The 845,948-nt window shown below is 40.4% G+C and overlaps 5 protein-coding genes and 1 long non-coding RNA gene across 9 annotated transcripts; 3 read left to right on the forward strand and 3 right to left on the reverse strand.

The window, feature by feature from the left end:
* The first annotated feature begins 43,357 nt into the window (after window positions 1-43,357).
* On the forward strand, window positions 43,358-60,009 carry CLRN3 (clarin 3). The gene is made up of 3 exons (XM_007053041.3): window positions 43,358-43,735; window positions 53,198-53,374; window positions 58,277-60,009. The coding sequence occupies exons 1-3, from the start codon at window positions 43,507-43,509 to the stop codon at window positions 58,549-58,551; spliced, it is 681 nt and encodes a 226-aa protein (XP_007053103.1). The 5' UTR covers window positions 43,358-43,506; the 3' UTR covers window positions 58,552-60,009.
* An 89,046-nt stretch (window positions 60,010-149,055) lies between these two features.
* On the reverse strand, window positions 149,056-164,266 carry FOXI2 (forkhead box I2). The gene is made up of 3 exons (XM_007053042.4): window positions 163,332-164,266; window positions 160,513-162,862; window positions 149,056-150,046 (listed from the first exon to the last, which is right to left on the reverse strand). Exons 1-2 carry the CDS (start codon window positions 163,927-163,929, stop codon window positions 162,312-162,314), a joined length of 1,149 nt encoding a protein of 382 aa, XP_007053104.2. The 5' UTR covers window positions 163,930-164,266; the 3' UTR covers window positions 149,056-150,046; window positions 160,513-162,311.
* An 80,043-nt stretch (window positions 164,267-244,309) lies between these two features.
* On the reverse strand, window positions 244,310-250,289 carry NPS (neuropeptide S). Its single transcript, XM_037904113.2, has 3 exons — window positions 250,276-250,289; window positions 247,360-247,432; window positions 244,310-244,919 (listed from the first exon to the last, which is right to left on the reverse strand). The coding sequence occupies exons 1-3, from the start codon at window positions 250,287-250,289 to the stop codon at window positions 244,743-244,745; spliced, it is 264 nt and encodes an 87-aa protein (XP_037760041.1). The 3' UTR covers window positions 244,310-244,742.
* A 49,829-nt stretch (window positions 250,290-300,118) lies between these two features.
* On the reverse strand, window positions 300,119-845,220 carry DOCK1 (dedicator of cytokinesis 1). 3 transcript variants are annotated; one of them, XM_043551994.1, is made up of 53 exons: window positions 844,909-845,106; window positions 801,911-801,994; window positions 789,437-789,477; window positions 786,801-786,856; window positions 785,074-785,170; window positions 777,291-777,439; window positions 772,242-772,377; window positions 770,851-771,008; window positions 769,580-769,661; window positions 769,009-769,144; window positions 765,959-766,031; window positions 763,259-763,401; window positions 759,688-759,813; window positions 756,600-756,724; window positions 756,136-756,234; window positions 754,242-754,314; window positions 750,932-751,035; window positions 750,104-750,287; window positions 745,766-745,863; window positions 742,157-742,246; window positions 741,482-741,582; window positions 739,981-740,115; window positions 732,895-733,003; window positions 709,109-709,179; window positions 707,354-707,460; window positions 691,097-691,224; window positions 688,252-688,347; window positions 545,253-545,330; window positions 542,765-542,866; window positions 525,277-525,371; window positions 452,166-452,244; window positions 440,951-441,051; window positions 426,393-426,451; window positions 411,203-411,351; window positions 398,849-398,934; window positions 398,521-398,677; window positions 393,182-393,222; window positions 391,843-391,933; window positions 384,928-385,047; window positions 372,407-372,496; window positions 364,070-364,174; window positions 361,211-361,352; window positions 360,912-360,990; window positions 357,301-357,385; window positions 355,304-355,390; window positions 350,875-351,051; window positions 349,623-349,706; window positions 342,800-342,937; window positions 337,456-337,601; window positions 326,616-326,808; window positions 318,307-318,460; window positions 312,421-312,566; window positions 300,119-301,623 (listed from the first exon to the last, which is right to left on the reverse strand). In XM_043551994.1, the coding sequence occupies exons 1-53, from the start codon at window positions 844,952-844,954 to the stop codon at window positions 301,528-301,530; spliced, it is 5,727 nt and encodes a 1,908-aa protein (XP_043407929.1). In that variant the 5' UTR covers window positions 844,955-845,106; the 3' UTR covers window positions 300,119-301,527. The 3 variants fall into 3 exon arrangements, with proteins under 3 accessions (XP_043407929.1, XP_037759631.1, XP_027675434.1); XM_037903703.2 differs by lacking the exon at window positions 545,253-545,330 and having other exon boundaries at window positions 763,259-763,338; window positions 844,909-845,220; XM_027819633.3 differs by lacking the exon at window positions 545,253-545,330 and having other exon boundaries at window positions 844,909-845,105.
* Window positions 462,188-469,197, forward strand: LOC122466687. Its single transcript, XR_006292394.1, has 3 exons — window positions 462,188-462,256; window positions 468,134-468,218; window positions 469,144-469,197. It is a non-coding gene; the product is annotated as an uncharacterized LOC122466687 (long non-coding RNA).
* INSYN2A (inhibitory synaptic factor 2A) lies at window positions 599,104-681,658 on the forward strand. 2 transcript variants are annotated; one of them, XM_037903704.2, is made up of 4 exons: window positions 599,106-599,784; window positions 621,016-622,213; window positions 655,740-655,811; window positions 678,450-681,658. In XM_037903704.2, the coding sequence occupies exons 2-4, from the start codon at window positions 621,021-621,023 to the stop codon at window positions 678,631-678,633; spliced, it is 1,449 nt and encodes a 482-aa protein (XP_037759632.1). In that variant the 5' UTR covers window positions 599,106-599,784; window positions 621,016-621,020; the 3' UTR covers window positions 678,634-681,658. The 2 variants fall into 2 exon arrangements, with proteins under 2 accessions (XP_043407936.1, XP_037759632.1); XM_043552001.1 differs by lacking the exon at window positions 655,740-655,811 and having other exon boundaries at window positions 599,104-599,784.
* Window positions 845,221-845,948: the final 728 nt, after the last annotated feature.

Raw genomic sequence — 845,948 nt, forward strand, 5'->3', positions numbered from 1 at the left:
GATATGTCTACACTGCAGTTAGACACCTGCAGCTAGCCCATGCCAGCGGACTCAGGCTCGTGGGGCTTGTGCTGCAGGGCTGTTTAATAGCAGTGTAGACTTCCAGTCCACACTGCAATTAAAAAGCCCCACAGCCCCAGCCCCAGCCCGAGTCAGCTGGCATAGCCAGCTGTGGGTTTTTAATTGCAGTGTAGACATACTCCTAGCGTCCCAAGTAAGCTGATCTTAGATCATAGAATATAAGAACACTTTACATTACACTAGAAAAAAGTATGATGTATACTGTACCCATTTCATGTACCCATCCGTTGTCAGAACTGGCACAATATTTTAAACACATGAGAGTTGTGGTCTGATTTTCAGAGGTGCTGAACAACTGTGGGAGCTCAAGATGCACAGCATGTTGGAAATTTAGGCCAATGGTATGTAGCATCCAAAATCAACCTATGTGTTATACAGACACAAACAATAGGCTTCTGCCACGAAGAGCTTAATATATAAAGTAGTAGCCAATCTGTACACCAATGAGTGGGAAAGGATACAACCCAAGTATATTTTCTTACAATTTTAGAACCTTTCCTAATTTTGTTCATTATTTTTATTCACACATTTAACTTACTTGCCTCACTTCCTGCTTATTTAACTCTTGCCTATATTCTAATTCTGGTTTTTAATTTAGCTCTGCTTTTCCCTTTCATATAAATAAATAGCCCTTGCTTGTTGCCCCATATTTTCTTCTCTCCTGTCCTTTCTAATAATCTTTGTCAGCAATAGAAAGATGAATTGGTTGGAGAGAACCAGTTCAATAATTAATGGTTCCATTTGTCCACATTAGCCATGGTGATTCAGTTTGACAACAGCTGCAGTTTCACCTGCAACCACACTGGTGCTGTTTTAAATTGTTTCAGCTGCAGTGCCCTCTCTCTGAGAACATATCCCATATTCCCCAGCAGAGGTCCAAGAAGCATGCATTAATCTTTCTCGTCCACTTATTTTAAATTACTAATCACACTTATCTTTACCCTCCCTCCCCATGCCCCAGGCTGAATTCTGCGCACCATTGCTGTATCTTGTCACTATTTAGACTACCAGCTCTTTGGGGCAAGAACTGTTCTTATTTTATATCTATAATGCCTGTACAGTGAGGCCCCAATCTTGACTGGGGCCTTTGGACACAACTGCAATACAAATAATAGCAACATTAGAAGCCCACTGTGGAGAGCACTGGACTAGAACTGCAAATACCTGGGTTCTATTCCCATCTCTGCCACTAGCCTGCTGGCTGATCTGGCACAAGTCACTTTCCCCCTCTGTCTCAGTTTCCCCACTGTCAAATAGGGATAATGATGCTTGCCTCCTTTGTAAAGGACTGAGATCTATGGATGAAAACAATTATGTAAGAAATAGGTATCAGTACTAGGGACCCTGTAATAGGTCCCTGCTAGCCAACCACATTGTATGTTTAACAAGTTTACTTTGAGATGCATACACTAAAAATAATACATTAAAAAACTATTTTGGCCCTTATTTCAGAACATTTGGTTATAAATCAGAACTGACATATTTAGATTGGAGGATAGTGGGAAAGGGAGGGGAGAGTAGAAGAATAAAAAATCACCAGAATAATCATTTATAAGAGTTCCCTTAGTCATATAAAAGCTGCTTATAAAGTGGCCTTACTCCAAAATAACTTATTCCTATGAAGCTGGGAAACTCCAAGTCACTTAAATTACAGTAATATTAAGATAGCAATACATCCAGGCTCCTTGGAACTGGCTTTAATCATGTGAGATTATTCATAGAGAATTTATTTTAGAGAAACAGAAATACAAGTGAATAAGTGAAATTAATACAGAAATATGTAATAATAAGCCATACACTTAAAGCTGATGAACCTGTAAACCAGAGTGTACTATATTCACTTACATAATATAGTCTGAAAATAACCCCATAATCAGTTTTCCATTCTGATTATGGCAACAAAAAAAAGCAGTTTGCATATGTATTTCATTTATATGTTAATTCAGCAGTGTTGTGTAAGAATACCTGATGAAACTGGGAATAGAAAAAGTTCTAGGATCTGAACCTGCTCTCACTGAAGTCAGCAGCAAAACTCCCCTTGATTTCACTAGGAGCCAGATCTGCCCCCAATGAGGAAAAGTAATATACTGATATATTAAGAACACAACACACATTTCTCAGAAGAGATTGGTCATTTCAGCTGTTGTATTTCTCCCACATGCGCATGAGTGATTTCTTTGTTGCCCCACAGAGAGAAGCAGAATGGTCTGACTGCAGCGGTGGGAGCCAGGAATGTCTCAGTACCAATCCTGCTTCTAACACTTTCTCAGTGGATGGGGGACCTTTGAAACTGGCACTTTACCTCTTTGAGACTCAATTTCTCTAGTTATTTAAATGGGGATATTTACCTAACAGTGTTAGTGGGGAATCACTAATCAGCAGCTGATCTTTGCAGGATCAGGCTCCTAACGTTTGTAAAACACTTTGAAAGCATAAACAGCTATGCAATTATTATTGGCATCAAGAATAATGGAGTACTAGCATTCTTTCAATGCTGCCAGGATAACATGCACCTCAATAGCAGTTTTAGTGATACACATCCATTCAAATATCAGGTCATGGCCAGATATTCTGCAACTAGCAGCAGACGTTTTTTGAACATACTCTAGTGCACCTGCTGTGTAGAGTAATTGAGGCTTTATTTAAAGACATAAACATGACTAAACAAAAACCCTTTGAACTACGTCAGGCCTCTACTTATCATCCTGTAACTATTGGTACAATGCTCCTTCCTCCATCTGTATCAGTCATGGGATCAGATCACCATCATCACGTATGAATCCATACATTTTACATGGAGAACTATTCATATATTTTATAATGAAACATGAAAGACTGCAAAATGAGGAACTGAGTCCCCAACTGATCAATATCAGGAAGAGTCCATACACCCTGGGAAATAGCCAATAGTAGGTCTGAATTACTGGCAGCTACAGAAAGACAGCTCAATAAAAGAATAAATAATGTCTAATATGGATGGATCCAATCACTGACAAATGTATCGTTAGCAAGCCAACAAAACCAAGTCATGTAAGTGGCTCTGCTAAATAAAAGACCTCAGAGAGGTTGTGAGACAGGTAGTCCCAAAACAGGAATATTAAGAATGTTAACCAAGGAGTTGAGCAAGCATGTAATACCAGTGTTTATTACAAACAAATAAAAATGGGTGAATATCAGTGCAAAAAATTAACTTTGCAGCCTAGCTGAATATTGGGATTAATATTGAAGGGCGGGAGAACAGGAAAAAAAAGCAACAAATAGAGTTTATGAAACCACTACCTCTTTAAACAAAGAGTTTATGAAACCATTACCTCTAATCCCCATTACAAAAATAAAACTTTTCTTTTTTAGAACAACTTCCTGTTGGTGTCTGATACTTCATGTAAAGGGCTTCAGTGTAAACAAGAAACAAAGCATAATCTCATCCTAAAATCACAATCTCTCCTGTCACAGAGGTGGGATGCAGGGGCTGAAAGCCAGGAGAGAGCAAGGGAAAACAGGGCAGAGGGGAGAGGCAGAGCTAGAGTGTGATGGGAGATGTGCAGGGGAGAGATATGAACGAACAGGAAATAATCCTGCTACTGATATCCAACACTGGTCCATCAGATCCTAGACACGGAGACATAGATCTGCCAGCAGCAACGGCCAGTACCTCCTCCCTGCGCATCTCACCTCTGCTCCCCAGGAATGCAGGGGGATGAGAGCAACCTGTTCCCAGCTCAGGAGCAGAAGTGCTGGGGTCAGGAGGAGATTCTGTCCAACAGAGGAAGTAGAGGGGGCTCTGTTGAAGGGCCCAGCTACTCACCGGAGCTATCATGAAGGGTAGTGTTCTTAGGGGGCAGAAGGGAAATGAGGGGAGGGGCTGTCCAGTACTCACTACAACATAACAGTTGAGGAAGCCTTCCACTCTCCGTGGGCTTGTTGCTGCAGTGGTCAGGCAGCTTTGGCTATTAGGACCCAGCTCCCTGCTTGTCTCATTCCCCCACTGTGGAGCAACAGTCCCAAACCAGAAGTTACCTTCTTGGCACAGATGCGCTGGCCATCAACGAGGACTCTGCAAGAGGGTACCCAGCTGCCATCTCTCCTTTCAGACCCGGGAGCCAGGTCCAGGGAGCTCTGGAACTTCTACAATTTGTGTGGAAGTTGGTAAAGCCTGAAAAATGGCTTTTTTCAAACCTGGGGATTTTTCAGGGGGGAAAAATGAAAACGAATGGCCTTAGTTATAGGGGGATCATCTATCATCTAAGAGATTAAAAAGCTGTCTGAAGCAATGTCATACAGTTATAAATTCATAAACAGAAACAACTATTGGTATTAGTAACAGTACAGTGTACTCTTCATAGTAGAGGAAAGAATCTAAAAGCAGAAAGAAGTCTGGACAAGAACATACTCTCTAATAAGACAGGTTTCAGAGCAGCAGCCGTGTTAGTCTGTATCCGCAAAAAGAGAAGGAGTACTTGCTCAAATAAATTTGTTAGTCTCTAAGGTGTCACAAGTACTCCTTTTCTTTCTCTAATAAGAGACTCTGCAGTAGATGCCACAGACGCCTGAAAACACAAGTAAAGGAATAAGCGAACGCTGATAACAGATCTCCCAAAAATGATAAACAAACAGCTATGAATCCATACATTTCCACCAATACAGACCAAAGTTTTTTTTTAATTTGTCAGTCCTAAAGGAAAAGTGGAGCCACACCTATATAAAGTCTAAAACAAGGAGAGCATTTGTCATGAGCTCTCTGTGAGTTAACACAAAAAGATACTGCAGACAAAAGGGACTCCCATTACACCTGTCACTTCAAGCCCCACCTCTGCAAACCACTGACCTGCAAGGCAAGATGAATTTTCCTTTACATACTCCAAGGAAAGGGCTTGATTAGGAGTTTGAGTAAAATCATGGGGTGATGTGATATTTAATCACTGCCCTGCTTACAGGGTGATGGGACTGCTCACGGAGGGATTGAAGCCGTGGAGATACAATCACCCCTTCGGGTACTGCAGCATGTTCCTCTCCCAGCAGGAGAGGAAGTGGGATTATTACCTCATCTCCTCCCCTATCCTTTGGAGTGAGTTTTGCTCCCAAACACATACAGTGGCTCTTCATGCCTCGCCTTTATGCACAAGGGCCAAGAACAATCTGGCTCTTCATAAAGCAAAGCAAAGCAAAGCAAAGCAGGAGTGTCCATTCAAAGAAGACAGGAAGCCTTCTAGTACATTGTAGCAACGTTAGCTCTTCCAGCAACTTCTCCCAAATCATTCAGCAATCAAATTACCTTTGTTTTTTTAAGTAGGACAACCTAATTTGTTCAAACTGAATTGGCTAATATAAACATATTCTTCCTCTCATGATTGCATTTCAAATCAACATTTCATAGGCAACTTACCTCTAAGTGAAAGTCTAATCAAACTTAAATGAAAGCACTCAGAGTAAAATATAGTTTGATAGAGCACCTTTCATACTGCAGACATCTGAAAGTGCTTTCCATATTGTATTTATTATTTAAGCATTAGTACTGCAATGTATGCAGACAGAAGATGTTAAGCACCCAGCAACAGCTGACAGACAACACCTCATAGACAGAAAGAGAATGCTGACCAAGCCACCAGGGCTAGTATCAACTCTTTCTGAACATACCATATGGTCTTAACTTACATTGAGACAGCCACCAGAAAGGAACAGAAGAGATCTTAGATTAACATTTTATCCAAAGGATGACATTTCTGACAGTAAGAATCCCATCTACGTACTGCTCCACTGGAATGTCAAAATTAGGTATGAATTCAAGTCCCAGTTTGGGATTGGAGTTCACAGCCTTCTTGACCCTGAGACTAGAAAGCTTCTGTCATAAATATAAAGGGAAGGGTAACCACCTTTCTGTCCCCAGTGCTATAAAATCCCTCCTGGCCAGAGGTAAAACCCTTTCACCTGTAAAGGGTTAAGAAGCAAAGACAACCTCGCTGGCACCTGACCAAAATGATCAATAAGGAGACAAGAATCTTTCAAATCTGGAGGGGGAGGAGAACAAAAGGTTCGTCTGTCTGTGTGATGCTTTTGCCGGGAACAGATCAGGAATGCAGCCTTACAACTGTTAGTTAGTAAGTAATCTAGCTAGAAATGTGTTAGATTTCTTTTTGTTTAATGGCTGGTAAAATAAGCTGTGCTGGATGGAATGTATATTCCTGTTTTTGTGTCTTTTGTAACTGAAGGTTTTGCCTAGAGGGATTCTCTATGTTTTGAAATCTGATTACCCTGTAAGGTATTTACCATCCTGATTTTACAGAGGTGATTCTTTTACCTTTTCTTTAATTAAAATTCTTCTTTTAAGAACCTGATTGCTTTTTCATTGTTCTTAAGATCCAAGGGTTTGGGTCTGTGTTCACCTGTACAAATTGGTGAGGATTCTTATTAAGCCTCCAGGAAAGAGGGTGTAGGGCTTGGGGGGAAGTCGTCTCCAAGGCTCTTTCCCTGGTCTTTGTGTAAGACGCTTGGTGGTGGCAGCATATGGTTCAAGGACAAGGCAAAGTTTGTACCTTGGGGAAGTTTTTAACCCAAGCTGATAAGAATAAGCTTAGGGGGTCTTTCATGCAGGTCCCCTAGACTTCAGAGTGGGGAAGGAACCTTGACAGCTTCAATTCAAGTAATTTGAAACTTAAACCCTGTCAAATGTTTATTTCTACTAAAAATAAACCTCATTTAGACAGCTGAAGTGGTTTTCAGAAAAGCATTTAATACTTTAATTATGTACAAGGCATAATGTTCACATGTGATTCTTTGATTCACATAGTAGATTGGTAAACTATTTGTATACAGGGATCCATCTGAGAGAGGTGTCAACAACCACCTCTCCCAAATGAAAACTGAAGAAGCTAGTTCATTTTTTCTACATTCTTTCATCATCTATAATTTGGAATACAAAGTTATTTTTCTGTAGTCTCTCTAGAACAAGTTTAACACCTTCGTATAATATCAGTGATGCATTTGCTCCTTTCATTTTTTATATTTCTCCATATGATTCAATAAAATTCTGCCTGTAATGAGCCTTGAAGTCTTTTTTTTTTAATGGAGTAAAGAGAACAATGTACTTGAGATCCTTGGGTATGGCCAAAAGAACAGAGTAATTCAGGGGATGGTGTGCACAGGTGGTGTAAATTCTCTCTTCCACTGCTCTGATCCTGATGTTGCTCTGGGTATGCCCTCCTCCCTGCGCTGAGGTCAGCTCTAACTTGCACCAACCTGTAACAGCCACAAGGGCCAACAACATTGCTCTATGTCAGCAACTATGATCCCAACTATATCGCCTTGTCTTTAACCAATCCTCCTCTCCACAATGCTAACTGCAGAGAGAAAGTGTAGCATACAGACTTCTGCCTCGGCTCTGCACCAGTGTGTGTTACATATTACTGGAATTAAAAGCAGTACTTAAGTGTACTTGTAGTGCAAGAATAGTCAATGTTAACATCCTGTCCTAACATATTCTGAGGACATGGTTATGCACCGTTACATTAGATAGGATTTAAAAAATGCAGAGGGACTAAACCTTCATGCTTCAGGGTATAAACATTGCTTTCCCCATGGACAGATTGTTCCATAAATGTCCACTCCAAGTTTTCTTGCAACTTCCTCTGAAGCATCTGGTAATACAGGCTGGAGTGGATGGACCACTAACCTGATCTGACCCAGTATGGCAATTCCTATGTCTTATCAGTGCAATAGGGCCAAAATACTATGTATACATACACATTATCTAAGATGACCCAACTAGCCCTGAGTTTTCCTGCCCCGAACACTCAATGAAATAAAAGTGAGGCAGACTGAGGACTGAACAGGGGAGGCTGTGACGTTGCACTCCATTATGCTTTAAAGAAATATGCTCATGAGTGTAAATATGACATAACTGGAATATGTTTTATGCTAGATATGCCATGTAACATATCTTTACAAAGCATATGATCTTCTGAACATATTCATCCTATTTGTATGCATGTATCATTTTTATATCTGAAGTTATGAGCGTTGGCTCTATGCTTGTATTTAAAGTGTTTGCCATAGGGAACACATCAAGGTTTGGCCAACATGTTGTTAAGGGATTACTCAAGTAATTGGGAGTAGTTACCTAACAATGGACTTTGGGAGACTCCAATCCACATCTGAGCTTTCCTGGGAATGTTCAAACTAACATGTAAACAATGGCAACAGCCTGCAAAAAGCTGAATCATTCATGGACATGTGACTTGCCCAGGTGGCTACAAACTCCATCTTGTTGCTGGAATTTTGCACAGAAGAAAAAAAGAGGTTTCTACCCACAAGAGAGAATATAAAAGGCCCTGGAAGCCTCTCCATTTTGTCTTCAGTTGGCTCAAGAGATGACCTCTCCACCCCAAAGAGATGCCTGAAAGAAACTGGAACAAAGGACTGTAACTACGGGGCTGTGAGTGATTGCCGGACCCATAAACTACGTTGGTCTGAAAAGGATTGGGCCAAGACTAGGAACGAGTCCAGTCTGTGAAAGAAGCTTATTGGAACATCTCTGAGGGCAGAGGTGAAAGTAAGCAGGTACGCCCTAGTACAGCGTACCGGTAAGTCACTCGACTTACTTTCACCCCTGTCTGAGGGCGAGATTTCACCTGTACTCAGTTTCTTAATGTATTAGGCTTAGACTTGCATGTTTTGTTTTATTTTGCTTGGTAACTTACTTTGTTCTGTCTGTTATTACTTGAAACCACTTAAATCCTATTTTTTATATTTAATAAAATCACGATTGTTTATTAATTAACCCAGAGTAAGTGATCAATACCTGGGGAAGCTGTGCATATCTTTCTATCAGTGTTATAGAGGGTGGACAATTTATGAGTGTACCCTGTATAAGCTTTATACAGAGTAAAATGGATTTATTCAGGGTTTAGGCTCCCAGAAAGACTGAATACTCGGTTCTGGGAAAGTCCATGTTAACTGAGAAGCCCCTGGGCTAAGTGAATTGCAGGGGGGCGCGGCCCAACCTCTTGGTCTACGCTGGAGCAGACTGGTGTGTCTAGCTCAGCAAGACGGGAGTGGAGGGAAGCCTTTTCTGGCAGGGAGGTTTATTCTCGCTGGTATCCCAGCACATCTAGTGACAGTCTTGAAGGAGTTTCTGTAACCCAACCCGCCACAGAGGCTTCTTGCATATTACATCATTTGATGTCAAGGGAATCAGGATGAGAGGAGAGATAGGATGGAAAGAGCATGACAGTCTCCTTGAACATTAAAAATGTTATAAAAATCAGTCACATCAGTATCCAGCTTTGATAAAAGTTATATACTACTTCTTATAACTAAAAAATAAAAAATTCCATGTTAATGCAATGAAAGTAGGTCCTCTCCTGGAAAGCTGATTCAAATGTTAACCACAATAACCTGTCGTTTATGCTGTTTCATCTTTGAATAAATTCTGAATTTAATGCTGAAGTTTAAAGTCATATCTACACTGTGATATGTATTGGGATAAGAGATCCTGATTGCAACAAGTAAATGTCCTGACAGAGTTAAAACATGGTTTGTCTTCCAATCTAGAACCAGCCTCAACTATATTCCTGAACAATGTTATAGCAATGGACTGTCACAATGCTGTAGCACAATTCAGGAACATGGTTAAAAAACGGTACTGTAGGCGAGACTGCACATAACACGACCCAATCATGTTAAATCTGCTTTGGGGACTATCTAGTTCACCCAATACTATAGAAATTAGGGTGGCTACAGCACTTTAAATTAGTCACATACATCCTGCTTACAAATGTTGACAATGCATTTTTAAGCATTTGTATTTTATTTTTTGTAACTTAGATAAATTAGGCTGTTTAAAGAGGTTAATAGGCTCAGTCTCATTGCCAGCAGCATGCACACGTGCCTTGACTACTACTACTTTTGCAGCTACAGTATATTACTGAATACTTTGCATCCTAATCTTTTATGTTAGGAAGTTCCAGTATGAAAAAATATGAAGAATTGGCCCCATAAAATTATTTAAAAACTGCACCAGGAGGTACAAGACACACTTCTCTGAAAAGCATGGCAGAAAGCATGCATAGGTGCTAGAAAACCCAAAAACGGTTAGCAGGGATGAGGCAGAGCCTCCACCACCCCCTTCTACACCAGCCTGGCCAGCAGGACTGGAGCCTCTTTCAAAGTATGTTAAGCTCCCACCTTTACACGCTCTCTTCCAGACGTATTTTAAGTTACCAAGAATCCACACCCCAACACATCCTCTGGGGGGTTGGCCTGTAAGAGATAGATTAGTAGCTGTGGTCTTGAGATGTGCCCTAGTTCAAGTTTAATTTAGCTTTTCAAGACTGATCAGCACATGTGTAATTTAAAAGTGATTTAAAACAGAAAGCTAGGTAGTTTGACTTAAAATTAATGAGATTTTGACAATTGCAAACAAAATGGTAATGAAATCCATTTAAACTGATCCCGGATATCTAACAGGAAAAGCAAACCTAACTTTAGCATGGTTATACACAGCCTTTTCTTCTGCAGTATGAAAGCTGTTTTACCATAACCTTGCACTCGGTGACCATTCATAAACCTTGCTCAATTGTACAAGATTAGCAAAATGAAAGAGCATCAGAGAAATTCATGTTGCTCAGTAATAATTTAATATTTTAAGTGACAATATGCACTGTCATCACAAGAGCTAGATTCATTCTTTTGCTTTGTCCAAACAGATGTTCAAAATGTAAATCTACAGAAACATTTTAAATTTGTCCAGATGCTTAGAATTTTGGACGCAGACAGTGCTCATTGCTTGCTCAAATCAGTAGTATTCTAATAGATGGAAAGAAGCTTGGCTTTGTAGCACAGGCAAATATATCAGATATATTATGGGAAGGGAGTAGGACTACAAAGGCAAAGAAAAACACAAGGATGAAGAGATAGATAATGGAGAAGAATATAGAATATAATGAAATTCAAACACTAGTAAAGAAATGAAAGGAAGCGAAGATGGGATTTATTAAAGGGGGAAATAGTGGGGTGGAAAAATAGGATGAGGCAGGGAATGATGGAACAATCAATGAAGATGAATTGCGTGGAAGATGATTTTTAATGTTAAGGATTTTTTAAAAAACAGCTACAAGTTCTGAGGGTGAGTAATCTGGTTGAGAAAAAAAATAAGTGTAAATTGTTAATAATAAATAAATATGTAAAATGATAAAATGTGTTAGGAAAGTTAGTGATATCCAAAACAATGGATACTAGAGAAATTCAAACCTTTACTCCAAAATTTGTATAATAGAACAATGGAAACCTGAAGATTTCAACTCAAGAAATTTAGGAATACAACAAACCTCAGCATTTAGCTATAGCCTACAAATCAATATGATTTAAATAGTTTCAAAATAAATGAACTACCTAGTCATTTACTGCAACGATGAAGCTTTTTGTTTGTACTGAGTTTCTTTCTAAAATAGAGCAATTTGTAACTACATCCCAGTATGAATTTCAAGGAAGGAAGGAATTAAAATGTGCTCTACCCTTCCAAGAAACAGATTAAAATGCACCTGATGTAGTAAGAGAACTACACTGAAGCCAAGGAAATACATTTCTCTACACAAAGGCAAAAATGACAAGAAAATTATTAATTTATAACAACTGACTAGAAATAAAGTCTTCAATTATGAACTCTCAAAATGGTCCAGACACTAGTTGTGCAAGAAATTTTCAGCTGATACCTTTTTACTCGCTAGTATCTCTCAATCCTACTTCCACCTTAAATTTATCAGAGATGCTTCCCGAGTTAAGTCTTCAGCACTAAAAGTGCTAGGGACTTTCCTTCTCCTAGGCAAGACAGACTAGCAACTGGAACTTTTTATCTTAAGAATAATCTGATCAGGAAGTTACAGATGATGGTACCAGCATATTTCCAAGAATCAATCATTGCAAGATGTGTGAATTGGAGACTTAGAGCCTGATTCTGTGAGGTGCTGAAGTTCCTCAACCATATTAAGACCAAACAGTTGAAAACTCCAGCAGAACTGGGCCTCTCATCAATCACTTGTTGAAGTTAATGACAAATTCTAAATCTGTTTCAAGGTGCTTCCAAAAATATGCAAATATTGGCCAGATCATCAGCTCGTATAAACTGGCATAGCTCCACTGAAGTTAAGGACCAGGCCCGCTGCATTTTAAAAGTATTTAAAAAGTTTAATTTTACCTTTTTTTCCCCCCCTTACATTCACTTTCATACAATTATCGAAACTCCCCACAAAAATACTACTTACTCTTTTAATGGGAGCTACACTACAGGTCCAAAAGCAGTATTAAGATTAGGACCCTACCAAATTCATGGTCCATTTTGGTAAGTTTCATGGTCATAGGATTTAAAAAATCTTATTTTTCACGGTTTCAGATATTTAAATCTGAAATTTCATAGTGTTGTAACTGTGAGGGTCCTGACCCAAAAAGGGGTTGTGGAAGGAGTCGCTAGGCTATTGTAGCGGGGGTCCCGGAATTGCAACCATTACTTCTGTGCTGCTGCTGGCAGCTGGAGAATGGTGACCGCTGGCCGTGAAGCCCAGCTTACCATCAGCAGCAGTGGCAGAAGGTATTGCCACCCTTACGTCTCTGCCACTGCCGAAGGTGGGTCAGACCCAGCCCTGGGAAAGGCCCACGTAGGGGAAAAGGAAGTCCCATCCCTCCACAGCCTAGCCGGGACTAGCAACTGGAGCCCGGCGCACAGGAGGTTAAAGGGGACTTGGGCTGGCTGTATGTGTGTGGCAGGTGGGGCAACCACAGTGCCCCCGACTCCTGTATCCACCCATATGACTGACCCTGCCCCCCGCAAAAAGTGATGCCTCCCCATACCTTGTCACCCCCACTTCTGCTGGTGGCAGAGCTGGGTTCCTGTCCAGCAGCCACTGCTCTCTGGCCGTCCAGCTCTGAAGGCAGCGCAGAAGTCAGGGTGGCAATACCATGACCCTCCTACAATAGCCAGCTTTCCCAGGGGAGATCAGATTTCATGGTCCGCAAGTAGCTGAAAAACATTACTAAGCCAAATTTATCTCAGATTTTGGCTTTTCTTAATCTGCAAACATCTCTGAACATAAATACCTCATTTTGAGGTGGGGGACCAATAAATCTGTGGAACTAGGTCTGCATTGTGTTTGGACAGTGCCAGCTCAGTGGTGCTCTGATCTTGATTGAGACCTTTGGGGCTAGAGCAATGTAAATAGAACAATTATTCTATTCCCCATTTACTACCACACCCTCCGCCCCAAATCAGAGATTGATTTTACACTTCTATACTAGGATAACCTAGCCCCACTCACAACTGTTAGTGGAGGGGGATAACCCATGTGCAGATGAGAGCCAGAGAAGGCATGGAAAGGGGGAATGCTGGCTCCTTGGCATACTTGCCAATGTCCTCCAGAAGTTTCCCAATAGAGAATCCTCAAAGATCCAGATCCGCAGGCTGAGACTCAGGGCTCAGGCAGGGTACAGTTAGTCTCTGTGACATGCTACCCTGCCCTGAAGCACAGCATGCTGATGAACACTGATGGTGTTGCCCCATCCAGCTGAGCAGCGAACAGCGGAGAGGCTAATAGAAGGAGTTTGCCTGGGAGCTGTGTGAGAGGAGGTATACCAAGTGCTGCATTAGGGGGGCTGTATTGATGAGTGTCTGTTGCGGGGACAGTTTGTCAGTGTGCTTGATTGTTTGAACAACACCTGAGGAAGCTCTTAGAAGGAAGGTAATATGGATGGGGAGCATTCAGCTGTTGTGACCTGCACAGGATGTGCCATGTTTGTCTTTCTTCCAAGGGACAAAAGCGACTTTGTCTGTACAAAGAGGAAGCTGGTCTCCATATTGGAAGAGAAGGTTCACAGTCTAGAGAAACAAGTATCGACCTTGCATTGCCTAAGAGAAACTGAAGATTTCCTGAACAGACATCAGGATATGTTTCTGCGGACACAACATTCTGAAGATTCAGAGCAGGCTGCACAGCGGGGACAGAAGGACGGTGAAGAAATTTGGCAGCATGTGACCTCCAGAAGAAGAAAGGGGAACATCCATGTACCAGCAAAGCAGATACAGGCGAGCAACCGTTTTCATATTCTCTCCACAGTTACTAATGCGGAGAGCGGACCAGATGATACATCTGATGGACGAGAGCAAAAAGAGACTTCACCGATTGGAAGGCATGAGATGCGCTGTCCTAGGGATGGGAGTTCCATGACCACCGCTCCCAAGGGAAAGAGGCGGGTGGTGGTTGTCAGGGCTCCCTCCTCAGGGGGACTGAGTCATCTATCTGCCGCCCCGACCGGGAAAACCGAGAAGTCTGCTGCTTGCCAGGAACTAGGATTCGCGATGTGACGGAGAGACTGCCAAGACTCATCAAGCCCTCAGATCACTACCCCTTCCTGCTTCTCCACATGGGCACCAATGATACTGCCAAGAATGACCTTGAGCGGATCACTGCAGACTACGTGGCTCTGGGAAGAAGGATAAAGGAGTTTGAGGCGCAAGTGGTGTTCTCGTCCATCCTCCCCGTGGAAGGAAAAGGCCTGGGTAGAGACCGTCGAATCATGGAAGTCAACGAATGGCTATGCAGGTGGTGTCGGAGAGAAGGCTTTGGATTCTTTGACCATGGGATGGTGTTCCAAGAAGGAGGAGTGCTAGGCAGAGACGGGCTCCACCTAACAAAGAGAAGGAAGAGCATCTTCGCAAGCAGGCTGGCTAACCTAGTGAGGAGGGCTTTAAACCAGGTTCACCGGGGGAAGGAGACCAAAGCCATGAGGTAAGTGGGGAAGTGGCATACCAGGAGGAAGCAGGAGCAGGAGCGCGTGAGAGGGGAGGGCTCCTGCCTCATACTGAGAAAGAGGGGTGATCAGCGGGTTATCTCAAGTGCCTATACACAAATGCAAGAAGCCTGGGAAACAAGCAGGGAGAACTGGAAGTCCTGGCACAGTCAAGGAATTTTAATGTGATTGGAACAACAGAGACTTGGTGGGATAACTCACATGACTGGAGTACTGTTATGGATAGCTATAAACTGTTCAGGAAGGACAGGCAGGGCAGAAAAGGTGGGGGAGTTGCATTGTATGTAAGAGATCAGTATGACTGCTCAGAGCTCAAGTATGAAACTGCAGAAAAACCTGAGAGTCTCTGGATTAAGTTTAGAAGTGTGAGCAACAAGGGTGATGTCGTAGTGGGAGTCTGCTATAGACCACCGGACCAGGGGGATGAGGTGGATGAGGCTTTCTTCCGGCAACTAACGGAAGTTACTAGATCGCAGGCCCTGGTTCTCATGGAAACTTCAATCACCCTGATATCTGCTGGGAGAGCAATACAGCGGTGCACAGACAATCCAGGAAGTTTTTGGAAAGCGTAGAGGACAATTTCCTGGTGCAAGTGCTGAAACAACCAAGTAGGGGCAGAGCTCTTCTTGACCTGCTGCTCACAAACTGGGAAGAATTAGTAGGGGAAGCAAAAGTGGATGGGAACCTGGGAGGCAGCGGCCATGAGATGGTCAAGGTCAGGATCCTGACACAAGGAAGAAAGGAGAGCAGCGGAATACGGACCCTGGACTTCAGAAAAGGAGACCTTGACTCCCTCAGGGAACTGATGGGCAGGATCCCCTGGGAGAACAACATGAGGGGGAAAAGAGTCCAGGAGAGCTGGCTGCATTTTAAAGAATCCTTATTGAGGTTACAGGGACAAACCATACCGATGTGTAGAAAGAATAGTAGATATGGCAGGTGACCAGCTTGGCTTAACAGTGAAATCCTTGCTGATCATAAACACAAAAAAGAAGCTTACAAGAAGTGGAAGATTGGACAAATGACCAGGGAGGAGTATAAAAAAAATTGCTCAGGCATGCAGGAGTGAAATCAGGAAGGCCAAATCACACTTGGAGTTGCAGATAGCAAGAGATGTTAAGAGTAACAAGAAAGGTTTCTTCAGGTATGTTACCAACAAGAAGAAAGTCAAGGAAAGTGTGGGCCCCTTACCGAATGAGGGAGGCAACCTAGTGACAGAGGATGTGGAAAAAGCTAATGTACTCGTGGAGAAAGAAGTGGTTCAGGACTATTTAGAAAAGCTGGACAAGCACAAGTCCATGGGGCCGGATGCGCTGCATCCGAGAGTGCTAAAGGAGTTGGCGGATGTGATTGCAGAGCCATTGGCCATTATCTTTGAAAACTCATGGCGACTGGGGGAGGTCCCGGACGACTGGAAAAACGCTAACGTAGTGTCCATCATTAAAAAAGGGGAGGAGGAGGATCCGGGGAACTACAGGCCAGTCAGCCTCACCTCAGTCCCTGGAAAAATCATGGAGCAGGTCCTCAAGGAATCAATTCTGAAGCATTTAGAAGAGAGGGAAGTGATCAGGAACAGTCAGCATGGATTCACCAAGGGCAAGTCATGCCTGACTAATCTGATTGCCTTCTATGATGACATAACTGGCTCTGTGGATGAGGGGAAAACAATGGATGTGTTATTCCTTGACTTTAGCAAAGCTTTTGATATGGTCTCCCACAGTATTCTTGCCAGCAAGTTAAAGAAGTATGGGCTGGATGAATGGACTATAAGGTGGATAGAAAGCTGGCTAGATTGTCGGGCTCAACGGGTAGTGATCAATGGCTCCATGTCTAGTTGGCAGCCGGTATCAAGCAGAGTGCCCCAAGGGTTGGTCCTGGGGCTGGTTTTGTTCAATATCTTCATTAATGATCCAGAGGATGGTGTGGACTGCACCCTCAGCAAGTCTGCAGATGACACTAAACTGGGAGGAGTGGTAGATATGCTGGAGGGTAGGGATAGGATACAGAGGGACCTAGACAAATTAGAGGATTGGGCCAAAAGAAATCTGATGAGATTCAACAAGGACAAGTGCAGAGTCCTGCACTTAGGACGGAAGAATCCAATGCACTGCTACAGACTAGGAACCGAATGGCTAGGCAGCAGTTCTGCAGAAAAGGACCTAGGGGTACAGTGGACGAGAAGCTGGATATGAGTCAACAGTGTGCCCTTGTTGCCAAGAAGGCTAATGGCATTTTGGGCTGTATAAGTAGGGGCATTGCCAGCAGATGGAGGGACGTGATTGTTCCCCTCTATTCGACATTGGTGAGGCCCCATCTGGAGTACTGTGTCCACTTTTGGGCCCCACACTACAAGGAGGATGTGGAAAAATTGGAAAATGTCCAGTGGAGGGCAACAAAAATTATTAGGGGACTGGAACACATGACTTATGAAGAGAGGCTGAGGGAACTGGGATTGTTTAGTCTGCAGAAGAGAAGAATGAGCAGGAATTTGATAGCTGCTTTCAACTACCTGAAAGGGGGTTCCAAAGAGGATGGATCTAGACTGTTCTCAGTGGTAGCAGATGACAGAACAAGGAGTAATGGTCTCAAGTTGCAGTGGGGGAGGTTTAGGTTGGATATTAGGAAAAACTTTTTCACTAGGAGGGTGGTGAAGCACTGGAATGCGTGACCTAGGGAGGTGGTGGAATCTCCTTCCTTTGAGATTTTTAAGGTCAGGTTTGACAAAGCCCTGGCTGGGATGATTTAGTTGGGGATTGGTCCTGCTTTGAGCAGGGGGTTGGACTAGATGACCTCCTGAGGTCCCTTCCAACCCTGGTATTCTATGATCCAGTGGAGTTCCGAGAGCAGCACCATGGCTGCCCTTGGCAATATGGCACCTGCAGGTGGTATGCTCTCAAAGGCCCCAGACATTAGCAAGGGTGACTGGTAGCAATAAAGCACATAGCGTCCACAGATGTCTAACACCTCTGACAGTTCCCCTGGAATTTTCAGTTAGGATACTTTCCTATCCCTTCTGTAGAAGACAGAGAAGGTAAACTCAGAGACAGAGAGACCCTTGCTTTTTTGCTCACAGTTGTTCAGACCACCAGCCTTTTGTAGTCCATTATCAATGGACTTATTTATTTATTAAAAACAAAAAAGGATAAGAAAACTGCAATTGAAAGTCTGCAGCCAGTATCAACCTCCTCTATTCTGCAAAAAAAAAAAAAAAAAAAAAAATCTCCAGAGACTCATTGTGCACCGAATACAAAATATTTCTGTAGGCCAGATGATATCAACAGTGAAATCATTACACCTTCAGAAAGTAAACTGAATTCAAAATAATATTGCATGTATGTCTTTAAAATAGATTCCAATACTGCAATAATAACCAAATAACCGAAAGGAAAAATAAATCCTGTTAAAGCATAACTATTTTACAGTGGGTGAGCACACAATACTTCAGTAAATTGCCTCTGCCAGCGCTCTCCTAGCCCTCAGCCTGCACAGTATCATATTTTCACTCCGGTTTATACAAATATTCACATTTGTTACATATTCTCTAGGAGTATATGTATAATTTTTTATCAACCAATGCCAGAAATAAAAATAGCCATATTTTTCAAACTATTGTTCCTTATTATACTATGGGGTACACAATATACTTTGTGAATCAGACTGCACAGGGAATCCACAGCAACACAGATTTCAGTAGGATTAGCATGCAGAAGGGCACAGGCAACAAGAGAAGGGGGAACAGCGTAAAACAAGATTACATTTTTACAAAGTGTGCATGTAGCAAACTGGCCGCTACAGCCACATTTCAGTAAGCTTGAATTCTGCTGTGTCCAAGAGTAAATCAGTTAAAACAATATTTGAAGTATTATATAGGATGGCAAGTGATAGTTAGCAATTTGTAAAATTAGCATTCTATAAGTGATACCTATAGCTACACCCTCCACAAAATATGAGATACAGTATTTTGTAATAACATATCCATTCAATTTATGATGCCTTGGATTACAGGAAACAAAACTGTATTTGATTTTGTTTTCATTAGTGATGTTTCAAGAGATCGATAATAAAATGATTATCAAGAAACAAAGATGTGTTCACCACAAGCCAGTAAAGTGAAAGCCTACACATTTAGCTACAATTGCCAATCAATCAAAAGATCCTCTGTACTCCAAGGCAATAACATGCAAGTGGATGCAATAGCCATATTCCCTGCAGGTCACATTTTACAATCTGCAGGGAGGCAATGTAGGCAAGCTGTATTGTACCAATATGCATTATATGTGGGCAGTAAATTAAAAAGTCTTCCAGCTTACATATGTTATATACCACGACTAAGGACAAAGGATATTGCTTGGTATTTTTTTTGCTATATTATTCATAAATTAATTTGAAATTATATGCAATATTGCTCAAATTTTAAAACCTAACACCACTTTAAAGAAACAATTCTGCTTATAAAGTACCACCCATTAAAAAAGCAGCAGGATCTCTTTGAGCAATTTGTGGGATCTCCTGTATCTCCTTGTCCATCTTTAATAGGATACACATAGTATTCAATTTGCAAACTGGGGACCAGTAAATTAGGCTTGAATAAAGACTGGGAGTGGATGGGTCATTACACAAAGTAAAACTATTTCCCCATGTTTATTTCCCTCCCTCCCCCCAGTTCCTCACACCTTCTTGTCAACTGCTGGAAATGGCCCACCTTGATTATCACCACAAAAGGTTTTTTTTTCCTCTCCTGCTGGTAATAGCTCACCTTACCTGATCACTCTCATTACAGTGTGTTTGGTAACACCCATTGTTTTATGTTCTCTGTGTATATAAAATCTCCCCACTGTATTTTCCACTGCATGCATCCGATCAAGTGAGCTGTAGCTCACGAAAGCTCATGCTCAAATAAATTTGTTAGTCTCTAAGGTGCCAAAAGTCCGCCTTTTCTTTTTGCAGATACAGACTAACACGGCTGCTACTCTGAAACAGTATTCCTGGTACTCCTGCAGATGTTCCTAGGACCTCCCCTCACATTTTAATGAATGCTACTATCTAATCATATTTTCTGTGCATCTCTTACCTGTGTTCTTTCTTGCTAACAGGATTTATATGAAAATTCCATCTTAGTTTCTCAAGTGTTCAGTTGCTCTTGCTGCTCACTCATTCTTTGGAGTTGATCCTTGCCCTCTGATGAGAATTAACTAAGGGCTCTTCAGCCTGTCTATACTGATTGTCCAGGTGGAAGTGCACACTGTATGCCTACCTTGGGTGAAAAAAAGGTGGGGCTGGGGCGTGGAAGAGTTATCAGTGCCCTATGCTCAGGCCTATGCTCCCTCTACCATTAAAATAATTTCATATCCAAGGCCATGAGCAGCATTTGATTCATTTTGTACAGTCATTTCACTGATAGCATCTGATTCATTTCTTTGTACAGCTTTTTTGGGATAGCATTTAAATAAAATTTAGGGTATCATCACTGTTTAAGTTTTAAAATAGTTGCTGAAAAACAGATTACAACCTCACAAAGGATAACAAAAGAAACAGAGGAGTACTTTCAAAACAAAGCTTCTGTTTTCAGGAAAAAGTGTAGTAGTAGTAACTACCCACAAACGAGAGGATAAAATATAAAATATTTAGTGCATATGTGTAATCAAGCATCTCCCATAAAAGTTACTATTCTGTTTTGTCCTTTATATTTAAAAACAGCCACTGTCTCTGGGATTTCCTAAAGAACTGTCCACCCTAATGCCGTGATAACAAGGTCCTAGGGAGGCCAGTTTCCTAGGAACACATATTGGCTATCAATGTAAAGGGGAAAATAGGCATCCAATGGCATCTTTGAAGTAAAGCAAAATCAACTTTTTTTTTTAAATAGAAACCCCTTCCATAATAATAAACCCACAAACGGTAGCCAGTGTTCTAGAGGCCATTTCTGAAAAACAGAACTAAAGACACGAATCTGGTGCTGAAAGGAGCAGTGGACTAATGCGTAACTTAGCTTGTTACCTCTGAAAACTTGAGTTAAAGTTTTCCTTTGTTCACTTATCCTCAGTGACACTTTATTATACAGCTACAGTTAGATACATATATAAGGGCTTGTCTACATGGGAAAGTTATACCAGTATAAGGTAGGATGTGAATTTAAACCACTATAATTTTATCCGTGTAACTCTCCCATATGGATACTCTTAGCCCAGTGCAAGAGTGCCTCTTTTCTGTTTACCTTAGGTCACTTTGGAAGTGGTTTAAACTAAGCCAAAAAAAAAAAAAAAAAGCTATTTTTATTCTGGAGTAAGAGTGCCCAAATGGGGGAATTATACCCTAGTAGCTAAACTTCAAGTGTTATACCGGTATAATTACACTGTTGTAACTGAAAATGTTTCTAGTGTAGACAAGCCCTTTAAGATGCACCTATTGACAATCTCTACTACTACTGACAACAAAATATGTAATTAAAAAGAGTTACGCTTATGAGGATTTCAATCAAGTCAAATAAAACATTCAAATACAATATTACTTTCTTTACAAAAAATCTAATGCTAATTTTTTTAAATGGGTAGAATACCTGGAAACTGAACGGTTCAGGGACCCAGCCTGTTCCTTACTATCACACAATCCATTGTTCACACTTAACATCCTAACATTTGAAATAAGAAACAAAATAGACACAAAGGTCAAAATAAATTACTAGATTATGAAGTGTGTCCCTTCAAGAGAAAAATGAGGTTTGAGTAATTTGTTATTTCATGCCTGTGTATGTTTTTGCAAATTTGAGAAGACAACACTAATTTGAGGAAGAGTAGTGCAGCAGGGAACAGGATGGATTTCTTAATTGTTCATTTCCAGACATTCTATCATTTGTTTTTTCAAGAGGATGTAAAATTTTTGTAAGTTGTTAGCTAGACTCCACTGAAACACATTTTCAACTTCCGCTTAACAATGAATTTTGTTTGTAAATCCAAGGATAGGAATCCCCTGTGATTGCATCCAGCCATTGAATTCCACGTGTCTCTAAACCCCTTTCGGTCTGGGAAGTGACTGATCAATATTCTGATCTCAGTTTTTCAAACACATTCCCAGGTATAGACCTCATGTCTGACACCCCTCTTGGGCAGTGGAGCCTTGCAGTCCAACCACCTAAACCCCGGAATCAGTACCTCAGCCCTCCCAATGCTTCAGCATGTCCCGCTCCCCGCAACAGCCCACCTGGCAGTGATTTTCTAACTGCACCTTTTAGGAACCACATGACAGAGAAGTGAGGAAACATGTATAGCAAAAGAATCGCTTACACACACACACCCCTTTAGAAGTACAAGAGAGTTAACATCAATGCAATCCCCATCAGTCTGACCTCACCACCCTTGACCTCTGAGTTTGGTCCAACCCCTTAGGCCAGGCAGCCCTTCTAGCCTAACTGATTCTGGAAGGGAAATGGCCCTCCTCCGCACAGAGAGCATTCCTCTTTTTAAAACAGCTTCTGTCACCATTTCTGCCCATGGGCTTTTGCTGGGAAATTTTTCCAGACTCCAACCCCAACCCACCCTTCAGCTGCTGGGTAGAGAATTGCTCAGGTCAATGCCCCTGCTGATAGAAAACCTATTGTTGCACTAAAGTAGAACTATTCAATACTGATGGCCCTTGATTGCTCTGTCACAGCTTCCCACACTCTCCCTCCACTAAATGTCAAGTCCCTGCTATACATTGGATTTTTTTAAGCCAAGGGTTCCCAAACTTTTTTTTATCTGAGGCCCACCTGTGCAGCTGCAATAGACACTGCAGCCCACTGTTAACACTTCTTGAGGAAAATAATTTTAATTACATATAAACTATAACACTGTAACTAAACAACGTACCTTTCCTTTTCATTTTAATGTAAACAACTGTAATGACAGAAATCCCTAGTAATATGCATTTAAAGAAATGCTTCAAGATCTTTGAAACTAAACGGTTACTGGAGAATGCAGTTGCGCTGACAGACCACCCACGACTATTGCTGCCCACCTTTGGGCCCACAGTTTGGGAACCCCTGCTTTAAGCCACAATGAAGGTTACATTAAAAATAGAAGTTGAAATACAACATGGAGTTCACAAAACCAAAATGGAATTCATAATCTGACACAGACATATCGCTCACTACGTCATAATGTGATCACACGCCATCTTCCCCCCAGAGCCTCTGACTCCTTCAGTGCACAGGATGGACTGGCCTCAGTGAATGAGGCTACTGTTAAATATTCCTTTTTATGTTCGTTGTTCAATGCGTCTCATCTGCCGCACACCATTCTACCTCTGCACTAAATAAGAATGGTTCTTCCCCCACCCTTGGCCTGACCCTGGTTCTCATCACTGTAGCATGCCCATCTCAAAAACCTGGATGAATTTATTCTCTCAGCACCCAGTCAGAGAGTACTATCAGCAGTAGTACAGATGTAGAACTAAGGAACAGAAAGACTACCAAGTCAAAGATCACACAAGAAGTCTGTGGCAGAGGCAGAAATAGAACCCAGATCTTCTAGGTACCAGACCTTTGCACTAACCACAGGACAATTCATCCTCCCCAGTAAATGCACAACTCATCTTCATCCACTGTTCACCATACAAGTTCTGTTGCAAATGAGAAAAGCTTACTATTGACACTAACATAATTTGACACTATATAACTAGTGCAGTGAATAAAGCAGACGGTTTAGGGTCCACATACCTAATTTGCTGAACAAACTTGGCTCATTCACGGATGAACATGTGCCTCATATGAGGCAGGGGTCCTAGACCACAGGGCCAGAGTTTTATAGTTCAAACTGTTCCCAATTAATATTCATCCTCCAACAGGAAAAAGAACAATAGCCACAAATCTCAGAATCCACACAAGCTGTTCCTCAGACACCTCTAGGCTTGATTCTGCAAGCAAATCTGCTTGAGTACAATGGTTCACCTTAGGGGCATCTGACTGCAAGATTTCAGTTTAGTCATCAATCTACTTCAACATAGAAATATGGACTCAATTCAGGCCACATTTAGTATGGAAGAAAGGGAAGCAATAAAGACTACCAAACCCCAGAGATTCCCTAAACAGAGTTGAGGTTTTTTTCCTACTTCCAACAGCTTCAGCACCACTGCTGTATCTCTGCACAAGAAGTTTCACATTTGCAGCTGCGTCCATAATCTAAGCAAGTAGAGAAGAGGAGCAATAAAAAGGATACAAAGTAGGACAACTGCCAACTAAAATAGCAAGTAGGAAGATGAACAGGAGCTCAAGCAGTTTTAACTGAGATCATAGCTCAAGCCACATAGATGAAAACCTTGACTTAAAAAACAAAAACCACACACTCACTGAACATAAAAATAGCGATCATCATCTTGCACCTGCACTTCACATGTTCAAGATAAATTACTGTAGTTCACTCATCTTAAAATCATACTGAAGAAGATCTCTGTGTAGCTCAAAAGCTAGCTTCTCTCAGCAACAGAAGTTGTCCAATAAAAAGATATTACCTCACCCACCTTGTCTCTCTAATATCCTGGGACCCCCAACACACCTACAACAACACTGCAAACAACTGATATTTTAGGTATATAAGGATCTGTGGTTTTAAAGAAAGTGCCCAGCGCATAGAAAATTAGACAAAAAAAAGAATATAATCTTTTTAATACATGAAGACCGTTTAAAAGAGGATATGAAGTATGTTCACGTACATGGGAGAACAACACTTTTACAGTTATAGAATATAATGGGATACAGAGCTCAAAAGTCAATGGGGACCACACACAAGTGTGAAGTTAAGCACTTAATTAACTCTGGACCCTAACCAGATAACATGACGATAAAAACAAAAGGAGATAAGAGGGTACAGCAGAAATCTTTACCCCCTATTGCATTCCCCTCTCTTTTAATTTTGAAATCCTTTTCTATTTAACTCCCTCTCGCCCGTCTTTGTTTGGAACTCTCACATTTCCTTTCCCATTCTGAACCATCTTAGCTCTGACATCTCGCTACCCCCCCACCGTGCTACTTCTTGACCTAACTCACCTGTCATTCTTCTCCTGGCCCAAATGCCATTATGCCACTGTATCATTACTCAGCAAAATGACAAAAACAACGCTGGCTGCCCAGCGAGTCCTAAGAAAAATATCAACAGGAAAGAGGACTGTTCCGCCCAGAATGGCCTTTCCCCTGGTCAGTCTTTCCCACCATTGCTGTTCCAGCCCCTCCACTAGCAGAGGGAGGGAACGGGGCTGCTGTGCCTGGGAAGAAGTATATACATGTCTTTCTTCACCCAACCTTAAAGTATCAGAACCTATAAGCTTTCATTTGTTATTCTTCCACCCACACGTTAGAGAGACTTAATCAGTCACTTGCCAAAGAGAGCTCCCATCTATGCACATAAAAATGTACTGTAAAATGGCATTTCAATCTTCCAGCTGAATGCAATTAAACTAGCATGAGAAGTGAAGATCAAGTTCCCCCATCTTAATTTTGAGAAGTCACTAATTACAGCGCATATGGAAACTAAGAGCTATTCAGATGATGTGGGTTTTTTTTATTACCCATTTTGTTCCCATTCTGTACTCCAGGTTTCCCCATAGCCTTTGAAATGATTTCTTAAAAATAGACTTGTCTCCTACATCACTGCCATTTATTTAAGATCAGAACCTACGTGAAATAAGTGTCCAGATCTGTGGATCAGACAAAACAGAGTCACAGCCTAAGGTCAAACCTATGCATGATGAACCAATAATCTATACAGTAAAGGAGCCACACTTATTGGCATCTTTTCAAAAAGACACTTATCCAGATACATGACAAACAAAAATTACCATCCCATACCGGATTAGCTATCCAGTCTTGTCTAGTATCTTGTCTATTAAAGTCCCCAGAACTGGATAAAGTGTAAGAAACCTCACATTAGACATTATTAGACATGGTCAAAAATATTAGGTTTGGGGTAGGGGGATTTTGAACAAAAAAAATGGGCTTCTCTTGGAAACAAAAAAAAAATGTGTTTTGAAATTTTCTTTCAACTTTTTTCAATTCAACAAAAGAGAAAACTGAAAACCAAAACCTGAAAAATTAGTTTTGTTTTTTTGTAAAACCTAAAAAACAAAAATCTAGAAAATGTCCACAAAAACATTAGGAAAAAACAGCCTTAAGTTGTTCATTTCTCTCAGAATTTTTCATGGAACATACTACCCATTTTCCGATCAGTTCTAGAAATTACATGTGCCTCCATACCTTTAAGCATTTTAATTTCAACCGTTTTCATCAACTAAGCACAAACAGAGCTGACGAGTTCTGCAAAGGGATAAATCGTTAAAGAAAACCTCAATGCTGCAGGAGGTGGGTTTGACAGGAATTCCATGGTGATCCAGTCAACAGTGAACCACAATGTTCAGTATGGTGTCAGGAGACACCGTGGACTGCTGAAACTGGAATTTTGGAGATGAAGAGCACTGTGTTAATGTAACAGGCTGGCAGCCGTTGCCTGAAAACCACATCCTGCTAGCAGAGGATGACCCTGCTGGAAAATGTTGTGCCTTTTGCTGACTATCTGTTGCAGGAAGCTCCGTTTACTCCAGCCACTTGTAAGGAGTGGAAGTGGCTCTCTTGAGAAAAAATGAGTTGGGGTGTAGGCCAAGCAGTTTTTAAAGAGGAACACTGGGAGCAGCCATGTCTGGGAAATGGCTTGAGTTGCATTTTGGGTAATTTCATTTGGCATAAAATGAAACCTCAGGAAGGGGTTAAATTTCGACCCACTACAAGTTGTGTGACCAAGATATGGTGCAGATTTGCGAAGCCACTTGCTTACAAGAAGTTGTTATGTTTTAAGCTTTGGAAGATTTCTTGAGCTCTGGATAAGCACAAGAAAAATCCAACTAAGTCAAATAAACATGAAAACAAAGCAAGCATGGGAACGTATGGAAGAGAAAGAGGAAATATGATTTTTTTTTAAAATCCATGCTACCCCTATCCAAGAAAGAACAGAAATTTGCGTGCAGCAATTTTTGCCACACACGGTGGGCTCAATACACTGTTTAAAGACTGCATGTAACCCATGTGAGAAATCCTTTTCGGCAAAACCCTCATAAAAGCACAAAGTAAATTAAAAATCCTCTTATCCTGTCTTTTCAAAGCAGAGACTTAGAAATGATCCCAAATAAAAGCCTCATACCTAGTCAACTCTAAACTTTGGGGGAAGTTGAAAACTGAATGTCAGTTTTGAAGCTCAGGCCCGTCGCTACTGAAAAATACATATCAAAAGCTGGGGGTTACCATAAACCTATCTAACAGGAGCGTTGTGAGGCTTAAACAATGTACGTTTATTAAATGTTCTGAGATACTGGAAGGAAAGATCCTATGTTGTTCATTCCTTGTGTACCTTAGAAACTCAGCTTGGTTAACAGTCCCCAGAATTGTACATCTGGGGCAGAGCCAGTGCTAGGCATAAGCAGACTAAGCAATTGCTTAGGGCCCCGAGCAGCTCAATGGGGCCCCCTATTTGCTTTTTATTATGTGTGTAGCGGGGGGGACGGGGGGATATTCTTACTTAGGGCTCCCACCTCTTACCAGAGCAGAGCATTCCCAGTAATGACTCCAGATACCACAATATCAGCTGCATTAGACTAGATGGACAGACAGACTGTGGAATTTGCTGCCCCATTGGTCCAGTGATTGTTCATCTTCAGGACATGCTGCAAAGACTGTTGATTCAACCAGGCTTTTTCTGAGGGAGAGGCATCAAGGCTGGCCTTAGGGGCGGGCCCAGGGTGCCATGGTCAGGGGGCACCGTGCAGCAGCACAGGGGTGCACACTGCCAACTGGCAGGGGAGCACCACAAACTTGTAAAGCTGATGCATGGGGTGGGGGAGCAGATTTCTCCCTGCTTCATCCCCACAGAAGAATGGTGGGGGGGGAGAGAATGGTGACACTTCTCTACCCCCCAATGATCCTCACCGCCCCCATAGGGGGCTCTGATGGGGGAGCAAAGAGCAACGCCAAGCACTCCATGCATCCAAGTCATTTTCCAAACCCGGGCTTTGCTGTGAGGCGAGCATCAGGAATTGCTGCCCTGCTGCCCTCCTCTTATGCAGCCCAGGGGTACAAAAATACAATGGTGCCATTTTTCCTAAAGTTGGCCCTGCAAGGCATTGTGGAAGTTCAGGAAGCCCCTGATTTTCAACAGTCAGTACTTCAGTGGTATTTACTTCATTACAGATTTCAATCACACACACACACCCCACCACCACCACCACACAGACTAAAGAGCACCGATCACTCCTACACCTTGAGTTTCTCAATTGAATTAGCAAGTGCATTATTGTTCACCTGTGCAGACCAACACTGGAAAACAACCACTGTAAAAATAGCAAACAACAAAATAATCTTATTTCATGAAGAGCTAAGGCAAGAAATATGGCCAGAATGTACCTTTCTGAACAGTAATTTTATGATAGATTTTAGTGTTGCTGAGAGCCAGATACATAAGCCTTAGGGCAGAAGTATCTGCATAAAAGATGCTCCTGATAAATATAAATCAAATCTATATTTCATTTTTAAAACAGGGAGAGTTATGTTAATCTCACTCAGTTAAAACTGACAGTGTGGTTGGTAAGTGCTTATCAAAGCACCAATATTGAGTGCAGAAGGGAGTATAACATGGGTTTTATAAGCGACAACACATTTGGTTCTTATTTAAATGCCTGAAAGGCACCCAAATCGGGCTAACCCTCATATTAACCCCCCCCCCCCACACTGAACAATACACAGCACTCCCCACAAACACAAATATTATGCATTATCTTCACAAAAGCCAGACTGCTGCAAGAACAGGTAGAAAATACTACACCACAAAGCTGCCTTCCACACATCACACCTGTACACTTAAGCTAATGTCAGTGAAGTGCTTTTAAAGCAGAGCACCATTGTAATTGTTAAGTAAAATATTCACTATTTTACGTCAGAGCCAGCATCCATGCTCTAAAAACTTAGGGTGAAACCCTGGCTTAACTGAAGTCCAGGGGAATTTTGCCATGGATGTAAGCGGAGCCAGGATTGGGGTTTTAAACCTCCTTGGCTGGAGCAGGAACTTAAAAGGGAAAATGAAATTTATTCTTAAGGTACAGTTGTTTGTCAGATGATGACCCTTTTCCAGCTCTGGCCTCAGAACTGCAGATGAGCCGTAATAACAATTTCCAATGAAAACAACCGAGGCCAGGCGCTCACTGGAGCACTCTGGACGCAGGAGAACACAGGGTTTCCGGCCACAGGCTGAAGCAGGGCGATAGGAACACCCGGCCGATTCCCTGGTTTCTGACAGCTCAAGCTGGCGTCGGAGTTTCTCAAGGTTGCTGCCAGGTAAGTGTCTCACTTCAGCTCACTGCCAGCATGTGCCTCTCTCACCTGCACGAGAATAACTGCGCTGGTCTCATTGGCTCCTTCACTGTGTGCCAGGGAACATGCAATCCGCCGCCGCACCCTGCGGGCAGCTGCACAGAGCAGGCGGGCAGGGCACCGCCAGCGCACCCCGCTCTAGCACCGAGACCGTCCGCACAGAGCGGCTTCGCGACTGGAGCTGCAGCCCCCTCCCGCCGGTGGCCCGGGCTGCCCTGGGCGGCGGGTTCAGTCCCTCTCCCCGTGCCCCGCCCCGGCTCCTGCGCATGTGGCTCCGGCTGGAGACATGCACCGGAGCTGGTTCTGCCGAGGGTTGCAGCAGCAGCAGCCCTATGCCCAGCTGGATGGGTTCGCCTCGCCCGGCCCCACTGCCTTGGTACCCAGCTCCTCTTACCTCACGGGGACTCGCCCGGCTCGGCCCCGCCGCCGCCCGCAAGCAGAGGCAGCGGGCGCACGGCCGCCCCGGTCGGTGCAGCAGGCGGGGGACGCCCTGGCATTCACCCTGCCTGCCGGAGCAGCAAATCTTCGCCGCCTCAGCCGTGCGCTCCGAAGCGGCGGCGTCAGCCGGGGAGCCGCCTGCTGCTCACCCGAGGGATCGCAGCCCCGGCCGCCGGGTGCCGCCCGCTGGGGAATCCGGCCCTCGCGCTCCGGGAGAGGCTGTGCGGGGGCCCGCACCGCGGGGACTGGAGCGGGGAGGGGGAAGAGTAACAGCAGGGTAGCCTTGCCAGTAAGGAAGGAAGCCGCTGGGGGCAGAGATTGGAGTGGAGGACAGCGCCGCTGACGGGGGAGAGGGAGAAACTAAGAGCTGGCAGGTGAGAGGGACTTGGGGATGGGGACGAGCTGCGGAAAGAGGTGAATTACAGAGTCAGAATGAAGAAGACAGAGAGCCGGGGTTTAAAGCTGGCCTTCCTACTTGTGGGCAGAGTTTTGAACTGGTTGCACGAATAGTAGTATTTAGGCACCTGGCTGCACCCACAATCCAAATAGCTACACCATTAAGGAGTTAGAATCAGGTTTAAAAAATTGTGTTCTAGTCTTGCCTCCTAAATTACCCTTGATTTGCTGTAGGGACAAACCCGTATACCTGTCTCCATTGGCCAGCCAGGAAGGTTGAGGCCTGATCCTACCATCACTTACAATAGGGTTGCCACTTCTGAGGCCTGGTCTATACTACAGGGTTAGGTCGAATTTAGCCGCGTTAGGTCGATTTAAAAATGAACGCGTCCACACAACCAACCCCATTCTGTCGACCTAAAGGGTTCTTAAAATCCACTTCTGTACTCCTCCCCGATGAGGGGAATCGTGCTAAAATCAACCTTGCTGGGTTGAATTTGGGGTAGTGTGGACGCAAATTGACGGTACTGGCCTCCAGTAGCTATCCCAGAGTGCTCCCTTGTGACTGCTCTGGACAGCACTTTCAACTCCGATGCACTAGCCGGGTACACAGGAAAAGCCCTGGGAACTTTTGAATTTCATTTCTTGTTTGGTCAGCATGGCGAGCTCAGCAACACTGGTGACCATGCAGTCCCAGAATTGCAAATGAGCTCCAGCATGGACCGAAAGGGAGACACTGGATCTGATTGCTGGATGGGGAGAAGAATCTGTGCAGGCAGAACTCCGATCCAAAAGAAGAAATGCAAATATATTTGCCAAAATCTCAGAGGGCATGTTGGACAGAGGCTACACCAGGGACATACAGCAGTGCCGCGTGGCGTGAAAGTTAAGGAGCTCAGGCAAGCCTAAAGGACAATGGAGGCAAACGGTCTCTTCGGCTCAGAGCCCCATACATGCTGCTTCTATGAACAGCTGCATGCCATTCAAGGGGGGACCCTACCACTATCCCACCCCTGTCTGTGGACACCTGCAAGGGGGGAGTCTCACGTCGCATGGAGGAGGATTTTGTGGATGAGGAAGAGGAGGAGGATGTAGAGGAGGAGAATGCGTAGCAGGCAAGCGGTGAATCCATTCTCCCCAGCATCCAGGACCTTTTCTTCACCCTGGAGCCAATACCCTCCCAAGGCAGGATCCCTGACCCTGAAGCCGGAGAAGGCACCCCTGGTGAGTGCACATTTGTAACTACAGTACAGGGTTTAAAACCAATAGTGTTCATGGTCACGTGGTTGAAATAGGGACATTTTTGTAAGGGAACAGTAAAAGGACCCCGTTCATGCTGGGCTGTTTACGGTTGGCTAAAAGGGATCATCCCAGAGAATAGCCACTCAGTGGGGTTGGGGTAGGTGTGTTCTGCACATCTACCCAAATACTGCAGCCCCTCCTTTTAAATATGAAACCCAACCCATTGCTTGCTCTGGGAAAGGGGGGTGCTGCAGTTTGAAAACATTCCCACATGTTATGAAGGCGTAAGAAGCCAACTCAATTTTACTCTCCCTTTTTATCTCCCCCCAGGTGCAAATGTTTCTACGCTCCCCCTATCATCTCTGTCCCTGAAGTTATCGCAGATTAGAAGGTGAAAATAGTGCACTCGCAATGACATGTTTTCCGAGCTTATGCAGTCCTCCCTCACTGTTAGGGCACAGCTTAATGCATGGAGGCTTTCAGTGGCAGAGGCCAGGAAAGAATTAAGTGAGTGAAAAAAGCAGAGGCAGGACGCGATGCTGAAGCTAAGCGGGGAGCAAACGGACATGATGAAGCGTCTGTTGGGGGAGCAAACAGACATGATGAAGCGTCTGTTGGGGGAGCAAACGGACATGATGAAGCGTCTGTTGGAGCTGCAGGAAAGCCAACAAGAGCACAGACCCCCACTGCATCCTCTGTATAACCGCCTACCCTCCTCCCCATGTTCCATAACCACCTCACCCAGATGCACAAGAATGCGGGTGGAGAGGCTCCAGGCACCCAGCCACTCCAGAGGATGGCCCAAGCAACAGAAGGCTGTCATTCAGTTTGATTTTTAATGTGGCTACAATAAATAATGTGGCCTTGTTCTTCCGTCCTCCCCCACCCACCCAGGCTACCTTGCTTGCTATCTCTTTTTTTTTTCTTCTTCTTTTTTCTTTAAATTAATAAAGAAAGAATGCATGGTTTCAAAACAATAGTTACTTTATTTCGAAGGGGGGAGGGTGGTTGGCTTACAGGGAATTAAAATCAACAAAGGGGGCAGGTTTGCATAAAGAGGAAACACACACAACTGTCACACCGAAGCCTGGCCAGTCATGAAACTGGTTTTCAAGCCTCTCTGAGGCACCTTGCTGTGCTCTTCTAATCACCCTGGTGTCTGGCTGCTCAAAATCGGCCGCCAGGCGGTTTGCCTCAACCCCCCGCCCCGCCATAAACGTCTCCCCCTTACTCTCACAGATATTATGGCGCACACAGCAAGCAGCAATAACAATGGGAATGTTGGTTGCGCTGAGGTCTGACCTAGTCAGCAAACAGTGCCAGTGAGCTTTTAAACGTCCAAAGGCACATTCTACCACCATTCTGCACTTGCTAAGCCTATTATTGAACTGCTTCTTACTACTGTCCAGGTTGCCTGTGTAAGGTTTCATGAGCCATGGGAGCAAGGGGTCAGCTGGGTCCCCCAGTATAAGTAGTGGAATTTCAACATCCCCAATGGTAATTTTCTGTTCTGGGAAGTAAGTCCCTTCTTGCAGCTGCTCGAACAGCCTGGAGTTCCTAAATATGCGAGCGTCATGCACCCTTCCTGGCCATCCCACATTGATGTCAGTGAAACATCGTTTGTGATCCACCAGTGTTTGCAGCATCATTGAGAAGTACCCCTTGCGGTTTATGTACTGGTTGGCAAGGTGGTCCGGTGCCAAGATGGGGATATGCGTTCCATCTATCGCCCGACCACAGTTAGGGAACCCCATCGCAGCAAAGCCATCCAGTATGACCTGCACATTTCCCAGAGTCACTACCCTTGATAACAAAAAGAAAAGGAGTACTTGTGGCACCTTAGAGACTAACCAATTTATTTGAGCATTGCCTACTTGGATCACAGCAGCCCACACAGTAGACTTGCCCACTCCAAATTGATTCCCAACTGACCGGTAGCAGTCAGGCATTTCAAGCTTCCACAGGGCTAACGCCACTCGCTTCTGACCTGTCAGGGCAGCTCTCATCTTGGTATTCTTGTGCTTCAGGGTGGGGGAAAGCAACTCACAGAGTTCCAGGAAAGCGGCCTTACACGTGCGAAAGTTTCGCAGCCACTGGGAATCATCCCATACCTGAAACACTATGCGGTCCCACCAGTCTGTGCTTGTTTGCCGGGCCCAGAATCAGCATTCCATTGTATCAACCAGCCCCACTGCCACCATGATGTCCCAATTGCCACAGCCCGTGCTTTCAGGAACGTCTGTGTGCATGTCCTCATCAAAATCCTCCTCGTGCTGGCGTCTCTTAGCCCACTTCTGCATATACTCCAGGATAATGCGCGAGGTGTACACAGTGCTCACAACAGCAGCGGTGCTGATGAGCTGAGCGGGCTCCATGCTTGCCATGGTATGGCGTCTGCATTGAAAAAAGGCACGAAACGATTGTCTGACGTTGCTTTCACGGAGGGAGGGGTGATTGACGATGTGTACCCAAAGCCACCCACGACAATGCTTTTGCCCCATCAGGCATTGGGAGCTTAACCCAGAATTCCAATGGGCGGCGGAGACTGCGGGAACTGTGGGATAGCTACCCACAGTGCACTACTCCGTAAGTCAATGCTAGCCACAGTAGTGAGGACGCACTCCACCAACTTAATGTGCTTAGTGTGGACATACGCAATCGACTGTATAAAATCGATTTCTAAAAATCTACTTCTATAAGATCGACCTAATTTCATAGTGTAAACATATCCTGACTTAAAAAAAATAAAAACAGACATTGAGGACTGTGGTTAGCTGATAAAACTGGCCAACTGGCAGTGTGCAGGAGCCCCCTTACCCATTTCCCCGGGACAACTCTCTCAAGAAAGGAACAATCCTGCAAAGACCTAGACAGGTGGCAACCCTTGCATTTGTGAATTCTGTAGCTTAAAATCAAACCTTGAAAAATGGGCAGGTTTAGTTTATGACAAGGTGACAAGGGGTTGGGAGGGAAAGTTCTTCACTCGAGCGGAGAAGAATACACATTTCTCTGGTAAGTTGATATTTTTTTCTGTCTTTGAAACTGTTCAGGTGTGTGGGTTCTTAAAATAAGTCCTGGGCAGAGAAGGCAGGTGAGCTGACCAAAGATTCATTTATTATAACACATCTTCAAATGTACGTGCCTAATTATGTTTCTAGTCACCTATAATTTTAGGCACCCATTTTATCCAGCTAGATAATTGAATCACTTAATTCACATAACTTCTGTTTTGGTGTTATCTGCTCCCACTCTTGTGCATGGCTATACACTCTTTAAAAGTACAGAATGTATCTTGGAACTACTGAGATATAGATGCAATTAAACAGATCACATGAGCAATACTTCTAACCCCAGTATTATGTTCTCTGATACCCTCCAGATGTACCGTTGATCTGGGGGAAAAAGCACTGAGGCAGCCCTGAGAGGCTGAATGTTGGTATCATGATGATTTAAAGAAGTGGCTACAGGGAAAAGCTAGAAAAAGAGTGATGAGGGACAGTGAGATACTGTCTGGTACAGCCAAGTTCTTTATCTGCTGAACTGGTAGTTGTCCAAAAAAGATTAGGAATCAGTGACACAGAGAATATGATGGAAACTTCCAGACAGACTTTTGAACTCTTGCAAGAGAAGTTCTAAAAAGCTTATATACCATACAGGGAGAAGGAGGAGAAAAAAGAAGAACTCTAGAGTCAGCAATCAGAAAACCTAGAGAGGACTACTAAATTAACTACTAAAGTATAGTAACATTCACAGCTTCTAATCTGACATCCTACCAATGAAAGAAATCTTAGTTCTCGGGTAGAAGACTGTGAAAGAAATTTAGTTCTCCAGATCACGCTAATTTTCTTAATCATAAAATAAAGGCTGAAGAGATAAAACTAAAAGACTGGATTACTGATACCACATCTGACAATATAAACTGAGAAGACTCCTTTTTACACTATGTGAGAAGATGTTTATAAACGTATTGTACATGCATACATAAATGCATTCAAAACCAAATTAGCAAAAAGCTATCAGTATGATATTGTCCAATAAACTCAGAAAACTGAAAGGATGAAATGCTGTAGTAAAAATAAGATAAGCATCAATAGATGATAATATCATTAACCCAGTTCAGCACCAACATGCAGTCCATTTCACAGTCCACTGGACATCTGTCTTTTTCTATCTGTCCATCACAAATCAAATGGATTCTCAGAATGTTACCAAAGTGCTGACCTATCTTCTTCCAATTTGCTTGAGGAACTACAAGACCACTGACAGAATTCTGGCAGGAACTGATATCTACATTTCTTGTTTCTCACTGTGGAAATAATAAGGAAGGAGAAGTGGTGGAAACTTTCCCATGAATAATTGCAGCCTCTGCTTAATCTTTGTGATGAAAAATACTCTTGATTCACTTTAAAATTATATAGAAACCTATAATAAGTAATAAAATGCAATGTTAAAGCACAGGTAACTTATTTAAAACAATTCAGCATGATAATTTATCCTTTCACATCTTAACAGCTAAAGTAAGATAGAATCCTATTTTCTAACTGCTACACTGCCTGTTAGAACAAAAGAAAGTAATGCATGATTATAGCTTTGAGAAGAAAGGATTTTAAATAGGAGTGTCCATTGTCTCAATAGTGGACTTTAATGAGACTATCTATATAGCACCTTGCACTCAGAGAAAGCTCTCAAAGTACTTTACAAAGTTTACATACTTTTTCTGTTTTACTTAGAAATTAATATAATGTGTGATTTATGAGGTGGCACAAGGGTATGCGGCACTTTACCGACATATTAGAAAACAAGGTGTAAACCTCTTGACAAATTTACAAAATCAGAAATAGCACAACAGACAACAAAAACCTCACATGATTTGTTTAATTGTACATGTATCTCAGTAGTTCCAAGATACCTTCTGTATTTTTAAAGAGTATACAGTCAAACACAAGAGTGGGAGCAGATAACACCAACATGAAAGTAATGTGAAATAAGTGATTAAACTATATAGTTGGATACAGCTGGATGACAAATGGGTGCCTAAAATTATAGGTGACTAGAAACATAATAAGGCACCTACATATGAAGATGTGTTGAGCCATGTCATAAATTAATCTTTGGTCAGCTCATCTGCCTTTTCTCTCCAGGGTATATTCTAACACCCCAAAACCCCTGAAGAGCTTCAAAGCCATAACAAAATCAACTTGCCAGAGAAATATATGTCCCTCTCCCCTCAAGTGAAGAACTCTCCCTCCCTACCTCTTGTCACCTTATCATAAACTAAACCTGACAATGTTTTAGTGCTAGCAAGATTTAATCCCTGGGCCAGTGCCAGCTTTCCTATACCTAAAAGTGCTGTAATTTTAATTTTTAAATGATATTTTGGGGTAGAGAAAAAGATACCTTAGGGCGTTTTTAGAGATTTTTATGGCTTTCTTTAGGATCTGTATAGTTGCATGCTGGTAACCAAGACTTTCAAGAGTAAGGGATATGAAAAAAGTCCTAATATAATTTAAAAGTCAAAGGCATTCCCAAAATAGTGTTTCTAGTTAACTTATGTGGTACATACAGAATGCATGACGGTGTGGTTGTGCTGTAAAGATTTTAACAGCATTCTTATGGGATCACTTACATAAATCATTTGATATCATGCCAATAAAATCTTTGTAATCACACTAATGACATCTATATACTACACCATGTATTCTCTAAATCCAAAACCTATATATACATACGCACATATATGTACACATGCTGTAAGCAACCCAATTCTCTTCCTTCAGATCCCTCCTTAAACATATATATTCAGTCGCTTCACCGGTCTCTGAAATGCAGCAATTTCAGAGCTACTACTGCTAAACTTTGCAGGTATTACAGCATCTTTAATGATGGCTGATGATTAGGATCTCTGCTTTAGGTCTCAATCTGCTTAAGTTGTGTCAAGACTAGAACTAAGGCTATGATTTTGGCATGGAAATTTTTAGTAAATTTCATGACAGAAGTGCAGGTAAAAACAATAAGTCAGAGAAAGGTCACCAAATAATATAGTTTTTGCTACATTGTTACGAATTATACCTAATAGGTCACACACACAAACTGTTATGAATTATACCTGATAGGTCACGCACAGGAACTGCTGCGAATTATACCTGATAGGTCACGCACAGTTCGAGTCTAGGCTGAGGCACACGAACAAAGTCCACAACTGCAGAGTTCCCAAAGATACTAAGTTTATTACGCTTGACCGCGCTGCCCCCCTGCTAATCAGGAGGAGACCCCGAATGCAGATTATATACCTTTTAGCAAAGCAAGTTGCCCTCGTGCATCGGAAACCTTAGCCAATAGACAAACCCTTCCCTTATCTACCACCTATCCCTGCTAGGTACATTCCCTGTGCTAAACCATTACTTCAACTACACAACATGGTCCTAAAGCAATGCACCAGTAGCCTTTCTTATCAGGATGGGAGGCTCACATCAAGGCCAGGAGGCAGGAAGTGAGGAACAGACAAAGAACAGAAACAGGGAGTTGAGACAGGCTGGAAACAAGGGGGAGGGGGGTCCACAGGAATGCAGTATCTAAGGAACACTGCTCCTGGTGCATGATGTGCTTGCTTTTAGACAATGGTGGGCCCCAAACCAAAATGGAGTCACATATGCTAACTTTTCCTTAACATACATCAACATACACAAGAGTATAGTAAGGATGCTGAAAGGTGAGGCAGGCAGGGAGAGGGGCCTGAAGAGCAAGCCCACCCTGCAGTCACCCTTAGCAGTGGCTCTTGTCCTGTGGGGTTGAGCCCAGCTTTCTGCTCTGGGCTTTGCAACCTGGTGCATGGAGTTGCAGTGCTACTCAAGTATGGCCTGTCCACCCCCCTGGAGATGGAGATGGAGGAGCTGATAGGTAGGTCAAAACTGAATTGTGTTGTGACTCAGTGTGCCAGGTCATAATGCACTCAGTTTGGGGGCCTAATCAAATGTGTTTTTACAGCCATTTCCAAGATTTCTCAGAGTTTATTCAAATTCACAATTTCTGTGATCACCATAATCTCCATCACAAAATCATAGTCCTTACTAGAACATATCTCAAGATCAAATATTGTTGCAATACAACGTGGGAGAATATCAGTTTCCGTCACAGGCTCTTTGAATGAGTTAACAGCAATATGCCTTCTGACTCTGCCAGTGGGCAGGTCATTCTGTTATTCTTTTTTAAACATCTGCCCATTTCAAAGTCTCATTAATAATGAGCATAATGTGATTTCCTTTTAGAAGTATAGAGCTAAGTTGGCCAGTCAATTCCTTGTGGCAGACATATGATAGATGTGCTGCTTCTTGTCCCCATATTTTGAGTTCTCAGAACTGTTCAAAGGTAGAAAGCATGAGACGCTTAGACTATGGAGCTAGTTTGAAATCTGTCAGAATAAGACAGGATATGATGTGGGAACTAATAGCAGAAATTTTTGGTTCTTACCATGCAACTAATAAATCTTTTGAAGCACTCATTAATTTCACTGCTGCCTCCTGTGTCTCCTGGTTATTGGAGTGAACAAGCATCAGGTTTCCTTTTTATCACAGTAGATAGCTTTCCCCCTTCCCTTCCTTGAATTACCTAGTGGTGCAAATACTGGGGCAAACTCATTCCTGGTATAACTCCATTAGATTCAATGGACCAGAAATGAATTTAGCCCTGATGACTCCCTGCTGGAGAGGTGAATCATCTAGCTACTGCCAATGACTTTATTGTGCTCACCACTTTTAAGTATGTGTTTCAGTATATTCCAATAATTACAATGGCCGGTAATAGAAGAAATGTAATGTATTAAAATAATCCACTGGTGTTAGCTCTCATTTGTAAGACAAGCATTGAAAAGAGTGGATTTAAGAAGCATATACATTAGAGTTTATATTTTGCACTATATGAATTTCATCCTCAGGCATTCTCTTGTAGCTTCAAAAATTTGCAAGTTTTTTTTTTACATGTACTATATCTGTTATAGCTCCTCCTAAAGAAATGATCCTCAGTCTGTGGCTCCTTGAGATCCTGCATATAGCTGTCATGGAGACAACATCTCACTCACAGGTCTGGTCTCAGGCAGACCAAATGAAGATCACAAGGATGCTCCCCATGTCTCAAACATAGGAGACAACACAGGCAGCCTTGAGCAAAAAGGCCAAAGCTGCTTTGAGCCTTTCAAGTCCCTTCACACGGAAAAAAGAAAAAAAAAAGATGAGAAACCTTGTTTTCCTCCCAGCAGTCAGGATGGGATTGGAAAATGGTATAAAATGGTGGTGTAGTGTAGTGTGTTGGCTTGAGGTTGGCTGTGATGATTGATTGGCATCAATATGATTAATTGCATCACCATGATGCAGGGTCACAAAGCAAATATTATAATGGTAGGTCAAGATTAGGGTTACCAACTTTCAAATCACACAAAACCAAACAGCCCTGCCACTCCCTTCTCCGAGGCCCTGCCCTCACTCACTCCAATCCCCCCTCACTCCGTTGCTCACTCTCCCCCACCATCACTTACTTTCACCAGGCTAGGGCAGGGGGTTGGAGTGTGGGAGGGGGGTGAGGGCTCCAGCTGGGAGTGCAGGCTGTGGTGAGGGGCCGGGGATGAGAGGTTTGGGGTGCAGGAGGGTGCTCAGGGCTTGGGCAGGTGTTAGGGGAGGGCAGGGTGCAGGCTCCGGGAGGGAGTTTCGGTGCGGGAAAGAACTCCAGACTGGGGCAGGGGTTGGGGTGCAGTAGGGGGTTCGAAGTATGTGGTCCCGGTGGTGCTTACCACAGCTCCTAGGAAGCAGCTGCCGGGTCCCTGCAGTGCATCACCTTGGCGCATGGGTGGCCAAGGAGGCTCTGCGCGCTGCCCTCGCGCCCACAGGCGCTGCCCCCGCAGCTCCCATTCATCATGGTTCCCAGCCAAAGGGAGCTGTGAAGCCAGCCCTAGGGGCAGAGGCAGCACACGGAGCCTCCCTGGCCACCCATCAGCCTAGGGACCACAAGGATCTGGTGGCCGCGCGGAGCTAGGGGAGATAGGGAGCCTGCCTTAGCACCAGGCACCTGCTGCGCCGCCGACTGGAGCCACCAGGGTCCCTTTTCAACCGGGCGTTCCGGTCAAAAACTGGATGCCTGGCAACCCTAGTCAGGATCTCACTTCACCACATTATGGCTGTGTGTGACTCCAACCACTGACAAAGTGGCTCTACTGCCCTTTAAGGTCAAAGGTCAATATACTAGACCCCCTTCAGAATCCTTAGAGAGGAGACCAGTGTTGGAAAGCTCACCGAAAGAGGTAGGTATTAAAAAGAAAGAGGTCTCTTTGTGCATGGGGGAAAGGAGGCTGTTCAAAATTCAAAAAGTAAACAGGTAATAAAGGGAATTCAGAAGATTTCACAAGTGACTGTCAAATCTGGGGCAGTGAGGGTCAAATCTGAGGCAATATCTTCTCAATTCCTTGCCCCTAAATATAGGAAGCTATTAAGACTCATCTGAAGTATTATATAGGTGTTCAGGTTGTACAGCTCTTTGCTCGTTATCTGGTAGTTTGCATTCTACAATGTAAGATTCTGGAAGTACAACTCCTAATATCGCTGAATAACATCCTAACAGCACATTATGCACTCAACCTCTGGACCTGAAGACTCTCTTGTCGTCCTCCTCTATAATCTAAAATTTAGTAGTGTTATTAACACCTTAAGAGTCCCTAAAGGTCAAGCCATTTTATTTCAATCAATATGTACTAACACACACAGAACTCTTATAGGATGATAGCTTTATCGCAAGGTATATTTTGGATGAGGGTAGAGAATTCCTAATCATTTTCCGTTTATTTTCCTCTGTCCCTACCCAACTTACTTTTCTTTGAAAATCTAATAAGCTCATAAAGCCTGTGATGCTGAGTGAGCACATGCAGAAAACACAAAAATTCACCCCTCCGGGGACACCAGAGACATGAGAACCAATGTCCTCTAGCTGTTAAAAGCAAAGCACAAAGTCCTGAGTACCAGATCTCATTCTTCCCTTGAAAACCTGCTACCACATTCAGAAAGTTGAAGCCCGTATGAAACTAGATCAGTCACTGAAACAGAAACAGAGACACAGAAAGAAGAAGTGATGCAGTATGAACACCAAACAGAACTTTCAAAGATTTATTTTTTAAAAGCATCAGGTAAAATGAAAGAAGAGATAGGAGAAGGGAAGCATTGTGTGAAATACAAGTCACAGTTTTGAGTGATTATTTTTTATGTCTCTCTGACAGAGGAATGAGGGATGGAATTGAAGAAGGGAAACCAATATCTGAGCTAAACAATTGATAGAAATATAGAAATGCACATTGGGTTCTGACTGAAAAGATTCAAGGATGTTCTCTTGAAAGAATTTTCATATAATATTTAAAATTATTTTTCTAATACTTGTTTGTGCTGTAAGAAAGATCAAAACAATAGGAGGATAAAAATACCATAAATCCATTACATATCAGCATAGGCATGAAGCTCATTGCATTATCACTCTCATCATATACAACCAGAGGAATTTCATTGTGCTCATTTCAAATCCCTCTCATAATTCCATTTTACCCCTCTGAATAAGTTATTTCAGTAAATTTGAAGGTTTTACTGAGCTTAAAATTCTAATGTAATCTCCCAATTTGATACAGAATTTACCAGCTTTTCTTTATCCCCACCCCCATTCTTAGTATTTTTACCTTAGCCACAGACAGTCACTTCCTCTAAGTGTATGTTTTAGAATGAGTATGATGCTATGTCACTAATCCTGATCCTTCAAGATTGCAATTACATCCAGCACGGTGCTGAGCCAACTCAGCTCCTATGGAAGTCAATTGGAGTTCACAGTTCTAGGCAATGTCACAGCCTGAATGATTAAATCATATGTATCCACCCAGAATAGATAAGAATTTCAGGAAGTCTTGCATTTGAAAATGAAAGAGCACAGAGGCCTTGAACCTGATGTACAGTACTTCAAGAATAGCAAATAAAGAAAACAGCAATACTCAGCTAAACAACCTAGCAACCAGAATGCTGAATCCTGTCAAACCTGTCTCAATAATGAAATGTTTTTAAATAGTTTTTAACTAAAATTGGCATTTCTGAAACTGCTAGCGTCACAGTTAGTCAACACTAAAAAACCCTGTTCTTCTGATTGTTAAAATAATATTACAACAGGCAGGAATTGTTTTACAGTCACTTGGTCTTGGGATTATCCTCTCTTGGGAGTTCACGTTGCTGATAAACACAGATGATGTCATTTGTCTGGAAGACAGCCTTTACCAGTGTCATGATGCCTTGTGTGATATGGAGTGGAGTGGTAAATAAGTCCTCTGTACTCTGGGTGCGACACACAGCATTTTTTATAGAGAGGAGAGGAAAATAAAACAGTAAATAGAGCAACAAATATACATGAAATATTCTCAGACATAAAATGATCTTTGGATAAGTTAAGAAAGAAGCCTAGAGTGGTCCTAACCCTTTCAGTTCCATCTTTGGCACGTGTGCCATAGGTTGCCTACCCCTGCTCTATAACCTACATCAAAATAAAACAGAGAAAAAAGGATATCCTTGTTAATATTTACTGTTACAACTCTGGGTCTATCAGGGTGTCTGAAAGTCTTTTGGATATGGACATAGGAGAACTATATTTCAAGATTAGTTACCAGTCTTACCTGCTTCTCCTCCTGTACCAGCTCAGAATGCTTTCTGGGTTGAATACAAATCTTCAAGAAAGCACTAATTTAAGATTTCTTTGATCTCTTCATAAGCTACAATATTTTACAGCCAGTATTTTTTAAGCTCTAGAAGATATCTAAGGAAATCTGATTTGAAAGACTAACGCTTGATTTGGTTTCATTTCACTTGGCAAAACACAGCCAATAGGAAATCATTTGATGAAGAGACATTGTAGTGGCAGATTCCTACTGTCCTTTGTTAGACTAGTATGGTTGTAACTATGGCAACATCTTTTCTCCAGACCAAAGTTCAGTTATTTTACAACTTTATTACCACTGCTGTTAGTTCAAAGTTTACTGGCATAATTTTCTACCAGTACAAAACTAGGTCTATAATCTCTAACAGCAGGGAACAGTCTCTTTCAGCTTGGAGCTCTCATTAACAAGACTAAGGAAAGAAGAAAAGTATAACCTGCACCACAAGAAAACACATCTCTCTGATAAAATGCCATCCAGAAAAAAAACATTGATGTTTGCATCTGCCTGTTTTACCAGTATTTGGTCTTTTGTGATAGTCTGCATTGTTCTTGCAAACAAAAACTGGGTCTCAAGTAATGTTAACTTTACCGAAGGAAATTCAAGTGCTATTATAACCGTCACATATGGGGTTTTTGAAGGTGTATGTTCAAAGAAGGTGATTGGTGGACTTGAAACGCCAGCCAAAAATTTCCAAGGTAACTACTATAGTGAATATAAATGGATACTGTTGTGTTGTCTTACCTTGATAATTTCATTTTAGCAGATACTATGAAGAGCAGTTCATGTCTTTTATTTGTTTATACATATATTTTTATTGAAGACTAGAGTATTTACATACTAACATTATGGGATTTAGGAGAGTTGTAAAAATAAGAGAACAAATAGTACAGCACATAATAGCAGCAACAGAATTGCAAACAGCAACCCTTTCACATTATCCAGGATCTTATTAGTTCATAGCTTTGTCAGTGGAAAGTATCAAGGTAAAAGGGAAACAGTTGTATTAAAAACAGCAACTCTAAGTTTGCAGAAGCTTTCAATCAATAGCAGAAAAGTAGTTACTGCTCATTTTATTATCATTTTTATTACAAGTTATTTCAAAAAGATAATACAGTTCCTGCTGATTTGGAATGACATGCATACAGTGCTCTGACCAAAATGCTAGGTTTCAGACAGTAATTTTATTCTAAAACATGATTGTCACAAGTTTCATGTTAGGCTGTAAAACATTTAAACAATTTAACAATGCCAATACAAATATTTTGGCAAAATTTGTATAAATTGATTGTCATTTTAGTTAGGTATTGGGTAATATTCATTTTTAGCCTTTTCTTTTAAGGCTCCTTCATTTTAACTTGTAAATAATGGAGCCAGTCAGGTCAACATATAAACTAGTATTTTTAAAATCTTTTATGTTTGCATGTTACTGTAGCTATATAATACTAGCAATTCCTTTTTGACTAACATGACAGTATGGAATGTACCTTGCAGCGTGAGCTTGACATACACCTTTTATAGGGATGTTTCTCCATGAGACTACCAAAGGGTGCCTTTCAACATTCCACTTTGATAAACTATGACATGAGATTTCCAACACAACTCAGGGAATTAGAATAAGTTGTATTTTTCCACCCAGATGCATCTTAAACTTCACAACATCTGAAAATGTCCAATAGATTGGGTCAAAGCTGAACTCTACACTTACAGAAAAATCAGACATATATATCTTCAGTTCTTCATATTTCCTCTTACTAGTAAATTTACCATAGGACAGAAGGACGACAGGCAAAAAACAAAGAAGAGAAAGTGAGAGGTGGGGGGGAGGGAAAGGAGAGAGAATATAGATAGGCTTGGCAGAATTCAATTTTTATATTGTTATAATTTTGTTGGATAATATGGATGTTTATTTTTAATAATTTTTTCAGTTTTTGTCTATTAACATTTTCACAGCTGTGGAAAATTATGGGGCATGTCAGACAATAATTACAGTAGATGTTGAAATTAAAAAAGTTAAAGCTTTATACTATTAGAACACATATTGTCGACATCACGTCAAAATATACAGAGTAAATACCCTGAAATCAACCTCTAGCAAGTTCCTAACCAGTATTTTCTTAATCTGCCTATATATATATATATTTAAGTTATCATCAGTGGAAATATTTTTTCATCGCTTTGTGTATGTTTGGTGAAATTGACGATTACTAAACTTACTGATAAAAAATCTCATCCTTCCAAGCCTAGATATAGACAAGACGAGGGGAAAATGAGGAAAGAGAGAGGGAAAAACAATGAAAGATGAAGTTTTACCTAGGGGATCCTTGAACAAAGATGCTATAGATATAAGACAAGCAAATATTAGAAAAAATATATTAGAAAAAGCAAAATGGAACTAGTAAAAGCTAGGCATGTACATAAGTGTTTGCAAGGATCAGGGCCTTACACTGGATTTTACACCAGTGTGACTCCATTGGCTTCAAAGAAACTATTCTGATGTACTCCTTTGAACGAGAGAAAAGAAGCAGGCCACAAAACCTATTGAGAAAGTCGGGGAAGAATGGTTTAAAATAATTAGCAGACAAGATGTATATTTTATAGATTATTTTATATATGATACTTTTGACAAAGACCATGATGCCACAAACAAATGAACAGAACAGAAATGACCCGGACAGGACCCCATCCTAGTCTAGGAAATAGTAATCAGGGTAATTTATTTTTACACACTTAACATAATCTTTTCTGAGTTTAGTAAGGAGACTCTACCTGCACCCAATGACAAAACATTACCAAGACCACAACAATATGTAACATTGACAAGAGACTTTCTATATAGTGTAACTGCACTGAAGTCACCTTTGGCTGATTATCTATGATAACAGCATATTATCAAAATTATAAGGATGGCAACATTATTTCAATGCAAGTTATAAGGACCACATTACAATGGGGAAAAAAAACAGTTGCGAGTGTTAGTAGTAGAATATCTTAAATATTTTAAAAATGAAAATAGTGACACAGTTTGGTATCAGTCCATTGAAACAATTTCAATTAGAACAAAGGTTCTGGGGACAGATCAGCCCTATATTTGTCTAGTTAAAATATTATTTTAATTTCAAATTTTGTATATAAAAAAGGTTGTTTACCTTTGACTGTATCCCTCTCACACCAACGGACGTAGGTCCTCATCCTAGCTCCATGCAGACAGACCTTCATTGACTTCAGTGGGCACAGCAGTCTACCCACACAGAGCTCATTGCAGAATCAGGGCCTTAGATTGGAAGCAGTTCAGGGTATGCACCTCGTCTTTGTGTTTTTACAGCAGCTAGCACAATGGAGCCCCAGTTCTGATTATGGCCTCTAGGTGCTATTATAAAATAAAAATCAGTCACAGAATATTTGTATGAGTAGGGCAAGTAGGCTTTGACCAAGCAGAGAGAGATTTGTGACCCTGTTTTGTTCTTCTCAAATTAAAGTAGAAGTGAGATTTAAAATACGACATTACTAAATGATTAGCTTACCACAATAGCTGTTTATAGTTATTGAAAAATAAGAATGCCTGAGATATTTAAATTTGAAAAGACCCAGAGTTTATTCTGGCTATGAAAGCTACTTTAAGGGAGATTTTTATTATATAGACAAAGATATGTTTAAAGAATAGTCTAAATATAGTTTTCTTTAAGTTAAAAAGTCTCTCAAATAAATTCCTCTAGGAATAAAGTCAGTGTAGAGTGCGCTTGTTGTAAAGTAATTCTTAGGATCTGTATTGTACATTATTATTTATTTGTTAAAGTCTATTGTATATGATTCTACAAATTTTTAAACATACATACACTTCTGTGAAAGATTATTTTCTTCATTTTTTAACTTCATCTGTTAAAATGATCATCAAAAAAGTTAGGCCACAAAAGTCAGAACATTCCAATACTGTACAGTGTCCTCCATCCAAGGGTCTTGAGGAATAGTCATACCTTTAGGTTAATGTGATATCGGATGATGAAGAGAGCTCTTCTGCCATATTCACAAAGGCTGCATTCCATGACCACCTCCCCATCAGTGAAAAGGAAGAGGCTCTCAAAAGGCCGCATTTATGTGAGAAAATAGAATTGACAGTACAAGTTATGCACCTTTAATTGAAAGGAAAAAAAAAAGTAACCTCAAGAGCAGTGATATCTTTTATTGAACCAGCTTCTCTTGGTGGAAAGGATGAGTTTTTGAGCTTGACAAAATTCTTCATGTCTGGGGAAGCTAACCAGAGAGTCTGAGCTAAATACAAGTTGGGACAGATTGTTAAGCATAAGGGTCTCCACATTCTATTGGAGACCACTTAAAATGAAGTGAGCAATTAAGGGTTAGCATGCAGTTGGGTGTGACAAATTTTAATAAGCCATAAAACCATTGTCTGTATTAAGTCCATGGTGTTTAGCATCTAGCAGAGTTATGAATTTCAATTCCCAGGCTCATTTCTTGAAGGTGTTGTGCAGATTTCCTTTGAGAATGAGGACTGAGAGGTTACATATGGAGTGATCGCTTTGTGAAAATTGTTCACCTATAGGTGATATTTTTTTGGTCTTATTTTTCTGTTAGTTCATTTGAGAGTATAACAATTGTCTGGTTTCACCCACACCACATAGTTGTCGAAGGCGCATTTGATGCGCTGGATGAGATACACTGCATGTGTAGAACCCATGGATCTTGAAAGGTGTGTTGCAGGGGGAGGGAGGAGAATACTGATGATTGTAGCAGTGGAGATAGGTCTGCAAGTTTTGCATCCGTTGTTCTGGCAAGATCTAGTGCCCTTTGGGGTCTATGGAGAGCTTAATTCTAATGATAAAGAGTTTGGGGAGATTGTACTGTTGTTTGAAGGCCAGAAGAGATGGTTTGGGAAAGATTTTCTTTCAAGATGTGGTCCCCATCAAGTATGGACTGTAATTGCTTGATTATACCCCATATGGGTTCCAGTGTAGGGTAGCAGGTGAAGTTGTGGTGAAAAAAAAAATCTATGAGGGAAGCTAGGTTGTCTGTCCAGAGGGGGGAAAAATATCATTGATGTATCTCAGCTATATGGTTGATTTCATAGTACATTTTTTCAGAAATTCTTCCTCAAGGTGATCCAGGAAGAAACGTTGGCATATTGAGGAACCATTTTACTATCCAGGGCCATTCCCATGGTTTGGACAAAGTGTTTATTGTTAAATGTGAAGTTGTTGTGGGTGAAGATGAAATGGATGAGTTTGACAATGTGTTTGGGGTGGATTTCTGAATGTTGTAAATTATCTTGTAGGTATTTGAGGCAGACAGCGATTCCATCATGGTGAGGGATGTTGGTACATAAGAAAGTAACATCCATAGAGGCAAGGGTGGTGTTCTGGGGGAGGTTGTTAATGGTGCAGAGTTTCTGGAGGAAGTCAGTACTATCTCAAAGGAGGCTGGCCCTTTCGGTGGTGAGTGGTTTGAGGATGAAGGAAGGTAATCAATGTGCAAAGTAGTGCACATTGGAAAACATAATCCCAATTATGCCTACAAAACAATGAGGTCTAAATTAGCTATTACTACCCAAGAAAGAGATCTTGGAGTCATTTTAGATAGTTCTCTGAAAACATCTGCTCAATGTGCAGCCATAGTCAAAAAAGCTAACAGAATGTTAGGAACCATTAGGAAAGGAGTAGATAAGACAAAAAAAGATTATAAAGCCACTGTGTAAATCCATGGTATGCCTACATTGGGAATACTGAATGCAGTGCTGGTCACTCCATCTGAAAAAAAGATACATTAGAATGTACAAGTTATAGAGAAGGGTAACGAAAATGATTAAGAGTATAGAACAGCTTCCATACGAGGGGAGATTTAAAAAACTGAAACTATTCAGCGTGGAAAAGAGAAGACTAAGGGGCAGGGGGCATGATAGAAATTTATGAAATCATGAGTGGTGTGGAGACAATAAGGAAGTGTTATTTACCCCTTCACAAAACACAAGAACCAGGGGTCACCCAATGAAATCAATAGGCCGTAGGTTTAAACAAACAAAAGGAAGTACTTCTTCACACAGTGGAGTCAACCTGTGGAACTTGTTGCCAGGGGATGTTGTGAAGGCCAAAACTATAAGTGGATTAAAAAAAGGTTGTTTTTTTAACCAACTGGTTGAGGGGTTGTAGTTGGTTCCACTTTTTGTCTGTGTGTGGAATGGCAGTCATCGGGGGTTTTATTTGATAGTTTTGGGTTTCCTCCATGATCTCCAGGTAGGTTTACTGATTTTTTTCTTCCAGCGTGTGGGAGCATGCAATGATTTCTTGTCTGAGGTGGTGTAGTGATGCGAGACTCACCCCTGCAGCACCTCCTGCTGGTCATCCAGGGAATTAGCGTTCCAGCCTCCAGAGCGCCCTCTGCAGGCTGGTGTCCCACTGCCACTGGGCCCCAAGTCCCTCCCAGACCCCAGTGCCCCCTTTCACACCAAGGTGCTGCCACCTGCAGTACCCTACACAGATTTGGGTCTCCCCTCCCCGGGGAACCCCCAACCCTCACCTCAGTCTATGGCCACTGCTAGTCCTCACCTCACCCCCATTCCCTGGGGCCAACTGTAGTGTAAGTGCCATTCATCATAGGCAAGGGGGACCTACTGCCTCTACCTACCCATGGGCTGCCCTCTGCAACCCCAGTACCTCTGTGGCCTTACTCTAGGCCTGCAGCCTGGAGAATTTCCAGGCTGGAGCTCCCCAGCTCCTCTGGCCTTCCCCCAGCCCTGCTCTACCACAGGTACTCTCTCAGCTTCCCAGCAGCCAGGCCCCTCTCCCTCAACGAGCTAGAGGAAGAGTTCTTCTGCTCCTGGCTTCACTGGCTTTTATAGGGCCAGCTGGGTCTGTTTGGGGCATGGCCACAGCTGAGGCTGCCTCTCAATCAGCCTAGCTTTTCCCCTGCCCCAGCCCTCTCCCAGGGCTGTTTTAAGCCCTTCCAGGCAGGAGTGGGTGACTGTCCCGCTACAGGTGGTCATTTGTGGAGTATATAAGGTGCAGGAGATGGTTCCTCAGTTTTTCTAATATCCTTCTGATGAGCAGTTCAGCATCTTTGGGGAAATAGATGTTGTTCAACTTGGCTTCCTTCTTCTTCATGCTGTGAAGTTTCTATTTTAAATGTCAGAATTTGAAATCTTCCATAGTAGTTTGCATTGTTGTTGTGTTGAATTTTCAGCAACCATTTTTAATCTTTCCAAGCAAAGATTCCAACAACTTTAACATGTCATTCATTTGTTTTATTATGTGCATCTTTATATTATGAGACTACCAATTTGCTTCACAGCAATTTAAAAACTAAAAGGATTTTAAAATCCACAAAGTATTTGTCATCGTTTAGCTACCAGGTAAAAGTGGAAATATGTCTAGCTTCAGAATCCTGAAAGATCATATTTTTTCAGAGTATAAAAAGGATGATAATACAAACGTGCACAAAGAAAATGTGAAGGGAGAGGTATGCTTTTTCTTCAATAAGTTTTATACAACATTTACTAGGAAGAGTTATGAACATACTTTTAAATATACAGCACATCCTCTCACTAATAGCAAGCATCTCGTGCACTATGGATCTCTATGTCATATTCTGTGCTGGTTTCTCTTGCGGAACTCCCATGGAGCTCAGTGCATGGTGTGTGTGAGAAATGGAATGGGAAACGTGCTATAAAGATCTGCAGCGTGAAATAAAAAGGAGAATTTTGCCCTTGTAAGACTGTTCTTGGGATCTAAGGAATTTGCTGGCAACAGCACTGTGATTGTTTTTAAAGGGTTAGTTAATTAGTAGCCTTACAAACAGACTAACAAAGACCTTTACAATGACAGACCTCCCAATTTATTTATTTACTCCACTGAAAGATATATTGGATTTCCTGTTGTACATTTTGGAAGTTAAAGTACAGAACACAAAAAACTTGACCAAGGTAACAGCAGCCTACTAACAAGCTGCTAATGATTTATATGGGGTAATTCAAGTACTTTATACTTTCATGAGGTGGGCAGAATGAGCTGGCAAAAATTCAGAAGCTGTTAGTCACCTCAGAACATTTGTGTACCTACCAAAGTATAAGCAGAGTTTGTGTTTTAATTATTTACCTATGGCGGGCACATCAGAAAAGTTCTGTTCAGCTAATACCGGGTGGGAAGTGTTTTGTCAGTGGCTTGGCTTGTTTTCAATCTGAAAGCAAACTTGGGCCATTTTTAGGGCCATTTATTTTGTGAAGAAGTGGCAGGGTGAGGTGTGCATACATGCCAGTCTTGAACTAACTTTATTAAGAAACAGGAAGTGACATCATTAGAGGAAGTTTTATTATTTTTTCAGTACCTTACAGAAACTCTTGACAAACACTTGAAAAGTACTGACGCTAGAATTGACTTAATTGATCATCAATTTTCATGCAGACAGGTGTTCTGTGATGCCTCATGGGGATGTATCAAGTTGGGTTGGATTATATTGTACTTTAAAAAATTATAGTATGTAATGTAAATTTTTAAATGAATGTAGAACTAGTGAAAGGTATCAAACTGGTAGCACTGGAGACTGAAGACACCAAGGGCAGTAGCCTAAACTTGTTCCCATTGAAATCAATGAGAGTTTGAGCATTTAATAGGGTCCTAAAGCCAATACATTGTCACAGTCCTAAATATAGTCCAAAACTTGACCTATCCTGTGGTAAAAATAAAATAAGCAAATAGATGTAGGAAAGGCCAGGTAGGGTTGTGGGAGAATTCCACAGGTGGGGGCAAATGTCCACAGCCTTCGTACGTGGAGTGTTTTGCACTGTAAATGCACAGAGGGTTTTATTTAAATGTAGATTCATACTGATTATTTTCAATAAAATCTGCTTTTGCAGATTCCTTTTGCTGGTTCCAGCTGTGAAGTAGGGGTTTTATTCTAGCATCCAACAAATATTACAACACTAGAAAGGCAACCTATAACATATGACCTAAAAACCATTTTTTAAAAATATCCTATGCTGGATGGGACATGCTACTTAGTGTGCCTCTAAATACACTGCACCAGTGTGCAGATATATTGTATCTGCTAACTTGGGATTGCAATATGTCTGCATAAGATCAATTACTCGTGGTCAGGGAGTAGAGTGGGTCCAGACTCATGATTAGGCTCTCTCATGATTAGTTAAACTTGAGTGAACAGGTTAAAGTAAGTTTAGCAGAGAAGAATGGACTGATCCTATCCATACAGACCCAGACTTATTTTGTGAAATAGACAAAAATTAGTAATAAGACTATATGCATAATAAAGCTGAGGTAGCACTTGCTTCACTTCAGCTTTGTGAAATGTCCACTTCCTGAGTCACCATCTTTTCCTATTTATTTCAAGCAGAATTACTGACATTTGTATATAGTTTACATAACAGAGCCTCATCTGGTGTTACACAGAACAAAGTTTCCAGAAATTGGCTTATGGTATCAAGTATTCTCAGATCCCAGGAGTAACATGTAAAACAAGAGACAGCAGTTTCCTTTCCTGTTTATTTTCAATGACCTATTTTAAAAGAAACACAGTGGAGGCCTGATTACTGTTACGATTTCTCTAGTTATAGACAGTAAACTCTACAATAATCTGTTATATCCAAAGGAGGGGTGGAAATGAGTTTTTTCTGTGGATGCTGACTGGCACAGTTCCTGTTTGAATGATTGTTCTAATGTGGTTGGGGTTTTGTTGCCATACTAATTACATGTAAAGGCACCTAGAGCCTTGTATAGGTATCTTTTTAATATTATTTAAATCAAAATAAGTAAATACATAAAATATCCAGGTACAATGGTACCCTATTCTCAGCATAGACCTACTGTGACTGCACCTGGAATATTGTGTTCAGATCTGGGCATTTTATTACCAGAACAATATTGACAAATTAGAAGGATTTTATGGAAGACAGAAAAATAATAGACACAGCAATCTACACATATAAAGTAATAACGAAGGCCCAGATCCTCAAATGTATCAAGGCCCAACTGCCCTAGGCTCAAGGCCCAACTGTACCCCAGGTTCCCATTCACAAACAGATCTCTGAGACTTAGGTGGCTATAAGTATATGCTCACAATCAGTTTTGTATTTTCAGCAAAACTTGACTTTTATTAATATCAAATATTGGATCTGGTATTAACACTGAGCTATCATATTTCAGTGACAGCGTTGGGAAAGACAGAAATGAAAAGTTTGAACGTTGTGATTATCTTGCTCCTAGTTCTCAGTTTGCTTAGCTCCCTTATGAGTTCTGGATTTACATGCTGCAACACCGTAACCAATCCCTACCAGACATTTCTGGGACCCATTGGAGTCTATACATGGAATTCCCTAAGTGGTAAGTATGTAATGCATGCTATTCTAAAGGAATTATATAATATACTGCATAGAGAATGCCTGATTGTCATGTACATTAAGGCCCCTTTACACCACTCTGGTAAAGCAAAGAAGGGGGGGAGTGTGTGAGTGAGTGAGAGAGAGAGAGAGAGAGAGAGAGAGAATGTGCATGCATACATCAATTATAGGACTTGATTCTCATTTACACATGCATGCATACACACCAACCCATTTCTAAATTATATATTATATAAATTATATATATAGGGTAGACTTCTAATCTCTAGCAAGAGCTCTGGCACTTATCAGGAGTGACAGCAAGTCAGCATTATCTTCTCACTAGTAAGATTTAAGGATTGCGTGTCTATGAATTTAATGGTTATGGGAGGACTATGAAAATATCACAAACCAGCAACATTTGAAAGAGAATTCTATTTTATTCAGGTTTTATGCTATCCCTGTCACCATGGTATCTGAGCACCTTGTTCCTTCAGACAGCAATTAAATTGTAATGGTTATTTTAAATGAATCCATCATTCAGTAAGTTTCTGGGTGCATTGATTGCAATAATAAAAATGAAAAAACAGAGATAGCTATTTACAACATAATTTAATGCAATTAAATGCATGCACATCATAGCAGAGATCTGAAGCTGACCCTTCTCAAACTACAGAAATCAAGGCAGACATGCAGGAAAATGCAGGTATTGGAAGTGACTAAGGACTAAATTTGCAAAGGTATTTAGGCACCTATGTGCTTTTGAAAATCCCACTAGGTACCTATCTACATCTTTATGCACCTAGATACCTTTAAAAATCTGGACCCTTGTGTCCAGTTCCATCCAGCACTGAGCCTCATTAATTTCACTCATTTCTGAAGAAAAGTCAAACCTATCTTAAGAGAGCTTCAGCCCATTGTTTATGCACATGCGAGCATGTAGGGCCACTCAGAGCAAGTTTAGCAAGGTCAGAGGAGATAGAAATGCAGAAGTAGTAATTAGGAAAGTACTCATTCTCAAGGACAAAATGATATATTTTATATTTATGTTGTAGGGCAGTTTTTAAACTAAGGGCTGGGGGAAAGGTGCGGAGGAGCACGTGGTTCGGACATCCCTGAAGGGAGATTCTATTAACAGAGAATCTCTATGTCTTAATGAGGACGAGAGGATGGAAAATGATAAAATACAGGCTGGTCTGATCAGAAACAGTCAAATAAAAAAAAGTCCCATTCAGTTACATTGTGTAATGGCAGACAGCTAAAAGGAGACAAGTTTTTAAAGTGCTTATATACCAATGCTAGAAGTCTAAATAATAAAATGCGTGAACTAGAGTGCCTCGTATTAAATGAGGATATTGATATAATAGGCATCACAGAGACTTGGTGGAATGAGGATAATCAATGCGATACAGTAATACCAGGATACAAAATATATCTGAAGGACAGAACAGGTCGTGCTTTTGGGGGAGTGACATTATATGTGAAAGAAAGCAGAGAATCAAATGAAGTAAAAATCATAAATGAATCCAACTGTACCATAGAATCTCTATGGATAGAAATTCCATGTTCTTATAACAAGAATATAGCTGTAGGGATATATTACCGACCACCTGACCAGGATGGTGATAGTGACTGTGAAATGCTCAGGCAGATTAGAGAGGCTATTAAAATAAAAAACTCAATGATAAAAATGGGGGATTTCAATTATCCCCACATTGATTGGGTACATGTCACCTCAGGATGGGATGCAGAGATAAAGTTTCTTGACACCTTAAATGAGTGCTTCGTGGAGCAGCTGGTCCTGGAACCCACCAGAGGAGAGGCAATTCTTGATCTAGTCCTAAATGGAGCACAGGATCTGGTCCAAGAGGTGAATATAGCTGGACTGATTGGTAATAGTGACCATAATATAATTAAATTTAATATCCCTATGGCAGAAAAAACACCACAGTGGTCCAACACTGTAGCATTTAATTTCAGAAAGGGGAACTATACAAAAATGAGGAGGTTAGTTAAACAGAAATTAAGGGGTACAGCACCAAAAGTGAAATCTCTGCAAACTGAACGGAAACTTTTTAAAAACACCATAATAGAGGCTTAACTGAAATGTATATCCCAAATTAAAAAACATGGTAAGAGAACCAAAAAAGAGCCACCGTGGCTAAACAACAAAGTAAAAGAAGCAGTGAGAGGCAAAAAGGCATCTTTTAAAAAGTGGAAGTTAAATCCTAGTGAGGAAAATAGAAAGGAGCATAAACACTGGCAAATGAACTGTAAAAATACAATTAGGAAGGCCAAAAAAAGAATTTGAGGAACAGTTAGCCAAAGACTCAAAAAGAAGTAGCAATTTTTTTTTAAGTACATCAGAAGTAGGAAGCCTGCCAAACAACCAGTGCGGCCACTGGATGATCGAGGTGCTAAAGGAGCTCTCAAGGATGATAAAGCCATTGCAGTGAAACTAAATGAATTCTTTGCATTGGTCTTCACGGCTGAGGATGTGAGGGAGATTCCCAAACCTGAGCCACTCTTTTTAGGTGACAGATCTGAGGAACTGGCCCAGATTAAGATATCATTAGAGGAGGTTTTGAAACAAATTGATAAATTAAACACCAGGTCACCAGGACCAGATGGTATTCACCCAAAACTTCTGAAGGAACTCAAGTGTGAAATTGCAGAACTACTAACCGTAGTCTGTAAGCTATCATTTAAATCAGCTTCGGTATCAGATGACTTAGGATAGCTAATGAGATGCCAATTTTTAAAAAGGGCTCCAAGGTGATCCCGGCAATTACAGGCCTGTAAGCCTGACGTCAGTACTGGGCAAACTGGTTGAAACTATAATAAAGAACAAAATTGTAAGACACATACATGAACATAATTTGTTGAGGAAGAGTCAACATGGTTTTAGTAAAGGGAAATCATGCCTCACCAATCTACTAGAATTCTTTGAGGGGGTCAACAAGCATGTGAACCAAGGGGATCCCGTGGATATAGTGTACTTAGATTTTCAGAAAGCTTTTGACAAGGTCCCTCACCAAAGGCTCTTAAGCAAAGTAAACTGCCATGGGGTAAGAGGGAAGGTGCTCTCATGGACTGGTAACTGGTTAAAAGATAGGAAACAAAGGGTAGGTATAAATGGTCAGTTTTCAGAATGGAGAGAGGTAAATAGTGGCGTTCCCCCGGGGGCTGTTCTGGGACCAGTCCTATTCAACATATCCATAAATGATCTGGAAAAAGAGGTAAACAGTGAGGTGGTAAAATTTGCAGATAATACAAAATTACTAAAAATAGTTAAGACACAGGCAGACTGCAAAGAGCTACAAAAGGATCTCTCAAAACTGGGGGTGACTGGACAACAAAATGCCCGATGAAATTTAATATTGATAAATGCAACGTAATGCACATTGGAAAGCATAATCCCAACTATACATATAAAATGATGGGGTCTAAATTAGCTGTTACCACTCAAGAAAGAGAGCTTGGAGTGATTGTGGATAGTTCTCTGAAAACATCCAGTCAATGTGCAGCGGTAGTCAAAAAAGTGAACAGAATGCTGGGGATAATTAAGAAAGGGATAGAAAATAGGACAGAAAATATCATATTGCCTCTATATAAATCCATGGTATGCCCACATCTTGAATACTGTGTGCAGATGTGGTCACCCCATCTCAAAAAAGATATATTGGAATTGGAAAAGGTTCAGAAAAGGGTAACAAAAATGATTAGGAGTATGGAACGTCTTTCATATGGGGAGAGATTAATAAGACTTGGACTTTTCAGCTTGGAAAAGAGATGGTTAAGAGGAGATATGATTGAGGTCTATAAAATTATGTCTGGGGTAGACAAAGTAGATAAGGAAGTGTTGTTTACTACTTCTCATAACACAAAAACTGGGGTCACCAAATGAAACTAGTAGGCAGCAGGTTTAAAACAAATAAAAGGAAGTATTTCTTCACACAATGCACAGTCAACCTATGGAACTCCTTGCCAGAGGATGTTGTGAAGGCCAAGACCATAACAGGGTTAAATAAAGAACTAGATAAATTCATAGGTCCATCAATGGGTATTAGCCAGGATGGGCAGAGATGGTGTTCCTAGCCTCTGTTTGCCAGAAGCTGGGAATGAGCGACAGGGGATGGATCACTTTATGATTACCTGTTCTGTTCATTCCCTCTGGTGCACCAGGCACTGGCCACTGTCAGAAGACAGGACATTGGGCTAGATGGACCTTTGGTTTGACCCAGTAGGGCCATTCTTATGTTCTTATATACTGCAATTTAGACTAAAGAAATAGAATCCCACTGTCTACTTTATTCCTAGAACTTCTAACCAAAAACAAGGATTCTTCTTCAGTCATATTAATACAGGCAACACATTTATGCTCTAGCACCATTTAGGTAACTTCTAAAGTGACTTAGATCTCTACATATCTTCTAAAGTTTGTGGGGAAATGTGGCTCTTGGATCTGCAGTTCAGCTCTCTTCTCTTTGGTAAGATCTCTATTATGTATAACATGCAAATGCCTATTGGTGTCAATAGGATTCCTGTCTATGGGTCAAGTGGACAATATACTATGCATATCTCTGCTGTGGGTCCAACAGCAAGACTTCCCCCTTAGATGGCTTTACTCCCACTGAAGTCAAGAGGAATCCTTCCATTGGCTTTAATAGGAGTTGAGTTGGACTCAGAGGTAGGTACACGAAACAGTGCACATCAGTTGTCAGACAGGGCACAGTAAATTCTTTAGATAACTCCCCAGAATATTTTATTTATAGGAAACTCCAGATTTTTCTTCCAATTGGTTGAAATGCCTAGAATGAAATAGATATTAGAACTGTTATATTTGCATAAGTGTACCCATATAATATCACAGTGCTATTTGTAACATTGTATTCCTATTTTCTAGGCATCTTCATTCTTCTAATCATGATATTGTTTGCAGTGAACGTAGAGGCAAACAAACTGTCTGTAGAGTTGGCTTCAAACTGTGTGTTTTCTTCAAGTGAATATAAAAACTCCAGAAACAATTATGAATATTCGTATTGGCTCATGCTTCTTATCTTTCTTTTGAATGTTGCAACTATCATCATCATCGTCTTCTATCACCATGCAAGGTATTCCAGGAGGAAGGAACAGGAGAGACCCATTGAAAATGCACCAAAAGATGGTATTTTATTTTAGTGATACCAGTTCTTTCATTTAAAGGTAATGTGGAAGAAAATTGCAAGTCAATGTGGACAATCGGGGCTGATAATTTAAATTCCAAATGTATTTTGTTGTTCACTTCAGTTGTTCATTGTGCTGTCCACTTGTCTTTAGTACTGACTGAATTAATCTTCATCATTTTAGATCTATTTTGCCATAAATGTTTACAAATTATTTATTGATAAGGGCATCAGTTAAATGAAGTTGTATAATGATCCCTATGTGCACCATTTGTCTGTGGGCCCTTTAAGAATGAGCTTTGCGTAGCTCACCTTCCTGACTCCTCCCCCGGGGGAGTCCCTATGTGAAGGTAAGATTCTGGAAGGAACAAAGCAGCAGCTACGGCACAGTGAAGACCAGGACCTCTCAATGGGTGGAACACAATCCAGAATTGAGTTTTTAGGGGATCCCCACTGCACTGCTACTGCCTGAGTGGGCAGCAGCAAAGTGTAAAGGGCATTAGGACACAGAGATTTGGAAAGTGAATGCAAGGAAACATTCCATCTTCATGCTGCTGCTCCTTCAGTCCTACCCCATTCTGCATCCAAGCAAATCCTATTGCAGCCCTTCTCTCCCCATCCATGCATCATTCAGCATAGCCAGTTTCCACCTCTTGCATTCTGGCTTTTCTTGGCTGCAGAATGGCCTCTAGGGGCTGTTTAACTTGCAGTGAGGGCTGAACCAGCCCCAGGACCAGGGTGGCCTAAAAATACAAAGACCCTTTACTCTGCCCTTTGAAGTCTGAGCTCAATCAGATGCAAGGATAGGCCCATTATTTTGATTATGGACATAATTCCTGATTGGAAAGCGGTAGACTAATCCAGAAAACATAAGAAATCTTGAAGATTATAGGACAAAGTCACTGGGGTCTCAGTGCTTCGCCCTCCACTGCAATCAGTTGCCATTCCCCCTCCCCCATTTTTTTTCATCTTTCACTTTCTCTTTGAGCCCCACAGTAAATGATCCCGTCCACACTTAGAATTCACTGCTGCTCTTTGCCTCACCAGTCCTCCTCGGTTACTTTATTCTGGAGTATGAACTCACTTCTTCTAGTGACTACACTCACAAAAGGCCATGCAGAGTAGCAAACAATATGAACACCAATGCAAAATCAGTGCTATTGCTGGAGTCTTGTTCCTGTCTGGAATGGCTAAATACAGACATTGTGGTTTACATGGTGACCGTGTGCTAGAGGGACATTATGTAGTCATAAATAGGGAAGGAGATGGTCTGTTCGGTTAAGAGTGAAATGGTGGGTATCTACAAGTCAATTATTAACTGCTTGTTCACATTTGCAAATGTTTTTTAGGACCCCTGTTTTAGACTATATAAAGACTTTTTTTTTTTATTAACACAGCTAGTGGAATGATAAAGCTGCACCTTGTACAGGTATGGTCCTCCTGTTTCCTGAAAATAAAATCATACTGCCCTTTTGCACTGACACAGATAGTGAATATTTACAGGACAATATGAATGCCATGGCCGAAGCTCTTATTCATTACATGGAGCTGAATAATTAAAGTATAATGCTTCTAACTAATGGAACAAAAAAAAATATTCTGTAGTCTTTAAAGGGTGTTTTATTCTCTAGCTTTCTAATTTCCTGCAGCTCGGCTGAGCTGACTCCTCTTTAGGCGCTGCTAATTTTCACCTACTGTATTCACATCTTCCTCTGGGCAGGAAGGCAGACCCCATGGCATCCTGTAAGCTTACGCTCAATGCTCATGTTGCAGGGATGGGTGTTCACAGAGTGAAGTGATCAGCACCTTGCACTCTCTTGCCCCTCACCCCCAACTGCTGGAAGACCTTTCCCAATGGTTTAACTGTATCACACAGTCTCCCTTTACCATACCTTATCAAGCCTGATTTACAGATGCATTCATTACATGGGAGGTATATCATGAAATACCACAGCGGCTCCAAAAAAGAACACTTGAATGGATACAGGAGTTTTGCAAGAATGTAACTTCTCAGAAGGTTGACTCAAGCAAATAAAACCTCTTCTGGCGCTGTTGGTTACGTCAACATAATTTTCAAGATTAAAGTATAAAATCTCCAGTGTATTTTGCCAGATGAAGGTATAACCCGCTGCAGAAATACTACCTTAGAGCAGTTTATATGGAGCAGATCAGTACAAAGTTAGGGTGGTATTCTGGAAAAAAAGCTTGGGTCTTTTATCTTTGAGAGATTGAATAGGTGCATCAAACAAGAGACCTTTCCAGTTTTCACTTTATGATAAAACCCTTGCATAGAACCACTTTTCATCACTGCAAACATTTCAGCTGAAATGTCAGATACTTTGCACACACAAGCTAAACTGGCACAAAGCCAAACGTTTGCCAGTTTTGCTTCAGCTGCAAAATTTTTCACACAGCTTCAGTGAGCAATTGTTACAGCTTTGCTAAGCCAACATCCATCACGCAACATGACTAATCCTGCATCTGTCATTAGGTAGGATAGAAACAAAGTCATTGTAATAGAGCATTATTAGAGGACTTATGTCTCCTCCTTTGAAAGTAAGAGGGTCAGCATTGTTTCAGTATTTGTAGAGCAGCAACAGATCATTTTCAATAATGGACAAACTGCAGAAGATTCAATGTTTGCTTCTAATAAACAGCCTCAGTTCTGGGTCCTTATCTGAACCTCATGGGTCTGTAAAAATCAGGCTGAAAATCTCACAAGATCTCATGCTTTTCTTGTGAGATTTACATGTTTTACTCCATTGATAATCTTTTTGATATACTGTGTAGACTGGCACCGGAACAGAAGCAAAAGTGTGGGTCACGGCAGAGTCAGTGGTTTGTCTACATTCACTATGTTTATAGGACCAGTAACCTAAGGCTAGATCCTGCAACTGGCTTCACATGGGCAGACTTCAGCATGAAGCCTCACTACAGTTAATAGGGCTCCATTAGGCCCAAGAGCCTGTCTGCATGGAGTCTCAGGCAGGATTGGGGCCTTAGAGACTATGGGCCAATGGCAGTTTTGCCATTTACTTCATGTGAATGAGTATTTGGCCTTAGACCTGAACTTTAATCATGGTACTTATTTATTCACCTGGATGAAATGTAGATCAAAATTATAATGTTGCAGAAATCCAAATTTTAGCAGCAGACAGTTAGGATTTTCCATACAAAGGCAGATCATTTACTTTTTGTCTGAATGTTTTTAGATTATGGGACACAAGAAAACAAGCAGGAAAGAAAAGTAAAGTTCCCCTTAGAGAGCACAGAGTTGGGGGGAAATGGAAAACTGTTTGCATAAATTGTTGTGCCCCATTTTCCACTGAAAACATATTGATTGTAATTTTCCTGCCACTTCTAGTTGTAAGTTACATAGCTACATACCACTGCAGACTAGGAAAATGCGTCTGTTGGTAACAAAGAATTTACATGAAACAACATTGATTTTAGTTACCAGGTAACTCTCATGGTTTCAAATGCAACTGCTGTGAGTTTATCACATTATTTCCATAGAATATAGTGCAGAGGTGTTTTGTGGCAATAGTGAAATTAACTTACATCACAATGCTGAACCAAACAAGCCAGGAAACTATTCAGGACAGGGACCATGCCTTTCTCTTTGATACTAAAGATGTGCTTAGTAAACCTTTGGGTGCTATAAAATAATCCATCATCATCAGACAGTATTACACATACATGCCCATAAAAGAGCTTAATAAAAGGAATTTATCATTCTGCAATAACGTCTATTTCTACTACAGCAGTAAAGAGTCTGCCACGGGATGACCTTGCATTTAGCCTTTAGGATAGCAAAAAGAAATTGTTTTGGCTGTTGCCAACCAGCCAACCCTAAAAATGAATACAGCTGTATTCGGTACATTTATCCTCTTAATGAGAACAGATTCTGGCAGTTTTGCCTTAGGTGAAAAGGAAAAAGTTTGCTCTGTCAGCTTGACATGCTATTGAAATAAAATCAAGTGTCCATCTTATCTGAAGACCAGAGTGAGTAATTTCGTAAATAAAGGAGCTGCACATTTATCACTTGCCAACAGTTCAGCGTAGCTTTCCACAATTAGCAATGTTTGGTCAGGTCCAAAGAGGGATCCAGTCTTGAGCTAGCCTAAAGATGAATTCCCTTGTAACTTTATTTGGCTGATGTTTATCACAGTGAGATCAGGAAGCATGCAAAGCATTGTTTGCACTGTAGCTTATCTTTGGACAAAGCCCTATGTATTATGCGGGAAGCTGACCTAGATTCTTCCGTCAAAGCTCGTGGTTTCTTTTATAATCTGGCACTGAATTCTGAAGTACACTGGGAATGCTGCAACAGAGTCAGGTAAAGTCAGACCTTCTGCACCAGTTAAGCCTGTATCATAGCTGTGCTGGGCTATCACAGGTAGAATGGATCTCCTTTACAGGCTAGCATGGAAAGATGTGATAGGTGCAGGCAAGGGGAGGGCTGATGGGATCCATGTTTAAGTGTATCCACTGGCCATAACTTCCTGCACAACTGGGGTGGAAGGGCTGCAGATTCCAACACATCCACCACCACAACCCCTTGGCACTCCACCTATGTAGAGCATGACTACCATACGCTTTATGTGGGTGAAGTGGATTTCAGAGGGATGCTTTTGTTGAATTACACATAAAAATGAATAATGATCAGTTTTCCTTGGGTTATTTACTCATATTAAACTGAATTTTTGCCTGCCAAACATTTTCAATTTGCAGCTTGCTGTGGAATCAACAATGCATAGAATCATAGGACTGGAGGGGACCTCAAGAGGTCTTCTGGTTACTCCTGAGGGCATTCTGTACCAGTAAATTAAAAGTTCTGCACTAGAAAATTAAAAATTCTGCACACAATATTTTAAAATTCTGCAAAATGTATTTGTCAAATAAAAGTAGAGACTCCAGCATGCCATTGGGGAGCACAGGCCAGTAGCTGCACAGAGGTAGGAGATCACTGTGCAGCTCCATACCTGGGACACAGACTCAGCGGTGAGGCTGCATCCAACCCTGACACAGCGCAAGGACCAGGCCTGCCCCAGAAACACCCAAGGGCCCTGCCCCTCTGTGTCAGGTGCTCCAGGTGTGCAAAGGCAGGCTCCAGGCTCTAAGTGGAAGGGCTTAGTGTGGGGGGATCCAGGTGTGAGCTGAGAAGGTTCTGTGTCGGGCAATCTGGGTGCAGGCGGCTCAGTGGGGGATTTGGTTTCGGGGGGATCTGGATGCACAGGGCCTTGTTGGGGGGTTCTGGGTGCAATGGTAATGGGACTCTGCAGGGGGGTCCAGGTGAAGATGGTTGGGGCTCAGTGGGGCAGGGAATGGGGTGTCTGGATGTGGGGTCCAGATGCTGGGGGGATTGGTGCTCAGTGTGGTGGGGATCAGGGCTCAGTGCAGTGGGGATCCAGGTGCAGCTGGTTGAGGCTCGGTGGGTTGGGGATCCAGGTGTGGGTGGCTCATCAGGGTGGTCCAGGTACAGGGGGAGTTAGGCTCATTGAGGGGGTTCTGAGTGCAGGTGGGGGGGTGAGGCTCACAGGAGGGTCTGGGTATGAGGGGATCTCAATGCACAGGGGTTGGGCAGATGGGGGAGCAGTTCCCTGTACTGGGATCCCTCCCCCTGCAGTGGAGGAGCAATGAATACAGGAAGTGGAGGGGAGGGGGGTTTGCAGAGCTTCCTGCAGCTGGGGGAGAAATCTGGGGGTGGGTCCTCCCCAGCCCAGCTGGGACTAGCAACTGAGCCCAGCACAGGGTAAGAGCCACCAGCCGGGTCTTCCCCAGTCCCACCTCCTTCCCCACAATAATTTACCTCTCTGCCGGCTGCCCTGGGCACCTGAAACATACGGCTGGAAAAGGTCACATGACCACTATTGTGGCTTCCATTTGCTTCCCTGTCAGAAAGTCATTTTTCTGTGGGGAAGTAAAGAAATCTGCAGGAGACACAAATTATGTGCATGCAGTCCCCTGCACTCAAGGCAGGACTAAGTATTATCTAGGCCATCCCTGAGAGGTGTTTGTCTAACCTGCTCTTAAAAAACTCCAATGACAGATTCTACAACATCCTTAGGCAATTTACTCCAGTGCTTAACCACCCTGACAGTTAGAAAGTTTTTCCCAATGTCCAACCTAAACTGTCCTTGCTGCAATTTAAGGCCATTGCTTCTTGTCCTATCCTCAGAGGTTAAAGATAACAATTTTTCCTCTCTCCTCTTTATAACAACCTTTTATGTATTTGAAAACTGTTATGTCCCCTCTCAGTCTTCTTTAGCCAGACTAAACAAACCCAATTTTTTCAATCTTCCCTCATAGGTCATGTTTTCTAGACAGTAACAGTATTGCATAATGGATGTTGTCAGGGCCAGCTTGAGAAGACAAGTTTGTGGGTTTGGCACCCAGGAAACTGTTGAGACTTTCTGCACTGGGAACAGATGCCTCTCTTCTTTCTGAGCTAAGTCAGAGTGACTTGAACTGTTGAGGGGTAGAGACTGGAACTCCTAGTATCCTGCCCTTGACAACAACCACCAACCACCCTCTTTCTCCTGCCTAATATCCACCTCTGTATCCAAAACAGATGGATAAACAAGTCAGCAGGATGTTTCTACTAAAATGACCAGCATTGAAATAGTTAACAATACACATTAAAATTGACATAACTGGCTTTCAGATTCATCACTACACAGTAATAAATGGGGCAGCTCCAATCCCTCAGCACTATTGCTTCATGTTTTGTGCAGACTCAAGAAGGCAGCAGGGCTTCACCATTTGTCACACATTTGGAAATTTTTATTCACAACCATGAAGATTTGTGACAGGCTTTACAAACCCCACACTAAGGCACAGACAGAGGAAGGGCTGGCGCAGTACTGGGCCAAGGAGGCTTCGTCTCTCAGCCACCGCTGAGCATGCTTCTGGGAGAAGACCAGAATCAATGGAGCTTCTGCAGCCCTGGGTGGGAGAGAAGAAAGAGTCCATTTCCTGGAGGAGAACTGCTCTGCAGCAACAGGAGAGGAAGCTTGTACTGCGGGGACTTGACTGAGTCTCCCCTCCCCCACAGATGCTCCCCAAGAGGGACGGAGGGAGAACCAGCAAAGGCTTGAAGACTGCAAGCACCAGCCTAGGCTGTGGAGGTCTGGAAGTAAAGACTAAGTCCACTGTGACCACACCCCAAACTGAGATGCAGTTGTGGTAGGATATGGCTCAGGGGAAGTGAGCAAGTGGGCCAGCCCAACGTAAGTCAGTACACACAGTTTCACATTCAGGTCCTGAACTGGGACCTGGGGGAGGGGAAGGACCAGGGTCCCCTTTTACCCAGCCCTAAAGAGGGTAGGGCTAGGGGTTATGTCAAGGAGGCCAGTCCAACTAAAACTACATCCAGAGGGTGAACTAACAGAAAGGTTGGAGTTAAAGGCTCAGACCAATAGGCCTGTTGACTGCCAAAACCACCCCGCTACAGGGCTATGAATATTTTGTTAAATGAATTATTATAATCTTCTAAACAGTTCTGTGAGCCTGGGTGGATTGTGCGGAAAATGCTATGACTGCAGAATCCGTATCTACGGAGACAAAGAAGATTTCCATAATTTAGATGCCTCATGAAACTTTCAGTTCTCTTAAGCATTAACAACTATAAAATGTATAAATATAAAAACACTCCAATAGGGAACAACAACTTTTAATATAGGGACATCGACTTCACAGCATAACAAGGTCTCATTAATCTTATAATTACAGGGAAAGGATTCTACCATAGCTTTGCTGTTTTCCAGAGACAGAGTGAGACTCAGTAGTATTTAGTCAATAAAACGAATTCCTATTACCCAAGGACAACCACGCTAAAGAATGAGCCAGCCTTCACTACCTAAAATTCTCTGCTGCTTGGAAAACGGCCAGGTATAATAATCAATTCTCAAAATAAACACAGTTTCACTAACATGATGGCTGTTTATGAACCATTTTAAAAGTGAAATAAATTCTTATAAATAGTAATAGTGCTAGCATGCTACAGATTTTAGAAGCTGTAGAGCTGGAAGAAAGAGATCCCATACAGTGGGGGTGGCCAACCTATAGCTCCGGAGCCTCATGTGGCTCTTCAGAAGTTAATATGTGGCTCCTTGTACAGACACTGACTCCGGGGCTGGAGTTACAGGTGCCAGCTTTCCAATGTGCCGGGGTGGTGCTCACTGCTCAACCCCTGGCTCTGTCACAGGCTCTGCCCCCACTCCATCCGTTCCCACCCCCTCCCCTGAGCCTGCCATGCCCTGGCTCCTCCCCTCTTCCCTCCAGAGCCTCCTGCACACCACAAAACAGCTGACCGGGCGGTGCAGGGAGGGACAGGGAGGCGCTGATCAGCAGAGCTGCCGGTGGGTGGGAGGCACTGGGAGCAGAGTGGGGGAGCTGATGTGGGGCTACTGATGTATTACTGTGGCTCTTTGGCAATGTACATTCGTAAATTCTGGCTCCTCCTCAGGCTCAGGTTGGCCACCCCTGCCACACAGCATAGTACACGAGGGCTGTAGGCAAGGCTGTCTCACTTGCAGCACTGTAAAGAAAGAAAAGTACACAACAGTTTTCTCAATGGTGAAGAAACAGCAGGGCAGCTTTGTATGCAATGTGGAGACTTTAGGGAGATAGTTTAGTCATTTGCTAATGACAAGATCAGCTGGTGTACTGTTGATCAGAGGCAAAGTGAGTAATTTAAAACCCTTTCTCTAAATGTCCCTTTACATTGTGAAATCACTTGGATAGCCCCTTAAATATAGATCAGCCTAAAGAACTTCTATGCAAAGATCTACAGCAATGCCTTCACCTACTACTGCAGCAAGCTGTTTGCTCTTTTAATAAATTATGGTGACCCATATTTGCTAACTTATGGTCCTTTATTTAGCAATGTCACTTTTCACCAGTCTCCTCTTGTGACTCGCTTTTGAACAAGACAGACAATTAATCAGGTCCATCAAAACGTCACGGTCCCTTAAATTGAGTAAGCTTGCAATCTTATTGCAGTTACCTTTGCCATTCATCATCCCACATCTCATCTCCTCCCTAATGTTTATCACTCATGTTTAAAATTGCATGTCATGTTTAAAGTTGAGCTTGTAAGTTCTGGTGAAAACATATGCTCATGCAAACAAAAAGACATAATATGCCAGGGGTTAACATTAACAGATCACTTTTAAATTACTTTATGTAATTTTCATTGTGAAAAACACCCCCCCCCCCCCAAGACTCTGATACAAGACTGTTACAATCTGATGCTGCAGGAATACTAGTATTCCTCGAGATGAGGTACTCTACCAAGCTGACTGATATAATAGTGATGGACAACCCTGAAAGGGATCTCTCAGCTTATGGTACCTGCTATCCTGGGCAACACCAGGGACCTCCAGTGCTAGATTCATGAATTGCTCCAGCTTGAGCTAAAGAGCCAGGTTCTCAAGCTGAAAGCTGTCACTAGGTAAGGCATGGAGGGGGATGTGTAATGTGCACTGACCTGTAGGTTACATACTTCCTCTGGATAGACAAATCTCATCTTAAGCAGCTGAGGCCCTAAAAGTCCAAATCCCGGATGAGGCCCCCATCTATGTAACATATCATGATCTGTAAGTTATGCAAGCAAGTTTCTTTGGCGCAATAAGCCTCTTAAAGCAACTCCTTCAACCACTCTCCCCATGGCACCTTTGTTATGAGGAGGCTTCTCCATTGGTTCTGATGGCAACAGTGCTCTGTGGCGACATCGTGACAATCCCACCCTTGCTGTCAAAGTTGCTGCATCTGCCACATGCCTTATGGCATCACTGGGGTGCGTTTTGGTGAAAACACTCCCAAGGAATGCTTTCCAAAGAGTCAGACCGACTGTTAAGTCTGCAGTCTTCAGCCTGAAAGTCACAACATTTGAGGTGTTGCCTTCAGATTGGAAGTGAATTGAGAGAGGAATATGCTGGCACTTGGGAAGCTTTATTGCCATAACAAAAACTCTCACACTAATTTATCCTAGTCCATACAACTTCCCTGGGCAGGGTTCTTGTCCCTACACAGAACTCTTGCTAATTTTGATTTGCCCTGAACCCCATTGGATTGGCTTGCCCAGACTAACAGTTTTCCAAATAAAGGGGAAAAGCACCAGTTATCTCGTTAGCCCTCATGTTTTCCCCATTTACTCTCGTACTTCCCAGAACAGTATTAATGGTGAACAGTGAACAGCTTCCTGCAGTGTTCCAGCTTGGAACTATATCTTGCATTTTAATGTTTTTTTCTTCAAGAGAACACCAGAGGTGCCCTCTACCAACACTTGCGTCCTGCTCTGACACCAGCATCACCCTTCTGCTGAGCAGTAACAAATAGCCAAAGCCTTGCAGGCTGGCTTTCCAGGGGAGGAGAAATCTGTGAAGGGGAGTTGTCATGGGGTTCACTCACCACTAGTGGCACCTCCTCCTGGAAGTCCTGGAGATGAGCTCTGCCAGGTGTTGCGCCCTCCCCCGGCAGCCTCTCTGGTCATCTTCTCACTGTGTGGCCCCCCCCTTATTCCAGGAACCACAGATTCATTCTTATGATTCAGCCCTCCAGCCAGGTCACCATACATGTTCCCCCTTTCCAGGGTAGATATAACAAAGTCTTTCCAGGACTCCCAAGCAGTCTGCTGTCCTCTGCCACATCCCCAGTGGCTGGTAGAGGAACCTGGGTCTGCCCTATAGTCTGGGTTCCAGCTTAGGGGCCCGCCAGTCAGCAGCCAAGGTCTGTACTCCTATTCCTTGCTGCTATACCTGAGCCTTCTCCTACCTTCCTGGCTTCCCCCTTCTCTGGATTTGCCAGCCTCCAAACTCCCTCCACTCAGGGAGTGACTGCAGCCTACTTCCCTGAAGCCCTCTTCTGTTGCCAGCTGCCTGACTTTTTGCAGGCCCCAACTGTTCCTGTCCAGCTGATCGTGCATCCAAATAGTTCCCTGCTCCCTGACTCCTCCTTCAGGTGTACCCTCTGGAGTTAATTGGCTTGCCTGGCCATCTTAACCCCTTCCAATCCTATGTAGGGTGGACACCCCATCACAGGAGTCAAGTGCATTCTAAATGTAACTTGCTTTATTTACATATATGCTCCTGTCCTGGAACAGAGGTGATCAAACAGCATGCAGGCAATCCCTTTTTCTAGGAATATCACCCCAATGCCTGATTGCCAGGGAGAAACTCTGCCTCAAAAATTGACTTCAGAAGCCAGAGCAGAAAGCAGACTCCCCACCTCCTTGCCCAGTTCCCTTTCCTGGGGCCACTGCCTTTACACATAACCTTGCATAATAAATACTACCTAAAAACAACACAGCAGGTATTCTCAAGACTAAACATTTTCTCACATGCTTAAACACCTTTGGAAAACTTTGTGCAACAGTGCCACCTTGTGATTCCACAACAGTCAATTTGACATTGCCATTTGCCATTTAACACTGAAGTCAATGGAACTACTAATGTGCTTAACGTTACAGGCATGCTTAAGACTTTACTGTATCACAGCCTTAGAGACTAGACTTCATTGACACCTTTGAATGTTCTATCTGTATGTTCTTGAACTTTTAGATACACCTAGGAATTTACTTTTGTGAGCAGAAGGACTTAGGTCATAGTGACAAATATTCATGTAAATGTTGTAATTTCACTTAATTGTCTTGGAAAAGAATTCTGGCCACTAGTGAGCTCTCTCTCTACTAGCTGGTTAGATAGTGTGACTCCTGCCCCCATTCATTCCTTTAGGCCCTACTTTCTAATTCTCTTGTATACAGATGGCTAGTTGTTTAGCAACCATTCACTTGTATTTGTCAGGCACTACTGCTTGCCCTTTAATTCTGTACATCTTAAAGAACAGCTAGAACCAGAAATTTTCCATTCTGTCTGACTAAAGAATGCAATGATCTTCAGCGTACCACAGTAACTCTCATCACTGAGTAGATTCTAAAGCACCTAACAGACAAATATTTTAGAAATTTTCCTGGAGGTGCATATGTATACTCAAACACACATTAATAACAGGAGTTAAAAATGTCACAGAGCTCAATACAAACAAGACATACTGTGTTTATTCTCTTTCTTATCCACATTCCATTTACTAGAGACATGCATCTTATCTATAGTAGGTTGGAAGCTGGTGATGTTGATATCCTTTTCTTGTACTTTTCAAGATGGCCTTTCATGTAGATCAGTGTCACTGAACACTTCTCTGTGAATCCAAATTGTGACCTACTGTCTTGAATACAACATAGTATATTAACAGGAGGTCAGTGATATTAAATAGCATGATGGAATCATCTGTGGTGTATTGCTATGACAATTTCTTATACAGGACCATAAATGTACACCACACTGAACAATTACGTCTTTCTCTCCTAAACGTCTTACATTTAACAGACACGAGTTGGTGCATTATAATATATCAAAATTCAGAACAGATTTTGGTTCTGTTAATATTATTTATTAATCCTTTCAAGCCTCAGCAATATGTTCAAATCTCCAGATCTGCTGGAGCCCAGCAGAATAAGACAAATAACTGTTCTAAGTCTCATATGTGGAGTATATTGCATTTAAGATATTTGCAAACATCAAAATGTATTTTTAAGGAGGAAAGGTGATTAAAATAAGAAAAATAAAATCCATTAAAACAGCTTATTTGAATGAATCTAAGGCATTTAGAATTATTTTTATTGTAAAATCATTATGGTCACAATTTAATATTATCTTTTATCAGACTTACATTCTCTAGAAAGATAAACTGAACTCCTGACGTCTTCTTAAACAACTTCCTAGTTGTTGTTTGCATTGAAAACCATAAGAGGGCAGCATAATCCTTTTCGTCTTAACCATCTCTTTAGAAAAACTGCTTTGATCTGTATAAACTACAGATATTAAGATAAGATATTAAACAGGCTGCTGTGCTGTCCATTCACCATTTATAGTAAACTTTCTTTCTCTGAATAAAGGAAAACAAATGAAAGAGCCTTTTGGCTTTATAACTCTACTTGCATTAGATCATCATAGGCAGAGACTCAGAGGTATTGCAGGAGCACCAGGATAGATTATTTATACACACCCTATGGAAATGGGTTTTTTTCAGTTCCTAATATAGAAAATATGATTACAAAACAATCAAGAAGCTGATGTACACAAAAATGAGGGGGGGGGAATAAAAAGAGTACAGAGCCACTTAATGGAAGTTCATGATGTGATTATGGTGTGATTAACTTTATTGATAGCTTGGAACTGAACCATTAAAATGTAAAGTTATCTCATTTTCAGTCCCAATTTTCAGTGTATGGGAAGAATATAAGGCCAGTAGGATAGCAGGTTTTAATTGTATGCCACATAAACTGCTTGATTCATGAAGTAACAACAAGGATTCTACAAACAACAGTAGAAACTTTCCATAAGAGATAACATTTTCCAAATGTTGTTTCTTCTCACCTCCTGGGGCCATGCTATATGCAGAATGTGGGAAGGAGAGGAGATACATCCATACCCATGTCTTGGGTTGTTGCACCAACCCATAGAATTTTAAAGTACATATGATTTTCATGTTGAAAGGCCATACCCAGACAAGGCTCGCTACTGGGTCAGAGTCCAGTTTCAACCAAGCAGAGTATCTGTTACTCTCTACTTCCTCTTACAATGGTTAAGACTGTGTCAAAGAGTCCTTAAGTTTGTTGTGGATTTTTTTCCTGATCAGTTCTAGTGGTTACCTAAACAAATATTGGCTTTTATTATTTTCCTTAATTTAACAATGATTTAATCATTCTATTCTTATTTGAGTGGTTGCAGCACTAAGGGCCAAATTTACTCACCTTATGTAGAACCTTAGGCTATGTCTGCACTAAAGACCTTACAGCTATGCCGCTGTAAGGTTTCCCAAGTAGCCACTCTATGCCGACAGAACAGAACAGAACTCTCCCATTGGCATAATTAAACCAGCCCCAACAAGCGATGGTAGCTATGTCAGCAGGAGAGCATCTCCCACAGACATAGCGCTGTCCACACTGGTGCTTCTGTTGGTGAAATTTATGTCGGTCAGTGGTGTGTTTTTAGTCACACCTCTGATCAACAAAAGTTTTACTGACAAAAGTGCTAGTATAGACCAACCTTACTCCTTGATTAGGAGTAATATCAATAAATCCAGAGGTCTACTTTCAGAATAATACACTGCTAATTTCAGTAAGACTATCAAAAACAGGCCCAATCTATTTAAGGGAAATGGTCAAACCGATGTTTAACTGACCAGAGCATTTTAACACTGCAGTTTCCCTTAAAAATAATAGAATACTTTCTTACAAAAATCTTTGAAAGTCCTTGCTTTCCCATGAGTTCAAGGGGGTATTGAATCATCTCAATCTGACTCTGCATCATCAGAATAGAGCTGCTGCTGGAAAATGTCTGTACAATGAAAGCTTCCACTCAAGACCATTCCCAGTGTGCTGGAGATAGTGACATACATCATGTCTAAAAAGTGTTCATCTCAGTGGGACCACCTGAGGAATAAGGCACTACTCAGTGTGAGTAATGGTGTCAGGATCTGGCTCTAGGTATTTACTGAACTATGTAAGATATAATAATCAATCACTCCAATAATTATTCGGTGTCCAAGTGATGGGAAAAGCTTAAGAGCTGTGTAGAACAGGACAACACGTCAGTGGAAAGCAGTGGTGTTTGGTTTGCGTATAGCCCCAAGGTAATTTTTTGTGTTAATGAGACCACCAAAGGATGCTGACATGTTCAGATAATATCCTAATTATAGCAGGTTCAAAGAATATCTTCCAATGCATATAATATAAATGCAAACATTAGTTTATTAAGGGCTTTGGGGTTCATTTTAGACAAAGACAAATATAGTCAAGTCTACAGTTCCTGGTCTCTATAGAGAATTCCAATATATTATAGTAAAGATTCTATGGCAAAAAGAAAGAGACAGAGAGAAAACACTACATTAAATGCGCCAGGAAATCAAGGTTTCAGGTTCAGTCACCTAAAGAGAATTAGCAAATCTAGTGAGATCCCTAGATGCTCTGTTGCCAAGTGCTTCAATGGAAACACTATATTAACAGAGGGTTTGTGAATATATCCGCTGGACACAAGAAAGTCTCAAAAAGATTGGGTAAAAAGGGTAAAGCTGTTGAGGAGAGCTTGGCAAGATCTAACATAAAGGTTAGCTTTAATAAGGCATCAGTCTCAGCACAAACAAGCTGGAAGAGACTTCAGCCTGGAGAGCATCAGTGACAGCCTGTGAAAGGAAGAGAGATTCTTTCAGTGCTAACAGGCCACAAGATAGTTAGGGCTGGACAAAATTTCTCAGCTGAAGCTTCCTCCCCCCCCCCCCCCCCAAAAAAAATGCAGCTTCGGGTTAACTGAAACACATTCTGAATTGGTGTCAAATCTAACAAATTGTTTCAGTTGGGGGGGGGGGGGGGAAATACTAAAAGACATTCCAAAAAATCCAGATGTTTCATTTTTACATCCAAATTTTTCATCCAAAATGACTTTTTTGTTTCAGAATTTACTTCAATTTTTTTTAATTAAAAAAAAATCTCAAAAATGAAATATTTCATTGTGGGCTGAACAAAACATTTTGTTTGACCCAAAACAATTTTATTTATTTTTCTCATTTTTCAGAATGGCCAGCGAGCTGAAAAATCAGTTTTTCACACAGCTCTAAAGACAGTGGTGTCATACGACAAATGCAAGAAGAGTCTGGTCAGAGTTGACAAATATACTCACGGGCAATAGGGTGTTGAAAGTGAATCATTACAAGAAAGAAAAGGAGGACTTGTGGCACCTTAGAGACTAACAAATTTATTTGAGCATAAGCTTTCGAGAGCTTATGCTCAAATAAATTTGTCAGTCTCTAAGGTGCCACAAGTCCTCCTTTTCTTTTTGCGGGTACAGACTAACACGGCTGCTACTCTGAAACCTGTCATTATGCATTACAAGAAAGGTATCTAAACATCAAATGCACTTGCTGCGCAGGGGTGCTAAAACAATTTTTATAGTGTGGGGTGTTGAAAGCCACTGAACCAAACTGTAAAGCCTGTATATAACAGAAACCACTTCAAATCAGGGGGTTCTGCAGCACTCCCTGCACTCCTAGTTCTAGCACCTATGTTTCTGAGTGCAATTTGCCATTCAGCCACTCTCTTCAGAATTTGGAACTTTCCCTTGACATAGATTTTCATCAGTTAAACACCAGGAGGAGCTAGATTAAGCCATTTAGCCACAGCCCTGAGTAAGGTGCAGAGTGGAGTCACACTGCCTCAGGAGAAGTTTGGAGAGCAAGGTGACCTAAAAAAATCTTAGGCCCTGTTTGCATTAATGTACTTGTGTCACTGTACAAAGTGGAGCTTATACTGCTAGAGACACACTGAAGTAAGCTATGTAAATCCTATTTCGCAAGTCTGCAGCACATCTATATTAGGGGTTTGCAAAAAAATATAGATTAAAAAATGGTCTTTTTTGAACCCAGCAAAGTGAAAGCAACTCTGAAATTCAGGTAATTTTCAAGAAAATCGTTTTCCTGCATGTCTACCAGCTCTGATAATACCATTGAAGAGCCCTTAGATGAGGAGGTAGAAAGCATAAATCTTCTTGTAACAATTTGACCTAGAATCTCTCTCAAAAATCATTTATTCTAGTGTCAAAAATACTTGCTGCAATTGAATGTTTTAATTTATAATAGTTTCCCCCTGCCCACCAAAAATGCACACGAGTACGTTAAATATTTGGATATGATTTCTCCATTATCAGCCAACTGATAAGAAGTAAAATTTGAATTAGCTTTTAATGTAAGATGCACTCCATTAATGATCTATTCCCCTTTGAAAGGACTTACATATATTTCAGTTGCAAATTCCATGCCACTTAATCATGCAAATCATTGTGTTCAGATCGCCTCAGAGAGGATTTAGCTTTCATCTATTTTCCTGCACTGTTTGCTGTTAGAGATATTGTAACTGAACTTTGTGAAAAGCTATGAATTTAGAGACCAGGCACTCTGACCTAGAAAGGCCTAGCTACTAGCCAGGCTATGGGACCCACAAAGCTTGCGGTTGTGAGCCCCCTGATTTTGGGACCCAAAAAATTTCACTTAAATTTAGAACAAAAATGTAAGGGCCTGATTCTTGGATAGGATAAGTTGTTCTCTTTGTAGGAACAAACAGGGTGAGGGCACAGGTGGCTTTAGGGCACCTTTGTTTTCCCCTGAACCTTGGGGCACATGGGGAGCCAGTTTAACCTGTCATGGCACCTAACTGGGGATTGCCAGAGCACAGTGGCACACTGGTCACATACCTTTTTTGCCTGGCTATGCCCCGTATGCTACGATGGGGTGGCATGGAACTGGTTTAAGAGAAAAACCTCAGGAGACCAGTTAGCCAGCTCTACAGACTTTTTCAACTCCTGGAACAGTGGACAGGGGCCATAACAGAGCAGAGAATCTGACTAAAATCTCCAGCCATTTTCATTGCGGAGATAGTTTTCACTGATTTAATTGCCACTTATTTTTCCTGGAATTCATGTGATCCCCTTTTTGGGGCAGGAAATACAAAGGGTCAGGCAGAAAAGCACCATTGCCACCACAGTGCTGCGTACAAATTAGATTAGCTAGCCTTTAACAACTTCTGCCTGCCTCTCTCCATGGGATTCATGGGCCAAAAGAGAATAACATCTATCTCACAGTCCTTGCTGAACTTTGTAAATGTGAAGCGTTTGCATCAGAGAGACGGAGAGACTAAGGAGGTCCTTCGAGAAACTTTTAGCCATGGTGACAGAGATGAAAATGTGGGAGGCCAAGGCTATGTCTACACTATGAAATTAGGTTGAATTTATAGAAGTCTGTTTTGTACAAAGCATTTTTATACAGTCAATTGTGTGTGTCCCCACACAAATGCTCTAAGTTCATGTAGTCGGCGGAGTGTGTCCACAGTACCGAGGCAACTGTCGACTTCCGGAGCGTTGCACTGTGGGTAGCTATCCCACAGTTCCCACAGTCTCCGCCGCCCATTTGAATTCAGGGTAGAAATCCCAATCCCTGATGGGGCAAAAACGTTGTTGTGGGTGGTTCTGGGTACATATCATCACGCCCCCCCCCCCCTCCTTCCCTCCCTCTGTGAAAGCAACAGCAGGCAATCGTTTCGCGCCTTTTTTCCTGGATTACCCGTGCAGACACCATACCACGGCAAGCATGGAGCCTGCTCAGCTCACTGTCACCGTATGTCTCCCAGGTGCTGGTAGACGCGGTACTGCATTGCTACATAGCAGCAGCTCATTGCCTTTTGGCAGCAGACAGATGACTGGTAGCCGCTGTCACCATACTCCAAAGTGCTCTTTTAGCCGACCTCGGTGAGGTTGGTCAGGGGCGCCTGGGCAAACATGGGAGTGACTCAGCCAGGTCATTTCCCTTTTAAGTTTCGTCTCATAGCGATTCAGTCCGGCAGTCCTACTGCACCGTCTTCTAATGAGCAAGACAATGGCCAGCAGTCGTACTGCACCGTCTGCTGCCAGCAAGATGTATAAAGATAGATGAAGTGGATCAAAACAAGAAATAGGCCAGATTTGTTTTGTATTCATTTTCTCCTCCCTTCCTCCGCGAAATCAACAGTCTGCTAAACCCAGGGTTTTGAGTTCTATCCTTGAGGGGGCCATTCTGTTTCTCCTTGATGCAAAGCCACCCCCTTTGTTGATTTTAATTCCCTGTAAGCCAACCCTGTAAGCCATGTTGTCAGTCACCCCTCCCTCTGTCAGACCAACGGGAGACAATCGTTTTGCGCCTTTTTTCAGCGCAGACGCCATAGCACTGGGAACATGGAGCCCACGCAGGTCACCGCTGCAATTATGAGCACTATAAACACCGTGCATGTTATCCAGCAGGATATGCAGAACCATAATCCGCAAGAAAAGTGAAACCAGGCGAGGAGGTGGCAACTGCAGCGCGGTGACGAGAGTGATGAGGACATGGACATAGACTTCTGACAAAGTACGGGCCCCTGCAATGTGCACATCATAGTGTCAATTGGGCAGGTTCATGGAATGGAACGCCGATTCTGGGCCTGGGAAACAAGCACAGAGTGGTGGGACCGCATAGTGTTGCAGGTCTGGGATGATTCCCAGTGGCTGCAAAACTTTCGCATGCGTTAGGGCATTTTCATGGAACTTTGTGACTTGCTTTCCCCTGCCCTGAAGCACAAGAATACCAAGATGAGAGCAACCCTCACAGTTGAGAAGCGAGTGGCGATAGCCCTGTGGAAGCTTGCAACGTCAGACAGCTACCGGTCAGTCGGGAATCAATTTGGAGTGGGCAAATTTACTGTGGGGGCTGCTGTGATGCAAGTAACCAACGCTATCACTGAGCTGCTGATATCAAGGGTAGTGACTCTGGGAAATGTGCAGGTCATAGTGGACGGCTTTGCTGCTATGGGATTCCCTAACCGTGGTGGGGCGATAGATGGAACCCATATCCCCATCTTGGCACCAGAGCACCAAGGCAGCGAGTACATAAACCGAAAGGGGTACTTTTCAATGGTGCTGCAAGCACTGGTGAATCACAAGGGACGTTTCACCAACATCAACGTGGGATGGCCAGGAAAGGCACATGACGCTCGCATCTTCAGGAACTCTGGTCTGTTTCAACAGCTGCAGGAAGGGACTTACTTTCCAGACCAGAAAATAACCGTTGGGGATGTTGAAATGCCTACAGTTATCCTTGGGGACCCAGCCTACCCCTTAATGTCATGGCTCATGAAGCCATACACAGGCACCCTGGACAGTCGTCAAGAGCTGTTCAACTATCGGCTGAGCAAGTGCAGAATGGTGGTAGAATGTGCATTTGGGCATTTAAAAGCTCGCTGGCGCAGTTTACTGACTCGGTTAGACCTCAGCGAAACCAATATTCCCATTGTTATTACTGCTTGCTGTGCGCTCCACAATATCTGTGATAGTAAGGGGGAGACGTTTATGGCGGGGTGGGAGGTTGAGGCAAATCGCCTGGCCGCTGATTACGCGCAGCCAGACACCAGGGTGGTTAGAAGAGTACAGGAGGGCGCGGTGCACATCAGAGAAGCTTTGAAAACCAGTTTCAAGAATGGCTAGGCTATGGTGTGAAAGTTCTGTTTGTTTCTCCTTGATGGAAACAACCCCCCCCCCGCATCCCGATTTCACTCTACTTTCCTGTAAGCTAAGCCCCCCCCACTCCCCCTTTTGATCACTGCTTGCAGAGGCAATAAAGTCATTGTTGCTTCACATTCATGCATTCTTTATATATTCATTACACAAATAGGGGGATAACTACCAAGGTAGCCCGGGATGGGTCGTGGAGGAGGGAAGCACCGGTTGGGTGGTGGAGGAGGGAAGGACAAGGCCACACAGCACTTTGAAACTTATTGAATGCCAGCCTTCTGTTGCTTGAGCAGTCCTCTGGGGTGGAGTGGCTGGAGGCCCCCCCACCGCGTTCTTGGGCGTCTGGGTGAGGAGGCTATGGGACTTGGGGAGGAGGGCGGTTGGTTACACAGGGGCTGTAGCGGCGCTCTGTGCTCCTGCTGCCTTTCCTGCAGCTCAGCCATACACTGGTGCATATGAGTTTGATCCTCCAGCAGCCTGAGCATTGACTCCTGCCTTCTTTCAGCAAGCTGACACCACCTACCATCTTCAGCCCACCACCTCTCCTCGCGGTATTATTGTGTTTTCCTGCACTCTGAGATTGTCTGCCTCCACGTATTTTGCTGTGCTCTGTCAGTGTGGGAGGAGAGCATGAGGTCAGAGAACATTTCATCACGAGTGCGTTTTTTTCATCTTCTAATCTTCGCTAGCCTCTGGGAAGGAGAAACATATGCAGCTGGTGGAGGAAAAAAAAAGGGAGAGTGGTAGTTAAAAAGACACATTTTATAGAACAATGGGTACACTCTTTCACGGTAAACCTTGCTGTTAACATTACATAGCACATGTGCTTTCATTACAAGGTCACATTTTGCCTCTTATTGAGGGTATGCCGGTTTGGTGTGAGAGATCACACACGCAGGGCTGGGCAGCAGAATTTGGCTTGCAGGCAGCCATGGTAAGCCACAGTCTTTTGGCTTCTTTAACCTTCATAACATGTGGGAATGGTTTCAAACAGCAGCGCCCTCATTTCCCATACAAAGTAGCCATTGGGTTGGTCATTAAAAATGGGTTGGCAATTTAAAAGGAGGGGCTGCGGTTTGCGTGTTCATGTGCAGCAGAAACCCAACTAACCCTCCCGCTCCCCCCACAACACCCAATTCTCTGGGATGATGGCTTCACCCCTCCCTGCACCGCATGGCTAACAGCAGGGAAGATTTCTGTTCAGGCACAGGCAAACAGCCCAGCAGGGCTCTGAATGTCCGCTTACTAAAACCACCCTATTTCAACCAGGTGACCATGAATGAGATCACTCTCCTGAGGGTAACAAAGAGAAATAAAGAACAGATGTTGTTTGGATGCCAGCAAACACCAGGACCATACACTGCAAAGCTTTGTTCCGCAATGATTCCCGACTACGTGCTACTGGCCTGGCATGGTAAAGTGTCCTACCATGGAGGACAGAATAAGGCTGCCCTCCCCAGAAACCTTTTGCAAAGGCTTTGGAAGTACATCCAGGAGAGCTTTATGGAGATGTCCCTGGAGGATTTCCGCTCCATCCCCAGACACGTTAACAGACTTTTCCAGTAGCTGCACTGGCCGCGAATGCCAGGGGAAATCAATCATTAAATATGGTTGCTTTTTAACCATGTATAATATTTACAAAGGTACACTCACCAGAGGTCCCTTCTCTGCCTTCAGGGTCCGGGAGCCTGCCTTGGGTGGGTTCGGGGGGTACTGGCTCCAGTCCCAGGGTGATAAACAGATCCTGGCTGTTGGGGAAACCAGTTTCTCCGCTTCCTTGCTGTGAGCTATCTACAACCTCCTCTTCATCATCATCATCTTCCTCACTCCCAAAACCCGCTTCCCTGTTGCCTCCCACTCCTTGGACAGAGTCAAAACACAGGGCTGGGGTAGTAGTGGCTGAACCCCCTAGAATGGCATGCAGCTCATCATAGAAGCGGCATGTCTGGGGCTCTGAACCAGAGCGGTCGTTTGCCTCTCTGGTTTTTTGGTAGGCTTGCCTGAGCTCCTTAATTTTCATGCAGCACTGCTGCGGATCCCTGTTATAGCCTCTGTCCTTCATGCCATTGGAGATTTTTTCCAAATATTTTGGCATTTCGTCTTTTTGAACGGAGTTCTGCCAGCATGGATTCGTCTCCCCATACAGCAATCAGATCCCATACCTCCCGTTCTGTCCATACTGGAGCTCTTCGGTGATTCTGGGACCGCATGGTCTCCTGTGATGATGAGCTCTGCATGGTGACCTGTGCAGGTGAGCTCGCCACGCTGGCCAAACAGGAAATGAGATTCAAAAGTTCACAGGCCTTTTCCTGTATACCTGGCCAGAGCATCTGAGTTGAGAGCGCTGTACAGAGTGGTCACAACTGAGCACTCTGGGATAACTCCCAAAGGCCAATACCATCAAATTGCATCCACAATACCCCAAATTCGACCCAGCAAGGCCGATTTCAGTGCTAATCCCCTCGTCGGGGGTGGAGTAAAGAAATCGATTTTAAGAGCACTTTAAGTAAAAAAAAAGGGCTTTGTCGTGTGGACGGGTGCAGGGTTAAATCGAGATAACGCTGCTAAATTTGACCTAAACGCATAATGTAGACCAGGCCCAAGAACAGACAGCATAGAAGGGGATAATGAAGAAAAAGTATACATTGGTGATAGTAAAGGATACCGCTGTGGCTGGATCACTGCAGAGGGAGAGTCTACCCATGCTACAATCACTCCTTCATTTGCTCTGTAGACATACCTTTTATGTGAAGAACTGGGTTAGCCTTTATTTTTGGAGCCTTTTGTTTTTGCACCAATTGCTTCACCCACAAGATCAGAATCAATGACATGGTCCACAATGTTTCTAGTGAGGCTCTGGGGGAAGAACTGAATTATCCTCTGACAGCATCCCAGGCCGATTGCTACAAAGTTCACAACACTTTTCCCTTTGGATGCAGGGAGAGCACTAAGCTGACCCCTTAATGAGATCAGAACAATTTTGAACTCTTAAAAAAAAGTAGGGCCTGATTCTCCACAGCCTTGAACTTTGGCTAATCATTGACAACTGTGAGAACTGGGAGAAAAGTGCTTGCAAAATTCTACTACACTAATTTGGTGGCGTTTTACACTTACATTGCCAACAAGTAAATGGCTGCACAAAGGTGCAAAGTAACAGAAAATCAGAACCAAAGTATTCAGCTATGACGTACTGGAAGGAAATACGATAAACAAAAGAATGCATCAGCATCATGGAGGACAATTTTAGAAGGATGAGCAACTTGCTTGCATTGGCTTCATAGAATCATCACAGAATCATAGAATATCAGGGTTGGAAGGGACCTCAGGAGGTCATCTAGTCCAACCCGCTAGTTATCTCAGAATAACTGAGTGGATGGTGTGTTGTTGTAGCCTTGCCGGACCCAGGATATTAGAGAGACAAAGTGGGTGAGGTAATATCTTGTATTGGACCAACTTCTGATGGGGAGAGAGACAAACGTTCAAGCTTACACAGAGCTCTTTTTCAGGTCTGGGAAGCTTAATCAGAGGGCCTGGCTACACTGGAAACTTCAAAGTGCTCCCGTGGGAGCACTCCCACGGCAGCGCTTTGAAGTGCGAGTGTGGTCGCGTGCGAGCGCTGGGAGAGAGCTCTCCCAGCGCTCCTGGTAATCCATCTCCACGAGGGGATTAGCTCCGAGCGCCGAGAGCACAACTCCCAGCACTCGGAGCCTGTTTACACTAGCACTTTAAAATGCTCTGGGGGGTGATTTTTCACACCCCTGAACCAGCAAGTTAGAGCACTATAAAATGTAAGTATAGCCAAGCCCTGAGTGTCACAGCTAAATACAAGGTGGAACAAATTAACACATATTTCAAAGGACCATTCAAGATGAAGTGCGTCATTAACATCCCTCCAGTCACATGAAGGAAAGAAAAGGCGGGAGGGGGGAAACGAGAGATTGTAATAAACCATCAATCTGGTGTCTCTATTCAGTCCATGATTTTTAGTGTCTAGCAAAGTTATGAATTTAACCGCTCAGGCTCATCTTTTGAAAGTGTTGTGCTGGTTTCCTTTGAGGCTGAGGATTGATAGGTCAGACATAAAGTGGTCTCTTTGTGAAAAGTGAGTGGATGGCTACATTCTAGAAGGTGAGGAACTGGAATAATTCTACTTCCAGAAGAACAAGGCCAAGACAGGAAAATAAATGTAAAAGTGATCACAATTCAAAGACTGAATAAAAAACAAGCCTAACTATAAAAATAAAGGGCCAGTTCCTCAACTGGTATAAATTAGCTTCACTCCTTTGACTTCAGTGAAGCCATGCCCATTTACACCAAAGTAAATTAACTTGACTGAGGTATTCCCAGAATTCCCTAAACCAATCCTTCCTTGCAGATCAAAGGACAGATCTGCTGCCCACTGTCCAAATCAAATAGCTGATCTGGGTGCTGGGACAAAAGGGGGGAGGAATTCTTTCCCACCTACCCCAGTCCATGGAGCAGCTGAATGGCTGCTCAGCAGTGGCCACTGAAGCCCTCTGTAATGCAAAACCTTACTAAGGCAGTTCAGCAACTAGTGAATGCGGGGCTTTTCACAGAGAAATTCAGTATTGTATTACATAAGGCATAGATATGTACAGAGGTAAAAAAAATTTTTTTTACTCTACTCAAATTTTCTTTCTTTGTTCTTCATCATCATCATCTTCTGTGGGGGATGGAGGTGGGGAATGAAACTCCTGTTTGCCTTCTCAGGGCATTGGAAAGTTGTGGGGGGCAAATGTAACCCATTGCAACTGACTTTTCTTTCAATATCTTCACCAAATAGCCTGTACAGTTGCCATTAAGGCAGGAAAAGTTGCTTCATGGATGGTATGACAAAACCCTTGATAGCTGTGAGGTATCCCTGCTTGCCTCCACAATGCGGCCGGTTCGTTTTTTGTTGACAGGTTCTGACAGAACTCTGCTTTCCCATTCAACAAAGTAAACACTAGCGCACACAAAGAAAACCCAACACACAGATTTCCTAAGTATGCTCTAAAGCTTGACCTGTTTTGACTAATAGAGAAGGGAGTTGATTAAAGAAATGGATTGTTTTTAAATACAGTAGATATTGGGACAATTTCTGGCTTTGGCCTATGCATACGTTATGTGCCCCAAAAGCTACAGCCAGCCAGTTGCAGGGCCCAACTGTTGCGGCCCTATCACTTATATGCGACAGTGCACATAGTTGACCTTCTAGTCTTCCATGAGGTGAGGTCCAAGTCCCCTGGTTTTAGCAGTAACTCAACCATTTCCAATCCACCTGCAGTCTTTATGCACCCAACCATACTTGAATTACAGCTAGCAGGAGTTATCTGGTTGTGGTAATTGTGGAAGAACCCAGGGTACAACAGAATATACATAAAAACAGCATTGTGGAAACAACATTAATTTGTGTGTATATATATAAATATACACACATATTGCTATATATATATTGCTCCACATGACTATTTACAGGAAAAATCAGGCATCTTAGCTGGGTTGATTGAAGTACAGTTAATCTGGGAAGTGAATTTCAAATTTGAAATCACACGTATGAGAAACTGGATTCTATGAGTTACATCCATCCAATCAAGGAACAGAAACTTCCCAAACAGAAATAGATATTTAATCCAAAAAGCTCAAATTCTGAATACTTACAGTGGACTGCTACAGCATGAGCTATGGACCAAGAATTATTCAGTGAATAATTTTAAATAATGAATACAGTTGAGAAACTTCTGAACAGTTAGCTGATAATTCAGGAATAGGAGTATCGGTGGAATGCCTCAAGTGAATTAGTAGTTACAAGCTAGTCATCCAGCTGTAGTTAAATAAAGGGTGGGTTGTGAACTGGAATAACTCTACACATGAAAAGAAAAGGAGTACTTGTGGCACCTTAGAGACTAACCAGTTTATTTGAGCATGAGCTTTCGTGAGCTACAGCTCACTTCATCGGATGCATAGCATATCGTGGAAACTGCAGTTTCCACGATATGCTATGCACCCGATGAAGTGAGCTGTAGCTCACGAAAGCTCATGCTCAAATAAACTGGTTAGTCTCTAAGGTGCCACAAGTACTCCTTTTCTTTTTACGAATACAGACTAACACGGCTGTTACTCTGAAATCTACACATGAAGACAGTTTATAGCCCTGAATTTGCAAGTTCATTGCCCTGGGCAGCTCAAACCCTTCCCCGCATCCCAAAAGATCCAGTCGCATTTATGAGCTTGCAAGATTGTGCCTAAAACAAAATTAGAGGTAGGCCATGCTGGAAAATTTGGATCTGTGAATTCAGCCCATCTCAAGCAAGCATAGCATGCATAATGATTAGCTCCCCATCCTCACTAGTTTTTTTTTTTTTTTTAAAGTCCACACATAACATTGGAAAGTATTTTTTCCCCAATTGTTTGATGTTATTATGTATCAAGACACTAATTTCTAGAGCAAGAGAGTTTAGGCCCAGATTTTTAAAGGTATTTAGGCACTTCTGCATTCAGCATTGCAATACCAAGCGATTTGCATTTTATAAGAGATTTAGGCACTTATGTGCCAAAATTCCATTTACAGTCAGTAGGATTTAAGTTTCAAAGTGCCTAAATCACTTTCTAAAATGAGACAGATTCCTAAATTAGTTAGGTGTGCAGTTATTGAGAAAATAATCACTCTGTATAGTCTAAAGATGATATTCATTACATATACACCTTTAATTAGAACCCGACAGACAAATTTCTGTATATTTTCATTCTGTTTCAACATATAATTCTGTTACAAAAGTTAATGCAAGAGGTTGTTAGAACAAGGAGGCTTTGCTGCTCTTGTACACACTACTACTATGTCCATGAAACAGTCTACCGAAAAGTTAGCCATTTCTAAAGAAATGATCCTCCAGAGACCAGAGTAACAGCAGTTGCAGTAACAAATTTCCTTTTCTCTCAGTGGTAGGATTAAACACAATCAAGTAGCTAACTTAAAACACACACACACACACACACACACACACACACACACACACACACACAGAGCAGCTTCTTTCCATCAGTTCTATAGTCCCAGGAACAGCACTGTTACCCTGGCACAGATGGAAGGAATGAGGAATTTAAAAAAATAGGAGACAGTTTTTAAACATTTCCCTGAAATACACTGTCAATTTTTCTTCATAAGAGTTGCTTTAAAACTTCCATTATGAGAGGGCTTCCAAATGAGAGAGACCTGATGCATCCACACTACAAACTGCATGAAATAAATAGAGCCTCTTTGAACATATAGAAAATGCTCTTACTGTATCTAATAATGATACCAGAGTAGCTGATAGATGACAATATGTTGCCTTAGCATTAATTCATAGCACGTGCACAGTGGAAATTACCACAAAGAGCAAATAAGCATGAGAAGGCCAGGTTTTCAAAATAAGACACACGGTTATGAGTTCATACCTAATTATGCAGGGAAGTGACTGGTGTGCGTACATTAACGTAATTGTCCGATGTGTCTGAACATTGGGTATATGCATGCATAGGTACGGTACATGTCAATAATTGCATGCTCGTACACAGTACCCTCTAAGCCACAATATAATGAACAGCTATCTAGGAGCTAAGATTTCTACCCAGTTTATTATTGCAGCAACTTCTAGCTGCTTTTCTGAGTGTTTTTCCCAAGACTCAATGAATTTCTAAAATATTACCACCTGTCAGCATTTCTAACAGAGAAGGTAAAAAGATAATTAATGAACATCCTATCTTTCTTCACAGATTAGCTTCAATACCTTCCTGAGTTGAGGAAAAGAACTGCTGACTGATCCAAAACCATTGAAGAAAAAGGGAAAACCCTCATAGACTTGCATGGGCTTTGGGGATCAGGCTCTTAATGAATTAACATGACAATGATGGGAATCTCTTCTTGTTTACCCTGTAAGCAAAAACTGAAGGGGATCAAAATATCTCACTAATCTCTTCTTCCTTTCCTCACCTTCATTTAAACAGAAGATAACATGGATTAGAGGGACCTGAAAGGTATTTTTGTTTTGTTCATGAAGTTCTCTAGCACATTTTGCATCTCTTTGGGGACAAAAGGGGGGGGGGGGGGGAGGAATAATCTACCAGTGCTTAACTAAACCTGGAACCTTAGTGTATACAACATCATCATCTAGATTGTAACATTTGACAGTTAGGTTAATCCTGTGAAGTGAAATAGATATTTAAAACAATGATTGTTTAATTCCCAGCTAATTGTACCATACTGCTACATTGCTAGCAAACAATGTAAAAAGAATGCCAAATTAATTAATGAAACATTTAATCAAAATCTATTCATATAGTTGCCTATCCATTTTTGAAGCTAAATAAATATTACATTTTAATTGCCTCAGTACTGGCTAAAACAATACTGGATTTGTTTATAGAGATCATTAAACAGAGATGGCAGAGGTACAAAGAGATTAGGTATGTGTGTTTGGATCTGGATCTAAGTGTCGTCAAAGTTACAACTCAATGACCAGCCCCTCAGCAGAACATTCATAGCTGTTGGGCTTCAAATTTGAATTTGGCAGCTGAATCAAAAGTCTCCTGAGAACAACTGTTTCTGTAACATTTCTGCTGCCTGCCCCTAGAGCCCCCAGAGATCCTAGCCTTGCGCAGTAGTCAATAGGTTATCTGAATAACCAACATGTATCTATGCTTAACCTGAGGATCTGTAACTCTTGCCCCACGCCTTCCGGGTGGATGTGATAATTAACTTGTCTGTCCAATCCATTGTTGTGATTGTAAGGTATTTCTATGAAGTACCTACCACAATAGTGGGCAATATTAATACATAAATAAAAACCTTTGAGGGACGCAAAAGGGGGTAGGGATTTCAATCCTCCACGTGCTCCTTTTTCGTGGAGCTCCTGGGGGAGTTTCTGGCTATCCTCTCCCAACCACCTTCTGAGGTCTGCTAGGTCAGACTATTGCCACACAAATCCTATGCAGTTTCTGAAGAATAGTAATCGTCACACAATACCACTCACATGGCAACAGGGAACCTTTACTGCCAGCTACAAAACAAAAGCCCTTTGCAGTTTCCTACCACAGCTGGGAGGTGGTATCACTAACAGGGAGAGGGCTCAGAGCCTGTGCGGAGAAGAGACACAAGAGACACCAGTGTGGTAAGGGAAGAATGCACATGGGACAGCTTCCAAATGTGGAAGATTGAATCTAACCCACAGGTTTGGATGTTGAATCCTGACTCATGAGATCTAGTCCTGAATATCTCCCAATTTCAGAATCTTGATTTGGGCCCAATTCTGAATGAGATGCATAGATACAGAAACATATATTCCAGACAAAGGATTCTCAGATTTTTGCACAATGTGGACCATATCTTCATGAAAAGGACTACCCTCTTCCCCATTCTTGATTGTGTGGGCCACCTCTCTCTCATCTGTGCCTTCTGGCAATCACAGCAATTGCTTCCATGGAAAAGTAGCATTAGGGAAATATTTAGTGTACTTTTAGCTTCTTTTAATATAATTTAGCAGATGGAAACAATGAGGAGAGCCAGGATCATGTGACCAAGCAACTCTCCACAGACCATTGGCGGATTCGCCATCACTTGAAGTCTTTATATCAAATTGGGATACCTTCCTGATACAGATGCTCTAGCTTGACCAGAAGTTATGATCTTGATGCAGGAATTACTTGGTGAAATTCTATGACCTCTGTTAAAATCTATGAATTCAAAACAACACTTTTGGAACTTCTATGTTACGCACGCATTCGATATAATTGAAAAGAGCAGGAGGAGGCAGCCGAATTTATTAAGAGCAGCCTCACTTCCACATGCAGGTAGATAGTAGGAAAATCGTAGCCATCTTGCTGGCTTCAGCCCATTGACAGTATTAAGAGATGATGGCCATTTTGAATAAGGGAAATTTATGAGTAAGCATCCTTTCAACATGTTTTCATCACAGTCACTGGTGTTGTGATAAAATTGCAAGACTTGGCAATACAGGACTTGTCCCCTTGTCCACAAACTGCAAAGTCATGGTCATCATTTTAGTTAACATAACTCCTTAAAGTTATTTTCTAACTCACTTATTTCCTAGTATAGACAAGCCTTTAGACTCCACCCTGATGCATTCAGAACAGTTATACCAGGCTTTAGAGCACTGGTGTGCCCATGGCCTGACAGCGAGACAGTGTTTACATTGACCATCCCCAGGCACGGCTGTCCACAGCTCCGAGTGACTGCGGCTCACCATTCTCAGCCAATGGGAGCTGCGGGAAGCGGCATGAGCTGGCTATCACTTCCCGCAGCTCCCACTGGCCAGCAAGGGCGAACTGCGGCCTCTGGGAGCTGCAGGTGGCCGTGCCTGCGGATGGTCAATGTAAACACTGTCTCGCGGCCCGCCAGCGGATTACCGCGATGGGTCATGTGTAGCTCTCGGGCCGCAGGTTGCCACCACTGCTTTAGAGAGAACACAGTCTATTGCTCCCTTAGCTAAATGTAATATTGATGTAACACAAGCTCAAGAGGTAGAGGTGAGTAAACAGGGAGCTCAGTGAATCTCTCTCATCTAGATAATGTATTACCCTAATTTTCTTTATAATTTCAGTTTATTATCACAACACAGTTAGGGAGAGAATACAGTAGCAACATATTTCCCAGTGCATCCAGTTTCCTACATCTCAATTGTTTAGAGCGAATCTCTTTGGGATGGGAGTCTCTTCCTAGTCCATCTATTGTACAGCATCAAGTACATTGTCATCACTAAGTAAATACTGAACAGTGTCAGCGAGTTCTTGCTGTCTTTATGTTATTGTACATTATCTCAAATGCAAACATGTTAACAGTTTTCATCTAGTGCAATGTAACCAATACGTGGCTGAACTAAACATTTTATCACTCAGACACCAAATTGTCTTTTTTTTTTTTTTTATGGTTGTAATCACAGGGAAAAAAAACAACACCTCAAGCCAAAATTTCATCTGACCTCTTGCATCTTCTTTGAAGGATTTGGAGCACATTCACAACAGTTATAGAAAAGAGATGGATGTGTTGCTCCTGGAGTAGCAAGAGACTGACGGACTGTTTTAAAATAAATACAATTCAGGGCATGATAAGCAAAGCCAAAACTTGCCTAAATACTTTTCTTCCCTGTGCTTTCCTAGACATGCAGACACCGCCTTGCAGTTTCTAGATATGGAGTTACAGCACTATTGCAGTGCACAGGATGGCAGGTAGCAAATAAAGCAGAAAACATTTCCATAAATATATGCAAGCCACAGAAAATATCTTGCAATTTCACTTAAACTCACCGCATTTGAGCTTTCCTGTGCTAAAACTGCAGTAAGCATTGTTCAGAACATTGGAGTTACCATCTTTAAGGTTTTAAACCAGAGCATCAAGAAACTTAGTTTCTAGTATAATGATGTAGCTCCCCAAATACTAAACAAATGGCTGATATATACCGATCAATTCCTTTGTATTTTAGGTTCCATATAGTACAGGATTAATTCAGAATTTTCTCCTCTAACAACCATCCTGTAAGGAACATATGGAGTTCTCCACTTCGCCGGTGGGTAAATATATACTGATGAGATGCATTTTTTAAAACACATCATCTTCTCTCAGATGCTGTGCCAAATTCTGACATTGGTGACATAGGCCAAATTCCTCCAGACTACTCACACGCACAGAGCTATATGAAAAATCCAAATGATTTTTGCCTATGCTCCAAATGAATTAATTCATCAAAATCAAATACAATAATTGTTGCCCTTGTTTATACATAACAATATCATTAAATGAGGTCTTCTAGCACCCTGCAGTCACATCAAAAGTTGCCTTATACAGCGCTATATCAGGTTACCCTATGGTAAATTGCTGTACCAAAGCATACACTGGTTGCTGGCACTTAAGACATACAGTTTGCAGGCAGTCTCCTGTGGGGTCATTTTAATCTAGTAGTTACATGACACTCTGTTGACCAGATGACGTTTACAATCTAATTTAGAGTCAAAGAATCATAGAAGATTAGGGTTGGAAAAGACCTCAGGAGGTCATCTAGTCCAACCCCCTGCTCAAAGCAGGACCAACACCAACTAAATCATCCCATCCAGGGCTTTGTCAAGCCGGGCCTTAAAAACCTCTAAGGATGGAGATTCCACCACCTCCCTAGATAACATGGTCCAACACCCTCATAGTAAAATAGTTTTTTTCTAATATTCAATCTAGACCTCCCACACTCCTTGTTCTGTCATCTGCCATCACTGAGAACAGCCGAGCTCCATCCTCTTTGGAACCCCCCTTCAGGTAGTTGAAGGCTGCTATCAAATCCCCCTTTACTCTTCTCCAGACTAAATAAGCCCAGTTTCCTCAGTCTCTCCTCGTAAGTCATGTGCCCCAGCCCCCTGATCATTTACCTATGAGTCTCCTCATCAAGAATGTTTACTGACAGTGAAATAGTTTCAGAAAAGTAATGAAAGAATAAAAGCAGTCAGCATGTGAGATGCAAATGAATTCAGTATAAATATATTTTCAATTAAGTCATGCTGCCTTACTTTTAGAAATGGTATCAGAAGAGAGAGGAATCTAAATATTTATTAAAGAAACAATGGCTCTTAAAGTGCACCTATCGTAACAGTCTTTAAAGAGCCAGGGAAAGAAAGAGTTCTTTAAAGTATGAGTGAGCAATGTTTAATTATTATGACTCTTAATCATGGCCTTAGTATATTTACTAAAAAAGAAAAGGAGTACTTGTGGCAACTTAGAGACTAACAAAGTCTCTAAAGTGCCACAAGTACGCCTTTTCTTTTTGCGAATACAGACTAACACGGCTGCTACTCTGAAACCTGTCAGTATGTTTACTGTACACTCAAAGGTATTTTTTTCCTTTTCTGAAAATATTTTTCTTGTTTTGAAGAATTTTTTAGTCCAGTTTGCTTTTTTCTCTAAGCGATTTTCTCTAAGCCTATTTCCTTTTTTAATGGAAAATCTCAACTTGTCCCAGAGAATATTTAGAAACATTGACTTTAGCTAGCTCTCAGAGGACAATGTATATATTATGATACATACAGTTTGAACTTTGTAGGAAACAGCTTTCATTTCTTTTCTGTTCTATTCTATAAAGGTTCTTTTACCACCTTTATTCCCGTAGTACCTGAGCATCTTCTAAGGTGATCAGAGTCCCGATTTTATAGGGTCAGTCCCGATATTTGGGGCTTTGTCTTATATAGACGCCTATTATCCCCCACCCCTTGTCCCGATTTTTCACACTCACTGGCTGGTCACCCTAGCATCTTCCAGCAACACATTAAACAATGTGATTAACATTGTCACATGTGGTTTGTTCTTTCTCTCAGAGCATGTCTACACTACAGCCCTACGTCGGCCTCACTGTGTAGTGTAGACCTGGCCTCAGTCTCTCTAGGGGATGAATTGCATGTGTAGTGTGGTATTTGTTTTGGTAAGGTTTTTTTGTTTTGCTTTTTAGCTTTTTTGTCCCGACACATTTTCTAGAGCCCACATACTAGGATATGCCATTTTTTTAAAAGGGCATTTGATATTTTTATCCCTATGATCCTGTTCCTTCTGCCCCTTATGCAGGCATAAAGTAGCAGAGGCAGATAGTAGTGGACCAGGTAGGGCACACAGTGGGGAGCAGCTGCTATATAGCATATCCTCTACTCTGCATTTCAGAGTAACAGCCGTGTTAGTCTGTATTCGCAAAAAGAAAAGGAGTACTTGTGGCACCTTAGAGACTAACCAATTTATTTGAGCATAAGCTTTCGTGAGCTACAGCTCACTTCATCGGATGCATACTGTGGAAAGTACAGAAGATCTTTTTATACACACAAACCATGAAAAAATGGGTGTTTACCACTACAAAAGGTTTTCTCTCCCCCCACCCCACTTCTCCTGCTGGTAATAGCTTATCTAAAGTGATCACTCTCCTTACAATGTGTATGATAATCAAGGTGGGCCATTTCCAGCACAAATCCAGGTTTTCTCCCCCACCCCCCGTTTTTTTTTTCCCCCCCACACACAAACCCACTCTCCTGCTGGTAATAGCTTATCTAAAGTGATCACTCTCCTTATAATGCGCATGCTAATCAAGGTGGGCCATTTCCAGCACAAATCCAGGGTTTAACAAGAACGTCTGGGAGGGGTAGGAAAAAACAAGGGGAAATAGGTTACCTTGCATAATGACTTAGCCACTCTATTCAAGCCTAAGTTAACAGTATCCAATTTGCAAATGAATTCCAATTCAACAGTCTCTCGCTGGAGTCTGGTTTTGAAGTTTTTCTGTTGTAATATCGCAACTTTCATGTCTGTAATCATGTGACCAGAGAGATTGAAGTGTTCTCCGACTGGTTTATGAATGTTATAATTCTTGACATCTGATTTATGTCCATTTATTCTTTTACGTAGAGACTATCCAGTTTGACCAATGTACATGGCAGAGGGGCATTGCTGGCACATGATGGCATATATCACATTGGTGGATGTGCAGGTGAACGAGCCTCTGATAGTGTGGCTGATGTTATTAGGCCCTGTGATGGTGTCCCCTGAATAGATATGTGGACACAGTTGGCAACGGGCTTTGTTGCAAGGATAGGTTCCTGGGTTAGTGGTTCTGTTGTGTGGTATGTGGTTGCTGGTGAATATTTGCTTCAGGTTGGGGGGCTGTCTGTAGGCAAGGACTGGCCTGTCTCCCAAGATTTGTGAGAGTGTTGGGTCATCCTTCAGGATAGGTTGTAGATCCTTAATAATGTGTTGGAGGGGTTTTAGTTGGGGGCTGAAGGTGACGGCTAGTGGCGTTCCGTTATTTTCTTTGTTAGGCCTGTCCTGTAGTAGGTGACTTCTGGGAACTCTTCTGGCTCTGTCAATCTGTTTCTTCACTTCCGCAGGTGGGTATTGTAGTTGTAAGAATGCTTGATAGAGATCTTGTAGGTGTTTGTCTCTGTCTGAGGGGTTGGAGCAAATGCGGTTGTATCGCAGAGCTTGGCTGTAGACAATGGATCGTGTGGTGTGGTCAGGGTGAAAGCTGGAGGCATGTAGGTAGGAATAGTGGTCAGTTGGTTTCCGGTATAGGGTGGTGTTTATGATGGTTATGATTATGGAAGGTAACCTATTTCCCCTTGTTTTTTCCTACCCTCCCCCCTACCCCCGCCCCCCCCCCCCCCCCGACGTTCTTGTTAAACCCTGGATTTGTGCTGGAAATGGCCCACCTTGATTATCATGTGCATTGTAAGGAAAGTGATCACTTTAGATAAGCTATTACCAGCAGGAGAGTGGGGTGGGGGGAGAGAAAACCTTTTGTAGTGGTAAACACCCATTTTTTCATGCTTTCTGTGTATAAAAAGATCTTCTGTACTTTCCACAGTATGCATCCGATGAAGTGAGCTGTAGCTCACGAAAGCTTATGCTCAAATAAATTGGTTAGTCGCTAAGGTGCCACAAGTACTCCTTTTCTTTTTACTCTGCATTGATTGGCAGAAGTCCCCTTAAAACAAATTAAGCTATTGTAGAGTAAAACAAAAGAAACATCAAAGTGAATTTATTAGTTTGTAAGATTTCCACAATCTGTTCATGGACATTCAGCAAACAGAAAAAGAAGCTAAATTCATTGGGTCATATTATGTGCTATAATTATTTGCTCTATTCTGAGCACTGATATGTATACGCCTTCATTGTGAAATCTACAAATGGAGGGGAGGAGGGGGAATAAAATAAATTACATTTAAAAACCATGCATGTTAATATATCTGGTGCCTGCTGTTTTTAGATGCATTGATTGTGAGGATGTGTATAATGTTAAATCAGCTAAGTAAGCAAATGTCTTAAATTACGAAATATTGTATACTTCATAGATCATTAATTACTGATGTATTGTGATTTACGTGGCATGCCCCATTAACAACCATACAGTCATTCCTTAAATCAACTTGAGGACAAGAAACCCAACAACCCACCCTCATCCATCTTAATTTGTCTTTCACAAATGTAGGAGATGGGAGCAATAATTAGGGCTGCCATTTCACCATTCTAATAATAATGTGGTTAAAATCTTCATAGTTACACCCTTTGTCTCTTTATCTGGTTTCCCTGAATTCTGAAAGCTGTACCATTTTGGTCCTGTGATGTTAGACTTGAAATAAAGACACTTGCATCTTGAAACAATTTTTAATAATACAATCTGCTGGAGAAGGAATGTGGTCTTCCAAAAGTAATTATAGACCAAAGCAGTTACATCAGAAAAACATCAAATGGAAGAGGGAGTGAAGCAATGGAAAGAATACAACAGAGTGGACAGCATTAAAAATTAATATTTACCAGCTACACTAGCTAAATTTGTTATGTTATTTGCAGTCCTTTCCATTGTAAATCTACAGGTGCTCCTATAAACCCAAAATAATTTGGCACTGTAAATGATGATTTTTAATAGCATCTTTTGTACTAAGTACAAAATTGTGGGAGAAATATAATATTAATTGTCAAATATCCATAATTGCTTATTATGCAACATGATTTATATCACTTAAGTCAAGGCCAAATTTTCAAATGGGTCTCTAAAATTATTCACTGAAAAATTGGCTGGTGCACCAGTCTGGACTCTGAACCTGCTACATTTGTACGTGCAAATTGGATAATTATGCAGCTAATGAACCTTTTGTATGTGCAAATCTGTTTTGCATGTGTAGAAAGTTTCACAACAAGGTGTGTTATGAGGGTTAATTTGTCTGTAGAGTGTTTTGAGAATGTTAGATGAAGAATGCCATATAGACTAAATTTTTCTTATAGTGATAATATTTTGTAATTGGTAGCTACTATTTAATATTAAATTAAATAATCTCCCTTCCCTTGGTCTCATCTATATACAAGATGATGTGCAAGGGTGACTTTATTTCACCAGGATGATGGTGATCATTTTGCCAAACTGTTGCCATACAACGGATATAAACAAACTTTGGGGATCCACTTCAGTCCAACAAGCAGGTTTTCTTCAGCCCCTGAGGTGGCCTTGCCAGGTCCCAATAGTCATAGAATATCAGGGTTGGAAGGGACCTCAGGAGGTCATCTAGTCCAACCCCCTGCTCAAAGCAGGACCAAGCCCTAATTTTTGCTCCAGATCCTTAAATGGCCCCCTCAAGGATTGAACTCATAACCCTGGGTTTAGCAGACCAATGCTCAAACCACTGAGCTATCACATAGATGCTTTTCAAACCAATGATGGAGAATTTGCCTGAAGGGATCTTGCTTCCTCTAAATTCTTTTTGGAGGAAAGCATAGACTTTTATGCATTCCATCATAGAAATGGCAGGCAAGTTCCATTTTGAAAATCCAACAACTCAATTTGCCAGTGTCAGGGCAGGGCAGTGGTCTGTCTTCATCTAGCAATAAGAACCCTTCCAGCTCTTAATGGAAACGAATATTAAAACTGTGCGTGCAGGAAATATTCTCTTTTAAATTAAAATAAGACCAGTCTTCTAGAAAGTGGTATTTTTAATGATAGTGTATCACAGAATTATTATACATAATGTGCCTTATGCAGTGTTGCTGTAGTTGTACTGGCTCCAGGATATTAGAGAGACAAGGTGGCTGAGGTCATTTCTTTTATTGGACCAACTTCTGCTGGTGAAAGAGTAAAGCTTTCAAGCTTACACAGAGCTCTTCTTCAGGTCACCTTGTCTCTGTAATGTGCTTCAGGCAGTTTAAATAGCAATTTATACAACAATTTTATGATCTAATAAATTGTGTGGGACATCTATATATTTTCCCTTACGGGAAATTTGTTCACAATTCCAGGCAGTTAGAGATTGGCTTATGCCCTGAAGCATGTGGGTTTATATACCTTACAATTTTTTCATCTTATCTAATGTAACTTATCAAATATCCACCCATTATCCATGTAAATATCTAGTTCCTCACTGAATCCTACTAAGCTGTTGGTCTCAATCTCTTGAGGCAAGGAGTTCAACGGGTTAATTATGGGTTTGTGTTTAAAAAAAAAGGGGGGGGGGGCGGCGAGGGAGTGTTAAGTAAGCAAAGGCTGAGAGTTGGCTCCTAGAAACCTGACCTCTACTCAGAATTTCAGTGTTTTTCAGGCCACTTGGATTCCTGGAATGATCCTTGGGAGACCTGTAACTTTGGCCTTTAAAATGGTGCTCTAGTAACAAAGCAACAACATCAGGACCATACCCAAGAAGTATGTGACTCATAGAGTCCATATCCTTAAGTGAAGTAAACCTGGAGAAGAAAATACCAAAGGAGGACCTTTGCATCTGATGAAGTGAGCTGTAGCTCACGAAAGCTTATGCTCAAATAAATTGGTTAGTCTCTAAGGTGCCACTAGTACTCCTTTTCTTTTTGTGAATACAGACAACACGGTGGCTACTCTGAACCCTAGTTGTAGTTCTGACCAAAACAGTGTTATTTTGAACTTAATCTTATAATTAAGTAGATACCAGTTCTTCCCCTCATTGAATAGCACCTAATAGATAAATCAGGAATAAAGTCCACATGAGTTACTGTATTTGAAAAATAGCTAAAGATAATTAGTAAAATCATGTTCATAATTCAAGTAAGATATTAACTGAGATGGGAAAGACCTGTAAGCTGGTTGCTAAGGAAAAGATTTTTAAATATATTAAGTTGTCTAAAGATCAGATCAGTCTATGCTTTTCTCTCCAAATCCCCATCTCTGGTAGGATTTTCAAAACTCCTTGGGAGTTGGGATTTTCAAAAGTGGCTAGGCATTTAACTCCCTGCCTGCATCTTTAGGTGCACACATGCCTTTAAAATCTAGCCTCAAAGGATTAATTAGTTTATACATTATCTTTCAAAGTCTTGACTTATCCCAGAATAATTATAATGCTAGGATCCAGTGGACCTGAGTTTTGTCAGTTGATATTATTCTGTGGATCACTGGCCTAAGATTCCTGGTTCATTAAAGGCATTTGCACAATTTTCACAAGTAGAGTTTTTGTTATGCTAGAAGTCCCCTTTACAAAAAAGGTGCACATGTACGATTATGAGCCCTATACTCCACCGCTGAATCACTGAAGATACCAGTGGGCATAGTGTGCCCCAAGAAGCTTAAAACTGGAAGGGTTAATTCAGGACAGAGAGTGAAGATGTTTTTACCTCAAAGGCTAAGTTTTAACCAGTGGGCATATAGCGTTGATGCATCCAGTATAGAGGGTGAAAGAGAAAAAAAAATACTGAGGTCAATGGGGTCTGGGGAAGAGAAGAAAGGGCAAAGGAAATTACAGAAGGGACCAGCAGCAAGGAAAAAATGTCATAAGGTCAAGATTCAAGAGTCATTGCAAGACATTTTTAATGATGAAGTACTGTCTGCAAATTATGAATGAAGCATTTTAGCTATGTGTGCCAGCAGGCTGCAGCAGGAATTCCAAGCTTTGTTAATGTGTGCACATTTTTTGCTTTGGTTTAACAAACTCTCTCTCCCCCCAAATTCTATCCAATGAGCTGTATCCAAGAGGAAAAAGCAGCAAAATTTTAGTCTAGAGGAAACTGCAAAAGACTCACAGATTTGACGATCTCATGTTTTCCACATCAATATTGGGAAAGTAAGCCTCTAAGTTTTGCATGGGCAGTTCTAGCTCTGGTTTGAATCTTAGCGGAGATGCAGGGTGCATGTTGCACACACCATTAATTCAGCCAATGGAAGAGGGTCTCTGTTACATGACAAAGTCTACTTGAAAATTGCAGCCACTGGCTGGCAGTCACAAAGGCCAGAGAGCTCACAGGCAGAAAAACACTTTCATTCTCATTTCTTTTCAGATGAAACTTTCTGTAAAAACAGTTTGGATTTTTTTTGTATGTAATGCTCCTGTTCATAACTTGAGTTAATTACTTGCAAAGCAGATTTGATCAATCAAAGCTAGTTCCATAACTATGTTTCTTAAGGGATCGCTAGGTAGGTCTCCAGTACTTTTGCCAACAAGCATATTACAGTGATCATCTTCTGATTACGCTAACAAATTATTTGAAATCCGCTGCACATGGTTGCCCATCAGAAAACTTCTCCATGCTCCTATGACTGATCACAGGTTCTCTGCCCTTATTCTGTTTCTCTCCCATACCAATCGAGAAGCAACGTATGTTCTGTAGGCCCTCCACAACAAGAGCCAACAGGGTTGTGCCCGGGGAGTTGGTCTGCATATATATGTTCATACTCCCTCTCCAACCATGATCTAGCAGTAGTTCTTACGCAAATAATGTATAGCCATATTCTCAGCTGATATAACTCCCTTTGCCAGAAGGAGATTTAGTCATGTGTTCCTGGCAGAAATGGCCTGCATGTATGCATAGCTGAAAGTTGTTGCAGTGCAGGGAGTTATTTGTGGGGATGCTGCTAGACAGAATATGGATGCACATTATTTTCAAAATTGTTAGAGGAAATTTGTTTTTCACAAATTATCTTCTTATTGAAAACCCAGTTTCAGTTAATAATTTAAAAATGATTTCAAAAAAAGTTAGTGAAAAACAGAGACTGGGCCCATTTCAAACTCTGCAAAATGGAAGCAACTTTGAAATTTTGCGCTACATCATAAACCTGTTTTTTTAAAATCACTAAATAGTTGTTAGATGAAATCAAATACAGTTCACTATCCTGAAGAGACCAATTTGCATTTTAAAAATAGTTTGCTGCCCTGCAAAGCATTTATATCAAGGTTGTAGCCTGAAGAATGCAACATTCATTAGCTGATCATATTGCTGCAGAAAAATCAAATAGGTTATATGACCCTAATGTAGGAAGCCATGTCACTCAAAAATTTGAAAGATCTCAAGTCTATCACAATTCAGTGTAAACTGCTGCTATTTGGCAACTAATCCACTTGGGCTTCTGTCAAGACATAAAAAAACTGGCAAGATTCAGTATGTTGGAATTTAATTAGTAACTCAATGTAAACAAACTCTGGATGCACATTTTGAATGGGTGAATCCATTTTTATAATCAATTTTTTTTAACAGCAGACAGACAATACAATTTAATTACCACTCTGATCAGCACTGTATCATAGCATATAAATAGCTTGACTTTGGAAATGACTCTGAAGCAATTTGTTAGTCAAGTGCATTAATTATGAAGACATGCTTTTTAATCGTCTTTCCAACCTCTTTCATATTTAATCAGTCATTTTCCACCTTTAAAAGAAAATCACACATTTCTGGAGGAGATGGAAATCCAAATGCACAAAAAAAGCCCCAAAACAAAACATCAACTAATAGTCACACCCAGTGCCTGAATGGCTCTCAGCCGTCCACTCATTGAAAGAGATGTTTGATTTTTCCAGGATCACCACTGTAAACAGGTCAGACACAGCTCACATTAGAAACTGTAAAAGACCACGACAGGACTGAAAGCATGCAAGATCTATTGCAGAAAAGAATAATGATGAAAGCTAATGGAATTCTAAATAGATCCGGTTATCCCCTTGACCTGTAGTGACCCTACCGAAGTACTAATTTCTGGAGTGCTACACCCTTAACATCTATCATTGTTTGTTAATTACAGTCTGGTACAGGATTACATGCCAGGGCAGGATGAAGGTACAAAAAGAAATACACTTTAGTCCTTTTATTTAGTCCATCAGCCAAGCAAATTTGATTTAATAACCTCATATTAATAAACTCCCAAAAACCTTTCATTGCAGTTATTACAAAGTTATGGAGTAACAGCAGTGACATCCTGTTTCTCCAGTTAAGGCTCCAAAACCCATTTAATTCTAAATCTTATTTTTAAGATCTCTTTTCTGCAAGGACTTAGAAATTATATTGTTTTGGGCCAAGGATTGTGCAGAGCAGTCTCCATCCAAATATAATTTATTTTTGAACAATTACAAGACAATAACAAAAAAAACAAGCAGTGGCACCTCAGAGACTAACAAATTTATTTGGGCATAAGCGTTACAGTTGGCATGGCAACACCCATTTTTTCATGTTCTCTGTGTGTATATATATCTCTTCCTTCTGTATTTTCCACTGTATGCATCCGATGAAGTGGGTTTTAGCCCACAAAAACTTATGCCCAAATAAATTTGTTAGTCTCTGAGGTGCCACAATTACTCCTCGTTTTTTTTGCTGATAGACTAACAAGGCTACCATTCTGAAGACAACACCACATTTTGGTGCTGACATTAAAAAGGGCTTAAATTTTTTGCTTTTGCATGACTCAAAACCAACTTACTGTTAGAAGTTCAAATGTGGCACACACAGTTAATAAGCATGTGTATGTTGCATGTTTGAAAATATTTGGTTTAGAAAGTTGCTCTTAATGTTCAACTTGCTATTATTAGTTACTCAGTGTTTAAAATGTACTCGGTGTTATATAATAGAGTAAGGAAGAAGATTTGGGGTGAACTTCTGGCCCCACTGAAGTCGATGGGAATTTTGCCATTGACTTCATTGAAGCCAGGATTTCACCCAGGGATTCTACCCCAGCCACCTACAATCAACACTGAAGTCAATGGAAAAAATTCCATTGATTTCCCTCAGATCTGGATTGAACTCGACTATACAAACCAGATGCAGTTACGTAAAATATGATTCTGTCTCAACATTTTGTAGGTTTAAAAACATTGTATCCTTCTTCGGATTATTGTTGAAAAACTTTGTAGCGAGAAGTGTGGATTTGAACAAGAGAGTCTGGCTAGTTAGTGTACTATTCTAAGTTTATGGGTTCAGCATAGAAGACACATAGAAGATAGAGGACAGTGAGAGAAGGGTACATTTGGAGAGGTGACAAAGGCAGTATGAAAGGAGAGGGAAGGATGGGCTGTAGAGATGTTGTACAGGAAGAACATACACCACTGCCTGCCTAAATGTGAGTGAGAAGCAGAAACGGGTAGGGGAGGACAACACTAAGGTTACAGGGAGAAGAGTGAAATAATCAACCATGACTGAGAAAAAGAAAAAGAAGGGGGAAGATTCCATGACAAAAGATGAGTAATTCTTTGTTTTTGCTCTATGGAGTTTCAGCTTGAACATCCAGAATGAAAAATAAGACACACTCAGCCCCACTTCATACTTAAAGATAAGCAGGTGGTGGTGAGTCCCATTATCAATCAATGGGACTACTCGGGAGTTAAAGTTACTGCATGATTGAATCAAGGCCTCAGAAGATGGGAGCTGGAACAGATATGCTGGAGATGTCACTGGAAAGGTCCAGGTAGTGCATGTTACTTATCAGAACCAAACATACAACTGTTCAGTTTTTTCAGTAATTGCTTCCCCTTGCCTCAGAATTTTTTTCTCTGTGAGGTGATCCTTCACTTCCTAGCTCTGCTGGTAGTCATTTTGCCTCTCTCCAACTGGATAAAACAAGCAATATTGCATGGGGGAGGTGGAAAGATCAGGTGAAAGAATCTCCTTACCCCTATTTTTTCTAAATTTGGGCCCATTGTATTGAGGAATTAAGAATTTACAGATTGCTCAATAACTCTCAAATATATCTCTTTTCTTCTCTATTTGTTTCATTGTGACAGCGCAGTAGTATGCAGTGTTAAGACCGCCTTAAAAGTTCCACATTAATACATATTGTAAGAAATCCCTGGCCAAGTAGGGGCATCATAATTGCTATTACTCTGCACATCTTGGCCATGAGATGTTAAGAGTGTAAGGAGTGAAATTTCAGATCCTGTTGCTCCAAAAGTACAGGGACCTATCATTTGAGCTATAGAAGAATCTCCATTAACTTTGAGCAACACAAGGCCTATGACACACCGTTGTCCAATAGAGAGTAGTGGTATTCATACACTTATGGTTGCAGAGGGCTGAATTTGATCCAGTGCTCCATGTGGGTGAGCTTAACAGTTGGGGGGGTACTACTGTCAACAACTTTGTGGCTTGGAATTGTTTCAAATCTGCAGATGATTCCCTATTTTCCAAGAAGCGGTTTTGTTCTGATGGTTGTATGGGAGATATCTTCCTTCATTTCTGCAAGGTCTGCTTGGCTATTACTACAGGTGGTGAAGTAAGTGCAAAGCAGCCAGAAAGAAAAGGAGTAGAAATCAGGAAAATCAAGGAGAGAAGGGGGGGGGGGGGGGGGGCCACGGGAGGGCATGGTCAGCAGAGAGCAAAATCTTGTTTTAAAAACGAAGTTTTGTAAAGCTACATTTTAATGATTTATAGCCTACCTGAACCTAAGATTAGTTTCTCTGTTTCTCCATATGTGTCTGAAAATTTTCTTATCCTCTGGTGCCAGGTATAAAATTGTGTTGTCTGTACAGAAACTGGTATTTCAAATCATGTGGGAAACATTGGGACAAATGTATTTCCTAACTGAAAAGAAAACATTTTAAGACCTGCAAGAATTTTGCCTCAGGAAATTTGCTCTTAATCTTCACGACAACACCTCTCTCAGATACTTTTGAGCACTTTAAGCCCTACAAGAGGCCAAAGTGACTATTCCCAAGGTATTTAGTTTCTGCTCACAGATTTTTCCAATGATTATGTGACTTCAGAATGAAAAAGCTGCTCCTGTTGTTGTTAGACCAACAGACAATTGAAAGAGTGTACAAGAGATTGAACAAAGACATCACCTTCTGGACCAACCTCTTCCCCCCCCCCCCGCCCCCCGTTCACCCTCCCCCAACACATACACACAAAAAGACTGACAAAAACCCAGTATCTGTAAACCTAGTGACACCATCAGCCAAATCTTTGCTTAATTTTTTTAAAATAAATTCAATGGTCTCCAGATTTATTCTGTATTGAGATATGCAGGAAAGTACATTTTCAAGCAGCATGTGACAGTAAGCGTATTAACAAAGCTGAGGTGTACTTAGACAAATAAGCATTCTGGTCCATGACATGCAGCCTACAGCTACTCCCAAGTGCACTGAGCATCACAGCTGTTGTGATGGCATCTTCCTCTACTGCTACTCAACTCCTCTTTAGAAGAGGCGGAGTACATGAATTCTCTATGCAGTTGGATACTGGAGATCAATATCAGAGAAAAGTAATTCAGTGTAATTAATTGTGAAATGTACTGGGGCCCGACTGTGAATCCCATAATCCCATCAGTGAGCAGTAGTTATCCACACAACTAGGCCCACTGAAGTAAATGGGACTTTTCATATGATCAGCTCATCAGTAGAAGAAACAGTTTCAGAATCTGTCCTGAGTAAATATTTTTTCCAAAGAACCTCAACTTTATTTCTAATAAAGTTCCTGTCACGTACTGGCTGCAGAGTGCAAATGCATTGGGACACAGGACAGTAATATAAATGCACTAGAGGCAGATAGAATAGGGAGATGTAATGGTCCAGAACAAACAAATACATTTGGTACACTGGCAGACCAGGTGCCAGCTTGTGCCAAGGTCCCCATGTCTCAAAGGAACACTGACAAATGCATGTAGTTGGCTGTTATAGTGTCTGAGGGGGATTATACTTGTTAATTTGTTGGTGAAATATAAAACTTCCAGCCAATTTGGGGTGTGTTCCCTGCTTTTTAAACAGTCTGCCCTGTGGTTGGTACTCATGCTATTGAGTCACTGCAGGCAACTTTTCCTTCCAAAGAGCTTCAAAAACTTGAGCCCTAAACACAACTGTTAGCCAGGAAGCCAAGAGGGGGCACACTGGACAGAGAGAGAAGACGACAGAAATGAAGCTGAAGTAGCACCAATGCTCTGCTGCCAAAATCAAAGGTATAATCTGTTTAGGATCACATCCTGACCACTGTCTCTGCCCTTGCCTCCCTTAGACCTCAGGGAGGTAGGTCAACAACTTGAATGTGGCAGCGTGGGGTGAGAGCTAATTTGCATGACATCTGCACTTCCCTGTCAGAGTTGAAACAGGTACTGAATAGTTGGCTGGAACTGGCCATGCTCATTGGCTGGCACTGTCTTCAGCTGGTTTACATAATCATATGGAACATCTGACAATGATCAAGAATCACAGAAAGAGTTGCTTTCCTCTAACACTGAACAAGGAATTTTTATTAGAATAAGAAGAACACTTATCTCTAATGCTACTTTGGGATTGTCTACACAGTGGGGTAAGCAAGCTATAGCAGTGTGATTTTTATAACGCACTATCCCGATGAACGTTATTTGGTCCATGCAGACTATGCTGGTGCACACTAATGATCCCTTACTGTGCTTTAACATAGTACAAGCCGGTCAGTGTGTTTTAGAACTCATACACCTGTAGGCCACATTACCCCGCTATGTAGCCAAGGACTGTTATTCTCTGCTTCACTATATAGTTTCTGCTTGCAAACTTCTCCAGCCACATCCTGCCTGGATTTCTGCTACAAATTTAGAAGAAACACATATCAGTAAACTGCCTTTTACTGATGTGTGAACTGGGCAGACAGTATAGCCTCAAATGAATAATCATAACTTAAGTTAATAGAATGGGCCCGATTCACCACTGTGCTATTCCATGCTTGTGCCAGCATATTTAATTGACTTCAATAAAGTGACACCATGGTGATTGAGGCCTAGGCTATTTAATCTCAAAACACTTCATAAACTGTACCCAGGGATCATTTCATCCATAGCTGGGATGAAACGTAGTGACTGTTTAACAGTGCACAGCAACAGTTCAGCACAGTTTAGGACAGGAAGTGGAGAATCCACATCTAATTGAAACTGCTGAGGGAAGTCAGGTAGGCAGAAAATAAGTTACCCGAGTTGAAATTTGACCAGGACATGATGGCTAAACCCCCACCACCACTCTTACAAAAAGTCCCATGGGATCTTTAAGCAACTCAATGCACTGGTTCAGCACCAACTCACAGGGAAAAACACCCCTATTTTCTATGGCATTTAGGTGTTCCTTGGTGGCCCCCCATCTAAGATCTTGTAACAGCTGATAGAAACCCTGGGTAAGGTGAGCTAGGAGCATGCATGTTACTATTTCCTTTCTTTCTTAATAAAAATAATTTAAAATAGATACCTGCAGTGATATTCTGGCCCCACTGAAGTCAATGGGAGTTTTGCTATTGACTTTAAAGGGACCAGAATTTCACCTCCGTATATTACTATTATTTATTATTTCTATTGCGTTAGCACCTAGCAGCCCCAGCCATAGACCAGGATCCCATTATACTACATGTTGTAGAAACACAGAACAAAAAGACTGTCCCTGCCTCATTTCGATTCATGGGCGTGTATGTAATTTTAGGAACATAAAACACCCTGTCAATGTCAGTAAGTGGCCCTTGGAATTAAGGATAGTTACTTGGCAAGTCTACATGCAATGAGTGAAAGATATATACCATGGGAGAAATCCTGGCCCCACTGAAGCCAGTGACAAAAATCCCATTGACTTCAATAGGGCCAGGATTTCACCTTATAGATTCTGAATTATATTTCACTAGTTTATAAGCAAAAAATTGATGACATTTACCACTTTAAAATATTGTATGGGAATAATTTCTTATGTCACACAAATGTTTTAAAACAATTAAAAAAATGAGAGAGTGCTTAATAGGTAAAATACTTAGATATATGAACACGATCTCCAACTGAAGTCAGCTGCGGCTTCATGTGTGTGCCTGAGATCATAATTTGGACAACAGAGTCATGGCCAAATAAAAATGATTAAGAAAAAAGAAATATTGGTTTATTCATCCAGTAGGAGTTCAGTGAGTAAAACAGTTCAAATTAACTAGGAAAAAATCACAAACTGCAGCTTATTTTAATAAAAATCAATATAAATCTACAATTTTATTCTGCAGATTAAGGCCCTGATTAAGCAAAATGCAGACCTTTAAGCATGTGAATAATTTCACTACAGTAAGTAGGGCTGAATCAGGGCCTATATTATTTATATTACCATAGAATGGCATTGGTGCAAAATGCTACATTATGCAAAGGAAAGAAAAAGTGTGCTTTCACGACTCTCCCTGATATATTTACAAACATCCCTGGAAGCTGCCAGCAGAGGTCACAATCAGAGATTTCCCTATATCCCCCCTGAACTCCCCCATTCTCCCCCCACCCCCATGGTCAATTTAGTCATTTTCCAACAACCCTGCCCTCATAAATTCAAACACCCCGAGTCACAATTCCATTCCCAGTAGTCCTAATCTTTTTAGTGGTCTTCTGCAGTTTCCACAGTATGCATCCAATGAAGTGAGCTGTAGCTCACGAAAGCTTATGCTCAAATAAATTGGTTAGTCTCTAAGGTGCCACAAGTACTCCTAATCTTTTCAGTGTTAGTATTGAGAAAAATAGCACTGGTACTTGCCTGCTGTCAATTTCTTGTTATATGAAAAGCGATACCATAATGGTGCAATAAAACTGGAGAGATATGGGAAAGGCTCAGGGTGACATAAGCCTGCCAGTCATGACAACATTACACATAGTGAGGAAGAAAACAAAAATAAAAGTGCACGTTTCAATGTGTTGGTTTTCAGTAGAGGTCCCAGTGAGATCAGTGGGAATGTTGCTCAGCCAGGTTTATTCTTGAGAGCTATAGCTGCAAAGCAGCTCCTATGAACCCCTTCAAACATGCCAGGGGGCTCCCAGAAGAGAATCCAGACCTTAGCTTATAGTACAAATGCAGGGCCACTGACCTTATTCAAACTCCTAAATTGTCTCTTTTATAAATTAAGTTCAGAAACTTTTAATAACTACTTAGGGAGTAATTTTTAAATGTAGGCTGCTTCTGCCATGCACTGGAGATTTTTTCCCCCTCAGCAACAGCTGGCCAGCATAAAGGCCTTATTATATGATAATTAGCTGTAAATTGGTTTTCAAAACAGTGAGATGGAGCTTCCATAGATGGAATAGCCAATGGCCTAGTTATGTAGTTGTTATGCAACATTCCAATTAAAAAGTATTTCCTAAACTCTAAAGGCATTTGAAAAAATATTTTGAAATAAAGGCTATTTGATGCTCTTAAACTAGGAGGCATGATACATTTGCCATAATGCAAACATTGCTCTAGTCAGAACATAAGAATGGCCATACTCAGTCAGACCAAAGGTCCATCAAGCCCAATATCCTGTCCTCTGACAATGGCCAATGGCAGGTGCCCCAAAGGGAACGAACAGACAGATCATCATCAAGTGATCCATGCCCTGTCACCCAGTCCCAGCTTCTGGCAAACAGAGGCTAGGGACACCATTCCTACCCATCCTGGCTAATAGCCATTGATGGACCTATCTTTCATGAATCTATCTAGCTCCCTTTTGAACGCCGTTATAGTATTGGCCTTCACAACACACTCTGGCAAGGAGTTCCAGAGGTTGGCAGTGCGTTGCGTGAAAAAATACTTTCTTGTGTTTGTTTTAAACCTGCTACCTATTAATGTGGTGCAAAACTGCTTCCCTCTCCCTAATTTCTCCAGTAGCACATGCTTGAATTCTTTAGAAGGACTAAACAGTGTGCGGTAAAAAGAGTATAAATTTTGATGGCATACTTCCTTAGCCATGGAATAGCTCCATTACACATACTTGCTTTAAGAATCAGAGCCGGTGCTAGCCCATTGGGAGCCCTAAACAGGAATAGTCTCCCCACCCCCAGCGTACTAAAATAGGCAAGTTCTTTACTCCCGAGGGAATTGTGCACCAAAAAATTAAAAATTATGCAAATGTTATTTGTCAATAAATAAATGTGGCTCCAGCATGGCAGTTGGGAACACAAGCCACTGGCTGTACTGAGGTGGGAGATCACCCTGAAGCCCGCACCTCCCCCAGTACCGGGACTTGGCAGTGAGGCTGCACCTGACCCTGATAGTGCAAGGGCTGGGCCTTCTCCAGAAACACCCCGGGGCCCTGCCCCACTGTGTCAGACACACCAGGTGTGGGTAGGCAGGCTCAGCCCAGCAGGATCCAAGTGTGGAGGGGCTTAGTGTGGGGGGATCCAGGTGTGGGGTGAGAGATTTCTCTGTGGGGCAATCTGGGTGCAGGCAGCTCAGTGTGGGGGGGGGTCTCTGTATGGAGGGATCAGGATGCACTGGGGCTCGTTGGGGGGTTCCGGATGCAGGGGCAATCGGACTCTGCAGGGGATCCAGGTGATGGTGGTTGGATGGGGAGGGGGGTGGAAAGATGGATGTGCGGAGATGGGGCTTGGTTGGGGGGGTCTGGGTGCTGGGGGAGTGGGGCTTGATGGGGTGTGGATCCAGGTGCGGCTGGTTGGGGCTCAGTGAGTGGGGATCTGGGTGTGGGGGTGCTTGTCGGAGGGATCCAGGTGCAGGGGGGCAGGACTTGTCAGGGTGAGGGTTCGATGGGCCTGCTTAATGGGGGAGCCCCAGCTGCTGCATGCCAGGATCCCGCTTCCCCCCACGATTCCCCACTCCCCTTTTTCCTCCATCCCTCCCTCCTCACTCCCACATTCCCCTCCCCCTGCCCTATTCCACCCCTTCCTTCCTTCCCCCCGCTTACCCAGCCCCACCGCGGGCACTCACTGTTGCACAGCAAACAAGCGGGCTCCCAGCACGCAGACCGGGAGCCCCACTGGCACGAGGACCCAGGAGGCTGCGTTCAGCTGCAGAGTCCGCGGAGCCCGAGGGGAGACGCAGCCTCCGAGCTGGGCAGCTCTGCGTTTGCAGAAATGAGGAGGGCGGGGAGCAGTGGCACGTAACCCCGTGTGCCCCCCCTCATACCTCGCCTCTGTTTTAGGGGGGCAATTTTCCCCCCCCAAAAAAAAACCTGCACACACGGTCGCCCCCCACTGGCTTCCCGGCCGTTTTCTGCAGGGAAAAGCACGAAATGTGCGCGGCTGGGGGAGGCGGCTTCTGCTCCGCGCGCGCAGTCCCGCACAATCCCCCCAGGAGTAAGTCACTGGCAGGCGCGTACGCTCAGCCCTCCCGCGGCGGTGATCACGCAGGCCCAGGCCCCGGCCCCCCGCCCCCGTCTCTGAGGCTGCTCCAGGCCCGCTGCCCGGGCCGGATGCCGGGCGGGCCACATGAATCCTGCACCCCCACATGGGCGCAGAATCCGCCCGGGAGTTGTTTTTATAATAAAATACAAAGAGGGGCCCCTGGAGCAGCTGGGGGCCCTGAGGAATTGCTTAGTCTGCTTTACACCCAGCATCCTGTCCCCTGTAAATTCAGACTCAACTATTAGGGCTTCTCGGGGCTGGCTCAGTGTTTAGAGAAATAAAGTGCCTGCAGTCCACTGCTGACGATATTGTACCAGCATGACACAGAGGAGTACAAGGTGTTCATTGTCTGTCAGACAGAGGGGCATAAAATTAACTGCTGTGATGTCTTTCACTATCCCTCAGTGGGAGCCTTCACAGTAAAGTACAAGTTACCTCGCAGCTCGAGCATTCATGCTGCAGTTACAACTTCAATCATGAGGTAGTGCACAAAAGCAGGTCAATACCTTACTCTTCAGGATACCATACCCAACTGACAACATATAGGTAAATTATGGGATTGATTTAAACGCCAGTTAATCTTCATCTCAATGCAGAGAGATTACATACATGATTTATGTTACATTAAAAAAATCCATACATGTCAAGATAGAGGTATAGCCCTTAGCAACAAGTTTAATGTTAGTGGTACAAATTCATACTACATCCATAAATCCTACCATACTTCCCACTTAGGCCATAACAGTGATTTTCTCTGTCCCTCCCAGCTTTCAGGTAATTTTTTCTATCTGTTCTTGATTTAGATAACCTTTATCTGTTTTCTAAAGTGATTCTTTCTCTCTCCACTGTAGCTTGAAACAGTTTTGCACATCTTGGACATAGTACTATACGTGGGCCTGGCAGCTTGGCATATTGTTAATTGCTTTTTTAATATAATTTTTATAATCCGTGTGCAGGTTGAAAACCAGATACGGTTATGCAGCTGTAGAATTGTACCACCAGCATAGGGCACATGTCATTCCATCAGAGTCTAATGAATCTTTTACAGGCAGCATACATCAGCTAAGTTTTGCTGCCCTGAAACAGTTCTGGGTCAATGCAGTAGTTATAGTTTAGGGCTAAAGGACAGTTTGCATTGTCCATGACCTTAGTTTTACAATACTTTAACCAAGCAATGTTTGTGTTTTCTCATTTCTTTCATGTGCATAAGTAAATCCAGCTGAGGAAAAAAGAAGGTTATTTCATCTCTACTGCATTTGAAATCCTCAACTTGATGCCTACTGGAAGCCATGTTTTTCAGACCAGGTAATGTGGAATATGGGAGCTGGAAATTCCAGGCGCAGACTAATACGCTTCAATTCATGCTGTGTCTATTATGAACAGCATTAGTCTGAGTGACAAAGCAAGGCAACTTATAGCACTTTTGAGACATCAGCATTTAAATTAAATTATCTTGTTCATATAAAAGGCAGAATTTTGCAATAGAGGGGAAATAGAGGGAAAGTTTGGATGCAGACTTTTAAATAAAGTCTAACTTCAACTCATACAGTCTCTCGTCATATTGTTTTAAATGTTACTCAGTACATGAATGAATGGTAAGACTGGGTCGCTAAATTTGCACAAAAAAGTCATATTGGTATATGCAAAGTAGACACTGCCATATCAGTTTACATATGCAGATTAGTCCCAGAAACAAAATTCTCAATTTTCAGTCTGGAAAATAACACAGTGGTAATTAGACATTCTCTGGACAAATTGGCCCCCAAAATGTTTTTAAAAGTAATCCTAAAAAGGTTTCCACAATTAGTTAAAAAAATTCTAACGAAAATAGTTTTTAAAGCACTGTATTATATTTACAATCTGCTTGGATATTGATTTCCTGGAAAATTCAAACAAGTGAGATTATAGTTTGCAGAGTAAGGAAAATTATTTATTTTAGAAACAAATAGATTCATCCATTTATAAGTGGCTTGTAATTTCTGATATATGCAGCATAATTTTAGCATAATTTAGCATAATTATGCAGCATAATTTTAGGGTGACGAGGTGTCCCAATTTTATAGAGACAGTCCAGATATTTGGGCCTTTTTCTTACATAGGTGCCTATTACCCCCTCACCCTCTGTCCCGATTTTTCACACTTGCTATCTGGTCACCCTAATTAATTTACATATTCTTGATCAGTGGAATGTTGATAGTATATCATACAACATGCAGGCTGTGGCCTAGGTGCCATAGGTCTTATATATGAAAGAGTATATTGTAGATTCTACATTATTTTATGGAATTCTTCCAAAAGTTTTAATTTCTTCCGAGCAGTTACAAGGTAAACTCTCATATCCATCTCTCAGTGAGGAAAACCTGGGTTGATGACATGTTTCTTTACTAATTTGTGGGAGCATGAGACTGTCAAACTATCAATAGAAGATTAAGGATTGCTGTGTGAAGTCAATGGGCAGCATTTAATTTTTGGACTACTCTCTAATGGTTAAGCAAAGATGAGGGGGAAAAAATAAAGCATAAAGGGAAACATTTCATCAATAATGTTACCCAGTTTTTGGTAGAGCAAAGTGAGGCCCTACACTCAACTTGATGACTTTTCTCTGCTTGTCTGTTCACAATGGGATAACTTTCGACTACCACCTTTGATTAATTCCAAAGTTTTGGGGAATTTTCTAAGTCATCAATGGGCAGAACCCTATTGATTTGGGGAAAAATTGGAAGGAAGAAGTAGGGGGGACAGAGCCCCTGGCATCTTGTTAGTACACGTATCAGCTTTAAATAAGTTGGTAATGGTCTATAAATCAAAAAACAAACAAACAAACAAAAAAAACAGTTGATGGCAGCCATTCACACCTTCCAGCATAGCTCCTTCCCATCTCAGCTCTGTCCATCCTCCCAATAACGTTTAAAATGTTGATACCCTGAATTGCTTATCTCCCATATAGAAAGGGGAAAATAATTTAACAAATTGTGGGGTGAGCAAAGAGATGCAAAGAACCTCAGGTGTGTGCAATGAGCTTGACCAACAGAAACAATGCAGTGTGTGACCCTCTAGCCATGGGTAGATTAAGACAGGAGAAGTCACAAGAGAAATGGAGGATACACGGAACCCCTGGAATATGGTGGAGAGAGGAATGGGGGACAGCCTTTGGCACAGATGGGAGAATAGGGGATGCTGGAAGGTGGAAGAGAAGGGAATGGGGGACACGTAGAACTCCTACCATTGAATGGGAAGGGAGCACACAGAGCCCCTAGCACTGTGCAGAGGAATCTGGGAGGCACTCAGCGTATGACTACACTGCAGCTGAGAGGTGTGATCCCAGCGCAGGTAGACAGACTTACGCAAGTTCAGCATGTATATTGAACAGCAATGGACGTCCCTTGTTCCAACACCGAAATAAATGATAGTTGTGCTGGAAATATTTCTTTAAAAAAAAACAACTCTTTTGTTTTAAATTAAGTTTGATTATCTGAGTGTCCTGAGATCCAGGACAGATCGTGGCAGGATGTAAAGTTATTACACTTTACCAGAAGCTTTTCCAGTTGTACTAGGGATAAGTGAACTGATTCAGAATAAATAAATAAATGGTTAAAACAGAACTTTCTTCTGTGAGCTTTGTGTCTGAACCGTGTTGATTGTAAGTCCCTGAGACCTTTTCTTTATATTTGGTTTCTGTAAGTGGCAGCTAGCACATCTGCTTCCCTTTTCTGTTCCTAGTGTTCTATCAGTATGCCTGAAAGGTGTCATGTACACTTTGTACATGGCCCACCATTGTAGCAGGTCAGACTTCTTACTGATTTGGACTGGCTACAGAGATTCCTTCCTAGAGAGGTACACCAGCTGCATTCATGAGAAGATCCTTTTTCTGTACTGCCCGGAATGAATGGCTGTTGTGAGTATAAGTAATATATGTCTCACACTGCACCACCTAGTGGCTGAACTGTATAATGCAGTTTAGCATTCCATTCCAGCCTGTTCCCCCTTAAAGTCAGGTTTAAGCAATTTGGAAGAAAATCCCCATTCTGGAACAGGAGTCACTGGATCTCACTGCTCTAGCACTTCCATTATTAAAAGCACTCGAATTCTGAAATCTCTTGATCTCACTTACCACCAAGGATCATGAAATCCAGTGCACTCTGAATATAAACGGCATAGTGCTTTCTGTGGTGTAGGTAAAACTGTTAAAATTAGAAGCTATTACTTTAAACTGTAAGGGATTTCCTAGTCTTACTTGCAGGCTAGTGGATTCTGAAGGAAGCCATGTGAGCTGGATCCTAAGTTCGAAGTCTGTAAAAAGCCAGCCTGGAGCAACGATGGATGAGTTGTGTCTCTCTGCCTTATATAGTAGCCTGGTTTGTCTCTCTGTTTTTGGTTCTTGTGTGTTAGGATTCTGGATTCTAAGACATGGAGTCATGTTACTCTTTCAGGAAGACAGCAATGCATTTTATAATTTTTTCTAACTTCTTTGTGTGCATGCCGTGAACACAACACTTTCAAATATTGAAAGGAACAGAACAGTGAACCCTAGCTGAGGAATTTCTAGGTCCAGGGCCCACCGTTCCAGAACAGGAGAGCTGATCAGCCAGTCACCAGAGATGCTCACAGCTCTGGGGAGGAGATGTGGGTGGAGGAGCTGTCCTGCTAGCTGGCCCCTGAAAGTGAGACCATTGGTTAACTGACTGCCCTCTGAGGTGGGAAAAGGCCACTCAACTGTTCCCAGAAGCTAGACTGGGGACAGTGAACCTACTTCCTAGATCTTTGAAAACACTGGAGGAGGTAGGCAGTGGGCTGTCAAATTGCCCCCATGAAAATGAGTCCAGGCTCTAAGGGAATCAGAACAGGGAGGATGGGTGACAGACCTCAGGGCCTCCCATGAGGCAGGAGGAAGAGGACTTCTGTTGGAAGGAGGCAATTGCATAGCCACAGGGGAAAGTCACACAGCTTCAGGTGGACTGAAGCATCTCAGAACATTCAAATAAGCTTTCAAGTACTGGGTACTTAGCCAAGCTTCAGAGTAACAGCCGTGTTAGTCTGTATTCGTAAAAAGAAAAAGAAAAGGAGTACTTGTGGCACCTTAGAGACTAACCAATTTATTTGAGCATGAGCTTTCGTGAGCTACAGCTCACTTCATCGGATGCATATGCATCCGATGAAGTGAGCTGTAGCTCACGAAAGCTCATGCTCAAATAAATTGGTTAGTCTCTAAGGTGCCACAAGTACTCCTTTTCTTTTTCTTTTTAGCCAAGCTGAAACTCTGATCCTTTTGATACTGTTTATTATTTGTAAAAGCCCTGATTGCGTGCTAAGTGCTCAGGCTTCATCAGTAGTTGGTATAGGAGGAAACATTCAGGGTGAAAATTCAAAGTACCTTAATCGGAACTATTCATCCTAAAGCAGAGATCTGTTTTTCTTCCTTAGAAAGTTTTGAATATGGCAGAATACACACACTTTTTTTCACCCCAGAGAACAGGCATATTAACTTTTTTGCCATTTTATAAAATCTGCAGAATTCTGATGCCTTGATCACAGTTAACAAAAGGTGACCTTGGATTCCATCACATTATTTAGTCTGAATTATATTGACAGTAAATACAGTCTGGAGTTGTTTCAGGTGTTAGGTAGGCAGGGAAGACAGGTGTCTTGGTTTGATTCTTACTACTGTGAAATAATAGCAAAACAGATTTAATTGTCCAAACGTTTACAGTAAATTACCTGTTCTGGACAAATATCTTCAGAACGTATGCAAATGGTGGAATGTATGTTTTCTTGGCGATAGCAAGAGCACAATATAGTAAAACAGTTACAATTTCTTGTACCAGCTGTGGCTGTGAGGACTGTGATAATACATTCTTGCTGCAACCACCTTTTCACTGGTACCAAAAGTATTTCTTGGGAATAAACAAGAGTCAAATCACCGTTAGACCTGTGGTTCAACAGTTATTGTTTATTCCTGCTCTTTGTACAAATATACACATGCGGGGAAGGGAAATGCCAGAAATGAAAGGAAAAAGTTTGTCTCACTGATGCTTGCTTTACTCATGTTTGCTATGGTACACAGACAGGTCTGTCAGAAACAGGTGTTCTTTAACCTTTAGACCATCTCACTTCCCCAGCTGGGAATGACATCTAGCTGGTATGCTCTGGTCTCTTCCCACCAGAGCAAGAATGCTTATGCTATCTTAGCTTGTCATGCATGTTAAGGCAACGACATCATGGAGTTCAGTTAATTCCAAAGCTGGTCAAGCTTGGAATCAATTAAACAGAAGCCAGAAATAAGGGACAGGAAAGACAATGTAAAATGAAGGTGAACTGACACACGAGACACTGGCTATGAGATATAAAAGACTCCTATTACTGAGATGTTGCTTTAGGATTCAGCTTATCTGATGGCAATGGCCTGCTGTCCTCACTGGCCTGTTTGTATCAGAGAATCTCCCCAGACTCTTTTGGAGGAGATGTTGAGCTGCCATAACATGAGAACTTGAGAACATTGCAGGACCCAGAAAGATGCCCCCTATGCCGCTCTCAAAAATATTCAGAATGAGAGTACTCAGCCATTATTTTCCCACTCATCTGACACTCAAAGTCAGTTTCTGGTGTCCCAAACATTTATTTCCATTTAAAGGTATTCTAAGCCCATCATTAGGCCAACTTGTGTCTTCACAGAAGTCTGCATAGATCATCTCTGTCTCAGATTTCAGCCTAAACGAATTCATAGATTCATAGATATTTAGGTCAGAAGGGACCATTATGATCATCTAGTCTGACCTCCTGCACAACGCAGGCCACAGAATTTCACCCACCACTCCCACAAAAAAACCTCACACCTATATCTGTGCTATTGAAGTCCTCAAATTGTAGTTTAAAGACCTCAAGGAGCAGAGAATCCTCCAGCAAGTGATCCGTGCCCCATGCTACAGAGGAAGGCGAAAAACCTCCAGGGCCTTCCTGCAATTCCGTAGACAATTGTGTGTGACAAGTTTACAAGTCAGGACAACTCAGTGCCACCTTTGACCCACTTCAAGAACCCGAACATCATAGGCTTCAACACAACAGTAGTCCCCTTGATACCAATGTGAGTGCTCCCATCAGTAAACATTACAGTAAGGAGTAAGCATTTACTGAAATAGTCCTTTATCTTTCTCTTCATCTGAGTCCTTCACTGTTGAAACTCTCTGTAACTAAGGTTAAGATTTACAGATGAAGGAATAAGAACATAAGAATGGCCATACTGGATTAGACCAATGGTCAATCTGGCCCAGTGTCCTGTCTTCTGACAGTGGTTATTGCTAGATGCTTCAGAGGGAATGAACAGAACAGGGCAATTATTGAGTGATCCATCCCCTGTCATCCAGTCCCAGCTTCTAGGAGTTGGAGGTTTAGGGACTCCAGAAGCATGAGGTTGTGCCCCTGACCATTTGGCTAATTGCCATTGATGGCCCTATCCTCCATGAACGCATCAAGTTATTTTTGAAGCCACTTATACATTTGGCATTCACAACATCCCCTGGCAACAGTTTCCACCGGTTGACTGTGTATAGTGTGAAGAAATACTTCCTTTTGTTTCTTTTAAAGCAGCTGCCTATTAATTTCATTGAGTGACCCCCGGTTTTTGTATTGTGTGAAAGGGTAAACAACACTTCCCTATCCACTTTCTCCACACCATTCATGATTTATAGACCTCTATCTTATCCCACCTTGCTCAACTCTTTTCTAAGATGAACAGTCCCAATCTTTTTAATCTTTCCTCATATGGAAGCTGTTCCATGTTCCTCATCGTACAAGACAGTTTTATTTTTAAAAGAAACCTCAAACATATTTTGTTACAAGTGACAGATACAGAATATGTGGTATTATGGTGTGGTATACAGCTTCTCTCACTTAGGGCCTTACCATGATGCCAAATGAAGCCATCCCAAACTCAGACCATCATGTTTTCCTGGTGTGAATGTGCATTGATAATGTACAGTAATTTGTATTCAAGTCCTGATTGAGTAGTTGTTTTTTTGACTTTTTAGTGCTCTACACAACTCCTGTATCACTTTTCAGTGTTTGAGACAATACATACAGATGGGAACAGAGAACACTGACCACATTAAAAAAAAGGATCACGTGAATATCTTTTAAAGCAGATGATTGGTATCAGGTTCTTAAATGGGAAGAAAAACACCAAATCAGAGAGGAATCAAATAACTGTGCTGTCTAGGACACAACACAGTTAAACAAAGGCTATACATAGCTTAACTACATCAGCCTAAGAGGCATCTCCAAAGCCACCAATACACTATATTATATGAGCTCCCAAGGAAATTAAACAACACGGTTGAGATAACCATAGCGAACATGGATTGGCATCTGGATCCTTGACAATCGCCTGAAGATAAAAAAAAAAAAAAAAAAGTGGTGCAACCAGCTAGGTATACATTTGTTAGGCTGGCATAAGAAAGAAAGACGTATAGACAAATACATTTAATTTGGGATCTCCTTAAGTTTTTTCAAAAAATAAAATTAAGTATTTTGAATGCAATGACACTACACAACTAGCAAAAAAAAATTATTACAAAATACCCAACATCTCATTTCAGGAACTGGATATTTCATATGCTTTTGCATGGAGGAGAACCTTTAAAAACTAAATACCGTGATTCAAATTTGCATAAAGCACAGCGTTTTCTGTACTGTAAATGATGCCTTATAAAAGTCAGTAGAAAAATTTTATTGTTCAACAGATGAAATGCCACGCAGTAGAATAATTAATTTTAATAATCAATGTTATAGCAAGCTCATACAACACCAGTAGCATCTGGCTAGTTATTTACAAAGCAAAACAAAATGCTTGTACTCTAAGTGGAGGCCTCAATGACATTTTCTATGCATGATCTGGAATTCAAGTTTCCATTCAATAATAAAATGCAGTGCTTAGAAGGGCTTTTTTAAAATCCTTTTTTTACAGCCAAGAATGACAAATTTTGATATTTCTTCAAGTTGCTTTCAGTAAAATTTAAGTATTATTTAGACAAAGGAAAAAAGATACTTATTTATATTACTATGACTATCAATGAGAGTCATGAAATAATGCTGGGGGATAATTTTAATCAAACATTTATCCGGAAAAACAGGTCTGGAGTTTTAAATCCTTTGATATAACCTGGAAATGAGGCAACCTGAAAATTTCTGATAATATATTTTTTAAAAGAGCCTGGGCTTTGCTGGAGGCTGTATAGTAGATGGAGCACTGTATCTTGATGGGTTTTTCTTTTCCTTACAGTACAATATGTGGTGTTGTATATCCTGAGGTATTAGATTCGCAGTGACATTAAGTTGGCATTTGTTCAGAATTTACTGTTGAAATATACTGACTTACAAGCACTTCTTGCAGTGTCATGAAGTGACAAATATTTAGTTTCAACTGATCCTGTCTCACTATTAATGTACTAAGTGCAGTTTTTGTACTTTAGAAGGTCTGCTTAGATGTATCCTGGGAACCAGAAAGAAATACTAGGCTAGATCAGTGGTTCTCAACCTATTTACCATTGTGGGCGGCATATGCAGCTCTCTATGTGTTATGTTGGCTGCACCCACAGATAATATATACATACACAACTTGTATGGCCCTGAGGATGTCACATGGAATGCAAGCAGCCCACGGGCAGTGGGTTGAGAACCACTGGGCTAGATTCCCTTTTTGGTCATGTCATATTACATCAATAGGGTGATGCAAAGGGACCTAAACAAGTAGGTGGAATCTGCAGAGTTGGAGATTTCCCCCAGCGTTGAAGTATCCCATCTGGAGCAGAGTCAATATAGCTAGCTCCTACTCCACCCCACTGCAGCAGAGGGTTGGTAGGGAGAAGATGGGGTGTGGCTCTGTGCTCTAGGGTACACCAGCTTGCATGTGGCATCGTGGAAGCTGTAGCCAGTAGGCATAGATTCAGAAGTGGATTAGGGGTTTGTGAGGCCTGGGGCCAGAGGAAGTGGGGGTCCCTCCCCACCCCTTCCGCCTGCAGTTTCCCCCGTCCCCCTGCTGGGGAAATGGGGTTGGGGCACAGGGGCTTGCGCCACCCCACCGGGGGATGGCCGGGGAGCAGGGTTGGGTGCAGAGGCTTCCCCTGCTCCCCAGCAGGAGCACTGGGTGGGTGGAGCACGGCAAGACCCCGTGCTTCGACCCTCTCCCTGGCAGGAGCGCCAGGAGGGAAGTCGGGGTGGGTCGAGGCACAGGAGCATCCATTTTTCCAGCCTCCCGCAAATTGGCCCAGTGGCTAATCCACCACGGCATAGATTAGAAAAGCCTCATATTGGTGCTGGGCATGTAATATGGGAAGTCAGAAATGGCTCCTTTGTGACTGAGACTTGAGGTAATGGAGAGGGTGTGTGGTCCAATGGACAGGGCACTGGACTTGGACTGAGAAGAACTAGGTTCTGCTTCTGTCTGTGACACTGACAGAGTGAACTTTGGCAACTGTTTATGCCTCTGTTTCCCCTTCTACTCCCCCACCAGCTCATCTTGTTCAATTAGACTGTAAACTTTTGGGGGCAGAGGCTGTCTTACTATGTGGAATCTTGGCTTGGGGCCTCCATGAAACACGGATACAAATAATTATCCAAAAGTACATTTGTAATAAAGTCAAACTACATTGAGAGTTCCAAGTATCTAGAAAAAAAATAATACGAACAGCTTGCATATTACATTCCTTATGCAAACACTATACTTGAAAATTCCAAATGAGGCAACACATACGAGACTTTCGGTAAGCTAGATGCTTGTGCTTCTGCAAGTGATTACTTCAGATTTAAGCTCAGCAAAGATACATGAGGGTTTTTGAGTTGTAAAAGCTTACTACCCAGATATCAAATGCATTCAGGAAAGCAATTTACCAAGCAAGCACTGAATTTCAGTGTGCTGAAACCATGTTTGCAAACTACTGACTTCCTGTCACATGGATTGTATTTAAGAAGCCCATGAAGCACAGGAGTAAATAGCTGTTTGCTGAAGTGTCACTTCCATGCTGAGGGGGATGGCCACCCTGTGAAAGCCAGAGAATGATACAGGAATGCAATCTGGGTGGGTAGAAGATGAAACAATAAGGACCACAGTGGCTCCATTTTACCTTTGCCTAAAAATCAGGAAGGCTCTTGATAAATATGACAATATATCCTCCCATATTTTTTTATTATTTCTGCCCCCCTGTTCATCCATATGCCACTGACTAATTTCATATAAACATGGGTCTTTTTTTCATTGGGAAAGTGTTTGTGAACAGAGTTTCTAGTGGAAGTTGCCTGTTTCAAACAGCAAGAATTTTATAAGCTTGCTGTTCCAGCAATACTGACTGATTGCTAGGCAGTGCTCTGTGAAGCTTTCCAAGTGTGGATCACAATGGACACATATATTATATGGAAACTCAAAACAGATTAAAACTGAAAAAAAATGAGATCTTTTATTCTGGTCCAGGTTCACATAGGCAATTAATTAGCCTCCATCTTGAAAAGCTTCATCACAGGCACGCCCAAACTGCTGGAGCATGCTCAGTACAGCCTTAGGGCTTCTAACATTGGCCACCAGGTGGCAATAAACAAAAATGCCTACAGCATTACCACATACTGTGGGTGTGTGTGTATAAAGTTCAGGTGAGTTTTCTGGCCCTGAGTTTGTGTTCAAATCCCTTTCCAAATCCAAAGGTAAGGTTCAAGTTTCTGAAATGTTCTCCATCTTACATGATGCAGGATTAGCAGCCATGTTGGATAGTATCAAGTTACTTACCCATTGTTGCTGTGAAAAGTCATATGGGGTAACTCAAAATGCACCAGTGAATAGTAGTTTCAGACTGTTTATATATATCCTGATGCAGTGGAAGAAAAATCCATATCTAGCATGGTTAAAAGTTCATGGATGAACTGCTAGTTTTTACGCATGTCAACCTCAAACCAAGGTTGATTTTGTGCATGACAAGGCCTCCATGTCAAGGTAGGTGGGCAGGTGGAGGTATGTGGTAGGCACCCTTGCTGATTTCCCAAGGAACTGTAGAACTCATCTCTGACATGGAAGCTGATACTTGCTGCTTAACTAGTATCCCAGGGTGAAAGCATTTTCTCAGACTCTGTTTGAGCAACTTGAATAAAATAAAGGCTTCTCTACATACAGTTAAATCCATACAATTTTTGTACTTGTGTAGTTAAAACAATACACCCCCTGTATTGTGGATGCAGTTATACTAGTCTAAAGGTGCTTGTACCAGTACAGCTTATTCCTGTACAGTAAAGGGAATAAACTATATACAGGTATAACATCTTTATACCAGTTTAACTGTGGCCATATTAGGGGATATGTCAATAAAAATCAACATACCCTTAAACTATAATTGTTAAACCAGTATAAAAAACGTGTGTCAATCAGTCTAAGACACCGTTTGAGTGAATGGAGTCACAAGGCCATGGGTAGAGCCGGTTAAATCTTAGAATTTCCAATTTCTGCAGGAAATTCTGACATTTTGAGATCTGTTATTGTTCCAAATTGGAACAAAAATAAAAAAATTCAAAGTTTCCCATAAAATGAAAATTTGTGGGAAAAATTTTTTTTCAGGTCATCAAAATGTTCAGTTTCAATGAAATCAAAATTTTTCACTACAACGGATTTTTTTTAATTTCATGTTCTATATATAATTGACAGTATAAAATTTCAAAAATGAGAAGTTGCTTTGAAACAAAAAAAAAATCTGATGTTCTAAAAGTGGAAATGGAATGTTTCAACCTATCAAAATGGCCCCCCTTTTTAAAAAGAACAAAATAGTTAAAAAATCAAGATTTTCCCATAGAAAGTTTTGTTTTTGCTGACATGGCATTTTCCAGTGGAAAAAATGTTCGGTCAGAAAATTTTTAACCACCTTGAGTCATGGTGTTCAAGAGCGTGTGTGAGTTCCCTATTTTCTATTTTTTCCTTTACTCTCAGAGATGCTGCACAGTATGAAGGATTGCGTTTGAACTCAAGGGAGTTCCAGCAACAGTTCATTTAAATGCTCCACACTCCACTATACAATCTCCTATCTGTGTTTGTGGGAAAGAGAAGATATAGGGAAGCTAATGGGCAATACCCATGTCCTAGCAGCATCGAGATAATAGAGTTTTCTATGGACATTTGCAAATTGATTTCATTCAGACATGCTTAAGTCCCTTTTGTCGGTCTTCTGTGAAAATCCGAACAAATGAATTGTACTCAGACACTTGCTCACAGAAAGTGAATTTCAGAGTAACAGCCGTGTTAGGCTGTATTCGCAAAAAGAAAAGGAGTACTTGTGGCACCTTAGAGACTAACCAATTTATTTGAGCATAAGCTTTCGTGAGCTACAGCTCACTTCATCAGATGCATACTTTGAATTGTAACTTTGCATGCTCAGGATATTTATACTAGAAGCAGTATAAAATAGGGCATAATTATTGACACAGCGTGGGGCTTCTAAAACCGTTTGCAGAGCCCTGGCAAATAGGCAATTAAACCCAGGGCTGGCCCACAACATTTTGGCACCTGAGACGGGGAGCTCAAATGACACCCCCCATACCCCCTTGCTTGGTCCAAAACTTTGAAAGGTCTCAGTTCTGCCTTCTTCCTGTTCTACTCCTCTCATGGTACTGCTCTGCTACCTACCCCAATAAAGGAGAACTAAGAACTTTAAATGCCTTGTTCAAAAATTTTAAGTAACACTTAACTTTCAAATGCCTGAACAGCTAATGTAACTTTTCAGCAGAGTAAACACGGACATTTTTATCTGTTTGAATAATCAAAGCGGTGCTTTCCGTGCTTTCTTGGTTGCAAAGATTGGAACTGCTTCCTGCTGAAGGTCCACAGTCTGGGCCAACTCGTGCTCTATTGAGATGGTTACAAGGCCGACCAGCCTCTCCTGTGTCATTGTGGAGCGTAGATGCGTTTTTATGAACTTTAGCTTGGAGAAGCTGCGTTCTCCACTGGCAACTGTTACATGAAGTGCTAGAAGTATGCGCAGAGCAACAAAAGCATTTGGAAAGAGGGTGGTTATTTTATTTGTGCACATATATTCCAGAACAGCCTTTGGAGTTGATCCTGCTGAAATGCATCTTGAAAGGGTTTTCAGTTCATCAAATCAATATCACGCATGTCATCATGTGTCAACACCGTCTCTAGTGCCCTGCATTGCCAGTGTAGGTCTTCTTCAGGTATAGTGAGGAGTTTTGGAATATCATACAACATCCCAAATACACTGCCGTGTTCCTTGAGCTGCATGAAACGTTCAACTGACTGTATTGCACAATCTAGCACCCGGTTAAAGAATTCAACTTTGAATTGTTGTTGGGGGTCTCTTATGGGATTATCCCGTGCCTCGTAATCAAAATGTCGTCTTCTTCGGTGACTCTTGTATTCTTGAATGGGTGGGAAAATAGCTTCAGTGTGAAATTCCTCTGCCAACTTCTGTGCACTCTTCAGAACATTTTGAAATGCCTCATCTGACTGGTAAGACTGTAGGTCTGACTTTGCTTTGTCCAGTTGTTACATTGTGTTAGGGGGCTTATTCCTTCACCCACTTACTTCCCTGGTCCTTCTCACATGAACAGAGAGCAACAATACCCGAAGTCCAAACAATTCGATGTTTATTGGGGTGAACTTCCAGCATGCATGATTCCAGTTTCCTTCCTTAATGTCCCCCTTCCCAGCTCTTACACCTGTGTCCCTGTTCCCATTCCTGCCCTTAGCAAAACATGATTCCAATCTCCCCCACCCACACACCCACCCCCTCACTTCCTGATTGACTGCAGACTATATAGTAAAACTTGAGTTCTGCTTAGCTATACCTTAACCAATCATTTTCCTGAAATTTAACTAACCAATCCTAACATATTGTAACACGATTATGTAACCAATTATATCCCGCCACCTTAATTAGTTTACACCCAGCAAAATTAATTATACAGCAGACAGAAACAATCACAGAACCAGAGATTATACAGACAAACAATAGCAAAGTGGGAACTATAATGACAAAACAATACAGAAGTGAGGATTTCACATCCCAGCTATTGATAAGTGAGTTCTTGCCAGACAGGATGCTATCAAACTAAGTTTCCTTTTATATCTTCTAGGCACTTCCCTTTCTTTGGAGGTGATAGGCACTATCAGGACAGGATTGTATTCCTAACAGCCCAATAGCACCTTATTTCAATGTGACTAGGTTGGAATGTGAGGATGTGACCAGTCGCTTCCCAGCTTATGGCTGCCTCTGCTGCTTAGCCAAAGGCCTTAGCCTAAGAACAGGGCCTCAGACTGTCACAGTAAGAGAAGGCCCTTACACCAGCAGACAGTGATTTTGATTCTTTCTTTTATACCTATAGAACTAGCCAAGTGATAAGAAAACACCTAAATTCTTAGAGTATAGGCCTTTACAGACAGGCCTGAATATCTATATCCTAACACATTGCTCCAGATATATCAAGGTCAACACCTTGGAGTCTCTTGTTTACAACATTTATTTCAAACAGTATGTCATGCCACAACACTAAGCCACACAGAAATTTGAAGTTATGTATGTTTCTGGTGATTCCATTTCTCTCTGCCACTGTTCTCCCACGAACAGTTCCTGTCATAGCATTATCCTCCATAATGGCAACTATGGCATCATCCATATTCCCAATTTGGTGGGCTTTATCGCCTCCACTCGACTTTCCCATCGTGTGGCACTCAGTGGTTTCAGTATCAGAGAGGATGTTCCCAGATGTTGCTTCAAAATTTGCCATCGATGAGTTGATGCAGAGAAAAATACATAGATGCTTTGAATTACATTAAAAAATTCAGCAGCCTCACTAGAAGCTGATGCTGCACCACTGACCACCAACTTCAATGAATGAGAACTGCATGGGACAAAAAAAGCTCGAGGGTTTAGTGTTGATATGATATGAATGAAGTCACTTAGAAGGGTCAATAGCCAACAGTATGGTAATTGTTGTACTGAATCCTCATGAAGAGATCTGGCAGATATTTTGCTAACCATGCATTTACTTTCCTGATGTTGGTGCTCCGACTTTTCTCCCAGAAGTACTTTCTCAGGATACTGATATCCGTGAGTTGTAGAATTAGTTCCTAAAAAAAACACTTGTAACACCTTGTATTATTGTTAGAGCTGGTCAAAAAAAATGCAAAACATTTTCAGGGTTCTCTTCTAATCAAATATTCAATTTGTCCATAATTCAAAATTTGAACCAGCTCTAATTATTATAAAATAATATCAAACCCTGGTGGCCATGACCGTGCTACTGTAAGATTTGCTTTTCTTGGATAAGGAATGAAAAAGGGTTTTATGATAATAAACAACAACAATCCCAAATCATAAGGTAATTTTCTAGTGCTGATCTGCCAGAACATTCTAGACACCTCAAACAAACAAACAAACAAACAAACAACAGAAAACATGAGTTTGAGCAACATAAATACTTGAAACTATATCACTGTGCCTTGCCAAAAGTGTTTTTATTTTTAAATACAAAAACCAAACAGCGTCTTTCACCTCTCTTTAAGCATCGTAATGTCTATGGAAACTGCTCATTTCAACTACAAAGCTGAAGAGGCAGAGATTTTGGCGGCACCTACTTGGAATTTGCACCTACTTAGGACAAAAATCACCCATTTTCCCATCTTAGAGGGCACTGGAACACTCAGCAAAATATTGGGACCCAGTTTCTTTAGAGCCAGTAAAATTAAAGGCATAAAACTTAGAATAGACTCTCTTATATGTACCACGCAGTGCCTCTTTCCCATTGTATGACTGGCTCAATATGTACACCACTTTACATGAGAGATGTTCGGAGTACTTCAAGATTATACAGTATCACAAGATTTGTTTATTAATGGTCACATCATAATCCCAAGGAGTGCAACTGAATTTCTTCATGATGCGATATGATACTTAAAGCAATAACTTTGGAAGAGTGTCTGAAGGGAATCGCTGGATGTCCCATTAAGTGTTGACAAAGCACTGGAGAATATACAGTAGGGAATCGCCTTACAATGGCAGGGGCAGATGGACACTATAACCCAATAGGCCTTTTCCAATTCTGACTTGTATTATTCTTTGATTTACTTTCAAAGGTGCAGTAAGACAACATATAATCATAGAATATCAGGGTTGGAAGGGACCTCAGGAGGTCATCTAGTCTAACCCCCGGCTCAAAGCAGGACCAATCCCCAATTTTTGCCCCAGATCCCTAAATGGCCCCCTCAAGGATTGAACTCTGGATTTAGCAGGCCAATGCTCAAACCACTGAGGTATCCCTCCCGCCCCACATCTGAATACAGTACATTTCATATCTACCTTTTACAATCCCACTTGAAGTAGTCATGAAGAACAATTGTTAATAAGGAAAATAAGCTGATATATAAAAATAAATTTGTCACCTGAAGACTTTTTCTGTGAAAGTGTGATTTATGAAAGACAAAAGTTGGAAACAGTAAGCAACTTTATTTGCATAATGAGATCTGGAGCCTTTCAAAAAGCACAGTAAACCTCGCCTTTGGCATCAAAGCCTGTGGGCATTATGTTACAACTGAAATGTATCAGTAAATAGTGGGTTGCTTTGCATGAGCTTAAAAAGGCAGCAACTAACTTGTCCTGACAATATGCAAAATTGCACAATGAAGAATGCACCAGAAGTTTGTGTGCAGCACTTCATTTTATGTTTTGGTTGGTATAAGTAGCTAATCCTTTTCTTGCACATGAACAGGAAATCAGAGATGGGGTCAAACCCAAACTCCAGATCTGAATACCCCACACATTTTGGAGAAGATTGAATTTGGAGCCAGACTTCGTTGTTCAACCCTACAGCCAAGTGGAGACCTCTTGCAACTCTCCACCCTCCTCACACCCACAAAGCTTATTGAAGTGAAGCCATCAAAAGATGGCTTAATAATTATTTGCATATATAAAGTGCTGATTTCCCTCATTTCATTCAAATTTCTACTAGGAATAAATAAATAAATAGGCACTGGAAAGTAATATAATTTCTGGCTGCACTTTCACATAATACTGACTACTTATGCATTCAAAGTGCTAACGAAATGAAGCTAAATAAACTCTACAATTATAGTTAAAACAAATGAACAATGATCTTTAAAAATATAATTTATTGGGAACCATCTCAAAAATACACTTTAAAGTAAGAGAAAAGTAAAATATGGGCTCTATCTTTGTCTTCAAAGCTGCTGTTTTAAAATAGCATCAAGGCAATTTCATACACCATGCAACAGTATTAGAATTTGACCCCTTGCACAAAGAAATGAATACTACATAGATCCAATGCCATTTTTGTTGTTTACCATAGCTGTGCAGATCAAGACATGAAGAACTCCTGGACAAGAGGCAATATAGTCCAACAATCCAATCCCATACCTAAATCAGTATCAATACATCTGTTTTGACAGGAAGCTGAGACAGCGAGGTTCACAGGACTAGGAGAAGCAGGTTCTAATGCTACTTCTGCAGTATTGCCAACCCCAAATGTTCAAAAATCATAAGCCGTACTCCCCAGAGTCCTAAGATTGACTTAACCATGAGATTTTAAGAAGACAGCTTTTGTGTTGTTTTGTCATTGGGGCCTTTACAGCTCACATTTTCAAACTTATCTCCACAAGCCTGAGGTTTATACATTTTTTTAAAAATGAAAACGCAGAGTCTTATGTAATCACATAACTCCAGGGGCTGGGTCTTCAGGAAAATCACCAACTATCACGAAGCTTGCAATAAAATCCTAAGAGTTTGTAGTTCTATTTCTGACACTGTTAAACATTCACAATCTTTAAACTAAGACCTGACATAACTTAAAATCTTGCTTATCCTCTATTGGGAATGGTATCTTGCATTTTTAGGAGGACAGACTCACTGATCCAATAGCTATTTCCCATCTCTAACTACCATAAATCCAGAAAGCATTACACATAGGAGAAGAGATATTCAGTGACTAGGGTGAAACACACTTAGCTTTGGCTTGATGGAGAGTTCCAGTGCAGACAGTAGTAGCTCAGTAGGGTACTCTGCCCTAAAACACATTAATCAGGTTGAAGTGATACTTCAGGCCTCCCTGTTCTTTGGCAGGTGAAAATCAATGACATTATGTGGGTGACTGTGTTCTGGGTGGAGATTTGATTGTGAAGAAGGAAACACAGCTGAGCTCATTTCTTCTCAGTACCTCTGACTGATTGATTAATAATGCCAGACTTGAAGGAGAACATATGTTTCCTGTGCTCTCCTTGCCTGTAACAAAAGCTGCAATGATGATTGGTCAGAAGGGATGAAGTTGAGGGGGGGAGTTCAGGGCAAAATGTAGCTTTTCAGGCTAGGAGATAGATTTTACCCACAAATAGATCCTGGGGTTCCACGTATTAGTTAAAAAACAAAACAAAAACAAACAAAAAACCCAAACCCTAGAATCAGGATTCTCGTTGATCATTCCACCTAAATAAATGTGAAACATACAAGTATACAGGTTTCAGAGTAGCAGCCGTGTTTGTCTGTATTCGCAAAAAGAAAAGGAGTACTTGTGGCACCTTTAAACATAAATTTGTTAGTCTCTAAGGTGCCACAAGTACTCCTTTTCTTTATACAAGTATACACTCTACCGGTGAATTCATTGCTATTGTGACTTTAAAGGGACACTGTCAGCCTAAGTTTGGCTCAATATTTTATTTTTATAAAATGAATCAAAGATAAACATTCCTCTTAAATGTTTTTGGACAAAACATTGCCACATTCTGCCAGTGCTTGAGACCCAGAGAGTGAAAATGATTAGAAACCTACTGGAAACAAAAGAGAAATTGAGTAGTCCATCTTCATGGCCCAAGCTGACAGTAATGCCCCAAACAAACAGAAAATTAGATTTTTAACATACTTTCATTTAAAATTACTTAAGATATTATTTGTAGTGAAGAAATGTGTTGCTTTTTTTTTTTTTAATTATTATTAACATGTCAGTGTCACTTTAAGTTTGCAACGTGTGCCACAAACCTGTGGAAATGGTTTAAATAGACATGACTGTGGAGTTCAGGTTGTTTTTTTTTTAAGGGTAAATTTCTGCCATGGTGAACGTTGTATAACAATTTGTCCAGGCACCTCCTCCAGAAGGATTAAGCATGGCTTTTGTTTCCATAAATACATCATACAAATCTGCTTTAATTTGCTCAGGATTAGTCTTATTACTGCTGCCTGCTAATTCTCTCTATTTTTATTTGCTTTTTTTTACCCAGTTATTTTTAATATGCTGCAGTTTTATGGCCTTTCCAGAAGCCATGTTAATGGATTTTGCTGTACTGTATTCCATGATGCATTCACTCATGTCCTTCAATACTTGCAAGCCTTCTGCAGACTCTTTAACTCTGTAGGGTGAAAAAACTGCATGACATGCACCAGTGCTCAGCAGGCATTGAGGCCCCTGTTAGAGAACTTTAAGATGACATAAAGGCAAGGTTGATAATCACTGTTTGTGTCTCTTTGTTGTTTAAATTACTGCTCGCAGGTGCTATTAATATAATCACATAGTGACACCTTGATTTAGAGCCAGTTACAAGTATTGGAAGGGAAATGTTATGTGGCCTAATTATGTCTTTTAGACTGTAGTAACAGTTTCAGTTTGTAAGGGTCAGACTCTTACAGGAGTATTAATTATGCTTAAAAAGACTGCTTCTTTATTTAATGTAACTGTTTTAGCTTGTTTAATGGCAAGTGATTATGTGTTCAGTTAACAAGAAAGCAGTAAATCAGTGTGACATCTTTAATAAAAAAAAGTGTTTATGTGAAATAAATTCTTTTGATTGATAGTTTCCTGTACTGTGTCTTTCCTCTTCCCTCCCAATCTAATTTCTCGTTTACCATGTATCACTTTTCCACCCTGGTGCCCATATGGAGTAAAACAGTCAATCTTCTCTTGCATGCTACCTGGTATTATCCACACATGAACCATTGTTGGTCCTATTTTCTTCATTCAGGAAATGACAGATACTTCTTTGCCTGCTCAGGAAACTGTTCTTAATCTGACATGATGCTCTTTGAAAAATGAAAGCTCAATGCACTGATGCAAGACTTCAAATAAAATGCAGTCAAGCAGTGCTAAAATCTGAACTCCTCACAACTGACAACAGATGTAGGAAAAAGTCCTTTGTCCTTGAGGCATAGTTATTTATAATCTAAAGTTAGAATGAAGTGAAGGGCAGAAATAAGAGTTCATAATGGCAAATGAAAAGAAACATGACACTTCCGCTATGAAAAAATTGTATTTGTACACTTTCCCTCACTGTTTATAGTATGCTTCTCCTTGCACTTTGTCATGCTTTTCAACAGCTCGTTTTCATAACTTTGGCAATATCTTCTGCTCTCTTTTTCTTCCTTTCCCACTAATCACGCTTTTTCATGCCACTCCCTATACTTGGGACAGCTTTCCCATTAGTGTACACTGAGACCTATCTATCTCCTCTAAATCTCTTCCCAAATCACCATGTCTTCTGCCAAGCCTATCATGATAACATCTACATGCTACTCTTTGGGCCTGATCTTCCTGCCCCCCAACTTGGAGATATGCCCGCAGAAAAAGTGGGGGATCAGACCCTTTGTCCCCAGTTGTGCTTTTGTCCCAGTCTCACAAAACCAAGCTCACGGGTGTAGTCCTTACTTAGGGCTTGTCTTCACTGCAAAGTTAAAATCAAGTTATAACTTGAGTATTGTTCTTAATTCAAGTCCCATCCACACACAAAAATCTTTAACTTGAGTGTGCTGATGCTTTTAACTTGTGTTGACTAGCTTGTCCAGGTAAAGGCTAAACCTCAACTGAGCACAATTTGTTAGCTGCTCACGTGACCACTCTGTATTATGAATGCAGGCTGGCTTCACTTGAGGCCACTAGTCCCCCAGTGCCTTCCCACAATTCCCTCCATGAGCCTGAAAGGGCTAGACCAGTTCTGCCATAATTCCCTGGGAAAGAACTCAGGGTTGCTCAGGTCACTGTGAGGCAAAGAACCAAGGGATGCACCTGCAGAATTCCTAGTGCCAAAATGATGAGTGTAGCGCCAGGGTGGACACAGCAGCTCAAGTGTTATTTCAACTACATAGCCCCTCTCACTTGCGCTAGGCTAACTCATGAGAAGTAGGTTGCGTGTAAATGACTTGAGTCAACTCTAAAGTGAACACAACCCCTACACAGCTAGTCATGTTGACGTCAGCAGAGAAAGTCCCATTGAATGTCTCTTGAGAAAAAGTTCGCAGAATAAAGATAACAGGTTGTAAATTCTTGACTGGGGCAAGTGTTTCTCTTCTTTGTTTTGTGCTTAGTGTATACACCCTGCTCTGAAGTACCTTGTCCAGTCACTGTGCTATATGGTGAACAATCAGTACAAGCATGAAAAAATAGGTTGACTAGTTTCTGCTCTTGAGTTCTACTTCTGCAGGGGTAACCAATTATTTTTTGTCAAGGTCCAAATTTCTTAGTCAATGTATTGTCAAGGGCCAGAGTGCAGAGAAAATAATACAAAAATGATAATGATAATAATAAGTAAATAAAAAGATGTCACAGGCCATTCAAAAGCCTCTGGCAGTCCGGATTTGGCTCACGGTCCGCCTATCGACTATCCCTGTGCTTCTCTTTCTGAATTTATTTCCACCAGATTCTGAGCCTTTAATTCTCAAGGGACTGTCCAGAATTCTAGACCAGGAGTCCAGTTCAGCCCCAACATGAGCTGGGGTGACTCTGTTTACTTCATTAGTGTTGCACTCATATCAAATCTTAAAATGCCTTAAAAATAAAACAGTTGATATACTCTAGGTCAGTAGATGACACTAGAGTAGTGTCCTTGCATTTACTAAAATGTGGGCTTTATGACTGGGATACAGTATGCCAGGACTTTGTGGTTTTGAAATCAGATGATTAATTTATATTACAGTAGCGTCCAGAGGCCCCAGTCAGAACCAGAGCCCCATCTTGCGGCTAAGAACTGTTCCTAATGCCTTTGGACTTATTCTGTAACAGATATATATTTAGGTGTTTATGGAAAATAATCTGAAAGGACTAATAAAGTTTGCTGGGTAATCTAAAGGAAAGTATTCTGCCAGCTTTTTGAATGCAGTTCGATTTTATGCATACTCTAGGAACCAGTCATAATCAGTTGTAAGGCTTTGTTCATGTCACATAGCAATACACTGTTCATTGTCCATTCTCAAAAGAAAAAAGCTTATTTACATGCCTAAAACATCTTCACTGTAATGGATTTTTTATTGCTTTCTGCTTTCCAGCAGACAAAGGATGAGATTATTATTAGATGTTGGCATCAGGACATGCTGAGAATAAAAGCATACCTGTTTTAATGCTGATCTCTGATCTTCTTAAGCTTTTGCTCTTTCTGCTTGTCTCTGTGAACTACCTGAATAGTATGATAATGAGATTCTGTGTCTACCATGGCTTAATGTATGCACATGAGTCTGCCCACACCATTCTTTTTTTGCAGGACTGGGGCATAAATCAATGGCTCACTGCTAACGCATAGTACCCTCATCAGAATCCTCCCTCCCTCTGCTCCCTTACTTTATGTCCTGGAAAACTCACAGATCTTTTTGTCACCAAAATGTCAGTAATCAGGGTAAAAATAATGTCTTTGGCCAAGCTTACATAAATGTGATTATTTTAAAGTTTAGGTGTTAAGGGCACTGCATACACTCATAGCCCTTGAGTACTCAGCCACTTCCCTTCCTCACATTCATATTTCCCTTCCAGATTGGGGCAGTTTTTCACATTCTCAGAAGATTATATATTTTAAAATGGAGGGTCCATTTGCATTACTGTCCTGTTTCTCCTACCTGCTCTTCCTCTGCCACTTAAGAGTCATGGAGGGCTCACCAAAGATGGGGCAAACATGATCCCACTGAGCAAGTTGAGCTTAAGATGCCAAGAGAGAAACAAGAGCCCACGGAGAGGGAAGATTGGGAGTGAGGGCAGGTTGAGGCACAGGACTGGGATCCAAGAGATCAATGTTCTATTCCCGGCTTTGCTGACAGAATTCCTATATGATCTAGTGCAAGTCACTTTGTCTGTCTGTAGCAGTGTTTGCACTGCCCAAAAAGATGCGGGGAGGTCAAGGGGTTTACAGTGAGATAAATAATGTGAATTAGCTATCTTGCTGTAAAATCCTGGTGGAGCCAAGGCACAGGTAGGTTTTACTATGATGTAGCTGTAGCTAAGAGAGGTCAACACTATACTCCACCCCATCTGTGGCTGAACTCATGTAGGCATTGTGTAGTAAGAACTCCCTGCAGCTTCTCCTCACTAGGATTTTACAGCAAGAAAACGAATGCGCATTAGTTAGATAATTGTAAAACACCATATACCTTTACTAGAAGTGAAGACATAGCTCGATACTAAGGCTATGTCTACACTGCGCACCTTACAGCGGCACAGCTGTGCCCCTACAGCTCAGCAGTGGGGTTGGTGTGCAGCAGCAAACAGGCCACATCTGTCTCCTTCCCTGACTCGGCCCCAGCTGGGCTAAGGGCTCCGCCTTTTGTACTTCCTGCCCCGCTTCTCAACTTCCAGTGGGAGGGCTGGGCCCAGCCAGACTCCACCCAGCTGGGTGGAGAGAGTGGTCCCTCCCGCTCTGGCTCTGTGGGGCCTATTTCCGTTCCTCCCTACCAGAGTTCCTCCGGTCGATGTCCGCTGGCTCCCTTGGCAGCTTTGAGGAGCAGTGTACCTGGGTCAAGGGACAGTCATTGTGAATGGCTCCCTTAGTACTGTTTTATATGTACTGTAGTTGTAGCCAAAGATTCAACATAAGGGATGCAACAGAAATAGTTGTGGTCCGTGAAGTAGTGTGAGATTAAATCCTGTATCATATATAACATTTCCTAAAACCTTAGCTGTATGATTCAGCAGTTCTGATGCTGGTACTTACAATAATGAGATAACAGGTTTGTGAAGAATGGAGATAAATTTTGGTCAGCAGAGCTATGGCTGTGGTCCAGCTGGAGATCAATCCTGCTCTGTGTCTGCAGCAACACTAGAATAATCATCCTACTGTATATCAAAATGCAGCTTGAAGCGGTCTTCAGTAGGCTTATGTGTTTATGTTAGTTTAAGCAAGATTTGGCCCTCAGGCAGCTGATCAGGTTAGACAGTCTTCTAAAAACATAGTAGTAAAGCTGCGTATACATTTTGTAGGCCTACTTGTGTTTCAGCTCATTGAATAGAATTGCTTTCAATGATCAGAAGAAAATGAGCTGAATGCAATGTGAAGTAGGGTCCAATGGCTAGGAAAAAAAATGGTCTGATTGTTTTAAACACACGTGTTATTTATTTAACTACATGAAAGAGTCACATTGACTTTATGAGTGAAAAAAAATCATGCTGCATGTAGTACTTATTTTTCCAGGTTTAAAATGTCTCTGTTCCTCAATTTCTTTCTGTATTGGTTTCACTGCAATTTTAGGTTCTGTCTACTCTAGCACTTTTGTCGGCATAACTTGTGTTGCTCAGGGGTGTGAAAAAAAACACACCCCTGAGCAACATAAGTTACACCAGAAGAAGCACCGGTGTGGACAGTGCTATGTCAGCGGGAGTTGCTCACATACCTACAGCTGCTCGTTGTGGGTGGTTTAATTATGCCGATGGGAGACCTCTTTCCTATTGGCATAGAGTGGCTATATAGGAGATCTTACAGCAGCGCAGCTGCATTGGTACAACTGTGCCGCTGTAAGGTCTCTAGTGTAGACAGAGCAGTAGACTCTACTTCTTCCCTTTTCCCTCCCAGCTGATGTCTGTGGGGAGCATCCACAGTACAGCAACTGTGTTTCACAACGGACACAAACTCAGAATCCAAACAGCTCCAATAACATGGCCAACCAAAGATGTGGAAGGCTGGGGCTTAATTTTCTTTCCCTGTCTTCAGTTACGTCAGGGCTAGTGATTAAATTATTAAAATACAAACCTTATGGCGAAGAAAACTTATATTGATGCTTAAGTCAATAAGGACATACTGTACCACCATGACAATGAAAATAGTGTAAAGTATTCAAGAATAATAAAAAAATACTACAGCTGCTACTCTGTATTGTTTGGAGCAGTAGTATATAATCATATGTAACTAACAACTGTATCCTAATGTATAGGCAGATTACATATGAAAACTTCACTTCTTAATTTCCCAATGTCTGAGTGCTTAACTATGCAACCTGAAAAGTCTCTTAATACACATGCATACATATTAATATATTCAATAGTACACAGTGTGGAATATGGCCAAAGTCTACAAAGGTGTGTACAATGAGTTACTCTTCCAAAGATGCTGTAAGCTACTTATAGGGGAAAAAACATATAAGAAAGGCTGATATTTAGTTTAATTACCACCATAAACACAAAAAAGTTCATTGTCCTGAATGAACTGACCTTTGAATTCTCTGATGTGTATTATCCACAAAAATAGCATGCAATCAGACCAATGGCAATTGCTGACACATGCAAACGGAGGTAACTCTATGGAGCAACAGTCCATCAAAAAATGTAGAGAGAATACTATCAAGAACAACATTTCTTTCAAAACTAGAAGCAGCAGCCTTGATAAAAAAAAAAAAAGAATACCTTGAATGTCAAGACCTGGCAATGAATGCGCTAAAAATATGATAAAAGAATGGCTGCCCTTTGAAAGGGTATCATTTAGTCATCCAGTTAGTATCTGTGTCATCTTCAGCTGTATACAAGGGGAATTGAGATTACTATCACTCTGATGCTGTCCATCATAAAGATGTATTAAATTGTAGGAGCCATGACATTTATAGGATGAGGTGCAGTCAAGGCTCTTGTCTCCGATTAAGCAGTAGGTACAATCACCTGCGGAGACGAATCTTACTGATAAAATGGACATTGGAGTTTCTTAAATAGCCATGTGTAGGAAGTTCCTTTATCAAGAATATGTAAGTAAAAATTCCTGTCATTAGAAAAAAAGAGAGAAAGTAACTCAGAAATCTCTTGTTTGTTAAAGAAAACAGATCAACCAATTACCTCATTCTCATTACCTTTGTTGTATTAAGAAGACTGTTTTTCCTAGCTACTTTTTAATTTGTGTAAGCAAAGAATTCCTGAAGAGGTTTATGCAAAGCCAACAGATATTGAGAGGGTACGGTTTTGCATTAAATTGATGTTACCAACTGAGAACAAATATAGAGCCATGGACTAAGTATTCCTCTAAATTCTCAGGGCCCACTCCTGAACTCTTGCTAAAAAAGGACTCAATTTTCAAACGGGTTTTGGCTCCAAACAGGGCTTTTGGACCTGTAAAAACTGCCACAGATGGAAATTGTGCCAACCCAGCAAATTCAAAGGACAATGCAGCTGGGAGTTGTGTGTGTTTGTACACAGCACCTGGGTGAGGCATTCCCAGGAAAAATCACCCACCACTGTATTTGTGAAGATGCTCTCAGAGACGAAAATGTGCAGAGACAAACATGTGACACCTCAAAATGGGCCCACAGCAGCTACCATTCACCCATTTGTCTGTATTCTCTCAATACACCAGCCATTGTAAACACACACACAGGCAGATCCTCAGCTTTGTGTGGATTGTCACTGACTTCAGTGGAGCTAAACAATTTACACCACTGAAGATCTCTCCCGTATGCTATTCAGCAAAATGTATATACTATCCAAATCACTGCCAATATCCCCACAGCTCATAGACAGGCCAAACTAAGTTCTGACAGGTTGAAAAAAGAGCAGGAGGAATAGGAGAAGACCCAGACACAAACTTCCCAGACACTAACCAGGCACCACAGGACTACTATAATGTCCGGCTGAACTTCTGTGATCTCCCATAGCGGTGAGGGGGAAGGGCAGTCCTAGATGCAGGCGTGACAAGGAACTTAGCACTTATCAGTGACACACCAGGGCTCATAAGTCACTCTGCTTCTACCAGGTGCAGAGGGCAGTTTGGAGATGGCAATCCAAAAGGAGGGAGTTGTTAGGAGACATTTCCCCTAAATGTCCTAAGAAATTCAGGGCACATCGCAACGTAATCATTCAGTCCTGGATGCTGTAGAAAATAGTCACCAGAGTTAAATGAAAAAAAGATAGTCTCTTTCCTGTGATTTTTCAGTATTTTGGAGCTTTCACCCAAATGAAAGTAAAATACATAAAACCATTAGAGATGTTTGATATGAAACAGTTACAAAAGGATTCTAAACAAACTACACCGATTTTATCCCATATTAAAATATTTCTGAAAGAGTAACATGTTTGATAACATGTTTGCATAATTTAAAAACATAGGTGAGGCAATTTCCTTCAATGTTCTCTGTATATTTCAGAAGTATCCTAGTGATGGACTTTCAATAACAACACTGTTGGAGTCAAATCTTGCTTCCCTTACTCTCTTGGGCAGTCCCATTTAAGACAATGGACTTGGGAAAGTGAGTCAAGAACAATTTGGCCTTTGGAAATATTTTGTATTCAAATAGCTCTGAAAACAATCTGGAAATATAAAGAGCCCCTGGGGAATGGAAAAGTTAATTAACACTGTATTAACTTCAGAATCTACTTCTAATCCCCTGGAGATGCTGGTAAAACTCATTACTTCTTCATCTAAGTCAGGAGTGGAGTTGACTGTCCTCTTGAGACAATAAAGGTCCCACTCCTCTTCCCATTAACTTCTCTGGCAGGAGGACCGGATCCTGTCTTATGTATTACTCTACAGGGTTTTTTTTTCTCTGTTTGCTTTTCTATTTCCAAATCAGCTGATCTTATTCCTTTACATCATTAGTGATGGTGGATATTTTTTCTTTTACAGTAACCATACCAATATAGAAAAATTTCATTTTAAGTCTCTTAATGATGGGGTCACCCTAGTATTTTAGCTACTAATTTTAACATCTCAGAGATCTTGGCTTATTGGATATTTCAGAGCTGGATCTTCAGCAAAATGTATATACTATCCAAATCACAGAGATGGTTTCTCTGCCTCATGTCTGCTTCCAGTGGTCTATTTTTCTCATTCTTTTAGTTTCCAGACACCCATTTTATTCTCTTTGCTCCCAGGTCTCTAATTCTCAGATCCATTGATAACTACCAGAAATATCCTTTGGGTGAAATACTAACATTAAGGTTGCTTAACAAAGTTGCTTTGGCATTAGAGCTGTGACACAGAGGGCTGAAATCTCTATTGCAGCCAGTGCATCTGTTGGGGACACAGCAACAAGGGAAATTCATTTAAGCAACCTTAGTGCTATCACTAAAATATAATTGCAATGCCAATGGAATATACCATGGATTCCAATTTCTTACATCATATAATCTTGCCAAGCAAAATGCAGTAAGAATGAATATAATGATGACCTGTATTTCTTTATAACATGAATTAATGAGCTTCTACTGTCATTTTCAGTGAGAAATATGGAGAGTGTGTATTATTTTCAGGATCTCAGGAGTGTGAGAAAATATCAGAAGCATGAAATATCTCACCCCCTTAGCAAACCCTTTTTTTCGGTTATTTTACAGCCAGCAGGAGAAAACTCTTGTAACTTACTCTGAAAATTGATGACTACTGGTAAAAGATCTAGTAATGATTTGGGTCACTTTGAATTATAAAAGTCATCATTGTACTCTTTGCTCTGAAGTATCTCGGAATATAGTGTTGTAAGTGTCAGACTGAATGATATGTAGTATATTTAGCTAACCTCTGACTCAGAACTTATATGTCTCTGGTTATACACTGATGATGAGAAGTGCAGATACTCAGTGGGGCATCCCTTATAGTACAGACACAGCACCAGATATTGCGGCAGTAATTCTGGAACTCTCTAAACATACTTTACTGAAAGCAAAGTTTATGTGAAAACCCACAGTTCTACTGTTTACTTCATATCTGTACTGCATAATACATTACAGTTCTCCCAATGTACTGGGTGGGCACCTTTCTAAAGCTAAATAATGTTTTTAAAAATGCCATGAAAAATATGGAATCATAGCAAACTTTTCTTCAAGTAACATTTTAATCTCAGGGGCACTCCATACACTCATGATAACCCCCCAAATGGAGGACTTCCTACTCCTCTGCTCATGCCATCAACACACCACCTATGCTGGAGCCCTGAGTGGCTGCGGACAAACATAGGGCCAGTTTTGCTGGCTCTATGCCTTTGGAGGATTTCCTTACACCCAGGGAATCCTCAGCTGGACACTTACGCCAACACTGAGTCTGATAAATTCAAGTTTATCATTAAAATGGCTGAAGAACCAAGAGGTGGACAAGTATTGTACAAATGAACAGAATGCAAACATTGTATATACCACAGATGGGGAGATCATCTGCCCTCCAGTGAGTGATTACAAAAAAGCAGTCATCTCCTTAGAGAAGGGTCAGATCCTGCCTCCTTTTTCAGTTTGACTTAAGGGATAAGGCCCCCAGTTTGCACGTGTAACGTTTGGATGCTCAGAGTGTAATGTTCCCACCATCTTTTTAGACTAACTGCCTGCTTTAAGGACCTGAGACAGTTTGTTCTCTCTGGAACAGGTCTACGGTGAAGTCTTCTAGGGCCGTTGTCTTATGCTGAACATTGCACCCCAATCTCAGTCTCTTCTCTTCTGCTTACACCAACAACTTGCTCTAATCAAGACCCTTACAGATGCTACTTCAAGTTACTGTATTTTTCCTGAGTCAGACATACTTCGCTTGCCGTTTAATCTGAAAACACATAGGGTTATCTCCCGATTTTTCTGCTGCAAATGCATTGATGATGGCTGATAATCCCTGAAATCTAGTTTCTGATTCTTGCCAAGATGACACATTTGGACACCAGTCCAATACTAGCACAATACTGAACACTAACTTCAGAGGGCACCATTAAAAAATTCCACCAATTTGAGAGGTCCTACCAACTCCAGAGATATTCCTGAACTTTATAGTGTTAGAAGTGGTAGAATCCACTGTTCTGGTAGAATCTTTCACACCAGGGGACTTCATCATGGTGTTTGCTGCAATCTCCAGCATTCAACCTGTGGCAGCTGCCATCTTCACAATCCAAGATGGTTACCATTATAGAGAAGCCAAAGCCTTGCAACCCATCTGTGTGACCAGCAGAGGCTTCCTTGAAACTGTCTCGTGGGTGCATTGCTTGGATTTAATTTGGTGGTGGCTATCTTTAAAGCCCTTCAGTGCCCCAGATAGTACCCAGCACCATAAATATGTAGTGAGTGGGTTTCACTGTTTAGTTTCCTAAAATATCTTTAAAATAATGTACTGTTATATGATTAGCAGGGCGTGGGAAAACTTTCGAAAAGGAAAAGGACAAGATGATCAGTTGAGCTGTGAAGAATTAACGTGTAGATTGAGCTACATTGTCACTTCTAAGGAGGATTGAGAATATCGCTGCTACTTCTGAGAATACACAAGGGGTCTCAATCTCCATTAAAATCAACCTGGCACCTTACACAAGCCTTAGAACTCGCTTAAATGGTTTTAATTTCTTTCCTTTTCTTTTGGGTTAGTACTCTTGACCTGGTAATCTAACTGAGTATAGAGAGGGTATTGCATTTTTAATCACATCAAAATGATGGGACCCCTTAATAGTTCATTATCTTCTGCCTGTAACCATTTAATTAGAAACTCATCCACGAGTGGGGAAGCTGACAATTCTCTCATGAAACTGGCTAAAGACCCAACTAACATCAACATCCATCACAAGCATGTGCTCTTGCACGTGTTAAACTTTCTTCTAAAAGCTTTTTTTAAAGCTCTCTTTCTCTCATTTAAGTTACTAGGCAAGCGATTTCCCTGATTTATTGCTGAGATCTTAGTTTAAAAAAACATTGGGCTCTATTAAAAATGAAGCAACTAAAAACATATTCAGCCTCTTCATCACCCATTCAGGGACAGTGAAATTAACCCCTCCGAAGACCAAGCCTTGGTTTTGACAGTGTTTGGGGAATTCTGCAGGAAAAGAAGGTGAAATTAATTCCCCCTTCTGCTAGTAGGCTGCAGCACTCAGATCAGCCCTCCACAGCTGCTCCACCAGCCCATAGGCTGAAAGAGTGGCTGTTGCTCCTTTTGCACATTTTTTGGATGTGTAACTGCTGACCCAGAAGCCCATCCCCCAGTCCATGCAACAGCCCCTTCCATGTTTTCTTATTTAAATATGTACAATATAACTTTGCTGTAGCTTGACCAAAGGAGGACATGATAATCTACAAACGTCTGAAGGCTATAAACACCAAGGAAGGAGAGGAACTATATAGATAGCACATGGTGGTATAACAAGGAGAAAAGATTGACAATGTGTACTGTGTTCTATAAACTTTGATTCATAAACCAGAATTTGCCCTGTGAGTAATTTACACTACATATATGTGGGATGGAAGTTAATTGAAGCCTAAAACTTAACCTGCACTCAGACACTGGAGTGGTTTAATTTAAATTTTTTTGCTTAGACATTTTTATTTTGGTTTAAGAGGTTTTAGCTGGGTTTAATGTAATCCTTTTTTACCAGATAAAGATAGACACTTTCATTTGGGTTAACACACAAAATTTCATTAATTTAATTTCGTTTGAAAGCACAACTTTAGTTAAACCAGTATCAGTTTGTCTGTGGACAAAACCTAAAATAAGAGTCAAATCTAGCAGCTGGGTAAAGCTGAAAGGTATGTTAAGCTGTATTGCAAATTTTAAAGCACTGAAACGAAAATATAATGAAAGCAGGCGTGAAGCACTTAAATTACAAACAAATCTATACTAAACTAAGTAGACTTACTGAAGGTGTCTAGTTCAGCAGGAGTCAATATTTCCTTCATTTCCACCAAAGAGATGACCGCTATTGGCCACTATTTCCCAGAGGGTGGCAGCATGATTCTCTCATATCACGCCGTGATTCCCATAGAAAGTTTTTATGAGCAGAGTTTGTGAAATTATGTAACTGATCCGATTTACGGTTGTAGAGAGCCATTAGACTCAGATATCAGATATACATTTCATCTCCTTTACAGTGGTGTGAAATGAAGAGGCCATTCTTCATTGAACAGCAAGGATTTGCCCTAGCTGTCATCATACTGTAGAACTAAATATTTAACTGCCCCCTGAGATTAGGGATATGCCTGGTTTCACTAGAGCTGCACAAACAAATAGAAGTTTCATATGACTAAATTCAACATTCTATTTGTTCCATCATTTTCCCAGACAAAAAGTGTGTTGTTATTTTTTTAAAAATAAAACGATTGTAGAATATACCCCCAAAAATGAAAATTCAAGGCTTGTTTCCATATAAAAACATCCTCGAGACAAAAATGCAAGTAAATACCATAGACAGTGTAATTTCACTTTGTGCTTATTGTCTCAAACTCACAGATGACCTACAGGAAAAAACCCCACAGTAGTCTATCACAGAGGAAACTAATTGTGCTAACTATTAATTGGTAAACTTTTGCACTTTGCCACTGAATTATGAAATTTTAGCATTACTACATTGCTGCAAAATAAATAATTATATCATAGTGAGAAGATGACATTGTTGGTGATGCTAACGAATCAGACACTAACAGCAGCAAACAAACCCATTTATTTGATCCTGTCCTTTGTGGATTGTGATAAGGAAATGTTAACATCAGATTCTTGCTGTAGACAAAATTATATTCATATGCACCTGAATGAATAGGATTTGTCTTCTTCAGGTATTTACAAAAATAATATGATGTGTAATTACTAACTGTTGGGTTTTTTTACAATTGAATGCTGACTTTTTCAGCTAAATTGAAACTACGTCTGACAACTGTAAAATGATACACCTTTCACAAAAGGTGTATCTATTCCCAAACCTCCTAAACACCTTACTTCTGAAATCCTGATCTGTGATACAGCACTTCCAGGAAATTCCCAGCACAATGTCATTTGTAGAGTCAGAAGAGAAGTAATAATTAAATGCTTCAGGAAATACCATTTTCTAACCATTAAATAATCGAACATTCTTCCTATATGACATGGGCATAATACTTTATATAAAAACATGGCTAAGCATGCATTCCTTTTGCATGCCTCAAACAGACAGCGTTTCTAACGTGCTAGAGTGATTAGGACTACCATAACAACTCCCATAAGAAAGTGTTAGTTTCAGAGCAAGTTATCACAATATCGCAATACTATTCTGTTACAAAACTAGCCCAGTGCAACGTAAGGGCAATGGGGCAAGTCGCATGAATAGGCTGAAGGATAGAGCTCTTTTTGCATTGCTGAAAGCAGACTTGTAAAGTGCTGCTGTCTCATCATGTCATATTAGCAAAAGCAACAAATTCAGTGGTTGATGACAGGAGTGAGTGTAGGCAACAGGTAACGGTTTTCTGTATTTGTACAGTGCCTAGCACAATGGAGTCCTCGTCCATCACTAGTACTATGGTAATACAAAAAATAAATTATAACAAGTAGTATAACAACCCCAGATTTGTTTCCCATATGTAGCTGCATAAAAATATGACAGGCACACAAGGGCCTGGCCATTTAACGGCGTGCAGCATGGCGAGTATATGGGGACACTTTTCAAACCCTCTAGTCATGAGCAGTGGGTGGCCAGGTGTCGGGTAACTTTAGGAATAGGGTAGTAAAGACTACTAAAATTATTACACTCAGTGGTGATCTGGTAGATTTCCAGCTTATGAGGGTACCAAAGGCCCACAAAAGGCAGCTGCTTGAGGGGGCTTGTGGTTACTGAGGCCCGTATGCTGCTGACCTTGGCACAGTGATGATTCCCCCAAAGTGGCATTGGAAGATGTTCTGCCACGGCAGGAGAAACCAGGCTGCTCTGCCTAGAAATGGCCAGGCAAAGATAAAACACTACTGGCTTGAAAAGTTTGGTGAAATTGTTCCAGAGGACTGGAAAGCTGTTCAGGCCAAGATAAATGGGTCCCTCCACAAGCGGCAGACAGCCCCTGTGACTGCAGGATAGAGGTGTGAGCCTGTCCAAACCAAGCCCCATTGTGCTAACCGCATGGTGTTTCTACCTCTTTCCTGAATCTAAACACAGTAGGCAAGTTTTGGACTAGAAAACCTGCTTTTCCTCAGTTTACAATTGATTTTCTGCAAAATCATATAGCTTGAATTATTAGCTAAAATAGCTGTTACCACTCAAGAAAGCGAACAGAATGCTAGGAATAATTAAGAAGGGGATAGAACATAAGACAGAAAATATCATGTTGCCTCTATATAAATCCATAGTATAGGGGTATGGAACAGCTTCCGTACGAGGAGAGATTAATAAAACTGGGAGTTTTCAACTTGGAAAAGAGATGGCTAAGGATAGATATGATTGAGGTCTATACAATCATGACTGGTGTAGAGAAAGTAGATAAGGAAGTGTTGTTTACTACTTCTCATAACACAAGAACTAGGGGGTCACCAAATGAAATTAATAGGCAGCAGGTTTAAAGCAAATAAAAGGAAGTACTTCTTCACATGATGCACAATCAACCTGTGGAACTCCTTGCCAGAGGATGTTGTGAAGGCCAAGACCATAACACAGTTCAAAAAGAACTAGATACATTCATGGAGGATAAGTCCATCAATGGGTATTAGCCAGGATGGGCAGGGATGGTGTTCCTAGCCTCTGTTTGCCAGAAGCTGGGAATGAGTGACAGGGAATGGATCACTTGATGATTACCTGTTCTGTTCATTCCCTCTGGGGCACCTGACACTGGCCACTCTCGGAAGACAGGATACTGGGCTAGATGGACCTTTGGTCTGACCCAGTAGGGCCATTCTTATGTTGAATGTTCACTTCTTGGCGTGTGTAGCATACAATCGCTGCCAGTGGGTTTTTTTCAAGTGTATTTCATTTTATTTGGTTACAATGCCTGAAAATGGGAATGCTTTTTGACATCTTTGTCAAATTTCCCTTCTGTTGGTTTTGCCTAGCATGGCATTGAGCGCCACATAATAGCAGCAACTCTGGGGGGGCAGCACCAGACTTCTTTTTGCCCTTCTTTGTTCTTTTATAAGCCCACCACAACTCCTTCCTCTTTGTCCAGCCTGGACACTCACATCCCTGCTGTACCCCAGCTTCTGCATCTCCTTTACAAGATCATTGCATATACATTAATTCCAGTGGAAATTCCAAAGCTGTGCCAGCTCAGTTCCTTCGTCCACAGACTGAGGAAATCCAGGCCCTTTCTCCTAGACCAGGCAGCAGCAAGAACTTTAGCTGGAGCTTTACCTGGAGCCAGGCTGGTACAGGTGTGCTTCCAGAGTGGCATGGAGGTAAAGAGGTATATTTCCAAAACAAGCTGGATGGTTTAAATGGGTTTCTGATCACCGTGATCCCTGGGCAACAGAGAGTTTAAAAATTAGACCAGAGCAGTCACTGCTATGTGGACATTGTGGGCTCGTTGCTGGAGGAATCCTTGTCGTGGTAGAGGAACTTCTTCATTCATGAGGGCATTGTGACACTAGACTGTACCGGTAGAGGGGACCTGGTTTAACTTCCCCAGTAAAAGTTCATGGTTTTGTTGGCAGGACTCAGAACTGAGTGGGGATATGTGCAAGGCTATGCCGACAGAAGGCAAGTTTCCCAATAAAACTGTGTCGTGTAGGCCAGACCGAAGTATTCGCAGGAGTATCCTTGTCAATGACTCCTATAGAAGCTGGACTACTGAGGTGTTCCAATGGAGTCAGGCAAAGGGAAGCTCCTTCTTTGGGGATCAAGCAAGTTATCTGGATTGTGAGGCTTCTCCCACCAATATTTGCCTTTTGAGAATAATAAGTAGAATTTTCAGGGGAATAATCATTCATGGTAATATGTATGAACATTCTGGGAGTTGCACATACTCTCCTGAATAAACTGCCAGCTTTATGAATACTTACCAACAACAAATAATATGACCCCAGCAATAACATCAGATGCCTAGTCATGTTGGTTTGAGAAAATGTTCAGGAAGCCTGTGGCAGAGATAGGAATAGAACTCGGAGTGACAGAGTGGGATAAGTCTGTATCAAATTATGAACTCCATTTTGTATTATGGGTTGAACACATGTCTAAGACTGCCTGAGGACAGTGTATTGTACTGCATTCCAGCCAGTGCCCTGCCCAGGAAAGGTGCTTGACACCCTGTTGAAGGACAATCATTGAGAAGCCATCAAAACTGCAGTCTGGAGCTATCCACTTTGAATGACTCTCAACTACTGGCCCACTTCCCTGGAACAATGGCTTTACTAGACAGGGGCCCACAGGTGGGGGCTGTGTGACTGGGGGAGGAGTTGGAGTGACCCAGTGGAGGACATGGCTCAGAGACAGAGACCCTATTTAAGACCAGGGATCTGGTCTGTACAGTGGCAGACCATCACCACATATAATCAGGAGTGGCAGGAGGGAGGGAGGGAGGGAGAGCAAATGCGGAGGAGGGATTCTGTGACCCAATCTGAAACACTGACAAACCTCAGACTCACAGAAGGGGTGAGATTAGATATAGGGAGGGTGTGTCTCAGGATTTTTGTTATTTTTTGAAGATCTATGCAGTTAGAAAATTCGGTTGATAAATCTATTGTTCCTTGCTTTCTTGCCACATTGTCCCCAAAGGGGTTAAAACAGTAGCCCAATGTTCACACAATCTCCATGGAGTTCTGGAGGAGCATATATATGCAAGTGGGTGGGAGAGGGGGCGGTTCAGGAAGTCTGAAGCCCCGGTTTCAGGGCTAGGGCAGCTAGACTGCGGAGTCCAGCATCCTAAGAAAAGGTTCAGCTAACGAGTCGGAGCTTGGGAGTGTGTCACGTAGACCCATAGCTAGAAATGATTAGTCCCTTATTAATTTAAATCTATGAATCTCTGCTATCATAAGTGAGGAGCACAAAAACATTAAAATGTAAATTAAAAGGCATAACATTATCTGATTAAAATATGACCATATAGATCATTTTTGCAACCACTGTTATATATTTGCAACAAATCTTGTACAAAATGTGGCATGTAAGATGTCTATGACAAGGTTATGATTTGATGGTTAGGATTATGCTATTTGTATGCATGTATCATTTTTGTATTTGAAGTGATGAGTATTGGCTCTATACCTGTATTTCAAATATGTGCTCCTGGGGAAACGCCCACAAGGTAGTTAGCCTGCACATCTTGGAGGGACTATTCAAATTAAGTGGCTCATCAAGAAACACTTAATTGACAATGGACCATGGGAGATGCCCATCTACACTGAATGGACTGTCCTGAAAATGTACTTTCTGAAGTATAGGTAATGGCTTCCTGCAATGACTAGGCAAAATGCATAGACATGTGACTTGTTCATGTGACTCCAGCCACCATCTTGTTACTGTACTTTTACATAGTAAGAACAATTGGATTCCCTCCGTGTGGCAGAAGATATAAAAGGCCCTGGAAACCCCTCCATTTTGCCTCTATCCTTCTCCAGCCTCTGGACTATGAACTTATACTAATGGGAGCATTCTAACCAAAGAGTTGAGGACCTTCCAATGATTTGGAAGCAGCCAGAGTCTTGACTTAAGCCAGCATTTGTTCCATCACTGCTACAAGCCTGAACCAAGAACTTTGCAATTATTGTATGTATTTGATTCCGTTAACCAATTTTAACGCTCACCTTTCATTCTATGAATAAATCTTTAGATTTTAGATACTAAAGGATTGGCATCAGTGTGATTTTTGGATAAGTTATAGATTGACTTGGATGCGTGACTGGTCCTTGGGATCAGAAGAACCTATTATTTGAAGAGATCGGTTTTAAGTCTAGTGTTTTCGGTGGTAATACAAGGACTGGAATGCCTAAGGAAACTGCTTTTATGACTTCTTGTTAACCAGTGTGGTGAAACAAAAGTTTACTTTTGTTGCTGGTTTGGTATATCCTATGGGGGATTAGCCACCAGTCTCTGGGTGTATCTGCCCTATGTCTCAGCAGTTTGTCCTGAATTCAGCATTCTCAGTTGTGGTCCAAGAAGGGGCACGGTTACAAAAGGTATCCAGGATTATTTTTCTGAATGCTATTTCTTTACCATGGTACAGTACATTGGGTATTGGGCAGATAGCTGCTAGGAATGACATCTACTAGTAATTCTCTACTGCACAGGATCAAATTTTACCCTGGAATGTAGCATTTCTTTAAAAGAAAGAGAAATTGCAAAACCGAATCAGACCTTCCAATGTAGTCTGGAAACCTGCCTTGGCAGTGGTGAGTACTTGATGCCTTAAAGAAAATGAGAACATAACATGCCAATGTTCAAAAAGGCCCTGATCATGCAAGGTACTGAGGACTTTTGTGAGATGCTGAGCACCCTCAACTCCCACAGACTTTAATAAGAGTTGAAGGTGCTGAGCACCTTAAAGAACTGAGTAGTAAATTAGAAATAATTCTTTTGCCATATCCAAAGGTGAGCAACTTGGGCACGAAATCTTGAAGTTTAATTTTGGATGATCTTATCTGCATCTTGAACTTGGTCTGCATGGTAAGTTTTATGGGGATGAGGGGAAACAGAATAAAATTTATGTGGATCATTTTAACAGAAAATAACGAACAAAACAGTGCTGAGAAAAGTCTCTGATTTTCATGAGTTAATATAATATTGAAAATATGGAAGCAATAAGAAATGTGCTTTTAACTAGACAGGGCCAAATTCATTCCTGTTATAAGGAGGGACAACCTTTTTTATTTCAGTGGAGTTGCAAGCCACTTACACAAGATCTGATTATGGCTCTAAATGCTATATTATTGGAAGAGATTAATTCATGTTTTATTACCGTTACTAAAATATTATAACTAGACCTGGTCAGAACCCAGAATTCTTATTCCCTGGGAAATTCCAAAAGTTTGATTTTTTTTTCATTTCAAATCAGAACGAAAAAAACAAAAAGAAATTTCTCACAGAATGAAATTCTGTTTTGACCTTATCAAAAAGTTTAGTTTAAATAAGGGCATCACCATAGATCTGAGCACCTTCCAATAGTGCATTAAGCAACATGGCTAATGTTTGTCACATGTTTTTTTCTCATCATCTCCCAAGTTGGAGAAATGTGAGCAGTGAGGTAGGTTTTTTTTGGATTTTTACACACACACACATGTTGCTCTATGTTGGTTGGAGAAGGCAAAGTCAAATAAATGTGCCTTGCTGTTAGGATGGAAAGAAGGTGATGAGATTTGCAATGGTCCTTAATTCCTGGAAAGGGCATTCCAGAGTCTTGGGCTGGCCCTGAGAAACTTCCATCTGCAGCACAGCTGAGCTTTACCATTATGGTAGAAAATTCTGTTGTTCTAAAAGAGTGAAGTCATCAGATATGGTTTGCATCCCAGAGTTTTAGTCAATATTTTAGATATCCTGGGCCCAGGCCATGGAGCACTTTTACAATAAGGACTGAGACCTTGAACTTCATCCAATATTGTATGGAAATCTGATGTAGAGAGTGGAGGACAAATTTGATGTACTCACAGTAGCCAGGATTGCTGAGGATACCTGCTGTAGTGTTGTGTACCAGCTGGAGTTTCCTAAGTGCTGATGGCTTCATGGCCATGTATATTGCGTTGCTTGCTCAGGAAGAGAAGATTTGACACTGGCCAGTAGTTGGCTAGAACTGATGTAGCCTGGGAATAAAATAGAATTCTTGTTATAAATATATTTTTTCTACTTTGTGTTTTAGCAAAAAATAAAGATGGGCATAAAATTTTAAAAGTAAAATTATTGATGCTGAAAGCAAGAAGAAGAGCATGAAATAATCCCGGACTCCAATCCTGCAAGTTTCTCCATCCCATCCAGAACCCCAGGTAAGTTAACAGGGCTGTACAGTGTGCCCATGCACCATGAACTGTAGACTGGGGCCTTATTTTTGTACATACAAAGACTAGTCTAATTTCATGTTCTGTTCTAGATAGATCCTACAGTAGATTGTATAATTATTCTCAACCAGGTAAATCCAAGTCTCACTCCCCTTACAGTCTCATTGGATCTGATTCTGATCTTCCTTTAAGTAGCTTTACGTTCCAGCAACTTAAGTGAATGTTACTCCTGATTTAGATTGGTGTGCGATCAGAATCAAGTCATACAATAAAACTACAGGTGTGAGTAAGGTGAGCAGTGTTTGGCCCATGTTAGGAATAATTCATAAAATAGTCTAGGGAGATGATTGACATCAATATTCACTTAGGGCCTAGCTCTGCTGCCTTTACTTAGGTTGTACAGTGACTTCGGGTGTGTCTATGCTACAACAGCACCACTACAATGCTCACTTAACTACATTTCTCAGGGACGTATGTGAATTTTTCACACCCCTCAGCAATGTAGCTAGGTCGACCTAAGTCTTAGGCATAGACCAGGCCTTACTGTATGAGTATTCCCATTTGTTCCAGTTTTGGGACGAGTCCAATGCATCTACTTACAGCAGGGGAGGGCAAACTACAGCTCCAACCCATCAGGGCTTTTGATCCAGCCTGTGGGATTGCCAGCCCCATGGCGCAGTGGGCTAAGGCAGGCTTCCTGCCTGCCCTGGCCCCACTCCACTCCTGGAAGCGGCCAGCACAACATCCCTGTGGTCCCTGGGACCCCTCCTGCACCTCAGCCACCTGCCCTGAGCCCCCTTCTGCACTCCACACCTCCTCCTGCACCCCAAACCCCTGCCCTGAGCCCCCTCCCACACACCGCACCCCGTGCCCCAGCCCTACATTCATGGCCTTGTATATAATTTCCCCACCCAGATGTGGCCCTCGAGCCAAAAATTTTGCCCACCCCCAACTTGCAGAATAAGGTCCTGACTCAGGTCTGCATTTAAACAAGTGCAATTCCAAACATGTACTCAAGTCCAAGTGACTCAGTGGGACTTAAATTAAGTACATGCTGTGCTTAATAGGGATGCTTTCCTGAACAGAAGCTTAACACCAGGAGGCAGAGTTTGACCCCTAAGATTACATGACAAATGTTTAAAGGCAGTGATTGCTGTGCTAAGCTCACTTTCCTGAAACAATAGTTTTAAAACATGTTTTTTTGATCTGCTATCTTAACCCTCATGAGATGTTTAATTATTATTACAGAAAGAGAACAGTGAAAAGGGAATTTAAGGAAAGGTACTGACTCCCTTAAGATTACACTGGGAACACAAAGGCCATGTCATTTAAAAAAGTCCAGAGTTTAAAATTGCTTGTTTGAATCTGAAACCTTTAATTAAAGTATTAAATCTACTCATTCTTAAAGTCATTTCCATCTCAATTGCAATCCAAACAAATCTGCCCCAAGGCTTATCATAGCAAAGAGGTTTCGGACCGAAAAACCAAGGTTACATCAAACCGGCCAGAGTTACTTTGTGTCAGGTGCTAAAGTTAATGTGTGCCTCAGGCAGATGAAGAGCATTAGCCCATACAGCAATGAAACATCGAAGTACATGTGATAAATTACCATGTATGACAATCAAATACAAGTCAAAGCCTACACACTGTGGCAAAAAGAGTAATACGTATGGAACACATTGTGCAATAAGCTGCTAAAGAGAATTCTCACTGAAGCTAATGGAGAGTTGTGCTCAATAATCAATTACAAAATATTGCTGTGTATACATTTATATTATAAATGTAATATCTTTATATTGTATATATCTGTGTGTGCACATATTGCCCAATTATTGTAATACGCACATACCTTATCAAATATTTCTTTTTTCTAACTTTTCTCTTGTGATTGCCTGCCTCCCTCCCCCCCTTACATTCATATAATGACTATTCTTGATAAAGGTTTGTCAGAGACTGCACAGATGAACAAGGGAACTGGATGAAATTGTCAGTAGTTCTGGAGACAAAAACAATGTAAGTGTTACAAAGAAAAATGAACTTTGTTATCAGGCTCAGAGACAGGCAGCCAAATCCTATATACATTAATGCCCCTTTATACTGCTTAGGAAGTTTGAGGAGACCTAAAAGTGGATGCAAATTATATTCACCGTATTGGAAAGTACCCTTCATGTGAATGATAAGGTGGTCCAGGATATGTTGTTATTATTATAGCAAATTTCATAACAATCTAGAAACACTGTATTGAACTTTCATAAGGCACTTTAATTTGCACAAGCAATGCAGATGTGAGCCTTATATATCAGGCTCTGTGTACCTGGATTCAGCAGCATTCCGATGTGGCAAGCTTGAAATTTTGTGGCATCTTCATTTAAATTTTAGAAATTGAGGTTTTAATGAACTAAATGAGAAAATGAGATAGTATAGTCATTACAGATGCCCCAGTGTTATTTATTTTGATATTAAATCCAGCCTATTTGAAATTATTCACACATTTTCCATGTTTAATTATGCCAAATTGAAAATGCAGAACTACATCATAGAAGTTGTCGGGGGAAGTTGAGGATTATGACACTTGGTAGGTGGCAGATGTAGTATGAAGTGGTTTAGGATTGTGGAATTAACAGATTAGCTGGATGCATCTGCTAAATGATCAGCAGTGAAGTAGTTAATGTTGACATTTAAACTGACATCTTTAGGTTTCAGTCTTAACAATATATAGGAGATGTATTTTTAAAACATTTCGGCTAACATGTTTTAACTAAAACTAATGTAGACAAGGCAAATTGTATTTTAACATGTGTTAGTTGGTCAATGTGAACAGTAGGCTTGCTCTTAGGCTTCACCTCAACCAGTTTGTGTTAAAATACAATCATGAAATTGCAGAACCGCTAACTATGGTATGTAACTTATAGCTGCAATCAGCCTGTGTGCCACACGACTGGAGGGTAGCTAATGTGACACCAATTTTAAAAAAAGGTTCCAGGGGAAACCCTGGCAATTGCCAGTAAGTCTAACTTTAGTACCAGGCAAATTGGTTGAAACTATAGTAAAGAACAGAATGATCAAAGACACATAGATGAACACAGTATGTTGGGGAAGAGTCAACATGGCTTTTGTAAAGGGAAATCATGCTCACCAATCTATTAGAATTCTTTGAGGGAGTCAGCAAGCATGTGGACAAGGGTGATCCAGTCAATATATTGGATTTGGACTTTCAGAAAGCCTTTGACAAAGTCTCTCACCAAAGGCTCTTAAACAACGTAAGGAGTCATGGGATAAGAGGGAAGTTCTTCTCATGGATCAGCAACTGGTTAAAAGATAGGAAACAAAGGGTAGGAATAAATGGTCTGTTTTCACCATGGAGAGACATAAATAGAGGGGTTTCTGCAAGGATCTGTACTGGGACTGGTGACATATTCATAAATGATCTGGAAAAGAGGGTGAATGGTGAGGTGCCAAAATTTGCAGTTGATACAAAATTACTCAAGATAGTTAAGTCCAAAACTGACTGCGAAGAGTTACAAAGGGATCTCCCTAACCTGGATGACTGGGCAACAAAATGGCAGATGAAATTCAATGTTAATAAGTGCAACGTAATCATAGAATCATAGGACTGGAAGGAACCTCGAGAGGTCATCTAGTCCAGTCCCCTGAAATCATGGCAGGACTAAGTATTATCTAGACCATCCTGGACAGGTTTGTCCAACCTGCTCTTAAAAATCTCCAATGATGGAGATTGCACAACCTCCCTAGGCAATTTATTCCAGTACTTAGCCACCCTTACAGTTAGGAAGTTTTTCCTAATATCCAACCTAAACTGACCTTGCTGCAATTTAAGACCACTGCTTCTTGTCCTATCCTCAGAGGTTAAGAAGAACAATTTTTCTCCCTCCTCCTTGTAACAACCTTTTATGTACTTGAAAAGTGTTATGTCCCCTCTGAGTCATCTCTTTTTCAGACTAAACAAACCCAATTTTTTCAATCTTCCCTCATAGGTCATGTCTTCTAGACCTTTAATCATTTTTGTTGATCTTCTCTGGACTTTCTCTAATTTATCCACATCTTTCCTGAAATGTGGTGCCCAGAACTGGACACAATACTCCAGTTGAGGCCTAATCAGCGCAGAGTAGAGGGAAGAATTACTTCTTGTGTCTTGCTTACAAAAACACTCCTGCTAATACATCTCAGAATGATGTTCGCTTTTTTTGCACAGTGTTACACTGTTGAATCATATTTAGCTTGTGGTCCACTATGACCCGCAGATCCCTTTCCGCAGTACTCCTTCCTTGGCAGTCATTTCCCATTTTGTATGTGTGCAACTGATTGTTCTTTTCTAAATGGAGTACATTGCATTTGTCCTTATTGAATTTCATCCTATTCACTTCAGACCATTTCTCCAGTTTGTCCAGATCATTTTGAATTTTAATCCTATCCTCCAAAGCACTTGCAACCCCTCCCAGCTCGGTATCATCCACAAACTTTATAAGTGTACTCTCTCTGCCATTATCTAAATCATTGATGGTGATATTGAACAGAACTGGACCCATATCTGATTGCTGCGGGACCCCACTCATTTATGTCGTTGCAGCATGACTGTGAACCACTGATAACTACTCTCTGGGAATGGTTTTCCAACCATTTTGCACCCACCTTATGGAAGCTCCATCTAGGTTGCATTTCTCTAGTTTGTTTATGCACATTGTTTATGTGCATTGTATAATGCACATGTGAAGAAATAATCCCAACTATACATACAAAATTATGGGGTCTACATTAGCTGTTTCCACTCAAGAAAGAGATCTTGGAGTATTCATGGATAGTTCTCTCAAAAACATCTGCTCAAAAAATCTAACAGAATGTTAGGAACCATTAGGAAAGGGATAGACAATAAAACAGAAAATATCATAATACCGCTATATACATCCATGGTATGCCCACACCTTGAATACTGCGTGCAGTTCTGGGTGTCTCATATCAAACACAGTATCTTAGAATTGAAAAGGGTGCAGAGAAAGGGCAGAGATTAGGGATATGGAACAGCGTCCATACAAGAAGAAATTTGAAAGACTGGGACTGTTCATTTTAGAAAAGAGATGACTAAGAGGGGATATGATAGAGATCTATAAAATCATTAATGCTGTGGAGAAAGTGAACATACACAAAACACAAGAACTAGGTGGTCACCTGATGAAACTAATAGGCAGCTGGTTTAAAACAAACAAAAGGAAGTACTTCTTCACACAATGCACAGTCAATCCACAATGGAACTCATTGCCAGAGATGTTGTGAAGGCCAAAAGTATAACTGAATTCAAAAAAGAATTAGATAAATTCATGGAGGATAGGTCCATCAATGGCTATTAGGCAACATGGGCAGGGATGCAACCCCATGCTCTTGGTGTCCCTAAACCTCCACCTGCCAGAAGCTGAGACTGTATGACAGTGATGAGTCATTCAATAATTGCCCTGTTCTGTTCAATCCCGCTGAAGCATTTGACACTGACTGCTGTCAGAGTCAGGATACTGGACTACGTGGACCATTGGTCTGACCCAGTATGGCCATTCTTATGTTCTTAATTTGCTCTGTCTACTCTGTGTGTGAAAACAGAAAATAAAGCGAGCAAACAAATTTCATTTGCCACTGCCTGTTTGTATTTATAGTAAACATCTTCTGTTTATCCAAAAATCCAGTGTAGCATAGAGAATTATTGCATTTACTGTGCCCTCTAGAGCTAAGACTAAAATGTTTGGGCTCAAATTCAATCCATTTACAGACTAAGGTGTTTTGTGGTGCTGTTTTGTTGGTTTGTTTTTCTGAAGAAAAGTAATTCCCTGGTTTTCAGCGTATTATAGATTCTTTAAGAGATAAGTATTGCTGTGGCAAAACCAAATATATTATTTGGACTTCATCATCTGACTCTTCCATTTCTTTAAATTAATCCACCCGGCACCTTACAGGTCTGGTTTACATGCAGCTGAAATTAAGTTTATCCTTATGAGCCAGAGGTCATTCATTATGCACTCTCCAAGCTCACTCTATGCCATTTCGTGGGGAGGAATAGTAACCAAATTATGCCTGGCTGTTTTTGTAAGGAGGACCATTGTTTGCTTAGAGAGACTTCCAGACTCCCTTGGTTTAGGATCTGAGGCTGGGTTCAAACCACAGTTCCAGAGTTAAATGTTAAAGCAGGTTAGCCACTAATCCACCAGCTACAGTATCACTTAGCACTGCAAATGGTTGATCACATTTTGCTTCCAAAAAAGAAGCATTTTGATTATCCTATAGCCTAATATCTGCTTGTATACAAAAGCAGTGCACTGCTCTAGATAGATAGTGGTAGCTTTGGTATATTGTAATCTCAATGTTAGTATAATTGGTCCAGATTCACCAGTATGCCCTGGCTCAAATCAACCATAAACCTGTTTTAACTAGCTTCTTGAATATTCTCCCTATGTAAGAGACGCCTTGGTAGTAGTGTACAGAGCCTTCCCTACCCACTCTATGCGTGAATGAAAGGAAGTGTTATTGGGGTATGCCTATATCCAACTGTTCCCTACATGGACAGCTAGCACAAGATAAAACAGCCCTCAGATTGCTCTAATTTTCTCTGAGCAGTGAACCAGCTCCTGCACTGCCCCGGATCAGGGAGAAACATCAAGATGTCCTAAACCCACCATTGCCATCCCCCTAATCCTGCCCCAAGTGCAGCTTGGCTCGGCTTGGAGTTCTGGCTCATTGCCTGCAGATGTAGTGAGAGGCTGAAGCTCAACAAAATATGTATAGTTTGGCAATCCTGAAAATCTCCAAGAAATAACTCTTCAACTAAAACTACTTCTGGGCTCCAATGGGCTTTTGGCCTGAGCAAAGAAGGCAGCGACAGGCTCAGGTCTCTAACCACTGGTGGCCGGGATGCAAAAGTCTTTTGTACAGCCCTAAACTTTTTCAAGTAGGAGCCTGACAAACAGCAAGGCAATGCTTCACTCAACTAGGCAGGGGGAAAACCCGTGGGTTGCTTATATACAACAGCCTATGTGTATACGTTTTCACTAAAATCAGCAATTACACCCTTTGCCCCCCTGCTGACACAATTCTTCCCGGAACAGATGCGTTTATGTAAAGGAATTACAACTTCACCGCGTAGTTTAGACTGATCTGTATTTACAAATAAACTTTTCTTCCGATCTGAAACGATGCACAAACAGAATTAGACCACAGCTTATAAATAGACAGACGGCTGGCTTTCCTAGACATTTGACGTACACGGAGTCCGTGGGAGCAAGGTCAGGAAAAGGGATCCAGATCCTGCTCTCGCTGAAGTCAATGGCCAAACTCCTCCGGATTTTAGCGGATGAAGGATCAGACTCACTGTCTACGATAAAGTGAAACAGAATGTCCATGGTCGAAAATGGCTAGACACCTATAGCGAAGTGGAATCTCCTGTTCCAGTTTTGTTGCGTGTTTTCAGGGGAGCTGTAAATGTTACTCTTTACCCTGATGTAAATTGCCCCAAGCTAAAAATACCTCACTCGGTCAATATAGCTGGATCCGGATCACTGTAATCCTGCAGCAAAAGAAAATGTGGTTTGAGTGATATAATTTGTTTCCCAGCTCTGAGGTCACAGTGTCTTCAGTCTATCTCAGGGGGAGTTCTTTGGCTCTGCCAACACGTATTGTCTAGCGGCTGCTAGCACGGAACTTGTTTGTGGGACTCATGTCAATTTCACTTTACTTCTGACCGCAGATGGAAAGAATGCGTTCAATTATAAACCAATTATAAGGTGTTTTACTTTATTTACTTGCTTTGATTTCAGCACATCATGTCTCTTATTAAAAAAAAACACGCATTTATCTGGGGTAGGGCTGTGTTCCCCAAACCCCTTCCCATCTCTTGCCTTTTATTATCTGTGTTTAATTATAAATTAGGTGTTGTTTCTTTGTTCTTCCTAATAAAACGCAGTTTACTTTAATCAGTGTGTTTCAGAACCTAAAAGCAGATTTTATAGCTTAATGTATCTCTCTTTATCCGTCTGCTGCAAGAAATTTAGCAACAGGAATTTGTCAAGCTACAAGTTTGGCTCTTCACATTATTCTGCAAATTTGTAATTTACTTACCGTATTCACCAGCATTTTATAAGGAAGCAACTAAAATTAAACATACTGCAAACAAATAACGTCAGTGTTTCAGCCAGTTGTTACTGTTTTGAAACGCTATAAAACAATATCTTGAAACATTGTTTTTTATTCTGACCAGCTGTAAAATAAACTTAGCGACTAGACGTGAATATTGTTTTTAATTGACAGTTTTAGAAATAAAAATATAGGTAAAAATATAGGGATTATATTTACTCTATTTTAATGGCCAGGCTTGGAAATAGCAATTTTTCTCATATGCAGCATTCGCAACTGCTCCATTAAATAAATATATGTTATTTACAAGACTGCAGTTCGACACTGGTCAAATGCTATAGTTACAGTGAAGTCTCATTCTAGGCCTGTTTTAGAGTTGGATTCTCTTTTAAGACATCTGCCTAGCTAGAAAAAACCTTACACATAAATCTTGCATATTTTAACTCCTCTTTTCCGGAAACACACAATCCAACATAGTTTTAAACTCTTAAGTTTAGTTGTAGTGCTGTTTAAGCTTGCTACTTTAAAAACCAAAACATTTTCCAGCATATCTTTCAACAAGTGAATCCAAGGTACATCAGTAATTTATCCAGCTTTTTCTTTTTAACAGACCTATATTTTTATCATGTGCAAGAGGTGGAGCCTCCAAACTCATTTTAACAGATTATGTAATACATAATATTTTGTTATTCAAACTCACGGACCTTCAAAGCACGATCTAAAACAAAGAGGAAAAAGGCACCAGGCAATAAGAAGTTAAGTGAGTAGTATTAGCCAAACCGATCTTGATTCCTATCAAATATTTAATAAAAAGTACAAACTTAACCTGAACTTTTGCCCAAACACTCCCCTCTCACTAATTAGAGCCATTGCTCTGAGCCAGCTTTATGTAATTGACAAGCAACCAAGTGATTTAGAAGTTTGAACTTTGCTAGCTAAAATCTGCAATGTCAGATTTAGCTTTCTAGCTGTTTAAAGCTTCTTATATTACATTATGAAAATATATATAACTTCGGAGTCTTTTCTCCAGTTAGCACTTAGAAAAGGACAAATTAGAACATGGCCTTTTGAAGCAATAATGTTCATTCTCTTTTAATAAATCTCCCGCAAGTACTATCCCACATCAGACATGTTGCAGCACCAAGCACACCAAGGAGAAAAGTTTGTTGGCGTTAGTTTTTTATAAGACTATCCCGAATGGTAAATTAATATCCTGCAAGCTTCCCTGCCTCAGATAACTCTTCCATTTATTTAATTTTAATATTGAGAAATAAACCTTTTTTCCCCCTCCTAACTGGCAATTAATTTTCAAAAATCTATCCTTCTTAAGCAATGACTCACAGGAAAAAGCGTGATACAAGTTCTCGGACCGAATTTTGAAGTCTCCATAGTTGGGGTGGGAGAACAGGGTTTGTCCTCTAAATTTCTACCCTCCGCCCCAGGGAAAAAAAAAGATCGTTGAAGAGGTTAGCATTCAGGAAACTAGTAATTAAAGAGCTCCTCAGCGGGGATCCGGATTAATTTTGGACGCTCGATTAAATCTGAAATTCTTCATATAAATTATTGTCAGCTCCATGGGCTGACACAAAGATGATCTTTTGTGTTGGAAAAAATAAAAGAGTTTATTTACAAACGGTCCTGAAGATTGGACGCTGAACACGCGAACCTGCTGATAGTACCACAGTGTGAAAACAGGGGAACGGATTTTACGCCCTGTAAAACAAAATAAGGACTGCTGGGATCTGCTCATGGCTGGGTTTATTTCAACAATGTAGGCACAGGTTTTGCCTCAGTCAGCCAGGCTCTATTTGAAGTTAAGCAGTCACTTAAAACGCGTCCTAACCGACACCAAATTACAAGTTCAGCTCTGAAACCTTTTGTATGTTTGGAGCCTCCATTTAAACCTCTGCAAGGCAGAAAGACAAGACTCACTTTTAACCGGCTGAAATCCTAGCTGGGTCCAATTGTTTGAAGGCTAATATTTTAAATGCCAGTTCGTTGTAAGCCAGTGCTCACAGTATATTTGTGGGTTATTACGGTAGAGGAGAATGCACAACAAGTAGAATGAAGAAAAACACCTGGTGCTAAAGTATCAAAAATATTTCCACAGCGGAAGATACGATTCCCTTTCTCCCCCTTTGGCACACCTGGAGCAGTCGGTTGTCGTCCTAAAATAAGCTAGGTATTAAGAGATACTCGATTTACTTAACACAGATCCTTCCACTAGTGAAGTCTCCTTTCGACACACATTGCAGGAGGTGGTACGTTTTCCTGGCTGCAGGAGAACTCCGCACAGCTGTAACTATCTTCCTAGCGCTTGCAGCCATGGTAAACCATTTGGCAGTTAGACTCGCATAGGATCAAGAATGGTTCCTTGGCTCTGTGCTCCTTAAAGTCCACCGGCGCCTTGAGAGAGATCTCAGTGGAAGGAACATGACTGCGATCGGATTGTTTTGTTCGCTTGTTTTTAAATATAGCAAACATTTAATGACTATAGTATAGTCAGAAGGCCGGATCCTCAGCTGGTATAAACTGGCTGAGGATCTCCCCAGTTCAGATGTATTTACAAATCATGTATATGTTTGACAAATCAATTTCATGGCCGGTTCCCTGAATAAAGGCCCAATCCGAAGCAAAACCCCTCAGAAAAGACTGAATTAGAAATGGCGTTTCCAATAGCAGCCTTGAGGTGATATTTTTCTCCTTTTGGGGGGCCTTAAGCTCCATTTTGTCTTGTCGAAAAATCGGTTTAATCTCAGGTATTTGGCGTTTCGATTCCGAATGACCTTCCTACCAGACCGGAAAGTCTTTCCCAGCTCTTATTCGCACGAGCGTTTGTCTGATAGCAAAGCTGCTGTACTCCACTCCATTCACCCTCCATCCTATCTGCTCGAAAGCCCTTATCAGCTCACCAGGTTTCAGGACAAATGTTAACTTCGATGACAGACACCAGGTTTCCAAAATCAGTATCGGGCAAATACTGCGCTTTACTTGAATGTATTAAAGCACCGAAGAACAACTTTGCAGTTAACTGGCTTCAATTCTGTGTTAAATTCCCAGTGAGAATTATTTGTAGACATTATTTTAGTTTAAGAAGGCACCCGTTTGTTTAAACCAAACTCTTGTTATGCTGTTAAAGTCTGGAGAAGAATAAAATGGATACCATGCATATAGTGTGTCCAATATCTCAATTATACCAAGCTGAAAGAGCCTCTTTTTGGTATTGCCAACATTAGCATTCCGGGACTGGTGCCTCTCAGACTGAAAAATATACCGTGTATACAGAACAATGACAGTTTGAAACCCCGAAGTCATTTTCTAAACGGAAAAACCTGAAAGAACAAATAAACCTCATTGTCGTCTGTCAGGAAAAGCCATTTTAATTTTAAGTATTAGATGGAAAAATGTTATAATTCCATAAAACGTAGAAAAGAAGAAAATAGTTTTGCATCGCGTTAGAATTAAAAAAAAAAAAAAAAAAACCCACACGATTGGGGAGCTTTTTGTTACCTAGATTGCAGAGATCAGCAGCACATTACATGGGAATGTCACGTCTAGGCGCTCTCACCTCGATTTTCAAAAAAGGGTTACTTTATTCTAACAGCTGTACAGAGCCATTATATATAATGTATATATTACAAAAATATTCCTATCTTGTGTATTAGTGCATTTTGTTAAGGTCAGTCGTCTAGATCTGTATGCATAGCATCAATACTGTAAACAAACTACTGGATGGGATTCTGGGTGTGGGGACACCTCAGTCAAATAGAGTCTATAGACATTTAATTCGTGTGTGTGTGTGTGTGTGTGTGTGTGTTCGTTCTAAGGCACAATAACACAGTGTCCAAAACTAACAAGAAACTATTTTGGGTACCACGGTATGTACAAACTTCTAGGCACAGAACATGGCTTCTGTGATTTGCACCGAAGTTATTCCACAGTCAGTTCAAACTTCTGTCCCCTCCCTGCTATAAATCAGATGGTTGACGCTGAAGCTGTTAATGAGCCCACTTGGCTGGCCGCTGGCGCAGCCGTTCATTCTCGAGTGGGCCAGGGGACTCGGTTCGGAGTTCTGGGCAGTGCCGCTGCTGGAAGCGGAGCAGGAACTCGGAGCAGGCACATCTTGCCTCCCGTGTGAAAACTCGCCCGCCAGCCCTCCCGAGAGCTGCCTCGCGAAGCCCTGGTTCCCATGGACAATGGCCTGCATGTTGGAGGCAAAGCTGGAGAAACACGGGCTCCGCTGGAGCGCGGGCGTGGGGGAGGACTTGGGCCCGCTCCCGGCGGCGGGAGAGTGCTGCGGTGCAGGGGAGCCCAGGCCCCCCAGGCCCGAGGAGTCTGGAGACTTCAAGGCACCGCCGCTCTTGTCTTCCGCTTTGTGGGGCGCTCCCGGGGCGCTGGACCCATGAGCGTCCGACCGCCTTTTCCTCTTCCTTCGAAAATTGCCGTTGTCGAACATTTTCTCGCAGTTCGGGTCTAGGGTCCAGTAATTGCCTTTCCCTGTGAATAAATGAACAGCACATGGGCTCAGGGGCTGGGGGTACAGCTCGGCCAGGGCTTTGTCCCGTTAGCCAATACCTGACTGGTCAAAGCTTCACAGGGCAGAAGGGCAGAATACTGCCGGGGCAGTCGCCAGTCCCCTGCCCCGTGGCGACAGCGACCTTTGCAATGGTTAACCGACGTGTAACTAGCCCCCCGCCCCCCGACACAAGCTGCTATTTGCCTTTACAGCCAGCGTGCTAATAATGTTAAACAGGCCCAAAGTTTAGCATCCAAAAGCGTCTCTACTCACTCTTCAGTGAGCTCCGCTGTTATTTCAACCCTTGATAAATAATACTCGCATTTTACACTGGGGGCCTGGGAGCTGGTCCGTTGCAAATGCCAGCGTGGGTGTGACTTTAGTCCCTTGGCGACGCGGTACCAGTATGCAACGTGCTCCCACTCAGGAGAAGAATGGGGGTTTCCTTACCTGGATCGTCTTCATCCCTGGGCACTTTCTTAAAGCAGTCGTTGAGGGACAGGTTGTGCCTGATGGAGTTCTGCCAGCCAGCTTTGCTCTTCTTGTAAAAAGGGAAGTTTTCGGCCACGTACTGGTAAATCTGACTCAAGGTCAACTTCTTCTCCGGAGCGTTTTGGATGGCCATCGCTATCAGAGCCGAGTAGGAGTAGGGGGGCCTCACCATTTTAAAAAACTCCTGCTGGCTGGAGAGAGATAACCAGCTGAGATCTGCCCCTGCAAAGCCTGATGCAGGGGCCAGGAACTGTCTCTGGCTGGTCCCATAACCTGAGGGGATGAAAGAAGTCCCATTAGTCCCAGAGAGATAAGGAGACGAGTTGATGGCAGGTCCATTGATCCAGAGGTAGGGGTTCGCTGCTGGGGGGCTATATTCGCTCAGCCCATAGCCTGCTGGATGAGCTGATGGCCTCTGTGGGTGGTGATGGTGGTGCAGGTTTTGCGGGTACATTAGGTTATCACAGTACACCGCCATGTCCAGTAAATCCTGTGCATTGGGATGCTGGAGGGGGGCCGACTGTGGATTTGCGGGCTGCTGCCCAAAAGAGTTCATAATCCCCTGTGATCGGTGGAGTTTGAAGGACTGGAGCACAGATCATCAGCCCTGGATGTCTCGGACTACTGAGCTCCCAGGCACTAGGGAAAGGCATTTAAATAATGGCCTGGGGTAGACTCAGGCTGCAGGCGACCTCAAACCAGAGAGCAAATAGCAAAAACAGGCTGGAGCAGGGGGCAGCACCGCCCATTCGCCACTCCACCTCCACTCAACCAACGGGCTGCCACACCTACCCTGGGCACAGCCTCTCCGCACCCTCTGCTCAACCCACACTACCCCCACATGCACCTCTCAACTTCCTCCTGCACCCCCCACAGGCCACCCCGTCCTCTGCACAACCCATCCTCTGCATCGCCCCCTTCACAGCCTATACACCACCCTCCCCGCTCTCTGCACAACCCAGCCTCTGCACCGTCCCCTCCCGCACCCTCTGACCAACTCACATAATGCCCCATCCACTGCACAGATTCCTCCTGCAGCCCCACATGCCGCCCAACCCTCCGCAGCACCCTCCATACCCCCATCCTGCACCCTCTTCTTCACGATCCAGCTATGACCCCAGCTTCTGCACTACCCCACCCTCTAAAGACACCCCTGAACTGAGCAGCCCTCTGCACTACCCCGACACCCCACTCCCTCCTGTACACGACGTCACCTTCTCTCCCGTGCAGCACCCTCCCCCCCACCGTGCTCACAACAACCCCACCCTCCAGTCACCCATCCTCTACACAACCCGCTTTGCACCGCCCCAGCCCCACACAGCGCGCCCCGGTCCCTTGCCACCCGCTGCACCCCCCAGCCCCGCCGCCCGTTCTCTGCACTGCCCGCTGGCACCCCAGGGCCTGCGCGACACACACACTGTGCAAAACAGCCGCGCCCGCCAGCGATGCCCGCCACAGACTGCTACCCCCAGGGCAAGCCACTCACCGGCGCCCCGAGCCGAAGGGATGCCGCGTACCCGCCTCTCCTGCCCCAGAGCTCTTCCCCTTCCCGGGGCGGCTCGGTCCCAGCCGGAGGCTGGCAGCGCGGAGCCGGGTGTGCAGAATGGCCATGCTCACAGAGCAAACAAGCGGGTGGCCCAGGAGGGGAAAGAGGGCAAACGAGAGCCCGTCTGTACCTCAGAAATCCTCTCTCTCCCCTTGGGCAGCAGCAGCGGGGGAAATCACTTTATCGCCCAGGAGCAAATGCGAAGAAGCTGGCAGCCCACGCTCCTCAAGTTCAGCGCTCAGGAGGAGGAGATCAGGGTTCCTGCAAACAATCCGTGCTTTTCCTGCCCGCTTCCCTCCTCCGCATCAAAACCGAAACAGAGGGACTCGAAGGTTCCGTGCCATTGCTATCCCACCCGTGTGTTGCTGCCTGAAAGAGCTGCTAAAGTGCAACTCTTGCTTATTCTCAGTTCAACCGAACATTTCCAACAATGTGTGGATTTAAGCCAAAATATTAAATTTCCACATATTTCCTAATCATGTTTTCTAAACGAAGTAGGAAGGACACTGCCACCACCCTGTGGTTTTCAGGCAAGCAGAGGAGAAACAAACCTTCAAAGGAAATACACTATGGGCAGGTGCAATATAGCTCCAAGGACAGAGTTGCAAAGTCAGACACACAACTTTTGTATACACCTCAGGTCCAAGAATGCAAACTGACTTCACCTGTACAGGTGCCCACATACATGGGAGACCAGGGGAGGGGCAGGTGCGAGCTAGAGACATGTGTGCCTCTGCGGGCCTGATCCTACTCTCCTTGTGCACCCAAACTTCCCATTGCACCAAACCCTGAGGACATTAGTCCTGCAGATAGGAACTTCCTAGGAACTCTGAAGATGCTCAGATCACAGGGGTATGAAGAGGCTGAACAGCTATTTGTCACAAAGGTCCACAAGGGGACAGTGCCAATATACATGAGTTTCCCACACTTCCTAGCCTACTTCAGCTGATCTTGACCTTGTTCTAAGCTGTGTGCACAGACCAAGGAGGCTATTACAGCCCTACACCTTCCTGGTGCAACCTGTACTCAAATGTGAAATTGGAGAACTACTAACTGTAGTCTGTAACCTATCATTTAAATCAGCTTCTGTACCAAATGACTGGAGGATAGCTAATGTGATGCCGACTTTTAAAAAGGGCTCCAGGGGTGATCCTGGCAATTACAGGCCAGTAAGCCTGACTTCAGTACCGGATAAACTGATTGAAACTATAGTAAAGAACAACATTGTCAGACACATAGATGAACGTAATTTGTTGGGGAAGAATCAACATGGTTTTTGAAAAGGGAAATCACGCCTCAATCTACTAGAATTCTTTGAGGGGGTCAACAAGCATGTGGACAAGGGGGATCCAGTGGTATAAGGTACTTAGATTTTCAGAAAGCTTTTGACAAAGTCCCTCACCAAAGGCTCTTAAGCAAAGTAAGCGTTCATGGGATAAGAGGGAAGGTCCTCTCATGGATTGGTAACTGGTTAAAAGATAGGAAACAATGGGTAGGAATAAATGGTCGGTTTTTAGAATGGAGAGAGGTAAATAGTGGTGTACTGGGCCCAGTCCTATTCTACATATTCATAAATGATCTGGAAAAAGGGGTAAACAGTGAGGTGGCAACATTTGCAGATGATGCAAAATTATTAAAGATAGTTAAGTTCCAGGCAGACTGGGAAGAGCTGCAAAAGGATCTCTCAAAATTGGGCAACAAAATGGCAGATGAAATTCAATGTTGATAAATGCAAAGTAATGCACATTGGAAAATGTAATCCCAAGTATACATATAAAATGATGGGGTCTAAAGTAGGTGTTACCACTCAAGAAAGAGATCTTGGAATCACTGTGGATAGTTCTCTGAAAACACCCACTCAATGTGCAGCGGCAGTCAAAAAAGCAAACAGAATGTTGGGAATCATTAAGAAAGGGACAGATAAGAAGATATTTTTTCTATCATACTGCCTCTATATAAATCCATGGTATGCCCGCATCTTGAATACTGCATGCAGATGTGGTCGCCCTGTCTCAAAAAAGATACATTGGAATTGGAAAAGGTTCAGAAAAGGGCAACAAAAATGATTAGGGGTACGGAATGGCTGCTGTAAGAACATAAGAACGGCCATACTGGGTCAGACCAAAGGTCCATCTAGCCCAGTATCCTGTCTTCTGTCAGTGGCCAATGCCAGGTGCCCCAGAGGGAATGAACAGAACAGGTCATTAAGTGCTCCATCCCCTGTCACCCATTTCCACCTTCTGGCAAACAGAGGCTAGGGACACTATCCCTGTTCATCCTGGCTAATACCCATTGATTGACCTATCCTCCATGAACTTATCTAATTCTTTTTTGAACCCTGTTATAGTCTTGGCCTTCACAACATCCTCTGGCAAGGAGTTCCACAGGTTGACTGTGCATTGTGTGAAAAAATACTTCCTTTTGTTTGTTTTAAATCTGCTGCCTATTAATTTCATTTGGTGACCTCTAGTTCTTGTGTTATGCGAAGGAGTAAATAACACTTTCTTATTTACTTTCTCCACACCAGTCATGATTTTATAGACCTCTATCATATCCCCTCTTGTCTCTTTTGCAAGCTGAAAACTCCCGGTCTTATTATCTTCTCCTCCTATGAGATTTTGTTATTTACTCCTTCTCATAGCACAAGAACTACGGGGCACCAAATAGGCAGCAGATTTAAAACAAACAAAAGGAAGTATTTTTTTCACACAATGCACAGTCAACCTGTGGAACTCCTTGCCAGAGGATCAGGGCCATCCCTAGCGGGGTGCGGGTCCCAGGACAGAAGTGACGAATTTGTCTCTTCTGGGACTGACTGTGCTGGCCAATCACACCAGCCCGTGGGGGCCCCCAAAGTGAAGGGCCAGGAACGGTTGCCCTAATTCACCCTATCCAAGGGATGGCTCTGCAGAGGATGTTGTGAAGGCCAAGACTATAACAGGATTCAAAAAAGAACTAGATAAGTTCATGGATGCTAGGTCCATCAATGGCTATTAGCCAGGCTGGACAGGGATGGTGTCCCTAGCCTCTGTTTGCCAGAAGCTGGGAATGGGCAACAGGGGATGGATCACTTGATGATTACCTGTTCTGTTCATTCCCTCTGGGGCACCTGGCATTGGCCACTGTCAGAAGACAGGATACTGGGCTAGATGGACCTTTGGTCTGATCCAGTATGGCCGTTCTTATGTTCAGGGGAGATACAAGGGCCTGGCAATGGAAGGGCTCACCCAGTGGCCAAGGCTACAAAAACCTGAAAAACCTCTGCCCTTGTTTGCAGGTATGTAGGCATGGATCTTTAGAGATTTCAGCCTAAATTTTCAAAAATTGCCTCCTATAATGTGGGTACCATTAAAGGTGAGCCCATTTAGAAGCCTGGCTGTGTGATTACATCCTCAAATCAGGCAGTTAGGATTCTAAATGGGAGCAAATATGTACATATTTAATCGGGGGTGCTAAACTTTACCTACAGTATTGGAGGCTGGGTTGATGCTTTGTTAACTATCAGGGCCTTCCTGTGAAAATAACCAGCTCACTGTGCCTGTCTCTTGTATGAATTATTGACACTGAAACCATTGAATGAATGTGTGCTATGACAACATTTGATTTCCAGCAAACAAATAAATTTGCAAGAAATCACATATGTTCTTTTCCACCTCTCCCAATAGAATTTATGGACATTTGGAACTGAAACCTACCATTTATGAAATATTCAGGAATATATATGAACTCATGGCCTTTTACACCACAAGCTGTGTGTATCTCTTCCCACATGCTAGTTGCTTGTCATTTTCAAATCCAGTTCCCCATGTGCACATCTGTCTGTGGAAAAGCTGTGGGAGACATTACCTAAAGCTCACCAGCCAAACACATTGCCTAGGTTCAACTTATTGCAAGCCCTCCATATCCAACTTTAAACAGACCAAGTACCATGTAATTTAGCATGCTGGCCCTGAGATAAGTTATGCTTCCTCTTACCAATAGATTTGGTTTCAAAAGAATAAAACAGATTTCTCCTTTTGGTATCATTAGCTGTGCACATCAGTGAAATGATAAGCACGTCTCACAGTTTGCTTTTTGGCTATGGCAGGCCTCCTAAACTACTAGTGGTATGTCACAACCAAAAAACATGTGTATATGACACACCTTGCACATCACTGAGTCATACAAACAACATACCACAAAATGCAGAAACTTTCTCTTCTGATTTGGACAAACATTTTTATTCTGTTGTGTTTTCTCCCATCTGATGTTCTAAAACAGTGAAAAGAAAACTCTCCATCCATAAACTAGTCATCCTGGATATGAGATATTTCAGAATTTAATGCCCAATGGATTTTCAGCTTTATTTCTGTGACTATCCTCACTGTGGAAATGTCTTATCCTTTTAAATTTTAGAGTGTTGGTCTTAGAAAAATGGCTACAGTTCCTTCTTACATAACATGGAACATATGAAGACATGATTTTAGCCTAAGAGGCTACATTGGGTTAGGGAGCTAAAGTACTTCAGAGGGTGTCTCAAATCAATAAAACGCTTTAGCGTGCTAATATGTGTAATCAGTGTTTTAGATCAGAGAATACAGGTGTGTGGCGGTATATGCACACCCATCCCCCTTTGGGGTGGAGCATGGGTGTGTGGACACCACAGTTACAGTCTACCAGACTGTCCTGGGACTCAAGACAGTGAGGTTCACTGGCCAGAGTCAACACAGGAGCCATCAGGTGCTGGGCTGCATGGCCTAGTGGCCAAATCCAGGGGCCACCACAAAAGGCCCACCCTACTTCACCGAATCCCAGCCCAGGGCCCTAACAGCGGCAGACTGGTTCACCACTGGGTCAGTGGGGAATCCAGTTACAACAGGCTGACCTTACACGTGTGGGGGATACCACTGATTCCACCTCCTTGGGCTACTTCCTATCATGCTTCTTGAAGCTGTAGTCCATATGACGTTGGGGTCTCTGGGCTCCTTGGCACAGATAACTCCCTGGGACTCTTACTCCAGCCAGTCAGCTGTAGGCAACAGGTCTCTGGTCTGGGTCTTGGGCTCCCACCGGCAGGGGCTGTAACAGCTCCCAGGCCTGAGCCTCCACCAAGCATCCTTCCTCCTTGGCAGTCAGCCCAGACTGAGCTGGGCTGCTCTCCTTTATACTAGCAGAGCAGTTGGAGCGTGCCCTAGTGCAGGGTATGCACATCCCATCAAAAGATGTGATATTATATACAGCTCACATGAACCTCTGAATTTTGCAGCCTGATTCTGAAGCTTTAGGGGACTGGTTTCTTTCTAGTGGAAGATAGGAAGTGGATGGTTTATGTCCTGAAGCATGAGGGTTTATATCTATTATATATTTTTATTCTACCTAATGAAAATGTGGATGTTCTCCATGAGAAATCATACATTTTCCCCAAATGCCCCCTTGCCCACACAACTATGTCAGCTGAAATTATGCTCTCACCTCTGAAAGATGGGGTGTCTCAGAAGGCAAAATGTAGTCTCTTTTTTTTTTGGTGAATGCAATGTGTGCCATGTGCTGCCTTTGATAGGAACAATATCTATTAAGATCAATAGGAGGTATCACTAATAGTCACATGTTCATTGGATCTGGCATAATGTTGTGTATATGTGGGGCATGGGTGGATTGGGACTTGCCCTTGCTCTCTTTCCTACATCTGCACACTGCCCGGCTCTGGGGCAATGGTGGTCCAAGGTGCTGTGAAGATGGTACCACAGCTTCTTGAAGTGTTGCTTGGATTGCCCACACAGGACTTGGCTGTGGAGCAGGAGGAATGGGGGTGGAGGTGGGAGACAGGCTGAGGACTGGGAGCTACCCTGGGACTGGGTAGTGGCTGAGGGGAGAAAGGCAGAGGCTGAGGCAGCAAGGAGGGAGTTTTTATTTCATTCACTCCCTAGGTTCCTGCTGCATCCTAGAAACCCAAAGATTTTGCTTCTATCAGCCTCTGGAGGGTGATTCACCAGCAGACACCTCATGACCAATGTTCCCTCTAATTTTTGACAGGCCGTGTACGCAAAAAATTTCTTCTGTGAAAACTGTGCTTCTGTGCAAATTTTTGTGTGTGCAGTGTTTCACCATGTGCGCAGGGTTTAGGATCTGTGTGCGCGTGCACAGCTTAGAGGGAACAGTGCTCATGACCCACGCCTGGGTTATGCCTCATCAGTTTTCACTTAGGGGCTCTCCACCCTGAAACTTGCTTCCTTATCTTGGTTTGGTAGAAGAGCCTAGATCTGTTGACCTTCAAGATATGCTGCAAGGTCCACCTGTTTTCCTAAACTTTTGAGAAAGCATTAGGGTTTAGGAGATTATATATAGGTTTTGGGGGTGAGACTTGATAGGATTTTGTGGTGGCTAGTTTGTGGGGTGAAGCTAGGTGAAGTCAGGGTGACTCTGTGATGGTTCACTTCTTGTGAAATTATTTTACTGGAGGGGCACCAAGAGTACATGGACAGACACATTTTAAAACTATAAATGGATTAATTCATGTCAGTGAGAAGGTGAGTGGACACTGAAGGCAATATATGCCCATAAAATTTTTGTCACATTTTAAAACCAATTGTATTCACAACAGAAAAGTAGCAAGAGCTATGTCCTCCCCACTTCAGAGGAGTTATTCTGGAAAGAAAATTGGCTCCAAATGTAAAACGATTAAATTATAAGATATTTAATAAATATTTCATTACCTTGTGCTCATCACTGGGCTAGAGATAACCAAACCTGAACGGCTGTCTTTTTCTAAGTAGCAGTGAATGTGTTGATAGATTATAATAATTTGGTTGAAAGGTTGGGTGTTTTATTTTGTGTTACAAAAGACAGATGGGTGTCAACTAAAAGTGCAAGGGATAGAAAATGTAATTTCCAGATGTGAACATGGGTACATGCATGATATCAGACCTAGAGGCAGATTAGTCACTAAAGTGCAGGGAAAGAAGATTGCTGCCACCTGCTGGAGTTCTGACTCATTGCATATTTTCAAAGCCAGACTCAGGGGGGACAGAGGGGCACTGAACATACTATAGATTTTCAAGCATAAATTCCTTGTGGGAAAAGACTTGATATTGAAGTTTGAAGTGATGTTGTTGTTTAGAATTTCTTTTAATATACTGCAGTGCAGTTGGAATAGTTCATACTCCCCATCCAGTAGCAAAAAGCAGGTAATTTAAGTTACCAATAGGAAGGGGATTTGTGCTGTTTGGGAGACATGCCTTTTGCTACTGGGAGTGTTCAACTCTCACTGCATGTGATTCAGAGAGCAGCCAGTCAGCATCAGGCAAACAAGCACTGACGACAGTTGATCTGGACACAGCCGCAATGAGGATAAACACAAGGGTGGATTTTAAGTGGCAGTCCAGAACTTTCTTAAACTTAACATAGGGGAGTGGGGTTACCCACCCTATCATGCAGACTCCCACATACCAGCCATTTTAATTGGCTCCTATGAAGGGGTTACAGGGCTCCCATCATATAACCCATAACTAAGGGTAGACCCTTTTCAGCCCGCTCCTGGGACTTAACTTCATCATCTGAATCCCACAAGGGCAACAGAAGGGACTAAAGGATGTGGGGGAAAGGGGAGCACCTTGATCCACGAAGCCCACAAAGTCTTCCCCTATCCCATGAGTACAAGGCCCACCAGCAAAACGCAAGGTCTTTTACCTGTGGGAACCAATCCTTTTAACTGGACTGGAAACCAGATGTGAGTTGCGACAAACTAACATCCTTATCAGGTTCTACCCTAACTGAGCCTCCAAAATGCTGCAAGGCAGGTAAAAACTCTGGGGCTCAATGCCAATTTGGCCCCTATGGGAGGAAAAATTCCTTCCTGACTGACCCCAGATCCACAATATCCACAAAACCCAGCTCTGAAGCTCCCAGTAGATGGTGGAACTCCAGAAACTGAGCAAAGAGAGGCTCCCCATGGCTTGGGCTAGGGTTTAAATAGAAATCACACAATACCAGCAGATCTTTAGTTGTGGTATTTGGAGCCCAAATCTCTAGGGAACCACTCACATTTTAGCATTGTCAACACTGATCATCAAACTCAGCCATAGGCCTTTAATCTGAGCCACATGCCTTATTCTAAATGTAATTAAATTCTGTTTCCTTGGCTCATCTCTACTTTTCTAATTAGTCTCTAATCTGCCAGAAAAAATACTCAATGCTACTATTATGGAACTTGGCCCATTCTTCCCCTTTTCATGTTTTCTTATATGAGGCTCCACATCAAGGGATCACAAACCGAAAAAAAAAAAAAGGTGTCAGTAATATGATCACAGAACAGTAATCTTATCCTGGGTGTTGTAATGTTGGCAGCTCTGTGCTCAAAGTGGTTAAAGTGTCATGACAACTCAAGAATATAGTTTCTGACTCTACATCATGTGTTTAATGATCAAATGCCAGAGAGCTGACCGAGATGTGCATATGCACAAGTAAACCCACAACTAAGAAGTGGCAAATAGTGCATGTGTAGTTTTACAATAGTAGTTTACCATTGCAGCATCTCTATTTCACTGCACGTGCTGAAATCTGAACTCAGACAGATCACAGTGTTTCTAAATCCAGTTCAAGTAGTGTGCATGTGTGCCCCTCCCACTTAAAATAATTTTTGTTTTCTTAATTGTGTGACTGTAATGCCATCTAGTGGAAATTGTACCAGCTGAAAATAGCCCACTTCAATAGCTAGAATCACACATTTTCCAGCATTACTTAATATACAGGAACAGTTAAGACACAGTTATATATATGTGGTATATTATTGACAGGGAGAGTTATGGAATAGAAACAAGAAGTATTTGCCCTGCAACCTTTGCCAAATGGTACCATCTGTTCCTACCTGACGTATTGTTACCAAGCTTAATATCTGTAAATGTGATGAAGCAGAACTTTGTTAGAAGCTACTATACCATATAAACAGAAAACAGAATACATCTCCAATTATGTTACAGATTTGGTCATAGAGAGTGGAGTTCAGGATCAGGTGTTTGGATAATAGACTATTAAAATCTACTTTTGTCTCCCTCTCCCTAAAAATTATATTGCTTTAATTTATGAAAGCTTATGTTTGGAAATGAGCTTCTTCAGTGCCCTCAATATTTCTCCATTTCCTATAACTTGTATGTGCTTTGTTGTATCTGCTTTAAGGAGCTGTATTAGTAGAGTTCACATATATGAAAGGTATTGGGCAAGGTGGTTTGTAGGGCTGATGCAAAGTAGTCGTAAAGGATCGGAGAATGGGTCATTTGTTTTAAACATTTTATTTATACCTCTTTTAGTTATTAATATCTTTTATGAACTATAAATTGGATTGTTGACCATACCCATTTTCTTACACCCTGGTAAGCAGTAAGACAGAGCATGCCAGATATAAAGGCTGAGTCAAGGTTGTAGAACTGAGTGGTTATTGTAATTATACACAGTGGGTCTGCCTGTACTTTGTACAGTCTCATGTTAGCGATGGTGTAGAGTGGCAGGCTGAGGGGGGCCAGAGGTAAGGTGAAGGCTCAGCTCCTCCCTGTTCCTGCCAGCTCTTTTGGGGGGTGTGGTTCACCCCTGAGAGTTCACAGAGGGAGCAGTCCTCGTGTGGAGGATGTAAGATGCAGGCAAGGTGCACAAAGCTATCTGGCTATCATTACTATAAAGCTTGTATCCATGGTTATTTTTTCCATCAGTTCATCTGACTTGGTCCATCTTTCTTCAATTAGTTCAATTGTTAATCTAACACACGCAGTAAGTTGTTCTGTGTTTCTTAATCCTTCCATTTTTGTCATCCACATTTCTAGAGTGAGCATTTATTTTTGCAATCATAGCACTGACATACATTTATTAGCTGAAGGATTTTAAACAGGTGTCTGTTTAACTTCAGTACATCATTACATTACCCTAAAACCATAATAAATAGGAATTTGGGGGATAATTTGTTTCTCCAGAATACTGTGGTCGCTCCATAATTAACATCAAGTTAAGGTGAAGAAAGCGCTAGATTTGTTTCTTGGTTTTACCAAAACTTGTCTAATCCAAGGTTCCTAATTTTAGAAAGTTTAACTATGAGCAGCCAACAAATGACAAAGCTCAGTAAAATGAATTACATTATTTCTACACATGTAAGTGATTAAAGTTTTTTTATGACGCAATATGCGTAACTAGAACTTCTGACCTATGGATACCCCCTTGTAGTTTATCAGGTCTCAACATTAAAGCAAGACCTCCTAAAGTCAACAGACTCAAAGATTGTTTTACAAGGTTAAATAACAAGGGAATAATTTGCGTAAGAGCAAAATATGTGTTCAGCCAAGTATCTGTGACAGACTGCTAGAAGATGCCATAATTCTTAGACACTAGAGTGTTATCAGAGGAGGAAATGAGAAGAAAAATAATCCCTCTAGCGAGGCGAAGAGCTTTTTGGAAAAGCTTACTTGGATAATGCTGCTTCAGGGCAAAGAAAGAGAGCAAATGAATTGACACCTCTCTGCCTCAAGGGAGCAGGTGAAACAACTTACTGAGCACTTTACTAACCAGTTGGAGACTCACATGAAGAGCAATGGACATCTTTCACAAAGGGATGCAGCTATAGTGATGCAGATAGTGTCTCCAACAAAATGTAACTCTATCTTCCATATGTCACTATAATTGATGAAACATTAGGTCTTGAGACTGAGAGGTTTTAAACACTTTGCATAGTTCAAACACTCAGCCATTCTGTGTTACTGTTACCCAGTGATGGGGTATGGATTTGTGTCACTTCTTGGACTACAAGGCACCACTTTTCAACTATTAATCACAGACAGAGGCTAGGAATCCAGAACCTTCATTAAAATGTAGGTGACAAAGCTTCATAATTCTTTCAACATACTGGTAAGTTACCTCTTTGTTCATAGCACTATTTGCCTTAAGGGATTTTATTTCTCCTCCTTAAATAAGATCTTATTTTAAAACTGTGAAATTTATCAGATAATCTTATACCTAAGGCCAATAGATCTTGGATTTAGCTGCAAGAACAATGAATTAGTTACAATATAAAACATAACTCTATAGTAGGCATTAGGGACAACAATGCCTGTAGCAGCAAACATATTGAACCGTGCATAAAAATGCCTATCCACTTAAATTAGTGTCGTTAATGCTTCAGTAAATAACATTCTCATTTCTAAATGTTAAAGGTTCAATCTTTGCTCAAGAAAACCAGGACATAAATGTTTCATTAAAAATGTTTGTGGGTTTAATCTATTTTTTAAACAATATTCCTGATATTTACCAAAGACTTTCATATAAATGATTCTCTCTAAACTTTCATTAAATGATTCTGTTTATATATATATATATATATATAATGAAAGTTTATATATATAAACAGACTCACTATGTGAAAGTGTGTACACATACACACAATGGCTGACCACTGCCTGAGAACAGGAAGCAGAGGGGCCAATCCATCTGACACACTGACTGACCTGGGACTCTCAAGTTAGGGAGAGAGCATATAAGCTTTTGTTGTTTTTCCTCTTTCTCTCCTCCATATGCAGATGTCAGAGCTTGATCTCCAGGCTCTGTAACCAGAGAACAATGGGAGGCTAGGTGTAACAGACCACCCTCCAAATGTCAGGTTGGGCACTCTGCCACCACATCAGTTATTAGCTACAACACTGCTCCACAGTCACAGGATGGGGAGGAAACCATGCCACTCTAGTTTATGATTGTAGCAGAACGCAGCCTGTTGAGCCTGGTCCAGGATCTATGATCAAGTGGGCAAGAAGCAGCAATGGACTCCTGAATGTACTTAGTGTGTTAAACTTCCTTTTCCATAAGAATGGCCATACTGGGTCAGACCAATGGTCCATTTAGCCCAGTATACTGTCTCTGACAACTGCTAATGCCAGATGGTTCAGAGGGAATGAACAGAACAAGGCAATTTTGAGTGATCCATCAGCAGTTGTCCAGTCCCAGCTTCTGGCAGTTGGAGGTTTAGGGACTCCAGGTGCATGGGGTTGCATCCCTGACCAGTTTGCTTAATAGCCATTAATTGATTGTCCTCCATGAACTTATCTAAGTCTTTATTGAATCCAGTTATACTTTTGGCCTCACAACATCCCATGGCAGCAAGTTCCACAGGTTGACTGTGCATTGTGTGAAGAAATACTTCCTTTTGTTTGTTTTAAAATGCCATCAGGAGTTATAGAGTACCACAAATTGAATTTGAGCCAACAAAGTGATGCAGTTGCAAAAAAGGCTAATATTTCAGTGTGTATTAATAGGAGTGTGGTATATAAGACATGGGAGATAATTGTTCAGCTCTACTTGGTGAGGCCTCAACTGTGTACTGTGTTCAGTTCCAGGAGCCACACTTTAGGAGAGATGTGGAAAAATTGGAGAGGTTCTCCTCTGGACTAACAAATTATGAAAGGTTTAAAAAACCTGACCTATGAGGAAAGATTAAAAAAACTGGTACATGTTTAGTCTTGAGGAAAGAAGACTGAGTGGGGGACCTGATAACAGTCTTCAAATATGTTAAGGGCTGTTATAAAGAGGATGGTGATTAATTGTTCTCTATGTCCATTGAAGGTAGGATAAGTAGTAATTGGCTTAATCTGCAGCAAGGAAGATATAGGTTAGATATGAGGAGAAAGTTTCTAACTGTAAGGATAGTGAAGCACTGCAATAGGCTTCCAAAGGAGGCCTTGGAAAGCCTGTCACTGGAGATTAGAAAGGTTAAACAAACACCTGTCAAAGATGGTCTAGGTATACTTGGTCCTTCCTCAGGGTGTGGGGGCTGGGCTAGGTGACTCTCAAGGTCCCTTCCAGTCCTACATATCTATGAACCTAAGTACCTTTTTATATAGAGAGTGATAAACACTGCTCATAGTTATATAGACAAAACCTGCACTTTGGCCTATGATTTTTAATCTTGACAGCCCATTTACATTTAGTTCTGTGCCTGGGAACAGTTTCTGTGTAATCACTTACTCTATATTATTGCAGATAAGAATACACAGACTTTCAGCCAGATTTTGAGCTGCAGCTGAGGAATACCTGGCATGGCTCACAAGGGAAGGGAAGAAATGCATTAAAGCCCATGGAACCTAGATGGCTCCAGCTATTTAATGGAGCTCTGGCTACACTCCCTGCACTGGCTGTAGAGATGAGGATGGCAAAAAAACAACTACAGCTATACACCAAGCCAGTATTTTCCCCACTCTGGAGGAATCAGTGGCTGAGGAAATTGCTTAAGGGCAGCTTTGTGAAGATGCAGTGGCCTCAATGTACCAAAAGATCTGGACCTTTGCAGACTGTAGTGTAAAATGCAGACTACTATGATTAAAAGTGATGGAACTTAAACACTTTGATCTGTGAAGAACGTTAGAAAGCATGATTTTGCTGCAAGGCCTATAGGGAGGGTTTACAGGGGCTCAAGGGAATCTGTACTAGGACCTGCAGGGACAAGTTTCAATTTTCAACGGTTTTCACTGCAAATTACAACTAGAGGGAGATAATTAAAATGTATGGTCAACAGAGATAGTTTTCAGGTGCCAGTTCTTTTACAATAGAATGGGACAAAAATTTTTGCCAACAGTTGTCTGTCCAAAATATGCTGATTTGAGATGTTCTGTGGGAACATGTCCATTCCATTGAAAGTTTCAACGGAAAGCAGGCAGGTAGGATGGTTGGCTTGGCCAGTTGACAGGCAGACTGCCCTGCTCCCCATGCTCCCCACCTTATGATCTAAATGGCTCGTGCCACCTTCATGGGCACACAGCTAGGTGGCTGCTGAGGATCAGAACAAAAAATATCAACAGCCTGAAATTTCCTGCAAAATAGAAATTCCCTTTTGACAACCAGTTCTATTTTAGAAGTACACAGAAATTCAAGCCCATCTGAATCCAAACACATCAAGCCAGATTCTCTGGTCTGTTAATGTTGCTTTAAGATGATCTGGTGATACAAAGCCAGCTTAACTGGCCAGTGTAGGATTCTTCTTGCATAGGGGAATCTTCCTGTGGTGAAGGGCCACTCTAGTGACTTCTGTGGCATCCCCATTCCTATCTCCCAGTATAGCAGGTATGTCCATCCAACCCATTAGCCTTAAAGTAATCTTTCTGACTTCCTTCGTAACCTTGGGCAAGTCACTTAGACGCTCTGTGCCTCAGTTTCCCATATGTAAAAATGGATATAATGCTTCCCTACCTCACAGAAGTGTTGTGAGGCTACATACAATAAAGACTGTGAAATACTTTGAGATCTACTGATGAAATAGCACTATATAAGGACTAGGTATTATCATTTGAAAAACAAACTGGGTAAAAAAATCTTCAGTACCTCAACATGCACAGTATTATTATTTTTTCACTCTCTTCCAGTTGTTGCTGCTACATTCTGCCTCTGTCTAAAAATCTGGTAGGGAAGAGGGATTTGATTTCTTAGGGAACAGACATCTCTGCCTTGCAACTTACATAGTCATTTATTCCTGAGCAAAGTGAAAGGAGAGTTCTGATAGGGTAGCATTCTGAACCTGCTTTGCACAAGTGTAAACAGCTATACAAGGTAATGGAGAATGAGGGCATGTCTACACGGCAATTAGACACCTGCGGCTGGCCCATGCCAGCTGACGTGGGCTGATGGGGCTTGGGCTAAAGAGCTGTTTAATTGCAGTGTAGACTTCAGGCTCAGGCTGCAGCCTGAGCTCTGGGACCCTACCACTTCTCAGGATCCTAGAGCCTGGGCTCCAGCCTGACTTTGAATGTGTACACTACAATTAAACAGCCCCTTAGCCCGAGCCCCATGAGTGAGAGCCAGCTGGCATGGGCCAGCTGTGGATTTTTAATTGCAGTGTAGACATACCCTGAGGCACCTGAAGTTGAAATGTGCTGAATGGTGTAGAAGAGGTAACGCAATCATCTTTGGTATGGCAACCCAGATAAACTTTTGCAGTTTCCAGGAAAAGGAAGAGCATGATGGGCATTCCTATGACTCTAAAATCCCTAGTTGCTGATCCCCTTGAGCTGTGTGAAGCCAGGTGTAAATTAGAGCAGCTCTGAGGCTGTTCTAACTTGCACCAGAGTCCAGATGGTTTCCTGGCTGGCATCAGGATTAAGGAAATGCAAAAGTAGCATAAAGCCATCTTTGCCCCACTCCCTAGTGCTGTACCAAGTGCAGCTTGATTGAACAGGAGAATATGGGCAAGAATGTAGACACAATTATACTAATCAGTGGATTATAGCAAATATAACTGATAAGCTACAGGCGGGAAATGGTACCATTACTGTATATAACTTTAGAATTTTTTAAAAAAGAAAATCCTATTTTAGAAAAATAATCAGATATAATACAAAGCCCAAGTTGATATTTTGCATTTCCACAGCTATAGACTTCTCTGCCAGATATTGGTCTTGCAAACTGCACTGTACTAGGGTAAACACAGTAATACATTGTTCAGACTAATGTCTTGTCCTTTAACTGTTCATTACACTAAGTATTTCATAACTTCCAATTTCCCTATAAGGGGAATAAAATTAATCTAAATTATTTCCAACTTTGTCTCTAGGCATCTCATTAGATATTTCAGCACTAAGAAAATATAATCCAATTTAAGATAGCACTCTAATTTGATGCCTTTTGTAATTTGCAATGCCTTCTAAGATTCCTGTGATACAAAAATCAACTTGAAACTGTCTTCATTTGTTCAATGAACACATGCATTCACTGTGAAAAAGATTAGATCTGAAAGGTAGTGTATTTTAGAATGATTCCTTTTAGAATATATTTTACAGTACAAGGAGATAGCTGGTAGCAAACTACAAGATTGATTGTGCATTGAGGCATTTTTTCAGGGGGAAAAAAGAGAGTCAAGGATGTAACTGCCCAGAAAAATGTTTTAACATGAAGCAAAATACATTCCTCATATTACAAAAAGCCCTGCTTCTTGCTCCCTAGCTCTCCACAGGCCTTTTGTTTTTAGGAGGGTACCACTTCATTTTCCTCCTAGGGACAAAGTTAAATTATTTCCATCAATTCCATACTTCTAGTACATGTAAAAGAAAATTGTTATGCTGCATCACCAAATCATATTGCCCTCACAGGGAAGCTGTCAGAAGCAAGTGCTGGGTACCGAAAACAGAAGCAGAGCAGCACTGTGATTCAAGAGATCAAAGTTCTATTCCTGGTTCTGCCACACACATGCTATGTGACCTTTTTCAAGTCTTAGGGCCTGATTCAAAGGCCAATGGGCTTTGCATCAGGCCTTTAACTTCCTTATACTTCAGTTTCCCCATCTATAAAATGATGGTATACTAACCTACATCAGGTTTCAGAGTAACAGCCGTGTTAGTCTGTATTCTCAAAAAGAAAAGGAGTACTTGTGGCACCTTAAAGACTAACCAATTTATCTGAGCATAAGCTTTCGTGAGCTACAGCTGATAAGCTCACGAAAGCTTATGCTCAAATAAATTGGTTAGTCTCTAAGGTGCCACAGGTACTCCTTTTCTTTTAACCTACATCAGTGGTTTAATTGGCTTAATTCTTGATTTAAAGTCACTTCAAGGTCTTGAATGGAAAATGCTATAGAAGATCACTGTGTTATTGTTATTATTGTCATACTTATTATAATATTAAGCAAAAATCTAAGCACATACATTTCTTTGAGGAACAAACCTTGGAACTGAAATGAACTTTAAGTGCCCCAAAAACTATTAGAGTATTTCCTTTGGCCTTCATTTTGAGGGAAATGTCTCCTACACCAGTTTCTCATAATTTCAGATCTCAACATTTTAACCAAGTAGAGTTCCACTTTCCATGTCACATATTTTTGCACCCAGACTAACACAGGTTAGAGATGTATAAAACAGTTTCATTTAGAATTTCTGCTTTTCAATATTTCACTCCTCACCTCTTCCCAAAAGGAAAAAAAAAATAATGCTCATGAATAAGCTTTGATTCACATCCCTAGAGAATAAAGTTGTCTATGTGGCCAGAGAACAGGGCATAGCAGTGTAAACTTTCCACATACAAAATAACATTCACTGTAAATATAAAGTATTTCACAAGCAATCTTCTTCTCATAACGTAATATATTTTAACCAATAAAAACAGAGGGCCAAATTAATCCCTTGTGTAACTTCACAGAATTCAGTGGAGTTAGATCAGAAATGTTGCAATGTGTTGATATGACATGAAAATAAAACACCACATGAATCAGTCAGTTATAGTTGATGTTCATAATAGGACAGGTTACAGGTAATAATAATTCTGCTGACATTAATTGGAAAATGTTGAGGTACTATATATAATGGAGTGGAAACAGAAATGATGGATGTAAACGAGATTTGCTTCTTTGTATCTAGTTCTTTTTCTAACAAATGACTCAAGGCAGATTAAAAACAGCCAAGTCACTGACGTTAAACAGGGCTGCAAGTTTGTCACCATATTGGCAGAAAACCTATTTTAATACCTTCATTCCTGAGTAGGACTAAGAAAGTAGCTTCCATTATACTCTGTGCATTGGCTGACTATTTCCAATAAAAGTCACCCAACATCTTGTAATTATACTGAATATCTTCCTGGAACCTTACTTCCATAAATGGTGCCATCTTTTGAGTTATATATCATCACTGTGCCTTGCTCAGATTATTACACTAATATATCCTTAGGAGAACAGCTTGCTTTTGTGATGGATTAGTATAATGCAGCTTGATAACCAGTGCTCACTTGGATAATGTATTATGCTCTCATTTGGATGTATAAATATAATACAGTACATCAAAAGGTGCCACTCTGCTGATATATTCCTCAGAAAGTGGAGCAGCCTAACGAAGAACAGGCCCAGGAGTTTATGATGGGGTGTTTCTTAGCAACCAGTGTTTGGAACCACATCAAAATATAATTTCCATCCCTGTCAAGAGACCCTAATATCATGAAACTTGATATAAATAGGAAATTCAGTAGTTGTAACTAAACCATGAGATCAGATAACCTGCCCTGAAGGAAGTGTGACCTAGAAAACAAAATTCAGAGTAAATTTCAGAGCAAGGTAGTAAATGCTCGATTTTTACTTTTGAGATGTTTCATCCTTTTTAGCTTGCAGTGTGAACTCAGGCTAAGGTGTTAGTGAATAGGAGCTGTATCATTGGGCCCTATTTATAAGATGAACTGATGTTCTTTATTCTCTCCTGTGTTCCTGTCTAGGATCCAGATCTAAGGTGGGAAGGTGTTCATTGATAACTCATATATACTCCTTTTCCCTGGCACATGTTTAGCGGTGGTACTGCTGGAACTTTTATGGCCTATGGAGGCAAGGGTTGGGGGTAAGAAGAATGGGTCTTAGATATTTATGGCAGGCTAAACTGGAGTTTTCCCATTTCAAAGTGTATGTGTGGGTGCTGGGCAGGGGGACAACGAAGCCTAACATAGTGGATATTTGTGTATAGCTGCATTTTCAGTGGTTTTTAGATCCTCTAAAGTCTTCATTACATTTTTACTCCAACATCTCAGAAATTGTTCTCTGCAGCTACTGGAGGCTGAGGCTGCCATATGGCAGACTAGAATACATACAAGAGTTTAGCAATATAGGCCTCACAAATATGAAAACTGTTTAAAAATGTAAAATCCTGTAATGGCTTAAATCCCTGTCTGTACCTTCACAGGAGTGGAGAAAGCCTGGCCAGCATTTGTTCTGGTTTTACAAATTGTTGAACTGTTTGTTTATGTTGTTAAGGTTGTTTAGTTTAGTTTTACTACCTTGTGTCCAGGCTAGGGTTGCCAACTATCTAATCGCACAAACCCAAACACCATTGCCCTGTCCCCTTCCCCACCCCTTTCCAAAGGCCATGCCCCTGCCCCTTCTCCGAGACCCCACCCCCACTCACTCCAGCCCCCCTCCCTCCCTCCGTCACTCGCTGTCCCCCACCCTCACTCACTTTGACCGGGGTGGGGCAGAGGGTTGGGGTGCAAAAGGGGGTGCAGGCTCTGGGCTTAGGGGGTGGGGCTGAGGGTTCAGAGTGCGGGGTGCTCCGGGCTGAGCCTGGGGCAGGCGGTGGGGGTACAGGACGGGGTGCGAGCTCTGGGAGGGAGTTTGGACGTGGGAGGGAACTTGGGCTGGGGCAGAGAGTGACGCTTACCTCAGATGGCTCCCGAACGTGACTGGCACATCCCTCTATCAGGGGCTCCTAGGCGGGGGGCCAGGGGTCTCCGTGCGCTGCCCCTGCCTGCAGGATCCGCTCCCGCAGCTCCCATTGGCTGCAGTTACCAGTCAATAGGAGCTGCAAAGTTGGCGCTTGAGGCAGGAGCAGCGTGGGGAGAACCTCTCCCCTCCCCGCCCCTAGGGACTGCAGGTACGTGCCGGCCGCTTCCGGGAGTGGCGCGGGGCCTGGGAGCGGCGCGGGGCCTGGGAGCCTGCCTTAGCCCTGCTGCGCTGCCGGACTTTTAGCACCTAAAATCTTCCAGTTTGGTGTCAGTAGCCTCTGAGAGATAGGGCCTGATTCCAGGAGACTCCTGGCAAATCCGGGAGGGTTGGCAACCCTAGTCCAAGCTTTTATTCACTGTATGTTATAAAGAGCTAAGACCAGCTTAGTGATGCCTTTGTTCCTCTTGGGTCAGCCAAGAGTTTTGAAGAGAATAGAGCAGAGCTGAGTGACCGCTTGGATGCTCTGAGACAGGTGAGGGAGAAGCAAAAGAAATTGGAATAGGGGCTAAGAAAGGCAGAGACAACAGGCAAGGAAGCCACCAAGCACTCTTGAACCCATTTTCAAAAAATTTTGTGCTGTGTCCAAACACTGACAATACATTCTGGGAACAAATTGGTGCTAAATGAAACTTTGAAAAATATTTTTTTAGAGTTGGTTTTGGATTTTAGGAATTTTTTTTTGTTATGTGGGAAGAGTCCTAGTGTGAACAAGGCCAAGCCATGTTCAAACCCTGTAGAAACTCCTAATATTTTTACCTTTCTGGCTGTACATATGTTGGCCAGCCAAACCATGACACAAATCTGCTCCTCTCATCCACACACGGTGAACTCTAAGACTTATTGTTCTACCGTGTAACCCCAGCATACAATTAACACAAATTTATAACTAGCAACTCATTTTTTTGTAATGCGATCCTGGATGTACTCAAGGTTCTGCCATTTCCTAGTTATTTGTTAAAATGGGAAAGTATTTTTGCACATAGGCACACAGCCAAAGATGGCAAAAACGATTTTCCTCGAAGCTTGCAAAAAAACCCCAAACCCATAAACCTAAAAAAAGAGAGAAAATACAAAAAAACACCTTTGGGCAGAGCACATGTAATTTCAAACCTGAAGGAGAATTGTTTGTGAAAGTTATGGCTGAGCAAAAATGAGTTTAAATGAAACCATTTTACAACTTTAGCTGCAGTGCTTGCTACCAAGAGACTGCACCATGTTACAAGGACCCCTTATCTCCATTAGGGTCCACTTCCTCCTTGTTCCTCCAACAAAATGAAAACACCATTTTAAAACGTCTCCTTCAAAAGCTCTTTCTGTACCAAAACAAAATGACAGAAAAAACAGTAAATTAAGCAATGATCATCATCTATTTTTGATTTTTTGTTTTCCAGAATCCCACTCAACCTCTCCATGGTCTTCCTGCTGTCCTCAGATGCTAGTACTGTATGCTGTGCATCACATGGGTGACATTCAAATTGACTGGTTGATAGGAAAGTGAAGAAGATTTACTAAGTTAAATGTGTGTAGAAATAAACATGTTATGCCTATTCTACTCTCATCTGTTCTGTTGAGGTTATGCTGCACTGATCATTGTGTTATCTGAACACATTACAGATGTACAACATTAAGTGATCTGACTAGCATCTATCATGTGTGGGTGTTTCTCCTTTCCACTCCCCCGAGGTAAAATTTATGTGAGAATTTCCCCCCACAACATATTTACGTATAGTACTGTGTGCATGTGCTTGTTACACATACACACCCCACTGGAAACCCCCATGACACAAAACTATAATTTGTTTATACAGTATTTGGCACCCTCAGACATAGTCCACTTCATGTACGTTTCAGGCAGATCTCAGCATGAGAATCCACTCCTCAGTGGCAGAATGTAAAGTGTGACTGTCTGCAGCTGTATATCTTCCTATAATCTCTCCTGAGCCTTGATAGTGACACTTAAGTTTACAAATCTGACCAGGGTAGTCAGCCAATATTTTCCCTGAAGGGCTCTAAAGGCTGTGAGCTAACCAGCAAACAACTCCCTATACTTTAAAATATAAGTCCGCTACAAATGGGAATAACAACGAGGCGTCCTTGTGGCACCTTAGAGACTAACAAATTTATTTGGGCATAAGCTTTTGTGGGCTAAAACCCACTTCATTATCTGCATGGAGTGAAAAATACAGTAAGCAGTATATATATGAAAAGATGGGAGTTGCCTTACCAAGTGGGGGTCAGTGCTAACAAGGCCAATTCAATCGGCCACTTCCACCTTAATTGAATTGGCCTCGTTAGCACTGACCCCCCACTTGGTAAGGCAACTCCCATCTTTTCATATATATACTGTTTACTGTATTTTTTAGTCCACGCATCTGATGAAGTGGGTTTTAGCCCACAAAAGCTTATGCCCAAATAAATTTCTTAGTCTCTAAAGTGCCACAAGGACTCCTCATTGTTTTTGCTGATACAGACTAATATGGCTACCACTCTGATACAAATGGGAATGTTTTGGTCTCTGAAATACTGAGCCGTGACAAGTTAATACTCAGTTACATTACCTTTCTTTCACAGACCAACACTGCAATCCCTGCTGAAGGTGCTCAGTGGCCCCTCCCTCAAGCCTCACTGTTTCGTCTCTGCCTTCCTGAACGATTACTTTGCACTATTGCTTGCTGCCCTTTTGTTTATTTGGCTCCTCTGTTTCATGCCTTTTGCTGTCAGTCACCCTCCAGTTTGGCTGGTTGTGCTTGCTGCTACTCCTGGCCTGGCCAGCTGTAATTCCTGCAGCATAATTCCTTCTGCTCGTTTGGCTCTGGTGCCTGAGGCTACCACTTAAACTAAACTCTGCTGTCAATGCTGCAACTCATGCCAAGTATTGACTCTAGTCCTGAGGATGATTGTTGTTTAGTCTAAGTATTTAAAATAACCTTAGTCCCCTATCCTGTCCCAGATTCCTCTAACTGGGAGAGAGAGAGAAGGCACTGTTGCTGTTTGCTGCCTGGGGCAGGCAGAAACACAATACCCTGAACTAAAAGACCTGCCCCGCTCACCTCCAGGGTGAAGGGAGAGAAGGAGCAGATGCACTTTGCTGCCTGGCGTGAGAAGAGAATTTTAGACACTTGGGAGTGTTGTGGATTATCTGCTTTTTAAAAAAATCATTTAGTGTATGATGTAGCTGTCAACATGTAGGCCAGTGTATTTGCGGGGAATGGAGTGCAGTGAATGGGAGAAGGAGGAATAGGTGCTTTATTAAAGAACCACAAGAAAGGAGATTGTATTGGGCTTGAATTTTTTCTACCAAAAAGGGGAAACTAGCTACAGCTTAAACAACACCTGTGACCCTCCCTTCCCACAAAAAATAACCGGGGTTAAAGACCTCTACACAAAGTAAATTGATAAGGGTCAAAGGACAAAAGAGCAAGTAAGCATATCCAGCCTCCTGATTAGGGTTCCTAAGTGCTACCGTAATTCAAAATACCAAAAATAAACAATCCTAAAAATTCAAGGTAGTGGAAGAATTATTAAAATAGACAGTAATAGCAACAGGATATAGTGGCTATTTCATGGCTTTAGCAAATATCAGTTAGTGGGAGTTTATCTAGACCGAAATTTTCAGAAGACAGTGTAGTTTATGGGTTTAGTCTGTGCCTACAAAATATGTGCCTGGAAATCTGACTGCCTTCATCTGAATTGCAGACACAAATCTTTGTAGTTATGTATCGAACAAACTGGGTAATCAGACATGTACCTATTGAAATATATGCACTCAATTTGTGGGTGCAAAAAGTGCAGGTGGGCGTTTTACATCCACCAGTTTTGAAGTTGCATTTTTCACATTAAAAATTACATCTGTAAATAGGGAAGCTGGGCCTCAGCCTAGATAAAAATTTGCCTCAATGTGGAAACAACTGCAGCTTTAAGAACTGAGTAACTAGAAAGATAGATGATGTAGAGAAAATAACCCTAATCGAAAAGTCTTATAGAACTGAATATGGATCAAACCTGTAATAGCATTCATCATAAACTATTTAGAAACCTCTGTCATCTAACGTAACAGAGAAAGCCATCCTTTCTGTGGGTTTATTTTTTTTACCATTCTATAACACTATATCCTAATGACAGGTTTCAGAGTAACAGCCGTGTTAGTCTGTATTCGCAAAAAGAAAAGGAGTGCTTGTGGCACCTTAGAGACTAACCAATTTATTTGAGCATGAGCTTTCGTGAGCTACAGCTCACTTCATCGGATGCATACTGTGTACAGTATGCATCCGATGAAGTGAGCTGTAGCTCACGAAAGCTCATGCTCAAATAAATTGGTTAGTCTCTAAGGTGCCATAAGTACTCCTTTTCTTTTTACTATATCCTACGGGTATAATTTTCTATTAAAAGTTACAGGATGGTCCCATAAACTATAGAAAAATGTTTGTTAATTACTTAGTATTTGTATTACAGGGGTGCCCAGAAGCTTCATTCAAGGCCGGGGCCCCAGTATTCTAGGCCCTGTACCAACACATAGTTGAGTTCTTGTCCAAAGAACTTATAGTCTAAATAGACACGGGCAATTTGAAAAGGGAACCAGAGCTACATATGGAAGTCATGTATCCAGTTTAAGGATCACATTCTTTTTTCCAATAAATTCTACAGGAGTTTTTACATAGAAGATTTTACACAAACTTTTGGTTAATATAATTTGCAGGACCAAAACTTTGTGCTTTGGAAAACATGGAGTTTCACAAGGGATGCAAAGAGCTTTTCTTCTCCTTGACCTCTGCTCCTACACAGAGGGACACAGGGACTTGTATTGTTTACTTGTTAGCGATGTGCCATGGCAATGAAAACCTGGAGGATGAAGGTAGAGCTGGGCAGGAAGCAGTTTTCCCATCCTGCTAAAATGTTTGAGGTTTCAGATTCTTTTCCAGTTCCACATGTGGATGAAACCATGACACTTAACCAAGAATAGCCAGGTGTTATGGCACTCACCCAGAATGGGGGAAGATATGGGTTCAAGTTCTTGCTCTGAATTAGGCAGAGCAGGGACTTGATCTGATTCAAAGCAGCGGAATGGAGCCTGGATTTCCCCCAGCTACATAAGAACCCTAGCCACCTGCCTATTATGGGGTCTCTGTGTTTCTCTCATTTTGATCAGAAATTCTACCCAAGCCCAAAGAAGAGAACTTTTTCTGATGATGAAGTTTCATCAAAATAGATATATTCTAGTGAAAAGTTTTAGTTTTGATGAACATTTTCCAATAAAAAAAATGTTTTGTCCAAAAGTTTCCAACAAGCTCTTGATGAAGGAGGTTAATGTAATCTCAGGATTGTGTTTTGTCAGTTTTGTCCCTGTTATAGTCTTATAAATAGTTTCTTAGCAGTGATTAGAACTTAGTTTATACAGTGTAATTATTTTGCATAATAAATCTTATTATGTAGCTAATAAAAACAACTAGGATGTATATTTTGGCTAAAAGAGGTTGGGAGTTTATTAAAGTTATAAATTATGGATTTGACTAATGCAGGATAATAAGATTGAGCTATGTTGTGTATGCACTAGAGTAATCATTCTCCTATTTTTTCCTGATATTCTGTAGTTATTAGAAATTGTGCCCTATTAATCTTTGAACTTCTTCCACAGCTCCTTATTGCTATAAAAATGAATAACTCGCAGAGAATCCTAGTGCAACCGCCAGTCTCTCAATTCAGCAGCAAGTTAAGTTACAAATTACAATCAATAAAGCAAACATCACGGTGAGAACATAACGATCCCCTCTCCTCTACTTACTAGAAAAAATACCCTCAAGCTAAAAGAAAGCGAACTCTTCCAGAGCAAGATAAACATCTAAAAATTACATTTACACCAGCATAATACTTCAAGTGTAAGTGCTTAAAGCAGAGTAAGGGATTTCAAGTCAAAATGGTTTTTAATAACAACAACTTTCTATTTTACAGCACCTTTCATGGAATAGATCCAAAAACCCTTTTAGAGATAATGGGCTAATTTCAGCCCCACTTTCCCAGGCATAGACGCTTTTGGAGGCACCATACACAGGAAAAATCTAACAAGGAAGAATTTTCAGCATCAGGAAGTGTATGTCTGACAGCGGTCAGGGAGACACGGGAACTACTGCATTTAGGTGCTGTGCAGGAAGGAGGGCATCCAAGAGTAACTAGGGCTTGCATTGGCATGGAACATCTTATCACTTTGCCAATCAGCTCCGTGCTAACAAAAGAATGATCCCAGCCATCTAACCCATACCTGGCTCATCACCTGTCCCTACACTGCATCCGGTGAGGGGCATGGATCAGCATTTACGTCGCACTACCCATCAGTACCCAGCGTGGGGAAGCTAATGATCCAACCAGCGGACCAAATTTGGTGATGAATACTGGTCACGTGTCACCTGAGGTACGGTGCACGTACGCTAAGAAGAAGACTGCATCCAGTGGTATTCCAGAAAAAGCCTGGAAAAGCGGGACTTGCTGCATACACTGAAGGTAAGATTATCAGATCTGGCAGACTGAGATGGCTTAATAGAACAGTCTACACAACAGTGTCCTCTCAGTGCCCTCCCTCACCTGAACTACTGTCCCGTGTGACGTCTTTGCTGTTTGCGACTCTTTGTGTTTGCGACTTACATGACTTCCATAGGATTCCGTTCTGATTCATGAAAAGATATAGCTACAGCGGGTTCAGCCCTGGGCTTCAGCTCCAGCGGCTTTGCGCTGGTCAGGGAGTACAAAGAAGCTGGAAAGCTGCCCTAGAGGGACAGAAGAGGAACACAGGGGAATCCTCCTCAGGTGGTACAAAGTCCATGGAGCTGAGTATCCCCCTCCCAACTTGGAGTACGGTGAGTTGACAGAAAACAGCCCTTTGTCACATCCTCAGCCAGTTACAGCAAACTGTTAGCTTCTTTAAATTATGTAAGGGGCTGGTTTTGCCCTCAACTAGCTGAGGACCAGAAAGGTGGTTTAGATTCACCTCCTTTCAGCACAGTGAGGATTGAGCCCAGTGTATTGTTTTAAAGATAGGTTATTCTCAGTGAGGAATGAAAAAAAAAATCAACACATTGCAAGGCCTCTGTCATTCTCTGTCTGCAAATATTATTGTTAAACATTCAAAATTGCATCTTAAAAATACAGTTGCTTCCACTACGCATCATCAGCAGGGTTTAAAATTAGGACATTTAGCACCAAAGCACACACCACTCGCCCTTGAGCTAAAAGAGTAATTCCCTTTAAGTTGCAGCAGTTGCCTACCATCTTCTAGGTGTACTAATCACTAGAAAGGGGATACGACAAATAATTTACGTGTGTTTCATAAACATAGTGTTTATTACCATGAGTGGTCCTAGTGATATCTGAATAGTAATGTTTATTTTCCCTAAAGGAGGTGACAATGTTGATTTTGAGGATTCAATAAACTTCAGAATTTAAGTACACAGTCAGCTCTACAATCTTTTCCCAAACTATAGCAGAGCAGACAATTGTGAGATACAGTTAATGGTTTTTCAAAAGTGCACTGGCAAAATCCTGACCGATGGCCTTCTTGGAAAACACTATTCACTGCCACACCCTGCAGCACTAATATGTAGTACAGTAGTCACCTATGGTAATGGAGCGCCAGCAGTCTTGCTGTTTTAGCTATGACTGGGTAGAGTATAAATTTAAATATTTAGGGGTTTACAACTTGCTCCTATAAATCACATCACTGTTAACCTTGGACTACAGTCCGAGTCTAGAAGTGATTTTGTTTTCTTTACAAAATGTAATTCTTATCTGATTTTTTTTTTTTTAAATCTTATCTGCAGGATAATAAAGGGAAACTGTTGTAGGTTCAGTGTTGATCATTTTATTTTGCTTGTCTAAACAAATGTTAAATAAAATCTTACGGGCCATTGACAGTAAGGCAAACTAGGTACCTATGGTATTTAAATAAATAAATAAATAGGTAAATTATTAACTTTTAAAAATAGGCAACTGTGCATGCAAAGTAACTTTAAAAAGAAGTCTTACTGCTCAATGCTCATTTTATATGCAATCTGTAGTAGTATTTGAGTGGCTCTGTATCAATCAATGATCTTACATTTACAAATAACTAGGCCCAATTCTGCTTTTGTGGTGGTACCTCAACTCAGAGCAGACTTCAGCCTGGCAGATCCAGCCATCTGAGGATTCTTCCAGCATGGGTGAATCCTCCAGTGTCTTAAGGCTACATCCTCCCTCACTCCTAGTTACTAGCACCTGGGCATGGCCAATGTACCCCTGCATCTGGGGAATACACAGCCGTTGGAACACTTCCTGGGAGTCATTGCAGCTGACGTACAATTTATTCTGGGGCCCAAGCCAGCATTTGGGAGCCACCTGGATTTGGAGAAAGTGAAAATTGGCTTAGTACCACCTTTGTGCTTCCCACTTGCCCAGGTCTTGTGTAGAGCACACTAAGCTGGAGAGAATCTGGCCCAGTTATGTTTAATGTAAACAGACAATGTACTTTCTATAACAACTTTGCATACAATACATAATCATCCCGAACATAATCCAGAATAGTCAAAGTCTTTACAGTGTGTATTGTTTTGAATGGTCAACAAGAGCTTATATGCAATAAAACTATTTGGGGGGAAATAGGGCATATGAGTCGGGGGAGGCTTTCAAGACTACACTGGATTCAGCATTCTGAGGAAGTGCTCTGTATCTGTAGTCCACAGAATGTTACCATTCACACTGAAAATGATGAATTCAGAATATATGCTTATCAGCAGGCGGTTAAAAAGAGCATTTCCAGGTGTGTGGAATTTTTAGCTTTTAAGTGCTACTAAAATTTTACCTGTAAGTAGAATAAACCATCTCCACTTTCCTCGCTTTAATGTGTTCTGCGTGAATGCCAAGTAGAAATATGTCACAAAAAGATAGAAACATGGGGGCTATAAAGAAAGGAGGCTTTTGGAGGGAAGGTGAAGCATTCTCTCGCCATGATTTATATTGCAGTCCAAGGAACAACAAATAGGCCACCCTAAATTGAGGCATTTTTAGAACTCCATGTATTTTCACGTCAAGCTAGCACGAGTGTTTTTAGTGCAAATGTTTCTGTAAATATGAAATAGGGGGAAATCCACAGAGGGTCGATGGGCAGACACTTCTGATTGTGCTGTGTGGGGAACTTTAGTGCTAATGCCACTAGGCTGTGCTTTAACACAATAGGCACTGCCTGAGAGCAAGTGAAAGATTTTTTAATAAGTTTAATGACCTCGGTGCAACTTTATTTATTTAGATGTGTCTTGTGATGTTCCCACATTTATATTCAGCACATTTTAAATACTGTTGAAACAGCTCTCTCTCTATTGTAGGAAAGTGAAATGGGGGGAGCAGGCACTGGGAGCAGGCACTGACGAAATCAGACATGCTTCTGAACCTTGCATTGCTCTACTTATTACTTGTTTTTTGTATTGTTTGGAACTATTCACGTTTTGCCTGGTCATCTGGGGCCCAATTTTATACCCTAACTTGTGATGGGTAGTTTCTTATATCATGGAATATACTGACTGGAGCCCATAGGCCTAGGCAGAGACTAAGGAACTACTCAGTAAGGGTGCCAGAATCAGGCCCATTATTTACACTCCTTTTAATGCTAAGATAAAGTTTTGAAAACTGCATGCTATGCATAAACAGAGGTCACCTTAAGAAAAGCAGAATTTTGTAAGCATGGCTGTTCAAAGCAACAGCAAAGCTGCACCACACTGAAAAGAGCAGAAGCCTGATGAATGTGAAAGGCAAAAGGTTGTATAATCTGCTAATGCAAAATGACAAAGACATCATTAGGAATGAAGGTCAGTGGAATAATTTCTCTGACTGTAGTACAGTGAGGCTTGCCAATTTGATGAACAGCTGATTGCCTTGGGATATTTTGGGAAAATGCTTCAGGGCAAATAAGCTCTTTTGAAACAAACTTTCAATTTTAATGCCTTCCCACCTAGAGAAGCAGGGCTCAGGGCTATCAGCTACTAACAAGGGTGAGCCAACGTTGCAGACGTTTTTTGAAATTAATGTGAGAGACGGAAGGCTTTCAAGAACTGATCTTGACTCTCCGGATGAGACACAAGAAGCTTGGCACCAAACTTAAAAGGAAGAGAAAGGTGGCAAACTAACCACAGAATCACCTTGGCTACAAACATGGAGCCTGAGTCTCTAATTCCTGGCACCTTGTGCCACCATTTATACCCATGCAAGAGTGAGTGAATCATGTGTGTTAAGTGCAACCAACTCAGACTGACAGAATTTTACATCCACTTTTCACAGGTGCACACATGGTGCAATGCCCTGGAGAATCAGGTCCCAGGACTCTAAAATCAGGTTGTACACAGATTATAATGGGTGGTGCAGATACACTACCCTGCTCCATTTGTGCTGTCTGGGGTGGTGCAAACTATCCATATCTCCCAACTGGCATAGAGCTAGCATACCTAGCTTGTATGCCACTTCCTTCTTCAGCCTCGTATAGAGGATATAGGGAGGGCATGACATTAGAATATGATGCTTTAGCTATCTCCAACTGACAGACAAGTCATCTGGGAACCATTGCAGGCTGATTTACATTAGAGCAGCTCACTCTAGACTGCTCTAAACCTAAACAAAGGCTAGGGTGCAGCTGAGCCCTCCTGTTTGCTGCACTGAGTACTTCTCAACAGATAATTTACCCCAGAAAGACAAGTGCTTCTGGGGATGGAAAATCGCACCTGAGAGATCTCTAAATATGCTCTGAGAGGCCATGGATCTGCATGATGGGAAAGAGAGCCCATAGAATCATAGAATATCAGGGCTGGAAGAGACCTCAGGAGGTCATCTAGTCCAACCCCCCTGCTCAAAGCAGGACTAACACCAACTAAATCATCCCAGCCAGGGTTTTGTCAAGCCAGGCCTTAAAAACCCCTCAGGATGGAGATTCCAACCACCTCCCTAGGTAACCCATTCCAGTGCTTTACCTCCCTCCTAGTGAAACAGTTTTTCCTAATATCCAACCTAGACCTCCCGCACTGCCACTTGAGACCATTGCTCCTTGTTCTGTCATTGGCCACCACTGAGAACAGCCGAGCTCCATCCTCTTTGGAAGACCCCCTTCAGGGAGTTGAAGGCTGCTATCAAACCGCCCCTCACTCTTCTCTTCCGCAGACTAAACAAGCCCAGTTCCCTCAGCCTCTCCTTATAAGTCATGTGCCCCAGTCCCCTGATCATTTTCATTGCCTTCTGCTGGACTCTCCAGTTTGTCCACATCCTTTCTGTAGTGGGGACCCCAAAACTGGATGCAATACTCCTGATGTGGCCTCACCAGTGCTGAATAGAGGGGAATAATCACTTCCCTCAATCTGCTGGCAATGCTCCTACTAATGCAGCCCAACATGCCGTTAGCCTTCTTGGCAACAAGGGTATGCTGCTGACTCACATCCAGCTTCTCATCCACTGTAATCCCCAGGTCCTTTTCTGCAGAACTGCTGCTTAGCCAGTCGATCCCCAGCCTGTAGCGGTGCATGGGATTCTTCTGTCCTAAGTGCAGGACTCTGCACTTGTCCTTGTTGAACCTCATCAGATTTCTTTTGGCCCAATCCTCCAATCTTCCCACCACATGGTCTGTCATACATATTGCTTCTGAATCTTCCCTTCTGTCTCTGGGGTTCCAGCCAAGTCAGGGGGCCTTCAGTCATGATCTCCCAATAGGTTTGTTTGGAATAGCTCTCCTTGGCACAGTGTTCAATTAGACATCATTTAAGGGGAACAAGGGCCTTTCCATTCTTGCTACAGCTTAAGCAGTACTCTCAATCCCACTTTTTCTGGGAACGACAAACTGTCTTACTCTTCAATAAATTCAACCCTGAATTAGTGAAGGCTGTTTTAAGCAGCTCAGTGCAATTTAAGTGGCTGCCATACAATAGGTATAGCTTATACCTTAGGACAAATGAAGCCACATTTTGTTTCCATTTTCATTTGGCATTGCCAGTTTCAGGGGGAAAACAACAAAATTGAAACAATATCCTGCCACTGCTCTGTCAATCTTATATTTACTTTTTTATTAACACCCCCGCCTATCCACACATACAAATACCCTTTTTTAGTTGTATATTTTGGGGCATTCTATTGTTACAGCATTGAAAAAAATAACAAAATTTAAAAAAACAGAGCAAGGACTAAGTGTACCAGGTGATTTAGTTATAATCTTAGGAACATTATGTTTGAGAGTTATGGAAATGTTCGATCGATATATGTGATATATAATGTTTTGAATTAGTCTAAGATGCTGCTGATGTACTTCTGTAGAACCCATACAGTTTCATGTACACATTGGGGAAGAAAAAAAAAAACAGATGAACACATGCAAAATGTGAACTTGCACACATAAGTGCCTGCATGAGAGTGTGACATCTGAAGAAGTGGTTTTTTATGCACGAAAGCTTATGCCCAAATAAATCTGTTCTTCTTTGAAGTGCCACCAGACTCCTCGTTGTTTTTGTGGATACAGACCTACATGGCTACCCCTCTGATGTACATCAGTTACCCATTTTCCTGCTTGTATGAAAGCTTCCCATGCACAACTTGGGAAGCCACTTTAGAAAAACTAAATCTTAAAAAAGGTTTGTAAAATGCCCGAAATCTTTAAAAAGTTTTGTAAAATGCCCAAATAAGGACAATGAAGTGACCTTAGCATGTCAAAATGTGGTGGAATAGCCAGCCTTTTACAAAACATAGATGAATTGTGAGCCCTCGGCATAAGTTATGACTTCCCCCTTCCCTCTCACTTATCAAAAGTCACACCCAAACTAATGAAAACCCTGTCTCAGATTATACTGTACACCTAATTCATTCATATGTAGCCAAATACAGTACCATGGGATTGCTGCAGGAAGGAAAGAAAGACATCCTTATTCACATTATATTCTTATAGAATACAGTGAATTTTACTAATGCCAAATCTGTTCAATACTCCCTCAGACAGAGCAGTGAGTAAAGCACAAGATATATATTGAATAGCATGGCATTATTGTCCTGGTATAGAGCATTAGTGCACTTGCTTCCTTTGTAGGCATGATGATGCTAAAGGAATTGCCACTGGGGAGTGGCACTATATTTCTGCTGTCTGTGATACTGACTAACAGTGCTTGCTCTCAAAGATTGTTAGAGGTAAATGATAAAAATTCCCAGCACCACCACCACACCAGTGTCTGCACTGAAGAAAAATGATGTCTGAGAAGGATCTGCTAAGGGAACAGGAATAATCTTGCAATCAGATGCTTATCACAGTTATCCAATATAAGTGGATATTTTCCCAATAAAAATGCCTCGATACCCACATTATATAGTGCTCCATTGCACATCTGTCTCACAGCCATTCTGGGAAAAATTCGCCATGAGGCATTAGTAAAAGCATCTTATTCACTATTTAAAAGCAGAGATTAGACACTAGTATGTGTATGCGTGTGTGTGCGCATGTGGAATTCAAAGCTATTATTTCATCTGATATCTTGTTAAGATTACACACAGCTGTTGCAACTACAAACATACAGGCCAGATCATAGTGTTTTGCATAAAGTCAGACCACTTTATGATCAGGATTTGGCACTGCCTGTAAGAGGATCCACGTTTCTGACCCATATAGCAATACAGGCAGTACACAGGTCTGATAGATCCTGAACTTTGACTAAACACAGAGATGTATTTGCATCCATATGAGAGGCACAGACTTCATGCAGGAAGCAGCAAGACCTACTCAGAGGACGTGTGGTTTACTGAAATCATTAGCACTCTGCTTGCAACCGCGGTAGACAAACTCACCAATGTTTAACCTGCACTGCTGGTTCTGGAAGCTCAGCTCCAAGGTTCTGGACTTTGCCCATGAGAAATTCAACCTCATAGTGCAGCCAGCATCTTGAAAACCTTGAAGGGCAGGGCTGAAATTATCTTGCTCCTCCACAAGAAAAGTAACGTCACTGGCATAGCCTTGGTCGGTGAACACTTCTTGACCAGCTTTGATTCTGACATGTGGAGAGGCAAGTCCTAATATCCAGTTGGTAGCTTGATGGAATAGTGAGAGTACATCCCTGACACATACCTCAGGTTGGAAGAAACGCAATGAAAGCCGTGAACCAATGTGCACTCTCACACCAGTACCAGTGTGAAGATCACATACCAAGGTTAGCAGAACATCTTGATTGCCATCTCTTTTCAGTGTGAGCCAAAGTGCGGACATGTTGCCCAAATCAAAAGCCACTTTGATATCAATATACTTCAGGTGAAGCGGGCAGTTAAATTCTCAATGTAGCTCAGCCAGAAGCCAGAGAGTAAGGGCAGCATCCATCGTCGTCCACCTGTCAGTGAAACCTGATTGCTGGGGACGATGATGTCAAGGAGAACATGAATGAAGACCTTTCCTTGGACCAATAACAATGAGATCAGCCTGTGTAGTTTCCACACTCAATATAAGATCCTTTACCATTGTACAAGTACACTATGATAGTGTTTCCATTCTGCTGGTACTCTGCCTGATGCCCACAATTTTACGAACAGTTGAGGCATGCCTATGCTCACTGGTTTCAAGACACCTTTTGAAGTTCAGGTGGAATATCAGCAGGTTCATCAGCACATCCATTCTGTAACTTTCAGATGGTCTTTCATACTTCCTTGAATGCTGATCAGAATTCATCCCTGGGTCTGCAGCCCTATGCTTTGCTAGGTCACATAGCTCTGGATGGTCATCAGCAGGTGTGTGGCTCCGCACACGTTCAGAATGTGTTTTGCATATGTCCAAGACTTTGTCTGCTGATGAACAGGGAGAACCATTTGGTTTTGTGATAGGAATATTAGAAGACAGTTTATGACACCAGCTAACCATATGATAGCTTTGTAGGCAGAATGCAGATTGCTGTGCTTTAGGCTGTCCTCCGCATTTGCTGGCTAGGGAATTGATGTAGATCCCATGGCCACATTTTGCCATGACCTGGAAAATGCCTTTCAATTGTTTACATTCATGGACATCTCTCTGCTTGATATATTAGTGAAAAGGCAGAAGCATCCAAATGCCTCTTTAGAAAGCCAAGGTTTCTTGTGCAATCATCTGAAGCTGATTGTTTCAGCTTTCTGCAGCATGATATAGCACTACATATACCACTCCAGATAATCTCTGTGTTGTCCAAGAGGGTTCTGAGATTACATTATGTGATTTTCCGTGGCCTGTGTGCATTTCATGGCTTTAGCAGGATCCTCGGAAATATGCTGGATGTTGTACTGGTGGTGGATGTCTGGCTTGTGAGCAGATGGAAGATGCAGCGAGAGCTGAGGGGCAGCTAGTTTATGGTTCGTGTTTGCTGGTGCTTCTGCATTGCCAACGACCCACTTAAATATCACTATGGAGCAATTTCTGATGAGGATGTGGTCAGTTTCTTTCATGGCACGTTCATTGTTTGAAAACCAGGTCCAATGATGGTTATTGCACTGTCTAAACCAGGAACCCATGACAGACAAGCCCTCAGCCATACACAATGTCAGAAGTTGAGTGGTGTTGCCATTTGGGAAGGCCAAACCACAGGGGTCTATCACAGTTTCATATCCAGTTCGATCACAGCCAGTCATAGCACTGAAGTCTCTGAGCACTAGCAGTGTGTCACATGGTGGAATAGACTGGATTTTTGCAGTTAGGTGGTGGTAAAATGTGTCCTTTTCCACAGGTGATACATCTTCTTTTGGTGTGTAGGCCACAAGGACAGATAAACGTCCATGATGGTGTTGAAGCTGAGCATAAAGTAAGCATGAGGATTAAGGTCTTTGCCAGAGGTTGTATAACAACAAGTGCCACACCTTGAGTACACTGTGGACCACTGGAGTGGAGGAAGGCTGCTCCTTCTTCAGTGACTTGATCACTTTCTGGCAGGTGGGCCTCTGTGATGCCAGCAATTATGAATCTGTAGTGGGTGAGCTCTTTGACAAGGCCTGTCTTGTACCCCGTACTATTCATTGTCAACACATTCTATGTGGCAACATGCAATGTGCCTCGGAGGTCTGATTTGGACTTCTGAGGAGTTAGGGCCATCTGAGCTGCACCTTCACTGAGCAGGATTTGGTTCGTACCCATCATATGCCTGAGAAAAAATGCCCGTCCTCCTGAGGTTGGTAATAACTGGGGATTTAACCCTTGTGCTTTTATCATAGTCTACCATGGCTGGCTGCCTGTTCATTTTGCTCTGCCTCCTTGGGAGTTGGGAAAGAGTTTCTTTTTGAGGGGCAAACCATCCCCATTTCCAGGAACTCTTCTGCCAGAGGCCATTGGTTCCTGAGGGCATGGACAACTATTTCAAAGATCTAGAGCCTCTTCCTACCTGTGTGGTTTGATGAGTGTTTAATCCATTGTCATAGCTCATCCACCTTCACCACCATTGGTTAACGTGACCCTCATCTGCTGGGTCCATCGTTGGCCTTTGCTTGTCACCCTGAGCAGAGGCCCTTGTCGAGTGCTACTGACTGGAGCCAGTCATATCCCAGGCTTACACGGGCAAGGATGTAGAGCATCAAACACCACTATTACACACTATTGGTAGCAGTAGTACGCTATTATTCTATGTGTACACGAGCCACCAGAGGTTGCCAAGACAAAGTTTGCCAACATGTAGATGCATTCTGGATGTGCCTCTTTGACCATTATATTTAGTTAGTTAATATACACATACTGAGAAGACTAAGTATTAAAAATAATGTAAAATATCTGGAGAAACAGAATTAAGTCCTATCACCTGCTGCCCATGCTTAGAGATGCTACTAAAGGGTCACCATAATTCCTCTTCCTTGAATTCCAGATAAAGGGGAGCCACTGCTGGCCATGTTTAGCACTTTACTCTCCCCCACCACAAATCCCACAGAAGGTGACAGCATTGGCAACTGCCTTGGGGAAGTATTCCACTCTGAAAAATAAGATCAAAGTAAAATAAATTGATCTTCATCTCAGTGCACTACACTACTCATCCTCATCATTATTCCTTTTTATTAGTTGTATTACCATAGCACCAGCAGCCCCACATGAGATTGTAGACTCAGTGTGCAAGGTGCTGTACAAACACATAGTGAAAGAAAGTCCCTACCCCAAATAGCTTGCCATCTAAATAGACAAGACAGAACAAAGGTTAGAAGGAGAAAAATAGGCAAAGAAGAACATCTCACAAAGGAGTAATTGTTGTAAGGATTAATATATTAAAGATTGTGAGATGCTCAGATGCTACAGTGATGGGAGCCATAGAGAGAAAGAGAGAAGTGATCTAACCAAAGTCACTGAACAGGTCAACAATAGAACCAAGAATAGAACACAAGTCTTCTATCCACTGGACCACACTGCACCTCACAGCTATTTATTCAGCAGCATAGCACTTCTACTTTCCAAATAAGAGATCCATACAAGGCAGCCCCTCATGTGTCTCAGGCTGTGTAGCATATAAATCACAAAGAGTCCATAATTAATACCTAGCTCTGATATAGCATTTTTCATCAGTAAATCTCAGAATGCTTTACAAAATAACCAAGATTTCATTGTCTCACCCATTGTATTCTCTCCGTAGCTCATGCTTGATCATCTATGATTCTTTGATCTGTGAATTCCGTCAGATGAGATACACATTTTCCCCATATCACATGCCATGCTTTAAGATGCCATTATTCTTACAAATAAGATGTTTATGTGGAATAATTTCAGGCATGTCAACATTCCAGTGGGAGCTCTCCCACTTTCTAAGGATTAATTTTTTTGCAAAACTAAGGCCAATTATAGTAAATTTTTTAAAAGGACTTTGTAGTCACATCTCTCGGTCATCAAGTGTCAGCTCTGATATGGAGGTTGTCAACCAGCACCTTCCATTTTTCACAGTTGCAACAGATCTGTAAAGCTTCCACTCTCCTTTGGATATCAGTCCATTTGACAATATTTCTGAATAACTGGCTCTTTCTGGTTTGCCTGTGACCTTACCAGAGAGTATGAGTACTGTTCTAGTCACTCTGAAATCAGCGCACAATGTGTCTGTGGACAGATGTTATTCTTTTACCTAGGGTCTCCAGTAATTGTGCTCTTTTTACATTCATCCTTCTCAGCACCTCATTCATAGTTTTGGTTATCCCGCTAATTGTGGTCATATACGGATGAAAAATCATGGAGTAAACATCATTCTGACTCAGCCAGCAACTGATCATTTCATATGATTTCTAGATCATTTACAACACTAGGGTAAATATTACTAATATTAGGATATTGCCAAACAATGTGTCAAATTGCCAATCTAGTTACCACACCACCAACACAAACCCTTATGTAGTAGGACACATTTGGCTATATTTGCAGCAATTCAATACATTTGGTGTATTATTAAATTGTCATAATTTAATTTTAGATTCACTTGCACATGTAATACTGGCATCATGCAATTTGTACTCTCTCTTAAAGCACACATATAACTCATATTTCCAGCGATAGGGGCATTTTCTAATAACATTTTTTTAAAAAAAATCAGGAAGTCGAGTACCTTTACAGTGAAAAACTCATTTTGGCTTACAGTATAACTGGCTATCTGTGTTTAGAATGCACAGCATGAAAACAATACTATTTTTGAGAAATTTCATTTGTGTACCTTTCTGGGAGACATTAAAGGGAAACATCACTTTGAGCAACAAAAACCTTTGATATTTTCAAATGGTTAATGCTGTGCAATAAACAGTAACGTACCACAAATGAAATAACTTCAAAGGATCCATACAAGCCCTCCTTTATTACCTTTGAAATTATGAAAAAATAATGAATGAATATTGGAACCATTACTCACCATTAATGGGATCTCAAGACTTATGGCAATTTATTACTTTCTTAATGTACTCTAGTTATAAGATTCTCATGTCAAACAGATAATGAAGCTAAATAATTTGAATTAATATCTGTAGTACAATAGCAGCAGCTGGTTTTTCCTCATAAACAATACATTCAATTCTTTGCTTTCCGCAGGAATACTGCAGGATCTAGATAATTCATACACAAAAACTGTGTTTAAGTAACTTTAGGGCTGTGATGCAAATCATCAAAAGCAAGCAGCATTTTGCATAGATATTGTAGCACATATGATAAATGTGATCATGTCCTGATATGGCGTGCTTATAATTATGTATTTTAATTAATATGATTCTAAATTGAGCATTGACAATAAGGTGGCATGGGTGTAATATCAATTATTTCCTTATTAGCTCTAGTTCTTGAAGCCCCAATGGTGCTAGAATTACGGGTGCTGTCACACCCCCTGACTGGAAGTAGTCATAACAAACACCAAACACAGGGATTCCATCAGCAACAGCCCAACTTTAAAATTGTTCCACTACCCCTGTGACGCCCCTTAATTAATTCCAGTTTCCAAGGTCAATTTACCTTCTTTTGACCACCATCCCTTTCCGTTTTGACATCATTCGACAGTTCAGAAAAACTTGGCTTTTCACAAAAGTTCATCATCAATATATTCTGAAGTGTTATTCCTGTGGGAAAAAACCCTTGCCTTACCTAAAGGGACATGGCTAATAGCTTATGGCAAAAAAAGGAAGAGGAGGTATCAGTCTTAATTTTGAATTCCACTTTGTCTGTTGGTGTCAGGACCGCGTTAATGCTATGTAAACATAATTCTGTAGGCTAATTTTCTGGTTGGTAATCTTTTGACGATGAAAAATAATCCCTTAGACACAAGAGTTGGCAGAATGATCCAACATGTAAAACAGAATAACCTTGATTATACAAATATCTGAAAAGCTATCATCCAAACCAAGTTCATGCCCACCCATACACTCTCTATATTTAAAATTCACTCAGTTATCCAAAACTTTGACCATATAAACTTATTTAATGTCTCCCAAGATGTTTGGATAACAAAGGTTATTATACTGGACACATTTGCTGATTTTTCTTTAAAAGGGCCCAGTGGCGAACTTTTTACTTCTACTGATGAGCAGTTATTTTCCTGAGTAGCTCTATGACTCCAGTGAGACTAACTACACACTAATGGGATCAAAGTGCTCACAATCTGGCCATGAGTGTATATTAGAAAAGGACAAACATCCACATTTTAAAGAACACTCTTATAATTTTTGTTAATTGGCATCAGTGTTGGGTAATCTTGGGAGATGATTTTTGCAAGGAGTCACTATGCACAAAAATTAAATGGCTCCTGGAACAAAGTGAGTTTCTCCAGAATAGAGTTTAAGGTACAAAAATAGAGTTGTGGAGGAAAGCTAGCATTGCTGTGCCTAAACCATACTTACTTATTTCCAGCCCCTTTCTTAAGCACTTAGAACTCACTAAATATATGACATTACTATAAAATACATATAGTGTGAAGTTCAGCCCTGGTGTAACTTTGCAAAACCCCAATAAATTAGCGTGTCTGCTTACATCAGGTTTGAATATAGCCTACAAAGACAATTTTAAAAGCAAGAATATTAATCTAATAGAGGCTATGTAAGAGCTATTATAGCCATGCCACATATTTTCTAACATTGTAAAACTCAGAATAATACCTCTGTAGCCTATTATAATAACCTGTAAAAAGTATAATTACTTTTCAGGGGTTATATTGTAAATCTGTACTTTGATCGTTATGGCGTGATCTGTATTAAGACTTACTCAGTCACCCTTTCTATCATGCCAAAAGTCCTCCTACGATATGACATAACAGCTTCAGTATGGTCCACAATGACAAACTCTATGATGAAAATGTGTATATGTGGGTACATCATTAAGGAAGCTTGTGTAACCCACAAGTGCCTAATAGGGAGATCTCTCTTTAAGAGCTGTACTGGGGGAAGGTAGGAATGAGTTGTGTCTGGGTCATTGTTGCTAAGCAGATGCACAATTAGCACTCTACACTCAGAAGTTTTTGAAATTGGGTGTGGTAGTTTTGAGTATTCTCAATAGGTTCCCAGTAGCTGGACTCAGACTCCCTGAGGGAAGCTGCCTTACAAAAGGCCATGTGCCCTATGTGGGTTGGGAGAAGCTGAGCCCAGGAGCAGAAAGCAGGTGGTTTTCCCCTAACTCTGAAGCATTTTGCAGCAGGACTCAGTGATATCCTTAACCAGAGGTGAAAGTAAGCTGGTATGGGCCAGTACAGTATACTGGCACGAGCCGGTACACTGCCGACTGTACCGGCAGGGGGCAGCTTCCCCAGGCCGGGGATTTAAAGGGCTCAGGGCTCCCGGCAGCGGCTGGAGCCCCAGGACTTTAAATTGCCAAAGAGCCCTGCTGCCGGATCCCCAGGGTAACGGCGGCTGGCAGCGGGAGCCACGGTCCCTTTAAATCTCAATTTAAAGGGCCTGGGGATTCAAAGGCCCCACCTCTTCGGTTGAGGCCTCACTCAGGACTCTGGGGTACTGTAAGCTTTTTAAGTTACTTTCACCCTTGTCCTTAACTCTTCCTTATCTGTAGAAAGGGGAAATTGCAAGGGAAAACTAATTTTTTATTTCAATTGTATACTTGGAATGTTTGATTTTAGCCAAACTGTTCTAGAAGTGAGCTGTAGCTCACGCAAGCTTATGCTCAAATAAATTGGTTAGTCTCTAAGGTGCCACAAGTACTCCTTTTCTTTTTGCGAATACAGACTAACACGGCTGCTACTCTGAAACCTGTCAACTAGTATGATTCGCCAACTTTTCTCTTATTTGAATGTGATGATGGGGAAAGAATCACTTATTTTGCTATTCTCAGTTTCTATTTTTCTTGTAACAGGTTTTTTTAAGTCTGTATAATTAACTGAGTGGTTGGTTACTTAGTTAGCTGACTAGCTAACTGAGTGATTTCAGCAGAGGAGGAGGAAGAGTCTGTCTGGATTCCAGCTGAAGATTTCTCCAAGCAAGTGTAGGGATGATGTTGTTGCAGTGCTTTTGACTCAGCAGACTGGTGATCAAAAACTCAGGTGAACTCAACCTAAGCTTTTGGAAACTCTGAGTTACTTCTCACTGTGTTTCTGTTGGGCCTTACCTGTTTAGATTTAATTTTTTTTTCTGTATTTATGCTTATGTATAACTTTGAAGATAAGGTATGTGGCTTATAAAGTAGTCCTGTTACGTTGTAAAAACTAAATTATAAAATCTTATAATAAAAAAACTATTAATAAAGTTGGTACCTAAGAATTAAGTTAATTCCTTTTGTTCTTTTGGACTTGATTGTAGGGAGGTTGACCCTGTGCAATCCTTGCTGAAAAGCCTCAATGACTGAATTCTGCGTTTCCATGTGCCTTTTCTGTGGGAGTTGTTTTTAGGCACCAGGAGAAGGGCAGTTAGGTAAACTCTAGCCCACCCAAAGGTTACACGAGCATGCATGCTGCCTCCTTATGGCCCAAAGCAATTTACTCTCTGAGGGACTGACTACAAGAGACAAAGTTCCAGAAGGGCTGTGAGAGCCAGAAATCTGAAAAGAAAATGATTTTCACTTGGCTTTAGTAGTTTAAATATATTACACTATCATGAGCACGATAAACCAAATGCTACATTATAGAAACACAACGACCACCCCTGCTATAGCTTGGGCTGTTTGGGCCGGATCCTGGCACTCAATTCACCACTCTAATAAAAATGGGCAATAAATCTGGGCAGCTGAGGAATCCTTGGGTGGTATACTAATGACATAACAGGCCTTACACCACTGCCTTGTAGCACCTGGCTTTGTAGGCGTGACAGAAGTATTGCAGAGGTGGGGAGAGTATGGCTAGAGCACTGCTGTACTTTGGCAATCCCTGGCGGCAAGGTGCTATTACCAGCTAGGTCACCCTGAGGTTGTTCTACCTTATGCCAGGGGCTGAAAGGCCCTCAGAATTGGTTAGAAGGGGGAATAAGATTAGCTGAGAATCACCTTTGCCTGCCTTCTCTCCCCAGGATTCTGAACCAGTGCAGCTTAGCTGGGCCCAAGGATTGGGACCTGAACTGAAGCCATGTCCTCAAAAGTGTTCATTATAGAGCAAAGGCCCCCTTTGCATCTCCCTTCCGGAGCTGCACTGTTCTCTTCAGTCATAGCCACAGATCTGGACCACTAACTGTACCTTAGAGTTCAAGTCTCTTTTTACTCTTTTCCAGTAATGAAAATCAAAGCATCTGAAAACCACTCACTTTTATAATTTAAAAATATTTCAATAAAAGAGTCAATAGCATTTTTTCATATTTGGTAATTAAGTTAAATCTCAGCTGAGAATCAGTGTGCCAGGTTTCAGCTTCAAGTGAAAATAAATGGCTGAGTTATAAAGTCCTAAAAATAGGAATTCAAAATACAATCACTGACACAACCTTCATTTGGGCCCCTACAGTATTATAAAAGACATTTAGCAAACAACAAGGTAGCTAATGATGCAGTAAGCATTTTCATACAGCACTCAGAGACAATTCACCACACATAATTAGAGCATTACTAGAGGCATCAACTGTCTAGCATGCCTGAAAAACAAATGTCACCTGCTTCAAAATATGGTAGTGATTCTAGTTAGCTTATGTGCAAAGCTTTAACAATCATAGGAAGAAAAGAATACAAAAATATTATGCTAATGACATGGCTCACATCTTGTTTTGAAACATCACAGAAATTTGGAAGAGGTCTGTTTTTCAGTGTCATTTATTGAACTTTATAATAAGCTTTATAATAAAATGAAGGTACAAATGGTTTGTCCATCAGACAACGAGCAAATACTATAAAGTATATAATGTACTGGCTAACAGCCCTGTTCATCTTATTGCAATGGTTGAGTAGGTGTGAGGAATGCAGAATAAGTTCCTAAATTAGTATGTGTATCCTGTCTGGGATAGAATGTCAGACCTGTTCAGCTGGTTGGTACTATGTCACCCTCAACTGGTGGATGACCAAGTATATGAACCTCACACTGCTACAGCTAACTGAGCTATAGAGGCCAGAATTGGAAAAGCCATATCAGGTCAGCTCATTCATTTTCCTGACATATACTCAAATTGCAAATTTTCAGTAAAATTTTTTATACTGATTTTAAGCGAATATAAATCTGTGACAATTGTACAATTATATGCAGTACCAGCACAAATTTATTAAAGTGCTATGATCAGCATAACATTTTCACATATTTTTTTAAACATTCACAGAAGTGACAAGAATACACCACGCCAGACTTGCATTCGTCACCTGGAACCAATGGTACCTCACGTTTAGGTGATAGAACAACCAAAGAATAATGAGCAACTCTCGTACAAATCTACCTGTCTATATTTCCTTAAATTCCCCTAAGGGCTAAACTGTGGCGTTAAGCCATAGTCCTCCATAGGGGAAAGTGTAAAGGTGTACTACACAGTCAGAACTTCTAGAAACATTGCATTTGAGGTGTGTCGTACTGTGCCTCTGCTACACCCTCTAAAAGGTAACAGGAGTGCTCCAAGTGAGACTGGCACCCCTTTGGAGACACTATGCCTTCTACAATAGGAACCCATCGGACACAGCCCTTGTTCTCCCTGAGCACAAGGGACGTGATTATACCTGTGCAGAGACTCATGGCTTTGCACAGCCTTTTCCCTCATACCCATGCAGGGCAAGTGCAATAATACCTAAAAGTGAGAATTCAGGACATTCATAATTTTACCCTCCTCACAGACTGTTTACTTATACTCAATTTCTTCAGGAGACTGACATCAGAAATAAGTTATTTGTTTATTTATAGTGCTCTGTTTCTCCATGAGAGGCAATGGACCCTCCTGAGGAGAACTAGTGAGCTCTTGGGATGCTCCACTCCTGTCTTAAGGAACTAATCCATTGTGACAATCAGGGTCCAGACACCTCCCCAGAGGAGAACAGGGGCCCTGAACCCCAAAGAATAAGCAGCTGAATCAACTGGTGGTATACAATGTTATTGCGTATAAAATGTCTTGAGTAAGACCTTTTATGAAAGTTTGTAATGTTCTGAACTTGATGGTCATTATTGGATATGCATACAGACTGTGGTTATGAATCTCTGTATTTATGTATATAGAATACTATGCCCATGACCTGTACAACAATTTCAAATGCACCTCACACCAGGGAAGGGCTCCTTCCAAGTCAGGTGTTTACACAAAGCCAGATGCATATAAGGATCCTTGGTACAATCCAGGAAAAGCAAAATTACAGACTGTTACAGTTAATGGGAAGACATTGAGACACCCTGGCTACCAAGTTGAGCAGGAGCTTCTCCCACTCTGAGTAAACATGAATACCATATTTAAGAGAGTGAGAGAGGGGGGAAGAAAACCCTGCAAACCCTTGAGAGAAGGGGTTTGAAATGAAGGCTATCCAGTACAGAGGGACAATCTTGAGGGTGGGGTGCAGTCTGTGAACACTGGGTCCCCCATTAGGGCTATGGGCCATGCTGGTAAACTGTTCAGAGGCAATAGAAAAGGTAGAGGTAGTAGAAAAGGGAGTTTATTTAACGTAGAAGTGTAAAGCCTGATTGCGTCTTTATCTTTATTTTCTGCATAACTTGTAGGTGTTTGCTTTTCCTTACTGTTTCATCTTTGAAGCTGTGGTTACACAACTGAATAAACTTTGTTTATTTTTAACACAAGCAGGTCTCTGGTGTGTGGACTGTGTGTGCCAAAGTGAACTGATAACAGAACTGTTTTCACATTTTGGGGGGTGATGAACCAAAATGGAAAAGTCTAAGTGTCTGGTAATTAAGAACTTGGGAAGATGGATTTGTGGAGACTCGGAAGCAGAAGGGCTACAAGGAGTAATTAGGCTGGTAGAAGCCAGGGTGAGAATTTTATGCTTATGGTCTGGCTAATGGTATCAGGGATCTGAGTCATAGCAGCATAACATTAAGGCACCTAAAGTTCCAAGGCAAGTGATGACAGAACCCCTTACTGCTCTGGGTGATCCCCAAAATGTCACAGACATCATTGACACAAGTGGGGTTAGAGAGAAAAGCAAGGTTTGAGGGGAAACCAGGATTTGGTCTTAGTTTGGTGTAATTTCCTGTGTAAAAACTTCTTAATCACTCATATGTACCTTTCAGGAGCTCATCCAACCACTGAGGTCAGTGAGGGTCTTTCAGTCTATTTGAATATTTGCTGTTTTCTTGTGTGTGGGTCTGAGTAGACTCACTCATTTGGAAAGTTTGTTCATCCAATGACTTTCCTTTCTTCAAGCTCAACAAGGCTATCAGAGCCAAAGGCCCTAGATTCTCTCTCCTATACCCAATGAACAGGTTCTGTAACCAATCTGCGGTCATAAAGAACAGAAGCTAATTTACTGGGTATGTCACACATGTGGCACCAGGGATAGAACACAGGAACAGTAAAGGGCCAGATCCCCAGCTCTTATAACAAGGGGGTAGGTCCATTGACTTCAAAGGACTTCTGCCAGTATACAGCGGCTCAAGGTCTGGCATTGATTCCAGAAATACTGATTTGGTACCACTTCAGCTAACGGAGAATCTATGGACTTTGATTAACTAGAGTAGCATATTTTCTAAAACAAGATTGGACTAATAGAGGTAGAGTTATTTGTGAAGGCTATCAAGAAAAATTAACCTTTGGATTTAATAGATTTTACATTATTTTTCTGATCTCTCCTTAGCAAAAAGGTGCCAAGGGAGATATTATACCCTACAAGACATTTTTAGCAAAATGTACAACAACTAATTGTATTAAAGGAGGCTACAGTTTTCATTTACAAATACCTTCAACAAAAATAGAGAGAGTATACTGAAAAACAGATAAGGGATTCTAGCTATTTTGTAGTGGGAATACTGGAAGAAGTGGGTTTGTGATTGAGTCAATATAATGGCATTTTTCAAAGTATTTGGCTCACACAATTCAGTGAAAAGTCAATTGACTGTCAGAATATTTATTTTGGAACTGAGAGAAATCCGTTGTAAAATTAATAGTGGTCCTTTATTTGCAGAAGGCTTTGTACTGCAGGACTTGCTAAACACTATCACCACTTTTACTGCTTACACTTAGTTGAAATTTGTTTGTGGTTATTAGTCTTTCCTAACTATTGAGAAATTCTTTGTCTCCTTTTTAAAAAGTTAACTAGTATTTCAGCAAAAACCCAACTTGCTATGTAACTGACAACTACTGATGGCCTTGCTTAAAGCTTCTTACAAATCTATAAACATGCCAGCTTAGTTATATTTTTGCATGAGTAACCTTCACAAAAGCTTCATAACTGTGTGATATATCTAAACATTTTTAAAAGAAACTGGTTCATCTTTTATTCCATTAATTCATTTATCAAAGGGAAAAGGAACTGAGAGTTTACTTACACCAATTCAAACAAAACATCCCAATCAAAAGTAATCCGGATGAAAATTCTGATTGCTATATTAGGGTAACAGGTTTTCCTGAAGGTGCTAAGGTGCTGTATGAGAAGTGACACTACTGAAAGAGACCATCCGTGAGAGACAAATAAGGAAATATATAATTCCTGACTCAGTACAATTTTAATTTGCATAAGACGGTGGTTCTAAATTTTACCCTCAAGTATCTGTTTGCATTTCGCTCAGTGTAAACATATCATACTGTGTGTAAAATTAAAAACACACAATCACTTGGATTGAAAGGAAGTTAAAGAGTTCTGTAAGCAAAACTGCATGTCATACATGGAAAATATTTTGTAAGTTGTATTGCCTTTAAAGGACCTGATCCAAAACTTACTAAAATCAATGGAAGGACTCCCATTGACTTCAATGGGCTTTGGTTCAGGCCCAAAGAGCACAGTGGATATACTTAATGGGCCAGATCCGTAGCTGCAGCCAATGATTGGTCTGTGCATCTGGAAGGGGTTGGAGGAGGTGCAGAGATGGCTAGACAACCAGCACAACACAGAGCAGCCTTTAGTCTACTCTAGCAAGTGCTGACTGCCACCCAGCCCAACAGGCTGTTAGTGCTCCTGGGAAACACACTGGAGTACAAGGATGTGTGAACACTTCTTCCCCTAGTCACAACACCTGTTCTAGCCACAGGAGGTTAAGGATGGAACAGGAACTGCTATGGTGGTGCTATGCTGCCCAAAGTTCCCTGAAACAAAGGAGGTTCCCCTGCAGTTAGACCAGCTTTAGGGCAAATCTGCTGCTCTGGAGTGCCACAGAGTTGCTCTTATGGAGGATCTGGCCAATTTTGTCCAGCCAGCTACTTTTCTACAGAGATTGTAATCAATCCCATAAATACATTGCTTCTTCCTTCAGACTGCATGAAAATTATAAATGAAATTTAGTATTAGAATGTAACTCAAAATAAATTATCGTAGAATACAGAGCTTTAAAATTCGTTACTAAAGCTGTAGTTCAGAAGATTGCAAAAAAGATAAGCACTCTGTTTTGAGTTATAGTGGTACTACGGAAGTGTCACAATCTGCCCGCTAGCATCCACCAGAATAAAGCAATTTAATATAGCAATATACATATGTGCACAATGCATACATATCCATATATATGTATATAATGAGCTAGTCACACACATTTACATTTTCAATTTAGTTTTGAGCCATTTAATATCTCTATTAGAGTTAAACTAATTGAATTCAAATATTCCATTACATTTTTGTTGATAAGAAAATCTCTAGTTGAGTAATAAATTCAGGATCTCAAATGACCACTTGTACCACAGAAAAAGGCAGATTTCTACATGCTTTTTTAAAATGTAAATCGCTTCACAAACACTTGAAACTTTAGCTTACGCTAGGTGTGATTTTATAGATGAGACTCTGAACTGGATCGCTGAAGCTAAAGCCACATGTACCATAGCTGATGTGTAAGAGACAGATCTTGTAAACAGTTATCCACATCAGTATCTTTATGTGAGCAGCCACAATGAAGTAAATTGGACTATTTACATGAGTAAATTAATCATGAATAAATGTTCACATGATGGGTCCTAATTATGTAAAATATAATGCTATATAAATGTTAAGTATTATTATGTTTCTGGACATCAAAAATATCAGACCAAGGTCCAAATGTGGGAACCTGAATAAGGGACACGATAAAACCTTCAGTACCTTCAACTTCAAACGATGTGGGATTTCTCTAACAAAATTAACACTGAACCCAGTCATGAAAGCGAGATAACACCCAACGTGTATGTGGTATGGAGGTAAGTGTGAACTGAAACAAGGGACAGTTAGTCCTTATTAGTAATATAAGAGGCATGGTAAAAATAGCATTTAATCAACCAAATGATATTGTAGGCTGTGAAGGCCAAATCACTCACATTTTAATATATATACACATATATGAAATTACAAAGAATATATATATAGATTTTATACGTATATAAATATTTATATAAAATCTTATCATGTACACCATCTTTACTCTCCCAACGCTTGTCCCATATTACTGCCTTCCATTTGTAGAGTGTGCTTTTATGTCTCTCTCTCGCTCTACCATCAGTTAGTCTTCAGTGATGGTTTTTCACAGTAGCCCAGTGCACCAGCTGTGCAGCAATTTTTTCCCACGGACCTCACAAACTCTTAGCATGATCAGAAAAGCTTGAAAATATTTACCATAAAGTTCAATATGTTGCACATTTGAACCTTCCAGCTTCCTGCCTCCCTTAGTAGTACCTTACTTCTTCAGTAGCTTTATTGAAATTAATGGGATTGTTCAAAAACGTTGGCAGAACGTGGACCTAAATACTTTAAAATCCCATTAACATGAAACCTTGTACACCCTAAGTTGCAGCCCAGAGCAAAATTTTTATAGCTGAGCTAAACCTATGGATTTTTAGTGGGAATGTTGAACAGCAACACTTTGCTGTAATGAATCTGAAGAACAGAACATACCAGGAGTTGGTAAGGTCAGTGAAAAAAATGGCTGTAATTGTCTTATGTTTAAACTATTGTGCCCGATGTTACCTTATGACAAATCAGCTACCAAGGAGGTTTGTGCAAACTGCTCTTTAGGGAAGGGAGCATTTTAGTATTTCTTAATGAGATATTGGATCATTTGAGAAATATTATGTCCCAAGGAGCAACAGAACAATTCATTTAATCTCATATCATAGGGACAAGAGAAGGTTGCAGCACATGTTTATTTGTGTGGAATAATAAATCAAGAAAAGCCCAAAGCAGCATTTGTGGTCTGCTGCTTTGAAACTAGGAAGCTGGCAGAGTAGTTGGACTCATTTAATAATTTATCACGATCTCTTGCTAAAACCAATATAATGAATTATTTTAAGTTTTGGTAATGTTAAAGTGTCAAATTGATTTGGTGTTAAGAGGAAAAAGTTAGAAGAAACCTGGTAGCCCACAGAGGGGGAAGAAAAGCAGTTTGACCATTTTTCCCTAGGTAAGAATTCCTTTGCTTGAAGAATTTGATGAGTTTTGCTTTTTCACAGATATCTTCTCTAGTAGGTAATTAGTATGATACTGTATATACCTTTGAGTCTAGTTAAAGTATAATGTAAAGTTTATAGATCACAGTCTTTCAGTATTAATAATCAAACACATTTTGGCACAAACTGAAATTACTTTCAAGTTGAACTCCATATAGGACAGGATTCGCTCCTCATGTACTGACTCAAGGAAAGCTCAATCCTTAAATATACTTATAGTGGGCCTGATTCTTCTCTCTTGTACACTAGTTTTATACCAGTGTAATTCCATTACCTTTAGTGGAGTTCCTCTTGATTTACACCAGTGCAAGGGTTTGATCCAATGTCGACTGAATTCAGTGGAAGTTTTTCCGTTGACTACAATGGACATTGGATTAGGCCTAATTAACTTGCATCCAAGGAACTCAAAGTATTTCTCAAATATTAAGAACAAAATCTGCTCTTCTATAAAATACACAGCTCCCATCAATTTGCTCATGGATATCAAAGGGAAGAATATGGTCCTAACTAAACCACCAGTGCCTAGGGGGAAGGAGAATGATGATAAAATGGACATCATTGTATTTATTTACATTAAGGACTGGTAAATTGAGTCTGATATACAAAAAGGTTGTTATTTTCTTACAGTTGCACAGCCTGCCATTGACCAAGGGGTGTTCCGATTCTTATGCACTTGCTCCAAAGCACTTTTACAAGCAAGACACCAAATTATTGTAATCCCTCATGTCAATGGTATTGGGTTTTAGTCTCAATGGATTTTATCCAAAGGACAGTTTCCATTGACTTCAGGGGCTTTGGAGCAGATCCTATGTAACTAGTATATGACATTGCAGTTTACTGACATGTTGACTTGCTTCCCTCCCAAACAGTTTGGGCTAGATTGTATTGTGCCCATGACGGCATATGGGAAAAAAGCAATTCTGCTAGAAACGTATGTTTTTTTGTTTGCTTAAATGACTAATGATATAAGTGGTTTAAAATACAAATCATGTACCTGTAAGCAGGAGTCAAATTGAGAGAGAGGAGGGAAATGCATTTTCTTATTGAAATGTATAAATAGAGACATTAGCTTAATATATATTCCTCCCGCAGAAGTCATTAACTTTGAGTTAAGTATGATAGACCTGCTATCCCATCAATGCAAACTGTATAAAACCAGGAAATCAGCAGTTAAGCATTCAATACCTCAGCTACACTCCACTACATTGTTACATACCCATGTCTAAATGGTGAATGTGGTAGTGGAGTAGAGAAGCAGAGTTGTGGGTAGTGATGTTCGTGATGGGAGTTTAATGAGGGGTGGTGCTGTGGGGCAGGATATATAGCAACCTGTAAGGGAGTGAGCCTGAGCAGTGTTGTGGGGGCATGAAAGAAAGCTGCACACTTTTGAGGGATGTGGAGATAAGGAACATCAGGGTTGTCTGTGGGCAACATGGGGAAAATGGTAGCTGGTAGTGCCTGGGGAGAAATGGAGTGCCACTTGGTTCCCCCAATCAGGCCACCCATGCAGCAGGGCTCTCCACTGCCCCAGGAACAACTGTGTGTTTTAATTTTAAAAGTTCAAACAGCCTATGTCTGAGATGTGATCAGAATGTCTGCGTGTATGTGAGAAAGATGGTAGGAGGGAGTGAAGTCTGAAGTTTGTAGGATCTGTGGTTGTTTAGCTAGAGGAACCCAAAGGAATGTGAAGAAAACAGGGAAAAAATTTCAAAATGGGGAACATCTTCAAATGTTTCTACTGGAAATGTCAGTAAAGATTACTCGGAAAATGTATATAGAATATTAAAATTTCCTCTGAAGATTTGGTGAGCCAAATCTGGAAGCTAACTTCAGCTTTTAAAGTGTGAAACAGATGACTTTTAGACCTAGTTTAAGTGGGAATCTTAACACAATGTTAACTATAGAGTTGCTTCCAATGTCTCTTTAGGAAGTAGTGGGGAATAAGAGGATGGACTCATCAGATGTTCAGTTCAATTCTCTGGCAAGGAAAACGGACTCTTATAAAGAAGTAATGTATTTATCCATTGCGTCTTTGGATGTTTCTTATTATATTTTGGAAGGTCTTAAGGTGTGGTGAAGAGAAGAGGGAAAGACGGGTAAGGGAAAGCTCCTTTGAACTTATCCAGTGGTGGTACATACTTTAGGGATGCTCTGCCAAATGCGATTTCTGGCTTCTCAGATACAGTATCTGAGTGCAGTGGGATTGACAACAGTGATGTTTTTCAACCAGCTCAGATCTCAAGCAACAAGTAAAGGTGCATTAAATGAGGTCTCTATTGTAAATTAAAGGTAGGCTTTCCTGGATAAACGTTGTAAACCAATTAAAATATATTGTACAATATGGAAGATGCAATTTTTCCTTATACTTTAAAAGTGGACAATTTACATGACTCATTTTCATAAACTAAAATCTCCTGTGGAGTTTAGTGGGAATGCTATAGCACCTCTGGGTAAGACTCTAAAAAGGTGGGGTGGGAAATGCAATTGTAGGTAGTAACTTAGATATTATAAGAGATAACAGACAAATTGAAGAGGAAAAATTAAAATCAGGACATTTAAAAATATGCAGTTTCTTAGGGGAAGACACACAACTCCCGACCCACCAAATTATAGAGTGAGTATCTAAGTATGGAGATTCACACTAGGACATTTTGTTCCTATGGTAAAGGCATGCTTTTTTGAGCAGCAAAATGGGACAATGGCTGGGGCACTAGGGTGGGATTCCAGAGAGCTGAGTTGTTTTGAGGTCTGCCACTGACCCTGAGCAAGTCACTTCCTTCTCTGTGCCTCTGTTTCCCTTACACCTTGTCAGGTCTATTTAGATTGCAAGCTATTCAAGGCAGGGACTGGTCTTTCACTTTGTGTTTGTACAGTACCTAGCACAATGGGACCTAGAACTGGGTTGGGGCTCCTAGTTGCTACCATAATGCACAATAAGCAACTTCTTGCCAGATAAATTCAAAATAGAAAAACCTGTAGGCCTGAGCAAAAGGAGAGTATATTATGAGAATGGGCTGGTGAACTCTCAGCATATGTTAATAACTTCCCTAGAAAGCACTGGATCAGGCCATGTTTCTGGGGATATAGTCCTCATAGCTTTTATTTTCTCTTTTAGGAGAGAAATATTTGGTCTGTGCAAAAATAAACTGTTTTGACGGCGAAAATATTTCTGTTCCTCAGACAGCATGCAATTAATGACGGTGATTTCTGCTGTAGACTGTTTTGTGCAATGAGAGTTCCTAACATGTCATGCAGCACTGTCACACTTATGTAGTGAACAAAAGGGGAAATGTTCATGTGAAGACTTTCAAGGAGGAAGAGTAACTTTCTGAGACTGGCACCTCTTGAACCAGTGGAAACAAACCTCCTGAAAGGAGCCTCATCCACTCCCACAAGATACTCCAGATGACTCAAAAAACCTTAAGGTCAATGATATTAAAGCCTGCTGATAGATCTAATGAAACCAGCATGAATATTGTCTGAATTCGTTGCCAGACTAAACCATACCTAAAACCAGACTGGTGGGGATTGAGGACATATATAAGCAGGACCCCTTGCATTCCACTATTCCTCAGCCACATGATGTGGCAGAGAACCCTCCCTTGGTAGCAGAATTGTGCTCCAGAATCTCAATTTTCATTTTTTGAAAAAAATTATGTTTTTATTCCTCATGAAGGGAACTTTAAAAACCAGTATTGCTGTCTTCTCAAGTCTGCAGATAGCCTGAAAGAATCGTTCCAAGAAGTGTCAATTGCTCCATTCATCTCAATGGATTATTAATACTGAAAGCTCAGTATCACAATTCAAACACTGACTGAACTTTGTCCCTACTGGTCATATTAGCAGAATATTAGACAGCTAATAGCATTTAGTCCACTATCCTAAATGGCCTCCCAGGACTCCCCTGCTGCCAAAAGCCACAGATTTACCCTACGTCCAGAACATCCAGCTGTCAACCCCATCCCACCTTATAACATCTATGATGCAATAATGAACTCAGAACAAAAATCTGTGACACAATCAAAAGCATAACAAATTAAATTTAATATATCAAAAATGACATAGCACCACTGTACTGGTTATACTAGTCACAGTATATTTAATCATTTATGAACCCTGACGCTGCTCTGAGTTGCGCCAGAGGCTGATTTGGCTTCAGCCTCTGCTGGAGGTGGGAGATTGTAAAAATTGCATAGGAGCACCTTTGTCCCCTTCGGAGAGTGGAGCTCAGCTGGCCTCAAGAAGCTAGCCAACAGCTGCTCTTTAACAGTGAAGTATGCAATATAAAATGCATCCATCACATTTTTTCATGTTCTTTTGTTTAGAACAGTAATGAATGGATGCAAATGTACAGTGCCATATAGTCTGAAAAGATATTCATTTCATGAAAATATCACTTTCAGATGAGTTGTGGTTTTAAAACATTACCCTGGTTGTACTCCCTTTTGTGTGAAATTCAAAGCCATTTCTTAACCAGCTGGTGGCAGTGTTTTCATTAGAAAAAGATAAAAAAGATTACTTTCATTTTTTCTCAAAACCCACTCTATCAGACATTAAAGTGGAAGCATCTTAGTTGCTAGGTTTCTCCCATGGAAATTCTAAGAACATCCTTATGAAAAATAAAAGTACTCATTCATTGCTGAGGAACCATCTGCTTTTAATCGTTACATAATGCGAGGAAAGGAAAGACATGGCTTTGTTTCTCTTCAAGCTAGGGTGTTTATGCAGACTGAATGCTGATTTGTTAGAAGGAGCCTCTCTTTTCCTGCGTACATGAGTTTAGATTTTGAACAGAGATGCTAAGAACAGGATAAAAGTATGACAGATATAATATTGTTTTCTATCCAGTACTGTGCATTGTGTTTTGAGAGCGCGTGCAAGAGAGAGAGAGAGCGAGCGAGCGAGCGTGCGCTTCTTGAAAAGGAGAGCATTGTAACATTCTCTTCCCATCACCAAACATTTAACAATGGCATGTTCCTATCACCATCCTGCCTCTTAAATACAACCAGATGCATAGCAACAGCTGGGGGGCAGGAAGGAGAGGGGGAGAAGCCTGAGCTATATTTATGCCATATACTAAAAAGCTATACAATTACTCAGCAAATCATACACAAAATACAGACAATTATGTCTGGAAATGGCATCAAAATGCCAGACCTGCTCTAAGGTACCAATAATACCAAGATAACCATGACATATGTATTGACTTTCCATCCTGGAATTACACTGCACTCCTGCTGACAACTCCCAAAAATACTAAGTGATAGGTAAAAGATATGCTGACCTCTCTATTTGAGAAAAGCATTGTACTCCTACTGTGAAGTATCAAATATATGGTAGCCATGCCATCTGCACTATCTCCACCTGGTAATAGCATCTGATTTCTTCACAAATGTACCCAGCATTGATGTCTATGTATGTCAGACACACAGACCTCTATGTCTGGGAATAAGAATTAAAAAGGCACATGCACCATCACTATTAAATTGTATATAGTGACTTGAGCTTTGATCCAGCAAAGGTCTTAAACACATGTATATATAAACACATGAAGAGTGGGGAGGCAATGTGGTCTAATGCATAGGTTACTGCACCAGCGTTCAGGAGACCTAACTTCTATGCCTAGCTCTGCCACTGATCTGCTTTGTGAACTTGGCAAAGTAAAACTTCACCTCTCTGTACCTCCATTTCCCCTTCCGCTCTTTGACTGCCCTGTCTGTTTAGATGGAAATTATTCAGGTTTGTGACTGCCTTTTACGATGTGTATGTACAGCACTTAACACAATGGGACCTTGATCTCAGCTAGATCCTTTAGGTGTTACTGTAATACAATAAATAAATATTTTCATTGACTTTTGGAGACCTACTTGCATGCTTAAAGTTAGACAGGTGCTTAAATGCTTTGTTGGATGGGGGCCTACGTCTCCTTCCAATGAGATGGTCATTAGCTCTTGTGCTGGTTTTACATTTGATTTGGCTTTCATGCTAGAATTCACCAGAAACTGAAATTCCCGTTCCATTGGAACTTCTGAAATGTACAAAATAAATAAAGTTCTGAAACAGAAAAATGAAATTTTGAAATTTCTTGCAGACCAGGAATTCCAACATTCCATTTTGAAAAAGTCAAAATAGTATTTCATATTGACCTTTTCAAAGTATGTCTGAGGTTCTCCAAGCCACCCAGGCAAGGAGTCAGGCAGCTTGGGGAGTCTGGGCTTCCAAGGTGCCAAGGAGTCATGGGCTTGAGAGCTAGGATTCCCTGGGCTTCAGGCTCCCAGATCTCTTACAGACCACCAGGCTGGCTGCCAAGGAACAAGACGAGTGAGCTGGTAGGAAACCAGAAAGGTTTTCTGATGAAAAAAACACAGATATTTTATGACCAATTCTATTTGATTTCTTTTGGCCATTTCCAATGCTGGATAAGTGGATAACCTCTGAGTAAAGTATAGGCACTTATAATAATAATCTGCCTACAAAATCAAATTATGTCATGAACTTCATTACATTATTCATTTCTAGAGCAAAGAAAATACTTTAAATAGTTTTCAATGACTGTATGCTCAAGTTTTTACATAAATTTGTTTCAGCCACCCTCATTTCCCTTTTATGTTCTCTTCCTATGTATATTCCTATAATCCAGTTGGATGAGCATAAGTATTAAAGTCACATGCAGGAGCATTTGTGGAAACCTGTAACAGGTCACACTCACCTCTCATAAGCGCCCCATTGGCCAAGTGCATGTGCCTGCGCCTGCACTCACTCTCTCTTTCTCAGTTTGTGCCTGCTCCAGAATAGAGCAGTGCCTCAATATCCAGGCCACTTCCACACAGTAGCTAACGGGAGGAGTGGGACCATGTCCCACCCACTGTTCCATGTCCCAGCCCAAGGACCCTCTAGATAGCAGCCATCTGCTGTGTCCCTTAAACTATATCACATGGCTTCTCTAATTCCCTGGGCCACTTCCCCACAGCCTCACCATCTTCACCTTTACTTCAGGACCGTGTCAAAATGGAGTCCCAGCAACCAGCTCAGGGCTCCTTCTCGTTCTTCCTGGCTTCTGGCAGCACTGCCCTGCCCAGGATTCTGTAGTTCTGTCAGCCAGCTGCACACCATCCATGTTCCTGCAGCTCCAGCAAGGAACTGAACTCCCTCTGGCCCTGCAACTCTTCTTATACTAGGCTGCTGGGCTCTGATTGGCTGTGTCCCACACAGACACTCTAGGCAGCTTGGAGGACCCTGTCGATTGCCCCTTTTTTGGGGCGGGGTGTGGCAGGGCCACTAGGCCTCTAGCTGAGGACCTCAGAGGGTCTGATATACCCCGTCACAAAAATAAATTTCAAATTCACCATAAAAGTATTTCTGTGTGGATTCTGTGGCCATGAATCCAATCAGGGAACCAAAATCACATCACATGAGTTATCTGACCAATCACAGCTAACCAACCCAGCTTGCAATTTGCAGAGCTGTGTGCCAATTAATCAGTAAAGGTTTTAAAAACTGCAAATAATTGGTAGAATACTTTTGAATAAACAAATGCATTTGATGTAATGGTGATCTGCTTGCAAATATTCAGTGAACAGGAAACAAGATCGGATTTGTTGCATTTGTTATTCATTGTGAATTATTCACTACTCTGTATTAATTTCACTACTGATAAATCTTCTTGTTTTCTCTATGGCTGTAACACTCCTTGCGTAGTCTTACTGCATTATAAAGATGGAGCAGATCCAGTACATCTTTTGGCTTTTACAATAAATATGTCTTTCTTAGTCCATACCCTTTAACCATCTGCAACAGAATACACAATGGCTTCTATTTAGTGTATACTTTTTCATCTAAATTGCAAACAAAAGTCCACAAATTCACACCTGCTTTTTCTCTCCTGAAGCACCTACTGTAAGAGAAATACAAATAAATATATGGGCTGATAGCAATCTAATGGTGAACTTAAACTATCCTTACCATAATTACTTTTACTCTGTAATTGAAGACTTCTGAAAAGTAGTTGCTGACCTTCACTGTGAATGAGTGGCTGTCCGCTTTTATTAAAGTTAGAGATTCTGTCATGGCTGAGGATTTGAAGTGAGGCATTCCTTAAGGACGAATACTGCCATGTAGTTCATCGTATACATGAGAATACTTTGTGACATCATTGCTACACATTATCAGTATGAGATGACACACAACGATGCATCTTTTGCTCCTCCTTCAGGTTCAGTCTCTACTCTAGTAAAATATCTGGATGATATTGCTGGCTTGATGCATACTCAGCCTTGGGAAGAAGAAGGGTCATGTAGATGGGTAGACAGCATAAGCATGAGAAGATTCTCTCTCTTCCTTCACATCCCACTTACCAGAGAGTGCTCATCCAAAGATAGTAAGTCAGTTTAATAATTTTGGCATCATTCTGACCTCACTGTTTCTATGGAAATCCAAGTGCTGGATTCAAGAGTGTTTCATCCCATGGTGACCTTGAAACAGCGTGACGTCTGGTTACTGCAATTTTCCATTAGAAAAGCTTTTCCACCTCATGCAGTTTGTTCAGAATGCAGCAGCAGACTCAGTCTCAAGCCAGAGCTATCATGATCATGTCACTCTTGCCCTACACTCTGGCCATTAAATGTCAGCTTGACTTTTCAATGCTACATTTGACTTTTAAACCCCTTTAATGGCATAGGACCTATGTACGCTGAAGTCCTCCTCAACGAACCTCTGCCTAAAGGGTACTCAGAGTCACCCACTGCTTAAGAATCCCATCACATCTTAAATGGGAATTAGGATATGGCCTCATACCCATTTAGGGGAGATTTTCAAAAATGCTTTGAACAGTTAGAAGCACAACTCTCATTGGATTCCAATGAGACTTATGCCCTGAACTCCCTTAGCCAAAAATGCATTTTAGTCACATGACTATTGGCTCCTATTTGTTGCCTTTCATGCCCTTTCACTGCGTTTCTCTCCCTTTTTCCAGCCCCCTTTTACTGGCTTTATATATTGATTTTACAGGGCAATCTTTTATGCTATTGCTTTTTCAAATACATTTTAACTTGTCTTTATTATGATGTGAAGCACCTTGAGCACTTTGCCAGGCTAGGGAAGAGGAGCAAAATGCTTTCTAAATAAAATTATGCTTTTTTTTTTTTAAATAAAACCCACCACAATTCTGCAAGTATATTCTCTGAAATATCACATTTGCATAATCTTTGTATAGCCAGAAGGGCATACAATTTAAAAAAATGTAAAACATGTTAACTATTCACATTTCAATAGCCAACTCTAAAGGCTGCATGATTTCCCAGCAGGAAATGGAGTGAGTTAATGCAATGCAGTTCTTTCCTGACATTGCAGGGTATTAAGCTAGAGGTGGCTAAAGGTGACTGGTCTACAGCTATGATTTTTGTGATGACTTTTTTCCAATACCCACTTCAAGAAATGTTTTCAAATCTAAGGGGAAAAGGGGGGTGGGGGGAGAAGGTGTCAGAGACCAAAAATGAACAAAGTTGCTTCAAAATGTGCAGAAAATGTATTTCTGAGTCAGAGACTTAGAGTGTCTCATAGTCATAAAGCCATAAGCCATCCATAATGCCATTTCAGCATTCAAAGGGGTAATATTCATATATCAAGGCTGAGGTGGTATTAGCTTCCAACTTTTTTAGGATGGCATTCATCTTTATGTCAAAAATAATTATGGAATACTAACCTGAATCAACTTCAACCTTACTCAATGGTCTTCATAATTTAATAAGCTAAGCTCTCATTCATGAAAATAAAAAAAGGATAAAATATGTGAGCAATACAGGTTTTAAGTCTCTGATAAAATTTTTAGTTGTAAGTATTCAGTACAAAACAGTTTACAAAACATAGACATTGCTCAGGGTTCCCACTTCAGTCTTTTCTCTTTCCTCTGTTTTCTTCTCTATAAACCTTCTCCCTCACCACATTCCAGACATGAATCCCTTTCCATTATTATTTGCATTACTGTAGCACTTAGGTGTCCCAGCTGAGTTTGTATGGTACCCCATTGTGTTAGGCACCATACAAACTCAGGCTATGTCCACATTTTCTCACTTCCCTGGGTACTTGTCCGTACCCCATGCCTGTGCCAAGTATCTATATATGCCGAGCAGGGAACAGATAATTGCTGTGCACACAAGTATACCCACATCCACACTACCCCATTTCAGTATGTGACGGTAATGCTACTATTTCAGTGGGAGTATCCCAGAATCCAGGAGACACTCTGGAACCAGCTTGCCGGTACTGTATGCTGCCTTCATGCATTTGATGATGGCAGCTCCTGCTTATCTGTTCCTTCTGCCAAACTGCAAGGGAGACATGGAGCTGGGCCAGAAAGAAGAGGTTCTGCTCCTGCTCGTTGGACAGATGTTCATGCAGTGCAGTATCAGATAGATTATCAGTCCCGAGAGATTTAAGATAATGAAGACATATAACCCAGAGAGGGAATGAAAATCCACTTGGATCCCATGGAACTGATGTGTTGAGTGTCAGGATCAAAATGATATGCCCATGAGTGGACTGCTGCATCTGGTCCCAGAGAATCATCATGGTGTAGTGGGACCACATCATCTTGGAACTCTGTCATGATGATCAGTGGCTACAGAACTTCAGAATGAGGAACACTTGATTCTGGAAACCCATACCAGTGCAGAAATGGGTGGCTATTGCCCTTTGGAAGCTGGCAATGTCTAACAGCTACTGGTCATTTGCTAACAGTTTTGGGTTAGGAAGTCAGCCATCGAGGCCGGGCAGTGGTGTACAAGTTTTCCAAGCTATCAATACTCTGATCTCCCCAGTGGTGGTTGTCACAACCCAGGTCCCTAAAATTATTGTGGGATTTCAGAGGATGAGGTTTCTCAACTGTGTGGGGGCCCTCAATGGAACATATTTCCCTTTACTTTGCCCACCTAAAGGGGCCAGTGAATATATGAACTGGAAAGGTTACTATTCACTGGTTTTTCACTGCTTAGTGGACCACAGGGGTCAGTTCATGAACACTGGAAACGTGGTAAAGGTCCATGATGCCAGGGTGCTAAGGAGGTACTGATTGTACCACAGAGGGGAAGAAGGGACTTTATTCCCCTGAAATGACATGATTATGTACGGGTTCTGTGCCAACATTGATTTTGGTGGACCTCGCACACCCACTCCTACCGGGGCTTATGAAGCCATACCCCAACATCGCTGACCCACAGAAAAAGCGGATTAAACTACAGACTGAGTAGTTGCAGAATGGTAGTGGACTGCACCTTTGAGCCTGTTGAAAGCCCATCGGTGATCCCTCCGGACCCATGTGGATACCAACGTGGCCAATGCAGTTTGGATTATTGTGGCATGCTGTGGTTTGCACAATGTATGTGAGGCTAAATGGGAATACTTCCACAGTGAGTAAGTACAGGCCAGATCTGGTTTTCCAAAGCCTGTGCAGGCAAACGGATCCCACCCATGTGCATGCAGCTCCTGGGTCCTGGCAGGCCAGAACATTTCCTCATGCTCTGTGCTCATACATCATGGACCAGTAGTGAGCCACAAGTTTGTGCACAACCACCAGTAGCCTGATTCTTTAATGATTAATAATTGTATTGGTGCCATTTGGCACTAATTTAATGAGCTTAGAGAAATAGTCCCAGAATCAGACACAACAGAATTAAAATGAACAAGTTCAATATCTTGTAGGGAACCTTGGGGTGTCTGGCAAAGACATTCACACTGAGGGCAAAGCAAAGCCTTAGCCACTTTTATTAACACAATCAGTAAAGACAAGAAAGCTCCAAGCCACAGAAACAAATATCAGTAATATAGAATTGGGGATATCTTTGGTATCATTCCTTGCATATGCTCATATACTTATAAATTCACACCCTTCCTTGGGGATCTGGTGGTAAAAGACAAAGGACCAGTCCTGTCCCTGGCATGTCAAATGAGTCCTAGGGTCTAAACCCCAATGCCTGAAGGTCAGTGGTAGATAATCATAGGATTGGAATGGACTTCAAGAGTTCATCTAGTCCAGTCCCCTGCACTCATGGCAGCACTAAGTATTATCTAGACCATCCTGGACAGGTTTGTCCAACCTGCTTTTAAAAATCTCCTATGATGGAGATTCCACAACCTCCCTAGGCAATTTATTCCAGTGCTTAACCACCCTGACAGTTAGGAAGTTTTTCCTGATGTCCAACCTAAACCTCCCTTTCGGCAATTTAAGTCCATTGCTTCTTGTCCTATCCTCAGTGGTTAAGAACATTTTTTCTCCCTCCTCCTTGTAACTACCTTTTATGTACTTGAAAACTGTCATCATGTCCCCTCTCAGTCTTCTCTCTTCCAGACTAAACAAACCCAATTTTTTCAGTCTTCCCTCATAAGTCATGTTTTCTAGACCTTCAGTCATTTTTGTTGCTCTTCTCTGGACTTTCTCAAATTTGTCCACATCTTTCCTGAAATGTGGCACCCAGAATTGGACACAATACTCCAGTTGAGGCCTAATCAGTGCAGGGTAGAGTGGAAAAATTACTTCTTGTGTCTTGCTTACAACTCTCCTGCTAATAAATCTCAAAATGATGTTTGCTTTTTTTGCAACAGTGTTACACTGTTGACTCATATTTAGCTTGTGATCCACTATGACCCCCAGATCCCTTTTCACAGTAGTCCTTCCTAGGCAGTCATTTCCCATTTTGTATGTGTGCAACTGATTGTTCTTTCCTAAGTGGAGTACTTTGCATTTGTCCTTATTGAATTTCATCCTATTTACTTCAGACCATTTCTCCAGTTTTTCCAGATCATTTTGAATTATAATCCTATCCTCCAAAACTCTTGCATCCGCTCTCAGCTTGATATTGTCCTTAAACTTTATACGTGTACTTTCTATGCCATTTTCTAAATCAATGATAATGACAACGAAGAGCTGAAGGGTCAGTGATGGAAGACTTACCACACTACTTACATGGTAGCCTGGCCTATTATAGGAACCATTATTAATATTCATTCAGATGCCCAGCCTCCCATTTCCATATCTAACTTCCTCACTCTCATAATATTGGGGTGCCTTTATCTCATTACCATATATATCTACTATTGCAAAAGCAACATCTGCCAATGATTTTATCCTAAAATATCCAAGCTTAGTATCAGTTCTATATTCCTGAAGTTGCCTAGTCTCATTCTATATCAACTCTCCTCTTAAGAAGCTATTTTGAGTTCCCTGAACTCTAGCATAATTGTTAGGCCATTTTATCTAAGTTAAGGGTCATAGGCCTATGAGCCATGTATGCTAACCTGCTTAAGCCAATGTCTTACAGAATATAGGTCTGTAGCTTCTTTGCATTAGTGCTAATTAAAATAAAAGGCTAAGCTAGTTCTATGGGCTACAGGAAGCTTCACCTATCCCCACTTGTCCTGGCTTCTGCAGAGTGACTCCGTGCAGGGAGAGGATAGACACCAGAGAATGGGAACGGTACAAAGCATTTTAAATGATCACAGGGAGAATGAAACGCTCTGACTTTTCTCAGACAACCAAACAGTTCCCTTCTTATTCCCATGCCTAGGCAGGCTTGCACACAAGCCACCAAACACCCCACCTGCCTTCTGTACAACTCCCATTCAGAAAGGGCAGAAAAGATGGGAGAGGGCTGGGGGGGAAAGGTTTTACACAAAGGGTCTTTACACAAAGTGTCACGAAATTGTTCTTTCCCAGCACAGGCCTTTTAAAAACTGCTCCTTCCCTCCTTCCATTTCCCCCCCACCCCCTCGTTTCATGCAGCTCAGGGACTAGCGCTGTCAGTGCTGGCCAAGAAACCCATAGCCACAAAGGCACAGTGACTGCTCGTTAATAACCTGTTATAGCTTCCTCTAAATACTTTACAGCATCTCAGGGGATTTCAATAAAACCATCAATTTAGAACTGTGTGTTCCTCCGGGACCATGTCGGGGTGGAGTGGCGTTGTGCGGTTGGGGTGGGGGTGGCAGGCTGAGGCATGTAGCACCAGAGCAAGAGGGGATATTGTAAGGGACAGTGGTGGTCCATTGTAAAACTCACCAGTGTCGGATTCTGGTTCCTGCAGTGCCTCTGGGCCCTCGGGGGTGGGGGTGGGGGTTCTCTACCAGACCAGCAGGGTACAGGTGCAGAATCACATGCTCTTCCTCCTATGTGTCTCCCAGGGCTTCCTCCAGGATTTCTTCCAAGGTCCCTTCTGCCTCTCCTTGCCTTGCCCCTCATTGGCACCCCTTCATATGATGAGGCCAGCGGGTTTTGGGAGTGGGTCACGAGTCACTTCAGGCTCCATACTCATCGCCCTGGAGTGATTGTTGGAGACCTTCACCCAGAGGTGCTTCATGTGCTCCTAGCTTGGAACAGAAGTGCTGAAGTGCTTGGAGCAGGTTGCTATAATTTCTGGAAAGAGGATGGTGGTCAGGGATCTTTATACCTTTGGGTAAGGATCAAGCAGCAAAGGGATCAATGCACTGTGGAAATGGCCTTGGAGGACAATTGATACCCATGATCTGGTAAATTCCCCTTGCCCGGGTCCACACTTCACTATAGAATCGGTATGGACCATGCCTCACATCTTTCATGCATGCTAACTCTCATGCACAAGATTGTCCTTCAGGAACATGCTTCAGTGCTTCAGATGTGGACACTAGGAGAGGTATGGCACAACAATGGACATAGAACTGTGTACAGTCACAAGTCTAGATGCACCCTCCCACTAAAAGACAGGCCCTATTCTGAATAGCCTACAACTAAATAGCCAAGCAAAGGATGAGCTTTATTTTACAAATGAGAAACTGGAGCACAGAGCTATTAAGTGATTTGCCTAAGGCCACACAAGAAGCTTGTGATAGTACTAGGAACTGGACATCCTGAGTCCCAGTGCAGTGTCGTAACCACAAGACGATACTTCCGGGGACTCTACGCTAAATTAATGAATGTTGATTGGTTTAGGAGTGGTATCTCACTTGGTCAAGAGACACTTAAATCTCACTGTCAGGTGTTACTGTCCTGTAATTTGTATGAATATCAATGTCATTTTAATAGAAAGGAAGTAAGCCCAATTAATTAGAGTCCACAGAGGTGAAGCGCTTTTTACCTGTGCTGCATTTGGCTCAGTATTTATTCAGAACATGCCCTAAGAACTGCAACTTTTCGTCTTTATTTCAGAGATACAGTGCTTTGATTCTCTGCTGTTACTTCTATCATGCAGGAAAAGTGACCCCATTTCTTTTTTTACATCATTCTATTTGCATAGAATAGATTTGTAGCTTGATTCTATAGCTCTGTAGCACTGCTTTTATGCCATTACAACGCCATGGTATAAAACTGCTGTCACAGAAGACAGAATCAGACCCTCTGTCTCCAGCATATGACTTGATTTGTTTTCCATGTTGGGCGAGAGTCACTTTTTATTTGTTATATTAAACTAGACGGTTTTCTGAGGTCTGAGATTTTAAATGCAGCCCTGACAAAACAGCTTTCTAAACATTCTAACATAGGAGTATCCCCAAACAACAATTGATTCTATTTACCTTTAGTAGTTTTGCTTACCTAGTCCCTCACAAAAGCATTTATCTTTAGGAACCAGTGCAACTGTCCACTTTTGTCTTTAATGAGGCATAAAGTAAAATATAAAATTACACAGGGATCACCATTAAAAAGTCAGCATTTACCAAGTTTCTGAAATACTATTATTGTAAATGTTGGTAAATACTGACTTTTTAATGGTAACCAACATATGAGTTTTGTATAGTCCTAATGAGGAAGACTGCATTTTTTCCCTTCATGTTTTGTATAATGTATAATTCTTGTGTGAGTCAGAAGGAAATAGACCATTGGAATGGAACTTCTAAAGTACAGTAAAGATGTGCTGTTGAAGGGTCAGATTCTGATATCCTTACTCACACAGAGTAGCATTTTACTCCTGGAATGGTTCCGTTGAGGTCATTGTGACTGTTCAAGGAGCAAGATACAACTCAACATGAGCAAGGGTGATCTGAAGAGTATTAGCATCTATAATATTAAAGAGAGAGACTGAAATTCTGGCTTATTGAAGACAATGGCAAAACTCCTACTGACTTCAGTGGGCCCAGGATTTCACCCATAAGATATTGCCTATCATAGAATAAAAAAAAAATTATAATACAGTAGGACAAGCAGCATCCTTATAATACATATAATCATACTGAGCAATACCTATTAATGCACAAAGTCCGCATATCAATGAAATAAATATTTTCCTAGTAGCATTTAATCATGTCAAGGATAATAGCCCTCAACCACACAGCGCTACATGTAGTACAAATTGCAGTAGCTATAAATGCACTATGGGATTATTGCCAAGATATTCAAACCATGAAGAAAAGAGTCAAAATTAGGGTATATATTAGGGTAAAATATTCAGGGAGGTAAACACTGATTTTAAAAAACCTTGTTTTTCCTTTTAGCGAGTCTAATCCCATATGGCTGTTGTCCATTGATCTGTACTGAGTGGAAAGAGATACAATATTTGAAGAATGTGCTGTGAGGAGAGAGATAACTTGTACTGTGTTATACACTTGATTTAATTCTGACAACTTAGTGGAGATAAATGCAGGTCACTTCATAACAAAAGTATATAAACAACATCTTAATTACTGATCAGGAGGAGTGATTTGCACAGTTGGAATACTAACATATACAAACCGACATAGCACACTGCGGACAAAAGAGCAAAACACAACCTATTCCTAACGGTAGCTGAGAAATACTCATCCTGCAGTACTTCCACATGTTTCTTTTCTTGGATTTGAATAATGCACTGCGCGATGATCTGACAATAGCACGTCACACAGCATCCTGAGCTCAAAGCCACAGCTTTGCAGCAGAGGTGAGAGAGAGAGAGAAAGAGAGAGAGAGGTTGTTACAAAAAGAGAGACCCTGGCTGGAATTTTTAAAAGTGCATAAGTGACTTGGGAATACAAACTCCAATGGGAATTGTGCTGTGAAGGCACTTGCATCTGCAGTGTAATAAAAGACCCGTGGCACTGACGTGGCTGGCCCAAGTCATCTGACTTGAATTCAGGCTATGGGGCTAAAAATTGCTGTGTAGCTATTTGGGCTCAGATGTGTGTTCTTATTCGTCCTCCTGGTTGAGGGAAAGGTCCCAAGCAGGAACATATGTATCCTGTAGATGAATGCATGGCAGTGCAGATGGTGTTAACAGGAGGGCTTCAGCTTTCTGCAGAATGGGCTGCTGCGCTGGGAAGGAAGTCTGCTGGAAAGAGATAGGGTCCATCTGATCAAGAAGGGGAAATGCACTGGCTCACCAATCTAGTGAGCAGGGCTTTAAATGATGTTCACAGGGGGCAGGTGAAAAAAGCCCACTGGTAAGCATGAAAAAGGTGACTTTAACATTTTTGGGGGAACTTGGAATATTACAATAGGGCCATAGAAGCAACAAGAAGGCAAACAGTGGGAGAATTTGTTCAACTTCTTAGATGTCTATACACAAATGCAAGGAGTAGGAGGAATAAATAAGCAAAACTGGAAGTATTAGTATATTAATTAAATTATGACTTAATTGGTATCTCTGAGACTTGGTGGGATAAATCTCATGACTGGAATATTGGCATCTAGCCCAGTATCCTGTCTTCTGACAGTGGCCAATGCCAGGTCCCCCAGAGGGAATGAACAGAACAGGTAATCATCAAGTAATCCATCCCCTGTCACCCGTTCCCAGGTTCTGACAAACAGAGGCTAGGGACACCATCCCTACCCATCCTGGCTAATAGCCATTGATGGACCTATCCTCCATGAATTTATGTAGTTCTTTTTTGAACTAGAAAAAAAGGAAAAAAAGGGAGGAGGTGTTGCATGACACATCAAGAATATATATACTTGTTCTGAGGTCCAGAAGGAGGTGAGAAACAGTTAAAAGTTTCTAGGTAAAGACAGGAGTGGAAAAATGGGGGTGACATTACATTAGGGGGTCTACTATAGACCATCAAATCCATTGCTAGAACAAATAACAGAAATATCCAAAACACAAGATCTAGTAGTAATGGGGGACTTTAACTGTTGGAAAAACAATATCGAAAACATAGAATTTCCAGTTAGTTCTTTGAATTTATTGGGAACATATTTTTGTTTCAGAAAATGGAAGAAGTAACCATGGGGACAGCAATTTTAGACTTGATTCTGACCAACAGGGAGGAATTGGTTGGAACTTGCGAATCTGAAGGTGTAAGGCAATTTGGGTGAAAGTGATCATGAAATGATAGATTTAATTATTCCAAGGAAAGGAAAAAATGAGCACAGCAGAATAAAGACAAAGGACTTTGAAAAATCAGACTTGGACAAACTCAGAGAACTAGTAGATAAGGTCCCATGAGAAAATATCTAAGGGATAAAAAAGTTCAGGAGAGTTGTCCGTTTCTCATGGAGACAATACTAAAGGTATAACTGCAAACTATCCTGATGCAAAGGAAAGATGGGAATAGTAGTAAGAGGCCAATACAGCTCCATTAGGAGCACTTTAATTAACTTAAAATTAAAAAGGAATCTTACAAAATGGGGAAACATGGATGAATTGCTAAAGAGGAATACCAAAGAATAGCACCAAGCATGAAGTGACAAAATCAGAAAGGCTAAGACATAAAATCAGTTACAACTAGCAAGGTACATAAAAGGCAATAAGAAGAAGTCATTTAAATACAGTAGGAGCAAACGAAAAATGAAGGAAAGTGTAGGTCCTCTACTTAGTGGGGAAGGAGAGCTAATAATGGATGACATCAAGATGGCGCCGATGTTTAATGCCTATTTTGCTTCAGTCCCCACTAAAAAGGTTAATGATGACCAATTAATGCTATCAACACAATTAATGTTAACAACAAGAGAGAAGGAATGCAAGCCAAAATAGGGAAAGAACAGGTTAAAGAATATTTAGATAAGTTAGACATATTCAAGTTGTCAGGACATGATGAAATTCACCATAGGGTACTTATGGATCTAGCTGCAGCAATCTCAAAACTGTTAGCAATTATCTTTGAGAACTCATGGAGGACAGGTGAGGTTCCAGAGGACTGGAAAAGAGCTATACTAGTACCTATTATATTATAGACCAGTCAGGCTAACTTCAATATTTTGAAAGATACTGGAACAAATTATTGAACAAACAAGTTGTAAGCACCTAGAGGATAAGAGGGTTATAACGAATAGCCAGCATGGCTTTGTCAAGAAAAAATCATGCCAAACAACCTAATTTCCTTCTTTAACGGGATTGCTGGCCTAATGGATGTGGTAAAGCAGTAGATGTGATATATCTTCATTTTAGTAAGGCTTTTTGGCACAGTCCCACATGACATTCTCATGAACAAAGTATGGAAAAGTGGTCTAGATAGAATTACTAAAAGGTGGGTGCAAAATTGGTTGAAAGACCTTAAACAAAGAGTAGTTAGCAATAGTTCACCATCAGACTGGGAGGGCGCGTCTAGTGGGGTTCCATAAGCTTCAGTCTCGGGTCAGGTACTATTCAATATTTTTTATTAATTACTTTGATATTGGAGAAGAGAGTATGCTTATAAAATTTGAAGTTGACACCAAACTGGGTAGGGTTGCAAGCACTTTAGAGGACAGGATTAGAATTCAAAATGACCGTGATAAATTGGCGAACTGGTCTGAAATCAACGAGATGAAATTTAAAAAAGACAAGTGCAAAGTATTTCACTTAGGAAGGAAAAAATCAATAGCACAAATACAAAATGGAGAATAACTGGCTAGGTGATAGTACTGCTAAAAAAGGATCTGGGGGTTATAGTGGATCACAACTGAATGAGTCTCAACAATGTCATGCAGTTATAAAAGAGGCTACTATCTTTCTTGGGTGTATTAACAGGAATGTCGTATAGAAGACACAAGAAGTAATTGTTCCACTTTGCTCAACACTGATGAAGCCTCAGATGGAGTACTTTGTCCAGTTCTGGGTGTCACACTTTAGAACAAATTAGAGATAGTCCAGAGGAGAGCAACAAAATGATAAACAGACCTATGAGGAAAGGTTAAAAAAACTGGACATATTTAGTCTTGAAGAAAACCTTCAAATATGTTAAGGCCTCTTATACAGAAGATGATCTATTGTTCTCCCTGTCCACTGGAGGTAGGGTAAGAAGCAATGGGCTTAACCTGCAGCAAGGGAGAGTTAGAATATTTTTTTCCTAATAACTAACCTAACAATAAAGGTAGCTAAGCTCTCAAACAAACTTCCAAGGGAGGTTGGTATCCCCAACACTGGAAATTTTGAAGCAGAAGTTAGACAACTATCTGGGAGGGATGGTCTAGGTTTACTTGGTCCTGCCTCAGTGCAGAGGGATGGAGTAGATGACTTCTTGAGGTCCCTTTGAGCCCTACATTTCTGTGATTCTATGATAAAACTAGAGCACCTATAATTCTGCTTCACAACTTAAGGGTGGCAGTCACAATCCAATATTGTTCTGCAGACATTGGCCACAACATATTGCGATAGCCAACAGTTGGCACATCGTTTGATGCCAAGAGATGAAGTCCAGTCAATAATAAGCAATTGGATAGCTTGTCTCTTTGATTGACATGTTGGTTCTTTGTGTTGTACTGAATTCCAGCCAGTTCCAATTGCTGTCTAATCGTGCGAATGACTTAACACCCTAACTAACATGCCATGGTGTCTAGCACAACAATAATTTTACCACATTTTGAATGTGAAAATGAATTTAAAACTGTGAAACATGAAATGGAAGTGGCATTGCACAGGGTACACTTTGCTAGGCATCACTGAGCAATAAAAAATATGCTTGTGACTGCGCTGCTCCTATTATCCAGGAAGTTAACAAGCTTCACACTGCCAGCAGAAAGGAATAATTTGCAGACCTGGCTAAAACTAAAATGGTAAAAATAAGCAGCTTAATGAAATACATGACTTGTCATAATGCTGGGGAGCTGGAAGGCAGCCTTAACCAGAGAGATCCTCACAGGGCAGCCAGTTCCAGTGGGGTGATTATTTCATCATGGCCTTCAGGCATTATTTCTGGCAGAGGACACTCATTTGTGTTCAGAAATGTAGGGCGCATCCCTACAAAGCTTCACATACCTTCAAATGGGGAATATGTGATGATTTGGGATTGGACCCAATTACACTGGTGATGTGGCCATACATTTATCGATACTTGGCAAAGGTGCCATAACTGCTACTGTTTTCCCCTTATTTTATATATACATTGATAAACTGCAAGATGAGTGTACATTATTGGATCATATAATAATAATATATTGATATAATGATATATTGGATCATATAAACCAACAAAGAAATAAGCCACTCCAGGGTTTACATTATAGGCTACTGGTGCATTGAAAGTGAACCTTCAAGCAATCAAGTTCATTAATGGATTATGAAAACCCTGATTCAGAAAAGCATTTCCATTCAGGATTGCACTTAAACACATGCTTAGGGGCTACTGAGGTCATGCTTAGGGGCTACTGAGGTCAATCAGACTTAAGCATTCATGTAAGGGGATCCTTGTAAACCTTGTACACTCCCTGAGCCCTCTGCCAGTTGGCACCAAGGGGTCACAGGCACTCCAGTGTCAAAAGACGGCAAATACTAGATAGCAGAATTTTAATTTGTTCAGTATATTATATTTTCTCTGTCAGCAAAATATATTATCAGTTTATTCATCCTCATTTAAGCACATCGTCTTATAATAGGACAAAAACCTCTCCTGTTTTAGAAAATAATGCAATGCCTAACCTGTAATGTATTAGACATAAACTCTAAATATAGTGAAGTATTTTGTCAGACCTATTAAAAGTGTATCTTTAAAACTTTTTTCTTTCCCAACACTATTTAAATGTGTAATTACACAACTCATCAATGACACATCATATAAACACTTCACTATTAGAAATATTTTTCACAGTGAATCATTTAAGGGTAGCCTGTCTCCCCTTGTTTTTTTCCTGCAAAACCCCGCCCAAGACGTTCTGGTTAAACTTGGATTATTGCTGTGCACATTGTAAGATGAGCTGTTGCCAGCAGGAGAATGAGTTTGTGTGTGTGGTTTTTGGAGGGGGGGGTGTTGGGGGGGGGGTGAGAAAACCTGGATTAGTGCTGGAGGTGACCCACCTTGATTATCATGCGCATTATAAAGAGGGGTTTCAAAGGGGGATGGGCTGTTGCCAGCAGGAGAGTGAGTTTGTATGTGTGTGTGGGGGGGGGCGGGGGGGAAGGGTGAGAAAACCTGGATTTGTGCTGGAAATGGCTCTACTTGATGATCACTTTAGATAAGCTGTTGCCAGCGGGGGAGTGGGGTGGGAGGAAGTTTTGTTTCATGGTCTCTGTGTGTATATAATGTCTTCTGCAGTTTCCACGATATGCTATGCATCCGATGAAGTGAGCTGTAGCTCACGAAAGCTCATGCTCAAATAAACTGGTTAGTCTCTAAGGTGCCACAAGTACTCCTTTTCTTTTTACGAATACAGACTAACACGGCTGTTACTCTGAAACCTGTCATTTAAGGGCTAGAACTCACAGTAAGTTAAATTTTGATTTCCTTTATAATTCAGACTCTTAATAGTTGTGTTGGCTTCTTTCTGCACTATGATTTTTATCTGTATTTTATTATGGTAATGACAACAACTAATATACTCTCTCACATCTGTCTTGTTCTTTCCTGAGGTCAAAATGATATTTAGAGCTAAATGTGACAAGAGACTTTTCCTTATTATGCTTACAGTGTTTTATTGTACTAAATTAACCATCTATATGCATGTAACAGGGTAGCTGGCCCATTAAATGCAACTGGGCTCAGCATTCGTGTTCCAGTCTAGGTGCTCCTAGTAGGTCGAGTAAAGGGGGTGGGCAGCACCTGGGGGTTATAAAAGGCTTAGTGCCTGGGAAAGTCAGAGAAGACTGAGTTACTCAGGAGAAAACAGGGAATGAGAACTGCTAGAGGCAGAAGGTGGCTCCTGGGAGAAGGTTGAAGAAAGGAGAGCAGCAAGAAGGGTTTGCTGGCTGGCATCCCCAAGCCAGAGAAACAGGGCCATAGACTGAAGGCAGGAAGAGCAGCCACAGAGAGAGATGGCTGCTGGCTGTAAGCTGGAGCACCAGCACTAAGGGCCAGAGATGGCTGAAGGAAGGGAGAGCAGCGGAGGAGCTTATGTACTCCTGCTAGAGAGTACCCTGAGGAACAGTGAGAGGGCCATGAGGAGGGAGGGATGCTCTCCTGGCAAGAATGCTCCCAGAAGAGAGACTATAAGAGTTCCCACTTGAAAGAGTGGGGTTGTACCCAGCTGGAAGGGCTGAGGTTGCTGTCCTGGAAGAGGTACAGAGGTGTGGCAGAAGACTCCAGGATATGGTGAGGACGAAACTGGATTTTAAGGACCACATGCACTGGAGGCGATTTGGACTTTTATTATTGACTGCACTATTTTTTTTGTTAATAAACTATGTTAATAGACTAAAGGAAAAGATGGCATAGAGTTAGAGGGAAAATGAGGTAAGGGGCTACTTGTAGGGCTGCCCCAAGGCCTCGTGGGAGCATCTGCAAATAATAGCAAATTAGGAGGTCTAAACAGGGAAAAACTCATGTCTTTAATATATGCTTGGTAATCATAAAACTCTGTATCAGTATGTCATTACAATAAATTATTTACCTGTGAGATTGAAAATTATGTGCCATTACATCAGGTTATCTAATTGCCTTTATGCCAATAAAGTATGAAGAAAAAAATATTAATTCCACCAACTGGCATCTGGCAGATGTCACTTGTTTATGTTTTATTGGATTTATTCTTTTCATATAGACATCAGCCTCCTTGTACCACGGCATTGCTCTGCTTAGATGTCTTTATTAGGGGACCCTGTAACACCAGACAACATTTAATAATATGCATAGTTCTTTGCAAAGAGATTATTACACTGATGGGCAGCCAAAATTTTAACAAAACGTTTCCTCAAAAATATTTTTCCTCAGTAAAGCTGGTTGGAAAGTGCAGTTTTTTCCCCATTGAAAATGTCTGCCTCATCTTCCCATTCTTCTTTGTGGGTTGGGTTCTCTGGTCAGATTACATCCTGCATGATGCACCAGCCTCTGCTTTGCTGAGTCATCACAGTACACCCTGGGAGCAGCCTGACCGCAGTGCATCCTGGGAGAGTGTGTCCTGCTGGGGAACCCAGCCTACAGAGAAGAATGGAGACAGTAGGCACCCACACTGCCATTCACACGAAGCACAACAGTGCTGTTTCTAAACTGAACATTTTTGGTTTTATAGTCGTGACAAAAAGTTCAAATTTTTCATGGAGAGCAAACACCTCACAAAAAATTTCTGTCGAAAAGCAGCTTGGACAGAAATTTTTTGAGCAGCCCTTTTCCTGAGATAGGGATTTGTGTGACATTCCATAGGTAAAACAGTCTTTCACCTTCCATTCCATATTAATAGCTGTCAGTTCCAAACTCTTCCACCCCATCCCTCAGAAAAAACATCAATCCCATACTCTTCTACTCCACCTGCCATAAAACCCATCTGTCCCAGCAGAGTGCGCAGAGGATCATTTACCGTACGTGTGGGGGGGGGGGCATAGATTCCCACACCCAGTGCATCTGAGCCTCCTCTTCCCTTCTCAGGTGTCCTCCTACTAGCAACCTGACCCCCTGGCCCAGGATCTCCCAGGAGCCTCAGACTTACTGTCCTCTCCCGGAAGCTCCTGCCTTGCCCAGCCCCACTCCTTACCTTACTCTGCCCTCTTCCCAGCCAGTCTGCAGCACTGAGCAGAGCTGCCACCGTTTCAGCTGTCAGCAGCTGAGGATGCAGCACACTGTGCAAGCAGAGCAGGACCCAGGTGCTGGCTGCAGCATGCTCCTGGCCAAGGTGTGAGTGGTTGCTAGTTACAAGATTGCAGCACAAGAAGCTGCATGCATGTGCAGCAAAACCCCTGACAAACAACACACTTGATCAGCAACTGACCAGAGTAGAAAAACTAGCCAGACTGGTCAAAATACCGTCAAGTAACAACCCTGTTTTCCTTACCCCAGCTCACAGGCTATGAGTTTCAGACTTTAACCTCACTCCTTTGAAAAAAACCATAAATCCCAGACTCTTCCAGCCCACTTGTCAGAAAAATTCATCAATTCCAGCCTCTTCCCTCCTCCCTCCATAAACCCATCAATTCCATTTATTTATTCCTTCAGTTAATTTCTTACACTTATCCTGCCTATTTCATTAATCCTTTCATCTCCATCCCAAATTCCGCCATGCTTTCCCCATCCCACCACCTCCTGGAAGCTTCCCTAGTTATCTACCTTATCTGGCAGCTGTTCTCACAGCAGCAATGGTGGCCTGTTGGTGGGCAACCTTTAGCCTCTACTGGAAGTGATGATGGTAGCTGAGTTGTCCTGTGGCTGTGTGGTGGCTGGTCACATATGTAGCATGAACCTCTAGTATAGGCAGGTTGGGAAATGGACCTCCTTTGGTTCTTGAGGTGGATAGATCTTCTCCTATTGTCTTTTCTAGCTAGTGAGAAAGGGGAAAGGTCTTACCTGGGCGTAGTGGATGGAGGGTACAGGGATACTATGATGCCAGCACTTTAAACCCTGGGCTGGGTTTCAGCAGGTAGGCCTCAGTTAGGGGAGAGACAGGCTGTGGTAGGCTGCAGTATCTTAGCCTTGTCTCCTCTCCAAAGCCCTCTCATATGATGTTGGCGCAACCAGAGAGTGGAATTCAGGGACTACATTGTGGGTTTCCCTCATTCCTTCCTACATTCACGTACACCTAGCAGCACTGGTGGCAAAGCAGTTTTCCTTGTGTCTTCAGCTCTGGCTGAAGCCATAGCAGATGCTACCTACAGCTCAGCAGATGCCTGAGTGACCAGCAGCCACCTAGGTCCCATCCTCAAAGAGGATTGAAAACAGTACCAAGCAGAGCTGTTGGTAATATTTTTGGACAGGCCTTTGAAACACTTCTCTTCATAAACACAACCTTTCTCTGTCCACCCTGACCACATGGTTGTGCGCGAGGCCTGCTTACATGTTTTGGGGGCAGTTAGTGAGAAGAGTCTTTGGGATACACTGCAAATCTAACCGACTCCTTCTGCATTCAAAGAATGTGTGTCTGGAGGCAAGGGGAAAGTGGGGAATGGGGAATCTCTTTGTGCTCCTCTCATCCGCGAGCCTTCTGCTATATAAATGGTACCCAGCTGCTTGTTCCTTTCAAACGTAGTGATCTGTTATAATCTGCTTATATCAATATATGTTTTCCGGGCTAACTTCTCAAGGAAAAGAATTAGAAAGGCTGAAATTCTCCTTCATGGGGCTCAAGACTCACACAAGAGGTGAGTCTTAAAAGGTGGTCTTATCTTTATGGCATATCTCAGAACGGTTTTTCTTGTCCTCCTGGGGAAGTCTTGATTACCATGATGTTGATGCAGTGTCCACAGAACAGCCCCCCGGCGAATGCACAGACTGACTCCCATGTATTATAGTAGCCTGAGAAAGCACATATTAGTCCAGAATTCTTGTGTTACTTTGAGAGACAAGGTGGGTAAGGTAATATCTGTTATTGGACCAATTCTGTACATGCCTCTTATGTGCTGTGGCTCAGAGGCACTTATATATAGTTCGTGATTGTACATTTTTTTACTATTAGCTGAAGTGCATTTTTGTTTGCAAATCTAACCTATAAAATTTCCTAGCTCTTTGGGGTCAGCACCACCATTTCCTAGCTGTTTATACAACTCCTAGCATAATGGGCCCAAATGTAGCTGTGGTCTTAAAGTACTAATGCAATATAAACATTAAACAGTAATAATAATAATTACACATGAGGAGTACTTCCACAAGCCATATTCCATTTGCAGGTTCAGATTTACAAGAATTTAAAAATACGGCTGTTTATCTGCCCAAAAATTATTTTGGAGCAAAATAAATTAAATACCCTCATAGGACAGAGATTCTGCATGCATTGTTTAAAGAGAGTAAATTTGAACTGACAGTGTCTTTTTAAAAGAATGGATTATGGCATCCAGTAAAGAGAAAAGAATAATAATATTTATTTAAAGGCTTTTCAGATCCATCACCATAAGGTCTGAATGTCTTTATAAATTTATCTTCCCCACACCGAGGATGTAGGTCAACATTATTGTTCCCATTCTACAGGTGTGTAAACAGGCACACAACGGAAGTCAGTGATACTGTTTGCTCAAGGTGACACTAGACGTCTGTAGCAGAGCTGGGAATAGAACTCACATCCTCTGAATCCCAGTCCAGTGCTTTATCTTAGAAGAAGACTATCCTTTCTCTTGCTTAGCACCCATGAATCACTTTTCGTCTTCAAAGTACCAAAAAAATCAATTAATCCTGACTGCAGATTTGAGATAGCTGGATAAATGTAATTACTTATTTTACAGATGGGGAAACCGAGCAGAAGTGAAGGGACTTATCTGAGGCTACAGAACGAGTCACTGTTAAGAGCTGGGATTGATCTCAGGCATTCCTGGCTGATTCTATTGTGCTCCAATCCCTAGATCACACCTCTCTCTCTCTAAATCTGGTTGTCCTCTCGCTCTCGTTTTTGCAAGAATAACTAATAAACAGTGCAAGTGAATGAAATGTTTTGTCACAGAATAATGAAAAAGTATTGATGGCAATGTAATTTGTTGTTATAGTTTAATAATGCTATAGGCCAAAATTTCTGCATCCTTCATTATGGGTACTTATGCATTGAAAATGTAGCCCTATATATCATATTTTCAGGATAACAAATCTCTTTATCAAGTGGACTGTGACTGTATAGGCAAATGGAGCAAACATTAATGTGCTTAGCAATATCACCACCACAATCTTACATCCTTATTTTCTGACAGAGGTCACTATGGTTACTCTATGTTCCTTCAAAAAAAAAATCTACCTTTAAAGCATAGAAAGGATTTTAGCATTCCTATAAAAGACAGCATCAGCAATGAGAGAATCAAGTGTGCAGTGAATGCAAGATCAGACAACAGATGGCAGAGCCACTTGTGTAATTCAATTGGATACCGGGCATTTTTCAGGCTTTATATCGTTCAGGCTTCATATTGTCACTTAGCTGAATACTGGGTAGAATGCCACTTAAAAGTGATTTAGGCACTTTGGAGCCTAAGTCTCATTGACTTTCAGTGAGACATAAGCTCCTAAGTGCTCAAGTGACTTCTGAAAGTGGGACTTAAAAATCTAGTCTGTCCAAGCCTAATCACAAAATCTAAGTGCCTTAGATAGCTATGTTAAATGCTGGTAAACTTCAATTTCACCATACACACACAACCCAATGAAAAAAAATTTCTAATGCTAATAATTGAAATTTACAAGTAGGCAAAGTAAGAAAAATGCTGCTTGAGAACTTATTATGGTTTAAGGATATTTGCTTTGTATATTTTGACATGTTGATAATTTGTGTTTTAATGGTTATAAAGCTTTAACTTTATAAATCTCAATGTTTACTGACATTAAATAATTATTATCTAACCCACCCCTTTAATTTCCCACAACTGTGAACATTTAAAGCAATAAAAATTGAAAAATAAATGATTAAAATCAAATTCTGCCAACCCTACTTATAATGCTGAATAGGGCAACACCTTTAAAAACCTGTGCATGTATCGGGGTAGTTCTACCCAGCAAAAAAATACCTGCAGCTGTCCCATGCCAACTGACTGGGCTTGCAGGGCTCGGGTTGCGGGGCTGTTTCATTTCTGTGTTGACTTCTGGGTTAAAACTGGAGGCCAAGCTCTGGGACCCTCCCACCTTGCAGGACCCTAGAGCCCAGGCTCCAGCCCGAGCCTAGAAGTCTACACAGCAGTGCAACAACCCAACAGCCTGAGCCCTTTGAGCCCAGTTGGCATGGGCCAGCTGCAGGTTTTTCTTTGCTGTGTAGACATATCCCTAATGGCCTCTGGAGATCTCTCCAGACATGTCCCATAGCTGTTCTAAAGTACACTAGGATCAATATAGAATTGTCCCCAGAATAAGGGAGCAGCAACCCCTTACTTTGAACTTCCCCTGCCCCCACATTCAGCTGCAACCAGTAGGCAATGGGCACTGCTGAGCAGAGCACTTGTACCCAATATTTCCTTAAAATGAAAACAGTGATTAATGACAATGTTCCTTTTGTGACACTTCAGACAAATAAACACTGTTCCAGTCTAATAACACCACTTCATTCTTCATAATGTTACAAATGAGATATGTGAAATGATCCATACATTGATTTATTAATAGTTTTTTTGGAATTCAAAATGCATATGAACAAATACACATTGCTACATTTTTAAGCCAACATTCAGAGTCTGTTACATCACTTTTTGAAGGAAATGGCCACAAGGTAAAATTCACACAAATAATGTAACTCAGCAGATGACCTTTCCAGCTGACAAAATCTACAATATTTTGAGAACAAACATCTAACCAGTTACTTTACAGCAAAGAAAAAACAAAAATGGACCACTATTCATTAGAGAACAACCATAACAGCAGAAAATTGGCAAGCCCTACATTTGGCAGATATCATCAGATGTTTGTTGCCTACATTAATTGATTAATTGAAGCAAAGGGACATGCACTGCTACAGTGACTTTGAATGATTTCCCAGGACACTCCTGAAAATGAATGACATCTCAAGAGATTACTTCCTGATGAAGTCATTTTAAATAACTATATTAAAAATAAATTAGAGTTTAAACATAGGGCCTGATTCTTTTTTTCAGGAATGGCCCTTTACACCTCTAGAGCAGTGTAAAGATGTCTTAAATTACATTTTAAGACCCTCTTCATATTACCAGATGGTGTAAAGTGGTCTTCATGGAAATGAGAATCAGGCCAATAAAGTGCAGCTATGCCCTGCATTAACCATGAGGGTATCTTTTAGACCAAAGATGAGCATATGTAGGATACAATGCTGCCATCCGAAAGGTTGGTTGCATGTGTGCATGCTTTCAAAGCACAGAACTATTTTTGTGTTAATCAAGAGCAATCTGATTAAATCTGCGGTCTTACAAACGGGGAATTAACCAGCTGAAAACACATTTATATCAATACAAAACTATATGATATTGTAACTTTGAAAACAATGCCTGTACTGAACAATTTGATCTGCTTCACTTGGCTTGCACTATTAGAAATAAACATCTGTTTACATTATGAACGTGCTGATACATTTGTCTCTTTTGGTTTTATCACAGAAATACATTGCAAATTATTTTAACTTCACAGTTAAATGTTAGATGCTAAAGTTGAGGATACTTTCTTGAACAGTTATTTATTACTTTGCTCTTTGAAAGGAAGTTTTTTTAATTCCTGATCCAACTCCATTGCGAAAGGACCTTTTAATGAAAGACTTCTCCAGGAAAGGTTTTAGAAAAGTCAGTTCTTCACTCCTGTCCAGCTTGGCTAAGCAGCTATTCAGCAGGATGAGACAGTAATCAGATTTCCTGGACAGCTGGCAATTCAAATAAAAAGGATTATTGCTCAGAAGATTTAAAAAATATATATCACAGATCAGAAAAGCCATAATTATGGATTTGCACATTTGCTGGGACTTGCCCACTGAAAAAAGCAAAGCCGAAAGACAAAAAAGTCATTTACGCTTAAAATGACAAGGATGAACTATTATTTGCTTTGGTTTAAAAGTATCCAAATCGGATGTTTTTATAGCTTTTCTGAAAATGCAAGTGGTGTTTTACCTGTATAAAATTCTGATATGTCTAGTTATTTTTATTATCCGAAACATGTTATTTTCAATGTAGCACGAATGATGTTGTCTGTTGTGGCAGGTGACAGTCACTTTCCTCTAGAGTACAGTACCCATTTGCCATTATAAAATAAGATTTTTCTATTAATAATGTAACAGCAATTTCACTACGATTTATGTGGAATCTATTTAGTTTAAAAGATAGATAACACCAGAAATGGAAACATCTGTAATGCACAGCAGCTTTTGGGGTTTCTCTTTCGCTATTATAGTTACAGTAATGATTATGTTTCTTAATAATGACAGAAATATTTTTGATTTGCATTTAAGTAGTCTGGTATCTTTCTCTCTCTCTCTTTCTTTCTCTCACACACATACACATTGAGCTTTTACTGTATTTTACAATTATAAAAATGTATAAAATGCATACCAAGGGAGCCATAATTAGCTATATTTTCTATCCTCTCATACAGTAGTTATGTAAAGCCTTTCATCCTATTACAGTAGCAGTCAATAGGAGGTATATATTGTACAATATACATACCGTATATGTCTATGTGTACATATCTTCAGCTTAATGTTTGAGAAGTCACTAAATATAAAGCCATGAGGTAAAAATCTGACTCCACTGAAGTCAATGGCAAAATTCCCATGGAATATTAGTATTGATCTGGTACTTAATTATTTATAATAATACCATCTACTACTTAATAATATTCTCATTAATAGATCTCTAAACACTTTACAAAAGATGGGTATTATTATTATGATTTGCCTAAGGTCACCCAGAGAGTCTGAGGCAAATTCCCAGTAGCACACCCCATCCACTGGATTACACAATCTCTCTGTTTATGGCTTTCTTACAAATTGATATTCTCCATTTTTATAAAAAAACAATAAAATCTTCAAGAAGCATAAAGCAAGCAAATTCCATCTCAAGATTCTAGAGACATCATTGCAACCCATATAAGGATTTGTACTAATGGATAACAAGGTCATCATTCTGTTAATCTTATTTGAAAGTGAAAGGCATTGGGCATATATTAAACAATAAAAAAGCATTTGACAAACTATATCATTGCCATAATGAGAGCTGAAATTAAATATGGCTAGTCAAATGGCTCAAAATAGGTCTAAACAATATATGATCAAAGATGAAACAGTATTAAACAGTGACACAAATAAAACATACACACAAAAATCAGAAGACTGATTGATGAAGATTGCTTTGAACTCTACATCAATATAAAAAGAAAACAATCACACAAGTAGATACTATTTGTAGTGGAGATAGAGTTCATTAATGAAAATCTGGTGATACAAAATATATGCCTCAAAGGAAAAAAAGGGAATCCCAACTAAGATTCCAAGAAATAATATTCTAGTTACAAAGAAATACAGCAAAATACTTTAAATAAAACTACATCCCAACATGGAAATTGAACATACTTAATTACTATTTGGAGCAAAACATCTAAATCAGAACATGTTTGCATAATCTTTCATGGGGCACTTCACATAAAGTTTAATATTCTACTATTGTAATTTCCCCCATCCCAGACATCAAATATTGGTATGCACTGCTTTTAAAATATCCTGTTTACTTCTACTTTACAGAACTTCATTAAAATACATAGATACATAGTATGGAGAAAATACTACTGTTCATTCTATAGGCTGATGTTTTTTTCCCCATAGGCTCCTTTGAAGAAGACAACTACAATACTGCTTGGGAGTTATCCTTCAGCATACAAACCTATTAAGAATGCCTAACAGTTACAGTACTTTACAAATAATAACTAATAACAGTGTGAAGTAAATATGTGTTATTTCTATTTTACAGATGGGGAAGCTCATATAGAGAGATGAAATAGAGTGGAAGTCAGTGTCAGAATTCAGTGCTTCCCATTCTCAGTCCCAGGGCTGAACCACTGCAAAAGCTGCATCCCATGCACAAAAGCATAAACACTTCATGCTGAACAGATTCTTTTAGCGAGAATCCTGTCTACCTTGCTAGCAACTAAAGCAAAAATTCTTCACAAGCAACATTTGATAGTCATATTTATTCTACACCTTTAACATAAAAACAAGTTTGATCAAATAGTGTTTAAAAGTAATCCAACTAAATTTAACTAAAATATCTATTTAAAATAGATGAAGTAGATGATGTTCAAGGATTGTAGCTTACCGTAGAAGGGACAGTTGGGTAACACCCCCACAGGTGCATTGTTGAGATCCAAATAATTAAAATGAAGTTTAACCTGAACAGACTGCAAGGAAAAACTCAAATTAGTTTAATTTTTTTAAAAGGAAAACTTAATATATACATATATATATACACCAATACAAACTTTCCAAAGATATAATATAAAGTGCAATATCTTTACCTGATCATTTTTTTCTTTCAGCACTTATGTGCAATTACGCAGTTTTATTGCCAAATTTCTCACATTTCCTATCAGTTCTTTCTTAGATGACCATTTTATACCAAGAGTTCAGGAGTGAAAATGTCATCAAATCCTATTTCAGTTTGACTGACTGGTCCTTGGTTGGCCTTTTATTCTTTTTAAATGGGAAAATGGCAAGAACACACACACAGCTGCCATTATAAAACTACCAATTGACTTCATTAAAAGTGTTGCCATTAAAATGTCCTTCAAGTGAGTTTACCTCCAACCCTTTATCATGGCACAAATGGTAAAAGGTCTCAAGGTTCCACAAAAATTTATTTTAACAAGAGTTTCATCAATTACTGTATACTATATTAACCCTATACATGTGTCATGCACACCTAGTAGCATACAAAAAGTAGTCAAAATGTATTTTCAACTGCCAGTTCCTCAAATCTGATTATAATTCTTTGGGATCAGAAACAATAAATATTTCCAAGGACTTTTTTTATCTCAGCAAAAAATCTGTTTAACTTCTGTCATGAATTGTATTTTTGTTTTATATGGTACATTCCACTATTTGTCGTTTATTACCAGACTAAGCAGATAGACAATATTTATAAGACTTTTGAAATGAACTGACTCTCTTACAGCTAGAGCAAGATGTTGGGGCCAATGCCCTACTCACATGCATGATCTGGTCCATTTAGAAAACCCACACATTACACCATGGAAGTCCCACCATTTTGCAGACCTTACTATGAATATTGTTTAGGCCCCATCTGTACTGAGTTTTTAATGATGTTTAAACTTCCATTTAATACAATTCCAGCTAAAACGGTTTGATTGTTCAGTTTGACAAGGTCCAAATGGAACTAGATTCATATTGAGAAACCATGAGCCTAACCTAAGTGCACCTAACTGATGTGCAGAGGGATGCTAGTGTCTGTGTCAGTATAACATTTCATTTACTCTTTATCTGGACTTCTTGGAATTATCATCTGGACTTTAATTTCTTCTCTTGCAGACACTATCTTACTCAACCCCAGCTTCAATAATTAAATCAATCTATCGGCCTGTGCACGCAGTACCTGCTGATGTTATTGTTTGTTTATTGATGGGAAGCAGGGCTGGCCTTACCATGAGGTGAACTGAGGCGGCCGCCTCAGGTGCCAGACTGTGGGGGACGAGGGGGGGGGCCATGAGGATCCAGAGTGTAGAAAATTGTGTCTGCTGCTGGTGCATATGTATTCTCTCTGCTCTAGATGCACAGAGATGGTGTTGTGTGCTGGAGGAAGGAGAGCACAAGAGACATAACAGGCAAGCAGGAGAAAAGGTGAGAGGGAATAACAGAAAGCACCAGGAGCTGCAGGGAGAGAGAGGAGGAGGAGCCTCTTATGTACCTCTCCAGTACCCCCAGGAGCCTGGACTGATTAACACCAGCTTCTCAGGGAGCTTCCTGTTTCCTGCTGCTTCCCTGAACCCACCTGAGGAGAACAGGCAGTCAACTGAAGTAGTAGGTGCCAGTTAGGCCCTTAAGATGCTGATATCTTCCCTCACTCAGGCCCTGCTACCAGCCTGCTTATTTGTCCCCTTCAATTGAGTGTTGAGAGCCACTATAGCTGGCACAGAACAGCAATCATGAGTGCAAGAAGAAAACACCCCTCTGGGGCAGCATTCAGAAAAAGAAAGCAAGCAAAGGAAGCTTTTCTATCTAAGCAGGAAGGACTTCTCCTGAGATACCTAGACACAAATGTTCACAGTGAGCCTTCCGGCCTCAGTGTGGATGTGAGTGGTGAGGAGATGCCTGATCTTCCAGTTAGTCAGAGTGCAGGTGACCTGGCAGCTACTGCAGCATCCATATCTCCATCTCAAATGGATGTAACCGTGCACATTCCTGAAGAAAAGTGTAGATCAGAGAAGAGTGTGGTGGAGGTGCAAGAAACAGCTGCTGCTGAGTTTAGTTCCTTAAGTCTAGATGATCCAGGACTGTGGACCCACTTGAGCAGTAGCCTGAGGGACTTCCTTGTACTGCATGGGTCACAGCAAGTGAAAAACTTCATGTTCGCCAAAGACAATGAAAATAGAAGTTTCCATCCAACACATTACTGGCGTGAAATCCCCACTGGTGACAAAATGGAGAGGCCATGGCTTATGTACTCAAAAACACAGAATGCTGCATACTGTTTTTGTTGCAAACTCTTCCAGTCTAATGTTCCAGCCACATTGAGTTCTACAGGAACAAAGGACTGGAAACATCTGGCTAGAAATCAGGCATGCCATGAGATGGCAACAAATCACCAGAGAGCATTCCACAGGTGGAAAGAGCTTGAGATGAGACTAAGGTTAAAAGCCACCATAGATGATCAGCATCAAGAGAAGATTGCATCAGAGTCTCTTTACTGGCAAAATGTTCTGAGAAGGCTCATTGCCACTGTGAGAATGCTTGCTACCCAAAACCTAGCACTGCATGGCACTTCAGATCAGTTGTATGTGCCAAACAATGGAAACTTCCTTAAAATTGTGGAGCTGATGGCTGAGTTGATGCTGTACTCCAGGAGCATCTAAGAAGAGTCACCACCCAAGAAATGTACACACACCACTACCTTGGAAAAACAATTCAAAATGAGATCATACAGTTACTGGCAACAAAAGTCAAACACAAGATTGTAGCAGATCTGAAGTCAGCAAAATATTACTCTGTTATTCTGGACTGCACACTTGACATCAGCCATACAGAACAAATTACTTTAATAGTGTGTTTTGTAACAACAACAGAACCTAGTGAAAATGTCCCTGCAATGGTGACTGTCAGAGAGCATTTTCTAGAATTTATTGACATTGATGATACTACAGGAGCTGGTATGACAAATGTGCTTCTTAAAAAGCTGGAAGGTACAGGAATTGCGATAGCTGACATGAAAGGTCAGGTGCCAACATGAGAGGAAAGAACAGAGGAGTGCAGACACAGATCCAAGAGTTAATCCCTCGAGCTTTTTTTGTCCCATGCAGTTCTCATTCATTGAAGTTGGTGGTCAGTGATGCAGGTCAGCTTCTAGTGAGGCTGCTGAATTTTTTAATGTAATTCAAAGCATCTATGTATTTTTCTCTGCATCAACTCATCAATGGCAAATTTTGAAGCAACATCTGGGAACATCCTCTATAACACTGAAACCATTGAGTGCCACACGATGGGAAAGTCGAGTGGAGGCGATATCAAACACCAAATTGGGAAGATAGATGATGCCATAGTTGCCATTATGGAGGATAATGTTATGACAGGAACTGTTTGTGGGAGAACAGTGGCGGAGAGATATGGAATCACCAGAAACATACATAACTTCAAATTTCTGTGTGGCTTAGTGTTGTGGCATGACATACTGTTTGAAATAAATATTGTAAGCAAGAGACTCCAAGGTGTTGACCTTGATATATCCGGAGCAATGGAACAACTGGACAAAGCAAAGTCAGACCTACAGTCTTACAGGTCAGATGAGGCATTTCAAAATGTTCTGAAGAGTGCACAGAAGTTGGCAGAGAAACTTCACACTGAAGCTATTTTCCCACCCATTCAAGAATACAAGCGTCACCGAAGAAGATGATATTTTAATTACAAGGCATGGGATAATCCCATAAGAGATCCCAACAACAATTCAAAGTTGAATTCTTTAACCAGGTGCTAGATTGTGCAATACAGTCAGTTGAAGAACATTTCATGCAGCTCAAGGAACACGGCAGTATATTTGGGATGTTGTATGATATTCCAAAACTCCTCATTATACCTGAAGAAGACCTACACCAGCAATGCAGGGCACTAGAGACAGTGTTGACACATGATGACATGCACGATACTGATTTGAGTGATTGAGGTGATGAACTGAAAGCCCTTTCAAGATACATTTCAGCAGGATCAACTCCAAAGGCTGTTCTGGAATATATGTGCACAAACAAGATGACCACCCTCTTTCCAAATGCTTTTGTTGCTCTGCGCATACTTCTAACACTTCATGTAACAGTTGCCAGTGGAGAACACAGCTTCTCCAAGCTGAAGTTAATAAAAACACATCTACGCTCCACAATGACACAGGAGTGGTTGGTTGGCCTTGCAACTATCTCAATAGAGCATGAGCTGGCCCAGACTGTGGATCTTCAGGAAGCAGTTCAAATCTTTACAACCAAGAAGGCACGGAAAGCACCACTTTGATTATTCAAACAGATAAAAATGCCAGTGGTTACTATGCAGACAAGAAAAGTTACATTAGCTGTTCAGGCATATGAAAGTTAAGTGTTACTTAAAATTTTTGAACAAGGCATTTAAAGTTAGTTCTCCTTTATTGGGGTAGGTAGCAGAGCAGTACCATGAGAGGAGTAGAAGAGGAAGAAGGCAGAATTGAGACCTTTCAAAGTTTTGGCCCAAGCAAGGCGGTATGGGCACAGGCGCCAACTTTTTTCTGCACCGGTGGGTGTTCACGCCCTTCCTGCCCCGGTCCCACCCCTACTCCACCCCTGCCCAAAGTCCCCGCCCCTCCCTGCCCCTATTGGATCCCTCCCCAAAACCCCACCCCAGCCCTGCCTCCTCCCCTAAGCACACCGCTTTCCCCCCCCCCCCAGGCTTGCCGTGCGAAACAGCTGTTCCACGGCGCAAGCGCTGGGAGTGAGGGGGGAGAAGCAGGACGCAGCAGCATGCTCAGGGGCAGAGGAGGAGCGGAGGCGGAGGTGAGCTGGGGCAGGGCGGGGAGCTGCTGGTGGGTGCAGAGCACCCACCAATTTTTCACCGTAGGTGCTCCAGACCCGGAGCACCCAAGGAGTCGGCGCCTATGGATATGGGGGCGTCATTTGAGCTCCCCGCTTCAGGTGCCAAAATGTTGTGGACCGGCCCTGATGGGAAGTTCCTATTAACTTTAATCGCTCTATCAAACCTTTATCTAGCATTACTAGAACATGGTTTCTGAAACTTAGCGGATCACTATTTTGCTCTAAGTATTTTAGTTGGCACCATGTTTATTAGGGAGGATTGAACCATGCTCTCAGTTGCCCTAGTGCAAAGCCAGACAAATTTCTTTGACTTCAATGGATTTACATCAAGGTAACGGAAGAGAATTAGGCCTATTATGTACAGGATACACTGTCTTAATAGGTGATTCACCTGTAACTTCATCATCACTGTCTAGCCGTATCCATTTTTATGTATAGTAAATATATTTCAGTTTCTTAACATATAGTCACATTTCAGTTTGTCCAGGCTTTTATGGGCAGTAGAAGGATATAAAAGTAGACCAGCAGCTCTCTTAATTCCCACACTCCAACAGCTCTCTTGGGCAGGTGGACAGGTTAGCAGCATGAGTTTTACTTGTCAGTCAATGAAGACTAGAATTCTGACCTCCCCAAGCCAATGTGTCTCCATGGCTGCTGGGAGAGTGAGTGAAGCTGGGATTTATGACTGATGGTTATGGCCTGCAGCCCCCAGATAGTGGCTGTCATTTCTATTTGCTACTCTGACATCAAGTGGCCACAAGAGCAAATATTCGGCAAGGGTCCAGCCTGTTTCTTCTGTCTCCCATTTGACTTTTGAACTATGGATGTCAAAACCAAGAACTATGATCTCTAGCAGATGTCTCCTCACACTGTATTCCTTGCCACCAGAGAGGCATTATTCTCTCCTGGTCTTACTCCCCAACAGTTGCTCAGCCCTAGAACCAACCAATCCACCACTCATCGTCTGCCAGTGGGGAATCGATTTTCCTATTGGGATGTAGTTTCTCCTTTGGGTGCTGGGTCTCACTCTTGCTTCTCAGCTTAGCTGTCTTGTTCTAATGCTCGGGTGACTTCCACTGTGGCCCTCCCTTTACCCTGAAACCTCCAGTGCAGTACACTTCTCTACAGCCACTTACTACAGCTTATCCACAGACCAAACCACCAGAGTGTGGCCAGGAGCAATTTTCCAGTAGGGTTTCTAAAACCTCGCTATACCTGTCCCAGCATCCTGTTCCTTCAGCGACATGCTGAGGGCGTTTGCCAAGGAAATAATCAATGAGTGGGAATCAACAACTGGGTGGCTTTTGCGGGTGGAGGTTGTAATGGTGACCATTTTTCTAAGGCATAAGTTAAATCTTCTGGCTAAAGAGTCATCAGATCTAAGGAAGCTCACCTAGCATAAAGCTACCAAACTTCAATTGCTCTACTCTTTAAGGTACTCAGCTACCAAAGTGTTATGTAACATAGTAAGGGAAAGGAAAAGAAAGGTGGGACACAGACCAATCATTGTGATAGCCAGGCAGTCAACCACCACATTGGGAGACAATCAATGCAACAGAAATCTGCAGATCTTTGGCTACTGGGAGGGTTAGTTAGGGTATGTCTACACTACACTGGCTCATTTATGGTGTTGCAGCTGTGTTGCTCTATCACCATAGTGTAGATGCTTCCTACATGGACAAAAAGGGGTTTTCCATTGATGTAGTTAAACACTTCTCCAAGAGGTGATGGCTAGGTTGATGGAAGAATTTCAACCTACACCGTGGGTGATGTCAATCTAACTACAGTGCTCTGAGTGCAAAATTTTTGACAGCCCTGAGTGATGTAGCGAGGTTGATCTAATTTTTAAGTGTAGATCAGGCCTTAGAGCCAGTACTCAGAGCAGTAAGCAAGAGGAGGAAACTAGAGGGAAAAGCCAAGAAATTTACACTGCATGGCCCCACCTTTTACACACTGGATAAATAGGGCTTTATAACTAGGAAGGGATAAGGTACTGACAGTTTGGCAAGTTTTTAATTACAGCAGTGTATCCCTGAAAGTGAAATGCAGATCAGCAGGCCCATCAACTGGAGGTCCCCTCAATGTCCCAGGTAGAGCCACCTAGGACTAGGGGTGATGATGCAGGCAATGCCGGCTAAGCAGTATGTAAGCTGTATCTTGATGCCCATAGTCCTTGCAAAATGATTAAACGAATTATTTAGACCACACATAAATGAAGGTTCGTGGCCTCATAAATTTGATCATTTGGGATGAAGTGGAATTCAGCCCTCCTACAAATTAGAGATTGATTTGGGATTAATGGAGTCTGGTCACCAGACAGCCCATATTCTCCATATAAGAGACAGACCTGCCTGCATAAGTGACTGGCAACATGGACTCTGGCAACTGGCGCATCATTTGTGAGTGAGGAGGGAGTTTGGGCAAGTCCCTTCTCCAAAACTCAGCTTGTAAGAACTAGTTTCCATTATGCCTGGTCAATATGTCCCTTTAAGTAGTATTTATTTTCTTTCTACCGTGTCCACAGCAGATACTCTTTCACACTACAGCCTGCTCTAAGGGATCACCCAACCCATCAAAAACTTTTTGCCTAGAAGGTCTTTACATGAGTGTCTTACTAAACTACAGAAAACCTGGGGATGTTTTAAAGTGGCCACTTCACACTCGAGCAAGTTTCACGGTGTGTATACACAAATATTTTTAAATTACCGCTGGTAAAAAAGATAAAATCAAACCATTATTCTGCCTTGCTACAGCATTCAGCCAGGAGACAAAAAGCCCATAAGTTGGAGGGAGAGGGTGAGAGCAAGTAGCTCAATACCTACACAGCTCTAGTCATCAGTTATCAGATGGTACCCTTTGTTAAGTTTATGACTGACAGCAAGGAGCTTTACTACTACTGCAAATGTCAGCCCCAAATCATTATTTGATGACTATCATTGCTGGCATAAAGGTCCTCATGTAGAATAAAGCTAATGTTGCTGTCGTACAATTGAGTGCCCAGCCTGACATGCCTTTTGTCTGAATGTAAGCTATTGAACGTGATTTCACCCCCAATAAAACGGTTCATCCAAGAATATCACATACCAAGGGACATCAGAGTTTTCAGCTTTCTCCCTTAAAAGCTGTCTAAGATGAGTGGATGCTATCATGCATCCCTCCACAGTTAATAATGCTAATTTAGCACACTGACATGAGTATGTCCTTAGGGTGTTTCCTCTGTGACCATTATTGTTTTGTCACTTACATTAGTATTTAATCTACTTGTTTCATTGCCTTTTTGGCCTTCTGAATTCCCATTTTAACTTTAAGGTCCCTATTAATCTGGCTGAGGAGGACTAGACAGGACTCATTTTCGAGTCTATTAATGACACTCTTTAATCAGTAATAAGGATTACCAATACTAAGAGGAAGACATTTTCCCTGTGAGCAGACTATCCTATAACTGCCTACAGCAGGGTTTCCTTTTATGTTCCACAGAGACAGCTGATACTGACCATTTTGAAGACAGAATGGTCAATGGACCATTGTTCTGAACAAATATGGTGTGTCTATGTTCCTTGATAATGGGAAGCAGACATTGCAAAGAATAAAGTGTAATCCTTCTCCCCCTTCTTGGTTAGGTGGAGCCCATCTCTTCCCAGCAGTCCTCTTTCGCCGAACACCCTGGTACAGAAAGCCAAAGCCATCCATTCAGCCATCTCCAGGATGCTTGTGCCCCTCCCTGGGCTCTTACCTTCGACTGGGAAGATGGATGAGAACAAAACCTGCACCCCCCTGACTCCTTCACCCTTGCTCCCAGAGCCCAGTAATCATTGCTTATCTGTTTAGGGTCCTACCTGGTAGTATCATTAGTGCCCAAGTAGATAAGCAGCATAGGGTAGTGGTCAGAGAGATGAATGAGCCTCAGCAACCTTTCCATAACATCTTGGATGCAGGCTCCAGGCATGCAGCACACTTCCTGGGACATCATGTCAGGTTGTCAGATGGATGTTTCAGTCTCCCTCAGAAGGGAGTCCTGAGCATAGCACTCTATGTCTCCTCCTTTTTGGTGTGACGGTTGTGAGCCTCTCAGTCTTTGGAGAAGGTGGCTCCTCCTCCTCAGATGTCGGGGTCTGCTCCTCACACCTCCTGCTGCTAGAACAGCATACTGGTTCTTGGCCTCAATGGACAGGGGGCCTGGGTCGGGGCTGGAGCACTGTCTACTGCCCAAAGTGCCCAGCAGCCAGTTCTCCTCCTCCCTCTGGTGCCACTGTAGTCATCAGGCTAATGTCCTCCGTCCCATCTCCATGTACAGCCTGCTGATGAAGTCTATGCACTTCCGGAGGCTACACAGATGTCCAGCCCAGAGTCCTTCCAAACTTCATAGCAAGTTCCCAGCACAGAAAATTGCTCCTTCCCCTCCCCCCCGAAAGTTAATCAATGGCAATAAGACAGAAGTGGTCTAGAGATATGCAACAGATGGCTAAATCCCTTAGCCTCATCAGCAATTTTTTTTACTTATTATGTAGTATTATTACAATTTATATTGAGAACTGGATAATAACTGGGTAACCTATCTGTGGATACAGTGCACTTGGTACTAATTGGTTATATGCTCGCCTGCCTGTCTCATTTGGTTTACAGATGCTGCCCTCCACTTCTAATGTCCTCTTAGCTGCATAAGGAGCATAGTATAATGGGGGCATAGCCTTTATCTCTCGCCTGCCTGTCTCATTTGGTTTACAGATGCTGCCCTCCACTTCTAATGTCCTCTTAGCTGCATAAGGAGCATAGTATAATGGGGGCATAGCCTTTATCTCTCGGTGTTTGCCTAATTCCTTTGAACCTGAGCAATCCTATATCCTTCATTCACTGCATTTCACCCATCAAATCACCCAAACTTCTGAGGGGAAAGTTCCGAGCCAGCTCACCAGATTTGCTCTCCCAACGTCAACAAAAATGGGAAAGCATTCTGTACCACCAAGAAAGGAATATGGGCAAAGCTGAGCTCCTGGACCCTATTATGTCTGAAAATATTATTGTTGCCTGGGAAACCATTCTCTTAGTATACATGAGATCACTAAATATATTCTATATGTTTATCTTTAGATTTGAGTTTATCACCTTGTCTATATGCTGTGTCAGGAGAAAAACCTGACATTGGATAAAACTTAGATTGCAACCTGCTAAAATCGATTATGTGTTTTGGGTGTTAAGGGCATTTTTCTAATGTTAAATGCAATACAGACCGTTCAGTGTCCAATATCAACAAATCTCATCTTCTGCTGTAAAGGTGGGTTATTCTTAGAGCCCTTCATATTCCAGGTTTAACTAGTGCTAGAAAGAAAAACAGTTCTTAAACCATCTGGTATATTATTAGCAGTTCAGTGAGCTCTGGATCAGGTGAGGCAGATAATCTGTAATCACAGTGAGACAGGGTTATTTGAGGACTGGGATAATTTATTTTGTTTGGCTGGTTGTGAAGGAAGATCAGAATATTGTATGTTGGGGATTCTTTTTTTTTTTTTTTTTTTTTTTAAGGAACTGCACGAGCCATTTTTAATATCAGCCAAGTTACCAACAGGATCCTATTAAAAACAAAAGAAAAAAGAAAAATTAGAAACCATAACTGAACAGTCAGGCCCTTTGTCTACATATTGTTTCCCATAACAACAAGCACAAGAGCATTTGCACCTAACTGAAAGTTTAGATCTCTGCAGCATGATCGTCTTGTTCACTTCTCCTGAGACTTTCCATGGTGTCATAATGCAATATTCATGGCATCACACACATATCCCCATACCAAGTCTCAAATGAAGGACCTCTAAATAGTTTAGAGATAGGAGCAGCAGGCAGAGAATAATACTACTGGCCAGATAAAAATATATGATAGTAAGCAATAAGAAGTAAGGAAATAAAGTTAGATGGGGTTTTATTAAAATACAATGAGCCATATTCTGCCCTTGTACCTGTGTTTTCACATTCAATTGACTTCAGTGGGGATTGCACAAACTCATCCTTGGGAACATGTCAGCTCTGGGTATTGTGTCTAAATCCAAGCAGAATATGAAAGGAGGTTTAGAGAAGAAAGGGGAAGGAAATATAATAATGTGGTGTTAGAAAACTCTTTAGATCTCTGGAGTTATCTTAAATAAATAATTCAGTACAATCCTACTGCCTGCTTACTCAAATCACAAGACAACACTGTGCTTTCAAATTTTCTCTGAGGGTTGTATTAATTTCAATGGACTAAATGGACCCAAAAAGGAAAAGGTGTTAACATGACCCTGTCACTGTCCAACATAAAATAGTGTTAAACAAAGGTTGGGGTTTCGTATATGGAGACCTCAGCTTGCTTAGTGCCATGGCAAACACACCATTAAATTTTTTTTAACCTTTTATTAAAGGTATAGAAAAGAAAGGGGGGGGGGAATGTTGAAGCATTTGAAATGAGAAGTAGTAAGGAAGACTTTCATTTTAATGACTTCCCTTCTTTCTTTTCCCTTAAGATGGAAAGAGTTTTTATAAAGAATCCTCCTCTTCTCCTACCCAACCCCATTTGGCAGTCGTTTAGATGGTATTAAAGATGGTAATAACTGTCACTGGGAGTGGGGGAAGAGAAGAAATTAGTTGAGCTGTGTTGGAGCAGTTTTTGTTACTGTTAAAATCCGATCCCATTTCCCAGAAAACAAAACAAAACACACACAAGAGGGAAGAGAAAAGAACAGCAAAGATAGAAATGCAACTTCTCTCTCTGGTGTGGACTCTCACTTGCAGCCTCACTGCTGGAGAAACATAGGACCAGCACACGGTCTTATGTACTACTTTGAGACCTGGCAAACTTGTACCAGCATCAGGTTGCTTCAGCTATTGCTTTTATCTGACTCTCTGGTAACACAGCAGTTTTGTGAAATATATGGTCTTGGCCAACTAAGTCAAACTCTTATTAGATAGAAGAAAAAAGCAGAAGGATAGGAAAGTGAAGAAACCAGGTGTGTGTGGGGTTCAGCCAAATCAGGTGAAGGTGGTGATGTCACCTGGGTACCTCTCTCTTGCCTGGTTGATCAGGATGATGAAGGCCTAATAGAATCACAATACATCCCAGATCCTAGAAGATGCTGAGGGTGGCAGCCATGATTGCAAAGCTCACTCTTTCCCTTTCAGTGAGCAATTTTTGTATTCCCTTCCCTCCTAATTTTCCCCTCAAAATATTTTTAGGACCCCAAAAAGGGAGTAATGGTGGAATAACCCATCCCCTTATTATTTTGTCCACCAATTAGGCCTAATTTCTGACACACCACTTTTGATTAATTGATTTCTAGTCTCACACTTCTCTTGTTTATCAGGCATGGTCTTAACACAGTCCTTGAATTATACCAATTGACCTTTTTGTTTATACTAATACAATCTGTCTCCCTTTTGCATCTTTTCCCATAATTTATGATAAGTTGTTGTGCAATTTAAGAACTTTCTCTCACTTATTACAGTTGAGCTCAGAATTTGGGTAAATTGTAGCCCCAGTTATTACAACAGTGTGATACGGGGCTCGTAAACTGAAATACATCCTTATATCATCTACGCTCTAGCTCACAAACTGGGACCCAAGGCTGTATTTCCGACAGGAATACCAAAACCTAGCCGTGGACACTAAATTCCATTTTGTACTTCAAGATCCCAGTGTATCCATTGCTAGAAACAGTCTTTTTCTCTGGAAGGCCCAACTCCTTCATCCAAGAAATTAAGTAGGGGGAGGAGGACTAGTGGGAGTAAAAACCATGTTACTAGGTCTTCCTAGAGTTCTGATTCTAATGGACAGGGCTACTCGTACAGCCAGCAAAGAATCCATGATAACCTTAGCTGAGAATACTTTGCACCCTATAAGCAGCTTAGCAGGAGCATAAAAGCATACACACACCTCAGAGCTGTAAGGCAGCACTCAGGAGTGCTCCACTAGCACATTTTTGTCTGTTGTAAACAGGGCTCAATATCAGTGTTAAAGGAATTACTGGGATCATGCTGTTAGCACACATGGAAAGTGGAGGCTCAGGTGCATATATAGCTAACTTGGATACTTTTTTTTAATTTGAGGCACTTTGGTAGATATTCCAGGGTTTCACCAATAAGATCTACTGCAGCATATGGTACACACCCGACAAGGTAATTTTCAGTATTTGAGATGTGGTTCATGGATAAAAATTATACATACCCTTTTATCATGTCATTCATTGTAGTGTGAATTTCCACAGTTTATTATGCTCATACTACGCATAAACATAATTACTTTACAGCAGGCTATAAATTCCACCTATTGGAGAACATCATTAGTTTTCATTACATGTTTAGTATAGTTTGTTCGTGTACAACATAAATGTATAGCAATTCTTCTTTGTGAAAGTATTATAAACAAATGGAGACAAGGTCTTCTATTTCTAACGCTGATCTTTTATTGATAAAGTTTAAATAAATCAATTTCATTCAATAAGAAAAGCATCTATATACTTTGAAGAATGTAGAATTCGAATATTGCTGAAATCTTTTTTCCTTAGGTCACAGTCGGCCAAATTCAGAGCTGGGGTAAGTGGAATTCAGTGGCCGTTGTGCCTATTGCTGCTAGTGTTATATTTGGTCCTATGACTCTCCTCAACTTTTTGATCCTTTTAAAATGTAGCCTCTTAAAAGGATTTTTACTCTGTTTTGATTTAATTGTGGTTTTAATTATTCTAAGGTTCAGGTAAGGTGCTTAGAAATTCATTACCAGATTAGCCACTTTAGGAATAAAATGTTATCTTATTTCAGTTGACATCTGATGCTAGCATGAGAGATGATGTTGCGTAGACCAAACACATTGTCCTAAACACTGTCTGGCTAGCTCTTTGGGATACAAATAAATAAAATTAAATTACATTTTCATTTTTTTTACTGGTTTGAACATGAAATCTGGTAGTTTAGCACTCAAAAATGATGCCAGACAGACAGACAGACCAATCAGCAGAGACAAATGAAGTTGCCCCAATCTCCACCACCTGCCTCAAAGTTGGCTTGAAAGGATGACCTCTTGGGGTTGATAGGGTAATTCAATCTCCATGCTCAGTCAAATCTTTGGCCTTTCAGCAGAGACTGCCAATAAGGCTGTCAAATTAGTGTTTAGTGAGGTGGTGTTTTTGTGATGTGGACGCCTCTCATGTAGGTCAGCAAACCTATTTCATATAGGCTATCAAAGAGCCGCTATCAGCGTGGGCTGGATTCAAACTAGCCACCTAGAGGTGAATGAATCAATATCCAATTACCAATTTCTGGAGACATCCAGTCCCTCTCTGCAAAGTTTGTTTTAAATAGGAACAAAATGCCAAGACAGTACCATGAGACAAGAATGCCATCATTGCTCTTTAGCCGGCTTTTATATTTTGTATTATATTTTATATTGTTTGACCTCATTTTAATGATTTACTATTACTATGACTATTGCTCACAGTCAAAATAGCTGGAGTGGGTGGAAGAAATGGAAGAGCAACTACAGTATTTCACATGCAATTTTAAAATTTAGCAATAGCATTGTGACAGGGTGAAGTAGCTCTACCTGAGCTCTGGCAGCCTAACTCTCTGCCTTGCTTCCCTTCAAGCAAAGGGTGAGGTAGTCAGTCAGGCTCAGGAGTTCAGAGTTAAATCAGGAATTGCCATCATAACATGTCTGTGATACACAAGAGAGTGTGAGTGCTTGTCTAAGGAGGCAGAAAGCCACACCCATTAGTTTGAAGGGCTAGATTGTCTTGGAACCAGAGCTGGGCCTTTTTCCTTTTGATTTCTACTTATGAGAAACCCTTCTTGTGTTTAAACCAGTGAATAAAATCCCTGGGAGGCAATTTTCTTGGCAAGAGACCTTTTTCTTGCTGTTGGATAGGGTGACCCACTCCACTGCTTTACAGTCAGTCATTCTCTTTGCAAACTTCTTATTCGGAGTCCAAAAAAACCATAAGATTTGTACGCAAGCTGTCGCCTACACAGATGGAATGAACTGTAATACAATAACCCATGTGTACTTTAACCACTTCACCACCACCACAGCTGGCATTATGGGTGCAAAACCACTGTTAGTTTCCAGATCAAATTCAAAGTGTTGCCTTTGATCTTCAAAGCTCTAAATGGTCATCTCAGACCACATATCCCCTTGTTCCACACTACTATAGTTGTGATCAGCAGAGGTGCTCAGGCTGGAGCCTCCTCACCAGTATGAGGACACATGACTCTGGAATGTGCTTTGCTTGTAGGTCTGCCGGAGCCCAGAAAAAATCCACCATTCATAAAGAATTAGATTTATGTACAATTTCAGTTCTTTTGCTCCATACTTAGTGGAAAAACCATAACAGTTTTTCAGTCTCTTACCTCAAACATTCTGGATAACACATGCTTGTGCTTTAGCCATTCACTCCTCAAAGGGGTGAATAAATTCCATAGTCAGTAAGTCACTCTGTGTTTACAGATATGTGGAATGCCAAATGTCATGGAGGTTTGTAGCTAATTCACAGAGTGAGAGCTATGGGCTGCTACCATGCAGCTTTTCATGGAAAGAAAACTACCACCCATTTCCATTGTAGCACCAACAGCCCTGAAGCACCACAGAGATTTATTGCTATCTGTAGACATCTTCTGTGTCCATTCATACACAAGAAAAGAAAGAACTGTAAAGACAACAAGTCAGTGATTACAATTCCTTATTTGAACCTTTCTAATATTAACTGAGGAAGTTCTGAGACACGTAGTATAACAACGGTGGAAATGATGGATGCAACAAAAGAGTACGTGTCAGAGGCATTCTCAGGAATTGTTACTGTCTAGCTCATGTTCCAGTTAATGACCAAGACAGTTTTAGGAAATTAGAAAGAGCTGCGACACAGAGGCCATGAAACTGCACTGAGATGAAAATGATGCAGCAGAGAAATCATAAACAACTAGTGCCAAAACTTAAAAAGCGCGATATTAGCAGGCAGCAGGAATATGACTGGAACGTTAGCCCATTGACTGGAGACACTTAGTGGATGACACTGTGGAACACAGAAATGACAGGTTTTCTGTGTTTTGTGATGAAGGCTTGTCAAGATTTTGTTATTAATTATTTGTATTTCAGTAATGCCCGTGGAGCCCAGTCATGGATTGGGCCCATTATACTATGCACTATACAAATACATAACAAGGAAAGAGTTTAAAAAACTCTTCACAAACTACATTCTGCTTTCCTACACAGTTCTTGTTTGTAGAATTTTCCTTGTTAGAGAAACTCAAGAAAAAAGCATTTTAAGATGTTGCCTTGCAAACTTAAACTTAATTCCAAAATAGCTATGATCAGTTCATTGTCAGGTTGTGATATCAAAGGTAATTCAGCCAACTATCACTATTTATTGTTGTTTGTATTACCCTGCTGCACAGAGGCCCCCAAACAAAAGTGGGGCTTCACTGTATTAGGTGCTGTATGAAAAAAGGAAGGTATGAACCCATGCCCGACAGAGCTTATGAAAACAGACAAGGGATGAGGGATCCAACACAAACCAAAGGGATTGAGGGGATGAATAGGACTTAAGTTTGTTGGTACCATTTATTTGATGATAAGTGTCTGTTGAGAGTGAGTAAATAGGAGCAGGAGAATGGGAGAAAGACAGAAGGGGACGGGGTTGATGGAAGGATGGAGAGGAGCACAGAGGTCAGGAAAAGTGGTACTGACAGTGGGGTGATTGTGAGGGAGAGGAGTTTGGGGCAAAGCCCCAGGCAGTAGTCAGGCATTCAAAATATAAAATGCTGTCATCGTGCTATCAGTCATGCTTGAGGCTTGAGGAGAACATGGTGCCCCAGCTGGTTCTGCTGACCCACTGCTTCTGCACGTAGTGGTTGATGAGGGAATCTATTCCCAGGGCCTTGGAAGTTCCATCCTGGGAGCTCCTATTCTGCTTCTGTTGGCCGGGGAGACTGGAAAAAAGGGAGTATCCGGTGCCTCTGCAATGGGATGTCTCCAAGGATTACAGTATTGTAATAGCACTGTTCAGAACTAAGGTTAGAACTGTTCTGCTTTAAAATAAGAGTAAACAACAAGCAAACATGACTGATGCCCCTACCTATGGAACTCTTGGTCAAAGAGGTCAGGATGAACTCAAGGTGCATCACTTGTAAAGTACACTGCAAAGCCCATCTTTGTGGGCAAGCTTTCCCCAGTAACAATGGCTGAAGTGCTACTGAACTACATACATGAAGAAGGGAAGGAAGAAAAATAAAATCCCCCCTATAAGGAACAGATGGTGAAACCTAGGAGCAGTGGGAAAACTGAGGCCCTTTGTGGATAAAATGCAGGTGTTATTTTTTTATTTTGTGTCTCTCATATATATTGCAGTGATAGGTGCTTTCTAAGTGACTAGTGTAGGTAATTCCTTTGCGGGGGGGCTGGGGGAGGAGATGTTTCTGCAGATAACACATTACAACAGTAATTCAAAACTGCCCATTTATTTTGTATAAATACATGGATCTGAGTCATAGTTTCATGTCCTGTACAGGTTCCTGCCCCCCAAGCTTAGTCAGAGGGCTCCCTCCTTCTTATTTTAACTCTAGTAGTTTCTCCTACCATTTGGGCTGCTCCTCTTTTATTGCCAAAATGGGTTTGTGCTGTTGGAGCAACTTTGCCATACCACCTCCACAGCTCCTCTTCCCTGCCCTCCCCATTATACCTACCCACCGTCACCAAGGTAACATTCAGTTTCACCACCACTAGAAATGGGTACAGTTCAAAAGTTTCAGTTCCCTTCATTTGGAGCGCTCATCCTCCCTTTCCTATCCACCCAGCTGCTCAGCGATAACAGCGCCATCATAGCATCTTATCTCAGGATGTCACAAGTGTGTTCTTGTTAAGTATTTCATGGATTATTGAAAGGACAGAAGGTCTAAGTACAAACCTCCACAACAAGGTCAGCCTTGAAAGAGATATTGGTTTTGTATAGCTTTGCCATTATATTGTGTAACTGCCACACCACAGGACCAGGAATTCAAATAGAACCTTTTAAATATGTCCGTTTAGACAGAGTAAACGCATATCTTCTCATCTGAACTATTTTCTTTTTTTCTATATACTCACCTGAATGCCATGAACATAACCAGTACTGTGGATAACTCTAGGACCAGTTTTCAGAGTAGCAGCCGTGTTAGTCTGTATTCGCAAAAAGAACAGGAGTACTTGTGGCACCTTAGAGACTAACAAATTTATTTGAGCATAAGCTTTCGTGAGCCACAGTTCACTTCATCGGACCAGTGAGGCAGGTAAGGCAATTTAAAAGTAACAACTCTCTTCAATCAAATCAGATTAATTTCAAGGTGTCAAAAGGAGCAGAATTTAGAGAACAATGCCAATCACTACGGAAATCAGGTTAAAATACATGCATGCACTTGCTTTTTTCTTTATAGAACAGAAAAAATTACAAGAAATAAGCAAGTAAAATACACAGGTTTTCAGATGTGAAGTGTGGGGTTACTGTACAGGTATTTGTTGCAATATTGTTGTACACTAAGACCGTAAGGCCCGTAAGCAGGTCTATAGATCTAAGATATTTATACGGTCTCCATTACTGTAGCTAAGTACCTCACAATCGGTAATGAATTTATCCTCACAACTTTCATGTGAAGTGGGGGAGTACTATTAGCTTCATTTTACAGTTGAGGAACTGAGGCATAGAGACACTGAAGGTATGTCTACACTGTAATTACACACCCATTGCTGGCCCATGCCAGCTGGTTCGGGCTAAGGAGCTGTTTATTTGCGATGTAGACATTCCAGCCTGGACTGGAGCCTGGAGCCTGGGACCGTGAGTGGGGAGGGTCCCAGAGCACAGGATACAGCCTGAGCCCAAACATCTACATGTCAATTAACCATCCCCTTAGTTTTACAGGGCTCAGGCTGAGTCAGATGGCACAGGCCATCTCTGGGTGTTTAATTGTAGTGTAGACCTGGTGGCTTGTCCAAGTGGCCCTAAGTGGCTTGTCCAAGATCACACAGAATATCCGTAGCAGAGCAGAAAATGAACCGAGGTCTCCAGAGTCCAAGGCTAACCAATAGATCATCCTTTCTTTCACCTGTACTCACAGGCAGGGTATGTGTATATTTTGGGACCAGATCTTTCTTCCTGTAAGGTCAATGTCAAAATTCCCTTTGATTTCAATGGTGCAGAATTGTTTTACTCTGCAAAAGTATGCAAATGTTATTTATTCAGTATATAAATGAGAGAGTACACATGCATATTTACTAACTGTGTTCAAAATTGTGTGCTAAATTATGCCAGGAATTTACAGGGCCAGCAGCTTGCAAGGCTGTGCCATTAAAAACAATGCAAAGTACACTGAAAGCAAAATGAGAATAGTTCATGTATACTAATAATCCAGGAGGGCATGATCAGCATGGCGAACCTCATTAATGTCCTTGAATTTTTAAGAGGGTTTAAGATATTGATAATGACAGTGCATACATAATCATTTATTTTGATTTTCAGAAAGACATTAATAGACTGTTCCTCATGACAGCATCTTGCGTAAGAAATGAGCTTGGGGGATGCAGCTTGGAACTTCAAAACTGATAAAGAGCTGGTTCATTACATAAAACAGATGTTATTTATCTATGTAGAGGACTAAGTGAAACTTGCCATGGATCAAGATCAGAGGAACAGTAAATATAAAGTGTGAATCAAGTGATATACCATAGGTTTCAGATCTCATTAATAAGTAGGATAAGTGGCCCATATGGCATTAATAAATACAAAGTGCAGTGAAAGCAGAGTTTAAAGCTAATTACATGACATACAAAATGAATAAAATTGAAGTAAAATAAACCCCAAACTGATTTCTGGGGGAAAAACCTCTCTGTGAGGAGTTTGACAGATTTCCTAATGTAGAAGGTACAAATTCCGGTTGCTTGTATGTAATTGCTGCGTCATTGAATGCCTCAGTGTCAAAGATCTAGTCAAGATCTCCCCCATGGACACTCACCAGACTGCTGTGAGGGGATCAACATACTGAATCCATGTGTGCTTTAGCCTCCAGAGTCTGAACAGAATCCAGGCATTGCCCCTAGTTTGGGGTCTCTAGGCACACCCTCAGGTGCAGATCTTCTCTGTCTAGCACCCTGTGGGGTGTATGCATGCCCCATCTCCTGCTGAAGTGGACGATGGGTGTGCTGACGCTGTGGTTATAGTTAGGGTTGCCAGGCATTCCGTTTTCGACCAGAACACCTGGTTGAAAAGGGACCCTGGTGGCTCTGGTCGGCACCACCCACCGGGGGGTTAAAAGTCCAGTCGGTGGTGCCACGAGGGCCCAGGTCTAAGGCAGGCTCCTTGCCTGCCCTAGTTCCATGCGGCTGCCGGAAGTGGCCGCCAGGTCCTTGCGACCCCTAGGTGCTGGGGCAGCCAGGGAGGCTCCGTGCGCTGCCCCCACCCGAAGTGCCGGCTCCACCATTCTCATTGGCTAGGAACCATGACCAGTGGGAGATGTGGAAGCAGTGCCTGCCAGCATGAGAATCATAGAATCATAGAATATCAGGGTTGGAAGGGACCTCAGGAGATCATCTAGTCCAACCCCCTGCTCAAAGCAGGACCAATCCCCAACTAAATCACAGTGTGTGGAACCTCCCTGGCTGTCCATGTGCCTAGGGGCTGCAGGGACCCGGTGGCCACTTCCTGGGAGCTGTAGTAAATGCCCCGGGGACCCCAAACCCTCCCCCAAACCCCAACCCCCTGCCCCAGTTCAGAATCCCCTCCAGCACCCAAACTCCCTCCCAGAGCCTGCACCCCCAACACTCCAACCCCTGCCCTGAGCCCCTTTCTGCACCCAAACCCTTCATCCCCAGCCCCACCTCAGAGCCCACATCCCCAGCCAGAGCCTGCAACCCCTCCTGCACTGTGAAACTCTCAGCCCCAGCCCAGAGCCCCCTCCCCTACCCCAAACCCCTTATTCCCAGCCCCACCTCAGAGCCTACACCGCCAACCAAAGTCCTCACCCCCACACACACCAACCCCCAGCCCCAGCCCAGAGTCCTCTCCTGCACCCTGAACTCATTTCTGGCCTCACCCCAAAGCCTGCACCTCCAGCCAGAGCTTTCACCCTCCCCCACCCCCCTACCCTCTGCTCCAGCCTGGTGAAAGTGAGTGAGCGTGAGAGAAAGCAAGCGATGGAGGGAGGGGCAGGGCCTCGTGGAAGGGGAGGGGCAGAGGCATTCAGTTTTGTGTGATTAGAAAGTTGGCAACCCTAGTAACAGTCTACCCAACTGTCACATGCATCACCACGATAAGGGACAATGGTCAGATTCAAAAGAGTGGCCCTTGGGTTTAGGGAAGTGAGGCCCAGTGGCTAGCCTCAGTACCGCTGCTCTTGGGGTCAGGGTTGTGAGGCCTAGTGGCCAGGGTCAGTACAACGGCCTTGGGAGTCGGGGTTGTGCAGCCTAGTGGCCAAGGTCAATAAAACGGCCCTTGGGACCGGGTCTGTGCAACCTAGTGACCAGATTCAGAGAAGTGGGCCGCCACCTAGGGGTGGGTGGTGGCAGAGGGGGTAGGGGCCGCTCTCTCTCCACCGGGTCCCAGCCCAGGGCCCTGTCAGTAGTGAGCATGATCACCACCCAGTCAGCCGGGATCCTACCGCAAAACACTGACTTTCCTCGGGTGTGAGGTACCACTCACTACATCCCCCCTGGGCCACTTCCTACCATGAGTCCTGAAGCTGGGGTCCATTCATTATCAGGGTCTCCAAGCTCCTTGGCACAAGTAGCTTGTTGGGACTTTGACTCCCGCAGACTGGCTGTGGGCAACCAGTCTCTGGTCTGGGCCTCAGGCTCTCTGGTTTCTGCAGTCAGGGCTGAAGCAGCTTCCGGGCTGAAGCCTCCACCGAGCATCCTTCTTCCCTGGTAGTCAGTCTGGAATGAGCTGGGCTGCTCTCCTTTATACTAGTGCAGCATTTGGAGCATGCCCGGTCTGGTCTAAGAAGCGGGACTTCCACCGCCCATAGTGTGGGATTAACCCTTTCCTGCCTAGTGTTGAGTATGCACACCCCGTCACACACCCCTTCTGACAGCAGTGACAATGCAATTCAACTGCTGACCCCTCAGTCTTCCCACCCCCAGAGCTTATTCACCTCCTTTCCCAGAATTCCGTCTTTGTGGGTGCTCTGGGTTTATAGTTTACTTCTTGAGGAGAAGGTGCTAGGAAACACACAACACACACATGGACTTCACTCAGAATTCTAAAACATCATTGCTCTTTACTTAGCAAAATGAGAAATGCACAGATCTTGACAAAAATAATAAACTCTGCATGTATTTCTCTGCCTTAGTTTCCTCACAACTCTGGAACATTCTTTGGGGTAAGGTTAGGGTGTTTTGAGGCATCCACAATCCTTCTCCTACAGTGCAAAGCTTGCCACAGAGCCTCTCTCTCCAGGTTAGTTTGCTTTGACCTTGGTTGGTCCTGCAGTTGATCTGCCTCTACACCCTCACTACAAAAGCATGCCCATCTCTTGCCCTCTCCTGTTCACAGCTTCTTGCATGGCTCTGAGAATCTTCCCCCATCCTTTTTAAAGAGCAATTTCATAAGACCACCTTTATAGCATCAGCCAGAATTCATTAGTTGTGCAGACACACTCTCCAAATCATCACACTCAGTCTATACTGCATCAAGCATGCTAAGGCCTGGTGTACATTACAAAGTTGTGGTGATGTAACTTGCCTTGTGTCAACCTATTTGTGTATGTTTCTACACTCAAATTTATCTCCAACAAGCATAAGTGCCCTGTTGTGGCGATACAGTAAAACCACCTCTCTGAACAGTGTTGAGCCATGGTTAACCTACTGAGGTCAACACAGTGCAAGTGTAGACACTGTGTGACCTGTGTTGGTCTAACAGATTGCCAGCAAAGGTCCCACAATGCCCCATTCCAAGCGACGGGTGACCATTCTGGTCACAATTGTAAACTCCACTGCCTAGAGAGTGGAAGCCACCCCCGTTTCCTGTTTAAAACCCTCAGCATATTGTTGAAATGTGTTTTCCTGATTGCCCACCTTGGCAAGAATACCTAGCAGCTCTCCTTTGTTATGTGTAACTGCTCAACTGACCATACTGGCCCCATGCACAAGACACGATGCTGCCTGGAATAGACAGGAGGTATTGGATTTCCTCGGCCTGTGGGGAGAAGAAACTATGGACATCTATGAAAAGGTTGCATGAAGGAGACAGGCAAAGGAGTACAGATGTGATCAGCAGCAATGCCATATGAAGGAACTGTGGCAGTCATACCATAAGGCCAGGGAGACCAACAATTGACCTGGTTCTGAGCTGCCGACCTGCTGCTTTTACAATGAGCTGCATGGCATACTTGGTGAAGGCCCCTCCAGCACCCTGCAAACCACCATGGATACCTTGGAGGAGCCCTGAGACAGAGGCTCTTGCTGCCAACAACAAGGAGGAGAAGGGAGACACTGTGCAGGAGTCCAGTCATGCTACAAGGTAGGAGCTATCTGAGAAGCCACCACAGTCTAGCCAGTCCTGCCAGCCGACCATGGATGAGCCCGATGAAGGGGAAGGGACCTCAGGTAAGTGTGAGCATGCACTCTCCTTTCCCATATTTAAATTTAAAGATGGTTCCTGATCCATCCCAGGTTAGCATGACACAGGAATCAACTTTTCATTGTTTTACTCATATGAGAAGAGGTAGCAGTACAACAAACAGAGGTAGAGTTGGTATCTACTTTTCAATCCTCTGTAGGATTAGACAGGGGGCAAAGAGATGGGGGTGAGCCCACGCAGAGTAGCTTGTTTATCTACATAGGGATATCCCTTGTATTCTCCTGAGAGATCTTGATGAAACTTTCATGGAGATACTTTGCAATCCTTTCCCAATCCTGTGACTTTCCCAAAGGTTGCTAGGGATGGCCGCCTGATTTCTTCCTCCATGCCACTCCACGATGAATTCAACTGTCACCATTGCAGTAAACAGACTAGTGGCACATAAGCCCCAGAGGCTTTGGAATGCCAGTAGCAGCTGAGTGCTCTGTGCACTTGTAACCCTCAGGAGCGAGATATCAGCTAAAATCACCAATAGTGCCAATATTCAGTGCCATTACCCAATAAGGACCAACATTTTATTGTTTCATGCAACTGAAATTCCTTTCCCCCCCCTTGCTCCTGCCCCTGGCAGGCCATACTCACCATGGCTGGGGTTGGAGAGTGGTGCTGTGCAGGGGCAGTCCAAAGCTGACGTGTTAATTAGCATGCCTTATTAAAAGCTTTTATGGGAATAAGGGAAGGGAGTTTTAAACTTATCTTTCCCTTTGCATTGTGAATCCAATGCTACAGCTATCTGTTTTTATCAGCAGCTGCTTCCATTCTGCCCTTGATGTATTGCATTGCCTGTTTTTTTGGTTTTTCTGGGTTTAGGAGAATAAAATTATCTATAGTAACAGCAAAGAAAACCTGTGTTTATGTGCATGTAAGCCTACATAATTTATCTTTACTTATTGATTTTATGCAGCAAATCACATCACAAAGAGAAGCTGGTAGAGGATGCTCCTCTAGTCATGGGAATGCGAAGGATCTGTTTTTATCTGAAGCAATAGGGGAAATGTGTTGTCTCTTGGATGATAGACTCAGCAACCATGCAGTAATAACAAGGTCAACTGATTCAGGGCATACAGCTGATTCATAATGATTTGTCCAATAAAGAGCAGCACAGAGCATAATTATTTGAAGCACTATTAGGATTTGGAACAGCATGTTGGGAAACTTACAATGATCCAAAGAAAGATTGGCTCTGCAAAGTGAAAGAGGCTCGCTCCATAGGTCTGGCTGAGGCAAATGAGGAAGATGTCTTCCTGTTAAGTTACCTCATTGCATCATTTCATTCCATCCATCCTTGAAGTGGACTGCTGACTAGGTAAACGGTACAAGGTAGAAGGTTTTGGTTTGGTGGAACACTGACCCGTCTTCTTAGGGAAAGTGGATTTTACAGTTTGGATTGCTCCATTTCAGTATAAAAGCTGTTATCATGGGGGACTTCAGTTTGAGTGAGGTATTCAAGAAAGTCTCATGCTGCCAGGAGTACATAGTCTTTGGAATTTCTAAAATGTATAGATGACTATTTCCTAACTCAAAAAGTGTTGCATCCAACATGGGAGGATTCTATATTAGTCCTCATCTTGACAGATAAAGAATTGATTGCAGAAATAAAAATTAGTGGTAGTGTATGCAGAAGAGATCATGATTTGATTATATTTGTTATGTACAAACAGAATAAAGTCCAAACCAGTAATACATACATACATACATACACACACACACACACAATTGGTGCTTTAAAGGGGCCAGCTTCACAAAATGGAAAACAATTATAGGTCATATCAGTTGGGTAAAAAAAGATGAATGGTAATTGGGAATTGTTTATTAGATGTCCAAAAAGAAGGCAGCACTGACTAAAAAAACAAACCTGACTTAGAAGTAAAGTGAAGGCAGATATAAAAAAATAATAATATCCTGCCACCACCACCTTATATTAAAAACAGAAGAAAGGGGAAGTTGATAGTATTGAATATAAGTTAGAAACTAGAAATTGTAGAAAATATATAAGGGAAGCAAAAGCACACAAGTAGAAATCTGTAGCCAGGATTGTTAAGGCTGATAAGGAATTATTTTAAATAGATTAGGAATAAAAGTAATCCTAGCAATGTTATTGGTCCATTACTAAGTAGAAATGGTAGAATTGTCAATAATAATACAGAAAAGGTAGAAGTATTCAATAAATATTTCTGTTTTGTATTTGGGATGAAGTTAGATAATGTAGTTATAGCATATGACGATAATGAAATACTTTCCATTCCAACAGTAACTAAAGAGGATGTCAAACAGGAGCTATTAAATCTAGACATTTTAAAATCAGCATGTCTAGGGATTTGTATCTGACAGTTTTTTAAAAAGAGCCCAAGGAGCTCCTTGGGCTATTAATGTTGATTTTCAATAAAACTTGGATTACTGCGGAAGTACCAGAGAACTAGAAGAAAGCTAATGTTTGCCAATATTTTAAAAAGGTAAATGGGACAACCCAGGTAATTATAGGCTTGTCAGTCGGACATTGATCCTGGGCAAAATATTGAGACAGGACTCAATTAATAAAAAATTAAAGGAGGGTAATATCATTAATGCCAATCAACATGGGTTTGTAGACAACAGATCATGTCTAACATGATTTTTTATGAGATTACAAATTTGGTTGATAAACAGTAATAGTGTTGATGTAATAGACTTTCATAAGACACTTGACTACCACACAACATAGTTAGCAACTAGAATATAGCATTAAATGGATTAAAATCTGGCTAACAGATAGGTCTCAAAAATGCAACTGTAAAGGGAGAATCTTCACTGAGTGAGTATATTTCTAGTGGGGTTCCACGGAGATTGGTTCTTTGCCCTATGGTATTTAACATTTTTTTCAATGATCTGGAAGAGAACACGGTATCATCACTGATAAAGTTTGCAGATGGTAGAAAGATTGAAGGAGTGGTAAATAAAGAGGACAGGTGAGTGTTAGAAAGCGGTCTGGTTCACTTGATAAGCTGGGTGCAGGCAAACAGTATGTGCTTTAAATGGCTAAGTGTAAAGTTATACTTTTAGGAACAAAGAATGTAGGCTATATTTACAGAGCGGGGAACTCTATCCTTGGAAGCTGTGCCTGTGAAAAGGACTTGGGGCTCAAGGTGTGTAATCAGTTGAACATGAGCTCCAAGTGTGACATTATGGCCAGAACATCAGATTTGATCCTGGCATGTATAAATAGGGGAATATCAAGTATGAGAAGAGTCCTACCAAATTGACTGTCCATTTTGGTCAATTTCACTGTCATAGGATTTTTAAAATCGTAAATTTCATGATTTCAGCTATTTAAATCTGAAATTACACAGTGTTATAATTGTGGGGATCCTGACCCAAAAAGGAGTTGTGGGGGTGGTCACAAGGTTTTTGTAGGAGCGGGGTTGCAGTACTGCTACCCTTACATCTGCGCTGCTGCTGGCAGCGGCGCTGCCTTCAGAGCTGGCAGCTGGAGAGCGGTGGCTGCTGGCCGGGAGCCGAGCTCTACAGGCAGAGCCACTGCCAGCAGCAGCGCAGAGTAATGATGGCATAGTATGGTATTGACACCTGTACTTCTGCACGGCTGCCTGCGGAGCTGGGCCCTCAGTCAGCAGCTGCCACTCTCCGTCCGCCCAGCTCTGAAGGCAGCAGCGCAGAAGTAAGGGTGGCATGGTATGGTATTGTCACCCTGACTTCTGTGCAGTGCTGCTGGCAGGGCGCCGCCTTCAGAGCTGGGCGCTTGGTCAACAGCCCCTACTCTCCGTCTGCCCAGCTCTGAAGGCAGCGCAGAAGTAACGGTAGCAATGCCGTGACCCCCCCTAAAATAACCTTGTAACTCCCCCCCAGCAACTCCCTTTTGGGTCAGGACCCCCAGTTTGAGAAACGCTGGTCTCCCCCATGAAATCTGTATAGTATAGGTTAAAAGCACACAAAAGACCAGATTTCGTGGTCCATGATGCGTTTTTCATTGCCTTGAATTTGGTAGGGCCTTAAGTATGAGTAAGGCGGTTATATCACTTTGTATATGTTAATTATGTGATTGCTACTGGAATACTGTGTCTGGTTCAACTTTTTTATATTAAGTCTATTCTGTATTAATAATGTATCTTAATGGCATACCTTTTTTGGGGGGTGGCATATGTATGTACATCTGTTAAACCACTTGCTTAATAAAAAAGAAAAACATCATGTGTGTATATTACTTGGCTATAGATATGTATGTAGATGTTTTTGTAAATTATAACAAACATCACCTTTCTTTCCCCTTTGCTTTTCTTCTGAAACTCATTATCTTTCTCATATACTATGCCGGTAACACCAGATGTGCACGACTTTTAATGTCTGGAGCACAGAAATGAGAGAACTAAATTCAGTCTCAAGCCTTAGGTTGAGCAGCACTTATCTAGTGGTCCATTGATACCAATAGAACTACTTGTATAAGTGCTATTCAGCATGAGCCAGGATTGCAGAACAAGGCCTAGGACAGATTATGATTGATCAGTTTGAATTTCATTACTTTAATTGATTTGTTGCAGCATTAACACTTTCGCTTTAGAGTTTCAGAAAATATGAATTGCATGTCAGTTGTCAAATTACACAGCTTTGATATTTTTCAGTCATCCTCAGAATTTGGGACTAAACATCCAGCCTGAAATTGGAGAATGCCCAGGGTTCTATTTCTAATGCCTTGTCACCCTAAATCTTGTTTTAGGCAGGTTGCAGAGTTTTTGCAGCTGAGTTCCAGTTATTTCTCTTCACAGGCTAGACCCTGTCTCAGCCTGGACTCAGCCCTTGCCTTTCCCCACTTTAGTTCCTTTGTTTGTTCAGGTGCTTTCAGCAATCTTCCTTCTTGGGCAGGGAGACAATGGAGAAGAGGCTTGATTGACTCACTTCCCAGCCTTAAATAGGATTTACATAAGGTGGGAATCCTTTGTTTTCAGTGGAAAAATATCAGCAGTATCCAAGGTGGTACTCCGTACCAGGTGACATCATCACATGACCTTGCAGTGTTAAAGCAACCATGAGACAAGGTTTATTTGTAACGTCCACAGACGGGAACTCCAGGAAGATGAGAGATCAGCATCCTCAAAGACTGACCCATAATTCACCATTGCTGCAGCTCCCTCAGTGATAGCAATGATGGAAACTGTGATGGAGAAACAGTGCCCACAGCTTCTATCATCACTGGTGGAGCTGCACCAGTGGAAAGTTATGGGCCCCAATTTTACCACCAGACATGCAACCTGATTGCCAGGCTGATCAGTGGAAACTCCTAAAATGGATGATTAACATTTTAAGATATTAATAGAAACAATTGAGTCTAACAGCCTTCATAGAAATAAGGAGGGTTCTTCTCACTTGGAATTTTTTATTTAAATACAAATATAATTAACAGTTTTTCCATTTAATTTAATTTGTTTTATTATTAGGTTTAATTGATTTCAGTTTGATGTACGTAAAGAAACAGAAAAACGTAAAGCCATCCTGGTAAGTAATGCCAATCAACTTAGCAAGAAAAATTAAGAGAGAGCACAGAGATGCATACTAGTTAATTTTTCCACCTATCCTCTCATCTGAAAGGGATTATTTTCACTGTTGAGAGGATTTGTAACAAATTTATGAATGATTTTAACCTCAGCTAAAGTAACAACATCTTTTGGTGCAAGTACTTGAAAAAATTGTTCTTTTTTTTTTTTTTTTTGCAAAGTACACCCCAAAACAGTTCCTATGAGACCAAATGTACTCCTCTGAATCTGATAACAACAATAAGAGTTTTCAGTGTAGTGGATGTATATAAAGCATTTAGAAGTCATCTTAATAGGTCATAAAGTAAAATAAGCTATTGTGATGTTATTCAGGCCTATTGACCTATGAAAGTGAAAAAATAATGATGTAGCCAAATAAAAATAATTAAGGGGGAAAATTCTGGGGGTGGATTGTTGTTTTTTTTAAAAAAAAACTTTACTCTCCAACTTCGAGTAAAAATTATTTTTAACCATTATATATCTTAATTCAGTTATTTTTTTGCAACTGGAAAAACCCATCTCTGACATTCAGCAGAGGGTAGAAACACATCAATTACAAGCTGCTAAAAGAAAATGTATCAGTGAACTGCAAGATGATTATATGATACCCTTGGGCATTCTGACTGTCACAGAATTTCAAAATGAGATGTGAGAATCTAGGACAGTCTGTTGGTCACCGTATCTTCCTAGTTATACTCTCTGGCTTTTAATTCGACATTAAATTACAACATTTCTATTATCAACTCACCCACTATTGCTAAAATGGTCTACAGTTCCTAATACAGCACATAAGCTTTGACTAGCAATGAAAGGGGATGATGGGGATGAAATACAAAAGTAATAGCAGCATATATTGTTAGACACAGTCTCTACACAGCTACACAGATTGTAAAAACAGCACATTGCATAACTAATGAAAATGCATAGGTTCATACAATACCCATAGTCTTCCAAGATGCTGATTCCACAGATATTTGCATATTTAGTAGAATAATCCAATATTTAAATATAAAATGGACAGATTTCATATATTAGATGAAGTTTAGTGAAATGGCACCACACACCTCAAAAGAATAGTTTTTGTTAATGAGTGGAATGCCTGCATAATGCATTCAAGCATGAGCAGGGTGTACTTTCAGTAGTGGTTCCACAACTGCAGCTCAAGCAGACGGCAAAGTGCCCGTTACAGGGTTATATAGAGTACTTTAAGAATTTTTTCAAAGTCTACTGTGCACAATGAATTTTCTATGTCAGCAGAAATTCAGCTAATCCTATAGCAAAGAGGGTGATTTCAAAAGGTAATTGATGTCTTTTTAACCTAGAACTGTCAGACGGTATTGAGAATAATGGCACCTGACAAGTCTAAAGTTAAAAGAGAAATTGTAAAATTGATCCACCTCAGGTTCTGAATTTCAACATTAAGTAAGCATTATACTTGTATTGGCATATTATTACAATATTTGCCTTTAAAACTTGAAGTTAAAGTATGGAGGGAGTGTTTTCTAGTGGTTAGATACGAGATGCAGTGTCTAGACTCCTGTATTTTTCCTACAACTCTGCCAGTTTTTTCCCATTTTTACTAGCAGCTACAGTGCTGCTGATAAGAGTTTGATGCATTGGGAAGAGTTTGGTCATCTACAATGAAAACAATCTAATCCACTTAAAAGAAAACCCTTTTAAATCTAAAATACACTGTCCTTTTGCAGGCTTGTTGCTGTTACTGTGAGCCTCTGATCCCATGCAGAGAGGCAGAAGGGAGACCTATATGCAGAATTTGAAGGGTTTTTATGACTAAGAGAGATGAGAAAAGGCACAGAAAAAAAAACAGTGAATTTGTACAGAATCTAGAGAGCATGTCAAGATCAAAGATTTGGATGCCCACGTTAAGGAAACTGAAAATGCTTCTTTCAGTTATGTTATTAATTTTCCCTATAATGATACATAACATGCTCTGTCATAGGATAGACAATCTTGAGGCCATAGCAAGGATGAGGAACCTGAGCACAGAAGGAGCACAAAAGCAGTTAATTAGGGAATATTGCCAGATTTTTTGGCAGTCTACACTAAACTCTTCCATCCTAAAATTTTCCACTGTTGCAGTTCTGCTGAGGATAGCAACAATGGGAGTTCTAGGGTACGCAAGGCATCTGCAGACACCAGTGTTTTGGCCACTGTGCTATACAGATCTGCTCTGAGGAGAGCAGTTCAAAGTGAGCTTAAAATGCCGATGATGCCTTATTTTCACCAATATTTCCACCACCAGCTACACTGCATGAGTGGTAGTGATACTGGCACATTTTAAAGAACAAATGCTAGCACAGTTGGCTGAGATGACGAAGTCAGTTCGAGGGCTTTATAGAGTTGTTATGGTCAATTTAGGGTACAGAAATGCCACCAACTGAGGTTTCATGCACTACATTCCTGAGGTCTGTTTTCATCAGATTTTTATTCCCTTTGTTCTGAAAAATCTAAGCCACATTTTCAAAAATGGGTGCTTCAAAATAGGCTCCTAAATCCATGTTTAGGTACTTAAATAAGAGGCCTGGTTTTCAAAAGTGCTGAATATCCAGCAGCTCCATTAACAGTGTAAAAATGTATCCTTTACACATAGAATACTCAGACTTTATGTTTTGTCGTAAACCCATTCACATAAATTAAATATTTAAGAAAATGATATAGTTAAAAAGAGGACAACAGCTAATTAAAGCATAATGTAAGCATAACAGGTAAAATACTAGCTCCAGTGAGGTCAATGGCAAACTCTCATTGACTTCAATGAGGCCAGGATCTCACCCAGTGGTTCTTAGGCCCAGCTGTGCTCTGCTATGTCCAGCAGGGTTGAAAGTGGGGTTCAAGGGCCAAATTTAAGTATTTGCTCTTTGGATGAAACTAGATTATGTCATATCCTGGGACAAACACAACCACAACAACACTATTTTCAACAATAGATTATGTGATGTCAGATATGAAAGGTAAGGTACTAACATCTGGATGCACTTGATCCGCAAAATCAGAAAATGAATAAATATTACCTGTATGCCATCATTGTTTCAGTGCTAAAATATTTGGACTTAATCATATAACCCTTATTCATATGCTTAGTCTCATTGAAGACAATGGGACCGGTCATGTTGGAAAGACTGCAGTATTGTGCCCTGTATTTTTCTCTGCTAGGAAAAAGAGATGTATATTGCTACTGGATTCTTGATGGCCGTATTAGGCATTCTGTAGTTGCAGCTTTTTGTTTAGGTTTCATCTGGATGGATTCATTTATACAATATACAAAGAATACCTGTATATTAATCAATCAGGAATATTATTCCATCACACAAATAAAAAACATAAAATTCAGTTCACATCAAAGTGATTTCAGAAACTTTTAAAAATTACTATCATTTCCCCATTTATACACAGAGCCATGGTTTTAGCAATTTTCTCCTACCATTTAAACACCAAACATTAATCTCATTATTTATTTCATATTTGCTTGTTGGCTACTGATTGCACAAACCTTAACAGCGAGTAAGCTCAAGATCAGCACCTTGAATAAAACACCTTTGCTAAATAGTAGACTTACAGCAAGCATGCGTGACCCTCTGGTGTGGCCTGGAAGTGAGAATTACTTCAAAGAAAAAACATATTTCTTAAAGAGTTTCTATATTTTGTGAATTAAAAGTTACTCTTATTAAAAAAAAAAGAGAGAGATTGCTTAGCAGCCAACAGGAAAACAATGAAATATGTTGCCTGATTTTTCAGGTTCTGAGAACCCAGGAGAGTCATTGATTTCAATAGGATCTCCTGGTTGATCAGTGCTTTTGAAAATCAGGCTCTGTATTAAGATGCCTAAATAAAGATTTAGGAGGATAAACAACAACCATAAAGGCTATTAGAGACACTAGTAGCTTGCAGGAACATATCTCCTGGGAGCTCAAATGATGGCTTCCTTAACACTCTCGGAATAAAAGAAAGATCTGATTAAAGGAAAATATTTCCTGCCTAAATCTTCTGTAACCCTAGAGCTTATTTTTTTCATATTTACATGTATGCAATAGTTACCATTAAAAAGTCAACTTTTACATTTGAGGTATCACAGTCGCAATATTTCCAAAAATACTTTGATATCAAATATATTACAGTGAAGTACCTGCATGTAAATATTGGCTTTTTAATGGTGACCGCTATCTGAAGCTAGTTGTATGAACTTAAATCACTGATCATCAGGGATCTGCTGCAGTCAAAATGGCAGTCATCTGAACCAGAAAGGCATTCCTAAAGATGAAATCTTGGCCCCATTTAGTCAATGGTAAAACTCCCATTGACTTCAATAAGTCCAGGATTTCTTTCTGTTTCTGGGCAGACACTGAAACTTCTAGAAAGAAACACTCTTTTAGGAAATAATGGCTCCTTTCACAGTGTGCAAGATTCAGGCATTTGAAAAAACAGGCAACAAAACAAAGACGGCACTCTTAAGTACTGCACCACACATGAAAATTGATCACATTGCAAAAGTCCCTCTTTGCATGGCACAAGTAAAGTACCATCTCTTTTAAAATGTACTGCATTGATATATTCATCTTATAGCAATTTTCTGATCTGTGTTCATAACAATACATCCAAATGTCTGAAGTATCACAGTGCGCTGATTAAATGATTCAGGTGAGGTAAGTATGCCCTTTTTTCAGCTAATTAAAAAAAGAGAGAAGGACTTTGAGGGCACATACTGCAAAATAAATAAAATCTTAACCTGAGATATATAACAGATGCGATTTCCCTACTGGAAAATAATTCATGTGATCAGCAGACAGTAATTCCCAGTCCGTTGTTGTTGTTTTTTTGCTACCCACTGTTACCTAACAGCCCTCTGTTTAGAATATACAGATGTCACAATATGTTACTGGGAGTTGCAGAATGCTTTCATAATTTTCCAGGAACCAGAATGCTAGCATGTGTTCTGTTTTGTTCTTAGCCTGTTCTGCTCTTGCCTGAAGGTGCCTTCAGCTGCTCCATCATTCTCTTTTACAATGGAAGAGAGAAATCCAGGAGACATTTATTTTATAGCTCAAATACAGGTAAATTATCTAGAAATAGGTGAGAGCTTGGCTTTACTCTCCTCAGTTTTTCTTATGATAGAAATAAAGCACAATAGATTTATTAGTTTTACAGTAGCTAAATTGGCTGAAGCAATGTTTTCCATTCTCAAAGCATAATTATTATTAATAATTATATTTATTATAGGTTTTGCTATGCTGTTTAAATCAAAAGCCAATGCAACATAAGAGGAAAAAAAGAGTGATTTTGGGGGGGTTAAATGATGAGCTTCTCCCCTCTAGAATTTTAGTTTAGACCATAATGGAAATAAACTTGGTGGCCCACAGAACCACCAAATAATTCCCCAGGTCTGTGTTTGAAGGTGCTTAATCATACTGGAAAGCAAAGATGAATGGCCCAAATATGGCAAGTTTTTGGGAAAATCATGGAAATGAATATTAGTTCTTCAGCCTGAGTAAGAACTTGACTTTTAAATTACAATTCAATTACATTAAGATTTTGATTAATTTCAGGATCAAATATAAAGTGACACTGTGTGACACTAAGAACCCTACCCCCCCAAAACCCTTACAGGGTGGGGCATTAGACTACCATCAGGTTCTGTGTGTTACCAGAGGCTTCATTTTCCATATATACTAATTGCTTAGTGAGGTCTAAGAAATCCACCCCACCCCATAGCCTGCAGGGCAGGTTGGAGGGCAGGGAGATCGAGCTGTTGTCCAAATGGCATCTGAAGTTCCATGTTGGCTTAGTGTGGTATTTATCTGTCCATTGTCAGTTTGCAACTGAGCTTGCTTTGATTTCCAGGCAGATCTGACTTCATAGTTGTTGTACTCAGCAATCTTCAAGAAGCCAGTGGATAGATGGATCCCATAATTCCTGCAACTAGACCATGAAGAAACTTTAAGTTGCTTCTGGATAGCAGGTAGGATTCCAAGAGACAGTTTTTTAAAGAAATGGGGTGGATATAGGAAGGCCCATTAGGTCTTGCTTGACCACCAGTAGGGTGATCAGGCTTCTTTTAAAATAGAAGACAAAACATTTGTTTTTGCTATTGTCAAACAAGATGGAGGGTGATTTGGGCTTCTGAAGAAAGGTGGGAAACTTTGGAAGCTGAGAGGGGAGGTGGGTTGTCAGTCACTAGATGGGACTTCAGAGGAATTGGGGAATTTCCTTTGTCCCCTGAAGATTTTTTTGTTGCTAGAAAAGAGGGAGTAATCCTCTAAGGTCTGTTCCCTGATGGTTCCTTCTCTTAACACAGTCTAATGACATGTCACATGTGGAACTGTGAACATCAGGGAAGTTGCAAAGATACCCACTTAAAAAAAAAAAAAAAGGAAAAGGCCTACCCCACAATTTTGGGATTTCATGCACCTTTTTGCCAGCAAGGGTGTTTATGAATGAAATGTTACGCTTGGAAAAATGTGAATTTATTTGCCTATAAATTAATGGAAGCGTTGGTCTCTATGCACAGACCTGGGGGCAGATCCTACTCTGCCCCCTTCCCACCACAGAAGTCCTGGACACAGTGGAATCAGTGCAATTCTGCTTTGCGAGAGAGCATGATAAACGGAACACATGGGCATAGATTTTTAGGGAAGCAAGGCAGTCCACGAAGGTGAAACTATGCAGGTGTTATGCAAGAATGGCTCATTAGAAGCTAAAATATTGAGCTTTGGAGTAAATGCTTAGTCTAAATATACAGCAGTGAATTGTATAAGCTTCCTTACTTGATCACTCTATTGCTCACAATTTTCAAAATATTCATCAATATGCCCCAGAGTGAGTACTCATCATTACACCATAAACCAGAAATAGAGAAAAGCTAGGATAGTGTCAGTCTCCATGTAATTTTTCCTCTAGTAGATATTTGCTGAAATAAAAAAAAAACACACTAGGCAGTTTGATGCAGTGGCCAGTTTGGTGCTAAATGGATCCCTAAGATTTAAACAGTAGTAGAGAAGGCTGTATATCAGACCTTGTAAAATATTCTAGGGTATTAAGCCATAACATTGCAACAGCATTACTGCAAACTGTAGTATTTTAGATGATTACTATGGAATATTATACTATTTTAATTTAAAGGAAGGATAATGGTTTATTGGCAGAGCTGTGATCGAAAGCATGCATAAAGCCAGCATACCATCTATCTTAGGTACTTATATGGCCCCAGCACCACAGTATCTGAGCAACTCACAATCTGTCAACGTATTTATCCTCATAACACCTCTACGAGGTATGGGAGTTCCACTATCCACATGTTGTAGATGAAGAACTGAGGCACAGAGAGGGTAAGCGAATTGCCAGTGTCACACCAGAAGTCTGCGGCAGAGCAGTGAATTGAACCCGGCTCTCCGGAGTCCAAGGCTAGGGCTCTAACCATTTTAAGAGCCTCTCTCTCCCACAGACAGTGCTTTTAAAGCCTCAGTTGCATGAGCAAAAATTTCACCCAGAAATATATTTTTACAACATTCCCCTGATTAAGTAAGGTGTGATATGTGAATAAATGGAGATTCTGTACTGCTTTAAAATGTTTGCCCAACGTTTGTATGTTGCACTGTAATTTCGTGTTTACCGTGCATTCAATGTACTATTCCTCCGCAGATTGGAGAGAGGGGGAAGAATAGAGGGAAAAAAGTATCTTCAGTGCAAACATTTTTTTAAAGGAAGAACACCCACACAAGATTTTGTGGTCACTGGTCACTTCCAATTATGTTGCACCATCAGCTAACGTTTGTTGTCAGCCAGAAACAAAGAGCAATGTAGAAAAATAAGTTCAAAGCAGAGAAATTGTTTCTTCAGTACTATAACGGCCTACAGAAAAAGAAAACATTTCTGCTGAAGTTACATAATTATCTGTTAGATAACCCTGTCAGAAACTCAGTGAAAGCATGGCAGTGCTGCTTTATTCCCATTAAAGATCAGTGCCCTACTGTCAATTACCTGCCAACTTGAGGTCACACTGCTCTGGGGATATACTTTTCCTGTACTAAAATGGAGCAAACATTTGTACTGTAGTTCCTTTAAAATAATATTCTATGACTAGTGAACACAGGAGACAAAATCATTTTAACTAAATGTAATTGAGCACACATATAACACCAAGATGCACATTGGTTAGAAAGACTCTGCTATTTTTGAATCACAAAGGCATTCTGCATCTCAGGCTGATAATACTATCTTTTGTAATTCTGATCACTATAAATGCAATTTTAAAGGATAAGAAACTCAATGGAAACTGGTTTAAAATAATTTGCAGGGTTCTCATTTTTAGATGGTGAGAAAACAAAAGGCAAAATCATGCCATCAAGCTTATAATTAGATGATTTTCTGGAGGCCCATTTACAGAGCAGTGAATCCTGGGTATAGGTTGCTTTTGGCGTAACAGTAGGCCTCATCCTCGAAGTTCAGATACTGATCCAAAAACATCCAGAATTCTACAGGGAATTGCTTTTACCCTTTATAGAGGTATCCGCCATGAACTCCGCATTTGGCTCAGAACTTACTTTGTCTGAGGTTTTGCTTTGGGCCCATCTTTACATCACAAAACGTTCAAAACCAGCAGGGGGAAATTCTGCATCATGGAATGGACCTTTCTGAGGCACCCTAACAATAATTACCTGAACCTGACCTTTCTGGTAAAGGTCCCAAACCATAAACTGCTGGGAGGTGAGAAGAAATGAAGAAAGGTTACAGCAAAGTAATGGTAGCACATTCTGTAACCTTCAAAAACTGACAGCCTTTGGAGGATAAGCCTGTGACTGAGTGGGAAACGTCTCATTCCCAAAATGTAGCTGCTAAAATTTTAGTGGGTCAGGCCAGTCTATGATACTGTGGGTCCCTATTCAAAGGAAAATGTGCTAAATCCTATCCTCACCATACCTATTGCACCCTTCCACCCAACACAGGTCTGCCAAATGTCTGCTGGTGTGTGTGTGTACATTTTATATAAAATCCCCCCTTAGTCTCCTCTTTTCCAAGCTAAAAAGTCCTAGCCTCTTTAATCTCTCCTCATATGGGACCCGTTCCAAACTCCTAATAATTTTAATTGCCCTTTTCTGAATCTTTTCTAATGCCAGTATATCTTTTTGAGATGAGGGGACCATATCTGTACACAGTATTCAAGATGTGGGCATACCAGGGATTTATATAAGGGCAATAAGATATTCTCTGTCTTATTCTCTATCCCTTTTTTAATGATTCCTAACATCCCGTTTGCTTTTTTGATGATTCTTAACATCCCGTTTGCTTTTTTGACTGCCTCTGCATACTGAGTGGACGTCTTCAGAGAACTATCCACGATGACTCCAAGATCTTTCTCCTGATTAGTTGCAGCTAAATTAGCCCCCAGCGTACTGTATGTATAGTTGGGGTTATTTTTTCCAATGTGCATTACTTTACATTTATCCACATTAAATTTGATTTGCCATTTTGTTGCCCAATCACTTAGTTTTGTGAGATCTTTTTGAAGTTCTTCACAGTCTGCTTTGGTCTTAACTATCTTGAGCAGTTTAGTATCATCTGCAAACTTTGCCATCTCACTGTTTACCCCTTTCTCCAGATCATTTATGAATAGGTTGAATAGGATTGGTCCTAGGACTGACCCTTGGGGAACACCAGTAGTTACCCCTCTCCTTTCTCAAAATTTACCATTTATTGCTATCCTTTGTTCCCTGTCTTTTAACCAGTTCTCAATCCATGAAAGGATCTTCCCTCTGATCCCATGACAACTTAATTTACTTAAGAGCCTTTGGTGAGGGACCTTGTCAAAGGCTTTCTGGAAATCTAAATACACTATGTCCACTGGATCCCCCTTGTCCACATGTTTGTTGACCCCGTCAAAGAACTCTAATAGATTAGTAAGACAGAAACCGTGTCGACTTTTGCGCAACAATTTATGTTCTTCTGTGTCTGACAATTTTATTCTTTACTATTGTTCCAACTAATTTGCCCGGTACTGACGTTAGACTTACCAGTCTGTAATTGCCAGGATCACCTCTAGAGCCGTTCTTAAATAGTGGCGTTACAATAGCTATCTTCCAGTCATTGGGTACAGTAGCTGATTTAAAGGACAAGTTACAAACTGTAGTTAATAGTTCCGCATTTTCCCATTTGAGTTCTTTCAGAACTCTTGGGTGAATACCATCTGGTTCCAGTGACTTGTTACTGTTAAGTTTCTCAATTAATTCCAAAACCGCCTCTAGTGTCACTTCAATCTGTGACAATTCCTCAGATTTGTCACCTACGGCTCAGGTTGGGGAATCTCCTTAACATCCTCAGCCGTGAAGACTGAAGCAAAGAATTCATTTAGTTTCTCTGCAATGACTTTTTCGTCTTTAAGTGCTCCTTTTGTATCTTGATCGTCCAGGGGCCCCACTGGTTGTTTAGCAGGATTCCTGCTTCTGATGTACTTAAAAAACACTTTTTTATTACCTTTTAAGTTTTTGGCTAGCTGTTCTTCAAACTCCTTTTTGGCTTTTCTTATTATATTTTTACATTTAATTTGGCAGAGAAAGGGTCCAGGATAACCTCAGGAGCAGAGGCTAGGGATGGAATGTTACATAAAGAATCTGATGTAGAAAACCTCTCTGTTTTGTTAATAAACACTTCATTTGTTTTACTCAAAACTGAAGTTTTACTCAAAAGTGCATCAGTCACTTTTATGTGAGCCCATGCCTTTCCCTCAGACCAACAAGTTTAAGGTTATCACAACTAATGGGCCTTTTTTTGTGGCCACTATGTGAAGGACTGTATCAACACCCTGCAGTCATTTTGCTTGTATTTACATCAGTGCCCCATGCAACCAAGTTGACAACCATCTTGTTCACTTTTATGGTAAATGAGATGAGAGAGGTACTAGAAATGAATGTCCTGACTATAGTGTGAGTGGAGGAAGTTGAGCACCTACCTAAGAAACAAGGAGGAGGAAAGAGAAAAGTTAAGAACATAAGAAAGGCCATACTGGGTCAGACCAAAAGTCCATCTAGCCCAGTATCTTGTCTTCCGACAGTGGCCGATGCCAGGTGCCCCAGAGGGAATGAACAGAAGAGGTAATCATCAAGTGATCCATTCCCTGTAGCTCATTCCCAGCTTCTGGCAAACAGAGGCTAGGGACACCATTCCTGTCCATCCTGGCTAAAAGCCATTGATGGACCTATCCTCCATGAATTTATCTAGTTCTTTTATGAACCATGTTATAGTCTTGGCCTTCACAACATCCTCTGGCAAGGAGTTCCACAGGTTGACTGTGCATTCTGTGAAGAAATACTTCCTTTTGTTTGTTTTAAACCTGCTGCCTATTAATTTTATTTGGTGACCCCTAGTTCTTGTATTATGAGGAGTAAATAACACTTCTTTACATACTTTCTCCACACCAGTCATGATTTTATAGACCTCAATCATGTCTCCCCTTAGTTGCCTCTTTTCCAAGCTGAAAAGTCCCAGTCTTATTAATCTCTCCTCAGACAGAAGCTGTTCCATACCCCTAATTATTTTGTTGCCCTGTTCTGAACCTTTTCCAATTCCAATATATTTTTTTTGAGAGTGGATAACCACATCTTCACGCAGTATTCAAGATGTCGGCATACCATGGATTTATATAGAGGCAGCATGATATTTTCTGTCTCTATCCCTTTCTTAATGATTCCCAACATTCTGTTTGCTTTTTTGACTGCCGCTGCACATATCCACAATGACTCCAAGATCTCTTTCTTGAGTGGTAACAGCTAATTTAGACCCCATTGTTTTATATGTATAGTTGGGATTATGTTTTCCAGTGTGAATTACTTTGCATTTATCAACATTGAATTTCATCTGCCAGTCACCCAGTTTTGAGAGATCCTTTTGTAGCTCTTCACAGTCTGCCTGGGGCTTAACTATCTTAAGCAGTTTTGTATCATCTGCAAATGTTGCCACCTCACTGTTTACTCCTTTTCCCCTGATCATTTATGAATATATTGAATAAGACTGGTCCCAGTACAGAGCTCTGAGGGACACCACTATCATAGAATATCAGGGTTGGACGGGACCTCAGGAGGTCATCTAGTCCAACCCCCTGCTCAAAGCAGGACCAATCCCCAACTAAATCATCTCAGCCAGGGCTATGTCAAGCCTGACCTTAAAAACCTCTAAAGAAGGAGATTCCACCACCTCCCTAGGTAACCCATTCCAATGCTTCACCACCTTCCTAATGAAAAAGTTTTTCCTAATAGCCAACCTAAACCTCCCCCACTGCAACTTGAGACCATTACTCCTTGTTCTTTCATCTGGTACCACTGAGAACAGTCCAGATCCATCCTCTTTGGAACCTCCTTTCACAAAGTTGAAAGCAGCTATCAAATCCCCCCTCATTCTTCTCTTCTGCAGACTATTTAGTTCTCTCCATTCTGAAAACTGACCATTTATTCCAACCCTTTGTTTCCTATCTTTTAACCAGTTACCGATCCATGAGAGGACCTTCCCTCTTATCCCATGACAGCTTACTTTGCTTAAGAGCCTTTGGTGAGGGACCTTGTCAAAGGCTTTCTGAAAATCTAAGTACACTATATCCACTGGATCCCCCTTGTCCACATGCTTGTTGATTCCCTTCAAAGAATTCTAGTAGATTGGTGAGGCATGATTTCCAAAAACCATGTTGACTCTTCCCCAACAAATTATGTCCATCTATGCGTCTTACAATTTTTTTCTTTACTATAGTTTCAACCAGGTTGCCCTGTACTGAAGTCAGGCTTACTAGCGTGTAATTGCCGGGATCACCTCTGGATCTCTTTTTAAAAATTGGCATCACATTAGCTGTCCTCCAGTTAAGAGACACATATCCATGTCCAGCAGTGCTTACTGATTTTGGGTACAATTCAGCAGCCCTGAAGCAGACAAAACTCTTGCTGACTTCAAGCATTGCAGGACTAGATATTTTATTGATATTTAAAAAATAACTATGATTTAGAATGAAATATTTTAAAGGGGGTTCAAAGTCTAGTCTATTGGCCTTTGGAAAAGGTCAAACAAAAGCTGGAACAATCCTAAAATTCACTTTGGAAGCAAGTGTATATAATATAGAATGAGAAAATAAGAACATTTTTGCTACTCAACCATCGTCATATATATAAAAGGAAGTAATACTGTTTGGCATCAGTCTTGGCCAATCTGCGTTCTTTATTGACTTTTAAGGTAGACTTATAATTTGTACTAATTTATTATGTCCCCTTGTAATTTGCTCTAGGGTTTTCTTACTTTGTATATAAACAAAGTTTTATTTAAAATAAAGCCAAAAATGAAGTTAGTAGACGGTATCTTGCAGACCTTGACATCAATGGAAATTACACGTAAGACTTGAATAAAGACTGCACAATTTGCCCTATGTTTTCTACAAGTAATGAGCAGAATGGTGATTTCTTTTTAAAAAAATGGAAAGTAAATGATATTGTAAAACTATTTTTGACATACCACAGAAGGAACAAAATATGCTTTTATAGCAAGTGTTCTATATCCTAATATTACCAAAGTTTAGAATAGCAGTCACATCCCCTACAGCAAAAGCGTTACACCTGTACTCGGAAAAAGAATAATGCAATGTAGATATTATGTGTGTAAGTGCTATGGGCATAAACTTACTACTGGCCTTTGTCATAAATATAAAGGGAAGGGTAAACCCCTTTAAAATCCCTCCTGGCCAGAGGAAAACTCCTCTCACCTGTAAAGGGTTAAGAAGCTAAAGGTAACCTCGCTGGCACCTGACCAAAATGACCAATGAGGAGACAAGATACTTTCAAAAGCTGGGAGGAGGGAGAGAAACAAAGGGTCTCTGTCTGTCTATATGCTGCTTTGCCGGGGATAGACCAGGAATGGAGTCTTAGAACTTTTAGTAAGTAATCTAGCTAGGTATGTGTTAGATTATGATTTCTTTAAATGGCTGAGAAAAGAATTGTGCTGAATAGAATAACTATTTCTGTCTGTGTATCTTTTTGTAACTTAAGGTTTTGCCTAGAGGGATTCTCTATGTTTTGAATCTAATTATCCTGTAAGGTATCTACCATCCTGATTTTACAGAGGGGATTTCTTTACTTTTATTTACTCCTATTTCTATTAAAAGTCTTCTTGTAAGAAAACTGAATGCTTTTTCATTGTTCTCAGATCCCAGGGTTTGGGTCTGTGATCACCTATGCAAATTGGTGAGGCTTTTTATCCAACATTTCCCAGGAAAGGGGGGGTGCAAGTGTTGGGAGGATTGTTCATTGTTCTTAAGATCCAAGGGTCTGGGTCTGTAGTCACTAGGCAAATTGGTGAGGCTTTTTACCAAACCTTGTCCAGGAAGTGGGGTGCAAGGTTTTGGGAAGTATTTGGGGGGAAAGACGTTTCCAAACAGCTCCTCCCCAGTAACCAGTATTTGTTTGGTGGTGGTAGTGGCCAATCCAAGGACAAAGGGTGGAATATTTTGTACCTTGGGGAAGTTTTGACCTAAGCTGGTAAAGATAAGCTTAGGAGGTTTTCATGCAGGTCCCCACATCTGTACCCTAGCGTTCAGAGTGGGGGAGGAACCTTGACAGCCTTACAGTTTCATTACACTGAAGAGGTTGTTATATAATTGAATGGATACATTTACACTGAGTAAATCTTAAGAACAGGAGGCTGCAGTTGGCCCTTAGTTATACCTGCGAACACTGACTTTGATGGCTTTGAATAGTTGTACTGTAACTGAGGAAAGACTTTATAGCCCATCGTATTCTCTCTCTTCTTGCTTTTAAAGTTAACAGTTACAAAGCTTGTGAGATCGAGACTAAATTTGCCACCAAATAAAGTAGAGCTTCTAAAATTTAATTTTTTACAAAAGAAATACCCTAGATTAGAACATGGATTCTACTCTTTACCCCTTCTTCCCACTACCCCCTTTTTTGTTTGTTTGTTTGTAAAGAACAATATTTTGCACAGAAACCGAGTCAGGAAGGACAGCACCATAACCAGTTTTTCAAAGACTGTCAGCTTTCACCACTGTTCATTTCCAGAATCCCCATGGAATAGGTATGGCAAGAATGAAGATTTTTTCCCCCGTCTAGTGTTACTTTTTTTGATACAAGGTTCAAAAGTGAATTGGCTTTTTTGCCTAGTTAATATTTTCGCTAACATACTTGACCCTGTGTGTCTTCTTGAGTGATTCATTTGGGTCTTCCTAGAACTCAAAAGCACTCAACAATCCTCCACAAATCCTCTCATCTCTGAAAGGATGATGAAGTTATTTATGAAAAGCTGACCTTTGAATCTCTTATTTACATTTTTCTAGTTATTTCCTCTTAAGATGGATTCATCAGAAGGATACTGAAAGGAAGAGAAACTGTAACAAACACACACTTAAATACTACCACTCAGTAATAAATGAAAGTAAAGGTCATGAAGAAACATTCTAAGACCTTTATGAAAAACAGAAATCCACCTGGGTATAGATACATTTCAAGACCGGCTGCTTTTTAATGCAAGTCTGTAGAATATAGTTACTGAGGGGTTTTTTGTTGTTGATTTTCCCCCATTTTGAGCACATGTAATCAAAAGTCAAGTGAATATATAACACACACACACTTTTCTCAGACACATTAATTACAGCTTAAATGAACTTTCCATATTCTGCAGTGACTTCTTTCCTCCGTAGAAGAGTACACTCCTCAAACCAGTGTTCATAATGTTAATTTAACTGTTAATAAGCATTTTTAAATAGTGTAAAAAAAATAGCATAATTTATGCAATATACTGAAGCTGATGATTTTTTTTTTACCTTATAAATTGTTTCACTCTTACATAGGAGTTTTTGACGCATTGCAGCATGCATGTCATACTGCTTTGTAATGGTGTTTTGATATCCATTCATTTCCATTGGTTGTTTTATATTTTTATGTTCTTGCCTAAGTATTTCACTGCTCAATTTACTCAGTTCTACAACACTGAGACTTTGATCTGTCATTGTCTGATGGAATGATAGAGAAGGAAAACTCAAATTACGTTGTGATTATCGTTCTGAATAAACGTAAGAATAGTCACAAGATGATAAGCCCCCATGGAATCAATGTACATTTTTTAAAAAATTCATAAATACTGTAGACAGGCCAAGCAGATAGATCAAGAGAAATGACCTCAGAAAGTCAACCCTGTAGTAATTCTCTTTCTACTTGTAGGAAAAATAAAGATATTGCTTACCTGCTCTTTGAGGAGGAGTCACAATGATGACACCTCCTTGTCCTATGATGAAAATTGGCAAAAAGCCATAACTTTTTAACTGTAGCAAAGCAAGCAAATTAACTATGGCATTTCCTCAAGCATCTGGTAAATAATCCTTGCAGTCTGGAAATTTATAAGAAATCCACATGACCATTACTGATCGTGTAATTGTGACTGTACACTTCAGACCCAAAACTCTCCCATACAAGACCCACTTTATTTATGCCAACCACCCACAGAGAAAATGGATGGCAGGAAACTTGGTGGTCCTGATAAAGAAGCCCATTTATTTATCTATAGCTGGAGTTTGAAGAAGAAGAATGGTTTCCCCTTTACTGTAACCCTTCACCTGGATTTGGTATAAACTAATCACGTGCCTATTTGTCAGTGAGTATGGAACCACCAGAGAATTATCCAAGAGTAATTACTGTAGGTTTTCACTGCTTATTGAGCACTAATAGTTTTCTCTGTGCTATAATGAACATATCAGGGGATTTGGGGCCTGAATCTGATCTTACCTTCACTGTTCTAAATCATGAGTAACTCCACTGAAATCCATTGGATTACACTAGACTAATAAAGTCAGTGTAAGAAAGACAAAGAACCTGGGTCATGGTCCCTATTTCAAGGAGTTTTTAATGTAATCCAGCCAAACGGAGAACAGTTTAGATACATACAATACACTGGGTGACTACAGCTTACTGTAGCAAAGATAGCAAAGCATTTCTGGTGCCTTGCAGAAGCTGCACTGTGATACCTTTCATGGCTAAGTGTGTTTTATACAGTAGGTTGTAAGGAGTCATTTGGCAAATGAGAAGATGCTGGGCACGTGAAATATATGCAGTGAATAACTGAAGGTCCAGCTGGTGTTTAGTACTCCAACAGTGAGAGGGAGAAAATGCACACTAAGAAACATGGCCCAGAAGTACCCGTATGGGGGGCAAGTACAATAAAGCTGACAAAGCCGGAGGGGTTGTAGCTCACGAAAGCTTATGCTCAAATAAATTTGTTAGTCTCTATGATGCCACAAGTCCTCCTTCTCTTTTTCCAGAGGGGTTTGTTAGTCACAAATTACCAACACAATAGCAGAATCTTCCTTTGTTTAGAACATGCAACCCCATTCATGGTGACTCACTGTAAAGCTGAGGCTTTTGGGGTCTCACTGCAGTTTTAGATATCAACTCTTCCAAAAAGCATGTTTACTTTGGTAATGAAAAAAAAAAGAAACTGGGAGTCTCCAACAATAGGAGGATGGCAGAATGAACCGAACATTTTCTCAAACTACAGAAAAGGCAACTGCCACTGTGAGACCCTAGAATACAGAAATGATTTGAGATGATGTATTTTGTAGTCATTTTGAACGCTGCTTGAATATTTGTTTATTTCACTTGTAGTGTTTGCATTTTTGTTAACATATGTTTTATGTAAGTAAGTATAGGAATGAGAAAGCACTGTCAGGGATTTATGAGCAGAGTGTGTTGATGCATTGGGAAATCTGCCTGAAGCCACCCAGTGGGGAAAGACATAGCTTACAGGAAACACCATTAAAAAAAACTTAGAATGCAAATAATAAAAAACAACAAGGAGTCAGGTGGCACCTTAAAGACTAACCGATTTATTTGGGCATAAGCTTTTGTGGGTAAAAAACCCACTTTGAAGAGGGTTTTTTACCCATGAAAACTTATGCCTAAATAAATCGATTAGTCTTTAAGGTGCCACTGGACTCCTTGTTGTGTTTGTGGATACAGACTAACACAGCTACCCCCTGATACTTGACACAATAATAAAAAAGTTATACTGCAAGAAAACAAAGCATCATCACTGATTGCGTAACACCACCACATCATGGCCAGAATATCCCCCATCCAGTTCCCCAGACAAACATAATGGGTATATACACTGTGAAGTTAAGCCCTTCTAATATCATCTCCCACACCATCTCTGTAAACTTGGGGTTGGAGATTGGGGCTTAGAGGTGACTCCAGACAATCTGCTTAGACTCCAACAACTATATAGCGTAAGTGAATAAACAACTGGAAGCAGGTTGGCAGAACAGAGTTTTATGTAGTCCCTGGCCATGCTGGGTCCCACTGAGTGATCTCTTAATGACTGGAGCCTGAGTAACCCATCAGTTCAGCCATGTCCTTCAAAACCCACTCTGACTAAATTTGGGGCAAGTTCATTAATTCAGGATTTAAATACTGTAGCACATGTATGCTACAATACAAAGGAAGTTATATTTTCATTTTAGAAATTGGAAAAGAAATCTCCACAAAAAGCATTTGCCTTTCTGATGGACATATCTCATTTACAGTAATTATTCAAGTCTGCAGTATATTCACAAGGAGCTTTTAACAAAACCAGGAAAGAATTAAAACCATAATCAATGGTACTACTGCAAAATAGCTACTGTATTACTGTAGCTACTTCCCATTGACTAAGAGGTTATTTATTCCCCAAACCACACTACTCTGTATCACCAGAAAAAATGGCAATTGTAAGCCTGAAATTAAGTTTAAATCCATGAAAAATACAAAACTGGAATGAAAGGAAATTGAAATGTCAGAGCAACTGGACCTTGCAGCTATAATGTACTGTATTCATGCTGAAAGCTGAAGATAAAGAAAAAACACACCTTAAAATAGGCTTTTCAACACACACATACACATTCACATCTAGCAAGCTCTCTCTTTGTGTATGTTCTGAATGGAGCACAATTTGTAGCACCTATCAGCAGCATATGGTCTGGATGTAAATTGAAAAATGCCTTATTTTTCTAATTCTACATATACAGGACCAGACACTATCTTTCCCTAGAACAAAGCTGGCCATCTGCACAGGAGCAAGAAAGCTGCACCTTCCAAAGTCTTAGGTCTGCCTTACTGCAAAGAAATGTCAAGGTAAGTTGTCCATTCTCCCTGTGAACTGGGGGTAGGATGGAGCCTCCTGAGAAACCATCCCCTTCAGAGCTACTCTCTGAGGGTCTCACTCCCAAACTGACCCATAGAATGTGTGGTTGTTACATGTTTAACACCTTTCATGTAATTTAAAGGTACAGAACAGAGTACAGCTAAATTATCGGAGGTTTATATCAAATGGCACAATAAAAATGGGTAAACTACACAAAAAGAAAATTAATCTACTATCTAGTAAGTTGGAGGAACAGGGAATTTTACAAGAGAATAAAAAATATCCCAAAATACAAAATCAGGGCAGAGGGATTTTCATCAGTGACAACACTGCAGGTGCAGTGTTTGTAATAGAAGAGGGAAGCCAAGGAAAACTTGGGAAAAAGCAAATGCTTCTTACTCTATATTTATAAATTGAATGAATTTTTGGTGCTATATAAGAGATTAACAATAACAGCAATATGAAATGCTGCAGAACACACACATAGTACATAATACAGTAGATGAAGAAAAAACAATTATGTCCCAAGATCTCTGCCTGGAATACAACGTTTTGTTTTGTCTTGTTTAATAGCACCCAACACACTGGTGTTTAAGCACTGCAGCACTTCAAACATAAGAGCATGACTCCCGGAAAGCATATGTTTATTAATACTTGTCCAAGCAGATTTAAATACTGAATTGTAATCTTTATAAAACCTTTTATTTATAGTTATTTCATCTGATTGCATCAAACACTTATATTAAGAATGACTAATGTAACCATGGGAACTTGGGTTAAAAATAGTTGATCATGTATATTCATCATAACAGACAGCTTCCTTCAAAACTGCACCAAGTTTCTTGGGAAGTACAATCCCACACAAGGCCATAAAGTTGTTGGGAAACATACCTTGTATGAAGCAAACTATGGTGGAGTCTTCTTTAACCTGATACTGAAATAGGTGAAGATGGAAAAACACAAATGAAACTTTTTGCCCCCAACCTAGATTTTGTTTTCAATCTTGCTCCTATTGAAGGCAATCAGTGTTTAATCATTACCTTTAATGGGAACAGGATCAGGACCCCTAAGTTTCTCACTAACATCATCTACTAAAAGCTCCTCCTTTGGCTCTCTCTACATAAATGGTCAACACAGACATACTGTGTACTTACATTTCAGAGTAGCAGCTGTGTTAGTCTGTATCCGCAAAAAGAAAAGGAGGACTTGTGGCACCTTAGAGACTAACAAATTTATTTGAGCATAAGCTTTCGTGAGCTACAGCTCACTTCGTCGGATGCATCTGATGAAGTGAGCTGTAGCTCACGAAAGCTTATGCTCAAATAAATTTGTTAGTCTCTAAGGTGCCACAAGTACTCCTTTTCTTTTTGTGTACTTACATTGTACATTATGAAGAACATTTCATGCATTAATGCAACACAGATTTTTCTTACTTTATTATTCTTATACATAGCATTTGTGACCTCATCAGAGGCATTTACAGTAGTTATAACTCAAGCATAAAAAATTGGTTATTATGGCTGAAAATTGGCTTGGAGTATCTCTTTAAAACAAATTTGATTAAAAAATATTTCAGGCCTATTGTTCAGAGATTCAAAGGCCAGACGGGACCATTGTGATCATTTAGTCGGATCTCCTGTATAACACAGGCCATAAATTTCCCCAAAATAATTCTTAGAACGTATTTTTTTAAAAAAAATATCTATTCTTGATTTAAAAATTGCAAGTGATGAAAAATCCACCATGACCTGTGGCAAATTGTTCCAACAGTTACTATGCCTCCATGTTAAAAAATTATGCCTTTTTTCCCCAAACTGAATTTGTCTAGCTTCAATTTCCAACCATTGTGTTGTACCTTTCTCTGCTAGATTGAAAAGCTAGATTGAAATATTTGTTCCCCATGTAGGTACTTATAGACTCAAGTCACCCAATAAGCTTCTCTTTGTTAAACTAAATAGATTGAGCTTCTTGAGTCAATTAATATATGGCAAATTTTCTAATCCATTAATCATTCTCGTAGCTCTTCTTGGAACCCTCTTCAATTTATCAACATCCTTCTTGAATAGTGGAAATCAGAACTGGATCCAGTATTCCAGCAGCGGAACCACCAATGTCAACCGCAGCGATAAAATACCCACTCCACTCCTACTTGAGATTCCCCTGTTTATGTGTCTAAGGATTGTATTACTCTTTTTGGCCACAGAGTTGTACTGGGAGCTCATGTTCAGCTGATTATCCAACCCTCCATCAAAAAAAATCTTTTTCAGGGTCACTGCTTTTTGAACTTGAAGGGAGCAGTCTCTGTTGGTATTGCTCAACCACCCAACATCCAAACTCTCAGGTACAATGACTGAGAGTCTGGGTTCAACATGACAAAAATATATATGTGAAAACTGCCCTTTATAGCTCAAGGTAAATGACAAAAATATAACAACTTCAATTTCCTTCCTATACAGGAAATCCTTGAAAATCCATTCAATAACTAGAGACTGCAAGCTATTAATTCAACATTATGAAGGCCATGCTTGGATTCCCTATATTTTGGACTCCTACATGAATATTTCTTTGCTTTTGAAGATTTGTGTAACAAATCAATTACTGTCTTATGACTCTTTTTTATTGAGTGTACATCAGTGGCCGATTTTACAGTCTTGGAGGCATCCTCACATTGCATTTGGATGTTCTGATGCAACATCACTAGAGTGTGGAGCAAGAGTTTATCCTGCTGGAAAAATGGCAAGCCTACCAGCGTGATCAATGGGTAAGAAGGTCGTTGTTGGATTAGTTCCTGGGCTCGGTGAAAAGTGGCTTGCAAGCAATAGCTGTGGTGAAGGGAGGGATTCTTGGTGGCTGGGTTTTGTACAAGTTACTAGAAACTGTTGGATACTAAATGCAGTGAACAATCTGGGTCTCAAAGTGAATCTAAGAGCCTAATTTTCAGGCTCCATCAGTGTGTCTGCAAAACTGTGTGTACACATGTAAGTACACATGCAAGTGTTAGAATTTGCACTGTTAAGATCCATGTATGATTGCAAATTTTACTTGTCCTAAACAGTCTTGCAGGACCAAATTCTAACATTTGCACAAAAGTTAGAATTTGTAAAAGGCATGTGCAAGTGTTGTCCCTGCAAAAAGGATGCAAAGGCACATGTATGCAATTTCATGTGTGCACAAGTAGAGACTGTGTTAAGGTCCAGATGAAAATTTGGCCCTCTGAGGCCAGTTCTTAACTGACATTAAGTGGAATTAACATGACCAGAAAAATTACCACACACAATGACATTTAGGAGATTTCAGCAGAGTTACTTAAAACAAGAGCAGGGACCAAAAAAAAAAAACTTTTCTGATTGACTGTAGCCTAGAATCCTTTTCTGCTTCAACCCTTTGGATCAGAGGTGGCCAACCTGACCCAGAATTTCCCAATGTACATTGCCAAAGACCCACAGTAATATGTCAGCAGCCCTCCATCAGCTCCCCACCCCCTCCGCCCCCCGCTTACCAGAGCCTCCCGCCCACTGACAGCCCCGCCGATCAGTGCCTCCCTTTCCCTCCCTGCACCTCCTGATCAGCTGTTTTGTGGCATGCAGGAGGCTCTGGGGTGGGGGTGGAGGGGTAGGAGCAAGGACATGGCAGACTCATGGGAGGGTGCGGAACGGGTGGAGTGGGGGCAAGGCCTGTGGCAGAGGCAGGGGTTGAGCAGTGAGCACCCCCACAGCACATTGGAAAGTTGGTGCCTGTAGGTCTAGCCCTGGAGTCGGTGCCTGTACAAGGAGCCGCATATTAACTTCTGAAGAGCCGGATGTGGCTCCAGAGCCACAGGTTGGCCACCCCCGCTTTGAATCAAAGGTCATATTAATAAAAAAATAGTGAACTGGAATTTGAGGACAACTTGTAACTTGCATATAAGAAGTTCAGTTGTATGGAGAAATTCTGGTCAGGTGACATGTTCTCTCTGTTGTAACAAAAGGTGCTTGGTGGTGATCCAAAGCTACATGGTGCTTAAAGGAAAAATAATTTGCATATTTATCTGACCAGTTGAGCTGTTAGAGTGACAAGGACTATCTGTATATTTAATGAAGTTGTTGCTTTACTGCTCCATAAGTCGTGTCTCTGCCTTTTATTTTGTCTGGTTGGCACCAAGCAAGCATTAAAGCGCCATGTAAAACTGAGCTATTTTATGTGCTGTTTATACAACAATGGCTTTAAAATTGAAATAGGCTGTCAAATGCAATGTGAATGGCATATAAAAGATGCACCCTCATAGTGTTGAAATTCTTATTTATTTCAACACTACATATATGCATCATAAACAAGTTATGTAACTATTATAAAATAATAGGGTAAGAATGTAGGATTTATCAGAGGTGGGTTCAAATTATTCTTGTTATAAATCTGCATTTCAGAAAATTAAAAGTACAGACATTTAATAAAGCAGCTCCTGAAATTAATAACACTTCTGTAAAAAGGATGAAAAATACATCAACTAAATACATTTATTTTCTTTGACAAACCTTTTCTTAAAAAATAATCCTTAATATTTTGAGTCAGTGATGTATTTAAAACAATCCACTATAAGATTATAAAGATTGTAGATAGTAAAAAATATATAGTGTGAGGGCAATAAAAAACACAGAAGAATTAAAAAAAAAAAAAAGTGACTTTCCTTTTCTTTTCCCTTATCATTGTCCAATATTTTCAGATGCCAATTTTTGAAAAAAATAAAAAGTTAGCGATTTATACACTTCCAGCAGTTAAAATTAAAAACATATATGGAATCATTTGCAGATACATTAAATCATTATTATATGAAAAGCAGGCAGCAAAAATTAAAAACATTCTAAGAACCGTCATATATACAAACTTCTGTACAAAATGATGACACAGGGACAAAAAGATAACATTCAATTTGTCCTAATCCACCTAAAATATTACACATTAAAAAAAAAAAAGCTCTTCCCGTTCTTATGTTCAACTGTTCAGTTGTAGAATCACATCAGGTCCCATATTCGTATACTTGGTTTCTTTTCCTATAAATTAGTGCCTGTTCAGTAGCTAAAGTTATCTTAGTTTAAAATGGTATCAGACAGAAGGAGGAGCAGCTAACCAATAATGAAAGTTTTAAAAAAGTCCATCAGAAATCAGCTTATTTATAACACAGAGCAATTAAAAAAGCTACAGAAAAATCAGGTTTCTGAATGTGTGATGCGCTGAACACGTTTGTTATTTGAAGCCATCATAATGCTGCTTCTTAGTATTGTTATTAGGCGCAATACAATGCCCACTGAAATCCATGTGAGTATTCTCACGGCAGGGGCGGCTCTACCAATTTTGCCGCCCCAAGCAGTCGCTGCCGAATTGCCGCCGCCGCAACAGCGGTGGAGCTGCCGCCGAATTGCTGCCGCGCCTGGAAGAGCGGCGGAACTGCCGCCGAATTGCCACCGCGGGACACGGACTGCCGCCCCATTCTGAATGCTGCCCCAAACACCTGCTTGGAAAGCTGGTGCCTGGAGCCGGCCCTGTCTCACGGACTTCCATAGGTGTTGGGATCAGGCCCATAATGCCCAACTGTCATTTTTACACACCAGTATCCATTTCTATTTTCTGTTAAGTAGTTTGGTATGACAAAGCAAAATGTTCTGGAATAGGGAATAGTGTATTGTCAGTTGACAAATGCCCCCTTGCTTTGAAAATAGGTTGCAAGCTCCTCCCAAACAATTGGTCACCATTATCCTGTGACAGCTTTATTCCAGTGGCATGATCTGTTTAGAAAACTGATTTACTGTTACAAATGAGTTCCATTCAGAGTTAGAATCATTTCACTAAACATTAGACATTACAGGCGTGAATGAGGTAACCGTTATATACCTTAAAATATTTAGGGAAATGAAATATTACAGCTTTTTTCTTTGGAGAAATGCTTTCTTGTTCACTGGACAATCCCAGAGTCAACAGATGTTTGCTTTCGAGTAGTCTTTGGAGGAGGCGGTGGTGGAGTTTTGCTGGGTAATGGAGGTGGCAGGTGCTAGAAAAAATGAATTTTGAATAGAATATGTTACTGATGAACTGATTTTGATGAACTGGTTGTTCATGTATGATTTCATATACTGCTGTGACAGATAGGGGAGTGAAACTTTATCTGTTTTATTCCTGAAACCTTCCTCTCAAACTTTGCCATTATGAATATAGTTTTGCTTCTAGCTTTTCACTTATAACCTAATTTTTACTGCTGACAATAACAAGTCTCTCAAGAGTTATTGATTAACTATCTCAATATTTCAGAAAAAGTCTACTGAAAGAACGTGTCAAATTTTATATCCCTATACTTTATATCATATTGATTATCAGCCTGTACTAATTGCTGTTGCCCCAACCACTACATGGTTTAAAAAGAACATTGAATTACAGCTCTACTTCTTGTCTTGTCTTTTTTCTTTTTATATTTTATATTTTTAGAAAAAGCACCATGCTAAAAAAGAAAAAGGAATAGATTAAACAGATTATAAATGGCTTTCACCTTATTATCAGATCTCGATAATCTTCAACATTATTCAAAATAACATTCTGAGTTGATGAAAAACATTACAAAAAATTATCCCCCTACATTATAGGAAATTATACAACAGGGCTGTCTGTTTGCTTCAGAAGTGAATGAAAGGACAAATACAAACAAGTATTCCAATTGATCATGGAAGTCAAATGATTTATTTTCATAAAATTCAAGATGTATGATGACGAAAATTCATCTTGCTGAAAGAATACAAGGACATTGCAGGCTTGTTCATACACCGTTTTCAGGCTAGATTTAGACAGCATATTGGCTACGAAATCATTGCAGCTTTTCAATCACTGCATTGGAAGTTATACTGCAGTGTTACACCCACTAAGTATTGTTTTTCGGTTCAAAACATCCTTCCCCTGCTGGTGAAGATAAGACCCACCTTTGCTTTTTTGGTTTCTCAGCAATTTCCTATTCTTTTTGCCGTTTACACTCATTTTATATGCCCCCCGTTTCCTTAACCGATTCTTGTTATACTTTATTAGATTGCTATCCGACACGCTTCCAAACAAATGGTTATAAAAACGTTAGCCACATACTAATACTTTAAATTACAATACACACTGTGAGTTTGCCAAGTTTCCTGATCACTGCCATGGGAACAATTCAAATGTTTGAAATAGCTTAGCCTTTTATTGCATGTACTGTACATGGAATCTTGATATTGTGGTTTCATTTCTACTTCACATGGCTCCATTTATAGATTGGTTTAGTTACTAGAATTCATTGTAAATAAGACCTTATTTTTATTAGAAGGCAGTTCATTATTTCTAAATCATAGTTACACACTCATGCTATTATGAGAACATCATGGATAGACCATGTGAAATTACATTATTTGAAAAGAAGCCGTATGTTGTGATACAAAAACCTAGTGGTTCTGGATGACTCTCTGCCACTTCACATAATTCCTTCCATTCATTTGAGGCAGGGTAAGCCCCAGAGCTATGCTTGATATGTTTGCTCATTTTGAAACATTCAATTTACTTATTGAGAGCCAGCAGAAATGTCAGGGAGTAGAGGAAAAGTACTTCTAAGGTAATTTAAGGTCCATTTCATGGCTATATTTTAAGACAGCAGCAAACAGAGTTAAACACAGGGCTTGAAGTATTTACCAGCCCTCTATTAGCCATAGGCAGATACAGAAGATGAGGGGGGGTCTACATACTGGCTGAAACCCAGAATCAAGGAATGACCGGTTGTGAAACCTAGCTCCCTACACAAGCTAGGAAGGGTATTGGATTCCTGCTGAAGCACCGTTCTTGGATCCTAACTCAAGAGAAATGTCTTTCATATCAGTCTCTGCCTGTTAGGTGTCAAATCTGAAGCCTCATCTCCTCTTTCTGGCTGCTGGAGGAGTGGAGCTCTCTCTCAGCTATTCAGTGGTGATTGTGCATACAAAGTCTTTGTTCCTATAGTCCTGCCCGAGCCTCCTGGCTGCCGCAAAAGGAGGTAGATGGCATTTCTCCCCTACACATATGAGGAATTTCATATGCACAGTCCAGTTAAAATTTACAATATGTCTTTCCAGGGAATAGCTAGATTGTTCAGTAAAGCTTTTATTCTATAAACAGCATTGCTGCATTAGTTATATGATTCATTAAAATAATGCTTGGAGCAACATTCATTTTCAGTGTTTGTCTCACAAATGATGTATAATTTCTCCTGATTTACATTGAAATACAGTTCTCAGTGACCTCTGTATCAGAAGATCAAGTCAACATACTATTTAATATGAAGAACACACAGGTTCAATTAGAATTAATTTTTGGTTAAACGTGAAACTTTTTTTTTAAATTGGGATTTTTTTCTGTTTTGCTAGTAACTTTCAGTTTCCAGGTCTGATGGTCTGAAGCTTTAAGTTTATTCACTCCTATCCGGCCAAAATTTTTGAACGTAGGTGTCTAAAGTTAGGCTCCTGAAGCCATACCTATGCACTTGAATAAAAGTGGCTTGATTATTAGAAGGACTCAAATTCCACTGGGATCTTCAGATCTTAGCACTTTTGAAAAACAGGGCAGTTCTATTGAAGTACTTAAATATGGATTTAAGAACCTGATGTTAGAGATCCAGTTTTGAAAATTTTGGCAACATTACTCTATAGCTATAAAATGAACACTTAATGGCCCAGACCATCAGACACAGAAACTGCAGATCACTAGTAAAACATTAAAAAAAAATCCCAAACCAAAAGATTTTAATTTCCTGCTAACAAAATAAACTGTATATCCTTTCTGAAAAACTTAATGGAACATCACAAAAAATGACTTAATATTTCTTAGTATATTTTCCTCACAGGCATTTTAACTTCATATTTGTCATAAAGGAAAACTACTTTAACTTTATTGATCACATAACTTACAAAGAGCCATTTTGAATTAAATTAACTTTAAACTGGCAGTAATTGGCAATTTTACAGATCAAAGTCCTTAATCAAACCAGTGGGTTTTTTTGTATTATCATCACTCATAGAAATCAAATGATCAATTATCATAAAATAGAGTTGAAGACATAATAGGGAAGAGCATATATTGAAAACACAATGAGGATGGGCTAAATATACTAGCCATAAAAAACATGCATATTATGTGAAAGCGGTCACATCCTGCAAGTAAATTAGCCAGAAAAGAAACAACAGAGATAGGTGGATAATTAATATAATTGAATTTACAAATTCCATTATAATGTGGGCTAAATTTAGCACTCATTCATTTATATAAGCTACCACTGAATATATTAGTAGAACACTGAATGATGCCAAGGCAGCACTATTAAGAATTCAAATCAGACAGACAAAACTTAACAGCCAATATGAATTGGTACAAAAACAAATTTGGTCACTACTCTAAGAGCTTACCAGTCTTTTCTTTTACTCAGCTACAGTATAAATGATGGCATTCATACTCAATATGAAATTGGGAAAATGATCACTATACTCACAACAGTGATATCACCAGTACTCAAAACAATTCCACATAGAACATTTCTGAAATACAAGATCAAATTTCCCTTGTATTTACATTTAATTAAAGGTGCTCTACAGAGTTCACGTTTATGTTTCAGTGGTAATAGTGAGTCCTTCAATTCTTGGAGATTGCTTTTCTTTCTGAGATAAAGATAGAGTCTGCCAGTGCACATTAGAACCTATTTTCGGCCGATTCCCTGACTCACGTGTACCTCAGGAGAAACTGGAACCTTATAAAAAGGCACATCTGGAAAATACAAGCATTTTGTCCTTTCCATTTCAAATATTAAATTGCTCCCATTTGTTTGGTTTTCCCCTGTGCAAAAAGGAGTAATCAAATTTAAAAATCTCTCCTTTCTCCTCACTCTCTTGTAGAAATAGAGCACAAAACATCGTACACACAGAAAATAAGAATTAAAAAAGACAAAAAAATTCTTAATCTACAGAAAAGAAGAATATGATGAGTGAAGGGTTTTTGTCGCTCAGAAAGCAGTATAAAACAAACAAACTGAATTCTGCAATGAAACCTTGTGGAACCGTAAAAGAGATGAGTTCCTGTATTCTTATTTTATTGGAGTTGAATAGCAAGATATATGGTTAGCTTCTAAGATCTGATCAGGAATACTTCACTTTTCAGAATTAACTGATTTCACTTAATAAACCATAAATTGTGTGAATGAAAAGTAATCAGGACATAAGCTACATAGTGTTGTGCAACAATTTTCCAGCACTGTTGTCAAAAATTCATTATCTTCTTTTACTATTATTTTTACAGTGGCGCTGAGTCACACAATCCATAAACAGCAGCATGTTTCTTATTTATCTATAGAAACAAATGACACATAGCAAAAATTCATCAGGATAATGATGAATAATTAAAATGTGACAATGTGCCAAATCTTCAGCTGGTATAAGTCTGTATAGCTCCACTGATTTCAATTGAGCTACACCAATTTACACCAGTTGAATATTTGGCCTAATATCTGTAAGTCTGTTATGTTTAAAATACTGTACTGTATAGTGCTGATTTGGCCATTAAGTCATTAAAAAGATCATATTGTCTCAGCTAGGTGAAAACACACAAAAAATGGTTACTTACCTATACAGTTACTGTTGTTCTTTGAGATGCATCATACACATATAGAGTCTACTGCAGGTGCACGTGCACCCAATCACGCACTCAAGTGGGAGACTTTTGCCAGCATGTGCCTTCACTAGCCTCATATGCTGAGCCAAGAGTATAAAGGGGCATGATCACTGCTTTCCCCTCCATTCCTTCGTACTGCCAGAAGCTAATACTCAAAATAGTGGGGAAAGTGGGAGGGTCATAGAAAATGCATAACACATCTTGAAGGTGATTGCGGTTTGTTTTTTTTCCTTTGAGTGATTGTGCAGATATACATTCCACTGCAGGTGACTTGCCAGCAGTTTCCTAACAGGTAGTGGAACGTTGAATTATCAACACTGTCTTGATGAAGTGGGCATCATTTTGGGAAACTTGAGTGATAGCGTAGTGTCTGGAAAAGGCACTGATGTCCATGTTGTTGTTTTGGAAACGTCCAATACAGGAATGTTGCTCAAAAAAGCTGAAGAGGAGTGAGCCCGAATAAAGTGAGCCATTATCTTTGATGGAGTAGAGACCTTAGCAAGATTGTAGCAAAGCTTGAGGAAGTCTGAAATCCAATGTGAAATATGCTGCACTGTAACAGGTTGTCATTTGATCCTTTCAGCACAGATTACAAAGAGTCTAGGAGAGGATCTGTGTGGTCCAGGTAAAATGCCAAAGCCCTGCAAACATCCAAAGTTTGAGGTTTTTCTTCAGCCTTGGAAGAGAATACTGGGAGGGTGAATTGTCTCATTTAGGTGCAATGCTGATACCACCTTAGGACGTGGCCTAAAACAGCCCTTGTTTTTGTGAAAAAGTTAGCTGATCCTCCTGCACAAAGTGCCTGAGCCTCTGGGAATCTCCTCACAGGGATAATCACTACTAAGAATTCTGTTTTCATTGACAACAGCAACAGAGAGGTTGTCATTAAAGGTTTAAAAGGGAGGACAGTACTATCGATCAAGCAGGTCAATACTAAATTCAGGTCCCATGAAGGTACTGGATTGGACACAGGGAGGCACATGTTAATAAGTCTCTTTAAAAATCTGGAAACCAAGGGATGCAAAAAGATAGAAAACCCATCCAATGAAAGGTGTATGGCAGAGAGGATGCAAGGTGGATGCACACTGACCTGGCAGAGAGACCAGAGGATTTCATATGCATAGGGGTAGTAGCTAGTAAAGTATATGTCTCATCTCTGTACAGTCTGGAAATAAATAGTGAGATTCCACCCAGTCCGAAAACCTTTTCCATTTCATTGCATATGTGGCTCTAGACAAATCCTTTCTGCTGTTCACCAAAATGGCCTGGATATCTTGGGAGCAGAGTGTCTCTTCATTGCTCCAACAGGAAGGTGAGGTTTATGGCTGTGAGGTGGGAGACTGAGTTGGAATGTAGAGACATGACTTGGTCTTGAGACAGGAAATCCTCAACCAAGGGTAAAACAACAGGTGGCCAAATGGAGAGTTGATTTAGGTCCATAACCTATACTGTCTTGGCCAGGCAGGCACTACAAAGATTAAGCTTGTCTTGTCATTCACCCTCAGAATGAAAGTGACTGGAGGAAATGCATACAGCAGATTTCTCCATTATGAGAGGAGAAAAGCATTTGTCATGGAACCTGGGCTGTGACCTGCCCTGGAGCAGAATCTCTTGCATCTGCCATTCAGATTGGTTGCAAAAGAGGTCTTTTACCAGGTATCCCCACAGTTGGAAGATCTGGTGCAGAATGTTTCTTCTTATTGACTACTCAGAAGGTCTATGAAGTTCCTGCTGAGGGAATCCACAATAGCATTCCTCACTCCTGGAAGGTAAAAAGCTTTTAGTGAGATATTGTTCTTTATACAAAAGCTCAACAAATGGATTGCTACCTGGCACAGCTGATATGACCTTACACCTCCCTGCTTGTTCAGCTAAAACAAAACTATGGTATTGTCTGAAAGAGCTTGAACCACTCGATCCCTTGTGGTTGATCTCTCAGGCCCAATGAATAGCTCAAAGCTCTAGCACATTTACATAGAGTGAAACATCCTGAGGATTCTGAAGTGCTTAAGCCTTAAATTGACCCAGATAAGCCCCCCCAGGCTTTGGTGAACATGTCTGTTACAACAGTCATAGTTGATTCCAGCAGAAAAGGAACCCCTTTGCATATATTCTCAGGATCCAACAACCAATCCAGGGACTGAAGCAGTTGTGGAAGTACGCAAATCAGCATGTCCAGAGAACATCTGCTTGGAAGATGTACTGAGTGAAGCCAGGCCTGCAGACTTCTGAGGTGAAACCTGGCATGCTGTCATATACATGGATGAGGCTGGTATAGGAGAAGGTGACCTCCTCCTAGATTGAGATTCTGATGCAGATCTAGATGCTCTTGGAACAGTCCAAGATGCCCAATAAGGCTCAGGAGGGTATTCCAATCTTTGTACTGCCCATGGTAGTGGGTACCTTACTGGAGACTCTTTTGTAAGGATACTGTTCAAGTTCCCTGGTCCAGGTGTCCCTAGAACGTGACTTGTATGGAGAGCTGAAAGACCATGGAGGAAACATAGGTCTGTCGGGGTCAGAGTCTGAAGAGGAGAAGATGTAGCTCTCCTAGTGAATGGAAGAGCAGCTCCAGATGGTGTTAGTGGAGGTTTTGGTACTGCCAATACCTGGTGGGGTCCTAAAGGTGTTTGGAAGGCAGAAGGCAAGAGCTGCTGTCGAGGGCTGCATGGAAGACGCAGGAAGAACCAAGGGGACCATGAAGCAAATGATGTTGATGATGCCGATGCACTCAAGGTTAATGCAGTCAGTGCCAGATGATGATGTATAAGAGAATCTGGCAGAGAGAAACACAGAAGGTCCTTTGCTACAAGGAAAGCCTGTGCTATAGACAGCTCTGAAATTGGAGGCAAGTATTCCTTTGCCATACACAAGGTATGAGCACGTGTGCTAGTTCTTCACTTTCCCCTAGTTCTTTTCAAAAGCCTGGTGAAACAAACAGACCCTGTAGCATGCCCTGAAAGTCAGCTATTCTGAGCAATTTCAGGCCAGGGGTAGGAGGACATTTCAAAACTCCAGGGCTATTATGGAGACTGCTCTGCCAGCAGCCCATTCTTTTGAGAGGGATGTGGCATCAGGGCCCCTGCAGTGAATCTCAGAGAGAAAGAATCTCTCAGGTAAGCTAATGCAGGCCATTTAGGGCTTTACAGGTGAAAATGAACTCCTAGAGTCAGATCCTCGGCTGATGTAAATTGTCGTAGCTCCACTGAAGTCAATAAAGCTATGACAACCTACATCAACTGAGGATCTGCCCCTAATACTTAACTCAGCTTCCAGCTAATCTCACCTGGTTTTCTATGGCTAAATGAGGACAGCACACAGTAAAACCTTCTTATACTCATTTTCTTCACATACAAGGAGTAAAATAATCTGCAATGCAATGTACAAACATGCAAACACTGGATTACTTCACTCTAAACAGATTTTAACTATATACAAAACAGATTCCAGTCCGAATGTTACTGATGCATCAGAATCTCAAAAAGTCAAAATAAATGTTATCATCATCATTAACAAAGTTTTGTTTTCATTCTTTTATTATGCACCGCCACTTTCTTCTTTGCCACACTCTTTGTCAAGTTCTGTATCTGCTGCTGGATTGATGGAAATCTTCTCATAAAAACTATTATCCTGTGAATAGTAAGTATTATAGCCAATATTTATAAATGTAAATGCTCCTTTGTCTATTTAATTTGAGTTTCCCTTTTGACTGTGAATGCTAAAGAGGCAGTTATTTTGTATGCGAAGATGTACACGAACCTGTGAAGGAGCACAACAGCCTAGAGGAATGCCTTGATGTAATAATAATCCTTGCAAGAGTCCAAGGATTCTTTTTCATGTTCATGTATATTATTCAGAATTTTTTGTAGCAGAACAAATCACACAATGCAAGAATGAATATGTATATAGATATTCTAGTTAATATTTTAAAAATTACAACGAACAAGATAACAATCAAAACATTACAGTTAGAAGATTATTGGGATAAAAAGACTTAAGCAAGGTAGGTTAACAATGGATTCCAAATAATCTAAACATAAAAAAATAAAAATCTCAAGCACCATAAATGATTATTGGCAGCAGTTAGACCTAAAGTACTCAGAACGATATGCCCATTTCTTGATACGTTTGTCAATGTACCTTTTTCTGTTCGCTGAAGCTTTTTCATGTTTGACTTCAAGGCAACCAGTATTGAGCCAAGTACTTAATTCTAACACAGTGAGATCTTTCCCATTCTGTAGTATCATTTTTAAAGCAATTGGGATAATATTATCTACAGAACTTTTCAATGGTTTGTCCTTATTGATGCGAAGAATAGATAATTTAAAACCAATCCGTTTACTAGACAGATAATCAAGACTGTTATTTATTTATGAAATACCATAGCCTGTAACCATAAATTGTGGGGGTTCAGTCATAAAAGTTATAAGAGCATACCTGACTGATCTTCTTCATGCCCTGCATCAGTCTTCACATTTTGCTTTTGATAATTTCACTGGGGTCCAAGTACAAAGTGTAATAAATGCAATCATTGCTATAAAATTGGACAACTTTCTTAAATTATTTGAAATATAATCCCTCTAGTTTTGTGTCAAATCTGTTTTCAAATCTATCTCACAGACTTTGTCACTGTTTATTCACCCAGATTCTTGGCTCTTGAAGAGTTTATGAAGTCTAGATGAAGAGCCAAACACTCAGTTCTTGTCTTATAAAATTTCAGGAGCTTATTATCTAAGGATTTAGAACATATTTTTGATTAACTTTTCAGGTTGTGTTCAAATCCTGAGCTCCCTCAGAAACTGGTTGTTAGGGATCTGGACATTTTGGCAAACTAGAGTAAAAGAGAGAAAACATTCTGGAGGACTGTAAAAAATGTGTAAAACCACAAAGTCTCAATGAAGCACAGTGTTATGATCCCCATTTTAAAGATAAGAAAACTGAGGCACAAACGTTAAGTGAATTGTCCTAGATCACTCAGCAACTCAGTGGCAAAGTCTCAGAATAGAACCCTTATCTTCTGACTCTCAGACCTGTGCTTTAGCTATTATGGCATGTTTCTTTTCTGTTTGTACTTGAATAAATTCCAAGTCCACAGAATTGTCCACAGAATTGATGATCATATTAAATTAGCTTTGCGATTGAGGCACAAGACAGGGAATCAGAAAATCTGGGTTCTGTTTCCAGAATTACCACAGACTTCATGCATGACCTTTGGGAAGTCACTCAGGGCCTGATTTTCAGAAGTGGAGAGTATGTACAACTCCAGTTGCTCAGCCCGTCTCAAAAATCTGGCCTGTAGTGACTTGTAAACCACATTCTTCATCTATAAAAATAGGGAACTTTCCACCTAACTTTTCTTCCAGACTTTATCAAGTTTCCGTTAACTTTTTTAAAAACAAATTATTTGAAGGATAAATTTCAGAATTATTTTGTTAATTCAGACAAATCTGTGCATATCTCTGATATGCAAACTGAAAAATTATCATTCTTATTAGGAATTTGAACAGGGAAACATTCCAGCATAAAACTGTATATCTCTTTTCTAAAAAGTTACACATTTAAAAGGCCAAATGATAGCCTTCTCCAAAAGTGCTGAAGATTTTTTGAAAATCAAATTATTTTTAATAGCTGCACTATATTCTAGTGACTTTTGGAAAATAAGAAAGCTGAAAAAGTATCTTCCCCTGCCTGAATCTGAAAAATATGTTTATGATGAAAAATGTTTCAGGGATCTCCTCCCCCTTAAAGGGGGCAACTGTGGTTGCCTATATAGGATATGACACAGAACTCAAAAATGTAAAGCTGTCAGAAATATACTTAATTTCTTCTCCTGAAATAGAATTGTATAAGAGTATAAAAACTAATTTGCTGCTGAGACTACATCCTGTCACTTTAACCTCCCTTGCTAACACATTTAACAGTGTTTTGCTTTATATTTAGTTTTCTCCAGAATAAATCTAACTTTATTACAAGTCATTTAGAATGAGCCACTACATTCCTTCATGCCCTGATTAAGACACTGTTCTGTAGCAGTAGAAATCATCTGGAGGCATACATGTCTGCTATCAGCATTACATAGAACTTCATGTTCTTGGCCAGTATAATGTTGCAAATAAACTGGCAGAAAATCATTTATACCTCTAAGACTTACCCTTTGATGTGCAGCGGGGGGTGTTGTAGGGCTAATCAATTCTTGATTTTCCATGAGATTTCCATAATCTGCCATGCTACCTTTGAGAGGCAGAGGAGGAGGAATGTCTGCCATTTCCAAACTAGACACCCCATTCAGCTCCAGATCTGTAAAAATTAACATTTCTTTAAGTCTCTGGATCATTTAAATCAATCTTAAGATGCAGAATGTTTCTTCAGGCATTAATGCTATGATAGAGATAGTGCCCATGCATCCATTTGTTCACTCTTCATTTCATAGACTGTATAATTATTTGCTGCTCATGGAACAATAGCTTTTAAATTAAAAAAAAAAAAAGAAAAAAAAAACTGCTGGAATCATGAAAGTAAGGATCACTGTGTCAGGGTAGGTCAACTTTTAAGTGTACAGTCTGTATCAACAGTACAAGGTCTCTCACTGTTTAATAAAAAAGGAAATTGTACAACATTGTCCCTTGTCTCAGATTTCACTCGCTGATATTCACAGATCATTTAAAACAAATAAGATTTTCTCAGCTCTAACCTCTGTGTCTATGGATTGTACAGTATTGAAAATGTGATGTGAGTAATTTTCCAAAGTATACACAGAATATAACAGAGCAGAGCTTTATTTACTTTTCTACTTTTAGAAATTTAGACTTTTAAAAATTAAATGCACTAAAGAAATCCATAAATAACCACAAATCTCTATTGAAAACTTTCAAAATCCAGAGCACCATAAGAACATAAAAACAGCCATACTGGGTCAGACCAAATGTCCATCTAGCCCAGTATCATGTCTTCCGACAGTGGCCAATGCCAGCTGCCCCAGAGGGAATGAACAGAACAGGTAATCATCAAGCGATCCATCCCCTGTCGCTTATTCCCAGCTTCTGGCAAAATTATATAATATTATATTATATATTATATTAAATTATGAGTCATTAGTTGTTTAAATAATCAACATTATAAACCTAGAGTATATACAACAAATTTTTTTTTAATTTACTCACAGAAGGTAGAGAACAATCATTAACATGGTGAAATTTACCCTAGTGAAGATGATCAGAACTAGGCCTAAGCAGGAGTTAACTTCTATTTAAGTCTTGTTTTGAAGGCCTAAGTGGCGTATAGGTCTTGTGCTGGCCCTTCTCACAGGTAAATTTCACCCACAGGAACATATTCAGCCATTCTTCTACAGGCAAATCTTCCACTGGTTTAAGCGAGAGCTCTGCCAGAGGAATGAGCACTGATAAAGCCCTTCTTATAATACATCATTTTGTTTATAAATTGGGGAAACCATTTTCACTTAAAGGCTGATTTTTCTTGAGTAGGTGGAGGGTTTGTTTACACAGATTCTTTTTTAATGCAGAATATTTGGCAATATTCTCACTGTGTCTCTTTTCTGGTTTTCCTGAATGGCCTACCTTACTATTTTCTTCACTAGTACAAGAAACTTTAAGTTTCTTTAGCTTCAACTTTAGCTTCAAGACAGTTGTATTCATTTATCACTGAAATCTCTTTGTCATTTCATCTCTATTTAGTCCATTCAGTCTACATCAGCTAAAAAAATATCCCTCATCCATCACTTTCAAATTCTTCCAGTGGTTTCCTCAACTCGAAACTTGTCATTTCCTTCAAGGACCTGAGCAATTCTATGGCTGCCTGCTTCACTGTTCCCATTTCTGTCTACTTCTTCCTGAATGAATTCTGCCTCACTTCTCCCATTGTTTCCTTTTCTCTCATTCTTATCCTTCCTTTCATTCTGTTCCCTACACTTGGAACGCCTTCCCACATCCAAAAGTAGCAGGCATCCCACCACCTCTTCTTACAAACCCCTCAAAACCCACTTCTACAAAACCCACACATACTTAAACACATCATCAGACTATAGCATTACCCACTCATTACCAAAAAAATTAATGCTTCAAACAGGTTTCTCAGATTGCCCAGGGTGCTTTGTCTTGTGTGTCTATTTAGACATTTGAGCTCCTGATGGGAAAGACGGCCTCTTCATGGTAAAAATCAAGTTCCATAACATTCATACTCCATGTGTCTTCTTAACAACAACATTTAATACAATAAACCAGTAATAAATTAAATAAAATGATACTTCTACAGTGATTTAATGAAACATTTGGAGAACTTTGGCAGAAGTAAGGTTTGTGTGTGTATGCAGTTTTGATGTGTCTGTTTTTCCTTTGGTTGATGTTCTTCCATATTTAACTTAAATTAGCTACATGTACATGTTTAACCCTAACTGTAGTTTTTGAGAGGAACATTTAAAAACCTTCACATTTAATCATATCATTCCAGAGAGAGTTAAATAGTATTTTATTATGTCTAAATAAACATCTTAAAGTGGGAGATTTATGCCTTTTTAACAGAGAAATATAAGTGTACTAAAGACTTCTCCTAGGTATATTAAATGATAGCATAGTACATATTAAATATTAAATCACTGTATGCTATTGTGGATAGAAGATAAAAGGTCAAAATTTTGAGGTCAGTGAGAATGGTGAAATTCCAGTGACTATAATGGAACTCAACCATTGTAACTGAGAGCAGAATTTTACTTATAAAATGTCAATGTACACAACTGTAATCCCTAAGTTAGGGAGACACAAAACTAACATATTCATACAATTTAAGTTTAAGAAACACTTTGCTTAATGAAGCACACACATATTTTTACTTTAGATTAACATAAAAATAGCAGTTTATAGTTTCAGTGCTCTCACAGAAGAGCTAATTCTTAAAGGTGAGGAAAACAATCAATTAAATTAAATACCAAATTTACTTTGATTAGAAAATGAAACTTTTGCGTAAACAGAGCACACATGTACCCCTCAGTAAAATAGATGCCTTTGATGTTTACATTATTTTTAGTAGCTATAACTGTATTTCAAACTCTTAATTCATTTGATTTTAATTTCTGGTCAAAGTAATTTATACAAGAATTACTGGTAAAACATTTTAGTGTATTTGCTAAGAGTATGAGAAGACCTGGCTTTCTGTTCTTAAGGGCAAAATCTACTTCCCCATGCTCAGCCCGTGAATCTCAGATAGGCACTGGGGAGATCCATGGAAGAGGTAGAAAAGGAATCTTTTCCTCAAACAAAGGAGCAGCAGACGAGATGGCCTGTGGAGACAACTTAATTTTAATAGATGGAATAGCCTTGACAATTCCTAATGGCCCCCAACCATGGCTGGAACTGCATAATAGATTTTATTCCAGCCACATCCCTGCTCCTCTTCCAAATAACACTTTCCCCCTGTAGTACCTGAGTTACCACTGTGTAGGGGGTATGCACCTCTTATCTGGCCTCCCCAAAGCCTGGACGCACCAGTTCCATTGCCAGATAGCATTGCATACTTACAGAGAAGGAGCAGGACACGTCCCAAAGTGAAGGGCTTTGATACATACAGTATTTGCAACACACTCTATTTTTCATTTAAAATCAAAGTTCAAATTTAGCTGTGGACCAAATCCAGCACTTCACTTAGCAGACCATTAACATATATAAAATAAGTATCTGGCCTGAATGGCAGTCACAAGTATGTCCAAAAGTCACCTTACTGCAGCAAAAAGTTATTTAAACAAAACCACATCATTTCACTGCTACGATTTGGGGAGGAACTGTTTGCCTCAATATTGTATGTCTATTTGTGATATCCCAAAGACAATGTACCCCCTACCAATCTCCTCTCCCAAAGCCTGAATTCATCTTGATTTCTGAACATTTAAGTGTAAATAAGTCTAATAATTTCTTTTTGCTACAATTTTGCAGGGTACTTTATCAGAGATGACCATCATCCAATGTTGTCTGTGTATCCCTTAACTTTATTTACTATATGCCATTGGGAACAATTCTCAACTGGCAGGGATCAACAAGATGACTTAAGTCTTTTTCATCTCTACCTTCTTTGATTCTGTGGAGCAGATTATCAAATTGTATTTTTCATTCTCCTAGACAGTCAAGAAGCAAGCACTATTCTCATAGCTCAATATAAGATTAACTCTTTTTAGCCAGCTTGCTTCACAAAAAATTATCTATTATCCTGGAATTCTTTAAAAATGTTAGAGCTATAATTCTTTGAATGATTAAGGTCAAGGCTCTGTTTACTCTGTAGCAAGCTGCACCTAAATAATGCAGCAAAGTCCTAGAGTCTGCAGCAATCTGGTAGAAACATTCTCAAAACTATGTGATAGCTTCAGAAACATTTTTAAAATGGAGGTTTTTATTAAATATGAAAACAAATAATTAGCACAGTAGCCCCTGTGAAATGTAATTCAGATTATGTTATGTTTCCAAATTTTCAGTTTTCAATGTGCAAGACTGTCATTTTTGGATCGATGAAAATTAATTTATATCAGTCAGAATTATTGTTTCAGCCTCTCTGGAAACTCAGGAAGGCAACACTTGATTTACACTTGGTTCACCTTTTTGAAGTTATCTTTCCAACCAGGAGGAGTAGAAACAACCCAAACAAACAAGCCTCCCTCTCCCTCAGATTCTGTAACACACTTCTGCTACACACAGTGAATTCTTTTGATACAATTATGTGGAATACAGGAATCTTGGATTATGGTTTATAAATTTGATGTGTGTCAACATTCTTTCCGATAAATTTTGCTTATTTAAAAATAAAATATCAAAGAAAACAAATAAAGCAAATGTGAACTTGCCAGATCTGTAATTTTTGTTATCTGTAATAGAAGTTAGGCACATGCATAAAAAAGGACTTACTTCCTAAATGTTGTTTCTTTATTAGTTCAGTGCCCAGTGAGATTTTTAGCTAAGTGTCAACAACTGGAAACTTTGCAAGGCAATTTGTAGAAGCTAACTTTGTACACAAAATGGGAGTTGTACTCCATTCAGTTATGTAATAGGAGTTCTTGAAGACTGAATCCAATGTATGAAAGTTTACAGAAGAATTCACTGAGAAATGCAGGGAAAAGACAAGCTATTCTGTCTTGTAGCTACTACACACACAAGGAAAGTCCATCTCAGGTACTAACTACAGTAGCTGGAGATTGTTCCTTCAACCTTTGTACTCTACAGAAGCCAGCACAGCATGAATCTTTAGGCACTTATAAAACAACAATATTTATAAAAAATGACACTGTGAAATGGAGCAGAAAACTTATTTCTTTAAGCAATTTTTCTTGTTTTAGTAAAAAGTCAAAAATAGTTTTTGTCACTTGACAAACACAAGAGGTGTACCATAGCACAGGCCTAAGGAGCAAATTCCTTACTACAGTATGTATCTGCAAGCTACATCTTATGGTCAGTGGCAGTAAAATTCACAGAGAGAACTTGGAGCATGCTGGTGAGAATCTTTGGGAACAGATGTTGATGAAATATTTGACTGTAACACTTATAAACTGCCTGAAATGCTTTGCAGGATTAAGGCCTGCCTGTGTGTGTGTTAGGAAAAATACCACTTTTTTTTTTTTAACATGTACACAGAGGTAGAGAAGATGGTATTAAATGAAAGTAATCAAAACTCCAGCCACTGAACTTTTTACACCAAATCTCTAAAAAGATTTGACAAATACAGTCACGAGAGAGACAGTTAACAATATTCCCATTATTTTAAATTAATTCTTATATTAAAACATGTATAAGAAATGTAAACATGACCAAGTGCTCAGGTCACAGAAATCATCATCTGTAATAATATAGCTTAAACAACCATACATCTGTTAACTCCCAAAAATACACTTATACCTCATGATGTGAATGTACACATTGGATTATCCTCTTGTTGATCTGACTTAAGTAGTTCAGTTGATTCTGAAACATTTCAGAGTAAGGGGGCTGAAATGTAATTCATTCTGCACAAAATATTTTAGGAACAAAGTTTCATTAAAAAAAAAACTTACTGGACGGTAAATTGAAAGGAAGTTTGGCCCTTGGAGTGATTGGAGGTGGTGTTGACTGAGAAGCTGGAGATGACGGAGAGACAGAAAAACGTCTTTCACTTGCAATGACATTGATAACTTGGCTCTTTGGTCTTTGTGGTCTCAGTGGACTGATCTGCATTAGGACAAAAACATAAAAATGTGATGGTTTCACCATAATGTGTCACATAGCCTGAGCAGAAACACACATTATTACAGCACAGCAGGTTACATTTTAAAGAAAAACACTTCTTATTGAGCTGTTATCTTGTGATAAGTAAGACATTTCCCTAGATCTAGAATGTAATATTGCAATGATAAGATACATGTTTTAGATTTAATGAGTATTGTACTGAGCAAAATCGTGGGTTTCCCTTTCCTGCACAGGTTTTTATGAACTAGAGCATGTAGTCTGGCAATGTTTAATTTTTTGTTCAATGTTTGGAGTTATTCCTGGTCTTTGGTGACTATACTCTGATATTCAACAACTTCCATCATAGTAAAAAATCTGTTATAAACTAAAGAACACTTAAAAATCAAAAGTCAGGGATGCAGAATAGGTTGTTCAACACATTGCCTTTTCCTCACTCTAGCAGTCAAACATGTATTGTTTTATTTAACGTATACCTTTAAAATGAAATTACAGTAAAAAAATAGCCTGAAGTCCTCGATATTAGCAACAAATGCACTGACAGCGCCTAGTTGCCATGACGAAGCACAGTTAAGCTCAGTTTCTTGCAAATAATTTTTTCTTTGAAAATGTTTCTTCTGTCCATCCACTGTCTTAGATGTTAAATTAGTCCTCTTTCTCCAAAACCCCCAAAATCACTCAAAATTGAATGCATCCAGGGTGTTCAGATATACACAGTAGCCCCAAACTCATACATTGGCATACTACTTTCAGTTCCATAGTCTACAAATCTCTCCTTACAACTTGTGTCTTCCAGAATTAGGGATTCCCTCCAAGACCTTTTCCACTCTGCTTATCCAGAACAACTTGTCCAGTTCTGGAAGCACAGTTCTCTGGGATCCAAAACACTCAGCTTGACTCCAGATTGTGTCACTCAGGTTTCCTTTATTTGGCATACAGCAACACTAAGCTGATAAAGCCTCAAACGCAGGGTTGTGGATGCAGAGTAAATCACAGCTCCAGAGTTACACAGAAACCCTCTCCCTTTGCATACATTTACACGTCATTGCATTTACTACACATTATATCACATATTTTTGAATTAGCTTGGTTATTTTGCAGGAAACAATTCCTACGCATAGGGACCTACCAAATTCACAGCCATGAAAAACACGTCACGGATTGTGAAATCTGGTCTCCCCCTGTGAAATCTGGTCTTTTGTATGCTTTTACCCTACAGATTTCATGGGAGAGACCAGTGTTTCTCAAATTGGGGGTCCTGGCCCAAAAAGGAGTTGCAGGGGGGTCACAAGGTTATTTTAGGGGGATTGAAATATTGCCACCCTTACTTCTGCACTGCCCTCAGAGCTGGGTGGCCAGTGTGTGCTCGTGAGAGGTGGGTGTCGCCCTATTAGGATCTCCCTAATTCTATCTTTCAAGGAATGATGCCTCCTTCCAGGTGTTAATTACTCCTATCAGGTCAGGCCTCAGCTGCAAAGGACTTTCTTGTTCTTAGACTCATAGCCGTTAAGGTCAGAAGGAGCCATCATGATCATCTAGTCCAGTGGTTCTCAAACTGTGGGTTGGGACTCCAAAGTGGGTGGTGACGCCATTTAAATGGGGTTGCCGGGGTGGCATTAGACTTGCTGGGGTGGAAGCCGAAGCCTGTGCCCCACCGCCTGGGGCAAAAGCCCGAGCGCCACCACCCAGGGTTGAAGCCAAAGCCAAAGGGCTTCAACCCTGGGTGGTGGGGCATAGGTTACAGGCTGGAGCCCTTGGGCTTTGGCCCCTCCACCTGAGGTGGTGGGGCTCTGGCTTTGGCGGGGCTCGGGCGGGCTCAGGCTTCGGTCCCCGGTCCTGGGGTTGTGAAGTAATTTTTGTTGTCAGAAGGGGATCGTGATGCAACGGAGTTTGAGAACCCCTGATCTAGTCTGATCTCCTGCCATAACTGCAGGCCACAGAACCTCACTCATCCATTCCTGTAACAGACCCATAACCTCTGGCTGAGTTACTGACATCCCCGAATTATGTTTTTGAGACTTCTTGCCAATAATCTCACCATGTCTCCCTTATCTGAACTGTTGTCTCAAACTTTATCTTGGTCTTTTTTGCCTATATGAGGGTCTGAGAATAGAGCAAACCATCTTATATGTGAGTAATGTTATTCTTCTGAGCTCTTAGCCCATGTCTATGTGAGAAAGTCACACGGTTTAAATAAAAGCATGATTTAAACTTATTTAGTTAAAACAGTGGGACAGTTTTGTTGACACTCTTATTTCACTATAACCGTGGCCTATTTTTGCAATATGGCCTAATTATCCTCTTTCTCTGACTGGATCTTGATGGTGGCTAACACCTTCTTCCCCATGGTTTCAAACATGTCAGAAGGGGAGAATCTCTCCTGCTTCTCTGGTTCAAGTTTTTCATGATCCAAAGCCAAGCTCCCCTTCTTTGAAGGATGATGACATTCATGGAAGGAAATGAGGATCTTTATCACTTTTGTGCTATTCATCCATCATTAACTCTTCCAAACTACAGCTGGAAAGGAAGTGGAGGACAACATCTTTAAAACAGCCCAGTTCTTCCTCTTGGGAAGAATAGTTTCAAAGATAAAACGTCCTTGCCAAATTACAGCTTAAGAACCAGGGATGGAACCTTGAAACTTCTCCCTTCCAACCTTGTAGAGGTGTCTCTGGAAGAGACGCAGCTGATGTGGAGGAAGCAGAGGTCCCAAACTCCAGGCCCTTTTCTCTGACATTGTGAGGGTCCACAGGCTGGGAGCAATCGTGGTAGAGCTCCCTGAAAGGGTCTGCTTCTACAGACAAAAGATAGTTCAGTGGCTAGGGTGCTAGCCTGGGATTAAGGAGACCAGTATTCAATTTCCTGTTCTGCTACAAGCTTCCACTGTGGGCTAGTCTCTCTGTGCCTCAGTTCCCTATCTGTAAAATGGCAGGAAATAGTACCTTGCAGGAGTGTTGTGAGGATAAATATATTAAAGATGTGAGGTACTCAGATACCACAATAATGAGAGCCAGGTAAGCACGTAACATATCTAGAGAGCCCCTCTTGGTCTTCAGCTTTCTCCATTTGGCCTGCTTGTCCTGATAAGTGATAGAGAGAATGATTTTGCCCTTAGGAGAGAGAGGGGAGAATTTTTTTCCTTGCTGATGTCCCAAAACCAGCCTTAAAAGGTGTGGTTGCAGCTCTGCTTGTACCCCTAGAGACAGAGAAACTGGTACAAAGATAGGAGGGGTGTGCGGTAAGTGCTGGAGCCACCTGGACAGGTCTGAACTGCCTCAAATATTTCTGAGTAGAGAGGTGCAGTCCAATTGTTTCAATGTGCAGGACAGCTCAGGATTCAGAAAGAATGATTAAGGCAGATAAATGACAGTGACGGCTATATTTGGCTATTTGCAAATATCATTCAGTGTATACAATGGCTCAGCTCCGTACTGGCAAATATATCTGGAAAATATGATTTGACAAAGGAGAAACCGTACGTCCTTGCAAAATAACTGACCTTTTCTTTTAATACAGAGCAGGTTAATGTCATTTTAAATGAAAACTGATTTCCCTTTCACCAGTGTAAGGAAAGCAAATACGGTGAAGTTAAGCCCACCCTTTTAGAAGATGGATAGGTTGATTCAATTAGCTAAATGGAGATCTGCTATCTGAAGACAGAAAATTCTGTTTGGAAGGATCTTAATATGAATAATTTAGTTGTCAGGAGTCCTAAATGGCAACACCAACATGTAGCCAAATGAAGAGTACTACTATTTTGCTCAGGCTGTGCTCACTTTGAGAGACTTCTGGCTATTTCTCTGCAAAAGTGAGCCAAGACCTAGGCCACTTGTCTCCATTATGTACCCTAATTAAAAGTTTAAATGCCTGTGTTCTCATGCAAGACTGCATCATATATAAAGTTTTCTTTCCCTCTTCTCATATTGACCTAAGGTTTTTTATTCTTCTCATCACTTTCCCTTTCTAATCTTTCTTCTCTCTCAATAATTGCTCCCATTCTCAGTTTCTCTTTTACCTATTGTGTTAGGAAGGAGCTCTCTATTGGGTCCATAAACTTTTTACTTGATGTTGTGTGCTTGTGTTTGTTTGGGTCATTGAAATGTCCCAACAGAGCTGGTCTGCCCACTCCATAATCCTCTTTCAATTCTCTGTCATAATCTCTTCAATGAGATACTCCTAATCAGACAGAAAAACAGCCAACTCCTTTCCGCAGTTTATTCCCTTTGCTATCTTTAATTTTGAGTTCTAATGTTTCAGCCCCATCCATTGTTAAAAATACCTTCCATATACCAATCATAATAAAAAAAGGGGAATTTTTTACTCTCAGTAGATGCTAGAACATGGAGTAGTAGCCTGAAGCTAAGAAAAGAAAAATGTAAACAATATACTATATAAGGGGGAAAATGGATGTTATTTGCCAGGAGTAATTCTGTTTTCTGCACTTGCTGCCTCCACAGACATAGTAGGAGTTGTGTGCCTAGCCTCAAAATATTTTTTTTACAGTAGTGGGCACTTAGGCCTGGTCTACACTAGAAAATTAAGTCGACATACCTCAAATCCACACCACCTCAGTGGCATAGTTAAACTGACCTAGCCCCCAATGGTGCAGCTGTGCTGCTGTAGCTTTTGAAGTGTAGAGAAGCCATAAGAAGGCATACATAATCACTCTGAGAATGAGACATTTGGAGTAAATCTAAGTACTGCCTTATCTTTGTGGAAAAAGGTAAAAGTTGGGTTGGCCTTAAAGCACTGTATGTCTGAGACCTTTCTGGCAGAAATGATGACAACTAAGAATGAAACATTCTGAGAGAGTGCATACAGGTTTTTATGAGTTCAGAAGTTTGGTTAAATTCAAATCCCGAGGTCCAACAGACTCTCACGTAGAGGGCATCTGTTTTTAAGAACTTTTAAATTACATTCTGATCCTTTTCTCAGAGACAAGGTAGATAGAAAAAGCAGAGAAGTAAAAGTTAGTAGTTGCTAGGGATAGCTGTGATTTCAGAGTCAAAAGAGAGTCCAACATAATTGGAATTAGACAAGAAACAAGGCCAAGGTGCCTCTCTCCAGCAGAAACCTTTTCAAGTTCCATTTGACAGCATATCACCTCCTGTTGAAAGGCATTCTGGACTCCAACAGGACTGCCTCAATCTCTGTAGACAAGCACAGGAAGTGCCTTAGAAGCACAGCAGCCATGCTACCAGGTGAGATTATCTGATGGGATTAGAGTTCTTGACTTGGTGAAGAGATTCGTAGATTAGAAGGCCAGAAGGAACAATTACGATTATCTAGTCTGACCTCTTGTATAGTACAGGCTGGCCACAGGACTTCCCTGAATTAATTTATGTTTGAACTAAAGCATATCTTTTAGAAAAATATTCTACCTTGATTTAAAGATTTCCATTGACGGTGAATCTTGATCTATGAAAAGGACCAGAAGCTCTGAGAACGAGGACTGCAATATCTAGACCAGTGCAAGTATAACCAACCTGGATCCGTCCTCTCCAATATTCGGCAGTGCTCTTGGGATGAGAGCCCATAAAAGGAAGACATAAAAAATCTATTTCCCTCACTGTTAACTTAATAAATGTGCAGACTGCCATTTAAATCCATCCCTGTGCCTATCATTGACCTGTGTGCGCTAATCGAACTTCCTATCTATCCCCTGTAAGCATTTCTAAGGTGCCCATCACCTGTTTCCACATCTGTTTCCACACTTCATTGAGACTTACCTTTGCCCCTTTCAACCTTTCCTTATCCCTTCACGGCAGGATGCATGGTGCCTCATCCATTGCTGTAGCCAATGCAGAGCAACTGTGCAGACACCAGGGGATCAGACTCTTCCTCTGCAGCTGCCAGCACAGCTCCTCATGTGTAGATGTGAACATATACACCCTCTGACCTATCAAGGTGTGGGGCCCCTGAATTCACTCAATGCACAGACCAGCAGACTGTGAATGCTGGTGAATTCTACCTACAAAATATATCAGATGTGTGTTGACACATGCTCCATCCTAAGAGCTGAGACTAGGCCACCAATGTTTGATAGTGTCTGCAGCTGTGAAATGAACTCATAAATCACGCATAAAGAATGAAAAAAGATATTCCAAAATTTGCAGCAGTCACTTAACCCATGTTGTTGTCACCCAGAAAACAGCAAGTAAAATAAAGTAAATTGCTGTTATATACTGACAATTATTATTATCTAAGTAATTATACAATGTTCATCACTGAGCATCTCCATGACTAGATGATAAGGACCTTTGGTATGTACTAGTTTAAAAATGAAAAAATCCACTCTAAGGATTCCAAATTGAAATCAATAGCAACAGCCAAGACAGGTTGCTGATTCCAACAGCTAACATATGTCAGTGCAATAGTGATCTATCTGAGATATGTCAAATGCAGTGCTTAGATTCAGTCAAAATATGACTACGAAAAGACCCTAATATTCACACAGTTGACTGCACTGTGCCAAACAGATGAGGCACATTGGAAATTTATGCAAAATGTGTCTTCTGGTTGAGAAGAGGCTACGAAAACTCCTCCTGCTTGATCTGGTAGAGAGAATCTCCCTTTTAACAAACCTAGGGCTTGACCCAAAACCAACTGAAGTCAATGGAAAAACTCTAATTTCAATAGTCTTTGTGCCACACCCCATGGAGAGCACAAGGATTCTGATTTAAGTTTTTGCTGAGGTCTGTTCAGGGTGCACACAACAAAACTCCAGCTACCAGACAGGGATCCTGCTAACAGGGAAGTTTGCTCTAGTAGTCATGACACAGACTAACACAGAGAAGAGACCATTACATGTATTTCTTGAGGACAAAGTTTTAAACCAATAACATCAAAATAGATGCCCCTCCTGAGCTTCCAAGGCTATGGTGACTACTCTAGCAAAAAACAGATTAATTTTCAATTTAAAAATAAAATTTCAGTATTTAAATAAACCAGTGGGGTGGTCCTGGTAAATTGGAATATTTGCAAAGAAGGGTGGGGTTCAGCTAAGAGATACACTATAATGAATATCTTTACATACAGCCACCAGTGAATTGATGAAAATGTATACATTTGTTAAAAATGGCTTTCCAAAAATTACTTCTGGGGGAATTCTGTGCCACTGTGCAATGCAGTATGTGGGTTGCCACTAGGGGCTGCTGGACCTGTCAGAGCCTAGCTCACAAACAGAAGACACTGTTGGTGGGAGGGGGATGGAGCTGGAGGGCTCCGGGCAGCTACAGTTCCCGGCATGCCCTGAAAGAAGGAGGCAGCGTGCAGGAAACTCCACACAAGCCCAGGACCCAGCATCAGGCTGTTTCTCTGTCTGGATCCCTGGGCTCTGGGAGTGTCTGGGCTGGGGGGGCCTCCACAGCTGGGGGGCATAAGAGTGTGGGTGTCTGGGCTCGGAGGGGGGGGGGTTCCCCATGGTTGGGCTCTGGGAAAGGGGTTGTGGGTGTCTGGCCTCCCGGCTGGGCTCTGGATAGGGATGGGGCAGAGAAACAGGAACTGGATTGTCGTAGGGGTTTCTTTAACTCTCTACTCCTGGGGGAATTTTTTGTGTGTCTGCGTTGTTACAGACAGGTTTCTGAAAGGTACTTTGAAATAAATTAACAAAACAATTCAAACTGGGGTGATTATATGTAGTGTTATTCTGACAAATTAAATATGCAGAATTTTAAAATATGGTACACAGAATTTTTAATTTTTTGGTGCAGAATTCTCCCAGGAATAAAGAATATGTAATTGCCATATATAAAATGACTGCACGAACTATATCTTGCAGAAGATAACTGAAACCACATAGAAGAACCTTCAGAATCTCACATGACCAGCTACTAGAAGAATCGATGCTATGAATGGTGCAATTGAATTTTCTTCAATTATATCAACTATTGTATTTTTCAAAAGGCCATATATAAAAATCTTACAGAAAGTCTATACAAAATACCATTAGTCTGCTCTTTTTGTTTAGTAAAATATCTACTTTTGGTACACTAATGAATGTTTTAAAGAGTATGGAATTTTTTCTAAGAGTTATTTTAAGTCTAAAAACAAAATGAACTGTCAAAATGACCCTTCTGTATTGTAAAAAATGTCAGAGTTATAGCCCACAATTAAATAAAACTCTGTTTGTTAACATTACCGTTTCTGAAAGGATCACTGCTTCAGATTGTTGCAGAGAAATATCGGTAGATTTCAACTCTTTATCAAATATCTCCTGGTGTTTGCTGTTCCTTTTTTCCTTCTTCTTTTCCTTCTTATCTAGGTCATCCTTGTCCAATTTATCTTGAGACCTAGAATGCATCTTTTTTGGCAGAAGAGGTTCAAGCACAAACCTGAAGGAAAATTTGGTTTATTTAGACCAATGAAATATTACTGTCAAACAACAAATTTTAATTTCCCAAGTTCCCAACAACAGTATAATTTTAGTCCAGAGATCTTTTGTTAACCAAGTAAGGCTCATTATCATGACGGGGAAAGAAGGCAATTGTAATTGTCTCATGCTAAAATTTAATGCAGAACTGTTAATGAACAGTACTGTGTACCTCCCAGTTCTGAGGTAAATTTACTGTTAGATGGTTACACACACTGATAAGCATCTCTCTGTGTGTTTATATATCATCACATTTATAGATCACACCATCATCCACTGCACATGTACAGCCTGCTTCATTCACTGCAAATCTTAGCAATTCACAAATGATCATAATGCAAATTGATGAAGTTCTACTTCATGAATATAGGCAGTACTTGTACATACACTTTACAGGATCACATACATATGCATACTGTGTATACATGTACACAAAAAAGTAAATTAAAAGATTATTATTAAGGTTGCAAAGTCAAGCACTGAAAAGTTAGGAAATGCCAGAACTGATGTTGCCTCCGCAACCTTAATTCGGCAACCTTAAACCTTAAACCTTGTGCATATGCATTATGATAAAGACTCTAATTACACAATCACATACTATTTTCTCTGCAGGACTCCTGCCTCATTCAGTACTCAGGACAGACATGCTCTGAGTATGAACCATGGTTATGCAGAGGAGGAGGCTATTGTCTGCTGGCCCCCTGCTTCATTTGTTGCAGAAGTTGGAAGGCGTATAGTGACTAGAGCTGGTAGAAAATTTTCCAGTTTAACGGTTTTGAGGTTGAACTAACTGGTTCCCTGTTGTCTTGCCTTGAACCCAAAATGCCTGCTCTTAGTTCAGGTGCCCAAACCTGGACCCAGGACAACCCACAATAGCTCAGAGCTGCTGCAATTGCAGGGAAATTCCTGCTCTGCCCAAGGCTAGACCATGCCCAGTACAGACGGAATCATTGGGAAATTTAGCTGCAGTCTAGCAAGTGTCTACTACATGTGTGCAAAATGCAATTTTTCAAAGGCTTATAGCTTGGCCAGCTTGGGATGGGTGGATCTTCACAGGCACAGCAAAAGACTCACCTCCTTGCTAAATTTTTAGTCCCTGCTCCAAAGCATGGATGCATTAGAGATTGTCAAAGAAAAGGTTCCCGGAATTTTTTTTACATGGCATAACAATGTATTTTTCCCTAGTTTTGTTTTCAGGAATCTGAACTGTTTCAGCTGAAATCTTCCAAAGAAAATTCAACCTGAGGCAGACATCTGGCATGGAAAATTCAACCCACATGGGTTAAAGATTGGCAAAGTTATAAGCAACTGACAACACGGTTTATAATGGGAAGTGTCAGGCAACCTTAATTATAAACCGTGCTACCAACTGCATGTATAACAACATAATGCATAATATGTGATTAGATGTGTATGTGTATGCATATATTTACAGACCGTGATGTTTGTGCATACACTGTACTGTTAGGATAAGAGAGCAATTCCAAGCTTCTGATGCTATAAAAAAAGATCAAAGGATGACAAGTTAGTGAAAGTCTTTAGGTTCGGTTATTTATTGCCAATAACTAAGGGCAAGGTTGATTTCTGAATAGTAGATGAATTTTCATAACTGGAACAGTACAAACCTCAGGCATTTGGTAAACATACATGTATTTTGAGTGTGTGAATATATGCAAGGCTGGTACCCTACTATCATAACCTCTCTTTGAAAAGATTAAATTTTTACCCTTCACAGTTGACTATTTTTTGCTCCAACTGTACAGCAGAAGCCTTTAGGATTTTAATGAACTTTTAAAAGAAAATAATAAACAGTTCAATATTTAAACATGTTTTTAAATTTTATTATTTAAATACGCCAAGGAAAACTCTAAGGAATATTTGAATGATATTTTTCTGTTTTGAGTCCATTGGCTTAAATTTCCAGGAAATTAAAGACCTAAACATACTATGACTCCTTTCAGGCTAATTTTTCAGGTATAATGGGCAGCGTAAAAGGTAAATTTTTCTACAAAATTAGCTTAAAAAAGATAAATTTCAGACTAAAAATTATTTTGATATGTATTTGATCTTATGAAAGATGAAGAGAACACAACCTAGGTTAAACATTATACTAAAGAATTTATAAAAACAAATTAAAATTATCACATGGCAGAAAGACAAACTGTGTGATACAAAGTCAATCTTCTTTATGAGAAAGCTTTCTTCATAAGGAAGAAAAGTATATACTGAGCTATAATGCCTGCATCTCTAGGGTCTGATCCTGCATGGGGATCCATTAGTGCGGACCTCCCACTGACCTTGAGAAATCCCCTGAAGTTATCTGAGGTTCAAAGGCTCAGGGTTGTGTACTAGAGGTTTCCAGTGTAGAATCAAGGATCATATTTGCATAACATATATAGTATACATATATATTTCAACATGGTGACTGTGATGGGGTGTACGAGGCCCTTTGAGGCCCTCGGGAAGACCCTGCAGTCCTACCACACCCTGCCACAGAAAAAAGGCAATAGAGTGGGGTCCTCTAAGTGGCCTAGAGAGGCTGAATGGAGGCAGCCAATCAGAGCCTAGAAGGCTCATATAAAAGGAGTTGCAGGGCCTGGACAGCTCAGTTGCTGGCTGTAGCCAAAGGAGGAAGTACAATGTTCCTGGCTGGCTGAGGAAGCTGCAGCAGCAGCTGGACAGAGCAGTTGTTGGCTGGGACCAGAAGAAGTGGAAGGCTGGAAGATTCCACAGGTATGGAGAATGGGGAGAAACCCTGCCTAAGCAGGGATAGGACTGTGAAGCTCTCCAGGCACAGAGGGAGAGAGAGACTTGACAAGAAGGGCCAAAGACTGTTAAAAGCTGACGAGGTAAAGGGCCTGTGAGAAAGAACCCTGAGAGAACAGGGAAAAGACTGTTTCAGACTCCCTAGGCAAGGAGGCTTGGGAGAGACCCTGCTTAAACAGGGAACAGGCCAAGCACCCAAGAAGCTGATGGGACAGAGCAGGAAGCAGCCCAAGGAATGCAGGAATAGACACTAGTGAAAGAAGCAACGGGTGACTACTAGTTTTAGGGTCTCTGGGTTAGGACCCAGAGTAGTGGGTAGGGCCGGATCCGTCCACCAGACACAGGCTGAGTGGCAAAGGGCTGAGGAGGCAACAAGTTTTGTGTGGAGACCAAGAAGGTGGAAAGTGCTCAAACAGGCCCAGAGATGGGACTGAGGACCTTGGGGAGGGGCTATCCATTTGTTGGACTATGTTACCCTGGAAGGGGTTTATTTTCTATTTGTTTCACATATAGGCTGAGTCACTGAAAAAACATCTGAAAAGAGAAACTGCTGGTGGAGGGCACCACAAAAAAAGAGTACAGGCATGTGCCTGGCTAGCAGGAGGCACTTGTAGTGTACATTTTTACAGACACAAAGAAATATGCAAAAAGTATTACAGGCAGGATTATTCATATTTACCACATTACAGTATTTCCAAAGAATGGAAACTCAGAATACTAACATATGATAATATGTATTTATAAATCAGCTAGTGCCCACTATTCAAATATTTTATACAGTATTTTATACTGGAAGGTCTATACTGAAGAAAACGCGTAGGGAATTTATGCTAGTAACATTCATTTGCATCGATGACAACAGACTCTCCTTGGGGTTTATCTTCTTAAGAGCCTAGTTCCAAAATTACTGAGTCTTGTTAATTAATTTTTGGGTTCTGTTGTTTTGTTTTTACAATCCTCTTTCAAGTACATTTTGGCAATCCTGAAATCAGAGCTACTGCCTCTGTTGTTAATCTGTAACTTTTATCAGCAACGGTGTGAATTTTTAAAGCTATGTTTTAAATCTAAACTAAGACTATAATGAACCTTCTGCAATATGCTGACCCATTCAAACTCATATCAGACTTCTTACAAAAATGTTGCTAAATAATTATGTAAAACACTGACCTGATTTTAAAAAAGAAGAACTGGTTGGAAATCTTCAGATGTAATATTTTTCCACTGGAAAATAACAATTTGCTAAAATCGAATGTTCAATGGGAATGTGATGATTAAGATGAAATTCCAGTGGAAACATGGACACTACCTGCTACTGGAAATCTGGTTTTCTGCCTGGCAGTCTGCTGGGGAGCATGGGCTTCCAGGCTCCTGGCTCCTTGACAGCCTGGAGTTCCAGGATTCCAGACTCCAAGCTCCTTGGCAGCACCAGCTACCAGCCAGACTACCAGTTTGACTGCCCCAGAACCAGGACTTCCAGGGCTGAGGCTGCCCAGCTCCCCATCTGGTGGGTTCCCACAGCTCTGGGAAGCTGTTGGAGCATTGAAAACATTTTGAAAAGGTTGAAATGAAATGTTGCTTTTTCTAAATGAAATTTTGGAATTCCTGTTCTCTGGGAAATTTTGAAATTTCACTTTTTGTACTATGAGGACAATTTTTTTTTAATTTTGGAATTTCCCACAGAATTGAAATTTCACTTTCTGACCAGCCCCTCTTAGAACTTAAGTTTATTCATCAGACATCTGACAAAAGACATTCATATCAGCACCTTGAAGAAGTGGGTCTGTGATGAGGTGGACTAGGCCCTGAGGCCCCCTGCTGGAGGCCTGTGGCCCTGCCACACCCTATCACAGAAAAGGGCAGTAGAGAGGGCCTCCAAGCTGCTTCCAGTGGCTGTCTGGGAAGCAGCCAATCAGGGCCCAGCAGGCTAGAAAAGAAGAGTTGCAGGGCCAGAGTGAGTTCAGTGCCTTGCTAGAGCTACAGGAGTGCAGATGGTGTGTGGCTGGCTGAGGGAGCTGCAAGACCTCAGACAAGGTAGTGCTGCCAAAAGCCAGGGAGAGCGAGAAGGAGCCCTGAGCTGGTTGCAGGGATTCCATCCAGACAAGGCCCTGAGGTAAGGGTGAAGACAGTACAGAGCTGCGGGGAAGTGGCCCAGGGAAAGTACAGAGCTGCGGGGAAGTGGCCCAGGGAGCAGCACAACTTAGATAAAGGGACACAATGACAGCTGCTATCTACAGGATCCCTTGGCTGGGACCTGGAGGAGTGGGTGGGCTTAGGTCCCCCTGAGCCTCCCATTAGTCACTGGGGGAAGTGGACTGGACATTGAGACACCCCAGAAGGGGGAACTCAACTCTTTTAGTGGCCCAGCTGAAAAGCTGGGGCCAGAAAGGCCCTGAGAGGGCAAAGTTATTAACTCCAGGGAAGGAGTCCCGGAGCAGGGACAAACTGAGAGGTGCAGGCACACACACTCGGCCAAGGAGGCACTCATGAGAGGTGAGTGCACCCCGTTACAGGGCCCTCACTAATTAACCTTATGATCAGGAACTGACTCACAAAAGGGTGAAATGACTTCCCCGAGGTTACAAAGCAGGCTAATGTCGGAGCTTGAATAGAACATAGGTCTCCTAGTCTTTGTGTTCTAACCCTGGAGTGATTACTACCATTTAGATAGTGATTTAACTGCTTCTCTACTGGGCACATTATTAATAATACTGCAACAGAAATCAGAGGCCATTTCTAGAATCAGGGCACCACTTGTGCTGGGAGCTGTACTGAGGCAGCCAGTAAGCGGGAAAAAATCTGTTTTGGGTCTCCCAAAATGGAATTTTTCTGGAAATCCCTTCCCATGAGAAATGTCATGCTTTTGACTTAACATCCCAATTCAGGACAATTTTTTTTTTCAAAAACACGAAATTTTCCATGGGAAGGGATTTCCATGTCCTGGCCAGCTCTACTAATTTCTTTAGGTCTTCCATCGTCTAATTTGTTTAGTCAAAAACTTTCTCCACTAATATTAATCCAGCGTTGTATACTCTAATGTAACCTATTTCTCTACAACTCTATTTATGATTAAAATGCAGAACAGTTTATAATATAGATGATTCTTAAAAAAAATACTTCTGCAAATCAAGCACCGGTTAGTGTTTGTACATTAAAGCATTCTTTGGGAATTTCACTTTCCAATGGGAAACATTAAATATTTAATAAAAAATGTTACTTCTAGTGTCTTAAAGTACAATTCTGAATGTCTTTCTTATTTTTCTTTCAGGATGCGATCAAACCTTATATATCAAATTAATATATAATTCCTTAACTACTGACAAAATCATATCTAATTCCCTGAAATCACGCACATGGAAAACTTTGCTCGAACCTCAGTCAGATTCAGATACTTTATTGATAGATATACATACAATTTTAAGTCTATAGAATGTGTTATTTGTCCAAGAGGAAGCATGCAGTCAGAGATAAGGTTTTGCATTTGAGTATCATTTTGAGAACTTAGATGATGATTGTATTGTGCCTGGTTGTACATTAGAATTACAAGTAAGTTTGATATTGTAGTTATGGACTGTGGGTGCATTTTGGTGTTATGTTGTTTGGGTGTGATTGAGATTGGTGTGAATATGAATGTTAGCTTAACTGGTGATTTCCTTGATTATTTTTTATTTATTTTATTTTATTTAATTTTTTTTAAAGAGAATGAACGGATGGGCTTTGCACTTCAACAACCTTACCTCTAAGTTAAAGTTTTTTGTTTAGTTGAATTTTCAAGGGCTTTAATAAGCATGGTTAGCTATCAACACTGATATGCCCCCTCCACCTCTCAAACAATGAAAAGCCCTGTTATTTTTCATGCCCACCACCTCGATTTCACTTAATGGCCCCCCACATAGAGGTATCATCCACTCCAACATCCCTCTGCAGAGCCCTGTTCCACTCAATGCCGTCAATGAACAGACCAGACTGTCACCATACTTGCTCCATGCCCCCCAGCCCTGTTCCACATTCCCATGGTCCTGGTTCTTAATATGCTCCTCTCACCATATCCACGCTTCCTACCATTACCTGGTACTTCCTATTCACATTCAGCTTAAAATACACACATGTATAATTATTGGTGAGTACCAACATTTACATGTATCAATATCAATACCTATAAACAATTTAAGAGCCCAAAATAACAAAGTTTGGTGTGGACCTTACAGGAAACCATACACTTTCACCTTCTTAGACATCAGGCAATTTTAGGTGTCACTACTGTTTGAAAGAAAAAAAGTGTCCTTTCAAGCATGTTTTTATAACTACATATTGATTTTGTTTCCGATCGGTGCTGTATTAAATGTCCAAAATACTGTTCCAATTAAAAGCATTTTTCTAAAATAGTGACTTCTGAAAAGACCCATTTTTCCCCAAGTCAAAGAATCTTCAGACGTTTTGATCTCCAAGCCATGGGTAGAACTGTTTGTAGTAGCATGTCTCCTGAAAGGCCAAACTTCTGGGGCTCAGTTCATTTGTGGATTAATGGGCCTAGCTGGACTTCTCACACAAATAAAGATCCAACTCCCATTGAAGTCCATAGGAATCTTTCAATTGATTTTAATGGGAATTAGGCATTAACATCTGTGCCACCTTTATGACTTTGATTAAATTGCATTGGTGTAGGTGGTGACAGAATATTCCCCAGTCTCTGTTTGGAGAAGTTATGTGAGTTTTACTACTTAACCTCAAGTAATTTTTCATGAGATTGCAGACCCAGTAAAATCATATTCACTTGTTCTCCCCATGGAGGAGTGTAACGGCTAGCTCTAGGTTTACTTGAAGTCAGCAGGGCGCCTATACTGAATACCCTTTTAGGAGTGTAATGAGCAACTTCTCCCCAAAAAACCCCTATTTCCCTTTTATTACAAGTAAAAACCTGCATTAACTCTGTAATTAAACAAATTAAGCACCTTTCTAGACCTCCCAGTTTACCCATATGACCATTTAGCAGCTGAATGTAGTAAGGAAATGGCACCAAAATGAAGACAGAAATACATAAGGGGTTTGCAGTTCACCCACCACACCACCCTTACAGATATTTGGATTAAATGCGAGGTTGGGACACAAAGGCCCATTTGCGGTTCACTATTCTGTATCAGCAGCTCTCATCAGGCCTGACATACTCATTAAACTTAACACACTCTTGTCAATCTGTAACTAAAAGGCGTCATGTAAGATATCACTGAAAACTCCTCACTGATCATTAATAGTCTTGCATGAAATATGTACAGGGTGTGTACAAAAAGTTAAGGGTATGTGCTAGAATTATGTTCCTAAAATGCACAAGCCCAAGGTCCTAACTGAAAGTCATCATGGAAAGAAGAAAGATTGGTAAGAAATCTACCTTGTACCAACCAAGGCTGTAGCTTATTTAGTTAAGTGTTAGCCACTAGACAGCATATTTTCCTTTTATTTGCTTGTAACCATTTTGTCTTTATCCCTTGTACTTGAACTCACTTAAAACCTCTCTTTGTTAATAAACTTGTTTTACTTTTAATCTAAACCAGCCCAGTGTTATGCTTGTATTGAAGTGAATGTTAAGTTCAGTTAAGGCAACAAGTTGCTGTGATTTTGTCTCTTTAAAGGAGCAACAGACATTATTAAGTCTCAGTGTTCCAGGAGAGGGCTGGACAGTTCAGGACAGATGGTTTTGGGGAAATTAGGGACAGAGGGCATGTTGGGGTCACCCTGCAATTAGTAACCAAGGCTGGTCAAGACCAGGATGGGGCTGTTGTGTTGTAGGCAGGCTGCTGGGGTCAGAGTGATGAACCAGGGTTGCACAGCACACAGACACTCAGTGCATTCTTGTATGCTTACTGGGAGTGTCCAGACAAGGAGCTACAGCATTTAAGGCACTCAGGATTACAGGACAAGTGGTGACACAACCTCTCACTGGTCTGAATTGCAACCCAGAACATGACAGATGTACAGCCTGGCAAAAGTCAGACAAAGGTCTTTGTGCATATTAAGCTATAGGTATGTTCAACTTTCCAAGGCACGATGAGCCTGAGCCAAAGTCCATTAAAATAAACTGAAAAACTCCCATTAATTTCAATGAGCCTTGGATCAGGCCCTATTTCACAGTGAGCTTCAAAACTAAGTTTCTCTGGTGATGAAGTGTATCCTGTAGGTTGTCGTGATATTTATTAAACTGCCTTGCTGCTCGGTTCACTGTGTCAGCTGAGCTGCAAAATGAGCCTTGTTAGTTTCACTTTTCGGTTCAGGCTCAACTGAGTTCGCACACACAGTTGACTTCAGGGGAAGGGGAGGGACCAACCTACATGGCTATAAAAGAAAATTGTAACTGTAATTCTTTGTAATAGTTCCATGTGTAAAAAGCTTACATAAGGAAGATGACTTGCATTATAGAGCTTTCTTCTGAATTGCACAACCTCTATGAAGCGGGATTAAAAAGGAAACGGAGTGGAGGAGGAGAACAAAGGAAAACGGATTCCAGTGGAATAATCCCAGACAAACTGTCCTCAACATGTGTGCCCCCCGCCACAAACATGCAGACTGCCAAATGGTATGTACAATGGCAGAGCTGGGGTAGAGGTGCAAAATGGAAAAAGCTGAAAGAGGCAAAAATGTAAAAGGCTTAAATGAGGAGAGATAAGAGCCAAATATGCAGATATGGAAAGAGTAATGTGAGGAGTGAGAAACAAAGAGAATGACACTTTTATGGTGGCAGCACACAGCCAGTTTTCCCCCTAGCCTTCTATAGATATAGTTTTCTTTTAAGTCATTTTCTGGTGGTGAAGAGCAATCCTACCACAAAGCTTCACTTTTTGGCAGCTAAACCCTGCCTTACCCTAATCTGCACCTGGTGGACAAAGCATGAAGGGACATATGAATGTTTAGGACATCTGGCATGTAAATACCTTGCAATGCTGGCTACAAAAGTGCCATGTGAACGTCTGTTCTCACTTTCAGGTGACATTGTAAATAAGAAGCGGGCAGCATTATCTCCCATAAATGTAAACAAACTTGTTTCTCTTAGTGATTGGCTCCACAAGAAGTAGGACTGAGTGGACTTGTAGGCTCTAAAGTTTTACATTTTTTTATTTTTGAGTATAGTTATGTAAGATAAAAAATCTACATTTTTAAGTTGTGCTTTCACGATAAAGAGATTGCACCACAGTACTTGTATGAGGTGAATTGAAAAATACTATTTTTATCATATTTATAGTGCAAATATTTGTAACAAAATAACAAAGTGATGGTTCACTTTGTATTCTGTGTTGTAACTGAAATCAATATTTGAAAATGTTGAAAAACATCAAACATATTTAATAAATTTCAATTGGTATTCTATTGTTTAACAGTGCAATTTAAACCGCAATTAATCGACAGCCCCAATTAAAGTCAAATAGTGTATCTTGAAATCAGCATTGAGAAAAACAAGATTCTTTTAAGAAATGATCATATTTGTTAAAAAAACAATGCTTTTCTTCCCAGTGGTAGTCCGTTTTAGAGAGATGGAAGTATCACTGCTGAGGAGGGAGGGAAAGAATTTTCCAAAATGCCAATTTTCTAATAAGACCCAGGTCTCCCGACATGCATACCCGAAACTGCTTTCAGTATAGAAACAATTTGCACAAAATAAATGTACTTGAGTTTTATTTGCTCATATTGGTAACTTTATAAAACAAAGAATTAAGATAACACATGCAATATACTATATGTTTGTAATTAAAGTGCTAAAGTGTAATTAGGTGCTGACAGCTTCTCACAACCCAGTAAGGATTTGCATGCTGAATCTTTCTCCACAATTACAAGCTCTTAATTGTTATACCTTACTTACCCATCGGAGCCAGGTCTGGAAGGGGTACTATCTGACGAGACAGATGACACTGATGCAACAGATAAAGGTCTTGAAGATGAAGGCATTGTGAATGATCGAACCATAGACCTTGGCCGACTGCCTCGTCTATCATCCAAACTTGAGGGCTACAACAAAGAAAAATAAGATCTTATTCTTTTTAGAACACAACCTGAAATTTGTGAGTCATTATCATGTAATGCTGAATGGTTAAATGCTTTTTTTCCACCTAGAATTTTATGCTATTTCAGTTACAAAAAATTTATAATCACACAGATACTGTTACTAGATATATTTAAGAAAAAATGCAAACAGGCCCTGATTCAGGAAAGAACTTAAGCATATGCTTAATTTTAAACACAGGTATGGCTCTGCAAGGCAGGGGACTACAACGCCCAACAGCTCCTCCTCACCCCTTGCACTTCCCATTCTTCTGGCCAGGTAAGGGGAAAGGCCCTGAGAACCAGGAAGTGGCTGGGCTGTGGTTGGAAGCAGTGGCCGCAAGGAAGCCAGGAGCTGAGGTCAACTGAAGCAGTGGCCACCTGGAAACAGGAAGTTGGAGAGAAGTTGAAAACAGGAACAATATGGAGAGCCATCTGTGGAACAGGCTGTGACTGCCAGACATTACACCTGGGTGCAGGCTTGTGTGGGATTTATGGGGGAGCAGCAGTGGCTAGGCAGGGAGCCATTGCAGAGGGGCCCCAATGATAGACTCTAACTGAGCCTGGCTTGGAGACCTGCAAGGTCCTATTTGCATTGAGCAGAGACTGGACTGGAGAGGCACTGGTAGGCCTAAAGAGTCCCAATTCTCAATTGGACTGCCCCCTAGGGACTGAAACATTTACCATTATTACACTTAATACACTTTTCACTGTAACTATTAAGCCTCTGTACCTAGGGTATTTGCAATCTTTCCCTTTCCTGCCAGTTCCACAAAAAATAACCTTTCCCTTAGCCATGTGTCTGAATGGTTACTGGGACTCACCAGGGCTACCAGCACCGACAACGCCTAGATGTTGAAGCACCTACAGTTTCCTCCGAGTTGTGGTGCATGTGGCATGCTACTGGTACCCTACTGTATTCCAGCACTGAGTAACAGCAATAATGAGCCAAAGTTTTAAAAAACCACAAATATGGTATTGCTGTTAACAGAGCCACTTTCACAGAGTGACATCTAGGTTGAGAAGAAAATATTTAAATGTCGTTTTTTATGCAGATGCTCTTTTATAGTTCTGAATATTTATACAAGCTTTGTTAGTCATTAATAACTGATATATGCATAAAATAATTGAACTCTTTCAGACAAAAATAAGAATCTCCTGCTGTTTAGTCACAGGTAGCTTTTCCACACTGTCAACTACTGCTAAGGTGGCATTGTACAAGAAAGACAGAAGTGATAAAATTCCATCAATTCTTAGTAGTGGATCAGAGTGACACTGGCAAGATAACACCAACTGGGTCTGACTTTCCAGTCATCTCTTTGACAATGTTAATGTGTATGACTGAAGCAAGTGACACATAAGTATAATTAATGTCAATATCTCGTTTCTCCTTGGGAATAAATTACTATTTAGAGGCACAGTGCATCAAACATATCAAGCAGGGATTTAAGGACCATAAAGGGAACAACATTTACAAGGATACTATCAAGGCTGGTAAGCTTCAGATAGGATTTCTCTCTCCTCTACATATGTCATTACCTTAAAAATATCACCACTATAGAAGGATCTAAAATGAGTTTCTGAAGTCAGGGCTGTCATAGTCAAATTCATCGGCCCATTCTGCTCCCCTTGTGCTTCTGGGGATTCCCCTGGTGCACAGGCTCTCATGCCACTCATCCCACAGACTCCCAGAGTAGGATGTTTAGTCAGGGCAGAGAGTTGGTGTGGCTAGCGTGTGCTGTGTTCTTGCTATCTTCAGCTGGCATTTGTTCTCTTGGGGACTGTTGGCACCTAGCCCAGGATGTGCTAAGCTACACTGGCACTGATCAAAGAATCCGAGAGCTATGACCAGATCCCTGTTGTCCCACTCTACTATGCCCAGTGGAAATCTGGCACAGCAAGAATTCTGACTTAGTGTGTTTAAAATACACACTCTAAACACCTGTGTGATCCCCAGTAATAACAGAAATTCAGGGCCAGATCCTGATCCCAATTCCACAAGTGTCAATCTGGACATACAGTGCTGTAAATCCATCATAACTGCGATCAGAATTTGGTGCACTGAATCTTGGATATAATACTTTTAGGTTACACATTCCATGAATTACAGTTTGCCTTTTTCATACAAGGGACATAATGTCAAGCTGCACTTTCTAGTGGTGGAATCACCCTAGAATTAACCTTTAACAGACTTCTTTGCAAAATTTTCCTATTAGTGTTTCAATCGTTATTTACTAAGGACTAGGCTGTGGCTAGCTCTTTCATGGGTGTGCACTGTGCGGTGGGGTGGGATTAATGAACCACATCTTGTGCTGCCTCTGGTAAGGGCTACCCAAAATCTCAGACCTGTTGGGAGCTCCTGTCTGATTAATCCTACCTTACAGATCCATACAAAGTTCAAAAATGGAATAGAGGGAGTCCTGTTTATTCTGCAGCTGTGAAATTCACCCAATACTGCAGAATAATGCTCCAAATTCAGAATTTCCGTTTTTAAATAATTATGGCTCTAGCCCTTATGGTTGCAGAGATAACCTTCAAAACATGAACCGAATGTAAACCACTGCAGTGACTTCTGCCTAAGTATGCAGACTACCTGATATAATAACTCTAAGGACATGAACTGTCCCCAATCATCCCAAGTGGGGTGACTGTGGAATCTGGCTTTTTCCAAGCTCCACAGACATCAACATTTCACCATGGAATTCATCATTCTGCTGCAGCCATGCATTCAATATTTTGTTTTGTCTCCTTGCCCTGCTGGGATCTGCCTGCTACTGTGTCTTACTCATCAGCTTTCCTTCTAATGGGGAGTTAGCTGGATTACCATGCATGCTCCCTACAGTATGCCACAGAACTAGGCAGGAAGCCAGAGTTGGAGTACAGATTGCAGCCAGGCAGCTTGGGAACCAGAAGCATACACTGGCAAGCTGGGCTGCCTGCAGAAAAATGTAGTAGTTAATGTTTCTTCAACTGGTGATTTTCCTTATTTTTAATGGTCTTGTTGATAGGAAATGCATTTGCGCAATCTTACAAATATATTAATTGTTTTTTGTGGGGAAGTTTCTGAAAGTTTCAATTATTAGTGTACATTTTCTCTTGCTTGAAATTATTCTTTACAATTTCTGGGCAAATATTTACTTTCTTAAGCAATTTCTGATATTTGCTTTCTTGGAGAAATCATATTGAAATCATATTTCGCTACAAGGTCACATCTTATCAAATTGTTGAGTAGATTCTCCCTTAATTTCTTTTTTCATGAGCTATTTGTGTGGTTACTACAGCTTGAAATCTAGTTAGCCATTTGGGATCAAGATGAACAATGCATGTCAACATAAAGAAGTAGACAAAATCTGAGTTTATTCACTCACTAGTATAGATTCACTTATATTTCTGATAAATCCTGAACACATTCATGTATTTATTTTGTTTGGTTTTTTAAACCATAACAAGGGGAAAAGAGTGTACAGTGGATGTAAGTTTCATATAAGTCTTTCTTTTTCATTACAAATCTAACCAAGACCTACAATAAGGTTAAAGAATATTTATAACATTGATGGAGGTTTTGATTCTGAGCCTGTCAATGCTACTCATATACAAGGCATAAGAGTTGGAACAGAAGCCTTCAACATACTTTCAGAACACAAATCCCAGCACAGTCAGTTCTAAGGTTAACTCTAACTCTTTACTTGTATGTTACTGAATTTTTAAAATTTATTTATAAAACATGTGCCCGCTTTGCATAATCTCCAAGTGCACTTACGGCTTTCAAAGTACATTCTCGATTAAGAACCTACGTGCAGGCTACAAGAGCCAGCACTTGAAACACTCTCTGCACTAAGCAGCAACACTCAGTCTTAAACAAAAACAAAACCTCTCTACTAACTAACCCCCTTTAATCAACAAGGTTCAAAGTGTAAGGGGACTTTCAAAATTTCTGGCTGCATCTTGAAGCTGAGACAGAAGGGTAGCCAAAAATGATTTGCTCGTGTTGGGAGAGTTCAAACTACAGTACTGAGGACCATCCACTGCGAACAATCTACATCCTCCCCCCCCCGCTCTCCTGAAATACAGTTTGGAGTCATAGTAGAATCATAGAATATCAGGGTTGGAAGGGACCTCAAGAGGTCATCTAGTCCAACTCCCTGCTCAAAGCAGGACCAATCCCCAATTTTTGCCCCAGAGCCCTAAATGGCCCCCTCAAGGATTGAACTCACAACCCTGGGTTTAGCAGACCAATACTCAAACCACTAAGCTATCCCTCCTCCTCGTAGCCTGAGATTTACAAGTAAGGTCAAGGATGCAGTGTACTTAAGAGCAACAAGTCATTGCTGAGAATCTGCAGATACAGGGCCCTGACTTATTGAAAAAACATTTTAAAAAGCCTTAGAACTAGCTTTGGAAGTGACACTCTGTGATATTCCTTGATATGAACCTCTTACTTCAAAGAACAAATGCTTCAAAGATATCAGAAACTCCTAGAGATTGTAACCTATGTAAAAGATCCTTAAAACCTGAACACTTTGAAGGACTATGTTGACTTCCAATGGACAGATCCTGGTATTTTAGGGTAAGTCTTTTATGCTGAGGAGTCGTGTTGATAAGGGTTTTTGAATGTTTTTTGGGACATTTGGCCACTTCTCTTAAGCACTGACAATTTAAGTGAAGTCTTTACCTGGGCCCAATGCTCTAAGCTATAATTGCTAGTCCAGAGGTAAATTAACCAAGTAGACCTATTCATCTAGCGTAGTTACAGACAAAGGTACCTGTTGAAGCCACTGATATATAACTATGCTTCAGAAGACAACCTTCTGGATGGGCATATACTACAGGACAAAAACCTAGAAACCAGAAAGATATTATATTCTAATCTTAGAAGAGATACTCATTTGATGTGCAACACAAGGCAAGTCACTACACTTTCGTGCGACTACCGACGTGGACAATTTTAGGGACATTAAGAGAAATAAACCTCTGTCTAAAAATGAGTTTAAATACACCAGCACCACACCACCAAAACAAAATGAAAAACCATATATCCCTTAAGATTCTTAATCACATTCTATTAAAACTGTTTTTTCTATATATTCATTTAATGACTGAAATGTGAATTACAGCAATTCTAAAGACAGATACTTTTTTAAATGTCAGGTTTGGAGACAACTTACAATTGTTCTGATACCGTATTGCTTTTCCACTTTTTCTTTAAGCTGCTTAAAACAGGCCTCCATTCTCTCATGAAATGGCCTTAGCGCTTCAGTTACTTTCTCTCCATGAATTCGGATACCTTCTGCCAGGAATGGAATCTAAAGAATACAATTAGATGACGATGAATTTTCTGGTCTTCTCTCATAAAAGGAAGTAGAGTAAGGGGGACTCTACATATACTTAGAAGTAGACTTTTAAGAGGAATATGAGATTTTTATGGAACACTAATAGCAACTAAAGCAGAACATGGTGATTTTTGGTACTATATATGATTTCATTTTCACTCTGTGTTGCGCATAGCCATTTAAAATTAATGTACGCATAATTCTGCCAAGCAATTATAAGGTACAGCTAAATTTATCAGGTTGAACAAATACCCCTTTATTTTATGTTTAAAAACCCCTCATACATACTGTACTTTAAATTTGACTCAAAAGCTAGACCAGTGATACTCAGACCTCAGTGGTTCAGGGGTCAAATTAGCAATCCACATTACCCAAAAGAGCCACAGTTGTGTGAATTCATTGTTTCATTTACTATTCATTTACATATTCATATTTAAACAGTAAGATGGGAAATATGTAGTTTTTATATATATATAATTCTCACAGCAAAATGACTGACCAAGTATTATAATTTTATCAACTACAATTGGTCAATAACATATTAAAAGCGTCCTGATTGGTTAATAATTAAATCACAGTGTTTTAATATCATGTGCTGCAAAGAGCTGCAGGAGATACATTAAAGAGCCACTTGCGAGCCTGAGTCTGAGTATCACTGAGCTACACTATTAATATCAGCCCCACCAGGTTTCATGGGAATAAATAGCAGAGAAAAACAATCTTCACATCTATTTCTGTTTAACACATGCTATTTAGGAAACCCTGTGTTACCATGAAAAAAAATCTTAAGATATTGTACACCACATATTTGTTAAGAAAACATACAGATCTACATACCAAAAATGACAATATTTTTCATCATAAATTGAGTTTTCAATGATTTTTAGTAGAGAGCGAGGTGAGGGGTGGCGGTGAGAATAAATTAATTCTCTTTTATAACTGAAAATAATAATTTATCTGCAAGGCTGTGTCACAAAATATCCATGCCAACACAAGGTTATATAATTAGTTCATAGTGTGGAGGTATAGCTGACCTTTTAAAATGTTTAAAGAGAGACATTTTCATTCCCACAGCAACACAGAAGAATCTAATAGTAGGTCTATCTCATGTTTAAGAAAAATATTTCCTTTTCCAGATCAGCTCCAACCTACACAGTGCTCTGGTTCTGAGTCAGATATTCTTTGCAGCAATCAAGCTAAGAGGTTTCCTCTTAATAATTCATAATTAAACTGTAATACTGATTAAAAACAGATTTTTCTAATATGACGGATCAGCAATCTAAATGAGCAGACTTATTAGTAAGGAGGATAAGAAGTACACAATTAAATTACATGTGAACAAATTTAAGAAATCTTATCAAGATGAATCCATGAATAAATGCATTTTGTGCTATTTAACAGCACACAGCTGTTGCTTCTCTTGGCACTCTTCAAAAAAATACAATATTTCTACAACACAAATACAATATTTCTACTCTATCCACTTTTATTTATAATCCATATGGATTTGTACTCAGTAGCAAAAAAAATAAACTTTAGAATGGTCTTGTTCCTAATTTTCTGTCTATAATAAATGAATCTCAGTTCCCCTCGGGCCAACTAAGGAGTGCATTGGCTCATTTGTTTTTCTTCGCTATAAGAGAATGGGACGACTTGGGCAACATATCTTAAAATGTATAAATATATTTTTGCAGCGGTCTACTGGAGTTTGCAGTGCATATGTTGGTGGGGGGAGAGTATGGGTTAAGCATTCTCTTTAGTTATGATGGAGACTAGCAGATGCCAATGGATATAGTCAAACCTGTGTGAAGGTCCTTGATGTTCAAGAGCAGCTGAACAAGGAAGATTAGCAGCCAAGCCTGTCTGAACTAGTCCAGGCTAGTTTTGAGAACATCAGCACCTTGCATCCAGAGCTTAATGACGCTGGATTAAAGGGTTTGCTAAACAAAATTCGCAGAGAAGACCAGATATGCCTGAGAGCAAGGAAACAAGGAAGACAGAGCCCAATATGAACAGGGCTGAATTTAAGAACTTGATGGTGTCTTAGTTTGGGTTTCTGAAAGTGGAATTGTTTTGTGCAGTTTTGACCACCTCTTTCCAATGTAACCAGCACTTGTGTACATTTTGTCTTCAATTTCTCTTCCAAGAGAAACTGACCTGCTACAGTGCCCCAAATCCTAATGCTGCAAGGACCATCTTTTCTCCCTCGCCCAAAAGGAGACAGGTAGGTCTGGTTAGCAGTGATGTAGAATTTTGATAAGGGGTATGTGTGTGTAAGGCAAGGGGGCAGGGGTTAATTGAATGTTATGTTGTTGCCAAGTTATTTGACCTTAGAGAAATGATCAGTTTATTTATTGACATATTTTAAAAGATTGTGAAGGGTGCCAGAGCTTTAGATAAGTGGTCTTACTGTAATGTAATAAATGAAAAAATAAGCACATATTTAAACATTAAAGATGGGGGGAGGGGGGAAGAAACAAAAACAAACAAAAAAACCCATAATGTATCCATATATTATTTATGCCATAATATATTTTTCCTTATCCTCTCTTTTTTAAAAGTTTATCATGGCTCTAGCTGCCATTACTTCTTAATATCATTCCATGATGTACTACAGATAGGGGTTCTGGGTTTTGGTTTAAACAGAGAGCTACCAATAAAATCACACCAATTCTATTTTTTAAAATGATTGAGCACCTATGAAAATTTTACAAGAAAGGGATTTTTTTTAACTTTGCATGTTGTATGCTGTAATTCCTTTCACCGGTATGGGAAGGGTACAGAAATAATTCTTTGTGCTGTGTACTAGTCTTGGTATGCTCTAAGTATAATGGCTAGAAGTTGAGTGACTATTGCACTGAGATGAACTTCATTACTGTCATGTGGTGATGAAACAGCCTATTTCAGATCTAAATGATACTGTCAAATAAAACGACAGGATCTGATTTTTCTAGGAAGTGAAAAGGCACAAAATTAGACAAAAATAAACACCTAAAATGAATACTGTAGATATAAAAATACAATAGATATAAAAACTAGAATATTAATGGTTAAGCAGCACAGTCATTTCCCATGAGAGAAATACCATGGCATTTCATAGGATTTTCATGAATTTGAAATAATGTTCAAACACCCGAAGTTTGGATGTTTTTGTTGTGACTGTTTTACACAGTACTAATTTAGGGTAGTAGCTTGAAGTACACATTAACAGAAGGCACCAGACTACATGGAAGCACTGAAAAATGAAGTTCTCATCCACAATTTAAGTAAAGCCACTGAATTTTCCCCACACATTGCTCCATCTCTCTGTACTTCCACCCTGTTCTGTAGGGGCCTCTCCAGAGAGTAGTGCCAATTTTGAGACTGAGCCTAGAACAATGGTCACCAACCTGTAGATCATGATTGACTGATCGATCCTGGAGACTCTCTCAGTCGATCGCGATCTCCGGCCACTAAAAGTCTGGTAGTGTAGCGGGGAGGGGGGCAGGGGTCTCCGTGCACTGCTCCTGCCTGCCAGCACCACCCCTGCAGCTCCCATTGGCCGGGAACGGGGAACTGTGGCCAATTGGAGCTGCAGGGGCGGTGCCTGTAGAGAGAGGTAGCGCACAGAGCCACGTGCTCCCCCACAGGGGCTGCAGGGGCGTGTTGGCCCCTTCCGGGAGTGGCGTGGGTCTGGGGAAGGCAGAGAGCCTGCCTTAGCCCCGCTGCACTGCCGCCAGGGAGTGACCTGAGGTAAGTGCCACCCGGCAGGAGCCCGCACTCCAATCCCAAGCCCTAACCCCCCTCCAGAGCATGCACCCCATAACCCCTCCTATACCCCGTACTCCTACACCCCAACACTGTCCCAGCCCAGAGCCCCCTCTTGCACCCAAACTACCTCCCAGAGCTTGTACCCCTCACCCCCTCCTGTGCCCAAACCCTCTGCCCCAGGCTCAGCCCAAAGCCCCCTCCTACACTCCAAACCCCTCAGCCCCAGCCCAGAGCCCACACCCCCTCCCAAAACCAACCCCCCTGCCCCAGCCCAGTGAATGTGAGTGAGGGTGGGGAGAGCAAGCAACGAAGGAAGGGGAGAAGGAGTGAGTAGGGTGGAGCCTCGGGGAAGGGGCGGGGTAGATCCTAGTTTGCATTTAAATTCAAAAAGTGATCTTGTGTGTAAACAGGTTGGAGACCACTGACCTAGAAGGTACCCAGGAATGAGGTCTTAATCTTTGGCCTCTCTCTCTCTCACGCTCTCTCTCAACAAAGATTACCTTTCAACTAAAGAGTATCAATTAAAGATTATTACCAATTACTTGTTTCCGGTGGTGCCCATGCACACAAGTTACCGCATAAAATGATCATCTTACTGCCAACACTTATATTTAAAAATAAGACTATACAATGAAAAAAATTGTATTCTGTTCCAAATACATGTTTTATTTTTCACTTTCCAAACAGAAGGCATCATCCCTACCCTGAAGAGGTTGTTTTCCAAAAGACAAATGAGACAAAGGGAAGGTGAAGGGGTGCAACAATACAAACAAAATAGTCACGGAGGTAACTGTCAACATTCGATATCATAACATTTTATTAACACAATGATCTATATTGAGATATCAAATCTCTGGGCTCAGTTGAGATACAGAAACCTATTTATTAGGAACTGGACTGAGACTGCCAACTTACTGTGTTTCATATTGGCCAACAGATACCTACTGCTGAGCTGGAGATGAAGTCAAACTAGTGATTTAATGGAAAAAGGCTCTATACTGTATCTCTCTCCAGTCCCTTGAGCCATCTTGTTCCTTATGTGAAATAGTGTTTAAAAGTTTTCTTTAACCTGCCACCTTTTCTACGAAGTTATGCTATTTGAAAAAGTTTTCAGAAATGTTTTAGGAATCATGACCACTCTAATTTTATATCAGGTAGTTTCAAAATTATTTCTTTTGGTTTTTGATTTTTATCACTTATTGGTGACAGCTTCAGAAAAATATTTGTTTGTATTAATCTCTTGTCTTTAAATTGCTTTGCTTCTATCATACTTGGAACTAAACTGGTGACAAGAAAGTTGTGTGTATTTTTAAACATGTTGACAAAACAAAACTTGCAGATTTTAAATAATGCATTTGCCAGTGTTTATTCTTATTTTAATGAATACGTGTTTCCAGCAGGATGATCCTCTTTTGGGGTAAAATGTGTTCATGAGCACCAATACAATTCATTTTTAATATGGTCATTAGGGGCAATGACAGTGCTGAGATGAAGTTACTCTCTTGGGATCAAATTATTTTCCTCTCTTGAATCTGAAGTCCCTAAAATCCAATCTACAGTAAACCTTACAGGGGAACAACAACAATTAAAAAAATCAATAAAACTTTTGCAGACCAAACTAGTGTTTGTTCTGCAATAGTTTTATGGCCTTTCAAGGATTTTTGAATTTTATCTCTGTGGTCTCTACTACATCTAAAATTGAATCCTCTAGAAATTAAATTATTTCATTTATAATAAAGACAGAATTGAATATAAAACACTATAATATACTTTTTTCTGGGTAAAAACATTTCTAGTCACATCTGTGGATTTTTATCATAAAATTATTCTGAGGCCAACGAAAAAATATCAGAGTACAGCCTTCCAACAAAGCTAGAATGGGGTTTCCTGTTTTTCCTGAAATGTATTCTTTGGAAGACAGAAATGTAGCTCTTCACAGAGGAAGGATGATACTATGTTTAAGGCACAGGACTTGGAGATCTGGGTCCTATTTCTGGTTCACTACAAATATCTGTGACACCTCTTAAGTTATTTAAAATATGTTTCTTCTATGAACAGTGATTGTAAAAATGGCACTGTAGAGTTCCACTATATATATATATAAATATCATAATATATAATGTATCATCTGTGTGTCTGTATGTGTATATATAGTTATATATATATATATTATATAATTGTAATATATATCTACACACATCCATAAACACATTACAATTTTGTAAGGTGCGCTGGGAATGACGCCAAGGCGTTGCAGAAACTCTTGCCCATTTACTATACATTTCGTGTATACGTGACTTTAATTGACTATCTGTCATACACAGCATACAGTACTACAAGATGCTACATATGCACATCTGTGGTTGTAAAAAAAAAATGTGTTTTATATATATATTATCTGGAGAAACAATAAGTGATCATGTAAACAGACAACATTTGCACAAGGAGACAGACTTACGGTTGAACATGTAACCTAGGGATTTAAATTCTGAGTTCTTAAACTGTAAGACTTGAATACTCTTAATTTAGTTTTTATTGTAATTCTTTATTAATTTAGCACTATACTGGAAAAAATTAGAACTAAATTTACAACAGAATTGGCCAACACAATCATAAGGTATTGAGTCATTTGAAAGTGAGAGAGTGTATTTATATCTCTAAACTGGTAACAGGAGAGACTATGTAATAAAAAATGGGTTAATAATGTTAGTCACTTGTGGGATTATCAAATGACAAACTATGTCAGATCTGAAAAGATGAACTTTAGCTCATGTTCCAAGACAGTCTAAATGCCACGGAAATGTATACACTAGGGTGAATGGTTTGATGCCTGAATTTTGTCACAAGTGACAGCAGGCTGCCTTTGTATGTCACTTGGCCCAGGCATGATTTGAATTAGACAGTTTACCTGCCATGCTATGAGGTCCTTTAGTTTTTCTATCTTTTCGTGATCTTCTGGATGCTCATGCATGTATTTTTCAGTAAAAAAAGCCTAATGAAAATAGAAAAGTACCAGTTATTTCAGAAAATGATTGAACATTTACTTCTAGGAAGGCTTTTAGTTATAGCAAAGGAAAATGAATCAAACCAAAAGATTTTGCTAAAAAATATCAGTAATAACATGTCTACAAATACATAATTAAAAGCAATGAATGACAATTTAATAGTGCCTGAGAGCATGATATCCATCCTTTGGGGGCAGTAAAGTAGGGGGAGGAATATTATCATATGTTGCTCATCACTGAACCCTCTGGTCAAGCAAGAAGTACTGCTGAAGGGTTCTGGTTAGTCCGCCTCATCGACAATTATGGGTATTGTGCCCAAGTGCAATTTTGGGGGTCACCAGGAAGATTAGTTAAATTTTGAAGCCTACAATACGTCTTGCAGCACAACAACATGATTTACATTCCACAATACTATACATCAGCGTCCAGTGGTTTAGGCGTCCTATGTAGGTAAAGTAGGCCAGGGATATTGGAGGCTGGAAGAGTTCTTCCGATAACAGGTCAAACAGTGCAAATCGCATGTCTCCCTTAATTATCTTACAAAAACTTATTGCCTATGTAACAGCAGTTTGAATAGGCACTAATATAGTTTTTACATTTTCACCATTTTTATACTAAGCTCTCATGTGTATATATTTATCAGACTAGGTCTGTGATAAGCAGCTGAAGTCATTCAAATATATTTGGATGGACTGTATACTAACTAATATATAATAATAATGCACTTTCACTAAATTAATCCCAATTACTTTTAATTCATAGATGTTAAGGCAGGAAGAGACAACTGGTCATACTAGATGATCAAGTAGTATAACACAGGCCACAGAATTTCACCCAGTAATACCTGCACAAGCTCCAATACATTTCAGTTGAACTACAAGCATAAATTTTATAAAGTTATCAAATCTTCATTTAAAGATTTCAAATGATGGAATCTACCACACCTCTTGGGAAATTGGTCCAATGATTAATAACCCTCACTGTTTCTCTTTCTTCAACCCTTTATAAATATCACCCATTTATAATATACTCGAGACGTGGAAAATTTTAGCTTTCCAAAACTGACCTATAATGCATAAGTTTACTCATGCACGCATACACACCACACACACTTAATTAGATTCCCTGACCAAACAAAGCTAATTTTGAACATACCTTTTCATAGTTTGTGAATCCTCCCATGACTGCAGGATCCACAATGCCATTAAGTAGCATAGAGAGGGGGTTAATAGGTAGATCTGCATCATTCAAATGTTGTTGAACCATATTATTGATCTTATCATTTGTTAACTGCATAGTTTCTATTGCATTTTCCAGTGGACTGATTTCAACCTAAAAGAACAGCACAAAAATAAGTTTTAATTACTGGTCCAGTAGTCATGTAGCAGGTCACGGTTGAATAGTTTGCTCCCCACAAAACCATCCCAATGATAATAGATTTTAGAGTGAAAGAGGAATTTCAGTCAATAGCTGCAGGAAGGTGCTGTTTCTACTAGGCAAGATATATAGTGTCAATACTGCGATAACTGATATGAGATAAACAGATAAAAGGTTTACTATTTTTCACTCTTACAGCATAATTACTGCATAGACCAAGGCTCTCAGAAAGATCAAGCAGGTCTAAAACATTAGAATTGCTTTGACAGAGCCCAAGTGAGCTTCTTGTGAGATACTGAGGAAAATTATGCATATGAAGACTTATGGACAAGCAGCTCTTAGTGGGTACAGAAGAGTGATCCAGACCCCATTATGGTAACAGCAGAGCCAGCATCTTGGACTGGATTGTCTGTTGGACTTTAAAGATGTGCTCTTCAGATACTTAAATATTAAAAAGGAAGAAGGTACTTCTGCGTGGCTTTTGCAGTAACTGGTAGCCTCTCAGGAAGTTGTATTAAATATGTTGTATAAAAGGCGATCATATTTGTCCAGTAGGTACCACTGTCTTCATTCTATTTTGGATAATTAAACCAAAAAGATGCTTTCTTCCCATACAAAATGGGAAACGACTGCCAAAATGGGAAGAAGTACTGTGGAAAGGGATCTGGGGGTCATAATGGATCACAAGCTAAATATGAGTCAACAGTGTAATGCTGTTGCAAAAAAAGCAAACATAATTCTGGGATGTATTAGCAGATTGGACATTAGGAAAAACTTCCCGTCAGAGTGGTTAAGCACTGGAAAAATTCCGTAGGGAGGTTGTGGAATCTTCATCATTGGCGATTTCTAAGAGCAGGTTGGACAAACACCTATCAGGGATGGTCTAGATAATACTTAGTCCTGCCATGAGTGCAGGGGACTCTGGACTAGATGACCTCTCAAGGTCCCTTCCAGTTCTATGATTCTATGATTCTATTCCATGGTCTAAAGTTATTACATTGTTTAAAGTAGGGGTCCTCAAACTCTTTAATAAGGTGAATCGGTTTTTAATAGAGAGATTGCATTGTATGCACCTCCCTCCCATTTGAAATCATACGGATCACCTCCCATCATTTGTGATCAGACACATCCTTCTGGCAACTACAGCAGTTGATTATGCCTAAAAGTAATATCTGGAAAATATTTAAAATATAGCTAAAATACATATAAATGTGACCAAACACCCTGTATGAGGAGAGCAAGCTCTCTACAGACCACCAGCAAGTACTCTGAATACCCTTAGTTATCCACTCACCAAATTTTGGAAGTCTCTCAATTAAAGAGTGTTAAAGTTCTAGCCTATTTATACAAAAAATGTTGTGGTAGAAATGGAAAACGTGTGTGATGGGGGTTAATTGGGGCCTGTTAGGAAAATGCAAGTGTGTAGTTGATTACACTCTAATTTACATAAACTCTACATAAATGAAGCACTTCTAGCTAGCTATCAGTTGCTTAGCATGCTTCTGAGAGCCACTTATAATCAAATTTCTTTAGTTGTCACTCTTACACCTGCTATCTGATTAAATCAAGTCTGTTTTAATTATAATTTTTTAAAGTGTGTTTTGAGCATTATTTTAGAATTCAAGGTTTCATGACAAATGACTCTGTTTGTCTGCTAAGTTTGTGCACACAAACTTTTAAAATCAATACTGAACTTGTAAATCTGGTTTCAAACCAGAAACCTGATTTTAGAAGTTATTCTCATCCATTCATTACAGAGAAACACCAGTATATGATCTGTGAGTCCAATTAAAATTTCAGAGCTCAAATTTAACATATTCAAATACTCACAACAACCTGTTTGCAAACAATCTACAGACCAAGAAGTATTAGTAAAAGTGAAGCAAATAATTTCAAACGACAAATTAAAGGAAATCATAAACTGCTATCAGTTATTTACAAAAAGAAAAAAAATAAATTAATTCATCCATTAAATTATTTAATCCTCTCTAGTCAATGATTTGATGTGGCATCAACCCTTTATTTAAAATGGAATTTTCTATTTCTATCAACAACTTATAAAATATTCAAAGGACTTTCATTCATTGTGCTCTGCAATGTACCCAGAGTATTTATATCAGGAATTAAAATGTTGTGTTATAGAGGTGCAAGATTTGCAATTATGCTGCTAGAGTTTTACCTGATACGAATGTTTATGTACAGCTAATAACTGCTTTTGTAGTAAATAGACTTACATAGTAGGTCAAAAGTCATCCTTTGCTCTCCTTACTTTTGTTTCTGTTTCCTTTTTTCAACTGTGACTAATATAATCCTTACTTACAAAAGGCTTATAGAAAGAGCTCCATTAAACAGATTCATGCACATTTCTATCAGGTGCACAGCATTAAAAGTGCACATGTATAAACTGGATGAAGTGGCCTGTCAGACTGTGTTCTTGACTCAGAAGGTGAAGGAGTTTTCATCAGATATGCCAGGTTTTACAGAAAACACTTCTTGCAACAGGGAAGGTAAATGCTATCATCTCTATCAAGATTATGTTGAAAATATAAAAATACAAAAATAAATCAAAATGTTTTATTCAGTTGCCTAATACTGTCAAATATCACATTCATATTCTGTTACTATAGACACCATAGTCATTTTCTGCATTACTTTTGTTCATCTAAATACAACTGTCCAACCAAATCTCAATGGAGCAATAAAATGTTTTTAATTAATCATATGCAAATTGTTCTTTCCCTTTAAAAAAATAAAATAAAGCCTCATAAGGAAGATTTAAAAACTGCAGCAAGTAACAACGTTTTCATTGCAACTTAAAAATTACAGCTAATTTAGTATGTAAGATATATTATGGATATATTTTATGTAAACAGTTTTAGTTATGAACTAGAAAAAAGGAAAGGAGTACTTGTGGCACCTTAGAGACTAACCAATTTATTTGAGCATAAGCTTTCATAAGCTACAGCTCACTTCATCAGATGCATAAAGTGGGAAGTACACTTTATGCATCCGATGCTGTGAGCTGTAGCTCACAAAAGCTTATGCTCAAATAAATTGGTTAGTCTCTACGGTGCCACAAGTACTCCTTTTCTTTTTGCGAATACAGACTAACACGGCTGCTACTCTGAAACCTAGAAAAAAGGAGGTACACATTTGTTAAAATTCTTGGTGAAGTTTTTAGGGCATATTTTAGCTAACTTTAAATTTCTTTTGTAAATATCATTAGTGATTAAATGTTGTTTGAGTTCTCGCTATAGTTTTTAGTCAGCACAAGTAATTTAATTTAGTTAAAGTCTTCCCTTAGATAAATTACAGTTAAATGATCCAATTCCCACTTTTAAAAAGCAATACTTTTGTGGTCTTTACAAATTAGAGCCCTTGGCAGAATTCTCTCTCTCTCTCTTTTTTTTTTTAATAATTTTGACAGATAATATTCTTATTTTAAAGTATTTTTAAAATTCTTATCAGTTAACATTTTCATAATTGTACAAAATCATTTGTTTTAAGCATTTTTCAGTTTTTATTTATTTAAATTTTCACAGTTGTGGGAAATTTTGGGGAGGTCAGACAACAGGAGGAATCAGACAATATTTAACGACAGCAGATGTTGAGAATCAGTAAGTTAAAACTTTATAACTGCTAAAACACAAATGGTGAGCTTCACGTCAAAATGTACAAAAGAAATATCCGTAAATCAAACTCAAGTAAGTTCTCAAGTATTATTTTTCTTTCTTTGCCTATCTGTATATTTTTATTATAGCTGGAAATACTTTTTCGCTGATTTGTGTGTTTGTGGTGAAATTGACACTTAATGATAAAAATCTAATCCTTCCAAGCCTACTCATACAGCAATGAACGAGTAGTCCATTTGATTTTAATGTGGCTACTCCCGTGCTTAAAGGTAAGAGGTGCTGAAAAATCTTGCTGAATCAGGGCCTAGAGGTTTTATACGATTCACCATTCATATTTTTGTACCAGTGACGGAAGAATACTACTTTTGCTATCTGAGCCTTCACCTTAGTCAATAAACAGTATTCCTTGATGAGAAGAGTGGGTACGTAAGTCCCCATTCCTTTAGCAGGTTACACATATGGTTCCATTGATTAGACTTTGAGGTTAAGCAAAGTTATATACACTACATATATTCAGTAACTGGAAGAAAAAAGTTCTAAGTAGTCTTAGTAAATTCATCCTGATTTCTCCTTACCATGAAAACTGATTTGACTTCAAACCATCTTAAAATCCCTGGTAATTTATATGCTGTCACATAGATGGTTCTCTCAATCCACATATTCTGCAAATATAACATAAAAAAGGTTAGAAATAGCATGTTAGCAGATTGATAGCTTTTATCCTAACCAAAGATTTACAACTTCATTATCAGAAAGAAGAACTGCAGCAGTATAGACATTACAAAGCTAAAAAAAAATTGCAAATGGAATCTGTATGTATATTTCAGGGCTATGTCTGTGGCGAGATTGGTCTCAACATGTTAGCTAATGTGCTATTTAACAGCCAAACATTGGTCTTTTAACTAAAGGATAACATTATGTAAAAGCTCCACCTGCTTCTGTTGAACTGTCATTTTCCAACTAACCTGTCTCTCATGTGAAAATCACATTAGACAAAGTGGGATGACAGACTTCAGGAACAAATTTATCTGTCTACAGAAATCCTCCACTCCATTCTCTGAGTGGACAATTTTAAATAAAGCTGAAAACAAGTTTCCCAGGTGTAACCTTTAGGGTTCTCACATTAGTGCCCTAAAAAGTGTTCTTACAGACTGTATCTTTCATCAAAAATCTCCGTGAGTTTAAGTGCAAGGAGAAGCAGCCTAATCTTAAAACTTCTTTGTCTTCTATTTTAAAAGAAATTATTGTTTTAATTATTGCTCTCTCATGTCTGTAAATATTAAAGTCATGATGAACATGTTTCTTTATCTAATTTTGTTTTATCTGGCCCTGCCTCCCCATTTGAAATGGGGAATATATTGGCAAGGCTGTCTTTTATTAGCTCCTAACTCACTTAGGAGCCTAAGTCCCATTGAAAGTCAATAGGACCCAAGGGCTAGAGTTTTAAAGGTATTCAGGTGCCTAGTGAGATTTTCAAAAGCAACCAGATGCCTAGAGTTAAGCACCTAGGTGCTTTTGAAAATCGCAATAGATGCCTACATGCCTTTAAAAATCTGGCCCGAAGCTCCTATGTGTTTTAGTTACTTTAATTTTTTTTAATTGGAAATCAAGATACATTGTACATTGTAGCACTTTATCTCGCCAAAACATCTTTGTTGGTTTTTGCACCAGAATCATCCATTGATGATGGGAGCATTTTCTTCCATCTCATCTGGGATCACTTTTATTAGCAGCCAAGTTTACTTTGAGTAGCAGAACAACCAGCTGTGGCACAGGGCTTGTCAAGTGAATCAGGATAGACTGGCTGAGTATCTTCTGCCTGCAATGACAGGGTGGAGTTCCGCAACACACCAGCCCCTCAAAGCACAGCAGATTAAAACTGGCTAGCTTGTATGGAGGTGTAAGACTGCAGCTCTCTATTCAGAGCAAATGGTGAAGTGGACAATGAACCTGGGGAAGCTGTTCACTGTTCTCTGCTCTAGTAAACCAATTCCAGTCTATTCAAAGGCACAAGGAGCCTCCTATTCTAAAGAAAATTGAGATCTACAACTGAAAAATTATATATAAAGTACAAAGTACTGTTAGTATTATTCCTCTTCCTATGCCAGGAATAAGTTGGGTGTCGAGAGGGAGGGGGGAAAAGCACTTGATTTTTGTGGCTTGTTGTAACCAACTTGGTGGACACAGGCTGTGATAAGAGAGAGAGCTTTATTGACCATATGGTGAACCATCTGGCTTTGTAAAATATGTATTGCTGTAGCAAAGACTGATTTTAAAGGATGCCTGACTGGGATCCTTAAGGTAAGACAGCGTTCAGTGAAGGATGGTTACATTTTAAGGCCTGAAGGTTTTGTATTTCTCCTGCAAAGTGGTCAAATGTTCAACAGACTAAAGAGAAGCTTTGTTCATTTTGCTTAGTGCTATAAAACAGAATTCGTGATACATATAGTTTTTATTGCACTCATAATAAATTCAGTCCCATTTTATTGCAGTTACGAAATCAATCTATCAACCTCCAACAAACCAAAACATAACAGCTATCCTGCATTCACAAAAGAGAAAAAAAAATTACCGCAAATTCATTATCTGGGTTTTTCTCTCCTTTTCGGACAGGCCGTGAATACTCAAATCGTTGGACCTCATTCACCCTATAGAAACTGAATTAAGAAAAACCAAAAAACAGATAGCATAACTGTAAACGTATTTTGTATTAACAACATGTTTAGTCGTCAGAACATTTAAATAAAACACTGCTGAACTTCTCTGTTAACAGGGAAAAGGAGTCACAGTTTGCCCCATAGCTCTGAGTCTGCAGGCATGTACTGATGCAGTGTAGTTGTAGCCGTGTCGGTCTCAAGATATTAGAGAGACAAGGTAGGTGAGGTAATTAGACTAGCAGACGTTGGTCCAATAAAAGATAAGAACATTATGTGTCTCTCATGGTCTTATCTTTTATTGGACCAACCTCTGCTGGTGAGAGAGATAAGGTTTCAAGCCACACAGAGCTCTTCTCAGGTCTGGGAAAGGAACTCCCAGCATCACAGCAAAATACAAGGTGGAGCAGACTGTATATTATAAGAAGTTGGCACATATTGTGAGGGACCATTCAAGGTAGAGTGGCCCTGTCATAAATATAAAGGGAAGGGTAACCACCTTTCTGTATACAGAACTATAAAGTCCCTCCTGGCCAGAGGCAAAACCCTTTCACCTGTAAAGGGTTAAGAAGCTAAGATAACCTCGCTGGCACCTGACCCAAAATGACCAATGAGGAGACAAGATACTTTCAAAGCTGGGGAGGGGGGGGAGACACAGGGTCTGTCTGTCTGTGTGATGCTTTTGCCGGGAACAGATCAGGAATGCAGTTCAGAACTTCTGTTAAGTTAGTCAGTAATCTAGCTAGAAATGCGTTAGATTTCCCTTTGTTAAATGGCTGGTAAAATAGGTTGTGCTGAATGGAATGTATATTCCTGTTTTTGTGTCTTTTTATAACGTAAGGTTTTGCCTAGAGGGATTCTCTATGTTTTGAATCTGATTACCCCGTAAGGTATTTACCATCCTGATACAGAGGTGATTCTTTTACCTTTTCTTTAATTAAAATTCTTCTTTTAAGAACCTGATTGCTTTTTCATTGTTCTTAAGATCCAAGGGTTTGGGTCTGTGTTTACCTATGCAAATTGGTGAGGATTTTTATCAAGCCTTCCCCAGGAAAGGGGGTGTAGGGTTTGGGGGGACGACATCTCCAAGTGGGCTCTTTCCCTGTTCTTTGTTTAATACGCTTGGTGGTGGCAGCATAGGGTTCAAGCACAAGGCAAAGTTTGTACCTTGAGGAAGTTTTTAACCTAAGCTGGTAAGAATAAGCTTAGGGCGTCTTTCATGCAGGTCCCCACATCTGTACCCTAGAGTTCAGAGTGGGGAAGGAACCTTGACAGGCCGTTAACACTTCTGCAGTCATAGGACAAAAAGAGGAGGTTAGTGGGTGTAATGGAGCACCTGCTCCTCACTGGCAGAAAAGGGGTTAAAAGGAGCCCTAAGGAGACTGCGCAAGAGGCAGCCAATCAGGGCCAACCAGGCCCATATAAAAAGGGAGCTGCAGCGCAGAGTTCAGTTCTCTGCTGGGAGCCCAGCGAGGAAGGACTGTCTCTCTGGAGGGCTTAGAGAACTGTCCAGGGTGCTGGCAGAGCAGTGCTATGAGCAGGAACCGGAGGAGCGAGAGACAGCTCCTGGCTGGCTGCTGGGGTTTGCAGGCTGAGGCCCTGGGGCCCAGGCAAAGAGGATGCTGGGGCCATGAGGCAGTGGCCTGACAATTCGCTGCAGTAGCAATTAAGGGAAGTGGCTGAACAGCGGACTGCTGGTCCCCCGGAAGGGGGGAGCACAGTGTGTGGCACGGCCAGAGGGCCGTGTCATTGAAGAGGACGCTGCGGACCTTGGAAAGACATGGGTCCTAAAGCAGGAGTGATGGCGGCAAGACACCACCTGAAGAGGGCGCAAAACTAATTCTCAAGATAGGCAGCAGGAGGTGCTGGAGTGGTGAACGCCCGCCCGTTAGAGTGGGTTACAAAATATTGTAATAAGCTGTAAATCCATAATGAATGGATTTAGACACCAAAAATAATGGACTGAACAGAAACACTGGATTTATTGCTAACTGCAACGATCTGTAATCCACCAACCCCCTTTTTATAGTACAACTGCAGAGGTGTGCAATTGTTTTTAGTAACTACAAGGGTTCTCTACTCAGGGGCTAAAGGTAGTCTGCAAAGATTAAGTGCCAGGTCCTGGAAACTTTATCAGTATGGGCTGAAGAGCTATAAGCAGCCAGGTAAAAAGGAAAATTCAGCATGATATTGTTTAAAATTCATACTTTACTTTTCTCCTTTCAGCTCTTGTCATGCCTGTGAACGTAATGGTTGCTTGGTTCCTGCTTGGCTACAGTATCACATCATTCACTGTACTGTGATGTTGCAACTAACACAGTCCTCTACTTAGGCATGGAGCCAATCCAAAGAAGTGAAGTAACTGGAGTAGAATCTCAGAGTTACGAACTGACCAGTCAACCAAACATCTCATTTGGAACCAGAAGTATGCAATCAGGGAGCACCAGAGACAAAAAAAAACCCCAAACAAAACAAAAAACAGTACAGTACTGTGTTAAACATAACCTACTAAAAAAATAAAGGGAAAGCAGTATTTTTCTACAGTACAGTAAAGTTTCAAAGCTGTATTAAGTCAATGTTCAGTTGTAAACTTTTGGAAGAACCATAGCATTTTGTTCAGAATTACGAACATTTCAGAGTTACGAACAACCTCCATTCCCGAGGTGTTCAAAACTCTGAGGTTCTACTGTAACTTTTATTATTATTTATATTTTGGTTTGTGGTACTGCCTAACAGTCCCAATTATAGATCAGGACCCCATTGTGATATGAGCTTGGGCTCACCTCGTCAAGCGTGTGTCTGTGTTATCTTCAGTGGCTGCTTATAGAAAGGTTTCAGAATAACAGCCGTGTTAGTCTGTATTCGCAAAAAGAAAAGGAGTACTTGTGGCATCTTAGAGACTAACCAATTTATTTGAGCATGAGCTTTCGTGAGCTACAGCTCACTTCATCGGATGCATACTGTGGAAACTGCAGAAGACATTATATACACAGACACGTATATATAATATATACGTCTGTGTATATAATGTCTTCTGCAGTTTCCACAGTATGCATCCGATGAAGTGAGCTGTAGCTCACGAAAGCTCATGCTCAAATAAATTGGTTAGTCTCTAAGATGCCACAAGTACTCCTTTTCTTTTTGCGAATACAGACTAACACGGCTGTTATTCTGAAACCTTTCTATAAGCAGCCACTGAAGATAACACAGACACACGCTTGACGAGGTGAGCCCAAGCTCATATCACCATGGTGTCTGTGTATATAATGTCTTCTGCAGTTTCCACAGTATGCATCTGATGAAGTGAGCTGTAGCTCACGAAAGCTCATGCTCAAATAAATTGGTTAGTCTCTAAGATGCCACAAGTACTCCTTTTCTTTTTGCTTATAGAAACTTATTTTTAAAATCAAACACACACTATAACAACAAAGAAGAAGAATTACAGTTTACAAGGGTTTGCTTAATTTCAGTGTTGTATGCAGGCCATTCACCCAGATTGGTAAGAAGGTAGAATTAATGGAAAACTCACCTTACAATTTGCTCTGATACCGGCTTGTGAAATTTGGGTGGTAAATCAAGTTTTGGTTTTACAGTAAAACACTGAATATCTGAATTGACAGGTTAAGAATTGAAAAGAGACAAAGTTTAAATTATGCAGGAGAGATGGTTCAACTGAGAAATGTCTCTTGAAAATTGGCATAAAGACAGTAATATTTGAATAAAAACATAAAAAGTGCAGTGAACTACTGTGCAATTTTAGCAACAATAACAAATTCTCAGTCTGATTAGATTACATGAGCATATGCATGTAGCAATTTTCAAGGATACATTGACCAGGGGAGTTTTTAATATCATCGCCTGGTGGAGATGTTGTCTTCATTTTTTCGGCATTTGGAAATTGGGTTAATAACCTTGCTTCAAAGTCTTCACGACGTTCATATTCCTTCCCCCGGTAAATGAACACTTTGTTCTGGAAACAAATTAAGCAGTGAAATTCATATAGTAACATTCACAGTACATTCACTATAAAATAATATCCTAGTCCGCTGAAAGCGTATCTGGAGGATCCTTCAAATCCTCCTAGTAGCTGTAGAAATATAAAACATCTAGTTTACAACAGAATGACACACAACACAGATATTATGGTGAAAATTTTGCAAAGCACTGAAGCATTAATTAATCCATATTCAGTAAAGCCATTAAGCACATACTGAACTTCAAGCACAGGCTTAAATCTTATTGACGTTAATGGAACTTTAGTATGTGTTTAAATAAGGGCCTATGGCAAATAATAAAGGCCTCAATTCAGGATAGCTCTTGAGCACCTCTTAACTTTAAGTGCATAAGCCACCTTCCTGAATATCTGAAAAAATATTGGCCAAAATAATCCTCTCCATTGCACCCACAAATCGTCCTCTGAAGTGAATGGTGTTTGCATGGTGTATCAGAGCAGAATTTAGCTATTATGTCTAAACATTTACAAAACCAATTCCGATGAAATGAGTATGCAAGGAGTATCAGAGATTCTTGCTACATCTAGCAGGACAGTTCCATATAGTCTGTAGTTATAAAATGACATCTTATTACATAGTATCTCAACTCTAGTGCAGAGCACTTCATATACATCCAAAGATGATATATCTAATTTAGCTTTTCTAAAAAGATCGAGATACTGTGGATTTCATTTTAGCTCTCTCAAACAGGTTTCTATTAATATTTTACAGTTGTCTGAAAAGAATAGCTTCTATATGATTATTTTAATGCTAGGTCATTTCTGCTTATTGCTTTGTGTCACTGAATGATGAAAATTAAGATAAACCGATAAGATAAATTTGAGTTATACGTTCAAGAAATATGCTTAATTCTGAAAGATAAGTATGTTGTATAATAGGAGGCACATAAGTTTATAGCACTAAAGCGATCAAGACACATTAAAATGAATTTTGATATGAAGGTAACAACCTAATCTGAAAATGTTTTATCTTATTATTCATCTCAGAAGTTCTTAGAAGTAAGACTTGTAAAAAAATGATTACCAACCTAATAGAAAAACAATGATTTGTGGAGCATAATGCTAATAATTTCTATAACAGTCACTTAAGTTTGGTTCTGCAATGCTGCTCCTTGAAATTGACAAGAGCTGAAAAATATTTATCTCTATTTGAGAATAGAAATATGAAGATAGATACATTAAAAGTGAATCATTCTTATAACTCAAAGAAAAAACTGAAATACAGGGAAAATCTTGTATTGAGAACCTTCTCTGTCAGCAATCCACGTAATAGCCAAACATTACAGTTTTTATTGCTAATATATATATATGACACACTGACCCTTGACAATTTTTGAAGCATAATAAACATGTTGCTGCAATAACACAAAATTATTCAATTGTGAAGAAAAAGATCAGTCCAATATTAGTAAACCTGGTTAACTCTATTCTTACTTTCCATTATATCCCTTTGAATATACAGATAACACAATGCTTCAACTGGAAAATTGTGTGTTGTACTCCTGCACATTTCCTGACTGCAAATGTATTACTGGCTCAGATGCTGGAACGTGCGAATATACTGCTATTGCACTCAGATATTCAAGACAGCTTGCTGCCTCTCTTGTGATCCCAGTAGAATAATTTCCACAAAGTTGTATTTAACAGCTCTAAATAGTTGACAGATAACTCTGTCCATAATGGGAAATATGCACTCTGTTGTACGTTAATGTGCATGTGGCAAGATTAATAGTAAATCACTCTCTGAGAAGTTACCAGCAACTTTATGGTACCTTCTATTTTCTAGTTTTGAAGATTACTGTTATTTTCACCATTCCCTGTGTTTTGTTTTTCAGGAATTTTATAAAATGTTTATCCAATTATTTTCTAGGGAAGCAGTCAAGTTTCAGAATTGCAGATCAGCTGATGTCTCACAAGAACAGAATAATCAAAACTAGCATTTACAACTACGTAGACAAAGCACTAGAAAATATAGGATAAAGACAAATCCTGCATTTACCAGGTGTAAGGATCACATACCCTCATGAGAGCTTTTCATTTTCATACTTTATGATTCTAACAATTAGAATAGGAAATATCTTGCCTGTTGTAATCCCCAATTAGCTAAGTATTATATTTTAGTACAATAATTACAATGCAGCTACTTTCTATTCCTAAATCTTCTACACATTTTTGTTAAGAATATCTTTAATCTGTAAATGAACTATGACAAAATATAAGTATCACAAACAATTAGAAAATACTTTTATTAGATATCATTTTAAATTGTAACTATAGTTCAGACAAAAATAATTTATTAAACTTATTGGCCCTTCACAACCTTCTAATATTATACTAGTGAAAAACTGTTCTCTCTGACAATCATTATTTGCGCTCTGTATTAAAGGAACAGTCAAAAGCAAGACAATCATTTAGATTTAAAACGTACTGGTTATACACGTTCATTTCCAATTATATGAAAACTTAAGGTTTATAAAACACTGGATGTGCTGTAAAGAATAGCTCCTTTGACTACAATTCTGCTAAGTCATAACTGAAAAGAAAATTGACATCTTTTTCGTATAACTACAAAAAGATTCCTATTTACAAATCCTCTCCAGCATGAAAGGAAAATCTGTTCAAACCAAGTGATCTACCTGTAACTCATGAAAAAAAAAAGAAAAAAGAATATTTACCCGTAGAAATGTAGGGAATCCTTGGCCATAGTATCCAACAGCAAAGTAATCTGGTTTAGGTCTTATCACTTTCACGATGTTTTCATAGAACTGTGCTTGCTTTTTCTGTAAAGTAAACAGCAACAACACTTTACTTGAAAGTTTCCTTCTAGATTTCCCCTGAAGATGAGAATCCAGTGTAAGAGTTTTTCTGTGCAAAACATTCTCTATGAAGTGTTTTTGTCTTTATTCATCTTTTGACCAGTTATCTATTGATATCTGAAAATGCCAAACTATTTATCCTACATATTCTTTCCGGTTAGAGTGAACTTTTGTGGAAATGGATACAGAACATGGACAGAATAAATGTATACTTCCCCAAAGGAATTTTCCAAAGCACTTGAATTCTGACTTGCAACAACCCTGTTGTCCTACCCTCTGGAAATTTCTTGAGTAGACATGACCAAAGGTACCAAATTCCATATTGGATTCGGTGATATAGATTAAAGGCTTCAAAGTTGAATCCTGTAAGCACTTGCTGCTGAAGCTAGCTGGTCTCATGGTACTGGCTCACCTCCTTTTTTCCAGCTGCTAAATTGCAATAAAATATGCTAACAGTATATAAATATGTTCCTAGCATTACTCTTCCATGTGAACAATTGCTGTAGCTGCAACTGGAATGTTATGCAATTGTGAATGGGAGTGAAGGTGGTCAACGGGACTCTATTTTAAGATGCCATCCATAAAATTGAAAGTTCGTGAATCCCATGACATAGACAAATGTGCCAGGGACTATTAGGCCTCTCCACTGATCTGTAGTTGAACTCAGATCGTTATTTCTTTTAAAATCAGCGTTAAGCTCAAATGATAAGGATGAGCAGTAAGGTAAGAGAACAGAATTTATAACTTTACAATATGTGCTCATTAACATAATTTCAGTCTACAAGATTTGGAATGTGGATGTAGTGTGATTCTGGGGTAGCTTTATTACTGCAACCATATGGCAGAGAGCAATTGCCATAAGACATCAACTTACCAAATACATCTCAGTTCATCTTTGGAAAAGTGAATTTTGCAACTGGCTGTAAAAATATCATTTTGCTAATGTCTTAAAGTCCAATGTTTAACATTTGAACAACAGCTTCTATATAAAAAGTAGTCAGAAGTGCTGCAGCATCCAGCTTTAAAAAGGCTCCCAGGAGATGAACATGGTAGGAATGCTACTTCCATTGTCGTATCTCTTCCCTAATTAAACATTAGGAATCTAAACCTCAGGACTGCCGTGCTGTGCTTGGTGCACAACCAAACTATGCTCTGTGAGGGGCAGGTGGGCAAAAGTGGCTGTATGATACCTTTATTCCCCTGTGAACCCTGCCATAAATTAGAGCTGCCTAAGGCGAATAAGCTCATGGAACTGGACTGGGAGCTGGGGATTCTTGAAGCACAGTAGGCATGCCCTCTTCTCTGAGGGCAGCAAGGTTGTGGGGCTGGGTATGCTGCCTCAATGCCACTGGAGGGATCCTTAGCTGCCCACTTAGGCAACCTGTATCTTTCTATATATATCTATCTAAGGTACTTCTGTGGTCCCCATTACCTAGGTATTTGAGCACCTCATAACCTTTTAATGTATATTTATCCTCACACCGCTGTGAGGAAGGAAGTGCTTTATCCCCATTGTAGAGAGGGGAAACTGAGGCAGAGAGAGGCTAAGTGACCTGCCCAAGATTACAGAGTAAGTATGTGGTGGAGCAAAGACTTGAACCCAGGACTCCCAAGTCATACGGTAGTGTTCTAACCTGTGGACCATCCATCCCTTAAGTCTGCTTAGAGCCACCAAAGCATTGCAGAACAATCTTAACAGGGCGGAGAATTAGCCCGAGAGTTTTCACAGAGGGTCAGCTACCACTAAAATCAATTTTAGATAGCGTGAGATACACAATTGGATTGGTATAAACAAGAGAGACCAGCTAAATCTAAACCTGCCTTGCCAAGAAGAGGGCAAAGAGACATTAGCTACAAGGACTGGAGAGCAGAAATATGCAGCCTATTAGAGTCTATGTTATGGGTATTGTTGTACTGAATGAGATCTAGCATGCCTCCTACTGAAGTGGATTTTTCCAAATCTCTTTTTGAAATCTAGAGAGACAGCAGACAACTTGCAGCTGATTCACTGATTCAAATGATTTTGTAATTTCTAAAAAGTTTGTATTTGACCTTTAAATTGGAGATGAAAATCTTATGTAATAACTTTTCCGGTTAAAGTTAAAGTATGCATGTTTCCCTTGATGAATAATTTTTATCTATGAATACTTATAAATAATAAGCTATTACTTAAAAATTATTCTCTCGTTTCATCTGTATATCCAATTTAAAGATGGCCAATAATTAGCCATCCAAAGGGTGACAGAATCTATATACAGCATCATAGGCTGGGACAGACCTTGAGAGTTCATCGAGTCCACCCCACTGAACTGACGTAGGACCAAGTATGTCTGCACCATCCCTGACAATCTAACCCAGGGATCGGCAACCTTTGGCACCCGGTCAAAGGGGCTTACCCAGGGGGCTTACCCTGGCAGGCCGCATGCCAATGGTTGCTGATCTAACCTATTCTTAAAAACCTTCAATGATGGGGATTTCACTACCTCCCTTGGAAGCCTATTCCAGTGCTTAACTATCCTTACAGTTAGACAGTTTTTCCTAATATCTAACATGAATTTCCTTAATTGCAGATTAAGCCCATTACTTCTTGTTTTACTTTTGGTTGATATGGAGAACAATAGATCACTGCCCTTTTTATAAGACTGTTATCATGTCCCCCATAGTCTTCTTTTCTCGAGACTGAACATGATCATTTTTTTTAATTGAGGCCTCACCAGTGCCGAGTAAAACAGAACTACCACCTCTCATGTCTTAGAATGAGACTCCTGTCAATACAACCCAGAATATTAGGCTTTTTCACAACTGAATCAAATTGTTGTTTCATATTCAATCTGTGATCCACTATAACCCCAGATCTTCTCTGTAGTACTATTGCTTAGCCAGTGCATTTGATTTTTCCTTTCTAAGCAGAGTAGTTTGCACTTGTCTTTAATCAAAAAGATGGAATTCAATAAAGACAAGCGCAAAGTACTATGCTTAGAAAGGAAAAAAAATCAAAGATATTAATATTATTAAAAGCAGGTTTAAATAGAGGTGTTTTGCTTATGCCACACTTGAACAGGCATGAGCCACCAGTGACATTTCAGAATTTTTAATACAAATCCAGGTTGTCTCCAGACTGCAGTTGGCTTACACTCACAAGTTGTGAAGTGAGTGTCACCTGGTTGGCGAGAAATTAATTGGAGAAAGAAAGGAGTCTTATTCAAATATACCCAAACTGAACAAAGCTAATCCATTAAATAACAGTGACTAGCTCAGTGAGGAATATTTGTCAAGAAAGAAAAAAAGAAAAGCACAAAAATACAAGTAACATGGAAAAGAAGTAAAGATTCAGGGACGGTGCTTAGAGAGTGACCTTATCCACTGAAGAATTATCATTCAGACTTATGAAAAATGGTCTCTTCTCTAAGTAAACAAGATCAGCCTATAACCAGATTCCTTCCATACAAAAGGGCAGAACTATTTCTCAAGGAAAGAAGCAAGGAGCTCTTTCCAAAGTTGCATCTGCAGAAGCACAGGTATTTATTATTTGTATTACAGTATCATCAGGGCTGAGACTAGGGCCCACTATTCTATACAAAAACACAGTGAAAGAAAGTCCTTGTTTACATTTGAAAGAAAACAAAGAAAAGGGAAACAGCAGCACAGAGAGGTGAAATGACTTGCCCAAGGTCAAGGCCAGTCACACAGTAGGTCAATGGCATTGCTGGGAATACGACTCCTGAATGCCAGTCTACTGCTTTACCTGCTAGACCATTCTACTCCCTACATATAGTAAAAGTATGTGGTGTGGAGTACAAGGCAGCTTTGCAGAACTTTTATAGGGGAGCACGTCCTGCCTTAGCCCAATTGGTGATGTTGCCTTTCTGGAGTGGATTTCATCCCCTATTGGATTGCTTCTGAGCTTTATGAGCACCCAAGTGGATCACATTCGATCCACTTACATACAAATTCTTATGGACTTTATGCCCTTTCTTTCAACAAACTCTCACAAACTCACAATGTTGTGTGTGGCTTATGCAGGACTTCATGCCCCTTTTAACATCTAGAGGTACTGCCACACCTCTCAGTTTTGATCGAGAGAAAAGGACACAGGGAAAGAAGTACAATCTCCCAGTTCTGACAGAAATCAGCTAAGTGCTCATGGAGGAAAATCCTTACGAAAAGCCAAGTAGGGAGGTGTGTTATGCCACAGCTGCCACTAGAAAAAAGTGACTTAAGATAATTTCTTTGAGATTCTGTACTAGGAAAGAAAAAGTGAAACTGGATTTTAAGAGGACTTTATTACTGTCAGACTCCCTCCTATTGGAGCATTAACCTCTCTTATAGTGTTGAGCAAAGGACAGGCTCCTGATAAAGGAGACAGGGATCCCAGGCAGGAAGAATTTTTTTTCCTGTGGTAAACTGAAGTGATCTATGCTGGGGAGCTCCTAGTTGTTTAAGGGAAGACTAAATGACTGGATGAAGGGAGCTCATTCCCTTTCTGTTTAGTAAGACGACTTACCTTGCTTGTGAGATACGCCATTCTTAGGGCAATGAAGTTTTCTCTGCCCAGAAGAGTAGTAGGATCGACTCAGAGAGAAACCTAGGATTTCCGGTTGATGTCTCACTGTGATGGGGTGTCCACCCCACACAAGCCCTGAATAGGTTAATATGGGTCAGAAGGGGCCAATTAACTTTACATGCTGTACCTGGAGGGAAAACAGGGCTTGATAAGGCCTAATTGCAGATGAAGCTCAGCTGGGGGAGGAGCTAGGATAGGTGTAAAAGGCCAGGAACTGAGAGCAGGAAGAGGTTGATGAGTATTGCTGAGAGTTAAGCAAACAAAATTATATGGATTGCCACAGGCTTCTTCATGCTATCAGGGTCAAAAATGGATAAAGGAGATATGTAAAAAAGAAAAATTGAGGAAACTAAAATTTTTAGATGTGGGAAATCAAATTACAGCTGAACAGTTACTACCTCATTGGTGAACTTGGAATTGTATGAAAAAAACTAAGGGAAGAGGAGAAAAAAACACATTAAGACAAATGAAATTTCTGAATTTATTTATGAAAAGTGGGTCCAGTTTTGCCAAGTCTACATAGACAGATCAAAAGCTAACAGTACAGGTTGAATGGAAACAGCCTTCTGTGTTCCTAGTCTTGAAATCCAGAAATCGAAGCGGCTATTGAATTATGTGACTGTTCTGATGGCTGAACTAATGCGGACAGTGTTGGTACGAACCTGCATAAAAGATGTGTGACTGGCTGCAGCTGTAATTTTATCTGATTCCTTGTATGGCATTATGACAATCAAAACAGAGACTTCAGAAAGCAGAAATTACATAATAAGTGAAATAACATTCCTAACTACAGATATAATGCAAGCAGGTATCTGCCTGACAATAGCATGGAATCTGGCACATATCTGAATACCTGGAAATGAGATGACAAAGAAGCAAATCAAGCTCTAAAAAGTGAGGAGGTGGGTATTAAGATACCCTTAAGTAGAAAAGAATTTAAAAGTGTGGTCACAAAACAGCTTACAAAGAAATGGCAAGAACTATGGACTAAGGTAACAAAAGGACAAAGGTTTTACAATGTATGTTCACAAATCAAAGAAAATACTATACTCCACAATTATGATAAAGTAAAGTAGTCTTTTTTAGAATGTTATTTAGGGCTCTTATTGTGCCCTAAATGATAAGTTAAACTTATTAAAAAGACATAAAGATGCGCTGGGTAATGTGCTAAATCAAAGAAACTGTTTATCATGTTTTATGGCATTGTGGGCAATATTCTATGGAAAGAAAGTTTCATCTGCTTAAAAATCAAAGATTTTTCCCTAAAGGCCAGTAAAAACGTCAGGGAAATGGAATAGAGCAAAAAAAACAGTCTTGTTATGTTTCCTTAAGGATACTAGATTGAGTCAAATAATTGTTTTATAAGAACCCAAAACATGGCTAAAAATGAATGAAGAACGTGGCAGTCATAGCCCTGTCTGCTCAGGCTGCTGAGCCAAAAAACAAAGACAAAAGAAAAGACTGAAAAGAGGAGGTCTGCAGTCACTCCCTAGGGGGAAAGGGAGTTGGCTAGGTACAAGGAGAAGATCCAAGTGGAAAGTAAGTCCTGGGATCTTGCCTTGGACTAGGGAATTTGAGAAGAGGCCAAGAGTGGTGAAGTAGCCACAGAGAGTGTAGGAAGCTCCAGTGGTAAACCCAGAGATAGGGCAGAAGGTAGAGAGGTGGGATAAGGAAGGAGTCCAGGGAAACAGCAATAGGGACTGAGACTGAGCAGACCTAGGTTGCTGGTCATAGGGTCTCTGCTCTGGAATCCAGAGTAGCTGGTGCATCCAGGTTCCCCTAATAGCCAGAGGGGAAGTGGCACAGGATCTGGATAATTGGAACAGGCGGCCACTTGAAAACAGTCTTCCAGTGAGAGAGGACTGTATAGTGATCTGATCCAAGGGTCAAGTCGTAAAGATGAGAGGGACCACAGAGCAAGCACCAACAGAATGGGGTGCCAGACAGGGCGAGAGCTAATTCTCAGACCTAGCCACAAGGAGGGACTCCTGCAGTGAGTGGAACCCCTTCACATTCACATAGACAACTGCTGCTCAACTGTCAGACTGGACTAGAACTGGTTTGCTGCTAGAACCTGTTCCACATATCATAAATGTAAGTAGCAGTAGAAGTGTCCTTCATATAGCTCTTGAGTCTAGAACTTTTCAATAGAGCTTTATCACTTGATATGATGGTGGAGCCATCCTACCATCTCCACATGCATCTTCTAACCAGATAGACTCACAAGTGTAGTTAGAACAGTTAAATGGACATCAGACATACAAGTTCTCTTAACCAGTATTGAGTTGTGGGATCACCATATGAGAGAAAATCATCTGTGGAATGGTTAAAAAAAGTTATATGTGCAAGGGACTACATATCACTTGGACCATGCTTGATTCTTTGCTGGATATGATGCACAGAAGGAACAACTGATGGATCTCAACTCAGAAGCAGGCCAAGGATATAATCTCAAGGCAAGCAACAAAGCCAAGAAACTTCATTCCCCAGGAAGAGAATGTAACATCTGGAGAGATGATTTTACATTGATCAGTCTCCTTATGGATACGAACTATTCCTGAGGTCTATACATAAATGGATTCCCTGACGGATGAGATTCCAAGAAGGAATCCCCGAGTTTTTGTTGGGATTCACAATGAGATCAAGAATTCAGAGCATGGCTACAGTCTGGAACACTTAATTGTATCTCCTGCAGTTATTGCCACAGACCAGCCAGTTTTCAGGAGAGGAAATTATTTTGATCCTCTGTTTCTGTAATTACAAAGATTTTTTTAAAAATGGGATTGAAGAATGGGGGAGAAGCTGAATTGGAAAGTGCATATTCAGGATTCAGGTTTCCTGAAGCAGAATTTAGGTACTGTTGGTGCTAAGGAGAAATCAACATATACCTCTAGAACAATAGTGATTCACAACTTTTTGTAATGGATCAGTGTCTGCCTTCTCTTCCCCAGTATCTTTTCAAGTCATGCCTTAGTGTGTCCAGTAATAATTAAAATGCCTGGCATTACTTAGTCAATTTTGAAAGTAAAAAAACACTTTAAGTGACTTTCTGAAGGCTAAATAGTAGGTCAGTGACAGAGATGAAAAAAATTCAATTTCCTGGTTTCCAGTCCCATATTCTGTTCAGTACACCTCATTACTACTAACAAGCTCCAAGTGTCACAGTTATTGGTAAAGTTATTATACAGATGCCCTTTGAAATAACTATCTTTACATACAGTTTATAATTTTTAAAATAATTTTATCAAAGTCTGAGTTCTCTCTGTCTTTAATTGCTCCAGGAATGATAAGGAATTTTCATGTACACATCTTGCTAAGATACATCCATCTATTTTTTTAAAAACCCCAAATTTCCTTCTGCCCACAAGCAAACTGTAATCAGAATATCTTCGTTCCAACATAAAAAAAACAAACATTTTCCACTTAAGTCACTTCCAAAGATGGTCATTTAATTAATCTGCCAGCCTACATCTGCCCCAAGCGGCGAAGTAAATCATTCTTCCCCTACTGGGCTAGTATAAACAAGGTAAGAGGCATTTTCAATATTATTTAAAAAACTTAAAAAGTGAAATTCCACAGAAACTGGTTGATAATGTCGATGTTAATTTAAACTGAATGGAAAAGAAACCTACCAGCAGTTCACTGAGTTGTTCATAATCAAACATTTCATTTTCATACTGTTCTGCCAGTTCTTTGCCCAAGGCAATGGCCTCTTCCCACATCTGTTTAAAAAAAAATGCAACTGAATTATATACCTTAGTCAAATAATGAAACTGGATTAAAATAAATTTAAACAAAACATAGCAAAATACATTCTGATATGCCTGAAAAGCACTATGCATAAAATGTGACAAAATAAATATTTGTGGCAGCTTCTTTCATGAGCCCAACTTTTTATTTACTGAAGATTAAATAAAAATAAACACTCTTCCTACCAGCCAGGCCAGGTACCCAATGTGCGACCAACCCTTACAGTTTACTTGGAAATCCTAAAACTCAGGGTTTCTGATAGATTCTGGTAACTGTTTATAATCTACAAATCCATATTAGATAAAGCAGGCTACACTTGAGAGATACTTCTTTTGCTTTGTGAAAACATCCATTATATTTCTAGTCTCTTTTTTGTCTCCTTCAAGCATGAGATTCAAGAGCCACATGAATTGACACAAAATAATTTAGCAATAACTAGCAATATCCTTCATCTACTCAAAATACAGAGAATCTTAAAGAGGAATAGCAAGAATGTTTTTAAATGTGTATTTTTCATTTTTACTAACGTACATGTAAAGAATCATGTTTAAATTTCCATACCAAGAACTCCAAGAATCAAGCCTTACTATCTGTCTTTATGCCTGAAACTTGGCTGGCATCTCACTTAATAAAATATGAGCATCAGAATGAGTTAGATGCCAATTTGTTCTAGATTACCCTTTATCTTAAATTTTAAATCAAAGTTACACCTCTCGCCGAGACACCTAATTTCCTTCTCGACACAGTGCCACTCCCCTCCTTGCCATGCTGAAAGACACATGGCTCCTGCTTCAAACAGCAAGCGAAGGGGTAAGCAGTTGCTTCCCCGTCACTCCCCAAAGACATCTGCCTTGCAAGGAAAGAATGTGAGATGCGGCAACACAAGCTTCCTGAGCTGGCTGCTCAGAAGGCGTAAGAAGAAAGAGCACTCCTGGGGATATCCGCATGCAGTGAAACCGATTCACAGACCTCTCCTACATGGACACCTGCTCACCTCGAGACTCAACTCTAATAGTGCTAACTGAATCTTGCCACCCCTTCCCCCTTCTCGCAGAACCTTTCTGAGGGAGAGATCTGCCTCTTTTCTTCCCCACATGAGAGCAGCAGTGGAAAGGGCTGAGGGACAGGAGAAAAGCTGGTGAAATGTATTCATCCAACAAGCTTCATCTAGAGGAGAAGCAGGTGGTTCTGAGGGGAAGTGGGAGGTTTCAGTGGGCTATGGATTTCATGGAACAAAGCCAACGGGCAAGTCTAACTGAACAGTTTTGCAAAACACATTCAAAAGTGAGCCAAGCCACCCAAAAGTCATGAGATTGGCTTAAAAGTGATGAGATTTTAAAAAATAATAAATGTTAAGTACATTTTGTTTGCCTTCTGGTTTGCCAGGGTACACTTCGGTCACATTTTCAAGCTTTTCTCCACAATCATAAGCGCTCAAAATTATTATTATTATTTTTTTTTCCCAGATAAAAGCTGAGGTACTCAGGTAATCACGGTATCCCGGGACCTGGGGCTTTAAGAACAGCACCAAAATGTCACAGGACTTACAATAAAATCATGAGAATTGGCAAAACTGAGTTTTTCTACATATTATCCCAGAGGCTTTTTAGGCCAAAACGAGAGACCCATGACCTAGTGATATGAGCACCAGGCTGGGAGTCAGTGGGCTCAGGCAGCCCATACAATTCTATCAGACAAAATTATTTGACAAACACTCTCTGCATGCATGTGTCCATCCAAATCCATTCCTTCTCTTCCCACAAATCAAATCTATTCCTTCTCACCTCCTGGCATCCATCCATCAATCCTTCCGTCTCTCTCCTTAGCTTCCATTCTTGGTCTTCTCCCCTCACCACAAAAAACAATTCCTTTGCTCCCTACCCACCTCCCCCCAAAAACAAACCCACCCTATCTTCTCTCTACCATGCGCCTTTATTTATGTGGGGCATGGCAATTTGGAGTAGGCAGGCGGGCTGCATGATAAACAAGACTGCTTCCAAGCTGGTATGGTGGTGAACCAGGTAGCTGGAAGGCAAATGGATGCCTCCTAGGTCTCATCCTTGTACAAAGCCCTGGAGTAAGTACCTCTCACCCCCTGTTTGTCATCCACCCAACCACATTTCAGAACCCTGAAGAGAAGCCTGCGCAGCTTAGTGGCTGCTGGAGCTTGGAACAGAGGGCAGCAATCAACAGCCCATAGCCTGGAAGAAGAGCCACTCTAGCAGCTGGGGCAGGGATGGCCAACCTGAGCCTGAGAAGGACCCAGAATTTACCAATGTACATTGCCAAAGAGCCACAGTAATACGTCAGCAGCCCCCCATCAACCTCCCCCCTCCAGCACTTCCCCCTCCCTCCCATGCCCCCCCACCTGCCGTGATCAGCTGTTTTGCATGCACAGGAGGCTCTGAGGAGTAGGGAGGAGGACAGAGTGCACAGCACATTTGGGGGAAAGGGCGGAGTGGGGGCAGGGCCTGGGGCAGAGCAGGGGGTTGAGCAGTGAGCACTCCCCAGCACACTGGAAAGTTGGCACCTGTAGCTCCAGCCCCAGAGTCAGCACCTATGCAAGGAGCTGCATATTAACCTCTGATGAGCCACATGTTGGCCACCCCTGAGCTGGGGGGAGGGGAGAGGGAGGAAAGGAAAGAGGGAGCCAGAAGCTGGAGAGAGAAGTTGCTGTCTGTTGTGGGGGAAGGGAAATAGTATGTCTACACTCCAAAGGGAAGCCATTGCTGACTGCAGGTAAGTAGGTTGGGGACTAGTTGCAGGTGGAAAGGATACAGTGAGCCTGGAGTCTCAGAGAGAAGCTGCTGTCAGATTTGCAGAGGTGGAATGGATGAAAGAATAACCCAGAATACTCAAAAACTGCCACTGGATGCGGGGGGGGGGGGGGGGCAGCGGGGATCTGAAGCCTTGAAAAGCAGTTGCTGCTGCTGGTTTGTGCGGGTTAGGGAACAAGGGGTCTAGAGCCCCAAAGACAGGCTCTGGACAGCTAGAAAGCAGCAGGGCCTGTGTTGTGCTGGAATGTCCTGGAACGTCATTCTGGCACTTTTTTGGAGAGTTGAAATGATGTTCTGGCACTGTTTTGGGGAGCCAAAAGGCTGTTCCAGTACTTCTGGTTCTATCACTTATAAGTGAGTTCCAGCATTTCTTTTTTCAGGACTCTAGCACTATTATGTAAAACAGAGACTGTCACCAATCTAATGTCTGCTACCAGCTGCCTAGTCTGGGATTAATGGGAGCCAGAAATTCATGAGGTCTAAAATTTGGTACATTCAGTTCTCTTTGTAATTTTAAAAGAAATCACTTAACCCCTTTGCCAAAGTTTCTGTCTCTGCAAAATGGGGATCACAACATATTCACCTACTGCACAGGGATGGAATGAATATTGGTTAATGTTTTTAAAGTGCTTTGAAGATGGAAAGTGCAATATAAATCCATGCTGTGCCCACACCTCGAATATTGTATCCAGTTCCAGTCACTCCATCTCAAAGAGGATACAGTGGAACTGGAAAAGGTTCAGACAAGGGTAAAAAAAGTGATCAAGGGAATAGAATGGCTTCCATATGAGGAGAGACTAAAAGATTAGGGCTGTTCAGTTTAGAAAAGAGACAACTAAGGGCAGTGATGAGCTGCCAAAATCTTAACAACCGGTTCCCTCCTCACCCCACGAGGGGGTCGTAGCCCCCCCCCCCCCCGGATCCCTGCCCCATCCATCCCCCTCCCCTGACTGCCCTCGGAACTTGGCAGGAGGGTCTCGTGGGCCACCATAGTGGGTGCCCACTCCGCCCCGCCCCCAAGAGCCAGAGGGACCTGCCGGGGGGCAAGGTGGGGAGTCCCGGCTGTGCTTACCTGGGGTGGCTCCCAGGAAGCATCCGGCAGGTCCCTCTGGCTCCGAGGGGTGGGGTAGCGAAGCTGGGGGGGGAGCAGGGAGAGCGGCTGCTCCCCCCACTGATCACATCAAAAGTGGCGCCTTAGGCGCTGACTCTGTGAGTGCTCTGGGGCTGGAGCACCCATGGGGAGAATTGGGTGGGAGCAGAGCCCTCACCGGCAGCTCCGCGCCCGGCCCCAGCTCACCTCTGCTCCACCTCCGCCAGTGAACACTCCGCCCCGCTCTGCTTTTCCAGCCCCCACTCCCGCTTCCTGTGAATCAGCCGTTCATGCGGGAAGCCTGGGAGGGCTGAGAAGCAAGCGGTGGCTTCATGCTCAGGCCCAGGGAGGCAGAGGTGGGCTGGGGCAGGGAGCAGTTCCCCTATGCCCCCCCCCCCCCAGGTTACCTGCTACAGCACAGGCGGCCCTCCTCGCGCCCCCCCCCGCTACCCTCTGCTCTGCCTCCTTGGGCCTGAGCGCGAAGCCGCTGCTTGCTTCTCAGCCCCCCCCCCACAGCTTCCCGTGTGAACAGCTGATTCATGGGAAGCCGAGGGGCGGAGAAGCAGAGCGAGGCGGAGCGTAACTCAGGGGCAGAGGCAGAGCGGCGGTGAGCTAGGGATGGGGACAGGGAGGGGAGCTGCCCGTGGGTGCTCTGCACCCACCCAATTTTCCCCGTGGGTGCTCCAGCCCTAGAGCACCCACGGACTTGGTGTCGAAGGTACCACTTTTGGCCGGTTGTTAAATTTAGAAGCCTTTTTAGAACCGGTTACCCCTCGTGGGACAACCGGTTCTAAAAGGGCTTCTAAAGTTAACAACCGGTTCCAGCGAACCAGTGCGAACCGGCTCCAGCTCACCACTGACTAAGGGGAATATGACAGAGCTCTACAGAATCATAAATGGTGTAGAAAAAGTGAATAGAGAAGCGTTATTGGCACATCACATAATACAAAAACCAAGGGTCACCCAATGAAATTAATAGGTATCAGATTTAATACAAACAAGAGGAAATACTTTTTCACACAATGCACAATTAACCCGTGGAACTCATTGCCATGGGCTGTTGTGATGGCCAAAAGTATAACTGGGTTAAAAAAAACTGGACAAGTTCATGGGGGATAGGTCCATCAATGACTAGGACACAACCCCACGCTTGGGGTGGCTCAAAACCTCTGACTACCAGAAGCCAGGAGTGGAAGACGGGATGGTTCACTCCATAACTGGCCTGTTCTGTACACTACCCCGGAAGCTCTGGTATGTGCCATTGTTGGAGTCAGGATATTGAGCAAGATGGACCATGGTCTGACTCATGAGCAGCTCTTATGTTCAATGGAATTATTAATTCTGTTTTGAAAACAAGGCATCTAGGCCTGATGAAAATTATATGACAATTGCTACAGTAGGAAACAGATTTTTTGCAAATGTAAGGCTTTATTTTCCAGTACAAACTACATATATGAAACAAAAGGTTTAATCTAGAATGGTGAAAGAAAAATGTTCTAACTTTAAATGAAGGAACAATTAGAAAAAATTGTTGAGGAACAATTAGAAAAAAATCTAATATAGTCTTGCACTTTTTATGTTTTAGACTAAGTTTCTTCTGGCTCATAGCAACAATATCCTGCAAATGTACATAAACCAAAACTATTATTTATTGTCGTGTGGTAAGTCAGCAAGTGTAGAATTCTTTTTAAGGCAATGAAACTTTCTTAACGTTTAATGCTTCTTTACAGCTTCAGTCATCCTTATCTTTTGCACAATTCTGTTTCAAAGAAAATACTCTTACCTTAATTTTCATCCCACAGTTTTCTGTTTGGTTGCTCTAGACTTAACTAGTCAGCCTCCAAAAATGGAGTATCACTAGCTTCTGCTTTTGTGAAAATATTTTAGTGACAGATCTAAAGTGACAGATGATCTGTATCAAATAGTTTTCAAAAAGCTTCAGGTTTAAAATAAATGTAATTCTAAATAATTTTGGAATCACACCAACACTGTAAAGAAGCACATTCAGTCTTTTTATTGGACTCTGCCTCAGTACAACAATTCTAGCAGCACATTCCCAATCTACCTTCAGTAACTACAAGTGTTGCTTCAGTATAAATGCATGGTGTCATTTAATATAAACTAATTTGGCCAGATCCTCAGCTAGTGTAAATTGGCACAGCTCCTTTGACTGTGGTGCTACTTCTGTCAGTTCCTGGGATAAAACTCTCTAGGACTGGAAACAAGTCATTCTCAGCAGAGGATCTTTGCCTGGAGAATTTGCTCTTTCTCTGGCAGCTCACTAGAGCTAGAGTCTGGTGGCCTTTTGGGCACAGAGATAGGCCTATTTAATTAACCAGGCTTTTGGAAAAATAATTACATAGCAATTATGAAGTGATCACTGACAGATGGATGTCCCTATTAAGACCAGACAGTAGCAGTATATTTGATGTTATAGAATACTCTTAATTATAAATGCTTGATCTTAAGGGTTTGATGAACCTAGATGCGACTATGATGGGCAACTTATACAAAATAAATACAAATATGAAAAATCTCAGTTGGGGCCCGCAGAAGCAACTTTAATCCAAATCATATTAATAATACACTTTGATTAATAAATTATTTTTTCCAGCATGGAGAGCTTACACATGAATCCCAAAATTCAATATGATATAGACTATAACAGAGACTCTCCTTTATATCTGCAGTCAAACAACCTCAGCCTTCTTCCATTCTGCTGAAGAAACAATTCACATAACTAAAATTGTACCTGAATGGGGGGTGGGGGGGGGGTATCTCAGACACAACCTCATTTTCTGATTTGAAATGCTAAAACTACCTTTAATAGCATGCTTAGTTTTCTTGTTAAAACTGCAACTGTGAGACAAAATTCTTTTAACTTCCTTCCTGTGTCTTCACTGGTATCGTTCTGTGGAAGTAATTTGACCAAAAGAAAAGGACTTACTGCTGGTCATTGGGACCTTCCTACAACTTCCACGATACCCCTACATGCTCAACTTTGACCCGATGAGGAAATTCAATTGTCATATGGTGAGGGAGTAAGAAGAGGTTTTTATCACATGAATCAATGTGTGTGTTGCTGAGTGCCCTTAATTCCAGTGGTTTTAGATATCCACCTTCAAGTAAAGTGTGCACCTCTCACTGCAACCTCTCAAAAAAATTCCCTTGTGTATACTACACCTAATGTATATTGGGTGAGGGCAGTATGGTTGTGGCAAAGGATTCTGTTAACTGAAATCTATAAATATTCTTGAAGGTCAGTAATGCCCAATCTGCTGCCTCACAGACTTCTTGCTTTGGAACTTTTCCCAGCTTTGCCTAGGACATGGCAAGTCTTTTAGAGAAATGAACTGTAATGGGAAAGGGAGCTAGTATATAGTACTTGTTTGATGAATGATTCCTTAATGCAGGAAACAATTGATCTGGATAGCGTACAAGTGAGAATGGGTTCTGATTTTATAGGGAAAATGCCTCTCTTCTGCTGAAAGAATGAGAAAAAAAGTGTCCTCCTGAATTCAGTTGTGTGGGATACACAGGACTCTGACTGCATCCTTTTATGGGAAAGCCTTTGAGAATCTGGAAGGATATTCTTTTTATCGAATATCCTATAATTAAATTAATTTTAAAGTTCATGTGAAATAGTCACAGCCTGAAAAGAGCTATGGGTCTAGTTTCATATGCTTTAAAAAGGTTTCATCTGCTCATGCTGAATCAATCTTTGTAAAATTGCAATTTAGCAAATTATGTAAAGGACATTTTATTATATTATTGTAAAGAAACATTTAACGCATGCTACTTCAATAGAGTACACAGGAATCTGCTCTATTCAGTGATTAGAGATTATCTGCAGCTCCTTTTACTCAACAGAAAGTTAATATGGCTCTCTTATGAATGATTATCTTGAACACTACATATCTCTGTCTACCCAAACTATCTTTGTGCAGTTTTGGATTGCTGACTGCCCTTCTGATGTCTCCTCCCAGATTTTCCTTCAACTATGACAACCTCAAAAGGGTGAAAACTGAACTTCTCAACTTTCCTGCAAAAGCTTTCTGCTCTCTTTTTCTTCTCCATAACCTTAGACTATTCAAGGTTCTCTATAAATACTGTTGTTTCCTCCTCTTCATCACCTCTAAAATCCTTCTGTCTTGCAATTTCCTCCTGTCTGGCCTCCATGCATCTCATTTCATTCCATCCCCTCAGTTTAATCAAAAAGCCACTCCTAAAATTAATCTCCTCCTCCAGCTGCTTTGACCATTTAAATCTCCTGTTTGAATTTGTTCAATGGTTTCTCTTACCTTTTGCATCATGTTTAATTCTTTGTAACACGTCATAACCCCTCCCCAATGTATATAGTTCCTCTCACTTCTTCTTGCTGTCCTCCCCACATGCCTTTGTCAACACAAACCTGCTTCCTGAGCACCCTTGAAACAGGGTGGCAGAATTCTCCTGTTGCCCACCCTGGGAGCAGTTGTTGGAACCTGGCAAGGACCTGAAGATTATTTACTGCTGACTGAAGCAGATGTAGCTCATTAGATACTACACTATATGTAAGTAATAGCCTTTTGGCAGAGGAATATAGGGGCCTGGGACAGACAGGTAGTAAGGGAAGTAATCTAGTCTTGAAGAAATGAAAAATAATGGAGATGAGGCAGTGAAAGGTGGATGTATCGATCTAGTCATCGTTCACAGTAACCACATCTTTCCCTATTGCTTATGGTATGAAGAATATAAAATGTTTAGTGGGACGGACAGTAGTTGTATCCCTCATTTTCTTGAATATACTGTCATAGGCTAAAATTCATACAAGGCCTAGGCACCACTTAATTCCTATTTAAAGCCTTAAGTGCGACTTAAGCAGTGTACAAGCCTTGCACTGGCCCTCTGCACAGGTATACATTTCATAGAGAAAGGCTATCAAGTGAGATGCAACAGACATTTGAGCTTTTCGCCATCACAAGATATTTAGTGTAAAATAGCACTTATGCTTTAATTATTGTGCATCCAGCAAAAGCGTGACTTTTAAATCAATCAGCAATGGGAATTTATTTATTTATTTATTGCTCACTTCTGAGGCCAACATTTTTAATTTAATACTTGGGAAAAATATTTATTGGTTTGTGTTAGGATATAGATATTCAGGCCTGTCTGCAAAGGCCTGTACTTTAAGAATTTAGGGGTATTCTTATCACTTGGCTAGTTCTAGAGATATAAAAGAAAGAATCAAAATCACTGTCTGCTGGTGTAAGGGCCTTCTCTTACTGTGACAGTTTGAGGCCCTGTTCATAGGCTAAGGCCTTTGGCTAAGCAGCAGAGGCAGCCATAAGCTAGGAAGCGAACAGTCACATCTTCACATTCCAAACTAGTCACATTGAAATAAGGTGCTATTGGGCTGTCAGGCACTATCAGGACAGGATTGTATTCCTATCACCTCCAGAGAAAGGGAAGTGCCTAGAAAATGTAAAAGGAAACTTAGTTTGATAGCATCCTGTCTGGCAAGAACTCACTTATCAATAGCTGGGATGTGAAATCCTCACTTCTGTATTGTTTTGTCATTATAGTTCCCACTTTGCTATTGTTTGTCTGTATAATCTCTGTCTGGTTCTGTGATTGTTTCTGTCTGCTGTATAATTAATTTTGCTGGGTGTAATCTAATTATTGTGGTGGGATATAATTGGTTAGCTAATCATGTTACAATATGTTAGGATTGGTTAGTTAAATTTCAGTAGAATGATTGGTTAAGGCATAGCTAAGAATATTACTATATAAATTAGGGGCAAACAGGAAGTAAGTTGGGATTCGAAAATAAGGAAAAAGGAACTTGTATTTAAGCTTGCTGGAAGTTCACTCCAATAAACATTGAATTGTTTGCACCTTCGGACTTTGGGTATTGTTGCTCTCTGTTCATGCGAGAAGGACCAGGGAAGTGGGAGAGTGAAGGAATAAGCTCTCTAACAGTTTGTATACCATAGTGTCCAGCTCTAACCTTAAAACATGTTAAAGAAGTTGTACATTTTACTAAAAAGGAATAGGAACCCGGTATTCCACAGCTTCTGTTGACAACAGCTGGAGAGACCACATAAATTGGGTTATACAATATATATTATTTTTACTAGTGCCTCTAGCCTGTTTCTTGGCCTCAGTGGTTCTTTAACATTGACTAACATCAACTTCTCCACACGGACGACATTTTTCTTTTATTACCGCCATTCTATTTTCTACTCTCATCACGCTACACAGCAGCCTACATTCCCAGGAAAGTCCTTGGATTAAGGGCTTTATGGAAAATTACAAGATCTTAAGCCGAACATCGTAATTCCAGACAATTTGGGGCAGTTTCAGTGGATCGGTTAGACTGACATGATAAAACTGAACACAAGGCCATTTAGGGGGAAAACCAAAAGATGATAGCAAAAAATACGAAACAGGCGAAGGGTAATTATCTAGGAGAGGAAGAAAATGATATGAAGGCTACTAGGAAACCTGGAGGAAATTGCATTTTATTTTGGAAAGGACAGAGATTAGAAGAGTAATGGGAAGGTTAAGAAAAAACAGCTTAGAAAGAAGAGACAGGGAGCAAAATACTATAATTATTTTGGAAAAATGGTAAGCATGCTAAAGAATAAAGGAGAACATCAACCAGTCAGAAAAAAGAAAATGTTTGCAAGATAGAAGGTCAAATACAAGAAAAAGGCAAATGTATTGGGGAATTTAAAAACTACATTCCGAAATGTTAATATCTCTGAATTTTTCTGGACTTGGATCCTAACTCTGAAGGTCTAAAAGCAGTACATTCTCTACTGCGGGGTAGCTTTGGCTTTGGAATTTGCCTTACCCATTAGTCCAAGATTGCATGAGTTTATTAACCTCATGGCACACTGATATTGTTCAACTATCCAAAAATAAGTGAAAGGGGCAAAATACAGGCTGTTCATCAGTTCTTAAAGAAGCGGACTTTTACTTCCCTCTCTCTCGGCTGAACTATACAACAGATAGTACAATATGTTCAAATTATGTGGGGTTATTCAATCCAACAGTGTTTTCTCAAGCTTTAGATGCCTGCCTGTGTAATGCTGCACAGGATGAACGTTTGTAAACAGCAGGTATTTTTGCCTGCTGTTCATAAACAGCTCATTAGTTCTAAAAGTAGCAGAAATGGGCAAGTACAACTTTAAAGTAGCTTGGCTGTTTCACATGCAGCTGAGGAGAAAGGACATTATTGATTTAATTTAAAATTAAAATCCAGTGGCCTGATTTTCAGAAGTACGGCTCCCATTGAGTCTAGAGGAATTGCAGGTGTTCAGTTACTGAGGAAATTAGGCCACTGAAAACAAAAAAGTGTAATTTATTTAGGAACAAGGGTGAAACTATAACATGCAATAAAAAAAAAAAACCATTCAACCTGCTGCCCCAAAAAATTTATACTGCAAAGAAAATTAAAATATATTTTTGGTCATGCTTTGTAGTAAGGTTTAATTTATTAATGGTTGATAGAGGGTTAATAATATTTAATAGAGGTTACACGTATGTTACATACATGACTAACATACATTATTGATGGTTATAAGCACACCTGGAGGCTTATATAACAATCTAGAAGATTAATCTTTTATTAGAATATATATTATCATTTATTAACTATTTATAAAGATAACATTAATATAAAGTGACCATATTTGGCTTTTTCAGTGTATAGAATATTATGGAGTTTCATCCAAACCAATATGAAGCCATTAAAAATATGCTTGCATAATGCTGAGCTGGCAGAACAACAATTCATTCCTGTAAAAACTGACAATTATTTTTTGCCCCGTTTCTGTACAATAAACTGTGACAACATAGACATGTACCTGGAACATTCTGATGATGAGTCTGCCATCTCTACTATACATCCTTTTAAACATTTTGTGCCAGATAGGCCCAATGAATGGTGTGTCACCAACTGTATCTCCCTTCTCCTTTCCCCTCCCCAACTTAGACAAACTGACAGACACACACAAAAAATGTCAAACCCATCCATATTCATCCAGAGTAAAGCAGCAATTCCAATGAAATATTCCCTTCTGACCTCTTCCCTCCCTTCCTCTTTAAAGATACCAACCTGAGATTCATTCATCTTTCTACATAATTAATTTGATTGTTACAAAGGGGGAAAAAACAAAGATAGCTAACAGACTGCATTAACCACAATTGCCAATGAACCCTCTCAAAATAAGATGCTTCACTTTTCCCCACGGCCCCCCCCCCCCACAGCATTTACAGTTATTTACCCTTTTCCTATTTACACTTAACACAGCATTTATAAAAGTACCATTGATTTTTTTTAAAGTATTATTATCTGTAAGTGCTAGCTGGCAGATTGTTTACATAAAACATTCCAAATTACAATTTATAACAAGTTTAAAGCTCCTTGAAGGTCACTTGATGCAAGTTTACTATTTGGCATTCATTTAGCAAGAAAGAGAGAGAGCGAGTGTAAGAGAGAAGAGCAGTGCAACATGCTTTTTTTTTTTTTTCTTTTTTCTTTTTTTACCTTGCCCTTGTCAAAGTAATGGATAATTTCTTGATACAGCTGATCTTTAAGTTGTCCTTGAGTAGTTGCTTGGTATCCATCTCGCTGAGTAAGATGTGCTGCACATGCCTCTTCTGACCACTAAACCAGACATGAAGAGTGAAAAAATGGAAGGCAATAAAAGATGATGTAACATATCAATGACATTGGGCTAATGCAAACATTCAATCTTGGTTTATTTTTAAAAGTGCCATCAGGGCTGGCCCGATATCTAAAAGATTTTACAGCACCTATGATACTGTATTTTGATTTCCAGGGCAGTGGAGTTACTCACCTGAACTATAGTAATTATAGAATGGACCGACTTGATTATCATACACATCGTAAGGAGAGTGATCACTTTAGATAAGCTATTACCAGCAGGAGAGTGGGGTGGGGGAGAGAGAAAACCTTTTGTAGTGGTAAACACCCATTTTTTCATGGTTTGTATGTATAAGAACATCTTCTGTATTTTCCACAGTACACATCCGATGAAGTGAGCTGTAGCTCACGAAAGCTTATGCTCAAATAAATTGGTTAGTCTCTAAGGTGCCACAAGTACTCCTTTTCTTTTTGAGAATGGTTTATATATCTCAGCATCAGCTAAGGGACAGGTCTTTGAGGAGGTTTCCTTTTCTCCTTGATAGAAGGCATTAGAGTGACCTGGCAGTCTTGATCAACACAGTTGGCTGGATAAATAGCCATTATTAGTAGGTTTACACTGACAGAAAGCCTACAAAACTAGGTTATGTCAATATGAGTGGACAGAACTGTATACATAGAAGGTAAAGAGGTAAAATTCTTGGAGAAAAATGACTGGAGAAAAAGGAAAAATAGCAAACAAAAATATAGAGGCTGCCTGAAATTGGGGAGGGGGGGGAGGGAGGGCCTTGCTTTTTATAACTTTGTAAACAATTTGACTCCATGACTATCTTCATTAAGGTTAATAGGGTCTTTCCCCCCAATTGCTGTCTCAATGAACAACGGATAGTCTCACACTTTGATACTGCCATGTCTAGGCATGATACTTCCATAGAACAAAAAAACAATGCCAACTATCAGAGATATGATGATAACCCTGCATGACCCACAACCTGAAATGTCCTGTTACAAACAGGTTTCAGAGTAGCAGCCATGTTAGTCTGTATCCGCAAAAAGGAAAGGAGTACTTGTGGCACCTTAGAGACTAACACATTTATTTGAGCATAGGCTTTCGTGAGCTAAAGCTCACTTGCATCCGATGAAGTGAGCTGTAGCTCACAAAAGCTTATGCTCAAATAAATTTGTTAGTCTCTAAGGTGCCACAAGTACTCCTTTTCTTTTTGCTGTTACAAATACGGTCTTTTAAAATATGTAATTTATATACATGTGTGTTTTCAATAAGAACGTTAGGGATAGAGTCTTTTATCTAAAGTAGCCATCTGGAAAATGGTGAGGTGGAGGGGTAAAGTGAGACTTCAAGTAGATTAGAAAAATAAAATTCAAAGAACTGCTCATTGTTTCCTACAGAATGTAAAATTATTCTTTCCTTGTCCCCAAAAGTAAAAGGTACAACTTTGGGATGAAAAGCAGTCCCTGCAAAAACAGCAATTCATAGATTCATTCACAGAGTTTAAAGCCAGAAGGGACTATTAGGTCATCTAGTCAGACCTCCTGCATATTATGAAATTTCACCCAGTTACTCCTGCACTGAGCTTAATAACTTGTGTTTGACTAAAGCATATGTTCTAGAAAGAAATCCAGTCTTGATTGGAAAGAATCAACAGATGGAGAATCCATGACTTCCCTTGATAATTTGTTCCAGTGGTTAATCACCCTCACTGTTAAAACTGTGTGCTTTATTTCGAATATGAATTTGTCTGGGTTCCAGCCAGTTTCCAGCCATTGGTTCTTGTTATGCCTTCCTCCGCTAGATTAAAGAGCTCTTTGATACCCAGTATTTTCTCCCCTGGAAGGTACTTATGCACTGCAATCAAGTCACCTCTCAATCTTCTTTTTGATAAATAAACAGATTTAGCTATTTAAGTGTGTCACTGCTTCTAGATTTATAGCTTTGCATTTGACTTTATTAAAACACATTTTGTCTGACTGGGCCCTGATTACCAAGCTATCCAGACCACTCTGTATGACAATCTGTTTGTCTGGGCTAGAACGTATAGTATATACTAGAATTTAGTATATACTAGAATTTTAGTATATACTCAATAGAATGAGTTTAATCAGAAACAAGTTGAATCTGGAATGTGCTTCCAAAGACCCAGTGATGATGTCAATTTTCAAGTCTCCACTGCTGAGCTACCAGTCACATTTCTATAAGTAGCCACTTTTTTGTATGCAAAAGCCATATTGCTAAACTACACAAATTCCACAGGAGTCTAAAATACAATTACATTTTTCTACACACAAAGAGCTACTGTGTACTATTAGCTTGAACAACTTAATTTAAACCAAATGAAAACAAGAAAGAACATCTCCATGAGAGAGAGAGATAATATATGTGTGAGTGTCTCCGTCCAGCTGACCTATATATGGAGTGTAGTAATTCTAAGAACTAAATAGCTGCTCTCTCAGCACAGTGGCATAGTTCTTACAAATTTAAAGGTGGGATTTTCTAAAGCACTCAGGGCTGACCTAAGTCTCATCCCATTAAAACCGATTTGTGTTTTACCATTGACTTCAATCTGATGACGAGTGCCATTGAAAATCCCATCCTCAAGGTCCTGTGGAAAAGAACCTGAGGCTTTGAAGTTTAAAGTTACATGCTCCACAGTAATGAAGAGACACCACATGAACTGAAAAACCAGTAAATAAACTTTAGAAATGTTGACATAATCTAACCATTCACTGAAGGACTTAGAAGAAAACACTTCTCAGGGCAGGTTATCCCATAATGCCTATTGAAGGGTTTCTTGCACCTTCTTCTGAAGTATCTGGTCTTGACTACTATTAGAGACAAGCTATCAAACTAAATGGACCACTGGTCTCATCAAGTATTTTCCAATGGAAAGTAAAGAGACTGTATGCTCTTTAGGATGTGAAAATCACAACAGATCTGATTTATTTGTAAGCTAAAGCAAATGCTACTTTTATTTTTGCCATTTTCTACTGTCTTACATTGTAAGTAAAAAATTGATTATATGATGGATATTTCATTTCCATTAATTAACAGTAGTAAATTAAAATGCTCATCTGGTATCTGAAAATATTTTATAAAGGAGAATAAAAATATACTCCAAAGTGTAGTTAATGGAAATAGTTTAAACTCTAAATTGGCCACATAAAAACATATTGATTAAAAAATTGCAAAATCTAATGAGTAAAAGACAGTGAAATTATCTTGCACTCTGAACTCCATCATCTTCCTGGAAGATGCAGCACCTCAGTAGAGGGAAATGTTTTATCTGGTCTATCAGACTTGGTTGTGGAACATATGACCAAGCATGTTATGACAATCTAGACGTCATTTAATAACTCCAGTAAGAAAATATTATCCAGACTGTCAATCCATTTAATTTCCCTAATGGGAATAACAGAAATCCTTGTGTCCACAAAATCAGCTAGTTATTCATTCAAATTTGTAATCAAAACCCCCTGGAAAATTCAATATGACTGAAGGTGTCAGAGTCATCTTCTCAAACCTTTATCTTCATAAGTTATGTCTCTGTGTAGTATATTTCATTATGAAAGCAATAACTTATAAAAGCACTTTAGCAATAGCTTTATCCTTTAAGTACCAGTTGAATATCATTGACATTTTCATTTTTATATAATCACCAATCGAGTTTAAAGTAAAGTTGAGTTTATACCTTTGAAAATGTCTTCACACAGTTCCACAAAAAAGTGCTCTGAACCACATTCAACCTTACAACTACAATTTTGGCACAATGTATTCATAATCCTGAGAGAAAAATAAGAAGGCACCCAGGGTAGCCTTTAGTCAACACTTTCAATTATATCTTTCTAAATGTAAGTTTATTTATTCTTTATTCCAAACATATTTATCTGAGTTCCCCAGATTAAAACTACTAAAACTACTTTGCTGCACATTATCAGCTAAAAATCCTTACGAAATTAGTTGTGGTTAGAAGGGTTGATTTCTTTCTTATAAAGGACCACCCTATCTTTCATATATCCTCTAACTTAATATGTCCCGAACTTGGGATGCTGCTTGTTCAGGGAAAGCCCTTGGCGGGCCCGGCAGGTTTGTTTACCTGCCGCGTCTGCAGGTTCGGCCAATCATGGCTCCCACTGGTTGCGGTTCGCTGCTCCAGGCCAATGGGGGCTGTGGTAAGTGGCGCGGGCCAAGGGACGTACTGGCCGCCGCTTCCCGCAGCCCCCATTGGCCGGGCACAGCGAACCGCAGCCAGTGGGAGCCGTGATCGGCCGAACCTGTGGACGCAGCAGGTAAACAAACTGGCCGGGCCCACCAGGGGCTTTCCCTGAACAAGCTGCGTCCCAAGTTTGGGAAACACTGCTCTAACTGATAGGTTTTTGTCCTTTGGCAAATAGCTGTTGATGTGGGGTTTTTTTTTAGTGCTTTTTGCTACTGGATACTGCACTACAAAATACAAAAATTGTAAAAGCTTTTAGTTTATACGTTTGTTAAAGCTTAGGTACAAATACTGAGCTACATATTGTTTATATCTCTACACATACATATTTACATAAATGCATACACTCTAAATTGATGAATTATTTTGAATTATTGCTAACACAACAATGAAATATTATAGTGACAAATTACAAGAATGAAACTACTTTGTACTCACAGTTGTCTGCTTGAGAGTGCAAATTTGGATTTTACATATGAAGTGCACACACAAATTTTGCACGCAAAACTTAAGCATTAACCTTGCAAAATGTGACCTTCTGTTACTTTGCCTATCAGTCAATTCTTTATGGAATTCAGGGTTATCATTCTAGTTCTCACAGAAGCTGTGATTTCAATATACATACCTATTTTACCATAAACATTGTTTTCCATCAGTTACCTTTTCAGAATCCTCATTCTAAAAAAAATCTTCAGGGCTGGACAAAATATTTTGCATGAAAGCTTTTTTCATTGTAGAAGAATGACCTTTGTTCAAAACTGAAACTTTTCATGAAAAACGGTCACAATTATTGACATTTTCAATTTTTTGCAAAAACTTTCATAATATTTTTATTATAATTTTCACCAAATTTTTATTGAAATGCTTATCAAAATTGTTATGAGAAAATTTAGTTTACCAATAACTGTCTTTTCTTTAGAGTTTTCAATAAACAAAGTGTTATGAAAATGAACACAGTACACATTTTCATAAAAATATCATGGAAGATTTCACAGAAAATGGATAATTTCAAACTCTGCTAAACAGAAATAACAAAGAATTTCAACATTTTTCACCAAATCATTTCCCTATTTTTACATGCGTTAATTATCATAATAAAATTAAAGTTTATAGAAGAACGTGCTTCCTAGTACATGCGCTGCATGAACATCCGTTCACTTATGCAGCTCTCACACACTGAAGACCAAATTCTGCTCTCCATACACATATGAAATTCTCACTAAAGTCTATGGGAAGAATGATCAAAAGAGTAAAGATCTTGACACACTGAAGTATATGCACTATCCAAACTCAAGCCCCAAATTTAATTCTTTCTGCTACCTTTCCATGTCTCATTCTTTGAGCTCCCCTCCAGTGACATAGGACCAAACCCTGCAAAGACTTATGCCCATGCTCAATTTTATGATTTGTGGGTAGCCCCAACGACTTCATATGCACAAAGTTAAGTACAGATGTAAGTTTTTGCACAATCAGGGCCATAAAGAGAAAAGCAAAGGGCGTGAAGTTTAGATTTCTACTTCTCCCCCTCTCTCTTTTAAAGCTAAAAATAAAAACTCATTGTCACTCCTTAACATGGGTGGAGTAATAAAATAAAAATGTGATTTCAAAATGGCACACATACTGCTGAAGTGCAACTGGAATCTTCTAGATGACACTTCAGGGAATAAGGGAAACTGTTAATATATGCAGCAATATTTATGATGTAATGACATAATTAAGCCACTCATTTTAGATAATATGTATAAAGTAAAGCTTTTAAGTGACATTACATTATAGCTTTATTACACTGTCAATCAAAGCTATAAAAAGTTAGGTATTATTACCTGGTAATATTAAAATTCTGTATGTTTTATAATTAATTTAATTTATACTACTGGTCTATTTATTGACCTATTTCAGACACTCCTTAAAGTACATTGATATCGTTATATTAATTTAGATGCATTCGGTGCATCATACCATTGAATTATCATAGACACTCCTTTAAAAAGATATGATCTTGGAAGGAGGACTACTGTTAATTTTTCCCCAATGTCCTGAAGCAAAGGACTAAGTTTAAGATACTGCATAACAGTGCATTGAGCTTCCACTAGGCTCATGGGCTGACCCATTTATTACTTTAGCACAGTTTTCTATGGAAAGCTGATTTGCAAGAACAACTGCTGATATTCTTCCAAAGGTTACTAGCATTCCTATGCATTTACCTGTTTGTTAGCTTTTTTACTGATAATTTATGCTATTTACTCTTAATTTTATTGCACTTTTACTGCTGATATTTTAGATCACCATCAGTAAGTCATATTGCTCTTCTATGAGACAGAGAACATGGATTCAATTTTCGTTCTCTAGGCTATGTATTAAGTTTACAATAATATCTAATTATGGAACATATAGTAAATCACAATACAACTTTGAATTACTTCTTTTTTTTATTTTGAATAAGTTAATAATCGTAATTTGTAAATGTGGATGTCCTAAAGCTCATATGAAAAAATAAACACAAAGCTACATAGTAATCTGCAACAGCAAGATCTTCAAAATGCTAAATATATTTCAAGTACTCTACCTTAAGAAGCTTTGCATGCAGAAGTAATGTGTAGGCAGCTTCAGTGTAGTTATCACACTCTTTGTGCAGGTCACATAGCTTGTACAAATACCTACGGTAATAAAAGAGAGTCAGTTCTTAAAATGTCACAAAATAATTTGTGTTGAAGACTACAACAGTAAAAAAAAACTGGGATTTTTTAAAACTCATATTTCACTACCTCAGACAAATTTTTAGGATACAGCATGCCAAGAAAATCAACAGCGACATCAACAAAATGTACTGGTATGTTTAAGAATAGCTATAAAACTAACTTGCTCTGATGTCCTGCTTTTTTTTTTTTTTTTTTTGGAGATGACCAAAAAAAAAAAAAGACAAGTAAAGAGTTTGATATAAAAGTGCAATTCTTTTTAAAGAGCAACACTTGTAGTCCTCACTTCATTTTCCCAAACCATTCCTGTCAGATAAAAAATTCCGACAGAATGATAGGAAAATAAATATAAAATACTAATTATATGATAAAGAACAATAATTTTGCACTTTCATATTGCCTTTCTTCCAAAGAGCTGAAAATGTCTTGTGAATATTAAGGAATTTAACCTCACATCACTCCTGTGTGGTAGGTATTATTATCCTAATCTTATAGATGGGGAAATAGACACAAGAGAACAACCATACATGATGTCTGTGGCAGAGCCAGCAAAGAACAAAAGTATTCTGACTTCTAGTCTTTTGCCTGAACCTCAAGACCAGCCTATGTCCTGAGAAGAATTCCGTTTTGTTTTTTGTAGCAATTAACAAAATATAGATTAATCGCGTACTTTAAAAATCAATTTAAATACAGGCTTCGGTGCCCATATTAAACTGAGCCAACAGTTTCTGTTTACAGAAATAGGGTTTGATCCTGTTCCCATTGACTTCAATGGGTTCTGGATTGGCCTCATACAGATGTTGTATCAGACATACGCAAGAATAATGCTCTTGAATGCACTTTCATAGTCAGTAATCCATTCTTCTGTTGTTAGCCACAAATTTAGTTCTTGGCAGAAAAAAAAATTCAATTAGTTCCTTGCTTTTCTTTTGTCTTAATTTTCTTCTGTATGTTATAATACCTTTACGTATTTCAATGGTTACAATAATGAAAGTGAAGGTGATGCAGCAGGGTTAAAAAAGTTTATGAGCCTAATTACTGATGCTTATTAGTCTCTGTAAACTCAATCTGTTTACGCCTCGGTACAGGTATGTGCCTTTCATTACTGCCATTTCCCCCCCTCCAAATCAGTAGCTTAGTAGACAATTCATTTTCTCCAATTACAGTAAAGTGAGCTGCAAAAATATGTCAAAGGACATGCTTACACACCTTATGTACATTTCTTCTCTTTCAATTTCTTTGTAGAAATTCTGAAATGTAAAATTATAATTCGGTTTTAAAGACTTTGATTTTGCAGTGTATCATGTACACAGAATACATACTAAATTCAAAGTCGTAAGTGCATAATATCAACCTCAAAAACTGCAAAATGAAATTTGCCTCTGGTAGAGAAGCCTGTAAGTTCTTTAACTATAAAATCTAAAACCATGATGATGTTTCATTGCGTAACATTTTAGGGCTTACGTTCCACTGCAAAGGTTCTGAATCAGAATCACAGTGGTGGGAAAAATATACTTCAGATATTTGCAAGTCACACAGCATTAACTGCTTTCAGTTAAAATTTGGTAATCTACAAAAACATAATTTTAAAGTAATTGTTGAACTGTGGTTTTTAAACTCTAAACCTTGAGTAATAAGTCATTCACTCTCGAATTCTAATATTTTCTTAAAAAATAGAAAGTTAAAATTGTTCCTTTTTCGGTTTTTATATACCACATCTCATCCTACTGTACGAAATCCCTGAATGCCTCTGGCCTTGAGACAGACAGAGATAAAGTACTGCAAATATTGAAAATGTATGATATGAAACATTAGAAAAGATATTAAAGATGCTAGGATTTACCAATTTTCCCCCCAACTGTCACAAGGAGACACTGGTCCTTTAGGAGGAAAAAGGTTAGTGCACCTGTGACTAATCTGGGTTTAAACTGGGTTTAAAAGAAGGCACCTAGCCCATATAAGTGGGGAGAGACTGAAAAGGAGTCATCAGAAAAAGGACAGGTAAGGTAAGGCTGTCTGGGAGTGAAAGATTGACAGGTAAAATCTGCCAGAGACTAGGAGACTGTAGAACAGGGGTGAGCAAACTATGGCCCGTGGGCTGGATCTGGCCCACAAGCCGTTTTAAGCCAGCCCACTAAGGGCGCTGTGTGGGGGCCGGACCATGCAGCTCGGCCCAGGTCCGGCGCTCTGGCCACAGCGCTGGGTCGGGAGGCAGACCACGTGGCTTGGCCTCACCTCTATCAGGGCACTGGGTCGGGGTCCAGACCACGCAGCTTGGCCCCATTTCGGCCGGGAGCCGGACCACGCAGCTTGGCCCCGTTTCGGCCGGGATGCTAGGTCGGCAGCTGCACCACGCGGTTCAGCCCTGCTCTGGTGCTCTGGCCAGGGTGCTGGGTCAGGGGCTGCACCACGCGGCTCGGCCCCGCTCCAGCGCTCCGACCAGGGCGCTGGGTCGGGGGCCACACCACAAGCTTGGCCCTGCTCCAGCCAGGGCGCTGGGTTGGGGGCCTCACCATGCACCTCCCGGAAGCCACAGCATGGCCCTGCTCCAGCTCTTACATGCTCCAATGGCCCCCTCCAGGGGTCCAGTGGGAGCTGCAGGGGTGGTGCCTGTGGATGGGGCAGCGTGCAGAGCCACCTGGCTGTGCCTCCACATAGGAGCTAGAGAAGGGACATGCCACTGCTTCTGGGAGCTGCTTGAGGTAAGCACTGTTTGGTGCCTGCACCCCCGAGTCTCTCCCCATGCCCCAACCCTCTGCCCCAGCCCTCATCCCCCTCCCGCTCTCCAAACCCCTTGATCCCAGCCTGGAGCACCCTCCTGCACCCCAAACCTCTCATCCCTAGCCCCACCCCACAGCCCGCACTCCCAGCCGGAACCTGCATCCCTTCCCGCACCTCTGCCCCAGCCCTCATCCCCCTCCCGCCCTCCAAACCCCCCAACCAGAGCCCTCACCCCTCCTGCACCCCAACCCCAATTTTGTGAGCGTTCATGGCCCACCATACAATTTCTATTCCCCTGCGTGGCCTTTGGGCCACAAAGTTTGCCCATCCTTGCTGCTGAAGGTCCCTAACAGAAGCTGCAGGTGGTTCCTGGGGAAGGCTGAAAGCAGGAGACAAGCAAGAGGGTTTGCTGGCTGACCTCGAGAAGCCAGAGAACCAGGGCCAAAGGACTGGAGAGGGCTGAAGGCCAGAGGGCAACAGAGGGATTTTCCTGTTGACTTTTAAGCGAGAGAGCCAACGCTGAGGACTGACAGCAGGGGTTTACCTATTCAACATCTCTACATTAGATAGTTGGACCCAGGAGAACAGTGAGAGGCTTGGGGCAGTGATAGATACACCCCTAGTGAGGATGAACTCCCTGCAGAGCAGTGTGCAATTCAGCTGGGAGAGCTGGAGTGGCTGTCCTAGTAAAAGGACTGGAGAGGACTGAAGAAGAGCCCATGTGTGGTGGAAGATGCCAACGTGTGGTATGTGCTACGTGGACAGACTAGAGGATGTAGGCAGTGCTTAATTTGTAATGAAATTGGGGCTGGGGCTCAAGCAAGCTTTTTTACTTTCGTAACTGACATGGCTAGCCCAGAGGTGCCGAGGTTATGAACTGCCAAGTCTAGAGGTGTCGGGCCTCAGCCTGGCAAGCCCTAGCCCAAATTAAGCACTGGATGTGAGGTTTTAAGGACTATCACACTGGGTGTGAGAAATGGAGTATGGCTGCACTCATAAAAAGAAACACTGAAAAAAGCCAGATGACCACTCATGTCTGCACAGATGCAACACAGAAAAGCTGTGTTTGAAGAAAGCTCGAGACCTACTGGAAACTCCATGCTTTGCAGGATGGGTGGGTTATTGAGAGAAATTTTTCAGTTTCCATTTCCAGGGTTGTGAATCTCACATCTTTTGCTTTGAGCTCTGTATTCAAATAAACCCCCCAGTCACACAAAATTCAATTGTGTTTTCTGTAGTTAGCCCTGTTTGGGTTCAAAACTCTACAAAATTGCTGAATTCCCAAGGAAAATCATGTGAAACCACTAAACCAAGCTGTTGCCAGCTGCTCTGCTCTTTACCCTGAGCTCCGGGATCTCAGAAAGCACCGAAGTATTACATAATTAGCATATAGGAGCTGTTTCCTAGCTCTAGTACAGGACTGGGCAAACTTTTTGGCTGGAGGGCCACATCAGGGAATATAAATTGTATGGCGGGCCATGAACGCTCACAAAATTGGGGTTAGGATGCGGGAGGGGGTGAGGGCTCTGGTTGGGGGTGCAGGTTCTGGGGTGGGGTTTGGGATGAGAGGTTTGGGGTGCAGGAGGGTGCTCCAGGCTGGGATCAAGGGGTTTGGAGAGCAAGAGGGGGATGAGGGCTGGGGCAGGGGTGTGGGGCATGGGGAGAGGCTCAGGGACGCAGGGCTCAGAGAGGCGCTTAACTCAAGTGGCTCCCGGAAGCAGTGGCATGTCCCTTCTTCGGCTCCAATGTGGAGGTGCGGCCAGGTGGCTTTGCACGCTGCCTCATCTGCAGGCACCGCTCCTGCAGCTCTCGTCGAAGTGCCGGAGGGGGCCATTGGAGTGCGGCCATGCCGTGGTTTCCGGGAACTGGGTGCAGCGGCCCCTGACCCTGTGTCCCGGCTAGAGTGCCAGAGTGGGGCCATGCCATGGAAGCTGTGTTGTGTGGCCCCTGACCCAGTGCTCCGCCTAGAGCGCCGTAACGGGGCTGAGTTGTGTGCTGTGGCCACCGGCCCCACTCCCCAGCAGGAGCTAGTGGGCCAGCTTAAAACGGCTCATGGGCCGGATCCGGCCTGCAGTTTGCCCACGCCTGCTCTAGTAAGTATGAACTAAATTCATCCCTGTGGCAAAGGGCAAGTGCAAGGCCTACGTCCCATTTAAGCCCTACTTTGAGGTTTTAAGAAGGAATTAAATGGTGAATTGACGTTAGGCTGGCCCTCTGTACAGGGATGAATTTCGCCATAGGCACACTGAGGATGAAAAGATTATGTTAAACCCAAAGGCTGAATACATATTTAAAATGAGACCATGTCATCAAATATGATTTAAAATCTATGAGCCAAGCACTGCCCTGAGATGTTTGCATGCATCTCCCAAAGACTTCAATGGGAGTGTTGTGTAGGAGTATCTCAGGGCAATTTGGCTCAATGATAATAAATCCCCCACAAAATTTACTGCATGCAAATATTTGAAATATTGAGATCACATCCAGTATAACAAAAATTCAGCATCAGAAGACACTATTACAAAAATTTGTCTCTAGATAGATGAAGAAAGAGGAGTATATTAACTGAAAGACAAGATGTGGTTAGAGTGACACCCAAGTGCACATTTAGAATCCCACCTAGCTGATATGACAAGTTTTACTTAGCAGGATTCTCTGAGTTGACATTAAAGGAAAAACAACAAGCACAGGGTATGAAGAATGGAAGGAAAAATAAACCTCCTTCACACTAGACTTTTCCAGTTTTATAAATTACTATAACTTGTTTTATATCTTCTTAAAATCACCGCAAATGCCTCTTTATTTTTGTAACTTCTTTGTCAGTTACCAACAGGCAGCATCTTGTCACTAATTCTAGTCAGAATGGCAAATTGCCTCTTCCATAAGCAATCTCATTCCTTGGATCACTGATCAGTGGCAACTTGAAGAGTTCTCTCCTCCTCAGATTATAAAGTGCTCAGTCTCTGCTATACAGACACGAGAAAAGCAAACTCTAATGCAAATGCTCGTTTCTAAATTGACAGATCTGTATGCTGTGCCATTCTGTCACATGGGTGTGGCAACTGAGCCAAGTAATCCACCATCTGTGCAGACTCCCTCACTCAACCAATGAAACTGTTGCATGCAAATTAGCTTCAGAGTAAATCTGGTAATCAGTTCAGTTACCTCTGATGTCACAGAAAGAAACCACTGGCCACTTGCGAAGCAAGGGGCAGAGGCACTCCGACTGACCACCACGGGTGGTAAGAAGGAACTGAGAGGGCACAGGGCCGACGGTCCCTGATATACTGCAGCATGAGTGCGGCACTCCAAGGGGTGCCATAACCAGCCCTACAGATACCACTAAGGCAAAAATCTCCCCTAGCCACACACGTGGGCACGCATACACCTACAATGGAATCGACATGAACAAGCACCCGAAGAAGAACCTGGTGATATTCCGAACCAAAAGAGCTCTCAACCATTCTTATAGCTGCTTCCATCACTTCACACTGACTCAACAGATATTTTAGGCTTCAAAGTAACACACAGGTGACAATCCTGGTAACTGACTATACAGATGATGATGTGGTATATGGGTTGTACCGACAGGAGCTGAGGATGACTACATTACTCCCTTTCTAAATTAAAAAAAAAATATGAAAAACTAAATGTGATGAACAATATTTGTCAAGAATTCCCCTCTTTAAATCAGATTCATCAGCCTTATTTTTAACAGCTGGGTGAAAATCATAAGATCTTTCATTTAGAACAAACAGAAGTTTGCTGTTAAAATTAAAAATTCAGTACCCATTCTAAATTTAGCCAACTAATTTCTTCTCACTCACCAGTACATTGACAGTGCAGCTCATGCGATTTTCTTTATTTTCATCGTGCATTATAGTTCTGTAATCCAGCAATCTTTCCATGAGACGGACAACAAGTTTGACAAAAGTTTCTCCATTTTTAGCAAGATATTTGTGTTTTCTGCAGTGCTCCAAGAGACTGAAAAATAATTGCACACTGCTTGTTAATCACACTCAAGAAGAGGTACTAGACTAAGGTGCAATTTTAAATATTTTGCACCATTAACAGATTTTAATTATTTCTGGGCTACAAAGTTCATTGTAGTCCAAATATATTCTGACATAAATGCCACTGCTAATCAACACTTACATTTTGTCAAACAACACTTTGTACTGTTCATCTCCTCTGCCTCCTTCTACTTCATGATCCAGTTTTGTGATGATCTCGTTTTCAAACTAGAATAAACAGAGCAAGCATAAATAACCAGTATGGCAAATATTTCATTTTATTACTGTAGCATTAATGGCTGATAGATTGTTTGGATATCTCTATGATATGTTTAACCACTATTTTTAAGCCTGATTGACTTTAAAAGTCTGCAATCTCAGATATCCATTATGATCTGCTGCCCTGTAAGGATTTTCATTTGAGAAAACCACTGGTCATGTTATTAAATGAAGCTTAAATATATGCATTAGGGAAATGTAAATAAGGTAGCTGATGACAGGAAGGGGGGGCGGGGAGCGGAAAGAGCATGCAGAGCAGGATACACAATGTCGCCTGCAATGATTACAATAGCAACAAAGACAACTCAACTGAATGAACATCCTAACATCTCTTTTTGTAACACACTGTAACACACCTAATAGACAGTTTCAATATCATTCCTGAAGGGAAGAGAGTCCTTTTGAATGGGTTAAGATCTGTATTTGTATTTAAGAAGTAATACGAGTACATACTCAAAGGGATATTAACTATTTTAATAGCGGATTGGATAATTCCATGGATTTTTAAGTAGTACAAAGCCTTTTGCCTCTAGTTGCCATGAATCTGGTCCAGGCTGGTAGTAAACTAAAGTTGTTACCACAGGACTGGTGACTGGCAGCCTACCATACATGGAATGAGTGATATTATCTTATAATGTCTAGGGTACAGGTATCCACATCACAAATATATATTCTATTTAGTATCAGTTGGCGGAGGGGCCAGAACTGAATGGGCCAGTGAAACTGAACTACCCTATCGCAGCTGGAGGTAGTCCCATTAGGTCAGAGTGGGAGCACATTGGTAGAGCAGTGTCTTGAAACTTTCACTGCCACTTGCTCATGTTGTACCTATTCTGTGGCGCGATGAAAGGCTTCAGTCTCCAAGACTCTCCATCCAATATCTTTCACAAGAATTAAAATGAACTCAATTGCTTTAAATATAAAGAGGTGTATTTTCCCCCTGCACTTTGCATCTCTTTAATAGTAGAGTAGACAATAATATATTTCTATGAAAAAGAATTGTCTTCAGCCTGAGATTCTTAGTCTAACAAACTATCCATTCACCAATAACTTAATTCTCAGTTAAATCATGGGTCATTTATGCCACTCTTGTACCCAGCAGGGGCCTTAAAGTGGGACTAAATTACATTTGCACCTACTTTATGGCCTGTTTATACTGGCAGAGCAGAGTACAGGGGCCTTACCATAACCGAAAATTCAGTCCTAAGACTACTATTACAATGCCATATATATTACAAATAACTAAGCAAACACACATGCCTTTACCACAAGGGACAATAAAAACAGGACAAAAACAAGCACGACTTTAAACAAGTGTAAAATAGAGACCAATTGCAAAAGATTTAGATGAAGTCTAAGCGCTGGACATATGTTTTTCATCAAATGTCCTATACCCAAAACATAGTGAAACTGCCACGAAGAAAAATTCCTTCCTACTCCCACATATAGCAATCAGGATAACTATTTGCATAAGGACAAAGATCAACTCACATCAACAGTAATCATTCAGTAGTTAAATAACTGCAATATGCACATGATCTGTCAGAGACCAAGATGGGAAGGGCCAAATGATGTCAGTGCTTACCGAGAAAAAGCTACGGGAAAAGTTGGCGAGAAGAAGCATCCTGCAGTGGGCAAGAAAGTGGATATGTATGACTGCCTCCCATTAGCAGCCTTTCATGGCCCCTCACACACCTGAAGCAACCATAATCAAGAGAGGTTTGGAAACACACCAGTCTCAGGCTAGCAGAATTCACATACAAATCCTGGCCATTTGGCTGAATAGAATGTGTGGGAGAACCTGTCTTGCTCTTAGCAGTCCTACAGATGGCAGGAATCTGTATCTGTGAACAGCTTAGTAGCAACAAAGGAAGTCTAAACATCCACTCTTTAGGGTCAAATTATTTGATTCAATCTCTTAACATCTTGATGTGCCTGCAGTAACTCTTCCAAAAGATCCCTAGCATTGTTTGCATCTCCCCATAAGAGGCCCAGTCCCCCTTCAACTCCCAGTCCCAGGCTCGCTCTCCCAGGTTCCTTGACCCAATTTTCCTTCCCGAGTCTGGGTCCTGTCCCCTCTGCTTTCAAGTCAGGTGGCTTCCTCCTCCATACTGCCTGGGAACAAGCAGGGGGAGCACTGAGAGCAGAGAAGAGCCAGTCTTCCTGCTCTGAGTTTGGTGGCTGATGCTGCCATGTGGCGAGCAGCAACAGCCAGAAACAGCAATTGCAGGAAAGTCCTGCTCAACCCCTGAACCCCTAGAATGGAACATGCTCAGTGCAGATTGAATCTTAATGATCATTTAGCTGCCAAACTCCCAACAGGTCTCCAATGAGCATGTGTGAACTGAGATTTTCCAAAAGCTTATAACTTGGACAAATTTAGGCAACTTTTTAGGGAACAGCAAAAGGCACATCCCTGACTCCAGGGTCCCAGGGAAACCCCTCAGCCAAATATCAAACCCATGTTTCAAAGCACAGAGGCTCTAGTGCAGTAGTTCTCAAACTTTTGTACTGGTAACCCCTTTCACTTAGCAAGCCTCTGAGTGTGACTCCCTCCCCCACCCAATAAATTAAAAATACTTTTTTATATATTTAACACCATTATAAATGCTGGAGGCAAAGTGGGGTTTGGGGTGGAGGCTGACAGCTCGTGACCCCCCATGAAATAACCTCATGACCTGCTGTGGGGTCCTGACCCCCAGTTTGAGAACCCCTGCTCTAGCGCTTCTCAATAAAGTGATTCTAGGATTTATTTTTAAAAACATGGGCAAAAATAGTGTATGTTTCCCTAATATCACTCTCTGAAATTGGCTGAATCATTTTTGCTGAAGCTTTAACACACACACACACCCACCCCACCCCCACCCCCGAGGTAGATAGGCAGATCTGGAAAACTTCAGCCCAAATGTTTAAGGTTTGGTAAAGTTATAAGCAACTGAAAACAGGGGTTTATAATTAGATGTCTCAAGCAACCTTAACTATAGGTAGCGCGGTTAGCACCGCCTATAAATATACAATATTTACAGTATTAAAAATCATCTGAGTATCCAAGATATAGTGCATACTACAACCATTTTAAATGCTCTGTTTGGCCTGATATTAAAAAGTGAAAGGCCTATAAAAACCAATTAAAACACAAGTTGTGGAGAATTTTGAATTTCCCCTTCTGTGCCCCAGCTGAAAAAAGTGACTCTTAATACATTACACGTATTATTCCAGAAATTAAATGAAATTGAGAAAAGGAATCTACCACTTCTAAAAAGCAAATACAAACTATGAAGCCCAACCCTGTAGTACAAGGACAAGTCCAATAATACTTAAACCACTAAGTAAAACAAAAGTCACAAATTTCATGTTCTCTAATGAGGCACAAAAAAGAATGGTCTTTCCTCACCTATCTGAAGAAATGACATTTGCTGCCAGCATCAGCTCTCTGTGTGCTTTACCTATTTGTTTGCCATCACTCATAAGAGGAGGAGGATTACACTTCACATACAGGATCTCCAACATTTTGTTGACATCAGGATTACTCAAATCACATTTCACCTAAATGCAAATTCCTATAAATTCTAGCTCCTTCTGTAGACCCTAACACTATGGTCTGGGTACCCAGCTATGGTGGCACATCCCTCTGATGCTTGCTTTAGGTTGGCTGAGTGGGCTGAACAATGCTGGTGTATGCTAAGGTTATGGCAATCGCTGTGGGGAGTGGCGGAAGGGAATGATTGTGGAAAGGCTTGTTTCCTGGATCTTTGCTATGGTATTTGGAAGGAAACTGACTGGTTTAGATCAAATAGCAGGCACAGGCTGAGAGTACACTACTGAATATTACTTTCAGGGTCTTTTCACAGAAGATTAAAGTGTCAATAGTGGCCCTAGGTTCATGTTGATAAATTCCAGGCTTATAAAATTGTTGATTAAGGATGATGCCCCAGCATTGCCTATATTAACTATTCAAGGAGACTGCATCTGATGTTAGTCAAGCGTTACTTGCAATGAAGATTTTTCACATTATTTTGCATTAAAATTGCTCAGATTCAGACTGAGCAGTCTGCCTCTACAGTGGTGGAACGAATTCTTAAGGGAACAAGTGCTGAGTCCATGGTGTTTAAGTTCCAGTTGGTGATACTCATGGAGGTTGTATCTGGAAGTTTAGGGAATGTACTTGTCAGGACCTATGAGTTAGATCCATATCCTTCCCCTGGTTTGTGAAAGCCAGCAGGGTGGTGTTGGGACCACTACTGGAGATTATTGTTAACTCTTCCTTAGAGGTAGTCAAGATGTCAGCTTCATTTTAAAATGGTTGCTAGATCTCTGAGTCAAGAAACCATCCCTTGATGTAGACTATCTACCCAATTATTTCCCTGCTTATTCTGCCATTTTTGAGAAAGACTACCATGACATCTGAAGGAAGGATATGCCCACAATATGTGGCATCCTCAGGTCTTTTTTAACACCACGAATCAATTTGTTTTTTGGCCTAAGAACAGTATGGAGAGACTACTCAGGTAGCTCTGGTTTATGGCTTCCTTCTGCCAAAGGATGAAGATCAGATGCCCAAGCTAGTATTTTTTAGTACACTCAAGCTGCCTGAAATATCACTAACTTTGTGAACTCACATTTGCCAAATGAGAATCTCAGAGCTGCAACTAGGAAATAAGTTCAAATAAAGAAACAAACAAGATTTCACATTAAGTTTGTACCAAGGTTAGCATGAACCTTAATGAAAACTTCAAGTGGCTTCAGCCCCTTCTTTCATTATATCTCTACAACATCCATCTCCAAAGATGGACCTAGGACCAATTACTTACCACAAGGTGATTTTGTTGTTCAGTGACCTTTACTACCTTACCCCTTTTCTCGATGTCACTGTGTGGGCCAATCAGCTGTCTTTCAAAGAAATCAGAAGTCAGGAGAATGTTAAATGCCACTGATACTTCATCCCTAGAAAACCCCTTATGATAAGCTACAGAACAAAGTCCTAGACCCTTCTGGCAAGAGGGTTGAGTTTGTGGGGTTGGGGGGAGTGTAATCGCCCATGTCACTGCAGCATTGTAAGATCTTGGAGAAGTCACAAACTTGTGCCTCTGTTTGCCCATCTATAAGATGGGTATATTAAAACTTCCATATACACGGATGTGACGTCTCTTGAAATTGCCCTGTTCTGTTCATTCCCTTTGAAGCATCTGGCATTGGCCATTGTCAGAAGACAGGATATTGGGCTAGATGAACCATTGGTATGACACAGTCTGGCCATTCTTATGTGATGTCTGCCTATCTGTTGGGTTATAACTACATTATATCAACGTATATTCCAATTTCTATGGATATAGGACAGATGTGCTGTGGTGTCCCATGGGGCTCTTTTCTTAGGCCATTACTTTTCAGTATTTATGTGCACCTCTTAGCTTTAATATCATAAGAAACTGGTTGGAACTTTCATGATTACACCAATGACACTCAGTTACTGGATACTATGTTGGTCCTTCTTATTTCTGTTGTTCAGCCTTAAAGTGCAGACATGGACGTCTAATTTCTTTATGCTCAGCACTTTGGGGTATTTTTGTGGGGAGAGTGAAGAAATTCTGTGGTGTATTATTTTACAAATAAGGAACCTTCTTTCTATATTATTTCATAAGAAGTATGGCAACTATTTTGAAAAAAAATTGGTAATAGTTATTTTTGACTAATTTTTTATATTTTTTGTTAACGATTCTTTTCTCTCTTGGTGAATATGCTAATTCTACCTATTACCTGTTCAAGGTTAAAATGATCTTTTACACTATTATAATTCCAAATTTGGATTTTAGTAAGGGTCATTTGAACCAGCATGGATTAAAGATGAGTCTTATCCAAACACCCATTAAATCTGGGGAATGCTGAGATCCTGAGCCAAACTATTCAGCTAGTGCCCATTTGTAGTTGTGATAAAATGAAAGCCTCATTGGGGCCTTCATCCAAAACAACACAGTAATTGCAAAAAGTTCCGTTAATTATTTAAAAAAAGAGGTGGTGGTAATATCTGGATTTGACTCTGTTCTTCATGGCTCAAGCGAAGAGAAGAAGCAGTGTCCTAAGAAAGGCTATTTTGTGGTATTTTGGGCCAGCTTGGGAATTAAAAAGCCTGTTTGACTGAGATTTCTAGGTCATTTTTGTGGATTTTTTGCAGGTTCCATTCCTACTGCCTTTATTCACAACTTGAGGCTAAAGGATTGGCCCTGTGCTTTAGATAAACGTTTACATTTTGTGTGATATTCTGTTCTCACTTGGACCCAAACTGAATCTTTTGTGGTATGCCCAGGGACATCACTATAATACTCTGGGTTTTTTTTGGATCTGGCCAAAGTTATTTAGGTACTCAGAATGGAATAAAATTCTGCTACCAAGTTCTTACCTGTACCACAGAGTCTTGTTCCAATATTTTTCATTATTTTGAAAACTTTACACTAATTTGTTGCTGAAGCTTATATTGATTATCAAATCACTCTTTAACCTCTTAACATGATCAAACTGTCCAAGTCAATTAAATGACATGGTGATCCTTCTATGCACCTGTGATTTATTGATGTGGAGCCTGCGGTGAATCTAAGTTTAATATTTTGCTCATAACGTTGTAAAATGCCTTGAGATGTGGCTTCATGAAAGGTGCTATACAAATTTACTGCTGCATTTATACAACTTTGTTTCCTTAGCTAGGAAGATCAGACTCTTAAATTGAAATTCAGATAGCTTACTAATAAATGTAAAATCTGATTTCATTCCTATTAACTTAGCAAGGCTCCTTCAGACACGCCAAAGCTGAGGAAAAAAAAGCAAAAACTGGGCTTGTTTTTGGCTTAACTGGCTTGTGAGTTGCTTGTTGGCTAGTTTTTTGCTTGTAGCTTGTTTGGCTTGTAGCTTCTTTTTTTTGATTGGCTCCTGGCAAGCAGGGGCAAGGGAGAGGGGTTCACAGCAGGGGGTTCACAGCAGATCCACCACAGTCCCAGGGGGCTCTAGTCACATAGCGTGATCGGGTTCTTAGGGATTGGTTTGTTTTGGCCTTGTTTTGAAATGGGATTAGCTTGATTTTTGGCTTATTGTGAAAGTCGGGGTGCTTATTTACAACGTGAATGTTGGCAACTGTGGGCTCCTTGTGTGTATATTGATTTTGTACACCATACATTGGATAATTTATATAATCTTAAAATGGAAAGTCAATAAGAGGATATAGCTTTACTATAACACTATTATTTTCATGTCAAACTTTTAACATGAGCACAGGAATTGGAAAATTAATCATCATTAGCAATGGGTGAACCACAAAAGGTTCAGAATACTGGTTCAGCTAAGTACCCAAGGATTCTACTTGCTGAGGTCTGGTTTGGAAATCTTATATGATTAAGCTTTTTCTACAGAATTCTCCTTGGTGTAAACCTAGATGGAAAGTTCACGCACATCAATATATTATGTTTGCTTCTGTTCTGTCCCACACCAGGTAGCACAGAAAGGTGCAAAGACATATAAAAAAAATTGAACTAGCACCTCAAAAAAGTTCTCTTTTGTTTGGTTCATGTTTTGAATGAAGTTACAAGTCTGTTTTTATTTTAATCCAGACCGGTTCATCTAACATTAATTACACTATTTTAACCCCTAGGAACTACCTAGCTCCCCAATGAAACAATTCTAATTGGCTTTTTTCTCAATTATTATAGGTCACTTTGGGGTGTTTACATGCAATTTAAGAGAGGATTTCTAGCAGCAGGTCTGAATGTGAGTCCTGTCTTGCACATGGTGCCAGCCTACCTCACCCCTCTGCTGATGGAAACACTCACTGATCTTCGGAATGCACTCTCCAGTGTTCCTTCTCCCACCTCTCATCCCCCATTCCCAAAGGACTCTCATACTCAACTTCAGAGAGAAGGCTGGAGTTAGAGAAGGCAGAACAAGGAGACGAGCAGAAGTGAGGTGAGAGGGGAAAGCAATGGGATGGGTCCAGGGAACGAGAGCTAAAGCTTTGAGTGTGCAAAGTCGGACAAGAAAATGAATGGGAAGTGTGTCCAAAGAATGTGAGACAGAGAGAAATCAGGTGGTACAGTCAAGGTTGTAGACCTGTGGTGCCTAAACTTGTTATGGTATGGGCCACCTTTTGTAATATGGTCATCTTATGGACCACCTTCCATCCTGCTGCTACACGTGACCTATCACCACTACCTGACTAGGATTGGGACTGTGATAGTCAAAGTGATTCTCCTCACTATCTTTCTCTGGCTCTGACATTCCCTCCGGTCTTTGAAGTGTGGAGTGCACTGATGGAAGGGAGGCAAGGAGGGAAGCAGAAGAGAAAAGGAGGCAGCTTCTTCTATGGGGAAGCCTCAGTGGACCTTAGTGGCAAGCCCATGCTCCTTGTTTTGTGGTGTGTCCCAGCTGGAGCTGCATACAAAAGGTGAGAGAGGGGAAGTGGGCAGCATTACTTGTCTGCCCAGATCTCCACATATCATGATTTGGGAACGTATAACTTAAAGACAGTACACAATTTTACTGATCTTCTGTTCTTTCTCAAGGCTGCAAATACAGTAAGGGTAAATACAGTCATGCTGTCTAAGACTGTTTTCACCAGAAAAGAACAATAGATACTGAAATAAAAGTAGTTTTGGTGAGAGCTGACTGTTAATAATATAGGCCACATGTTCTAGTATTACCATTCTGTGAAAAATCTATATTCTTCCCACACATTATAGGTTTACACATCTGCTGGGGAAGTGGAGCCAATTTAAACCCTTGCTGATGTGACTAATAAGGTTAGATAATTGTATTTCTGGCAGATTAGTTAAACAGCAGCGAACTATTCAATTCTAAATTCTCTTTGCAAGCAAACCAGAACAATAACTGGCAGTTGCATGTACATAATATAATGCAGGACACACACACACACAAAGTATGAAAGCCTACCTAGGTACTGGTAATATTTCTTGAAGAAAGTATGAATACCTTTCTCACAATGCATAAATCTATTTTTGTTATTGGGAGCAGGCCACTCACCATAACCTGTAAACAGCAAACCAGCAATGGCCTGCATGACAAGACAGGAAAACCTCTGTCTGCTCAGCATAAGAAAGCATCAGGGAGCAGGAGCTGGCTACCTTCTTCTCCAGGCTAAAGTCAGCCCCAACACTGGCTTAAGGCCCTGAATCCACTCTGCGCTAGTGGAATATTGCCAAGGCAGTGCAGGGCTCTGCAACACCCAGACAGCTTGGTGAAGGGGAAAAGAGGCAAAGGGTCTGGCTGCTGTTTAGCTATACCAGTGAAAACTTCCTTTACCTCGAGGTAATTCTCTACTGGCCATATACAATTGCCTTTCAGCCCCTTTGGGGTGCAATCTAATTAGAGGACCAACCCCACTGAATTGGATGTTGAACATGAAAGAATCTTTTTGGTGAGGTATAAAGTGGCACACATGTATCGAAAGTTGAAGTTAGACAGGGGTATTTTAAAACACATACTCACTGATTAAACAATGTGGCTATGTCACATTCTATGCCAAATATAGTCTAAGGTCTTGCTTAAATGCTGGAGTTTAACACCAGCACACAAATGTGAACACAGTGATGTGCCTTGCAAAGTATAGATCTCTTGCACTTATACATGAAACTATGAACGGACAGATTGGATATTTTCTGTTAGATATAAATATGCATTCTGAATGTATTGTACAAGGAGCTTATATATATTATGCTAATATTGTATTCATAATGAAGCAAGCTGTTGTGACACGAGGATATAAATATATGGAATATTTCTATCTAAAATCCAAAACATCTGTGGTTTAATCATGAGGCATATTTCTTCTCGAAAAGGGAAGAAAGTTTACATTAAATATTTAAGTTGTTCATCTATTAAAATCACCAGACTATTCTAGGCAAAGAAATATAGAGCCATAAATTAAATAATAACGCATCCTTATGTAGTTCATGATCCATACAGTTACACAAATAAAACAAACAACAAGTAACAAAAGTAAGCCTCTGACGTGAGAATGTGTAAATGGTATCTCATTGAGCACTTCAGATTTTTGTTTTGTTACTTTTCATCATGGCATAGTTACACGCAACGTTAACATACTACACAGTACGTTACTTATTACTGCAATAACATCAGAGATAAATATAAAAACTGATTATTGAAATTGAATTGAATCAAAATACTGATCAAAAGTTCCTCGTTCATTGTAATGCAACTGAAAATTAATACAGCTAGTCATGTTTTATATGTTTAACTGATTCCTTGTAGACATTCATTTATTTTGGCTTTAGATATGTTAGAAGCTTGTTATGAATACCAACTTATGAAAAATAAGTCCAGCACAGAATTAGATTAGTCCCCATCCAATAACTACCCTGCACCTTTAAGCAGGGGGTAGGGGGCATATTTGGCTGGCTGGCCAAGTGAAGGGAACAGTGCTTTATGGAGGGGCATCTTTCAGGCCTTGCTATCTCTGTACAGATGAGTGATAGAAACACACCAACTCCTGAGTCCTCATAGACTCTAAGGCAGAGGTGGGCAAACTATGGCCCGCGGGACGATCCTGCCCGGCCCTTGAGGCTAGCCCCCAGCCCCTCCCCTGCTGTTCCTCCTCCCCCGCAGCTACGCCGCTGCACGGGCAGTGGGGCTGCAAGCTCCTGCCGCTCTGAACGGCATGGTAAGGGGGCGGCGGCATGCATGGCGGTGGAGGTTGGGTAGGGGGCCCCGGAGGGAAGTCAGGGGACAGGGAGCGGTTGGATGGGGCCGAGGTTCTGGGGGGTGGGGCGGTCAGGGGTCGAGGAACAGGGGAAGTTGGGTAGGGCGTGTGAGTCCCGGGGGGCCTGTTGGGGAGGAGATACGGGGAGGGGGGCCGTCAAGGGACAAGGAGCAAGGGAGGGGCGTGGATGGGTTGAGGGTTCTGAGGGGGGCAGTCAGGGGGCGGGAAGTGGGAGGGGGCAGGGGCCAGGCTGTTTGGGGGGCACAGCCTTCCCTACCCGGCCCTCCATACAGTTTTGCACCCCGATGTGGCCCTCGGGCCAAAAAGTTTGTCCACCCCTGCTCTAAGGTCAGAGGAACCATCATGATCATTTTTCTGACCTGCACACTCACTCACCCACTCCTTTAATAGACCCCCTAACCTCTGCTTGAGTTACTGAAGTCCTCAAATCATGATTTAAACACTTAAAGTTACAGAAAATCCACCATTTACACTAGGTTAAACCTATGTGACCTGTGCCGCATGCTGCAGAGGAAGGCGAACCCCCCCCCAGGGTCTCTGCCAATCTGACCTGGGGGGAAATTCCTTCCTGATCCCAAGTGTCCCTCTGAAGCACCTAGCCTCTTATCCACTGAACACTCACAGAACTCTCATATTCTCTGCTCCGAAAGGATTAGTATTCACCAGATGACTAGATTCAGCTCAAGATCATCACACTGCTTAACATGCAGTACTCAAGATATATTTATTGTGAAAACAGAAATACGTTTATTATCAAAGAGAGATTCAAATGATAGCAAGAATGAACACTGGAAACAAATGGTTACATGCAAAACAAAATTATAAGAAACTTTTTAGAGCCTAAACTTAACTCACACGACATTATCCTGTCTCCTACAGGTTAGCACACCCCAAAGTTCTTTTCCTAGAGTTTTCAACCAAGATAGCAGAGATCCTCCTTTCTTAAAATCAAAGTCCACTAGTAGCTTGTCTTCCTAGATTGAAGGATACCAGGTGTACCTCCATACCCTTAATTATTCCTCTAAAATTCATTGTCTTTATTCAGACAGGATAATCCCTATTGTTTTTGTTTTTTCCTGCAATGTATACATTAGCTTTAACTCAGTATAACAATAGACTTCCATTGTAAGATACACAATACACAATCATCAACCACGGCGATAAGTGTCTCCCACCTCCTGTCTGGAGAAGTCTGTCTCAATGTATGCTACCTCTGAGCAATCTATGTTTATCAAGAAGGACTTAAGAACATAGTTTTCAGTATACACACATCACTCCTTACACATTATCTCCACATATATTTCGTAATGGCCATGATGACCAGAAAGCATGCTTTCTTAGAGAGCTTACATGACCCCTTTTGGTGAACCCTGAGGATCACTGTAACCCTATGTGTATCTCTGTGCCTTTTACCAGTGGGCATCAAAATGTCCTTGGGTAACACTCACAAACTTAAAATATTTGTAGCTAAACAATGCTTACCATTTGGAAGCTTCTGGTAGAATGAAACTCGCACTGCATCATGTCAAAGAATATTGGGATTGTAGCTTTTCGAAGCTCAGTTTCAGGAATCAGTGTCATTTCCAACATAGGTCCAACCATTTCTGGGATGAATTTGATCTTATGTTGACCTTTGGGGGGGGGGGGGGGGGGAAATGTACTTCAGAATTAATGAAAAGCCACCAACAGTGCTACAAGATTACCTTAAAAAATGCTACAGTGAATAAGCTTTGAATATCCTGAGCGTAAGAATGCATTTCTTGATTTTGGGCTCAATTTTTTAATTGCAATTTATGTCTTAATGTAAGTCACTAACCCTCAGAAAGAGAAGTGAACTCTGTTCTTAAGGCTGAGTAAAACTATTAAAGAACTGTTCAAGAGAGAACCACACCAGAGCTTGCTATACTTCCCTAAACCAAACAAATTCACACACATCCATATTACACATTAAGTTTTTGAGTTACATCATGTAAATAGGATGGAAGAGGGGGAAAAAGCCGATTTTAAATTATTTAAAATTCCATACATTTCCCAGTGTTACAAAATGTGACACTCTATCAAAATGTCATTATGACTGCATACTTACAGCCTCAAGACATGAAACATCATCTAAGACAGGTCTAGATTATGTCTTCTTTCTTCCAGAGTTGGTTTGACTGGCTAATTTTATTTTACATTTTTCTTCCCAAATGGAAACTGTGCCTCCCCAAATTCTTCCCCCTCACAGATTCAGAAAGTAAGTTCTTAACAGCAACTTGATAAAAATTATAAAAATTAGACCATTTAACGAAAAACATCTAGTTACTGCAAGCAGGATTCATATTCAATATTCTATATTAAGGAAGGAAGAATGGATATCATGCACAGTAAATGAAATGTAAGACAGATTTGGGGGCGCTGGGTAGGCGAATATATAGAAATCTTAGGAATATGATTGTATTCCAATCGCAGCAATAAACTTCCTGGTGTGACTCTGAAAAAAATCACTTAACCTCTCTAGGCCTCAGTTTTCACATCTATGAACTGGGGTATGTAGCGAAGCGAAGACTCACCGGCCTGGCACCTCCTGCCTGTCGTCTGGGAATTAGCTTTTTTCCAGCACACGGAGCGCCCTCTGCAGGCCGGTGTCTCGCCTGCCGCTGGCCCCGTGTGCCTACCGGACCCTGGTGCCCTTTACCTCAGGGTTCTACCCCAGCAGTACCTCCACGCTCTGGGTCTCCCCTCCCAGGGGAACCCCTGACCCTCCAAACGCACTTTGCCTCAGTGGCTACTGCCAGTCGTCATCCAGCCCCCTTTCCCTGGGGCAGACTGCAGTCGGTAATGGACACTCATCACTGGCAATGGGCTTGGATCGGCTGCCTCTGCCTGTCCCCGGGGTTGCACCTCTGCAGCCCCAGTATCTGTTTAGGTGTTGACCAAGGCCTCAGCCTGGGGAGTTGCCAGGCTGGAGCTTCCCAGCTCCTCTTGCCCTTTTCCCCAGCACTGCCTACTTCAGGAACCATATGTTCCCCAGCAGCTAGGCCCTCTCCCTCCAGGGCTGGAGAGAAACTCCTCTGCCTTCTGGCCCTGATTGGCTCCCTGGGGCTGCCCTTTCCTAGGGCTGTTTTTAATCCCTTCAGGGCTGGAGCGGGGTGACTGCCCCGCTACAGGGTAAATAATGATTACTTAATTTAGAGGAGTGTTGTGACACTTAATCTCTTAATATTTGTAAAGTGCTGTGAGATCCCTATATGGAAGTTGCTATAGAGACCCAGTCTATTATAATACTGTATACTGCATGGAACGCTTAAAAAAAAAATTAAGTATATATTGATTTTTAAATTAAATGTAATATCTATATGGAAGAAAAATGCACAGTATAGCATGAATTCACATAATCTGAAATTTCAAACACATACAACCATGGAGCAGTATGTAATACAGTGTGTCCATTAACACGCTTGTTCTCATAAGATTACTGTAGTAATCGCTGAGACAGTATTCATATTCATTATCAATTTTAGTTGTGATTGCAATTAACATTAACATAAGATCATTTAATACATGAGGTGATCAAGAAGAAGATCCTTAGTAACAAAATAGCAACATTATAATCGTTTTATTTTTTTCAACAAATAAGTTGCTTTATTTGCTTTCTTGATTGAGAATTTAAATTGAAAGCAGCAATGGCAGAACTTTAGATATACCGGGAGGATGAAGGGATGATCACTAACAGCCAGCATGGATTTACTTAAAAACAAATCATGCCAAACCAATTTGATTTACTTCTTTGACAAGGTAACTGGTTTGGTGGACAGGGAGAATGTAGTGGACGTAATATACCTGGACTTTAGCAAGGCTTTTGACACAATCCCACATGACATTCTCATAAGCAAGCTGGAGAAATGCAGGCTCAGTAGAAATACCATTAACTGAATACATAATTGGTTAACACAAACAAAGAGTAACTATTAAAGGAATTATGTCAGATTGGAAGGAGGTTTTAAGTAGGGTTCCCACAGGGATCTGTTCTGGGTCTGGTGTTATTTAACATCTTTATTAATGACCTGGATATAGGAATAGAGAGCATACTGATCAAATTTGCACATGACACAAAGCTGGGGGGGGGGAGGGGGTTGCAAACACTTTGGAGGACAGAGCCAAAATGTAAAGTGATCTTGATAAATTGGAGAACTGGCTATAGACAACAAAATGAAATTCAACAAAGACAAATGTGAGGAGCCACACTTAGGGAAGACATACCAAATGCACAAATACAGAATGGGGGATAATTGGAGTGACAGCAGCACTGCTGAGAAGGATCTGGGAGTTGTGGTGGATCACAGCCTCAACATGAGTCAACAATGCAATGTGCTGTCGCAGAGAAAGGAAATGCAATTTTGGGTTGCATTAACAGAGACATAGAAAGTCACAAGAGGTGACAGGACCTTTGTATTTGGCATGGTTAGGCCTCAGCTGGAGTACTGTGTCCAATTTTGGTCACCACTGTATAGAAAGGATGTAGAGAAAATGGAAAGGATTCAGAGGTGAGCGACAAAGATGATGAAAGGGATGGAATGCAAGCCATATGAGCAAAGGCTGAAGGAACTGGGTATGTTTAGTTTGGAAAAGAGGAGATTAAGTGGGGGGGAGGGGTCGGGGGAGGTGTGTGAACATGTTAACAGTCTTCAAATTCTTGAAAGACTGCCATAAAAAAGATGGAGAAAAATTGTTCTCTCCTTCCACAAAGGACAGGACAAGAGGCAATGGGTTCAAATTATAGCATAGCAGATTTAGATTATATCTCAGGAAAACTTTCTAACTGTAAGAACAGTAGAACAAACTGCCTAAGAAAGTCATGCAAGCTCCTTCACTGGAAGTTTTCAAAAAGAGGATGGATAGCCATCTGGCTTGGATGGTTAAGACACAACAAATCCTGCATCTTGGCAGGGGGTTAGAGTAGATGACTCTTGCAGTCCGTTCTAACCCTATGATTCTACGATATACCTAAGATCTTATTAGCATGTTTGTAAGAGATCGGTTAGTGTTTGACAACGTGACCCTGCCAATGTTGAATGCTTTTGAGGAGCATGCAAGTAAAAGTTGTAAAGCTTTCTATTATTTTCTTTTCTTTTTTTTTTTTAATGTTATTACCTTCAGCCTCTCAGGTGACAGTTTTCTTGTATTATGCCTGAAAAGTGTCAGAGCCAATATTTCAGAGAACAAATGATAGTGACAAAGTTATCTGTCAGGCGCAACATCAGTGTCATGAAGTTCTCTGTCTGTCACAATGAGTTTTTCATTGCTCCAAGCTTAAAGATACATAGCAAACAATAACTAGTATCTTTTGGGGAAGAGATGTGAAAAATAGCAAATTTCAAAAATAATGCATTTTAAATCTTTGATTACTCTTCCTTTTCTGTAACAGAATACATTGTTTCTGCCCAAACAGAAAGTTACACAATATCTCAGCTGAGTGACTAACAGCTACATATCTTGACTATGCAGCTTTGAGTCCAATCCTGTGAGGTGCTGAGCTCCTCATACAAAGTACTGACATTTATGGGAGCTGTGGGCACACTCAGGACTTGCTCCAGACCTCATACATTCAGGTCCTTTACAGGTATCAGCAGAATCTAGGGAAATTGCTGCTGTAAGTATTCAGTCCTTTTGTTATTTAGAGTGCATTATATTCACAGCAATCCTCTCTCACAGATAATAATCAACAGAGTTTTTAAATCAATGAGGACAGGGGAGGTTTTCAGCAAGTGAAATACAAGAGAAGAACATGGGGGAAAAGGGGAGTAAAAGAGATTAGCAAAAATATTAAAATTATTTGTATAATTTTGTATAATTTAATCTGCTTTTTGAAGCCCATTTAGCACTTCACCTCATCTGCAGAGTATGTAGGTGGCTTCCACCAGAATTTACACTCTATGCTGCATGGAAAAACAAGTACAATAATCTGTAAGAACTGTGGAGTCAGCACTCTCCCTGTTTTGGATGCTAAGCATATTGCCTCATGAATCAGATCTACTGTACCCACCTGAGATTTAAGACACAAAGTACATTCTTAAATATAAGGGAGTTGAAGAGGACCACAAAAAATCAGGATAGAGCAAATGAAAATTCTAAATAATCCTCATCATTATCCCAAATTTACATTACACAAGGAATAATAAATATTTTGGCTTGTTCAGTAAGATGTGAGCAAACCGTTCAAATGGAAGCAGGTATAAGCCTCTCACTGACACCCTTCTAACCATAACTAAAATTATACACTGTATGATGTATTTCAGTATATCAGTCATGTACAGAAATACACGTGTATTTGCCATGACAACATGATCCAATGCAATGTTGTGCCACAATATAAAATGTTACAGACAAAATACACAAGGAAACAATCTTATTCTGGGACCTAACAGCATCTACTCCAGCTGTCTGTCACATACAAAGCATATCCTGAGATAAACAAGTGAACAGTCTTTTTTCCCCCTGAAGCATGAGAGCTCCCATGTACAGATTCAAAATGTGACAGGTTTAGAAGAAAATTTAGTACTCTTGTCTTTGGCAAGGTAATATAATGTGCAGCTGCTTTAAAACTATAGGTGAAACAACATTTGCTGTTAAACAGCATGTACATTTTTGCTTTATTTTGGTCTCTGCTTTGCTGTAGTGTGCACTGCCTCTTTTAGAGTGCTTTCAGCATAGTGCCTTATGATAGATAATAAATTAATTGTATCAAAAAATAAGAAATGGAAGATGTTAGATAGTTATGTGTTTTTCCTCATCTCCCCCACTTACCCTACATTTTAATTTGGGTCACAAAATCATTGAATAATATTCTAGTAATTTCATACCTCACTTGGGGTCAGATCTGAGCATGTATGACTAATTCAGAAAATGGTAAATATAATTACTTCTATTTGTGTTAAACTCAAAGTTCATGTCTATTTTTGACCTTGACTTTCCCTCCAACAAAATTAACATCTCTGTCAAGATACCTTTCTTGACATCAAGTATTGGGGTGAACTGCTGGACCTATATGTGACTAGCACACTGATGGGGAATGCAGAAATAGCAGTAATTTTGCTATATTCTGGGGAGTTTCAAGTTTGAAAAGTAGACCTGGTTAGTTCAGATGTCAGTATTAAAAATATTTTCATTATTTTTTCCCTCCATCAGCTTTATTGAGAGTGGGATCAAGGTCTAGTTTTCAAATAATTACACTTTCTTTAACATTTCACTATTCTTGACCCCCAAAACTGCAGATCAAGAGGCACAATAGATACTTTGCAAAAATTTGAAAAAGGGGACATTTAAAACCCTTTATATATCAAAAAGCACTTAATTTATTTGAAAATGTCCGGACAACGAACATTCTAGTTGTCAGTAAAAGTGAGCCCTAAAAAAATTCTGAAGGTTTGACACTTTTAAAAATGACCAGGGGTTCAAAATGAGCGTCATAAATTGAATAATATTACAACATTAATAATAGAAAGGCCATAAGAAGACAAACACATAGCTGCAGAGCTGGAGTTAGAGCCTTGGGCAGGCAGATTCAGCATACTGTAAGGCCTCTGTCACTTAAGCCAAAGGAACATATTTGCCAGCACTAAAAAAAAGACCCATTTAAGTTCTTTCAAAGCAGCAACTACACAATAGAATGCAACCCCGGCAACCTCAAAGGCAGTGTGGCTTTCTCTGGTCATGTGGGAAGGTGTTGTGGCACCTTTAAGGGTTCCCATCTCCTTCGGATTGGAAGGGAATCATCACCTGGGCTAGGGCTGGCCAGAGGGGCTCAGATAAGTCATTGCCCCTTGCAGACAAGAGGGAGGAGCTCTTTCTCACATCCGGAGCAGCAGCATCCAGTGAATCAGAGTTGGATCCTTTTTTTTTTTTTGGGTCTCCTGTGGGTATTGCCTAGTTGCCTTTTTTGGGACAGGGAAGGAATTTCCCCCTCCCTGCCAGACTGGCCTGAGAACAGTGGTTTTCTTTGCCTTCCCCACAACAGCTCCGGACATGGCTGAACAGGTCACGAGGTTCAGTACAAGCTATCACAACTTGGCAGGTGATAGGTATCCAGTGCAGATACTCATTCCACAGCCGGGATGTTCAAAAATAAACTGGAGCTGGAAATGAACTTAGGGGAAGGTAAGAAGCTGGGGAATCTAGTATCTGATACAGCGAGGAGACACCCTTCTTTGCCAGGAACTTAACCCTTATGCAAGTGCAGGGAGGTGGGGTCCCAGCAATGGGCTGGGACCAGGTTTGGATGAGTGAGGAAGGAGTGATGACCTGCACTGTACAAGTTATTGCTGGATAGAATGAGCTAAGTTAGAATCATAGAATATCAGGGTTGGAAGGGACCTCAGGAGGTCATCTAGTCCAACCCACTGCTCAAAGCAGGCCCAATCCCCAAGTTAATGAAGTTGTGGCCCAATTAAACAGCATCTCTCACATCTTGTCATTTTCCTTGTGTGTCGGGGACAGTTTGCTCTGACATACATATGGTGCCTAAACCTGCTCCTACTAAAATCAATGGCAAAACCTCTCACTGATGCGCATGATGGGAACAAAAGAGGGTCTGTAACTACCACTGAAATCAGTGGGACTTGGATCAAGCCCAGACCTACATACAATAGAAAACTGTTGACACCCTTGATTAATTACAACTTATTATGTTTTTTGTTTCTTCTCTCATTTTTTTTTACTACTTCAAACTTTTTGATTAAAGCCCCCAGCCTTTAAGTGAGGGTGCTGTTAGCTCATGAGTCCCAGTGATCAAAGCTGTCACTGTGTCACACAGGGAGAGAAGTTCTCCCTCAGGTAGCCAGTATAGTATATAATTAAATTGTCTGTATGAAGTCTTTTTTATATAGGCTCTTAAACAACCAAACAGGCTTCAACAAAGATTATACTCCTAGACTATTACAAATATTTGAAATGTGTTGAAACTTATGCATTGCTGCTTTCTAGTACAAGAGGTTTTTTTGCTATCCGTATATTGGCACGGACACCACAATAGTAATATATGGTGAAAAGATGGATATTTCTGGTATTCTTTAAATAATTTCAAATAAGCCCTTTACTTTGCCTTGTACTGGTCTTCACTGATGCATATAAAGTATGCCACAGTTGCTTTGCACCTGCTCTGGTCTACAGAGCTCCAAACCACCAGATACGAAGCCTTAATCACAATATTTGCAGTCATAAACTGACAAGATAAAATGGGAAATTTCCAGTCTGAACTTTGTCATTTATTTTGGATATCAAAAGTCACAGCTACTTGGTTTCATCATATTTTTTGTACAATGATAGAATAACGTTATAAACGTGTTCAAGGACATACAGAAATAACAACTTTTCACTTTTGATTTTGTTTCGGAGCCATATGCAACAGTGATTTGACTACTCAGTGTAATAAACACTGTCAGACATAAAAATGTTGGTAACAATAGGAATCTATTTATTACCAATGGTAATTCAGTATTCTTAATCTTTGCTCTGAAATATATGCAAGTAATGCAGAGCCAGGGAATAAGCAATACCAGCATACTTCTTCCACCAGTAATAAGAGGGAGGTGGAATGAGGAAAGATTTCTCTTCAATGGAGGGTGCAAAGTGCTAGTTGGAATGGGATAGAGTTTCTAACCTGATAGTTAACTTACTCTTTCCCCTTTTGTTGGGGGAAAAAACCAACAGTTTACCAAGTCCCCTAACATGTAAAACTCCAGCATAAATTAATAATAATACTGTGCTCATCTACAGTATGTTGCAGCTAAGGATCAAGCACAAATAATAAATAATCAGAGCCTCACAATACCTCTGTGAGGCAGGTAAGTACCATAATACCCATTTTACAGGAGGCACAAAGCAATTGGGTGACATGTCAAAGGTCACCCAGAGTCAGTGACAGGAGTAGATACTAAGAGTCCCAATTCATAGTCCCATTATCTTTATTTAAAAGGAAGGAGGGAAATGAGTCACAGAACTATTGGCCTGCACTAATCTGAACATTTTAAAGGGGCAGTACATGGTTGGTGCAAACATGTATTTCAAAGGGAACATTTCATTCTGCCTTGAAATAACAATCTGATGGATGGAGAATCTGGGTGCCCACAGGCTACACACAGTGAATGATGTGTGTATATAAAGATATAGATTTTACCTTTTACTTTTGTAAATTTTGGGGGAGGCGCAGAGGTTTAAATATTGCCTTGGCAATAGATGCTGTAGAAATTAGTAAAATAAATAACAGATAAATAAATAGCCTTAAGGTTGGAACTGTGAAAGAAGATTTCGGTGAAAATTGACAGAGACTGAGCTTTGCTGACCTGACATAAGGGAACGTAATATTTATTTTGCTATCTGTCTGTCAAGTCATATATTATTGTGTACTCTGCTTTATTTTGGTCTCCAGCCACTAATTCACTGAAGACACCTTTAACAAAAAGAGAATTCAGCTGTTCTCAAAAAGGCCTCTTTTTTCATCACTACATAGCCCTGCAACAGAGTGAATGGGAACACTTCCTCCACGTCACATAAATATGCACGGTTTCTCTCTTTATATATGCTGCACTATTTTTTAAAGTTTCATCAAAAATGGTTTCGCTATTTCTGAGAATGAAGTTAGTGTAAAATAGGTGTATTTTGCTAATTTTAAAAAATCTGATAATTTTATGAACAGCTCTAGTGCCTCCAAAGTTTGGGCCAGGAACTTGTAATTTGGCAGATGGCGAGTCCTAGAATCACAGTGACATCGTCTGTTTTTCCCGTGAAATTCCATCCAGGTATGGCTAACGTTATACCAAAGGAATATTGCCATTTGTATGTGCACAGCAGAACTTGTACGATGTGCCTTAATTTTCTGAAAATTCCAAATGTGTTGTGCATGCTCCCAGGCCCCTGCTGATTCTCCATCATCATTCTGAAGTAGCCACACAGAAAAAACAGTTACTGACCTGTTCTGTAACTGTTGTTGTTTGATAAGTGTTGCACATGTCCATTCCACTTCAGCTGAGTGTGGGCACAGAGCAGCAGAGTTGGAGATTTTTCCCTTAGTGGTATCTGTTGGGGTGGAGCATGCACCCTTTGCTGCCTCACACTGCTGCACGATGATATAAGGGGTGGAGCTACACTCAGTTCCTTCTTACCAGAGACACTGATATTGAAGGAAAGGAAGGTGGTTCATGGGTCATTTTCATTGCACATGTCCATTCCACTTCAAGTAACTCACAAGTAGTTCAATCTGGAGGTGGGACTGGAGTCTACCTGAACAATGACTGAAGGACTATCTGTCCAAATTTTCTGTCTTTTTAGGAATGCTGAGAAATGGCACAATGAGTCACAAAGGTACGTACCGATGACTAAGTTGCAGCCCTACAAATGTCTAATATAGGCGCTTGAGCCAGATAAGCTGCAGATGTTGCTGGAGATCTTGTGGAGTGTGCTAGCACTCTGCTTGGTGGGGTTATGTTGGCAGTGTCACAGCACACATGATTACAGGAGGAAATCCATAACAAAATCCTCTGAGTGGAGACGGGAGGCCCTTCATCTTGTCTGCAACTGCCATGAACAGTTGAGATGAGGCCCAAACTAAGGCCTGACCAAGTAAAAAGCTAACACCCTTCTGACATCTAACGTATGGAATTTCTCTTTGTCCTTATGAGAATGAGGCTTACAAAAGAAAGTAGGCAAGTATACCACTTGATTGAGGAGGAAGTCCAACACTACTTCAGTAAACATTTTTGGATTCAGGCACAAGTATACATTGTCCTTATAAAAGGCTGTGTAGGGAGGGTCAGCTACCAAAGCTTGTAACTCCCCACTCTTCTCGCAGGGGTAATTGCTACCAAAACCACCACTTTCACGGATATATGAAGGAAAGAGCAAATAGCCATTGATTCAAAGGGTGGACCCATCACCCTTGATAACACAAGATTTAAATCCCAGGGAAGGATAGGATCCATCACTTGGGGACATAATCTGTCCAGACCTGTTAAGAACCGGAACTCAATCACCTTGCAGTCTACCTGGCTCTTGAACCAACCTCTCACCAACCTGTTGTTCAGCTAGGGGAATATGTGTACTCCTCTTTTTCTGAAGAACACAGCCACCACTGCTATGCATTTTTAAAATACTCATGAGGCCATGGATAGGCCGAATGGCAGGACTGTAAATTGATAATGGAGGTAGTTGAGCAGAAATCTTAGGGATCTCCTGTGGGTTTGATGGATAGCCACATGGAAATACGCATCCCTCAAGCTGAGGGCAATGTTGCTGGGATTCAGGAAGGGGATACTAGAGGTTAGGGTGACCATACACACTTATTTTGTTTATATATTTGTTCAGTTCTTCACAGGTCTAGAATAGGTCTTAGGCCTTCATTTGCCTTTGAGATCAGGAAGTAAAGTGAATAAAATCCTTTTCTTTGGTGGAGGGCAGGAATGTCCGCTACAGCTCCCAAATGGAGAACAGACTGCATCTCTGGGAAGAGGACAGCCTCATGAGAGTCGTCTGAAGAGAGATGAGGAAGGAGGGATGGGAGGGAAGGACTGCAATAAACAGAAGGATGTATCCCCAATTCTACAGTGCTTAGACCCCATTGATCTGTGATAATATGGGTTCAAGCACATAGGAAGTAGGATAATCTGTTGGAAAACACAGGGATAGGAGAAACTGGTGTGATGTAAACTGCCCTCAACCAGGCTGTCAAACCGACTGCTTGGCATTACTGGACTGCCTAGAAACACCGGCAGAAGAAGGACAATGAGGAGATAGAGGTCTCCTCCTATGATTCTTCCCGTTCTTCCTAGAATGGTCAGGGTGCCTAGACATGAATGACTAACATTACTGGTATGTTTGAGGGTGGAACTGTATTTCTTTAGGCAGAAGCATATAAATCCCCAAAGACTGTGAAGTTTCTTGTCAGCCTGCCGAGATAAAAGGGTTGGACCCTCAAAGGAGAAATTCTATATAGTCTGCTGGACCTCATGAGGAAGAACTGATGATGGAAGCCATGAACATTTGCGCACCATTACTGCAGATGCCCTGGCTCTGGCTGCTGTATCCATCACATCCAACACAGCTTGAAGAGTGATCCTAGCCACAAGCCTGCCATCCTCCAATACAGTCTGAAACTCCCGCCTGACACCTTCTGGTAATTTGTCCATGAATTTAAGAGCATTGCTGCGGAGCAAGGCTTGCTGATTTGAGATACGAAACTGCAGACTAGCAGTAGAATAAATCTTTCTACTAGGGCTGTCAATTAATCGCAGTTAACTCATGCGATTAACTCAAAAAGTTAATCATGATTAAAAAAATTAATCATCATTAATCGGAGTTTTAATTGCACTGTTCCCGAACTGAAATTTATTAAATATTTTGGATGTTTTTCTACATTTTCATATATATTGTATTATGTTGTAACTGAAATCAAAGTATATATTTTTATTACAAATATTTACACTGTAAAATGATAAACAAAATAAATAGTATTTTTCAATACACCTCATACAACTACTGTACTGCACTGCAATCTCTTTGTCGTGAAAGTGCAACTTACAAATGTATTTTTTTTTATTACAAATGCACTCAAAAACAAAACAATGTAAACTTCATAGCCTACAAGTCCACTCAGTCTTACTTCTTGTTCAGCCAATCACTAAGACAAACGAGTTCATTTACATTTACAGGAGATAATGCGGCCCTCTTCTTATTTACAATGTCACCAGAATCTCCATTCAGTCCTCTTAGTTATCATTGGCAGAGATGATGGCATCTGCCACAATAGCCTTGTGGGCTTCCAAATACAGCTTCGTTTATAGGCAGAGCATACGAGATGGTCCCACTGACTCCAACATGTCCACCAGTCTATGGGAGCTCTCTTGCACTACCTCCTCCTGGATGTCTAGAGAGGAAGCAACCATCTTTAGCAGGACCTAGTAGGCCCTATAGTAATCCTAAAGAGAGGAAGCCACCACAGATATTGCTGCCTCATACGGTGATGATGACAAGGAGATAAAAAGGGAGTTGAGATGGAGTCTCTTGTACCTCCTCTGCGGGAGGCTCTGTCAGGAAGGATGGTCAGGTTCAGTACCAACCTTGGATCGGGGGAGTAACCTCATGATTCTCTGCATGACAGCTATCCTAATGTCTGTTCGGGGATCTGGAGGGAGGAGGAAGCAGGGAGGCTCTGGTGCTGGAAGGGAACTTTCATGGGTTCCAGAACAGCCATGGGTAGGATAGGGGACCCCAACCTCTATCAGCCCATAGATCTGGGTCCTTGGACTACTGTGGGACCTCTGCCTGGTACCTCTTGTTGAAGATGAGTGATGCCTTCTATTCCAGATGCGAAGGGCACAGGAGTCTACTTCCAACTCTGAGGAAGAGCCTGAGTTGCCTGACCAGGAAGGTGTAGAACCATGCAGTATTGAGGACTGGAAGTATGTCTCTGGAGATGTAGGTACCAGATACAGCTTGTTGGGCTTGCCTCTAGATGGCACGGACGAGGAGGCACTGGACAGTCTGAAGTGGGCCCTTATATTGGGAGTTGGATACTGCTACTCGCAGAGGAGCCCAACAAAGACTGCAGATTCATCAGTACCAGAAGATCTGTCTCCAGAACAGCTGAAGAATCTGGTACTGAGAGGCATAGGAGATCCCGCACTGCAGCATATGCCTCTGGTGTCATGGATACTCAACTGTTCTCCAAATGCTGCTAATGTTGCATCGAAGGGGTTGGTACCACAGAGTGGGTAGGCCTCGACCACAAAGGCACCAGGGTCAACGACCCCATGCAAGATGAAGTCGGTACCAGGGAGCATCTTTTCTCCAGGGACACTCTACCCTGCCCTCCAGCCAGCTTGCTGGCAGATGGAACTGGGGACCTTGATCTCCTGGTGGAGGCTGGCTCCTTTGAAGCATTTTGTCTATGTTTCTTCCTCAGTAGTGGGGAAGGAGAGCGGCACTGACTCTCCACAATATTTGTATAGCCACTTCTGATAGAAACAGAAGCTTTTGGCTCCCGTCCTGAGTGGGAAGGCTCTGATGGTGGGCTGAAGGCTGCCTTCATGAGGAGGTAACACAGTCTCACCTCTCTGTCCTTCTTAGTCTGGGACTTGTAGTCTCTACATATTTTACACCTATCCCAGATCGGGACCCTCCCCAAGGCACTTCGGACACCTGAAGTGAGGGTCACACACCAGCACTGACTTCTTGCCGTGGATGCAAGGCTTAAAGCTCAAACACAGAGGCATGCCCCAGTAATGGGAGCCAGTGCCCAGATACACAGGAACCAACACTCTAAGTCAGTGGCTCTCAACTTTTTCAGACTACTGTACCCCTTTCAGGAGTCTGATTCATCTTGTGTACCCCCAAATTTCACCTCACTTAAAAACAACTTACTTATAAAATCAGACATCAAAATACAAAAGTGTCACAGCACACTGAAAAATTGCTTACTTTCTCATTTTTACCATGTAATTATAAAGTAAATCAATTGGAATATAAATAATGGACTTGTATCTCAGTGCACAGTATATAGAGTAGTATAAACAAATCATTGTCCATATGAAATTTTAGTTTGTACTGACTTGGCTAGGGCTTTTTATGTAGCCTATTGTAAAACTAGGCAAATATCTAGATGAGTTGATGTACCCTCTAGAAGCATAGACACTGACTCTGTGGGTGCTCCAGGGCTCGAGCACCAACTTTGTGGGCTGGAGCACCCACAGAAAAAAAACTGGCAGATGCTTAGCACCCACCGGCAGCCAGTTCCTCTCTCCCCCTGAGTGTTTCCTGCCCGCTGGCGACCCCACCAATCAACTCCTCCTCCTCCCTCCCAGCATCTCCCGCCTGCCGCACATCAGCTGGAGATGCAAGGTGGGAGTGGGGGATTTGGGGGAAGGGATGGAGTGGGGGCGAGGTCTGGGTCTGAGTGGGGATTGAGCCCCACAGGGGCAAGAAGGAAGCCGATGCCTGTGTCTAGAAGACAGCTGAATAACTCTGGTTGAGAACCAGTGCTCTAAGTAACATTAAATATCTAAAATAAATAAATAAATGAAACATATTGAAAAGCTCTATTAATTATGCCAAGCGCACTATAACTATATACAAAAAATCTGAAAGGGAGAACACTTGGAAAGCAAGTCAACACAATACCACTACCGATCATGGGAGGCAAGAAGGAACTGAGGCTGGTCAGGGAAGCTTCACCCTTTATATCATCACACAGCAGCATGAGCCAGTAGAGGACACATGAAACTCAACCTTATTGTTGGTCACAGTCACAGAGAACTGAACCGCCACCATCAACCAGAATTGTTAGTTGTCAACTTTCATTCTGTCCCTTGTGCATATGAATCATGATACAGTCTCCAGTGATAGGATCATGTACACAGATGAGGATAAAAAAATAATCGAACAGTTGCCATTAACTGAGCATCAACTATCTTGTATGAGGTGAGAGTACTGTGGAAAAAATACTGTGTAATCGTGTAATAAAAGACTATCTTAATTAAGCTTGCAAGGGAAACTTCAACTCTGGCATTACCTGAAATCTGAATGCTTGACTTTGCAACTATTCTGTTATTTGAGGAAAGTTTTTTTTTTTTTAAATGCTATTTAGTTTTAAACGAATATCCACACAAAATGAGTGATCAAAACAAGAAGTGCTCTGGCTACTCACCTAGGTTATACCACATGTCTCTGATCTCAAACCCAATTTGCCTCCTCATGTCACCATACCTAAAAAGGAACACATTTCTTTATAAATGGCAGTAGGCAAAATGAACTGGATATGACAACTTGAGTAGCATTTAAAATTCTACTTGAACTTTTAAGATCCCTAAAATTCCTAAATACCAACTTATACTACTAATACCATTCATTTAGCACCATTCATTTAGTACTCTAAAATATACCGTGGTTTAAGCCACCCAGAAGATGGTAGCACAGTCAGGAGCTCTGGCTCCCAGGCCTATGTTCTAATCTCTACACTACTAGCTCTCCCTTGCAGGAAATATATTGCAATTTCTACAAAAGAGAGCACAGAAACGAATCACCTGTGGGAATCTCTCTTTGCCATATCTGCGTATTACATAACTGTCCTTTGGGAGCATGGGGGTGGTTGTGTAGATTAATGAGAGTATTTTCCGTTCTTCAGTCTCTAATGATGGGAGAAAGCATACTGCACAGCTTTACAGCCTAAAGGATATTTTATTTTTATACATATTTTTAGCATTTCTAGATTGTCCTAGAAAATGAAATGAGAAACACATCACAACATCTTATACACTAAAGTCAGCAGCACAAAGCCACAATGATTCAGGATTTTTGGATTTGAAGTTTATGCTGGGATACAGGGATGTCCTGAAATGGGGCTGATGGCACTAATGCTTCATATCCCATGCCAATACTCACTACTTAGCAAACTATCATGGAGCCTCTCTACAGTAATGAAGATTGGGGCCCAATCCAGCTCTCAGAAATCAATGTAAAGCTCCCCACTAATTTTGATCGGGGCTGGATCAGGGTCTTAGTGAGTTCCTAGAATATATTTGCTTGATGGTGTATATATTTTTTAAAAACATTGCTTTTCTCATATTAGCAAAATCACAACAGTTAGTAATTGGCAAAGGGTTGACCTGATATTAGTGTGGATTAAAGAGATTCTACTGTATTTTTACAAAGTTTGCTGCTATTTAACACTCACATAAAATCCCAGCTGAGTAGGAGTGATATTTGTTACACAAGTAAATAAAATCTTACGCTTCAAGACCCATGACTTTATTGGTTGCTGAGCAATTTCCTTTTTCGTTTTACTGCCTATACAAATCTAATTCTATTAAAATTATAATTCGTAAAACCATTATCACAGCAAATCAGCAAATTTTAATAACTAGTCTTGTCCAAGACCTGGTCTATTTACTTTTATTATCAGACATGAAGAATATGGTGAAAGTCTGTTGATCTCTTACATTTCCTCCATAGTGCAGATCATGGCACAGTTTTATGCACGTTGGTGGAAAAAGAAACCCTTATAAGGTTCTCACCTTATATGGGTGTGTGAATAATCTCATTCACAATCTCTTGCTCCGAGATTAAAATATAAGGCATTTCCAGTCCGGCCACCTCCCAAATTCTCCCTGATCTTTACTCCTTGAATCTCCTACTGTTTCATGGCTGTATACAGGAGATATGCATGTCTATATACACACACACAGAGTTAATTTTGTGTATGTATGAAACATTATATACATACACAATTTATCATGCCAGTATTACCTCTACATACATGATGCATATGTACCTTATATTACACAAACAGACATATATATACACACACACACATTATATACACACACACATTCACAATTTAAATAAATAAATAAAGACACAGAGGGACAAATATATACTGTGGAGGTGATATCCATACAACAACTTGGAAAGGTCTGTAATTCTCACATACCCATGCAATTTCAAACATAATTTACTAGATGTCTATGACCACATTATCTACCTGCTAATCTAGCTGCCTGGGACTTATTCTAACATTCAATCCCCACTCTCCCAAACAGCTTCAGACACATATATTAAAAGTAAAAAACAAAAATAAAAATACAAAATCCTCAGCCTGTCAGAGAAGCATTTCCTCCTCTTAAAGTTACCCTTGCCTGAGGCTTGGGATGTGTAATATTCAGTCCTACGCAAGTAATTACCTTTCTATATATAAAAATGTCATGATTTGAAGTCTCTTATCTTACAGCCCTGTGGGGCAAGACACAGGAAGGTACCCAGCCTCCTCAGTGGGGTCCAATACTCCCATCTAGCTCTGGAAGGGTATGGGATTATGGATTTTAAGGATGTATACAAGTTTTTAAATAAAACTCTCAGGTACATTTTGGAGGTTTTTATAGCCCTGTACAGTTGGACTCCAGGTTAATAACCTTGCTTTTCTAACACAGAGATATGACAAACAGTCCCAATAAAAACAAATGAAAACTCTCTGAGTTTACTACAGTAAAATAGCTGTAATTTATGTGGCACATAGAGAATACACAATAGTGTGGTATGAAGGTTTTATTAAATGAGTTTGTGGGTCATCTATGTAACTCAACTGTGACTCCACCTCTCATAAGTAATATCAGCATCCCAAACTCGTGTCTATGAAATACCATCCCATCATATATTCTTTCTCTGTAGTGTATGTGTGTATACATAATTATACACACACAATGGCTCAGATTTCAAAGCTATCACATGGGGATTGATTTCCATTGATTTTACTGCAAATTGGGTATCCAAATCCCTTAGGAACCTTTGAAAACCTCAACCTATATAAAAAACGCAAACTATCCAGATTTTTTCAGACTGCAGTAAGGCAAGTCTTGAGGCATGGTTATCTAAGCATAATTATCATACTTGGAATAAATAATGCTGAAATGGTGCTGGTGGTATGAGACACCACACTCCAGGAAGTTACAGCATCTCTCTGTTGTGATATGCTTGCCTATGCAGCTAAAGCTGATCTCATTGTGTTCTTTGAGTGGTTTGTGAACTCTTTGGGTTTTGAGAGTTTTTGGGTGGAGAGAGGGATTGGCGGGGATTTTATGTGCCTCTGACTGGTAGGTGGTTGGACATAATTATTTAGATACCTAATTGCTACAGCTACATTCTTGCAGTGGCCACACAGTTTTCATGCCCCAGTCCAAGGCTGTATAATATGACAGATTAAGAAAACAGACCTCATTTAGGAGGGCTTTACTGTATTATGACCCAAAGGATTTGCCTTCTGAAAATGGCCTCAAACATCTACCACATATGCAGCTTTCAGTCTTTAGGCAATGTGCTCAAATAATGCTAACTTGTGGTCTTGGCAGAGATCCTATAGAGAGGAAATGATTTTACAACATTCAGGAGATGGCTGTCACTATAAGGCCAGGTTTACGCGACAAGGCTTCTTCCTGCACAGCTATCGCAGGGACAGAGGAGAGACAACAGGGAACATAGAGGGGAAATCAAATCAGTATCTTAGATGTCTGTATACACACAGTGATTACAAATAATGTTTTAATGGTCAAATAAAGCAAAGGTTCCAAAGCAAATGTCTCAAACATCATGGTGGGGTGAATTAGAGCTTGAACAGCAATATCAAGGGTAAGGGCCCAGGCAGAGAGAGATGCGTCCTGGAAGTGAATGGATGGCTGCGCAAATTTTGTTGTGAGGAAGATTTTGCCTTCCTTGACCACAGGATCTTGTTCAGGAAAAAAGGACTGCTGAGTGTAGATAGGGTCCACCTACCGAGGAAGGGGAAAAGTATCTTTGGATACAGATTGGCTAACCTGCTGAGACAAACTTTAAACTAGGTTCTATGAGGGCAGGAAACAAAAGCCCATAGGTAAATCAAAAACATGGAGACCTGGGTGATGGGTCGGAAATCAGGGAGATCATGGGCAATTACAGCAGGGACAAAGGAGAGACAACAGGGAACATAGAGGGGAAATCAAATAGGTATCTTAGATGTCTGTATACAAATGGAAGAAGTATGGGGAATAAACAGAAAGAACTAGAAATACAAGTGAATAATCACAAAAAACGGTTACTTCTCGTAACTGTTGTTCTTCAAGATGTGTTGTTCATGTCCATTCCACATTAGGTGTGCGTGCATCGTGTGCACGAGCGTCGGAAACTTTTTCCCCTTAGCGGCTCCTGTCGGGCTGGCAGGGCCCCCCAAGTGGCGCCACTGCGCCATGCATATATACCCCTGCCACCTGACTCCCTCCGGTTCCTTCTTGCCTGCGACTCTGACAGACGGGTAGGAGGGTGGGTGGTGGAATGGACGTGAACAACACATCTCGAAGCACAACAGTTACAAGAAGGTAAGGAACCATTTTTTCTTCTTCGAGTGCTTGTTCACATCCATTCCACATTAGATGAATCACAAGCTTACCTCTGGAGGAGGGTAGGAGTCATGGAACAACTGACTGGAGGACCGCTCTGCCAACCGCCGCATCCTCTCTGGCCTGCTGGTTGACTGAGTAGTGGGTCGTGAAGGTGTGCACCGAGGACCAGGTGGCTGGTCTGTGCCAGGAAAGCTGTGGAAGTTGCTTGCGCCCTGGTCAAGTGGGCCGTGACTGCCGGGGCCGGAACACCTGCGAGCTCATAGCACACCCGGATGCAGCTTGTTATCCAAGACGAGATCCGCTGAGCCGACACGGGGAGGCCTTTCATCCTCTCGGCTACGGCCACGAACAGCTGCACAGATTTACGAAAGGGTTTGGTGCGCTCCAAATAGAACGCCAGCGCTCGACGGACATCCACGGTGTGTAGCCTGCGGTGACTCGGGTCCGTATGGGGTTTTGGAAAAAACACGGGCGGACAAATGTCCTGGCTCAAATGGAATTGCGAGACCACCTTAGGGAGGAACTTGGGGTGCTGTCGGAGCTGCACCTTATCCTTGTGAAACACTGTATACGGTGGCTCAGAGGTGAGAGCCCTCAGCTCAGACACCCTTCTGGCCAAGGTAATGGGCACCAGAAATGCCACCTTCCAGGAAAGGTGGAGGAGGGAGCAGGTGGCGAGGGGCTCAAACAGGGGTCCCATGAATTTAGAGAGGACCAAGTTAAGGTTCCAAGAAGGGACTGGGGGGCGTGAGTACGGAAACATCCTCTCCACTTCCTTTAAGGAACCGTCATGGGAAAACACCGAACCCGCCGAAAACCCCAGATGGAAGGCGGAAATGACTGCCAGGTGCACTCTAAGTGAGGACGGGGCCAGCCGCTGCTGCTTGAGGCGCAGGAGGTACTCAAGAATGGCTTGCACCCAGGCTTGGCACAGCTGCACCTGTCGGGGCTCACACCAACAGGAGAACCTTTGCCACTTGGCCATATAGGTAGCCCTGGTAAAGGGTTTCCTACTGCCAAGCAGAATCTGCTGCACAGGAAGGGAGCACTGGCTCTCCAAGGCGTTTAGCCACAGAGCTTCCACGCCATCAGGTGTAGTGATTGCAGGTCAGGGTGGAGAAGCCGCCCACCGTCGTGCGTGATGAGGTCCCGGTATAGGGGCAAGACTACTGGGGCCTCCACTGACAGTTCTAGGAGCGTTGTGTACCAGTACTGGTGGGGCCAACGCCAGGGCGTTGAGGACCACCACCGCCCTGTCCCTGCGTACCTTGAGCAGGACCTTGTGTACTAAAGGGAGCGGGGGAAACGCATACACCAAGCCACCTCCCCACGGGATCACAAACGCGTCTGCGACTGAGCCTGGGCTGTGGCCCTGGATTGAGCAGAACCGCGGACACTGGGCATTGTCCCTGGTGGCAAACAGGTCTACCTGGGGAAACCCCCACCTGTGGAAGAGCGAAAGCACAACATCCGCTCTAAGCGTCCACTCGTGCATGTGATACAACCTGCTGAGGTAGTCCACCCGCTCGTTTTGCACCCCTGGGAGATAGAACGCCTCGAGGAGAATGGCGTGGACTATACAAAAGTCCCAGAGGAGGAGAGCCCCGCAACACAGCGGTGAGGAACGGGCCCCGCCCTGCTTGTTTATATAAAACATGGCAGTAGTGTTGTCTGTCAGAACTGTCACGCTGTGACCACTCAGAGTGGCGTGAAAGGTCTGGCAGGCTAGATGAACCGCCCAGAGCTCCTTCACATTGATATGGAGTGACCGCTCTGCTCCGGACCACAAGCCTTGAGTCCTAAGGTCCCCCAGGTGAGCCCCCCATCCGTGGTCTGACATGTCTGTCACCAGCGTCAGGTCCGGCTATAGGGCGACAAAGGGGATGCCTTCGCAAACCAGAGGCTGGGACTGCCACCACCGCAGGAAATCCAGTACATCCCTTGGGGCTGTCACTACCAAGTCCAGGGGGTCCCTGCCTGGGCAGTACACCTGAGCAAGCCACGCCTGCAGAGTCCTGAGTCTCAGTCTGGCATGCCTGACCACATGCGTGCATGCTGCCATGTGGCCCAGCAGCCGCAGGCAGCACCTGGCCGTTGTCGTTGGAAACTGGTGCAGTGAGGCCACTGCTTGCTGGATAGCTCGGAAGTGGGATACTAGAAGGCTTGCCCTGGCCTGCGCCGAGACCAGGACCGCCCCTATGAATTCCACTCTCTGCGTGGGCACGAGAGTGGAGTTGGAGACATTGACAAGGAGCCCCAGCTCGCGGAACAATCTCAGGGCCACCTCCACGTGGCCCCGCACTTCCGCTCCGGATCAACTAGTCAGGAGCCAATCGTCAAGGTACGGGTAAACCCAAAACTTCTGCCTCCGTAAGAAGGCCGCCACCACCACCATACATTTCGTGAACACCCGTGGGGCCACAGCTAGACCGAACGGGAGAACCGCAAACTGGTAATGCTCTTGGCCCACGGTGAAGCTCAGGAACTGCCGATGAGCTGGCTGGATGGCGATATGAAAGTACACGTCCTTCATGTCAAGGGCAGCGTACCAGCCTCCCGGATCCAGGGAAGGGGTGATGGTGCCCAGAGAGAACCATGCAGAACCGGGCCTTGACTAGGAACTTGAGCTTTCGCAGGACTAAAATGGGACGAAGGCCCCCTTTGCCTTGGGGATGAGGAAGTACCAGGAGTAGAAACCTTTCCCCCTTAGGCCGCGTGGCACTACCTCTACCGCCCCTCCCCCCCCCCGTAGCAGCGAGCGAACCTCCTTCTCTAGGAGATGCTCATGAGAGGGGTCCCTGAAGAGGGACGGGGAAGGGGGGTGGGAGGGAGGGAAGGAAGAGAATTGCAGCGAGTACCTGTTCCGTACCGTGCATAAGACCCAACGGTCTGATGTAATGCTGGACCATGCACGGGAGAAACGGGCCAGGCGGTTTAGGAAACAAGGGGATGGATCCAGTGACTGGTCTGGTACGCTGTTCTCGAGCGCACCTTCAAAAGCCTGGCTTCGAGCCTGGCTGGGATTTGTGCTGACCCTGGTTCTGGCCCGGCACATTATTGTTATTATTGTTGTTGCCTGTTTTCCCTGCCTCGCCTATGGTAAGGCTCATGCCTATGACGAGGCTGGTACTGACGCTGAGGGGGAGGCTGTGGCTTAACGGGCTTCCTCTGCATCACCGGGGTGTGCATACCTAGTGACTTAAGTGTAGCCCTTGAGTCCTTAAGGCTATGCAGCCTTGCGTCTGTCTGGTCCGAAAAGAGCCCGGGCCTTTCAAAGGGGAGGTCCCGAAGTGTACTCTGGACCTCAGGCGGCAGACCTCACTCCTGCAGTCATGCCGAGCGCCTCATGACCACCTCCGACACGATTGTTCTGGCAGCCACGTCTGCTGAATCCAGGGAGGCCTGGAGAGAGGTCTTAGCCACTGCCTTGCCCTCGTCCACCAGGGCCGTAAACTCCTGTTGGGAACCTTGTGGGAGGCTGTCCTTAAACTTCCGCACCGCTGCCCAGGAGTTAAAATTATGGCTGTTGAGGATGGCCTGCTGGTTAGCAATCCTCAACTGAAGGCCCCCCGACGAGTACACCTTTCTGCCAAAAAGGTCCAGGCGTTTTGCCTCCTTGGCTATAGGTCCCGGGGCCTGTTGACCATGGCGTTCCCTTTCGTTCACCGCCGAGACCACCAGGGAGCCCGGACTTGGGTGGCAAAATAAGAATTCGTAGCCCTTTGATGGGGCAAAGTACTTGCGCTCCACACCATTGGCCGTTGGAGCGCTGGAGGCCGGGGTCTGCCATATAGTCTTATAATTCGATTGGATGGTCTTAATGAGTGGGAGCGCCATTCTAGATGGACCTTCAGGGCTCAAAATGTCCACGATGAGGTCCTCCTGCTCAACTGTCTCCTTGGCCTGCAGCCCCAAGTTCTGGGCGACCCTACGCAGTAGCTCCGGGTGGGCTCTGTAGTCTATGGGTGGAGGGCCGGACGCCGCTGTTCCTGCCACAGCCTCATCCGGGGATGATGAAGAGGTTAGCAGCTGCTCAACCCCCTCTGGCTGGTCCTCCTGCTCTCCTTCTCCCGCGGGAGGGGCCTCCAGCTCGGGCCAGGGCAGGAGACATTGGGGCGGCACCAGACTCGGTGCTGGTCTCTCCAGTTTACCCAAGGAGGATGCTGGAGGCCTGGATATTGTAGCTTCCGGCGCCGTCGGGCGTCGGTGCGGGCACTGGGACCGTGACACCGAGTAGCTCACCCTGGACAGGGCCCCTTGGCGCTGTTGATAGACCCAAGGAGTCCAGAAGGGCCAAAGACTTGCCGGAGCTCGACTGGGACCAACTCCGGGAGCAGTGCCGGGACGGTGTCCTCGAACGGCACACCATTGCCGGCTTACTCCTCGACAGCATCCGTGGCATGGGTGCCGGAGGATTCTCCCTGTATGGGAGGGGGCTCGTCACCGACAGCTCAATGAGGTCCTTTGCTGCCTCAAAGGTGCCAGGCGTGGAGGGCTGATCCATTAAGTTCTCGAGCCCATTGTCCGCACTGAGCTCACTTAGGCCTGGGCTCAGCGGGACTTGTGGTGCTGGAGCCACCATTGCCAGCGCCGGTACAGAGGCCTTCCCACTCTTATCGGTGCTCGGGGCTTTGGAAGGCGCCGGCCTCCTATGCGGGGAACGTCCGCACCTTCCTTTTGGCTGTGCCGTGGGCCGCACCGGGGAGGACGAGCGGTGCCAGGGCCTAGTCTGGCACTGTGGGGTGGACAGCTTTCGGTATTTAGCCGGTGCCGGGTCTCCCGACGGCTCTTGGGCACTACACATCGAGGAAGCCGGAGCAGGCGTCGGGCGCTCCGGGCTTGGTGGCTGCAATGTGGCTTCCATCAACAACTGCTTTAAACGAAAGTCTCTTTCTTTCTTTGTTCTTGGCTTGAACGCCTTGCAAATCTTACACCGCTCAGTTTGATGTTCTTCCCCCAGGCAACGTAGACACGAGCCGTGGGGGTCACTAACTGGCATAGGCTTGCGGCACGTGGCACAAGCCGTGGGCTTGCGGCATGCCCCACAGCCCGGGGTGGGTGCTGGAAGCCTCCAGGCACCTAATCACTTAAGTGTCCACAACAAAGGTATGCTAACTGACAAATAACAGCTATCTATAAGAGAAATGCTAAGGGACTGCTCTCATACAAGAGAGAGAGGTTGTTCCAACCCCGTCACGGAGGGTAAGAAGGAACTGGAGGGGGTCAGGCGGCAGGGGTATATATGCACGGCGCAGTGGCGCCACTCGGGGGGGCTCCCCCGGCCCGATGGGAGCCACTAAGGGAAAAAGTTTTAGACGCTCGTGCACGCAATGCGTGCACACCTAATGTGGAATGGACGTGAACAAGCACGCGAAGAAAAACTATGACATAGTTGGTATCACAGAGACTTGGTGGGATAATGCACATGGATGGAATACTGGTGTAGAAGGGTACAACTTGCTCAGGAAGAACAGTCTGAGGAGAAAAAAGGGAGTAGGTGTTGCCTTGTGTATTAAAGATGTATACACTTGTATTGAAGTTGAGATGGAAACAGGAAAAGACTTGTTGAAAGTCTCTCGGTAAATATAAAAAACCAAGGGTGATGTCATGGCAGGGATCACCTAACCAGGAAGAAGAGGTTGATGAGGCTCTTTTTTAAACAATTAACGAAATTATCCAAAGCATAGGTCTTGGTGGTGATGGCGGACTTCAACTACCCAGTCACTTGTTGGGAAAATAATACAACAGGACACAGATTATCCAACAAGTTCTTGGAATGCATTGAGACAACTTTTTATTTCAGAAGATGGAGAAACTAACTAGGGGAGAGGTTGTTCTAGATTTTATTTTGACAAATAGGGAGGAACTGGTTGAGAATTTCAAGGTGGCAGGCAGCTTGGGTGAAAGTGATCATGAAATGATAGTGTTCATGCCAAGGTTCCTTCCCCACTCTGAACTCTAGGGTACAGATGTGGGGACCTGCATGAAAACCTCCTAAGCTTACTTTTACCAGCTTAGGTTAAAACTTCCCCAAGGTACAAACTATTTTACCCTTTGCCCTTGGACTTCCACTGCCACCACCAAACGTTTATCTGGGTTTATTTTTATTAGGAAAGTGTTGTTTGGAAACGTCTTTCCCCCCAAAATCCTCCCAACCCTTGCACCCCACTTCCTGGGGAAGGTTTGGTAAAAATCCTCACCAATTTGCATAGGTGACCACAGACCCAAACCCTTGGATCTTAAGAACAATGAAAAAGCATTCAGTTTCTGAAAAGAAGGATTTTAATAGAAGAAGTAAAAAGTAAAAAAGAATCACCTCTGTAAAATCAGGATGGTAAATACCTTACAGGGTAATTAGATTCAAAACACAGAGAATCCCTCTAGGCAAAACCTTAAGTTACAAAAAGACACAGACAGTAATATCCATTCCTTTCAGCACAACTTAATTTCTCAGCCATTTAAAGAAATCATAATCTAACGCATATCTAGCTAGATTACTTACTAAGTTCTAAGACTCCATTCCTGTTCTGTCCCTGGCAAAAGCATCACACAGACAGACACAGACCCTTTGTTTTTCTTTCTCCTTCCAGCTTTTGAAAGTATCTTGTCTCCTCATTGGTCATTTTGGTCAGGTGCCAGCGAGGTTATCCTAGCTTCTTAACCCTTTACAGGTGAAAGGATTTTTCCTCTGGCCAGGAGGGATTTTAAAGGCATTTACCCTTCCCTTTATACTTATGACAGTTCATGATTCTAAGGAATGGTAGGAGGAAAAAGAGCAGTATAAAGACAATGGATTTCAAGAGGGCAGACTTTAGCAGCGAGCTGGTAGATAAGATCCCATGGGAAGCAAGTCTAAGGGGAAAAACAGTTCGAGAGAGTTGGCAGTTTTTCAAAGAGACATAATTAAGGGTATAAGAGCAAAATGTTCCACTGCGTAGGAAAGATAAGAAGTATGACGAGACCACCCTGGCTTAATCAGGAGATCTTCAATGCTCTGAAACTCAAATAAGTGTCCTATAAAAAGTAGAAACTAGGTCAAATTACAAAGGATGAATATAAAAAGCAAGACAAGCATGTAGGGACAAAATTAGAATGGCCAAGGCACAAAATGAGATTAAACTAGCTAGACATATAAGGGTAACAAGACAAGAACAGAAAATGTGGAAATGGCAGAAGTGCTAAATGCCTTTTTCGCTTCAGTTTTCACCAAAAAGGTTATTAGCAATCAGACAGCTAATATAGTGAATGTCAGTGTAAATGGGGTAGGATCTGAGGCTAAAATAGGGAAAGAACAAGTAAAAAATTACTTAGACAAGTTAGATGTCTTCAAGTTGGCAGGACCTGATGAAATACATCCTAAAATACTCAAGGAGCTGACTGAGGAGATATCTGAGACATTGGTGATTATCTTAGAAAGTTCATGGAAGATGGGAGAGATTCCAGAGGACTGGAAGAGGGCAAATAAGAGTGCCAGTCCCTAAAAAGGGGAATAAAGACAACCCAGGGAATTACAGACAAGTCATCTTAACTTCAGTACACAGAAAGAAAATGGAGCAAATAATCAAACAATCAATTTGCAATCCCCTAGAAGATAATAAGGTGATAAGTAACAGTCACATGGATTTGTCAACAACAAATTATGTCAAATCAACCTAACAGCTTTCTTTGACAGGGCAACAAGCCTTCTGGATGGGAGGGAAAGTGGTAGATGTGGTATATCTTGACTTCAGTAAGACTTTTGATACTGTTTTGGATGATCTTCTCATAAATAAACTAGGGAAATATAGCCTAGATGAAGCTACTATAAGGTGGGTTCATAACTGGTTGAGCTGGTAAGGCATATTGAGTGGGGTCCCACATGGATAGGTCCTGCATCTAGTTCTGATCAATATTTTCATCAATGGTTTAGATAATGGCATAGAGAGTACACTTATAAAGTTTGCAGACAATACCAAGCTGGGAGGGGTTGCAAATGCTTTGGTGGATAGGATTGAAATTCAAGATGATAAATTGGAGAAATGGTCTGAGGTAAACAGAATGAAATTCTGTAAGGACATATAAAGTACTCCACTTAGGAAGGAACAATCAGTTGCACACATACAAAATGGGAAAGGACTGCCTCGGATGGAGTACTGTGGGATCTGTGGGGCATAGTAGATCACAAGCTAAATATGAGTCAACACTGTTGAAAAAAAAGCAAACATCATTCTGGGATATATCAGCAGTAGTGTTGTAAGCAAGACACAAGAAGTAATTCTTCTGCTCTACTCCTTGCTGATACGGTCTCAATTGGAATAGTGTATCCAGCTCACTGGGCATAGTGTATCCAGTTCATTTCACTGTATCCAGTTCTGGGCACCACATTTCAGGAAAGATGTGGACAAATTGGGGAGCAACAAAAATGACTAAAGGTCAAGAAAACATGACCTATGAAGACAGATTGAAAAAACTGGGTCTGTTTCATCTGGAGAGGAGAAGACTGAGGGGGGACATTATAACAGTTTTTAAGGACATCAAACATTGGTACAAGGAGGAGGATGAAAAATTGTTCTCCTTAAACTCTGAGGATAGGACAAGAAGCAATGGGCTTAAATTGCGGCAAGGGAGGTTTAGGTTGGACATTAGGAAAAACTTCCTGTCAGAGTAGTTAAGCTCTGGAACAAATTGCCTAGGGAGGTTGTAGAATCTCCGTCATTGGTGGCTTGTAAGAACAGGTTAGACAAATACCTGTCTGGAATGGTCTAGTTACAATGTAGTCCTATCTTGAGTACAAGGGACTGGATTAGATGACCTACTGAGGACCCTTCCAGTCCTACACTTTTATGATTCTATGATTTAGATTCCATGGAGGAGTAACTGATCTTTCCTTTGGTTAAAATAAAGATTCAACGTTAAAAATGTGATCACATTTAATCCTAATGATGAATCTTACCTGTTGCCTCCCATACCACTTATGGTTGCCATCTGGTTGTAGCCTAAAAGGGCTCTGAGATTTGGGCCATGTCATGATTTCTTGGACATTTTGTGGGGTGAGAGCTGGTGCCGAGAGGGGGACTGTAGGGTAGGAGGGTCTCTCAACAGCAAAGCATTCAACTCTGGGCAGAGTTGGTTTCAAAGGCTGTGAAGATGGCTCTACAGCTCCTAGCAACAAAGGCTTCCTTGCTTCAGCTGAGTGCTGTGTGGGCAGGAGGACAGAGAATTAGGAAAGGGAGGACCTCTAGTTTGGCTGGGTTGGGGTAGAACAGGAGGAAAGGTAGGAGAAAGTATAGGGGATCTGGTGTAAATTGCTCCTTCCTTCCCCCTCCCAGATCTCTCACTGGATACTCTCACTGGAGTTTTGCTGGGATTTTATCTCCCCTCACCTAGACGGCCCAACCCACAAGGGCGTTCTTCATGAACCAACTAAAGAAATGCCCCATAGGTTGAGTAGCACTACACTGAGCTATGCTGCCTCTTACCATAACCCAGACATACTGCACTTTTGTACTGTCAGGCAAAACTAACAGTGATACAAAAGACTACATAAGCACAGGGGTGCTGATACACACGTGGTGAGGGAACCATAATATTGAACTTCCTAGCATGTGTGCCATTAATGCAGTGTTTTGGTTGGAAATTTAAATACAGATTTTTTGCACTAATTTATTAAAAATATTTGGATTTTGAAAGAGTCCACACACATTGTTTAAAACCACTACATTGATTTTTATTGTCTCTAGCTTATTTGCTCAGTGAAGAAAGGGTACACTATGCCTGAATTTAAAGAAATGAAGGCAGTAATACAGTGGGCAAATCCTCTGTGTTCCCAAATCTTTGTGTCTTCTCCTTTTGACAGGTTTTATTTGCTGTGAAATTTAGAACTTAATCCAGACAGTTCAAATTCCCTGTCCAGAGGTAGGCAATGTAATCCCTTTTGACCAGGAAACCATACAAGTCTGCAGCTATGCAACAAAACATTCTTCAGGGATATCACAGTGACACTGACTGTAGTTATGAAATTTCACTGTAAAAGGCATTTAGGAATTAGGCAATAAAGAATACAAGTGAAATAAGACTAGAATAAGCACAAACCTGCAGCGGCTTTAAAAAAACCCCTACTTTTAGAATATGTTCATACTTCTGAAAGTCTTGACTATGAACAAACTGCAGCATAAGCCATTTCAGACCTTGATTCACTGGTAGGAATATATGCTATATTTGATTCATAGTTTTAAAACCAACATTTTCATTACATCATGATTACATATAAATTTGTATGAATTTATCTAAGGAACCAAAGTAAAATTATGTTAACAGTCCCTTAAATTCTTACCCATGATTTTATATTGGGAATAGGACTTACTTGTTAAGTATTTTGGCTCTTTTAGCACTTGAAAAATTCTCCAGTTGTAAAGATTCTTGTGTAAGAAAAGCAACAGCCAGGTGGAAGTAGTTGTTCCAAAGCTGAAAATCAGAGAGAGGACAAGAATAAATACTATTAAATCGCTGAAGTGTTCTTCTGCACACCTACAAAACATCTTAAAATACATAATTTATGCACATAAATATTAATAGAAAAAATAGACATTGTCTTCTTGAAGAGATCTTAGTCCATCTCCATGCTGTTCATATGTTTAATAAACAAAATGGTCCATTTACACAAAATCAAAGGCACTTTGATTATTCAAACACATGAGATATGAATACGAGTGTGTATGTTTTATATATATTTTACACACCCATAATATCATGCATATATGAGACTGTATGTGTGTGTGTGTGTGTGAGAGAGAGATTTAAGTTTACTGAATGTCTATTAAAGCCTGCTGAAGGACAGATAGGGCTGGCTGCTCCTTGTGCAATTATCTTTAGAAATGCTTACAGGAACATAAGTCTGGAAGGGACCTCCTAGGTCATCAAGTCTAGTCCCCTGCTATCACAGGCAACCCCATCCTATCATCCCATTCATAAATGTATCAAACTCCATCTCAGAATTAATTAGGTTGTTTGCTCCCATCGCTCCCATGGAAAGCTGTTCCAGAACCTCACTCCTCTAATGGTTAGAAAGCTTCTTCTAATTTACAGTTTAAACTTATTCATGATCAGTTTATACCCATTTGTTCTTGTGCTAAGATTTTCCTTACCTTTAAGTAATTCTTTTCTCTCTCTGGGGTGCCCCCCCGCTGCCCTGACGAACTTATAAAGAGCAATCATATCCCCTCTCAACCTTAATTTTGCTAGTCTAAACAAGCCAAGCTCTTTTAGCTCCTGTCCTAAGATAGGATGAACAGATGAATGGAGAACCTAATAGTCCTTATAGTTCATCCTTCTATGCCACTGTTCCAGTTTGAAGTCATCTTTCTTGAACTTGGGTGACCAGAACAGTACACAGTATTCCAAATGAGATCTTATCAATGTCTTGTATAATGGCATTAACACTCCCCTATCTCCACTGGAAAAACCCTACCTCATACGTCCTATGATCACATTTGCCTTTTCCATGGCTACATCACATTGGTGGCTCATAGATATCTGATGATCGACTAATACACCCAGGTGCTTCTCCTCCTCTGTTGTTTCTAACTGCTGAGCCTCCAGCTTATAGCAGAATTTCTTGTTACCAGTCCCTAAATGCTCAAACTTGCATTTTGTACTATTAAATTTCATCCCATTTCTATTACTCCAATCCTCTAAGTCAGGCAGTTCTTCCTGTGTAATATTCCAATCCTTCCCTGTATTGATTATGCCTCCTCACTTCATGTCATCAGCAAGTTTCATTAGCACACTCCTCCTTTTTGTGCCAAGGTCATTCATGAAAGTATGAAATAAAATCAGTCCCAAGACCGATCCTTGAGGAACTCCACTAGTAACTATCAAAGGAAGTTTCCTATAGTAAATCTCAACAAATCACAATACTGTAATAATGTTAACAGTCTCCAGCCCGCATTCCACTGTGTGTGGCTACCTCAGAATTTGGTTTCAGAGAACCATTGCCAGTGTTCGCTCCTACTGACACACTATCCACTCAGACCTCAAAGCATTTTCCTATGTATTTTCTGAAGCACTCTGCATATTTACAGGGTTCTATAAATAAAGAAAGTGCGTCCATTTATCTGATTAAAAACTAAATTTATATGCAAATTAGGTACGGCCCTCAAGCTCTTGAGAAGTTGCCAACAGGTCTCCCAGTGCTGTAAAAGGTTGTGTGAGATCAATGTATTTATTTTTTGCAGTGGCAGACATAATGTACAGCTTACTTATTGGAAATATAAATTTTTCAATACTCTATTAAAATATTTAATCAATTTTTAAAAGTCTACTACTATAAAGAAATCTCTGGGTGACACAAACAAAATAAATTAGTTTAGTCTGGTATCTCTTATACTAACTCCTAAATCAGAGCAACATTCAGAGCAAGGGAGAAGAGGGAAGGAGTCTGGTTATGGCTCACCAGTTCTCTGGGCTAGCCCCAGATTCAACACGACATTCAGCAGCTCCCACGGTGCAGTAAGTGATGCCACTGACATAGGGTTTTTAATGGGTCCTGTGCTAGTGGAGGATAGGCATAGATGAACTCTGCTCTGTGACATCCTCTACCTGCCTTCCCCAGACCAGGAAGGGAGGAGTGCTACAGATGGAGCACCCAGCTGTGGCATGTCTGTGCCAGCAGGGAGTTCTCTGACAGCAGACAGCTGCACATTGGTAACCAGATTATGGCCCTTTTGCACTATTGCTGCAAAGAGAATCTGGCCCACCATATTATTAAGGCTGACTGAACAGTGGAAATGATGGTTCCACACTGAGAAACCCTGCAATGGATCTTCAAATATTTAAATCTGGCAGTGTTAGCTGATCTCAATTGTCAAGACAGAACAAAAGCAGAGACGCAGTCTTTACAGCAGTCAGGTCCCAAATCAGTGCAGAGTTCTACAGATCAATAGTTATATTGATACTGAATTATGTTGAAATTAATAGTTATACTGATACTGAATTAAGAGAGCACTAGCTACTCCGCACAAACTCTCTGAGTGGACACTTGTATTGTGCACTAAAAGCTCCTTTGTGCGCATTAGCTTAATACACTTTGGAAATGTACTAAGCTAAACCACCTCAGAGCACCCTTTGTGCACAGTAAGAGTGTCCACATAGGGAGTTATTGCTGACTAGCTTGTGCACTTTAAATTTACACCTTAGCTTACTGAGCACTAACTTCCCCGTGTGTCTTCATCCAAACCTCACACTCAGGCAGACACTAGTAAAATTGACAGGTTTCAGAGTAACCAGCCGTGTTAGTCTGTATTTGCAAAAAGAAAAGGAATACTTGTGGCACCTTAGAGACTAACCAATTTACAGCTACAGCTCACTTCATCGGATGCATACTGTGGAAAATACAGAAGATGTTTTTATACACACAAACCATGAAAAAATGGGTGATTATCACTACAAAAGGTTTTCTCTCCCCCACCCCACTCTCCTGCTGGTAATAGCTTATCTAAAGTGATCACTCTCCTTACAGTGTGTACAATAATCAAGGTGGGCCATATCCAGCACAAATCCAGGTCCCCCCCCCACACACACACACAAACCCACTCTCCTGTTGGTAATAGCTTATCTAAAGTGATCACTCTCCTTACAATGTGTATGATAATCAAGGTGGGCCATTTCCAGCACAAATCCAGGGTTTAACAAGAACATCTGGGGTGGGGGGGTAGGAAAAAACAAGGGGAAATAGGTTACCTTGCATAATGACTTAGCCACTCCCAGTCTCTATTCAAGCCTAAGTTAATTGTATCCAATTTGCAAATGAATTCCAATTCAGCAGTCTCTCGCTGGAGTCTGTTATTGAAGTTTTTCTGTTGTAATATCGCAACTTTCATGTCTGTAATCGCGTGACCAGAGAGATTGAAGTGTTCTCCGACTGGTTTATGAATGCTATAATTCTTGACATCTGATTTGTGTCCATTTATTCTTTTACGTAGAGACTGTCCAGTTTGACCAATGTACATGGCAGAGGGGCATTGCTGGCACATGATGGCATATATCACATTGGTAGATGTGCAGGTGAACGAGCCTCTGATAGTGTGGCTGATGTGATTAGGCCCTGTGATGGTGTCCCCTGAATAGATATGTGGGCACAGTCGGCAACGGGCTTTGTTGCAAGGATAGGTTCCTGGGTTAGTGGTTCTGTTGTGTGGTATGTGGTTGCTGGTGAGTATTTGCTTCAGGTTGGGGGGCTGTCTGTAGGCAAGGACTGGCCTGTCTCCTAAGATTTGTGAGAGTGTTGGGTCATCCTTCAGGATAGGTTGTAGATCCGTGATAATGCGTTGGAGGGGTTTTAGTTGGGTGCTGAAGGTGACGGCTAGTGGCGTTCTGTTATTTTCTTTGTTAGGCCTGTCCTGTAGTAGGTGACTTCTGGGAACTCTTTTGGCTCTATCAATCTGTTTCTTCACTTCTGCAGGTGGGTATTGTAGTTGTAAGAATGCTTGATAGAGATCTTGTAGGTGTTTGTCTCTGTCTGAGGGGTTGGAGCAACTGCGGTTGTATCGCAGAGCTTGGCTGTAGACAATGGATCGAGTGGTGTGGTCAGGGTGAAAGCTAGAGGCATGCAGGTAGGAATAGCGGTCAGTAGGTTTCCGGTATAGGGTGGTGTTTATGTGACCATCATTTATTAGCGCTGTAGTGTCCAGGAAGTGGATCTCTTGTGTGGACTGGACCAGGCTGAGGTTGATGGTGGGATGGAAATTGTTGAAATCATGGTGGAATTCCTCAAGGGCTTCTTTTCCAGGGGTCCAGATGATGAAGATGTCATCAATATAGCGCAAGTAGAGTAGGGGCGTTAGGGGACAAGAGCTGAGGAAGCGTTGTTCTAAGTCAGCCATAAAAATGGTGGCATACTGTGGGGCCATGCGGGTACCCATAGCAGTGCCGCTGATTTGAAGGTATACATTGTCCCCAAATGTAAAACAGTTATGGGTAAGGACAAAGTCACAAAGTTCAGCCACCAGGTTAGCCGTGACATTATCGGGGATAGTGTTCTTGATGGCTTGTAGTCCATCTTTGTGTGGAATGTTGGTGTAGAGGGCTTCTACATCCATAGTGGCCAGGATGGTGTTATCAGGAAGATCACCGATGGATTGTAGTTTCCTCAGGAAGTCAGTGGTGTCTCGAAGGTAGCTGGGAATGCTGGTAGTGTAGGGCCTGAGGAGGGAGTCTACATAGCCAGACTATCCTGCTGTCAGGGTGCCAATGCCTGAGGTGATGGGGCGCCCAGGATTTCCAGGTTTATGGATCTTGGGTAGTAGATAGAATATCCTAGGTCGAGGTTCCAGGGGTGTGTCTGTGCAGATTTGATCTTGTGCTTTTTCAGGGAGTTTCTTGAGCAAATGCTGTAGTTTCTTTTGGTAACTCTCAGTGGGATCAGAGGGTAATGGCTTGTAGAAAGTGGTGTTGGAGAGCTGCCGAGCAGCCTCTTGTTCATATTCCGACCTATTCATGATGACAACAGCACCTCCTTTGTCAGCCTTTTTGATTATGATGTCAGAGCTGTTTCTGAGGCTGTGGATGGCATTGTGTTCTGCACGGCTGAGGTTGTGGGGCAAGTGATGCTGCTTTTTCACAATTTCAGCCCGTGTACATCAGTGGAAGCACTCTATGTAGAAGTCCAGTCTGCTGTCTCGACCTTCAGGAGGAGTCCACCTAGAATCCTTCTTTTTGTAGTGTTGGTAGGGAGATCTCTGTGGATTAGTATGTTGTTCAGAGGTGTGTTGGAAATATTCCTTGAGTTGGAGACATCGAAAATAGGATTCTAGGTCACCACAGAACTGTACCATGTTCGTGGGGGTGGAGGGGCAGAAGGAGAGGCCCCGAGATAGGACAGCTGCCTCTGCTGGGCTAAGAGTATAGTTGGATAGGTTAACAATATTGCTGGGTGGGTTGAGGGAACTATTGCTGTGGCCCCTTGTGGCATGTAGTAGTTTAGCTATTACCAACAGGAGAGTGGGTTTGTGGGGGGGGGGGGGGGGGGGGGAGGAGAAAACCTGCATATGTGCTGGAAATGGCCCACCTTGATTATCATAAACATTGTAAGGAGAGTGATCACTTTAAATAAGCTATTACCAACAGGAGAGTGGGTTTGTGGGGGAGGGGGTGTGGGGAGAAAACCTGGATTTGTGCTGGAAATGGCCCACCTTGATTATCATACACATTGTAAGGAGAGTGATCACTTTACATAAGCTATTACCAGCAGGAGAGTGGGGTGGGGGGAGAGAAAACCTTTTGTAGTGATAATCACCCATTTTTTCATGGTTTGTGTGTATAAAAACATCTTCTGTATTTTCCACAGTATGCATCCGATGAAGTGAGCTGTAGCTCACGAAAGCTTATGCTCAAATAAATTGGTTAGTCTCTAAGGTGCCACAAGTACTCCTTTTCTTTTTAGTAAAATTGAGAGACAGCACTGCCCGGGTCTGATGAAAAGGTAACTTAGAGTTGAGTATCTTCAACATATTGATGGAAGAGCAAACCAAACCACCTCACCATCTCTCTTAGTAACTTCACAGTAGCAGGAGGGATGAATGAACAGAATCCTGCAGTATTCCTCATAGGAGGATTCTTGGAGAAGAGTTGGATCACCTCAGAGAAACTAATAGAGACACCCAATGTGCCACTCCCATCTATACCTACACGGGCTCACAACTAAAACAATTCCTTGTGGAGAACAGTCATAGGCAGATGAGAGATTTAAAATAATCAGCAAGGACATTTTTCTATTGTTCTTTACCCAGAGATCATTTACCAACCAGACCAGGACTATCTAGGCATTACAGTCATGTCATAAATCAAATTGAAATAGGTCCAGGAAATCTGAGATCACCAGATAATACCAGAGCTACTGCACCACAACATTCTGAACTACAGCTTGTTTACATGAGAAAGTTGCACTGATTTAACCTCGTGTGATTTTATACTAATTTAATTAAACTGGGACAAAACAGTGCGTGGACACATTGATTGTATTCTGAATGGTTTATCTTAAACAGATTCCTATACAATTTTAAATGAACTGAAATAAGGTTGATTTAAACCAAAATAGGGGCATTCACACAGCCCTTTACACCAGTTTAACTAAATTGGTTTAAAATTATACTTTAAGTTAAATAGGTGCAACTTTCTCATCTAGGCAAGGCCTAACTTTCCATCAAAAAGGAACGTGAGAGCAGGGCTGTAATGAGGATGATTATCAGTATCAAGACATGGCTTGATGACCCCAATAATCACTTCTTTGAGATATACTGGAATCTTGCCCTCAGAATTTGTTGACCTCCTTTCTCTAATAACAGATCTGCTGTTTTTAGTACCTGAAAGGTGCACGGCTCCAATGAGTAGCTTTCACTTGAAGTTCTTTAAATAGCTCTGGAAATTCAGTAGGTCAGGTTGACTGAAACTCTATGTTGCAGTTGTGCCTTCTCTCACACCCCACACATGTTGAACTGCCAACTGCAGAAGCAGCAAATTTGGCCCATATATGAGTATTAGCCACAAATTAGGTAGAAAACTGCTCAGAGCAAGAAACACTTAACTCTGAATTCTAGTGCAGACAACCTAGTTTCACCTTGCTGTTTACCACCCAGAACTGTTCCACTGACTGAGACTTCGTAGACGCTAGGGTGGAGAAGAGGGAATTTTTCTTTGCATACATTATGACAATGGCCTAAGAATATAATGTGATAAATCAGAATAAAAGTATGACTTCCACTACGGACATGTTAGTTTCCTCCTTTCACCTATCATCTGCTGAAATGCCATTTGTGACTTAGCTCCTTGCAACTAAACCTACCAAAATTAACTAAATGAAAATTAGTGTCAAAAATGGCAGGCCATGACATTTCCAACACTGAACAGGATTTTTCCTGTTACTGGAAACAAGAAGCAGTCTGTCAGTCGCACTGCTTCATGTGCTCACACAGCAGTTTTCCAGGCAAGGAGAAAGGCAGCGGAGTGAAACTGACTAGGACCACCTGGAAGTACTGACATGAGAGAGTTCAATACAACTAGTGTTAATAAGAAAGGGAATGGGAAATACTCAGGCCTTTAAGGCTTTGTGATGATTTTGAGGAATAAGATATGGGGAAGTTTTCTGGGGCCCTTCACTTTGAGAAGAAAAAAGACAATTTCAGCATTTGAGCCATTCTTGTTGTGGGGAAGAGTAGACCACTGAGAAGGGAATTGGCAGAACAGAGTTAACAAGACAAGAAAAGAATTTACAATTCAAAAATAGAAGAAAACTAATGAATTAATAAAAAGGATTATAAAGAAATATCAAAGGTGAGCATGTGTGTTTGTGTGTGTGCACGTATTGTATGTATATGAGAAAGAGATACTCAGACAACCTTAGGGAAGAACAAGATAGACTGAAGAGGAGGAAATAAGCTGGGGGCAAAACAGAAAGAATTAGAAAGTAAAACATCTTGGAAAAGAAAAGATGAAAGAAATACAGAAACTGAATAGAACTACATGACTTCTTGATTAATAAACTACATGATACAAAATCAATGCAGCACATATTACATGGATTCAAAACTGGTTAAATTATATGTCTCAAAATGTAATTATAAATGGAGAATCATCCTCAAGTGGCTGTATTTCTAGTGAGGTCCAACAGGGATCAGTCCTTCACCCTACGCTATTTCACATTTTTATCAATGGCCTGAAAGAAAACACATAATTATCACTGACAAAGTCTGCAGATGACACAAATATGGGGCGGGGATACTAAACAATGAAGAGGACATGTCACTGACAAAGAATGATCTGGATCACTGAGTTAGCTAGGCTCAAGCAAACAAAGTATGTTTTAACATGGTGAAATGTAAAGTCATAAATCTAGGATCAAGAAGGCAGGCCATCCTTGCAGTTTGGGGGACTCTATCCTGGGAAGCAGTAACAGATTGGGGGGTCATGGTACATAATCAGTTGAACATGAGCTCACAGTGCAGCACGATGGCCAAAAAGGGCTAATGCAATCCTTGGATTACATAAATAGGTAATATAAATTAGGAGTTGAAAGGATATATATTACCTATCGTATTTGGCACTGGGGCAACCACTAATGGAATACTGTGTCCCGTTCTGGTGTCCCCGATTCAAGAAGGATGTTGATAAATTGGAAATGGTTCAAAGAAGAACCATGAGAACAATTAAAGGATTGGAAATCATGTATTTTAATGATTGAGGTCTTTTGAGTCTGTTTATTTTAACAAAGAGAAGGTTAAGTTGTGACACAGCTTATAAGTACTGTACCTTCATGGGGAACAATAATTTGATAATGGACTCTTCAGTCTAGCCGACAGAAGTACAAGATCTACTTGCAGGAAGTTGAAGCTAGACAAATCCAGATTGGAAATAAAGAGCAATTTTTTTAAGTGAGGGTAATTAACCATTGGAACGACTTACCAAGAACTGTGGTGGATTTTCCATCACTTGCAATTTTTAAATCAAGATGAGATGTTTTTCTAAACACGTACGTTCCAGTTCAAACACAAAGGAATTCAATTAAGTCATATGGCCTGTGTTGTACAGGAGGTCGGACTAGATCAGGGGTGGGCAAACTTTTTGGCCCGAGGGCCACATCTGGGTGGGGAAATTGCATGCAGGGCCATGAATGTAGGTCTGGGGTAGTGGGTTGGGGTGCAGGAGGGAGTGCGATGTGCAGGAAGGGGCTCAGGGCAAGGGGTTGGAACAGAGGAAAGGTGCGGGTATATGAGGGGGCTCAGGGAAGGGGGTTGGGGTGCAGGGAGGGGTGCAAGGTGCAGCGGGAGCTCAGGTCAGGGAGTTGGGGTGCAGGAGGGGTGCCGGGTACGGCAGGGGGCTCAGGGCAGGGAGTTGGGGTGCAGGAGGGGTTTGTGGTGCGGGCTCTGGCCTGGTGCCGCTTACTTGGAGTGGCTCCAGGGCGGCAGCGGTGCACACTGAGGCCAGGGCAGGCTCCCTGCCTGCCTGCCCTGGCCCTGTGCTGCTCCAGGAAGCATCCGGCACCACGTCCCTGCAGCCCCGGGGGGAGGGGGAGCAGAGAGCTCTGCGGGCTGCTGTCGCCTGTGGGTACCTCCCCTAAAGCTCCCATTGGCCATGGTTCCCTGTTCCCGGCCAATGGGTGCTTCAAGGGAGGTACCCACAGGCAAGGGCAGCGCGCTCAGCCCTCTGCCCACCCTCCCCCAGAAGCTGCAGGGATGTGGTGCCGGCTGCTTCCCGGAGTGGAGTGGGGCCCGCGGAGCCACAGGGGTGGCAATCCCACAGGCCAGATTCGGCCTACGGGCCATAGTTTGCCCACCCCTGGACTAGATGATCACAATGATCCCTTCTGGCCTTAGTCAATGAATCTATGAATGATTTATGATGCCATTTCTAAATCAGTCATTGTTTCCACAAATACACATCTAAATGGAAAGGAAGATGCAGCCTAGTGCCGAAGTCAGAAAGCCACCTAAATCTGAAAGTTTGCAGCCCTCAGATGACATTTTGGAGACCCAACAGGACACCTCTAAATGAGAATATAGCCTACAATGCTTCCATCCTTAATTAAGGAATGCAACTACATCCCCAGTTTTTGAGCCCCTGGCCCATGCTTCTCACACTGACCTGACAGTTTGACTCATTAAAATTTTGTATAATCATTTCAAAAACTGAATTATTTTTAAATTTAATGGGATCCTGTTGTAGTTTAGATTTCAGATGGGCCTGAGTTGCATCTGGATGTTTAAACATTCTCAAACAGGACCGGTGGTTATGGTATAGGCGTTATAGGTTTGTGCCTAATTCCCCAACTCCTGGAATCATGTGATTAGATCAAAATCGCATCTTTTATTTTTGCAAGTAAGTTTCTTGTCCTCATGATTGGGAAGAAAAGCTTGAAATTTGTGTGACTAATGCAGACGTATCTATCTGAGTCTGCAGACAGCCTGAAACAGTGGCTCTAAAACAGGAACCTACTCCATGCACTTTAATGGAGTGTTAACTCCAAGACTGACTGTTCTGGGGTACCCCACCAACACAACACAAGCAGAGAATGCTGTACATGGCAGGAGGAAAGGGAGTGCTATGGCTTGGCCCAGCTGCCCAAGCAGATACACCTCAGCTGCTGGGGTAAGTAGCAAGAAGCCCTCTGTGCTGCCACCCCTCCTTCTCCGGGGGTGAGAGGAATCTGCTGCCACCCTTGCTTCTTCTAAGGGGAGAGGGAACCTACCTCCCTTGTTCCCGCTCTTAGAGCCCTGGAATGCCTTAATCTGGCTCTTAATCTCAAAAATCATTGCTATTCAAATCCAGGTTTTTGGTTCAACTTGGCTCCTGAGAGAGGGGGGACAGGCCAGGACATTTGGATCTGGATGCCAGTTTCCTCAAAGTACAGAGGTGTTTGGGTTATATGTTTAGTTTAGCATGTCACAGAACACATTGTATAAATTCAGCATTCGCACTCCAAGGAAGAGATGCATAACAACAAATAAATATATCAAAACTATTGGTTTGTACCTGAAATTTATTAAAACATTAACATTAGTACCAAATATACTGTTTATATCTTCTCTTACCTGTAACTCAAAGTTGGCTTGGTCAAGAAATTTTTTGTTTAGCATATCTGCATACTGATTAATTGCTCGCAGGAAGACTCTGAAAGATCAAGAGAAAATTACTTAATTACACACTTATACTTTGGCACCTTTGTAAGTTTGGCATCGCAATTAGATACAAATCTGAGACTATCTGGAAAGTGAAAGCTGTAGCGGTTATTTGAAAAGCAGTGTGATCTCACCACTGTTAAGCATACAGAATTATATGCAGATGTTCTCAAAATTAATCATGTAAATTAGCAGATGCAGAATAAAAGAAACAGAAGCAATGTTTTGGATAAAATCACTTCTCTCTAAAATACCACAAGATAATCAAGTGAACATTAAAAATTCATTTCATTAACAAAAAGTGCAAATTAATTACTTTATAAAGTCCTAGTGTCTTAATGTTATATATTTAGCATTAAACCATATCTTAACTATTAGTTCAGGCAAGACACATTTTTGAACTAATTATCAACCATTCACCATCTTACTTTTGGTCCAGTGGCCCAAAGTACGTATGTGGTGCCTGAGAAAAATGTTTTGAAGTTTTCTAGTCCAATGCTCTGCTTTAAAATGATAAATTAGGACCTGTAGCAGTTTACTACTGTTCTAAACAAGAAACTTCTCAAATAGTATTAGGTGTTGTTTTGAGAAGCTTTAAAAATAAGAAGTGATTAATGAGGATAAGGAGGTCTCTACTTGGTGTCATGGTGTCAAAGAATAACACATATTATTCTTTAGCCTCCTGGTTTCTACTTTTGAGATAAGCATTATATTCCAGCTGTAAATTGCTTAATAGATGCTATTAGACTGTCAAGCTAAACCCTGGGTAAAGGAACATGTCCTTTGAGCAGGCTGTAGATACTGTAGATTTAATTACTTTTCAAGGCATGTGCAATAATAAAGACCAGTCACAATGCCTTTTTCTAATGGCCTCTCTCTTTTTGCACAATAGCAATCTGTAAAGGAGAATCCACATTAGGATACAGATAATAAACTTATTTACTTTTTCTATATTTCAACAGCAAGCAACAGAAAATTTAAGAAACTAAAGTTAGGGACACATGATGTATTGGCAGCTGGAAATCTCTTTCACAGGAATTAAGAGTCTTATCCACATTTGAACTAAATGAAAGACCTCCTGTCTTTGCCACATCTCTCTCACAATCAAGTGAAACAATCCCCCATTTGCATGTACACAGCAAGATACGAAAGGAGTTTCTATATATAGACTACCTGCTTGCATTTACTTAATTTCTTAAGACATTCTGATACCATTGTGATGAGCATGGTACAAATACCTATACCTGATAGACAGACCAGATACCTACTGTAACACTGTCACTTAGAAATTAAAGAAAATGTATGACGGTGCATGGGAGGGAATCTTATTATGGAGTCAATTATGCCTAAAAACTAGAGTGATATTCCATTTCCCTAATAATCTTTAATAGTAGAATAAAGTACAAAATTACTTTAATGTTATTTTTCTTTGGTCTTACACTAAACTCTTCTTCTCCCCTTTTTATATGTACACATTTTTCAGTACGACCCTAGCACTTCTCAAAAAACACACAAATATATGTATGTGCATCCCTTCCATGTACATATGCACTGGAGGGTTTGCACAAACATGTATGTTTGCATTAGCTATGTTTGTCAGCATATACATTTTGGGATCAATTTATTTAATGGATTTTACAAGTGGGATGAATTTAGTATACACTGAAAAGAAAACCAGAGACACATAATATATATTTAGATCTTACAGTGATTCAATTACTCTGCTTTGATATATGCAAAGACTGATTACCTTTCCAAATAATTGAATTATGTTGCCTCAAGATATTGCCATAATAGATTCAATGTGATCCATCTATTTAAGCTTTGGAAGAATTTCAGGATTTTACAGACAAATATTTTCTTAAAAATTTAAGGTTCATATTTTACTCTATGCTGATTCTAGTACATAACAATAATGAACAAATTGACTATTGAAAAGCAACCAGTTTTATATATATATAAAATATATATATACACACACATACATACACACACATACACACTTGACTGTATATAAACTTTAAATTAGAAAGTTGTGCATTTTGTATTATTGGTTGTGTATTGGAGCTGTAAGGATAACAAATATTGTCTATAAAATATATATTTATGAGTAAACTACCAAATGAATTAGGTGATGGGAAAGATCAAGTCCCCGATCCTACAAGTTACAATGTGCAAATGAACCCATATACTCATGCAGAGCCTCACTGAGTTCAACGTAACTTACAGAATCAGGGCTCAAAAGAACAGCATAATCTATGTAGCAAACAGGTCTGTTTGCAAAGCACAATACACACAAATTACTTCCTACAGTTCATTCATACCAGAGTAAATATTCACTTATGGTGTCGAACTATTTAACGCTAATCAGTAATCCTACTAGAAAAAAAAGGTTTCTCTGTTTGGAAGGTGCAACATGTGTAGACACAGCCTTTTTGGTAAAACTATTTTTATTATAAATTATAATTCACATTTTAGTTTCCAACAGATGTGAAACCAGAAAAAAAAAATGAAAGGAAACACTTTAGAGGCAAAGCTTTTGTAGAGCTCTGTATGAGGTTGCAAAGAAATGTTAAAACACCTTTGCTACATAAATCAATGGTCTGGACATTATCAGAGTGAGTTACATGACCATCAGTTACGTGAGTCCAAGCTCCACAATTCAGATCTGGATTGTGATTAATACTGTGTTGAGTGGAAGGATGCAGTGGGGTTGAGTTCGTACCTTGGTATTTAATTCACTCCATTATAGAAGCAAGATCACTTGCATGAGCTGAATATGGAGTATGTGGATCTGGATTCTTTATTCAGGCTTGTCTCTAACGATAATGTTACAAAAACAACAAAGGCCCGAAATTCTGCTCTCTAATGTTTAAGACATCCTTGTGATAACCAGGAGTTCAAGCTTTGCTCTTAACTTCTTATTTCTGATTTGTATAGAGTTCAAAATGCATTAGGCATTTTAGACAGAAAAATAAGGCTAGGTCCTTCTGGGCACATTACAACATGCAGACAAAGAGGGGAACAATACAAGTCAGTGTGACTCATCGGTGAAATGGGGCACACTCCTGGTAGTTCCATCACATAGAGTAAAGCTATCCTGGAAGAAGTGTGTTTCAAGAGGGACTAGAAGAAAAGGATGGTGGCACGGCACAGAGGATCAGGGAGGATCATCATAGAAGCAGGTCAGAAGAAGTGAGTGAAGTGAGGACACAAAGGGGGAGTTCACCAGGTGGCCTGGTCAGAGAGAACGTTCCGGGATGGAAGCAGGTCTACGTGTGTGTGGGCTGAAGTGGCAAGGTAGTATAGCAGTGTAAACTTGTGGTGGTAGGTGATGGGACACTAATAAAGGGACCAAAGGAAGACAAGGCAAGAACTTGAATATTTCCTTGCTTTTGTGGCTTTGACTCTTATCTTCAGAATGTGAAAGGATTTTTTTTTGTGACTTTTAAAAAAAGAAACAACAAAACTATTAACCCTGCCTCTCCCTTATCACTACAGACAAAGCTCTGGTAATCTGCAATTGAGATTAATGCAAACTACTCCCCTCTGGCTTTTCTCATTCTCATTCCTTTCCCATTTCAGCTGATCCAAAGCACATACAAAAGACCTTTTTTTATGACCCTGACTGACTTTCTGGCCCCTCTGAAATCAACTGGAGTTTTTCCATTAGCTTTAATGGACCAGGACTGCATCCCATGTCTCCCAGTTACTGATTCTCCTCATTGGCTCCAACTTTTCTTCTGCAGGACATTAAAGCGTCTCCTGTTCACAAATAACAGAATGGATTTATTTCACACTTTTCAAAAATAAATCAGCCTTTGGACTGAGAAAAAAAAAAGGAAATTTTAAAAAAAAAACTTAGAAGCAAATGAAAATAGTGGCTAAAATGAAGTCAAGTTGCAACCATAACCATATTGCTTGCTCCAGCCTCTCTCTCAGATACCACTCTGCTTTTTTGTAAAATTGTAAATGAGTTTGCTTTTGTTTGCTGACAAATGTGTTTTGTACACAAACACAAAAATGGCTGGCAGTAAACAAAAACGTTAAGTTTTAAGTTAAAAATAGGAAATTTAAGATTACTTTTTCCATTAAGGCAGCAAATTTAAAAGAAGAGACATAAAATGTGAAAGTTAAGTTTCATGATATACGTAAATGCGTATCTTTATCAAATGTGCGTATACACAGACTCTATACATGTATAAAATCATCTTGGCCAACATACCAGCCAACTGAGAGGGAGGGAGGGAGAGAAGTAAATTTAGACCTGGTCTACCCACAGAGTTACACCAGTGTTATTTTTAATCAATTTAGTTAAATTGGTACAACTTTGTGTTTAGACACACTTGAGTCTATTTAAACTTGGTTTATATTGGCAACCAGTTGTAAAACGGCAACTATGTCCACCCAGGGGTCTGTGTAATTAAACTGGAACAAGTTGCATGTAAGCAAGCACATAATTGAGACCTACTGCCCTTGTATCTGGCATTTTGTTTTGTGTCCCATCCCCTGACCCCAAGTATTCAACAGTTCAAAATTGACTAATCTTCTTGCAGTCGTGTCTCAATTTGATTGTTTTAGCCTTTGATCCTGTTACCATCTTAACTTCTTTCTCCTCAGCCACCTCCTTATTTATTTATTAAAATGTTGCCATTTTCTGCTATCCTAACACCCTTTTTGGAAGTAGGATTTCTTCAGACAAAGCCCAGAAATCTTAAGATGTCTGCCATTGAGCTGCAAAAGAGAGCTGCTGCAGCAACTATTAAAGGACTAGAGCTGTCTGGAAAATGACCATTCCATTTCAAGGCAACTTTCAAGATTTCAAAATTTGTTTTTATTCCCCATTGGAACAAAACCTAAACTTCTCGAGCATTCATACATTAAATGGAATTGTGTCAAAATGTCTAGTTTTGGATCAAAACTGGAGCTTTTCTATTCAAGATGGAAATACTGACTGAACCTTTGTTGTGGTATAGTTGAAGGATGATGATGTCAGATATTTAGCATAAAACTATTCCAGAATACAGTACCGCATAATGAAAAGCAATATCTGCATTGCAATAAAACCAACATCCACCCTGAATAATTACGAGTTAATTGAGGAAAGGGGAAGTTAGAAAGGGGAATAATCAGAAACCAATTTAACTGCTATAGCCTCCTGGCACAATTAAAGTTACTAAAATGACATTTGTTACAATCAAGCCCACAGCACTTTCTAGCATGTCTGTTACTGACTGTTTGGTGCCAATAAAACACAAATTTTTTGATGATACAGTATCTGATAAAAGGAGGAAATGATCTAACTTTGAGTAGAAATACTAAAACCAAAGGTAAATTTTGTTTCTTATTAAACGTGGTTTGGGGCAGAGGATAGTTGAATTCTGCCAAATATTTCCAGGTGTATTTTGGCTGACCATAAAATGAATTTGCTTCAGGCATACTCACATATGTGTTTGTTTTTCACAATGCATTCATCAATGCATGTGATACTCGCATGAATGCACACAGAAAGTGAAAGTGTTCACAACAGAAGTGGTCTACTGCATAGGATGGAATACTGTTTGGTACAGCAGGGTCACCGGGGGCCTGATTCACCACTGCATTACTTCTGTTTTACCTAGGTGTAAATCAATTTTGCAACAGACTTACATAAATACAGATCATAAAATTGGACTGATGCAATGGTGTATTAGGACTGTATTCTCCAAAACCCATGAAGACAGTCTTAGTAGAGAGGCAATTAAATAAGCCAAGCAAGGATCTGACCACAGACATCACAGCTAGGCCCATGAATACACCTGCGATTATTTTGTGTGAATGTGATGTGGAAAATTAACTTGTAATTTTGCACCAAGACAGTGCTTTTTTAAAATATCCTAATTCTTCTAGGACTGATTCTCAGGTAGAATCTGTGTGAGCTAGAAAGGAAAAAGTTCATAATTTTCAAACAATAATCCCTAATTCTGCTTGTCTGTTCTCTTCTCCATGGACTGCTACAGCTCCCTGAGAGGAATCAGAAACAATACCAATAACTATGTGATTTATGTGACCAATTTCAACTAACCAACAACTTGAATTTTGAATATTGAGCTCCGAATACATACAAAATGTTTGCAATCAATCTGTTATTAAAAAGAAAAAGATCATGCAGTCACCGTGGACAGTTTTGGAAGACTTCTGCTTTCAAAAAGGCTAACCATATGTTAGGAACAATTAGGAAAGGGATAAAATATAAGACAGAAAATATAATGATATCACTATACAAACCCATGGTGGGCCCACACCTTGGATACTGGGTTAAGTTGTGGTCATCCCATTTTAGAAAGGATATAGTGGAAGTGGAAGAAGTTCAGAGAAGGGCTATAAAGCTGATTAACAGTATGGAACACCTTCCATATGAGGACAGACTAAAAAGATAGGACTCTTTAGCTTAGAAAAGATATGATTAAGTGGGGACCTGATAGAGGTCTATAAAATCATTAATGGTGGGGATCAAGTGAATAGAGAAACATTTCATCAGGTCACCCACTGAAATTAATAGGCAGCAGGTTTAATACAAACAAGAGGAAGCACTTTTTCATGCAAAGCTAACCTGTGGAACTCATAGCCATAGAATGCTGTGACGGGCAAAAGTATAATTGAGCTAAAAAAAGAACTGCATAAGTTTATGGCAGATAGATCCCATGAAATGGCTGGTAGCCAATGTGACCAGGTATGCAAGCCTAAATCTTTCGCTACCAGAAGCCGGGAATGAAGGACAGGGTAGATCACTCCATAATTGCCCTGTTCTGTATATTCTCCTTAAAGGTCTGATATGGGCCACTGTCAGAGACAGGATACTGGGGAAGATGGACCACGCTCAGACCCAGTACGGGAGCTCTTATGTTTTTATGTAGTTATTCATCATTTATTGTGTCCAAAGTGCTTTAGGCGGTTTATGGATATAAACTAAGAGAGGTCCTAGCTCCAAAGAACTTAAAAATGAATTTGCCACTTGATGCATGTGGAAAGATCCTTGCACCCACACGTAGTTCCATTGATCCCAAGCAGACACCTACATGAATCAGAATGCAAAATCTGCTTAAAAGACAAAAATATAGATGAAGGATGGGTAAAAGGATGCAGCTTACAAGCAAAGCGATTGGAGGTTTGGCACACAATTCATCTCTGTGTGGGTTTTTTTCTTTATTTAGTAATGTCATCCTTCTCTTCTTCCATTCTCTTTTACATTCATTCAGGGTGCCCTGACTTGCTTAATCACCAAGGTTTTAAAAAGTCCTTGTGCTCTGCCTTCTCTTCACTCAGTCTCCTTTATCCCATGGGGGTTTTCACAAGTGTAGGGGAAAGAGCGTAAGTCACATAATGCCTTAAGAGTGTAAAACATCTAATTCACAGAGCAACATTGTCACATGCATATCAAACCCAACAAAAATCCAACAAGTAACGGTGAAGAAAGGATGTATGTGAACAAATCATAATCCTCATACAGACATTTCATAAAAAGGACAAAGCTAATTCACAGAGGACATTAGTCACTGCAGATTATTTAGTTAGATATAGTTTGGGATTCACAATTAAACTGTAAAGCCCAATACATTGCAGTACTTCTGATATTAAAACAATTCAAGCTGCAAATACTCCTCTCTCAAGAAATGCTTTACTCAAAATGACAACACCTCTTCTAGACAGAGAAAAAAAAGAGTGACAGATTCAATCATCACAGAACTATTATCCAAATAACCATACATGGACTCAGCCTTTTTATTATTTGGGTCTACTTGAGAATTCTGTGAATGAGAGGGAGTTTAAAATCAGGTTACAAAAGGCACTATTGTGAGGTCACCAATTAAGTTAGATGGAAGGATAATGAATGCTTTATTTCAGCTGATCAACCTTCCAGTACATCATCAACCTTTGCCTGTTGAGCTCTGGAAGTCAGATGATTCAATAGGTAAGATTCAGATACCTCCTTTCTCGGTACATTTGAGATGAAACGAGAGCACAAGAAATAAGAGTGACCAGAACCTCACTAAAGCATAACATACTCTTTTCCTTGAAAGGCTACAATCACATATAAATACAAGTAAAAACTATTGTTTTTAATTTAAATAAAATCTTGCTTTTCAGTAAGCTTAGAAATTCTAAGAATCAATAAAGTGTGAATAACTAATCGGCTTTATGAAGCACACTTAATTTTCAACAACTTTTTACTTCACATATAAAAAGCTCTATTAAAACCCATATTTTAATATACTACCGTATAATGGTTTTATTCATGGAAATGTACACATTACATTGATTCAAAAAGATATAGTGATCTGATGCGGTATTAAATATTTACATGTATTAGCAGTATCCAAGTTTTATGATAAAAAGTTGCTCACTGATATCTTTATTGTCATAGGTTGGAGAATGGGAAACCATGGAAAGTGGGAAACCACATGGAGGTATCACTGCTGTTGTGGAAGTAATCACAAGAGGCTTGTGTCAGCACCCAGCATTCCCCAGAGCCAGAGGGACCATCATAGCTATCACTCTGCTCTCTCCCCCACCACCTGAATAAGAGCAGCAAAGGAGATAGGAATTTCCAATTCCCCCTGACTTTCCTCCCACCAGCTCAGAAAGACCCAGCCTAGGCACCAAGCAAAAGGGTTTTTCCACATAAGGTTTTTGTACCGCTTAACTGTACCAGTTTAGAAATCGATTAAAACATAGTACAACCCCACAGTGCGGATACAGTTATACCAGTGTACGGGTGTTTACAAAGGTATAGCTTATTCCCATGCATTTATCAGCAGAAAATCACCTCCAGCAATTTGCAAATATGCCAGTTGTAACATATGCAAGTGGACACTAATTAAAAATGTCAACTCTTATAATTTTTACACTAAGACGACTGGACAAGGGAGTCGTCAAGGGACATAAGTTCAAAGGCAGAATTTGCTTGCTTAAAACCTAAAACAGGTTTCAGAACCTGTCTGTGGAGCTGAGCTAACTAACAGAAGGTTGAGGGGAGATATGATTGCTCTCTATAAATATATCAGAGGGATAAATACCGGAGAGAGAGAGGAATTATTTAAGCTCAGTACCAATGTGGACACAAGAACAAATGGATATAAACTGGCCACCAGGAAGTTTAGACTTGAAATTAGATGAAGGTTTCTAACCATCAGAGGAGTGAAGTTTTGGAATAGCCTTCCAAGGGAAGTAGTGGGGGCAAAAGATCTATCTGGCTTTAAGATTAAACTCGATAAGTTTATGGAGGAGATGGTATGATGGGATAACCTGGTTTTGGTAATTAAATATTCATGGTAAATAGGCTCAATGGCCTGTGATGGGATATTAGATGGGGTGGGATCTGAGTTACCCAGGAAAGAATTTTCTGTAGTATCTGGCTGGTGAATCTTGCCCATATGCTCAGGGTTTAGCTGATCGCCATATTTGGGGTCGGGAAGGAATTTTTTCTCCAGGGCAGATTGGAAGAGGCCCTGGAGGTTTTTCACCTTCCTCTGTAGCATGGGGCTGGAGGATTCTCTGCTCCTTGAAGTCTTTAAACCACGATTTGAGGACTTCAATAGCTCAGACATAGGTGAGAGGTTTTTTGCAGGAGTGGTGGGCGAAATTGTGGCATGCATTGTGCAGGAAGTCAGACTAGATGATCATAATGGTCCCTTCTGTCCTAAATATCTATGAATCTATGAAAATTATACATATCTCTTCTGTTTAAAACTACTCTCCAGGAAGAGAATGCTTTAACTGACGTGATACAGGAGGGCCAGGGAGCAGTGGTAGAGTGGAAATATATAAACCCTAGGCTAATTAAGGCATGGTTCCCTGTAGACTAGGGAGGGGTACTACAGGTTAATTGGAGCACCTGTACTCAATTAAGCCCTGTCAGGAACCTAATAAAACCCCCCGCTTCAGGCAGTCAGGGGAAGAGGAGGAAGGAGAGAGGACTGGAGGTTGGCGGTGTGTTGTGAGAGCTGAAAGACCAGAGAACCGAAGTAAGAGAGACCCTACCCTGGCAGGGCAGGGAGACTCCCTCCCGCAGCATCTAAGGACCGAGGGTAATCCCACCCAAGGGGGAAGAGGGTAGGAAACCCACAGGGATTGAGAGAGGCTGGGACTTAGAACGAGGAGCAAACCCAGACCCCTCCCCCACTTCCCTCCTCTACCCCTTTCCTAGGCCACTACAGGGCCTTCGGCACCCAAGAGCAGGGGCAAAGGGTGGCATCTTAGCCCGCCCCCCCCACCACAAGAAAAGCGCAGGACCCACCATACGAACATCGGCCATCTTGTCACACGGAGTCTCAAGCTGTCCCTACATAGGTCTGATCCAAAGCCCAATGAAGTCAATGGAAAGCCTGTTATTAACTTAAATGAGCTTCAAATAAAGCCTTCAGCATTCAAAGATTCTCAGACTGCAAGATTCCTGCAGCTTCATATGAAAAGCTTAGCGTGTAGACAGAAGAAGCTTGAGCATGAGTTAAAGGCAGGTGTAAAGAGTTTTAAATGGGTGAAGTTCTGTAGCATGCAATGTGCAGGAGGACAGACTAGATGACCTTGATGGTCCCTTCTGACCTTAAAGTCTATGAGTTTATGATGGGGTGGTCACACTTACTGACCCTCCAGGCAGCATATGATAATCTTCAGAAGTTTGAGATGTGGGCGTGCCGGCTGGGACTCGGGGCTTCAGCTCTGCAGGGCATGCCTGCTGGGGCTTGGGGCTTCAGCCCCACTACTCCTGAAGCCCTGAGCCCCAGTAGGTGCCTCCCGCAGGGCTGAAACCCTGAGAAGCCACTCCCTGCAGAGAAGAAGCCTTGAGCTCCCCCAGCCTCAGGCTGGTAGGTGGAGAATGGGATGGGGGCATGGGTGGCTCCGCAAGCCGCAATTTAAATGTAAAAGATCTGCACGCAGCTTGTGAGCCATGGTTTGGCCACCCCTGGTCTATGAGATAAGATATTTTAATCAGTTCTACACCACCACTCCCTCGCAGCCCCTCATTAGACATGGGTCTCTTCTCAGTTCCACCTATATTTATATGTATTAATTTTAAAAGCCCTATGGAATCCCCACATAGCTTTGTTGATTTAGAATTAAGGATTCTCAAGTACTTTTCCTCATAAAATAACCATCTTAAAAAAGCCAGGAAATAGCAATTTAAGGAAACGGGTTATGTTAACCTATAAGCATCAAGATACTCAACCACATCATACACAAATGCCCTTTTTAACAAACGCACTTTCAACAAGATGATCACCCTCAATACACATAACAAAGGAATGAAAATGTACACCACAACCTACACTCAATCTATCAGTTTGTTACTTTCTTATGCAACGCCTTATAAATTATCAACAGCCATAGCCATATTGAAACCACCACAAACACATCATTTCCTAATATTTCTGTATGGTTTTATTTAGCATGCATTGTATTGCCAATCTGATTTCTGAAGATCATTACCTAAATATGTAGTAGTTTGGTGACTACACTTCTGATAAACCACTATATTCTACATATGTAATCCTATCCCCATCATCAATTCTGTTCTGCTCCTGCCCCTATCTTTGTTTTTCCTTCTTGCCTCCTTGACTTCTCCCTATTTTTCTATCATTTTTTACTTATTAGAGAGACAAAGTGAATGAGATAATATCTTTTATTGAACCAACTTATTCTGGTGAAAGAGACAAGTTTTTGAGTTTACACAGAGCTCTTCAGATCTGGGAAAGGTACTTAAAAGTGTCACAACTAAATATAATGTGGAACATATTGTTTAGCATAAGTAATACGCGCATTGTAAGAGACCATTCAAGGTGAAGTGGCCCATTAACACCTCTGCAGTCATAAAAAAGGGGATTACTGGGCTACAGATTGTTGTAATAAGCCATAAATCCATACATTTTTACTTATGATCGCCTACAAAGTTAGTCCTATTTTTACGTTAGGATTATGTCCTGTCCTTGATCTTTGTGCAAACCTCCCACTGTTGCCAGTGGAAGATTGTCTGTGGATTGTCCTGGATAATACTGCCAAGAACAAATGTTAAAAATCATGAGTGAGGCCCTAGAGCACATCATGTGGTCTTAAAAATCATATGTTTTTTAATAAATTTTGGATTTTTGTGTTTGCAATCTGTCTTTTCAAGCTTTTCTCCACAACCATGAGGCTAGAAACTTACTTAAAATAGAAACAAACAAAAACAGATTCTCATCTGATCTCATATGTATGTTATACCAATAAATTAAAAACCAGCAGGATCTTATTAAAGGGAAAAAGGCAAAATACCACATTTATTGTGAATACAGAAAGAATCATAGTAAGCAGTTAGTTACAGCTATAACATTCCATTCAATCTCATATTTATTCACACATTCATTCATACACACACACACAGGTTCTGCAAGGTTGTTATCATAGTAAGCAGTTAGTTATAGCTATAACATTCCATTCAATCTCATATTTATTCATACACACACACACACACAGGTTCTGCAAGGTTGTCATCATAGTTACCAGCCTTAGAGTTGCTCATGCCAAGCCACTGGCCAGGTGGCCTGGACATGAGGAGGGAGCAGGGCCTTGTCAGATGCTCATCTGATGCTCCTGGAAGTTGCTTTGCAGAATCAGATCCCAAAGTTCTCACTTTTTAGAGTCTATTTTTATAGGAATTTCTTCCTATGCCAGTCTATGGGAATTGCTTCATCATGCTGTTGCTGAATCAGTCAGCAGATAGCACATTCCTGATGGCTCCGTGCTGCTAGATGTTATCTTGTTCTTTGGTTCTCCCATTCTTGAGGCTGTTGGGTGGATTCCAGTCTGCCCTCCGGGGGTCCTCTGGTTATTTCCACTTGACGCCTTCTTCAGCCTATGGACACTGGATTCTTAGGCTGGTACCTGCCTGATCATTCAGTTATTATCCACACCAAGCATCCATCCACATACATCCTCTATCTCTATTTTAATCACAATTGTTAATACAACAAAAGGGCGGGGAGTCTCTGGGTGCTGTTTCTGTTGTTAGAGTATTGCTTTGAGTCTCTCTCTGTGTGAATTGCTTTGAGAACAGACTCTGTCTTAGAATGTACTAACACAATTAGCAGCTTGCAAGTTTCATGCACAGAGGGAGAGAAACAGTACCAAAAACCAAGAGACCTCTTAATTAGTAATACCCTGGAATTTAAACTATGGGGAATCAAACTCATTTGTGATTTTAATACAGAACTTCTTTAATATGATCCAACATGTACAGGAGCTGAAGCATTAAATAAAACACCAAATATCACAAGAGTTGGCAGTATATGGATCTAACGCTATATCCCTGGCCCACAAATCCCAAATAAAAATCCAATTTGACCCTCTCCATAGACTGTGCTTTACATCCCTGAAATAACAGGAGCAAAGTATGAGTATTAAGGATTTTTTTGCTCCCAAACAACTTTGCCAGTTTTAAAAACCTCTAGTCTGGTTGTCTTTTTAAAAATTCCAATTTAACACTTAATCTTTGGATAATGTTTCTCTTTTAATGACCTTGTCCTCACTTCCTTATTGAGGGCAAGTGTCCCAGAGGTCCCTTTCTGATGACTTCTGGGATTTAAATAAATAAATAAATGAAGAAGTCTGACATCTGTATCTTTGCTCTTTTTGAAAGCATAAGGGGAAAAGACAAAACCTTGTTTTCTCCTCAAATTTTTAACCAACATTCAGTCATGGACTGTGACATGACATGCAAAATTTCACTCCAGAGAGAATTTTTCTGACTGAGTCAGAAAAGCTTAGAAATAGGGTTTTATAATGGAAATGCAACTTTTAAAGAATTGTTAGCCAAGGCCATGATATTAGGAAACTGGGCTCACTTTAAGGTGATACTGTAAATTTGGCTTTCCAACATTTTTTCAACAAATTTATATTCTATAAAACAAAGCTAAGCTTGTAGGTACAGGGCTCAAAGCAGAACCCCTCCAGTTGTCAGTTGGTTGCCAGCTCACAGCTACCCCCCACCCCCAACCTGACAGCCCAACTGTCAGCCAGGTGCTGGGCTCACAGCTGTGACCCCCCTCTCCTAACCCCACACTGACAGCCATGCTCTGAGCCCACATGGGGCTCAATTTCACAGCTGGGAGCCTACCAGCAGCGAAACTGACATTCTTGTCAGTTTCCTGGCTACTGTTATTTCACATTTCAGCTCAGGTTCTGGCTGTCAGCCCAGGGGGGGCTCAGAACTGGAGCCCTCTGCCCCTTGTCCTGATGTGGGGCTCCCAGTTGGGAGCCCCGCACCGGATTCACAGTTTAGGCTGTCAGTTCTGGGGGAAAGGAGCGCTCCCACTACGAGCCCCACTGCCAGAGCTGACAGTCGGGAGCCCCACTGTCGCCTTCTGGTGAGAGATGGCAGGGGGTGAAGGAGAGTCAAGCTTGGACTCTCTTCTCCCCTAAGTCCCTCACTGGGAGGCAGCAGTGGGGCTCCGGGTTGTTAGTGGCAGGATAAGGGGGAGAAGGGCTCCAGCTGTTAGCCCCTGTAGCGCTGACAGCCAAAAGCCAATGTAAGTAACTACACTGACATAAGCACTATGTCTCTCTCATGGAGGTGGAGTTATGATGTTGGTGTAGTGGGCCATTCAGGCTATGTCTGCACTGTGTACCTTACAGCGGCACAGCTGCCAACAAAATAAAACCGCCCCCAATGAGGGGCCGTAGCTTTGTCAGCAGTAGATGCTGTCCCGTTGACAATGGGCTGTCCACACCAGAGCTTTTCATCGGTAAAATTTTGTGAGTCAGGGGTGTGGTTTTTTACACTCCTGACTGACAAAAGTTTTACCGACAAAAGTGCTGTGGAGACATAGTCTTATTTTGGCAGAAGCAGCACTGTAGTGTAGACGCTGACATAATTAAGGCGACATAAGCTGCCTTACATCAACCTAACTCTGTAGTGTAGACCAAGCCTTGACTTTAGCAGAGGTACAGAATTTAGCAGCAATTTATTAACAGTTTGTGATTACACTGTACCCAGTTTTTTACATAAAGACGGGTGCTATAAAAAGAAATTTTAAAGAAGAAAAGTACAATGTGGTGCTCTGTCATACAAAACAAAAATCCCACCAACAGTCCCTTCTACGTCAGCTTATTGATACAGATTTTATTATTTGTTAGCAAAATTTATCACCACAAAATTGTCAAATGTAGTGGAATTCAGTTCAGCTGTCTTATATTTCATAGCAACAGTAAAATAAATGTAAGGGAAAGGTTGTGTACAATGTGCTGAGCTACATCAAAATGCAAAAGTCTGCTGCATATTCAGGTAGCTATATTTCAAGAAGATACTAAGAGTTGCTGGACATGTGTTCTATCATACCTGTTAGAAATTACTGCCATTCCAAAGGTTGCATATTAAAGTACAGTTCAACTAACAGTTATTGCAATGTTAGAATCAGTAAGGCAAAAGATGCTTTTTACTAATGCACTGCTTTGGGAGGAAACATTAAGTTCTAAAAAGAGACATAACTGAAAAAAATGAATGAACTCATGCACATTGTGGGAATGTGAACTGTAGGCAAATTTCTCAACAACGCATAAGAGTTCTAACTAGGAACTTGGCAAAAAGTTTTCAAATACGTTGCCATACCTCACAGACTATCCCCTTGTTTTTTTTGCTGAAAGCACAGTATTTTGTAACTTTAAAATTTCTGACAATATGTAGACCTGAATATATGTAAAGCTTACTCAAGATAATTATGGATAAAAACAACACGTTTAATGAACTCATTTCTCCATGTCCCAAATTATTTGATATTTCCATCAATGTTACAATCAGCTGTTAAGGCAATTGCTGATGACTGAATAAAACATGTAATATAACTAGAAAAAATCATCCTTTATTCTTTCAGGCATTCAAATACCTTGTCCAATGTCCACCATAAAGTGCTAATAAGGTGCAACAGAATAATCTGCAGATGAAGGAGGCGTCAAAAGGTCAGTTTAACACCTCTTCAATGTTGTTAGAGATAAATTAGGTATGCCTCAGCAGCAATTTAATTCCCTGGAAAGGTATCTTTCTCTCTGTTACCAAGACAGTAAAGCTAATCATGAAGCCAGATGGGCAAAAAGTTTCGCAGTGAAAGCTAGCTAAAAAGAATTTTGTTCTCAGCCCCAGATCTTTGATGCAAACAGCAGGGAAATGAGGACAGAGAGTTTACTAAACTTAAACTCAGGGGAGGAGAGCTACCGGCCCATCACCCAGACTCTCCTATACCAGGCATTTAGGTGGTTCCAGGGCTCTACCAGACAACCCATAATGTGGGATAGGCTCTCCTCAGCCTACCTCCCAAGACTCAGGCTGGAGGAGGGGGACAGAGGGTGCACAAGGGTAGGGACCTCAGCCCACAAGGTCTCATCGTATCCCATGGGCCCAAGGCCCACCAACAAAATCCCAGGCCTTTTACCGCTGAGTACCATTCATTTTATACTTTTAACCACACTGGAAAGCAGCCACAGGGGCACCAGCGACGCGCTTGGCCACACCCCGCTCAGCAATGCTGCCTGGTATCACAACTCCTGCCCCGTTCATTCCTTCACTTTCCATAGCTGTATGTCAGTGTCTCCATCCAAGAAACGTAGAAAAATTCAGGCCAATTGTGACAGACAAACAGGCAGAGAGACACGTACATACACAAAGAAATCCCCCCAAGTGGTATACAAATTCAACTCCCAATGTAATGGAAGAGAATGATACAATTGTTCAGCTGTTCTACTTTGTTGGCCTGAGAATGCTTGTTCTTTAAATAGATCACTAATGCTGGTAAAGTGGAAAACCTTACTGCAGCTTTAGATAAGCTTATTTTGCTCTAAACAATGGCTGGTTGTCATATTTTAACACGAAACATTATATTTTTAAAAGGCACTGGTTTGTGTAGAGAGAGGAAGAGGAGACATCGGGGAGGAAGAAATACTGGTGAGCATGCAGAGAGCATTGGTTGCACTTGATTTAATTTGCACTGTTAACCCTTGGCTAAACACCAGTGTTGGTGCTGGTGCTAGCCTGTAGCAAAGATACAGACTAGGCTGTATTTCTTGGCAAGAATAAGTGTCATCTAGTCAAAGCTTCTGGCAGTCACAGGTGTAGAGACACCCAGAGTATGGGGTTGCATCCCTGACCATCTTGGTTAATATACTGCATGAATTGATCTAATTCTTTTTTTAATCCAGTTACACTTTTGGCCTTCAGAACATCTCATGGCAATAAGTTTCACAGGTTGACTGTGTATTCTATGAAGAAGTACTTCCTTATGTTTGTTTTAAACCTGCTGCCTATTATTTTCACTGAATGACCTCTGGTTCTTGTGTGATGTGAAGGAGTAAATAACACTTCCTTGCCCACTTTCTTCACACCATTTATGATTTTATAGACCTCCATCATATCTCCCCTCAGGTGTGTCTTTTCCAAGCTCAACAGTCCCAGTCCTTTTAATCTCTCCTCATGTGAAAGCTGTTCCATGCCTCTAATAATTTTAGTTGCCCTTCTCTCTACTTTTTCCAATTCAAACGTATCTTTTTTGAGAAGGGACAATCAGAACTGCATGCAGTATTCAAGGTGTAGCAGTGACTTATATAGTGGCATTATATTTTCTCCCTTATTATCTATCCCTTTCCTAATAGTTCCTAGCATTCTGTTAGCTTTTTTGACTGTCACTGCACATTGAACCGATGTTTTTAGAGAACGATCCATGATGACTTCAAGATCTCTTTCTTGAGAGGTAAGAGCTAATTTAGACCCCATCTTTTTATATGTATAGCTGGAATTATGTTTTCCACTGTACATTACTTTACATTTATCAATGATGAATTTCATTTGCCATTTTGTTGCCCAGTCACTCAGTTTTGTGAGAGCCCCTTGTGACTCTTCACAGTCAGTTTTGGACTTAACTACCTTGAGAAATTTAGCATCATCTGCAAACTTTGCCACTTCACTGTTTACCCCTTTTTCCAGATCATTTATGAATATGCTGAACAGCACTGGTCCTGGTACAAACCCTTGGGGGCAAAGGACATCAAGTAATAGGGGATCGGGGGTGGGGGAAGAGCAGGGTAAAGGAAAGGTCCTGTCTTGTGGGCAGGAGGTAGTTGTGGCAACATTAGGGAGAAGGAAATGTTTGAGTAGGGGGAATCAGAGAACTGCAAGGGCTCAGAGCGCCTTCGACGGTGGGGATGATGGAAGGTAGAAAGAGCGGGTTGAGAAACTGAGAAGCATTCACCAAAGACAAATGTACCAATTGGCCTCCGTGCTAAGGATTCTGAAGCTATACCCTATCAGAAACGTACAAATTGTTATGAATCTACATTTTGGGTGGTTTTTTTTCCTATAAGTAATATATTTTTCTTTTAAAAATTAGTTTGCAAGGAGCATAAAAGCTAAGTAATCGCTAATATTCCAATTTAAAGAACAGTTTTTAAAAAAAATGTTTGGTTCTATTATCATATTAGCAATAATCACTTACAATGTTGCAACATGGAGAAAACAGAATGAAACTGTATGTCAAGGAAAAGAAACACTTGTCACTGATTTTGTTAGTAGCATGATCCAATTTGTGTCCAGTGGTTATTGTTTTTCTTTGCTGGATGTTAACCTTGGAATAGAAGGAAAAACTATTTTAAGGGGAAAAAAAGCTCAAGGTTGCATTCTAATTATGGGCCTGACCCGGCAAACGCATACCACCAAGCGGACTTGTTTACTACCATGAGTAGTTCAATATACCTAATGTTTAGTAGCAAGTCTTTGGGCCTGGCAATGAGTATTTGCATATTTGGACCCTATGTTTACACTGTCTACTACATTATGTCTACACTGTAATGAAACACCCATGGTTGGCCCAGGTGGCAGGACTACAAAATTGTAGTGTAGAGGTTCGGGCTCAGACTGGAGCCCAGGTTGTTTTGATTGAAAATTCCCTTTTCAAGAAGGTGTTTGCCAGTTGAGTTCATGCCACATACCGTGTGGTAAAATGATCGCTGAAGTCTTGACATTTGGAAGAATCATCTCCTCCCACGAGGAAACGAAGAGAGGCTTCAGATTTTTCATCTCCTTGTATAAGATTTGAACTGAATCCTACTACCAGTTAATCACTAGATATTTCAGGCGAGCAATTACCAAGTGCTACAACAAAGTTCTATCTCTTACATTTTCTCCTAGTATCTCAGATACTCCATATAACTTTGTTACTGCTCCCTTAATTTGAGAAAGTCCCAGAAAATAAATCAACATTCCTTTGACAGGCAAATTCCTTGAGCAATCATTTCAATCGCTGATATTTGTTTACTTAGTTTAGAAAGGCTAAATGGTATCCCAGATAAAAATGATCTGTCCCATAGTTTTAGGAGAGTGTAATGAAACTGGTGAAATGAGAATATTTGTTTGTTATTTCAGAGACCATTCTGTATTTAAATGGAATTCCCAAAACTTTAGACATGTTTCTGAGGTTTTAGATTTAGAAAGAACATCTTCCCTATTAAAAATGGTGTGTTCGTCAATTAGCTAACTCAAGGTAAAATCCTAGTGAAGGCAAAGCAGTCTGCAGTTTTAATTGATTAGTAGGTTGAGATAAAGACTATAAGGGAGCTTAGCATTTATCTTGACCTGCTAACTCATGTGAAAACTACAAGCTGCCTTGTCTTCACTAGAATTTTATCTCATGTTTCCACATATTAGCTAACTTGAATTATAAACATGCCTTTGTTCTAAGTGAAGACAAGTCCTCGGGGTAATGTAATATATTTTGAAAGGGAAATAATTGGAGGGGGAATTTAGATGTCACTATATGAGTGTCCCCAATAGAGTTGTGAAAATTTGATTATGGGTATGTCACATCTGACTTTCATTTGGTTAAGAGGTTTAAATTAATTTTCTAGGCATTTATGCTGGAAGATATTAAATTCCACTCTCTTTCCAGATTTTGACTGTCATATCTGAAAATGTATACGGCACATAAGAACTGTTCTACAAAAGAAGAAACACATGCAAAAAAGATTTATCCCCAAAGCTTTCTAATCTCTCTTCAGAGCCTTCTGAAGTGCAAAGCTACAAAGTGCCAGCTGGTAACACAGTCGTTTTGTAGTGGACTGTGAGTTTCTTTGTTAAAGTTGAGAAAATACTGTCTCCAAATGGGTGTGATGGGCAATTTCTTTAAGCAAGTTACTTGGATTGATAAATCTTGCTGCTAAATCCAGTAGCATGAAACCTGGTCCTGTAAAATCTCTCATGCATATACAACACTCTTAATGTCTCTCCTTTTATTGTTTATTGCTGCCCCCCAAATATGATATAAAGTGATAAAAACATTTGGAAAAGTATTGGAAATTACCTTTCTTCTGCAGTGTAGATATGATTGCAAGAAACCATTTCTTGGAACACCTTGAGCTTGAAATTGTGCTCCAGGTGACTGAGCTTGTAAGACTATTATAAATAGTTGTAATGGGTGGCTGCAACATCTTGGAATAAGTCTTAACCATAGGTCCGACTGAACCAGAGCCATCTACAATGTTTTCTGTTAAATGTGGACACTAGGAAACGAGCATGTCAGCTACCATCCACCCTTCAGCACTGTGCATTTGGAAGTTACCCAAAAATTCCAACAGTGCCAGGAACTGCAGGATTGGGATTTCATAAATCCCACAATGCACTGGCATAGAAGATGAAAGACACACTAAGAGGAAGTGCCAAAAATGTTGTATAAGAAACAGTTCTGCTCTGTGAATTACTCCTGGGGGAATTCTGCACCAAAAAATTAAAAATTCTGTGCCAAAAATTAAAAATTCTCTGCACAGTATTTTAAAATACTGCAAATTTTGTCAAAACAACACTACATAATCACGCCAGTTTCAATTATTTTGGTAATTTATTTCAAAATACCTGTCAGGAAGTATGTCTGTAACAATACAGACACACACAAATTCCCCCAGAAGTAGAGAGTTAAAGAAACCCCTATGACAACCCAGTTCCTGCTTCTCTGCCTGCTTCCCCGCAGAGCCCGGCTGGGGGGCCAGACACTCACACCCTTTTCCCCCCAGGGGCCAGCCATGGAGGCCCTCCTTGCCCAGATACCTGCTCCACTTCCACCCTCCCAAAGCCCAGCTTTCCAGTATAGGGTGGTGTTTATGTGACCATCACTTATTCGCACTGTAGTGTCCAGGAAGTAGATCTCTTGTGTGGACTCATCCAGGCTGAGGTTGATGGTGGGGTGGAAATTGTTGAAATCCAGATGGAATTCTTCAAGGGCCTCCTTCCCATGGGTCCATATGATGAAGATGTTATCAATGTAGCACAAGTAGAGGAGGGACGCTAGGGGACGAAAGCTGAGAAAGCATTGTTCTAAGTCAGCCATAAAAATGTTGGCATACTGTGGGGCCATGAGGGTACCCATAGCAGTGCCACTGACTTGAAGGTATAAGTTGTCCCCAAATCTGAAATGGTTGTGGGTGAGGACAAAGTCACAAAGCTCAGCCACCAGGTGTGCCATGGCCTCATCAGGGATACTGTTCTTGACAGCTTGTAGTCCATCCTCACGTGGAATATTGGTGTAAAGAGCTTTTACATCCATGGTGGCCGGGATGGTGTTTTCAGGAAGATCACCAATGCATCCGATGAAGTGAGTTACAGCTCATGAAAGCTTATGCTCAAATAAATTTGTTAGTGTCTAAGGTGCCACAAGTACTCCTTTTCCAATGCATTGTAGTTTCCTCAGGAAGTCGATGGTGTCTCGAAGATAGCTAGGAGTGCTGGTAGCGTAGGGTCTGAGGAGAGAGTCAAATAGCCAGATAATTCTGCTTTAAGAGTGCCAATGCCTGAGATGATGGGGCGTCCAGGATTTCTAGGTTTATGGATCTTAGGTAGCAGATAGAATACCCCTGGTCGGGGCTCTAGGGGTGTGTCTGTGTAGATTTATTCCTGTGCTATAGCAGGGAGTTTCTTGAGCAGCTGGTGTAGTTTCTTTTGGTGCTCCTCAGTGGGATCAGAGGATAGTGTCCTAGAGAATGTGGTGTTGGGAGAGTTGCCTGGCAGCCTCCTGTTCATAATCTGACCTGTTCACGATGACTACAGCACCTCCTTTGTCAGCCCCTTTGATTATAATGTCAGAGTTGTTCCTGAGGCTGTGGATGGCATTGCGTTCTGTGCAGCTGAGTTAATGGGGAACGTGATGCTGTTTGTTCACAATTTCAGCCTGTGCACGTCTGCGGAAGTACCTTATGTAGAAGTCCAGTCTGTCATTTCGACCGTCTGGAGGAGTCCATGCAGAAACACCATCATATACCGGAAACCTACTGACCACTACACTTACCTACATACCATCCAGGACATATCACGTGATCCACTGTCTACAGCCATACCCTAAGATACAACCGCATTTGCTCCAATCCCTCAGACAGAGACAAACACCTACAAGATCTTTATCAAGCATTCTTAAAACTACAACACCCACCTGGGGAAGCGAGGAAACAGATTGACAGAGCGAGACGGGTACCCAGAAGTCACCTACCACAGGACAGGTCCAACAAGGAAAATAACAGAACACCACTGGCCATCACGTACAGCCCCCAGCTAAAACCTCTCCAGCACATCCTCAAAGATCTACAACCTATCCTGGAAAATGATCCATCACTCTCACAGACCTTGGGAGGCAGGCCATCGGAGGATCCAACCACTCAGCTACACCATCAGAGGCTCATTCATCTGCATGTCTACTAATGTTATATGTGCCAGCAATGCCCCTCTGCCATGTACACTGGCCAAACCGGACAGTCCCTACGTAAAAGAATAAATAGACACAAATCGGACATCAGGAATGGTAACGTACAAAAGCCAGTAGGAGAACACTTCAATCCCCCTGGACATTCAATAACAGATTTAAAAGTAGCCATCCTTCAACAAAAAAATTTCAAAAACAGACTTCAAAGAGAAACTGCAGAGCTACAATTCATTTGCAAACTTAACACCATTAATTTGGGCTTGAATAGGGACTGGGAGTGGCTGGCTTACTGCAAAAGCAATTTTCCCTCTCTTGGTATTGACACCTCTTCATCAATTAAAGGGAGTGGACCACATCCACCCTGACTGAATTGGCCTTGTCAAGACTGGTTCTCCACTTGTAAGGTAACTTCCTTCTCTTCATGTGCCAATATATTTATGCCTGTATCTGTAACTTTCACTCCATGCATCTGAAGAAGTGGGGTTTTTTTACCCATGAAAGCTTATGCCCAAATAAATCTGTTAGTCTTTAAATTGCCACCAGACTCCTCGTTGTTTTTGTGGATACAGAGTAACACGGCTACCGCTCTGATACTTTGCTTAGGATGACATTCGTCCTGGGAAAAGGGCCTGCACAAAGAGTATGCACCACTGAAGTCCCATTTGAGCCTTTGTGACCTGAATTTCACCCTTCATGGCTACATCTAGACAGTTGGTTTATAATGTCAAGTTACACTTTAGGTAGCTTCTGTAGGAATATTTTAGGAACCCATGATATAAACCTTTATGTAATTTCCATATGTCTGAACCATCTGGTATCAGGAAGGAAAAACAATCCACACTGCTTATTTAGATTATTCTGCAAGGGACGTTCCAACCTTAAGAGCCAGAGTGTGAAAAGGACAAAGCAAACCAACCACTTAAACTACAGTAAAACCATCCCATGGCTTGCAAGGTTCAAATGCTTATTGAAAACTGGAGCAGAAAACTAGACAATCAGGAAAAGAAATTTGCTCTGGGGTAAGAAAGGAGAGTGCAATCCAGAAAAGAGGTGACCTTGTCTATCCAAGGAGACACTTGCTGAACCATGCTAGGACTCATAGGGTATGTCTACAGTGCATCTGGGAATGAGCCTCACAGCCTTGGTTGACAGATTGGTGTAAGCAGGGCTGAAGATAGCATGCTAAAAATAGCCATGGCTTTGGCGTGGCGGCTCAGGCTGGAGTTCAGGCACCCAAGCTGGAAGGTGGAGATGAGGCAACATCTACATAGCTATTTTTAGCACAGTAGTGCGAGCATGTGGACCTGGGCTCGGAGGCTTATTCCCAGATGGGGTGTAGACATACCCAATGAGGCTGTGAAGGATCACTGAAAAGGAGGCAATTTTTAGACTCCAAGGGGGTGAGAGATGAGTTGTTGCAGTTGCTCAAGGTACAACCATATTTCTAAGAAAGTTTCTAACTCACTAAAAGATATTCTTCACTAATCAGCCTGAGGTGTGTTTGGGTTTTTTTTTAAACCTTTTATTTTATTATATTCTCAGTGATTTCCTCATATGAAACTGTTTTTAACTTATAATACAATAAATTTTGATTATGGTGTTTGCTAATGGGGAGTATGGGGGGTGGGTGGGGTACGGGAACGTTCCCAAAGAAAGGAAACTAACTTCTTGCCTTAGGAAGCAAAAGCTGAGAGGTGGGAATGGTTAAGTCTACGTTTATGTCACGGAGGTCGTGGAAGTCACAGAATCAGTGACTTCCAGAGACCTCCATGACATTCTCTGCTTCAGCCCCAGGGGTTGAAGGACTCTGGAATTGACAGCCAGTGGGGCCCTGGCAGGGTTCCAGCAACAGGGGGCCCACACAATTAGCCAGATGAGAACCAAAATAATATAAATGTTATTGCTCCTAGACAACTGTATCATAACTTCACAAGCAACCCAAACAATTTATTTCATCCAACCACTGCATCAAAGCTTAAGCATCAATTTCATGTCAGAAGATACATTTCTGACTCTAGTGGCCTTGTTTTGAACATTCCAAGCTTGTAGCAATTATAAACAGCTGATGTAGGAGGTTCAAGACTGGAGAGAGTCAGACACATCATGTGAGCATCAAGAACTGATTTGAAGCAGCTGGATTTTTTCTGACTCAGTAATTAAGCTACTGTTACAACCCTACTCAAGTGCCAGGACCAATACACTACAAAAAATTCAAGCATTTTGCAATGACTAACAATAGGAGCCTCTTGGTGAACAGTGAGATCCTGATATTGCTGAGTAGTTTATGAAAAGCAGTGAAAACACTTCTCTTGGAAAGGATATTTATGCTTAAATAGACAGGACTTGCCAGCATGCCCAAACTCATATGCATTGGATGTTATGGAAAGTATGATGAAAATAAGAGGCTATAGGGAGGATCACACAATGCAACACCAGGCCCTGACCAAGGTTTTCTATGAGCTAGATAACACAACATATTTGGTGTCACTAGGTACACGATTAGCAAATAAAAAGTTACAAACAGAATGGCACATGTAGTTGTTAACATTTTAAATAACTTCAGTTTTCATGTTTTTAAATATGCTCTATAAAATGCTGCACTGAATGCCATAATGGGTTTGGGGATGCTAAAACTGAATACGTGTACTGTTATAGCTTCCCTGACTTTATACCTGTCTAACTTGGAAAAATAATGCTTTTAAGAACTAAACATTTTTAAAATGTCTTTGATACTTGCATTATTTTTGCAACAACTCACAACAGTGCTATCTTTACAAAATCTCAACTTGAAGATAAACATTTCTTCACACTTTCAGGATCTTTTCCTATATTCTAGCTTTATTTTAAAAAGTATCAAACACGTTGTTATTTAGGTCAGTTAATTTAAATGTTACCTAGGGGCAAACAGTCAAGTTTTTTTTAAATCTACTTACCTTAATACTTAATCTGCTACATTACAACTGTGAAGCTAACAACAAAAGTCTACCTATGCATTTCTTATGTTCCATACAAAAAAAGTTAAGGTGACAATGAGCCTAACAGGTTATGAAGTGATTAAATGAATACTAAGCCTTAAACAGCAATCATGACACTCAAATATTACTGCTGTAATTGGCGTATACTTACATTAATGCAACATGTCTTCAGATTTGTAAGCGATTATAAACAAATGGTAATAGTCTGATTAAACAAAAAATTAAGTACTTAGGACACCCGCAAATGTCACAAAAAGATGACACAGGATTCAGTAGAGACCTCAAGTAATTACAGTTTTGAAAGTGTTAAGGATTCACCGAACCTCCCCTCAGAGAACTCCTTATTTCAGAAAGGCTGAGCACTGACAATTGGGGCCACAAACTTCTCTATCACAGAGTCCACTTCCACCTGACAAAGACCTACTCCCACCTCCCTTATATGCAGGGTGGAATTAATAAGCCACATACCTGCTGCAAGTCTTCAGAAAACAAGCAGCATCTCACTGCAGGGTTTCAACACTTATTAACAGGATGGGTCAACAGAAGAGTCTTGCCACTAATGCTAGTCAGAAAATATATTTTTCCCTCTGTGGAAAATTTCAGTTATATCGACCAGGGTGCACCCTGGTTTCCTCTCTTGGTGATGGGATAGAAGGCATCATAGAGTCCAGCTGGGATGCCCCGATTGCAGGAGAATGGGGACAAGAAGCAACTCCAATGAGGCACCCTGCGTAGTATATCAAAACACTTCATTTTTCTGATAAAACTAAAAATATTGGTGGTTTAGGTGCTTGGTTTCTTGATAAAAAATAAAAAATAGCCACAGAAAGCAGATACAAAAAATAATTCAGTTGAAAACCCAATTATCCATTGAAAACCAGTTTTGAGGGACAAATTTTAACTAGCCCTACTAGGCACCTTGTAAAAGGATATTTTGATAGTGTATTATACATCCAGATATTTTTATTAGACAGTTTTTGACAGTGTAGAAAAGGAGGGCAGGATTGACCAGGTCTACTAGTTCAGCGGTTCTCAACTGGGGGTCCGCAGCCCCCCATTTCAGAGGGTCCCCGTGGCCGAAACCTGATGCTGCAAGTGTCAGTTTCACCTGGCAGGGCTGAAGCTGGGAGTGGCATGGGACTGAAGTGAGGTCCATGCTAACGCACTGTTTGCAAGATAGTGAACCTATAAAACTGATTAAAATTATGAAAAATTAATCACCCAATTCTTACTGCATACTAAAATTTATGTATGCATGTGAAAGTTTGAACTAGTCACTGAATTTCATAGAATTTTTACAGATTCTTGAAGGATGCAAATTACACTGACTAAAGTAATAGCATGCATGGCAACCAGGGGAAAGAAATGTGACATATAATACATGAAGAGTGAGACATGTACAAACTTTAGCATAATATATTATCCATAGAGTCAATACATACAACATTTTTACAAGTCTGAGAGTGATGTACACGGAGCTGCATGCCAGCTATATCTCTAAAGCACAAAATGAAAGTATATTTCTAGGGGCATTTATATAATATATATATATATATATATATATATAATCCCTCAACCACTAGAAATTCCAAATATCTGCATAGCATAAATACGGACTGTTTTTGTAACAATGCCCAAGTTTTGCTGAGGGTACTTTTTCCATTACATTAAAAATATTAAGTGACAACCCAGTACAAAGTCAATTTATTACGCACAATTATTTTTCCATGGCACAGAAAAGTAATTTAACTGCACAAAACAGAACAAAAAACCTGAGTCCAAATCAAACCTACACATATCACCTCTGAAATATAGTATCTTGAGTGCAATAAGCATTCAAATAGCAATACAGAAGTTTGTTGTTAATTTGTATACAAGTACTTTGCTATTAATTTGTATGCAACGTAGTGAGTAAGTCTCTTAAATTAGTCAAAAAAGTGAACATTATTCTGTGATAAGTTATTACTGGGAGATCATTTAGCTGTATAAATAAATGTGTTAATTTCTAATTTGTTTTCAGTTGTGGTAAGTATAGCTGTGTGTTCATGTTCAAAAAAAGGTTGCATTGTATTACACTCAGTTGATAGGACTTCAGTTTGCTTAATTCAGGATTACTTATTTAGACATTCAGGAAAGTGTAACCCGATTTCACTGACACATAGCCTTTGAATTTGGCCTGCTGAATCTAAGTGTAAGAAGTGTAACAGCAGCCATATTATACTTGGCCCTCTCCTGGGAGAACTGGTGGTTATGGTGGCTTTCATGTGTGGCTTGCACAAGGGCCAGCTACAATTAATTTCACTCTCTGTGTTCAGAGCAGTGTTGGTCTGCTTCCTCCATCTGCCTTTGGGGAGCACAGTGCCATCAAGGGTGGAGGGAGGGGTGGAAAAGAGGTATGACCAGATCAAACCTACAAAAAGGAAGGTGCATACTCTTCTTGCATCATCATGTTCCCATTACTCCACTGGCATTTAGGGCAGCGACGAAGCTCCTCCACTCTTGTCTGTTTCTGGAAAGTCGTTCAATGGTTCCCCAGCTGTGCCCCAGGTTTTTCAGCTCGGCTTCCACAGTTCTTCACCATGTTGTTTTCAGGTGGCCTAGTTTTTGTGTGTTTTCAGGTGTCCATCTTATTGCTATTCTGGTGACGGAATCAGTTTCCATCCGAAGCACATGGTCAATCCATCTCTCACTCCTTCTGGTAATGAGGGCGCTCGTATCTTCTTGGCTGCAGTGTGTCAATAGATCTTGGTTTGAGATTGTTCTGGGCCAAAAGATATGGAGGATTTTTCTGAGGCAGGTTGTATGGAATGAAGACAGTTTGGACATGTTATACTTTCTCATTCCCCAGCATTGTGCACTATAAAGTAGTGTTGAAAGTACACAGCTCTGATAAATCTTGAGTTTGGTTTTGGTGTTGTATTTTGATGATTTCCAGACTATTTAAGCCCATGAAGGTGTTCCTGGCTCTATTGATTCTGTTCTGGATGTTCTGGCTTGTTCCACCATCCTGGCTGACGGTGCTGCCCAAGTATATGAATGTTTCTACACTGGCGAGAACATGATCCTCTATCCATACTGGTGATGGTGAGGCAATATTAAAGTCATGATATCTGTCTTATTGCAGTTGATTTTCAGTCCAATTTGCTGGAGTCGAGTTGTTTTTTCTTCTGTATGGTGCTGGGTATGTGATAGGAGAGCAAGATCATCTGCAAAGTCCAGGTCTTCAATGGATAAGAAGGATGACCATTTAATGCCTCTTGGCATGTCTTCTTTTGTATGCTGCATTACCCAGTCAATGGCAATGTTGAAGAGGATTGCAGACATGACACACCCTTGAGGTACTCCTGTTTTGACTTCAAAACTGAGCTCACTGTGATCAATACTGCATGTAAAGTTGGAATAGAAGCTTTTGATTATGTTGATTATATGGAGAGGGATTCCATATGCCCGCAGACTGCACCATAGGCTGTTCCTGTGAATGCTATCAAAAGCCTTCTCAAAGTCTATGAAGTTTATGTAGAGTTGCCGTTGCCATTCTAAACATTGTTCTATTACGTTTCGTAGAATGAAGATCTGGTGTATCTATGCCCTTTCCGAAAACCAGCTTGCTCATTTCTGAGAACGCTATCAACTGCATCTGATATACGCTGGACTATGATCTTACACAATACCTTGTGTGGCACAGATAAAAGTGTGATACCACGCCAGTTATTACAATCACAGAGTTCCTTTCTTTGGTCTCTTCACTATAACCCCATTGGTCTACTCATCTGGCACTTTTTTCCTTTCCCAGACTGATATAAATAGAGGAGCCAGGATAGATGCCTGGATATTTCAGGGAATCTTCTTACATACCAGCGACCTTAAGGAGGATTTGTGTGTCCTGAGACAAACACCCTTTCTGAATTTTCCCCAAGCAGTGCAGCACTTCCTTGCCGCAATCCAGCGTTGCACCTTAAAGGCACGAACTAATCTAAATTAGTATACAAGGGCAGATGAGATGAATGTAGCCAGAAGTGGAACAACATAAACAGAAAGTTAAAGGTCACCCCTACTTTGACATATATATTCTTCTAGGTCCTCTTCATGTACATTACATCAATGTCTCTCCCTTAGATTTGCTACTGATGTATGAGGGAGCATATATAAGACTAAGGAAACATAAGTTACACTACCAAAAAAAAATGACAACATGACTGGTAAGTTCACCTTCAGATGCCTTACTATTTGTTCCCTCTAATAATATCAATGTGTTGGTTACGTGAGAGAAGATCACACTGTGTACACAGTATATGTCTGCTCCAGCAACGCATATAAATAAAAAAGTCCTTGACAATTATTGTTTGTGTTTTCTTGATCCCTATTTGCTTGCTTCAGTTTGTTTGTGAAGAAAAATATTATATCAAAAATACTAAAAAATACATTAGTCAACATTAACTAGTCTACATTCTAAAGAACGGTAATTTACATATTTTGCCCTTTACATTGCAAGGCTATACCATAAATAGACATCACTGCTATGATAACCTCAAGACATTTGGGAGTTCATGTCACGAATGGTCTTGTCAACTAAAACTGAAAAACCAGGTATTTGCAGAAACCATTTTTTTTATGAGCAAAGTTTCCCAATATAGATATTAGGTCCCACTCCTATACAGGTTTGTCACAATTCAGGATATAGGCTTAAGTGAGTGAGGATGATGATTTGCGGCTGTGGAAATACCATGCTGCATTTCTTTGCAACATAAAACATTGTATCAGAGAGCTCATTTGCTCATCAGGGACCCAGCTGAGAATCAAATGACTTTCCATCTTAAAGAGACCTGAGTTTTACTCTATCTGAGTCAAAAGTTTGGCTTCACTACTTGATAAAGACAATCTGCCCTTAGGTGAAACTTGTAGATCACAGAAACCGAAACCTGGCAAACAACCATAGCATAAATTCATTCAGCTGTATATGAAATACGATGATGTACATCTGAAAGAGAAAATGTTTAAGCTTTTTGTCCTTTGTTTAGTAATACAGAACACATGATAATCTCCATTTACCCACAGCTAATTGAAAATCTAATCTTTGGTACTGCCACTGAAAATAACACAAAAAGAAAAGGAGTACTTATGGCACCTTAGAGACTAACCAATTTATTTGAGCATAAGCTTTTGTGAGCTACATGCCACAAGTACTCCTTTTCTTTTTGCGAATACAGACTAACATGGCTGTTACTCTGAAACCTCAAAATAACACAGGTCTGTTTTTTGAACAAGTCCTGCCCCCAAAACATGGGGATCTGTTTGAATAATTAAGCAAAGCTGTCTCTCCATGTTTCTTCCTCCTTAATTGAACTCAGTGTTTCCTTCTTTCATTTCAATAGGGGTTTATGGGTATTTAATAATAACTTTATTGTATGATGGACTGCTCAAATCTGGCAGGGTCGAGGCAGGTACAGATACAAAATACAACACCTGCCTTCCAGGTGGTTCCTGATCGTTCTTGAATTTAGGTCTAGTGAAAAATACCAAAGTGACAATCCTAGCAACATCCCCCATCTACAGAACAAGCACAGCCTACACTATCTTGACAACATACATGAACTCCAAATTAGAGGGAAATTTTTAAAAATCCTTCTGACTGCGAGATGTGATGCCTCTACTTAGGAGGGAATGTGACTGGCAGGGCAGTGTGGGCTGCACTTGTGCTGGATCTTTTTTGTAGATGGAGACTCTTTCTAGGACTGGCATTTTTGGTACTTTCACCAGCCCTAAATTCAAAAGCCATCAGAGATCCTGGAGGGCTCAGATATTCTGTACTGGCTCGTCAGCTGACGTTGCCAACAGCAATGCCCCTTTTTTTTAAAGGCAGATACGGCACGGTAACCCTAGATGTTATTCGCAATTTTTTTTTTTTTTTAACTTGAGACACATCCCCTTATATTGCATTCAAGGATGTCTCTGTTTTCATTGGAAGTAATAGTGGTAAAAAGGGTAGAACGGAGAAAAGAAAGGGGTAGGAGAAAGAGGAGCAAGGAAGAAAGGAGAGTGGAAAGAGTGCTTCTCACCCCCACATCCCTTTTTATTTTATTTTTAATAAAAATATTCAAAAGCCCATTTTTTCAAGGAATCTGTGGCCATCGTCTCAATATATTAAGTTGGTCTTTCCACATACAGTTTTAACACAAGTTAGTATGTCAAAGTAAAACCCTAGGCTCCCTTGACCTGCGAACATGTAAAAAAATCCAACAGACTGCCTTGTCTACAGTAGGATTTTACTTTTGTGTTATTACCAGGTCAGAGCACATCTTTTTTCCTAGTGAAAACACACCCTCTAACAAGGCACTTCTGCTGGCAGTAATATTGACTCAGAATTGTTAAACACAGACTGATTGGCTGCAAATAACCTTCAGCAGCTGTTAGAAAAGTGGTCTATCATTCACACTTTTGCTGTACATTGGAACTATCTGTAAAGCATCGTGTGTGAATGATGGTGCTAGTGAAATAATAGTAAGTTGGAGTGTGTAAACACTATTTCATAAAATAATGAAATTCTTTCAAATAAAAACATATTGATCTATGTGCTGCCGAACAATCGCTGCTTCTAAACATTTTTTTAACAAAATTAGCATCTACCTTTCTTCCTTAAAATGTTCTTTTCGGAGCACATGTGAAGGCAATCTACTGGAATAAAAATATATACTTGAGAGAAAAACCCACATGATGAGATATCCTAAATAGAACATGACAGCTTGAGAGCTATCCCTTTCCTTGCCAACTACTCCTCTGTAACACAGTTAGGGGGACCAGACATCCTGATTTTAAGGGACTTGTCCCGCGTCCCGACCTTACATCGGTTGGGACGCCCTTTGTCCCAATATCGGGACAGCCTGGACCGCAACCGCAGCGCCCCCGCTCACTGCTTCCTGGGGCAGCTCCTGGCGCTTGCGCGCTGGTAGGAGAACCGTGTGCTGCAGGGGCAGGGCTTGCAGGCGCCAGGAGCAGGCAGAGAGCCCTCTGCTCCGCCACACCCAACCTGACCCACGATCCTAGGAGCCAGAGGGACCTGCCTGCCGGATGTTTCCCGGGACGGGAGCAGCCCCAGGTAAGCTCCGCCAGGACTCCCCACCGGCAGGTCCCTCTGACTCTTAGTGTAGTGGGGCTCTGCCCGCTCCCAGCACCTGCAAGCCCCACTCCGCGGCTCCAGCAGCTCCCATTAGCGTTTTTCCCGGCCAACAGAAGCCACGGAGCTCGCGCTTGTGGCGGGTGCAGCATGTGGAGAGTCTGGAGACTCCTCTCGCCACTCTCACCCTAGGAGCCAGAGACCTCCTAGCAGGGCCAGAGAGTGCGGCCAGGGAAGGGGGCAGGGCGCGATGGAATGACTGTCTGGGAGGTCTCTGGCGGGGTGCTGGGAAGTGGGGGAGGTGTGTGTGTTTTGGGGTGCTAGACAGTGGGGCCTGTTCAGGGGTGCTGGGAAGTGGGGGAGAGCTGTGTGTGTCAGGGCACTGGGAAGTGGGGGGTCTGTGTGGGGCATTGTGTAGTTGTGGTGGTGGGGCTGTGGGGAAGGGCACTGGGAGGGAGGAAGGGAGGGAGAGGAAATCTGTGTGTATTGAGAAACTCGCGAGTGGGGGGTACTGCGTGGGGTGCTGGGCAGCTGTGGGCAGGGTGTGTGTGTACTGTGTGGGGCTCTGGGCAGGGCACTGGGCAGGGTGTGTGTGTGCACAGCACTGTGCATTTGTGGTGGGAGGGTGTGTAGGGGGGCTCTGGGCATAGTGGATTCAGGGGGTGCTGGGCAGGGGAGCTGTGTGGCGCAGCATGGTTCCACCCCCAACAGGAAGGGGCACGCTGGTAGCACAGGGCCAGGCAGACCAGTGTGCCTCTGGCTCCGGTCGGGGCTGTTCACCTGTGTCTGTCTCTTGTCCCCCCAGCTCGCCCAATGTGTCCTGATATTTCACTCTTGTGATCTGGTCACCCTAAACACAGTATTCATAATAGGGAAAGAGTAAGATAAAGTTATTGTGACACAATAAGTGATGTGTTTATTTATTCTAGATATTAAATATGTGAAGCAATCACATCAGAATTCCATCTCTTTTGAATAGATAATTTTATATAATCTCTGTATACCAGTCTACATGTACAGTATATCTCACTATAATAAACAATAAAACAAGCTTTAAAGCTAAAAAATGGACTTGGACAAAAGAACAGAAGATGCTTGACCTATATTATTTTATTTCAAATTAATTTTCTGCCATCCAGCTTTAGTAGTTCTTATTTTCCCCTTCTATGAAGAAGTGGGTTCCTTCCCCACTCTGAACTCTAGGGTGGGGACCCGCATGAAAGACCCCCTAAGCTTATTCTTACCAACTTAGGTTAAAAACTTCCCCAAGGTACAAACTTCGCCTTGGCCTTGAACAGTATGCTGCCACCACCAAATGTTTTAAACACAGACCAGGGAAAGAGACCACTTGGAGAGGTCTTTCCCCAAAATATCCCCCCAAGCCCTACACCCCCTTTCCTGGGGAAGGCTTGATAATAATCCTCACCAATTTGTACAGGTGAACACAGACCCAAACCCTTGGATCTTAAGAACAATGAAAAATCAATCAGGTTCTTAAAAGAAGAATTTTAATTAAAGAAAAGGTAAAAGAATCACTTCTGTAAAATCAGGATGGAAAATACTTTACAGGGTATTCAGATTCAAAACACAGAGGATCCCCCTCTGGGCAAAACCTTAAAGTTACAGAAAACAGGAATAAACCTCCCTCTTAACACAGGGAAAAGTCACATAAAACAAAAGATAAACTAATCCACCATGCCTGGCTTACCTATACTGGTTGCAATATTGGAGACTTGGATTAGGATGGGTTGGAGAAGACGGATTTCTGTCTGGCCTCTCTCAGTCCCAAGAGAGAACAAACACGTAAACAAAGAGCACAAACAAAAGCCTTTCCCCCCACCCCCAAGATTTGAAAGTATCTTGTTCCCTTATTGGTTATTTGGGTCAGGTGCCAGCCAGGATAGCTGAGCTTCTTAACCCTTTACAGGTAACAGGATGTTGCCTCTGGCCAGGAAGGATTTTATAGCACTGTATACAGAAAGGTGGTTACCCTTCCCTTTATATTTATGACAGACCTAATAGGTGATAAATCAGTTTCCGAGTTTTGAGCATTAGGAGATTGTAGTGATATGTTCTGCTCACCCACTGGAGTTTATATCGTTTTGTTTCACAACAACTGGGGCATTAAATAGTCTTAAATCAAAAGGCTGTCCCCTTTTCTGCTCTGTGGCCACTCCTATGGCTTTGAAAATTCAATATGAGAAATCATTCTTTATGGCAACTTCTGTAGCTCCAAGCAAAGCAATTTAGAGAACATTTTTACCAGAGCAGTTTCTACATACTGCTTCTGTTACAAATTACTTTGTGTTGACAACAGTTACAAAATATGCTGTTTAAGTAATACAAATGGGTTATCAAATTACCATGATGTAAACAGATAGAAAAGTTGTTTCCTATCAACTAGCAACTTAACAGGAGTATTTATTCAGCATCTATTCATTCCTGCTAATTTGGCCCAATGTTATTAGAGATGAAGCTTTAAATGCAATTCACTCAAATCTTTCAGTGTAATTTGCTAATGCAGTACGTGTTGCCTAATCCATCTTTTTCTATTAAGAAGGTGGAACAAACATCCTTGCTAACATCAAAAATTATTATTCAACTCTGATCAAAGTATTTATGTTCCAATTATAGTTGTTATTAATAGAAGTCTGAATAAACTTGACATTTAAGATATTTTTGGCACATTATGCACCTTCTCTATACTCCATGATCTAAAAGCTGTAAGCTGTTAAAATGCCATTAGTTAATATTAAGTTCATTTAATCTTAAGAGTCCCTATAAACCTATAAATTAGACATAATTATAACATTTTCATACAAATTATAACTAATTTTCATAACAAACAGTCACGGTTTTAAAACTGAGCTGAATAAAACTAAATTTCAGAATAAAACTCAAGTACTTCACTACACGAAAGCCATTTGTTTGCTTTATAACCTTGAATAATTTCTCCAGTTATTCAGTGAAAATAAGATGTATGCTTTTTTCAACTACAGTTAGGGCCTGTTATTCATATGCACAACCACTACACAGGGAAGTGGCACTGATTAAGGAAGAAGACTATAAACCTGAGCTCTATTCTGGACGATCACTGACTCACTGTGTGAACATAAGGAAATTACTTCACTTCCCTGTGCTTTATCCATCTGTAAAAGGGCATAATGCTACCCATCTTCCCAAAGTGCTTTGAGATCTGTGGATGAAAGACTAAGTACAAAGCATTGTTATTATTCTTATTACATGTGAATTTTCCACCCTGCAAAAAAGAGAATAAAGTTATAGCCCATTTAATAAAGGCAGCATTTTAGCAACAGATCACTTGCACCTATTGCAGACATCAATTGTAAACAATGGGCAATTTTCTTACCATAAGCAATGCCCAAGTGTTCACATGAGAGATCTGAATATGTTTTGTAAATTATTATGATTTAGCAGATAAATATATACCACTATTACTACTTAGTGTATCTCAGAATAATTTTACTATATAAGGCAAATTATGCAAATATCACAGTGTACTTGTCACAGAGGAGTTATTTTATTCCTTTTCTTGAAAACAAATAAAGGAAACTCAATATAGCTATATCAAGATGATTAAACCAGAAGCTAAAGAATTTACAGACTCAAATAAATGCAAAGTTAAGGTTGATTCTTGGTTTTAGGTCAACAGATTTGTGTTTTGGTGAATGAAAGATGGAAAGTATATTTTAACTTTGAATTTATTGGATTAGTTAATTTTTTGCATTTATGAATATATTATTTTCCACTATCATCGATATATAATAACAGACACAATTTTACCTCTGTGAAGGCCAAGGTTTTGTGGAGATTTGAACCAAGTTGCAGTTTTGTACATTACAAAATTCTGTGCTGTTATTTAACTACAAAAAACAATGTGAAATACAAACATGTTAAGAATAATTATCCAGTTGTCCTACTGGACAGATCCTTTCAAAGTATTCTACAACACTACGCCTGTTTGATGTATCATACAGTACATGATATTATACGAACACCTGTGCCCAAAGGCCACTGTCCCTTCAATTTACGCACATTATTTTGAAGCATATCAGCACTTCCAGAAATGAACTGCACTTCATTTAGAAAAGCAGTCTGTCTCCTTTATGTAAAATACTCTATTGCCCACATACATGTTCACCATTCAATTTCAATTAATTTTTTAAATAATTGATGTCTTGATATTTGTTGCTTCTACTGTAGATCTCTCTCTCTCTCTCTCTTTTTTTTTTTTTTTTACTATGTATTCAAACCCCACTATGCCAATATAGACTTAGACCCTGATCCTGAAAAAATGTGCACACATTTAGTGCGCTATGCGTAACTTCGCACATTCTGACACTTTCCAGGACCCAGAGTTGTGGACCTCCTCACTACCTGCCTCTGCGTCTTGCCTGTGCCCGCTGTGGATCAACTCTTAAATTGCCAGCCTCTGGCAACACATACACAGCCTTCCAGGCCTCTGCAAGTCTCACTCTCTCCATACAGGTTAACAATAGGTACACACCAACTGCCAATGCCTCTGACCATCCCTCTGGAGTGCCCAGTTCCTGCTCCACTGAGCACTCACAAAAATCTCAGATACGCTACTCCCAAAGGAATAGCACAACCCAACTTGCATGATTCAACTCAGGATCACCACTTAACTTAGAACACAGCACTTACATATATACAGGTGAAAAAAAGAATACACTTATCATCACAGAACAGAGATTCAAGTGGTAGTGAGAATATTGGAAACAAGTGGTTACATATAAAACAAAATCATAACATGTTTTCTAAAGCCTAAACTTATCTAACAAAGCATTCCTCTATCTTCTGCAAGATGGCTTGCCCCAAGTCCTTTCCCCAGTATTTTCAATCAGTTTGGCTGAGATTCCTTCTCATAAGATCAAGCCTGCTGGCAGCTTGTCCTCCCCTACTGCTGGTTCACTTCTTCCTGTAAATGTTCTCTCTTTAAAGATTTCCCAATCTTTCATTAGCATTCAGCTCAGACTGTCAATGGATGCCTATCAAGAGCCACACAACACTTAATTTACATGTAAACAGACAGATGGATAAACATTTCTTGCCTGAAAGAAAACCTGTTTTTCACCTTTCTGGTGACCAGCCACTAATCACAGAAGTTAACGTAATTTTCAGTATACAACATCTTGTACAACGTTCGTACACACGTTTTGCAATGATTATTATGATGACCAGTGTGATACATTTCAGAGTAGCAGCACCTCACATGATATTCTTTTGGTGAACCCAGGGGATCCTTGTGCCCCTTTGTATTCCTGTGCCCTCTGCCAGCTGGCATTCAGAGTTTCTTGGGTCACACAGCAAATTCAGTAGGCCCACTGGCTTCAGATGGGAACCACATGTGCTTAATTTAACACATTCCAAGTAGTCCCATTGTTTTACATGTTATATTATACTTCAGTGGGGCAACTGAGAATGCCTTAAGTTAAATAGTTGGATAAAAGTTGTATAAAAATTGTTTCCTTGGGTTTTCTCCCTACCTTTGAAATATTACTTTGGCAACTCTCCTACTTTCACATGTTGTATATAAGTCATACAAAATTAGTTATAAAAAAGAGGAGATAAATATTTATACCAGCAAAGTTGTGCACAGTATGGGGAAACAAACAGATTAACTAGAGGCCAATTTTCTCTCTCTTTTTTTTTTTTATATCCTATACATTTATTCTCTAAATAGAATAGAATAAAATAGATGGTAATTGATACATTTTCTGTAGTGCACTAAAAAGCTCTAAGACCACAAAACTTCAAAAACTCTATGCTGCAACTTCTCTGATTTGGACAGGACTTCTACCACATGAGGGTCTGGCCCTCTTCCCTCCCAAATGATCTGAATATCAGGGTGACCTGTAAGGAGGAAGCTAAAATAAAGGACATTTATGAGCCACTGTGTCAATAGGTGTGCAAAAATGCCTGTGCACAGTAATTGTGCACTTTTGATAGTGTAGGCCTTCTCTTGGTTGGGGGTTCTGGTTTTTCTGTTTTGTGTTTTTAAATACATGAACAATCCTAGATAAAGTATAAATAAAAATACCTACACCTAATATTTTTCCCTTTAAATCTATGGGTAACGCTTTCTATGACTCTTCATACAGTTTAACAGTGCTCAGCTCTGAGGCAGATCATCAACCTTTCCATTTCCTGGTCCTAGACAGCAATCTTAGCAGCCCGACAATTTATGTTTCAGTGAAAAAAGGAAATGCTTAAGGGAACTGCTTTATAGGTTGACAATGGTCAAAGCAATTGCTTGGTGCAGTCAAGGAGAACTGAAGGATACCACAGTACATTTAGAAACCAAGGGAAACTCATAGTAATTGAATTACAAAATGTACCATCTAAAAAAATTTGTCATTTTAGTAAACATGAGTTTTTACAAAACAATGAACCCACAGATATGGATAAGAGTCCTTAACAAATTAACATTTGAATTTTAAGCGAGCGACCAACTAACAAAGAGCTTAAAAAAACCCAAACAGATTGATTAATTTTTAACTTCTGACAGATTTCTGTATTTTACAGTTGCAGGAAAATCAGTGCGTACCTTATTGATATTACTGTGAATACACAAAAGACTAAGAATAATGCATAACTAGTAATATGCTCATGTATTCTACAACATATAGTGCTTTGAACTGTTAAAAAGAAATTAGACTACAATTCACAATTTGCCCAACTCCTGCTTTTACTGAAGTCAATTTTGCCTTTGTCTACAGAGGGAGCAGGATCAGGCCTAATGAGTGACATTCAAATCAGTTCTTTCAGAATAGTTAAAACATTAAGCTACAGGTAGGGTGCACATCAATGATATACTTAGAGGGATTTTTTTCCTGATGTTTCTTTTTCTTTTTGCCAAGACCCCAAAATGCCTTAGTGGCAGATTCTATACAGAGGATGCAGAAATTATTCAGTAATTTGATGCTGAGTAAAGTTTGTGCAGTTTACTGTTACAAGCCACTGAACTAGACTGTAGTTTCAGATGCAGTGCATCATAATTAAGAGAGTGGCACCTAGCACTCTATTAAACATATATTTTTGTACACAAATTTTACACAACATATTTTCTGCTACAGATGTGAATTTCAATGCAAAGGTTTTTTCATATTAAAGCCTCAAGTTTCCAGTTAATGCAGTGTATTTACTTAAACAGCGTTAGAAAATAAGGTAAGGTCTGGCCTCTAGATGGTGCTTGTGTGAGAATCAATAAAATAAAATACAAAAAGCTGTTTTTCAAAATTTTTGTTCTTTACCTACCCTACAGTCCCGACGGATTTTGGAGAGTCTCCAAAGACTATGATATTGCACGCTGCATGTGCTGCAATACCTACCTTCACAAACAGGGTGAGTTACTATATATATGGACAAAATGAGATTATTCATTGTCCCAGGAACAAAGACAAGACATCAAGACTGTGATTTAACTAGGCCACAACTTTATTAAGGAACGCATTTGGGAACAATCTGGCAATAACTCATGTAGTATATGTCATTCTTCCTTTGTAATCTTTATCCCCTGGTGGAGAGCCCCCAACTCCCCATTACAGCTGGTGGAGAGCTGTTGGTATTCCCTAGCCCCATCAGCCTCCCCTCAAATGAGGTTTAAGAGGGTGCGGAAGAGGGGATTGTTTCCTTACTCTCTCTGTCTCACTCTCTCAGGACTCAACTGCTGCCACTTCATGGCTTGGCCCTTCAGCCAGGTCATGTGGTTTTCCCCTTCCAGGGAAATCATGTGCACATAAGTCTCGCCAGACCCACTGTCCCAGGAAGTCTTCTCTTTCTCTGCCCCTTAATTGGTGACACTTCTCCAATAGCTGGTAGGGGAACCCAGGCCCACCCTCTATACTGGATTCCAGCCCAGGCAGTGCTTAATTTGTGCCAGGGCTTGCCAGGACTGAGCCCCAGCACCCGTAGGCTTGGCAGTTCATAGCCCTGGCACCTCTGGGCTTGCCATGTCAGTGATGACAGTAAAAAAATTGCTTGAGCCCCAGCACTTCTTTCATTACAAATTAAGCTCTAAGCCCAGGGACCTGACAACAAGCAGTCCAAAATCTTCACAGTCCTAAATTACTGCTGTATCCTTGGGCTAATTCCTACCTTACCTTCTGTCACTCTGAATGTGACTGTGGCCCCTCTTTCTGCAGCCCCCTTCTACTCTCAGCTACTGGGCTTTATGGAAGCCCCTCCTGTTCCTGTCTAGCTGAGCACTAAATCCTTGCTCCCTGGCTCCTCCTCCAGGTGCAGCCTAGGCAGTTAACTGGCCCTTAACCCCTTCAGACAACCTAATCCCTTCAGACCTTGTGTGGGGTGGACACCCCATCACAATATCATATGCCACATTTTGCTTCCATGCATCTGTGTTTTAATTCATGTCATGTTTCCAAGTGTATCCAAGAGCAGAGAGCCAGGGTGTTCCTTGAGGCAATTTGACCTTAAAACTCCTTATTATACTGGAAACAGACCTTCATGAATTACATTGCAGGAAGCTGGATTTCCCTAAACTCCATTTCAGGAACATCATTTCTAAATCTTTTCTTTAAGAAAAATGAGTAATTTCAAACACCTCAATGTAATCAAATATTTTTAATGTTTACATTTCATCATCTTAAAAAATAGAAGAATAGCATATTACAAAAATCTAGCCTTACAATAAATAAAATAATTTAGGTTGGTTATGATTGCCAATATATTGCTATAAATATCAAAATAAAGCTTTTTGAGGGAGATATCTCTCACCACTCCACTATCAGTTGGTAAAACACCACTTTCATAAATTCATAGATTTTAAAGCCAGAAGGGACCTTATAATCATCTAGTCTTGCATAGTGCTATACTGTACATCATATCTTTTTTCAGTACCCTACAGTACTCTATACACACTGCCCATACTCTGTATGGAATCATAATTGTGTAGCATACATAGTATGAATACTTCCAACTGTTTACTTTATTTGACAAACCTATTACAATACCTATATTAAAGAAAGACAACCATTGTATTTCACCTGTTTTAGTAAACCATGTCACATTAAGATGAAGTTCATCAACAATTCCTTTGTCAGAAGGCGAGCTATGTCCAGATAAAATTTTTATGCCAGAACAAGAGGACCATCTTAGCAAAACCATATAAATAGGATTACATATTTTACATGGGAGAGAACAGCATGCTCTATCCAAAACTGCAAGCATAGCATTGTGAACTTTAGCCTGGATTTGATTAAGAATTTCTAAAGAAAAAAAATGAAGGGGAAGTGGAGATGGTGGAGGGAAGACCTAAGGTGAAATCCTTGCTCCACTGAAGTAAACGGGAGTTTTGCCACTGACTATAATGAGGCAAGGTTTTCACCCCTAATATTCAGAGTAAACAAATTAAACAAAACTGCAGGTACCATAAGACATGAAAACAATTTAATGTGGTAATTTAACCAGAAAATGGAATTCAAACAAGCAAATGTGTTTTTTTCTCTTGATTCATGATTCCATGGATTCTGTCCAGTATGTATTTCTGTTTTTTGTGCATGATATTCACAGATCTTCCAGTATATACTCTAATTTCTTTTTAACACTAGTGACACAGAGGCCCATTGGTGCCAACTGGCAAAGGGCTTGCTGTTCTTTATAAATAACTCCTGTCTCAGACCTGACAAACTCACTACTCTTAATACACTACTTTCATGGTATTTATCCGTAAAGGATAGCACGTGACATCTCTGCTGACAGCTTGTAACTTATCAATACCTGTAATCACTGTGAGATGTGTGTACAGGTAATACTTAAGGAGTAATGTAACTATATTGAAAATTATGACCATATGCTTTTGGCATGAAAGTGAGTCACAAGGGGATAATACGACTCGGTGATGGCCCATTCAAGGGGGAGGGAGCTGTCATCACTCTATGGCTGGTCAATTATGTGATGTATTGCTCAAGTCTACCAGGCAAAAAAAAAAAAAAAAAAAAAAAAGATCAAAACAGGAAAGTCAACAGAAAACTCTCAAACTATAAATATTGAAACCAGCTGGCAGTGAAAAGGAATGAAAGGACAGTGAGAGGATCGCCCTACCTGTGAATGAACACAACTAATTCAGTACTTCAGAGAGAAAGATGCTCTAGATCTAGTCACAGAGGAGGCATCTTGATGAGCAGGACAGCTTAATGAAAGACTGGGTCCTTATTCCATAGAGGTAGTGAGCGCTGCAAAAGACTTGAACTTTGGAGTGAGAATCCACTTTATTAGATAGGAAAGGTAACTATTCATAAGTGTAGGCACTAGTTCACATTTGGATTTTATTTTATACATAACCATTTGTTTCAATCACTCACACTTATTTCTTAAATAAATTTCCTTTTGTTTTACTGTACTCAAACTCACGTGCTGTATGTGATACAGGAGTGGTGATCTAAGGAAAAACTTGAAAACTTTGGTACAATGTTCATTGGAGAACTGAGGATCTGGGATTTCTGTGGGTGTCTGGTGATCAGGGACTGAATACCCAGGGGAACTCTTTGGGTGTTGGGGTGCATCTGTTGTTAAGCAGAAGAGCAAAGGCAGGGCTGGAATGGCCCAGAGGAGAGTACTTAACTGGCTGACAGGCTGGTTGTGTTATGGAGCTGGCACAAACAAGACTCCCTTATGCTGGAAGCAGGTGGCAACAAGGTGCCCTGAGAAGCATCATTCAATATCTTCATTAATGATCTGCGGGATGGTGTGGATTGGACCCTTGGCAAGTTTGCAGATGACACTAAACTGGGAGGAGTGGTAGATACCCTGGTGAGTAGGGATAGGATACAGAGGGACCTAGACAAATTAGAGGATTGGGCCCAAAAGAAATCTGATGAAGTTCAACAAGGACAAGTGCAGAGTCCTGCACTTAGGATGGAAGAATCCCATGCACTGCTACAGACTAGGGACCGAGTGGCTAGGCAGCAGTTCTGCAGAAAAGGACCTAGCGGTTACAGTGGACGAGAAGCTGGATATGAGTCAACAGTGTGCTCTTGTTGCCAAGAAGACTGACGGCATTTTGGGCTGTATAAGTAGGAGCATTGCCAGCAGATCGAGGGACGTGATCAGTCCCCTCTATTCAGCATTGGTGAGGCCTCATCTGGACTACTGTGTCCAGTTTTGGGCCCCACACTACAAGACGGATATGGAAAAATTGGAAAGAGTCCAGCAGAGGGCAACAAAAATGATTAGGGGGCTGGAGCACGATTTATGAGAAGAGGCTGAGGGAACTGGGCTTATTTAGTCTGCAAAAGAGAAGAATGAGGGGGGGGGGGGATTTGACAGCTGCTTTCAACTATCTGAAAGAGGGTTCCAAAAAGGATGGAGCTCTGCTGTTCTCAGTGGTGGCAGGTGACAGAACAAGAGGCCATGGTCTCAAGTAGCAGTGGAGGAGGTCTAGGTTCGATATTAGGAAACACTATTTCACTAGGAGAGTGGTGAAGCCCTGGAAAGGGTTACCTAGGGAGGTGGTGGAATCTCCTTCCTTTGAGGTTTTTAAGGTCAGGCTTGACAAAGCCCTGGCTGGGATGATTTAGTTGGGGATTGGTCCCTTCCAACCCTGATATTCTATGATTCTATTCTATGATTCTAAGAACTTCTGTTCTCTTTTAGAGATTCACACATAAGTGCTGGAACTAGGGATGCTGGGGGTGCAATTGCAGCCGCACCCCCTGGCTTGAAGAAGTTTCCATTTTATACAGGGTTTATAGTTTGGTTTAATGGCTCAGCACCCCCACTATAAAAATTGGTCCAGCATCCCTGGATTCATATTGTTTTCCTGCTCACTGTATCCTGAGATCAAGATCTGAGACACAAGGGCTGAATATGAATTACATTTGTATCTCTTTGCATATACTGTTCCAGCCATATCTAAAGTTCACTCTTTCTTCCTAAGACACATGGTTCCATGTGATATAAAAGCAACACTTACGTTTCTGAGACACATTCTAGATTATTCCTTTTTCCGAGAGCTGGATACAGAATGATTTTGTTGAAATGTGTCACTGGTGGCATTTTAGTTTTCTGCTACAAATGTCACTGACCCTCTTTGGTTAATGCCTGTTTCAACAAGGCACTAAGAATCTCCTGAGAGGGGCAGAGTGCCCTAAACTGCCACTCATGTTATTGTGAATTAAGGGTGCAGCACCTTGCAGGATCTCAACCTAGAGTCCAATGTTTATGCTAACCCACATAACCAATAGTCCTGCTTTTTCCCTTCTAGCAGTTCGTATTACCAGCTATGAATTTGAGAAGATGGAATTTTATGCAAGATGAATCTGACCATTATGAGAAATGACAGGTTTCAGAGTAACAGCCGTGTTAGTCTGTATTCGCAAAAAGAAAAGGAGGACTTCTCTCACCCCCCCTCAAAAACCACACACACAAACCCACTCTCCCGCTGGCAATAGCCCATCCAAAGTGACCACCCTCCCCGCAACCCGCATGAAAATCAAAGTGGGCCACCTCCAGCACAAATCCAGGTTCCCCCACTCCCCCACCCCCACACCCACACAAACCCACTCTCCCGCTGGCAATAGCCCATCCGAAGTGACCACTCCCCCCACAATGCGCATGACAATCAAGGTGGGCCATTTCCAGCACAAATCCAGGTTTTCTCACCCCCCCCCCCCAACACACACACACACAAACTCACTCTCCTGCTGGCAATAGCTCATCCAAACTGACCACTCTCCCCACACTGTGCATGGCAATCAAGGTGGGCCACTTCCAGCATAAATCCAAGTTTAACCAGAACGTCTGGGGGGGGGGGGGGGGGAAACAAGGGGAAATAGGCTACCTTGCATAATGACTTAGCCATAGAGACATAATGACTCATTATGCCATAGAGACATAATTATAGAGACATAGCGCTGAAAGTGGCAGTGTAGACACAGCTTTAGTTGCTACTATCTTAAATTCATCCATGATGCACTGGGGCTCTCTCAAGCCTAGAAAAACCAGGCAGAGAGCCATGCAAGACGGGAAAGATTCATGCTGTCTCAATTTCCCTAGCCTTTTTATGAAAAAGCCTAACTGAAGCTTCTGTGGTTGAGCTGAGCAGAAAATGCTGATTTGCAATCCTTGAAGAGACATTAAATTAGCGATGAGAACAAGAACTCTCATTTAAACTAGAGCCCAACTGTTTCCTTTCACATCATTCTAAACACAACAAAAACAAGTTATGGGGGGAACAAATCAGCAATGAATTTTGGTCTGCATCACTGCATACACAGAGGTGTCAAATCAGTAACAGCCAAAGAACTGCTTCTTTTTTGGATGAGTGGTCATTGTAGGGGTTTGTGGAAGAACTATACTGTACAGAGTGATTTGATTGAAGAGTGAGAACATATTTGATGGGCAAGGAGGAATGATGTCTAACATTATTGTGAGTTCGGATACTCTTCACTTTTTTCCTCTTTTGTTTAAATCTGATTCTGCCTCACTGCTGCTGCCTTTGGGTGACAAACTACAAGGAAACCCAACACAGATCATGTGGGAAAAGCCATGACGAGAGGATTATTTGTAAGAGTGAAGCACTTCTTTCATATGTGTCCATGAGAAGAATATTTATTAGCAATTTGTTGCTTCTCTGTGTAAAATAAACACCCAGCAATGCTTGTTTTTTTTTGTTTTATTATCTTTGTAAACAAAGTGTCGGAACATCATTCACTACCTTTTTTTATACCTCATAAGTCTTTAAACTAACATTATTAATACTTTTTCTATGCTTAATACATTGTGGACAACACTGGGAATACAAATAATAAAAAAATGATTACAATACTTTTGATCACTTGAACATGATGTGGGTAGGGAGTAGACATACTGCTGACAAAATACCTGACTGACTGTAGGGGTACTTTGAATCTGACAGGATATAAATTATACCAGATAGAAATTTTTTTTTATTTTCTGCTGCTACCACCAGACCCTCCTGCTACTACCAAAGAGGTATCCTGGAATGACCCCAGTGAGAACAGGATTACCTGTCATGTGAGACAGCAGGTGAAGTAGTTTTGCATAGGGATAATGTAGGAAGTCTTACATACTTACAAAAACAGTAGCAAAGAGACAGAGACACACACAACCAGGAGGGAATGGAGACAAAGTAAGTAAAGAGAAGAGAGAGTGGGTATGATTGTTATAGCTTCCCACATTTATCTTGTGAACACTACTCCATCTAATCTACATTTAATTCATCTTTGCAAGTGAAGAGTATGATAGGCCTTCATCACTATGCATAACACCATCTGGTGGACTAAATTCTGAATGTTTTTGAGAATAAGTTAACTTGCAGCATGCTGTCGTGCATACTAATGTACAAGCATTATCACGGAACTTTTCATGGCCCCATACATTCTCTTGAAACTCTACCTTGAATCCAAGTGTCTCAACAGAATTAAATTGGTTAGTGATTTAAATTTTTTTGAAAAGTATTTTACAACAAAGTTAAGGATTTGGTCAGGACCCATAAGAGCAAAAAACTAAATTAAGTCAAAAATCTGGGCTGACAGGTATGCACTTGCCGGAGCCCCTTGGTACATACTCAGGCAGGGAGCCCAGGCCACTGCCTGGGCTACCCTGGCTACACTGCTTATTTTCAGGGCAATAGCTTGAGCAGAGGAAGCGTGGATGTATATGCACAGTGTGTAGATGCATAGAGTACGTCTACACTGGAGCAGGGGATTGTGATTCCCAGCTTGTGTAGATGCATGCTATGCATTTACGTACTGCAGTCTCAGAACATGATGTGTGTCCCTTGTGGACTACAAATAATATTGAAGTACAATGTCATCAATTAAGGAAGAATTGTGAGTCCAGATTTTCTGAGACACATTCTATTCTAGTCTATATTGTTTCTTACCTCACCCTCCTCATTGTAGTGTGTGAGCACCTACTTTGGATTAAGAAAAAGAGTACTTGTGGCACCTTAGAGACTAACAAATTTATCTGAGATAACAAATTTATCTGGCCGGGGTTCTAGGGGTGTGTCTGTGCGGATTTGTTCTTGTGCTTTTTCAGGGCATTTCTTGAGGAGATGGTGTAGTTTCTTCTGGTAATCCTCAGTGGGATCATAGGGTAATGGCTTGTAGAATGTGGTGTTGGAGAACTGCCTAGCAGCCTCTTGTTCATATTCCGACCTATTCATGATGACGACAGCACCTCCTTTGTCAGCCTTTTTGATTATGATGTCAAATGACTTTGGATTGTCATTGATCATACTGGCTTTAAAAAGTACCTCAATTTAGGGTTACAGCATTAAGGCTGAGAAGCAACAAGAAAGACCCTCCCTACCATCAGCTTTCCTGAGATTATAGGCTCCCAAATTCAGAAGCTAAGACTTGACCCTTCTGATCTAGATGATCTAAAGCCTTTGGGGGGCAGTGGAGAAACAAAACTTGATAGTGGCTCTTTAGATTGGGGTTCTCACGACAAATTTTTTGGTGGCCTCAGAGCGAAGGCCACGGAGTGGAGCGGCCGGAACCCGGGGCCAGAGCCTGAAGCCTTGCCACCCCACAGTCGGGGCCGGAGCCTGAAGCCTCCCTGCCCCGTGGCCACAGCCTGGGGCCAGAGCCCAAAGAGTCCCCATCCCATGGCCAGAGCCAGAGCCCAAGCCCCACCGTCCCCAGGAAAGTGGGTCAGGAACTCACCAGCTTCCTGCTCCTCCATCATTGTGCCCATGTGCAAGGAGCCGACCCTTGCTGGCGGCCCCACCAACCAACATCAAGGTGGCACATCCAGGATCAACAGGGAAGGGAGGGGCTGCTGCTTCCCACCCACCGAAAACACCACCCAGGAGGGCTGTCGTGGCTGCAAGAAAAGCCGCTGGTGGCCGCATGCAGCCACAGTGACCGCATTTGAGAAACGCTGCTTTAGATCACTGTTCTAGAGAAAAGAAAAGGAGTACTTGTGGCACCTTAGAGACTAACCAATTTATTTGAGCATAAGCTTTCGTGAGCTACAGCTCACTTCATCGGATGCATACTGTGGAAAGTGTAGAAGATCTTATTATATACACACAGATCTTCTACACTTTCCACAGTATGCATCCGATGAAGTGAGCTGTAGCTCACGAAAGCTTATGCTCAAATAAATTGGTTAGTCTCTAAGGTGCCACAAGTACTCCTTTTCTTTTTGTGAATACAGACTAACACGGCTGTTACTCTGAAACCTGTTCTAGAGAAATCACTTATTTAACTGCATTTCAATAGATTACTGAAATTTTGAACAATCAAAACACAACACCCACAGAGGATGGATTGTAACGCTGCCCCACAGCTCAAAGTCTGGGATTTTGAAAAGATGCAAAGTACAGACAGACAAATAGGAATAGGGTAGGGTCAGACAAGGTAACAGTAAAGATGTTTGTATGGGCTACTACTCTCAGTGGTCAGAATAGTGGTCACTAGCTTAATCACTGCCAGATGGCTGTGATTTGTAGGTAGCACAGCAAAGATAGCTTTCATACAGTGATTTAAAAGGGGATATGGTGCTGACTTTGTAAATTTTGATGAAACATTCTTCCCAGGTGTAAGGCATTACATGAGAGATGCAAAGGTGTTTGTAGCAAAAGTTGACAAGTGGATGATTGAACCCAGTGTTACTGGCAGAATGAAGGTGAGGGTCTTTATATTAGGGATGCTTATCCTTTGGTGCATATATCGTTAGTATTTGTACTAGAACCTGGAGGCCCAGATTGGCACTTTATTATACAAATTTAACACACAAATAATTAAATTATAGTATGAAGAAAAACAATGGCATTTATCATGGTGCATATAAATAATGATTAAAAATCCAGAGAAAATTAATGTTGGGGTCCAATTCTTCCCTCAAGTACCGGTATCCAACTACTGTCAACTTCACTGGGAGCTGTATTAAAGTATATGAGGACAGTGGGTGGCTCCTTATGAATATCTGACAACATTAAAAATCAAAACACAAACAAGTTGCTATAATTTTGATAGGAGTTTTAAAAAACGTTTGTTCCAATATTTACCTGACATAATGGAATTCTCTAGTTACTGGGTTATTAAAATGATCTCTTTACCATCCATAATGGCTGATTTGGAGCTATTAAATGTGTTCATGTAACACTGTAAATATCAACTTCTAAAAATGTCAACGGTGACAGCAATTTAAATGCTACTTTTTTTTAAACGTAACATTCTGTGAAGATTTAGGGCAAAATAATGGAACGGATGATATAGCACTTGATTAACAAAGATTAAAGAGAAGGTAATATAATTAACAACTCAGAAATAACTCTGACTTTATAATCAAAGGGGCTGACAAAGGAAGTGCTGTAGTCATCATGAACAGGTCAGATTATGAAAAGGAGGCTGCCAGGCAACTCTCCAACACCACATTCTACAGGCCACTATTCTCTGATCCCACTGAGGAGTATCAAAAGAAACTACACCAGCTGCTCAAGAAACTCCCTGCTACTGCATGGGAACAAATCTACACAGACACACCCCTAGAGTCCCGGCCAGGGGTATTCTATCTTCTACCCAAGGTCCATAAACCTGGAAACCCTGGACGCTCCATCATCTCAGGCATCGGCACTCTTAGAGAAGGATTATCTGGCTATTTGGACTCTCCCCTCAGACCCTACGCTACCAGCACTCCTAGCTATCTTCGAGACACCACCGACTTCCTGAGGAAACTACAGTGCATTGGTGATCTTCCTGAAAACACCATCCCGGCCACCATGGATGTAGAAGCTCTTTACACCAATATTCCACATGAGAATGGACTACAAGCTATCAAGAACAGTATCCCTGATGAGGCCACGACACACCTGGTGGCTGAGCTTTGTGACTTTGTCCTCACCCACAACCATTTCAGATTTGGGGACAATGTATACCTTCAAGTCAGTGGCACTGCTATGGGTACCCGCATAGCCCCACAGTATGCCAACATTTTTATGGCTGACTTAGAACAACGCTTCCTCAGCTCTCATCCCCTACCGCCCTTCCTCTACTTGCGCTACACTGATGACATCTTCATCATATGGACCCATGGGAAGGAGGCCCTTGAAGAATTCCACCTGGATTTCAACAACTTCCACCCCACCATCAACCTCAGCCCGGTCCACACAAGAGATCCACTTCCTGGACACTACAGTGCAAATAAGTGATGGTCACATAAACACCACCCTATACCGGAAACCTACTGACTGCTATACTTACCTACATGCCTCCAGCTTCCATCCAGGACACATCACACGATCCATTGTCTACAGCCATGCCCTAAGATACAACCGCATTTGCTCCAATCCCTCAGACAGAGACAAACACCTACAAGATCTTTATCAAGCATTCTTAAAACTACAATACCCACCTGGGGAAGTGAGGAAACAGATTGACAGAGCGAGACAGGTACCCAGAAGTCACCTGCTACAGGACAGGCCCAACAAGGAAAACAACAGAACACCACTGGCCATCACGTACAGCCCCCAGCTAAAACCTCTCCAGCACAACATCAAAGATCTACAACCTACCCTGGAAAACGATCACTCACTCTCACAGACCTTGGGAGGCAGGCCAGTCCTCGCTTACAGACAGCCCCCAACCTGAAGTAAATACTCACCAGCAACTACACACCACACCACAAAAACACTAACTCAAGAACCAATCCCTGTAGCAAACCTCGTTGCCTACTCTGTCCCCATATCTACTCTAGCGACACCATCGGAGGACCCAACCACACCAGCCACACCATCAGAGGCTCATTCATCTGCACGTTTAGTAATGTTATATATGCCATCATGTGCCAGCAGTGCCCCTCTGCCATGTACGCTGGCCAAACCGGACAGTCCCTACGTAAAAGAATAAATGGACATCAGGAATGGCAACATACAAAAGCCAGTAGAAGAACACGTCAATCTTCCTGGACATTCTACAACAGATTTACAAGTAGCTATACTTGAACAAAAAAACTTCAGACAGACAGACTTCAAAGAGAAACAGCAGAACAAAAATTCATTTGCAAATTTAACACCATTAATTTGGGCCTGGGAGTGGCTGGCTCATTACAAAAGCAGCTTTGCCTCTTCTGGAATTGACACCTCCTCATCTATTATTGGGAGTGGACTACATCAACCCTGATCGAATTGGCCCTGTCAACACTAGTTCTCTATTTGTGAGGTAACTCTCCTCTCTTCATGTGTCAGTATAATAATGCCTGCATCTGTAATTTTTACTCCATGCATCTGAAGAAGTGGTTTTTTACCCACAAAAGTTTATGCCCAAATAAATCTGTTAGTCTTTAAGGTGCCACCAGACTCCTTGTTGTTTTTGTGGATACAGACTAAGATGGCTATCACCTGATACTTAATATAATTAACGTCAATCAATATGTGTTTCTCGACAATATGTCTTTTTAAACTAACTTGATATCATTTTTTGATAAGATTTGAAGTTGGGTTGATAACGGTAGTAGTTTTGATGTAATAGACTTCTGTAAGGCATTTGACTTGGTACTGCATGATATCTTGATTAATAAACTAGAATGATACAAAATCAACATAGCATTCATTAAAAGGAATCAAAACTGGTTAAATGATGTGTCTCAAAATGTAATTATAAATGGAGAATTGTCAAGATGTGATTCTAGTGGGGTCCCACAGGGATCGCTTCTTGCCTCTGCACTATTTGGCATTTTTCTTAATAACTTGGCAAAAAATGAAAATCATTACTGATGAAGTTTGCAGAGGACACAAAGATTGGGAGAGTGGTAAATAGTGAACAGGACTGGTCACTGATTCAGGGTGATCTGGATCACTGGGTACCAAGTATAAGGTCATACATCTAGGAACAAAGAACTTAGGCCACACTTACAAGATGGAGAACTCTATCCTGGAAAGGATTGACTTTGAAAAATTTGGGCTCCTGGTAGATAAGCAGGTGAATGTGAGCTCCCAGTGCGATGCTGTCACCAAAAGAGCTGCAGGAGGCTGGTCTTGTGGCACGTCTGATGACAACTAGTCTCGGTTTCCCCTTCATTCATCCATAAAAAGGAGCATGGACAATCTCAGTGTCCAGTACAAAGTCCCACCTTCAGGCATAATTTATTCATATAAACCATTGCAGTAATTCCTCAAAACTATTATAGGAAAGCCATTCTCAAGTTATCACAGTAACACACATAAATAATACAGTAGTTTTCCATTCCTCTCTCCAGGGACAGCACTTCCTTTTCATCCACTGTAGAGTGAACCCTGCACTCTGTCCCCTGTTCCTTTTGCCCCTGTTCTAGGGCCCACTCTCCAGGCCTCCACATGAGAGTGACCAGTCTTATGACTCATCTATCACAGGCCCCAAGTCAAGTCTCCTGTAACAGAGCACCCCACAATGTTCCATTACCAAGGCCTTCCTGCCTGTGAGTCCAACCCCTGCTCAAGGAATCAATCCCTTGGTTTCTGGTTGTACTGCAGCCACGATCCTTGCCCAGAGGGCTTCCCTTTCTGCAGGGTCCCACACCCCAGGCATCCTCCTGCCTGAGGGTTCTACACCTGTGGATCCACTCTCCAGCAACAACTCTCTTGTTTCTGGGCTGGGCCCGGACCAAGCTAGATCTTTCCCTTTTACTAAAAACCTGAGCCTTCTCAGACCACGGAGTGTTCCCAACTTTGGACAGTTCCAATCAACAGTTCTCTTCCAGCTCTTATCAGAACTCAGCTCACACTCCGAGGTCCCCAGTAGCTTTCTTCCAAGCACCTCATGCCAACTCTCTGCTGCTCTATTGTCCCTGGGTTACTCTTTTCCTCCTCAGGCAGTTCTCACCTGCCTTCCTGTGTCTGGCTCCTCTCAGGCTCTGACTCTCCCTCTCTTTTCCCCTCCAGGGCCCAGCTGCCCCCTTTCAAGCCCAGCTGGGGATCAGCTAGCCAGTCACAGGTGCACTGGCCTCTTCTGTCTTGCAGAGCCAGTCTCACCCTGTGACAAGGAGTAATGCAATCCTTGGATGTATAAACAGGGAAATATCAAGTAGGAGTAGGAAGGCACTTATATTGGGCACCAGTGAACTGCTACCAGAATACTGTGTCCAGTTCTGGTGTCTACAAATTGGAGAGGGTTCAGAAAAGAGCCACCAGAATAAATAAAGGATTGGAAAATATGCCTTATAGTGAAAGACTTAAGGAGCTCAATCTATTCATTCGCTTATCAAAGAGAAGGTCACGGGGTGATTTGATCATAGTTTATATGTACCTAGATGAGAAACAGAAATTTCATAACGGGGGGCTCTTCAGTCTAGCAGACAAAAAATAAGATCCCGTGTCTGGAAGTTGAAGCTAGACAAATTTAGTCTAGAAGTAAGGAACATTTTTAACAGAGAGAGGAATTAGCCATTGGACCAATTTACCAAGGTGTCTGGTGCATTTTCCATTTCTATAAAACTTTTAATCAAGAATGGATGTTTTTCAAAAAAGATATGTTGTAGTTCAAGCACAACTTCTGGACCTGAAGCAGGAATTAATAAAGGGAAGTCCTATCGTCTATGTTATGCAGGAGGTCAGATTAAAGATCACAAAGGTCCCTTCTGGCCTTAAAATCTATGAATCTATTAATGTCAGGACCTACCTAATTTCTGATTTTTTTTCTTTGTTTATTATTACTCTGGCAGTACTTTCTGATGTTTAAAACTTTAAGGAAAATGCTTTTCAGAATACTGGCAGTACACTACAGTTTAAATGGCAAGGACTGAATCCTGCTTTTGATACCCCAGCAAGGGGCTTTCTTTTCACTCTGTGCATAAAGAATACTCTCCCTCACAAACCAAAGAAGTGCTACATATTTATAAAATTGACAGCTATTTAAAAAAGCAGACACAGCCCAGAAAAATAATTCTGTCATTAAGTTAAAAGCTGTACCCTTTATCTATACAGTTCAGTGTCCAAAGGGTCTCAGAAGCTCCTCAAAAAGACAAAAGCCCCAGAACTATAGAAAATGGCTAAACCTAATGCAATATTAGGCATAAAAAAATAAAAATAATACTGCCACATTTGGCAAAACATTAGTACTTTCTATCAAAATGCCATTACATTGATAAAATGAAGAACAAAATGACATGATTGTTGTTATTGCTGATTATGCAACTATTCATGTATAAATGGAAGCTTTTTCCTATACCTTCTTTATAATCAGCCTCCTCCTTATGCCAGACTTGGTCTGTAATGTTGCGCTCCAGTGTTTATGATAGCAAAATCACATCCATAGAAATGAAGAGGGATTTGTAGTGAGCTAACCAGTTCACATAAGATTAAAAAATATTCTGTCAAAACTTTTGTTTTTATTTTAATTCCTGTGCCCCTATGTGCTCCCTAAATTGGGCTGTCACTGGAAGCAGAAGGAAATATAATGGAAAAGGTTATTCTTATGGGGTTTCTGACCTAGTAGGAATCATACAGTATAGAAAACCACATGAGAAAGTCTATTCTTATGAGATTTCCCAGTTGATTTTTAAGCCATATAGGTTCAGATAAGCTTTTCTGTCCCTTAAAATGATGACTTGTCACTTGGATTAAATTGTGACGTTAAATGAATGGAGGCAATTAAGAAGAGGCTGGTTATATAAGAGAAAGCTGCTATTAACACAAAAACATTTTAATAATCAGTTCTGATAGGAAAGGAAATACATAAGTAAGAGTTCCACAGATTATGGGCAACATGAAATATTTTATAGTTTGGCTGAGCACAACAGCTTTATAAGTGAACCTGTAGCTGATGTAGTGCTTCTAGGGTAGACTAGCCCTATACTCCTGGGGGAATTCTGCACCAAAAAATTAAAAATTCTGAGCACAATATTTTAAAATTCTGCATATTTTTGTCAAAATAACACAATATAATCAAGCTGGTTTCAATTATTTTGGGAATTTATTTAAACTACAATACAATGGATGGAAAATGGGAGTGGGGAGCATTGGAAGAAATCACCAAATTCTGTTTGTCTAATAGTAATGCAGCTAGTATTGACCCTTTACTTTTAGTTATTAGTCAACAAATATATGCAACCATATGCTCAGTGTTACCTCATAGGCAACTGAAGAGCAAGTGAGGGCTAGGGACTCAAACTCACAATTTATACTGGCTACTGACCATCTCCAAAAAGGTCAGTAGCAAACAGTTCATGGAGCACATTTTGATAGGAAATTTTTTCAGGCCAAAAATTTAGACCAGTTCTAATCACTAAAGCACCATAAGCATTTATAAGGCCATATTGTCCTTTACAATAAGGCTCCTTTACACCACTCTGGCAATATAAAGGAGCCTTAAAATTTTTACACCTCTTTTATACTCCCGGGGGAATTCACTAAGAACAACAGGAACAATTCACTAAGCAGGCAGGCTGCTACATTCTGCTCTGCCTGAGGGGACAGAGCCTGCCCCACACCTACCTCTTCAGAAACATCCCAAAGTCCTGCCCCTCCATGCTGAGTGTGCTGCAACAGCAAGCGAGAGGGACAGAGTGTCTCTCTCTCTCTCACACGCACAACTGCCCAGCCCCCTGACCTCCGGCAGTGATTTATGTTTCTACCAGCTGCTATGGGTGCCCAAACCAACCTGCCTGTACCACCGGTGCACATGACCACTCTTGCGGCTTCCCTTTGCTTCCCCGTCAGAACTTATTTTTCTGTGGGGAAGCAAAGAAATCTGCGGGAGGCATGAATTCTGCGCAAGCGCAGTGATGCAGAATTCCCCCAGGAGTACCCCTAGTAAGTCACAGTCCTACTCTAGCTCCCTTGCTAGACTCACCAGGCCATTGTGCTTGGGTCCCACGTGTGCTTTTAAGTTTTCCTGAGTCTGAGCAGAGTCCAGGCCCTGCCTTCAGCTCTGGGTTTCTAGGCACACTCTCAGGGTGCAAATTTTCTTTCTAGTACCCCCTTCTGAGAACTGAGACTTAGTAGTCTAACTGCCTAGATCCTCAGACTAGTGCCGACTCCCCTTCCCAGAGTTACAATCTTGAGGGTACTCTTGTTTACAGTTTTGCCTCTTCAAGGACACAAGATAATTGAAGCAAACGGACCTAGGCTTTTCTAAAGGTATTTCTAAAACAAGTACTCTGTACTTTAAATTGCAAAAGAGATATGTAGATCTGGGTAAAACAATAAAACCTATACACCATTCCCTTCCCATCACTCTTGAGCATTCTTTGGGATTTGGTTGGACTCGTCTAGGGCATCCAGAGTCCTACTCCTGAAGCTTCTGGATTCTCCTCCAAATTATGGAATGTCTCTCTTTCACATCCCTGAAAGACATAGCTATACTGAAGTAAATTCCTAGTGTAGCCCAGGCCATAGATTCCCCAAATTGTTGCAATGTTGTATTGGTAATTCCAACACAAACTGTTAAAGGACCATAACTCAGCCCTAGACTGTTATGTAATATTTCTTCATGTGTTAATCAGCTGCCAGGTTTCACCCAATACCTGGCTAAAATAATCACATTTTGTTGTTTCTAAAACCCTGCTCCAGGATACAATAAAAACAAGATGATATAGTAATGGGAGTAATGCCAGTCGTAAAGGCCACATTCCAGACAAGAAGTGCAACATTCGGTAATCAGAGACTGTCTGATAACCTGATGTATTCCAGAGATCTAGACATACACAACCAACCTCTCTGATTTAGTGTGGGAAGGATAAACCTCAACAAGAGTATTCTGACTTTTCTTTTCTCCCCAGCTACTTAAGGCATAAAACAGGTTTAAAACCTCCTGACTTAGTACCAGCCTCAGGAAAACCATTTCTTGGTCTTCCCTGGTGCTGGTTCTTTTGTATTGGTACGCAAAAAGGATGATAACTTTTTAAAAAATATTTCCCCATCATTTTCGTTCCCTAACCAGCAAAAAGTACTCAGTATGGTGGTTTGCCAAAAGCATAGCATTGAAGGATCAAGGACATCACTTTGTTGCTGGAAGATATAGACACAGGAATATGAACAGAAATAATTATATTTCCTATAGTGGTCACACGGACATAAGGAAAATGAGAAGAATTATCTTTTATTTTTCATGACCATATCAAGGCCGAGTCATAGGCAGCCAGACCTAGTGGTCAGAGCCAGACCCCACAGTCAGGAATTGAGAGTCACCTGGGTTAGGATACCGGGAGATCAGAAGTAGGAGATAAACTGGAGACCAGAATCACAGCTCGGTAACCAGAGTCAGGCTGGGCTAGTATTCCACGAGGCCAGAGGCAGGAGACTAACCAGAGATCAGAACCACAAATCAGAGGTCAGGCGCCAAGCCAGGTCAGGATGCCAGGAAGTTAAGCCAGGGGAGCAGGAGCAGGAAGCACAAGGCACATAGTCCAGAGCAGAGTGGTTTCCAGTTGTTGATAGTTTTCTGTTCCTGTTGCTGGCTTAAGTAGGGCCAGTGGGCCAATCAGCTGCTCTGGGACTCCACCAATAGGACTTCAGGGGAGGAGCCTCAAGTTGGGGCTGGGCTTCATGGGCCCTGGATCAGCAGTTGTCAGCAGACTGCCAAGTGCAGGATTGAAGTGTGGCTGCACTTGTAGATCTGGGTTTTAGGCCCATGGGTCATGACAGACAGGCTTCACATATTCATTTACATTCGCCAATATACTATGACTACTTTCCCTCAGAGAAAAACCTAACTTTAGGGGAATTGCCAAGGTTTTTTGTTTCACTTTGTTGCTAGTTATGTGGGTTTTTTGAGAGGGAAGGATATCCTAGGGTATTCCATCACAGAGCAGAACTCAGATATACAAAACTCCCCTGTGTCGGGGCTCTTTCATTCAAGTGTCTTATATGAGTCCCTCTAAATAACAATACTTTCCTCTTACCTGAAATTCAGTAATACCAAATCTAGAAGCTTTTTTCAAGCACAGAGATAGAAATACAGTCCGCAGACAACATTTTGCAGAAACAGTAAGTAAAATGTTTCCTCAAAACAGCGAGCAGCCTAAAACACCATTTTTCATGTTTTTGAAGATACAAGAAAGGGAGACGAATAAAGAGGCACTAAAGCCCTTGATGGCCAAAGCCAAAAGAATCTACAGTCCAGTTTCAAAACTTCTTACAGAAATCTTAAATGCTTCTCTCAGCCTGTAATCTGCAACGAAGTTTGAACTACCACTTATGTAGTACGCTGCAGAATTTCTGGTATTAACGAATGTGGAAAAGGGTAATCAGATTCTTTTACAAAGTGAAAAATAGGAGAGATGAATAAGGCTACATTTACAAATGTGAAAAAGCAAAATATCTGTCATCCACTAGGTATAAACCGAGGTAAGAGCATTATTTTAAATTAAATTGCCAAAGGAAAAAAACCACCATTTTAAATAAAATTAAATATCCTCTGTTCAAAAATAGCTATCACATGATATAACAGCTTTTTATGGTAATAAAAAGGAATCCTGCTAAAGTATTCTTTTTAATTTAACACCTCCGACTTGTTTAATTACCTACTTCACACTCTTGCTTTTATAAGAAACAAATATCCACACATTCTTGTTCCTAACACATACTGTGTCAAAGAGAAAATAATGAAACTTGGTATTTTGATATATGATGCTAACAACATTTCTTGTATTGCTTTTAATAAAGAGCCTGATCCTGCAAGTCTTACTCTCACAAGTAACAAAATGGGACAAGTCACCTGAGTACTTGCACTATGGGGCACCAAAATTGTAATCATTACATGAAACGACATATTTGTGGAGGGCAGGGTATTTTCCCCCCAATCATTTTGTTTTACAATGTCGCTGGAAACATTTATAATGTCAACTTTCTGTGTAACGTTCATATTTTTTTAAACAAGTTTTGTGCAAAAAATGTTCATATCGATATTTATTTGGAGCTAGATTTTGGTATGTAGCTAGTCCTTAGAAGTGGGCACTGTTTGAGCTACACACCCCTAGGAGATCTCTGGGACTGACTTTGCTTCAGGATGCAAAATATCTCCTGGTGCAGGGGCAGCACACATGGTAGAGTACTATCCCCTCTCTGCATTCTACCAGCTAGGTGAATCGGTGAGAAAGGTACTGGGCCAAGTACTTGGTTCTACTCAAGCCATCTGGAGAGATTTGCATTCCAAGAAATGTATGAAGGGACCAGTCCCTGCTCTCCTGCCAGCACTGGGATTTCAATTGCCCTTGGCCTTTGTGTAAGGATGGGAACAGCCTCTAAGGGTGCCCATATTAAGAATGTTAAGATAGTCAACTCTGTAGCCCATTTAAATTTTACCTACCACATATATTTATATTTGCTACTTTTTACTTCAAAGATGCTAGACCACCCTGCATCACACAATTATTTCATCTGCAGAAATATAAGAGTAAAAAGTAAGAACAGTTCAAATTGAATATAAATCAAGAAGGGAATATATACTTACTTAGACAACAACTATCATTTGGAGCTTCCCAGTGTTTTCAGAGTGAACTCCTTTTTACACTTAGCTTTAAAAAAAAAAATCACATTGGGTGAAACTTGTTGTCAGTTGTTAACCTGAAGGTTGGGACAGAGTTGATTACTATGTCAACGGAATTGTCAGCTGTCCTGTTAAGATAGCTTCCCAACCTCTTTACTTTGAATTGAGTGGTGGCCTAGGTCTGGCCCCTTATTTGTAAGATTAATGAAAGCACCCGATAACTTCATATGACACAGGAGTGGATTTCTCTCATCTAATGGAAAACACAGACATGCAAGTGAGAAATGTGAGATTGCTAGGGATAGTTGTTGACAAGTTCAAGTGATGCAGAAGTCAAGGGCTTTGTCTTTGTTCAATGTTTTTTGGGTTTTTTTTTCCTATTGCTTGTCCCCAGTTATTTCTGTATACAATTTTGAACTGCCACATAAAACACTGTCAAAAAGGTTAAGTTTGTTTCCATGCTATGCCTTCTGGCACAAACCCATAACTGTAAGGAAATTAACAGTTAAGTACTGCAAGATAAGAGACCTCCAGGCACACAACAAGTCACCATTCAAAACACCTCAGTCACCTACAGCTATCTCCACAGCAAACTCACAGTGTTAACTACCACCACCACATTTGTGTTCCTTCCACTCACAAAACACCAACTTTCTTTGCATTAATATTTTCACAACATGTTCGCTTGTGAAATATGTGCAGTAGAGAGAGGAGGGAGCCACACATATGGGGCAATGCACTATGAGCATCCCACATCTGAGCAAGAAATGGTCTGACTACATTTGCCTACCTGGAATAGGAAATACTAATTATTTCACCAACTTGAGAGCAAAGTTTTGCAATGTTTTGCTAAAGCATCATATGGATGAAGAGCACAGGAACAGCTCAGGGACTCCCAACACCTGTGCAAATGGCAGCAGGCAGAGGGTGAAGAGTGCAAGTGGAGCCCCAGAGACACCGCTGCAGTCTCCTTTACAACTGCAAAACACTGTAACATCAGGGCATTCAAGTCTTTATTTGAACAAAGGATTTCCGAATGCATCTCTATGTGGGGCGGTGGGGAAGAGGAACCATTGGAGATACAAGGGGTTTTTTGGTTTGTTTTTTAAGGGAACTAACACTACTAGGAAGGTTTCAGAGTAACAGCCGTGTTAGTCTGTATTCCAAAAAGAAAAGGAGTACTTGTGGCACCTTAGAGACTAACCAATTTATTTGAGCATAAGCTTTCGTGAGCTACAGCTCACTTCATCGGCTGTAGCTCACGAAAGCTTATGCTCAAATAAATTGGTTAGTCTCTAAGGTGCCACAAGTACTCCTTTTCTTTTTACTGCTAGGAAGAGGGATCATTCGGGATTATTTAAACAGAATTAGGGGAAAACAGGCAGTGAGTTCAGGATCACTTTGGGGATGGGCTGAGGCCAATGGAAAGTGTTAGTGAGCATGAAGGGTTATATAGTTACACAGAGAGTATCTGAAATTAAAATTTAAAAAAGTGCTTACAGTAAGCTGATCCAATTTTGCACATAGCTAGCTCATGTCACTACATGACGGTTCAACTATTACCCTCGTTTTTTCCACATAGCAAGATTGTCTGCTCTTCAGGCAAAGCCTGTTTGTATAGCATTTAGCACAAGCCCCAATTCTATCTGGGTCTTTTGGGCACTCCCATAATATAAATAATAATTGTAAAGCAATATACAACCCTAACTTTGGCTTCGCCTGACTTCTGAGTGCTTAGTCTTATCTTACTGCTTTAGGTCTTTTTAAAAATGGAGTATATGTACATACCAAATCATGTTATTTATTAGTAATGGACTAAGTGGACTACGACTTAAGTGGCAGCAGACTTAAGAGCATGAATACCTCCTAAATACTAAAGAAATGTTCATCTTCATTCGTAATTACTTAAAGTGCTTTCTAAGTCAGGACTAGAGGTCACCAAAACAGTACACAGAAGAAACAATGAACTCCTGGGTATACTCCAACAAGGACACAAGAAAGGCAACAAGTTTGAAAAAGGTATTCTGGAAATACATGGATCTGATGGTGAAAAACAGGAGCAAGAGTGTAAAAGAAAGATCTGTTAAAATACTCACTGGAGAAGAGTGCTGTGTAAAGTACTGTAGGCATCATTTATTTTTCCTGATAAAATTTATGAGATTGGTTGTGTACATGTTACATATTACCACCTACTTTGACATTGAGTGTAGTATAAACAGACAAGCATGCATACTGCTAATTTGGGAATCCTTCAAAACTTAAGACAATAATCTCTACAAGCCAGTTCGCCAGTTCTTATGAAGATTGTGCTATTAGTCATTTTTATTTGCTGGCAGCATAGCAGGGAGCTCTCTGTTCTTCTGTAATACACTTGTTTCACCATTTCAGCAGCTGCTGGAAGAGAGCAAAAGCCCTTCAGGACAGTCTCAGGGAATGTGGTGGTCCAGGCAGAGCAATTGGTCTGGCACAAAAATTGGATATGAAGAGCCAAGCAAAGTGAAATTAAGCAATAAGGCATAACAGGGTCTATGTCACAGCAGGATATCACCACACATCGGGTGCATTATGGAGCATGAGTGCCTTTAAGCTGCCAGAGGTAGGACAGCATCGTATGGATGACGCACGCCCTGAAGTGCCTTAATGAAATATACACACTTTGCTTCATCTCCAATACATATACCGTTAAAAAATGTGCATTCACATTGTTACAGTTTGGGCCTGTCTCGATTTTACACACAGCTATGAAGCTTAAAACTTTCACTTAAGAAGAAATGGTAGACCAGACTCTTAAACACACTCAACATTTTGTGTTTTAATAAAACTGAAATAAAATACAGCTAACTCAGCTGATGGATTTTCACTGAAACTCATGGCTAGTCAGATCACAGGAAGAGAGACCTGTGGGATCCCCTGCAGAAGACCTGGTATTCTGTTGTGTAACATCCAAAGCACACATTAGGGCTGCACAATCTAGTTCTGAAACTAGGAAACAGAGGGAGCTCTAAGAATTAGAGAACATAAAGTTGGAAGTGAATCTTTCACTAAAGAATCCATTTTTATCTCAATGTCATATGCTAAGGGTTCCTATCACCTATAATAATATTAATTATAGTGTGAATCAAAAAGGGACAAAAATAAATAAAATTATTTCAATCCTTCTACTCTATATAGAATATCTGGGCTTCTTTTTCAATTAGAACATGTGTCAACCAAAAAAATTGCATAAAAATGAACTAATAACAAATGTGTTGGTTTGTCTTGTGCTGCTTCCTCCGGTTCAACTAGTCACATATTATTTTATTAATATTAATATTTTGGTACTGGAAAAAATAACGTCTTCAAAAAAATTAATTTAATTTCATTTTTCAGTAACCAATCTGATGTCACTTAATTAGCTTTATCCATATAACGTAATAGCACATGGAACGCTTACTGGATACTCAAATAACATTTCAGATTTGTCCTATAGCTTTAAGAGACATTTCTGAATTTTCTTTCTAAAAATAGTTATGTTCTCAACTCAATACAGGGGTCCTGAAACAATTTTTATAGTGGGGGTACTTATGATGTTTCTTATTACTACTTCAAGCTGGGGGGTGCAGCAGCACCCCCAGCACCCTTAATTCTAGCACCACTATATATATATATATATATATATATGGAATTTTGAAAAAAAAACTGAGAAATATACAAAATGATGTATTTAGTTTTATTCTACTTAGGATTAAAAGAATCAGTGAACACAAGACTCTCTGGATGATGACTCAAAAAGTCACCTTGGAGAAAAACTCAAAGTAAAAATAACAGACTTGTATAATAATGTGATCTAATCTTACTTTTGCTGAATATATCTGTGCTGAGTGAGGTTGATATGTATTTTTAAGTTGACTCTGCATAACCAGTATGTCATATTTTTCTCTTAAAAATAATTTCTGAACTACAAAAAAATATTAAGAATGGAGGGCAAATATTTCCTTGAAGATTCTTCTTGCTCTTCAATTTATAAACTGTGAGCTGGATCTTAATTTCCTCATTACCATTTTGGCAGAATAAGCATTACAGATCAAGTAAAATGTATTGAAGAAGGCGAACAGCAGTGCAAACTGTTAGCACTGCAGCTCTCCCAACAGTGAAGTCACAAGAACTACCATGTGAATTAAGAAAGGAGGGGGGTTGCAGGGGAAGTTCACTAGACTAAACCATGCTATAATCTTATAAATCTCTTTACAATTGTCATGCTTCATACAATGCATTTAGTATTAAAAATGTATTGAAGAGATTAGATCTTCCATCGCTTATGGAGGAAGATAACCAGCTAATGAACGAACAAGGATATTTCCAGCTTCAACTCTGAGATTGTCCTTGTTAGTTAATGCTTTGCAAGAAAGCAAAACCACCAGCCTGTGTGGATTAGAAATACAATCTGATTTTTATTTATTTATTTTATGTTAATTACTTGCTTTCAAAAATTTTGGAAACTTTTATAAAGGATAGCAAGTTGGATCCTTGTTATGCCTTTACTCTTAGGTGCTGGAACTAAGGGTGCTGCCATACACCCTGGTTTTAAGTGGTTTCCATTATATACTGGGTTCAATCGCTCTCAGGACCCCCACAATACAAATTGTTCCAGCACCCCTGTCTTTACTACCAGAAAAGAAGAGAGACGCTTCTCAATGTCGAATCTTCTTTTTAAATTCTGATTTCAAAATAATATCCAATTTATCAAATAAAAGTAATCCCATGGCATACAATAGGTTGAAATAGCTAAAAACAATGCATGCACATTCAGAAAGCATTAATTACTAATCAATGGTGAAGCTATGCATATTAGTCTAATGATAATGCTCTACACTGATATTTCTGAGGCACACATTAAATTTCTGAGACCTTCCTACCTACATCAGATGGGAGTCACTGGGCCCAGCCTCTTTCTCTATGTGTCCCCAAGCCCCCGCCATTAAAAAAACCCCAAAGCTTTCCAAAATACACAGTGGCACCAGTACTGTATAATAATTAAGTTTGACAACTGCAAGTCTTACAAAATTAGTTATCACCTTTATGTTTACCCACTGAAAGCAATGAATCAGGAAACAAAGTAAGATGGTCAAGATTAATCAGTAAAGCAATACTACTCTTTTTTTTAAAAAAATCTCATCGGTACTGGCAAGCTCAACTTCATTGATTCAAAAGATCACTGTAGAACTTCTGTAGCAAATCAGAGATCTAGGAAATAGATAAGATAGAAAACAGATCCATTACACCTAATGGTCTGCTAGGGTGCCAAGAAAAACACTTATCCCTAAATACGCTCATACAATGTCATGATCAAAATGATACCAATGTCAAGCACAAAACAGTTCTAATACAGAATGGTTCAGATAAAATAACCCACTGTGTAAGATCTACTGTTTCTCCCTTACTGCAGAAATACATCCAACTGAAAAGAGCATTCTGTCAAAGTATTGTCCTGTGAGGTACAGATACAGAGTAAGAAAAATAATTGTATTTTAAAACATAACTGGAATGTTCAATTTAATTTAAGTTCTAGTTAATTTGACAGGTACTATATCAAGTAAAAACATCCTGCAAGGCCTTTATTGAAAAGGTCAATGCACTATACAACTAGCTTCAAAGGACAACAGAACTCCCTTCCATTTACAGAAATGTAGCCCTCTGATACTTAATGTAGCTTATCAATATCCACTCATGCTTTGTATAATAAGAGAAGATTAAGGTTCAAAGTGCCTCAGTCATTTTTGAAAAGCGGCTCCCAACTCACTTACACTCTTCTGAAAATTATATACTGATCTGTAAACAATTACAGTTTCCCCTTTTGAGTATATGGCAAAAAAATAATATTCAGGAAAAATATGGAATGGCTAACATTGGTATGTCCTATCTCATTCTCAACTCAGAATGATCCCATACCTTTCAGTATGCAGTCTCTTAACAGGACAGCCTTAGCAAAGAAATAAAAGTAGTATGGTGTAAGACATATAACAAGACAGCAGTACTGATGTCACTTTCCTTTAGCCAAAGCTCCTCTACTGTCCAGACTCAAAACATTATTGCATATAATAATTGTCTATATATCACAATATCTTGTTTAGAAATGTCAAAGTGTTACTACTTCACATCAACAAGTAGACTATATGTTGTAAATGAACTCTACCCCAATTATTTATTTAAGCTTTCATGTTGTCTTTACACCCAGCTATCTCCTTGAATAGTGCATTACCAAAAGTTCTTTGGTAAAGTGGCTCCTAATTTTGAAGTCTCTCCTCTTTATAACATAAATAAATAAATCGGAAATTACTTGTTGACTCTGAATTTCTGGCAGTTTCCTTTCCAAAAATGTCTACACAACCTGCATGAATTTCCACTATTCTGACAACTACTGATGCATCATTAACCAGTTCATGACTCAGACAGTCTTTCCTGATTCTTCCTATATGATTACAGGATATGATAGCTGAGATCTAGTAATCTAAGTGAAACAGACAAAGCAGATCTCCCAAAAGATGAGAGTTAGAAATGAACTTTACACTGAAAACCAATTGCAGACCCTATATTAGAATTTGCAACTATTTTATAATTTCAGAAGGTTGTTTTCCTTTATTCATAGAAAACCAGATGTGTTCAAAACATTGCAGAGCAAATATTTACCAATAAAGCAAATGTTTAATATTTTAAAAGTCATTTTCTTTTGGCTTTGGGTGTCAACAGGCATAATTCACTAAAGCAATTTAAGTTAATACTGCACTATAAGCTTTAAGGTTAAGATAAGCTTGTTTTGTTCAGAATGAGACATTTGTTGCAAAGTTTCCACAATGATGACATATACACACACAGTAGACATTGCTTTCAAATTACACTACAGTTTGACATATGCTGATATGACAACCATGTAGTAACACACCCCCTTTATTTCACCGACAGTTATAAACAACCAAAATAAAACAGTATGTACAAACTATGCCTGCTACTAAAAAATACCAGAGAACAAAATTAATTTCTTAAATGGGTGCATTTGCTGATGGTACTACTGTACATTACTGTTGAACTGTATTTTTCAAGGGTATTTCTTTCCCTAATTTGATTTCTTTTTGATGAGGAAGAGGGAAAGAGGATAGGAAGAACACAGGATAAAAAGCAGACTGCACAGGAGACCCTGACAATGATCTTGGAGGTAATTAATTCTTTCATTTTGGAGAATGTTTATAGATTTTTGGTTTTGCGTGTAAAATATAGAGGACATCGGATTACATTTCTTATACAGATGAAGTACCATTTAACAACAAAATGAAGTATCAGTATGGGCAACTAAACGTCCATGACTACTGGTGTGGACCAAATTCTTAGCAGAGATTAATTTATCACAAGATCTGCCATCACAACTGGGCACCAGTGCTGCCAACAGAAGATTCAAGGATTAAATGAGTGCTGAGACTGAACTATCCTTTCATCTACAGAAATGGTCCCTCCCAGTCAGGGTTGTGACTTGTGTGTAGAATCACGTGAGGAAACTGGCACTAGAAATGACAATACAGTGCCTGCTTTATGGAAAATGGTCTTCCATTTTTAGGGCTATCAACTGTGCACTTATCACAAATACTGTAGATTAGATCACTAGCCTCTGACTTCTGGAGTGAAAAATCCAAGTTCAAATCTGTCCCAGATCACAAGTGACTATGGTGATCAAGGAACAAAAGGAAGTTTAATAGGCAGCACTTGTTTAAAACAAACAAAAGGACACACTTCTTAACATAACACAGTCTACCCGGAACTCATTGCCAGGGGATGTTGTGAAGCCAAAACTAAAACTGGGTTCAAAAAAGAATTAGGTAAGTTCATGGAGGATAGGTTCATCAGCGCTATTAGCCAAGAATGGTCAGTGATGCAACCCCATGCTCTAGGTGCCCCTAGCCTCTGACTGCCAGAAGCAGGGAACGGAGGACAGCGGATGGATCACTAGACAATTGCCCTCTTCTGTTCACTCCCTCTGAAGCACCAGGCATTGGTGACTGTCATAAGACAGGATAGTGGGTGAGAAGGACCATTGGTCTGTCTCAGTATAGCCACTTATGTTCTTATCTCTTACTCCCCATTTCTGAACATCACAGGAAAGCCACCCAACAATTTGGCCTTATTCAATATAACTGGCAGTCTATCTCAGGGAGTCTCGTGTCTGAAACCTAGAATTCACTGATAGTGTACTGGAAGGAAGCTAATATTACAATTGCTCTATAATTAACACTATGCCTACACTTGAGCTCAGACTAGTAATATTAGATCCTCCCTTGCATGACTACTAAATTCTGTCAAAACATCCACATACATAAACCTTAAAATAAACTTAAAAGCAGCTAGAGTATCTTAAATAGCATAATTCCAAATCAACTGATAACAATGTCAGAATTCCAAGAAAAGTTTTCTTTAAAGTTATTTTGGTTCATCTTTATTTCCTAAGCAATTAAAAAAAACATATTTAGTAACAAATGTTCAGTGCCAAGTGCAGAATTAGCTGTCATATAAAGCAAGTGTTTTATACAAAAACTTCCTCAGGTGAAAAGCTGACTAATGTAATTTAGCTAGATACAATTCTAGCTCAGTACAAGATCAAGAAATAGTTTTAAACTGGAAGATATCTAATAAAAGTACTATGAAGACATATGCTAAAGAAAAAAATGGTAAGGCCCTGATCCTGCACGGACTTATGCATTTGCTTAACACATACTGAGTGGCACTGCTGATGTCAGTGCGACTTCTAAGAGTGCATAAAAATAAATCTTTGAAGGACTGTAGCCTAAATGGTTTAAAAAACCTGCAGTCTTCTGCTATCTGCAACCATTCCATCTCAGAGCATGACTGCATCAGACTCTCATGCTAGGAAAGATTGCCTCTGGTAACTGACTGGATGAGACCCCTTCAAGGAAAACAAAAGGTACTATTGTAATATTCTTCTTAGTAAACAACCAACTTTGCTCTAAGCATGGTGTAGGTAAGCATCATGCTGCTGGGTGTTCTGCTTTTTGGCTAAAAGAAAGTCTGGACAACTTGGTCATTAGAAATCCCACACAGAAGTAAAACATTTACTCTGGTGTCCTTACCAGATTCCAAATGGGTAGCATTTCATTACAGATAGTGTGTTATTACTGGTAAACTTTGCAGATGATACACAGGTTGGGGAAGTGGTAAACAATGAAGAGGACAGATCACCAATACAGATACTAATACAGTGCAATCTGGATCATGTGGTAAGCAGGGCTCAAGCAAACAATATGCATTTTAACTTGTACCTCTAGAAACAAAGACTGTGGGCCATACTTACAGGACTGGGGACACTATCCTGGGGAGCAGGGACTCTTAAATGGACTTGTGGTCATGGTGAGTAATCAGCTTAACATGAGCTCCCAGTGCAACCCTGTAGCCAAAAGAGCTAAAATGATCCTTGGATGCATCAATAGGGGAATGTCAAGTAGGAGGAAAGAGGTTATATGACTTCCATATTTGGCACTGGAGTGACTACTATTGGAATACTGTGTCCCAATCTGGTGTCCACAATTCAAGAAAGATGAAGAGGCTTCAGAGAAGAGCCACACGAATGATAAAGTTTGTAAAACATGTCTTATACTGAATAGACTCCAGGAGCTCAATCTGTTTAGCTAAACAAAGAGAAAGTTGAGGGGCTATCTGATCACAGTCTATATAAGTACCTATATGGGGAACAACATTTTGATAATGGGCTCTTCAATCAAGCAGACAAAGGTGTAACAAGACCCAGTGTCTGGAATTTAACTAAACTTTATTAACTAAATTAAACTAGAAGTAACTAAACTTTATTCTTGAGGTTGTTGACAGATTTGACACTTGGTATCTAGCAAGCAGTATCCTGATTTTAAATCTGGGTAGCAGTCCTCCTACTGGAATAATGACTGGAGTACCACTCTGCCAAAGCTTGCATCTGACCTAAAGGCCTGCCCCAACGCATAGATGAATGTGTGGAGCTGAACTCCACCTTGCTGCCCTACAAATCTCAGCCAAAGGGATACTGTTCAAAGAGTCTGTGGAGGTTGCCTGAGTTTGAGTTGAATGGGATCTAACGTCCAGATGAATCTTCTTCACAAGAATATTGCCAGTATGTATGCAGTCCGAAACCCACTTGGATAGTTTTTGTTAGGATATTGACTGTCTTCTTATCCAACCTGCAAACACCATGAATAGTCTCAGAGAGGTTCTAATCATTCTGGTTCTATCCAGGTAAAAGGACAAATGTCCTACCCATTTCTGGGGTGTGAAGCTTTACTTCAACTGGTGAAGAATGAGGTTAAGAAAAGACAACCATGGGATGAATAGATTATTATTACTACCCAAAATAATTATAGGCAGGAACTTAGGGTGAGGTCTCAGGGTGACCTTGTCCTTGTGGAAGATAATAGAGAGGGGATCTACCATGAGGACCTGAATTTCCCCATTTGTCCTGGCCGATGTTATGGCCACTCGGAAGGCTGTCTTTTTAGAAAGTTGCTGGATTGAGCTGGTAGTCATGGGCTTGAACTGAGGCCCCATTAATCCAGCCAGCACTATGCTGAGATCCCAAGCAGGAAAGTATTTCCTAGCTGGTGGAAAGGCATGGGTCAGTCCTTTAAGGAATCTCATCATGGTCCTGGCAGCTATGTGACAAGTCCTGTGCTGTCTCGAGTGCCATTCTAGAAGTGACCTGCCCTTTGGACATGGTGGATCTTAACTCCTTCTGATATTCGTTGGGAAGCTTGTCCATTAAAGAGGAGAGTTGATTCCACAGCAGAAAATGGTACTTTGTGAAGAGTGCCTGATAATTAGTTATCCCAGCCTGAAGACTCACTAAGGTTTACTCTTTATGGCTGAAAAGGTCCAGTTTTTTAGGATCCTTTTCTGTGGGAATCGACCTAGTTTGTTGTTCAGACCTTTCTTGTGGAGCTTGGATGATAAGAGACCTCAAGGTGGGGAGCTGGAAGGAGTACTCAAATCCTTTCCCCAGTGCCTTATATCTTCTATCTGCATACATGGAAGTTGGCAGGGATTGTTGCAGAAGCATGCCATACAGCTTTAGCTGTTTCTAGCAGTACATCACTGATTGGTAGGACCATTCTACCTGATTGAGAGCCGGAGAACACCCAGCACATTGTGCAGCTTTTCTTGTCTGATGCCAAGTGAAAAGTCTAGACTGTCCATTAACTGCCTCATCCAGTCCTGAGACTTTCAACTCATCTGAAAGGGGTGTGGATGGAGGGTTGGTCATTTCATCTGGGGACAAGGTGGAAAGGGGCAGTGGCTATTGGTGTTCAGGGAGAAATCATGCCACTGACTCTTTGTTCCTCCTCTACTACAGACTGTTGAGGGGTTGATGTCAGGGCCAATTGCAGCAGCTATTTGGGAGAGGACAATCTTAATTTACAATACAGCTGGGGAGATGCAGTACCCGATGGTACTCATCAGAGATTGGGAACACGATGGCTGGACTGCGGTACTGACTTTGGGGGCTTCCTGGCTATCAGTACCGTGTGCTGAGGCAAAGTGGTTCCCATTGGTCTTGGAACTGGTTTCATGATCAATGGGTCAGCAACATGGAAGGCAAGGTATGTACTATGGCAAGACACTATCGGTCTGAGTAATCTGCTAGGGTGGTACTAAGAGGCTTAGGAGATCTTTTGCAGCTGCATAGGTCTCCAGGGTGGTTGGTACCAAAATAGACCTTTGTTCCATTATGATCAAGGGTGATGATTCCAGTGTCTGCTCTAAGGAAGCAGCCAGCCGCTGAGAATGAAATATTTTGAGTTACAGCAGGACAAACATGTTTGACCATAGCCACTAAACATAAATTTAAGGATGGCTGAATTCATTTTAATCCAATTTATTACCCATAATAAAATTCATTCTTGAGGGGAGTTCTCATATGCCAAGTTTCAAGTTTCAGTGGATTTTTATGGCAAAAGTATAACCCCAATTTTATGGGTTAATAGAGTAAAAACTGACAACGTTTAAGCCATGATAGCTAACAGTAAGCACAAAATATTTCTCCAAGCAACACGGAAACAAGATGCTTTTTTAAAAACTTGCATCAAAGTGAACAAAAATGTGTGGGAGATATTTACTAAAATGGCAAATGCAAAATATTCCACTGAATCCTGTTAAATAATAATTAAATAACGAAAAACAGAGAAGCAGTGACAAAGCAAAAACACCGTGATTTGAAAGATTAGCAACCTGTCACTTCATTATCAAGCTGATGGGGACAGGTTTTAAATCCCTGCTCTTTCAATTAGGATGTATGAAAATGCATTATCTACATGTTAACAACATCAAAACACTCTCACAGCAGATGCTCAACCCTGCACAGTAGCCATTTATTTCTGAAATATGTGATGTACAAACACATGTATCCTGATTGGAGTAGTATTGGAAATTCAATTAACTAATAATAATATTTAAAATGTTGGTTTAATTTTCCTCCTCCACAATCTGTTCTGAAATTGTTGGTGTACATTTTTTTTTAAAATGACACCCTCCCTTGATTTATGATGGACCTGAAGAACAGTAGACCTGCTTCTGTTTCAATAACAGGTCTACTGCAATCTCTAGAGCCAATTTTTCAAATAATTATTTGCATCACAGAAAAAAAAAATCTCTGCTGCATTGTGTGTGAGACTGTTTCTAAGCAACACTGTTGTTTCAGATCAAACATGAAATAGTCATCTCAGTAAAGGTTCAGCACTTTTTCTCTGTACTTACTTATTCTGCATCATGTTCATTATAACCCAGTCGAAGGGATAGACATTCTTCCCAATGAGATTCTTGAACATGATGAATGTTTCCATCAGAAAGTCCTAAAATAAGAGGGAAAACATTTGAAAAAGGCCACTCTTTCAGATCAAATGTGATACCATATGGCTGATGAAAACTCACTTGATTAATGACTAAATTCAAAAAGGTATCTCTTGCTTTGTTGAATGAAAAAAATACAAACTACTGTTAAGGTAAACTGTATATTAAATTCTATGATAATTATATTATTTATCCCTTTCAGAAGATAGCTGTAACAAGTATAGGGTTTTTTTTCTTTTTTTAAACTAAATAGTTCTATATTGTAATAAACCGATTCATTATATAATTCCATGAAAAAGAACAAATGACAAAATTAATCAAATTGAAATTCTTTGTTGAAGGTGGTTCCAGCTCTCATTGATAAGCAGGAGGTTAAGGATAAGCATGAAGTCTTAAAAAATGGACTTCATAGTACATTACAACGTATCACACCAGCCAAAGAAGAATAGATGTATAGAATTGAGATCTGTCAATCCTGTTTTGAATATAAATGTTGAAACCAACTATCTGTATATGTAAAAAGAGGGAGGAAGATGGTTTTAAAAATATTTCTTATGTTAACCAAAAAAGGGTCCAATTATACAAAAGTATTCACTGGTGAGCAGGTGCATTCTCCAGTGTAGACTTGTTTTAAAAGATATGCTCTGGTTCGAATTAGAATTAATTCAGGGAAGTCCTATGGCTGTGTTATATGAGACATCAGAGTAGACGATAATTTTAGGCTCCCCCTAAAAAGAGACACGAATTTGGTTCTGCAAGAGAGAAACTGATTCTGCACAATATATGCTTGGTGGCATTGGCCAGTTGATTTTTGTATAGACATGAAGAAGAAAAAACTCTCTGGAGAAAGAAACTTGTGCAATTTACATGTGCTGTGAAGCACCTAGCACAATTTGCAGTGCTGTAAAAATAATAATGCGTATTAACATGTAATACTTTTCAGAGCATCAAAACCGCAGAAAATATGCAGACAGCCGGAAAAAGCTTATGCAACAGCTCCACGTCCCACAGAATGTACCACCTAGTCCCACTGAACTTTTTATTCTTGATACAATTGTCTCAGTTTTCTGGTCCAAGGCTATTTCCTGTGCTGGAGCTTACACGGAACCTTGTTCAATACCATCTCTTCAAAATGTTTCTCCAGATTTCTCCAACATAGAAAAATGACAGCTGTCTGTCTTTTCATGCAAGACAGTGTTCTCCCATTTGTCTGTCCATTCAAAGTCTTAATGGAACTCCATCCTTGCTTGAGTTAATCTTTCTTGCTCATTGTCCTTTTAAACATTTTAACACTGGTATGAGTCCTGGTATTGAATATACCCTGGGAATGTGTTATTGCTTTCCCTAAAATATTAGAAGAGGTGCATGTTTCCAGGATATACAGCTCTCCCTGGTCAATATTAGAAATACTGCCATTGACCAGCCAGGGAATTTCTCACCTCCAAGAACCAAGGAGTTCCTAAGTATGCTCAGCAGCTGTACAGTGTGGTGGGAGTGAGAGAAGGATGACTGCTTTAGAATGTCTCGTGCAGCATTCTGCAGCAACCAAAGGAGGAAATATTTCACATATTTTTATCTGATGAATCATAATTAGGTGCAATGTCTATAGAGCCAAAGAGGCCCACAAAACATCAGATGGCACAGAGTATGAATTTTAAAGAAACACCACTAGGTGAGTAGAACAGCTAATGGTAAAATTACTCTCCATAACACACCAGTAAAAGAAGACATTCTGACATTAAAAGAATTGACTTTCCAGACTTCCAGAGTTTTCAACTGCTAATCGTTAATATGAGATGCTACTGCTGCACAAGCCAAAATTCATTTCAGGTAAATACTTCACTAGCTCAGCAAATGTATCCTCAGTTTAGTGATCAGACTGCATACTTCACAGCTAGTTTTTCAGATATAAGTTACAAATTTTTAATGATCATATTGCATATTTTGTTGACTGGAATCATGCAGTATTTCTTTCATTAAACTATGTTTTTACTACATGAAATGGTTGATTTCCTTGTTGATCCTGCTTCATGGCTTAATAACTGAGATTTCAGTGGGAGTTGTACTCATGTGAATGAGGGGAAATTTGGGCCCACAGAGTTTATCTTTTTGAATATTTTACGAATGCAGATACATACTTTCCTGGTTTCTTATAGCAGATTTCATTTTGTACTTTATTAGTTCTGCTAGATGCTTCAGCTGTGGAGTTTTTGCACACTTTGCTGATCAAGCTGCATGTGGTGGCAGATGAATTTTTCATGCATTTTGCTGATCGACTTGCATACTTTACTGACCATGAAGGTGATGTAATGTTTGATTTGTGCTAATTTGCTGATTCAGCCACATATTTAATCTATTGACATTTACACTTTAATAATCCCATTTTCGCAAAGGTACTTTAATCATCAGCATGTAAAGTTTATTGAATAGAATTTATACCCTCTGAAGTTTACTTATTCATCATGTATTTTTATCAGTGCTCTCTTGGCAGTTTAGATTTTATCCTTCCTCTATGAAAAGTAGTTGATTTTTTGCCAGCATGGCTTGCATTATGAGCAAAAATCTGGACTTTATTTTTAATCATCCGCTCATGCTATGTTTCCTCAGCAACTTTTAAGGTAAGAGACTTTTAGTGGTAGTTTGAGCCAATACAAACTGCTCTAACTGTAAAGCAAGGATACAGAATCAAATTGTAGGAGCAAACCATGCAACTCTTTCTTCATTATAGCCCAGCTTCTAACTTCTGCCCACCTGATATGTCACGGATACAAGAAAGGTCTGAAGCCCTCTTGGCTGCTGCACCAGTGAGCTTCACACTGGTGACAGTGAAGGGGCATCTCTGAGACGATGGGTCCCATTTGCAATCTTTCGGTTTTTTTAACAAAGGGAAAGGGAGAGGATTACGGACAGTGTGTAGACAGACGAACAGGACTTACAAACAGATCAGGGTGAGGAAAGGGAATGGAGAGCAATTTAGTTCTGTGTCCTTTAAACACTGTTTAGCTGGGATTGGTGTGAAAAAAAGAAGGTGGCAATTTTCCTTTTTTCAGCTGACTATCCAGCAAGCCCAATATATGAAGACCTCTAGAATGGCAGATTATAGGATTTCAGAGTGAGGGTTTCTGAACACAAAGAGAATAAAGGAGATAGGAGAGGGAAGAGAAGCCTGACATTGCCTGCCTGCTGGGTGATGGCCTCTTTCACTGCCTCACCTGACTGCTCATAACTGGCAAACTATGTTTTTTCATGAACACCGGAAAGAACGGAACCCTCTGCCTTGTAGTTGGGTGCGGAACGGAGAAGAGAATGCCCCTTTCCATCCTTCAAGGCCCCCAAACATCACACACCACGTTTCACAAGCTCTACTGTTCACATAGTTGTGATTTTCCAGTTCTCCAATACATCCCAAGGCTTAGTAAGATCATTTGAAGCTCTCTACAGAGCGCATAAGCAGCATGGGAACTCCATAGAAGGATGATTTTAGGGGACAAGCAACTCCCTTCTAAAGCATCCCCTATGATATGTGGATCCCCACCTACCAGTGACATGTATTAGCAGCCAGGCCTCCCCAGGGCAGCACTATATAAAGCAGATGGCAGGTGGTCTCCACACCAGCCCATTTATAGGGGTGGGGGCACTTGAAGAGTAGGCAGATATGCTAGGGCTTTAGTAAGGGGGGATGTTTTCATATAGCCCTGCAAGTTTGTTTATTTTTTTCAAAAGAGATTAAAATCTTCAAACTACTGTGGCTTTTCTGAAGTAGCAAGTGAAGTGGTGGTCAAAGAAAGCCAAAGAGCAATTGCTTTAAACTGTAAAGCAGCCACGAAAGTAATCTCTCACACTCCCAGTAGTGCCAGTTCAAAATCTGACTTCAGATGAAATACTTAAATCACTTAGTACAGTGGTTCTCAACTAGGGGTCTACAGCCCCTGGGAGTCTGTGACCCCTTTCAGGGGGTCCCCGGGGCCCCACATCTGAAACCCGGTGCCCTGAGCCCTGGCGCCCTCTGTGGGGCTGAAGCCGGGAGCCCCGACACCCCTCTCTGGGGCTGAAACTAGCAGCCCGCCCCAAAGCAGCCCGGGGCTGAAGCTTGCAGCCCTATAGCCCCATCTCCCTGCCATGGGCAGAGATGGGGGGGCACAAGGGTGTTGGCCACCAAACTGCAGCCTTACCCAGAGTGGCCACCTCCTCCTCCTCTCCCCCGGCCCTCCTCAGGCCCAGCCCTCTGGCCAGGTTGTAGGTGGGAAACCAGAGCCAGGCAGTGCGGGGCAGCTACTCTGGCTGCTGGTGCCATGGAGCGGGCAGCTGTGGCACTACCCCCGTCTGCTGCTGGTGCCCAGGGTTGTGGCTGCTCCTCAGCTTCCAGCCCTCTTTGACTGCTCACACAGCCGCTAAGAGCCGCCTGGGTGGGGGAGCCCGGCTCTGGGGCTCAGCACAGCCTTTGCGGAACAGCCACCACAGGGGAAGCCCTTCTGTCACATAGCACCTAACTATCCTTCTCCCTGCACCCTGAGCTACCCCCACACCCTAGCTACCCCCCTGCCTGTACACAGCCCCTAGGTACCTCCTGCCTGCACCCTGACCTACCCCCCTGCCTGTGCACAGCCCCTAGCTACCCCCTGCCTGCACCCTGACCTACCACCCTGCCTGTGCACAGCCCCTAGCTACCCCCTGCCTGCACCCTGACCTACCACCCTGCCTGTACACAGCCCCTAAGTACCCCCTGTCTGCACCCTGAGTGGTTTTCAAACTTTTTGAGCTGAGTCCCCTCCTTTGAGTTATATTTTTTGGTTGCAGCCTCCCAAAACCCAGACAGGTTGGGCTCAGGTGAGTCTGGGGGTGGAGGTGGTGCTCCCACCCTGGGCCCTGCCAGTCCTTGCCCCTCCCCCTCACATAGAAATCAAATTATGCTGATACCCAAGGGTCCTCTGCCAGCCCAGAGACCCAAGTCCCCCTCCTGCCCCAGCTGGGTCCTGGGGTTTTTATACATGTTGATGGGGGGGCTCAGCAAGAAAAAGGTGGAGAACCCCTGACTTAGTAGACAATTAAACTTCCTGGAATGGAACCATGAATCTTACATTGTGTTCTCCAGACAGAATCCATATGAATCTTCACAAAATTTAATAGCCCCGCAAAATGGTGGGAAGCAGTTAGCAGCACCAGAAGTGCCTCCCAACCCCTTCAACCAGGGTCCCCAAACAGAGACAGAAACAGGGGGAAGGGGAGGAGCACAGGACACAAATCAGGAGAGAGAGTTTGAGCTCAGTGTCTGAAGTTGAGGAGTTTCAAGGAGGGAGTGAATGACCATGTCAAAGGCAGCATATATGATAGGTCAAGAACCATGAGCACAAAGAAGTGCAGTTGCAACCTGACCAAGGAGAGGACTTCAGTGAGTGGAGGCTGTGAGCAGTGAATTTGGTGGAAAATGTAATTGATTACATTTATTTGTACAACAGCAAGCAGGATTCGGCTTCTCTCTTCACTTATTTAAGAGACAGCTGAAACAAGCACCCCAAACCAGTAGATTCAATGTTTGTAAAAAAGGTGGTGATTTTTTAAAATTAATATTCTAAACATAATGTAGACTGTTACTTTCATTTGAATCACATTTATTCTGAATGCTAGATTAGAGTAGAGAACTCCACAAATTGATTATAAAGTATGTAAATACTAAAATATGTACACTGATGAGAAGTTACAGACTTTGCTGATGACTTTCAAGCCACTCTTCTATAGTTAGTCTATTAAGAGAGACCCTGATTCACTAAGACCTTTTCAGGAATGAAACAGCTGATTGTCAGTAGAGTAACCTAAAGGAATGTTAGGTAGCATTACTGGCTTATTCGGATAAGTATCTCTGCTCAGATTTCCTAGCAGTTAGAGTGGTGGTCAAAGCCAGATGTAGGGTCGGGCCCAGGTTGAGGGCAGTGCTGAAATTGGAGACCGGGGACAGGCCATGGGTCAGAACAAAGATCAGAGTCAGAAGACAAGACAAATCAGTATCATAGTTGGAATCCAGATGCAGGCCAACCGTCAAAGTAAGGAGGTCAGAGTCACCAGATAAGCCAAATCAGTATCATTGTCAGAGTCGAGATGTAGGCCAAGGGTTGAAACTGGGTTGGAATCAGTCCAAGTGTCTGGAGGTCAGGAGCCAGAAATAGGGCTGGAGCAAGGTCAGATTAGAGCGCGGACAAGGCTGGAGCACACTGGAACAAGACTCAGGCAAGGCTGGGGCAGGAACAAGAACCAGATCAGGGGCAGGCTGTAAGCCTAGAGTCTGCAAGCCAGCAGGACGGTTCCTGTGTTGTTGCACAGACTAACCTGCAGCGCTGGCAGGGTTAGTGAAATACCTGTTCCTTTCCTCTCTTGTGCGGTCCTGCCCCTCGTTCTCTTACTCATCTTGCTTTCTTTCCCCATCTAATACCTTTCCATGCTCTCCCTCCTCTTTCGTCTTCTAACTTTAGCTTCCCTCTCTTTTGGTCCCTTCCCACATCCAATGCTCCTTCCTCTCTCCTTGCTTCTTCCATCTGTCTGCTTTTAGCTGGGCTGTAACTGGGTTTCAGAGGAAAAGCTGCTGCTGGCCATACCACATTCAGCTGTTCGGCTGTTATGGGGTATAAAGAACAAATAGCTAAGCGCATACCACTCTACATACAGCTGAGCAGAGCAGGACTGACAGCAGCAGTAGCTTCTCTTTTGAAGCCTTGCCATAAGCTACCAAAAGGAAGGCAGTGGGGGAGGGGGGCAAAGGTGAAGAAACTGGATGGATATGGAGTAACAGATTTTAAATATACATACCTCACACACACGTGTATAATATGTTTGCTTGATACACTTAAACATAATGCACTTCACACTGAAAAATGTATATGACACTAACAATAGAAAATCAGCCCTTTTAAACTCTCTCCAAGGCATCCAGAATTTTACAGAAATTATATAGCCTCTAGCTGTATCATAGCAAGTGCACACCTTACAATGGAACTACTGTCTTTAAAGCAAAGTATAAGGTCTATAATATACTCCAGGTTGTGTCAGTTAGCCAAAATATGCACAACTTGACTATGCAAAGGAAATGTATCCTTTGCCCTTGTTTACCTAGCAATGCATGACCTTCTAGAATCATGAGCCAGCATGCTTGGCATGTTTAAATCACTAAGATCTCCTGGGCGAAGTGAAAGAATATTATGAAAATAGCAACTCTCATAGCCAAATACTAACACAGAACCTTTTGCTAGCCTGAAAAAATGAAGGTGAGATCCCACCTCATTTAGAGTCTAACCACTGACAGCTAATATTTTCAAAGTTGTATAAAATGAATGCATGTTCCTCTCCTAAAACATCCCCTTCATACAGATTCCCAAACTAAGGTGGATGATCTCTACCATCTTAGGCCTAAAGCAGAGAAGAGACTTGATAGAACCTATTTTACTCATCCCTTTAGTAGAAAGCATGAAGAACATTTGAGATCTAACATAATCTGGAACTAAAATTTCGTTTTCGAATCCTCTTCCATTATCACAGGCTCTGCCACATGTATACATCTGTTGTATAAACCCTAGGGCAATCTATATCTATAGTGACAAGTTTCAGAGTAGCAGCCGTGTTAGTCTGTATTCGCAAAAAGAAAAGGAGTACTTGTGGCACCTCAGAGACTAACCAATTTATTTGAGCATAAGCTTTCGTGAGCTACAGCTCACTTCATCGGATGCATTCAGTGGAAAATACACTGAATGCATCCGATGAAGTGAGCTGTAGCTCACGAAAGCTTATGCTCAAATAAATTGGTTAGTCTCTAAGGTGCCACAAGTACTCCTTTTCTTATATCTATAGTGTATGCTTGAAAGCATCTTTGTGAGTCAGATCACTATACTCTAGAACAGGAAAACATTCATTTTACAAACCCAAAATGTAAGACGACTGACTTGTTCCTAAAGAAATGTAAATTGGTTCTGATGCCTTCTATGTATTTACTATTGCAATAGTTTGAGACATACTGTGAAAAGGCAAAACAAGTTTCAGAGCGATTCAGTCAGCATCCTAAACCATGGATTGAGTGGAGTAATATGCAAAGATGAGACTGAACAGCAATAATTAGGGCCCTAGCAAATTCACGGTCCATTTTAGTCAATTTCATGGTCATAGTATTTTAAAAATTGTAAACTTCATGATTTCAGCAATTTAAACCTGAAATTTCATGGTGTTGTATTTCTAGGGGTACTGACCCAAAAAGTAGTTGTGAGGAGGGGTCGCAAGGTTATTGCAGAGGGGGTTGCGGTAATGCTACTTTTACTTCCTCACTGCTGCTGGAGGCGGCACTCCCTTCGGAGCTGTGCAGCTGGAGAGCACCAGCTGCTGGCTGGGAGCCCAGCTCTGAAGGCAGAGTCGCTGCCAGCAGCAACGCAGAAGTAAGGATGGCCCAATTGCCACCCTTACTTCTGTGCTGCAGCCTGCAGACCTAGCCCCTTAGTCAGCAGCCACCATTCTCTGGCTGCCCAGTTCTGGAGGCAGCAGTGCAAAAGTAAGGGTGGCATGGTTCTGACATAATTGCCACCCTTACTTCTGCGCTGCTACTGGCAGGGTGCCACCTTCAAAACTGGGTGCCCGGCCAACAGCTGCCGCTCTCTAGCCACCCAGCTCTGAAGGCAGTGCAGAAGTAAGGCTGGCAATACTGCAACCCCCTAAAATAACCTTGCCACCTCCCAGCAACTTCTTTTTGTGTCAGGACCTCCAATTTGAGAAACGCTGGTCTGTCTCATGAAATCTGTATAGTATAGGGTAAAAGCACACAAAAGACTAGTTTCAGAGTAACAGCCGTGTTAGTCTGTATTCGCAAAAAGAAAAGGAGTACTTGTGGCACCTCAGAGACTAACCAATTTAATTGAGCATAAGCTTTCGTGAGCTACAGCTGAAGTGAGCTGTAGCTCACGAAAGCTTATGCTCAATTAAATTGGTTAGTCTCTGAGGTGCCACAAGTACTCCTTTTCTTTTTACAAAAGACTAGATTTCACAGGGGGAGACCAGATTTCACAGTCCATGACATGTTTTTCAATTTGGTAGGGCCCTAGCAGACGATGTTAACTAATCATATGATGACCTTCCTGAACAAGCAAAGAGTGATAACTTCAGATTGAAGCTGTTTTGAAATGAAAGAATTTTAAGCCACACTGCAGTAGTGTAGACTAATCTCAAACTGATAAGGAGAGAGAAGCTTGTACCAGAGAGTTAAGTTTATGAACTTAGCCATTTTTACAAAGAGCAGATAACTCAAGATATCACATAGCAAATTTGGCATCACTTGTTATTCCTAAATCAGAATAGCATAGTTTGTTATGGTCAAATCCTTCGTGCCTACAAGGCAGTCCTAAGCCAATGTACGGCCTCTTCCCGAGACCCTGAATAGCCTCAAGGAACAAAATATAGTTTCAGTGCAAAGTGCAAAATCCAAAATGCCATCTATTAAAAAAAGCCCTTATTATAACAATACATATTCAGTATAAAACAAAACAAGTTTAACCTTTTTTTAAAGAAGCAATAAAAACTGTAATATAGATTCCATGGCATAATAAGAGTAACACTTCTTAAATTATAGTCAGATTTACAAATTACGGTGATGAAGTAAAAGGAAACCATGGTCTGAAATCAACAAGATGAAATCCAATAAAGGCAAGTGCAAAGTACTTCCCTTAGGAAGGAAAAATCAAATGTACAGCTACAAAATGTGGAATAAGTGGCTAGGTGGTAGTACTGCTGAAAAAAGATCTGGGAGGTTATAGTGGATCACAAAATGAATCCAAGTCAACAATGTGATGCAGTTGCAAAACAGGATAATATTCTGGGTTGTATTAACTGGAGTGTCACATGTAAGACATGAGGGATAATAGTCTTCCTCTATTTGGCACTGGTGAGACTTCAGCTGGAGTACTGGATGCCAAACTTTAGGAGATATATGGACAAACTGGAGAGTCCAGAGGACAGCAACAAAAATGAAAAAAGGTTTAGACATGACCTGACATGAGGAAAAATTAAAAAACCAGGGTATGTTTAGTCTTGAGAAAAGAAGACTGAGGGGGCATCTGATAACAGTCTTCAAATACATTTAGGACTATTATAAAGAGTATAGGGATCAATTGTTCTCTGTCTTCACTGCAGCAGCAAGATATTAGTAAAAACTTTGTAACTATTAGAGTAGGTAAGCTCTGGAATAGGGCTCCAAGGGAGGTTGTGGAATCCCCATCATTGGAGGTTTTTAAGAACTGATTATACAAACACCTGTCAGGGAGGACCTAGGTAAATTTTGTCCTGCCTCAACACAGTGGGGGAACTTGATGATTTCTCATGGTCGCTTCCAGCCCTACATTTCTATGATTCTATGATGTAAAAATCTCACTTATGCTGAAGGAGAAAGTGACACGATATAGTATATGGCCAAATATCCTTGGGGAGTTCTTCCTAAGAAAAAGTTAAAATTCATAGAGCTGTGAATATACTTCAGTGATGCCCCACACGATTGGGAAGTGTTAATCCATAGATAGTTCTTATCTTTTGAAAATGCACACATTCTACAGCATCAAGTTAATCTTTGTTCCAGTTACATTCCTGTTTTGGGCTCAGGGCTACTGACCTGTACATACTCTCTACCTATGTTTGGTCACCAGAAAAATCAACTCTATAAACCAGATTTTCAGGAAGCAGGTGAAAGTGCTAGCATCACCCATTGCTAAATACCACCCTATTTTGTATTGCCCAGATGATGAGAAATCAAATACTGAGCACAGTCCAATTTATGACAGGATGACTGGTTGATGCCATATTCAGATAAGCTGTCGTGATTCCATGTAGTTTTACTTTATCATTCAAATGAGATGACCACAAATCTTTAAGAATATTGGGGTATTTGAGATATCCCAACAGTGGAGAAAAAAACAGTTACCACAGTATCTGTGGTTCTTTGGCAGTGTTACCTCTCTATGTTCATACTTGGAGGTGTGCCCCAGCTCTGAGGAGCTTCCAGTACATTCTAGAAAGTTATGCCCACTAGGGCTGCACAAAAACCCTCTTGGGACACTCAAAGTTGACATTATAAAAGGGCCATGCAGCCCAAATCATCTCAGCTCCTTACAGTAAGCAGAGTTCAGTAGCACTCCACTGAAGGACATCCTTTGGGCAGGTCTAAAAATGGACCTTGACTTTCCTAGATCATCTTTTCATAGATTTTCAAAAGGGAGCACTATGATCATCTAACTCTGACCTTTTGCATAACGCAGGCCATAAAATTTAAATCAACATCAAGATGGACAGAGGTAGAATATATATTTTACAAAGATATCTGATTTTAATTTAAAGACTTCAAATGATGGAGCCTCAATCATAGCCTGAGGTAAGCTGTTCTAATGATAAATCACCCTCACTTAAAAAGTTGTACATTATTTCTTGTCTGAATTTGTCTACCTTTAACTTCCAGCTACAAGACTTCATTATGCCTCTGTGTTCGATTAAAGAGCCATGTACTATCAGAAATTATCTCTGTATATAGAAACTTATGGACTGTGATTAAGTCACCTCTTCATCTTTTGTGACCCCCACACTCCACGGGGTGAGCCCAAAGGCCCTGGCAGAAAGGCTGCCAAAACCTTGGGTTAAAGAGCCTCAGGGCAGGACTCTATAAGCCTTCATCAGAAGCGTACAGAAGGGTACAGGGGAATATCTATATGCTCCAGTAGTTGCACTGACGGTCCTATACTAACCAAAGAGGAAGGAAAAGAACTAGGAGTTCTACGAATTTGGAACATGGGAAAGGCAAAAGAGCACTCAACGCTGATGATGCCATGGTAGGCAATTCTTTATATGAAATCTAAGCCTTGATCTCAATATTCATTATTGTATGATATATTTTTAAATGACACTGTTTTAAAAGAATAAATGGTATCTCAGAGTTAAATGTCAAGAGGTACTCAAGAGTCCGTTCTGAACATAACCAATACAAATACTATTTTAACACAGCAACTTAACTTTTCCCTCTTACTAACAAGCAACATGAACGTTTTCCTTTGAACAGAAAACTACACAATTTAAATAATAAAATACTACTAGCTATGTCAAAAAGGAAAAGTACTGATTTATTATTACACGCTGAGTTACATACTGTAATTTCATGTTAGTATTTTGAACTGATAACTCTATTAGGTACTGTGCACATTAAAATACCAATCAGTTTATTCATTGTCATTACCATGCCATGAATTTGCTATTTTTTCTTTTCACCGGAGAATTATGATCCATTACCATTACACATCCAATCATATAATTTATGTTCTAACATTAATTTAACATATAATTATTTACCATTAATATCTTATACATTTAACATTTGTTATTATATTATCATATCTATTACTCCCATGTAACAAATTATCATTTACAGATCAACAATTATATCACATCATTTCTTAAGAAGCAACATTTTAGTTCAAGGCAAAAAAAAAAAGTGTGCCAAAACTGATGACAGAAACATTTGTATTAGCATGTTTGCTAGTTTATAAGAAATTTTGGAAAGCTATAAACGTGGGAGAAAAACTGTCTATATGAAGTAGACTCATAATACAAAGATGAAGCTCTCTTCCAAATAATGATCTAAGATAAAAAAATTTAGGACAGAGAATAATTTCTGATATAAAATCCAAGATCATATTCAATAGGAACTATGTATGAGTTAAAGACACAAGGGGGGAAAAGGGGATTGTTAGTGAACAACAGAGCAGTGGTAAAAGCAGACAACTCACTAATTCTTCTAACTAGCAATTGTTAAATCATCACATTGTAAACTTCAAAACCATAAATACTCTTTTTTTTCCCATAAGGAGATCAAACTGGTCAACTAAACTGATTTTCAGACCTGCCGAGGAAGTCAAAAAAATAAAACAACAATGGGCGAATAGTCATATCAAACTTTGACAAACCCTCATTAATGCACTAGAATAATCAAAGGGATGTAATACTTACTCCTCTGATTCAAGCTATCTGCTTTTTGTTGCTCAGAATTGCAATTTGGAGATCCTGTTGGATCCTAGATTGCTTTCTGGTGTCGTGTTGCAGCAGCAGACTAGAATGTTTTCGCATAATTGTTTGGCTAAGAGGCTGTGATTTTCTATTTTCTTTCAGAGATGGAACTTGGATTATTAATACACTTTATTTGGAACTACATCTGAAGGCCACTCAGAAATTCTAGGTAGCATAGAACAAGTCTGCCCTGATAACACTTCCTGTCAGGAGCTTTGTTGAGTTATGTTTTTGGATGTAACTGATGGTGTTGATCTTGCTTTAGAAAGCACTTTGTGTTTATAGGTGGATCCTGAGCTAACTGTACCTATGTATCATAGGTAAAATTGGCAAGCTCTTAAGAGCTACAATTGTATAAATTAGATAGGGGTTACATACCTGTACAGTAACGGGAGTTCACTGAAATGTTTTGTCCCTATGTTGCTCCATCGCTGGGATGTGCACATGCCCATGCACTCTTGATGGGAGATTTTCAGTTAGCAGTGTTTGCAGGTCCGTGCCTGCATCCTACGTATTCCCATACTCTGGTGTGAGGATATATAGGAAGCTGGCTGAAGAACAAGGTATTGAAGGAAAAATGACAAGAGGAAACAACTCTCTATAGGTTCAAATGGGGGTTTCCGTAGAGCACTGAGAACTAAGTTGAAGTCCACGGAGGAGCTGGCTCTTGGACAGGAGGGAAGAGATTGAACAAACCCTTGATAAATTTTGCAGTAGTGAGGTGGGTGAAGACTGAGAACCCTTTGTTTAGGAACCCAAATTTTTTGGTAATTTGAGTAACAGAGGCATTGGGGGTAAGCATATAGCAGGACCTCAGGCCAAGGAGTGACTAGGGCATCTCAAGTTGAGTAGTGGCTGCACCCTCCCTTGAACAGAAATGTTTGCACTTTGCACTGGATGGCATTGTGATGAGATTTATGTCCCAATGACCCAAGACAGACTTATCTTCCAGAATACCTCACTGTTCAGTTCCCATTCATGGTCGATGCTGAAATTTCTGCTGAGGGAGTTCACCACAGTGTTCTCTAGACCTGGCAGATAAACCACAGAAATGTGTATGCAGTGTGATATGCACCTGTTCCATAGTTTTATGGATTCAACACATAAGGACTGGGATCTTGCTCCTTCTTGTCAATCGATATAATAAATTGCTGCCTTGCTGTCCAGCATTTATTCTGATTGGATGGTCCTTGATATGGGTTGCGAAGTGTTGGCAAGAATAAGGAACTGCTCTGAGCTCCATTATGTTGATATGGAGGGTCACCACAAGAAGGGTCCATTCTCCATTCACCCTGAACTGTGAGGTTGTGGGAGTGTGTGCCCTAACCTATCAGGGAAGTGTCTGTGGTGATAATCCTCGTGGGAGGAGGCTGTAGGAATAGAACTCCCACACACAACTTTTGTGGGTTCTTCCACCAAGGTAGAGAATTGAGGACGTTGGATAGACTGTGTTTGTTAGGGGTGTAGACAGTTCTCAACCAAGCCTGAAGACACTGAGAATGTAGTCTTGCTAAGGAAGTCATGAATGTAGAGGCTACTATGTGGCCCTGAAGTTGTAGGCAACCTGTGGTTTACGGGCTCCGTTGAATTGTTGAAACAAGATTGGAGATTATGGTGAACCTGTCCTTAGGTAGATATGCTCTCTCAGAAAAAGAGTCCAGAGTGGCTCTGATTAAGTCTATATGTTGAATGGGTATGAGGGTAGACTTTTCCACATTGAGGCGGAGGTCCAGTAAGTGAAACAGAGACAGGCTTTTTCTGGTTGTTGTCTGTGAGCAAACTTTCAGGAGCCAATCATCCAGTGAGGGGAAGACAATTATGCCCATCTTTTGAAGATAGGCTGCTGAGGCTGATAGAACTTTAGTGAATACCTTGGGGCAGTGTAAAAGCCAAAGGTTAAGACAGGATAGTGGTAGTGGTCCCTGCCTATCCCAAAACATCGGAATTGTTTGTGCAAGGGATGAATGGCGGCATGAAAATAGGTATCCTAAAGTTGAGGGACACAAACCAATCTTTGGGATCCACGGGGGAAGAGGGGAATAATCATTGCAAGGGTCCCCATTTTGAACCATTTGGAACGGATAATGGTGTTTGAAGTCCTGAGGTCCAGAATTGGCATCCAATCCCCATTTTTCTCAGGGATTCTACCAAGAATAGAAGCCTTTTCCGACTAGTCTAGTGGAACATGTTTGATTGCTCCCAGAGCTAAGAGGAATTTTGCCTGCTGACTTAAGAGGTCTTCATGAGAAGGGTCCCTGAAGAGGGACAGGTAGGGGTGGTGGTAAGAAGCTGAACTGGATGGAATAGCTTGTAGAAATCGCTTCTAGAATCCATCTGTCTGAGGCTGTGTGTTCCAGGAAGGTGGGAAAGGGGAGAGATGATCCCCATAAGGTTGGAAGGGTAGGGGAATAGGTGCAGCTGTATCATCAGCACCAAGCAAAGCCTAGAGAGATGCTTTGGCAACTGACTAACCTTCTGAAATGAAGCCCTACATTTTTTCTCTCTGACTGTGAAATCACTTGAGAACTGGCTATTCTGAACTGCAAAGAGTCTGAGGAGTCCAATTGTTTTAGCTTCTTGTTGGATGGTGTTGAATGGGACACTGATGTTGCATGTTTCATTCCTTAACAGCCTGAACAACCAGAGAGTTGGGAGCAGGGTAGGAGAAAAACTGCTCCAAATCTCTGGTTGGAATGCAGTATTTTTTGGCTGGCTCATTTACATGTGGATGGGATAGCAGCTGAAGTTTGCCACACTGTGCATACTTGGGTAAGCAGAGCATCGCTGATGGGCAAGTCGATCTTGCCCCGAGTAAGTGTATGAAGGTTATCAAATAAGGAATGTTGGGGCTCCTCCAACAGGATTTGTAAGGTGCCTGCTACTCTTTTTATAAAGTCTTGAAAGGCCTTAAAATCATCAGGGATAAGATGGTGGGGAGATGCATGTCAGTCTCATCTAGTAAAGAAGAGGACTTCTGGGAGGGTAGTGTTTCTTCCTGTTCCACTAGTTCCTACTGTGTGAAATCTGGTCTCCCCCTGTGAAATCTGGTCTTTTGTGTGCTTTTACCCTTTACCATACAGATTTCAGCAGGAGCAGGGCTGAAACCCTAAGCCCCGGCAGGCGCCTTCTGCAGGGCTGAAGCCCCGAGTCCCAGCCCCTGGCAGGTGTACCCCAGCTCTCAAACTTCTGAAGATTGTTGTATGCAGCTCGGAGGGCCAGTAAGTATGGCCACCCCTGCTATATACCTTCCTATCACAGCATGAGGGTGCCTAGACACTGATGACGAACATCTCCAATCAAGTGGGCACAGGCGAGCACACACCCTGACATGGATCACCCAGAGGGAAAATGCTCAAAGAAGAATCAGACACATGTAACTATAGAGTAGCATGTTGTTATGCTGAGCTATTTCCTTTACTCCTCTTTTTTCCTTTTTTCAAAAATAAAAATTTAAAACACACTAAAATGACATATTGCAGCAGGGACGAGTGAATTGTTGTATCAAGAAAAGCACCAATATTGTTCCTACAATAAAACTTCAGGCAAGAATATTAAATTACACAATGTTGAGGTTGCCAGAAATCAAGAAACCTGTTTTTCTCTTTTTGTATCTAACTCACTACAGTGAATAAAGAGACAAGGTGGGTGAAGTAATATCTTTTATTGGACCCAGCTTCTGTTGGTGAGAGAGAGAAACTTTCCAGACATACAAAGCTACTCTTCAGGTCTGGGAAAGGTAAACCCAGGATCACAGCAACATGAAGGTGGAACAGATGGTTTAGCATACGGAGTTAGCACAAATTGTAAGGTATCATTCAAGGTAGAGTGGCCTGTTAACACCTCTGTAGCCACTGCATACAGCGAATAAAGGCGCTTCTGAAATTAAAATATATCCAAAAACTGCGTAAAATGCTCTAACATGAAAACCCATTGTTCCTAAGTAACAGAATGTGTAATGTAAAGCAGATCAGATCTCAGCTTGTCAGCTGCTTGATGGATCTCGGCCAACAAGTTTGGTTGCTACTTTGCCTTATGCATTTGCCATATGGCAATGATAGTTCCAGGTCATTAGAGTTATCTGCTTAGCAATAAATTCCTGTTATGCTCTAATTACGTTGTATTATAGGTGGAGTTAAAGAATGATTACAAAAAAAATATAATGAGCTTCAATCATTATTGCTGATTATTAAATGAGTGCATCTTTAAACTTTAAAATGTTAGGTTATATGAATCAAATACCTTTTTTTCAAATCTGTAACTGCATTTATCAAATACTAACAGAAACAGAAAGTAAGACAAATGCTACATAGGGTAAAGATGCCAAAGTTAAACTTACCACAACATCTGACCTCATCTTTCCAAAAGTCTTGATTAAATGAGCGTAATGATAGTCTTCCATTTGCCTTAAAATGGCTGTCATGCTTGCAACGAAGTTTCCCTATTAAAATAATAATAATAATAATAATAATAGTTTAACAGATGGGGCTAAATAGTACCTGCTATCAAAACACTGTGTCACTCGGCTCCAACAATTTCTTTTGGTATGTCAATAAAATGGACTAGTCAAAGTAAAACTTTATCATTAACATGTCATTAACAGAAAGAAATCCAAGGGTCCATGCATAGTCTGCTGCTAGTGAATAGGCACTCAAACATATACAAGTGCATGAAAATATAAAATTTAAATTTATTTGTTTCATACTTGATCAGGCATTTCAGTCCTGATTTTGGACTATATTTTGATACAAAAACTATCTGGAGATATAAACCTTTTTTGCATTACAGACTTTAAAATCTAACAAACACATTACCAGTTCTAGTATCCACACGTGGGTAAGTCAGTATAGTCTGCAATGAAGACATTGCTTTAAAAATCATTACAATGGATATTGTAAGAATGACCAGCTTTATGAAAAAACACTATGCTGTCATCAAAAATATCATCTGCCACACCATCTCTCTAAACCCATGAAAAAGGTTTTGCGTTATTTTTTTTAATCCCAATATTTAAATTTTTCTGCACTGAAAAGTCTTAACCCCAAACTACATTCTGCTAAGAAAAAGCCGTATTAGTACTAGCATATCTAGGTTATCATCAATGACAGTTCTACTAGTTTAGTAAACTTATTCTAATATCCCCTGTTAAGAATATGTTAAGTGAACTGCTGATAATCAAATAGAACATAAACCTTTGGAATGATTCTTAATAAATCAACAAATACGTCTGATTTTTAGGAAATTCTCAAAATTCAAAGGAAAGTTAGAGAATAAATAGGTAATGCTCTGATTTCTATACTCCCTTACATAACATTTCAAATTAATCTTTTTTTTCTACTTTGAAGATTATTCTATTTCATACATAGTGTGATATAAAGTCAATTTGAGTGGTAACACAACACTTGAGAAAGTATTTTTTTGATTGAACATTTTCTTTCTAAGCAGGATATTGATATATTCTTGCCATTTAAGGCCTTCAATAGTTAGCACTTCAATCTCTTTGCTACACAAATCTCAAGTACCTGAGGTCAAATATCAGGCCATGGAAGAGGCTCAACTTGTGCATCTGTGTAATTGTTGATCCACCACACACTCACCCTGTCCCCAAACTTCCTAACATATGCAACTGACAGATTCCTTGCACTGGGTTTCTGCATACCCTTCCTCCAGGGCAGCAGACCTCATACTTGTTCTGCTGCTTAGCGGGCTTTGTTTGGGTTGGAAGGAATGCCTTTTCCCTTACTAATTTTTCTATACTACACAAATATAGATTAGAAATATTAAGAGGTGCAAAAGGTAAATAAGAAAAGGGAGCGGTCAGCTGACTGGGTATTTTGGTATGTCAAAGACCTTTACGGTTACTCTCTCTTATCCATAGCAAGAGATAGGGATATAAAATGATGTTAGCTTATAGGAAATTTACATAATAGGGGACCCTCTCATGGGAAACAGAAAAGGGAAAATATTAATTGCCAAAAGAGACTGTATAATATGTACATAAAGACACAGAAAAAGGGTTTGTTACTTAGAAACCAAATCTAAATAATATTCAGTCCATCTCCCTTAAGGGTCCGATATAATAATCAATGTGGTGGTTCTGAGCCACAAAGGCCAGAGTTTGCGGGGGAGGGAAGGGGAGTGTTTTGTTTTTTTTAAACTGGCCAATTAGGGCTAGATTCAAGATAACATTAGGTCTTACCACCCCCACGAATTCCTGGTTCATATACATTCAGGAAAGGTGAAGAAGAGAAAGGAGACTAGATAGATTTTCTTAAATCTATCTTCTGTATTTGACCATTTAAATATCTAATCTTTTAAAACTCCACTCTTTTTGGCCTTAGTCCTTCAAACATTTATGTACATGATTAAATTTACTCATGTAATTAAAGTTAAGCATGTATATTATTTCTCTACTGAATCAGGACCTTAATGGTTAATTCATCAGTACACAGCTGATTTATTTTTTTTTTAAACATAGCAAATTTTCTGTGACTGGTTAATAGCTTTGTTCACATAGTTATGATAATCTCATTCGGTTTGTTTATCAATTTAAATTATTATGAACAATGGCAACAACTGAGAGATGAATTTTGTACCAAGGGAACAGATAATGCTAACTTTGTATTTGAATGGAGAACTAACTTGGGAAAAGGGTCAAACCTTATGGATTTAAACATGCACTTTTCAGATGCATCAACATTTAGAAATGAAGTTTATCTTATATTAATTTATCTTGTATGTAAATTTGTGGCCACTGCCCCATTAAATGGCTACTTATTGAAGATTAATGTTTGCAAACATGAGCCCTCTCCTTCATATTCCAAAACCTCTAGCTCTTGCCTTGAGATCATAATCCTCTCTTTGTAACAGCACAGTGTTTGTCTGTGGGAATTACTACGATCATGCTGATAAGCAAGAGAAGAAGATGAGTCAATGGAGAGAAAGATAATTACATAAAAATATCTTATTAATTAGCATGCTAAGAGTTAGACAAGATACATGTAAGGTAAATACTTTATACTTAAATGTTGTGTTTCCATATGAACCATAAAATATTTTCCTTTTTTTAAACTAATGTTTATTAGTGAAAGAAAAACACAGGAACAAACACACTACATATGAACTCACCATAAAGCAAAGTAAAGAATGAAATATCAAAAAGTACATCCAGGTCAGCAACAACCCATAAGACTAGGGTATAGGCCTTTATCCAACTAAGCACAATTTAAATAGTGATACAGATAAGTCCATGGAAATAAGTAAATGTCTCCTTCAAGGAATTAAAGTAACTCATCCACAGTATACACAAAGAACACACAAACAATATACCCAAAATGAAAAGAACAAAAGCCCCACAAAATATTTTGAAAACACAAAACCTCAAAGTCAAAAAAAGGACATGGGATGCTTGGTAACAGCTGACAATGTTAGATGGGACTACATTTCCACTAGGAGAGGAACTAGGGTTGCCAACCCTCCAGGATTGTTATGGAGTCCTCAGGAATTAAAGATTAATCTTTAATTAAAGACTGTCATGTGATGAAACCTCCAGGAACGTGTGCAACCAAAATTGGCAACACTAAGAGAAACACAGAATCCCTTCGCCATATAAAAATCTGTTCATCCATAAAGAACCTGTGTAGGGCAAAAACTAGATGCTCATAAAATGAATACAAGGGTCAGTAATCAAATCATCTGAATGATACTCGCTGTGTCATACCATCTGACCAGTATGTGTTTCCATTACCCCACTTCCTCCTGAATGCAGGGTCAAAAAGAGACAGAGGAGTTCATCTTTATCCTAATTCTGAGGGAGTGGGAGTTTCGGGGGGAGGGCTGGAGGAGGAATGGGGCCTTTGCACTATTTCATCTTAAGTCCATTAACGCCATCTTAAAATATATATAAAGAAGAAAACCATACAAAAGTTAAAAGTACACTATAAAGCTTCAACCATTTCCATTTATTTTAAAACTCAAGGAGCATGTGTGTTCCAACTATATTTGACTATGCTGTATTAATTTAAATGACCATCCCTATAAGATGCTTCGAATTGAAAAAACCTCATTAAACTTATTTTTGCTTTTCATGTGTCTTTAGATTTAGTAATTTTAAGATTTTCTTCCATTTGCAGCCAGCACAGTGTGTTATTAATTACAAAGCTGTCTAAAATTGTAATTTTATAACAGACACAAGGTGGGTGAGGTAATATCTTTTATTGGACCAAATTGTCTCTCTAATATCCTGGGACCAACATGGCTACAATACTACAAACATAATTTTCTAATAGTTAAGCTTATTTCATATGGCCTATTAGCTATTTAGCAATAACTAGTAATATTAAACACTTGTCTTAAGTTGATTTTTTAATGTTTAGTTGGATTCAGAAAATACTATAATCTCATATAGCAGATCACTCCAGGCAATACAAAGCAAAAAATCTAATTTTCTAAAAAATCAATTTCAATTTTACTGTAGCAGTAATTGCAGACCTATATTTATGTAACAAGTACAGCAAAGGGCAACATATGGGACTTACTGTTGCCTTTTGCAATTATTAGCTATTCATTCAGTGTCAAGGTTTTCCTTGCAAGCCCTTCACACACTTTCATATTTACAAAGCAGGAAAACAAATACTATAAATGAAATACTCACAAATGACTAATATGATCACTCCATACACTATAACAACAGAGCACTTAATGTATTTTTGTATGTTTTTTAATATAATTAAATTTATTTTTAGCACAAAAATCACCAGCCAAAACAGCTGTTAACTTAATCCTTTTTTTCTTATCAATAAACCAGGTACACTGAGGCAAGAGAGAGTTTATGATTCCCAAAACAGTATTTTGTGATGTGCTGTGTCCGCAACCACATCTTAATATAAGCCAGAATAATTCACTCTTAATAAGCTCTCAGTGGTGAAGGATCAGTAACTCAGCCCATTTAAAAAAAATACTGTTGACTTCTTTTGATAAAGGATTCTGTTATTACTTGGATTACATATTTTATTTGAGAGTGATTGTCGTCTTCTTTTTTTAGAATGCAATTCCAGTACCTAATTCATAACTTGTTAAAATTTCTACTTTTTTAAATGAAAAAAGGTAGAAATTGCATATGGACTTAACGAATCAACAGAATGAAGCAAATATTACATTTTCTTTAAGAACTCAATATTCAAACTATTGTTAAAAGTGTAAATTCCATTTTAATTTAAAAAACTTTTCCCTTCACCAATGTCACAAGAACAGTGGTTCCCAGACTTATTCCGCCGCTTGTGCAGGGAAAGTCCCTGCAGGCCGGGCCGGTTTGTTTACCTGCTGCGTCCGCAGGTTCGGCCGATCGCGGCTCCCAGTGGCCGCGGTTTGCTGCTCCAGGCCAACGGGAGCTGCTGGAAGCGGCGTGGGCCAAGGGACATACGGGCCGCCGCTTCCAGCAGCTCCCATTGGGAGCCGTGATCGGCCAAACCTGCAGATGTAGCAGGTAAACAAACTGGCCCGGCCCACCAGGGGCTTTCCCTGCACAAGTGGCGGAACAAGTTTGGGAACCACTGCATGAGAAGATTGCAATATGAAAGGCAATTTCATAGAATCACAGAATATCAGGGCTGGAAGGGACCTCAGGAGGTCATCTAGTCCAACCCCCTCCTCAAAGCAGGACCAATCCCAGCCAGGGCTTTGTTAAACCTGACCTTAAAAACCTCAAAGGAAGGAGATTCCACCACCTCCCTAGGTAATGCATTTCAGTTCTTCACCACCCTCCTAGTGAAAAAGTTTTTCCTAATATCCAACCCAAACCTCCCCCACTGCAACTTGAGACCATTACTCCTTTTTCTGTCATCTACCACCACTGAAAACAGTCTCTTTGGAACCCCCTTTCAGGTAGTTGAAAGCAGCTATCAAATCCCCCTTCATTCTTCTCTTCTGCAGACTAAACAATCCCAGTTCCCTCCTCATAAGTCATGTGTTTCAGTCCCCTAATCATTTTTGTTGCCCTCCGCTGGATGCTTTCTAATTTTTCCATGTCCTTCTTGTAGTGTGGGGCCCAAAACTGGACACAGTATTCCAGATGAGGCCTTGCCAATGTCAAATAGAGGGGAACAATCACATCCCTCGATCTGCTGGCAATTTCCCAAAGGACACCAAGAGTTTTCTTTGCCTTGAGTACCAGGAAAAACATACAAAGTGGGAAACAAATAAGCCATTATGTGTATTGCACCTGTAAACTGGTGTCTCACATGAAGTTTATCCATCAGTCTGGAACAGTTACCAAATCAGCTGCTGAACTGGGTCCCACCCAAAGAGAGAGAGAGAAGCAGCACATGCTTTTTTATTTTGTTTCTTGTGCCAAGATACTCTGCTTTAAATAGCCTCTGGTAGTTCCCAGAAAAAACTCAAGCTGGAATCATTAAACTATTTATCTACAATGAGAAAACCTCTTTGAAAGAAATGGAACAGAATGGAGGGATGTTCCATTATTATTATTACTACTTGTATTACCGTAGCAACCAAAGGCCCTAATTAGGTTTTAAAGACACATCTAATTTTCCTCAGACTCTCCCAAAAATTTACCACTGGACTCAAACCACTATGATAAGTTTCTCTGTAAGTTATCATTTGGGCAGAAATCTATAAACAAATTAAAACATGAAACTAGAATTAAAGGGCCATTTAAGTTTTAATTATAGTGTTGTTCCTATGATATTATTTTCTAATTGATGCCTTTATTTACATCTGTGCAAAATGAGTGAAAAGTAGATATAAGATGCTTCTAAATAATAAATCCATATATTAGAAAGCAATGACTCTACTTTTGGAAAGTAAGTAGTGAAAGTGTCTCTCTCAATTTTTGGCATCCTAGTTGAGATACCTGAAAGGGGACTGATTTGCACGCACTGCAAATCCCCTTTAAAGTTCAGTGTTCAAGTATCACATTCAGCACCAACAATCACTAGCCACTTTTGAAAACCTGGCCAGTATGTAAACCTGAATTAAAAGACAATTTGTCTATTCAATGTAATGCTGATAAATAAGTTTACACGTCATTTTACTTAAGCAAACAAAGTGACAATCTAATATGGTATAAAGCAGAGGATCTCCAGCATTTTGCATTCTGTGGACTACTTTCTAAGAGAAATTATCTTTCATCTTCCTGTCTGCAACCCTTCTCCTGCTCGGCCTCAAAGTGCTTCACTTTGTATATTCCCACGAAGGGGTCTGCTGTTTGAGAACCACTGGTGCAAAGTATGTGCTAAAACACATACTAAGAAATACCATGCAGTTTTTTGCAAGACAAATAATGCTATTTTTGGTTAGCATGCACTATTCTGGTTAATCTAATAAATTCATATATGGTATTTATCACTAACTCATGGTAAAAATACATTAGCGTGGATTTCAAATAATAACAGATTCCTGTAATCATCAATCAAAGTAGGTTGCAAAGGTTAAGACAAAACTGCAAAATATGCCAAAAAGCAGGCACTGAAATCAATCTGCATGCACGTAGTCAGGTCCCTAGAAGCATAAAAACTCATTTCTGCTAACAGGCTTTTCATAGCATTTGAGAGAACATTATGCTCAAGTACTCTCCACTGGTCAGTGCGCAGTAGATTAGAATCAATGCTATTATTTTGTCATATCAGTGTCTGTGCAGCATTTAAAATGTTTTTGACAGAACTTCCCTCAGCTTCTAGTAGCAAGACATCAATCTATATTATAATATAAAGGGGGATTGAGGTAAAAATACATATATGCTCTCAGTATTAAAACACAGATAGCTATCCCCAAAATATGAAATCTGAGAGTAAATTCAATAGCATCTTCAAAAGATAAAGTATTTTAGGGAAATGGCAGCAGAATTTAAAGAACAAAATGTTAATATTTGTAATCTTTTTACTGGTTATATGCTGCTCTGATATTCGTAGGGCCCAATCCTGCCATCCTGAATAAAAACAAATAGAACCAATACAACGTTTGAGTTTATCTCTATGAAATAAAGGTAGCAGCATTTATAAGATTTAAATGACAAATGTTTGTTTTTTCTGTGGCTGCAGACATAAGTATGAGAACACGTCTTCCCCTCGCGACATTGCCCATCCGGATCCAATAATGCTAAGTGTTCCAACATTGTCTGAATTTACGTATTGTTCTCCTTTACAATTTCCCTGGACAATATATGTTTTTTTTCTTTTGTATATTAACCTGAAGCAGATGTCTCACCATTGGTTCTAAGGTAACAACCCTGTCTGCCTCAACTAGAAAAAGCATATGAAGCAGTCAAGTTTCTGAAGACTGGTGAGGAAGAAATTTATAGATGAGTAATTCATTGATTCAGTGATGTATAGACTCCATTTTGCAAAGATGACTCAAAAATCCACATTTGGTCTGTGAGTGCTGGATCTCTGAGCTAGTAGAAATATGCTTAGAAAGAAAGCTCCTATGTACACTGGTCTTCATACATCTAGCCCTATCCTCTGACCAGTAGACAATAGTGCAGTATTTTACGTTTTGTGAAACAAAGTCTGCTGATTTTTTAAAAAGACAAATATATCATCTGATATAACAATAAATTAATGAAGTCCTAAATATATTTTCATTTCCATATGTTGTGCTGTAGAAGAATGAGACTATATTTTTGGTTTTGGTGTCTGACTATGTAGACTATAATGACATTTATATCCTAGAAAGACATTTAAACAAATGTTAAATTAAGTGTTTTGTTCAAAGTTAAAATGGAAGGTATACTTCCAAACTGGACCTTTGTGGGGAACTATTCACTGTGGCTCTTAAATAAGGCAGATCAGCAATGCCAATCTGGGAAGATCTCCCTAACTGAATAAAAGAATTTGAAACGATCATAATAAGCAGCATTTATGGTAAATTGAAGCATCACTAGTAACAAGAAAATTTACATGGATCAAAACTAAAAAAAATGGTTGAAAGACACATCACATATATACTTCTCAGTTTCCTCATCTGTATTGTGTGTATAGTGATACTTACCCTCTTTTGTAGAATGTTTTGAGATCCACAAATAAAAAGTGCTATACAGGAGTTAAGTACTATTGTTAGAGAAAAAACTGAATCCATAATGGGGAAAGATTTTAATTATCCATGTGTGTTCTCTTTTAAGGTGTGTCTGGGCCAACATGTTTTCAAACTAGTCTCCATGAAAACAGAGCATTGTTATGAACTATTTATTAGAACTGCTATAATTATGTTCTGTCTTAATGTTATTGACAGAATCTTAGTTTATAAGCCCAGAAGACATCATTGTAGTCATCTAGTCTGACCTTCCATACAGCCCAGATCATTGGACTTTCCTTAATTCCTGTTTGAACTACAGCATATCTTTAAAAATAAATTATAACCCTCATTTAAAAATTGCCAGTGATAAAGAGTCCACCACAAACCTTGGTAAATTGTTCCAACAGTTAATTACTCTGTTAAAAATTTGCCCCCTTATTTCTAATCTGAACGTGTATGCCTACACTGCGGCTTAGAGTACGCCTTCCAGCTCGTTAGACAGACACATACTAGCTCTGCTCAAGCCAGCATGCAAAACTAGTTTGGACACAGACATAGGTAGTGGCTCGGGCTAGCCACCCGACCCCAAGTCCGTACTCTGGAGGCTAGCCGGAGCCACTGCTCGTGCCACATCATTCACACTGCTATTTATAGCACAAATCTGTCTACTCGAGCTGGGAGACACTCTCCCAGCTGCAATGTAGCCATACCCAATTTGTCCAGCTTCAGCTTCCAGCTATTAGATCTTGATATACCTTGGTCTGCAAGATTGAAGAGCTCATTATTAAACTTTTGTTCCCTATATATGTTCTTATAGGCTGTGATCAAGTCAACCCTTACCTTGCTCTTGGTTAAACTAAACAGATTGAGCTTTGGGAGACTATCACTATAAAGCATGTTTTCCAGTCCTTTAATTCATTCTCAAAGCTCTTCTCTGAACCTCTCTAATTTATTAACATCCTTCTTGAATTGTGAACCCCAGAATGGGAACACAGTATTTCTGTATTGGTCACACAACTACCAAATACAGGGGGAGTATAAACTTCTTACTACTACTCAAAATTCCCCTATTTATACATCCAATGGTTGCATTAGCCCTTTTGGCCAAAGCTTCACACAGGAAGCTCATGTTCAGCTGATTATCCACCACAACCCCCCAAGTTGTTTTCAGAGCCATTGCTTCCCAGGATAGAGTCCTCCATCCTGTAAATATAGGCTACCTTCTTTGTTCCTAAATGTATGACTTTATATTTGGCCTTAGTAAAATGCTTGCTGTTTGCTAAAGGCCAGTTTGCCAAGTAATCCAGATTGCTTTGTACCTGTATCACCAACCTGTCCTCTTTATTGTTTACCACTCTCCCAATTTCTGTGTCATCCACAAACTTTATCAGTAATAATGTTATATATTAATTTGTGAAAATGTGAAATAGCACAGGGCCAAGAACCAATCCTTCTGAGACTCCACTAGAAATAAAGTGGCTTTCTCTACAATTCCCATTTACGGTTACATTTTGAGACCAATTAGTTAGGCAGTTTTTAATCCTCTGTGTGTGTGTGTAATATTAAATTTGTATTGTTCTAGTTTCTTAATCAAAATGCCATGTGGTACCCAGCCAAATGCCATAAAGAAGTTTATTACATCAACACTATTACATTTCTCCACCAAACTTGTAATCTCATCGAAAAACATACAAGGTAGTTTGACAGGATCTATTTTTCATAAATGCATGTTGATGGGTTTTACCGTCCTTTAATTTTTTTTATTAATCGAGGACTGTAACAGCTGTTCCACTATTTTGCCAGGGATCAATCTCAAAGGTGTTTAATGTAAGTCTTGCTAAAATACATTCCTAACCAACTTTATTTCTAGCAGACACAGAGTAAAGCTTCATTAATTTGTTATGACCTCACAGGTGTTCTGTTCATGGATGAACCATTTGAGCATTAGCTGCCCATACAGCTTGAGCAGTTGCAACACCTACATTGCTTGACTCCATGTTTGTCATGCAGCTGTCACAATTACCAACTATTCCAAGTTTAGGTGCATAAGATTAGGCATATCCAAGACATGAAAGAGGGCTGCTTATAGTATTTTAGGGTCATCATGTCAGAATAGTGTTCAATTTCTGTATATTGTTATTAGTTGAAAGAATTGTTTTACAAAAGTAATTTACAATGGTAAAACAATAATCAGGTGTTTTAATTGCTAATGTACTGATAATCTGAATAAAAGCACATAGCCTACCAAAAGAAACTACAGCTTCTACTGCATTTCACAGGAAAAGACTTATTATTCAGAGGTCATTTCTGCTGGCAAGAACCAAAATCTATGATCACTTTCCACCTCATTTCCCTGACAGTCTGCTCCCATTTAGTCTGTCTGGGCAGAGAGAAACTGACAGATTCCAACCCTTCCCCAACAAGTCAGATAAAGGTAAGGAAGCTCAACCAGCTCCACTCTCATCTGCTTACTGATGTACAAGATCTTTGACTGGCTCTGATCCCTCCCCTTTACCCACTGAGATCACATTTCCAGTACAAGCTTCAGGCACACTTCTGCCTTCTTGGACTGCAAGCAGCAAACATTATTTTCCCTTCTAAGAGACTGAGAATTATTTTGAACTAACATGTCTCTGATTTGAGTGTAACATGAATATTTTTCTATCTTGTTTCAACAGTTTACTGTCTATTAATCCTGCATCTTGATGCAAGTATATTTAGTGAACATTCTACTCGTTGCAGAAACTAAAGAACACACATTTACAACTTTAACTCCACTGAAGTAACGCTGACCATAAAGCATGGAACTTCTAGGGTCAGACAGATGCCAAGACTTTGAAGTGTCACATTAGGAGAATTAGCAGTGAGTGCTAGGGAAGTGCACTGTTAGTCATGTGAAAGACAACATCTTTTTTTAAATCTATCATCATAGATATGATACCTGACGATATTTGAGAGCTAAAGCAGTTTATGATTTTTACATAAACTGATAAATTATTCTCATGTTAACGACCTGGCTGATTATTTATTTATTTATAAGTGTGTCGAGAGATGGATAGGTGTGTGATGTAAATAGAAAGAATGTGTCTTCATACCCACTCTACATAGACAAGAGGAGTGTGCACTATGCAAAGCATATGAGAAACAAATACAGTGAGTCAGATCCTCCATTGCTGTAAATCAGCATAGCTCTTCTGAAGCACATTTACTCCACTGAGATTCAGGCCCATTATATATAATTTACAGATTGAATAAATATTTATTTTGAAATCAGATATAACACGTTCAAGTTAAAAGCTGATTAGTATTTATATTGGTATAAAAGCATTATAAAGAACCAGTAAACAATACAACTGGTCCATTTACTTTTAGGGACACATCCCACCTTGCCCAGGTAGACACAGAAAATCCTAAATGCACAGGAACCTCTTGTTCTGTATTGGGAGGGGACAGCAGTCCACAGAAGGCCATCCCCATAGTATGGCGTGATGTTGTGAGGGTAGGCTATTTAGAGGCCAGGAGATCAGCCATTATACAGATCTAGAAGCCTGAAATACCTGCCTTGGAAAGTCAATGTGCAGCGGCTCATTGGTTATAGTACTGGTATAGTATAGTGAAGTACAATAACTTCACTTCTGCTCCATGCCCAGCTGCTGGAACAGAGAAAATAATTCCTTTCCCCAAATCCTTTTTATAAGTCCATTAACTTGTTTTTTGTTTATGGGAGGAATAATAGTTGGGTTGCACCATTTGACCCTTATGAATTGCATAACACAGCACCCATCTTAAATTACAGTACAAAACTGAGTCCCAGCAGTGACTTCATAGAATCACAGAATATCAGGGTTGGAAGGGACCTCAGGAGGTCATCTAGCCCAAACCCTGGCTCAAAGCAGGACCAATCCCCAACTAAATCATCCCACCAGGCCTTTATCAAGCCTGACCTTAAAAACTTCTAAGGAAGGAGATTCCACCACCTCCCTAGGTAACGCATTCCAGTGCTTCACCACACTCCTAGTGAAAAAGTTTTTCCTAATATCCAACCCAAACCTCCCCCACTGCAACTTGAGACCATTACTCCTTGTTCTGTCATCTGCTAACACTGAGAACAGACTAGAGCCATCCTCTTTGGAACGCCCTTTCAGATAGTTGAAAGCAGCTATCAAATCCCCCCTCATTCTTCTCTTCTGCAGACTAAACAATCCCAGTTCCCTCAGCCTCTCCTCATAAGTCATGTGTTTCAGCCTCCTAATCATTTTTGTTGCCCTCCGCTGGACTCTTTCCAATTTTTCCACATCCTTCTTGTAGAGTGGGGCCCAAAACTGGACACAGTACTCCAGATGAGGCCTCACCAATGTCGAATAGAGGGGAAAGATCATGTCCCTCAATCTGCTGGCAATGCTCCTACTTATACAGCCCAAAATGCTGTTAGCCTTCTTGGCAACAAGGGCACCCTGTTGACTCATATCCAAGCTTCTCGTCCACTGTAACCCCTAGGTCCTCTTCTGCAGAACTGCTGCCCAGCCATTCGGTCCCTAGTCTGTAGTGGTGCATGTGATTCTTCTGTCCTAAGTGCAGGACTCTGCACTTGTCCTTGTTAAACCTCATCACATTTCTTTTGGCCCAATCTTGAGCTGTATTAAACAGCAGGCACCATAGTTACTAACTAAATAGGCCAATTTTTTTTTAAAAATAAATGAGTGCATAATGTCAGGTCCTAAATGTACATTTATGCACCTAAATACGTGGCCTAATTTTCACATCAATTGAGTAGAGTGGTGGAAAATAGAAAAATAATTTTGTGGGGGAAAATGAAATTTCAAAGTTGTTTCCTTTTTCACAGGGATCACAATGGAATAATTTTACATTTTTGGTGATATTTTAATTGAAATTTTTTATTAAAATCAGTACTTACATTGTTCATTTACCAAAAAACACTGCTCTCAATGAAAACCAGGTTTTTGAAGAATAAAATTTTTGCTAATAGTTTCAAAAATGATTTTGCTGAAAGTGTCCATAAAGTTTAAACAACAAATGTTGTGGAAATTTTTTATGTCAACATTTTTTCATGAAAAGTTTCTGTCATAAATATAAAGGGAAGGGTAAACCCCTTTAAAATCCCTCCTGGCCAGAGGAAATCTCCTCTTACCTGTAGAGGTAACCTCGCTGGCACCTGACCAAAATGACCAATGAGGAGACAAGATACTTTCAAAAGCTGGGAGGAGGGAGAGAAACAAAGGGTCTGTGTGTCTGTCTATATTCTGTCTTTGCCAGGGATAGACCAGGAATGGAATCTTAGAACTTTTAGTAAGTAATCTAGCTAGGTACGTGTTAGATTATGATTTCTTTAAATGGCTGAGAAAAGAATTGTGCTGAATAGAATAACTATTTCTGTCTGTGTATCTTTTTTGTAACTTAAGGTTTTGCCTAGAGGGGTTCTCTATGTTTTGAATCTAATTACCCTGTAAGGTATCTACCATCCTGATTTTACATGGGGGATTTCTTATTTCTAATTACTTCTATTTTTATTAAAAGTCTTCTTGTAAGAAAACTGAATGCTTTTTCATTGTTCTCAGATCCAAGGGTTTGGTCTGTGGTCACCTATGCAAATTGGTGAGGCTTTTTATCCAACATTTCCCAGGAAAGGGGGGGTGCAAGTGTTGGGAGGATTGTTCATTGTTCTTAGGATCCAAGGGTCTGGGTCTGTAGTCACCTAGGCAAACTGGTGAGGCTTTTTACCAAACCTTGTCCAGAAAGTGGGGTGCAAGGTTTTGGGAAGTAATTTGGGGGGAAAGACGTGTCCGAACAGCTCTTCCCCAGTAACCTGTATTTGTTTGGTGGTGGTAGTGGCCAATCCAAGGACAAAGGGTGGAATATTTTGTACCTTGGGGAAGTTTTGACCTAAGCTGGTAAAGATAAGCTTAGGAGGTTTTTCATGCAGGTCCCCACATCTGTATCCTAGAGTTCAGAGTGGGGGAGGAACCTTGACATGGTGGCATAGTGGTGGGATTAACCTGAAATCATTTTGAGATCCAGCTGAGATTTTTTGAACTAGAAATACAGATTTTAAAAAGGAAATTTTTTTTTCCTTTGGAAAGGAAGTCCAAAAAGCAGCTGAAACTGAAAGCAGCTTGTTTTTTCTCTGCTTTGTGGCCAAGCAGAGACAAAAGGGGATTATCTTTGTGAACTGCAGGTTTTCTTTGCCTGGAGGCAGGGTACTTAACTCCTGCAGGGAAATTCACAGTCTTCCAACCCAGAGTTTTTTTTTTTCCTAAAAGTAAATAGGCGGGGTGTGTTCTACCCATTTGCTTTTTCTTTGGGCTGGGTAAGCAGGTTTCCAAGTAGTTGGAGGTTTTTTGCTTTGATTTGGGCCCAGAGCAGAGACAAGGGAATTGTCTTTTTCTGTAGGCTGACAATCACTATCAGAGAATAGGTATTCTATTCCAGCACAGCAAAATTTTACAGCCAAGTTTTGTTTGTTTATTTCTAAACCTCGGGTGTAAAGTTAGTTAAAAACAGAGAGGTTAGAATGACAAAATCCGCGGCTCGACTACAGCTGGAATTAGCCAAATTTCAGGCTGAGGAAAAACAAAGGGAACATGAAAGACAGATAGAACTCATGAGGCTGGAGGAGGTGGTACAGGAGGCTGCCCACAAGAGGGAAATGGAGACAAGGAAGCATGTGGAGGAGGAGAAGGAAAAAGAGAGGAAGCATGTGGAGGAGGTGGAGAAGATAAAGGCTCAGCAGAATATACCAACAAACCCTAGCAATCCTTCTCCAGGTACCACTTCCCATCCCAGAAAGTTCCCCACCTACAAGGCAGGTGATGATACTGAGGCTTTCTTAGAAAACTTCGAAAGGGCCTGCCTTGGGTACAACATCTCTACTGACCTAAGCTGGTAAAGATAAGCTTAGGAGGTTTTTCATGCAGGTCCCCACATCTGTACCCTAGAGTTCAGAGTGGGGGAGGAACCTTGACAGTTTCATTGTTGCAAAAAGCCTATTACAGCAAAAACACTTTTCATATGAAAAATTCCAAACAGTGCTGAGCAGCTTGCTGTTCCTGTTGAAATTACAGTCTTCAGCACCTTTGACAATCAGGCCATTTATTTAGGTAAGTAAATACGGACCTCGGGGGACTAACCTGAGGTACCCATTTTTAAAAAATCTTGGAGGAAGTATTTACTACTTAATGGGCAACCCAGAGAACAGCCCTGACAAAGCCTTCTGTTGGAACTTCAGGGTTTGTTGTTGTTGTTTTTACACAATCTAATCACTCTAATATCACATACATATTGATGAATAAGGCCATAACAAACATAGGAAAACTCTCTTCAAATTTTTGTTAAAGGAACGAAATAGAAAATCAGATTACTGTCATGAAATTTTGCATCCATGTAAACCTTGATATGAATTATGAACTCCATCAAACTGGGATGAACTCCAGCATTCTTTTTTTCAGTATTTAGGATTATTATAAAATGGTTGAAATACACGGCCTTCATGCCACTCAAGTCTCACATCAGGACATGCAGTGAGACATGGTCAGAGTAGCAGAACAGCAGGTACCATGTGCTTCCAACAAGTCACAGAAAGGGTCTCCACACAACTCCATATAGCAGGAAGATCAACCTTTGATTATAGCTTGATATATTCTCATGGGAGAACCACACACACGGAATAGTTTTCACCACAGGAAAACAGAGGTATCTAAAACAACTACTACCTACTGTTTACGCTTTCACTCAGAAAGAGAAAAAATTCTTTGAGATCTTCATAAAATGGTATTGCTTAGACATCCATTAAAATTTACTGTATCTTGTAGTCTCTTACAGTTAAACTGGAATCCAATCCAGTGCTTGATCAAAGCCCATCAACATCAATGAGTGTCTTTTGACTGATTTTAATGACTGTGATTCAAGCCCTCAGATCAGCAGTTAAATCTGAAATGTATTATGGAAAAAAAAAAAACTACTGTATGTAAGCGAGTTGTTAAAATTCTGACCACATTTCCTTTATTTCTACTATTATATTCACCAGATCAAAGAGCAGCTACTTCAACCTGCCACCAACTGCATTTAACAATTTTACTTTGTTGTTTGGTAAATGAGAGTAAATATACATTAGAAACTACTAATAAGAAGATTACAAATAATTAAAATCACTCCTATTAAAGTGAGTTTCAAACTTTTTAACCGAAATTCACATAAATCCTTGAAAATAGATGGTAGACAAACAAAGCTGCCACTAATTTTATTACAGGATTGAAAACAAGGAACTATAAAAAAAGATTTCACAGACTACAAAACGTACATATAAAATTTGTTATACATGAATGAGTTATACATAAAAATATAGTGTTAGGTATAGTGTTAGGTACTGTAGCCAGATGACCCCCACCCCCAAAATTGCTCTTTCGAGTGCAGTCTGCACAATTTCCTGTTATACGGTTACAAAGCCACAAGCAGTGGAAGCTCCCCAATGATGTTAGATGCTTGCTTAAAGCTGCATTGCTCTGTATTACCAATTGTATTCATGCTTATGAATACGGAATCAATTAATGTAAGCAATGAGTGAGAGAATGTGAGTAACAGCCAATGACAAAACAAAGAAGCAAATATCACTTTTTATGGAACCATGATATTATTTTGGTGAAAGCATAAATCTCAAGACGGACGGCCAGGTGGTTACCAACAAGGAAATGTAACAGCACACTAAACTTGGGACCGGACTGGGAGCAACAGAGCCCTCCTGCGGATCCAAAGGGACTTTGGGGACTCTCGTCACCTCATGTCCAATCTCCAGGCAGCTGTCGCCTGGCCAGCCTCAGCCACCTGCGAAATTGAAATCAACATCTGTGCCTGCAGCCTGCCAACATGAATTGTGTTGGGTGTGTGAGCATAATTTTGCAAGTAAGGAATGCCAATAAAATCAACCCTCAGTGCTGCTCTAGTTTGACTTTTGTTTGTGGTTATTTCTTGGCTGGTTCCAAGAATGGGTAACAGGTACTTGCAAAAGACAGAGCATTTTTTACAAGCAATGTCCTCTGGGGATGCTAGTGCTCTCCTTATGATTTTTTTTTTTTTGCTTTAAATACAGATTTAAAATATTAATGACAGAGTTATGTTATTGGCAGTGAAAAATGTTTTCAGAGTTGCGGTGGGTAAAAGATATTGACTACAGTAAAAGTGATAGTACATTCACAATTCTTGTCATTTCATTAGTAAGTCCTAGTCCTCTAAAATATAAAATAAGATTTGAATATGGGTTGCCACATTCCACTCTTATAAAACTTAAGATATGTAACCCTACAGCACTGCAACATGTAGTTTAACAGCATGGACTTTTGTGGTACAAATTACAAATGATACCAAAAAAAGTAATGGATGTTGTTATGAAAACTATTTTCCTGATGGCACATCCATTAAACTAAAGTGGCCCATTTGCAAAATATAATAGTTATAATAGCGCTTTCTCATAAAACAACAGAGTCTGTATAATGTTTAAAATAATTTTGTTTGTATCTTATAGAATCGTTACATTATAGTAATTTTCCTCACAGAAAGCTGAACAATCCTATTTGAAGATGACAATATATCTTTTCCCAAATAGCTACAGTTCATCATTTTGGGCCTAATTCTGCAAGGCTCTGAGTGCTCCCAGAGTGGTGCTTGGTGCTCCCAGCTTAGAGTGGAAGACCCTCAGCAAGTGCGCAGCACCTTGCAGACTCTGAACTTTTCACTGTAATGAAAAACATTAATAGATAATTTAAAAAAAAATTGCTAAAAAATCCACAAATTAAATTTCATTCCAACCCATTTCACTTTTCACTATCATTTCCAAGAAATGGATGACTTTGCTCTCTAATATGTAGAAATGAAAATGTTCTGCATATAGTCAAATAAAAATTAATCAACTGCACAAAAATTTCAGATTGAGAAATATTTGTGGTTTTACTCCAAGGCAGGATCAAAAAGGCCTCTGCCAGAAGCTGGCAATGGGAGACAAGGGACGGATCACTTGATGATTACCTGTTCTATTCATTCCCTCTGGGGCACCTGGCATTGGCTACTGTATGGAAGACAGGATACTGGGCTAGATGGACCTTTGGTCTGACCCAGTATGGCCGTTCTTATATTATGTTCTTATGAGGAGACCGGTTTTTAGTCAGAAATTATCTTAACTTTTGATTGAAAACAGAAAAAAAGCCAAATGGAAGAAAGGGGAGGTTGATGATAATGAATATAAATCAGAAGCTCAGAATTACAGAAAATTGATAAGGGAGGCAAAAGTACACAAGGAGAAATCCTATTGTCCCTGACTCTGGTGGCGATAAGAATTTTTTAAGTATATGAGGAACAAAAATAATCCTGACAATGTTGTTGGTTTATTACTAGATAGAAATAGTAGAATTGTCAATTAAAATGCAGAAAAGGCAGAAATATCAAATAAATATTTCTATTCCATATTTGTGAAAAAAAAAAAAAAAAAAACAAATGATGTTGTCATGTCATATGATAATGAAACCCTTTCACTTCCAACAGTAACACAAGAGGATGTTAAAAAGCAGCTTGTAAAGCTTGACACTTTTAAATCAGCAGGTCCACATCATTTGCACCCAAGAATTTTAAAAAAGGTGGCCAAATAGCTCTCTAGATCATTAATGTTGATTTTCAATAACTCCTGGAACACCAGAGAGGTTCTAGAAAACTGGAAGAACGCAACTGTTGTGCCAATATTTAAAAGGAGTTAACAGCATGACCTGGGTAATTATAGGTCTGGCAGCCTAATGTCAATCCTGAGCAAAATAATGGAACAGCTGATATGGGACTCAATTAATATAGAATTAAAGGTGGGTAATACAATTAATGCCAAGCAGTATGGGTTTACGGAAAATAAATACTATCAAACTAAATTATTCCATTCAATCCAATATGGAACAAAAACTATTTTAAAACCTCAAAATGGAATTGTCGTTCTCCAGACAGCTACGATACTGATTTAGGCCCCAGTTCAGCAAAGTACTCAGGCATATGCTCAAATTCCATGGACTACAACTGGATTTAAGCATGGGCTTAGGCGCTTTGCTGAATCAGGGCCCTAATCCTGAGACTAGCCCAGGTCAGAGCCATTACATACTGGCAGTGTCTCTACAGATAGATGTTAGAGGCCAAAGGAGTATAAATTCACTACATCTGAAGAGAGTGAGGGCATGGGGGAGGAAGGTGGCTCTAAGTCACCTTTTGCATTCCCCTGATTCTGGGCTGCCTTGGGGCTAATTTAGAGTAGCCCTGTCATAAATATAAAGGGACGGGTAAACACCTTTAAATCCCTCCTGGCCAGAGGAAAAACCCTTTCACCTGTAAAGGGTTAAGAAGCTAAGACAACCTCGCTGGCACCTGACCAAAATGACCAATGAGGAGACAAGATACTTTCAAAGCTGGAGGGGGGCGGGAAACAAAGGGTTCTCTCTGTCTGTGTTGTTTTTTGCCGGGACCAGAGCAGTAATGCAGGTCAGAACTCCTGTAAAGAGTTAATAAGCAATCTAGTTAGATATGTGTTAGATTCTGTTTTGTTTAAATGGCTGATAAAATAAGTTGTGCTGAATGGAATGAATATTCCTGGTTTTGTGTCTTTTGTAACTTAAGGTTTTGCCTAGAGGGATTCTCTATGTTTTGAATCTGATTACCCTGTAAGGTATTTACAATCCTGATTTTACAGAGGTGATTCTTTTACTTTTTCTTCAATTAAAACTCTTCTTTTAAAAACCTGATTGCTTTTTCATTGTTCTTAAGATCCAAGGGTTTGGGTCTGTGTTCACCTATGCAAATTGGTGAGGATTTTTATCAAGCTTTCCCCAGGAAAGGGGGTGTAGGGCTTCGGGGGATTTGGGAGGGAAAGACGTTTCCAAGTGGGCTCTTTCCCTGTTATTTTTGTTAGACGCTTGGTGGTGGCAGCAATAAGGTCCAGGGACAAAATGTAAAATAGTTTGTACCTTGGGGAAGTTTTAACCTAAGCTGGTAAAAATAAGCGTAGGGGGTTTTTCATGCAGGTCCCCACATCTGTACCCTAGAGTTCAGAGTGGGGAAGGAACCTTGACAAGCCCAAGGAAATGTTGAGTACTTTGCCACACCACTTCTCTGCTTCACCTGTGTAGGGAGCAGGAGGAAGAACGGGTGGCATACAGCTAGTTTTGCCAGCTCTACATTTCCTGAAGTATCCTGGCAGGGAATCCTCAGCTGCCCCTTCAGGCAGCGCCAGCTCCAGGCACCAGCTTTCCAAGCAGGTGCTTGGAGCGGCATTCAGAATGGGACAGCAGTCTGTGTCTCAGGGCAACAATTCGGCGGCGACTGCTTGGGGTGGCAAAATTGGTAGAGCCGCCCCTGCCTTCAAGTCAGTTTACTGTTTACATTGCATTGCTAAGGCAGCACAAATCTAGTGGAGTCAGGGATGACAATCTGACCCTAGATTCGCTGCTAGAGTCTAAATCTAGAAATGATTAGCAAACAGTAACGAAACTCACATGAACTGAGACTTGAGGTTGTCTTTATCAGACAAAATTTTACCAAGGCAGTTACTTTCTCTAGAAGACTTTGCATAAATAAATTCTCTCCATCAAACAGGTTGCCTGCCATTTACAGTTCACTGTAAATTCATGAAGGAAGTTCTTAGAAGAATGCTAAGGAGATTTTATAAATTTTATACATTTTCAGTCACATGTTGGTAAACAGAAGACCTTGGGTTTGGGTGCAAAGAAACAAACAGGACAGGCAGTGAGAAACGGACTCATGGTGGTCTGAATATAAGACTTGAAAGCAGGAATTCCTAAATTCTGAACTTATGATACAGACCTGGCAAAGTCTCTTACCCTCTTTGCCTCAGATTCCCTGTTGCTAAATACAGATGATAATACAGATGCCCCGACTTACGCAATCGTTCCATTCCAGAAAGCCTTGCGTAACTTGAATTCTGCGTAAGTTGGAAACGTATACCCGTACGTTATGAAAAATTTCTGCAACTCAAAAATCCTATTTCTGGCTTACGGAACTTTTTCCATAAGTGCGAATTTGAGTAAATCGGGTCTTGCGGATAACCTGGGGAGCGTCTGTACCTACCTCACATTAGGAGGATTAATTAATTATATTTGAGAATGTATCTGACGTGCTTTGAATATGAAAGTCACAATGTCACTCAATTTTAGCACTCAATCTGTAAATGAATTGTATGGAAAACAAATTAGAACTTTCTCTAAAGCAAATAATGTAGGTAGAGCATACAGAACCCCCTGAACAACTACAGAGAATTTACAAAGATACTGAAAACTCATCTAAATGGAATAAAATATGCAATGCAGCTGGGGGACAGACACATACATAAATACTACAGTCAAGTGTCCTCTCTTTACATTGCTTTTCATTAATACAGGTACTGGATGTTCTTATTGTGTCTTTAAAATACCTGCTAAAAATACAACTTTATTGTTGGCACATCATCTGAGACTTTAACAAGTAGGAGAGTCTGTTTGAACTAAATGGCATAGTGGATTTTGTTTTTAACTATCTCTCTCTCTCTCTGTCACCTCCACTGAGATGCTGGTAAACTGACCACTGGCTCTGAAAACAGAAGACTAGATTTAGCAGTAATTTTGCATGTTGTTTTCCTCTGAGAATAAGATTTGTTGCATGATTATCACAAAAGAAAAACAAAACAAAAAAGAGAAACAAGATAAGATCTCAGAGGTAGAACTTTGCCCTTCAGTCAGACAGTTTTTTTCAGGGATGCAAGTGTCAGTGTGAAAGCAGAAAGTAGAGTAGCACAGTAATGCACTTGTATTGTTAATTAACTACATGATAGTACTTTCGTGTGTGTGTGTGTTTGAAGTGAACATCAGTCTGGGGCTTCAAGCTTATTTGAGACTTGCCGTAAGTTTACAAAAAAGATATGTCTACCGCACTAATGGATTGTCAAACTCTGTACAGGAACCTGGCATCATGATTAAGTAATGACAATTAATGGCTGTAAACAAGGCAGGGAAAGTGAAACATCTGTGGTCTAGTCCTACATGGCAAAATTCTACCTGTGGCTGAACACACTTGTGAACAGCAATGTTAGCTGACATAATCCTCAACACAGTTTAACCATCAGTGTAGATCAGTGCTGAGCATTGTGTCAATTAACTGAGATTAAACTCTTCTCAAATCAGATAAAGAATTTGCCTCGATCTAAAATTTACAGAATACCACAAACACTAAGATATAATTACTTATTGTACACAAAACTAGCAAGTTTTGATGGGTGACAACTGTATTAAGAAGGGTTACATTTCAGTAGCTCCAATGTTTGTGATGGCCTTCACATGTTATAAGTATTGTTTCTGTTGTAACCATATTATGTTCTAATATGCTGCAGTAAGATATCAGCATGATAAGTCATAGGGATGTTATATTTTTTTTAAATGAACCAAATCTTCAAATGAAACATGTAGATCCTTCTTAATGAAGACGAAGTAATTATCTTTGGAAATTTTTACTTTTCAGGGAAATGCTGTCTAAATAGTAGCTGATCAGATGAACAACTACAAAGGCATATGAATACTGTACCCTGCAAATGTTGTAGCCTACTTGGACCTCCAAACATTATCACAGATACACCTTTCAAAAGTGATCTTGCCATTATTTCAGAGTTCCTCTCCTGGCAGATATGGAAATATGTCAAGGAGGATTAAATATTTGAAAACTAGAAATATAAAGCAAAATCTTTTTCTCTAGGATGAAAATGAAAATTATATTTATAATCTAGCATTTCTAGAAGTGGAATACATTTCACAAAACATACAGCATACAGAGTATACAAAAAACTTCTCCTGCAGCTTCAGGAATGAAATGTGTTAACGGATTTTAGTAATTAGCTACAGAGTATCATAAAACTAAAATAAACCTTGCAAGAGTTTTAATCTGCTCATATTATGTGGTTTAATACCATCAATAGCTTATCAGAAAACATAGCAAAATAATTCCAACTATTCATTCATATAGCATTTCAAAATACAGATTTGTAATACTTCTCTGCATTACATAGGATTACAACATTATGCATCACAAAGCATCCAGGAGGGCATGAAGGAGAAGAGGCATTTTGTGAGCAGGCCACTTAGTGACAAGAATATGGCCAGTAGGTGCACAGGCCACAAAACGCATGCATTGGGAGGAAAGTGCTGGTGTTCCCTGCCCTAACTGAAATTTGGCAGGTGAAATAAGCATAAATTACATACCTTCAGGGCATGCTGTTAGCACCATCTTTTTACATAGGCTTATCAGGAGAAACCTGAGGTGGTGAATTTTATGAGGGAAGTCAGTCTCTGGAAAGGAAAGTTCTTTTTCATTGTAGGCTGAGATTCAGTTTTGTTAGGGGTTGGCTGCTAGTTACAACTTGGATTGCTATTTCAAAATTCTGTAAAAGGTTCCTACAGTACAAAAAAGAGCAGCTATTTCATATTTTTATACCAAAATCAAAACAAACAATACTTTGGAATCCCATTATAGATAAACAATATTTTTTTCAAATCAATGGGTAAGAAAATTATTCCAGTACAAAATTCAGACATTATAGAAAGTACTTTGTTCATTTATTTTGACTTGTATAATTTAATTTTAATTTACTGTGATAATATTTCACAGTATGTTAGTAAATGAATTTTATTTATACAGAACTGCAGGTGATCATGGTACTTTAGAGACTGATAGCATTACAAATCCGTATATCAAGGATCTTATAATTTAAATTAGATTTCCCATAACAAAGGATGGCAAAAAAGACAATGAGAAGAAACTGGAATATTAGCTTCTAGTAGATTTCATCAGAGGATCTGAGAGGAGAGCAGCATTCATGTGGCAGATCTATTCTCCTCTTCCCAGCAGTTTCCTTAGCCATACTGTATTTCATCTCCCATGTGATCATTTTACTCAGATGCTCAGACATATCTAAAACTAATGGTTGGGAGGAGGCTAGTATTAGTAACAACACTTCTCTAGCAACTTTCATCCGCAATTACAAAGTGCTTTACAAACATCAGTGGATAAGCCTAATCTCCATTTCAGTAACAGAGAAACAGAGGCACAGAGAAGGAAGGTGACTTGCTCAAGGTCACTTAGTAAGTCAGTCACAGAGTTGGAATCAGAATCCAGATCTGCAGTCTGGTGCCCTATGTGCTGCAGCATGCTGACTGCATTGATTGGACCAACGTAACCTGACAACAAATCTGACAACGTAACCTGACAACATCCTATGGATGTTTGTAGCAGTAAGAGGAGCAGAGAGATCACCAAGGGCTCAATGACTCTCTGAGGGGAATTTTGAACTGGCAAGTAATTATATTACTATTTGTTTTTGCATTTGGCACGAGGTGTGAATTTTTATATACTGAATCTGCAGCCTGGTTTACTTTCCAAAAAGTGACACATGTGGCTGAATTTGGTGACAAAGTAGAGCTTAAAATTTTATAGATACATGTCTGTGGAATTTCCATTTGGACAATTAACACAACAACGTTTCTACTTAAGTGTTTTCCTCAGGACAGTACTGGAAACTACTTACATTTTTATTTTATTTTAAACTGCTCTCTGTCTATAGTTACCTTATCTTGACACTGGACCAAATAATTGAGTCCTGATACAACTAAATGGAAAGTGTCCTAGAGAGTAGCAATTTATTGAATTAGTTCGTTGCAGTTGAAACCAGGATGGATTTGGCCCAATGATTTATTTGTGGTGACATTTGGTGGTTTCTGCAAGAACGATATACTCCTTTCCTATAATGGTATCAATTACATTTGAATTTTATTTCTTATTAAACACAGAACTACGCAGAATACTAATAGGGATTACTTCAGACAGCCTATTACTGAACAAGGCATAATTACAGGAAGATCTTCAAAAACTCACAGTGCATTTCAATGAAAAGAATACAAGATAAATCTACAGTAATAAATATGGATAAAAATAGCTGAACTTTACACACTGGAAAAATAACTTCATTAAACCTTTTCCAAGTAGGTTAAGAAATCAGATGATCAAATATTTCAGTACAGTATTTCCTAACACAAACTCTTCTAGGTGAAGTAATTTCTTTTAAAGTTTTCACATTCCAGACTAAAGAGAACAGCTAGCGTAACTGGACTTGGCAGAAGTAAGGTGTGGCTCAAATAAAAGAGGCAAATTACTCCCCATAGGACAGATAGTGAGTCAGACCATTTAGTGGTAAGCTGGGAATTTTTGCTCAATTTGAACCTCATGCTTCATTCCATGTCATCTTTGAAATAGTGCCTTAGAAAGCAAAGTCTGAGGGCTTGTCTACATGGCACAGCAAAGCACACTAGAGGGGTCTGATTTGTAGAGCGCTCTAACATGCAGCACTTTGCCCCATGTAGACCCTGCTGGCATGAACTTGATACCTTTTAGTTCACACCAGTAGGGTCTACACAGGGCGGTTAGAGTGCAGCAGGTTAGCGCTCTACAGGGCTGGCCTTACCATGAGGGAAACTGAGGCGGCCGCCTCAGGTGCTAGACTGGGGGCGCGGGGGCACCACTAGGACCCAGAGTGTAGAAAATTTTGTCTGCTGCTGATGCAGATGTATTCTCTCTGCTCTAGATGCACAGAGATGGTGGAGTGCTGTGTTGGAGGAAGGAGGGCACAAGAGACATAACAGGCAGGCAGGAGAAAAGGTGAGAGGGAATAACAGAAAGCAGCAGAAGCTGCAGGGAGAGAGAGGAGGAGGAGCCTCTTATGTACCTCTCCAGTACCCCCAGGAGCCTGGACTGATTAACACCAGCTTCCCAGGGAGCTTCCTGTTTCCTGCTGCTTCCCTGAACCCACCTGAGGAGAACAGGCAGTCAACTGAAGTAGTAGGTGCCAGTTAGGCCCTTAAGATGCTGATATCTTCCCTCACTCAGGCCCTGCTACCAGCCTGCTTATTTGTCCCCTTCAATTGAGTGTTGAGAGCCACTATAGCTGGCACAGAACAGCAATCATGAGTGAAAGAAGAAAACACCCCTCTGGGGCAGCATTCAGAAAAAGAAAGCAAGCAAAGGAAGCTTTTCTATCTAAGCAGGAAGGACTTCTCCTGAGATACATAGACACAAAGGTTCACGGTGAGCGTTCCGGCCCCAGTGAGGATGTGAGTGGTGAGGAGATGCCTGATCTTCCAGTTAGTCAGAGTGCAGGTGACCTGGCAGCTACTGCAGCATCCATATCTCCATCTCAAATGGATGTAACCATGCACATTCCTGAAGAAAAGCGTAGATCAGAGAAGAGTGTGGTGGAGGTGCAAGAAACAGCTGCTGCTGAGTTTAGTTCCTTAAGTCTAGATGATCCAGGACTGTGGACCCACTTGAGCAGTAGCCTGAGGGACTTCCTTGTACTGCATGGGTCACAGCAAGTGAAAAACTTCATGTTCGCCAAAGACAATGAAAATAGAAGTTTCCATCCAACACATTACTGGCGTGAAATCCCCACTGGTGACAAAATGGAGAGGCCATGGCTTATGTACTCAAAAACACAGAATGCTGCATACTGTTTTTGTTGCAAACTCTTCCAGTCTAATGTTCCAGCCACATTGAGTTCTACAGGAACAAAGGACTGGAAAAATCTGGCTAGAAATCAGGCATGCCATGAGAAGGCAGCAAATCACCAGAGAGCATTCCACAGGTGGAAAGAGCCTGAGATGAGACTAAGGTTAAAAGCCACCATAGATGATCAGCATCAAGAGAAGATTGCATCAGAGTCTCTTTACTGGCAAAATGTTCTGAAAAGGCTCATTGACATTGTGAGAATGCTTGCTACCCAAAACCTAGCACTGCATGGCACTTCAGATCAGCTGTATGTGCCAAACAATGGAAACTTCCTTAAAATTGTGGCGCTGATGGCTGAGTTTGATGCTGTACTCCAAGAGCATCTAAGAAGAGTCACCACCCAAGAAATGTACACACACCACTACCTTGGAAAAACCATTCAAAATGAGATCATACAGCTACTGGCAACAAAAGTCAAACAGAAGATTGTGGCAGATCTGAAGTCAGCAAGATATTACTCTGTTATTCTGGACTGCACATCTGACATCAGCCATATGGAACAATGACTTTAATGGTGCGTTTTATAACAACAGAACCTAGTGAAAATGTCCCTGCAATGGTGACTGTCAGAGAGCATTTTCTAGAATTTATTGACATTGATGATACTACAGGAGCTGGTATGACAAATGTGCTTCTTAAAAAGCTGGAACATACAGGAATTGCGATAGCCGACATGAGAGGAAAGAACAGAGGCGTGCAGACACGGATCTGAGAGTTAAACCTTCAAGCTTTTTCTGTCCCATGCAGTTCTCATTCATTGAACTTGGTGGTCAGTGATGCAGCATCAGCTTCTAGTGAGGCTGCTGAATTTTTTAATGTAATTCAAAGCATCTATGTATTTTTCTCTGCATCAACTCAACAATGCCAAATTTTGAAGCAACATCTGGGAACATCCTCTCTGACACTGAAACCACTGAGTGCCACATGATGGGAAAGTCGAGTGGAGGCGATAAAGCCCATCAAACACCAAATTGGGAAGATAGATGATGCCATAATTGCCATTATGGAGGATAATGCTATGACAGGAACTGTTCGTGGGAGAACAGTGGCAGAGGGAAATGGAATCACCAGAAACATACATAACTTCAAATTTCTGTGTGGCTTAGTGTTGTGGCATGACATACTGTTTGAAATAAATGTTGTAAGCAAGAGACTCCAAGGTGTTGACCTTGATATATCTGGAGCAATGGAACAACTGGACAAAGCAAAGTCAGACCTACAGTCTTACCGGTCAGATGAGGGATTTCAAAACATTCTGAAGAGTACACAGAAGTTGGCAGAGGAACTTCACACTGAAGCTATTTTCCCACCCATTCAAGAATACAAGAGTCACCGAAGAAGATGATATTTTGATTACAAGGCACGGGATAATCCCACAAGAGACCCCAAACAACAATTCAAAGTTGAATTCTTTAACCAGGTGCTAGATTGTGCAATGCACTCAGTTGAAGAACATTTCATGCAGCTCAAGGAACACGGCAGTATATTTGGGATGTTGTATGATATTCCAAAACTCCTCATTATACCTGAAGAAGACCTACACCAGCAATGCAGGGCACTAGAGACAGTGTTGACACATGATGACATGCGTGATATTGAGTGATTGAGGTGATGAACTGAATGCCCTTTCAAGATACATTTCAGCAGGATCAACTCCAAAGGCTGTTCTGGAATATATGTGCACAAATAAGATGACCACCCTCTTTCTAAATGCTTTTGTTGCTCTGCGCATACTTCTAACACTTCATGTAACAGTTGCCAGTGGAGAATGCAGCTTCTCCAAGCTGAAGTTAATAAAAACATATCTACGCTCCACAATGACACAGGAGAGGTTGGTCGGCCTTGCAACCATCTCAATAGAGCATGAGCTGGTCCAGACTGTGGACCTTCAGCAGGAAGCAGTTCAAATCTTTGCAACCAAGAAGGCACGGAAAGCACCACTTTGATTATTCAAACAGATAAAAATGCCAGTGTTTACTATGCAGACAAGAAAAGTTACATTTGCTGTTCAGGCGTTTGAAAGTTAAGTGTTTCTTAAAATTTTTGAACAAGGCATTTAAAGTTGTTAGTTCTCCTTTATTGGAGTAGGTAGCAGAGCAATACCATGAGAGGAGTAGAACAGGAAGAAGGCAGAATTGAGACCTTTCAAAGTTTTGGCCCAAGCGAGGGGGAATGTGGGCGTCATTTGAGCTCCCTGCCTCAGGTGCCAAAATATTGTGGGCCGGCCCTGTCTACAAATCACACCCCACTACTGCATTTTGCTGGTGCCACGTAGATAAGCCTTGAGCAACATAAACTTCTCAACAAATGTGCATTGCTCAGACAATAGCAACAAACATTTTCACTGTTGCTGCACCACAAGGTAAAGGGAGCATGACTCGGCTTAGTTAGGAGGAGGATGTGGAAAGTAATGACTCACGCAGCATGCTCCCATGATAACCTGTAACTTATTCTGTAAATGGACAAATAGGGTAATGCAGACAATTGCTTCATGGTTTCTTCATACTTTTTTCATGGCCTTCAAGGTAAGAACACACAGCAAGTGGTAACCCAGCCAGTGGAGTACAGCATGGTAGAAAATAGCTGTGTAGGCTGATAAGCAGGCAGAGGAGTGGGCAAGAAACATGCAAAAGTTTACAGATTTATAGAATCTAGCCAGCTGTTCCTGGTGACTTCCTGGTCCCAATGCCACTGGCAGCTCACATCCCCTATCTCCAATTCACTTTCACGTACCTTACCTGGACAAAGGGATGACTATGTTTTGTACACATATTTTGTCGGGCTGCAAAAAGCAAGCTTATTACTATTATTATGAGACATTATTTTAAGGAGCCTTTCCCTTTCTATGAGGAGCCTTTATGATTTATTTTATGTATCTCTATGTATTAAGAATTAGGCTCTTTATATTGTATATGCAGTTTTTTCATATTAATTTATTTCTTCATAACTTCCTGTTTAATGTGATAGTAGTAGTACACATAAAATAAGATCTATGTTTTTAAATGACCGGTATAACTTTGGGGTATGTTCTATGCCCATCAAAGCAAAGGCATTATTAAAGTAATTTGTTCGTCTCAAATCCAGTAAAACAATTGTTTGTACTGAGGTCTCTCATCAGGGAGTCCTGCCTCAAGGTAAGAGAAAGGAATTGGGCTTGCAGGCTGCACTACTTAGTGTCCTAGGGAGCCTGACTCACCAGCGTGGGTAGAAGCAGTCATTCACACGGAGGGGTTTTTGTAACATTCCTCACATTAACATTTATTCCCCATCTGTATTCTTTTTAAAAAGAAAGAAAAGGAAAACATCCTAATATATAGTTTATCTGGAATTAGTTTTCATATAGGAGTATATTTGCTGCTCTCTCTGGTGGCCAATCACACATTTGTTTAATCTAATTTTCATGGTAACCCACATATTTACCCATATGAAACCTTTTCACCAGATGTTAAGATGACAACAAAGGTGAGGGCAGATAAAAATTAAACTTAAATTAATTTTGTGCATCAGATCTCTAACTTGTGTACATTTTCATAGCTTAACTGAAGTTAATGGCGCTATGATAATTTACACGAGCTGAGAATCTATTTCTCTCAGGACATGTGGAATGAAAGAAGTGGTGGAGATGGGATAGACACTTCTATTCTTGGACTTGTGTTACTTAATAGCTCAAATTTTTTTTCTCGAATATACCCCTGAGATTGCACTGAAAACTGTGGGACTGATTCTCCTCTCTCTGTCTCAAACCTAAATAACTCCACTGAACTTCAATGGAGTTACTCCCAGTTTACAAATACATACATGTCGGGTGAATAAGGCCCAGTGTTTTTAGCTACTAAGCCCCTGGAGGAAAAACTAAAAGCAAAAACTGATGCATTTGTACCAAAGGATAAGTAGAAATGAAGACAGATTAGATGTTCTGGAGGGGGAAAAAAAACACACTAAAACTGTGAATAAAAGCACTCAACTTGTAAATGCTGAAATGGAAAGTTTAAAGAATATCTCTGGGGCTTTAAATGTAAGAAAATACTTTCTCTGCTGCCAAATGGAGACATTGGAAAACAAGGCTTAAAGTCAAAATGGAAGGGTTCTGAAGGACCTGAATTAAAGGGTTTCATTGCTGCAATATGTAAACTGTTGGAAGTGAGGAGACACATTTTATGTTCAAATGCATGCGCACAGTTCACACTGAAGTCTGTCAGATCCCCACATGTGTCCAATGGCAGAACTGACCCTTGGTTTAGAATATTTGATTCTCCATTAAAGGAAAAGGGTAAGTAGAAAATGCATTTCTCATTACCATAGAAATCTCCAGAGCATGCATAAAAAGAATTAAAGGCAAATTCCACACACTTCCACATTTTTATACCTCAGACTCATCTGAAAGGACTGTTATAAACTTTCGTTGTTATCTCAGCAGAGAAAGAGGCTTCATTCATTCTGAGAATCAAACAAAAAAAAATAATCAAGAAAAATAAATGGCATGTAGTGTCACCAGATCTATACCTTGCAAGTATGGGCATGTGGAGAAGGCTTGTTATATTGAAAACACTCTGTTCTCAAATCACAGCAGATGTGCTTATTTTATACCTAGCCAAATCCTGGGTTATTTAGAAAAGCTTTAATTATTTTCAAAAAGAAAAGGAGGACTTGTGGCACCTTAGAGACTAACCAATTTATTTGAGCATGAGCTTTCGTGAGCTACAGCTCACTTCATCGGATGCATACAGTATGCATACAGTATGCATCCGATGAAGTGAGCTGTAGCTCACGAAAGCTCATGCTCAAATAAATTGGTTAGTCTCTAAGGTGCCACAAGTCCTCCTTTTCTTTTTGCGAATACAGACTAACACGGCTGTTACTCTGAAACCTTTAATTATTTTATTGTTTGGATAATGCTAAGACCATTCTTGAAACAAATTCACAAGCCTCTATAAGGAAAACAATGCAGAAAATTCAAATGGATATAAAAAGGTATTTTTGTTGCTGTTTCTTTTGCCAGATTTTTAATCATATGTTTGAATTTCATGGATTATGCATCTGGACAAACTAAAAATATAGAAGGGTAAAGGAAAGAGTGTTTGTTTATTTTCTCAGATAGTCAGATTTTGTATTTAAAAGTAGATTTTTAAAAATTTTAAATTATTAAAACAATAAACCTCCACCTCCTCTTCCTTTAAGTCTCTCCTGAAAAAAACACTTCAAGACGATTTATAAAGCCTTTCCCATGAACCCAGTTTCTTCTAGGTGTGAACATTTGCATTCTTACCAACAGGAGAGTTAACAAGATGTAGGTTTAATAATAATAATACCTAGCTCTTATAGAGCACTTTTCATTAGTACATCTCAAAAAACTTTTGCCCATTTTAAGATGGGGAAACCGAGGCACAGAGAGGTAACATGCCTTGCCCATGGTCACCTGGCGGAACTGGTGTCCTGAGTCCCAGTTTAGCACTCTATCTACTAGGCCATATCACATCTATGCTTTCACCAAATTAAAAATATTAAAATGACCCATTCTCAGCATATGATAGTCTCAAAAAATAGCTACGCAATAATAATACCATGGAGAAACCAAATTGCCAATATACTTGATTCCTATACAAAACCAAAGAGACGTACTCCGAATATGGCACTTTAAGAATGAAAAGTAAGGAAAGTAAAAATCCACAGAAGAATACAAGTAACCACCCATGAAAAGGGTAAGGAACCATTTCAAATACACTCTTGTTATGAGCATTACAAAGATATAGTCAAGATTTTTTTTAAAGTCTGCTGACTTTAATAACCTCCCATTAGTTTGAAAATATTTTCCCTTATTAGCCAGCTATACGCCAACCCCAAGTAGCCCCCTAGTGGAGGGAATATGTTGGAGAGGTGGCTGGGAAGAAAGGGGTGTGCTAGACTGCTGTTCAGCTGTGGCGATTCCCTGGTTGCAGAATGGCCCCAGCTATTGCCAGCTACCAAAACTCAGCCCTGAAGATACTCAAAATTGCACCGAAATCCAAACTGGTACTCCAGCTAGTCCCCAGATCAGAGGAGCATAAAGGCACCTTCCCCTTCCGTCCCCCTCCCTTTAGCACCCACAAATACTCAGAGGAGAACAGATTGCCCAGATCCAGACATCAGGACTTCGGTCTCAGCATACAGGAAAATTAAACATAATCCTCAGAATGCCAATAGTCCCTCAATTTACTAGCCAAAATAAAGCAGTAAATCACTCAGTATTGGTATATACAGCAGACTGAAAGTTAACTATTGAGCAGGTAAATTTACAGAGATTTTCTTAAAATAATACCTCAGAAAACACTACTTAGGTGAAGATATAAAGTTGTTTGCAGTGTTAGAGAAACAATTAAACCCACCAGGTCTTCATTATCTTTCCCTTGATAAATAGTTGTCAGGAATATAGACAATTTCTGTACAAAGACAGCCCAAATATTACCCACCAAGCCATTAACTTTCACTGGGAACTAATACTTTTATAATGCAAGCAAACGGATAAATATATATAAATAAAAGCAAAAAAGTCATTGCATCCACCTGAATTATTAAAACATTTTCAGTCCTCTTTTAAATGGGAAAATGAATGTGTACAATTACCCGCTTTCTTTCCCATCACTGCTAGTTCAGCTTTTCAAGCCAGCAATCCTCACCCAATATTTGCCAGACACATCTAGAATTAAGAGTAAATTAAATATGTATATTTAGAGAGAAATCAGCTCTCTCTACTAATGAGTTCGGGCCCAACTGTCCTTCCCTGAACACAATATAAGGGCAGGGGTTAAATGGGCGAAACCTATGTGAGGTCTCATCACAAAGATTAAGAGAATTGTTCTGTCAGAGGGAGGCACGCAGATCTGTCCCCTCAAAGCAGGACCCAGTCACAAGATGAGAGAACCCTCAGACAGGAGCCAGGCATCTCTATACAAAGGCTCTGTGGCTCCACAGCAGCTCTGTGTCTGCTTCTGACTGAATGGCTCCCCTGTCCACTACTAACCTCAGGAAGGCAGCAGCAAGGTAATACAGCCTATCGCTGTACTACATTTCCAGGGAATTGCCATTGGGCATGCATTTAGCCTCTTGTACAGTTAACTGGGAGAGTGGGGGGGAATGGAAAATACTGCTGTGGAAGCCCCTCTTCTCAGCAGGAGGGGGTGATTAATGTGGGGATGGTTCCTGGCCAGGTGTTGATCCTGGGGACACAATTAAGCCCCTGGATTTTTTTTTTTTAATTTGCTTGTTTTAAAGTGTATTTTTACACCCATAGAAGGCAATGACTTGATACACTCACAGCCTTAAAAAGCAAGTTCTCAGCTGATCTTCAGAGCAGGTACAGTATAGTTTCCTGTAGAGCAAGTTTCCCTATATTTTCAAAATTACATGCATAATCTTGTTCTAAAGGAACCACTTCTAGGGGGGAGAGGCCAGTTTAGTCAGTCATTGGTTTGTGTACTGGACCTGTCAACAAGGATATTTAGTGACATTTATGTGGCACCTTTTGTGAGGTCAGTACCTATCTACTAGATAGTGGACTAAGTCCATCAGCACCTTTCCCATAAGACATGAAATACCTATTGGATTATAAATTCCATTCACTATTTATCTGGGTTAGAATTGAAAAAATTACCTGTAGGTGAAAGGCACAAGCACTCTTGTTCTGCAAATGTTAAATGTCTTAAACCACACCAAACGTGCACCAAGAATACTGTTTTTCAATAGGTCCTTTTGTGGTCCTTACTGAATTAATGAAGATGTTTTGTGTATAGAAAAAAACTTTTTTATATTTATTTACTTTTTTAAATAACTGCAAAACACAGTTACAATAAACACCATATCTCATACTTTAACTGGTATGAAAAACAAAAAACAAATACTGTATGCTTGTCATACCAGAAAAATCGCAAATATTCTACTCCTTCTCACCGTACACTTAAATAGATCTGAAATAAAAACCCAGTGTTATTTGTCTAGTGTTGTCTTTTTATTGACATCTTGACTAATAAGATATTCTCTCAAGGAAGAAAAAGTACAATGAAAATTCCAAACATACTTCTCCAATTCAATTAAAAATGCTACTACATAACTTTGGTCTCAATAATTAAACTCAATATTACAAATATGTTGAATAGTTAGACTGTTCCCTACCTACTGACCCAAGCATGGGAACAGCATACTCTACTTTCGAAGCTTAGAGTGCCAAAGGCCAAGACCCTTCAAGTACTATACAACCCTCAAGTCTTAGAAGTGAATCTTGACATAGCTGTTCATGAACAGATATTATGACAGCTAATTCAAACAGTGAAAGTGAAATGTTTATCTTACAATAAATGGTAATATTCCCATAGCACAGAGATACATCAGGATAACTCTAGCAATGGGTGTGGACAGAGATGAAGCATTAAAAGACAATTATAAAACTTTATAAACAAGCCAGGAAACACAGATCCTTTCTGAGAGCAATTCAGTACGGTATTATATAAACCATTGTCAATGCTGAATCCATATCTGCTATCTTTTAGGGTATATGATTTTTATGCACATCCTGGAATTAACAGAACACAGAGTTATCCATGCGATGATTAAATCCTCTCTATACCCATCCTCCATTATATTCACAGTTGACTACGGAAAACAAAACTTGTCTATATGCAACAAAATCTCTGTTCTCCACCTCTGCATTCTTGGGCCCAACTGTGGCAATCTGAGTATTCTTGGATACATCAGGGAATGTATGAGCCTGGACTTGACCCACTGATCACAAAGACTTAAAATTAAGGAGTCTTCTCAACCATAACTAGAACATTTGGAGATAGATTTTTAAGTGACTTGTCATTGATCTGTATGGTGTTGTATAAATATAATAAAAATAAATAAAATGTTAGTAATATGACACTAAAGTACACATTCTTTCTGCTCAACATTACTAGAAATAGATAAATCTTTTTACCATGTTAAAATTATATTATATAACATGAGATATAATTGCCACAGATCTCACACAGTGGTATGTGAAATATATTAGCTATTTCCTATGTTATATATTGGAAAAAACTGTGATTACTACTGTGTTGTAGCTGTTAGGAAATGTTGCCTTTAATGAGAACTTCTGTATGCAACTCCCAGCTTCACTTGATTACTCACTATAGTATCTGCAGAAATCCCAGAGGGTTCTAGCCAAAGGGCTCCAAGTAATATACAAAAACAGCACTCTGAATTCTCAGCGGATCCAATTTTTCTCCCAGTATGTAGCAGTTCCCCTCACTGACTCCCAGTAAAATACTATATTGATTTTAAGTTCACAGTGTTTGCTAAGGCCCCCCTCTACCTTTCTGACCATATCACATTTATTTCTCATCCCATTTGGGGAAATAAACTAGGGTCAGTGTAAGGGGACTATTGCCCCCTTACTAACATTCAGTGGGGGTGTTTTAGTTGCTAGCTCCCCGTACTAAAAAGGGGGAAGGGTTGATGGGGAATCAGGACCCCGAGACTGACAGCCTCCAGGAACAATGGGGAGAGGCTAATGCTCCAGGTCAGCCTGAATGACAGGACGGGCAGGCTAATCAGGGAGTCAGGAGGCCACGGAGGTCCCGTCCTTCATGTAACCTGGAATTGCCTGGGTCAGACAGAGTGGCGCCGAGCTAAGGAGAAAGTTGGGGCCCAAGCTGAGCTGGGGAGTAGAGCTGTGCTTGATACAGAGGGAACAGACCCTGTCCTGGGAGCAGAGCTGCAGCCCCAAAGACAGAGGCCCAGCCCAGAGAGAGCAGACTTGCCTTGGGAAGAAAGCTGCAGCAACCAGAGCCAAAGGGTCCAAAAAGCAGCCCACAAAGTGGGTCAGTGCTGGGAGCAGAGTCACAGAAGCAGCCTGCAGAGCAGACCTGTCCTGGGAGCAGAGCTGCAGCAACCAGAGGCAGAGGGGCCAAAGAAGCAGCTCAGGGAGCTGGAGGCAGAGCAGCAGCAGCGCTGAGTGGTGGAGCAGGGGCTGGAGCAGTCCGGAGCTGGGTGCCGTGAGCAGCTGGGGAGAGCGAGGGGGACCCTGGGCAGCATGCCCAGCACAGGGAGACGCCTCAGGCAAGAGGCTCTGCAGGCCAGGCTTGGATCGTAACCCCGACAGGGCGGGGGCAACACTGGAAGAAGGTCCTACCACTTGGAGCCTGAGAGCATGTGGCCACCACCAGAGCAAGTGTCCAACCCACAGCATCCCTGCAGCACTGCCAGGGCCTTAGAAGGCGGCCTGGGACTTACAAGGAACAGACTGTGAATTGCCCTGACATTCCAGAGACACTGTTTGTGATGTTCCCTGCCACAGGGCGGGGTGATGTGTTTCCTTTAATCTTTCCCATTTTTCCTTATTCTTTTTAAAATTAATTGTTGATTAAATAACTTGCATTTGCTTTAACTTGTATGTAATGGTCAGTGGGTCAGAGAAGTGCCCAGGGCAGAGAGAGTACCCCAGAGTGGGGACACCCTAGCCCCTGTCCTAGGTGACCACAGCAGGGTTGGGGGTCGAGCCCCCCAGGAATCCTGGGCCCAGCCTTGTTGGGGTTACGAGGACTCTGCCAGACAGGAGAGTGGAAGGGGAGTCCTCAAGGGCAGGGAGGCCACTGGGTAAAGGAAGTGGGAGCGAGGACTCAGATCCTTTCGCTAGCCCACTTCAGCGAGGCAGTGTAGAAGCCAGGAAAGTTCCCCACAATAGCCGGACTATTCCCCCACTTACATCAGTATTCAGACTTCTTTTCCACAATGCTGACTGAAGACTTTTTTATAGAATCATAGAATATCAGGGTTGGAAGGGACCTCAGGAGGTCATCTAGTCCAACCCCTGCTTAAAGCAGGACTTTGTCAAGCCTGACCTTAAATATCTCTAAGGAAGGAGATTCCATCACCTCCCTAGGTAACCCATTCCAGAGCTTCATCACTCTCCTAGTGAAAAAGTTTTTCCTAATATCCAACCTAAACCTCCCCCACTGCAACTCTGATTTCAACCATTTGTACAAATGAAGAATCTGCTGACACTTAATATTTAAAATGCTGAATTGCTCCCAGTTTAAAAATTTAAATAAACCAAAGTGTGATCATATTTTAAATAGTTTTTATAAAGTGTCCTGTAAATAACTTCTAAAAGACAGACATTTTCTATTGTACTATATTTTAAGCAATAAATATTCCTAGACTAATAATGGCTACAGCACATTTACTTGGGATATTACTGCCTTTCATTAAGTCCGTGTTATCTAGTTATATATACTGTTAGACTGTTGTCCTGTATTACCTGCCTTATTTTAATATTTTGTGCTTTATAATTTCCAGACTGATTTTTTTGCTGTAGAAAAAAACTGTTATATTATTTGAGAACTAATATGTAATTGTGTATATTATAACACATAGCAAAAGTGGGGAGAGTTAAGGCTGTGTGTTTAAACATAGCTTTGGTATTTTGTGTTCTGTGAATGCCTAACTTTGCATGATTTTGGTTTTGGCATATTTTATATCTACACGTGAACTCTTTTTCCTCTTCAGTATTGTGGCGGTACAAAAAAATTTTCACCTAGAGCACCAGCACACCTAAGACTTACCTGGTTATTTTCCTGTGCATCAAGTTGTATTCCTATGGGTGCTCCACTGTAGGTGTGTCTGCGTGCCTGCACTGCTGATCAGAGAACTTCGGTAGCAGTGTCCATGGGGACCACAAATGCGCTGTCTCTCCTCGTGCTGTGCCAGCGTGTGCGAATTAACAGTCCTCAGTTCCTTCTTCACCGCAGAGTCATAAGCAAGAACTCTGATGTAGAGGGGAGGGTGGGTGGGTTGTGGAGCACCCATCGGGGGACACATCTCGAAGAACCATCGTTACTGCACAAAGTGAATAACTACTACTTCTTCAAGTAGTGTCCCTATGGATGCTCCATTTTAGGTGACTCTTGAGCAGTACACCCCTTGGAGGGCTGGGACTTTGGAATCGGGTTAGTCACATATGATAGTACTGGGGAGCCAAAGATGGAATCAGAGGCAGAGTCCCCAGTGATCACATAATGTTCTGCGAAGGTGTGGACTGACCCCCATGTCACCGCTCCGCAGATCTCTGAGATGGGGACAAACTTAAAGGTGGTGACCGAGGAGGTCGATCTCATGGAATGTGTATGGATCGAGTCCAGAGGGGTCATGTTACAAATTTGGTAGCACTGTCTGATGCAATTTGAGACCCACTTGGAGAATCTTTGGGATGAAATCGCGGAACCCTCAGATCTTTCTGCCATAGAGAGGAATAGCCTAGGGGACTTCCTGAAGGCTTTTGTCCTATCGAAGTAGAATGCAAGGGCTCGCCTAATGTCTAGGGTATGCAGTATGGCCTCCCTATTGTCTCGGTGAGGCTTGGGCTAAAAGGCGGGAGAGTGAATAGACTGATTCATGTGAGTGAGGAGGTCACTTTAGGGATGCACCCTGAGTGTAACCTTATCTGGGAAGAACACTGTGTAGGAGGGATGTGTCATCAGAGCTGCTATTTCCCCTATTCTTCTAATTGAGGTAACTGCAATCAGAAAGATCGTTTTCATCAATAGGTATGCTAGTGAACAGGTGACCATACATTCGAAGCGGGGCCTGCTCAGCCCTTTCAGCACTATATTTAGGTCCAACGACGGGGTAGGAAGCAGAGGTTGAGGGAAGACGTTTGTTATTCCCTTAAGGAAATGTTTAGCGGTGGGGTGCAATAGTATGGAGTACCCCTCTACAGGTTGGTGAAATGCTGTGATAGCTGCAAGGTGGACGCTGAGAGAGCTGAGAGAACCTCAATTTTTTCAGGGTCAGGATATATTCAAGAACATGTGGAAGAGTTGCTGACACTAGAGAGATTTGTTGGGACGTGCACCAAATCTGGAACCTGGACCATTTCTGCAGGTTAAGTGTATCGTGTGAGGACTTTCTACTGTGCAGTAGAACCTCTGCACTTCCTTTGAGCAGGAGCTGTCTAGATGCTGGAACCATGTAGAAGCCATGCTTTGAGATGGAGGATCACCAAGTTAGGATGTATGGTACACCCTTTGTCCTGAGAGAGAAGGTGTGGAGTAGTCAGAAGGGAGATTGGTGGGCACATCGTGAGTTGCATCAGGTAAGGGTACCAGGTTGGTCGCGGCCACGTGGGAGCAATCAAAATTAAGTAAGCTCTGTCCATCCTTATCTTTAGCAGGACCTTCAGCAGAAGAGGAAATTGAGGAAAGATGTAAAGAAGGTCCTTGTCCCAAAAGTGGAGGAGGGCATCAGTCAGAGAATGCTGTCTGATCTCCACCCTTGAACAGTGTTATGGACACTTCTTGTTCTGGTAATTGGTGAACAGATCTGTGTACGGTGTTCCGTACTTGAAATTTTGCATGTCCAGGAGGTAAGCCACAACTAGGTGCTATCGTGAGAGATGCACCAGTTCCATGGGTTCATCACCTCCATGCTCAGGGAGGATGATCTGGCTCCTCCTTGACGATTGATATAATACATGCAGGCTAAGTTGTCTGTTAGGATTTTTGTATGTGATCCTGTTATCAACAGAAGGAAATTGGCACAGGCATTCCTGACTGCTCTCAACTCAAGGAAATTGACGTGCCGGGATATCTCTGCAGGTGACTACTTGCCAGGGCTGCACTGAGCTGTGTCTATAAGTGAGACCAGGAATAGAAACCTGTCTTGAGGTAGGATGGCTTTTGCTTGTAGCGTGTCTAGGTCGGCCCACATGATTTCCAGGCATTGCACTGATGTGAGGGTCAACTTCTGGGAATTGATCTGTACGCCCAGTTCCATGAACAAGTGTTTCATGGCCTGGGTGGCAAGATGAGCCTCTTGAAGTGATCGGGCTCGAAGGAGACAATCGTCCAGTTAAGGCTAGATCATTATACCTTGTGATTGTAGAATATTGTAAGATCGTAAAATATTGCTCAGGCCTGCAGGAGTGAAATCAGGAAGGCCAAATCACACTTGGAGTTGCAGCTAGCAAGATATGTTAAGAGTAACAAGAAGGGTTTCTTCAGGTATGTGAGCAACAAGAAGAAAGCCAAGGAAAGCGTGGGCCCCTTACTGAATGAGGAAGGCAACCTAGATGACAGAGGATGTGGAAAAAGCTAATGTACTCAATGCTTTTTTTGCCTCTGTCTTCACGAACAAGGTCAGCTCCCCGACTGCTGCACTGGGCAGCACAGCATGGGGAGGAGGTGACCAGCCCTCTGTGGTCACCTCTGTGGAGAAAGAAGTCGTTCGGGACTATTTAGAAAAGCTGGACGAGCACAAGTCCATGGGACCGGATGCACTGCATCCGAGAGTGCTAAACGAGTTGGCGGATGTGATTGCAGAGTCTTTGGTCATTATCTTTGAAAACTCATGGCGATCGGGGGAGGTCCCGGATGACTGGAAAAAGGCTAATGTAGTGCCCATCTTTAAAAAAGGAAGGAGGAGGATCCGGGGAACTACAGGCCAGTCAGCCTCACCTCAGTCCCTGGAAAAATCATGGAGCAGGTCCTCAAGGAATCAATTCTGAAGCACTTAGAGGAGAGGGAAGTGATCACGAACAGTCAGCATGGATTCACCAAGGGCAAGTCATGCCTGACCAACCTAATTGCCTTCCATGATGAGATAGCTGGCTCTGTGGATGAGGGGAAAGCAGTGGATGTGTTATTCCTTGACTTTAGCAAAGCTTTTGATATGGTCTCCCACTGTATTCTTGCCAGCAAGTTAAAGAAGTATGGGCTGGATGAATGGACTACAAGGTGGATAAAGTGCTGGCTAGATTGTCGGACGCAACAGGTAGTGATCAATGGCTCCATGTCGAGTTGGCAGTCGGTATCAAGTGGAGTGCCCCAAGGGTTGATCCTGGGGCCGGTTTTGTTCCATATCTTCATAATGATCTGGAGGATGGCGTGGACTGCACCCTCAGCAAGTTTTCAGATGACACTAAACTGGGAGGAGAGGTAGATATGCTGGAGGGTAGGGATAGGATACAGAGGGACCTAGACAAATTAGAGGATTGGGCCAAAAGAAATCTGACGAGGTTCAGCAAGGACAAGTGCAGAGTCCTGCACTTAGGACAGAAGAATCCCATGCACTGCTACAGACTAGGGACCAAATCGCTAGGCTAGGCAGCAGTTCTGCAGAAAAGGACCTACGGGTTACAGTGGATGAGAAGCTGAATATGGGTCAACAGTGTGTCCTTGTTGCCAAGAAGGCTAACGGCATTTTGGGCTTTATAAGTAAGGGCATTGCCAGCAGATTGAGGGACGTTATCATTCCCTTCTATTCGGCATTGGTGAGGCCTCATCTGGAGTACTGTGTCCAGTTTTGGGCCCCACACTACAAGAAGGATGTGGAAAAATTGGAGAGTCCAGCGGAGAGCAACAAAAATGATCAGGGGGCTGGAGCGCATGACTTATGAGTAAAGGCTGAGGGAACTGGGATTGTTTAGTCTGCAGAAGAGAAGAATGACGGGGGATTTGATAGCTGCTTTCATCTACCTGAATGGGGGTTCCAAAGAGGATGGATCTAGATCTAGATGGATGTTCTCAGTGGTAGCAGATGACAGACAAGAAGTAATGGTCTCAAGTTGCAGTGGGGGAGGTTTAGGTTGGATGTTAGGAAAAACTTTTTTACTAGGAGGATGGTGAAGCAATGGAATGGGTTACCTAGGGAGGTGATGGAATCTCCTTCCTTAGAGGTTTTCAAGGTCAGGCTTGACAAAGCCCCGGCTGGGATGATTTAGTTGGGGATTGGTCCTGCTTTGAGCACGGGGTTGGACGAGATGACCTCCTGAGGTCCCTTCCAACCCTGATATTCTATGATTCTGTGATCCTATGAGTAGCCACCACTGAGAGAACTTTGGGAAATACTCATGGGGTTGACGAAAATCTGAAGGGGGGGGGACACTCTGTATTGGTAGTGGTCATGTCCCAGAGTGAACAGGAGAAAACGTCTGTGAGCTGGTAATACCGAAATGTGAAAGTAGTGTCGTGTAGGTGGATGGCCAAAAAACAGTCTCCCTGTTCCAATGATGGAATGATTGTTGACAGTGTGACCATCTTGAACTTCTGAGCTTTGACAAACTTGTTGAGAGCTCTGAGGTCCAGAATGGGTCTCCAACCTCTCTTCCTTTTGGGTATTAGGAAATAATGAGAGTAGAGCTCCTTGCCGTGTAGATGTTGAGATATTGGTTCTTTGGCTCCTAACTGCAGGAACTGATCTATCTCCTGCTGTAGTAGACTCTTCTGAGAAGGGTCCCTGAAGAGGGACACGGAAGAGTGTCGTAGAGGGCATATGGAGGTGAAGTGGATGGACAAACCGGATCTGACAATCTCTAGGACCAATCTGTATGATGTTATGTGCTCCCAGACTCTGTGGAATACTACCAAACATTGGTCGAATGGGTGCATTGGCCAAACATTGGTCAAATGGGTGTATAGGCACAGCTAGTAGTGGGGAGAGGTTTCACGGTGCCTAAACCTGCCAGTCAAAAGTCGTGCTTAGGGGCAGGTGGTTGGTTCAAGTATTGGGAGCCAGAAGGCTTCCATTTTGAGAATTTCCTTTTTTATTTTTTAAGGGCTCATAGTGTCGTTGTGACAGGAATTGGAACAAATATGGCCTTTGTTGGTACTGAGGGTTAAAATGTTTCTTTTGTCCTGGTGTGTAGATTCCCAGTGACCCATGGGTGGCCCTGGAATCCTTCTACGAGTGGAGAGGTGTGTTGTTCTTCTCAGTTAAGAGCTTCACACCCTCAAAGGGGAGGTCCTCCACTGTGGTCTGCACCTCCTTCGGGAATCCCGAGGGGTGAAGCCACAATGCCTGTCTCATCAGTTGGTCCTTCTGGATGATGGCCTTGAAGGAGTCCCAGGAGCTCTCCGGCAGTGAATCAGCCAGGTCATTCAACGTATTATAATTTGTGTAGTCGTACTTTGCCATGAGTGCCTGGTAGTTGGCAATTTGAAACCTGTAAGGTGACTGAGGAGTACGCCTGGGTCTATGAAAGCCTCGTTGATTGGGAGGGCAATTTTGGAAACAGATGAAGCATGGAGGATATAGATGAGCTTGTGATGTGTCTTTTTATGGCATGTGGAAGGTGTCTGCCACTCTTTTCTTAGGTGTTACCTTCTCCTCTGTCTCTTTCTCCTGGTCCTCTGTTTCTTGAGGATCTGAGGCCCACGATGCTGTAGCCGAGGGGGCCTGCCTGGGAAGCTCTTGGACAATGCTTGGTGCCCTTGAGGCAGACTGGTAGTGCACTGCTCAGGGGTCCCAGTATGGCCACTACAGTGCCATAGGGCTTGGTGGAGGTGCCCACAGGTGGCTGTACCAAGATGGTGGTGGTGTCATCTTGTGGTATGTTCCTGGATCCTGTTGTTAGTGAGTCCCATATGGAGCTTGGGAGGAGTACTGTGAAATTAGTTCCGGCTTGTTAACTGATCCCTCGCTTGACATCGGAGCGGCATGGCATGATTGTGGTTGGCCATGGCTAGGTGCTGTGATCTCAGTACCAAGGGGCGGAGAGTCAGGTGGTACCAACATACTAAGGTCACCTTGTGGAATTCAGCTGGTACCGAGCGTCCCGGCATCAGTGGTGGTGCCGTGGTAAGTGGGGACCTCGCTTGTACTGATCTCTTTGGTGCAGAATGGGTCAATGTCAACTCATATACCAGGAGCATCTTAGGGCGTTTGACCTTACCTCTCTGTACCAAAGATTCAGTGCCTGTGCCCAGAGGGTCCATGGGCCTGTCGACGGTACCAGACACCAACGGTCGCCATGAGGTGTGGATGCCGGATTACCTCGGTGCTGGTGGTGCCGAGAACACTGAGTGAGATGATGTTCACTTTCGACTATCCCTGGGCTTACTGAGGGCACTTCCCACTCTCTTTTGCGACTTGTGAGAAAAATCCCCAGACCATTTCTTCGACCCACTATCCTTGGAAGTCGAAGGTTGAGGGGAAGACTCTTGCACGCCAGAGGGCTGGGGTCGGAGACCCACCTCCATAAAGATGATTTTCTGGTGGAGTTCTCTGTCCTTGCGGGCTCTCGGTTGGAGCTACTGGCAGAGGGAACACTTTTGTTGGATGTGGCCCTCACCAAGGCAGCAGATGCACTGGGATTGCTTGTCCGCGACCGGGATCACTTCGCTGCAAGTGTGACACTTCTTGAAGCCCAGAGAGCCGTATCCTTCTCCAGGAGGATCACCCCCTCACCGGGGTCAATGCAAGAAGGAAGTCTTTCTTTTATTTTTATTTTTTTTTTAAGGCACGGCCATAGGAGTCAGAAGAAAAGCTAGAAGGTTTCTAAAAGCTAAAATTTAACAAATGAAAGGGAGAGTTAACAATCAGCTAGCAGACAGCTAAAGTCTCTGTCTCTAGCCAGGGACTGCTGAAAAGGAACTAATGACGGTTAGCCCTCGCACGCTGGCTAGCCTCATGGCACAGCATGAGGAGGGAGAGCACATGTGTGGGCCCAACAGAACTGCTACCAAAATTCTCTGATCAGCAGCGCAGGAATGCAGGCACACCTACAGTGCAGCACTCATAGGGACACTATTAGAAGGAGGAGGTTAGGCTCCTAAATAGAACGGTCCTGATTTTAAAGATGCTGACAACCCGCAAATTCCACTGACTATAATACAAGGTGAGGTTACTCAGCATGTCTGAAAATCAGGCCAGTTCCATTTATGTGCCTACAGATGATTTTGGAATCTAATCTCAGGAACTCAAGTCCGAGAATTTTGACCAAATATCATGGTTAATTGTGATTTTTCTATATTGTTCAAAATCAGCACATCGACAGAAATAAGTTTATTGACCTTCCACCATTTATATTGTTTACTTTTACTGTTTCACTAACTCAGGGATGTGCTGGCTACCGCTTCCTGCGGCACCCATTGGCCGGGAATGGCAAACTTTGGCCATTGGGAGCTGCGGGGGGCCGTGCCTGCAGACAGTCAACCCCAGCAAAATGTCTCACAGCCCGCAATCAGATTACCCTGATGGGCTGCTTGCGGCCTGCAGGTTGCCCACCACTTGTCTAAGTGCAGTCAGAACCATAATCAGAGATTTTCTTACAAGACACTATTTCTTCCTTTATCCTTAGAATAGCTTGAGATATATTCCTTTGATTCTAGAGGATGATGAAACAGACGAGAGCAAAAAAAATATCAACTAAGTTCACTAACCACCACCCTAAAACGTAAGTTTCACAATACTTACAGCTTTTCAAGATATCTTAATAAAGTATATTTTATAGTTGCTTGTACTGAACAAATTGAACAAGGTGATTTATTATTCAGATAGGCACAAAAGATTTCTGAAATACAAAGAGAAGGACTATAAAGGCACAAATCATCAGTAATGATGACAAGCTAAACTGCCTTTCAAATATGAACAAAATGCAACCATTTAGAGTATCATATATCATGGTCTCACAGACCCTCATTTATTTTCTAACCATAGAGACTGCCTGATAATTTAACTGGTGCTGTATTTCACATCTGTTAAGAATCTCTTTGTTAGATAAGCGTTTTTTGAACTTGTACACAGAATAGAAAATTCTTTCAGGATCTCAGCCATTTGAAATTGAAATAAATAAATCTGTGCATAAACCTTTCCAATCAAGAGGATTATTTCCTTCACAACCATATTTGCACATTTAAAATGATTTTTTGCAGCGTTGGTGCCACATAGAAAACTAGTGATAATATGAAAAAAAACTGCCCTTCACACCGAGAAGATAAGGATTGCTCAATCCGTATCAGTAACTAAAACATTAACCTTTACAGTGGTTTGGATTCCTAATGTGATAGTATGCAGCTGAACACAATCAGTTTTACTGATGGGATTTGTTGTTTTATTGTTTTCTCAATGCTCTGTGCAAAGCAAAATTAATGTTAAGGACCAAATTCTACTCCGTTACACCTGTGTAAATACCTACTGGAGTTCATAAAGTTTACTCCATGTTTACACTGACAGTACACAGCAGAATTTGGTCCTATATAAACTGATAGCCTTAACTCAGCTATTTTATTTATATATTTTACTGAACATTTTATGTACTATAGTTTTCCATTTTTTGTTATATAGTTTAATCTTATATTCTTAATAAGACATATGTTAAATCAATCTTAATTCCTGGTTCTGCAAATAAGATGTGCAGTGCAGATTTCAATTAAGCCACTGCAACTCTATGCAGAGTTAGGATCTACACCAGGACATCTACTTCAGAAATGGGAGCTTAGTGACTGTAGCTCCAGCTCAGTAAGATACTGAAGCAAGTGCTTATTTTGAAGTATATTTATCTGTGGTACTTTTATAGCCCCCATTACCACAGTATCTGAGTGCCTCACAATTTTATCTTTATCTTCACTGTGAGGAAGTGCTATTATCCCTATTTTAGAGATGGGGAACTGGAGAATGGAGAGAGTAAATGACTTGCCAAAGGTCACAAAGGAAGTCTGTGGTTGAGCAGAGAACTGAATCCAGGTCTCCCACATTCCAGACCAGTACTCTAACCACTGGACCACCCTTCCTCTCTATTGAGGTCAATGGGACTTCACATGTTTTTTGAAACAAGGAATATGCTTAACTACCGTGTAGAATCATGGCTGATACGAGAGGCAAGCAAAGTTTAGAGTCACCTTAGCTAGTCAAAACACGTGATGACGAAGTTCAAGAACTGCACATGTAACATTTCTTCTTCTTGATTCCAATTATAGGTAAATTGAGCCGATTTAGAAGGAAAGCTAAGCAACTATCACAGTGCAGAAACTAAAGTAATGACCTACTTAATTTCAGTGAAGATTCAGCAATATGAAAATAATTGCTTTTAGCAGAACATCTAATGATGGCGTTGGTCCCAAATGATTACATAAATGAACAGCTCACAGTTCACATCTGCATGTTTCAAATTAAACAAACTCACTCTCTTTTCAACTAAATAAGGAGCAGCTAAGATTCTGATACCAAATCAGGCTAGTCCTAAACATTTATGTAGTCACAGTAATCTAGATTGCAAATTTAATACTAGTAATTAAATTTGCTTAATAAAAATTACTTAAATTGTATCAAATGGCAAGCACAAAATTTTAAGATTAGAAAAAGAACCACTAAGTTTTATTAACTGTTAGAAATAAAGGATAAGTCCTCTGCACATTGCCATTTGATACGTTGCAATTTAATTGAGATATAAATTGGAACACAAGACTAGCAATTTCAATCATAAAACACAAGGCAAGTATGACAAATGTTTAAGGCATAAAACATGACAAGAACATGTGTTAGACAAACTGAATATAGACTTGTGAAATTAATTTTTGGTGTCTCCACAATTTGCATTATGAGGAGAGCTTGACACATACTTCATAAAAAATGTTGACAAAATTTGACAAATTTCCCCCCTCACAAACTGTTCAGGAACTTTGATTTATATCAACTTGAAATTTTGTTTGCAATGTAATTTTGAAAGGATTTTGAATTATGCAGGAACTAAGTTTACGCTATATATTTGCTATTTATTATGCCTACTCTGACTGATCACCATAGTCTCACAGTATTTTTTTTTTGATTGGATGAATATGTAATGTAATCAAATCGCTGAGAATTAGATTCTCTCAGAGAGGAGGTGGGGCCATTTTTGGAATTATACATAGCTATGCTATCAGGATTAAAGAATTAGATCATCATAAATTTTCCCTTTGGGCGCCACTTGAGTTAGGTCTTGCCACAGACATCACACCCCCAAAAATCTGTCTATTGTAACATTATTGGTTGGATTAGGTAAGAGGTAATTTTCTCTTTATACAGTCATAACATAATTGCATGTGGGATGTGCATCCATGGTCCGAGCTTTGAAGATCATTTTCCAAGGCTCTAGTCAGGGTTTTGGGGCACTTATGGTTGCAAAGTGTGCAGTTACCTACTCTTGTCAGTCTCATTTAGCTCTTTTAGTACCAGAAACATTAATTCATTTTAAGATTTTGGCAATACAATCCTCACATCATACTGTGTCACTTGTAACCACTATACCAGGAGTTCTCAAACTGGGGGTCGTGATCCCACAGGGGCTCATGAGGTTATTATATTGGGGAATCACAAGCTGTCAGCATCCACCCCCAAACGCCCCTTCACCTCCAGCATTTAGAATAGCATTAAATATAAAAAAAGTTGGTCATTTATAAGGGGGGGGACGCACCCCTTATATAAGAAAGGGGTCACAATACAGAAGTTTGAGAACCACTACACTGTATCCAATCCTATATACAGCAATATTTAATGGATCTACAAAATGCATGTACTCAACTAAATGGTTTTCAATTTTCTATAACTTATCACCACTATCTGTTACAGTCATTGTCACAAGCACAATAATAATTAACAAAAGTTAATGGGTTGCTTCACATAGCTACCTTGCAGACCTCCGAAACTGGCATGTTCCTGAAGCAGGCAGAAGAGGATGCCTGTACCCTTGTGGAAAGCACCTCCCTGTTCAGAGTGAGAGGCTTGCTAGCCATTTGATAGAAGATGGAAATATGCTATGTGATCCACTTAAAGATTTTCTGCAACAGGTTGGCCTGTTGATATGCTGAATTTGGCCACAAAGATGCAGGGAGATGGCCTAAATGACTTGGTGCTGTTGAAGCTCGGGGGGTTTCCAAAGTATGAAACTTTTTTTTCTCCTGGTGTTAAATGTGGTTTTGAGAAGAACACTGGTAAGGTTTAAGTGGAATTCTAAGACTACCTTACGAATGAACTTGGAATGTGATCTGAGAACTACGTTGTCCCTAAGGACAAACATGTAAGACAGAACAGGCATGAGGGCTTGCAGTGCACCTACTCTCTGTGCTGATGTAATGGCCACAAAGAAGACCATCTTGATGGAAAAGTGCTGCACTGAGCACTCTGACCATGGTTCACAGGGAGGCTACATGAGGCTTTCCTTTAGAAAGATAGTGTTCAGGCCCCACATGGGAGTCAGGCCTCTGACTGGAAAGCAAATATCAAGGAGGCCCTTAAAGAATGTGGAAAACACAAGGTCTTAAGAAGACCAACTACACCTCTACTGGAGCATGCCATACACATATCAGGTGGACCTTAACAGAGTTAAATGTTAGCGCTACATGTTTCAGGAGCAGCATATTGTCTAAGATCTTCTGTATTGGGACCTGCACAGGGTCAATATAATGTTGAGCTGTCTATATGGAGAATCTTCCATTTCAATGAATAAGTTTTTCTGGTGGAAGGTTTCCTGCTTTGTATGAGAAATTCCTGAACTTTTAGGAAACAGTCTCTGTCTGTAATGCATAGCCAGCCAACATCCAGATCCTCAGTGGCAATGACTGGGTGTAGTATCTGACCTCGGTTCTGAGATGATATATCCAGGCAAGACATGGCACGTACGGAAGGACGTCAGTAATAAGTCTAACATCCAAAACTGGCCATACAGGGCTATTATAATCATGGAAGCCATGTCTCATCTGATCTTGGATACTATTCTGTGGATTAGGGAAATCAGTGGGAAAGCATATAGGAGCCTGCAAGACCACCAAAGGAGAAAGACATCTGGCAGGGAGCCCAAGCTCACGCCTCCCCTGGCGCAGACATTCAAACACTTTGTGTTGTCATCTGCAACAAACAAGTCTATGACAGGAATCCCTCACTGACGGAATACTCTAGAAGATGACGTTTTGGCCTCATGGCTCAAAGCTCGCATGTTCTAGAGTAGAAGAACAAGTATACCAAGCATCTGCTCAGTATATTCAGTTCTCTGAGGCCAAGAGAACTGTCAGTCCTTCAGGGGGATTGCAGGATGGACAAGCCTAACATCTGCCATAATAATTAGCCCTGTACAGGGAATCTGTATGGGGGGGAGGGGAATAGGAGGAGGGTCTGACTAGCAGAATTCAGTCCAGATGGGTTGGATCAGTTTGTGGTAGTTGAATATAATAGATAGGAGTTGCTCTGAAGACTTTGGAATGCTTCAAAGAAGTTTGCTGAGCAAAAAACTAGTAGGTTGGATGCTTGCCAGGTTCTGTCTTGCTGCTGGTAGGAGAGAAACTAGGAAGGCTTGCAGCTGCCCTGTACTTTGCGTCCTAATATAGGAGCACAAGGAGACATAGGATGCCTGCATAACCCTAAAGGGTACTGCAATTAAAAACAAAACTGGCCTTGTTCAAAAGCACATGTGCTCTTAAAGTGGGATCCAATGTAACTCAAAGAACAAGGAAAATTCACAAGCAAAAAGTTTTGTTAACATGGAGTTATGGTTGCAGGCACTCATCAGTACTCTGTGCCCCCCATTACATTCCAGAATGTGAGTTCAATTTCCAAAAAACAAACTTGCAAATCAGGAAATGCTGACTTGAAATGTTCTTATAAGAATGTTAGCATTACAAATAAAACAACACAAACATTAGAAAATCAGGAAATGGGGAGTTAAGATGACATCTCTCACAACACAACCACGGGATGCCAAAAACAACTGGAAAAAGAAAAGGAGTACTTGTGGCACCTTAGAGACTTAGAGTTAGGATACAGACTAACACGGCTGCTACTCTAAAAGAACAACTGGGAACATCATGGTACCTTATGCATCCCTAACAAAAGCTGCTATTTTGTCTGTGTACTCTGAACTCTAAATCAGAACCAGAGCTATGTAAATAATTGATTTTTTGTTTTGGTACCTGAAGGTTTTATTTAGAAAAAAATAATTTCAAGTGAAACTGTTTGACCTGAAACTAAACATTTTATTTACATGTTTTTAAATCTCTTCAAAATATTAAATTGCAGTAAAATTCTACACAAAAAATGCATTTCAAATAAAAAATTATAACGGTTTCTGGTGGGGTTTCCCAACTGAAAGAGTTCAGCAAATTTGACCAATAAGCCCAAATCTGCCCCCCGCAAAGAAAAAAAAAACCCCAAAAACATTTTTGCACAAAAAATTTCCCCCATCTCTAATGAAGACTGATATCCATACATGATCCATCAACATGCGTGGAAAAAAAAAAGGGGGGGAAGGGCAAGACTGATTTTCCTGTGAGACACCTCAGGACAGAGTAAATGTTGTCTGATCATTTCACAGAATTTCATTGTCCTATCTGCTTTCTAAGTTAATATCAGAACTATTTGTATTTATCGCTCTCTAATGTCATTGTGATTTTTTGTTGTTGTTGTTGCATATCATTACACAACAGTTATACTCATTAATGTCTCTCCCAGGACAAAATATTTGCAAACGGAATGATAGGAGCAACATTTTTATTTTCACATGTATTTTGCAGCAATGAGGATTGCTTACTCTGTTGTCATTTACTTGTGTTGTCACTTACACTCGCAAAGGGAGGTTAAAAATGCTCCTATTTTTATTTAGTAGCATTTTATACCTACTTTGTACTGGTGCTAATGACGATGCAATGTCCAGGGCAACAGAGAATCTGGTCCATGATCTGTAGTGGGAAATCCCTTCTTATTCCCATGAACTTCTTCAGAAAAGGGCAGTTGCTCCACAGGCTAGTAATGAGTAATACTTCTTAAGAGTACTCAACACCGGGGGAACAGCCGCTAAATGTGATTGAGAGGAAGACAAGTATGCGGTTTCCAACTGCTACTTTTGTTAGACGGTTCTATAATTTATTTTGAGGGCTTTAGGTTATATGACAATAATATTTTCCTTCAGCACCAAACATTATGTTTCTGTGATGTTGTTTGTGCAGTTCACATCTTATATGTGTGAAGAGGGCTTTGCTTCTATTATTGTTGGTGCAGCTGCTGCTGTCACAAAGTTCTATAATTTAATTCATGGGCCTTAACTTATAGATAAAGATTTGATCATCATATTACATAATGTTGTGTGTAGAGCACATCTGGGCACAACTTTGCTTTGGTACACACAGAAACAATAAGGAGAGATCCTGGTGGGGAAACAGACTGCCATCACTGAAAAAGAAAAATTAGAAGACATTTTGGACAATGGAAATTCTTTCCACCCATTTCTTTGGAAATTACACTGTGAAAAACACTGTCAGACCACAAGCTTTCTTAGTGTTGCCATCTCTTAACAATGTCATCAAAGCACTAAATGTGAAAAGATGCCGCAGCAGTGGACAGAAAATGCACAATAGCATTTCCAGCCACTATCCCGGTACAACAGAAGTACATGCACCTGATCAGGAGGGATTTTTCTACAGGGGCTTTTCCAGCACAATTCAAACTATCAAAATGTTTCTCCACCTTAACTGGGGGTCCATTCACATTTAGTTTAAGGATCAATAGTTTGATGGTGTTGAATCATTTTTTTGGTGCAGCAGAAGGCATGAAAGGTGGTGAGGGAATGAGCTAGTAATATCAAGAAATGAGATACTACAGTGCCACTGAGGAGGTGGGGAATCCTGCAGACAGGCTCCAATTGTGAGATGCAAATATTCCATTGTGGAGAAGATGTGTCCTAAAACAGGAGGCTATATAGGAGACGGTGCTTAAAGTGTGCTTCACCAAAACAAGCCACAGACACAGGAAATACCATTTCTAAAAAACAAGACAGGTTGCTGAGGGGTGCACATTTTTAGTATCACCTAGGGGAATCTACCTCTCATTGGCTGCTTTCCCCACTTGCCTGCATCCTGAAGAGCAGTTAATCAGGGTTGCTGCAAGAAAGAGACAGAGCTCTCCCCCCCCTTCCCTGACATCATTCTCACAGGAGGGGAGGGGCAGGGAGAGGGGGGAGCAGAAGGAACCCAGCATCTCAGGACAGCCCAGCTCCCCACTCCCCCTTTCCTCCTGTGAGTAAGGGTTGGTTCTTCTGCTGCTCTCCCTGCCCCCTTTAACACCCAACCTGTGAAAGGACATAGGGGACCCCACTGAAACTGCCGCGCCCCCCCACCCCATTCCTGGAAGAGGAGAATGAAGAGCTCTGGAGGTGCAGCAGTGGTTGGAGGAGGCATAACAGGTGACAGGGCAGAACTGATCAGGGTCTGGAGGGGGCAGAATTAATTGCTGGGCAAGGGTAGGCAGTTGTAGAGATGATGAACCGCCCAACCCCCCTCACCCCACCCACTTTCAGATCAGTTTAAACATCATTGTTAAATACTGGAAAACTCAGCCCAAGGATCTGGGTTCCCAGGAGCCAACACTCAGATCAGATACATTCTCAAGAGTTCTGTCCTGCCTGCCAGACAGATTTAGTTAAACATTAGTACATTCCAATGGCTGGGGCGCAGACAATCACAAAATCTCTGTCCTCTTCTTTGAAATGCTGTTGGGGGCCCAGGGGAGAGGAGGTGACAGTGATGGAAATTCTAGGAAAAGCAGCACAAGGTGGGGTTTTCTACATTGCTTTGTCAAACTACTTCAGTTTCAACCTAGACCCTTGCTCCTTAGGGATCAGAAGCAAGTGAAAACCTGTGTGTTTATTCTACATCTTGAACATCCTTTCCCAACTAACAGCTTTGAGACAAACACTCCACTGAATTCCCAAATGCACCAACATCACCTACTCTGCAGTACATACAAGAAAAAACATAAAGGAAGAATGGCTGTCATTTGATCCTAGTGATTCAGTAATTTCTCAATAGTTCCACATATTGTTGCAATGCTTGCACGTAAATTATCCATTTTTATTCAATATATCACTGCATGTCTATGCTTTAACAAAAACTGGTTAAACAGATACCAAAAATTATAGATGAATTTAAAGTATCTAAATAAAAATAATATAATACATAACTGCAAATTTTCTATTATTTTCACTGTATTTTCTCATCAATTTAAAAGATCAAAATATCCAAGCCACATTTTGTTTTTTTTCTTTTCATTTCTCTGCACTTTTAAATTTGCTATGCTTGTTTGGTCATGGGAAGCTTTCCAAGGTTGTTGGTCTTTAATTATATTTCACTTGTATATTTTGTTGTTTTCCTTGCTTGTATCCCCAGAACCACAAGCTGCTATTATATAGGTTATACCAAGGGATTCTCAACCTTTTTCTTTCTGAGGCCGCCCAACATGCTATTAAAAACTCCAGGACCCAGCAAGGAGGTCTTGGGGCTCCAGCTATGGAGTGGGGCAGCCTCGGGCTCAGGGCTTCAGCCGCTGGGGGTGAGGGTGTCAGGGCTTCAGCTGCAGGGGCTCCAGGCTTTAGCCCCATGGGGTGAGGGGGCTCTCTATTCTTGGCTTTAGCCTGGTGGGATGGGGGATTCGGGGCTCTGAGCATTAGCCCTGTGGGGCAGGGGGACTCTGGGCTTTAGCCATGCAGAGGCTGGAACTAGGGGCTTCTGACCTGCAGGGCGGGGAAGCTTGGGGCTCTGGGCTTTAGCCCCGTGAGTCATGGAGACTCAGGAATTCTGTCTTGTAGAGCACCAGGGTTTCTGCCCCACAGGTGAGGGCACTCAGGGTTTCTGCACCAGGGGCTTGGGGCTCAGTGCTCCGGGAACCAGCCCCATGGGGTGCGGGATTCGGGTCTTGGGGCTTTAACTCCGTGGGGCAGGGGAGCTCCAGGCTTTAGTCCCAGGAGGTAAATGGGCTCAGAGCTGCAGGCATTAGCCCTATAGGTAGCCCCGTGGATCCTGGGGTGGGGGGGGCTCGGGCCTTCTAGCCCCATGAGGCTTCTGCCTCTGCGGGGCGGGGGGCCTTGGGGCTCCAGTCTTTAGCCCAGCAGAGCGGGGGCTCCAAGCTTTAGCTATGGAGTATCAGCACTCGGGGGCCCTGCTTTGCAGACCCCCTGAAACCGACTCTCGGCCCCCCGCTTGAGAACCGCTGTGTTACACTATACTTGTGTACACACTCACACAAAAGCCAAAAAGATGCTAATTCAACTCAACAGGCTAGTACAGTCTCCGGTGTTGTCTTGCAGCTTTGTTTACACACTGAAAGAGAGACAGACTCATGGCTCAGATGTAGCCTAGTAATAAAGAAAATGTACATAAAATTCCAAAATACGTGAAAAAATTCTTCCTCTGTCAGACGATGATTTCCCCCCTTGTGTGAATCAGAAGCCAGAGGCACGGCTCCGCCCCCCTCCTCCGTCACTGGACCCAGAATAATCATCAACCATTATTTTAAGATCTGCACGTTAAACTCAACAAGTTCCTTGTCACAGTCCGTCCACATCAGAGTGAGTGAACACGAGAACTCTCCCTAGTGGGGAGCCGGCGCCAGTGGCTGCTGCTGCCTCCTTCTTCCCACTGCCTGCCTGCGAGATACACACACGGAGCTCTCCCTAGCACCACATCGCACGCCACGCTCTCCCCCATTGCTCATGCATTTCCAAAAGTAGCAGGGAATCCAGCTTCATCAAATCATCTGCCTGCAAGACAGGAGCATTACAGAGATTGCTTCATCCCGACCAGATCCGGAACCCAGACTGGAAACGGTGTCTGCTGAAACGACTCCCCCTCCGCCCCCTTCCCCCTGTTGGATTCCAGATCTCAGTGAAGACAATTGCAGTAAATGAGGACATTTCAGGAGTGCGTGGCTGCTACCGCCGCCGCTGCCTAGAGGCGAACGCTCTCTTGGTCACAGCTGAATAAATGTCTCAGTGTGATAGCTAAAGGGGTGGTGGTGATCAAGTCTCCGGAAAGCAAAAGAACATTTCCAGCCGGTATATCTTGCAGCAGATGCTCTACACCCGTGGATCGTTTCACTGCAAGCTTGCAGAAGTGAACGGAGAGAAATGCATCGCAAAGGAATTGCACAGACTTTTAGTTATTTTTAAGGCAGCGTAAGGTAAGCTTTCCACTGCAATTAGACATGTTACCCTGAACTGTAATGCTACCCACAGATCTGGAGGGATCAGAGAGTCTGCTTTCCCACCTCCCTGAGAGAGGATTCATACAAATAGTGAGTTTCCAGGTTTTCCTAATTAAAACTTCACAGTGAATAGTGTAAAGCCGCTGAGCCTAAATGTTTGGGGAGGGACTGTTATGTAATAGTATTTGGCTGCCTGGGCATAGGTATTGCGTCCTATAACTTTCATGACAGATAAGGGGAGAAAAGGGTTGAAGAAATATCACTGTGTCCAAACCGTTTCTTTGTTCTAGAAAAATACCACAGCTTCAGCTAATAAAACACCTTGCCAGAGGATTAGTAGTTAAAGATTTTTCAGAAGATGCACAAGGTGCTTCAGCCTTACAGGATTGCTTACAACTACCACGGCTTGTTAACTTTTCTATTATACAGCCCAAATATAGTCCCAACAAAGAGATTATAATTATACCTACCTATAAAACGTGGTAATGAGATTATTACCAAGCAGATTTCCTTCCCAGTAACTTGCTGTAAAGTACTGGGGGTAGGGGAACACACACCTTGCTCCGGCTTTGAAGCTCTTAGCATTTTGTGAACTATTATTATAGTTGGCAAACACCATTTAATATTCCCAAACCCCTACCACTTGACACATTTCAATTGGAGACGGCATGAAAATGTAGCAGACAAATAGGACAAAGGATAATGCACATCAAGCACCAAAGTCAAAGAGACTGCCTTGGACCTTGCATCTTGCTGCTTCATGCAGTGGGGTTTCCGTCTTGCGTCTGTATCACTCAAATAAAAATCCTCTCCTGTGACCTCAGCGTCTCTATTTAATATAATACTACAGAGAGCTCCAATTATAAAGGGGGAACTCGGATTGTGGTTATCCTGGATTTGCAGGGGGTGGAGAACCATGACAAAATAGAGCATCTTTGCATTCTGCAAAGCAAGAAACAAATTCTCAGCTTGTGTCAATGTCTCCCAAGAGGTCTGTCCCAGTGGAACTGCGGATCCACTCTCTGCCAGAGGAGCCAGAATAGGCAGTGAAGCAGTTTAATTCGACCTTGTATGTCTAAACAGCTTAAATTCTGTGTAAGCATAACGGAGAGAAATTTAACTCATTAGGCTCTGGGATCTGGAAGTTTGAAAAGATCCATTTTTTAAATCTCCATGATTATATTATTTTACATCTGAACACTGGAAGGCAGCAACAAAACAGACAACAGTAAAGGATCACATCAGTATTGGAGATTTATTTCTTTCCTTTAAGTGTTTCACTGTGGTTACTTTTCATATTTACTATCAGTGTCAGGGATGCTGTACCTATGAAGGTTAAAACCTAGATGCTGGGTGAAAAACTAACCAGTAAATTTCATGCTGTGACCATTCCAATTTGTATTGTACACATGAAAATTAATGTAACATTAATTTCAAAACCACAAAAATGTGTCTGTAAAAATTCTCAGCATGGAGAATCCTAAACCTTATTCTTACTCTTGGTGTTACACAGATTATATTCCACCAATCTGCTAATGGTTCACTTTCTTCACTACAACAATATTAGTCTCTGGCCAGATTGGCAATTAGAGTTTGAAATTAAAAGCTGTTGTTTATTTTAGTATATCTGTTACAAATATATGCAAGCAGTTCAAATAATGGAAACACGGTCATCTGAATTTTAACTAGATATTACTAAGTTAACATCTAGAGGTTTACACCCTGTATCGATGACATTTTTAGTCATACTGGTTCTATTAAAAGCAGATTATGAACATTTCTAATGCAACTACTCACACTGAACAATTTCTTAAACAATTATCAGATGCAGTTTTAATGTGCTTCTGCCTTTAAAGGATATTAAATCATCTAAGGAAGACTCAGGGCTACTGAAAGCTTACAGTACAGAAAATATTTTTATTTTAGTAATGACATCATGATGTCCTTCATGGGAAAAAAAAGACTCTTATCACTGCTGTTTAATTTTAACATGATTAACAAAATAATTCTAACTTTTAATAAAACAGGACCCACTCCCCATCTCCACGCCCCTCCCCAAAACATAGAAGAGTAGCCAGGTGGCAAGAAGCCACCTGATAAAGAAAGTATTAGTTACTAATCTATGGGAACAACATTTAAACTGTTCATCAATTGACAGTCAATGCACAGGTCTGCTCATTAAGCAAGTACTTCACAGGATCATCTTTGTGGTTTGCAATTTAACTATTTCACTGACAGAGGCACCTTTCATAACAGAATAATATAAATATCTAACAAATTTGGAGAAAATACGGAGATTAAATTCTCACTGAAATTATGTACAATGAAAACATGGCCTACAGAACCACGAGCCTCTGCACAAGAGATGAATCACAAAGCATGTGTGCTCCTCATAACACTCACCATAGTGGACAGAATTCTATTGGTCACCAAAACACATGGTAACGTCACTTGGAAATCCAAACTCAGCAACAGACTTTATGCATTTTATGTTGAGACACCAATAATTTTTTGTATAAAAGGTATTATTCTTAGAATAAGGTAAGAGCAAAGTTACACAATAGTAACATAAAGCTCTGATAGTGCCACTGTAGTGACCACTGTGGTAATGAAAGTCAATGAAATCGATTAGCTTGCCAAAAATCTATGCTAAAACATAAGCAGAGCTCTGCAAAGCAATTGAGCTGTGAAATCTCAAGGCAATTCCTTGTAGGGACCAGTTAGCTTGGGTAATCATACGAATTTTACAGACCTGAGGCAAATCATAGTAAATCTAAAAAAATTTAGAACGTAAAGACTCCCCAGACAAAACTTGCTTAATTATTTGTTAAGACTGCGTTATGTATTTCATGCCTTCTGATAACCACAATTTAGTTAACCAGCTGAAATCCCATTGAGACCCTAAACAAAAACATGGATGCAACAAACATGGATGCAACAAACTTGTTTTATAGCACATAAGTCCTTTACATTTTATTACATCTACCTTTTAAACTTAGTACTGTTATTTCTTTTAGAGATTGAGATCACAAGCATATTTTAGAAGTGAAATCCTGAAGTGGTGAATTCAATGGGAGTTGAAGATATTAATCTCTCAGGAACTGGTCCTTCAGTATTTTTGTAATTGGATAAATACAGGACAACATGGCAACATACAAAGCTAGAACTAATACGATATTCAAATACAAATATTTTTGTGAAGTCTTTAGATTCATTATGAATTACAGAATATGATCAGATGCATTTTTATTATAGTGGAACATCTCTACATTAAAGTCAATTTACTGCACATTTTACTCAGAAAGAGAATAGAATCTCTACTGATCCCTTAATGCTTTCAAAAACAGTAGTACTACTTTATGCATCTGCACAGCACAAAATCATGGGGATGGATCACTGGCTCAAAATCAGCTACTTTTCAGTTATGCATATGAGCACAAATCTCACAGGCAAAGATAACTGGTTGTAAAAAACAATACAAAGCCCTAAAAGCTCATTTTGATGTCCTTCCTTGTGCCTACTTTTCTCCTTGAGCTGAGGAGAGATACTGGGCCTGATTTTGCTCTCATACCAATTTTAAAACTAGGCCCACAGACTTCAATGCAATTAGTCCTTGTTTACACCCAGTGTAAGTTAAAGGGGAGTTGGGATCATTTAATCAGTCAGAGATGGACAGAACCAAAACTCCCACGTTTTGGGAAATTTAGATCCCAGATCCGTGGTGTGGGTCCCTTTCTAGTTATAATATAGACTTTGTTATGATTGTTTAGAGTGAGCAGAGGAAGTGGGGGAGGAGTATGCATTCTCACTGGGAATTGCTAAACTATTAAATACAACACCAATTCCTAACTTTAAGCTATAGTGTATGCCAATTCCAGTGGCATCCTACATCAACTGGTCTCCAAACCCACCACGAATGAGACCAAAAGCTGTATGAAATGTCTCATCAATGCTGTGAATATATGTGCACGTACAGTGTACTATTTAAGGACCTGATCCTGCAAATCCTTATTAACATGAGTAGTCCTGTTGAAGTTACCGAAACTCAGTAAAGGATCACAGACCCTAATGTGTGCTCTGAAATAATATAGTCATTAATTTTGAATGTATTTACTTGCTTGGCTAAATGCAGATATACTTTTATAGGGAAGTTTCTATGGGAAAAATTATTAGACTCTTTAATCATTTACTCCTAAGTTAATGCATTAGACCAAGAGTGTATTTGGTAAAATAAATAGCCAATGAGATGGCTAAGAAATAAACCTCAACCAAAAATATGCACCCATTCTTTTGTACTTCATGTCCAGGAGAGCTGCCATTCCAGCCAGACATCATAAAACATTCTAAGTGAGGGCTGTGATACTCCCAGACAAACAATTCCTTAGAATTTCTGCACAAACATTACCAAATCAGTTTACCATTTCATACCTCTCTCCCTAAAATGAGCCTTCATTAAGCAATCTAAAGATCTGCACTTACACAGCGGACCCAACCAAAAGTCTAGGCGACTTTCCCACCTGGTAAGAAAAAGTCCATGCAACCTGTGTAGTGTCAAGATAAAACCCCTTCCTGGAGTTTGACATTATTTACAAATTAACATAAAGACCAGCCCAAACCTTCTCCACAAGCTTGGCTCTCCCTAAGGTTTCTACTTTAGATCTACCTAACCTGAACCCTAAGTCTTTTCTGTGTCAGACCTATGATTCCTCTTCTCAGGTGAGCACTTGCTCTGAGGTCTACTTCCTCCCTTTTTAATTGCCTTCCATCTGGATAGCCTTTTCTTTAGGTTTGATGTTGCTGGTAGGTGTTATGGGGTGGGGATAACTTCATTCCATCAATCCCTTCTGCAGTGTACCCCATCACAAGATGGATTTTCCGTCTCTAATTGTCTGTGTTTAACTTTTTCTTTATCCAGTTTATCTTTCATTTTATCCATTATTATTATTTATTAGTTGTATTGTGGTAGCACCTAGAGGACCCCACTCCTACCTTGATTTTTACATCAGTGTCCACATCTGTGAAATGGGGATGGTGATATGTACCTCCCTTTGTAAAGCTTTTTGAGATCTACTGATGAAAAGAGCTAAGTATTATTGTTGTTGTTTTGGAAGGAAAAGAGGAAAGGGGAGGAGGAGGCTGATTTTGATTTTTTTTCCTTCTGCACTATCAGTATAATGTACTTATAAATATCAGTGGTCAAGCTACAAAACCAGATCCTAAAAACTGATTTTAAAAAGATAACTTAAGTGAGATCCACTTTCATGATCTGAAAGATGAGGAGGGGAAATGTCAAAAATAGAGGATATGGGCTATCCAAATTTCATGGTTATTTGTTCGCCCCTCCATCCTCCCACATTTATGACAATTAAGTGTACCAATTTGTAGGACTCTTACAGAAAGACATGCATCACTGAACAAGCAGTGGACATCATACTGTTTGTATTATACTTTCTCCTCCTCTCCTTTTCATTTTCTTATAACTTTCAGGAAGCCAACAGAGCTTATAAATCACTAACGAAAAAAAGTGTGACCAAAGATTCAAAACAGACATTGCTAAGATATATGACAGTTAAAGCCTTAAGCAAGCACATAGAAAATAAAATGCTATTTTTCCAATATGTGTATATAAAAATTAATGTTCAAAGATGTAACACATTATTTTGGTGTCTCAAAACTTCAAAGTGTGTCTCAAGCATCTTTCAGTCTGATGACAAATTGATCATTTTAAATAAGAACAAACTTTTTCATTTCTGAAAAAAGGAAAAATATTACAGAGGTAATGACATCTGCACAGTTTCACTCAACAAGCAGGCACTTCTGATGTTAAAAGTCTTTGACAGCAGGCTTCAAAATCAAAACTAATCAGTAGTTCAATCATGTGAGACATCTGCATTGAAACAAATCCTAATCGTATATTTTAAAGAAGTAAAACCTTTTGATACTTTTTAAAAAAAAGTTATACTTTTTCTAACCCAATATAGAGATAGGCCCTTAATAAAAACTCTAGAATTTCAGATCCAAATCTTGTGATCGACACTTAACTGTAAAATAGGTTGCACCAAAACGCTGGATTCTCAACTAACCCCAACTTTGGAGCAATATCAATATGAATCTAAACGTTGCCATTCAGCACTGTCTCTCAAGTCCCTCACTGTCTCATCATCACCCAGACCAGACAAGTATTTAAACAGAAAATCACACCCTAGAAATAATTCTGCAAACTGTATGATTTAATTCATCTTTTATCTCTAACTTCTCCAAGATAGAGAACTGCAGAAGCAAACCAGATGCTCCACATTAGAATGATCAGATATTAATATGTCCAAACGTAGATCCATCGCTATTGAGCTATTAAATAGAAATGCACTTATTTTACTTAATTCCATGAAAATCACACAAGATAGCTCTTAATACCAGTAGGCCCCGTCTGCATTGAGAACCATGTTAATGTAACAGTCGAAGCAGAACTCCCATTGAATCGCTTTCTAACATGGTTTGGTTAGGCAGCATGGGAAGGGCCAAATAATGTTAAGAAATAACTTTTTGGGATTAGGTTTTTAGCTAACCTTGAGCACTTTATAAAAAAAAAACAAAAAAAACCCACACCTTTTATCATGGTTTGGAACATTCTATAATGGCTGGATTATTAATATTTGTATTAGTCAACCCCAAGAGCCTCAGTCAGGGCTGAAGCACCATTATGTTAGCCATGATACAAACATATTGGCCCAGATTTTAGAGGTATTTAGACATTGCTCTGCTCTTTTGAAAATGGGACTTAGCCATTTAAGTCACTTAGGTCTCGCGTCACTTAGGTCTTGCAACACTAAGTGAAGCAGTGCCTAAATATCTTTAGAAATCTGGGCATGAGCTCTACCCAAACAACTAAAGAATCTAAGGAGACAAATTACATGAAAGGTGTGGGTAGTATGGGGGAGAGGTATGAGAAAGAAGGCAGTCAAATAAATACAATATCAACGTTTGCAATTTTTGTTTCTGTAAATAAAGTGCCAACTAACCCATTGGTTATTTTCTTCCTGACATCCCACCACATGTGAGTGAAAAGATTATGTGCAGAAGAGGGTAGTGATCTTATGAATCAGTTCTAGAAATTTTCTGTGCATAAAAGCCAGCATCAAAGAAAGTACAAAGATGTGTCTGCGAGAAGCTGACAAATGGACAGACAAGACTGGAATCATGACAGCAAAATGCAGAAGACAGGAGATCAGCAGGAACTATGCGTGAATTCAATATGATTAATACACTGCTCCATTCTGAGCATAGACTAGGGCTAAATTCCCTGCATTTTAAGTGAAACCTGTAAACTTTACATAGCTTTTTATAACTATACAACTTAGTGACAAAGAGGTGTTCAAGACTTCAGTCACATTCCTAGCTTCATATCTACCAGTGCTGTTTAAACACAAAAAGCCTTATTAAAAATGACACAAACTGTCTAACTAATGTCTGACCTTGATACCTAGGGCTTTATTCAGGCCATTCCTATTAATGCATATGGGAGTTCTCAGCTAAAGTCCTACACAGTTACATAAGCAGAGCACAATTCAAGCCAACAAAAGGAGGAAATTCAGAGTTCTAAGACCTTTAATTAATTTTAATACATTTTTTGTTATCCAAATCGCATATACCCCATCTTAATATAGCCACTAGCTCATTCATTTCAACCTCCTATTTGACATGGTCTTCTTCCATGTTCATAAAACCTGCAAGTTTCAGAGTAGCAGCCGTGTTAGTCTGTATTCGCAAAAAGAAAAGGAGTACTAACTAGTGGCACCTTAGAGACTAACCGATTTATCTGAGCATAAGCTTTCGTGAGCTACAGCTCACTTCACTGGATGCATTCAGTGGAAAATACAGTGAGGAGATTTATATACACACAGAACATGAAAAAATGGGAGTTATCATACACACTGTAAGGAGAGTGATTACTTAAGATGAGCTATTACCAGCAGGAGAGCGGGGGGGGGGGGGCGGGGGGGTGAGAAAACCTTTTGTAGTGATAATCAAAGTGGGCCATTTCCAGCAGTTAACAGGAACGTCCGAGTTTTGGAAAGGAAGATGATGTCTGTCTGTATCTGTACGGACGTTCCTGTTAACTGCTGGAAATGGCCCACCTTGATTATCACTACAAAAGGTTTTCTTCCCCCCCCGTCCCGCTCTCCTGCTGGTAATAGCTCATCTTAAGTGATCACTCTCCTTACAGTGTGTATGATAACACCCATTTTTTCATATTCTGTGTGTATATAAATCTCACTGTATTTTCCACTGAATGCATCCGATGAAGTGAGCTGTAGCTCACGAAAGCTTATGCTCAAATAAATCGGTTAGTCTCTAAGGTGCCACTAGTACTCCTTTTCTTTTTATAAAACCTGCAAGCAATTCCTACTGTATGTCTACTCACCTCTTCACTTTATCTGCCAGTTTAACTCTGGCCTCTTCTTTTACTCTCCACACAATCCTTCCCAATCTTGGTTCGAGAACCTTCTCCCCTGAAAATCATGTCAGCTGGAACAAATCTTCGTGTATCCGTGTGTCCCATTAACTGCCCATCTTATTTCAAATTTGATATGACAATATTGTATTCCTCATGTCTATACATGTGAGTCGTGCTCTCCCTTTGTTATTATTTACCTAAGAAGCATCTTGAGAAACAGCTTTTATCAAAGATGCTTCACAACAAAGATGTCCCGTAACATTTTACTGTATTGTAATACACTTTGGTACAACAGCTAAAAAGTATTTTCTCTACCGATTTTGTTCTTTTCCATTTAGCTAACATTGATTTTTTGTACTGTCTCTCCAGTGTGTTGCAGAAGCTAGTTTTGCTTACTTCTCTTTTTCTTGCAGTAGCATCACTAAGCACAAATATGCACAGGACTTACAATACTTTTTGTTAGTTAACAGCTACTGCAGAGCCAGCACAGGAAACAACTGAGGACAAAAACTGCTTACATACAAGTTCTTTCTTTCTTAAGTGAATATTGCTTTCCTTTTATTTTCTGGTGACTGGTAAAGTTTGGAGCGCAGACAGAGATATCTACAATCCTGAAGTCATTCATCAAATAATACTCTATTAAAGACATGTTAGATTCGGGACCTAAATTACCTGCCTGCATTCTTTAGCACTACATCTACACATGCTTATCTCATGACCTTATGTCTGTTATTACAAATGGCTTTTGAACAGCATCATATCATACAATACATAATGATAATCATTATCCAAACAGAATGAGGTGATGATATTTGGATGCCTTAACTCTGGCACTGACCTCAGGACAGTCATCAATGCCTTTGTCACCTCCTACTTGCAGTGGGCTCTAATGAAGGTGACAAATTCAGTGAGTCTTGAATCTGACTTTGACAATTTGTCAAAGGCTACCCGTGAAGGACAGTTCGAAGCTTCAGTAGCATAAGCGGCGTAGCTCATGAAAGCTTATGCTCAAATAAATTTGTTCGTCTCTAAGGTGCCACTCATATAAAAATTCTGATTAACATGTTCCCATTAGAAACTCAAATGGCTCCATTTATGTTGGATGGGTCAAAAGAACCTCAAATTTGAGTGTCCAGTAACTGGAATAGTTTTTCATTTTTTTTATTTGACTACTAGTTAAAAAATTCAAATCGTAAGCTGTAAATGCTGAGTTATGTCAGTTCCTCTCCTGTAAGTTACATTGTTGTTTAGTATGAATTTAAAATTGTTCACAGTAGGCAGCAATACTAACTCTCAGTATCGGGACACATCATGAAAACGTCAAACTACTACCACAAGACAATGCTTTTGTTTAGACACAGCAAAAGCTTATTGGTAAATATGAGTTCGTACCAGGTGCTGAAGGCCTGCGGACTCCGGATCTGAGAAACTCTAGAAAGAGCGAGATATGGGGACTTTGTATTGAGGGTCTGTCAGCAAGAACAGCTCATCTTATGTTTGATCTTAGCTGTTGTTTTAGGTAGACAATAAGATAACCAGATCCAAACCTACATAGACAAAAACCAAAACCTGGAATTTCACCTTGGAGTTGATGGGAAGCCCCTCCAATACACTGAGCACATGTGTAATGCACTAAGGCCAAAATTTTCCATTAAACAAGCAGATCATCTCATGCTACTGAAGCTTCGAACTGTCCTTCACGGGTAGCCTTTGACAAATTGTCAAAGTCAGATTCAAGACTCACTGGATTTGTCACCTTCATTAGAGCCCACTGCAAGTAGGAGGTGACAAAGGCATTGATGATGTCCTGAGGTCAGTGCCAGAGTTAAGGCATCCAAATATCATCACCTCATTCTGTTTGGATAATGATTATCATTATCATTACACCGTAGCTCACGAAAGCTTATGCTCAAATAAATTTGTTTGTCTCTAAGGTGCCACAAGTCCTCTTTTTCTTTTTGCGGATACAGACTAACACAGCTGCTACTCTGAAACCTATAATATGAGTATTAGATATAACCTTGACAGACTGAATAGCTACACGGATTACACTGCAGACAATTCTGGTAAAATTTAACTGATAATTTCCATGCTATCAATAAGGTACAGTGCACAGTAGAAAAATAAGCAAAACTTTTATTATTTTTTCCATCGGTATCCTTAATCCCAGCAATGTTTGACAGTAATAACTACTCCATGAATAATATAAATTGACATAGAACTTCCTTTGACATTGTATTTGTTCCAGTGTCAAGTATATAATTATTAATTTGGACGTCAGGGGGTCTATTCACCTCTTGATGCAAATGCCTAACTCCTAGTGTTAACATTGGTTACACAACCATTAAGGGAAAATAAACCCATACTATACAGAATTTGATCAAAATAAATAGGATTATATTTAATCTTGTGCATATAATGCAGTATATAGGATGTAATGAAGAAATACCATTAGAGACTGTGGCAGCATGCAGAATATCTCTTTTTCAGTCTTCCAGAAGATAAGTTTAACAAAGTGTTTATCCAGCGGATTATTTTAAGGAATATTTGCAAACTTTTATTTTTCAATATACTGCTGTTTTTGCTCCAACACTGTTCTATCAAAGTATACATATATCATGAATTTTTTGTGTGCATTCACCCCTAGAGCTAATCTTAACTATCCAAAAAAGCACAGTTTAATAAAAACAAGAGAAACTCTTACAGTAACAACACTTGTTCTTTTTTGTATTTGATGCAATTATTGTACATGCTTTGCTACTCTACCTATAAGAAGAGAAGGCAACCAGAAGCCACAGCCTCAGGCAGAAACCTTCACATTTTTCAGCCAATGAAGAAGCAGTACGTTCACATGAGTTGTCATAAATTATCATAGTAATTATGGTGGTGCTATGTCTAAACTCTGAACACATCAAATTTAGTGATTTTACTAGTAACTGTCACAACAGTGCTGAATCTACAGTAGTTTAGAACACATTCAAAACAATACACGCTGCAGCTATTGTCTACAGAAGGACAACAGCAACTTTAAAAACAAAGTATCACCTTAGGCTCACAGTGGCATTGCTCTGACTTCTTGCAGTAATACACATGCATCAAGAGAGGAGAGGTACACGGCTAGAGCAGTTTGCATTTACGTTGGTGAAAAGAGGGATCCATAAAAGATTAAGAAGAAGAAATAACTTTGATAAAAGATGAATAAGGAAGTCCAACACACTGAGCAAAGTAGGAGTCTAAAATCAAATGCATGAGGTCTCCAAAACAGATTTCTTAAAAAGTTTAATTTGGCAGTTAGTGTCATTGTTAGCTCCATTATTCTAGGTGAGAACTATAATCAAGAGTTAAGACAGCAGTGTACACAACTGACACCTTTTTAAACTCTGTGTAACATCAGCTGTGTTTTTTTGCTTTTTAACCACAAAATCTAAACATCTAAAAGCACTTGATTATGATTGGAAATCAAACTCTAGTAGTGTGCCTGCATTTTAAAACTCAATGAAAAAGGCCTCTTACACAGGAAAAGGTTCCACAAATAATTGGCAAAGATAATTAGTATCAGCAAGGAAAATTGTCCAGAACATTTTTGCTTGCATACCAGTAACCCTCAGTTCCGTATTCAGGAGATGAGTCTCCTGATTTTTAAAGTTTTTCTGATACTAATTCAGACAGTTTACTAACAATTAAGTACCTTTATCAGGACTGAAAAAAAAATCTAAATATGTTTACTGGAAGACCATAATGCATGAAATTGGGAGAAAAAGTTATAGTATTTTGTAAGCACAAATTCAAGGCACTTTAATAAGTGTAGTAGCCGTGTGGTATTTAGAATGAAGAGAGATTTTGGCTGCCATGTTGGATTTGTTCATAGAAAGTAAATCCATGGGTTGCTTCAGAAGCTTTGTTTCAACTGAAGAAGCCTATTGTACACTCCCTGTTCTTACAAGAAAACTCCTGGAGGAGGAGACAGGACACATGGATATTCATACATTTTGAAGTAAAACATGCTTTTCTCATTAAACCGTGTGATATTATTTAGATTTATCAAACGCCACACAGGAGATTTCTTGCGAAAGGTGAACCTATGGTATATCAGTCTAAAGGGATCACATACCACTGACTCCGTCTTTGCTTTCTTGTGGTGAAAGCAAATCTTGTGCACAGTGGTGAATTTCACCCTAGGCTATCAAATATAGTCAGAATCCCTTGGTATGTGCATATAACCTTAGAGTTGTTATTCATGTTGTCTATGTTGTGTGAAACTATACCATCTGTGAATTTACATCTTAAGCTGTTATGGAAATACAAGATGAAGTTAAAATATCTTTCATTAAACATACTTTTTGTAACAAAGTTTTACTTTACATATATGTTTCTACAGAATATAATTCAATTTTAAATTAGAGTTTGGTGTCACTTTCAGACTACAAGATTGTTTTTTCTCTTCACTAACAAATCAATAGTTTATAAAACTGCAGTAATGTAATGTATGTTGTAACATAGATGGTGACTTCCCTAATCTTTGGATCAAGGCCCTGATCCTGAAAAGACTGATACACATGTTTAACTTTACATATTGATTTTAATGGGACTCATCAGCATGCATCTATTTTTGCAGGACTGGGGCTCAAATCATATCAGATAGGAACCTTTGCTGGATTTGTAAATGCCAGTACTGAAAACTGGATGGTGAGAAATCTGGATTGTTATCTGGGGATGAAGAATAGTAGGGGGAGAGAAGTATCCAGTTTAATAAAATATGCCACAGAACACTGAAACAATGTAAAAGTTAACAGCTACTGTGACTTTCCATAAAGACACTCAGTACTTTTGACATCACATTTTGATAGAATACTTCCAGATTCAGACAGAAAGTGAAGCCTTTTAGTCATAATCAACCTTAAACAACAAAAACAAAGAAATCAAGGATTAGGGTTTAGCATCTAGAAAAATAAGCTCTCTGATCCCTTTAATATTTAACTTGGCAAATCATGTCATTCAATCAGTTAATCTCTTCAAATGTAGCTACAGCACAAGAAGCTATAATGCGGTATCTAACATGGACGTCTGCAAACTGAACTTCTGCAGTATTTATGCATATTGCTGAACTCCATCTCAGTAGTTTTTTTAAGTTTCTGGAAGAGGGATCAGTTCATTCCACGTGGTACAGTCACTTATTTTATATAACTGAATGTTTATTTCACCTTTTGTCTTGTATCTCAAAAAACTCTACAGAGTTAAGTAATGTTAGCAGAATTACAGAGAAATAACATAGGCAAGGGAGTTAAGTTGTATTTAGGGCTCTACCAAATTCATGGTCCATTTTGGTCAATTTCACAGTCATAGAATTTAAAAAAATCGTAAATTTCATGATTTCAGCTATTTAAATCTGAAATTTCAGGGTGTTGTAATTGTAGGGGTCCTGACCCAAAAAGGAGGTGTTGGGGGGGGGGGGGTGTCGCAAGGTTATTGTAGCGGGGTTGCAGTACTGCTGCCCTTACTTCTGCAATGCTGCTGGTGGCCGCGCTGCCTTCAGAGCTGGGTGGCCCGAGAGTAGTGGCTACTGGCCGGGAGCCCAACCCCGAAGGCAGAGCCACCACCAGCAGCAGCACAGACGTAAGGATGGCAGGAGATGGTACTGTCACCCTTACGTCTGTGCTGCTGCCTTCAGAGCTGGGCCGTCGGTCAGCAGCCGCCACTCTCTGGCCACCTGCCTCTCAAGGCAGCAGCACAGAAGTAAGGTGGCATGGTATGGAATTGCCACCCTTACTTCTGCACTGCTGCTGGCAGGGCGCTGCCTTCAGAGCTGGGCACCCAGCCAACAGCTGCCGCTCTGCGGCCACCCAGCTCTGAAGGCTGCACAGAAGTAAGGGTGGCAATACAGCAACTCTCCTAAAATAAACTTGCAACCCCCCACAGTCCCCTTTTGGGTCAGGACCCCCAGTTTGAGAAATAGTGGGCTCCCCTGTGAAATCTGTATAGTACAGAGCAAAAGCCCACAAAAGACCATATTTCATGGTCCGTGACGCATTTTTCATGGCCGTGAATTTGGTAGGGCCCTAGATATATTACAGTTTCCCATATTCAATTGGCCTGTCCAGGGACACAGATTTAGGGACACAATCTGGCAAGGCACCTGCTCCTGCTCCCACTTAAATCAATGTGAGTTTTGACATTGACTTCTGTGGGAGCAGAGCAGGCCTGTGGGCCTCCCTCTCATAATAAGTAAGGAAAGTCTTCTGCAAAACTGCTCATTCAGGTTTTCAAGTACAGATGAACTGTTTACCCACAACTTTGCATTAGGTTTTAGTCTTCATAGTAGTGCCTGGCTAAGTAGAGCATATGTTTCCAGTCCCTTGGTGAAAACAGTACACACACACACACACAAAAGTACAGTTTAAATCCTTAATAATTTTACTGTGCATCAACTGTTTTGTTGAGCAGTCTGTCAGCAGATATGCATGTGCAATTCTCACTGAACACAACAGAAATTAAATAAGGCCAAGAATTTGCAGTTACCCTTTTTCGTTGCAATCACCCCGATCACAGATATCTAGAAAATTATTAGTTCAAGCTACTACTGGAAATAAAAGTCTCTCTAGCTGAATTACTCAGGCTAATGCAATTGGGAAAGGGAGACAGCCATTTTTGAAGTATCAATTTACTGGCTATTAAAGCCACACTTAAAATTAACTGCATCACAGAATATACTACATCATTTATCTTATCTCCATTTTGTAGAGTATTATCAGATTCCTGGGTACATCTGTATTAAGAACAGTATTAATTCTGTCAATTACCTCATTCCAAAATAACCTAACGTTCTGGCATTCCTAAAGCATATGGGACAAAGCAGTGGCTCAATTAATCTGAAAACTGAGCCAGGATTTTCAATCCAGAGGTGTACTAACAAAACCTCACGCCAATTCTGTTAAATCTATCAGTTGCTAGCATATTCTAATGCTAAACAGCAAAGTCACTGAAAAACTCAGCATTCATATACTTCAGTTTCTAGTACCTTTTCTAATAACTTTTCATTCTGAGACTTTCAGGGCTGAATGCTGAACACTGAGTTTTGTTTTGTTAAAATTGTTTTTATCCTGGATGCCTGTGCCCTTCTTTAAGGCATAATCATTCAGTGTTTGACAACTTAGTAAATGCAGCATATTCCATAGCTGATTAAATTTCATAGTTTAGTTTTTATCCAGTGGTGCAGCAGGTTACAGAATTGAAAGCCCACAGACAAAGGATTTATTTCATAAGTATATTCACTTGAATTTACTGTTAGGGTCACTGGTTTAACAGATTGCCATGGAAAACTGATTTCCCATTGTTTTGAACATCTCAATAACTGGCTACCTGACAGGTTTCAAAATGTAATCATAAATGGGGAATCATCATCAAGCGTGTTTCCAGTGGAATCCCAGAAGGATAAGTTCTTGGCCTACACTATTTAACATTTTTAATCCACGACTGAAAGAAAACAAAATCATTACTGGTAAAGTTTGAAGATGACACAATGACTGGGGGAATGGTAACTAATAAGAGGACAGGTCAGTGATACAGAGCAGTGTGGATCACTTGGTAAGCTGGATGCAAACAAACTATACATTTTCAATACAGTCAGATAAAAAGTCACATCTACGAATAAAACATCACTGGGAAGCAGTGACTCTGAGAAGCACGCATGGATCATGGTAGATAACCAGTTGAACATGAGCTCCTAGTGAGACATTGGGACCAGACAGGCTAATACAGTATTTGGATGTATAAATGGGAATCTCAAGTAGGACTAGGGAGGTGATTATTTTTCTGTTTGGCACTGGTGTGACTAGTTCAGGAATACTGTGTTCAGTTTTGGGTTTCTCAATTCAAAAAGGATGTTGATAAATTGGTGCAAGTCAGAGAAGAGCCACTAGAATGATTAAAAGGATTGGAAAACATGCCTTATAGCAATAGACTCAAGGATCTCAATCTATTTGGCTTAACTAAGAGAAAGTTAAGGCGTGACTTGATAATAGTGTATAAGTATCTAGGTACAAAAATTTGATAATGGGCTCTTCAGTCAAGAAGACAAAGGGGATGACAAGATCCAATGGCTGGAAGTTGAAGCTAGACAAATTCAAACTGGAAATATGACGTACATTTTAAAAAGTGAAGGTAATAAACTATTCCGTTATGCTGGATTTTCCATCACTAGAAATTTTAAAATCAAGATTGGTTGTTTTTCTAAAAAGACATGCTCTAGTTCAAATAGGAATTAACTCAGGGAAGTTCTATGGCCTGTGTCATACAGGTGGTCAGAGTGGATGATTACAATTGTCCCCCTTGGTTTTATAATCTATGAATAAGCAATAGGAGGATAAAAATGTAATTGATTATGCTAGCCTACATTTTTGACCTACTTCAATGAAGTCTATTTCAGGTTTGTCTGTTCTCTCCAAGTTGGCTGGTCTCCATGTTGTATTTTACCAAGCTTTACATAACTTAACTACCAGCATTCTGAAAACCCATCTTTAGCTCAAATTTTTATTTTTGGTAGCTATGAAACAGATGGCATTCAGTATACAGAATCCATGTAACAGAAATAGGCACCAATCCAATGCAACAGTTATAGATGAATATGAATTAAAATAAAACTGAAAATAGCAAGTATAGTATACTAACATTTTGTCGCATAACAAACATGGCTGACATTTTTTGATATTCTTTACTGCTACAAGACTGACAGTCATGTGTGCCTCATTAATAAACTATTTGCCCTGAGTCCCTACCTGGTCCTCAGTAGAATGCACAAGGTGAAATGAATGGGAGTTTTTCCCATTGACATCAGTGAGGTGAGATTTCACCCGAATCCCAGTTAGACTCATAGACTTTAAGGCCAGAAGGGACCATCATGATCATCTAGTCTGACCTCCTGCACGTTGTTGGTCACAGAACCTCACCCACCCACTCCTGTAATAGACCCCTAACCTCTGGCTGAATTGCTGAAGTCCTCAAATCATGATTTAAAGGCTTCAACTTACAGAGAATCCACCATTTACACTAGTTTAAATCTGCAAATGACCCATGCCTCATGCTGCAGAGGAAGGCAAAAGTCCCCAAGGTCTCTGCCAATCTGACCCCTAGAAAAATTCCTTCCTGATCCCAAATATGGCGATCAGTTAGATCCTGAGTCCGGGGGAAAGACCCAGCAGCCAGACACCTGGGAAAATATTCTCTGTAATAACTCAGAGCCCTAATTCTCCTAACTTACCCCTTTCCTACGGTTTGGCTTTACTGATCACTCACTGCATGAAACTCACCTATGTTTCTTCTCTAGGCTTGGCTGCCCCTAGTGTTTTCTTCCAGGAGTTCCTCTACCCTAGCTCCCTGTTACCACTGCATAGAGGGCTACTGCTATCTTTTTATATTTAGGGTTGAGTTAAGAAGTGCACCTTCCATAGTGAATCAGCAGAAATTCAGCAGCTTTATGCAGCATACTAGTATCTTTTAAAGTGATGTGTCAACAGATGAGCCTCTTATTATTTTAATTGTATTACAAGGCCTCATTATTTTAATATTGAGCCTGAAAAACTAACACATGGGCAGTAAAATCTTTTGTGATCATTTGAATGTTTTGATTCTGCTTCTGTGTCTCTCCCCCACACTCAGTTTGAACATCTTCCTTGCAGGCTCATGCAGAAAATATTTCCCTTTTTACAGTAACTCTACTTCACCCACAGCCACCTGGAGGTAATGGTAATAAATATAGATTAGACTAGACATAATATGCTTTGGCTTCTCGAAAGTCTTATTTCAGGTGTTCGCTAATGATTGATTAGATCTACAGAACTTAGGGACACAGTTCACTACAATTAATGGCAGGTGTGCACAAGATTTTCAGAAGCAGCTAAATGGTTAAGAAGCACAAGTTATTGAATTTCAATGGGATTTGTGCTCCTAAACCACTTTGCTGTTTTTGAAAATTCCATCCTAAATCTAAATATCCTCAGTGGCTCTGAAAAAATCAACCTTAGAAGGATATTCAAATCCAACTAATGTTCCAGTATTGCACCGAGCTCATTGAACTGTTAAGTTTTGCTGCCTCTTGGTGTCAGGCTTTATCCCCACAGGGAGAGAAAGAGAGAGAGAGATGATAGGATTTAGGGCACATCTAACCAACAAAAGGTGGTGCTAGCCCATTCTGAAGTCCATGCCGCTACATCTTCACTGATATTATTACAGGGGCTAGCTAGATTAAAGTTACTGGAGGCATGCCCACCAGAGCTGCAATCATACCTTCATATGCTGTGGAGACATCATACCTTAGAGAGGAGAAAGAAGAATCTGTATTCTGCCCTGTTCATAGGCAGCTCACAAAAATGGCTTCAAAGTGGTAAGGGGTGAAGAGCAGTGATCCAACAACTAACACAAGCAAAAACCAAACAAACAAGGGTTTAAAAAGGAATATGCCCCGAAAATAGATATTTCTGCATGTTCAATACGTTACCTGAATTCCAGCAGTTAACAGTTGAGGAAATACTAAATATTACAGATTACAAAGACAACTTCAAGTTAAGGCTGAAATTGTCAGTCAATGCTCACATTTCCTTCTGTTGGCTTGGCACTGCAAGAGTATTAAATCAGTGTTAAGTGGTGTATTGCATAATACCTCTTTGCAAGTGTGATGGACCCATGTCTCCGAAAGAACTCATGAAGACATCATCCATTATGATAAGTGGAAATGTGTGTTGTGGGCATTCGGGTACATTTAAGAAGTGTGACATAACTTGGCATTCCTGGGTAGTAAGGGTTTGCATTGAAGGATATCATACTTAAACACTGTTTTTTTCTTTATGAAATCTAAATATAAGATACTACTATTCTTTGATTACTGTACGAACCTAATATAAAGTTTTAGCTGGATTTTCTTTACATTTTATCCTAATTATATATGTTTATATTTCAAAGGCTTTCATAATGCTGAATTAGTACCATCGTAATCATGTAATGACAACATTTCTGGTGGTTTGAGAAGGTGGATGGGAATACGGACTCCTGGGTGCTATTCCAGCCTGCCATAAGGACTCTTGGATTCACTTCTTAACTTTATCATTGGCTTGCTTTGTGACCTTGGGGACATCACTACCTGCGTGCCTCCGTTTCCCCATCTATACAGTGGGAATAATAATATTATCTTCCTCGGAGTGTAAGGAGGCTTTAATGATGTTTGTAAAGCATGTTGAGATTACAGATAAAAGACATTATAAGTAGAAATCTTTCCATGGCAACAGACTGAAATGGAGGATTATGACTTCATTGCAGGATCAAGCAAAAAAGATTGCGAGGGATAGAAATCTCATTCAAGTATAAATGCTTAAAAATGGCAGGGAATACAATGAAAAAGGATTAGCCATGTAAACAGCTTTTTACATAAAATACTATTTTCCCCATGTTTGCCCCAGGGTGCAAGTCTTGCTGCAATACCTAGACTTTTTTTTAATACTTTTTATGAAGCCTAAAAAACTTCAGCTCATTTATCATAACAGATTCTTACTGAATGCGGGGGTGATGGATGGGAGGGACACACCATCAATGAAAGACACTAACTGTTTGCTAGTGTAAATATACACAAATTCACTGACTTCAATTGAGTCTGTGAATTTATGCCAACAGAGAATTTGGCCCAAATATATTTTCTTACTTCAGCAATCATGTAAATTTTTGCACGCACATAAAACTGCCGTGAAGCAGCATAATAAATCCAGGTGTTCCCCAATGGCATTCCTAGTGTGAAATAATCAGCCCCTTGTATCTTAGCTAGACTTAATAATTGAGCACAGGATGAAAACTGAATGCTCAAAACAGAGCTCCATATTTTACTATTTCTTTAAGACAGAATTTTTCTGTTTTAACTGTCGGATACTGTAAACAATAACAGGCTTACTGAACAAAAAGGTTACTACAGAAATGATAACTGGTTTTCTGTCTCTAAGACTAAAAAAGTTCAGATGAATCCATTGACATAGAAGTAATAACAAGAATGCCCTCCACCATAATCATTGTACTCGCTTGAAAAAAACTATCAATATGTTTTAAAAATCTGGATGTCTTCTCAAGCAGAGCAACATGTTCCAAATATTTACTCTGCCCATATGATCTAACATACAAACAAAACCTATTAAGCTCTATACCCACTGCACAATTACTAATCCTTTCAAATGTTCTGATCTTAGATACGTAAATACACTTCTACCCTTGAACTACAAAAGCTGGATTTTATAGCCAGGGATTTAAAGACAATTGTTCTTTAAGTCTAATCAGAAATTAATTATGCAATGTTCAGAAAATTAGTAGAACCAAAACTGAACTCAATTATAATAATGGGAGGACTACATAGTATTCTTAGAACTTTAAAATTTCAGGTCTCTTGCAAGAAAGAAGTGTCTTTCACAGAAACGCAGCGCTGTTCATTGACAGTCACCCTGCCCGTAAGTGTTTTCAACTTTTGGATTGTGTGAAATGCTGATGAAAATAAAACATTCATTACAGAGAAATACATAATTATCCTAAAAGCAGTAAGGTATAGAACAAAGGAAGTAAAACTTTGCAAGCGACCATGAGGATCTAGTTTTCCCCACACAGACTGTTTTTCACAAACATAAAAGGGGACTACTTAAAAATACAGGATATTTTCTAGAAGTTTATAATATTTGAATTAAGGAAACATTTCTGTTTTAATAAAAGACTTCTTAAACTGTTTTTAAATACAGGCATCATGGTGAGTAAGGAACCCAGCAAATGCTTACTCACAACCTCTGAAAGTGAAGTTGAGCCAGCCGCTTCACTTGCTTTGGAGATTAAATATGCATTGGATCCCAACCGACAGATTAAGAAAAGAAACAAAGCCCTTCAGGTGAGATTTAAAGATATCTGCGAGGCCCAGAATGAACAAAGGGACAAACAACTATCTACAGTACAGCATGCAGACACAAGAGAAACAAAGCCCATCTCCTATAAAGCAGCTTATCGTAAATATATGACAGTGCCTGCACGAAGGTCAATACCTAATGTTACTAAGAGCACAGGAGTTCAGACCTCACCAGATCTTAAAAAGTGTTACCAGACATTCCCTTTGGACCGCAAAAAAGGGAATATTATTAAAAGCGTCTCAGCTGTTGACACCTTTAAGAGTCAAAACAATGGATTTTTAATAGATATTAAGGATGAAGATACTAAAAACTCAGGGGAGGCTGCTCATTGTAGCAAGGTCAGTGACCTAAAGACAGCAGAGTTTATTTCCCATATTAATGAACGCATGAATGCGGTAGATCAGCCTTCTAGTGACAACTGTTCAGAGGCATGTAAAAGCACTGATTTGCACAGCTGTACTAAAGAACCTCCTTCTCTTCAAAACTCAGCAGACTCTACTTCACAAGAGCCTGATTACCAGCTGCATGATAATGCAAAACATGATACAGTGCCACCGGATAATGAAGAATCTAATCAATCAGCACATGGGAAAGTGTTTAAGACGGAAGTAGGTACAATTTATTTACCTGCATCCAGTTCACATGCCACACAGCCTGACCCGCAAAACTCTGCAGCAGAGACTGAATGGTCACTATGCCCAGCAACAGATGAGGAAAAAAAGAGAACTGTGCATCTTAATGGTCTGCAATCCCAGTCAGTAAACGCTCAGGCCTGCTCAACACAGGCACAGTGCCAATCAGCCGAATGTAACGAACAGACCCTTCAGATAAATGTTTCACCTATGGAAGAAGACCAGCCTTGTCAGACAGCAGTTGCTGTGAGTGAAGAATGCCAACAAATTGTGCCTCACACAGACGTGGTAGACTTGAAAGCACAGCTTCAGATGATGGAGAATTTGATCAGCTCAAGCCAGGAAACCATAAAAGTGCTCTTGGGTGTCATTCAGGAGTTAGAAAAAGGAGAAGCTCATAGAGAAGGGTAAGTATAAACCAAACTGTTTTTAAAAGCTTTCTTAATATGTACTGTCATTTAAATTTGCTAATTTAATCTACACAAGAAGCATAAATCTTAAGTAAATTCCAGTACTGAACTAGTGTCATATCTTTCATACGTACTAAATGTTTTTGCTTTAGAAATATGTCCTAGGTTAACTACATAGCCGCCTTTAAAAATGGGTCTTATTTATTTATATTCCTTAAGTTGAATATTTAGTTGATTCATCTTTCTCGCTATATGTATTTTTGTGAAGGAATTGAATCTATTACTCTGAGGATTAGTGCCTGAAATGACAATGAAGCTATTTCACTTTTTCTAATATGCACATAACAAACTACCTTTCAGAATATGCATTATTCAGTATGCTTTTTATATCAACAATTTGTATGAACAATAATTCTCTGTATGGCACTAAAAATTAGAAGAAAAGCCTCATTCTATAATAGATTTATCTTTTAAGATTAAGGGATATTAATACAACTCTGAACAATCTCATTAACTGCATGAGAATCTTGATTGTTTTATTCTGTAAACTTCAGAGTTTTTAACCTTATTTGTATTACTTCAGATATTTAATATAAAGCAAAAATTTGAATAGCAAGTTTCCTACACAATGCTGATACTGTCCAAAATATGCAAAATCTTTCATCACAGCCAAAGGAAAAATTATTTTGTAATTATTTCTTTTCTTCCATAAGCTTACACATTTTCTACAAGTAGTATTACTTTTGCATGAGTGCAAGTGATAGTTATTTAACCAGATACAGATAAATTAGTCTGTATCTGATAATTGCAACCCTTGGGTGCTTTTGGTGTCCCATGTACATTTTCTTCATTTAATACTATAAGGATTCATTGTCGTCATTTGTTAGTTTTTAGTCAATGGCTGCATTTCAGAAGAAACCCTTTTCTAACAGTTGCTCACACATTTTTGACAGGTTTCAGAGTAATAGCCGTGTTAGTCTGTATTCGCAAAAAGAAAAGGAGTACTTGTGGCACCTTAGAGACTAACCAATTTATTTGAGCATGAGCTTTCGTGAGCTACAGCTCACTTCATCGGATGCATACTGTGGAAATTGCAGAAGACATTATTATATACACAGACACCATGAAACAATACCTCCTCCCAACCCACTCTCCTGCTGGTAATAGCTTATCTAAAGTGATCATCAAGATGGGCCATTTCCAGCACAAATCCAGGTTTTCTCACCCTCCGCCCCCCCACAGACAAACTCACTCTCTTGCTGGTAATAGCCCATCCAAAGTGACCACTCTCTTCACAATGTGTATGATAATCAAGGTGGGCCATTTCCTGCAGAAATCCAGGTTCTCTCACCCCCTCACCCCCCTCCAACCCCCTCGGGTTTTTGGAGGGGGGTGAGGGGGTGAGAGAACCTGGATTTCTGCAGGAAATGGCCCACCTTGATTATCATACACATTGTGAAGAGAGTGGTCACTTTGGATGGGCTATTACCAGCAAGAGAGTGAGTTTGTCTGTGGGGGGGCGGAGGGTGAGAAAACCTGGACTTGTGCTGGAAATGGCCCATCTTGATGATCACTTTAGATAAGCTATTACCAGCAGGAGAGTGGGGTGGGAGGAGGTATTGTTTCATGGTGTCTGTGTATATAATAATGTCTTCTGCAATTTCCACAGTATGCATCCGATGAAGTGAGCTGTAGCTCACGAAAGCTCATGCTCAAATAAATTGGTTAGTCTCTAAGGTGCCACAAGTACTCCTTTTCTTTTCACACATTTTTAAACCCTTCTATAATATACAAGGTTTTAAATTTAACAACACACACAGTTTTTCCCTCTCAAAGAAACATTAGACCTTTTCATCGTGTTTGGAGTAGATTGTATTAGTCACCAAAACAGTAGACTTAAGACTTACACTTTAATTTGTTGATTATTAAGGCACTAGAGAATGTTTTGTCAATCCTTAAATCTCTAAATATAAAGCTTATAAATAATTTAAATGTCAACCAGTTTTCTGAACACATAACCTTTGTTTTAATTTGCTTACAGATAGTTATAGTATGTTCAGGATAGACTGATAGTATTTGGCCTTTCAGACTAAGGATCTACTCTCTCAAGCAATAACCGAAATAATGAACTCAAAGATACTCTTTAAATAAAAAGGGCAACTCCTCACCACCATCAATTCTGCCCCGTATTTCTCCTCACATAGATGGGTCCATTCAATGCACCCAGTCCTATAGCACTGATGAATCGCTTTCCCAAAACCACAACTCCTACCTTAATCAGTGAATGATCCTTTATAAAGTTTTTCAACATGACAAAGCCCTTGTCCTGTATTTCCCCTAATTTATAACAGTAAACGTCTACCTTCAAAATAATACCCAAACTTAACAATATTAGCACTGAAAGACACAAGATGGATGAGGTAATATATTTTGTTCAACCAACTTCTCTTGGTGAAAGAGACAAGCTTTCGAGATACAGAGAGCTCTGTGTAGCTCAAAAGCTTGTCTCTTTCACCAACTAAAGTTGGTCCAATACAATGTATTATCTCACCCACCTTGTTTCTCTTGTATCCTAGAACAAATATATCTACAACATCACTGCAAACAATATTAGCATTGACTGTTACACCCATCTTCCCCATATCTTGCAAACTGATCAGAAAGCAAGCCCTTTTCTCACTCTGATCACCAAGATAAGAGGTATTAGAACTCCATTTTGTACTGGGATTATTTCCTGCCCTCCCCCACCACTTTCAACACCCCTCATCTGTGCTCAGATTGTTTAAAATAGGTGAATTGCAACAAGTTCAAACAGTATGCACTTGCAGGCAAGGAAAAATGTAATACTTCTGGACGAGTCAACTATTCAACACTGACTATTGTTGAAGTTCCATTAGCATTTACATTCTAAACCCCTTGGTATATACTTGTATGCTGGCCATTACAGATGGATATAAGATAGCACACAGCTTGTCAGTCTCAATGCACTCTTTTTTGTTGATCAATAGTTAATATTTTAGTATCAATCTGAATTTACAAAATGGCCTCAATTTTTAAAGATCGGGATACTTAATCCAACATGTAGACTGTTCTCTAATGATGTTTGTCATTGTTTATAACAGTTGAAGAGTTTAATTTTGAAAAAGACCTATTGTGTTTACATTGCTTACTACAGACATGGTAATATAATGATATATTAAGGAGTCATAAGACAGATCCCTTACAATATGAAAAATAATTGGATACAGATCAGAGAATGTAAAATCTTTATTGTAACATGTAGTGTAATCTTTATTAGGATGGCAAGATGGAGTGTAGGGCTGCTCTAACTTACACCAGCTGGCAATAGTCCTTGTGCACCAGGCACACTCTTGACATATCCCTGTGACGGTTTCTCAGGGTACCCAGGACTGTGAGTCACCTTGTTACCCCACTGCCTCAGCAACAGAGAGACTTGCTTGTGCTTACCTGGATGTCAACTCTAGGGTGACTAGATAGCAAGCATGAAAAATCGGGACAGGGTTGGGGGTAATAGGTATTTATGTAAGACAAATCCCCAAATATTGGGACTGTCCCTATAAAATCAGTACATCTGGTCACTCTAGTCAGCAACTTGACACCACTCGTCTGTTAGCCACCCAACCAATCTCGTCAGGGCTCCGCCAGCGCTTACGCTGCCTCGCAGGTAAACATAAGTATACACTAACCCCAGAGCCTCTCTGAAAGTATCCCCTGTAGTATTCAGCTGCTATCACTGGACGCTCTCAGAAGTTACCAGGTTCGCTGTCCCCAAAGGAACAACATACACACAGCCTGACTAAAACATCTCAGGATCAGCTCCTTTATAACATCACAGCCCTGAGATATAGTTGTCATGAAAAGAATCATAAGTTTAATACTGGAGATAAGTATTTAAGAGAAACTGAGTAAGGATAATGGAAACATCAATGGTCACATATAAAACAAGTAGAACACGCTTCCTAAGAGTCTAAACTTAACTTTAACAGACTCTCACCTAAAGCAATCTCCCAGCATCCACTTTTCATGAGTGTAAAAAGTGCTGTCCATTTTGCTGCTCCCTCTTACATTCCCAAAGTTCATTGTTTTGCCTCCAGAGTCGGAATAACCCCCCGGTGATTTAGGGCAGGTCTATGCTATGGAGGAAAGTCAATCTAAGCTACGCAATTTGAGTTACATTAGTAGCGTAACTCAAGTCGACACAGCATAGATTTACTTACCGTGAGCTCCACACTACGCTATGTTGATGGGAGATGCTCTCCCATCGACTCCCCTTACTCTTCTCATTCCAATGGAATAACGGAGTTGACAGTAGAGCGATGTGCGGTCGATTTAGCGGGTCTTCACTAGACCCGCTAAAATCAACCCCCAGTGGCTCGATCACCGCAGCGCGATCCACCGGTAAGTGGAGACAAGCCCTTAGTCTCCAATGTCCTCCCAACCCCATATGCTCTGTATGCAGATTTAGCTTTCATTGTGTTGGCTTACAATGCTTAATTTACATAGCCAATACTGAGACAACTTCCTTTGTCTGACTCAAAGCCTGTTTGTCAACCCTGCCTTGATTTAGACATCTATTTAGTACATATACACAACTTCTTAAATAACATCTGTACATACATCACACAACAATTATGAAGATCAGTATGGTCCTGGATTCATTTAAAATCCCACATGACATTCCTTATAGATAAATACTATGTCAGCAATGTGTTGGGTGTCATGAGTTTATAAGGCCAGTTGGGGCTACTGTTATAGAACAGTGAACCCTCTGCCAATTAGCACTAAGTGGTTCTTAGAGTCATAATCTCTACCTACTTAGAAATGGGGGGTGTTGTGCAGGAGCTGGATACACCACCTCTATGCCAGCCTAGTTTCCCCCATTGCCAAGGGAATTCTCAGAATGCCAGATCTATCTGCTTGCCAGACTGTTTGCATCAACTGAGCAACACAAAGAGATCAAAACACAAAAAAGAACCTGACCCTATGCATAGAGTAAATCCATGCTCCATTGATTAGATTCCATAAGACTAGCTAGAAGAGCATTCTGATCTCTTAGAAAATGTCTACCTCATGAAGACCAATTGTATCTTAATCACACTTTTCCCCAAAATACACAACTCATGAATAAATAAACCTTGCATTGTTCTAGGAATTTTCTTCCATAACTTGTTCATTTCTGCAACTTTTTTTCCTACAGTGACCAGAAATGCACAAAGTTGTTCAGACTGTCCATCAGTCCTTTTTTACAATGCTAGAATACTCACTTTTATTCAATATCTTGTTCTGAATTGACCCTGTCCTTGGTCACATGGTTTTATGAAAACAAAAAAATATTCCTCTAGTTCTATGCCTATCATAGCAGGCTCAACCATCTCTTCTGCCAAAATATCAACGATACTCAGCATTTCTACCACTTCATATTTTTTCACTTATTGAATAATGTACATACACTTCTGAAGTAAATATAGCTTACAAAAATAATTTATCATTAGAAGATAAGCACAAACAGCTTAATATTTGGTAGAATAAAAAGTTTTAACATTTAATCAGACTTTCCTCCATTCAAGAAACTCAGGGGTCTTAAGTACTGTGGTAGTGCCATGGAATTAGTGCTCAGTGCAGTAATTTTCACTAATATTTTATAGGTCTTGAACTGCTATTATGTACCACTCATCACTAAATATATCTGTGCCAGCAACAGCTATATCAACATCTCCAGTGCTAGTGGCATCACGCTCTGGGTGACACGCATCCCTGTTTACTTTTTAAGACTGTCATTTCTACATTCTCTCTACTCATATTTGTTCATACAGTAATAACATGCAGTAATACTTGACTACACTGAAAATGCATTCTGAACAAGTGCTGCAAAGAGAGAAGCTGTAATACTTGACAGCAAGTAGAGGGCTCTGTTTGGCTCTTTCTGGTTTACATGCAGAAATCATACATTGGTCACAGTTCCTCCCCCAAAGTCCTGACATTTAGAGAAATAAAATCTGATGTCTCTTTTGCCTCCGGACCGGGTTCAGATCCCTGTATGCTTTTAACAGAACATTAAAATTAGGCCATAAAGAAACACTACTAGCCATACTGAAAGTCTGAGGTTTTATTTTTTTAAAAAAAAATAAAGAAAGTTTTGACATATTAAATGTCTGAATGTTTTGTAGGAGTTTCTAGGGGAAGCCAAAATTTTGTATGTTTAACCTGTGATCAAAGTTCAAAGAGGGAATTGTTTAAAAAACAAACACAGCTTTGTAGGGCTTTTTGTGTGTGGACATTTTAGGCAGTCTATAGAAAATAAAAGCTTAAATTGCACAAGTGACATATGTAAAGTATCTATTATATAATCACTATTTACTATTTGGTTAGCTGTTCATTTCAACAGAGAAAAGTCTAACTTTCTTTGTAGTATAGCAAACTGCTACAAAAGTGACGTGGAAAAAACTGGTATATGATTGTGGAAAAAGCCATTTACAGTATTATTTATTTAGATTATGGGAAATGGTGATGGGGATATAGTGAGCTAAAACTTAGGTTTAGACTTACAGGGTAAGTTAAAGCTGAGTATGCATTCGATATTGTGTAATCTTTATCAAAACTAAAGATACAAGATGCAGATTCAAAAACCAACAAACAAACCAAACACTTCCTGCTGGCAATTGAGGGCAGATATTTGGAATACCTTCCAGTGAGCTGTCATAATCATGTAGTCAGGTATTTCTCATTTAAATGCAATGGATACACATTTTTTAGCCAAATTCTCTGTTTCATCTGTGCAATCTGAGTTATGCCAGTGAGGTTACACAGGAGCCACTGAAAGCAGAATTTGAACCACTGTCTTAAAAATTGGTTAACTACATGGAATTTATGTTGAATATGCACTGCTTGAGCATTAGGAGGATTGCAACATACTTAAGTGATTTGTTAAATTGTAGAACATCCATGGCCTGTCCTTTGAAACTTCGAAGTATGACTAATGGCTATAAGCTAAGCCCTTTGTACTATATAGCCAAGTAGACTGAAATTCTGTAGAAAGGATCTGATTTATGTGGCAGAGCTGTATGGGATTATATGACAATGTCAATTAAAAATCCATCAAGGTAAAATTTTCAGAAGATTCTAAGCGACTTAAGACCTTAAGTCCCATTGACTTACAGGCTGGGACTGGATGACGGGATGAATCACTCAAATTGACCTGTTGTGTTCATTCCCTCTGAAACATCTGGCATCTGCCACTGTCGAAGCCAGGATACTGGGGTTGGTGGACCATTGGTTCTGACTCAGTAGGGCCAATCTTATGTTCTTAAGTCACTTAACATTTGAAAATGTGTTGCCCTTTTCAGAGTATTTTTCAATAAACTTAAAATGCACCATAGTGAGAATATATAACTGTTACTTGCACTGAAAAGATGTGAAGCAACTCCTAGGCTAACTTCAGCTGTCTGAAGCTCGTAGAGCTGACTGAGTCTTAAAGTTTAAAATTCAGGATTCACACTTAATTCAAATGAATATGGGTGCTCATATTCGTTACTGCTATTGTTTGGAATAGTATTTTCGTGTCTGACTGGAAGGCAGTATAGAGAGAGCATGTGTGTGGGAGACAGACAGGGGGCAAGAGGCATGTCCCATACAGTTCTAAGCTATTTGTAGTAGCAGCCTCTTCCTGTCCTCATAAATACTGCAGCTACTATTGATGCTGGTTGCCCCTACTCCCGCAATTCCTCCAAGAGAGTCACAGTCTCCACGCTTGGGAAGTTCCTAAGAACCACAAAAGCTAAACAACTTAGAAGCAAAGTGTTTCCTCCTTACACACAAATGGAAAAGCAAAGATCAAAGAGCCTATATAAATACACTCTATGAAAGAAGTTCTAGTGGGAATCGGGTGCTCACAGTGGCCTGTTCTCATTCTGGAAGGAGCTGCTTCTGCCTGCTGCCTGCTCTTCTCTTTTAAGGGAAGTCATAGCACAGAAACAGGAATGGGAAGTTCAATAAAATTACTGTGGGTGAGACTTAGGCCAGGGAGGAAGGCAATATGGTGGATGGAGAAGCTCAAGAATAGAAGGCAGCTGCACATTTGCAGTTTTCTGCAATACCACAGATTTTTATGATAACTAGAAACAGAGAGATCACATAATTACATTATACGCTGAATGTATTTAAATTTTAACTTCTGTAGCAACAGTCCTTTGGAAGACAAGAAGGCAGTGACTGAACTTCGCTTTCTGCTCTGTAGTCTCTACATTTTGGTTTGTTTGCTGATGGAATTAGTGACTTACTGAGACTGTCTCCTAAATTTTCAAACTAGTACTGCCATATTGCAGTGGATGCATTGTTTATAGATTATTCCTGAGTGCAGACGTATTAAGGTGGCTTGGAAACTGTGGTGGCTCACCCTTCTGAAGCAAAGACAGCAAAGGTCCTTGGATGTGTCTTCCTGGTCAAAGCAAATCATTCCACACAAGTTAGTGCACTGTTGAGGCTTGCTCAGAGTGGCCTGCCACTTCCTTGAATGTTTTTTTCATTTACACTGCCCCTTTTCACTGTCACCACCACATCTGCCCATCAAACATTTCTCACGTCTTCTTGACACAGCTATTCTAGTAGCAGCAGCAGTTGTGTTTTAATTTTCTAGACTCTCTCCAAAAAAAACAGCATCTCCGACTTTATTCCTCTTACCCTCCACACAAACACCCCTCTTTTGGGAACATCCAATATCTGAAGTTCATCGAACTCTGATTTTGAAAACTGTCAGTGTCTGAATTGTCAGATGGCTTCTCCCATTCCTTGAAGCGGTAGTAATATTGGGACAAACACTGCATGCCTTCTTGCATGGGGTCATATTCTTACATGTGACACTTCCATAGCTTTACTCCCCTGTAGCACTTCTGTAGCTAATACTTTTTGTGGGAATAGGAAGGGAGAGAGAAGGTCCACTACTTTCTCTTCTCTGTGTGATCCTGTTTTCCTCATTCCAGCTTCACAGTGTCTTCAGTAGCCCTCAAGCTATCACCTCTAGGCCCTATGAGAACATTAAACGTTCATATAGGTGCCTCTTGGTAGGTGCTAGGTCACAGCATAGCTACCACCCATTACCCTTTACACCTCTTCCATAATAAAAACCTAGTGGACATAGAGCACAAGTGCTTCACACTGGTTACTGGGAAGGCTTAGGATACACTGCATGCTTGGGATACAGACCTCATGACCTCCCCTGTACGGGTTGTGTTGGCACAGACACACCTGTTCAAACGTCCCCTGCTTCCAGGTTAAAACCCAGGGTCAGGCATCTTCCCTCAATACTGCCTGAGAATTCTGAACAAGAGGGATCAGTGGGCCCCAAACTGAAGGTCTTGCTGTTAAACTAAAGATTGGTCATCAACAGATCCAATACCGTTCAAGTTTTAATCACAGAGTCACCCCCACTTCTGGCCTGAATCTCCAAAACCGGGCTAGATGTCTCAACTAGACCTGTGAGGACACAGCTAGCTCCAGATGGTTATCCTGTGTTCCGATGAGCAGCCTATTTTTTCACCTAACTTCAAGTGCAAGTAAGGTATTATCCATGTAGGGGGAGCCAGAGGGCAGAGCTTTCTCTCTGAAGGACCTGTAGCGGTGAAACAGATTTCCACTAGATGTGAACGGAACCCACATCTTGTGACTTTGAGAACATGATGTGCATTCTGTATTTTTTGGGCAGGTGTTCTCATAGCAATTGGATGTGATCGTTCTATTCCTCTTGGATTAAATGTCTAGAGAGTGGAGAAAAGGGAGGACAACCTTTCTCTATTCATAGAGTATTCCTTATAATACCTTTTCAGAGAACCCAGATATTATGAGAATTAAGGTTCTAGAAATACAATAACTGCCCTGCCATGTGTCTAATCAGAAAAATCAAGCTGGAAAAAAAAAAGGAATGAATACAGAATGAGGAGGCCACTAAAGTGGTTCAGCCATACAAAACTGCTGAAAAAGGAAACTTCAGTAACGGCCAACTTGCAGAAAAAAACAAGAGTGGGAAAAATTTCAGTAACTGAGTGAGTTTCAGAATCTTAATACTTAGCCTTTTTCCTCAAAAAATGACTTTAGGATCCCAGAAAACACATCTCATTTTACTAATTCACTAATAGCTTGGCTGCACATACCACAGAAGCACAATTAGAATATCTTCTGTCAAAAATGGCCATTTAATTGGAATCAAACTTTCTGTCTGGCCTTTCAGATGAGCCAAGATTTGAGGCATTCAAAGAAGATTCTGATGTACTTCTAGCGGCTATTTAATGTGACTGATTTTAAAGACAATTGGAAGTCTCATCATATTTTACCTTCCCTTCAGCAGGAACTCTGAAATATGTCTGAGAGTAGGGTCCTTCAGCATGAAGAAACTTTGAAGCTAGGAGGACCATAGTGGTATGGAAGTAACTGTGATCTGAATTCTCTGCTATTCATGACTAACTACATTTCCAGGGTGTTAGTCCTCAAAAGTTCCCACATTCCTTTGTAGTGCTGTAAAATGTTAACTAGCCTTCCTGATAAATCCATTCATATTAGTTGCCATAGATGCTTTTCCAGATGTGTCAAGTTGACCCTCCATTCCTCACACAGCCCTCCAACTTATGTACCTGCAAGGACAGCTTTTCTACTAATCAATCATTTACAAAGGATACTATTTAGGCAGTAAATATTACCAATTTTCACTTTAAATGAATAAAGTAATCCTATAATAAATTCATTTTGACTGTCAGTGGTGAAAGCCAGAGAGATAGGGCAGTGAGTCAGATATCTATCCAAACAAGCTAAAATGAGACACAAAGCTTAAAAGGTATCCACATTTGAACTGGTATTGTTCTGAGATTAATCTATCCTATCGGATAACCATGACAGTTGTGTCTGAGCACCTCCCAAAACTATGAAGTATACAGAGATACATTCAACTCTTTCACCATTATCAGAAAAAAATAGACTTCAAGAGTGTGGGCAGTTATTGTGCAATGGCTAGACTGAATAGGTCAGTTTTGTTTTGAAACTGCTGAGGGTTCATGATCGCACTGATTCTGGAGCAAAGTTCCAGATTTGCGAGTCAGCCAACAACAAAAGTTCTCCACGTGAGTCTTACTTTTGAGGCTGACCATTGGAGTGGGCCATAACTATTGTGGGAGGTCATTGGGTGAAGTGGTTCTTATATAAACTCAGTCCAGTTCTATGGAGAGCTTTGAAGATGAAGACCAAAACCTTTACTTTGACCTGATATTCAATGGAGATCCTAATAAGAAGCGGAAAGCATGGTTGTGATGTGTTGTCAGTGGTTTGCGTTGCTGAGTAGACAGGCTGCTGTGTTCTGAATCAACTGTTGACTTCAGCAGTTTAATATCTAGGTCCAGAGAATCATCAAAAATGTGTGGAACACTATGCAGTCTACTTATATGATGCAGATGGAATAGTGTGTCTTAGACAGCTGTGGCTATCTGAGTATCCAGGAGCAACAAGGAGTTGAGTTGGGCACAAAACCTTTGCACAGTTTTAGCAATCTGATGGCTCTGTATGGAATCAATAGTGTACTGGATGTGTCTGTCTCTCCCTCCTCTTCCTCCACAACCATCACAGCATCACACTGTCTTTCCAAGATTCAGTTTTAGAGCTAGCTGCACTTCAACTAGTTGCTAATCTCGGTCAGGCACTTTGATAGGCGGGAGATGGTGCTATTTGTGTTTGATATGATATAAGAGCTGGGCTTCATTTGTAAATTGCTGGCATAATCAATATTGTTGCACAGTTTCCCCTAGTAGCTTCCCAATGGATCTTTGCAGGACTTCACAGATAAGACCCTTAGAGGCAGAGAAGCTGATGCCTATGGTCAACGTATCAAAACTGGAAAAGCAGTCCAACAACACAAATATAGCTATGCAGACTTTGTCCATAACCAAAACTAGATCTCTCATTGCCACCAGCACCATCTCTCTTCCGTGTCCAAGCCTGAAAACTGATTGGGAGAGGTCCAGGGTATTAGAATATTCAAGCAAGATGGAGGCAACCCTTGGTGAGCTTCCTATTTCTAAGCAAACTACTTAAGAGGTTCCATACTGGGTACTAGTTAAAGAGAACAGTTGGCTCGAGCAGTGGTTTAATTGCTGGTTGGACGATGGGTTACTTTAGGATGGCAGATTTTCCTCCTCAAGAGAGTTGCCAACAGTCTCATCTAATAGGTCTAATACTCTTGGCTTGTGAAAGAGAATCAAGGCAGTCAAGGATCAGAGTTACAGGTGAGTTTTCTGCAGTGCCTCTTGTTTCACGAATGAATTATGTTGATAGCACTTTATTAGATATATGTATGTCCATTGGTTCCTAGCATTCTGAAAGGATATCTTGGATGCAAGTGATTTTCCACAAAAAGTAGGATAATAATTCTTCATAAAAAATGCCAGGTTCTAAAAATGAACAGACATATAAAAAGGCAATTTGCATTCCATAATAGTTCAGCATGGCATGATTCAGCAGCTGCTTTGGTGGAAGAGATGCCATCGTTCACCATCACCTCCAGATCCCAGTCTCACCATAATTCCTTGTGCCAGAGCCTATCTGTATCTGCTTCTGCTTTCTACCAAGATGCTCAAAGTTTTCTTCCTTCCACTTTATCTGTCACAAGTCACCAGAGAACCAGACGTGCACTACAGAAAGTCTCACAAATTCAACCATAAATTGAGTTCACACAAATGGGAAAACAAAATTATTAAGACCTGAGAAGAGGTATTCAAGTTGAACACATTGGACACACTAATAAAAAGTTCTGCCCTTTGCAATGGCATGTTATTTTTTTTAATTGTTTTTTTCCTTCCATAGATTTTTGACCCTAACTACAGATACTATACATTTAGTAATGTTGCAGGTTACTCTTCCTATTATATCTCCTTTATTTCATTCTACTCTTAATGTTTAGGATTTGAAACCAGGGTTTTTTTTTGCATAGTGACTATTGGACCATACAATACTTTATTATTGTAAGCCAACATGTGATTATGTATGAATCACACACACAGAAAAGGAGTATTTGAATGATGTTTCAGTATAAAGTACATCTATCTGAAATTATTATACAGTATATAGATGGTTGGCAATTTCACTTTTGTTTTAGTGTTTTATCTGTTTCCTTGACAGTTGTCAGAAAATAAGCATTTAAAAATGTTATACTTATTGATAATGTATTGAAAGTGGAACCATCTCAGGCATCCAGAGTCCAAGGTTTTCTATACAGTTACTGACCCATAAATATGCGGTTAGTCCTCTGTTATGAAATTCACTACAGTCTGATTGGTTGAGAGATTTTATTTTGCATAATAACTGTATGGTTATAAATCCCAGTACTCTGACTAAGGGCTATTAGTCACAATGCAGAGAGCTGAAAAATCACTGTACAGTTGAGAAACAATTCAACTGGGGGTCATAAGTGATAGGGAGTTATGAAGGCAATAGTCCACAAGGGCGGATTTGCATAATGCTTGTATCAAACATGATTCTCAGGTAATCCAAGATATTACACACAAAAGAAATCATTTAAAATTTAGGTGGGGTTTTGCTGGGGGCAGGGGGGTAAGCAGAAACAGGAAGAAGGAACACAAATATTCCTAAATGGCAAGCAGCAGCAGTGTGGAGACACAGAGATATTAAAGAATGGCTTTGTAAGGGGGATGTGTTACAGCGTCAGATGTTGGTTGGGAGCATATGTAGTGATGAGGTTCAGTGGCAAATTGGAGGAGAGAGATTTATGACAGACTGTAGGTGCTGAAAAGACAGAGTTCATTTTAGTGTAACAGCTTTGAGTATATGCTCCAATAACGTGGTTATAAGTGCTTTGCCCCAGAATTTATTAGTGCAGGATACAGTTATTACATTATGTTCCAGTAAAAAAGTATGCTTCATCTACAATTTAAATATTTATTAAAATAACCTGGCATTTTTATTACCTTCTTTGATTTTACTTATGGGAAAATCAAGGCACAAAGTGATTTGCTAAACATCATATGGTTCTTGACATATGGATTCTGTGACTCTTCAGTCAGGGATAAAACTCAAGACCCCTGATTTTCACTTCTGGTCTCTAACCACTAGATATGCTGCCTTTTTAAAAAACACCATGTGGAAATTAAGATAAAATTTAAATTCCTGACTAATCTAGAGTAAACTACAAAATATAGTTACAATGGGAAAAAACACACTTGAAATTGTTGTCCTGGATTTATTCCATATAAACACAAACCTCAAAAAGGAGATTAGTCATCCAGTTGCAATTGTCAAAATGAAGTTTAAACAGCATCACAGACTACTGACCTGGGAACAGTTTGAAAAAGCTCATCGTTGAGCCATCACGTAATTCAATATTTTTGGACCCACTCTTCATCATGAGCCAAATAAGTAATTTCAAGGTTAAAATCAATGTAGTATAAAGTTTGATATGAAGGCCCCAGTAAGTAGTTCAAAATCTGCATTCTCATCATTCCCAAATTGTTTTGGAAGTGTGTGGTATTTTTGCATTTTTCATTTAAAACGTCAAATACATTCTGTTAAAAAAAACATTATTCCTTTTAACGTGTTACTTTTTACTATCATGTTGCTGCTAGTATTGATCAAACCAGTTGTGTACAGAATTTGCTATGGTCACTATTCCAGGAATTTCCCCTTCCCCTTTTAGTGCTTGCAAATGAAAACGGCCATAGTGCCAGTTAACGGGCAGCCCCTGATCCTCTGCCAACAATGCTGCAACAAACTTGGTCAGGCTGCGGACTGCCTCTCACTGTCACTGCACCTTCCAGCCATCACTTTTCCCCTGAAAAAGGGAGATGCCTTACTCAGGGTTCAATTAATCCAAGTGTGGGCTCTCTGCCACTTGGTGACAGAATCAGGGAAAAACTATCCCCCAACACACATTGTCCTTTAAGGATGTCAGTCACTATCATAAAAGGAAAGGGATAATGTTAGGTCATCTTCAAGCCAGCCAAGGTCAGAGATACTATGGTTTTCTCTACTTTAGATTACATCAAGGTGCTTAACTAGAATGATTAGCTTCATGCAAACTAATGGGAGTCATGGCATCTGCACACAGACCTTTCACATGCATTCAGTGTATTTGCTGTTATATCCAATATCCACAATAGCTCTACAGTTGAATTATGTTGGTTGAAATTATTTCTGGGCATGCATTACGTTGTACATATGTTGGTATGAATTGTGCCAGCCAAATTTGTGAAATGTTGATGCATCAGCCCAAAGTTCTGATGTGGCCTCTGGCCAGATGGAAGCCCTCTGTGATACGTTCTTAGCATCCATTATAGATCTAGGTTCATCAAATACTTCAGGAATCAGTATGATGAAGATGTTGGTCACCATGAAAGCACTAGAAGGCATGCGATTGTGACTGGCAACATATATTGGGAAGCAGGTTCTGGTTGGGTTGACCTATTGACACTAGCTATCTAAGGCCATTCTGCGGTCTCTGCAAGGCATTATGGGACAGTATTAAATAATTAGCTTCCATTGATTGTTATAAAACATTCCTGTTGGCATGAACACGGCTGACACTCAATACACTTTAGCCTTACTTGGAGCCAACCCTAGGCCACAGCCTAGACTTACTGCTCCAAATTTTACCTTGACTTACATATGATAGTGTTGTGTTGGACACAGGTATTTAAGGAATGTATCCGATGAAGAGAGCTGAAGCTCATGAAAGCTTATGCTCAAATAAATTTGTTAGTCTCTAAGGTGCCACAAGTACTCCTTTTCTTTTAGGTATTTAAGGGTCATGCTAGAGGTTAACCACATGGTTAGATTACTCCTGGGGGAAATTTGTGCCAAAAAATAAAAATTCTGCACACTATTTTAAAATTCTGCATATTTTATTTGTCAAAATAACATGATATAAGCTTACTAGTTTCATTTGGGTACTTTTATTTCAAAATACCTGTCAGCAAGTATGTCTGTAACAATACAGACAACAAAAAAGATTCCCCCAGGAGTAGAGAGTTAAGAAACCACTATGACAGTCCAGTTTCTGTTTCTCTGTTATGCTTTTGTTGGGCACCTCAGTCTGGGTGGGTCACGTGTCAGCTGGGCACATCTTGGGGAAGGGGAGAGATAAATCTTCAACACTCACACCCCTTCCCCTAAAGCCCAGCCATGGGGCACCCATGGCCCACAAACTCACACTCCTTACCCCCCAGTTCAGATACCTGCACCTCTATCTTCCAGAGCCCAGCCGTGGGCCACCCCCCAGCCCAGACACCTGCTCCCTCTAACCCCCAGAGCCCAGGGTGCCAGAGAGAGAAACAGCCTAATGCTGGGTGCCAGGCTTGTACGGAGTTTCCTGCATGCTGCCTCCTTCCTTCAGGACATGCTGGGAACAGCAGCTGCCCAGAACCCTCCAGATCTCCCCTCCACCCCAGTGTCCTGTATGTGCGAGTTGGAGAGCCAGGCTCTGCTGGTTCCAGCAGCCACTAGTGGTGGCCAGCAGCTCTGCAGCACCAATTCTGCAGGGAAAAATGAAATTCTGCACAAATTGTGCAGTGGCACAGAATTTCCCCCAGAGTATCAGATAGACCTAGCATTACTGCAGACAAATCACCTACAAAATTTCATCCAGGAAAAAAAAAAGCGAGGTAGAAACAAATGTTGTAAAGCAGGAAAACAATTTCAAATCTACATTTAGGTGAAGACCAAAGTCTCAAGAGAATTTTTAGAATAAAATTAGAGAGCATGAAAAAATTGTTAACAATATGTTCTCAATTATTACTGTACTAGCAAAGCAATCCACAGTAGTGTCTGGAAATGAAAAGCCTGTGCTTGTACTTACGAATATAACGCAAGTACAGCACCATTAAGGCTAGGTCCTCCCAAGAATCTTTTGTCTGTACAATCATGTTAGAGTATGATTTTTGACACTTTTATACCAGCAAAAGCCGTAGCACAGATGCAATTATACACTAACAAAAACACTTTTTTGCTGGTAGCTTATTTCATTCAGGAAACTAGTATAAACTACACCCCCCAAAAGGCAAATTTTTAGCCAGTAGGAGCTGTCTCTACACTAGGAGGATTTGCTAAACCAGTAATCTGACAAATTTACATATTTAATTTTTCTCCAGTAAGGAGAGTAGAGGAAGTAACTTAAATCATATGCTGAACTAAAATACAAGGTTAACTGTTTAACGCTTTTCCAGTAGCAAGAAAACGCATGAACTTTGTAAGTTACCAAGCTGCAACCAGGATTTCCATTTTAAGGCCCCAAGCCTGCAAAGACTTATTCATATGCTTAATTATACACATCGTGAGTAGTCGACTGTGAGTGAAACTGTGAGTCACAGTATGGAACTGCAAGCACATATTTAAAGTCTTTGCAGGATCAGGGCCTAAATTTTTACTATACATTTGTACAGTAAGTTTAAGTGCTACAAACTTCCTCAATAGTGGTGAGCAGCTAAAACTGTCACATCAAAAGGATTTCAAAATCCCATTGCCTTCCTCAGAAACAAATTTAACTAGTTTTTTATTTTAAATTTAAATCTTTAGAAAAAAAATTCTCTATTTAGCCCCTTTGCAGGTGGTTGTGTTTAGTTCATCACTCTTGATGTATTACATCACTACTATCTGAAGAGAACACTCACTGCATTAATGTGCAGTATAGTCATGTCTATGAAAATCATGCCACCAAGTAAGGATAAACATGAAGGATCCCCTAGTTTGTGATCTCTTCACTAAAAGAATATTAAAAAAACAGGAAGGCTATTTGAACTCTTTTTACACATATACAAGGATGCACAGAATTAGACTCCAGCACATATCATCCAAACAGCTATTGAAGACATTAGAGAGAGCATCTGCGCTTCAGTTTCTTAGCTCCATAGTCTCCCAATCAAATTAATCTAGCAAATGACAACTCAAATGCAAGGAAGATTCCATTATGCATTAAGACGAAGCTTTTCAAAAAAAGCCTAAGGCAGTTGGTAGCTCAGCTCCAAATGAATTTCAGTGGGATTTTGGAGCTTAACTTCCTTAGGCTCCTTAAAAAAAAAAAATTACAGCCTCTTTTTTGTCACTAGTCTAAAAGTCACAAAGATGTCTGTCCATGTCAATCCATTTATTTATTATTATTGTTGTTATTTGTATCATATTAGTGTTTAGATGCCCACTCTAAGATCAAGACCCCATTGTGCTAGGTGCTGTACAAGCATATTGAGATAGTTCCTGCTCCCAAAGAACATACAAACTAGACAAAGGATGAGAGCGGAAAGAGGCAGAGAAGTCAAGTGACTTGCCCAAGGCCAAACAGGAAGTTAGACCGATTCATAGATACTAAGGTCAGAAGGGACCATTACGATCATCTAGTCCGACCTCCTGCACAACGCAGGCCACAGAATCTCACCCACCCACTCCTGCAAAAAACCTCTCACCTATGTCTGAGCTACTGAAGTCCTCAAATTGTGGTTTAAAGACTTCAAGAAGCAGAGAATCCTCCAGCAAGTGACCCGTGCCCCATGCTACAGAGGAAGGCGAAAAACCTCCAGGACCTCTTCCAATCTGCCCTGGAAGAAAATTCCTTCCCAACCCCAAATATGGCGATCAGCTAAACCCTGAGCATATGGGCAAGATTCACCAGCCAGATACCCAGGAAAGAATTTTTTGTAGTAACTCAGATCCCACCTCATCTAACATCCCATCACAGGCCATTGGGCCTATTTACCATGAATAGTTAAAGATCAATTAATTTCCAAAATCATGTTATCCCATCATACCATCTCCTCCATAAACTTATTGAGTTTAATCTTAAAGCCAGATAGGTCTTTTGCCCCCACTGCTTCCCTTGGAAGACTATTCCAAAACTTCACTCCTCTGATGGTTAGAAACCTCAGTCTAATTTCAAGTCTAAACTTCCCAATGACCAGTTTATATCCATTTGTTCTTGTGTCCACATTGGTACTGAGCTTAAATAATTCCTCTCCCTCTCCGGTATCTATCCCTCTGATATATTTATAGAGAGCAATCATATCTCCCCTCAACCTTCTTTTAGTTAGGCTAAACAAGCCAAGCTCCTTGAGTCTCCTTTCATAAGACAGGTTTTCCATTCCTCGGATCATCCTAGTAGCCCTTCTCTGTACCTGTTCCAGTTTGAATTCATCCTTCTTAAACATGGGAGACCAGAACTGCACACAATATTCCAGGTGAGGTCTCAATATCCTTGTATAACGATACTAAAACCTCCTTATCTCTACTGGAAATACCTCGCCCAGTGCATCCCAAGACCGCATTAGCTTTTTTCACGGCCGTATCACATTGGCGGCTCATAGTCATCCTATGATCAACCAATACTCCAAGGTCCTTCTCCTCCTCCGTTACTTCTAATTGATGCGTCCCCAGCTTATAACTAAAATTCTTGTTATTAATCCCTAAATGCATAACCTTACACTTCTCTCTATTAAATTACATCCTATTACTCCAGTTTACAAGGTCATCCAAATCTTCCTGTATGATTTCCCAGTCCTTCTCTAAATTGGCAATACCTCCCAGCTTTGTATCATCCGCAGACTTTATTAGCACACTCCCACTTTTTGGATTCTGTTGCCAGCTCGGTCTCTCTCATTCCCAGTCCAGGCTATACCTTCTTTTGGAAAGGAAAGTCATCTAAAGACAGGCATATGCATGGGGTTGGTTTTGCCATAAACAACAATATTTCTAGCCAGCTTTTAAAACTCACTATGGTTATTCACAAATGTCTCGTGACTTTTTGTCTTAAGCTTAGTAACAACCAGTATGCCATGGTCATCAGTGCATGTGCTCCCACACTTGACGACGATGAAGACAACAAGGAGTAGTTCTACAGTGCTCTTGATTCAGTCTTCACTGACACAGCCAAGGAAGACCAGCTCATCTTCATGGATGACTTCAGTGCAAGAGCTGGACAACACCCTGAACTCTGGAGAGGTACCACTGGGAAAGAAGGGTTAGGGAAAGTCAACTCTAATGGCATTCTCCTCATCAACAAATGTGTGGAGCATGATTTGCTTACCACAAGTACCATCTTTAGACAGAGGGACAAATATAAAACCACTTGAAAACACCCAGGTTCCAGACACTGGCATCTTCCTCATTACGTCATTGTCAGAGCCCATGATCGTACTGATGTCCATATTACACGAGTCATGAGAAGTACGGATGACTGCTGGACAGACCATCATTTGGTCAGATCAGTCATGAACATGTGGCTTGCACCAAAACACTGTAAACAACCTAAAGGAATGAGGAAGAGATTTAATATCAAAATCACGCTAGTCCTGAGATCCCTCACAACACCTCATTGAGAGTCTATTTGACCTACCTGACATCATCAATGATGTCCAAACACATTGGGAAGAGTTCAAGACCATTATTCACAAGGCATATGAGAATCGACTGGATACTCCATTCACCGCCATCAGCATTGATTTGATGAGAACAACAAGGAAATCCTAGCACTTATTCATAAGAAGAGAAGCACATTTTTCACTTGGCAAAATGAACTCTCTAACCAGCAAAAATGAGACTTAAAGCTGTTGTTCAAAGAAGGCTGCATGACTTCAAGAACCAGTGGGGACAAACAAAGGCTGTGGAGATCCAGAGCTTTGCCAATCAACCTGATATGAGAAGCTTTTTTTTTTTTTTTTTTTTTTTTTTAAAGCAACGAAAGCCATCTATGGGCCAAGCTCAAGCGGCACAACCCCTCTGCGATCTCAGGACAGCTCAATCCTTCTAAAGAACAATGTACCCCTCAAGCTATGTTGGATGAAGCACTTCAAGACTCTACTTAACCACGAATCTGAAGTCTCAGCTGCCACCATCGAGTCCATTCTTCAGCATTCTGTAATAGAATCTCTTGCTAGCCCCCCATTTTCTGAGGAAGTTTGGCATGCCATCACTCAGACTAGAAACAACAAGGCACCAGGCCTAGATGGCATTCCTTTGGAAACCTTCAAAGCTGGTGTAACAGCACTTGTGAAAAAACTTCATCAACTTCTTGTTAGAATTTGAGTTAATGAAGAAATTTAATCCGACCGAAAGAATTCCTAAAAATGGTCACAATAATGGCAAGAGGACAAGTCAATGTGCAGGAATTACTGAGGCACCGTCTTCCTCTCCGACATGATTTTCGTTGCACAACAGATCCAAGAGCAGTGTAGAGAACAACACCAGCTATTGTTTATGGCGTTTATTGACCTAAGGCCTTTGATTCCATTAATCATGCAGCATTATAGAAGGTGCTGTCTAGGTCTGGTTGTCCGTTGAAGTGCATTCATGTTCTCAGGCTGTTTCATGATGGGATGACCACCACCATCCTCTGTAATGGGTTGGAGATGGACTTGTTCACCATCCGTACTGGTGTTAAGCAGGGCTGTGTTAGTGCCCTGACCATTTCTTCCATATATTTTGCTGTGATCTTGATTCTTATTCATGACCGCCTTTCTTCTGGAATTGGGATTGCGTTATCACATGGACAGCCAGCTCTTCAACCTGCGGCGTCTTCATTCTGAAACTAAGGTCACCAGGCTGTTATTACTGACCTTCATGATACTAACGACTTTGCTATCCTCGTGTACAGCGAGGCTGACTTACAATCCACCCTAGATCTTTTCTTAGGCACCTATCATAGCCCAGGACTTTCCCTCAATATTGGGACGACTAAGGTGCTCCACCAGTCAGCCCCAGCACAAGTTGTCCCAGTTCTCCCATCTAATTGTCAGTGGTAATGAACTCCTGGAAAGCACTGAAAATTTCCCTTACCTTGGTAGCCACTCTCCCAGACAGCCAATCTTGATGTGGAGATCGAACATAGGATCCTTTGTGCCAGCACATCCTTTGGAAAGTTGCTTCATTGTGTCTTTATGGACAGAGATCTTCAGATGGAAATTAAGATCCTGGTCCTCAATGCAGTAGTCATCCCCACTCTTCTTTATGTTGCGAGACATGAGCGACATACTGAAACCATGTTAAGGGTCTGGAGTGGTAGCACCAGCACTGCCTTAGGACGATTCTCCGTATGAGATGGGAAGATTGTCACACTAATGCCAGCGTTGTCTCTGCAGCTAATATCCACACTGTTGAGGTGAAGATTATGAAACATCAGCTGCACTGGGCTGGCCATTGTGTGCGGATGGCTGATTCTCATCTCCCAAAGCAAGTCCTCTTTTCTCAACTTATTCATGGTAAGAAGACCCCCGGGGGACAGAGGAAACGTTACAAGGACATCTGAAAGTATATCTTATGAAGGGAGGCATTGACCCCACGAATTTGGAAGAGCTGGCTGGCAATAGACTGAAATGGTGTTGCATCGTACATCAAGCCTCACCCATTTTGAAGAGGATTGCCATGCTCAAGAGGCTGAGAAACAGCACAGGAATAAGGAAATTGTACAGCATCCTGGCCAGCAATTCTACTCTCTCCAAGCAATCACCCATCATATATGTGGAAAAATCTGTAGAACACAGATTGGATTCCACAGCCATCTGATGTCTCACCACTGACACCCCCCGCAGACATCATCCTCGTATCAACTGATAGCCGACAATGATAATATACACACAACGGTCTTCTAGAATACTCGCTGATCAGCACTTTCATGTTCATTCTTGCAGAACATGTCTCTGTGTCAGTACTGTATGTTTTCATATTTACCTCATAGTGTGTAATATATCATATTTACTAACACTCAAATCACTACTTTTCTGATGGCTTCTTAAGGAAAGCTATCAAGTAGCAGGGATTCTGTCCAATTACCCAGAAGAAAATTTAAACAGAGTTTTCCTTCAGTGTATACATGGTGAACAATTTTTATTTCCAACTAAAAACCAGCACATCTTTCTTAATAATGTCACTGGGAGGAAGGAAAGTAAATACAGAGGAGATTTTTTGCAACTGAAGGAATCAGAATGAAATACAGGCAAGGGAGGAGGTGATGGCAAATGTTTCTCTCTGCCTGTTCCCTCCTTATCTCCCGCCCCCAACAATTCCTTCCAGCCTCTCCATCCAGTCTGTCTTCTGAGCAAGTTCTTCCTTCCCTTCCATTTCAAATGCATATGCATCCAGGTACCTCTTTGATAGACAATGCTACACAACTTACTTGCTTGTCTTTCCACAGAACTGTGCACATGCTAAGATACAGCAGAGTGTTGTATATTCCAAATACCCCTGTATGAGACATTATGGGATTTAGAATGCTCTGATTCCACTACATTACAGCACAAACAATATGTTGCATAGGTTATCAAGGTGCACATCAAAAGGCCTGCAGGGTACCAAATAAGTTTATGAAAGAAGTACAAAGTGGGATAGAGGGAGAGAGAGAGAGTCACAGAGGCAAAGTCACGAAGCTGATGTTCACCAGTCAAAACGCTTCTCGATCCACACTTTTATAATTGAAAACAATTCGATTTTAGTTTCACTGTAATGTCTATAGGCATTCTATCAAAGCACACTTAATCACTTCATTCTGATGTGCTTTTATGTCCACGGAAAGGACAGTTATATTGATAGATACTGAAATGAGAAAAGTAGAGCGTACCACCACTTTCATGGTTTGGGTTTGAGCCCAAAGTTTATCGAAGTTTTTTTACAATATCTATATTCTTTACTCCTACAAAAGGAAGTTTATTAAAATGAAAATGTTTTGTTCAAAATTTTTCCCAAACAATTTTTCACTTTTGACTAAATGAAAAGAATTTGCCCCCCTCCTACTTGCCCTCTTCCTTTAAAAGGTTAAAAAGGAAAACAAGGGGGAGGGGGGGTGGAATGGGGAAAAGAAAAAATGAAGATTTTTTTTACTGTCAAAACCAGATTTTTCTCCATTTTTCCATCAAAATAGGATAAATTTTGTACAAAAGCTCCATTTCATTCATAAAAAGGTTTCCCAGTTCTAATAAATCGTAATCTGTGATAAACAGTAACCCATCCAAACCTCGAATTAGCTGGCACGTTTATTTGTCAAAGTGCTCAGTCAGTGTGCTATACAGAAGAATTTGAACCGTGTACACTTAAAAACCATCTGCAGACAATTTTGAAAAGAGAGAGGCTCTGACAAAGAAACAGAAAAGAAAAAATATAAATAAAGCCCCAACACTGATTAAATCAAAGCCATCTTTGGAAATGTCTTAAAATGGAAGGGAATGAGTGGAGTGTGACAAGCTAGCAATGTTCACCTCAATCACCCCACCCTATAATCAGATGTTGATTCCACTTGGAAACAGCTAGGTGGGTCCTGCTGACTAGAGAAGGTAGCTGATTTTCTTACCAAGGAATATAACGGAGATAGGAGGAAAAAAGATCTATGATGTGGGCTGAGCAACTCGGAAAAAGAAACTAAGGAGCAGCTAAGCCTAAGGTGAGGGGCTTCAGCTAAACTTTAACTCTTGGAAGGGAAAGAGACTGGACTCCACTGAGTATGTGAACTATGTTCATTGAAGTAGTTGAGCAAGGCAACTTGTTGCACCAAAGGCAAGAGAATTCCATGCCCCACTACAGCAAAAATATGATGCCTTGTCCATTTTCTTATGTAAGATGAGACAATGGGACTCCTAAAAGCCAAGTGACATCAAGCAGAAACCAACATTTGAGAATAATTAGTAGAACTGAGTGAAATTCAGAATTTCTGTCCCATGGAAAACATTTCTTTTCATCTCAAAATCAGACAGAAAGTTGACGTTTCAAAAAAAAAAATTGTTGAATGAAAATGCCAAAAAATTTTAATTTGGAAATGTTGAAATATTTCATTTACAGAGTTTGCTCAAACTCCCCCCATCACCCATGTCAACATTCTCAATCAAATTTTGGGTTGTTGAAATGATTTGAAATGCTTAGAATCATTTTAGCATTAAACCACATTTTCCCACTGGGGTACATTACTTCCTGGGAGTTGTAGTTTAAGACCCTTTCTTTCATGTCTTTTGGACAAAATGAAATATTCTGATTCAGGTCGAACAGATCCTAAATCGAATATTTAATTTCTATTTGCCAAGAAAAAAATCAAACTTTTTTCTTTAGAAACTTCAATTTTGCAGAACTGCATTTTCTGTTGGAAAATCATTGCAATAGAAAATTTCCAACCAGCTCTAATAATTACTGAAGGATGGATGCTACTAGGTTTATAACCAGGTCTCTTGTGAATTTGGGTCTTGGTATCTCAAGCAACCATTAAAATTTTTAAAAAAGCAGCTGAATTTAACATTCCCCACCCCCACACACACACTGAAAGTACAGTCGTTTGTATACATGCCCACTGCACACAGAACATGTTCATAAACTTCTATTTCCATGTATGTTTGGGAAGGAAGAAAAGGTCATCTTTAACAGCTCTATTTCTTAACAGATTTGTATTTTAAAAGGACCTCATTGCATATGATTTTACAAGGAAATTGTCAGTTAAGCACAACATCATCTTTTCCAGCCTGAAGGAGAATAGCAACAAGATGAATTCCATGCAATTTTCTGTTAAGTAGATGATTATATGGAAATGAGAAAGTGTGATCCCAGTGCTTCAAGGTGAACAAGATAAACTCTTTCTGTCAAGGATATCTAACTTAGAAGAAATAATTGAACTTACATTGTTTCAACCATTCCAGAATCCTGTCTTAGCCAGCTAACAAACTACCTGAGAAATACCTAGGTCACTCCAATACAAGAAAAAGCATGTGAATTTTAGCATCCTGCTGTAGTTACGGATCAAATGGCACTTCCATTCTAAGTTTGTATTTTCCGTAGCTAATGAAGAATAAACAAACTATTTTTAATTTAACAATTCAAACGTCTCACAAATATGGTCCTCATTAAAGAACATTGCTTTGCTATGTGAGAAAAAAAAATTGGTTGGTAAATAAAGTTAGTTACAAAGAAAATAATCAACTGTGTATGTACTATTTTCCTTATAGATTTGAGTGCACAGAGTCTAATTACATTAATAGATTCCAAGGCCAGAACGGACCACTATGATTATCTAGTCTGATCTCCTGTATAATTCAGGCCATAGAACTTTCCCGCAAATTATTCCTAGAGCATCTTTTATAGAACATCCAATCTTGATTTTAAAACAGTCTGTGATGGAGAGTCCATCACAACCTCAGGAAGTTATTCCAATGGTTAATTATTCTCTCTGTTAAAATTTTACACCTTATATCCCATTTGATTTGGTCTAGATTCAGCTTCCAGCCATTGAATCATGCTATACCTTTCTCTGTGAGACTGAAGAGCCTAATATTAAATAAGCGTTCCCCATGTAAGCACTTAACTGGTATGTCTACACAGCAAAGTAAAACCTGCGGCTCACCTGTACCAGCCGAGTCAGGCTCACAGAGCTCAGGCTGTTTCCCTGCTGTGTAGACTTCTGGGCTCTGGCTCGGGCTGGAGACAGTCCCAGAGCTCAGGCCCCCGCCCAAGCCCAGAGATCTACACAGCAATTAAACAGCTCCACAGCCCAGGCTCCACAAGCCCGAGTCAGCTGGCATAGGCCAGCCGCAGGTTTTTCTTTGTTGTGTAGATATACCCACAGATTGTAATCAAGTCACCCCTTAACTTTCTCTTTGTTAAGCTAAATAGAATGAGGTCCTTGAGTCTATCACTATAAGGCATGTTTTCTAATCCTTTAGTCTTTCTCTTGGCTCTTTTCTGAACCCTCTGTAATTGATCAACCTCTTTCTTGAATTGAGGATACCAGAACTGGACACAGTATTAAAGAAGCAGTGGCACCAGCATCAAATACAGGGGTAACATAACCTCTCTACTCCAACTCAGAAGTCCCGTTTACACACCCAAAACTTACAATATCCCTTTTGGCCATAGTGTCACACTGGGAACTCATGTACAGCTGATTATTCACAACCCCCAAATCTTTTTCAGAGTCTCTGCTTTCCAGGATAGAGTCCTCCATCCTGTACATACGTTCTTTGTTCCTAGATGTATACATTTACCCATATTAAAATGTATATATTGTTTGCTTGAGCACAGCTTACCCAGCAATCCACATTGCTTTGTATCTGTTACCTATACTCTTCACTATTTATCGCTTCCCCAAGTTTTATGTCATCAGCAAACTTTATGATTATATGTTTCTTTCCAGGTCATTAATAAAAATGTTAAATAGCGTAGGGCCAAGAACTGATCCCTGCAAGACCCCACTAGGCACACACACATTTGATGATGATTCCCTGTTTACAGCTACATTTTGTATCAGTCAGCTTTTAATCCACTGAGTGTGTGCCATGCTAATTTTTATATCATTCTATTTTTTTAAAATGAAAATGCCATGTGGTTCCAAGTCAAAAACCTTACAGAAGTTTACTACTTCAGCATTGTTGCCTTTATAAACTAAATTTATAATCTTATAAAAAAAGATGAGACGTTACTTTGACAGGATCTATTTTCCATAAACCCATGTTGATTAGTATTCATTATATTACCCTCCTTTAATTCTTTATTCATCAAGTTCCATATCAGCCACTCCGATATACTTCCTGGGATCAATATCAGATGGACCAGCCTACTATTACCCGGGTCATCCCATTTACTCTTTATAACTATTGGCTCACCTTTAGCTTTCTTCCTGTCTTCTGGAACTTCCTTGCTGTTCCAAGACTTATTGAAAAAAATCAACATTAATGGTCCAACAAGCTCTTCACACAGCTTTTTTAAAAGCTTGGGTGCAAGGTATCCAGACCTGCTGTTTAACATCCTCCTGAGATATAGTTAAGGTTAAGATTGTGTCACGGAAGTCACAGAAGCCATAACTTCCAGAGACCTCTGAGACATTTTCTTGCTTCAGCACTGAGGTATTGGGGCTGGAGCTGTCAGCAAGAGGGGGCCCCCTACAGATCCCAGCTACATTGGGCAGCAGGTGGGGACCCCGGAGCTCCAGAAGCGGTGGGTGCTGGACCCTCTTCCCTCCCCCCCCAATCCCATTTTGTCACAGTTATTTTTAGTAAAAGTGAGGGACAGGTCACAGGCTTTCATGAATTTTTGTTTATTGCTCGTGACCTGTCCATGACTTTCACTAAAAAGAACCATAACAAAATCTTAACCTTAATGATAGTGCAGTGGAAAGAGTGTTATATTATATGACTATATCTGTGTTTTCCGCAAATACAAAAAACATTTATTGAACACTTCTGCCTTTTGATAATTCTACCTTTTCCATCTAGTAATGGACCAGTACCAGTGTTAGGATTCTTTTTGTTCCTAAATCACTTTTAAAAACTCCTTCTTATTGTCCTTAACTCTGCTGGCCACAGATTTCTCCCTGTGTCTTTTTGTTTCCCCAATCAATTTTCTACAATCCTTAGCTTCTGATTTATATTTATTTTCAATGTCCCTTTTTTTCCATTTGTTAGGTTTTTTTTATAGCTGCCTTCACTTCCCCTCCAAACCAGGTTGGCTTTTTAATCAGTTTAGCCTTCTTCCTCAGTTGTGACTTTTTGGTCGTTTAATAAAGTGTTCTTAAATAATTCCTAACTCTCAATCACATTTTTTCTGATTCCCAACCCGCACAGCAAGCTATATTTAGATAGAGTCACTAGAAATCCACGCTAAAAGTCTCATGAGCGTTCTCTCCATACTTCTGAAATCTTAAGAAAACTGCACATGCTACAATGTTGAGAAAATAAAGCTAACTCAATACAAAGCTTTATTTTAGCATGGATTTCTAGTGACTCTACCTATAGCTTACTGTGGGGCTTGGGAGGCTTGGATATAGGGTAGAGAGAATATTGCCTGCCAAATATGGTATTAGAAACAGCTGAATTTTGGAAAGCAACTGATCTAAATATATAGCAGAAATACAGTACAACTTAAAAAGCCACACAACTGATTTAATTGTCCTTCAGCCATATTAAGTAAAAATGTGTTCAAAACATGGTACTAAGTTTTGGCCAGGTATTCGGCAGCTTGAAACAGATTTCTATTACACGCTACTCTTCCCCGTCTTCCCTGCCCTTTGCCCCATAGCAAATCCTTAATCACTAGGCCAGAAACAGTGCATGCTATGTCTATGAAAATTATTCTTTGATTTTTGTAGTTAATCCATAATCCAACACTGAGTGCAAATAACAAACTCAAGATAGACAGATGCTTTGGTTGTCCTACTTTAGATTTCTTTTCTCAAGTTGCACACAGATGGGAGCACTTGGTGTTTACACTCAGGTCATATATTAAGATGGTAGCTTGTGTATTCAGAATGTGGAATAACCATCAGATTAATGCACATGTCCAGTTAAAATGTTAGCATTTTATTGTAAAAGCTCCATCTCGCATTTAAATCCATATTCAGACAGCAATGCCTCATGCCTTCTGAAGTAGATTACAACAGCTGGCACTTATGTGCTGTATCCTTTATGGTCTTTATTGATTCATCAGTACATATTTTTAAATGTCAAATCTATAAGAAGAATGTTAAATATGTAATCTCTAGAGTGGAAGATTAAATCTGAATTCTTCAATAATGCTGGAAAAATCGTGTTTCACGCTGACTTTTAAGTGTTATGGGACAATTTGAAAGTCAGTGGTTTCTAAAATTCTCTTTGAAAGGAAAATTTACATGTCATCAGAGAAAGATATGAGGCCATCAGACTGACAGACAACACAAGCAATTAATAAAACACAGTGATTCGCTAGAAAGTAATGCTGGCATAGTACATATAACTACCACATGCATAAAAGAGAATTTTATGAAATGAGTGATTTTGTTACTAAATTTTGAACCTGGTGGATTAAAAGTTAACTTGAATAGGTTCTTGGAAGCATTACTGATGCAATTTAGTTAACACTTAAGATAGTTCTTTTCATTCACAGATTTCAAAAGTCCTTCAGAAAGGAGGATGCGTTAAGACCAATTGCCCCAGTTTACTAATAAAGAAACTGAGCCACAAAGAGGTTCCAACTTGCTATATGATTATTATTTGTATTAGCATAGTGCCTAGGAGCCTTGTTCGTGGACCAGGACCCCATTGTGCTAGGCACTGTACGAACACAAAACAGAATGACCATCCCTGCACCCAAAAGATTAGATTCTAAATAGTTCTACTTTAAGTAATAATGGCAGAGAACAGACGTCTCCGGACTCTCAGGTCTAGTCTCCACTTTCTAGATCACACTGATTGATTAGCAAAAATTAAACAAAAACATGGTTAATTTCTTTTGGACTGGGAAAAGTATCTTTTAAGTACTTCAGTCAATCCAGTCGACAAGCTCAGAGGCTACAGAGAAGCAGGGGTGTCATAAATATAAAGGGAAGGGTAAACACCTTTAAATCCCTCCTGGCCAGAGGAAAAACCCCTTCACCTGTAAAGGGTTAAGAAGCTGGGATAACCTCGCTGGCACCTGACCAAGATGACCAATGAGGAGACAAGATACTTTCAAAGCTGGAGGGGGGGAAACAAAGGGTCCTCTCTGTCTGGGTGATGCTTTTGCCGGGACCAGAGCAGGAATGCAGGTCAGAACTCCTGTAAAGAGTTAGTAAGCAATCTAGTTAGATATGCGTTAGATTCTGTTTTGTTTAAATGGCTGATAAAATAAGTTGTGCTGAATGGAATGTATATTCCTGTTTTTGTGTCTTTTTGTAACTTAAGGTTTTGCCTAGAGGGATTCTCTATGTTTTGAATCTGATTACCCTGTAAGGTATTTACCATTCTGATTTTACAGAGGTGATTCTTTTACTTTTTCTTCTATTAAAATTCTTCTTTTAAGAACCTGATTGCTTTTTTCATTGTTCTTAAGATCCAAGGGTTTGGGTCTGGGTTCACCTATGCAAATTGGTGAGGATTTTTATCAAGCCTTCCCCAGGAGAGGGCGTGTAGTGCTTGGGGGGATATTTTGGGGGCGGGGAGATGTTTCCAAGTGGGCACTTCCCCTGTTCTTTGTGGAACACTTTGGTGGTGGCAGCTTTAAACCTAAGCTGGTAAGAATAAGCTTAGGGGGTCTTTCATGCAGGTCCCCACATCTGTACCCTAGAGTTCAGAGTGGGGAAGGAACCTTGACAAGGGGAAGAGTGACAGATTGGATAAGCTATTTTGAGGATGACTTTCAAAGGAATGGAACAGTTAAACAGGCTTAGAGAGGAAAAAGCAAATATCCGTTTTGAGACTACATGCTGTGTGTATGTCTCTTGCGGAGCACCATGAATTCAAGTTGTGAATTCCTTAAGTAACATTTATTCTTCATGTTAGAATTAGACCTGTAGAGTAGCTTGAGTGATATGGCTACAGGTGAGTATTTAATATCCTTCAGATTTTCTCTTTAATAATCTATTTGACATTAAAGCTCTAATTTAAGAAAACCAAAAGTGATTTCTGTAGTTATGGGCGAGTTTTTTGAGGGGGAGTGTTGTTTTTAATTTGTCTGTCAGGGAAGTAGAGGAAAGGAGGTCTCTATCCACAATGGGCGTAATTAGAACCCTGGAAGGTACAGAGAGGTTATAAAAGAATAAAGATTGACATTAAAATAATTTAATGGAGTTCCATTAATACTGGTCTTTAAAAATATTTTTGGGAGGATGGGGGGCACATAATGCAATCACCAAAATGACAGCATTCTTTTAAATAAATTCTAAGTACTTCAAATGATTACCTATAAGAAATAAACACTTCCATTCACTGACTAAATATTTTCCCATTTAGTATAACCAGAAAGGAATTTTGCGGGTAAACAGCCTGTGTGTTACATTGTAATTTTCTCAAGTTAGGTTGACTGTATCAATAATTAATGGTTTTTCTTTGTAAAAGTGTTATACAGTAAAAGCTTTGTTATCTGGTATGTTGGGGGAATGGGGAGTGCTGATGAATCAAAAATTCTGGTTAACTAAGAGGGAGGGAGTTTGGGTCCGGGAGGGGGCACAGGGCAGGGGACTGGGGCATTGGAGGAGGGTGTGGGGTGCTGTACCTCAGGTGGCTCCCTGCAAGCGGTGACATGTCCCTGCTGCTCCGAGGCGGAAGCGTGGCTAGGCGGCTCTGTGTACTCTGTCCGCCCGCAGGCGCCACCCCCGCAACTCCCATTGGCCACGCAGTTCCTGGCCAATGGGAGCTGTGGAACCAGTGCTTGGGGTAGGGTGGGTTGGGGGCAGCCTGCAGAGCCGCCTAGCCTAGCCTTTGCCTAGCAGCAGCAGGAACATGTCGCTGCTTACGGGGAATGGCCCGAGGTGAGCACTGACTGGATCCGGCACCCCACACTCCCTGCTGCGCCCCAACACCCTGCCCTGAGGCCCCTCCCACACTCCCTCCTGGAGTCCACATCCCACACCCGCTCTCACACTCCCTCGTGGCTGTTCCTCCACCTAGGAGCAGCAGGGACATGTCACCACTTCTGGGGAGCCACGCAGAGCCAGGTAGGTAACCTGCCGGCCCTGCCAACCAGACTATAAACCGGACTTTCAATGAAGATCAGAAATGCCGGTTTATAGATCTTTCCAGCTGGTAAAGTGCCGGATAACACAGCTTTTACTGTAATATGAATTCCATATCAACTAATATTTATCCACTGACAGTTTGAACTATTTCATTTCACTTTCTATATATATACACATAAAATGTAGAGTTTTTATGTCGCACAAGAAACATAAATAGGCACTGAATAAAAACTTTTTTTCCATTTAAAAATCCATTATGCATGTAAGAAAATTTCCCATAAAGCAGAAGGCAATTATAATAAACAAACGAACACTAACAGACAGATATTCTACTTTTTCCATAAATTTAACAGATCCTCCCATAATGTGTTTGCTTCCTGGTGTGAAAGGGACATTCAGAGAAGTCTCTGATGCATTTCACAACAATATTAGATGGAAGTTACACACAGGGCAGGAAGGTAAGAGAAATACTATGAAAGCTACCATTTGCTGATTTTTGAGATCATCACTGTAAAAAACCTTCAGCGCCCTCCTCCCCTTACAGGCAAAATCCCTCACCCCAAATGCTACCATCTAAATAGTACAAATTGATAGCTTACACAATTATTATAAAAGATTATACATGTGCAATGCTTGCTAGTGAAACCTCTGTGGTTTACTGAAATTTCTAAGGCGGCTATACAGAAAAGTAGTTAAAACACCATTGCTATGTCTTGTAATTGCACAGTAATGAGGCAATTTAAAATGATAACTCAGCATTTTGGTGCACAAAAAAAGTAAGGTAAAAGCTGGCTTTTACATAATTTGGTTTGCTCAGCATTTTCTATAGAAATGTTCATAGAAGTATAGCTGAACTGAATCATTACATTCCCTCCCTTAATGATTAAATAAAACTTCTTCATAACTTTCAAAATTCCCTCATCTTCATGCTGCAAACAAAGTTGAAGAACACTAATTTTGGACAGTGTTATTTCCTATAGACAATTAGAGTTTTATAAGCAACATTAAAATGGAAAAAACAAAACTAAAGCTTTGGTTACAATGAACAGCGATGATAGAGGACAAAAAAAGGATAAAACAACCACTTGTAATGATGTCATGTTCTTATCTTTGTAGGCTTTCATATCGGACTGGTCAAGACACAGCTAACTGTGACACATGCAGGAACAGTGCATGTATTATCTATAGGTAGGTTAAAAATTCTAATATTCCCACTTTTTATTGAGTGAAAGTAATGATTTTATCCACCAATGCAAGATCAAATGTTAGTCACTATTATAAATTGCTATTTCAACGAGAAGAAAGGAGAAATAAAAGACCAGAAAATTAATCTTTATTTCACTATAAAATTCAATGAATAAAATATTTTTAATATTAAAACTAAAATACAGGACATGCATATAATCCATGAATGAAGCAGATTCTTTTCACCTCTGCTTTGCAAGTTTAACTGGCTGTTTTAAGCAACATGCTATGACCTGGAGGGTTTTAGCGTAATTTTGCATCTTTCACCATTGTAAAGAAAACTTATACAATCTTACAGCACTACTCTTATTCAGAAAAAATACCCAAAAGTCCTAGAGAAGACCCTGAATGTGGTGGAACAGGTGCAATTGCACTGCACTTGAGGAGGGAGCAGGAGGGGTTTCTGGCACCTATGTGCCACACAGCTAATCTTCATGGGATGCTTCTCTGGAACTGCCATAGAAGGAGTTGTAGCAGCAGAGAGAATCTGGCCATTGGATATGCATGTACCTATACTAGTGACCATTACCCCCCTGAAGTAGGGAGGGGTTGTAGAGCAGCTCTGCATCCCTAACCTACTGCATTTACACAGGCTACAAAATTACTTCAGATCTTAAAGTCAAACCAGTGCAAAAAAAGAGGAGTTTCCACTGCTCCCAGATCTCAACCTAAGCATCACCTAAAATTAAACAAAGCAAACAAAAAAACTTTACCTAGTAGCAATCACTTGAAATACTTTTTTTCCAAACTGAAGCCCTTAATGAATTAATGCAAACATCATATTATTTATAACAGTAACAGTTCTTGTTCCATGGAGACCGTTAACAAGCAAACTTTCTGCAGAGAAGGATATATGAAAGTCTACAGGTTTCTGCACAAAATCCATTACATTTGCACTGCAATGCATGTTTTATGTGAAGTTTTTCAGAAAAAAATCCTGCACCTCTAGTTGTTGCCACTTCAGATTGACTTCTAAAATGAATAATTCTATATTTAACACACCATTTATGAACCTTTTGTGTAAGTGTTAAGATCATTCTTAACCATCATAAGATTCATCATTTATTTCTCAGGTTTATGATTTACAAGTAACACTGGATTAACAATGTACCCCCCTCTGATGGCAAACTGTACCAAGCATTAATACTAGTGGGTTTCATTTTAATATTGCTGAGGGTATATAGCATTTTCTGTACTATGTGATTTGCAGCAAAATATTTCAGAATAGCTTTTCATAGCAATCCTGCATTAGGATTGGGGAAGTAGTATTGGCCAGACCTTATAGCACCGATCATAATCAGATAGGCATGCACTAGATGAAAAATGACACTTCATCGCCACGCACTCTGTACTGTAGATCAAATACAGAGAAGTCCAAATTAAAGCATACAGGACATAGCTTGCTTGCCTAACTTGAATAGCACCACTAACTTCATTAGGATGAACCACTGCCTTCTGCATACACATGTGCATGTTTAATAATGTTGCCGCTCACATGCTTCAAGTTAAGCATTGGGTTGTTTTCAAGATCACAGCCAATTTGAATAAAGTAAGCAGTATTTTGTACCATCAGAGCAACTGATGGACAGCAACAAATTTGGCTATAAAATTAACAGATTTCTTTACCAGAACCTTTAACATGAGATGAGAGTTCTGCAACAGCAAGAAAGTTTCCAAATTTATTGTAACACTGGATGTTTTAATCACTAGAGAGAAATCAGCGTGCACAAGTTGTAAACATGCATTTCATACTACCTCAAAAACAAGTCTTATGACGCTAAATATAAAATTGTGGAAGACAGTTTGGATTTACTGCATACATAGCTTAATTTCTGCAGACTATCGTATCGCTTTGCTGAACAGCTTAAATCCAGTCTACTCTGTAATGAAGTGCTCCAACAATCAATGAGTGTGACAGGGCTATGTCATGACTTTTATAAGGTGTTTTATACTGACAACACAGTTATTGTCATCCCATTGTAGTGAAGGCTACATAAAACCACTGGATGTCTTCATGTATTGCAAGTAAGATTAAAAACAGTGTGTCTCAGAATTAAATTATCATCCTATCAAGAACTCCTTTTCTGTCTCCTGTCCGGGAGATGCTTATGAAAATTATTTCAGGGATTCAGGGAACTGTGTTCACAAGAAAATGTGCAACAAGCCTATTAATTATGAGCTAGTTTTTTACACCCCTTACTCAGTCATGCAGGGAAATAATGACTTGCACACCTCATTTCTCTACGTAGTCCTGTTCAGACTGTGACCCACAACGAGGGGGAGGAACTGGGGCTATCTACCCAATTTTCCCTCCCTGCAAACAAGTGAATGAAGAGTGGACAAAGAGCAGAAGTCCCCAATTCCATCTTCTCTGCTCAGCAGCTACCTATGATCACGAACGTGGAGACAGGAGGGTGGTGAGGATGCTGCTGTATGAAGTGGGGCAGAGCAAATTAAGCAAGGGGGAGAGAAGAAGAAAAAGTATAACTAACACAGCCACAATTTGCTCTCAGATCAGCTCTGGAGGCTGGGCAGCTATGCACCACCCCTTTCTCAAAGCAGACTGCAAAATTAAAGTCTAGCCTTAAACGATAAAGAGCTCTGATTTTGTTTTACCTGTTATAAAAAGAAGAAAAATTATGAAAACAGATACTATGTTTATTTCCAATAGACAGTTCCAACCACTCAGTACTTCCATTTCACATGCAACTAAGAACCATAATCACACACATAATGCAGTAGTGCAGTATAACAGTAATAGTATTGCACACAATAGTCTAGTCAGTGTACATCTACTAGAATTAACAATTAAGCCTACAACCCTTCAGGCTGAAAGGTTGTAGATAAGCATCTCTGATATAAAAAATATGGGACATTAAGATGTTTATGGAGCAAGGATTTGAAGAACAAAATGACAGGTTAATTATCCTATAAGTAGTCTCCATATGTAAGGGCCTGTCCAGCTCCCATTAAAATAAATGGATATCATTCTGCTAACTTCAGTGGGAGCTGGATCAGGACTAGATGGTGCAATGTAGAAGGATGAACTTGCAATCTATTGTAAGTATCCTATGCGCCTGCTGTACAATATACCGTAATAGTTCTACCATTGAAGTTAGCTAAATCACACAACCCCTCCCTTTAACTTTACACCCATTATATTTATTATAATTTATAGGAAATAAATAGAGAAATTTACTTTAAAATGGTTCACTATAGGTGGTTCTGGTAACTCCATCTAAACTGGCTTGATGCTTCCCATTACAAGACCCTGGTTTCAGTTACTTATAACTTTGCCTAATTTCAATCATTTGGGCTGAAATTTTTAATGACAGGCAGTGTCTGAGATTAAAAGTTTTAGCAAAAATGCTTCACCTGTTTTAGAGAACAAGATTAGGGAAAAATATGCTGGCTGTGCAAGAAGACTGGGAGGGGAAGACTGAGATCAAATGAATAGCCCAGGGGAAAAGAAAGGGGAAGCAGAGTGAGATTGAGCAAGTCAAGGATTGGGCAATGAGACTGAGATTTTGATCTGTTGAGAGGAGGGAAAAACAGGTACTTAGACAAAGAGCTGATAGGGGGGAAAGGACTGAGATATAGACAGGCTACAGGGGAATGGGAAAGCAGGGGTCAGGACTGGGTTGAGAAAAACAGGAGCAGGAGAGTCTGTGACCAATAGAGAACACTTCACCTTCCTGAATCTGGAATGGAAACCAGTATTCCTGAGTCTCACCATTCCTCTGTCAGCAAAATACATGAAATCCATTAGCAAAATGTCTCATCCCCCTCTAGTGCTGGTCCACAGAAAGGATGAAAACCTACTACTGCTATCAGTTATTTGGTTAGCTCAAGTGGCAGGGGTCTGTGTGGTGGATTGAAAGTTTCCAACTCTGCTTATGAACCTCCTAGGGGGCAATATGATTCCAGATAATGAGTTTGGTTTTTTTAAATCTAGAAAATTATACACAAAAAAAGTATGTTCAAAGAACATTAAGGTTGCACACAAGGTAAAGGCAGGCACTCAGAAGACAGGAAATGGCAGAATTAAGTATGTGTGTGTAACATTAATTTGCCCCTTCAGTGTCTGCATTATGATATTCTTTAATTACGGAAACACAATTTTCCCCCCCCCACAGGACTCTTGCCTCATTCAGTGTACAGGATGTTCTGGGGATGGGTTATGTAGTGAAGGAGACTGTTGTCTGTGGGACATCTACCTCATTTGTTGTAAAAGTTTGAAGTTTAGTGACTGAAACGGGAATGCAGTAAGAAATTCCTGCCTCTACCACAGAGTTACTGTGTGTTGCTGGAACAAAATGTCCAGACATTTCACGGGTGGTCACTAATCGAGTGTTCATTTTCTTGGTGCCTGACTTGAGCCCCTGGGATCCAATTTGTAGAGGTGATGAGCATTCACAGCTTCAACTGACGTTAATGAAAGCTGTGCTTTGAACATGTAAAATGCTAAGTACTCTGAAAAATCAGGCCTTAGGTGTCTCAAATTGGGCACCCAAAATTCATGTACACTTTTGACCATAATTCTTCTGTTCCTCGAATTGTGAAATGGGGATAATAGTCCCTCACTTCAGACAGTGTTGTGAAAATAAATTAATTAATATTTGTGAAGCACTCAGATGTTACACTGATACGTGCTATAAAAAAATGAAGAAATTAATAATTCGGTCTTCAGAGAAGGGTTTGCATCACAGTTGCCAACCTTCACGCGATAAATAAGCACCCCGACTTTCACAATAAGCCAAAAATCAAGCTAATCCCATTTCAAAACAAGGCCAAAACAAGCCAATCCCTCAGAACCCCAACACTCTATGTGACTAGATCCCCCTGGCGTGCAGTCTGGACTGTAGTGGCCCCACTGTGCACCCTGATTCTCTCCCCCGCTTACCAGGAGCTGATCAAAAATAAGAAGCAACAAGCTACAAGCCAAACAAGCGACAAGCCAAAAATTAGCCAACAAGCAACTCACAAGCCAATTAAGCCAAAAACAAGCCCAGTTTCTGCATTTCTTTTTGCGGGTTTGGCATGTCTGGTTTGCATAGTGTGCAGTTAGTAAAGCATAGGGCTATGTATAGAATAAGGGGGATAAAACAAAATATTAAAAAGCTGCTCATGCAATGAGTACCACACATCCAGTATACTGAATGGAAAAAATAGTATATGATCTCATAATTAAAGATAACCTCATAATGCATATGCACCAGGGGGACAAATGATGTTGTACAAAGAACCTTAAATCTGGCAGTCCCTAAATTTAGAGTACTTGACTTGGCAACCTTTATGTTCTCTTAACATAGTTTTTGTGTGTAATATAAGAGCATGTTCAAGTTTAAACAGGTTAATAGTAGAAAATGTGTGAGTTTCTCAAATAAGCAATCCCCTCTTTATTTTTTAAACTGGTTTAAGTGAAGCAGAACAGCACTTTTACAGCAATGAATCAATTGCCCTGCTGACTATCCAACTGCATCCAGTAATGTCAAGTGCAACAGAACTGAGAAACTGGAATGTAGAACTGATTAATGTAATTAACTTTTTTCTGAAGATGACATTTTAAAAATATTAATGTGATCTAGCTTAATAGCTGAAGTCTAATTAAAGACCATCATGACATGGAAGAAGATTAAAAATGATTCAGTACTTTAAGTTTTTATCTTTTTCTTGAATTTGTAGATTGTCAAAATATACCGAGTATTTTAGCAAACGTTTTAAGTTTGCGTTACTAATACGATATTTGCCAATATGTAGTTTACATTTTCCACAGAGATTGCTATTACTTTTGTAACTTTTTAGATTTTTTTTTTCACACTGATAAGAGTGAATCACTAATACTTTTGAAGAGGAAAAAGTAAAAGAGAAAAAACTTTTAAGTCACTTTTCCCCCTTTTAAATAAATGGATAACTGATAAATCATATGAGGGAAAGCTCTACTGTGTATTGAAAAGTTAAACACTTTTTAAAAGAGAATATATTTGATTTTTACCTTTTGAGTAAAGGTAATAGCAGTTTTCTTGAAATTCTAACATTATAATGTGGACTTAGACCAAATTTTTATAGCAAAGTTTACCTGACAACACTTAGATATGTAGTCTTTTGTACATACAGGTTTTTATTATAAGCATCAGCTGGATAAAACAGGCCATATCCTGCTATTATTCTCTATGCCAAATTCCAGTGAAAGTCAACTGTATAACAATGAGAGGGGAAACAGAAGTCTCTTTTCCTTCAAAAATGCCATGCAAAAATAGACAGTGAAACAGGTGTTCACTGGATACTCAGACTGTACTGTATCGTACAGGCACATACATTCCCACTATTTACTACAAAGAGAATGGGAGGGCCCAAAATTGAAGTCTCTATAGAAATCGGTAGGGCAATAATACACATTTAAGATCTTCTTTTCCCCAAGCCCCAATTATTTTTGCTATTAGAAGTAAACTAAACAGTTTGACAGGGATTAAAAACACTGACATACTACTGTCTACTTTCCCCCATTTTACAAGATAAGCAAACTTAACTACATCTCCCTATTTATAGCACATGTCAATTCTTCATTATCTTTAACGCAAGTGAAAAATTATCTTGTTAGACCTGGAGAGTGTAGGTAGATGGTTGTGTAAATATAACAACGGGTTCTGCCAGTGTAGTACCACTATTCTGTCACTACACTTCTCATGAGTCAATTGTGCTAAATCATACAGAGGTTTTATGATGCAAACTACTAACCTACAGAGGTTAGCCTACTTTATGCTTTAAGTTCAAAGTCAAACTTCTATTAACAGAGAGCTCCATCACCATAACCCTTAAAGAATCAATATGAAGCCCTTATTACATAGCAATAGACTAACATTTAGTTAACATAAAAATATTCAGCATACTATGGAATGACACTAAGTTCTAGACCACATATAGGATAATGAAAATAGTCAAAAATCCCAATTTTAAGTAGTAAAATAAACTTAACAATTCAAGTGTTCATTTTGCTTTATCAAATGTTCAAGTATAGAAAATCTGTTCCATTAGTATTAAGATCACAAAATATGAGATCACAAATACATCCTTTCAGAATTGGCTATCTTTTACAAATGGAGGTATACCACTGAATTAGATTATAAAAACAAGAAAAAAATTAAATGGTGCACTATCAAGACAACTCAAAACTAAAGTCTAATGAAGTCTTATCGTTAAGGGAGGTAATTGTATTGGTAAGCAGAAACTGTGCCAATTCAATCATGTCCAATGCCCGCTTGGAATAAAATCTTTGCAGCCTGTGTCATTATCTCTTAGTGCCCTTTCCATTCCTGCTTAAATTATTATCACTTGTGAATTTAAATTCTTTAACAACATGAATCAATGTGGGGCAAATTAGCCTTTTGTTTAATATTTTGTGCATTACTTTTAGGCATTTATCATGAATAATATGAAACTGGGAACATCCTACGGAATTCACAATAGATTTACATTGGTCAGAAAGGTCAGAAGTACTCTATATAGCCCATTCAAGGTTATTTTAGCTTCTGGAAAGATTCTTTTATTAACCAGATTAGTAGTCAATTTCTGCAGAGAAAAAAAAACCTGATTAAACCAGACTGTAGAACTGTAGTTATTGAGAAATATTACTGAAAGCCACATCAACCAATAATGCAGACATTTTCTACTCCTACAAAATTTTTAAATTGTATTTGCTATTTTAAACAAGTTTTGTCCTTGGTATTAAAGTTCTTCTGATGTTAAGTTCTGACAACTGAATTGAAAATAGATTATTCAAGTCTATGAAATTTAATCCTCTCAATACAACAGCAGCAAATGAAACAAGTTCATGGGTTAAAAATCACAAAAAAGCTAATTAGATAGCAGAAAATCCTCACAGAACTAAGTTTCCCTTACCTAGCAATGTCAGAAGTCTATGAAAAGGTCTATTAAATTAAAGTCAATATGAGATAGAGAAAAGAAGAAAAAAGTAAGTAGATAGACTGAAAAACTGCCAATATATATGCATAACCAACTGCATGTGCATCGCTTGTTTGTGAAGTATCAAACATACTTGTAGTAATATTCAATTTAAAACTGTGTAATTTTAAAATTTTGATATAAATCTGTTGGCCTGTATTTTCAAAAGCAACTAGTCACTTTGGCTCCAAAGCACTTCCACATGAGTAGTCCCACTGAGTCCAATTAATTAAAAAATATATTTTTGGTAAGAAAGAAATGGCGGGGGTGGGGTGGTGGATAAAGTGTAATGGTATTTCAGATATTCTTCTCTTCCCGTTCCAATCGGACTACTTGTGCACATCAGTTAAGCAAGCATGTAAGCACTTGCAGGATCCAGGCCTTAATGTGTACTCATGTCACATATTAGGTAATCAAGTGAACATACAAAAGGCACTACTTTAGGCCTTAAGTATATTAGGAACTGACTGTAACCAAGCCACATGAGGTATTCTCAATAAATGTTTCAGTAACTGCAAATATACCTACAGTTCCACTGCATGCTCCTGTGTGTACACACACATCCTTGTTTTTACCTTGCCAAGTAGATATATTTAAATTCATAGGGCTGATTAAAAAGATAAATAGTACTGGCTAATAGATAGAGTTAGGAACAAAAAGATTCTCCAAACAGTGTTGTCAATGCAGCTTGATCATGATTGCGCTGAAGTCCTGGCTCTCCTAGTTATGCCCCACTCTTACACCAACTACAGTACAACAGGCCAAATTGTGTAGTGATTTTATTAAATGTGTAAGAGACCGCCAAACTCCTTAATATACACAATGTCTCCTAGCCTCATCCTCCAAACTGTCATCAGACACCTTTACTTGTAAATAATTAGAACAAGGCATACAAATAAAAATCTTTGAAATCCAGTGCCAATCATTGGAATGATCCACCAGTTCAATAGTTCTCCACATCAGGGGGATGCTTGGGTTTTTATTTTTTTTAATTTAGCCAAATAGATGAAATTAAGAGCTATACATTCTAAAATAATTCAACTCTGGACTTAAGCCAACAAAAACAAAAAATACTTGAGATAAATGTTGACAGTTGTGGCTCAGTATTCTACAGTTTCCTGATCAGCGCATAAACATAGCTATCTTATATGGTAAAGTAAAGTAGGAAAGGAAAACACCCCCCTATTCAGGAGAGTAGTTAAACACAGGCTTAGTTTTAAGCAAGCGTGAGTGCTTTTTTTTAATTGGATCTAGAGCAAATAACAATGCTAAATTCTTTTGGTCAATTTATATTAATGTCTTCAATATTTAGTTTTAAGGTTTTCTTTTATATATATATATATATATATATATATATACACACACACACACACGCACACAGATGCGCACACACACACACACACACAAAATGTAAGTGTTTTAGGAAGTATTTTGGGAATATTCTATTGAACATCATTATATAAATTTATATTCTGATTTACAGAAGAGTTGAGCACCTTCATCTCCCACTGAAAGGTAGCCTACAGAGGCTTATCACTTCCAAAAATTCAGGATACATCATATTTACTTCCAGAGATGAAGTCAGTGGCAAAACCCCACGTTCTCTTGAGCTATGAACCAAAAAGAGAGATAACCAAAAAAAGCAGAAAAACTGCTTAGGAAGTGACATGGGAAAGCAGGTTTCAAATGCCTCTCAGTCTGGCTATTGGAGCATTCAATATACTGTTAAGGCCACTGAAGTTTAGTAACTTTAGTTACACAGGTCACCTCTGAAGTGTAGTTCTGATCTGAGAAAAAACCATTTGAAAATGGTACCTTCTTATTGAACAGATCTGCTCCCTTTACACACTGAGTCATATTCATTCACGTGAATGAGAAAAGTACATTTTTGCTACTCTTACCCATTAGTCCGGCAGAGCTAGCATAGCTATGGGTGAGCAGTATGCTAATTCTTCTAGTGCATTAGCAGAATAATCCCAATTACAGAACCACTTACACCTGTGCAGCCCCACTGACAGCAATGGGATGCCCCAGATGTAACGGAATGCCGCAGAACCTTTATTAACAGTGATATGCTAGAAGGAAACAAATCTGCTTGGTTTTCTGATCCTAAATTTGCAGGATTAATAGTTTATAACAATTTTTTAAAATCTCTTTTTGTTGTAAAGTAAGCCCATTTCATATTCAGGCTATTGAGAAACAAACAAAAATAAATCATTTCAACTTTTGATAGCACCCATACCCTGCTCTAGACACCTTACAATAATTAAAATGAGTAATACTAAAATATATAACAATATACTCACAATGCCATAATAGTTGCCCTTAATAGTAACCACGCATCTAACTTCTCCACATTGTCATCATGTCCACAGGTTAACAAATCTGGGTTCTGGGGCACGAAGGAAGGGACAAGATCCCGAATTCAGAGCCCATCAGAAAAATACCTTCCTCTTCAGCCCCATTCTTACTTAATCAGAGATGCTGCTAAATTAAGCATGTCTGCTGATTGTAATTCCTATGGTACTGTACCAAATAACAGAGACAATCTGTAGAATAGGAAGGGCCCTTAAACTCTATCCAGAAATTAACAGCCAGTGCAGACTACAGAACAATGACTGCATGAAGCTGTAAAGTAGGCAGGCTTGGCAGAATTCAGTTTTTTTGTGGATACTACCAATACTTATTTTTAACCAGTTTTTCTATTTCTGGTTATTTAAATTTTCACAGATGTGAAAAATTATGGAGAGGGATCAGACAATTATTTAATGACAGTAGACACAGATTCAAAAAGTTTAAGCTTTATAACCATTAACACAAATTTTTAATGTTGTATTTTAAAATATACAAAGTAAATAGCCGTAAAATCAAATGCTAGTAAGTTCTCAAGCAGCATTTTCTCACCTTACCTATCTGTAAATTTCAATCATCATCAGTGGAAATATTTTTTCATCAGTTTGTGGATATAGGATGATACGACATTTATCGATCTTTACTTACCGGTAAAAAATCAAATCTTTCCAAGCCTAAAAGTAGGCCTGATTCTAATCTCACTAATATTAGTTTTAAAAATATAAGGAGGATACACAGATAACCTTTGCCAATGCATCAACCATGCCAGGAAACCTAGTCACAGAATTAGTTGACTGCTGAACAAGGACATTGCCACTCATGTCGCTCCACTAACCCTCTTAATGGCCTTAAATACACATTGAATAGGAGGGATGAGAAATTAGACCCATACAGTACCCCAATCTGAAAAAGCCATCACCCAAAGCCATCCTCTGGTATCTCTCACAAATTACCCATGATACTGCCATGCTTTCCTCCAGCACACTGCATCAGAATGCAACCTCACAGACAGTATCGCAGAGACAAGAGGAATCTATTGGCATAGCATTTTTAATAAATCAGAATGTCAGCGAGGGCTTTGCAAAACTGTTGTAATATTATTTGTTTTTAGACATGATTTCTCAATTGTTACCTTGTAAACAACCAACATGTTTCAATTTGTTACTATTTTATTTCTTTCAGCAATGTGTATTAATTATGTAAGATTCTTAGATAAGGAGTAAATCCAACAATTTCCAAGTTTGCTGCTAGATCTCATCCCATATACCATATGGGGGAAACTAGTGTTTATGACTCAGCAGACTCTCTGCTCAAAACCATACACACTATCAACAGTAGTTGTAAAGCTTGTTCTGTTCCCAGCATTTTTAAATATATACACTCATGAAAAAAGTATTCTACAGTAATAATCGAAAACACTACAGTTTCCAATATTTTATCCTGCAGTGTTTGGGGTTATTATTGTTGAATGCTTTTTTGTTGTTTTAATAAAGGACTGCTACAAGCATATGTTATCTTAAAAAGCTTAGTCAAATTAGCAAAAGGAAACCAAAGGAGGAAAAAAATGATTACTAAAGAAAAAAGATCCAGCTATGCTTTAGGTAATATATTGGTTTCATTTTACTGCAGATGTAGGTTAAAATGCGTTTGTACACTCACCCACAGTTTCTTTTAAAAGTTAAAGGCTCTTATTATGTTGCTGGAACTCCTCCTCATCAGAAACAAGACAAGAATCCTACTTGAAAAGAGTGAAGAGAAAGGAGAAAAAAGGGGATCAGGAAGGAGGGAAACTAGTTTGACGTGAAGTGATAAATGAAAGGCTAGAATGGAGGCAATTCCTAGAGTAACCTTGCTGGGGAGTTACAAATCATGCTGCTATCCCTGCTGATTGTTCATTGCAATTTTGGTATAAATATGTAGCTATACATCTACTATTAAAGATAAATGTTATTGGTTAAAGGGACTGCTGCCTTATATTTCTTTATATTTAACATTTGTATGTAGTTCTATTGGCATGGGTAGCATTTTACAGAGACAAAGACAAGCTCCTTGCCTAAAGAGTTTATAATCTAAATTAGATACGACATGAAACGGGGGTGGGGGGGGACACGTGTCAAGCGAGAGAGAGGAAGGCTAATTTACACAAACTACCATTATGACAGATGTATGCTTTCACAAAGTATGCATTATATTATGCCACTTCCAAACGCATGAGCGTGCACATACATATGCACACAAAATTAAAGGACATTGTCGGGCTTGCAAAGCACTCAAAAGTTAGCAAATGCCAGCATTTCCTAACTTTTGAGAGCCTGACTTTTCAACTTAAATAATGTTCTTTTAATATTGGGGGGGGGGGGGGAGGTTGTATGAAGTTGTCATGATATAATGCAAATTATTAAAGCAACTACCTCTCGTAATGCTAATGCCTGTAGATCCTTCATTTGGCCCTCTGAGCAGATGCATTATGAGACAGTCTTTAATTGCATGATCATATAACTGTTTTTCCACAGAATTTTGCCTAATTCAGGGCACTGGATTCATATCTTATCCTCGTGGTTCAATGTGGGGTCCAATCCCTTCTTTACTGCACATTCTTCAAACCCTGCTCTGAAGACAGTATTATTAATTTCCTCATGGGCTTTTCTCTGGCACCCATCACTATAAAATCTGAGTGCTTCACAACAATTGATCTTCACAAAACACCTGTGAGAAGAGTGGGTATTATTATCCCCATTTTATAGATGGGAAGTGAAGCACAGACAGATAATAAAGTCAAAAGTAGCTACTAATTTTGGATACCCAATTTGAAACGCCTAGGACCTGATTTTTCACAGTGCCTAGCATTATACAGCACTTTATATAGAATCACAGAAATACAGAAGTGGAAGAGACCTCAAGCACTGCGGCATGACCAAGTATACCATCCCTGACAGAGGTTTGTTCAGCCTGTTCTTAAAAATCTCCAGCGATGGGGATTCCACAGCCTCCACTGGGAGCCTGTTCCAGATCTCAGCTACCCTTGTAGTTAGAAAGATTTTCTTAATATATATTCTAAATCTCCCTTGCTGCAGATGCAACTGATTACTTCTCCTACCTTCACTGGACTTTCTTACAGTGTGGTGCCCAGAACTGGACACAGTACTCTAGTTGGGGCCTCATCAGTACTGAGTAGAGTGGGACAATTACCTTCCAAGTCCTCCAGACAAGACTCCTATTAATACACCCCAGAGGATAATAGCCTTTTTAGCAACTACATCACATTGTTGACTCAGTCAATTTGTGATCCACAATAACCCCCACTTCCTTTTCTGCAATACGATTACCTAGCCAGTTATTCCTCATTTTGTTGTTGTTCATTTGATTTTTGTTCTGCTTAAGTGTAGTACTTTGCACTTGTCTCTACTGAGTTCCATCCTGTTGATTTCAGGCCAATTCTCCGATTTTTCACAGATATTTTGAATTCTTTTAATCCTCTCCTCCAAAAGACTTGTAACCGTTCCCTGCTTGTTGTCTTCAACAAATTTTACAAGCAGACTCTTCATTTCCTTATCCAAGTCATAAATGAAAACAGAGAATAGTACTACCCAGGACTGACCCCTGCACGACCCCATCAGATACATACCCCAAATTTGACAGCAAACCACTGAGAACTCCTCTTTGAGCATGGTCTTTCAACCAGTTTTGCACCCACCAAATGGTAATTACATCTAGACCTTACTTCTCTAGTTTGCATATGAGAAAGTCATGTGGGACTGTGTCAAAAGCCTTACTAAAAATCAAGATATATCATGTCTACTGCTTCCTTCTATCCAGTAGGCCAGTAACCCTGGCAAAGAAGAATATTAGTTTGTTCTTGGCAAACTGGCATTTGTTCTTGACAAATCCATGCTGGCTATTAGTTATAATCCTATGATCTTCTGGGTGCTTACAAATTGATTTCTTAATAATTTGTCCCAGTATTTTTCCAGATATCAACGTTAGGCTGACTGATCTATAATTCCTCAGGTCCTCTTTTTTCCCTTTTTAAAGAGAGATGCTATGTTTGACCCTCTCCAGTCCTCTGAGACCTTACCCATCTCCATGATTTCGCAAAGATAATCAGCTAGCGGTTCTGAAATCATTTCAGTTAGTTCCTTAAGTACCCTAGGATGAACTGCAACTTTAATACATTTAACATTTCTAAATATTCTTTAACCTGTTCTTTCCCTATTTTGGCTTGTAATACTTCCCTTTTGTTGTTAATATTAATTATAATTATCTATGTTAAGCATCTGGTCACAATTTTTCCTTTTCAGTGTAAAAAAGCAAAACAGGCATTAAACATCTCAGTCTTCTTGGTGTCATCCATTATCAAATCTCCCTCCCTGCTAAGAAAGGACCTATGCTTTCCTTTGTATTTCTCTTGCTCCAAATTTATTTATAGAACCTCTTCTTATTGCCCTTTATGTCTCTTGCTAGGTATACCTCATTTTGTGCCTTAGCCCTTTTGCTTTTTCCCTACAAGCACTGGTGCTGTTCTTTTGTACTAATCTTTAGCCATTTGTCCATGTTTCTACTTTTTGTAGGATTCCTTTTTAATTTTCAGGTCATTACACCATTCTGATGGAGCCATATTGGCCTCTTACTGTTCTTATCTTTCCTTTCCATCAGGATAGTTTGCTGGTTTGCCTTTAATATTGTCTGAGAAACTGTGAGCTCTCCTGAACAACTGCTTGTCTACAAAGCACAGCTCCCATTGACCTCAGTTGCACTGTTAGTGCCCAGCACTTCTGCAAATCAGACCCTGAGCTCTCAAGTCAAGTGCCCATAAAATGAGAATTAGTGGCTGCCTGTGAAAAGTTTGGCGTTACTTGCCCAGCATTACACAGGAACTCTGTGACAAAGTCAGGGATAGAATCCAGTTTTCCAGGGCAGCATTCAACTGCCTTAACCATGAAACCATCCTTTCTTTCCCTTCAATCCCCTGCCTCAATCACTGCACACCTTCCAACTTTTGCAATAAATGTAGCAGAGGTTCTACACACAACAGCCTTCTTCACTACACAGCCTTGATTAACTCCCAGAGCAGGTCCATTCTATGTACTTAATGAGGCAGGTGTCCTATGGGGAAAAAAAGAGCATGTGCTCATGTAATTCAAGACGGTCTCAATGCACACGCACAAGGGAGGGGGAACCTTCATTTTGGGGTTTCCTACTTGACTATGCACCTTTAATAATGTTCTAACAGAGGGATAAGGGCGTAGGCAGAATTTACTAGGTTTTTTTAAAAATAAGCTGAAAAATCAGAAATGCCATCATGTCACATCATATTGACCCCCACATGGGTCATTCTGCCATTTGAGCTGAAAGAGTAGATGATAGCAGTAACAGGTTTTCATCCAGTGTGGACCAGCACTAGAAGGGGATGATATACACTGCCAAAGGGTTTCACAGATGAATGATGAGATTCAAAAATCACGAGTTCTGTTCCAGGCTCCAAAGAGGAGTGTGCTCTAGTGGGCACAGACCGTTCTGCCTTTCCTTCCCTCTCCCTACTCTCAACCTTCTGCTCATTCCCCAGTCCTTTGGCCAGCCATTCCCAATCACCCCCCCCCCCCCGCACTCCCTTGCCCAATTTCTCCCCTCCCAGCTCTTCATCCAGTCTTTCTCTTCCCCCTCCACTCCCCCACCTCCAATTGCCTGCCCCCTACCTACATTCCCTGTCTCCACTGGTTCCCACTCCTGGTCTTCTCAACCAGGAAATCCCAGCCTCTTTCCACCCCAATCTCCAGGTTCTCTAGCCTCCCCGCCCCCGCCCTCCCACCAGCCTACAGTCCCAGTATTGCACTCCCATCCAGGCCCCTGTCCCAGTCTATGCCCCCTGCTCTGGCTCTTGTCTCCTCTGCATTGGAATTATCCACTTTCCTTTCCCATGTTGCCTGGGCATCAGCAGAGGGGAGTACCGAGAACACGGAAGAGACAGGCTCCTTCCCCTTAGTTCCGGTGCCTAGCCCCAGCACAACCCGTAGCAGCACAGAGCTTTAATTCAAAGCAAAGTCCTGCTCAGTTGCAGGCTGAATCATGTTTTTTTGAAAATGAAGTGTTCTGTGTTCATAGATACTAAGGTCAGAAGGGACCATTACGATCATCTAGTCCGACCTCCTGCACAACGCAGGCCACAGAATCTCACCTACCCACTCCTGCAAAAAACCTCTCACCTATGTCTGAGCTACTGAAGGTCTCAAATCGTGGTTTAAAGACTTCAAGGAGCAGAGAATCCTCCAGCAAGTGACCCGTGCCCCATGCTACAGAGAAGACGAAAAACCTCCAGGGCCTCTTCCAATCTGCCCTGGAGGAAAATTCCTTCCCGACCCCAAATATGGCTATCAGCTAAACCCTGAGCATATGGGCAAGATTCACCAGCCAGATACCCAGGAAAGAATTTTCTGTAGTAACTCAGATCCCACCCCATCTAACATCCCATCACAGGCCATTGGGCCTATTTACCATGAATAGTTAAAGATCAATTAATTACCAAAATCATGTTATCCCATCATACCATCTCCTCCATAAACTTATTGAGTTTAATCTTAAAGCCAGATAGGTCTTTTGCCCCCACTGCTTCCCTAGGACGCTCTAGCATGTCTCTACTGAGAGTGCGCAGTTCTTAAAGACTAATAATTTGGGCACATTTGGGTGCATTTTCACAGGGATGACAAAAGGCACATTCTTGACACAAAAGTCGCTCCCCTTACCCACGAAATTGCAAGTTCTTGGAAACAGTTGAACTGCTTGGGTTGAAATTTACACACAAATACAAATTCAGCCAGAGGCACGCACCTGGCATGGAAAATTTCAGCCCAACTGGTTAAAAACTGTCAAAGATAGAAGCAACTGTAGGTTATCTCGGGCAAACTTAATATTTAGGCAGTGCTACCATCCCCGTATATCATATTTAGCATTGTCTCTTGTTTCTGGTGAGGTTTGTTATTTATTAATTTTTAGGCCAGTCTAATAAAAGCTAAAGCTACTTATTCTGCTTCCCTTTCACATGTTCAGTAATACCTCACTCAGAGCACTGATGCCAACAATAAAACACCCAAGTAAGGGTGATGCAGCCATCACTTTTATTAAGCTTGTGTGGGTCATTGTGGGAGAGACTGAGGAAAAAGTGGGGAAGATTCTGAAGGTGAATGAGACTGTGTGGCTGACATGAAGGCATGCAAGATTATCAGAGTGTAGAGTTCAAGCAGAAGAGTGGTAAGAGGTAACATCTAAGTGGTCAAAGATCTGCAGCTCCCTGAAGACAAGGGTAAGGGGTTTCAATTTGATATTGATGTAGATGAGGAAAATAAGGGACTCGAGTGGGGATGACCTGGTCAGAGCAGCAGATGACAACTTTGGCAATGGTATTTTGGATACTCTATAAAGGTGCTATGTGGGAATCAGGTAGATCAGAAAGAAGGTTGTAATAGTCTAGGCATGAGATAAGTGTTTGGAAGTAGGGATAAAGGAGGAGGGATACATTTTGGATATATTGTAGAGGAAGAAATGACACTTTTTTAGCAATAGCCTAGACGTACTAAAGTCAACCAAGCCCAGAATTTTGAAAGGCAAAGCAGGAGAAAACTACAAATAATAGTACGTCAGCTATGTTGAACATGACGGACAGGTCACAGAAAAAGAAGATTAAGAAAAAGTTGTTGGACTTGGCCAGAAAGAGGATGTAAGTGCAGGCTCAGTGGAGTGAGAGACCAAGTAAGACTGTAGAGTCATGGACAGAGTCAGCAGCACGGAAGTCAAGGTAACAGGACAAGACAAACAAAAACAATGTATATGCCGTTTCTGTTTGTAAGGTTTCCAAACTGTTATTTATTTATTTTTAAAGTAGTACGTGTATACACAGCCAAACATTTAGAGCTCAACTGTAAACAGAGCTTACATTTTAGTGAGGCTTCTTTTAAAAGTACACTGAAATGTCTGTATCAGCAGCATAATGCTAGTAACAGCTGAACAAAGTGTAATGACAAAGCAGCGTATACTGTAAGTAAACCTCAGTATTTAGACCAGTTCCCATTACTTGAAGTCTTGCATTTCTTAAAAATTAGTTATTAGACTAGTTCAGAAATATTCAGTTAAAATACTTGTATAAATTCATCAATACTCATGGCTTTCAAATTCTCATTTTCAATCTTCTAAGAACAGCATCCTAATTCTACCATCACCAAAATACATATTCGATAAAAATACAGCTGGTCATATAAGTGTGTGTGTAGCTATCTATAAACATAGATATAGAAATCTATAGTTATCTACAAAGACAGACAGATGGACACATGACCAGCTCCCTTTTGTCTGCATTATAAAAGGAAGACTTCGCATATTTTATCATTGTGAAACAAAAGCAAATATGTATTAAGTCATTAATTTGCCATCAAACAAGTTATTTGCATCGAAGGTTACAGGAATATAAGAAAATTCCAATTTAAATGCATTTATCTTCTGAGCCAACAAGCCATTCTCCTGTAAAACCTATACAGTTATAAAAGGTGACAGGATGTAAGTGTTAGTATTCGCTCACTCTCTTCAAAGTAACACATTGTTATTCTGATGCCAAGTGATAAAAACAGCCTGAGATGCAGTACAGATGGTTTTATGCAGTACAGAATAACAATAGTTTCTAACCCAAATATGCTTTTCCTCACAGGAATTAAAACTGCATAAGCTTTTATCTTGCAGTCAGTAAACATTTTGTAATAAAAATGGATTATAAAATAATTTATAATCTGTTAAGCAAATTTTTAACAATTATCTTTGAAGTCTAAAATAGACCTTAATTTAAAAGAGCTTTACATTGGTGAACATTACAGTACATGATAAAAACATATTGGGCTAGGTGAAAACAAATGTGTTTCCCCAGTTAGAGCTGAACTGCGTATTTTATATGTTTATTCAGGTAAACAAACTGATGCTAACCTTGCAAGCCAAATTCTGCCCAGGTTTGCACCCCACCATAATGAACAGATCTGTAAAGCGAAATCTGTCCTTTTCGATGTAAGATATTTTTAATAGCCATGCTGATTTTTCCAGTTTTATTTCTGGAAATATGCACACAGCATGCACACACACTCTAATGGTATCCCAGCCTGGTAACCAAACAGCAGCTTTCTTGCTAGCTTTTTTTTTTTTGCTAGCAGTGCAGCTAAACTGCAAATAACAATTTGTCATCCACATAGTCTTGCCATTTTGTTAACAAGGAGCTGGATTATATTACTCTGTAATTACATGGTTCTGTAGTGAGATTAATTGCTTAACAACAAGATACCCAATGTAGCTGCTTAATAGAAATTCAGTATTCACAGGTACAATACCAAATGTGCACCGTAACATACAAAATTAAAATCTTCAGTCAGTCTGAAGTAACAGAATTTTTTTTTTACATGTTACAATTTTTAACATATCTTTCATACTGTTAGCTTAATACTCAATATCCACTTTGAAGTGTCTCCATTCTTAGAAGTGTATTTACTTTTCTCTTATACTGGCAATCAGAAAGGATATGTAAAGATTTCAAACTGACAGGAATGTCCATACTTATATTGAAGCCTGGAACACATTTAGCCATTCTCCACAATTTAACAAACTAGGCGCTACTCCTGCCTTTATGAGCCACATAAATGGATCCTCACACTAGTGCAGAGCCCCACTGACTTCACAGGGATGTCCTGCAGGTAGATTCTTGTGAGCTCTGACACCAGTTCCTCTTAGTTAAGTCTTAACATCTCTGGTTTTCTTTTCCCTTCTGTAAAATGAGGATAACATTTAGCTACCCCACAGGATTGTAGTAGATTGTAGAAGCACTCAGTATCTGCAAAATGCTACATTGGGGTTAAAATACACCAAAACCTTCTAATTCCTGGAGGCATAATGGCTCCCAAACGTCCAGCATATCTAAAAAAATTTCCCTTGAAACTCTTTAAAATGTAACGTTAGGCATGAAGCAACAAGGCTTCACATCTCATGCAGTTTGAGGTTGGGAAAGGAGGAATCAGAGGTCTCCCGTTTTAGTATACATGTAGCCAGTTAATTTGGTGATGGCTTAAAGAATCTCTCCCCTAACCCACATCAAAATCATTAAGATGAACCCTATGCATGGACTTGATTACACTGGGAATATGAGGGCCTACAAAATTAAAAAAGCTAAGCTGACACCTGGGTCAAAAAGGACTCAAACCAAAACTATATTAAATGCAAAAAAGCCCTACAAACACCTAGAAAACAAAGAGGAAAAAATACATTTGTGTAATATTACTGTTGCACAGTTAAGTGCTGAAAAGCCCGGAAATACCAAAAGTTAAGCTTGAATGGGCAGGCTTATCTCTGCCCCTTGAGCATATGCATTATGATACACAATTGTTTTTTCACATTAATCAAATATTATTAAAGCAGCAGGTAGCAGAGCAGCTGCTGAATGGGGCCAGATGACTCGTCCCAGGCCATCAGTAAGCTCCTTGCTATCTCTCAAATTCCTCCCTGAGCCTGAACCTGCCCTGTCCCCTAATACTCTTTCCAAAATCCTGCTGTGCTCCCTAACACACAGAGTGTGATGAGAAGGCCCACTGTCAACTTCCTCCACATCCAGCTATATCACATGCATTGGAACAAGGTCATTTCTGCTTCACTCAGTGCTTTTGTGGCTCTTATTTGGCTTGGATTACTGTGCCGAATTCCCATTTTTATTCACCCTTTTGCTGCATCTTGAAATTGCATTTCTTTGTTTTTACGAACTAAATTTGAAATGTACTTAGTGCTGTATGTTGATCCTAGGGCTATAAATTCATCGCATCTTTTTTCTTAACTACAGGGCAGCCTGCAAGGTTTTCCACTCCTCAAACTGCTTACAATTTAGGATGCATATTTTATGAGTTTAAGTTTACTTTCATGTGTTAGTTTTAGATTGTTGAATGAGTAATACATTTTATTATGCATTTTGTTACTATAATATGGGGCTATCAGAAAGTACGCCCTAGACTTTTCTTTCTTTAGCTACAATAACTTTTTTTTGCTAAAAATGTGGATCTACAACAGATGTTTTGTCTTGCAATCAAAATAAAGACTCAAGAATGTTTTGGACTTGGAAGCGTTATTATTTGCAGTAGGTTAAGTGTGCTTTAGATTATGCTGCCAGAAATATGGCCAAGTTCAGAGGCAATTAGTGTATGCTAGGGAGCTTGAGCATTAAGGAGCCTTAAGGCACTGTAATGTGCAGATAGATAACACGAACATGACATAAGTTTATGAAGGAAGACTGACATGACCTAACAGCCTCCTCTTAGTAGTTTTTCCTGCTACGTTCCTCTCTCCCAGCCCCTGGGCCAGATTCAGAAGTGATGTATAAAGGGGTGCTATGCATCACTAGATGCACATGAACCTAAGGGAGCCTAATTTGGTGTAGTATAAATGAATCTCCGGGCAGTCTGAGGGCAAGATCATTCTCTCCCCTACCCCTCCCCCACAGTAAAACCAAGAAGAAGGGTCTAGGATCCCCTTGTACATGTACCTCATATCATCCTGTGTGGACCAATGTGTTTTACCCACCTGTGGAAAAAGATGTAAGGACCTGCTCCCAAACCATACAAATCCCAAGAGATCTACACAGATCCCAAAATATCAAAGAGGAAGTCTGTCTCTCTCCACCAGCTTTGGCCCCACCAGAACTATGCCACCAGGGGGTTGAGCCCTACTGATAGCTGAGTCTGAGATCCCTGTGAGGGTAATCTCCACATGACTGGGAATTAGGGGGGCAGGGCATACCCCTTCCTAAATATAGATGCAGACCCATAGAGACGTGTTTCCAGACTCCAAGGATGAAATTGCCTAAGGAGGTTGTAAAATCTCCATCACTGGAGATTTTTAAGAGCAGGTTAGACAGGCACCTGTCAGGGATGGTCTAGATAATACTTAGTCTTGCTATGAGTGCAGGGAACTCGACTAGATGACCTCTCAAGGTTCCTTCTAGTTCTATGATCTGCCACATAGCAAGTTACTATGGAATCATCTCTGAATGTGGCCAGAATTCATATTTTTCTTTGTGGTACAAGGAATTTTTTTTTCAAATTCACATTCGTTGGAGTTACAGAGATCTAGTTTAACATTTCTTTTGTATATACTGTTAATATCTTTGCACTTGGATATCAGTGTTGGATGCTGTCTTAATTTAAATTATTATATCATAATAATTTAGCACTTAATTGCAATTTTATATATTTATTTATTTATTTTTAGTGTGGAGTTGGATTTTAAACAGCAGGAAGACAAACTACAGCCGGTTCTGAGAAAACTTCACCCTATTGAGGAAACTCAGGTTGCACCTTTGCCTTATTCTCAGGAGAGTTACTCCTCAACTCCAAAACAAAAATCCAAAACTGAATCAAAAAAGCATGGAAGATGGAAACTCTGGTTTCTTTAATTAAGTCCATTAGCTATGGAGTTTAAGGCCTTCTTTGAAACATATTTGGAATTCAATTAATCATCTAAAAAGGGATCTTGGTAAATTGATCAGTGTTATCAGCCACTGTTACTCTGGTTATTATGGGCAGCATTCAGTTCTCACCATATGTACCAAAAGGCCTTTGTACCTATAAACTAATGTTCATGAGCAAGGCATTAAATCATACCTTGCCAACTTTTATTTGCAATTCACCAGTGTGGGATGTAAAATCAGAATTGAAATCTGTATACACAAAGATGAGAAGTAAAACTATTTTCCCGCTACCCCCTGGCCCCTTAGATCTGCAAGTGTCACGTTTCATCCTGTACACAGCTAAAATCACTATTTTTAAGCTTTTTTATGTTCTGTTTCGTTTTAAACATTAATGAGGAAAAAAAGCAAGCCTTATGTTTGCAAAGATCTTCAGTTTTACATTTAATTTTGCAAATAAGTGGGGGTCATGAGAAGTGCAATTTTTAGCACATAATATCCTGGAGAAAGCACAACTTTTCAAATGGTCCAAGACCATGAATAATATCTATGATGTGACTATATATGTGTATTTGCCTTCATGTGCTGTAGAGTTAAACCAAGTTATTACATCTCAGCATCATATTGACACCTCTAATTTAGTGTCATCATTATCACCAGACTTATGACATGTTTACTGCTCATTTCAAAGGATAAGCAGCCAGAAACCACCGGAAGTCAGGACACACCTTTAATCACTAAAAGTTGACAGGGTCGAAGCTAAGCTTTCTTAGATCTCATTTTTATATTTTGGTACCCAAAGGCCAAATGCTATATTCTGTCACAGAATATGAAAAAAATAAGATGGATAATATTAAAATGATAGATTGTTGGGAGTTGCCACAATTTAAATCCTTTTTGTAATTCAATCTTCAGAAAAATTGTACACTATTGTAGAGGGTGCTAGAAATTTCATAGTATGCATTATGCTTTATTACAAGAGTTCAGAAGGGCCTGGCAACTTTAATAGTTATTTATTTAACTGAGCTTCTAAGATCAATTTCCAGACCAACATAATATCACTTGTATTAAAATAATATATTAACTGTATTAATCAGTCACACTTAGGGGGGAAAGCTGTGAATCAAATTTCTTCTTAGATTTTTAAAAACAGAAACACTTTAAATCCACGATCAGTTATACACTGCAATCTTTTCCCTTTCCATATTAAGCGCTGTCATTAAAAAATCCTAATCTAGGTGTCTGGAAAACTCTTGTAATGATGGGGATTGGGACTCTTGTTTCTTTTTTCTTTTAGTTAAATAATTTGAATAGTGTACACTCATGACAGAAACTGGGATACAAGGTACTGGCTCTGCAATTTCATATCCCAAGGCAGCATTAAGATGTGAATTTTTCAGTCTTTAGATGCAGGAAACAGGTGGAAGAAATGAATCCGTAACAGAAGAGTCTGCACCTACTAAATAAACCTGGAGATGTTTATGCTCAACTCTTTCTCCCCCCGCCACTTACCTCAACATCAAATCCATTCTTAAGTACTATTAATTCTACAAGGATCCTGAAGCAAGCAATGTGGTCTTTGTCTTCGAAGTAATAGAAAGTTAATGTGAGTACATAGAGTATATGTGAAACTGTTTATGTCCACTTCAAAACTATTTCAACTGGATGCTTTAATGAAAAACTCACCTTTGTAGTAAATGTCAAGAGGGCTACAAATCCTTGTACATAAGTAAACGGTATTCTAAAATATTTTTGTGAGCGATAAAGGATGAGAAAAGGTGTGCCATGAAGGAAGTGCAATTGTTTCATGTGGAAAAAAATGTTTCATGTATTTTATACTGTTTTTAATTAAAGTTATAAAACTGTTTACAAGATATCCCATCTTGTTTTAACAATCCCAACTATTTCAAAGCGTTAAATATATATATAATTTATTTACTTATTTTTCCTAAACAGGACAAAGTCTCAAATATGGGCATAAGTAGAAAAAACACACACATTCAGTCTTTTAAAACAGTGCTATACCTCAAAGTGTAGTGTCACACATACAAAGAAAATATCATACAAGCCAAGTATATTTTTTAAAACACTGAGTCAAGCATCTCACAAATGGGATTCTTTACAGATGGTTAATGTCAACTAATAAAACAGACTTCTTAAAAATCCATTCTAAATATTCTTGTGTGCAGGGACTCTGATGCAAAAGTCTTAAATGTTTTTATGCTTGGTTATTGAGTCATACCCAAAACTAGTATTACTACAGGCATTCAGAATGAAAAAGAAGGATTCCTTGGTGAAATATTTAAGAGCTAAAAAATGAAAGTTATCACTGAGTGTTCTCTACATGTCCAGACTATTTTCTTAAACAAATTGCAGATTTTTAATTTTTTACATTTTTTTTAAAAAGAAAAAGCTAACATGCATAGTAAAATACCATACCATACTATGTAATTTGTAATAAAATGTTTTTGCAAGTGTGTTAAACGCATCATATTGTGTTACATTTAGGATCACACGGGCTCGATTTAGATCTTGAGAGGAATATTTAATTCTTACAACTATTAGCTACACATGGTATGTGACTGACATAGAACTGTTTCCACCCTAATGTGATACATGTGATAAAAAGCAGGAACAAAATTATGACAAAGGAAACATCACCACTATTAGTGTAGCATATTATGTAATTTTGCTGCTAAATTCATTGGCAATATCATGCATTCTCACACACTAAATTTACTATTTGCACTGCTCCCATAACATGCTTTAATTACTTTCTAATCAATAAATACTGCAGTAATTTTGCATTACTTACTGTTTTCATACTACATGGACAATGTTTTCTAAGTCTGCATAATTCCCATTAAGCAACAATGACATTCCTATGTTTTGAAATTATTATTAGGAAACAATTTGTGTAAGTACCACTTGTTTTCTTAAAATTAATCACTGTAAAATACTTTATAATCAGGGTAAAATGAAAAAATCATGATTAAAACTGAAAAAACCCACAATAAGTACAAAGTGTTTGGTTTTTCTTGCTTCAGACAAGATGCTATGCAATGAACAAACAATAACTGGCTATGCATTCTTTACTTTCACTCAATGTTTTAATGGTATATTACATTTAAAAAACCCAATAGATTATTTTTTCATAAGCATTTTGAAATCAAGCTGTTAAAATGTCATTAGTCTAATTGCGTATGTGTAATAGCACACAGTACGTACTACTCTTAATTTTGTGGCTGTGATTGCCACCAATAATATAATGGCAGTATGTTTACAGCTCTGCTATACTAGGATGAAGCAGAAGGCCTGAAACATTTCTTAGCATTATTTCAGTATCAGTAAAGTACAACTGTAGCTGCTGGAAATATGCTGCCAATTTATTTAACTGAATGCAGTCTCAAGGTAAAACTTGGTATATTATTTGTATATTCCATGTCCATTAGCTCCATTCATGATAATATTCAATTCATACTTCAGTGCACAAAAAGCTAGATAATAGTGAGGGGGGAAGTCTTAATTTTTGCAATAATAGCTTGTAATGAGTAATTTGAAATGTGTGTATAAGAAAAAAATTTTACATTGCACCACAAGTAAATACTGTTTTTTACTTTGCAGAAGCCAATAAAGAAAATGCAAACATTGCAAACCTTCTGCCCAAGACTTTGGCACTCACGGTACCCCATGATTCATACAGTTTGAGACCAGAAAGGACCATTATATCATCTAGGCTGATCTCCGGGTATAACAGAGGTCACTGAATTTCATTCAGTCATCCCTGTTCTGAGCCCAAAAACTTGTGTTTCATTAAAGCACATCTTCCAGAAAGGCCTCATTCTTGATTTGTAGACTTGGATAATCCACCATTTCCCTTGTTCATTTGTTCCAGTGGTTCAGTCCCCCACTGTTAAAAATCTGTGCTTATTTCTAATTTGAATTTGTCTGGCTTAACTTCCAGCCATTGCTTCCTGTTATGTCCTTCTCCTCTAGATTAAAAAAACCCTTTAATGTCTGATATTTTCTCCCCATGAAAATATTTCTACACCATAATCAAATTACCTCTTGATCATCTTTTTGGTAAAGAGATTGTGCTGCTCAAGTCTCTCACCGCAGGGAATTTTTTTCCAGCCCTCGTATCATTTTATGGCTCTTTTATGGCACCCACTCCAATTTTTCCACATCACTTTAAAAATTTAGATGCCAGAACTGGATGGAATATTCCATCCAAGTGCCATTTCCAAAATTAAAATCACCTCCCTATTATTCTCTTTTTTTACATTCAAGGATCAGATTAGCCCTTTTAGCCACAACATTTTGCTGGGAGCGATGTTCAATTGATTGTCCACTGTGACCAATAAATCTTTTTTCAGAGTCCTAATTTCCAGGATAGTGTCTCCCATTCTTAGATATGGCCTGCATTCGTTGTTGCTAGATATGTGACCTTGCATTTGATGGTATTAAAATATATTTTGTTTTAATGGGCCCAGATTATCAAGACATTCCGATTGGTCTGTATATCTGTTTTGTCATCATTATTTACCACTCCAACAATCTTTATGTCATCGGCAAATTTTATGAGCAATGATTTTAAATTACTTCCTCAAATTTTATAAGCAAAGACACAAAATAGCCAAAATTGTTTGACCATTAGCAAACACTGAAAAGTCCATTTATTTATTTTCATTGCTGTGTTTGTGGGGGAAACATATTGAGTTGGTGTTTTTGAGTAACGTGGGGGGGTCTTTGTGATTTGTGGATTTACAACACTTATCAAAAGTGCCTAGAAGAGTGCATCAGAACTTCTAAAATGTGTTTACAGGACACTCTTTCCATTTATCATTTTTTTTAAAGCAACCCATTTTTCAGCACCAGAGAAGCTTAAAGGTCCTGGTTCTGTCAAAGCGAAATCTTGCTGCAGCTGTATACATTAAGCCTTTATTGGGTCTTCCATAATAAAAGAAATAAACAAATAATCTAGTGTGGACAGAGTGACTACAGAGAGGAGAACAAACAAAAAAGGAAAGTGAGAGGAGACTGGAAGAACACAGACTTGAAGAAGACAGACACTGGAGACTGGGTGTAAGTATACAGTCACTTATAACAACAAAAACGGCCATGGTTATCTTGCAAAAATCATGGTCCATATCATATTCCAGTAACTACTTATGATTCTCTTCACCTGAGTATCAAGGAGATAAACTGATACAAATTGTTATTAGTTTTACCAACACGGCAACTAATATGCCCATATCAATGCACACATATTTACCAAATGCCTTTTTAAAAAATATTGTATAAAAAGATTTAATTTCAAGGGGAAAATATTCAAAAACCACCAGTATCAAAATGGTGAAAGTAATTCCCCTCCTGTAAATTATAAACCATATTTAACATCGTAGACTCAGAATTTAGGCTCATCATTAAGTATATAACTTCGCAACTCCCAATGAAAAGAGCTGATTAAATGAACAGACTGTGTTTAAATCCAAGCTAATAGAGCCCATACCAGCATATTCTTCAGCATGTCGGGTTCTCATCTGGGGTAGAATAAAATATAGTGCTAGCATTAATAGTGACTTGGCCAGAAATAACTATTCTAAACCTGACCTTCATCTATTGCTTCCAAGTTTTGTTTGTTTTTGTGGGGTTTTTTTTCTTTTTTTCTTTTGTTTTTTTAGAGCTAAATTTTCCCCAATCTTATTTGAAGAGATATTTGTCTTTTAGGAATTAAAAGTATTTCTATCTAATAGAGAATATTTATGTTCCTAATCTTAAACAACAGAGTATTCAAAAATAAACTAGAGATTTTAATTATATAAGCAAATTCTTTGATGGAAGTAGCCCTTTCAGCCTATTCAAATACTAAGAGAGGAAGAGTGCCTCATATCATTCACGAAGTTACCATCTAGCTAATTAAAGGGAACTCTTTACAAGCATTAGCCAGAAGGTTTGCAATGGTGGTGACACATGGCCTTGAAGAGTATGGAGAATCCTTAGAATTCCTATGAGCCCAAACTCTGTATCTCCTTCCTAGTAGCCAAGAGTTGTGAGGGAAGGCAGACGTCCTCATGACGTCATTACTGTTCACTTCTCTGGCAAGGAACCACCTTGCCTTTCATACTAGCATCCGGCTAGTGAGCTTCATTCTCACTAGGTCTCTGAAGGTTTTCAAACCCTGGTGAAGGCTGGGGGAGAACTCTAGAGAGAAAACTAAATGATCAAAAATAGATTTAGCTTTTATAGCAAAAACACATTTAGGATAAAAATGGTAAAAAACAATAATTGAAGGGAGGGTTTTGGGGGTCCTGAGGTTTCCAGGAATCTTTGCAAATTTTAAATTTCACACACAAAAAATTAAAATGTTCTGATCTCTAAAATTTGTTACTGTGCTCACATGTGGAATGCAAGTTTGTGACATATTGTACGTGACAGCGTACCCCATGTTAGACATAGCTATCTGGGCCCATTATATACAACAGAACCATCTATTGTCAATACTTTTGTTGAATCAATTTAACAATTGTCATAAAAGTAATAAAGAATTTAAATCACATCCATAAGTTATAAAACAGAGAAAAATCAATCTTTTTGAATAGTCAAAAAAGCTGACTATTGAAGTATTAAATTATTTATAGTTTCATAACTAGACTCTTGAATTATATATCCTCTTGCAACCGCGAATATTTTGCATGTTATATTAGTGCTTATCTACGAATTTCATGTCCTACTGATGATCTTTATCCTGTGATCAGAAAACACACTGTATTTAACAAAATAACCATCATCAATATACCTTTACTCCCTCTGTTTCAAGGCAACTCCATTCTACCTTGAATATTTGAATTCTGTTAAAATCCCCTGTTGACATCCAAAATGCTAGGCTCTCAAGTACAGATACACACACACTTTGAGGCATACTACATACTTGTGCACAGTTCAGAAGTTGGAAATGTGTGTAAAGAGTATAATCTATGCAAATTAAAGCACCAACAAAAGAACACCGTGTTGGATATTTATACATAAAAAGCACCCATTACAGTGCATAAAGAATACCAAATAAAAATCCCACTGATCTTTAAACCAAATTATTAAAAGAATGCATAATGCGAAACCAATGTTATTTGATTAACTTTTGTCGTATTGGGCCCAACCCTACAAATCATTGTTCAGACATGTAGTTCCATTGTATTCATTGGGGCTACTCAAGCAGAACCACTCAGGAGCGAATATTTACAGAATCAAGATGTAAATCTGTATCATAATGAACATATTTCCTTCTTTTAAAGAAGAAGCAAGCATCACCAAAAAACTTCCAATATCTTTGCAAATACATAATATGCAAATTCCATATTATTATCAGTGCAATACATTTTAAATATATAGTCATTTTTTCAAGGTGAAAAAATGATTTAGATTCAACTACTGTAACACCTGTATAGCAATTTTATGTAAGAAATAAATATATATGATTTGTGATACATTACTTTAAAAAAAAGCCATCACCTAAACTATCCTCCTTTATGGTTCTTTGTCCAGAAACTGTTTTTCCTTCTATTTGTTCTGCTATGATCTATTCTCTAATCTAAATTCTAGGTGCAACTTTCAAGTCAAAAAAATGTAATGCATAAATCTCAATCTGATGCTGATCCAAGAAGGGTAAGGTTATGCATACTAAGTATCGGTTTCATTTCCATCTTACTACTTTATTGACACCACAAAAGTGAATCATTATTGGTTGATTACCAAGAGATGCTTTTAGAAATGCACTGAATTTTAAATAGTAAGTGCCCTCTTAAAAATTCCTGATGCTGTCAGTATTCATTAAATAATTATAGTGTGTTCAGATGTAATGCTTTCAGGCTACATTCATGTTCACAGTGTGCATTTTTAATACAATTGCACTTAGTTAAAAATATATATGTGCAAGACTTAAACTTTCAAATACATTATGCTGCAGTTAAAAAGGGGGAAAACTAACTATGGGTCTACTAACGTAATGCTTCAGAATATATCCTGTTGTGGTTTTGTATCATTTCAAATATACAGACATCATCACAGTTTAGCAGAGGGGAAATAAAATTAAGGAATTTTGATAAATACATAAGCTATATTTCTACAAACAATTTAACCTACAGAAACAATAACAATATTTTGTCTGCATTCTACTGTCTATATATTTTATTATATACAAACACACACAATTCAAACCTAATTACTTTTGTCTGATTTCTCAAAGTTAAGTTTTTCTTCCATAAGAATTATAGCTACTTTACTTACTCAAGGATTAATCCTTGTCATTTTGGGGTGGGAGGGGTACAAAATCATTAACGGACAGCATGTTGTTGGAAGTGGGAAAGCAAGTGCCAAGATGATAGCTGGAGAGAGAATTAGGAATAAGAGAAGGTTTTTATCATTCTTAGGGATACAAACACCATTACAGATGATGAAGAGTGGAGGACAGAGAGGGAGAGAGGATGGTGTCCAGGGGATGGACTGAGAGCCTAGAAGGACAAAGAGAGAGATCACAGTGAGAGGGTAAAGGAATAATATGGAATTAGAGGAAGAGAGCAGAGAGTTAATTCAGAACTTTCTCAATTTTGATTTTTTATAAATGATGTAATACAGTACAGAGAAGGAAGAGGTAAGGGAAGACGTTTTAAGAAGAGAGTCAAAGCCATTAAAGTGTGCAGATTGGTAGGAAACATTTCATGATCTCTCTTTCCAGGTTTCCACCAAAATATTTTTTTCAGAATGATACAGAACTTTAAATGAATAACGTTCACCTAAAATGCAAGCTTTTACACCAATTAAGTACATTGTGTGCATATACGCTGCAAATAGTGACAAACATGTACAGATTTTTAAAAAAAGTTAATAAGGGCCCATATCTTCAGCTGATACAAACCAGTGTAGCTCCACTGAAGCCAAATTTCTGATGCAGAATATTGAAGTGGTCCAATAAACAAAATATTTTAAAAGGTAACAAACTTTGTTAAAGATAAAGTTGAGCAAAACTCAACAAGAGTTAAGCTCTTCTAATATTAAGTTATGTCAGTGTATTCTTAAATGGATAATCTTGGAATAACCATATTATTTCTCAGGACTTGCATGGGCACACATCAAAGTCTCTGTTTCATTATGAAAGTTGTAATTGCCAGGGCCATATTCTGCAATCCTTCACTTATTTAAAATCAGTATGCCTATGGGAGTCATTACCCCAACTGAACAACCACAATGTGAGTAAATGTTGGCAGAATAAAGCCTCCAGTCCAATTTACATGTCAACAACCAAAGTTTTTTTTAATTTACACAACATTTTTAGCTAGTTAAAATCTTGTAATTGCAAAAAATAAAATTAGTTTTGGTTAAACATACCCAATTAAATTCATCATTTGATCACTGACAATTTAAATAGGACCTTTCTCCTCCTATTATAAGCCACACAAAAATTATAATCCAAAACTTTACAGTTTACTGAACACACAAGAGAGTTACAGGAGGTTTTGATTGCTTTTTACCACCTGGGATTTAAATCCTATATTATGTGAGGTGCAAGAGGTTGTGATAAAAATACTTAAGTTTATGTCAAGAGACACTTACAATGAGCTCTGAATCGCGTCCCATGGAAATGACTGTTCTATTGACTGTCCTCAGTAGCTTTTCCATGATTATCTGGACATGGCGCTGTGTTGGTCCCTGGAGAGAAAGGATAATCTAGTGGAAACTATCACCAAAAGACAATCAATAGAACTCAAATATTGATGCTTGTTATTAAATCCATCTATCCTGTTGAAACCAAATCAATTATAACTCCTCACAACTACTGCTCAACAAGATGAAAAACAGTCTTTGTTAAAAGCAAAGTTTGCACAAAGAAAATAGACTTTTTATTACTGCTGCTACTGAAAGTCAATTACAGAGAGTACTTTAAAAAAAAAAAAAAAAAAAAGCAAATCCTTAGGGGAAAAAACGCAGTGTTTATGGCATTTGGTTAGGTCACAATTTAGTTTTCCAACGACATTTTTTCACCATTTAAAATCAAATGTCTCTGACCAAGGTAAACATGGCACACTTAATAACAGTGCATCCAATAAATTAAACAATTTAGCTAAGGCCTTTCAAACTAATTCTTAATTGTTTTTTATATATTCTGGTTTTAGGGGTGATCTGCTAGGCTTTTTTTTAAAAAACATTAAAAGTGTGGTGTTGACAGTGAATGCCCTTTGTGAACATGTTAGGGAACCCTGTAGGGGGAGGAAGTCCCACAAAGTTTGGGGGTAGGGAAGTATCATACTAATACAGGGAACTTGCTTCCCCTCCCACAATGTAAACGTGCTCCTTAAAAGTTACTTGCCTGCCTTGCCCTAATGCAGCTTTCTTTAGGGACTACTCTATGGTTGTCAACATTTAAAATGTTTTGCCAGACAATTCTCTGAATAGGATATGCTGTAGGCTGTTGTTGGACAGCTGTGCAAACCTGCTAGTGAAATGCATATTTTATTAATTATTATTATTATTATTATTATTATTAAATGAGTGAGAAAAATAACCCATGGTTCACCAGGTTGCATTTAACTTCCAGAGGCTCCAGCTGGCATATGTGAAAAAGTATCCCTCATCTCCAGTACATGTATGTGCAGCTACTGTTCCGCAGCACTCAAGCTCCCTGCTGGTGACAAGCAGGGACTTTCCTACTCTCACCTCCAGGGACTGCTTTCTTTCCCCACAGCTCCTCCATCTCCCTTTTCTGCCTGCATACAGGCTTCAATCATCTGGCAGCTCAGAAGCCCTCTCTCACCCAGTTGTTGGTTGTCTCTCTCTCAACAACAGAAGCCCTCTCCTAACTCTGCACCCACCCCTCATGCAGACCTTCTCAACTATGTTCAGCTCAGCAGGTGGTGGAGCTGCAACCCAGTAAGTACAGCTTGCTGAGAGAAATGCAGACAGCAAAAAATGGGGAGGGACTGCTGTGCTGTCAGGACAGAAGCTCATTTTCTTAACGTAATCTGCTTCCTGATGCCACAGAATCCGGGATCACTGGAAGAATGCAGTTACCAAGGACGTTTTTTTAAAAAGTTGGAACTTGCCCTGGCCAAAGTGTAGGTGGCTATGCCGCTCATGTACAGGAATCCAGACTCAGGACCCTCTGGTCCAAAAATCTTTAACGCTGGCAAATAGCCGGAATGGAGTGTAGCTCCCCATCAAAGGAGAGAGATTTGTATAGTTACTGTCTAGTCCAGTGGTTCTCAAACTTTTGTGCTGGTGACCCCTTTCACATAACACACCTCTGAGGGCGACCCCCCCCCATTTATAAATTAAAAACACTTTTTTATATATTTAACACCATTATAAATGCTGGAGGCAAAGCAGGGTTTGGAGTGGAGGCTGACAGCTCGCAACCCCCCATGTAATAACCTCCTGACTCCCTGAGGGGTCCCGACCCCCAGTTTGAGAACCCCTGGTCTAGTCAATAAAAAACTGGGATCATGCAAATGACACACCCACAACTAAGCACAGGGCACTGCCTAACACAAAAAAGTTGTGTAGTTTTGCATGTGTAATTGTACAGCATCTTTACATTCTGAATGGACAGGACTGTTTAACTTCCCTATAATACTCAGGCAGAAGGAAGCACGATCAAGTTATTTAGTTATATCTTGAGAGAACTGGCTAGAGGGGGACTGTTTTGTTTTACTGAGCTGTCTGAAGAGCAGCCTACTTCCCGCAGATTGTTTTTAAATGTCATAGATCACGTGGGAATATTTCTGTACATTTTAAATTCCTGACAAATTGTTCATTCACACTATCAAACCAGCGTTTTGGATTTTCCCTATAACTTGAACAAGTCTTGTTGTTAAGAAAGTCATTTAAGGCTACTCTTTCACAGTGAGAGACTTGTAAGAAACTATTTTTTCCTCTAGTGAAATTTTCTGCTACAAATTTCAAACAGCACACTCAGTTTTTATCCTCTTTAGTTGATGAACCACCACCAAAGGACCAAAAGCAGGCCCAATAAACAAGCATCAATGCAATGAAGAGGCTAAAGAATTCATATTCCAAACTCATCCAACACTCCCCATCTGACAGGTGGTGCAAGTGCTGTGGAGGAAGGATACTCAACTCCTGTGAGTATCTGACCAATATCTGGAGCGGTGTTATGGGATGAGCTCCAGAGGGAGCCGTATTTCCTCTTGGCCAGAATAAAGGTTGTCATAAGTGAGAAACCTTGGAGCCAGAGAGCAACATGCTGAAAGAGTAAACATCAGACAACACCACCTCACACCGACCACCACAAGAGAGGAGGAGAAGAAAAAGAAAGCTAAAACTCAGAACAAAAATAAATGACAAAACCAAAGTCATTGCCAGCTTTACTTCATGATCACCCCTATCACTCACAAGACGTAGTATTCTTAAGGGCTAATTGGTATAAACGTCAGTTACTAACCACATCTTTCTTGTAAAGGACTTCCAGGATGTTACTAAGCAGTTGGCAGCAAGCCTCCAAGTCTTCCTGCCTTTCCAAATGATACTTCAACTGATCTGTCATCATTGGCAGCAAGATCTCCCTGCAGTCTGCACATAAAGATACAATGTTACAAGTATGTCTTACATAATTTCATAGTATACACACATCATATTGCAAACAGAGTGAATAGTTTAAACAAAACTTTCAGGAAAAAAGTTAACTTCCTGGCAGACAGAAGGCCAGACCAAATTTTGGGCAAAAGTTTAAAAAAAAAACAAAAAAACCAGACAGTCAATAGCACAGCAGAAAAATCCCTGCAGCAGTGAGTCTCAGAGCCCAGGTCAACTGAGTCAGTTGGCTCAGGCTTTGAGACTTGCTGCCGCGTGTCTTTTATTGCAGTGTAGACATTCCCTTAGACAACCTGAAGTATAAAGATTGGTACAAGCTTTGTCCCCAGGCTCCAATTCAGCAAGGTACTTAAGCATATGCATAACTTTAAACACATGACTACTCCTACTTATTATAAGTACATGTATTTAAGCATTGTGATCATGCAAATGACACATCCACAACTGAGCACAAGGCACTGCATAACTGAAGTTATGCAGTTTTGCATGTGTAACTGTACAGCATCTTTACATTCTGAACGGATAGGACTGTTCAACTTCCCTATAACACTCAGGCAAAAGGAAGAACTATCCAGTTAGCATTGACACAATCCAGTGAACGTGTGCTTTGCAAATTAGGCTGCAAAAAGAGTCGAAAATTTTTTCATTATGTTTTTGTTTTAAGGGGAAGGAGGATGTAGTCAAGAAGTAAGGAACTGTCCTGACTTGACATAGAACCCTTAATGATGAGTTGGAGCAATGCAGTGATTTTTGTGGGTGTCCCCACCCCAACTGAGAAGCAGGGATGGTGGTGGAGAGAAACAGTTCCTTCCGCCTCAAAAAGGAGCAAAGCTACATGTTTCTTGTCAGAGCTGAAAGAGCAACATGGGCCGCCCTCGAGGTACTCAACTGGGGACTGAGATGGAAAAAAAAAAAAAACAGATAAAGAGGACACCACATTCCTTGAGGAGAATGCTGCTTCACACTAATTGGTTTATTTGGGCATAAGCTTTCATGGCTGGCTCATTACAAAAGCAGCTTTGCCTCCTCACCTATTGACACCTCCTCACTGATTATTGGGAGTGGACTACATTCACCCCGACTGAATTGGCCCTGTCAAAACCAGTTCTCCACTTGTGAGGTAATTCCCTTCTCTTCATGTGTCAGTATGATAATGCCTGCATCTGTAATTTTTACTCCATGCATCTAAAGAAGTGGTTTTTTACCCACAAAGGCTTATGCCCAAATAAATCTGTTAGTCTTTAAGGTGCCACCGGAGTCCTTGTTGTTTTCGTGGATACAGACTAACACGGCTACCCCCTGATATTTGACACTAATTTGTTGTCACTTTTTCTGCATTTCCTTCCAGGACAAGTAATGATATTGGCCATACAAAATGATATCACCGCAACACGAGGCAACATCAAGTCCTAATGTATCACATCATCACTCAACTATGTGATGATGCATGCAAGCAACCTGGTACTGAAATTCATGGGATTTTTTTTCCCAAACAGTACTTCCTGCATATTAATTTTATAAGATGTCTGAAAATCCAGATAGTTCTGTGAAACATTTTACTCTGCTTTAGCCACGAACACAGTTTCCAACCATCTCTTTCCAAAGCCCTCTCCCACTGTACACACCCAAAATTTAATCAATATTACATTCACCATCTTTCTGGCCAAACAGTGGAGAGATCTCTCAACAAAGCTCATTTGTGTCACACCTTGGTCACCCTGAGGGACTACACATGCGCAGAAGCATGAGCTCCACCTGAATGGTTGAGCACAATTCCCATATGTTACACAAGGGACTAGGTTATAAAAAAAAAAGATAGGCAGCATATTTTTCTGAAAATGTCACATTCACATGAAAAAGGGAAAGTATTATGGTTATGTTTTAATACTGTTTTAATTAATGGCATGGCTAATATTTTACAGTCTCTCAAATAATGCATTCATTATTAGCAAGTACTTCCAATTAGCTTCAGATAAATATTGTCATTATAGGGTTCTATGTACCTTACAGGTAAGTATTACCTATAGATTCACATTTTGAGAAACTAGAAAGCTCAGGGGGATGGTCTACACTTGAAACATTCATCAGCATAGCTATATCTCTCAAGAGTGTGAAAAATCCACACACCTTAGGAGACGAAGCAATGCCAACCTAATCCCTGGTATTGATAGCACTAGGCCAACGAAAGAATTCTTCTGTCGACTTAGCTACCCCCTTTCAGGGCAGTGAAGGTAGAACCCCTCCCGTTGCTGTAGTGAATGTCCACACTGAAGCTCTACAGTGGCACAGTTGCAGCTGTGCTACGGTAGCATTTTAAGTGTAGACATAGCCTAAAAAGTTAACATACTGTAACAGCGGCCAAAACTGCATTTCAGTTTTTAAAAGTACAAACAAAACCTTAAGGGGTCTATAATAAATTAGTAAGATTTTGTGTTACCTAACAGACAAGAAAATGTATACATGCATAACAAACATTAATAAAATAGCACATTGACAGAATCTTTTATTGTATCTGAAAACCGTTTATGTAATATGAAGTTGGACAACACTCCTACATGGCAGGTAATGAATTATAAGTATTTAACCTAATAGTCTGCTGTGAGTTTTTAAGATACATGATCCTAAAACATATTCACTAAAGATTATGGCAATGAAAAAATAGGGATATGGGACACAGAAGAATATCTTGCCATCAGCTAAATAAGAAGAGTATTAGAAATGTTGCTAAGAAATACTCTTATAAATATTAATCCAAACTTTTATTTTCCTGTGAAGATGTTTTGAGGTAATACATTGCAGATTTTTAGAAAATCTATCACACGTTGCAGCCTTTCAAATCTGTTATGGAGGAGGTTATACATACGGTCATAGGTCTGATTAAGTATGCTTTAATATGTTTAACTCCTAATAAGGAGCAAAACAAATAGCTTCTTGAACACTAGCTGCTGTAATGTATTCATAAGTAATTCAATAAGATTAAATTGTGAGGACTTCATTTACCTCAGACTCAAAATAGGCATCCTTTTTTTTAAAATAACTAGTTGTGGAATACGGCTTTTAATGAAATGAGTAAAATGGGGATTCTGACACACTGTTGGCAGGCACTATGGAGAAGTAACTGTACTAACTTCCAGAACCGGTGCTAGGCATAAGCAGACTAAGCAATTGCTTTAGGGCCCCAAGCAGCTCAAGGGGCCCTCCTATTAATTATTAGTATGTGTTTGGGGGAGGGGAATATTCCAGCTTAGGGTCCCCAATCAGGTAGCAGTGCCTCTGCTAACTTATCTTTGTGAAGCCTCTGCGTGCATCAATCAGTACCATTACAAAAGCCCTTAATTAGAGATTGCACATTTCATGTCCCTTTTAAATTCTACTACTAGAGAATGGTCACAGATCAATGTAGTATCTGGAAAGCATGTGGAAAGCTAAAATTGCAGTTACATCAGCTTTGAGTGGGTTGCCTGGAGCTGAGACTGATCAATAGAGAAGGTAAGCAAGCTGATTTTGAGAGACAAGGAAAACCACCTAATTGATTTGTCATATTACTTCCATTTGAAATTATAAACCTCTATACTGAGGGCTGGCTCCTTTCAAATAGCGAAGAGGACTTGACAAAATTTCTCAGTCATCATTTCAGTGGATCTCTGCCTTCCCAAGAACCAAGCTGTGGGTAAATGAACTGTGTAGTTCGTAAATCTTGCAGGTTATATAACATGAAGATAAAACAATGAGTCAAAGATGTCTAAGGTGCACCATCAATCAATATCAGTCACAGACACACAAAAATTTTCACAGAAGATAACTCTGCTATTGGATTTGGCCTTAGCTTTATTTCAAAGGCTTCACTGAAAAAAGTTATTCACTCCCATACTTGTACTTGTTTGGGACAGTAACATTCGTTATACTACTTGGAGATTTCCTACCCAGACATGATAGCTTTCATAGGCAAATAAAAGTACATTACAATCACGGTCATCACCATGAGATCTTTCTGGGACCTGCTGGTACCCTATACCTAATTATGGGGGGAGGGGGGAAACACTGTACAGAAAAACTCTATACTCTAAAGCTTATTTTCCAGCAGTCTGAAAGTAATAAATACCAGAAACTAAGAAAATGGAAACTGTGATTATGATACATTGGGAAATATATACATAAAAAGCATTTGACAGTAGTAGTGTTTAGAGGGTGAGTGATTTTTGTATCAATAAACACTTCCCCTTCCAGCATTCAAGGAGCAGACCTAATATTTGTGCTGTGAGGCAAAATTCTTTACCTTTGGACTACAATTTCACCTCTGCTCATAGCATGCATCACAGCTAGAGGAGGTTGAAAAAATGTTGACAACGTTTTTTCCTGTATATTAAAAAAAAAAAAAAAAAAGCCAATTTGTCAGGAATGTTTCTCAGTTCCATGATGGAACTAAACATTTTGAAAGGTCTCTGCTTCATTCTGCATTAGAATGAAAACAATTTTCAAAACCTAAAATTTTTCCCACAAAATCAAATTGATGTTTTCTAGCCAGCCCTAATTTCAGGCAGTATGAGCCAGATTTAGCAATCCAAAAATAATTTCAGGCAAATTATTTTACAACCAGCACTACAATAATATGGTGTACAAAGCAGGTGGTGTTTTAAATGCATCCCTCCTACAAACCTGAATATTATTCTCAATATTTTATCATCTATATTTAAATTATCAAAAAGTACAGAATAGCAAAGGTTAATCTTTATCAAACTGCCTGTCACATGTACCTCCCAACACTGATTAATGAGCAACCTTAATAAATCTATAGTGTATATCACAACTCTCCTGTTCAAAAGCCAGCTCTGAAGGTAGCTCACAAGTATGAAACACGATTACAGAAAACAATAATTCGACATCTGTTCTTCCTCTGGTGCAGAGGTCTATCCCACAGTGATTAATGTCAGGGTAACGTCCACTGAGAATAAAGTATTAATCTTTATAAGAGGGCACTGAACAGGCATTATCAGCTTATGAATATCCAAGCAAAAATCTCTCACCACAACACATGGGGGAACTTTGTTACAGCAAACTGCATGAAGATTAACGAATTGTCAGTTTAAAACATTTATTTTTATGAACACCAAGTAGTGTGTTTTTTAATTTTTTGTTTGGACACATTAAACAAAATGATCCATAAAGTGATGTTAAATAACTTTGCTCCCATTATATAGCACTGAGATAAAGATTAACATTTTTTTATGAGAGTTAAACAGGAAGAGCTCATCTAAATGGTGTATGCTTTCTATTAAACTTTTATTGGCAAGCAATTTTCTAATAGAGAAATCACCTGATTTTTCAGCTAAAAACCTAGCATTCACATAATTCAGTTGACACTTGGCTTTGTTTTACAAAAGAGTTCAAGCTACAGAAAAATAGCTGAAAATAGTTATACCATGACAAAGCAGATAAATCATTAGCATAAAACCAAATCTTGGAGTTTGAGTTGTATATTTTATGTCATTAACAAAATCCATAACAAAAATTAAATACATTTATAGTTTAAAACATCCTTTAGGTTACTGCAAAACAATATATATACACACACACACTCCCTATGTAACTTAATGCAGCACCAGACCGTGCCAGAACAGATGCAAATCCTACAGACTTATCACTACTGCTATGACGATCAGTAACCCCCAAAACATAACTTTTCAAGATACAAGGTCCTACACATGCTATCACACCATATGGTGAACTTCATCCAGTGCATCAAATGCCTCAAAAAATATGTGGGTGAAACAAGATAAGCACTATGCTCTTGAATGAACTCTCGGAGAAAAATGATAAAACACAAAAACATCCTATCACGTGTGGGTGAACACTTTTCACAAAGTGATCACTCTATATCTGACCTCTCATTCCTCATCCTCAAAGGAAACCTACACAACACTTTCAAAAGACAAGCCTAGGAGCTTAAATTCATAATTCTCCTGGACACTAAAAAACATGTACTTAACAGAGACACTGCTTTAATGGCTTATTACAACAATTTGTAACAAACCCTGCTGCTGACTAAGCCTCCTTTATCCTACGACTGCAAAGATGTTAATTGCACACTTAATTTTAAGTGGTCTCCTACAAAATGCGTAAACCCCTTATGCTTAACCATCTGCATCACCTTGCATTTAGCTTGGACACTCTGGTTACCTTCCCCAGACCCGAAAAAGAGCTCTGTGAAGCTTGAAAGCTTGCCCTTTCCACCAACAAAGAAGTCGGTCCGATAAAGATATTTTCTCACCCACCTTGTCTCTTTCAGCTGTACTGCTTGCATTCTTAGAGTTAGGCATGTACCCAACTACCTGGCTGAATCAGGATTTTAACTTCTAAATATCAGCATACTCAGTACTGTGCAGAATTAGACTTCAAAATGCTTTACAAAATAAGAAAGTAGCATCCCAATTTTTAGAAATGAAAGCTGGGATTTTCAAAGGAGCTGGGCACTTAATTCCCTTGAATTCCAAAGGGATTTTGGCACCTAACCCACTTAACTTTCCTTGAAAATCTCTACAAATTCACAGAAATGTTAAGTATCTTGTTCAAGATACTGACTCCACATATCCTCATTCTCAGTCCCACACTTTATTCCTATTGACCACGCTGCTTCCAATATTAGTATATCTACAAATTGCATAAATCAAAAACAGAAATCCTCCAAAAAATCATAAAAAGGGGTGAAAGAGCATCAGCCTCTAGATTTTGAATAACTTGCAAATCAAACAGGACACACTTGGATCATCTTTATGATACAATTCCAAGGCAATAATGTTTTGTCAAAGACTCTAATGAACTTCTCTAACAACATAACTGTGACTAAATGATCTTTTCAATGCCCTTACAGTAATTGTTCTGTCAAATCAGATTGAGGACAAATGAAGGTAGAAGCAATTTAATATAGTTCTTTTGGGAGAGGACAGAGAAGTTTGGGTATCATTTTCCAAGAGCTTTGTCCATGCCAAAGAAAAACCAAGATAATTAGCTGTTTGTTTTCCCCCCAAGGGAAATACAAACACAAATCTAATTTATCTACCAAGCTTCAGAAAAATGAGTATGTAAGTGAGGATATAAAACTAGCTGGACATCTAACAGACTAAAGTAGAAGTACAAAGTAGCCTTTGGATGGAACTCAATGACTATGACCCTCACAAGTTTATATAAATTGGTTTGGTTCTATTCGCAGGGGAATAATTTCCAGCAGAAAAAGAAAACGTCTTCCTTCAAACAGTAGTGAATATTCATTGTCTTAAAGCTAGGAATGTGATGAATACCCAAAGCAGAATCAGTCTGTACAGAGTTCTATGTTATACTTGGAAGTTTAAGTAGAAAACTTGGAAATGGTCACAGGCCTTGAAAAGTGTGGGTCTTGGAAGTCAACTGGTAATTTCTCACCAACAAAATTTTCCTGCTTGATGTTCCTTTGACAGATTGGCTAATTTTAAACACTAATCAATCTCTGTACTTTTTGGTACAAGTTCTCCATTTTGAATCACTGCAGAAACAGAACAAGCAACAAAATTTAAGTATCGTATAGGAGTTTCCCTCCAGAGCAACAGGAATCCTGCTAAAAGTAATGTAGGTTCTATAAAGGGAAAGGAGTAATCTGAGAGAGAACAAAATTCCTTACACAGAGAATATGGCACAACAGTGGATAAAATAAGTAAATAAATTCACTGCTCCAGTATGTCCTATATCATCTATTCTGAAGAAACAGGGGCTGCAATACAAATGCAAAATCCTACATCTTACTTGGATATTCATTATCAGTGTAATCATGCAGATAATTTGGACTACCAAAGAACCATTCATGTTTAGTAAGGAACCCAAGGTTTCCATAAAGAATAAAGACCATTGGTTATGGTTCAGTATGGTTCCTCCAGCATTGCCAATAACTGATACTTCAGCTGCTTGGGGAGAAGGGGGAAATGTGTGGAGAAAATATCCCGAAGTCTTCTGAAATCCATGTATTCCAGGCATTCTGATTTATGAAGTTAGCAGGAAATACCACAAATAAAACCTGTCCTGTTCTCTAGTGGCATGTACTTTGATAGCATGTTTTTTCCTGATGGGGAAAGATTTTTGGGTTAAGTGCTTCTTGATTTTCTACACGTCTTAAAGCTTTTTATGTATTCCAATAGCCTGTACCGTCTTTGGCTTTTTAGAAAATACACTTGTATAATATATACATGTGGGCACCAATGATACTGCCAAGAATGACCTTGAGTGGATCACTGCAGACTATGTGGCTCTGGGAAGAAGGATAAAGGAGTTTGAGGCGCAAGTGGTGTTCTCATCCATCCTCCCTGTGGAAGGAAAAGGCCTGGGTAGAGACCGTTGAATCGTGGAAGTCAACGAATGGCTACGCAGGTGGTGTCGGAGAGAAGTCTCTGGATTCTTTGACCATGGGATGGTTCCAAGAAGGAGGAGTGCTAGGCAGAGACAGGCTCCACCTAACGAAGAGAGGGAAGAGCATCTTCGCAAGCAGGCTGGCTAACCTAATGAGGAGGGCTTTAAACTAGGTTCACACAGTGAAGGAGACCAAATCCCTGAGTTAGTGGGGACATGGGATACCAGGAGGAAGCACGAGCAGGAGAGCGCGAGAGGGTACGACTCCTGCCTCATACTAAGAAAGCAGGACAAACAGCAAGTTATCTCAAGTGCCTATATACAAATGCAAGAAGCCTGGGAAACAAGCAGGGAGAACTGGAAGTCCTGGCACAGTCAAGGAATTATGATGTGATTGGAACAACAGAGACTTGGTGGGATGACTGGAGTACTGTCATGGATGGATATAAACTGTTCAGGAAGGACAGGGCAGAAAAGGTGGGGGAGTTGCACTGTATGTAAGAGAGCAGTATGACTGCTCAGAGCTCTGGTATGAAACTGCAGAAAAACCCGAGAGTCTCTGGATTAAGTTTAGAAGCGTGAGCAACAAGGGTGATGTCGTAGTGGGAGTCTGCTATAGACCACCGGACCAGGGGGATAAGGTGGATGAGGCTTTCTTCCAGCAACTCACGGAAGTTACTAGATCGCAGGCCCTGGTTCTCCTGGGAGACTTCAATCTCTCTGATATCTACTGGGAGAGCAATACAGCAGTGCACAGACAATCCAGGAAGTTTTTGGAAAGCGTAGGGGACAATTTCCTGGTGCAAGTGCTGGAGGAACCAACTAGGGGCAGAGCTCTTCTTGACCTGCTGCTCACAAACCGGGAAGAATTAGTAGGGGAAGCTAAAGTGGATGGGAACCTAGGAGGCAGTGACCATGAGATGGTCGAGTTCAGGATCCTGACACAAGGAAGAAAGGAGAGCAGCAGAATACGGACCCTGGACTTCAGAAAAGCAGACTTTGACAACCTCAGGGAACTGATGGGCAGGATCCCCTGGGAGAATAACATGAGGGGGAAAGGAGTCCAGGAGAGTTGGCTGTATTTTAAAGCATCCTTATTGAGGTTACAGGGACAAACCATCCAGATGTGTAGAAAGAATAGTAAATATGGCAGGCGACCAGCTTGGCTTAACAGTGAAATCCTTGCTGATCTTGAACACAAAAAAAAAGGCTTACAAGAAGTGGAAAATTGGACAAATGACCAGGGATGAGTATAAAAATATTGCTCGGGCATGCAGGAGTGATATCAGGAAGGCCAAATCACACCTGGAGTTGCAGCTAGCAAGAGATGTTAAGAATAACAAGAAGGGTTTCTTCAGGTATGTTAGCAACAAGAAGAAAGCCAAGGAAAGTGTGGGCCCCTTACTGAATGAGGGAGGCAACCTAGTGACAGAGGATGTGGAAAAAGCTAATGTACTCAATGCTTTTTTTGCCTCTGTCTTCACGAACAAGGTCAGCTCCCAGACTACTGCGCTGGACAGCACAGCATGGGGAGGAGGTGACCAGCCCTCTGTGGAGAAAGAAGTGGTTCGGGACTATTTAGAAAAGCTGGATGAGTACAAGTCCATGGGGCCGGATGCGCTGCATCCGAGAGTGCTAGAGGAGTTGGCGGATGTGATTGCAGAGCCATTGGCCATTATCTTTGAAAACTCGTGGCGATCGGGGGAGGTCCCGGACGACTGGAAAAAGGCTAATGTAGTGCCCATCTTTAAAAAAGAGAAGGAGGAGGATCCTGGGAACTACAGGCCACCTCAGTCCCTGGAAAAATCATGGAGCATGTCCTCAAGGAATCAATTCTGAAGCACTTAGAGGAGAGGAAAGTGATCGGGAACAGTCAGCATGGATTCACCAAGGGCAAGTCATGCCTGACTAATCTAATTGCCTTCTATGACAAGATAACTGGCTCTGTGGATGAGGGGAAAGCAGTGGACGTGTTGTTCCTTGACTTTTGACACGATCTCCCACAGTATTCTTGCCAGCAAGTTAAAGAAGTATGGGCTGGATGAATGGACTATAAGGTGGGGAGAAAGCTGGCTAGATTGTTGGGCTCAACGGGTAGTGATCAATGGCTCCATGTCTAGTTGGCAGCCGGTATCAAGTGGAATGCCCCAAGGGTCGGTCCTCGGGCCAGTTTTGTTCAATATCTTCATTAATGATCTGGAGGATTGTATGGATTGCACCCTCAGCAAGTTTGCAGAAGACACTAAACTGGGAGGAGAGGTAGATACGCTGGAGGGTAGGGATAGGATACAGAGCGACCTAGACAAATTAGAGGATTGGGCCAAAAGAAATCTGATGAGGTTCAACAAGGACAAGTGCAGAGTCCTGCACTTAGGACGGAAGAATCCCGCACTTAGGACGGAAGAATCCCATGTGCTGCTACAGACTAGAGACCGAATGGCTAGGCAGCAGTTCTGCATAAAAGGACCTAGGGGTTACAGTGGACGAGAAGCTGGATATGAGTCAACAGTGTGCCCTTGTTGCCAAGAAGGCCCATGGCATTTTGGGATGTATAAGTAGGGGCATTGCCAGCAGACTGAGGGACGTGATCGTTCCCCTCTATTCGACATTGGTGAGGCCTCATCTGGAGTACTGTTCCAGTTTTGGGCCCCACACTACAAGAAGGACGTGGAAAAATTGGAAAACGTCCAGCAGAGGGCAACAAAAATGATTAGGGGGCTGGAGCACATGACTTATGAGGAGAGGCTGAGGGAACTGGGATTGTTTAGTTTGCAAAAGAGAAGAATGAGAGGGGATTTGATACCTGCTTTCAACTATCTGAAAGGGGGTTCCAAAGAGGATGGATCTAGACTGTTCTCAGTGGTAGCAGATGACAGAACAAGGAGTAATGGTCTCAAGTTGCAGTGGGGGAGGTTTAGGTTGGATATTAGGAAAAACTTTTTCACTAGGAGGGTGGTGAAGCACTGGAATGAGTGACCTAGGGAGGTGGTGGAATCTCCTTCCTTAGAAGTTTTTAAAGGTCAGGCTTGACAAAGCCCTGGCTGGGATGATTTAGTTGGAGATTGGTCCTGCTTTAAGCAGGGGGTTGGACGAGATGACCTCCTGAGGTCCCTTCCAACCCTGATATTCTATGGATCTATGATACTGGGCTAGCGCATAACAATATTTTCATATTAATAGCCTATCATTTTAAAATTAGCTTCTTGAATAAATGAAAAGAGACTGGGGCAGGGGAACTATGAAATAAGGACTCACTAATCGCAAAAGGCAAGGGTTAGGGGAGTTTGGCTGTGGACAGAGCTATTGGCTTAATTTATTTTCCAACAAATGTTAATGTTTGTGAAAAGTCCCCAGGGCAGTCAGCTCTCTAGCCACAAAACTGGTAGCCAACCTAATGCCTTGGTAACCTACTTCAACCGTGATCTGGAGCACGGAATGTTTGAGACTCCATTCCCATTCAGTGTTTGGCCTTGTCCACTTCGATTTACATTTGTGACCCATCTTCTAAAAACTGTACTGAGATCAGAGGCTCATTTCACTAATACCCCCTGAAAGTCATCAAACATTGTCACCAAAACTGGGCTAAGATCAAAAGGCCTAATTGTTTATATTAAATTAGAATCCAAAATGTGCTAGGCATTTTCCAAACAAACACATATAAGAAAACAGTCCCTGCTCCAAAGAGTCCACAGTCCAACAGCAGAGATGACAAGTGAAAGCTACTACATGTTAGGGGTGCGGGGCTGGTAAGAAAGGGAAGGGAAAATGGAAGATGAGAATTACAGAAATAAGGTCATGCTGTTATTTAGTAGTTATACACATTTTATAACCAGACTTTATGGTTATATGTCTCTATGTCTAACATTAAACATACATGCACCCCAAACCATTAAAATGGTCTTCTAGAGAAGAGTGCCCTCTTACTCACGTCTCCCATCACCACATCCTCTCTCACCATCTGTTCAGTAAGTCACCCTCACCTTTCTTCACCATTCAATCAATCCCCTCACATTTCATATCCTGTCCTCCATCACCACCCAAATACTCTCTTGTCCTCACTCTTCACTTGAATGTCAGAGTAAGTCAATTATGTGGTGAATACTTTACATCTCCTCCACACCATTTCTGACCATCAGAAACCACAAGGGCTTTGAAAGCTGTTTCTAGTTCTCCCCATCTACCATTGGCTAAAGAGTCTGCTTTATTCCTCTTGCTGTTAGACACCAACATGAGGAGGTTATCACAGATGTCCAGAAACCTAACAGGAAACGTTCAGTTACAGTTATTTCTTAGGGGCCTAGAGAGCATGAAGATCCTGCTGAACTGCTCTACTCGTGTGATAGGGCTTTTGCTGGTGCAGTTTTCTGGCTTGTTCATGGTACAGTAAAAGCTGTTTTATCAGACACTTCACCAGCCAGAAAGTTCTATAAACCGGCATTTCTAATCTTCATTGAAATTCCGGTTTATAGTCTGGTTGGTGCGGGAAGAGGTGTGGAGCACAGGCTCTGGGAGGGAATTTGGGTTCGGGAGAGGGCTCAGGGCAGCGGTTTGGGGCACAAGAGTGGGTGTGGGGTGCCGGTTCTGGGCGGTGCTCACCTTGGGAGGCTCCCCACAAGCAGCAACCTGTCTTGGCTGCTCCTAGGTGGAGGCACAGCAGGCGGCTCCGTGTGCTGCTCCTGCCCCGAGCACTAGCTCTTCAGCTCCCATTGGCTGGGAACCGTGGCCAACTGGAGCTGTGGGGGCAGTGCCTGTGGGCGGAGACAGCACGCAGAGTCGCCTGCCGCACCTCCGCCTAAGAGCAGCCAGGACAGGTCACTGCTTGCGGGGAGCTGCCCGAGGTGAACGCCCCACGGATCCGGCATCCCACACCCCCTCACGTGTCCCCTCCTGCACCCAAACTCCCTCCCTCTTAGTTATCTGATATTTTTCACTTACCGGCACCCCTCATTCTCCCAATATGCCAGATAAAACAGCTTTTACTGTGACTTGTTCTTTCAACCTCATCTACTGAGGTTACGAAGCATTTAATGTCGTAGTCCCAGGTGTGTAAACAGAGGATGGCTCTACTGGACCTCGTTCCATGCAGTTCTGCTGGTACAGCTGTTTTGGATGCTGCTGGTGTAGTTTCTGACTCTCATTATCAATCTCATTAACCATCCAGTCTCTCCTGAAGTGTGCGGCTTAAGTCGAAGTACCTTTAACATAGATTATGGGTCCTAGAGGGTATATCACACTTATTTCAGTATTAGGGACACGCAAGTACAATATCAGGGAGTAGCCGTGTTAGTCTGTATCCATAAAAACAACAGGGAGTCTGGTGGCACCTTAAAGACTAACAGATTTATTTGGGCATAAGCTTTCATGGGTAAAAAACCCACTTCTTCAGATACAAGTACAATGTGACTATAAGGAGTTTTATGCATATACTATCATGCTTCCTTGCTTTTACAAAATTATTTTAGCCCACAAAGTAACCTTAGAGTAAGTTTTTACCCTTTAATTTCCTTTATACATGGTGGTATATTTTGCATTCATGTTGTTCCATTTTGATCCTTCTTCCTGGTTTCTTATCTCTACTATATACATTCCTGCATTTATGTGCTAGAGTCACCTTATTATGAAAGATTCATAGAATTTATTTTATTAGCCATCTGCTAAATTTGCCTCCTAATACACTAAATGATCTGTGAACCATTGGGAGCAGTTACTCTCAGGCAGGCACTCTGCATGTGAAGGCATATATACTGCTTCAGAATATCTGTGTATGTGTGTACACTGGGTTTAACCAATCAATTTACTTAAAAAAATTCAAAACAGGAAAAGCAATTACTCCGTACATTTAGGACTACATTTTCACAGTTCGGTGCTATGAGGGTACATATAATTCAGATAACTACAGAACACTACCGGTGCAGAGGGTACTTGTGCATTTTAAGGAGTAGCACCTATTGCACAGCCCTTTCAAAATGTTGAGTGTTAAGGACTAATGCACTCTAAAAAATCAGTTTCATACTCCTCTTATGAATAATTCTAAGAACTATTTCCCCAACAATTTTTTATCTAGCTCCTTTCCCCAATATTTTAGCAACAAAAGGAATTTTTCCCACATAATGACTAAATTCCTGAGAAATATAGGTTAAGAATGGAAAGACATATAGCCCATGAAATGTACAGTATAATCTTAAATAAAAGCATCAATGCATTTTTCTTTTCAATAGGACATAAACTTTTTAATTGACTTTGGGTTTCTTTTGGGTTTTTTTGGTTTTTGTTTTTTTTTTTGGGGGGGGGGGGGGGGGGCAGGGTTTGCCTTGCACACCTTGCAATGCTGAGGAAGCCTATTTATCAAAGTCCTACTACTCTACGTTCCAATCACTAAGGTCAGACTTCATTTATTTTTTCCGTGTGTCATCTTTACCTACAAGTAAAACTGACAATTGATAAAAAAGGACCACTGCCTTCTAGAAAGTTCCAAGTCCCTGTTATGTGTTACTTCTCTCACCTAAGGTGCATCTTTTTATAATCATATCAGACAAACAAGGAGTTATGTTTGTTAAATCTGTAACATTGTTACCCAGAAAATAGATACATTAAAAGAATTAAATAGATACTTTTAGGTTTAATCTTCTTTAAAATCTTTATCAGTATTACTAAAATTCCCTTAAATAATCAAGACTGACCATATTTTTAAAATTAAAAATTTACTTTTCTTCATCCATGCTGCAGTAGTTTCATATAAATTGGGCAGCAAAATTAGACTGCTCTCTTTTATAGCCCATTTTACTTTATGGTCCATATATATATACACACATGCCAATATAAGTCTGCCTGCTTGTGAACCCTTCAGGGGGACGTTTAAATCCAAAAATAATTTTTCACTGCTCAGTCACAGTTTCATAAATACAGCATTTATTACTATTAAGATATGTAATGCTTTTAAAAAAGAACCCATCAAATCTAAATTTGGGGTCCAAATGGTTTGAGCAGCTTCCTTTTAAGCTATCCTGGTTAAATTCATTCACCCTACTTGATCACTACAAAACATCTAAATGAAGAGAAGGACTTTGCCTCTCTCTCCTCAGGCCTTTAAAACTCTGACAAAATTGAAGAGATTACTAGGAAGGGAGGAGACGGCAACAGTTAGTTGATCACTATGTTAACTTATCTCACTAGGAAACAACACTTCTGGCTACACTATAGCCATCTAGAAAGAAAGGCAGTGCTGTACCGCAAATGAAAACCTAGATAATCCCTAAAATAACCATTTTAACTTCTCTTTCATTGGGCCACTAGCTGCAAAGTGGAATGAAAACATGGGTGCCTGGTATAGTGTCAATGTATTTAATTTGGAATTTGTGGGAAGTATTTAAAAAATAAAACATCAGAAAGGTCGAGTTCTCTCTCTCAGTTTCCTTGACACAAGAGTCCATTACAGAAATGCAAAAGTGACAATTTCATATTTTAAAAATTACAATCCATGCCAATTACACTAAGTGTTAATGCTCTTTTAAATTACAAATTACAAGTTTTTGCCTTCATTTCTCCATGATCTACCACCTACACTAATTGTGAATTAGCATTTTCTTACATAGTCTAAATCTGCTTGTCCTTGTAGTGGAACAACTTTAATTGGTTGCAACCTCGACTACCTTCTGCAGTGAGGACAAAACTAACACTGATGGAGGTCTAGAGACAATGAATAATGTGACAATGTAATGATTTCCAGGGTTTTGCTTACCATGTTGCGTGAAGAGGTCACTGTGAACTATTTCAATCAAACAGTACAGCTTCTGAATTGTGAGCCGGCCCATTGGAACATTTAGGATGAAATCTGTAAACAGCTTGCTATATAAAAATGGGCAATTAAGAAAAGGAATATATTAATTTCTCAAAAGTAAATGAAAACAAATGTCTGTAGCTAGAGAAGAAATTGATGAGTTAGTTCAGTAAACACTTGGGGGCGGGGAGAGAAGAGGAGAACCAGGTCCTTTTCTACACAGTGAGGAGTTATAGAACGGCAATTAAGTGTTCAGAATTAGTTTAAATTTCTTTGGCCAATATATTTATTTCTATTCTTCATTTTCGTCCCTCACTCCACTACAGATGAACAAGGCTCTACTCGTGTAGCAGCATACACCTTCTCCATTTTTGATTTCGGCTTATGTATTTCAAAGTCGAACTGAAGCGCAGAGGCAATGCACATAAGACAATTAAAACATAAATATGAGTTACTGTAAATGCAGAAGCCTGCTACTTAGGTAGGGGAAGAAGCACGATAGTAGGAATCCTTTATGTGAACAGCTTTGATTGGGGTAGGGGCAGAACTGAGACTGAAGCAGAAAAAACCATAGGCTTTGGGACCAGAAGGGACCTGGTTGACAACCTGCGTAACAGAGGTCATTGAACTTGACCCAGTAGTTCCTGCATTAAGCCCTATAACTTGTGGTTGAGCTAAGCATGTCTCTTAGAAAGACATCCAATCTTGATTAAGACGTAAAGTGATGGAAAATTTACAACATACTTTAGTAAGATGGTCCAATGGCCAGTATTTCACTTTTGGACAAATTTTTCAATCCTTTTTGCTACCATACATCTTTCAAAAATGGCTTAGTCTTGGAACTCTATACTCATGGCCCAAGGAGACTTAATAGAAAAGGATATACAGTGGTATGCAAAATAGGTAAATGAAAAGTTATACGTTAGCTTCTGGGTGCAATGAAAAGTTTCAGCAATAATTATAATTTTTTGTACGGAGTATTTCCAAACTGAAATTCAGCTTTTGAATGATAGCCTTCTCATTTTCCAGCCTCCAAGCATTTTTTTTTAAATTAACTCTGAATTTCCACATTTATTTTATTAACACTTGAATGTTCTCTTAACTACCTCAATAAAATCACAGAATATACAATTGAAGACAATATAGAGTCTGTGCAATCAAAACATCTAAAATAAATTACTATTTTTTTCTTCTTTTTACACATTAGCAGTGCTACCAAATCTTAGTTATTTGTTTGTTTTTAAACAAATTTTTCCCTTTTTCCTTTTTTGTAAAAGGGGTCCATGGAGAGATAACTGTTTTTGCTCTAGTAAAATTTCCACACACAACTAGTGTGCATTGAACTAAAACAAAGCTTATCATTATTCAAATCAATTGAGGTGCAGAGTGATGCACGAAACACATGAACTATAAGTCTGATATCACTCACATGATTTACAATTTTTGGCATCTCATTAGATGATCTTTACTAGACAGGCTTCCCTACCACACATTTTACTTTAGAATAAAAATATGTGTGTATACTCCTGAAGATGGCTCGAGCAAAGAATTCTGATCAAAGTGCAGTAACATAGATGATTATAATTTCTTGTCCTAGGGATTTAAGTTACCAAGATAGCAATAAAAATTCATATAAAATATTGTGCATTAAATAATTATACACAAGATCTAGACAACAGGAAGTACACAATACATTACTTTATTAACATTACTTACCTAAGTTCTTTTGGATCAAATACCAATTTCACATCATTGACAATAGTTGGCAAGTATTTAAGTGCAGCCCCCTAAAAATTAAAAACACAGCAATGACCTCAGTGTAAACACCAGTTTGACAGTTACCACAATTTAAAGTTACGACGCAGAGTTCACTGAAAGGGAGAGAAATTAAAAATAAGGGAGTTGTACAATATTATGAGATGAACAATTTAAACCTTGCCTGCTGGTACTCCACACTAGGGATCTGTGAGGCTTGTTGCCTCTGGGTTTGCCAGAGGTCTCGGTATGGCCACTGCGTGTAGGGAGCTGGCGGCTGGAACTGTGGACCAGTATGGTGGCTAGGACATGCAATAGAAACTCAAGTCCTCTCATTCACTATCTGAGTCTGAAGAGGAGAGAAACAGTGCAGGGTGTGGATATGCCATTGTGTCCACTACTCCTGGTGAGCTTGGTACTGGACCCCCGGTACTGGAGCCCTGGTACTGAGAAGGGGCGAGTGCGGTGCATCAGAGAGCAAGAGGTCCAATGCGCATCTGTAGTCAGTCGGTGCGGGTGGTACTAGTATCAGTTCCGATGGCTGTTGGTTCCGGTGCCGACAACCTAGTTGACGTAGCCTTCCCTGGTGCGGAACATCTATGTTTCTCATTCACCAGTGGTACCAGAACTTCTTTGCCCATGCCCATTGGGTTTTTGGACAGTCCAACTGGCTCTGTCGGCTTGGTACCATGCATGCCCTCAGTACCAGCTCACGACAGCTTCGGCGCCATAGGTACTGAAGATACTGATAGAGCTGGAGGTCATTTCCTGCTCTATCTGGGCTCATTACGGGGACTCACAGACCTTTTCTTAGAGGTCTTTAGTGAGTGGCTCATTTCTTTGGGATCACCTGCTTTTGACGCAGAAGGTTGCGGTGATAGTTCTCACCGGAACTCTGGAGAATGGAGGGCCGACTCCGTGAGCAGGAGTTTTAACTCTCTGTCCTTCCTGGACTTGGATTACAGCTGCTGGCACCAGCCACAATTTTGTAGATTGTGCTTCTCCCCGCGGCAGTGAATACACTGCAAACGTCCATCCATTACCGGGATGGAATCTTTCCAGCTAAGACACTTTTTGAAGCCTGGGGAGCCAGGCAGACCGTTGTGCAGTGCAGCGGGATTGCTCCCCACCAGAATCGGAAGGAGGCAACCTTTTCTACTTTTTCTTCCTTTCTTTTCTCCCCCCCCCCCCTTTTTTTTTTGGCATGGCCAATGAAACACAAATAAATACTAAAAGAAAAGACTATTAAAGAGAAGCAAAAATTTGCAAAACTAAAGGAGCTAATGATCTGTGAATGGACAGCTCCTAGCTCCGTCTCTAGCCTAGGGCGGTTGAGAAGGAACTGAGGAGGGAATACCCGTGCGTGCCAGCTGGCCTCACGGGTGGAGGAAAGCCCCACGGGAGAGATGGACTGCTACTGAAATTCTCCCATGGACAGCACAGAGGTGCACAAACACCTACAGTGGAGCACCCATAGGGACACTACTCGAAGAAGGTAAACTGACATTCTTTCCCTTACCCCTTTAGTCACTGAATCATTTAAAGTATTCAGCTTCCCTTTCTGGCTCACAATATATTAGCTAATAAATCCTCAAGTTAATGAATTTTATTATGGTTCAAATCTTTTTCATGGCGCCAAAACTGACAGCCACTAACTCTACATAAATCTTAATTTAAGGTTATTGCAGCTTCCGTCTTTTACTCTTGACCACACACACAGATTAAACATAGTATGACATCAGATAAGTGTCTTGTAATATTTATGTACACATCATAGCTTAATACTGTATACAAGTGACACTGGTTAGTTCCACTGTCATTGCAAAATCTAATTATAGCAAAAAAATTTTGCACAGTTCAAATAAGAATTAAACACAACTGTTAAGTCAAGTGAAACTAATCAGAAAAACACAGACGCTCACTGAAAAAGTTAAGCTCAGATCAGGCAAGTTCTGCTTTGTGTCAAACCAAGACCTTTCTTATCACAGGACAAAGGGTTTCCTCCCTCTCCCTACCTTTATTTTCATTGATCCCCTTCTAACTTTTAAGGTAGATAAATAACAAATATTTACAGAAGGAACTAAAAGAAGTTAGGTGAGAGCAGAGTCAGGAATAGATATCAGGAGTTCTCAATCCCCTCTGCTGACATCATATTTTAAAGTGCCCCAAAAGATGACAAATGCCTCACAAAACAAGTGTAGCTATAGGTCCTTGCTCCAGAAAGTGTAAGCATTTAAATTCAACATAATGTAACAAATTGGGTGTCAATTTGGGTGTCACAGATAAAGAAAGAGAGTGGAGGGAGAGAAAAAGTGTGACAGGAAGAGGAAGCACAGGGGTGAATTCTTCAAATTACACTGCATCTCTAAAATAATATTCAAGCCAAATTATATACACAATAAATATGAAATATTTGCATCATATAGTATCAAAACTATTCATCGAATTAGATTGTTAGATTGACTGAAGACTCAATAGCTCATTTTTTGAATTTATCAAGCAGTGAAACGTCAATCATTTCAACATGTCAGTTTCCAAGGTACTAGTAAGAGTTTTCTCACACACATTATATATATATATATATATATATATATAATACAGAGAGAGAGAGAGATCCAAAAAACTATATTAAAAGAACCTTACGATTACAAAATCAAGCACTCAAAAGTTAGAAGATGCCAGTCTCAAGGTTTCATGTGGAACTTTAATACTGCCTCCTTGTGCATATACACTATGAATGAGGACCTTTATTTTAGGTTTTTACCAATTTAGCCAAAAATTCCCCATGTTTTACAGAAGCTATGATGTGGGTTTTACCGATTTTCACCCTTATTTTGAAAGTGCTGGAACTTCCCGGACCAGCTCTCCACTCTGGAAGGAGAGGCAGTTCTGTAACTGCCATCTCTCTTTACAGAGCGGGAAGCTGGTCAGGATTCAGTGGGGGGTCACGCTCAGTACAGTGGAACTTCCCAGACCCCAGGTTGCCAAGCCTCTCTCTCTTCTTCCAGAGCAGAGAACCAGGTCAGGTCAGAAGTACTGTAATACGTCAAACACTGGCATATGTACTGTTGTCAATTCTGCACCAATCAAACGTCTAGAAAACATGACATGCAAGGCAAGACTGAAAAAATTGGGTTAGTTTAATCTGGAGAAGAGAAGACTGAGTGGGGGCATGGTAACAGTCTTCAAGTAAGTAAAAGGTTGCTATAAAGAGGAGGGTGATATATTGTTTTCCTTATCCACTGAGGACAGACAAGTAGTAATGGGCTTTAATTGCAGCAAGGAAGATTTAGGTTATACATTAGAAAAAACTTCCTAACTGTAAGGGTAGTTAAGCACTGGAACAAAATACTTAGGATGATTGAGAAATCCCTGTCATTGGAGGTTTTAATAACAGTTTAGACCAACATCTGTCAGGCATGGTCTCAATCAGCGGCTCTCAAACTGTAGGTCAGACCCCAAAGTGGGTCGTGACCCCGTTTTAATGGGGTCGCCAGGGCTGATGTTAAACTTGCTGGGGCCCAGGGCTGAAGCCCAAGCCCCACCCCCACCCCCACCCCGAGGGGCCCCAAGCCCGAGCCAGAGATCTTCAGCGCTGAGTGGCAGGGCTCAGGCTTTGACTTCAGTGGCGGGGCTCAGGTTATAGGCCCCCTGCCAGGGGCTGAACCCCTTGGGCTTTGGCTCCACGTCCCCCCACGTTCCTCCCAGCCTGGGGCAGCACGGCTAGGGCGGGCTCAGGCTTTGGTCCTCCATCCTAGGGTCATGTAGTAATTTTTGTTGTCAGAAGGGGGTCGTGGTGCAATGAAGTTTGAGAACCACTGGTCTGGATAATACTTGATCCTGTCTCAGTGAAGGGGACTGGACAAGATGACATATCGAGGTACTCTCCAGTCTGAGATTTCAATTAATCTATGATTACCAATTTTACAGATAACTTTCCACGCTATCAGCATTCAAAAACAATAAAAGTGAATTACTTTTCATGCTAAAATGGGTTGAAAATGAAAAACTGTATCATCTACATTTCAGATTATCAGTCTTTTAAGAGTTAAAAAATAGGATGAGTGATATTAACACTGATATTTACCCAGAAAATTGTAACATTAATTTTTTGCAGCAATTTTCACCCATTTTTTAAATTTCTGTAATAAACACAGATAAATTCCCAGAAAATTAAAAACAAAATAAAAACCGAAAACTAAGGGCCTTAACCATGAGACAGTCTTTAATTACATGATCACATTTTTTCCTCAGGGCCCATGTTTCATTCGGTGCACAGGATGGACAGTGCTCTGGGAATGAATAAGGACAGTACAGAGAATAAGGCTGTGTTCTGTAGGACCACTGCCGCATTTATTAAAAATGTTGGAAGGTGTGTGTTGAATAAACCTGTGGTGAATAAACCAACGAACTACAGGAAGAGAAAGAATGAGCTCAGAGTTAAGGCAGCTGAATGCCACTCTGGAGAACTGGACTCAATTCCTGCTTCTGCTAGAATTCCGACATGATGCGTGGCAAGTCACTTAAACCAAAACTTCACAGGTGGCCACTGTGTCTTCCTCATTTTCTGGGTACCCAATTTGAGACATCTGGGGGTTCAATTTGCAGAAGCACTCAATTGCTCCTACTGACATCAATGGGACCTCTGCTCTGAACATATAAAGTGCAATAAAATGCTAGGTACTCTGAAAAATGAGGCCCATGGCTTACCAAATTGAGCACCTAAAATTACTTGGCACTTGATAATTTAGGCATTGATCTCTGTGCCTCAGTGCTCCATCTGTAAAATGTGGATAATACCACCAGATCTCACAATGTTGTAAAGATAAATCCATTAAGAATTAAGATACTACAATGAGAGCACTAGCCAATGAGGAAATTAATTCTGTATTAAGTGAAAGGTTTGGTATGGGTGTAGAGCAAATAATGCAAAGGGCCACACACAATGAATGATGAGAATAAGAAGAAATGAAGACCAATGAGCAACATCCATCCTGTGCACTGAATGAGGCAGGGTTCTTTGGGGGGAAAAAAGTATATGATAATACACGCATATGCACAAATGGGCTGAATTAAGATTGCACAGGCAACCTTAATTGTTGCACTACCTAACCAAATGCTTGAATTTACAACCTAAATTTTCTTAAGATAGGTTTGTGTATAGGGTTGTGTGTGTGTGTGTGTGTGTGTGTATTTATAATGAGTGTATATGTGTGTATATATACACATATTTGTAATGTGCACACACACAAATGCAATTTTAAAGTTAAAATTCAAAATGCTTTCTTGGGGCAAATAAATATTTGAATGGTGTAAAAACCAAGAAGGAAAAACAATTATTTATTATGTACATGAAGGTGTAACTAAGACTAAGTACATATTAATAATAGACAATCCGAGTTATTAGTGAGATGTGGAATAATGCCTCCATAGAGGTGATAAAAGCCTTGTTGATTGGGACTCTGAAAATCAATTGGATAAAATACTAGAAAATGCATTGTAGAGTTATGACCTGAATTGACAGGGTGATGGACTTGGATGACTTAATAGGCTTTTTTCTGTATCTAACTTCTATGATTATGTGCTTATAACATGTGCTTTCCTATTATAGTATTGTTTCTGGAATAATTTGGCCAAGATCTCTTGGTTCTTGCCTCACCCCAGTTATTGAAAATGTGACAATTGTAATGTGAAAGTATAGTAATTTATTAATTTTGTAAAACTCCAATAATTATTGATACACAGTTATTTTTAAATCTTTCTTAGTAAATCAACTGTGATAATCCCTGATCATTTTTGCTGCTTTTCTTCAATCTCCCTCCATTTTGCCAGTATATTTCTACCGATGTAGCGACCAGGAAGGAACATAATATTCCAGATGCAAATGTAACACAGCCATTCAGAAAAGGAGAATTATCTCCCTTTGTCTTGGGTCTTACTATTTATATGAAAAAAGATCTGCATTACTGAATAACTTGAGCCCCTTAAAAAAATTTCAAAAAGGCAAAAAAGAATCAGAGCCCTACATCAGGGCATCATTCTGAGAAATGATGAGCACCTGCAGCTCCCATTTAAGTCAACAGCAGTTGCAGGCTCTCAAAATCAAATCAGAATAGACCATAAATCACTAGACAGAGAAGTCCTCATATTTATTTATGATCACAACTCCTTCCAACACCAAGTGTCATGATGTCACAGATAAATTACACTACTCATACTCAAGCCTAATCTTTAAACAAAAAAAGGGAAAAATATTTGGTTTGTTATCTAATATCAATCGAATATTGTAATTGTCTTTGTAGCTAGAAATATGACTACTGATGATAATTAATATGTACTATTTTAGGGTAAAGTTCAGGGTACATTATTCAGTATAATTATTTTAATTAAATCCATTAGCATATCTTTATATAAGATTAGAAGAGCTATCAGTGATACAAAATAAGCTTTTCCTTGAATAATGTATGAAGCAATTATTAATTTACATATTTCTTAAGAAAACGCATATTAAACTGATTTCAGTTAGATGGCTGAACCAGAAATACACACCACTGAGAAAAACAACTTCAAAAAGGAGATGTTCCCTTCTCCAAATAGTTAAGAGCCATCTACTAAGGTTATTAGTTTTGTGGTCTTGGCAACAGAACTGAACATGACAAGATGGATACAGTGTAGGAATGCCTTTTAGTCTTCTTCCACCTCCACTCAAGAAACACTGGCATTGGTGTCTAATGGCACATCTGGCATCCAAATCCGGATCACTATATCAAGGACAAAAAAATTCTTGAGGCCTAGATTGTGAAAAAGGCCACCACCTGGCTAGTAATGGTCTGATCCATATCCCCATCAGACAATAAAAAGACACCTACTGGAGAAATGGGTTTTAGGTCAGACCGCAAGTGAATAGCTTTGTGGGATGGAATCCTAAAAGTAAAGAAATAAGCAATGATGTATGAGTTTGGCAATGTTTTTATATTTTAATAACCAACGGTTCTACATATTGGAAAGGACGTTTGCATATTTCTGATAGGCTGTAATATAAATGGGACAAGATAGATACAATGGCAGATTTTTTTCCAAAATAATGAAGAGTTTAGGGGGCCATGCATGTGGTAGGCCATTTCTTCCCGATGCCTCAGTGATTTCAAGGGGACTTGTGGTCATCTACATCATCTTCCAGGTCATGAGAGGGTTCCAGCATCTTCTTCTGGGGTATGGCAAAAGCGGTCCTATCCTTAAAAAATCTTCCCACACAGGAGTGGGGCAGGAACACTCTGCCCATGCCACAGAGCAACAGGACTGTAAGGAGTGCCCACTCCTGAGAGCACTCACTTTTTCCTGCTAGCAGACTTTCTCCCAAGCCAGATACAGCGACGCCTCATAATTCCCAGTGTGGGAACCATATGGAATACCAGGGGTTCCCGACAACTGCTTGCTAAGGATTCAAATTTTTCTCTTCCTTGGGGGGCAATTAGCAAGGAACTCTGGGCTGAGGTTTTCTGAGAGTAACAGAACATGAACCCCACCCTGTTTTCCAACAGTCACAAAACGTATGCTGCTTTAAAGATTAGAGTCAAAACCCTCCTTTCCCTTTAAGTTTTGACTGAAGAAGTGATTCAGAGTCTCAGAGGGGACAGTAGGATAGAAAGACTTCAGATTAGGAGGTCTCTAAAACAATCCTATTTGATCCCTGGACTTCACCATCTCACAGAAAAAAGTCTCCCACGAGCTATGAAATGGGGAAAGCATTTTGTTGCAGTGGGAAAAAAATCATTCCAGATAAAAGAGCAGGCATATCAACTCTGATATATAGGTAAAGGCATCTACCTTCACTTTTCATAGCAGGCTGTCTAATGTGCTAATGAAGAAAATGAGAACAGTATCGCACTCAAAGCTCCATCCACAGGACAATCCCCAGGCTGCTCTGTTGCATCTCAATCCACTGGACCCATGTGCTTGAAGCTTCCCTTGATCTGAGCAGGCTCCAGCACTGTCTCTTTCCTTGGCTTCTCCAGAACATTTCCAGGACACAGGCTGTCAGTTTGTTATCCCTTCACAGAAATGGGACCAGGTGGCCCAGATGCCAAGGCCCCAGAACCCGTGCTGACCCCTCATACTCTCCAGAAACTTAAGTAAACCCTCCCCAAAACTCCAAGTGTGTGGGCACTCCAGCTTTACAGTTTAACTCTTCTGGGGCATGTGATACTGAAAGCAAACAGACAGACTCTGCACAGAATTCTAAAAGAAATTACTCATTACTTAGTAGACTACACAAGAAATACACAGATCTGTACAAAATAAAATAATATACACTTATATTTGTTTCCCTGCCTCATTTTCCTCACCACTCTGGAGAATTCTCTGGGGTGGCTAGGATCCTTCTCCTGCAGTTCATGGCTTCTTCCCTTAATCATGGAGTTTCTCTCCCTCTCTAGGTCAGCTAGCTTCCTTGTTCCTCAGCTGATCCTGCAGTTAAACAGGACACCCCACCACCACTATGAAAGTACACCAGCTTCTTCTTTTCTTCTCTAGCACAAAGCATCCAGTGTGTCTCTTGAAGGTATATGTCGCACCAGAAATACCTGGTTTCTTTGTTCTGCGGCTAGGAATTTTCCACTCGCTAAAACTGAGCACCTTTCGGGGAAGTTGGAGAAAACTGGCTGCCCTGGCTTTGATCAACCAGTTGTCCCCAAGGTTTTTAAACTCAATAGGCAACCATTAAGGCTAACAATTGACCATTATCCCTGGTCCAGTAAATATGTGACACAGCTGCTGTGACCAAATGGAAGATTCCACATACAGAGTCATTCTATGATTCCACAATTTCATATCAACCAGAATTTATAAGATGATGTACATAGACAGATTCCTCAAATCACCACAGAAAATATGGTCATGTCTGAACATATCTAACTCAATTACAAGGTTAGAGTGTTATATATTTTTTGCATATGCCTGGAGTTACATAACATGTCACACTAATTTTTCGCTAGGGAAAGGAAAATAATTCAGTCTCAATGTCCCTTTGGGCCTAATACGTCTTGTTTATGGCTAGCTAGAGGTTTCTTATCTTGAGGTCCACCAATTAGTCAAACCAGAATGTCTCCAAAGTAAGTTCCTTTTTGGCTCATACATTTATCTATCATGGAACTTCTAGGCTCTCAGGCAGAGGTTGGCTAGTGATCAAGTAATCTACATAATATAAAAATCTTCCCTTTAACAAAAAGAGAAGGTCTTTTCAGTGGAGGAGGGAAGGGGGAGACACGTACATGGCATCAGAATACTTTACTGTTTTAAATAGTGATATTTCCACTAAAACAAATAAATTAAGCAACTAGTGACAGAGATATAGAAAAAAATATATAGAAAATCCCCTTCATAGAAAACTGGGAGAACTGAAAGTTCAGGTAGGGACCAGCAATACTGGCCTGACCTCATACTGGCTGACTCAAGATCATCCTTGTAACATTGTATCAAAGCAGTAATCTTAAAAAGAGTATATAATGAGCATCAACTTGCTGCCTGGCACATTTTGATAGCTGTCACTGCCCTGAAGCAAGCTACTATCAGTGTTCCAGCTTTAATTAAGTAGACTTTAATTTGTTCCATGGAAAACCAATGAGAAATGCACAAGGACAACCATTTCAATGACTATTAAACACAGGCACTGAGTTATTGTCTTAACATCAGGAGAAGCAAAAAAGATTTAATGATTTTTCTCCTGGTGTTCTATCCATTACTGACAAAAAATCAAAGACCATGTGGAAACACAATTTGGAAATTAAATAACTAAAGGACAATTAGACTGATTTCAGATCAAATAATTTTAAAATTCCAAAGCCATCTTTTACTGCATCTTTTTGAAGAACTAGAAGACTCCATTCTTTATATAAACCTAACACGAATAGATCAATCACCAGTGTTTATTTCTCATAAATTCTACAAAGCAAAGAGGGAGAGTCATTTTGGTGTATACACTACATGCACAGAAAAGCCTCGAGAGAGAGAACAGTATTCTCAATTCCCAGGCTGCCATTATGAAGCTTGTGACAGAGAGCTGTGGCAGATAGTTTATCTTAAAAATATATGGAGCATTTATCACTGTAGTGTTTAGACATTAAAATGATATTAAGAATTGCATAAGGATAGCCCAAACTAGAGTCTGCTATTGCCAACCCTACATTCAGCCACTAAAAAGGGTGTGTTTTCATCCCCACTTCTTCCTCCCATCTCTTCTCTCTACTGAATTTCCCAACTGCCCTCTCATATCGTGCATAGAAAGCTTCACTTTGCCTTCATCTCCAGTCTTCCCAGTTGCTATCTGGGGTCCACCTAAGTCCAAAGAGCCTTACAAATAAGCAGCAGTTGGTTCATCACAGACTCAGGGAAGTCTAAGCCAGGCTGGAAAAGAAAAAAAATCAGAACATAGGATTGAAAGGGACCACCTGGTTCATCAAATCCAGTCTCCTATTATCACAAGAAATCCCATCATATAATTCCATTCATAAATTTATCAAACTCCATCTTAAAACTAGTTAGATTGCTTGCTTGTACTGCTCCTAGTGGGAGGCTGTTCCAGAACCTCACTCCATAGATGTTTAGAAATCTTCTTTTAATTTCCAGCCCAAATTTAATCATGGCTAGTTTATACCCATCTGTTCTTGAGCCAACATTTTTGTTTAAAAAGCGTTTCTCCCTCTCTGATGTGTCTCGCGAGAGCAATCCTACCAACTCACAGCTTTTGTTTTGGTAGGCTAAACAAGCCAAACTTCCTTAGCTTCCTCAGGTAAGATAATCTCCTTTCCCCAATCACCCTAGTAGTCCTCCTTTGCACCTGTTCCAGTTTGAATTGGAAAACTGTGTCTCATATTTCCACAGTAGTACGTGGGAACTGTTGATGGGGCCCCAAATGTTATTTCACACAGGGCTACCCAAAACCTAGAACTGGCTGACCACTCCATAGTGCAACATTTTCACTGTGATTTCTGTCAAATTCATCCCATATGATGCTTTCAAATTACCTGGGGAAAAAATAAACTCACTTCTCAGCCCTGTAATCTGAAAGTTCAAAAGGTAAGCACTTCCCAGCATGACTAAACTGTAAAATGATTTTGAAAATAAGTTTTTATTGACAACTGACATTTAGAACTAATTTCAAGTATATGTAAGAATGTATTCATGTGAGAAATATTTATCGTGTGAAATTTCAGACTGCTGAGCTGAGTCAGGGTTGGCAGAGTTCCTCCCTCCGTTGGGCCAATTTATGATCAATTACTTCAACTTTGTGCCCCCAGTAGCAATGCACGGCTGCAAATGAGCGTAGAAATGTTCTTAACAGTAGAAAACCAGCAGAAATCAAGAGGGAGCAGTATTGACAAAAAGGACAATTAATTTGAAAAGATATGAACTTTAGTGCAAAGAGAAAGTCAAACAGCATGCACAAGAAACTAATCTTAGAATAAAATCAATTCATGTACTCTTCTGAAATGCAAATGCACAATTTTGTTTTACACTGAACTACACAATGATATACATTCATGACTCTTAAAATATTATGACTGATACAAAGATGGAACAAACAATAAAAAATATTTATCACTAGTTAAATAGAAAGGGGTTCTAAAAACAATTCTCAATTTCAGCACTGAACTAGAGTTGGGTAAATACTTCAAAACATTTGTACTAATAAAAAATAAATTTGTTCAAATAAAATATTAAATCTGCTTTCATTGTGTGCATGTCATTTTGGTGTTTTCTTTCCATAAATAATCTGATGAACGAATTTCCTGGCAGGAATGATATGGTTAGGCAACACAGCCACAGAAAAGTGAATCTAAATTAGTTTTAAAAAAAAATCCCATTTAAGTTACTCTATCTAAATACTAACTTTTATAAAAGCTAAGCTGTGAACCTAACTTTTACTCTGTTAAAAAGGTGCAGCTGAAAATAGATCCCAACAATACCAGAAACATCATTACAATCTAAATTATTCCCAGATGCTGAAATAAAGAGTGCATATTAATTTCATAAAATGACAAATAGTCTTCAGATACTGATACAACATCAGGAACAACTCCAAACAATTAAGTAGTTTATTAAATTCTTAAAATTAACATTTTAAATTAGAATTACTAACACACTTGTGCAGCACGGGGCCAAGGTTCAGATCCCTGTTCTCATACTCACAGAAACTACAGGTTTTAATTAGTCTAAAGAAAAGACCTATTTCCATATAAAAAAAAAAACCTAAACACATACGAAAAAGAGCACTAGGAAGCACAAAAACAAAATGCTTCAATTCCAGAATTTTTAACACTGAATAGAATTTTACCAGGTTTCAGAGTAGCAGCCATGTGAGTCTGTATCCGCAAAAATAAAAGGAGTACTCGTGGCACCTTAGACACTAACAATCATTAAGTGATCTCATTAGGAAGTAAGCACTAGCATACAGAATTAGAAATACCCATCTCTGGTATATTTGCACTATTACTGTAGATCTATTTGATTTGGATAATTTCAAACAACTACATTGTGATAAATGATTATTTTATACCACACAAGAAATGGATGAGTACTTCACAGAAAATAAATAAAGTACTTACCTTAAATTGCTTGCAAGCTAAATTTTAGATATAACACAACAAATGAGGGAAACAAAGTAGTAGAGAGAGAATGGGGTAGGAAAGCAGAAGAACAGACATGTGCTTATGTGGTTATTCAGTTTAAAGCATTTGCACATCTTGGTAGTTCTGCAAAGCGTATCACAGATGTGAAATTTTTAAGGGGATGTGATTAAGTGACTGATCCATGGTCAGTAAAAACTTTAGTGGGCTTTTCATCAGACTGTAAACAAAGATGAAGAAGAGGAATTACTTCTTCTTAATGAAAAAATTGATGACACTACCATGTTGAAACCCTTGTAAACTATGGCAAAGGGTAATTAACTATGCCAGGAAATAAAGACAAGTAAAGGAAAATAATACGGTCCAAAAAAGTCCAATGTTCGCTTTAAATAGTTTAAAGTAACCAGTAATTGGTAGTCACAGTTCTTAGTACATGCAATATGCAGGCTGAATTTCTTATATTGTATAGTTGCACCAGGAAATTACAGGTTATTTCTACAATCATCACGAACATCTCTGCATGTCATCCTTTGAGGCCTTTTAAGGCATTTAAAAATAAAATAATTTGAATAATCATTAAATCATTTCTCCAAACATTTTAAAAATTTACAAGACTTTTATAGTGCCAAACAATTATTTCAGTAGTAGCCTACCTGAAACTATTAGTGGCAAAGATAAAACTAGTTTTAATTTTTAAATTTCCATGATGAAAGTAAGCACTAGCCTCTTAATTTTTAAGTTTCCTATTTCAGCCCCTTCCCCATTAGAAAATTGTGTTTATCATGAAAATTGCCATATTTGATGGTTAGGAACCATTTAGAAGTACTGGGAAGACTTTTGCCAATAACCTAGTGTGACAGAATATACTCCTGTATTCACACTCTACTGTAATAACCTTTGTGCAATGTATGCTTTATAAGGTATCGTTTGAAAACAAAGTTTGCTGCTCAGTATTGTCCTGATAAAATATGTGTGGCGACACTATATCTGAAGGGGAATCTTATAATACAAACCCCACAGCTCTGACCAAGCAGAAGTTGGCAATCAGGTCTGTCCTAAACAATGGAACCTGTGCTTGCCTTAATTTGCATTTAAGCAGTAAACAGAGTCATCAAGCAGGAAGGAAAACAAAGGAAGCTCAAACAGGTACCAAAAAAAAACAGCGAGGAAGATCTTTCCCCACAGACTCTTTGTCTCCTAGTTTCCAGCTGGAAATGGTTTTTCAAGAGAGGGACTGAAACTAAAAAAAAAAAAAAAAAAAAAAAGGAGCAGACTCCCCCTCTCTCTCGGCATTGCATCTAAGACGACAAAGGAACATTGCCAGTGGACTCTCAGGATGAAGGGTGGTCCTGACCTGAAGAGTCTGGTCAGTAAACTTGCTGGAAGTATGTGGTGAGAAATTTTGTTTGAATCTAATATAGTTCATTAAGTTAGACACTATTAAGCATTTTATCTTTATTTTTCTTGTAGGCATTTCTGACTTTTACGCCTTGTTACCTGTATTCACTTAAAATCTCTCTCTTTGTAGTTAATAAATGTGTTTAACTGTTTTACCTAATCCAGTGTGTTTAAGATGAAGTGCCAGGGTAACTCTATTTAAGATAATAAACTGGCATCTTATTCTCTTAGAGGAACAATGGACTTAATATATTTGTACTGTCCAGGAGAGAGCTGGGCAGTACAGGGCATACATTTCTGGGGTAAGATCCGGGACTGGTGGCAAATACACCCTGCTGTATAACCAAGGCTTGTGACAGTCCTGGTGTAACTGGCAGGCTGCAGTTACACACAGACACTCAGGGTGGCTTATGTACTGGAAGGCTGTTAGTAAGCAGTGGCTGCAGGGCAGGGGTGACAAAGCCCTCCACTAGTTGGGCTGGGTTGTGCCCTGGTATGACACACCTAGTCATTACTGGTTGGCCTATATCTTGCATATGTCACTTCAAAAGACAGGCCCTGAGGAGGAATTTGACTTGTTACGACTCCTCTAAATACAGTGTAATTAAACCTCCTTGAAAACTCAGACATAAAATATGTTTGAAGAAAACTGGATGCAATTAAGCAAACTTATAATTTTTGTTGTTTGTCCTTCCATGGGGACATCTGACTTATTTTGCCCACATGAAAAAGAATTCTCATCAGATAAATATATGTATATATTCAAATATATATTTATATTTATTTCAGTACTACAGTCTTAGCTCATACCCCACAGTAAGTACTACCTCTTTCATCAGTAACGTTTGATAAGAAGAGTTGGCCTCACTTTAAGGTACTGAATACATACAACTCCCATCAATGTAACTGAAAATCAGGCCTACTGTGTTGATGGGCTTTTTGAGAGCAGTGTGATATTTACAAGAAGATTGATTTTAACTATTAAGTTCTATAGGTGCTCGGCTTTTGTTTAAAGGACATGCAATTGTCATTTAGCAACCTAAAATAAGATGCAGAATGGTCCAGTTGTTATGGTACTAGCCTAGATCTTGGGAGACCAAAGTTGTGTGACTTTGGGCAAGTCACACATGTCTCTGCACCTCAGCTCCCCACCTGTTAAAAATGGAGATAAATGGGACTTCCCTACCCCACAGAAGTGTTGAGAGGATAAGTACACACAGGTTTCAGAGTAACAGCCATGTTAGTCTGTATTCGCAAAAAGAAAAGGAGTACTTGTGGCACCTTAGAGACTAACCAATTTATCTGAGCATAAGCTTTCGTGAGCTATAGCTCACTTCATCGGATGCATACTGTGGAAAGTGTAGAAGATCTTTTTATATACACACAAATCATGAAAAAATACCTCCTCCCACCCGACTCTCCTGCTGGTAATAGCTTATCTAAAGTGATCACTCTCCTTACAATGTGTATGATAATCAAGGTGGGCCATTTCCAACACAAATCCAGGGTTTAACAAGAACGTCTGGGAGACGGAGGGATAGGAAAAAACAAGGGGAAATAGGTTACCTTGCATAATGACTTAGCCACTCCCAGTCTCTATTCAAGCCTAAGTTAATTGTATCCAATTTGCAAATGAATTCCAATTCAACAGTTTCTCGCTGGAGTCTGGATTTGAAGTTTTTTTGTTGTAATATAGCAACTTTCATGTCTGTAATTGCGTGACCAGAGAGATTGAAGTGTTCTCCGCCTGGTTTATGAATGTTATAATTCTTGACATCTGATTTGTGTCCATTTATTCTTTTACGTAGAGACTGTCCAGTTTGACCAATGTACATGGCAGAGGGGCATTGCTGGCACGTGATGGCATATATCACATTGGTGGATGTGCAGGTGAACGAGCCTCTGATAGTGTGGCTGATGTTATTAGGCCCTGTGATGGTGTCCCCTGAATAGATATGTGGGCACAGTCGGCAACGGGCTTTGTTGCAAGGATAGGTTCCTGGGTTAGTGGTTCTGTTGTGTGGTATGTGGTTGCTGGTGAGTATTTGCTTCAGGTTGGGGGGCTGTCTGTAGGCAAGGATTGGCCTGTCTCCCAAGATTTGTGAGAGTGTTGGGTCATCCTTCAGGATAGGCTGCAGATCCTTAATAATGCGTTCGAAGGGTTTTAGTTGGGGGCTGAAGGTGACGGCTAGTGGTGTTCTGTTATTTTCTTTGTTAGGCCTGTTCTGTAGTAGGTGACAGACTAACACGGCTGTTACTCTGAAACCTGTCATTATGCAAGGCACTGCATTTAGCCGTATGGAGTGGAAATCTATCAACTGCATGAAAAAACTTGTACAGATACAGACAGACATCATCTTCCTTTCCAAATGCAAACAGATGGACATCGTACCAAAAGGACTGAAGGTAAAAAATCCATTACAATCTACATACCACACAGACTATGCTGACAGCTTGTGCCACACGCTCTCAAAGAAACTGCGGAACCACCTGATCAACATCCTCTACGGCAAACAGGGAAAGATAAAGAATGAGCTCTCAAAAATGGATACTCTCATAAAAAACCAACCTTCCACACAAACTTCCTCGTGGCTGGACTTTACTAAAACTAGACAAGCCATTTACAACACACACTTTGCTTCTCTACAAAAGAAAAAGGACACTAAACTTTCTAAACTACTACATGCCACAAGGGGCCACAGCAATGGTTCCCTCAACCCACCCAGCAATATTGTTAACCTACCCAACTACACTCTCAGCCCAGCAGAAGCAGCTGTCCTATCTCGGGGCCTCTCCTTCTGCCCCTCCACCCCCACAAACATGATACAGTTCTGTGGTGACCTAGAATCCTATTTTCGACGTCTCCGACTCAAGGAATATTTCCAACATACCTCTGAACAACATACTAATCCACAGAGACCTTCCTACCAACACTACAAAAAGAAGGATTCTAGGTGGACTTCTCCTGAAGGTCGAAACAGCAGACTGGACTTCTACATAGAGCGCTTCCGCCGACGTGCACGGGCTGAAATTGTGGAAAAGCAGCATCACTTGCCCCATAACCTCAGCCGTGCGGAACACAATGCCATCCACAGCCTCAGAAACAACTCTGACATCATAATCAAAAAGGCTGACAAAGGAGGTGCTGTTGTCGTCATGAATAGGTCGGAATATTAACAAGAGGCTGCTCGGCAGCTCTCCAACACCACTTTCTACAAGCCATTACCCTCTGATCCCACTGAGAGTTACCAAAAGAAACTACAGCATTTGCTCAAGAAACTCCCTGAAAAAGCACAAGATCAAATCCACACAGACACACCCCTGGAACCTCGACCTGGGATATTCTATCTACTACCCAAGATCCATAAACCTGGAAAACCTGGGTGCCCCATCATCTCAGGCATTGGCACCCTGACAGCAGGATTGTCTGGCTATGTAGACTCCCTCCTCAGGCCCTACGCTACCAGCACTCCCAGCTACCTTCGAGACACCACTGACTTCCTGAGCAAGCTACAATCCAGCGGTGATCTTCCTGATAACACCATCCTGGCCACTATGGATGTAGAAGCCCTCTACATCAACATTCCACACAAAGATGGACTACAAGCCATCAAGAACACTATCCCCGATAATGTCACGGCTAACCTGGTGGCTGAACTCTGTGACTTTGTCCTTACCCATAACTATTTTACATTTGGGGACAATGTATACCTTCAAATCAGCGGCACTGCTATGGGTACCCGCATGGCCCCACAGTATGCCAACATTTTTATGGCTGACTTAGAACAACGCTTCCTCAGCTCTCATCCCCTAACGCCCCTACTCTACTTGCGCTATATTGATGACATCTTCATCATCTGGACCCATGGAAAAGAAGCCCTTGAGGAATTCCACCATGATTTCAACAATTTCCATCCCACCATCAACCTCAGCCTGGTCCAGTCCACACAAGAGATCCACTTCCTGGACACTACAGTGCTAATAAACAATGGTCACATAAACACCACCCTATACCGGAAACCTACTGACCGCTATTCCTACCTACATGCCTCCAGCTTTCACCCTGACCACACCACATGATCCATCGTCTACAGCCAAGCTCTGCGATACAACCGCATTTGCTCCAACCCCTCAGACAGAGACAAACACCTACAAGATCTCTATCAAGCATTCTTACAAATACAATACCCACCTGCAGAAGTGAAGAAACAGATTGATAGAGCCAGAAGAGTTCCCAGAAGTAACCTACTACAGGACAGGCCTAACAAAGAAAATAACAGAACGCCACTAGCCGTCACCTTCAGCCCCCAACTAAAACCCCTCCAACGCATTATTAAGGATCTACAACCTATCCAGAAGGATGACCCAACACTTTCACAAATCTTGGGAGACGGGCCAGTCCTTGCCTACAGACAGCCCCCCAACCTGAAGCAAATACTCACCAGCAACCATATACCACACAACAGAACCACTAACCCAGGAACCTATCCTTGCAACAAAGCCCGTTGCCGACCGTGTCCACATATCTATTCAGGGGACACCATCACAGGGCCTAATAACATCAGCCACACTATCAGAGGCTCATTCACCTGTACATCCACCAATGTGATATATGCCATCATGTGTCAGCAATGCCCCTCTGCCATGTACATTGGTCAAACTGGACAGTCTCTACGTAAAAGAATAAATGGACACAAATCAGATGTCAAGAATTATAACATTCATAAACCAGGCGGAGAACACTTCAATCTCTCTGGTCACGCAATTACAGACATGAAAGTTGCTATATTACAACAAAAAAACTTCAAATCCAGACTCCAGCGAGAAACTGTTGAATTGGAATTCATTTGCAAATTGGATACAATTAACTTAGGCTTGAATAGAGACTGGGAGTGGCTAAGTCATTATGCAAGGTAACCTATTTCCCCTTGTTTTTTCCTACCCTCCCGCCCCCCAGACGTTCTTGTTAAACCCTGGATTTGTGTTGGAAATGGCCCACCTTGATTATCATACACATTGTAAGGAGAGTGGTCACTTTAGATAAGCTATTACCAGCAGGAGAGTGGGTTTGTGGGGGGGGAGGGTGTGTGTGAGAAAACCTGGATTTGTGCTGGAAATGGCCCACCTTGATTATCATACACATTGTAAGGAGAGTGATCACTTTAGATAAGCTATTACCAGCAGGAGAGTTGGGTGGGAGGAGGTATTTTTTCCTGCTTTGTGTGTATATAAAAAGATCTTCTACACTTTCCACAGTCTACATCCGATGAAGTGAGCTGTAGCTCACGAAAGCTTATGCTCAAATAAATTGGTTAGTCTCTAAGGTGCCACAAGTACTGCTTTTCTTTTTAAGTACACACAGACTGTCAGGGGCTCAGATACAACAGTGATGGGGATCACATTAGTATCTTGGATGGATGTTTCACTTTGAGCTGGTGCTACCTTTAGCATGCCATTCTCTGGTGTTGTTTCCCCTAGCATTCCTGTAGAAGAACACCCTTCCCTGGTGCTGTCTCTCCTTCTATGTACTGTCTTAAAAGAGATTTTTATAGGTTCCAGAATCCTCTCACCGACAGCATATTTTCCCAAAGCTCACTACTATCCCAGGCTCCCTTCTTCCCTCTGTCATTGGGTGATGCCACCTGCACCACGGCATAGTTCTAATCCTGATTTAGATGAATACTTTCTATATCTTGCTTCCTTGTACATTCGGCCCCTGAAAGACCTTGAGTTTTTCCTTTTTCCTTGTGACAGTTTACTTTGTCACAACCAGCATTAATCCTTTGTACATATTCTATCACCAGTCCCCAAAGAAATCTAGACCACCTTGGTAAATGACCTTTTCAACACACTAGATCACCAAATGTAACAAGGTGTGGAAGAAAAAACCTTAACAATGTAGTAGAACTGAAGCATGTTTTATATTTGTATAGTTGCAATAATCATCTTTTTTTCTTGAAAGTAATATAATGAAACGTTGCTCTACTCAGCGGATTTATCATGAATTTATGTTTCCAGATTTGAGGAATGTACGACACACAGAGGACAATCCACTACGAAAATGTTATGCTGAAACCCCAGAATTTAACAAACTAATAATCTGTCACGTTAGCATAAAGCTACATTAAAGGACACAAATGTTAGAGCATTATGTTGCATCATGGCACTCTTCTGCCTCTCGATATTAGACTAATATTAAACCGCAAAGCCAATGTCTATAATGCACAAGCATTTCTTTACCATATTAGAGCAAATAGAAAATGAGATGGAATAGCCCCGCTAAGTGGTTTAAAACCACTTCTGACAGCTTTTAAATAATGCAGTACATGAAAGATGGGGGACTTTATTTATTGATTTTATTTTTGCTCATAATGTAGGCCTCTTGTGAAGACTGAGCCACCCTTTCGGAAACACAAAAATGGGACTTAAGAATAAAAGAGTCAAAAAAGAGTCAGTAGCAAACCACTGTAAAAACCAAACGATAGTTCTATGTAAACAAAAACAAAATCTTACAACAGAAGAAAATCCCAATTTCCAATCCATTCTTGGATTTATACCAACAAGGAACAGCAGAAGCAAAAAACCCAAATACCTGTCAAAGCAGCTGTTTTTAAAAAGGGATTTTATACTACTAGTTCAACTACAGTATTCTGCTTAGTGTTTTGAATAAACAGTATTTGATGAAACATCAAACTACGTGTATTTTGCATAAACACAAGAGAAAAAACACAATTTAATCTGTATAGATTAACAGAAACCAGTTTGGTATCCTATAGAACAAAACACCTAATTTAATGTGTGTCTGTTTTTCTAAATCATTCATTTGAAATTGCATCCCTAGTCGTGTAGTCAAGAAATTGAGTATATTGTTACTGAACATCCAGCATGTACAATTAGGAAAGCTATTTATATGATGAAATAAAGCTGCTTTTACTAGATTTATTCATAATGTGATTTCAAGGTTACTTCTATCTCCCATGTATTCAACAGAAAATACAATACAGCTACATGAGTATTACCTTGGGCTGTGATCCTGTCAAACCCTCAAGCTTAGCAAGATCAGCCTAGTCAGCATTTGTACAGACTACCACCGAGGACACAAACATGCTGCAGTGGCTCAAAATTACAGCATTCAGATTTTCTGTTTCCCACCTTAAAACTAAAGAAAATGTTTCTTGTGGGATGAACCATAGTTTTTAATTTACCATAGTATTAAAGGAAGCTAACTTGAAAGTGCAAAAGGAAACCTAAAATTCCCTGTCACAGATCCACAAAAAATATATGGAGAGAAATTAACTTTTTTCAGGCAATGGATTGCAAAACAAGCTTTGATATGCATTAACAAAGTGACTGCATCTAAATATAATTTGTATTATACTAACTCAGGAAATCAAGGTTACATCACTTAAAATTATTTGGTGCCTAGGAGAAAGCATTTTCACTCATTCTTATTAGTTATATTTAGTTAAGTCAAACCAAAGTTTTCAAATATATCCCATTAAGCCAATAGTTGTACAAACTCAACTAATCAGTCTTGATCAGAATTACCTGTTTTTAAATCATATGCATTAATTGTTAAAAATCAAAATTTAAAAATATATGCAGCTTGAAAAATCGCTTTTTGTAAAATTAACTCCGAAGAGCTCCAGAAAGGTAACCAAAACAACTCCAAAAATCCACGCATGTCCTCTCATGATAAATATCTTTCTCAAGTATAATTTTTGTACCAACGAATACAAAAGTTAATTTTAAATATTCTGGGCCAGATCCTTGACCCTAGAGAGATATAAACTGGCAAGCCTGGAACAAGGCAACTCAGGATAACCCCAGAACAGGCAAGTTAAGAGATGGCGCAAAGCTTTATGCCAACCATTCCCCCTCAGCAAAGTGTGTATGTCAGGGGCCAGCTGGGTTTGGGAAAGCACTGAAAGCTGATGCGAAATGTGCTTTGCTGATCCCTGGCTAACAGAATGATTCTTAGAGAAATTTCTACTGGACGCTAGTTCAACCGCTTGCCAACCGCAGGATTGGGGAAGGAGTAAAGATTGGTTAAACTTAAACTTAAAGCATCCCCCAAGTATACACAGCGTGAGGCTGGCACATCTGAGGACTATCTATTTGAGAAGTTACACTCAGGAATCATTTTTATTTTCTAAATCTTTAAACAATCCAGGTAAATTGTTCTAAAGCACCTAAGTGACTTAGTAGCCTACATCTCACTAACTTTCAATGAGATGTAGGCTCCTAAATGGCAAATTCTCTTTTCATCGTGGGACCTGGCCACTTTTCAAAATTTTACAGCATCCTCTGAGACTAGAATGCTACAGTGACCACCACATGGGTGGATACACTTGTGCCCAATGACTCCCAACAGGGCTCAGTGCAGGGGTTTTCCTGCTTGAAGCTCATTACAGGATTGGCACCTGAGGAAGGAGATCACGTCCATTCCCAAAATACCTGTTAATTTGTCCTGCAACTTACTAATTTTCAGTAGCATAGTTTCCTCATCCTCAGATAAGATGATCAGGGATATAATTATGCTCTGAGTTGCACCAGTGTAAACCATGCTGCCAATGCAGAACAACATTGCCATAAATACCTAATACATATTCCTGCCATTCACTGGACAGTGCAAGGATGAACTGAAAGTTAGTTGTATCCTACAGTTTTGAGGAAAGATACCACAGGAAATTAAATGCTGACTAGGTCCACAAAGCTGGTTCTGAGAGACAACTGGTGCTCCAGCACTTGTTGGGAGAGGGCAAAAGGGTGGTAAAAAGAGTCTGGATTGGTCAAATGAATTGGAAGTCTCTGCCCCACTCCTTTTGTTAAGAATATTTTAGTTGGTGACATTTTTGGCCTGGTTCCATTCTTTTTGTGGATGCACTGTGTTGAGGAGTTGTACCCCTGATTATAACATTTGAAATACAATAAAAATACTAGTCTACCAGTTGAAAACACTGATAAGATCACCAAATAAAATAATTAAATGTTGATTACAAACATAGCTACATAAAAATATGTAATATTTTACATGGAGAGCAAAACTAGAGACTTTTATAATGACAGAAAAAGACTTTCCTGAACTAATCAGAAAAATAAATTAACCACACATACAAACACAGAAAGAAACAAACAAAAAAAGGGATAACTGAGGCACCTGACTCTAAGGGGCTATTCAAACAAATATGGAATGCTGTGTGGCAGGGATGTCTCGGCCATTCCCAACTACCACGGAATCTTCCTGTTGGCGACCCATCACTCATATGTGTAAGAGGAAAGGAGCAGCAACAAGATCACCTGTAGCAAATTCACCACACTGTCCTCTGTTGAGCATCACTGTTCCTCACAATATAAAAAGTTATTTTATTAAGTACTCTTTTAGAGATCCGGATGAGACCTACATGAGGAGCACATCATCCCACATCTGCCTACTGTGGAGTTCTTACACTTTCTCCTGGGGCATATGTGCTGCACTAGTATAAGATGGGGCTTGCATACCTACATCAGGTATGTTTAAGTATACAGCCAGACACATCTTTTACTAGAATGCATTAAGTATTAACTATGTTCAAAGTAAAATACACCATTGGCACACACTATACAATTTCATGCTGCATCAGTTGCATAATTATTGCTTCCCAATGCAATGAAAATGTATTATTTAAGTCATGCTATCATATTATACAAATGCAAAGCCAAGACATTTTTCTTTGAAACACCTACCTTCACCATCACAGTTTGATCAGAGACACTACTCATCATCTCATTGATAGACTTAAATAGCTGCAGCAAGGATTCCATGAAGTCTGCTTCTCCTTTGTTTTCATAAAGTCTGAGAAACAAATAATTGCTTGTGTAATATAAGCATAAACCATAAGGGGGAAAAAAAAAAACCCTGGCAATATTGTATAAAACAATGAAAATTGTTCCCAAAGCGGTCATTTTTTGTTCAAATGACAACTGACAAGGCCTTGTATTACTCATGACATTTAAAAGAAAAGGGGTTCTTAAATTCTACAACTTTTATCAGTCAGGCAGGAGTGTTTGGTATAGAATGGTACAGAACAAATAGTTAACCAAAAGGAAATCCATTCAAGTCACAGACCTAAAATGGATTATTACTAATTTAAAGCTTCCCCTGGTAAAACATCAAATAGATGGAGATTTAACACTGAATCCTAAATCACTGAGATACTATCAATCCCTCTCATTATCACCCAACTCCACATAGCTGCAAAATAATGGGCTAGATTCACTTCTTCACTCAGCACAGAAGTAAGCAAGGAGGTGGGAAGAGCATGTCAGGAAGCCAGTTCCAGCTCCCTGATTCTCAGGACCAGACCCAGCCTAACTTACAGGTGGTGCTAGTCATCTTTAAATCCTGCCACTGTTGTAAGGTTCTTAATAGGCGCTATGTGAGGAGAATTAATGTGGCAACCCCCTTTCCACCACCAGCAAACACCCTGCGTGGGAAGACGGGAGTTTGCATTAATTGATATGGAATATATAGGCTAAAGGTGTTAACATAACTCAGTTACTGTCTAAAATTCAACAGTGTTAAACATTTGCTATACATGCAATTTAGCCTTCTTAGGACATGGCAAACACACCATTAAACAGCCTTTTTATTAAAGAAAAAGGGTTACAATATTTGACACGTAAAGTATTAAATAAAGCATTTATTTTCACAATATTCCTGGTTCCTTTTCTTTTTTTTAACTGGAGAGAGTTTTTAGAACTCCTTGTGAACAGCCTTTTAGATAGTATTAAAGATGGTAGTAATTTTTTTTGGAGGAAAAAAAAAAATGTTAGTTGAAATGGGCTGGAGCTGTTGTGCTGCTGATAAATCTTGATTTCATTTTATTTTAGGTGGTATTTGGGATTCAGCAGGAGCTGACAGATGTTATTTGGGTCTCTCTCTCTCTCTTTTTTTTTGAGGGGGCCCAGTTTGGTCAGGACATTTTTCAGGATTAGGAAAAAGAAGGTCTGGGGTCTTAGGAGATGGTGGGAGTAGTAGCCATGATGGTGAGGCTTGATCCAACAGCCCCCCCCCCATTGGTTTTCATAAAAGATGGGTTTTTTTAAGGATTTAAAAAGGAAGTGATGGGGAAATAGTCCATCCCCTTCTTATTTTGTCTATTAATTAGGGTTAATATCTGACACACTAATTTTGGTTTATTAATTTTTGGACTTGCTTTTTGTTTAACCAGCATGATTTTAATATAGTTTTTGAGTTATATCAGTAGCCTTTTTGGTTTAGACTAATTCAGGTTTTTTTGTTTTTATTTTTTTGCTTTTTTAACAACATTTGTTATTATAGATTTTTGTGATAGTTTATTAACTTCTTCGTACTGTTTATAGATGAGTATATAATTAGGGTAAATGTGTAGGCTTAACTATTGAAACAGAACTAATTCACAGGGGCCACTCTGCAGACCAGATACACTAGCAGGGAGTTCCTCCAATGCCAGAGGATCTCTGTTGGTGCTTAAGGCCAGATCACAACTCCTTTGTGCCACCTCAGTGATGCAAAAAGGACGTAACCCAGATAGAGAATTTGGTCCAATCTCTAAATATGGCAAAAAAGTGACTCAATTCCCAAACCTCCTTTCTATTTTAAATGCAACATGGATTTTGCCTAGAATGAAGGAGGAAGGGTGAGATGAGGAATGCTTCTATGTCTAACAAAAGGAAAGCAGCATTACCATGAACAAATTTCCTGTAGAAACTTAAAACATACTGTTTGTTCTGTGACAATCTCCATAGCTCACATTTAGCAGGGATGCAGTCAATAGACTTCTGAGAGCTCTTCCCATTTAAAGAGCTTCAATTAAAGAAAGTATGACTAGACAGGTTTAATATATGCCACAGAGGGAAACAATAGTTAAGGGTGCATGGTATATAGGAGACAGAAGGGCAGAAGGCCAGCGAAGCATGACATCCTTGTCAAGTTTAAATTGTGGTATTTATAAAAATGGTTGTGGGAAGCACCAGAAATGTTTCCCATGCACTATACATTCAGTTTTTGATTGGCTATGGGCCTATTCGAGACATTTAGTCCCAGGCCTCTTTCTCCATCAAGCTACGTTCTATTTACATCAGGTGCTGAAATGCCCCTTTGTTGCATGTCATCATGATCTGTCACAGTAGCTATCAAAAAAACATAAGAACGGCCATACTGGGTCAGTTCAAAGGTCCACCTAGTCCAGTATCATGGCTTTCGACAGTGGCCAATGCCAGGTGCCCCAGAGGGAATAAACAGAACAGGTAATCATCAAGAGATCCATGCCCTGTCGTCCATTCCCAGCTTCTGGCAAACAGAGGCTAGGGACACCATTCCTGCCCATCCTGGCTAATAGCCATTGATGGACCTATCCTCCATGAACTTACGTAGTTCTCTTTTGAACTATGTTAGAGTCTTGGCCTTCACAACATCCTCTGGCAAAGAGTTCCACAGGTTGACTGTGGTTGTGTGAAGAAATACTTTCTTTTGTTTGTTTTAAACTTGCTGCCTATCAATATTTGTTCACTTCCCTTTTTTTATCTTCTACTTTACCCGCTGATTAAACTGCATCAGAAGAGAGACTTCTAACTTCAGCATATGGTTCCGCCTTTCTAGGGCAATGGGAGCATTATAGGTAGGCATTGTACATATTTAAACCTTATCCTGATTTCTTCATACTTGAAAACATCACATAAGATTTATTTAAAACTCACGATGCAGAATCTATATTACAAATTCCAAACGAGGAACAGGGATACTTTTTTTTTTTTTTTTTTAAGTGGTGCATGTTACATTACACTAAAAATTAATGTCTATTATTTCTAGCACAAAATGCATATTCCTTGGGCGCCATAAAGCAGCTATTAAAGTAGTACACTAGGGAAAATGAAAAAAAAATTATACTGTACTATTTTGCTCTGAAAACTTTGCTTCCCAACTAGAATTGTAGGCCGTGCAGCACAGATTATTAAAATTATATTTTAGGAATAAACTAAGAAATTGTGATGTTCCCCTACCAAAAGGAACTGTAAAGCTTAACAGACCGTATCCATCAATACATTTTATAGATACATGAAGCTGGTTAAGACAAGAAAAAAAAAATCTTTGTGCTTAGTAAATCCTGAGCACCTGCAACTCCCAATGACGTCAGCTGGAGCAGGGCGCGTACATTTATCTGAGACTGTAGTAAACTTGGCATACGGAGGGCATGTGCGTATGTTTGTTGTGCAGTACAAAACACAGTCAGCGTGTTCAATAATAATTTATTTATTTAAAAAGTTATTATTGGTAATAACGCCTTTTTAAAAAGCTTTTTCTTTAGAACAGGAACTACACTTGCTTGTTAAGTGTTTCACACTAATACACTAGCACTGAGACCACTTCTTTTAAGGACAGCCCCTTAATGCCATAGTTTTAATAGTTCTAAATAATCACCACATATTAGCCAGGGTTTCAGCTTTACAACTGAGAACCAACTGTTGCATCATTCCAATTTAGTAGCTTCTCTGATTAAACCCTTATCATTCAGACTTGTGATTTCCCAGTGCTAATGCATTTTGAATTAGTGCTTAGCACCAGGAAATCCAACGGCAAACACTAAGGGATCATTTTTTTCTGTAAATCTCATCTGCAGTGAGAGATAATTATTTTTTTTCTTGTAAAATGATTTGTAAGACCAGAAACAGAATAAGTGACAGTCAGTACCTTATAAATCTCACAGCAAGATTATTATTGAAAGCAATTACATTGCCTAATTTATAAAAAAAAAAAAAAAAAACTTGGTGACGTTGTTAACTTCAGAACTCTACATAAATCCCTTGTAATAACCTTGTTATATCCTATAAGAAATAGCAAAAGGGTTACATTAAAGGTTAAATTAAGACAAATACATAATAAACTTGCTTATTTATAGGTTTGTATATTTGGTATAAGCAATTCCATGATAACTTTTAACTTGCTGGAAAATTCCTGTACTTAGCTTTATTGGTGAATATTGACTTCAGGCATGACAACAAAGTTACCTATTCAAGTCACAGAAAATTAAACAAACTGGAAAACAGCATGCTAGAAAGGTTGAGATTCTCCCCTCCCATTTTAAAGCCAAAGAAATCTCCTCAAGGATTTTCTCATGGAGAAGCTCCACATCATTCTATTGGAGGAAGAGAGTGAGAGGGTTTGCTAGTCCCTACAGAAAAACCCGGCCCCAAACCTCACAGATACCCTCAGTATCTGCAGGAGGCCATGATCAGCCACAGTGGCTCCCTCCTACTCCTTTGGCCATGGGAGCTTATGAGAACCTCTCGGATAAGGGGTTCTCTGTGAAAATGCTAACATTTTGTCATAAATTGCATTAGATTTGAGAGGGGACATTTTGAATCCTCTCTTCCCTCCCTCCACGCCCTCCCCCGCCGTGCAGGACTTGGAATGAGCATAAAGCCATCTGCAGGGTCCCGGGGAAGGGGACTGTCCTGCAGAGGCCCCAGAGTTGCATGCAGGTCATTCTGATATCAAAGTGATTTACATCATGATTTAAAATCAACAAACAGGAAACCTTGATTGAAATTAAGAATTTTAACCTTGTGGTTTATTTGTACTTTTAAGTTATTTTCCTAAATAAAGGTTCATTCTCATTGGTTGGTATAATTTGGTACAACTTTTTGCTAGCCATGAGGATACAGTATATCTACACGTACATATTTAAGTAATTAGAGAGTTTTAAGTACGTTTATTCAGATTCTTAATTTTTACTTTTTTATTGTGTTAGAAATGGCGAATGATGCATTTTTATTGACTAAATTAACTTTTTAATCATGATTTACTCCTCAAGCGACATTTGGTTAGAAATTAGAATTCAATTAAAATGCACAGAAACAGACTTTTTTTTTTTTTTTTGATTAGTTAAATAAAACTACCTTAAATGTGCTAGATGCACAAGGAGAAAAGTTTATCAAAATTAGTTTGTAATACAAAAGTTAACTTTTTAAACAAATCAAGTATTATCTGCTAGGGAATTAACTTGATTGCTTCTGATCACCATGTCCTTCAAGATTTTAGAAAAAGTAGATCTCATCTCCTTACACCTTATTTTTATTCATAGATTGGAAGAGGATATCAAGCTTTTCTGCGTTTTCAACTACCAATCAATGAATCAGTTTCTCAACTTTGAATGAACTCGTCATTGAACTGAAATGAAAAAAATTCTCTTTCTGCATCTGGAGAAAAAGCCAGTGCTGTCAGAATGGCATGTCAACAAACTCTGGTTCCAGGTGCTTAGCCGGTGACTTCCCCCAGTTCATTGGTTTGACTTTCTTTAAAACTTCAGCACTAAACATACTGCTTCAATATTATTGTTTTTATTTTATTTAAATGATTTTAAAAGATTATAGTAAGTTGAGGCCTTAACAAAGGTTAGCATGGGAAGGCAGCCTTAACTGTGGCAGTTACTCTTGCTGTAATTAGAGTATTGGATGTTGTAGTGAGGTGTAACAACTTTATTAGCATGGGTTTTGAACGGCTATGTTACTTACAAGTGGCAAACCAATGAGTTATGCTGGTCATCTCAAACAATTCCAGTCAAACTTATAAACCATACTACGTTAGTATGAATTCTGCATATGTTACCAGGAACACTATTTTAGAAATGTTTTGAGTGTCTTAAATTTATTCATATTTAAATTCTTTCATTCTCATGGCTAGGATTCCTTAGTTTTTAATCAACCTATACAAACAGAGGGGAGAGAAAAGTTAAACCTAACAATCACCTCAGGTAGCACAGAGATATATAATAGTGTCATGGTTTTGTGATCCAATAGCTCAAAACAAATATTGTGCATGCCACTGGAAATCTGTGAAACTTTCATTGGCATCAAGATGGTAATTATCCAAATATTAATGCTACTAATGGGATGCAGCTCAGTAACCGTCACTGGTCCAGGGCTGACTTTTGCTAGTTCCTCGCCTCAGATTACTTTAACTTTTTCACCTGGTTGGAAGATATTCAACCTTTTGCAGGGAGGCAGAAGGAAGCTTTTCTCTGGGCCACATCATTGAGGGTTGACTAAAATCAATGAATTTATAAAGAATTATTTTAAAAAATTAAAATAAATACATTGTCTTTTCAAAAAACCTATTTGAAATTATGGGAACCTTCTGTTTTCAGACCCTTACAACATTCAGAAAGCTATGAGCAACAATGGAAGCGCTTATGTGCTCTTTCTAAACTGAGGTGTCACTCCCACCGTGAGGTCCATGCTTAAATATACCCACGTATATTCACTATTTACGTTTGCAAGGCTTGGCACAAGGCAGCTGAGAGAAGGACGCTGAACTAATCACTGGAGTAGTTAGGGTTTGGTAGCTGGAAAGGGATTACTACAAGCTATAAAACCAGTAGCAGTGTGGCCAAAAAATAAACAGTAGCATTGCGTCCACAAAACCATCACACCTCACAACGTCTTAGCACCGTCAATCTTATTCCTTCTGTCTAATGCCTATGTTACATTTTCTTATACTTTGGGAATAAGCCAAATTTGTGCAGAGTAAACAGGTGCTTTATGAAGAAATAAATAATATTCTATTTACTGCTCAGTACTTACCTTTAAACAGCCAGTGCCCTTATGAAAAATGCTTTGTTTCATACCAATCTACTAGTAGGCACAACATTTACAGTAAATACAAAAAAAAGCCAGAACTCATCACAAGCGTCTCTAATTGTAATTTTTAAATAAAAAGAGAAAAATCATATTTAAGAAAGGAAAAAATATGAACCCCAAGGTTGATTTTTAAAAAAAATTGTTAATACTTACTGATTGAACAATATTCTGGACCGTACTATAAATTTGAAGATGTATTCCAGAGCTTTCATAGCTTTAAAAAGTTGATCAGTTACACCAGGTTTCTCAGCATTATCCACGTAATTTTTTAAAACTTTAGTCAGCTTTCTATTAAAAAAATAATACAGGTTACTTGTACTTTTTCCAATTAAGAATTTTGCTTCCTGAAGAATTTAACAATATTAGCCAAAGCTAGTGCAGATAACATTAAAGCATTTTATTATGTGAGAGTAAGGACTCTTCATTCAATTCTCGTCCTTACCAGTGACTAACTGTGACTTTGGGGAATTCCCTTAACCTCTGTGTTGCACACTTTACCTACCTACAAAATGAGCACAGCATCATATATTTCATAAGAGAATTAGCAGACTTAATATTTACAAAGTCCTTTGAATCTTGAGATGTTCAGGTGAAAGGCGCTATGCAAGTGCAAAGAATTATCATAAATATTTGTGAACAGATTTCTAATTGTAATTCTATTTAAATCAATAGCCCCTCTGGGTTGTATCTAGTATCCTTGCATATGGCTTTACTTTGGAACAGTGACAAAATAGATCCTGTAAAACTTGCCGTTTCAAAATTATAGACAGTAGCAGTTGACATTAAAAAATGACTTCGTCTCCAACTTCGGGATTTTTTACATTTTGTTTCTACAGACTAACAAAATTACCACTTCTATAGCCTCAGTTTTCTTGACTAGAAATCACTTTTTAAACTGGAATATAGACAATTCCCAGTTTTAAAATCACCATCTTTAGTTTTATTTTAAATATACTATGAGTGATATTTTTAAAACACATATAACCCACTGAAGCTAGTGAAGACCTAATTTTGTCCTTATTACTTAAGTGAACACACTTCACACATTTTCTTCCCACATAGATCATAAAAGTAATTTGGCTACCAAACTCCATTCCGAGGAAGAGAAAGTTGCCAAGCAAAGCTATCCATTACTGTTTTTTCATCCAACAATAACAATCTGAAGTAGCAAATAGCAAAAGAAAATTGAAGGGTTCTGTTTTTGTTTTGTGGGTTTTTGTTTTTGCTTAAAGATGACAATGGTGTACACATAATAGAAGATAAGCAGAACACCAATTTTACACTGTAAGCAAGATGGATTTTAATTTTTTCAATATTTATTATTCCTTACACAAGTATAATTGGCAGTTGTCATGTTTTGTTTATGATACTTTTCTCCATAAACATGTCTGAAATAGTTCAAATCACCGTCTCATTAAAAAGGAGGAACTATGGGCTTCATGCCTCAGGATTGACAGCACAGTTACTATTAATTCAGATTTGAAAAAGGAAAGCAATATCTCCTACTCAAAAAACAAAAATAAACCATGTTTCTTCATGTTTATAGGTGAACACCTATTTAAATTATGCAAAAGGAAATGTGAATACCATCTGGATACTCTGTACAACGTTTTCATTAGAAAAATATTTAAAAAAAAAACAAAAAAAAACTTACGTGTAGGCTAAAGTAGCACTGAAATGTTTCTTAATGTAGGTTTCCAAGACAGGATTAAAATGCTGAAATTTTCTGTCAGCAATCAGTCCAATGATAAATACCTGTTAAATTAGTGTAATTATTCCATTATCCACAAAATCTTTGAATTTCTATATTCTCATGAACTAACCAGTCAAATCATTTCAAACGAGCCACACTAATAACATACGGGGACACAGTCACAGACTGACCTTAGTTAAAAACAACAATCCTACTGTTCTATTTACTTTACCAGCTTTCTGTTCCTAACATAGGAATGGTTCTCTCTCTGCCCCACTACCACTCTTCTACTTCTACCAGTGTCCCAGCACAGCAGCTGGTCCACTATATGCTTCGCCATTTCTTGTCTCTGACACTGTCAGCAGAGCGCCCCCCTTACACTTGTCTTCAATCACTATGATGCAGTGTGTCAGAACCCTCAATCACTGTGATGCAGCGTGTCAGAAACCTTCATCCCCTTTGAATTAAAGCCCTACTGGGAGTTTTAAAAAAACCCACTTCAAATAAAACAAATTTCAAAAGGTGTGATTTGCAGGTGATAGGATGAATATTATTTATGAAAAAGACCATAATTAAATCTATACATCAATAAATTACATTTTAGCCAAATACCTATACACAAACAAGTCAACTTACCAAAGCATCGAACACCAGGGTGTCAAACGTCTCACTCTCGGAATTCTCCATCATTATGTTAAAAAGTGCATCTAGTGTATCTTGTAGGAACTGCAGATAAATATTCAGTCACTATATTTTACAGGAAATTTGAGATTAAATTTCCCAAATTGATATTTTACATGGATCTACAAACTAATTTTTATTTTTACATTATATAGAATATAAAAATAAAAGAGTTAGTTGGAAAATAGAACAAGAATTTTTTCCCACATTTTGTTTTTCAGTGAATTTTTATAAAATTTAGTATTTATATATCAGAGTTGGCCAGAAAATGCATTATCTCCCCTCCCCCCAAACACACACACACACACACGAGTACTTGAACAGAAACCTTTACTTTTTATAGTGAATATACCAATAAAGTGTTTCAGGATTCAATCTTAACATACTGTTATTAAAAAGAATCATGCAATTTTTGGGAAATGATCATCTATCACAATACAAAACACAAACAAGCAAGTCAGACTCATGCTAAATAAATCAAGTAGTACTCAGATGCTTTGAAATTATCTTGACATTAACAGAAAATACTACATAGCTATTTATGGCTCCATAAACTCTCAGACCCACAGCAGTTAACTAACAGCATACATGCAGGCATGGGAAATACCACACACAACCTTCTTCCCCCCCCCCACAATAAAACCTACAGGCCTCTATCACTGTAACTGAAGAAGAATCTTCACTAGACAGTTGGCAGGACACCCTGATCTGCACAACATGAAAGTAAAAGCAGATTAGCAAAGGGGACTTGATGTAAGCACAATGGAAAAAAGTACTCTATAACCATATAATGTAATATTCCTTCCTACCATGGGCTAATAGCACATAGGGTTGGAGTTCTTCAGGTTGCATGATGCATTTAGTTTTACCAACCAATAAGTCTGTGTCTGGGCAATTTGTGTTACTAGATGGACAGAAAAAACATCAGCTCCTCCCAGACAGATTAACATGTGAATGTATCACCGCTCAGATTCAGATTTTGGGGGAAAATGTAGTTTTATGCAGCAAATGCCTTTTGTCTCTGTTGAACAGGTAGGCAGTCTTCTCCTGTAGCGGGACTCCAGTTTAGGGATGGAGTAAGCTATTTGTTTTGTCAAGAGATTTTATCGGGGGGGGGGGGGGGGGGGAGAATCTTCCATCAACCAGAGGAGTAGAGTAGACTCTTTTGGGATTGGATCTGCCACAACAATGAAGATGTGTAAGAGCTTATGAGATCACACTCAGGCTGCTTCTTGGGCTGTTCAGCAGACTCAACAATGCTCAACAAGAGACTCATTGTTAATGATCACAAGCTAACTTTTATTTAGTAACCCACTGTAATCCTCTTTTGGCCACCAATTTCCATCCCAAGGAATCTGTAACCACAATATGATGCTACTAAAATCTGGAGGCAAACAGCAAAGAGAAAGAGCTTACAACATCGTTTCCATATGGGCACGCAGCTTGGGGCAGAAATCAGCTTTTGACTTCACATTTTAATTTTTAGTAGAACAATGTGTGTCTTGCAGTCATATTCATTTAATTAGGGGAAACAACATGGCAGTTCACACTGCTATGCATTTAAACATTCACTTTTCAGTGGGAATGAGTAAAGTTTTCCCGAACATATGATGGTTTGATAGCATGGCTAAACTCCATTAAAAAGAAAACAGAGAGATGAAAAGGTGCCATGACTGGATGTTTTCTGCACATGTGGGCATCACACACATTTTCTTGCATTTGTAGAACTCATGTTGTATGAGCAGTTTTGAACACATGCAATGAGGACCTACAATGATGACTAGAAAGATTCCAGGCTGTCCAGGCCATAGAGGGTAGGAGTACCCCAAGAAAATTACTAATAGCATCTTGCTGCAGATTGTGGCAGGGCTTTGGAGACTTGCAGGAAGACACATTCATCAGGGAGGGATGTCATGAATAAGGACTACTGGTCTGTACTATTGTGTCCATATAACATATATGGAGAACTCCATTACAATGAGAATCTCCATTGAAAGAAGATAGCATTCATTCTACTACTACTGATGTAGAATGAGAGTCAAACATCCAACAAGTCTCTTATATGTTCACTATTGATGTGTCAATACTAGTACAGAATATAATGATATTTTGATGGAGATTTATGAATCATTGATCATTTATTAACAGAAAATTTGAATATTCTTGATCAAGAAGACATTATTAAAAATTATGTTATTGAAAATTGGAAGTAGTTTAAAGGAAACAAATGAGGGGAAGGAAAAGGAATAGTTAAACTAAAAATGAATAATAAATATGCAATATTATACAGACTAAACTACTAAGATATTTTTCTTGCACTGTAGAAACAGTAGGCAATGGTGTTTTAAACAAAGAACTAAGAAAAAGACCAACATATCAAATAAGAACTCTTCAGTCATGGGCAAAAATTTAATTGATGCATGTCCCTATTAATAATGGGAGCTTTTTAATGGACTTCAGTGAGGCTAAGATTTCACCTGCTCTGTCTACAAAAGTGTGTGCGGAGAGGTGGGGGAACAGCAGTGTGGTGGAAGGAGGGAAAAGAGGTTCACCTAAATATTGTTTTAACTTTCTGTTGTGTGACATTCTGTTATCTTTCTGTAATCACTGGGCACGCAAGTATTTGCCTGGTGTATACTCTCCAAGGTAATTTGGAGAACAACGAAAATTACCCATAATAAGGTTAGTTGGCAGTGAGCATCAGCACTGAGCTATGGCTCTCAAGTAATATAAGCCAAAAATGTAATAAACAAGGCCACTCTGCAAAGTCCTATTTAAGAGGCTATTTTTTCCTTACTCAGTAAAGAACAATGACTGTGGTCTCAGCTGTGCGAAGTTTCCTTAAGATGAAGCATTCATTAGTGCTTTTTTACTTTATTTGAATTTTAATTTGGTTAATAGAAGCATAAAGGCCCTTAAGGTTCATCTACTCTTGATATATTACTTCTGCTGACATTATTGGATTCGATTTAGTACAATGTATTCAATAAAGTCTAAGCCTACTGTTTTCCACAAATAAACCTGTCTTTATGTTGGTCTCTACAGTCACTCAATGCCCTTATGGCCTTGGCAAATGTAAATTACTTGGCCCAGCTACATCTTCAGCAGGAAACATAATTAAAAAAAATATTAGCACCACTTGCTGAAATGTGATACTTGCACTCCACATTCAGACATAATAAAATGCACTTAATATTTATTTAGAGAATTGAACTTTTGCTATGCATTTTATTACCTCACAATAACTGAGGCACTCTCTCTCAGCAATAATTTCAAGTAGTTTTGATTGTACTGTTTAAATAAAAATCCCTTTTGGCATTTAAATGTGCATATAAAAGCAAGTTTACTGCAGTATTCAGAATATCTATATTTTAAAAACCTGTGCATTACACATCTGTATTGAAAAGTAGTTCCTGACTTTACAGGGGTGTTGTGAGGACTCAGACATTAAAGATTGTGAGGCACTCATATACTACATTAATGGGGGCCATATAAATACCTAAGCTAGAGGAACGGAAAAATTAAAATATCAAATTCATTAAAAAAATTTAACTTGTTTCTTACCTTAACCACTTCACCACCATCAACTTTCATCAGCTGTCTCAAATTCTGCTGCAGCAAGTTTGTGTTAGATCGCCATTTCAAAAGCCCCAAGAGATCCACTGTAAGTGAGAAAAACATTCAATTATGATGTGTTGCAGGAGTTATGCTCTCATTCACATACCATGACTATATTCATAATAAAAACTTCACTTCCAAGTTAGTCATTTTTATTGGCTGTTTACATATTTCACTACTGTATATCTGCATTGCTGAAATCTGGTACGACTATATTCCTACTTTCAAGTGCATTTACTCTGAGAATGTCATCCATGGAAACTTACTTAAATTCAAAATCAATAGTAATTATGATAAGGACAACTTTGCACTATAGCATACAGACTATGATTTCTATTATGAAAGCACTGCCGTTTTCAAAAAAGTGGATTACATTTACTAAAGGTACTTTTAGAAAGAAGGCTAAGCAAGTGCTGGTTTCTCAAATCTCAACACTTTGGTTCACCCAGGAGCTATCAAACAATAACTCATACAGTGCAGGTCAGGTTTTCTTCCATAATCATTTCTACAAGTTCGAGAGTTTATCACGCCACTATACACCTGTCACCTGCTAAATAGCAACAACCCAAACAGGACCTTCTGACCCATTCCACCAGGTCCCTGAGCTGCAGTGGGTAAGGTAAAAGCCCTTCCTGCCCTGGCCAATCTAGCAGTGAAGACAAAACTCCTTCCCAGTCCCAATAAAAGTGACAAGCACAATGCCCACAGCAGACCAAAAAAAAAACTCGGTTCTCTTCTAACCCAGCAGTGAGTGGGTCTCATATACTCTCCCCAGGGTGAACAAGGGTCAGTGGCTTAGCTTAGCCCTGCTAGCCAGCCCACCAATTGCTTCCCCTACTCCACCACAGCCCCATCCCTCTCTCAATCACAAGGGAAAGGGAAACCCTTAAAGGAGCTATACCCTTACTCCTTACCCCTCCAACCAGTCCAGATCTCATGCCTTTGAAGCTGCTGAGGGTGCATTCTTCTGTGGCTTTTAAAATAAAAAAACCTGCAGAAAATATTTTTAAGGCTAATAGCTGAAGAGGTGATCTAGCAATGTATTTTGAGAATGCAGCAGGTGTATACGTTAGATATCCCATGGAAAAAAATAAAGTACATAACTAACTAATGTACATAATAAATGCATCAGTTCTTTAAACCATACAACAGTACGGCAATTTACTATGAAAAAAACGGTACCTCCGAGTAGTATTCCTCCAAAGGAAAAGGTCAAGCTCTTACTAGATAGGGTTTTATTTACAGAATACTTAAATAATCAATAGCAACACGTGGAGTAGTATAATTTTTGAGCATCAACAAATGTTTCAAGGGTATTACCCTCTCTAAAGTGAATGCCATAACACTACGTAAAGAGAAACATAAGTTGAAGGTGAAAGAGACACTGGTTTGGCTGAAACAGATTAAAGTGATGGTGAAGGAGAGGAAGGGGGGAAAAAAACCTTTCATATGGGAAGTGCAAGCTAAAAAAGACTGCCCCTTAAGAGATACAAGTAGGACAGTAGTAAGTGAAAAGTATTATTAATTCAACTGGCAATAAAATATAATTCCAAACAAATCAAAAATGGGGTTTTAGGGGACTTACTTTAGCCACTGGATTAATATTTTTTCAGAAATAGACAAGTTTTATCAGACTCGGTAAGAGCTTGCTTATAAGCTATCTCCCATCTCACTTCCTTCTTGAGATTCAAGTAGGTTCAGCATCCAACGAACTCCCCCAAAGGAGGGAGGACAATCAATCATTCTGGAGTTTTTTTCAGGAAATGTAAAACATGAGAAAACTGGTCACTTTAATCCTGGATGTCTCTCTTAATTGCAGGTTCTTTGTTAGACTTGTCAGGAGTGGGGGATGGATTCTCCAGCTAAATGCTGGACAACAATCTGGCCTCAATGCCTTATCTTTACTGATTCTTATCTTGAAATAATTAGATTGGCATAAAGGAGGACGAGTCCACTCCCCAAGGGAGGACCCTGTTTTAGCATCCTAGACATGTGCCTGCATCATAAACTTGTCAGCTGTCTATATCAGATGAAGTTGAAGGGGACAAGAGACCAACAAGGTTAGAAATCTCAGAGACAACTGCACACAATGGCTGAGTGTGTCTTGGCAAGAGAAGGAAAGAGACTCCATCAGACCATGTTTCAATATCCTGCTATTGCACTGGTCTCTCATGCCTATTCAAATGTTAACTATGAAAAAATAGAAAATGGCCACGTCTGCTCAGAGAAACGAACAAAATTCATAATTTCAGTGCCCAACATTTGCTACTTAGAGATAATGATCAGATGTTAAGGACAACATTCAAGAGTTGATAGACAAACTACATCTGAGAGGCACTGTCGCTGAAGGAATGGAATTCCAAAAGAGCATGTTGTCAAACAGGTATCAGAATACACCAATATGCAACATAGAATGCAATGCAAAAACAAAACCAGACATATCATGATTAACGGACATATGGGAGGTATAAAAGCTGAATTTCAAAACTGTTCTCTCAGTCTTAGTATTCACTATATTTACTCCATGAAAGTCCCACTAACTTATTGACCAAACTTCTGAATATTACTAATATTAATTAGTAAACACAAAAGAAAAACTGTAACAACAAACATCATTAATCACAAACTACAATAATGTGTCCAGCAGTGCAACCCTCTATATTGGATTCTGTGAGCTATGTTTTATGAAACTATAAAATTACTGTGTTATCATTAGGATGTTATCATATATTTGGGCTGCAATTAGAATTATTGCTAAGTATCTCCTTATACCATAAAATTGGTTGACTGCAGTGAATCTTATGTGCTTTGAATATAAAACAACAGGAATGTGTTTCAGAGATGTCAAAAAGTACTGCAGTATAATTGTGAGGTGACTACGAAGTCATATCAGACCTGTTATTTTTCTATTTGGATAGGAAACTGAATAAAGAATATATTTACAGGACAATCTTAATGGTTGCTGGCAGTAACACATCACTCAGTATTGTACGCTTTACATAATATGTGTATTTATAACCACTTATGTAAAATACTAGTGAAAGAGGGGTACAGATCAACACAATCATTCATGGTAGTAAATCCACTGAAAGTTTTAATTAACCTGTGTCAATTCAATATTGAAGTATTCCAAAATACTATGCGTATGAACTGTCAATTAAGTTAAACTATCTCAAAGGCACAGATGCAACCTAATTTTTGAAAGAGAGGACAGAGAAATTACATACCGCAGAGGACTTGTGTTCATTAGGCTAGACCCCTCTAGGGTAGGTTCTTTCTGGGCTCCAAAGTCTGGGGTCCCACCATACACCACTAAAATTGCCAGCCTCCAAGTACTGATCCCTCTCCCCGTGGTGACTCCTATAATGACTATCTCCTTTCCCAAGATGACTCCATCACCCCCAGATGACCTCCCCTACCCCATATCCTGAATCCTATCCACTAGTCTAGAAGCAAGGAAGGACGCTGATCACTCCATGGGAACAGAGTGAAAACAAAAGAGCTGGCTGGAGAAGAGGGTCAGCTGCTCCAATGACCTGTGAGCTGTATCAGTGACTGCCCCAGAGGCTGCCAAAGGAGCATGAAAAGCAGGTCTGAGGCTGAAGGGTTTAGAGGAGATACTATGATACTAACCACATTCCTGCCACTCCATGCCCAATCCTTAAACTCCAGCCATGGGGCACATTCTACAGAGAAGGTGAGGCTTGGCAACTTCCTCCTCCCTCCCAGACCCTTCTATCCATCCCTGCTCTGGTCTCTGTACCAGACACAAAAAGAGGGTGGAACTTGTTACTTGGAGAACCCTGCACACACAGTGAAAATCATATAAGGCAGCCCATTGGGGACCACAGCCATTCCACCACCCTCCTTACCAGCTCTTCTATACAAAGAGACACTTTGAAGGGATACTAGGTATGTGTTCCATCATCCTCTCCCACACACCTGTTTGCACCCATGCTAGAAACTGTAAAGTTTTAGATAAAGCCTGTGGTGCCCTGTTTTACACCCAGAAGGACCTTGGCTTAAATGGGTGTGGAAGTGTTTTCTCATCCCTAGGCACAGCTGGACTAAAGCATATAGGCTGAGCAAGGTTTGGATGCTATACTGCCAATTCTCATACTGTACTTGTGCTGTGTTTAGACAGAACTGTCAATCAAAACCCTTCACAAGCAGTATAGAATTCCCTTAATAAAATAAAACAATACTACATTCCCTCCCCTCTGATAAATGGGGGGAAGTTAAGGGGATACGTGGGGTGGAAAGACATTTCTTCTATTAACTCACCATTCTGAGTGAGTTTTGTTGAACAAACAAGAGTAGAAATCTGGAAAGAATCTTTGCTGATGGTGCAACTTCCAAGGCTTTGCATGCTCTTCCCAGTTGTGGCGTGCCCTTTTTCTTCCAATTCTATTTTAGTGGATGGCAAGCTTAAATACGTTGAGGCATCCTCCAATTTCTTTGCTTCTGCCTGCAAGATTTTTTTTTAATCAAAATACAACATGATAAATAATTAAAATAATAAAGAACAAAGTTATATAGTATATTCTCAAACAGGAATAAAGATATTTATCCTAAATCTCTATGTAACTATTTACGGTCGGTGTACTTAACTTTTGTTGCAGTTTTAGGGAAATTTCAGGTTAAAGTTTGTTTGTTTTTTTAAAAAGCCCTAACCAGATCTAGCACCTACATGGTTTGGAGCAGGAATGTGAAATTTCACATGGCCAAAGGCGTGCTTTTTTTGCTCTCCCATGAAAATCCATCCATATGCAGCCAAGTTACAAGCCCTACAAAATCACCATTTTCACATATACAGTACAACTTGTTCAAGACCTGTCCCTCAATTTTCTGAATATCCCAATTGTACGGTACACGCTATTGGGTTCTGCTGAGCCCTCTGGGCATCATTCTGAAGGAGCCATACAGAAATGAACCTCCATTACCACCACACCTTTTACGTTTCTACTGCTTGAATCTGCTAACAATGTTCTTTTAATACAGAATTTTGCATGTACCTACAACTAGACTGATGTGTAACAGATTCCATAAAGTGAAGGTTTCACAGTAACCAAATCTGTGCAAGGACTGAAGCAAATTTCTTCAAAATTATACCTTGTACACTATAAGATCATGCTCTCCATCCCTTAAAGTTGTTCCATCGTATCTCATCAGCTTCACAAATGCTAACGCAAATATTTTCTCAGACTTATCTTTGGCTGTTAAAAAAATAAGACACATAGAGTAGTTTAAGTAATTGATATTGACAGAGACACTACTCCAATATCTCAAGGAAAGATCATTTAGAAATGGCCTGACAGTGATAAGGGTTCCCATATGCAGGAAAAGGGCTAAGAAACTTAATAAGGATGCAGTCCTCGATACATATGACACAAACTAGATAGTAAAATAAAGATTTTCAAACACAGGTGCCTAAAACTGACATCTTTGGTAGCTGCTGGGCGCTCAGTACTTCTGAAAGTCAGGCTGCCTATGGATTTAAAAGGCTAAATTAAGGCACCAATGTTTTAAAATCTTGACCTACATTTTTATACAAATCCCAAAATTACTGTTTGACAAAGCAAAAAGTCGGTATCTCTTATACCTGGAATGATGATATTTTGTCAGTTAGTTTATTACTACTACTTATTATTTGTATTACCGGAGCACCCAGAAGCCCTACTTATGACCCAGGACCCATTATGCTAGCCCCTACACCAACAAAGAACAAAAAGATGGTCCTTGCCCCAAAGCAGCCCACACATAAGCATCTTTAATGAACGCCTGCCACATAATTTCACTGCAGCAGAGATGAGGAGGTTACTTACCTGCAACTGGAGATTCTTCGAGATGCACGGTCCCTATTTGTATTCCCAACACAGGTGTGCATGTGCACCATTCGCTGAAGCCAGAAGGTTTTCTGCAGCAGCATCCGTTGCCCCCAGCATCCGTTGCCTCGTGTTCCAGGAGAGGTTGTAAGAAGCCATGCGAGCCGACGCACACTCAGTCACCCTCTTACTGCTGAATAGGGCTGTGCACAGCACGGGGGATGGTGGATGGGTATTGGAATACAAATAGAGACCACACATCTCGAAGAACCTGCAGTTACAGGTAAGTAACAACTTCTTCTTTGAGTGAAGGTCCCTAAATGTATTCCGAACACGTTTGAGTATCAAGCAGTGATCAGCTTGGAGGTGGGTGCCAGGATGTGAGAGTTATTGCCCATCTGCAGGATGGCAAGGCTCACAGTCACATCTTCGGCTGCCCCTTGGCCGATGGCATAGCGGGCAGTGAAGGTATGTAGAGAGCGGCCAGGTTGCCACTCAGCAGATATTGTGCTAGGGGACGTCCACCGGGGGGCAGAGATGGTTGCTTATGCCCTCGTGGAGTGGGCCATAATTCTGCCAGGCGGTGTGGCATTGGACTGCGCATAGCACTCTGTGATCCACTTGGATATACGCTGTGAGGAGAAGGCCAGGCTCCTCAACCGCTCAGCAGTGGCTATGAGAAGGTGTGGAGAGGAAGGCACAGGTTTCTGTCTAGGTAGAACGTGAGTGCACAGCAGATGACCAAGGAGTGCAGAGTCCTGTGAGCGGGAGTGACAAGCAGTTTAGGATGGAAGACCGGAAGATGGATAGACTGGCTGAGGCAGAACTCAGAGACGACTTTCAAGAAAAACTTAGGGTGAAGGTATAATGAGATTTTGTCCTTACGAAAGACCATATATGGGGGCGGGGATGGGAGGATGTCAGCCATCATGGCCGCCAAGTCTCTGACCCACCAAGCGGAAGTGATGGCCACAAGGAAGATGACCTTCATGGGTAAGTGTGAGGGGGAGCACATGGCCAGGGGCACGAAGGGAGGTCTGGTGAGGGCAGAGAGTACAAGATGGAGGTCCCAGGGAGGGGAAGGTTTAAGGACCCGTAGAAAGCTGTTCGTCAGCCCTTCATGAAATCAGGCAATGATAGGGTGAGTCAACACCAAGTAGCTTTCCACCGGTGGGAGGAAAGCACTAAGAGCTGCCAGGTGGTCCCAGACAGAGCTAAGGCCGAAGCCTGAGGTCTTAAGTTTTAAGAGGTAGTCCAGGATAAGGGAGACAGAGACATCTTTGAGGGGGAGACAGTGGCGTTGCACCCAAGACGTGAAACACTTCCACTTTACTGCGTAGCAAGCCTGTGTGGAATATCATCTGCTGTGCATAAGTATGTGCTGCACTGGTGCCAAGCAGGCATTGTCTACATGCAATCCCCATCCAAAAACCAGGCTGTCAGTCAAAGCGGGGCTGGGCTGCGATGTCGGACTCTGCCCTGGTCCTAGGTAAGAATGTCTGGCAGATCAGGGAGACAGATTGCAGGGGCAGGCTGAGAGTCTGAGTAGATACTAGGAAGACCCTGGCTCGGTCGCAACAGATCTTACACAGAATTTGGAGGAGAAGGGAAATGGAGGGAAAGGCATATCAGAGACCACTTTGACATGGAAGGAGACAAGCATCGCCCTGGGAATCGTAGCCCCTGGCACCCTTTGAGCAGTAAAGGAGTAACTTGCAGTTTTCACAAGTGGTGAAAAGGTCCCAGCGAGGGGTGTCCCAAGCCTGGAAGATGAAACAGAAAGTGGGGTTGTGGAACTCCCACTCGTGATTGAGGTACCAGGTCCAGCTAAGCCCGTCTGCCAGGGAGTTCTGCACCCCCGGGAGGTATGCCGCATGGAGTGTGACATATTATCCGAGACAATCATATATAATACTTATATCAAATGAATACTATCAAAGTCAAAGTAAATCTTTCTTCTATTACTAGAACAGCAATTGCTAACATATGGAAAATGCTTAGTCACAAGGCATCATTCTGTAGGGCTCAGAGTATGGCTAAACTGCTAATGATTTTAAAGGAAAATGAGTGGGAGCTACAGGAAGGCAAATAGCTTGCATATCCAAACCATAATTTGAAAACAAACAGCAGGTCCGTATCAGAACCAGGATTAGAACCCAGGTCTAAACTGCCTTACATACACACGACCACAGTGTCTCCCAACCAAGTCAAATTCCCTGTCTCCATTTTCCTCATCTGAAACAGGAGGATCCTCACCTACTACTTACCTACCTACCCACCCACCCATGGGCCTCTTGCTTAAGGCAAAGCTGGCACTTGATCTATTTACTGGGTCTCTCATTTGGTGACTTGGGCAGAAAGTGTATAGGAAAGAAGGCATGAGGGCTATCAGGAGAGGGAGAGGAAACAGAGGAAAAAGGACAAGTTGTACAGCGCCTCGTTCAATGGAGCTCCTAGGTGCTAGGATAATAAATAAATAGTAGTAGTAGTAGAAGCACCTCATCCCCACACGAAAAGCCAGAAACAATCTCTCCATTACAGCAGATGCAGGCACCAGGAATTGACAGGCGCACCAGGGGAAAGACTGAAGTACTCACAGTCCTGTGATGATCTGTGACGGAATGTAAACCTTAAATGACTGCGGTTCACATCTTCAATAGGAATTGCCACCTTCACAAATTAAGACAGGAGAAAGAAATAAGACTCATGACTTCAGATAGTTTTTACCAATACCAGACTTTCACAGAGGTTCTTCAAATGTATTTTCTGCATTTTTAGAGAGAGTAATGTAATTTTAGCTTTCTTGCATTGCTAATAATTTGCTTGGCTCTTTCCAAACGAGGTATTTAAAGACCAGCATGACTTTCCCATGAAAGGCCTTTAAAGGCCCTAGCTCCCTTGGAAGAAATCTCCACTCCCTCAGCCATTAGCAGATTGGGAGAGAGCCACGCCTACTAAGTTCCCCATCACATGACCTTATGGGACTAGCAGGCAAGCTACACAAGGGACCCCAAAACCCAGCAGCCCTCACCCCCCACCAATATCTGAAGCAGCCTCTTCTATACTGCTCTTCAGGGCAGAGCCTTTACACAGAGCTTATGTAGAACCCTTCAGTTCTATGGACATATTCACATCATCATCAACAGACATTGTATTCTTTACCTCTCAGATGTTGTCAGTTCCTGTCACCTCAACTAATAAGACCCCTGACTTTTACACTATAACTACATAACTTTCTAGACCAGTCTCTCTCTCTGATCCAGGTGGTTGCTACTGCTGCTGTCAACAACTGTCACTACTGTCAATTCAGTTTAACTGACTAGGTCTCACCGTACCGCCTGTACTTGTAGCCCATTTCTTGACCTCACCCCGCCCCCACCTTCACTCTCAGAACGTCGTCTTCTCTCCGCTATCTAAATATCCAGTGTACCCTAACCTGTTTATAATTATTATTATTAATAACATACCCTCAACCACCTCATTTGTACAGACACAAAGTTATATCATTAAAAACTTCAGCTTAAAAACAGTTCAAGTAAGTCACACCAAGATACACAAACCTAACCAACCATACGATCTTATGACTGTCTTACATTCCCTTACCCCATTCATTCACTTTTTTCCCCTGTAAAAGGCCACACACGCCTAGGGTGATGCATTAAATAAATAAATAAATTTTTAAACAAAATCACAAGTCTATATATTTCTCCCCTCGGTATTCAATTAGAGTAGTCCTATTTTCTTCAGCATATTGAAATTTGGACTGCATGTTGCTGATCTACATGTCTGCAATTCACTCTGCCTCACCACAACCATTTTCTGTGGGTATGTCTATACAAAAAAAAAAAAAATCCAAGCAGTGGGTGAGGAGGGGTTGCACTGTAGATGCACTTAATTCCCACAGCAGCTAACTCCTGGCTGCAACTGCAATGAGAAAGCCTTTTTTGGAAAGAATATCAAGAATGAAAAAAAAATTAGACAGCTCTCCTTTCAATTAATATTCTTTCCAGCAATAACAGCCAATATGTGTCTTTCAGAAGGCTACCCCTAGCCTCATTTTTAATATTAAATCTTTGGCACCTAGCTTGGGGAGTTGTTACTATGGTGCTAATTTAGCATCATTAGCATAATGCATCAGTAAACCCAGCATCCCAATATACTTACTCATGAGTAAGTCACTATAATATACGTTTACCATGATTTCTTTGTACTGTTGTTTACAAAAGAAAGTTATCCTAAATAGATGGTGGAATATCCCTGTGAAAAATCTATTTTGACCACAAAGATGGAAGAGTAATTTACATTCTATTCAATGCCAATGTTCCTTAGCAACCTTGAAAGGCTTTTGCTTAGCTGATCCTTTTACCCTTCCTACAATTGACCACATTAATTCCCTTCAATTTTGTTCTTAAAGATTTCTTATTAAAAACTATTCTCATTTTATTTTAAATTAACCCATTATGAGGAAAATTATTTTATCATCATCTGTACCTTGACAGTCTCAAACCAGCGAGGCTGTTTCACTTGGTAATAGATCACTGATTTGTATTCCGAGATAGCGTCATCACCAGCCCCAGGAAAAATCACACTCTTGAAAGACAAGGAATAAAAACATTTACCCACACATACATACCCATCTAACAGAGAACAAACTAACCAGCATTGTCATTCAATAGTGAAAGAGAGGATCCAGTAGGTAGGTTAGAATAAAAGAGGTCTTATGCTCTAAGTTTATCCCTAGTTAATTTCAATCAAATTGTATGCAATGATACCACAATATTTATTTACTTATCACAAATGACAAACTAAAGTCTTTATCCTTTGGTGTGAGAACTTGGGCAAGGCATTCGTTAAAAAAAAAAAAAAAAGTGCCCTCAAATTTTTACAAATAACAAAGATGATGATGGAAAATTTGGGCAAATAATTTCAGAGATTACATTTTCCAACAGAAATACCTCCAATCTTTTGCCATCTTCGTCATAAACAGATATTGTAACTTCTACATTCTTTGCTGTTGTTTTGCTGCCTTTGTCAAAATCTCCTTGAACTAATGTTACGTAGATATCATTGCGAACATCACCTGGCAGGACAAAAAAAAACAAAACATTACACTCACAATGTTCATAGTAATTTTCACAGTGTGCAGTTCTGCATAAAACAGTGAAGTATAAAACCATAATAAAAGACTTTAAAGGAACACTTGTTAGGCAAAATAATCTACATCCTTAAATTTTAAACACACAGTATTGAGAAGTACCACTGACTAGTGTCTTACAACAATATGTTCACCTACAACTCATACTGAAGGCACTATACTAACAAAGCATGACCAGTGGTATTGTTAACAGAACATGTTTGGGTTGAGGCTAAGCCCTGGTCTACCCTGGGGGGGGGGGGGACCAGAGGGGAGGGCAGAAGAAGAGGAAGGAAATCGATCTAAGTTACGCAACTTCAGGTACATAAATAACGTAGCTGAAGTAGATGTACTTAAATCGACTTACCGCGGTGTCTCCACCACAGTGAGTCGACTGCTACCACTCCCCAGTCAACTCTGCCTGCGCCTCTCGTGGCGCTGGAGTACAGGAGTCGATGGGAGAGCACTCGGGGATCGATTTATTGCGTCTAGACTAGACGCGATAAATCAATCCCCGCTGGATCAATTGCTGCCCGCCGATCCGGCGGGTAGTGAAGACATACCCTGAGAAAACATACCCCCAAATTTTTGTTAGCAAGATTTTTTAAAACCCCAATCTACCACAGTAGTGGAGGTGAGAGTGGTGCAAGAAACTAAACAGAACAGAAAATAAATCCAATAATTGTAGTTATTTAAGATGACATATTATCATAACGTGAAATGTTTCAACATGCTTTTATTTCCTTGGTTTTCCCTTTTCCAAACCTAATTTTAATTCAGTTTGTGTGGTCTAGAAAGGTAGAACTGCAGGTGACGTAATGTTTTTTAATTTAAATTTTCCACGGATGAAAGTGTGTTTAATTTGATGCCTTATATATAGTACACTGTCTTACAAATATTCCTATTTAAAAGGTATCATGAAAATGAAACAAGGGAAACACACATGCATAGAGACAGGTAACTCTGGCTGACTGCCTGAGACTCAGAGTCTCTGTCTCATGATCACAATAGGTGTAGTCGACTGAGGCACTTAAGCTATATACACCTTATGTGCAAACATCTGGAAGCTACTGACAGCCAATGACTCAATGGAGGGCCCTGAACTCTGAAATTCTCTTTCAAGATGTCCAGCAGAACCTAGAGCCTGTGGATCTTATGTGGGACATTACAAGCTAAATCTTTTCCTCGGTCATTTGCTTAAGAAGGGGCAGGGACAGTCCTCTTATTTTAGGGAGTGTTCTTTTTCCTTCATAAACAAGCAGCAAATATCTGTTTTCAAAATTTTTCTACACATGCCCCAACACACATGAAGAGAGCATCTTTTATAAAACAAAACAATCAAGTAATGCTTTTTCCTCAAATTGGTCTTTTTTTTAAAATCATATTTCAAAACTTCCAGATATACAGACACATTTAACAGGTGACTTAAGAAATAAAGCAAATATTTGGTACATAAAACAGTCACCCGAACCGTTTGAATACAGTTACCCATTATTGCATTCAAGCACGTGAACTAAACATGTAGTCCATTTGTACATGTAGATTAAGCTGCCCCTTTTGAAACTGTATAAATTGCTTCACAGATTCACTGGTAACACAGTAGTCAACACCACTCAGGAGTATGTGACTTGAAACTAAAACTAGATGCTCTACTGTCTGAGTACAGCTACTCCATAATGTCTCTCACTTTGCAACTAAATGATCAATATAATTTTTTTTGAGGCACTTAATATAAACTGAAAAAAATAAATTAGGTACCAAAATATTAGTTATTTTATGGATTTGATTCAGATAGTTATATTGTATTATCTGTGGTAATTGTTAGGATATAGATATTCAGGCCTGTCTGCAAAGGCCTGTACTTTAAGAATTTAGGGGTATTCTTATCACTTGGCTAGTTAGAGGTATAAAAGAAAGAATCAAAATCACTGTCTGCCAGCGTAAGGTCCTTCTCTTACTGTGACAGTCTGAGGCCCTGCTCTTAGGCTAAGGCCTTTGACTAAGCAGCAGAGGCAGCCATAAGCTGGGAAGTGAACGGTCATATCCTCACATTCCAAACTAGTCACACTGAAATAAGGTGCTATTGGGCCGTTAGGAATACAATCCTGTCCTGACAGTGCCTATCACCTCCAGAGAAAGGGAAGTGCCTAGAAGATGTAAAAGGAAACTTAGTTTGATAGCATCCTGTCTGGCAAGAACTCACTTATCAATAGCTGGGATGTGAAATCCTCACTTCTGTATTGTTTTGTCATTATAGTTCCCACTTTGCTATTGTTTGTCTGTATAATCTCTGTCTGGTTCTGTGATTGTTCCTGTCTGCTGTATAATTAATTTTGCTGGGTGTAAACTAATTAAGGTGGTGGGATAAATTGGTTACATAATCATGTTACAATATGTTAGTACTAGTTAGTTAAATTTCAGGAAAATGATTGGTTAAGGTATAGCTAAGCAGAGCTCAAGTTTTACTATATAGTCTGCAGTCAATCAGGAAGTGAGTGGGTGTGTGGGTGGGTGTGGGGAGGGGAAATGGGAACAGGGAATGGGGGTAAGGAAATTGGAATCATGTTTGGCTAAAGGGGAAAATGGGAACAGGGAATGGGGGTAAGGAAATTGGAATCATGTTTGGCTAAGGGCAGGAATGGGAACAGGGACACAGGTGTAAGGCTCTGTGGTGTCAGAGCTGGGAAGGGGGACACTAAGGAAGGAAACTGGAATCATGCTTGCTGGAAGTTCACCCCAATAAACATCAAATTGTTTGCACCTTTGGACTTCGGGTATTGTTGCTCTCTGTTCATGCGAGAAGGACCAGGGAAGTAAGTGGGTGAAGGAATAAGCCCCCTAAAAAGCATGAACTTTAGCAGCACACCCAATTTTGCTCTTAGTATCCTAATGCAACTATTGACACCTACCAGGCATAATAATCTCAGGAAACCCCATTTTCCGAGCCACAGCTGTGGACCTATCCACCAAGTGAGGAAACTCTTTCCTAATCTGATGAATATCTCCTGGAAGAAGTTTCAAAGTCACCCATAAACCTGAAGCATAAAATGTAATTATTAGACATATTTTCTATATTTTTTAAACAAACACAGAAAAAAAAGAGTCTTATGAACTCCAAAAGACAATGCACATAAAAGTTACTAAGCCTTGCCCCCAAAGCATTTACATTTTGCAACGCTAGATTAGAAATAATTATTTAAGAGAAACTTTGAAATGGAACTACAACTATCACATCTAGAACGCACCGGGTACATCAGATTAGAACAGATTTTAAGGCAAATAATACAAACCGATAGAAAAGCTGGAAATCGTGTCTGTGTGTCTGTGTGAGAGACATAATGGATGTGGCTCATGTAGCCGACACAATACCTTGTAGCAGATTCCACAATTCCACAACTGCGTGCGCAAGGGCAGGCAGACCCTGTGCCCACACAAAGTCAATGGGGTTCTGCGTAGGTGCAGCTCTGCACACTCTCACACATGCAGACACACACAGTACCACAATTAGGGCCCTAGTTTATTTTTTCTCTGGAGAGCATAATGCAATCCATTAGCAGTTTGTTGTCTATTGCATGTTAATAGATGGCAATGATAGGAAGGAATTTTCACACAGGAGAATATATTTTGGTAAGCATGATGGCTGATTGGGTGGGATGGGATCATCTTTTTCAAATCTAAGAAAACAGAATTTGAAGAAGGGCTTCAGTAAAACAAAACTTAAGTCCAGCGTAGAAACAGTTTTTGCAGTACCACACAACATGAGTATGGATGGGCAGGAAGATGTTGGAATCTTCAGTGCTTAATTGGGCGCAGTGAAGTTTGCACTGTGGAGCTGCTATAGCACCTTTTACATAAATTTTGCACTGAACAAGATAAAATAGGTGCCACTGAGTATCCAAGCTGTCCTCAGTAACTGAAGAGCTAGTTGAATTCAGAAAATGGTTATTAAACCATCAATAGCATCGGTCTGCAACTTACGCCTGCCCTCTGATTTTTCATAAATCTTCCAAATGAGACAGTAAAGGGTTTGATTCTTTTCATAGGAAAAGTACAAGGGGCAGCATTAGTTAGAATGGAAGATCTGAGAAGAAAGTATCAAGTAACTGAGGAAGATGTCCCCAACTCTGATACTCTTCCCCAGTGCACATTATCTGGCTGTGCCAGGAGGAGGACAGGAGACTCTGGATGCATTTTAATCAGGCTACAACTTTAGCCCTAAAAGTCTGGAAGTACCCAGCAGGTAAAATTTTACAGTACAGGTAATTCCATAACCGTTTACATACCTCAGAGGGGTGAGGCCGGGCTGCTGTCAGTCTTACCCAGCCTGGTCGCCAGGCAACCTGCTTCTGGGACCTCAGAACACCTCTTCCTCCATCAAATGAGGGTTAAGGGTGACTACTGAGGGATGGGGGTTGACTCCCTGCCGTAACAGTCAGAGAGACCCGAACAGCTCTCATTTCCACTCCTTTAAAGGATACCTCCTTTAAATACTTTCCCATTTGATCTGATCACTGTATCCACTCCCTAAGGAGTGCCTGCACTGGACATCCGCCACAAGCTAACAATGAATTGCATCATCATAGCCTAACCCCTCTCCCCTTTCCTCCTCAGCTCCCAACCCACTGTAGAGAAGGCAAAAAACCCACCTCGACTTGGCCAATCTGGCCATCAGGAAATATTCCTTCCCAGTCCCGCAAGAAAGGAGTAACTGTCCTAATGCTCACAGCAGATCATGACAAAACCTGGTATTTCAAGTACTTCCATGAGAGGAAGGGTGGGTGCTGCTAAGCCTGGTCCAGGTTTTTGTTTTTGAATAGGCTTTTATTGTACATGAGGGCATAAATAGCTTCCCCCAGACACACACCGGTCACCTGGTGGGAAGGATGGATCAGTGTTCCCAAAACTAACCAGGCATGGAGCCGCCTGCCTGTGTAGCAAGTATCTCTGGTTCTCTAACCCTGCAAGGAGCAACATGCTTCCGACAACAAGCCAAACAAACGGCCCCACCGCTTCATGTGCGGTGAGGTCATTTTTGCATTTCATATATGGGGATAGCCTAGGAAAGTATAACTTGTACTGTATGTACCGTTCTGAAAACTTCAACGATGCCTTTAAAACGTCAGCATTTGCCAACAGACACCATGCAATTACTTCCTGCGCTATGGCACAGATGAGAACTGTGGAATCTCAGATACCAATGAGTGATAACCTGGTAAACAGACTCCTTAATGGAGGTCATTGCAATGAAGTATAAGAGTTAAATAATAACAAAGGCAACTATAGAAGTGAAAGAAAAAGAAACAATACAATAAAACGGTATATCTATTAAGCAAATCTTATAAAAAAACCGAATGCATAATGTTTGCAACAGGATAATAACACAATCAGCAACTTGTGCACTTGCAGCAAGTACTCTCCCATCCACTAATTTTTTATTTTTACAGATGAAGAATCCAAAAGTAAATTTAAGAAAGTTACAATTTAGTAACTTGTAATAATATACCTCCCTACAAATATTGGCTGGAGTGGCAGTTCAAAATAGCAGAAAAACTTCTTAAAACAAAACCCATTCTCCTCTTTATATTGCGATTGTATAAAAAAAGCTATGTTATGCACACTTCTCTCATATTTAAAGTATATGAGTGATCGAAGTGTATTTTCTTTAATCCCTTTGCTCAGACACTTTATAAATAGAAGAAAAACAGTGCCAAGAGAAAATTGGTAAACTGAGATTCTGCATTTACTTATACAATGATGAGTTAATCCAAGACCCAGAAAAAGAACAAATCAAGTATATAGCAATAGGGCTGGAATGCATTTAATTTTTTTTTAACTAGTATATATCTTTTATATTTATATTCATGTCAGTAGAGGATACACTGAATTATCTGTTCAACCTATAGACAGTAATTAACAGTGTTGTTTATTTTGCAGCCCTCCTTTACCAACTCAAAACACAAGTTGGTATCAGTTCCGAGGAGAGTAACTGCCTTGTCGTATTGACAGCAGACCAACTGCTTTGACTACAATTGCTGATAGGAAAAAATGAGAAAAATGGGGGGAGAGGAACACTCCCCCCATCCCTTTGATGGGCCCAGGGCGTGCCAGGGTTCAAAGGCATGAAAGCCAGTTCTTGAAGTCATTGCTTTCAATACACAAACATACAAGAGTGGATAGGGCAGAAATACAGACGCATGTAAAAGTGGCCAACCACTGCATAAGAAGGACAGAAGACAATCTGTAGGATAACAATACTCCCAAAAAGGGAAGCGGGGGAAAGGGGGCACGGAGAGAGAGAGAGGGAGGGAGGGAGGGAGGAAGAAGCAGGGGCGGGGGGAAAACAGGACAGGTGTCTTTTTTGGTACCAAACAATAGCAAGCAAACAAAAAAAATGAATCCTCCAGTCCAAATTAAAATAGTCAGATGATGTGAAGCAAGGATATATTTTGTATTCCAGTTTACATAAAGAAGAGTACCTACCCTGACCCTTGTGGTTAACTTCTTTAGCAGCAATCACTTTGTTTATAACAGTCTGAAGGAAATCATTCTCCCCTGCCACCCTGGGTGAAAAACGGGATGATATGTTCAGCTGCTTGTGTCGAATGGCGTCATCCAATGCTAGCCTGGAGGATGCACATGACGACCAACACCAGGAAACAAAGGGTCACAGAAAACCAGAAGTCACAGTAACAAGGGAACACAAAAGATCATATCATAGTTGTGACGAAGAGTATTTATTAGTCAACGCAAGACAAAAGACAGGAAAGGTAACAAGAAAGACATAGGAAGATCATTAATCAGGAAAATGCTGACCTGCTAAAGAGAAGTCAAGCAATCCTATGTTACCCTTCCCAACAGAAACATGCATGTGTCAGGTCCCAATCCCACTTCCAATAAATAGCATGTATAGTAGTAAAGAAGAACACTGATCTCCTGAGAGACCCATGATAAATACTGGAATCCAATTGGGATGATTTTGCAAAAATGTACAGTATGTTAATTCTGTGCAACCTTCAGGACAGCTTCTACAAATTGAATATATTAAGAGGTAGTGTATATGGTTTGATGGATTTTACAGAAGAGAAAACTTCTAAATTTAACTGAAATGGCTTAGTGGAAGAAAAACAGATAATCCATCATTTTGTTATACTAGGTGAAGAAAAGAAAATGTGAAAATTATAAAAGAAATGCAACATTTACAAATGTCATTTAAGTACCACACCAGTCTTGCCAAGTGCTTCTGACAGTTGTTGTGTTGGCGGCCAGTGAATGAATACAAACACACATATGAAACAGAATTGCATGTAGCACAACAAAAGCACAGCATGAAATGAGTAAGAAAATATGCTTCTTATACACAGTGTTTAAGTCAACATTGGAAACAACGACAAAGCTATTCTTTGTGTGTTTGCACATTACTCATATTCTTGGTGTATACTTTGAAGAATATTTTAATTTACTGAAGAAAAAAAACACAACAAAAACATATTACACACCCTTTCCAAAAGCTGGTTTGTATATAAACAGACTATAAATCAGTTTTAATGGAGCAAAAAGCTAAACATTCCATTAGCATCCACTTTCTTGATCCACAAAGATTCATTTTCTGTGCATACTTCCACACTGTCATTGTTTAAATACAATAAATAAATCTCACAAAGACACTCTTCTTTAAAAGCTTCTACTTTCCTTGAACTATAGAACTGTGTTACTGTTCTACAGACTATTATGTCTTATACACAAATTCCACTGTTATCATGAAATACAAATATGAAGTGGCCAGGACTAAAGCCATTAGGCACATAGTGCTAGTCACCTGATTTCTTTCTATAGATTCTGCAATCTCAAATTTTCTGTTAAGCTCCCCAAACATCCCTGCTAACTCTTGTACTTTTTAATTAGACCTAGTTTCCATACTGAAGTTATTTGATATTACATTATTTTAGTCTATTGCTCTCTAGATTTATAAAAAAACACTCACGAAATCTAGGAGTAGATTAAGTCAAAAGGGAACTCAGTTATATAACAGCATTGTGGTCTACATTTCTTACAATGGTAAAGCTGAGACAAGATGGGAGAGGTAATATATTTTATTGGACAAAACTTGTCTCTCTCACCAACTGAAGGTGGTCCAATAAAAGATATCACCTCACCCACCTTCTGTCTCTCATATCCTGGGACCAACACAACTACACCAACACTGCATTCAACAATGGTAAAGCTGAGTATTTGTATTTTAATGGGGATGTACTTTTTTTATCCCCACTACCCCTTCCTCATTTTATGATATTAAAGTTGGAATCTTTAAAATCCCCACACATTTTAATTCCTTTGTTAATAGTAAGCACACACTTCTAAAAAGGACTATTTTTTCGTTAAAAAAGGAAGAAAGCCTATCCACATACACACAAATACAAACATTCAGACTTACTCAAACCACAAAAACAAATTAAGAAATCCAAAGTAAAATCTACGTCTGACCTTTGACAGTACATTTCAGTGCTTTCTTTTAATCTTAAAAATATCTGATAACACTGTGAAGTTTCACATGGCATAGTGGTTCCTTTTATTTCACTGGAAAACTAGTTATACGTATGAGGAGTTATTTCAGTTCCCATGCCCATTCATTCTTTGGTTTCTCTATCTTTAATTATCTGCCAATTAGTGCCAATTATGGTGGTGATTTAGTGACATGGACAGTCATGTGATACAATCAACTCATTTCACACAGGACACTTAACATCCATCAGACAGTAACAGCTTCTGGTCATTACCAACCTTGACTAGACTGGAACCAGTAACATATAAAGGAAAGAAGCTTAAAACGTCTATCTCAAAAATCCTGGGCCCATCTAGTTAGTTCCAGGCTCCTTCACACACAAAAATGGAAAAGACATGTTTAAAGTTGAAGCTAAGAAAGCACTTAGAAATGGGTGAATTTTTTTTTTTTGGCATCACTATTCATTCCAAATAAATAAGTGAAGAACTAAGAAGGGGGGAAAAATACATTTAAGACCTCATGTGTTAAAATTCCAACCTGTAGCAAATTTACCAACTTCAAAATATCTACATAACATTAGTGGTCTGTAAGATCAATTTCAAAAGTTGACACTGAAAAGTATTTTACATTTAATCTGCCTTAAATCCTCTGACAATGCTTACATTATTCTATATACTTACGGCTGAAATGGTATAAAGTGTTGTTTGTCCTCATCATCAACTTTCCCACTAATTATGTCAGTTACTTCCATTACTGAAATAAAAAACAAAGCTACTGCAATAAATTGATCAACAAAGGCAGGCTAGGGGAGAGACAAACAAACAGTGTACTACAGTCGCTTCATCTCTAATGAAAGAAATTAACAATGGCATAAAACCAGTATAGTTCTTTTGCAGCATAGGTTCATGTTTCAAATACAGACTCAGTTTTCACATCAGTGAAATAAATGGCATCCTCTGAAGCTACTAGTAGATGTGGATACAAGCTTTTGTTTTGTCACATGTACCATCATGTGACATTATTTTAAACTTCTGCTTACATGAACAACCAAGAAGCTTATTGCCTCCAGGGATCTAAATCTCAATACAAATCACCACTTTATTAATCGAGGGCCTGGCCTGATGAAGAAAACTATTAGTGAAGTTATTTCTTCATTTGAGAAAGAGAGAGAGAATATTTTAGTCTTCAAATTTATATTTAATTTTCAATAGCCATGAGATGTGACATAGTCAGGTGCAAGGATGAGTGGAGGTAGGAAAGGTCATAAACCGTCTTTGAAATAATTCACCTCAGGATCCTTCTAGGACAGTGTTCATATAATATTTTGTGAGTATATAGGAACAAATCACGTCACTGCTTTACAAATGATATCTGGAGAAAATGACATTAGGTTGGCTAGTAACACTGTCGTATGTTCCTTGAATAGTACTATAAAATGAAAGATAGTAGCCCACCAACGTTCTTCTTTGTTGTGTCAAACAAAAGTTACATGGCCTTTATATCAAGATATTGTTTGATTTATATAGGAACTAGGAGATCATTGGCATAATACTGGTGAACAGAGCCATTCAGACACAACCAGCCATGAAATTCCACCCTTGAAAAGAACACGAACACACAGAGCAGTCATGGTCTTCAGATTCTATGTGCATTATTACCATTACGCCCTCCTGGGAAGTTTATACCTCCTCAAGTTTTTGTGATTATGTTGCTCTGTAGAGGCTAGACCACTGAAGGGATATAAATTTACTTTAATTAGAAGCGGAGGAAATTCCATATTAGTCTAAATGAACATGATGAAATATTGTATATCTGAACATTTCTCTTAATTTGCTGTAAACTGCTGTACTGTATTTAAGAGTACAACAGGGAAAGGTAGAGCTTATTTGAATTTCAACATATGGTTACCTCAGCATGTGAAGAATTCCCTTTACTATAGGGAATAGGTAGAGAATAGTAAGGAACTTTGGGGGCTCGTCTATATAAGGAAGAGGACCCCACTTGCTACTCTGGACTAGCTTCCCACGTGGACACACTTTCTGTGGACTAAACTAAACAGCCCAACGGCTCTCTTAAGACACCCCCAAGGTGCCTTAAGCTATTGCACACAAAGGCACTCTTAGTGCACAGAAAAAATGTCCACACAGGGAGTTGGCACAGAGTAGCCAGTGTGCTTTACATTCACACCCGAGCTTATTGCACACTAACTTCCCCATGTAGACAAGCCCTTAGTTGTCAAAAGCCTTGAGAATTTTTTTAAATGACCTCCCTGGTGCATGTTTTAATGTCAATAAGAGCCCATTAAAACCTAAACTAATCAATGCTTAAATCTTCTCACTGTGTACGCCATGTGAGCTAGAAGCCTACTTATTACTTATATTTTGGAAAATATTATCTTAACATACATCGTTCTCGCACAACTGTGTGTGTTAATAAAAAATGCCTTCCTTTTGCTTGTGTTTTTATTAAGGGCAAAGTAGTTTGTTTCTGAAAGTAATTACAAAGGGTAGCAGAAACAGGGCATATGATGAATTCATGTAACTATGCAGTCAACAATTAAGTTATTTGTGTTCTCCACTTTATTTGAGCAATTTTATCATGTGATTTTTGACCTTCCGTCTCTCTGCACCTTCTCCTTAATAATTCTGAGTATCTGCCTTTTGTTCAAAACCAGCTAAATCACTTATTCCTGAGTGACTTCATAACCTCTAGCCCAGTTGATGCTCTGCCATTTCAAACATTTTAAAAGGTAGTATATTCCGCAGGAAGAGAATTAATCTGATTTAAACTCTAAGCTATAGTGCACTTGGACATTTCCATTCAGATTTTAAAATACCTGATGCTATACACAGAATCCTACAGAAGCATAAAACTGTACAGCTGAAAAGAACCTCAAGAGATCATCAAGTCCATCCCCCTATGCTGAAACAGGACCAAATAAACCTAGGCCATCCCTGGCAGGTGTTTGTCCAACATACTCTTAAAAACCTCCAATGATAGGGATTCCACAACCTCCGTTGGAAGCTTATTCCAGAACTTAACTACCCTTATAATTAGAAATTTTTTTCTAATATCTAACTTAAATCTCTCTTGCAAGATTAAATTACTTGTTGTCCTACCTTCAGTAGACATTGGTAACAATTGATCACTGTCCGCTTTCTAATAGCTGTTAACATATTTAACTTATCAGGTCTTCCCTCAAGTCTTCTTTTCTCAAGACTAAACACGTCCAGCTTTTTAAACCCTTCTCTTATAGACCAGATTTTCTAAACCTTTAATTATTTTTGTAGCTCTCCTCTGGACTCTCCCATCTTGTCCACATCTCTCCTAAAATGCAGCGCCCAGAACTGGACACAGTACTCCAGCAGAGGCCTCACCAGTGTCTTACATACAACACTCCTGTTTATCACTGCCCAGAACGATATTAGCCTTTTTTAAAAAATGCATCAGAGTATTGATTCATATTCAACTTGTGATCCACCATACCCTCCATAGTACTACCACCTAGCCAGTTATTCGCCATTTTGTAGTTGTGCATTTGATTTTTCCTTCCTAAGTGAAATTACATCCAGTGTAACATATGTATCTAAGATACACACAAAAGATTTAGTAGCTTGTTTTTCCCCCTTACCAAAATGCTGACAAAAACATGGAGCAATTATTCAATACTAAAAGCAGCTCTTATTTACAGTGAATTCTGACTATGTAAAAGCTAAGAAGAATAGATTACCTGCTACTCCAAAAGGTCGTCTTAGCCCAGAGGTTAGTTTTCTTGTATTGTTGTCTCTTAGTTCCATTCTGCCTACTCTTACAATCTGACAGACAAAACTGATTTTCTCTCTTTTCAGGTCTTTGCTGCCAAGGTCCTAGAAATATTAATTTCCATACATTATAAGGATCCTGTTCATTTCAGGTTCTACTTTAATAGCCAGCAGAAAGACAAGCTGTTGTTCAGAATTTAGTCTTTTCATCTTTTAGCATTAGAATAAGTTATTCTCATGACAATAGAATTTTCATAACAATACTTAAGCCATTAATTTACACAGAAGCCAAAGAGTCCAACTATTTTTGAACAGTTTAAATCTTTTTCACAATTGTCAGAGGTTCAACTTGGCCTTTACCCACATGAACCACAGTTGTCAGAAATTGCATTAGAGTAATTAACAAGGAGTGACTTACAAGTTTCTCCAGGACCTAAATTCAAGTCTGCAGAGGTAGTCTATTACCTGTTAAACTCTTTAGCATTTTTCAAGATAGGAAACAAAGCATTTTAAACACTGCAAAAACAAAAGCACACTTACAGTGAACACAGCTCGAAGATTATGTAACCTGTCTATGTCTTTAGGCAGCCCAGAACTTGACCATCGAACTAGATAGTTTTCACTGTAAGAACAAGGTTTTTAAAATATATATGTATTTAGATATACATATGAGTTCAGATGTTACAAAATTAGGTTAAGTTCACATTAAACAACCTATTTTTCAGCACTATAAGCGAGGTTCTGCTCAGTAAAGTGATTATACTAAATAGCACCTTCTTACCCAACTGCTTGTTCCTTGTGTGTAAACATTGCCATTTCACTGACTAAATTATATTTTGGAGTTTTCTTATTATTTTGAGAGGGGGAGGGTTTAGTTTCAGGGTTTTACACCTGTTAATACAGGAATAACAGTGCAGCTCTGGGACAATGAGCTGGATTCTTACTCAGCTCATGAAACAGTAGGAAAATTAACTGAGTTCTGTCATTGGTGATGCATGAGCCAAAAGAACCCAGCTTGACTTTCAGTTCTCAGTTTGAGTTTGCATGGCAGGCAATTTGAAAAAAACACAAACCAACCATCTGATTTCCAGACCTAATCTGTTTAGTCAGTCACAAATATGGTACCACATAATTGCATTTTTAAAGTCACTTTTTAGAGTAGAACCACACTGCAAAATCTAAACCAAAAATGTATCAACATTAACTTTAAGATGCCTACAGAAGTAATTTTATAATTCATATAGCCACATATGGATACTAATGATGAAGTTTTACAGGGGTCAAAAAGTAATATACTCTTTTGTCTCTTTAAACCTGATATCACAGGTGCGCTTCTCTTCTATTACAATCACAGGAACATTTACTCGGTGAGCAGCTGTCATTGTGCTTTGTGCATGTAATATAAATAGAAGAGCAATTCTCCTTCAGCCTAGTAGAATGCAGTCCGGTAAGGAAGCAGGGGATCCAGAACACTCACTCTCTCTGATGACTGCCAAGGCAGCTGAACAGTGAATGAGCCAAGCCTTGTTCATGTGTCATTTACCTCTACACAGGTGGAACTAAAGACAATGCGATAAGGAACACTATAAATTTCTAACGCGCTGAAGCAAGGGAGACTAATCTGTTGCTGTGTTGAATAAAGCAGATGAAGTGCTGTATAATCCATGCTTCCCAGCTAACTTTCCCGCTACAGTTTACCCAGCAAACTGACCTTCCAAAAGCCCTCTCCAATCTGCCGTGACTCCTTGACCAAATCCAGAGAGGCACAAGATAAACAGGTATACATAATGCAACAGACAGACGACACTAACCTGATAAACTTTGATTCTAGTGGGTCGTACAGAGACATCAGGACTTCAGCATCTTCTCCTATTTTGCAGACTACATTTTTTAAATTTACAAATAAAGCAAATGAAGGTGTGGCGGCAAATTTGGCTTGTCTGTTAATATCAATGTTCTGCTTTTGAGACTGTAATTTAAGAGAGACAAAACAGTCAAATTTAAACAGCACTAACAACTAGAATCACGCCCTTAAATCATATCCGTAAATCTTACCCTTCCACTACAAAACGTTTACCTGAAACATTTAGGGCAAAAGAAGTGTGTGTCCCCTCCAGGGGAAAGAAGCTCTAGCCTTTGCCATTTTCTATAGTGGGAACGGGAAGGGTGCTGAGATTTCTGGCAGGCTGCTCTACCTGGATCCTCCTTGGAGTTCTGTTTTGTATAGTTTCTAGCTACCAAGGGGGAATGGACAGAATGGAGCAAACGATCGAGCTTCAAATTTGTCTGCTAGAACAGAAAAGTTTTCCTTCTGTCTCCACTCTTCTACTTTTTCCCTAGCCTCCTATAGGCTGCAAGGAAAGAAGGGGGAGAAGACAGGATCGCTACTCTGCCCTTCCCCTAGTTTTTTAGTCTTTCTCCACAATGGATGACTTTGGGGCCTACCTCTATTGTTGCTGCTTCAAGTTTTCCCAAGAGTAACAAGAAGACGACAGTAAACATCACCACAACCTATCCAGACCCTTGTTAATTACGCTCTGCTCCTGCTTGGCAAACCAGTGAGTAGCAGCAGAGACAATAAAGCCATCTACATAAAGCTCAAGAAGAGCAGATTTCAAAGTTCACATTTGGACGGGTCTTTGGGAGAGAGAATTTTATTTTTTAAGCAAAGTTTAAATTCTGCAAAATTTTTTGCTTTGCCCGCACATTTACCAGGGAACCTTTTTACTTGCCACAGATGATTCAGCAAGTGCATTTTTAAACTCAGGATACGGATGCCATATACAATCCTAATGAAAATATTAATTGATCTGAACTAGAGCACTGTATCCCAAATTAAGCCTCAAGAAAAACCACCATTAATATATACAATTTAATTAAATATGCATCTCCTCTCTCGTCATCTTCGTAGTTCTCTCTCATAGTAATCCACCAATTAATTAATTTATTGGTAGATTATTATATCAACATTGACACTTCTGAAGTATAGGAATCAGTTTTTAAAAGGTGGGTAAGTTATGCAGCCCAAATAAGATGAGCTACACAATGTATTTTTGATACTTTTAATCTTGAGAATGCTTCATGGACTAAAACAGAAGACTAAGCCAAATTCCTGCTTTAATTATATTTTATCATTATTTTTGACATTAATTTACATGATTCTTAATTTAAAAAGATAACAGTTGGGGATAGTGTATCTTACCTTTTCTTCTAGTAGTCTTTCCTCAACTTGCTTGGAAGCTATTTCATGAGCTCTGAAAAGGCTGATTGTGCTGGTTTGTTCTGGATCTAAAATGTTGCCATCTTCATCCCTTACAACCAGATCCAAATCGAGAATCCTATGTAAAAAGTTACAGATTACTTATCATTACGCATAAAAGGCCTGCAAGAGTTGCAGAATGTTGAATATGTAATCACAGATACCTGATTTATATGAAGAGAAAAATCTCTTTTTCTGCTCTGTCTCATTTGACATTCTGGACAAACAAAGTAAGTAGTATCACATACAAATTGGTTGTCAAAAAAATGAGTTCTAGCTTCTTTTTTAAAAATCTTCCTTGGCAAGCAGGTCCATGTTCCTTTAGAAATCCACAAATCTATAGAAGCAAAAGCTATGAGACCCAGCAAAGGAGATACTAAGACCTTTATCATTCCTTAAGGAAGAGTATAATTTTCTGTCAGCAGGATCCAAGTTTCAAGGGTTAGCCTGTTCAGAAGATTTTTTTTTTCCCCATACACACAGTCTATCTTTTGGGAGGATCACCTGTTTTCCACCGTGCCAGCTCCAGAACTTGTCATAAAACCAAGGCATGAAGAACATACAGTTTATATCGCTCCAAGTCTCTCTAACAATCTTGGCCAAGGCCTTGAGGAAAAGTAAAGGTCTTAATCTTCCAAATATCCTCAGGGAATTACTCTTTCCAGTTCTCCTGTGAATTCTTGTTTTGGTAGTCCTTTCATCAGGAGTTTGCTAAAACTTAGAGTCCAAGAAATCTCAACTGGGTGAATCCCAATCCAGCATGGAAATGTGTCATACAAAGCCTGACTCTTCTGAGCAGGAAGCACACAGACAGGAGGTAGCAGTTTCTCCTTCCTCTCTTCTGCAGGGAAGACTCTGGACCATTTCTAGCTGGGTGCGGAAACTGGAGGAGCCATCCATAAAGGTAAAGGAGAAGCCTCATGAGCATATGGAGCCATGGAGTCCTTGACAGTGTGACACACCAAGAACAGGATCCCAGGGAAAATCCCCTCTAGATAATGTTCCAGATTACCTGAAATAAAACACTACCATGTGAGGACCTTAAACTAATGGCCTGAGAGTATCATTCCCATGAGAGGAGGAAACACGGGACTGTTAAGAATTTGAGCATCCTCCAGTCTCAGTGCAAGAAACTCTTCAATGATTTGCCTTGAGTTGAAGGAGGAAGGGAGTGCCAAGTGCTGTGGTGTTCCAGGGTCTTTGTACAGAACGATCATCTGTCCCTACGTTAGGAGAAAGGATTGGAGTGCTAAAGTTTATTGGTCTGCTGCTCAGAAAAGCTGGGGCAGAGGATGTGATGATTTGGGAATCTGTCTGTAGAAGTCATGAACAGAGTTAGATTACAAATTCTGTGTCTTTACCAGGCTGCAAACTCAATTTTGAACGTGCATCCTTTTGCCTTCTCTGCTGTCTGTTTGCCTCTATGCAGGGCCAAAATTCCAAAGGTTTGGGGCAAAAGAATAACAAAAGAGTTGTCACAGTTAACTACTCTTCCAGTGAAGGAGAACAGCTCTTTACAAAAGATGGGCTCCCAACCAGCAGAACAGGTTTAGCAAGGGACAGGTCCTCACGGTGACAAAGTCACCTGGCAGGCTTTTCTGGTCAACTGGGAAGGCGGAGCTGGATGTCACCTGATAGAAGGGGCTGAAAGTTATCAATAGTGAAGAGCTGATGGGTCAGAGTCTCTTGTCTCAAGCAACTTAGCATTTAGAGGCTGCATAATGCAGGACGCCCTCCCTGCTTTCCTGAGCCCAAAAGGGTTCCCAAGGGAAGGAGGGGTTACTTACCCATACAGTAACTGGAGTTCTTTGAGATTTTTAGCCCTATGTGTGCTACACTTCAGATGTGTGCAAACCCTCAGGCTTTTGACCCGAGATTTTTGGTTGCAGTGTCTGCAAGATCTGCATCTGTGCCTTATACATTCTTGTGTTCTGATTCAAGGGCATATAGGTTAGGGTGGACCAGTCGCCGCTCCGGTACCTTCTCAACTGGGCAATCCAGCCAAGGCAAGGACTTCAAAGTAGAGGGGAAGAAGGGCAGGTAGTAGCGCATTAATAGGAACAGAAAATCTCGAAGAACTGCAGTTACTGTACAGGTAAGTAATCGTTCCTTGTTAGAGTAGTTGTCTCTATGGGTCCTTTACTGTAGATGAGTTCCAAGCAGCATACAAACTTCTGGGGGTGGGTGCCAGGATGACCGATCTAGTACAGATCAAAGAACAGCTGCACCAAAGGTTGCATCTGTTCTCGAAGCATGCACAATAGCACAGTGCTGGGGGAAAGTTTGTGCAGATGACAAAAAGAGCAAATGTGTTAGATCTGTACATCTCCTGTGTGTAAAATACTTTACAACTACTGCATGCCCCGGGAGAGAATCCCTTTGGGGTGCAGTTCTGGGAGAAGATGTGTTTAAGTATGAAGGAGTCTGAAGGGTCAGCATTGAGCCCAGAGGAGCTAGGCAGCTGGACAGCACTTTTCAGCTCTCAGGATGAGGTGCAGACAGGAGGTCTACACCCAGAGTGTGCCCCGAGGGACCCAGAGATTAGAGGGGCGGCCGGATTCCGTTCAGCCTTGAGGGGCTTAAGCCATCCAGGGACTCAGAGGCTTGGATTCCCTCTGCAAGAGGGTGCCCAACTGGATCTGTGACAGTGGGCTCTTTGAAATACTGTTTGCTCTGCAGTGGAACATGAGTGCTAAAGAGAGTGGGGTTGCCAGAGGACAGTTCAGGAAACCTTGCAATATGCATTGACTAGCTTCAGCTCCTAAGGAGGGCTACCTGGTGAGGAGCTGGACTCTCCGATTGAAGCCTCAGATAAAGAGCAGGCACGGCATCATCTGCCACTGCTACCACAGGTGTGGACATGACACCCTCTCCTGCCTGTCGTGAGAAGGCAGAGACACGCCTAGCCTAGGTTTGGAAGCGGAACGAGAGGATTTACAACAACTGTGGCTACAGGAGCCTGCCACTGCAGATATTTGGCACACCCATCCAGCCAGTTGTCCGCTCTGTGAGAAGCCAAATGCGTCTGCCTGGAGCTAAGGAAAGCACAGGAGCCATCCTGTGTCTAGAAGAATGTAGACAGGCAGGGGGGGAAAATAATCTAATACTCAGTGACTGATCATTCCACCTTGCAACTATGAACAACACAGTGGAAACCCACTGGCGCAGATTGTCAAATGAACAGGAGCAGAAACTATGTTGATTTTATCTTTTCATTTCTCTTTAACTTACAGGTGACATTTGTAAAAACATGTTGATGACTAAGGAGTTGTTCCCAAGTGTTTCATTTTGTTTACAATCAGCTTTTCAACCCCAAAAAGACACCTGTCATCGACACACAATAAACTGATCCAGTCTCATAATCTCATATCTACCCATTTAAAAAACAAAAGTCCATAAATCCACAATGATTACGTTTTTGATTATTGCAGCACAATAAAATTAGTATCCTGTCTTTATTTATGTAAAAACCAATTACTTTCAGGAAACAATGGGAAAAGTAAGCACATACATGAAATCCAGACAGTATATATTTAATGCATAATGAATATTTCTTATGTCTGGATATTAGAAATTGTCATTTTATTTCATTTTACGCAAAACACGATATATGGCTACACTAAAAAGATACTGCACCCTTTAAAATGTGCATATTTACTCAAAAGTTCAAATTCAATTCTCTCCCCTACTCTACAGGGAATGTTTTGATCACTTAATTAGTCCATCAGAACATTATGAATAAAAGACACAGTACAAGATGTTCTATTGTGTTGAACACTGAGCATCTGGACGTTATTCAGAGTAACTTTAACCAACTCCTTAGCCAGATGGTAAAATGCAGTAGCCAAACAAATAATATCAACAACATCTGGTTAACTGTCTACTGGGGTACAACAGACCATATCTTGGATTATAAATGCTAAATTACTTACTGAATGGAATTAGCGATTTTTTTATCACTAATTTTGCTGATAAAGTACATGGGCACAAGAACTGAAAAACCTGCAGTATTTAAGTAGCAAAGCACAAACTGATGAATCCTCATGAGCTAATCATACTACAGTGGCACTTAAAGAAAGTTTGGCTGATCAATCTTCCATCACCAGGAGTTCAAAACCTTATATTACCCCACCTTCTCATTATTCAGACTGCTACTTTGACCAGATTCCAATTTTGTGTATAAGCAAGGTAAGAGTCCTCGCTTTCAATTAAAAAATAATGTCACAACTGAATAGTACAGCATTCCTCCTTACCGTGGGATGATTTAATCTACCATTAACCAGTTCAATTTTCAAACACAACATTCCCTCCATCCAAATAGTTTTCAGAAGGCTTAGCCTTAAATCAAAAGTCACCTCATCTAAGTTGCTGACATATCTGATGCATGCCCCATTCTAACATTTGTCATTGATTAGGTGCCATTCCTGGTTTTTATCCTCGTCTTCTGGATGAATATAAATGCTTATGAAATCTAATCAACAGTATAACCATTAATACAAGCTAGATACTACACAAGCAGCAGCACAATGAGATACCCCACGTTTCCCAGACAAATCCTCTAGCACTGCATGAGAGCATTAACAAGTTCAGAGTGCAAACAGTCGATGGTGCCAGAGAGGCAGCAACAGTTTATGTGAATTGGCAAAGGGTTTTGAAAGACAGGAACATTTATATCTTTCATCTGACCTCACAAAAATCATAGCTTTAATCTGACATCAAACTGATAGTATCACAAAGTTTATGAGTGACAGTTTAACAGAAGGAGTCTAGTACACAAATTATAATTTGTACTGTATCAAAAATGCTTTTATATTGCAATTTTTCCCACTTTGCCGTACTCTAAAAAGATTGCTACTTAAACTACAAGTACTACTCCTTATAGAAATACTTTCTTCATGTATATCCGGTGCCTTCGAACTGCTATATAATACGACAAGGCTGATTCCCTCCACTCTCTCAAGAAGCACACACTATGAAGTAGTCATCACAAACCTGTTTCCATAATCTATTTTGGCAGTCACTTTCTTTTTCATTTCCTTGAGCTCATCTTGGGGTAGAGTTCCAGAAAGTATCTGTGATCTCCATTCAATAAGATCATATATCATGTGTCGTACACTGTGGAACATATCTCTGTTATCTTGCTGTTTGAAAATAAAATAAACAAGACTGTAAATGTTATTTTAAAAAGGTAAATAACTAAGCACATTTTAGAGTTTTTATATGACAAATTAAAAATATGGGCCATGAGATTCAAAACTAGGTGTCTAAAGCTAGGCTCCAAAGTTAGAGGCCTGGTTTCCAATAGTGCTGAGCACGCAGCTGTCCTCTCAATGGCAACCGTTGGGTTCTCAGCACTTTCAAAAGTCTTGCCTTCTATTTAGGTGCCTAAATACTGATTTAGGAACCTAACTCCCTTTAAAACATGGACCATGATTTACTCAATACAGTGAATGATTCAGGATTAAGGCATCTTTTTTGTTTATATGGTATCTTTCCATGGACCAGGCATTACACAGAATTCAGAAGGACAGATAGACAGCAGGAACATTATAGGAATAATATGGGAAAGAACACCTTGGCTTTAAAGACTAATGTAATACTGTATAATTTACTGGGGTGGAGGTGATGGACTTGTTCTGCCTTTAAAAGAAGAGGTGTTTCTGGATCTATGATGATACTGAATACCTGTTTACAGCGCTCTGGGATTGCAAGAGATCAGATCTTAACCTGTCTAGCTCAGAATTGAATACAGGCTGTCTAGCACATCAGAGCAGTAGAGTATTTTGGAGGAGGGGAAAATAAGGTAGAAAGCAGGGGACAGGGAGATGGAATTCCATATTTGAGAGGGAAGAAGTAATTTCTCTGATAGTATTTTTATAAATACACACAGGATTAAACTTTAGCAACCATGAAACAGGGCCACGTCTGGAGTGAGATGCAGTGGTTGCTTAACAGTGCACAGCAATGCTACACAACAGTTTAGGGCAGCAAGTGAATGTTACATCTAGCGCCCTACCAAATTTATGGTCCATTTCAGTCAATTTCACAGTCACAGGATTTTAAAAATCATAAATTTCATGATGTCAGCTATTTAAATCTGAAATTTCATGGTGTTGCAATTGTAGGGGTCCTGACCCAAAAAGGAGTTGGGGGGAGGGCGGCTGTCGCAGGGTTTTTCCAAGGGGGTGGGGGGTTGCAGTACTGTTACCCTTACTTCTGCGCTGCTGCTGGCGGTGGCACTGCCTTCAGGGCTGGGCAGCTGGAGAGTGGCAGCTGCTGACAGGGAGACCAGCTTTGAAGGCAGAGCCGCCACCAGCAGCAGCGCAGAAGTAAGGATGACATGGTATGGTATTGCCATCCTTACTTCTGCACTGCTGCCTGCAGAGCTGGGCCCTCAGTCAGCAGCCGCCACTCTCTGGCCACCCAGCTCTGAAGGCAGCAGCACAGAAGTAAGGGTGGCATGGTATGGAATTGCCACCCTTACTTCTGTGCTGCTGCTGGCAGGGCGCCGCCTTCAGAGCTGGGCGCCCGGCCAACAGCTGCTGCTCTCCAGCCACCCACCTCTGAAGGCAGCACAGAACTAAGGGTGGCAATACCGCGACCCCCCCTAAAATAACCTTGCAACCCCCCTGCAACTCCTTTTTGCATCATGACCCCCAATTTGAGAAACGTTGGTCTCCCCTGTGAAATCTGTATACTATAGAGTAAAAGCACACAAAAGACCAGATTTTATGGGGGGGAGGGGGGGGGGCGCGACAAGATTTCACAGTCCATGACACATTTTTCATGGCCGTGAAGTTGGTAGGGCCCTAGTTATATCCAGCGGAGAAACTACAGTGGCTATTAAGCAGACAGATTACTTACCACAGTTGGCATTTGGCAGCAAACCAGGGTTAATCTCCCTATTCTTAAAAAAGAGACTGTGATATATTTAAAGAAATGAGAAGTAGTCAGATCTAGGGTTGGCACCTGCCCAGGTTTTCCCAGGATTGTCCCTTTTTTGATACAGCTGTCCTGGGAAATCTGTAAGGGCGTTTAGTACACACTGCCAGCTGTCCAATTTTAGTTTTTTGCACTCAGGCTCATCCTGGATGTCTTGTTTTTTTTGTACCTCAGGGGGTGACAACCTTAGTCAGAACCTCAGTTATATCTGATCAGAAAGATAGCACTTCCAACATCATAATGTCATGCAGTACATGCTAGGCCACCGATTCAGTACTGATCCAAAAGGGAATTGTCAACATCTTCCTGCAGTCATGATATTTCACTGAGGTCTCCCATGCAGGCCATGATCAGGCTCAATGCTATTTATCAGTCCCCCAAGGACTAGCAGGGATAACTAAGCCCTGGTCTACACTACGAGTTTAGGTCGAATTTAGCAGCGTTAGATCAATTTAACCCTGCACCCGTCCACATGATGAAGCCATTTTTGTCAACTTAAAGGGCTCTTAAAATCAACTTCTGTACTCTTCCCCGACAAGATCACCACTGAAATTGACATCGCCAGGTCAAATTTGGGTTAGTGTGGACACAATTCAACGGTATTGGTCACCGGGAGCTATCCCAGAGTGCTCCATTGTGACCGCTCTGGACAGCACTTTCAACTCAGATGCACTAGCCAGATACACAGGAAAAGCACCGGGAACTTTTGAATTTCATTTCCTGTTTGGAACAGCATGGCAAGCTCATCAGCACAGGTGACCATGCAGTCTCAGAATCGCAAAAGAGCTCCAGCTATGGACTGAATGGGAGGTACTAGATCTGATCGCTGTGTGGGGATACGAATCCGTGCTATCAGAACTCCGTTCCAAAAGACAAAATGCCAAAATATTTGCAAAAATCTCCAAGGGCATGATGGACAGAGGATACAACAGGGACCCGCAGCAGTGCCGCATGAAAATTAAGGAGCTCAGGCAAGCCCACCAAAAAAACAAAGAGGCAAACGGCCACTCCGAGTCAGAGCCCCAGACATGCAGCTTCTATGATGAGCTGCATACAATTCTAGGGGGGGCCCCTACCATTACCCCATCCCTGTCCGTGGACACCTGCAAGCGGGGAGTCTCATGCAACAGGGATGAGGATTTGGGGGACAAGGAAGATGAGGAGTAGGATAATGCACAGCAGGCAATCAGAGAAACCATTCTACCTGACAGCCAAGGTCATTTCTCATTCTGTTCTTCCTAGTTATTCTTCCCAATTCTGCCCCTTTCATATTTTGTCCCTTCCAGGTCCTGTCCCACACATCCTTCTCTTGCACCAGAAAAGCATTACTGCTCTAGTATTATATCAAATTTCTACTTTATATTCACTTGCATCTGATATTCCCTCTCTCGCCTCAACTGTACCATATGATATCTCATCCTCTGATTCACTTCCAACATAATTCATTTTTGTCTCTCCTTCCTTCTCCTTTGTGGGCCTCATCCAAAGCCCACAGAAGTGTGTCAGAATATTTCCATTGACTGCAGTGGATTTTGCATCAGACCCTGTAACAGTCAAAATTTCTAGCTTCTTTTAAGTGTCCCTTTATGTGAGACATGCTCAGTACCACACTCTAGTAGTAATTTATTTCCTTGTTATCTTCACTTTTCCCAAGTTACTTTCTCAAAATCTTATTTTTGGAGGATATTCACTTTACTTTTGCCATAAAAACAGAAGTCACATAATATACATTTCATACAGCTGTTCGTGACATCTAGAAATTTTGCATCAAATAGCACAGAACATACTTTGAAGTGGAAATTTCCCATTTTCTTTAAAGAAGATGGGTTTGCTAATCTTACATTCGTCAAACTAAGAGCACCAGGATGCTGCATCTCCTCTAATGTGGTATTAGACTACAATAATACTATTTGCATTTCAGCCATAATTTTTTAAAATCACTATATTTAAACAGAAGCAGACTATCTGAAACTGCCCAGATCGTCACAAAATATTCATAACTAACTCCAAGCTACCTTCCAGACACCACTGACTTCCTGAGGAAACTACAATCCATCAGTGATCTTCCTGATAACACCATCCTGGCCACTATGGATGTAGAAGCCCTCTACACCAACATTCCACACAAAGATGGACTACAAGCCGTCAAGAACACTATCCCCGATAATGTCACAGCTAACCTGGTGGCTAAACTTTGTCCTTACCCATAACTATTTTACATTTGGGGACAATGTATACCTTCAAATCAGCGGCACTGCTATGGGTACCCGCATGGCCCCACAGTATGCCAACATTTTTATGGCTGACTTAGAACAACGCTTCCTCAGCTCTCGTCCCTTAACGCCCCTACTCTACTTGCGCTACATTGATGACATCTTCATCATCTGGACCCATGGAGAAGAAGCCCTTGAGGAATTCCACCATGATTTCAACAATTTCCATCCCACCATCAACCTCAGCCTGCTCCAGTCCACACAAGAGATCCACTTCCTGGACACTACAGTGCTAATAAATGATGGTCACATAAACACCACCCTATACCGGAAACGTACTGACCGCTATTCCTACCTACATGCCTCCAGCTTTCACCCTGACCACACCAGACGATCCACTGTCTACAGCCAAGCTCTGCGATACAACCGCAGTTGCTCCAACCCCTCACACAGAGACAAACACCTACAAGATCTCTATCAAGCATTCTTACAACTACAATACCCACCTGCGGAAGTGAAGAAACAGATTGATAGAGCCAGAAGAGTTCCCAGAAGTCACCTACTACAGGACAGGCCTAACAAAGAAAATAACAGAACGCCACTAGCCGTCACCTTCAGCCCCCAACTAAAACCCCTCCAACGCATTATCAAGGATCTACAACCTATCCTGAAGGATGACCCAACTCTCTCACAAATCTTGGGAGACAGGCCAGTCCTTGCCTACAGACAGCCCCCCAGCCTGAAGCAAATACTCACCAGCAACCACATACCACACAACAGAACCACTAACCCAGGAACCTATCCTTGCAACAAAGCCCGTTGCCAACTGTGTCCACATATCTATTCAGGAGACACCATCACAGGGCCTAATAACATCAGCCACACTATCAGAGGCTCGTTCACCTGCACATCTACCAATGTGATATATGCCATCATGTGCCAGTAATGCCCCTCTGCCATGTACATTGGTCAAACTGGACAGTCTCTACGTAAAAGAATAAATGGACACAAATCAGATGTCAAGAATTATAACATTCATAAACCAGGCGGAGAACACTTCAATCTCTCTGGTCACGCGATTACAGACATGAAAGTTGCAATGCTACAACAGAAAAACTTCAAAACCAGACTCCAGCAAGAGACTGCTGAATTGGAATTCATTTGCAAATTGGATACAATTAACTTAGGTTTCAGAGTAGCAGCCGTGTTAGTCTGTATTCGCAAAAAGAAAAGGAGTACTTGTGGCACCTTAGAGACTAACCAATTTATTTGAGCATAAGCTTTCGTGAGCTACAGCTTACTTCATCAGATGCATCCGATGAAGTGAGCTGTAGCTCACGAAAGCTTATGCTCAAATAAATTGGTTAGTCTCTAAGGTGCCACAAGTACTCCTTTTCTTTTTACAATTAACTTAGGCTTGAATAGAGACTGGGAGTGGCTAAGTCATTATGCAAGGTAACCTATTCCCCTTGTTTTTTCCTACACCCCCACCCCCCCAGACGTTCTTGTTAAACCCTGGATTTGTGCTGCAAGTGGCCCACCTTGGTTATTGTGCACACTGTAAGGAGAGTGATCGCTTTGGATAAGCTATTACCAACAGGAGAGTGGGTTTGGGGGGGGGGGGGGGGGAAGAAAACCTGGATTTGTGCTGGAAATGGCCCACCTTGATTATCATACACATTGTAAGGAGAGTGATCACTTTAGATAAGCTATTACCAGCAGGAGAGTGGGGGGGGAGAGAAAACCTTTTGTAGTGATAAACACCCATTTTTTCATGGTTTGTGTGTATAAAAACATCTTTTGTATTTTCCACAGTATGCATCCGATGAAGTGAGCTGTAGCTCACGAAAGCTTACGCTCAGATAAATTGGTTAGTCTCTAAGGTGCCACAAGTACTCCTTTCCTTTTTCCAAGCTTGTAGTTTTTCAGTTAATCTGACAGACAATTAATGCTTACTGCTGTACATTTGTGAAATGCTTCTGTGTAATCAAAAACAAGCATGCATAGAACACAGCTGTTGAATTTTAAGAAGTTTTGTACGTGTCAGACAGATATTAACATATTGGTTTAATTAATGAGTACTAACTTTTCACTCAGAATTTATGCATATGAAAATAATCAGGACTGAGAATTTAACATTTGTGCTAACCAAACAAAGCAATGTAATTTGTCGATTAATACTTTATATGCCAAAAAGGCCTATATTGATTAATTTTAAGGATATTTTAACCCCCACAAAAGTTAATCTCAGTTTTCTGAATTTCTCATAACCTTGAATCTCTCTGCCTTAAAGATAAATATTGCAATAGGGATCTTTCATTACCTGATCACACAACATGTGTTTAACGAAGAGCTAGATCCTGTACTACTTTATAGTTCTATAGTCCCTTCAGTCTGAAGACTGCAAATAATTTAACAATGATTTAGCCTTGAAATATCCATTATGAGATATCTAACTACGGCACCTATAAAGTAATAGATAACAGCACAGTTCCTTTCCATTATTCCAGTGTCATAGTAATACTGTCCAGGATGAGGTAGCTATTGTGATAAGTTTCAAAATATGTCATATTATATTACCCCCACTGTTCCAAAGCTATCTGGGCCAAAACCAGAACCCCGAATCCAAACCATTTTTAAATTTAGGGAAAAGAGATTTCAAATTTGAATCCCTAATTCCAAATCTGTCCCTATTTTACAGGGTCCGAGTCAGATCCCAACCCAGAATGGAGACTATTTTCTGATTCCTTTTTGGACATAGCTGAAATTTCATTTGAAGTCTCATGAGATGAAGTCTGGAGACTTTGGTATGATCAAATCCTAACTCAAACCCTAGCCCTGATTTATCTGCAAACTTTAAATAAGAGCCTAATCTGGATGAAGATCTAGTCAGTATACACTACTCATCTGTACTGTATATAATAATAATAATACTAATATTACATGAGTTGATGTTAATTGGCACAGAATATCAATGAAAAGTTTGATAGGCCCAAAAATTTCTTTGACTTTAAAAAAAATCTGATCTGGTCTACAAAAATCTACAACAGATAAAAAGCCAGCCCTCCAGGGTGACATGCTCATGTCACTACCTCTTGGTGCGGTGACTGAAATCACAGGCAGGCATGTTACTAAATCATGTTGCATCATTCCTCAGCTCTTAGTGCATGCCATGGTCTCGTAACAACATAAGATACTGCTATACCAAGACCTGCTCTCCAAGTCCCTGATCCTGCATATCATACCCACAGTTTTCAGAGCATGGCACGGTATGGAAAGGTATGCCAGGTTGCCTTGCCACAGAAGCCCCAAAATAGCGTTGCAAAATGAGTTTCAGAGCTACTTTGGGAGAGTAAGAGTAAGGAAAGAGTGACCTTGGTTAAACAGTGCATCTGAAGAAGTGGTTTTTTACCCACGAAAGCTTATGCCCAAATAAATATGTTAGTCTTTAAGGCGTCACTGGACTCCTTGTTGTTTTTCTTGGTTAAACAGACTCTCTATATCTTACATTCTACTATTCCTAATTTTTTAAATATGTCGTCTTTTCTCCTTCTTTCCACCCAAGTCATAAAGCCCAGAATACTATAAACAGAGGAAAAAAATTAGCGCATTTTACTTACCACATATAGCTGCCGCCATATTATGGACCACTCTCGTAGTGTTGTGGTAACTTCCTGAATCAGCGGGAGCTCACTGGGTATGACTGTTTCATGCTGTCTAAAGTTTGCAAAAACAATTTTTGGTAGAATAGTAAAATGATTAATATAGTTCAATTTGTAGAAGCAATTGGTATTGCTAAGTTTCAAATCCAATTCCATAACAACAGGATTCAAAAGAAAATACAAACATATTACAAGTTATACAGTATATCTATATGCCAGAAGAAATGTGGCCTATTGCACAGAGCACTGGACTGGGATTCAGGAGACGGGGGTTCCATTCTTGACTCTGCCACTGGCCTGATGTGTGACCTTGCACAAATCTCGCTTCACTTCTGTCCATCAGTTTCCCCATCTAAAAAATGGGGATAACAATACTGATCTACTGATGAAAAGCACTATGTGAGAGTTAAGTATTATTTCCACAAATATTAACATTTCATGTCTATCACGCTATTTACTTCTTTCGTAAAGTACTAATGTACTAATTTTGTAGGAACCGATTGGGGGAAAGCCAGTTATGTGGCATGTATGACATCATGCCATTATGATTGATCCTTTAGCAAAATACTGTTTTTACACAGGAAAAACCTGTTTTGTAGGTCTTCACCATTGGTGTCTCTAGATGACTCTTTTAAAATAGTGCATCACCTGAGTATGGAACAATAGTTAGCTCTTTTAGCATGTCAAAAGTGCAGCACGTAGAGGCAGTTTTGTAATCAGCCAGGAAGATGCCATTATGCAGTAATCATATGATTAGTAAGTAGTTTTAGCATTTACATATTTAAGAGGGTTAAAAAAAGATCAGGCAAAAAGGAGGAAATATTTTAATTCTTTGCACCAACGTTCATATCTGGCTAGTCATTTGTCAATTCCATTCAACATTATTTTTGTTTCACAAATATCTTTTTTAAATGATCTTCTGTAACAGTATTATGACTTTTAATACACATGTATAGTAAATGGATAACAGAGTGCAAATTCATACACATCAATGTAGCACTGTTTCATTAGTATAAGTTGCTTTTATATAACAGCTCAGAACGTCTGCAGGCAAGTAAACTCAGGACAGTGGAATGTACATAACACAACAACACTTGGCACTGGGATAATCTTTTGTAGAAATGCTTCTCAGCAAGACAACAAACGACAGATACCTTACCACGAAGAGCTACATTTACTTAGCTTATTTAAGAAAAGGTCAATAACTGACTTGAACATCATCTACAAGTTCCTATATAATGAGAATGTATCTGCTCTTAGAGTCATCCTTACCCTACTAGAGCAAAGCATAAGATCCAATGGCAGGAAATTGAAGTCAGAAACAATGAAACTGAAAATGCGACTCAACTGCTCAGTAGTCAGGGTAATTACTAACCAGGGGAGTAGTATCAAGGAATGTGATAAACTCTCCATCATCTGGAGCATTTCAATCAAGACTAAAAGCTATCATGCTCAATGCAGTAATCAATGGATGAAATTCTATGGCCTGTGGTACACAGGAGGTCAGACATTTGCTCATAATGGTTCCCTCTTGCCTTTAGATCTATGACTCAGTTTTGAAGTGTTCAGCACATCCTTTCATTAGCCAATAGAAAATGAGGTATTAGCCTCCGTCATAAAAGCACAGAAATTATATTTCCACAAATAAGTATTTTATTCTTGTTAAACTTCAAGTCTCAACTCACCCTTTTCCTTCAACTATTGCTTCTTTAAGCTGAATATAGGAAGCAGGAAATATGCCCTTTGGGGGGGAAAGAGAGTTAGGTTTTTTATATATATAGGTAACCAGACATACATTCAGATTAATTATCTAACAAATAGCCACACTCTGTTCTGCACAGAATTTTTCATATTCTATTCAATAGCATTAAATAGAAAGGCTATTTTATGAATGTCTCAGATCTGAATTTGATTTTGCATGTGTATTTTAAAACTGTTATTATGTCCCTAACTTTATATATTATCTTTATAAAACTGCATTATACAGCAGAGGTAGCTCCTTAGTTAAAGTACAGTGGCCTGTAAGGAGATGCACTTCCCCCTCTGCTCATGCATTTACTGCCTCAGGTTCCCCAACTCAGTTCCCAGAAGAATGCATGTAGACTCGTGGGCTAAATCACATCCCCTCTCTAGGTCTGGTTCATTAACAAAAACAGTTCAACTCAATTCTTCCCTCACAGACTTTATGGTTCCTTCCCAAACCCAGGCCCTGCTGCCTATCCTGTTTTTAAGCCTCTCCCAGAAGAGGTTTCTACTCCTGCTCTCTAAAGGTATCTCCTGCTATCCTCCTGACCCTGGTCTTCCCTGTCTGCAGCAACAGACTCCCTGTTATAGGAACTACCATCTTTGGTTACCTGACTTGGCCACACAGTAACACACACATACACACACGCGCGCGCAGACACACCCCCCCCAACCTATTCTACCATCGCAAGGCATACACATTTCAATGAGGGATCTCTTAAAAGATTTCTGCTGGAAGTTGGCTGCTTGCCTGAAACTAATACACTTTAAAAGTGAGTTGTTGCCTCCGTCCCCAATTATAGAGCCTACAATTAGGGCATAACTTTTAAAATCTAATTTGAAAGTTAACAAATGCCCCTAAACCAGGATAAGATGATACCTTTCCCATACCTCAGCTTTTGAAACTAGTGGTCAAGTATCTTGCCTTGACATTCACACCCAAAAGGTAGACATTTTGAGATTATAAACATACAAACATCTAAGCTATGTTTCAGATCTTACTCAGTACCAACACTAATAAAGATGGATAGATTTTATTTTACCTCAGCAAATTTTCCAGTCACCTAGACTAGCTCTCAAAGGCAGAGAAGCACAACTGAACCTAATTTTGTGCAAAAGCTATAAAATTCTGTATTCATGCACACATTAACTTTTCATAGGTTGGTGCCACTTTAACATAACCCCCACATAAGTTAATTTAACTGAGGGAGCCAAGTTACAGCCCTTGAGGTTAACTTTCTTTTTAACCTCCATCCCAATCCTTTGAATACGAAACACATTAGATACACAAAAGGGATGGGAGGAAAGGACTGAACAACATAGTTGAGGAACGGACTCAGAAAGCAGGAGAAAATGCCAAGTGCCAGAGGAACAACCAAGAGACACCGGTCAGAGAAGAGACAGTATCAGGAGGTCAAGGATGGGATGTGCAAGTAAGAAAAGGGTCAGCTGCAAAATCTAGACATAAGCCAAGAAAGGAAAGGAAGCAGAAAGACCAGGGTATTGTAATACGAAGTTCTCTCTACTTAGCTCCAATCCTTAAGAAAGCAGAGGGGTGGAAATGGAATGAGAAAGAGTAAGAATACACAGGTATTAACACTGTCAGCATTCAGGAGCTTTTCTATGGGGAGCAATACAAATACAAATACAATCCATCAAGATGCACTAGCATTAATTTAGGACAGGTGAGTCTCCCCCACACCTACACCCAATTAAAAAAAGATTCTACAGGAATTCCCCATTTTCAATATAGGAAATCTCTCTCAAACCAGTAAGATCTTTCAAAACAAAAGAAGTTTTTTAGGACTTGCTACGTTTAGCGGCAGTCAGATTAATACAGCAGCTCCTGGAATTAATTTCAGTCAACATAAATAAATACTCACTACTTAGAATTTAGTGAGACACATTCTTGAAGTTTTACTTCAAAAGAATTTAACATACCCCAAAAGAAAAACAACAAAAAGGAAAAGAAAACCAAAAGGTTAAGAAATCGGAGAGGCCTACCACAGAATTCAATATGTAATTCCTTTGGTTACTTTTAGACATGCAGAAGGCTATGCAAATGAAAGGAGCTCAAAGTTCATTTCTGAATACAAATATGTATTTCTAAACATTTTTATTTTAAAAGGCAAAAATCAAGACTATAAATCTTTAATTCTGGTTAAGTACTATTATAAAATAACCCCCCACCGATTTTTTTTTTAATGCAACATTATAGGCAATAGTTCAGCTGTTCCCTTTTTTGTTTTGGAGTATCTGCTGTCAACAGACATTTTATGCTCAATTCAAGTCAACAAGACGACAAAATTGCATTGCAGAAAGCAAGATTACTCCATCTTTCACAGACAAAGGCTGAAAATCACAATGCTATCACTTTGCAAGATGCAATTGCATTTTATGAGTAATTCTGTATTTAACAGAACATGAAGCTAACATTAGCATAACAGATCAACTAGATTTTAAGTTTTATAAAAGTTCTTAGTTGACTTTTTAACAAAGTTCCAATACACAAATGAATCTTAACAAATATTTGTTACAAGAGAAAATGAAATTGTAACTATGGGAATAGAACACTTACCTTTTTAGATTTTTTTCTTAATGTGTAACCTCTGTACCAGCCTAGAATAAAGTTATGAAAAGTTTATTAACACACTGCAGCAGAATCTCCTTTGCAGTTGGATAATATCTTAGCTTTCTTTCTGTCCACAAAGATTTTCTCATTGTAGCTGAATTTCAAATCTCCGTAAAACTGATAGCTTAACGTTCATCTTTACTTAAATCAGTTTTGGTTAAATTGGTATTTCCAGAATCAAGCTAAGCCATTTTGCATGAACATTAGAAGTTTGCACTAGTTTAACTAGTTTGCTTTAAAACTGATTTAGCTAAACAAACCAACGCTAATTCTTTCATTTAGATCAACCCTTTGTCATCACATCAGGGAACAGCAGCATGCAATTTAGGATGCTATTCACACACCACTAACAATAAATAGGTGAAGACCTAGATGAAGCAGATATTTTGTGAACAAACAACTGGCTGAAATGTGTTTTCATAAAGCATCTGAACAACTTCAAGCAAACCATCAGAAAAATCAAAGTGCATGAATTATTCATGAACTGAAAAAAGGGTTACATGTGTTTGTTAAATTATTCAAAGGGTGCCCCTTGAGCACCCTGCCGGGGCATTGGTGCAGTAGAGTGTCAGAAGGAAGAGTCCCACCTACTGTTAGTTAAACCATGGACTCAGCAAGACAGAAACTACAGAGCAGCATATTAACAATAACTGCTTAGGGGTCCAACAGCAACGCAAAATACAAAACCTGTGATGACAAGTTCTGTAATGACGGAAAGGATATTTAAATGGCGATGCTTTGGGGGATTTGTGTTTTACCCTTCAAAAGTAAAATGTATGTTGGTTCTCCAGAGTTCTCAATGTTAAGGGGCCTGAAGGCCTAGTTCAATGCCAGCCAGTAAGGAAACTGGCATTCCAGCTTTTCCCCCGACAATTCTATTGTAGTGCAATCATTCCAATCCAGTAAGACATTTCTCACACTCACAGAGGCAGGTGGCATGCCAGGAAAATATGGAGGTAATCTCTCATTTATTGTGCCCCCAGTTCACTACACATCTGCAAGCAATCAGCATTACAGCTTTTATTGTTTCTGAGACCATTCTGTTTCTTTGTGACTGTTTAATTAAAAAATCTCACAATACAGTCATTCACTCCCAAAGAAGGTGCTGTGCCAGGCAGATCAGCAGGCATCTCTCGTGCACACTATCCCAAATTCAGTACAAACTGCCTTGCAAACCTGCTTTATGACTATTCTGTATTTCAGTTTGTGTCCATATTGGTTCTCTCGCACGCTCTCACTACCGCCTTAGAGAACCCACAATAAAATGGTGCTGCTCTCCACAGTTTTATAAAGACAATGGAGCGCAGCAAAAGATTTTCTTTGGATTTGGTACAAATCTACCTCACGGACTGTTCCAATAAGTCAGGGAGCTCATGCTTGCACAGCAGCCTGTCTGCAAGTACTAGGCACAGTTGTCCCACCTCTAAACCTACCTTCCCCACAGTTTAACACATGGAAGATAGAAGGGTAGAGAAACAGACCACCACCACCAGTCAATCCCCCTCCCCAGTCATTCATGTAAGAGCCTGGAGGCTCTGCATGAGAGCATGAAGGGAAGGAACAGAAAGGAGGAAATACTTTTTCTACCTTGCAGAGAGATTCAGAGGAGCTTCAAAATTCAGACACATATTAGCCTGGGGCAGAAATTAGAATGAAGCCCCCAAGCATGGCCCAGAAACAGCATGCTAGAAGGAAACTCAGTGCCCTCCCCTTTCTCACCAGTTTGCAGGACATGTTGACTTCTCACCGAAGTATTGCCTCCTACTCCCCTCTCTCATAATGTCTGTGGCTAGTAAGTGTCACACTCTAGCTATTTGGGGTCTACTAATATTTCCTAACCCTACGGGGTGGGTTTGTGAAGGGGGGAGGGCAGAAGGGAGAAGAGAAATGGGATATATTAGATTGAAAAGTATAGTACGGAGATGTACCATAGGTATCTTTCCACTTTGGCTAGCAGGCTTAGACTGCTACTAGGTGTTGGGGGAAGAGACCAGGACATGACTACTCAGTTCTGGTATGTGACTGTTAAAATGATTTGTACAGCCCATAGCACAATGTGGTTCTGGTCCATGACTAGGGGGTCCTCTGCACAATGGTAATAATACGAATAAGACTTACATGAAATGTTTGCTTATACAAACAACTATGGAAAGATTTGCTTCTCCAGAATATTAAAGATTGAAGCAACACTCCTGGTATCACATTGATTTTATATTTCTGTTATATACACACACTCTGGGTCAGATCCTGGCTTCCCACTCCATCCCCTTTCCATTGGCAGAGAACTGTCAAAGCACCAAGTGTGGGCAGGGAACGCATGGGTGATTCAGAGATGGCTTAGCAACCCACTCCAGCCAGGCTGTGCTCTGGCAATTCTGAAGCATGCTGTGCTCTGACAAGTCTGAGCCAATGGAATAGCTCCTAGAGCCTGCTGAAGTGGGGACAAGTTTGAACAGTCCTGATGCTGTTCTAACTTGCACCAGGGCCAAAATGGTTCCCAGCTGTTACCAGAACCAAAGTGGAGAGAGGAAGGGAACGTGGCAGAAAACCACCAACGTACCCACCCCCAGTTGCGGAGAGTGTAGATGAGTAACTGATCTGTGGAGCACTTTGTTTTCAGTTTTTATTTTATTTAATTTTTCCTGGGATTTTATCTGTGTTTATTACTAAAACAACAAAAATAGGTGAAAATCGGTGGGAAAAAACATTAATAATTTTTCTGGGTAAATATCAGGGTTTATTTTGGTGGACAGAAGGACAGGAGGAAAAAGTATTCAGTAGATTAATGCTTTCATGAATGGAATTCAATGGGGTTTGCTGCAGAATTAAAACAGAACTCAAAACACAATGCCACCTCTGAGTTTAATAAAACAATATCTCTCTAATCCCCAAGTAAAACTTTTCATTTGAACAAACAGTTTATTGTTGTAGACTTAGAACTATTAGCCTCTAAATATTTACATTTAATAATTGGACCACACTGTTTGCAGCGCATACACTCAACTTCATCCTTTTCTCCTGTTTTTTTTTTCCTTAACTTTTGAATACTTCCTTGTGTTCTGAAACATATTCAGATACATATTTTTGTTTTCTTCCGATTTTAGCGTGTCAGATCTTTAAACGGTTATCTGCTAACAGCTTGAAATATGTACATGGTGAGCATGAAATTCATCAGTATGTTCGGATGCGCACGCACATCAGAGCTTGCCGTTGTGCCTGCTAGTTTATTGCATGTATATTCCAGACTAATACATAGCCTTACTTCAACAGTCAGCTTTGCATATACATACAGACTAATGTATTATCGTAATACATAGATCTCATGCAACGTATTGTATTTTCCTAATAAAACAAAATAATTTTTATATATTTGAATGATACAAAAGTAGAATGAAAATGGGAGAAAATCGGTTTAAACTGAAAACGAAGGGGCTTACTGATCTGTTAACTCTTCCAGGCCTTATTTAGGCAAAGAACTATTCCTAAACAACAGGATTTGTTTACTACAGTTCACAGTCTATTTGGAAGTGCTCAATAGAGGGTGACATGGTGTAGAGGTGAGTGCAAACAAGCAATATAGTTCAAAGGTGTATTGAAGGAGAACTAGGGTTGCCAACTAGGATGGTCCTGGAGTCTCAGGAATTAAAGATTAACCTTTAATTCAAGATTTTGCCATGTGATGAAGCCTCCAGGAATACATCCAACCAAAACTTGCAACCCTAAGTAGAATGTAAGATACTCATGTGACCTGAAATGCATACCAGAATCTCCTTTTCCAAACAGAGCAGTGGGTAGATAATGCACTGGCCAGATTTTATCTAGGCAGCCTTAATTTGTGCCCCTTTACCTATATGCAGGATAATCTTTAATTACTTGATCAGATGCTATTGTTTTCCATAAGACCCCTGCCTCATTAAGTGCACAGGAAGGACTTGCTCAGGGGAATGAATCCAGGTTCTGTAGTAAAGGAGATTGTTGTCTATAGGACCCCTGCTTCATTTGTTAGAGAACTTTTAAGATATGTAGTGAATGAGGCAGATGATTGTAGGAAGGGAAAGGATGGTCTCATGGATAACGCAATTTAACGCTGCCCTGGATAACTTGATTAGATCTCTACTTCTGCCACCAAGTTCTTATGTGATGCTGGGCAAGTCACATAAACCGAACATTTCATAGAGGGGCCACTAACTCTGTATTCCTCATTTTCAGGTCCTTGTAATCTCAAATTGAGCATCCCAAGTAAGTGGACACTTTTGACCATGCTATCTTTGTGCCTCAACTCCTGTTCTGTAAAATGGGAATACCACCTTCCTCTCACCTCACGGGACTGTTGTCAATATTAATATCTGTGAAACACACTGACGCTATAGTGATGAACACCAGATAAAAATTCATAAGGAAATTAAGAATTCTGTCTTCAGAGCAGGGCTTGATTAGTATAAAACATGGGGCCACATGCTGACTGATGGTAAAACGGAATATTTAATAGCTGCCCATTTAGTGATCATTGTCCATCCTGTGCTCTGAATGAGGCAGGGATTCTGTGGAAAAAAATAGTATATGATCGTGTAATTTAAGACTAATATTGCATACGCAAGGGGCCAGATTAAGCTTGCACTGGCAACATAAACTCTGGCATTTCCTAACTTTTGAGTGCTTAATTTTGCAACCTTAATATTTTTAATGTAGTTTAGTGTGCAATTAAATTTAATTTAAGATGATACTTTATTCAATTTAGAAACCTGGTTGGTTTTTTCTCTAAAGCAGTGATGGCAAATATATTTACCCTCAAGTGGCTAAATGAAGAGCATACTAGAGAAATTACAAAATTTCTTCAATGGACTCCTTTATTGGCAGTTTGTTTTAGGCAAATATCAGTAATGGAAAAACTGGCCCAAGCCTCAAATCATTCCCGAGGTGACCTTGATTTTGAAAATCTTTTAATTATGTTGTGAACTATGCCTAAACTTTTTAGAATGTCCCATGACCAATGTTGTGAGATTTAATTTATTTTTAGGTGGGCATCCAAAAGAATCCCAAGTAAGAAAAACCTAATGAGCGCACACACTATATTTCACTAACCCACTCTGCAGAACATTAAATGATATACAATCCCAGTACTGTACTTTGTCCTAAACAGTGCCTTCTCTTTGTTACACAGTCATCTAAATGAAGCAGGATAAACATCCCCTAAAAACTGGAAATGGCCATCACCATTACAGGTGAACATGAGGCAAGGCCCGCAACTCAGATTAAACTGATTAAGAGCTTTGTTTTGAAAAGCTGATATTCCAGTTGAATCCTGAAAAAGAAAATGCAGGTACTGTAACATGGGATTTAAGAAAATACTTCTAAAGCTAGAATAAGGAGACCTGAAAATATCCTGTATCTATTACTAGGATATCCCTTTTATAGGGTTGCCTTCCAGAATTTTACAACAACAACATACTCAATGAAAAAAATATCAGGAATAAATTCCTCGAAATAATTGGTTTTGGAATTCCTCCCTCACCTAAACCAGTTCCTTTTGGGGCCCAAATAACCTTTGGAAAATATTAGGTCATGAAACAAAGGATTTTTACACATTTCTTTTTCAACAGTCATTGGATTTACTGGATAATTTCCACTGGCTGTTTTTCTGGTTTGCCCATTACACCAGAGTGAGATTAGGTTAACAGGACTAGAACCAGATAAAATATAGATTAGAAAAGTGTCAGCTATTTTGTTCTAGGAAATCTTTCTTCAAACTACAGCCCTTCTTTTCTCTTGTACCAGAAAAAATGCATGTAATTGCAGAGGTTTGCTTTTTTTATTATTCCATTAACACTCTAAATTACAAATGTGGGAGGGAATTTTCTAGTTGAAAAAATGTCACTATGCTTCTGCCTAAATAAGAAAGCATTAAACTTGACTTTTGTAATTTCAGAAGATTAGTTATCCCTCTGATTATTTTTAAAATTTAGTCTAGTGCACTCTTGAAGAGCATGGCTTCCTTGAAGGGAAGAGAAATTAACTTCAATTTTGATGGTGAATTTATGTTTCATGCTCTAAAACCACAGAGCTTTTCTAAAAATTATAGCAGGATACATGCTGTTTGCAGCAAACTTAATAGCCTTGAGAGGATGCACATAGAAAATTAAATGTAGGTTGACTTGAAGACACATTTTTTTTTGCATTCCAAAGGAACATTTATATCTTGCTATAAACTACTTATCCAAGAACAAAATTCATTTTAAGCGATAAAGAAAAAGTCAAATATTATTTAAAATGTAGTTGGGAAAAGTTGTTAACATTTTAAATACTGTACAGGAACAAAAAGCAACCCTAGCAATCCACCCTAATATAGCCTAGCAAATTGATTTAAATTAAATACATACAAAGGTTTTATCTGACAAGTGGCTAATATAAAATAGCATTCATCAGTTCTGTCCTTCATGTTAGCTTTTTATAGCATCTCTATCTGACTAGTAAGCCCATTTTATCTTCCCTCCTCCCTTTCCCTAGACTATTGAGTGGGAAGGGTTGCACAGATAAAACTCCAAAACAGATGGATGATCATCTTATTGTGGTGGAGAACAGAGACAAAGATAAGTCAGTTTTAGAGCTACTTGTCCAAACCTCAGATTCAAAATTAGGATACTTGTAAATGTTTGCTGATGGCTGTTGAAATGAACTCTTCCTGGCAAGTTATTTACTATAAAAAATTAATTATTTTTTCACATTAGGAAAGATACAGTATGATTTTGTCAGCCCTAGTCTGGAAAGGAAACAGAGGAAAATATTCCAAAGCATGGACCAGTAGACAGGAAAATGGCAACATTCACAACTTGTTTAACAATGTTAGACATGTCTTCTTCTCTGTGATTTCATCTAGAAAGTACATGAGACAGAGGTAGAATCTTCCGTCCCATCGTGAATACCCAGTGATCAATCTTGTGGCAACGAGAATGTGGTTAAGTGGAAAAAGCGGCTGTTTTGTCAGATCAATGAAAAGCAAACCAAGGGAGCCTTCATCTTAAAACAACAACAACAAAAATCTAGTCCTTAAATGGTTAATGTATCTGGTCATGAGAAAGATTTGCTTCTAATAGAGCAAATTTGGCCATGGAGCCTCCACTACCACCACAAAACCTTGTTTACAAATGGGATCATTGCAACTCAAAATGAAGCATATTAATGGTAGTAAATGGGATTATAATTTCTTGTGCTTGCTCCCAGTTCTTCATTTGACTATCCTCAGCACCTTCACCCACCATATCAAAGGAGAAGAGGAAGAAATGCTGGACATGATTTTAAAACACGGGTGGGAAACTTTTTGGCCCAAGGGCCACATCTGGATATGGAAGTTGTATCGCGAGCCATGAATGCTCACAAAATTTGGAGCTGGGGTGTGGGAGGGCTCCGGCTGGGGGTGCGGGCTCTGGGGTGAAGCTGGGGATGAGGATGAGAAGTTGGGGATGCAAGAGGGTACTCCGCTCTCGGATAGAGGGGTTCAGAGGGCGGTAGGGGGATCAGGGCTGGGGCAGGGCGTTGGAGGGCGGGAGGGGGTCAGATTCTGGGCAGTGCGTACCTCAAGCAGCTCCCAGAAACAGCGGCATGTCCTCCTTCCAGTTCCTCCGCGGAGGTGCGGCCAGGCGGCTCTGCGCGCTGACCTGTCCGCAGGCGCTGCCCCTGCAGCTCCCATTGGCTGCAGTTCCCGGCCAATGGGAGCTGTGGGAGCAGCACTTGGGGCGAGGGCAGTGTGCAGAACCCCCTGGCTCCCCCTATGCGTAGGAGCCGGAGTGGGGATATATCGTTGCTTCTGAGAGACGTGTGGAGTGGGGCAAGACCAAGCTGGAGCGGGGCAAGCCCCAGACCCCCACTTCCCAGCAGGAGCTTGAGGGTCAGATTAAAATGTGTGGAGGGCCGGATGTGGCCCCCGGGCCACAGTTTGCCTACCTCTGTTTTAAAACAAGATCTGTAAGCAACTGCATAGCTATTTTGTGTGCAATTACTGATTTGTATTCAAATGACCAGTTCCTTTGGCATGCACAATTATCTGATTTGCATATGCCATTATGGTAACTCTGCAGGACTAACAAAACAAAAACTTCAGACCAACAAATTGTAAAGCATATCCTGGCTCACATGATCAAAATATAGTACGGACTGAGGCACATTAGGATGCTAGTGATCCTCCAATGGATGACTGCGAAGTGTCATTACAGATGGTGCAACTGAACCCTTTTAATTATTTTTTCCCTCCCTTGCTCTGCATCTATATTGCTAGATTGAAAAGGATCATGGAGACGGAAGCTGGAGAAAGAATGCAAGCACATATATTAGAAAACAGAAAAATAAAACCCAAGCCTAGGAAAGCCCTTAAGCATATGCTTAAGTGCGGCCTAGACGCCCAAATGGCTGACACCTTATGAATGTATATAGTATTTTATTATAATAATAAATTAGATATAAAGGAATCCACGCAATAATGTTTATTAAGGGTGCAAACTTCAAGACAGCAAGTTGTAACATTCACATGTTCTAAGGGGGGGTAGGAGTGGGGCACCAAGGAGTTAAGTACACAAGATATTAATGTTTTTAAGCATACAGTAGGATTCCAGAATAGTGTAATTTAGTCTGGAGGATTAGTCAAAAAAAAACACACCAGACAGAGATAGCAAACCACTATACATCTACCTTTACGTGTGCTATTTATTAAGAGTTTAGGAGCACCTAGTGCAGAGATAAAAAAAAGCTGCCCATGCAGGTCATCACAGAATTCAAAAAGGACTGTTATATAAAGGCATTTGTAGAACACTTAAATGGGATACCATTACTCTTGTGCAACTGACATCAATGTCTTTTTTTTTTTTTTTTTTTTTTTAAGATTATGCTTGGTAGTGACAGTAAAAATAACTCTCAGAAAAAGGTCAGGAAACCAAAACTTTTGCATTGTTTCTCTCTATTCCTGACAGCAATAAACACATTAAATTACAGGGTTTTATTTCTACTGTCATAATAAAGCAGCAATGAAGTTTGAGATTAGGCAACAGTTTAAGACAAAATCACTAATTCATTTAGTTAAGAAATTTGTGCACAAAGCTGGGAAGCAAAACATGCACCCAGACGGTCAAAGAATTTTTCTGACACGCTGTCCCATATCAGCTTCACAAGTCCCATTTTACTGCATCACAACTGCAAGGAAACCCACAGGAGACAGGTTAATTATAGGATGCCGGTGATTTAACAAGTTTCTGTTTAGGGTATCTGGGAAACAAGATTAGTGCAAATGCTGAGAAAGTCTAGAAAGGTACAGTCTGCATATTGTTTTAAAGGAGTGGCCAGCAGATCAAACAGGTGGAAATACTGCCTGGAAGTGGCTGCTCCTTCGAAGGAAAGAACTAAGGATTATAGCCTCCCAATATAGAGGATGAGTAATGATCAAGCATGGCAGAAAGCATATTAGCCTTTGGAGGAATCTTATTTTATTTGAACTTCTTTTTAAATAAACCCAGCCAGCACTGTTGAGGCCTAATCACCATTAGAGTGTGTGTGAAGTTCATTCCATTATCCGGTCTAGGGAAAAGTGAGTCATCTGCATTGTCCCATTTCATTTGAAGCATGCAGGGGGTTCAAAAAGTATAAAATTTTACACAGTTATGATAGACAGATATTATCTGTGTCACAGGCAAGCTTTAAACATGCTGTCCAAGCATCAGTGTTGTTCACATATTAGGAAAATGCACCCGTTTTCATGGAAATCATAGCGTCAGAGAACTGGAAGGGACCACAAGAGGCCATCTAGTCCAGTCCGCTGCACTCAAGGCAGGACTAAGTATTATCTAGACCATCCCTCACAGGTGTTTGTCCAACCTGCTCTTAAAAATCCCCAATGATGGAGATTCCACCACCTTCCTAGGCAATTTACTCCAGTGCTTAACCACTCTAAGAGTTAGGAAGTTTTTACTAATATCCAACCTAAACCGCCCTTGCTGCAATTTAAGCCCATTGCTTCTTATCCTATCCTCAGAAGTTTAGAACAATAATTTTTCTCCCTCCTCCTTGTAACAACCTTTTATGTATTTGAAAAAAGTGTTATGTCCCCTCTTAGTCTTCTCTTCTGCAGACTAAAAAAACCCAGTTTTTTCAATCTTCCCTCATAGGTCATGTTTTTTAGACCTTTAATCATTTTTGTTTTGTTTCTCTTCTCTGGACTTTCTCCAATCTGTCCACATCTTTCCTGAAATGTGGTGCCCAGAACTGGACACAATACTCCGATTGAGGCCTAATCAGCACAGAGTAGAGCAGAAGAATTACTTCTCATGTTTTGCTTACAATACTCCTGCTAATACATCCCAGAATATTTGCTTTTTTTGCAACAGCATTACACTGTTGACTCATATTTAACTTGTGATCCACTAGGACCCTCAGATCCCTTCTCGCAGTACTCCTTCCTAGGCAGTCTTTCCCGTTCTGTATGTGTGCAACTGATTGTTCCTTCCTAAGTGGAGTACTTTGCATTTGTCCTCATTGAATTTCATCTTATTTACTTCAGACCATTTCTCCAGTTTGTCCAGATCATTTTGTATTTTAATTCTATCCTCCAAAGCACTTCCAACCCCCCCCGCAGCTTGGTATCATCCACAAACTTTATAAGTATACTCTCTATGCCATTATCTAAATCACTGATGAAGACATTAAACAGAAGCACACCCAGAACCAATCCCTGCAGGACCCCACTCGTTACGCCCTTCCAGCATGACTGTGAACCATTGAGAACTACTCTCTGGGAAGGATTTTCCAACCAGTTATGCAACCACCTTATAGTAGCTCCATCTAGGTTGTATTTCCCTAGTTTGTTTATGAGAAAGTCAGGCTAGACAGTATCAAAAGCTTTACTAAGAAGTCAAGATATACCACATCTACCGCTTCCCCCCCCATCCACAATGCTTGTTACCCTGTCAAAGAAAGCTATCAGGTTGGTTTGACACAATTTGTTCTTGACAAATCCATGCTGCCTGTTACTTATCACCTTATTATCTTCTAGGTGCTTGCAAATGGATCGCTTAATTATTTGCTCCATTATCTTTCCGGGTACAGAAGTTAAGCTGACTGGTCTAATTCCCCGGGTTGTCCTTATTTCCCTTTTTATAGATGGGCACTATGTATTATAATATAATTTCCCTTTTTATCGATGGGCACTATGTGTTATAATTATGTCTAATTGTACAGCATTCAAATATTCCTGTTTACATGTGTATTTAAAAGAAATATATAATAAAACTACAAATATTTAAAGTACAGAGTATGCAGATTAATTTTCAGTGGACAAATTTCCTCTCTGCAGCTTTGACAGTATCAGGGGTCATTTACTGCTAGTGCAAACTGAATTCATTAACAAATTGCTAGCTAATGAACAGTTAGTATATTTATTGTTTTTGTTAACCAAATTAAGGTTAGTTGATCTAATTAGCAACTTTCCTATTTTAGTAGATCTACATAATAAAAATAACCTTGAATCCAATTTCTAAAACCAACTTACCGCCAGTATTAATTTTTCTTTCCTAACAGATTCTTTGGCAGTGACGAGCAGAAATTTTAAACCCATGTACAAAGGCAAATCACATATCCAAAATGCAGAAAGTTATCCTATTACAGTGATGATTTCTAATTTTCTAACACAAAAGTCATCTAGATCACTGCTTCTCTTCTAAGCCACATCATACAACTGACTGAATGAATGAGAAATCAAGGATACGTGACCCCAAAAAAAGAGGGTTGTACTTAACCATTACTATTTGATCACTCAGCAGCAGCAAAAACAACTAAGAATTTTCCCTCATTCTCAAATTAAATATTTTTCACGATAAATTACTATTTTATGGGAATCAGGGAGAAGTACTAATTGAAATTTATGTTGTATGCAATATTGCTACTGCTTCTCATCAAAATAAATAAAATGCGGTATATTACTTTTTAAATGTTGACTGAATAAGTAGCTTAGTAGTAAATGTATCTTTTACAAAGAGATATGAATAATTTAGAGGGCAAATAACTTTCAAATTAAAATTAACACCATTAAGAAGCAAACAGGTCTTGTGCATTATCTGAGGATATCTAGAGAACATCTATCATTTTGCTAACCACTCAACAGATGTTACCATTGATCCATACAAATTGAAGGTACGAGAATATTTATCTTGCATAGAAAGAGAAATTGTGCATTCAGAAAAAGGTATTAATTAGGTATTTTATCACCTGCCTGTTCATTTACATGTAGCGCTTGTTAATTCTGTCCCCAATGCAACGTTTTATTAGTCATGAAAAAAACAGTAGTCCACCATCTGCTAAAATAGAATGTGTTAAAATCACACACACACACACGAGCAGTGTGACTCTGTGAACAATGGTTCTGAATCAAATACAGGTTTTACTTACCTTCATATGTTTCTAATATATGTACGGTGTCACCTATTTGTAAGGAAAGTTCATCTGCTCCCCTTGCATCATAATTATAGAAAGCTAGAAAGAGAGAATACTGTTATTAGCACACAGAAAAACAGCGTAATTTTCAAGCTACTGATTTTTACTCCTACAAGGAATTTTCCTCCAGGGCAGATTGGAAGAGGCCCTGGAGGTTTTTCGCCTTCCTCTGTAGCATGCGGCACGGGTCACTTGCTGGAGGATTCTCTGCTCCTTGAAGTCTTTAAACTACGATTTGAGGACTTCAGTAGCACCGATATAGGTGTGAGATTTTTTGCAGGAGTGGTGGGTGAAATTCTGTGGCCTGCGTTCTGCAGGAGGCCAGACTAGATGATCATAATGGTCCCTTCTGACCTAAATATCTATGAATCTATGAAAGTGACTTTACACCACAGTCAGCCTCTTGACCCAGTATTTTATACTGGCTTTCTATATCTTCAGTACTATTCTAATCCACTACTTCTTCAAATCATAAGACAGACCAAAAAAAAAAAAAAAAAAAGCCACAAGTCATCTTTGTAGAACTGTAACATTCCACCCAGTTTCTAACATCACAAATTCGAAACATCAAAATATTTTTGCAATTATGTCTCAGATTTGTTATTTGAAGCAATACGTTACTGTAAATATAATTTCTGATTTGCTTTTTTTCATAAAAATATGTACATCCTGGAAAACAAAACCTAACAAAATATGTAAAATACTTTGTGTTAACCTCATGAGGTTTTGTAATTATGGTAACTACCATATATACTCGATCATAAGCCGGTTCGTTTATAAACCAACCAACCCCCCCCCCCCCCCCCAAGATGGATAAGTAAAAATGGTAAAAACCGTATGACCCTTTCATAAGTCAACCCTATATTTCAGGGGTTGGCAAACTTCGGCTCCTGGCCCATCAGGATAAGCTGCTGGCAGGTCAGGACATTTTGTTTACCTGGAGCGTTCGCAGGCACAGAGCCCCTCAGCTCCCTCTGGCCACAGTTTGCTGTTCCCAGCCAATGGGAGCTGTGGGAAGTATTAGATATTCAGTGATTTCATAGAGTTTAAAATCACCAAATTTTGGTGTAGACCCGTTTATAAGCTGACCCCCGCTCTTTGATGTGTCACTTTTTTACCAAAAATATTCGGCTTATGAATGAGTATATACAGTATATTATTTTGTCCTTCATTGTCATCTTTATAACAGCTTTATTTAGATACACTTGTAAACTGTTTAGAAAGCTTGATTTATGAATTTTAAAACAAAGCACCTTAATATTACTAAAATACTAATGGACAATCCGTGTCTCAGGCCACACACTAACAAACTACGCTTTTATTGCATCAATACTATATCCTAAAAACAAAAACGAGGATTAAATAATCGTGCATACAAATTAGGCACATTCATTATTAGCAAAGGTTAGTTATGAAAAGCAGAGGGTATGAAATTTTGAGTTAAATACCTTAACCCTCACCTGATTTGCGAGAAAAAGCCAATATCCCTGATTCTATTCAGGTTCTTACACTTCACCCACCACTGGTATCAGATTGTCTGACAGCAGACCAGTGTTGCCCTATAATTACCACTAATCCAGAAGATTTGTCAAACAATAAAAAGGAAACATGTATGTGCATACAGTGAAGTGTTGGGTTTTTTTAAAATCTGCTCATGTAAGCCCGACTTGTACTTAAAAAAAAAAAAATTACCAGGAGTTTTTGTTTTCACAGAAATTTCCAACAGTCCCAGATAATTGTACCTAACATGGCGTATTACAGTAAATGGTGAAGTGCAGTATCCAAGTATTCACTTGCCCTCAACGTTCAACTGACAGCGTCTTTGGTCACACAATTCACCATAAGCAATAAGGGACTAGCTGAATGGAGACTTAGTGCTCGGCAAACTGAAGTGTGAATCTACCGCGTTCTACTTTGCCACACACTAAATGGCCACGCGGATCCTGCTACCATACGCTAAAAGTTCCACAATGCACTCATGGAACTTTTATTACATGGAAGCAAGACAACACAGCCACTTCAGTGCACAGCAAGCTACAGCGCTGTATATTCACACCACGACTTGCCATGCACTAAATTAGTAGAGATGTCCATGCTATATTCAGTGTAAACAGTTGACAGTAGTATAAAAATAATTGATACAAGAAAAAAAAAAAAGGGGTTGCTAGTGCAAAAGTTCTCTCAAATCATACTAGACTACAAATACATCTAAATATCTTCTGGTAATACTTTCATTTATTGGACCTCCTTGTGTACTGTAATCACTCTGACAAGTCAAGAACCTCTCCCCCCTCCATATAAATCAGTAGTTTCTCAAATGAATTTCGTATTTTACTGTCTGCATTTAAAAATTAACAAAATGGCATCATAAACCTATACAATTCATTAGCATAGGATAAGCCTATTGTAACTGGATTCTTAGGTCCATCTGATTCTTGGGTGGACTAATTAAAACTCTAAACCAAGAATCCAAGCAATTATATTAAATATAACCCACAATTTTATCCAGATTCAAGCCTCAGAATGCATTGGACAGAGTGAATCTCAGGGGAATAGAGAGGAGCTCTAGGTCATTGGTCTACAAGTGATATCTAAGTAAGATTGGACATTCTTCTAAAAACTATGCTCTAGGAATTATTTTGGGGAAGTTCTATGGCCTGTGTCATATAGGAGTTCAGACAAGAGGGTCACAATGGTCCCTTCTGGCCTTCAAACCTATGAATGCCAGAAGCACAGAAAATCATGCAAAAAATTATAAATAGTTTGCAAAGAAATTCCATAAATATGAAGTGATAAAGATACACAAGCCATGTAAATGTATCAATGTCAATTTAATGTCATTTTATTATAATTTGTGAACTCCAGCTAGTAGTTTACTGTAAACAGTTGCAGGATACACAGGTGGGCTGTAGGATGCTAAAGTCTCTGCCCAGTAAAACACCAATGAACCCTGTACCTGTGCAAGTGTATACCCAGATTTATCTTAAAAAAAATTGTACAAGCTATGCACCTACAGACCCTGATAAAAAATGTCCCTAAAATGAACACTAGAAGTTAACTGCTGTACATTGCTAAGGCCCAAGGACACTGCTGAGCTTCACATGACTGCATGAATACATTGTTCATTCTCTGCTGGACCTCATTCCTGTCTGACGAGTAATTTCAGAAAGATTAATTGTTTTGATCAGATGTACAGTAGCAAGATGTTCCAATGACAACTCAAAGAAAAAAATTCAGAAACACAATTAAGTAAAACATGACTTTACATCAATAATTTACAAACTATAGTAGGTTTTTTGAAGTGCTAGCTGACAAAACGAGTGAAGTCTTTGAAGCTGTGATTTTCTGAAATAAGATCGCCCCCCGTTTTTGTTTTGTTTTTTCTTAGCAAAACTTGAAATAAAATAGTTGAACCGTTGTTGTTTTGCGTTAAACTAGGGATTCCAACAAGAATACATTTCAGACATCTGGCATCTCTGCGAATTCCACAATAGAGCGATCTTGTAGAACAATGCATCTCATGCAACAGATATGGTTTCAAAAGTTGTAGGAGGCCCAATAGCTACCAAAGTGAATACAGCAGCTTTATCAAACAACACTGTTGCTCAACATGGTAGCGTCATGACTGAGGATATTTCAAGAACAATTGCTTTCAAAACTCGTGTTAAAAATTCCCTACTTAGCAATACAAAGTGAAAAGCAACCTACATCATTGGTGAAGAACAGAGTCTAGGGTATGAGAATTATGTATCCAATAGTTCCCTTCAGGAAGGCTTACTCTTTTATAAAGCTGTGCTGGGACACACACAACAGGGGAAAGTTCATTCAGACATTTCAGGAGGTAAAAATTTCAGTATGTGCTAGGATTACTTTTTTGCAATCACATGGATTGTGCCATAACCAAGACAGGTAAGAATAAAGCCTGGTCACACAGATCCAAAACATTGAACTTCATGCCTCAGGGCTTTATTTCACACACTGCCAAGATCATGCTTTTATGAAAATGCCTGAAAACCTGCGCCAAATTCTTGATTAAGCTGTTAAAATACAGAACTTTATTCAAGACTGAATGCTCAAGCTTTCTCATTGCTCTATTATAGCTAAGATTCCCTTCAACAAAACCAGCAAATGTAAGGAATTTGATAATCATGATGAAATGACAAAGGCCAGACTCCTCATATGGCTTCACAGCCCTAGACTCCAAATATGAAAAGAGTGTGTGCTCCCCAAGGGGACAATCTGCTTAGACTACCTTTTTAGAGCCCTTCAGAGCTTGCCAGCATCAAAGCCCTTATTCCCCCTTTTTTTAATTTTTAATATGAGTATCCCATTGGCATGAATCTTATTGCTCAGACTGTTTTCCTTAATCATTTCTGAAAGAATCAAAACATGTTTTTCACAGCAGTCAGCCATTTATCACCCTGTCTCTGTTAGCTTCCAGATACACTCTTTCAAGAAACAAGTCTAACTGTTGACAAAGTTCTTAATTACCCTTTGAGATTTTGATATATTCTTCTTCTTCTTCTTTTTTAAGTTCCACTTTGATACATTGAAAGGAGCCCAATTTGGGTTGCTTTTTCAACTGTCCCATTGGACACCTTTTGTTCTGTGAAAGGCAGTCTTTAGAGTTAGCAAATGAAATGCTAACAACATATAAATCAACAACATAAAATATAAAACCGAGCAAATAAGGAACAGCAGACATGACACCTATCAGAGGACTCTGAAGAAATACAAGAGATTGTTTAAGGTAACAAAATAAAATGTTTCAATAGAACTGTCACAAAAATAAATTGCAGACTTTTACTGGAAACTAAGCACTTCAACAGTATTTAATGTAAACTTTAGGGAACAGTATGGTTCTACTAACCTCAAAAGCAGACAATTTAATTAAACCTTAAATAAAATTTTCACTTTTTCATTCAAAACAGAAACCTCTGCTAAATATCTGAAGTGGAGCACTTTAAAAACATAACTGCAATTCGGCAAAAGTATTCCATGAAAAAACATTAACACAAATTTTTTGACGGTACTGAACAGTGAAATGTTAACAATGAGTACACATCTTGTTTCCTAAACAGCAGAACAAGGGACACTCTATTTGATTATGAACCATCAGAAATTTTCCAGTTTACCTGTGTTCCCAGATTTGTACAGCCCAATAGCATATTTTTAAGGCTTAGGTGTCTAACGTTAGACACGTAAATTCATACTTAAAACTCCTAAATGAAAGCGAACTGATTTTCCGATCTGCTGAGCACTCGTGTGGCTCTGACTGAAATCAAAAGGATTTGTGGGTGCTCAGCATCTCTAAGATAAAGATGTCTTGATATTTTTCCCTTTGGAAAATTTTTGTCTTGATATTTTTCCCTTGGGTTTAACCATAGGCACCCAAGTCTAAAACCTTTGGATCAAATGTTTTCCTTTACCCATCTAAATTAGAGACACATCCTGACTACCCATTTCTCAGGCATCTCAACTAAACAATGTTAATAGGACATAAACCACATGTGGATAGGAATGAAAGACATTAAAACCATGTCTTCTCTCTCATGCAAGTGAATTCTCTGCTCATGAAAAGTGTCAACTGGCAGTCCTGTAAAATGAATTATTCTGTTTAGCTACTGATATTACAGAGGAAGAAGCACTGCAATCTATCCCACCCTTCCCTGCCAATATACTCAACTCAACCTGACAGGACCACCTCCAGGCCTGAACACAGCTCTGCCTAGATCCTGATTCAGTTCTTCATCTCTCTGAGATGCAGAATGAGAGTAATAATTAGTGCTGACTGATTTGAACACTCATCTAATAGGCAACCTACTGTGATGACCAACTACTTTCATAGAGGACACTGAAGAGTCATCAGATAGTAACTGTCCGTCACATCATCACTGATGCGGGCTGAATAAGGAGCAATGACCTATCAGTATTGTACAGAAAGGATTTAATTAAAAATCACTTTAAAACAAGCATGTGAAAATGTACCTGTAGCATGCAATTCAGCCAGGTTTTCTACTTGCAGTAGCGCTAACAGGGAACAAGATAAACATCTAAAATAACTGAAAAGAACGTTTACCAAGCACTATGGTTACAAAGCAAGAATTGGTAAAAAGCACTCCACATAAGGGATCTAAAACACACTACAAAAGGATTTTAAAATGTACATTCGAAAAGCTGCCAAGTGTCAAAAGATTCCCCTGCAGAACAGATACTTAATCTAAGTCAGTGGTTCTCAACCAGGGGTATCTGTACCCCTGGAGTACTTAGAGGTCTTCCAGGGGGTACATCAACTCATCTAGTCATGTGCCTAGTTTTACACAGGCTACATAAAAAGCACTAGTGAAGTCAGTACAAACTAAAATTTCATACAATGACTTGTTTATAGTGCTCTATATACTATACACTGAAATAGAAGCACAATATTTATATCCCAATTGATTTATTTTGTAATTATATGGTAAAAATGAGAAAGTAATAGTGTGCTGTGACACTTGTATTTTTGTGTCTGATTTTGTAAGCAAGTAATTTTTAAGTGCGGTGAAACTTGGGGATACAAAAGACAAATAAGACTCCTGCAAGGGGTACAGTACTCTGGAAAGGTTGAGAACCACTGATCTGAGTGGCTGGACACAGTCTGAGGACAGATTTTTATGTACAGTAAGTGAAACAACGCTGTTCTATTTACTATACTCATTAACATTTTATCCATCGCACTAAGGTTATTTATTATGAGAAAAGACAAAAAACTCTTCTGATTAACAAGATACGAGCCCAGGATATTTGAAAGTCACTTTGGGTCAAGGCCATCCAAAGGACTTGGCTGGGAAAAATATACAAAAGGAGTCAGGAGTGACGTTAGAAATCCAGTATTCAGGTGAGAGGAAACAAGAAAACGAGCAATTCATGGCCTCTAGCTCTAGGTACAAGAGCACGTGGCATCATTTTGATGATGTCAGGGAAACAGAGCTTAACTCATAGGAAGAAACTTGAACTAAAAACCAGTTAGTTCCCCTCTAAACTTCCCCCAAAAAGCTGGGGGACAGCATTTGAAATGTACAATCCTCACTTGGACCAACAATGGACGGACACCAATCTTGCCTGAGCAGGGAAGCCTTTTTGAAAGGAATACAAGTACAGTTCCAGGCAGAGAGGACTATTAGCCTTCGCATTCATGACAAGGATGAAGAGAGACAATTATTATTTGAAGTCTGTGGCCTGAGCTATAACTATCTAGAAGGCTAAAAATGTCTTTTATAATTGTGTCTATAAACAAAGTTAACATGCAGAAAAGTACACCTTGTTTTCAAAGGTACTGAGCACCCATAGCTTTTATTGATGTCATCTGGAGTTGCAGGTGCTCAGCACCTTTGCAAATAAGGCCTGTGTTTTCTAGAATGACCATATTACGAATATTCTCAAATACTGACTTGCAGCAGATAGCCCATAGCCCATTTCCAGTGTACTACTAAATGTAATCCACTGCTGAAACTGAAGATAGCAAACCTTATCAAAATAGGAACAGCACTTCACAATTTTAGAGGACACAATAATGATTAAGAAGAACTGCTACTGTTCTTGAGATCTACATTAACAAGAACAGTTCCAGATGGATTTAGTAATTTTCCATTACCTAGTCGATATGGATCTGCCTGTGGGCTGAAGAGCATTCAGTGAATATGATAAACTACCCCAGTGGATCTGAGAACTTCAGTTATATGATTTAATGAACCAAGCAACTATGGTAAGAGAACAGTAAACAAAATGAACTAAAGTCAAAAGGACAAAGAATGCCCTCCAAGCATCTCTCATATTTGTGTGTGAATGGGTAAAGTATACTATTCCCTGTTTTTAAATATGCATTTCAATTGAAATGGCACTTCCTTTTCTTCACCAGTGCCTGTTTTCAGAAATAATGACACAGTGACTCTATTCCAGCAAACCCCACCTTTTCCCCCACACCACCAGAAACCAGGCTTGAATAAGTACTCAAGCGTTAGAACCAAAAGATTAGCATGGGCATAAAGAGACTATTTTCTCAACTCTGGGAGGAGAAAAAGGAACGAACAACAAATTGGGTGATACTGTAATTACACACACAAAAATCAATTCTTTGTTAAAAAAGACCTAAAAAATCACATTCATTAATCTGTGCATAATAGAAAAATGAGAAGTGCAACATGGAAGAATTGGAGCAAGGTGTATATGGGGAAAGGAACAAAAAACAAAAGTAACCAGTGAGAATCTCAGTATATACTGAAAGGACATTTCTCCCAATGGTTGAATGCAAAGGTATCCTAATATACCACAAGATGTTAGGGTACTATATGTTCCCACGTTAGCTTTACACTTAAAAACCAACACCCATTTGTTTTTTAGCTTCAAGAAGACACAAATATATTTAATCGCCACCACCCTTCCTTCACATCTTAAAGACAAGGCACAAAGGGTATGTCTACACAGCAAAGAAAAACCCACAGCTGGCCTGGTCCAGCCCACTCAGGCTGCTATGTAGATATACCCATGGAGATTGTAACTTTATCTTTCCATAAAAGTCAAATACAACTGAAAGCAGGCAAGAACTTACTACTACAGTTGATGGCTTTCATACACCCATTTGTACACCCACCATTCTACTCATCATTCTCTTAAAATTAGTGTTCACTTACACCACTATCACTAGACAAGCTTCAAAATAAAGTCTAGTGATAAAATATGCCCTGGAATAGAAAAGTTACTTCTACAGTACATCCAATAAAGTGATCCTACCCATTATCCTGTGGTCAAGTAGACTCTGCAGATATCCATGATCCTCAGCAGCTGCCTTTCAATAAATGAAGTCAGACAATTTGGCACATTTCTTCATTCCAGGTTTGGGCTGGGATTTCCAAAAGGAGCCTAAGGGAGTTAGGCACCTAAATCACATTGAAATCCAACAGAATTAGGGCAGTTAGTTCCATTAGGTTCTTTTCAAAATTTAAGCCTTAAAAAATAAACCAGAAAAGAGGCAGAAAAAAGGGAGAGAGGATACTTATTTTCTAGTCAAGCTGCTTTCTTATTCTCTCTGTATTTACTACATTAATAAGTCCATGTCAACATTAAAAAGTTACACTGACCATCATAAACTGCTGAAATTACATCCCTTGTGCATGTTCACACAACACTCCTTGTGTCGGTGGAGACCATCCACAGTTGGTGTTCTAACATTGACAGAGAGAGCAGTTCCCGTGGGTAGCTGTCCCACTGTTTAAATCATCATCTTCTCCCACTATGAGTTCTGGGAATGGATCACAGTGTATCATGGGGGCGGGATCACGCCCTCATGACGCAGTTTTCTCCATCCAATAATTCCAAGGGCTTCCAACTGCATTTCACACTGGTTTTCAACAGCCCCTGTAAACTTTGTGCCCGCCATCTCTATCTGAAAGCATGGATCCTGAACTGCTCACCGGTCTTGTGATAAGTGTTATGGACACAAATGCGGCCGATCCTCCAGTATTTCATGAGATGTAAATCTGAACAGGAATCTGTGCTGCCTGCCCTGTTGTGTGCCATGGAAAGAAACCATTCAAGATTGATGCTGGCATTCAAGAGCAGCTGCACACATCAGACTGTCGTATTGGGCTCAGGAAACAAGCACCAAGTGCTGGGATCGCATTGTGATGCGGGTACGGGGGATGATGAGCAGTGGCTGCACAAAGCTGCATATGCACAAAGCCACCTTCCTTGAAATCTGTGTGGAGCTCGCCCCTGCCCTGCAGTGCAAAGACAAAATGAGAGCTGCCCTAATGGTGGAAAAGCAAGTGGTGACCGCTGTGAGGAAGCTGGTAACTCCAGACTGCTACCAGTCAGTCAGTCACAAATCAGTCTGGAGTTGGGAAGTCCACGATGGGGGTTGTGGTGACCATTAATCGTCTCCTGGTATGAAGGACTGTAACTCTGAACCATGTGCGGGGCAATAGCTTGCATGTATATACCAATTTTGGCCCCAGAACATCTTGCGATGGAGCACATTAACATACAGGACTGCTTCTCTATGGTATTGCAGGTGCTGGTGGATCACCAGGGTTGTTTCACTGACACCAACGCGGGGTAGTCAGGGAAAGTGCATGACGCATGCATCTTCAGGAATACCGGCCTGTATAGAAACCTACATGCAGGGACTTTCTCTCCAGACCAGAAGATTCCAATAGGGGATGTGGAAATGCCCGTAATGATCCTGGGAGACCCAGCCTATTCCTTACTCCTGTGGCTCATGAAGTCATACAGCGGAAACCTTGATTGCAGCAAGGAGCACGTCAACAGGTGCAGAATGACTGTAGAATGTGTGTTTGGCAGATTAAAGGGTCACTGGTGCTGCCTTTTTGGCAGGTGAGACCTCAATGAGGAAAAAATTCCCATGGTCATAGCAGCCTGCTGTGCTCTGCGTAACATTTGTGAAACCAAAGGGGAAAGTTTCCCCAGGGGTAGAGCATTGCGGTGGACCATTTTCCACAAGTGGCGGGGGACTGAAGCTGAAATCACACAACTGTGGATAACTGAAGATGCAAGGGTGCATCTCCTGTATGCATGCAGCTTTAGACCAGGTCCATATGCTGCTTGCCTGTGTCCTGCTTTGGTTCCTCCGGAAGTACTTACCAATTGATGCGGCAAAGTTTCCTACAATGGGGCAAGAAACAAAGCAGCTCAGCCAAGGAACCTTCGGCAGAGGATTGCAGAGTATCTGCAGGAACGTTTCCTAGAGATCTCTGTAGAAAATCCCTGGGAGATCTCGGTGTGCATTAACGAACTCTTACACAGGGCCCCACTGCATAGCTGCACCGCAGAATACAAAGTAGATGCAAACAGTACCTAGCGTTATTAATTTCGATTCCTTCTCCCACATGCACCATGTAGCAAAATAAAGGACACCTCTACCTCACGTAACCATGCGCTATCAAAGAAAAATGAGTACTTACCAGAGTTCCCCTCTCCTGCTTCCGGCACACCAGAGCCGGACTTCTGGGACTGGTCAAAACTTCTGGGACTCCTAAGTCAAAAAGTTGTCCTGGCTCGCCACGCCACCAAACAAGCCTGTCTCCTGTCCCACATCCTCCTCCAACTCGACCTCCTCATCCACCACTTCGTCCTCGGGGTTTACTCTGCTGGCCGTTGCCTCCAATCCCCCCAAAGTATCCATGGGGCTCTTGGCAGTAGAGGTGGGGTTGCCACCGAGGATGGTGTGCAGGTCCTTGTAGAAACAGCATGTTTTTGGTGCCACACCAGAGCGACAATTGGCCACTCTTGCATTCTGGTACAGCTGCCTCAGCTCCTTTATCTTAGCACGGCACCGCTGAATGTCCCTTTCATGCCTCTTCTCATCCACGCCACGAGCAATCTGCTCGTAGAGGTCAACGTTCCTAGGGCTGAACCAGAGCTGCGCTTCCACAGCCTCCTCTCCCCACAGACCCAACAGATCCATCAACTCCGGTGTACGAAAGCCAACACGGTCAGCTGGGAAGATGTGATATTAGGTGTTCACACCAAGCAAACAGGAAGTGGAATTTCAAAAATTCCCAGGGTTTTAAAGGGGATGGGGCACATGCCTGTGTACTTGGCTGCATAGGAGAAGAGTAGAAACTGCTTACCAGAACAGTCATGATGGGCAGGCCGCATGTGACACGAATAGGCGAAGCGAAACACAAAACTGTTTAGTCCCATCTAGTTAAAAAGCAAGACGTTGCCGGACATCCACAGTATGAATGCACTGTTATTCCAGGGAAGAGTGCAGCTTAGGGACAAACACAGGTAAATACATCACCTGATTCAGACGAAACTGAGAGACCACTCTGAATAAAAACTTCGGATGTATTCACAGAATTACCCTGTCCTGGGAGAACTGAGTGTAAGGCGGCCCAGCTATAAGGGCCTGCAACTCATATCTCCTTCTTCCTGAAGTGATGGCTATCAGAAGCTCAGTTTTCTGAGAAAGGAGGGCATAGGCTCAAATGAAGGGCCCATCAGAACTGCCGGAAGCACGCTTAGATCCCACAAGGGAACCGGTTCTCGGACTGGAGAATATAAATGGAGAAGCTCCTTCAGAAATCTCATCACCATGGCATTGGAAAAAACTAACTTTCGGTGAATCGGGGGATGGAATGCTGATATCACTGCCAAATGCACTCTCAGCAAACTGAGTGCAAGGCCCGATTTCTGAAGATGTAGCAGGTACTCCAAGATGGATGGAAACCCCTGTTGGTTGGATCCTGTGGGCCAAGAACCACACTTTGGTAAGTAGGCTGACCTAGTGGAGAACTTCCTACCGTTGAGTAGGACTCGGACAGCCACTGAGCACTGCTCCTCCTCTTCATTAAGCCATGAAACTGTCACGCTGTAAGGTGCAAGGAACTGATCACAGGATGGAGGGTGAGGCCCTGATCCTGAGTGACCAGATTAGGATGGAGAGGAAGTGGTATGGGAGGTTGAGCCAACAGAGCAAGGAGGTCTGGGAACCAACACTGCCTCAGCCACGCTGCAGCAATGAGGATGAGTTTGGCTCTATCTGCCTTGAGCTAGAGGCTGACCTGTGGAATGACTGAAATGGGGGGAAGGTGTAGAGAAGGGCCAACTGCCAGCTAAAGTAGAAGGCGTTGGAGAGAGAGCCCAGGCTGAGGGCCCTCGAGAGCAGAATAGTAGAGACTTCCTGTTTTCCCTTATCACAAATAAGTTGATCGCGGGGATGCCCCACATTGCAAAGACAAGCCAGAGAACACTCTCCTTCAAGGATCATTTCTGGCTTAGAGAGAAAACCCTGCTGAAATGATCCACAAGACAATTTTGCACCCCCAGCAAATTGATTGCTATTGGAGTGAAGTCTTCTTCGATGCAAAATTGGCACTGGTTGACTGCCTGCAGGTAGAGTAACCTGGAAAGCACCCCCTCTTGCTTGTCCACTAATAAACATGGTGGTATTACCAGTGAGTATGCAAACTATTGTGTGTCTGATGTGGTCTTGGAAGGCACAGTATGCACTGTTGATGGCCCAAAGTTCCAACACGCTGATATGGAGTGAGGCTTCCTGTTCCAACCATAGGCCCTGCACTCTCAACGAGTCCAGATGCACCCCCCAACCCAGAAGGGAAGTGTCATAACCACTGTCTTGGTAGGAGAGGACTGAGCGAAGGGGACCCCTTGGCATGCTTGCATGGGGACTCCCACCTAGGGAATCTAGGACTGGTGGAGGAAGATGAAACAACCCATCCAGAGGACGTAGGGCAGGGCAATAAACTGTCCTGAGCCACATCTGAAAGGGATGAAGTGCAACCTGGCCAACTAGACCACCTGCACACATACAGACATGTGGCTCCAAAGGCTCAGACACATAAGAAGTGTCATGGACAGCTGGGATTGCAGACTGAGGCAGAGCTGATGAATTGCCTGGGAGCGGTCAATCAACAGGAGCGCTCTTGACCTTGTGGAGTCTTGCAGGATCCCAGTGAACTCAATTTTTTGAGTGGGGGCCGAGGTTGCTTTGCTATGTTTAACCTCAGTCTCCGATGGTCAAACAAATGCAATGTGGGGTGGACATGGGCAAGAACCTTCTCTCTGGAGCACCCATCAGCAACAGGTCATCCAGGTATGCGAAGATGTGAATTACCTTCCTCCTGAGATATGCATGACCACCACCATGCATTTGGTGAAGCTTTGGCGGGCAGAAGAGAAGCCAGATGGGAGAACAATATACTGAAAGTGGCGTTCCCCTACCACAAAATATAGAAGATTTCTACTGGCTCAGCACAATGGCCACGTGAAAGTAAGTGTCCTGAACGTCCAGAGCAGCAAATGAGTTTTTCTGAGACATCAGGGGAGAAGGAGGGAGATAGCCAAGAGAGTGACCACTCAATCTCATGTACCTGATAAATTTGTTGAGGCTGCAAAGGTTGAGAATAGGTCTCATCCCATCCTTGGATTTTGGTATCAGGAAGTACCGGGAGTAAAAGCCGTGGCCCTGGTGTTCCGGTGGAACATCCTCCACCACTCACAACTTCAACAGAGAGCTGACCTGCTCGATAAGCAGTGTCTTGTGAGAGGAGTCCCTGAAGAGGGGCGGGGAAGGAGAACGGAAAGGGGGTGTGGGTAGGAACTGGACTGCATAGCCCGATCTGACAGTCTAGGAACTAGCTGTCAGAAGTAATCGAGTCCCATGTATCGTAAAAGCAGGCCAGCCTGCCTCCAAAAGGATGGGGGGGACAGAGAAGGGGGAGAAATGACTGTAACAGTGCTCTGGACAAAGGAGTAAAAATGGACACTTGGTCTGCACCAAGGAAAGATGTGAGGACTGTCCCAAGCTCGAGCCTGATTGCTTCCTCATGTGGGATCTATCCCTCTTTCTAAGGTAATCCCATCGATTCGGGGGGGAAAGGTTGAGCAAAGAAATGCTGCAGGCAATATTGTCGCTGCTGCTGTGCCCCACAGTGGCGTCTTTGCGCAGATGGCATATACACTCCCAAGGACCTCCAGGCTCTGGAATCCTTGAACGTGTTATCCATCTTGTCCAAGAACAAGACTCAGCCATCAAGGGGAAAGTCCTCACTGGTTTGCTGCACATCTACAGCAATACCAGAGTTTTACAACTACCTCATAGTTACCGCTGAGACCATGACCCTGGCTGCAGTGTTCACAATGTCAAGGGCAGGCTGCAGCTTCCATTTCCCTACCCAATCCTGGCTCTAAAGGTTTTATACTCAATATCTGTAACTTATCTGCTCCTGCCCTCCTCCTTCTCTTGGCTACAAGAATCTGTCTCCTCCCCTAACTCTTATCTTCAGGTGTATAAAGGAACCCACCAGGTTTCAAAAGCTCCCATGCTGGCAGTCTGTCGCTTTCTCCACCTCCTTGTAACAACATGGTGGAGCCAGGAGACAGCCCTAATAGTAGCTCATCTCCACTGCTGCAGATATATCTGACATTAACCTCACAGAGGCTGGAAGGGCAGGGTTTGAGGATGCACTATTCTGACAATACCTCTTAACGTATGTGATGGAAGGACTTGCGGAAACCATTTTTTAAATTTCTATTTAGTAAAAGCACTCATCTGAAAACTCTAGGCTAGCACAGTGCCAACTCTTGACACTCCAGAAAAGCCAGACTGCACGGACTCTGGGGCTGGACTACAGCCTGATTTGGAAGGACGGGGATCCAACCACTTGCCAATTAGCTGAAAGTGTCAATTCCCCCCCTCATACACACACTGGGTGCAACTAAGCCCCACTTAGCCCCAGCTAGCCCCTCTTTACATGCCATTCAGGGGATGAAACAACTGAACTCTTCCTCTCTGACGCAGAAGCTTGGCAAGCTAGGTAACTGTAGTTCTAACACCAGTACACTTTGCAGTCTTCCCTTTATGTGGCTGCACAAAATCCAGTGCCAAGGAAATTTGGCTACATCAGTGTAAGGTCTTTGTAAAGAAGACAATTTTAGCTCCTTTAGATGATGGGAGATGCCTGAAACACCAATCCCCTGCTTCTACAAGTTTTTCTCTCCCCATTGCAGCAGGTCTCTATTGCAGTGAATACAATTTTGCAGGAAGCATGGCTTTTGCTAAGTATTTCTATAGCAGTGCAGCAGTGAGTTTAATGTGCTAGCTATATTTTAATAGTCATTTCAATTGACTATAAAAATACAGCTCAGCATAATAAAGCTGCTGTTGCACTACTGCAGAAATACTTAGCAAAAAAATGGCCCCTGCAAGACGCTACGCACTGCAATAGGGCAGGGCAAAAAGCCCAGAGCAAGAGGGGAAAAAAGGGGTGGTGGCAGCAAGAAATTTGCATTTTCCTTCTGTCAATCTTTTTCCACAGGCAGAAAATCAACCAATTCCTATATTGATTTTTTCAGGAGGCCATAGTGTATTCATTTTTGTTTAAGTTCTTCAGAGATCAAACCTTATTACATTTATCTTTACTTTCAATTACCTTACATACAGGCCCCAGTCCCTGAGGCTCCCACGTTCCTGCAGCAACAACTGCAGAGAAAGAGCAGAGATACATGCAGAAGTCAAATAGTCCCCCAGGAACTTACTCTCCTCTGTTAAGAACAATTGCCAAAGAGAAAAATTACTGCAAACAACTATAGCTTGTCCCACCAATATTTTCTCTCCTACACTACAGTCAGCCAGCTGCATAAATATGAACTATGTGGTTTATTTCTGAGGTTTTCTATACACAGAAATTAATATAAGATTCAAATATGTAAGCAAGCCAAACAATATTGCAGGCATAAAAGAGAAAAGCAGCATTGGGGGGGGGGGGGAACAGGAGGAAAATTGTTTTACTCGAATCAATAAGAAGTCACATGACTTATGTAGCTTTCAGAACAGCAACAGAACAGACTCAGCTTGGAAGCAAACCCAAACAAAGAGCTACTGTATGCCTTAGTCAAGGCTTCAAAGCCCCACACTCTGGTAATCAATCTTTTTTTTTTTTTTCCTAACAATGGCGTTTCCCTACGGTGATGTTACAATTTTTCAGGGCCTCAGAAACTGCCTCTTCCCCATTTAAGGAAGGCCTTTGAACCAATATAAAATGATATGTCCATTCTGAAGGAAATGGAGAAGGGAAATTGGTACAGTATGTTTAGTAACTCAATCAAATATAACTATTTCCAGTGTCCCGAACACTTTACTGCAAGGTTAACCTACACTTACAGTTGTAGCACCCATTTGATAATTTAATACAAATTAACTTATTCGACATATGATTTCTAATTGATCGTTCTAAGCCCTTTCTAGTCTAATCAAAATACATTTAATACGGGGCTTTGTCAAAAATGATAACTCTATGGTGATGAATGCAAATATTATAATTTTCCTATAAATATTTACTGAATGCTATATTACCAGTAAACTGAATCCTACACTTTGCTCTCTGCTGTTTGACCTATTAAGTACGTTAAAATATGTCTAAGACCCATCAGAAGTGCTGTCCTTGCACCCTGAAGATGTAAAACATCCCTATTAAACCAGATTAGCTCAAACATTCTGTACTATAAATTATTACTTGGTAAACATAATAATCTGAACAGAGTACTTAGAATGCTGTTGAAGTTCATACATATTAATGTTAATATGATATTTAAACTGTCACTAGCCAAACAGTGATTTGCTAACTACTTTCTACCTTTACATAACAGATCAGATAGCACGTTCAGTAATAACATGCTATTTGTATACCAGTAACCACATCTGTGCTAATTTACAAAAAAAAAAAAAAGGTCACCAGACTAACCAACCACAGAACTAACATATTAACCACAGAAAGATAAAGAAGAAAAGGTAGGATGGAGAGGGATTTCAGCAGTGAGAATTGGTGCAACCTGATACAAGCTGTTGGACTCTCTACCAGGTTGCTGTCCCTGAGGCTCCATCTTTCGTAACAAAAGTGGCTAGGAGGGGTCTGATGTTTTCTCTACATTGAAAACCTGCACTAGTTTTTATTAAATATGAGCACATGCACACCAGTGTGTGGCCACACTTCAATTTAGCTTAAACCTTTTCCCAGTCAATAAAAGGGGGCTGCACCAGTTTAACCTCACACCTTAGCTAAACCAGTGCAATTTTCCCCATGTAAATAAGACCCATGTAAACAAGGCCAATGTAAACCACCACCACCACCACCACAAGCTTCCTCTCCTTGCTGAATAGGAGACAGCACTCTTGTTCTGTTAACTCCTTCTAAAGCCTGTGAGGGTTGTAAGGCAGCAGGAAGAAACTTTAAACATTCCACCAGCAAAAGAAATATTTTAGATTTTCTCCCTTTCTAGCCCTGCACAGTTCTTTCCACTCTCCCTTTTACTCTACCATGTGGTGTTGACCTCAAAAGGCAAGGTCAGAACTCAGGTGGCTGCTATAGCTTTCTAGTAACATACTGAGACATAGGACCTGGTCAAATGCCCATTCAAGGCCTCCCATTAATAGATTAACTTCAGTGGGCATCAGGTCAGACCCATAGCATTCAGCCATACAGACCACAGATTTTAACACTATCCCATTATGGATATGGCTGTATTTTAGAAAATAGAGCATCCAAATGTATCTTCAAGCCACCAAACTAGGGCATGGGGAATGAAATCTATTTAATGGGTCACTGTTTGTTTCTTCACAATCAGCATCAATGTATTGTGAAACTGCAAATGCTGGGTGGTTGGTTGTCCCTTTATATTTCTATACCATACTCCTGATCCTTCTTTCCATCCTTCTCAGTGTGGTATCGTGCATGTGTGTCTTACAAAGACTGGTTCATGCTTAGCATGGTATCGTGCATGTGTGTCTTACAAAGACTGGTTGATGCTTAGCAACAGTTAATACACAATTGTATCTCAGATACTGCTATTTCCTATTCCAAGAACATTTTTCTAAGAGTAGATAACTGGTATCTCTGATACACCTGTGTAGTAACTCTTAGCATGCTTAGCATGGTATCGTGCATGTGTGTCTTACAAAGACTGGTTGATGCTTAGCAACAGTTAATACACAATTGTATCTCAGATACTGCTATTTCCTATTCCAAGAACATTTTTCTAAGAGTAGATAACTGGTATCTCTGATACACCTGTGTAGTAACTCTTAGTAAATGCTGACTTAAAGATAGCCATTGTGCCCCCACTAATTTACACATCCAGTACAGAAAACTGCAAACATGCTTGAAGGAGAATGTCAAGCTCTTTCACTGGAACTGTGAACAAATCTTGTGCTGGACTAGTTCTAACTTTCACAAATCACCTTTGCTTTTCAATTCTTTTCTGTGTCAGGAAAACCTCACTCACATTCTATGCATTACGCATAGAGCTTGACATAGTACGGTACTCAATCTGTTAAACACTTAATTCATTCTTCATCTTCAGTTTGTGAACGTCCATCTCAAGACAAGACTATTGAGGAATCAGAGGCAATGATAAGACAGACATCTACTGTTGATAATCAAAGTTTCTGTGTCCTGAAAAAATCAGCTTACTTTTAATACATAAATCAGCGAGCTTATTTCATGTAATGATTAATGATGAATCATTATTTAACTTCAGGGACCTCATTTTCCTTTTCATTCCGCCTTTGGTTTTATACTTCACATCCAGTGCTGAGAAAAATAAAATAATGTGTTATCGTCAAATGCAAAAAGTGATTTTGCAACTGTATATTATTTAAATTTTCAAAACGCTTATGAAAAAGGAGCCTTAAAAGCCACAGAAGCCAGCCAATACGAAACTAAAAATGAAAAGTTTAAGAAACTTAAGTGCTACACTGTCCTTCTACAATAACAACTGGCACACTCTTGTTTTTATTTATATTAAGGGAGCACCTAAAGAGGTCAATGGCAATACAACTGGGGTCTCCCTCACATTAGATATTGCATAGTAAGAGAGAGGGTCCATGCTCCAGAAAGTTTACAACCTAAATAGAGCAGGCAGAAATAGATGGAAACTAACAAAATATATCGAAGAATGAAATTCAGTTCTTACTTCGGGCATTTTTTTTTTTAGTTTTTTTTTTTTAAAAACCTAGCAAACCAATGTCCTCCCTCCTGTCTAGTTATATGCTAATTAGCCCCAAATGTCCTCCAATCACCCTGCCCACCCCAAATTCAGATTCCCAGACTAAACAAAAATTGATAAGACTTACAGCAGAAAAAAAAATCAGATAATTCAGAGAAAAGTTAGAAAACTAGAGATGTCAAGTTTAAAAGACCTGTACCTTCTACAAATAACCTTAAGTCTGTCTCCAACACACTGCACATTGGCCATATGGTAATTTTTCCATCATCTTTTCTTTACCTACTGTGTACAACACATAAGGTTGCACCCTCTCTAATTTGTTGTAGACAACAAGGCATTGTATTGCTAGCTACCATTATCTATCCAGTGGGTGAGGTACAAGTGGAAATCTGGTAGTAAATAGGTATTTTTCCTCAGATACACACAAAGCACTAGGAAGAATAAGAGTTCTAGTGGTCTTTCTATTGTGACCAGAGAAGGGGAACATTTGTCTGTTCTTCTTCTTCTGACTTGACAGTATCAAAGAGGTTCAATGCAAAATAGCGACTGCTGGGGAAATAACAGACATAATATGTGAACAAATTGTGGTCTCTTACCTATAGCTAGAATGTCAGATGGATCAGGTACAGGTCTTGAGTTAGAATACAGCAGATAAGCAGGATATTAGGTGACAAATTAATAATATTAGGTGACAAATCTGAGGAACTGTCCCAGATTGAGGGGTCATTAGAGGAGGTGTTGAAACAAATTGATAAACTAAACAGTAATAAGTCACCAGGACCCCATGGTATTCACCCAAGAGTTCTGAAGGAACTCAGATATGAAATTTCAGAACTACGAACTGTAGTATGTAACCTATCATTTAAATCAGCTTCTGTACCAAATGACTGGAGGATAGCGAATGTGATGCCAATTTTGAAAAAGAGCTCCAGAGGTGATTCCAGCAATTACAGGCCGGTAAGCCTGACTTCAGTACCAGGCAAATTGGTTGAAACTACAGTAAAGAACAAAATTGTCAGACACATACATGGACATAATTTGTTGCGGAAGAGTCAACATAGTTTTTGTAAAGGGAAATCATGCCCCACCAATCTACTAGAATTCTTTGAGGGGGTGAACAAGCATGCAGACAAGGGGAATCCAGTGGATATAGGGTACTTAGATTTTCAGAAAGCCTTTGACAAGGTCCCTCACCAAAGGCTCTTAAGCAAAGTAAGCTGTCATGGGATAAGAGGGAAGGTCCTCTCATGGATTAGTAACTGATTAAAAGACAGGAAACAAAGGGTTGGAATAAATGGTCACTTTTCAGAATGGAGAGAGGTAAACAGTGGTGTCCCCCAGGCGTCTGTACAGGGACCAGTCCTATTCAACATATTCATAAATGATCTGGAAAAAGGGGTAAACAGTGAGGTGGCAAAATTTGCACATGATACAAAACTACTTAAGACAGTGAAGTCCCAGACAGACTGCAAAGAGCTACAAAGGGATCTCTCAAAACTGGGTGACGGGGCAACAAAATGGCAGATGAAACTCAATGTTGATAAATGTAAAGAAATACACATTGGAAAACATAATCCTAACTATACATATAAAATGATGGGATCTAAATTAGCTGTTACCACTGAAGAAAGATCTTGGAGTCATTGTGGATAGTTCTCTGAAAACATCCACTCAATGTGCAACGGCAGTCAAAAAAGTGACCAGAATGCTGGGAATCATTAAGAAAGGGATAGGTAAGACAGAAAATATCATATTGCCTCTATATAAATCCATGGTACACCCACACATGGAATACTGAGTGCAGATGTGGTAGCCCCATCTCAAAAAAGATATATTAGAATTGGAAAAGGTTCAGAAAAGGGCAACAAAAATTATTAGGGATATGGAACGGCTGCCATATGAGGAGAGATTAGAAAGACTGGGACTTTTCAGCTTGGAAAAGAGATGACTAAGGAGGGATATGATAGAGGTCTATAAAATCACGACTGGTGTGGAGAAAGTAAATAAGGAAGTGTTATTTACTCCTCATAACACAAGAACTAGGAATCACCAAGTGAAAATTAATAGGCAGCAGGTTTAAAAGCAACAAAAGGAAGTATTTCTTCACACAATGCACAGTCAACCTATGGAACTCCTTGCCAGAGGATGTTGTGAAGGACAAGACTATAAGAGGGTTCAAAAAAGAACTAGATAAATTCATGGAGGATAGGTCCATCAATGGCTATTAGCCAGGATGGACACCATCCCTAGCCTCTGTTTGACAGGAGCTGGGAATGGGTGGCTGGGAATGGATCACTTGATGATTACCTATTCTGTTCATTCCCTATGGGGCACCTGGCATCGGCCACTGTCGGAAGACAGGATACTGGGCTAGTTGGATCTTTGGTCTGACCCAGTATGGCCATTCTTATGTTATTGATGTAGCTCATAAAGACAGTATCAGAGAATATGCCTTCAATGTTATGAATTTTGCTTGCATATTAATGTGTCAAATGTAGGATGGTATAGTTGGGAATGGAAATAACAAAATTATAGAAGAAGCTATGAGGTTTACAGATGGAATATAGGATGGGATGGGATGGTGAGGGACACAAAGAGGTAGAGCTAAGACATCACAAACTTCCCCTAAATTTTAATAAGTTATGTTTTACTAATTTGCTCTCTCTTAATACTAATGCTACAGTATTTTATTCTTTTAATCTGAGATTTAACTAATTTTTACCCAAAAAGTTATTTTTATAACTTTGTTTTCCTATTTTTTCTTCAATTGTATTATGAGAGCACCTGGAGGCCGGTGCCCTGTTGTGGTAGACACAGTAAAACATGTAACAGGCAGTCCCTGACCAAAACAGTTTACACTTTGATGTGCAAAAACTTTTTATAGCCCTTGCATGCTGTCTTGGATTGCACAAGGACTGGACTCAAAGAATTTACGAATTCCCTGCAATATTCTAGATAATCAAGGGTCCCAGTGGTAGAAAAACTTCTTCACATGAGACCATCTTCAACTCCATGTGTCCTGGCCTGATCAAATATGGAATGTAAAGTCATAAGCCTCCTGCAGTGACATTGTGCGGACTTTACATACTCATTGTTCTCATGGGTTTAAATAATTAATAAATAATTCAGACATTAAAAACCTCACACTTTGCAAAACAGTCAAAGGCATCAGCTTTTACTGAGGCCACAACTTATCTGTTCTAGAAACTTCAACTTGTTTTTTGAGATGAGGTGACCAAAAAGAAAACACACCTCACGTCCCCACAACACAAACCCCAAATTACTGAGAAATTGAACAGGCCCCTTGTAATTAAATAATTTTCTTTCCAATATGCCTAATTTCTTCATCTCATTACTTTCAAGAGACTCTGTTTCTGGCAGAACACCATACAGACACATGAAGTTTAGCACAAGCTGAAAGTGAGTTTGGACAAAGTTAGTTAGGGTGAGTTTGTGCCTCAAAGACATGCTTTAAACAGAAACCTATTGAAAACATTAGGTCATTATGAAGACCTAATAGTATCTCAAAGAACTAATCTAACACAGCAAAGGAGAAAATACTACCAGGTATACTCAGAATTCACTGCCAAGCAAAGTCATTGTCTGTAGCCTAAACAAATCACTACTGTATTACATTATCAACACTTTATGCATGACTATAGCCAAATATTCATAATCTGTCATCACTCATTTAGGACTTGCATGCATATTAACTGCAGGAATGCTGCTACTCCTAAGAGTAACATACAGGAACTGCCCGATAGGACCAGACCATTTCATCGAGTTTAAAATCCTGTCAGTCTCCAACAGGGGCCAGTACCAGATGTTTCAGAAGAAGATGCAAGAATGCCCTGGTGGACAACTATGGAGTATTCAGAGTAACAGCCGTGTTAGTCTGTATTCGCAAAAAAAGAAAAGGAGTACTTGTGGCACCTTAGAGACTAACCAACTTATTTGAGCATAAACTTTCGTGAGCTACAGCTCACTTCATCGGATGCATACTGTGGAAAATACAGAAGATGTTTTTATACACACAAACCATGAAAAAAATGGGTGTTTATCACTACAAAAGGTTTTCTCTCCCCCCACCCTACTCTCCTGCTGGTAATAGCTTATCTAAAGTGATCACTCTCCTTACAATGTGTATGATAATCAAGGTGGGCCATTTCCAGCACAAATCCAGGTTTTCTCCCCCCCACCCCTCCAAAAACTATGGAGTAGTCTCCACGCAGGGAAAACCCTCTGTCTGTTAGTGATTGTCTCATGCCCTGAAAGAGGATTTATGTCCCTTTAGATGTTTTTAATCCTACCTTATGTAACTGTAGATCTTCACATTATTCATGTAAGTGTCTAATCCTGTTTTGAATCCTTCTATAGCCCAATGACTTGTTATAAGCACAAACTGACAAATTCACCTAAGATAAACAGTTTATAACAATACAGTAAAATGAAGAAATCTTTGGTTCCGTCAGAAGGTTTTGGGGTTTTTTTTCCCCCCCGCTCAGACTATACGGAGATGACCACATTAGAAATGCCTTTAAATAAACTTTGTTGCCACCTTAGTTGTTGAACTGGTATCTGAGCAGCAGCTTCTCCATTTTCCCATTAGAACATTCCAAGAGCTGTACATTCCAAACTACAGATCCTTATTATCTTCTTTTGTTTTAGTCCCTTTTAATGCTTAGTCGTGTCTCACAACCCATTTTACAGAGGTTAACACAGACTGCTCTATTTGCAAGCAAAGCCCGTCGGCTGAAAGTTTCTTGATAAATTTTTGTACGTATCTTCAAATCAAACTCTGATAATTTCTCAAGCAATATTTTCTTACATTGCCAAGCTGTACATTTTGATCATCAGTGATGGAATTTTTATTTCATTGATTTATATGTGTTTGGTGAAATTGCATTTATCTACATTTCCCATTACAAATCTAATCCTTCCAAACCTAATTACAAAAGCCACCTTTAATTACATGATCACACAATGCTTATCAGATACAACATACTGTTTTTCACCTATAAGGTTGGATACAGTGCTTGAAAAATCCAGTGTACCATTAGTTGCAAACTCCAAAGAGGTGTGCATACATACACAATAACTTCTCCAATTATTTTGTGTTGTATGCTTAATTTGTAGTATGTAAGTACTGTTTCCTTTAGATTTTTATTATGCATGGATTATCTGGCACACAGAGAACAGTCACATGAAACAAAATGCTCAAATATTATTCTAAAGCTGAAAAAATAAACAAAGGGCCAGTCCTTCAGTCAGCCCTTACTGCACGGTGGGGTCAGAGAGACAGAATCACAACCCAGCAAGACAACAGCTCCCATTTCAAGGACTACCCTCCTTTGTTAGGGAGGTCACCACTGCCTAATCTCAGGGCTTCACTGAAGGAACATCTTTTGTTCCACTTTCCACTGTTTCAAAATCCCACTCTTTGCCTCTGCTGATCTGTGTTTTTGGCCTGAAATGTGACAACCTAATTAAAAATTGTATTGTAATGAATACTCACAAGGGGGTACTGTTTAAAGTTGCAGACACCCTACACTATAATATTTCCTAATTTACAGATGACTAACCACACAGTTTTACTGTTCTCCTAACAAAACTTTATTTAATAGAATATTTTTGTAGCTTTTAGTACAGATTACAGTATTCCCTGAACATTTCAAATAATCACGTTGAAGATTTATATTTGTTTGGTATGATTAGTCTACTGGATTCACATGCATGACAGATTTCTCTTTCTTTCTGTCCAATAGATTTTTGAAAGTGTGCAACCTTTTGAGTTGTTCACCATCTGTCGTTTAAGATCCTATAAACTCAGATATCATGAGCCACTTCCATCTGGCCCAGTGTTTAGACATGTTTTTGTTTCAAAGGCCACTGGAGGAATATTTCTTATATTACCAGCAATTTCCATTTCAGTTTATTTCTAATACACTGCCTTCTCCCCACATTACTTTAAACAAAATCCCAAAGAAGCAACTAAACAATTCTTTAACTGATAATACACAACTACAATACCCAACAGATTCACTCCTTACTGCTAGTTCTTCTGCAGTCCCCTTAGACTGATAATATGACCTCCGTCACAGAGAGGCTAAAAGATGCACCTGGGTCACAGTCACTGTACTAGGAGATAGAGTTTATTACAAGTGAATGAGCACCTCCACACCAGCAGCCTAACCTGGATTCTGATCAAGTATGTCTTCAAAAATCAGAAGTTCCTTGATTTGCACAGTATAAAATTACAAAGTGGTTAAGCAGAAAATTTCAACCTGATATGGCAGCAGACGTAGTGATATCTGGTACAAACAACCACAGAAAATAAGGCCAAGGAGTAAAATCCCACCAATACCTATGCATTTTGCATCTAACTTGTGCTAGAGTGAGTAATAGATAGGTGTTAGTCAAGAATGGTGTAAAATGCTCCAGAAGCTTGCAGTTTTATTTTGGTACATATTTTTCCCCGTACCAACCTATTAACTGCTGTATTTCACACAATTCTTTAATCATTGCTTTTAAGACGTATTTAGGCTTTTAGCTAATTTAATAGAAACTTTTTTTTTAAACCATACAATCCCCTTTTTCTACATTTTCCACTTAATAAAAGAAAAAAAATGAGAGTCAAAACAGATTCTCAGACATCTTTGCTGTTCCAATGCCCTCTGGTCATATTAAACAATACAAGCCACTGAAACACATTTTGTGAAGTCCATGCTGCAACAATATGACCAGTAGATTACAACAAAGCAGCAGGACCATGAAGGTAAGTATCACAGCTGATAATTATTTTGGTTGTTGATCCATCTGTTTGCTTTTTCATATAGATACAGATACATTACATATAATAGCTCTCAACAGCATTATCTTGGTTTTGTTACAAAAATACATAGTGGCAATGCACTTCAACAGATATTTTAAATTTTACTGCTAAAATTGAAATTCTGCAATGACTACTTTTTATATTACCCAAGTTTCTATGCTAAAACAAGAGTTTACTTAATGCACTAATTATATAAACATGGCAAAAATTATTTTAGTCCAAAGGCAAATACATTAGATTTTGTTTTTACAATCCTAGTTTAAAAATTATTACTTACAGGTTCCAGATTCACCAAATTTTGAACAAGCACTGGTTCAGGTACAATATACTTGAATTTATACATCCCTCCAAGCCGGTGTGATTCTAATATCTCTATAGTTATTTTAGGCGTTCATTAGTCTTGTAAAAAGCAACATTTTTGTTGCTGTATTTAAAAAAAATAACCTTTGTACAAACAGCAAAGTAAGAACTAGAGCCAAAAAATATCTTCAAATTAAAAAAAAATCCTTAGCTTTTATGCTGTAAACATTGACGGAACAAAGATGAAGATAAAAGAGCCCTATTAGATTATCCAGTCCATCTTCCTGCCAAAGAAAGAGTATTCTGACAAACAGCAGCCCATAAATCCTGTACAGACTATGACTAGCCTTATTCAAAGCGTCAACATTATAACATGTAGAAGTACATAGATAAAACTGATAGACATCTTTAACATAATAAATCCTTTAAATATGGATTAGAACTAGTTCCTCATTTTCATTTCCATTCACTGCTATAAATCATCTATCGTTGATTCTTTAGATAAATTTAAACACATATATACAGGTATTTACAGTATCAATCCGGTAACAGACTCAATGTTATGACTAGGAAAAGTGCATCTAATGGTCCACAGCTGATACTGGACAATAGGATCCATAAACACATTTACTTCAGTGAATAAATCTTACAATGTTTGTTGCATTTAAGATAGGAAGCAGAACAATAGTCCTTCCTAACAGAATACATTCATTTGACTTTGAATTGCATTCACTTCCTTTTTCCTTTTTCTACCAGCTTTTCCACACACCAAAGCAGATGCTCCAACGGCACAGTATTATACCACAAAACTGTTAAATATATATAGCATATAGCCATACCACCTTGAACCATTACTGAATCAGCAGTTCTAAATTAAGCAAGTTTGGGCAAGATCAATATTTGAATAGAAAACAGGAAGATGTTACAGTAAGTGATATTGGCAAGTCAGTACTCTTCCCTCTGAGTCAATACCAAATCAAAATCCTAGATGAGAACACTATTTTGCTACAGGTTTGATCTTCTGTATGAGATGTAAACCTGAAATTCTGACTACTAAAGATACATGGAACTTTTTGCAGGAACAGCTGTGTTAAACCAGGTAACGCAGTCAAATTCCAAGTCCTAAACTATTCTGTAGAGTTGCTAAATGCTGTTAAAAAGATGTCATGTTTCACTTCCACGGACAGATGAATATCAGTAGTAGATAAAGTGATCCACCTAGATAGTTTGTAAAGCTACATGGGATCCTTGATCCTGAAAGGCTTTAAATAAAAATGTACAGTATTGCATAAAACTTTATAAGAACCTTTTAGGCTAACGATGCATTTGCAATTCAGATATGGAACAGGGTCTTTTGCTGAAATAGCACAGCATAGTCACAATGCAATTATTTACATTGCAGGACAACCTCACTGAGATTTGCAATCATCACCAAAATGAAACTACACAGGAATGGCTTGGATAAGGAGAAATAGGTGATGTAGTCCCCTTAGAATTATCAATGATGATTTATTAGCCTCAGGAGCCTCTAGCACAAGGCTGGCACAAGAAAGGTGAATAGTCAAGACCTCTCTAAGCTCTCAATACTGGAGCTAAGTAGCCAAAACATTTTGATTAAGAAATTAGCACTATTCAAATTGATCTGACACATTAAATGGATTAAAACTAGCTAATTAATAGATCTCAGAATGTAGTTGTTAATGGGGAATCATCAGTGAGCAAGAGTGATTTTAGGGATATTCCGTATGGATCAGTTCTCAGTTCAATGCTACTCAGTAACTTTATCAGTGACCGGGGAAAAAAAAATTTATTATATATAAAACTATTGATCAAGTTTGCATATGGCACAAAGGTTGGCAAGGTGGTAAACAATATTGAGGGCAATTTACTGAGAGAGAGAGAGAGAGAGAGATCTGGACTGCTTAGTAAGCTGAGCATAATCAATCATGTGTTTTTATACATTTAGGAACAAAAAGTGTTGACATATAATTCATATTTTCAGCCTGTGATACCTTACCTTCCAGTCACATGTTGCCAATAAGACTGTAGTACTATAATGGGCCCCCAGAGCAAGTACTAAAGAAAACGATCATTTTCAGACACTGAAAACAGGACTCTATCAGAACATATAGGTTAAAGTGTAAAATTAATAATACAATTAATGTCTTCAAGACAGTATATATTTCTTTACTGTCTTTAGAAGAAAAGTTGATAAATTCTATAGCTGAAAATGCTGATATCGGCTATTGTCTATGACAACGCTCAGTAGTGCAATACAGGATTTCTTTCACTGGATAGAAAAAAGGTGTGTTTAAGAATTAATTGTACTCTTCAAACTTTTTCAGTTCTGCATGATATAATTATTACTGGAACATTTTTTAAATCTAATTCTACAAGTGAACAAACATCCTATTATAGGAAAATCAAACTGTCCTCATAACTAAACAACTCTACCATGAACTTCAAGTAATTCTAAAATAATTTGCAAGTCTTATCAGAGGACTAGCAATTCAATGGGAATGAAATTCTGCATTAATTCTGGCAAAAGGCTCCAACTGTCTAACATTACACAATTGCAAAATTGCAAACCTTACAGACAGAATAGCTAAAGATACCTAAATTAATTTTACCTCCCTAAATTTTATCTTCTCCCATGCGGGAACCTAACGCTCCGTCAGTTGAGTACAGATGGGCTTTCTGCAATTTAGAAAGGTAACGGTAGGAAATCTGAAGCCCTCTTTAGCAAACTCTTGATCTTTTGGTCTACAAAATCCTTAAAGCCTCTGCACTAGCCATTCAGTTTAGGATCTACCTGTACTGGAAGCAGTCCTGGCCAAGATGAAGAAAGAAGAGTCAATCTTGGGGGTGGAAAAGAACTGAGATGTTCATTTGCACCTGGTATAGCTTTTGAATAACCGTGCTGATAGACCCCTTCTTCTGGGATGGGGTAATTCAAATCCACAATTGTCTCCAGAAATTCTAGCATAATGAGGACTGGTTGCCTTTCTTCCTTTATTTAATCTTGAGAAGGCCCTGAGTTAAGGACAGCCATGAAGAAGAGTCCTGGCAACAGTAGAAAGATATGCCAACTCATCAACCTTATTTTTAGTCCTCTGCTGATGACTGGAAAAGGGTTGTAGCTGCTGATCAACTCTTCAAATGAGGAAGGCTGTTGGACCTCTCTGCTGCTAAAAGGACTTCATTTTTTGTGATAAGTTGTGTGTGGGAACCAAGAAGGTTTTGAGGAGACTGAGTGCTATTCAGGGAACGTGAAGGACCCAGGACAACTTGCAACCACCAGACCAGGGGCCACTATGATCCTACGGCAGGAGACAGGGTGAGAGAAGAGGAATGAGTGCAGTCTGGATCTCCTCTGAGGACTTAGCCCTGAAGCTTTGGGCCAAAACAGGTGGGGGGAGGCAGGATCTTCAGAGTCAAAAAGCTGCTCACATGTAAAGTCACGGGGAGTTTCAAGCCAGGTGAAAGGTGGTGCTGCCACTGAAGACAGAATGCCTGGCTGATCCCTTAGAAGAGCAATCAGGAGCAGAAGAAGGGATTGAGAACCAGAAGCTTTCTCCCTCCCCAACATGTCGGACACATGGAGCCAGCCACAGAAGAAGTCTAGAGAGGGTTGAGAGAAAAGTACCATCCTGGGCATTTCCTTTCCTTTTAACTGGCCTGTTGAAACTGAGCTTAGCTACAAGATAATGCATTTGAAAGGAGCTAAAGTGGATGTTGGGAATACCTACAAATCCAGGCCCTGCTTTAAACTGTCCAAAAAGCTCCTCAGACATGTGACCACTGCTGTTGCTCAGTGGGGGAGGGAGTCTAGGTGCTTGGAGCTCAGTGGCCGTGGAGGACCGTTTAATTGGAGCACTTGGTCCCAATTCAACCACCAACAGTGCTAAAGCAGAGAATTCTTAAGTTCCCTTGAAATCCTATAGACTGACCCTCTCGCTAGCAGTACTGCTGCTAAGCTGGAGAAGAAAAGGCAAAAACATCTTTCTTGAAATGAGGATCCATGAAGAAAGCCCTGAAAAAGGGAAAAGAAGACTGTCTTGCACAGGTTACTGAGCTTCATGTGGCTATAACACAAAAGTGTGCTAGCAGACAATCAACCTTTTAAAGATATGGTCAGGAGAATTTTTCCCCCTCTACCTCTGAGGCATGAAACAAAAGCAAAGGACTACTGGATGGTACCCATTAGGGATGCAAAATGTTAACCGGTTAACCAGTAAGCATTAGGCTTACTGTTAACCGACCTTAACCATTACCCTGGCGGTCCTGCACCAGGACCAGAGCCAGAGCAGCCCCGGCCGCCCCAGCAGGACCCCAGCCCCCCCACACACACCAGGCCGGCCAGTGGGACCCCAGCCCCCAGCCACCCCATGCCAGGCCAGCCAGAGGGACCCCAGCCCCCTGCCGCCCTGCACCAGGCCAGCCAAAGGGACCTCGGTTAACAGTTAACCAGTTAAACGATATAATTTTAATCCTTTAACTGATTAACTTTTTTAACCAATATTTACATACCTAGTACCCAGAATGGAAAAGGCCTTTTCAGCATGAACTAGGACAGCATTTTTTTAAACCACAACAGTTTTAATAATTGATTTAAACCTTTTTTTAATCACTGATTTAAATCAGACTGAGGCTTTGTAAAATTAATTTGAAAATCTCTGCTACTGCAACTTTAGATTAAAGTTTATAGTGAATTAAATTACAAATATTGTTTTTTAAGTGCAGCTACTGGCATTAGATACTATACAGTTTTTACAAAAATGCTATAGGCAAAAAATAAAATATTGAAAATTCATGCCCTAATCCTGCAAACATTGAAGCAGATATATAACTTTAAGCACATACGCATGTTTCTGAAGTTAAGCAAGCACTACAGCATCAGGGGCTAACATGATATTTTTTATTAAAAAAATCTTAGTCCTTGTCTTTACTGAGAAAGAAGGTACGTTCTTAACTCAAGGTAAAATCCTAAGGAAGACAAGGCAGTTTATAGTTCTCAAATGTTGAAGAGCAAATCAACTTGCTAACTCACATGAAAATTAGAAACTGCCTTGTCGTGCCTAGGATTTTTACCTTGAGTTAGCTAACTCAGTTTGAAAAACGCACTTTTTTTTTCTAGTGCAGACATAAGCAATGAGCCTAAGTCCCAGCGACTGCAAACACCAATGGAGGAGTATAATTTGGCTCCAGTACTTAATCTTTCTTAACTTTTAGAAGTTCAAATGTTGAAAATGGTGTTGGTCACAAATATGGCACAGACTATTTGCTTTTCAATTTTGTGTGTTTTGTTCTCACAGAAAGGATGTTAATGAGAGCCAGGCCTTGCTTTTTTTCTAACACAAATAAGCATTATAAGTGTGAAAATTCTTCATTAAAAATAAACTATAAAATCTGAAATTATACTAACAATTGCGAAACTTAAAAAAATATATATAAAAGCTATTTATATATATATTCACTTCAGCTATTTAAGACTATAAAATGGGGACAAAGTAAAGAACTAGCAACATGGAAATAAAAACGCAATTTAAATAGAAAAATAAATTCTTAAGTCACGATTTTTATCTACCGTGATATGAAGCGCTTTACATGTCAAATAATTTACACCAAGAAAACAAGCCACACAGTCCGGAATGGGGTCAGATTAGACAGGGGGGTGGTCAGCATTGTAAGTTGCCTGCATAGGACGGTATTTCCTATATTCAGAGAAACTAGTTGCCACTGTCACTTCTAGACCAAACAGAATCCTCCATAGAAGCCCCAGGAAAGATACACACAATGTAGTTCAACCACCAAGAAAGCATTTTATGAAGGCTAATTTAATATTTTAAAACGTTCCTTAAAACTCTCTCAAACATATCAGATCTAACTCCATCTAAGAGACACTCGGATAAGTTTGTATACTATAATAAAGGGGAGGACATACATAACTGACACCTTGGCACTGGAGAATCAGAAGCTATTGACATTAATATTTATGAAAAATATATCACTGTATTACAATGGAAATTCCCCTCTCTCAGCTCTCAGGGAACAGCTACACCAGACACAAATCAAAATATCAGAAGAAATCAGATTGCTTCCTTTAAAATTCCAGTTACATCTTTTATGAAACTAAGTTTGTAAGTACATTTGCCTTTTTTGTTTCTCTTTTTTAATTTAAAAGAGTGAATTATACTGTAACTATAACTCCTGAGATGGGCTGAGCACTCCCCTTCAATGTGATTCTCAACAGCTCACCTCCTTTAATGACTTGTCCCAAGCAGAGGAAATTCTGAAATGTAATTATGATCACCTGGCCCATAACACATTTACATCAATGAAAAGATCCTCATTGGCTTCAAGAGGCTAACAGGAATTAAACCATCAGTACTTTTTCCTACTGCAGTCTCACAAAATAATTACATATATGAAAGGACTTAAAAAAAACAAGTCTTCTTTATTATTATTATTTAAACAGTAAACAGGTTTAGACTAATATCACAAGCCACATTTACAATAATTATTTTTAAAATTTCTCTGGGAGCACCTCTTAAGATACACATCTCATTTTCATGAGAGTCCCAAGAGAACAGCAGTAATGCAGTGTTGCTTTAGCACAGCACAAACAATAAAAAGCAGGCGACTCAAGATAATCTAACAGAAAGCACAGTGAGCAGCTGTAATTTCAATAAATTATTTAAACCAGGAAACTCCAAATTAAGCCTGGCACAATGTCCTTGACTCACCTCAGACATTACTAGCACACGCAGAAACAGTAGCATGAGAAGGAAAATGTCAGCCTTAAGATATCTAGGCTTCTATCCATATTGCATTTTTAACACTGAATACTTTAATACTGAATACTGTGTATTTTAATATCTTTCATGGCTTGTGGCCAGGTTCCCCACCAGCAGAAGTTTAACTATCCTATATGACCTGTCAGAGAACTAACCTGCATTTCTGGGAGGAGAGATTCACTGTAATACATTATGAATCTTTTCTTCTTGGCGTAATTCTCAGAACCCATGAATGTAAAATCAACAGCTCTACAACTCAAAACTATGAGGAGAGTCCCCATATGCTGCCAGTCAAAGCCTCCATATACTATCATAGGTGTCAGTCAAAGCCCCAAAAAACTTATACTAACAATCTTTCTCCTTCTGTCTCTAATGGGAAGGTTTGACTCAGTGAAGTGAGCTGGCCTGCAGAGGTTCCCATGCTTTTGGGGAGCCCTGCTTTGTCACCACCCACTCCCATGCCATATCCTTACACCTATTTTGTAGAACTAATGCAAACACCCAACCATTCTCCTAGTTGCCAAAAGCTTCTGTATTGTGATCAAAGTAGGCAATTAAAACCTTTTGATCACTCACACAATCAACTGCCTCATAGTTAGCTCCCTCCCTCTATTACTAAAATGTTCCCACATACTCCTCACCACACACATCCCTGACCCAGTTAGCTGCTACAATTTACCACCCCTGAAATCTGCCCGAGGCCCATACTGTCTTATTTCCTGCGGGAACCTTGTAAAACCTAAGACCAGTCTCATCAGCAAGTTTAACAAGATGTCACCAATGACTGGCAACTTGAAGAGATGCTCAAATCAGAGGTTTGCAGGAAGTCACACCTGTAGCTTTTGTTGGATAAAATGAGACCTAGTCATGTATGTGCACAAGACATAAGCCAATATGCTGCTCAGAGCTAACAGCTAGTATCCCTTACCTCAAGTAAAAGCAATGCCCTGTATTTTTAGGGCCAAAGAGAGAGAGAGTTCTTTTACCCAGGTCACAAAAACATGGTATAGCAGAGAAGGCTAGTGCTTGTACACATCTGGCCACAAACTTAAATCAAAAATACCATGCCAAGAAAATGATTTGGCATAATTTATTAGTCCAACAATTACAGAGCTAATGGATACCACCTGGTGAAACCTTACCTAGCTATGTGCTCACACCAGTATTTGGAATATGGCTTGCCACAATTAGAGAACCTTCCTTCATCATCCTCTTGCTCCTTGAATTAAGAAAATGGCCAACTTATCCAAAGCCAAGAGCAGAGCAATAAGGGTGAGATTTTATGGAACCACAGCAGACAGCAGTAGTAGAATTATCCATGCCTTTAAACTGTTAGCCATTCAGAGCAGCATGCCAAAGAACAACCAGAGACATGAAAGGTAGTGCAGTTTGAAGGTATAAGCACAGGATTGGGAGGTAGGAGGCCCTGTGCCTTGATCAAGATACTTAGTCTTTCCACCTGTTTTCCCCCATTTGTAAAATGGAGATAATGATCCACCTACCTCAATATTGTCAGGATTAAATACCTGCAGGACCATCCTAGGTGTTTTGTAGCCCAAAGCAGAAAATGCTTTCAGTTCCCACACACACACCCACAAAAGTACACACACAAAAAACTAAACATGAGGATTTGGCACTCCCAAATGAAGGCACCCAGGACAGCTGCCCTGCTCATCAGCCCCTAACACCAGCCCTGAATATCTGTACGGTGCTTTGAACACACAACCATTATACAAATGCTCAGTATGACATTTAACTATGGCTAAGGCAAAATAAATCACCAGCATGACTGGCACTGTCTCTGCACCTTACCCCAGTTTAAAGTCCAGCCGGAAAGGGTCCAGAATATTAGCAGAGGTCCAGTGTACCTGGAGAGTCTCTTCACTAGCTTTTCTATGAAGTATAAGTTGAGACCATAATGATATGTCTACACAGCACACTACCTCCGAGCTCTGACTCAGATTTAAGACCAACACCACCCCCCATTTGTCCACACAGAAAATGGCCTGACTCAGGTCAGGAACCCCTCTGGACTCAGACCCATGGACCATGCTAGGGGGATGCATCAAAATCCAAGTCCCACTGTGATGTGGATCAAAGCCCAAGTATTCTGCACTGTGGGTGCAACTCCAGTCTGAGTCACACACAAATCTAGTGGAGAGTCCACCAATACTATCCCATGATCCCCTGAGGCCGTGTTTCCCGCTCCTTCCATCTAGATACTTTCCAGGAACCAGAAGGAACCTCTTTGTTCAAATGCAGCTGCTTGACGTTTAACCCTTCATTTCTACGTGGACTGCTCAACTGGAAACACAGGCCAGCACTAACAAGTTATCCAGCATCAAGCACGTGGCTAGATGGCCAGAGGAATGCAACCAGATTCAGTTTGAACTCTGGTGCGATGTTTGACTTTAGCGAGAACAAAAGAAATGATGATATCTACAAAGCTATATCTGAGCGGCTGACAGCAGAGCGAAGCAGAGAGCAAATAAAGAGGCTGAAAACATACTACTGCAAATTGAAAGACTCCAACGGCACCTCTGAGCCCACAGTAGTGCACATGTAAAATGCACCAAAAAGCCCAAGGAAAATAGAGGGACAAAGGACATCTAGAAATAGTTTGCCATGTCATCTGTTTATATGCATCTTTTACTGATTGGCACTGAGTTTGGTTATTGTGTTGTATGTGTTGGTGTCAGCTGACCTGCTTTGCTGGTTTTTTACATTGCCATGTAAATACATGTGTAAAATAAAGTGTTGAATTTGCATACAAGACTACAATAAGCAAGTTTTATTATATCTAATGTTAAAAACGGCACAAACTTTAACAAATGTTATCAGCCCATTCTCAAGAAATTTCATAATAAAAGTTTTAAAACTGTTATCACAGTAATCCATAAACTGTAACTTTAAGTACATGGCCAATATTTACAAAATGCATAACATATCTTTATATTTCATAAAAGGGTTTACAAAATTCATAATACATAATACCAATATGTTTTTAAAAACCCCAAAGCTGCCTCACACCCATACATAGCGCAACTTCAAATACCATTTAATTCCCCCTCAGGCATGGGACTGCACAAACCCATTATGAGGGTGCATAAAGCATCCCTGATTTCTGTTAAGTGTCTAGATCCAGCACCATTCATGACAAGTGCATTGTTTGGCTGTGTTTACCCATTCAGAAATCCAGAAATATCTTGAATCCACTCCTGGCAAAAAGGGTTCACTCTTCTCCTTACAGACGTTGTGCAGGACACAGTAATGCAGACTATATTGACAACATGGTTTCCAAATGGCTTTGAAGGCAGCATCAACAGGATTTCACTCTGCCAAATGCACATTCTACCATCATCCTACAGCCACTGAGTGAGTAGATGAACCTTCTTTCAACAGGTCCTCTGAAATCAGGGTACAGTTTCATAAGGATTACAGCAGGGAATAAGAAGGGTCCCCTATAACAACAGTGGGGACAGTGAGTCCATTTATAACAATGCCATTCGGTAGGAATAATATTCCTGCTTACCCATAATACCGAAGTCCTGATCTCTGGAACACCCTGACATCATGTTCCTTACCAGTGTATCCCACATTTAGTGTCCATGAATCTGGCCCTGTGGTCAACCAGGCCCTGCATGTTGGAGCCCTTTACAGTTTAGGTACTCCTGTGCTCCTTGCAGTGAGCAAACTATAGGCGCAGGAGTCCCACCAATGGCCCAGGCCCAGTTTGCAACGCCTGTTCTCTCAAAGCCAGCAATTATTTCAAGAACATTGTAATGCCCACTACCTTTGCGTACATAGAATCCTGATCACAAACCTCTGCCACAACAAGCCCCACAGTTGATTTGCCAATTCCAAACTGGTTAGCCCTGTACCTGCAGCAGATGGGGGTGGTCAGCTTCCATATGGCTATAGTGATCCATTTCTGGACTGGCATGGCCTCTCTCATATAGGTATCGTGGCACTGGAGGGTAGGGGCAAACTGATCACAAACCTCCAAGAACATCTGCTTCTTCATGCAAAAGTTCTGGTCATCCCAGGTCCACATAGTGATGTGAACCCATCAGTCTGGAGCCCTGCTCTAGAAACACCGATCTACATAGTGGGAGTCTGCAGCTAAGGCAATGGGAATGGGCAGCATCAGCTTGATCATAGCTGGCAAGTCAGTACGCCCTGCTGAGAGGTGCCTTCAGCAAGTCGAAAACTACCAACAAAATGTCCACCAGCATCTTGCAGATGCTCCACCTGGTTCCGGAAATAGGATTAACAGCATGAGATGCAATTCTTCCACCAGGTTGGGATCTATGTTAGTAGCTCCAGCTGCTGCGAGCATATGGTCACAAAAAGTCTCAGCTGGATGTGATGGGTGGTTAAAACCACCCAAAACACTTCTGGTCAACTCCAGCAGGACAGTCAGACAAGTTCTCCCACAACCCAATGAATCAACACTACAGCAGATGAGGGCACTAGGAAGTCTGGGATATGATAGTATATGCCCAAAGAAGATGAAGTTCTGACTCAGGTCTGTGTAGTCCAGAAGGGACACACCAGCATAGTTCTGAGGCTCAGGTTTTAACACAGAGTGGATGCTGAAGCACAGGCTTGGAAACACTGAATCTGCAGGCGTGAGTCACACAGACTCAGATTTACTATATTTTGTAGACTTATCTTGAGTCTTCTAAGACAGCTCACCACACTTAGCTCCTCTTCTTGACATGCATGAGGGCGAGCTCAGACCAGGACAAAAGAGCACAAAAATTACAGTGCCTACTTAAGGCAAGTCTGTGGTGGACTGTGTAGGTGTATGTCATGATCACTTGGGACAACACCACAGCGGATAAGATAGACATGGAATCTCTGGACCCCTATAAACCACTTCCACTACTGTGTGCAGAATGCTGTATATCCACCTGGCTGGCCTGCCTATCTGCCTCTCGCGGGCCCCGCAGGGTTTGCTGTATTTCAGTAGTGTTATATGTATAATCTTTGTGAAATGTTTTGAGATGAGGGCCAAAATATAAAATTAAGATATTACATGTGGAGTGAGAGTGAGGGAAGATAACCTCATTAAACTGTAGGACTACTGATCATAACAGTGGTTTCAATTATGCTCTGTGTTAATCCAATAATGATGTTCAGTCTGCTAAGAGACAACACATTCCCCCACACCCATTCCTGGGCTGACCTCCCCCAGTATGAAGTGCTGTACTCCTGCAGAAAATGAAGCTGAGTCACACTTACAACTGCATTCTGTGATATTTATAAACTGCATTACAACGCCTTTCATTTAGAGGGAGCAATTTTAGTTTGTACATGCATGGGATATTCAGGATGGTTTATAAATCCCACACCAAAAGATTAAGTCAGTAGAGAGGAAACACCATTTCTGGGACATTATATCATACTACAGTATCATACGGACACCACTACCCATGAGTACAGATACAAAGAATAAATTATTGAGATACATATCAACATACCAGTAAATTTTTTGAACTTGATATATTAAAAACACTAGTCACGTACAGAAGCATACAGCTCAAAGGAAAGAAAATACTTTCCTGAGCTCCTATGACTGCAACAGAAGTAACAAACAACAACAACAAAATGTAAGGAGCATTATAATCCTACCACTATTGATGGCTACTCCTGCTTAAGGGTAGCACATATGAGATGAGGGTGAGAGGGTTAAACATTAATTTAATATACATCACTAAGAGTCAACTGCAGTTGGATTAACAATCCCACTGATGAAGCGATAGATGTTCCTGTTTTACTCTCAAATCGTCAGATCATATTGTTCCACAGTCAATGTTATTAACAGCATTTTCCAAGACAGAGCATGGCAAGTAGTTAGGCTGTTTAAAGGAATTTTTGCTTCTTTGATGGAAAGAGGCAACTGAATTAGAAAACTCAGAACAACTACACTTCATCCATCATTTTCCGCAATAATTCCATCAAGATCTCCCTGATGTCAGAGGCTACACCATATGGGTAGAAATAAAGAACACTCAGCTAAGTTTAGAAAGGAAAAAGAGAGCAAGAGGGAGGGAGAGAGAGTTAGAAGAGATGGAAAAGAGGCGAAGAAGCAAAGGGAAGCTGTGAGAAGAAAGATGTTTCAAGACTCTTTTCACATCTTAGATTTTTAATGTACTTAATGCCAGTCAGTCGAGCCACTTTCATCAAAGAAATCTCAGTGGGAACACTTTATTATGAACCTTTTAACTAGCTGTTCCTTGCACATAATTTTGGTAAAAAAAAATAAGATGTTCATTTACATCACATTGATTTTTCCATAAACACATGCATATTTAAATGGGAAGCTATCTCCTCTCTTTATGAAAATGTTCATTTAAATAGCATACTCCCATGAATCAAGAATATTTCTTACTGATACAGAATTGATATGCACAAACACTTTTTAAACCATTTCAGAAGTTTTAGGTTTCCCAAAAACATAAAATCTGGCAAGAAGTCTCCTAGTTTAATATACAAAGACATGAAAAACACATGTAACCAAATTGAATATATTAATCATCCTTAGAAGGAAATTCAGTGATGCAGAAAAAAGGATATTCATCCTAAATCTGTTTTGAGAGCCAGATTTTAACAGTACAGTGCAAGCAAATGAAAATGTCTATGTTCACTTAGCATCAAATCTAATTTTCCTTCACAGCAACAATACATCTCTTTTCAACTCCTACACCCTTGAAATTCATTAGAGAATTTCCATAATGTAGCTAGTGATCACCACTCACAGCTAATATGGGGGGGAGCCCCAGGAAGCTGTTATACCAAATAAAAGAATGAGGTTTTTCTAAGATCTTATATTTAGAATTTAGAAACTTATATTTAGAATTAAGAAATATATAGATACTGCACCATTCTGCTACAGACTCTGAACCTATTTTTAAAGAGAGAAAACACTGATTCAACACTAGTACGGCAGCCAGTTCCAAAATACTTCTGTCTTTTATAAACATCAAAAGCAGTATTTCAATTTTAATTCAGTGAAGTCTAGATCTCTAAAATGTGATAGTTTCCCCACAATGGATACCCAGATTTAGTGAAAGAACTTAATTTACCCCTCTAATCTTTACCCTCTATTCCACCGCATCCCCAAAGTAAAAGACATCACTTTGGCTCCTGGAAAGCAAGCTCTCCAGAGTCCTCTTCCAATTTTTAGCCTCTTACCAGTGGTCCTAGATCCCAGTATTCCAAAAACCAAGATATGAAGCTTGCAGTTCAAACTTGAATCCACTTCCCAAGTAGCCCACTAGATCACTAAACACCTCCATATTTACTAGATTTTATATATACTCAACCATTACGACTTTTCCACTTAAACAGACAAGCATCTGTCTTTTAAACTTTCAGTTAACTGGATTTCACTATACATTAGCAACAACTGAATTAACTGTCTGTTCTTTATCATTAAACTTCCCAGCTGCACCTTGGTGATACTGGAGAAGAGACAGAAAAACAGAACTACACATTGCTGTACTTGTGAAAGACCTTACATAAAATCCATACGTGAATATAAACAAGTAGCTTTATAGCATCCCCTTTAATTCATCCCATCATGCCTAAAAAAGTTACAGAATATACAGAGGTGAATCTATATACAATGTGATCTGAAATACTGTATTTAGATACATTTGGGATGAGTTAATGATCCACTAGTAGCCTTAATTTTTGAATTTCCTTTTTATTTCCGTATAATTGAAGTTGTGTCTTACACATAAAACATTGCTCCATTTACTATCTAGGTAGTAAGGGTCTACTACTAAACCAGGGTCTAACACAAAGACGTGAAATTTTAAAAGCTATGCACTACCAAATTTTAAAAGCTATGCACTACCAAAAACAAACCCCTAAAGTTCACTATACTCCTCCCGGTCTCAGAACTTCCTTCTCCATTACGTACAGTGGTTCTTCAAGTAAAAAAAAAAAAAAGGTTTAGGCACTGAACCAGATGAAATAAAATTCATTTTCACATTTGCAAGCAATATTTCTAAGAGAATCCACAAATTGAAAAAAAGTCTCTCACATTAACATTTCCAAATGGAATACCATATTTTATATTTCCTTCCTCATGAGAAACACTCTTACGTATGCAAGTAAGATATAGTCTGCTCCCTTCTACTCATAGCAAATGTTTTTGACGAAATGGTCTACCTTGAAATTCAGGAAGTTTCTGGTCATCTAAACATTCTGCCAAGAGACTGACTTTATTATGGAGACTTTTTAATTAAAAGCCAGCTGTAGTTCCTCTCTCTCTCATTTAAGAGAGACAGAAGATGCGAAGATAGAAATTGAGAAATATCTAAAAGTGTTTTCTGCAGAATAGGGTGCCCTTTTCTCCCCCTAACCCCAAACCTTGCTTCTCTTAATGTGGAACAGCAAAGTTAGCCAGCGCTCAGTGTTGTCAAAACGTTCATTTGTGCAGGGTACGCACTACAATTCACGTACTGAATATTCATGAATGGTCTCCCAAGGGAGAGGAACTGAGTCAAGTAAACACCCTCTAAAATGTCTGGAATCAGTTCTGGAATTTTACATTTTATTCAGCTATGAGCAGTAGAGAGCTATTTTAATAAATCTTAAATAAACTGTGTAACAATTGTGTCCCATCTAAAATGGAGCCAAAAAAAAAGTGACAGGGCAATAACCCCTAACAGCCTTGTTTGCCGTGACCACTGAAATATACCCTCTCCCAGGTTTCCCAACCAGGCATTTAAGAAATTCAAAGCAGCAAATCCAAAGGGGGTAACAAACCCATAATACACCGATAACAACACCTGCGCTCACAGTGCAGGAGTCAAAACCCACTGCAACTAGGCTGCCTAACTAAAGCAAAAATTGACTCAGTGAACGAGAATCGGCTACAGAGAGGCTCATCCTAGGTCAAAGACGACAAAATCAAAACCAGGCTTGTCCTGTGGAGGGACAGAACTGTAGAGATTTTTTTAAGGAGGGTGCTAATAATGCCCAGCCAGCAACTTGCCAGCACGGCAGTGCAAGCCAATCCCGAGGAGATAATGCGGTTTCCAATGTGAGTTTCAGAGAGGCAGCAGCAGCAGCAGCAGCGGCGGCGGCTCCCCATTCCCACCCCCGCTACGCAAGGCCTTTGCCGAGGGAATAGGCGCGCCCGCCCGCCACCTCCTCCCGGTTTAGTGCCAAGGGCTGAAGCAGCCACGAGCTCCGGCGCAGGGCAATCCCACCGGCGGAGCTCGCCCGCCCGCCCGCCCCTCGGAGCTCGCCGCGGCGCCAATGCGGACAATAAGCCCCCGGCAAGGAAATAAAGGGAGAAAAGGCTGCAGCCCCCGGGGAGAGGCCGGGAGCAGGAAATGCTCCAGCAGAGGAGTTGTGCGGGGTGGAGGCGGCGCCGACTCCGGGCTTTCCCGGGAAAGGAACAAACTTGTGCAAAGTTTGAGCCTCGCAAATAAAGCGCAACAAGCGGGATCCCGGGGGAGCGGAGGAGAGGGCCTCACCCACGCCGTATTTCTCCTCCCTCTTGGTGGGCACCCAGCGAGTCATGGCGCTGGGGGAGGCTCTCAGCCAGTCAGGCGCTGGGGAGCCGCGACGGCAGCCGCCGAACCGGGATGGGATGCGGGGACTCTGCTCCTAAGCCGCCATTTTCCAGCCGCGGGACGGGAAAAGTTTGCTCCTGCGGATGGAGAAGTCATGTGGTGCGGGCGGAGTCAGCATTGGGAGTCCCAGCCCCCTGCAAGCCCGGCTGGAGCAGCCACTGCCTGCCCGGCGTCCGCCGAGATTGCCCCGGCAAGGGTGAGAGCGGGATGTGCGGCTCCCCAAGGGCCTGGCAGCACGATCGCCCAGGCCACCACAAACCAGCCTGCCCCTGCCCCAAGAAACCAGCCTCCAACTGCTGCCTCTGCCCAAACCAGCCTGTCCCAAGAAACCAGCCTGCCACTGCTGCCCCTGCCCCAAGAAACCAGCCTGCCACTGCTGCCCCTGCCCCAAGAAACTAGCCTGCCACTGCTGCCCCGGCCCCAAGAAACCAGCCTGCCACTGCTGCCCCTGCCCCAAGAAACCAGCCTGCCACTGCTGCCCCGGCCCCAAGAAACCAGCCTCCCACTGCTGCCTCTACCCCAAGAAACCAGACTCCCACTGCTGTCACTGCCCCAACCAGCCTGCCCCAAAAACCAGCTTCCCACTGCTGCCCCTGCCGCAAGAAACCAGCCTCCCACTGCTGCCCCTGCCCAAACCAGCCTGCCCCAAAAACCAGCTTCCAACTGCTGCCCCTGCCCCAAGAAACCAGCCTCCCACTGCTGCCCTGGCCCAAACCAGCCTGCCCCAAGAAACCAGCCCTGCATTGATGCCCCTGCCCAAAACCAAAGCAATCTGTTTTCAGACAGCCAGCCTGCCTGCCCCTGCCCAAATGCACCTGCTCCAAGAAACCAACTTGCTGCCCCTGCCCAAACAACACTGTCACCAAGAAACCAGATCTACCTCAATCTTGCCAATTTTTGCCCTCTCCCCCACATTAGTACCATCAGAAACGGAACAAGCC

The sequence above is a fragment of the Chelonia mydas genome, chromosome 7, assembly GCF_015237465.2.
Source record: "Chelonia mydas isolate rCheMyd1 chromosome 7, rCheMyd1.pri.v2, whole genome shotgun sequence".
NCBI classification, from domain to species: Eukaryota; Metazoa; Chordata; order Testudines; family Cheloniidae; genus Chelonia; species Chelonia mydas.

Excerpts from the sequence above, each read along its gene's own strand:
- CLRN3 (XM_007053041.3), top strand. The coding sequence starts at position 43,507 with ATGCCATCCAGAAAAAAAACATTGATGTTTGCATCTGCCTGTTTTACC. Across the intron at positions 43,736-53,197 it reads GCCAGCCAAAAATTTCCAAG|TGACAGCGTTGGGAAAGACA; the intron begins GTAACTACTATA and ends ATCATATTTCAG. Across the intron at positions 53,375-58,276 it reads TACATGGAATTCCCTAAGTG|GCATCTTCATTCTTCTAATC; the intron begins GTAAGTATGTAA and ends CCTATTTTCTAG.
- FOXI2 (XM_007053042.4), bottom strand. The coding sequence starts at position 163,929 with ATGAACTCTTTTGGGCAGCAGCCCGCAAATCCACAGTCGGCCCCCCTC. Across the intron at positions 162,863-163,331 it reads CAGGGATGAAGACGATCCAG|GGAAAGGCAATTACTGGACC; the intron begins GTAAGGAAACCC and ends ATTTATTCACAG.
- NPS (XM_037904113.2), bottom strand. Across the intron at positions 244,920-247,359 it reads ACCCAACTGTCCCTTCTACG|CTGTCCAGGAAATCTGATTA; the intron begins GTAAGCTACAAT and ends TTGAATTGCCAG.
- INSYN2A (XM_037903704.2), top strand. The coding sequence starts at position 621,021 with ATGGTGAGTAAGGAACCCAGCAAATGCTTACTCACAACCTCTGAAAGT. Across the intron at positions 622,214-655,739 it reads GGAGAAGCTCATAGAGAAGG|GCTTTCATATCGGACTGGTC; the intron begins GTAAGTATAAAC and ends TTATCTTTGTAG. Across the intron at positions 655,812-678,449 it reads AGTGCATGTATTATCTATAG|TGTGGAGTTGGATTTTAAAC; the intron begins GTAGGTTAAAAA and ends ATTTATTTTTAG.
- DOCK1 (XM_043551994.1), bottom strand. The coding sequence starts at position 844,954 with ATGACTCGCTGGGTGCCCACCAAGAGGGAGGAGAAATACGGCGTGG. Across the intron at positions 785,171-786,800 it reads GCAATAGTTGAAGGAAAAGG|ACAGCATGAAACAGTCATAC; the intron begins GTGAGTTGAGAC and ends TGCAAACTTTAG. Across the intron at positions 769,145-769,579 it reads ATCTTCGAGCTGTGTTCACT|GACCTTGGCAGCAAAGACCT; the intron begins GTAAGTGTGCTT and ends TAATATTTCTAG.